At 46.6% G+C, this 967,151-nt stretch overlaps 2 protein-coding genes across 6 annotated transcripts; both read right to left on the reverse strand.

Moving 5' to 3' along the window:
* Positions 1 to 160,052: 160,052 nt before the first annotated feature.
* Positions 160,053 to 652,585, reverse strand: GALNT4 (polypeptide N-acetylgalactosaminyltransferase 4). 3 transcript variants are annotated; one of them, XM_069620612.1, is made up of 12 exons: positions 652,370 to 652,585; positions 476,337 to 476,422; positions 427,342 to 427,772; positions 415,564 to 415,733; positions 415,278 to 415,467; positions 361,052 to 361,237; positions 333,207 to 333,324; positions 329,915 to 330,091; positions 266,627 to 266,758; positions 266,417 to 266,527; positions 209,825 to 209,977; positions 160,053 to 161,734 (listed from the first exon to the last, which is right to left on the reverse strand). In XM_069620612.1, the coding sequence occupies exons 3-12, from the start codon at positions 427,719 to 427,721 to the stop codon at positions 161,603 to 161,605; spliced, it is 1,749 nt and encodes a 582-aa protein (XP_069476713.1). In that variant the 5' UTR covers positions 427,722 to 427,772; positions 476,337 to 476,422; positions 652,370 to 652,585; the 3' UTR covers positions 160,053 to 161,602. The 3 variants fall into 3 exon arrangements, with proteins under 3 accessions (XP_069476713.1, XP_069476712.1, XP_069476714.1); XM_069620611.1 differs by lacking the exon at positions 476,337 to 476,422; XM_069620613.1 differs by lacking the exons at positions 476,337 to 476,422; positions 652,370 to 652,585 and adding an exon at positions 461,699 to 461,834.
* Positions 652,586 to 753,500: 100,915 nt separating this feature from the next.
* Positions 753,501 to 957,910, reverse strand: LOC138497269 (uncharacterized). Of its 3 annotated transcripts, XM_069620616.1 has the most exons (3): positions 952,567 to 957,910; positions 883,417 to 883,685; positions 883,139 to 883,332 (listed from the first exon to the last, which is right to left on the reverse strand). In XM_069620616.1, exon 1 carries the CDS (start codon positions 955,548 to 955,550, stop codon positions 954,390 to 954,392), a length of 1,161 nt encoding a protein of 386 aa, XP_069476717.1. In that variant the 5' UTR covers positions 955,551 to 957,910; the 3' UTR covers positions 883,139 to 883,332; positions 883,417 to 883,685; positions 952,567 to 954,389. The 3 variants fall into 3 exon arrangements, with proteins under 3 accessions (XP_069476716.1, XP_069476717.1, XP_069476715.1); XM_069620615.1 differs by lacking the exons at positions 883,139 to 883,332; positions 883,417 to 883,685 and adding an exon at positions 753,501 to 753,763; XM_069620614.1 differs by lacking the exons at positions 883,139 to 883,332; positions 883,417 to 883,685 and adding an exon at positions 911,791 to 912,147.
* Positions 957,911 to 967,151: the final 9,241 nt, after the last annotated feature.

Genomic DNA, 967,151 nt, shown 5'->3' on the forward strand with positions numbered 1-967,151 from the left:
CATGTGCTGCTCTTGGGCGTGGTTTAAAAAGCCTCCAAAATAGTCCCATGTAAGTATTCCTCCCCAGCCCCGCCCGAGTAAAAAATAGTCCCTAGGTAAAATAGTCCCTTCCAAGCCTCATTTGGCTTGGAGCTCTTGCAGCATGGTTTGCATCAGGTAAGCTTGCAGCATGGTCTGCATCAGGTAAATTCTACTCTATGAGCCTGGCGCCTATGGCACCAGGACTGACTCTCCATATGAGCCTGGCGCCATACGCGCCAGGACCGCACCCAAACAGCCCCTAGCAGGGGTTTTTGGGCTTGCCCAAAATAACTTGATGCCTGCTTCCGGGGTTGCTGGACCTGGTCTGGATCCCCGGGGTAGGCATCATGACAGCACTCCCCCCCCCAAGGCCCCTACTAAAGTCGTTCTTCCCCGTGGTTTTGGTTTGTCTGGGAAATTTCGGTGGAATCTTTTCACCAATCAAGGTGCATGCACGTGGTCACTAGGTTCCCAAGACCTTTCTTGTGGTCCGTAACCTTTCCAGTCGATTAAATAAAAAAGTTTTGACTTCACCATCTTGGAGTCCAGGATGTCTTTAACCCCAAATTCGGGTTCCTCGTCTATAAGGATGGGGTCTGGTGGCTTGGTTAGTCTTGTCCCTGGTTGCACTGGCTTCAAAAGTGACACATGAAAGACGGGGTGAATTCGCATATTAGCAGGTAAGTCCAACTTGACGGCCACCGGGTTGATAATGGCCTTAATAGAGTAAGGTCCCAAATATCTAGGGTTAAAGGTCCGCGTTCGCTTGAGAGGTATGTGTTTTGTGGCCAACCATACTTGATCCCCTATCTGGTACTGTGGAGTATCACTTCTATGCCGATCAGCATCTTTCTTATATTTCTCCTTCGCTTGTTTTAAATGTGCAGTTGCCTCCTTAAAGGCTTGCGTAATCGTAGCGTGTAGATGGTCCACTGCTGGCATTTCTAAGTGCTGGGGTGAGTCAAGGTCTGAGGTTCGAGGATGGTGCCCATATAGGGTATAAAAGGGGCTTTGTCCAGTTCCAGAATGTACTGAATTATTGTATGCATATTCTGCGATCCAAAGAATGTCCTTCCAATTACTCTCAGTCTGATGTAACATACAACGCAGGTATTGTTCAAGAGTCTGGTTGGTCCTCTCCGTTTGACCATCGGTCTGGGGGTGGTGACTGGTCAATAATCTCACGTCGATTTGCGCCAATTGACAACATTTCTTCCAAAAATGTGAAATGAATTGACTGCCCCGGTCAGAGACCAACACGGACGGAAATCCATGTATGCGAACAATGTTTTCGAGGAATTCTTTGGCCAGGATTGAGGCTGAAGGTAATCCTTTTAAAGGAATAAAGTGGGCCATCTTGGAAAAAAGATCCACAATAACTAGAATGGTGTTAAATCCATTACAAGGAGGTAGATCAGTAATAAAGTCTAACGATAAGGTGTGCCATGGTGTAGGCGGAATGTCTAAAGGTTGTAAGAGTCCAGCTGGTTTTTTCTTTTGACTTTTGTTTTGGGCGCAAATGCCACAAGACATCACAAATGATTTAATATCCTTTCGCCAGGTGGGCCACCAGAATTGTCTTTTAATTTTAGCTTCAGTTTTTGCAATACCTGGGTGCCCCTCCATTAGGGTATCATGATAACGGGAAATGACTAGCTCTTGTAGTTCTGTCATAAATCACCAATGTATCAACTGAAAAGGATACGGTAACCAAAAAAGGATACAATTTGGTAGGGCTCTTCCGGATCCTATTTTCACACGACTTGATTGTAGGTAGGTCAAATTAGACCTTCCAAATGATACAACTCTTTGACTGAATGAAACAGGCAGAGAGATGGATCACTGGAAAGGGCGTGGGAATTGTGTAGGAAGTATGCCTAAGATAGATAAAGTATCATAAGAAACTGTCCCAATCGAATTACTAAGATAACACAGTATTAGCATTAATTCAGACACTGACCTTATGGCAAAACTGAAGTAATCCACGAAAGTTTCTTGAAGAAAACCAGGAGTTGAACAAACGACAAAGGAAGGGAAGATTAGTAAGGGAGACTTATCCCGAACGGCACGAGGCTCTCGCTAGATACCGGGTTGGTGCACCACAGGATAGCGTCCAAACTACTGTGCACAATCACCTTCCAATAGTTCATGAAATACTTCCTTTCCCACGAAGAACAAAAATTATAATTTCACCTGTTAACTGTCACAGGTACCAAAGGTTCAAAGTAGTTCAGAAAACCACGTGCAGGATTGCACGCGATAGCATACACGCAGCCAGGCCAGCCGCGCTTGGAGACAGCGTTTCCTGTGAAGATTTAGCATGCGAACTGGATACACGCAGCCCAGGACAGCCGCGCTTGAAAACAGCGTCCGCGTGTAGAGATTTAGCACGCGAACAGGATACACGTAGCTCAGGACAGCCGCGCTTGCAGACAGCGTCCGCATGGAGATTTGGCACGCAAACAGGATTCACGCAGTTCAGGACAGCCGCGCTAGCAGACAGCGTCCGCGTGGAGATTTGGCACGCGAACAGGATTCATGCAGCTCAGGACAGCCGTGCTTGCAGACAGCGTCCGCGTGGAGATTTGACACGCGAACAGGATTCACGCAGCTCAGGACAGCCACGCTTGCAGACAGCGTCCGCATGGAGATTTGACACGCGAACAGGATTCACGCAGCTCAAGACAGCCGCGCTTGCAGACAGCGTCCGCGTGGAGATTTGACACGGGAACAGGATACAAGCAGCTCAGGACAGCCGCGCCTGCAGACAGCATCCGCGTGGAGACTTGACACGCGAACAGGATACACGCAGCTCAGGACAGCCGCGCTTGCAGACAGCATCCGCGTGGAGACTTGGCACGCAAACTGGATACATGCAGCTCCGGAATTAGCATGTGGAGGAAAACATGCTCAAAATAGGCCAAAGAAGTTGCTGAAGGGAATGCGAGAACGCAGGTCCGGAGTTCAGCTACAAAACGCCAAAATTGACTTAATGAGAAGCAGCGATCAGAGTTTTCACGCTGCTTATGTACGCACTGCCGTGATACACGTGACGGAACTAAGTCACGTGAAATTTAACGACGTGAAAAATGCAGATGTCGTTTTCCGGGCAATGCATCGAACAACCTCCATTTTGAGTAGAATGGTCTAGTGGTTCTATGGGCGTAACTCATTTTGTATGGAGAGGTTGTTCCTGGTCCAGAGATATGTCCAGCAGGCATGACATTGCCACCCCCCAAAGGAGCAGCCTCTCCCCTTTTCGAGTGGAATCACCTTAATAAAGCTGGAGCATGAATGTTAGACAGAGGTTCCCAGGATCTATCCTCGGGACCATAACCTTTCCAATCCACCAGATAATACGGTTTCCCAGACCGTAGCCTCATGTCCAGTATGTCTTGTACTTCATATTCGCCTGACCCTTTCACAGAAATAGCAACAGGCCGTATAGGCAATCTAGTAGCATCCGAGCACGTTTTGATGAGTGACACGTAGAATACAGGATGCACTCGCCACCGTTGTGGCAATGCCAGACGGACAGCAGCCGGATTTATAACGTGGAGCACTTCATATGGCCCGATGTATTTAGGCAACAATTTCTTTTTACCGGGTATCCTCAAGTTTTTTGTGGACAGCCATACCTTCATACCTGCTTTGTAGACAGGTGCAGGGATTCTATGAGCATCGGCATAGGTCTTATCTCGTTTTTTAGCTTGCTCCAATTTCTGCTTAACTTTCTTCTGTAGACTCTTAAGATCTCTAATATTACGTCCTGCTGCAGGAGCATCCAAAGACAAACTGGAATCCAAAGGAATGGATCGTGGATGTTGCCCATACAAAGCATAGAAAGGTCAAGTACCTATTGCACTATGGTAGGAATTGTTATAGGCGAACTCCGCTGCCGGCAGAACATTGAGCCAATCTGACTGAAACTGCAGGCACAAACATCGCAGATATTGTTCCATAGTGCTATTGACTCTCTCAGTCTGTCCATCCGTTTGAGGGTGATAAGCACTAGACAATCTGTCATCAATTAGTAATGCCGAATTTAGTGCTCTCCAAAAACGTGACGCAAATTGTGAGCCCCTGTCAGTGATTATCACTGAAGGTAGACCAAAAAAACGGAATATATGCCGGATGAATAGATCAGCCAGACCAGCAGCTGTTGGTACACCAATACAGGGGATAAAAAGCACCAATTTTGTAAAGTAGTCCACCACCACCCATATGGTATCGTAGCCTTTATTTCTTGGAAGTTCTACCACAAAATCCATTGATATCAGAGTAAACCCACTGGTTTGCCAGGAGTGTTCTTGCATTGACTGCATACAGAACATGTTGAAACATAATTTATAACATCTTGTGTTATAGACGGCCGCCAACACCATCTTTTCAGCAACTCTAGAGTCTTCTTCTGTCCAGGATGGGCGGCAATCAAGGAATCATGACCCCAACTGAGGGCCTTTTTCTGAGTGGTACCAGTTGGTAGATAGAGTACTCCTTGTTTAAAAGGCAAACCATTGTATATATCAATATTCAATTCCTGAATCAATTGTGGATTTAGTTTCACCCACTCCTGTAACTCGTTTTTTAGGGAAGGTTGTGCAGAACAACTACATATCACGTGATCTGCCAACAACTTATTTTGCACCGATGGTTCTTCTTTCACCTCTTCACCGATGCGAGACAAAGCATCCGACTTGACATGATGTCTGGCAGGGCAATAAGTAATTTGAAAATCGTATTGAGCAAAAAAGACATGCCATCTGCCCTGTCTAGCTGTAAGACATTTAATAGTTTTGAATGCCTGAAGATTTCTATGATCGAACACACCAGCACCTGATGTTTGGCCCCAAGAAGATGATGTCGCCATTCTTGGAAAGCATCCTTGATTGCAAGTAATTCACGCTCAGTGACAGTATAGTTTTGTTCATATGGGGTAAGTTTGCGTGAGAAGAAAGCAACTGGATGCTCCTCCTTAGTTTCTGCACAAACTTGCGAGAGTACAGCTCCTGTAGCGACACTGGAAGCGTCTGCTTCAACGATAAACTGACAATCCGGATCAGGATGTTGAAGTACAGGTGCAGTGGTAAATGCTTCCTTTAACCTCTCAAAAGAAGCTTGGGCATTCTGGTTCCAACAGAATGGAACTTTGGAACTAGTTAAAGCTGTCAATGGGACCACTGTTTTGGGGAAAGAACGAATAAATCAGCGATAAAAATTCGCAAAACCTAGGAATGACTGTAATGACTTGACATTGTGTGGAACAGGCCAATTCAATATGGCCTTAACTTTGGAACGACTCATTCGAACACCTTGATTGGTAATGTCGTAACCCAGAAATTCCACTTCTTGTGTATGAAAGACACATTTCTCGGCTTTAACAAAAAGTTTGTTCTCTCTCAGTCTTTGTAAGACAGCTAACACGTGTTTAACATGTTCTGGAAAAGACGATGAATATATCAAAATGTCATCCAAGTAAATCACCACGAATTGGTCCATCATATCTCTGAAGATATCGTTCATGAAGAACTGAAATGTGGCGGGAGCGTTACAAAGACCAAAAGGCATCACTAAATATTCATAAAGGCCGTACCGCATCTTAAAAGCGGTCTTCCATTCGTCTTCTTCGCGAATACGAACCAGATTATAAGCACCGCGCAAGTCCAATTTAGAGAAATACTTGGAAGTTCCTAATTGATCTAACAGAACATTAATCAGTGGTAAAGGGTACTGATTCTTTATGGTGATGTTGTTAATAGCTCTGTAATCAATGCAAGGCCTTAGATCTCCTTCCTTCTTTGGAACAAAGAATAAAGGAGAGGCAGCCGGCGATTGAGACGGCCGTATAAATCCCATATCAAGAGCTTTATCGATGTATTCTTTCAAGACAACATCTACATTGGGAGTTAAAGAATAAACTCGACCAGTAGGAATTTTAGCTCCAGGAATTAATTCAATTGGACAATCATACTGCCTATGTGGAGGCAGCTGTTCTGCCTGACCTTTGTCAAACACATCAGCAAAATCTGCATATTCACTTGGTATATGTGTACCACTCTGATGTACCACACTAATAGTGGAAATTCCCTCAATAGAGGCCAAAATATGTGATTTATTTGACACCACCTGACTGGTAAAGCAATGTTCGTTGCAAAAAACGGAAGGATATTGGATCAATCCCTTAACCCAGTCAATGACGGGATTATGAAGAGTCAACCAATTAAGTCCAAGTAATATTTTGTATTGAGGAGCCGCAATGACATTGAAGACTATTTCCTCCGAATGACCATTTGATAAAGTCATCTGAATAGGTACAGTCTCCTGAGTTACCATACCGGAAATCAAGACCGATCCATCCACAGTATTAACAGTTTCAGGTTTGTTCTTGTCTATAAGGGGTATAGAACATTTCTTGGCATATGTGATATCGATGTAATTATTAGTGGCTCCAGAGTCAACCATAGCCTTGGAAACCAAGTTTTGATCATCGAAACGTAAAGTCATCTCAACAGCTATCGGTGCATGCGCTGGAGATGTAATGGAGTCCGATGTAACACTCGACACAGGGACTCCTGCTACTGTCGAGTTTTGGCGTTTCCCGAAGGCTTATTTGGTTTTTTAGGACATGCCGCCAGTAAATGCTCAGATGAACCGCAATACATACATAAGTTATTTTTCCTTCGGTTCTCTCTTTCTGCTCTAGACAACCGGCCTCTCACCGCACCAATTTGCATTGGTTCAGGATCATTCGAAGAAGCTGCAGGTGTATCAGAACGAACCGGTGCATGAAGGAAAGGTTTTCTCTCTCCTTTGCGGGCATTTCTTCGGGCATCAATTTGTAAAATGAAATCAAGAAATTCTGAAAAACCTGTAGGAACCACTGGGACCGTGGACAAGGCATCTTTGAGTTCTTCTGAAAGACCCTTGTAGAAAACAGCCGTCTTCTTGTCTTCTGGCCATTGGGTTTCAGCTGTTAATTGGTTGAATCGTGCAATGTAAGCCAACAGAGGTTGAGTGCCTTGTTGTAGATTCAGCAACTCGAGATCTGTGGCTTGAGTAGCGTAGCGCATCTCAAAGACTTTGTTCATAGCAGCCAGAAGATCATTGCAATCGTACAACAAGGGGCTATTTGATTCCAATAAAGGATTTGCCCAAGCAGCAGCTGTACCCCCCAAATGGGAAAGCACGAATGCTGCTTTAGTAGTTAGATCGGGAAATGAATTAGGCCGGCAAAGGAAATGAAGTCGGCACTGATTAACAAAAGTTCTATAGGTTTTAGGATCACCTGTGAACCTTTCCGGGGGAGCCAAGGGAAACTGTGTGGGCATGACCACTTTAAGAGTTTCCTGTGATAATGATGGTGTCGTAGTCCCAGATCCAGATGCAGTGGCTACTGGAACCTGTGCTACCTGAGGAGTGGCATGCATGGCATCTTGCATAACATCCATTCGATGCTGTAGCATGTCCTGTGCCGTAATCGTTTCATTTCTCAAGTGAGTGATTAACTGAGTCAAAACAGTTAAAGGATCCGTACCCTCCATGGCTTCTGATTCTGTCATAAATCACCAATGTATCAACTGAAAAGGATACAGTAACCAAAAAAGGATACAATTTGGTAGGGCTCTTCCGGATCCTATTTTCACACTACTTGATTGTAGGTAGGTCAAATTAGACCTTCCAAATGATACAACTCTCTGACTGAATGAAACAGGCAGAGAGATGGATCACTGGAAAGGGCGTTGGAATTGTGTAGGAAGTATGCCTAGGATAGATAAAGTATCATAAGAAACTGTCCCAATCGAATTACTAAGATAACACAGTATTAGCATTAATTCAGACACTGACCTTATGGCAAAACTGAAGTAATCCACGAAAGTTTCTTGAAGAAAACCAGGAGTTGAACAAACGACAAAGGAAGGGAAGATTAGTAAGGGAGGTTTATCCCGAATGGCATGAGGCTCTCGCTAGATACCGGGTTGGTGCACCACAGGATAGCGTCCAAAGTACTGTGCACAATCACCTTCCAATAGTTCATGAAATACTTCCTTTCCCACGAAGAACAAAAATTAGAATTTCACCTGTTAACTGTCACAGGTACCAAAGGTTCAAAGTAGTTCAGAAAACCACGTGCAGGATTGCACGCAATAGCATACACGCAGCCAGGCCAGTCGCGCTTGGAGAAAGCGTTTCCGCGTGAAGATTTAGCACGCAAACTGGATACACCCAGCCCAGGACAGCCGCGCTTGAAAACAGCGTCTGCGTGTAGAGATTTAGCACGCGAACAGGATACACGCAGCTCAGGACAGCCGCGCTTGCAGACAGCGTCCGCGTGGAGATTTGGCACACAAACAGGATTCACGCAGCTCAGGACAGCCGCGCTAGCAGACAGCGTCCGCGTGGAGATTTGGCACGCGAACAGGATTCACGCAGCTCAGGACAGCCGCGCTTGCAGACAGCGTCCGCGTGGAGATTTGACACGCGAACAGGATTCACGCAGCTCAGGACAGCCGCGCTTGCAGACAGCGTCCGCATGGAGATTTGACACGCGAACAGGATTCAAGCAGCTCAAGACAGCCGTGCTTGCAGACAGCGTCCGCGTGGAGATTTGACACGCAAACAGGATACAAGCAGCTCAGGACAGCCGTGCTTGCAGACAGCGTCCGCGTGGAGACTTGACACGCGAACAGGATACACGCAACTCAGGACAGCCGTGCTTGCAGACAGCGTCCGCGTGGAGACTTGGCACGCGAACTGGATACACGCAGCTCCGGAATTAGCGTGTGGAGGAAAACACGCTCAAAATAGGCCAAAGAAGTTGCTGAAGGGAATGCGAGAATGCAGGTCCGGAGTTCAGCTACAAAACGCCAAAATTGACTTAATCAGAAGCAGCGATCGGAGTTTCCACTCTGCTTATGTACGCACTGCCGTGATACACGTGACGGAACTAAGTCACGTGAAATTTAACAACGTGAAAAATGCAGACGTCGTTTTCCGGGCAATGCATGGAACAACCTCCATTTTGAGTAGAATGGTCTAGTGGTTCTATGGGCGTAACTCATTTTGTATGGAGAGGTCGTTCCTGGTCCAGAGATATGTCCAGCAGGCATGACAAGTTCCTTGTGTGGCAGAAATAGCCGCCCTTGGTAATAAGGCAGATCATTGGTGACAGAGTAGTCCGGGCCTTTCTTTACCCGGTCCTGCAGGGCTGTAGGATCAAAGAGTTGCTGGATCTTTACCTGAATGTCCTCTAGTGTCTGTAGAGTAGTCATGCCAAGAATCCTTTGTTCGGAAATTATAGGTACTGGTTCTGGGTTCACTTCTGCCTCTCCCATCCCTATTCGGGATAAGGCGTCTGCTTTACCATTCTTACAACCTGGTCGATAGGTTATCACGAAATCGAACTCGGCAAAGAACAATGCCCATCGGAGTTGATGTGACGATTGGGCCTTGGCTGTTTTTAAATACTGTAAGTTCCGGTGATCGGTGATCACAGTAATGGTATGCCTGGCACCGAGAAGATAGTGCCGCCAAGCCTTGAAGGCGGATTTAATGGCTAACAACTCCTTGTCGGTAACCGCATAGTTTAACTCGGGTGCCGAGAACTTTCTGGACCAAAATGCTACTGGGTGAAGCTGGCCAATTTCAGGGTCCTTTTGAGACAGGACAGCTCCCATGGCTAGACTGGATGCATCAGTTTCCACTATGTATGGAAGGTGAGGGCGCGGGTGCTTTAATACAGGTGCAGACGTGAATTTCGCTTTCAGCTCTTGGAAGGCATTTTCAGCTTCTTCAGTCCACATAAAGCGTTTATTTTTTCGCAAGAGTGCTGTGATGGGATGTACGACATGTGAAAAATCTGGGATGAATCTGCGGTAGAAATTGGCAAAGCCGAGCATGCTTTGTACTCCTTTAACTGAACTTGGTGATGGCCACTTAAGGATTGCGTCCACCTTTCGTGAGTCCATTCGGACTCCCTTTGGGGTCAGGATAAACCCAAGGAATTCAACTTCTGTGGCATGAAAAACACATTTTTCTAGTTTTGCATATAGTTTGTGCTGGTGCAATTTCTCAAGGACTGCTCGACGTGCTTCACATGGTCAGATTCTGAAGAGGAGTATACTAGAATATCATCGATATATACGACAACACAAACGTCAATGAGTTTACGAAGGACATCATTCATGAAGTATTGGAAAGCTGCTGGTGCATTGCACAACCCGAAAGGCATCACCTGGTATTCGAATAACCCATACTTAGTGCGAAAAGCAGTCTTCCATTCGTCGCCCTCTTTTACACGTACCAGATGGTATGCCCCCCGGAGATCTAATTTAGTGTATATACAAGCGTCCTTCACTTGGTCTAGTAGTTCAGGGATCAGAGGCAATGGGTATCGGTTCTTAACAGTTATCTGGTTGAATGTGCGGTAGTCTATGCACGTTCTGAGGTCACCTTCCTTTTTGGGCACGAAGAACAAATCTGAAGATGGGCGAATAAAGCCATTGGCAAGGTACTGGTCTAAGTATTGTCGTAGGTGAAGGTTCTCAGGTTCCATAAGGGCATAAATCCTGCTACAAGGGGGTTGTGCACCGGGTATGAGATCGATTTGACAATCATACGATCTGTGAGGAGGTAAGGCGTTTGCCTGTTCTTTTTGGAAGACATCCTGGAATTCTTGGTATTTTGGAGGTAGTTGCATGACTGCTGTGGTTACTGTGGCCAGGCCTGCGTTCTGATTTTTCTTTGGGTAACAGGTTTGTGCACAATCCAGGAAGGTTATTCTCTTCTCTAGCCAATCAATACAAGGATTATGTGTTTCCAACCAAGGTATCCCCAGTATTATTTGGAACTGTGGGGCTTTGATTAGATCAAACACAATAGTCTCTCGATGCCCATCCTGACCCAATAGTGTCATCACTGCGGTGGAATGAGTTACAGGCCCAGAGGCAATTTCAGTTCCATCGACTGTGGTGATGACATCTGAGGTGGTTTTTCGGCAGAGAGGTAGATTCATCCTGGAAGCCAATTCATAGTCCACATAGTTTCCTATGGCCCCGCTATCAATGTATGCCCTTACTGCGTGCATACGCGATGGCTGCTCTGGATCTACGAGGACCATTGGTATGATGAAATGCAAGGTCTGAGTATCCTTCTTCAAGCTCGGCAAGCGGACCTCTACGCTTGTCGGGCGTGGTCGTTTCCCGAGTCTGTCTCCATATAGCTTTTATCAGCAGCTCCTACCACCTTCTTCGGTGGTTTTACAGGGCAATCCCATAGAAAATGCCCAAAAGTTCCACAATATAGACACAATTGCACTTGACGTCTCCTTTCTCTTTCCTTCTGGGTTAAGGGTCCTTTAACCCCTCCAATTTGCATGGGTTCTGAAGCATCTGCTCCTTTGGGGTTAGCGTGGGTTTTGACCAACACCCGATTCTCAAACTTGGCTCGATCAGCCTTTCTGTTCTGAAGTCTGTGATCTAACTGGACCACTAAGTCAATATATTCAGCGCAGTCTTGAGGTGGGTTCACGACTTGAGCCAAGACATCCTTGAGTTCTCCTCGAAGCCCTCGATGAAATAACATGATTCGTTTTACTTCCGGCCATCCAGTTTCCACTATCAACCTATTAAAGGTTGCGATGTAGGATAGAAGGTCCTGGTTACCCTGTCGTAGGGACAAAAGTTCGTTATCCAGGGCCTGTCCTTGGGAGTGCCGGGCAAATAGTCTTTTCATGCTCGTTTGAAAGCCCTGAAAATCCCGAAGAATTGGGTCATCCTGAGTAACTAGTGGAATTGACCAATCAGCTGCACTGCCGCTGAGATATGACAATACAAAGGCTACCTTGGCTTGATCGTTTGGGAAGGCTCCAGGTCTGCATAAAAAGTGCAAGCGGCATTGGTTCATAAACACGGCGAACTTTTTGGGATCTCCGGCAAATCGTTCGGGTGGAGCTAATGGAATATTTCCTGGTAGGTTTATTTGCACAGGGTTACCTGATAACACAGGAGCTGGATTTCCCCCGGAACCAGTTAGGGGTGCTTGTCCAGCCTGGCTTTGCAATAGTTGCCTAGCAAGGTCATCAGTTCGCTCCTTTGACAAAATCAGTTCTCTCCTAAGAGCATTGGTTTCTTGACGGGCGGAATGCACTTCAGCCCTCAATTCCCCTAGTAATTGGGCCAATTGGTCAGTCTCTGAGGTATCCATAACGCCTGGGTGGAAATTTGTGGGTAGGCTTCGTGTTCTGTTACGCTCACCTGGCTCCCACAGAGGCGTCGATCAGAACTGGACAGCTGCGGTCTCCACCAATGTGACCCGTAGGGCCGAGATGACGGACTGGACTGGCCCACCTAGCTTTGTTTCCTTGGCCCTTAGGAATATTGTTCTGCAAATGGAGAAAGGGAATTAACCACCCGTGGAGTTGAGTGTAAATCCCCCCACGCCCCTGCTGTTCTTCCCACGGATCACCTTTGATGTCCCCTCTTATAGTCTCACCTGATGGTTTGAAAAGTCGAGCTCTCCATCCTGCATTGAGCGCAGGGGCGTGTTGATAACCAGTTGCTTCACTGGCTCGAAGGAATTGGTGAGTTCCAGAACAATATTGACTCTGAAAAGTATGTAGTTCGTAAGAGTTCAAATGCCTGACTTTCACTCTTGTCCGATTCCTTGCAGATTGCAGCTTGACCCTAGTGAAGAGTTCCTCGTGGCAACCGGTAATATTCTGGTAAGGATTAGTATTTCCAACACAGTTCGATAAATAATGTCAATATGTAACCTGTTGCTTTCTCCCTTATTCAGGCACTGAGAGAAAGTATGAAGTCTCGGGGAATAATACCTCCGGCGGTAAAATCAGGTAAGTCTAATGTGGTGAGGAGGGTTCCCCTTGATTGTCCCTTTGTTTCACCTTGCTGTCCTTTTGTTTCCCCGTAGGGGCCGGGGTTCGGCGAAGATGCAGTGGAAGCTGTGCCGACCCGTTAAGAGGAATAGTACCCCCGGTGGTAAAATCAGGTAAGTCTATGGGGGGGTTACTAATATTCCTCTGTGTATTCCCTTGGCTCACCTTTCTGTTCTTGTCTACTCCTTAGGTGCCGGAATGGGGCGGGAACATGCAGGAGGATGCGGTGGAATGTGAAGATGCTGCGAAGGCAGGTGAGTTCAGCACGGCGTTGCTGCAGGCGAGGCAACGTGCATAAAATAACTTCTTTCTTCCAGCTCGAAGGCGCGATGGATCGGGAATTCAGGTAAGGATCAAAGGTATTGCTCTTGTTCTAACCTTTTCTCCTTCTTTCTCCCTTTTTCTAGGAGCTCCAAACTCGAGGCGGGCGTGGCAGAAGGCTGGATGCAGACTTGCAGGCACGGTGAGTGTTACGCTGCTGGATGCAGAATAACACGAAGCATGTGCTGCTCTTTGGGCGTGGTTTAAATAGCCTCCAAAGTAGTCCCATGTAAGTATTCCTCCCCAGCCCCGCCCGAGTAAAAAATAGTCCCTAGGTAAAATAGTCCCTTCCAAGCCTCATTTGGCTTGGAGCTCTTGCAGCATGGTCTGCATCAGGTAAGCTTGCAGCATGGTCTGCATCAGGTAAATTCTACTCTATGAGCCTGGCGCCTATGGCGCCAGGACTGACTCTCCATATGAGCCTGGGGCCATAGGTGCCAGGACGGCACCCAAAGAGCCCCTAGCAGGGGTTTTTGGGCTTGCCCAAAACAACTTGATGCCTGTTTCCGGGGTTGCTGGACCTGGTCTGGATCCCCGGGGGTAGGCATCATGACAGTTGGGGTTTACATCGCTGGAGACTATAGCAATCTGGAAAAATGTACATTTTCAGGGAAAAATTTTATCCGCAGATTGTCATGCCCCGTGGGCTCCGTTGGTCCCTGTGGCATCGGTGAAAGAGGATTGGTGCTGTGTGCCAGCTTTCTGTGGCACTTCCCTACGGCTGACTCTGCCCCATTGTCAAGTAACAGATATCAAGCCCCAGGCACCAAGCAATGTCGCATTGCTACTCCCCCCATAGCTACGCTCCGTGACTTTTGAATCTAGGAATCCCTTGTTATTCATTTTCCGTTCTGCTTCTATGACTCTTGCTGTTCTAATTCTACTGTCTCTCTCTCTAGAGCAGGTTCCGCTCTCACACGCAGCGAACCGATCTCCTGTGACCATTCTGAATCCTTAGTGGTGCTCCAAACATCTAAACCTTTGAAAGTACATCAGAAGATGTATCAGGTTCCCATGGAAACGTATAGAAAGTCTTTCTTACCGTTCTTCATTGTGTAACCTGGTATTAGTTTCCTGATTCCATCTGCTGCCGGCCGTCGCTTCCCGGTTCCCACAGCAACTGGATTTGCTTTCCGCAGACCCTGAAGTCTGCGCACAACCTGTCACAGCCGCCAACGCCGCTTCACTGCAGCGGCCTCTCATTCGAGATCCTGGTAGGGGAGAATTCTTTTCAGGTCTCCGTACTAGACAGATCTAGCCTCTTTTCATTTCTACCCTAACTATTTAATTTCTGATTCAACAGAGCACACTTACCTCTCTGTGGTTTCTTTGCCACGTCATAACCCATCTCCCTTCAAACACTTGGCCTCAAACGCTTGCATGACTGGTAAGTGTTGTTTCAGCCAATTTAGGGCCCCAGCGAATATTGCCACCTCTAATCTGATCTCTTGTATCAACAGATCCTGGAGGTCTGAACAGGATGAGCCCACATCATTAGGATGTCTGCAACTTCTCATAAACGACAGTCCTCCAGCAAAACAGCCATCCGGAGAGGACTTCTCAGTCAGAAACAAAAGACAGGGTTTTCTTCCCCAGAGGGATTCCCTGGAAACTCAATTTCTACTTGATAGTAATACATCAGGTGGGCATAGGGCGATCAGGTGTATTCTCTGCACATCTGCACTTCTAATTGAATTTGGATCTGGAGCTAGTTTACCACAGCTTGTTGTACCTAATCATTACACAGATGCGTCATCCATCTGGTGGTTGCTGGAACATGCAATGTTAAGCAAATTGTCACCCCCTTGTGAGGTGGTACAAACAGTGTTTAATTGACCTGAGCAGCAATGACGTGTCCATTGACTTCTTAAATATGAACCCTCATAAGGTGAAATTCAGACTGTGGGAAAGAGATTGGAGCAACATGATACAACTGGTATGAGGATACCATCTCTTCTCTGGGTTGTTGGTGGACATAAGATCATCTGGTATAATGCCTCAATATTTATACAAGGGTCCGTGGGAGTTCTGGCGACCCAATGTCTGTGTTTTAGCATTAACCTCTTCCCGGCACAGAACATTTTACGACCATGGGGAGGGGCAGAGCATGCATTTAGGAAATGCAGGTTCTGTAACAATGAGGGTTTAGTGGAAACGATTGCCCATTTGCTGTTGGAATGCCCTATGCTTGTTTCTCAATGTGAGCATTATTTTGCACACTTAACAAAAGATTTTAGGGTTTTACATGTAGGTTTTATCTGGCAATTCATTTTTACATACACATCTTTTAAATGGTCTTTGGCTGCTCTTCGTCTTTTTACGTCAAGTTCTTTTAATTGAGGAAGGGGGCACAAAGTAATGAGAAGCATTAAGTGAAATGGACATAAGGTGTGTTTAATATGCTTTTAAGATGTGTTGATGTAATTGTGGTTTATGTAATTGTTGTTTATGTCTGTTTTTAGTTTTTAGTGTAATCTACCAAAATGAAATTAAATTAATTGTAAGGCACTTTGTAATATGGTTTGTTTGTATGTTTGGTTGTATTCACGATGTTTGGTATTAAGATTGTTGGTGAAACGTTTCTTAGTGAACTAGATCACTTAAATAAAAATGTTTAAAATAAAAGTAAAAGTGCAACACTGGCGCAGTTCTCCTTTCATGAAATATCAGTTTGGGGAAACGTGTAACCCACATTGCCAAGAGCCAAGAAACTATAAAACAGAGATAGGAGGGCAACACAGGCGAAATTCTCCTTTCATGGTTACCAGTTGGGGGAAATATGTAACTCAGATTGCCAACAGTCAAGAGACTATAAAGACAGGCAAATATTGTGCAAGCCTCCTCACATGGGATATTGGTGTGGAGAACCTTGGAACAAATATTGCCACTAATAGAAGAGAGCATTTGTAGTTGTAGGAGTTTTTCTTCCTTGCAGGCGAGTAAACCAGAAAAGGGACCGGTTGTAGTTAGTTCTGACAGGTGAGTAAACCAGGAAAGAAGCAGTTGCTTTGAAGAAATGTGGTTGTGGTAAAAAAAAGTGTTGTGGAAAGAAACTATTAACTTTATCATCCTGACAAACAGTTGTATAACAAAAGACATTTGCTGTGATGTCCTGACAAAAGTATTTCACCGGAAGAATAATTGTTGTTGTGGAAGAAACAGTTGGTTTAGGTTTGAACAAGTGTTTTGAGAAAGAAACATTTACTTGACCAAGTTGAAGGACGTTTTGGATGGAAAATACATTTTTAATTGAACTGAATAGAACTTTGTTGAATCAGAACTTTAAAAAAAAGTCTTCCTGAATTGATTCAGGGGAAGGGAACCAAACCCTGGTCACAAGGAGTACTTTGTGCGAATTATAAGTTTGAACATTTGCACAGTTTTGTTGAACTGAAACCAGATATATTTACCTTATACCCTTTGGTTGGTTATATATGTTAGTGCGAGGGACAGATACATTTGGACACAAGGTCATCTTTCTTTAGTTTTTTAGTTTTAGTTTGTTCTGTAGGAACAGTCTTGTTAGGGTAGGGACAGATAGGCGTTTATCTCACCCCTCTTTACTTTTAATAAATATGGCAAACATTGAGAAAACTACACCTTTGTCCCCGTCTTTCATTTCTGACCCCTCACATATTCTGTTAGGAGTGGGATCGGACTGAGTTGATACACATTTTGGAACCCTTAAGTTTGAGAAATTAGCCCCCAATCCTACCATTGCTACTGAACAATCTATAGGATTTGATATACATAGTAGCAGCAGCAAATTACTTCAACCAGGAGAGTTCATATCCACAGACTTGGTTCTTGTCCCCCCACCCTCGGTACTTACATCAGACTCGCCTCTAAGTCAGACCTGGCCTGGTGCTGTGGCTTAGATGTATTGGCAGGAGTGATTGACCATGGTTATAGGGGGATATACAAGTAATGATGCAAAATAATGGGAAAGAAAACCTACCAAATGAAAGCAGGAGAGAGAATAGGCCAAGGGATATTGGAGAAGGCCCTGTTTCCAAATCCCCAAGAAATTGAGAGCAGTAATAAATAAAACTGAGAGAGGAACTCAGGGTTTTGGAGAAGCAGATATAGAGCCTCCTCCTGATTCAGTAATACAATCTATACCCACTGTAGAAGAAGAGGCTGAGGTTATTCCAGATCTAGCTTTTGCCCAATGAAATGACCCCTTACTAGCAGAACCATTTCTTCAAGTATTGTCTGAAGAGGAAGGAAGGGAAAAGAGAGGGCCATTTATTTTCTCTAAAGTCTGGACAGTTATATAGAGGAAATGTTGGATCACATCGTATTCCTAGGCCACAGATCGTGGTACCTAAAAGCCACTGTCATTTAACATGGAGACATCTGGGAGCTGCAAAAACTCAGGCGCAAATTGTAAATCGATTTTTCTGGCCGGGGATTTATGCTGATATAAAGAATGTTGTCAGTACTTGTGCCTTATATCAGAAAACCAGTACCTTACCGGTTATAGATGTACCTTTTTCTTGCGTGGGTATGGATATAGTGGGCCGTTTAGAAACATCAAAACTAGGGAATCGCTATACACTGGTGATATTAGACTATGCAACTCATTACCCTGAGGCTTTTCCATCAAGGAATAATACTTCACAACAAATCTTAAATCATTTAATTCCCTTCTTCTCTAGAATTGGGTTTCCAAAAGAGATTTTGATAGATCATGGTGTCAAGGAGTTTCCCCCTTCTCACCTGGGTCCGGTGTTTGCCGGTGTCTTCGATCGCTGCCTTCTTGCGAACACTCCTGGTCTTGAACAGTGCTGCTCGAGTCTCGTCTGGTTCCAGGTTGGGTTTAGTTCCGGGAACGCGGAGTCCAGGAATCCGGGAGTCTGGGAAAAGCTAGTAATGCTCTGAATCAGGAAGGGGGAAAGGGTCAGAAGCGGGTAATAGCACTGGGACAAAGGAAACAATACCGCGAGCTACGAACACATGTCTGAGGCTACTCTGCAATAGCATTGAGACGCGGAAGGCGGGGTCTATAAATAAATCACGCTGCGTTCAGTGCATGGAGCGAGCAAGGGCTTCAGCTCTGGACGGCCATGTTGGAAGTAGTACGGAATGTAAGCCCCGTTGAGACAAGGGCCCTCATTAGGACCCTGGCGGAAAGGGGTTTACGCCAGCGTAAACCATGCCGCCCCTTTCCGCCTGACTACGAGTTCCCGTAGCGCCATGGTGATTTTTACGCCTGCTTTTTGCAGGCGGAAAAATCCATGGCGCTACGGGACTTGTTGTTAATTACGCCACCGTAATTTACGGTGGCGTAATTAACGCCTTCCCCACTCCCATTATACCCTATGGGGCAAAAATGGGAATGGGGAAGGGTAAATGGGGATTGGGGACTTACCGCCCCGCCAAGGTCGGGATGGGGCGGTAAGTCCGCCAACCCCCATGGCGGAGTTGGCAGCTTAGCGCCATGGACCATGGTGCAAATTGCACCATGGTCCTCCGCCAGGGTCGTAATGAGGGCCAAGGACCGGGAGGTCCAAAAGGGGCGTGATCTGAAGTTCATGACAGCATGCCTCTTCCGAAGGCCTTTTACTCCAGGTTTGCTCGGGTGTATTAGGTGAAATCTTCTGAGCAACCGAGGAGCCTTGATATTTGAAACAGGTTCCCAGGTCCTTTTGCTAGGAGGGTATCCTTTCCACTCCACTAGGTATTGAAGATGGCCCCGCTTATACCTGGAGTCACAAATCCGGGACACCTCATATTCCAGTTGGTTGTCAACAAGTAGAGGAGGAGGTCTACTGGATTTTCGAGAGGATTGGATGTATGGCTTCAATAGGGATGTGTGAAAAACCAGATGAATTCTTTTCCAGGAGTCAGGAAGCTTGATTCGATATGAGACAGGATTGATAATCTCCTTGATGGGAAATGGACCATAGTAGTGGGGAGCCAGCTTGTTTGGTCGCAAGTGTCGGGGGAGTAGTTTTGATGACAACCACACTCGGTCACCGACCGTATAGGAAGGACCTGGTCTTCTCTTGGAATCCGCATATCTCTTGGTCTGTAATCTGGCTTTCTCTAAGTATTCTTTAGCCTCCTGGTGAATGTTGATGAGAGTTTCGATCCATGAGTCAACAGTAGGTACTGGTGTAGGGTAAGGAAGAACCGAGGGTAAAACCGATGGATGGAACTCCTGACTACAATAAAAAGGGCTGGTCTGTAGCGCTGAGTGTTCGGAGTTGTTGTAAGCGAATTCCGCAACGGGTATCAGGAGAGACCAGTTATCCTGGACCTTGGTGGCGAAACATCGGAGATATTGTTCCAGGGTCTGATTTGCACGTTCTGTGGCTCTGTTGGTTTGGGGGTGATATCCTGAAGAGAGGGCACGTTGGATTCCTAGAACCCAACAGAGGTGTTTCCAGAATTGTGAAATGTATTGGGGACCCCGGTCAGATATGATCTTGGAAGGAAGCCCATGTAGTCGGAATATGTGTTCCAGAAATATTCCAGCTAGGTCTGAAGAGGAGGGTAGTTTCATCAGTGGCGTAAAATGGACCATATGGGTAAACAAATCTATGGTGACCATGATGGTAGTATATCCTCGGGAAGGTGGTAACTCCACTATGAAGTCTGTAGCGATGATTTCCCATGGTTTAGAGGGTAGAGTGGGCTGCAGCAGAAGACCCGCCGGTCTTTTGTTATCATGTTTATTTTGGGCACAGGTCATACAAGCCTGGATGTATTGCTGTACGTCAGACTTCATTTTAGGCCACCAGAACTGTCTCTGTATAAGACGGAGGGTGTTGGTGATACCTCGGTGCCCGGAATGGAGTGTGTCATGACAAAGGTTTATTATTTTCTGCTGTAACTTCCGTGTAGGAATGAGCAGTGCATTGTCCTTGAATAAGTAGCCTTCCTTGGCTCTTAATTTCCACTGGTTTCTTCTTGAAATGTCCTTCCATATTTCCGAGGATTGGGTTTGCGATCAGACTTCTTCCAGGAGATTAACTGCTTGGGCTACGAAGATCGTGGGAGAAAACATTTTAGGATATGCCTTATCTTCAGTGGTCACGTAGTCAGGACGGCGAGACAAGGCATCAGCGATCAGGTTCTGTGATCCCGGGACATGAGAAATGTGGAACTGATACTGGGCAAAAAGTAGGCCCAACCTGCCTGACGACTGTTCCTGCACTCCAGTGACTGTAGAAAAACTGAAGGTTTCGATGATTAGTACGGACTTGGACAGGATGTCTGGCTCCCAGAAGTAGATGTCGCCATTCAGTGAAGGATTGGCGAATGGCTAACAGATCCTTTTCCAGGACGGAGTAGTGTGTTTCACTCGGAGTTAAGGTTCTTGAAAGATAAGCAATGGGGTGTTCCAAGTCGTCCTCCGTTTTCTGCTTCAACACTGCTCCTATAGCGTAATTAGAGGCATCCGTTTCCACTAAAAAGGGTCGACTTGTATCGGGTTGAGCCAAAATAGGAGCTTGTGTAAACTCGGTCTTAAAACGCTGGAATCCAGTTTCTTGTAATGTTGATCAGACAAAAGGGGTGTCCTTCTTTAGCAGAGCCACTATAGGTTGTACAATCTCGGAAAAGGTGGCTATGAACTTTTGGTAGAAATTGGCTAGTCCTAGGAAGGATTGGATTTGTTTCACGGACGTAGGAGTAGGCCATGCGAGAATGGCCTTTACTTTTGAAGGATCCATGCCAATCCCTTCTGAACTAAGGATAAATCCCAGATAGTGCACAGAGGTAACGTGAAATAAACATTTTTCAGGCTTGGCTAAGAGGTGATATTCCCGGAGTCTTTATAGAACTGCCTTTACATGTCCTTCATGCTTCAGAGGGTCCTTGGAAAAAATCAATATGTCGTCCAGGTAGACAATGATGAAGAGAAACAACATGTCAGAGAACACCCTATCCATAAAACGTTGGAATACTGCTGGGACGTTGGCTAGTCCAAAGGGCATGACCAGGTACTCGTAGTGGCCAAAGGGTGTTCTAAAGGCGGTCTTCCACTCATCTCCTTCCCGGGTACGGATCAAATGGTAGGCACCCCTGAGATCCAATTTGGTGAATATTACTGCACCTCTCACGGCTTCCAGGATATCCGATATCAAGGGTAGTGGGTATCGGTCCTTAAGAGTGCATTGATTTAGGCCACGATAATCGAGGCAAGGTCTAAGTTCCTGGATGTCTTTCTTAGATACAAAGAACAATGATGCACCTGCTGGTGACTTTGAAGGTCTTATGGTACCGTTTGTCATGATCTCTGCTTCCAAAAGGTCAGGGTTTTCCCAACTCCCTTGGAAGCAGATCCATAACCCAGGTTCCGAGTGCCAACCAGTCCCAATTGGGACCTTTTGGACCCAGTCCTGGCGCCAGTGGCACCAGGCTCATAAATATGCCCAGTCCCAGCGCTGGAAGCGCCGGGCTCATAATGCTTGGGTGGACTTACCTTCAGCAGACCATGCTGCTTACTTGCCTGCCAGTTGAGCCTCTGATCCTCTTCTGTTTGGAACTACTTTTCCTGTTGGGTGGGGCTGGAGCCACTCCCTAGATTCAGAACACTGGAACTCTTCTGGAAGGCAGGAACTCTTTTCTTACCAGGAACTCTTTTCTTACTTAGGCGTGGCTGTGGAAGGAGACACCTAAGCACTACAGGAGGCTATTTAAACCACACCCGGTGGATGAATCTTGCTTTGCGTTATTCTGCAACCTCTGCAGCAGAACGCTCATCGTGTCTTCTGCATCCGGTCCTGGGCCTAAGGAAAAAGGCTTACCATCCTGAATCCAGTCTTCAGCAACACCTATAAAGACAAGAAAGAACAGGTTAGCATTCCGGCATCTGAAAGGCAAAGGCTTACCATCCTGAATCCAGTCTTCAGCAACACCTATAAAGACAAGAAAGAACAGGTTAGCATTCCGGCATCTGAAAGGCAAAGGCTTACCTACTCTTCGTGCGCTCCGGCGGTCTTAACACTGCATTCCGGCATCTGAAAGACAAAAGTTTACCAACTCTTCGCACGCTCCGGAGGCCTTCGGCGCTGCATCCCGCATCTGAAAGACAAAACAAGGTGCGTTTAAAGACATTGGGGAACTTTAATACTCACGTGCCATTACTCCTTTCCACATCTAATCCAGTGGGTATTCCGGCACCCTGCAGCCGCTCCGAACTCGTACCTGCAAAATAAAAAGACAGTTAGAGCGCATAGTGAAGCAGGCAACAGGCGCTTACTTACGTGCTTCCAGGCGCTTCTATTCATCACATGGGCTCCATCTTCAACTCACTTCAGCCCGTCATCCGCCATCGCCGGAACCCTGCAAAACAAGAGACATCATTACTAAAGACTTTAAAGACATTTGAATGACTTGAAACTTACCGTTCGTGCAGTAAACGACGGACAGCAGTCCTCTGAAGTCAAGAGGCCTGCGCTACCTATCCAGTGAAGAAACTGGTTACAGCACCCTGCCCCGAGGCAGATGGAGAGCTCGGCATTCACTTACCTAAGGTGAGAGCGTTAACCTTTGGGGGTCTACAGGAGAGGAGAAGAGGAAAGAGATAGGGACACCCCAATAACCCCAGTTCATTAACCCCATATTTTCTATCTGCAGACATCTTACTCTACACGTCAGGCATACAGTGCACAGAGGTCCAGCCCAAAGAGCCAACCGGGTGCTACACATCACCTTTGAAGATACGGTAGTCGCCCAGTCAAGACCGGCGCCTCTGCGAGAATCAGGTGAGCGTTACAGAACGCAAAGCCTACCGCAAAACTCTCGCCCAGGCGCTATGGAAACCTCGGATACTGACCCCCTAGCCCGGTTACTTGGGGAACTAAGGGCAGAAGTGCATGCAGCTCGTCAGGAAACGAATGCTCTAAGAAGGGAACTAATTATTTCCAAGGAGAGAACAGACAATCTTGCTAGACAAGTGCTACAGTCACAAGCCGGACAGACCCCGTTACCCGCATCAGGGGCAAATCTTCCTTCAACATCCTCTATGAATCCAGTGCAGATCAACCTACCTGGGAATGTACCTCTGGCTCCGCCCGAACGATTTTCTGGTGACCCAAAGAGGTTTGCAGTATTTATCAATCAGTGCCGGTTGCACTTCTTATGCCGGCCAGCAGCCTTTCCAACTGATCAAGCAAAAGTAGCTTTTGTACTTTCGTACCTTAGTGGCAATGCGGCAGACTGGTCGATCCCTCTAGTTAATCAAGATGATCCGGTTCTCCATGATTTTCAAGCCTTTCAGCTTAGTATGGAAAAACTGTTCGCAAGACATTCACAGGGGCAGGCCTTGGACAATGAGCTTCTTTCGTTGCGACAGGGTAATCAAGACCTTTTGGCTTATATTGCATCTTTCAATAGACTAATAGTGGAAACTCAATGGCCTGAGGACAAAAGGATTACGCTGTTTTATAGAGGTCTACGTGGAGAGCTCAAAGACGTTTTAGCCCAAGTAGTGAATCCCCCACAAGACTGTTCGGATTATATAGACTTGGTCGTTCAAATAGATCACAGGCTGCAGAACAGGAAGGCCGATCGTTCCAAGTTTGATGCTCGAGTATTTTCCAAACCACCAACTCCTTCCAAAGGAGTAGACTCCGGGGAACCCATGCAAATAGGGGGTCTGAAAGGTCCTCTAACACAAAGGGAGCGGGAAAGGAGGAAACAGTTGCAATTATGCCTATATTGCGGAAACTCAGGGCACTTTCTTCGAGACTGTCCGGTGAAACCTGCCAAGAAGGCAGTAGGAGCTGCAGTTACCAAAGTTACAAACTCTGAGCAGGGAAACGACCTCGCCCGACAAGAATAGAGGTCCTCTTGCCGAGCGTGAAAACCAGTTCCGTGACCTCGCATTTCGTGATACCTATGGTCCTCATTAGCCCTGATAATCCGGATCGATTACATGCAATTGAAGCTTACGTCGACAGCGGTGCCATCGGCAATTATGTGGATCATGAAATGGTTTTGAGGATGAATCTAACTCTTTGTCCCAAGGCTGTAAAGGACGTCATTACTACGGTGGATGGTACGGAGATAGCCTCCGGGCCAGTAACGCATACCACTCAAGAGGTGACGCTAGTAAGTCAAGATGGACACCATGAGAAGATCGTGTTCGATGTGATCAAGGCCCCTCAGTTTCAGATTATTCTAGGAATACCTTGGTTAGAGAAACACAATCCTCTGATCGATTGGCGAGCAAGAACGGTCCAGTTTCCAGAATGTGTCTCTACTTGTCACCCTCCACCTGGTGTTGCACTGGCCGCAATTTCTTCAGAGACTCCCCAGTTACCTCCCGAATACCTAGAATACCAAGATGTTTTCCGGAAGGATCAGGCTAACTCTCTACCTCCTCATAGGTCTTATGACTGCCAGATAGACCTGATACCTGGATCTACTCCTCCCTGTAGTAGAATTTATGCCCTCACCGAGCCTGAGAACCTTCACCTTCGACAATACCTGGATCAATACCTGGCAAATGGGTTTATTCGTCCTTCCAAGTCCCCTGCCTCTTCAGCTTTGTTCTTCGTTCCAAAAAAGGAAGGAGACCTTAGAACTTGTATCGATTATCGCTCCCTGAACCAGATCACCGTTAAGAATAGATATCCGTTACCTTTGATCCCTGAACTCCTGGACCAAGTCAGAAAAGCATGCATATATACAAAGCTGGATCTTAGAGGAGCTTACCACTTGGTACGAGTAAAAGAGGGCGATGAATGGAAGACGGCCTTCCGCACCAAGTATGGGCTATTTGAATATCAGGTCATGCCCTTCGGACTTTGCAATGCCCCGGCCGCCTTTCAATATTTTATGAACGATGTCCTCAGAGAGCTCATAGATGTATGTGTTGTTGTTTACATTGACGACATCCTCGTTTATTCTTCATCGGAATCTGAACATCGGAAACACGTGAAAATGGTCCTCGAAAGATTGCGTCAACACAAACTTTTCGCTAAGTTGGAAAAATGTGTTTTCAACGTGACTGAAGTTGAATTCTTGGGATTCATATTATCACCTGGCGGAGTGCGTATGGATTCAAAGAAGGTCGATGCAGTTCTCAAATGGCCATCACCATCCTCCGTAAAAGGTGCGCAAAGCATGTTAGGCTTCGCTAACTTTTACCGCAGGTTTATCCCCGAATTCTCTCGAATAGTCCAGCCCATCACTGCCTTGTTAAAGAAAAACAAACGTTTTGAATGGTCTACCGAGGCGGAACAAGCTTTCCAGGATTTGAAGACTAAATTTATCTCTGCACCAATCTTAAAACACCCTCGCCCCGAACTCCCCTACATCGTGGAAACTGATGCTTCAAGCCTTGCCATGGGGGCAGTTCTATCACAAAAGGACCCGGTAACCAATCAGTTGCATCCCGTGGCATTTTGGTCCCGCAAATTCTCGCCTCCTGAAATCAATTACACGATTACTGACAAGGAACTTCTGGCTATCAAGTCTGCCTTTAAGGCTTGGCGGCATTATCTGCTGGGGGCCCGACACACCGTTACTGTGATTACGGATCACCGAAACCTGCAATATTTGAAGACCGCAAAAGCCCAATCCTCTAGACAACTCCGTTGGGCATTATTCTTTGCCGAGTTTGACTTCATAATTACCTATCGACCTGGTACAAAGAACGGTAAAGCCGATGCCCTTTCTCGAATGGGAGTGGAAGAACACTTGGTCAACCCTAAACCTGTACCAATCATTCCCGAACAAAGAATTCTGGGTGTAATCGCCACAGAATCCATAGAGGAAGTTAAGGATAAAGCCAGGCAACTTGTAACTCCAGCAGACATACAGAATTGGCATCTGCAGGGAAAGGACTTTGCAGTAAAGGACAACTTATTGTATTTCCAAGAACGATTATACCTACCCAGCACAGATTTACAGAAAAAAGTAATCTCTTGTTATCACGACTCTTTAATGGAAGGTCATCCCGGTATAGCCAAGACCTCAGAAAAGATCAAGCGCTACTTCTGGTGGCCGTCTTGGAAAAAAGATATCAGAGACTTTATAATGTCCTGTGGAGTATGCGCCCAAAACAAGAGTCAAAAGGAAAGACCAGCAGGCCTCTTACGCCCTATTGACATCCCACCTCGCCCTTGGCATACGCTTTCTATGGACTTCATCACCGATCTACCTCCATGCTCCGGATACAATACGATTCTAGTAATCGTGGACTTATTCTCCAAGATGGCGCATTTCATTCCGCTCAAAGGCTTGCCAACAGCAGCAACTCTGGCCCGAGAATTTCTCGAAAACATCGTCCGACTGCACGGTTTTCCTTCAGTTCTAATTTCGGATCGAGGTAGTCAATTTATTTCTCATTTTTGGCGAAGTTGCTGTCGGTCGGCTCAAATTGATGTGAGACTATCGACCAGTCACCACCCTCAGACCGACGGACAAACCGAGAGGACCAATCAAACTCTGGAACAGTATTTACGCTGCATGCTGCAACAAACTGAAAAAACTTGGAAAGATATCCTTTGGATAGCCGAGTATGCCTACAATAACTCTGTCCATTCGGGAACTGGGAAAACCCCGTTTTTTCTTTTGTACGGCAGTCACCCTCGAACTTCGGAGTTGGATCCCCTCCAAGATCTTGAAACACCAGCAGTAGACTACCTGCATTCTACAATCACCCAAGCCTTTAAGGAAGCTGTTTCTCACCTTCAAAGGGCTAAAGAACAATACAAGAAAGGAGCAGATCAACATCGGAAGGAAGCCCCTCACTATCAAGTAGGGGATCAAGTCTGGTTATCCACCAAATATCTATCTCTAAAAGGGCCACGCACATTCAACCCAAGATACCTTGGTCCCTATTCCATCACTACCATAGTAAACCCAGTAGCGGTCAAGTTGGACTTGCCCCCGCACATGAAGATACATCCGGTCTTCCACGTCTCTCTATTAAAACCCGTGCAACCTCAAACCCGACTAACCAAATCTCCAAAACCTATCCTAGTGGATGGAGAACTCGAGTTTGAAGTCAAAAGCATTCTGGACTCCAAGATCTCCAAATCTAAACTATTCTACCTAATTGACTGGAAAGGCTACGGCCCCCAGGAGAGATCCTGGGAACCTGCTGAATATGTCCACGCTCCTCGCCTAATCAAAAGATTTCACCGAACATTTCCTGACAAGCCAAAACCCCCGGAGAAGCCCGGTTTGGGAGGGGCCTTGAGGGGGGGTACTGTCATGATCTCTGCTTCCAAAAGGTCAGGGTTTTCCCAACTCCCTTGGAAGCAGATCCATAACCCAGGTTCCGAGTGCCAACCAGTCCCAATTGGGACCTTTTGGACCCAGTCCTGGCGCCAGTGGCACCAGGCTCATAAATATGCCCAGTCCCAGCGCTGGAAGCGCCGGGCTCATAATGCTTGGGTGGACTTACCTTCAGCAGACCATGCTGCTTACTTGCCTGCCAGTTGAGCCTCTGATCCTCTTCTGTTTGGAACTACTTTTCCTGTTGGGTGGGGCTGGAGCCACTCCCTAGATTCAGAACACTGGAACTCTTCTGGAAGGCAGGAACTCTTTTCTTACCAGGAACTCTTTTCTTACTTAGGCGTGGCTGTGGAAGGAGACACCTAAGCACTACAGGAGGCTATTTAAACCACACCCGGTGGATGAATCTTGCTTTGCGTTATTCTGCAACCTCTGCAGCAGAACGCTCATCGTGTCTTCTGCATCCGGTCCTGGGCCTAAGGAAAAAGGCTTACCATCCTGAATCCAGTCTTCAGCAACACCTATAAAGACAAGAAAGAACAGGTTAGCATTCCGGCATCTGAAAGGCAAAGGCTTACCATCCTGAATCCAGTCTTCAGCAACACCTATAAAGACAAGAAAAAACAGGTTAGCATTCCGGCATCTGAAAGGCAAAGGCTTACCTACTCTTCGTGCGCTCCGGAGGTCTTAACACTGCATTCCGGCATCTGAAAGACAAAAGTTTACCAACTCTTCGCACGCTCCGGAGGCCTTCGGCGCTGCATCCCGCATCTGAAAGACAAAACAAGGTGCGTTTAAAGACATTGGGGAACTTTAATACTCACGTGCCATTACTCCTTTCCACATCTAATCCAGTGGGTATTCCGGCACCCTGCAGCCGCTCCGAACTCGTACCTGCAAAATAAAAAGACAGTTAGAGCGCATAGTGAAGCAGGCAACAAGCGCTTACTTACGTGCTTCCAGGCGCTTCTATTCATCACACGGGCTCCATCTTCAACTCACTTCAGCCCGTCATCCGCCATCGCCGGAACCCTGCAAAACAAGAGACATCATTACTAAAGACTTTAAAGACATTTGAATGACTTGAAACTTACCGTTCGTGCAGTAAACGACGGACAGCAGTCCTCTGAAGTCAAGAGGCCTGCGCTACCTATCCAGTGAAGAAACTGGTTACAGCACCCTGCCTCGAGGCAGATGGAGAGCTCGGCATTCACTTACCTAAGGTGAGAGCGTTAACCTTTGGGGGTCTACAGGAGAGGAGAAGAGGAAAGAGATAGGGACACCCCAATAACCCCAGTTCATTAACCCCATATTTTCTATCTGCAGACATCTTACTCTACACGTCAGGCATACAGTGCACAGAGGTCCAGCCCAAAGAGCCAACCGGGTGCTACACATCACCTTTGAAGATACGGTAGTCGCCCAGTCAAGACCGGCGCCTCTGCGAGAATCAGGTGAGCGTTACACCGTTTTCAAGGTTTGTATCCAGATATTCTTTGAGGGCCTTTTTCTCAGGTTCGGAAAGGATAAACATCCTACCGAAAGGGATCACTGCCGAGGGTTCTGTTTCAATTGCGCAGTCTTCAGGTCTGTGTGGAGGTAAGGCCTGGACTATGGCAGTTGAAAAGACATCAGTGAATCCTTGGTAGGCCTCCGGAACCTGTATTATATTGGAAACCACAAGTGTTTCTTGCTCCTTAGGTGGTTCCTCAGGGGGTGTTAAAGGAAGTTCCAGGGATAGACAATGAGACATACAAAACTCCGAGCCTAGGAATAGTGATCCTGCTGTCCAGTTTATATACGGATTGTGTTTTTGTAACCAGGGCATACCCAATACCATAGGGTAGTGGGCAGATTTAATGATATCGAATCTGATTAGCTCTTGATGGTGGTTTATTGAGAGCTGGATTTCCTTAGTCTGTATGCTTATGGGCCCTGAACTGAGGGGTCTTCCATCGATGGCTTCCAAAGGCTGCATGGTTCTTCGTGCCTCATGTGGGATTTGATGACTGACAACCTATTCCTGATCTATGAAGATTCCCATAGCTCCACAGTCAACCAAGGCCAGAATGGGGCAGATCTTACTCTTCGAGGGTGAAAGAAATGCTTGGAGAACAACCAGTTTGTTTTGTCAAGGAGAGTTCAAGGATGGAATTGATGTGGAGCAAACATCTCTCTCCCGAATCTCTGCTCCATTTAAGATCGGGAGCTGGCGTTTCCCGAACGCCGAGGAGGTGCCAGAGGACATTCCCTGACCAAATGTTTGTCTGAAGCACAATACATACACAAACCCGTATGAATCCTTCTCAACCTTTCTTGAGGTGATATGGGTCCACGAAAGGCTCCAATTTGCATGGGTTCTGGTTCTGGAGCTAGGCTTGGGTTTGCGTCTGTTCTGGCTGTGCTCTCAAAGGACGTCTTGGGTGGGTTTCCCCTGGATTTCTTCTTTTCAGCCTTCCTTTCCTGGATGCGAAAGTCTATTTGCAAGGCCAGGTCCATTAGTGCTTGGAATGAATTTGGTCGAGCCACCCTGGCCAGTTCATCCTTGATCTCATCGTTCAGGCCTCTCCTGAACAGGGTAAAACTAGCCTCAGAGGACCAGTTTGCTTCCTTAGCCAATTGTTTAAATCTGGTCACATAAGTGAGCATATCTTGGGAGCCCTGTTGAAAATCCAGGAGGCAGTATAGACCTGCACTGGGCAGTCAAACATGCCTTTAAGGCCCAGTATGAACCCATCTAAGTCATCTAGGAGGGCATCGCCAGAGTTAACAAGGGGTGTTGCCCAAGTTAAGGTGTTGCCGGAAAGGTGGGATATGATGAAACCCACCTTAGCCCTAGGAGTCGAGAAATAATAAGACTTAAAGGTAAAGTGGACCAGGCATGAATCCAGGAATCCGAAAAGTGTTTTTGCTGAACTATCATACTTGTCAACAATACCGCCCAACATGGCACCCTCCTTTGTAGCAGAATCCTGGGATAAGACCAATTGTTTGAGTGCGGCGTTTTCCGCCTTAAGATTTTGGACCTCGGTTGATCATTCTTGCATGCGTCGCATTACGTCCTGCACGGCGGCTTCCATTTAGTTTTTAGGTTCGATCGGGTGGCGTCTCAAACTGTCAAGGAGTTCCCCCCTTCTCACCTGGGTCCGGTGTTGCCGGTGTCTTCGATCGCTGCCTTCTTGGGAACGCTCCTGGTCTTGAACAGTGCTGCTCGAGTCTCGTCTGGTTCTAGGTTGCGTTTAGTTCCGGGAACGCAGAGTCCAGGAATCCGGGAGTCTGGGAAAAGCTAGTAATGCTCGGAATCAGGAAGGGGGAAAGGGTCAGGAGCGGGTAATAGCACTGGGACAAAGGAAACAATACCGCGAACTACAAACACATGTCTGAGGCTACTCTGCAATAGCATTAAGACGCGTGGAACCGCGGAAGGCGTGGTCTATGAATAGATCACGCCGCGTTCATCGCATGGAGCGAGCAAGTGCTTCAGCTCTGGACGGCCATGTTGGAAGTAGTACGGAATGTAAGCCCCGTTGAGACAAGGACCAGGAGGTCCAAAAGGGGCATGATCTGAAGTTCATGACACATGGATCTTCATTTATGAGTACACTTATGGCAGAGGTCAAGGATATCCTTCAGATTAAAACGTTACGTATCTCCATTTACCATCCCAAACTGATGGTTTGGTTAAAAGATTTAATACATCTTTGAAACACATCTTAAAGAAGTTAATAGAAGCAGATGGAAAGAATTGGGATGTTTTGATACCATGGGCACTTCTCCCCTCCCCTCTCCCCCTCTCCTCTGCGCGATCTCAATGTCACTAGGCCTAGTAAGATCGTTGTCTTTGTCCTCCATCTATTTACTCTCCCTTGCCTCATAGCGCCTTGAAACAATTGTGTATAGGCATGCTACAAATGCCATATCATATCACATCATGGTCCCTATTTGCCATTAGGAAAACACATTAGTCTTCTACTGGAGTCTCCCCTTTCAAATTCTTGAATGGGAGGGAACTGTGGAGAATCCAGTGGGATTCCCCCATGAACCTGGTCTGGGACCCTTCTCATGTGGCCAGGGGAAGACAGACACTCTCTGATCCCGACCCTGGGGGTAGTGCACTGTGGGAGGATAACAGGGGTGGGGGATCAGACCAGGAAGACTGTGAGGAACCCCTTTTAACTTTCCCCATAACCCTGCCCTTCTGATGGCCTTTTTCCATTTTAAAGAAGTAGAAAAACTGAATTTTTCTAAAGTGGACTGCATGTCTCACAATCCCACAGGGACTGTGAAGAAGAAGAAGAGGGCCGAGGAGGCATGCATGAGCCTAGCACAGGCAAGCAGGGAGGAGTAGTAGAAAGAAGCTGGAGCAGGAAGGTCAGCAGTAGCAGAAGTAGAAGGAGCAGAGCATGAGGCTGGCAGTTCACAAGGAAGTGTGACCACAGAAGGGACGCCGGAATAGAGGAGGATGTGAGAACCTGAGGCGTTTCTCCTAGGCTATTCCCGGGGATCCCTGACTTAGGTGGTCAGGACAGGGCCATTGCTGTTGGATCCAGTTCCTGGGGGTGGACCAGTGGGGGAGGATCGCATGGGTAGGGGAGCCAAGGGTTATGCTCGGGGGAATACCCCAGATGAGACGCGTTACGATGACAGGGAGGATGGTGAGGGAAACTAAGTTCCTAAAGCTTTTATAAACTATTCCCTCTCATTATCTCTTCCACCCATTTAATCTCCCTTACCCAAAAGCAAAGCCAACAACCCATTTGCATCTGGTAAACTTATTAGGAACCACAACTCCCAGAATCCCTGCTATCCTGTCTTCTACTCAGATATTCCCAATCATTCTACTTAACGTCCCTCTGATTATCACTCTCCGAACGCGTAGTCAAATGTGACCCACAAATACAGTTCCTACAACCCCTCTTACTCATTCCACAAATCCTTTCCGAATACGCCCAGTTATTCTTATTCCCATCCTTCTGATTATTATTTCCTTCATTCCCAACCAGCTCAGATAAAACACTACCGTTGCCACAAACCCCCCTGTTTATTTTATGATGAAAATCCTGGTCATTCCTGTTTGTCTCACAAACCCCCTGATACAAAGGTTGAAATTCCCTATAGAACCTTTCCCATTTCCGACATGAACACTTCTTTACAATAAGACAGTCAAAAATATTAATGCAAAAACTGTTTACCTGACATGTCCCAACCCAAGCGTCAGGCAAGTTGAAGTTGGCAAGAGTGAACCCGGAAGAGGGATGCTGACGAAGAGGGGGCAAAGTCTAAAGTCCCAAGAAACAGTGTGTTGACAAAGGTGAACCCGGCTGAGGAATGTCCACTGGAACTGTTTAAAAAGACATTGAGATTTGAGAAGGGTCCGAGCAACAAACGAGGGAGATCCAGGGGTGAAGCGATCATCCATAGGTCATTATAAAAAGGCATTTGAGAAGTGTCTGAGCCGGAACGAGGGAGATGCAGTGGTGAAGATATCTGTTAAAGGCGGTCAATAAATTATGGTCACTAACCTGTTCTGATGGTGGCAATCTCCTGGAGCAGCAAGGGAGAATCTCCTGGAGACCCCTGCCCCCCCCCTCCCAAGTCTCGGGGGATATGAATGCCAGAGAGGGAGAGACAGGAGCCCCAGGGAAACCCTCCGGGGAAGAAAACCCTGGATGGTCTTGACGGGTGCTTCTGGGTAGTGGTCTCTTCTTTGGCGCAAGGATTGTAGCAGCAGAAGCGGAGTTCCCTACAGAATAAGGAAGAAGAGGTGAGTTATGGGAATGGATAGAGTGTCGGGGGATAGTAATTCTATTGGAAAGTAGCCCCACTTACTGATGTAGCCTTTAAACTGCTCTATTCCTTAGGTGGAAGATGGTGTCAGGAGAGTTGGCTCTGTGTAGGCCTGGAGATTCCGAACAAAAACACAAGGTAAGTTATAGAAATGAAGGAGAAGAGAGAGGAGTACTAGTTCTGGAGAGGAGATAACTCACTGTCTCAAGAAAGAAGGCTGGCCCAAGAGGGATTCTGCACAGGTAGGTGAAACCTGAACGGGAAAAGAATAATGAACCCGGAAGTTCGGGAAAGGGATTCTCGCGGGAAGGACGGGAGGCGCTGAAATGCTGAATGGGAAGGAAGGCAGAAAGAAATTAAGGTAATATCAATGGATATTCGTTGGAATCTTTCAGAAAAGAGAATAGCGAACTTACGAAGCGTCGTACAAAGCAGAAGGAACGCACTGGAGGGAAGGGTTCCGGTCTTCTAAGGCATTCACGTGATCGCTCGATTGTGTGAGTGAAAGACGTGCAGCAATTAGACTGTCAATCCTCCCGTGCCGGTGATTCGCCGCCATCTTGAAATTCCTGCGAAGTGCTGATCTATACAACGACCAATGCCGTCTAGACTGCCACCGTTGGAAAGGTGTAACAATATCACCCAAAGTTCATTAAGAAGAGGAACAGTTGTTTAATTTATGGAATACGATACTTGAGGGGTCAGTGTCCGGAAGAGGGAAACCCAGGGGTGAAGCCATCACCCGAGAAATGCATAGAACAGAACTTTGTATTTGTTAAATGTTTAAGTAAACCTATCAGCGCCGAGTAGAAGGGGATCCAGCGGTGAAGAATACACACCCTAAGAGAAGTCAGGAAACAAACTTTAATTTTGTTGAAGGAACCTCTGTTTTGCTATTTGAATACTTAAGGCTTTTGAAGGCAAGAGACTTTCAAGAGAAAGGAGACTTGGCCAATGAGGCTCCTGATAAACAGGAACAGTAGTGTTGAATCATTCTGGAAAAGCTTGAGTGTGTGCTGTGCTCCAAAATCCCATCTTACCCTGTGCTCAAAACGTGGGGTAGGGAGACCCAAGCTTCCACATCCTGACATATTATTTGTGAACACTTCTTTCTTTTCTTGAAAACTATCCCACACCCTTTTTGTATTAGTTGTACAGTTGGGCAATAGGTTTCTTAGTATAGCCCCTTTTTATTTGACACAACGCCACTAGGACTGCCTTATTTTCATTTGATGGTCGATGCTTGCTCGCATCTTAGATTTAGGTTTAGATTAGCCGTTTTTCCAACCTGCATACAGCTTTAGATTAAGCGTTTTTCCAACCTGCATGCAGCTCAATAAACACCCTTGACTGTGATGATATGATATGATATGATTGGTTATTTATAACGTGCTTAATACCCAGAGGATTCGAAGCGCAGACCCGGGGATCGAACCTGTGTTGCCCCTGAGCTATCCTCCCGAGACAAATCACTTATGATCACTTGTGTCTGTCTTTAATGTTGCCAACATGAGTTCCTTACAAAGTGCAGATTTCCCCTGCAGGCTCAGAGTTGGTCCTGTGCTCACAAAACCTGTTTTGCTGTGGCAGCATTGGAAGAGACTGGGAGAAACAGGCAGTCTTTCCAGGTGTGCCTAATTGCTGTGAATGCAAAGCTGAAGTCGGGCATCCACCCAAGGCCTGTGTGCAGAAGCAAGCTGAGGGAATCTGGTGAGTGGAAAACTCTTCCTTAATGAGGCCGGATCCCAAGAGTGCCTGTAGCAGTAGTAGCAGAAGAAATCAAGCCGGGAAGCAGAAGCAGCTGCTGTGGTTGTGAAATTGGAAAAGGGAAGCTCCTCACGCCAAATCACCAGGAATACTTTGTCGATAACTGTAGCCAGCGGAATTTATTCTTGCATACACATGCAAGAGAGTAAAAAGTGTTCTGTGAGGAATCTGAGGGCGTCCTCACTTCTTTCCCCAGTATATCCTCCTCCCAGGTGGCCAGGGAAAGGCCTTCTCTATCGGACCCTGATCCTGGGGGTGGATGTGTGAGGGAGGATCACCTGGGTGCAGGAGACATGGGGAGACACACTTGGATGAGACAAAGTATTCCCCATTTTCCTTTTCTAATGAGTCTAATATCCCCCAGGCCTTTGTAGGTTACTGCCAGTCCCTTCCCTATCTTTCACATAACTCATCTTCCAGTAAGTACCAGTCAGGTACTGGGACAAGGAAGAGACACACCAGAGCCATACAACCTCTCTATATTGACTCTTACACACACAGACATCACTTTGGTACTGGGACGTGGAAGAGGCATCAAACTCTGAAGAAATACTGGTGATTTGAAAAGCGGCTGCATAGTCTTTCTGAAACCTGAATTGATCCTGGGAACTTTTCATTGAAAATCAATGGCAAGAGGAGGACTTCATTTCCTTTTGGGAACACAGCAGGACATTGGACGATAGGCGGAGACCTTGAGAAGCTGCAGCAGCAGAGGAGCAGGAACTGGAGTAAAGCCAGGTCGAGACTCACTGGTGAACCGAGAGAAGCAGAACCGGCATTGTGGAATGCTGCAGAGATGCTGAGAGCAGAGAAAAGCTCACTGGGGATTCGCAGCTGCAGAACCACGAGGACAGTGCTTACCGGTGCTCCATGGGAGTGAAGCGATGCCCTTTAGAAGGGAACCCAAGGTAATAGAAAGGTGGGGCGAAGCAGTGAGAACCAAAGAAGGTTTTCCAGCACCACATCGAAGCCGACAGACATGCGCCTGGAAACCACTGAGTCTGCCCAGAAGGCAAGGGGACCCCGGGGCGTGTCAATTACACCAAAACAACTAAGAAAACCTGAATATAATAAAGGTCTGAGAACAGGGGACCAAGAAATGTTAAAGAATGATTTTCCAAGAATCAAGTAAGCATTGTCAAAAGTCAAACAGATATCATTAAGTAGTACTGGAATCAATGAATGGTTGTGTTGAACATTGCCAAGAGGCAAACAGCCATTACCAAGAGTCACACAGTTGAGAACGAACACCTGTATGCAAGAGTAAAGTATGAGACAACCCGGAAAAGGGTGCCAGATGTTTTTGTCAAGTGAATAGTAACAGTGGCTACGTTTCCTAGCCAGCGAGTGTACTGGGAATCTTATGATGGATTGGGCAAAAGAACTTTAACAGAGACAAGGTTTACTAGCAGGTGAGTGTACTGTGTGACGGCATCATGAAGCAAGACACAGGCAATAGACTTAAAGCTCAAACAACAAATATTTATTAAAGGCATGGTCCGGTAAAAACATTTATTTAAAAAATAGATAGGCAACATAAAAAAAAAATACTAGCATTCTCTTTTTTAAAAGTTCCTATGTAAAATTTTGAGCTATTCAAGCTCAAAATTCGCAAAAGCAAGCACATGGGCGCATCCATTTTGTGAAATGGATGCCCTCCTGTGTTGGCTTTTGCTTTTGCGGCACTAATGAAGGAAAAGCCAGCCAGCTGTAGTAAACAAAAGCTACCGCTGGGTGGCTTTCCCTTCATTAGTGCTGTACGCGGAGGACGGGGACCAGAGACCAGAGCAGGAAAGCTGCAGCTGAATCTCGGTAAGTGCTATTTATTTTTTTTTAAAAAATAAGCACTAGCTGCGGTTTTTTCTCTATGTTTTCCGGGCTGGAGGAGCCCGGAAAACTTAGAAATAAAACCGCAGCTTTAAAAACATTGTATTTATGTTTGCGGTCGCTTTTGAAGCGACCGCAAACATAAATATAACGTTATTGTGTTGGAAAACGCTGCGGTTTTTCTTTCCAAGTTTCTCAGGCTCCTCTGGCTCGGAGGAGCCTGAGAAACTCGGAAAGAAAAACTGCAGGGTTTTCCAACACAACCGCGTTGTGTTTCTGCCTGCTGTGGCTATCACTTTGGGTCGCCGGTGCTCCCAGGGGCGCACCGGAGACCCAAAGTGAAAGCCACAGCAGGCAGAAACACAACGCGGTTGTGTTTACATGCCGCGTAGTGTTTCTGCCTACAGCTGATTTCCCATTTGGGGCTCTCGGGCTGCCCGTGGGGAGCCCGAGAGCCCCAAATGGGAAATGCTAAATTCTGCGTTGTTTCTGCCTGAATCTGCTTTCCCATTTGGGGCTCTCGGGCTCCCCACGGGCAGCCCGAGAGCCCCAAATGGGAAAGCAGATTCAGGCAGAAACACAACGCGGTTGTGTTGGAAAACGCTGCTGTTTTTCTTTCCGAGTTTCTCAGGCTCCTCCGAGCCGGAGGAGCCTGAGAAACTTGGAAAGAAAAACCGCAGCGTTTTCCAACACAATAACGTTGTATTTATGTTTGCGGTCGCTTCAAAAGCGACCGCAAACATAAATACGTTTTTAACGCTGCGGTTTTATTTCTAAGTTTTCCGGGCTCCTCCAGCCCGGAAAACGTAGAGAAAAAACCGCAGCTAGTGCTTATTTTTTTTAAAAAATAAATAGCACTTACCGAGATTCAGCTGCAGCTTTCCTGCTCTGGTCTCCGGTCCCCGTCCTCCGCGTACAGCACTAATGAAGGGAAAGCCCCCCAGCGGTAGCTTTTGTTTACTACAGCTGGCTGGCTTTTCCTTCATTAGTGCCGCAAAAGCAAAAGCCAGCACAGGAGGGCATCCATTTCACAAAATGGATGCGCCCATGTTCTTGCTTTTGCGAATTTTGAGCTTGAATAGCTCAAAATTTTACATAGGAAGTTTTAAAAAAGAGAATGCTAGTATTTTTTTTTATGTTGCCTATCTATTTTTTAAATAAAAATGTTTACCGGACCATGCCTTTAACTTCAATGTCAGGATGGTAAAAGGCCTAATTTGCCCTATGCTAAGGTGAGTTTTCTCTACCTGAACAAAACTAGTCAAAGAGTTCAACTTAAATGTCTGTCTGTGTCCAAAACAACTAAAGCTAAACAGTGTGTAGGCATGTCAATAATCAAAGAAATGGTGATCAACACAAAGTTTGAGCTTGTTCCAGCGCCCAGCTTATTCTTCAGCTCCCCTTTCCCAAGTTCAAAACAGTTCCACAAACAGGTTTTAGGATTTACCTTTTTCAAGTTCAAATAGTACCACAAACCTCTCAGGGCTCCCTTCCTCAAGTTTAAAGCAACACAATGCAAACAAAAGGGTCTTGAGGCTCCGTCCTCAAGACGATACTTGTAGTTCATCAAGCCTTAGGATTGCCTTCCCCAAGACTTCAACATAGCAACCAATATGTGTAATTCTGTTTTTTAAAGTTCAGCTTCACACTGGGTTAACCTGACTCGCCTTCTGGTTTGCCTCACCATTTCACTTGCAGTGCTCCATCTTGGTTGGTTCCACCATGTCATTATCTTCAAAATGCAAGGCTCACTGATGTAGGTGCAGTTATCATACCACACGGTCCATCCATCACAGGTCACGCAACCAGGACCCCATTGACATTCAGCCCACGCATGTTCCTCTGCATTTGCCCCTGTGTACAAGGTCACGTTCCTTATTGGCCTCTTGGCTCTTTGTGCAATATTTTCACTCCTCTGGCTTCTCCTGATTAGCCTGTGCCATAACTTGTCTCACACCTCTTGCCAGTCTTGGGCCTTGCCGCACTGCCTTCACTCACAAAGTTCACTTGGTGGGGGTATTGTTCATGCCCCGCCTTTGGTTGCACTTTTCATACTTGTTTTCTTCACCATAGGTTGCTTTCATATGGGCATTTTCCTGTTTAGCCCTTAAAAGTCATTCAATGTGTTTATAAATTTATATTTCCTTTCAACATTCAATCTGGTTTTAATTATTAGGTTTTCTGTTAGTTCAGCATTTAGTCTGCTTGGGGTAACATTGTTTTAAAACTTCCATTCAGTTCAGCGTTTAATATGCGTTGTTTAACTCTGTTTACAACTTTCATTCAGTTCGGTTTTCAATATATGTAGTTTTAAGGCTGTTTTCAGTTTCCACCGGCTCTTGCTGCTTTCTTGGGCTTCCCAGACTAGAGCTCTGACCTCTAGGAGCCCCGCTCGCATGTCACTTCCACTTCTGCATGCGCCGGCAACCCAGTTGCCTCTGGGTGGACGCGGTCAGCGCCCTTTGTCCCTCCTTTGCTCGTTCGCAGCTCCCAGCTGCTTAAGCTCCATCACGGAAGCTCCCACACCTGTGGATTGTCAGCTGGCGTCATGGTCACACTTCAAGTGCCATCATGGGTGCCTCCTAATGGAAAGGGTGCCCTGATCTCTCCTACACAGGCCTCCCTGTTGCTCTCCTTCTCTCCTTAATGGTCTCCCTTTATACACCTGCAGCCCCTTGACAGGCTGCAGGTGTGGAGGTCTAATTCGACTTGCTTGACCAAAATTAAGAGGAAGTGCCTGACTCTCACCATACTTTACAGGTATCTTCCTCGTCTCAGTACTAGAGGGGTAAAATTAAGGCCTAGTGTTCATCACTCTGAGTCTCCTCTTCTCCGTCCCAATACTTTCAAGAGTTAAATGTGTGGAATTGAGGGGATAGGTCTTGCAATAACCCATAAAGGTCGAGGAGGGCTAGGTTGGTCAAGATTAGGAAGAGGGGGATACTATGTCTCTCCTATTTTATTATTGACCCCTTTCTTCTTCCTTTTCTTTCTGAGGCTTCTAGAGCATAATATCTTTGAGTATTTTCTGGATCAGTGGGACAGGGATAGCAATACCCTATTACTACCTCCGGGTAGAGGGTTCTTTCTGAAAGAAAGATGCTGATAACCACCTCTCGCCTGAGGACCTTTCACTCCCAATCACCAAGGACTCTCCACCCAGGTGATACTCCCTCGCTTCTCCACCCTCAGGGTCGGGATCGAAGAGCGATGGCCTTTCCCTGGCCATCTGAGAAGATGATCCAAGAGGAGTAGATGTGAGGATGCCCTCAGGTTTCTCACAAATGGGAAGTGTGAGAATCCTGAAGATGTCTTACCCGCTAGTCCCCGTGATCAGTCATCCAGGTGGCCAGGACACGGCCACCACTTTTTGATCCAGTTCCTGGGGGTGGACCAGTGCAGGAGGATCACTTGGATGAGGGGTCCTCGGGGAGCGGAAGTGGGACACTGGAGGGTGAGGTGCATTATCCCCTTCCCAATAACACCTGTGCCCCATTCTACCAGGTAGGATACCTAGGAACTCAACCCTCACACCCCCTTTTCCAACACAAACACTTTTTTACGGACAGCTTATTGTGAGAGAAAACTGACTAACACCTGAGCTGTATACCTGACATGTCCCAAGGGTCAGGCAGAGTCAGGCCATTATTGATAATTACACACACCTGACGTCTATCACACTTCCCCCACATGGATAAAAGGTGGAACACAAAAGCACACTCTGAGGAAGGAAAAACACACTAGGAAGCAGCAGCTCCAAGATGGCAGTGGAATACGAGGAGAAAGACAGCAAGAGCAGAAAGGGTTGCAAGGAGGCCTTTTCAGAGGATGAAAACTGCTACTTTCACAAGCCCTCAAGAATAAGAAACATAAGACCGTGAATTAAAGCTGAAGAACAGCGCATTGTGTGTCGAAGGTACCCGGGGCTCTCCAGCATCGATAGCCAAGGTGGGGAGGAGGGATTGCCGCTGTGGTACTGTCCTTGGCTCCAACAACAAAGCCGCTCAAGTAAAGTCAGCACAGCCGGTGAGTCGACAGACCGGCCTGTGTTAGAACCAAGGTTGCATGCAACAACATTGTATGACGCAATCTATAAAGAACAGAGTGAGAGGCGTATTTGTTGAGCGACGCAAATATAATTGAATATCCAAGGAGTGAATGAACTTTTGAAAGCAAGGCAGATGCCATATATAGATTGGTCTGGCACCACATGCATGCTCATTCGAAGGTCTCTGTTAGGTATCCAACTGAGAGTGTAAAATTGTGAACTGTAATATCGAAGAGGTTCTGCAACAGGTCAAGCCAAACCTTGTGCACATTCAAAAGTCTTCGATAACTAAAGAAACTGTAATTGGTTCGAGCCCGGCTGAGGGAGACTAATTATGTGAAAGGGATCCGAGCCCGGCTGAGGGGGATCCAAGGTGAACCGTGAGCCACCTGAGAAAATATATTCTATACACATTGGCAAAGAGGATCTAAGCCCGGAAGAGGGGGATACAAACTAAAGATTGTGGTAGAAAAGGGATCTGAGCCCGGCTGAGGGGGATCCAGGGTGAGGAGTGAATCACCCGACTTGAATATTTGGAAAGGAACTTTTCATCGGTTTTGTACATCAGACCCTCTGAATCAAGAGACTTTTGATAACTCAAGAGATTTGGGCACAGAAGGCCCTGATGTTGACAATGAAACTGTGTCCTCGTACCGAAGAAGCCCAAGAGTGTGCTATGCTCAAGTGAACCGCCATGTCCTGTGCTGAAAACGTGGGGAAGGGAGGCCAACGGCCTGAACATCCTGATTTATCATTTTGTGAACACTTCTTTCTTTTTCATGAACATTACCCCACAGTATTTGTAACTTAGCTGTAAGGATTGGCAATAGTTTTTTTTAGTATAGGTCCTTTTATTTTAACGAGACTCCACTAGGGCTACATTATTATTATTTAATGGTCGTCGCTTGCTCCCATCTTAGATCTAGGTTTAGATAGGCATTCATCACTCCCTTGATAAAGTTCAATAAACACCCTTGAACTGTGGTCACTTGTGTCTGTTTTACTTTGATACCATGCCTTCCTTACAGAAGCCTAACTTGATTTTTGCAAGCAAAAGTTACAAAACAAGTGAATGGTGGTAAAACAAACAATAATAAAGCATCAAGGGCATGTGCTGAAACTGTGCCATGAAGCATTACGAAGTAAGGTGTGTCGGTTGCGTGACCTGTAATGGGTGGATTGTGTGGTCAGACAACTGTGCCTAGACCCAGTACACCCACCTAAGGAATGCCACTTTGTGATTGAACCGTATGTGAACTGAAATTGAGGAACTGAACTTTATAACTGGGTGAAAGGTAACCAAACCAGAAGAGCTGGGAAGTATTCCAAGGAAAAGAGTTGTTTTGGAATATTTAGAGACTTGAAAGCTACGGGAAGGAATTCCCTCCTTGATAACGTGAACTATTTGAACCTTGGGGTACGGGAACCCCTTTTCCACCCAAGAGCTGGAAGGAGCTCTGAACTTTTATTTTGAACACTTCTCATTTGATGCTGATATCCCTAAACATTGTATATATTTAGACGTGAGGGCAGGTAAAGGTTTTTGGACACATACAGACATTTTGCTTTGGACATCCTGACACAGACTATCATTAGTTTTATTTAGGTAGTGTAAGGACCTCATGGTGGCAACAGTAAAGACAGACACAAGTGATCACATTTCAAGGGTGTTTATTAAACCACAATTACAGGGTGGAGAAAAACCTAATCTAAAACTAAATCTAAGATGGGAGCAAGCTCCGACCATCAAAGGAAAAATAAGGCAGTCCTTGTGGCGTCTTGTCAAAGTAAAAGGCCTATACAAAAAATAATGATGGCCAAATCCTTACAACTAATTACAGAAAGAGTGTGGGATAGGGTTATCAATAAAGAAAGAAGTGTTCACAAATAGTAAGTCAGGATGTGATTTCCAGGGGTCTCCCTTGCCCACTTTTTATTTATTTATTCTTGATTTAACTGTTCATTACAGTTTTTACAAGATTTGTGTAAACTTCTTATCCCGCTTGACTCCTCAATTTTCAGGGTTTTGCTTCTTCTCATGTGTTCGAGGTTAAGGTGTCTAAATCACTAATTTTGTCTTTTTGCCACTCATCAGGTGGTTCCACCAGTGTTGTTCGTCTAAAGTAAAAGCCTTTTTGAGCAGGTGTCCCATACGAGTTTGTCTATTAGTTGTGGTACCGCTACATGATAGTAGTAGGTGTCTTAAGGTTTCCACCTTATCTTTGCTCTTAAAGAAGCAGCATTTGTTATTTGTCGACGTTCCTCGAATTGCAAGTATCTCGTTGGTTTTTAGGAGATTTAAGCGCGTTCTTAGAAAGATTGTTCGTGTTCCTTTGTCTGGGAATTTTAACATGTATTCAATAGGCTCATTGACTTTTTGTAAGTTTGGTGGGAGGTGCTGGGTGAGTTTGTTTTTTGCAGCTTCTTCAAGAGTTTGAATCCAATACCAGGTCTTTAGTCTCGATTTTGTGATATTGGGATTTTCTTCTAGCTCTGTTTCCGAGCTTCCAATGGCCCTCATTACGACCCTGGCGTTGGACCATGGTGTTAATAGCACCATGGTCCATGCCGGTAACTTACCGACTCCGCCATGGCGGAATGGGGAATTACCGGTAATTCCCCATGCCGCCATGGCCCTTCCCCATTCCCATTTTTGTCCCATAGGGCTCAATGGGAATGGGGAAGGCGCTAAGTACGGTTCCGCAAATTGTGGCACCGTACCTAGCACCAAGGTCCCTTTGCGGGTTGGTTTTTAACGCCTGCAAAAAGCAGGCGTTAAAATCTCCAACCCGCAAAGGGACCTCGTAATCAGGCATTAAGGGGTTAACAGCGCCGCCACCTTTTACGGCGCCGTTAACCCCTTAACGCCAGGGTTGTAATGAGGGCCAATTACTTTAAGAAGTTCGTTATTTTTCGTGGTCCAGGCTGTCAGCATTTTGTTTAGTTTGTTTTCCATCTCCACTCTGATTACCTCGTACATTTTGAGTTTTGAGATTCTGATTTTCTGATATAGCATCAAACCATTTAGCGTTACTGTCGCTTTGAGAGAGACCAGCGTGAGTTCTCTTCTTATAGACGCAGTTGGTGTTGATTGTGGTAGGGTTGGTATTCTTTTCTAAAGAAAACCTTCCAATCTTGATCAAATACTGTCTGGTAGGCCAGGCATTGCTTCTGTGCCATATAAAATGGCCGGGATAGCTTTCGCCTTGTAGAAATTGATTGTCGCTTGCATTGAAAATTTACCGTATTTTCTGTCGACTTTCTTAGCTTGTGCAGTCAGCAGTTTGATTTTGACCCAAAGCGTTTCCTGCATTTGCGTTTCTTGTCGACTATTACGAATGGTCACTACTAGGTAAGTGAACGATGTGACTTTTTCCACCTTTTGCCCCGCAATTGACCACCTTGCTGTTTCTTTTTGTTTGCAATGTTTTTCCAGGATTAAGATTTTCTTTTTTTGGTGTTAATTTCCAGGTCGTTTTCCCTTGTGTATTCTTGTAGTCCATCTAGTCTGCGTTGGAGACCAACTGCCGTGTGGTCGAGCAATATAATGTCGTCTGCGTACTGCAAGCAACTGATTTTGTCATTACCTAGGTTTGGCGGGAACATCCTTAAAGTGGCCTCATGTTGCCCAATGTCACCCGTGTATGCGTTATATAATGCGGGTGCTAATGAGCAGCCTTGTTCGACACCCCTTCCAGTTTCGATTTCTCTTGGTAGCCGGCCTGAACCATTAAGCCGTACTCTCATTGTACTCCCTGAGTATAGGCTTTTGATTGGGGCTAGGATTGTGTTGGGACAGTTCCATGCTTTTAATTTGTCCCAGAGTCTGTCTCTGTTTACTCGGTCAAACACTTGGCTTAGGTCTATGAACACCAAGAATATTCTCGGTTCGCCGTCCAGGATCTTGGCCTTCAATGCACTTAATGCTAAGATGTTTACTTGGGTCCCTGAGTTTTTGACAAAGCCTGACTGGAAAGCATCTCGGCATTCTGAGGATGTTGCCCAGGATTGAAATTTGTCCAGCAGGAAAGATCCAAAGAGCTTGCCCAGTACGTCTAAGAGTGCTATTGGTCGGTAGTTCTCTGGGTCCGTTTTTTCATTTTTCTTGTAGATGGGAACTACATTCGTTGATTTCCAAGAAGGTGGAAGGCTCTTGGATCTGCTACATGTGTCAAAGATGTCCATTATTAAGGGGACCCAAGTCTCTCTGTTGCTTTTGAGATCTTGATTTGTGATCCCATCGGGTCCCGGGGCCCGTGAAGCTTTTAGCTTTTTGATTTTGTCTTCAATTGAGTCTCGATCGTAGTCCAATTGCCATGTTGTATCAAACAGGGGGTCTTTGTTCTGAGTTGTTGTTTCCTGTTTGCAAAAAAGTTTAGAAAAGTGTTTGATCCATTTTTGCTCTCCGACATTCATCAGCATATCTTGTGTAGAGTGGCTTGTTAAATCAATCAGGGACCAGAAGTCTTTGTTTTTTTTTCCACTGAGGCATCTTTTTAAAAAAATATTTTTATTTTTTATTGGCAGAGAAATATAACAAACACATACATCAGAGCAACCAGTGGGTTCAATACATGCATAAATGAGTATGGCAGCAGAAAGAGAAAATGGTTTAACAACAGGTGGGGAATAATACATCACGATGCACTATAAGGCATCAGCATGTCAATGAGAGACCCGGGACATACCGCTCTCGGAACAGCTCCCATCCAGGCTATGAAGGTAACTGTTGAAAGCAGTCCAAATGTTTTAATGGCGAGAGCGAGTTGGGATCGTGCTAAGGTACTCCTCTTCACAATTACGAGACCAAGTGAGCAGGTTTAACTACTTCTGGAATGTGGGGGGAGAGGAGTTCTTCCAGCTCTGAAGAACACACTTCTTGGCCACTATACAGCCCACATTCAGGAATTTGGCCATGTGTTTAGCCCCCTCAGCCTGCCACATCCCAAACAGAACTCCCATCGGGTCTGGGTCAATAACAGTGTCACTGATTTCAGATAGGGTCTCTAGGATCTTACCCCAGAATTCCGCCAGCCTCGGGCACTCCCAGAACATGTGTAGATGATCGGCGGCCTCTGCTCCACAGCGAGGGCAGGATTGCGGTGTGGTTCGAGCATACCTAGAGATCATGTGCGGAGTATAGTACAGTCTATTTAACAGTTTGTATTGTATGGTTCGGTAGCAAAAGTTGAGGGAGACTCTGTTAGTATGTGAACATATTTTCCCCCATAAGTGATCGGTGAGCTCCACGTCCAGCTCGGTCGCCCATTCATCACGGGCCCTGGAGGGTCAGGCCCGGGTACCCATCAGCAACAGCTTGTATAATGAAGAAACCACCCCACGGGCGCCACCCGAGTTAGCAATGTATGCAATCCCTGGGGAGTCCGGGGGTTCATTAGGGAAACCCGGCCAAGCAGTCCGGAAGGCTGCGCGGAGCCTTTAGAACTGCAAATATTCCAATGCCGAACCCGAAAGGCCCGGCCTCCATCTCTGTGGAGTTATGAACTGCCCACCAGGATAGAAGTCCGTTAGAGCGAGGTACTCCAGGTCTTCCCAGTGTCGCGCCGGGGCTATGTCATGTGTGGGTTCCAGCCCAGGGAATCTCCAGACAGGGAGAGACTTTTAGTAGGGTTGCTGTTCCGCACTAACCTCAAATATTCGACCCCAGTGGTTCCGACTGGGTCGATGGGCGAATCCGGTACATACTGCTGGCGTAGTATTAGTGATATTACGTTAGTGCTTGCTGCCGCCAGAATCTCCAGCTTGACATGGGGGCGAGAAGGGGGCCCGGGATACCAATAGGAGGCGAATTGAGCTTGTGCCGCCAGCCAGTACAGCATCAGGTCAGGGGCGTTGAACCCCCCTCTATCGTAAGGGAGAGTCATGTCCCACCATTTTTTGCACACAGCGCCAGAATGCCATAACAACTGTGCACACAATTTGTGCAATCTTGTAAAGTATTCCCCCCCTGGCCAGATGGGCACATTACTAAATATGTACAACAGCTTGGGAAGCAGTACCATCTTGACAAGGGAAAGCTTCCCAGCAAGTGATAGTGGAAGGGAGCGCCATTGCGTCATTTTGGCCTCAGCCTGCTGTGCCGCAGCCAGGTAGTTGTCTGCTAGCAATGTGTCTTTGGTCAAGGACACATGGACCCCCAGGTACTTAATTCCACCGTGCGACCAGCGGAGTGGATACTCGGTGGCAGGCTGTTGAGTGGAACTAGTGTGGGGAAAAAGCTCAGATTTGGTGTAGTTGATAGTGAATCCGGAATGGATACCTATGCAAGTAATGTCACGTAAAATTGGGTCAAGGTGTATAGCGGCATCTCTGATAAACATTAACACATCATCCGCATAGAGGGAAATAATCTCACGAGTGTCTTTCAGTCGTATCCCCCTGCGCGAGTGGCATGTTCTGATGTGATCAGCCATAGGCTCTATCGCCAGGACAAAGAGAATCGGGGAGAATGGGCAGCCCTGTCGGGTGCCTCTGAAGAGTAGGATCAGAGTTGACATCAGGGAGTTGACTCAGACCCTGGCCACTGGAGAGGTATATAGTAACTTAATGTATCTAATCATGTTAGGCCCAATGCCTATAGCCTCCAGTACCAGCCACATGTACTTCCAGGATACCATATCAAATGCTTTCTGAGCGTCAAGTGTGACCGCAACTGCATTCGCACCCTGGTCAATTTGTGCCATGACGTTGAACAACCTCCTGATGTTGTGGGAAGTGGACCTCCCGGGTACAAATCCTGACTGATCGTCATGGACCATGTATGTCATAACTGGGAGGAAGCGGTTCGCTATCACTTTGGCAAAGATCTTAGTGGTCAGATTCATTAGCGAGAGGGGCCTGTAGGAGCCGCACTCATCGCTGGGTTTACCGGGTTTAAGTAGCACCGTTATGACGGCCTCATGTAGTGTTGGGGGAGGGCAGCTAACCGGAGTGCCTCATCCCATACCAGAAGTAGTAGGGGCCAGTATGGCTATGTGTTCCTGATAGAATTCTGCTGTGAGCCTATCGGGGCCCGGCGCCTTACCATTGGGGAGACTGGATATGGGCTCGACTATTTTGTCTAGTAGGATTTGGGAATCTAGCTTGTTTCTGGTTGCGGGAGAAATGCAAGTCGTAGGTATCTGTTCAAGGAGATCCCTCATATGGCGCTCACTACGTTCGGTGGGTTGGGAATAGAGCTCCGTGTAGAAGTCCGTGAAGACTTCCAAAATCTGCTGGTCGGACCACTGTGTAGCACCCCGGCCGTCCTTGACACAAGTAATCTGAGTCTGACCCCACTCTCCCCTAGTCAGGGCAGCCAATGTTCTGCCGGGTCTATCACCCTCTCCATACTTCCGAGGGGCTGGTGGACGGCTAAAATATTGGACTTCCCTAGTCGTGTGTTCATTGAATAATTGAAGTTCTTTGCTGAGTAGGGCGAGGGTAGCAGGATCAACTGATGTTGGGTGTTCCCGCTCCAGTTAGCATAGTCTGGACTCGGAGCGACCGAGGGCTGCTCTTATTGTCTTGAGTACTCCCACCTCCCTGGATATGGACATTCCCCTGATGTAGGCTTTGAAGGCGTCCCACCGGACTCCTATGGTAGTGGACTGGGTGTGTTATGCTCAAAGTAGGACTGGATGTCCGCTAGGATGTCTGCCTTAAACATGATATCTCGCGGGGCAGTGGACTTGAATCGCCACGTGTTAATGGTTGGGGCAGGCACACCCAGTTCCAGGGATAGAGTGATTGGGGCATGATCCGACAGAGTACGAGCGAGTATCTGCGCTCCCACCACCCTGCCCAGCATTCCGCTTGACATCAGGAACAGGTCAATTCTGGAGGAACTATCATGCACTGAGGATTAATGGGTATATTCCCGTGTTTGCGGATGTAGTGTCCTCCATACATCTCGGATGTCAAGCGCTGCGCTATGTGCCAGCAGTCTACGTGCTGCACTAGACTGTAGTCTGGGAGCTGTCCCTGTTCTGTCCATCATGGTGTCCAATATGAAGTTCATATCCCCTCCCCAAATTATCTGCACCCCCACATAGCCCAGCAATATAGATGCCACCAAGTCCACAAAGTCGGGGGAGTCTACGTTAGGACCATAAGTGTTCACTTAGAGATATTCTCTGTTAGTAATTGCGCAGTGTAATATAATATATCTACCCTCCGGGTCAATGTCGCTCTTGTGAAGTACAAATTTGAGTGATTTGTGAATCATTGTCAGGACACCTCTGGCCCGAGTGGAATAGGAGGTAGAATACCTGTTGGGACCACATGATGGTGCCATACATTTTGTCAGAGGGCCTGTAGAGTGTGTTTCCTGTAAGAATAAAATTTTGCACTCGTGTCTATGACCGTAGGCCATGATTTTACGGGCCTTAGTGTAATTACTCAAGCCCCGGACGTTCCAGGACATCACCGTAGTAGGCATTCCAAGTGTCTAGGGTACATCCCAACTGTTGTCGTAGAATATGTTTACCGCGGGGCCCGCCACTATGCGGGCACCCCGATGCAGTGTGATTCGCCAATCTGCCTCTGCCTTTTCCAATATAACTTCTCAACCCATACCCACCCCCAAACCCCACCACCCCTTCCTGGTAGGTAGTGTTCCCCGCCTCCCCCTTCCTACAGAACCAGAACTCCCCATGAAACAGGGGTTAGCGGGCGAGTCCCAACATGAATCCGCCACGCTACTAGCCCAACCGGGGCCAACACCCAACAATAACCTTACAAGAGTGAACATTGCAATCGCAGCGGGGTGCACTGTTGCCGTGTGGTTGACACCTAAACAAATGCAGGAGACATAAAGTACCAGGCAGCACGTAAGGCAGTGGAACGCACAGTGATCGAATTTTCCTATGACACCATTGAGCGTGGCAGGACAGGTTTGGTCAGGGAGTAGAATACCCCAACCATGTGCGGTCGGCACCCAGGGACATGTGAGCCAATGGTTAAACCTCAAAAGCAAGTATAAGCCAGTGTCAAGTACGGGCAACGTATGGGGGGGGGCAGTTGATGGCCTCTGGTAGGAAGCCACCCAGGTGCGACTGTCTCAAGTGTCAAATGCGTATGCATAGTTGAACCAAGAAGTCGTTGTTACCATCAGCACATTGGAAAGCAAACAGTAGTGACCAGATTACATATTCTCTAGGTAGCTAGAGCTCAATTATTGTCCATGAGGTCCCCTATTGGATTGTGAAGTGGTATCTGGGACTCTATAAACTTCACTGCTTCCTCCGGGACGGTGAAAAAGTACAGTTTTTCCTTGAAGGTGATCTTAAACCAGGCCGGGAACAGAATTGCGTAAGGGACGTTGCGCTCTCGTAACAGTTTCTTGACGCCTAGGAACTGGCGTCTCTCCTGTTGCACGCCGACAGAGAAGTCGGGGAATATACGGATGGTGTGTGAGTTGAGGCGCAGGTCGCCCTTCTCACATGACAGGCGAAGGATAAGGTCCTTATCTCTGTAGTTGAGAATTCTAGCGATGATAGGCCTGGGGAAATCTCCTGGTTTGTGGCGTGGTGATAGGGCCCGGTGAGCTCGTTCATCTGTGAAGTATGGGGACAGGGTAGGGTTGCCCATCAGATCTTTAAGTAAATTCTCGACTGCCAACTCCATGCGCCCCTTAAGGGCATTTTCTAGGACCCCAATGATGCGTAGGTTATTACTGCATGAGCGGGACTCCAGGTCATCACACTTCGCCTTCACGATTTTCATGTCTCGGGTCAGAGTGGCCACCATGTCCTGCAGGGTGTGCAGCCCGTCCTCACTTGCACCAATTCTATTTTCTGCCTCAGTGATCCTGGTCCCAGCTTGATCAACCCGTGATTTGAGTGATGCAACGTTGCCATTGATATCGTCCAACTTCTCATGGAAAGAGGCAAAATTCTTGGCCATTGATTTCATCATTGCAGTGAGATCAGGGGTCAGTGCACTAGGGTGAGGTTTGGGCTCGGGTTCCTCCTGGGCAGATGACGCAGACCCTAGCTCCGCTCGCGGGGTTGCCTTCGCAAACTTGTCCATGGCACCCACCTTATTGGCCCCTCTGGCTCTGTTACACAGTACGAGTGTAGTAAGGGGTGCCGGGGTGTCCCAGCAAGCCAGGCCTGCCGCAACGTGGAGAGCAGGGGAGTAGCACAGTGTGAGAGTGCCCAGCGGCCGCAGGACTTGATAGTAGAGCAGCAAGAGGGGTAGCCAGTGGCCGCAGCGGCCGTATTTGGAGTTTATGTAATGGTATGGCTGCAGTGAGGACACAATGGGGTCAGTGGTTCATTCAGCCCTCCAGCATTGGAGATGCCAGGGCAGTGATGAATTGTGTTGTCACACTGCCAGAGCGATGATGGGTGTAATGGCAGAGGTGTGGTGCCTGCCAGGCCAGCAATACAGTATTAGTGAGGCGGTGTTATTGTGGGCCCCCAGGCTGTCAAGCGAAAGAGTAGATGAGGCCCACGGCCCTGCAATCACAGTCAGGCTTCAGTTGCTATTGGGGCCCATGGTTCCAGATGTAGCAAGACCCCACAGCCCAGTCCAGTTGGCAGGGGGAGAGGTGTGGTGTCCGTGAGGCCAGCGGTACAGTATTAGTGAGGCGGTGTTATTGTGGGCCCCCAGGCAGACAAGCGAAAAAGTAGATAAAGTAGATGGGGCCCGCGACCCTGTAGGCCCAGTCAGGCTTCAGTCACCATTGGGGCCCAAGGCCCAGATGTAGCAGGGCCAACGGCCCAGTCCAGTTGGCAGGGGGAGTTGTTAGCAGGGTGGGCCCGGCCCCCCCACAGCCCACACATCTCCCAGCAGCACGGACACCGCTGAGCCGGAAAAAGCACCAGTGAGGGAGCAATGGTGCACGGAGCAATGTGCGCGGAAGGCCAATATAGCAGACTCCAGCAGGGGCCAGCCTCCCCCAGCTCCTCACCTGCCCCGTGAGCGCGAACTCCAGCCCGCGGGGTAGTATTGCCGGGTCCAGCAGCCACCGCCGAGAGTAGGCACAGATGGTGTCAGAGGAGTGAGTGCTCATCACGCCAGGCGCGCCGGCCCCAGAGGCGGTCCTCCGCCCAGGAGTCGCACGCCGTCACGCAGAGGCAGGCCCGGGCCGCAGCGCCGCAGGATGAGAAGGAGGGGCGGCCACCAACACCAGTCCAGGAGTAGCCTCACCCCCCCAGTGCAGCGCGGCCAGTTGCTGAGATCGCCGTGGCACTCAAGGGGGGGGACACAGCCGCGCCGCACACGAGGATCCAATGTAGGGCGTAAGCAAGCAGGCAAAGGCCAAGTGCGCTGCCGGCAATAGGCGCGGTCTCCTGCCGTAACCACGGAAGCAGCTCCCGGCCAGGTCTCAGGCAGCACCAGGGTCTGCCCACGTGACCAGGCCCCAAACAGCAGCCAGTAGCAGCGGGTCTCCCAGAGCTCGATTCTCGTTGAAATTAGAGCAGGGCAGACAGTAGAATATCAGCAGCAATCTGGGCCAATTTAAGGTGATGATACCAACGCAGTCCGCTGATGTGGCTGGATTTGTATCTACACCTCACGGAGCTCAGAAGCTAGGCAGCCATTTTCGGGCTGCCAACAGCCCCCCCCACTGAGGCATCTTAACATGGCCTCCGCGTCTTCTTGGTATAACATATGTCTGTTATGTTTCAGCCATGATTTATAGATTCTTTTTGCCTTATTTGCAGCTTGTATGTTCTTCATGGTCGGACCTTTCTTGGCCTTTCTAATTGCTTGTCTCATGGCTCTTCCTTTTTTCACCAGCTGCTCGTTCCTATAGTGTAGACAAATTGTTGTTTGCAGGAAGTTCTTCTTTCTTGGGTGCAAATACGGTTGTAGTAACGCTCTGTAGTCAGGTTTTCCCAGGTCCGTGGTCGATGTTAACGTCCCTTTAGCTCTATGGTATTTAGCTGCAACGTTTGCTATTGCCGTATTAGACAATTTTAGGCTTGTGCCCTATTTTGATGGTTCAATCTGGTTTTCCATGAAATAGGGGGAGGGTGTTGGTGGGATCTCCCAACCTGTTTGTAAGATGTTGTGGTCACTTTTAGAGGTTCTTCTGATCTCTAGCTTTGTGATTAGCGCAAGAATTTATCTTGAAATGTAGATGTGGTCGATGTTAGCTCTCAAGCCTTCCTGTTCCCAGGTCGAGATCAAGTAGTTTTCTTTTGACCTTGTAGTTTGAAGGTTGTGGAGATCTCGAGTAAATAGGAGCTGGTCTAGTTTATATCCTCTCTGGGTTGCCGCTGTTATCTTGTTATCAATGCAAGCCTGGTCTTTTGTGTCGCGAGAGCAGGTTGCGTTCATGTCACCACATATCACTGTTTGACCAATGATCTCGTTGGCTGACGCTTCATCAATAGTACGTTCAAGTTCATGTTGGAAGGTTTTGTCGGATTGGGTTCTTGAGTTCCAATATGTAGTAATTAGCAGTAAGAGTGCCTTTGTCTTAATCGTCTCTGCTAGGTAAGGTTGGTTTCCCGATATCGTTACTGCTAAGAAAAATGTGTCCCTCCTGGTTATTGATTCTAGATTGTAGCCGCTGCCTGATCGTATTCCAATCAGTAGTCCTGCAGCTGATCTTCCCTTTAAGCCTTTGGCCGCTGGTGATGTGATTATCTCATAACCGTCCAGAGTTGGAGAGTCGAGCAACCAAGTTTCTTGCAGGGATAGCAAATTGTAAATTTCTAAGTTCACTTCCCCTGGTTCCGTGAGGTGAGAAAAACCTTGCGTGTTCCAGGATCCCAGAGTTATTACGTTGTTTTTTTTTCTGTTGTAAGTCGCTCAGTTTGGCTTCGTGTTGCTTCTGCAAGTTTTCTTCGTTGCTACGATCTTCTTGGATACGCTAACACATTCGTCAACTTTTTTCTTCCCCTTTCTTTTGGCTATTCTCATTTTGTTGGATTAGTTCAACTTTGAGTTGGTTTGACGGTTCCCTGCTGATCGTTATATTCCAGTTTTTCAGAGGCCCTTGTGGCAGATAATCTTCGTCTTTGTCTGAACGTTCGTTCTCTCTGGTGTTATGATTTATGAGATCCTCTTCCCGGCGTTGGTATTGCGTTCTAGAGGTGAATTTTTTCTTGTACTCTGTTTTTCTTACTGGTGTGATATGTCTCGAGGATCTTCTATTTTCCCTTTCCCTATCTCTTTCACTGTTGGGTCCGTAAGTTGACGTAGTTCCCTTCTCTTGATCCCTGTTGTTAGCACGCTGCCGCTTTCTTTGGGATTTGTGTTCCTCGTTTCTTCTGTCGAATGAGGTGTCCTTTTTGTTGGTTTTAGAGAGCCACTCTTTCTCCTGTTTGCGAGCTACTTCGTTAAAGCTTCTTCTTGTTGCTCCAAACCATGTTACTTCCTCAGTGCTTCTTGTTGCCCACATTTTGAGCACAGGACAAAGTGGATCTCCTGAGTATAGCATACGGTCAAGCTTTCCCAGCATGAGTCAACAGTTCCGTATCAGCTATCAGGTTCTTCAATGGTTATGTCTCTTTTCAATAAAAAGTCTCTTGCCTTCGAGGCCTGATGTATCCAACAAACAAACACAAAGTTTGGTTCCGCTAGTACTTAGGGTGATAGCTTCACCCCTTAGTCCCCCTCTTCCAGGCATAGACCCTTCACAAAATTGTATTCATCAAATCGACTAAACAGTTCCTTGTTCAATGAACTTTGGGTGATACCTTTCCACCCCAGATCTCCCTCCCTTGGGCTCGGACCCCTTTCAGCCATCAGCATCCCTCCGTCGGGTTCACTGTGGCTTTTCTCACTTTCACAAATCTTAATGTCTTTTTAAACAGTTCTTCGGGCTTTGCCCCTTTTGTCGGCTTCCCTCTGCCGGGTTTACTCTCGACAACCTTTACAACACACTGTTCATACGCTCATTTTGCCAAGTGGGACTCATGTCCCTTAGCTTCGCAATCTTCTGTTGGTCAAAGAATTTCGACGGTACAGATGAATTTACAAGACCCCTGTATGACCACTTTCACCTCTTCTCACCTCTTCCCAAGGGCTTCTGGTTACGGTAGTTTCTATCGTCGAGTAATCGCCCAGAGTTTCCTGCCTGAGCACCTCCGTGGTGCCAGACTCCTCTGTTGCTGGTTTTCCCCCTCTTTCATCAATAGTATCCTTTTAGCTTTTCAAAGTTGGCTATTTATCGTTCAATACAGTTCGGTTTTTTATCCGCTCTTCCCTTGACTCACTGGCTGTGATGAAGAGCTTGGCTTTCTTCTCCTTCGAGTCAAGGTTGGTATCACAGAGACCCGTGTTTCTCCCTGGTTTGGTTATCAGTGGAGGAGGGTCGCATGTACAGTAGACATCTGCTGCAACACACGCTGGTTATTGTTCGCGGTCTGATAATTCCTTCTGCAGAGGTTTCACGGGCCTTGGTCAGAAAGTGCAAGGTAGTTTCTCTCCTTGTCACCCTTGCAGTCTGCACCGTCTCTCTCCTCCTCTTGAGCTGCCTTGCTGAGTTAGCTCTCACGTCATGTGGTCTGCTTTGCTCATCTTGTGCTCTTGTACTCCAACTTTTATCCCTGTGGGGAAGGGATTCTGGGCAATTGCCTGACTTTGCCTAACCCTTGTATTGGGACATGTCAGGTAAATGGCTCTGGTGTTAGTCCGTTGTCTTCTGTGTGGTGCGAAAGTGTTTATGTTGGAAAAGGGGGGGCTAGAATTTTAGGCAACTTCAAAAAGGCTCTTCGGCCTCTACAGGTTGACAAGGCACTCTTCTTTCTTGTATCGCAAGAAAGGGGAACCTCTTTGCCTTTCCTTTCTGTCTTGCAGCTACTAAGGAATCTGCCTTTAGCTCCCAGACTAGTCCTTCTCAACTTAAACAGCCCCAGCTCCCTTCCCCAGCTTCATATACACATTTTCCTCAAGCAGCTACCCCAAGGCTATAGTGCCACTCTTGCAGCCTCGGACATCCTTGTCACCCTTGCATCAGAGGACTCTGGGGTTACAACAGCTTCAGCAACTCTCAAACGATGGTGTTAAGTTCTTAAATTAGCAGAATTCATTTTAACATGGTTTGGTCTACTAGTCTGGGTTATACTTGTTCTTTGTTCAACATCAGCCACTGCTACGACGTCTACTTCACTGTTCAATATGTTACAAGAGTTGGGTTTTGTAATAGAAACAAAATTAGGCACACGCCATTTTGATCTTGAACTGCCACTTTAAACAATGTGCATTTCCTCCTTTCAGTCAGCGTTATGATTCCAAGTTAATGGGGCAACATTGTTTCAGGTGTGATCTCTATAATATTAAAATGAGCTTGTAACGTTTCGGGAAAGTCAAATTCTGCTTTATGAAGTTCACCAGCAAAGTTCTCCTCTGTAGTAGAAGCCACGCGACTGCTCGGCAACAAGTTACATCTAACAATGGGGAAAAGAGATGCTTTCTTTACTCACGGGTATTTCCGCTTTCTTAATATAAGTGTGCGTTACAATTCCATTGTTCGAAATGACTTCCCACTTCTGCGAACTGTGAAGGCATTATGAAGTAGACACATAACTGAATAGAGTTTGGGCTATACACTTTTATTAACTAAAAAGGAGGGTTGGAAAAAGACCTAACTTGCCCTAGGCTAAGGTGAGATTTCCCTACTGTGAGAAAAAAGGTGTCGCCCTAGCTAGTCCCTGGGGATCAGCATCCAAGTGGAAACTGTATAAAAAGGTGAGGCTCCTTAGGTGAAAGTCAAGTTGACCACTGGAAACTGAAGTTACTGAATAAGACGACCAGAGACGCATGCATACCCTTTGCAACACTGTGAAGCGACCGCTGCTGTCCTGACCCTGTTTTCTGTGTGACAGAGGAACACCAAAGAGGAATCCTTCCCTTTGACTGGTGGGAACAACCAGTCCCAAGACGACCTTTGATTTGAGCCATCTCCCAAGGTCCTGTGAGTTTTCATAGATGCAAAACCCCAATACCAGGAGACCTGCTGCCCATTCTGAGTGCATCATTGCAGAAAGGCGAAACTCGTCCAAGTCTTTGTTGAGCCCTCAAGGATACTCCAGAGATCTGATCCAACTAGCCCAGATCTCCTCAGCAGAGTGTTCTACTGTGAGAAGCGAAGAAGATTGACCGGTTGAATCACGTCCTTTGTTGGTGTTGCAGAAAAGGCACCAAAACCACAAAGTGACCAAATAAGTTGCTGAAAGCCGTGCCAGAGGTCCTCTCTCAAGACTGCTGCTGAGAGATCCCATCCATTGTCCTGCCTTTCATCATCAGACCATGCAATCCGGAGGGCGGGTCAGCGCAGTCACATCGAGGAGAATCCAGCCACAATCTTGTCTTCTAACTTAAGGTACTGTGGGGAGAAATATATTGCTTACCTTGATACATGAAATTGCTACAGAGCGTTGGAGTGCACATAGAGGTGTCCAGGATATCCCCATCTTACCTCCGACTCAAGCCGCTGCTCGTGTCCCTTTAGCAAGTCCTTTAACAGGGTGTCCAATGTTGATTGTGTCCTCTTGCATCTTAGAGACTAGAGACTGTAAAGTATCCACAGGAACTTTCGTATACTTCTGTCAAGACGTTAAGCCCTCTCTGAACTGTCTTTAGCTAGGGTTGCGTTTTGGACCTTAAAAGACTTGCTGTACGAAGAAACTGCCTCTATAACTTTAAGAACTGCTAGTGTTACACTAACCAGCAATTTTCCACCCAAAGGTCACTATCTTATATGTGTATGCAGAGTTGATGTCTTTACCGTATTTCTGCTAAGATTCACGAGTGTGCGTTATTACCGATAATAGAATAGAACTGTAATTACTGTTGAAGGCTGTAACAAATGTAACTGCAAACAACTGCAAACTAAGCCGTGGCCTTTAAAAAGTATTCTAAAGTATTCCTAAGTGTTTTGGTTTATTGTGCTAAGTCATTTTAAGTGATTCTTGTGTAAATATAATACATCTATATTTTAATATACATTTATGTGTAAGTGTTTCTTTGATGTGCATTACTAACTAGGTATAGTGCACTTACCTACAGTTCACATCTTCCTCTTATGATAAGCCTGACTACTCTGCCACTCTACCAAGGTACCAATCAGTACAGACTGATTCTAAGAGTTGGGGATCTACAAACCACTGGGATAGCTTACTAAAGTCTTACCTACAAGTGAGACTTTAGGAAAACTCCTCTAGCACTGGTGTTACAGTTGGTGGGATTCATGTAGGTTGTATTATATTGACTCTTGGTTGTATTGTAATCAAAGAATCCATCCTCAAGGTCACTATACTATAAAGTACTAAAACATGTCCACTATGGAAAACTATAAGGCAAAAGCGCTTATTAATCTTACCGTTGAAACTGAAAGAGATGTGTAAAAATAAATGTCTTAGTACAAAAGGAAAAAAAAGAAGATTTAATCCAAAACTTGTTTAATTACCAAACTGTGAGTTGGCCTGTAACCCCTACTCCCAGAATTGATCTGGATAATAATGATGGCCCTAGTATAACACTTAGTCCTCATCTTCCAGAAAGTGAGGTAGATGAAGAGGAGAAAAATGTGATTGTTAATCCACCGCCTAACCCCACCCATACCTGTATCTAACATGTCAGATGAACTGATTCTAGAATTAGAAAAAAATTAAAATGCAGCTTGAATATAGAGGAATGGAGATTCAGTCAGAAATGAGAGATAAACAAATGATGAAGGAATGGCTGCTCAGGGAAAAAGAGATGCAGTATGTGATTGACATGAAAACGTTGTCCCTTGATTCCACTTCTGTTTCAGAGTCCTCTATGTCCAACACCTCCAGGAGCAGGAAGCCTCTTCTCGCCAAAGATTTGGTGAGTGTGTATGATGCTAAAACTGTTATCCTTGCATTTCAGTTTACATGTAAAGTATAAGGTATATGTGAAAGTGAGTTTGTTCCGTGGGCAATCTTTAGGCTCCCCAGAATGGCTGTGATGGAGTTGAATGATGCTGATATACAAGGTTACCAGTTGGTAAAAACTGCTCTCATAGCCAGGTTTGAGAAGACCCCTTTCCAATACCTGTAAAGGTTTAGAGACCACAAGAAGAGAGATGTTAGCTCGTGGGCCACTTCGGTGTGTGAAAGCCTGTGTGAAAAACGTAGATGGGTGGATTAAGGGCTACAATGTGAGCACTTATGATGGTATAAGATGTCACTTCATGTTAGAATGTATTTGTGATGCCTGTTCCCCAGAGCTGAGACAGCACCTTGCTGACTCTAAGGAACTGGACTCCAAGAAGCTAGTAATAGCTGCTGACTTGTGAGTGGCCAACTACTCACAAGGATTCTTGTGCTACTCACAAGAAAGAGGATGGGAAAAAGCATAACAAGAATGAGAAGGATCATTCTAGAGATCTCTGATCAAAATAGGGCCACAAACCTAAAAAGGGTAAATATCCCCCTAAACAACTTTATAGGGCTAGTGAAACCTCTGTGCCCAAAACCAGAGGGAGGTTATCAGACACCCCCATTCCAGAAAACATTTGGGAAATGTGTGGTTTGTTGGTTTGGTGACCATGTGAAAGGAGATCTAAGATTTAAGGGTAAACCTTCAGGGATTCCCCCTGTCAGTTTAGCATTCACACATGATGTAGATATACCAATGACAGGGGCAAGCTTTCACCCTCAAACTGAAGAACCCATTGGAATTCAGGCTAGAGTTTCTTTAGTATCTCTGGGACTGTGGGAACAACAGAACATTGAAGTCTATAATTCCATTCCTGATAATACTAAAGAGTATTATAAAGACAGTGGGCCACATTACACGGTAGGGGATTACCGGTAAGGGCACCGAAGCCGGTAATCCACTACCGCCCTAATACGAGGTCCCTCAGCGGGTCCCGTCCTTAACGTGTGGTCAGACCACACGTTAAGGAAGGGACCCGCTGAGGGACGTCAGAGCTAATAACGGTACCGTAAATTGCAGTACCGTTATTAGCTCTTTCCCCATTCCCATTGAGCCCTATGGGGGCTCGAATGGGAATGGGGAATGGTTATTGGCATGGGGACTTACTGGGTCGGCCAGGGTCGGAATGACCCGGTAAGTCCCCATACCGCCTACCCGGACCCAGAAGGTGGTAAGGGGTAGCCATGGGGCTAATAGCGCCATGGTTACCTCCTAGCGTGTAATGAAGCCTAGTGTACTTGTAAATGGTCAGGACACCCCTGCCATTAGAATCACCACTAGCTCCATTAAACCCTTTACCCATTATTGAGATTCCTTTTTTGCAAGGATAGGGATGGATATAATTGGTCCGCGGGGGCCTTCTAAAATGGGTAATAAATATGTACTGGTCATTATGAATTACACCACCCGGTACCCTGAGGCCTTCCCCGTGAGAACTAATACAATACACATTTTAAAACATCTGCTCCCCTTCTTCTACCATTCCAGAGAACTATTAACAGACTGAGGCACTAATTTTATGAGCAAATGTAGGGCAGAATTTAAGGTATTATTCCATATAACCACCTTGCACACATCTGTGTACCACCCCCAAACTGATGGTCTTGTGGAATGGTTTAATAAAACTCTCCAAACCATTCTACAAAAACGTGTAGATTAGGTTGGGAAGAATTGCGACCAGACAATTCCTTGAGCCTTATTTGCAATCAGGAAAACACCTCAGGGCTCCACTGGGTTTTTTCCATTTGAACTGCTTCATGGGCGGGACCCCTAGATGTCTTATACATGCTGAGGGAAACCTGGGAGGAAAGGGAAGAGGCTCCAATACCACTCTCACCAACGGCAACCAGACTTAAAGATCATATGGCAGTCATTAGATCCTTGGTGCAAACTCGTATGATTAAAGTCCAGGAACAACAGAAAACATCCTACAACCAAAAAGTGGCATTAAGATCCTTTTCTATCGGACAAAAGTCTTAGTACTTCTACCTATGTCCTAAGCTGCTCTCTAAGTGACATGGGCCATATAAGGTAATAGAAAAAAAGGGACCTTGCAATTAACACATCTCCCAGCCAGACTGCTGTTTAAAAACACAAGTTTATCATATAAACATACTAAAAGAATGGAACGAGAACCCTGCTGAGGCCAATGATATAATACTGTCCTGTTTGGTACCAGAAGCAGTAGAACATACCCCCTTAATTCCTTCTGATCTCATGAATAACCAACAACAAGACATAGCAGACCTAGTGAGTCAGATCTCAGATGTGTTCTGTAAAAAGCTGGGACGAGTGAAAGGCATATACCAACATATTCGTACTCCTCCAGGCAAGGTAGTACACTTAAAACGCTATTGACTACCTCATTAACAAAAGGATATCATCATTAAGGAGGTATAACAAATGCTCAAAGCCAATATAATAGAGCCTTCAAAGAGTCCCATGTCCTCACCCATCGCGTTGGTGGCTAAACCTGATTGTAGTTGGAGATTCTGCATAGATTTTAGGAGAGTGAATACAATCTCACCTTTTGATGCGTACACAATGGGCCTCATTACACGGTAGGCGGTAGGGACATACCGTTACCGGTAAGGGATTACCGATATCGGTAAATCCCCTCCCCAATCACGACCCGGACATACCGCTATTAGCGGCACCGCAAAGTACGGTGGCACTATTAGCGGCAAGTCCGTGAGCGCGCGGCCCCTCAGACCGGAAATAGCGGCATAGCGCTAATATCACGGCATCACGAGCCATGCGTACATGGCAATACCGGCATGTACTAGACCCAAAGAACCCTTACCGGCAAGGCGCTAATACCGGCATCGCGAACCACACGTTAAAAGAGCACAGCAGAGTTCCAACCTGCCACAGGTGGACAAAATCAGCACAGGTGGAGGCAATGGAGACTGGCAGCACAAAAGAGCACACCACACCCCTCCCCACACCCATTCCCACACCAAGATGGATGCAATACTAGCAGCATTACATGGGCTAGAGGACATGATTGCTGTGCAGCAGCTACAACAACAGGCAGCACAGAGGAGACGCAGGAGGAGGAGGAGGAGGGCAAGACAGGCGCAGCAAGCACCACCAGTGCACCTAGTGATACCACAGAGGCAGCCACCAATTCCCAGGATCAGAGCCAGTCCAGTCAACCTAACCCCTGAGCAGATACACACCCTGTACCGTCTGGACTGGGATACCATCACCACCATAGTAGACATGATATACAACGACATTGTGAGTCTCATTGACATCCGTACTGCCATCCCCCCTCTACTGAAGGTAGTAACAGTGCTCCACTTCTTGGCCACAGGCACCTACCAGCATACGGTAGGTCAGATGCATGGCATATCACAACCAGTATTCTCACGCACACTGAACCAGGTGCTCGATGCCCTCCTGCAGCACACAAGTCAACACATATACATGCCACGGACTGCCCAGGAGATCTCCAACACCAAAGTTGGCTTCCATTCACTGGCAGGCATCCCAAGTTGCATCGGGGCCATCGACTGTACCCATGTAGAACTGCTGGTCCCACATGCCAATGAGGTAGTGTACCGTAACAGAAAGCAATACCACTCCATCAACGTCCAAATGGTATGTGACTCCAATAAGATCATCACACATTGCTGTGCCCGATATCCCGGTTCAACCCATGATGCAATGGTCCTGCGGAACTCGACAATACCACGATACATGGAGCGACATGCTGGACAACGTTCGTGGCTACTTGGTGAGTAGCAGGCTGACCACATGTCAGTGTGATGTGGATTGTGAGTGGGGGGGGGAGATGCATACTCCAACTGGCCGTGAATGGGGGGGGGGGAGATGCATACTCCAACTGTGCGTGAACTTGTGTCATGAGAAGAATGGACATACATATTTGCATCACTGTACAGTGAGGCAGCCCACAATGGACCAGAGACAAAACCACATGCCGGAAGTGAGTGCCACGGCAAACATATCAATCCATTACGCCAAACAGGCCATTCCAAACAACATGCACACCGCACAACACACCATTCCCCCATTACACAAATCAGCAACATGCATATCAAAATCACAACTGAAATGTACGCTGAACTACATCAGAAATGGTCCGCGCACATGAGTGCATACAAATGGATCCCCTGTAGCCATTGTGGTGAGGCACACCCGTACCCGCGTGGTGATCGAGCAGACATTCGGCCTATTGAAGGAACGCTTCCGGTGCCTCAGCAGGTCGGGCGGGGCACTCCTGTACGGGCATGAGAAGGTGGCCAAGATCACCATGGCATGTGTCATGCTTCACAATATGTGTATCAGACGGAATGTGCCAATGCCCCCTGACATAGAACTGCGACCACCGTCTGAGGATGATGACGGGGATGAGGATGGAGGAGAGGGGGCTGCAGGTCATGCAGGTGTCGATGCCCATGAGGGACGTGCTGTGCGGCAGCACCTGATAGACCATTGATTCTGATGCACATGGATTAGGAGGGTGCAATTGGTGTTCAGCTCAGGGCACGGGGTGTATGGAGGACATAATCACAGTGCACCCTTCAACAATAAAACACACACACAATTATCAATGTCGAGTCATGTGATTAACCATGCCATTACGTCTGTATTGAGCATTATGACATTCAAACGTGCATGTACCCTCCACCCAAAACACCCTCACCCCCCTCCCCCCACAACTCCCCCAAACACCCTCACCCCCCTCCCCCCACAACTCCCCCAAACACCCTCACCCCCCTTCCCCCACAACTCCACCGAACATGGTGTGCACATCAGTGCTGCATTAGTTCCCAAGTGTCAACAGGGACAGGCTGGCCCTACTTCCCTCCTCCACTACCACCATTGGGGGGTTGTGAGTCTGACCGCCGCAAGGACCGGCTGGACCTGCGCAGGATGGTTGTCTGGTCGGAGCTAGTAGACGAGGGCGTGGCTGGTTGATCTGCTCCCTGTGAGTGACGCATGCTCTCCATCGCCTCAGCAATGCGCGTTAGGACCTGCCTCACAGCGGCCATCTCCTCACATAGGCGCGTCGTGTTGCTGTCCATGGCAGCTTTCATGTCCCTTGACAACCCCCGGATCTCCTCCCTGGTCGAGGCAGCCTCGCTCACTTGCCGGGCAACCAGGGCATTGAGCTCCTCCTGGCGCTGGCGTATCAGGCTCATGGTGTCGTCTGCGGCCCTGCCCCTGTTACTCCTCGGCGCAGCTTGCTGCATGTGGCCGACATCAGGTGAGCTCGCCACGGGACTGAATGACCCATCCATTGCATCTCCGGCATGCACCTCATGGATGTTGCCATTGGATGTGTTGCATGGGCTGTGGAGTGGGGACAGCTGGGGGCTGGGTGTACGCTGCCCTTCCGGTGTCGGACATGGGTCGTCCACATCACTCATAGGTGCCGTGGCTGCTGCTTCCCCAACGGAGCTATTGGCTGCGGACGGCGTGCCTTCTGGCACTGGCTCCTGAGTGGTGGGGGTGGGTGGTGGGGGTGCTGCCACAGTGTCGGATGGCATTTCGACCCTTGGTGTGGTCGTTGCGTGGGTGGCTTTTGTACGCTGGGCCACTCCAGATATCCCAGTGCCCCTCGATGTACTGGGCCTGGTGCCTGCATCCTTTCCCTTGGCCTGCTTTTTGGGTGGTGGGGCCTGCGTTGCAGCGTCCAGCTCCTCACTGTCAGATTGTGACCCTGTGGGGGAGCAAAACAGGGATAACATCAGTGATGGGTCAACGTGCATCATGCATATGTTGTTGTTGCTGCAGTTCTTTGGATTTGGACATCTACTTTGGGCCTGCAGGTTGTTGGCCAGATGGGTGGGTCATCCGGACATGTGTCAGGGTGACACGTGTGTGAGGTGCTGCATGCATGTGGTTGTGTGGGGATGTGCAGGGCATATATGCAGGGTTGTGTACATGTGTGTGTGATGACCCCATCCATTAGCTGATTCCCAATTCACATTTAGGGGAGGGACTCATGCTTGGCATTGCTGTGTCTTGCGTGGTCACTCACCTCCGTCTGACGTTGTTGCCACACCACACTCCATTTGGCCCACTCCCTCGATGGATTCTATGCCAATGGTGCTGGCACATGTCTCCTCCCACTCCTGCATCTTCATCGGGGATCCACCTCCGCCTCCTGTGCCCATGGCCAGATTCCTGTTGGCCGATAAAATGCTGCGTACACGGAGGCGCAGATCATCCCACCGCTTGCGCACGTCCTTTACGGTGCGGGGGTGGAGCCCACCGCACTGACTTTCTGCGCCACCTCAGCCCAGATTTCCTTTTTTCTCAGGAGTGCCGGGCGCCGCATGTCGCTAGCGAACACTACATCTGCATTTGCAGCCAGGGTGTCTGCCAGCATTTTCAATTCCTCATTTGAGAAGCGTTCTTTGCGCTGGCGCGCATCGGCTTTCTTTAGGGCCTTGGGCATTGTTTGTTCTTCTGGGATGTGGTTTTGCCAGTCGTGGTGTTGCTGCAGGTCCTGAGTGCAGGGGATGGCAATGGATTGTGTTTTTAAAGATGGCCGCCGGGCTCTTTCCCGTTCCGGTGCGATGACGCTATTTCCGGTTCCGGTGTTTTACGGTGACCGCTAATAGCAGTGACCGCTAATAGCAGTGACCGCTAACAGCGGTGGCCGCTAATAGCGTGCAGCATGAGGGCGGAGGTGCTATCAGCACTTTGGTCGGAGCCGGTAAGGTGCTTTTCCGCCATGGCGGTGGGGTCATTTACCGTCATGGCCCTATGCGCGTGTCCGCTAACTCGTAATGTGACGCTATTAGCGGTCTCCTACGATGGCGGACACGCTAATGGCGCCATGACGGTAAATCACTTTTTTTAGCGCCTACCGTGTAATGAGGCCCAATGCCTCGATATATATTGATTGGGTAACACTCTCTACTTATCAATGCTAGATCTCACCAAAGGGTATTGGCAAGTTACACTATTTGAACCTGACAAAGAGACAACTACATTTGCCACCCTTAAAGGACTATTTCATTTTAAAGTCCTGCCCTTTGGATTACAGGGTGCTCCTGCAACAATCCAGCGAATGATGGACCAAATTTTACAATCTTATTCAAACATTTGGGGAGCATACATAAACATCATTGTAATCCATAGTAGAACATGGGAAAACCACCTATATTATCTGTTACAGTCATGAGAAGTCTAAGGAAGACCGTATTGACTACCATCCCTAAAAAGTGTAAACTAGCCCAGTCTGCTGTTAAATACCTTGGATCTTTTGTGGGGAATGGTAGCGTTCAACCCCAACAGGAAAAAGAGCTGTCCTGGAAACCCTTGCACCCCAAACTAAAAATGACTTAAGAGCTTTCTTGGACCTAATAGGGTACTACCGCAGATCTGTCCCAAATTTTTCTGACAAAAGCTCTAGGCTTACGGATAAACTAAAAAAGTGCAATGTCTCAAAAAGTCAAATGGGATGAGGAAGATGAAATCTGCTATAATAGTTTAAAACAAACCGCATGCCAGAACCCCATTTTAAAAGTGTCTGATTTTTCCAAAAAGTTAATCTTACAAACTGACGCTTCCCTGACAGGGCTAGGTGCCATCTTATCTCAAAACCATGATGGCCCAGAAAACCCGATCCTGTACATCAGTAGGAAGTTGTTCCCCAGGAGAAGAAATATTCAGTTATTGAACTGGAAGCACTGGCCATAAAATGGGTGATATTACATCTTACAAACTACTTACTGGGGCGGAAATTCAGATTTATTACAGACTACTCTCCATTAGTCTGGATTAGCCAGAGATAGGCATCAAAACCTAGGGTAATGCAGTAGTTTCTGGACCTGCAACCATACTGCTTCTCAGATGAACATCGGAAAGGACGAAAGCACGGGAACTTGGACTTGGTCTCCTGGTTCCCTAGTGAAGCACTGCGTCCAACCCGCATAGGGGAAGGGTATGTGAGAAACCTGAAGGTACTGTCACAACCACTCCCCACGGATCTTCTTTTCAGGTGGCTAAGGAAGGGCTATCATTTTTGGATACCGACTTTGGGCGCGGACAAGCGAGGGAGGATCACCTGGGTGGAGGGTCCTTGGGGATTGGGGAGAGAGGGCCTGAGGAAGAGACATGGTATTTACTCTTTCCTAACACTGACCTATCCTACCCTTCCTCAGCCTTTATGGGTTGTATACAATCCCATCCTGTACTTCCCCATTCACCCTACCTGGTACTCAGACGAAGAATAGGGGTAATGCTCACTTTCTATGTGAAACACCACTTCAGTACTGGGACTAAGAGTAGGGGTATGCAGACATCCACTACTGAAGGTCAGGCATGTCCCTGTAATTGGATTTGTTATGGTCAGGCAATACCAGAAAACAGCACACACCTGAGGCCCCTTAGCAAGGCTCAGGTGTATAAAAGGCGTATCCCAAATCAATGTGGAGAGAGAGAGCTGACTTGGTGGAACACGACCAGGAGGTAGGGAGACTGGCAATGATCCCGGAGTAGCTGCAAGACCCAGAGCGAGCGAGTTGTGTGGTGGGTGCAGGACCGTGAACCTTTGAAATTGAAGGACAGCTGGAGTTGCCAAACAACTGAAAACCAGAACGGCTGCAACCTGTAGCCGTTCTCCGATCGCTGACGTGTGCAGAGAAGTGCCAGGTGAGGAAGCGGAGTCGAGGCAGTCTGCATCCCGTCTTGCAAGGTGGTGAGTGGGAGCAGCAGCGACCGCCATATTGGAGACCTGAAGACCCAGTGAGTGTCAGAGGACTCGGAAGCACTGCAGCGCACTCAGGGAACCGCAGGCAAATAGCGGTTAAACGAAACTGAGTAAATATGAGCAGTATTGAAAACCGAACAGGACGAAAAGTACTGCTTGGATGAAATCACGCAATATTGAACACCGAAATGAATGAAAAAAAGTACTGTTTGAATGAAAATACACAATATTGAATGCCGAATGGATGGAAAGTACTGTTTGAATTAAAACCAAGGCATATGAAATACCGAATTAACATTTGAAAATAAACTGACAAGGAATGTCAGACTAAGTGAAAGCAGCGCTGTGAACAGAACTAAAGCAAATAGGTTGATAAACCAATGTGGAGAAGACTTGAACGTTTATGGGAAAAGCAATAGACTGATGTACAAGACTGTTGCAGCAATTAAAGAGAATATAAGTGTGGAAAGTGTGAGAAACCTGAGGGTGTATCACTGTCTGAACCCCCGGGATCTCTTGCTCAGGTGGCCAGGGCATGGCCATCGCCCTTAGATCCAGACCCTGGGGGGTGGACAAGTGTGGGAGGATCACCTTGGTGAGGGGTCCTCGTGGGAAATGGGGGTGGGACATCTGATGGCGAGACGAGGTATTCCCCCCATCCAACAATTCCTCCACCTTTATAGGTTGTTATGAATCCTGTCCTGTTGCCCCCTTCCCAATTCCAACAGCTACTAAAATTAAAAGGAAGTGTAGGAGAAGAAATATCTCCCTATCCGACATCCCCTCAGTCACAATGGGACATTATCATCTAAAACCCCTTCACCTACAACCATACATCTGCCCCCTTCACCCTGACAAACACCTACAGAAGTTTCCCTCCATCATTATGGAAAACTACAACTCCCATACTTCCTCGTCATTGCCTTTTTTCAAAACCACTAAGATGAAGAAGAAGAGGAACAGAGCTATGAAGATTGCCCATAGGAACCAATGTATGGGCTCTCTCCATCTTGTCCCATTATGATATGATATGATCTAGTATGGCATTTATAACGCGCCTATACACAAGTGTTTCAAAGCGCGTTATAAATTAACGAGGACAGGCAGAGTCAGGCCTCCCTTTTCAACCACCCACACCTGAAACGAGTTTAGCCTCCCTACCATTATAAAAAGCAGAGCACAGGAACATATTCTAAGCTGGAGGGATGCTGGAGGATGCAGAGAAGCCAGAGAGAAACCATTTGAGCTGGAAGGAACCTGGAAGGCGTGGAGGAAGGAGGACTACCCAAACACTGAACCTGAGTGCACAAGGAAGAGTGCAGTTTGGAGAGGAAGTAATAACCCTAGTAAACCAGACCAGAGACCGCTAGGGTTGCCTGGTGATACCCAGCCCAGAGTTCCTCCCATGGGTGAAACAAGAAGACCCAGGCGTTTGAGGGGCAGGTGGTAAGACCTTGACTTCACAACATCTCCTTGGGCTCCTGCTTCTCCCAAAATGATGGAAATGCTGTTTCCGGGGAGCTAGTGAAGGTGGAGTGAAAAGACCCAAGTGCATTCTGGGACATGAAGTCCAAAACCTTTAAACTTGTGAAATAAGAAGCAAAGCCTGTGAATCCTACGTTTGGTGTTCGAGATATACACCATCCTCCCTCACTAAAGCAAGAGTCGGGGAGGTTAGCAGACACCCCGGTACCGGCCTTGGCTCCCAGATGAAAGCCGCAAACTCAGCCAGTGAGCAGAAGAAAACATATGCAAGGCCGGGCTGTGTGCAGTCAGCGAAGGTGAAGCCAGAAATATGAAAGAGTGACTTTTAGAGAATACAGCAAGAGTGTGAAGGGACAGAGTGGTCAGGCACGTTGCAGGTGCCCAGTCAGAGGTCTTTGTCTGAAGCGTGCCCTATCTTTGGAATTAAAGTGATAAATGCAAAGTGAAAGGAATTCGAAGTGGTTATGCGATGGTCAAGTAAAATCTTTGGCATAGTCAAAAGTTTTTTATGCTAGCGAAATACGTGAACTATTACCGATTCAAGCCTGGCTGAGGGAGATTGGTTAAGACTTGTAGATTGAATCGAAGTGGTCATGCAAGGGTCAAGCAAAAACCTGCGCACAGTCGAAAGACTTTGATATTTGTGAGTCAAAGCAGTGAAAGAGTGTGAAGCAACAACAGGTCCGAGCCTGACTGTGGGAGGCCTGTTGAAGTCTATGGACTTGTAAAGAGGTAACAGGCCTGAACCTGGTTGAGAGAGGCTGTGATGAAGTTTCCTCCTTAGTGCCTTCCGCCCCTACTTGCACACTCTCCTCACCTGAACTGCTGGAGTGGTCGGCTTCTTGCAGGCGTCGCCGGGCGAGATAGTCTCTTTATTTTTTATGGTGCACTTGCTTGTCACGGAGAGAAGCCACAGCGGCTGCTGGAAAACAGCAGCCCTGCGCCTCCCCTTCCGGAACCAAGCCGGAATCAGGGAAAAACCCAATAGGGAAAAAACCCTTGATGGAATGTTGACACGTTCCCACGTAGTGTAGACTGGATGCAGTGAAGAGGGTGGATGTAATGGAGCAGCCAGGAGGAAAGTCAAATTTGAGCTTGGGATAAATAACCACTGTCCAGAAGTAGTAGCCGCCAGTAAGGAGTGAGCGTAGAAAACTTGACTGCTGGTCCGGATGTCCACGAAAGCAATGACCAGGAGGAAGAGGAGAGGGACGTAGGGCGTGAAGAGCCCAGAAGGAAACAGAGGGCAGGTAAGGCAAAGAGGAAGAGAGAGAGAGAGAAAGAGAGAGAGCAATGGTGTCCAGCGGGATGAAAACAGAAGGAGAGGAGAAAAAGGGAAAGCGGCACACGGCCGAGGACCGTGAGCGGGGAACGGGAAACAAGAGCAGAGCTCGTACTGAGAGAACGGGAGAAAAAGGAAAACTTCTGACAGATCCTAGAGGCAAAGTCAGGAGTTCGAGCGAGATAACCCGGAACAGGAAGCGTCTGTGAAGGGGTTGCAACGCAACGCGATGCCTGGGCCGGAGAAATAAATACTGCCCGCGGGACTGCGTTGCTCCAATGGAGCCACAAGCGAGGACACAAAGAAGGGACTAAATCCCCCTTCCTCTGCTTCGCCAGCTCCAACGCGAAAGTATCCGCCAGTCTCGGCTTCGGCCGTAATGGCGGATGACAGTATGCCTCCCCTTAGATCGCAACCACCCCGGCTTCCCCTGGTGCACGCGATGGAATTTGGCAAGCAATCAAGGGGCATGTACCTGAGAAGACGGTTCCCAGGAGTCCTCCGACTCTGGGTAACCCTTCCATGATAGAAGGTATTCCAAACGGCCTCGATAAAACCTGGAGTCTCTGATGGCTGAAACCTCGTACTCCTCCAGGTCTGGTGCGGAGACCAGAGCATGCTGAGACAGAGACCTGTGATGGGAATCCGGGAAGTAAGGTTTAAGAAGGGAAGAGTGGAAGACAGGGTGAATGCGTTTGAGAGAAGAGGGAACTCGAAGGCGATAGGTCACTGGATTAATTCTCGAAAGGATGGGAAAAGGTCCCAGAAATCGAGGAGATAGTTTAGAAGGTCGTATCCATCGGGGTAGAAATCTTGTAGACAACCACACTTTATCACCCTGCTCCCAGGCAGGAAATTCTTTGCGATGTCTGTCCGCTCCTCTCTTATTCTGTTGCCTGCTGGCCTTCAAGCATTGCAAAGCAATGGTCTGGGCCTCCTGAACACTTCTTATTACCTCTTCTGCTGCTGGGGAGTTGGAGAATCTGGGTATCTTGGGTACAATGAACCGTGGGTGAACCCCGTAGGTACAAAAGAACGGTGAAAGACCAGTGGCTGAATGCTTTGAGTTATTATAGGAGAACTCTGCCGTGGGAAGTAGAGAGACCCAATTGTCTTGATGTTGAGTGATGAAACATCTTAAATGTTGTTCTAGACTGGCATTAAGTCTTTCTGTCTGCCCATTGGTTTGTGGGTGGAATCCTGAAGAAAGAGCTCTCTCTATTCCCAATCTGGAGCACAATGCTGTCAGAATTTGGAGATATACTGACTACCCCGATCAGAGATTAACTTGTCAGGTAGGCCATGTAGTTTGAAGATATCTCGTGCAAAGATCTCAGCCATCTTGGTTGCTGTGGGGAGCCCCACAAGGGGGTAGAAATGTGCTAGCTTCGAAAAAGCATCCACTGTCACCATGATACAGGTGCATGATTCAGAAACTGGAAGATCCACAATGAAATCCGTGGAGATGAGTCCCCAGGGACGAGTCGGTATTTCCACTTGAGTCAGCAGACCTAGGGGCTTCCCTGACGCATATTTGGCTCTGGCGCAGATCAGACAGGTCTTCACATACTGATACACCTCTTTTCTCATTCCCGGCCAAAGGAAGGACCTGGAGAGAAGTTCTAGGGTATTGTCTCCGCCTCTATGACTCGCCATGCACGAGCCAAGTCCCCAATTTAGGATCTTTTTACGGAGTGGTCCTTCTGGGATGAACAACTTCTTCTGATAGAAGACCCAGCCGTCTTTCACTCGGAAGTGAGAATTGGGATGTGAAGAGATCCTTAGTAGATCTTTCGCTGTAGCGGTCTCTACGTCTTGAAGAAAGGAACCCACTACCGCCAGGATTTGGTTCCGGTGGAACATGGGCTCAGCCTTGACCAATGCTCTTTCTTTATGGGAGTCCTTGCGGGACAATGCATCAGCTAGCCGATTTAGCGATCCAGGAATGTATGTGATCTGGAAATCGTACTGTGAGAAGAGGTAGGGCCATCTTGCTTGTCGGGAGTTGGAACATTCCATGTCTTGCAAGACCTTGAGGTTCTTGTGATCCGTGCGGATTAAGAATCTGTGCCGGGCCCCCATGAGGAGGTGTTGCCATTCCTCGCATGCCAGCTTCATGGCAAGCAATTATTTTTCCAGGACAGAATAGTTCAGCTGACTGGGAGAAAGTGTTTTTGATAAGTAGGCCACAGGATGTTCCACCCCCTGAATAGTCTGCAGCAGTACGGCCCCAATGGCGATGGCTGAAGCGTCTATTTCCAGAATAAATGGCAGGGTCTAATCCGGATGCTGTAAAATTGGCTCTGAGCAGAAAAGCCTCTTAAGATGACAAAAACTCTCTTCCGCCTCCGTAGTCCAGAAGAACGGGAGAGCTTCTTTCTTGAGTAGCCGAGTTATAGGATACACTACCTCAGAGAAATTGGGAATAAACCTCCTATAGTAATTTGAGAGACCTAGAAGCCGCTGGACCTCCCGGACAGAGGTAGGGGCTGGCCAATTAAGAATGGCGTGGACTTTGTCCTTGTCCATGGCGATCCCTTCTTCCGACAGGATATACCCCAGGTAGTGTACCTTGGGAACAGCGAATCTTCACTTCTCCGCCTTAACCAATAGATTGTTCTTCTGAAGGCGATCTAAGACCTGCCTGACCTGTTTGATGTGTACCTTCATGTTGGGTGAAAAAATCAAAATATCATCAAGATAAATGATGACTGCTATTGAAAGCATGTCCGAAAACATTCTGTCCATGAATCTCTGGAACACCACTGGCGCATTTACCAGGCCAAACGGCATTACTCGGTATTCATATAAGCCGAAAGGAGTGCGAAAAGCTGTTTTCCACTCGTCTCCTCAGGCAATTCGAAGCAGGTGGTATGCGTTCCGGAGGTCGAGTTTGGTGAACACTCTGGCACCCTGTACAGCCTCGATAATGTCAGAGATGAGAGGCATTGGATACCGATCTCGGATGGTAACCTTATTGAGGCCCTGGTAGTCTATACAGGGTCGGAGCTCCGTGGTGTCTCTCTTCTTGATGAAAAATAGGGGTGCTCCGGCGGGTTATTTAGATGGTTGAATGAGTCAGTTCTCCAGATTTACATCTAAGTATTTTCGCAGGACCTGCTTCTCCGTCTGAGTGAGGGAGAACATCCTCCCGAAAGGAACTAGGGCATCTGGTTCCAGGTCGATGGAACAGTCCTCGGGCCGATGAGGCGGCAGTTTAGCGTGAGGACTTTCTTGAAACACCTCCGAGAACCCGGAACAATAGCTGGGTAAGGCATGAACTCCAATATGATTCTCAGAGAGGATCTTCACGGGTTGTAAATCTCCCTGGTCCTCCAACGGAAAACAGTTGGTGGTACAATACGGGGAAGTGAAGCTCAGCTGATTTTTAGTTCAACTTATCTGTGGATTGTGTCTCCGAAGCCATGTGATGCCTAGTATGATGGGGAAGTGGGCAGCCCTGATGATGTCGAACTGCAAGACCTCGTGTGATGATGGATCATCAAAGAGAGCTCCTCTGTAGTATGGGTGATGGGACCAGATGACAATGGCGAACCATCCACTCCTTCTACTTTCTGACCTTCTTTTCTGGCAACTCTGCGAAGACCCACCTTGTCTGCACACAGGGTGTCCACGAAATTTCCTGCTGCTCTGCAATCAAGTAGAGCCATGGTCTTGACCTGTCTGTCCTCGAGGTTTATTCGCACTGGGATCACCATAAGTCTGGAGTCTTCCGTAGATTTGGGGGAAGAAACAGAGAGAGAGACATAGGGACCATAAGGAAAGTTTGGAGACCCTCGGTCGCTTGTCCCTACTGGCGCCGAGGGTGTCCGTTTCCCGAGCTCTTGCCTGGCAATTTGGTGCAGTCCTTGAGAAGATGTTGATCTGAACCGCAGTATGCACAAAGTCCCTTCTCGCGTCTTCGACGTCTTTCTGCGGCAGACAGGGGCGCTCTAGTGGTGCTGATCTGCATCGGTTCATCAGGAGGAGTAGCGGCAGAGCGACTAGGAGAAGAGTGTGTAAAAGGTTCCGAGGGATAGCCTCTTTGTTTACGGCGCTCCGATCTTCTCTCTTGGAGTCGATACTAGATGTGAAGAGCGGCAGCGAGTAGATCGGTGAAAGTGGGTGAACGAGGGGATCTAGCTAATTCATCTTTGATCTCCTCCTTCAGAACTCTCCTAAAGATGGCGTATTGTGCTGTTTCTGGCCAACCGGCTCCAGCTGCAGAACATCAAGGGAGCCTTGTTTGACGTCTAATAAATCCTCACAGGCGGTAAAGGATAACTCTGGCCGTTCAAAAGTCTGCTCAAGTTGATTCTGGAATCCGGCAAAATCCTGAAGAATGGGGTTACCACTGGTAAGCAATGGAGTAGCCCAGGACAGCGCATTACCGGTCATATTTGAGATTAAAAATCCCACTTTGGCGTGGTCTGTAACAAAGGTACGAGGCCTGAAGGTGAAGTAGACCATACAGCCTTCCAAAAACTCTTTCACCTTCTTGGGAGATCTGTCGAATTTTCTAGAAGAAAGTGGCATAGGCGGTAATTCCGGGGGAATGGGTTCCCTGGCGGACACCATCTGCTTGAGTAGTGCATTCTCTGTCTTTACTCCCTGCAACTCCTGGGACATGGCTTGGAAAGCCTTCCACAGCTCTTGGACCTGTTCTTCGTCAGACATCTTGGAACTTGATGGCGTTGCAATCTGTGATGGAGTTTCCTCCCTAGTGACTTCTGCCCCTACTTGCACACTCTTCTCACCTGAACTGCTGGAGTGGTCGGCTTCTTGCAGGCGTCGCCGGGCGAGATAGTCTCTTTCTTTTTTATGGTGCACTTGCTTGTCACAGAGAGAAGCCACAGCGGCCGCTGGAAAACAGCAGCCCTGCGGCTCCCCTTCCGGAACCAAGCCGGAATCAGGAAAAACACAATAGGGAAAAAACCCTTGATGGAATGTTGACACATTCCCACGTAGTGTAGACTGGATGCAGTGAAGAGGGTGGGCGTAATGGAGCAGCCAGGAGGAAAGTCAAATTTGAGCTTGGGATAAATAACCACTGTCCAGAAGTAGTAGCCGCCAGTAAGGAGTGAACGTAGAAAACTTGACTGCTGGTCCGGATGTCCACGAAAGCAATGACCAGGAGGAAGAGGAGAGGGACGCAGGACGTGAAGAGCCCAGAAGGAAACAGAGGGCAGGTAAGGCAAAGAGGAAGAGAGAGAGAGAGGGAGAGAGAGAGAGAGAGCAACGGTGTCCAGCGGGACGAAAACGGAAGGAGAGGAGAAAAAGGGAAAGCGGCACACGGCCAAGGACCGTGAGCGGGGAACGGGAAACAAGAGCTGAGCTCGTACTGAGAGAACGGGAGAAAAAGGAAAACTTCTGACAGATCCTAGAGGTGAAGTCAGGAGTTCAAGCGAGGAAACCCGGAACAGGAAGCGTCCATGAAGGGGTTGCAACGCAACGCGATGCCGGGGGGGGCGGAGAAATAAATACTGCCCGCGGCACCGCGTTGCTCCAATGGAGCCGTGAGTGAGGACACAAAGAAGGGACTAAATCCCCCTTCCTCTGCTTTGCCAGCTCCACCGCGGAAGTATCCGCCAGTCTCGGCTTCAGCCGTAACGGCGGATGACAGAGGCCCACAGTGAAATATACAGATTGAAACACTAAAAATTGGTGAGAGCGTCTGAGCGCGGCTGAGGGAGACCTGGGGTGAACAGTACACCCAAGGACTTTGTGAATGTGAAAATCTTAACCAGAGAGGAACTTTGGTGTTTGTTTTTTATTCCAGACATTCTGCGAACCAGAGACTTTTATTGGGAAAGAGACTTTGTTGCAGAAGGCCCGTATATTTGTGTTTTGAACTGTATCCTCAGGCTAAGAGAAACCAGAGTGTGTTCGAAGCTCGAGTGTGCCACCTGTCCTGTGGTGAAAACGTGGGGGGGAGGGAAAGCCAGGTATTCAGTTATCCTGACATATTGTTTCTTGAACACTTTTCTTTTACATACAACATTTTCTCACACCATTTGTTATTATGTTATTAGAGGTAAGGATTGGCAATAGTTTTTTTGTATAGGCCCTTTTTATTTTGACAGAGACTCCACTAGGACTGTGTTATCATTATTTGATGGTTGTAGCTTACTCCTATCCTTAGATTTAGGGCTAGATAGGCATTCAACCAACTGAGTGAAGTTCAATAAACACACTTGAACTGTGATCACGTATGTCTGTCTTCACTGTTTGATACCATGCCTTCTTTACAAAAGTCAGAAGCCTGAAGCAGAAGAGGCTGTGAAGGAGTTAAGCAAGGGCAAGGGAGAACATTTGGTTGTGCGACCTGTGAGGGGTAGACCGTGTGGTCTGACAACTGCTCCTAGACCTGGGGGATCCCCACTGTGAAGTTTACAGACATTGCAAATCTAGTCAATGGGAAGCACAGGGCTCCCGGTTGCGTGATCTGTGATGGGTGGACCATGTTGTCATGACCCACAGAACACGCCCCTTTTGGACCTCATGGTCCTTGTCACAACGGGGCTTGTACTCCTTGATACTCCCAACATGGCCGTCTAACGTGCAACATCTTCCTTGTCCTTATGTCAGACGCAGCGTGTTTACAAATAGGCTGCGCCCCCGCGGGCCCGCGCGTCTCAATGCTACTGCAAGCAGCGACTAGACGTGTGCTCCGTAGTTCGCTACTCTGTTGTCCTTGTTCCTGGACCTGCTAATTCCATTCCCATTACCCTCTTCCTTCCTCCTTTTTTCCCGGACTCGTTTGCTGTGTGCTTACCTTCTTTGCGCCTGGATCCCGGAGTGTCTGAATCCTTGAGCTTTGAACGTACGCTGGAGCCAGAAGAGGCTTGCGCAGGCTTATACAAGACCAGGTTTCGTGCGTAAGAAGGCACTGCCCAAGAAATCCTGCAAGGATCGCTCCCAGGTGAGAAAGGGGGAATTCCGTGACAGTTTGAGACACCAAACGACCGAAGTCGAAGCCGACATGGAAGCGGCTGTTCAGGATCTCATGCGTGGCATGCAAGAACTAACGACTGAGGTACAAAATTTAAAGGTGGAAAAAGCAGCTCTCAAACAATTAGTTCTATCCCGTGATTCTGCCACAAAGGAAAGCGTATTGCTGGGCGGCATTGTTGACAAATACGATGGGTCGGCAAAAACCCTTCGTGGATTCCTTGATTCTTGTTTGGTCCACTTTACTTTTAAGCCCTACTACTTTTCAACCCCTAGGGCTAAGGTTGGCTTAATAATTTCACACCTTTCCGTAAATGATCTAACCTGGGCCACACCCTTAGTCAATTCTGGTGATGCCCTCCTGGATGACTATGATGCTTTCATACAAGCCCTTAAAAACATGTTTGACCGACCCTGAGCAGGTCTATAGTGCCCAGGAGCACCTGCTAGACTTTCAACAAGGATCCCAGGATATGCTTACGTATGTAACCCGATTCAAGCAATTGGCCAAGGAAGCTGACTGGTCTCCTGAAGCAAGTTTTACACTTTTCAGAATGGGACTGAATGAGGAGATCAAAGATGAGTTGGCCAGAGTGGCTCGCCCAAGCTCGTTCCAGGCTCTTTTGGACCTTGCCATGCAAATAGATGTTTGTATCCAGGAAAGAAAGGCAGAAAAAAGGAAATCCAAAGTAACACCCCCCCCCCGAAGGCATCCTTCGAGACCACCTCCAAGACTGACACAAATCCAGGGTCAGCTGCTGAACCAGAACCTATGCAGATAGGAGCCTTCCGTGGACCCATATCCCCGCAAGAAAGGATGAGAAGGATTTATACGGGGTTATGCATGTACTGTGCCTCGGATAAACACCTGGTTAGAGAATGCCCTCTAGCTGCTCCTCAGCGTTCGGGAAACGCCAGCTCCCGATCCTAGATGGAGCAAGGCTTCGGGAGAGAGATGTTTGCTCCACGTCTATTCCATCCTTGAACTCTCCTGGAGAAAACAGCCTAGTGATTGTACAGACCCTTCTATCACCATCCAAGAATAAGACCTACTCCATTTTGGCCTTGGTTGACTACAGAGCTATGGGAGTATTCATTGATCAAGATTGGGTTACGTCTCACCACATTCCATATGAGACACGAAGTACCATGCAACCGGTGGAAGCGATCGATGGAAGACCCCTCTCTTCAGGGCCTATAAGCCTGCATACTAAAGAGATCCAACTTTCAATAAACCATCACCAAGAGCTGGTCAGATTTGACATCATTAAGTCTGCTCATTATCCCATGGTCCTGGGTATGCCCTGGTTACAGAAGCACAATCCTTATATCAACTGGGCAGCAGGATCCTTTTTTCTTGGATCTGAGTTTGTATGTCTCACTGTCTATTCCTGGAATCATCTGTGACACCTTCCAAAGAACCATCAATTCATCAGCAAGTTTCACTCATGGTTTCCAATATTGTATCAGTTCCAAAGGCCTATCAGAATTATGCTGATGTGTTCTCAACTGCCATAGTCCAAGCTCTACCCCCTCACAGACCTGAAGACTGCGCCATAGACACAGAACCCTCAGCAGTGATTCCCTTCGGGAGGATATTTATCCTATCTGAACCTGAAAAGAGAGCCCTACGAGAATACTTGGATACCAACCTTGAAAATGGCACCATAAGACCATCGAAATCCCCAGCTGGAGCCTCACTGTTTTTTGTTCCCACGAAGGACACCAAGGAACTTAGACCTTGCCTCGATTATCATGGATTAAATCAATGCACCCTCAAGGACCGCTACCCTTTACCCTTGATCTCCGATATCCTGGAAGCGGTGAGAGGAGCTGTAATCTTCACGAAACTGGATCTCAGGGGTGCCTATCATTTGATCTGTATCAGGGAAGGAGACAAATGGAAAACAGCCTTTCGAACACCCTTTGGACACTATGAATATCTGGTAATGCCCTTTGGAGTTGCTAATGCCCCTGCCGTCTTTCAACGTTTCATGGATAGGGTGTTCTCCGATATGCTGTTCATCTTCGTCATCGTCTACCTGGACGATATCCTGATCTATTCCAAGGACCTTCTAAGGCATGAAGAACATGTTAAGGCTGTTTTACAAGGACTACGTGAACATAGACTCTTAGCCAAACCCAAGAAATGCCTGTTTAATGTGACCTCAGTTCATTACCTAGGATTTGTCCTTAGTCCAGAAGGAATCGGTATGGATCAGTCAAAGGTAAAAGCCATATTATCCTGGCGAGCTCCCACTTCTGTGAAACAAGTTCAATCCTTCCTGGGGCTAGCCAATTTCTACCGGAGGTTCATACCTACCTTTTCTGAGATTGTTCAGCCGATCATTGCACTCTTGAAGAAAGACACTCCCTTTCTCTGGTCTACACCTCAAGGCGAGGCATTCCAACATTTAAAGACAGAGTTTACTCAAGCCCCCATCCTAGCCCAACCCGACATAAATCGACCATTCATAGTGGAGACGGATGCCTCTAACTACGCCATAGGAGCAGTGCTGAAGCAAGAGTTTGAAGACAAGATGGAACACCCCATTGCCTATCTTTCAAGAACTCTGACTCCCAGTGAGACACATTACTCTGTCCTGGAAAAGGAACTGTTAGCCATCCGTCAAGCCTTCACCGAATGGTGACACCTACTCCTGGGAGCGAGACATCCAGTCCAGGTCCGCACAGACCATCGGAATCTTCAAGTTCTACAATCCTTGGAGTGTAGGAACAGTCGCCAGGCCCGTTGGGCCTTCTTCTTTGCCCAGTACCTGTAACGCTCACCTGATTCTCGCAGAGGCGCCGGTCTTGACTGGGAGACTACCGTATCTTCAAAGGTGATGTGTAGCACCCGGTTGGCTCTTTGGGCTGGACCTCTGTGCACTGTATGCCTGACTTCAAGAGTAAGATGTCTTAGGTAAGTGAATGCCGAGCTCTCCATCTGCCTCGGGGCAGGGTGCTGTAACCAGTTTCTTCACTGGATCGGTATCGCAGGCCTCTTGACTTCAGAGGACTGCTGTCCGTCGTTTACTGCACGAACGGTAAGTTTCGAGTAATTCTATTGTCTTTAAAGTCTTTAGCAATGATGTCTCTTGTTTTGCAGGTTCCGGCGATGGCGGATGACGGGCTGAAATGAGTTGAAGATGGAGTCCGTATGATGAATAGAAGCGCTTGGAAGCACGTAAGTAAGCGCTTGTTGCCTGCTTCACGATGCGCTCTAACTGTCTTTTATTTTGCAGGTCCGAGTTCGGAGCGGCTGCAGGGTGCCGGAATACCCACTGGGGTTGATGTGGAAAGGAGTAATGGCACGTGAGTATCAAAGTTCCCCAATGTCTTTAAACGCACCTTGTTTTGTCTTTCAGATGCAGTATGCAGCGCCGAAGGCCTCCGGAGCGTGCGAAGAGTCGGTAAGCTTTTGTCTTTCAGATGCCGGAATGCAGTGTGAAGACCTCCGGAGCGCACGAAGAGTAGGTAAGCCTTTGTCTTTCAGATGCCGGAATGCTAACCTGTTCTTTCCTGTCTTTATAGGTGTTGCTGAAGACTGGATTCAGGATGGTAAGCCTTTTTCCTTAGGCCCAGGATCCGATGCAGAAGACACGATGAGCGTTCTGCTGCAGAGGATGCAGAATAATGCAAAGCAAGATTCATCCACCGGGTGTGGTTTAAATAGTCTCCTGTAGTGCTTAGGTGTCTCCTTCCACAGCCACGCCTAGGTAAGAAAAGAGTTCCTGCTTTCCAGAAGAGTTCCAGTGTTCTGAATCTAGGGAGTGGCTCCTGCCCCACCCAACAGGAAAAGTAGTTCCAAACAGAAGAGGATCAGAGGCTCAGCTGGCAGGCAAGTAAGCAGCATGGTCTGCTGCAGGTAAGTCCACCCAAGCATCATGAGCCCGGCGCTTCCAGCGCTGGGACTGGGCACATTTATGAGCCTGGTGCCACTGGCGCCAGGACTGGGTCCAAAAGGTCCCAATTGGGACTGGCTGGCCCTCGGAACCTGGGTTATGGATCTGCTTCCAAGGGAGTTGGGGAAAGCCTGACCTTTTGGAAGCAGAGATCATGACAGTACCTCCCCTCAAGGCCCCTCCCAAACCGGGCTTCTCTGGGGGTTTTGGCTTGTCAGGAAATGTTCGGTGAAATCTTTTGATTAGGCGAGGAGCGTGGACATATTCAGCAGGTTCCCAGGATCTCTCTTGGGGGCCGTAGCCTTTCCAGTCAATTAGGTAAAATAGTTTAGATTTGGAGATCTTGGAGTCCAGAATGCTTTTGACTTCAAACTCGAGTTCTCCATCAACTAGGATGGGTTTTGGAGATTTAGTTAGTCGGGTTTGAGGTTGCACGGGTTTTAATAGAGAGACGTGGAAGACCGGATGTATTTTCATGTGAGGGGGCAAGTCCAACTTGACCGCTACTGGGTTTATTATGGTAGTGATGGAATAGGGACCAAGGTATCTTGGGTTGAATGTGCGTGGCCCTTTTAGAGGTAGATATTTGGTCCCCTACTTGATATTGAGGGGCTTCCTTCCGATGTTGATCTGCTCCTTTCTTCTTTAGCCCTTTGAAGGTGAGAAACAGCTTCCTTAAAGGCTTGGGTGATTGTAGAATGCAGGTAGTCTACTGCTGGTGTTTCAAGATCTTGGAGGGGATCCAACTCCGAGGTTCGAGGGTGACTGCATATTCGGCTATCCAAAGGATATCTTTCCAAGTTTTTTCAGTTTGTTGCAGCATGCAGCGTAAATACTGTTCCAGAGTTTGATTGGTCCTCTCGGTTTGTCCGTCGGTCTGAGGGTGGTGACTGGTCGATAGTCTCACATCAATTTGAGCCGACCGACAGCAACTTCGCCAAAAATGAGAAATAAATTGACTACCTCGATCCGAAATTAGAACCGAAGGAAAACCGTGTAGTCGGACGATGTTTTCGAGAAATTCTCGGGCCAGACTTGGCAGAACATTGGTAAGACAAGCAGCTATTGGAACTGTATTGAACTTGTGAAAGAACCTACGCTGAAAATAGCTGAGACTTTATTTTCGAAGACTATTCTGTTGGCTAAGAAGAACCCCACACGAAGAACCCCACACCATGTTTATTTCTAGATGTGAGGGCAAGCATAGGTTTTGCCACAGACAGACCTTTGATTTGGTCTTACAGACACAGACTTCCCTTAGTTTTCTTTAGGAAGGGAAATTCCCACCACAGTTATAGGTCAAGTTAGGCGTTACACCATCCTGATCCTTAATAAAGATTTTGGTACTGAATTTTACAACTGATGTCTGTGTCATCACTTGATACCATGCCTGTCTCACAGTACCTAGTAGGTACTTGTCTTTAGATGCAGTATCACAGTAACAAATATAGAAACACTTTTTCTGGTCTCCCTCAACAGGTTTGACATTGTTGTTATAGAGTTGCTGCAAGGGATGGGAAGGGAGTTCCTCATCGGAATGGGAGTCCTTATCCGCACTAGGGGAAGTCTCTCCTGGTGAGGTCCAGCTTGCCTCAACCCCTCGGAAGGGTATTGCGCAGCAGGCTCACCTCCCGAGCCTCACAAGGAAAGGCTCCCCCTTTGGGAGAAGCGACTGAATGCGATTCGTTGCAATGCGCAATGACCTATTCGAATAGAATTTTGACATTTATGCTTTTTCACAAGGGAAACCCAAGAGCACTAAAGAATCACCATTTAGTTTAACCCCTCCCAACACATTATTATTCAGACATTCCTCTTAAATTGTAGGGTTTCCCCTAGCACCTGCTAGGCATTTAACTCTAGCCATTTTGCCATTGAAATAAAGAGTGGTTGAACCCCCTCTATGTGAGACATATATCTTTGTGTCAAGTTCCCTGTCCCGCTCTGTGAACTTGGATGCTCCATCCTTAATGAATCTTTAGTCCTGGTTGTGGTGACACTTCTTGAACCTCTTCAATATTTCTCTCTGTTTTCTGAAGATATGCTAAAGCTTGAATCACATTTCCTTTTATTGTACTACAATATGTCAGCTGTTGTCTCTGCTTTCAAACAGTACAATTCTCTCCATGCTCCGCACTCTCTTATCAGCAAGCACCTAATTCCTTCCTGTTTTAATAGCCTGGACAGGGCTTCGGTGCTGAGAGAGGGTGTCTGTGTAATTTAACCAGCTTCTCACAAAGTCTTCATGCTGAATACCTGGTGCACTTACATCATTTCTAATGTGGTATCTCAATACCCCCCAGCAGGAGTCTTGGATCCACAGTTGAGAACCCCACGACTCCTCCAAATATAAAAGACTGCACCACAAAGGAAGATCCTTTGTATTAAATGAATCCAGGAGAGGGAATGAACCATCTAAAATGTTGAGCAAAGAAGTAAACTATTTCAGATTCAAACCTCCTGTCACAGATGGCTTTGAGAACACACTGACTCCCGAAGACAGTTCAAGGGTTTGTATTTTTAGAGCAGTAAAAGGGCCTCCTGAGGGCCATCCCTCTTTATCTCATCTAGGGTAGTGTGTTCCTTTCAAGGTGTCCCTCAACACTAGGACTGTCACTAGAGATTCATAACCCATATTATCTAAAAACCTATCTTGCAAAGGGTGATGCTCTAAATGCAAATAGCTAATCTTCTCTGCTTCGTCCTTCCTCCGCCTGGGTTCTTGGTCCTCCATCATCTCCCTTCACCACACCCACACAACTCACACCTTCCTGCTTTCTGTCCATCCTTTTATCCCTCGTCAACGACTGACTGTTCTTTTACCCGGAAGGTGTTACAAGTACAGAAACATATGAAGAGAGGCTTGATCCTAGCCCCTTTTTCGTACTTGGGAATTGCTGCCAAATTACAAGTGGTGTTCTGGCTGTGTTAGTAACCATTTATGGACTCAATGGTGATTTTGGCGGAATTACTGCTGGTGGTAATTCTGCCAGCGGTAATTCAACTTTTTTGGTGGTAAGGTCAGCAGAATTACCTCCAGCATTTTGTTGGAGGTTTTTTCTCCGCCTCACCACCAAAGTAATAGTACGCGGCAGTTCTGTAATGTGCTGGTAATAAAATGGTAATGGAGTTACCACTTCATTACTGCTGTTTTTTCCTGTGCCGCCTACTTGTAATGAGGCTCAATGTCTTTGAGTGTGCGCGTTAAGCTGGAGGGCTCTGTGCTCTTACTCGCGCAGTTATACTGGCACGGGTCGCGTAGAACTATGTTTTGTTCAGGGTGCTGCAAGGTCTACTCTATATCTGTTTTACTCAGCTCTTTCTCTTTGGTAGTGTTGAAATGTGTTTTGTTAAATAAATACATAAATGTATGGAGGAAAAACGTTGAGGGAGGGGAGTTTTAATTGCAGCCAGGATTGGGATTCATCCATTATGAACTGCAGCAACAATATGCCCCACCCCTATGAAGTCATAGCCCTCACGCCCCTAATTTATTTTTCCTTTTAGTGGACATTTATTAGGTAAGTCCTCTTCCCTTTGGCTAAGGTCCATGGTTGTTCCGCTGCATATTAAAATGTGCATGCACAGTGACTGAGGACTGCATGGGGTTACTGAAGCAAGGCCACAGGCCTGAGCACAGCAAAACAAACCAGTCTAAGGTGGAATGTACAATGGACTATTGTGACAGAACAGAAGTTGTCACAGGGATGGAGGACCTACTAGCCTCAGTTGGCGAGGCGAGACTGAAAGGTTAGTTGGATGGGTTTCGGTTTGGGCAGGATGCTACAATCCTTGTGTCAGGATTCGCACGTCCCGATCCAGAAGTCTCTATCAACAATGGAGGGATACACTGCCCCTCCTAAAATGGCTGCCACATTTGTTACGTATGCCACGAATGCACACATCGCACGCTATTTATACGCAGCATCTGCAGCAGTCCCGAAAAGATTTTGGGTGGATATTCCTCGGCTCCCTGAGTCGCAATGCTCTGCGTTTCCTGAGCAGATGCTCCCCATTCCAGTAAGTTCTACTTCCATTCCTCTCCTTACCTGACCTCTGCCTTGTACCTTCTGTTAGGCAGAAACCTGTGCAGTTCCCTTAGGGACCACTGCAAAAAGTTTAAGACTACAGGAGTTAGCAGTAAACCCAATTGGTAGAGTCTGCACCACCCAGATTACCTGGTAGCTGTGGCTGAGCAGTCAGACTTCTCTCAAGAAGAGTTAGGCAGTATACAGAGCATACACAATAGGGCAGGTAAATACAGTAGAACAAGCAAACACTGACCAGAGCTTTGGTGTAAAAGATATATAATTATTTCTTTAAAAACACATCTATAAAAACACACTTGCATTAATATCAAGCAAGTTCAAAAACCCAGTCACTAAAGTATATACACTCCCTTAAAAGAATATTAGATAAGTCTTAAGTAAAGCACCACTTATTTTCAGACAGCGGTGAGCGCTTAGCGCAGATGGCACTCTAATAATCAGGTTTAAAAGGGAGAGAAAGGCAGAGCATAAATGGAAACAGATCCCAACACCTTCACAAGAACACAGCAAGAGAGGAAGGCAGAATAAAACCGTGAAGTTAGAGTTCAGAAAGCCGGACCCACTTTAAGAGGGTCAGAACGAAATGTGTCCAAGGTCACACGGTTGAAAAGTGCACAAAGGTCTCGAAAAGGTTCAGAAAGGAGTTGGACCAAAAGAAAGGGACCAGTTAGATGGTCAAGAGACCAGCCCAGTCTAGAAGGTTAAGGATTTACTGTCACCTTGTAGCAATCTATAGAAAGGGAGGCCAGGCGGACACAGTACCTTGAAATGGTGAGAACACTCCAGCGGGGGCAGTTGTTCCTGGCAGCGGTTGCGAGTTGGTGCTTCGTCCGGCAGAAGAGAACATCTCGTCGGGGAGGAAAACAGGAGGTCGTTGTGCTGCCAGGGAAGAAACCAGCCGCGGAGTTTCTCAATTCAAAGGAGCGGTCCTTTCTTTCGCGGTTCAGTGGTAAGTGGCTATCCGGGTCCCGGGGTGCTTGGCACTGCCAATTCGACCACTAGACGTCCTGGTAGGCGCAAAGGAAAGTGAACTGGTTGTCCCCACCAGCTCAAGGGGAAGAGACTCTCCGACAAGATGATCTCCTCTGTTGTCGGGAAGTGATGAGACGGTGCAGCAGGGCTCCACCGGTGGTGTCATCGTTGCAGGTTGGCTCAGCTTCTCCCTCTTCAGATCTTTCAGGTCCTGTGGCGACTTCTGAAGTTCCAGTCCCAAAAGCCCTGCTTTTATGCAAGAAACCCCCATTCATTCAGCATGGTTGTCAATCAAACATGCTAAGTGGTGAGCCGGCCGGCTCACCACTTGGGCCAATCACACAAGAGTGCGACTTGAGTTGCCAAGGCAACTCAGTCCAGGGTGCCTAAACCCCCTCCAACACCCCCTGTGGTACCCAGACAGAGTGGCACCACTTCTGGAGGTTTCTGTGGAGAAGCCCGCCAAAAAGTGGAACAAAGGGCTCGACTTGGGTTGGAGTCACAGAAGAGAACACAAACGCCATTTTAGAATCGAGTTCTGGCAAAAAATACCAACCGGTGAATTAATATTGAATAAATAACCCGGCGTTATGTTCAAGGCTATAGGAATTAAATAATTAAAGTTGGTAGCCTCGAACAATGGGAAAATCCCATAGAGATATATTTGCGGTCGAATATAAAAAGTAGTATCCACTGCCACCAGCCAAAACTCGATCAGGGGGGACGGAGACGTGCCCCCTCGAATAACAGACTCCGGGGCAATCGAATTGCCCCGACCAGTACGTCCACAATATGATGGTTTGTACTGGTTTCTGTTCATAATTTGGGACTAGTAAAGCCAATGGTGACTTTACATTCCCTGGGAGACAGTAGTCAGTCCCAGGCTACGGAGTCTATGGTGGGGTGTCAATATGACACCCCTGTGTCACTGCATGGAGGGTGCTGGGTAACACACATAGTAAAAACACATGAGATCCTATGGGGTAAAAGACCCCATAGCCCATAAAACACATTAACAGTCAAAGAAACCCCTCAAATCATGTCCAAGAGTGTGAGGGAAAAGAGTCTCACTCTTGGCAGGAGAAAAAAACAAACTCCAGAAATCCAGCAAAGCTGCTGGGGGACTCACTAGGTTAGGAAATTCAGCCTAAACAGAGAATTCTCCCTAACACTCGCCCCCCCACACCGCCAGACCAAGGGACAGGAGGATTTAATCCACTCCTGGATGAATCTCATACCTCTAGTCGATGACATACATCCTAGAGAGACCATCAGCATTTTGGTGGTGACACCCTGACCTGTGATCAATGGTGAAATCAAACCCTTGCAGGCAGATTGACTATCTCAATAGGTTTGGGTTTTCCCCTTTCATTTGCATTAACCATCTCAAGGGTTGGTGGTCAGTCTGAATGACAAAAGTAGAACCATACAAGTATGGCCTAAACTTCTTCAGAGCCCACACAATAGCAAAACACTCTCGTTCAATGGTTGTCCACCTTGTTTCAGGATCCTTCAGCTTTCTACTGATGAAGCAAACGGGGTGCTCCCTACCTTTCCCATCCAGTTGACTGAGGACTGCACCTAGTCCTACATTTGACGCATCTGTCTGCACAATGAAAGTTTGGTGGTAGTCAGGAGCTCTGAGTACTGGGACTTGGCAAAGAGCCTTCTTCAGGTTTTCAAAGGCCTGATTGCACTCCTCATTCCACCTTACCTTTTTAGGGAATTTAGGATAGGAGATGACATTCAGTGGGGAAGTTATGGTCCCATAGTTCTCTATGAAATTCCTGTAGTACCCGGTGAGACCTAAGAAGGCTCTCACCTGTGTCTGAGTAGTAGGTGTTGTCCAATTTTGCACAGCTTCAATCTTACTGAGCAAAGGCCTTATTTCTCCACCTCCTACCTCATGTCCAAGGTAGACCACTTTACTCTGTCCAATCTGGCATTTACTTGCCTTTATGGTCAGACTGGCCTTCTTGAGAGCCTGCAAAACATAGCTCAGGTGGTCCACATGTTCTTCGCAGGTTTGGTTGAAGACTGCAATGTCATCCAAGTATGCCATGCAGAAGTCCTCCATCCCTGTCAGAACCTGATTTACCATCCTTTGAAATGTAGCAGGTGCATTTTTCAATCCAAAAGGCATAACCTTAAACTGGTATAAGCCAATGGGGGTAGAAAATGCAGTTTTCTCCTTGGCATGGTCTGTCAGGGCTATTTCCCAATAGCCTGACGTCAAGTCAAACGTGCTGCGGAACTTGGCTGAACAAAGTCTATCCACCAACTCATCTGTCCTTGGCAAAGGGTGGGCATCAGTCTTTGTGACTGCATTAAGAGCTCTATCATCCACACAGAATCTAAGTTCCTTAGATCCTGCCTTTGGTACTAACACAACTTGGCTAGACCATGGATTAGTAGAGGGCTCTATTACCCCGAGATCAAGCATCTTGCTGATCTCACCTTTGATGTGGGTTCTTACATTCTCTGACATCCTGTATCCTCTGCTTTTGACAGGCAGACAGTCACCGGTGAGTATATCATGCTGTCCCCAAGGGGTCAAGCCTGGTGAAAGTGAGAACCGAGAGGCAAACTGATTCAACATAGATCTGCACTCTTCTTGTTGCTCAGGTGTCAGATTTGAAGAGAGATTTACTCCTTCAATCTTTTCGTCCAAAGGTAAGCCTCTGAGGAGATCAGGAAGAGCTTCACTCTCTTCTTCATCCTGTGATGATGCTAGAAGCAAAGCTCCTACATCAGGTCTGGAGACATACGCTTTTAGTTGGTTGGTGTGGAAGACTGTGGGAGCCTCCTTGGGATTGCCCAAGTCCACCAGATAGTTGACCTCTCCAAGTTTACCCACAACTTTGAAGGGTCCCATCCATTTGTCTTGCAAGGCCCTCTGCCTTGTTGGAATCATAACTAGAACTAGCTGGTCTTGAGTAAACTCAACCATGTTAGCCTTTTGATCATGCCAGTGCTTGACCAAAGCTTGACCAGCTTTCAGGTTATCACTAGCTTCTGCCATCATGTTTGACATTCTCCTCCGGAGACCTATCACATAGTCAGTCACTCTGACTGGCTTGGGTGAAGGAGCACTCTCCAACCCCTCCTTAATCAGGGCTAAGGGGCCTCTGACTGGATGGCCATAAAGAAGTTCAAAGGGAGAATAACCTACTCCCTCCTGAGGGACTTCTCTATAAGCAAAAAGAAGGCATGGCAGAAGAAGATCCCACTTTCTTTTAAGGGATCCTCTAAAGCACCTATCATGCTCTTCATGGTTCTGTTGAACCTTTCAACCAATCCATTTGTCTGAGGGTGGTATGCGGTTGAGAACTTGTAAGTAACTCTGCAGGTTTTCCACATGGCTTTCATGTAGTGGGACATAAAGTTTGACCCCCTATCAGAGATTACTTCCCTAGGAAAACCAACCCTGGTAAAAATGCCAAGGAGGGCCTTAGCCACAGCCGGAGCTGTAACAGTCCTCATAGGAATTGCCTCGGGATACCTAGTAGCATGGTCTACTACAACAAGGAAAAACCTGTTGCCTGAGGAGGTTGGAGGATCAAGGGGACCAACAATGTCAATCCCTACTCTCTCAAATGGGACTTCCACAACTGGGAGAGGCACTAAGGGTGCCACATTCTTGGAGCCAACCTTACCAGAAGTCTGGCAGGTGTGGCAGCTCCTGCAGTACTTATCTACTTCAGCCCACATCTTTCGCCAATAAAAGTAGAGTGAGAGCCTTTCCTTAGTCTTCTTGAACCTCAAGTGACCAGCCAAAGGAATCTCATGGGCTAACTGAAAGAACTGTTGTCTGTTCTCTTGGGGTACTACAAGTCGTTTATAGTCCCCAGGGGCAGACTCTGTTGGTTCACTGTAGAAGAGGCCATCTTCCCAGTGCAACCTATATTTCCCAGGCTCTTGCCCTTCAGCCTGAGCATCTGCCTGGTGGCGAAGACCTTCCAGAGTTGGACATTCTCTCTGTCCCTTACTGAAGTCTGCCCTGTTGGGTCCACCTTCTGCCAGTAAAGACTGCAGCTCAGGATGGTCAACAGGATCCAGATCTCCAGTGAGTTACTGGCCTTCCACTAGCTCTTCCTCAGAGTCTAGTTCAAACACACAGAGTTGTACCACCCTCTCAGCCTCAGCTGGAGGGGGAGTTACAGGTGTAACTTTGGACAACCTCGGGGAGGTCCTTGTGGGCTGCCCTGGAGTGTTGACTGCTGGTTTCTTTTTAGAAGTTTTAGGTTTCCCCTTTTCTTCTGGTTGTTTGGATACAGCAGCTGACAGCTCCAGTGGAGTAGAAGTGATCTCTTTCTTCATCGTCTCCTAGGGAGTAACCCTCATGGTTCTCTCCCTTGCAGGTCTAGTGAGCTCCTGTAACCGTTTACTAGGAGGTCTGGGGGTATGTGACACTACTCCAAGAGTTTTCAAGTCATTACCCAACAGAACCCTTCCTGGCACCTCACTTTGTATGCTGACAGGTATCTTCACAGTCATGTCATTACACTGGATGAGAACTGGTAATTGGGGAAGCATCTGCACAGGCCCTCCAGCTAAAGCTAACCTGGTGAGGCGTTTGGGTGCCTTAGCAACATCCTCAGCCTGAAAAATGATTTGTCCACCACAGTTATGCTGGCCCCAGTGTCCCTAATGGCAGGAGTCACCTGGCCACTGTCCTTATAATACTCTTTAGTATTATCTGGGATAGAATTATAGACATCTAAATTCTGTTGTTCCCACAAACCCAGAGACACTAAAGAAACACTGGCTGAGACTCCAATGGGTTCATCAGCCAGTAATAGAAATTTTCCACTTGCCATTTGTACTTCCTCCTCTGGAGCGAAGGCTAAGGAGACAAGCTGGACCCCTGAAGGTTTACCCTTACATCTGGGATCTCCTTTCACATGGTCAGTAGAGCCACAAACAAAGCATTTACCAAATGCTTTTTGGAATGGTGGCTTGTTCTGACCTCCTTCTGGTTTGGCACCAGAAGGTACACTAGCCTGATTCGGTTTCCCTTGTGGTTTACCCTTATGGTTTTCTTTGGGGCCCTCTTTGGGATTGGAATTATTAGAATTATCTTTAGAGTCCTTTTTAGGCTGTTTTCCCTCATCCTTCTTCTGAGTAGCCCCAGAATCCTTGTGAGTAGCTCTGTTGGCAACCCACAAGTCGGCAGCCTTAGCTAGCTTCCTGGAATCCAATTCCTTTGAATCAGCCAAGTGCTGTCTGAGCTCAGGAGAGCAGGCATCATAAATTGACTCCAACATTACAAGATTATTCATTCCCTCGTAAGTGTTAACCCTGTAACCCTTAATCCATCCCTCTAAGTTTTTCAAACTTTCACTCACCCAGGTAGCCCAAGGAGTACCATCATGCTTTTTGAGGGTCCTAAACCACTTAAGGTACTGGGAAGGGGTCTTCCCAAATCTAGCTATTAAAGCTAGCTTCACACACTCATAATCCTTCTTATCCACCTCCCCCAACTCCATTACCACATCAGTTGCAACAGGGGGGAGCCTAGAGAACAACCAAGGAAGTAGCTCATTCCCTCTGATGTCCTGGAGCCCATGATTATATTCAAACATTTTCAACCAATCCAACACATCCAATTTAGGTTCATACATACCCACTAATTCCTTAGGCATCCGGGGTCTTTTGAGACTGGAACTCCTAGAGGAACCAGAAGAGAGAGAAGCAGTTTCCACAGACAACATTTTCATTTCAAGTTCATGATTAAGCTCTATTTCTCTGAGCTTCAACTCAGCTTGCTTCTGCTCAGCTTGGGCATTGATTCTCCTGAACTCTAACTCTTGATTCCGTTCAGATTGAGCAATAAAACGTTTGTATTCTAATTCCAGCTTAATTTTTTCAAGTTCAAAATATTCAGGATTACATGTGGGACCTGGTATAGGTCCAGTAGGTACAGTTGGTAAAGCAGACAGAGGTTCAGGGTTGCTAACTGCATTAGGCTCACTTTCCTCTTCTGACTCATTATCAAGATATCAATACTTTGATTCAGATCAATACCATCACTGTTATCTACATTTGCTGGGAGGGGGGGTAGATTCCTCTGTACCACCCAGACTTTGATTTTCTAACAATCTTTCTATAAGTTCGATTTTCTTGCCCTTCCCAGAGAGGTTCTGATGTCTACACAATACTTTCAAGCAATCAGCAGTTTTGGTAGACAATGATTATAGGGTATAACTTTCCATAGTAGACAGGTTTTAGAAATCAGCTTTTTAATGCTAAGCTTTTGTGGTTAGTTGTCCTAAAGTATCCAAAAGCACACTAAAGTGCATACTCAATACAAATCCCACCGCTGTACACCAGTGTTAGGCAGAAACCTGTGCAGTTCCCTTAGGGACCACTGCAAAAAGTTTAAGACTACAGGAGTTAGCAGTAAACCCATTGGTGGCAGTCTGCACCACCCAGATTTACCTGGTAGCTGTGGCTGAGCAGTCAGACTTCTCTCAAGAAGAGTTAGGCAGTATACAGAGCATACACAATAGGGCAGATAAATACAGTAGAACAAGCAAACACTGACCAGAGCTTTGGTGTAAAAGATATATAATTATTTCTTTAAAAACACACCTATAATAACACACTGGCATTAATATCAAGCAAGTTCAAAAACACAGTCACTAAAGTATATGCACTCCCTGAAAAGAATATTAGATAAGTCTTAAGTAAAGCACCACTTATTTTCAGACAGCGGTGAAGACTTAATGCAGATGGCACTGTAATAATTCGTTTTAAAAGGGAGAGAAAGGCAGAGCACAAATTGAAACAGATCCCAACACCTTCACAAGAACACAGAAAGAGAGGAAGGCAGAATAAAACCGTGAAGTTAGAGTTCAGAAAGCCGGACCCACTTTAAGAGGGTCAGACCGAAATGTGTCTAAGGTCACATAGTTGAAAAGTGCACAAAGGTCTCGAAAAGATTCAGAAAGGAGTTGGACCAAAAGAAAGGGACCAGTTAGATGGTCAAGAGACCAGCCCAGTCTAGAAGGTTAAGGATTTACTGTCACCTTGTAGCAATCTATAGAAAGGGAGGCCAGGCGGACACAGTACCTTGAAATGGTGAGAACACTCCAGCGAGGGCAGTTGTTCCTGGCAGCGGTTGCGAGTTGGTGCTTCGTCCGGCAGAAGAGAAGATCTCGTCGGGGAGGAAAACAGGAGGTCGTTGTGCTGCCAGGGAAGAAACCATCTGCGGAGTTTCTCAATTCAAAGGAGCGGTCCTTTCTTTCGCGGTTCAGTGGTAAGTGGCTATCCGGTTGCCGGGGTGCTTGGCACGGGCAATTTGACCACTAGACATCCTGGTAGGCGCAAAGGAAAGTATTCTGGTTGTCCCCACCAGCTCAAGGGGAAGAGACTTTCTGGCAAGAAGATCTCCTCTGTCGTCGGGAAGTGGTCAGATGGTTCAGCAGGGCTCCACTGGTGGTGTCGTCGTTTCAGGTCAGCTCAGCTTCTCCCTCTTCGGATCTTTCAGGTCCTGTGGCGACTTCTGAAGTTCCAGTCCCAAAAGCCCTGCTTTTATGCAAGAAACCCCCATTCATTCAGCCTAGCTGTCAATCAAACATGCTAAGTGGTGAGCCGGCCGGCTCACCACTTGGGCCAATCACACAAGAGTGCGACTTGAGTTGCCAAGGCAACTCAGTCCAGGGTGCCTAAACCCCCTCCAACACCCCCTGTGGTACCCAGACAGAGTGGCACCACTTCTGGAGGCTTCTGTGGAGAAGCCCGCCAAAAAGTGGAACAAAGGGCTCGACTTGGGTTGGAGTCACAGAAGAGAACACAAACGCCATTTTAGAATCGAGTTCTGGCAAAAAATACCAAGCGGTGAAGTAATATTGAATAAATAACCTGGTGGTATGTTCGAGGCTATAGGAATTAAATCATTAAAGTTGGTAGCCTTGAACAATGGGAAAATACCATAGAGATATATTCGCGGTCGAATATAAAAAGTAGTATCCACTGCCACCAGCCAAAACTCGATCAGGGGGGACGGAGACGTGCCCCCTCGAATAACAGACTCCGGGGCAATCGAATTGCCCCGACCAGTACGTCCACAATATGATGGTTTGTACTGGTTTCTGTTCATAATTTGGGACTAGTAAAGCCAATGGTGACTTTACATTCCCTGGGAGACAGTAGTCAGTCCCAGGGTACAGAGTCTTTGGTGCGGTGTCACTATGACACCCCTGTGTCACTGCACGGAGGGTGCTGTGTAACACACATAGTAAAAACACATGAGACCCTATGGGGTAAAAGACCCCATAGCCCATAAAACACATTAACAGTCAAAGGAACCCCTAAAATCATGTCCAAGAGTGTGAGGAAAAGAGTCTCACTCTTGACAGGAGAAAAAAACAAACTCCAGAAATCCAGCAAAGCTGCTGGGGGACTCACTAGGTTAGGAAATTCAGCCTAAACAGAGAATTCTCCCTAACACCTTCTATAACTGTCCTTGATCCTGGCTGTCCTTCCTCTGCCTTACTTCCGTCCTGACGGGCCTCAAGTTGATCATCTTCACCGTTTCCCACAGATTCAGCCTGCTTCCCAAAAATGTAAGTACTTCTCCACTGGCTCTCCCCATCTATGCCTGATGATTGGTTCACAGGAGATTTTTCCTGGTATTCCCGGTTTCCTCCTTATTTTCGTTCCATCCGGAAGGTTATCTTGCTGGGAGTGTCACACTATCACTCTTGCCGAGGTGGATTCCAGGAGGGACATGTCTGACCTAAACCAGCCCCACCATCAGAGGAAAGAGGAGGCAAGACCTGTTGCTGACACCTTGACTTTCAAACCCATAAATAAATCACCTGTTTGCCATCAACCTTAATTGAAATGTCAGTGTGGCTTCTCTGGCAGTTGCTTGCTGATGCACCCGTGGTTAAGGCTGCTGATATTGGAGATCCTATGAGCTAAAAAAAGAAAGACACTGGCCAGAATGGTGCTGTGCAGGGATAAGGTGATTGTAGTAGTACTTTGTTAAAACATACAGACACAGGGAGGCAGGACATGGACTGGATCCCTCCGAACTCAGAGTAAACGCTGGTAGGTCTACCGCTCCAGGATGAGAGGGTTCCCTATCCCCACCTGACAGTGACAGATCTCTGGCCCTTTCACAATTCTTCAATAACATAATTTTTTAAAACACTTTCATGGAGCCATATGCAGACCTACCCTCTTTGCTAGCCCCCCATCCCTTTACAGCCTGGTCGCCACTGAAAGTTATGTCCTCGGTCACAGATATTTTAGGAACTGTTAGGAAAGATTTCTCTTTTGGTAACATTCCCTGCATAGTTTCTATGGACTCCCAATCGTTTTGCTTTGTTTATTAACTTGTTCTGACTTTTTAAGTGGAAGTAAAGCCTTCAGGTTCACTTCCCTTGCATTTTGCTCATTTGTTATGGGAAAACTGATCAGTCCTTTAGACTACCAGACTACCAGTACTGTGGAACTAGGTTTCCCTTTTAATCTTTTACTTTTTGTAACTCTTTTACATTGCGCACAGCATCTTACAAAGCAGTGCAATGGGGACACGTTTGCATCACCCTAGCCTTTTACACTTGGGATTTTTTGTTACTTTTACATGTGCCTAAAGACAAGCTGGTGGCAGCAATTATATTTGTATCATTGTGTTATTTCCAGTGTGCACATTCGCGTCTGGTGTGTATGGCTACTAAACGTGGCTAGTGCCTGAAAAAAGCCACTCCATAAGATTGTTGCTTGTTCTTTGGTCATATTTTGGTTTGGCCTTCTTCCTGCCTTGCCAGGTCAGGAAATCCCATATAAGGCCATGCTCTTGCCCAGGAAAGCTGCAGCTTTCGCGGACTAGTGCTGCCTTTGTGTGTGTGGCCCAGGAAGTGGGTGGGACGGTCTGGTCCCACACCACATCTGTGTTTCCAGAGAGTCTGGGTGTGGGGCATGAGTGAAACCAATATTGACCCTGATTGGACAACTACTGGCAGTTTGAATGGTGCAGATTGTTACCATTGGTGGGCTTCGACTTGCTTCGAGGCTGGATTTTGAATGAGAAGAGAACGCCTGCAGCCATTTCTTCAGATCAGCATTGGAGCCAAGAACCCCTCATAGAAGATCAGCCAACTAAAGATCTGATGAAAACTCCTGAAGAGGCCCGGCATCCCTTCCTATGCCTGGCTTGGTAAAGCCATGTTGGACTACCTGATCTGCAAAGGCCCTGTGCAGTGCTTCAACCCCTGGACTTGTGAGACCAACCAGTCTCAATGTGTTCTTGAGGATCCAGCCAAACGGAGCCTTTGGAAATGTCATTGGACCACCTGATGTACTGTCCTGCATTCCAGTGGACTACCTCAGTACAACCGTCGCTGTTCCATGTTTGCACCCGGAACTTTGGTTGTCACCAGCTTTGGGCATAAGTCATCTTTCTGCCGGATTTCAGCATGCCAGCCTCAAGGGATCCTGTCCTGGAAGGACTTCTGTAACACTGACTAGAAGGACGCTTGCCTTTGTCTGTGTGCAGTGGCCGTCGTTGAAACTCTCCTTACCCAGTCCTGTGAAGTGTCCTGAAGAGGGCTGCATTGGTGAATCCTGCATTTCTCCACCTCCAAGGGTTATACTCTGCTCCTGGACCCGACCGTAAGGATTCTTGCAAATACAGCTCCTGAGCACCTTCCCCCCAAAACCAACAGCAGGAAATCCAACCTCCAGCAACCCCCAGTCGACCCACCCAGTCATCTGGGAGTTAGGGGATAAGTACCGTCGAACCTGGGTAGTATCATCTGAAAGCTATGAACACATTTTACTTACCTAGTAACTTTGTTGTATCTCTTCTTTTGAACAATCACCAACACAAGTAACTTACCTACTACAGATACTTTATGGGGAGACGCATTGTGGCTTCTTTGCTTTACTACCTTTATACCGTACACCAAATGACACTGAGGCTTACGGGCACAACAGACAAATAACGTAAACCTCAGAAGTTTCGCAGCAGTTGTGAGAAACCTAAAGGTGTCTCACCCGCTAGTCCCCAGAGATCTGTCGTCCAGGTGGCCAGGACACGGCCATCGCTAATGGATCCAGTTTCTGGGGGTGAATAGTGGGGGAGAATCACCTGGGCGAGGGGTCTTTGGGGAGTGGAAGTGGGACACTGAGGGTTGAGACGCGGTACCCCCTTCCCTGTAACACCTTTTCCCCGTCCTGCCTTGTAGGATATTTGAAAGCTCTATCCCCACCCTTTTCCTGCACAAACACTATTGTACATTTCAACAGACAACGGACTGACACCAAAGCCGTTTACCTGACATGTCCCAACACATGGGTCAGGCAGTCAGCAAATTGACAATAATCACGCACACCTGACGATCCTTTACCTTCCCCACAGGGATATAAGGCAGAGCCCGAAAGCACACTTCGGTAGGACGACAAAGGGGGAAGTGCCCTTGCCCTTTTCACTACATACCTGCAAAGCCTCCAGAAGGGAAATCGTAAGACCAGGAGTTACAGCTGGCGTGTGGAGCAACAGAGGTCAATGGTTGATAATGCAGGCGGAGAGGCAAGCTGGCTAGCTGGCTACCGTGGCACTATCCTTGACTCCAGAGAACAAAGAAACCAATGGGTTCAGCACAGCCGGTGAGTTGGAGGAAGCTGATATCAAACCGAACTGTGTTAAACCCAAAGTTACAAGTAGAAACATTTTGAATGCAAGAAAAAAGAACTTGTGTGTATGTTTGAACTTTAAAAAATGCCCAGTTGAGGTCCAGGTCAGAGGGGTCCCGCGCCACATGGGTGTTTATTCGAAAGGCTCTGACCAGGACCTGTTTTGTTTGGAAACTACAGCAACCAGAAGGCCCTAGGAAAGGGTGGCAGGAGGCGTCATAGTGGTCCTATAAGGGTCACGTCAAAACCCTTATACAATCGAAAGTCTCTGACCTGTTGCCAGAGGAAAGCTAGGGGAAGGGAACCCGGCTTTCTACTATGGTTGTGAACTGTAATAATTGGCAAGTGTGAACCCGACCGAGCGATGCCGAAAGAAAGTTAAAGAGAAGGAAACCCTGCTTTTTGATAAAACTGAGCTATTCATGAACTGTATTAGGAATACATGAACTGTGTCGAGGAAAGGCCGTAGTAAACCTGACGGAGGCAGGAACGTTTTTGAAAGGAGGATCCGAGCCCGGCAGAGGGAGATCCCAGGGGCGAAGAGCAATCGTCCAAAGAACTTTTGTTTGTTTGTCATTGTGATATCCAAGTGAAAAAGAATTGCCCAAGGTGCAAGATCACCAAGAGAACTTTTTGTTTGTTTGTCTTTGTTAAACACCACAGGCCTTCTGAGGCAAGAGACTTTTGCAAGAAGGAGACTTAGCCTCTAAAGGTTTTTGATATCGTTTAACGGAACTGTGAACCTTCTGCTGATGACCCCAAGGAGTGTGCTATGCTTGAGAGTCCCGCCTTGTCTCAGCATTACCATCCTGACATCAATTTGAGAACACTTCTTTCTTTTCTGGCGAATAGTATCCCACACTTTTTTGTAATTTAGTAGCAGGGTTGGAAACTGTTTTTTTTAGTATAGGCCCTTTTATTTGACAAGATGCCACTAGGTCTGCCTTATTATTATTTGATGGTCGTAGCTTGCTCCCATCTTAGATTTAGGTTTAGATTAGGCATTTATCTCACCCATTATAAAGTTCTATAGACACCCTTGAACTGTGATCACGTATGTCTGTCTTTACTGTTGCCACCATGAGTTCCTTACATATGATGTCAGGTGTGGGATGCGACTCAATTGAAACAAATTGGGGAACCGTACAATTTCAAAAACGTAGTCATTGAGCTTCTAAATCTTCTATTGCCACAAATAATTAATAGGTTTCGATATTTGTAGCAGTAGAGAAGCTACAATTCTCCCTGGGAAAAGAGGAATGATTCCTACCGATTTGGTTCGGATACCCCCTCCAGGGTGTTGCATCAGATCAGCCCCAAAATTTGGCCTAACATGGAAATTCGGTGTAGTCACTTTAGCAGGCGTCATCGACCCCGACTTCCGAGGAGACGTAAAGCTTCTCTTACAGAATCATAGCGAAGTCCCATTTGAGGTACATCGTGGAGATCAAATTGCTCATGGCATTTTGGAAAAGGCATTATTTCCTCAAGAAAGCGAACCAGATCAAACGGAAAGAGGTGCGTTAGTCTTGGGGGAAGCTGATAAACCTTCTGACATTGAAGGCACAAAGGGAGAGGAACCCACCATCTATCACGATCTTGTCTTTGCCCAGCGAAATGATCCCTCTCTTGCTGAGGCCTTCCTGCAGGCTAGTCCGGAAGGAGAAGGTAAAGAAAAAGGTAGCCCCTTTTTCTTCTTAAAGCAGGGGTTGCTGTACAAGAGGGAAACAACAACTAAAAGATTGATAAAAGCGCAGTTGGTGTTCCCCAGGACTCACCAAAAGGCTGTACTGGAGATTGCACATTCGCATCTTGCTGGGGGGTCCCTTAGGCCAATGAAAACCCAAGCACACATCAGTGGGAAGTTCTATTGGGCAGGTACTGACACTGATATAAAGACCTTTATCCAGATGTGTGAAATCTGTCAAAAAACTAGCACACATGTCCCCTTGCCTGCCCCTTTGAATCCTCTGCCCATCATAGAAGTCACTTTTTCAAGAATTGGAATGAACATTATTGGACCTCTAGATACATCCAGATTAGGCAAGATGTATGTCCTAGTAATTGTTGATTATGCCACTAGATACCCCGAAGCATTCCCAATGTGAAATAACACCACACAGCAAATCCTTTAACACCTCCTGCCGTATTTTCCAGGGTTGGCTTACCCAAAGAAATATTGACCGATCAAGGTTAACATTTTATGAGCAAGCTCAAGGAAGAGGTCAAAGAGCTACTCCATATTACCACCTCACGAACTTCTGTGTACAACCCCCACACCGATGGCTTGGTAGAAAGATTCAATAAAACCTTAAAATTAATCCTACGGAAACTAGTAGATAAAGACGGGAAGGACTGGGACCGAAATATCCCGTGGGCACTATTTGCAGTGAGGAAAACCCCACAAGCTTCCTCAGGATTTTCCCCTTTTGAATTACTTTATGGCAGAGAGCCCAGAGATGTCCTGGACATGCTCTGGGAAACCTGGGAGGAACGTGAAGAGGCACCCATCCCCATCTCGCAAAAAACTCTACCTGAAAGCGAGAACATATGAGATTTGGACGAGATCTAGTCAGCACTCATATGGAAAAGGCCCAAAGTCAACAAAAATCCAACTACGATAAGAAAGTAAGCTTAAGATCGTTTTCTATAGGACAAAAAGTATTGGTCTTATTCCCCACCTCAGAAAACAAGCTTGTTTCTAAGTGGCATGGGCCCTATGAAATAGTAGAACTAATTGGAACCTGCACTTATAAAGTAGCTCAACCGGACCAAAAACAGAAAGTCCATTTATATCACCTGAATCTACTAAAGGAGTGGAAAGAGAATCCGTCAGCCACCCATGCCAAAGTAATATTTTGTTTGGTTGCAGAAGACAATCTTGAACTAATCCCTCCGGAGTTACCTAACCAAAAACAAGAAGATCTAAAAGACATAATCACCTCTTTCCCCTATGTATCCTCAGACAAACCAGGAATAATCAAATGCACTTACCACTATATTAGAACACCTAAGGGAAACGTGGTCCATTTAAAACCCTATAGACTCCCACAGGCACGTAAACAGATAGTGGCTGAGTAAGTAAACAAAATGCTGCAGTATCATCGAGCCCTCATCAAGCCCATGGTCCTCCCCTATCGTGTTGGTCAATAAATCTGGCCCTTCCTGGAGGTTCTGTATAGATTTCCGTCAAATCAACGCAACATCTAATTTCGATGCCTATCCTATGCCACGCATCAATGACCTAATTGATAAACTCGGAGAAGCCACCTTTCTATCCACCCTAGACTTAACAAAAGGGTACTGTCAGATACCAGTGTATTGGCCAGATAAAGAAAAGACAGCATTTTCAACACCCTTAGGACTATTTCAATTTAAAGTTCTCCCTTTTGGCTTACTAGGCGCACCAGCCACTTTCTAGCGCCTAATGACTAAAATCTTAAGCCCCTATTCCGACTTCTGTGGAGCTTATATTGATGAAATCGTCATCTATAGTAAAACCTGTGAAACCACCTTTTCCACCTTCATACTATTATGAGAGTCGTCAGACAAGCCGGCCTAACTGCTAATCCATCTAAATGCAGTTTGGCACAATCAGCCGTAAAATATCTAGTTTTTTTTTGTAGGGAACGGGAACGTACAGCCCCAATATGAGAAAGTGCGAGCCGTCTTAGATACATCTACACCCAAAACTAAAAGGGTTTCAGAGCCTTTTTAGGGTTAATAGGCAATTATCGCAGGTTTATCCCCAATTCTTCGGACAAAACAGCGAAGCTGACCGATAAACTTAAGAACGCCGAACCACAAAAACTTCATTTGTCCGAAGAAGATGATGTATGTTATAACACCTTAAAGCAAACTTTGTGCCAAAACCCAATCATGAAGGTAGTAGACTTCTCCAAAGACATTATATTGCAGACGGACGCCTCCCTTACTGGGTTAGGAGCAGTCCTATCTCAAGTCTGTGATGGATTAAAACATCCATTCTCTTTACCAGCCGCAAACTCTTCCCACGTGAATAAAATAACTAAGTGCTGGAATTAGAGGCCCTGGCCATCACGTGGGCCTTTATCCACCTGAGATACTACCTCTTAGGAAGAAAGTTCACCTTAGTCACTGATCATTCAACCCTAGTTTGGATTAGCCAACGCAAAGACCCAAACCCACGTGTCATGCAATGGTTCCTAGACCTGCATCCCTACTGCTTCACGTGGAACATCAGAAAGGAAAAGATATGGGGAATGTAGATTTCCTGTCCCAGTTCCCCTGTGAAGCAGATGCGGCTACATCGCATGGAGGAAGGGTATGTGAGAAACCTGAAGGTGTCTCATCCACTAGTCCCCAGAGATCTGTCGTCCTGGTGGCCAGGACACGGCCATCACTATTGGAGCCTGTTCCTGAGGGTGGACTAGTGGGGGAGGATCCCCAGGGCGAGAGGTCTTTGGGGAGTGAAAGTGGGACAAAGAGAGTTGAGATACCCTTTCCCTGGTCTGCCCTGTAGAATATTTGAAAGCTCTATCCCCCCTTTTCCCGCACAAACACTTTTGTACATTTTAACAGACAACGGACTGACACCAGAGTAGCAACATTTTGAACGCAAGAAGAAAGAACTTGTGTGTATGTTTGAACTTTAAAGAAAGCCCCGTAGAGGTCCACGTGCAGAGGGTTCCGGCGCCACATGGGTGCTTATTCAAAAGGGTCTGACCAGGACCCGTTTTGTTTGGAAACTACAGCAACCAGAAGTCCCTATGAAAGGGTGGCATGGGGTGTCAGAGTGGTCCTATGAGGGTCACATCAAAACCCTTATACAATTGAAAGTCTCTGACCTGTTGCCAGAGGAAAGCTAGGGGAAGGGAACCCGGCTTTCTACTATGGTTGTGAACTGTAATAATTGGCAAGTGTGAACCCGATCGAGCGATGCCGAAAGAAAGTTAAAGAGAAGGAAACCCTGCTTTTTGATAAAACTGAGCTATTCATGAACTGTATTAGGAATACATGAACTGTGTCGAGGAAAGGCCGTAGTAAACCTGACGGAGGCAGGAACGTTTTTGAAAGGAGGATCCGAGCCCGGCAGAGGGAGATCCCAGGGTCGAAGAGCAATCGTCCAAAGAACTTTTGTTTGTTTGTCATTGTGAAATCCAAGTGAAAAAGAATTGCCCAAGGTGCAAGATCACCAAGAGAACTTTTTGTTTGTTTGTCTTTGTTAAACACCAAAGGCCTTCTGAGGCAAGAGACTTTTGCAAGAAGGAGACTTAGCCTCCAAAGGTTTTTGATATTGTTTAACTGAACTGTGAATCTTGTGCTGACGAGCCCAAGGCGTGTGATGTGCTTGAGAGTCCTGCCTTGTCCCCGTGCTTCAAACGTGGGGAATGGAGACCCAGCCTTACCATCCTGACTTATCATTTTGAGAACACTTTTTTCTTTTCTGGTGAACATTATCCCACACATTTTTTGACAAGACGCCACTAGGACTGCGTTATTATTATTTGATGGTCGTAGCTTGCTCCCATCTTAGATTTAGGTTTAAATTAGGCGTTTATCTCACCCATTATAAAGTTCAATAAACACTCTTGAACTCTTATCACTTGTGTCTGTCTTTACTGTTGCCACCATGAATTCCTTACATAGTCCACTAAGATACATCAAAGTGACGATCCCACTGCAAAACACAGACAATCTATCTAAATGGAAATGTCTTAATTTTTTGCTGAAACTGAGCAGTGGACCTGATCTCCCACAAATCCGGTGGGATAAAATTCCAGGCTGTAGGAGCAGCCAGAGCAAAATCACATTTCTTAACCAGTGTCAGTTTGCAAGATGGAACCGGCACCTGGCACTAGACTAGACTTATACGTTACTGCTTCATTCAGGTATGACAGACTTGAGCCCATCAGACACTTATGCGTGATTAGCAAGAGGCGAAATTCAATTGTTGCCTCTACTGGTAATCAATGTAGGTTGAGTCTTGCTTCTGACAGATGATCTCGCTTCTTGAGTCCTAAAACTACTCTGACCATATCATTTTGAACTGTTTGCAGCCTTGCACATTCTGATTTTGAGTTCCCAATCAGAAGGATACTGCATTAATCGATTTCTGACCCTATAATAGGTCTTGCTATGGTTTCACAGTTGGCTTGAGGCATATAAGGGCGAAGCTGCGCCAACAATTTAATATAGTAGGCAGCGGAGGAGGCTAATGCACTGACATGTGCCTTCATATTGAGGTACTGGTCCAAATAGACCCTTAGGGTTTTTACTTTCTCCTTAGTCTTAATATGGCAACTCTGCCACAAAAAATTGACGATACTCTGGACTCAATTTACAAATTCTTCTTTTCATGCCAACCACCATTACCTCTCTCTTTTCCTCATTAAGCACTAGACCATTATTGAACATCCAGTTTTGAATGAGATCATAGATCTTATTGATTCTGTTTTTATCCTCATAGTGATCACCAGATAATGGGATGAGCTATTGCGTGTCATCCGCATAATTTGGGAAGCCAATCCTATGTTTTCCCAAAATATCAAAAAAAGGGACCCTAAAGATATTGTACAAGGATGGAGATAAACAAGCGCCATGAGGCACACCATATGCCAATAGGGTCGGTTGTGTCTTTGCATCCCGACTACAAACCATACACCAGCTATCACTCAAAAAGGATCTCATCCACAGGACAGCATTCTCTGAGAAACCCGGCACTTCCCTCAAACTGGCTGACAGCAACCTTTTTGAAAAAATTGTTTTATTAGTTTTTACTGATACATAGATAAAGGGAACCAAAACAAAACAACATTTCACCGTACTGCCTTGTGTAGTGTCTACATCAGTCTCATTATATCACGTCACAGACTCTTCCCATAACAACCTCCTTCCCCCGCCAAACCTTCGCAGAGTTGCATAGAGCCAGTCCCATCGCACTGAATCAAACGCTTTCACTGCGTCTAAAGTGGCTATAGCGCAAGGGGTCTCCCATGTTGCTGTGCTCTCTATATCATCATGTAACTGCCTCAGGTTCCAAGTCATACTTCAGCTTGGCACGTAGCCCGTTTGGTCTGGCTGTACTAGCTTGTGTATCACTTTCTTCATCCTACTTGCAAGTATGGATGTCAGGATCTTGCTGTCTTGATTTAGCATTGAGAGGGGCCTATACGAGATGCATTTCATTGGGGGCTTCTGAGGTTTAAGAAGCGGTATAATGATAGATTCTCTAAGACTGAGTGGAAGGACACCCGCCGCATAAGAATCAATGTATGTACTGAGCAGGGGAGGGGCTAGCTCCTGCACGTATTCCTTATAAAATTTTCTAGGCAGCCCGTCCGACCCAGGGTCTTACCCGTCGGCAAGACTAAAATCGTGCTTTGTATATCTTCTAGGGTGATATGCGCCTCCAGGCTGTCTCTCTCCTCTAAGCTCAGCCTAGGCAGTTCTGTCTCGTCTAACACGCCCTCTAAATGCTCCCTTGGTGTTGGGGGACTCTCTCGGTAGAGATTTTGGTAAAATTCTTGGAACACCTCATTAATGCCGCTTTGGGAATTACATACGTTCCCTTGTTGCGTGTGTATCAGGTGAATAGGGCCCTGTTTCTCCTCATTTTTATATAACCATGCCAGTAGCCGGCCAGGTTTGTCCTCCTCTATTTGCTGTTTCTTAGTGTATTTTGCATAGCTATGCTTGCCCAGACTTTCCCAGCATTCCATACATTTCTGTTTAAGTTCCAGAACCCTCACGTTCGCGCCCGGTCTCTTCGCCTGAGACTGCTCCAATTTCCTCAAACGTTCCTCCGCGGAGGACATTTCTCTATTAATGGTCGCTTGGACGACGCTCGACCCAGCTATGGCTGCTCCCCTGATCACCAAGTTCAATGCCTCCCAGAAGGTTCCTGCGCTGGGTACACTACCTACATTACGTGAAACATAGTCGGTGATGCTATCTTTAATGCAGTTTCGAAATGGGGGGGTCTTTCAGAGATTCACTTCTAAGTCTCCACATGGATATTGGGGCTCTGGGTGACATGCACTGCCACTGCAGGCTGAGCAGAGCTTGATCCAATAGGACCCTACCTTTGTACTGTGCGAATGCAATGAGATGGGTTAGCTCCCTCCCCAGAAAGAAGCAGTCTATTCTTGTGTGCACTGCATGTGTAACGGAGTAATGTGACAGTGCCTGGTGTCCGGGTGGAGTACTCTCCAGACATCCTCCAAGGCAAAGGAGTCTAGGAGCGTTTGCAGTGTCCTGGCAAGTGGGGCCTGGTTGGTATTTTTAGCATCTGACCTGTCCAGGATTGGGTTTAATGTACAATTAAAGTCGACCCCAATATAATGCTGCTATTCCTTTAGGGGCCCAGACAGGGGAATAGTGATCGGAAGAATGTGGCAGCACTGTGGTTGGGTGCATACGTATTTACTATGGAAGTATCTACTTGTTCGAGGAGATCCTCTACCAACACCATGCTGCCCTTATCGTCAGTCTTAATGTGTATGACCCTGAAAGGTACCGTGGGCGCTATCCATATCAGGACCCCCCGGGCGTATGCAGAATATGGAGAACCAAACACCTTCCCCCTCCATTTACTTGCTACCACTGCTTGCTTTTCTGCTGTTAGATGTGTTTCCTGCACCAAGGCGATATCCACCTTGCATTTCTTTAAATACGAGTACACCCTATTTCTCTTTACATAATCGTTTAAACCGCTCACGTTCCAGGTGAGTAAATGTACAGCTCCTGACATAAGCTTGTGTCCCCATCGAATAGTTCAATCATCTCGGACGCACCAGATGACTCTCTCCATGTCTCTAGGAGTGTTCGGACTCAGGATACTGTGTTACGATTCCTATGTGACATTTGTGCAGGCAAAATCACACCCCTTGTGATTCCCCCAACTTCCCCAACAAAAAACAACGGCCCAGCATAGTTACTTGCATTCTCTCCAAGTAAACATACTGGAGGCTGGTGCACAGTGGGTGGGCACAAAAACAAGCGCCATGAAGGAAACAAACTTGGAGGTTGTGGTGGTCGCCGCCGTAGGGTCGGCCCCTTCTCCTGCGATTTTAGTCGTTGTCCAGCCGACCTTCCCACCATATAGTAAACGTATAGACTCCCAAGGGACAAGTCTGTGGAGCCTTGTATATTCCGCAGGGGCCCATTTGGCCCGGCATGCTCATTTGTCTGCCAGGTTGCTAGATCTCCAGGTGAGGCCGCTGATGCCACTGATGTTGCAAGGGGTTCCATAGGCACGTCCATCCACTGATCACGTAGAGCTTCCTAAGTGTTTCCCCCATTCATCTGCCACATCTCTTTCACTGAGGCCTATCTTCTCTCTGTGCATCCATGCTTGTGCTTCCTCCGCAAGGTCAAAGAAACAGGATATGTTCTTCTGTATGACTTTCAGGCATGTTGGATAAATCAGCATGTATTTCAGGCCGGCCATCCGAAGCCTTGGTTTGGCAACTGAAAATTGAGCCTGGTTTTTCTGCACCTGGAAAGTGTAATCGGGGTAGACCGCAAGGTCAGCCAAAGCTCTTCTCAGTACTCCCCCCCCTGTCTCGAGTAGGCCAATATTCTTTCCCTGTCCTTATAGATCAGGACCTTTGCAATGATCAGTCACGGGGGCGCTCCTGGGAGGTGGGGGCGCCTAGTTAGCGCTCTATGTGCTCTTTCAATTGTGAAGCCTTGTGTAAGGTGGCCGGGCCCGATATCTTGAAGTAACATGTTTTCTATATATGTTGTAGGATCAGTGCCTTCCTCACCCTCTAGCAACCGACTATACGCATATTGTTTCTTCGAGCCCTGCCCTCTGCTTCTTCCACCCTGCTTTCCAGCAGGCCGTCCTTCTGCTGCAGCACATGTACATCTGCGTGCGACTCCTTGAGCGCCCCTGTGTTCTCCTTCACCTGTGTCTCCAAAGTTGTGGTACGCTCCGCCAGGCTGCGCACGTCTTGAAGCAACAGCTCTACATCGATCTGCACTGCTGCGATCTGCGTCCCTAATGAGGTCTTAAATCCGCTATGGCTTGCATCACCTGGTTGTGTAGTTCCATGGCTTCTCCCCCTTTCGCCAGCACTGAATCCATAGTTCCTCCAGGAGTGTGCTGCATGGTCCTGGCAAAGCTGTCTAGTGTCGGTTGATGTGCCTTTGTTTTGGGCTGTTTGGGATGCATCCGGTCTGTCCGCCTTGTCAGTGGCAAGCCTCAATTGTTATTTGTGCAGGGTGCTGCAGGATAGTTTCTAGGCGTGCCTCCAAGGGTTCTGCTAGTAGCCAGTATTGTGGCTCTGGTTCCCCCTTAGTGTGGGCTAAGTGTGTATGTTTTGCCAGCAGGGGTAGGTGCTGTCCTCCAGGGGTTATTGCTGCTCTTGGTGTCCCAATGCCTCTCCACCTCTCCGTGCCACAGGGTTCTTTGTCCCTCTTCTCATCAGGCCTCTTGTTGTTTCTCAATCCATATGTGTCCTCAAGTGCGCCTATCTGAAATAAGCAGCCCTTTGCAGCTCTTGTTAGGCCCCAGGTACTATGCTGGGGTCAAGGGGTGTCTCCTTTGATCTCCATCCGGCTCGGATTTCCCAATCCCGCTACAAAGTTTATTAATCAGCGTCAGGTGTTTTTGAGAGGCGCCGCTGTGCTGATTTCATTTCTTTGCTTTTATTATTTTTTTAGTTTTTTGTTTTTGTGATTGTTCCTTTCTCCCCGGCCTGTTTGTGCACTGCAAGGCACTGGTTGCAGCTCCTAAGAATCATTGCCCCACCCGGGTTGAACTATATATGTCCCCGCCCCCAGTCTATGTCCTCAGAGTTCGTGAACCTCAGGGGGAGAAGTACAGAGCTGCTTGTTGTACATGCCTTGCTCTTGTTGCATTGACCATGCTCCGCCGGGGAGTCCTCTGCTCTTCCTTCCTGCGCGCCTGTTCAGTTTGGCCACATCGGTGCCAGGGCGTCACTCACACACGGTCTGCGCTCCTCCACTGCACTCTGTGGCTGCCACGTCCCTTCCAAACTGGCCGCTTCCACTCCTGGATTCAGCTGTTTACCACCACTGCCTCTTCTCCCTCTTCCTCACTGCTTCTCCTCTTGGCATCTTCGGTCTTCTCGCGTCCGCGGGGCTCAGCCCGCACTGCTATTGTCTTCTGCACATTCTGGCCGTCATCTTGGGTTCAGACTCCGCCTGTTGTCATCTTGTTCCGTGACTTGCCTCTGGCAGCCGACGGCAGCTCTGCACTCCTTCTCCTAGCTGGGCACTCCGGGGGGGGTATATCCACAATCCTGCGACTTGTCAAGCAATTCTACAGTAAGAAAGCCTGTTTTCCAGACGGATATGGTAGGATGCGGTGGGAGAGGTTACAGGAGCTGACCTACTCCATGGCTGCAAGCCACACCTTCCTGGCTGCCATCAACTTATGGTCCACCAGGTTGAAGTCCAGAATCATGGAAACTAAAGTCCTGTAACTTTTAGGCACAAGGCCCCACTTTTCTTAGGGAATGGACTGCTGAAGTTAGGGAAAATCACTTGGACTTGGTTCCATCTTTACTGCATCACTTTACGTATCTCCTTTGTTGATTTCAGTGATTGAATGCATTTTAAGAACCTATGGGGACCGTGTATATGTACATTTTTCAGTATTGCACGAAAGTATCAACAGCTTGTTTAATTTTTTTAGTGTGTGTTTAAGGAATAGAATGCATATTATATTTTGATGCATTCCTGTCTAAATTGGATTATTTGTGTGCTTCACTGTGTGACTCATTGTGGATCCCGGACCGCACTCACACTCTCCTGAGGACAGCCTTAACTACTTGCCACAATGACCTTGATTGGGTTTTGTATAACCCCCTGAGTTCCCTTGTTTTCTATAACTAGGATGGCCTCCTAAAATCTGTCCAACAGACCAGATTCTAGGAATCCATCTTAACAGGAACCACTTACCTGTGTGGTTGCAACAATAAGGAGAGACTTTTCTCTTCTGGGCAACTTTTGAATGCATACTCTCCCACTCTCTGCATCCTGACTTCCTCACTCGGGGGGCCTTTTTCATTCATTTTAACTCATGTTCCTGGGATACTTGCTTACTACATCCACCAAAATCCTAAATGCGTCTTTTAGGAATATGTTGAGAGTATTGGCACCACATTGTATGCATGTCACTGTCTGCTTAGCAAATTTGTCAGCCTGTAATCTCCTTTTCAGTGAATGAATAGTTCGGCTGCGATGGTGAAAATTACTTTGAGGCAGAGGCAAGCACACTTTCAGGCCTTTTTCTCTTTGGCACCTACCACTTAGGCACCGGCTTCCACTGTCACGCAAGTGTTCAGTTTGGGATCAGGCATGGTGAACTCGCAATGCAGGATATCAAGCTGGCAAATGCTGCTTCCTGTTCCCATTGAAAATCAGCTGCTTTCTTCAACAACCTACATAATGGTCCTTCTGAGAATATTGAACACAAACTTTGCCTAATACTCATATTCATATGAATGATTTAAGTGTCTTGTTTGTGTTCGGAGATGGGGCATGTGAGAAACCTGAAGGTGTCTCACCCACTAGTCTTGGTGGATCTGTCATCCAGGTGGCCAGGACACAGCCATCCCTTTTGGATCCAGTTCCTGGGGGTGGACTAGTGCGGGAGGATCACCTCGATGAATGGTCCTCGGGGAGTGGAGGTGGGACAACGGAGGGTGAGTCACGGTATCCCCTTACCAATAACACCTTTTCCCCACCCTACCAGGTAGGATACCTAGGAATTCAACCCTCCCCCTTTTCCGACACAAACTCTTTCTCACGGACAGTTCACTGTGAGCGGCAAAGGACTAACACCAGAGCCGTATACCTGACATGTCCCAACACCATGGACAGGCAAGGTCAGGCAATTACGGATTATTACACACACCTGACTTCCATCACACTTGCCCACATGGATAAAAGGCGCAGCATGAAAGCACACTCTGAGCGAGGCAAACCACACGAGGAAACAGAAGTTCCATGATGGCAGTTTAATACAAGGAGAAAGACGGCGAGACCAGAGAGAGTCGCAAGGAGGGAAGTACCTGTGAGCGCTAAAGACTGTTACTTTTTTAAGCCTTGGAAAGTAAGAAACTGAAGACCAGGAACTAAGCTGATCAAACCTGCACAGTGCATCAGAGGTACCCTGGGGTTTCCTGCATTGATAACCAAGGCAGGGAGGAGCGATTGCCACTGTGGTACTGTCATTGGCTCCTACAACAAAGCAGCGTTAGAAAAGACAGCACAGCCGGTGAGTCGGAGAGATTGATACCAAACCAGCTTGTCTTTTGAACCAAGGTTGCAAGCGGCAACATTGTAGAAAGAGAAAAGGGTGTGAGGCATTCACAAAGAGCAACAGGATGTAAGTGGAAACCAAAAGCCGTAGTTGAACTTTATAATTGAACTTTGGGAGGCCAAGAAGAGATACCATACACACAGAGTGGTCTGGCACCACGTGGGTGTTCATTCGAAAAGTCTCTGTTAGGTATCCAACTGATGCTGAGTGTGAGAAAAAGGAATATTGAGATTGAAGTGGTCATGCAACGAGTCAAGCTAAGACCTGTGCACATTCAAAAGCCTTCAATAGTTTAAAGTACATCACAATTGGTTCGAGCCCGGCTGATGGAGACTAATCGAGTGAAAGAACGGGATCTCAGCCCGACTGAGGGGGATCCGGGGTGAACCGTGAGTCACCGGAGAAATAATTATCTTAACATACATTGAAAGGGATCTGAGCCCAGCTGAGGGGGATCAAGAAGGAACACCGAAATTGAACACTGAAAAGGGAAAATAACGATTTTATGTTGTTTTTGTATACCAGACCCTCCGAGTCAAGAGACTTGCAAGAAGCAAATATGCTTGAACAACAGGCCTTGAATTGTGAAAATGGAACTGTATTCCCGTGCCACAGAAGCCAGAGTGTGTGCTTTGCTCGAGTGAACCGCCTTGTCCCATGCTGAAAACGTGGGCAAAGGAGACCAATGGCCCGAACATCTATCATTTTGTGAACACTTCTTTCTTTTCCATGAATATCACCAGACATTATTTGTAAAATTAGTAGTAAGGATTGCCAATAGGATATTATTTGATGGTTGTGGCTTGCTCCCATCTGTAGATTTAGGTTTAGATAGACGTTTATCTCAACTTTGTGAAAGTTCAATAAACACCCTTGAAGTGTGGTCACTTGTGTCTGTCTTACTGTTGATACCATGCCTTCCTTACAGGAATCACTGATGGCTTTCAGGAGATCCAACTTTTGCTCCAATATCTCCAGAGGATTTATTGCACCCCAAAAACTACACGGCACCTGATAAAATGTGCCATTTTCTTTGCACAAACGAATGCCTACTCATTGCAGTCCGTAAGCACACTTTCCAAAGTGGATTGTGACTCATTTTATCCTCCTCATATATCTGAAGGTAAACTTGGAAGTATGATGCATTCCTCATATAATGCATCACAGAGTCTAGCAATCTCTGAAAAGTGATGATGTAGAGGAAATACTAAAAGGCATCCTTGTACTGTATATCTATGCACTCTGAATGGTGGGATGATAGTCATTAAGAATTTCAAGTCTTTGTGTACCATAATTGGATGGTATGCATTAGTCTTAACACACATGCCCTGTCAATATTAGCACCAGTTCTGAAATGCTGGGTATGGGTAGCCGTTTGATTATTTCCTTATTAAGGTTTCTGAGATCCTCAATTTGTTGGAATCTGTTTCCTTGATGAGAACAACAGGGCTCAGGCACTCAGTGGCCTCTACTCGGACGATGATCCCTTCCCCTTCCATATCTACCAGTAAACCTTTTTAGCCTTATCTGGCCATGTCATGGACTGGCTTATGTGACAAATTACAGGAATTCGTCCCTTCTCCCCAAGGGGGAGCCCACATTGAGACTAGTGAGGTGAGCCTGATACACAATATCCTCTCTAGGGGTTTACCTCACCAGGAGAGCTCCCCCCATGGAGGCAAGGACTCCTGTTATTGTGAGGAGCTACCACAAAAGTCTCCTAATTTTACCTCTCAAATCAAGCCCTAAAAGGACTTATACAAAGAAAGAACCAATGTAAATATTCCTTCAAGAGAAGAACTTTACAATACTGAGACGAAAATGAATAGAGAAAGCTTCAAGAAGCCATGCGAGAGAACAGGAGAGGAGAAGCTAAGCAGGGTGAGGCCCTTAGCGACGTCACCTCTATGAGGGGAGGAGAATGGAAACTCCAGAGAGCCTGTGAGTTTCAAACAGGCTGTGAAGCTGGAATCAAGGAAGCAGACGCACACAGCGTCTTGACTATGGGGGAGGAGCTAAGCCGGGGAAGGTACATGGCGACATCACCTCTACAAAGGGAGGAGACTGGAATCTCTGGAGAGTCAGTATATGAACATTCACTTTCATCCTCATCAATATATTGGGAATCAATCAGTAAGAGAACTTAATGAGAAACAGGATATCACTATCCCTATGCGAATAAGTCAAGATAACCAAGAAATAGTCAGGAGAATAAGAAGAGGAAGAGAAGATCATTATCAGAGTACTTATACTCGTCACAGTCAAGATAACGAAAATAAAGTGGTGAGAATAAGAGAAGAAAAGGGGAATTATTATGAAACTATTCCTATTTGTCTCATTAACGATATTGATAACATAGTCAAGGGAGATAAAGAGTTTGAGGCAAAACCCTCTGAGAATAATCAGATTTGTAATAGTCACAGCAAAGAAAGCAACAGAGAATCACAGACAGATTGGATAACCTAGCCCTGGGAAGAACAAAGATTGGAATTAAAGTTAAAGGAGAAAGTAATCAGCCAATAAAAGACAGTGGGCTCTATTGATCCTGAGTGCCAGAAGGGGGTGGAAGGGTGGTGAGTCCCCATTCCTATTGGGTCCACTGGACCCAATGGGGTTGGGGGGGCACCATTACCGCCAGTGGTAATAGTGCCGGCGGTAATTGCACCAAAAATGGCCTTAAAGCTGGCGCATTCACATCCAGCTTAGAGGTGGAGGTGAAGGCCCCAGGACACAGGATTGGGCGGAGTGGTAAATGCAGCAGTAATAGTGTTACCGCCACATTTTCCCACTCCGCCTAACTCGTGAGGACCCCCAGTGACAAGAAAAGAAATATCAGTATGAAATCAAGAGAGATACATATTGGAAAACACAGGAATAACAACTAAGTGTTAAAAGAACTGTGTGAACTAATAAAAGAAGTTTAAAGGCACTATTTGAAGATAAGTTATTGAGCATAACTTTGTGAAGAGCAGGGGGGCGTGGCTTGGACGGCCATGTAAAGGGACGTGCTCTCGTGGAGCTCCGCTGATCCTACAATGATCCTGGAGGAGAAGTGCGCGCACCGGAACCGGCCGGCACTGGAAAATAATGCCCATGCGTGTGAAGATGATGGCTACACTCGCTGAAACTTTGATGCGAGTGGAGGGTGAGGACACTGAGTTATACTCGTCTGCGTGCCGCGGGCCCCGGATCGGCGAGTGGAACAAGATGGCGGCAGAGACAAAGAGGACAACAGGGGTCACGAGATGTATGTCCTGTAAAGCCCATGCATCGAACTCCAAGACCAGCGATTAGAAGCAGACCGCGGCACTGGACCGGAAAGCGCTGGTGCTTCACTGAGGCGGCGTACATCTGTGGGCACACGTACCCGGAGCTGGTACAACCTGTGGACTGTACATTGCCGAGACTCATCGAGCACATTGGTAACCGACGCTGGGCCCGCGGCGTAATCGGATCGAACGCCGGCAGAACCCAGGGGGATTCATTGTGGCAGCGCACCAGTTGGGTGGCCGCGGATCCTGGGGCCGACGCGAATGAGCGGGCGGTGGTGGCTGCAGTTTTCCACAGCGAAACATCGGCGCAGGCCAGGTGGTTGAGGCCGACGCAAGACAATTGCTGACCCGCTGCACTTAAAGCGGCCCCTCTGGGCCTGGGCATTGTGGGCCGGATGACCTTGGGATCGCGGAAGAGGGGGAACAAAGGGAGTGCGGCAAATAGGTGAGCGCACTCGAGCACTGGCCACGGAAGGAACACGACAGAGACCGGGCCACGACATCAAGAGGGTAAGAGCACATGGGAGGAGATGGCCCACTCTGGGCACGAGAGAAGAGGCAAGTACATACAAGTACATGCTTGGCCTGCTGAGAGTGGTCCGTGACCACGCAAACCTTTGTGCGGAGGGAGGCACGGCAGGCCCTCGCCCAGTTAACGTAGCAGGATGTCCTCTAAAGTGGTTAGACCCAGGATCCGACAGTCCACGATGGAGACCTACGCCAGGTCACCCCCAGAAGCGGAGGGGGGCAAGAGCAAGGAGACCCCCACGGCAACGGTGGAAACACCGGGCACGATCCAGGAGGTGCTGGCAGCGATCGCAAACTTAAAGGTGGCCTGGGAGACTAAGTTGGGCCAGGCAATGAAAGAGCTGCAGGAGGGCCTGGACCTCAAGATCGGAGCGGTCCAGGAGGAGGTGAACCTGCTGAGGCAGGACGTGCGAACGATTGCGGAGCGCACTTGGGCCTTGGAGAAGGAGATGGCCCCGAACACGGAGGCGTGCACCGCACATGGAAAGGAGCTCCATGCCCTCGTGCAACGGGTGGGCAATCTGGAGGATAGAGCTGAGCAAGCAGGAGGGCGCGCCAGACGTAATAACATCCGTATAGTGGGCCTGCCGGAAGGTATGGAAGGGTCAAACCCCACAGAATACGTGGAATCCATGCTTTTACAGGAGATAACAGGCGGGGTGCTGACCCAGGGGTTCGCGGTTGAAAGGGCGCACAGGGCCTTGACAAGGAGACCGCCCCCTGGAGCCCCCCCGCGGCCGCTGATCGCAAAGATCCTGAACTATCGGGATCGGGAGAAGATCCTCGAATTTTTCCGGAGGGGAGGAACGATCGAAAAGGGTTCCGCAAAAATCACGGCCTACCCGGACTATACGCTGCTTGTATAGCGTAGTAGGATAAACATTGGATTGGTGAAAAGGAGGCTGAAGGAAGCAGGCCATCACTACATGTTGCTCTACCCAGCCAAGTTGAAAGTGTTTTATAAGAACAGATCCCTTTTTTTCGAGAAGCCGACCGAGGCAATGGACTGGCTGGACATGCAGGGCCTACCTCAGGAACCAGATGTCTAGATGGGGGCTGCAGGAGATAAGTAGCAGACGGCTGTGGCACCTAGGGTGACATGGCCAAGACATTGGGACTTGATTATATATATTTTTTTAATTAAATGTATTTATTGCATTATATAATAATACACCCAACAGGGCCTTAACCTGGCCTCATATAATTCCCTTAGAAAACCCTCCCTCTCTTCTTAGCCTCCCTCCCACACTCCCTCCCGTCAAGACCGTTGCAAACTACACCATAAGGTATATATGTTTTTTTCAACTTTTCATTCTGGAAAGATCGTGCTTTCGCTCGAAGAGTCCACCATCTTGGGGCTGAATAGTGTCACGGTGAGCTCCACCCATTGTAGTAGATCATTAGAGGTGTCCTGTCCCTGTTGACGTTGGGCGATCTCCCAGGCTACTGTTTCGGCCTGTGTCCATTTACGGAGGTCTTCCCACCATGTTCCTAAGCTCGGTGCTTGGGGGCATTTCCAACACATGGAAATGCGTCGTTTCGCAAGTATGTACATTAGGTCCTTCAGCCTATTCAGCGGCTTATTTTTACTGTTCCTGGGGTATCTTCCCAAAATGCATGCTATGGGTGTTTGCACTTCCAGGGTGATGTCGGCCTCGGCAACTCTGGTTTTGATTTGTGCCCAGAAGGTTTGTATAGCGGGGCACCCCCAGAACATATGGGTCATGTTCGCCTGGGGTTCGTAGCACTTGGGGCATCCCATGGTGTTGGCATCCCTGAATCTAGAGATGACCCCCGGAGTGAGGGACGCTCTGTTCATTATGTAGAATTGTATTAACTGAAACCTGGTTTTTCTAGATACTTTTTTGTGGTAACTGGTGGTGGTTTCCCATTCTGCATCTGTGAATTGCTGTCCAAGTTCCGTTTCCCATGTCTTATTGCACTTGAGGTTGTGCTGGGCAGTGTTGTAGAGCAGTGTTCCATAGACCCTAGAGGTCTCGTGGCCCCCTTCAGCTGCCGCCAGTAGGCGTTCAATCATTTCGTGGCCGGTGTCTAAGTTCTCCGTTGATGGCCGGCGGGCGGCTAATCTTTTTACCACAGCATTATGTAGTAAGAACTGTCCCGTGTGTATACCTGAGGCTTCCTGTAGCTCAGCGAAAGTTAGGATGCCTTGTTCGTCCACCAGGTCCCCCACGGTGGCAACGCCGCATTGCTCCCATGTGCCCCTTATTATTTTTCTACTCTCCGATCTGTTTGCCATGATTGCAGCTATCGGAATCTGTGGGGAGTAAGGGTCTTTCAAGTCCATTGTTCTGCAGGCTCTTTTCCAAATCTGAATTCCGAGTTGGGCCAATTGTGGATACCGGTGTTTATGGCCTGACTCGGCCCACAGCAGGTCCCTTAGTAGCATTTGGGTGATTCCCGGTTGCAGCAGGCGGGTGTCTGTAGAGGCGTCGTCCGCCATCCATTGGATCACATGTTTTAGCTGTCCAGCCAGGTAGTAAAGTTCAAAGTTGGGAACCTTCAGGCCGCCTTTGTCGTAGGGTCTCTGCATCGTGTCCAGGGCGACTCTATGCCTTCCTTCTTGCCACAGAAATTTCCTGCAGAGCTTATGCAGGTCGTTAAAGAATTGATGTGGTATATTGTATGGCACGTTGGTAAAATGATAAAGTAGCCTGGGTAACGCCACCATTTTGAGCAGTCCCACTCTGCCAGCCACCGAAAGCGGGAGCCTGCCCCAAAAGTCCATTGATTTCGCTAGGCCTTCCTTTGCCCTTACTGTGTTGAGAGTGTGCTCCGTCTTGGGGTCTCGATGGATCGTGATACCCAGATATTTAAAGGAGGTGGGCTCCCACTTTAAGACTAGTGTGGGGAGCTTGTTGGCCTCAAGCCCACTCAGGACCGCTAGGGGAAACAGGCAGGATTTACTGTGGTTGATTTGGATCCCAGTGACTTTGTGAAACCCTTCCAAAGTCTCCAATATGTAAGGCAGTATGTGTTCGGGGTTCTTTAGGTAGAGGAGCATGTCGTCTGCATACATAGAGAGCAAATGGGTTACCCCGTCTATCTCAATGCCCGCATCTCCATATTCCTGTCTGATGTATGCTGCAACAGGTTCGATGGCAATGATGTACAGCATGGGGGACAGAGGGCAGCCCTGTCTAGTGCCCCGGGACAGCTCCCATTTGTCTGAAAAGGTGTTGTTTGTACGCACTCTAGCCTCTGGGTTGGTGTAGATGAGTGTAACCCATTTAATAAAGCTGGGCCCCATTCCCATTTTGGACAAGGTAGCCAGAAGCCACTTCCAGCGTACCGAGTCAAATGCTTTAGAGGCGTCTAGGGACGCCACCGCTCCTTTCTCATGTCTACCTTCAGTACTGTAAATGACATGGTGCAGTTTCCTTAAGTTTTCGGTTATAGTCCTGCCCGGCACATACCCCGTTTGGTCTTGGTGTATTAAGATAGGGATGGCCCTACGTAGCCTCATGGCCAGTATTGCCGTCAGAATCTTACTATCTGTGTTGAGAAAGGACAGGGGTCTATACGACCCACACTCTGTGGCATCCTTGTTGGGCTTTAGCAGTGGGATAATGGTTGCTTCTCTCATGGTGTTCGGGAGGAGGCCTGATTCGTATGCCTCATTGAACACCTGGGACAATAACGGGGCTAGTGTGTCTTCGTATGTCTTATAGAACTCTCCCGGGAGTCCATCTGGTCCTGGAGCCTTCCCAGAGGGCAGTGATCTGATGACTGCCGGTACTTCCTCTGGGGTGACGGGGCCTTCTAGGGACTCCACTATGTGTTCCTCGAGGTGTGGTAGCTTTATGATATCCAACACGTCCTCTATTGCCATATCTGTGGGCGGTGAGGAGTCGGTGTAGAGGGTTCGGTAGTACCCTACAAAAGTGCGGTTTATGTCTACTTGTGAGTGTTTGTTCAGGCCGTCTGCGCCCCGGATTTGACAGATGGGTTGTCTAGGGGCTTCACGTTTATACAGCCACGCTAGCAGCTTTCCGGGTTTGTAACCCAGGGCGTGGCTTCTTTCGATGTGCTTGGCGTAGCTGAGCTTGCCCAGTGCCTCCCAGTGTTGCAGGCAAGCCTGCTTAAGTTCGACCGTTCTACGTTTATGGGCAGGCTCAGGCACAGCCTCTAAGTGTTTCAGCTCGTCTTCCGCACTCGTCAGTAGGGAAGTGATGGATTTTTGGGCTCCCCCCGCCGCGGCTATCATTTCCCCTCTGATCACTACTTTATATGCCTCCCATGCAGTGCTGATACGTTTGACACAATCGATGTTTATCTGCCAGTAGGCAGATGTGCCTTGTCGTATTTGTTCGCAAAAAGCCTTGTCTAGCAATGCCTCACTTCGGAGTCTCCATGTGGGTATAGGGGGCCTGGGTGCAGTTAGGGACCATGTAGTTGTCAGGGGAGAGTGGTCCGACAGCACTCTAGCCAAATATTGAGTGTCCTCAAATGTGTCTAAGTGTTCATTGCTGACTAGTATGCTATCTATTCTGGTGTGCACTGCATGTGGCGGTGAGTAAAAGGAGTAAATCCTAGCTTCAGGGTGCTGTGCTCTCCAGAGATTGCTTAGGGCATATTGTTGTGTGAGACCCTTCAATATTTTTGCAGGAAGGGAGGGCTGGGAATGTTTGCTGTCCGATCTATCTACGCCTGGATCCAAGGTACAATTGTGGTCTCCTCCCCATATTAACGTGCCATTCCGGCATGGGTTCAGCCGAGTGTGCAGTGAGCGAGAGAAGACTGTGACATCATGGTTGGGGGCATAAGTGTTGACCAGGTAGAGTTCTTTACCCTCTATGGTGCATCGTATCTGGACCATTCTATCTTCGTCGTCAATGTTGGTGTGTATCACCTTGATGGGAATGGTGGGAGCTATCCATATTAGCACTCCCCTCGCATAGCTAGAGTATGTGGTTCCTATTAAGGTACCCCTCCACATCTATCTACGCCTGGATAGGTCTCTTGTAATAGGGCAATACCTATCTTGTGACGTTTAAGGAAGGTATGAACTCTGTGCTGTTTTACGTAGCTACTCAGACCTCTGACATACCATGTCATAATCCTGATCGTATTAGCCATGATCGTGGATTGGGTAAAAGTTCCAGGGTGGGCCGCGTGGTGGTGCCCGGCCCTGAGTTTGCTGGTCTGCCATGCGGCATTCGGCGTAGGTGGGTTCTTTGACATCATTTGCACAGATTGGTGGAGTGTAGTGGCTTAGTCGGTCTTGATCATCCCTGTTCCAATAAACAATAACCTTGAACTGAACTTGTAAAGTAACACGTCTAGCGGGGGGTCCCCCGTTCTGACTTTCCCGTTTCTGCTCCATGGGCCTGGGTCCCTGGGTGCCCTACGGGCAGGTAAGTTACCCAAAAAGAAAAAAGTTCGGGGCGGGTGAAGTTTCACCTCCTGATGTCGCAAGTGAGAGTTGTTGCGTGGCCGGCATAGCTCCGGCTGCATCTGAGTTGCCGCTTGTCATAGTGGGATTCTGAATGTCTGATAAATGCTGCCTGGGGATGGTGTGAGCGAGCGCCTATGGCTCGGTTGGTTTTGGCTTACGCTGTTTCGGTTCCAAGTCGGAGATCTGCGCTCTGTCCATCCATTCCGTCACCTCAGTTGGGGTTTCGAAGAAGTGAGCTTTGTTATTGTGCAGGACCTTCAGTCTGGCCGGATATAGTAGCATGTATTGGAGTCCTGCGTTTTTCAGTCTAGCTTTGGTGTGGTTGAACAGGGCCCTACTTCTCTGGACCTGCAGGGTGTAATCGGGGTAAATGGCCACCTTTGCGGAGTCTCTTTGTATGGAGCCACCCAGTCTAGAGAAGGCTAGGATTGTCTCTCTGTCCTTATAATTCAGTAATTTAGCTATTATGGGCCTGGGTGGATTTCCAGGAGGCAGCCGTTTGGCGAGGGATCGGTGGGCTCTTTCAATGGTGAAACCTTGTGATAGTTTTCCGGCACCGATTTCGTGTATAAGTAGATCTTCGACATAGTTCGTGGGGTCATTGCCCTCGATTCCCTTGGGTAGACCGAGGATTCTGATGTTACTTCTACAGGCCCTTCCTTCGGCCTCGTCGGCTCTATCTTCAAGGTTCTTCACCTTTTGTACCAAGGCGTCTACTTCTTTTGCCAGCTGCGCTTTAGACTCGGAGTGTTCTCGAACTTGGGTCTCTAAAGTGTCTGTTCTGCTGGCGATGGAGCGCACATCTTGCCTCAGCAGATTCAAGTCGATAGCCACTGCGTCTATCTTGTTTACCATGGACTTCTGTAGTGTCATGATGGCCTCTAGAAGTTGTGAATTCGCTGGTTCCGGCGCTTCTGCTTCTGGTGACTCTCCGCCGGCGTGGGTGGCGTCTTGTCTGGGAGCCCCCGAGGCGGCAAAGGTTTCCATGGTGGTTTGCCTGTGCTTGCTCCTAGCGTTTTTGGCAGACATTGCTTCTGTGGTGGCAATCCACCGGGACCCCTAAGGTCCCCCTGTGGTGGTAGGAGCGGAGTATCTCCTGAGGGTACAGTGTTGAGTGGGTCGTGGTCTGATGTGGTCTGGATGTGTCGTCCACTCTCCCTCGGGGCCGCCCAGGGCGGGTTGGGTTAATCCACGGCAAGGCCGGGGCAGAGGGCTTTTGTGGCGCCGAGGTCCTGCGGGGAGGACTTTTTGCAGGCGTGTTTTCGAACGGCGCTCTCAGGTTGTGGGCCCCAGTGCACCAAGCACGGGGGGGTAGCACATCCCGCTTTAAGGTATGGCCTGGCCTGTGTCTCGACCGGTGTTTAGATAGTATCCTGGCCACGGGAGGTCCCACTGCGCTTCCGCGGTCCGGGCATAGATCGAGGGTAAGGCTGCTGATTGTGTCTCAGCGTCTCAGCACAGGGCCTCGATGTTTGCCCGGCCCTGTGCTGCCGGTTACCCTTGCTCGGGTCGTTGGGAGTGGCTGCACCCACTGTCGGTTGGTCCTGCTCCGGCTTGACCGGGGCACGCAATGTCCGTGTCTCCAGCCCCCCGCTTCAGTAGCATGCTGCCCAGCGCGCGGTGCCCAGGCACAGGGCCCTCGTGGTATGGAGGGGTTCAGGGGGGTCAGGGCGCAAGGATCTGGCTGTCTGAGGGGTAGTGGCTCCTGGATCCCCTCCCCCAACACCTTACCGCACCTCACCAGTCTCTTCACGGCCTCCTGCTGCACTCGCCCTGGACGCGGTGAGCGCCTCGGGGCCAGCTCGCCTCCAGATTGTGCTTGTAATGGGGCAAAGCCTCGGCCCCAACTCCTTCTGCCCGCCCGTCTCTCGATCCTCCGGGAGTTCCCCTGGTTCTCTGTCCCAGGCTTTCCAGCAGACGGAGGGGCGTCGGGCCTGCCCAGCGTTCTTCCCTTCGTGCTCAGCGCCAGTCCGCGTCCTCGCCAGGCTCCCCTCCCCCCTCCGACCGGGGGGACCCCGGCGCTGGTCCGGGTCTCTGTGTGTTGGCTTCGCCGCCGCAGCCGAGCGCCGCAGGTCGGGCGGCTTCACAGCTGGTGGCTTCGCTGCTTCTCAACTTCACCGCCTCACAGTTTCGCAGCACAAGGCGCCGGCGTCCGCAGAGTAACAGATGTCTAGGCAGCCGCCATTTTCCGGTTGTGGCGTCTTTCCTCTCCTTCGCTGCGGCGGTCCAACGAGTGAACAGAGCCGCTTCAGGCTTCAGATCTGGGTTCCCCAGACGTTCATAGTCCGATGAGTCGACTCGCAGTTGATTTATCGGTAAAGTTATGGTGTTAGCGGCGGATCATTAATCGTATCATACGGAGCTCGCCCAAGCCACGCCCCTCCTGGGACTTGATTATAGAGTTGTATTAAGCTTGTGGGGAGTCTGTTGTAGTATCAACTGGCTGGACCCGCTGGACGCACCAATCCTAAAATAGACAACTGGGAGCTCCTGGGAGGCATCCCTTGTACCCAATAGTAATATACTTAGTTAGGTCACTGTTAGATCGGTGACGCCCCGCGGGGTCCTAGTCCTCGGCGACGGGACAGGACCAGACGTGGGTGGGCCTGAGATCCAGGGATGGAGCTGGGCATTTGTTGGGGTAGGGCAGGGTGGGGGGAGGGGCTGGGTTGTGTGCAGTGGATGGGAGTTGGGGAACAGGGAGGGGGGAAACTGTTGATGGGGGAGGGGGGAGAGCCGGAAAACAAACCATCAAGGGAAGCATTGAAGGGAGAGGTGGGTTGGGAACAAACCGAGTAGATGGCATCGGGTAACCTCAGAATTGTGACCTGGAATGTACGGGGCATTAACTGCTATCTGAAACGTAACAAAGTGATGCTGTATCTAAAAAGGATGCACATTGATGTGGCCCTGTTGCAGGAGACTCATCTCACAAGGGAGAAGTTGGAGGTTGTCAGGCGAAAATGGAGGGGACATGTTGTGGGGGCTACGCATTCTGCGTACGCTAGAGGGGTTATCACTTGGGTGGCGCCGCACGTGCCGCTCCAGGTGCTTAGCTCAACGGTAGACACAGAGGGCAGAATGGTCGCGGTGACAGGACTCCTGGAGAACAGGGAAGTGCATATCATAAATCTGTACGCCCCCAATCATGATACAGCGGCTTATTTTAGGTCCCTTTACAGCAAAATTAGCCCCCTGGTTGGGGGTGCGGTGGTGTGGGGAGGGGACTTTAATTGCACCCTGAATCCCAAAATGGATAGGTCAGTTGACAAAGCGGGGAAGCCGGCGCCGGCGGCCAAAGCACTGGGGACATTGTTAAAAGGTGGAGAAGGTTGCATCCAATGGATAGGCAATACTCGCACAATGCAGCACCACATGACCTGCACACGAGGCTAGATTATGTGTTTGTAGCGGCTGAGATAGCAGGAGAAATGGTGGGAGCGGAATACAAGGCCCGGGTACTATCTGACCACTCGCCTTTGGTGGTAGAGTGGCGACACCAACCCCCCAGAGCGCGGATCCTGACATGGAGACTTAGGACTGAGGCATTACAAGATGAGGGGTTCCGGGAGGACTTGAGGGAGGCCATCGAGGAATATTTTGATATAAACATGGGCAGTGTGCGCTCGGTTGGAACAGTATGGGAGGCGTTCAAGGTGGTGCTGCGTGGAGTAGCTATTTCGAAATCTAAAGGGCTCCAGGGGGGCATTGCAAGGGAACTTCAGGAAACAGAAAGGGAGTTGGAGGGCCTCACGCGACATGAGGATACCGCCCGGAAGAATAGCGATAAGATAAAAGAGCTACAGTTAACCTGCAGTGGACTCTGGGATAGGCTATGTAGACTAAATTCCAAGAAATATACGGCGAGGCTACACGCAGGGGGCGATAAGCCGGGCAGATTGCTGGCCTGGCTGTATAAGAGTGAGACCCCCCGCACAGTGATCAGTGATATAAGAGATGAGGAAGGTCGTACCTGTAATATCCAGGAGGGGGTGAACAAGGTGTTCCTCAAGTTTTACAGACACTTATATGAGGAGGCAGGGGAGGATAGGAGCCAAGACATACTGGACACGTTAGAGGACATAGAGCTGCCCACCCTGGACGACCTAGAACGCGCGGAACTTGACGCCCCTATCACCTCGGAAGAGCTGGAGGTGGTGATCCAACATTTGCCCACGTGTAAGGCACCCGGGACGGACGGGTTGCCAAGCGAGTTTTACAAGACATACAAACAGGAGCTGCTTCAGCCACTGCTTGCTATGTTCAACGAGGCCTATGAGCAGGGGGAACTGCCATTGTCCCTTCGTGAGGCGATGATCATCCCACTCCTGAAACCAGGCAAGCCGGCCGCGGAGTGTGGGTCTTACAGACCCTTGTCCATGCTGAATCAGGACAGCAAAATACTTACGGCAGTGCTGGCCAATAGGCTGAAGAGGGTGATCGGTAAGCTGATACACCCAGACCATACGGGATATGTCCCCGGTAGGAACATCACAGATAACCATAGGAGGCTATACCACATCATTGACCACACTGAGGAAGATACGGGTGAGCTGGCCATCGTGTCGCTAGATGCGGTCAAAGCCTTTGACTCGGTGCAATGGCCTTGGTTGAAAGCAGCCCTGAGGGGATACGGAATGGGACCCGGGTATATCAGGTGGGTCCAGTTGTTATACAGCACCCCGGTGGCGAGAGTTAAAACAGGATCCATAATCTCAGATACCTGGCAACTCAGCAGGGGTACCAGACAGGGATGCCCCTGGTCGCCCATGCTATACATTCTGGCATTAGAGCCGCTGGCAATATGTCTGAGGCAACAATACGGAGAGGTGGGGATTAGTACAGTAAGTGGTAGACACCTGGTATCGCTGTACGCAGATGACATGCTCCTTCATCTGCGCTATCCGGAGGAGAACTTGCAGTATGTGCTAGAGGTGATGGACCGATATGCCACCCTCTCGGGGTCTAGTCTAGTCTGTTCCCCTTGGGTAGATACAAGAATGTCCCGTTACAGAGGCTGCCTAGCCTGCCGATACCATGGCAGACTGAGACATTTAGGTATTTGGGAGTAAATATTTACCACAGGATCGAGGCGGAGCACCAACATAATACAGAGAAAGCAATAGAGGGGGTCAAGAACAACATGGTGTTTTGGTCCAGATTGCCCCTGACCATGATGGGGAGAGTGGCCTTGCTTAAGATGGTGGTCCTGCCCAGACTCCTGCACTTCTTTGTGAATGTCCCGTTTTTGATTCCCAGGAACCTATTTGTGGGACTTCATAGTGTGTGCAGGGGCTTCATATGGGGTAACTCCAGGAACAGAGTGGCCCTGTGGAAACTCCAGAACCCATGTGACAAGGGGGGCATAGGCCTGCCAAATTGTGAGCTTTATTATCTGGCGGGGCAGCTGCTGTATGTGGCCAGGTGGCTGTCGATTGAAGACTCGGCGTAAGCCAGGCTTCTGTGGGAAGACTCAGCCCCAAACTTTTTGAACGAAGTGGTGTGGTTACAAAAGAACAAACTGGTGGGAAGAGGGCGGCTGTTGAGGTTGGGCTGGGAGGTTTGGCGCAGAATGTGGAGAATGATGGGTGACATAGAGCCATTCTCTCAGTAGGCCCCGCTGGTGGCACTATGCGGGAATGACTCATAACTGTTCGAAGAGGTCCGTAGATATTGGGAACCGGTGGGCCTGGCCACCCTTGGGGACATATGGCAGGAAGGGGCGGCATTGGAATTTCAGAGGTTGCAAGAAGAGACAGGGGTGCACAGAGGCCAGTATATAACCTACGCTAGGCTCATGAAACGGGTAAGGGAGAGATGGCCGTAGACAGTGCTAGCGGATGACCCTGATGCCTCCCTGGAAACGATGTATGATGTTTCGGAGGGCGGGCACGAGATATCTAGAATATACGAGCTTCTAAGAGCAAAGGTAGGAAAGGAGCTGCTTCAATTGAGGCAGGACTGGGAGGAGGAAGTAGGAGGACCCATGACAGATGGGCAATGGGAGAGAGCCCAAAGGTACCATAAAAAGGTATCCCGGAATGCGAGACTCCAACAACTCCAATTGAACGTCACTCACAGGGCTTACTTGACTCCCGGGAAAATTGCAAGGTTTGGAGGCTCAGCTACGCAGAAATGTCCCAGGTGTGGGGAGGTGGAAGCGGGGCTGCTACACATGTTCTGGACTTGCCCGGAGGTGCATAGATTTTGGGATGAGATTAAAACTAAATTGGCAGGTGGGGGAGTGGAGCTGGACGTGGGATCAGCTTGGCCATGCATGCTCGGGATTTTTCCCAGGCCACGGGATTTAAAGCACATAAGCAAAATGAAGGATTTAGTCTACATCCTGGCCAAGCGCAGGATCGCAATGGGTTGGAAGGCGGCCCACAGACCCAAGGTGGAGCTATGGTGGACAGACCTCCTCAGATGGGCGGAGGCGGAATCCGTAGTTTGGTTTGAAGCGGTTACTAGGGGGGGGAGAGGAGGAAGTAGGGCCCTTGTTGGCCTGGCGGCAATTGGTGACCTCTATGGCAAACCCTCACCAAGACAATAACGAATCAGAGGACTCTGATGAGTGCACAAGCACTGCGATGCCTGATAATGCTCCCATAGATGATGTGAGTGTGCCGGCTCTAGTTGGTGGGGTGGGAGGACGGAGAATTATACTGTAAATTGTGATGGTTTGATGCTGATTATATACGTCCTAAACAGTTGTAATGTGTGTTATTTTGTTTGGTTTTATTGAAAATAAAAATAAATTAAAAAAAAAAAAAAAAAGAACTTTGTGAAGAGCAAGAACACAGGAGAAGGGAGCCATGCTCATGTCCTTAGTTATTATCAATAGTAGTAGGGTCAGTAAGGTTAGTTGGGACAGTGGAAAGGTTATTTTTAAGACAATTTACCGACGACTGATGAGAATCTTAGCTAGTTTTGTTAGGTAATGAATACCCCATAGAATAGGGAGAGAAAGGTGTTTACTTTATTATTTAATAAAACATGCACAGTGAAATGTCTAACAAGAGTCCATGTCCTTCTTCTGACCCACCATACTTCACTTTGTATTCAACCGGTACAGCTCTTTGGTGTAGACATATTTTGAGTACACACGTTTCATTAAGTCAAAGATATAATCAGTTGCATATTGAATACTAATTGCATCATAATATTTTCACGTTTTTATTACTTCTTTAACTTTTTAAACTGGGTCCAAAAGATCACAGTGGACAGTTTGTATATCCAACTCTATTCTCACTGTGTTCTGTTCCAGTGTACACCATAAAACACAATTACAATGTATATATACACATCACATGCATTTTTAGTTATGAAGGACCACAGTGTGATGATCCATATTTTGTGACAGCAGAACCAGAATTGTCTGCAGACCAACCACTACTATTTCAGTCATCTTTCTGTTTTAGACTTTCTTCAGGGATTTTAAACTCATAAAAATATTCCCGGGTGAAGAGTGCCTCTTTATGAAGAGAAAATCAAGAGATAAGGCTGCACCCTACTTTGAACATGCCAAGCTAGACTGATGGGTGCGTGATTTGCCAACGACTCGCTACCTTATAGGTGAATTCTGTGTTGTCTATTTCTGGATAGGGCCCATTTGGTCTCTCTTAGCCCTCCTTTCTGTTCCATTAACCGCTACAGGAGATACCATAGCTTAGGTTTCAGAAAACTGTATTTTCAATGTACACTTACTTTTACAAGTGTAGAGGCACTCGTAATGTCCACCTTGTGAATTTGGGGGGTATGGGTTTTGCAAGTTTTTATCTTCACATCAAATAACTATTCTTATTGCTCCTTAAGTGGACAGAGGACCCTGCATGGTATTCTGTTGCTGTGGCGTGTGACAACGTCTCCTATCAGCTGACTGATGGGGCTGCAGGAATCATGGGGGCCAGGTGCTGCCACCCACTACAGGATGTAAGCCCTGGAGAAGGAAAATGGTAGGTTCCCTAAGTTCCCCAGCCAGGCCAGTGGGCTTTTATTGAATTCTAGGGGACATGAAGCCCAACGAGGTGGTAATCCTGGAAAGGGGATCCATCTGTGAGCATGTTACTGCGACCAATATAACTGTAAATTTAAGAGAGTTTCTTCAAAGAACCCTTCTCATTGTTGGTTAAGTGGACAGAAGACCCTGTATGGTATTTTGTTGCTGTGGAGACAAAACAGGAAATTGCTAGATGCATAAGTCTCTCTTCTTCTTCTTCTTATAAAGTGTGGTTGTTATTTATATCTGTATAATTGTACCCACCCTGTCTTCAGGTATGAGTAATATCTTGGTATTGTTATTTCTGTTCATGCCATTGTATAGTTTTTATTGTAATGGATGGGCTCAAGAACACACCAACTCTTGAAGACAGTTCAACAGTTTTGTACTGAAATGAATGTGAAGGGGATCCCTATGGGCCGTCCATAGGCAGTTCCTTCTCTACCTCAGGTGTCTCTAAGACCCAGTTTGATAACTAGAGATTGTTAACCTCAACTCTCCATCACTTGCCTGGCTGCTCGTAATGGCCTTAAGGCAAACACAGTGAGTCCCACAATATGGTTGATGTGAAGGAAAAGGTGGCGTCCAATAACCCAGGTCTCACCTTTCCTTGCATGCTCTTGTACCTCTAGCTCTGATGTTCTATTTTTCCTTCGCCTTTCCTGCACTCTCTACCCTCTCTTCCTCCCCCTTTCTCCTCTCTTGTTCTCATTCTCACTGTCCCTTCGATGGTCTCTTTTCGACACCTATTCTCCTGCGCTCGCTGCTTCTACTCTCCCTTTTCCACTCTACTATTGTCCCTTTTCCCCACTAGTACACTACATTCTGCACTCTCCTGCTCTTCCATCTCTATTCTGCCTCTACTACTCTTCCATCTCCACACTATTAGACCACTCTCCACCCACATCTTCACACATAGTAATTATCCTTTCACTCTCCCAGTCACCTGCCCCTCAGTCTCTTCCCCCCTACTCTTCCTATTAGTGTCACTCATTCACCTTGTACACACTCACACCCCCATTTACTCACCTTGCACGCACTCTCACACCCAAGTGCTACTTCCTCCCATCAACCAATACCCATCTTGCACATTCTTTCAGCAATCCTACTCCATGCTCCTCTGTTCTGTCCTTCCTGTTGGACCTTTCCTCCCCAGGCTCTAACTGGAACAACCCACACTGCCTTGACTTCCAGTCCCCTTTTGGTGCTTCAGGTTCCCATTCCACTGGTTCTCTCCCTCACCTGGTTCCCTTGGCAAATCAATGGCTTGCTTCTCCCCAGGGATTGGGTTACAGTTAAGCAAACACAAATAATGGGCTTTAAGCTCCACCCCCTTTTCACACTCTGCTCTGCCCACATTTGATAATGTCGGCACGCTCAAAGTATACTGAATTTCAGTTTGTATAACAGCGTTGGATAATGGCAGTTTGTTAAAGGTATATTGCATTCCATGGTTCATAATGAGACTACACTGTGTCTGGACTGCATGTTGGATATGCAACTGCTCCATGTACAATCAAGTTTACAGTTAGTGCCATGTAGAGCATCTGAATTGCCAGTGTGAGGCGTGCTTCGCTCTGTGGTCTTGCATTTTATTGCCAGCTCTCTCACTCAGTTGGGTGGCTTGCTCTTTCCTCCACCGCCAGGCTTTCTGGGTGACGTAGTCTATGGGGAAAACATAAAATAACTCACCAGCATTTTGCACAACAGGTATGGGGTAGATAATGTGGTACGTAGTTCACTTAGTCAGGCTCCGGTAGAACAGACAGAGATTAGGGCGCTGGGGCAGGACTGGCTCAATCCCGTGGTTGGCTTGCTGCCACAGGCTGAGAGGGGTTCTCGTGCCCTCCTGACAGGGACAGCTCTCTCCTCCAGTCACAATAATCTGGGCATTTGTCCATACTTAGACCAACATACTTGCTCATATAATCGCCCACCTTCTTACCCCGCTATTAAGAAGATGCAGAATGAGGCATTCTTTCTTTTGTTGGCATAAAAGGCCGCAGATTTATTTTCACAACATTGCTAATAACAACAAAAATCCAAACACTGCAAACCAAACTTTGTGAAAATAGTTCTGAAGGTGCGACGACCAGCCGACTACTCCGTGTCTAAACATTGCTTCCCCCTTTCCCAACCAAGTCCATTGTAGGCCCAACTCCCCCAACCATTCTTGTCTGAACCCCACCTTCCCTTGCAAGTGTTCCTGGGCTGGGGGAGTGCCGTTTTGTCAGGGGAAGCCGCGCCCTCATCGCTGCCTCCAGCGCCCTTAGCGCTTAGGCCTCAAAGGGGCACTGCTTGCGAGAAGAGCAAAAACCCTTCCCACTTTTCCATGGCTCGTTAGTAGTCTGTATAGTGCCAATGGTCGCCAAAACACTGCTCTGCGACAGCAACGGCAAAGCCTTGTAAATCCGCCGTCATTATGCAGGGAGGGTGGGAGTCAAACAAAAATTGCTGCCTCCTTTCACGGTCATCGTCCGGCGTCCCTGACTGCAATGCTACCGCAGTCAGCTACCTGATGGCTTATAAGCCACTAGGCACGCCCATTCCCATTGTTTGCTTTCGAGGGCCTTCTTGCCAGTTTGGTGGGCTTCCAGCTCCTCTTGCCTTTCCCGAGTTTAGCCCACCTCCTCCCCCTTACCCAGGGGGGAGGGAGGAGGACGCTGCCCCATTATTGGGGTGCCTCCAAAAGCTCCGCTACATCGGCACCTCCATTTAGACACGCTCTTTTTTTTTTACCAAACTCTGCATATTCTTCAGTAGCCCTCTCATAAACTCTGAATGCTGCAGCACACACTGATGTTAGCCAGCACCCTGTTCTCCTTTTCAACACTGACTGGCTCTTCTCACATTTTTCGAACTTGTTTTGTTGAGTGTACCTCTTCCTCAGCTGGCTCGTATCCTGTTTCCATGTCTTTTGAGCAATTGGTGTACCCGTCCACGGCATTGTGAATTTCTCTACTTTTGTTTTCATGAGCTTTTTGCGAACATAGAGAGGCCATCTTGGAATTAATTACTATACTGTACTAGTGCATGCTTTTCACTTGTTCTATGTTGTGTTGGTGCTAGTTGAGGTTTCGTAAATCATCAGTCCCATGTTTTCATTTTTTTTTTGTAAGTCTTCGAGTGCTACGTCGTGGTGACACATGCTGTATATGTGTGCATGTCAGTTGAAGTGGTGTGAAACTGTAAGTGCTTCAGTAAGCTTGTAGTTTACGACTCACACACCGTACTTGCACGTTCAACCTTGTGACATCTGGCTCTGAAAGTTAGCCTTTGTTCCAACGCAAACAGTATTTATGAATTTCCTTCGACTGTACACTTCATAACTTTCTCTTTGTGCTCCTATTGTTGTCATAATCTGCGTTGTCCTTATTTTGTTTCTATGTTCAGTGATTCTGGCCTTTATTGCTCTTCTGGTAGCACAGAGCTCCCCCCTAAACGAGACCAATGTAACTAGCTTCTTTTCCCACCCAACTAATCTTCACCGAATGCAGCGAGAGAAAAAACACGTATTTTCTGCTAAGTGCAAGCCTCACACCCAAAGCAAAAGCAGTTAGAAATTCGTCTGTATAAGACTCATCTTTTTCATGCATTTAACTGTTTTGGTGATAAAATGAGAACCAAACCCAACTGTGCATAGTGTGCTTAAAATAGCTGCATTCTCACATTGTTATCATAGGCATATGTGTTACATATAACAATCTATGTCCATTTTTATTGATTGACTGATTTATTTATTTATAGAGCGCTTTACACCAAGGCGCTGTACAATGGAACAACAAGATACAAAATAACAACAACAAAACTTAACAATGGGAGCAAAAGTTACATCCTTATGGTCCCAAAATGCTCTTTCATTGTATGCACAGCATACAATTGTGCCATTTAACCCCCATGCCGTTTCCCATAGGAGCTTGAAGTACAGAATGAGGGAGATTTATTCACTTACTGAATTGTTTATATACCGAGTGAGGGAGTACTTTATTTATAAGCAGCAATGTATTTACAAACTGAGCCAGAGAAATGTATTTACGGTATGCAGACTTGATGATGCAAACAAAACCACCCAGGATCATGTTGAGTGTCCCAAAATGCATGTTTGCACCGTCTCATGATTTACATTATGATTAGGGTATTTATTGAGCGTGGACATAGATCTGGGATGCAACAGATCTTTTTTTAAAGTCACTGGGGGAGTACATGGTGAGGGAACTAGATCACAGGTGATCAATACAAACTAACTGGGGAAGTTGGGCAATTTGGCATCACAGCATCTACAAGTAACTAGGAGAGGAAATTGGGGAAGCAGATCACCCAGTCTCAGGTTAGGTGGAGAGTGGAGGGTGTGTGGACCGGGGTGTTAGGGAGAAGCCATTCCTTTAAAACCAGGGTTTTTATCTCCATCTTGAAATGTAAAAGCAAGGGGGCGTGCCTGTTGTTGAATGGGAAGAGGTTCCAGAGTCTGAGGACATAGACACGGAAGGTTGGTCTTCTGGTTCTTTCTTTCCTGCTCCAGCGAAGCTCGATTCTGCACGTCATTGCTTCTTGTTTCTGATTTATTGTGTGTGTGTGTGGGTGTCCTCAATGCATCTATGTGTTTGGCAACAGTGGGCTGCATTACAGAAGTTATTGATAGTGACAATTCTGGCTTAACGTCATCCAATTTGCTATATCCAGTCATACAATTTGCTATATTGAGAATTTTGGAATGGATTGTAGCTGCAACTTCATCAACATAATTTACAGTGACCATAATGGCATAGACTGTGGCTGCAGTTTCAGGAAAGTGATTTACAGTGACCAGGTCTAGAATGTTCACAGCTTCATAAAGGTTTTTTACAGTGACCATAATGGCATAGATTGTGGCCACAAAATCAAAGTGCTTTACATCAGGCGTGCTGGCATTTATTATGGAGTCATCTTCATGAAATGATTCACACTGGCAATGCTGGGATATATCATGGGTGCAGCTTCATAAAAAAGATTTAAAATGCCAGTGCTGGCATATATTGTGAAGTTCAGCATCATGAAAATCTTATCAATTGTACCGTTGCTGACATGGCCTCTACTAGATTTTTTTTTATGCGTTACCATAGATAACCAATTGTACATTGTATGACTTTTTAACCCTTTTCCCCATAAGTATGCTGTAAAATGCACCATTTCAACAAATTACTTTACAAATGTTCTCTGGAGAAACACCCAATGTCCTCTTCATTACTTAGGGATCTTTTACTATGCTGGTTTGCTTGCACTCATTTGTGGAAGATTTTAATGCCCCCGATCTAAAGATGCCTCTGAACCTGTGTGCGGTGCTCTGCATTACGCTGCTACTGCCTCTTTAAGAAACTATGCAATTCTTATGAGCATTTCCCAGGCACAGAGACCTGAGGAGAGTCCAGTCACTCCTCAAAAGACTTGGGTGGACCTTTGTGTGTGTGTGGTGCAGTTCGAGGAAGTCTGAAAATCACTGCTCTGTATTACGCTGCTACTGCCTCTTTAAGAAACTACAAAATCCTTATCAGTGTGTCCCAGGCACGGAGAACCTATGCAGACACCGGAGGAGAGTCCAGTCACTCCTCAAAATACTTGGGTGGACCTTTGTGTGTGTTGTGCAGTTCGAGGAAGCTTGAAAATCACTGCTCTGCATTACACTGCTACTGCCTCTAAGAGATTACGAAATCCTTATCCGAGTGTCCCAGGCGCAGAGCGCCTGCGCAGATTCCTGTGAAGAGTCCAGTCACTTGCCAGTCTGCCGACAGTGGGCGACCGGCGAGTGTCAATGGAAACAGAACAGGTCTCTGATTCAAAGAAAAGTCTCTGGAAACCAGTATGCTGAGATGGAGTTGGCACAAGGGAGCTGGGAGATTCGGTAAGAACAAGGACGCTTAGAAGCGGTATGCCTGGCCAAGCTGGATCATCGTCTGTGACCCGTTACCTGTTAAAACTACCACCACCCATCCCGGTCCTGCAAAATCTGCACAGTACATCTGGCTAGCTGGCTCAACGCCTGGGGGATCGGTTAAGTGCTTGGCTACCCCAACAACACCGTGAAGTACCCTGTGTGACCTGCAACCATCATTTACTTTTCTGGAACAATGTGTCGCCGCTCCCCCATCTGTTGCTTCATCTGTTGATTCTGTGGAAACCCCTGCTTTGCCTCCTGGGAGAGATACAGGGGAGAGGGCCAGGGGATTGTCTATAGAACCAAGTACCAAAGTGGTGAATTCAGAAGGCAGCCGCCCAGTTAACCTGGGCAGTGGAGAGCCGCCCAATGCACCGATGGCCCCTGCCTCAGTTGCCCTACTGGCTGCCCTATCTGACTCTTTTCGGTCCGAAGCATTAGAGTCCTGCGACAGGGAGATGATTGATGGCCTCGCAGGAACCAAGTCTCCCTTTGAGAAAACAACCCAGAACTGTTTTGCCAGTTCCGCAGTCTGAGAACCACACAACACCAGAGCAGGCTGCTGCTCTCGTAGGCGGGCCGGGAGGCGAGCCTGACAACTGAAGGCTCAGAGCCTGTGGGGAGTGGCTATGACGGGAGGTCAGTGGGCCTCCCAGTACCATTATCAAGACCGCTACCAACAACGCCCAAAGATTTATCAGTCGTTCCCATGGTAGCTAAAGCCGGGGGGCCTGGCAGGCTCTCTCCAACCCATACTCAAACCTCCCTGCCCACAGGTCCCTCGAGAACTGTGAGGCTCAGCAATGCCTATGTAAGGAAGGAAGGGAAATCTGGGCAAGGTAATGAGCTAAAGGAGATTAAAAATGGAAGGGAAGTGAGTTGATGCCGCCCAATGGAAATGGCCTCCTTCAATACAAAGCCGAATGCAAAATACTGGGTCAGAAAGTGGCTCCAGTGTCGCTGAGAGCTTCCAGGTGAGGGAATACCCATCTAAGCGTTTACACCGGATACTGAAATCTACTTTAGATAGAGGGGGAAAGGCAACTGCACTGCCCAGAGAAAATCTTAAGCCACTCCCTAACTCGACCTGGTACACGGAGACCGCAAGGGGCACCAAACTGGAGCCAACTGCTCGAGAAATCCTGGAGGGCTTAGATTATGAAGAAGGGGAGCACTCTGAGTGGTAGGAACCCATTAATACTTGGGAAAGTAGTGGGATTCCCTGCACAGAAAAGACAGAGACTGTCCTCTGCAGCATCTCCTATGGCCCAGGCTGACTCACTTGCCACTGATCCTGAGGGAAGCTACATACTTATTACTTCCCAACCTGGAGGAAAGGGAGGGGATCGATCTTACTGTTCGCCTGAAACCAAATTCAAATAGTCCTGTGATCCGAATGAGCTTGAACAAACTAAAACAACTTGAATTGAAGAAGATGTAGAAATTCCATCACAACTCAGAAAAAAAAGAGTGATTACCTCACTGAAAGAAGACTGGGCAAAGATGGCGCCAGGCAGGAAGTAGTGGCTAACTGGGAAGAAGAATGTGCATCTAAATGGCGGGGGCACTGTGAAAAATTGCCTCCTAGGCAGGCGACTTGCTGTGGGAAAACAAAGAGACCATCTGACAGAGGAAACAGTGATCTCCTGTCACAAATGTCAGTAGTGACCATAGCAATGGCACATTTTACAAAACTTTATGAAGCTGTAAATGAGACACTGAAGGACCATGCAACATTACTGGCAATGATGCACTCAAAGCTGATTTCTTGGAAGGTTATGTGAAAGCAGGGGAGCAGCTGGCCGATAAAATGGCCCTGTATTACACGCAGGAAACAATAACAACTCACCCACAAGAGACACTTCACCATCAAATGGCCCCCATAGGGGCATGAGGGTTGCACAGCCTAACAAATGGCATGCAAGTCCAGTTACTCGGCAGACTCAAAGCCACGCACAAACTTGTCATGCTCGAATGGCGGAGCAGAGGAACTCTTAGAGGAGCCAAGAGGTGTGCCAGGAAGGGCCCATTGACATACACATTTCAACATCTGTGGAGTCAAACCACCTGACGCAAGGTAGGAGTAAGACATCCCAATGTACAAAGTCAACTGACTTCCCGGTGTTTACAAAAACAAAAAATGGCCGATCGGAGCCAACCAAAAAGAAAACCATAGGGAGGAACGGAACCAGAAACAAACCTAACATCCAGCTTAAACAAAAAAAGCAAAGGAATGAAATGCCATCAACCCGCCAATGTGACTTACCAATCGAAGAGATAGAAGGCAGACAGTCTGAGGTTCCTGCGGAAGTAGATCTCTGCAACAGGCAGGCTGCTGATCCAGGCAAGCAGGATGCTTGCCAACAAATCAACGATAGGGATGTGAGCCTATCTGTTGTGAACATCTCCTCACATTTCACTGACAAAGAGATGGAAGAATTGAAGTGCAAACGGCTCTCGATAAATCCATATTGACATCAGAAATCTCTATGCAAGCAGTACAGCCAGTTACAAGGAAGAACAGTCCCTTCAGAACTCTTGTCGAAAGAAGAGACCAAGCAACATTGCCCTAACTAGCGATGAAACCCTGGCAAGGCCAATCGAGGAGTCCCAAAAGCAACTTCTGGGCTTCCATTGAAGCAATGTAATTCGCAGTCTGGCGTTGTCATGGGGATAGGGCCTCTTGGAAGTCCTTGCTTGGTCTGCTAGCTTGTTTAAAACACTATCCCCCCAATGGAAGGACCGAAGCAGGGACTACAGCCCTAAAAGGAGTCGTAAACCAGGGTACCATCAGAAGGCAGCACCAAGACTCTGGGACCGATGTTTGACATTGGAAAGAATCTTGGATAAAGGGCAAGAGTGTATTCTAAACAGGCACAAGCTTATGAAACTCTGCCAATGTATTTCTCACTTAAGGCAAATTGTACCAGATGACGTAGGCATAGTGTAGTTTCTAAACGAGAAATTGACTGATGAGGTCCTCCTACATCTCCGTTCTTCAACTATTAAAGATCTACTGTTAGATGCTTCAGCCAGCCTGCTCTCTCTTGGCTTCGACGTAACTCCACCTAGTGGACTGGTTTCTGAAGCTGGTGCTCAAAGAAACCTTCAAACAAACATTCAGAGGCAAGACCCGAGATCTAACCTAGGCAATCCGGCCAAAAAGTAGTCCATCACCCACACCAAAGGCAGAACGGCCCCTAAAAGGGCCAGGCCTAGGTGTTCCGTTAGGCGTGAAGGAGCCAGGAAAGTTGGTTTTAAGAATAAAAGCATCAGGATATAACGCGATCAAAAGATTTGTGACAACTGAACCACATAGACAGGGCGTTCAGGCCATAACGCCAAGAGGTCATGATTCTTAGCAGCCAAACATGGGGACTGATGGAACCCCTACTAGGTCCTTGTTCTCATGGAACACTAGGGGATTCTCACACTTGACAAAACAAGCCAGCCAGGATTAGAACAAGGCAGACTATATCTGCCTGCAGGAAACGTTGCTCTCAATAAACCCTGTCTTGGATGGTTATGTCTCCTTCATTAACCCTGCAATAACATCGCTGAGGCGTCAACCTGCTGCGGGGCTACTGACGTTAGTAAACTCTGGGACAACCTTTGAATCAGTTACTTCAACTAACTATGGTCCATACTTACAGACAACACTAAAACAAAGACCCTCCAGCTTAGCCATTCAAATGAAGGAACCAACATTCCTAATACTCGTCAATATTTTCTGGAACCCGAAAAAAAGGGCTGAGGATCAAATGCTGCAGGATGTAGAAAAGCTCATAGATGAAACTTACATCCTGCCCAACGCTTCCATTATTCTCTGTGGTGACTTACATCTGGTCTGCGGGACAGGTCAACTAGCGGGGGGTCCAAAACCGTCAAATACTGCGTGCCAGAAAATAAAAAAAGAGGTGTGCTGTGGGCCCACCTGATGAAATCACGCGACATGCATGTGCTCAATAGAGGTTTGGAAAAGGATAAAATATCTGCAAACCCAATTGGCACTCAGGCAATCAGTCGTCTGAAATTGAACATATCTTTGTTTCCAGAAGTATGATGGGGGTCATGAAATCTCTCGAGTTAATTCACACACTGCAGAGCGATCATAATATTCTAAGGACTCAGTGTCATGAGATCAAACAACATATACTCATGTATATAAGGCCAAAGTACAGGCTAAGCATCGCCAAACAAGACATCATTGTGCTGGGCCAAAACCTACACAGCCAACTAGTAGCAGGAGCCCAATTGAGCTCTGGTGCAGCCATTGACTATAGACCAATGCTTCTGACACATCCTAAACCGATATCCAGGATACAGTGCACGCAAATTGCACACAGGCATGTTTACAACTTGGAGATTGTAAAAAGAAAATTAAATCTAAAACGAGAAATCAAAAGAAGAACGGATACTGATTTGTCCATAAGATCAAAAAAAGTCAATGTACTGAAGAACACATATAAGAACTGGATGAAATCTAAGAAAGGGAAATGACAAAAGATGCCCAGCTGATGCTAGAAGCCTTGATAAAAAAAACTATTCAAAAGAGTCGTGGGCATTCATAAATTATGCAACTGGTACACAAATCCAAGTTTTGATTAATGATATGATATTTTATTTATATCACGCTCGTAGACAAGTGTTTCAATGGAGTCTCAGAGAGAGAAATTGGATATGATTCTATGAGGACCTATATGCGCGACCGAAAACTGAACCACCCTGTATAATCGATGAGTCGCCTTGGAGGTTAACATATAGGCGTGATGATATAATCTCTTTGATCATCTGCGAAAAAACCTCACGAGCACCTGGCCCAGATGGGCTGACAAATATGATGTTAATGGAGAACCCAAAAGAATGGGCAGACGCGCCGGACTTAATTCTGAAATCAGTGCTAGAAACAAGAAGTATCCTGGAGACCTGAAAAGAGGCAACCATGGTTCCTATCTATAAATCCAGAGACCGTACCGACCCAGGCAACTATCGGTCAATAGCACTTTTAGATGTCCTAGGGAAATTATACGCAACATTACTTCTTCAGAGACTGAAGAAATGGGCTGAGGTCTCAGGCCATCAAGACCCTTTCCAAGCTGAGTTCACAAAAGGAGCGGGAACGTCTAACCCAAGTTCCTCCTTGCCCTTCTGAAAAACAAAATGATAAAATCCAAAAAGAAATGCTATCTGCCATTTATTGACTCTTCCAAAGCGTTTGACAGCATCAGCCGCCAAAGACTCTGGGGAAAATTGACAAACTAGAAATGTCCGCTGGATTTAGTAACCTAGATTAAAGCTGTGCACTCAAACAAAGTGTTCAGAATAAAACTGAACGGGGATGGGTTGCTGTCGGCCAAAATTAGAACTGAGCGTGGTGTAAAACAGGGTTGCCCACTGGCTCCATATATCTACAACTTATACAATTCAGATCTCTGTGATTTCATGAAAGGATCCAAACGTTTTGTCCCAAAAAATAGGGGGACAAGAGCTCACGTATTTGTTATATGCAGAGGATCTGGTCCTGATGGATAGGACTCCAGTGACAATTAAAACACCTGGAAGCATATACTGAGCTGAACAACCTCACTATCAACCGGGAGAAAACTAAGGTTATGCAACTCCAGCAGTCTACCAATGGTAAAAGTTATTTTGGCTGGAGGATCGACAGAGACAAACTGGAGGCTTGGTGATGTCGGCAAACCTTGTGGAGAAAGAGAACAAGGCCAATTTCATCCGGAAAGTGGAAGCGCTGACCAATCAAGCGTCAATCTTGAAGAAAAGTTCTGTGCTTCCTCCCTGCAACCGGTTATCGACTTCTATAAATCTAAAGTAGTACCAACATTAATTTACAGCTCAGAGATCATGGTGAATGCCCCTTGCCAACTATGGTTGTTGCCAGAGCTGGGCATGTTGGCAGCATCTGGGGTCCACAAGCACTATGTAACGGGCAGCTTTATGCTGCTAAATCTATAAGCCTTTCACATGTTTTTCAAGGAGGTTATACCATCCTTGTTGCAGGCAGAACACTCGGGGACAAAAAAGAGCCCGAGAACTATGTTTCCCAGCAGGCCGCGGGATCCACGGGCCTGCCGGCAAGGAAAGGCGAGGAACAGCCACACCAAACGGAATGTGCAAGCACGGGCCGCACTCGCGTGAGCCTGCTTGCTATTCGACTCTCGGAGAGGACAGACGACTCCATCGTAGCTCCTGCAAGGCACGCCTACGCAGGGCTACAACCCGCCTGAATACCTCCCAGGCCCCGCGTCACCTTACATATAAGTGGAACTTTAAGCTACGTGGAAAGGACGTAGAATTAACCTTTTTTTAACTTAATTTTTATTGGCATTTTCAACTTAAACAATCAAAGATATAACAGATAACACAGACCCCCAACACCCCCCTAAATCCCCCAACTCCGGGTCTGAGAGAAGTCCAATGTTCCAATGTCTGGTCTGCAGAGCGGCTTCCACCCCCCCCCTCTCTCCCAGCGTGACCTCAAAGTGCAGGGGAACTGGGATGGAAGAACCCCTTCAAAAGTCTGCTTCTCCGGGCATATATCCACTACAATTCCCAAGAGTCTCATACTCCGAGGGCACCAACGCTGCCTTGGGCCATCCAACAAGTATTCCAACAAGACTGCCCAGTCGGCCCTAAACCTTAGATGTTGTCCTTGAATTGAGTAAGTAAGCCACTCGAGAGCCAGCAAGTTCCAAAGCTTAGCCACCCATTCATGATCATGGGGAGGATCCTTTGTTTTCTACCTGCGGCCAACACCATTGTTGTGGCCATCACCATAATTACATAAAGTTTACGGCCTGCCTTACTCTTAATTGCAGCTAGGGATCCCCCCAGCCCCAACATTACCAGCCCGTTATTGTTCCTTAACTGCACCCCCAACACCTGATTAATCGCTTCTCGAATCCCAGCCCAATGCTTCACAATTGCCGGACTCTCCCACCAAATATGCTCCCAGGAGCCCACTGCACCACATTCTCTCCAGCATAGGGGGATGCCCCAGGGTAGATTCTATGAAGCTTGGTAGGGGTTAAATGCCACTGGGTAAGGAGCTTCAGCCACATCTCCCTTATTTGTAGAGATCTAGTCAGCTTGGGTATCTGTCTCCACAACCATCCCCACTACTCCTCCCCTAGGGTAATTCCGGTGGCGGACTCCCAAGCCTTCATGTAGTGCCGCACTGGAGGATCCTCACCAGCCTTCATAAGCCTGTACAAATCCGCAATCAGATGCTTATCCCCAGATTCCCTACTGAGAAACTTTTCGAGGGGGTGAGTTGTCGGGTCGCTGCTTGCTTTACCAAGGCGTGACTGAGCCAATGCCTTAATTGGCAATAACAAAATCTTTCTCCCTCTCCCACCGTAAAGTCTATCTTACACTGGCCGAAGGTCTTAACCTGTCCCTCCCCATACATATCCTGCAACACCCTACATCCCCCCCGGAGCCATGCATGAAATACGGATGTGTTGTGGCCTGGGGTAAACTGCAGATTACCGAAAAGACGTGTATAGGGGGACGGATACGTTGTTAAGTGGGCCTGATGCACCCCCTCGTCCCAGGTTCACCCCACCAGGGCCAGGATTGCGCTACAGTACATCCTACGCGGCCTGTCCTGCTTCGGCTTCCACAGGACTCCTTCAAGATCCTCTCCCATTACCGCCCAATCCATATCCCGCCATATTTTACCCCTATCGGCCTTCTGCCAGTCCCGAAGCAGCCTGAGATGTGCCGCCCTATAATAAACCCTTAAGTAAGGTAACCACAGGCCCTCCCGGTCCGTAGGGGTGCGCATCACCTTGAGCGCTACCCTTGGGGGTTTGTTAGCCCACACAAACCTGCTAGTGATTTTGCTCAGGGACCTGAAAAAAAAATGGGGGAACGTGCACTGGCAAGACGGCAAAGTTATACAAGAGCTTTGGAAGGACTGTCATTTAGGGTATTGATACGTCCTAACCATGAGATCGCTAAGGGCCGCCAGTCTATTAGCTTATTCTTAAGTTTCTCCATTAAGGGCGGGTAGTTTGTGTGATAAAGGTATTCCATTTTGAGGTCAATTTTATTCCCAGGTAGGTAATGAAGTTGTCCACCCATCTATAGGGAGAGGAGGCCTTCAGGTCGCCTAATGCTGGGGTCGACAGGGTGAGATTGAGAATTTCGGTTTTGGAGGGATTAACTTTCATGCCCGCCACAGTCCCAAACTGCGCCAGTTCCGCTTCGAGTGCCGGAATGGCCGTGCTTGGACAGGAATGAGAAAGTATCAGATCGTCGGCAAAGGCTGCAATTTTATGTGGTTCCCCTGCGAAGGGGATTCCTGTTATTAGTTGGTTAGAGCGTACCGCTTGGAGGAACGGTTCCAAATGGAGCGCATACATAATCGGGGAGAGCGGGCATCCCTGTTTACCCTTCCGACAGGTATCGAGTCCGACAGATGAGCTTCACCAATAGCCTGAGGGACGGAGTTCTATAATTAGCTCTAATCCTGTCCATGAATTTAGGGCCAAAGCCCATCCGCAGCATAGCTGTGAAAAGGAATCCCCACTCCACCAGATCAAACGCTTTCTCTGTGTCAATTGCCATGAGGAGAGCGGGGATTTCTCTTTTATGGACCTTGTCTACCAGATGGGCTAGACGCCTAACGTTGTCGCTAGTTTGTCGCCCTCTAACAAATCCCGATTGGTCTGGGTGGACCAGCTTCGGCACCAGATGGTCTAGCCTCTTAGCTAAAATCTTAACATGGATTTTAGAATCAACATTGATTAAGGCTATGGGACGATAGGAGGCGCACTCCGTTGGGGCTTTACCCTTTTTATGTATGAGAACAACTTTTGCCTCTTCCCTGGATTTGGTGACTGCGCTGTTCCTACCCATTTGATTAAATAAATTGGTTAGAATGGGAGTAAGGGCTTCCCTATGGCGCCTGTAGAATTCTGCCACATAACCGTCAGGACCCGGGGCCTTAAGGATGGGCGCATTCCTTACCTCATCCTCTGAGATATCCCTTTCCAGGGCTTCGCTCTCTTCCTGCGTTATGGAGGGTAACTGCACCTTATCTAGGTACTTCAGCTGATCCGCCTGCCTCGGGGAGTCAGACGCGTATAGGGCGGAATAGAAATGCGTGAATTCGGTCAGGATTTCCTCAGTCTTGGTAGTAGTACCCCTGCCCCGCAACTTGATCCTGGTTATTATCTTCCCTGCCTGCTCCTTGCGGAGCATCCTCAAGAGCAATCAGTCGGCCTTGTTGGCTTTAATGTAATATTTCTGGCGAAGATACAACAGATTCCGCTCGACTGCCAGAGTCTGGATCAAGTCTAGCTGGCCCCGCACTTTTCTATACTCCCTATTAGTGGCTTGAGACTTATTGGGCCCCATTTTGGACATTATTCCCCTTAGAACGTCCTCCAGGCGCGCCTCCTCTAATCTCAGCTCTCTGTTGCGTCTCGCCTTGACTCCTATAATAGAGCCCCGCAGGGTGGCCTTGAAGGCATCCCACCGGACCTGCGGCGTTGTGTCCCCTTCCGGATTCTCAACAAAGAAGCAAGCTATTTCCTCCTCAATTTCGCGGGCCAGTACAGGGTCTTCGAAGAGGGAAACAGGGTAGCGCCATTTTCACAGCCCCACTGGTCTTACAACCGCCCTCAAGGATATGGACAGGGGGGCATGGTCCGACAACGTTGTAGAGCCCAACAAGATGTCCAACACCCTCCTCAGCAGATTAAGGGATACCCAGATATAGTAAATTCTCGAGTGGGAGCGATGAACATGAGAGTAAAAGGTATGCCCCCCCCATCCTCTCCCCGCACCTCCCACCAGGCGTCTACTAGGGCCAGATTGGTGATTTTCTCCTTCAGGGCCTGGGACGGATTCCCCTGTGGGCCCCCCCGCCCACCCTCCCGGGAATCGATCCTTCGCTGGGACCCATGCCAAATTGTAGTCACCAGTAAGAACTATTGGGCACTTAGCAAATTTCTCTAATTTCAACAGGGCCTCTTGGAGGAAACTGTCCTGAGCAGAATTAAGGGCGTATAATGTTGCCACCGTAAGCTGGGATTCATTACCCTCCAGAGAAACCCCTAGGATCCTCCCCTGATCGTCTGCTGTCTTCCCCGCTATACGTAGATCCAGCCCATCCCTGAGGGCCAGCAGAACTCCTGCTTTCTTTACCATTTGTATCGCTTGTAGCACCCTGGTATAGCCCCAAAACCTGACCCTTTCCCTGTCAGCCGTTCTAATATGGGTTTCCTGAAGCGTGACAAATTGGGCCTCATTACGAGGATGGAGGTAGCCATGGCGCTACTAGCTCCATGGCTGCCTCCATACTCGTTCCGACTCCGCCCTGGTGAATGGAGCAATTACCGGTCCATTCCAAGGTTGGCGGGACCGGTAATTCCCCATTCACCAGGGCCCCATAGGGCTCAACGGGAATGGGGAAGGCGCTAATATCGGTACCGCAAATTAGCTCCAGAGTCCCTTTGTGGGTCCTGTCCTTAACACCTGGAAAAACCAGGCGTTAAGGGAGGACCCGCAAAGGGAACTCATAGTAGGGCGGTAAGGGATTACCAGAACCGGTGCCCATTACCGGTGCCGGTAATCCCTTACCGCCCACCTCGTAATGATGCCCAATGTCTGGCCTGTCTCGCCTGATGTAGCGCTCCACCTTCTTAAGGTTGAACAGTGAATTTAGGCCATTGAGAGATAGTATCGTCAACGTGAGCAGAGTAGACATGTCAGATCAATAAACAGGAGAAAAATGTACCCCATTGAGGACAGTGGAGCGGATGGCGTTCGCTAAATGGACACCTGTTCCCTGATGCTCTGCAGAGCCCCTGAATGCCTTATGAACTCAAACCTCTCCCAGACCTCCCCCCCTCCCCCCTTCCCTTCCCTGTAGGAGTGTGGGACGACTGACCTTGGCCCCCCTCGAATTAAAACCTCGAGAGTCGTCCCATCTAGTGCTCCCCAAAAGTTCTGACATGGGATAGCCCAATCCCATTCCAAGATGCCAGTCCCCGCACCCCCCTGCCCTCCAAAACCCAAGTTAAGCACATTAAACCGGCCTAAACAGTTGATCTTTCTCTGCTGTCGTGCCCACCCTAGGCATCACACTTCCGCCCTCCTGGGCTTCGTACATGGTGAGAAATCAGCTCTGCGACCCCGGACCCCCCCCGGATGCTGATTCTTCAGGAGCGATTGGGTCGCCTTTTTCTTAGATTTCCTGGAACGGGCACTGGTCCACTCCCAATCCTTCCGAACAGGTTTATGGGGTGACAGGTTGGGCGATGGATGCGGGGCCTCATCTTCAAGGCCCAAAAGAGCAAGACCCTGGTCACATGTGGTGATCCTGTGAGCTGACCCTCGCCATTCAAAGGCCAAGCCAAAGGGGTGAAGCTATCTATACCGCACCCCTTGTGCTCTGAGGTGGGAAAGGACTGGGCTAATTTTCTGTCGTTTGTTTAACATTACTTGTGCCAGATCCTGTTATAATGCGATCTCCATTCCATTGTAGGTGATACGTCCAGCCTTCCGGGCTGCTGCTAGGATTCGCTCCTTCACAGTGAAGCTATGCATGGCAACCAGGACATGCCGGGGCCTAGCACCCGGGACTGTACGTTTAGGGCCCACTCTATAAATCCTGTCGAAGACAATGTCGTCTGACCCGGGCTCCTCTAGGATGTTGGTAAAAATGTCTGTCACTGCTTGGGGAAGATCTTGATCCAAGGCAGTCTCGGGGAGGGCCTTTATCCAAATGTTCAAGCGCCTAGACCTGTTTTCCAGGTCCTCGACCTGGGGTTCCAAGTTATGAGTGGCGATCACCAGCGTATCCAGGAGAATCTCAGTTTTCCTTGCATCCTCGGCGATGTCCTAGATCGCCCTCTCATTTGTGTCGACCGTTTCCTCTATCTTATTGATGTCCCTTTTGATCTCCTGGAGGCCTTCCGCCGGATCCTCCCTGAGGGCGTCCATTTGCCTTTGTCCCGCCGTGGTGATCTTATCCACTATGTTGGTTAGCAGGAGCTTCAGCGCAGCCTGGGTGACCGGTTGATCCAGCGCATTTGTGTCCGCTGGGGGGCCACTGCGGAGACCTCAGTAGAGGGTGCTAGCTGGGTCTCCTCTGTATCCTTGGCCCATAGCTTACTAAGGGCATAGTTCTACGGCCTTCTAGGGGGCCTTTGAGGTACCTGGGGGTCAGTGGGCTTGTTCTTGGACATGCTGCCGGGTGCTCCGGGTGACGTGATCAGAAGGTGGGGATCCAGACCCCTCGCAAAGGCCAGACGGGTGTCAACAAGAGCCGATCCGAGCTGCCCAGGCTCCGGGATTCCCGTAGGCCCAGCTGGATATAGATGGATGCCGTTCCAAGGAGCCTAGGGTCTGATGCTCATCGGTGTGCTCTCCACACCTCCACAGGGCCCGCTGCAGTCCGGATGAGTGGAGGACCGCAAATTATGGTGCTAGGGTGAGGCTGACTGGAGCACCCAAAGAACTATGCCACTGCACAGGAACCACTAGGCCTGCCCAGCCGTTTCCAGATGGTATGTCTCCCTGCACAGACCAGTACAAGCATTGAAGGTGGTGGGGGCCCCCGAGAACCTGCGGCCCCAGCAGCAAAGAGATGAGAGGCGGGGAGCAGGCAGATCGCGAGTTGAAGAGGTCCATGCAAAGAAAGGGCGTTATTACTGCCCGGGGCGGAGGGGCGGCTCCCATTCCCCCCCACCGTCCCAGCGAGTGTACCTGAGCCTCTGGTCCCGGGGGGGGGGGCCTGACAGGCTCCCCCACCCCCTCTCCGCTGGCCACTCCACGTCCAGTCAGTTCACCGAGGATAGGCAGGGCTGCAGCGGGGACACTCTCAGCCACTCCGCTCCCATTTCGGCAGCCGCCCGTGCCCCCAGAGGTCGAGGAGGAGCCTCCCAAGAGCAGTTTCCCCCGCCCCTCCCGAGGCACGGACCGCCTCGCAAACCCAGCGGGCAGCGGGTGATGGGCTCCCCCGCCCCGCAGCTTGTGCATCCCAGGCACGTGACAGTCACTGGGCTGCGAGCCCCGTTGGAGCAGTTCGCGGAGAGAGGCCACCGATGAGCAATGCTCGACCCTCCGAGCGCCGCCGGGGAAAGCACCGACAGCTCTGAGTTGCTCCTCCACTGCTGGGGACCCCCGTCCCTGTGTTCCGTCGCCTGGGGTGGGCTGCGCTGATGCAAAAGACGAAGATATCAGGTCTCGGGGGCCGGAGGTCAGTGGCCGCGGTGTTCAGTGCATTTCGGCCATCTTGGAATCCCCCTAGAATTAACCATGTCCATGGGGGCATGTTATGAAACCTGGTAAAGACCGCAATAAGGGGCAGAAACTAACCGCATGAAAAGCATGTATAAGGGAGTGACTGAACGTTGAGAACCTATTTCAGCCTCGGGCCATAGCAGCCCCGGGCTGTGTGGTCTCTGTGTTAGCAACGGAAGATCACGTTTGGCAAGAGAACGTGTTATAGGTTCGGAAGGGCACATTAGCAAATCAGCAGCGTTTGACCATACATACCCGCTGCCTCCTCTTCTGTTTTGATATTTTCCAGCGGAACGCACATAGAACATTCTGAACTTTCCTAATCCCCCATGAGGGGCGTTGGACATCTAACCGCAGCTAAGTGTTTTTATATTGTTTTAATGTGCATGAGCACCATGCATGTTCTTGTTTCACGTGCTGCTAGTTTAGCTAGCGTTTCCAATGCTTGGCATGCTTGTAGATTATAGCTAGTGATTCTTGGAAAAGTCCACTGTCAAATTAGTGCAGAGACTCCTGGGGGAAGTGTTAAAGTTTCTGCATTTGATCTCTGTTTGAGCTTGTGGTGAACGCTCCTAACAGAGTAAGTGTACTTGGTTCTAGTGCCCCAGGCAAAGGCTCTATTGGCAGTGTTTGGTTGAAGCTCAAATACAAAGGCTTCTAATGAGTTTGGGCAATCCAAGCTAGTGTGGTGTGTGTTGAGTAATTGGGCAGAGTACAATACTGCTCTCAAGGAGACCTGCAACAGGAGCTGAGGAGCATGTTACCCTAATTACCCCCAACCCATCCACAACCTCTTCCTAACCCTCTTTCCGGTTATCCTGCATCCCCCCACCCATCCAATCCACAGACCCTAACCCCCGTTCCCCTGCACGTTGCGGTTAGCCTGTGGTTCATATCAGTCCCAGGTGCCAAGACCCAACGGGCAGGCAGGAGTTTGTGCTGCCTCTGTGCCAAGACAGCGGACCTGACAGAATAGCAAGCCCACTTATATTCAGGCGCCCAGGTAGCACAATCAGTCATGACGGATGTGGTAGCCTTGTTGCAGGAGCTCAAGATTGAGCTTGCATCAACTAGACAGGAGTATGTGGCCTTGGAAGGTCAGGTGCATACCTTAACCATACAAAATCAAGCTAAGGCAACCCCTTTACCCCGAGACACGCTGACGCCTGTACAGGTTCAAGTTTCCACCGAACCCCCACTCCCATTGGCTGCACCAGAACGATATCAGGGGGACCCCCAGAAATTTAATCAGTTTGCTATGCAGTGTCAACTGCACTTTCTAACTAAACCCGCAGTGTTACGAACTGCCCAGGCCTGCACAGCTTTCGTCATTTCCTACCTGAGTAGGGATGCTGCATCTTGGGCTATGCCTTTGGTGCGCAAGGACAATGCTCTCTTGTACTCCTGGTAAGACTTCCTAGAAGAATTCGGCAGAATTTTAAATCGGCAGTCGGCTTCCCTACTCAAGGATAGGGAGTTACAGCCCTTCGGCAAGGGAATAAGAAATTTGTCACGTCACCTCCTTCAGACATGGAGACAGACTGGCCGCAGGATATACGAATGGCGCTGTTCTATCAGGGTCTTTGAGATGAATTGAAGGACCCGATTGCTCGGGTTCACCCTCAACCAGACGATTGTACCACAATGATCGATTTAGCACTACGCTTAGACCAGCGGCAGAACGAATGGCGCCAGGACCGACGGAAATGGGTGGTCAAGCGTTTGGGACATTTGGACCAACAAAATCTCACAAAAGCAGCACCTGAGAAAGGCACTGACAAACCCATGCAGATCGGGTCAGTTCTGGGCCCGTTGTCCAAAGATGAGAAAGAGAGAAGAAGACGAGATAAACTGTTTATATTGTGGCAAAGCTGGACATTTCGTTCGGGAATGTCCCACCAAACCAGCAAAGAGAGTACCATCGGGAAACGCCACCGCTCGCCAGTGAGGATGGCCCAGGCGAGCGCAGCTAAAGACACCCCGAAGAGTCTGGCAAACACTCACCACAACCAGGCAACACATGTGATGATGGAAGGTCATCTGAGTTGGCAGGACAAACAGATTCCCGTTTCCCTCATGATAGACTCAGGAGCCACTGGCAGCTTTGTTGACGTGCAATTAGCGCAACGTTTAGATCTTCCACCAGTCAACAAGGTGCAGGAGGAGGAGGTCAAAGCCGTGGAAAGATCACCGTTAACATCAGGACCAATTACACAAAAGACCTCGCTCCTTCAGTTGGAATGCGGAAGGCATCATCAGGAAACCTTGCAGTTCGACATAATCGCGGCTCCGGAGTTTGGATTTATTTTGGGTTTATCCTGGCTCTGCGTGCACAACCCTGTCATAGACTGGGTTTCAGGTTTGCTTCAATTCCAGTCGACGTATTGCAAGGAGCACTGCAAACCATTGGAAAAAAACATCACACATGTCATTGGAAGCGCAGACACTATCTTACTGGAGGAATATGCTGAGTATAGGGATGTCTTTAGTAAGGTGGCGGCCGAGACACTACCACCACATCGGTCCTTCGACTGCCGAATAGATCTGGAAGCGGGAGCTACATTACCATGCAGCAGGATTTATGCCCTCACGGAGGACGAGAACGAACACCTAAAAGCCTACATTGACACAAATCTAGCGAATGCAATCAGACATTCAACATCCCCAGTCTCCTCCCCTTGTTCTTCGTCCCTAAGAAAACGGGGGATTTAAGAACTTGCATTGATTACAGGGCTATCAACCGGATTACTATAAAGAACCGTTACCCGCTCCCCCTCATACCAGTGTTGTTAGACCAGGTGCGAGGCTCTACAGTGTAAACAAAGCTGGACTTACGCAGAGCTTACCACCTCGTCCGCAAAAGAGAGGGAGACAAATGGAAGACAGCGTTTCGGACTAAGCTCAGCTTATATGAGTACCAGGTGATGCCCTTTGGGCTTTGCAACGCTCCAGCTGCATTCCAACACTTCCTGGATGAAGTACTAAGGGATTATCTGGATGTGTTTGCTGTCGTATACATAGACGACATACTGATATACTCGCAGAACTTGGAAGAACACCGGGACCATGAGAAGGCTGCCCTTCAGAGGCTGAGAGAACACCAACTATATGCAAAACTAGAAAAATGTGAGTTCCATCGATCAACAGTGGAGTTTTTAGGTTTCATATTGTCGCCCCAGGGAGTCACAATGGACAGACAAAAGGTACAGGCTATCAGACTGGCTATCCCCTACCTCTGTGAAAGAGGTTCAAACAGTGTTGGGATTTGCCAATTTTTACAGACGCTTTATAGAGGGATTCGCTCAGAAGGTCCATCCAATAACACGTCTCCTCAAGAAGGGCGTACCGTTCAAGTGGGATGCAGCAGCCGAAGAGGGGTACCAGGCGCTAAAGAACGCATTTACTACAGCACCTGTGTTGATGCATCCGGATCCGGCCAGACCTTTCGTAGTGGAAACAGACGCATTCCAGTTATGCCATCAGGGCTATTGTTTCGCAACGAGATGACCATGGACAACTGCATCCGGTAGCCTACTACTCAAGAACTCTATTGCCCGCAGAGCAGAACTACATTGTAGCCAACGGGGAACTCCTGGCAATTAAGGCGGCCTTCAGTGAATGGCGCCATTATCTGATGGGTGCACGGCATACTATTACGATATCACTGATCATCCGAATTTGCCATTCTTGAAGACAGCTAAAGCGTTAAGTCCTCGCCAGTTATGATGGGCAATGTACTTTGCTGAATTTGATTTCGTAGTCACGTTTCGACCAGGAGGAGAGAACAAGAAGGCAAACATCTTGCCCCGTTATCCAGAACCAATCACAGAACTGGTAGAGAATCCAGTGGAACCAAGACCCATCATAGAGCCCTCCACGTGTCATCGGAAGCATGGTAGTGGATGATATGTTCGAGGACATCAGGAAAGCTATGTCAGCACAAGAAATAGTGCAATTGAAGTCACAAGACAAGGATCGGACAGTGAGGGAAGGACTACCATTCCACAAAAGCAGCCTATATCTGCCCACAGCTCTATTGCAACAGAAAGCACTGCGTTGGTGTCCCGATTCACCCTTTGGGGGACATCTGGGGATAGCTAAGACTCTCGAACTTCTCGACGGGCACTTCTGGAGGCCCCACATGACCAAGGATGTGCAGCAGTATGTAACTCACTGTGAAAATTGCGTAAGGAACAAAGCAGAACACCAAAAACCAGCTGGCGAACTTCAGCCATTACCAACACCCCCTAGAACTTGGCACACAGTCTCCCTCGATCGGATTGTAGAACTACCTGTAAGTCAAGGGTTTACATCTATTCTAGTAGTTGTGGACTACTTAACAAAGATGGGGCACTTCATTCCATGTTAAGGCACACCATCCGCTAATGTATTACCCGACCTGTTCTTGCAAAACATAATCCGACTACATGGAATACCACAGTATCATTTCAGATAGAGGTTCCCAGTTTACTTCGCGTTTCTGGAAAGCCTTCTGTAAAACAGTGGGGATTGAGGTACACCTATCCACCAGCTATTACCCAGAAACGGATGGGCAGACTGAACGTTTAAACCAGACTTTGTAATAGCATTTACGCTGTATGACACATGACAAAGAGGAGTCCTGGGCCGAGATCATTTGGTTAGCAGAGTTTGCATACAACAAAACAGTCCATTCCTCAACCAAGTTGACACCATTCTTTGGCACGTACGGGTGCCATCCACGTTTTCAACGTGTGCCACAAACTGAGACTCCAACGGTTCCAGCAGTCGGGGAACAAAAGAAGCGACTGGAGGATACCTGGCATGTTATCCAACGCAACCTGTCCGAGGCAAAACAGACCTACAAGCAATACGCCGACAAGAGACGCCGACCGAGTATTCCCTACCGAATTGGCGACACTGTATGGTTGTCCACACGTAATCTACACTTGGAAGGCCCAAGAAAATTTCAACCTAGATAGATTGGTCGATATCCGATCGAGGCGGTAATCAACCCTTTAGCAGTGAGTTTGACTCTATCCCAGCATATGCACATCCATCCAGTGTTTCATGTGGCCTTACTGAAAAAGACAAAGAAACCTCCACCCATCTTAGTAGATGGACAGCCCGAGTATGAAGTCCAAGCTATCTTAGACTCCTGTATTAAGCAAAAAGATCTATGGTATTTGATAGACTGGAAGGCTTATGGCTGAGAAGAACAATCATGGGAACCCGCGTCACACATACATGCTCCTCGGCCGATTTCACCCTAATAACCCCACAAAACCGGGGCCTCAGAGAGGAAGGGGGAGTACTGTCAGTGCTGGGCATGTTAGTAGCATCTGGGGTCCACTCCACAAGCACTCTGTAAAGGGCAGCTTTATGCTGCTAAATCACTGTATAAGCCTTCCACATGCTTTTCAAGGAGGTTATACCATCCTTGTTGCAGGCAGAACACTCAGGGACAAAGAAGAGCCAGAGAACTACGTTTGCCAGCAGGCCACAGGAGCCACAGGCCTGCCGGCAAGGAAAGACGAGGAAAAGCCACACCAAATGCAATGTGCAGGCACAGGACGCGCTCGCATGACCCTTCTTGCTATTCCGACTCTCTGAGAGGACAGACGTCTCCATCGGAGCTACTGCAAGGCACGCCTACACAGGGCTACAACCCGCCTGAATACCGCCCAGGTCCCGCGCCACCTTACAAATAAGTGGAACTTTATGCTACTTGGAAAGGACGTAGAATTAACCTTTTAACAACTGCATGGGGGCATGTTATGGCACGCGGTAAAGACCGCAACCAGGGGCAGAAACTAACCACATGAAAAGCACGTATAAGGGAGTGACTGAACGTTGAGAACCTAACTCATTTCAGCCTCGGTGACAGCAACCCCGGGCTGTGTGGTCTCCGTGTTAGCAACGGAAGATCACGGTTGGCAAGAGAACGTGTTATAAGTTCGGAGTGCTTCAACTCCGGACCGTGCACATTCCGAGAGTTATCGGAAGGGCACATTAGCAAATCAGCAGCGTTTCACCCTACGCACCCGCTGCCTCCTCTTAATTCTGTTTTGGTATTTTCCAGCGGAACGCGCCTAAAACATTCTGAACTTTCCTGATCCCCCGTGAGGAGCGTTGGACATCTAACCGCAGCCAAGTGTTTTTATATTGTTTTAATGTGCACGAGTACAATGCATGCTCTTGTTTCACGTGCTGCTAGTTTAGCTAGTGTTTCCAATGCTTGGCATGCTTGTAGATTATAGCTGGTGACAATTGGAAAAGTCCACCATCAAGGGGAAGTGTTAAGGTTTCTGCATTTGGTCTCTGTTTGAGCTTGTGGTGAACACTCCTAACCGAGTAAGTGTACTTGGTTCTCTTTCTCCACAAGGTTTGCCCCAGGCAAAGTCTATCGGCAGTGTTTGGTTGAAGCTCCAATACAAAGGCTTCCAATGAGTTTGGGAAATCCAAGCTAGTGTGGTGTGTATTGAGTGACTGGGCAGAGTACAATACTACTGTCATGAACACAGGAAAAGCTTCCCCATTTGCCTCCAATAGGAATTAGTCCTCTGTTTACCGTTCCTGGATAAGGGGGAAGCAACTCAGAGCACTGGGAAGGCATAGGTAGTTACTTCCTGACTTCTTAACATGGCTGCTTAGTTTGTTCTGGGTCGTGTGCAGTGTAAGTCTAGTTGCTGTCATCCTGCTCCTATTTAAGCCCCTCCCCTCGATTTCTCCCTGCTTCGCGTTCATCTGTCTTCAGCTGACGCTTACCGCTGTCCTGTCTACAGTTCCAGTCACACCGGTTTTAGTGCCACTAGTTTTACAAGTATTTCCGTTAGCACTCCACAGCATTTTCCTTTCCCCTTTTATAGCCTGTCATTATATGTATATTCACAGTCAGTTACCGCTTTCCAGTCACAGGAGCCGCTTTAACCTTTTCACTCGATTCCTGTCAGCGGCGTCTTTTCACAAGTATCTGTTTCCCTCACTATTGTCGGAAAAGAACGTAATGTTGATTTTGTAAGTAGTTACTTGTGTTGCAAGGTTAATTGCCGGTTCGCTATTCTGAAGTGCGTATTGGCGCGCACGGGGAACGGAGCTCGTTCATGCTCCTCATGTTACGATCACATTGTTTGAAGTAAACTGTTTCATTGTTGAAGCGCTATTAAGTACGCATTGCGCCCGCAGTCCCATTCATGTTGCAGGCTTTCCTACTACTGTTGCATTGATGTTTTGACCCTCATTATCTGTGGGGCTCCACAGGGTCATTGTCAGGGTGTTATCAATTCCGAATTCATTCACTGCGCTGCTTGCTGTGGTTTGAGTTGTGTTATTCATTTTCACAATATAACTTTGTCATTTAATCCACACTTCCCTAATCAGTAATCTTGTGTATTTACCCTCACCATTAGCATTGGAATTACCTTGGGAAATTCTTCCTCCTGGAAATGTTTGTGATATTTTCCTGTTGGCGCTAGTCTTTTGCTGCTTCCCTGCAACTCCTAGAACAACCTAGAGTAGCTCTCCCCTACATTGCCCCAAGAAGATTTATCAGGAATTCCACTCTGCAGAACTAGAGCACCTGCACAGATGCAGGATGGAGAGCTCGCCCCAAAAAATAAATAAGGTAAAGAATATATAATCAAGGAGAGTGTTGCATACTAATTGTAGTAAGAAAATTTGTGTTGAATTCTAGGTTGTAGTGCACTTCCACACCCTAAGGAACCTTTCTATTTTATTTAGGGAGTTCTCATGAGAGGAAGTTGAAGAGAGAGTAGAAGTATCTCCAATTGAGAAGAGCTGTGCCAAGTAGTTCCTCGTGAGTGTCCCAGCGGAGTCAAGGTAAGCATTACAACTACGGAGCTGAGGAGCATGTTACCCTAATTACCCCCAACCCATCCACAACCTCTTCCCAAACCTCTTTCCGGGAATCCTGCATCCCTATACCCATCCAATCCACAGACCTTAACCCTCTTTCTCCGGTGGGTTGCGGTTAGCCTGTGGTGCATACTAGTCCCAGGTGCCAAGACCCAACCGGAAGGCATGAGTTTGTGCTGCCTCTGTGCCAGTCAAGACAGCGGACCTGACAGTCGCTGCTCAAGGGAACATTTTGGAAGTGGGTGTTGGGTCTGCCAAAATCAATACCAATTCAAATCATGAGACGTGAGTTGGGCCTAATCTCACTGGCGGCCTCCATGGACTGTAATGTAAATCTCTCTGCCTCTTTAATAAAATCCATTCACCCAAATCCAACTAAATGTTTCCAACGAATACAAGAAGAGATAACGAAATACGACATCATAGGCCGGAGTTGGGAAGCGAGGTGTCGCAATCTCCTATCAACAACTGAGTCTTTGTTTGAAGAGTTGGTGACAAATCCAGAAACAGAGTGGATCAGGACTGGGACAGAGGTGAACAATTATAAGCTCCATAAGCAGCTGGAGCTTGAGGGAAAACCATTTGGTCAGCCACAGTCCTTTCTAAAGACATTTCCGGATTCCAATTATAGAACCCAGTTGATGAAAGTGAGATTTAACCTAATGCCAACAATGGAGATTCTAGCAACTAGATCTAAAGACCACTCTGTCTCACTGATATGCAGATTTTGTGCTCAGGCAGCAACGTGTGAAACCCTGCAACATCTGGGGTTGACTTGTGTGGTTTTATCAGAAATGAGATCTAAACATTTGGCCAAATTCATTAAAACCGCAGAATCTTTATCGGCTGAAGAATGGTAGTCAATGGCCATAAGAGGGGATCGTGTGGGCCTGCCCATCGCTATGATTGACTTTTTCAAAGAGTGTCTCAACTTAGTTGAATAGCCGTATTATATACCATAGATTGGAGGGAGACTTCTCAGTTTGATGTGGGTTTGACACAGTGAAATGACAGCTAATGGACTAAGAGGACGGCCTGCAAACAGGCATGGGCTTGGTGGAATAACTAAACATATCAATTGGTTTGTTAAGGTTTTCTTGGAACATTGCTGTAACTCTTTGGAGATAATTCTGAGACGTAACGGGAAATGTAGAGTTGTAAAAAGTTTTGTAATAAGAGATGCATTACTCACTGTAATAGTATTTCTGATGCTTGTATCGGCTTAGATTCACATGCTGTGCATATAGTCCGACATCTAGTGGAAATTGCAGAGTACTGCATCTTTCTTTCGAAGATCGAAAGGGTACTTCGACTGTAGCACTATCCCTAACATGACGTGTAGTGTACCCAAAATCCCTCACGCGTCGGGGTTCCTCAGATTGCTTTTTTCTGCCATCCTAGTTGGTTGCCTATGCAGAGCTTGCAAGAGTTTTATATGGCTAACTCTGTCCCCACGACCTACAGTCGTCTAGTCTCCCGACTAATCTCTTCGACGACTACCTTGTGGGTTCTTGCCGCCGATGACATCAACAACTGCAAACCTGTCATCACTGACTTTGAACTGTTTACAAGGTCAATGCCTACTCAGAAGCCACCCAACCCCCTGGCACCAGAAGCTGCCTCCACTACTGCCATGTGCATAAGGATGTAAGGGTGTGAAAGGAGGCGATCGACACACAGGTGGCATTCTTTTGGCTATACACTTTTATTACTTTAATACAATACATAATCTTCTAAGAGGGGTTTCTCTGCCTCAACCACAAACACCAAGGAGACTGCCAGGATGTCCAGAAAAATAAAAAGTCCACAGTCCTTTGTAATAAACGTATTTCCTTCCCTTGAACTTATAACTAAACTAAAGGATTGGTGAGTCTTCTTGGTGCATTAGAAGGACTCCCTTCTTCTAGACAGTGTCCTCTGGTTCCACTGAAAACAAGGGACTGCTCCCCAAGGGAATGACTGCCTTCCCCAGATCACAATCCTTTTCCAAGGTAAAAACAAAGTTCCAAGTAAAACATCTCAAAGATGACTACAAGTTCTTGGTTCAACTCAAAGTTCAAAATTCCAAAACATCAACATTCCTTATTGACCATGATTACTGATTCTACTGTTGGGTTCCTTTAGAGTGTCTTCCCTCCCCAGGTGTTCTATTTCTATTCCTAGCGGTATGACTCTCTTCCCCAGGACCTCATTCAGACTTTATTCTGTGTGGTGTCTATTACGCAACACCGGATGTGATGTATTTTCAGCACCAAGGGGTATGCTCTTCTTCCCCTGGTTCTTTTCAGACTTCTCACAATGCCTGAGAAAATGTATCCCCTTTCCCCCGGCTTTCACCAGCTTCTTGCAAAACACAAGGGGGAATGACTCCCTTCCCCTGGGCTTTCTCAGGTTTTTCACAAAGCCAGAGGAACCGAGTCCCTTTCCCCTGGCTCTTCTCCAGCTTCTCGGAACACCAGGGGGAATTACTCTTTTCCCCTCGTCCTTCTTAGGTTTCTCACAATGCCACAGGAAATCACTCCCTTTCCCCTGGCTTTTCTCCAGCTTCTCATAACACCAGGGGAAATGACTCCCTCCCCCTGGCTGTTCTCTAGCTTCTCTGTTGATCGTATAGCAGACCAGATTCACTATCCTGCCAGGTACTACTATTGTCCATATAACTTTCTGCTGATCATATAGCAGACCTGGTTCACTACCCTGCCAGGTACTGCTATTGTCCATATAGTTGCATTTCCTTTTATCCCCAGACTCTTACTTCAGGTGCAATTATTTGTTCTAAGTGTTTTCTGTACTTGGGGCCCCAGACCCTTTCTCCAGGCATAATTATTGGTTTAACGTCTCTTTCCATGTCTCTCTCCTCAGCCCTGTCCTATAGGTATTTCCACTCTTCTTTATGGGGCTGCAGGTCCTAGCCAGCCAGCCCCGGCAAACTCCTACCCCCAGGGAGTTTTTGTTTGGGCTCTGGCAAATCCAAGACTCAATCTTTTCCATCCCACAGTCTGTGTGGTCCGCTCCAGCGTCTCTGTAGCTGCTGCTCCCTGCTGACCTGCTTTTCTGATGTGAACTGTGTGGTCCCTTTGCTTCTGTTGATATCGGCAGCCTGCTTCTAGTTGGGAGAAGGGGCCGCCTTCTTCCGACCCTTTCAAAGGCTTTCACCTTCTCGCCTGGTGTCTCGGTTCCCCGGGTTTCCCTTCGCTGCACTGCTGACCTGCTTGCGGCTCCTCGAGGCAGGGCCGAACGACATCTTCAACGCCTCTTCCTTTTTTATGTTCCAGTTGCTCACATATTGTCCATATGGCCTAGACTGTCGGTGTTGGTTCTGCAGAGCCCCTCTTCTTCGTCTTGGTAAGGATGTTATTTTCAACTGGGTTCCCTGGATTCTTCTTTGTCCCAGTCTTTACATATGACTCACATAGTAGTCCCTATTCTTCCTCGTCTCAGTACTTAGGGCGGCTGGATGATCTACCTTACACAAGTACACCGAAGTATGGGGAACTATGACACCATGTGTAGGGTGTGAAACTGAGGGATGTTGTGGTATAGTTTGAATAAACTGCATTCTCCCTGGATAGTTGTCCCTTGTCCCATAGCGGGGATCCTTCTCCATGAGATCCACCTGCTCAGTACCACCCCAGGGGGACTATCGAGTAGTTGCCTCACCTCCCTGGCCTCATGACAAGGGACTCCACCTATGAGAGAAGGAACGGCATCCAAGGATCCGTGACACCGCACAAAATGGCAGCGTTAGGGGTTGCCTCGGAATGGCTGTTACTCCCAGGCAGATTCTGGCAACCTACATGGACTTGTAGGTAACAGAGTGCCTGTGTGAGAGCACCCCTCTTCCCCCCATTTCTAGATATCTGGTCATGCTACAAACTACCGGGCCCAAGACACAGACAAGGTTCTATGAGGAGAGACACTTGCTCCATGCTCCGATTGGGATCAGGTACGAAATCATCCAACAAGATGGCCACCGGAATCGGACGAACGCCATCATAACGTATTCCAAGATGGCTGCCGGGACTCCACGTACATGTTAGTATGCACGAGTTCCCTCCTCTCAAGTACACTTTCCCTGTTTCTTCTCTTAGAGAGGGGAACTACCACTGCTCATGGGGGATGCTTTTCCTGTGATATAACAGGACTAGCCTCTTTTCAGATGGTTCAAGAATGGCGAATTAGGAGGACAGGTGAGAACTAGACAGGCCAGTTTTCTGATTCCTGGAAGTCTTAGCAAGGGAGGGGGGAAGAATATTCCAGACTTATCCTTTTCTTTGTTTTGCCCAGTCCAGCTCCTGAGCCGGTAATCTGGAATAGCAGAAAAGGGGTGTGCTGCTGCAAAGTCACGGATTCCTTGCTGTAACTATTGTCCTCTGATGTGAATTGAACAGGAGGTTACTAGTTACAGTGGTAGCATTGGTTTATGTTACTCCTTGACCCCTGAGGAATCCTCGCCAGTCGAGTCATCGGACCGGCGCTGAAAGTTTTGGGTGCTAGGGCCCCAACCTTAATTGAACCTTTCTGTTGATATCCTTCCTGACATCATCTCTGCTTCTTCAATAGTACTAAAGCATCATGTTTTTCCATTGCATCATATCTTAAGTTTAGCTAGGCCCTGGAGCTCCATGGTGGTACCTATGTCGTAAAATGTACAGAAGGAAAATATTTCTTCAACTTCCACCATCTGTCTTCAGTCTTATGACTCAAATCAGATGGTCTCTACAACGTGAAGAAATAACATGCAAATGGTAACTTTTAAAAATTCAAGAAAAAACACAGGTGCTTAAAATATTACTATTAAACTACTTTATTTTGACAAAAACAATGTATTCTCCTTGGCATATAGATTTTTTTTAAACATATTTACATTTATTTGGTCCAAAAAGGTTTACAAAAGTGTGAAGATTTTAATAAAATATCCACTCTAATTTAAATCAGCAGTTTAAATCAACATATTTATAAGAATTTGTCACATTCTTTTCCAAACCCACCCTTGAGAATATTTCTCTCAATATTTTAAAAATATATTTTGTACTTTATTTGTTCACACACCACCAGATTTTCCAGAAATCTGTACATTTAACCACAAGTAAAATTATACATTTTCGGATGAGCAAACAGAAGCTCGACAGACAAACTATTTGGAGCCATGTCAATGCCAATTTTGAATGAAATTACATTTTTGTTCATTGCAACTGCAAAAAAAAAACGGGTTTTAGATCTGCATACACAACAATTTCCCATGGACGGAGAAAGCATCCTCTTTCAGCACAACCGGACGATTGATTATTTAACATTTCCCGATAGATTGCCTTAATTTAATGTGCGTATATTGCAACTAGAACTGCTTGGCACATCGCAAAATGAAATAACTACCTTTTTAAATGTTGGCCCCCCTGACAGCTGAGAAAATGGCACATAATTGGAAGTTTTTTTTAAAACCCACACACACAGTCACCTAATGAGAGCTGTATTGGAAAGACAAGTACTCCCCAAAACATTTTATTTGTTATATTATATAAGCTATGTACTGTTAGTAGACAGATAACTTTAACGACAATTAACAAAATGACTCATAAGCCAGTGTGTGTGTTTCTTAAGAGACAAATGCAACAATTGTGAGGCACACACAAAGCACTTTAATCTAAAGATGTCTTAGCCACTCCCACACCCTTAGGTAGTTGCGTATACAATTTTATACACAATGTGCATGTCTTTCTTTAAAGGTACTGGCAGCTGAGAATTTTCCTAGATTTGCCAATACAAACCTCAGCACAAATCTGACAGTACACTGCCTAACAGAGCCCTAATGCGGCATCAGTGTGCTCTTAATTGATGGTTGAGAGCGCAGGAAGTGGTTAACCAACCTTAAATGTGGCGGAAGTGGAACAAACGGATCTTCAATTCGCGAGTAAGCTTAACATCCATAAATGCTTGCGAGGACTTAAGCTCATTTGAAAAGTTACAAATCAGTGAAAGAGATCTAGGTCTTCTCATTCGACACAGATTACAAAATGGGCAAATCCGTGTTCGAGAGAGCTGTGCACATAGGTTTTGTAAACATATAAGCCAACAGGTGAGTAGAGTTTAACACAGAGTCTCTGCTGCACAAAAGGCACTTCAAATTTTGAACCAATGCAATACATGTGCACATGTCTGTTCCATTTCTATTACATTTCAGTCTGTTAGGTTGACTTAGTTCTTCATGCCAAAAAGCTTTATGGAACGTTGAGGCAGAAGATAGTTACAAGGTGCATCAAAAAACGTTGATGTCAGTGATCCTCCATCACCATGGATCCTGCTGTATAGTCTTTCATGACAAACTGGACCCATTTTTTTTTCTACCTCTCAAACTTCCATAGCTGATTTTTGTCGCTAGAATCACACGCCTTCATTTGCACATCTCCACGACCTTCGGAAGTGCGGTATGAACTGAGACACATGCCTGAATGTGGATGATAAATAGTCCCATCCTAGAAAAAGAAAAATACAAGTTTAGAGTGCAAATACTCAAAATCTGTTTTGCTTCATCATCCATCCTCCACCATAAAGGAAACATCAGGAAATCGTGAAGCTCCAGGATCAGTACTGACTACACATTTGCAAGGAAGATAGACCTGCAATTGTAACTCACTTGGTTGTGTAGACACACACACAAACCCAATTTTTGTTTTTATTTTTTTTATTTTATTTTATCTTTATTCAATTCAATAAAGTACATGTAAGATCACAATAAAAAGCAAATACAAATATCAGTATTAATAAATCTTATCACATACATATGTTGAATATTTCACATATCCCCAAACCTTATTTAACTAGATTAAAAGATAAAACAAATTATCATTGGGGTAATAAAACACAGTATAAAGAGCAACTTATCTTCACTAAAATGCATAAAACACATCCAGTAGTCCAAACACATAGACAAGACGGCAAAGAGAAAAAAAAAACCTTACTTAAAGACACTTAACTTCCTCACTTTCCAATGTTAATCCAGCGATGTCCCATTACGATATAAATCAATATAAGATTTCCACCAAATCCAATAGACTTCCTCTTTACCTTTTCTTTTAAACATAACTAATTCAAACTCAGACAATACCACCACATCATTAATCCAATCTTCCACTGTTCGCTTCTTCCTGGTCTTCCAGACCCTCAAAACCTGTTTTACTGCTATCACTAGGATTTTATCTATTCAAGATCCATATAATCTAGCCATTAAACAACACCCACTTTTGCCAATAACAAAACCTGAAGCGGTCCTCTTCAAAACTTAATTGATAAGGCCATATCCAATCCATCAAGTACCTCACTCAAAAAGACGACACTCTGGGGCAGTACCATAACATATGGACCAATGTCCCCTTCTCTCTCCCACATCCCCAACAAAGATCTTCATTCAATAACCCTAAAGCACACATACGCACTGGCATCCAATATAACCTCCCTAAAACCTTCTGGTGGATAAGCCGTAACTTAAGACCCATCCTACTACTATAACCAACTCTCCACACACGCTTCCAAACTTCATCATCAATCTGACAACCTAAATCAATTTCCCACTACCACTTCAAATTACTCCATGATTCTAACACCGGATCACTTTCCTGCATAAGTCTCAGAAACGTAGATACATTACGTGGTGACAAACAAAACATGGTCCAACCTATTGGCTCTTTCTCTACAGGTACAGACAACATATTGAACACTCGAGTTAAAAGGTTCTCTAATTCCCTAAACCAACTCCTTTGCCTCCCATTCAAAGAGAACACTCTTTTAAGTTCCTCAAAGGACATCAAGTGCCCATCCCGCATTAAATCTCCTATTAACAAGATCCCTTTAGAGATCCAGCTCCTCCAATACAAAGTCTTATTTCCAAGTTGTATTGCGGGATTGTACCAAATCGATGACTTATGGTTCAGGTACATAGTCCCATCGGCATTTAGTATCCACCATGACAATAAGTCCTTAGTTAACCTAATAGTTGGCAATCTATTAGATTCCTTAGGCAACTTCTCCATTGAAAAGATATTTTCTAATTTGAATTGTGACAAGTCACCCCTCTCTATAGTCAACCATATAGGTTCTCCTTCTGTTCCTACCTTCACATAAAGCGCTGCTTTCTTCAAGATAAATCCCTTATGATATTTCTCCAAATCTGGGTACCCAGACCCCCCTTCCTTAGTGGCCCGTTGGAATATAAACTTAGGAATCTTAGGTGCCTTTTTATCACCCCAAAGAAAATCTTGGAATACTTGGTCAATTTCTTTAAGCAATTTCTTTCAGAAATTAAGGGGAATCGATTACATAACAACAACAAGATCTTTCGTAGGAGAGACATTTTGATCGTATTGATCTTTGCCCAAATTCCCAAATCTAGTCTTGACCATTTCCTAATATCTCTCCTAAGAGTTTCCAATAATTCAGTTACATTAAACTAAACCATCTTCCGTACATCTCTAATAATTAAAATCCCCAAATATTTTATATACGCATCCGACCACTTACAATTCCATCCTGCGAAATCCCCTCTTCTAACCGCCATTGAGAGTGGGAACACTTCTGTTTTATCCCAATTTATCTTATAACCTGTGAATTTCTCTGGGTCTGAGAGCACCACCACCATATCATCAGCATAAGAGAGCACTATTAAACGCTTCCAAAGACTCTAAAGCGATGTTGAATAAAAAGGGTGATAAAGGACATCCCTGTCTTGTACCTCTAGTAAGAGCAAAGACCTCTGAAAATTGACTATTGACCCAAACACATGCCTTTGCTAAATTCTGAAGACAACGAACAATCCCTCTAAACCTATTCCCAAATCCCATTTTCTCCATAGTAAATTCTAATAAATCCCAATTCACTGTCAAATGCCTACTCAGCATCTATGAAAACCAAGGCAGAGTTAACATGTGCATTACTATTCAAACTAATTATATCCACCAACGTCCTTTTAGTGTCATATCCTGATCTACCCTTCATAAACCCCACTTGGGTTTCATGAATATGTTTCCCCATACAACCACTCAGTCTATTCGCCATGATTTTAGTAAACAATTTGATATCCACATTTAACAGAGAAATAGGCATATATTTATTACATTTTTTCCTATCCCTTCCTTCTTTAGGTAATACTGTAATCATTGCCTAGGTCATTGTCTGACACAAACCCTTTCCTTGTAAACAAGAGTTAAACAAATCACTTAGTATTGAAGCCAAAAAAGTATCAAATTTCCCGTAAAATTCCCCAGGCAACCCATCTAAACCCAGAGATTTCCCTATTTGTAGTTGACTTATTGCCAACAGTACCTCATCAATATCAACATCCGCGTCTAGCATTTTATTATCAACAAATGATAGTCTTTTAATTGGAATATGTTCAAATAAATCCTCCAAATCCTGTCTATGTATTAATTGCTCCTCTGTATATAAGGCTTTCTAGTAATTTCTAAGACTATTACAAATCTCAGTATTCTTCCATACCTATCTATCACACCCATTCTCAATTCCTTGTACAAAAGGCTTCCCATGCCTGTTCTTTAATGTGTTTGCTAATAATCTATCACTCTTATCTCCCACCTCCCAACATATCTATTGCGAGAAAAACAATCCCCGCTCAGCCATCAGGTTAGTTGTATTCGCCAATTTCTCCTTAACCATATTCATCTCACATCTATCTTTAGTCCTCCCATGCCGGGCAAACCGTTGTTGCAACTCCGACAATTTGGCTTCCATCAAGTTCAAATATTTCATAGATTTCTTCCGAAGGCGAGAGGTCCAGTCAAACATTAAACCCCAAATCGTCGTCTTAAAGCTGTCCCATACAACCCTTTGATCAGCTGAACCTACATTAACCTCAAAAAAATTGGTCATATTTGATAACAAATCCTCTGCCACTTCTTTCTCCTCTAAAATCCCTGTCTGTAACATCCATTTTCTAAAGGATGGAGCCACCAAATCCATTTTTATACACAAATGTACTGATGCATGGTCAGAAATTTCTCTTTCCCGAATATTAACTTCAAGGGCACTATCCATTAATGTCTTAGGGATCAAAATAAAATCTAACCTAGAGAACGAATCGTGTACTGGCGAAAAAAAAGATAATTCTCTTTCAGATGGGTGTAGTTCTCTCCATATATCAACCAACCCAAATCTCTCAAGAAAAAAATCAAATTCCTTACAAGTGTTCATATTAGTATATCTACATGAACTGATTCTATCCAGTTTGTAATCACGAATACAATTAAAGTCCCCCAGGACTATAGTCTCACCATCCATTTCACCCAATAATTTTGCAATATCATCAAAGAAGCCCTTACCAGAACTACACAGACCATAAATGCAACCTAAGGTGATCAGCCTCTCCTTATAAATTATGTCAGCAAAAATCATACGACCTTCCCTTTCCATCACCACCTTTTCAACTTTATATTGTAAACCCTTCCTAAATAGAATACGGACCCTCCTGGAGTTAGTAGAGTAACAATTAGACAGATCTGTGTCATACCTTGAGTTAGCCAGCCATTGTCTAGAATCATCAATCAAATGTGTCTCTTGCAGAAATACTATATCTGCCTTAACCCTCCATAATCTCGCCATAACCTTCCTCCTTTTCTTAGGACATTTCAATCCCTTAATGTTCCACGTTACAAAAGTCAAATAATTCATTCCCATCCTGACCTATTCTAAATATATCTAACACAAAATACTACCTCAATCTCCACGTGTTAGTCATACAACACCTATCTCCAGCAATTCCACCATCTGTGTACTAGGAACCTCTAAATCTTGAAGCATCAACAACAAAACTAGAAGCAAGGTGTCAGTATAAACACACCATGTAAAAACACACACACAAACTACACAACCACAGGAAACAACATATATACATAAAGTAAACAATGACAAAATATAACTCTGAAGAAACTCCTCAGAGAATAGTGAATACCAAACATTTGACATTCCAACCCAACCTTTTCAAGGTTGTACCCGCCTTATTAATTACATATACAAATATTAAGCATCCTAGTCCTCCTAATGTTAATATCCAAAGCACATGGCCCATTAGAAAATCAAGATAAAACTATCAAAACAAAATTCCATTCTGAACTATTCAGTTTCCCCTAAAATCTCATGCCCATTTAAGTCTCATACACGCATTTAACTACATATAATCCCTGCCTTTCTAACATCATTCTACAATCACTCACCCTAATCCACCACCCATTGAGCCTTAACACTCAACAGGATCAATATCGTCAAGAAGTTGCCCCCAGGGTCCAGCCTAATATCAATAACTTATCCTAGAGCACCCACACTTCCCTCACCATCTTACCCATACCTAACAAAAACATAGATAATATGTGTGTATTAGATAATACAACAACTTCACCCAAAATGACCACTAATAAGCCTAACACCCATTTATATTAACAATAAATTCTAAATAATAATGTAAACTTACCCTCCGCTAATATCCCACTATACAAATACAGGCTATTAAGGGATAGACCCAGCACAGACACTTTAAAAAACACTTCACAAGTGAAGAGTCACAGGATCCCCCCCATGTAGAAATCCTTGAAAGCAAAAAGTATAATTGGCTTGACGTTTTGAAACACTCTTCCATTCCATTTGCATGTCAGATCTTAGACCCATATGTACTGTCATCAGCATCCATGTAACCGGTGCCTTGCTACACTCATGCCCACCTATTGTGAAAATTTAAATGAGCCATATCATTGCTATTTCACATTCGGACACAAACCCTGTTCATTTTGTACATTAATAGCCAGCAAGTAGTCAGCACACAAACAAGGTATGCCACGGTTCCAGTAAGAGTCGTACAAGCCATCCTAAACAAAAGCCAATCCAAATATTCCAAAGTGAACTCTCTCAATTATAGACCATTTGTAGCTTTAGAGCAAAAAAACCTACTGATGCAAAATGACTGGCAATCGTATTAGAACTGAAAGTGCAGTGATATGAAATCCATATAGTCCCACCCACAATAATAGCTCAACAAAAAAAAAAACAACATATCCAAATAGTGAGGGGGAGCAGAAAATTGTTCATGGCTCCATATAAATCTATGTCGGACACTACGTGTCACATTCAGATTTATGCTTCCATCAATATAAAGAATACGTTGAATAAACGGTGCAAATTTAACACCAAATTATGTCTGCATACGTTTGCATTTATGTGTTACATCAGGTGTTATGTCATATAATTCTTGGTATTCAGAAGTATCCAGAGATGTGAATCAGAGCACATGCTGGTGCGTTTTACGGATCAATAAAAGTCATTGCAGCAGTTCCATTCATATACCTATAATAGGAAATTCAAGTCAGCCCAATATTCCCCCCGCCCCTTACTCGATGACTGGGCCCACACCTCCCCTCAGGTCACCTCTTACATCAAGTCTCATAACCGAGATCAGTAGACACTTCCTTCATCAGCTGCCTTAAATCTTATTCCACCTGAAGCCACACAATAGAATTCAAACAAATCTTTACAGTCCACCCATTGCACTGAGGGTACCCCGGCGTGACCAAAGACGTAGGTGGCCATTCCAAATGTTGCATTGGCCCAAGATATTTGCACACACCAGCCATTTATATGTGACCCGTTGAATATCTGCTCTTCTTGGTTACTTCCATCACTCCATAGACACACCTCCCTCTCCTGTTCAGGTGTACAACATATTCCTTCCCAGTATCAGGTCCTTGTTCTTGAAAAGTCTACTTATACAACTCCAATATGACCGCAGTTATAAGTAGACTTACACTTTTACTGCCACTATGTAAGATATGCCCCAGCCTTTTATAGTTCCACTTCTTACACTGCCACTATAGTAAGATGGCCACAATTATCATATGCTTGACCAGAACACTGTAACCGTGTGTATATGAAGTTCGTCTGATGAAGAGATGGTGGGCCCTACTTGGACTCCTACTGCACACGTATTCGGTGCAGCACACATCCAGGCACCATTATCCGCCAAATTGATGGCACTGCATGGTACGCACCTCACTCATAGCAACCCCAACATTGTCTCCCCCTTCCAGTCATTCATGGACCCCGGATGAGCGGCACAATACAGTACGTAGACTGGTATGTCGCTCCTTGTGCCTCACTGACTGCCGGGGCCTTCACGATCAACCACTCATGCAGGGACCACCACGCCAGTTTAGCGCTATGGTGACTCCTGGCGCTGGCTTTCTACAAACCTCAGTACCTGGTTGCCGACCACTGAAGCTTCAGATTCAGGCTAGGAACAGCTGCAGTCGCAGATACGGCCGCAGCCGCAGCCGCCACTCTCCCCCTGTAGAGCTGCAGCACAGCAATCCATATCCGGAAACGAGAAATGAAGGCCCAATCCAATCCAACGCGCAAGTCATGTAATCTTAGGTCCTTTCCTCTGAACCCTGCAGGCATTGTCATCCTTCCCGTATGCGCTGTTAAACAAAAACAAATACACGCGCACCATTTAAACGAAAGCAATAAAGGAATTCAACGGCAACCAGCCACTTTAACCATATTTGATGAAATAAAACATGAGTGAAACTAAAGCAAATTGAAATTAATGAAAAGATAAATCAAAGCAAAAAATATGGGCTAAAATCCAATCATCTTTTTTTCTTCCAAAGTGATCCTGAACTTCCAACAAGAGTCTCCTCCATAGGTTGATGATCAAAGTCAGAAAGGAAAGCCTCAGCACCCTTATAATCCGTGAAGAAGTGTAATGTTCCATTAAGCACAACTCTTAGTATTGCTGGATATATCATGTAATATTTTAGATGTTTCTTTCTTGCTTTTTGCTTGGCTGTATTGAAAGCCTTCCTTCTTTCCAGAATATCACGGCTTAGATCCCCAAAGATCATAGCTTTATGTGATCCCCATAACAAGTCACCTTTCTCTCGTGCCTTCCTCAGAATCAGTTCTCTCACTGGGAATCTCAAAAATGTTATAATGAAGTGCCGAGGTCTTTGTCCAGGCACTGGTTTAGGGCCCAAGGACCTGTGTGCCCTTTCAATCTCCAGGGGAGTTTTGGGATCAAGACTCAACAACTTAATCAAAGCTTTTTCTATGAAAATTGCAGGGGATCCCTGTTCAATATTTTCTGGAAAACCAGCCACTCGAATGTTATTTCTCCTGGAGACATTCTCCTGTTCAGAGCATTTGAGAGTCAATTTTTCAACTTGAGCTTGTAGTTCACTTATCTGGATAGCCATTCTCTGGGAATCATCACTCATCACTATCAGATGATTTTCCATGTTAATACATTTTCCAGACAGTTCACTGTATCTTTCCTCAGAAGCCGCAAGGGAGGTTTTAATGTCAGCAATATCAGTAGTCACACTGATCATCAGCTCCATCAGTTTATCTTCTCTTTCCTCAGAGTTGATCTCTTCCCCCTTTTGCCTTTTAGATGGTTGTAGAGTTCCTGAATTTTCTTCAGCCATTGTGTCAAACCCAAGGAGGTGAAGGCAGGTACAGGAGCTCAGCCTTCAGGCAGACATCCCTTGAGCTGCAGGTTCCGGGAATCCACTTTTTGTTTTTCTAAATTTGTTTGTTGCTTTTTTAAAATGTCCAAAATACAGACTGTAAGGGTGCAGAAGTAAGGCTTGGACACAAAGGTGACATGGTTCTGGTTATAAACTTTTATTAACCAGTAAAAGGGTTGGAAAAAACGACGACCTCTCTGTCCCTAAAGCTAAGAGGGGTTTCCCTGCCTCAAAGAAATCTAAGTAAAATGTCGGGATGCCAAATAGTCAGTCACTGTCATGTCCAAAACCCTGCTTCTGACACCAACACTAGTAACTCAAATCTAATGTGCAAGGAGGCTATATTCACAACTAGTGATGGTGACAGTTCTTGCCAACAGAAAGTTCCCAATGTCTCAGGTTGTCAAAAAACAAAAGTTCCTTTTCAACAATGTAATAGTCCAATGACCAGAGATTAGCTCCTTTCCCCTGGATTTCTTCTTGTTCTACTGGACAAGTTAGGAGCTTGTCTCCTCGTTATGTGATTTCCTTTATTTTGCAAACATAAAACAAGAAAGCCCAGTATTCACTCAGCCACTGAACTTGTCTCCATTTCCCTGCACTTTCCATCCAAAGATACCATAACAAAAGTTCCAGCTTTCCCGTGAACACCTCTTTGTTTGAGGTGGGTTTATGTCTGGTTTACTCTCCTGGAAAAAGTAAAGATGAGTCAGAGCTACCTTAGCGCTAGGCAGAGGTTAACATGGTTCTCAATCCCAGTGTAACATAATTAGATTACACCAGTGGGGCACAGAACATAGATAAAATCAATTTTATTCGAGCAAAATGGTGATAAGATATACACAAAAACAGGACAAGTAAGTCTGTATATAAAATTCAATTCTGAAGTTCGACCACAAAATCTAGTATACAGGGGTCTGGTAGACTGTACACTGAAGCATGAAAAAAAAAAAACAATTGTTGACATTGTGTGTGAGTAATGAAAATCAATTTAGACTTTTCACCATACTCAATACATAGAAATTTCCATGACTCATGTTAAGGCCGAGGTCTTTGTCCAGGCAAAGCTGTCGCGACCCTCGCCCAAAACCCCCTCCGGCAAACCCATTGGCCATGTGGAGTCAGGACTCGGGCCTCTAGAACCTGGCATCCTTTTCCAAAACCCTCTTGGGGCCACTCCTGGCGCCTATGGCACCAGGCTCATACACCATGAAAAACATGTGCTTGGGATCTACTTAATGTGTTATCAGCCAACATGGAGGCTTCCACATAGCTTGGTTCCTTGGAACCAAGCTATGCGGTCTACTGTTTTGGGTGTGGTAGCCTAGGGACTACTTTACCTGGACTATTGGGTTGGGGCTATTTAAATCACACCCGAGCAAGACAACACGCTTCGCGTTACTTTGCAGCTTGCAACGTGACGCTCACCGTGTCCAGCTATTCCCTCGGAGAAGCAGAACCTGCAAGGAGACTGTTAGGGAGAATTCTCTTATAAGACTAATTTCCCAAACCTAGTGAGTCCCCCAGCAGCTTTGCTGGATTTTTTTTTTTTTTCTCCTGCTAAGAGTGAGACTGTCATGCCTGCGCCATGGGCGCATACATTGGCAATCAATATGGACTAATTGTTATTCTTTTATCTGCGGAAAACTCTTGGATCAACCGCTATTCACTTCTTGGACCTTATTTCCCATTTGCGAGACTTTGGTGCTTTTCTATTTTTCCCAACAAACTACACTTACCACAATGCACTTAGCTATAACTATCCATTCCTGGCTATTCCTATTTGTCATCATCGGAACTACAATCCCCAGAAGCCCTAGGGATCAGCTCTGCTTCCACCAGCTCAGGAACAGAGAGGGAGGAGGCAGATTGTATGCAGGTGTGCTGATCCAGGTGCGACCAATTAGCCTGCCTCTGTGCTGGGCAGGGCGGTATAAAAGCTGCTGCCTGCAGTGTCTCAGTCTCTTGCATTAAGAGTCCTTCCAGCACCTTTTTGCTTCGAGGTACGGATCTTTGTATGCGGTTCCTCCTTACTCCTGCTTTGGATCCAGTGCCCTGCCGGGCTCTCTACTTTGCAGCCGATCACGCTCTGCTGCTTTCCAGCCTCTGCCTTTGCCCTTCTGGGCTCCTGCTTTGCAGCCGATCACGCTCAGCTGCTACCTTCCGCCCTGGTCTTCCAGGCTCCTGCCTTGCAGCCGATCATGCTCCGCTGCCTTCAACCTACAGCCTTCGTCCGCTGGGCTTCCAGCCTAGCAGCCCTCTACAGTCCTCTGCAACCTGCTACAGTCATCGGCACTGCTCCTCTAGGCTTACTCCTTGCTGCCAGGTCCTTCTGGCTTCTTGCCGCGCAACTTGCTTCTCTCCGCTGCCAACAGCCCTTGTCCTCGGGGCTTCCTACCTTGCAGCCGATCACGCTCCGCCGCTTGCTACCTACAGCCTTTGTCCACTGGGTTATCAGCCTAGCAGCCCTCTACAGTATTCTGCAGCCTTCTACAGTCAGCGGCCCTGCTCCCCTGGGCTCACTCCTTGCTGCCCGGCCCTTCTGGCTCCTTGCCGTGCAGCCTGCTTTACTCCGCTGCCCTAAGCCCTTTCCCTCTGGGCTCCCTTCCTTACAGCCCTGCTCCTTTGGGCTTGCTCATTGCTTTCCTGCTCCTCTGAGCTCTCAACCTTGTACCCTACCATCCTCTGCTATCCACAACAGTTTACCTACATTATTTACTTTCAGTTATTGCAGTCCCCGTGTTTCCTGACTGCTGCTCCCTTGCTTTCTTCCTTGTTTTCAACCCTCTGTTCTTTATCTCTATCCAATCCTGTTATACGGCTTTCCTTTCATTTCCTTCTGCTAGTTTGCTATTCGACTTCCTTTTTCCTGGATTTGTCTGTTAGCGTCTTCTCTTGTACTGTTTGTAGACCCCTTTGTACAGAGCTTGTCTGTTGGTTTTCGTCAGGCAACCTCTGCCACATCCCTTGTCTCATTTCTGCGTTACAGACACCCATAGCTCTTGTTCCAAGCCATGAGCAAACAGCGTGGGCCTGTTATAGCAAACTGTGCAGAAGGCTAGAGTTTTTCCTAAGGTCCGTGGAATACTCTTTTCCTATATCTGGATGCACCCCAAGAGGGAATCCATTCTGTTGTACCTTATTTCCTTGCTACACTTGCCTACTCTTCGTTCTCTTTACTTTCAGCTGTGTGTGTACTTATCTGTCCACCTTACTTCGGCACAACCACCCAAACCCTTCCTGGGCGTCCTGTGCCACTCTTAACAGAGTGCCATCCGTCACAGAGACTCTTTTCCTCCCACTCTTAGGCATGATTTGAGGTATGTCTTTGACTTTGTATGTGCTTATGGGCTATGGGATCTTTTACTCCATAGGGTATCATCTGTTTTTCATGTGTGTTACACAGCACCCTCAGTGCAGTAACACAGGGGTGTCATAGTGACCCCCAAACATAGACTCCATACCCTGGGACTGACTACTGTCTCCCAGGGCATGTAAAGTCACCATTGACTTTACTAGTCCAAAATTGTGAACAGAACCAGTACAAACCATCATATTGTGGAAGTACTGGAAGGGGTTAATTCGATTGCCCCTGGGTCTGTTTCCAAGGGGGCACTGTCTAGTCCCCCCTTGTCGAGTTTCTGGCTGGTGGCAGTGGTTATCACGCAAAATATTCCACCCGAATATTTCCTATGGGATTTTCCCATTGATTTTAAACGCACCACTTTTTGGTGCAATGTTAAAGATACCGCCGGTTTATTTATTTAATATTAAATCAACGGTTGGGTCTTTTTGCCAGAACTCTTTTCTAATATGGCGTTTGTGTCCGTCTCTGTAACTCTAACCAAGGTCGGGCCCTTTTTTCCACTTTTTGGCGGGCTTCTACACAGAAGCCCTCCAAATGGTGCCACTCTGTCTGGGTTCCACAGGATGTGTGGGGAGGGGAATTGGCACCCTGGACTGCGTTGCATTAGCAACCCAAGTCGCACTCTATTCTGATTGGCCCAGTGGTGAGCATGTATGAGTGACAGCTAGGCTGTTGAATGGGGGTGTTTCTGCATAAAAGCAGGGCTTTTGGGACTGGAACTTCAGAAGTCGCCACAGGACCTAAGAATCCGAAAAGGGAAGAAGCTGAGCCATCTGCAACGACGACACCGCCGGTGGAGCCCTGCTGCAACAAACTCACCACTTTCCCAACGACAAGAGAAGATCTTCTGCTGGTCGAGTCTTCTTCCTTTGAGCTGGTGGGATCAACCAGTTTGCCCCTTTCTCCTTCCAAAGACGTCTCTTGGTCGAATCGCCCGTGCCAAGCACCCCGGCGGCCCGATAGCCAAGCTTCACCACTTTGACCGCAAATAAAAGGAACACACATTTTAACCGACAAACTCCACGGCTGGTTTCATCCCTGTGCAGTGCATCGACTCCAAGTTTCCTCCTCGATGAGATCCTCTCTTCCCCTGGTCGAAACAACGAACTGCAACCACTGCCAGGAACAACTGCCACCGCTGGAGCTTCCTCTCTCTTTAAGGTACTGTGTTCTGCCTGGCCTCCACTTCCATTGATTGCTAAAGGTGACCCTTAAATCCTTGGCTTTCCAACTGGGTTGGCCCCAGACCTTCTAACTTTACTTCTTGAATCAGCCCAACCTCTTTTGAACATTCTGCAAAGACTTTTAGTGCATTTTAAACTGTGCGATCTTGGGCACATTTCGCTTTGCTCCATTTAAAGTGGGCCTGGCCTATGAACTTTGGCTCTACAGTGTATACTGCCTTTACTCCCTTGCTTTGAACTTCTAAAAGTGTTGGGAACTGTTTTATTTTTATGCCCTGCCTTTTTCTCTCCCTTTAACTTAACTATTTGAGTGCCATCTATGTTACGGGATCTGTTTTAACAAATAGTGGTGTTTTAATTCTGACTAGTCTAATAGTTGGTGGTGACACTCACCCTACTTGATCACTGTGGGAATAAAACAAGTTCCCATTAATCTTGTCCTGAAGAAGGTTGTATCAATTGAGGGTCGACGAATATTGACGTCCCGAAAATAGACAACTGAAACACGTGTAGACTAAAGTCGGCGTGATTAACACACACAGACGGAACCATCAGAACAGTGGATGGAGGACTATTGTGGAATTATGTTAATACAACAAGAGGCCTTTCTATATAAGGCTAAAATATAAATGTTAGTAGTGTGTTTCAAAAAGTAAAAACAGTATGAATGGTAGGAGTGAATCAGTCTGAGTTGAATTGATATTGAATTGTTTATTTAAATGTTTTAACATTATATATGAATTGTTTATAAAAATAAATAAATTTTCGAAATGTAATTTGAACATTTATTGGTATTTATGAAAAAATAAATGTACTAAGCGGCTATTCCCTGTCCGTTAGGTCCAAATCCTTTTTCCTGGTTTTTAGTCTAATAGTTGTCAAGGGAGGTGTTTATACTTTACCTGACTGTGTTTTAACTTGCTTTTGATTTAGAGTGCTAGTGTATTGCCTAAAGTGTGTTTTAAATAAATAATTATATACTTTTGATACAAAGCTTTGGTCAGTGCTTGTGTGCTCTACTGTGTTTTTAGCCCTATTGTGTATACTCTATATGCTGCCCTACTCTTCTTGAGAGAAGTCTGACTGCTCAGCCACAGCTACCAGGTAAATCTGGGTGGTGCAGACTGCTACCAATTGGGTTTACTGCTTACTCCTGTAGTCTTAATCTTCTTGCAGTGGTCCCCAAGGGAACTGTACAGGATTCTGCCTAACAGAGACAAAAGGAACAACATTAGCAGCAGCATCTTACCTGCAGTCTTCATCTTTAGCCACTCACAGCCACTGAGAACAGCTTCCTCGAATCTGCACGCCTCCCGGACAGAACGACCTGAAAGAAGATGATAGAGGCAACATTAAAGAAAGCAGTAGAGACATTTGCAAGTTACGAACTGCTCAAAAGGCTTACCTGGCTGGTCGCCTCTCAGCTGGCACCACTCTGGACATTCCACTCGCGCTGAAGAACACCGCGACCTACAAGGAAGGAAAACACAGGTTAGCAAAGGCAAGACTTCGCAGCGCTGCGCATAGCGCTTACTTACCACAGCATAACGCTCTTAATACACCATCATTTACCAGCAGGGCTCAATCAAGCCAGTTCGCCGCGCTGAAGCTCCGCATACCTAAGGGAGAAAAAAAGACATTTTAAACAAAGAAAGGCATGCAGCATAGCAACAAAACTAAAGAACAGCAATAAGACCTACCTGAACAATATCAACCGGGCCGGCATCAGTGAAGTAACTGGATCGCACACGCTCATGAAAGACAACTGCAAAGAAGGCAGGACGGAGAGCACGCCTAACTCTACCACAAGGTGAGGAGAGGGCCCAGAGGGGCTGAAATTATACGGGGGTGGAGGGAGGATACTTACCCCGGTTGGTCAGCCTTGAACACAGTCCCCCTGTATTTTCAGGCAGAACCTTTCCCGCAGACCACATCTGGGCAAAGCTGAGATGCATACCAGCGAGTAACCCAGCTGGGTGGCATCCCTGTGGATACCAGGTGAGCGTAACAAAAGTATATGTTTTCTTCTTGTCTGTCTCTTTTGCATTCAGGGTCCTAGACTCACAATAATGTCTCTTGCCTGCTTGGTTTACTCTCCTGCCAAGCATACAATTGTTTATTTCTCTCTCTGTTACTCTCAGGATCCCATTCCCTCTTATCTTGTTGTAAAGACTGGAGGGAGGTGTCTGTACTCCTGCTCTCTATATGGCAGAGGAGAGGCACAGAGGACCCCAGCCAAGATTCTCTATTTTGTAAAACGTGGGCGAGCAATCAAGGCCTAGCTCTCAGGAGGTGATGCAGGCTGGTTCCAAAGTACATTGTAGTCCCCAGGCACCCACAAAGGAATGTCCACACACTATGTTAGTGATAACACAGTCTTTATATAAATAAGGATCAAAGTTACATACACAATCACAATAACACACTTTGTGCTCAGGTTAATCTACAATGGCACATATAAACATTTTTAAGTGGTACCACAATTATACTTGGATTCCTTTCAAATGCATGAACAGTACTCAGTTCAAATGTCATACAAATCAGTTAATAATGTGAACCAACAACAGACATAGGAGGAAAGAAAGTTGGTTAAAACAACAGGCAGAATACTGGCCCTGTTACCTAGACACAGTTCTGTATGAGGATCCCCTCCACCAGGGCAAGATATTGACAAGCCCAGTCCATATATTGTCTATTAAGTCTTCTTTTCTTCTATAATAGCTCTACACCCCAATGTACCTGGAATAGCAGAGTTCGACGTTGGGTCGTCGATGGATCCTTCTTGAGCGGCTCCCTTTAAGGCAGGAGCCACGGATCGTCTAGATCCCACGAGGAAAAAGGGTGAGCACCATCATTGCGGCAGCAGCTTCGGTTCTTGTGGTGCTCGTTGAAGATCGGTCAAAAACATCATGCAGGCTGAGGCGTGCGGTGCACCTTGATGCCGAGTGTTCGTTGCTGCAAGGAGTCAATGAAGAACTTTGGCCCAGCAAGGGCGTCGAGTCATCAGCATCTCTGCGGTCTTCAGGTGGCGGGAAACCCACCGGCGGATTCTCCTCGGTCGTCAGCTGCCTTGACTTTCTTCGGCAGGACAAAAGCGGTCAACGATGGCAAAGATCAGCTGGTGCACGATGGTCCCTCGTAGCTCGGGAAGAGGTCTCCTAGCCAGGTACTCTCTTGGATCAGTTCCTTGACAATCACGTAGCTTTCAGATTAGCGAAGGACAGCAGCAGCAGTTCTTCTTATTCTTCTTCCAGTGGGCTTCAAGGTTAAGCATCAGTTTCGACTTCAGCTTCTGAACTATTTCCATCAGTGAGAGGCCCCCAGATATATTGTTGATCTCCCATTCACTCTGCTGGGTCACAATCAGGCAACCAATCATTCAGAAGGGCATTCAGGCAGGCAGGCAGCCAATCAGGCTCACAGTGCATTCAGGCCATTCTTCTCCATCCAGACACTCACAACACGGGATGTGGATTCGGGCAAGTATCGCGCCATTCAACACTCCACACTGCATTCATACCAGTTCCGGGCAGGGCTGTCTCAGTCATTTTGTCAATCACCAGATACTAGACACCCATAATACGGAATGCGTATCCGTCACACACTCCATTCACCTAGGTCCCACCCCACGGGCGTACCCACAGCATACAGTCATTGGGAAGGCTCCAACCAGTCTGGCCTGGACTTCCCCACACTACCATATGGAACTTCCACTGAACAGCCAGTCATGGGGAAGGGGCAGAGTCAGGTAACAGGCAATAGAAAGCAAGAGGCCACAGGGGCCATCTTGTTTGCTATCGGGAATCAACTGATTCCAATGGCAGGACCTGGGTATCCCAAAATGGAGGACACTCAGAGCACCTGTCAAACTCAGCAGGGAGCTGCCACCAGCCCATACCCTGCTCTGTAGGCCACACACAGGTGCCCAAAAACATACACTAGAAGTACATGGTCATATTCCCACCCATGGGTGCCATAAGGGTATCCCAACGGTCTGTTCACCAAACCAAAAAGAGGAAGAGCCGCATCACCAGGAGTCCCACATGAACTCCTGCGTGGAAAACAAGACAGAACATACATGATAACACAATAAAGGACAAGAATATGGAGGCCCTGTCCCTCCAATACATTTCCAGCATCACACTCATGCTCTGTAGTTGTTCCCAGATTCCTCCCAGACCTCTAGCACCTCTCCGTCTGCCCGCATACCTGTTAGTGTGGTTGGTGTCTTTTGAGTGGTGGTGCTCTGCAATGAGGCTCCAGTAGCATTTGGGGGCTCTCTCGGTTCGGCGGCGTCTCAGCCAGTTACTCCTTCCTTATTGAGCTGTGTTTTTGGTCTCCATCAGCTTCGCAGACTTTGGGACCCTCAGATGGTTTCTTGGGCAGCGATCGGCGTAGTTCATTCATCCTAGACTACCTTTGTGCAATCAAGTGCAGTGAGAGACTAGACAGTTCACTCCGGTTCTCTGGAGTGATTTTCATGCTCCTGGTCATCTTCATCTTCACAGTACTTGCATTGCAACTATATGGAAAGCAAATTGTGTTCTCTGGTGTCTTAGTGATGTCTAACATATTAAATTGGCTGACTTTACAATAAAATATATTGACACTGATTGGAGAGAGGGAAGGAGAGTTTGGCTTTGGGAAAAAAAAGGGAGGGTGTAACAAAGAAGAGGTATACCACATTCTCAGGGGATGGTAGTCCCTTATTCCATAAGGGGCTTTTTCTCCCATGTGATCCTCCCACTGTGCACCACTCCAAGGGGGCCATTGTACTGTAGATGCACCACCCTGGCCCCATGAGAAATGTCTCGCGATAGGGTAGAATGGACAACATCCACAGATTTGTCACAATACATTTAAAAAAGCAGCATGCCATAAACTCAAATATTCCCAAGGAATTCCTTAAACCAAGTAGCTACATTTTTGTAAATCTAGATTACCTCCTTGTTTCCTCTATGATGTAACTCAACACCCCCGGAGAAGGTCAACTCATTTTTCTAGTAAAATAAAACACTGGTTCTATTTTACTTTGCAGAGGGTGGTTTTTTTTAATGGTTTTTTTGCTGACAAAAATCCATTTAAAAAACAAATCTTATTTTGCTTTTTATTTGGGGCCACCCACTTCCCTATATTGTTACCCCAACCCCCTCCTGCCCCTTTTATACCCTTACCCATCCCCCATATGCATTTCAATGAGGTTTTTCAATGGATTTTTGTCAGCAAAAAAATCCATCAAAAAAACAACCGCCGGCAAAAGGACAGTATACGTCCCACACTACTTAATTGAATTTCTTTTTAGTTAGTCTCTTACCCCACTACAAAGTATATAGTTTCACTGCTCTCACCAAGACTCCCTGTTTAATCCATTATTACTGGAGGCAGATTCACATAAGAACCCCCCGCACTCCAGTACGTAATAAGATAAATACTAGTATGCTATTGTAGCATAGCTGCAGACCGCTTTCTAAGTGCTTTCTCCTCTTTTAGGTTTCAGATTTCCTAGCCATTTAGGTCATCAGAGGTGACCCCTAGCATATAATAGGCCTCTATGCAGTCCATAGGCCACAGCCCCTAAAGGCCTAAGTATGGAAGGCTGCAAACATATGGTCGCCTCCCCAACATAGGTCTGTAGGGGGCGCAGCCTAGATGGAAGCATGAAAAGTGCGCCATAGTGCAGCGGATAAGTGAGGGAGGGGCCACGCAGCTGAGAGTGGTGCGGGGGACCTCCCTTAAAAGAACCAGAAAAGGGTCCGATAAGCTATGGTCAACCTGACGGATGCAGCTTTTTTAGCTTAGAATCTGCAAGTCTGACATTTTGTTAGCAGTCTTCAGACCCTGAACTGAAAGGATACTTTTCTGCATTTCTCTCTATCACTTTTTCAGTGCCGCCACTACTTGCGGGAGGGGGACAAGAAGACAGAAGCAAAAAATGTTTGTTCTAGTAGGCCCCATGGCTTGTGTGTGGGGCACAGGAATATCTACCCCAATATACTAAAACACATATTTGTTCCCCATGGGCAAATTAAGACCACTTGTTAAGGTCATATATATATACCACACAAAAGGCTCATGCATACTACAGGATTCTGCAGGCCAGACGATGTGGATGAAACATTTTTATATTTCCCAACATTATTTATCTTTCTCCAACCAAAAAATTACTTTCCTACAATGTAAGTTAATCGGAAAATACATACCTCTCTCTTCAGTTATGTTAGACATGTCAAGTAGGATCCTGGGATCAGAAGGATCAAGTATTGTCAATGTTATTATTTTTATTTGGGGAACTACATGCAAGTAAAGGCCAAGTGGGATCTTGCTTTAAGAAATACAAATTAGGATGATCTTTTCTAAATATCTGTCCCACGGGATGTGGGAAATCAGGCCTCTGTGCCCTTGGAGCCAATGTCTGATTCAAAACCTCTTCTTCTGGCTAGTCTGAATACAGGCTTTCCGGGTTGCCATAAACCATGACATTCTGGTGCCTAGTCCTATAAGCAGACATATCTGTGTTCATGATCAGCAGAGAGAGTCAGAAAGGTGCCCCTGGGTTATACAGAACATACCCCGGACTTCTTGCCTTTTGCCTCTTTGGTTTGACTGTCACCTCCTTGACCCTGGCTCAGTCCACCTCCCAACGTCTTATCCTTCCAAGGACCAAACTTGTCTACTGGAACCTTCATTTCCTTTTGGTCTATACCCTGGTCTTACTTCACTCTCTCTTGAACTCCTTGACCTTTATTTCTTTCCACGTACATACGCTTTACCACTCGCTTCCTTTAGATGTCACTGCTTCTGTATTGATACAGGTCCTGAAGGCTGCACAACCTCCTGAGCCTTGGCTTCCACCACCTCCTCTGGTACCTGTATCCAACCACCTCCTTCCTACTTCTTTGTACTAATGTTCTGGATCTGTCCTCCTCAATTCATATCACCACCTCTAGGTTTTAGTGTCCAGTCTCCTACTCTGTTTACCTCTTCTCCTTCTGCTTCTTTCCCATCATCTCCTTCTGTCGACCCTCACCTTCTGGTGTTTCAGCCTCCTCTTTTACGTTTGCTTCTCTCACTGCCTCCATTGGTCCACACTTGCTTCCTGATGTTGCTACTTTTGCTATGACATTCTCTACTCCGACCATTTCCATTTGCCAACTCTTGCTCTTGATATTACCACCTCTGTGTTGAGCTATACCATCACCTGCGTCTGTCCATTCTCTCCCTCCTGATTTTATCAACTTCACTGTGATCTTCAGCACCACCGCCTTCTGTCCACTTTCCCCTCCTGATGTTACCAACCCTTCCTTGATCCGCTCAGCTCTCACCACCACCATCTCCTGCTCTCCACTATTGCACCTCAACGTCCCTTCTGTCTCTCCATCTGCCACTTCCTCCACCGCTATCCAGTCTCAGGCCTTCACAAATGTTATCCACCTGCTCCTGCAACCCACTATCAACAACTATTTTTTATTTTATTGAGCATTTGTTAGGCACGTATACATCTAAATAGTGTTTCAAAGCGCCACAAGGCTAAATGGGAAGAGAACCGGGGAAAAAAATAACAATGGCAAAAAAACAGTAAAATTCAGTCATGGTCCTACTGGACCTTGTGGCATTCGAACATGCAGGTGCAGTGAGGAGAAGTGCAGGAGAATGGGAGGAGAGGAGTGGGCAAGTGTTGGTGGAGTGTCCGGGAGGGAAGTGTGAAGGGGAGCCAAGGAGGAGAACCTCAGGCTAAGTGCTAGTGCGGGCAACTCCCAAGGGAAGGGATGTCATTTGGGGGTCACCAGAGGTCGCAAGTGCGACCTCTGATGTCTCCCCTTGCGACCTCTGTAGTCTCTGCTTGCGACCCTTTTTTGCAATGCAAGCTCTTGGGCTGTGGCCAGCACCATGTGGCTCTTTAATTCAGGAGTGGCTAGCTTTCTTGTTCAGGCTCCTTAAAAAAAGAAGAAAAATAAGAACATGAGGGCCACAAGTCTAACACTTTCAGCACTGAACCTAACCTAAATAAGAAAGAATAGGAATGCCAAAAAATGTGTCTTTCTGAATTCTGTACAATAATTGCTAGACTCATTAAAGGTTTATTTCAGGCACACTTCCCTCAGGTGGCAAGTCACTGATTTAGTCGGTTCTCAAACGCCTCAACACAGCCTTTCATCCTTCTGAGGTCGGTAAATGGGTACCAACACAGGTTGGGTGATTTTGGGTGTATATTTCTTCTATGTAAAGCGCTTAAGCGTAAGTGCTATATAATAACAAATCATTATCATTTGGTCATGGACGTCTGCTTGCAATCACAGTAATTTTGTAGTATGGTCCTATACACACTGATCTTAATGATACATATGGCGATTCATTCAGGTATGAAATGTACATCACATTATAGTGATATCGTAACCATATTTTTCGTAGTGTACAATGCTATGTGATGCCACTTACTGTTTTGTGAACAGGTGAAAGGTCGTGTTCCATCGCTTCCCACGATATCACTTCGGGGTGGGGTCAAATGACATCACTTCCTGTGATGTCATCAGGGGGTCAAGGGTCGTGTGATGTCACTTCTGCTACCCCTGGCATTTTGGTGATATGACATCCCTGCCCAAGGATGGGATGGAGAGCCGCCAAACAAGGGCCCGCAAGGGCAGTGTAATTGACTGGGAAGAAGGGCCCAAATTGTGTGAGATTCATGAGGATCAGGCCACTAATCACAGCGGCAGTGGGGTGATTAGCAGGGAAGGGAAAGAGGTAGAGAACTACATAGTTTTGAGCTCTTTCCAGAACTTGAAGAATTCCGGCTCAAGTGTGAGAGGGGCAGGGAGGCTGTTCCAAAGGGAGGCGCCAGCCGATGAGACAGACCTCCCCCCCACGGTCAAAGAGTTGGAGTACGAGGAGCGTAGGGCTCTAGCAGTGAAGTATGTTGGAAGGAAAAGTTGAAGATAGCGTGGTCCCAGGCCCCAGAAGGGTGCTGGTTGCATTTATAATGTCCACCCCTCCCTCCCCAGGTGGGCCTTTCACCAAGGGACAGCTACTGTAATTGGTAATTTAGTGAGGGCTGGGAATGGTTATCCTCCCGGAGTGTACCTGTGGATGATTTCTGCTCAGGCAGTTGGACCAAGCCTATACCTGGACTGTCCACCATCATCGATTTTAGATTAGTGGCCTTTCCAGTGTGAGAATTAAAGGCTGAAAACAGGCTGAGTACATATTCTATGTTTTCATTTTCAATGGTAGTATTCTGCAAGTGGGGAATGTCTTACATTGTTTTTCCAAAATATTTTTTTTTTCTGACGAATACTGATTGCTGCTTCCCACATAAGTTTCTTTGCCTCCACAGTCAAGGCTGGAAACATAGTATTTGTGGACCCGCAGTGCTAGTTGCGGGTTCTGTCGACCGCCAAATAGAACTCCTGTGATGTGCTCCATAAACTGCCAACAGTAGCACTGTATGCTCTACCATTACATAGAAAGGGTTTCCCTTAAAGTGAAAGCTCTCCATTTCAGTTACGAAGATTGCAGTGTGGCTAAGGCAAGCCTTGTGCTCGTCCATTGGCCTGCTGAATAGAACTGTTGTGACGGGGTGGAGGCTACAAATAACCCCGAGGACACTGCCTCACAATCCAAGGGTGTTTATTTGTCAAGATATAGGCAGATTGCTGTGGGCCTGATGGGAGGGCTTAAGGCTATAAGGATCTTTTGGAAAGTTGGTGCTAGAGTGTCCCTTTCTACTTCCCTTGGGTTAGCCCCTCCCTAGCCCAGGCGTTCTTAATGGGGATGTTAGTATCTCACCAAAGGAGACACCTATCTGTCCTCTTTCTGTGTCTGATGGTGGTCTCCCTCAGACAGTGGCTAACTCCCTAGGGATCTTCTAACCTTTCCTGACTTATCCCGCTTACTGATCTATATAGGGATGGTGACTTCTTTCAGCCAGTCTCACTCTCACTTCTCTAATACCCGTTTGGACCTGAACCTTCACTAGTCTGGTCTCCCATATGTCGTCCTCCCGCCATTCTCCTGTCCCTGTGGTCTCACATTCTGCCTTCGTACCTCCACCCTTAGATGTTAATACTCTCCTTACTCCTTTCCTTTCCTTTCAACCATTCCTACCCAACTATGTATCCTTCCTTCCTTCCTTCCTTCCTTCCTTCCTTCCTTCCTTCCTTCCTTCCTTCCTTCCTTCCTTCCCTCCCTCTCTGCTGTTCCCACTACTCCTCCCACCACTACTAAACTTCCACTACTGTCACTACCATTCAGTAACACTCACTACTGTCTATTACTACCAACAACCACTTCCTACTCCCATTACCATTTTACTCCATGCTCAACTACCACTACCTCCGCTACCACTATGTTGGGAGGCAGATGAATACGTCAATACTGCAAAGGTGAGAGACGTTACTCATTGAGACAGCCATTCCGCCTTTATCCCCCACAGGTACAGCAGAGTTTGGGGACAATGTTAGCTGAAGATGGTCAGAGCATTCAAACTAACGTTGTAACAGTAAAAGAGCATGCATTAGACACGAAGCAAACATGCACTCCATGAAGAACAGGCACAATAGGTAATATATGCATTTAGACATGAAGAAAACATAGCATTCACCGACATGAAGAACACTAAAATGACCAATGTATAAGGGGAATGGCACATGAACAACATGCAAATATAACTCATTAACACAGAAGCGAAGCATGAGTATAGTAGGGCAGTGATCTTATTAAAAATGGAAGCTGCATGAGCACAGACCTCAAAGCACTGGAACAACTCAAAAGGCTGAATACACAGAAATGCATATCCGTGCAGACCTCAGACAGTGTTCGCAACTAGTGCCAAGGCTAAAGTGAAATTAGGGAGGATCGGAATGATGGAACAAAGGCATGAGATAGCAATTCCCAAGAAGCAAGCAGTATACTCCAGATTAATAAAAGTTTCAGAAGCGCACAAACAAACTTTTGATGCTCAGGGGCAGTAAAACAGTAAGCCAAACAACTCCATGAGGAATAACTCAAGAGTGCCCCCAGTGGCCATAGAAAACATGACACACCCATTAATATTAGCTAAAACCTCAATAAATAGGAGGTAAATCTATTCCAAACACAGTCCAATCGCGCGTGACCCATAATTGGAGAACACTGGCCATTCATTGGAAGCGAACACAGATGGGACACCTGCCTCACTCCCTAAATGCACATGTAGACATGAGGCACCACACAAGGCCAAGTACAAAGGGATTGCCCGATGTCATGGCCTGAGAGTGAGGGACGGTAACTTTTAATTGGAAGAAGAGAGTTCCATGGGCCTCTCTCTGCCCACTCTCTGTCTGGCTCTTATCCCGTCCACCTGTAAAGTGTCCAAGGTTGGTTAGCAATGTGCCAACCCATCAAAATACTTAAGAGTCATGCTGCCCATCAAGTAGTATGCCAACCAACCCCTTGCCATGAAGATGATGCAGTTTAACCTTTCCCAATATAGGGGTGGTTCCAGGTGGAGCCATCAGATATTTATTTATTTTTAACTTTCTTTATTATATTTTTTTACAACAGGTAAAATAAAATCCAAAAACCTTAACACCTCAGGTCCCGTCATCCCCCCATCCTCATCCCCCCATCCTCATCCCACCACACCTCTGGCAAGACATTCCGGGCACAAATACACATTCTACGTTCAGCTTAGTCCATTTGAAACCTTGAGGCTGCTCACTTCAGTTCAATGAGGCCTTACAATCTCTTCATCATTTATTTTCCCCCTATGGAGACACGGCCCATTAGGGTTTAGAGACCGATCCTGCTCTCAGCCTGCTTCTAGCATGGGCTTAACCCTGCCCTCCCTGGGGGTTGGGGGGTTATTACCTCCTTCTGGTGGGTTTTATTCATAAGGAACCCTCTTCCCCCACCCGCCCACTCTGCTTCCAGTTTGAGTAATACTGTATAAAGGAGGGCCAGTAGTCTAATGGTCAACTACTGTCCGGTAGTGTTCGTGAATATCGTATTTCTCTCTGTTCTCATATGTTCATGAACTCCATCCATCTATCAAATATTGGTGTGGTACTTTTCCCCCATTTGCAAGCAATGAGATATCTTGCCGTTACTGATGCCATCCCCAACAGCTTCCCCCCCCCCCCCCGGGAGCCTGCCCTTACCAGTGCCAAAAGCCATAGTGTTGGTGTGTAATCCGATTTGGTCCCCAACATCGCAGACATGGCGTTGGTTATCCCCTCCCAGAGGGGGCGCACTCGCGGACATGCCCATACCACGTGATAAAAATCAGCGGCTACTTCGTTACATCTTATGCAAGACGGGGACCTCTCAGGGTATATTCGGTGTAGCATGGTTGGCGGAATAGTAGACTTGGTGGAGAAATTTGCAATGGATTAACCTAAATCAGTTGTTCATGGACAGGCTGCAGGATTGAAGGCATATGAGTTTCCAGTGTTGGTCACTTAAGTTCTCTCCCAGAGCGTTCTCCCATTTTGCCCTGTACCTCAGCTTCTGAACTGTCCTCCTCCCCTTGGCATGTTTACATATCGTGGACACTAGTTTCTGGGGCGATAGTGCTTTTAACACGTATTGCAGGACTGGATGTGTGGCTGGGGCGTGGGGAAATTTGGGTCAAATAGATCTGAGCACATGCCTCATCCTGTAATATGTTTTATGTAAGTAGGGTCACCGCTGTCCATTCACCCTTTGTTTGAAGAGTTTCCCAAGTTATGAACTTGCCGTCTTGCACCAGATCTCCTATTACCTGGATCCCCAACCTGCCGAAGTGGGTCTGAAAGGATTTCTCATGTGTAAGTGGTATCCCATGTATGTTGTACACAGGGGGATCCGGGGAGTACGGCACAATAGCGCCTACCAGTTGCACTATCCTTTCCCAGGATCTGCACGTCACGGCCTTGGGTTGGACCTCTCTACGTGATATACGCACCTGTGTGCCCCACAGAATTCCCAAGATATCATCCGGTGACACTGCCTCTCTGGCCAATAGGGAGTGTGGGGTGTCGGGGGTCGAGTGGCCCCATCCTGCTATATATTGTATCTGAGATACCAGGTAGCACAAGTATAGATCGAGATATTCCATTCCTCCCTGTTCTTACCATTGTGTGAGAGTGTCATAGGATATCCTAGCATGCTTTCCGGCAAACACAAGTCTCATCATTAGACCTCTGGTGAGAGCCCAAAAGTTTTGAGGGGGCCAGATTGAATACATATAGTAGCTTGGGCAGTATGACAATTTTTGATAGTGCAATGCGTGCTGCCTGGGATATGGGTAAGTGTATCCAGGCGTCTACTTTGTATTCCAGTACATCCAATGTCTTGGTGTAGTTACCCAGAGATCTCCCGGTTTGGTGACCATCAGCTCTACCAGATAGCGCATCCCCTGGGGGCACCAGCGGAAGTCCGGTCCTATATCAGCTTGGCTCACAGCTGGAGTCAGTGGTAATATTTCAGATTTATGCCAGTTGATTATGAGACCTGAGAGTTCCCCAAATCTGCCTATCTCTTGTACCAAAGGGGGAGATTCAATCTTGGATGTTTAATGTATAACAGGATGTTGTCAGCATATAATGATATGACGTTAAGGTGTGTCCGTATTCGCACTCCCCGATGGGCATGCAGCTCCCTAATGTGGCATGCGAGGGGTTCCATCATTAGTGCAAACAGAATTTTGGAAAAGGGGCAGCCCTGTCGCATGCCTCTTGACGGGTAGATATATTCTGACAATGGCCCTCATTACAACACCGGCGGTAACCAATGGCGCTATTAGCACCATGGTTGCTGCCGGTATTGTAACGAGTCTGCCATGGTGCAATGGGGAATTACCACCCCATTCCAAGGGGTGGTAATTCCCCATGCACCATTGGCCCTTCCCCATTCCCATTTTTGCCCCATAGGGCTCAATGGGAATGGGGAAGGCGGTAATTACGGTAGCGCAAATTGCAGTACCGTAATTACCTTCAAGGTCCCTACTTTAACGGCTGGTCCAGACCAGCCGTTAAGGTCGGGAGCCTCAAAGGGACCTCGTAATTAGGCGCTAAGGGGTTAACGGCGCCGCAGCCTTTTACGGCACCGTTAACCCCTTAGCGCCAGGGTCGTAATGAGGCCCAATATCTCATTCGTGTACACCGCCACTCTAGCGGCTGTGTACAAGAGCCTGATCCACTGTATACATTTTAACCCGAGTCCCGAACGGTGGAGAACCACGAAGAGGAATGGCCATTCCACCGAGTCGAAAGCTTTTTCAGCATCTAGTGCTGCTATCGCTATGGGGATATCTGGGTTTACATTATGCATACGTTTTAATACCCTTCCAGATTGTGTTGCGTGGAGCGACCTGGTATAAATCCTGCCTGGTCAGGGGGAACCAGAGCGGTCATGTGTCGGAGTAGTCTCTCTGCTAATATTTTAGCGATGATTTTATTATCAATATTGATTAATGATAATGGCCGGTATGATGTACACTTTTGGGGTTCTTTCTCGGGTTTGAGTAACACAGTAATTAGTGCTGTTCTGGTGGAGTCCAGGAGGATTCCTGTCACCAGGGCGTTGTAGTACATGTCCCGTAGGTGAGGGGTCAACAGGTATACATATGCCTTGTAAAACTCTGCAGTTATGCCATCATTTCCTGGGGCCTTAACGTTCAGGAGGGAGAGGATTGCCTTCCGTATCTCCTCCTCTGTGATTGGGTTATTCAGTCCCCGTCCCCCCCCCCGCTCAGGGTCTACCCAGCCTGGGGCTACCTCGTCTAGGTATCAGCGTATCATGTCCTGTGCTGACCCGAGACGTGTGCAACTTTTTGGAATACCCCCGCAAGACAGTGTTAATTCCCGTCAGGTCTTTAACTAGTTGGCAGACGTGGTCTTCGAATTCCATGATGGGTGTTAGTTGGCGCTCCTGTTTTATGGCCCATGCAAGTGTTCTACTTGGACGTTCGCCCTCCCCATATTTTGCTGCCGCTATCGGGTCTCCGTTGAACCTTTCCTCCCTAATCGCCGTCGTAGCTTCTCTCTCTGCCCTATCAATGAAACACGTATTTCCTCCGAGTCCTGTACCCCGTGCTTATTTTCTAGGCTCTTGATTGTTTCCTTCAGTTTACCCCTGGATCCCCTCAGGGCCTTCCATACGCCCCCTTCTTTGGACATGCAGAAGCCCCTTGTATATGCTTTAAAAGCCTCCCACACCACACCTGGAATCCGGGCTCGAGACTACATTAGCGGTGAAATATGTCTGGATAACCTGGCCTATTTCTTCTCTGAACGCCCCGTCCTCTAGCGCTGTGGCTCTGAACCTCCAACGCAGATGCTTTGGGGGACCCATTGGTCCAGTCAGACGGACCAGTACTGGGGAGTGGTCCAAGAGGGTATGTGGCAGTATTACTGCCTCAGAAACGCGTCTCGTCAGAGTGGAATTGGCCTTGATGTAGTCTATTCTAGACAAGCGGCCATGGGTGCCAAGATAATCGTGGTAGTCTGCTATGACTGGCCACGCCTGTGCAGCGCGGGGTAAGGTCTTTTGAGTTGTGGAGGATTTATCATACTCCAGTGTGAGAGTCATGTTAAAGTCCCCAACCCATATAATGTCATATCTCGGGTACTTATGGATGTGATTGGCACATTTATGGAAAAATTCGGGGAAGTCAGTATTCAGCGCGTATATATTTATTAGTACGAGTTTCAGGCCTCAGATCTCACCCGCTAATACAACACTTCTACCCTCTTTGTCAGTTATTTGCCCATGGAGTCTAAAACCAAGTGTGTTATGTATATAAATCGCAATCCTTCTGGAGTGTGTGGTCTGTGAGGAGCCGTATCTATGTATGCCCCATCCCAACAACCAGGGGATGGGTGCTTTGCGAGCAAGATGTGTTTCCTGTATACATAAAATATTGACGTTGTGGTTTTCACTGTGATTCACAATCAGCTGGGTTTTCTATGATTGGTGAGGCCACTTACATTCCAGGACATTATTGACAGGTTTTTAGTCTGTCTATCGCTTGTGTTGGGCATTTCTTTTGTAATTATGCTGGGCTGTGTAGTTCTGTTGTGTTAGGTAAAGTGATACCAGCCGTACAGTGTCGACCACCTGAATGCTTGTCTGATAATTTCTTTGTGCCTGTGCCCTCGAGTGATCCCCCTCGGGACCTTTTCCTGTGAGGTCATGTGAACTTCCCTTAACCCTTCCCCACCCTCCACCACCCACGCCATAAACAACAACCTACCGGCTCCTTGTCCCACCTGCCCCCTCATAACTTCCCAACATTAACATAGTCCAATAGATCTGCAATCGATGCAGGGAATGGGGCACTGAGGGCGGCTCGTATGCTCCATAAGGCGAAGCCCTAGGTCTAGTGAGCCCTGCCCTCAGCTCTTTTGCCCCGGGGGCCTAGTCTGCCAGGCCTGATAGGGATTTGCATCGTAGCTGTCAATACAAAGGATATGGTGACGACTTCACAGTGAGTGCCTTGGCGATTCGGTCGGGTCTGGAATGTTCACGGCAAATCGTTCGGCTGCCTCTGGGGTGGTATAAAAAATTGTTGAGCCGTTGTGCTGAACTCAGGGTTTAGCGGGGTACATCATTGAGTATCTGACTTCCTTTTTTCGCAACATGTTTTTGGCAGCCTGCAAGGTTTGATCGTGGAGACACTCCCATTTTAAATCTTTCTTCTCCCTTGCTATACGGAGTATGGCGTCTCTGTCCCTGTAGCAGAAGATTCTAAATATTATACGGCTGTTCCGGCACTCCGGGAGGGGGGGGGGCCTCGCTGCCAGTGATCAGTGTTCTCGTTCCACCATATACATGTTAGACAGTGGTGGGTTCTCCAGGATGTAGACCAGTAGCTGCTCCACAAATTTCTCCATTTTTTTCAATCTGCGTGGTCTCCGGGACCCCCAGGATGCGTATGTTGTTTCACCTGGAGTGGCCATCCAGATCATCATTCTTAGCTATTACTTTCTTCATAGATTGCTGTAGGTCCGCTACTTCACGTTGCAGTACCGCTACTTTATCCTTGCCTTCTCCAATTCTTTGTTTTCTGCTTCCGTCATGCATCCGCATAATTTGTCTATTTGCATTGCAGAGATGTCCACCTTGCATGTGAGGGGTTCAGAGCCGTCACGTCCACTTGCACTGTCTCCTGGACTGCTGGTGGGGGGTGGGTGGGGCGAGTTGCAGGTTGTACTGGTTGTGCCTGGTCCATGCGTGTAAACTGGTCCATCTTCGCCTGTATGTTTGGGGTTGACCATTCTAGCAGTGGGGATTAATCTGTAAACTGATTATTGTCTGGTCTGGTGATATGCTGTTGTCAGAGTGTTTTTCAGCTATCCACGGTGCACAGTTATAACCAGGATATTCTGACTGATGAGGATACCTGATTCAGACTTTAATGCGGGTCCGGGCTTCCTCTTTGCCTCATTGATATATTGGAGTCATCCCCCTGCTTGCTCCTACCTCAGCTGAGTATGCACTGTGGGACCTGAATGTCTCTGCGTCACGTGCTCAGGAGGATTATTGTAATTGTACTGTTCAGTAAAGAGCCTGGGGGTTCTCCAGGTGGCTTCTATGAATCCAGATGGTGGGGTTGGGTGTATCAAGCGTTGGGGTAATGTGTCCTCAGGTGCAGCAGCCTGGTGGACCGGCCCCTATGCTGTGGCAGTGGTATGGCCTCTCTCTTCCCTCAGCCGTGGTTGGCACCCAGGTCACCGAGACGTTCTTCACTGTCTGCCTGGGCTGGTGGCGGTGTTATGGGTGTCACACTTACACCGCCTGGCGTGTCAATGGGGGTCCCCCATGGTCTGATCTGTTATAGGGGCATGATGGTTCGAGGCGGTTGCTTGCAACAGACTTTGCAGCGGATTAAGGGGTCTCCTAGGCACCGTTACCAAGCCAAGCGTTGGAATGGAATTCTGCTCCTTTTCGTGCAACCCAGTGGAAGCAGGGTATTGTGTATGCCTTGGTCGGTTCAGGTCAGGGGATGCAAGAGCTGCTCTTGTCTCTGTGCTTGCATCGCACAGCCCAGTCACTTTGTCTTGTGTGACTCGCATGTTGTCTCTGAGGATTTGATTCAGTGCTGCCGGTGATTAGCCCCCGAGCCTATGCCTATTTGGCTGAGCCCTGTTGATTGCAGAGGGGTTCCGTCATGAGGTGAACTGCTGGGCTGTTAATGCCGGAGCCTTCCGCCTTCGAGTTGTTGCTGCAGATATTTATTTCCCCTCTGCCTTCTGCGACTGACGAGGGGGGTGCTTGATTGTCCCTGACACATCGCACCGTTGGCAAACGGTCCGGGGGGGATTTGGTTAGAGCACGGTCTCGATTGTTAATGGGGTCCCGCCCCATCAATGCTGAGGAGTACACTCGCCCGCGTGGACTCTCTCCGACTAAGGCTGTGGGGATGGGTGTAGCTTACCTCTGTGTCCTGATCTCCGGTTGGGGTCGCGTACTCAGGACTCTGCCAGTTGCTGCAGTTCAAGCTGAGCTGCTCAGGCGCGGGGCAGAACACGACCCGCAGAGCTTCAACGGATCGCCTCTTCCACTCCCACAGCTCTTACATGCCCAGTGCCAGGGAGCTTGTTTTATTTCCCGTCGCTGTAGATATTCTCTGGAGTCTGCTGCCCCCTCCGCTCGCTGTTTCCAACACGTTGGGCCGGGCTGCCCCTCCTCCACACGCCAGACCTTTGACAAGGATCTCTGCTTCGCACCGAGTGTGGCAGCTCACCACGGTCTCATTCCACGCTGCTACTTCACCAGGATATACCGGAATAGTTCACAAAGCTGTCCAGCTGGTGCCCGACGGTGTCCGAGTGGCTGGAGTCAGGATATTTTAAAGGATTTATGAGCCTTCGCTGGAGCTTCTCAGGCGGTGGCCATCTTGGTAAGCCGCGCAACAGCGCCCCCCATCAGATATTTGTAACCCAATGAAAATGTTTATCACTTATGGAATCTATATTCAGCCACACCCACTAACCTATCCCTGTCCCCCGTAGGTTTTGTAAATTGATATTATGTCATGGCATCATTGATGAGTTTGTAGTACTTAAGCAATTGTCTTTAATTAATATGTTGAAAGCAGCAAGACTTGAATGTTTGTATGCTGTACCGGCTTTGTTTCGAGGGGAATAATGTTGGGTTTTGCAGCGCACTTTGTCTACTCCGTCATTGAGTCTGGTTTGGATTGACTCCAATTCCTCAGCCTATCTGGGATTTTGTGCCACCTTAACATATGGTAGCAGAGTATGATCGGCTTAGCATCACTGGATTGTCGAGGGGTCCGCTCCGTGTTCTCAGGACTATGGATGCAACCTGTGGAGAGCGAGATTACGCGCAACAGAGGGAGGTCGACTGGAACCCCCGTTTCAAGAGAAGTCCTGTCGGGTTCCTGCAGGCCGCACAAAGGGCATGGAGGGCAGCAGGCTGATAGGGGAGACTTCACTCCAAGGACCTTCAGCAGATGCATGGATGTCAGTATGATATAGGCACAGCAAAACAGGGGAGGGAGTTTGTTGTATATTGTGGAGAAATAAGAGTAAACAAAGAGATCTTCTGACAAGGGTTGGAAAAGATAATGTGGTGAGCCTCATTACAGGGCAGTAATAAAAGAGATGGATACCTTATAGATAGTGAGAAGACAGTATTTTATTGGTGTAATCATTGCTGGTGCCAACCTTATGTTGAGAAATAGATTGGGCTTTTATAAGCAGTTATTTTTTAAATTGTGGAGGATGTGAAGTGGTGGCGTGGACCAAAGAGAGTGGTCTTGTGTGGGAGCAGTGAGGTGGGTCTGCCCGGAGTGCGAGGGGCATTTGTGGTGGCACTCAGAAGGGTTGAGACACGCAAGAGGCGTGGTCTCGGAGAGAGACAAAGGTAGTGTTCATTTGTGGGGAAATATTGTGGGGAGGGGTGTGTAAAGGAGGAAAAAAGTGAGCAAGAACAGAAGTACAGTTTGGTGATCATTTGTAAGTTGTTCTATGTTAGTTATTATCATGGGAGACACCCCAATCATTAACTTATGCAAGTCATTGCCACGATATAAGAACAAAATTGTCAAGTACTACAGGGAATGGTTTGAAGACATGGCATGCAAGATGTTCAGGCCCTGGCCACAAAGACGGCGCTCATTCAAAGACAGTACTGCAACACATGTGCATCTATTTACATGCCGCTTGTAAGGGAAAACAGTTACGGAATAGGTTAAGTATACTCCATGTGAGAAACATGAAGCTGTCTCCCTCTTCAGTCCCCGGGGGTCTGTCATCGAGGTGGCCAGGACACGGCCATCACTATTGGATCCAATTCCTGGGTGTGGACCAGTGAGGGAGGATCACCTGGATGGGGGGGGTCCTCCGGGAGTGGAAGTGGGACACCGACGGGTGAGACACGGTATCCCTGTTCTTATGACAACCTTTCCCCAACTTTCCCCGTAGGATACACAAACACTTCACCCCGCCCCTTTTCAAACGCGAACACTTTCCCACACCACAAAGGACGACGGACTAACACTCGTTATTTACCTGACATGTCCTAACACCAGGTTCAGGCAAAGTCAGACAATTGATCAGAACCGCACACACCCGACGGCCCTTTCCCTTCCCCACTGGGATAAAAGTTGGAGCACGAGAGCACAATACGAGCAAGGCAGACAGCACGTCAAGAAAGCTAACTCAGCATGGCAGTTCAAGAGGAGGAGAAAGACACACATACTGAGAGGGTGACAAGGGGAGAAGCGACCTTGCCCTTTCCGACCAAGGCCCATGAAACCCCCGAAGAAGGAGTTGTAAGACCGCAAACAATTGCCAGCGTGTTTTGCAACAGATGTCAATGGTACACGAGACCCTCCTGCGCTGATAACCAAGCTGGGGAGAGACGCTTGTCTCCGTGGTACCAACCTTGATTCCAAAGAGAAAGAAAGCCAAGCGGTTCAACACAGCCGGTGAGTCGAGAGGTGAGTCGATAAGAAACCAAACTGTGTTGAACGAAAAGTAGAAATTGGCTAATTGAACTGTGAAAGGTTAAAAGAACTATTGATGCTAAGAGGGGGAAAACCAGCAACAGAGGAGTCCGGCACCATGCGGGTGCTCACTCGGGAAACTCTGGCCGATTAACTGTTTGTTGAAACTACCATACCAGAAGGTCTTGGGAAAGGCAAGAAGGGGGTCAAAGTGGTTACACAGGGGTCTTGTAAAATCCTCTGTACATTTGAATGTCTTTGACCGACAGACGATTGTGAGGCAAAGGGAAATGAATCCTGCATTGTAAGAATTGAATGACAAAGGTACCATTGACAAGATTGGCAGAGTGAACCCGAAAGAGCGATGCCGATAAAAAGGGGGTAAAGTCTAAAGTCCTGAAATACAGTGCGTTGACAAGAGTGAACCCGGCCGAGGGCTGCCCACAGTGAACTGTTCAAACAGACATTGAGATTCGTGAATATAACACTGAGAAGGGATCTACACCAGGAAGAGGAGGATCCTAGGTTGAAAAGCATCACTCAGCGTGCAAGTAGAAACAACATTTTGTTTATTATTTTGAATACGTCAGGCGCACGGCGGCAAGAGACTTTTTGTAGAAAAGTGACTTAACTACCGAAGGCCCTGATTGCTGAGAGCGGAACTGTTAGCTTGTGCTGGGATAGCTCGAGCGTGTACTGTGCTCCAAAATCCTACCTGATCCTGTGCTGAAAACGTAGGGAAGGGAGATCCCACCTAACGCATCCTGACTTATTTGTAAACACTTTCTTGAACATTATCCCACATTTCTTTTTGTAGTCAGCGTAAGGAGGGGCAATATGTTTTTTTAGTAAAGGCCCTTTTATTTGACAACAAGACCACTAGGACTGCCTTATTATTGTTTGATGGTCGAAGCTCGCTCCCATCTTAGATTTAGGTTTGGATTAGGTGTTTTTTCAACTTACCTATACAGTTTAATAAACACCCTTGAACTGTGATCAATTGTGTCTGTTCACTGTTGTCACCGTGAGTTCCTTACACAACTCAATACAATATCCGCCTGCCACGGTGGACAACACCCACTTGTCCGACGTTATCCCCTCCCATGCGTGGAATAAGTGTGAAATTCGGCCTCCTACTGGAGTGGCATGGGACGGGACCTAAAACGGTGTGTCACTGTTTGGGAGCGGTTGAGCCCCAGGTGAGGTTCTGCCCCTTCCTCTGCCTCTTTTATTTCCTCTTTGAAAATTGGAAGAGGAACCTTGGCCTTGCGACTGGCCCCAAAACAACGACTGTCCACCCTGAGAGTAGCCTGCGTAACATTGAGCACCCTGACCCCCAAATCTCCTAGAGTTTGGGGAGCCCCATTGGGAACAGGGTTTGTTTGTCAACTGTCCAAGGGATTTAAGAGTGTTGTATTCCTCCTTGGAACTCTTAAGGGTGTCTTCTACGGCCTTCCCGAATAACACATTTGGCTCCATTGGCATGTTTAAGAGGGTTGCCTGAGTTTCTAGCTTAAACCCTGACTGTCTGAGCCAGGCGTGGCGCTTAATGAGCGCTCCAATTTCCCAGAACCTGAAGGTCCTATTCCAATTCCTCCAGGAGTTAAGGTGGATGACTCTAGCAAACCAGAACATGGGCTTTTTACTAAAACTGCTGAATACCTTAGTCATCACCACAGGTGTGACATCTTGGACAAAGTTAGGGAGCCGAGATGGGGTGAAACAATCATTTATTATCATTAGTCTCCCCGAAAGTCAGCAACATTATCCAAATTGAGGGAGTTAGTGGTAATATTTCAGGTAATTAAGGCACTGTTCCTGTGAATTCATACAACGGCTCTTCATGTCAGGGGCGACAATACCTTCTCTGTGGCTTATATGAATTGGGGGGTTGGGGGAACGGGTAGGTCCAGAGCCCTAGAAAGAATGGCAATCCCCATGGGGGCATCCAGTTTCCCTTTCAGCGAATTACACTGAGGTAGACAATGTTCAGGCAGATACACTGAGCACATTTTTTCTGCCCTTACAGTCTTGCAGTAATTGTCCTTTTGCCCATTAATATTCCCTCAGATTTGTAAGCGGCTCCATCATCCATTGTTGGACCTCTTTACTTGTGTAGGAAAGCTAGCTATTTAAGTTAGCCTGTTCAATGAAAGCACAGCCCAACCTGTATTCCTTTCTTACCCCCAGGGCTCTCTCCATGCTCTTTACTTGGTTCTGTGAGGAACTCATGGTGGGAACAGTAAAGACAGACACAAGTGATCACAGTTCAAGTGTGCTTATTAAACTGTATAAATGGGTTGTGTGAGAAACCGAAAGGTGTCTCCCTGTTTAGTCCCGGGGGATCTGTTACCCAGGTGGCGCCATCGGTTTTGGATCCAGTTCCTGGGGGTGGACCAGTGCGGGAAGATCACCTTGATGGGGAGTCTTGGGGAGTGAGAGTGGGACACTGACGGGTGGGATGCGGTATCACCTTCACATAATCCCTCTTCCCTATCCTATTACATTGGATACTCAATCTCCCTACCACTGCCCCCTTTTCTAACAAACACTTTCGCACACTGCAAGAGACAACAGACTAACATTAGGGTCCTTTACCTGAGATGTCCCAACACAAGGGTCAGGCAATTGACCAAGATCACTCACACCTGACAGCCCTTTCCCTTACACACAGGGGGAAAAAGGTGGAGCACCAGAGCACACTACGAGCAAGGCAGACAACACGATGAGAGAGCTTTCCCAGGGCGGCAGTTCAAGAGGAGGATAAAGGTGGTGAGAACCGAACGGATGACAAGGAGAGAAGCGATCTTGTCCTTTCCGCCCCAGACACACTATTCCTCTGTGGAAGAAATCTAAGATCGCGAACAAATGCTAACGTGTGCTGCAGCAGATGTCAAAGGTACATGGAGCGCGCCTACACTGATGAGCAGGAGAACAGTAGGTGATTGCTACGTGGTACCATCCTCGAATCCACATACAAGGAAAACCAAGCGGTTAATCACAGCCAGTGAGTCAACGGGGAGAACCGATAAGAAACCAAACTGTGTTGAATGAAAGTTGCAAGTTAAAGAAGGTTCAAAGAACTGTGAAGATCATAGGGAAAAGCCAGCTGAAAGGGTCCGACACCACGTGGGTGTACGGTGAGAGACTCCAGTTGGTTCCCCAATTTTGTTGAAATTACCAATACCAGAAGGCTGTGCGAGGGCCGTGAGAAGAGTGTCAAAGTGGTCATACAATGATCTAGCAAAATCCGCTGTACAGTCGAAAAGTCTTTGTCCAGCAAGTAATGGAAAGTTAAAGGAAAACGAATCCCGCTTGGTGAAAGAAAAGATAGGCAAGAGTGAACCCGACGGAGGGATGCCGATAAACAAGGGCAAAGTCTGATGCCTCAATGAACATTAGTGCTGACAAGAGTGAACCCGAGAAAAGGAAGTTCACTGTGAACTGTTTAAAAAGACATTAATGAATCGTGAATGTAACGAAGAAAGAATGTTTGAAATCCTTTGGATTACAAGCCAAAGTGAAACTGGCGCATGGAGGCATTCAAGAGGGGTCTGAGCCTGGAAAAGGTGGACCCGGGGGTAAAAGTAATGTATGCCTTAATCTACCTGAAGGATAGCTGAATTTTAAAGAATGTAAAGAATGTACTAAACTTGGCTCATCTCACTAATGTTTTACTTCAGCGGTACACACACATGCTGCATTGATGCTCATTTTATGTCTTTGGCACATGGGGCCTCATTACAATAATAAGGGCATGGCTGCCTCCAAACTCAGGCCCGTGTTCCTTGAATGAGGAATTACCGGGCCATCCCAACCTTGGAGGACCCGGTAATTCCTCATTCAATGTACTCACCCCCATTCCCATTTGAGCCCCCATAGGGCTCAATGGTATTGGGGAGGGAGCTAACAACAGACACGTTAATAATGGGCCTGCTGTTATCTCCCTGGTCCCCTCGCGGGACCCGCAAAGGACGTCTGGTCTGACCAGATGTCCAGAGTGGGTCCTGCAAGGGGACCTCATAATAGGGCGGAATGGGTTTAACGGCTCCGGCACCTTTACCAGCGCTGTTAAACCCATTCTGCCAGGGTCCTAATAAGGCCCATGGTGTCATTACAAATATTAGTAAAACATCACTAATCAAATGGGTTTGTTTGCTAATCAAGAACATTTTAATTAGCAAACTTTGCTAATCAATTTTTGAAAACTAATTTATGCCTTGTAAGAACACACTTGCAATTTGCATTCACCTGGTACTCTCCTGCCAGGGTTTTTCTCATGTGTACTTCTGTGTCCCTCGATTTGCTTGGAATACTCTCCTGCCAGCACCTTTCCTGTATGTGCTCTATGCACACCGCAAACCTGTCTGTCTTTTATACTTATTTCATCTTCCTTAACTTGCCTGGTGCACTATCCTGCCAGGCTTATTCACACAAATGTAATACATACATTCACAAACTTGATAGCTTCTTTCTTTGTTATGCCTTTTTATGAGTATTTCCTTGCTCGTTCTTTCCCATTTACTTTAATTATGTTGGTTGTACTTTGACAGGCTTTCCAACACGCCAAGCATGCCTGTGTCCCTTGGGTGGACTCACCAGCTTTGGCTGGCATATGTCAGTTCTGCAGCTGCAAGCCTGTGGTGGTTGTGTGGCGTGTTGCCTTCTCTCGCCATTTCTGCATTGTTTCACAGATTCTCACGGCTCTCTCGTTTCGGTTACAATTTTCTCTGGGATCCGGTTCAGTGTCGGCTTCTGGCATCCTCACCGCGTACGTTGGCCTGCAGTCTGTTTTCCTTCTCCTTTTCGGAAAGCCGCTTCATTGCACGGACACACTTCCAGCCCTCTGCTCTCTCGCTCTGCATCAAGAGAGGTCGCACTCTCAAGCCAACAATTTTGACTCCTTCTCAGCTGTTTCGCCAGTTTGAATCTCCCGGCTTTGGGTTGACTTTACCAAATACTAAAGTGCAGCGTGTGCTTTGGGCTCTCTGTAATCCTCATTACTCGGTGCATCTTTCTCATTCTTGGGTTTATGGTACTGGTAGTTTGGTTTTGGCAATTTAGATTTAAAGTCTGGCAGAGTGTTTCTAATGGTGCTACAAGGCCCATCCACAATTGATGAATGTAAAAAGTCAAAGAGTATGTCCTCAGTGGTTTTCCTAGGTGGGCAAGGGGAGATATAACAACGAGCCATCAATGCATGGGGAATGGCTGGGGTATTCTCAAAAGAAACAAGGGGATACCCTGTATCATCTGATGATGCCATGACACCCGCCTGAGGGCTGCCTCCCCCCATGTGATCCTCCCTCGTATAGCCACCCCCAGGGTCGATATCAGGTAGCGGCTGCCGTCCGCTCGCCACATGGGGCGAGGTCACCTCTGGAAGTGAAGTGATGACTTCATCGGATTCATCACAGAAAGGGGACAAATGGAACCAAAGAGTGTTCCTGTCTGCTTTGTATTAAATCACAGAGAATTTCAGAAATATAACAGTGATCGGAGATCTCTCTACTTGATAAACAAGTCTGTGATAAAAGGGTTGTATGTGTGAATCTCTAAATACATAACCAGCACATGGCTTAGTGCTCACATCACTGTTCACAACACTCACCCTAACATTCAAATGTTTGTAACCATGAATACTCATTCAGACCTTTTGCATGTTTGGATGAAAGCATAAAATGGCTGCAACATCAGCCACTCAAATGGGGTACATGGGCTCTTTTGCTTCTTCTTTCAGGAGAATATTAGATGATGAGGAGCTGAGTCTCAGTGTGAGCATGCAGAATCATCTTTAAGGAATCATATCCATAGACAGGAAACAATACTGTGAGAAACCAGAGGGTGTCCTCACTTCCTTCTCCCCAACATCTGCTGCTCAGGTGGTCAGGGAAAGGCTACCACTTTTGAATCCCTGGGGGTGGATATGTGAGGGCGGATCACCTGGGTGGTGGAGATATGGGGCATGGAGGGAGGGTTTCCTCAGGGGAGACTGTCAAGACTCACTACCAAGAAGTGTATTGCTTGGAAGGAGGACAAGTTCCAGAAGGCCTGCACAGTAGCTGAAGAATTCTTCCTACTGTTGTAACTCTCTGCTGTTGAAACAAACAGACAGAGAGGTCTAGCAGTCGAAAGAGGATCCACACACCCACGACCCACCGGCTGTGGAAAACAAAACAGAACAATATCAGTACCACTAGACTGTATACTGAAAACCCCTGCCTACAATAAAGTGGGACCAACCTTAATTGGATACAATGAGGAGGGCCGGTCAATCTAGGGCGGTGATGAAATGTCCCCAAGATCCAAGCACTGGAGTCTAGGATATTATCCAGCGAGTTTGAGTAACTAAACAATAGAGAACACTAATTGCAATATATATTCTAACGACAAAACACTCCTACTACAACACCAGTCTCCGGTGTAGAAGGCAATGTTGTTCCTGCTGTTCAAACGAGCGTCTGGCAGGGATGGAACATCAGCGTGGTATGTTGACCTCCAGGAACCCTACCCCGACGGCACCTAAAAGCACCTGCAGCAAGCGTCTCTAGTACTGGTGCTTGGTATGTCCTGAGCGTGTAAACAACCAGGAAAGAGGCAGATAAATCCCAGTAGAAGATGAGTCAAAAAGCAATTCGGGTCGGCAACAAGTGGCAATTTCCTAATCCAGCCGTGTTACAGAGGCAGTCCGTTATCACTTGCAGCGTCTGATAACGTGCAGGCAGCGTCAGGAGCGAAACATGTGACAATAGGCAGTCTGTGTATACTTGCAGGGTATGTTGCATGCGGGAGGTGTCTGGAGCAAAACGAGTGACAATAGGCAGTCGTATTACTTTGCAGAGCCGGATCGTACACGGGCAGCATCTAGCGGTAAAACGTGTGACAGAGAATATCCTTGTAGCGTTCAGCGTTGGAAACCGGGAGGGCAGTCAGGACCAAAAACGAAGCGGGAGCTGGGAAGTTCAGACGAGGGTTCCGTAATAACGGGGACCAAGAAACAAGTAGAGCAAAACATAGGCAAGGGCAAAAAGCAGAAAACCAAGAACACAGGAGCCAAGAACATAGCCTGAAACAAGTGGGTGGATTTTAACAGTTCGAAGTGCGCCTCCCTGCGCAACGCGAACCATAGCTGTTGTCCTGCTTCCGGATGGGTGACGTTGAGGTGCATGCTTCCACTGTCGCCATGACGACCTGTGGTGAAACAGGAATAGCGACCATCTCTGAAGCAAGGAATCCGTGTAGCTTCCGACAGATGTACGTTCTGCTGCTAGCCTACGGGAATCAACACTGGCAGGAACGGTTCCTCGTGGGTCAATGTCCCGATTCCTGACAGTATCCTCCTTCAAAGGGACAGTCACCCCACGGTAAGCATGAAACCGGGCAAGAAGAAGGGGAACGTGGATGTTATTGATGGGTTGCCATGTCTGAACCTCGGGACCGTAGCCTTTACAGTCAATAAGGTGGTACCCAATACCACCACGCACCTTAGTATCTAAGATGTTCTTGACCTTGTATTCCTCAGACCCTTGCACAGGGACTAATGGGGGACGAGATGGAAGGCGTGTATCTGCACGAAACGGTTTCACCAAGGAAACATGGAACACTGGGTGGATTTTTTTAAGGAAGGGGCAAGGCTAACTTTACCACCAAGGGGTTGATGGCTCGGACAATCTCATAAGGGCCCACAAAACGAGGAAGGAGCGGGCATCGCCCAGGCATACGTGGGTTCTTGGTGGATAACCACACCTTCATGTCGGCCTCATAGGCTGGTGCAGGTGATTGATGTTGGTCAGCATATGTTTTAGCGGTCTTCTGGGCCTCACGTAAGCAGACTTCGACATTTCTGTGAACGCTTGTGAGTTCTGTGACGCAATCGGAAACTGCAGGATGGTTATCGGGAAGCGGTGGCTCAAAAAGCAAAGACTGCCCGTGGGAGATTAGGCACCCTAACCTCAGTCTGGGGGGGCAAGCGTGATGCTGGAAATGCATCGGAGGGACAGGGCCTCCGTATCCTTGTCCTTTACTGCTTTTTATTGTGTTCCGTCGTGTTTTCCGTGCAGGAGTTCATGTGGGACTCCTGGCGGTGCAGCGCTCTCTCTTGGTTTGGTGAACAGACCTATGGGATACCCTTATGGCACCCATGGGTAGGGGTACAACCCTGTGCCCCTAGTGTATGTTTTTGGGCACCTGTGGGTGGCCCACAGAGCAGGGTATGGGCTGGTGGCAGCTCTGTGATGAAATGACTGGTGCCCTTAGCGTCCTCCATTTTGGGATGCCCAGGCCCTGTCATTGGAATCGGTAGATTCCTGATGGAGACAAAATGGCCCCCGTGGCCCCTTGCCTTCCATCGCCTGTTACCTTGATCTTCCCTAAGTCCCGGGAAGCCCTGCCTCTGTCCCTTCCCCCTGACTGGCTGTTGGGTGGAAGTTCAATATATGGTAGTGTGGGGAAGTGCTGACCAGACTGGCTGGAGCCTTCCCAACGACCGCGTTGTGAGTGGGACCTGGGTGAATGGAGTGTGTGATGAATACGCATTCTATGTTGTGGGTGTCTAGTATCTGGCGTTTGACACAATGGCTGAGACAGCCCTGCCCGAAACCGGTATGAATGCAGTTTGGAGTGTTGAATGGCTTGGTACTTGTCCCTATACACATAACTTGTTGTGAGTGTCTGGAGAGAAGTGAATGGCCTGAATGCACTGTGTGCCTGATTGGCTGCCTGCCTGCCTGAATGCCCTTAGTCGTGATTGGATGCTCGAGTATGACCCAGCGGAATGAATGGGCGATCAACAGTATATCTGGGAATCGTGTTCAGAAGCTCAAGTGCACTACGACGAGTAACTGGAGTGAAGCTTGACCTTGAAGCCCTGCTGGACGAGAAGAATTGCTGTTGCTCTCCTTCACCATCTGAAAGCTGCTGTGCCTACAAGGACTGACCCAGAGAGGACCTGGTAAGGCACCCTCTTCCCGAGCTACGAGGGACCATCGTGCACCAGCAGACCTTTGCCAAAGCTCCCTGGTAGACAGACCTTCGACAGGCTGCCAACCCGATACGGGGACTGCTGCGGAAATCCAAAGAGAAGCGCCCGGACTGTTGTCCGCCACTATCTATGACTGCTGTCGCCGACTGGAGCTGCTGTGCTCCCGTTTTGCCTAAGAAGTTCATTGATCCAAGGACGCTCTTGTCCGTATCGTCGCCGCTGTATCCTGCTGGAGAAGGCCTGACCGTTGACGCGCTGAGGAGCATCCGCCGGTGGGTTTCCCGTCACCTAAGAACCACATAGATGCCGACGACTCGACGCCCTTGCTGGGCCACAGTTCTTCAAACTCTTTGCGGTCCAGAACTATCAACACCGAGGAGCCCCGCATGCCTCTTCGTTGCAGGACGTTTACACTTCCCCGTCAACAAGCACCGCTAGGAACGATGCGGCCACTTCAACGTCGTAGCTCGACCTGTTCTCCGTCGGACGTTCTACGGACGTGACTCCTGTCTGAAAGGGAGGACACTCAAGAAGGGAGGTCGATTCCCCGACGAGGAACGCTACAACGCCAAGGTACTTTGGGGTTGCAGAACTATTGGGAAGTCTAGTGTGAACAATATATGGACTGGGCTTGTGATACATCTTTGCTTTACAGGTTGCCCAGGTGGGGGGATCTCCACACAGAACTGTGTCTAGGTAGCAGGACCAGTATTCTGCCAATTGTTCAACCCTCTTGCTTTCCTTCCTCTCTCTACTGCTGGTTTCCTCTTTATTTTGATTTGTGTGTCATTCTGACCGTATGCACTTTAATGAGATCTGATAACGTTAGTGGTACCACTTTAGAACTGTATATATTTACCATTGCTGATTTTCGGAGTACAAAGTGAGTTATCGTGATAGTGTATGTGACCTTTGAATATTAATTATATAAAGACTGTGTCTTAACCAATACAGTGTGCGGTCATTCCTTTGTGGGTGCTTGGGGACTATACTGTACTTAAGAACCAGCCCGCATCACCTCCTGAGAAGCTAGGCCTTGATTGCTCGACCACGCACCAATAATAGAGAATCTTGGCTGGGTCCTCTGTGCCTCTCCTCTACCATATAGAGAGCGGAAGTACAGACACCCTCCACCGGCGTCTTTACACTAACAGACTCCAGCGACTGGAAACTGAACACAGAGATATTCCAATGGCTGGAACAGTTATGGGGGCCAGTCACACAGATCTGTTTGTGTCATGGCTGAACGCACAGAAGGACACTAGACACGACGGCCCTAGGAGCAGAGACATTTCTGTAGGATCGGCGAGGGGGGCTGCACTACGCTTCCCCCCCCCTTAATGATGCTGAGCAGGGTCCTAGTGAAAACGTGCCGAGAAAGAGCAGAGCTGATACTCGTAGCCCTGATGTGGAAGTCTCATGTATGGTTTCTGACCCTGATAGAGTTGACCGTGCATCTGCCGCAGTTCCTTCCGGCCGGAGAACACCTGCTCACAGGCCCAGCTGGATCATTTCATCCTCTGAGAGTGAAAGGGACTCTCCCGCTAATAGCGTGCAGGATATCAGGAGACGCTGGGCATTGCTAGGCATTTTCGAAACAGGCGGCAAAGCTCATCACTGAATCATGGACACCATCCACACAGAGAAGCTATGACGAGGCTTGGAGTAAGTGGTCGGCCTGGTGCAGAGGGAGACATTTTCTTCCTGTTTCTGCCCCTGTAGTAGCAGTCCTGAATTTCCTAGCACACTTGTTACAGGACGACAGGGCCTTCAAGACAATTGGGTCTATAGGTCGGCAATTTCAGCAGGACACCTACCCGTAGAAGGGGTTCCGATAGGAGAGAACCCAGCGGTAGTGAGGTTCATAAAAAAAGCCTGTCTAAGAGCACCACCAGAACCAAAATAGTTACAACTGTGGGACGTAACGATAATGTTGCACCGTCTAGCGAGTTGGCCAGCGAACAAATACCTATCCCTATAGCAACTATATGCTATAGGGATAGGTATAACATGCTTTTATGTCTAGTGCTGTGCAGGCCAGTTGCAGATGTCAAGGCCCTAGAGGTGAACCGGAAGACATCAGACCGGAAGGAGTGACCTTTACACCATCTAAGAGGACAAAGACTAACTCCACGTCTATATCTCACGCCTACTTACCAGAGCACCCAAAACGGTGAGTAGCAGCATGTATCAGAGTTGATGGACAGGAAGTGACATATAGACAGGGCAACTACTGCCAATGACTACAGATAAGCAGTGAACAGAGGGAAATGTAGTTTTGAAAAGAAAGAAAAAAGGAAAATTAGGAGTTGAGTCATTTTCAATGTTTTTTTTCAGTTATTTGGTTGAAACTGCAGAAGAGTGGTATTAAAGAAATTGAAGCGTAAACTGATGAAACGTTTTAAACAAAACCGGCTTCTAATGCGTGGTAAAGGGTCTACCGTTCCTCAGCCACTACCTCCTCACCATTACGCAGGCCACAGGGGTTATTTCTACAGGAAAGAGCAGACCCATGCTTTATCTAACACAGATGACATTCATTTATATTTACATTTATTTATTTATATCGCGCACAATAGACCCTCAGACATGATGGCGCATACATTAGACCAACAACAAAAATACAACATAAAAACAAGAAAAAAGTACAACCTAAAACCCAACTGAACCCAATAAGAAATTAATTAACCCATACTGTTAAAGTGCCAGTATAAAGCACCAGATATGGATAGTACTTTATACGACTAGCAGTTATAGTATTATTTTACAGTTGGTTATCCCTTTTGGGAAGTAGTTGCACAAGGCAAGAAATAGTGGTAGAGTGCTAGACCCGCATCCCACGATGACACAGTCACTATTAGGTGAGGAGCACCACTCAGTAAAGTTAATTCTACATAGGACTTTCAGATCACCCGATCTAACAATCCCTGGGCCTGTGCGTTGGCGCAGCCAGGCTAATACTTTGTTACGTAGGGCTTCTTTAGTCTCTGGTCCAGCTATTTTACCAATGTTAGTAATAACAACATTTTGCATCTCTTATTAGCGCTTGCACGCAGCTAGTGAAAATTAGTGTGGCAGTCCAGAAAGGGTGTTTGGCCTAGTCGATGTACAACTTGAGGTAACTTCTTTGATTGCTTTATGTGTTTAAGCGTGGGCACAGTATGACATACTCGTCAGAGCCACATACACAAAACGTTCCAGTGTGCTATTGTATGGACATGGCACGCATAGGATAAAAACAGGCATATGTGCTGTTGCATAGAGGAGCACCACATAGACACCATTAACCAACAGGGTGGTGACTTGTGCAGTGCACAAATCATTGCTGCACACATTTCACTGCATTGATTTGCCATGGACTACTGTCTGCGTGGTGACACACAATGAACCCTAATGAAGGTGCCAAGTCACATTGAGGTGCCATCTGGTGTGCACCTGGCAGTGGTTGGCTTGTTAAGAAAATGAAAAGACCTTTGATGCAGGGTGGATGAATTTAGTCCATGTCTCAAAGCAGCCACTAGAAAACTTAAGCAAGAAAATGACCCTCATTACATGTTTGGTGGTCTGGATTCAAGGGTGCTGGTAGCAACGTACTGGCACCCTTTCCGGACCACCAAACTGCGAGTTTGCAGAGAGGGGCACGGAACTCCCAGCAGGCTTGACCTGCCAGGAGTTCAGGCCCCTGCCGTTAGCAACGGTGCCCGTGCTCCAGTGACCCCATTCTCGTGGAGTCCTTTTGGACTAGGGTTCTATGGGACGCCACGGGAATGGGGATTTATCGTTCCGCCGCCTGCTATGATATCCCAGTGGCACCGGGATGTCTGACGGCGGAAACGGTGTTACAGGTACCCCACTGCCTAACGGCGGGTTTTACTTGCAGCCCCGTAATGAGGGCCAATGACAGTTGAGCTTCCAAAGCATGTGCCATGTGTAACTAAAAATATACCCCAAAAAAACGTTTTGGTGTGTCAAATAAAAAGACATGAAAATAAAGAAAAGAAAATTAACAACTTTTTCTGTGTGGCAAGTTAATTCTTTTGGATTTGGTCAGCTAACTGAGGCTTTGTGCTGGCCTTCGGAATAAAAATGCCCCATGTTCAGTTCTTCACATTGAAATGTTAAGCACACTGTGTAAAAACAATGGCTTGTTAAATGAGCCATCACTTATAAATTGCCCCCACTTAAAAGGCTGTCAGCATCAAGAGTAAGGGGCACCGGGTGTGTGTCTCCAGAGCATCTCTGGGGCTGGTTGGGAATATGCATTCCTTTGTTAGTAACAAACTAATGCTTAACTTTGTCTCCGGTGAGCTCAGAAGTAGCTGTCTGGGTGAGCTCCTTCCTGTGCCCCCCACTCCCTTAGCTATTTAGCTCTGCTCCCCAGGCAGTTGCCCTCTTCGCTCTGCCCCAAGAAACGGGTCATGGTAAAGGCATTAAAAGAACTACAGCCAGGCCAATTACACTACTCCTACTCCCTCCTAGTCAAGGCAATTACAGGCGCTGCCACAATAACAACCACCCAAAGAAACTGCAAAACCAGACCGCAGACCACCACAATAACTGGCCCCAGGCTGGACATTATCTGTGCCCATACCAGACAATAACTATTCTGGCCAGAACATAACGGCTTCAGTCAGGGCAGTAACAGCCCCATGGAAAGGGTGTTACACGGCCCACATTACCACATCACATACACTTGTTGAGTTATCACACCTTCTCCGGGACCTAGCCCACATCCCTTTCAAGGCACAAAGGACGTCTTTTTTCAAAGTGCCCAGAGAATAGCACATTTGGGACCGTAAACGTTTGCACTTAAATGCAAGCAGTCCAATTTGTGCTATTTTGGTCTCTTTAGAAGAATTGTGTAACCATAAAGAAATCCGGGAGAACCCAGATTTCTGTGTTACAATTACACTGGGCCTCATTACCAGTTTGCCAGTACGGAAGTTTGCTGGTGGGGTAGACGGAATTACCTCCAGCCAAGAGCTGGTGGTAATTTCGCCACCCCACCAGCAAAAATAGCCGGTATTACCAGCGCCGCTAATACCGACAAATCCCCCCATGGAGTCCTACGGGACTCCATGGAATGGGGATATACCACATTTACCAGCAGTTGTAATCTGCCGGTAATTGCACCAGACCAAGTGCTGGTAACAGTAATTCCGTTTGGTAGTATCCCGCCAGATTTACCAGCGGGATACAAGCAAACTCGTAATGAGGCCTTCTATCTTTGAAGCGCAGTGCAAATGCGGTCTGTCCTTATGTGCATGGTAGACAGCATGTACACAGATTCCACAGGAATCAAATGTATTACAGCCGGCATCATAATCAGAAGCTGGTGGTAATGCAGGCAGGTTTGCTTGGCGGCGTGGATGGGTTGGCAGAAACAATCATTTCCTTCGAGGGCCCTGCCAATCGTCCAGATGAATGCTATTCACCACACCAAGCTTTTCAAAGGAACAATTATGAGCCCGCAGCTTTACCATACAAGTCCCTAATAAGCAGGAAACACGTTATGAAAAATATTGGTGCACACATATTGTTTTTGTATTTTACTCAGTCAAGTTTCGATTGGAATACTCACCGGTTTAAACTCCCACACGATATTCTCAGGCAAGGGGGACCAGTCCTTGGGGCAGTACTTCATTCCAATGAAGGTCTGATGTTCCGGAACTTCTGCACATAGTTCAGTCACAGAGTTAAATCGGATTTCTCGCCTGGTTGTGTATTCAAAGAACTGTATAAATAAAGATACAAATTCAGAAGAAAATAAATATTTGCACCAACCTCAGGTGCGGAACTTACTGCTTTACCCCATCTGTAACCTTGCTTATAATTTTCAATAAAAATCATAACTTGAGAAGGTATTGCTTTATTTCCCAGACACAAGATCCGTTAGTACCTTCTATGGACTGAGCTAAACAGCTTTGTCTGTACTTAACGTGCTTCCATCTTGGAAGGAAGTTGGCACACTGTGGGATTTTGGACCCACCAATCTGCTTGTGCCAGTCCGCTAGGCTCCTTCCTATCTCTTGCCCCCTAACCAGCATGTACACGTGCAGTACCAAATTGCAAATGCATCTCCCATGTGTAGGCTCTCATGCTCTGGAGCCCGTTTCCACTGAACTGTTTTAATGGGCGTCAGTAAATATAGCAGCCGTTTTATCATACCTATGAAACGGAAATCGGGGACGAATGATAACATGATAGAATCGACACATACAGAAGTGACCAGGTCGGAATTAGACATATACTGAGCGGACTTCTTGAGCCTTGAGTGTTGAAATCACCTTATATGTCAAATGGGAGGCGAAGTGTATTGGTCAGCACATTCTGATTTTAGACTCTTCTTTATTTAATAAATATTGTAAGGATTTCTAAAACAGAGACATTACCACAGCCAATTGGAACAGACAAGTGTATTACATTGCATCTTTTGTATCTCCCCACTCTGGCCCCCTCGCCCCCCCAATGTCCGCCAACCCTCCTCCCCAGTGTTGTGCCCTCCACTATGGGCCTGGTGCCCATAGTTCTCTGCCCCCTCCCATTCCTCTTCACGGACCGCACTCCTCCGCCCCGGTCTACGTACCGACCCTTTCCTCAGTCCCATTTCCCCCAGATCTTCTTGCGTTTATGTGTGCAGCCTCTGCCCCTATAAACCAACTGGTCCCATCTTTTGATGGCATCCATCATCGTCCGCCATGTCGCTATAGCTGGGTCCTCCGTTCCCATCCACTTTTTTCCTATTCCTCTTTTGTCTGCTATACATGCTATGTTTCCGAATATCCTAATATATTTATCCACTTCCATGTCTGACCATATTACCAGCAGCGCCTCTCTAGCGGTAATCAGCATTGGTCTTTCCAGTATAGCTTCCCGCTCCCTTTGCAGCCTCCCCCAGTATTTCTTTAACATTGGAAAGTCCCAGACCATGTGATAGTATGTGCCTTTAGTTGTGTTGTATTTAGGGCATGTATCGTCCTCTCCTCTCGCCATCTGTCACAATCTCTCCTTAGAGTAATAGACTATGGGCATCATTACGACCCTGGCGGAGTGGGTTTACGCCAGCGTTATTCGCGGCGGACCCGTCCGCCCTACTACGAGTTCCCGTAGCGCCATGGAGCGTTTTCCGCCTGGTTTTTCCGGGCGGAGAAATCCATGGCGCTACGGGACCTTGTTGTTAATTACGCCACCGTATTTTACGGTGGCGTAATTAACGCCTTCCCCACTCCCATTATACCCTATGGGGCAAAAATGGGAATGGGGAAGGGTAAAATGGTGAATGGGGATTTACCGCCCCGCCAAGGTCGGAATGGGGCGGAAAATCCGCCAACCCCCATGGCGCTATCGGCAGCTTTCCGCCGTGCTCCATGGTGCATTATGCACCGCGATTTCCGCCAGGGTCGTAATGAGGCCCTATGTAAGTATTTGAATTGCATCAGTCGCAGCCTGGCTGCTATCACCACCTCTCTTGGGTGCTGCACTGCATCCCTTCACTCTTTCTCATCATGTCCCCCAGATCCCTCTCCCATCTTTGCTTCAGGTCCTCCAATTGTCTAGTTGAGTGCAGTGTAAGTGCTCTATGGGGGAGTGGTGGTGGGGGGGGGGGGGTGATACCTGCTTCTCTTTAATCACCCCGTCTAACATGGTTTTTTCCAGTGGGCAGGCCTGAGGGTCCCCGGCCTCTTCCAAGGTTTGGTGCCCGGGCATGCCTAAATTGTAGGTGTCTGTAATGGTTGCGTATGTTCAGCTCCCATTCCTCCCTCAGCTCCTGGAAGGCTCTAATGTGCGAGGTCCCCGTCACATTGATTTTAGCCTCTTTGACAAACTTTTCTATTCACCTTCCTCTGTAGAACTCAACCAATGTCTAGTTTCCGAATTATGGAAGTTCTTCATTCCTGTTACAGGTTAATCTCACTACAGAATTTGGAATGTTTTACTGCTCTGTCGAATACTAAAACTCATATTTTACGAGTGCTTTTGTGTGGAGGTAATTACTCCCACACAAAAGCACGTGGTAAAGTGGAACCCCACTGCTCCATAATGGGGAATAACTGACGGGCCTGCATGACCCATGTGGACCCTTCGATTTACTTCACGCTTACCACATGCAGTAACAGCAATAGGGTTTGGCATTATTTACAGAGGAAATACTGGCAAATTCGTGATCAAGCCCAATGTCTTTTTAAAATCTGACTGGTCAAGGTAATCCCAGTAGGGAGTGGGCAGAACAGATACCTATAAACAATCACTGACAAAGCCCATCGTTTTTGCTTTTGTATAGTAAAAATCGTGTTTGTGTTAGGCGCACAGAGAGAAATGGAGCAGAGTGAAAAAACGAAGGATGAGGAATGCATAAAGGAACAGACTATGTGGAACAAGAAGTGGAGGATCACAGAGAAGGCTCTAAGTCAAGGGGCTGGTAGCACAGCTGTGAGTGGTGGAGTCCAAATGGAGAGGTTGGATTCATAAGGCTAGGACCAGTCGCATACAGCCAAATACCGTCATCACATACTTGGGAGAGGCCTCATGCTAAGCTGCTAGCATCATAGGCAACGTGCATGGCAATGAAGTACAGTCATGTGACAGAGGCTGCCATCAAATTGAACGGTAGTGACATTAGGTGCCCAGGTAACACTATTTCAGTGCAAATGGTCATCATACATAGTCCATTTGGTGTTTCCAAATAAGCGCTGAGCGCAGAGCCGAGTTAAGTATTTTTTTATATTTATTAGTTTTGTATTTAATGTTTTTTTAATTGAATTCAAATAATAAACCAATAATGTCCTCTGGTTGACACGTGTTTCGGCACTAAGCCCTTCTCAAAACCGGACATTAGTTATCACAATCTTTCACAAATAAAAAAAAAGTGTGTGTGTGTATGACAATCACAGACAGAAGGGGATTGGTTGAAGGGCAGGATTAAGTAGGTAATTGAGTGAGGGGGGAGGGGGAAGGAGGTGGTGTTGATGGAATGTTGTTCTGTTTGTTATCTTGTAAAATCCAATAAAAAGAGTTTTAAAAAAAAGTAGGTCATTGAGAAATGTAAATCCAATAAATAAATGGTTAGTGATAGTGATCACCAAGTACAAATCTGTATCAAAACCATATCATGTCCTATTTAGCAAGCTATGTTATAAGTTTTGACCCACCCATTTGGCTTCTTAGCATAAATCATCATAATCGTAGACTCTTCTCATCATTGGCAGTCACGGGTTAATCCCCGATTCTTCTGTATCAAGAACACCATGCTCTAAATTAATTTCATGAACATTAGTTCAAAATAGTTTCTCCCTTACACTTCCCTTATGTGGAATCCCTGCAGTGTTCTTGTATGTGCTTTTCCATATATCATCTGCAACTAGATTGTTGCTGTGCATTAACCACGGCTATATTTGCCCATGAATAATCACTCAGTCTCCCTTATAGTAAAATAACAATTTGCTTCAATGTGTAACAAGTATGGGCTACTGTTCTCTTATTTGTATTGGCATTTCCCCTGTAGTGCTTTTGCACGTCTCTGCTCCTCCGTTCCCAATAAGGTAGAGCAAATTAGAATAAAACAGACCTGGTCACATTGCTATGTGTTACCATCTCGCTGCCACATGTTTAAAAACTTGCATCTCACTATTCACACGTCTCGCAATTACACCTACGGTTTTTAAATATTCCTTTACCTGATGTGATAACACCTGTTTACTTGATCAAAAAGGACTTACCCATTCTTGAAGATAATCTCCCTCTCGTTCGTAAATACAGCGTTACAAGGGCATCCGCCATTTTGCTTCCCCTTATATACTCACGTGATGCAGATTGCCCCGCCTTTTGACTAAATTACTATTAAGGTATCCAATAGTAATCCAAGATTCCTTTCTCTTACTAATGTTTAGAATTAATAATGTAATCCTTTTCATATATCTGTATCCTGAGAACAAGAATGAATAAAAATGTATATGTATGTTCCCCCTGTTTCTTAGAGAATGTCATCTGATCTGGCAAGCATTTGATATAATTGAGTCCCCTTAGTTTAGAGTTTATTCCCAATTAGTGATATTAATGGAACATCATATCTTGCACAAATACAGAAATCTACAAGAGCCATAGTTTTGTGCTAAATCAAAGTACTTCTCTCAAGTTTGAATTAAACATATATGAAAATCCAATGATTATAATATTAGTCTCCCTTATTTGTCCCAAATTGCCGTTTTCTCCGATAGACCAAGTAAGACACGTGGAGAAGGCCAGATCCCACATGTGAAGATTGCATTGTGTTCCAAGGACGCCAACGACCCTCCTGGGTGAACGGCAGAGTTGCGGAGGCGAGGTCAAGCCTGTGGTACTAACCTTGACTCGAAAATCGGAAAACGCGAAACAATAAAGAAGTCCACCCAGCCGGTGAGTTGGCAAGCGACCTGAGAGACCGGTGTGTGTTAAAGTGAATGAAGCAGCAAAATCATATCACAAGTAAAAGCTGCACGCGTGTGGGTGAGACGCGAAGAAAGGCATACCTGTGAATGAACTTTAAAGTGAAATACAGCTGCAAGATTAGTGATACTAAGTAACAGAGTGGTCTAGTGAAAAGAAGTAACCCACCCGAAAGTCTACGTGAAATATGCATTGTTTAAAGCAAAAGACCGAACAAACAGCAAGAGTGAAAGTCAATAGTGAACATTGAGTCAGAGTGGTCCTGCGGTGGTCAGTAAGCAAAAACCATGGACACTGGAAAGACTTGGACAATCGAAAGTAGTCAGAGCCCGATTGAGGGACACGTGAACTGCATTAAGCTTGGGGAAGGTACCCCCCCTTGCCACTTTGTGTTAACTGTCTCATAATAGGTCTGAGCAAAAACAAAGAGGTGATGGCTGGAAGGTTTAGAATTAATCTTAACCACTGGCAATGCTCTGGGCAACCCTCCAGACCACCGTTCTTCGCCTGCCAAGCCATTACAGAAGGGAAAGACCATATGCAAATCAGGCTTGGCCCCACCCCAAATGGGGCAGTCCAGCCTGAACTGCTAGGCCACATCCCTTCTGCACGAGACCACAAGCATCCCCAAACATGTTTCACCCTTGTTGGGGCTCATCAGTGAGGAGTAGCTTGGGTCTCTAGGCCCAGCAGGCACGGGACCCACGTCTGGGCATACCCGTCCCACTCGGGTTGACATAGCAAAAACAAAGAGGTGATGGCTGGAAGGTTTAGAATTAATCTTAACCACTGGCAATGCTCTGGGCAACCCTCCAGACCACCGTTCTTCGCCTGCCAAGCCATTACAGAAGGGAAAGACCATATGCAAATCAGGCTTGGCCCCACCCCAAATGGGGCAGTCCAGCCCGAACTGCTAGGCCACATCCCTTCTGCACGAGACCACAAGCATCCCCAAACATGTTTCACCCTTGTTGGGGCTCATCAGTGAGGAGTAGCTTGGGTCTCTAGGCCCAGCAGGCACGGGACCCACGTCTGGGCATACCCGTCCCACTCGGGGTGACATAGCAAAAACAAAGAGGTGATGGCTGGAAGGTTTAGAATTAATCTTAACCACTGGCAATGCTCTGGGCAACCCTCCAGACCACCGTTCTTCGCCTGCCAAGCCATTACAGAAGGGAAAGACCATATGCAAATCAGGCTTGGCCCCACCCCAAATGGGGCAGTCCAGCCCGAACTGCTAGGCCACATCCCTTCTGCACGAGACCACAAGCATCCCCAAACATGTTTCACCCTTGTTGGGGCTCATCAGTGAGGAGTAGCTTGGGTCTCTAGGCCCAGCAGGCACGGGACCCACGTCTGGGCATACCCGTCCCACTCGGGGTGACATAGCAAAAACAAAGAGGTGATGGCTGGAAGGTTTAGAATTAATCTTAACCACTGGCAATGCTCTGGGCAACCCTCCAGACCACCGTTCTTCGCCTGCCAAGCCATTACAGAAGGGAAAGACCATATGCAAATCAGGCTTGGCCCCACCCCAAATGGGGCAGTCCAGCCCGAACTGCTAGGCCACATCCCTTCTGCATAAGAGGTCTGAGCCTGGCAGAGGGGGGACCTACGAGAACTGTATGGTGAAAGTTCTTAGCCCAGCAGAGGGGGGCCTTGTGAAAGTTTTGGTTGAAACATTATTTTGGAAGCTAAAGAAAAGGAACTTTGAGCATGGAAGGCCAGGCGGGCCTCGATCCACTGTTATGAACTGTGTACTGTGTTGGAAGACGAGCTAGAGTGTGGCATCCTGGCTACTAGGATCACCTTGCCCCGCGAAGCATAACGTGGGGAGGAGAGCTGGTTCAGCCAGATTATCATTTGAACATTGACTTTTCCTTTTGCGTACACTTTCTCCTTTTTTCACTTTTTTGTAAAAGAAATAGGGCAGGTATTACGTTTTTGTTAGCATGGGACATTTTGATTTGACAGACTCCACTAGGACTGTTTTATTTATCGTTTGATACTCCCATCTTAGTTATAGGGCAGAATACAAGTTTCTCCAACCCCAACATTTTCAATAAAGGTTTTACAAATTGTATCCATTGTGTCAGTGTCAATACTTGTAATACTATGCCTTCCCTACATATGGCGTTAGAAGTGGGATGCGACTCAACTGAGACACATTGGGGGACCCTAAAATTCCAGAAACAGTCACCGAGCCTCAGACACCCCTACCGCCACAAAAGAATCCATAGGCTTTGACATTTGTAGCAGCAGAGAAGCCACTATCCCTCCAGGGAAAAGAGGGATGATTCCCATTGACTTAGTCCTAATACCCCCTCCAGTTTGTTATACAAGATTGACCCCAAAATCTGGCATAGCCTGGAAGTTTGGTAAAGATGTCCTGGCAGGCGTCATAGACCCAGACCTTCAAGGAGACATAAATGTTCTCTAACAGAACCATGGGAAAACTCCTTTTGAAATACACTGTGGGGACAATATTCCACAGGGAATTCTGGAGAAGGCTCTATTTCCCTGTTTTAAGGAAGAAAGTGAACCAAAGGCAACAGAGAGGTAGCTTAGGCTTTGGAGATGCTGATGAAACACCTATCACTGAGGCAAAGAGGGAAGAAGAACCTACCATCCTTCCCGATCTAGCCTTTGCTCACCAAAATGTCCAGCACTTGCAAATGCCTTCTTACAAGTGATTCCTGAGGAAGAAGGACCAGAAAAAAGGGGCCCCTTTTTCTTCATGAAACTGGGATTATTATAAAGGAAAGAAACCTCCAGTTAGTAATAACCAAAACCCATCGCAAGATAGCGTTAGAGATTGCACACTTTCCTTTGACAGGGGGACATTTAGGACAATCTAAAACCCAAGCTCACATCAGTGGGAAATTCTACTGGCCAGATATCCATGCTGACATAAAGAACTTAATTCAGACATGTGAGTGTAACGCTCACCTGATTCCCGTAGAGGCGCCGGTCTTGACTGGGCGTATACCGTATCTTCAAAGGTGATGTGTAACACACGGCTGGCTCTTTGGGCTGGACCTCTGTGCACTGTATGTCTGACTCGAAGGGTAAGATGTCTGCTGTTAGAAAATATGGGATTAAGGAACTGGGTTATTGAATGTCTCTCTCTTCTTCCCTTTCTCTTCTCCTATAGAACCCCAAAGGTTAACGCTCTCACCTTAGGTAAGTGAACGCCGTGCTCTCCATCTGCCTCGGGGCAGGGTGCTGTAACCAGTTTCTTCACTGGATAAGGGGAGCAGGCCTCTTGACTTCAGAGGACTGCTGTCCGTCGTTTACTGCACGAACGGTAAGTTTCGAGTAATTCTAATGTCTTTAAAGTCTTTAGTAATGATGTTTCTTGTTTTGCAGGGTTCCGGCGATGGCGGATGACGGGCTGAAGTGAGTTGAAGATGGAGCCCGTGTGATGAATAGAAGCGCCTGGAAGCACGTAAGTAAGCGCTTGTTGCCTGCTTCACGATGCGCTCTAACTGTCTTTTTATTTTGCAGGTACAAGTTCGGAGCGGCTGCAGGGTGCCGGAATACCCACTGGGTTAGATGTGGAAAGGAGTAATGGCACGTGAGTATTAAAGTTCCCCAATGTCTTTAAACGCACCTTGTTTTGTCTTTCAGATGCGGGATGCAGCGCCGAAGGCCTCCGGAGCGTGCGAAGAGTTGGTAAGCTTTTGTCTTTCAGATGCCGGAATGCAGTGTGAAGACCTCCGGAGCGCACGAAGAGTTGGTAAGCCTTTGTCTTTCAGATGCCGGAATGCAGCGCGAGGCGTTGGTGACAGCCGATGGACCAGGTAAGTGAAGAGCTGTCACTGAAGACCGTAATGCTAACCTGTTCTTTCTTGTCTTTATAGGTGTTGCTGAAGACTGGATTCAGGATGGTAAGCCTTTTTCCTTAGGCCCAGGATCAGATGCAGAAGACACGATGAGCGTTCTGCTGCAGAGGATGCAGAATAACGCAAAGCAAGATTCATCCATCGGGTGTGGTTTAAATAGCCTCCTGTAGTGCTTAGGTGTCTCCTTCCACAGCCACGCCTAGGTAAGAAAAGAGTTCCTGCTTTCCAGAAGAGTTCCAGTGTTCTGAATCTAGGGAGTGGCTCCTGCCCCACCCAACAGGAAAAGTAGTTCCAAACAGAAGAGGATCAGAGGCTCAACTGGCAGGCAAGTAAGCAGCATGGTCTGCTGCAGGTAAGTCCACCCAAGCATTATGAGCCCGGCGCTTCCAGCGCTGGGACTGGGCATATTTATGAGCCTGGTGCCACTGGCGCCAGGACTGGGTCCAAAAGGTCCCAATTGGGACTGGTTGGCACTCGGAACCTGGGTTATGGATCTGCTTCCAAGGGAGTTGGGAAAACCCTGACCTTTTGGAAGCAGAGATCATGACAGTACCCCCCCTCAAGGCCCCTCCCAAACCGGGCTTCTCCGGGGGTTTTGGCTTGTCAGGAAATGTTCGGTGAAATCTTTTGATTAGGCGAGGAGCGTGGACATATTCAGCAGGTTCCCAGGATCTCTCTTGGGGGCCGTAGCCTTTCCAGTCAATTAGGTAAAATAGTTTAGATTTGGAGATCTTGGAGTCCAGAATGCTTTTGACTTCAAACTCGAGTTCTCCATCAACTAGGATAGGTTTTGGAGATTTAGTTAGTCGGGTTTGAGGTTGCACGGGTTTTAATAGAGAGATGTGGAAGACCGGATGTATCTTCATGTGCGGGGGCAAGTCCAACTTGACCGCTACTGGGTTTACTATGGTAGTGATGGAATAGGGACCAAGGTATCTTGGGTTGAATGTGCGTGGCCCTTTTAGAGGTAGATATTTGGTGGATAACCAGACTTGATCCCCTACTTGATATTGAGGGGCTTCCTTCCGATGTTGATCTGCTCCTTTCTTGTATTGTTCTTTAGCCCTTTGAAGGTGAGAAACAGCTTCCTTAAAGGCTTGGGTGATTGTAGAATGCAGGTAGTCTACTGCTGGTGTTTCAAGATCTTGGAGGGGATCCAACTCCGAGGTTCGAGGGTGACTGCCGTACAAAAGAAAAAACGGGGTTTTCCCAGTTCCCGAATGGACAGAGTTATTGTAGGCATATTCGGCTATCCAAAGGATGTCTTTCCAAGTTTTTTCAGTTTGTTGCAGCATGCAGAGTAAATACTGTTCCAGAGTTTGATTGATCCTCTCGGTTTGTCCGTCGGTCTGAGGGTGGTGACTGGTCGATAGTCTCACATCAATTTGAACCGACCGACAGCAACTTCGCCAAAAATGAGAAATAAATTGACTACCTCGATCCGAAATTAGAACCGAAGGAAAACCGTGCAGTCGGACGATGTTTTCGAGAAATTCTCGGGCCAGAGTTGCTGCTGTTGGCAAGCCTTTGAGCGGAATGAAATGCGCCATCTTGGAGAATAAGTCCACGATTACTAGAATCGTATTGTATCCAGAGCATGGAGGTAGATCAGTGATGAAGTCCATAGAAAGCGTATGCCAAGGGCGAGGTGGGATGTCAATAGGGCGTAAGAGGCCTGCTGGTCTTTCCTTTTGACTCTTGTTTTGGGCGCATACTCCACAGGACATTATAAAGTCTCTGATATCTTTTTTCCAAGACGGCCACCAGAAGTAGCGCTTGAACTTTTCTGAGGTCTTGGCCATACCGGGATGTCCTTCCATTAAAGAATCGTGATAACAAATGATTACTTTTTTCTGTAAATCTGTGCTGGGTAGGTATAATCGTTCTTGGAAACACAATAAGTTGTCCTTTACTGAAAAGTCCTTTCCCTGCAGATGCCAATTCTGTATGTCTGCTGCAGTTACAAGTTGCCTGGCTTTATCCTTAACTTCCTCTATGGATTCTGTGGCGATTACACCCAGAATTCTTTGTTCGGGAATGATTGGTACAGGTTTAGGGTTGATCAAGTGTTCTTCCACTCCCATCCGAGAAAGGGCATCAGCTTTACCGTTCTTTGTACCAGGTCGATAGGTAATTATGAAGTCAAACTCGGCAAAGAATAATGCCCAACGGAGTTGTCTAGAGGATTGGGCTTTTGCGGTTTTCAAATATTGCAGGTTTCGGTGATCCGTAATCACAGTAACGGTGTGTCGGGCCCCCAGCAGATAATGCCGCCAAGCCTTAAAGGCAGACTTGATAGCCAGAAGTTCCTTGTCAGTAATCGTGTAATTGATTTCAGGAGGCGAGAATTTGCGGGACCAAAATGCCACGGGATGCAACTAATTGGTTACCGGGTCCTTTTGTGATAGAACTGCCCCCATGGCAAGGCTTGAAGCATCAGTTTCCACGATGTAGGGGAGTTCGGGGCAAGGGTGTTTTAAGATTGGTGCAGAGATAAATTTAGTCTTCAAATCCTGGAAAGCTTGTTCCGCCTCGGTAGACCATTCAAAACGTTTGTTTTTCTTTAACAAGGCAGTGATGGCCTGGACTATTCGAGAGAATTCGGGGATAAACCTGCGGTAAAAGTTAGCGAAGCCCAACATGCTTTGCACACCTTTTACGGAGGATGGTGATGGCCATTTGAGAACTGCATCGACCTTCTTTGAATCCATACGCACTCCGCCAGGTGATAATATGAATCCCAAGAATTCAACTTCAGTCACGTTGAAAACACATTTTTCCAACTTAGCGAAAAGTTTGTGTTGACGCAATCTTTCGAGGACCATTTTCACGTGTTTCCGATGTTCAGATTCCGATGAAGAATAAACGAGGATGTCGTCAATGTAAACAACAACACACACATCTATGAGCTCTCTGAGGACATCGTTCATAAAATATTGAAAGGCGGCCGGGGCATTGCAAAGTCCGAAGGGCATGACCTGATATTCAAATAGCCCATACTTGGTGCGGAAGGCCGTCTTCCATTCATCGCCCTCTTTTACTCGTACCAAGTGGTAAGCTCCTCTAAGATCCAGCTTTGTATATATGCATGCTTTTCTGACTTGGTCCAGGAGTTCAGGGATCAAAGGTAACGGATATCTATTCTTAACGGTGATCTGGTTCAGGGAGCGATAATCTATACAAGTTCTAAGGTCTCCTTCCTTTTTTGGAACGAAGAACAAAGCTGAAGAAGCAGGGGACTTGGAAGGACGAATAAACCCATTTGCCAGGTATTGATCCAGGTATTGTCGAAGGTGAAGGTTCTCAGGCTCGGTGAGGGCATAAATTCTACTACAAGGAGGAGTAGATCCAGGTATCAGGTCTATCTGGCAGTCATAAGACCTATGAGGAGGTAGAGAGTTAGCCTGATCCTTCCGGAAAACATCTTGATATTCTAGGTATTCGGGAGGTAACTGGGGAGTCTCTGAAGAAATTGCTGCCAGTGCAACACCAGGTGGAGGGTGACAAGTAGAGACACATTCTGGAAACTGGACCGTTCTTGCTCGCCAATCGATCAGAGGATTGTGTTTCTCTAACCAAGGTATTCCTAGAATAATCTGAAACTGAGGGGCCTTGATCACATCGAACACGATCTTCTCATGGTGTCCATCTTGACTTACTAGCGTCACCTCTTGAGTGGTATGCGTTACTGGCCCGGAGGCTATCTCCGTACCATCCACCGTAGTAATGACGTCCTTTACAGCCTTGGGACAAAGAGTTAGATTCATCCTCAAAACCATTTCATGATCCACATAATTGCCGATGGCACCGCTGTCGACGTAAGCTTCAATTGCATGTAATCGATCCGGATTATCAGGGCTAATGAGGACCATAGGTATCACGAAATGCGAGGTCACGGAACTGGTTTTCACGCTCGGCAAGAGGACCTCTATTCTTGTTGGGCGAGGTCGTTTCCCTGCTCAGAGTTTGTAACTTTGGTAACTGCAGCTCCTACTGCCTTCTTGGCAGGTTTCACCGGACAGTCTCGAAGAAAGTGCCCTGAGTTTCCGCAATAGAGGCATAATTGCAACTGTTTTCTCCTTTCCCGCTCCTTTTGTGTTAGAGGACCTTTCAGACCCCCTATTTGCATGGGTTCCCCGAAGTCTACTCCTTTGGAAGGAGTTGGCGGTTTGGAAAATACTCAAGCATCAAACTTGGAACGATCGGCCTTCCTGTTCTGCAGTCTGTGATCTATTTGAACGACTAAGTCTATATAGTCCGAACAATCTTGTGGGGGATTCACTACTTGGGCTAACACATCTTTGAGCTCTCCACGTAGACCTCTATAAAACAGCGTAATCCTTTTGTCCTCAGGCCATTGAGTTTCCACTATCAGTCTGTTGAAAGACGCAATATAAGCCAAAAGGTCTTGATTACCTTGTTGCAACGAAAGAAGCTCATTGTCCAAGGCCTGCCCCTGTGAATGTCTTGCGAACAGTTTTTCCATACTGAGCTGAAAAGCTTGAAAATCATGGAGGACCGGATCATCTTGATTTACTAGAGGGATCGACCAGTCTGCCGCATTGCCACTAAGGTACGAAAGCACGAAAGCTACTTTAGCTTGATCAGTTGGAAAGGCTGCTGGCCGGCATAAGAAATGCAACCGGCACTGATTGATAAATACTGCAAACCTCTTTGGGTCACCAGAAAATCGTTCGGGCGGAGCCAGAGGTACATTCCCAGGTAGGTTGATCTGCACTGGATTCATAGAGGATGTAGAAGGAAGATTTCCCCCAGATGCGGGTAACGGGGTCTGTCCGGCTTGTGACTGTAGCAATTGTCTAGCGAGATCATCTGTTCGCTCCTTGGAAATAATCAGTTCCCTTCTTAGAGCGTTCGTTTCCTGACGGGCTGCATGCACTTCTGCCCTTAGTTCCCCAAGTAACTGGGCTAGCTGGTCGGTATCCGAGGTTTCCATAGCGCCTGGACGGGAGTTTTGTGGTAGGCTTTGCGTTCTGTAACGCTCACTTGATTCCCGTAGAGGCGCCGGTCTTGACTGGGCGTATACCGTATCTTCAAAGGTGATGTGTAACACACGGCTGGCTCTTTGGGCTGGACCTCTGTGCACTGTATGTCTGACTCGAAGGGTAAGATGTCTGCTGTTAGAAAATATGGGATTAAGGAACTGGGTTATTGAATGTCTCTCTCTTCTTCCCTTTCTCTTCTCCTATAGAACCCCAAAGGTTAACGCTCTCACCTTAGGTAAGTGAACGCCGTGCTCTCCATCTGCCTCGGGGCAGGGTGCTGTAACCAGTTTCTTCACTGGATAAGGGGAGCAGGCCTCTTGACTTCAGAGGACTGCTGTCCGTCGTTTACTGCACGAACGGTAAGTTTCGAGTAATTCTAATGTCTTTAAAGTCTTTAGTAATGATGTTTCTTGTTTTGCAGGGTTCCGGCGATGGTGGATGATGGGCTGAAGTGAGTTGAAGATGGAGCCCGTGTGATGAATAGAAGCGCCTGGAAGCACGTAAGTAAGCGCTTGTTGCCTGCTTCACGATGCGCTCTAACTGTCTTTTTATTTTGCAGGTACAAGTTCGGAGCGGCTGCAGGGTGCCGGAATACCCACTGGGTTAGATGTGGAAAGGAGTAATGGCACGTGAGTATTAAAGTTCCCCAATGTCTTTAAACGCACCTTGTTTTGTCTTTCAGATGCGGGATGCAGCGCCGAAGGCCTCCGGAGCGTGCGAAGAGTTGGTAAGCTTTTGTCTTTCAGATGCCGGAATGCAGTGTGAAGACCTCCGGAGCGCACGAAGAGTTGGTAAGCCTTTGTCTTTCAGATGCCGGAATGCAGCGCGAGGCGTTGGTGACAGCCGATGGACCAGGTAAGTGAAGAGCTGTCACTGAAGACCGTAATGCTAACCTGTTCTTTCTTGTCTTTATAGGTGTTGCTGAAGACTGGATTCAGGATGGTAAGCCTTTTTCCTTAGGCCCAGGATCAGATGTAGAAGACACGATGAGCGTTCTGTTGCAGAGGATGCAGAATAACGCAAAGCAAGATTCATCCATCGGGTGTGGTTTAAATAGCCTCCTGTAGTGCTTAGGTGTCTCCTTCCACAGCCACGCCTAGGTAAGAAAAGAGTTCCTGCTTTCCAGAAGAGTTCCAGTGTTCTGAATCTAGAGAGTGGCTCCTGCCCCACCCAACAGGAAAAGTAGTTCCAAACAGAAGAGGATCAGAGGCTCAACTGGCAGGCAAGTAAGCAGCATGGTCTGCTGCAGGTAAGTCCACCCAAGCATTATGAGCCCGGCGCTTCCAGCGCTGGGACTGGGCATATTTATGAGCCTGGTGCCACTGGCGCCAGGACTGGGTCCAAAAGGTCCCAATTGGGACTGGTTGGCACTCGGAACCTGGGTTATGGATCTGCTTCCAAGGGAGTTGGGAAAACCCTGACCTTTTGGAAGCAGAGATCATGACAGTGAGAAAGGCCAGAAAACCAGCGCACATATTCCCTTACCTGCCCCTCTAAACCGCTTGCCGATAATAGAAGTGCCTTCCTCCCGAATTGGGACATCATTGGACTGTTGGAAACCTCTACACTAGGTAATAAGTTTGTTCTAGTAATCGTTGATTACGCTACCCGATACCCAGAGGCTTTCCACATGCGGAATATCCAACCCAGCACATTTTAAAACACCTACTTACCATTATTTTCTAGGGTTGGTTTTCCCAAGGAAATTCTAACGGATCAGGGATCCAATTTTATGAGCAAACCTATGAGTGAAGTGAAGGAATTACTACACAGTAACAATCTCAGTTTACCACCCCCAAATGGACGGATTGCTAGACAGATTTAACAAGACCCTTAAAATGATTTAAAGAAAACTGATATACGAGGATGGGAAGGACTGGGATGGCATAATCCCATGGGCCCCATTTGCAGTAAGAAAGACTCATCAGGCATCTACTGTATCTCCTTTTGAACTGCTTTACAATAGAGAACCAAAAGATGTCTTAGACATGCTCTGGGAGACCTGGGAAGAGAGGGAAGAGGCACCTAGTCCCCTCTCACAAACAGCTACCTGATTACAAGAGCACATGAAACTCATCCGGAGTCTAGTCCATACTCATATGGAGAAAGCTGAAGCCCAACAGAAGTCCACCTATGACAAGAAGTTGAATTAAAGATCTTTTTCAGTAGGACAGAAGGTATCAGTCCTCTTGGCTACACCTGAAAATAAACTTGTCTCAAAGTGGCATGGGCTCTATGAGGTGCTAGAGCAAACAGGAACCTGTACCTACAAAATAGCCCAAACAGATAGAAAACAAAAGACTCACCTTTACCATGTATATCTCTGAAAACAGTGGAAAGAAAATCCTTCAGCTACCTCCTCCCAGATATTGTCTCGTTTGGTGCCAGAGGAAATAGATAACTCTGAACTTATTCCCCAAGATCTATCTAAACAAAAACAAGAAGATTTGAACGAACTTCATTCCGCAATGCATTCTGCGAGAAACCGGAAGAGTGCATGGTACTTATCATTATATCAGAACTCCAAAGGGAAAAGTGGGCCATTTTTTTATTTATAAGGCGCCGAAAGCCCGTGGGCATCGGGCGCCGATAACACTCACACGCCAGGACGACCATCAAGGAACGAGACAAAATGGGAGCGTACAATCGGGGGGTTGGGGGGGGTGGCCAGGGGGGAATTTGCTTGAAAAGATACATTTCCAAAGTTTTTCTGAAAGTTCCTAGTGCCTCTTCCGACCTCAAGGTAATGGGGAGCGAGTTCCAAAAGATTGCTGCCTTAACTGGAAAAGATCTGGCAAGTCCATTAGTACATCTATGACCAGGGCAGATAATCTGCTTCTTTCAACAAGAGCGCAGATTTCTTAGCAGGCAATATTGTGGAATGGATGATTTTAGATAAGGTGAGGCTTGTCCAGAGATACATTTGGAAATCATATTTCCTGTCTTAAAAAGGATTTGTTCCTTGACAGGAAGCCAGTGAAGGTTATGTCAGTGATTGGAGATGTTAGTGTGCCTTTTTAACGATACGCACAGCATAGCTTTGCAGAACCTGACTTTTTTTAGGCATGAGTTTGAGGCTCCAATCAATAGGGAGTTACAATAATCTAACCTCAAACTGATTGTTTCTCGAGCTATGGTGGAACTGTACTCTTCCGAAATATACGGATGAATGTTTCTGAGAAGGTGCAGCTGCTAATTACAGTTTCGGATCAGCCGATTGGCATGTGACTCGAACTCAAGAGTGGCCTCCAGCTGAACACCAATCATTTTCACCTTAGTTTGAACCTGGATGGTGTTGTCTACGATTCTAAAACTCGTGAAAGCTGGATTGAGTTTCACCTGGGCCTGCCTGGAACCAAAAAATAGAATCTCTGTCTTGTTGGTGTTCAGATAAAGCCAGTTGGAGGCCATCCAGTGTTCTATCTGGCGGAAGATGTGGGAGATGGATCTGTTATCCTTGAAATGGTCCCTAGTAGATTCTACGACCAGCTGGGTGTCATCAGCGTAGTTCGTAAAAAATACCCCTTGATCATGCAATAGTGAACAGAGAGTTCTTGTGTATGTATTGAACAAGATAGGGGACAAACCTGCCCCTTGAGGAACTCCGCACTAAATGGGAGATGATGGAGAGAGGACAGATCCCCACTGAATTGTGGATTTGCGTCCTGATAGAAATGAATGAAGCCAATCAACTGCACTCTCGGAGCAAAGTCCCAGATGGCATATGGACTGAAGGAGGCGTTTGTGATCGACCAAGTCGAAAGCCCTCCGACAGGTCCAGATGTACCAGCATTCCCACTTTGCCCTTTTCGACGATACCCAGCATTTGAGATTGTAGATTGAGTAGAGCTGTCTCAGTACAATAGCGGGTTAAACACCCGATTGTCTCTTGTGAATGATGTTATGTGTTTCTACGAAAGCTTGAAATTGCATGCAAGCAGTTTTATCCAAGATTTTATGGAGGAATTGACAGTTTATTATAGGTCTCAGATTACCTGGATCCCTAGGGTCCAGACTGTTTTTTTTTTTTTTTTTTTTTAGCACTGGAGAAACTTACAGCTTTAATTGCTGATGGCACCAAGCTATCTCTAAAGGATGCATTAATAAAAATGGTCAGAAAAGGGGCAAAAAGGTGTTGCGTGTTCCAAGATGAGCTTAGGCGGAATGATGTTTTCAGAGCATGAGGTGGGACGCATAGTGGATAAAAGATTCTGCATATCAAGCACAGATATAGGCGAGAAGGTGAAAAGATCGGTAGTTTCGCTTCTAGGAGCATGACCGTGAATCTTAGTCGAGAGTGCAACATTAGGCAGTGCTACACTGATTTTCTCTCTGGCCTTCATTTTTTTGGCTTCAAATGCTGTTTGTACATTTATTAAGTCATGCTTGGAGGGAACAAATGGACTAAGAAGAGACTTTGGTTTTTCAAGAAGTCTAAGAATTTCAAAATGTTTTTGGGGGCAGTTGGAGGCCTGGTTAATCTCAATATTATAATACTCCTCCTTAGTTTCAATTATTTTATTTTTGTAGGTTTTATCTAGTTCTTTCCATATTCATTTGTTTTCATCAGTTTGATCTTTTAACCAGTGTACATTTTTCCTTCTTTATTGCTGTGAGTTCAGGAGTGAACCATTTTTTGTGATTGGTGTTATCCCTCACAATTTTATCAAGGTGCTTGAGAATGAGGAGGTTAAGTACTCGGCTGAATCCTCATTCGCAGTCTCAGCGAAGAGAATTGATAAATGAAAGGACAGGTCCTGCACCTGAATCCTGTTGAAGTTAGGTTTTGGAGGAGTTCTGAGATTTAACTGCCGCCTCTGGTAATTGGCAGTGGAATTCCACGATGTAATGATCGTACCAAATACAGGGACACGTTCGATCAATAGTGGTTAAAAAAATTCTAGAGACCACCCAATCCAACATGTGGTTCTTATCAGTGATGGGGTCCTTATTTACCACTTGGAAGTTCAGATTATTTAAGGTTTGTTCAAGTTCAATAGCTCCTTTATCTGTTTTATCTCCCCTCCAGTAATTCAAATCACCCAAGAGAAGAGAGGCTCGGTTTCGACCCTCAAGGGAGCTTAGGGTCTGAGAAATGTCTTATAGGAAGCCCGGCATAGTCGATGGAGGGCGATAAATAAGAATACAATTCACACATGTATTAGGGTTGGGGGGGATCAGTTTAACTAGCAAGATTTCGCAACCATGGCAGGAGATGGGAGAAGCGAAGAGCACCAAATCAGATTTTGTTATGATTGCCACTCTGCCTCCGAAGCCCTCTTCTATGTTTTTGCAGAAGATGGAATACCTTATGGGGACTGCAAGATTAATGGATGGTCCACTGGTGTCGCTGATCCAGGTCTCACAGAGGAAACAAAATGTCAAGTAGACTGTACCGGATCAGTTCATGGATATCATGGGCATGACTAATCAGTGATCTCGTGTTCAAAAGGGCAGCTTTAAAACTGCGCCCACTTGTTCCTGTGTTAGATGAAAATCGGTCAAGTGGGGTGAGGGTGTTTGTGTGAGTATACTTAGGTGCCTGTCACGATCCATGCCCCTGACCATCTCAGGTTAAACAGCCCCCTGGTAGCAGTGGGGCTAAAGCCCTTCACACTGGCCTCAAGGGCCTTAAAACTCCATCAGAAACATACATGGAGTCAGTCATGACGCCAGGCTCATTATCAGGAATAAAGTAATATCAGTTTTGGACCTTAATCCAACATGGAGGCTGTTATGTACAAAGGGAGGCTTTCACATAACCAGTAGTTTAAAGGTAAAGAACCTTTTATTTGCAAGTTGATGACATAAGACGACCCCCAGCAGGAGGAGTACAATCTTCCCACTAAGGCCCTGCTTCTTCACTGGCTCTCCTTGGAACCCTGCTACATAAGATGCAGTTCTATGTTCTATAGTATCTAAGTGACAATAGACATAGTGAAGGAAATATTATACACTCATGGTTTAACAGGTAAACATAGGAAACACTGCACATCCTAACACCTCTCCTCCTTAAACATAACAAGTAACTGTGTGGGTGGGGACCCACTAAAATTCAAACCTGTAAAACACATATTGAACAACTGAAATTGAAACCTGTAAAATAAATATTATACACTCGTGGTTTAACAGGTAAAACATTGGATGCGCTGCAAGTCCTGGCACAAATCAAGAGCATAGATATATGACATCTAGTGGTTGATTAGGTAGAGTCACAAGAAAGTCCCTGTCTCCAACTAACTGAAGACAAATTAACATTGAAACGGAAAAGCCACCCTTTCCTTATTCCAAATAGCTCCTCCTTTGACCAACACTGACGAACCCAAGTCTTTCACAACTTGCTTGGGTTCAGAAAACAACGAGGCTCCTTTACGAACTTTGGTGGGGAGCTTGACTTTAATCCAATCACCCTCTTTGACTTTGAGTTCCCTACAACAATTCTTCTGATCATACCTCTCCTTGGATCTAACTCCAGCTTCAAAAATTCTCCTTTTTACACTCTCTAGATCCACATCCACCATTTTTGATTTGCCCATCCAACCTGGACATAAATGAGTATTTGGTTTTCTTCCTCTCAAGATCTCAAATGGACTCACGCCTGTGACACTATGGGTAGTTAGCCTATACTGGAACGTGCGTTCCATCACTGTTCTCACCCAATCTCCTCCAGTAGCCACCGCTATCCTAATAGCCTCCATCAGAGTCCTATTAAATCGTTCCACACACCCATTACTCTGGGGATGATATAAAGAAGTATTCACCTGCTCAATCCCATGATTCTCTAAGAATTCTTTAAACTCTCTGGAAACAAGTTGGGTCCCATTGTCAGACAAACACTTTCTTGGAAACCCTTCTCTCCAAAACAGTTGTTCCAAAAATCTGATTATACTACTACTGGATATGTCCTTGAGTACACATACCTCCGGCCATTTTGATAATAAATCCATGACTACTAATAGGTAGCTATCTCTGCCACCACCAATATTAAATGGACCGAGGAGATCCAACGCAATTTCGTCCCAAGGGACACGCGGGGACTCCCTCACTACCATGGGAACTTTTTGCACTTTCAAGCCTTTGTTTCCCTCAATACATTCCACACAGTCTTTGACTTGTTCCTCTATGTCCTTGTCGATACCAGGCCACCAGAATTCAGACCTCACAAGTCCCTTCGTCCTGGCCAGACCTAAATGCCCAACATGGGCCAACTCCAAGACAGACTTCCTCATACCGACTGGCACAACCATCTGGTGACCCTTGTATAAATAACCATCCTGAATCCATAGCTCCTCCCTCACTTTGGCAAAACCATTCATCTCGCCCCTGTGGCTCTTAATTTTACCTTCTGCAACCAGAGTAAGTACTCCTTGATATACAACATCCTCCGTGCAAGACACATCCCACTCACTTTTCTTTAATGTTTCATGCACCTGGAATATTTCTGCACTCTCCTCTGAACTTGTAAAGTCACTATCGTCAGAAATTTCCCTCTGGACAGATCTAGACAAGGCGTCTGCAACCACATTAACCTCCCCCTTTACGTGGAGCATGGTATACTGTAACCCTTGCAATGCCGTGACCCATTTCATAATGCGTCTTGACACTCCCTCCAAACCACCTTTCGTAAAAATTCCAACCAAGGGTTTATGGTCAGTGCAAATGGTGAAACTCCTCCCCCACAAGAATCTTTTAAATTTCTCGACACCCCAAACGCATGCTAGAGCCTCCTTCTCAATAACTGAATATCTAGATTCTGGGCCCTTCAAAGACCTGGACGCAAAAGCCACAGTCTGTAAACCTGTCTGATCCTCCTGCATCAGAACAGCCCCAACACCATAATCACTGGCATCAACAAAAAGCAATGTGGGTTTACTTTCCTCAAATATTTTCAAAATGGGAGCATTGACAATAGCATCTTTTATCATCAAAAATTCTTTCTTGCACCGGTCACACCATTTAAAAACGACTCCCTTGCGAGTGAGAAATCTCATATTCCTCGACATTTCTGCTAACCCCTTGACAAATTTGCCGTAAAACTCCACCAGTCCCAAAAATGATAGTATGTCCCCTTTAGACTTAGGCTCCTCCATTCTTTTTATGGCCTCAATAGCCTCCTCCTTGGGTCTAACCCCTTCCCCAGTGATCTCATGACCCAGGTACACCACTTTGTTGGCTTTAAAAGTACATTTTTCCAAGGCAACGGTGAGGCCTGCCTCCTTCAAAATATCCAAAACTCTTTTCAAACGAACATCATGCTCCTTCTCATCGCTCCCACATACAAGAACATCATCCTGATAACACATCACCCCTTTTTCACCCCCAAGTAATTTATGCATAATACTCTGAAACACACTTGCGGCTGAGACCAAACCAAATGGCATGCGAACACACCTGAACAATCCAATCGGGGTGATGAAGGCGGTGAGATCCCTGGAATTAGGGTGCAATTCAACCTGATGGTAGGCCGATTTAAGATCTAGTATGGAGAACACTTTTGACCCAGCTACTCCCACCATCAAATCATCTATTCGGGGAAGAGGAAACCTGTCTGCCACAACCATGCTGTTTAGATGTCTAAGATCTATACAGAGCCTCAAAGACCCATTGCCTTTTCTGACTACAACTATAGGACTGACCCATTCAGATGCTTCTATCTTTTCAATGACACCATCTCTTTCCATTCTCTTGAGTTCTTCCTCTACATCTCCTCTAAGAGCAAGAGGAATAGTTCGCAGTTTTGCAATCTTAGGGACAGCTCCTTTCTTTAGGCGAATTACATGTACAAAGCCCTTAAGACACCCCAATTTCCCAGATAACGTGGTTTGTATCTCTGTGGGCTCTCCTCCCGCAACAGACATTACCTGCTCAGGATGACTTGCCTCAAGCCTTATCTTCAATTCAGCTTGATCACTCCATGACAACAATTCACCCCCTCTGTTGGTAACATACACACAACCTTTGGCCTTCCTGTCCTTAAACTGTAATTCAGCATCAAAGCAACCTATAATATCTATGGGAACATCTCCATAAGCATTTGCTTTAACAGTATTTTCCCACAGAGTACAACTATCGAATTTGTTCCTCCACACTTCCACACTTATCAAGGTGTAGTCAGCACCACTATCCATTAGCATGCGTACGGGTACACCTCGAATTACAACCTCAGCATAAGGTTTCTGCATTTTCACTCTGCCATTGACAGCATTCACTGTAAATACCACTTCTCTGCCATCCTCACAATATGACTCATCTTCATAACTTGCACTTATTTCATGCACTTGATTTGACCCAGCATTAAAATTTCTACAACATCGGGCAATGTGCCCTCTCACACCACACTCATTGCATATGATATGAATAGCAAAGCAATCCTTATCCGAGGCTATATGCGACAAGCTTCCACATCTAAAGCATCTTCTCCCTGGAAAACCTCTGGATTGTCCTGAATCCCTAACCATCTTGAAAGAATTCATGTCTTTGGGAATCCCTCTGCTATCTTTTGTAGGAACCCATTGACGCCATCCTCTGCCAGTTGCTGGTCTGTTCTCTTCGCTCCTTTTAGCATTCTGCGAGGCGCATCTTGGATTCCACGTACTCTGCCTCTGAACAACCTTTGACACCTTCAGCACTAAACCCTGACTCTCATCCAACTTGGGTTTACCATTGTTCACAGTATCCGATTGAAGAACTTCAATGCACTTATCTGTGTGTTCCACCATTTTCGCTATCTCAATTGCTCGATCCAAAGTGGGGTTCCTCTCTTTCCATAGTTCTTTCCTAATACTGTCATTGGAACATTTAATCATTAGCTGGTCTCTCAAGTGCTCATCCTGACAGTGAGTGAATTTGCATTTCACTGCTAAGCCCCTTAAAGCCGTGACAAAATCCTCGATACTTTCCCCATTCTTCTGCTCTCTCGTGGCAAATTTATATCTTTCCAATATAATGTTCTCCTCCACTCTAAAATGCCTGTCCAGTTTGGCTAATGTCCTTTTATATGGACCAGCATCCAAAATGTCAGAAGGCTCCGGCAATCTCTTTAAGACCTCTTGGCCTGCAGTTCCCAAACAGTGAAATAGCAATGCCTCCTTGCGCTCATTGGAGTAGTTGGCACCAAACACTGCTAAGGCATATTTGCTGAATCCTTCCTTCCAGTCTTCCCATCTAACCCTGGGTTCACCTGGCACTGCCAGAAAAAACACAGGAGCAGGCACATTTGCCATGTCTCAAAGTTGCACAATAGAATAACAAGCTTGCAATTCTGGTTTAACCAATAGAGCTCCCACCCAAACAGGTAGGTGACACTAATTAAAAGATAGCTGCTTGGTTATGTACTCACCCTGGAGCGCCTCACCAGGGTCATCGGCGGCGACTCCTTTCTCAACCTTGCTCAGTGTGGGGCCAGGGTGTCCAATGGCCGCTCGGAAAACACACAACCCAAAATCCAATTATAAAAGTGCCAAAGCCGTGTCTTTGCCAGCCCGGTCTCCACAAGTTCAACAAAATTGCAGGGGTCCAATTCCAGCTCCCACAGTCCACGGAGCCTCCAGGGGTTTTCCTCTGGCGCTAGCAATGTCCCTCCGGTGGATGCCACACACTGGATGTCAGGCCGTCAATAATCCACTGAAAAAGGCCCTCCCTCAGGCAAGTCAGGCTGGCTCCGCTCCACAGCCAGCACACTAGATCTGTAGAAAAGGCGCTGGGGGTCGTCCTCCGGGTCCCAGTCAAAATCCTCGTCGCCAAATGTTATGTACAAAGGGAGGCTTTCACATAACCAGTAGTTTAAAGGTAAAGAACCTTTTATTTGCAAGTTGATGACATAAGACGACCCCCAGCAGGAGGAGTACAATCTTCCCACTAAGGCCCTGCTTCTTCACTGGCTCTCCTTGGAACCCTGCTACATAAGATGCAGTTCTATGTTCTATAGTATCTAAGTGACAATAGACATAGTGAAGGAAATATTATACACTCATGGTTTAACAGGTAAACATAGGAAACACTGCACATCCTAACAGAGGCCTAATACACAGCTCAGTTCTTTAGAACCAAGCCATGCGGTCTAGTGTTTTGGGTGTGGCTGGGCCTGGAACTACTTGGCCTGGAACTACTTCACCTGGGCTATTTAAACCACACCCAAACAGCAGAACACGCTTTGCGTTATTCTGCACTCCTGCAGCGTAACGCTCACCGTGTCCAGCTTCTGCTCGTCTGCTTCTCCGGCGGCCCGATCCTGAAGCCCTAGATCCGGATTCCATTAATAACCTGGAAGAACAAGAACAACATTAGCGAGAAAGAACACTTACCTGTGAAGTAACCGGCCTTGAATCCGTCCTATGCTTCGCTTACCTCGCCCATCACTGGAGTTCGCCGCAACCTGCAAAGGTAAAGAAACCAGGACAGCATTAATAACAATTCTTACTTGGGCAAGCAGCGAGTCCTGGCAGCACCTTGCGCTTCTCTTACCTCGCCCATCTCTGGGTTTCACCACAACCTGCAAGGGAGAAGGAACAAGGTCAGCATTAACAAAGCACTTACCTGGGCAAGCAGCGCTTCGATCGCTCATCACTCCGGAACATCACCGCAACCTGTACAAAGAAGAGAAGAGAACACAACATAGGCTAGCAATTAACACCAATAAACAGCGCAGCGCTCTGCGCATCAATAACTCACTGTGGTCTTCGCAATCGGCGCAGCAACTCCGAGATCGCAACCATCCCTGTGAAAACAAAAGACATTGTTAGGGAACAGCGTAGTAGAACAAGACACCGAGAAGACAGAGAAAACGGAGGGAAAGAGACAGAATAAAGATGGAAAAGACATTATAACTCACCTGGAAGACAGCAAACAGAGTTGGAGTTGCAGCCGGTCTGGACCCAACATAAGGGCACACGGACCAGTGAAGCAACTAGGTCCACGGAACGCCCGCACCAACCACGCGCCCCTGCACAGAGACGCAGGACGGAGAGTTCAACGCACAAAAACCTAAGGTGAGCAATAACCCCAATGGAGGGGATTTGGACCAGAGTGGGGTGGGAGTCCACCCATCACAGAACCAGTATCTTAACCCTCCATTCTCCTGTTATAGGCGCTACCCAATGTCTGGTACATAACCAAGCAGAGAGGGGTCTGGGATAGCGCTTAGACCTCCATCCAGTATCGTGTGGCGCCCCTGTGGATACCAGGTGAGCGTAACAGTGCCGTACGGCTGTCGCTTATCTGGTTAGATTTGACAGGTCGAAAGACATCAGTTCTAGCGGGCTCAACAGCAGGAACTGCTAGTCGCATGTCAATCTCATTGGCGCTATTCAGACAAGGTGGGAGACGCTTATTTTGTCCTCCAACCGTAACATATGTCTCACTGAGGTTATGGCAATTATTAGCGTTTGGCAGATGCAGATCTATGTCGTCTAATTTAGAGTGTTTTAAATTTGTTTATCAGCGCAATCCGGCTTGCTCGTAAGTGGGACAGGGATAATGATAATGATTGAGAGAAACCCCATGTTGTGTAGTAAGGCAAACCTTTAACCTAGCAGAAATGACGATAATGAGTAACCTAGTAATACCTGTTGGAATGGAATCTGAGCAGGGAAAGAGGCCCAAACGCCGAAAACAGCGATGACTGGGGAAGACTGGGCATGTCCCAGGTGCGCTGGCGCAGGTGCGCCAGGTCAATTAGTTGAGGAGCCTGGGGTTGCTGGGAAATGTAGTTTCCCTGGCCAAGTAGCTTATGCAGAATGCACAAAGCCAAATGCTGCTTTTAAAGTAAGCAGGCTAACCTCACATGCAGCCAGCCACACAATCCACAGAATGTGATGGAATCTCACAAGTAAATCTCCATTTGAAACCATACAGACTCCCAGGAGCACGAAAACAAATAGAGGTTGAGGAAGTGAAAAAAAATGCTGAAGGCAAACATTATCGAGCCCTCTTCAAGTCCTGGGTCCTCCCCTATTGTGTTGGTAACAAAACCAAATCATTCTTGGAGGTTTTGCATAGACTTCCGGCAGGTTAACGCCATCTCTGCTTTCAATGCCTATCCTATGCCACGCATCGTAGAGTCGATAGATAATCTTGGAAATGCCACATTCCTATAAACCCTTGATTTAACCAAGGGATATTTTCAGGTCCCAGCATATGGAGCTTATAAGGAAAAGACAACTTTCTCGACACCCCTAGGACTACTCTAGTTCAAAGTCCTCCCTTTTGGCCAGCATGGGGCCCCAGCTACGTTCCAACGACTCATGGACAGGATATTACAGCCCTACTCTGATTTCTGTGGGGCCTATATTGACGACATAGTCATTTATAGTAGAACTTGGGAAGACCATCTTTTTCATCTTTCTACTATTATGTGGACCCTCAGAGAGGCCGGCCTAACTGCTAATCCATTGAAATGCAAGATGGCTCATACGGCCGTGAAATATCTAGGCTTCTTTGTAGGGAATGGCAGCATCCATCCCAAACAAGAAAAAGTGAAAGCCGACCTAGTTGCCCCCAAGATCAAGAGAGATCTCAGGGCATTCTTAGGACTGATTGGTTATTACTGTAGGTTTATCCCAAATTTCTCAGACAGAACAACCAGGTTAACAGACTAACTAAAGAATGCTGAACCTCAGAAGATTCATTGGAATGAGGAGGATGATGTATATTACAACAAGCTAAAACAAGCCTTGTGTCAGAACCCAATCCTAAAGGTAGTAGACTTTTCAAAAGAATTTGTGTTACAAACTAATGCAACTCTCACAGGGTTAGGAGCAGTTTTATCGCAGGTAGACGATGGATTAGAACATCCCATTATCTTCATCAGTCGAAAACTCTTCCCATGTGAGAATAATTATTCTGTGTTAGAATTAGAGGCCCTTGCCATCAAATGGGCAATCATCCACCTAAGGTACTATCTTTTAGGGAGAAAGTTCACACTTGTCACCAATCAATCACCTTTAGTATGGATAAGTCAACGGAAAGACTAACCCTCGAGTCATGCAATGGTTCTTAGATCTGCAACCCTACTGTTTCACTGTGGAACACCGAAAGGGTAAAGAAGCCTTTGATTTACAGAAACCTTGATTTCCTTTCCCGGTTCCCTTGTGAAACAGATGCGGCTACAATGCATAGGGGAAGGGTATGTGAGCAACCAGAAGGCGTCTTACCTGCTAGTCCCCGGGGATCTCGATCTCTCTCTCTCTCTCAGGTGGCCAGGGCACAGCCATCACCTTTGGATCCAGACACTGGGAGAGGACGAGTGCAGGAGGATCACCTGGGTGAGGGTGTCCTGTTCAGCCTTGGCTCTTAACCCTTCTTCCTCCCCACTCTCCTCACCTGTCTCGTAGTCTTCCAACTCCTCGGGGTTGAGGTGGCGACGTGTGCAATAATCTCTCCTCACTTTAGAAGACGTTTGCCTACCACGAGAGGAAGCCACAGTGAATGCTTGAAACAAGTAGTCCTGGGGATCCTCTCCCGTGGACAGGCAACAAGGGAAAAAGCTTCAAAGGCAGAAAAAACCCTTTGCACCAGGAAAAGACGAATTCCAGGAGTCTTCCGATATTGTTGGTAGGAGGTATTCCACGGGTTGGAGATAGGAGATCTCGTATAGGGAGGAGGAGGAGAACAGAAGCCGCGAGGGGCGGCGGCAAAGAAACCCTAATGCAGAGATGAGGAGTGGAAAGAGTGGCTCGTTCCGGGAAACCTGAGCGAGCAGAGTAACAGCAGGAATGCAAGGTAGGTAGCATGCGGGAAGAAAAGAGAAAGGGAGGCGGCTCACAGGAAAGTGATCCGAAAGGGAGTAACAGAGCGGCTTAGAAGCCGTGATAGCAGAAAAACTAGCGTTTTCACCCAAAGCAGCAAAGCCGGTAACTAGGGGGTTGCAACGCGGCGATCGCTGGGAGAGGAGTGGTGAAGTACGTTCCCGCGACCGCCATCTTGGATGACAACTAGACTGACACCGCACGTATGATGAAACAACGTGCTGGGACTATCGCCTACGCCGGAGCCGCCAACGCGGAAGCAACCGCTAATCGGCGGCATATGACAGAGGGGTCTTCGGGGAGCGAGGGTGAGATGGCCGATGTGGTATTCCCCCCTTTTTTGTTCATCTACCCCATCCTATGTTTTTGCATTGTCTGAAGTCCCAACTCCGCCTCCCCCTTTTTACACAAACACTGGGCGGAGGAAGAGGGTGACAGAATAACCAGACTAACTCTCTTACGTCGTACTAGAGATGTCCTGTTAATCGGGTCAGGCAAAGTCAGGCACTTTACCCTAAGTGCATTCACCTGATACCACTTAGCTCCCCTCACACGAATAAAAGGCAACACCTAAAGACACACTCTGAGCAAGGCAGAACACAAGAATGAGCAGAACTTCCGGGACAAAAGTACACCTACTGGAGCAGATCAACAGACCAAGGGACGAGAGCAGCTGGCCGAACTCCCCAAGGCTTCCCTACTGGAGGTCGTTGCCTCCGACAGACCATGAAAGACACGTGGTTGAGGCCAGATCCCACATGTGAAGATTGCATTGTGTTCAAAGGACGCCAGCGACCCTCCCGGATGAACGGCAGAGTTAGGGAGGCGAGGTCAAGCCTGTGGTACTAACCTTGACTCAAAAATTGGAAAACGCAAAAGAAAGAAGCGCACAAACCCGGTGAGTTGGCAAGCAACCTGAGAGCCTAGTGTGTATTAAAGTGAATGAAGTAGCTAAATCTTATCACAAGTAAAGGCTGCACGCGTGTTGGTGAGATGCGAAGAAAGGCAGACCTGTGAATGAACTTTAAAGTGAAATACAGCTGCAAGATTAGCGATACTAATTGACGGAGTGGTCCAGTGATAAGTAACCCATTCGAAAGTCTTCGTGAATGGTGCATTGTTTAAAGCAAAATAGCGAACAAACAGCAAGAGTGAAAGTAAATTGTGAACGTTGAGTAGGAGTGGTGCTGCAGTGGTCAGTAAGCAAAAACAACGCACAGTCGAAAGACTTCGACAACCAAAAGTAGTCCGGGCCCGATTGAGGGAGACTCAAACTGCATTAAGCTTGGGGAAGGGAGCCCCATTGCAAAGTGGTGTGAACTGTATCATAAGAGGTCTGAGCCCGGCAGAGGGGGACCTTTGTGACCATTTTGGTTGAAACATTATTTTGGAAGTTAGAGAAAAGGAACTTTCAGCATGGAAGGCCAGGCATGCCTCGATCCACAGTTGTCAACTGTGTACTATGTTGGAAGCCGAGCCAGAGTGTGTCATCCTGCCTACAAGGATCACTTTGCCCTGTGAAGCCTAACGTGGGGAGGAGAGCTGGTTCAGTCACATTATCATTTGAACACTGACTTTTCCTTTGCATACATTTTCTCCTTTTTTCACTTTTTGTACAAGAGACGGAAAAGTCTTTGCCAAAGTTCTCAGAAGTAGTTCGTAAAAGAAAGATTCATATGTTGGGTCACAAGCTGACTAGGCCTGCAAGTTGCCAAAGTTTCAAGCACTTTCACAGTGAGAGGTAAGTTCTCTCGGTCAGGTTTTCACAGTACCTTACAATGAAGAAAAAGATGCAGCAGAAGACGTCTGTTCCTGGCAGTTCCTGCAGATTTCACTGTTCCTGAGCCTCAGTCGTGGGGATGAGAGGGAGGATGTTGGGGGACTCCTGCACTGCACTGGGACTGGTCAAAAAAGCTGGCAAAGGCAAATCTTCAATTCTGGTAGCTGTAGTCAAGCACACAAACTGGTGTCGTCCTTCTTGGCTATTAGGTTTCCTGCAGCACTCTGAGGAAAATACAACCAGCACTGAGAATGGTATCCAGGTGGCTTACGAGTTGATTGGTCCCACCAACTCAAAGGGAGAAGTCGTCCTTGAAGGGCTTCTCTGTCGAGATGAACTTGGCGTTTCGGACCTGCAGCAGGGCTTCACCGGGCAAATCAACGGTCCAGGAGTTGCAGCAGCCGTCCTCTTCCAGCTCGTCTTCGGTTCTTTCGTTCCAGTGGTCGACTCTGCCTTCCAAGCCAAGAGACTCACCTTTTATCCAGTACCCTCCCATTCATTCCAGCCTAGCTGCCACTCACCCAGCAGGGTGGCTGTCCTTGCCGGACAGTCAGCCAGCCAATCACGCCAGAGTGCATTTGGGTCTCCTAGGAGACTAAGCACAGGGATTTTCGGGAACCTCCCTCACTTCTTGCCACCCAAGACACTCGGACGCCAGAGGTGGTCTTCAGTCCTGAAGCCTGCCAAAGACGTAGGAACAAAGGGACCAAACCTTGTTTGGCGTGCAGAGAGAAACTCTAAAAGGACCTTTCCAAAAAGAAATGATGATAAAGGAAGACTGGGACCTGGTTACACAAAGGGGGCTCAGACGCCATCTTGAAAAACATGACTCCCGCGATTTAACGCTACCGGTGTTTGCGGTCGGGTAAAATCATGGTAGTTCATTGTAAAACCAGTGCCACCAGCCATTTCCAAAGTAAAGGGTAGCATTTGACTGCTACATGAGTTTCACCTTCAAAACAATGTGCATAACGCACAGGGCAATCTGCGGACAAGGATCAGAATTCCTACAAAAGAAAATAATCTACAAGCCAACGAGACCGCTCAGGTCAACCAACGAAATCCGACTGGAACTAAAACCTTACATCAAGAAAAAACTCGGAGGCAACGCCTTCTACCACTTAGCCGCGAAAACCTGGAACAACATCCCAAAAGTAATAAGGAACACCAAAGATCACCTTAAATTCAGAAAATTACTAAAAACCTGGCTCTTCAACACCAGAGACTAAAACCAAAACAACAGTAAGACAAATGACTCAACAGGAAAGGACATTTACAAGCCCCTAGAACCGACAGAAGTACTCTGAGCACCAGTAGGGCTGACGCTGGACACAGGGGTCCGCCTGCGAGACCCAGGGAGACGGAGGCAACAACCCCAGCCAATCCTTACCATCCCCCACCGCCCGTACAGCTACAACTAGGTACCACGGGGTTGTGGAACGGACGAGATAACGCCAATCACCACACAATCTGAAGTATGGACACTAGCAGGTGCGCTGGTCATGTGGGTGGGGGTGAGGAGCATGCAAAGTTATTGAGGGAGCGGACAGAGGGGACAGCTAAATGCTCAAGGGGCCTCGAATGCAAAACGGACACGTACCTTCTGAGGCACAGGGTGCGCAAGCACCCTGTCGTGTATGATTACACGAGCCCAACTGGTCAATCCAGGGTAGAGGTACCAACTAACCAATACCACTAACAATTTCCTTCTCTGCATACATCTCTCAAACTCCAAACCAAACACAAACACAAACCTCCAGCACAATAAACCGCACAAACTTCACTACACTGCAACAACAAAACAAAAACACACATAGACTCGCACATCAGCACACGACGACTACCGGCCGCATACACCCCAGGCCCAGCCGACGGAACCACCGGGCTGAGGCTGCCAACAGCACATCACTGCAATCTTGCACTTTTCCAGCCTTCACCCACTAACCCACCTCTCCCTCCCTCTTTCAGAGCCGCCAGAGCGCCAGGGGACCACTCCGGTGGTGATAGTGCGCGGTACAAATGTCCTTTAACATTAACATTAGACATAGGGGATACTAGGTAACCCCTCCAGCACTCTATGGTAAGATAGTGTGTGCTGGGTCTAGGAATTTTTAAAAGACTAGTAAAGTCAATTTCACTTTACTTTCTCTGGGAAACAGTAGTTTATCCAAGAGAAGGTATTTAAACCTTGGGACAGCCTAAAAGGCTTTCCTGTGTCACTGCACTGAGGGTGCTGTGTGACACCTATGAAAAGATGATGCCTATGGAGTTGTTTAAAACCCCACAATCAAAGAACACAAGAGTAAAACACACATCAAAATACATGAGAGAGTGGGAAAAAAAGGCTCACACTCTCCAGGTAAAAAAAATCAAGTCCTCAAAATCCAGCAACGTTGCTGGGGGTCTCTATGGTGAAGGGAATTAGCACATTTATGAGAATTCTCCCTAACAGCCATCTTGATCCTTTATGTTATAACACTGATTTTCCTTTCCATACATATTCCCTTTTACACACTTGTTGTCTAAGAGATAGGGCAGGCATTAGGTTTTGTTAGTATAGGCCATTTTGATTTGACAAAGACTGAGTACGACTGTGTTTTCTTTATTATTTTGATGGTAGAGACTGCTCCCATCATAGCAGGAGTTTTTCCAAACCCCAAAATCTGAATAAAGGTTTTGAAATTGTATCCCCTGTGTCAGTGTCACACTTGTGATGCAATGCCTCCCTTACAACTCCTCTTACATGTTAGTGTAATGTACCGACAGAAGAAAAGTATCAGCCTGGTACTGTGAAGAGTAAGAACATAGGAGTGATAAAGAATACCTATCTGTCAATCACTGAGAAGAAGAAACCTCAAGGAGTTTTGAAGAGTACATTTCCAACACAAAGGAAGGACTATCTTGAGAAGCTGTGAAAGCCCCAGTGTTGTGTAATAAAAGTGGGAGGGCCAAGAGAACTAGGACGAGAGACCCAGGAGTTTCAAACCGGCTTACAGAGGGAAGCTGGTAACTTTGGGTGAACGCTGGTGTGCGTGTCGGCCAACAGCAGGAGAGACAAAGTTCCCAAAGTACATTACTTGGAAAACAGATTGGTGAGAGGTTATCCAGAGGCTGGTGGTCCCTTGAGGGATATTCGAATGGGATTAGAATGTATCCCCAACCCTGAAGTGAAGCACCTGAGAAGGGGCTCGGATAGGTCTGTCAACCCGAAGAGAATCCCAGAAGGGAAGAGAGCGCAAGAGGTGGTGGCCAGGAAGGGGAGAGACTGAAGACCCCTTACTTTGCCGATACCACACATGGACACTGTAGCATGCTATTGGGGAATGGAAGAAAGCAGAGAAGCCTTCCTGACTAAAAACGGAACAGAAACAAAGAAGAACGCAACCCAATTAGACCAAAGGTAAAGGGGAGAGCAGGAAATCTGGGGAAACAGGGATGAAAGATAAAAGGGCCAATCAAATTTATGTGTGTTGGAAAACCAAATATAAAGACTGGAGTAATCTTACTTGTCCCTGTGAATGTCAATATTATAAGAAAATTGAAAATCAGTCAGCGGCTCATCATAGTCGCCCCAATGAATGGCAAGATCACAAGAAGAGCAAGAGTCAAACAAGGACTCAGCCTACTTGCTTCAGTGAAAAGATAAATGACAAAAGGAAAGTGGGTTGTTCCAAGAGCAGATTTGTTTATCCTAAAGAAAAAAAGAAGGGTTGTGAACCGCAACACATATTCAAGAACCAGAGAAAGTCCAGAGAGAAATCTGAAGGGTCAAGAGGACCAATATACAAGGGCCTAGAAAATCTTCTTGAAATGACTGAAGGAATTATTACGAGAGATCGCAAAAGACTATCTGAAGATTGCGTATTCAGGAGAACTTTGCTGAAAAGCAATCCAGGAGAAGGGAGTCATTCTCCTGGTCTTTTCTTGTGTAGATGGACTGCTGGGGCAGGAAATGTATCGCAATTAGATGGGTTGCTGGGGGGACGGGTATCGCGCTTAAATGGATGTTGGGGGTTGGAAATGTGCTGCACTTAACTGGTTGTTGGAGGTAAGAAATGTGTAGTACTTGGATATGATATGATATGGCATTTATAACACGCCTATACACAAGTGTTTCAAGGCGCAAATTGTTGGGGGTAGTGTGAGAAACCTGAAGGTGTCTCCCTAACTAGTCCCCAGGGATCTGTCATCCAGGTGGCCATTGCTATTGGATCCAGTTCCTGGGGGTAGACCAGTGAGGAAGGATCACCTGGATGGAGGGTCCTCGGATAGTGGAAGTTGGACAAAGACGGGTGAGACGCGGTATCCCACTTCTTCCAACACATTTTCTTCATCCTACCACGTAGGATATTTAGAAACACTGCCCCTCCCCTTTTCCACACAAACACTTTTGCACACCACGAAAGAAAATGGACTAACACCAGAGCCATTTACCTGACATGTCACAATACAAGGATCAGGCAAAGTTAGGCAATTGACCAGAATCACATACACCTGACGGCCCTTTCCCTTCCCCACAGGGATAAAAGGTGGAGCGTGAGAGCACAGGTTGAGCAAGGCAGACCGCACAATGCGAGAGCTAACTCAGCACTGCAGTTCAAGAGAAGGAGAAAGACAGCGCAGACCGAGAGGGTGACAAGGAGAGAATCGACATTGCCCTTTCCGACTAAGGCAGACGAAACCTCAGGAAAAATAATCATAAAACCGCGAACAATAGCCAGTTTGTGTTGCAGCAGATGTCAATGGTACACAAGACCTTCCTTTGCTGATTACCAAGCCGGCGAGAGACGCTTGGCTCTCTGGTACCGACCTTGCCTCCAATGAGAAAGAAAGCCAAGCGGTTCATTACAACCGGTGAGTCGAGGGGAAAGTCGATAAGAAACCGAACTGTGTTGAAAGAAAAATAGCAAATGGCTAATTTGAAATGGGAAAGGCTTAAAGAGCTATTAATAGAAAAGGGGGAAAACCAGCGACAGAGGAGTCCGGCACCAGGTGGATGCACATGCAGGAAATTCTTGGTGATTAACCGATGGTAGAAACGTCCGTAACCAGAAGGCTTTAGGAAAAGGTAAAAGGTGGTCAAAGTGGTCATACAGGGGTCTTGTAAAATCCTCTGTACAGTCGAAAGTCTACGGCCGACAGATTTGTGTGAAACGAAGGGAAGTGTGTCCCGCATGATAAGAAATGAATGACAAGTTGGCAAGAGTAAACCTGGCAGAGGGATGCTACCAAGAAGGGACGAAGCTTGAAGTCCCTATGAACATTGTGTTGACAGGAGTAAACCCGATCAAGGGATGTCCACAGTGAACTGTTTAGCAAAGGTTGGCAAGAGTGAACCCGGCAACAAAAAGGGCCTACGCCTGAGGAGCTGTTTAAAAGATTTGTAGTTTCGTGAGTGCAAGAAGGAGTATAAGACATGGGGAAGTGGATTGTCCCCCTTGGCATTTGGATCCGAGCCCGACCGAAGGAGATCCAAGGGTGAAAAGTCATCACCCAAAGTCCATTTGGAAAATAACTTTTTCTTCGTCTGTTTTTGTTGAACATATCAGGCCCTTGTAGGCAAGAGACTATTGATTGAAAGGAGACTTAACCATCGAAGAACCCGATAGCTGGAGGAACTGTCGGCTCATGCCGAGAAAACTCGAGCATGTGGTGTGCTCAGGAGATCCACCTTGTCTCATGCTCAAAACGTGGGGAAGGAAGATCACATCCTGACTTACTATTTATGAACACTTCTTTCTTCATTGAAAACCCTATCCCACACTCTTTCTGTAATTAGTTGTAAGGATTTGGCAATATTTGTTTTTTAGCATAGGCCTTTAACTTTGACAAGATGCCACAAGGACGGCCTTGTTTTTCATTTGATGGTTGAAGCTTGCTCCCATCTTAGATTTAGGTTTAGGTTAGGTGTTTTTCCACCCTGCATTTACAGTTTAATAAACACCCTTGAACTGTGAGCCCGTGTGTCGGTCTTCACTGTTGCCACCATGAGTTCCTTACACACCTGCTGGACTCTCTGCTGAGCTACTGGAGCTGTTGTGACTGTGCTGCAGAGTACTCTTTCTATTTCCAGGATTTGGTGGAGGTGGGCTAACCCTTTAAAACCACACTGAGCGTGGATCGCATGTTCGCAGTGGATCTCGTGTCTGCGTGTCGGCAGTGAAGCTGGAGCCGGGAAAAAACCTTTGCCGTGATACAGGCCTTCGAGTGCAGTCCCCGATGTCTTCTGGTGGGCTGCGTACATGTCAACAACTCCTGCTTCAAGACGCTGTCTTGACAAGCCCGAATCAGCCACCCATGGTGAGTGTCCCCCACTCTACTGAAAATGTGACTTCTAAATTGCCCACTAAATCGCTGAGCATTCAATCTGTCACGCAAACTGAAACCGTGATGACCATGAGATCAGCGGCAGACATGCTGCCTGTAGAACATGATTCTAAGACATTGGAGGATGGGGTGCAGATATAGCTTCAGACTGGGAGGTGCAGGCTGAGGCACCCAGTACCCTCAACCCTGGTGGGCTAGAAACGACAACTCTACTCGGCAACCTTGCAATAGTGACATATATTACTAAACTGCATTTTAATTCCCCCCATGCTTATGCAGGAGGGCTTGGGTGGGGATAATTCACCCTGCAAGGACCTCAATGCTTGCAAGTGTCCTGAGGCACCTAAAGCTCTACACGGTCATATAGAGCGGGAACATGGGGAAACTTTATTGGCGGACTTAATGGCGGACTGTAATACCCTCGATCGCATATCAGCTATACTGAGTTCTTCAACAGATTTGATGCCGGCAGAAGATTCTTTCCATCAGGATGTCGGCTAGGTTGATTTTCAGGAAGTCTCATCAGCCCGTGAAGGAATATATTCAACCTTGATGGCTCATTTGTCACGGAATATAGCTGACATTGAAATGCAAACTGCTTAGCCATGAGAAAAATAATGATATAAGACAACGATATAATTTCACTCATCCCGACTTCACCATGTTGTAAACTCTGCCAGGGACTCCTTAAGTTCAAGGGCGCCACTCATCTAACTTATTTCACTCTTAAACTCCACGTATTGGGGAGAGGAATACTACCATCTCATATCTTCATTCCTTTGTCTCCCTGTGTGGCAGGCTGGGACCGTACTTTAGGCGTCGAAATGAAAAATCATAACAGGAACAGGACGTTTATCTTTGTCCAGCTGCAATGTCGTAATTGCAAAATAACGTAATGGCGGCTTTAACCATCTCTATGGCTCTGTTTGCTAAACTTTATGAGGCACTTAATGGTACATTAAAAGATCATATGACCCTCATGACAATGATATACTCCAAACTAATATTAATGGAAAGCTTTGTTAATACTCTACAGAGCAGGCTATACAAGGAGGCTGAAACATCATCAGCATGGAAAAACAGACTATGTGATTTAGCTACCCATGAACATTTTGATAAAAATACCTTGTTGGTGGCTCTTTTGGAGGGCTTTAATTGGATGAGATCCCACTTCCAATCATCAACCATTTCTATTAAGTAATTGGTTAAGACCTCTGAACAGACAACTCAAATCCTGGTGCCTCATCTTGAAATTATAGCGCCTGTAAGGGGCCCCACCCCAACGGTGGCTAGCCCTATAGTAATAATTGATCTGGAATCGCTAAAAGAGGGGGAACAACCAAAAAGCTTAAAGATTCTGAGCAGACTACCGGATGGGAAGCCAGATGAGGAGCGTCAGACAGAGAATGATGTAGCGGCAGACACCAAATGGATGGTGACCCAGGCTACTTTACAGGCTTTCTTCATCATCCCAGAACATGGAGAAGACAAATGGGGGAAACATCAAATGATTTGCAATTTTTGAGAAACAGGGCCAATCTAACCCAGTAATCGTGAAGTCCAACTCAGTATGTCAACAACAGAAAAAATCCCAAAATCAACAGATAACAAGTAGACCCAAGTCAAATGTGTCAACAAAGTTTGTGAGAAAAATGAGGACTCCTCTGCTGAAGCCTTCAGGAGATTTCAACATAGACTGAAAAGCGAACGGATCGAACCCAAGCCAGGGGGACTAAAGTCTTCTCTGCACATTCTACCGAGGAGCCACAGGATGATAAACCAGCTGCGCAGTTGCTAGAAGAATCTGGTCTTACGGCCCTCCTAGAAAACATCACTACCCATGAAGATGAAGATATGTGGGATTCAGGATGCTCAGAATTTCCGGATTTGGCTGAGGGCAATAATAGCCCGAGAGTCAGCACCAGATCTTCCATTCAGCCACCACCGGTGGAGCCGAGGGGGTTGAGGGACTGGAGACCAGATTTACTGGTTTTGCCACTCTTGAGCAATAAAAGGTTGGTCTTGGCTGGGAAAGCTAATTTCAGACCTGGAGAGAGACATAACTCTATGCATCCCGGTCATACAGGAGTAGTTGAGAGTCTTTGATGTTCAAACTTAGACCTGACCGAGGGAAATCTTATGATGCTGGAATAACTGCTGCCTCTAGATGGAAATCTGATTTTGAATCAGAGAAAAGTTTTAAAACTGTTGCACCATACCCCAAAGCTAAGAAACATCAACTCTGAGGACAATAGGGTGGTCCAGTTTGTAAACAAAAGAAGGATGGACTGGGTAATTTTACACCTAGCCTCCCCTATGATAAAAGGCCAAGCTAATCCATGCAGGCAACATCCTTCTGCTGTTCGGGTTTGAACGTATTGAATATAAACCTGACATAGAGGAATGGCATGACAAAAGTCGAATAGAGTGTAAAACGGGATCGCCTAATGCAGAACCAGTGTTCAGATCTAGAATTGACAACCCTGTGGGAAGTGAGCCGGACAAGGAGAGATTAAATAAATCAGTATCTGCTCTTATAAGTAAGGGTTGACAGAGCAAAAGTATCCAGCCGACAAGAGGTGCATGACACAGATGCCGCGAACATGGCTTTACAAGACTGGTCATGGTTGGTGGGAGCATTGGCTGCATCTAGAGACCCTTAATGCCAGGCCTCGGATAGGATCCCAGGTCCCCTAATAGGGTGTTGTAATGCCAGGGGTTTTGTCCATTTATTTAACAATTAAGATTTAGGTTTGGCATTATACAACATCTTATGTTTACAGGAAACCTGGCTAATGGCCAACCCCAGTTGTGAGGGTTTTGAATGCTACTTAAATCAAGCCCAAAAAGGCACAGCAGGAAGACCTTACTCAGGTCTGTTAACTCTCATGAAAATGGTAAAGGAGTTTACAGTGAGGGAAATATATAACTCCAATCTATTTGTCCAAATATTGATCCTGGAGAGAGAGCAGCTGGGTATTGAGGACGTAACAACGATTGTGGTATTCAAATTATATTGGAACGGGGCCATGTGTGACAATGAGATTTTCATTGACTTTGGTGAGGAAGCTGGATGTGGTCTATGCTACCTATAAAAATCCATGCATAATAATGTGCGGTGACTTAAATGTAAAACTTCTGGATAAACAGGGGATACCGCTACAAGGAACATACTGGACAACAGGGCCAGACAGTTCTGTAAGGAACTCATGGTTGCAACAGTAAAGACAGACACATGTGATCACAGTTCAAGGGTGTTTATTAAACTGTATACACGGGTGAGAAAAACACCTAATCTAAACCTAAAGCTAAGATGGGAGCAAGCTTCGACCATCAAATAATAATAAGACAGGCCTAGTAGCGTCAAAAAAAGGGCCTATACTAAAGAAAAACGATTGCCAATCCTTACCACCAAGTTACAGAGTGTGGGATAATGTTCACCAGAAAAGAAAAAGTGTTCACAAAAAAAGTCAGGATGGTATGGCAGTGTCTCCCTTCCCCACTTTTTTTAGCACGGGACAAGGTGGGACTCCTGAGCACAGCACACTCCTGGGCCTCTCCAGCACGAGGTTCGCAAGTCTATTTCACAATACGAGAACCTTCAAGTCTCTTTCCTTGTGTCTCTTGCCTCGGAAGGCCTGCTGGGTCAAAACAACAAACAAAAAAAAAAAGTTTCTTCAGTGATCTTGCACCTTTGTGGGCGATTGTTTTTCGCCCCTAGGACTTCCCTCGGCCAGGATCAGATCCTCTTAGCAAAATGGGCCTCCCTCCGATGGGTTCACTACGGTCTCTCAAATATCGCTCGTAACATTCAGGATCTTAAATGTCCTTTTAAACAAACACTGTGGACAACACTCAACCGTGTTCACTCTCGTCGACACACTGTTCTCGGGTGTATTATTCTTCGTCCCTACTCGTAATCAGCAAACAAATAAACAAACAAAAGTTCCTTCAGTAATCTTGTACGTTGGGCAATTGCTCTTCGCCTTTTGTATCGCCCTCTGCCGGGCTCAGATCCTTCTTGCAACTTGGGCCTCCCTCTGTCGGGTTCACTACAGCCTTTCAAATGTAGCTTGCAATATTCAAGAACATTTAACACAGTTCAGGATTTCCTAATACAGTTTGTGATTTGCTTTGTCTCAACAGAAAGCATGGAATTCCTTTTCCTAGCTCTCTTTCAGCATCCTTATGTCGGGTTCACACTTGTCTTATTCTACACAATGTTCACGTTTGACAAATATACAGTTCACCTTACTTTCTCACAATGCTGGATTCACTTCCCTTGACTTTCTCTTGGCAATGGGACAGAGAATTTCGAGTGTACTAGGAATTTGACGTGACCCTTGTAGGACCACTCCGACACCTCATGCAGGCCTTTTCGAGGGCCTTCTGACACTTGCAGTTTCAACAAAAAAAGGGTTCGAATGAGTACTCCTGCGGCACCGGACCACTCTGCAGCTGGCCCTTCTCTGGCTTTCCCAAAAGTTCAAACACACACAAGTTCATTCTTCTCAAGTTCTTACATTCATATAATGTTGCCACATGCAACCTTGGGCTCAATACAATTTGGATTTGCTATCGGCCTCCTCCGACTCACCACTTGTGTCGAGTCTGCTGGCTTGGCTTGCTTCTGGAGTCAAGGATGGTACCACGGTGGCCAGCGTGCCTCCCCTCATGTGTTATCAATGCGGGGGGCCCCCGTGCAGAATTGCCATCTGTTCCTCCACACGCCAGCTGTAACTCCCAGTCTTATGATTTCTCTTTCGGAGGCTTCGTGGGTCTGAGTTCAAAAGGGTAAGGGTGGTTTCCCCTTTGTCGTCCTTCCAGGTCTCGCCGCCTTTCTCCTCCGTTTGAACTGCCGGTTCCATGTCGCTGTTTCCTCGTGCGTTCGGCCTTGCTCGAAGTGGGCTCTTGCTCTACGCCTTTTATCCCTGTGGGGAAGGTAAAGGGCTGTCAGGTGTGTGTGGTTATTGTTAATTGCCTGACTCTGCCTGACCTGTGTGTCGGGACATGTCCGGTAAACGACACTGGTGTTAGTCTGTTGTCTGTTACTGTGTAAGAAAGTGTGTCGGAAAAAGGGGAGGGGTAGTGCTTCTAAATGTCCTACAGGGTAGGATGGGGAACAGGTGTTACAAGGAAGGGGGTAACGCGTCTCGCCCATCAGTGTCCCACTTCCACTACTAGGAGACCCCCCCAACCAGGTGATCTTCCCCCACTGGTCCACCCCCAGGTACTGGATCCAATAGCGATGGCTGTGTCCTGGCCACTTGGATGACAGATCCCTGGGGACCAGTAAGTGAGACACCTACAGGTTTCTCACAGTGGTCAGATGAAACTGGGGAATGGGAGTTGCATATGTTGAATGGTCAAACCAAGGGTGACATTCCTGGTAAATGGACCTTGACTAGAGGCGACCAGAAAGATTGTCTGGACTACGGTTTCATCTCATCTAATATTTTACGTCATGTTGATCTGTTTAGCGTGATCCAAATGGTAATGAGGGACCACAATATGTTGGAAGTGAGGTGTGAAGGATATGTTGGTGCACTAAAAATCCATCCACATCCTGTGACCATGGTCTTCCATGGAGGTCATAGACTAAGGATGAACCCAGTTGAGGTGCCGATCATAACAGCTAAATTGGGTGAACATCTGACAGGTCCTAACCCTGGGATAGAATAAGGCAGGCTATCAAAGGACTTTGTTTGAGCTCAGAGGCCCCAGCGTTGTCCTGGGTTTAAATCCAGGCATGTTTATAACCTGGAGGTGGCGGAGGCAAGGAGATCTACGCGCTCGGATGTAAGAAAAATCAAACAAGAAGCAAACTTGGGGTGGGAGCTTTTGATAAAAAACCCAAGCAAAGATACAGAATCTGGCTGATTGCAAACAGAGGTCAGAGCGCGCAATATAATGCAGAGTTTATGCTTAAAATGATGTGCAAAGGTAACACCAAACGTCTCTGGGAATTGCTAAATAATGATGGCAGATTTCAACCTGCAGCACAATCTAACCAGGTTTCAGAAGAAGCATGGGTACCCCATTATTCCTCTTTTTTCTCTGCACCGTCAAACAGGGAAATATGGATGACAGAAGAAATGGGCCCTTGAATTTGATTGGGAGGATATTGAAGATCTAATTCCTCGCAGGCTCTGGGGCCCCACAGGCTGACTAATACCATGCTGAACGAAGCTGCCTCCCCCTGGGCAGAATTTATCACCTTGATTTTGAACCAGGTGACTGCCACCTGATGCCACCCAATCCTGGAAATCAAAGATAATAGTCCCAATTTTCCAGAGGGGCTACATGGCAGACCCGAGGAACTATCAGCCCATCGCTCTTCTTGATACTATGGGAAAAATCTTTGCTTCTATCTTTCTTCAGCATCTAAATAAGTGGCCCATTAGTTCTGGCAGGTTGGATCCAAGACAATCAGGATTTGTCAAAGGCGTGGGCACTGGTCTAAAAAGGCGAGCAAGTCCAAGTCTTGTTACTATCTAGCTTCTATTGATTAACAACAAGCGTTCAGTAGTGTCGATAGAGGAAGGCTGTTGGGAAGCTCTATAACAGGGCATGCCCGTCGGATCTAGTTGCTGCAATTAGGACTCTGTATTCCAGAACATCTATCTAGGTCAGAATGACAAGGCACGGGTTGTTAACAAAAATAAATAGGACATTTTGTTTTTTATTTGGGCATTTAGTTAATTACAAACTTTTGCCAATCAAAATCATGATCATCAAACATGATCCAAATATTCCAATCATTCTGAAGATTCCAATTCCTTGATTGTTTTTTTTAAAAAAAGCATCTCTAAGAACTTTACCAAAGCACAAGTCAACCCAACATTTTCCTCACACTAGAGGGCCTCCCACCATGCTTCGGCATCAACTCCAAACTTTTTAAACAGACAATTATAGAAATACCAAGTCCTGTAAGATTTCAACTCAGGGCAAAACAGAGTTAGGTGTTTCAAGGTTTCCGCTTGAGCATTACATAGCCTACATTTGTCGGTTCCTGAGTGCAGTCTGTATCTACATAAGGTGGTCTTTGTATGTAGTATATTTAATCAGAATCTAAGGAACAAGTCTCTATGTCTGGCGCTCTGAAACGTTTTGAGGTATAACAGTGTCACATTAGGCAACACTGTGATTTTTTTTTTTTTAAAGCGTTTGCACTTTAGAATTAGCTCTTTCTAATTCTGTGTCCCTCCAGTCATCAGCCCACAGTGTTCTTTTTAAGTGTGTGGGGTTTCAGGATAAGATGTCAACGGATAGGCCTAAATTTGACAAAACCGCACTGCATCTTTCTAGCCACAAATTGAAAGACCAATCAGGAATTGCAGCTTTGTTTGCCAATAGAATCTTAAATTGGGGTGGACAGTCAGATGGGTGCAGTTTGCCAAAAAGAAGTAGCGGCTTCCAGACCACCTTTACTTGTAAAGATAGTAGACCGATCTCATGTCTAATCACTGCCTTAGGGATGGCTTTTGGTAGGTGCAAGATCGGTCTCCAAAATTTTCCCTCGAAGCAATCCCATATTTCCCATGACAATCCAATACGGGCTTCGGCAGCGTAAGTGAGGGCTGGTGTCACTGTCTGATACTAGAAGTGTATGATTGGCAGAAGCAAAACTTTCCATATTTTCGTCCAATTAGGAGGCCCTGAGTGGTTAGTTGTTTGATTTTGCTCTCTGGATGCTCTTCCCACAGAGTTTCACTTGCACTTATCATTGCGCCTGGATAATTTATCGTCGGCAACAACCTGATTCTGTAATTGTTTAGTGTCCAGCTCAAGGTCTTTGATTTTCGGCTACTTCTGTTCTCCAAGATTAATATTTCGGACTTACTAGCGTTGATTTGTATGCCATTTCGTTCAACATACTGTTGCTGGGTGTCCAATTTATGTTTATGTTTGTTTATTGAGTTTATATAGCACTTTACTCCAAAGCGCTTTACAGTTTAACAACAAGGTACAATAATGAAAGAAGCATATTTACAAACATAATTTCCTCTGTAGGCCTCGCTGGGTTCTATCTAAGATGACTAAATCATCGGCGTACAGGAGCCACCATGTCATGTACCCATTGATCTTTGGAGAGCGAGAAGGTGGAGGATCCATGACATCATGCAGGCCAGCAATGAAGATGTTAAATAATGCAGCAGCCAAGGGGCACCCCTGCTTTAGTCCCTTAAATGTCAGGACGCTCTTGGTCATATGTCCTTCTTGGTGAAGTCTAATTTGCAGTGCTCTAGACACTCCAGTGTTATCATCTTCTCCCATAGAGGCTCTCTAGAGATGCTGTCAAAACCGTGTTCCATGTCGAGACATGCTAGGTAGATCTCACAGTCACCCCTCAGCGTCTTCATCTTAAAAAGGCTCATTAGCAGCAGGTTTAGATTACAACCAACTCCATTGACGAAGCCCGTTTGATGGATATAAAAGGTTCCCGACTCCTTCACCCACTCGTTCAGCCGTTTCAGTAAAAATTTAGCAAAAATCTTGCCCAAAACATATAGAAGGGCGATAGTGTTTAGGATCCACCTGATCACCCTTCTTAAAAATTGGAACCACCACAGATTGTTTCCAGGAGGCTGGTACCTGACCCCTCAGTGCAATCCTTTTAAACAAGATCTGGTAGAAGTCGGCCCATGCTCCCGGGGCAGTCTTTAGTATTTTGTTTGTCAGGCCGTCCTGTCCTGGAGCACATGACCTGCAGGCTTTCATTATTATAGACAAACTGTCCTCTTTGTCAAAGCTGATGTTCCATTGTTTGCCTTGAACAGTCAAAGGTTCTTTCCCCTGTCCAGTGAAGTTGCTAAATAGATTTTCAAAATAGGTCACCCACAAGCTTTCAGGTATGGGATTTAGTTGTAAAAGGCAGCTATTAAATTTCCCACGATTCAAGAGCTGCCACAAATTCCTTGTGTTCTGCGATCAAAATTTGGACATATACAGGATTAAAAGAAGGCTGTGCTCTAGCCCCAACTTTGTTTAATTTATACATTTCTGGATTGGCGGCATCATAGAAGGGTGTTTGTGCTTTGCCTCCGAAAGTTCAGCAATGTCCCATCCCTTGGATCTTGTATACAGACGATTTGATCATTATGGATCAAACACCAATAGGCCTTCAACGCAGGCTAAACAAGTTCATGGATTACACAGTAGAAAACAATCTAAGAGTGAACATCAAAAAATCAAATATCTTGGCATTAACAGCTGCCCAAACAGGGAGAGAAAAAAAAAGGGAAGATTCCATTAGACAATGGGAGGAGAGAGGGTCCCCGAAGTAGATTTGATATTATACTTGGGAACCCTGGTTAATCGAAATATAAATGAGCGAGATTGGCATTTAGCCCTTAGAACCAAAGTCAAGAGGCTGGCAGCCCAAGGACTGGCCTTACATAAACGTTATGGCAAATTTACAACGACTCCAGTTATATCCTCCTATAAACAAAAGGTGGTCCCTATTTTAATGTGTGGAGCCAAGGCTATGATAAATCTACTGTGGCAAATGTGGGGAATTCTAGAGTGATGGTTCTGGAGACGTGTGTGGAGGCTTTTAAAGATTTTGTGAATGCCTATGATTCAATATGAGCTGGCTCTTCAATCCATGGAATCTATGGTATTATGGAAATCCATTTCCTTTTTTAGAAAATGTATTATGTCTGATCACCTACCTGCGTCTGAGTTCTTGAGGAATCCAAAGAAAGGAACGGTAGACAGGTTTCTGGATAAGTGGCCAACGGGCTGTATGGGTTGGTTGACATTTTTGGGTGTTTCAGCAGATATGTTGAAAAGGAACCCGGATAGAGTCAAGGAAACAATAAAACCTCAGGGCTGGATAGACACCCAGGACTAAATTTTCAAGTTTAGATTGGCCTTGGATCCATCATTTGAAAGAAGGGTGTTGAACCAACCACTGAGGTATCTTTCTATATTTCTTCCTCCCTATTATTGGGACATGTTCATGAGACTCTGTTTAAACATCTTGCCAACAAGGGAGGTCTTATATGTCCGGAAACAAATCCCATTGATGTGCCCAAAAAAAAAGTCTGTATAAAACCTTTTAAGCAAAGGTGGGGGTCCTTAAATAAAAGGAATATATATAAAAAATAACTTCCAGAGAAGTCGCAGTTCTCACTATCCAGTCAGAGATCTCAGAAAATCCATGTAACAGAATCACAAATTCCAAGTGACCGAAACAAGCAGATTAATCTGGCATGGGTGACTTTCAAAACCTTGTGCATCTCCCATCGAGCACTGCATAAAACCGGACCTCAATATCTTCAAGACAAGCTAAAACCCTACCACCCCCCACGCACCCTAAGATCAAGCTCAGCGGGCCTCCTAGTCATACCGAAGACAAACTCAATCAAGTTAGGCAGATCATCATTCTCAGCTTTGGCCACCACGCTATGGAACTCACTCCCACCCCACATCCGCCTAACTGAGGATTTAACTCTTTCCGCAAACTCCTGAAAACCTGGCTCTTCCCCTAAAACCAACCCGTACCAAACAAACCGAAACAGACCAACAGCAACTCAATGACACCAATCCATCAAACCACCTGATGCAAGAAATTGACAGCTAACAACCCCTAATATAAACTAGAAGGACAAACAGAATTAAATGAATAAAGTAGATCAAAGCAGTGAAATGGTTAATAAGAACTCCTGAAATGGACAGAATGCATGCGGAGTGAATGAAGTGAATGGCGTGGATGAATTAGTTAGAATGAATGAAACAGGCAGAACAAATGAATGCGCTGAGTAGAAGAATAAATGAGTGGAAGAACAGATACCTATATAGTTCGAATGAGTGTGGAAATCGAATGAATATGTAGATCAGATGAGTGTATAGAATGGATGAACATGTTGAGTGGATGAGTGTGTAGAGCGGCTGGGTGTGTAGAACGGACGAGCGTGTAGCGCGGATGAGTGCGTAAATACAGAGAAGCGAGTCGAACGCAGGAGTGCGTAAAATAGATGAATGTCCAGAACGGATGAGCGTAAACGGGATAAGTGTGTAGAACAGATGAGTATGTGGAGCAGATGAGTATGTAGAGCACATGAGTGTGGATAACGGATGAATATGGAAGTGCGGAGAGTGTGTAGATCGCTGGTGCAGATGAATGTACAGACCTGGCGAATGTACAGAGCGGATGAGTGTATAGAACGGATGAGTGTATAGAGCGGATGAGTGGATAGACCGGATGAGTGGATAGAGCGGATGAGTGGATAGAGCGGATGAGTGGATAAGTGTACAGAGAGAGTGAGTGTGCCGAAGGGATGACGGTATAGAACAGATGAGTGTAGAGATGAATATATAGAACAGGATTATGCTGTTGAATGCGTGAAAAGCATGAGTGCTTAAAGCGGATGAGTGCGTAGAGGGGATGAGTGCGCAGAGGGGGTGAGCGCGCAGAGGGGGTGAGCGCGCAGAGGGGGTGAGCGCGCAGAGGGGGTGAGCGCGCAGAGGGGGTGAGCGCGTAGACCATACCAATGGTATATAAGGCGCTATATAAATGCAAAACAACAATAACAAGATATTCATGAACAGGAATCAAACACCATACTGCTTCCTAAAGGAATAGTGCGCTCAAAAATATTATTGTCCCAAAAGGTGGGCAATAATCCAAAACATGCATTAAACATAATTTTAATGAAAGTTCCTATGTAAACTTTTGAGCAAACGAGTCTCAAAGCGTTTACATGGGAGAATCCATTTTGCCATTTCAGGCAGCCTCCTCAGCTCATGTTAAGCTCTGCCCTTGCGGCACTAAACAAGCAGTAAAAGCCCCCTACTGGGAGCTTTAAGTTAGAAAGAAAACCGCAGCATTTATTTTCCGGTGCTTTTAATAAAGAAATTTAAGGCACTTACCAGCAGCAGGTTGTGTTAAGCTCTGCTCTCCGGCAATAATGAAGCAAAAGCCACCTGCTGTATTACAGCTGGCTGGCTTTTGCTTCATTAGTGCTGCACAAAATGGATGCCTCCTAGTGCTTTAAATCTGTGACTTGTGTGCTTGTGTGCTAAAAAGTCTGCATAGCAACTTTCTTAATGAATATTTTTTAGATATATTTTTGATGATGGCCCATCTTTTGAGCCAATAAAATGTTTGGTGGCACTACCCCTTTAAATATTCAAACCGCCTCCTGGATTCACAACAAAGCCAGACTTAAAACAGAGTTGTGAAGCACTGGTTAACAAAATGCTGTGGTTCAACATATACAACCTACATGTGCAGGAGCGTAATTTACTTGGTATGTGTCATTTCAAGGCACTCATGTGAAATGTGGTTGGTCAATAGACAAGTGCCAAGATGGTGATTTGTTACATGTGTGCAACTTCTTGGAATTACCCACAATGCTCCTTTTTTTTAACAAGGTTCCTACATACCATTTGAAGAGAAATGAGACCTGAAGAGATCATCATAACATGGTTCCTGGAGACCAGGTTAAGGAAATGTTCTTCCATGACCTGTTTGAAGATGTCAAAACCCATTAGCAGTTCTATCACACCAATTCTGTGTCCCTAGCTTATCTGAATGTGCACGTCGCCTTAGGCATCCCGGGCCTGTGCAGTCCTCTGGTAGCAGCCTCTGAGTGCGAGGAGACCCGACAGAATTTTCATTAACACCCAACATTCAGGGGATGGGGTCAAGGATGAAAGAACAGCCAATAGCCTCTGCCAGGGACATCATTTGGGGGTCGCAGCTGTGAACCTGAGGTCTCCCTCACTACCCCTGTGGTCTCCCTGCGACCCCTAAAAAAACTACAAAAAAAAAATATATATATATTTTTTTTAATTGAAGCTCTTGTGCTGTCGCCAGCACCATGTGGCTCTTTGGTTCTGGAGTGGCTGGCTTTCTTGTTCAGGCCTTTTAAAAAAAACAGGGGCTTTCATGAGGTAACACTGAGCTGTGACCCTAAATAACAAAGAATAGGAATAACAAATAATTTGTCTTTCTGGAATTCTACACAATAATTGCTAGACTCATTAAAGTTTTATTTCAGGCACACTTCAGGGGGCGAGTCACTGATTTAGTCTGTTCTTAAACACCTCAAATTAACAATGCAGACAAAAACGTACAAAAACGTACAAAAAGCATTTAGAGTCGAATAAGCATCCATTTCAGACTATGTACTTTTTTCACAAGTTGCAATTTTAGCACGTTTTTTTCTGTTGTTGTCTCCATTACGATCATCACAAGACATTCCATAGCAAATAAAGTGGCCCTTTATGTCATTGCACCACAATTAATACTTTGTTGTAATGTGTCTATATTTCCTGGCATGCTGTTCAGGATGTGCGTTTGCACGTATGAGGTAACGAGTACGGGATGTCATGCGAGTGCGCTGCTTTCCCCGCACTACTCTAAATTCTTTGATATACAGTCTTGAATCCTCCCAATCGTATGTATTTTGCCAACCTCTTAAGCCTGAAAAGTAGATCCACGCAGGCTTGACATGTGGCCACCTTTGCACCAGACCTGCAGATGAACTGGCCTGCTGTTAAATCTCAGTTACCAATTTAATGGTATCAACTACAGAGTGTAGTTTGCTTTCTGACTGAGAACATTCGAACATGTAATTGCTCATTTTACAATAACCGGTAAAATAGCTCAGTGGGTTAAGTGCTCGCTGCTGCAATGTCTGTGTGATCTGCAGGTTCGAATCCTGGCGAGATCAATGTAGTAACGAAGACCTCCGGTACTCAAGGTAAGTTCATAGGGTTTTATTGTCCTTGTCCTGTACTCAATCAACAAGACACAGGGATGGTAGGGGACACAGATGACACAAGATCACAAGGGAAACACCGGGCTCACCACCACACCCATCTTCTCTGGTCACAGCTTTCTTTCCCTCACCAACCGTCACCCAGCAGAACACTTCCACCACCAACATTCCTCTAGCAGATGACATCACACACACTGCTACTCTGCAACCAGATTACAACACTTCTCCTTCCCTAGGGAAACACAAAAGAATGACTAAGGCAACATGACCAGCACCAAACCCTAATCATCCCATCACAGCATGGTACCAGAGGTTCCGCACACAGCGGCCGCCTATGCCCAGAACCCCTGACAACTTCAATTAATAGGAACCACACACAAAAGGAACCATTCACAAGCCAAACTGGACCAAGTTGAAAATGCCAACGGCACACTAACTCCAAAACACAACTCACCAAATCCCTCGGTTAACAACCTCGAGGCCTAAAAACAATAAACAGTGCACTTACTCCTGTCCTAAACTGCCCCTCAGGACCTAGGGCTGCCACCCCGAGCCACACTATTGTTAGATAACACTAACCCAACTACCTAACCAACTTACCCTCCTTTGCACAAAACACCTTCCACTCCGGCTTGCCACCCTGGAATATCATAGCTGCCCCTCTGAGCACAAACCAACCGCCCCCTAAATGGAGCAACAACAAATGCCCAACAGCAACCGAGGGACCCACGCAGCACAACCCCAACCGCAGTAAAAAGAAGAACCGCATCCACAATACTGCTCCACCACCACAAAACCGTTGGCCATTTCCTCTTTCTAACATTACACCAATTCTAAACACACCAGTAAGACAACCTGATTTACCAAACTATAAATCAGGAGGTAAACTGGCAACCTTAGATCCAACATAGTAACCTACACCTGATAAACCGGGTACTATGAAACACTGGCAAAGTTAAACCCCAACCCATAGTGACCTACCTCGGCCCTTGGACCAAGCACTGTGGATGACATGAAAATTCAACACAACTCAGGTATAGCGACCAGACTGGAGTTAAAGTAAATGCTATGAACACACTGCAGCAAACAACTGCCCTGAGAACAGCACCCATGCCAATAGTGACCTACCCTGATAACACATCAGGCACTAATGACCACAACACCCACGCCAAAAGTGACCTACCCTGATAACACATCAGGCACTAATGACCACAACACCAATGCCAATAGTGACCTACCCTGATAACTCATCAGGCACTAATGACCATAACTCCAACCACACACTCAGGAATAGAGCACAACTGGGACCTAAGACACCATAGCGACACACCCTGCGACTAAACAGGAACTATGGACCCACAGAACACAGCGCCCTACCCCGGCACTAGACCAGGCACTACATAACAGAACACAAAATGAGAACAAACACACTGAGGAAATGAGAACAAGCACACTGAGCACTCTATACACACATAGGCAATAACCAACCCATGACCATACACACGGCGACCTACCCCAGTATCAAAACTGGGCAACATGGAAAAAAAAACACAACACCTGCTGTGAAATAGATGGAGAAAATACCAGGCACCAAGAACCATGGGACCACATGTGCACCACTATTGTACCCTCAGCCGTGCACATCAACAAGCATCAAAGGATGGTCAAAATTACGTTACACAATGCATGGAACAACAATATAGGTGCATATGAATAAAATGTCACGAGAGCACTGGAAATGTTTAACACTGGTTGATCTGGAAGCACCGGTTGATCTGGAATTACACATTGCATAAAAATAAACGCTCCAAGATGTAAGAACTTATGTCCCAGAACACAGTTCACGGTCGACACCACGCCATGAACAGGTGCAGTGCTGAACACCTGCCTCCCATTGCTGGACATCTTCTTCAAACCCCCCTGCCCCCCACACCAAAGGAGGGAAGTGGAAAACCTTACATTCACATCTCTGAGAAAGGGCACTAGCTCCACGGAAGGCCACAACAGAACAACTCACAGGCACAAGACAATGGCCTTTAATAACATACCCATAACACTACTTCCGGGAACCCAGGTACTCATCCTTCTAACATGGGCCACAATATATACTCTCTCATACCCACGCATAAGGCCCAAGACACTAACTGGTAAAATGTCCCCAAGCCAGGTTGACGACCACTCTGCCATTTCTTGAAAGACTCTTTGTTTGTGTCAATGATCCACCATGACATGTCCATGCTTGAAAACCCGACCAAGATCACTGTTAAAACACGCCCATCCATGGACGCGTTGTTGATTACACCCTCGTATTGCAGTACCAGCGTGGAAAACCCAGTAGAAACATCAACGGCTACCAATCACTTTGCAAACCTGGGACCGGATCAATTAGAAACTCCTGTGCATAGTCCGATCAGCAACACTGCAGGTAATAGCCCCCAGATGGCTTGACTGGCTAGCGATCAGGATAGTCACCTAATAACAGCCAGACTATGCTCCACCTGCGGAAAACTCTTGGGCCAGGCCTGCGATCCGCAAATGCCACGAGAAACTCCTTCCATCCGAACTTGGCAATTGACAAGTACATCAGCCAGTTCGCAAGCCAAGACACTCGTAACCAGACGCATTCTTGTTTAATTTCAACAGGAAGAGAGAAGGTGGAATTCTCGCACGTGACAGGCTGGAAACGCCTCTGCCAACCTTGTTTCCTTCCAAGAGGATGAGAACGTGGAGCCCTCGCACGTGCCAGGCTGGAAACGCCTCTACCAGCTAATACGTCATCATTTTACAACAGACTGCAGTCCCAACAACTTCCTTCGAGACGACCTATAGCAGCTTCCCACACACACTTCAACGGACTCAAAGACGAGTCGTAACGTTACCTTCAGTGCCACAAACAAAATCCCTGATGGTGGATCGGATTACTTTCCCTTCGACCGCTCACACCAACGGCATAGATCACTCACACAACAGCGCAGATCCCTGCTTGTCAGCGACTGCCACGCACAGAGCCCTGGCTGCCCAAAAAGCGGCAGCGTAGGTCCGCCCCCCCTTGACGGAGCATGCAATGTTGCAGCAGGGAAAAATGCAGACCTCACTTGATGGGCGACCGCTGCGTACAGACCCTTTGCTGAGAGGGAACGCAACAGCACAGGACCGCCCTCCGTCGCAGCAGCGCAGGACCGCTCTCACCTGGAACACACGACACTACACCGGAAAACTCTGCTGAAGTTCCCAATGACCAGAGGAGCGCCAGGATCCAGTCGACCCCCTGCAATGCTGTACACCGAACAGGGGCTCACCTCTGTTGCTCAACGGCCCCACTGGCAGCAACAGTCACCACGATGCCTCTGGATGAAAGGACGACCGCAGAAGGCACCAGAGAAAATTGAATGAGCTCGGTGGCCACAGACACAGAGCCGCCTGGGTGTGGGGGGACCACACGGGGGGGCGGTGTTCCAGGAGTGCTGCACCCCCCCAGCAGCGCCATCAGGAAGGCAATCCACCTACCATCCCATCCTCGTGGCCAGTGTAGTAACGAAGACCTCCGGTACTCAAGGTAACTTCATAGGGTCTTTATTGTCCTTGTCCTGTACTCCATCAACAAGACATGGGGATGGTAGGGGACACAAATGACACAAGATCACAAGGGAAACACCGGGCTCACCTCCACACCCATCTTCTTTGCTCACAGCTTTCTCTCTCTCACCAACCGTCACCCAGCAGAACACTTCCACCACCAACATTCATCTAGCAGATGACATCACACACACTGCTACTCTGCAAGCCAGATTACAACAATCAACTCATCCTTTCATCCTTCCGAGGTTGATAAATGAGTACCAACATAGGTTGGGTGATATTGTATGTATATTTGTTCTATATAAACGAAAGCGCTTAAGCATAAGTGCTATATAGTAATATCATTTGGCCTTGGACATCTGCTTGCATTCAAAATAATTTGGTCATATGGCCTACACACTCTGATGTAAATGAAACATATGGTGATCCATTCTTGTATGAAATGTAAATCACATTACAATGATATTGTAACCATGTTTTTTGTAGTGTACTTAGGAACAATGCTATATAATGCCACTTCCAGTTTTGTCAAGGGGTGAAAGGTCACGTTCCATCGCTTCCCGTGATGTCACTTCAGGGTGGGGTCAAATGACATCACTTCCTGAGATATCATCAGAGGTCAAGGGTTGTGTGCTGTCACTTCTGCTACCCCTGACATTTTGGTGAAGTGACGTCCCTGGCTTCTGCCTGAGATATCAGACAAAGGGTGGGTAGAAACTGACACCAACAAAGGGTTATCTATGTTTACACCTGCCTTTAACAAAGAAACAGAACTTTGGTTGTATTTTTATGTGTAATGTTAGTCAAGTGAGTTACATGTATATAGCATTGAAACAAACTGCATTTTCTTGATCCCTAATGTCATGGCTGTATATGGAGATCTTTAAATAGATGTCTTGTGCATTCACGGACAAGTGTTTAGTGCAAAGCTCTATGCTGATGCGTGAAATGATGAAGTAGTGTGGGTGTGTCCAGTAGAAAAGCGGATCACAAGAAAGACTGTTGCAAAGATATACTGAGAAGAAATGTGATAGATTTCACACCACTGCAGTTCTTAGTCACTTTGCATGGTTGACAAAGACTGGTACAATTAAGAGGCTTGTTTGGATGGTGCTGCCTATCAACTGTGTCTTTTTTCGGAGGCATTTTAGTTTCTTGGCAGCTTCCTGACGATGAGATTGGCAACAACTATTTCTCCCTTGGCCAGAGTAGAGATCATGTTTTGTGTTTGTGTTGTGGGTTCAGGAGGATCAAGTTAGCAAGTGTCTAGAGCCCTTTGGAGATACTGTCCAACACCCCAGAGGAGGGCCCTCAAGGCTGTAGTGTGTCAGGGGACCTTGTAGCGTGTATGTGTTCCAACACTTGAGTTTGGGTACTCCCTAGTCAGAGACATATCACCTTTGCATAGTGCACAAGTTCATATCTAGGTACAAGCCTTTTCGACAATGCAATACAGGGTGGGTGGTTAATAGCGAAACCTCTTAAGGAATGGCTGTAATCTGAAGGTGCTAGGAAAATGACTGGGTGATACTCGGTGGGGCTTGCTGTTCACTGAGCAGGAAAATCCAGTGGACTTTTCAGAGTTACGAAAATATGCAAATATCCACTCACATGTCAATCAAGTATCGTACACATATTCGTTATGTTTAGTGGGCTGATGGGCCCAACACGAATGACTGAACTTTCCATAACTTTGGACATTTTTGAAGCAGGAGCCTATTCTAGAGGTAGTTTATAGGGTACGACGTCCAGTCATCGCCGTTTTTTTTTGCTGCATTTTTTGCCAACAGATATTTTACCGCAAAACAACCCATCGAAAAATATGGGGGGTGGGTAGAGGGATATAAGGTTTCTGGGTGTTTTGGGACTAGATTTCAAATCAGTGGGAAGGGTGGTTGGGGGGCTAGCCCCCCAAAAAGAAAAAAAGAAAACATTTGATGAGTTTTTGCGGCAAAAAGAAACGTGCGATGGAATGACATGGAACCGTTTATTGATGGTGCTTTCTTTCCTCCCACATTCAGGACATCACCTTAACACAGAGGGCCTCATCACGAGTTGGGCGGTAACGCTGGCGCTAATAGCGCTGGTGCTATCTGCCCTACCGCCAAACCCACCGGAGCTATTAGCGCCGGATCACGGGTTTGGCGGATTTGGAAATCCCCATTCCCCATTGAGCCCATACGGGAATGCCCCATTCCCCATTGGGCTCAATGGGGAAATTTCGTGCTCATACCGCCGGCGGATTTCCCGCCGACGGTATGAGCGCAAATTTTCTGCGGATTTCCCCCCAGCTCAGAGCTGGGGAGAAATCCACTGAAGCCCTGATTTGGCAGACCCTTAAATCAGGCGGTAACAGCGCTACCGCCGGATTTAAGGGTTACCGCCAAACTCATGATGAGGCCCAGAGTATGTAGTTTAAGACAGTTACCAACGACAGTGACGCGACTAATGGTGTAATATGCCACCAAAACATGCACTATCTGAGTATAATTGATGCATTGTTAAAACACATAACAAAACCCCCAATCAGAGGTTTAACAAAGGTGTACAAACCAAGTTGAAAACCTCAGGAAACCTAGGATTACCAAAGTTTCTGACCTGAAAGGGCACAATACAGTCAAATGTCCTCCTTGAAGTAGTGAGGAAGGGTACAAATGGAAGTTAATGTCTAATTGTACACTTACATAAAGACGCTGTTATGCCCCAACATGTATAATACGTGAAGGAAAAGGATTACCTGGTTGCCTCCTTGGCCATGGCATCCAAAAAGTGAGAGGTGGGCCCCAACAGGATTCCGGTCCGGGGCATTGTAATCCAAGCATTCAGACGATATTCCCATACTACGGATCTGAGAGAAGGATAATGATATTTTGTCTGAAACCCTTTCATCGGCGTGTGTAGCTTTACTTTTGAAATCTTATAAAAAAGGAATGTATGAAACACTTACTGCCCCATGCCAGCCCGGGCGATCCTCTGGCACATGTAATTCTGAAAATATGTTTTTCAAATACCAGTCAAAGTTCTTGCATTTCAGTCGCTCTCGCAACAGTTTTCTTTCAGAAATGTTGCCAGAATTTTCCTGGAACAAAATCATACAAGCAACCATTAAAAAAATAATAATATAAAAGGCAATACAGGTATTGGGACTCATTACAAGTACGCTAGTGTGGGTAAAAATGACAGTAAAGTGCCACTAATTCTGTTACCGGCACTCTACTGCTGCATTATCGCACCGTTTGATGTTAGGGAGGTAGATTTAACTAGCAAAGAAATTTGAGGTAAACCATCCTCAATACAACCAAAAATCTGCGGATTTATCATGCAGTAATTCCACCAGCTGTAAATCCGCCAAAAATTCCCACGGAGTCCTATGGACTCCAAAAATGAGGAACTACCACCACTTGCAATCCCATGATAACTCCATTGGACCAGTGGCTTGTAACAGTAATCGAGTTTGGTGGTAATTAGGCAGATTTACTATCGAATTACTACCAAGCTCGAAATGAGGCCCATTGTCTCTTGTTAGTCCTAATGTGGCATTTGGAACTTTCAGTAAAACTATTGATTAATAAGACACTCTGCCACTTATTAAAAGAAAAAAGATTTCCAAAACACATTGCTGATGCCCTACAAAGCGGCAGGAATGGGATTATCATATCCATGATTCTCGAATTAACAATTATATGACTTCTGCTCACATTTTAAACTGCTAAATGTGCAGTCCTTCTACTTAGAACATTCTCATTTACCTTCTCTTGACATTACCTTAACGCATTCGAAAATCCTTGAACAGCTGATTTCTAAGATTTAGTCTATTATCAGCAAAATCTGTTCTAAAAACAGAGGCATCTTGGAGCCCTATACAAACGTAATGGTAACCCCATAGTTTTCTGATCACGTTCAGCCCCTTGGACTGGAAGGGTGTAAATTAGAATCTAAGTGGAGAAAATCTTTTTTCATAGTCTTACTTAAAGCTTTGCAAAAACCATATGAAAAGGCTACTCTACTGGCTAAAAGACGACATTATACTATCTGAATTTAAGGTGCTAATAACTGCAGCCAGGTGTAGCATAAAATATATAAAGAACTTAAAATTGTACTTCCAGTTTTTCTGTCACCTTTCTTCCTTCTCAGGAGGTGTGTGATTCACTGGAAAATTATTTCCTAACTAGAGTTCCAGCATTTCTTAGCAGCACTGAGCGTGAGACAGCTACAGCCAGCTCTTCACCCAATATTGTCAGACAAGCTGATAAAAAAATGTGTCAGCTTCAACTATTGTCAAGCCTGAATATTGAAAAGCGCGTTTATGGCATAATTCCTTCGGGCTCTTATTGAAATGATATACTGGCGATGCAATTTGGATGCTTTAAGTGAGGACTTAAATTTAATGATTAAGGTAAGTCTTAAACATAGGGAATCCCTCTTTTAATCAAGAAAATCATAGCGCTTTCTTTATTAAAACAAAATATAACACCTTAGATTCTAATACTGTAGCACATTTTCGTCCCATTTCTTTTCTACCTTGCATTCTTTTCTACAATTATGGATGAAGAGGTTCCTGCACAAACAGCATAATGTTAAGAAAACGTCTGGACATTAGGAGACAAAATGGACGCATGGTTCAGGTTGTCCAGTGACACCATTGTTACATGACTGAGGGAACACACAACCACTGGAATATTGTTAAAAGGTTTTATTAAGCAACAGTAAAACATAAAACTATTGCATGAAAACTGGCTGATGATGGCTGTAACGTAAAGGTTCTTGGTAACCCACAATTATATATGAAAGGCATCAAATAAAGAGGCATTGGATTTAGCGCTCAGTCCTTGCACCAGATCAGATTAGTAGAGAGTCTTGCCGGCAAAGAAGTATAATGCTCTGAGTCAGGATACTGGAGCATACTCACTAGAGTCAGCACAAAGCAAAGAAGGCTTGAGAAACCAGGAGGTGGGAGGACATGAGAAACAAGGAGCTCGGTTTGGCAGTAACAACGTCTAGACGATGGGTAGTAAGTGAAAGGAACGTCTAGCATGGAATCTTAAACCTGCAATTGCAAAGCATATCTCTGCGTTCACTGGTTCCTGAAGTATCCGTATTCAGGAAGTGACATACAGGTGCAGCGGATGACATTTTGGGAGAACCAAAAGTTGCATTGTTGTTTGTTCCTTCTTGCCCAGAGCCATTGATTCCATAAAGACTCATGACAACTGCACCGTCTGTGCTATGTGCGGTTCATGACAAAGACTCCTAATTGCTTGATCAACTTCACCAGAGTGAATCTGGTGAGCGAGCACTGGCTATGGAAATACCAACTTTACAGGAGCAGTCACTTGGTAGGCAAGCCTGTGAGTACCTCCGTTATCCGAGATTATTTCTTCTTTGCCATCTTTTAATTTGCATTTTCTTTGTAAAGGTTAGGGTCTCCCTGCAGATTCCGGATCCTGCCTCTGGTGGCAGCGGGTAAGCAAGGGATTCCTTCCCTTGTGTAAGCGCCCACAAACGCGTCCAGGTTGGTATGGGCATGCATGATTAGCAGTCTCTGCATGTGTCTCGGATGTAATCAATCTTCCATATCATTATTCGGAGCTCTGGGGACACTCGCAGAAGTAGATCCTCGGCATGCGGATCACATCTCCTCTGTTTGGCAAACATGTCTTTCTCTACAGAATTCAAAGTGAAAGCTCCTCTGATTTGTAGAAATGTCTTTTGCTGCAAACGAAACACCCAGTTCTCGCTCAATGGCACAAGAGTCTTCATTATTACTGAGGAAAATTGACCATATACAACATGCATAAGGGGCTTTCTTGTTAGCGGGAGAGGGACGCACTGGGGCTACCAGAAGGCTTAAAAAAGGTCAGACTCCCTCCTTGCTCAAAGATGCCCCACAAACGAGGCTCGCATTTCCCTGGGGAATGAGAGCTAGCATTGTTTATTACTGGATGAGAAAGTGTTCTCTTTCTTGTAGCCATAAACATCTAGATCCAGACCCTTGACAATTTGTTGCTCTAAACAAGATTGTCCCAATGTATTCTTGCTTCGTCTGGCCATTCATGGTCAGCCAGGGCTCATTAAGGTTCTGGGAGGTTGGGAAATATACAATTAAGGATAGCAATAGGATTGTGGGGTTTGTGAGATCCCCCAAGTACTAACTCCGGGTCTGTACTTGGAATGGGTGGTGTTTCCTGACCAATTCTCATCACCCGCCCTACAATATCAGTCTTCGTCAGACACCCCACTGCAAACTTGACCTTCATCTGCAAGAACTTTGACAAAATGGCTATGCAACAACTGGTTGAATCCCTGAACTTACTTCATGACCACCAGTCAGTGTTCTGACCCTTCAGAGGTATGGAATTCGGTGTTGTGCACATGAGGGCCACGTTCCTGCAATCAGTGCACAATAACACCTCAACCATTCTCAATCTGTTAAACCTGCTTGCATAATTTGTCAGGAACTTCATTTGGGGGGGCGTCACAGACGTGGCCCCTTTGTTCTCCCTTGCTGCCCCTACAATCTCCCTTGCTACCCCTGTAAAATAAAAAAAGAAATCTTTTTAAACCTCAGCTCCTGGAGTAGTGGGGGCCTCGCAACACCAGGTCTGGGGGTGCCTCGGCGCAGTCTTCACCCATCAAGGTTAAGGTTGGGCCAGGGCTTGCAGCACGAGAAGGAAGCGCTCAGTAGGGGTTAATGCTGACCATGACATGTGGCACGTGTCACATGCCACGTTCAACTCCAACCCCTTCTACGGCTTACTTGCGGCTCATATACAGGAACCAGGAAGCTCTCCCAGCTTCCTGTTTGTGAGCAGCACGGAGGAGCAGAGGGTGGCCTGGAGTGACAGACCGAAGCTGGAAAAACAGGTAAGAAAGCTTTTTAAAACAAAACGTAATTTGTATTTTGCATAAGTGCGTGTCAGATGTGTGTATGTGCTATGGGTCAGTGAGTGGTGGGTTAATGAGATGAAATGTGATAGTGTGTGTTTTTGAATGTTCTGGGTGGGTGGGCGTCTGTCTTCCTGTGTAGATAATGCAGTCAGAGTGGATATAAGAGAAGGTGTGACTGGTGGGCGAATGAATATAACTATGATAGTGTGTTTCAATGTTTTGGATGGGTACATGTCTGTGTGGCGAATGCAGTGTGAGTGGACGCGAGAAAAGGTGTATGTGTCAGTGAGTGGTTGGCAAATTAAGTAGGGATGTGATAGTGTGTGTATGAATGTTCTGGCTGGGTGGGTGCTTTCCTGTGTGGAGAATGCAGTGTAAGTAGACGTGAGAGGTTTATGGGTGAGTGAATACCTGCCATTGTTGTGCACTTATGCATACTGTGGTGGAGAACTGCTGTTTCAGAGAAAAATCTGGCTGCTTGTCCAACATTGCTGAAGAAGACACCACTGTTATGCGTTACCGAGCTGCATGACTTCAGGGCCTCCTGCCTTACAAGATCTGTTTTGTGAATGATAATGGTCATTATGCACGATCTTCGAGCTACAGTTCACCCTTGTAATCCAAGTAACGAGCACGTTCACTCTATATATGTTCTTTATTTCACGACCTAGACGGCTAACATAATATGCTGTTCCTCTACATCAATATAACTTTGATGGATCAATGACAAAAGAATGTTTCTGTAAATTGACTAAATTACTCATTCTAATATGAAACCAAAGAATTCATCTTTAGATTTATCGTCCGAACAATTACGCTTCTTTCACCTGGAAGTATCTCCCAAACTATTTTTGCTGGAATGTGTGTTCACATTTCTAATTGATCCCTACTTGAAATCATAAATGCTGTCAGTGCATAAAAAGGTATTTTTTAAAGCATAATAATGCCTTACATTTTACAAGGCTGTGGAAACAAAAAATCCAATTAATGGGCTAATTCAAGTAAACTCTTTCTGTATCTCTTACACAGGCGGTACAGACTTGTGGCATATCGTTCCTTTACATGGTGGATTCTTGGAAGACTGGGATTTCGCGTTCAATGAGTAATACCTGCCTATGCAGTTCGAGCCATTCGTGATGAATTCCCCAGTGACCAGACAATGCTGTGGCTTTATGCAGACAGTACCTCAATCTCGGCAGTATAATTTGTAGTGTCATTGCCATCCACTTTACCAAACTAAATTTAAAAAAATAAATTGGGTAATCTGAACAGTTATGACATTTTTTGTAAGTCCGCAACACGTCCAAACATCTAAGAGTATCGTAAAATACTGGTGTGCTTTAACAATTTTACTGGCCTATCTCACTTACCTCATCCAAATCCAATTCCCCTCCGCTATGACAGTTCGCACCTGTGGGCATGCACTCGCAAGGGGGATGGTGACGCTCAAGGTGCTGAATACCATATCACCTTGGAGAAACTTAGTGTGTCCATTAAATCCTTCCATGTTAAACATGAAAGTGGAGCTATTTCACCCGCCCTGAACCTTTATGGAAAACAAGTGTTGCCTGCAGCCCTGTATGGGGCAGAATTGTGGGGCCATGCCAATGTGAAAAAAATCATCACAAGTGAACGTACGTTTTTTAAAACGCTGTTATTACTACCCAACAGTGCGCCCTCTACATTGGGGTTTATTGAACTTGATATAATTCCTGTGGTTGTCCAGTTCAAACTTAAACCCTTATTATTGTGGTTAAAGTTGTGGTCCGAAGAATGCCTAGAAAATCTACGGTTTGTATTGAGACATCTCATGTCATTAGAAGGCAGGAGCTCTATAGCATGACTCATCATTTGAAACACGTTTTGAAAGGAGCTGGTGAAATTGATTTGTGGTCCAATCCTGAGAGTCTATGTGTAGGTGCTAAGAGAAGAATTAAAGCAGCTTTGTCTAATAAAGTGCAAGATGAATTATTGTACTTGAACATGGAACAAAAAAAAGTGCCCGGATTATCATGAGCTTTCTCCTTTTGTCCATACGGCCTATCTGGATTATATCCGACCAGCGTTTGAAAAGTCACTATATTTTCAACTAAGACTTGGCCCCTTACCCGTGGCAGTTGTGACCCAATCATGGCATGTCTCTAACACGGCACACTGTCCGATGTGTGGGAATCCAAAATATTCGATTTTACATTTTAGGTTTGTGTGTCAAAATTCCTTGCACCTTAGGTGTTTGTACCGGAGGCCAGTACTATGGAAATTGGGGGTTTGCGATACCAAATCAGCATTGACTTTGCTAAAAATGAGCCCAGACTCTTTTGTGGTTTTAGGGTGTGCACGCTATATACATAGAACATGGCTTTTAATGAACAAAGGGTTGAAACGGGGGGGGGGGCAAATCAGTAGTTGTTAAATATAATTCACTCCCCGACACTATATTGGACTAAATGTTTGGTTTGTATGTACCTCTCATTTAGAAGATATTCTAACACCTTGGTCTATTCTAACACCTTGGTCTAATTGCATCCTGAGGTTGTGAGCATTGCTCTCCTCAGTGATTTTAATGGCTACTGTTAGTACACATTTTAATTGTTTTTTAGCTTTTTTATACTATGACCTCTGTCTTAACCTTTTCACTTATTGTAGGGGAGAACGAAAGGGGGGAAATGTAGGGGAGGACTGGCCGCGAGGCCCTCCTCACCTGCAGCCTTCTCCCCAGGTGAGGACCATGACTCGGTGGGCGTCCCCTCATGCCACCCGGGCCCAGGTGGAGGAGGGTTCACCCGCCGACGACATTGCCCACACGTATCTGTTCCCTACATATACAAAAATTCAGTTAGGCCTAGAAGCCATCCTGTCTAGCAAAGATGGCGTGAGTTCAGCACACTGTAGCGCGGCCCCCACCTTTGGAGGGCTTTCCAAGCATCCCTGCCGCCGCAGCACCATGGTAGATCCACTGCGAGCGCGTTCCCATGAGAAAGCCGGGTATGAGCTAACCCGAGATGCTAACACTGTAACATTTCGTCGTTCACAATGTAATACTGCATCCCGTGTGACCTGGTCCGCGAGGCCAGGGCGACGCAGAAATGAATTCAAGTGGTGATATTAGTGAACTGCTCTTCTTAAACAGAATCTGCAAACTATGAATTAGCCATAAAAGTGAAATGGTTATATGACTTCACATTGTGACTGTACTAATGCTGCTAGATCACAGAGGGAGTGTCTTTAAGTCATATGTATACACATGAACCCCTATATGTCGTCTTGATTCACCCATAGTGGCAACCGTCAATCTCTGTGGTCCATAACATAGTTCTACCTCATGTACCGTCGAATGTATATAAATACTTAAACACTGTAGTAGATATAATACCATGTAATGAAAAGGTACTCGGACCAAATGTATTGAAGAAATGTGTAACAAAATTGAAATATAAATGTGTGTTTGAATAAGATCAAAATAAGGCAAAACATTATAAAAGTTCTGCATTCAAAAGTCAGCAACGCACGAGAAAAAAACCTTTGTGAATATATGCAAGGCCATTCTCCCTCCCACCCTACGAAGCCTGCCAGATGAAGAAGCTAAGGCATGTGCCGCGCTCCCTCTCCTCCCCCAACCAAGCTGGAGCCGCTTCAGAGAATCAGAGGCCCCAGTGCCGCACCCAAGGCCACAGCCCGCCACCTGTGTTATTTACAGCACGGTAATAAACCCACGTCTGAATCCACAGATCTACCAGCACCCTCTCGTAAATCCCATAACCCCCCTAGACCACCCCAAGAATCATGACCCCGTGCAAAGACGACCCCAACGCAGCAGACAGACATGTATCATTCGGCCCAGGCCCCAGAGCCCAGCCCCTCGACCTGAAATACCAGACGTCAGAACACCGGTAAATCCAATAGATGACCACCCGACCCCTCACAAGGTGCATTCCTCCTGTGTTGTATTTCATTGATTGAAAGATTTACTGTAGAAGTTAGATATGGGGTTAAGTAACTGCAATGTGCATGATCTAGGGCACCCAAGTCAGGGAAGGTATTCATCTTTGTCACAGGCTGCCCCAGAGAACCAACACCGCCCGGATGACCTCAAGCCGGCCTGCCAGGCCCAACCCTACCCACGAGGCTGACCAGTGACGTCCTCCCACCCGGACCAACCAAGCTGCAGCAACACCTATAGTTAGTCGACGCCACCCAATCCCAATTAACTTGTGCCCCCTATAGTGTGTAGGTTCTGATGACGTTTTTTGTATTAGAAATACGCCTGTCTTTGCTATTGTCAGACAGAGCGCTCTCGGAGGTTGCAGAGTTCTTTGCATGCCATATTCTTTTGATAAACTCCCACTTACGCTCACCCGCACTCTGTCTTGGCCTTATTCCCATTACGGGAGTGTCCATTATTGTCTCCCATTGCGGGGAGGATCGTGCTAACTTGGGGGCGCTTCCTTTCAGTGGTGACCCCGATAGCGTGATATTTCCAAATTATTTTTCATGAACTCCTTTTAACGACCCACTTTTGGCACGAGAATCTCCGGTCAAAAAGGGAAACGCACGGTGAGCCGGCTCCGGGAAGCTACCCGCCAATGGCGACCGGTACGCTTAGAAGTGCGCACTCAAACTAGAAGGGGTACGGGATCCCGGTTGCAAAATCCCCTTTGAGTACCGCTCGCCGGAGCCGGGGCTGACTGTTGAGCAGAAAGGCAACACCGCCTGGACGGACCCAGTTTCGGAGACTATCGGTTCAAGACGGGCACGTGAGTACCGAGTGCGAGCGATCATAAAGGGAGAGGGAGGGGAACTTGTGAACAGGAGAACGTGGGCAGATAGAGGAGGGAATCACGGGTGTCTACTAAAGACAGGTCTTAAAACTTTCTTATCTTTTCTTTGCATATGGCCATTAGGAGTAAGAAGTAAGTGAAGAAGTAGAAGTGACGGGAACCTAGCTCCGAAAGGGGGTGGAAGGCGGCGCCGCATAGTGCTATCTAAACTAGTACTGGGAATATATGAAGAAGTAAAAAATAAGTTATTGGTGTCTGGCAAAGGGAGACACTTAGGATACTTTTAGTGATTGCTACTCTTTCTATTTCTTTCGTTTCCGTTCCACGGGGTAAGGGGTGAAAGTGAAAAGGGTGTAAGATAAATATACTTGTAGAAGAACTATAAAGTAGGGAGCACATTTGTAGGAGTGGGGATTAAGTAGTGGCACGTACAGACGTGAACACAGTAACCTTAGCAGAAAAACAGGGACAGCTGGCCAGGGAGGAAAGGGAGGAAAAAGACGAGGTGTGAGTGGGAAAGTACTGTGAGGGGTGCGCGCACCGTGTGAGTATTGGAGACGAACGGTTGACCGCGAGGTGGTGCCAGAGAGTGTTGGCTATAACTAGTAGTTGATTAGTTGCAAGTGAAATCACATGAGAGTGTATGGGAATGGGAAGGAGATGAGTTGTGGTGAGTGAGAAAGGATTTGCGCAGTGAATAAAATTGGGTGATATCTTTGAGACGTCCGCTCTTGTCTGTGCCATAAAGGTATACATACACATATCTACACCTAACTAAAAGTAAAGGAGGTGGATACGGTCGTTGCTAGTGATTTAGAATATGGGGGCAGAAACTCCCTTGTCACATATTTGTACGAGCTTACCGGGATACGCTGAACGAATAAAGAAATACCACGATCAATGGGTAACAGAATTAAAAGGGGAAGGATTGCCCCAGATTTGGCCTGAGGGGGGGTCTTTTGAAAAAAGCGTTCTAGATATGGTACGAACGTGCATTCACCTCAAGTATAAGGGCAAACAGTGGCAAAACAGGAAGGAGATATTAGATCTCTGGAGACTATTTGAGGAAATACCCCCACCCAAAGCTCCGGCACCAAATATTGATCTACCTTCCACCACAGATAACCCATTGATGATTCCAAGAGAGGAGAAGGAACAACTAAATACAGAACAACCTGTAGAGGTGATTAGTTTGTACCCGATATTACATAAACCGGCCCCCGCAGCAGGATATAGTGATCCTACTTATGTGCCTCCCCCTACAACTACTACACCCCTAAGACCAACAGCCCCCCCACCATACGAAAGCACTAGAGAGCGTGCCCAGACAAGCACGCAAAGAGGGGACATAGAAAAGCTAACGAGCGATTTAGAATCGAGGCTCTCGATAGCAAAGGATGAACTCTCAAGAATAAAAGACATATGTGAGCGTACAGCAGGCACTCCCACTCGATCAGGACGTGTATCCAGAACATCAAGTGAAAGTAGACAAATTGAGGAAGGATGGAAAAAGGGTGAAATATTGTTCAGAATTGAGGAAGAACCGACAAGAATAATACAGGTGGAAACACCAGAGGGGAGCATCGGTGATGTATCACGGCAGACAGGGATCAGAGAGGACCTGCTATGTGATGTCCGAGGCGAAATAGGTGAGAGTGAGAGGTTGAGCATGGCAGTAGGAGGGGAAAGCGAGGAGCTGGACGGTGCATGCTCGCTAGGAACAATAGATGACGAGTGGATGGGACGACTAAGGAATAGAGTGGGGAGGATGGCGTCATTGGGGTCAGCGACGACCAAAGTGGGTGAGGGCGCAACGTTAAAAGGAAAATTACAACTTCCACTAATACACAGAGGGGGAGGAAGACCAAACTATATACCCTGGGCCCAGATGGATAAAGCTAATTTGATGAAGTTATTGCCCCCGTTGTCCGGAGGGGCGAGCAAGTGGATATATGCATTCGAGAAACATACTGCCGGCATACCGCTGGCAGTAGGCGATGTGAAAAGCCTACTAGTATCAGCAGTAGGAGATCAAGCAGACAGGGTATGGGTTAAGGCTGGTTTCCCGGCAGTGACATTAGATTGTGACCGTCATGATGGAGCGTCTTTTAATACAGTGCGGGCACGGGTTTGGGATGCGCTGCGGGAGACGTTCCCAGATACTCCAGATTTACAGTCAGTAATGCAGTGTACAATGAATGACGGGGAGGATGCTATGGATTACATTCTCCGGGTGCAGGAGATGTGGAGAGCGGAAACGGGTACACCCTGGCACCAATCCACATCTCTATTTTATTTTATCATTAAGAGAGGGCTCCCAAAAGAGGTGCAGAAGGCACTCGATAAAATAGCGGGCATTGAAGCAAAGGGGTGGCCAGAGATCCAAAGTATAATAGTGCACCATTGCAAAAGGATAAAAGAGAGAGAGAGGGAAGTAGCACAGAAAAGGTTGGCAGACGAGGCAAAGTTGGTACAATCAAAACTGGTGAAGGTTGCAGCAGCGGTAGCAGGGCTCCCACTCATGAGGGAGGGAGACGAAGGGGAGGAGGGGCAGATAGCAATACAAGGGAGAATAGCAGCTAATTGGGCCGGACAAGGCCAGCGACAGTGGAGCGAGCAAGAGCAGAACGGAGGTTTAGCGTGGCAAGAGTGGGCCCCACGAGGGGGAAGAGGTGGGTACAGGGGCCGAAGAGGAGGACAAGGGTATGGAGGAATGGGAGGAAATGGGTGGCAGGGTCCCAGAGGTCCACAGGGGAGCTGCTGGAATTGTGGGAGATGGGGACATTACTCAAGGGAGTGCAGAAGCAGACAGAACAACGGGTTTCAGGAGACAGAGCAGTACGGTCACCCCCACCCAGGAAGCCCATACGGCCTCCCCATGGGACAATACCAGCAACCAGAAAATGCAGGTCAAAGAAGTAACGCACAACTACACGGACATCAGTACAGAACACAAAACCACCCACAGAGTAATGACAATATACAATACACGCCAGGTAACACTTTCGCCACAGTAGCTAATGGAGCGCCTGCCCCAGCACCTTATAGCGGCGTGTCAGTAGTTTCGGGGAACATTTTTGATCAAGGGGGGGCAATGAGACACCCCGCATAGGACAGCCCACAGAGAGCACTTGCGTGTCCAGTACTATCTACGACCCACAATGCATCAGAGGAACCATTGATAGGAGCGCAGATAGGAGACAAGCAATTCATATTCATGGTGGATTCGGGAGCGGAAAAATCATGTATTAAAGAGGGCCGGTTACCGTTATCTAATAAAACTTTAGAGACGCAGGGGTTCTCTGGGGCTGTAATTGAAGTTCCTTACACAGAGGCATTGGATGTGACAGTGGGGGGTAAAACAGTGAAAGCACCCTTACTGTATTATGAACGCTCTCCCATTAATTTGCTGGGGAGGGATCTCTTAAGCAAACTAAATATGACCATATCATTCACAGAAAGTGGTATCGTATGTTCAACACCTGGCATATGTCCCCTCCGCATAATGACAGTAATACATGGCCACACAATCATGCAGGAGATCAGAGGGTTACCAAGAAACGAGGAGATGTTTATTGAGGGCATGAGAACATTGGCTCTTGTAGTACCAGAACTAAAAAGGATGGATTGGAGGATCCCAGCCGAATTCCTTTTCCGCCCCATAGTGAGCCCCGACACAGCTCCCGGGTCAGTGCTATCGTTGGATTTACACGCAGTACACGTGTCAGCAAACAGAATATGTGTGATTGGCATTGACATGGAAGGATGCGAGTGGCGGACAGTACTGTGTACAAATGCAAATATCCCACTGCGGGAGCTATCGGACGAGGAGCTATTTTCCGACACTGAGACAGATGGCGAAATAGTGATGGAACTAGCAATGCCGTGCGACATTGTAGTTACAGCCAGAAAAACTCAAGTTGAATTAATGGCAGTAGTAGGAGCACCACATGCATTTTTTGATGACGACATGAGGTTAGTACCCACTAACATATGGACAAATGGCCCCCATGATGTGGGGTTGTTACATGGGGTTCAGCCTGTGGTAATAAAACTGAAACAGGGAGCAATTCTACCCCGGGTAAAACAATATCCATTGTCACGCGAAGCAGAAGAAGGGATTAGAGAGACAATAGATGCACTGCTAGCGCAAGGAATAATAGTGCCCTCAAACTCCCCATGTAACACATGCATTTACCCGATTAAAAAGGCGAAGGGAGGTTCATGGAGGATGATACAAGATTTACGCCCACTCAATGATGTGATTCAGAAGGAGTTCCCTTTAGTGCCGAACCCGGCGACAATACTATGCAATATTCCAAAGACAGCGTCCCACTTCACGGTCATTGACTTGAAAAATGCATTTTTCTCGATTCCCTTAGCAGAAGAGAGCAGGTACTTAACAGCGTTTACACTAGGGGGGAGGAGGTTCGAACATTGCAGACTACCACAAGGATATTGCGAGAGCCCAAGCATATTCAACAGGATACTACATGAAGATCTGGGGAACTTGTCTGTAGAAAGCACGGTGATTCAGTACGTTGATGATTTATTGGTTTGTGCACAAACTGAGGAAGAGTGTAGAAAGGATTCAATAACACTCCTGATATTATTGGCCAATAAAGGGTACAAAGTGGACAAGGGCAAGTTACAATACTGCCTGACAGAGGTCCTATATTTGGGACAGCTGATATCAAAGGATGGCAAGCGGATCATACCAGACAGAGCACAGGCGATTAGAGCAGTTGGGGAGCCCAAAACAGTAAAAGAGATGCAGAAATTCCTGGGTATGTGCAACTACTGCCGAGCATGGATATTGGATTATGCAGCATACACAAGGCCCTTATTACAGGCACTCAAAGAAGCCCAGCAGGAAAACAAACACATAGAATGGACAGAAGAAATGAACACATCATTTAACTCACTGAAAGAGCTGATATCAAGCGCTCCAGTACTGGCAAATCCAGATTATGGGCGCGAATTCTTCCTATTTTCGCACTGCAAAGGAACACTGATGACAGCAGTGCTGACACAAAAGACATCGTTAGGGCACAAGCCACTGGCTTACTATAGTGGCACTCTAGATGCAGTAATGCAAGGTCATTTCGCGTGCGAGCAATCACTAGCTGCAGCCGCGTTCGCCATTGAAAAAAGTGCCACGATAGTAATGGGCTGTCCTGTGACACTATTTGTGGAACACTCACTCTTTGCAATATTAGAGCGATCAAAGAGCACATTGACAACACAACGCGCCACAGCATATGAAATAATATTGTCCAGTGCAAACATCCATATAGTAAGATGCAAAACAGTGAACCCAGCCACATTCATCACAGAGGCGTGCACCATAGAAGACATGCAGAACCACAACTGTGCAACATACACAGGTGACGAAGGTCAGGACCAGGTGGTTTTTGAGAATGCCCTAAACGAAGGAGAGGTGTATTTCGTGGACGGGTCAGCCTCAATAGACATGGAGACAGGAGAGAAACATGTGGGTATGGCAGTGGTACGATTAGAGGAAGGTGAATACGAAACACTAGTGCAACACCGCCTCCCATCACACTATTCAGCCCAAGCAGCCGAACTAATAGCACTAATAGAAGCATTGCATGCAGCTAAGGGATGCGCAGTGACAATATATACAGACTCAGCATACATGACAACAACAGTGCACGGAGGGCTGGCACGGTGGGGGCGGAGAGGGTTTCGACGAGCAGATGGAACACCGGTTCAGCATGCAGAATTATTGAAAGAACTGATTGAGGCCCTGCAAGAACCCACGGCAGTGGCCATCGTAAAATGCCAAGCCCACACTACAAATACAGATCTTATATCTTTGGGGAACGCGGCAGCAGACGCCGCCGCCAAAGAAGCTTCATATTTTCAGAAAGGTGAGGTAGGAGAGTACATGTTACACCACACAGCAAGCCAAGAGGTCCCCACAGGATACAACATGATGCCTACACAAGAAATAATAGAGCTGCAAGAGGGAGCAAGTGCAGAAGAGAAATTGCTGTGGAATAAGAGGGGATGCAGCAAATCGCCGACAGATTTATTGTGGCGACAAGAAAGTTCAGGAAAAGCCGTGATGCCAGTCACATTGTTAGAAATAGCATTTCAGCAACTACACTTCCCTGCACATAACGCAAAACAACACATAATGGCGGAGATACAAGAAGACTGGTTTGCACCTTGCCTCCAGGAACACATCACAAGGCTGACATTGGAATGCACAACATGTCAAATTTATAACTCAGGTATGACATTGCGCACACTGAGAGGTACGATACCAAAACCAAATGGCCCATTCAGAGAGCTCCACATCGATTATGTAGACATGGGAGAAAGATGTAATGGGGCTCGCTACATGATTGTGGTTGTATGTCCATTTTTGAGGTGGGTGGAGGCAGGTCCCTGTGCGCGTCCTGATGCGAGGGGCGCCGCAAAGTTCCTAGTACGGGAAGTATTTCCGCGCTGGGGAATTTGCGAAGTCATTCGCTCAGACAACGGCACACATTTTGTTAATGAACTATTCAAAGAAGTGACTACGTTATTGGGAATAAAGCACAAATTATGCTCTATTTATCATCCTCAAAGTAATGGCGTAGTGGAAAAGATGAACGGTCTGTTAAAAAGCAGATTGTCAAAACTGTGTTTTTCCCTTAAAAAGACCTGGATGTACTGCCTACCTTTGGCCCTGTTCGAATTGCGCAATCAGCCAAGTAAAGACCACCATTTGTCCCCGCATGAGATCGTCACGGGAAGGAGGATGCACACAGCGCACTCGCCTCTCCGTGAACGTTCTGATGCACACAGAAGCGCAGCGATATTGGGAGAGGAGTTCACAGAGTACTTGAAAAAACTAACACGGGCAGCGCGCATAATAGCGAAGCAACTCGCCCCCCCCTCTACAAGAGAGGAGGGGAATACAACAGAACGGGTACCACTGCCTGACAAACAATTACAGCTAATGCCAGGTGACTTTATATATGTCAGAAGTTTTGTGCGAAGGTGGAATGCGCCACGTTTCCATGGCCCTTATGAGGTAGTGTTTTGCACGCCCACAGCAGTAAAGGTGAAGGGCCTAAGATACTGGGTGCATTTGACAGACGTACGCAGAGCCTATAGCGCCGTGGAAGGTGAGGTGCAGGACGAGGCACAGGCAACAGCAGACAGTGGTGTTATGGAGAATGAGTGAAGGTGATTTTGTGTATGTACAGCGATTGACAATGAATGCAACTGATGACATGGCATTCGTACGGAAAAAGAAAAACCTTTTTTTTCTCAATTTTAATGTTTTTGTTCTCTCATTTCTTGAAATTTTTCTTTCTTGTGAAGAAGATTTTATATATATTATACAATGATCTAAACGTATTGATTGCAAATACCCTTGTCTGTGGAAACAAACCCTTCCCCTACCCACGTCCATGCTTTATGAAGAAAAAAAAAAAAAAAAGTTAATAACGTCCGGGAAATGTTTACATGTCTGTACTTAATGCACTTTTGTGTCTCAAACAGGAATTACCATGGCATCTAATGGGCAGCCTGCAACTAATAGATTTGTTAGGATTAGAGAAGTGTTGATAGATAGACTTACATATTCATACGAATGCGGATTGTCAATTTGTGTTATTGTATTCTTCCTATCAATATTTTGCCTGGTGACGTATTGGTTTATAGCGTTCATCTCTATCGAGATGACCGAGGGGGGAGGGGGGAGTAACATCACCCGAGCTCTGGGGAGCAATACAACCACAAGTGTAAATATAAAAGAAGGTGATTTTTTAGTATGGGATGGATCACACTTTGTATGGGGTTACTACACTGAACCACCAACTGTCGCCCTGTCAAACTCAAGAGGTATACAAACAGAGATGGAAAACAACACAATGTCCACACCTGAAATGTATAGCAGCCCCACTACCCTCCCCACCCCATTAGAAGAAAGTGATTTGTTGTTTATTGAGGAAGATGGGAATGTTATAACTATGACAGAACCTAAGGAAACATATCAGAAGTTTGACAAGGGGGGTGGGGAGGAGGAAGGGGGGCCCATTTTTTCATTTACCAAAATCAGACGTAGGAGAAGCAAGGATAGTAGGCGGAAAAGAGAGACAAGCAGGAGGGGGTATGATGAGTACTATGGGTTAGGCTTAGACAAAATGGAAGACCCCCGGCACCCCCACCAAGCAAATAAATGGTATGCTGATATGAGTGCCACAGCCAAACAAACGACAAATGAGAGCTGTTATGTCTGCTCGCTTATTCCCCATGCATCAGGCACACCTAAAGTGTTGTTGCCCAGAGAATTGCCCATTGTAGATGCCCAGTGTCTCCTTCATCTCACGCTATGCCGAATAAAAAACACCTTCCAGGCACACAACGTCACTTTCAAGATTATACAGACGGAAAAAACGTGCTATCCAAAAGCAGCTGGAGTGGTATGTCTCAAAGAACCATTTTTTGCGATACAAGGGACACTATTTTCTGAAAACAAATGGAAAGATGAAGAAGTACTGTGCAAAGCGGAAGCACTGAGAGGTGTCCAACCAGCCAGGATGCGATGGATAGAAGAAACATGCACACCAGTATGGAAGGAGCACATTTCCAAACTGACATGGGTAACAGCAATGGAGAAACCCTTCAAACTACAAAGTGAGATCAAGAACGAACTATGTTTTAAGGGAGAAGGAAAAGTGGCAATAGGGACGAATAAAAGCTGCAACAAGACTCTCACCATCCCAGACATGAGAAAAGGAACAGCCGCATTAATGGACACATACTGGGTATGTGGGAACCAGGCCTACTTGCACCTTCCCCAGGCATGGAGCGGCAGCTGCTCGATGGCCACACTGCACTCGGCCCTAATGGTGATTCCAGAAAGCCACGTTGATGAAAATAAAAGGACGCCAGGGAACATGCACCAGGGTGCGGTTCCTCCTACTGCAAAATCACACCTCTATGTCCTGTCCTCCGGAGGGAAGGGAGAAGAGCTATCACGGAACAGACGGGCGTCAAATTACATATCTCAAGCTTCATCCGATTTATTGGCACAGATCCCAGACAGGTACCGACTGTTCAGCTCTGTAGAAACATTCTTTGCCTCGCTGATCTCAAGTGTCCAAGCAAGGGCAAATGCAAAATGGCTCCAGATAACACGGTGGGAACTAATTCAGTTAGCCAATGACACTGAAGAAGGGTTCAACATAATAAAAGTAGAACTGCGAGCTCTACGTCTGATGACCATGCAGAACAGGTATGTTCTGGACCTGCTGACTGCGATGGACGGAGGTGTTTGCCGAAAAATAGGAAGTGCCTGCTGCACTTTCGTACCTTCTGAAGACGCGGAGAATGGTTCCTTATCCCACGTGATCGAAGCAGTACACAATCTGGGAGAGAAGATGAAGATGGAAGGTGGAGCAGAAGCCAGCACGTGGTTCGACAATATCTTCTCCTGGGTTCCCTCTTGGCTTGGAATGACAATGAAATTTCTGGTACCAGCTGTGGTGTTTCTCCTCGTGGCGTTCTGCCTGTGCCAGGTGGGCCTCCGATGTTGTGCAAATGCGGTCCCTAACGGCGCAATGATGATGGTGACAATGGGCAACTCTGGTGGTACAATGAGGGCGACACAAGAAGAACATGTACAGACAGGAGCAGATAACACTCCCAGGTACCAGTTAGTGCCTATGTACCGTGACAAGTACATAGTAGACAAACTATGGCACACCACTATCAAAGAACCCCGAGATGTGGAACTGGAATGGTATGAGGAGGTCTGGGTAGACTTGGAAGAAAGTGGTGACTGTATATATTTAACATGTACACCAGACGAGTATGCTAGAAGAGGTGAGAGCTTGAGGGGGGTATGTAGGGCATGGATGCCTAGAAAAGGAACACCTGCATGGGATGACGCAGTGATAGAGGAACAAGAATGTAGAAGATTGGAAGAGCTAAAGAATTCGTTACTTTAGTAACGAAAGGGGGGAAATGTAGGGGAGGACTGGCCGCGAGGCCCTCCTCACCTGCAGCCTTCTCCCCAGGTGAGGACCATGACTCGGTGGGCGTCCCCTCATGCCACCCGGGCCCAGGTGGAGGAGGGTTCACCCGCCGACGACATTGCCCACACGTATCTGTTCCCTACATATACAAAAATTCAGTTAGGCCTAGAAGCCATCCTGTCTAGCAAAGATGGCGTGAGTTCAGCACACTGTAGCGCGGCCCCCACCTTTGGAGGGCTTTCCAAGCATCCCTGCCGCCGCAGCACCATGGTAGATCCACTGCGAGCGCGTTCCCATGAGAAAGCCGGGTATGAGCTAACCCGAGATGCTAACACTGTAACATTTCGTCGTTCACAATGTAATACTGCATCCCGTGTGACCTGGTCCGCGAGGCCAGGGCGACGCAGAAATGAATTCAAGTGGTGATATTAGTGAACTGCTCTTCTTAAACAGAATCTGCAAACTATGAATTAGCCATAAAAGTGAAATGGTTATATGACTTCACATTGTGACTGTACTAATGCTGCTAGATCACAGAGGGAGTGTCTTTAAGTCATATGTATACACATGAACCCCTATATGTCGTCTTGATTCACCCATAGTGGCAACCGTCAATCTCTGTGGTCCATAACATAGTTCTACCTCATGTACCGTCGAATGTATATAAATACTTAAACACTGTAGTAGATATAATACCATGTAATGAAAAGGTACTCGGACCGAATGTATTGAAGAAATGTGTAACAAAATTGAAATATAAATGTGTGTTTGAATAAGATCAAAATAAGGCAAAACATTATAAAAGTTCTGCATTCAAAAGTCAGCAACGCACGAGAAAAAAACCTTTGTGAATATATGCAAGGCCATTCTCCCTCCCACCCTACGAAGCCTGCCAGATGAAGAAGCTAAGGCATGTGCCGCGCTCCCTCTCCTCCCCCAACCAAGCTGGAGCCGCTTCAGAGAATCAGAGGCCCCAGTGCCGCACCCAAGGCCACAGCCCGCCACCTGTGTTATTTACAGCACGGTAATAAACCCACGTCTGAATCCACAGATCTACCAGCACCCTCTCGTAAATCCCATAACCCCCCTAGACCACCCCAAGAATCATGACCCCGTGCAAAGACGACCCCAACGCAGCAGACAGACATGTATCATTCGGCCCAGGCCCCAGAGCCCAGCCCCTCGACCTGAAATACCAGACGTCAGAACACCGGTAAATCCAATAGATGACCACCCGACCCCTCACAAGGTGCATTCCTCCTGTGTTGTATTTCATTGATTGAAAGATTTACTGTAGAAGTTAGATATGGGGTTAAGTAACTGCAATGTGCATGATCTAGGGCACCCAAGTCAGGGAAGGTATTCATCTTTGTCACAGGCTGCCCCAGCGAACCAACACCGCCCGGATGACCTCAAGCCGGCCTGCCAGGCCCAACCCTACCCACGAGGCTGACCAGTGACGTCCTCCCACCCGGACCAACCAAGCTGCAGCAACACCTATAGTTAGTCGACGCCACCCAATCCCAATTAACTTGTGCCCCCTATAGTGTGTAGGTTCTGATGACGTTTTTTGTATTAGAATTACGCCTGTCTTTGCTATTGTCAGACAGAGCGCTCTCGGAGGTTGCAGAGTTCTTTGCATGCCATATTCTTTTGATAAACTCCCACTTACGCTCACCCGCACTCTGTCTTGGCCTTATTCCCATTACGGGAGTGTCCATTATTGTCTCCCATTGCGGGGAGGATCGTGCTAACTTGGGGGCGCTTCCTTTCATTATGTACCTGGCTATATTTGTGTATCTGTTGAGCGGTTTTTGTAATATTATTTTTTTGTAACTGGATGTATGGAATTCGTTTTACTTGATGGCGCACACCGAATAAAAGTATATTGACTGACTGAATACCATGTACACTACAAAGGGTTCTTTCGCATGCCACTGTGAGAAACCAGAGGGTGTCTCACCTGTTAGTCCCCTGGGATGTCTCTCTCTCTCGGGTGACCAGGGCATGGCCATCGCCTTTGGATCAGACTCTGTGGGTGGACCAGTGTGGGAGGATCAGCTGGGAGAGGTGTTTTCGGGGAGTGGCAACGGGGGTGGGATAGACAATGGTGAGACACAGTATTCCCCCTTATTTTGTTTATCCAACCCATCCTATGTTTTAGGATGGTCTGAGGTTCCAACTCCCCCAACCCCCTTTACAAAAACACGGGCCGAGGAAGAGGGTGACAGAGTAACCAAACTAACTCTCTCACATCGTACTGGACATGTCAAGTTAATCAGGTCAATCAAAGTCAGGCACTTTACACTAAAGTGCATACACTCGATAGCAGTTAGCTCTCCTCACACTGATAAAAGGCAACATCTAAAGACACACTCTGAGCAAGGCGGAACACGAGTATGAGCAGAACTTCCAGGACAAAGGCAAACCTACTGGAGCTGAGCGACCGACTAAGGCTCGAGAGCAGCAGGTCGAGAACCCCAGGAGTTCCTTACCTGAGGTTGTCGCCTCTGACAGGCCGCGGAAGACACGTGGAGAGCACCAGATCCCACAAGTGAAGACTGCATTGTGATTCAAGGACGCCAGCAACCCTCCCAGGTGAACGGCAGAGTTGGGGAGGCGAGGCCAAACCTGTGGTACTTACCTTGAATCATGAACTAGAAATCACAACACCAAGCAAAAGGCGCACACAGCCGGTGAGTTGGCAAGCAACCTGAGAGACAGGTGTGTGTTCAAGTTTTAAGTAGCAACATTATATCGCAAGTGAAGGCTGTGCGCGTGTGAATGTGATGCGACGAAAGGCAGACCTATGAATGAACTTTGATGTAAGGACAGCTGCGAAATTAGCAATACTAAGTATAAGAGTGGTACAGCAAAAGGAAGTAGCCCACTCGAAAGTCTCTGTGAAAGGTACATTGTTTGAAGCAATAAAGCGAATGAACAGCAAAAGTGAAATAAAGAAGATTAATTCCTAGAGAAGCGAAGAGTTGAAGTGGTCTTGCGGTGGTCTGCAATGAAAGCTTAGCACATTCGAAAAGTCTTTGACATCCGAAAGTGGTCCGAGCCTGACTGAGGGAGACCCAAAGTATAAGTTTGGGGAAGGGAGCCCCTGCAAGTTTGTGTTGAACTGTGTGGTGAAAGGGATGAGCCCGACAGAGTGGGACCTTTGTGAGCTCTTTGGTTGAAACTTTATTTTTTAAGTCAGGAAAAAAGACTTTAATGTGGAAGGCCAGGCAGCCCTCAATCCAGGTTTTTGTGTGGGAAGCCGAGCCAGAATGTGTCATCCTGCCTACAAGGACTGCCTTACTACATGAGGTCTAACGTGGGGTGGAGAGCTGGTTCAATCACATTTATTCATTTGAACACTGATTTTTTCTTTTGCGCATATTTCACTTTTTTGTACAAGAGATAGGGCAGGCATTAGGGTTTGTTTGCATAGGCCATTTTGATTTGGCAGACTCTACTAGGACTGCGTTATTTATTATTTGATGGTCGAGACTACTCCCATCTTAGTTATAGGGCAAAGTAGGAGTTTCCCCAGCCCCAAAAATTTCAATTAAGGTTTTACAAATTGTACCCATTGTGTCAGTGTCATACTTGTGATACCATGCCTTCCATACAGCTCCCAAATAGGAAATGGAAAAGTACTGCCACAAAGTGCCAAAGAAGAAGCTATAATACTAGTATAAAGACCAATCACGAAAAAGGACATTTGTAGGCCTGGTTGGTTACTATCGTCGTTTTATACAAATGTGCTCAAATACCGCCAGTCCTCTGACTAAATGACTGAAGAAAGAACATCCCAACATCATAAAATGCGAACAGTCAAAAAAGATTTCGATCAACTTAAGGAAGCCCTATGTAAAAGTCCTGACCTTATTATGTCTGATTTTAATATAGAATGAATCCTTCAAGCGGATGCCTCAACCGTTGGTTTGGGAGCAGTGCGATCATAGGTAGAAGATGAAGAGAAACCCATAATCTACATTAGCTGGAACCTAAACAGTAGAGAGAGAAAGTCCCTAATAGTGGAACTAGATGCTCCAACAATTAAATAGGCTGTATGTAGTCTCCAGCGTTATCTGAAAGGAAAGCGATTTAAACTAGTGACTGACCAGGCTCCTTTGGTCTGGATGGCCAGAAACAAAGATACAAATACCAGAGCCTTGAAGTGGTTTTTGAAGCTACAGCCCTTTTCGTTGACTGTTGAGCACCAGGCGGAAATTAAATAAGCCAACATTGATTTCCTTTCAAGATACCCGAGGCAGATAGCGAGCTGGTGACAGGCGGGGGAAGAAAAGGAAGACTTGGGGAGACTTGGGAGAAAGGGGGGAGGTGTGTGACACAGTCAGTAACCTGGCCTTCGCAATAGGGGACGGGAACCCCTACCACGGAGGAGCAATTCAGAACCATCCCTACCTCTGAGGTGATTGTGGCAGCAGTGAAGGCCCCAATTCCTGTCTCGTCCTCTTGTCCCAGCATATTTGTTTGCAGACCCTTATCACTAGCCTTACCACATGTCTCAAATTCTGGATGGTGTCTCTTTTCATTTTCAGAGACCATCCCAGTGTAGAAAGTCAACAGCGAAGGACAAGTAAGCAAATTGACATTAGCGCCCCAGATCTAGGGAGGAGAGGAAAAGTCACAAAGAGGAACCACACCCCCGTGGAGACCTGATTGCAGCAGTGCATTGCCAGTAGAAAGAGAGATACCAGCTCCAACCGTGCACAGACAACACATAAACCCGCATTGCAAGGCTGGAAGATGCCACAACCAGACTTGTGCGCCAAGACACAAGTCACCTAGACCACCTGGGACAAAAAAAAGGGGGAACAAAACCATCCTCTCTTAAATTTACTGGGATACCCCACAGGAACAGTTCCTGGAACACAAACTTCAACATTGGACTTCCTACGCTGCCATATTTAGAATGCTGCAAGCCAGCGTGCAGAAAGTGGGTAGGTCTTAGCCCCTTCATATGATTTTTCATCGCACATACACGTCCTGGGTGGTGAAGGCAAAGGGAGATTAGTCAAGGAAAGTTGCCCAATCCTCAAAAGGGGACCTCGATTTAAGCAGCGGTCAGGAAGCAGGAAGTGTGAGTATTTCAGTGGAGGTGAGAAGTGGAGGTGTAGGACAAGTATGAGACCAGATGGAGGAGGGAAGGAGCTGCGCTGTGAGGAGATTCATGGAGCAGGTCAGGTTGTGGCTTAGGAGTGATAGTGGTTCTGCCGTGTGTGTGTGTGTGCGTGTGTGTGTGTGGCTAGTGAGCAGAGAGTTAGTGTAAGGAGTGAATGTGAATTGGATGATATAGGGTGAAAGGAGACTGTCTGATTAGTGTGAAGTAGGGGAGTACAAGTGTAGCGGATTGAGAGTAGCCATCTGGTGGAGAGGTGTTGTACTGTTGAGGGGGAGAAGTAAAACCAAAGGGTTGTGGTAAGTCAGACATAGAAGACTCACAGATGGGTGTACATATTTCCCATGAATGTGCATTAATGACCGAGCGTAGCGAGGGAGCCCAAACCAACCAAGGGGAGTTTGGGGGGATAATGGGTTAAAACGGTCCTTTCACAGCACGCTTTTGGTGAAAAAATGGGTAAAATACATCTTTCAATCGATTTTCAGGGTAACACGTCGAAAGGTCCAACAGATGCCAAGTCACCAACAATGCACAGGAGCATTTTCCAATGCATTTTCATGAAACCTTTGCATTTCATTATGTTAGTAAAAAAAATAAACATCAGGTTCGCTGTGCCCATATGTGTCCATGCTGGCTGCACCAATGTATTCCAGTATTGCCACATAAGAGGATACTCAGGGTTGCTTTGCCCATAATGGCCGTAAAGATGCTATAGAAAAAAATGTGACGATGCTGGTTCTACCAGCATGCCAATAGACCCATGTAAAAACATACTCCTGTTGGATGTGCCCATAATGCCAATAAAGTAACGCCATACCACTGTAAGAAAACATGGCCATACTGTTGGCACACCCACTCAGAATCTTGCTGTAGATCCCCTGTAGTCCAATGTGACGGATATGAAGGATTCCTGAAATGCTGGGGAAAAGTTGCTCATTTAGGAGCAGATGGAAAAATAAAAAGGGAGTGATGGAAATTATAGAGCAAACACTTCTATGCCACAGGACTTCCTCTCTGTCACATTCTAATTCAGTGTACTATTTCACTCATCTGTGCCATTATCAAAAGGGACTAATTATAGTAACATCAGTCTCAATAGTGTACTTGAATGAGTACCTATGTAGGCCATTATGCCAGATGAGAACACTCATCATGTTGGCTTATACCCATGATGCTAGTACAGTACAAAATGCCATGCCAATGTAAGGAAACATGGCCATGCGTGATGTGGCAGGTAATGAAACTCTGTCTGCAACCATGGGAAAATAAAGACAGTAATCAAGCAAGCAGTGGCAAAGCCATCGGTTTGCCTTTTGTGAAGTCATGGGATAAGCATTTGCTAGGTACTGTCATAATGGTACTACCTTGCCATAGTACTTCAGCACAAGGAAATCATGTAAGGAACACACATACTCATTATAAATCAAGTGGCTGAAGGCACACTTGTTTAAGACATTATCATTACACCATAGCACATTTACAACTGCAAGTAAGCAATCAACTTGCAGAGGATGGCTTAGAAATAATACTGGCTTGCTCTATAAAGCACAAAGCATGATAGTACCGCATGACAGAAAGCATGTATGTAACCAAATAACCCCCATATGCTGTATGCTCCCCCAAACAACCCAACTGCCTCCTAACCATACTCCAATGTAATCCTTTCTGCTTATAGCTGGCTCCACCTAATAGTCAAAACAAAAAATTGACAAAAAAATCTCTCATGACTTCTCTAAGACCTGTCCTCGTGTTGAGTGTTCTGCTGTTTTTAACCTCCGTAATAGTAATCAGTGCTTGCCATTAACAAAATATTTGTTAGTGGTGCACTAGACTTACTTTTACGAGCTCGCTGAAAAAAGTCTACCTCTTATGGTCCTGGGCTGATCACTGCTTTTGTTGTTCCATGTGAAGTGCTTGCCAGATTTGACATGAACTACAGAAACCAAAGGATTATGCACAACTCCAGGCGCATGAACTCACTGACAGCTTACAGTACACTTTTTAACATTAACTTTGGGCCCTGCACATCTTTAGCACAAATGCCACAGGAGGCATTTTCTGTATTTTAGAGTTCGGTTCATACAGCATGGGGAGGTATCAGGAATGCTATGTGAGAAAGTTGCCTAGCTGCTTCCAGGAATGAAGCTGGAGCAGCTAGCCCAGCGCTATAGGGAACACTCGTTTGAGATTCGTATTCGTTTGTATAGAGATCACGTTACATTTGACTTTTAACACAGATTGTTCAAGCTAACAACTGGTCGTAATAATACAGTGTTTTCTCACGGTGTTTACAGATTCACAGTGCTTTAGACAAGCCAGAGCAACTCCAAGAACTCGTCGGAGTCGGGACCTACAGTGACCTGGGATATCCTACCCAGCCATGGTGCCTCAACAGTTTGCAGGCCATGGTTGCTGTCAATCAGGAGGCATTGGGTACTCTATGCAGAAGTCAGAACTTGCAGGACCAAACCTCCGACGCCTAGGAGGTCTTCTGATGATTTTGTTTGTTTGTTTATTTATTTCTAATGTGCACCAGACCCAAGGGTAACAGGGCGCAGCAGTAAGAAGATGCAAAGCTTACAGAGTTGTTTAGTAAAATAGTTCAAGGAGACAGAGGCGTTGCTAAGGGGAAGGAGGCGGGTCTTAGGGGGCTATAGCCCCAGGTCATTTGGTTGTAGCCACATATAGAAGCTCAGGGGCTACAACCAAAAGGCTAGCTAGCCTCGGTCCTGACAGCCCTGACATTAGCATAGCCCCAGATCCTTTTCAGACCTAGCAACACCCCTGCAAGGAGACCAGAGTACACCAAGCGCCAAACAGATTAAACATCTAAACATGGGACACGCCCTGCAACACATAATCATGCCAGTGTCTGGCTTACCATGGCCACAAAGGACCACATGATGGCGCTGTGGAGCGCTGCATCAAGTGAAACGGAAAAAGATTTAAGTTGCATTTAAATTTAAATTAAAATGTGCATCGTCTTCTCCCCTACTGTAGGAACATAGGGGGCTTCGCCCCTGCAACCAGACATACTAGCCACCACTGAAGATGGTGCTAGCCAGGATGTCTCAAAAACATTCTGTCTTCGGTCCAAACCTATTCTAACCAAAGTTCTCTCCCTACCACCAACATAATAAAGTACGTTTTTTCCTACTGCACTTGGCGTCAGGTGGCTGGCTTTTGAGCCCCTCCCACTAGTGTCTTTGGTTAAATCTGCGCCCTTTAATTCTTTCTCTTCTGGTAAAATATTCAGTTTGGGACCCCTGGGCAAGTGTTCGTGTCAAATCACAAAGTTAATCTTTTATTGGGTCTTGCACATTTTCTCCCGGTTGTCTTTTAGACCCACATCGGCTATCTAGCCCTCCAGGCCATCTGTGTACTGGATAGCGTCCACCCCCTCGTGGGTATTCTGTGTCTCAGCCCCTTGTAGGTGATTCGACTTCTAGGGTCATCCACTTCTTGGTTGCCTTCACCCTCTTGTGGGGTATTCTCTCTAACAGACCCCTTGTGGGTCTTCTGCTTTCTCACCGCAGCATGGGTATGGAGATGGTCACCACGGCCTGAGTAGTTCTCAATATTAGCCCCTTGTGGACTTTTGGTTTTCTCACTCTGGCGTGGGGTATAGGGATTGTCACCCCGGTTTAGGCAGCTCTCAATTTTAATGCCTTGTGGGCTCTTTGTCTCTCTATGCACAATTTTTAGGCCTCTGTTGTGCTCACCCCTTCGCAGGGTATCGGGCTGGTCATCCAAATTTACACAGCTCTTGTTTCTAGCCTTTCTTGGGATCACCGTCCCTCAATACACACCCCTCTTGTGCTTCTGTTTGGCTCGCCCTTGCTTAGAGTATAGGGGTTGCCTGCCCACCTCCCCGGCTCTGTAAATGGCCCTCGTACCATCTGTGTTGGGGTCTTCTTTGGGAATGGCGCATTACGTTGAAGGCTTCCGCCCTCTTCCTGGATGAGGCTTGGGCTTCAGTATTCCCCGTGTGGCTGATGGGGGTTGGGCGTTGATTCCTGCGTGTACCTCTGCTTGGCGATTCCCATAGTCACTTGATGCAAGCCGGTCAGGCTGAGCTTTCCCAGCTCCAGGACAGTTGGTCGGAAGAAACGTTCCGCGGGCTTCTCTTCTCTACCACGTCCTTGCTGGATGTGAGGAAGGGTCGGCTGACTCCATCTTCCCACAGGATGGTTCCTCCTCCTTTTGCGGCTCCGCGGTCAAGCAGAGCCTCTTCTGGCTGTCTCTCCTCTCGGCTCGCCTTCCCAGAGCCTTATGTTTGTCCCTTGTAACAGAAGGAAAAGGTGATTGGTTCTTTTCCACCTATAGCGATTGTAACCGGTGTAGGCCAGAAACAACACCAGCCTGTCTTAAAGGGACCTGCGCATAATTACCTTGCTCAGTCCTTAGGTATGCCATTAACAATCAAGAATCAGGGTATGAGGGAGGTATAGATGAATCCCTGCATGGGGTCTCCTTGTCCCATAAGGGAGGGGTCACCCCCAGTGGGATTCCGCCTGCCTTGTTCCTAGGGAGGGCATTCGTCACAAGGTGGATGAAATATCAGGAGGAGTAAATCATTAAAGGGATGTCGAGAAAGGAGGGACGAGTGAGAGGGCAAGTAGCCAGAGAAAAGAGGGAGAGGCCAGCGTGGACGTGCAAAGGCATTTTGAATTAAACCAGAGTAAGTAGTTGGCACAATCCAAATTTTTATTAGAAAACTAACTATTCGGTAGAGTAGGGTCTGTTAGGAAATCAATGGCGAAGATTAGAAAGCCAGCATCTTACATTACCATCCCTAGCATAAAACAGCTTAAACACAGAAGGGCAGCTAATAGACAGAAGGGGTCAGCATTCAATAGCACTAACCAGGGGCTAAGCACCCGGGCGTTAGGGTGGATGGTCCAATCTACACAAGATATAGAGGTAGAGAGGCGGCCCTAAACCCCATAAAGAAAATAAAAACCCTTGAACTTTCTCTACGGGTCAGAGTGATTTTTGTGCCATCTGTGACACACATCTGATGAGGCAAATTACACCCTCTCACAATAAATGCTGCAGGATATAAATCTCGTCATATCCTCAGTGAGTTGCCACTTGCAAAGGTGCTGCCAACAAATAACTACAATATATCCTAGTCAGTGTGTCCATATAGCATGGGTCCAATGAGGATGATCCTGAAGGAAAGACAAATTAGGGATTTTTTTGGTTACTTATCCTGGAGCATGGAGATCGCTATTGACCTTTCCCCCAGCCAATCAGAATGATCAGAGTGCAGTCAATAACACGGATATTAACTGCATTTGGAACATTCTACCTTCAAAAGTAAACCGGGAAACAACAATGCAATTTCCCAGCAAGTTTTTCTTTCCCCAACAAGACTCCACCTATTTGGGGGTAGCTTTTTTTGCTGCCACATCTTATGGCAGCACAACGAAGAAAAAGCTTTCGCATTCTAATAGAGAAATGTTTTACTTTTAGATGCAACCTAATGCGTGCTTATTTTATACGCCCTCCAGTATAACCAAGTTAGCAATTTAAATGCTGAACTTATGAGACAACCTTATTTAAATACTACAAAATAAAAACATTTAAATTACTAAATCAGTTTTCCATTTACTTTACTCACTATTAAAGCAGCGTTTTTAATTCACCACGAAAACGCCCAAACATTCATTGCTATTACCACTATGTGCTAACAGCCTTATAGATATACGGCCCGAGGCGGAGTTGGTGGGTTATTACCCTGCAATAACGACCCCTCCCTCGGTCTATAAGGCTATATTAAGTAATCACATCAGTCGCTGAGAAAGACATTAGAATCAGGGGTAACTAGTAGGTATGGAACATGACCCTTGACAAACCTCGCTCAACCAGGCACTGGGAGAATAAAAATAGTGAGGACCTAAAAATGCTATAATCAGAACTGGCATTGGAGTCTTTGCATCAGCTGGCACACCTAAGAGACATAGAATACATATATTTGCACTTGTCACCCTCTTGCTCATCAAGGATGCCATGTCCGCTGGCAAAGTGTTTGCTGGCATGTATATTGACAGTAGGCTTTTCAGAGCATGCCACGGTTGCAATGCAGTTTTGGGGGGGTGGGGGGAGGGTCTCTGCAGCGGAAGACGATGTTCTAGTGCCTGAATGCCCTGGCCCTCAAGAATAGGCAATGGCAATCTTGTGGTAACATACCCAAACACATTAACAACTATTTTTAAAAAAGCATGAAAGGCAACATGTCAATGAAAGTGGTCTGAGAAGGGGCAACGTGATGTGAAAGGGCAAGGGCTACTTTATGTGGCGAACCATAAGAGGGAGTCAAACAAGAGTCTGACATGTTCAAAGGTTTTATTGTTAAATTAAATGAAAAATGCCTAACTAGCCCCATTGCTATGAGGGAAGTTCCCTACCTGGCGTAACTAAAACTAAGAGTGCACATCAAGTCCTAAGTAAAAGCCTTCTGTCCGAAACCTAACCACTAACTGGCCCTACTACTTTTGAAAACACCAAACTAAAGGAAAAGGGGAGGCTTGTACACCAGCCTCGGGGAGAACTTTGCCTGGCCCAATTTGTAGTAGACTTGCTCACATTCTCACAATTCTTTAGTGTGCAATGGTTTAATTTTCAAAATCTTCAGAGAGAGTCTCTTTTGTTGAAATTACAAATATCCTTTGTATGGGTTTCAATAAATAAAGAAAATATTGTTTCCACTGATACTCTTCTAAGATTTTATTTTCAAATGTCCAAATCCCTGTTGGATTACTTGGCAAGACAACCTACCAGTCTCCCACCTTTATTTTTTTACTTTTTTTATTTTTTATAACATGCCTAATACCTACCCGAGTTTGGTTTCTAAGCGCGGATCCGTATTCAAACCTCTGTTGCTCTGTGTGGTCTTGCTCTCAAGACCATTGCGTTGCCCCTGTGCTATCCTTTGTTCACATTGGTATTGGTATTCCCCCAAAGTCCCGTGGTTCTCTTGTGGATGCCTTTCACAACTGCAATATTCACTAGCCTGATAGTCTATTCCAGCCTTGATATATAATGCCCATATCTCTTTCATTCTATTTAGCAGGATTGTGTGCCCATTAGCCCCTCTCACCTTCTCAGACTTCTGGCGGCTATCCCAGCATAAATATACAAGGTTTGGATGATTTTCTCCTGTTTAATGGGGCTGTGTGTCCGTGAGCTTCTCTTTCGTTTTCATACTAGTGGCGGCTGCTCCAGTCGTTTGCAGCCTTTTCCTTCTGCTTTCATGGGGCCGTATGCCCGGTAAAGTCTTTAGTTTTCATACTCTTGGCGGCTATTCCAGCTGGGATATACAATGCTTGTATCTTTTTCCCAATGTAATCCGTACCTGCAGCGGTTTCAGTACTCCGTGTAACCAACCGTTCCTGGACTTACTGGCATCCCCAAATCGACGGTAGCTGTGTTGCCGGACGGTGCTCCTTCCAGCGGGACAGGCGCTTGTCAGGTGGAGCTCGGCTAGCTGGGCTCCTCTCCAGTCTCTGGTTTCGGTACCTGTTGCTTGGCTCCATGCACAGAACTGTTGGTCAGTGGGCGTGCCACCAGAGAAGATGGTTGTCTTCTTGTCTAGTCTTGTTCCTTGACGGAGCCTATTACTCGGTCAAGGCAACTGCCGTCCAGCCCTCAGCTAGCGGGTCTCTCTCCAATCACAGCTCCGCTGACTCTGTGGCTCGATGTGGCTTCACCCCTCCAGGACGTGGTATTCAGGTGACGTTAAGCATTACCTGAAGCCAATACAGACACAGAAGGATCTTTGTTGAATATACTCATTACAGGAGTTTTTTCTACATCCATGTATGCATACAAGATGGTTTGGTCTGGGAGTTCCATCATGGAATGGGAGTCCTAGTCTCCAAGAGGGGAGTCACCTCCAATGAGGTGCCACTTGCCCTGATCCCTAGGGGGAAGAGGGGGTCCTTGCATAGTGGGCTAACCTCCCTAGCCTCAAAGGGGTTGGGTCTGCTCTGGGGAGAATGGACGCATTTTCCTGATTCATTACACATAGTTCTAGCCTAAAAGAAGAAGCAAAACAGAAAGAGACAGGAAGGGCTGCAGAAAATAAATGAAGGCAATGGAAAGGTGGGCCACAAGAAAAGATACTCAAAAGGACCTTACCCTATATTTTGACTAGAGGTTAAGGGAGGTAGACTCTCAGCCTTTCTCATACCCAATTTGCCCTGGCCCTGAAACGGCTGGCAACAGCATCAGGAACAAAAGAAACACAAGGACATAAAAGCAAGGGCAGTTCGAATAAATTGCTGCTTCACGCAGACGAGGTGGTGTTTTCTATAGTTAAACATCAATTACCATCCGTGTGTAAACCACATCGGTATGTGATACGGATTGATGGGGCATCCCCATTTTGAACAGCTCACCCATAGTGATGTCAAGGTGTGGGGTACCTCACAAGCAACCTTGGCCTTGAGGCATTCCTGTGGGTGTTGGACAAAGCCAGAAGCAGTGAGACACTCCCATCATGGTGCAGCGCAGTAGAAGGGGATATCTGGCGTGGGGCCCCTGGATGGAGGACGGGTGAGGCACAGTGAAGGAGGGAGCTGGCACGCAACTGCTGCCAATCCAGACGTAGGAGGGTGAGCGGAGATCCAGTGGAGGAGCCGATCACCTTGACGGACCTCCGTGGAGCGGCCTGTCCATGTGGTGCAGACCGGGGAATCGTAACCCGAGCTCGCTGTGTGCCGCATCATCAGTGGTGAAGATGGAGATAGAGGACCGGTGAGGAGACCCGGCCCAGCCTGCAATACACTTCACCTCTGCATACAGAGGAGCCTGTACTTGAGACAGGTAGGCTTTGGTGGGGGTGGCAGCGAAGCAGGGGAAAGGACAACATTCAAGGGAGAATCACCCCCCTTCTGGCAACCCCCTTCCTCACCCCCCAGCCCCCTAAAGGCCAGATACGTTGGAGGTTTGTGGTGCATGGCTGATACAGTGGAACAGCACCAGAGCGGGGGCGGATAACAAATTACTGCAGGAGGCTGCAATCACCACAACACAGGCATGACAGGGATACCCATGGGCCTATACCAGTGATTTCTGATCTTGTATTAATACCCTGAGGCCTAGTCCATATCGACCCTACGGGACACTTCAGGGACACTGGGGGCTGAGCGTCCACACTTCTGGGCAGGGCTGTGAGAGCTGGCTGGTAATATTAAGAGGTGTGCCGGGGCCTGGGAGACGGAGAGCCATGGGAAACTCAGCAGGACTCCAGCGAATGGAGGAGGATAACTAGAAGGCGGCCGTGTTTGGCTAATCGCTCCAGAAGCCCTGCAGGGTTTCAGCAGTAGGAAGAGAGCACGAACTGCTCACCGCATATTGTGGCTCCTGCTGATAGGGCGCACAGTCAACTGCCATCAGTATCCATACTTGGGAGACTTACAAAAGCAGTACAATGCTGATGACCATTGAGTGTCGGGGGGTGAGAGGCTGCAAATAGGTAATGCTTTACCAAACTAAATGTATATTGACTGCATATTGAATACCGAACTGAAGGGAAACTTGAAATTAAGCATATAGAATGCATGTTGAATACTGAACTGGATGGGAACTTGAAATTAAGCATATTGAATATCTGCTGAAAAACGAACTGAATGAATCCTTACAATTAAGCTTATTGAATATGGAATTGAGTACAACTTTATAGGCAAAGCAAATAACAGAGGACAGCCAAAGAGCAAGTGTCCATATGACAACAACATATAAGAAAGAGCGCAAGTGTAGAGGTAGGACATGATCAAGACCACAACAAAGTGAACTTTATGAGTCAATGCAGTGCGGCAAGGCCAAAGACTGGCAAGAGGTGTGTGACATATTATGGCAGAGCCAGGAGTCTAACCAGAAGAAGCCAAAGGAGTGTAAATACTGCACATAAAGCCAAGAGGCCAAAAAGAGAAACTAAGGGAACATGACTCTGTACACAGGGGCAAGTCTCGAAGAACCTATGTGGGCTGAGGAGCCTAGGGATCCTGGTTGCGTGACCAGTGATGGGTGGACCATTTGGTCTGACAACTCTGGCTAGACTACTGAGCTCTGAACTGTGAGAACCAAAGACATTGGGGAATAAACCAAGGAGAGGCACTGCAAGTGCACTCATGAGGCAATCCAGACAGAGGGTCAGGCTGCCCTTGAGTTGTGTTAAACCTTCTTGAAAGACAGAAACGGACAAGTGGGTGAGCTAATGTCTTGGAGAAGGGCACCCTGAGACTTGAGGAACTGCAAGTATTGTCTTGAGAATGAAGCCTCAAGACTCTTTTCTTTTGAACTGTGTTGCTTGGAACTTAGGGAAGGGAACACAGAGGATTGTGTTGAACTGTATTACCTTGAATGCGAGAAAGGTAATTCTGAGACTTTTGTGGAATTTACTTGAACCTGGGGAAGGGGAGCTGAAAAGGAAGTTAAGAGCTGAAAGAAGCTCAGAATTTTGTGTTGATCACCATTTCTTTGATTATTGACATCACTATACATTGTTAAGCTTTAATTGTGAGGGCAAGCATAGGGTTTAGACAGAGACAGACTTTTAAGTTGAACTCTTTGACTCAGACTTTCCTTAGTTTCGTTCAGGTAGGGAAATCCGACCTTAGCATAGGGCAAGTTAGGTCTTCTACCATTCTGACATTTAAGTTAATAAATATCTTTTGGTTGAACTTTAAGTCTGTTGTCTGTGTCTTGCTTCATGATGCCTTCACACTGCACTGCCAGTCAGCTTCTCCGTCATTTGACAGATGAAGCGATAGTCAGTTGCTGCTTTTGCCGCCACTTTCATTCCCCCTTCCACTCCGGCCACTGAATCACACTGACACAGCCCTTGCTAACCTTCACGTCTCCTTCTGCAACACTCTGGACATCCTTGCCCCTATCATGAGGATTCCGCATGAAGCCTGCCTCCACTACACCTGGTATGGTTTGACCTAGCCTCTTTGAAACGCAAGTGCAGCTTTGCTGAGTGGAAGTGGCACACTTCAGGCATATCCTCCGACAGACAGGCCTGCCGCCCGCACCAAACAGAAGACTCTCCATTCGCTTGAAGAAGGTCTATAGTCAAGCCTGCATCTCTGGGGCCCCTAACAACACAGATGAACTGTTCAAAATCTGCAAGGAACTCGCCAATTCAACTGCAGTCTGCACTTCTCCTTGTTCATCCCTGACCCTCTGCACTGCACTGGCCTCTCACTTCATAACCTAAACTCAGGATATCCTGTCCTCACTCTCCTCTACATCTCTCCCTCCTCCGTCACCCGTCTCTCAGGCCTTCCTTGGCCCCCCTCTGCCCTTCCTACTCTCCTCTTTCTCGCCCACATAACCGGATGAGGCCCCTAGACAAGTTCTCTCCATGAAAGGCTCTTCCAAACAGGTGCTCCCCTGCTCCTCCAGAACTATCAAGGACAACATTGCTTCCCTTGTTTCTGCCTTGTCTGATTGCTGCAATCACTCTTTTGCTACTGGCTCCTTCCTGGTACGCCTCAATCACTCCCATGTGCACCCTCTCCTCAAAAAGGCTTCTGCCGACCCCTCTTGCCCGGCTAACTACCGTCCTATCTCCATTACCCCCCTTCCTGGGCAAACTCTTGGAGAAGCTAGTAATCTCCTAGCTGATCCACCACACTGAATAGGTTGGCGCACCCGAGAAGACCCGTAAAGTCCCGTTTTGCCGCTGGGTTTATCTTGGAGCTCCTGCGATTCTGTGCTTCGTGCTCTTTTTTGCTTCAGATTTTCACTGGACTACTTTCTGAACTACAGCAACCAGAAGGTGAACTCTCATACAAGCACTATATATACTACGGCTACGTTATATATCTATATAAAGTGCTAAAAAACACCCTGTTTGTTTATATCTAGGCATCCTGTGTGGGGAGGAGCTATATATACGAGGCTCCGCGCGCACCGCGCGCGCGCACCCGAGAAGCCCCGTAAAGTCCCGCTTTGCCGCGGTGAGTGGCGAGGCTTTTGGTTTTGCCTGTTAGCGTAAATAATTTATAATATTTCTTTCGTTTATTTTTGTTTATTGGCGTTGTGTGAAAATGAAACGAGGCATTACCTCTTTAAAATCAGGGATGCCCCCGGTTTCGGCCTCACATTTTTCCAATGGTGTGAATTCTCCGGCAAATTTGCCATCTACTATAACCAAAAAACCTCGTCTAAGCTCTACCCCTCGTATGTCTAATACGAAATTAAAGCCTAAAACCAAAGCAGAGATACTCTTAGGGATGGATATTCAACCTTTCTACCGTGAAACAAATCTTGTGAACTCTTTTGAACTCAATAATGGAAGCAACATAGCAACAGTACATGGCAGTGTGGATCAAACATCTGCTGCATTAAAAAAGGATTCATCTTATGGACAATCAGCTAAGATGTTTGCAGCGGAGGAGGGTACAACTGGTGAGACATTAAAAACTGTCCCTCCGGTCGTTGCCACAGTTACGTTTGCTAAAGAAAATGTGTCTCTTTCAGATAGTATTTTGCTAAATAATGTGTTGACTGGTGCTGCTGTGCCTCTTGGTAAAACACCTAACAGCCCTGCCACATCCATAAGCAATTCCTTGAATTCGAAAATGTCTGCCATTTCAATCACCGGGGATATGCCTATAATTGATCTTGACACAAATGCCTCTGCTTTTTCAACTCACACTCTTTCTGAAAACCTCTCTAAATCTCCCATTTTGTTCACAAATGTTAGCGTTGCTAATTCTGTAGCTAATCTGTCATTCATTGCTCCAACGGCGTGAAAAATGGCTACACATGGCATCCCCGAGTCTTGTTTGGCTGAAACTCACAATGTAAACACTGGGATAGCTCTCACTTCAATAAATACTGCTATCTTAGCTTTAGCTAAGTTGTTTGAGGTCTTAGTCACAAAGGCTGATGTGCACTGTAATCACCTTAACCAGTTACTAGCTGAGCAACTCACGCTTGCCAATAAATTGGAAAGTTTGACACAATTTGATAGTCCACTCTCTAGTAGGAAGTCTGTAATGTGTCAGACTTCTTTGCAGTTGTGAATTTTCATCACAAGTATATTAGACCATTCCGTGTATTCCAAATCCCATAATTGATCTTATGAGTGTTACACATGAAACTCCTCTAGACCAGCAAAAAAATAAAAAATCAACATATACGTTGTTTGATGCTAATATAAATCCATTTGATGTGGTCAAGCCGGGGGTTCAAAAAGGCTGCCTCCACAAAAAAATCTAAAAACATTAAATCGGGAGCCAAACGTTCCACAAAAACCAAATCTTTTATTAAGAACCTTTCAACTCCTGCTGCGGCCTCTGTATTCGCGGCCAAAGTGATTGCAAAAAAATATTCCTTACAGTCACAGACAAGAAAAGCAAAGATAATGCCGGTATCAGCTGCACCGGTTGTAGATCACAGTCCTTTAAACAATTTGATATATGTGGCTACTGACATGTCTAGAAATACCCTCAAAAGTCAGACTTCCAATGGCTTTTCATTCAAATCAGCCTGATCGATGGGAGTTGTGGACAAGGAAATGCGACTCAAAGAATTAAGGCAAGCTATCGATGAATATATGGTATCTAAATCCGTTTCTAAAAATTTGACTTTTGTGCCGGGTGAAACGGCTCTGATGCATAAACCTTTTGCGCCTGTTGCACAGTTACCGCAAATATCTCTACAAGATGTTGCCAAGGCTGTGCCTGGTCGAATCGTGTCCCAGGCGCCAGTTCAGAACAAGACAAACATATCTGCTTCTGAGCCTGTTGTTGCTGGTGCCATGGAAAGATTGATCCAGTCTTCATTGATCAAATTCTTTGAGACCTCCACCTTTTCTCAAATTAAAGCATGCGCTGTAGATGAGCTAACTTCAAAGGCTCCGCCTCTGTCAGTTTAATCAAAAACGCGTGACTGTATGCCCTAAGCGCCCAGCAGTTCACGCACTGACACTTAGCTGCATGCCTGCTCCAGCTAAACAATACCATCTTAATCGTGCCTCTGTTCTCGCAATATTTGGTGAAGTTCCTGAGCTCGATGACATTGGTACGATTGACATCGAGCTTGTGGAATTCATTAATCAATCAAATCGGACTTCTGTAAATCTTTGGATCAATTCGAGGATTGTGGTTAACACAATTTGGGCTGTGAAAGCTCAACTTCTTGAACTGGGTTTTACTCTCCATCCCATGTCTGATTCATCAGACCCTTCAGTAAATTGTCAACAGGTCTCACACGTAAAGCAACCTTTAAACAAGAAACAAGTACCGATCTCTAGTACATGCACTTGTGACCCCAAAAGCAGTCAATGTTAGCATCACGAATCTGTAGAATGTACTTTGTCTCTCATCTGTTGGAATTCCAGAGGGAATAGGCATTTGATAAATAATAGGAGTGTGCAGCTATTAGATCATGATGTAATTTTGTTGCAAGAATCCTGGTTCACTAGTGTTCCATCATGGAACAATTATGATGTCCTCTTGATACCAGCAGTGAAAGGTTCTTGGGGGCGCCCCACATCTGGTTTGACGACGGCTGTTAAACAGTCTTCAACTTTAAAAATCGAACCTTGGTACTCCCCAAATGCCTTTTTACAAATGACAAACATTTTGGGCAAAAATTTCTCATGTGCTGCTATAAATGTCTATTGGAATCCTGTGGGTATTTCTGATGACTGTTTCTTGGATTCTGTGACCAAAGCCTTTGATATCGTCACTCTTGAGGGCCACACTGATTTTATTTGTTTAACTGGTGATTTACATCTGCACTGTTTGGGTCCTCTATGTCAATCTGAAAGAAATCGTATTGGGAAGTGGACAAGTTTCGTCGAATCTCGAAACTTGTTCATGTTAAATGGTGCCTTTCCCCAGGATATTCCACCTAGACCTACTTGGCATCGTGGTAGGAGCAAGGGAATCATTGACTTTATGTATGTAAATGCATCCATGCTAAATAATGTAACATCATTCAACAGAATTGACTCAGAAGTGAGTGACCATAACATGTTACACATGACCTGGAGCTCAAACTCTATTGCTGTCCAAGTAAAATCCCCCTCTCTTATGGGCTCCTATAAAGGTAAACCCAGCCAGGAATAGATTAATATGGACTGAGACTTCCCTGGCAGCCTTTAGGACATGCTATTATGCTGAACTGAATAGTGGAGAGTTGGGCAATTGTTCTGCAGAGGTAGTATACCATGATTTAATGCAGCTGTTCCAGCAGGGTTCAATTATACAAAAACTAAAGCAAACACCTCATTTGCATATATTCAATCATGAAATTAGATCTAGGAAAGCCATGGTTCGGGCAGATAGGAGGGCTGCTCTTAAATTCCCACAAGATATGCAATCAACTGCCCTCTGTCGCATTAAAACCAAGTATAGAAACTGGGAAAGAGGCAAGAGGGCTAAGCTTTATCAAATGGATGGAAATAACATGTTGAAATCTTTGCCTTCTAAGAGCACTGCACAGTCATGGAACATCATAAATCAAGTAACAGCAGGTCATCAGGTTGCTGTTCAAACCAACGACGTGATGGAGGTGATGTGGATTCAGCATTATTCTGAATTATTTGCTGCACCCCCGTCACACCCAAGCTTTCCCATGCCTGAGTCTTTGCCTCCTTTCCATATATCTTTTGACAGAGACAACATTATGTACTTCATAAAACAAGCAAGTAATTCCAGAGCTCCTGGGCCGGATGGCTTGTCCAATAGACATCTTAAACAATTCCCGGACATCTGGGCGGATATACTTTCTCTTATTTGAGTCCATTAATGTCTCCCAGAGGATCCCAATGTCCTGGAAACGATCGATTGTCATCCCCATCTATAAGAAGGGTGATTGAGCTAACCCAGCTAGTTATAGACCCATCTCCCTCTTTCACGTGCCTGGGAAGATTTACTCTTGTTTAATTCTGAGAGAGTTGAAAAATTGGACAAAAAACTGCTTCAAGAGAGATCCTCTGCAATCAGGCTTTGTTAGTGGCCTTGGCACACTTCCTAACATGATTACATTAAATATGCTCAAGTCACAATACGCGGCTAGGAAATAATCTTTATATTTTGCTTTTATTGATTTTCGCTCAGCTTTTGATTCCATAAATTGTAATCTGTTATTTCATAAGTTAAAATCTTTTGGTTGGCCATCCTCCCTTTTGTCAATAATTATTCAGTTACACACAGAGACTTCCATGCGTGTTAGGCTCTCTTTTGAAGGCCTTTTATCTGCATCTTTTTCCACGTTTTTGGGACTCAAACAGGGGTGTATTTTGGCGTCAATACTGTTTAATTTGTTTATTTTGGATATGGGTCTCTCTTTTCTTCGAATTCTGTCGGATGCCCCTGAATTGGGTGGCCAGCGTATACCATGGTTGCTGTATGCTGACGACCTTGTATTAGTATCCCAAACTCCAAAGGGTCTCCAGAATTTGTTATCTGCCCTGTCTGATTATGCCACGGAGAACCAACTAATAGTCAATCTGGAAAAATCGCAGATCCTGGTTTGTAGACCCAGAGGGAGATCCAAGATTCAAAATGCTGTATGGCACCTGCAACATGAACCAATGGAAGTAGTCTTGGAATATAAATATTTGGGTCTATTCATTCAAAATAGTGTTGGTGATACCAAATATTTAATTATGCTACAGTCAAAACTTCTGACTCTGATGTCACAGGCCAAAATACTTGTTTATAAGTATGGTAAATTCACTCTAAAGCATCTGTTCATGTTTTATGAACAAAAAGTCATCCCTATGCTTTTATATGGTGCGGAATCAAAGTTGTACTCTAATGACCAATCATGGGATTAATTGGAGGCCACTTTTTGGAGAAAGGTGCTACATCTACCAAACTGCTTGCCCTTGCCCATACTGCGTTTTGAATTGGGCTTGAACTCATTATCTAGCAGGGTTAAATGGAGAATGTGTTCCTTTTTTCGTAAGTGTTTGCTTGGTGTGGCCAACAACAATATATTGAGTACGATTGCCCGCTATTTGTCCTCCTCCACTCTGGCTTTCCCTTTAAAATGGCGAAGTTTTGTCTTGAATACTTTAGTAGAAGCCGACATTTCACTACAGTTCCTAATTGAAAATCCAACACGTTCTAAAGCAAAATACTATCAATGGGACTGGATCCAGAACTATGATCTTTACATAAAATATAGAGATTTTAATACCAAGATTTTTGGTATTAAACGCATGGGTCAAGTAGCTGGATACCTGTTGAAATGCCCTTCGGCGAAAATTCGGAACAAGTACTTACGTTTAAGGATGAACTTATGGCCTACGAGGGAAGTGCTAGAGAGGCGCAAGATTTTTCCTTCCGATGTAAATTTTTGTCGATTCTGTGAATTTCATAGTGTGAGAGAAACTCTGCAACATGTGATAATATCGTGCCCCAAGTTGAAGGAGCTTTGGGCTAAACATTTTGCAAACTTGTTGAATTCGCATATGGAACGGGATGAATTTGAGACATGGAGCATTTTATTTAATAGTGCCAGATTTTCAGTCATAAAGGCCTTGGTACAGTTTTTGGAAATTATTTTACCTAGTGAAATTCATTTATAATCATTTTGAGCCATGGATATATTTGTAAATACCTGCTGTTATGCACATGGGAAATTATTTGATTTGTATTAGACTTTAAGTTTTTATAAATTGTGTATATGATCTTTTTGTTTTTAAATTGCTTTTTTGTCTCTTGTCATGTTCCAAACTGTAAATGTGTATTTGTGTTTTTATTCTGTTATTATGTAATTTTGAAAAGTTGATTGATTTCAGCTGTATCAAAATAAAAAAATAAAATAAAAATAGGTTGGTTGTCTACACGACCACCAGTATGGCTTCAGAGCAGCCAGAGGCTCGGAAACTGCACTCCTGAACACTTGTGAAGACTTGCTCTCAAATCTCGATTCCAACTCTCCTTCCGTTTTCAATCTTCTTGCCGTTTCGTCTGCCTTTGATACAGTCAATCATGCCACCCTTGTAAATCTGCTCTGGAATACCCTTGGCATCACGGACCTGGCACTGGATTGGTTGACCTCCTTGCTCTCTGACCAACCATCCCAGGTTCAACAGGGCCCTTTTCTCCCTCAGGACTCTATCCTCTCGCTCTTCAACATCTACCTTGCCCCTCTAGCCCATTTAATCTCTACCTTCTCTCCTCATTTCCAGTGTTATGCAGACGACACGCAGCTCTCCTTTAAGCTTCCCTCCACTGCCTCTTCTTCCGCCTCTCCCATTCCTGACTGACTGCTATTCAGGCATGGTGTTCAATCTCTGCCTTAATGCCAGTAAGACTGTGATCCTTCTCATTGGGACGACCAGCTGCCTCCTTCCCTCTTTCTCGCTGGCCACCCTCCATGGGCCCCCTCCCCTCACCCTCTTGTGAGGCAGAAAAACCTTGGTGTCATATTCGACTCCTCTCTCTCCTTCTCTCCTCACATTGCGGACCTTGCTAAGAAGTCCCACTTTCAGCTGCACCTCCTCAGAGGCATTCTCTCTTTCATCGCCTTCCCCCAGAAACTCAATGTCTCCAGAGTTCTGGCCCTCTCTAGGCTGGACTACTGCAACAGCCTCTTCCTCAATCTTCCTAAATTCTCGCTTCCCCCACTTCAACTAATCCAGAACAGGACTGCAAGACTTATCCTTGGCCTCAAGCCCCAGGACCGCATCTTTCCACCCCTAAAGGCTCTCCACTGGCTCCCGGTTGTTGTGAAGATCAAGTCCAAGACCCTCTGCATCATCCACAAGTCTTTCTGAGGCCTGGGACCCCACTACCTCCAAATATCTCTCCCTAAATACCTTCCAGCTAGAGTCCTTCGGTCTTCTAGCTCCAGCTCTCTGCAGATCAGGTGCTTTTCCACGAAGATAGTTGGGGGTAGATCTCGCTCTTCTGCAGGAGCCTCCCTCTGGAATGGCCTCCATGCCCCGCTTAGACTTGAGCCATAAGCTTCTCAAGACCATAGTTTTTCTCTTCTTCCTTCCCTCTCCCCATCCCCTGCTAATGTCCCCCTCTGCTGCATTTTGAGTGACTGCCTGGTTCCTTCTGATTCTTACAGGGCACCAGGCCCCCCCTCGCTCAGTCTACCCGAGCACCTCTATCCCTCCTGACCCAGACACCCCCCACAACCTGTACTTGCCCTACTGGGCTCCCTTCCCCGTACTAGCCTGGCTAGGCCTGCACCCCCATTGAGCCCATATAGCCCCGTCCTCACACTTGCATGTGGACCTTCATTCCCTGCACTCTGCATTCCCCTGGCACTTGTCCACCTGACCTCCCCTTAGTGCTCGCCTAGCCCAGGGGGCCTATCTCCCCTGTCCCCCAGCACTTGCACGCTCTCCAATCTGACCAGCAGGTCCTATCCCTCCTTAGCATTATCGCATTCCGCTCTGACCGTCTCTTCCCCACTCCCCTGCACTTCTTGTTACTGCACTTGCACGATCTGAATGACACAAGGCCTAGTAGGACTGTTTTTTTGTTATTCTTCATCCCTGCTCCCCCCCACACCCCTTTTTGTCTTGTTGCGCCTTGAAACACCATTTGCTGTATAGGCGCATTAATAATACCCAATAAATACTAAATGCTAAATTTACCATAAAGAACCACAAGGAGACACTCCTAACTATAACATGGGTAGTGAACAACTTTAGAAGTACTTCAGGCTGTAAAAAGAATCTGGGGCAAGATTCACAGTTTGTTAGTTAATGATTCACTTAAATATCGACCCTGCATGACAGGCCTTTTTCAGCAATATACCCAACTTAAATACAATCGGATAACAATGCTGCAGGCACGATCTTGAATGATGTCAACAAACATGCAGCCACTCAGGATAAAAATAGAAAACAAGCAAATAGATGGTGTGGGGCATACAGTCTTTATAATAAAAATTATATGTAGACATGCACATATAATTAAACTTTTATAACGAAAAATATAATGAAAATGTATGTGGGGGTAGGGTAAAGGGTTAAATCTAGTGGGAAAACGGTTGGGGTGGGTTTTTAGGGGTGGGAAACAGGGTTTTGGGGGACCTAAGGGACTGCAGCAGCTTTTGACTCAACTTGATAAATATGTTCAAGCAAACTTACTAGTAATAAACCTTGCAAAGTCAAAGGTTATTATAAGTGCAACCAGACAAGTCATTAAATCCAATCATTTCAGATGGTTATTCCAACAAAAGCCACTAGAAGTTAACGAATATAAATACCTGGGGCTTAATACCAATACCCAGGCCTCTGTTCGACCATATCTCTGCGAGATAAAGGAGGAAAATTCAAACGGCAGCTGCTCAAGCAACCATCATTCATGCCAGATATGAAACATTTTCGAGGACACTCCTGCTGACTTTCTACAAGCAGAAAGTGGTCCCAATTGTAATTTATGGTGCAGAATCACACACCTGGCGTCAAGAACAATTTTGGCTCCAAATTGAAGTTTTATTTTTAAAAAGGTACTGAAGCTTCCTAAGAGTGTGTCGATGTGTATTCTAAGATATGAACTAGGACTTTTGTCATTGTATAGCATGTACATGTGGAAAATGTGCACCTTACATAGAAAATGTATAATGACGTGTAAACCCAATTCTATATTAGATACTTTATCTGTATACAAAAATGAGTCAACACACAAAATAATGAGAGTCTGGAGGGTACAAACACAAGATTTTATGATGGCAGCGGATGTATCTAATGAACTTCTAAAAGCTAATCCAAATAGAGGCAAAGTCAAGATCAGGGAACAGGACTGGATCACTACCAGAGAAGAATGCCTAAAACTTCACCATTCACAAGAACACAAAATCTCTGCAAAAGAAATTACAAATGCCTAAATCTTATTTAATGAAATTTCTGGCTCGCAAGCACAGAGACTTGTTCTTAAGATTTCGGCTTAATTTATGGCGGAACCAAAGACGCGCTAGCGATACATAATATAATTACTCAAGATGCTAATATTTGCAGATTCTGTTTGGAATCATCCCAGCCAGAAACCAATAAACCCTTGTTATCTGCCTGTCCGGCATTCTCAGAGGTTAGAAAGCTGTATTTCTATCGTCATTTTGAGGAATATCAAATCATGGCCCCTGAAATTCTGTGTAATACCTTGTACAAGGGGTATTGTGTATCTGTGAGACTGGCCATTGTTAATATTTTTAATATCTCTTGAATTGGATGAGGTGGATGTTTTCATTGTTCTTTTATTTTGTTAAAATGCAGTGATGTTGCGATAGAAATGCGATTGCTCGTTCGATATGTATTGTAAATTACTTGAGTGTAAAGTAAAGAGCTTACCCCTTTTTTTCGAGGCATATAAGATCTATCAGGACTTATTAATGTAACTGAATTTAATTTTAACTGCCTTTGTTGAGTATGGAAAGACACTGGCAATGTGAAATGTAATTTAGATAGAAAAGATCTTAATGTTTATGATGACATTTCAGAGAATTTTTATATTGAGAACAGAAATTTGTAAAATCTGTTAATCTTTCAGTTTTCTCTTAAATTTTGCATTATGTATTTTGTATTCTGTAATTGTATTGAAAGGTTGAATTACTCAACTAAATCAATAAAAAATAAAAAGACATTCATTATGTTTATTCGCTGTAACATTTTCGGTATATGTGCATTCTACATAAAATGTGTAGTTATAAAGACATGTAACCCCACACCATGGTTACATGTCTTTATAACGACACATTTTATGTGGAATACACATATACCGAAAATTCTACAATGAAAAAAACAAATTATTATTATTCTTTTTTTTGCTTGGAGAAACTCCCCAGCTTTTTGAATGAAGGAACCATGCCACAGACTATAGAGTTGGTCTGGCTTGGGTTCCCACTCCCCTCAGAGACATGCTGCTTCTATGGCTCAGAAGGTTATTCTGGACTATAGGTTACAGCATGCATCATAAGGGTCCAAGTCCAACAATACAAAATATGACATTTGTAAATGTTTCTTACATTATGATGGAGGAGTAATATTAAAGGCCCAGAAAGAAGGATGCAATTGTTTTGAAGTTTGACAGTATCCACTTTAACAGGCTTGAACACTGAAAGAATGGTCAACTGTGGGAGTTTGCAGAATGCTGTACGTAGAAAGTAATCATTGAGTATTTTCCTGAACACTAACTTCAGAGCGAGAATAAGAACTCTTCTGGTTGCAAGAAATTGTATTTATTTATTTATTAACATTTATAAAGCGCGCAGCAGCCTTGAGGCATCGTGGCGCTGTTACATTTGAGACAAATCTGGTTACAAGGAGCATAACTGTTACAAAGTCAGGCAGAGACAACTTAATTGCATGACTGTTAGTTGGTTATACATACTTGGTGGTATCCAGTCATAATTTCGAATACAATATATTCGAAAGTAAAAATGTCGAAAATATTTAGTCGAAAAACAAAAATGTCGAAAAACAAAAATGTCGACTTTTTTCGATTTTATGTGTTAATAATAAATATTTTATTAAACTTTTTTTTAAAAATAATTAAAGGTATTTCCATGGGGGGTGGGGGTGATGGGGAGGATGGGGGGGGGTTGGGGATAGGGGTTTGGGATGTTTTTTTAAATAATTAATTAAATATTTAATATTATATTAAAGATTTTTTTAAAATAATTAAAGGTATATCTATGGGGGGTGGGGGGGATGGGGAGGAGGGGGGGGTTGGGGTCGGGGTTTGGGATGGGGGGGTTGGGGGGGCACCCCCCCCCATAATAAATGTTACTATCTGGGTAAAAAAAAGAAAAAAGAGTGTTTTGGGTTTTCAATTTTTTTTTCGACATTTTTTTTTCGAAATTATGACTTTTCCTATTATATGCATGTTTTTTCGACTTTTTTACATTCGACATTTTCTTTTCGACATTTTTGCTATTCGACATTATGTTTTCGACTTTTTGACTATAAACCATACTTGGTTACATACTTGGTTACAGCTAGTACAGGGAGTTGTGACATCAGAAGGCAACAGTACAAGTGTCAACAATTGAATCGATTCGTTTTGAGGCCTTTGTGGAAGGAGAGGTCGGAGGTTTCAGCACGGAGGGCGTTAGGTAGGGCGTTCAGAGTTCCGGGGTTATGGGTGGAAAGCCTATGCCCCCTGCTTATATGACAATGCATTACTTACCGTAAAAGCATTTCTGATGGTTGTATAGTGACGTGCGTTGTACCCACAATCCCTCACGCGTCGAGGTCCCTCTGTTTGTATTTTTCTGCCCTGAGGGAGCCTTCTAGACGTGAGTGAGTACAGAAAAGAGAGATATAAAAGGAAGTCTATGTTCCTTCCATCCGAGCGGGGAGGAAGGGTGGGCGCATGTGAATCTAAGCAGATACAACCATCAGAAATGCTTTTACGGTAACTAATGCATTGTCTTCTGATGTTTGTTAATCTGCTTAGAATCACATGCTGTGCATAGACTAGCGAGCAGTACCCGGAGTTGGTGGTGGGTTATGAGAAGGAACAGTAGAGAAAAGATGTCTTAATACTGCCTGTCCCACCTGGGAGTCAGATCTAGAGTGTGCATCTAGACAGTAGTGTTTTGTAAAGGTGTGCACAGAACTCCAGGTAGCCGCTTTGCAGATGGACTCAAGGGGAACATTTGCAATGAATGCTATGGACGCCCCCGTGCCTCGAGTGGAATGTGCTCTTGGCCTAAAGGGCAGTTCTCTCTTAGCAAGAGTATAGCAGAGAGTGATGCATTGAACAATCCATCTAGTAGAAATAGTGGACTTTGAAACTGCATCCCCTTCTCTTCCTGCTGCCACCGAGACGAAGAACTGATTAGTCTTCCTCAGTGGTCTGGTTCTTTCCATGTAGAACATGACCGCTCTGCGGACATCTAGTGTGTGCAGAGTCCTTTCTCCCAAGTTGGAAGGATTTTGAAAGAACGCTGGTAGTTCTATAGACTGGTTTACGTGGAATTTTGAGATGAATTTCGGAGCAAACCTTGGGTGAGTACGTAGAACCACCTTATCTCTGTGAACTGTAACAAAGGGGTCTAGAACAGAAAGAGCCTGTAGTTCACTTACTCTCCTGATGGAGGTGATAGCTATTAGAAAAGCAGTCTTAAGAGTGAGGTCTTTAAGAGATGCTTTGTGCATGGGTTCAAATGGTGAGCCCATGAGTCTGGTAAGGACCACGTTAAGGTCCCATCCGGGAGCTGGGTCAGCTATCGGGGGGTGTATTCTCTTTACTCCCTCCATGAAGGCCTTTATAACAGGGATCTTCCACCATGACACTTTGAGTTGGGAAGTGGTGTATGCAGAAAGTGCCGCTAGGTGGACTTTAATGGAATTGAACACTAGACCTGAATCCAATAAATGGGTCAGGTATAGAACAAATGTGTGGGAGAGCAGTCAATCGGGTTGATGCTCTTTCCTCTGCACCAGATGACAAATCTCTTCCATTTGCTAGAATAGCAGTGGCGAGTGTTAGGTTTTCTGGCTTCCCTGAGGATGTCCATGCATCTCTGCGGGAGCTGTAGATGTCCAAATTCTATGATCTCAGGAGCCAGGCTGCTAAGTTCATGTTCTGGGGGCATGGATGCAGAGTCCTGCCCTTGTCTTGTGACAGCATGTTGTACGGGCAGGGGAGTTTCACTGGGGGAGATAGAGACATCTCCATCAAGTGAGCGAACCATGGCTGTCGGGCCCACATTGGGGCCACCAGTATCATGGTCACTTGTTCCTGGTGCATCTTGTGCACCACCTTGTTGAGAAGGGGAGTCGGGGGAAAAGCGTAAACAAATTTCCCTGACCATTGAATCGACAGACCGTTCCCCTTGGATTGGTTCTGGGGGTACCTGGAGGCGTAACTTTGGCATTGTGAGTTCTCCAGGGTTGCGAACAGGTCTATTTCTGGGAATCCCCATTGCGTGAAGACGTCGAAGACGATGTCTTCGTGCAGTCGCCATTCGTACTCTTCGGGCAGGGGGAAATCTCTGCTGAGTTTGTCTGCCAGCAGATTGAGTTCCCCTGGTACATGTTGTGACAGTAGGAACATATTTTGTTTGAGAGCCCACTTCCATATATTTTGGGCCAGTTTGGACAGTCCTGGAGAGTGGGTTCCCCCCTGCTTGTTGATGTAATACATGGCTGTGGTGCTGTCTGTAAGGACCATCACTGTCCTGCCTTGTAGGTGTTCCTGGAAGGCTTTTAGCGCCTTGAACACCGCTAGTAGTTCCAGAAGATTGATGTGTTTGGATGCTACGTTCGGAGTCCACACTCCGTGAGCAGTCTGATGGGATAGGTGAGCCCCCCATCCTGTGAGGGATGCGTCTGTGGTTAGAGTGGCTTCTGCCGCGGGTGTGGCAAAGGGTTTCCCTTTTCCCAGGTTTTCCTTTGTCCACCACCGTAGCGAGAGAACTAAGGCCTGCGAGACCACCACTAGATCGTCCCATAGTCCGCTGGCCTGACACCACTGGCTGTTGAACCACTCTTGCATTGGGCGCATGTGCAGGCGCGCGTGAGGTACCAAATAAATACACAACGCCATCATGCCTAGCAAGCGCATTGCTTTGCGTACCGTCACCTCTCGACCGGTCACATATTGAGGGATCTGAAACAGCATGTTTTGGACCCTCTCTTTGGAGGGGAAGACGAGGCCGTCCTTTGTTTGAATTAGAGCCCCTAGGAATTGTTTGATTTGGCTGGGGTCTAGGCTGGACTTCTTTTCGTTGATGGAGAAGCCCAACTGGAACAAAAGGTCTACAGTCTTTTGGGTATTGGAGAAGCATGTTTCGTAAGAATCCCCTGTTATGAGCCAGTCGTCGAGGTAAGGGTAAACTGGGATGGACAACCTGCGCAGGTGGGCCGCTGCCACTGCCAGCACCTTCGTGAATACCCTTGGTGCTGATGCTATGCCGAAGGGTAGCACTCTGAACTGGTAGTGTTTGCCCTCTATCATGAACCGGAGGTATTTTCTGTCCGCTGGCAACATTAAAATATGAAAGTATGCATCTTTCATGTCCAATGTTGTCATGTAATCTCCCTGTGATAGCAGTGGGATCACTTCTTGTAAGGTCACCATACGAAACTTTTGGGGTTTGATAAACTTGTTCGCTGGGCGCAGATCTAATACAGGGCGCATGGTTAGATCCTTTTTGGGTACAAGGAAGTACACTGAATAAATACCTTCCGTTACCTGAGATAGAGGTACGACCTCTATGGCTCCTTTTTCTAGCAGTTGTTGTACTTCTTGGAGAAGGATGGCAAGATGTTCCGGTGTCATGCGACGTCCCCTCGGGGGTTTGTATGTTGGGGAACTGTTGAATTCGATGCAGTATCCGTGGGCTACGGTGGAAAGTACCCAGCAGTCTGACGTTATACCCTCCCATGCTGGAAGAAAGGATGTTATCCGGCCCCCGACCGGTGTTGCATGGGAGGGGACGCGAATCTTTGCGTCACTTGGTGTTGTTGGGGGCTTGGGAGCCTCTGGGGGTGGACCCCCCGGCCTCTTCCTTTGCCCCGGCGCTGGCCTCTTTGGCTGTACTGGCCACTATTGGTCTGGAAATTGGTGGCAGGGTACTGTTGCTGCTGGTTTTGTTGTTGGCGTTGGCCACGAAAAAAGCGTTTGTTGCCATAGCCGCGCCTGGTAGAGGGCTTAGAGATTTGGTCAAGAGTTTTGATATTATCGAACTCTTTTTTAGCCATCTCCAGAGCCTCATCCACCGCTTTCCCGAAGAGGTTAGAGTCTTCAACAGGTTTATTTATTAAAGACGCCTGTGTCTCCGGTTTGAACCCTGAGTTGCGCAGCCATACGTGGCGTTTTAGGATTATTCCCTGAACCAGGGAACGTCCCGCTGTTTCTGCAGCATCCAGAGAGTTCTTTACATTACTCTGGTTGACCTGGGTTCCTTCGCCAATAGTTGTAAGCAGGCGTGTACGTAATGGTTCCGGCGCTTCTTCGGCGTCTTTGCGCAGTTTGGCCCACTGCGCGTCCGCATAGCTAGCGAGCAAAGAATTGTTGTTCGCAATTCTTGCCGAAAAGGCAGCCGAGGATGTAACTCTTTTTGCAAGGGCATATAACCGCTTGCCCTCCTTGTCAGGTGGTGCCTCACTGGTGGAAAGTGGTACCCCTGCCCTTTTTCTTGTGTTGGTTACTACCAGGGAATCCGGAATGGAATGTCCCCTGATGTACAGCGGGTCTGAGGGTGAAGGAGTGAAAAGTTTTTCAATTCTAGGATTGATCCCTCTGATTAGTGCGGGTGTGGACAGCGAAGGGATGATTCTTCTCTTCACCGAAGCGAGGAGGGGAATGGTCTGACTGACCGGGGGTTTCTCCTTAATGACTCTTTCCACAAAGTCTAATTCAGGAGAGAGCTCCCCAGTGTCCAGTTCGAAATGTGCTGCTGCTCTGCGCAACAGGGCATTAAATGTGGGCTGATCGTCAATGGGAGACGTGTTTCTAATAGGTGAATTGTCAGGAGGATTTAGGTTCACATCAGTGTCGGAATATATTGATGGGGATTGCCAGGGGTGAGATGGTCCTTCTTCTGGATTTTCTCCGAAGCCTTCTCCTACCAAGTCTGGGCTGTCTTCCAGACCTTCCTCCTGGTTTCGTCCCTCTTCCTCGTCCATAAAATCATCCTCTTCCTCAAAATAATGTTCTTCCCCAGTGAGGTCATACACACTATGGAAGTCAGAGGCTGTGTCCTGGTGGGGATTGACTAGTCTCGGAATTTTGGCCCTGGGGTCCTCCTGAGGCCCTTCTCTTATTCTCTTGGGAGTGGGAGGGTTCTGGGTATTCATAAACCTCTCCATTCTTTCCATGCAGAGATGGAGCCTTTCCATGGTTTCATGGGGTACCCCTGAGCGGTCTAGCGGGGGAAAAATAGTGTCTTGTAGCTGAAAACGGCTCGACCTCTCCCACAACGTCGAGGAAAGTGTCCCGTCGACCTCCGAAAAGCCTTCAGGTGTGTTGGGAATCCCCTCGACTGAAGGAGATAGTCCCTGCCTTTCTTCGGGCTTTTTCGGCGTGTCTTTCGACCTCTGCGTAGCGTTCGACGTGTCTTTCGGCGTACGCTTGTGGGCGTCGGCTACCACGATCCTCGCCAAGCTCTCAGCGACTTGTTTGTCAGCGGAGGGCTGTGGTTTCGACGTTATGGGTGCCGATCGCTTTACAGCGGCATGCGCTTTCTGCTGATGCGCGCCGGCCGATGATTTGGGGGCGGCGCCCTTATTTGCCGAAAGCCCAGTCGCTGGTCGCGGCTGCGGTTGCGAGAGGGGCTTCGAACCCGAACGGTCCGAGGAGGCCGCCGGTGGAACCTGCATCTCCTTGGGCGCTGATGCTCTCTTCGCCTTCGACGAAGAAGAGCCATGGGTTGTGTGCTTATGTGTGGTCTTGTGTGCGTCAATGTCGCCGGGGTGTTCATCCCCATAAGCAGGGCGTGAGCCGTGCCCGTCGGGGCCGGGGACAGACGACGAAGCGCGTGTGCACTCTTTAGGGGGGTTTTCGACTTCCGTAGCGGAGGTCGTGGTATCACGTTCCTCGTCACTGTCGGTGGTAGCAACGGTGGGTGAAGCGTCGGCCTTCGACATAGCGTAGGCCGCCCACCTCTTGACCCTACGGTCTTTTAGAGTCTTAGGCTTAAGAAGCCAACAAGCCGTGCAACCTTCCTCTTTGTGATCGAGCGGCAAGCAGCGGTTACACCGTGAATGCTTGTCCTTCCAAGTAAACTTGCCCTTGCAAAGCGGGCAAAACCTAAAGGGTGTCCTCTCCATAGCCGAGGCAATAAATCGTGATAACCACCCCAAGGGAAAGGAAGTGGAAAAGGAAAGGCATTCTCAGAAAAGAACCAGAGATGTCCCACGACCCCCACTCTCCCTACTGTATATGGCCTGCGAGGCCAGGCCACGTGTTCGGCAACGCCGAAGGATCTCCTCCGCTCGTCCCCTCCGTCGAAGATCTTGCTCGGCGGAGAAGCTTCACAACAGCGTCGAGGGGGGGGATCGATATGTTCTATATTAATATAGGAAAACGACCAAAGGTCGAGGAGATGAAATCTGCAATGTCTCTCGAGGAGCTCCACGTAAAGGCGACCAGTAGCTGGGCGGAAAAAAACAATCTGAGGGACCTCGACGCGTGAGGGATTGTGGGTACAACGCACATCACTATAGGGATAGTGTTTCAGACACGCCTTGTCGACGTCCCTTTTCGACTACGAAAAACAAAATGCAATACTCCGCAGTGACCACTGGATGTCAGACCTATGCACAGCATGTGATTCTAAGCAGATTAACAAACATCAGAAATAGTATATATATTATAGATAGTAAGCTTCACTCACTGCAAGTTCACTGAAGCAGAACACTACAGAGGCACACCTGCCTGCAATTCCAAATCCAAAATCGGCTGAGCACTCCCTTGGCCCTCTTCCTGCTCCCACCTGTGAGGCTAAGAACCTCAGGGTCATCTTTGACTCCACGCTTTCCTTTTCTCCACACATCTGACGTCTCTAAGAAGTAAAACTACCAACTGCACCTCCTCAGGGGTATTCTTTTCCTCTCCTTGCCCCAGAAGCTCACTGTCTCTATAGCTCTGGTTCTCTCTCCACCAGCCTCTTTCTAAATCTGCCTACCACTGCTCTCCGCCTTCTGCAACTCATCCAGAACACGACCGCAAGACTTGTCCTTGGCCTCAAGCCCAAGGATCGTATCTCTCCAGCCCTTAAATCTCGTCATTGGCTCCCAGTGGCTGCAAAGATTAAGTTTCATACCCTGCATTGTCCACAAGGCCTTCTGGGGTGTGGTTCCGCAATACCTTCAACTCTCCCTTCAGAAATACCTTTCTACTCAAGCTCTTTGCTCCTCCCCCTCCAACTCCCTCGAGGTCAGTCGCTTCTCCAAGCAACGGGTTGGTGGTAGATCTCTTTCTTCAGCAGGGACCTCCCTCTGGAACAGCCTCTCTGAAACTTGAAGAGAACCATCTTCGCTTCCGGAAGCACCTCTAGACCTTCCTCTTTCCCTCTGCCTTCTCTCTTCCTCTCCCCTGCTGATCTCTGTCTGTTTCTGCACTGGGCACCTGGCTACCCTCTGAATTTGGGCCCAGATCCCTGCCCACCTAGCTGCATACCCACACTGCCTACTGGCAACCCTTGCACTTGGGTCTGTATCTGCAATCCTACAGTCCCGTTACCTGCACTTATTAGACACTCGTTGACTGCGCTTAATTCTTGCACTTGCCACCTGCTGGCCACACTACCTGATGTTGTTTTGATCACGTGTTCAGCACTTTCCACTCCTCCCCTGCCCCTTGCACCTTCCCCCTTCCCTCTCCCCTGCACTTGCACATTCTCAATGTCACTGGTCCTAGTAAGATCATTGTTTTGTCCTCCCTTGTACCGCTCCCTTGCCTCATGGCGTCTTGAAACAATGTGTATGCTCGCGATATAAATAAAATATCATATCATAACCCCTTCAATCCTGAAGGGCTGGAACTCGGGGATGGCCAGGGACTAGCTGCCCACACCAGCGGCTAGCCTCCCAGAATTTGTGTGGTGGGAGAAAAGTGCAGGTGTAAGGATGGTAGATGGCAAGAATACACAAAAGAAGCCAGGTGATGGGCATAGGGAAAAAGGCTGAGCAGGATGGGGACTCAGACCAACAATACTGGAACAGGCAGAGTGCAAGGAAGGAGTACGACTAGCAGAGGGAGCAAAGAGAGGGGGGGAGCACAAGGCAGAATCAAGGAAGGCAGTGCAATAGGCTAAATGGGGAATCAAGGTGCTGCTGAGCTGGCCGAGAACTGACTGGCCATGGAAGCGCTAAGATACACCATGTCCAAGTGGTATCTTCCTTTTATGGAATGCTGCGGCTACAACTGAACCGATGAGTCATGGTGCGTTGCCATGGCAACAGGCCACAACAACGTGGTCAGTACACGTTGTGGGCGACATTGTAGCACACTCACAGGCGGTATGGCGGCGATCCACAGAGTTGATCCGTACGGGAGCGGGTCAATGCAGCTGCTCCTGCAGGAACCCATACCATTGTGGATACAGGCACCAGCCTGATTCAGGTAAGGGTCAGCTCCGCCGTTCCGGCGATGTGTGACACCTATTAAGATTCTGTTTTGACTTTCTATCGGCATCACCTTTGAACTTTCGCTGATAGCCTATTCTGTCCCTGGAGGGACAGAATTATAAGATAAGGCTTAAGACATTTATGTTAGAAAAACGGATCACTTGCAGCTAGCACCTAGGGATGTTAACTTTACGATATCCCACCATTGACACTGGTTTATTAAGGGTTAACCTATTATTTCTAGAACATTTCCCTAGTACCTAAAACGTGGTAAACGTGGTAAAACGTAACTCGTGTTAATGGGCAAGATAGTTCTGGTCATACTGATTCCACTGCTACAAGTGAATTTCCTTTTGACCTCTGTATGCCTAGCCTACAAAGAGAAATACTTCAGTAGGCCAGCGATAATCCTCCTTTGGTTTCAAAGGCAGTGTCCTCTCCTGGCTCTCCTCTTACCTCTCCAATCGTTCCTAAGCTGTCTCCTGGGGTGGCCGCACCTCCTCCAACATCCCCTTGGACTATGGTGTTCCCCAAGGCTCTGTACTTGGCCCTTTCCTTCTCTCCCTTTACACCTCCCTTCTCGCCTCTGTTATCTCCTCTTTTGGCTTTTCCCACCACTTCTACGCTGATGACACCCAACTCTTCCTCTCCTTCTCCTCCTTCACTCCTGATCTCTACCACTCCTTATCTTCCTGCCTTACGGCCATTAAAAACTGGATGTCTTCTCACTTTCTCTCCCTTAATACTGACAAGACGGAAGTCCTTTTCTTTCCTTCTAACACACTTTCTCCTATTCCTCATTCAATCAACTTTCCCTTTTCTACTCTTCCCATCTCTACCCACGCTCGCAATCTCGGTCTCCACTTTGACTCCTCTCTTTCCTTCTCCCACATTTCTCTCACCTCTCGCGCCTGCCGACATCACATTTTCAACATTCGTAAAATCCGATCCTCCCTCACCTTCCACGCTTCTAAACTCTTAATCTCCTCTCTCATCTTCTCCCGTCTCTTCTACTGCTCTTCTCTCCTCTTTGGTCTCCCTGCCTCTCATCTAACCCCCCTCAAATCCATCTACCACTCCTCTATCCGTACTCTCTGTAACCTAGGTCCTGGCGACTCTATTTCCTCCTTACTCTCCCTCCTTGGCTGGCTTCCCTTCCTCTCCCAACTCAAGTTTCAATTCCTCTGTCTGGCATTCAAATCTCTCCATGACCTTGCCCCCCACCTCTCCTCTCTCCTTTGATTCTACACTCCTTCTCACTCTCTCCGCTCCATTGATCATTTCCTACTTGCAGTACCCCCTTCACCATGTGCCTCTTCTTGTTTCCGTTCCTTTCAGCTCTTGGCCCCCCTACACTGCATCCGCTCCATGCCCGCCTTCTCCTCCTTCCGCTCTGCATTGAAAGCCCTCCTTCTCCACTCCGCCCCTTCACTTCCTTCCTTTGCTCTCCTCCCTTCTCCCCAGTCCGCCCTATGCCCTTCTTTCCTCCCACTTCCCCCCCTTCTTCTGAAAACGTGGAACCTAAATAAGAAAACTGACTTTGATCCCTCTCGCCGACTACCCCCACTCCCCTCCTCCTCACCCTTCCCTCGCTTCCTCCATCTAAGGAAACTGTTCTACGCACTGTTACACTGGTTTGTATCATGATTGTTTATATGCTTCTCCCTCCATTTTACCTGTTTTATTGTAAAGCGCTTTGGGTGAAAGCGCTATATAAATTTAATAAACATAAACAATGTTTCAGAGTTTGCCTTTTGGGGGAGAGGTAGAAAGCTATAAATCCTAAACTTAGCCTGGAGTTATACATACATTGGCTTTCCATCTGACAAAACTGGCCAAACTAGAGGGCAGAGAATGCAAAAACTGCTTTGAGTTGCTACAGAATGGGCAATGTAACTGACTCATTTTAACAAACTCATGGCACTCAGATATGAGTATGGAGATGGACTAAGTAACAATCCGATACAAGCTGCTTCCTAGGGGTCAGGATGAAGGCCAACAGGCAGTGGGACACCAAGATACATTCATCAAGAAAGTCCCTCGAGTGGCTCAACCAACCCTTGAGTAAGGGGGGGGCATGTGGTCAAGATAATGATTTACAAATGGGTTAGGGGTAATAGTAGACCTATAAACTAGTGAGACAGTAGTGCCCTTTTAGAACATAAAGTGATGGTATGAATTAGATAATACTGTGCTTACAATTGAGGCCTTGACTTTGGAAGTTAAAATTGAACACACAAGGGGCTACTATGACCTACCTTGGGAAAACTTTCTCAGAGCCACAGCGCTGCTAAGGGGGGCGATGGAGACAGGCTCTAGGCAAGAGAGGGAGTAATGTATCAAAGAAGAGGAGTGAGCGGTGTATACCAAAGACTTTGGCGATCCTTCCATAAATACATTTGATACCATTTTTCTTTTACTATTGATTTTAACAAGGATGTATGTCCCGTTCATCCTTTGTCAGTGTTTTATTTTTATTTTAAAATATAAGTTTAAAACTCAATTAGAAATCTTAACTGGTAGCAGAACTATGATGATGCAGGTTTTTGTGCAACCGGCTATTTTAGTTAGGGGACTATGATAAAAATTTAAATCGATTTTTTTACCACATTTCAATGCTCTGTGTTATAAACGACTATTGACTTAAAATAATAAATCTGTGTACTAAAAAAGTTTCCAGAAACAGCTTGAGAAAGGAAAGAAGGAAAGAAAGACCAGTACAGGTTCTAAAACAGCTACCACAAATTATCTGTCATGTGCTTACTAGAGTAAAAATGGTCTAAGAAAGTAAACCATGACTACCGTTCAATTTAAACAAAGAAACATAGGGCCTCATTACAAGTGTGGCGGTCTGGAAATAAGGGTGCTGGTTGCACCGTACCAGCACTTTTTCCGGACCGCCACACTACAACTCTGTGGGCAGGGAGTCTTACGCCTGGCAGGTCTGACTTGCCGGGCGTAATGGCACCCGCCCGCAGTGTTTTCACAGAAGCATCAGCACCGTTGCCCATGGAGCGCTATGGAACTCCACGGGAATGCGGAACATTTCCGGCGCCTGATATCTTGGGCTGTTAGGTAAGAATTAGTGCAGTCCAACTGGTGAGGACTACACAAGACTTATCTGCTTGGTATTAGGTAACCCACCTTTGGATATAGGCCTGTAATACACACGTTGGTAGTGTGACTGAGCAGCCAGGCTCATCTTAAGAGGGGTAATGTGAGCTGTACAATTGAAATCAGTAAGTACAAGTAGCCAAGTGGCACTTACACACTTAAAGTTATATATAGGTATTTATTTATAGTATATATATACACAAGGTTTAAATAAGCATTATTATCTACTAGTAACATTCAATCAAAGTTTGGATTCAGTTTTAAAAAAGACAATAAAGGTTGGTAAATACTTAAGGCATTTTCCAGCACACGGATGTGACTTCAGTTAAGGTCAGTATTGCACTTGCTTTCAGTTACCAATTCAGTTATTGGCCCTCATTACGACCCTGGCGGAAATCGCGGTGCTAAATGCACCGCGGAGCACGGCGGAAAGCTGCCGATAGCGCCATGGAGGTTGGCGGATTTTCCGCCCCATGCCGACCTTGGCGGGGCGGTAAATCCCCAATCCCCATTTTACCCTTCCCCATTCCCATTTTTGCCCCATAGGGTATAATGGGAGTGGGGAAGGCGTTAATTGCGCCACCGCAAAATACGGTGGCGTAATTAACATCAAGGTCCCGTAGCGCCATGGATTTCTCCGCCCGGAAAAACCAGGCGGAAAACGTTCCATGGCGCTACGGGAACTCGTAGTAGGGCGGACGGGTCCGCCGCGAATAACGCTGGCGTAAACCCACTCCGCCAGGGTCGTAATGAGGGCCATTGAGTTTTAAAGGAAGGAAAGGTTAGAATCAGATTTAGAACATATTTTCCACAGTGTAAAACAATTACAATCTCTGAAAGGGAGGCAGAGGAACTTTTATCCCTAGTGTTCACAATTACAACCTATGAGGGAACAAGTACTACCAAAGCCAGTAGGACTAGAAGGGTACTGTAAGGGAGCCAGAACAGCCAAAGTTAATGGACAAAGTCAATAGTTCTGATGTACATCTTCTTAGGTAAAGTCTTGACAAATTTAGTAAGTTCAGCAGAAATCACAGTAACTCAAGTGCGCTACTTTAAAGAGAGCACAAGCGGTTCAGGCTAGTGCAAAACAAAAGCACTCCGCAGGATAGGAAGCACAACTTATGGCTAAAAGGTGAACACCCCAAGCCCCACGGTACCTGTGATTCGAACAAAAATGTTCCAGCTGGATTACTCCTTGCTACACCTTGGCAGACGCTTGTTGCTGGACCTTGGTTGTGGTGATGAAAGGAAGGACGTCTGGTGGGCTCCTGCGGCAGTACCCTGGAGAGTGACTCCTCAGCTACGGATTTCCTTTGTTTCAGCGGCACTTTGGTGTTTTGGCACCTTTTCCTCAGCGTCAATGAAGAATGAATATCTCCGGTTGGAAGGAGCTTGCTCCCTCGGTCCTGGACTCTGGATCAAGATGTCTCGTCTCTGTAGGGTCTTCGGATGCCCACAAAGATTTGGCCGGTTTCGGACTTCGCAAGACGATGCACTCATCAATGGTCATAGGGCCCCTGGCATTGGGTTTCTGCAGCAAGTCAGGGGTTGCTTCAAATGGAAGCTTCTCTTGAGGCTAGTTGGTCCCAACAGCCCAAGGGAGAAAGTCGTCCCATACAGATCTTCCCAGTCGATATGAAAATGGAGTCAGCACAGTTGCAGGGCATCACCGGACAATTCGCAGTCCAGGAGGGTGCTGCTGGTGTCTCGTCACGTCCTTTTCGGATGTTCCTCTGCAGTGGTCGACTCTGCCTCTGGTCCCAAAAATGCTTTTCATGCTATCTCCCATTCATTCACATCCTATGCTGTCAATCACACAGCAGGGTGGCTGTCCTTTCACGACAGCCAGCCGGCCAATCAGGACTGGTTTCACTCAGGCACACCTAGAGGCAAAGGACAGGGAAGTTTTGGGACCCTCCCTCACTTCCTGCCTTTCCAGGCACACTGGAGCCTTTTGGGCTCAATGGGAATGGGGAGCATTTTTTACCGGCGCCCGGGAATGGGCAAATACCGAGTCCGGCGGGCCGTAATGACCCAGTAATTGCCCATTCCTGGGTGCCGGTAAAATTCGCAAGTTCGGTGGCAGCCTGCCAATTTTACAGGCAAGGCTACCGTCGAACTAGTAATGAGGCCCATTGGCCCCCATTACAACTTTGCTGGCATCCTGGCAGTAATTCTGCCAGGATACCAGCAAATGGTAATAATGTTACCAGCACTCGGTCCGGTGGAATGGCCACAGGATTCAGAGTGCCGTGTGATGGTGGTAACTCTGCGTTGTATGGAGTCCCAGTATTACAGGTTCCGGTATTGATGGCGCCTGTAATACTGGCGATTCTTGCCTGTAAGGTGGAGGAATGACCTCCAGCTCTCAGCTGGAGGTCAATCCAGCTACCCCACCAGCAAAGACCTAGTTGGCCGCCAAACGATAATACTGGGACGCTAATAACACACCGGCCAACTCATAAGGAGGCCCATTACCCTCATGCAGAGGTCTTCAAACCGGGGTGCCCGGAGGATGTACAGGTGGGGCGCAAGGCCTTTCAAAACGGGAGTATGGTGACTGATTTTAATAGAACATTTAAGCTGCTATGGCATCTAGGAGGTAGCAACAATATTTTTACTCAAGGGTGTGGGGGATGAATATAAAAAAGTGTGAATACCACTGCTTTAATGAAAACATGTTGGTATTTGGGAAAATGTACACATTTGTTCACTGAATAGAATCAGTGAAACTAAACATTCTTTGTATACATTTTTCCCAGGTAATCTAATGTTCACAGATGGAAGGGGGGGGCACAAGCTCACAGTGAAGTGAATTTCTCACTGTTCTTGAGGCAGTTTACATAACATGACATTACTTTATGAATGACAGATGAAATCAGAACAAAACATAACTGGATAAAAATAGGCAGACATGAGCAGTTGAGGCGTCAATCATGTAATGCAAAAAGGATAAAGTATTTCATGATAGAAACTTGGCTCCAGCTAGAAAGCTGAAAAGGGAGTTGGTTGCATGACTGTAGGTTTCTGTGCAGAGCAATATCGATCTGATGAGTTAAAATGTAATATATATTAAATAAAAACATGGACTGCAAAAAACATCGACGCATATAAAACGAATAGTACTACAGTATAGTATACGCGATATTGTAACCATCAGTTGTTTTCCCACTGGTTATCACAAATGCTTTCCAGATACCTTCACCTAAAAAGTCACCGCACAGTGGCAGTGGGATTTACTGTGTGTTGCCAAGGCTTTAGAAACACATCAAGAGGCTATCTTCTCATTATGAATTTGATAAGGCTGGGCAATACAAAGACAACTAGCAGACTCCATTATGTCCCTTCATATTGCTCTGTGTTTTGGAATCCAGGAAACTTGGAATAGCAACCACATAAATACAGCCATGAGAAGCTGCACTACCACCCACCCAATTGCAGCCAGTGAATCTACAGAGCACTGCAGCTAAATGCTAGTACGTGTTATCATGCAATTGAGTTTCTTTCGAGTGCACTTTGGGTTTCTCTCAACAAGCTAAACGATTGTTTCTGGCAGAGTATGTACAGAAGAGGCCAAAGAGATGGAAAATATGTTCTCTCTCTTTCTCTGTCACTCTGTCTTCCTATGCCCAATTCTGATTGCCAATGCTGCCCCCTACGGTTAAGCACCGTACCTCCAACACTGCTTTGTAGTTTAGTCTGAGTAATAACAATCACATAATCTCACGTATAGAGTTTGGTTTAAAACAATGTACAAGTCTCAAATAAATACAATTTGGGACAACTCAAGAATGTGTCTGAAAAGGCTAGATTCTGGAACCCCCAAGAAAGCCTTTTATTCAACACTAGGTTGAATAAAATAAGTCCCACTTTTAGCTATTCCTTCTCAAATTAACTTTACCTTTTCTCACTTTCCCTCAGAGGCTCAATGTGACTGAAGCCCTAATTCTCTCTAGGTTGAACTACTACAATAGCCTCCTCCTGAATCTACCATCTTCCACTCTGCGACCCCGCCAGAGCTAATCCAGAATAGGGCAGACGTATACTTGGCCTTAAGCCCAGGGACTGCATCTCTCCTGCACTAAAAAGTCTTCACTGGCTCCCGGATGCTGCACTGATTGAATTCAAATCCCTCCGCATCACCCACAAGACGGTCTGGGCTCGTGGACCACACTATGTTCAACTTCATCTCACTAAATACTCTCCCTCTAGACCACTACGCTTCTCTGGCACCAACTCTCTGTGTGTAAAGCGTTTTTCTAAACAGAGAGTAGGTGGTTGTTCACTTTCCTCAGCAGGCTCCCTCCTATGGAATAGCCTCCTCTCCCTCTGCGCCTTGAGCAGGATCTTCTCAAATTCCGGAAGCTCCTTAAGACTTTCCTCTTTTCCTCCTCCTTCCAGTCTTCTCTCCTCTGCTAATCCCACAGTTGCTGCGATCAGTGTCCTGGGCCCTTATGCATCCTCATAGGCGCTTCCCACGCCTTATCAATTTACTTTCTTCTCCTGACCTCCCACACCAATCCTGCCCAGCTCCTGTCTATCCACAGCACTTGCATCTGCACACCCTGGAGGTTCGCACTTACACCTACCACGGCCCCAGTCCGTGTAGCACTCAACATTCCTAGCACTTCATCTGTGGCTCACCCATAAGCTCGGACTCCCCAGAACTTACCCCCCTTTCCCTCTTCCTTGCTGCACGTTCTGAATACTCTCAAGGCATAGCGGGTTCGTCCCTTCTACCTTTTCCCCCACTCTCCTAAATATTGTGCTTCAAATGTTTTTTTCCCACCCATGCTCCCTCCCTGCCATGTGGGCGCTCTGAAACTGTATTTTCTTATTGTATTAGCGCCTAACAAGCAAACAATAAACTAAAAAATAAAACAAATAGGTTCAGATTTCTTTGTCCACCACATTTCTTTAATATACCTATATCCCCTGTCCCCTAGACAGTCCGCAAATGATTCAAGTCAATTCCTCCATATTAATTAAAAAATTGAGATTCTGAATAAAGTAGTTTATCCTAAAATATTATTTGACCTAAGGGACATATATTTAGGTCAACTATCCAATACAAATATTGGCAATTTACAGAATTTCTTTTTTTATTTGTGCTTCAACATAATAGACCTTCATTAAATGGACCATGCTGTATTGGAATGTACACGTCTGTTGGGTATGTGCAATAATTTCAGCACTGCATTGTACTTAGTTCCTTGTCTCGTACCTCCACCCTGTAGGAAGTTACACCTAATGTATGTACTCCCACTGCTACGGGCCAACCTACCTTCCTCGCGGGAGGGTTTCTGTTGTAGAAATGCTCCTTATAACCATCCATCCACACCTCTGCAGCTCGTGCAGTGTTCTGGAGGAAATTTGGCCTTGCATAAGGGGCCTTCTTTGGAAACACATGGCCTACATGCGAACAGGGATGTATTTCAAGTGTGCCTCCACACTGCCAGACCTGTCGAAAAGGAGAGAAATACATAAAAACCCAATTTGTGATATAGTTGTGTTAATTTTTAGTGGTAAAATCAAACTAAGATAAAACACATTCAAACATCAGAGCGTGCACACTGAGAAAATTCATGTCTACGCATATAATAACATTCCCATACACATTCGGTAATAGTAATGGTATCAGTTCCAATAATTTGCAGTTCAGTCTGCTTATCATTTAATGATGAGTAGTTTAACGCCATCCAAGACTGGACAGCAAAAAAGACTTTGTTAACCATGTAAGCATCCTTGGAATACACTCCAGATAATTCAAGGAGGACCTGGGTGTCGTCCACATAGTTTGCAAACAGCACACCGAGATCATCCAAAAGGTCGGACAAAGCTCTGATATATACATTAAATAATAAAGGGGAGCGACATGGCCTCTGTGGTACACTACATGTAAGAAACACAGGGGACGAGCAACAGTCATTCTTGATAACTTGAGCTTGTCCGGGCCCAAGAAATGATTGAGTCCACTTTGCAGCATTCTCATATCATTTCCCTGTCCTGACCAGTCGATCAATTAGTTCGAACTAATAAATTAAAATTGAACACAGCCGATTAATCAAGCATCAGAAGCAATGCGGTGTGACCTTTGCCCACAATTTTAATAACATTAGACTTCAGATGTAGCAGAGCAGTTTCTGTACCGTGCTTTGAGCGAAATCCAGACTGACCAATCCCAAGTATTTTGTGTTGTTCAACAAAATCATGATATTGACCATAAGCGATCTTGTGGGCACATTGTAATTGCTTATTTGTAAAGCGCTTATATACAAGTGAAGTGCTTCAAAGCGCTTCCAGGCAGGAAGGGAACAAGGGAACACAGTCATCATTCTTAGGCCTTGAAGATTCCCAATGATCTTAACAAAAATAACTAGCATACTAGGCCAGAGTCATTTCTACTAGTACAAGTACATGACAGGAGGAATGAGAGAAGGGGAGGGAGAGGAAGGAGAAGAGTATACAATCAATAAACTACTGTACTATGCCTAACGACTTGACAGATAGTACAGGTTCATGACAAAGAGTGGGGAACGCGACTATGCTTGAGTATTTCAGTATTTGTCTCTGGAGGATAGCTCAGGGGCAACGTTCTCACCTGCAACACAGGGTATCAAGCGCCTTAGAAATAACCTATCATATCATACAACCAAGCAAGGGAGGGGAGACAGAGGGAGGACAGACAGACAGACTTGCTAGGCCTAGTGCATTCGAGGTTGTGCAAATGCTCAGACAGGAAGTGGCTAACATAGTTATAGGCCTGAAATGTGTGGGGACAGCAGGATACAAATGATCTTTTTTAAAAAGGGAGAAATCCAGGCTTCTTTCAGGCAATTTGGTATTTGAGCTTCGGAGAATGATATATTAATTATTTTCGTGCACCATGGGCAGAGTGGAGCAAGAAATTCTTTAAATAAAGAGGCGGGAAACACATCGCCTTTACATGAAGTGTGTTTCATGTCTTGTACAATGCTTTAGACGTCCATTTCCGATAACTCCTCGAACATAAAGAGCGGAAATGACTGCAACGAAACACCTGGAGCAGGCCAGAATTGAGGTTCCACCACAGGTTTCTCAAGCAACTTAACTCTCTACGTAATGGCTTCTTGATGACTGACAATTTTACAGGTAAACCCATTTTCTAAAGGATAGTACAGTTAATTCTGCTGCATAATGCTTCGTTGCCATTTACTGCAGTGGTTCGGGGGTTACTTCTCTGCATGGATTGAGCAAGCAAGTAAAGAAGCAATGCATGTTTTATGTATAGCACAGACCAGGGATGTGGGCCATTAGGGCACTGTACAATATTTGACAGGGCGAGTAATAGTTAAAACAATACCACGATATCAAAATGTGGGGGCGGGAAAGTACTAAGCAGCAGAGGAATTTTATATAAGCTAGAGATGAGCTGAAGGAATCTGAATGTATAGCCCCTTGAGATAGATAGTAGCTTGGCTTTAACGCAACCTGGTTCATATGCGTCCAGAGAGGCTCTGCCGTGACTAAAGGGAGATAGTGGAAAGGGAGAATCCCATCTGGCTTTGTGGGAGAGAAGAGGTGACACACTAAGAGGCGAAAAGGGTGAGCGCGTCTTTGTACCTATAAAGCAGTGGTAATCAAACTTTTTTATGCTGAGCCCCCCCCTTGAGTAAAATATTGTTCACTGCCCCCCACAAGCTGTAACTGCTTATATTTACTATTCAAAGCAATGACAGTAATCTCTTTTTAAGGAGCCTTGCAATCCACCCCCACCAACCCCCTGCGAAGATGACCCTAGAATCCCCCTGGGGGGCCAAGCCCCATGGTTTGAAAACCACTGCTTTAGAGTTTGGGGGCACTATTGGGCCTATTTGTGGCTAACCCCCTATAGAAATGTATAGTTAGGTCAACAGTAGTAAAGTGCACTAGAGTATCCAAGCCTAGGCGGAGAAGTCTACCTGGCCCTGGCATGCAGGGCGTTGCTGCAAGGACTGCGCGGAAGAAAGTGTAGGATTCGCAACATAGTGGCTATGTGGGCATCAAGCACCAATGTCATTGCCCTCTCAAAGTGAGACAATGAAAACACACCATTGACTTCCATTACAAACTCTCGAATTTTAAATTGCCTCGTATTCCTGACTTCCTCCAACAAAATCTTTAAACTTAAAAAACTTTTTAAAAAACTTTAAAAAAAAGAAACTCTCCAATGAATGTAGAAAGTACAGAAAAAGGGCCAAAGTGTGGCCTCACCCAATGAAAAACATCCCAATACAGAAAAAAAAACTATAAACTGATGGTGGCAAAAAAAGCAACAATTAAAAAATATCAGGTGTTACAGTGAAGCTCGGAGGAGAGGGAGAGAGATACCTGGCAACACCACATTCTAATTGGTTAAAAAAAAAACGTTTTTATTTTGGTCCCATTGTGTTTTGGAGAGTGGTAGTTTTTAGCAACAGGCAAGTCTAAATAATGCTGCAATCATAGTTAGACATGGGAAGTACAACAGTCAAGGCCCAGTACAACATTTTTAAAGTCTTCTCTAATCATAGTGTTTTTGTTTATTGTTAGATTGAAATGAATCCGTCTGTTCCTACCCTAAATGACAACTCCAGGTTTTCTCCTCCCCAGACCTCCATTCCAGTGTCATACGTGCCAAGGTACTCAAAATAACTCTTACTGACAGCAAACAGCCCACCAGCCATGGTTGGAGACCTGGGAATACAAGAAAGCACACATCAGTTTACAGAATTTAGATTTACATAACAATGAACGTATTGCGAGCATTGTGCACCCCAAATAATAAATAGGACAATTGCTAGTAATGATGATGCTACCATATCCACTGCGAAAAGGCTCCTTCCTACCTGTTAAGCCTGGGCAAACACGTTGTGATAATGTCTGGCTGCCCCTGGGGATGTTGAATTGGGTGTCACAGAGGCAATGCGTCACCACTCTCGGTTTCATGCTGGCCCCACGCCCTGTGCCAAAGGACTGACACTGAAAGCTTGCCCATGCTTTGCCAGTCCCTTTAAGGGATGCCCCAATGAATAACTGGCATCACTGTTCTGATCCTTGGTTGGCATTGGAATAGTGCAAGACTCACTTTAGCTGTGGGAATAGCTGGGCCTGGTTTGGCTTCATTCAATTCAGCATGGTTGCGGAAGCAATGTGGCAGAGGAACACTCTGCGAGGACGGTTCACCTGGCAGCAGTTGACCCGTACATCGAAGATTGCAGAAAATAATTATGAGAGCTCGGTCCACGTGACGCAAGAGCCCTGCATTACCAACAGGCAGCCACAAGAGATTTAGTAAACCAATAAAGAACCAGAGTTCTTTACTTCCAACACATACACTCACTGACAGTAAGCAGGGCACAGCACGAGGACAACAAACCCATTGGCTTTAGAGTGGGCATTAGAAGTTGGCGTGAAAGGCACATACTGCAGAAGAGAGAAGGCTGTGGTAAAAATACACTAGAGAAAGGTAGATTGTCAATTCCATAGTGGAAGCTATGAGATTTTTTCAGTCCTTACCAAGCTAGGCAGATGGTGAGCAGGTGCAAGTGGATCTAGGTTAGCTGGCCTAAGCCCCACCCACCTGGTGCCTTCCTGGTTGCCACTCTTTTCCCCTACTTAAGCAGCCCTCCAGCCTCTTTTCCTTTGCAGATGGGGAGCAGGTGCAAGTGGATCTAGGTCACCTGGCCTTAGCACCACCCACCTTCTGAGCCTTGCCTCTTCCTTTCTGCTCTTAGATCAAGTGCGTCTCTCGCCCGGGCGTCTGAAGCGAAGGGCAGACGAAGAAATGGGCAATTCCTGTTTGGACCTGTTTGGACACAGGGCCTGAACCCCTGCAAGCATGCACCAACATGGGTTTACTCCCTCTGTCCCCACAGGCTATCCCCACAATCATCAGGCAACGTCAACTTCTCCGGTTCTGGTGGGAGGACAGGTTCTCTGTGGCACAAGCTGTGCATATGTAAAGATTTATTCTCGCGCTGCAGCCTGTTGTGTGCCCGCTCCCCCCTCCCTCCAACCCACCGCGCTCCCATTGGATGGCATGCCCTTTAAATCAGCCAACCAAGTCACCCCCTGCTGTGACAGCCCCCTCGGCCAAGAACCAGAGGGTTTGCCCTTCCCTGCGTTGCCCCTCGCATTCCTTGATTGCGTACCCATCTGCACCCCTCTATCCCTGCTTGCTACGCGCCAGCCCTCACCACCTCTATCCTGGCATTGCTCGCGCTTCAACTCCCTTACCTGCGTGGTCCCTCGCAATCCTGCGATTGCGTGTGCTCTAGCGCCCTCTCCACCTTATGCCGTGGTCACACCTGCGTGCCGTTAGCCCGGGCGGAGCCCCACAACTCCCGATTGCATGTGCCTCGCGCCCCCCTTCTCCAACCTCTTGCACCCACGCACCCGTTGGCTCTTCCTCACTGACTGCCATGTTTTGCATTGTATTGCTTTGTGTTCTGCTACGTTCTTCCTTCTTCTAGGTTTACATTTGTCGAATGCTTTGTTCTTTTGTATATTGTTCTGTGTTCTGCTGTTCTCCATCCTCCTCTAGGTTCTCTTTTTAATGACTGCTCTGTTCGTGGTGCCCTGGTAACCTGATTTGCTTACCGGACTGCCTTGTTTTCGGCCTGCTCTTCCATCTGAGCTCTTGTCTACTTAGTCAATCGTACACTATTGTCTTGTACCTTTCTGTCTCGCCTGTTTGCAGCCCTCCTTGTGTCCTCCCCTAGTCTCCCCCCCACCACTCCCCTCAACCCCTCTTCCTCTCTTCACCCACCTACTCTATGGTGCTCCCTGTTTCTCCTATCTTTTCAAACTGCTTCTCTATCGACCATCCTGATCTCCTCACGAAATCTGGTAGGAAGAAGTTCAAAAAGGATATCCTGGTCTCCAACACAGGCTTCCCTATCGCTGACACCTATACCAGTGCATCCTCCAGACAGACCCTCACAACATCCTCGTTATCGTTCCCTCGCCAGACCTATGGACTCTTCATATAGTCTCTGTGCTCTCTCCTTTCTCTTCTTCTCCCACTAATGGTGGCCCCCGGTGGGAGGCCCTCCTGGCCCCCTTCCACTCTTCTAAGGTCATCATTAATGTTTACCTGAATGGTACTATCTTGGTCCTAGGCCCTCATGGCAACCTTCTCCTCTTTGATATACGCTTCCCACACCTTATCAATTTATTTTCTTCTCCTGCTGTCCCTTCTCTCCCTTCTTCAGCTTCCTTGACTCCCCCCTCTGCCTCCTCCTTGGCTACCTTGCCCTCTCCTCCCTCCTTTTCTGCCCACCCCAACGGCTGCTTCTACACCTCTGCAGGGCATAACTCTGATTTGTACCCCTCCCCAGAAGTCTTTCAAGTCTATCGGCCACCTGGTCAGATCACCTCCTTCCTCTCTGAATTGGCGGACCTCTCCTCCTCCCTCCTGGCCTTGACCACTCAACTCCTCCTTCTTGGAGACTTTAACAGCCATCTGGATGCTTCCGGTCCCTCCTCTGGACTCTTTGGCGACCTCTGCGACTCTCGCTCTCTTTCTATTCTCCCCTCTAGCCTGACTCACTCTGCAGGGCACACTCTGGATGTTCTGATCTCCTCAGACCTTCCCCTCTCCATCTTCCTTAACATCCCTCTCTCCTGGAGTGTTCACTTTCTCCTTTCCTCCAATCTCTCCCTCTCTACCCCTCAGGCCAAGCTCCAGCACTGCCACCTACCTTCTCGGTCATCCGACCATGAAGCGTGCGTCAGTTGAGGCTATCGCCGCCACTTTCTCTCCCTCCTCATCCTCTGACTGACTCACATCCTGACACAGCCCTTTCCATGCTCCACTCTTCTATCTCTGATACTCTTGATGCTCTTGCCCATGTCATGAGGATCCGCTTGAAGCCCAAAGCCAAGTGCAACTCCTGGTATGACTCTGACCTCCAACTTGGGTCCTTCCTTTCCTCTATCTCACTCTCTATATGTGGTGTTCCCCATGGGTCTAACCTCTCTCCCTGGCTTTTCAACCAATACCTGGCACCTCTCGCCCACCACATTGCCACTCTCTGCTCCAACATTCAGTGCTATGTGGATGACACTCAGATTGTTTTCAGGCTCCCCTCTGCCATCCTTCTCTCATCTCTGACTGTCTGCTATCCAGGAGTGATGTGCCGCCAACGATCTCTGCCTAAATGCCAGTAAGACAGATTCTCCTCATCGGCACACCTGCACCCTCCTTTCCTGTTACTCTCTGGCCGGCCTCCCTTGGCACTCTTCCTGCTCCCACCTGTGAGGCTAAGAACCTCGCGGTCATCTTCGACTCCACACTCTCCTTACATCTCCGACATCTCTAAGAAGTCAAACTACCAACTGCACCTCCTCAGAGGTATTCTTCCTTTCCTCTCCTTGCCCCACCCCCGCCCCCAGAAGCTCACTGACTCTAGAGCTCTGGTTCTCTCTAGGCTGGACTACTGCAACAGCCTCTTTCTAAATCTGCCTGCTTCTACTCTCAGCCCTCTGCAACTCATCCAGAACAGGGCTGCAAGACTTGTCCTTGGCCTCAAGCCCAGGGATCGTATCTCTACAGCAATGAAATCTCTGCATTGGCTCCCAGTGGCTGCAAGTATGAAGTTACAAGACCCTCTGCATTGTCCAGAAGGCCTTTTGGGGCCTGGTTCCTCAATACCTCCACATCGCTCTTCGTAAATACCTTCCTACTCGAGCTCTTCGCGCCTCTACCTCCAACTTCCTCATGGTCAGTCGCTTAGATCTCTTTCTTTGGCTGGGGCCTCCCTGTGGAACAGCCTCCCTGCTTCTCTGAAACTTGAGGAGAACCCTCTCTGGTTCCGGAAGCACCGCAAGACCTTCTTCTTTGCTTCTGCCTTCTCTCTTCCTCTCCCCGCTGATTTCCTTCTGATACTGCACTGGTCACCTGGCTACCCTCTGATTTCGGGCCCAGGTCCTTGGCTGCCCACTTGCACCCCTGCACTGCCTCCCGGCAACCCTTGCACTTGGGTCTGTATCTGTAAGCCTACAGTCCCCCTTCCTGAACTCTTGGACACCTGCTGTCTGCACTTACCCTTGCACCTGCCACCTGCTTGCCGCACTTCCTGTTATTGTTTTGATCCCATGTACAGCACTGCCCCCTCCCATTTCCCCTGCACCTGTGCAATCTCAATGTCACTTGGCCTAGTAAGATTGGTGTCTATCCTCCCTTTGTTCCCCCTTCCTTGCCTCGTCGCGCCTTGAAACATTTGTGTATAGGCACGTTACAAATGCCATATCATATCATATCATATCATAAGGTAACTTCATGGGAATAGGGTACTATTGATGAACCATTTATGCTGAACCAAGGACCAGCCAATCAGATGTGTGTCAGTATGATATTGTTGAGTGAGGACATGTAGCAGGACAAGACCTATTTTCTGGTTCTTAACTTCATGGACATCTTAGAGTCTAATCCGGTGATGATGAGGCTTATCGTGCTTTAGAGGCCTCCAGAGCTGTGGAACTGCCACCATCAACTTACTCGCCATTTAAATCAAGCATTGTGATTTTCACCAGCTCTGTACTACAGCCAGGCCTGAAGACTAGCTGTGCAGGATGGAACAGCACATGGTTCTACACAAACCTTGTGAGCTGGTGTCCTACCTGTTCTAGCTGCTTAGCGAATAAAGGAATTTGGGAGATTGGGCAGAAATGGCTGAAGTCTTACAGCTTTAGAAGCGTCTTTTCCAGCAGAGGGAGAATCACTGCTTGTTTCCAAGCAATAGCGATCACACCAGAGGTCAATGACATGTTGAAGAATCCCATGACTTGGATGCTAAATAATACTAAGATGTCTTTGGGGATTTGAGGTGGAGCATAATCTAATGGTGATTCTGAACATCATGCAGCTAAAACTGGGGACTAGACTTCTCACTTGATTTAAGCTAAAACGGTTGGTCAATATGGCTGTGGGATGTGTGGCACGAATATCAGAAAAAAGTGGCAAGGTGGAGTATTTCCGATAAACCACCCACCATCTTCTGAGAGTGGAATATGGTAGTTGATAGGACTTGATGGTTGCCCAGGTGTTTTAGGAAAGTAAACAATTCTTTAGCTGCATTATATATCCAATAAAACAGAAAATCTTACTTTGCTTTAAGTAATACAGTATTTTAGATCTATAGCTGTCTTTTACATACAATGTTCTATGACAGGGTGAAGCGAATATCTCGATTTTATCTCTAGATTTCTGGTTGGATACCATAGAACATTGGTCTCCGGTGAGAATCAGTTATATTTGGTATTTATCTTCTTTGATGGGACCATTTTCGGTGGTGCTATTCCATCAACCACTTACATCATGTAGTTTTTAAGGTGTTCAAGTTTAATGCTCAGGTTGGTAGAAGCCTCAACCACTGCTTTCGTGGAAAATCATTTGGCTTTGACCAATTCTTTTGTAATTAGACTCCCAGATCAATGATTAATTTCCAAGATCATGTAATCATTGCATCGGATTCTAATTTAACTGGAGGTTTTGTAAAGGATTCAGACAGTGGTGTGATAGGATCACTGGGAATGATTCAGCTGATAATACTCTTGGAATAGATGTAGTGGTGGGATCAAAAATACGACAGGCTTTATGTTTCTGGAGTGAGACCAGTGATGACAAAACTAATTGAATGCAATCACTAAGTAGGACATAGAATCTTCTAGAATAATTAGGCTAGGATTGGATAGTAAAATGTCTGTTATCAGCTCCAATAACCTGCCCAAGAAGCATTTTTGTACATGCAAAATTCGGTAAATAAATAACAGATTACAACGTGAATTATCTCATAATGAAAATGTAACCAGCAGTTTCTGGTAAATCGAGGTTAACTGTTTTGGAAATTCATAGGGACTAATTAAAAAAAAATTAAGATGCCCTCCGTCCTCTTCCTGAATGTAAGGGGGCGGGTGGTCTGGATTATGTAACTGGGTGGCAACATATCCATGCCAATTGTATTGTCGTTCTTGCTATATTGGTGGATTTAAATATCTCGGTTAGCTAAGAGTTCCCCTAGCAGTTCTTTGAGATGTACTTAAAATGCGCACAACCTCTTTTGCTTTGTAGAATCTCTAGAACTGTGATGCATCATTCTTAAAGCATAAAAAGCTTTCGAATGAACTTTTTTTTAATTTTTGGGATAACTGGACAATGTTGTGTTTGTCACACAAGCAAGAAAAAATCCTGAAACAAACCCATAGTTACATTTTCCTACTTAGCATTCATAAACTAGAACACGTATGTGTTAGAAAATTCCAAAGAGACTAATTGGTATGGTGGCACATCAGTTCAGTGAGGGAAAAGAACCTCAGGAGGAAATTGAAACATAGCAACATTATATATATTTTCTGATTCCAGACACCCTAAAAATCCAAAGGATGGTGACCTCTCTGTCTGCAACACTTTATGGCCATGAGGCATTATAAAACTGGCTGAGGAGAAGGGTTCAGGGAGTGTTTACATGTGGGGACAGGGGCAAGCACATAGTCCATTACTGGCCATTTCTTTGAGTTTCTAGTTGATCTAGTTTATGGACTTCATTGATCCACGGTGCAGCACCCTTTCTCAACTCTCATGCTGGACTTCCTTTGCATCTTGTACTCAAGGTGGCCCTGAATCATGCTGTTCCCATCTTCATCTTGTATCCTGGCATGCAACATTAGGTGTTACTACTGACTTCTGCAATTGTATTCACTCTCCCCTCTTGCTTCTCCACTCTTTTTGACTGCTTACTCTCTGTTCTCTCCTCCTCTCCCTTTTCCCATCTCCTCCCCTTACTTTCTTCTATGCACTTACTCTATCAGAATTATCCCTGGACCTAGTATGATAGCAACCTTCTTTGTCTCCTCCACCTATCCTTGCTTGCCCCCCCCCACCTCAAGCAATATCTGAAATGTCCTCAGGCCTAGTACGATAGTCGCTTTTATTGTTCCTCCACCCCTTTCTGCACCCCTCTCCCTCACCTTTTGTTTTTTTCTGGCTCTACCAGACATGTCGTCAGGCCTAGTACGATAGTCACCTGTCTGTTTCTATTTCCTTCCCACTCTCCCCCTCCCTTCCTTCCTTATCCATGTCTTAGCTCTTGCACTGTCTGAAATGTCGTCAGGCCGAGTACGATAGTTAATTTCACATCCTTACTGTTCATGGCCTGTAAGAATGTCATTGTATTTCCCCATATTACCTCCCTTGCCTTGAAGCGCTTTGAAACACATTGTGTATAGGCGCTATATAAATAAACTATCACATCATATCATATCCTTTTAGGCGGATTCTCTCAGCAGTTATTAGGTGGTGCAGGGACCAAGAGATGCTGCTTGAAGAGAAGTGTTTTAAGTTATTTCCTAAAACGGATTAATGAGCGGGTGAGTCTGATGGAAAGAGAAACAGTTTCCTATCCTGAATGCATAGATAGAAAAGGCCTGTTTGTGGGCATTTTCTTTCTTGCACATGGGGATTTCTAGCCGGGCAAGGTATTGGCTAAACAGTGCTGTGTCAGTCCCTGAACAAATCATGCAAGGGCCTTAAAGACCCAAAGATCGATCGAAGAGTCGGCAACTCCAGGTACTAATGTTCCTGACCTGCACTGAACGCCCTGTCTGGACTAAGAAAACACATTACCTGAGATACGCAGGTCCACAGAGAGACAGGGGAACAACACAAGGGGTGGTTAAGGGTCAGTGTTCTTCACAGAATCCCTGTAACTAAAGTGCTTTAATTAGTATCTTGCCTCATTAACACTGTAAATAGTCAGAATTATAGGTAAATGTACATCTCACCCAGGAGAGAGCTACAGTCTCCGCAGACACCCACGCCAACCTCTCTTGAATCTCGTAAAGTGGAAGTGTAAGGAACCCAAAAACAAAGGCAAGCATGGGTATCTGTAGGATAAGGGAACAGATTCTAGGACCTCCTAATAGTCACAGAATCCTGGCTCCACCAAGCATCTGGACCATTGCTAGCTCTCGCCATCCCACCTGACTATACCATACTCAGGGCTGACAGATCCAATACTCATGGAGGTGGCGTAGCCATTATAGCTAAAACCAACCTACAATTAAGATCATGCCCCCTCGAAGAACTAGAAGGTTACGAAATCCTCTTAGCCAAATTTGCAACCAACCATAAAACTACTATCAACCTTGTGTTGATCTACAGATCACCCAACACCAATAACCATCTAGACGCAGACATACCTCTGCTATTAGACTCGCTCAACAAACCAAATACTAAATGTATTATCCTTGGTGACCTCAATCTAGGCTTTAATGATAGCCAAGACCACGAAGCCCTTCACACTGCCCTTAAAGATATGAAATTCACGCAACTTGTGAATGCCCCAACCCATATAAAGGGCAGAACATTGGATTGGATACTCTCACTCAACGGCACATTAGCTATTGAGTCAATCACACCTCTTGACTGGACAGACCATCATAGTGTACATTTCACCCTTACATGCAATGAAATATGCCCTCCCAAGACTAAGACAATGGATACTTATGAAACACGAAACATTCGTAAACTCACAGCGGAGAACTTAAACCCTATCCTTAGTAAAGCCTTAGCAACTAACTGTCACTAGTGATAACCTACCACAAGTGCCACACCTCCACTATTGATTAATTATCACCACTAACAACTAAAACGCGACATGCCGATAAAAGAACATGTTTCTGGTTCGACGAGCTAGTATCGCTAAGGCGAACCAAACGATCACTTGAAGATAACCACAAAAAAAACAAAAAAACCACTACAGGCTCTGCTAATGCTTTTAATGCTGCAAATAAAATTTACAAAGCGGTAATTATTACTCACAAAGCAAATGCATATAACACACGCATTAGCAATGCCGCCTCAGACTCAAAATAGCTGTTCTCCATTCTCAGAGAGCTGGAAAACCCCCTTGCCAGCCACCACCCCAACCAATACTAGCAAAGAATGGTGCACCGCCATTCAAGATGCATTAGCTTCCAAAATCGATTTGCTGAAGAAAATATCCCTAATAACACAACAAATTCCAATGATAATGATACCCTACTATTCTATTTCACACAAGTGACACGAGCTAGTGACTAATACTATTACCAAACTAAAAGCCTCTAACTGCAAAGGGGATAACTTCCCAGCCCATTTTGTTAAATCATGTGCATCTACCCTCACCCCTATTGTTACTAATTTTGTCAATGCTTCCTTCAACACAAACATGGTCCCAGCCAGTATCAAAGAAGCTTGGGTCACCCCACTTCTAGAAAAACCTACCCTTGACCCGACTGTGCCCACGAATTACCCACCAATAACCATGGTCCCATTCCTGCTTAAGATCATAGATAAAATAGCATACTCACAAATCCAAACCCATTTCAAACAAAACCAGCTCCTGGGAGTCAGACAATCTGGATTCGGGCCTAACCTTTTACGGAAACGGCACTCATTGATATGAAAATTTAGGTGGACACCATCAGAGACTCAGGGAAACTATGTATACTACTGCTGCTAGATTTATCTGCAGCTTTTGACCTTGTAGGTCATAATAAACTATGCACCACCCTAGCTAATGATTTTAGCTTTTCTAAAAACGCGACCCTTTGGGTGAAATCCTTTCTAGCCGAACGCATGGCTAGAGTCTCCATCGGCAAAGATGCTGCTGATCCCATATCAGTCCCCATCGGGATTCCCAAGGACCATGCCTCTCACCAACTCTATATAATGCATATATGAACTTTCTATTTTCAGCATTAGACGACATGGGTGTCATCTACACCAACTTCGCAGATGACACCCAGATCCTCATACCAATCTCAGGGAACGACGACCAGGACACATTGACCATTAACAAAATCTATGCTATCATCCAAAATTGGATGGCTTTGAACAGCCTCTGCCTTAATGATGAGAAAACAGAGATTCTCACTGTGGGATCTCAAACCAAAATAGGTACCCTCCACTCGGATTACTCCTCAATCAACATTGATGGCACATTGATTCCAGTACTTAAACAGGTAAAAACGTTAGGAGTGTACCTAGATGCCAATCTCACCATGGCTAAACACATATCTGCACTCTCGTCATCCACATTTTACACATATAAATGAATTGCCTTAAGCCGCCAATTCCTCACACCCACAAACTGTATTACTTTGGCTAGGGCTCTGATTCTGTCAAAGTTGGACTATTGTAATGCTCTACTACTAGGGACGTCCAACACAAACCTAAGTAAATTACAACTAATGCAGAACAAAGCTCTACGAGCAGGCCCAGCAATAAACAAATCCGACCATATCTACAATATTAGGAGGGAGACCCACTGGCTACCCATTATCTTTAAAACATTATGTGTCACCCACAAATGCCTTGCAAAAAAAGCCCTTATCTACATGCACAACGCCATTAAGAAAAAAACATCCAGCAGAATGCTCAGATCTAACAATAACTCGCTCCTCGTGGTTCCTCGCTACAAATATTTTAGAGCAGGAGGTAATAGCTTCCAATTTTCAGCCCCCAAACATTGGAACTCCCTCCCACTAAACATCATAAATGAGAAATCCTTCTCTGGATTCAAAAAAACTTTAAAAACATGGTTATTTAACCAATTTTAGCAAACGCATACAAAAACCAACCTTAGTGAGCCTCCTTAGGTCTAGTCAGTCCCCTTAGGTTTAGAAAGATGCACACCTATTGGAGGACTGAGTTGTAAATAATTATGTTTCCTGTATTGTTTCATCCTATGCATGTTAAAAGTCTATGCTATTGATTTGTATTGTATTGATTTATAATGTCTATTTTGTAACACTGTCTATTTACAAGTATGTAAGGGAATATTTCCAAAGCAATACTAAAGATGTCTGTAACTACGTCGTGATACCCTAGGGTTTGGGCGTGTAACAAATGCAATAAATAAATAAAATAGGGGCAAATCCTCTACAGCTGAGTAGGGGAAACCATAGAAGGAGAAGCCCATCAGATTGTCAAGCAGATAATCAAGGGAAGGAGATGGCCATCTGACGAGCAAAAGCAGAAGGTGACAGGCACCGAAGAATTAGAAAAAGCGCTGGCAGGGGGCCAATGCACTAGCTGGCGTCACTGGACGCGGGAAATGGGAAAAACGAGCAAATGGAGAGGAAGTGCAAGGCAAAGAGGAGAGGATGGTAGCCTATGGCATCGTGGGAAGTGTAGCAGGGAGGACTGTCCAGAGGCACATAGCACAAGAGACATAAGGAAGCCAAAGCACTGGGAGAGGTAGGAGAGGAAACAAGGAACCAGGAACATTAAAATCTGGAAGCTAAATGCGTAGATCAATCATGAGGAAAGACAACACCTTGGCAAGTGTGGAAGTATGAGCTCTGTGGTCAGTTAGAATCAGGACTCAGACTAGGAGACATAGTTTAAATAGGTCTTTATTCTGGTTAAGTTCAGATAGTATAGTCTTTCTCTAACTCTATAGAGGTTAAATCCCCATACTATCAAAGAAAATCTAAAGCGTGCTCATTGAGACTTCAATAACATAATAATAATGTCCTCTTCCCGGAATACTATTATAACCTGCTCACCTTACCTAGCTCAAAGGAATCATCCAAACAACAACAAAAAACAGGAAAGGGAGACTTCATCCGGGATGGCTGTCGGCTTGTGACCTCATCCCGCCCCCTTTCGTACAGGCCTTTGCCCATAGTTCAAGTATCAAAAACAAAAAAGGCATTTCTTAATGTGCTGGACGGTTGCCCTATGGTATCAGCCAGGTTTTCTCTCAGTTTCTTCACATTCTGGGATTCTTTCAGTCTTTCGCTCCCCTTTCTGGAGTTTTCAGGCCCTCCCTACTCTGGGGCTCTGTTTCTTCTCGCTACCCACTCTAGGGTTTCAATCTTTCTTGTTCCCCACTTTGGGGTTTGGTTTCTTCTCACTCCTCAGTCTGGGGTTTCATTTGTCTTCACTTCAATCATTCACTTTCTCCACTCTGTGATTCGTCTACTTTTCTTTCTCTCTCCCTCGATCACTCGCCTCTCTCTATCATTGAGTGACCGCATACTTGGTTTCCCGTGGCAGTGCCCGTTGGGAGGGCCATTGAGTTTCTACACTGTCTCTGCTGACGCTAAGCCACTTACTTCAATCTTCAACTGGGCACTGCGTCGGTCTTTCCCACAATGGCTTCAGACCATACCAATGGTATATAAGGCGCTATATAAATGCAAAATAACATAACATAACTACACTTTCCTGCAATGTGTCCCATCCCATCACGCTGGCGCTGGGGTTTCTCTGTTCCGCCCCATGACTCCTTTGCCCTGTATCACGCTGTTAAACTCTGCAAAGCCTGCTGAGGCTCCCTGTGATTAGCCGTCGCACGGACACTCCTCCAGTGGGCTGGTTCACTTGTCTGTCCTCATTCTTGGAGGGGGATTGGCATATCTATGGTTAGAAGCCAAGTCAGCCATGAATAAAGGGTGTATATGATTATTACAAAACCTAGGCCCTGCATACCCTAGAATAGAATTAGTATGGGGGGATGACATATACCCCAATCAGGGTCCCTATTCACTAAGGGGACACCACCGTAGAGGGATCCTGCTTGCCCTATTCCCCGAGGGGTAAGAGTAGCAGGCTCACAGGGCTCCACCTTAGCCAAAGGTGTCGATCCCCCAGGATTAGTCACAGCCCTTCTGGTATTTCAAGGATCCCCTACCACAGCTCTAGAAGTCTCTGAACTGCTTCCTGTTTCTTCTGCTAATGCCGTTTGCCATCTTTGAACAGCATTAGCCCTAATTTTCCTATATTTTCTTCTAAAAAAAACAAAAACTTGACCTAATATTCCATAACAGCCATAATCGCTAAGGCTCAGTTATTTTCCTAGGAAACCTGACAGCGCTACACTGGAAGGTGCAGACGGTAAGTCACAGGCACTTCTCCTATAAATTATATATCATCCAGAGAGCCCTTATTTTTTTAACAAAGAGAACACTGGGTTCAGGGGCCTGCCTTTGGCTGAAGGTGCTTGGTGCATCAACCTACACATAACCTACAATCTGCTTCTTTCTCATTTCTCCACTGAACATAGCAGACCTGGGAGTTTTTGATTGCTTTCACTGAGGGGTCCCCAATTCTACCGAACTGCTGTCCATGAACGTGCATAACTGGTTTTCCTGCTATCCGGACTGCCCACTATAGATGCTTTTACAGGGTTGGCAAGATCCAAAGCCCTTCCAACCCTGTTTGCTTTCTTCTTACTCTTTTCCGACTCATGCTTGTTTGATGAAGAGAATAACCTGACTAGAGATTTTCCTTGCATTTTATAAGTACACTTCTTGTGATTGCAACCTACCCTGCCAGGATTGCCATCCTCTTCCCTGGTTGACCATCAGAGGAGGCTAAGGAGATCTCTGGGATTTTGTTGCACAAGCTGCTCCTGAGTTTTCACCATCACCCAGAAGCGCAAACCTGATAAATACACTATTTTTGTGGTATAGTTTTATGCAATAACTTGACTGTATTTTTATAAACTGTCAGATCAACAAGAGCCAATTCGCAAGCAACTGTTGCATTTAGGAAGCAGTAGTTACTGAATAGTGGTAAATACGGAGATTCATTTCTTATCCATGAAAGACTAGAAATGTATGGGTTAGAGGATCAAACCGGTAAGTTATTACGAGGGTCATCAAAAAAAGTGGGGGAAAGGAAAACAATCAGCTACACTGAACATTTTTAAATAACTGATGTTTGAAGCAGCAACATTGAAGGAGATGGGCACTTCACACATTTTCTTTTGCAACAACTTTTATTTGTTTTAAAAGTTTAAAAAGAAATGCACAAAACATCAGATTGATCAGTGGTAGGTAGGGAAATTAATACACCCTCTAGTTGCATGAACCCCTCACCCCAACATGCTCTTGTTGAGCACATGGACAATAAATCCAAGTAGAGGTACAGTGGTATTTAAACTGTATTTATTGATTTTTATAACATAAACCAACACATAACTTAACACCACTTCCAACGTGCCCTCCAACCACTGTTTCGCCTCTTCCCACGCACCCAGCATCGCGGCCCTCATCTTCATGTAGGTCTGAGAGATCAGTTTCCTTTCTCCCTGGGCCTCCATTACCTCATGCAGATGCTGGAAGGCAGGTGGCTGCTGCAGGAACATCGGGAAGAAAGCCTTAAACTTTTTCTGAATCCTAAAATGGAGAAATACATCAAGGGAAGACATCTCTCTCCCCCTTTAAAATCATCCAGGCTCAGGAATGAATTGCTCACGTAGAGGTCTCCCATCCGCACAAATACCACTTTATCCACCAGGGCTGTATACGCCCGTTCATTAGTAATTCCCACCTAGTGGATAAACTTAACTAGCAGGGCTGGAGAATACAGCATTTCCACCCCAATGGTCCCCACCATTCTCTGAAATGCCTCACATGTGCTGGCTACTACCCCGGTACCGCCTCTGCCTCTGCTTGTCCCCGCCTCTGACACCAAGAATCTCTGTACGCACCAGATGCGTGCTGCTAGTGACCTCTCGTTTTGCACACGAGGCCTACTGGGTCTCTGCTCTTACTAAAAGGATAGAAAGTGGGCTTGCGCTGCCCAGAAGTAGTGTTCAAAATCCAGGAGTGTCAGACACCCCCAGATATGAGTGCATGAGCACCTCCCAGCGCACCCTCTTTCCCTGCCCACAGCAGTCCCTGCAGCATCCACTACAGTCTATTAAAGAAGCATTTTGGGGAGAATGATTGGCAGATTCTGGAACAGGTATTGAAATGTAGGTAATCCCGCCATGTTAATAATCACAACTCGTCCCATTAGGGAAAGTGGGAGATTCTTCCATCTGTCTATCTGCTCCTGTAACCTGTGGTCACCCCTACCATAGTTTTCCCTAAATAAGACCTCGGGATCTCGTAACATCTCTATGCCCAGATACCTTCCATGAACCAACTCCCACCTAAACACGTAGTCATCACCATCACACGGGTAGTATAGCTCTGTGGCAATGTGCTCGTCTTGGAAGCAAGATGACACAGAGCAACACAGGTTCGAATTCCGGGTCTGCACTTAGAAACCTCTTCGGTATTAAGCGTGTTATAAAAAAACATTTATAAATAAAAGGGCTCTACTCTGGCTGTGAGAGGGAATATCACCGATTTGTAATAATAATTTTTTATCCAGACAGATTGCCAAACTGAATTATCTGCCTCATGACAGGGTTAAGGTTTTCTCCAGGGCTATATTGTCTGCATAAACTTTAAAGGGAGAGGATGTGTGTGTGTAGAGCTGAATGCCCCTTTCGAGGTGCCATTCCTTCAATGCCATGGTCAACGGTTCGATAGCAAGCGCAAATAGGAGCGGCGGGGGGGGGGGGTTCAGCCTTGATGCATCCCTCTCCCAATCGGTGTGGATGCCGACCGCTCCCCGGCTATCCATGCAGTGGGGGAGCTGTACAATAAGGTTACATACTACAGAAACCTGCACCCCAAGCCCATCCCCCGGAGTGTGCAGAATGTGGATGCCCACTCAACCAAATCGCACGCCTTCTCAGTGTCCAGGAGGACTGAAATGGCTAGTACGTCCTGGTCTATCCCCTCAAGAAGGCCAAAGAATCTTTGCAAGCCATAAGTGGTATTCCTCCCCGGAATAAACCCTGACGGATCCGCCAAGACAAAATTGCACATGAGGCGAAGGAGCTTATTCACCAACAATGTGGCCAGTGTTTTATTATCCAAATTAATTAGGGATATAGGCCTGTATGAGGAGCAGTTCTCGGCAGGTTCCCCTCCTTGTGCAGGATCGTTATTGTGACTTCACGCAATGTAACTAGTAGGGTGCCCTGCAGCACCGCCTCCTGCTACACCTGGAGTAGATACCATATGACTGTAGGCCTTGTAAAATTCACCTTTGAGGGAGTCTGGACCCAGAGATTTAGTCCCCACTAGCCCCTTGATAACCCACAGGATTCTGGCTATCATTAAGTCCTTATCCAGGTGTTTCTGCTGCTCTGGTGACAACCAGTATAGGCCTGACTACCCCAGATACTTCTCAATATTATCCTCTGACTGCGTCTGCTTAGACAAGTATAGGGCACTATAGTACTCCCAGAATAGCTCTCCAATATCCACGGTCGGATATACACACTCCCCCCGGGAATTTTTCACATCGTCTACTTGGGTCGGTCACCGCTCCGCTGGCAGGAGACGTCCCAAAAGTGCCCTAGCCTTCTGGCCCTCCCCGTAATGTTGGACCTGGGCTAATGAATGCATGTAGCGAACCTCTAGCAGCGTGTTTGCCTGGAACGTGTCAAGCTCTTTCCTAATGTCCGCCAACACCACGTCTTCGCCCCGATCCTGATATAAACTCTCTACGTCTTTCAGTTTGTTTTCAATGGCCTCTAAGTCGATCTTTATCTGTCTCAGTATCCCTGCCTCTTTCCCCAGACACATGCCCCGGTCACAACACTTGAAGGCTTCCCACAGAACCCCGGGGGATTTCACTGTGCCACTGTTAGTGGAAAAAAGACCTGAATGTCTGCATGCAGTTCGTCATCTGCCTTAAACCACCAATTTACCTCCTTCACAGCCAGCCCTGGAAGGCGGTACTGCAATGTCAACGGCGAGTGATCCGAGAGTGTCCTTGGTAAGATGTTGCAGGACCCTAGGTGCACACCTGAATGGTGTACCCATGAGTGGAATGTTTAGTCCCCCAAAGTGGCATGATGCGTCTGCCATACATCTATCAGCCCATATATTGCGCAAATGTCCTGGACCAGCTAGCCTTGGATTGACGATGGGCCCCATTATTGGACCTGTCCAGGCCCTCTTCTAAAACTGTATTAATATCTCCCCTCCGGAGAGTCCGCCGCCTGCTATAGATAGGGCGCCGCCAAATCAACTCAGGTCATTCAAATTGGTTACATACATGTTTAGGAGAGAGACCTCCTGCCCTTCAATGTGTCGGGTAAGCAGAAGCGCCCGGTCTTCCAAGTCATTGGTCACTTCTAAAGGGCAAAACCTAAGGGACCTATGGATCAGTATAGCCACCCCCCTTGCATAAGCAGAGTAAGATTCAAAATGATCTATGGCACCCCATTGCACCTCCCACTTGCTTTCATCCTGCGCCGTCGAGTGACTCCTGAAGAAATGCCGCTTTTATATCATGTTGCCTCATATATAGGGGAACTTTCCTAACCTTAGCGGGGCGATTGTCCCCCTCTGTATATTCCAGGGGATCATCTTGAAACTCTTCACCTTATCCTTCCCTCCTCCCCCGCAACAACCCCACTGCCCGGAGCCATTCATGGTGTTGTAGCGTCGATCTCTGCCTCAGTTGAGTAGTCGACCCTGTACCAACCATCTGATCCACCACCGTAATACCCTATTGGTAGTTTTAAACGAGCGGAAACTCCGAAAAACATAAACATCCCCCCTATACCGTTCCCCAGACCCTCCCACCCTGCAGAAAACCCACCTGACTCGTTTCGGACATCCTCGTCCCATCCCCCTCCCCCCTTCCCAGTTTAAGTTGGTGAAGCACACACGGGGCCTTGCGCCTACACCCAGCCAGGATCATAGTAAGCAACGATCGCTCCTGGCACTGAGCAACCCACCAAGATGGGTCTCTGCAGGGCACCCCTCTCCAAAAGGTACCTTCATACCAGGCAACCATCAGGATTTGCCATTTGTCAGGCCTACGACCACTGGACCGGACGGTGCACCACACCTAGTAGTTCGAGCAGCGTCTGCCCCTCTCAGGAGACGAACAGGATGAATCCATGCTCCAGCACCATATGTAGTGCCCCCCAGGCCCACAGAACAGCACCAAAGCTCCTCACCACCCTCAAGTGTACATCGCTGTACCGTCCTCACATGCAGTCCACGGCTAATGCCTCCCCCCTCTGTAGCCTCAGGTCTTTTTTTGGGAAGGCCCGACTAACTCATGATCAGAACTACGAGGAGACCGGTCTCCTTCCGGCCCCCTCTTTGGAAGTCCATCCAAAAACCTACTGGCCTCCTAGAGGGCTCCAAAAAAGTGTGCCTTCCTGGCATATTGCATCCTGATCTTAGGATGTTAGGTAAGAATTGATGTAGTAACACTGTGTGAGACTACACAACACTTATCGGCATGGTACTAGGTAACGCATCTTTTGGAATAGGTCTGTACTACACAAGTTGGTAGAGTGACTGAGCAGCCAGGCCTATCTCAATAGTGGTAAATGTGAGCTGTAAAGCTGTAGCAATGACATTTGTATTAACAAGTAACCAAGTAACACTTATACTCAAGGTTGCGGTTATAAATAGTTATTTAACATCCATTTTTAAATAAACATTCTTTAAAAAGAGCAATGTATGTAGCAATCAAATATACTTTAAAATACTTTTCAGGATCACCACAAGTTAGTGGATTCTCTTTGGATATGCTCTTTACACAATTCCTACACCCGAAGTTGACTTCCTTCACAAGGACAGTAATGGCATTTATATATCACCAGTTATACTTTGCAGAATCTGAGGTTGCAGAAGGAAAGTTTAAAGAAAGGAAAAAAGGTTAAACAGGTTCTCAGGTCATGTGATTATACTTAAATCTTCCAATGAAGTCTAGACAAGCCTTTCCCAGCCATAACACTCTAAAACAAGTTACAATCTATGAGGGACAGAAATATGAAAGTCAATGGACTAGAAGAGTCTTCAGGGAGCCAGGACAGCCAAAGTCATTTGGAACACAGTCTATTAAGTTGAGGCTCTTCTTAGATAATAAAAGTCTTAGTAGGGTCACAAGCTGTGAAGCCTCTGAAAGGAGATCTGGAAATAAATTCTCAAAAACAGCCAATGGCTTTTTTCGGTTCAGCAGCACTTTGTGGTTTCATCGCTCGGTAAACAGAACTAACACCGATCTCGGATACCGGTTGGGCTTCCTTCACTCCTTGGGTCCTGCACTCTGATGAGGGAACTCGAGCATGGGTTGTCCTGCTTCTGGAGGGTCCTTATGAGACTCCTGGAGCTTGTGGACGGATTTCAGACGTTGCACTCTACTACAGATTTATCGACCCCGGCACTCGGTTCCTGCAGCAGCAAAGAAGTACAGCCAGTTGGGGAAGATGGTCCAGTGGAGATCGTCTCAGGGTTAGTTGGTCCCAGTAACCCAAGGAAAAAAGTCTGTCATGCCACGGGCTCTGGGGAGCCGCTGGAGACTATGGAACACTTGGCGATAGCGGCGCCATTAGGATGTCCCGGGTTTTTCTCTCGACTTCCTGGTTGCCGTTCTAGTCTTTTTCTTCTGTCTCTCTATTTTCCTATGTAAGCCCCACCCCCTGTCGGGGCCGGCGCGTTGCAACTTTGTCAGTACGCTCTGTTGCTTGCTCCCGTGCTTTCGCTTTGCACCAAGCCTGTGCTATTTTCCTCTTGTATTCCGTTCTCCTCCCTTCCCTCCTGTCCCTTCTCCTTCTCCCCTCGGCGCCCCGCCGCCACCTTTGCTTTCCTTTTTTCCCCTGGCCTCCCACTCGCCTTTGCTGCTCCAGTGAGTCCCGTCTCGCAGGTGCTTGGATTTCCCTCCTCTCCTGCTACGGAACTCTTACCTTCCAGTGCTGGACCTGCTGCTCCATCTTCTCGTGCTATTCCCTTCCTGTGTGTTTTCTTCGGACATTCTCCCTTCCGGTCCTGAGCTGACCAGTCCTCTCTACCACACTCATTCTGACGCTGTGCAGTTACACTGCTGTTTTTTCCAATTGACTTTTCACCCGGACCGGCCAAGGCATTTCTGCAGTCTTCAGTTGTTACCATCACCAAGAGGGTTTTTTTGAGAAGTTTTGCTATTATGGAATGGGGTGCGGGGTGTCCCCGGTATAGGGCGCAATGCTGGGATCCTCTGGGCTTGCTCCACAATGAACAATGGCGAGAGTTCTTCCTTCCTGAAGACTGGCACACACAGATTTTGAGCAAAGTCATCAATGCTGCCCATCCCCTGCTGCTCCCAGACCCCCACCAAGCATATGTTATTACGTCTCACCCTGCCCGCTAGGCCCTCACTTTTAGCCATAATAACCTTTACTGCCATTTCCAGGGCTACCAGTCTGTACGGGAGCGTTGCTGCTGCGTCCTATAGGCCAGAAATTCTATTCTCTGCTTCATCAAGTCTAGCCCCGTGCTTATCGAGCTGTAGTTGTATCAGCTCACCTTAGTGTCGAGGGCATCTAGTTTGGTATCTAGTTTCCCTATACCTTCCTTGAGGTGCAGAAGGATTTCCCTCATGTCCAGGTCTGCCCATGATCGCACCTGCTGCACCTTTGGCCCCCCAGGAGGGGTGGTGTGCTCCTCCGACACCTTGGACTTCTTCCCAGCCTGCTGCCCTTCAAAGGCCAGGGTGCACTGAATGTTGTCATCTTTCACCATCTTGGCACCCCGGTTCCCCTTCAGAGCCACTCAAGCACTGCCTCGAGATGCCACCACTTGCCTCTGCTGCTCTGTACTAGCCAGGTGTACTGAGGCACCACGGGGTGTCCACAACCTGGGCCACTCCGGGGCCTCTTTCAAGTTGTGCCCCCTCTGGCTGGAGCACCCCCTTCCTCTTGGTCCCGGTTGGCAGGCCCTCAGGTAGTTGCTCTCTCTCTTCTGCAGACCCCGAACTCCCTCAAAGCCTTAGCGGGCATCCGCCCCCTTGTGCCTTTGAGTGGTCAGCTCCCCCTTTCACCTCACAACATAGGCACCTTCCTGATACCATGAGCTCACCCAGACTCGCCGAGGCCACTGGCCGGGATGTTACCATGCATGCCATAAAGTCAAAAAGCCAAGGGCACACAGAGAAGCAAGCGTATATACACACCATATCACATTCGGTGACATGGGTAGAGAGTATTTTGACCGCCATCACATCAGAATTCATAGAACACATATTATTCAACTGTATTTGATGGGTACTTCAGAATCGATGGACAGATTTGTGCTCAAGTGGAGGATAGGCATATTGCATATTGTCTGATAGTTGAGAGGTTACTGTAAAATCATTCACCCGTAACAATAAGGAGTCTACTGAAATCCACAGCTAAGCCTGGGAGAAGAGGGAAATTTAAGGAAAATTACTAACTGATTTAGTATTCCAAGTCTACTTTAAATACATACAGAGGATAGCTCAAGGGCAACATGCTCGCCTTGGAAGCAAGACGACACAGAGCAACACAGGTTTGATCCCCGGGTCTGCGCTTAGAAACCGCTGGGTATTAAGCTTGTTATAAATAAACAATCATATCATACATTAATACCCTCCCTTTTGGGGGCAAACCATACTGGTGAGGGAGTGATATCGAAAGATATCCCAACTGAACCCATAAAGGTGCAAGGTCCATCTGCAGAAATAAAATACTTCTTTGTACCTTCACTAGGGCAATTCTTGCAAGCATCTTTGTATCAAGCTCTCCTGCCTAATCTCCCATAACAGATATTGATGTCAATGACTTCACATGGTCTTGATCACTTTCCCTCCATCCCCTGTTTGACTGTTTGGTTGCCCTCTTAAGTTCAGATAGTGTCAGGCTTACTGTCCTAGGCCAGGGATTTCTATTGCATGGGGAACTATTTTTGCAGGAAAGTCCAATCCAGCCATCTCAGTAATGAAGACATAATGTCCCTGTAAACCAGGGTCTGTAACATTTGTCTCTCCAGATAAGTTGGACTACAACTCCCATCCGCCTTAGCCATCATAGTCAACGGTGAGGGCGGGTGGGAGTAGTAGTCTAAAACATCTGGAGAGCTGCAGGTTGCAGACGCCTGCTTAAACCAATCCCAGCAGTGATGCAACCTTGCTGCGCCTCATACTTAATGTCAGGTGGAAAATTGCTGCCTTCAACTTTTGCCTCTGAAAAAGAAAAAAACATAGTTCCAGGTAAAATTGCTGCCATGGATGCTGCTAGATTTACTCCTAGGCTAGGAACTGCTTCAAAATGAGAACCTGCAGAATGTTGAAACTAAATCAATGTATCAATTTTGTAATGTGTGTGGCACGTCAGAAGAAGGACACAAACACTGATCCTCCACATCACTGAGAATTTTATTAAATTAAAGAAATGCCTATCTTACCCTATGCTATGGAATTCCACAGCAAACAAAACTAAGGTACTCGTCCGTCATCAGTGAGAGTCCAAATAAGAATCTGTCCAGAGTCCAAACTAACCTATCCTAACCCTACCACTATTATAACAACTAAGACCAGGAGAATGTCTCCATTCTTCTGAACACTGGAGTTTCCAGACAGTTCACTTCAGTAGTGGATTCTTAAGTAGTTCCGGGTAACTCTTTATCAGTTCATACAGTTTATTTCCTCTCTCATATAGTGATTCTCCTTTTCTTTTTTGTTCTTCTCTTGGTTTATCTCATTTGTAGTCATCCTTTTATTCTTCCAAGGTAACTTTATCTGTTGTTCAGGGCTCTCCCCTCTGGATATCTTCTCCCATCTGGATATCTTCTTGCCTCTGGATGTCTGACCCTTTTCATACAGTTAGCAATTTCTTAGTCCCTTTTGGATTTTACCCTTTTTTATCTTTCCAGTTTCTCTTCAACGTTTCCTTTCTTAAGGTGTCTCTCTTCTACAATTAGACCTTCTTAGTCTGTTTGTGTTGTATGCAGAACATTCTGAGTTTAGAATTATTTCCCTATGTTATTTTGACTGGGACAAAGATGAGGGCCCCAATAATGATTCTCATTCACTTCATTCAGGTCCAATTCTGATTCTCTTTTACTTCCTTCAATCTCAATGGTTGATTTCTATTGAAACCAGTATGAGTGTTTCAATAATGATTCTTTTTCACTTCATTCAAGGTCAACACTTTATCTCGCGTGGGACAAGTGTAAGTGTCCAGTAATGATTCTTTTTCACCTTATGTGCTATCAATATCTTATTTCTACTGGGATGAGTATGAGTATCTTTCACTTCCTTCAATAGGAATACTTTCTCTAGACCGGGAGGAGTATGAGCGTTCCAATAAAGATTCTCTTTCACTTCACTCAATTTGAATACTTTATTTTGACTGGGACAAGTATGAACGTTCGAATATTGATTATTTTTTACTTAATTTCATATTAATGCTTTATTTCGATTATGACGAGTATGAGTGTGTGAATAATGATTTCTAGCCCCCCACCAGGTCTCCCATGTTCCCAGTTACCCATTGTATCCAGAGAGAACGTCACCAGGTTTATGGTTTGGCTGGTACTTTCCCTCTCGACTTCCTGTGACTTCTCGATTGCTTTCCTCGCATTTTGCTGTCCATGCAAAGTCTCCGACTTCTTGCTCATCAGTTATTTGAGCTTCAACTTAGGCAGAGCGGACTCAGTGTTATTTGCGGGACCTGTGGTCCACCACACTTTGGTTGTGGTTACATCACTACTCTGTTCCTCTTTGGGATACAGATACCTTGTGTCAGCATTAGTTTCTCTCACTTCTCGGATTCCCTCACGTTGGGTATTCAATTTGGTAGTTTCCTCTTTCTTCACCACGGGATGCTGCACGTCCACTCTTGCCTGCTTACAAGCCAGCAAGCAAGCAACTTTGTATCTCGCGAGCATCCTCTCTCTCGGTCCAGCCTCCTCCCCTTCTCTTTATGGCGTAGTCGTGGGATTACCCAAGCGGAATCTAATTTTCCTTCTTCTCGGTTTGTTTCACATTCTCTATTCCTCTATGGATCTTCTTCGTCTAAGTAAAAAGGGGTTTGTTTCTATTTTAAAGGAGTAGACAAAGCCTCTGGACAACAGTGACACATTTTGGTGGTTTCTTCCCACTTTTCTTTCCTGGAAGTGCTTGAAGATGTATTACTGGAAGGTTTCTTAGGGAGTTCCTCACAGGAACGAAGTCCTTGTCCCCAAAGGGGAGTCTATATTCCATGAGGTCCCACTTAGCTCGATCCCTAGAGAGGGTGCTGCAGAGCGGGTTCACCTCCCTAGCCTCATAGGGTGGGCTCCCCCTTGAAGAGATGGGACAAATTCCCGAGATCATCACACGTGCCATAGAACAGTACCATATAAAATCTTTGCTGATATTTTATCTTTTTTTATAGTGCCAATTGACTTTCTATCCAGTGTTGAAATGAAACAAGTGTATGGCAACCAAAGCTATTCCAGACATCTATTTCGTTAGACGCTATGTTAGTGGTGGTGTATATGCAAATAAGAGAAATCATTTCCCTGCTGTGATTGAGTGTGACAAACGTTTCTGTAATCCAGGTATATAATTTGTCCAGAAAGGTTTTTAGATGTAGGATGCCCTGCATGGATTAAGTTCTTAAGTAAAGCTGAATGTCATTGGCACACTGGCTGATGGGGACCCTCCTGTTCTCCATCTAGAGGTCGAGAGGTTACAAGTGCAGGTTGTACAACATGGGAGAACGGACAGATTGCTGAGGGACCCCACAGGACGTTTTAATAAACTGGAATTTTGCAACCCCAATCTTGACAAGATGGTGCGAGTCATTGAGTAAGAAGGAAAATCACCCAGTGCCTTATTTCTGACGCCCACTTTTGACTCTGGGGTTCTGGTAGGATTATGATGGTCAATCAAATTGAAGGCTGTTGAGATTAGGAATGATGGGGAGGCTGGAGACCCTGCCATTCAGTGTGCAATCTAGGTCAAGAGTGCAGTTGACTTTTAATGGGAGCAAACATGCAAGGTAATTCTTTTTTAAAACACTAATTGCATGCAAGGGACCACCAATGCTTAAGCGTACGTGTCGCTGGTCCCCCCTGTATGCAATTTGTATTACTCTCAAAGCAGAGTGTAAAATTGCATTTTAAAGAAAGGCAAACTCACCTTAAATAGTCACTTTTACTCCCCACTTTGAGAGATATAGAACTACACCTGCAAATATACTTTGCAGCTGGTGTTGTTTTATAATGGATTCCAATGGAATCTGCCTGCTCATAAGCAGGTGCTAATGTGAGGCGTATTCCATTGGAAGCCATTTTTGTTATGCCTGCTCCGCTTTGCTGGCCGCCTATGTCTCAGAACGGCTGCAAAAAGAGCTGGAGAAGATAATGAAAGCGTAAAAGCACATTTCCACACCGCTGATTTTAAAATGGCCTCCATAATGTTTAACTATATTTTTATTGCCATCTTCACTTTCCTTTCTGTTAGCTAGTAAAAGCAAGAGTGACTTTGTGTTTGTCTCCAGGTCAACACTTTTGTTTAAATGGGTATGCGTAGTTCATGCAAATTTCCGTTGCTAAAGGTTTAACTGACAAGAGAATTCTTATCTGTGCATCACCACAGAGTGGTACATGAGTATGTGCCATGTTTACCTGAATGAAAGAGGTTTTGTTTAGGTACAGAAAGTCCTTCAGGAGGCAACTACAACTCCCATTATCGCTCATCATTAACTATGGCTACTTGGGATGCTGGGAGTTGTAGTACAAAACATCTTGAGAGCTAATGGTTGGAGACCCCTAACTAATATCACACATTATTCTTTTGAGAAAATGTTTTGTTGTAATTGTTTTTTCTAAACATTTGAACCTTTAAAAATGCTTTTTATATCCCTGTGTATTTCAACCATTCCATGCTACTGGTTGGTGGCCTTGCAATTTCTACAGTACCCAGTTCCTGTCCAGTTGCACCTGCATTTTAAAATGGCCTACATAATGTTTACCTATATTATGGTAATGAGGCACCTGTCAAACAAGCGCTGGCTTTAAAATTGCAGTAGACCTGGAATGGGTGTTTGGCATTGACAAAGTAGCTTTGGTTTGCCGCACTCTCAAGACACATTCCACCCCCATTATTGGCCTATAAGCCTCGACCCTCTACCAAGAACGTCATGGACATTGGCTCCTACCCTAGGTCATGTCACTGTCTTTTTCTGACTGCTAGAATTATACTGACACGAGTGATTTCGGATACCAGCGCATATATTTCTCTCGTTTGCGATCTGCCCCACTTTGTGCTTTGATCTATGTTGCCCTTACTCAATAGAAGTGTTTCACAGGTAAACTGCTGCTATGAACCCTTTGTTCATATTTCAGGATGCACAGTATTTATATCAAGCAACAATCTCAATCTCCTTGACTTACAGTTGTATCACTTTATTTCGGCATTTTCCCTATCTTATTATGGAACTGGTGCTTTAGTCAATTTATGGTGTAAATAAACTATAGATAAAGTCACTGAGCAACCCAGCACAAGCTAACGTAGAACTTTCCAGGGTACTGAGGACAATGGTTTAGCATCGAAACTGAATCAGTTCCGAGGCTACCTCATTTTGGTACATGAAAAGCGAGAAAGTGGGTATCTGGTCATTGCATTGAAAGCAATACCATTGAATGCCTTTCCATCGAAAAAAAGCATCAGATGCATGTTTTTTAAAGTCAAAGGGGTTAGTTTAATTTTAATGGGTTTTAAAGGGTAAAAAACGGAGGCTTAAGGGGATGACCCCCCCATTAAAGAAGAAAAAATGCATTTGATGCAATTTTTTCGATGGAATGGTCCATCGATGGTAATAATTCGATGCAATTACCATAAACCAAGAAAGTGAGTATACAACTACAGAACACATTCCTGATCCGGCAACCCATTAACGGGATCACTCTAGTAACATGCACCTGCTAATGCCAGTAATAGTGTGGTTGCATTTAAGGAAACGCTACAGAGGTCCTGGATGGCAGAGTGCAGGTAAAACAAGCAGAAGGCCAGGAAGCGGTTTTATCCTGACTTTTTGCTCAGTTTTCCTGCTCTATCAGCCGGATAACCAACATTCAGCTGAACCAATATATTTATTTATTCTGCACGATTGGTCCTCCCACCTCTCCCAATTGTTACCAGATGCTCCAGATTTTACTGTATTTGGCATTACAGCATCAGATGTGCCCACTTCCAGGGCAGCTTATAAAGTGATTGTTCCACAAAAAAGGCCCTTTAATTAAGCAATAGGCCCCAAGCAGGGGGGCATTACCACTCCAGGTAATGCCCCAGGGCCCATAGTTACTGGCCCGAGCAAAGCTACTAGTCCCTTCTCCCTTTCCATGGCAGCCATTCAGAAAATAGGGAAAATGCAACCAAGAAAATGGCTGCCATGGAAAGGAGAGAAGGGACTCAGTGTAGTCTCTTCTTCCTTTCCATGACGGCCTGTCACAGATCGGGAGTGGACGCGCTGGGGACAGAAGTGTTACCAGCACGTCCGCTCCCGAAATGGACAAAAAAGAAGGTAAGTGGAGTTGGGAGGGCGAGAAGGGGATTCTTTGGATTGGAAGGTGCGGGGGGAGGGAACAACACTTACCTCGATCCCTGGCAGGGGAAGATGGCAGGCTCCAGCCATGTGGTGGCTCGGAGCAGGGATTACGCCCCGGCGATGGCCAATGAGATTGCATGTACTAATAATAAATATACATTTGGAATAAACAGTATACCACCAGAAGACGTTACCATAAGTGCACAGTAAAGCAACTATGAGAGGGAATCCGTTTCCATTACCTGATTGGGTCAATTCTGGATTTCCGCCTTTGCCGCTCGTTTTCTGGAACTCCATGCCACTGGAATGTCAGGCGCCAGTCAAATCCCCCAATCATGGGCTCGCCCGTCTGCATGTAGAACTCAAATGAGTTCCAGTCAATAGTGTCAATGACAGGACACACAATAGCAGTCTCATTTTCACCAATCCTGTAAAAAAGCAAAAAATAATAACAATGAAACAGTTACTATTGCAGAATTGAAATGCCACGTGGGTATAGTGCTATTATTTGCCCCGTTGTAAATTGGTTTATTCTTAAACCTTACACAAACTACAAACATATAAAAAAACACACATAATATAGGTGGACTAACAAAGAAGAAATGATGATTGCTTTGGGGAGGGATCCTGCTTCCTGATGGGATACCATTGTAACACTGTCACTTTAAGTCCGATCTCTGACGTTCATTAGATAGAGGATGCTTATCTGGTCAAGAAGGCAAAGGAAATCCTTACTGAGGAAATCTTCGGGAAAATCCCAAGTCCTTGTGCACCAAATTCACCCAGGATTTCAGGATATCCAGAAAATATAAATTTAAATGCAATATATCTAAAAGGGAATTATTTATAAGTGAGTGGTTATCGGGAACACTTGACATGACAGGGCTCTCGACGATTAGAGGTCGACAGCCCATAGGCCTGGCTTTTAACAAAGTGCATCAAAACCGTTCTTCTTGAGGAAAGCTCTCGCTAGGTGAGTAATCAGAATGTCTTCATTGAGCAATCATGCCTTTCCAAGATGAGTTCCTGTAGTGTTTGTACCTTTACTAGGAAGATCAAGGATTTCAGAATAGGGGAACGGGTGTGGACCTTATCCCATCTTACTAACTGCAAAACCAAAAATTGAGTTTACTGCATTGAGTGTCCCTGCGGATTAAAATATATCGGACAAACAAGCATAGCAGCACATATTAGAATTGCGGAACATCGTTCCCGTATTAGATGCAATATTTTGACGGCTCCACTTGTCAATCACTATATGACTTTGAAACATTCACCAAATGACATGATATGGTGGGTATTAGAAACGGTCAGAAACTCTGTCAACACACATAAAAGCCTGTTGGAGAAAGAGGCACGTTGGATTTTCCGACTAGGCACTCATACTCATGGACTAAATGAGGAATTCATTCCACCATTGTAACTCTCAACACTCTTAAGCCACATTGCCCTAACTTGGCAAGTGTGGTAGGCACTCTCCAAAATCCTTTAAGTCAGTCCTGGATTTTTCGGCTTTCTGTTTTGAATCTGTAGTCCCTTTTCCTGCATCTACTTGCTTTCGTTTTTCTTTTCAATTGCTTCATACTTTATTTTTCAATCTATTTTTGTGTATCATTTCTACATACACTTCAGTTAGTAGTGCATAAATGTCTTTTAACACGCTCGTAGGTTTTTCTCCTTTTTTCTCTTTCTTTCAATTTCATTTAACAACACGTGATTCATTCATTTTAAACCAACTTTCACGTTATGTGAAGTACTGTGTCTGAGTTTCAGTTTTATTCTTACTTGCGCATCATCGTAGGTCCTTATCCCTTTGACAATACACGTTTGTGTCATTTTTTATTGATACTCACGTTATGCGTATTATTCAGCTCTACGTGGATGCATGGGCCCATTTATATTCATGGGTTTCCTTTACATTTATTTGTCCATGGAGCTTGCTGCCTCAGATGTTCGTGTGGACGAGTTCCCCTTTACGGGGTTTCTGTCGGCACTCCTAATAAGCCTGCACTGCTCCGGCAAGAGACACCACGTCACCAACAGGGTGTGTCCTGTTTACCGCTTTCGGGTTGGCTGAGCCCCGCGTGCATCGCACGCAAGGGGGTGTGTTGGGCCTTGCCCAATAGGGCTGTTTAACAACGGCTTCAAAGCTCTGAGCATTTGCTCATACGGAGGAAGTCACTACGCCCTCGCCAGTATATTTACACGAAGTGACGGCTACAGTCTTATGCTGCCAGACCTTCGTTGGAGTATTCGATACGCAGTGTCTAACGCCTCCATTGTTGAGGGTAAGTGAATGGGCCTCTATTTTGGTTAGTCAGTCACTTTAGTGCTTTCACAAGCACTTGCAATCCCTAGGCTTTATGGACAATAAAAGTGGTAATTGAACAGGGTTTGTTTCATGCCTCCCGGCTAGATTTAGAATCAACGTGCATACACCTGTTAAATTGCATTTGCATTGCATCTAAGCACGAACTGAAAGGGATGTTGTATTCTCTCTAGCAGGTGTTCATTTTCATTTTTGTTTCCAACATGGAAAACAATCAGTGTCTACGGATGGGGCACTCTTAATTTGCATTCTGAGGAAGCATTTCCTGGCATTCTACTTTTTCAGCGAATATTTTGTAAAAAACTTGACCAAAGTAAGCCATTATTTTCCTTTACTCTTTTCTAATTTTCCTTTTTTGTGGTTGACCCAATGACGCACCACCTTAATAATAAACCCTCTTGATTCAGCCCTCTTTTCTTCTTTCCCTTTTCTTTTTCTTTTCTTTGTTTCTTTTCTTTATGCTGGGTGATTATTAGGAGACATTACACCCCCTGTGGATGGACCTGGCACTCTAAAAACTTCAGGACTTCTTTTTCTTCCAGAGTGGAAGACTCTGTTCAAAACCAGGTATACATAGGCCTGTATCTATACACCTTGTTAGGAAGTTGAAATATTTATCAATACAAATTGATCTACAAGTTTCTCTGACTTGGAGTGTGTATCTTTGGTCCCTCCATGGGCACGGTTGCCCATGCTTGACACCGAGGTGACTGACGCCTAGAAACCCTGTCTTGAAGAATTTTCCCCCCCTCATTTATTTTGGGTAAGGTTCCTCTTCAGGACAGAATTACTGAGTAGTCTCTAGAAAATAATTCTTTTTAGTAACAATTGTTCAGATAATTTGGCAATCTGAGATTTTCATTTAAGAAATATATGGAAAGTTAAAACCCCCTCTTTTTCTTGCAATTTGCACTGATTTGTGTCTGCTTCCCTGCAGGGATTATCATTATTGACTCTGCCCTGAGGAAGGCGTCTCTATAACACCAGTGGCCTTACAGGAGGCTCGCCGAAACGTAAATGTGGGATTCTTTCCAGCTGGAACATCAAAATGGTTCCCAGCATTATTTCTTCGAATTCCTCTTTTCTATTTGACCATTGTGAAAAGTTTACGTTGGCAGACCTGTGAATTTACACTTTTGCATAAACAAGGCATATATGTATAAGTGATTTCACACTTTTGCTTAAACAAAATTGCACTGAAGGTTTTTCCCTTTTATATATATTTTTTGTCTTTATTTAAATGTTAAATTATGGCAAATTTGTTATTGTACACCCAGACTTATATGCTCTGGAATGTTTATTTCTCACTGTAAATTTTATGTCACTTCAATATCATAATTCTTCTTGTTTATTTTTTGTAAAATAAAAAAATGGGAGAAAAAAAACCCTTTCTTTTTGGTATTATATTTCTATTTTGATTATCTCCGTTTGTTTCAGGTTAAAATAATTAGGATATCTTTTATTGGATACCATGTAAATTAGGACTACGGTCTATCAATTTATTATTTCCTACAGCCTTTGAATTTCTTTGTGTGACTTTCCAAGATGAATTGACAGCCCCAAGAAGTCATAAGAAGGTTGATCAAAAAATTGGCAGATTTTGCCCTGGGTAGACTGTCTTCATAATAGCAGATGGGCACACGGAGGCAATTGAGCTAGAGTGGGCCCCCCCGCTCATCATCCATCAGTTGGGTTGGCCAGAGGCTTTGAAAGCTATTTTGTCCGAGCCAGCAGGAGCTTCAAAATGGAACCGCTGTGCATACATAATGGACAGTACAAGCTGCCTGGTGGTAGAACGGTGTAGCTCTGGGTAGTCCGTAGCACGCACTTTGTGTCATGAGGATCATGGCCCTGTGAGGTTCGGCAGCCAAAAACTTGGGGAAACCGGTGCTGTACTGAGATCAACAAGGACTGACTGGAATTAAAAAGTGTCTGACCTCTAGCACTAGTTCCCCAGTATTAATATTTTCATTATATTCATCATCTTTAAATTCAGAGATGCCAGAACACTTTTTGGAAAAAAATTATATCTTCTTTTTAATACACAAGGAGAGTCCAGCAAATATCCATAAATATCCACCTGTGCCTCTTCAAGTCCAACCTCTGAAAGAGTCAAAGTGCCAGCCTACTTGGTTAATTTTTAGAAGCAACAGTGTTTCAATTCCAGTCTGCAAAAAAAGGCAAATTGCTGGGAAGGAATGCTATGGGCCTCAGTTATGAATGCCCCTTAAATTACGCTGGGGGAACCTGCTACTTTTGCACCTTGGTGCAATGGGTCCCCTTTGTGCAATTTCCATCATTTGCACATTCGAAGAACCAAAACGGAGGTGTAAAGTGGGGCCGAAATCACCCTTTTGCCTCCCTTGATCACTTTACAGTGCAAATTGAGTAAACTCCACCTGCCATTTACGCATGCCAGGTAGCATTTACAATGGATTCCTATGGAATCCAACTGCTTTCTGCTGGTATAAAAAGCAGACAGATTCAATAGGAATCCACAGCATTTACACCAGCATGAAAATGACATGCTGAGAGGAAGGGGGAGACCGAATCATAATTATCGATGCAGGAGGAGTCTCCAATGTGATGATCACATTAATCTGTGCCACAGTCAATTTGTGAAGAATACTGGCCCTACTTTTCAATTGGAAAGATGCCAGGGATACTTTAAAGATGTATTTAATTCCCAAGCAAGCTACCTCCAAGTAAGCTACATCAGCGCATCATCCCCAGTGCCTGCTGCAGGCCTCATCTACAACGCGCAGGTGATGTGCGCTCATTTAGTGGTGCGACCCCCACAGTCCGACGACACAGACGCATCCATTTCACCCAAACTTTCTCGTGGCCTGATCTAAGAGGGCTGCCCAAGTCTGGTGTCAGCAGGTTGCTAGGCAACTCCTGCAGAACGCTTCAAGCCTGCCCCGATTGAATGACTACCTTGATTTCTGCCACCTCGCATGACCGGAAGGCGACGCTGGCCCTCCTCCCTCCAGGCCCTCCTCTTTAAGGCCAGCTACCTGTCTGTCTGTGCCAGTCTTTGTCTGCAGCGCCAAGCATGCTGCCCAACTGCACACTGATCTTCTAAAATCACGGTAAGATATCGATTGCTTGCATCCATGCATATGCCGGGCTCGACCTGTAACAACCCATCTCTCAGCCGCATGCTACCTAGGTGATGTGCCCAACGACGCATTACTGCCTGACTGAAGTCCTCAGCTAACGCCTTTACAACCACCATGACTATCAATACTCAGTACCAATACAGTCGCTATCAGCTGTAACCCGTCCTGAGATTACTATCTCTGCATTTCGGAAAGTTCACCTGCCGATCTTTGCTAGCCCTGCCCATTCGTCACTGCACACCTGATTATACCAGACCACAATGAGGGCAAACCTTGCTGACTCTCGAGCCAATCATCTATGCCAAACAAACTTTTGCTACTTCATCGAACTTTCATCTAACCTGTTAGGCATTCTCATCATATATTGGTTTTGTTTAGATATGTTCCTATGTCTGAGAGACCACCTAATACAGATCGCCACAAGTATGTGGCAGACAGATGACCTCGTACTTGACTCCAGCTGCATACTAAGGTCTGATTGCTAAGACCTGAAAATACCGAACCTACATTTTTACTTCAGCCGCTTCACAGCTGCATGGCACCCGTATGCCATTTATATTCATAGCTGCATCTGCAAAGTAAATGCTAGATAAATGTGCACAGCTACATGCGAGTAACTCGCTCCCATATGGACTTCGATCCATACCGCCTATATTGTGTTACGCCATATCCTGTTTAATATGTCTGTGGATAAACACTGAATGATCTCAACCTGCTGATCAACCTGCTGATATGCCAGTCAACTAAGCTATCAGCCTCAATTTCGTCATACTGATTTATAAACTTGCTTATGTGTGTTGATTACCTTAGCACCTTTGGCATGTGCCTGATCTCCAGCCCTGTTGATTTAAATACTTCCCTTGCCTGCTGACTAACCTGCAGCCTATTACATCTGCTCGGGTGGGCTGACCACCATATTGCCTATTGTACTTGCTTATGTGTGTTTACCACTGTACTGCCCACGATACCGGCTTGGTTATTTTCTACAGTCCTTGCCTGTCGATTAATCCACATCCCATTGTATTTGTCTGCCAATTCGCAACTGCATATATGTGTTTCTGAGTACCAGCCCCATGAGATTCCCTCCAGGGCCGTAGCATGTTCTTACTTATGCCAATACATCCTGCACACCGGTATGTTACACACCTCTACTAATGCACACTGCATGGCACAAACTACTGTCAGGAAAATGTACTCTCCTAGCCTATGCTGTTCTAGAATACTTGGTATAAGTTTTAATTAGCCATTTACACCACACTCAACACAACCCCCTTGCCTCTCAGAGCCGACCCCCTGACCAGATCATCGTTGGCCATAGGCAGGATATTAACAACCTTGTCCTACCCCCCAATGGACACCAGGGTTAAACCAACCTGTTTTCTCCCACCACTTATAGCCTACCATTCTATCAAACCCACATCTTTCTTACCCCCATTGAAATCTAGATCGCCCACAGCTTACATGGACAACAACACGACAAGGGAACCCCCCCATTAGCAGCAACCATAATATCACTAACCTGCACACCTTAACTGCTACCTCTAGTTCCCCATGCCCTACTCCACATAGAAATACTAGGCTAGGCTCAAGACTAGGTAGATCATACCACCTTCCCACTAACACTACACCCTCTAACCACTGCAGGCTTAGCACTGCCAAACAACTGCACAAAAAATGTAAAAAGGCCCCCAACGTTATACGCAAGACCACACCCTTCTCAACCCCCATTAGCAAGACCTGCACCCCTATTACCGCAGCACTGATCAAAGCTAGATCCTTAGCCGCCCATGCTACTGAAATTGCAGACCTGACCACAGAAAGGATCTTGGACTTCCTGGCAATCACCGAAACCTGGTTACATGATGCAGTCGGCCCCTCACTCCTCATCGCCACACCTGATAACTACTCTATTCTCAGAGCCGACAGAAAATCATCCAGAAGTGGAGGTATTGCTTTTATTGCTAAGGACTCGCTTAACCTCAGAGCCTTCCACCATATCTCCACATCTGCCTGCAAACTACAGACGGTTAAATTGCCACTCTCCACAGCACAAACACTGACCATTCACCTCATCTACCGTCCTCCTGGTCCCTTAGGGTCCTTCGAAGACGACATTAATAATATCGTCACAACTAATACCAAAACCACCTCCCAAATCTTACTCCTAGGACACTTCAACTTGGGCTTCAATGACCCAGCGGCCCACTCAGCCTTACTCCTTGCCAATTCCCTATCTGAATTAGGTCTCACCCAAAGAGTACTTCTCCCCACTCATGACAAAGGTTGCACCCTGGATTGGTTAGCAGACTTAAACTGGCCAACTAATATAACGGCTATTGAACCTCTATCTTGGACAGACCACATCTTACTTACCTTCACTCTCCCAAACTGCAATCCACCAGCAATAACCAAAACTACAGCACCTCCCATCCTAACCACAAATGAAAAAAAATTACTGTAGACAACTAAGGCCCTTTCTCGAACCCCTACAGGCAGCTTCACTACCACCTAAAACTGAAGAACTGGTAGAATTGTACAACACCAACTCTGCTATTGACTCTATTGCACCCCTAAAAATGTGCAAAAGTAAACCTACGGCCCATGTGAACTCTTGGTTCACCCCTCATCTCAAAGAGCTCCGGAAAGAAAAGGGGAAGCATGAATCCTTATGGAAACAGAACCCATCTACCACTAACAAAGAAATCCTACTAAAAATTACTGCTGACTACAAAGAGGCAATCCTCACAGCCAAATGTAATTCCTGCAACAAAAGGATTGATAAAGCCAGCTCAAGCACCCGTGAACTCTTTATCATACTCAGGGAATTTGAATCACCTGCCCCCCCAAACTGACCTCGGTGTCATGGACCAATTCTGGTGTACTAAAATCCAGGATGCGCTAGCCAATAAAATTGCCCTTCTTCAAAAGAAAATCACTGATAAAAAGCACTCCTTGCCTCCTCAAAATGAACCCTTCAACACTCATGCTAAGACCCCCATCACCACCCAACGCTTTATGTTTACACCAGTATCTCCCCATGAGGTACTAAAAATGATAGCGCCTCTCAAACCATCAAACTGCAAAGGAGACTCTTGCCCTGCTGCCGTCATTAAGGAAGCAGCAAGCATTCTCGCTCCCTTCATCACATCACTCATCAATGCATCCTTCCATACCTGCACTGTACCAACCAATCTGAAGAACTCATGGGTGCTACCTCTGCTAAAGAAAACTACCCTTGACCCCAACATACCCACCAACTTCAGACCCATCACCACTGTCCCCTTCTTGCTGAAGACTATAGACAAAATTGCATATAACCAAATTCAAAAACTTTCTAGGCACCAACAAATTGTTAGGCCTCCGTCAATCAGGATTCAGGCCTCAACACGGCATTGGAACAGCCTTGATTGACCTAAAGATGCAAATAGACGACCTCAAAGGTAAAGGAAAATCAGCACTCCTACTCCTTCTGGACCTGTTTGCCGCATTTGACTTGGTTGACCACAAGATCCTTTGCAACCACCTCTCCACCACTTCTCACTTCTCACCAGTAGCCACAGCTTGGATCAAATCATTCCTAAGCAACAGACCGATGAGTGTTCTCGGCAGCGGCAGACCCTATCCCCATTACATGTAGAGTCCCACAAGGATCATGCGTATCTTCAACCATGTACAGCACCTTTACCAAACCATTGTTTGATGACCTGGATCACCTGGGTGTCACCTACACGAATTATGCGGATGACACCCAGATCCTTATTCCCCTGACAGGTGACTATGACAAGGACTTAGCCCTAATCATTCAAATGTACCTTATCATTCAGGCATGGATGGCCACACATGGCCTCTGTCTGAATGATGAAAAAACAGAACTCTTCCTCCTAGCCACTCCCATCCACACCTCCAAACTAGGTGAACAATATCGGTCATTCAATATTGACGGCAACATCATAAAAGCCGCCAGTGAAACAAAAACGTGAGGTTTCTTCCTAGATTCCTCCATAAACTTAAGGAAACAGGTCAGTGCCACGGTCTCGGCAAGTGCCTATACCTGTAAACGTATCTGAGCATGCAAACCTTTCCTCTCCACACAAAGCTGCACCACTCTGGCCATAGCCCTATTATTGTCAAAACTCAACTATTGTAATGGACTTTACACCTTGGAGCCAATAAGTACATTACCAAAAAACTGCAGATCTTGCAAAATAAAGCCCTTAGGACAGTCCTAAGCATTCCTCGCAAACAACACATCTCTGCCATAAGAAGAGACCATAACTGGCTCTCTATTAAAGAAAGAATTCAATTTAAAGCTGCATCTCTCACTTACAAATGCCTTAACAATGCTGCCCCACAATACCTTTCCAACAAGTTCACCCCTAAACAACACTCCAGATGTACCAGATCAGTCAGCCTGGGCCTTCTACAAGTGCCCAGATATAAATTGCAAAAAGCAGGGGGTAACAGCTTCCCTGTCCTAGCCGCCCAACTGTGGAACACCCTCCCCTCCAACTTTAGAACTAGCCCATCCCTTTCCAGCTTCAGACTCAAAATGAAAAACTGGCTCATCGCCAACAATGACCCTTAAAGGCCCCCAGCCTTTGTTCATGTATATAAGTAACCACCTACACGGTAACCATACGTTCCTGCACCCCTCTATGCCTTCCTTTACTGCATTGCTTTCTATGTAATTATTGTGAATAACCTTGTAATCACGATTGTACTTCTTGCTCAATACTTGATTGTATAGTTTATTTTTTACCTTTGTAGCTATGACTTTGTACTGTACAGTTTATCTTTGCCTGTATAACTAAGAAATTGCACCATCTTGTAATGCGCCCAATTACCTCTGGGTGAGGCGCGCATTATAAATAATAAACAAAATACAAATAAACAAAATACAAATAAGGAAGAAGATTGAAACAGTGAAAAGACTGCTTCAAGAGATCTTGCTTCAGAAAAACGCTATACCAAAATGTAGTCTTAAAGGTCTGATATCCTTTGTGTAAAAATGTAATGCTGGTTCAGTGGAACTTCAAGCGCAGCACTTTAATCACTTACTCGGTCTCTGCCATCTAACCGGCCTGTAAGACCTTACACTTGGTCTTGCCATGTCATGATCATTATCTATAGTTGGGCATTTCATATGTTGTAATGACAGATTTTGATAGTATTTTATTTAATGATACTCAGTCTATGGACCTCTGACATATGCAAGGCTGGTTGGCCATGGAAGTATTCACATCTGTGACCTGTTGGCCACATTTAGATCTTAGCAGTTAGGGCTTCGTCACTGGGCATAACATCTGGCTAGCGATAATGGCTTTAAGCACCCGTGATATCTCTGCAATGCAAAGACAACTCATCGAAGGGAGAGTAAAGGAAGAGCAAATCAGTAAAGTTATAGTCATAAATGTGAAAAACCTAAGAAACGCCCAAAAGAACACCAAAGATGATTGATAAAAACAACAAGGAAGGGTGGCTCTGAGGGAAAAAAAAACACTTAGAATTGCCTGATCACGGCCCTTCTCTCAGCTATGGTGTCTCTTCATAACAATCCAGTTAATTGAAGAGCACTTGAAGCGGGTCAGCTTCACGCTGCCAGTTTTATTACCTACTCTTGGTACTCAACTTATCAGCCTTAGAACGATGAAGGGCTCAATTACCCCGATGAGGAATTCAAACTCTTAAACGGTCCCGTTACTGGGGTGAGCACTTTGTGCATGACCTACCAACCTTTTGGCTCTTGGGAGTAAACAGATCTTTAATGCTTGTGTTTGGTGGCATTTAGATATTTTAAAGGTTTTAAAGGTTGAATTGGCACAGTCTTGAGATCTGTGGACTGTAACACCAAAACAAAGCTTTGGATTCTCTTGAATTGCCCAATTTAGTAAATTCAGGGATTGTCCCACTTTTTTAATCTAGAGGCAAAATATAGATTGCCATTGAAGACTACCTCAGACCTTTTCCTTTGCCGGGTGCTGCACCAATTTCTTCAAAAATGGGTGGATTTCTTTTCCTATGGTCTTCCGGGACAAAAAGGATTATCTAAGTTTTGGTTTGAAATCATTCCACGCATCTCTTTGGCATTTTAGGCCTGCATTGTACAAAGTAAATGTTCCAGTTTTTAGCCCAGTACTCCATTCCTGTTTATGGTGACATGTAGTCAGGGGTTAATCTGGTCTTTCCTGGATACTGTTCATAACTTGCAACTTACTAGTGGTAATAATAGTATTGGTGGAAACTTGTAAACAAATATGTTGTACCCTTCTGAAACAAGGCCTCCCCCAAACACACAATGCAGATGTCTTTAAGCATTGTCCTTTCTTATTCGCTGCTATTATTTGGAAAGATCACTATTTGTCTCATTTTAATCGAGTCAGAGTATCCAGCATAGACGACCCACCTGGTGCTTTATATGCTGTTCGGCACGCGCTACAAGATTTTCCTGATTCATCACATGAAGCAGTCTCAGGCATGGAAATCTTTTCAGAAGGTGAGTTATTTTGCCTGTTACTACTTCACGCGGGGAATCTGTACAGATGGTTGCTGTCATAAGAAACATTGCAGCAGTCATTACAGTGAATCCCCACAGAGTGCAGGGAATACTGATCCCGCAGAGAATACAGGTTTTTACTGTATATGGTGCAGTAATTTCAGAGGGCGAATTCTGATTTAGAGTTTTCTCGTGGGCTTCCTGCAACATGCAACGAATCCTCAAGAGAATGGGGCGGATGAAGGAATAGTCACAAAATGCCTTCGCCGTTCTCTTCTTCCACATCGGACCCCACCAGAATAAGGCACTTGTAACTCCACAATGTTGCCTGCGAAGAATATTGTGCAAACCACTTAAAATGGACCCTCTTGCCATTTTGTTGTGTGCGCTGACCGAAATATCTTGTTCATTAGTGCATTTCAATTTGTATGTGTATTGTTAAAAAATGATATGCTCACGGGATGGCCCGGTGCTCCTTAAAACTGCTGTCTCCAGCATGGTATTAAAATAATCAGTAATTCCATAGGTTCCATCGTTGAAAAAATGAGGCAACGGTAAAGGGAACCTTGATGCTGCAGGCTAAAGGGGATTTCAGTACTCCTCACACATCAAAGATGGAGCTCCCACGGATCAGACAAGCACACTCAAACTCACTACTATTGGGAGTGCCACGTTGGAGATCATTCAACATGGTTGTTATTGAGGGTTTGACATATAGTGATGGTGGGGCAGGTTTGCACCCAAATAGGCTTGGTGAACGGGAAGATGGCTGCAGAGGCAACGCAATTGACCAAAGTGATAATAGGCTGCGCATTACAAATCTATAAACTACCTTCGCAACTATCTGTCGTAATAAGAAGAGGCCTGACGTCCTGGCTGGTTTGATACAGATTGTTCGAGGCCAAGACCAGATTATTGGCTCTGCTAAAAGATCCTGCTAGCAACAGACAGCAAATTATGGAGGCCAGATCACCTTATAAAAAAGTGATAGTTGAAGTAGAAAAAGAAATGGCCTGATCTTGTAAAAGCCTCAGAACTAAATGACACAAAAACATTCTGGGAGATAGTTAACCAGGGACTGCTATACACATATATGAACCATGGGTTGGTAACTATGGTTCCAGAGCATAAAAGGATAAAGCACTTTACTAATCTATATAGAGCTCCTCTCCACTCAGGGGCAGAACAGAATAGTATATGGTCTCCGGTTCAGCTGGGATTCCGACGGGTGTGGACACTGGCGAACAGACCCTGAATTTGTATTTCGTGATAGCCAATTCTTTATTTATTAATAAGGAACCAATTTTTCTAGCCTCCAGTCTTTGATAAAGTCAATCGATCCAAACCCTGGCAGGTGCTCAGGTCCACGAGGTGCCTGGAGGGGTTTGTCAAGCTCCTAATTATCCTTCATCAAAATACACAAGCTTGTGTGAGAAGGGGGAAAGATTGCCATTGTACCGGTCGAGGCAGTGGAGCGTCAGGGATGTGTCCTGGCCTGATATTTTTTAGCTCATATATAAATGGCCTTTATGATGTTCTGGTAGAATCGACTCATGTGCTGAGATTTGGGAACATTGCATTGCTGCTATTGGCCTATGCGGATGACAGGGTTTTGACTGCACGCACTCCACGAGCGCTTCAGAAATTAATCACGGATTACACAGCTTTTATGAAAGGATTGGATCTGAATGTGAACGCCTCAAAATTGGATGTCATGGTTTGTAGTAAAAGTAGACAAATACCCAAATTCCTGCCAATATTTAGCAACGAGAATATCATTCCAATGGTCAAAGTGTTTATTGAGGGTTTGTTTCTCATCAAATTTCTCATGAGCTCCACAAATAAAAATCAATCCTTAAGGTTTAAACAAGCGTTTTATGGGAATTTAGGATGAAGATATGAGTTGGGCCGCTAGGGTTATGACCCTAGTCCCTATGGTAGCCCCGCCTCATTGGAGACTAAGAGCCAGGCTATCCATCTGTCTGTACTGTCCCGTGTCCCCAACCAACCCACTCTTTAAAATGCCTCTTAATGTATCCTCAGTCCAGTGCCACCCTCTAGATGCTTATTTTAATGCTAATGTGAAATAATTAATTGTTCAGCGCTTTGGGAATGTCAATGGCTAAGCCAATAGATCTTACTTTAAATGTATATTATAGCAAATCGGACTCGGTGGCCAATTATGGATTGACTGTGGGCTATGCAGACACCAATCCAATTCAGGTAATTGAAAAGGACTTCCTGAGAAAAATGTTGGGACTCCCTATTAAGCTTGAAACCACAGGGTCCATACGGAATTGGGCTATACGTAGAACAATGATCTACTGGTATTACAACCATTAATCCATTGGCTACGCCTTTGGAGGAATGAGAAATCCATGCCTACTCGTGAGGTTATTAAATTCCTAGTTGCTAAGGACCCATATGCTACTATACCTTGGCTAAGGTCGGTAAAAGTAAGACTCAATGAGGTTGATGCATATTGTATTTTAACGCACCTGGCATTTTAACTTCTTCGGCCGCTACGATTCCAAATGAAGATCCACATGCCACATACAAGAAAAACAAGAAGTGTTGGAATTCTTACAACCTTTTAATTGTAGACATGCTATGATTACCTAGCCCAGCGTTCAAAAGGTTTTTTTTCTATGGGCTGGTTTTCCCACCCATAGAATTTCAAGAACTAGAGCACAATTTAATTGCATTGTCCTTAGAACAAATACGGCTCTATGGGCAGATGGTAACAATGTTTTAAATCAGTCATGTTTACAGTGTAATGCGCTTAGGGAGTACACGGCTCATTTCTTGCTATTCTATCCGGCTTGCAGAGATATCAGGACTGTGACGTTATTACCATGAGTGCAAGAAATGGACTTTGTCCACTATCGTCCTGCCCCAGCTTACCTGCTATGGGTGGATGCCTCAAAGGTGGGATGGGCATTATTGATGACTTGGAAGCGTGCCTTGCATAGAAGAAAAGTTGTATCTACAGTTTAATTCTGGTATTTAGTTTTGCAGTTGTTTCAAATTGTTGTGAGATATATCTGCTGGTTTGGAGACCACCCTGGGTCTTTTGGGGACAGAATTTTATGATTTTAGAATTATATTTTTAAAGATCGTAGATTGTCTATGAATTTGTATCTATGTTTATGACTGTATATTTTTATGGAAAGCATTGTTTCCCCGAAATAAACTTTTTGATTGATTGAAAATAGGCAGTGAGTTGATGGCTGCTGGTCCACGTATTAGCCAAGACGATGGCGACGGCATCTGCAAGCTGGCGGAGAAGCTACCCATCAAGAAAGCACTTCAAACGTGGCTCTTTGAGGATAGCATTGATCTGCATACAGCCCAAACACCTTTGATCAAGGAGCAACCAACCCGAATTTACAAGAGCAAAATAGGACCTAGATTGCGTGTCATCATGCCCAGTACGGGCTAGAACCACGTACGAGACCTATGTGTGTCCTACCTATCTCTCTCCCCGTGATATGCGACTTGCTGAGACGAGGCAGTACATTTCCATCTCTATAGCCCTCACACAAGACACCCATAGTGATAGACCCAGGACTCTTTCCAGCTTCTCCTATGTAATAATATTGATGCAATATTGAGCTGGACTGAAAATGAAGTGGGGAAGAACATTGACAGTAAGGAAAAAAACAGTACAAATAAAGACATTTTCCCATGAAAAAAGTAGAGTTGTCATTTTACTTCCTTTTTCTAAAAATGATTATCTTTAGGTTGAATTGCCACAAATGTGTGTGAGGCAACGTGGGCTATGGGCCGTTAGTGGTCCGTACGACATACAAAGCCCCCTTTTATCATCGTTACCATCCTGGTATACCATCCAGGGTGCAAATGTTTTTATAAAGAAAATAAAAGCTGGGCACAGGGAGCGCACCCTTTTCTACACAAAAATAAAATACAACCAAGATGGTCACCAGGAAAATCAGAAAGCGAGATCTCGGAAGATTCCTTTTCTATGTTCCAAACAGCGTGTGGGTGATGGGAGCGACATGAAGATAGAAGAGAAGAGACAGCGGAACGTTTGTTTTTTGGTTTTCATTACTTTGAGGGGCTAGCTGGTAGAGACCGAGACGGTAACCAGGGGCGTAGACGAGCCAGGGACGTAGCCAGCAGATTCCTGAGGATGCAGGCCTTTATTTGATCATTTATAATGGGAATCTAGTTGCAGAGACATCATAACCTGGACGAGCAGGAGGATGGACTTCCCGGTAATGCAGATCACGCCCTGAAATTCATTCTCAGGGAGAGCCTGTTCACAGGGCAACCGCTCAGGAAAGCAGTCCCAAAGATGAGTAGTGACATTCAAAAGCAGAGACTCGGAGCTAATGAACCAGGTCGTTGAACACAGACAGTACACAAACTCTTCATACTGTATGTTAGTGGAGCCCCAAGCTCCAAAGAAGTGCTGCTTGTGTGCCATATTTATTCCTTCAGAAGTTTGCCTGAATATCTGTTTTCTCCATATTGTTGCTGCCCATCTTTTAAATGACCGCAGAGCATACTGCTTGTACTTAACCATTTGATTGTCGAAATTACATGAATTGCTTATGCTAAATTAATTGCATGCAATATAAATATTAGTAGTTTTATCATATGCAGGCTCTTGTTTTTAAATGCTCTAATAACAGCCTATATATATTTTTACCATATATAATGCTACTCAATGTATCACCCTCAAAGGGATAAAGGGGTGTGTCAGCATTTGTACTTGCCCATGTGGGCTTACCACATGTGGAGGTGAGTGCTTAACCCGTGAGCTATCCACCTGACATAGGATGTATTCATTGCGGCCAGGACTGTAGATAAATAAAGCTTCAGCAGCATATATATGTTTCAATGGGCGTGGCCAATCAAAGAACAAACACATTCAGCCTTTGTTTTCTGGTAATGTTTAGGTGCCAATATTTATTGGGTTTTAGAGGTCTGTTTTCCAATTGCTTTTGTATTAGCATTTTATTTGATTTCTCTTGAACTTTCGCCAAAGCGATGAACAATTAATTATTTCACATTAACATTAAAATAAGCATCTAGAGGGGGGCTGGCACTGGACTGAGGATACATAAAGAGGCATTTTTCCAAAGAGTGTTTGAGTTTACTGTCCATTTAAATGCACAGGAAATTTGGCAATGGGTATTTACATGCCCAAAAGTATCGGTAAAAGTGCCAATTGTCCACTTCTTAGAAAGGACAGTACCCGAAGATAGTCATAGTAGGAAGGGTGAAGGGGAAGGATGATGAATTTCTTACATTATTAAGTCAGGTTGGAGCTGTTCTCTTTCCCGCCTTCGCTTCCCCTTACCCTTATACGTCCTGTGCTTTGCCTTTCTTTCTCTGTTTTTGCGTGTTCATTCAAGTGAGTTTCTGAATTACAAGTTAATTGCAAATTTTAAGGTTGGAATTTAAACATGAAATTTGAAATTTGATTGAAAGTTTTATCTTAAATGAAATGAGTAGAAATGAAATAATTGTATGTTTATATGTATTTGAAAAGTTGTTATGCAACTAAACAAATTAAAAAAATTAAAAAAATAAAGAGGCATTTTAAGGAGTCCGTTGGTTGGGGACACAGGAGAATACAGACAGATGGATAGCCTGGCTCTTAGTCTCCGATGAGGCAGGGCTACCATAGAGACTAGGATTCATAACCCGAGCTGCTCGACTCACATCTTCGTCCTAAATTGAGTGCTACAATTGTGGTTAATAATTGGTAGTAGTCACAGCGGTTTGCTTAAGTGTTCTAAAACCAGTGCCAAAGGTGTTCGGCTCTATACAAAGCACCCTATATCATCATTATGTCAAATAATTGGCAGGTGGTTTGTACATGCATCACTCCAATGCAGGAAAAACAGGTTTGAGCTTAATGAAACAGAAATGCACAGTTCATGAAGGCTGTGGGAGCAGTGACTTGGAACATGATTTTAAAAAACTGGCACATGGTACCAAAACATGGAATATAATGCGAGTAGCTCTGCATATCATGGCATTGGCTGGTAAATGATGGGAACATCTGGGCATATTATAGCAATAGCTGGCATATGGTAATGTCTAGTGAATAATGTGGGGTCTGGGCACATGATGGTAAAAACGGCCAACTTTATGAAGTACCTGGGCATATAACAGAACAACTTGCCATATGGCAGGGATACCTGATCATATGAAGTCCGTACCTGGTAAATGGTGTTAGTGCTTGTAACCTCAATGGCAATATCAGATAATGATGTTAATGTCTGGGTACCTGATGGCAATAACTGGTAAATTATGGTAATACTTGGGGTGCATCATGGCATTAATAACCTGCCCAAACAATGGCATGTCCTGGGCATATCATGACACAGCTGGAAAATAATGTATTTCCACATAAGCCAATATCAGCTTTAGTGGTATGAAAGTCGTGACAAAAGGACATGTAATACAAAAATAAATCAGGCACACAAAGTACTACATGTTTGTTGATTTACAAATCTGAAGGACTTGCATTGTCCTGATTTCACCAACAAAATAAATGCAGCTAAATGGACCTGCCACAAGTAGGAGAAAATATGTGGAAAAGTAATAGCAAACAATGGGCCATAGTCAAGGCAAGGTGCGGAGTCACAACATTATTTTGAAGTTTGTGTAATTTGCTTCACTCGGCCAAGTTATGGGCGTAAAGCGCCCGTGTATGCGAGTCACCTACAATTGCCTGCCCGCTTTAAATGCAGGATTTATTAGGCAAGGACTTTTTGCCTAATCGCCCTACTATGTCCAGTTTTCACAAAGGTGTTACTCTACATAGCCCTTACCCCTTTCCCTGCACCTTCTCTCTCCCTGCACGTGCACGTTCTTAATGCTCACAAGGCCTCGTAGGACCGCCCCTTTCCTGTTCAACAGTTATTTTATTTGCCTGTGTTCCCATGTTCCGTCCACTTTGCCCTGTGAGCACTTTGAAAAACAATTTCTTGATGTATAAGAGCCTTACAAATAAAGAAATACATACACTGCTTATCCAAATTTCCAAAGCCTTTCTGATCCAGCCCCCTTATTTTTTTAATGGGGTCCTTGTTTGATCCTTACAGATTGTAAGAGATCACTGTCTGCTTTTGTTGGTCTTTGGATGAGTGTGCTGGATGCAAGTTGATCATCTAGAAGTGAGGACCCTCAGCGGGACACCCTTCAGGCACTTTCTCTGATTTCATGTGGCTGTATATGCATTATCATGTGATATACAACGTAAGTTTGTGGGTCGTTTTCCACAGCAGACTTGTATTTGGATCTCAGGCACAGGTCTTTTCCCTTTGGTTTCAAGCTCTGCCGGTGGAGGGGAAATATTCGACTTTGAAACCTCTGATCTGAAGAGCTTTAGTTTGGAACCTTACCTGGATCTATAACTTAGTTCCATTTTTTGGCTGTGGAATTGATCCATCTTTTCGTTGCGTTCTCTGGGGTCCTTGCTTCCATGCTTTTTGCAGGTTGATGCTGCCAACGCATTGTCTCGCAGTGGTGCTGCAACTGATGTGATCTTCAAACCCCAAACACAGATGGCATACTTGGACATAACTGCGGCCCTTGCATTTTCTTATTTAGAAATCTCGCACGGGCTGCATGTGAAGCCTTGATGCCATCCCTTGGAACCAAATTAAATGTCATGGCCTCATGAGGTCATATTCCCAGTCAGATAATACCACATGTAGCAGTTACCCGTACAGCACGCAGTGATCAGAGAGGTCCAAAATGAATGCCAAATATGCAGTATTTCTGAAATAATACATGCAGCTTTCTTTTCTCTAAAATACCATATGTCCTGTCTAAGTAAGTATTAACAAATGCATTTCCCTTCCTGCTTGATGTTTGCAAATGCATAAAGAAAAACAAAGAGGTGACGGCTGGAAGGTTTAGAAATAATCTTGACCTCTGGCATTGCTCTGGGCAACCCTCCAGACCAACGTTCTTTGCCAGCCAAGCCATTTCAAAAGGGGAAAGACCAAATGCAAATAAGGTTTGGTCCCACCCCAAAAAGGGGCTGTCCAGCCCAAACTGCTAGGTCACATCCCTTCTGCACAAGACCACAAGCATCCCCAGACATGTTTCGGCCTGGTTGGGCCTCATCAGTGAGAAGTAGCTTGTGTCTCTAGGCCCAGCAGACAAGAGACCCATGTCTAGGCATCCCTGTCCCACTCTGGGTGACTATAGCAAAACAGAAGAGGTGATGGCTGGAAGGTTTAGTAATTCATGTTAACCCCTGGCATTGCTCAGGGCAACCCTCCAGACCATTGTTCTTCACCTTTCAAGCCATTAGAAAAGGTGACAGACCATATGCAAATCAGGCTTAATCCAACCCCAAAAGGGGAAGTCCAGCCTGAACTGCTTGGTTGCACCCCTTCCCACTAACCAAAGAAGTTAACTGCAGGTGGGTATCGCCTGTCTCTGGACACATTCGGTGAGGACTAGGGCAAGGGAGAGAAGGACTGAGCGCAGTGGGATTATATGTAAGTAATCTAGACATTACTATCGAAAGAGAAGGGAGGCAAATTTATATAGGAAGCAGAACGTTCCATCCGCGACAGTAACACATTCTTTTTTGATGGGTTTAAATATAGAAGATGCCAAAATTAATCCCCGAGTGTAGAGATTGCCGTCAGCAAACTGGTGAATGGAGGTGCCCAACCCCAACATTATAACACCCAGCGCCACCATATGAAGATTAGAACTATAAGCACTCATCTCCCGACTCGAGCAGAGTAAAGAACAAAGCATCCTACTGCTCTCGGCGCCAGGGAGCAGGTGTGGTAGTGGCACAGAACAGAGTCGATAATCCATATTAGTTGTTGGTTTATTCCCTGCAGCTGCTACCTGAGGTGTAGCTGCCCTTCCAACCACTCCCACGGCAAAGCTCTTCATGCTGCGGCTGCTTAACGCGCTGGATGCCCGCCAACACGTGGCTAGAGACGGCGGATTAGCAGGAACAACAGATGTCCCTCCTTATCCGAACCGTGCCCTGTTCACTCACTAGCAGGTAAATAACTGGAGCCAAATGGACGTGTCATAAATGTAACTGAGCTGGCAGGCGCAACGTCACCGGCAGAAATGATCAGAGTAAGAAACAGAACAGACTAGGGGCCTAATAACCGCCATAAACAGCGCGACAAAGCAAACAGTCGAACCATCGCATCTACCTGGATTATCTCCTGACAAGGTTAAGCAACAGCAACAAAAAAGAGAAAAGTACGGCAAGTGGAAGAATTAGCTACTTGTTCGCTGAACGATAATATAGAGACGGGCGTCACTGCCTCAGAAAACGAATTCCTTTCCCACGTGTCCACAGAGCGGTAAAACAAAAACAGATATCATTTAGCAAAAATGGCGGACGCCTACTACCACAGAGCTCTTGCGTTTCCCGTGGCCAGTGATGTTTTTGCTTGGAATTCTGGGACTTGTAGAAAAACAGGACTGGATTGCCTTCTCAAATATGGCCACGAAAAACCGGAGAGCTCTGTAGTATTATGTGTCCATCATTTTTGCTGTGTGGGCATACGGAAACGGTCTTCCCTTTCTGAGGCATTTAAGTTTTCTGCATATTATTGTATAGCCACCAGTAGCTCTTTCTTCCACTTCCACTCAATGAAACACATAATGCAACAGCTGCTGCAGCCCTGGTAAAAAATAAGTGCTCCCCATCCCCAACATGAATACATGGGAAGCCACATCTGTCTAGGAGCCAAACATGGCACCCTCGTCCAAGCTCAACAGAAACTTGAGGGTGCATCGAAGGGTGCATCGAAGTAGTGGTCTTCATAATCTTATTGTCTGTATTTATCAGGGAGAAGGGCCTGTGGGAGGTACACTGGCGTGAGTCCTTGGCTGGTTTCAACAGAAGTGTAACCAACGCCGTTCTGGTGTATTCCGGGAGGATGCCCGCCGATATGGAATATTCATACATACGGCATAAATGTGGGGCCAGAAGCTGTGCATACTCTTTATATAATTCTGCAGAAATACAGTCCATGCAATGGGGCTTTCCCGCACAGCAACAAGCTAATCACTCTGCATATTTCTTCTCTGGACAGAGGGGAATTCAAAATGTCCGCTTGAGCCATGTCCAACCAACCCAATGCCAAGTAAAAAAAAATGCCCAATTTCGCCAGGAGACACATTGGTTTCTGTCACGTATAACCTGTCATAGTAGTCTAGGAACGGTTAACTTCTCTGGAGTCCTTCACAGGAATCCCTTCAGGATCTTCTTCTCTTTTGAATATGAAGCACAGGTGATGTTCTACTTTCAGGGAAGGTGTGCCTCTGGCATATTGGTACGGAAATATGTCTCCTTGTCAAGTCTGGGGAATAGAACGCTGTCGATATATTTGAGAGGTCCGGGAAGGTGAGTCATTAAACATTATGTCCTGGAATATTCGTGGCCTCACCAACAGTAAGAAATTCCGTCTGGTGTTGAACCAGGCTAAGCGCCACCAGGTTAATGTGCTCGGTTAACAAACAAAAAACATCTGCGCTCCCTGGAGCTGCGGGTTGGGATTCCACAGACACGGTTCCTTCTACTCCACACAGTGTAGAGGCGTGCCATTTACATTCACAATTGCCTACAGTGCCGACTCCATGAAAGAATAGCAGATGGGGATGGCCGTTTCCTCCGAGTCGCGGGTGAATGCCTACGCCTGAAACTTCTGATCAACATCTATGCTCCCAACATCGATTCCCTGCATGTTTTCTATGAATGTGCAGCTCACTTGAATACATTTCCCTCATATGATGTGATATGGGTAGGGAACACCAATGTTGCCTTATCCTTAGTATTGGACCGCTTCGTTACATCCCAATCAGTTGTGACAGCAGCAGCAGCAGCTGCGGGGGGACATTGCAGAAACTCACAGCCTGGTTGATGTGTGGAGACCCCTGAACACCAGGGTTGGGGAATATTCTTATTACTCTGCAGCACAAAACAGCGCCTCCGGAATAGATTATATCATGTTCAAATCGACCCGCTCAACCTCCAATAACATGGCGGGCGTGGCGGCCAGCTAGTGAGACCAAGCGAGCTACGCTGGATCAAAGGTCAGATCTCCTCCCAATTTCAGAGTAGTGACTACACGGTCGTCTCAGCTGTCCGTTCTCCCGTTAGTTTCTCGTCTCGGTTACAGAAAAAGGAGGAATTCTGAAGAATACTGGAGTCGTTTTGACTGAGCTTTTCAGGCAGTGGCCATCTGGTATTACCCAAATTGACCTTTTACAATTGACCTTTTGCACAATTGACTTAATTATAGCGGTCCTAATTGACCTTCTGCACAAATGACCTTTATATTATTTTAGTTATTTTATATATGTATTGGGTTGGTTTTGGATTATAAATAATATAAGGGGATTGGGTGTAGGTTACAGGGGTATATGTCCTAATTGACCTTCTAAATTAGGTCAAATCTCCCGAGGTCAACTGTGAAAAGGTCAATTAGTATTCAACCGGCCATCTTGTAGCTGTGCTGCAGTGCCCCCCTAAGTAGTTGTTCTCACGTGGAAAGTGTTGCTGCGTTAATCAACCGACTGTGATCACAAGCGCAAAAAGCAGATCTAGTGTGCTGCTCTCTGCCCGCTGTCACTTCGGCAAGCGCTGCTCTCTCAACCTCCCCCTGCGGCCTGATGGCATGCGACCACTGTATGTTGCACACAGCCGTCTTGCAAGGGCTGTGTTGGTCTGTCTTCACTTTCCCAGATGAAAATTCTCCTGTGTGTGCCTGCCATGCCCTGCCTAACATGTTATTCGGCCCGGGTACGAATTCCCATGCTCGGAAACACGTTGAAGTACCTACACAGCAGTATTACCCTAGATTAAGTGTCCTGCATACTGAACATATGTTGCTCAATTTAGAAACGTTTTCTGGCTCACCAACCATTCATCATGTGTGATGATATTTCATCATCCACGTGTGATGCACCTTCTTCATCACGTGTCTTTCAAAATTAACATTTGTCTGATGCTGTGCATTTGCAAGCTTTACCACCGTTTGACATTACGGGTTCCAGTAATTTGGCACCTAGATGGGCCCCATGGATACAAGATGTTAATGTTTACCCAGATGCCATGGATCTCCATGATGACAGACGTATGAGGGGAATATAAATGCATTCCATGTGGCCTACAGTGCGTGACATCATATATGAGATTTAAGAGGATGCCACAAACACATTTGAAGGATTAAAAGATTGCCTGAACATGTATTTTGCCCCTCACAAAACAGAGTACGAGAGGTTCTCATGCTAAGGGTGAGACATTAGACAGGAAGATAGCGGCCGGCAAATTCTGGGCCAAAATACATTATGGGTGCACTGGAGAAGAGTCTCTACTGAGCTGAACAATTATACACGTAATCAGGGCCAGTAAAAGTAGATGGTTTAGTGACCTGGAGGTTCTAGTAAATTGTAATTTCAGTGAAAAAAGTATACATATTATCCCGGCTTCTGGACTGGATTTCAATCTGGCGAAGTTAAAGACAAAAACCAGACACAATAACATAATCCAAGCACTGAACCAATTGGGTAGATATTGGCCCTATTCAGAACAGGAGTTAAACTGGTGGTGCTCAAAGGGACATAGCACACAGTCCAAGCTCTCCTTTTAAGGGAGAAAGAACAGTAATGTATCTTATTTTATTGATCATTGAAAGAAATTGTGAATGTGTTTTGTTCTTTCTTTTCATGACTTAAGAGTTGTATTACTGTTTTTTTTTTCCTTTTGTACGTGTTATAGTGTAAAAGGTTATTGTTAACCAAAGGCACTTAATTAGCAAAAAATGACTATTCTTATCTGTCAGGGCAGGAAGAAGGCCAAAGGACAAGATGGCCAAGGAACAAATAAAAAACCTCATGGCAGGGCCATGTTTGGTGTGACGAATCCCAGTGTATTGTCACTGCTTTCATGTGGTAAGCGCCTTGCCATGAGGCCACGGAGGTGAGGCCACCACTCGATAGTCCCTGTGGGGGTGGTACTCAGCAGGTGGATCTCATGTGGAGGGAAACCCTCTGTGGGACCAGTGACGATCACCTTGGGAGAATGCAGTATTCCCCTCCCTCGTTTCTGACCCCTCCTTCCTTTCACCCCACTCAGTAAGCCTGTGTTCTCCCACACAGAGGTGTGGGAGACCACAGGGTACTGTGAGGAACTCATGGTGGCAACAGCAAAGACAGACATGTGATCACAGATCAAGGGTGTTTATGAAACCGTATGCAGGTTGGAAATTTAAACCTAAATCTAAAATGGGTGTTTTGAGTACGGGACAAGGTGGGACCTTTGAGCAGAGCACACTCTCGAGCTTTCCCAGCACGAGAGGACAGTTCCGTTCTTGTCTATCAGGAGCCTTGAAAGCCAAGTCTCTTCTCTCAAAAGTCTCTCGCCCTCGAGGGTCTGATACATCAAAGAAATAATGAATGAAAGCTTGTTCTAATTGCACTTAGGGTGATGTTTCTTGGGTCCCCCTCTTCGGGGTGCAGAACCCTCCCGAATTTTACCCTCCCGCTGTTGGGTTCACTATGGCTTTTCACAATAATATTTTCTCTTGTTGCCTTTCACAGGTCTTAATGTCTTTTTAAACTGCTTCCTGCGGACATCTCTGTCGGGTTCACTTTTGTCAACATACGGTTCATAGGGACTTTATACTTTGCCCCTTTTCATTGGCATCCCTCCATTGGGTTAACACTTGCCGACCATACAAAGTTCGCTCTCCTCTACTCTCCAAGTGGGATTCACTTCCCTTACCTTTCTCAATTACTTGTCGGTCAAAGACTTTCGACTGTCCCTGGAATTTTGCGAGACCCCTGTATGACCACATTGACCTCCTATTTGTGGCTTTTCTACGGCCCTCTAGTATCTGTAGTTTCAGCACCCACGGGATCAACCAGAGTCTCTCAAGTTAGCGCCCACATGGTGCTCGGCCCCTCTACAGCTGGTTTTCCCTTAAGGTTTTACAATTCTTTGAACTTCCCTTCTTGTGCCGCTTTGCGACTTATTCAACACAGCTCGGATTGTTATCAGCTCTCCCCTCGACTCACCGGCTGTGATGAACCACCTGGCTTCTTTGGTATCTGTAGTCAAGGACGGTACCATGGTAGCAGGCGTCTTTCTCTGTCCTGCTCATCTGTGTATGCATTCTCTGTGTACTGTTGACATCTGCTGCAACATTGGATAGCTATTGCTTGCGGTTTTACCATTCCTTTCAGGGAGGCTTCGCGGGTCTGGGTCGGAAAGGGTAAAGTAGCTTCTCTCCTTGCCGTCCCTTCGCTTCTTGCTGCCTTTCTCCTCCTCTTGAGTTGCCATGCTGGGTTAGCTGTCTCATTGTGCGGTCTGCCTTGTGGTCTGCCTTGTGGTCTGCCTTGCTCGTAGTGTGCTCTTGTGCTCCAACTGTTATCCCTGTGGGGAAGGGAAAGGGCCATCAGGTGTGTGCGATTCTGGTCGACTGTCTGACTTTGCCTGATCCTTGTATTGGGACACATCAGGTAAACGGCTCTGGTCGTAGTCCGTTGTCTTTCGTGGTGTGCGAAAGTGTGCGTGTCGGAAAAGGGGGGTAGTGTGTCAGAGTATCCTATGTGATACAATGGGGAAAAGGTGTGATAAGAAGGGGGATACCGCGTCTCACACATCGGTGTCCCACTCCCCGAGGACCTCCCCATCCAGGTGATCCTCCCTCACTGGTCCCCACCTAGGAACTGGATCCAATATTGTTGGTCGTGTCCTGGAAACCTGAATTACAGATCCCTGGGGACTAGCTAAGGAGACACCTTCAGGTTTCTCACAGTACGTAGTTGGGTGAAAGGAAGGAGGGGCCAGAAAGTTATAGATCTTTCTATGTAGAGTTGAGGAAACCAAGTCCCAGGAGAATACGGAGACAAAGAAGCCACTGATCTCTGCGATGATCATCAGTTCAGTACTGTGACGAGGAGGAAGGCTGGAGAAATGAAGAATACCTATGGAAATACCCAACGGGCGCTTCGAAACACAATTTTCTTGATGTATAAGTACCTAGCAAATGCCCAAGAAAATAAATAAACCAGCATACGCAGTTTACTTGCTGGAGACTGCCTATTGGTTTCCGAAAGCACAAATTGGAAGGACTGTGCAATTGGTTAAGCCTGCCCCAGAGGAACCGGAGCGAGGTTTAAATGCCAGAAATGGAGAGACATGAGAAAAAGCTGAAGACCTGGACAACGGTGGAGAGAAGCCGCCATCTCTAAGGGCGCTGCCAAAGAAGCGGCTGGTCAAGAGAAACCAAGTATGCAGAAGACTTGGGATGCCTACTGGAGGGAAGCCACGCAGCCCGACTTGCTGAAGCAGAGAAGCGGACCACAGCGGGAGCAGTGAGTGAAGGATCAGAAGCTCGCCAACAGAGTAGGAGAAGCCAGAGCAGAACGCCATGCAGGAGGAACCTGAAAACAACAAGGTACAGGTGCTGCCTGGGTCCATGAGAGGGGCTGGGGACTGTAAGGAAGGCATGGTATCAAATTAAGAGGGATAAAAGTGATCACAGTTCAAGGGTGTTTAATTAACTTTATCAAGGATGTGAAAAACGCCTATCTCAAACCTAAATCTAAGATGGGTGCAAGCTACAACCATCAAATAATATAATACAGTCCTGGTGGAGTCTAGTCAAATTAAAAGCTCCTATGCTATAAAAAACAAATAACTATTGCCAATCCTTACCACTATGCTACAAAATAGTGTGGGATAATGTTCACAAAATGAAAGAAGTGTTCACAAAATTATAAATCAGGATGTTAGGCTATGTGCCTCCCTTCCCCACGTTTTTAGCACGGGACAAGGCGGGTCACTCAAGCACTTTGGCACGAGGTCACAGTTTCTTTCTCCAACATCAGGGCCTTATGTGCCCAAGCGTCTTTTGTGAAAAGTATCTTGCTTTAGAGGACCTGATGTACCAAAATCACAAAGAAAAGTTCCTTTCTCAATATTGACTTTGGGCAATTTACTCTTCACCCTGTATCCCCCTCAGCTGGGCTCTAATCCTTCTTTCACCATAAGCCTCCTTCAGTCGTGTTCAGACCAACTTCAATTTTTAGGAATCCTTCAGTCGGGTTCACATTTGCCACAACAATCTTCTCAGGTGTCTTACTCTTCACCCACGATCCCCCTCTTCTGTGCCCAGACCCCTTTTCTACAATTAGTCCTCCTCAGCCGGGCTTAGACCAACTTCAGTTTACAGACAATTGAAGACCTTCGAATGTGCACAGAATTCAATGGAACCCGCTGCAGGACCACTTGGATTTTACAGTTCAACAATTCTTCCCCGCTCAGGTGGGGCACGCGGTGGTACCAAACAGAGACCTTAGATTGAGCACCCACGTGGCGCCGGACCACTCTATATCTGTTATCTATTTTGGTTTCACAAAGTTCAGTTGTATACAAGTTCTTTTTCTACATACAATGTTGCTGCTTGCAACCTTGAGGATAACACAGTCTGGTCTGCTATCAGTTTCCACGACTCACCGGCTGTGCTGTTGGAGTCAAGGAAGGTAGCATGGCGGCAATCGCTTCTCCCTGCCATTGGCTATCAATGCGGGAGGGCCCTGTGTACCTTTGACACATGTTACACCTTTCGTCAGCTGCAATTCCGGTCTTAAGTTTCTTTTCCTTGAGGCTCCTTGAAAGTCGTGTTTTGTTGAAAAGCGCAAGGGTAATTCCCTCCTTTTTGTCCTCTCTTATCTCACCTCCTTTCTGCTCGGTTTAAACTGCCATCTCAGAATTGCTGCTTCCTCGTACGTTTCGCCTTGCTCAGCGTGTGCTTTCGTGCTCCACCTTTTATCCGTGTGGGGAAGTGTGATGCAAGTCAGGTGTTTGTAATTATCAGTAATTGACGACTGTGCCTGACCCTTGTGTTGGGACATGTCATGTATACTGCTCTGGTGCTAATACATTTTTGCTCACAATGAACTGTCCGTGAGAAAGTGTTAGTGTCAGAAAAGGAGGGGGGGGCGGTTGAGTTTCTAGATATCCTACCTGGTAGGATGGGGAAAAGGTGCAATAAGGAAGGAGATACCACGTCTCACCCTTTGGTGTCCCACTTCCACTCCCCGAAGACACCCCATCCAGGTGATCCTCCCTTACTGGTCCACCCCAGGAATTGGATCCAATAGCGATGGCTGTGTCCTGGCCACCTGGATGACCGATCCCCAGGGACTAGCAGGTGAGACACCTTCAGGTTTCTCACAGGACCGGACGAGGGGAGCCTAAGGAGGGTCGGGGACCCGATATGGAATGAAGATGATATATGAGCCAAGGACTCTAAGAGAAATGTAAAGAGAGACATATGCTGCATCAGTAGACACTTGAAGGAGAGTAAACCAAGTGTCTTGGAAAGCCAGTTCAATGGGCTCTGGCACCTAAGTGAACCATAGAGTCAAAGGCAAAGAAAATCGGTCGGGGGACCTGAAAGAAATACAAAGGCAAAGACGAGGTAAGACAATCTGCGACCTGAGAAAAATAAAGAAGCAAGCGATTGAAACAAACTGTATACAATATCCATGTGGAACAGTACCTGGCTGGAGAGTACACCTTTTCTGTACAGTTGGACATTGATTTAAACTGGGTTAGAGAACTGGTGAAGGCAAGTCACCAGGGTCTGGGACCAATATGAAGTTGGCCGAGTGCCACAAAAGCAAAGCACAAGTTTCAGGGACCCATACAAGATAGAAGCAACATATGGTCAAGGGGCTGAAGCCCAGAGCAAGTTGGAGAGGGCCCAAGAGAATATAAAGGGTCTTGGACCCACACAGAAGAGAAAGGAGTTGCAAAGCGAGTCAGGGAGATTGCGAAACAACCCAGAGGAATCTAGGACCCATGGGAAAGAGAAAGACATTTTCTCAAAGTCTGAGTTCTATAGTCAAGTCTGGCAGAATAGTTCACCAGACGTGGTGCTACAGATTTTAGTTGGAAGATTGGAAGAAGAAACACGGGGAAGAGTCTCCTCTCTGCCCCCCATTCCCCTGATACAAGGAACATATGTTTTGTGACGTAAAAGTCGAAGTTAAGTCTGGCAAGATAGTGAACAAGACTTAACACTCCATTTGGGAATTGATACTTGGGAACTGTGTTTAAAGAGTCAATCGTTGCGTTTTCACACCATGAACTGAATTTTAAAGGTCTGTAACCGGAACGAGAAAGCCTCCTTCTGGGTCCAGAAGGCGCCATGTTTTTCCTTAGTCTAGTGAAAGGGACAGAAATAGGTTTGGACACAGGACGGGGGACATGGGATACATTACTCACCGTAATTGTATTTCTGATGCTTGTATCTGCTTAGATTCACATGCTGTGCATAGGCCGACATCTAGTGGAAGCTGCAGAGTATTACAGTTTGTTTTTCGAAACTCGAAAATGGGCGTCGACACAGGGCGTGCGAGTAAAACTATCCCTAGTGTGACGTCCACTGTACCCATGATCCCTCACGCGTCTAGGACCCTCAGATTGTATTTCTTCTGACCTGAGGTAGCATCAGGAGTAGCGTGAGTACAGATAATCCAATCAGATAGATAGAAAGATAAGACTACAAGCATCCATGCGCCTTCTCTCAGAGGGGAGGAAGGGTGGGTCGCATGTGAATCTGAGCAGATACAAGCATCAGAATTACGATTACGGTGAGTAATGTATCCCTTCTGAGGCTTGTGGAATCTGCTTAGATCACATGCTCTGCATAGATTAGCGAGCAGTGTTAGAAGAAAGTGGTGGGATGTGAGAAGGGTCATGAGCAAATAAATGTCTTAGAACCGCTTGTCCCACTTGAGTATCTGTCTTGGAATGGGTGTCAATGCAGTAGTGCTGAGTAAAAGTGTGAATAGAGCTCCAAGTAGCTGCTTTGCAAATGGTGTCAAGGGGTACATTTGTGATGAAAGCCAGAGTGGCCCCAATGCCTCTTGTAGAGTGGGCTCTTGGTGTGAAAGGCAGAGTTTTTTCGGAAAGAGAGTAACACAGCTGGATACAGTTAACAATTCACTTTGAGATGGCACCTTTAGAGTCGCGATCTCCCTCTCTGCCTGTAGCTACGGAGACAAACAGCTGATCTGTTTTCCTTAGCGGTCTGGTCTTGTTTACATAGTATAGGACCACCCTACGCACATCTAGGGTGTGTAGTTTCACCTCAGCCGAGCCTTCTGGGTCTTGGAAGAAAGCCAGAAGCTTGATGGACTGGTTCACGTGGAATTTAGAAATAAACATAGGTGAGAACCTAGGATGTGTACGTAAAACCAGTTTATCTTTATGAACTGTAAAGAAAGGATCCTGTACTGACCGAGCCTGAATTTCACGGACCCTTCTTATAGATGTAATTGCTACTAAGAAGGCCGTCTTATATTTGAGATGTTTGAGACTGCTTTTATGCATGGGCTCGAATGGGGGGCCCATGAGCTTAGATAGCACCACGTTAAGGTCCCATCCTGGTGGTGGGTTTGAAATTGGAGGGTGAAGTCTCTTTACTCCTTCCATGAATGCTTTAATCACTGGTACTTTCCACCACGACACCTTGTTATGGGAGGTGGTGTATGCTGACAGAGCTGCCAGTTGTACCTTTAGGGAGTTAAAAACCAGTCCTGCATCCAGCAGATGGAGCATGTATGTGACAATTGTGGAAGGAGTGCAATCAACCGGGTTGATTTGTTTATTCTGGCACCAGATAACGAATCTTTTCCATTTGTCAAAGTAGCAGTGCCTAGTGTTTGGCTTCCTATATTCTTTTAGGATGTCCATACATCTCTGTGGTCATTTGAGATGTCCAAACTCTATGACCTCAGGAGCCATGCTGCCAGGTTCAATGAGTTGGGTTGAGGATGCACCTTGTGACCTTGGTGCTGGGACAGTAGGTTGTACCAGCCTGGGAGTTTGATGGGTTCGCACACCGCTAGTCTGCGTAAGTGTGGGAACCACGGTTGTCTCGCCCACATTGGAGCAACTAGGACGAGCGTCATCGATTCTCTGTTCATCTTGTTGACCACCTTCCTGATGAGAGGTGTTGGTGGAAAAGCGTACGCAAACATCCCCGACCAGTTCATCCAAAGGGCGTTCCCCTGGGAGTCTGGTTGGGGGAACATGGATGCAAATCATGGGCACTGTCTGTTTTCACTTGTGGCGAATAGGTCTAAAGTGGGGAAACCCCACTGAGAGAAGATATCTTCTACAATTTCTCTGTGTAGACACCATTCGTGTTCCTCTGGGAGGGGATCTCTGCTCAAAGCATCCGCTAGAGAACTGAGATCCCCTGGAACATGTTGAGATGACAGGAAGATGTTCCGTCTGAGTGCCCATATCCAAATTTTCTGGGCAAGCTTGGACAGATTTGGCGAACAAGTCCCTCCTTGTTTGTTCAGGTAGAACATGGCTCTAGTGCTGTCCATTAGGATCTGCACTGACAGGTTCAACAGGTAGGGCTCGAACGCTTGAAGCGCTCTGAATACTGCCAGAAGCTCTAGCAGGTTGATAGGATTCCTGGCCACTGAGTGAGACCAGAGACCCTGAGCTGTGTGGTGGAGATGGTGAGCTCCCCACCCTGTCAGGCATGCATCGGTTGTGACTACCGCCTGTATCTCGGGATCGTAAAAGGGTTTCCCCTTGGACAGATTCTCTCTTGTCCACCAGTGAAGGCTTTGTACAAGTGTTGGCAAAACGACCACTAAATCGTCCCACTGACCACTTGCCTGAGACCACTGTTTCGCCAACCATTCCTGCATGGGACGCATGCGCAGACACGCGTGGGGGAGCAGGTAAATGCATGACGCCATCATGCCCAGCAAACGCATTGCTTTGCGTACCGTTATCTGGCGACCGGCCTGATAGTGCGGAATTCGCAGCAGTATATTCCGAATTCTTTCCTCTGATGGAAAGGCCAACCCCTCTTGAGTGTTTAGGACAGCTCCTAGGAACTGTTTGGAGGTGCTTGGCACCAGACTTGACTTTTTCTCATTTATGGAGAAACCTAATTCGAAGAGGAGGTCGATCGTTCTTTGAATGTTTGTTCTGAAAATTACAGAGTCTCCCCCGTGATGAGCCAGTCGTATAGGTAAGGGTACACTGGGATTGCCTCCCTGCGTAGGTGTGCCGCCGCCACCGCCAGTACCTTGGTGAATACCCTTGGAGCCGAGGCTATCCCGAAGGGCAGTACCTTGAACTGGTAGTGCTGACTGTCCACCTTGAAGCGCAAGTACTTTCTGTGCGCTGGGAAGATGGAAATATGAAAATAGGCATCTTTCATGTCCAATGTTGCCATGTAATCCCCCTTTTTTTAGGAGGGGGATTACCTCTTGGAGAGTAGTCATGCAAAATGTTTGGGGCTAGACATACTTGTTTGCAGGCCGTAAGTCCAATACTGGGCGCATTGTCAAATCTTTTTTTGGCACAAGGAAGTAAGTTGAATAAATACCCTTGTTTACCTGGAGTCCCGGGACGAGTTCTATTGCGTCCTTTGCTAGAAGATTGACGATCTCCTTGAGGAGGATCTTCTGGTGGTCTAAAGAATGTATTTTTTGTCATGGATGGTGGTTTCAGGGACGCTCTAACAGTTCTATGCAGTATCCTGCGGACACTGTGGACAGCACCCATCTGTCTAATGGGATCCCTTCCCAAGCTTGGGTGAAGTTGGAAATGTGCCCCCCTACTGGGGATGCGTGAGAAGGGACCCTGAAAGGAACGTCACTGTTTTGGTGGAGGCGTGCCGCCGCCTATATTGGGGCTGCCTCTACCTTTACCACGTCCTCTCTTATTACCCCTGCCATAACCCTGGGTAGACTGCTGGTTGTTGTTGTTCCATGGTGTACCCTGCCCCTGGGAATAGTTAGATCCTCTCTGGGAATTTTGTCCGCATGGGCGACGAAAATTGCCATTCCCTCTTTGATTCGGGGGTTTGTTGGTTAATTGGCCCAGGGATTTGAGTGTCTCATACTCGTCCTTGGCATTTTTTCAGCGCGTCCTCTACCGCCTTTCCAAACAATAGATCCGGCTCCACCGGTTTGTCTATCAATGATGCTTGGGTTTCGTCCTTGAAACCAGACTGCCGCAACCAAGCATGCCTTTTGATAACAGTTCCTTCTGCTATCAATCTGCCAGCGTTATCCTCGGCATCAAAGGTTGCTTTTAATATGCAACCGGACACAGCTCTTCCTTCCGCTGAAACTCGCGCCAACTGGCTTTTTAAGGGTTCTAGGGCGGAATCTATGAGTGCCGCGACTTCTTCCCACTGGTGGCAGTTGTAACTCTCCAGCAGGGTGGTGGAGTTGGCAATCCTTGCCTGGTAGGCGGAAGTGGAGGCTACTTTCCTGCCCAAGCCATAAATCTTCTTGCTCTCCTTGTCGGGAGGAGCTTCGGACGATGACAAGGGTGTTCCCGCCCTCTTACGGGTGTTTGTAACTACCAGGGAGTCCGGTTTCAGATGCCCTCTTATGTACAGTGGGTCTGTTTGGGCTGCCCTGAAAAGCTTTTCAACTCTGGGGTTTACCGCCCTAGTGAGATTGGGATTAACAAGGGAAGGGTCTATCCTTCTTTGTATTGACTTAAGGATAGGGGTGGCCTGGGCAACAGGTCTCCTTTCTCCCACTAACTCCTCGGCAAAGTCCCTCTCTTCCTGAGCACCCTGGGTGTGAATGTGGAAGTGTTCTGCCGCTCTGGAGAGAACTTCATTCAAGAGAGGCTGGTTGTCGACAGGGGAGTCGGTAACCGGGGGTTCTTTATCTACCGGGGAATCTACCCTGTAGGTTTCTGGGTCGCCGTCCTCCTCCTCTTGGTCCTCATCATCCCCATAGTAGCCCGTCCCAGTTTGTCCTTCCAACATGCCCAATTCTGGATCCTCACAAAGGGATGGATCTCCCTGATATTGAGAATAGGGCTGTATATAGAAGGGGTCTGAAGAAGGAGCTTCAACCTGAGACTTTTTACTTGGGGGTATAGGATCCTTAGAGCCTGAGGGTGTTGACCCGTCGGGGTATACGAAAGTGTTCAGGGTTTTTGGCGTAGAAATCTGCCAATGATGACATCCTTGACATGACTCTGTCTATGTCATCACTCGACCATTCTCTTGAACTGGGAATTAATCTTTCTTGGAGGGCTTTCCCTGTTTTATCTTGACTAGACCTGTCTAGTTTGAACAGGGGTCTTTGGGATAACAGAAGACTGAGACTTGTCCATCTGTTTAAGTAGAGTAGAATGTTTTTGAGGTGTGGAAGGAGGCTGAGACTTCTTCCTTTGTTGTTTTTCCCCTACCCCGTGGGTGGAAGAGTGTTTACCCTGTTTTTTCGCCCCTTCGGAGCCTTTCGACGCCTGGCGCCGAGGTTCAGGGGTAGTGCCCCTATCTCTAGAGTGTGGAGGTTGGGACTCTGACGCAGCCGCTACGCGGTCTGCTGGCGCCGACTCCTGGAGTGCGGCCTGGGGATAGAGGTCTGCTTCGTCTTCTGACGATCGAACCTCCGTTACCTTAGGGAGCGAGGCACTTTTGGCAACAGTGGATGGTTGCCTGGCGTCATGCGGCGGTCTTGATCGAGAACGCCCAGACGACACCGATTTGGTGGACCGTTCTCTGTATGCCTCTTTCCGAGAACTCGACGTGCGCGTCGAGTCTCGGTTGGACTTATGTTTTGGTGGAAGTGGTGTGGGTAGCGCTTGTGTCGCCGGGTGTTTTCCCCATAGCCGCCCTGCCGGATGAGCTTCCGAGGTCAGGGACTTGCGCTTGGCTGTCTCTCGACGCCACGTTGCCCTCGCTGTCCGAAAGCACGGCGTTGCTGCCATCGCTGAAGGCGCCCTCCGCTGCCATGGCCTCTTGACGCCTGGCGTGGTGGGCCCAACGCTTGATCGAACAGTCCTTTAGTGTTTTAGGTTTGAACCTACTGCACGCTCTGCAGTTCGCCTCGGGGTGGTCCCTCGGCAAGCAGAGATTGCACGTGGCGTGTCTTTCAACCCAAGGGTACTTGCGGTTGCACTTGGGGAAAAATTGGAAAGGGGTACCCTCCATACGCCCCTTGTGGCAGCGGGCTAATAAGTGTAGGAATATATAAAATGTACTTATATAACAAAGAGTGTAGAGTATGTCCACCCCCCACTCTCCCTACTTGCAGGGCAAAGGCCAGAGGCATTCCAAGACCCGGGCCGAGGTCAGAGCCCTTCCGAGGCCCAAATCCGTCGTGCAGCTGTCGACGGTCGATTCCTTCTCCGGGCCGGCGTCAAGTGTGGAAGTTCGGTGACTCGACGTTGGGGTGGAGAAATGGGGAAATATAACAATATTTTACAAAAGTATGGCTAAGGCCAAGGAACTCCGCGGAATGCTTCCGACCAGTATGGCAGAAAAAAACAATCTGAGGGTCCTAGATGCGTGAGGGATCATGGGTACAGTGGACATCACACTAGGGATAGTATTACTGGCACGCCCTGTGTCGATGCCCATTTTCGAGTTTCGAATAACAAACTGTAATACTCTGCAGCTTCCACTAGATGTCGGCCTATGCACAGCATGTGATCTAAGCAGATTCCACAAGCCTCACAAATTATTTTACAAGACATCCTGACAGAATCTTTAGTGTTTTTGTTGAGGTAGGGCAACCCACTGTGTCAGACTCATACTTCTGCACCCTTACAATGGACACTAGCCACTGTTAGTAGTCAAACGCGGCAAACAAGACAAGGATAACAAAATGTAAAGGAAAAAGTAGGATGAAGTAGCTGCTGCCACCAGTTTGTCCTTAGGCACACCTTAGGTAACCGGAAAATCCCTTCGGAAGTAGTCCAGGGTCATACGAAATAAACCCCATTGCACTGCATTCGAGCTGCATTGTGCCATGACGAACAATTACCAGAAAAAGTAACTAAGTCAAAAGACTAAGGGAAATGTTTCCCCATAACAAAAGCCTAGTGGAGTGAAGCTGAAGGAGTTTTCACTTCACTGTAAAAAGTCAGGTCAGGATGAAAAACAAAACCATAATGTTTGAGGGTCCACAGACTATGGAGGGAAAGTTGTTAAAAGAGAAAGCGCTCCTAACAGTGAGGTATTGCTTTGGGGAGAGCAAGTCCTACTGTGTGTGTGTAGGTGGTGAAGAGTTTTAGAGAAAGAGCAGATGGTGAGTGGAGGTGACAGGGTGAAAGAAGTGTGGCTGTGTAGAAGCTGGGGTGGAGCGGGGAGAGTAGTGGTGGAGGAGAAAGTAGTAGAAAAGTCACGGGAGAGGATTAGTAGAGCGGACAGGGGGTGAAGAGTAGGAGTGGAGAGTAGTAGTGAAGAGGGGAGAGTAGAAGGAGAGTAGATATGCGTAAAATCGAAGGGGGAGGCAGAGTGTAGAAAGGGAGCGAGAGACATCAGTGGGACAGAGGAGGAAGAACCAGAGGTGAGAAGTTGGTTGGATTTAGAGGGAGAGTAACAGGAGGAGTGGAATAGTGGATCTTAACGCGGAAGCCACAAAGGAAGGTTTGCAATAACAACAATGTAGGATTCACCTTTTTTCATGACCTGACACCGGCAGCTGAGAGGAAGAGAAAGAGGTTCAACACGCTTAAGAAATCTCCTACTCAGATCTGCCAAGCTCAGAGTTACGTGGAAGGACAGGGAATATCTGTTTTGGGATGCTGAGAGGGCTAAAGAACCTTTAAAATCGATCCCTTAAACCCCCATATCTGTTTCCTGAGAAGGGATGAAGGACTATAGGTTCAAGCATCAGGGGTGTTGTGAGTTATCTTGATAGTTCAGGACTCCCTTGTTTACTCAGTTTGAATGGGTGAGTAGGTAGCTACAATGGTGGAAACGCGACTGGCTGTGAAGCGGAGGGAGGGCAACGAGGGGAGGTAATTGTTGGGACCTTAAGTGGTTGGGGGATGGCTTCCATAAAAGGCTCTACTATGATAGTGGGTAGTGTAAAATGTTTTGTTTGAATCTCCTAGCTCATGGAAATAGGAAAACAGGGTGTACATATGACAACATTAGTATTACGGTGGGTGATTGAGTCTTTAATTGGTGTCTGGAGATTGGGGCAGGAGATATGTGAAGTGACAGTATAATCTGTGGGGAATACTATGTTGCAATCAATGTTAAGTTGATATACTATGTTGCAATATGCTGGAAATATAGGAAAGCTCCACAGAATATTTTCTCATTCCCCCATGGTAAGAGAACTGTCGGGGAGATGCCCGGATGGGCAGTGGTTATTTGTTTTTTTGTTTTGTTTTTGGGTATACACTGAGGATGTCTCCCATGTTAAGGGATTGGCTCTTGTAATGTTATGCACCTAAAACATCTAATAAAAAAATATTTGAAAAAACAAATAGTGTAGGTCTCACCTAGGAAGTCCCAGATAGAGGTTAGATAGATAAGGCAGGTGCCTTTTGGCCCTCACTAACAGCATGGCAGAATTAGATAGTAGGGCTAAACAAGCAGTAGATACAAACCTGGGAAATAGGACGCCTGGGTTAGGAAGGGTCTTGCTTATTTTAGACGAGCAAGGGAGGGATGCCCGTAGATGTATTTTCACAAACCTTCATAAAAACCTTTAGACTGACTTTAAGAGTTGATGTGTTATTGATGCCATCTGCATTAAAACCTCAACCTTAATGCGTAGATTCTAGACTGAATTCAGACTCTGTTCACAAAACAGGTCTTATCTGGCTCTGGCAAGTGCAGTTTTTGAATTCTGAGGAAGACAGCAGCCATAACTATTTATCACAACATACGTATCCCACTCCTTCTTTCCTAGGACACAACGTTAGGCTTTTGGAATGGGTTTCTGAATGTACACAGGAGTTCCCTGTATGAACACCCCATGTCCCTGCAGGCCATGCCCCACTTTACGTCACAAGAGCAGACACCAAAGCGTGGACCCCACACAGTCAGCTGTGCAAGGGGATTTACCCATCGAAAAAGGTGTCTTTAAGGCGTCGAGAGAGATTTGGGCCCCTTGAGGGCACATTCAGGATTCACATCCCTCATGAGGAAAAAGTGGGGGAAAAGTCGGCAAACCACTCAAGGAAAAAATGTAATACTGTCATGACGCGCGCTCCATGGAAGCTATGGAGCCGATGGAAGGGCTGATTCCGTTCCTCCACCAGCGGTCTAGTTTCCCACGTACTGCACGTTACCGTCATGACGCATTAACGTCATGACGCATATATATAGGCGTCACTCGCGGTAATCGTTGCGTTGCAACCTTGCTTTCCTCGCCAGGTTTAGTACGCTAGTGCTCCTCCCTGACTCCCCTTGTATTTTCCCGCTTGAGCCTTTGTTCTCTCTTGGTGATTCCTCTACTCCTCAGTTCCTCCCACTTTGTCGTCCTTGATCCGTCTACCACTTTAATGCTCTTTACTAACTTGTTGTACATACATCTACGATTGTATGCTCCTTCCCATCGCAGCCATATGCAGACCTCTTCCTCGTTCCTCGGCTACGGTCTCCAACAGTGTCTTCTGGGAATTGAAGTCCTCTCTTCTACATCAACGGAAAGCCTTCAGCCTCAATATTCGTAGTGCTACAACATCCAAGCACACCAGGGTTTTTCAGCCACGCTTTTCCCTGGTATTGGGGGCGGACTCCCGGAGGGTCCCTTCTGCCTTGCTGTTTGACAGCGGGCAGGGTGGCTTCCAGTGGAGCTCGTCCCAAACTCAACAGGAAAGGACTGGACCTTTGGAGAGAAAGGAGAGCCATAGACACAGACAGTTCCTCAGAAGAACCGAGTGCAGGTGAGGAGAACGAGGAGGGAACCAAAGAGGGTATTTGTCAAGCTACTACTACCTCATCGCATGACAGTTTGCAACGCCAAAGGATGGCTAGCTTAGAGCAGTATCAAGATTTGGTCAATGCTATACAGGGGATAACTGCTGAGCTCCAAACCATGAGGGTAGAAAATACCGCCCTTAAGGCTGACAATGCCACTCTGAGACAACAAATGATTCTGAGAGAAGAAGTTCGGGGAGATCTCCCACCTATGCCCTTACCTTGTGGGAAGTATGAAGGGAACCCCAAGAAGATTAAGGAATTCCTCGATGCCTGTAGAGTATACTACACTTTTCGCCCAAGGATGTATGAATCCGACAAAGCAAAAGTAGGCTTCCTCATCTCAAACCTTGGGGGTAACGCTCTAGCATGGGCTACCCCGTTAGTTACAGAAACTGATCCTGTTCTGAATGATTACAATGCCTTTGTACTACAATTCAGAGAACGCTTTGAAAGGACCGAGACCTTGTACGCGTCCTATGAAAACATGCTAGACCTCAAACAAGGTCTTGTTGATGTTCAAACCTATGCCTCAAACTTCCAGAGGGTAGCATTGGAGACAGGATGGCCTGACTCAGTTAAGCAGACTCTCTTTAGGAGAGGACTACATGAAGACTTGAAGGATGAACTCTCTCGAGTTTCAAGACCCTCCTCCTTCCAAGAACTGGTCGCTCTGACCCTCCAGATGGAATTTCGAATTTCCGAGAGACGAGCAGAAAGAAGGAAGACCAGATCCAATCCGCCTTTTACACCATCCTCATACAAGCCTACCACTCCAGACAGATCTCTTTCCCAGACTGAAGAGCCCATGCAAATAGGTGCAGCGAGGGGTCCCCTCAGCGCAGCAGAAAGAAAGAGACGAAAAGACCTGCACTTGTGTATGTATTGCGGTTCTGAGAAGCACCTTCTAAGAGATTGTCCGGAAGTACCTCCCCGAAGATCGGGAAACGACAGACCCCGACCCTGAGCAGGGACACGGAAGGGGCTTCTCTTGCTAATCCCTGTGTTACAAATCCACCTATACCATGTACTCCCTCAAACCAACTTATGGTCCTAAAGATCGTTCTGGAATGGACCTCTACCCAAGCAGTTGAGTGTCTGGCAATGCTTGACTGTGGTGCAGCGGGGAACTTTATGGACGACCAATGGGCCAGTAAATACGCTATTCCTAGGAGAGAAAAGCCTCAACCCATACCGGTAGAAGGAGTGGATGGTACACCCTTGTCTTCCGGTCTTATCCGACAAGAAACCACAGAAGTCATGGTTAAGATGAAGACTCACCATGAAACCGTGATATTCGATCTGATTAAGGCTGCCCACTTTCCCGTGATACTCGGAATACCCTGGTTAAGAAAACACAATCCGGGAATCGACTGGGTAACTAACATTATAGAGTTCAGGTCTGACCTTTGTATGCAGTCCTGTTTGAAGGAGGAAGGGCAACATTCACATCAGGGTGACACAGTGCCAGCGAGGAGTATTAACTCCATTCCTATAGCCTATCAAGAATTTACCGACATATTTGCTGACACTCTTCCTAGACCTCTTCCTCCACATCGAGCCGAGGACTGTAAGATCGACCTTATACCTAATGCGGTAGTTCCATTTGGGAGAATGTATCCCTTATCCCTTCCGGAGAAGGAAGCATTAAGAGACTACCTAGCCAGCAATCTACAGAATGGCTTGATACAAGAATCTACTTCCTCAGCTGGAGCTTCCCTGTTCTTTGTACCAAAGAGGGGAACCAAGGAACTCAGACCTTGTATTGACTTCAGGGGCCTGAATAGTCAAACCATCCGAGATCGATACCCAATGCCTCTGATAAAAGAGATCATGGAAGCAGTACAAGGGGCAAGATGGTTCACCAAACTAGACCTCAGAGGGGCTTATCATCTCCTACGAATCAAACAAGGGGACGAATGGAAGACCGCCTTTCGTACTCCGTTAGGTCATTTTGAGTACAAGGTAATGCCCTTTGGTTTGGTTAACGCGCCAGCCCAGTTCCAAAGATTTATGGATAAGGTCTTTTGTGATCTTCTGTTCAAGTCCACTGTAGTCTACTTGGATGACATCTTAGTGTACTCTCACACTATTGAACAACATCGTCTACACGTAATAGAAGTGCTCAAGAGACTTCGAGACCACCACCTATTAGTCAAACCAGAGAAATGTCTTTTTGAGGTTTCTACAGTTTCATATCTGGGCTTTATACTGTCAGAAAACCGCATTGAGATGGACCCTAACAAAACTACATCTATTAACGATTGGCCTGTTCCCAACTCTGTCAAGGACATCCAGAGGTTCTTGGGGCTGACAAATTTCTATCGTAAATTCATCACAGGCTTCTCCAACATAGTCCTACCTATCACAGCTTTGCTAAAGAAAGGGGTGAAGTTCTGTTGGACGTCAGAAGCAGATTACGCTTTTCATCAGCTCAAACAAGCATTTACCTCAGCTCCTATCCTCAGGCAGCCTGATCAGTCTCAACCCTTTATCGTAGAAGCCGACGCCTCACAAGGGGCTATTGGAGCAGCTCTGCTACAAAGGAAGGAGGATCAACTTGAACATCCCGTTGCCTATTATTCCAGGACACTCACCTCCAGTGAAAGAAACTATTCGGTGATCGAAAAGGAACTGTTAGCAATTAAACAGGCTTGTGAGGAATGGCGCCATTTGTTGCAAGGAGCGAAATACCCGTTTCAGGTATGAACAGACCACAAGAACCTAAGTATCCTCCAACAGATGGAATGCAAGAACTCACGTCATGCTCGTTGGGCTTACTACTTCTCCCAATTTGATTTCATACTCACATACCTACCGGGTAAAGACAATCACTTAGCTGATGCACTCTCCCGCAGCCATCAAGAAGGTTCAGGGAATTACCCCGAACAGGAATGGCTGCTCAATGGGAAGAGATTCATAGGAACAGTAGATAATTATTTTCAACAGGTTCTGCAAGCCCAAAAAACCACCTCTCTTCCAAGAGACCCCTCTCTATCCTACAAAGGAAAATACCTGTTTAAAAATGACTTGCTTTACCTACCCACCCAAGAACTCCAGAACCAAGCTCTTTCGTGGTGCCATGATCTTCCCATGGCTGGTCACAAGGGCCGTACTGCTACACTAGAACTATTGAAGAGGAATTTCTGGTGGCCAAAGATGAATAAGGATGTTGTGGAGTACGTCTCTTCCTGTCCAGTTTGTGCTCAAAGCAAACACAGTTCGGCTAAACCATTGGGGCTGCTACAACAAGAGGAACCACCTGCTGGACCTTGGCAACATATCTATGGATTTTATCGTTGAGTTACCCAGATCGGGAGGATGTTCTGCCATCATGGTAGTGGTCGACTCCTTCAGTAAGCTGGCTCATTTCATTCCTCTTAAAGGCACTCCTTCTGCCACTACCACAGCTGACGTGTTCTTAAAGGAGGTAGTCCGTCTCCATGGTCTGCCTTCCTCAATTGTGTCCGATCGAGGAACCCAGTTCACCTCCAGGTTCTGGATAACCTTGTGTAAACAGTTGCAGATTCAGAGAGCGTTGTCTTCTGGCTTTCACCCAGAAACAAACGGACAGACCGAACGCCTCAACGCGACACTTGAACAGTACCTAAGATGTTACTGCAACCAGACTCAGGATAACTGGTATCATCTCTTATCGGTTGCAGAATTCTCGTATAACAACACCAAGCATACTGCAATAGGAATGAGTCCTTTCAAATGTACATATGGGTACGAACCCAAACACATCCCATTTCCTGCTATTCAACCCACTAATGTCCCTACTATAGACCTACTACTGGACACTCTGAAACAAACTCATAGGTCTGCTCAAGAAACCCTGTTAGCCAGTCGTCAGACTTACAAGAGATGGGCTGACAGAAACAGAAGACCTAATCCTGATTGGAAGAAAGGAAGCAAGGTATGGTTATCCACTAAATACCTTCCCCGGAGAGTCCACTCAGGTAAATTCACTCCAAGATATATTGGACCGTTTTCCATAAATCAACGGATCAATCCTGTGGCCTTTCGGCTAAACCTCCCGCACTCTCTTCGAAGAATACATCCAGTGTTCCATACCTCGCTTCTTAGGGAATATATACCTGATCCTTTTCTGAGAACCTCTAGAAGAAGGATACCCAGTGTGGATAATGACACCAAAGAGTATGAGGTTTCACGCATCTTAGACTCACGTTACAAACACGGAGTCCTACAATACCTCGTACTGTGGAAAGGATACCCTTGGACAGAAAGATCTTGGGAACCAGCCAAAAATCTACATGCCTCCAGACTCCTACGCATATTCCACAGACACCATCCGGGCAAGCCTGGAGGAAGGCCTTGGCGAAGGGGTTATACTGTCATGACGCGCGCTCCATGGAAGCTATGGAGCCGATGGAAGGGCTGATTCCGTTCCTCCACCAGCGGTCTAGTTTCCCACGTACTGCACGTTACCGTCATGACGCATTAACGTCATGACGCATATATATAGGCGTCACTCGCGGTAATCGTTGCGTTGCAACCTTGCTTTCCTCGCCAGGTTTAGTACGCTAGTGCTCCTCCCTGACTCCCCTTGTATTTTCCCGCTTGAGCCTTTGTTCTCTCTTGGTGATTCCTCTACTCCTCAGTTCCTCCCACTTTGTCGTCCTTGATCCGTCTACCACTTTAATGCTCTTTACTAACTTGTTGTACATACATCTACGATTGTATGCTCCTTCCCATCGCAGCCATATGCAGACCTCTTCCTCGTTCCTCGGCTACGGTCTCCAACAGTGTCTTCTGGGAATTGAAGTCCTCTCTTCTACATCAACGGAAAGCCTTCAGCCTCAATATTCGTAGTGCTACAACATCCAAGCACACCAGGGTTTTTCAGCCACGCTTTTCCCTGGTATTGGGGGCGGACTCCCGGAGGGTCCCTTCTGCCTTGCTGTTTGACAGCGGGCAGGGTGGCTTCCAGTGGAGCTCGTCCCAAACTCAACAGGAAAGGACTGGACCTTTGGAGAGAAAGGAGAGCCATAGACACAGACAGTTCCTCAGAAGAACCGAGTGCAGGTGAGGAGAAGGAGGAGGGAACCAAAGAGGGTATTTGTCAAGCTACTACTACCTCATCGCATGACAAATACACAGAGGAGGCCTCACAAAAATCCAAAACATAACAAGAGCGTTTTCTCATATGCAAACAGATTCAGGTACTACTACCTACAGGACTTAAGTAGACTGTTCCCACTGGAAACTACAGCTTGACTCATGTAAATTCTCATGTCTGGAAAGTAGACCCTGAAAGCTGAGATAACTGCAGCACAGCAGATGAGGCAAAATGTTCACAGTGGTACACTGGCCCACTAGAAAGAGTAGTGTAGCTGATTGTCTTTGTTTATATAACTGTTGCTAGTCTCAGAATGACCCCCATCTGCTGGGTGAAGGGAAAACTGTCGATGTTGTTTTCTCATGTGATAGTCTTAGTTCAGTCTAACGGCACTACAGACTCAGCCTGTCATTCCTATCTAATCTGGCAATCCAGGGCCTACAGAAAAGCAGGCAAAAACTATTATAGTGTGTAGATGGGGGGCCAAATCTGACCCTCATGCCCCGCACACCACTCTCAACACAAATGCAGGCCCATCACGCAATCATCAATGTATCGCAGGTTTGAGAAGCATTATTCGATCAGACAGCCGTTTAGACCATACCCAATCGATGACGTGGACGACATGGAAATGACATTGATCGAGCAAGTCAACTGACTGCAAAGCCAGAAACCAATGACGTCATAACTGACATCAATCATGACATAGCCGCATTATACATGAAGTACATATTCATCCATTCAGGAAGTTACATGTACATGCACTAGTTTATTGCATATAGGCACGAAGCACATGCTTATGACCCATGTAGGTAGAGGCTGGACACACATACATATCTCTTTATATTCATAGCGTTCGCTGAAGCGGAAACCCCAAGATGCAAAGTATTCATATATTTAGCTTGCACATGCTTGACTGCTACTAACATGGAGAAGCCAAAAGGAATCATATGGAAGCTATAGGTCTATGAATGGATGGGAAAGGAGAGATAGGCTTTCAGTACATGGAAAAGCTGACATGATTGTCGCATCCAGAGGCAAGCAGAAACTGCAGAAAATCAAGCTAAAATCCTCAAAATTACTAGCAGGAGAGCTTCATTTCATGATCTCCACACACATGACCCAGCTGAACAGGATAATGCCCATTCAACCAAGGTAGATGAAGAGGACTGTTCCCATCGAACCAGAACGGAAAAAAAGCTACAAGTGTTGCCCATAAGATGCTAACTGAATGCACTCTCGCTGGCTTAGGTGATCAGAGATGGTAACATTAGGGAACATTTTGCACCTCCATGTCCAATCCCATTACCTTGGAAAAGGTACACTCAGTCTGGTAACTGTCCAGGATGCCAGGGAAGGGAGGACACATTCTGACCAATCCAGATTCACCTTTCACGTGGGGATATAATTTGTTGCAAGGGCCAATGGTCTCTCTGTGACCCTGCAACATTGTAGATCAATACTAGTAGAGGTGGGTATAGGAGGGGCCAATAGACATGGCTATCAAATTGTAGAACTAACCCATACATCTACTACATGTATCCTACCCAAAATAACCAATGTAAATGTGAGATAGTTTTCTGGGATGGAACCTGGATTTATTGAGTCACATCAGAATAAAATCAGGTGACGCATGCTTAGAAGATGAGAGCTCCGGAGGATACTTGTTTTTCTGGTGTGATCCCCGTCATAGTGTTTGCTAAATAAAAGACAGTAACTTTGCCGCCCCATGGCTGAGTCTTACGTTCTTGTGGCGTGGAGTCTTTGTTAGGCACAAGTGTTCTTTGCTGATAATTGGGGTGACTGGTAAAGGACCCCAGCCACAAATATATAAGTGTATCACAGCTGTAGGAAGACAAAGAAAAACAGAAAAAACACGATTCTGTCTAATTCTTTAACAAAGAGGGATTCAATTAATGAAACGAACAAATAATCATAGTGAAAATCACTGCAACGAGGTATGTCTTTGAGGAGGGATAGTGGTACAAGCATTCATCTGGATGAGTGCACTTTTTTAGAACCACTAAGCAGCAGCATGTGAGATGCTCGTGTGTAAACACTACTTGCAAAGATTTGCTCAAGAACGTCTAAGAGATGCTATCGGCAGCTCCAGATTGGCTCAATCTCTAAAAGGGGGTGAACGGCTTTCTTTTTATATCTTTGAACAGTGTGTCAGGGCCAACACTGATCTCTATCTAGGTTTGTGTTGGCGGCAAACCAGTACAAAAAAATATGCACCAAGAGAATGCTGTGCACTGCTTCTTTGTTTAATTGTGTGCCAAAATACTAGCAAAGAATAAGAGCATTGCCCAATTGTTCTTTCAAAGAATTAGGGTGTAGCACATTTGGTCTATAATCTTTTGAATACTACAATTCTATGACCTAGGGCTGGTGTCATTCATATTTGACCCATGCATGATGATCACTCACCTTTTCTAAATCATTAATAATTGCTTAAAAGAATTGAACTGAACACAAATTAAGGTACTGAGCTCGATGGGTTAGTAGCCCATCCTTTTTTGATAAACTCAATGGATCTATATCTTAGATTCAAAATCAAAGAAAAACAGCAATGAGAAGCACATGTAAACTCCACTGAAAACTCAAATAGGCTATAAAGCATGATATAAATGATGCCTTTGTATGACAGACCACAACAATTGAAGTGGTGGAAAACTGTATCAGAATTCAAAGCTTATAAAAAGCATCCCTATCAAGCCTGAAAACAAAACTGCATTTAGTGCAGCATTACAAATGCAATTCCTCATGCAATCTGAAGAAAACGCATGACACAGTTATCTGTATGGCTAACTACAATGGAATCTGGAACCCGTCAATTCAGAAATGTAAACTGAGAGAATATAGAGCAAAATCTCTGCAATAAACGTAAAATTGCAGGCAATCAGGAAACCATTTATTCAAAAATGGGGAACCTACAATTTGCCTTTCCAGCGACCTTGAAAAGCCTTTTGGCAGGAACAAAGCTGATCGGCTGACTGGTGGCACTAGCTGATTCATCACGTGAATCCGGAATCGTATGAAGGCATCTGGACTCAGCCAGTTCGGCATCACTGGCCACCACGTTGGAACGAGGATATGAAAACAGTAATGGCAACGGATGCATACAAAGCAGCGCACTACAAAGTGAATGTATACACTCAAAAGTGAAATCACCGACATTCAATAATGCCAGTGGCTTTTTATCACATGTATAAAGGCATAAAATAAGCAGTGTTGTATAGCAATTTGCTCTGCAATTCTGTACATTTGCTAATTAAATTCACACTTGTGTAGCAACGCTAGTTATTTAATTTACCCTGTACAATGAAAGCATAGCATTAACTTGCCTCAGGGCTCTCTCCACAGTCTTTTCACTGCAAGTTGAAAGGGGCTAATGTAGAGTGAGTGCAACAGTAACCATTTTCTCCAATGCCTGTGTGGGCAAGAGTTCCTTTTTCAAATATTTGCAAATCAGAAGTAATCGCGATGTCACTTTTATTAAGCTAACTATATCCTGTCTGATAAAGACCATTATGTGTTAACTATTAGTTTTAAAAAAGACAATCATGCAATTCCTTTCCTAAAAATGTAAGCTGTAACATAATGCATAATTACAGTTTTACTACTGTAAAACACTGCATTGTCTCCATGCTTTACAGTAAAGTTTAGGTTAGTGTTTCTAAGTCTCATAGTGTCAGCTATATTTTATGTTGTTGGGGAAGATGCATCATAATGGCAAGTGAACACTTTTGAAAATGTACATGATCACACAGCCAAATGCTTTTGATGGCTGTGACCTGCTTTTTTGCATTCATCTGTGCAATTGGTGCTCACTCCATGAACTGACCCCATACCTTCACATTCTATCTTATCACCCTGTTGCTTAATACCAGCTGCCATGAAAGTGAGAGGGCCGCACTAAAATATTCCACCAAGTTCGCTAACATTTCTGTGTGCAATGTAATCCACTCTGCTTAGACTCTGACTTTCATTCCTCATACATGAGGACTACACAAAGCTAACTAGATGTTTACACAAAGTAGTGTCAATAGTTCCATCCACTCTATATATCTACAGACCTACTGCAACGTATTAGCATACCTGGTCCAAAAACATTTGACCTTTTACTTTGACCAAATCTTTTGGATTGTTTTCTGGTCGAAATGTGGTCTAATTTAATTTAATTAAATGTATACATGGGGTGGGGTAAGGAACTGGGGGGGGGGGTGTTACATCGATGATGATTATGCCCTGTATCAATTTCAAGTATCATTTTATCTGTTAATAGTGACAGTACTTAACACTGCACTTTATGCACCCTGATGCTTATGAGCACCTGCAACTGTTGGTATTACGTCGTTCTATGGTATATCAAAGCATTGATGGAATATTGCGTGTTGGCTTATTAAATCTATGTTTCCAAGCTCTCACAAAATTAAATGTTCAATATTGGTGTTTTTTCTGGAATTTTTTAGTTAGTTATAATAATATAATGGTAGTCAATACATTTCAAACAATCCTAATCTAGGATTATGTTAAAATGTGACTACTGTAACGTTTTACAACCATCAATATTTTTCTGTTGAAAAGCCTTTTCAGTATTCATGCCATTATTGAGTTTCTGGAACCATTTCAATCACAATCGAGGTTTGTCTAAACAACGGACATCTGAACTTTTTGCTTTGAGGAATTAGATGTGGACACTGTAAGGAACTCATAGTAGCAACAGTGAGGACAGAGACAAGTGATCACAGTTCAAGGGTGTTTATTAACTGTAGATGCAGGTTGGGAAAATGCATAATTTAAACCTAAATCTAAGATGGGAGCAAGCTACGACCATCAAATGAAAAAGAAGGCAGTCCTAGTGGCGTTGTGACAAATAAAAGGGCCTATACAAAAAAAATATTGCCAGACCTTACAATTAGATACAAAAAGGGGGTGGGATAATGTTCACAAAAAAAAGAAAGAAGTGTTCATAAATGATATGTCAGGATGTTGTAGCCGAGGTCTACCTTCCCCACGTTTTGAGCATGGAACAAGGTGGGACTCCTGAGCATAGCACACTCTCGAGCCTTCAAAGCATGAGACGACAGTTCCGTTCTCATCTATCAATACATTTGATGGTTAAGTCTCTTTTTTCATAAAAAAAAGTCTCTTGCTTCGAGGACAGGATGTATACCAAAATAACGAAACAAAAAAGTTCCTTTCTGGTTACACTTTGGATGATGTTTGTTCACACCTGGGTCCCCCTCTTGTGGGCTCAGACCCCTCTTGAATGCTTGCTTCCCTCCGTTGGGTTCACTATGGCTCTTCAACTTTGCATCTCCATCTTTCGGGCTCAGATCCTGTTTGCCTCCCTCTGTCGGGTTCACTATGGCTTTTCACAAAACACTTTCGTCTGTTGTATTCACAAGCCTTAGTGTCTTTTTAAACATTGTACTCTGGACAGCTCTCCGTGAGTTCATTCGTGTCATCACAATGTTCTTTAAGGTATCAAGCTTCACCTCTTTCTATCGGGGTCCCTCTATCGGGTTCACTCTTGCCAACCACACAGTTCCTTCTCCTTTCTAACTGAGCAGGATTTATTTCCCTCAGATTTCCATTGACGTATCGGTCAAAGACTTTCGACTGTACAGGGGATTTCGCAAGACCCCGGTATGACCACTTTGACCTTTGCCTTGCTGTTTTTCCAAGGCCTCCTGTATCGGTTGTTTCACCCTGAAGGGGAGATCAACCAGAGTCTATTGAGTAAGCACCCATGTGGTGCCTGTGTTGCTGGTTTTCCCCCCCAAGATATCAAGAGTTGTTTGTTCTTTCAGTTCGGTTTCTTATCGGTTCTCCCCTCAACTCACCGGCTGTGATGAACTGCTTTGCTTTTCTTGTCGCTAGAGTCAAGGACAGTACCACGGTAGCAGGCGTCTCTCCCTCGTCTGGTTATCAGCGTAGGAGGGCTCCGTGTACCGTTAACATCTGCTGCAGCACATGTTAGCTATTGTTTGTGGTGTTATGATTTCTTTCAGGGAGGCTTTGCGGGTCTGGGTCGGAAAGGGCAATGTCGCTTCTCTCCTTGTCTCCCCTTCAGCTTACGCTGCCTTTTTCTTCCTCTTGAATTGCCGTACTGGGATAGCGGTCTCGTCGTGTGGTCTGCTTTGCTTGTTTTGCGCTCTTGTGCGCCACCTTTTAGCCCTGTGGGGAAGGGAAACGGCCATCAGGTGTGTGTGATTGTTGTCAATTGCCTGACTTTGCCTAAACCTTACATTGGGACATGTCAGGTAAAAGGCTCTGGTGTTAGTCCCTTGTCTTTCGTGGTATGCAAAAGTTTTTGTCGGAAAAGAGGGTGAGGTTGTGTTTTCGAGTCTCCTACGTGATTGGATGGGGAAAAGGTGTTGGAAGAAGGGGGATACCGCATCTCATCCATCAGTGTCCCACTTCCACTCCCCGAGAACCCCCCGTCCATGTGATCCTCCCTCACTGGTCCACCCCAGGCACTGTATCCAATAGCAATGGCTGTGTCCTAGCCACCTGGATGACAGATACCTGGGTACTAGTCAGGGAGGCACCTTCAAGTTTCTCACAGTATTTCTTATATATTTTTTCTTAAATATTTTGTTAGTATGCCTTTTTAGATATAGTTACATCACCTTTATTGAAATCAAACTTTTGCAAATCTCACAAAATCATTTGTAGCAATAACCTTTTTTTATCATGTGAGTACCATGTAATGGCTTTATTTATTTTAGCAGGAAGAGCATCAATTATCCCTGCCAACATTTTCTTATACTGTGATTCAAACTCGCCCTGGTCTTGAGAATGGGTCTTAGGAAGAGTGTTTGCTTCAGCATTGCTACAAGTGACTCCTAGTGCATTACCAAAGTTCTGAGCCGAGACTGTGACGACATGTCATGCAGCAACTTGGATGGGATGCACTAGAGCAGGGCTGCCCAACTCCAGGCCTTGAGAAAATATGATGTATTTTCATGTTACCCCTCATTAATATTCAGAAGATAAATGTGCATACACTGATTCTAATGTGTGCAAATGTATTCTCATGAATATCACTAAGGGATATCTTGAAAACCTGTCAGGATTCTGTCCCTCAAGGCCTGGAGTTGGACAACCTTACATGACTAGAGCAAAGAAACTGGCATAATGGTGTGCATAATGGGTGACTATGAACATGTGCAAGAGGAAAACTGTAGGCCAAGCACAGGGTGCTGCAACATCTTGAATAAAATCTAGATCTTTAAATATTGGCAATAAGACAATGGGGGCCGGGCTGGATTTCAATGGCCATTCACACATAAGTTAAGGTCCCATGTGACAATTTTTTTGTTTGTCTGCTTTACTAACGATAATATAGTATCGAGAACATGGCACTAAGAAGGAACTGTCTGGCCGGTACCATGTCATTTCGCTGACGGCAATTACTTTGTGTTCATTTACTACAAAGTCATTACTTCGAAATCCTTCTTAGAAGTATTTTATTTATTTGGGGGAGTTCTCCCCAATGCCCTCCCTTCCCCTTCATTACTTCCCCTATACTAAACCCCACCCAACACCCTTTTTGCTCTTTACCCCAGAAATACCGATATTTGTTGAAGAAATTTGAAGTAAGTACTTTGTAGTGAATTACCACAAAGTTATTACTGTCGATGAAACCACGCAAATAGTATTATGGCCATATTATCGTGGGTTTCAATTGTTTAACTTGACATTTCTGAACTCGAAGACAACCTCTTAGTAGCCATCATGTGAGTCTGAACAGTCAGCGAGCCTCGGCCTGCACCTTATGCTAGATATTTCTTTCACAAGGACAAGGGACACTTCAGCGCCCATTAGTCTTGACTTCGATATCGAAGTTATCTCACCAGTTCTGTTTGTGCCAGAGGACATACTTCAACAAAACAGGAAACATTCCTCAATCTGGATGAGATATGATGCGCTAACCAAAACAAAAAATTAAGTTGACTGTTCGTGCTTTACGGACACGAACCTGGCAATATAGCTGTCAAACACATATTTCCTTTTGGCACGCACAGCGATTTCCACATTGCAACATACAAGGACTCAAACTACCTGATGATGTTCATTACCAATCCACCAGATAAAATGACCATTTCCGGTTTCATAAAATACATCTATTTCTAAGGGCAGCCATGTGTCTCATTGCTTATGTACCTTCTAGACCTTGATAACTGCACAGAAGTTTTCAAGCGGATGTTGTACGGTCCAGCCACACTCCCCTCTTGAAAGAAGGTTCCTCGTTAGCAAGCATCATCAGTGGAAAGATCTAGTTCACCTTCTCTCACTTCTAAAGGAATTCAAGATGTTCAACCATGGACTCCCAAAAACAGAACCACATTTTTCTAGACCATGGGTACGCAACCTGTTGCTCTCCAGTAGCACCAGTTAGTCAAATCAAGCTGAGCGCGTTCTATTTTAGTCTGCGCTGCGCCTGCGTAGAGGCCCTAAAATGCCCGGTATTTTTTTTAAGGACAAGACCTGACGGAAAGTGCAGTGCAGACAGGATCATTTGCAGTGTAATGAGGCGCAGTACCCTGGTGGGAAAATGGAGGATTAAAGGAAACAGTTTGCTGATGCAGGATAAAGCGTAACAGCTTATTGACAGCTAACGCATGGCATCTGTTTTCCTTCAATAAAGGGAAATGTTTAATAAAAAATTAAATGAGTGTACTGAATTGGACTTGGTCTGTTCTAAAAATGTGTTTTTTAAATGTGTCACTTTGTTATTAAATGTTATGCATAAGTCCCCTGCGCAGTCAGCAACCGCAGATTTCTCTTTTTGTTTTTTCACACAAGGAACTATAGTTTTTTTCTTTTTAATGTTCTTGATGTGTTTTACAGTGTGTTTTTGTTTTTGCGCCATCTAAACGACAGCGTAAGCGTGCATCAATGTTATTTTTTTAAATATCATGCAACGCTCCTTGTGGTGCGCTTTAATTGGGGAAACATCATGCCGACACATAAGAAGTGCCTGCCTTTAGCGCTCTGCGTCGCCCTTCCAAAATACCTGCAACGTGCACGCACAAACAACGCATGCACGCTCTGCACCACCGCTCAGCTTTTCTTAAATAAGGCCTCAGATGTTTTGGCCTAGGACTTCCATGATCCCTCACCAATGACGATACTGGCTAGGGCTTTTGGGAGTTGCAAGCCAAAACATCTGGAGAGGTGCTGGTTGCATTCCTCTACTCCAGAGTAACAGGTTTTGTCCTGTCTTTGATTCCACTTTACCGGCTCTTAAAACAGACTCATTCTGCTTTGAATTTTACAGAAATATTCCGTTTCTGATGTGCTCAGCACGAGGTTGTACAGTATGCAGAGATATTACCAATTCGCCCACTCACTGTTATTAAGTTATGATTCTAGTTACCCGTGTAATGCTCTATCCCCTGCAGTCCCCCTCAGAGGTATCCTCTGAGCTATCTTTGCCGTATCTGGCCCTTAACCATGCCTTCCTCTTGCCACCTTTGCTCTTATGGGGCGGACCCAGGGGGGTCTGGGCGGTAAGTTGCCTGCAGGTCTTTTTTCTTCCTCCTCTATGGGGCCTCCTGAATGTTTTCTTGCAGTTTTTGGCAGTTTCCACAAGACGCACCACAAGAACGCACCAGCCAGAAATTATTGGGTGGTTATGTTTACAACATGTACATACTCTACTACTTGCAGAATGAGTAAAGGTAACCGTACTTTACCTCTCCAGCAGTGGTTCCAGCCAACCAGAAATGCACTCGCAGTGGCAGTCCAAGAACGTGAGAACATCACCAGTGGCAAAAGTGGCTCCAATCAGTCGTGCCCGGACCAAGCCTTCTCGTTTGTTAGTTCTGATCAACCGAACTCTTTCCAGAGCACTGATATAGCCCTCCAGCTGGGACTTCAAGTACACTTGAAAGGATACAAAATGCAGCATTAGTGGAAAATGAGCCAATACAATTATTTTTCACTGAAAGAAATATCAGAATGCTTTCCAGCGATTGTTACCTTTGTCACTGTAGTCATCCACAAGTATAATTTCTTTTAAGAGGATGGCGGGAGAAGTCTCTAGAACACTGTGTATCGTCCTGAGCAGAGTTGACCATGCTTCATTGTAGAACGCGATCACAACGGATGTTGTAGGAAGGTTTCTGTAATTGAAGGACTTTGACTTGCATCTACATGGGAAACAAGCACATAGTTATTTTCTAGACCTGGCATCCGGGGTGCTAAAGACTCAAGCTTCGCATCCATTTGCCAAAAATGGGCAGTAACAAAAGGGATCAACAACCGCATTACTGAGCGAACTTCTTGCTCGTCTTCCTAAATCACGCACTGCCTCCTATGATACTTTATGTGGTTTTGTAACAGGCACCGCATCCATTTGCATGGACATAGGTATGAAAAGTGCCTTGCAGCGCACCTGCTGGTAATTCTATGTCACGACTCGGATTACGCTAAACTCAACTCTACTTCTCAAGCAGCCAAATAATTACTCTCACTTAATAAACAAACTGACAAATGAACTACAAAATCCATAAACATGTGAGAAATGTGTAGTTTGTGTTCCATAGGCTCAACAATCCATTTGATCACCAAAGTCCAATCACGTCCCAAAGTCCATAATAAACAGCCCCGTCTTCCTTCCTTCATCCTCTTCCTTTGCGGTTCGAGCAGCTGAGACAAGTACATTTATGATATCCCTTTCTTGACTTGTATGGATTTGGTGTGTGTATGACCAGGCACAGCACAGAAGCGAGCGCATAGCGTGATCATATCTTGGCGGAGCCTATCCACAGGCAGGGAACGCAAAGGGGTTGCAGCTCCTGCTTTAGAAGCTTGGTAGGAGGCAGTGGCACACACAAGTTCACGCCAGGCGCGACGGGACCGTCAGTGGTCTGGGCGCCACAGTAAAACTTCTGTGTGGGGTCTAACAAACAGGAAAAGCGTTATAGGGTGCAGATCATGCTTTGTGATTACAGATGGAGCGGCGACTCCTATTCTTACAGGCACGCCATCTGCTGGTGGTAAGAGTGCAACGCGGGCAGAGTGAAATTGAGTGCTAAGAGAAGGAGGTGCGCAGACGGATACAGTGCCAAGGAAAACTGCCAAAAACTGCAAGAAACGATCCAGGAGTCTCAAGAGAGGAGGAGCAGCTCCTTTTTTTGACGAGCAAAGTCCCAGGTAATACTGTTGACTCTTGAACAGAACTGCATAGCTACAAATAAAAACAAGATCGACGGGGGCAACCCAGGCAAACTGCATAGATATTCAGAACCCGGCACATGCATTAACATGGGTGGAGAGTACTCTGAGGAGGACTCTTATGGTCCACATGTAAGTGGCATCAGAATGAGTCAGGCAGAGAGCCAGAGAGTCATGAGTGCCGGCTGAGGCCCCATGCGCGAAGACGGGCATTATGGAGGACCTCGTAGCTTTCTCTCAGGGCATGGCAGAATTGAGGACATAAGCTTAAAGAGGCAAAGGGGAAGAAAAAAGACCTGCAGGGTACATAGCGCTCTGACCCCCCCTGGATTCAGCCCATAAGGGCAAAGGTGGCAAGAGGCAGGCAAGGTTAAGGGCCACATATGGCAAAGATAGCTCGGATGATACCTCTGAGGGGGACTGCAGGAGCAGTGAAAAATCAGATAATAGGAGTTCACAAGAGTTTGAGACCTCCTCATTGAGTGACGCCAGAAGGCACAGGAGGAAGAAGGGCAAACTTATGGCCGAAAAGCCTCAGGGTGACAAATTTGACCTGGATGCACTAGTGCACCCAAGATCATCAGTGGGACCCTCCAGAGAACATTATGGCCTACCTAAAATGAAGGCTCAGAGCCCCCCTGAGTAAGATGAGGGTGGAATGCCCTAGTCCCAGAGTTCTGGCCGGGGTAGCCGAGACACCCGAAATTGATGATCGCATGCTGACCTTCATGGGAAGGTTACGGCAACACGGCAAGAACATCAAAAAAGGCATTGAACGCTCATGGAGGTCATGCCAAGACAAACTACTGGATGTGGTAGGACTGATCACAAAAATATGGCAACTGGCAGAGGAGGCTAAGCAGAGAAAGGAAGCTATCGATCCGGAGGTCCTCTCAGGCAGGGCTCAAAGGGGCAATAGGTCTGTTGGGAAATGCAAATAGCTCCATTGCAACAGAGAGGAGATGGTCTATTCCCGTAAAGATAAGACTAAGTTTGGAGAACTAGCGCCATCAGGGTAGCTGCCAAGGGCAAACTGTTTGGGGAGATATTCATCAAGGACATGACAAAGTTTGCCAGCACATACGCCACACTGGACAAAGCACAGGCCACCCTGAAGAAGATCTTTGGGAGGAAGATTTTCAACAGGGCTGGCAGAGGCAAGGGCCGCTCAGCCTGCTGGTACCTCTACTACAGGCCCTCGGGACACAGAGCATTCTGGAGAGAGCAAGAAGACTGGCAAGCCAACCCCTTTTTCCCCATCCAGAGGAAGAGGCAGGGGCAGAGGCTGGAGAGGAAGCGACAGACAACAGCAGCATAACAGTGCAGTTGAGAGAAGGGAGAGCGCTGGCAGGTGTGATAAAAGCATGGATTCCTCTGGTGGGAGGGAGAGTAGCACTGCATATGAAAAGATGGTCAGAATTACCCTCAGAACCATGGGTTCTGCAGACAGTTTGAGGTTTTCACTTAGAATTCTGGCAAGGACCAGTACAGGAGAGTTCCCGTCAAGGCCGATCAATCTCAACAGAGAAGGCGAGGCACTATTAGACAGCGAGATAGAACAGCTGAGAATAAAAAAGGCCATCAGCCCAGCTGTCGGAAACCAGGGAGGATTCTTGAGGAACATGTTTCAAGTGAAGGGCAGATGCAAGGTCAGGCCAGTGATCAACCTCAAAGCACTGAATTCATTCTTGGTGTACAGACACTTCAAGATGGAAGGAATTCACTTACTGAGGGACAACTCCAGAAGGGGTACTGGCTGGCTCGGATAGATCTCAGGGATCCTTAACTGACGGTCCCCATTCATCCAAGTCAGTGGCAGCTACTACAGTTCCTCTAGAAGGGGAAGAGATGGGAGTTTGTAAGTTTACTGTTCGGACTGGCCTCAGCCCCTTGTGCTTTACCAAACTGATGAAGCCAGTGGTGGGGCACCTCAGAGAGCTGGGCATCAGAATGATTATTTACCTGGACGATATATGCATCATGTGCCAGGACAAGGAGCTGATCTCGTGACAGCTTGAGATGGCGACGGACTTGTTACAACAACTAGGGTTCTTGATAAACTGGGAGAAATCAGAGTTAGTCCCATCCCAGTCGATGGAATTTCTGGGGTTCATTCTGGAAACGGTCCAGGGCACGCTGAGCTTACCTTTAGAGAAGGTGAACTCTATCAAAAGAGAGATAAAGAACATGATGGCAAAGGAGATGATTTCCTTGAGGAGGGTATCCTGACTGGTACGCCGACTGTCATCCTCGATTTAAGCCATTTTACCAGGACCCCTTCATTCCCGGGCGTTGCAACGCCTAAAGATAGAGCATATCAGACAGGGAGTGTCATACAGAAGGTCCATATCTCACAGGAACTAGAGTGGTAGTATCACCACATGGAAGCTTGGATTGGTAGGGCAATATTTGGATCCTCCCCGGACCTAGTGATAGAGTTGGACGCCAGCCGCTGGGGCTGGGTAGCCAGGTGCAGCAAATTGTCGACTGGAGGGAGGTGGTCAGAGGAGGAGAGTCCAAACATTTACCGGTTGGAACGCATGTTTCAGTTGTCTACCAGCTTCAGAAAGAGGATGAAGGAAGGAAGACCGGGCTGTTTATTATAGACTTTGGGAGGTGATTGAACTTTGGTGATCACATGGATTGTTGAACGACTTTGTTGAATCTATGTAACACAAACTACACATTTCACGCATGTTCATGGATCTTGTAGTTCATTTGTCAGGTTGTTTAAGTGAGAGTAATTGTTTGGTAAAGAGTTGAGTTTAGCATAATCCTTTGCCTCCAAATCTTTAATAGAATTATGACCTTCTATAACAAATGTATTGAAAATCAGTATTTTGAGATGTGTTCCTCTGATAATTCACAGACGTCACAGAACAGTTTTCTACAGTCGGCTGTTTACATTCACAGCTTGAAGGGGTGTCCCAACCATATTCCCAGTAGAGTTTGGGTCCTTGGCTGTTTTTATGTGGAACATCTCTCTCCTTAGAGGGGATGGTGAGCTTATGGGATCCTGTGCCATACACTATCTAAAGGGGCATTTGTATTTCGACCTATCCTCACATGTGGTGTTAATACAGTTTAGGGTAGTTTGGGAGGCTACTGTTAGAACTTGCATATTATTGAACACTTTGTTATTTTTTTTAACATTTCTTTTTAAATGTTATTTTTATTAAGAGTTTTCATTAGAAATGTTACATGAGCAGTGCCCATAACATCGTTATACATTGACAAATATATAAACCACAATGTTTACTTTCAGTAGCTCTCCTAGATGTCCCCTTTCACTGTGGTTTGTTATCTTTATATATTTTTCTTGTTATCGAGTTGTTTATTCACAAGATAGTGGGGTGGTGCTGGAGGTTTTTAGTCCGTTTTCTCATTTTCCTTCTGTCTTTGTATACTGTTGAATAAACAATATACTGGGAAAAAAGAAAGATTAATTCTGGTGTGGAGTTTGGTTTGGGATGCTACAGAGATTTTATAAAAGTCGTCTGGTGAGCATCTATTCCCTTGAGCTATTGCTCAATCTTACAAGGGTAGCTACATATACCTTCAGTGACGTCGGCATCAAGACGGAGGCCTCTGAGGGACATCAAGTCAACGCACAGCCCCCACTGCTGAAAAAAGATTCCAAAGCAACAAAGCTGTATATTGGAAATATCAAAGATAAGGAATACATGGGAGGACACAATCCATTCAAAGGGAGGCATATTAGAAACAGTAACTTGCCCCCAAAAATCCTAAACCACTATCTACACAAGAATACAAGTCACGTTTACAGAGAAGTTACCCGAGACCAAGCAGGGGAGCTGCAGAGAAGACATCTTCACGTCTGGCAATGATGGAGGATCTCAACCAAGGTTCCACGACCAAAGGCCCTCTAAGGAAGATTGCCAAGAAGACCTTGTATGAAATGCAAGTTGCATTTTGGGTGGAGGGCAAGAAGAACTGAAGGATCAGAGCGCAGGCACATAAGATCTAAACCAAAAACAGGATGCAAATCAAAAGACCCCAGAGGTTCCACTGTTTTGAATTCGTTCTGATCGCTATGCTGGCTCCTGTAGCAGGGTCTGCAAGCAAGGTCCCTTGAAATGACTGGGTGAAGAAAAGAGTGCACAGAAAGAATGAGTCTGTCCAGGAGATGCCCCACAGAGAGCTTATCTTGACAGAGGCAGCAGCATGGACGCGCAATGGTGAAACCTTAACACGGACTAGAGGATGATTGGGCCGACAACAGGGCTCTGGGACAAGGCATAGTGATAGGATTCCTTTGTCACAACTATCACTTTAAGAAGCATCACCCTCACGTTTCAGTCTGCCAACACACCATTAAGGTACAGCCCAAGCCACAGCCGGCACATGCCCTTCTTTGTAAATCTATGTGATGTTCCCGTCAGCATAGGAGAGACTAACAAATCGAGCAGGATCTCTCAGTGGAAAATCTTTCAGAAATCATCTGATGTGTCTACCGTGGTTACTTCACGGCGTGATGTACCAAAATGCATTTAGGAATTAGATATTGGCTCTACCTATGAGAAGAGATGGTTTGGCTAATGTTTCTACACTTTGGTAACTCAGGGCACCCAGTTTAAACTTAAGTTTGTTTTTAGCCAAGCACAACAAATAACATTTTGGGGCAATTTAGGGAATCCGTAAACGCTGGGGTACCACGGGAGGTTGAGCCACTCATTGGATTGAAGCCTTATAGAACAAGGCATTTTTGAGAGTTTTGTCGTATTTACGTGGCTTTCTAGAAATCTCGGATTATCTGCGGAGACCCACAGTTTGGACCATGCCGTACTCTACCACACTCTTCATTTTTCATTGCAAAGACATATTTTCATGTTCCAAATCGAAATTAATTTGGCTAAAACACCTCAATGTTCACAACATCCAGGCACATTACCTTAGAAACAAAATATCCAGCACTGAAGTCAACTTGTGCTGAACTGACGCCTGCCTGCTTGCTCCACAAATGCTGGACCTACCTTGACTGCTTCCGCTGATGACCATGATTTCTTTTTTTAAACCCATTCAAACATCCCTCTTGAAGCAAGTCATGCTGGTTTTGGTCTTGTACATAAATCTTTTTTTTGCCCAATGCCTTTAAGTGCTGCCTAGGACCCCTCTTGTATGTGCTTCAACAGCTTACAAAGAGGATTCAGGGACTTTATATGTACAAAGTCTGCCACTGGCATGCATCCTTTGCAATGTTGTTGCTCCTCTCGTTAACAAACAAGATCTGAAATTGCAAAGTAGTGTAATGTAATGAAAAGTGGTCTTGTACAACACCCTTCCGCCACTTTGGTGGCCTTGTTGCTCATGGCCCTGCAAAAGAGGAGGGACGGGTGGGTGCTAATGAGATGGAAGATGCACAAACCTGTGGTGCAGATGGGTGCAGGTTGAATGTACCCGGTTCTTGAGAGCTACTCTGATTCTATTTGTTTTGCGGTGACATTTGGGAATGTGTTTATCTGGAGGAGAGTACCCATTTTTCAATAAATTACATGACTCTATACCTGGTTTAACCGCTTGCATTGGTGGGATTGTATAAGTAAAGAGGTGAACTTTGTGGCAAATTAAATAATTTTGATGTAGAAACTGAATGGCCTCAGGTGGCATCTCAGAGGCTTGTGTGTGGGTGTGTATGTGTGTGTGTGTGTTTGTAACATAAAATGGTCGTCTGAAGCCTCACTCCGAAGAAATGCCTGGATATGCAGACAGTAGCTGCTACAAACTGTGGTAGCTCGTAGACAAAAAAAGGGATGCAACCTTTGCGTCCCTCACCCATGCACAAGCATGCAAGCCTGTCGTGTGGTTATGACTGCACAGATGATATTTTGCCTCTAGCCAGTCATGGGGTTATTATTCCAAAGCTGACATTTTGCCTCCAAACTAGTCTTTGCAGGGATTTCGAGCAATTACGCAAGTTTCAGTTAAGAATCTTTTATTAGGATTCACAAGATAAGGTCTTGTGTTGGATAACTGCCTATAGACACTATAGGGTTGTTCTAGAATAATCTGGAAAGTCCTATTACACTAGTGTCAAGGATGGGAGAGCTCAAAATATGTTTCTCTGGGTGTTTTCTGTACCCCAGGGTAATCAGAGGGCTTAACATAAAATTCTTCAACCTATTGCACAAGTGGTTGTCAATCCAGGAATCCCCTATTCTAACAACTTAAATTCAAAATGATGGCCAACAGAAAGTTCAAACACCACGTTTTATAAGCCTGTTAGCATCAATGCTAACCATAAGCTATAACAAAATTGTTCTCCAAATATGGCCCAAAAATTGTTTCATATCCTCTCTTTTTATAGCCCATCCCTATTCTATAAACCATACATTTTGCTTTCTAGTACAGACACCGACCGCGGTTACGCGCAGTTCTGCCTTCTGCCAGCAGACCTCCCCATGGCCTCTCGTTCATTTCCCACATCAACCTTCATAGGTCTCTTCAAAACATCTAATTTCTCTGGGGCTTCTCCCAGGTCTATCCATGACCTTTGAATCTTTTAGGCTTGCCTCTGGTCTCCCCACAACCTCAGATTCTCTCAAACCTCTTGCAGGTCTCTCCACAGCCTTGATTCTCCAAGGTCTCTCGGTGACCTCATTTAACACAACATTCTTGACAGTAATGGGTAATACTCCTTCCTTATTCAGGGTTTCAGAGAAAAAACGGTTGTCCTCCTGCCAGCATTGGTTCTGCTCAGGTTTCTATGGGAAGCACCTCACCTTCCACCCATCTCTCTTGTATCAAGCTCTGTGGATATGACCTGCCCCTAGGTCCTCTCTTGAACACCGTTCCAGCTCTTCTGATTGCACTCTAGCATAATCCGCACCAGAAGAATTGCCGCACAGCAGTTTACAAATGTACAACTCTTCCTAGGCATGTACTGTGTCCGTCCAGCCTCCTCCCCTGATAGATATATTTCACCTTCTTTTCTAGGACTGGGCCGGTGACTGGTTCCCCAAGCTGGCCCAGGATTGAGGTTTCCATTGTGTAGTTTGCTTTACGTGCCCTGATTGGTTTCCTTTGCTTCATTTGAAGTCAAGGTTCTTTGTAAATTGGACAGGTCTTAATGGATGTTCAACTTGTCCCACGGTTGGTGCAGAGCTCTCAAATCAGGACCAAGACATCTGTGATATTTTGGATTTGCAAGTGTCGGCATAGGCACTTCTGAGGCATCCGTAGTGCTCAGCGGGTTCACAGGGAGCAAAGCGCAAGTGCTCTGATGCTCGTTCTGGAGGTAAAGTGTCTCAGCGGGTTCACAGGGAGAAAAGCGCAAGTGCTCTGATGCTCGTTCTGGAGGTAAAGTGTCTCATGGCTCTCTCTTTATTTTTCTTTCAGGCACAGCGTTCTGCAAACTTCCATGATGCGCCTCTACTTCGCTCTGCAAGCGGGATAAAGTGAAACTGTGAGGTTTAGCTTCATGCGACCTGCTGCCTCCAGGCTGGATGTTTACTGTTAGTATAATTTAGGAAGCATTTACAAGAATCATGCTCTCCATTGCTACAGAGTAGCATTTCTGGGTCTTGCTGGAGCCTGTAAACATGGATCATCTTTTCAGATCAAGATGAAGCCTCTTGAAGTAAGGAAGTACTTCACCTCTGAGGGGAGGACAGGGCAGGGAATCCCTCTGGGTTCACCCTTTGGTGGGGGAGGTAGGACACCGGGCAGCAGCTGGACCAACCTAGTCCCCTGTGGCTCAGCCCCCTCATAACAAAAGGATGGGGAGTCTCCCCTACTCACCACAACTTTACTCGTAAATAACAGCTCGGCCCTGAGGATGGGAGAGCACAGCAAAGCAGGGAGACGTGTGAGGGCATCAAGTCCCCTGCACATCTTCAGAGCCGTCAAAAGGGGACAGGTGCTAATGGACAGCAGGGGTCGTGCTGGCAGCCTGACACCAACTGTGTCTTTGTTTTGTGTTTTAGCACCCCTTAGCCATCAACAGAAGCATGCACAGCAGTGATTGTGGAATGTTTTCGTGATCAGAGCCGATGGGCAAATTAGACTCTGACTATCTAAACCCACACAGCACCTGGTTACCGTCAAAGTGCTAGCACTTGCAAAAACAATATTGCACTGAATAACCAGGTGAAGCCTTTTTCTTAAAACGTCTTCATGTAAAGTCCATTTCCATTGGCTTCATTTTTTCATGGGACTGGAAATGTTAATACCATCGTCAACATGCTACGTGCATAAAGGCACAAATGGACAACAAAACAAGCATTGACAATGCCAACAGTTTGGGATTTTGTGTAGGCATGGGAAAGGCACTTGCCAGGCACAGTCGTAATAGTATTAACTGCCCATTGATGGTAGCAGGTGCAACATGATATGAGTACCTGGGCATCTAATAGCAGTTCCTGACAAGTGCCTAATGCTTCTAAGCAAGCCAAAACTGTTGGCTTTGCCAATTCTTGTTATAACAGGACTTCAGTGAAGGGCACACATACTGCTTATAAATCGAGTGTGCTTAAGACAGACCTGGTTGAGACATTTTTATAACACCAGTGGCGGGCTTAGAACTCCAATTAAGTCATCAACTTTCAGAAGACTGCTTTGAAAAAAACACTGGCAGGCACTAGTGCACATTCTGATCGTAAGGCTTGATTAAAGCAAGTTCCACAAGTTCCAATGAGTGGGGAGGGACAGAAACTGGGTGGGAATGGTAATAGGGATTGATATGAACATGGGCAGTCAAGGGGTGGGCAAATAACCAAACACCATCTACAAGCTGTGTGTCCCTCGACATATAAAGTGGTTCAGATTTATTCAAAACCTTTCACCCATCACTTTTTTGGTTGTAGTTTGTCTCCCTAAGTGAGAAAGGGTATGCCCAGACGTGGATCCCTTGCTTGCTGTACCTTAGGGAACCAAGCTGCACCTCACTCAGGATGCCCAACAAGGCTGACACATGTCATGGGTTGCTTGTGTTTCCGTGCAGAGGGGACCTGGCCGTGAAGTTTGAGCTGGGCTCCTACCATTGGTGGCAGTACCTGACTGATTTGCATATGGCTGGACCCCTTTTACAATGGTGGAGACGGGCTAAAAACCGGTGCTGTGGAAGGTTGCCAAGAGTGATGCCAGTGGTTCAAATTTATTCAAAACCTTCCACCCATTACTTTGTTTACTGTAGTTTGTCCATCCTCCTATGCCATTTCTCCCTATCTGTACTCCTGTGCAATAGTTTTGGGTTGTAGGTGGCGCAGGCAACACGTAATAGCACAAACTAAAAAGCAGGTGTCTCCAGTAGAAGGCTCGATTTGGATTGTGCCTTTAAGTCTTTAAATGTAAACCAGAGGAGAGTTCCCAGTGATCTCAGGTCGCACCACGTTAGGTGACGGCGATTATCCACTTCTGACTGTTAGGCTGTCCCCGTTTTCAATTATTTTACTTGTAGTCCTGCAATCCTAGCGGGGAAATAAACTACAGGTACGGCATTTGAATTCAAAATCACATGAACCAAAACACCAGTACTTGCAGAACATCCGAGACCTGGCAGGGGGAAAATTTAAGAGCTGTTTTCTGTATATTCTTCGAAAATTAGTATATGAGAACAATGGCCAGTAGTTTATCAGGGTTAATATTTTGACTGGGACTTCACATTTATTTCACATGCAAGGTAGCCCTCCCTTCATTGATCAGTTTTACTTTTGAGTGCCGACAGGAAGGATTACCAACATGATGACGCATCTGAAATTCCGGTTGGGATGGTTTAGGGTCATTGGCATGCCGACCCAACCCCATGCCTACTGGCTTTTCAGAGGCAAACTGAGCCTTTCAGTGCTCCAGGGATAGATCCTGGTGCTTTGAGATGGATGCGGTTGGGGACGCAGGAGAGGTGGGTGGGGGTGGGGTGTGACTTTTCCTGCTGCTCCTGCATTGCAGTGATATTTATACGCAGGCGCAGTTGCAATGCAATCATAGCGGCTCTGACCGTCTCTGAAGAGGATGGCTGGAAAAAATGCAGCCATGTTCTACTAGCATATGCAGGAGCCATTAGAATGACCCGGCCTAGCCCTAAGATGGCAGCAGAGAGCGTGGATTAATTCACAGCAGGATTCTTGTGCATTTTCAAAGATATGTTGGCCCCCAAGGACGGCTGCCAAATGTATACTTTCAGACTTCATCTTCTTAGATACAAAGGGTGCAGTTTAAACACAGCAAAATGCACCATTTAAAATAAATGCTTGCTTGTTTGTCCCCATCCACCAGTTTTAATCATAACAGCCTCCAAAAACATCGATCTTTAACTACTGCGGCACCGTTTTTTTAAAATCCAGGATCAGAAACTTCTTTAGTAGGAAAGAGAAAGCTGCACAAGTACAACAGCTTTTAAAGATGCTGCTTGCCGGACTCTTTACTGTCAGATTTGAGGATAGGTACGTTTACTGCCGCCTATGTCCTTCCCCAAGCCATCATTCCAAAATAGACTGGGGATATGAGCAACAACTCCGCTAATCTATACTAAATTAATATGTATTCCCACCTTCTGTGACTCATTATGTTCACACAGATTCACAGATAAAAACGGAAACAAAACGAAATCATATAGGCAACACTTACTCAAACATCCGATTGTCCTCAATATGGCGATGCAATGATATCCTGTCGCTCAGAAAAATATTAATGGCATATTTCTCTACACTTTCCTCCTCCAGTTTCTTTTCGTCCGCGCTGAGCTGTAGACTGGCAGATTTGCCCCACTCTCCTAGGGCATTCCTGTCCGCCGGCGGCTTTGCATAGACCGGTTGCGCGAGGTCTTCATCCTTTTCCTGTGTATTAGAAAATTGCCTCTCCCACCTCCTCTTGGTGGTGAGGGTGTTCCCAGGGTTGTCTTGGAAAGTAGAATTGGACATTTCCACTATGAAGTAGGTAAGCATAACCAGGCTGGCCAGCATGCACCCTTTGGACACCCAACTACATCGTCTCCACTGGATCCTCATAGTTTACGCCTTCTTCTTGGCAGGCGGTTTCTGTTACGAAGGAGAAGTTATCTAAACAGAACAAAAAAGAAGATATAGATTAATTACTTTCAGGAATGTCCCCTTCGACGTGGTTACTCATATCGTGACCGTCCAGATGTTTAAGACCCATGATGCTTATCCACTGACTAGGCTGGCTAGTGCTGATGGGAGTTGCAGTCCAAAACATCTGGAGGGCCAAGTAACTATTAACCTGGCTCTGGAAGAATACACATCGCAGACCTGTGCTTCAACACTTGTATTTCACATGTAAACTGGGAGGCACGTAGCCCAGGTTGGGGTTACACCACTGTTGATGAACGTAGGTTTAAAATTACAAAAGGCACGGAGAGGCTGAACTGGGCTCTGTATCAACATTGTAATCATCATTAGCTTTTATTTTTAGATTTGTATTCACTCTACTGTATTAATGTAGGGTGCCGTGCATTGGAGCAATTTACAAAATTACATAATGACAGCATTCGGGAAAAGTATGCAGGGGTGCTTTGATAATTGTTAAAGACTGGAATATATTAACAAAACAGAAAGAAGATATTTCATAACACATGGGAGAGAGATGGCTGTTGGAGTAGGGGAATGGTGAGTACTTACAGTACAGTAGGAAAAATATAAAAAGGGAGGTGGCTGGGGTAGGATGGGAAGAGCAAAGCAATGAAAGGAAGACCGATTGGCTGGGTAATAGGGGAGATGTGGAAGAGAACAGAGGGCAGTTGTAGTGGATGAAGAACAGTCAAAGGGAAGATGAGACATAGGTAGGGGGATATGGATGGGGAGGAGATCAAGGTGCTAGGAGATGTGGCTGCTCCTGGGAGTCCTGTTTCCCTGGCACCTATGGCATGTGTATGGTACTGCAGGCCCATGCACAGATGTCTTGCACCCACACCATGTGACAGATGGATTCTTTCCCACTCATGGGTAGTGAGGGCCATGAAGGACATACTGCAAGCTTTTTCCTCACTGCTCAAATGTGAGAAGTGGCAGGAGGGTAGAAAATTGACGATGCCCCCAAAGCTCTTGTTCCACTAGTGAGTGGCCAGGCCAGAGCAGTGGAAGTAGTTGTGGCATCTCCAGAACCTCAACTTTGTGGCAGGGATGGGTTAACAAGATCTGCAGTGCAATATAGGCGATATTCTGCCACTTGTAGTGGCAATGCAGAGAAAAGCCAAAGCGTACTCTGGGAACATGGTTTCCTTCACATTGATGACCAGGGGTAAGGGGGTGAAGAGTTGTAGTGTGATCCTGGAGGGAATTGTCAATTTCTCTTCTGGCAGCAGGGTCTAGGAGCTGCACTGCACCCAAGGGGTGAGGTTTCACATACCCACTCAGGTAGGGGTTGGTCAAGCGACGCCGAGTCCCTTACCCATGGATCAAGGGGGTAAATGGCTAATTACTCCAGGTGTAATGTGTTCCCGCGCTAGGCAACACCGAGCTATTGGATCATTTTAGAATGAGGAGAGCAAGAAGGTGATAAGTAATGCACTGGCTCTTGTTTAGGTAGAACACTTCCTCAAAATGGGAAAATATGATTACATATTTGCATGGAGAGCTCTGAAGACCGATTTCTTCTTTTATAAAAGATTTGTTAGTGAATTTTAGTCATCACAGAGCAGATTAAAATAATGCAGCAGTTGCCATCTTTCCTGAAATAATCTTCCCTAACAAAAATTAAGTAACAAGAATACCATGATGTATATTGCACACAATTTCTAGAAAACAGTAAAAAGTAACTGAAAGAACAAAGAAAGAGAGAAGCATTTGGAGGAAAGAGGAGGTGAGAGGACAGGGAAGGATTACCAGAAGGAAGACCATCAACATGGGTAGGTGCCATGATTTACTATCATCCTTGCATCTCACCACTGCGATCAATTACAGGGAAGTCCTCATCCACCACTAACTCCATAAAGGACCACCGGATCTCGGAAATGTATGGGTCCGCCTTGTTAGACGGTGTGATTCTTTCCAAACGCTCCCTCTAAGACTTTAGTAGAAGCCCAACATCTACTGCACTAAGCACCTCACTGCCAAGGTTTAGATCAAATCGAATTAAGTATAAAGTTTGTGTTCATCTTGCGCTAGTTGAGATGCATTCTGAGATAACGAAACATGGGTTTTGCCCCTGGTGAATTTGTGTATATGCATATCCTCAAATAACTGGCATCTGTTATCATGCAAGAAGAATCTTTTATGAACGTATAATCCCTAGTGAACAGACAGTCCTTTTTCTAGGAATGCAACTGTACTATATTCACCACAGACGATGAAACAGAACACGGGAACTGCTGCACGAACAAAGACTTGCACAGCTCAAGCCTAAAGCAACTTCAAAGCTCTGGGGGTGGCAAATCAGAAAGAAGGGAAAGTGCCTGGAAAGTGGAAACCGGGAAAGGGATGGGTTCAAGAAGCTGGGGTTGCTGGCTTGTGACATACGGCACAGCAATGACTCACAGCATGAAAGTCTGAAGTTCGACCAGGTACGGTCCGGGGCTGTACTGGGTTCCCGCTTGGATTGGCGATCTATTCTCCAAGTCCGCCAGCCTGCCAAGATCCCATGTGTTTACTTCTGGCCTTTTTTTCTCTTTCCGCACCCAGAGTATAAGGACCCGATTTACAAAGATGTTTTCAATAGGACTTTCCCATGTTAAAACATTTGTGCAAACCAGGCTCGAAGTCTCTTTGCACATGGGATTGCACATTTAATCCTTTGTAAACAAAAAGAATCTTCTCTTGTCAAATATTTATCATATAACACTTTTTGCTCCTCATGTATGTGCCTGGTGTTTACACTAACCGTCCAAGCGTGCGGACGGCAAGAATCCCAGCGCAGAGCCAAAAAGCAGCACAACAAATGTGCTGGATAGCCTGGAAGAGATGAAGATAATATATGCAACATCCAACATTGGGATGATCTTAGTGGTTGTATAGAGCATGAGTATACTGCCGCCAGTCTGTTGTATTCAATGAGCTACTTGCGGTCTGGATTAAAAATGTGCTAATTTAGCTTAAGCAAAACTGAAGAGTGATGGGCTCAGTGCTCCAGATAAGATTTGGAAGTGGGAGTATTTTACTCTCTAATTTTTATAGTTGAGAGTGAAATTATTTTTTGGGTAGTAAAAATGTAAGTACAATTCCCAATGAGAGTATTTTATAAGCAACTAGAAATATGGTTTAACTGAAAAACGGAAATATTTTTATAATATTTATTTCTTTGCACCTAGTTATTTGTGCACATTAAAAGATACATATTTACTTCTTCCAATCAGGCAGTTAAAATAGTAATTTCTTCCTTTGGTGCACTACTGCTCCAAACATATCATGGAGCTGTGAGGGTGAAAACAGAGGCGCAGAATTCTACATGTCTTTTTCCTACTTTTTGTTAGGAGTATTTGTGCTCCCTATTTTTATTTTTTGGGAGTATTTGCCAATTTTTTGTGAGTGAAAGTGGCCAATACACACCTTATCTGTAGGGCTGGATGGGTTGGAAGGTTTCGAGTGACCCATAACCAATGGACAACCTTGCAGACCATGGTACTGCCGCCTGCCTGGCCTTTACAGAAGACCATTTGCAAATCAGGCTTGATCCGACCCCAAAAGAGGCAGTCCGGCCCGAACTACAAGGTCACATCCCTTCTGCATGATACCACAGGCAGCCCCATGCATTTCCCTCTCTCTAGCCAAGGGTTTAATCAGTTTGAACTAGCGATATATTTAAACTCTTGTGACTACCTGATTTTAGGTATTACTATATGTTTCCGAATGTTGCTATGACATGTGAAATGATATGCTTGTACTATATGTGTGTGTCACCTTATTTCTAGATGCGGTTCGAATGAATACAGTGGATTCTGCCTCAAAAATGCTTTTGTCATCGATGTAAGGATTATGTTCATATTATTCGACTCAAACAACAGTCAAGTGGAGAGTCTAACATTAGATATTCCCAACTACCAAATTGTTTGATCCTCACTGCTGACCAAGTAGAATAAGAAGGTACTTGGGGGCATTCTGCAACGTCGATTGACCTTCCCCCCAGTGCGTGCAGTTTTTTCTTTGGGTTGGGGAATTTCAAAAACCTTTACATGACATTCATTATAAAAAGCGGACAGCCATGGTTACTTATTACTGGTCCCTGCAGATGTTTTGGATTACAACTCCCATGATCCTTCACCACTGATTATGCTGACTAGTGCTGATGGAAGTTGAAGTCCAAAACATCTGGAGAACACAGTATAAATAACTATGCACGTCTGAGGATGAAAAACATACAGAACAAAAGCCTACCTGATACATGGAAAGTCAGGCAGGCAGATCTATGTCTTGTATGCTGGACCTCTTTAGAAGAACTATTTTCTTCGCCTCCATAAGCAGATACAACCTCTGCCTCTCACTCTCCCTATTCAGCATAAAGAAGGTCAACATGCAGGCAGGCTATTAGTGGTGTCCAGTTTTTTGGCCAAAGAGTGTCAATCTGACAAGTTACTTCACTGTGCAGCTTGTAGTTTTGCACACTGTTACTGAACAAACATTCTTTAAAATGCATAATTTGCAACACACTTTACAAAAGAAACTCCCCTTTAGGACATCAGAAATGGCATTCGACCATCTGCATGAATGCCAAATGAATGGCCGCCCACCCTGGGCCCTCCACCCGCACCGTCCTGTGAGGCAAAGAACCTTGGTGTCATCTTTGACTCCACCCTCTCCTTCTCTCCTCACATCTCTGACGTCTCCAAGAAGTCACACTACCAGCTGCACCTCCTCAGAGGAATTCTTCCGTTCCTCATTTTCCCCCAGAAACTCATCGTCTCCAGAGCCCTGGTTCTCTCTAGGCTGGACTACTGCAACAGCCTCTTTCTAAATCTGCCTGCCTCTACTCTTCGGCCTTTGCAAATAATCCAGAACAGGACCTGAGACTTTTCCTTGGCCTCCAGCGCTGAAATCTCTCCACTGGCTCCCAGTGGCTGCAAGGATCAAGTTCAGGACCCCCTGCATCGCCCACAAGGCTTTCTGGGGCCAGGGACCACACTACATCCAAATCTTTCTTCTTAACAATCTTCCTTCTCGAGCCCGCCGCTCATCCACCTCCAACTCTCTGAGGGTCAGACGCTTCTCCAGGCTGAGGGTGGGGTAGATCTCTGACCTCAGCTTGTGCCTCCCTCTGTAACAGCCTCCCTACCTCTCTCAAACTTGAGTAGGACCACCTAAGGTTCCAGAAGCAACTCAAGGCCTTCCTTTTCACTTCTGCTTTCTCTCTCTCCTGCTGATGCTCCTGTCTGCTGTGCTAACTGGTTCCCTGGCCACCCACTGAACCTCACGGGCACCAGGCTCCTGCACGACCTGTGACCACTAGCCCCTTGAACTGCCTCCAGGCCTCCCACCCGCTTAGGGACTCAGCACTTACCGCATCTTGCCAGAGCACTCTCCCCCCCTCTTCCCACCTGGCACTTCTCTTCTTCCCTCCCACTCGCACAATCTGAATGACAAGGGCTAATAAGATCATTTGTCTTGTCCTCCCTCTGTCTACCCTTCCTTGTCTTGTCGCGCCTAGAAACACTTGTGCACAGGTGCGTTATGAATGACTTATATAATATCATATCAATGCATGCAGGTACATTTCAGCTTTCAAATCCAATATCACCTTCTAATGACAAGAGTGAAAACTGCCTTTGTCAGCCAGTAGTCAAATGAGCTGCTGCACCCTATGCAACGCATCTCCAAGCCTTATCGAGAAGTTATGCAGTGGACAGTCCACCTGGCGCTTTGTCCATGGTGGCTTCACTTGGACTAGCCCACCAAAGGCTGCACACATATATTCAGTTTATACGTATGACATTTTTATGATTTAAATTAAAATGCCAAAGCCTCAGAAATAGAATTCGTATAGCATTCTTTTAAGTTATGGCCATGGGAAAAGCACGTTTGAGAGGTTAAGTAAAGATCTGTGGTTTTGAGAACTAGAAAAGGGGTTGCTGTAGGTCAGGGCAGAGGTGCATTGCCAGAGTGGTATGTGGGTCCCAATACAGGAATCGCTGGAGTGCTACATGTTTGGACTGAGGTGCATTGCAATTGGTTATTTATAAGGTGCTTAATACACAGAGGTTTCTATGCACGGACCCGGGGATGCGCTGCGTCGTCTTGCTTCCAAGGCGAGCTCGTTGCCCCTGAGCTATCCTCCCGAGGCATCAGCTCAGCAATGTGTATATCCAAGTTCTGGAATGTGAGTGTGTGCTGAAAGACGAGTAGAAGGAGCATTTTTTTTAGAGTTTAGTGTGGGACCTGGTACAGAATAGCAGGGTTAAAAGGGAACGTCCCAAGTCAATGCTGCGCAGCATTAGTAGAGAAACGTGTGGGTTCCAGCCAATAATGTGAAGCGTGCATCTGTCCATGCTCTTCTGAAATGATAGCTGGAAAATGCTAGACTGTTTGGCCAGCACAGCTTCTCCTCTTGGGCAACAATGTAAATGCGAGTTTATGACCTTAACAACAAAAAAAACCAAACAGGAGCAAAACTCTGTTAAGAGTCCAAAATCCACATTGTCGGGAAAATAATCGAAAATGCAAATAAAGCAGTGTGAGAACAGGTTTTTGGATAGATGGCAGAGGAAGAAAGTGGACATTAAATGGGAACTCTAAAAGCAAACAAGTTTGGTCGAAGTGGTCAGCAAATGCGCATTAGAGAATTGGGGTGTCGCCGAAACATTTTCTAAAATCATACGTTCAAATGGTGTATTTTACAGCACAATTTTAAAGAAAAGTCTATAAAAAGCCATTCGATTTCGAATTGGTTTTCAAGATGACACATGAAAACATCCAGTAAATGTCATGTCACCAACAGAATACAGGAGCATTTTTCATCTGCATAATGCTGCAGCTACAATCTATCAATGCCAGTATTGGTTGCAGTACATCAGTTCCATGAGGTTGCAGCCACAATTTACCTATGCCAGTTATAGTGACTGTACATTATTTTCATAATACTGAGCTCACAACCTCTCTTTGCACTTTAACATTTTTTTCAAATTAATTATAATTAACCTGTTAAGCGACTGCCAGCCCTGAGGGAACCAGTGGAGAGCGGACACCATGCACCGAAGAGGAGCTTGAGGGGGCGACCATTCACTCTGGCTCCACCATTGGTGGCATTATGGAGGCAGCAGGAAAGGCTGTGAGCAGCTGTGAGAGTTTCTTACAAACTGTGTACTGTTCACTATCAGGAAGAACGTGTACTAGGATGCTGCTTATTATGACAAGGCCAAGAGTCATGGCGGCTCCAAGGGTAATCAGCATTTTACAAACCATTAACGGTTTCCAGCATGGAGACAGCAACCATACAGGTGGTCAACGATCCCCTCAACATCCTTGATGACTGCCACCCCTGCCTTCTGGTTCTACTCGACCTCTCGGCCACTTTCGACACAGTAGACCACCAGGCGTTTACGGACACCCTACATCGGCACATGGGGATCAGCAACCTTGTCCTACGCTGGTTCAAGTCCTACCTGGCCAACCGCCATCTATTTGTTCAGAGGGACTCCTCTAGATCGCCAATGCTACCTGTCACTGGTGGAGTCGCACATGGTTCCATCCTCTCCCCGGTGATCTTCAATCTATACATGGAGCTGCTGGTAGTCCTCATAGCCACACTCAGCATCCACAAATACACAGACAACACCAGCTATACCTCAAGATCGACTCCATCAGGGATATCCATAGGCTCAAAACCTGCCTCTCGCTGATCCAGTCTTGGATGTCCAGTGCATACTTCAAGCTCAACCCCACCAAGACCGAATTGCTACTCCTCACCAACACCACCGAACATCCAGACACAAAGAACTGGCTATCAACCATGTACTCGAAGGGCTTCACACCTGAGCTCACCTCCTGCGCCAAGTCTCTTGGGTTCGACATCGACAAACACCTCTCCTTCAAGACACACATAGCTACGAAAACCTAGACAGCTTGGTATCAGCTCTCCCTCCAGCAGAAAGTCAAGCCCTTCCTCCCTCCGGGCAGCTTTAAAAACACTGTTCAAGCACTGGTCCTATACCACCTGGATGGGGGAAATGCACTCCTCTAAGGCCTCCCTTGTGCCCCTGAGAAGTGTCCTACACGTGGCTGCATGCCACATCAAGGGTCTATGTAGATACGACCACATCACCCCGGCCCTCATCAACCTTCACTGGCTCCCACTGCACGCACAAATCCCCTTCAAGTCTTGCTGCATCATCTATAACACAGTCGCCCTCAAGTCACCCAGCTGCCTCACGGAGAAACTCAGCATCTCCGATGGACAGCGCACCACCAGAAACCAGGACACTTCTGGACTTGAAATCCGTTGCTGCAAAAAGTAAAGGACCAGAAAACAAGCTTTCTCTGCCTACATCCAAAGACTATGGAACTTCCTCCACGTCAGCATCAGACTCGCCCCCATGGTCCTACAATTCAGAAAAGAACTCAAGACCCACCACTTCAAGGAATCTCTCCTCAACACCTAGGTCATCAGGTCACCCTTCGCACCACCTGACTTGCTAGATACTGCCCCCCTCCTCCCTGACACCCGGTACAGCTGTACCCCTCCGCTGTGCCCCTCTGTATCCTACTGCCGCGATATATATGTTCCGTTATCTCTGAAAAGCGCTCCATTATGCATCTGTACTGTTGTATACCTCTGTAAAGTGCTCCATTATGTATCTGTTTTGTTGTATACTTCTGTAAAGCGCTCCGTTGCTTCTCGAGGCTAGGTCCTCGCTCAATAATTACAATAATAATAATGATAAGAATCATTAACCCAGGCCCGTCTTACAGTCATATTGCCATAATGAATTACAATATAAGAAGGATCACCACAGAAGATCTAGATGTATGTTTGTATAGTGATGTATCCTGTCTTTATGCTTGCCTGCCAGTGTGCATGGAACCATGGGTGAGTGACAGGTGCATGACTTGATTTAGAGTCCTCAGAGTGCTCCCTTCCTGAGTTCTCCCTGCATCAGTTGGGACAGTTACAGCTGGCACCTCTGTGTGGGGGACGCCCAGTGTCTCTGCTCCATCTCTGCTTCTTCTGTATCCTGCATACTTGTCCCTACCCTCCTTCCTGCTCTCTTGCTGTTGTACCATGGTGTATGCAAATAAACAAATACAACAACAAGCCCTGTCAGCAAAGTGCATACAAAGAAAGTTCATAGTACAGTGACAAGAAAAACACATGCCTTATTTTACAGTAGATTCCAAAACAAATGAATTGGCCTCCGGACCAAAACAATGTCTAAATAAGTTGTAGTGTATTTACAATGACAGCAACACACCATTCAAAAACACACCATATATATTATCAGTGACCGAACGGTGACGAAATTACATACATGTAAATCACAATATGAACATACAGTACAACATTACTACAAATTGCTTTTGAATACAATACTAGTACACTTAGTTTATACACCAGAGTTCTTGATGATATAGTGCACTACTGTGACATGTTTAAATCCCCATCATCAATAAAGGATCTTTCTAATCCAACTATAGCTACTGAACATTCTATTGGATTTGATATTTGTAGTAGTATGGGAGAATTAATTTCACCTGGGGAAAGAGTCTTGATCCCCATGGATTTCCTTTTTACCCTGCCCAAGGGTACTTATTGCCAGGGGTGATTGACCCTGACTATAGAGGTGCCCTAAAAGTCCTAATGTAAAATAATGGTAAAAAAAGCATACCAAGTCATGGCTGGGGAAAGAATAGCCCAAGGCATTTTGGAATGTGCCTTGTTCCCAGAGCTTAAAGAAATCAAGAATTCAAGAACAACAGAAAGAGGAAGTCAAAGGTTTAGGGAAGCGGATCAAAACCCCAAACCACAGATGAAAATAAAGAATAAGAAATCATGTCCGACTTAGATTTTGCTCAGGAAAATCACCCTCTGCTCCCAGAAGCCTTTAAACAAGTTACCAATGAAAAAGAAGGCAGAGCAAAAGGGGCCTGTTTTCTTTCAACAAAATGCGTTATTGTATCAGGGAGATGTGGATCCATCTGGTAAACCCCAAACCCAGATTGTGGTACCAAGAAGTCATAAAGACATTGTACTGGAGATGGCTCATGCTCATCTGACAGGGGGATATCTAGGGACTTACAAAACCCAAGCCCAAATTGTGAATAGGTTTCACTGGCCTAATATCTATGCTGACAAAAGGTTTATAAACAACCTGTGAACTTTGTCAAAAGACCAGTCCAGAAATACCTCCCACATCCCCCTTACAGCCTTACCTATTGATATTCCTTTCTCTCCAATTGGAATAGACATAGTTGGACCTTTGGAAACTTCAAATTTAGGTAAAAAATATATTTGGGCAGGAGTTGGGAGCACTAGAAGTTGGAACAGCTGCACCCGATTAGTACTCTTGGGTGTACCCGGCTGCGTGTGCTGGTGCGTTTTAGGACTGTGCACCAGTGTCCTGAACTGGGACTGCAGAAAGGAGGTTGGAGACCCTGCACAGTCGCGCTAGTTACTACAAAATATATTAGAGTTGTATCCCTCTATTAATGAGTCAGAAACCTGTTGATTGGTGTGGTGGAACAAGCGTTTTTATTCATGTAGCGGACAGGTGTTTTGACCCTCAGGGGTCATTTTCAAGGCTAAACATTTAATTAATCACATTAGTTATTAAGTGAATCACCCAATTGTGTGTTATGCCTAATTGTGAGAAAAAAAAACAGATTTACATGGGGTATTGCATTAACGGTAATTTGACAAATATTGGCAATACATACATGAAAATATGAGTGAACATTGAGCAAGTAGAATTAATTAATAATAGATATAATGGAAAGAGTGACAGTGTTAGTTCCGACAAATTCAGGTCATGTTGGATGCATCATTCAGAGAGGGAGGAAGGGAGGAAACCTAGGAAAGGTAGGAAAACATTAGATTATGTAAATAATGCCCTCATTGTTGGGGGCAACCCACGTGGTAAATATGAAAGAAAGAAAAATAGTCTTACTAATGAGAATTATGGAATTATGGGGACTGGCGCAAGTCCTGATGTGTATTCGAGGAAGGAGCCCCATATACTGGTTCCGTGGGTATCAACAAGGTAATAGATAGGGAGGTCTAGGAAGGAGGAAGTTAGATAAGAGTCATGGAAAAGGAAGAAGCAATGAGTAGTGAGGGAGTTGGCCAGGTGTGAGAATGGATACATGGTGAACCGGGGGGGAGGGTGGAGGCGAAGAGTGTGTGATGGTGGTAGCTGTGGTCCCTGTGTCCAGGATGGTAGGGGGTAGCGAGTCTCGGGGTGTTGTTATAGGCTCTAGGGGCTCAGGGACCATGTGCGTAGGAATCATGGGCCGGTGCATGGATGGGAGTGGTGATGTGTGAGCCTCAGTAGCGGGGCATAATGTCGAAAGTGCATGGGAGGCCAGTAGTCAATTGGATGATGGTGCCTGGTAAAGGGGGGCCCCATATGTGTGAACGCCGCAAAGTAAATTGGAAATTGCTAGTAAGGAATAATACACCTCAGCAGATGTTGAAGGATTTGTTACCATGTATTTCCCAGACAGGTTTCCCAAAAGAGATTTTAACCGATCATAGTTCCACTTTCAAGAGTAAACTTATGTCGGAGGTAAAAGACATTCTTCATATTAAAACACTTAGAACATCAATTTACCATCCACAGATAGCTGGGCTAGTTGAAAGGTTCAACCAACTCCTCTATAACACATTCTGAGGAAGTTGGTTGAAGTAGATGGGAAAAACTGAGATGTTATGATACCCAGGGCCTTGTTTGCCATCCAGGAAACTCCTTGGTCACCTACAGGAGTTTCCCCCTTTGAGTTGTTGCATGGAAGGCAACCAAGCGACGTACTAGACATGTTAAGAGAAACCAGGGAAGAGAGGGAGAGAGACACCATTGCCCTTTATCCCAAACGGCTCAAAATTTGAAAGAAAAGATGGCAGCTGTTAGGAAAATAATTCACTTAAATATGGCAAAGGAACAAGAACAGCAAAAGGAATGTTACAATCAGAAAGCAGTAATGTGATCCTTTTCCATTTGGCAACAAGTACTAGTACTTCTTCCTTCATCTGATAAGTGACATGGACCTTCTGAAGTCATTGAAAAGATGGGAGCTTATAATTACAAAATCTCACAGCCTGATAGACAAATAAAAACACATATATACCACATCAATCTTCTTAAAGAATGGAAAGAACCCATATGTAAAGATACTTCCATCATACTTACTAGTCTATTATCAGAAGAAAATCATAAGAATCAAATAATATCCCCTTAGTTATCTCAAAATAAAAAAAACAAATTTAACTGGATTTATTATTACAATTTCTAGATGTGTTTAGACATGTCAGGCTGAGAGATATCGTGTGTCCGCGGAAGCGGCTGAACTCCCGACAATCCCCCTGAAATGTAATCCTCAGAACAAGTTTATACTCGGCTCTGTTACCTACACCCCAAAGGGAAAGGGGGAAGTGGATAACATAAGAAAAACCAGGCTGGCGACGTCTAGACTAGCTGATGCGTAACCTGAAGTGAATACATAAGAACACACAAAATCCTCAAATTACTTAAATACCTTTTGATTTTGAAAACTCTATAACCTTAACTAAAATGTAAAGAATCATACCTGGTTCTTCTCTTTAAGGATCTTAGAGAAGATAGGAGTAATTGGTGATAAAATCTTTCTACCTTCTTTTGCTTTGAAAATCTTGAAAATAACAGCAACTCCTTTCGAGTAATGTATCCTTAAGAACCTTGACTCATGCCTTTTAAAACTGAATAATGTTCCAGTTATGTTGGGCTTAAAAGGAATCAAGTTCTTCTTTCGTAATAAAGTACATAGTCTCTTTAAGAACTTGCAAACTTGTCCACACGCGCAAAGATTTACACGCGCTGAAGAAAAATACCCGCCGGAGAAGAACACGCGCTGAGGAACACACGTGCTATGAAAACACGTGCTGAAGAAATCACGTAGTAGACTTTTCTTGCGCTCGCGTAAACGCGCAATAAACACCCGCGCTATGAACACACGCGCTGTAGAAATCACGTAGAAGTCTTTTCACACGCTCTCGTACACACGCTATGAATACACGCGCTGAACACACACGTGCTTTTACGAATTAAACGTGGAACTATTAACAGTGTAACATCACAGTTCTAGTTTTGAATTTACATTTACTTTCTCTAAAAGTCACTAATGAATCTGAGCAACAGATTTACATATCCAAATAAAGTCACTTAGCTTAAGAATGTTTCTTTTCCAAAAGAACTTCTGAAAACTCTCCTGTGAACCTGAATACTTCTCCTGAACAACCCCGAATAAGTAGCCGCTCGACTGCCAAGATTTGAAAGTTCAAATCCACTAGGCCCAAGACTTCAGCAGGAGCAGCTACAAACACGTCCTCTCAGCTGGGGTTACGACGATGAAAGGCAGAGAGCGACAGTTTAGAACGTTCATTGTTGTCCTCCAGTTCGCTCTAGCCAATCACAGCTTCTATTGTAAAACTCCATCTTGCCTTGGGCCAGAGCCAGGAATCTGTATAGAAAAGTCAAGGCCAAACCAACTGCAGTAGAAAACTTCTAACACACCCAGAAATAAGGGGAATAATGGAATAATTAAAGGAAACCTGATAAGACCACAACCAGGGAGAGTGAAAGGAGCGTACCATTACATACATACTCCTCCAGGAAAGATTGTACATAAAAAAGTTGTATTGAATCCCAGAAAGTAGAAAACAAACCATTGAAGCAGCAGTAGAGGCTATGTTAAAGGCTGATGTAATTGAACCCTCACAAAGCCTGTGGTCCTTCCCAATTGTATTGGTAGCAAAACCAGACAATTCTTGGAGATTTTGTATAGATTTTTGGAAAGTGAATAAAGTATCTCAGTTTGGTAATTGGTCAATGCCCACAATAGATGATCTAATGGATAAACTAGGTGATGCCAAATTCCTTTCTACTCTTGATCTCACAAAAGGGTATTGGCAAGTACTGTTTAATCCCGCTGATAAACCCAAGACTGGGCTCCTGCTACTTTTCAGAGATTGTTGGATCATGTCTTAAGACCTTTAAGACCAGGCCGGGAGGATAGCTCTGGGGCAATCTTGCGGTTAGATACTGGTGTCCAGTATTAAGCTTGTTATAAAAGAACAATTATAATTACATAACATCTTTCTGTGGGGCCAATATTGATGACATAATTATATTCAGTAGATCATGAACATATGTTCTGTTTATACAAGTCACCAGGGCATTGAGAAAAGCAGGGTTAACAGCCAATCCAAATAAAGTCACATTTCTGGAGTCACTCTGTGAACAACCTCAGGGTGAGGTCATATGTATGATTACTTAAGCTTCTTGTGATAAGAAAAACCGAAGCATTTAGTGTTTTTATTTCTTTTCTTTGTAGGTTTGTGTGTTTCTTGGCTGTGTTACCTTTTGCAACTTGTCCAAGTCTGATGGCCTGGTCAGTGAACGGCAATAGTGAGAAAAGTTGTTCAAATAGTGGTTAAAAGTCACAAGATATACCTTGAAATAATGAGCAAGGCTTTAAACTGAAGCGAAATTGCAGCCCGATTGAACCGCGCAAGGCGTGCTGACAAAACATTTACTTGCCTAGTTTCGTGAGAAAGCCCTTTAATATTTGAAGTCACCTACCCATTTGGTTTAGAGAAATGGAAATGGTACAGTTCACCCTAAAAACTGGCATGCCGGCAGTGACCGTAGCCCTGTTTAAGGATGGAACAGTCACAGCAATGAAAAATACCCAAGCAATTGTTAACACCCCGATTCAGAAACAACGACAAAAAAAAAGCATTGGCTCCCAGAGGCGATTCAAAAGCATTGAATAAAAACAGAAACCACTCAATTACAAGGGGTGCCGACATCCGCCATTATTACAACTTTGGCATGATATCGGAAACTGACCCAAATAAAGCTGGAACAATCAAAGAGAATCAGGCTAAACAAGACAAATTGCGTGAATTGAACAAACGCCTTGATAAAGAGATAGCGGCCATTAAGGTAATTGTGCCAATAATGAACTCTGACAAAGTAGCGTATTATATCGGACACAACTATGGAAAACGAAAGTAGACGCTGTGATGACAAAATCCAGGCGTCATATAAAACATTAGACAAGATTAATGAAGGCCCTTCCAAAATGTGTACTGTAGCGGCCCAACAAAGATTAAGAGAAGCTTATCATAACCTGCACATTACGGGCCAAGTGGGTGAAAATGTACTAAACTTTATGAACATGAGCTCTGCCTCGGCATATGAAGTAGTAGTAGTATATGTCCATTCTAATACGGGCGACCTAATGCAGGTAGACGACTTGTCACCCATTCAAAGACAAAACCCAAATGATTGCAGCCTGGCGGGGAGAACTGAAGAAGACCAAGAAACTCAAACACCAACAAATAAAAAGGCCTCAGTATCGTTTGAGTCATCGGCATGTCTAGGCGAAGACATATCGGTAAATTCTTTGTCATTCGTACCACCAACTCTGAGGCAAGTGCATAGACCATTGGGTGTGCAATCCTCCGTACAACCCACAAATCCCTGCATGGAAGAGGTCTCAATGCAGGTGGATATGAGTAATACACTGTTGCCTATGAATGCAGCCATATTATCACTGGCCAAACTGTATGAGGCAATGGACCAAAAAATCAACTAATCAACTATACTGCTAACGAAACTATCAACTCAAAACAAGGATGGACTGCCTGATGGAGCCACAGGAGAATGTGTACCACAATATGATATTTTTAGACACTGTGGAGTAAAAGATACTGAAACCCAAACAGAGCCTGTGCAAGACACTGGGAATAGGGGAATATTACAGCTGAAGCAATTTAATTTTGGTGGATCCAACTGTGTAAAAAAATCAGTCTAGGATGCCATCCTTGACCTAAGGGTTGGTTGCTGTAGTGAGGATGAAGGAAATGTTACAACAAACCCGCCCGTGATGCAAGAGGAGGTCGATGTGCATTGTGAAGATAACCAATAAGAACCAGCGGCAACTTTTGGCAAGGGGATTATAGAAAGAAAGGATTCCAACAAGGCGGTGAAAGCTCAGAGAAAAAAGGCAAATAGGGTAGCAGCTACTCAACTAATCAATAAGACAAATGTGAAACCAAGAAGATATTTAAAGATCACAAATGTGGCCAAAACTGTGAATATTGAAAATGAAGTGATCCAGGGAAACAAGGGTGAATTGTCTGTGTGAGCTGAAAACAACAAAGGGAAAATAAACTCAATTTTTTGCCACAAACCTCTGCACGACCTAGTGGCTGAAGACGATCGCATGAGGGAGCAAGAAAGGCTCTCGCAACCACCCACTGCTGCTTCAGGTCCGTCTGGATCGATGGATAGAAGACAGAGTGAATTAACAGAAGCCCAAATGATAGAAGAGATAATCAAATCTGTAGAATGCTACATGGGCGACAGATTAAAGGGGATGCCTTAAATTGAAACTGATAAGGTTGCCCAAGAAAACGGGAGGCCTATTTTATAATCTTGTCCAACGAGGATTACTTCAATAGATACAGATGGGAAGTCACAAAATAATGAAATCACAAGACAAACTGTGCAATGGAAAAAGAACATCAGCCTGATGAAAGATCATACATTTAGATCAAGAGCGGTGGATCAAAATAAACCTTGCTGTTTCATATTGGAATGCAGAGACCATCCGTTTGCCCAGTTTGACCTAAATCGGTCGAACGTCCTAAGTATATGCAAGGACCTACCTGAATTGAGAAACATAATGACATCAGATATTAATAGAGCTGAGTTTTTGAATGACCAGGACCTGTCAAAATCACGTATCTCCATTCGGTCGGCTGTATTGGCTGACATCTTGTGGCTTGCAAGGGACACCCTCCTTCACATGGGTTTCAACTTATTTAAAGATGATGCACAGACAGTGGAGAAACTTTGCTGAAAATGTTGGGGGGACATGACCTCTGAAGAAAAGGTGCCCCATTCAAATGAATGGGGACAAAATAGTGTGCCATGAAAGTTGGGGGGACAAATACCCCCGCCCCCCCAAAATTACGCACATGTGCACAGATGGTAGAGAGTGATAGAATGGGTCAAAAGAAGTGGTCCCCGCGCATTTATGGGTCTAGTTTGTACAGCTAGAGTAAGGTGGGAAATCAACATGTAAACCAGGCATAACAACTCATGGAGAAAGAAAAATTCCAGCTTTTATGCTGGAATACACATGGGTTCTCACATTTTCTTAATGCGCAAAACACAGAGCTTAACCTCTTTGATATACTAGTATTTCAGGAAACCTGGTTAGTAGAAACCCCTATATGGGATGGCTATGAGATAATAATAGAACCTGAAATAAGCATACCTAGGGGGCATCCGATGGCAGGCCTCATGGTAGCTATAAGAAAATCAAAGGGGTTCAAGGTATCGATATATGATCTGCATACACCCTTTATCCAAGCTGTCAAACTGGTGAATGATGTATACTCAATCTTGGTTGTTAACATATATTGGGGTAGGGCACATTTGTCGCCAGTGTCTTTTTTAGAACTTATAGAGGAACTCTTTGTCAGGATATCTGCTGAAAAGTGTGTTGATTATATAATAGTCTTGGGTGACATTAATCTCCACCTTATGGTGAAAGGAAAAAGACAAACATTGGTAGAGGAACAAAGATGGCTCAAAATCATGAAAGACATGCAATTAGTAATGGTAAACGGAGCAGTGATGGGTGATGTGCCGGCTGCTAGTACTTGGCATAATGGTCCATATGAAGCCACACTCGATAATATATTTGTGAACAGGCCAATGATGAATATAATCCAAACCTTAAATGTCAAACTAAACAATAACAGTGACCATAGTCAGCTTTGCTTAACATGGGAACTAGAGAAAATTCAATTAGTGAGAAACAGTAAAATTTATAGAGGAAAAATAACAGCAAACAATATGAGAAATAGAGTGAAATGGTCCCACCACACGTTAAACAACTTTGAGAGACAATTGTCGTTAAATTCTGGGAAGGATTATGTTGCATGCATACAAAGGTATGTGCCTGTAAAGGATTCTGTGCAAGGGCACAGTTACAAACACACTCACATGTTTGACAATGATGTAAAACTTAAAAAAGCTGAGTTAAGGCACCAGATACGTCATTTACAACATTTGTCAGCAGATGAGAGGGTATTTAAAGTAAAACACTTTCGATCAGTCTACAAAAACTGGCAAAGAGGAAGGAAGGCCTTATGCTATCAGAAGGATAGCGAATATATGTTAAAAAAAAAATTGCCTTCAAATCGTCTGCAGAAATCTAGGGTGTTTTGAACCAGGCTATGCACAAAGATCAGAATTCTGTTCAGGTAAATTCAATTGCTGAAAAAACCTGGTGCGATTACTTCTCTCAGATATATCAGACCATGTTGCCTAACCATTGTCTGGTCCTACAAAATGAAAATTGGGATTACTCCATTCAATTTGATCAGAATGATATACTGTTTTATATCTCCAAATTGAGCAATTCACGAGCGCCTGGCCCGAATGGGCTCGATAATAGAATGCTTAAAGAAAATCCTGAAATATGGGCTAGCATACTAATGAGGATATTTGGAGAAGTGATGCACACTGGGAAAGTACCTGAATCGTGCAAGACGTCAGTACTTATTCCGTTGTATAAGAAAGGTGAAAGACTGGATCCGGCATCGTATAGGCCTGTTGCACTCCTGGATTGTCCAGGGAAGATATTCGCCCGACTAGTTCTTCGCGAATTCAATGGGTGGTTAAACAAAGAGAACCTTAGAGATCCATGGCAGACGGGGTTCTTAAAAGGATTAGGAACAGGCATTAATTTGCTATGTATAAAAGCGATCATCGCTAAACAAGCTAGCAGGAAATTACCATTATACGTCGCTTTTGTCGACTTTAAAACAGCGCTCGACTCCATCCTAAGAGAACTCCTGATCATGAAATTGATGAAAAAAAACTGTCCTTGGAACATCTTAAAATGGATCATTGATTTCCATAAGCAAACCTCGCTTCAGATAAGATTGACATCAGATGGTGCGTTATCCAACCAGATTGTTACATCCAGAGGCCTGAAACAAGGGTGTATACTCGCTTCAGCAATTTTTTATTTATTTATCTCGGATTTAGGTGAGGGATTCACTAATATCATAACTGATTCGCCTAAAATTGGGCAAAAGGAAGCTAAATGGCTATTATATGCCGACGACCTCCTCTTGTTGTCTAAAACCCCATTGGGTTCACGGAATATGTTGCAAGCGCTGGAAAAGTATTGTAACGCTCACCTGAATCCCTCGGAGGCGCAGGTCCGGGCTGGGAGATTTCAGTGTCTTCTATGGTCACGCGCAGGCCTCTGGTAACACCCTGAATGGGCCCTCTCCTCACCGTAAATTTGACCTGGAGGGTGAGGTGTCTGCAAGTAGGAGAACAAGGGGTTAATGTATGTCTGATTGGCCAATCTGACTTTCCCCTTTCTGGACTCCCCACGTTATTCGTAGGCTGAATGTGCTCACCTTAGATAGGTGAAAGCGGAGCTCTCCATCCTGCGTCTGTGCAGGGGCGCTAATGCCAGTTGCTTCACTGGTTAATAGCCCAGCCTCTTGATTGCAGAGGATGAAGTCGGGGAGCAAGGCCGTCGTTAGCCGCACGAACGGTAATTGCTTGAATATGGAGTTTTATTTATATGTCCACTTAAATGTCTCTTGCCTTTGCAGGTCCGGTATGCAGATAAGGTAAGCGAGAAGAATGCCGGAGCTCGTGAAGGCACGTAAGCAAAAGAATGTTATTCGAAGTTAAATGCACTTCTTAAGGTCTCTTTTCCCTTTTTCAGGTAGCCGTAGCAGCCGGCGTTGGAGATGGACGCCGAGGTACGTGCCGGAGTATGGGCAAGCAGATTACAGCTAGAAGGCACGTGAGTAGTGATGGCGTACAGTGCCCCTAATGATGTCCTTGTTTTTGCAGGTGCGGTTAAACAGCGCTTGGCGGAGATCGAGGCGTACGTGGCACAGGTAAGCAAAATTATCACGGAGGTTCACTAACCAATGTTCTTTGTTTCCGCAGGGTTGCCGGAGTATGAAGAGTGCGGTACGCGGCCTCGGAATGCACCGATGGACGAGGCAAGTGCAGCGCTGGTTTTGCCTTGTCCTAACCTGGTGTCCTTGTTCTCTTTCAGACGCTGCTGAAGACTGAAGACTGGTTTTCCGGGAGGTAAGACTGAAGATTTCTTGTTCACAGATGCAGAAGCTGAAGATTCTCTGGAGCTGACACGGTGAGCGTCCTGCTGCTAGTGCAGAATAACGCGAAGCACGCTGCACTGATCGGGTGTGGTTTAAATAGGCCACTGGAGTGCTTAGGTGTCTCCTTCCACAGCCTCGCCCAGGCAAGAAAGAAGTTCCAGCTTCCAGAACAGTTCCAGTATCCAGTTCCAGGGAGGGGTGCTGGCCACACCCAGAAGGTAAAGTAGTTCCAGCCAGGAATGGATGAGGATATCATCCTACAGGTAAGTGAGCAGCATGGTCTGCAGCAGGTAGGTCCACCCAAGCACCATTCCTCTCAATATGAGCCCGGCGCTTCCTGTGCCGGGACTGGGTTCCCTTATGAGCCTGGCGCCACTGGCGCCAGGACAAAGTCCAAAAGGCCCCTGTGGGGACCGACTGGTGCCTGGAATGGAAGTTGTGACCCTGCTTCCAAGGATGTTGGGCTGGATCTGACTCTTTGGAGGCAGCGGTCATGACAAGTATGCCAATTGCAACAAAATGACTATAAACATCAAGAAAACCCAAGTTATCCAGTTTGGTAACCTAAAACAATGGAATAGAAAGTGTGGATGGAAACTAAATGGTCAAGAGATCCAATCAGTGTGTGAATACACATACTTGGGTGTAAATATTAATAATGATTCCAGCGATGCCCCATATGAAACCACCATTATGTTAAAATGGAAGAGCTTAATATCCCAGTCCAGGGTTATTAGTAGCAAGTATTGTAAATTCAGTATCACTCTCGTAATTACATATTCCAAACAAAAGTTCTCATGTATGGAGCTGAAACGAAAGCACATAAATCAGGCAATTATTGGAATAAGAAGTAAGGAGAATATGGAGAAGATTATTAAACCTTCCAAAAACAACTCCAATAGCCCTAATAAGGCTTGAGTTAGGACTAATCTCAACATATGCTGTATATCAATGGAGAGTCTGCATGCTCTATAGGAAATGTGCATTAGACAAGCATCAGAATGAATTGATTACACAGCAGGCAGAGTATGTGGGGACATCTGAAGACAAATTTATAAACCAATGGAAATCTTAGGCGCAGGAGTTCATGCGAGAAGCAGATATTATGGAGGAATTATTATTACAAAACCCAGATAAAGCGAAGCGCAAAATGTGGTAAATGGACTGGATTAGGACCAGAGATACATGTTATAAATATACAAATTTTAAAACAAAATCCTTTTGCTCTGAAATCATTCGGAACTCCAGAGGCTTACTTAATGAAATCACCAAATGTCAGGCATCAGGCAGGACTCCTGCGTCTAAAATTAAACTTATGGAAAACACGGGAAATCACAGCTAATTGGGAGAAGGATGGTAAAGGAATTGACATTTGTAGATTTTGTAATAGTAGTTTAGAATCCCTTGAACATATCATCACTGAATGCCCGAAATTAAAGAGCATAAGAAGCAAGCATTTTAAAATGTTGTTTGAACACATGATACACATGGAAACCAAAGTGTTATGGAAATGTGTATTTCATGTGTATTCAAGGACAGTGGGATATGCAACAATGAATTATCTGAGTGAATTGAAGTTAGATAATGATGAGTGCAAAAATGGAATATGTTAACCAATGGGTAGGATGCAATAAGCATCATGTTCACCCTGAATTTTTTAGTGAAGAATTGTATTTTTTGATTTGATGTGAATTTCTGTTCAGTTAAATTCAAATTGTATTTCTTTTTTAAGATTCATGTGTTAAACTTAAAATTTCAAATTGTTTTTCAATGTAAATGATCAGAGTATTGTGTATTGAAAGGCTGAATTTTTCAACCAAATCAATAATACATTTTAAAAAAATAATAAAGTCACATGGAGCATAAGCATGGCCAACCCATCCAGAGGCTGTGCTTTGCTCTCATTTAATAAAGCACATGAACTTGAGAATAAACCTTCAGAAAATAGACGGGCAAGTGAAAACAAGAGTGGGGCTGAGAATTTAGGAAACAGAAGGGACACATTGGGACCACTGAATAGCAGTCATCCAGGCTGCCAGTCCAGTTTTATGTTCACATTTCGCATTGCTCACTTCTGGGCAAGAACCCAAAACAGGTGGCAACCATTTTGTGCAAGCAAATCAGCTTGCTATGTAGGCGCGCGGCTGTACAGATGTAGTGTACCTCGAGTACTTCATTGCATAACTTGTGTGGGCTAGAGCGATTCAAGGCCCATGAGAGCTGGATGTTTGTAAATTCTGAGTGATTTCTCCTGTTGGTATTGGGCAGGTGCGGTGTACTAGATGCATCTAAGTCTGTTTTCTGCCCAACTCTTGAACAAAGTTCAGTGGCACTTTCTGACCTGTTTTGTTATATGTATTTGTATGCTTTTTGGATCCTTATTTCCTTGACCCTTGGGACAAGGGTTGCTAGATGCAGCTCTGTGATCAAACCCAAGGTCCCAAATTCAATTGCCGTAGTTCTTTAGTGAGTTATGTGATCTCTATTCCATAGCATCCCTGAGTCCAGGGAATATTTGATAGCTTTGCTATTGCTGTGTTCCCAGATTGTTCCTGGGTTTCCCGACATAGCCACTAGACCAGTAAACTTAACGCTCTTGACATATTATGTAAACTTGCATTCCCAACTTTACTCAAATTTCCCACTGACCAGTATTCCCGAGTTTTCTGGGATATCTGGGGCATGAAATTGAGTCCTACATTTTTGTATTTATATTTCCTGTCTGTCTTTCTTTTTCCGACTTTCCAGAGACGTTCACTGGTTGCTTTGCTAGTCTTTTGCATTTGTTCTAGCATGTGTGTCGGTGTTAGCCTTCTACGATTTAGCCTGCACTCTGAAACTGATTATTAATATGCCACGGGTTCTGGTTACTAAAAGTAGAACCTTCGCTTCTGTGGTGTATCTCATTTTACAAAGTGCAACGGAGCATATCATATTTACAGATCTCCAGTCAAGTTCTTGCATACCCCATAACCAACCTCGAACAAGCTTTAAACGTCCATGAGTGTCTTCGGCTTGCAGGTTCTCCTTGTTCTTCCAGTTTCATGGTGTTGTGCATTTAGCCACAATGTTCCTTAGAACAGCACTGAGCGCTATCAACCTTCTTTCTTTGTTTCCATCTCTTGTCTTTTGGAAGCTTGTGCAATGGATGCCAGGTAGCATAGATAACACAAATAATCAAGACCGTTTAACTCGAAGCCCGGTGTGCCCTCCTTCTCCAGATTTCAAATTGGAGCTCAGGAATCTAAGGAGATGATGATGACATTTGTTTCACATTAAAGAACCTTCACATCAGCTGAGTCACAAGATTGTCAGTCTTCTAGGTCTTGTGAGCACTCAACAAGTGTTCTGATTTTGGTTTTATGAGCAGACATGTTAGCTCTGCAAATGTAGCCTGTTCTTGACTTTCTCCAAAGCTGCCCTCCAGATAAGTGGCATGCAAGGCACTTTAACTCCCTAAAAACAGACAGATACTCCGTGTTTTTTACTAGGAGTAAAAATACACCGAACAAAAAATAGGGAGTGCATGCCACATAGGAGCCACCCCCTAACTGCACGCACAAAGCACACCTGATATATTCATATCAGTGGTTCCAGCAGAGGAAAGCCACAGAAGGGAACTCTTTTTTAAAAATTTCTTTGAGAATCAGAATATATTTTTAATCGTCCAAAAATACTCCCATTGGAAACAGCAATTACCTTTTCAACTCCTAAAAAACCCATTAAAAATAGTGTGTCACATCAGACTTTTATTTATTTAATTTATTTATTGCGTTTGTTATACGCCCAAACCAATGGTATCACAACGTAGGTTACAGTATGCTTGGTTCTGGTTACAAGTTAAGGTTAATCAGGTGAGTAAGGATACAGGTTTAGGTTTTCATTTCACATAGGTATACCAACATTGCTTGCTAGGTCACTTGTCACAGAGTAACAACCAGTCCAGAATGACACTCTACAGGCACATGGTTAAAATTATATTTCCGGGGTTAGTATTTGTTGAAAAGCCATGTTTTTAATGCTTTTTTGAATTTCTGGTGGGAAGGCTCATTCCTTGTGGTGTGGGCGGTGGGGGAAGAGTATCAGATTTTAGGCCCATGACTTTGAAACTAGTCCCTCCCGCTCTTGTGAATTTGAAGCGTGGGATGAAGAGTTAGGAACTGTTATTAGATCTCAAATTTCTCATAGTTAAGTTATGTCTGATAGCTTTGTTGAGTTATGAGGGAGCTGTCTTGCTAAAACATTGATGCTGAGTGTTTTAAAGATGATTCTAGCTTTGATGGGGAGCCAGTGCACTTCTCTCCTGGTCTTGGAAATATGGTCAGATTTTCTTATGCCTAATGCAGCTCGCAATGCCTTGTTTTGCAAAAGTTGGAGTTTGGCCAGGTTGGTGTTAGTGAATCCTAGCAACAATACATTGCAGTAATCCAACTTGGATAGGACAAGAGCACGAGCAAGCGTAATGCAGTTTTGTGGGTCAGAAATTGGTGGGTAAGCGCAATCAGTTTGGAAGTATATGACGTAGCTGATGCTAGTGCATTGATAGGTTTGTTCATTGTTAGGTTGGTGTCTAGATAGACACCCAGCGTTTTGACCTGATTAAGGATGGGGATGGGCGTGCCATCGATGGTGATGGAAGCATAAAAAAGGGGTAGAGCTTTTATTTTGGCTGGAGAGCCCACAATATGAATCTCTGTCTTTTCGTCATTAAGACAAAGACTATTGTTGGCCATTCAGTTCTGGATTATTACGAAGATTTTATTTACAGTTCTTGTGTCTTGTTCTTGATTGCCGGTGATGGGGATAAGTATCTGCGTGTCATCTGCAAAATTCGTGTAGATGACACCCATGGCGTCCAGCGCTGCAAAAAGCAGTTTTTTATAGACATAGTATAGGGTGGGCGATAGGCTTGGCCCTTGTGGTACACCTATGGGGACCAGCATGAGGTCTGCTGCTTCCTAGCATATGGCCACTCTTGAGGTTTGTTCTGAGAGGAAGGATTTGACCAATTGGGTGGTTTTCTGGGAGAATTTAAATTTGTTAGCTAGCGTGTTACATAACTTATCATGGTCGACCAAATCAAACGCAGCCGATAGGTCCAGTAATAGGAGGATACACATTTTTCCAGAATCTCTTATAGCATCCATTTGAATTTTAAGGCCTAGTAAAGCCGTTTCTGTGCTATGACTGGGTCTAAAACCGGATTGTCTGGCATCTAGGAGTTGGTTTTGTTCGAAATAATTTAGTATCTGGGTGTAAGCGATTTTATCAATTATTTTCAATAAGAATGGAACTGTCATGATAGGCCGGTAGTTGGTAGACACAGTGGGGTCCAATGATGGTTTTTTGAGAAGCAGCGTGACCCAAGCTTCTTTGATGTTGGCTGAGACCGTGTTAGTGAGAAATGAGGTGTTGACAAAGTTAGTAATGATGGGAGTTAGGGTTGGTGCACAGAGTTTGATTAGGTGAGCGGGGAAACAATCTCCTTTGCAATTGGAGGGTTTTAGTTTGGCTATGGTGTCTCGTACCTGGTCCTGGCTGACCTGTGAACATTTTAATTGAGATGCCGAGTTATCCTGCACAATTCTCATGAGGGGGGAGGAACTTTTGCCCTCTAATAATAATCTCTTAGCTGCGATTTTATTGAGCGTGGTTATTTTGGAGGCTAGGACATTTTGTATGGTGGTGCACCATTCTTTGTCCCCATTGGTGTAGGTAGTCCCGGGAATGGGGTTCTCCAATTCTTTGAGGATGCTGAAAAGTTCTTTGGAGTTTGAGGCAGCATTAAGTATGCAAGTGTTAAAAGCCTTAGCTTTATGAGCTATAATGGTGGTTTTATAGAGCTTAATTGCAGCTGAGTGTTAGCTGAGTCGGCAGTGGGGGATTTTCTATGCATATGTTCTAGAGATCTTTTGTTGCGCCGAAGTGCTGCAAGTTCCTCATTGAACCAGAGATTAGTACTGGGGTAAGGTTCTCGGCAGTGAGTTTTCGGATTTTCAAATTTCTATGGGATTGAATTTAGTGAGATTGTCTTGGGTGCAGAGTTTAAAACTGAGCAGATGATGATCTGACCAATTGATTGGTGTGATGGAGTCAATGGTGATGTGGACATTAAGTGTCAGTATCCAATCTAGTATTGTACCTTTTTTGTGCGTGGGCGTAGTTACCACCTGTGTGAAATTCATGTCCGACATGGCTGTGTGGAAGGCACTCGCTTTGTGGTCTTGTGAGTCATTGAAACCTAGATTAAGGTCTCCTAGAATAATGAATTTTGTCTTTGGTTTAATGAGTGGTGTGATAAGGAGGGGAGATGTCCTGTTCCAGCTGGTGGTTGCGATTAGGGGCTCCATATATTATGAGCAGGTTGGTGGTAGTTTTAGGGTACATAGTCATTTTAATGAGAATCATTTCATATCCTTCTAGGGTGTCTAATGGGCATGGTCTGGTCATTGGAGAGTAGTTTCAGCAATAATAGCTACACCTCCTCCAGTTGCGTTTTGGCAGTCAACCCTGATTATATTATAATCAGGGGGAATGGCTAACATAAGTAGTGGGCCAGAGGCTTGATGCAGCCAGGTCTCTGTAACTATCAGGAAATCTAGATCTTGGTCTATGATGAGGTCATGGACTTCGATGGCATGTGCTCCTAAGGAGCGTGCATTGAGGAGTGCACCATTTAGGTTACTGGCACACTCCTGCTTAGATTCATGTAGGGGTACCTGGGGTTGTGTGAGTATGTGGGTCAACTGTTCTGGTAGATTGTGCATTTTTGCCAGGGTGGCGAGACTGGGTGGCTGTGGAAGGAACGTGAGCCTAGTCTTGTGTTTCTATCGTATCCTATTATAGGGTTCGAGGTCATTATAGTATGTAGTGGGGATCTGGGGCATAGTCGTGTTGTACAATGTAGTCCAGTGCAAGGATTGCTCTTAGAGATAATAGTCTTAACTCTATTATTGGAATGATTTGATAGGTAATACAGTTGGATTCATACTGTGGTTTCTGGGTGTGCTCTGTTGAGGCACATGTAGTGAGTGCTATAGGAATGCTGGGGTTTTGGGCAAAAATGGAGTGGTACAAGGGAGTGGGTGGTGGCGCCGACAACCAAGTTTCGCCAAGCCCTTGCCCAGGGGGGGTGTAAGCACCTCCTGTGCAGTGTTTGTGTTCATCTATAGTGTGTGAGAGGTCCATGCTCATGGTGGTGGCTGCTGGTTGGGAGCAGAATGCCTAATGTCTGGGCGGTTACCTAGTAGTTTGTTGGTATAATGGTCTAGTTAGTTAAGTGACTGAGTGAGCATTTATAGTAGCATTTATGTATTTATTTTGTATTTATTACATTTTATATAGCGCTTTAAGACAAAGCACTTTACATAAGCATTTATGCCAACAGGGTGCAGAATACCGACACCCGACGATGCTCCGATGCAAGGAGGGGCTGGAGCCCACTCCTTTCGGGCCTCTGAAGCGCCACACGACCAGCCGCGTACACGAGCTGAATCCTGCAATCCTGCGAACAGCAGATCCACATGGTAAGCAGCTCCACTGCCCCCCATGGCCTGTAACTGGTTGGCTGATATCTGGGCTTAATTTTGGCTGCTCCACGACCCAACCGCAGTAATACCCACGACCCGACACGAGATCCAATACAAAATGGCCGCCGGGCCTCAAGCGTCCTGTTGCTAGGCAACCAGGACCATTGTGCGGCAATACTCCATTGGCTGCAGCCGCCTACTTCTGCACCCCAAGCCAGCCGGAAGGCGAGAGCCGGCACATCACCCTAAGGCACACATCACAAGGCACCCACCTATCCGTGCCTGTCCAGTGACTGCAGTGGCAAGGGCCGGACCCCCTGCTTGCCCGAGCCTTGCCTCTCCTGTATCCCGTGCCAGCCACAATAACCCGGTAAGCCACCCCTCTTACCCAACATTCAACCTTACAATATCCTTATACCCAGCTTGTTTGGAAAGAGTGCATCCTTACTTGCTGACACCACGCCTGCACACGGAGCCGTGAACTTTGAGCTACCCAGCAACCTTCACACCTACCCTGCTCCATTACGTCCGGCACCTGCAGGTTCTCACAATCTCCCCCACGCTCAGCCCATGAACCTACAGCTAGCCCGCCTCATATTCGCACCGAGTGCTAACCGACCACCATATAACTACTCGATTTGCCCACCTCCCAACTTCTTCCTTCTCTATTGTATTAATTGTCAGTTTGCCTGTATTATTTTTAAAAAGTCTACCGCTGTATTTCCTTACTACTGTACCTAGACCGTTTCTGCAATCGAACCCTAACGCCTTCATCGATTGAATTGCTGTGCCTACGGGTTGCCTTCCATCATACTCTAACTTGTAATACTGTCCTATTCTGCGCCCCCTGATAATTTGGGCATTGGATAGTTTGTGCTTACCAGGTCATGTACCCAATAGACCCTTAATGTGCCTCTACAGCCCACACTTTGTAGCTTCTCTGCAAATGTTACTAGCACTATGTGTCGAATCTGCTTGACATGGTAACTTACATCTATCTTTGTACTTTTGCACCTAACTGTTTTCATTTTATTGATCACATACAGATGTTTTACTTTTCTTAACACTACATATTGCCAGTATTAGCCGTTTGATCACCAGCTGCAAGCTAGTACTGTACTTATTCTGTATTTCAACATTAGCACTGTGTTCTGTAATACTTCAATTGTGCTATCCTTCCTATGTCGAGGAGTATTCTAGATGGTCAACATACACGCCCGTTACACACCAATACGTACTGGTTCTTGAGCTACCTAGTATATTCACTACATTCTAGTACTTGCACTAATCCCGTGCCTATTGCTACCAGTAGAACCTACCAGCACGTTATACTCTAATTACACCAGCATACTCTTCGCGCTCCGCTCTCCTCCCACGTATGCAGTAGTCACCTCCTACACACTCTACAATCACACCATGACATGCAGCAACCCTTACCTGAACGACCCTGACCTCTGGCTTCATCATTTCGCCACCAGACCAACACCCAACCAACCTTGTTCTACCCCCTTCAGAAATCTTAAACTGAGATCTAGATGTATCTCTACTAAATGGCGCTCTTATTCTAAGGTTAATAGTAACACACCAGCATATCAGGTTACTGCCAATGACACTACTCATGCAAAACCCACATCTAATCATCCTAGTACCTCCCTTAGAAACCTAAGATTAGGTGCTAGACTATGTCCGATAACCTCTCACCCACTCAAGACCAGCAAATACATGTCGATTCACGCTATTCCCTCCAACATTCCCAAGGTTGTAGATACCACTCCTGTCCACAATGCTACAACTGCTACCCTGCTCCAATCTATACATAAAACAATCACTAAAGACACCACCATCAAAGTAGCCCTCATCAATGCGAGATCCCTTCCAGCCCATGCACTGGACATTGTAGACTTCATAACGTCCGAAGATCTCGACCTCCTTGCTGTCACTGAAACGTGGTTACACGCAGCATCAGGTCCTACACTGTCTATTGCCATTCCAGACAACTACGCCATTATTAGATGCGATAGAAACACTGATAAAGCAAAAGGAGGTGGAATTGCATTCATATTCAAGAACTCTATCGATATTAGAGCCATTCCTAACCTTCATATCCCTTCTGCTGAATCTCTATCAAACTACCACTATCGCCTAACCATATAGCCACAGTACATCTTATTTACCGGCCACCGGGACCCATCTCCACCTTCTTGGAGGACATCACAACACTACTTAACACCAATGCCAAACCCAACTCCCAAAGCTTAATACTCAGAGACTTTAATCTCGGTTTCAAAGACCCCACAGACACTAATGCCCTTGACCTAGCCAGTACACTATCAGATCTTGGCTATATCCAGCAAATTCACAAGCCTACACACATCAAAGGACAAACCCTTGACTGGCTAGCAGACCTCAGTTGCACAACCAATCTGATCTCTATCTCACCTTGCATTTGGTCAGATCATTACAAAATAACCTTTTCTATTAAAACTACCCCCACACAGCCGGAATCCTAATATTGCCCCAGCCCTTACACACGCAATAACAAGGACATCACAACAGATAAACTCCTCCCACTCCTTAATAACACATCTCCGACCCACTCTGATCCGACTGTTCTAGTGGATCTATATAATCACGCCATCCTGAAAGCATTAAACATGATAGCACCACTAAAACTGCGTGAACCTAAACCACGATCTCACCTTAACTCTTGGTTTACACCGCAACTACACAAGTTCCGCTTTTCTCTTGGCTTTGCGCAAGCACATTGGAAAAACTGCCCGTCTGATGCCAACAAAAATACCCTGACTACAGCCTCCGCTAATTACAAAGAAGCTATCATGCTAGCCAAAAAAGACACCTACGATAAACGAATCATACAAGCTGAATCTAATACTAAAGAACTATTCAAGATTCTCAAGGAACTGGAATCGCCTATTGCCCCCACTGACAAGTGTATCACAGATGCCTTATGGTGCACCAACATACAAAAGGCTCTCCTCAATAAAATGTCAATGCTGCAAACTAAAATCAATTCAGAAAAATGTAACCTACTCTCAGATCCAGAATCCATACCTCCATTATTTAATAATACCACAACTGAGCCCGCATCCAAACCATTTAGCTGCTCACCTCTCTCTACGTGGGAAGTAGAAAATATCATCAGGAAACAAAACGTCCAACTGTCAGGGTGACATGTGTCCAGCACCCATCATTAAAGCAGCCGCACACAACCTTGCTCCTTTCATTACTAATTTCATCAACGCCTCCTTTAAAACAGGAATTGTGCCAGGTAATCTAAAAGATGCGTGGGTCATCCCGCTGAACAAAAAACCCACCCTCAACCCTAGTAACCCTTCCAACTACAGACCCATTTCAACTGTGCCTTTCTTACAAAAAATATTGGACCGGGCAGCCTATCTGCAAATTCAGGCTGATCTAGAAACTCACAACCTCCTGGGTATTAGGCAATCTGGCTTCCGCCCGAGACACAGTACGGAAACGGCCCTGATTGACCTTATAACACAAATCCAAGACATAAAAGATAAGGGAAAACTTGCCCTCCTGTTACTGCTCGATTTATCGGCTGCTTTTGATTTAGTTAATCACCAAACGCTCTGCCACCACCTGAAAATCGCTGCCCACTTTTCTGACACAGCCACATCCTGGATTAAATCCTTTCTGGCTAACAGAACTATGAGGGTTTTCTCACCCTCTGCATCAGCGGATCCCTCACCAGTACTCTGTGGGGTCCCGCAAGGGTCATGTGTCTCCCCTACGCTCTATATTGTCTTCACGAAGCCTCTCTTCGACATTCTTGACCATCTGGGTGTCTCGTATACCATTTACGCTGACGACACCCAGATTCTCATCCCCATCACAGGAGACCACGCAATAGACACCAAAGTACTCAATGAAATCTATTCAGTAATCCAAGCCTGGATGGCTCATCATGGACTCTGTCTAAATGATGAGAAAAACGAGTTACTCATCCTTGGATCTCACGCTAGACTCAATAAATTAGACACTTCCTTCAAATCCTTCATCATTGATGGCCCCACTATCTTGGTATCCAAAAACACCAAAAGCTTGGGTATTTACCTTGATGCCACACTCTCCTTCACTAGACAAACTAACGCGGTAGTTGCAGCATCAGCATACATGTGCAAATTAAATCACTGCATGTAGGCCATTTCTCACAACTCCCAACTGCATTACTCTTGCCAGAACCTTAGTTATGGCAAAGATTGATTATTGTAACGCCCTCTACTTAGGGACTAGCCATAAAAATATTAACAAACTCCAAGTAACTCAAAATAATGCCATCAGGGCTGCCCTCAACATTCCGAAGAAACTCCACATTTCAGACACAAGATGCAACCTTCAGTGGTTGTCGGTAGATCATCGAATTTCCCTTAAAACACTTGCTCTCACCCATAAAGCAAGGGCGAATCTTTCACCAACCTACATCTCCAATAGACTCTCCCGACACACATCCTCAAGGCCTCTCAGAACCGCTCAAACCCACACCATGTCCACTCCCAGATTTAAGCTTCAATAATCTGGAGGCTCTAGCTTCCCAGTCCTGGCGGCCAAGCTCTGGAACACGCGTCCCTTCTCCCTCAGAGCCGAACCATCCTTCCAATTATTTAAGTGCAATACTAAACGCTGGCTCCTGGATCTCCATCTTGCAGGACAGTAAGCATAAACTTGCCACTTGGGCGGGCTGTACCATAGGAACTCAATCCGGCAGGTCCTCACTTGTATGACTAACTATGCCTGACGGGTAGAGCTAGGAACACGTTTAGCACCTTCCCCAACGGTACAAGTAAATGTGCCATTATCGGTCAGCTGTGGATATATTTTTCTCTATGCTTGCCTGCATCCATTATTGTATATTGTCCTGACTCACTGTAATCTATGTAAATGTACTTTATATGTGTTGTTAACACTATATTTCTGTAAAATATGCGCCCAGATGCCCCAGGGCCAGGAGCGCTGTATAAATAAAATGAATACAAATAAATACAAATAATTAATATTTATGGCAGCAGTGTATAATTTGCTAATATCTATGGCAACGCAGTGCAATTTCCTAGCATTTATAGCAACAGGGTACAAGTTGGTGCAATGTGCTAATATCTATGGCAATAGTTGGTTTGCTAGCGTTTATAGAAACAAGGTACAGGTTGGTGCCATTTGTTAATGGCTATGGCAAAGGGTGCAATTTCCTATCATTAGTGGCAATAGGGTGCAAATTGCTAACCTTATGGCATCAGGGTGCAATTGGTACGAGTTGCTGACAGCTATGGCATTCAACTAATCAAAAAGGGTGCAAAATAGCTATTACCTATGGCAATATAATCTGGTACAATATAATAGCATGTATGGCAGCAATGAGCTGTTATACTACGAGCATGCTACGCATTAGTCATGGTATTATATGCTAAACATTAATGGCGGTATTATTATAGCATTAATGGTGAGTGCAAAATCAGTACAATGACACTTAGATGCAGTATGGCCGGACCAATGTTATTGGGGGAATCAGCACCGTGAGGAGTCCCACGATCGGTCGTAGTTTGTATTGTATGGACACGGTTGCGACATGACGAGAAAGTTGAATGCCTGAGTGGGATCAAGACAGGTGCGTCGGTAGTGCGGTGGTGCTTTGAAATGCTTCAACTCAGGCACTATGGTAACAGAGGAGCTCTGCTCCTATGAATCAGTTTGCTTGCGAAGAAGCATTGGCAATCCTGCTCTCTACGGAGCATTGGCAATCCTGCCCTCCCGGAATCCTTGGCAATCCTGCTCTTTGAAGCTTGAACTACGCATTCTAAGTTTCCTGTGCTATCATTTATAACCAAGGTCTTGGAAACCATTATGGTGAATGGCACCTGTATAGTGTCTGTGATTTGGTGTAGATCAGGGGTCTCACTTTTCGGAAATAAACAATGATTTTATTAACAACTCCCATCACCATATTTAAATATGTAGTGTATGTGGATTTCCAGAAAAAGTGGATTGGATTTGGCATGGAAACCCATTGTGTGGGAGATGATCACCATCTCCAGTTATTGCCCAACCACCTTTTAAGTGCACTACCAATTCCTACCCTCCCACTCCCTCACCAATGGAATCTAACCACTTACCTTCATCATTCGGCTTTACTGTCTTCTTCGTGGGGTTTCCTCAACTGGTTCCCCTGAGGGCAGGAGTCTAGCACCTTTGGCCCGCCTGGTGTGTTGAACTACAAACCCTATCAGCCTTAGAATCGTTAATGGTGAAGGATCATGGGAATCGTAGTACAACTATCTTGAGAGCCTCGAGTGCCTTAAGGAAAAAGCTATACAATTGACACTCGCACCCCTCACTCCCTCTGTTTTGAGCCACAGCATGAGCACATTTATCCCAATTGTGGCCTTATGTGGCTGGGGAACAGCCACTTGGTTATTAGACACTCGTCCCCTGCCCGTGCAGTGCTCGTGGGGCTTTGATGCAGCGAGTAGGGGGTGCATGGTTGAGTTCTCCTTATGCAGGCTAATGTTTGCAGTCGCAGGGAATGTTGTCGAGCCGGTACCACGCCGGCCTGCACTCCAACACCCCACCCGTCCTGTAGCAATTATTCTATTTGTCTGTGGAGGATCAGTAGAAAAGGAACAGAAACCCAGCAGGGTGTGTCTGCGAACTAAGAAAATGCCATGGAGAAGAAATCTGAACGAAGACGGACGTTTCCACCTCACGCTTGTCGGAACTAACATTTACCAGGCCTTATTTAACACTCCTCTAGGTTTTCTTAATCTGTTACTCTGGCGTTTACGACGTATCGGCAGACAATCATTGTGGAGCTATTTTTGTGCCCAGCAACAAATGCAAGCATGCATGAGTGAGATAATTAGCAGGTTAGGCTGGTCTCATTTTAGTCACCGCCACCTTCCACGTTTTTCGTTCATCCCCGGAACAAGATGTCCCCGCTTCCTCCCCGCTCTGCCTGTTAACACACTGCAACCACCTCGGAGCCCTTCCCTTAGCAAGCTCGTCCAAAAAGGGTGCATGCAATTCGCAAGGCAGTGAACGCTTTTCCAGGAACTAGCCCATTTCCTCGAAAGGTCCATTTGTTCTTCATTTACATATTTCGTCGCAAACATAAATGAGGGTTAGGTGTAGGTCTTTATTAAGGTGGGGGTGATGTCCAGGGCTTGCGGGGAGGTTGGGGGCGGGGGGCATTTTTTTGTGTGAACAAAAAATTAAATAAGAAAAAATGGGCCTCAAACACTGTTTTTTCACGGAAACATCGTACATTATTTCCCCAGGAACAATTAATCGCGCCCAATTTACTTTAAAACATCTTGTACAATAGGCCAGCTGTATAGTTATAGAAATTGACAAGCCTGCCAGTATGTTTGAAAGTAAAACAAACTGGTTTTCAAAACTGCACATTTTAATTACGCCTATGCAAAACAAAATGTTGCTTGCCCGTTTTAAAAAATGAAAATAGCAAGCTATGTTTATTGATAATACAACTAAACCAGAGCAGACTTCAGACACTTCATTGTTGCAGTGTCACGCGTGAATAGGGCAACCAGGCCTGCCTCCTTTTTTGCACTCTGTCACCTACACAGTTCTGCAATGATGTTAATGTTAAAGGTATTTGTATAGCGCACCGTCACCAACAGAGTTCTGTTAACGAGAAGGCGGGTTGGGTTAGTAGGGTGAAGAGGGAGTAGGATAGTGAGAGAAGTGGTGTGCTGTTGGCGGCTTCAGTTCGGTTTACACCGTGCAATGAGCTTGGGTGTTCGTATCGGATCGAAGTCAGGCCTAGTGTGCTATTGGTGCGGCTTATGTGTTTGTTGTTGCGGTGAAGTGCGTGCGTATTGCTGTGTGAGAGGTGGTTGTGTAGGTTGCTGTATGAGTTAAGGATGCAGAGTTTGAGCTTTATTGGTTAGTGGGTTATATGTCTCAGAGCGGACCTACACAGTTTGGCTAAATGCCTAGAGTTAAGTATCCTATGCGGTGGGGCAGAGGCCCATGTCTCATTATACACTACGTTTCACCATACAATAGACAGAGATGGAGGCTATCCCTTAGTTGAGCAAAACCACAAATACCAGAATGAAAAGAAACATTCTGCGCAGGATGAACCACACACACATGACCAACGTGGCCTGCGGGAATGTTCGCCTCTGCTCCACAAACACCATGTAAAAGGTGGCAGTGGCGGGAAAGAAGCTCACCCGTGGTCAGAGTTGTTTTATTAGCCATGGACAACTTTAATTTGATTTGCGGTACACACATTTGGGAAAAGCTAATCCGCAGTTACCAGAATGCAAACCACTGCTGCATGAACAGCCAGGGGTGGAGACAGGGTATGGAACGACACCATTCATGGCCTCCAGGCCCACATCAACCTTCAAACCTCCTACTTGTAGATCGGCAATTCTATTGGCAGAATTGTGGAAGGGGGCACGATAGCTATAATATTGCTGTTTGATACGCTTAACAAGTGTAACATAAAGATCAACTGGGGAGATTTGAGAAGAGGCCAGCTCCTCTATGTGAAAGGATAGGAGGATTGAGAAACAGTCAGACAAAAGTCAGCCTCTTATCTCATATGACGCAATGAATAGGATTCTGGTGGGAAATGTTATCTGGCACGATTTAATGTCTGGCCTGTGCCCCTAAAAGTTTGGTAGGGATTAGGAAGAACCAGCTTCATGCCAGATGTGTGTAGACCAGCTGTTAAAGTTTACTGTACTTGCGAAGTTAGGTTGGTTGGGCAATATTGGCAACATATCTTAACATATCTTAAACATTGCAACAGGTCATTCTGTTACTGGTGTGGCTTTATAAATTGGTTGAAAATCAGTCTCACCTTTTCGACCTTTGCCTTTCGCTTGGAATGTTGGCTTGGTGGGTTATGTGCCCGCTGCAGTGATTTATTTGAAACTAGTAGCTAGATCTCGGCTGCAGGTTCTTAGCACACTGAGATATTCTTAGGAATCATTAGCTTTCAAAGCTTGAAATAAAGCATCTAGGAATGGTTTTCAGCTGCTTTTTATTATTATCAAGGAAATGATCAGTGTCTTCTTTTGATCTGGCCAGATCGACACGTGGGTTAATGCCCATGTTGCTCAAATCTGAACTGCTTGATACAGGTCTGCCTAACCTCCAGCATTGGCCCGGAGACACTGGATTTTCGAGACTTTCTTGGAGAGGTGAGGGAGACCACTGAGATTTCTAGGGCACACAGCCAGCACAGTGGAGGCGGGAAATAAAGCTTTGCCCTCCAAAAGGGAATCAAACCTGTGCTCTGCATATTGGCATCAGGAACTTAATCTCTCTGAGGTATCCCACAGGTACACACGTTAAAGGATTTTGTGTCCCTAGACCTCTCATCCCATGCCAAGTCAAGGAGCTAGAGATGTTCCGGACATAGTTTGAAGTGTGAGAGAGGCCTTAAATCCTAGGGGCTGTGTTCTCGCCCAGACTCCACAGCCTATGTTACTATAGTCTGTTAAATGACACATTATTGGAGCTAGCCCATTTCCTTGCAGACCAGTTTGTTCAAGGTCCTTTTGTTCTTACTTTTGTTTAAACTATGTTTCTCTGTAAATGTAGATGGGGTTGGGTTTCGATATTTAGAAAGGTGATAGGGAGACGGGGGGGGGGGGGACTTGTGGGGGTCTCCCCTCTCATTTTCTGCTGTGAAATGTGTTACAATAAAATCAAACAAATGGGCCTCAAGCTAATTTCTGTGAGGAAACATCATAGACCCACATCATTATTAGTTTGCATTCTGGTAGTTTTAGACTTCCAGTCAAGATGGAGGGAAAAGAAACTACAATTGTGCTCTTTGCTGAACAGATTTCTGTAGGCATTATAGATTTGTCAAGTTGGTTTATTTTGATTTGTGCACTTTTCAGAGTAGTCTTCAAATCCACACATTGAACACATTTCTACCAACTTGACCTAGGAAAATATGAGGTCAAGGCCCTATGTTACAGACTGGTCTCAGGTCCTAGCTTCAATACACGCATGCATGCACACATGCCCATAAACATCGGCATTGATTGGTACTGTATTGTATGTAGGTATGTATATGTACGTGCTCCTGACACACACATGATATGCTCTGTATTGCTTGTATGTATGTATATATTTGCACATGCCAGTGATATGCATTGTAACTAAGCTATAAATCTACTTGTACTGCTGCGCCCGGCTACCCAAGGGTTTGGTGCGCGTTATCAAATAAAGAAACAAACAAACATTTAACTAAAGTATGTGACCCTGGGCAAATAGCAGAAAGAGGAATTTCATTTTCAACTGTAGGCTGGTCTGGTTTGACACTAATTCGAACCATTTTGTCAGAACCTACTCAGCTTTTCATCGTTCCTAGGTCTAAAAATGTATGATGTATATTTTAGTGAAATGCCATTTTTAGCCTTACATAATTATTTGTTATTTTACTAATGTAGATTGTGTTTTTTTTTAAACTGCATGAATTTTTTTTTCTATCCCCTTGCTATTGTACTACAGTTTTTACATTTGTAAAAGAGTTGTGTCAAGGGCGGGGCTTCTAAAAATGTGGGTGTTGCTTCAAACAAAGGTGGCAACTTTATGTACATTGAACAATAAATATTTGAGTTTAACTTAGTGGTCTTTGACATACATAGCACGTATTTCCAAAGGTTCCACAGTGTGTGCTTTGCGATACATTATGTAAATAAGTGTTTAAAACCATTTTTTATCGCTTGCCTAGCAGGAACTACAGAGGTGCTCACACACCTGGTTCTCAGCAGCTGTGCACTATACTTTGTAGCCATCGCTCACGAGCAAAACAAGCATTGGCAATGGCAACAGTTTGGGCTTTTGTGTAGGCATGGGAAAGGCACTTGCCGGTCACAGCCGTAAAGGTATTCACTGGCCATTCATGGTAGCATGGGCAGCGTGGTTTGAGTGCCTGGCAAATGGCTAATACACAAGCGAAAACCCTGCTGGCTTTGGCAAAGCTCGTTTTTAACAGGACGTCAGTGAAAGACACGCACAGTGTTTATAATTCGAGTGGTTCAAAGCAGACCTGGTTTAGACATTATTACACAATTAGCACACTCCAATTAACTCTCAGAAGACTGCTGTGGAATTACACTGGCAAGCACTTCCAGTGCAATGGTTGATGGTAAGGATTGAATAAAGCCCGGTCATAGAGTTCCCAGCAAAAGATGTTTTGAGTGGGGAGGGGCACGAACGGCCATAGAGGGATGAGCATGGCCATGGGCAGTCAATAAGTGGACAAATAACCAAAGAACACCCTCAAGGTTTGTATCCCTCCTCATATATAATTTCTCCCTAGCTGTACTCTAATATAATAGTTTCATCTTATCGGTCGCTCTGTCACCTATTAGCCCAAACTAAAAAGGCCCATTTGTGCTTTGTACAACATTAAAAATACATCTCGGGCTTGCGGTCGGCTTTCTCGGCACATGACGTGTTTTCAGGATGTTCCGTTTAAACTTTACAAGATAAACACGTGCTCTTAGAACTTCAGCGCACGGGCCGCCGTGGGCACAGATATTTGACTTTCCACTGTGAGCAATGTTTTATTTGTTTAACCCTGTAATCTGTTTTTTTTTTTTTTTAATTATGTTTGCGCTTGCCTGCCACAGCCGTAATGGTATTCACTGGCCATTTATGGTAGCAGCGGCAAATGGTGTGAGCACCTGGGCATCTAATAGTAGTGCCTGGCAAATGCCTAATGCACAAGCCAAAACCATTAGCTTTGCCAAAGCTCGTTTTTTAAACAGGACGTCAGTGAGGGACAAGCAGCATGCTTATAAAAAAAATGGCTGAAGGCAGACCTGGTCAAGACATTTTTTATTACACCAGTAGTGGGTTTACAACTCTAAGTCATGAACTCTCGGAAGGCTGCTTTGAAAAAACCCTGACAGGCACTTCAAGTGCAATGTTTGATGGTAAGACTTGATTAAAGCGAGCGGTTCCCTTGAGGGGTTCCCATTTGGGCGGATAGGGGCAGGAACTGGGTGGGAATGGCCACAGGGATTAGTATGGTCATGGGCAGGTAAATAACCAAACAATACCTACAAGCTGTGTGTCCCTCCTCATATGCCATTTCTCCCCATCTGTACTCTAATGATGGATGCTTTGCATAAAAACAAATAGAATTGTGGCTGCTTTGCATAAACACAAATGTATGTTGGGAATATAAGAATGACGACCAAATTATCAAACATGTCTGTGCTAGTAATGAAAACGTTCGTTCTTTCTGAGCATGCATGCAATGGACACTTAGTATGGTGCCAAATTCTTTTGTCAGAATAGTCACCCTGAAAGTAAAATGTGTGCAAAGCATGATACATATTTACAGTTTGGAAGGTATCATCGTTTGAGTTTTGGATGTTGAGCAAAGGATGACTTCCAGATGCAGTCTGTTAGGTCATTCGATTAGACCAGGTCAGCTAAACACATAGAAACACTGCAGAGCGACGTAACTCGAGCCCCCCCAACAGGGACGTCATTTCACCAAAATGTCAGGGGTAGCGGAAGTGACATCACACAACCCTTGACACCCTGATGACATGACAGGAAGTGATGTCATTTGACCCCACCCCGAAGTGATATCGCAGGAAGCGATGGAACAAAAGCCTTCACCCGTTGACAAAACAGGAAGTGGCATCACATAGCATTGTACACTACGAAACATATGGTTACAATATCACTATAATGTGATGTACATTTCATACAAGAATGGATCGCTATATGTATCGTTAAGATCAGTGTGTATAGGCCCATATTACCAAATTACTGTGAATGCAAGCAGACGTCCATGACCAAATGATAATGATGTGTTATTATATAGCACTTACGCTTAAGAGCTTTATATAGAAGACATATACACCCAATATCACCCAACCTGTGTTGGTACCCATTTATCGACCTCAGAAGGATGAAAGGCTGAGTTGAGGTGTTTAAGAAAAGTCTAAATCAGTAACTCACCCCCTGAAGTGTGCCTGAAATAAACCTTTAATGAGTCTAGCAATGATTGTATAGAATTCCAGAAAGACATTTTTTGGCATTCCTATTCTTTATTTAGGTTCAGTGCTGAAAGTGTTAGACTTGTGGCACTCCTGTTCTTATTTTTTTTCTTTTTTTAAGGGGCCTGAACAAGAAAGCTACCTAACTCCAGAATTAAAGAGCCACGTGGTGCTGGCCACAGCCCAGGAGCTTACAATGCAACCCCCCCCCTTTTTTTAAGCAGTCGCAAGGGAGACTTCAGATGTCGCACTTGTGACCTCTGGCGACCACCAAATGACGTCCCTGCCCCCCAAACCTCCAAGTTGAGGAAGTTCTGCGCTTGCGTGTGGCAGCAGTCGGGCAGACAGCTTCCTCAACTTGGGCGGTGGGAGACTTGGGTCTCGTGTCTACACGGAACGGTGCCCGGGCAAGACAGTTTTTGCTGGAGCGCAGTTCAGTCTTGTTCCGTCCCAATTCCTTGCCTGATTTCACATCCACCATGTTGTTGTGCGCTATAAGATTTGTGAACCTTCATTGCCTTTAAGTAACACTATTGTGGATGCTGTGGGGGGCGGGGGGAGGTCCCACTAGCAGGAAAGAATGCGATAGTCGTGCTGTGTAGGCCATAAGATATGGGAGCATTCCGTCCCTTTAAGTTTCACAGTTGCGAGCGCTATTGGAGTGGCAATTACAAGCAGAATTAAGGGACCCATACTGCGTATTGTCATAACGCTCTGCCTTGGCTGATCCTTTGCAGACAGGCTACGCGTAGCATTCCACACACGCTGACGTTTTCACTCTTGAATCTGTATCCGTGGCCAGTCCTCTTTCTCTAACCTTAGTGAGATAGACAGAAGGCGAACGTAATGACGTTCAGCACCATTTAGTAAAACTGCGCTACACTGCACCAGCAAAGTCTTATAACCTAACCTAATCTGAGACTGGGTGATCTGTCTCCCCCCGCCTCCCTATACGGTTCCTCCCCGGTCTACTAGTAGATCCCTTGTTGCCAAATTGCCTGCCCCCCTTTTCCATTTGTTAGCTCCCCGCCCCCTTGTTCTGCTCCCTTGCGATCTTTTTTCTTCACCATCTATTATCTATTTCCCACTTTGACTCCTAAAGCACTCCTTTGCTGCTCAATAAATAATAGCCTAATACTAGTAATATGAGGTGAAGCAGGTTTGCTCAGAGGGTGGAACACTGGGCTAGCAACTTCTGGGTGTTGCCTTCCAGCCAGCTAAAAAAAGATGTGAAGAAACTCTGACGCAGGCATTGGGAAGTGACGTGTCCGGATGAGAATTGGAAATACAATACAATATGCACATTTCATCCAACCTGTCTTTCACAACTGAAGAAAGTGCATAGACCAAAAATGTACATTCGGCAGTCGAACATATTTTCTTATTGCATTGCTAGCTAAAAAGGTACACCACCCTTTAGATCTAGGAATCTAACAAAAAATACCCTGTAAGGCAGTGTGCCACTTCCAGTGGTCCTGTGGCTAAGTATCTGATCGCCTAGCTGCATGACCTGGGTTCGACTCCTGGCTGTGGTACTCCTCATGTCAAGTGCACGCAGCAAATTGTTTTTTTTTAGTTTGGTTGGGTGCTAATTGCATGTAAATATGTTCTATGTACAGGGCTTTGCCGAAAAATCGTTATATACATAAATAAATGATCATCATCAGATTTTTTAAAAAATTCCATAGACACACAGGGTTGAGGGAGGCTACAGCTACCACAATTCCTTGAGACCTACTGAGACAAATTTGAAACACCTGAAAAGACAGCCTCCCCGATGACTGTTAGAGACATGAAAACGCTTGGAGGAGAACAGCGACTTGAAATGCAGCAGGTATCTAACACTGGGAACCAGAGTGCGCACCTCACCCACCCTCTGTTTCTACAAAATGGGTTGAGGAAGGCGACGTCCGCCCTTTCAAAAAAGTGGGTGAATGGCGTCCACCCACATGGTCCCTGAACTTATGCCCTAGTTACAAGCCCTAGTCTGGCAAAATAACTGCTGAAATGTATTCAATGATCAAGGTCTGTGGCTCAGTGGACGATGCATGAACAACTCCAATGCATAACTTCAGAGGTTCGAATCTTGGTGGTGAACCGTTTCAATCTTCCAGAATGATCCAGTGGGATTCAAGGCAAAGGTTATTAGTATAGGCACTTCTAGAGATTTTGTGATACAGGGATTCCCCACCCTTTCTGCTTCTGACCAGATTAATCAAATAAGGATATCGACCGGGTCCTGTCAACCGGGACATTGCATAATGAGTTATACATGAACAATCTATTGGTTCTAGGATAAGAGCATAATGTGTTCCACCTTTCGTAATGGCTACACGTGCTACCATGGTTAAATTCAGTTGTTGCATGAAATATGTTCTCTGCATGCTTTCACTTCCTGGGTCTCCTCCACTCCTCTGTCGAAGAGTTCTATTTCTTGCAGGTTACAGGGAAGCGCTAACTGGCGTCTTCCCTGGTGGCTGTTTGCACAAACTTCATTATGCAGACATCGTTGGGGTGCTCTGGCGCGGCAGAGGGGTGGGCTGGTCTATAGGGAACTCTGGAGGTTTCTCGGCAGGCTTCTGCACCCTGGGCCCTCTTTTGTGTGTTAACCTATTTTATTTCCAATTGTTCTCGCAGGAAAAGGGCTTGGCTTGCTGAAAAAGTGTGATATGGGGCCACTTTGAAAATTATTTCCAGGGCCTCTTTTGGTACCCAGCCCACCCATGGCGGCAAATACCACAGCGAAAAGCCTGCAACATTAGAGCTGGTGGAAAATGGGGGATTTCAACCACAGAGAATTCGTCCTCGCCATTTGACAACTGCAGTGAGTCTTCCATGTGTCTCACTGCGTATTTTCCTGTTTTAACCCACTCTGGTCTTTCCTGTTTGGACCTCTGACTGTTTCCTCGATTGCTTGTCTGAGGCCCTTTGGTTGCTCCTTTTTGGATCAACGAGTATCCCGACCCTAGAAACTGTTGTTTGGCCTGCTTTGGATTCCTCCTCTTTTCTGGTACTTGGGTGGACTCTCTCTTTGGATATTTGACCTGCTACTGGTCTCGGATTGGCTTCTGGACCTCTCCATCTACTGGCACACTCGGACTCGGAGGGACCTTTCACTGATCCCTGCCCCTAGTTTATGTACCAAATCTAAACTGGACAGTGGACACCTTCCTTTGTTAGTTGCATACTTGTACCTCCCGGGGGAGGGTGCTTCCCTACCTCATAATGAAAATGGACCTGGATCCAGACTATCAATGTCGCCCATAATGCTTTATCAGGTATTCGGATAATACTATGAATGGAGAGGAAGGTACAGTCTCGTATAATGTCCCTTTCTCTTCCAGGACGGTGTCCTGTTACCACCAGGGAGGAGGGGGAGATTAATTCCAGCTCAGTTTAGTGTGTCTGGATTTGCCACACATACACCCTGGAATAGCCAGATGCCTACAAGACCGCATCAATTTCCTTAAACGACCACAATAACAAAGCCTAGAGGGCTACCCCAACATTACTGGGAACTGTGGAATACTTCACCCACTAGGAATTATTACATACTTGTCACCAAGATTAGCAAGGACCAGATGCCTTGGAACTGCAATGGGGCACTCTCCTCAATGACCATCAGGCATCACTGGATTACCTTCTACCGTGAAAGATTGTATGGGTGAACTTGTTAATAAGATAGGCCCGAGGCCAGATATGCACCTAGGACCTTGGGGAACAAAGATTCGGAAAAAGCGCCCCTCATGTAGTACCAGAAATAAGATGTCTTGCGATCTCTGCGTTGGATTGGGAGGGGGAGGGCAGGGCATGCTAGTGGGAATGGAGGGCGGGAGTATTATTCAATGTTCATCGTTGATTTTCTGTTGGCTTCAAAAACTCAATAAACATATGTCAAACAAAAGAACAAAAAAATTAGTAAGCACCCGGACATGGTCTACTAACTGAAGTATGTTCTCTTTTCATTTAACATGAAATTTCAGTTTTCTAAGCACGACCTGTGCAAGCGTCTCTTGCATTCAATTTATATCCATGTTGCGACTCCCTTCTTCTAGTAATGTATATGTTATTGCATAAAGGCCTGGTAAATGGTTCTGTTCTTTTTTTCTCTCATCTAAATCTTTAAGCATAACCAAAGTCATTGGTTCTGAAGCAGGGGTACCAGTAGTGGGTTCTGTTGTTTCAGCGCTTGGAGGCAATCTGTCTGCATGAAGCACTACATAAATAATCAAGGAGTTTATTGCTATTAGTACTCCGGCCCCCAAGACCGGATTATGAATATTCCTTTTTTTCAGTTGCAAGATGCCATCGGAGCTTAGCAATGGCCAACATGGAAAGGAGAGAAGGAACTACACATAGTCCCTTCTCCCTTTCTATGGCGGCCACTCCCAGAAGGGACCCTGGGCATCGGCAGTGAGCAGAGCCTGGTTGGCCAGTTAAGGACACGGCGAGGGCCAATCAGATCGTGTGAAACAATCAGATTGTCCCTCGCTGGGTACTAATTAATAATAATGTTCTTCCAATGGCGAATTAATGATTTCATGTGATTAGTATGTGAGTTCTGATTTGTCTAGCACAGGTGCCTGCAACCTTTGGCTCTTGAGATGTTTTTGGACTGCAACTCCCATCAGCCACAAACAGCATAGTCAATTGGGAGGGATCATAGGAGTTGTAGTCCAAAACATCTGGAGAGTCACACGGTGCAGAGCCCGGTCTCTAGCAACCTCCTACAGGGGGCTGCAGAGCATTCCGTACACCAGGAATGGCAGAATATGCAACTACTACTACCTTCATCTATACAGAAGGTATCCCGGGGAACTACTGTGCTAACGTCAGGTTTCCCACTATGAAGGGTTCGGTTTTGTTAGTGCAACCCCCAGTTCTCCTCCAAACTACAGCAGGGAGCCCAGTGGCGAGTCCAGGCTCTTTTGACTGGGTAGGCCCAAGTGGGGCACTGACTTATGCAGGGGTGGCAGGAAGTACAACCGTGCGCACTCACACACGTCTGAATAGCATTAATTTACTATTTGTCTCCACAACCCACATCTACTTTAATTACTAACATTAGTGTCTTACATTCCTGTGTTTAAAGTTGTATTACTAACATGGGGTGGCATCTGGTGTGGCCAATGCACGTAGCACGTGCCACCCCTGGACACGCCTCTGAGGGAGCCTGCTCAGAGTTGTCGAAGCCTGTCTTTGATGGAAGTACAATGCATCCTCTTTCATATTAGTGTATGAGATGCTTCAGGGAGACCTTTAGATCTGTTGGTAGAGTATGGTCTTCCATCCCCAGGCGAGCGCCTTGATTCCTAGGAGAGGTGAAACAGGCTTGCACCAGGATGTCAGCTGAAAACTCGATTTGAAAGTTGTCTCTGAACAAGTTTCTAGTAACGAAGATCCAGTGGTTGTGCACCTTGCTCAAAATAATTAAGTATTTCGTTGCTTACTGCTAGCAAATGAGATGATACATTTTAGTTTGCACACACTGAATTTTATTGTGGTGAACAAGCTGATATAAAAGTACAGGTCGAGGTGTATGCAGAGGTTTTTTATATTTTGCATTAATTTTGACCTTGTCTTCTAATTTTCAATTGCTTGGTTTGTGGCTTGTTCCCTGGTGTAAGGGTTTCCCCTGTGGTGTGCTGTTTCTTTGGAGAAGGTGACATTTTGGTGCCTTTTTAGGTCTATCCTTTCTAGATTTAAGAATCAATTGTTTTGCACATTTTATGTTTTTATTGTGTCTTTATGTTTCATTTCGTATGGAAACCTTTTTGGCATGGATTAAACAGGTTGCCAAAAACTACTATTGTGGCTATTAAAATAAGTAAAAATTAGCTGAAATGTTTCTGAATCCTTACATTTGCCTAAAATATTGAGCTGTAAGTTGACTTTGATCAATTGACACGCTAGAATTTGCAGGTACCCTCTTCCAATGTATTATTGCTTACACCAGGATGTGGGGCTGAATTGGGGCTACACTACGGGCGAGTCTCCACCAATAAGGGGTCCACGTTATGTCAATTCGGTCCACTGGTCTGGTTGTCCACATTCTGCCAAATCAGGCCTGGGTCTTGGTGCCCACTTGGTTCACGATTATTGGTATCATCTGCATTTGGCAAGTACTATGCAGATGCATTTGGATCTTTGAGAGTCGGTCACAGCTATCATAACACTTGTGTCTGAAGTGCAGGCTCTGGGTTCAAGGGGCGATTCTATTGTGTTTGATAAGAATCCTAGGTTTCCTGGCAATGGTGTATGGAGCTGATTCAAATCTGGTTCCTGTTATTATAAATATTCTACATGTATGTCATGTCCACCTAACATATTATGACATTAACCACCCATTCCAAGGGCTGGAACAGGTGGGAACGGCCCGGAGCCCGAGTTAAAGGCCCAAGCAAAGCAAGGGCTTTTAACGAGGGCCCTGGCCCGTTCTCACTCGTTCCAGCCCTTGGAACAGGTGGTTAACACCATTAGTACCTGTCCCAAGGGCTGGGACGGGGCTAATTCAAAGTATTGTCGTTCGGTGGATGGGTCACCTTGGGTTCCATTAAGTTCCTTCAATGCTATATGTTTCAACACAATCTAGTAACACGGGTTGAGCCCTTGAGAAACTAAATATGCTCAAACAGTTTTCTGCATAGCTGCACCCCTTTCAAACAATTGCTCTGGCACAAATATCATAAATGCCTGGGTTAGCTCTATCCCATATAGTGTCACAGCTGCATGCTTCATCTGTCTTGGGTAAAATTCCTCATCAAGGTCATACGTGTGAGTGGTTGCTGTCAGCAGCAACAGAGGCAAGTGCATCTTGAGCACCAATGTCGCTGACCATTATGGGAGGAGGAAAATCCAGCTTGCAGCCCTGAGCTATAGGGCAAGTCTGCTCACTAACCTGTAACGCACATATCAAGGTTTGTACTGTTGCCTCTGCCACACCTCTATGCTTCTTCGGTCACACCCCTTTCCTTATGGTTTAGGGACTGTGTTCCTATTTGATCCCACTTAAAGCACTGGTGAGAACTTATAGCTCAGCACACTGTTGTCCTGACCAGGCGAGAAGAGTTCTTCATCCTCCAGGCCTCTGGCTCAGCTTGTGGGTTTGGGTCCTCAGAAGTTGGGTTGTAGTTTGAGGCCAGGACCATAGGCGTGTCCAGGGAGAGGGCTGGGGTGGCACGTGCTACCCCTGGAAACCGATTGGCCACCCCATGTGCGTGTGCGTGTGTGTTTTTCGTACTTCATACAGTCAAAAAGAGTCTCTGGAAGCGCGACTGGCCAGGACCGCCCTACTGTTGTGTGAAGATATTTTGGTTGAGTCAAAAATCTTCTGGTGAAACACAAGATGCATGGTGTTTGGACACATTGATATAACTGTTCCTGTGATAGAATAGACTAGGTCTTAGTTTTGTCACCAATCAATACGCTCAGTCTGGAAAATGAATGTATATACTACTTGATGACGTAGAGGTATTGGACAAAATTGTGAAGGAAGCTAAGTTTTTGGTGGTGAAGAATTGGACGGATGACGTGTCAGTGGAGTATGCCTGGGAGACATTTAAATGCTACATGAGGGGTATGCTGATTGAACTATCGAGTAAAAAGAAAAAGGAAAGGGCAATGAAGCAAAGAAACTGGGAGAGGAAATTGAAATCTAAAAGCAAACAATGGTAAATTATACTGTAGATTCTTGCTCTGCTCTTAAACTCAAGAAAAACAAACTAGAGAAAAAACTTACGGCGAAGGCGGATTGAATCCGGTTTAAAAACAAGCTGCAACGACTATAAAGGAGGAGAAAGATGTGATCGTCTCCTAGCCCACGGTCTATGAGTAATGGAAAAGGAAAAATCAATTAGTGCAATTGAAAGCATGACTGGTGTTCTAGCATATGCGCCAACAGAAATCAATAGAGAGTTCAGAGAATACTATACCAAGCTATACACATCGGATGTACAAATGAAATCTGACGCCATGAAGTTGTACATTGAAGGTTGTAATTTCAAGAGACTCAAATCGGAAGGGAGACTCAGTTTGGAGGAGGACCTGAGCATAGATGAACTTGAGAGCCGCATGTCACCTGAACACAGGAAATGTCCGGGTCCGGACAGTCTGCCAGCTGAATTGTACAAGGTAAAGCCAGATGAAGTATATGATCTAATGTTGGCCATGTTGCATTCCTCAAAGAACAACGGTTTGCTACCTCCCACCACTAGACCTGCCACAATTTCCTTATTTCTGAAGAAAGGTAAACCTTCAGTGAATCTGAGTAGCTACAGACCAATAAGTCTGATTTACATGGACAATAAGATCTGCGTAAAGGCCTTGGCTATGAGACTTGAGAATATTTTACCCGAGATTGACCCTGAACAAGTGGGTTTTGATAAAGGGAGACATGCATCAGAGAACATGCGCAGATTGATCCCGACCCTATATGAAAGCTGGAAATTACCAACAGAGGTGACAGTATTGTCATTGGACATGGAGAAAGTATTTGATTGCATGGAGTGGGAGTACCTCATGGCCACCGGTATCATGTAATATGATTATCCCCACCAATAATATCGCCATATATATGGTCGTGGGTTAAGGCCATAGGCGATATTAGTGGGGATAATTTATGGGGCAATTAGGACCGGGCTTTGCGGGGGTGTGCCCAGCTCCATTAAAAAAGTTATGGGGGATGCAGGGGTGTCCCCCGCAGGTACCATGGCTTAATAACGCCACAAAAATATGGCAATATATTTGTAAGACAATATGTTTGCAGGGATATTAGCACATGGAACCTGGCCACCTTAGAAGGTTTTGGACTGTGAGAAAACATAGTTCAATGGGTACAGCTGTTGTACTGAAAACCAACAGCAAGTGTGAATCAAATGGACTGTCTTCTGAAGGATTTGAACTAGGAAGAGGAAACGAGACAAGGTTCTCCCCACTGCTATTTGCCCTTGCAATGGATCCGTTAGCTGCAAAAGATCAGAGACGATCCCTTGAGTCAGGGGGTTCAATTTTGAGAGGCCTCACAAAAACTATGGCTATATGCGGACGATATGCTACTGATTTTACAAAGTGTAGACACATCTGTCCTGGCAGCAATTAATCAAATCAATACCTTCCATAATCACTCGGGATACAAGATAAACTGGTTAAAAAAAAAACGGAATCTATGCCAGCTTCAGAAGCATGTATTAGTCAACAGCTGAGTAATTATGGTTTCAGTTGGTGCCCATAGAGAATGCGATATTTGGGTATTTAGCTGACAAAGGATTGCATGATTGATGTTAATTTGAATTGTGTAACTCAGAACCTGAAGGATGACTTGTGTAGGTGGAACAAACTGAGGCAGAGTTTTTGGGCGAGAGTGAATGCAATCAAGAGGACATCTGCTGCAGATATTAATTACATCCCGAGTATGGTTCCTGGGGTGGCAAAGAAGAAGGTAATGAAGAAGATTGAGAGTTTGATACAGTTTTTCTTGTGGGACGGGAAACAACCACGTCTGAAGTTGTGGAAGCTACAAATACCGACTGAGAAAAGTGGTTTGGGAGTCCCAGATTTTGCAAACTACCACCTGGCTTTCGGAGCAAGACATTTGCTTCCATCCATTGAGAATTCAACAAATGTTTGGACGTAGGAGGAAACGAGCACGTAAACCACTGTCACCCAGGGCGCTGCTAACTGTTAGGCAAGATTGTATGCAGTGCCCTTTGGGTGTGCTACAACAACCCTGACCTCATGGCAATAGGAACCCAACCTTTGGTATAAGTCTGTACTACACAGGTTGGTAGCGTGTTGAGCAGCCAGACATATCTCAAGAGGGGTCAATGTGAGCTGTAGGGGAGTTACACAGAGATTCACAGTGACAAGTATCCAAATAAACACTTACACTCAAGGTTTCTGGAATAAACAATTATTAATTTATTTATCAGTCAGGTAGAATAAGCATTCTTCAGAAGGGTGCAATATAAAAGCAAAACACAAATACACTCCAAAACTACACACTCTTAGGTTCTAAATCAGTAAAGACCCTTTTGGGATGGCCCACAGTCACAGCCTACACCCTCAGTAGCTTCAATAGCTAGGGTGCTGGGGACATTAATATCTTATTATTGCATTTAGAACATTCTTCGGAATTGGTCAAAGGAAAAAGGTTATTAGAATAAACAAGAGATCACAAATATTCTTAAGCAGGCAAATACCTTTAGACCCCCTAAGCAGAGTCATTCAGAATAACAGGTTAAGGCAAAGTCAATGGGCAAAAGTCTATATGGGCTGAAGCACTTCTGGTAGGTAAGTAGAAGTATTTGCACAATGTTTTAGAAGTCTTTGACGAAATGAAGAATCCATGTAGGGCCACAAGCTGGTTAGACTTGTGAGCAGTAGAAGATGCAAGCAACTCTACAATAAGAGGTAAGTTCTCTCAGACTTTACAGTAGCTTTTGAAATGAAGAAAAAGTGCAGCAGATGACTCCTGTTCCTGTGCAGCTCTGCAGATCTCACTGTTCCTGGGCCTCAGTCGTGGGGACAAGAGGGAGGACTTCGGTGAACTCCTGCACTGCAATGGGACGGTCACCGCTCGCAACCGGCAATTTTCAAACAAGTGGCACTTCAGTGTTTCACCTCCTCGCAACTACCGCAAATAGCAACACTGTGTTTTCTGGCTGTCGAGATGGACTTTCCTTGCTTCTGGGCTCCCGCACTCTGTTGAGGGGGCTCAGGCTCGGTCAGTTCTGCTTTCTGGGAGTACGGAGGATCTTCCTGGAGCTCTTGGCCAGCTTAAAAGCAACGCACACAATCTGGTGTTCCTCTCCCTGACTATTCGGTTTCCAGCAGCAACTCTGTGGAAATTCAATCAGCTCCGAGAAGATGTCCAGGTGGCTTACTTTGGAGTTGATTGGTCCCACCAACTCAAGGGGAGAAGTCGTCCTTGCAGGGGCTTCTCTGTCGAAACGAATTTAGAGTTTCAGCACAGCAGCAGGGCTTCACCAGGCAAACCAATAGTCCAGGAGTTGCAGCAGGCGTCCTCTTCAAGTTCTTCTTCAGTTCCTTCGTCCAGTGGTCGACTCTGCCTTCCAAGCCTTCCAAGCCAAAAGCCTTGCCTTTTATTCAGGTTTCTCCCATTAATTCCAGCCTAGCTATCAGTCACCCAGCAGGGTGGCACTCCTTGCCGGACAGTCAGCCAGCCAATCACCAAGAGTGCATTTGGACACAGAGTTTCGGGCACCTCCTTCACTTCCTGTACCCGCCAGACACCCTGGAGCCGGAGGCGGGCTTCACTCTTGAATCCCGCCAAAGGCAAAGCGAACAAAGGGACCAAACCTGGTTTGGCGCACAGAGTAAATCTCAAGAAGAACCTTTCGACAAAGAAATGGTGAAAAAAGAAGACTGGGGCCATTTTAACAAAACTTGCACCCTTGGATGCTTTGCTGCAGCTGCGACTGCAGTTCACGGTACATGCACACCACGGTAGTTAAAAGTAAACCACTGCCACCAGCCATTCAGTGAAGAAAGGGTAACATAAAAATGTTACATGAGAAGCTAGACAAACGGGATACTAAGTAACCCCTACAGCCCCCTATTGTAAAATAGTGTATGCTGGGTCTAGAAAGTTACAAATGTAAGTAAAGTCAATTTCGCTTTACAGCTCTGGAAAACAGTAGTTTATCCCAGAGAAGGTATTTAAACCTTTGGGAAATCTGGAAGACTTCCCTGTGTGTCATGACCACTGTGAGGAGCACAAGTTGTGCCACAAGCAGGCTCCCACCAGAACCCTGAGGGCCTTCAAACCACTGCAAAAGGGCTCCTGGAGCCAGTCCTGGCGCCTTTGGCTCCAGGCTCATATGTAGGAGGGAAGGGCTGTTCAAACTAGGTCCCATTTATGTACATGGGCCTTTAAATCCAACATGGAAGCTGCCACACAGTCTAGTTCTAATAACCAAGCCATGCGGTCTAGTGTTTTGGGTGAGGCAGGGAACTACTTTACCTGGGCCATATAAACCACACCCCGTCTACAGAACACGCTTTGTGTTATTCTGAAACCTGCAGCGTGACGCTCACTGTGTTCAGCTCCTGATCTCCAGCATCTTCCTGTAATCCTTCAAGAACAAGATTATTCTGTCTTACCTGGGAAAACACCATCCAGCACTCAGCATCTCAACTGTGCTGCAATCTGTGGAAAACGAGAGAAGAAGAAACATCACTCACCTGTGAGTACTAGCTTAAGGACTTCTGGCGAACCGCTACCGCAGCTGCTGTTCGAACATTGCGACCTGCAATAATGAGAAAGGGAAAAACAATACTAGAAGTTGCGCTTCCAAAACATTAAATTCCATCGGTGTTACCTGAATTCCATCGCGCTACGCCACGCTTCCATCCGGAGCACCACAGCAACATCTGCAAAGGAAAAAAGACATATTCAGGTTCTCTTTCAATATTAAACAACCACACAGTGCTGTACTTACCTTAACGGATTCCGGGGGCCTGTTTTTCATCGCGCTCTCATCCAATCGCAGTACCACAGCGGCCTGTGAGGAGAAGAAGAAAACACAGGTTAGCTTTAAAAGACAATAAAGGCGATGCGCTTCGCGCTTTCTCTTACCTAGAAAACGTGCCTCTGCATCCGGCAAGGCAGCATCAAGACCTTCGGACCTGAAAAGAAGGAGTAAAGACATTAATGAATTCCCACCATAAACAGAACAAAGACTTAAAATTAACAAATCTACCTGCCTGCCAGCAGATTCGGGGTCACAGCAGGCCTGGGCCCAAGGAAGGCCTACTGCACCAGTGAAGCAACTCAGGCAGCTCGCCAACAAACATCAAGCGCCCCTGCACAAGAAACGCAGGACGGATAGCCTACCCTACAAATAACTAAGGTGAGAAAAGAACCCAGTGGGAAGGGAATCGGTCAGAGGGAGGGGGGTGATTCACCCATTAGAGACATTTACCACAAATCCTCCCTTCTGTAATTGCAGATTCATTATTCAGCACTGGGCATCTACACATCCAGGGTTCCAGATCTCAGAGCATTCCAGACGCCCCCGGGGATATCAGGTGAGCGTAACACTGTGCCACTGCACTGAAGGTGCTGTGTGACACAATGGAAAAGACGATGCCTATGGAGTTTGTCAGACTCCATAACCAAAAGAAACACATAGTACAAATATCACATTAAAATACATGAGAGAGTGGGAAAAAGGGTCTCACTCTCTGAAGGTTTAAAAAAATCCAGCGAAGTTGAGGTTCAGGTGGAGGGAATTAGCACATTTCTCAGAATTCTCCCTAACACTAACATCAGAAGATGCAAATGAACGCAAATCGTATGCGCCGATGAAATTCTTCAGAGAATGTTGGCAAAGCCTTATGAAGCAGACCAAAGATGATGTCTCCTGCTCTAGTAATTCATCGTTATGGCTAAACCCTAACATTAAGTTGGAAGGGAAAATGCTTTTCTGGCCAAATTGGTTTCTGGGCGATCTTTTTTGAAGATAAAAAATGGATCACCTTTAACAGATTAACTACCGAAAGGGGTCTAAAGGATCGTATGTTTGGGGAATATCGAAGACTGAAGACGGCTGTTGGTGAGAGAATCGCTGAAGAGTACAAAGACTGGACAGAGTTGCTGCAAGAATTCAAGTTGGAAGGACACACTGCTTCAAAGGTCTATAAACACTGGGCAAAATATAAATAAACTAATAGGAATTTACTGGATAAATAGAAGTAATAGATTCAGAAATGAGTGTGTGCAGGTGGAACAACATATGCAGGAATGTGACCTTGACAACGTTACACCTAGGAGAAAGGGCTAGACACATCAAAGCTTTGAACAGAGTGTACTGGACACTGCAGAAACTGTATGGGGGCTTGCTAGAGTAAGAGGCATTTTTGAGATGCAAAAAAAAGTGGGATCGTTTGAGCATATGCTGTGGTAATGCAGCAGTTTAAGGGAATTCTGGAAAGAAGTCACACTGATTAAGAACAAAGTTCTGATGATTGAAATGGATTATGATTTTACAAGTATTGTCCTGGGGGAGGAGGATGTAATAGCGGATCTGTCTTTCCCACAGTGATGTTGGTTCTTCAGAGCATCGTTATCTGCAAAGAAAATTATACTGCGGGAATAGAAGAGTGAGGGGTGCCCTCTGCTTCTGCTTGGTTAAGAGATTTATAGCAAATGTCTGGATAGAGAGGGTGATCATGTACAGGAATAGGAAATGCAACCTTTATGAACAAATTTGGGAAAGGTTCATGAAGTTGAATGCATCCAATGATCTCTATATTCAGAGTCAAAAAGTATGATGATATGGATGAGTGATATTATTGTTTTCCCGACCACTACTGTGAAGGAGGGTGGGTGGGACTGTTTCTGTATTCTGTAAAATGTGTCGAGTCTTTGATTGTAATGTTTATATACTTAATAAATACCCAAGTACAAATAAAAAATAGATTCCATGCTTGGTGTTTGGACACATTGATAGAACTGTTCCTGTGGTGGTATAGACTAGGCTACGTCTTAGTTGTGGTACCAACCAATACACTCAGCTTTCTAAAGTAATAAATATCTATGACTTCTTGATTTGTTATTGACTATTTTAGGTTTGGGCAGAACAGTTGTATGCTCTTTACGTCTGCTATTAGTTCACCCCTGAGGATCTGCGTGTTCCATGCACTACAGGAATTGGCACGTGCACGTTTAGCCTGTTCTGCTTGCAAACACAAAGCTGCCAGGCGTGGGCAAGCCAGTGATTATACTTTAAAGCCTGCAAGTACCTCTAGTAAGCGGTGCACACTAAATAATTTCTGCTTTCATACATAAGTTGTGTCTACTGACATTGTATACAGGTTTGCATAACCCAACCGGGTGTATCATAACTACTTGGTACAGCTGAACCCATAGAGGGGATGTTCCTGAACCGTTAACGGCCATCATCACTAAAGAAGCAGAAGCAGCATAAACATGGCAGCATCATATCCATACTAAATAAGATAATGGGCCTCATTACGAGTCCGGCGGTAACCAAGGTGGTAAAACCGCCTGGTTACCGCTGGACTCGTATTACCATTCTGCCTCTGTGATTCCCGGAATTACCGGGGCATTACAACCCCGGTTTCCCGGGAATCACGGAGGCGGAATGGTGTTAATCCCCATTCCCATTGAGTCCTATGGGACTCAATGGGAATGGGGATCATGGAAACACCGGCAGCATCTCGTAATGCTGCCGGTGTTTCCTCGTCCGCCTGCAGGCGGGCGGTGTTAAACCTGCCAGGTGAAACCTGGCGGGAACATCACCTCCCGCCTGCAGGAGTCGGGATCAGGCGGTCCGGAAACAACAGTGGCGGCGGGTTTACCGCCACCGTTGTTTCCGGACCGCATGATTTGTAATGAGGCCCAATGTCTCTGGTTACTTTGCATTCATGAAACATAACACGTGTCAAGAACAATTCAATGAAATGCACTATCTACAGTGAATCGCTCAAATGGCTGAAGGGATGTAAAATACAAACTGAGCCAAGGAGACAACAAGAGCATTCTGCACCTTCCATGTTCCCCCACTTCGCTACTCCCAGGTGGACAAAGTGCAAACGACCAAGGAAAATAACGTGTTAGTTTTGGGTAGTTACATAGCGCTGCAAGTGCTGCCTGTAAGCCATAACTATTGGCATGGGAAGCAAAACTAGAAGAGAAATAGTTTCCATGGCACTATGCTCACACAAGAGAAATAGTTTATGAGGAAGGACACACAGCCTGTGGGGTTGTTTGTGATGTTACCCAACCATTGTTCGCCCCTGGACGTGGCAATCCGTATAGCCATTGCCATCATTATTTTATTTTTTTCTATTTATTGTGTCATAGTTCATTGAACTATTCACAATATATTTAACAAAATAACAATATTAATTGATTGCTTTAGATCTTACATTTCACACAATACATTACAAACATGTAACAATATTAAATTCATGCATTTCATACATTTCATCAAATTCATCTCTAAAGAAACAATTTAATGCTAAAACAAGAACATATCAAGGTGCAATTTTCATTTCTTTTGTTAAATCCTCTTTCTCAAAAACAAACCACACCTGAATCAAAGCAATTGTCCGAGTAAGACTATGCCCCCCCATTCCGTTTAGCCAAAACCACTCTTTTTCCACCTCTTCAAAATCACAAACTAGATATGTATAAAATCTAAAGTAATGCATTTGCATTGCCCTACAGCCCGTTAATACATGCCTTATGGTTTCTAATTCATTCATAACTTTATATAGTCTACACACTGTCTTTTCCCTATTAATTTTTTGACCATGCCCCAGTATTGGCCAATACAGGTAACTTGTTCAATCGAATCAACATAAGGACTCTCCAAAATTTTGGGTCGGGAAACTGATAAATATACTTTTGCGGGCACATATAGGTAAACATAATTTCAAAAAGTTATGTAAAGATTTTAATCGACCAATATGGTCGTGATTACGTACCCAGTCCCAAGCAATAGCACCTTTCTTCGGTGAAATTCTTAACACACCCAAACTCTCTTCCCAATTTGGAGAGCAAGCAATCTTGCTAAAGTATTCTTAATTTAAAATTCTATTAGACATTTACATCGGCCCTCTAACATTGCCTTTTTTGGTGTCAAGAAGATCGTATCACATTCCGTCTTCATTATATTCACATATAACATCCCCATTTTGATCTTAATCAATGTACTTTGAGGTTAGGCCAAGTTCTATATGCAAATTGCCTGCCTGGGAGTAGCACTCGATAGGCCCAGAATTCTATGCCATACCAACCCTTCCAGACCATCAGCCATCTCTCGAAGTTTACAAATGAACATTTCAAGGCAAAAGTAACTGCAGAAGCCAACTTTTGGTGATACAGAGTCACTACCCCAATTAGAATGTAGCCAGAATTTCTGGAGACAAAATCTTTCAGCATAGGCATCAGTGATATCACTTTAGCACGGTGATGCTTCAATAACCCCTGCTCATTCCGTTTTCCACGGATATCAAATCCCAAGTACTTATAGGACTCCACGTTTGAGATACTCTCCTCACCCACTACCATGCGCCTTCTGGCAATTCTTGTTTTACAAAATGTATCGAAATTGATCTTCAAGTCATTTTCTTTTACATATTTCATCATTTTCGTAGCACTTTTCTTCAAGCCAACATACGTGGCATCAAAGATAGATAGCCAAGTCATCTGCATATGCCAAGTATGATATTCTCTCACCACCCAATTTAGGGGCGCAGGTGTCAGAACTAATAAGATGTTCATCAAGGTCTGCCAGGTAAAGGTTGAAAAGGACCAGTGACAAGATAACCCCGTTAAACACCTCTCTCTATATCAAAAGGGGATGTCGTATTACCAGCACCATTCAACCTCAGCTGAGCCTTTGTCCCCATGTGTAATAATTGACATGCATGAAGAAGATGACCTGGCATACCCATCTTTTTCAATTTTACCCAAGATTATGTCGAAAGCACTTGAGAAATCACTATACAATATAAAAAAGGGGCACGACTGCTTTCTTTGTTGCTTGGTGGATTAGGGTGTTTACAACAAAGATATTATGTAAACATGACAGCCCTCTTTGGAATCCCACTTGGAATCTGCTTAAAGTTTTTTCTTCAGTAATTCATTTCTCAATTTCCCTTAGAATGCAACCTGCACATATCTTCCCAGGGCTGTCCATTAGGGAAAGAAGACTATAATTACTAGGGTCCTCTCTCCTCCCTTGTTTATATACTGGGACGATAAGGACCAAGATCTTGGCAACTGACCTGTAATTATGACTATCAAGTAGAGTTTTTAGAATGTCGGCCCATAACTCCGGGTTAGCTAGCATAACCAAATTGCAGACCCTATCAGGACCAGGAGTGAGGGACCGCTTCAATTTCTTAATTAAAAGAAGGATGTGTTCATAAGAGGCCTCCAAATGAAGCTTTCTCTCTCCCAATAGCACTGGTTTATGGGCTGCCTTAAACATTTTTAGAATATATGCCTCCCAGGTTTTTACAGGTACTACATTCAACAAAGCCTTATTAGGGTGCACCATTTTGTTGTTAAATGCATTTCATAGATGTTTAGTATCATTTTTCCTCATAGAGGCATATACTCGCTCCTATGCTGTAACTTTTAAAGCTCTATGGAACGCTACAAACCAAGACCTATATCTATTTTTCATTTTATTTACTGCTCGGTTTACGTCGGTTTCCATATTTTTTCTACTGACTTTACGGGTTTCTTGTTTTAGTTGCCACTTTTCCTTCTTTATCAAATTTTCATAAGTGTGTACATGGTTCCTTGAGTCTTTAATACGTTGGGGAGCAATTTCTGAACAAAAATAGCTTCGTGATTGATCCGATCAACTATTTTATTTGGTGAATCTCACAGCAAAATGTGAGAGCACACAGACAATTCAACCATTACAAGAAGAACATTAGAACATTGATCTTCCACTTTGACTTCATAGGCATTGTACCCATTTACAATTAGCGTTAACCGTGCATCATACGGTCGGCCATGATCACCTTTTCCTGCAGGATTAGAAACACTTTGGAACCCATCAAAATACACGTCATCTAACAACAAGGTTTCTTGTATCAAAATTAAGTCCAACTGTTGCAGGTTCACAAAAGAACACTTTTCTGCAAGTAGGTGGATATGTACTCTATTGTTCCAAGAACATATAGTCAAAACATTGTTAGGAGGTATTTATAGGAACCGGTAAAAGTGGTAATAGCCATTTCCAATGTGATTTTGCCCCCTGATTCATTATCACTTTCAAACCATTCTTGGTCGCCGCCATGGTTTTGTTTCTGTTAACTTTTACCCCCATCTTGGGTTTACCCATTTGGTCTAAACCAAATCCCAATTTCAATAAAGAGCAGGCATTACACCTAACCAGAGAAGCTACCTCAGCGTCCCGGCAGTGTACCTTTGAGCATACAATATCAAGACCTTTCAGCTGTTCCACAAATTTAAAGTCTCTACTTTTGTGAACCCTCAGTCCAGGAAGATGATCAAATAGAGTTAACAATGCACCTCTATTTATTGGCAGCGCTCAATACTGAGTTGTGATATTGTAAAACGAATTGCCGGGCAATCAATCTTTTTTCTTATTGCATCTTTTTGGGGTGATCCCATGTGCCCTGATACTTTCACCTTAGTTCCAGCAATTGACAAGGCTTTACAGCCCTTCCCCACCACCTCCAACACCTTGTCATTGGCTCGTCCATACTCTCTGTAGTGTTATCGTCTACAACACTTCTGTTATTTACCACTGGGGAAGCTATATGCACCACCCTTTTCTAATCCTTTTGCTTAGCAGCCAAGAAGTCAAATTCCCCACTTTAGTGGTTTGCCTACATGCATATCTTGCTGCTTTGTTCGGTGAGTTTTTGGTTGGTGGCACACTCTACTATGAAACTATAGCAATTATTTCATCATCATCAACCATATTTACAACCATTTGCTTGCCAGCTGACACTTGGGCACCAACCCGCCTTTTTGCTCTCCGTCTCCTTTGTCTCAGAGACTTGGGAGAGACTCTATTTGAGTCATTTTGCTGGCCCACAATCATTGATTCCAAGGGACCAACCTCTAATTGATTGTCTCTGTTATTCAAACCTGCATTGTTGTTTCCCTTGCTTGGGTCCCTCACAGGGCTTACATGCTTAGGCCCTGCATTTTCCACCTCCTGACCCACTTTTACCTCCTTAATCAATGGCACAATCTGATGTAATATTGCTGAGTGCTTGGACACCTCATTGGATAAAAAATTACATTGTTTCATTAACATTTTCAGTGCGAAATGGGTTGCTTCATTGTCCATGTTGGACTGGACGATTTCATCATACAAGTACAAGCCCGGCTGACCACAACCAGGACTTGCACTTTCTTGAGCACCAACAATGGTTTCTTCTACAAGTCCCGTCGGACAAAAGGAGACAGATAGTCGTTGCTGTTCAACTGTTACCCCCACCTCTGTACTCAAGACTCTTGGAACATTGCTTTAACAGCTCCTTTTGGCTCCCCACTTGGAGCGATAAACAGATTTAACAACACGTTTTCGTTGCCAATTAAAAGAGACTACGGGAGCCCTACCATGTTAACCCGATTTCTCCTCCTTTGCTTTCATCATGTCATGCATAAACCGCTGCGAGATGGGTCACATGTTCTTAGCTTAGCAAAAAAAAAAAAAAAAGAAGACACAACCGAATAAACCTTGGGCTACGGGGTTTATTAGCAAGGAGCGCGGCTCGCCGCAGTGAATGGAGGTTACCATGGAAGCTACGTGATTCGTTGCTAAGGGGAAGCAACGTTCGTGTGGGATCACAGTGTTAGTCATATCATCTTGGCTATTTGGCCACGCCTCCACTTTGGTCTAGTGCTTCTGATCGAGTATTTTTTGGCGTTCAGTTTTTGGCCCTTTTCTTGTTCTGACTACGTTAATACTTTGACCCGGCTTTTGAACTTGACTTGCTTTTGGATTACCCATGTCCGCTTAGTTGCCTTCTGTCTTCCTGGTTATGAACTCTTGCTCTTGTCCCTCGATTACGTGTGGTATTTCTCCTTTTGTTCCCGTTACTGCCCGCTTGGTTTTCGACCCAGATTGAACTTGGATAACTCTTTTGGTTTACGATTCTATCTGTTTAATTAGCACGTTCGAGACAGTGTTCACCTCTCCGCGCGACAGCCTCTGCTGCAGCGTGGGACAGCAACCGCTGCACCGTGGGACAGCAATCGCTGCATCGAGGGAGATCCTCCATTATAACGCCGGAATCAGCACAACTCTGCGTTATCACAGCGAACCAAAAACAGCATCTGTCTCTAAACAGTAGAACAGTTACTTTTGAATCCAATCCTTCCTGGTGGACTGAATAAGGGCGTCCCGCATTTCCGTGCCTAACTTAGGGAATATTCTGGGTAAGCAGGATTTTTCTTTTCTTGTTATATATAGTTTTTCGTTCACCCGATTTCAGGAAAATAGGATCATAGTGTACAACTTTCTTTAAGAACATCTGTTGGATACCGCCCTAAAACCAGTTGTGTTAGTCATTCCAAGTCTATTATTATTATTCAGGTTAGTGGGATTAACATTTGTGAACTGTTTTCTGAAATCTTAATCAGAGCTGTTCTAATCACATATCTCTTGTTGTTTATTTTCTACAGCCACGAGGTCTCGGTGGGAATCCAATCTTTTCAATTAGATTGCTTTGTATGTTTAACTCTACATTCAAAGTGATACATTAGTGGGAAGAATTCTTCTTCTACACTACGGGGTCAAGTCTGAGGAGAAGAATTCTGACACATCACCAGTTTTATTGTCCAATGGAGGCCCAAAATACTTAGTAAATTTTGTTGACGCATTATGCAGCAGTTGTGATGCAAGGCTTAGTTTGTGCCAGCTTACTATTTGGGCCAGTATACTCAGTCATTTTTGCACTTTCAAGGTATTTGTTGCCACGCAGGGGATGCCTACTTTTAGCTGGCATAACTTACCCCCAACAATGTGTCCAATCCTTTCTTCACAAACTACTAAGTTCGAAAAGGATGCCGGTTCACTCACTGTTTTGCAGCGGTTTAGTAACAGTCCAGGTACCAATACACTGCACACCGAACACTAAACACTCTGGCACTCTGTGCGCTCTGCCAGAGGGCAGTGATTTGGTAGGGAAGCACCGCCTTTCCAAACAGCAACACTAAAAACAAACTACACAGGGACTACTCACTCCAGGACCACACGAGTTCCACAGTCTCCCAGCAAAACACCAAACACTTTGGCACTGCCATCCACAACCTGTGCAACCCCACTGAAAACACACCCCCCTGGGATTTCTTAAAACTAGCCAATGCAATTTCTAAGCAGTTCTCTGAAAGTTAATGCCTTAATTGTAGCAGTAAACCAGCTCGTGGCCTTCAGTCACTTGCTTTAAAAGCAAAATGTGTGTTCTTTACACTGAAATCATGTTAAAAACAAGCATTGGCAAAGCCAACACTTTTGGATCTTCTGTAGGCATGAGAAAATGCCAGGCACAGCCATAAAGACACAGGTTCTAACACCATTCCCCAGCTATTGCCTTATCATGACAAAGTAGTAAGTCTATGGGAGTACCTGGGAAATGCCTACCCCATTCCTAAACTGATGGCTTTGCCAATGCATTAATTTATATAGTGGTGACTATCACAGATGTTGTAGTTTCAGAGCTACAAATGACAGTTACTAAAGGAAAAGAAAGAGCTGATGAAATAAATGGAAAACAACTAACATGTTGCTTTACACAAACCAGACATCGAACACATACAAAAAATATGTCCGCCAAAACAAAGCTCTAGTCCAGCAGGTAAATGGGGAGGGGATGGGGAGATGCTTCCTTTTGCCTCCCATCATACATTTTAAAAAAAGATAGCACTACCCTAGGAAGGGCCTCAGGTGGCTGGAAAAGGCGGGCAGGACTCTATTCTCGCCTGCTGTTTCAGCCACCTGATTGGCAGCGCGCCCTTCCCCGGTTGCGAATATGTCATGGAAAACACAAGTAATTAACAGAGTTTTCTTATAACCATGAATGCCTGAAGTCCCCAGTTGAGGAACATCTGATGTGTTGCCTGTATTACTGTGTAGTAAAGGAATTGAAAGAAGCTATAAAGATAAACAACATAACATTATCTAAGACACCTTCAACTGAAAAGCAGCAAGTAACATGATATGGTCATGCAAAACAATGTAAAACATTTTCAGATTTTGCATTTGATGAACATTAGTTACAGGCCCTGGTCATTAGTTGTGGTTAACAGAGGTAACACAAGCCACCTGCATGGCAAACTATTGGTGCTGAAGGATGTGGGCTAGGCACCGTTTTCTGACAGTTGTGTAGAGATACATATAGGTCAGTACCATTACTTGTTGCGCCTTCTGTTTGTTATCCAAGTCTGTGGCACATTTAGGAGATTATGAGCAGTCACATTTGCTTGTAAACATGGAAGGTATTAATGGGTTAATCGCAATAATTGAATCCTCTAAATTCTTTTCACAGTAAAGTGCTGTGATGAATCCCAGGATGTCATCACTGCTTCCGAAGGGGGAGGCCCTTCCCATTTGGCCAAGGTGTGGAGGCCGCTACCCGATAGTCCCCCTGGGGTGCTACTCAGCGAGTGGATCCTTTGGGAGGGGAAACCCCCTCTGGGACCAGTGACAACCATAAGGGGAGAACACGGTATCCCTGCCAATAATCTGACCCTAGACCCCTTACCAATCATAACCCCACCTCTCCTTCCTCCTCCTTTCCACCCCTACCCTCAAATGCCATGTACTTTTGTAGCTCAGCAAAAGTAGAGAGTACTGAGATAAGGAAGATCTCTATTAAGTTACAACATCATGCCTCACTCAGAACTGGGATGACGACGAGGCGCACAGCAGTACCGAATACTTAACAGAACCACTTTCTGCATTCAAGTGGTTCTCAAGAGCTGATTGGAAGAAGCTGCGTTAAAATTAAAGCAGGACTTGACAAAGTGTCAAGCCCTCCCTGGAGGTGCCGCGAGAGCAAGCACTGACCAGGAGTGAAGACGAAAGCTGACTGGGGACCCCGAGAACGGAAAGAGAGAGTCTGAGGCCGATCCAGGACATGAGGCCCACGTGGCCAGAAGGCGAGTTAAAACTCTGAGCATCCCTGAGACCCAGAAGTACGCATGGAAAAAACAGCAGTGCCGGGAATGCCAAAAATACTGTGGAACTGCTGCTGAGTAAACAATGCTCCCGGATGCCACCACAGCCCCATGACAGAGCCCAGCTGCTCCAGAGGAGCGGACATCCATGCAGACCGCAGAGTAAGCTATGCCGGTGACTTGAGAGGCGCTAAAAGCCTATGGAGGTGTTGGCACAGGACGAGAGCCTGGAAAGGAGGGTCTGTGACCCTGCACCATGGGAGAAGAAAAAGTTACTTACCCCTGGTAACGTTCTTTCGACTGGATGTTCCTCCCACATATTTCTTATCTTATGATATTTCCAATATCCAGTTTAGCTGCTTCAGAATTTGTTTTTCAGCAGAGAGCGCTATACATCGCTGCCGGTCAACTCGATGTCCCTCGGAGGCTTCCGTCTCGAGGTCGACATCACTGAAGGCATATATATTGCGTGCAGTGCCCAAAGGCTTCAATACCGTTCTTACAAATATAGGATCTATCCCATACCTGACAGTTACTCCTCCTGAGAGAGCGCAGACTGCAATAGCAATGGCAATTTTACTGTGGGGTAGGTTGGGAGGGTCGATAAGGAATACGTGGGAGGAACATCCAGTCGAAAGAACTTTACCAGGGGTAAGTAACTTGTTCTTCGAATGGATTGGGCCTCATTCCATTCGAAGAACAAGACCGCTGCTACCCTTGATCTTTTCTTTCGCCTCAATCTTCATTTCCTCTGCCTAACTGAGACATGGATTCCACCTCAAAACACCTCTGTCCCTGCTTCCTTAACGACCTCGTCTTCCTCTTTCGTCCATACCCCTCGTACCTCTGGACAAAGTGGAGGCGTTGGCCTCTTATTCCACCCGAAATTAATTTCCTCCTCTTCATCTCCAACTCTCCCCTCTTTCTCTACCTTTGAATTCCTCTACAAATCCTTCTCTTCTCCCTACCCTATTTCCTTCCTGATCGTCTATCGACCCCCTGGTCCTCTCTTCTCTTTCCTTGATGATCTGGATCACCTTCTCTCACTTATTTCTCCACCTGCCTCTCCTTTAGTGGTACTTGGCGACTTTAATATCCATCTGCCTTCTCCCCCACAATCTTCCCCTCTCCTCTCCTCTCCTCTCCATCCTTGATTCCTATCTCCTCTCCCTCCTTCCTTCGCCCTCTACTCACTCCTCTGGCTCCACTCTTGACCTGATCTTTTCTTCCTCCCACTCCTCCTCCCCTGTCTCCTCTCTCCCTGTTTATCTCTCAGATCATGCTCTACTCTCTTTCTCCCTTTCCCCTCTCTCTACAGCTACTACCACTAATCCTTCTCCCCCAATCTACTCGTGTCGTGACCTCCGGGACTTTGACGCTACCCTCTTCTTCGACACCTGCTCTTCTTCTCTCCCATCTCACCAAGACTTTGCATTACTCTCTGCCGATGATGCTCTCTCTTCTCTTTCATCCTCTATCTCCACTGCCCTTGACCAACTTTACCCCCTTTCTCTCTTTCGCCCCACACGGAAACCTTCCCAACCTTGGCTTACCCTCCATCTCCGCTCTATGCGACGCCTTCTCAGGCGTTTAGAGAGACTCTGGCTCAAAACTCCCTCGCTTTCTAATCGAGCCTCTTACTTTTCTTACCACGCTCTTTACAACTCTTGTCTTGCAACCACCAAGTCCTCCTACTACTCTAACCTTCTCCAGTCTCAAGCATCTCATCCTCGTCGAATCTTTCAAACTCTTACTCGTCTTCTCTCTCCTCCTACTCCCGATCCCTCATCCAACTCCACGCTTTCTCCCTCTGACTTTGCTAACTTCTTTTCCTCCAAAATCATCTCACTCCGCCAAAAAATTAACTCCCCCTCTAGCTCCCTCTCTTCTCCTCCCCCCCTCTCCTCCCTCCTCCACTAGGTCTGTCTTCTCATCTGTCTCTGCTTTGGATGTCTCCTCCCTCCTTTCTAAAGCCCACCCCACATCCGCTCCCTCTGACCCTCTCCCCTCTGTTCTCATCCCCAAAATCTACCCTCTTCTTATCCCATACCTTACCACTTTCTTTAACTCCTGCCTCTCCTCTTCTACCTTTCCCTCAGCCTTCAAACATGCAACGATTATACCTATCCTAAGGAAACCCTCTGCTGATCCACTCCTTACCTCGAACTACAGACCTATCTCCCTTCTACCGTTCCTTTCTAAACTCCTTGAGCGGCTCGCTTATTCTCAACTCTCTTCTTTTGTCTCTTCCTCCTCTCTCCTTCCTCCCTTTCAATCTGGCTTCCGACCTAAACACTCCACTGAAACCGCTCTCACTTCCATCCTCAATTCTCTCCTCTCTGCTCAGCATGCCAAGCAATCATCCATCCTTATTCTCCTTGATCTCTCTGCGGCTTTTGACACCGTTGATCACCCACTCCTCCTACACACTCTCTCCTCCTTTGGTTTCAAAGGCCCTGTTCTGAAATGGCTATCTTCCTACCTCTCTTCTCGTTCCTTTCCCGTCTCATGGGGGGGTCAGACCTCTTCTTCCTTCCCTCTAATATACGATGTTCCACAAGGCTCTGTACTTGGTCCTTTCCTCTTCTCTCTTTATACCTCACTCATCGCCCCTGTTATCTCCTCCTTTGATATCCCATCACTTTTATGCTGATGATACTCAACTCTTTCTCTCTTTCTCCTCCTTCACACCTGACCTCCATCTCAAACTCTCCTCCCGTCTCACAACTATCAAGAACTGGATGTCCTCCCGCTTCCTCTCTCTTAACACTGATAAAACTGAAGTCCTTTTCTTCCCTTCTAACTCACATCCTCCTCCCTCCCCTCCCCCATTCATCCACTTTCCTCCCTCCAACCTCCCTATCTCCTCCCATGCTCGTAATCTAGGCGTTATATTTGACTCCTCTCTCTCCTTTTCACAACACATCTCACTTACCTCTCGCTCCTGCCGTTACCACCTATACAACATTCGCAAAATCCGTCCCTCCCTCACATTCCATGCAAACTCCTTATCTCCTCTCTCATCTTTTCCCGACTATTCTACTGCCTCCCCCTTATTGTTTGGACTTCCTGCATCCCAGCTTGCCCCCCTTAAATACATTTACCACTCTGCTGTTCATACCCTTTGTCTCCTTACCTCCCGTGATTCCATCTCCTCCTCACTCTCTCATCTTCGTTGGCTACCTTTCCACTTACAGTTAAAATTCTGCTTTCTCTGCCTTGTTTTCAAATCCTTACATGGTCTTGCTCCTCCTTATCTCACCTCCCTTCTCACCTTTTACTCCCCCTCACGCTCTCTTCGTTCTGCTGACCATTTCCTCCCCACTGTACCTCCTTCCCCTTGTGCTTCCTCCCGGTTCCGCTCCTTCCAACTCCTTGCTCCTCTTCACTGGAACTCACTCCCTCTCTCATTCCGCTCTTCTATGACCCTTCCCTCATTTCGCATGTCCCTTAAATCCCTTCTCCTCCACTCTCCTCCTTGAAGACCTCCCTGTTCTCTCTTCCTCCCCCTCTCTCCCTCTTCTAACTCCTCCCTCCCCACTCCCTTCTCATACTCCCACCCTTCTATTCTTCACTTGTTCTGTCCTTCTCTGTTCCCCCTTACCAATCCTACTCCCTCTCCACTTCCCCTCCCCCTCAGTTAATTGCTTTTTGCACTGTTTTATTGTCGAATGATTCAATATGTAATTTTGCTCCCAATGTTTATTGTTGTTCACTGTATGAGTTGTTCCATTGTACAGTGCCTTGGTGTAAGGCGCTCTATAAATAAACAAATCAATCAATCAATTACACGGTAGGCGGTAGCCAAGGCGCTATTAGCACCATGGCTATCCCCTACCGCCGTCGGAGTACGGGTTCCCGGAATAGGGACTTACCGGTCTATTCCGACCTTTGCGGGACCGGTAATTCCCTATTCCGGGAACCATTTCCCATTCCCATTTGAGCCCCCGTAGGGCTCATTGGGAATGGGGAAGGAGCTAATAACGGTACCGCAATTTGCGGTACCGTTATTAGCTCTGAGGTCCCTCAGCGGGAACCGTCCATAACGCCTGGGCAGACCAGATGTTAAGGACCGGGCCCACTGAGGGACCTCGTAGTAGGGCGCTAGTGGATTACCGGCACCGGTGCCCTTACCGGTGCTGGTAATCCCCTACCGCCTACCGTGTAATGAGGCCCATTGTGTCCTCCCACGTATTCCTTATCTAATGATAGACTCCCAAACCAGTTTCTAGTATTTCTGTTAAGATTTAGAGTTAGATGAAACTGTGAAAACACCTTGACTCTCCCAGTCTCCCTCCAACACCACACATCAAAAAGGAAACTTCCTACCTGGTCTTCAATTAGTGGAATGAGGCTATCAGGAGTTCACCTGTTACACCTTCCCTCCGCCTCTAACTCGGCAAAGGAAGGATGTGGCAGGGAAACCCTTAGTGAAGGGAAAAAACCCTGTGTCGCTTGAGAGCGTGGAGTGGATCGGGATTCAAGCCTTCTGTTGCCGCTTCGCGATGGAAATGTTAGTCGTGCAGCTATTTCCGAAGTTTCTCCAATAGTTCGCCGATTGCTAAGCCGACTCTCGGAGGAGGGTTTGTAGAGAGGTTTGGAACCGGCGGGAACTTTGGAAGAGGAAGAAAACAAGGTCAGTGCTCTATTTTATGTAGAAAAGACAGGTTGTATGAGGGTGTAAGAGTTTTGACTCAACCTACCCCGTCTGAGTATGCAGGTGGATGTGAAAGGTGATTCCCGGAATGAATGATGGGAGATGTAGTTTGGAGATTCCTATTCAATATACATGAAGGGAAAGTAAAGAAAGGTAAGTATAGCACGGGGCTTCTTGATTGAAGAAATATGAATCGAATGGAGAACCTACGGGCAGTGGGCGGTTCAGAAGGCGACTTCACCAGTAATGAGTCTTTGAATGTTATGAAGAGACAGTGCTTGATAACAGTCAGCCTGTGAAAGAGGAAAGATGAAAAGACAAGCAGGTTTCAATAAAGGGAGGAGGTGGAAGGTTGGAACCAATTTGGAAGTGAAATTCCAGTATTTCTCCTAAGCGAAGACTTACGGAGCGTGACCACTAAGAACAGTAGCAACGCGCTGAGTCTTCCATTCCGGTGGTTTAAGTACCGTGATCGACTCACAAGGCGGAGTTTCCTCAATGGCTGGAATGGGTTCTAGACCGTCCACTCTATTACGCGACGCCATCTTGGGGGTGACGGTGTGAATGGATGGCATGAAGCGCCATCGGCGTAGAAAGGACCACCGTTGAGAACGGTTCGTAACAGTATGCCCCCTGCCAAAGGAGGCAGCACCCGGACTACCCGGGTGCCGGCGATAGAAGGCCCGAATCAAACGCGGAGCATGCACCGCAGAGGCGGGCTCCCAGGATCTCTCAGCCGGTGAATAGCCCTTCCAATCGACCAGAAATTGCAGAGACCCCCTGTGAAAACGTGCATCACATATATCCGATACCTCATATTCTGGCCCGGAACTCCGAAGTATCGGAGGGGGTGTACCGGCAGGGACAAGATGAAAACGATTACGAACATCTGGTTTCAGTTGGGAGACATGGAAAGTAGGGTGAATCCTGCTCCATGACTTGGGTAGCTCCAATTTGAATGCCGCTAGTCCCTTCCGCTCCAACACTTTAAAGGGTCCAAAGTATTTAGGGGACAGTTTAGAAGGGATGAGTCTTCGAGGCAAAAACTTTCCGGCCAACCATACACGATCCCCTATGGCAAGAGGAGGATCCTTGGATCTGTGTTTGTCCGTCTGTGCCTTGCTTCTATCCTGTGCAACCTTTAAGGCTTCCAATGCCCTTTGGTGTCCTTGACGAACAGAGTCCGAAAGCTTCCCCAAGCTCGGGAAGATTGAGGAAGAAGGGGAGACTGATGGAAATACGGAAGGGTGAAAGCCATAAGTACATTAAAAAGGACTGACTTTAGTGGCCGAATGCACAGCATTATTATATGCAAATTCTGCAAGAGGTAACAGGTCTTTCCAATTGTCTTGTGCCGCCGAAATATAGCATCTGAGGTATCCCTCTAGCGTCTGATTCAGGCGTTCCGTTTGTCCGTTAGTTTGCGGGTGGAAGCCCGAGCTCAGAGCACGTGAGATTCCCAAAGTGTTACACAAATGTTTCCAGAACTTGGAGGTGAACTGGGGACCCCGATCAGAGATAATCGTTTTGGGAAGACCATGTAAAGAGAAGATGCGATCCAAAAAGACCTGGGCCATTCGTAGGGCAGAAGGTACAGATGGAAGGGGGATGAAATGTGCCATTTTAGTTAGTGAATCCACAGTGACCATAATGGTGGAACAATGATCCGATTCGGGAAGGTCCACAATAAAGTCTGTGGATATGATTTGCCAGGGTCTATTGGGTAGTGGCATTTGCACTAATTTCCCCACAGGAGGTCTGCGAGGAATTTTAGTCTGTAGACAAATCGCACAAGAAGCTATGTATTCCCGTACATCCTCCTTAACCGTGGCCCACCAAAAATGTCTGAGGATCAGTTCTATGGTATTGGAGATTCCTCTATGCCCAGCGATCCGTGAATCGTGGCATAGTCGTAGTACCTCCAATTGAAGGGTTTCATTTGGGATGAATAGTCTATCTCCTTTAAACAGGAGACCGTTATCAACAGACAACTCGTGCTGAGTGATAACGTCTGGATTGACCGTCAACATCCTCTGTGTCTGATCATGGATCTTCTGCATAAAAAGATGTATGACTGGAATGAACTTAGCCATGGGGAATAAGGGCTCTGGTTTAAAGCTTTTATGATCCTTTCCCTCCCGTCGAGATAGAGCATCTGCCTTCAAATTACTTCTCCCGGGAATGAAGGTGAAAGTAATTCGGAACGGTGAGAAGAAATGAGCCCATCGAGCTTGGCGGCTATTGCATGTTTGAGCATACTGTAATGTTCGTAAATTTTGGTGATCTGTCCTTACTTCGATCGAGTGTTTCGCTCCCAAAAGCAGATGTCGCCACTCCTCAAAAGCTCTTTTTATAGCCAGGAGTTCCTTCTCCAAGACTGTATAGTTGAGTTCTGCTTGAGTGAGGGTTTTTGACAAATAGGCGACGGGTCTTTCCAGATTCTGTGCATCCGGTTGTAATAGTACTGCTCCTAGTGCCGAATGGGAAGCATCTGATTCCACTATAAATGGTCTGTTTTGATCTGGAACAGCTAGAATGGGTGCTCTAATGAATATAGATTTCAAAGCGTTAAAGGAGGTCTGGGTTTCGGGAGTCCAAACAAATGGGACCCCTTTCTTGAGCAGATGTGTCAGTGATTGAGAAAGAGAAGAGAAGTGTGGAATAAACCGTCTATAAAAGTTGGCGAATCCCAAAAACCTCTGTATATCCTTGATGGACTTGGGGGATGGCCAGTCTCTAATGGCGGAGATCTTTGTCGGGTCCATAGAGATTCCTTGCGGTGAAAGGACATACCCCAAGTAAGTGACAGAAGACTGATGGAATTCACACTTTTCTAATTTACAAAAAAGATGGTTATCTTGTAGACGGGAAAGGACCCTTTTGACATGTTGAACGTGTGTAGCTTCATCGGGAGAAAAGACCAGGATATCGTCCAGATATACGATGACATAATGTAGTAATATATCTGCGAACAAGTGGTCCATGAACCTTTGAAACACCGCGGGAGCGTTGGTAAGACCAAAGGGCATGACTTGGTACTGATAGTGACCAAAAGGGGTGCGAAAGGCTGTCTTCCACTCATCCCCAGATTTTATGCGTATTAAGTGGTAGGCTCCCCTGAGGTCTAGTTTAGTGTAAATCTGTGCACCCCTGACCGCCTCCAATATGTCAGGGATTAAGGGCATAGGGTACCGGTCTGGGACTGTAATCTTGTTCAACCCCCGATAATCTATACATGGGCGAAGTTCGGTCGAGCCTTTTTTTGGAATAAAAAACAAAGAAGCTGCTGCCGGGGAATTAGACTCGGTAATCAACCCATTCCATACATGTGTGTGGAGGTACTCCTTCAATACTTCCTTTTCTTTGGCAGAAAGTATATACATTCTCCCAAAGGGGAGAGGACTGTCAGGGATTAAATCGATAGCGCAATCATCTCTGCGGTGTGGTGGAAGAGAGGAGTACTCTGTCTGTGTAAAGACTTCCTGATATTGTTGGTAAACAGGGGGAAGAATCTTCACCTGATGGACCCCTTGGTGGGACATGTATTGGTTTAAGGACGGGTTGTTTGATCCTAAACAGTGTTGAACACAGTGTTCTGAGCCTAGGAACAAGTACCGGCAGTCCAATTTATGTAAGGATTGTGTTTCCTCAACCAAGGCAATCAGAGGATTAACGGGTAATGGGCTGTCTTGATAATGTCTAATACCAGAGATTCCTGGTGATTAGAAACGCCCAACTGTAACGGGCCAGTATGATTAGTAATGGGTCCAGAGGTTAAGGGGCTACCATCCACGCTTTCCACTGGGATGGCTATGGGTTTTGCTTCTCTCGGAATACCATGTCGTGCTGCCCATATGTCGTCAATAAAATTCCCTGCAGCTCCGCTGTCTATGAGAGCAGACACTCTTTGAAGCTGTATGTTGTTCCAGGATAGGGTCACTTCTAACACAATCATGGCGCTGTCGGGGACAGGATCGGGATCCGAGTGAATGGTCATTAGGGAACCAGTAACTGTCAAAGAGCCCTGAACCGTGGTTCCCCTCACGGCCGGGCGCTGGCGTTTCCCGACTTTCTTTTGGGAGTAAGAGGACACTCTTTTACAGTATGTGTACTAGCCCCACAATACATGCACAAATTTAATGATTTTCTTCTGTACCTTTCTTCTGGAGAAAGAGGACCTCTAGTGTAACCTAATTGCATCGGTTCTTCTGACACTGAAGTCTTGGGTAGAGGGACTGTTCCTTCAGAAAAGGCTTTTTGTGAACGAACCTTGCGTCGCTCTCGGTGTCTTTCCTGGAGGCGATAGTCTATTTGCATCGTTAAGGCAATAAATTCTGTTAAGTTGTGGGGACGGGGAATACGTGATACTTCGTCCTTTAGGTCTTCAGATAACCCTCGTCGAAATATGGTTACGAGAGCGTCGTCCGCCCAGGAAGTGTCGGCGGACATCTGCTTAAACCTAGTAATGTATGTCAAGAGGTCCTGACTTCCCTGTTTAAGGTCCAACAGACTCTCTTGTGAGGCTATTGTGATCTCTTGCCTGCTAAACATGCTTTTGACACTGTTGCGAAAGGCGGGATACGAGTCCAGAATCGGGTTATTATTGGTAACAAGGGGGGTCGCCCATGCTAGTGCTGCGCCCGTCATATGGGCGATCATATGGCCTACCTTGTCGCGATCCGTGGGAAAAAAGGCCGTCTTAAAGGCAAACTGAACTGTGCAAGCCTCTAGGTATTCCTTAACTGCATGTGGATTTCCATCGAATTTACCGAAAGGAAGAGGACCCGGAGGCACCTCTGAGCTATGGGCAGACCGACCCACCTGTTGTCGTAATATTTGGTTTTCCTGTTTAAGCTGTTGGACCTCCCCTGAAAGGGTTTGTACAGCCGACATCAACTGTTGGACCTGTTGCTCCATATTGCTCTGTGGTGAGGTAGAGTACTCTAAGAGAGCCAAAACGCTACCCAGTCACCCTTATCGGGCGTTGCTATCTGTTAAGATTTAGAGTTAGATGAAACTGTGAAAACACCTTGACTCTCCCAGTCTCCCTCCAACACCACACATCAAAAAGGAAACTTCCTACCTGGTCTTCAATTAGTGGAATGAGGCTATCAGGAGTTCACCTGTTACACCTTCCCTCCGCCTCTAACTCGGCAAAGGAAGGATGTGGCAGGGAAACCCTTAGTGAAGGGAAAAAACCCTGTGTCGCTTGAGAGCGTTGAGTGGATCGGGATTCAAGCCTTCTGTTGCCGCTTCGCGATGGAAATGTTAGTCGTGCAGCTATTTCCGAAGTTTCTCCAATAGTTCGCCGATTGCTAAGCCGACTCTCGGAGGAGGGTTTGTAGAGAGGTTTGGAACCAGCGGGAACTTTGGAAGAGGAAGAAAACAAGGTCAGTGCTCTATTTTATGTAGAAAAGACAGGTTGTATGAGGGTGTAATAGTTTTGACTCAACCTACCCCGTCTGAGTATGCAGGTGGATGTGAAAGGTGATTCCCGGAATGAATGATGGGAGATGTAGTTTGGAGATTCCTATTCAATATACATGAAGGGAAAGTAAAGAAAGGTAAGTATAGCACGGGGCTTCTTGATTGAAGAAATATGAATCGAATGGAGAACCTACGGGCAGTGGGCGGTTCAGAAGGCGACTTCACCAGTAATGAGTCTTTGAATGTTATGAAGAGACAGTGCTTGATAACAGTCAGCCTGTGAAAGAGGAAAGATGAAAAGACAAGCAGGTTTCAATAAAGGGAGGAGGTGGAAGGTTGGAACCAATTTGGAAGTGAAATTCCAGCATTTCTCCTAAGCGAAGACTTACGGAGCGTGACCACTAAGAACAGTAGCAACGCGCTGAGTCTTCCATTCCGGTGGTTTAAGTACCGTGATCGACTCACAAGGCGGAGTTTCCTCAATGGCTGGAATGGGTTCTAGACCGTCCACTCTATTACGCGACGCCATCTTGGGGGTGACGGTGTGAATGGATGGCATGAAGCGCCATCGGCGTAGAAAGGACCACCGTTGAGAACGGTTCGTAACAATTTCTGGAGGAGGGAGTCAGAAATGTTCATGAGAATCTAGTAGTTTTCATGGGTCTGTGTGCACAGAATGCAACACTGCCTTACCAAATAAGCCTTCCTGGCCTGAAGAAGAGTCCAAACTGTAATGTTTGGTGAAAGTATGTATGGACGACCATGTGGCAGCCGCACGCATTTCTTTTGCTGATAATCCACTCTGTAACACAGAGGAAGTCGCCATGCCCCTGGTCAAATGAGCCGAAGGCCTTCTGGAGGACCATTTCCTGCTGGTAGCATTCAGATATTGGCAGTATTATCCATATGGATAATGCCCGTTTAGTAATAGCCATACCCAACTTGTGGCCTGAGTAGCCAACAAACAGTTGGTCATATTGTCTTATTGTTGCCATTCTGGTGATATAGAAGCTTAGTGCACGTTTAGGATCAAGCCTGTGTTGCCTCTCCACTTCCTATCCAGGGTGCACAGGAGGTAAAATGATGGTAAAGTTATTTTCTGTGCAAGATGGAATTCAAATACAATTTTGGGTAAAAAGGTGGATTTCAACCTTAAGAACCACTAGTGTATGGAGGCTTGAAGGATAAAGCCTGAAGTTCACTCACCCTTCGGGCAGATGTAATGACTACTAAGAAGATGGTTTTTAAGGTTAGCCACCTCAAAGGATAGGAGTGTATAGGCTCGAAAGGAGCACACATCATGAATTTCAACACCAGGTTGATATCCCAAACTGGGACTTGAAAAGGAATCGGAGGGAAAACATTTGTCAATCCTTTTAGGAATTGTATTATTAGAGGAATTTTGAAGTAAGATACCTCTTCCGAAGTATGCTTAAATATTGTAACGCTCACCTGGTTCCCACGGAGGCGCGGCGTCGAAGGCGCAGAACTCTGAAGATGGACAGGAAGGGCCCCTCTATTCTGGCTTCCCTGGCTCGTTGGATACCCTCCTTAGGGTTTGGAAGGATGAGCTCTCCATCCTGCTTCTGATGCAGGGGCGCGTTGAAACCCAGTTACTTCACTGGATTGAGGATTGATGGGAGTTCAGGTAAGCTTGACTGTTCAGGTAAGGCGCTGTAAAAGTTCTGTTCAAGAGTTCAAGCTTAATAATAATGTTCGTTGTCTAATTGCAGCAAGCGCTAATGCTTATGTCTTTTTCCCCTTAGGGGCCCGGGGTTCGGAGTGCCGGAGATATGGCGCCGACCCGAAGTGAAACAGTTCTGGATGAGCGCTCAGGTAATGTCTTTGCATTCGCTCATTCAATGTCTTTGTCTTTTTTCCCCATAGGGGCCGGGGTCCGGAGATGCCAGGAAGCGGCAGGACCCGAAATGCAGTGGGAATAATCCAACAGGTAAGACTTAAAAGGAAACTGAGCTTTCCTTATTCCTTTTCTCCCTCTCACCTTTGTTCTTGTCTTTTTTCCTCTAGGCGCCGGGGCGTAGCTGAATCCGGAAGATCGCTGCTGAAGATGGAAGCGCCTTGCAAAGGTGAGTAAAATGCAGCGCTGCAGCGATCGAAACAAAATGCCTTTAAAATGATGTCTTCCTTTTCAGGGCTGTTGGAGAAATGACTCTGGGATGCAGATTTAGCAGGTAAGGGCTTTTCTTCTCCTATTCTCTTCCTTTCTCCCCTTGCAGGTGTTCCAGGGTGCTGGCAGGCGTGGCTGAAGTCAGGATGCAGGAGCTGACACGGTGAGCGTCCAGCTGCTAGGTGCAGAACAACGCGAAGCACGTGTGGCTGTTCGGGTGGGGTTTAAATAGCCTTGGAAGAAGTTCCTGGTATGTATCCTTCCACCAATCAGGTATGTATCCTTCCCCGACCACACCCGGGTGGTGAAGTAGTCCTACAGGTAAAGTAGTCCCATTCAGGCCTCAAGAGGGCCTGGATGAAGCAGCAAGGTCTGCATCAGGTAAGTGTGCACCCAAGCACTTAAACACATATCCTCTTCTATGAGCCTGGCGCCCAAGGTGCCAGGACTGGGGACCGCTATGAGCCTGGCGCCTAAGGCGCCAGGACTGAGTCCAAAGGGCCCCGACTTGGGCCCGCTGAGACTTCCCTGGGGAAAATGATGTCTGCCTCTGGGGTTGCTGGGCCCGGCCTGGCTCCTTGGAGGTAGGCATCATGACAAATATAGAAAGCGCTGCAAGATATCCTTTAATAGTACCAATCTGGAGCCCCAGATTAGCTAAGTGTAACAAAAAGGATAACACCATAGATGTATTACATGTAAATGGATCATCATTCTTATCTCTACACCAGCTGCAGAATTGGTTCCAACGGCAGCAGTACAAAGACTTAGTTGCTGGCCTTCTGGCCGAAAGCAACATCTCCATTACGTCATCGAGGAGGTCCCAATCCTTGTATCTCAGCCTCTCAGAAACCATGCGTGAAGGCAGAGTGTCTTGATCTCTTGATGGAGAACCCGACTCTCCTATCACGAGACAAGGTCCTCTCTTTGTAGAAGATGTATTGGAGGGCAGATGGACATGTCCAGAAGGTCCAGGTACCACGTCCTCCTGGCCCAATTCGGGGCAATTAGGATAATGTATTTCCCAAACTTTCTCAACCTCATGATGACTTGTGGACTGGAGGAAACGTTCACAGGAATGGAAATTCCCAGTCCACCACAAACGTGTCTCCTAGAGCTCCTCTTGGGGGGAAAGCCCCTAGAGCAGAACAGTTTGCACTTCCAGTTGACACTGGTCGCGAACAAATCCACTTGAGGGGTTCCCCAAAGGGTGAAGATCTCTTGAAGGACTTCCTGAGCTAGTTCCCACTTGCGGGAGACTGTGCTCTGCCTGCTCAGAGCATCCGCCACCGTATTCTCCACTCCGACTAGGTGAACTGCTGATAGGGAGATCCATTTTCATATTGCCCAATACCAGAGCTGCATTGCTTCTCTGCACCGTGGTAGTGACCCTACACCTCCTCTTTTGTTGAGGTAGTACATGGCTACTGTGTTGTCCGTCATTATCAGGACATTCTTTCCCCATACAGAGGGCAGAAAGGCCTTCAGCGCTAGTCTGATTGCCTTCAGCTCCAAAAAGGTTGATTTGTAGTTTGGACTGCAATGGAGACTTATGGCCGCTGATTGTCAGATCGTTGGTGTGGTCTCTCCACCCCATGAGTGAGGCATCCGTCACTACTGTTATCTCCGGCCATGGCTGCCAAAAAGGTTCTCCTTTCAGAATGTTCTCCTGGTAGGCCCATCACCGAAGGTCCTGTGAGACTCTGCTCGGAACCTGTAGGAGGTATGACATCCTTCCTGAGAATTGGGAACACTGAGTCCTGAGAGCCAATTAGGGAGATCTCATTCTCAGGCGAGCCTCTGGCACCAGAAAAATACAGGATGCCAAGAGGCCGAACAACCTTAGAAAGTCAAAGGCTGAGCGATGTTGAGCACTCTGGAATTTGGTGGCCATCTGCAGAATGCCTTGAGCCTTCACCTCTGGTGGTGAGGCTTTTCCCAGGGATGCATCCAAGACTGTTCCAATGAATTGAAGTCTTTGAGATGCTATCATGTGAGACTTCTTGAAGTTGAGGGAGAAGCCCAGTCTGTGAAGGGAGTGACAGGAGGAGCCATGATGTTCCAGGGCCTGTTCAGGGGAACTGGCCCTGATCAGCCAATCGTCCAGGCAGGGGTATATGTGAATCCCCACTCTCCTGAGACTTGCTGACACCACTGCCTTTAACTTGGTGAGCGGAGGTCAGCCCAAATGGCATAACTCGAAAATGATAATGAGAACCGCCAATGGTGAACCTCAGGTACTGTCTGTGCTTGTGATGGATTGGCACGTGAAAGTAAGCATCCTGAAGGTCCAATGAGACCATCCAGTCCTGAAGCTGGAGGGCCTGAGGGATCTGCGAAAGGGTATCCATCTTGAACTTGTCCTTCCTGAGGAACTTGTCCAAGTCTCTTAAGTCCAAGATGGTTCTCAATCCTCCGTACTTTTCTGGAATTAGTAAGTACAGGGAGTACCAACCCTTGTTCCTCTCCGCTACAGGTACTGGTTATATAGCACCTTTCTCTAGCATGGTAAAGATTTCCTGCATAATGAGCGGATCTGGAACTTTGAAAGAGCTGTTCCCTGGTGGATGACTCTGAGGCTTTTTTAGAAAGGGAAGGCAGTAACCTTGGGCAATTGTTTCCAATGCCCATGCATCTGAACTAATAGCCTGCCATTCTGTCAGATGCTGCGACAGTCTGCCTCCCAGTGCAGTCTTGTGAATTAAGTCCTTAGAGAGGTTTTGGAGTTGCTGACACAGTGGCTGATGGCAAAGTAGCCGCTGCTGAAGTATCTCTTCCTCGTCCACCACGGGGGAATCTTCTTTAGCCTCTTTGAACTGAATGTCCTCTGCCTCTTCTAAATGTGACAAAAGGACCTACCCCTCCAGGGCGTACCTGTGGGGCGATTTGACGGTTGTCTGATCGCAGCACCAAGGGATTTGGCTGCTGCCTTTGAAGTTTGCAGTTTCTCCAGACTTTCATCAGCCTTGCTGCCAGACAAATGTGTTCTGTCAAAGGGCATGTTAAGCAGTCTGGATTGTACATCTGGAGCAAATCTCGACTTCCTCAACCAGGCGAACCTGTGCATAACTGTTCTAGCCACCATTGCTCTGCTGATACTGTCAGCAGAGTCGTGATCAGTCTGGAGGGATTCACACATTACGTCCTTTTCATCCTTGACTATGTTTAAAAAACGGTCTCGTTCTTCCCCTTCAGGGATATGGTCAGCCGCCATGGATATACACTCCCAAAGGGTATGAGTGAACCTAGACAATGTGCACCTGGCATTTGCTGACTTCAGGGCCTTACTTTCAGCCGAAAAAACCTTTTTGGGCTGGAGCGTCGTAACGCTCATCATCCCTGTCTGGAGGGATAGTAGGGTAGGCATTTTGTCTAGTAGTTGAGGTGGCAGCTTGTACCACCAGACTCTCCGGAGTTGGGTGCTTTGACAAATAATAGGGATCACTGCTTGACAACCTGTATTTAGAGTAGAGGTGTACTGAAATTCGTCTTAGAGTAAGTATTCGGCCGAATTCCGGCTGAAGATTAGGTATTCGGCTTCAGAAGAATACCTAATGGAGTCGTTACTCGAAGCCGAAGTTACACCCCTAGTCTTTAGTGCAGCTCTTACATGTGAGTAATCCTTTATAATACAACCACTAGGACTGTAGTGGTCTCCCAGCACCAGGGACTCTTCTAGATGTGCATTGGGCCCAACCCTGCGATAATAAGAGCTTGTGTCCTGCCCTTACCTTTACTGGGTTAAGGCGCCATGAACCAAAAGCAGCCTTACTGCTGCAAGAAAAAAAAATGTATCTGTCACATTCTCTAGCAGTCATTCACTCATCCTGGTGACCCTTCCCCATCGCTTGCTCAATGTTAGAAATGGAATCCTCGCTTGTGCCTTAGTGCCAATAAACTCAGAGAAAGCCACTGCTTCAGCACATTCGTAACAGTAAACTATTTTCTTCAAAGACCTGCAGTTTGGGAAAAATGGACCTAGGGCTGACTCATATCCTGGAGATTTGTGCTCATAAACAGTGTGATAAGCATGTGCACGCTCACTAAAAATAACTATTTTGCCAGAGCATGGCCTTTCATTGAAATATTACAAATGTTGTGTGGTACAGCGTGCTCTAGCACTGCACCCCTGTGACATTCCGCGTGCCCGGGAGGCCAACATTCACTGCATCACCACCAAGACGAGCACAGTCTCGGAAAACCACTTGCAATCTATCGCAGCTGGAACTATCCAGCGTGCGTGCCAGTAGTGAATACTGCTTTAGTTTGAGGCATCATAGAACATAAACCCACCAAACAACATGACGCATCAACCCAGGTGAAAACTGATAACCAAGCCCATTGCACAATGGCTGCCAGCCAGAGGTAAGTCCCGCTTTCATTTCAATGGAGAGAGGCAGGGCAGAGAGGGGGTTGGGGTTTCAAACTTGCTTTAAAGCTCCTAGGATCTTGCTGCTGTTGCTGCTGTCACGTGCTGAGTGAGTAGCAACTATCCGTACAGGTGCTGCCACATTGTGCATAGCCAGCAGTGTCAGGGGGATCACAAGAATGGCTTGCATTGCATCAATCACATTATGTGGAGTTCTGGCTGCATGAAAGGTTAAGAAACGAGACATTGGCCCCTTTTGAGTGCACCTGTACTGCGGACTCAGCCTAAACTGCAAAGTCGATGCCAATCTTGGCAGGCATTGTACTTTGCAAATATGTACAATGTGTTTGATGGCGTCAGCACCGCTAGGTGTGGTGCGCTATAGTGAATTGGGAGATAATTGCAGTGCTTTGAGGTAGAAGGAATCCAGCCGGTTTGAAAGGGCAGAAAGCAATAGCAGTGCCACGCTTTTATTTCAGTCCCATAGATAGCTTGTGTGATGTACATTTAATGATTTTTATGATCTAATAGCCGGTCCCTGCAACTGAAAGGAGCCTCTTTTCATTCACTAGTGTAAACCGTGGGGTGCCGCTCTGAGCAGGAGCCTGCCAGGCTGGTGGCAGGTGAGCGACTGCCAGTTTGTTATCCCCATGAGTAGAAGGAGACTGAAAGGCAATTGAGGCCTTGCTCTTTCACCAGGAGCGTGGCAGATTGCAGGTCACAGTCTATTGGCAAGATGCACGACCTCTTTGCTAAGAGAGGGGACATTACAAGGATCCCAGACTAATTAGTTTGCACTGATAGGCGCAGACCACATGCTTTCAGATAAACTCTGATTGGAAACCGATATAAAATGAATCTTTAACACAGTTTACAGCATTTTATGTGTTCACTTTTCATTTACGTTATTAAGTAATTCCAGCTCCTACACTGGAACTGACCTTAACTGCAAGATACGAGTGATTGATAATGGGGCCTGTGAATGTATTTACTTAAGACAGGCGACTCTCACTCCCACTTTCCCTCCTCCTCTCTCCACCACCAGCAGTGCCCATGTTGTCTCCTTCAGGGCCCTCCCCTTCTAAAGCTTAGTTACAGCTATGATCTATGTATAAGCATGTCCTGCACTGAAGTCCTGTAAAAACAAGCACTGGCAAAGCCATCAGTTTTGGCTCGTTACATATTTCCCATAGTAATCTACTATTCCGTAACTATTCGGGATCAGCCGAATATTTAGATCAACTATTTGGTATTCGGCCGAATTGTAAATTTACTATCGGGTACACCCTTAATTTAGAGGTCAGTTTCTTGTTGACAGCCGGATTCAATTCAGGCACCTTCCAATTTGTAGTTACGCATTTTTGCAAGGCTACATGGAATGGAACAATTGGGTCTTCCTGAGGTCCCCTATCCAGAATGTCGGTCACGTCATCTTGATAGAAAACTGGACTTGGTCTAGTCCATCCCATGTATTCTACTACTCATGACATCAACTGCCTGATAACTTCTGCATGATAAGAGGGATCTGACCTGCCAAACTCCAGCTCTGGTGAGGTGTCCAAACCACTGGCATCATGTAGGCACTCTAAGATCCTTTATTCTGGATTCTTCAGAAATTAGGGCTTCAAGGACTGATGGCGTACCATATTGGAGGCCAAAGGGTCTTGATTCATCTGATGATGGCTCTGCATCCTCATGAATCGAGAGAAGAGACTTGAAAAAGTCAGCCCTAGGTAAAGGGGTATATGTTTTTTCCATTATACCCAATGGTGTGATAATATTAGTCGACAAAGGTGCCGAAATTGTCGATACATTCGACGTCGAGGGCTTCAGTGCCTGCGTCAAGGCCTTCGACGCCTGTAGCATCGAGGAGCTTGAAGCCCGATGACGTGTCTTTCGGTGCCAATGGTGTTGATGAAGAGCCTCTGGGCGCCAATGTGGTCGACGACTCAGTCCTCGAAGGGACTTATTCTCGACTAGAGGGATCCTTAGACTGCTCTCGAGGAGTTTTGCCTACCAAGCCCAAAGGCGCATGGATGTTATGCTTATCGGGTCTTTTGACCTGAGCATGGCTTTTGACAGTACTCGAGTGGGATCAAGGCTGCATTCTCAAATACCTTCATCATTTTGAGTTTAAACTCTTCCCACTCAGCTGGTGAGTCTGTTTTTGATGGGCATATGACCCATTCCGGAGAGGAACTCGAAGACGAAGATGGCGACCTATGGTTGATTTCTTCGAAAATGTCTCGACAATGACGAATGGTGGGATCCACTTCGTGATCTGGATTGTTTATTCTTTTTACAGCGAGGAGAAACAGTTCTTGACTCATCCGAAGTCTGTCTTTTTGACAGAGTCAAAGGTGATTTATGGGTCCTACCTGCCGCATGTTTCCCTCTGCGCTCTCTCAGGGGTTTTGACGTCATGGACAGGCAGTCCTCAAACTCCGATGAAGGATGAGTGGATCCCAGACACAACAAGCATGTTCTGTTGGGATCCGTAACGAACATCTTCGAACCACAGTCACAGCATTTTTTTAAACCCGACTTCGGAGTAGAAGACGCCGATGACGAAGCCATTTCTCAAAGACTTCTTTCACAAGGAACGAAGCATACAGTATCCGAAGCATTAGCGCAAAAAAACAGAACTGAAGCCAACGGACGCTGCATGGTCTATATATGCCTTCAGCGACGTTGACATCAAGACAGAGGCCTCCGAAGGGCATCGACGCGCAGCGCCCTCTGCTGTAACTCTTTTTCCGAAGCAGCTAAGCTGGATATTGGAAATATAAAATAAGGAGTATGTGGGAGGACACAATCCATTCTAAATAGTTGATTCGACATGGGCTTGTTATAAGGCTTGGCATGAGACTCAACTGAGCCTACAAAGTGGGAAACTAAAGTCTGAAGGGCAAGTCTGGGACCCACATATAGAGAACTGTCAAACTGATATACAGTACATGCAGTACTTGGCAGGCAACTCAAGCAAGTCTGTATGTCCAACCACAGCTTGGGAGAGCATCCAGGCTGTTCTTTTTCATCACAGTACTTGGTGGGAGGAAACCAGGTTCGACAACCTGGTCAAGGGCCCCATACAGTTTGGAAACACAGCCAATCTCCTTGTGTGTATACCATTGTTCTGGGTGAAAGGGAACCAGGTCCCCAATCACGGTCTGTGACCCAGAGACAGAAAAAGAAGCCTGAGAAATGCCAACCAGCGGACAGGATTTCCCCCAACAGTTGCTGAACTGTACAAAGAGCCTGAACAAGGCCAGGGAAGATAGATCTTCCCCAATTCTTCAAGGTCTGAAGATTCCAGAACTGTCTTTTGTTCAGAGGAAGGGTATCACTCCCTTTGTTCTATAAAGACCAAACATTTGTTTTAGTTTAAACTTAGATGTGAGGGACAGAGTTAGGAGTCTGACATTGGGCATTGGGACTTTTGCTTTGGACATTCTAACACTAGTTATTTCAGTTGAGGCAGGGAAACCCCTCTTAAAGTTAGGGCCGGATAGGGTTGTCTTTTCCTTTTTACCTTTGAATAAAAGTTTCTAATAATCACCATGACCCCTCCATGTCAGAGTCGTACTTCTGCACCCGTGCACCACTTTAGAACAAACCTTTCTGCCTTGCAAAATTGTCTGCTTGAAAGGTAATTGATTAACTTGATTCTAAACAATATAGGATCCCAGCACATAGAAGTGTCTCATTTTTGTTTTCATTTGTTAAAAAAGGTAATCACTAGTTAAACATAAATGATAGGGGGTCACATGTCTGCCTATAGAAAAGCCAATGCGAGCTTCACCAATGCCCAATTTCTATTAAGCACTAAACCGGTGGTGATCTAGCACCGAAAATTGAGAGCTTGATTTAGAAAGGGCAGCAAGCACCAGCGCCTGAACAATACATGTGGCCTATGTTCACAACGTGAACATGCACACTATGGAAGGGCTAGATGCTAAAGGCAAGCCGGCAGGCAACCCATGCAGGCCACAGACACTTACATATGTGTTTGCTTCCGGTTTCCATGGAGGTGCCGGGACTCATGCCCGCTATCTCCCCCCCTACATTCTACTGAGAATATTGCCAAGGATAAGCCCTAACAGGCCCACCTCCGCATTGCTTCTTTGTCATTTGTACACCTAATCAAGGGCTATGAATGAAACTGAACGCATCAGCACTCATGATGTGCATGAGAACCTATGTTTAGGGCCTCAGTGAGGGATTCACAGAAGCAGTGGAAGAGTTCCTCATGATGCACATTTGGAAGCGTACACCTTTGTGAATCAGAGATGTAGTCCCATAGGCTGCCCATTACTGAGCAATACACATGCCTTCACAAAGATGCAACTGAATGGGACATGCCCAGTTAGAGTTTGTTGTGAGTGTGGGTGTAATGCAAATGCTCACTTTACAAAAAAGACATTTCAATTGATGTCATAATTTGCATTAAGAACATTTGCTTTTAAGTTGAGGTCCTCCTTTCGTATCCCTGAAAAGGAATTGGCATAGGGAGTAATCCTCCATTATGAGCATCCTAAAAGCACTAGCCATGACCACATCACATACCCGGATCTTTGCAGCATTCTTAGAATATTCGTCTGCTTTCAATCTAGTAGAATGGGGGCAAATTGTTGGCGAAATTTGATGCCTGGTGCATAGATTGAGGTTTGTTTAAGCGGATTATCCTTTCACACATGAACACATCCATAAAGATTAGATTAAAAAAGGAGGTCGATTTTTTAAAAGAAATCCCCACTATTAGAAGATTAAAGCAGGAACTTGATTAGCTCACTGCCTTTTACATTTTTACATGGGCGATTTGGGAAGTTTATTCACCCCTGTTAACTAACTACACTCATAATGATCAATTCTCATGTTTACGAAGTGGTGTTATATGATGTCTAAGTACAATTTGGGAGTACTTGCAAGAAATGCACTGGAAGTGAATGCCATGAAACCAAGGTTATGAGTTGTGTACACAAAAAAAAGATTGCCCTTTAGGAGGCAAAAGAGGGACTAAACTGGAGGAAGTTTCTGAATTGTTATACTTGGGCACTTGGTTAACAGCTAATAAATCTGAAGCCGGCCTTTACGATCAAATGAAAAAGACGATATAGAACAAGATTACATGCTAAAAGGATTTGACCGCAGATATGGATGGTTCTCCCTTTGGCTTATGATTACAGCATATATGTAAAAGCTGACTCCCATAATACAATATGGTATTAAGATGAGAAGGAGCATGCCCCCTCCATCAGCTATCTTGGTTAGAAGGCTGTGGGGGGTGGAGGGAGTGCGTCCAAGTTGGCTGCAGTGTCTCTCTGTATCAGGGCTTGCACGGGAGGAGGCCGGCCACCTGCTATACCGGCAGAAACCCATTTTTGTGAGCGATATTCCCTGTGGATGTTCCTGGAGCGCACCTGGTGCAAATGTCAGGCTTTTCTGACAAAGGAAGCAACATTATTGTGTGGAGGCCTGTTGTCCTTTGAAGGCACAGGCTGTGGGTGACGGCACTGGAGTGGCCCGTTGTGGCCCTTAGTCGGGATTGACGTGCAGTGCCTGTCCCGCTCTGCCAACAGAGGATGAGATTGGAGGCTGGCTCGGTCGTCAGCTGCGGGTTGCTGCTGGTCGGAAGATCTCTCAGTCCTCGATGCCTGCATTATGAGGCTGTCTGGAGTTCCTGGCTGGAGATCGGGTCCCGACACCTGTGAGCTGTTAGCTTTGAACCATGCCCCAGGCCGCCCCACACACACACACACACACGCATACAAAGTAGAGATACGCCCGACACGTCTGGTCTGCAGGGGGTCCCAGCGGCAACTGCCGTCCCAGGTCCGCATTTATTTTCAAACCGTATGCGTGAGCCGGAATGAGGCTCGCGCATGCGCATAACATATGCGTACTATGCAACATGAGCCCCAGAGCAGGCATAGTGGAGAGTGGGGGCGGGGGCGTGCAGGCTCTCTAGGCCTGGACACCGTTTGTGGAGTGAGATGCCTGAGAGGCCTTGCCCTGCTGTCGGGCAGCTTGACTTGGATTGTTGTCACAAACACCTTGGTGAGTGAGCCCACAGTGATTCGATTGCCTGCTGTTTTTTGGGCCACGAAGTGGGGCAGCTACTCTTTTGAGGTGGGTGCCCTCTGAAGTACTCATATTTGTCCCTGGTGCGCTTAACTGTTCTCACTATTTGCACATTAGCGATCTGCTGCACCATTTTTGTGTGGGTTGGCAAGTCACCCTTGGGCCTAGATGAGGTGCTCCATTCATGGCTAAAGGCAATAGGTGCCAGTCTTGATTGCCCTTTGTTCACAAGGAAACCCAATCCACGTGTAAACCTGGTAGGGCTGCACACATGGCTGTGCCGGTCCCATTGGAGATGGAGGTTGTTGTGATGTAATTCAGTATTGGAGCATTCTTTGTTCCAATTCCTTGTGGAGTCCTTGCTTCATATGATTCTAGAATGTGGAAATCATACGAAGCAAAGACTGGTGCAGAGCGAAAGTGATGAAGGGAACTCTCCTAATAATAATAAACTTAATTGAATAGTTACACTACTTCGGTGTGCTGACATTCATGTGTACATAACATAACAAGTGGCGACGAGGAGGCCGACAGCTAAGGAGGAGAGTACCCACAGCAAGCAGTTGTGCTGTCAGAACCGGGTGGAAGGCGCGTTTTACAGAAGAGTTGTCGGCCGGAATCCACAAGCCTACGCTGATGAGGTAGGCGAGTGACAAACTAAACTAATGAACTTAAAGAGTAAGGCATCACCGTTACAAAAGCACGAAGGCTGCATCATTTAAACGGGCGCAAGCGCAGCCATCCTTGTGAGCAACTGACGTGAAAGAGGAACAAGCCAGTGACGTGGTGCAGTGGATGTGGCAGAACGATTCGAGTAAAGCACCCGTGTACGTGCTTTACGTGCCGCCATTTTGTTGTCCGTTACCACGGCAACATTATACAGAAAGTGACTATTGTGTGCAGATAGCCAAGACAAGCACGATATAGATCGATCACAAGAAGCTGATGTCATATGAGTAAACAAACAGTCACAGTGTTTATTTTGCCAACCATACTTGAACACTTTAAGGGGCTTATATGGGGAGTCCCTATTGAACTCAAGACTGACCATAAACCACTTATTCACATACTTAATCCAAAAAACCCACATTTGACTTCTCCTCGTATCAGACGATGGATTTTGATTATAATGCAATATAATGTGACCGTCAGTTTCACGCCAGGTAAGATAAACAGAGTTGCTGATTGTTTATCTCGGCTACCATGTGCTTCAGAAGGTGAAGATGTGAACGTGCATGATGAGGAAACTGATTGTGTGATAGCACAAGTTCATCCCAGTTTTTGCGAGGAGGAATGGATGGAAGCCACCAAAACGGATATAGAACAAGAACATCTAAGAAGAGCAGTGGAGTGTGGCTGGAAAGTGGTGGATGAAAATGTTGCATCTTGGGAAAGAATGAAGGATGAATTGTCCTGTGGTGAAATTTGTGTATACAGAGGAGGCCGCATTGTTCCACCGGTGAAGTTGAGGGAGAGGATCATGGAAATTGCGCATGAGGGACACATTGGAAGAAGTTTAACAAAAAGGAGGGTGAGAGAAACATTTTGGTGGCCCAACATGTGTGATGACTTGGAAACAATAGTGAAGGAATGCTCTGCATGTGCGGTAAGTGACAAGGGAAAGGTCACCAGAGCCACACCGTTGCAACCTGCATCAATACCAGATTCAGTATGGACAAAGTTAGCTATAGATATTGCTGGTCCCTATGACATATTGAAGCCATATAAGATCTACCTTATTGTCTTGATGGATTACACATCGAAGTGGGTAGAATGTGGAATTGCTGAAGAGTCTGCGTCGGCAATTCTTGGAGGAAGTTTTTAGTAAAGAAGGTGAGCCTCAAGAATTAATATCGGATAATGGTGCACAATTTATGTCACAAGAGGTACAGTTGTTTCTCAAAGAGCGGGCTATTAAACACACGACAGCTCTGTATCATCCCATGGGTAATGGGTTGGTTGAGCGTATGAACCGCTTTATGAAGGATGTTATCCAATTGGCTGTGGCTAACAGTTTACCATGAAGAGAGACACTTAAAGAGGCATTGAATACGTATAAGGTCACTCCACATTCCACAACGGAGGTAGAACCTTTTACTCTGATGAGGGGAAGAATTGCCACCAACAGACTTAGACCTGCTTGGCAAACCTTGAAGAAGAACAAGAATATAGACTTGGAAGAGGTTGTAAAAAGAGTGAAGAAGAAACAAGATTATAGAAAACATTATGACAGACAAAGACATGTTAAGGAAAGTAGAATCAAGCCAGGAGATTGCATCAAAGTGAAGGAGCCCAGGAAAGTTATCAAGGGAGAGTCCAAGTATCGCTCTCCACAAAGAGTGGTGGAATGCTCTAGAAAATCTGTAATTTTGGAAGATAGCAACAGATGGTCTTGTGATGATGTTATTGTGACAAGAGAGGGCAGTGGACAGTGTTCTAGCTCATCGGATGGTCTGGATCAAGAAAATATGTTGAGGGAGGATGCTGTCTCAGCAAAAAGATCCATAAGAGACACAGAAATTATAAATAATGGTGCAACTGGTATAAGATACAGAAGAGTTGTGCCTAATACAAGAAAAGACTTTATATACTATTGAAATGTTACTGTGGGTTACCACCACCTATAGTAACTTTCAGTCTTCAAGTGGAGTCTGCAACGTGTATCCTTTTTTTTCTGAATTGTTGTTATAGTGTGTTGTTGGTTTGTACAACTTTGTATATAGTTACTCACTGCATTTTGTAAATATAGGGAAGGAGATGTTATGATGTAATTCAGTATTGGAGCATTCTTTGTTCCAATTCCTTGTGGAGTCCTTGCTTTGTATGATTCTAGAATGTGGAAATCATACGAAGCAAAGACGGGTGCAGAGCGAAAGTGATGAAGGGAACTCTCCTAATAATAATAAACTTAATTGAATAGTTACACTACTTCGGTGTGCTGACATTCTTGTGTACATAACGTAACAGAGGTGGCTATCCTCCGACCCCCGCCCCCGAGGACCCTGGGAATGGGGATGTGGCCAGCGGTTCTTTGTCGGAATTAGTTATTGTGCTGGCCCAAATGAAGTCGGGATTTGCATCTGTCAATTCCAAATTGCATGGCCTTGTATACAAAGTTGATTGCATGCAGGAGCAGATAGATAAGGAGAGCGGTCGATTTTCTGATGCCGAGCACAGGGTTGGGATATTGGAGGACTTGAATGCGGGCGTTTGCCAAGCCATCCGTATGCTCCAACAGGATGTGAACATCATCCGGGATAATAAGGAGGACTTGGGGGCAAGGTCCCCGAGAAACAACATTAGAAGGTGTGGATTCCGGAGTCGGTCTCATCGCACAACATGGAAATCTTTATGGAAGACTTTATACAAGAGGTGCTCACGGACCCCCCACTCTTGTTGCAGTTTTTAGTCGAAAGGGCTCACTGCGTCTCTTCTCAGGTTCCCAAACCTGGCAAAACCCACGCCCTGTGATTGCCAGACTATTCAACTACAGAGACCAGGACGCGGTCCTTCGTAGGACCTGTGAGGTAGGTAAGTTGCCATACAAGGGATAGAAGGTCTACTATTCTAATTTCAATCCTTCTGTGCAGAGAGGAAGACTCTCCTTCTCAGCAGTTAAACGCTCCCTGAGGGAATGAGGCCTGCAGTATGCTATGTCATATCCCTCCACACGTAAACTGATTTTTTTTCAGATCCCGCTGGAGGTGCAACACTTTCTGGAGTCTCTGTCGAAGGGGTGAGGTCTCCTGCAGTTCTTTTCTGCCTGAGTTTTGTTGGCTGTGGCAGCCCTACGCACCACTATGTAACATTCAGTTTGCTGTGGCTCTAGGCTGAATGCTTTGGGTCTCTTGAAAGTGGGTGTTGATGCAGGCTGAGTTCCTAAGCTTCTTTGGTTGGCTCTCCTTTTGGTGTGCTGCTCCTTTATTCTCCTTTTTGCTGTTAGTTGTTTGCTGGTGCAATTATAGTCAAGTATGTAACATTGCAGTCCACTTGCTTAGACGAGTTGATGAGGTTGGCCTCCTCCCCCCGCTGCTCCTTGTAGGCCCGGTCGATTAGTACAATGTCCCCAGGTTTTTACCCTGGTCAATATGGAGGGGGAGTTTTTTGGGGGGGCTTTGGGAGGGCATTTCAGCATGGGTTGAGGGATGGCAGTGTGGGGGGGTGGGTGTTATCTGAGTAGGTTGTGTGGGTTTCACTTCAAAATTGGTTCACATCAGGTCAATATGTACTTGTGGTTTCGGGGTTAGAGATTGTCAGAGTGTGGACCTGTATGGGGGGGGGGGGGAGTTCTCTGGACCCTGGTTTCCTGCTTCGAGGGCAGGTCTTATCCTGTATCTCTTGCCCCTCCCCCCCCACCCCTGGATATGGAGTCGTGTAACATCATGAGTTGGAATGTGATTGGGCTGAATAACACACGGAAGGTGCAGAAGGTGATTAACTATTGTGAGAGGCACGTGTCGAAGATAGTGATGCGGGCCAACAAATCCATGGCTAAGGTGTGGGGGCAGCTAGGTATTACAGGTCCTTTTCATCCTACTCCTGTCGGGTGACCACTTTGATACAGATCAATACAAGGACCTGGATGGTAGATCTGTTGTGGTCTCAAGGATGTTAGCTTAAAGACTAGTAACGTTTGTGAATTTTTACAGACCTAATATGGATGATCCCGACTTCTTTGAGGCTTTTTTACTCAGCTGTGGTCCATATGTACACAAGGATCTCATCTTAACTGGGGATATGAATGTTGCACTGGATGCCCTCAGGGATCAATCGGGTGAGGCCGCTAAATGGCCATGCATTCTGCTCTTATGGTCTTACACTGTAGGAATGGATTGGGACTGGTGGCTGTATGGCATACATTGAACCCTGAAGGTAGGGAATATTGTTTCTATTCGTCCGTTCATGACATGCAATCTAGGATTGACTACGTCTTGGCTGGAGCGGCATGGCTGTGAATTACTAGATTGTAGAATTCACCCCGAACGCTCTTGGACCACTCTCCCATTTCCATGGTGGCGGTGCGCCCATTCTGGCAATTTAAATCCCTAGCGCTGAAGGACATAGTGTCCTGTGCGGAAGTATGTGATATTGTGTCAGTGTTTTTAAGCACAACGTAGACTCCGTATTCAGTGTGGCAGTGGTTTGGGAGGCTTTTAAAGTGTGTCTCAGGGTGCGCTGAATGGGCTTGGAATGGGGCGTGATTAAAAGTATCCTACAACAATTGCTAGACTTAGAGGTCAAGCTAAAAACATTGAGGCTCGTCTCGGAACAGGCAGCAGTACTCACTGCTCTTAAGTCCACGTTGGATGAGTTCCGGGCTGCGGTTGACAGGGATGCTACCTATATGGTGCGCCCACTTTAGCCCCGGAAATACAGGGAGGAGGGCAGACCGGGATACCACTTGGCGGCTAGGTTTAAGTGGGAGGGGGGGCTCTTCTGATATAGCATCTATAAGAACTGTTACTGGTTAGACTGTGACCCCATTCAAATCCAGGAGGCCTTTAGAGATTACTATGCAAGGTTATATACAGTGCAGAATGTGTTTCTGCAGATGTGCTGTCTGTGTATCTAGAGGGCTCTTCGATGCTCACGTTAGATTGCGATACCCGTGACTTGTTGGCAGCTCCGTTCTCTGTCGATGAAATATTGGTAGCCATTAAAAAGCTTCCTACTTCTAACGCGCTGGGCTCAGATAGTATTACTGACTAATTCTACAAGGAATTTGGGCCGGAGGTATCCACTTATTTGCTTCAGGTTTTGCAGGAATCTTTGCAATCCGGGATGTTGCCCCGCTCATGCAGAACGAGGCGATAGTGTCACTTATACTGAAAGCAAATAAGGACCCTGTTGACTGCTCGTCGTAACGGGAACATTCTTTGTTGAATCGCGATACGAGGATATATGCGAAAGTATTGGCGGACCATCTATTGCCCCATGTTTCCAAGATTATTCACCCGGATCAGTCGGGATTTATGCCTGAGAGGTCCACCTCCTTGAATTTAAGACACTTATTTGCTATCATGGTGCAAATAGATCCAAATGTGAAAGCGTTATTCATTTCAGTGGCACGGAATTATCTGTTTGCCATGCTGGATTGGGTAGGGTTGCCTCCCTACTTTGTACAATCGATCCGGCTTACTTTATGCTGGGGATAGTGCATGAATAGGTCTGTTTGGCGGTAGGTCAGAGTCTTTTCCCCAGGGTCGGAGAACGCAGTAGGGATGTCCCGTCGCCATTTCTGTTTGCGATTGCGATAGAGCCTTTGGCCAGATATCTCTGCAGGTATCATCTTGAATGCGGGTTCATGATGGGGGCGAGGGGTGAGAGATTTGGTGTCCTTCTATGCAGATGATGTCGTTTTATATTTTAAGGATCCCAAGATCAACCTAGCCCCGCTGTCAATGGAGGTGGAAACATTTCGTGATTTTTCGGGGCTACATGTAAACTGGTCTAAATGGATCATATTGCCACTTAATAACAAGACAACACCACCTACAGACATGGGTTTGTACAGATGGAAGCAGATTTCGTTATTGTGTTTAGGACTAAGAATCAGCAGGGATCATGGGTCCCTTTTGCATGATAATCATCTTATGTATCTTCAAGCCTTACGTGGTAAGATTGCCCGCTGGTGTATGCTCCCTTTGTCAGTGTTGGGTCGTGAAGCCATTTCTAAAATGGTGATTGCTCTATTATTTTCAGAATGTGCCAGTGCTGCCTGGGGTCGGATTCTTAGCAGAGGTTCAATGCTGTTAGTTAAGATGACTTGGTCTTCTAAGAACCCTAGGGTGAGATGGGACATGATGACGCAGCCTTATGACAGGGGGGGGGTCTTGGAGCTCCGGATATGGAGCTATATTAGCTGGCCTCACCAGTGCAATTTACCACATTTTGGTTGGATGCTGTGCTCCATGTACTCCCCACATGTGAGGATTGACCAATCTTCAATCCACCCCCTCTTCTTGCAGGGAAGTTTGGTATCATTGCAAGTGTCGGAAAAGTGCTTCTTTGATCCTTTGGCTTGCACTTTCCATGCGTGGAGATGACTACTGTGTTGCATGCAAACAGACTTTCCATATACGCTGCAGCTTTTGGCCTGGAGGATCGCGATCTTGCAACCTTCCTGTGATGAGAGCATTGCGCTGCAGTGAGAGGGACTGGGAATTCGCTGTATGTATGACCTTTATCCGGAGGTGGGGGGCATGGCCTGGAGCTCACGGTGGAAGGAGGCTAAGGCGCCGAGCTCTGGCCAAGACGCCGCATTACGATCCTTTTTCGACCGCATGCAGAAGACCTTCATGCGACAAAATTTAATCAGAAGGTGGCGGAACCCACTGCCGACTAGTGGCGGCAGTCCCAAAGAAAATCGGTGCTGGGAACATGCAAATATAGCCCACCACGGACCCTTCCCCCCCTCCGCCCTCGCTGGTGTCCAAGATGGTGGCCTCCACGCTGCACTGACGCTGCCTGGGACTCTGCGGCGGACCGTCGTTGCTGCGGTCAACACACGGGGGAGAAGGAAAGAAGCGGACGTGAATCCGTGGGCACATAAACCCCTGTGACTGCGAGGCCGAGCGCCCGTAGCCCCAACATCACGCGAGGCATTGCGGGCCGCCGGGGAGCACCGATAAGAGGGGGTGGAACCAGACTCCGAACTGCTCCTACGGAGTCGCGGCCTGATATGGTGGAGTGCGGCCTCCCATATACCCGCTCCACCCCGCCAGAGAAATTCAGATCACCGCTGGGGAGAGCCATCGGGGGGAGAAGAACCGGACCCCAGACTGCTCCGGAGGCACTGAGACCCCGGAAGGCTGAGCGCGGCCCCCCCACACAGTCGCCTGGCCCCACCGGAGGTGCACGGCACGAATAACACGGAAGAGGGCATACACCAGCGACCTCTGAGGAGGGAATCGACGGACGCCGCCGGCTCGGGGTGAGAAGACACCCGATCCCCCACCTGCAGACAGCACCGGCACGCCCGCGGTGAGGAACAGGCGCTCACAAGGTGAGGAGACCGGGGGGGCCCGCAAAACAACACAGAGGCATCAGCAGCCACCTCCCCGGCTCCGTGCCTAATACTACTTAACCACCAATCCAACGTATCCTCCCCAGATCCTGTTACAGGAAGAAGACCCAGACCCTAAGGGGAGATAAAATTTCCAGCCCCCCCACCGAAGCGGTGCCTGGGGTGCATCTAGAATGAACTAAACACTCCTGCAAAACCTGCAGGCCACTGACATCTGATGCACTACCCCTTCATAAAGCAAAACCCCGCAACACTCTGGCAGGGCACCATCACCCGGTGCCCACCTGATCTAGCCAACGCAGGGAGCAACATTAATACCCGCCCAGGCAGGCTCGGCATCACATATCCACGAACTGGCCATGTCCTCCAGAAGCAAGCCAAAACCCGCTACAATGGACAACTATGTCTCTACTAAACCTAAAAACACGGCTGACCTGCACTCCTCCGCCCCTGTACCCACTCAACCAAGAAATGCGGACCCCCCCCCCCCCCGAGAGCCAGACCCAAGTGTTGGAAGCCATTGCGTCTCTGCGCACATTTATAGATTCCAAGATAGACTAATTCAGGTCGGATATTCAACTTGTGCGACAGGATGCCAAGAATTTAACAGACAGGGTCGCCACCTCTGAAGCAACCATAAAAGAAACAACTGAAAACACAGTTGAACTGAAAGCCAAGGTAGTGGATCTTGAAAGGAAGGTGGCTATCCTCGAGGAGAGGGCCGAGGAGGCTGACGGGCGCGCTAGAAGGGGCAACATCAGGATACTGGGAATTCCGGACGGTGACGAAGGCCCAAACCTACATAGATAGAGTCCCTGTTGCAACAGGAAATAGGCACCGGAAAGCTCACGCAAGGCTTCACAGTCGAAAGGGCACATATGTCCCTCCAAAAGAAACCTCCTCCAGGTTCGCACCCTCCCCCAATAATCGCAAAAATACTTAATTTCCAGGACAGGGAAGTCATCCTGAGGCACTCCAGGGAAGGAGGCCCAATAGAACGTGGCAATTCAATGATATCCATTTACCCGGATTACACCCCAAAAGTACAAAGGGAGAGGAACTCATTTGTTCCAATTAAGGGCAGGTTGCGGCAACTAAATTTGAAGTACATGCTGCTTTACCCGTCCAGATTAAAGGTCATCTTCAAGGGCAGCTCAATCTTCCTAGAGTCTCCAGCGGCCGCCAACATGTGGATGGAGGACAATAACCTAGCTCAAGGCGAGGACACCCATCCCAGAGACAAATGAGAGAAGCTAAAGATCGGGACACATGAATCGTGCATGCTCGCCGAAACAAGAACTTACTACAAACACATGCACCCTGCATCGCGGAAGTACAGTTAGCCAGCTAAATGCGGCACTCGCTTGGCCCCACACCGGACACATGACTTTGCCCCCGCGAACAGACCAGGACAGGCCCACTCGAGCCCGACGCCCAGATGGGTTCCGACGGCGCGAGAGCGCCTGAGCACAGCAACAAGAATGCAGTCGCTAGGCGCACTTGTTATAGTTATGTTAATCGTTACGTTGGCTGCACAGTCTTCACACTACTACATCCGAAAAGACATCGGACGAGACCGACACAGCACCTGAACACAGGGAGAAATGAGAGACGAACGCCGAACCCAGTTAGCGAGAGGCTGAATCCACTGGGCAGACCTACCACGGAGGGGATTGGAATGAGCACCTATACACCCAAATGGCATCACAACTAAAAATAATAACGTGGAACGTGCATGGGATGAACTCGTACCTGAGAAGAAACCGGATTCAATCCTATCTTCGCAGAAAGAAGATCTCTATTGCAATGCTTCAAGAAACCCACTTGACGGAGGAATCCTCATCCAAGCTAGCAGAATGATGGGGCGGTATTGGAAAGGGAGCACCTTACTCCAAATACGCACGAGGAGTCTTCATGTGGGTGAACCCAAGCGTTCCGTTTCGCCTACAGGGCGTGGAAGCTGACAAGGAAGGCAGGTACCTAATAGTGTGTGGGACCATCGAGCACACCACAATATGCCTGGTCAACTCCTACTTCCCACAACATGGAATACTATCACACATTACAATGTTGTGCTCCAAAATAGCTCATCACAGAGAGGGAACCTTCATTTGGGGTGGTGACTTCAACTACATTAGAAGTGGTGAAATGGACAGGTCTGTGCCCCCCCAACAACCACACAATGCCGCTACCACGGCTCTCAACAACGCCTTGGAACACCTGGACCTAGTAGACATCTGGAGAGCACAACACCCATAAGAAAGAAGCTACTCATAGTACTCAGCCCCGCACAAGATCCAGATGAGGATCGACTACGTGTTTGTAGACAGGGAACAAATTGCATCGGTGGACTCCACCACATACCTGGGCAGATCGATATCTGACCACTCACCGCTAGTCATGCAGTGGAAACTAAAAGGCCCCAGGACCCCCGATACCGACATGGGGATTGCCCCCTGCAGCACTTACTGATCAGGACTTCAGGGAAGATCTCGGTACTAAGCTCGAAGACTACATCGACAACAACAAAGGATCCGTATCGAGCTGGAGTACGCTATGGGAGGCGATGAAAGTCGTAACAAGGGGTGAAGCGATCTCTGCAGCGGGAGGCATTCGGAGACATCTGAAAGAGTCATTAGAAGAATGTGAAACAGAAATAACACATCTCGAAGCCGACTCAGACGCCACATCGAAGACGGAGGAGATCACACGGGAACTCCGAGATCAATGCCGAACAGCGTGGGACAGATTGGCTAAATTTGACTTTGCTGCTAATACCACCAAGGCCCATAAAGAGGCTGATCAGCCAGGCAGACTACTGGCATGGCTGTGCAAACGTGAACATCCAAGACACTTCCCTACAGAGATCAAAGATGCACGTGGAATAGCATATAAGTCACAACTGAACATCAACACCGCATTTGCAGAGTTCTACTCCGAACTCTACTCCCACGATGAACAAGTACCCAGGAAGGAAATTAGAGCCACCCTCGACGAGATCGGGTTCCCAAGACTGACTGAAGAACAGAGAGAAGCACTAGACACTGAGATCACCACAGAAGATATCACGGACGCAATCAGATCCCTAGCCACTAGCAAGACCCCAGGGAGCGATGGTCTCCCACATGAATTTTACAAAGCCTATGAAGCAACCATTACCCCGATACTATACGGGGTCTACACGGAAGCATACGAGAAAGGAATTCTCCCCTGCACCATGAAGGAAACCATCATAATCCCCATGCTCAAACCAAACAAGCCACCCGAATGCTGTGATTCCTATCGCCCGTTAGCGATGCTGAACTATGACAGGAAGATTTTGACCACCATTCTGGCTAAGAGACTTGCGAGGGTGGTGGGGTCTATAATACATGAAGACCAAAATGGATTTGTCCCGGGACGCAACACCAGGGCCAACCTCCGGAGACTACAACACGTCATAGCGGAAACTTATGAAAGAGATGAGGACCTGGCGGTGCTGTCACTAGATGCCATCAAGGCCTTCGATTCCATATTCTGGGAATGGTTGATCGAGGTGCTGAGGGAGTTTGGATTTGGAGAGGGCTTCGTGAGATTGGTCAAGGTCCTGTATAACTCACCCATGGCCAGAGTGAAAACCGTCGGAATAATATCTGAAGCCTGGGCGATACCGCGAGGCACCAGGCAAAGATGCCCGCTGTCACCCATGTTGTACATCTTGGGACTGGAACCGATTGCCATCTACTGCAGGAAGCAGTTCTTTGATGCGGGCATAAAACTAGGCAATCGACACTTCATAATCTCCTTGTACGCCAACGACGTACTCTTATACCTAAAGGACCCACATGTAAACGTGCAGGTCTTGCTCAATGTCCTTGACAACTATGCTCGCTATTCCGGGATCAAATTCAGCAGATCAAAATCTTGTGCCTTCCCACTGGCCAGACTTAACGAGGTGGGAGAAGCCAATTTGCCAGAGGTGGGAATAAAATGGCGACCAGGTATGTTCCGATATCTGGGAATTAATATAAAACATACCCCAGAGCTTACACATGACCATAACACCGAAATAGCAACAAAAGCACTCTGCAACTCCATGAAGTTCTGGTCAAAACTACCACTCGCCATGATGGGCAGAGCAGCAATCGTGAAAATGATTATCCTTCCGAGACTCCTGTATTACTTCACGAACGTGTGCTACAACATCCCCCTGCCCTTCTTCAGAAAACTGGAATCACTAATCAGGGACTTTCTATGGGGCCCATCCAGACACAAGCTACCCCTAGCGATCCTCACTTTGCGACACAAAGAAGGCGGGGTGCAACTCCCAGATTTACACATGTACTATCTAGCTGCACAACTTAGCCATGTGACAAAATGGTTCCAAGAAGACCCGAACGCAGAGTCAGAATTACTAAGGCTAACACCCTCCAACCTGTTCCACTTTGGAACCCGCTGAAACAAACACGAGACGTCCCCATGATCGTACAATTGGGCAGACAGATCTGGACCAGAACCTGCTCCACCCTCCAATTGAGTCACCCTTACTCTCCCAACACTCCCATCCTTGTAGATGCATGCAAACCCATAACAGACCTCAGGGTGGCGAGAAGCTGGGAGCGCGCTGGGATCTGTTTTTTTTATTTGGCTAATCAGAACCATTATTAAATCTAACCTGCAATGTATACTTAACCAAATGCCAATAAAATGCGTTTAAAAAAAAAAAAATGACCTTTATCCGGAAGGGTCCTTTTTTACTAGGAATCAATCTGTTGAGAGGTTGGGAGCAAGCTTTTTACGTTTTTTTTCCAATATGCTCGTGTTCAGGCAGCATTTAGCACATGGTCTCCTGTCTTCCTGGTGGAGCCAGACACTACCCCTCTCCTGCAATTTCTTATGAATGCGAGTGATAGTCACAGTGTTGTTTCCTCGATATATCGCATGGCTCATCAGCAGATACAGAGTACACCGCTGACTTGTAGAGAAAAATGGGAGGTGGACGTGGGTGGTAGGTTTAGTGATAAACAATGAGAACAGCTCTGCCAGACCACTCACAAATGTGCTGTAAGCTCGAGATTTAAAATGATCCAATTTAGAACTTAACTTCAGGCATATTTTACGCCTTCTAGACATAAATTTGTTGATCCTACTAGAGATGGGTGCTGCCTACTGTGTCAGGCTGATGCTGTAAACATTTTGCCTATGATCTGGTCCGTTGCCGAGCTTGATTTGTTTTGGGATGATGTGGCGGCAAAATGTTCATGTATGTTGGGCTGTGAGGTGCTTCGTGAGCTCTTGTGTTGTATGTTTGGGTGGTTGCCCGGTGTACCCAAGGGATGTAGGAGATTGCTCTCCATTGGCACGATTCTGGCATGGAGATGCATTCTAATGAAGTGGACTAGTCCTCAGGCGCCCACTTGCGCAGCATGGATGGTGGTGATGACCTGGTGTTGCAATATGGAATGAAACTACTGTGCTATGATCACTTTGGCTGCTAGACCCCGGGACATCTGAGCCCCTTTCCGCTGATCTCTCCTTGCTCACGCTGGGGATACGCTGCCGGTGGTCAGTAAACCTCCTGTGAGGAGGATTGTGTAGCATTGGAATGTCCTGCTTCGCTATTACCAACCTGATTTTGTCTAGCTTCGTGCTCTGGGCTATAATTTATGATTTGATGAGGTGGAAACAATACGTATTGTATGACATGTTTGTAATGTTGACCTTGATGTGTACCTAATAAATAAAAAATGTATTTTAAAGAAGGCTGTACCCGGAAACACATGTTGGAGCTTCCATTGGCTTTTACTCATGCCTCAGATTAAGCACGATTTATGCCTGATCTTGCTTCATATTGTTGCTTTAATTAGAAAGATTTCGCTATATTTGAAAATCAAGGGGGTGGGAGGAAAATACAGTTTTGCAGATTCTTAGGGTGAGCCTCAGTCTAGAGAACAATGACCCATTAAAAGCATTTGCTTTGACCGGCAAAGAGTTTATGACTCACAAGGATTATGAAATAGCCACTAAAATCAGCCCCACTTTACTGATGAAGTGCATTGCATAAAGTAACAAACATGGAAATGGGATTCGCACCCGGGGAAGACAGACTTGCTAATCACAATCTGCCTTTCCCGGGCACGATTGTGCGGTCACCGCCCCGCGCCATGAAATAGAAACGGACTAGGTCAATTTTTGTGGCGGTGGCCATTTTGGAATGTTTTGTATGGCCGCTGTCATCCGAAAACAGAGCCAGTCCTTTTTCCATTTTAATGGCAGAGGCCATTTTCTTTCTCAGAAGGGAAATGGGCTCACACTAAGATGATCTCCCATTGGACACAAAAAAAAATATCTATCTTCACTGCAGTACATCTTGGGGTTGAATAGCTTTCACCACCTTGGCGGGGGGCTCACATGGTCGGTAACAGCCCACAGCCCTTGCTGAGGCCCTCGCTTCACTCGGGCCTACCTTGGCGAAGGCTGGCAGGCCGTTACCAGCCACGTCAGCCCTCCCCAACCCCCAACTGCGAGGGTGAAACCTATAGTATGCAGTAAATGATGACAATCTAGCCATGAAGAAACTCTTGGTCGAGTATCTTAATCTTGGTCCTTTGTACAAAGAAACGCAGTCCTAAATTTTCACATTCCCGAAGCGCTCATTGAGCATAATATTTACGCTTAATAGGCTAAAACTTTGAGTAAAAGGGACGAGATATAAAATGAGACAGGAAAAACCTGCAGACTTTGTAAGATTGCACATAGGATAGAAACATTAAGACATCTTTCTACGGTGTGTGAAGACTTAAATGTTTCGTAAATGCTTTACTCATATTATTTTTGGGTTCATTGGATGAATGTGCAACTAGCGTCTTTGATTAATGCATTGGTAACTGTATGGCCAAATATTTTAGGGCTTTTGGGGAGCACATAGAACACTATGAAGGAGGAATGCGTTATTTTAAAAGTTTTAACATTGGCTTTGTTTTGCTTTGTATATGTTTGGGAAATGGTATTTGATGAATTATGAATCAGTTGTGTGTGCATCTTGTTCTTTGTGTGCCCTGAAGCCTATGGGCGTGTGGTGCGTTACAAGAATTAAATAATACTAATAAAAATAATTAATAATAATGAAAATAAGTGTTGTGTAGGGTTTGCTTTCTAAACCAAAATGCAATAAATGATCAAATAAATTGGGAAGTTTCCTGGGTGATTGCCTTTCAACTGAGACCCTCTTTTCCTATCTCACAAAATACTGCCCCAAAGAAGGCATGCAATAGGCTGGCACTAAACACCCTCCTATAATAGATAGATTTTCTGAAAAACTTTTAAATGCTGGCTCTGCATAGGTCACTAGAAATTCCATGTCGGTCAGGAGCTGTTTCCTTTTTGTGAGGAAAGCCCCAATTCCAGTAGAAGATGCGTCACACTCGCCAGACATCAACCTCAGGCGATAGAAGCAATGTGTGGGTTGTGTGCCATCCCCCCTACGTGAAAATCGATTCACCTACAGCTCACCTCGGGCCTCCTTTGTGGTTTAGTGTCCTGTTATTCTGGATAAGCAAGTGTACGTCTACGTGTGCAATGGTTTCGGCACAACATTTACCCATACTACCACCAGCTCAGTAACATCGGATTCACATGTTTAGATGAATACATCAAAGTGTGCAATTATGAGAAGATTTACAGATGGTTATGTAAATATAGTGTCCGAAATCCATTTAGTCCATTTTGTATGGCAAATCTAGTCAAAAATAAAGGGCTTTCTTAAGCAATGGCTAAACAAGCAAAATATTTACAAAAAACATATGTTAAGCCTTTAGTAAGCCCTTATCAGACATGTATGGAGCACGAAAAATGTAAATTAGATAATGCGTGTATGCTGATTTGAAAATGCCACCCAATGCTTAACATCTGCTTTTTTAGCAAGTGCTACATAAATAATCATGTATTTAGACACCCGACTCATTACAATGACGGCGGTAAACCGCTGGTACTACCGTGTTGCCGCCGTACTCCTAACATTGAATCTGCCACCTGACTTCCCAGTGCGCGGAGCGGGAAGTCCGGCGGCGGATTTGGTAAATCCCCATTCCCGTGTAGTCCCACAGCAATGGGGACTTCGGAAGCACCAGCACCGTTGCGAACTGTGCCGGTGCTTAAGTGACAACTTTTTCCGGGGCCGTTGCGCCTAGCAGGTCAGACCTGCCAGACGCACAGGCCCTGGAAAGCAGAGTTCTAGTCTGCCGGTCTGGAAAGGGTGACAGTACGCTGCTACGGGCCCCCTTACTTCAGGACCGTCAGACTCTTAAGGAGGCCCTATATCATTCTAGATTCTAACAAACATTTTGGTAACTGTTTAATTCATGTTAATGAATGAACAGTGCATGAACGTTTTATAAGCAGCTTACACAATTCTTAAAAAATATATGAACTGCTTGTACGAGAGAAATGCTCATCTGTCCTCGGGAAATGTAATTTAAACATTTCACCTGCTTGACAAGGTCTTGAAAAATGTTAAGCACATATTTCTCACTGTCTATAGAAGGCAAACTATTTCACGCTCCATGTAAAAATAGAGGGGTGAGGCGCGTACTCCAATTCCTGGCCAATATACTACCTGAAAAAGGAAAAAGAATAAATGGGTTAAATCCCAAAGTGTCCAATTCACTGGGTTAGATCCCAATTGTTGCAAAAATATTCACAGGGTTGGATCCCAAATGTTGCAAAAATATTCACAGATCCCTTATGCTGCATTGATAATGCTGTACCCCTCCTCCAAATATTCACAGGGTTGGATCCCTTATGCTGCATTTGTACTGCTGTTTTCCTCCTCCTAGCGCTTTCGTGTCTCCCAACACACTTCGGGGAGGCTGTGTTGCCTTTCACTTCAGGTGAGTCCAATTAAATTGCTAATGCAGTCTCTAAGAATTATGGGAGCTGTAGTGAAATAATTTGTTCAATTCAGGTGACCAAAGAAAGAGCACATATCTTACCCTTAGCAGGGGGAGGAGGGAAACCATAACTATGATTCTCCACTGTAGGGAAAAATGTCCCCGGTGCTGCAGCCTCTGGAGTCCGGATCTCCACAAATGACATGTAAATTGTGGATATGAATTGGGTATCTCTATGTTGGATGAAATTGTCTGTACGAAATTAGGACATATAATATGTTGCGAAAATTGTGTGATAGTGGGTAATAATAAAACCACGAAAAAATAAGTCCCTTTGCTTATATGGGAAATAGAGATGAAGTTGTAATAGATGGTATGTATGACTTGTTATGCTTGAAGTCAAAAAAACATGTTTTTAAAACCAAATGTTTGTTTGTTTTGTAGAATATTGAATCTTTGGCAACTAACAAGTGATGACATACGTGAACACCTGAATATATAACAAAGATTAAGTGCCCTGAAGACAGCACCAACAGGATATACAATGGGGAATCAATCGCTGTGTTTATTCTTGAGATTAAGTTTCATGTTGGTTCTTGAAACACAGCCTTTTTTGCCTTTATGAATTAAGCAGGTCAATAACAACAGTGGCGTCTACAATAGAGACATACCCTACAGTAAGGCATAGAAAGGGGTCAAAGTGTTAGCTTCTCTGCCATTTGTAGTATATGTATACACATAGATATGTGTTTCAGAATGTGTTCTGACCATACTGTTGTGTGTTTTTTTTTAGAGAAATATATTGTGATGTGTAATGTGTTTTGATAAATATTAAAATATGTATTTTTTTGATAACTACATGGTTATTCACCCTTTTTTGGTCAAGGGGCGAACATGACGAAGTTTACATACATCTAGGATTACTCACTCTTAGCAGAAAGGGAAGGAAGCTGGTTTGTGGGATTTTTTTGATTTTGTGTCTCATTTTCCTCACCCACTCAGCCCCTAAAAAGAGGAATACTATAGCTCCTGGTAGCTGATGAGAGAGGAGCACAGCCATACCATCTACACGCAGCAGACAGATAAGCTATGCACTCCAGCTGAGTGATGGCGTCAAGTATGCATGGTAGCCACAAGGTGCCCTAGACCAACAGGCACTTACTTGCGGGCCCCAAACATTTGCAACCCTAACTTACCGTGGGTTGCCTGGAAGGGGCCTCCTAACATGAACAAGGACATTCAACTTCCCTAGCCACCATAGCTGTTTCATGGCGGGCCCGCATGGAGGAATTGTGCCAGGATTAGCCTGCTACTTGTAACTTTGTCTGTCCTCACAACATCCCGGGTGGGGAAGGTAGGGTCAGATTGGCCAGGGATAGAGATCCAATCTGAGTGGGAGGGGGATAAAATGAGACCACAGGAAGAGGGAATTGTGGGTTCTTTGGGTGAGGGAGAGAGGTGGTGGAGGTGGGGAACCAAGTGACCAGTAGGAAGTGTGGAGGGAATTTCTGGAGAAGGGGAGGTATTGGCGAGTGATTGAAAGTGGTAGTGCAACAAAGTATGGCAAGAGTGGCTAGGAGAAGGAGAGTAGGAGATGAGGTGAATGTGAAGTGAGTGTGTGAAAGAAAGAGGGGTGTCTGACTTAGAGGCGAGTGGAGTGGTAGTCGGACTGTGGAAGTGTGGAGTGAGTAATAGTGGTTTGGCAGGAGGAGGGATAATGTGGAGGAGGGAGTACTAGTATGAATGGAGGAATAGTAGTGTGGAGGGTGGAGTAGTAGGGAAGAGAGTAGAGTAGTAGCGCAGAGGGCTGACTAGTAGTGTAGAGGGAAGTGAGGAGAGAGGAGTAGTAGTGTGAAAGGAGGAGCAGTAGTTGGAGGCTGGAGCAGTGATGTGGAGGCGATTGTAGCAGTGAGAAGGATGGAGTAACAACAAACAGTTGAGGCGAGGCCTAGAACGATGACAGAAATCAGAGGGACAGAGGAAGTATGGAAAGAGGCAGGTGGACTGGGAAAAGGAGTGTAGTCGAAAGGTGGAGAGAGGAAAAGAAGAAAATGAGCAGGAGGGGAAAAGACTGACTAAAGCTGGGGGTGTCTGCAAGGCACAAATGTCACGTTCCTTTTGATTACTAACAACTAGCTAGAGTTGGGAAAATTAGGAAGTCCTTGAGGGGGCTTAGTGATATAAGGCAAACGGCCCTTAGGTCAACATCTTAATTAATCTAGAGATTAACATAGTGAGGGTGAAACAATTGGTATATACTAACATGGAGCTAAGCATGTCTGAGCTACAGAGGATATGCATTGAGGCGAGAGCGAGAAAAAGGGGCGGCCATAGGGCCCATTGATATTTCAATGAAAGCGCTTGGACCGCCTGCCTATGAGCTGTGGAGTGATTCTTGTGCCATCTATGACATGTCATCATGGGATCCTCTAGATCCAGATACAGAGGTTAAACATTCCCATCCAAGATGCTAGGAATCATGAGATATATACGGTCCGGCTTCCTAACACAGTCAGACTGGGAGCAGCAGGGTGCAACCTATATAGGGATGAAGAAGTAGCCATTGCCCCCGATATCCTCCCCTTCTCCCTGACCACTCGCCGAAGTATTCCCATAGGACAGATTTCTCAATTTTTTTACCTCTCGGAGACATAGGTCAAACGGCCGAAAATCAGAACCCACCAGAACCTCCTCTAGGAGTCCTGTCATGACAATCATAGACATAGTGACTTCCTGGTTTAGTAATTGAAATTTGACTCCCGCCTGGGAATATAGAGCCACATTTCTACTGATATGGAGCATTTCGGTGAGATTCCCCTGGTGTAGCTCTTCCATAGCAATCATGTCACTCTGGATAATGGTCTTTTTCTTCCTGCATCCAGAAGAGCATTTGCCGGAGGACCTTAGATTGTGACGGAAAGATGGAATTTATTATCAGTTTCCCCCGTAGTGCACACTTCCCAGGCTCTTGGCTCTGGTTCTTCTACTTACTCAGGAAACAGGTCCGCAAGGTATTTTGGGCTGTGCAGATTCTACTGCCCAGTCTGGGCAGTCCTCTTCCTCAAGGATGGTTCCTGCCACTGTGGAGTAGCCCAATTCCCTTTGCTTGTTCCTTGCTCTTCTCAGGGCATTGCCTGGAGAAATGTCCAGGCTTCCCACGGGCATAGCATTTTATTACTTAGGGACGGGGTGGAGGTCTGGGTTTCCGCCACGCTGTTGGTGTTGAGGCCCTGGTCCTAGTCTCAGGAGTTAGTATCTGGTTTCCTTACCTCCCTTGTACCAGCGGTCGTAGGTCACTTTGCTTCTTATGCCCTCAACTTGCTTCTCCAGGAAATACAGGTCTTTGATGGGCGCTGGTGGTTTGGCTCACCTGCCAGAGTGTCGTCTTATGTAACTGCCATAATACCTTTCCTAAGGTGTCCTCCCATCAAGATTAACGGCCTGAAAGGCCTGTTGTGCTTCCCCTTTTAACAGCAGTGCGATGTTTTGCATCCAGTAGTCTTGCTGTCATCCGGCAATTTCGGCAACCCTTTTGAAGTTTTAGAAATAAATGCTGCTGGATCCTCGCCAGAGCCCAGTTTTAGGAGGATAGCTAGAAGCATGGCTGGTTGCTCTCTCCTCTCTGCAATCGACCTCTGTTTACTGCTGTCAGGGCTTCTTGGTATTGATGGTTGATGGCCAATTGGCCGTCCAGTAACACCCATAGAAAATCCTTCATTGATGTTGGGGAAGAGCTGGCATCCCATGGAACAGGACTCTTTTTGGACAGTGGGGATTTAGCTGCCTTTTCGGCCTAGTCAAAGCTTGTGGGACTCTTCCACTGTTGGAAAGCAGCACTGGGTAGAAGGCCTTGTAGTCCACTCCCCCTAGCTTGTGCGCGTTTCCACGGGCTTGTGCCTCCCGTATTTGCTCTATCAGGCTCTTTTTGGTTTCATCGGCCAGCGTGCTGGATCCTTCCCGAGGACCTGTCCCAACTGGAGTATAATCTGACCCTGCCAACTCCCAGGATTCCATTGGAAAAAAAAACTATCTAATTCCACTCCCATTTTCTAAATGTCACGACCCAAGAGCTCAGCACTCAACCAGGAGTCTCCTGCCTGAGACTTCCCTTCCATGTTTGCGTGGCGGTGGGTGACCTCTGAATCAGGGTCTGATGAATCCTACAACTGGTGAACACAAAGGAATCCAAATCTTGGAAAACTGCGTCCCCTGCACACTGTCAATGAGGAAATAAGCCTAAAGAGATGTAATAACAGGTCTGGATAATTTAGAAAAGGCTTTTTTTTATATATTTATCCACATATACCGTGTAAACAAATGTAGAGTGACAGTGTTAATAAATTCAATATTTTCAAAAAATGACATTCAACAATTCTGTTGGTTTAGGTTAAGAGAAATTTTCTCCTTTTTTATTATTTTCAGGTTGGCCCAACGCGTTTCGAGATTCATTTTCTCTTCATCAGGGGCATAAGTATTTCAACAATTTTTTCACTTCAATCTACAAAAAATTAGTCCAACATTTAGTAATGTTATTTTAAAGAAAGTAAAGAGAAATCAATAGCAAACCAAATTACATCACTTTGTTTAGCAAGCAGTCAGAAAAATAATTTCTAAAGAGGCGCATCCCTTTGCAAGTAACTCAATGGACCTATCTTGACTGCGGTGTAATTTTTTCACAAAGCAATAGTTTGATTCATCATGTGCATTTTTGTGCATAGGTATTGTGTCATATGTGACAATAATGCGGATTAATCGAGATTTTAAACCCATCATGAACCTTTAATTTACATAGGTAAACTGTGTTTGAGAGTAAAAAATGCCTACGAATAGTCAAGTGTAAAATAAAAATAAAACCTTAATATAAGGTAGGGGGGAGAGAGAGAGGAAGAGCTCACCCTTCTTCTAGTAGAAAAATGGATTCAAGTGCAGGGAGAGAGCAGCTGGTTGCTGTAGATAGTCTGGTAAAGAAGCTCCGTTCTCCTATGGGAGAATAAGAGCATAAGTGCTTAGAATTTGTCTAGGCTAAAGAGATAGCCTAAAAGTGTAAGGAAGAAAAGACTTACAATTAGATACAGGAAGCAGGAACGGTCCACGGCGGGTACGCGGTCAGGAAGTAATGCTCACCTACCGCATCCGCCGTTGACCGCTTATTTATACTGAGTGTAAAAGCTGTGACGTCACTCGCGCATGCGCGAGCGGCGCCACAACAATTATGATGTCACTCACGCACGCGCGAGCGGTGAAATGTCAGAAATTACATTACTTCCTGACCGCGTACCCGCCGTGGACCGTTCCTGCTTCCTGTATCTAATTGTAAGTCTTTTCTTCCTTACACTTTTAGGCTATCTCTTTAGCCTACACAAATTCTAAGCACTTATGCTCTTATTCTCCCATAGGAGAACAGAGCTTCTTTACCAGACTATCTACAGCAACCAGCTGCTCTCTCCTTGCACTTGAATCCATTTTTCTACTAGAAGGGTGAGCTCTTCCTCTCTCTCTCCCCCCTACCTTATATTAAGGTTTTATTTTTATTTTACACTTGACTATTCGTAGGCATTTTTTACTCTCAAACACAGTTTACCTATGTAAATTAAAGGTTCATGATGGGTTTAAAATCTCGATTAATCCGCATTATTGTCACATATGACACAATACCTATGCACAAAAATGCACATGATGAATCAAACTATTGCTTTGTGAAAAAATTACACCGCAGTCAAGATAGGTCCATTGAGTTACTTGCAAAGGGATGCGCCTCTTTAGAAATTATTTTTCTGACTGCTTGCTAAACAAAGTGATGTAATTTGGTTTGCTATTGATTTCTCTTTACTTTCTTTAAAATAACATTACTAAATGTTGGACTAATTTTTTGTAGATTGAAGTGAAAGAATTGTTGAAATACTTATGCCCCTGATGAAGAGAAAATGAATCTCGAAACGCGTTGGGCCAACCTGAAAATAATAAAAAAGGAGAAGATTTCTCTTAACCTAAACCAACAGAATTGTTGAATGTCATTTTTTGAAAATATTGAATTTATTAACACTGTCACTCTACATTTGTTTACACGGTATATGTGGATAAATATATAAAAAAAAGCCTTTTCTAAATTATCCAGACCTGTTATTACATCTCTTTAGGCTTATTGCCTCATTGACAGTGTGCAGGGGACGCAGTTTTCCAAGATTTGGATTCCTTTGTGTTCGCTACTATACTCCAGCTTAGATACCAAGGCTGAGTCTTTCTCCCCTGCACCTCAAAATTTTGACTAAATTATCTTTTTGAACATTATAACGTATTTCTCTTTGAATGTCATTAATAACTAGGTGTGCAAGTGCATCTCAGCATTTTGGTTAGAATCCTACAACTGGTACCAGGTTTCACAGATGGCTCAGGGAATACTCTGAGTCTCGAGGCAGTTTAGGGGTTTTTATCGAATGGTTTCTCAGGGATCTAGGGCCGTCCCTCTAACTCTTGTCTAGGAAGCACCAATCCTCCCTAGCTGTAACGCTTACCTTAGACTCTGCGGGGACACCACTCCCAATGACTATGACCACTCTTCTCAGGGTGCGTTGCTCTCCCTTTTTCCCTCGACTAACCTACCTCCTATCCCACAGGAATCTTGGATAAAAAACACAGGGAGATAATCTAAATGAATGCTCTGTGGTTAACCTGAGAATAAACTTGTAATTTCCTCTTAAACCTCTTCCTATATCAATGTCACTCACTTTACCTTAAGTTATGATATGATGGGCTCTCCATCCTGCTTCTTAGCAGGGGCGCTTGTCCTGAAGAGTTGCAAAGCTGGATGCAAAGGCTACTTAATCGAGTGGAATGGAAGAACCCCCCATGCAGGTGTGACAATGAGAGATTGGGAAGTGTGTCTTGATCAAGGATTAAATTATGGACTTGGAGGTAAATTGCTGGTGTTGCAAAATGGAAACGTTCCCTAGTGTGTTTAAAGATCTAATTAGCACTTCAAGAGGCACTTGCCTTAAAACATGAAAAGGCCACAGAAACTTCCGTAATGGAAAACACTCATCTAACAATGTTATGTAATTCCGTGAATTATTTCTAATTGCAGAATTAGAATGTACCTATGCTATGACAACAGATCCTAAAAGAACTTAATGTATTCTCACACGGCACACTCTGAAGTGAAATCAACAAATGAAACGTGCGCACCTTGAAAAGGCTCAATGCTCTATACAATCGCGGCACACGTTTCAGTGAAAACAACAAAATGAACGTGCGCGCCTTAAGAGCTCAATGTGCTAAACTAACGCAGCACACCCTGAAGTGAAAACCTAGGGGAAGTACGCACCTAAGAGCTCAATGTGCCAAACTAACGCGGCACCCACTGAAGTGAAACCTAAGTGACAGTGCACGCCTGAGGGAACTCAAGGCTCTATACAAACGCGGCATGCACAGTATTAATATTGAATGGAATCATGTGCGCGTTACACAAATAACTGTGAGAGAAATACTTGCGGTGAGATGGAATGCTGACAGAGGTTGAACGGAACAGGAGATGCTGCCGACAGATGACGAGCGAGCGTATGTTCTGACTGGAAATTTCAAAACAAGAGAATATAGAGCTACAAAACTGACGGAATGTTCATGGTAATATAAAACTATGACTGTGAATTAAACTAAGGAATAATTCCCTCAGCAAACTGACAGAGCTGAAACGTGGTAAGCATACACTGCAACTGCAGAAAGACACGAAGCACGGAACAACAAAGGGGAGGGGCTTAAATACTCAGGGCGTGAATGCAACTAGACTGTACAGCCACATACAAAGAATACAACCAGGCGGCCATGTTGGGAGATGAGGAAGTGTCTGAAGTAGTATAGCCAACCAGGTCCTACCTACCCTGAGACCAGGAATTATATGCAACTAACCAGGAAACCTTGGAAGCTTTTTTAAGGGGAAACCCAATGGTCATGACAGTATTCCTGCCCAAAACCCCTCCTAACCTGGAACTCCCCTTCCTTGGTTTGCACGGGTTATTGCGGTGAAAGGTCTTTAACAACCTAGGGGCATGAAGATTTTCTAGAGGTTCCCATGTTCTGTCCTGAGGACCGTACCCCTTCCAATCCACTAAGTAGAATAGTTTATTGCGCACAATCTTAGAGTCCAGGATGGCCTTGACTTCATACTCAAGCTGATCATTCTCCACTTCCACCGGGGCTGGAGCCTCTTGGATTCGTGTGTTCGGATAAACTGGTTTCAAAAGGGAAACATGAAATACTGAGTGGATTTTTATGGTTCGTGGAAGGGTTAGCTTCATGGCTGCTGGATTGATTATTTTCTCAATGGCAAAAGGCCCCAGGAATCATGGAAGGAATTTTCGGGATCCTTTCAAGGCCAAGTTCCGAGTGGCTAACCACACCAAATCCCCCACCTTATACTCTGGAGCATCACATCTTTTGCTGTCCGCAAATTTCTTCTGGGACTCTTTAGCCAAGGACAATTGTTCTCGTTCTTGAGCTATAGCGGTAGTGATCTTTTCATGCAGAAATTTTACTGCAGGCCTCTACAATGGTTCAGGTGGATCGTAGGCTGATGTACGTGGATGCCGGCCGTGCAAGGCGTAAAAAGGACTTAATCCAATGGGGGTATGCATAGAGTTATTATATGCATATTCAGCAATCCACAAAACATTTAACCAGGTGTTTTCAAGTTGATGTAGCATACATCTGAGGTACTGCTCCAGAGTTTGATTGGTTTGCTCCGTTTGGCCATCAGTCTGGGGATGATGACTAGTGGACAGGCGTACATCTATTTTTGCTAACTCGCAACATTTTCTCCAGAATTTCGAAACAAATTGGCTTCCCCGATCTGAAACTACTATCGTAGGAAAGCCATGCAGCTTCACTATATTTTCCAAAAAGGTCTTTGCCAAGACTGAAGCTGACGGAAATCCTTTCAATGCTATGAAATGCGCCATCTTTGAGAATAAGTCCACCACCACCAAGATGGTATCAAACCCTTCACAATTCGGTAAATCTGTAATGAAGTCCATTGAAATGGTGTGCCAGGGGGCAGGTGGCACACTCAACGGTTGAAGAAGGCCAGCAGGTTTTCTTTTTTGAGTTTTATTTTGAGCACAATTACCACATGTTTTCAAATATTGAAGGACATCTTTTCTCCAAGTAGGCTACCAATACGATCTCTGCACCTTTTCCAAGTTTTGGTGATTCCGGGATGACCTGCCAACAGGGCTCCATGATAATTAGCAACCACTTGCTGCTCTTGCAGTTTGGGTGTGGGCAAGTGCAGACGTTCCTGATAAAAAGGAAAACCATCCTGCACAGTAAAATGTTCTCCTCTCGACTCCCATCTCATCAACTCGTCCTTAGCGATGCTGGTTCTAATCTCATTTCGTAGCTCTTCAAAGGTCGAGTCGGCGGTGTCCAAAACTCCAAGTACCTTCTCCCCAGAAATTATTTCCACTGGATTCACAGGCACATAAGCTTCTTCCCCTTTTCTAATACGAGATAAGGCATCAGCCTTCCCGTTTCGCACTCCTGGTCTGAATGTAATGATGAAGTCATAATCGGCAAAAAAGAGGGCCCATCGTAACTGCCTAGAGGATTGTGCTTTCACAGAGCGTAAGTATTGCAAGTTTCGATGGTCGGTGAAAATGATCACAGTGCGTCTCGCTCCGAGAAGATGATGTCTCCATTCTTTCAGTGCACATTTTATTGCCAAAAGCTCTTCATCTGTAATTGTATAGTTCAATTCTGCAGCAGAGAATTTGTTAGACCAAAAGGCCACTGGGTGCAGTTCTTGGGTGGCAGGATCGCGCTGAGACAAAACAGCTCCCATGGCTACATTCGAGGCATCCGTCTCAACCACAAACGGAAGGTCAGGTCTCGGATGTTGGAGAACTGGTGCAGCTGTAAATCGTTCCTTTAGTTTTTTTTTTAAAAGCCTCATCTGCTTCTTCAGTCCAATCAAATTTTCTGTTTTTTTCTGAGTAATGAGGTGATGGGATGAACCAAGCGAGAGAAATCAGAAACAGATCGCCTATAAAAATGTGCAAATCCGAGAAAACTCTGAATTCGTTTAACAGATGTAGGAGCGGGCCAAGAAAGAATGGCATCCACTTTTCTGTTGTCCATCTTGATCTCATGTGCAGACAGAATGAAACCCAAAAACTCCACTTCAGGGACATGGAAATGACATTTCTCCAACTTAACATACAGAGAGTTTTCCTTAAGCATTTGAAGTACTGACGTCACATGCTTCACATGATCCGAAAGGTTTGCAGAGAAGATTAGAATGTCATCCACATAAACAACCACACAGATGTCCAACAATTCTCTAAAGATGTCATTCATGAAGGACTGAAAGGCCGCTGGAGCACTGCAAAGCCCAAAAGGCATTACTTGGTATTCGAAGAGCCCGAACCGTGTTCGAAAGGCAATTTTCCACTCCTCACCCTTCTTAATGCGGATAAGATGATAGGCACCGCGAAGATCAAGCTTGATGAATATTCTTGCCTGTTTCACCTGATTCAGCAAAGGTGAAATGAGGGGAAGAGGATAACGGTTCTTCACAGTAATTTGATTCAAGGCTCTGTAATCAATGCAGGTCCTCAAGTCGGCTTCTTTTTTGGGCACAAAAAAGAGAGGTGATGTCGCCGGAGACTAGGATGGCCTGATAAACCCATTAGCTAGGTACTGATCCAGATAAGACCTCAGGTGGACATTTTCTTTTTCGGTGAGGGTGTGAATCCTGCTGCACAGAAGCTGAGCTTGTGGAATGAGATCAATTTTGACAGTCATATTGTCTGTGTGGGGGGTAGTACTTCTGCATGCCTTTCTTCCTGAAAAATATCCTGGAATCTTTGATATTCTCCTAGTAACGAACCGATGAGACCTAAGGTAGTTTTGGTAGTTTCATCTGGCTGTCTTGTTACTTCCGAAACTTCTGCTGACAAACACAAACTCTGACACTTAGAGGTAAAAGTCAGGGTTCGGGAACACCAGTCAATTAATGGGTTATGCTTTTCCAGCCAGGGTATTCCCAGGATGATCTGAAATTGCGGGGCTCGAATAAGGTCAAAAGATATCCTCTCCTTGTGTCCTTCCTGGTAAAGCAGAATAAGCGGGTTGGTGCACTGTGTAACGGGGCCTGACACCAATGGAGTGCCATCCACCCCGGCAACATTCTCGGCTTCTAACTTATTCCTTAAAGAGAATCCCAATTTGCTAGCCAGATGCTGATCCATGTAATTGCCAATTGCCCCACAGTCAATGTATGCAATGAATGCATGCCTTTCGGTGGGAGTCTCATGACTAAAAAGGACAATAGGAAACACGAAGTGTGAGGTCACTGCAACCTTTTCCATGCTCGACAAGCGGACCTCTAGACTTGTCGGGCACTGGAGTTTTCCGCCATCTGTTCATTTATATTCTGATTTACTCCTCCTAAAGGTTTCCGAGCAGGTTTCACTGGACAGTCTTTTAAAAAGTGACCAGCTTTGCCATAATATAAGCACAACTGCAGTTGCCATCTCTTCTCTCTCTCGGCCTGGGAGATTAGGCCTCGAATTCCGCCCAGCTGCATAGGTTCAGGATGAGCATCTACTCCTGACTTCACCACTGGTTCTCTAGAACGGACTACAAAGGGTTGATTGTCTTGAGGAGCTCGATCTGTTCTTCTGTCCTGAAGACGATGATCCAACTGGATAGTCAAGTCTATGAAGTCTGCGATACCTTCAGGCGGATTCACCACTTGAGCCAAAACATCTTTCAACTCACTGCGCAGACCCCGATAAAACAGTGTTGTTCTCTTTTCCGTAGGCCAATTAGTTTCTGCCACCAACCTATTAAAAGTAGCCACATATGCAAGTAACTCCTGATTGCCCTGCTTGAGTGACAGCAACTCATTGTCCAGTGCCTGTCCTTGAGTATGACGAGCAAACAGTTTCTCTAACTCTCGTTGGAATTCGGCAAAGTTCTGTAACACTGGATCATCCCTATTTACCAGGGGAATGGACCAATAAGCTGCATATCCCCCCAGATAAGACAACACAAAAGCAACCTTAGATTGGTCAGTGGGGAATACTCCCGGTCTGCACAAGAAAAGAAGTGTAATCTGCACTGATTTAAGAACACTGCAAACCTTTTTGGGACCCCCGTAAAACGCTCCGGAGGAGCCAAGGGAATATTCCCTGGAATGAAAACTTGGACAGGAACTGGGGGTAATGTAGAGGAGGAGGCCTGGGCATTACCTTGGGGTAAGGGCACCTCCCCCGCTTGATTCTGTAACAGTTGACGAGCCAGTTCTTCAGTCCGTTCTCTATTAATTCCCAGTTCTCTTCTAAGAGCACTGCTTTCGGACCAGGCTGCATGGATTTCGGCCCTTAGTTCTCCCAGAAGTTGGGTTAACTGATATACCTCAGGAGTTCCCATGATGTCCAGGCAGAGTACTTTTCAGTATGGCTTCGCGTTCGGTAACGCTTACCTTAGACTCTGCGGGGACACTACTCCTAATGACTATGACCACTCCTCTCAGGGTGCGTTGCTCTCCCTTTTTCTCTCGACTAACCTATCTCCTATCCCACAGGAATCTAGGGAAAAAACACAGGGAGATAATCTAAATGAATGCTCTATGGTTAACCTGAGAATAAACTTGTAATTTCCTCTTAAACCTCTTCCTATATCAATGTCACTCACTTTACCTTAAGTTATGATATGATGGGCTCTCCATCCTGATTCTTAGCAGGGGCGCTTGTCCTTTAGAGTTGCAAAGCTGGATGGAAAGGCTACTTAATGGAGTGGAATGGAAGAACCCCCATGCAGGTGTGACAATGAGAGATTGGGATGGGAAGTGTGTCTTGATCAAGGATTAAATTATGGATTTGAAGGTAAATTGCTGGTGTTGCAAAATGGAAACGTTCCCTAGTGCGTTTAAAGATCTAATTAGCACTTCCAGAGGCACTTGTCTTAAAACATGAGAAGGCCATGGAAACTTCCGTAATGCAAAACACTCATCTAACAATGTTATGTAATTCCGTGAATTATTTCTAATTTCAGAATTAGAATGTACCTATGCTATGACAACGGATCCTAACAGAACTTAATATATTCTCACACGGCACACTCTGAAGTGAAATCAACAAATGAAACGTGCGCACCTTGAAAAGGCTCAATGCTCTATACAAACACGGCACACGTTGCAGTGAAAACAACAAAATGAACATGCGCACCTTAAGAGCTCAATGTGCCAAACTAACGCGGCACCCACTGAAGTGAAACCTAAGTGACAGTGCACACCTGAGGGAACTCAAGGCTCTATACAAACGCGGCATGCACAGTATTAATATTGAATGGAATGATGCGCGCGTTACACAAATAACTGTGAGAGAAATACTTGCGGTGAGATGGAATGCTGACAGAGGTTGAACGGCACGGGAGACGCTGCCGACAGATGACAAGCGAGCGTATGTTCTGACTGGAAATTTCAAAACAAGAGAATATAGAGCTACATAACTAACGGAATGTTCATGGAAATATAAAACTATGACTGTGAATTAAACTAAGGAATAATTCCCTCAGCAAACTGTGACAGAGAGCTGAAACGTGGTAAGCGTACACTGCAACTGCAGAAAGACGCGAAGCACGGAACAACAAAGGGGAGGGGCTTAAATTCTCAGGGAGTGAATGCAACTAGACTGTACAGCCACATACAAAGAATACAACCAGGCGGCCATGTTGTGAGATGAGGAAGTGTCTGAAGCAGAATAGCCCACCAGGTCCTACCTACCCTGAGACCAGGAATTATATGCAACTAATAATAAATAATAATAATAATTAACCAGGAAACCTTGAAAGCCTTTTTAAGGGGAAACCCAGTGGTCATGACACTAGCTCAGGCGCCCTTACTCCCCATGTTAGTCTTCTCCAACTTGTTGGGATCACTTAAAGGAAAAAGTCTTGTCTACCTATTCTCCTAGATTGATCCTACACTATCACAATAATTAGATGACTAAAATTAGACAATGGGTGTCCCTTTCAAATACTATGCCTGATTATGTCTTCTTTCTATCACACCAATGTACTCCTCTCTCTCTCTGATGCTTCCCTCCAACTACTCTCCTCCTTCACACTCCACCCACCACAACTCTTTCTACACCCTGCATATTCCTCCGTCGTCCCTCCAATATCTCTCATTCCTTCTAAGCCTTGCCTCCTCCCTCCTCCACACTACTATTCCCCCTCCACACTACTCTTGCAACTCCACCCCACATTCTTCTCAGGTACCCCCTTTCACTCTTCCTCTTCTGATCACACTTACTAGTCTTCCACACACACTTGCCATACAATACCATACCACTTGCAATCACTAACCAATACCTCACCTGCTTAAAAAATCGTCCACTCCACTGTCCTTCCTCCTGCTATTCTCTGGTCTGCCACCTCCTCATCCACCTCCTCTGACCTCACAGGGGCAAACACTGTCCCGCTTCCTCGGGTTCTTCTATCTCCAGCCCCCTTCTTTGGTTGGTGTCCTTGCACTGGCTAATCTGACTCTGGCTTCCCAGCCTGGGAGGGATAATCGTTACAGACGTCTTCAAAGAGCAGGTTCAGCTGCCAGATCTCTCAGCGAGGGGGCACCGTAGTGCAATAATGGCAGCAAAGGCTGCATAGAATCCAAGTTCGTGTTAGGGGACAATGGCTTGGCTCCCCTTACATTAAGTTCAGTACTTGTTAGTTGTGCTCTCATTTTATGTCCCTTGTGGTCTGGGATGGTCACACTGGTCTTGCAGACGTACATGCAGAGGCTGGCGTGTGGTGCGTGGGGTCCAACAGCCACGACTGAACTCTGGCTCCACATTCGGTTGCTCCCTCTCTCCCAGCTGCGTTTGCATGCAACTCATGTTGGGCTCATAGTAGGTGAGCAGGAGTTCCAGCTCTCTTTCCATTGGATCGATCTTCGTCTCTCTCTCGCTCTCTCTCTCTCGTCAGGTTTTGGTAAGTGTTTGCATGGTGTGCTGTTGACTTGCATGTGATTTTCTCCTGTGGCTGGACTGATTTTTTTGGCATTTCTGGAAAAGCAAGAGAAAACTTGGCCAGAACATGAGTTAAGAGCCATGGGGTGATGCAAATTAGTACTGCACATATATAGACTGGTACATGGGCAGGGGGCACTGTCTTCCTGTGGGGTGGGGACTGACTCTCAATTCCTACCTGGAAGGACTCCCACCCCAGGCTGATAGGGGCTGCCATCTACTCTTGATCAGGTCACGGTAGAAGAGTGAGCAGAACACCATATCCCTTAGTAAAATAACAGCGGGTGAGAGCTTGTTGGCCCCAAAAGATGGGAATACGTAACAGGGAGAAGGAGAGCACCAGTGAATGGGAGGACATCTGGGACACTTGACAAAGAGAGGAAGCCCTGGATCCCAAGAGAGGTGGAGAGGTCATATGGTCCCCAGAAAAAGTGTTAAAGGCTGAATGCCAGAGTGACCTAAACAGGAGACCTTCCTGTCTGGAATTTACTGAATGCCTTTTTATTTGCAGTCCTTCATTTATGATCCTGAGGTCAAGCAGTACATCACCCAAGGACCTTTATGTTGCAGCCATTCTGAAATCATGTCTGTGCAATAGTCTTATTTTTTTACTCTAGTTTAATAAAACCCTTTAATTTTATTCTGGTGTCAATAGTTGTGCGTTTCTTGGGCCATGTGACACGTATAGAGCAGTGCAGAGAACATTGGGCTCAGCCCACCCGAGTATAGCTGGGCAGCGTTTGTCTTTTGTTAGCTTTATCAGGGGATTCTGTAGTGGCAAGTCTGCTGAGAAACGCTTGGGTACAAAGGTTGTATAGGTGAAAAAAGACAATTTACTAGGGATCCAAGCAACAAAAGGGCTTAGAAAGCCAGAGGCGGAATGTGCCGGTACCTCTGTCATGGCTCTCAAACGGTGGAGCCAGTCGGACATCTTCGGAGTCTGAACAAAAGAAATCATAAGAATTTATTTTCAATAGCAATAGAGACTAAATGTTGCTCAGCTTAAAGCATAACAAATCAATCCGTTAGATAAATAGGAGAAGAAATAAAAAGGTAGCCAGCCAAGAATGAAGTAAAAGAATTGAAAAAGGATCAGGGGAAAAGAAAACAAAATCATGTGTGACCAGCCGAGTGGGTGGGCCCAGGACCCATCTGAAATAAGTCAAGCACCTTCCAAATGATTAAAGATGGAATTGATCGCTCATAATGAAGGCGACTCCATTCAAACACCCAAGTCACCAACAAAAAGATCAGAACAAACTAAAGTCTGTTGGGAACGGGAATCTGTAAAAAGAAAGCCAGTGAAGGCTGGGATAATGTGCCCGTCAGTTATTTCCTTTATTCCTTGCATTTTGTTTGAGGCTTGGGACTGTCATTATCCGCCTGTTAATAAACTCTACCAATTCATTCTGGTGATTAACTGGTTGCAGAAGACATGGTACACCCTCAGCTTATATTGTTACTTGGTCTGGAGTAGTGGGTGAGTTTTATTTTTTGGGTGCTCATTGAATACTGCCAATATAATTTCACTTGCCGGGTAGCATTTGGGGTGTAAATTAAGTTTACATGAGTCTGTAAGAGCTTTTCATGAAGTAACACAGATTATGTTCCGGCAGAACAAGCAGTTAGCTCCACTTGAGAAGCCATTTCCCCGAGAATGACTCCTCTCCCAGCAATAGAACATTCCAGTGAGGATTTCCCACCTCCTCCTCCCTGCTTGCCCACTTAGATGAGGATAGGATGGTACATCATTCTTTATCCCACAGCTCACCAATCAGAGGATTCTAAAGTGGTAGCATGCACCCCCCACTTAAAATGCTCATTGGTGTTCCTCCTGAGCTGGTTTCCCACTCCAAGTACCTAACAAGGTTATATAGTGCGAATCCAATGTCCCTTTTCCTACAGGATAGCTCAGGGGCAACATACTCGCCTTGGAAGCAAGACAATGCAGAGCAACACAGGTTCGATCCCCGGGTCCAGGCTTAGAAACCTCTGGGTATAAAGCCCTTTATAAATGACCAATCATAACCATAATCACCCATAAAGAGTGTGAGGCAAGCACTGCTTTAGTGCTGTCCAAAAATAGAAGCCTTGGGCCAGCTACCTATCTAAACAAAAGTGTTGGAGCCCGAGTGCCCTGCCGAGAGAATAAGGAAAACCTGCTTCCAACTTTCTGTCAGGAGTATGATGCAAGCACTGCTCAATTGCTGCCCACCGACAAAAGCTTGGCAGTGAACATATACGTAGCCAAACTATTGTGTTTGCCTATAAACATAAATCTCAGCAATTGTGCCATTTGTAGCATGTTGTACTTGTTGATATTATGCTGCTTTGAGAATATTTGATATTCGAAATAAATTGACTGAGTGAAGTCAGGCTGACATTATTGTTGTGAAGTATTTTTCTAGGTGTTCCTGAATGTGGTAGATCAAAGTGATTTGCTGAAGATCATGCAACTTCGCTTAAAACAGAGCGCTAGGTTTTGAGATCAGATTTTCGGGGTCAAATGGGCCGTTTGCCATTAAATAATGTATTTCTAAAATAAATAATTTAAAAACAAAATCGTTCATCCACGCATCTCGTTATCTTCTTCCTTCATTACTCCTACACATCTCCTTCCTTTCTCCTCGTCTTCCTTTTATCATATCCCATTTTCTTCTCTTATTTCATTCTTTTCTCTCATCTTTCTTTACCGATTTAGAATCCTTCATATCTCCCTTCCCCAGTACTCTCGATCACCTGTCCGGTATCCAGCTACATTTCCGAAAAGACATTTTCAAATGCCATTTTCTCGAAAAAAATAATCCGATTTATTTTAATTTTGTTTTATTTTTATTTCGTTATTAAAAATAACTGTCAATAAAAAAAAAACAGGGGGTTGGGGGGAACCCCACCATTTAAAAAATAAAAAACATTCGAATTTTTTTTTTTGGGCATTTTGGTGTCGAAAAAATGGCATTTCAAAAAATGAGACGTTTGAAAAAGTCACTATAAACCCACCTGTCTCTACTGCAATCTCCTTCCCTCCAGCCGCCCATTCCTCCCTTTCTCAATGCTTTCTGCCACAATCGCCTTCATTGCAAAACCAAGGGTGCTAATAGCAATGTATCTGGTTCAACGAATGTTGGTTGCACTGGCCATGACCCTTCATTGAACCAAATACTCACTCAATATTGCCTCCATTGATATGTAAGATGGAGATCCGTGTAGAGCCCCTCTTCCATTTCAATGGCAGCCAAGGAGTGATGGATGAGCTGCACAGCGGCATGGAAAAAACAAAAGACAAGTGGGCGGGAAGGCAGAGGCGGGCGGCGGCCTCGGGCCCGGAAGGATGGAGTGTAGTGGGTAGCAAGATGGCAGAGTGGGTGCGAGCCGCTGTCAGCTTGCTTGAAACCCAGTCTTGGATCGTTAGATTCAGCCCACGATCTGAGCAACCTAAATGGCTGCCAAGCCCACCCCAGTTGCTAACAAGCATGAATGCAATGCCAAATTGAAAGCGCAAAAAGTAAAGGAAGCAAATACAATTATAGCCAAATTAATTAGCATCAATGCAACATCCCACAAATAACGTAAAAAAGAAACCAGAAATGACACCAATCTGAATAAAAAAGAAAGGAAACACGACTACATTCTCACCAAAATTAATCTTTGAAAAGGAACAGCTTGCATTAAGGCAGCCGCCTGACAGCTCAATAATGTTTCAGACATGGGTGGAGCACCTTCATAATATATGGAACAGCCAACATTAAGGTAGCCTGCTGACAACTCAATGATGATGCAGACCAGGGAGAAACATCTTCATAGTGCAAAGAAGAGCTATTATTAAGGAAGCCTCCCGACAGCTCAATAATGAAGCAGACACGGGCGGATCATCTTCATAGCGTACAGAACCACCTATATTAAGCAAGCATCATGACAGTGCAACGATTCTATTTTTATACTTGCATGTGAAATACAAAGGGACAAACAACTTTATATTTCTTGTACAGTATGTGCAAAGATGGAAGACTTGGCTTACATTCTAACATTACCTCTGTCCTCATCCTCCTTGATCTCTCTTCTGCCTTCGACACGGTCAACCATACCATCCTGCTCAACCATCTCTGTGAAAACCTGGGTATCACTGATCAGGCTCTGGCCTGGCTGACCTCTTTCCTCTCAGATCGACCCTCCCAGGTCCAACTTGGGTCCTTCCTTTCATCTATCTTCCTCTCTACATGAGGGTCTAACCTCTCGCCCTGGCTTTTCATCCAATACCTGGCAACCCTCACCCACTGCATTGCCACTCTCTGCTCAAATTTCCAGTGCCATGCTGATGACAACTCATTTTCAGGATGCCCTCTGCCACCTCCTCTCCCTCTCTCATCTCTGCCTAACTGCCATTCAAGATTGGTGTGCCGCCAAGGATCAATGTCTGAATGCCAGCAAGACGGAGATCCTCCTCATCGGCACACCTTCACCATCCTTTGCCCTCACTCTCTGGCCGGCCTCCATTGGCCCTCCTCCTAATCCCACCTGCGAGGCTAAGAACCTCGGGGTCATCTTTGACGCCACCCTTTCTTTGTCCGCCCACATCTCTGAGGTCTCTAAAAAGTCAAATTTCCTACTGCACCTCGTCAGAGGTACTCTGTCTTTCCTCTCCTTCGTGCAGAAGCTCATGGTATCTCAAGCTCTGGTTCTCTCCAGCTTGGATTATTGTAACAGCCTCTTTCTAAATCTACCTACCTCTACTCTCCACCCTCTGAAACTAATCCAGAACAGGACTGCAAGACTTGTCCTTGGCCTCAAGCTCTGGGATCGGATCTCACGATTAAATGCAAAACCCTCTGCATTGTCCACAAGGCTTTCTGGGGCCTGGGTCCAAAATACCTTCAGCTATCCCTCCGCAAATACCTCCCCTCTAGATCTCTTCTCTCCTCTACTTCCAACTCCCTTAGAAATGAGCTGGTGGAAGACCTCTGTCTTCGGCTGGGGCCTTCCTCTGGAACAGCCTCCCTGCCACTCTAACACTTGAGGAGAACCATCTCCGGTTCTGGAAGCACCTCAAGACCTTCCTCTTCTCTTCTGCCTTCGCTCCCCCTCTCCCCTGCTATCTGTTCGCTCTTGGCACCGTGCACCTGGCAACCCTCTGTCCTCCGGGCCCAGGTACCTGCTCACCCTGCCACCCTCCTGCACTGCCTCCAGGCCACCCCTTGCACTGGGGTCTGTATCTGTACGCATACATCCCCCCTCCCCTTTTCCTTCCTGCACTTATCAGGCCTACCCTGTCTGCTGTGTTAAACCTAGCACTTGCAAATTGCTGGCTGCACTACCACTGTTTGTTGCCTTTATTATTTATTTATTGTTATTTATCTGTTTCTCCTCTGCTTCGCACTTTCCACTTCTCCTCCCTTCCATGCACTTTTCCCCTCCCCCTCTCCCAAGCACTTGCACGTTCTCAATGTCACTGGGCCTAGTAAGATCGCTGTTTGGTTCTCCCCTGTTCCCCTCCCTTGCCTTGTCACGCTCTGAAACACTCGTGTACGAGCGCAATAGAAATAAAATATCAATATCCATATCAATGTATATCAATAATATTCTGCGGTATTATGTCAAATTACCTTTTTCTTTTTTCAATAGGAACATTTAAAAAGAACCCTCCGTGACCGCACAGAACAGTTTTTCTGCTGGACATGAGTGCACGCAGGGGCTGGCAAGCTCCGTGATCTCCAGCTGAGTCGTCGTGCAAGGAAGAGGTGAGTTCTGTATGTGTGTGTAGAGGATGCGTGTTTGGGGCGGGAGGGGGTGGCGAGTGGGGAAATGGAGGGGTTGAGGTGGTTAACCCCCCCGCCCTCCCACCCCCCGATGAACAAGAGAATGAACAGGAGAGGGTGGGAGGGAAGGGGGCAGCATGTAATAGTTCTGCATTTTAAATCCAACACAAAAACGGCCAAAAAGAATCAGTATTTTTTGTGTTCAGGCTTTAAAATGCGGATATAGGACATAGAACCTATTCTGTGGGTCACTAACCTCCAATGGTGTCATGTCTACCATCAAGCAAGCAAAATACCAAGGGCACCTTCAACCATCTCGGCCTTATTTCATGAGCAATCATTTGCACAATAGTAACTCCAGCCATTAGAAGATATGGGCATCTATCAAACATGATCATGGACATAGGGAAAAGGCTTTACATTCAAACATAAGAACTGAACGTATATGAAACATTCAAACATGCTACTAGGCATGATTAGGTGTATATTGAACAACATAATCTTGTTTTGTTTCCCCATACTCAAAAAATGGCCATGGGAGCAGGTACAGTCTCAACAGACCAAAAGCCAAATGATCAAAGTCAAAGGTCTCAAGGTTTTTTATTAACAATTCAAAAGCTATGGGATTAGGTACAAATTAAAGAAAGTGAAACGCAAACAGTACAAGTAAGTCATGCTTTCTGGAGGAGCGTTGTCAGTCGTTCCCTCAGACCCAGCCAAATGGAGGGCAGAATGTCACATGTCTTTTGGGCTGTAAGGGCCCCAGCACTTCTTTCTTAGCTCTGGAAGTTTGTATCTCGTCTTTTGTCGCACTTACCACGATTGTGTAGTCCTCTGGATGTGGAGCCGCACCACCGTTGGTGCGAGGAGCTGTTGGTACATGGGCCAGCCATCAGACTTCTTTGGTCTTTACTCAAAATCCTATCAGACACTGGGATGGTCAAACTTAACCCCCTGGGTGCTTGCGACAGAGTCTGCCACAGTCTCTCCCAGCACTTGGGTTTCAGCCGCTCTGCTATTTTCTTGTTCCTTGACTTGGGGACCTCCTCCTTAGCGATCTCACCCTTCTCTCTTGTATATCCTCCTTTCCCTATTCAGATGAATCTCCTTTACTTTGCTCCTCAACATATCACCACTTTCTGCTCCCCTCATCTCCTCACATATCTTTTCTTAACCTACTTGCTATCACAGCTGGTCACCCTCTCCTCCTCTTTAGGCTTATTCCCCCTACCACTCTGGTGTTCCCTTCACCCTGCTCCTACCTCTTAGTGGTATACTCTGCCCCCATGTGTCACCCTCCATCACAGCTTTCTTCTCTATTGTTATTAAATCATCCTATTTTCTCCTACCCTCCTTCATCCCTTCTTTCCTCCTCATATTTTTCCGACCTCCTCTCCAGTTCGCTCTTGGGCCTCTCTCTCCCTTACAGTTCCTTTTAGCCACATTTGCCTCCTCTATACTCCTCTTTTCCTCCACCCCAGCTTCCTCTACTCTTCCACCCATTTCCTGTCACCTTCTTTTCATCTGCCGTATTCTCTACAACTCCAGCCTCTATGCAGCATCGCCACCCACTTTCCTGCTCACTATGAATCCAACCCCTGACTTTCACACCATTCCTAATGCATGGTGCCGTTTTATAGCCCAGCTGGCACTGTGATTGTCTGATTATGTTCAGCTGTATTTTCATATTGTGTAACTGTGACCACTGAGATCTCCCTTGCTACCCCTTTTTTAAATGTATTGTTTTACATGTAAGCTCCAGGGCTGTGGCCAGTGCCATGTGGCTCTTTGTTTCTGGAGTGGCTGGCTTTCTTGTTCAGGCCTCTTAAAAAAACATGGGGGTTCCAAAAGTGTAACACTTTGAGCAGTGACCCTAAATAAGAAAGAATAGGAATAACAAATACTGTGTCTTTCTGGAACTCTACACAATCATTGCTAGACTCATTAAAGGTTTGTTTCAGCATAGCTCTCAACTCACACGCTTTTGGCGGGTGTCACCCGCCTTGTAAAGGGCTGACTCACCCGCCAAGCCTCCTGCACGCCCATTCATTCCAATGGGCGTCTCACCCGCCAAAAACAAAATCGGATGATTTCACCCGCCTTTGCGACACAAACGGTTGAGAGCTATGGTTTCAGGCACACTTCAGGGGGCGAGTTACTGATTTAGTCTGTTCCTAAACTCCTCAACTCAGCCTTTCATTCTTCTGAGGTTGCTAAATGAGTACCAACACAGGTTTGGTGATATTGTATGTATATTTGTTCTATATAAAGCACTTAAGCGTAAGTGCTATATAATTACACATCATTATCATTTGGCCTTGGATGTCTGCTTGCATTCACAGTAATTTAGTAACATGGGCATATACACACTGATATTAACCGGTTCCATGTCTTTTCACTGAAAAATGTTTCAGTGAAACATTCTTCATCTAATGTAGATTAATGACATTTTTCAACGAAAATGTATATATCGAATTTACTGTTTTTTTTTAAAAAAAATTTTAATTGGGGGTCCCGTCCAAACCCCCGTTTTCTGCACTTTAATATCACCCCAAACATTCCCCCTTTTTTTTTTTTTTTTTAATTGGGGCTCGGGGGGTGGGGGGAGTTTCCAAAATTAACCCTTTACCCCACCCAAACATACATACACACTTTTTAGATAAGACGTTTTCAATTAAACAATGTTTCTATTAATTTCTATTAATTTGTTTTTTACTGAAACATTTTCGATGAAACATCTTTTCAATTAAAAAATGTTCAATGAAAAGACTATACCATATTAACCATATGTATATGGTGATACATTCTTGTATGAAATGTATATTACATTATAGTGATATGGGACCTATATTTTTCGTCGTGTACCTAGGACCAATGCTATGTGATGCCACTTCTGTTTGTCAAGGGGTGAATGGTCATGTTCCATTGCTTTCCATGATGTCACTTCGGGGTGGGGTCAAATGACATCACTTCCTGTGATGTCATCAGAGGTCATGCTCGTTTGATGTCACTTCCGCTACCCCAGGCATTTTGGTGAAATGACGTCCCTGCTTGTAGTACAAAGAGTATACTGCCTATCAAGGTTTGCCACGACCCCATAACCAGTCGTTCTTTCACCAGTTTAGTTGTACATATTAGCACTTACTTCTCGAAAGGCACAGGTGATCCAGCTTAATGAATGAGAGGCAACAGCATGAAGGTGTGGGCAGGAAAGGGTGCATTTAAGGTTGTAGCCAGTGCACTGATGGATCAAATGAATGAGTGATGAAGGCATGGGAGGGTGGGAGAGCAGAAAGCAAGTGGTGGAATTAAACAAAGTACAGAAGGATGGCTGGAGTCAGAATTTCCATCTAGGGAGTGGAGTAAAGTGTGTGCTGTGCCGAATCCGGTGAATTCATCCCTTCTCCCGAGAGGGGAGCACCCCCTGTGAAGCCAGGGAGGTGAGCCTGCTCTGCAACACCCTCCCTCCCTCTGGGCAAGTGGGACCACACTGGCAGCGACTCCCCCCTCAGGGACAAGGACTCCTATACAAAGAAGGACCTCCCGGACCAGACTACTGTGTCAGCCTATATGGATGCTTAAAGGACTGTATTCAATATTTCTGTTTTAAAACGATCAAAGAGTGACACTTCTATAATTTCTTTGCCTCAAGGTTATGGTGGATCTCACTTGAACAATGCCGTTGACGAAGAACACACCCCTGTTTATTGTGATGGCGTATTTAAACTCAGCAAGATCTGTGAATGGAGAGAGAACTCCTACACAGGGAGGAGAGTGAATACCACGCAGAAATGTACCTCTGCAGAAGAGATGTCATGGAGAAGCGGAGGCACGCTAGCCCACAGAGTGGGAGGTGGTGTGGACAGAGACTAAAACCTAGCCGAATGCTGGAAGGTTGGTGTCTCATTTGAGCAAGCAGCCAGGATCGAAGGGCGACGCGTAAATGGGGAGACTATTGTTTCCTCTGGTGGCCTAGGAGCAGACGCCGAAGCCAGATTGCCAGATAGATTACTAATCCCTGACACCCTTAACCTACATACATCAACTGTCAAGAGACGCAGTAGGAGGGAAGCAAACGCTGCCACCGAGAGAATACCGCCAAGAAAAACAGGCACGTTGAATCAAGGTTAAGAGAACCTACAAGGTTATGGGAGCCTGAGAATGCCGAACGAGTTGACACACAGCATGTAACTGGGAGAAGAAAGTACGAACACCTTTGAATTAAGAGAACCTATGATATCACGGGAGCCTGAGAATCCGAAAAATGCAGACACCAAGTATGTAGCTGGGGAAGAAAAGTATTAACACTTTGAATTGTGAGACATACATGGTTATGAGAGCCATGCGGACACAAATGAACAAGCGTTCAATGAAAAGCACCGTATAAAAAACATAGAACCTTTGTATACAGGTTGGAAGAACCACTGAGGCTCTGCGAGCTAGAGGAATCCGAACAGGCAAGAGCCCAATTAAATCTGAGTGACAAAGAGACACCCTCATTGTAGCCAAGTTGGAAAAGACAACAAGGTTGCGTAAGCCAGAGAAGTCGAACGGGGCAGGGGCCCTGCAGGAACCAAGTTGATTTGAATATTACCTCTGTACCTACGAAGTTGGGCAAACCAACTAGTCAATACAAATCCAAGGTACCAAAAGGGGCAAGAACCCTTTGTAAATCAAAGCGAGCTGAAGAAGAATACTTTGCATCCAAGCCAGGGAAACTGCCAAGATTATAGAAATCTAAGGAACACAAGTGAGCAAATATCCTATTCAAAAATATAAACCACAGGGTTTGAAATTGAGATGCGATGAGCAGGAGCTAAAACCAGCTCCTGGGTGTCGGGCGTCACCCTGTAGGCAGGAGCTACCGCAGGGGAACCAGGAGCTACCAGAGATGCACCTTTAACGTTTTGTTCATTTTGTAGGAACCATTGTGTTTAAATGTGCATTAGATGTGGTCGAATTCTTCTTTATTAACATGTACTCAAAGTTAATGTTACATTTACATATTTGGAAGCCATCAGTTGGCCCTAGGAGCCAAAACTAGCTCCTGGTAGCTGTTGGTTTCAAGTTAACCAGGCTCTACTACGATAGAAGCATAGAAGCAGGAGCTAAATAGCTCCCAGATCCCCGCAAATTCAAACCCTGAACCGGAAGCAAGTTTCCCAGAGAGCCAGAGACTTGTTCCCACGAAACTTGGCAAAGAAGCAACTGGATTAAAGAACATTTCGTTTTGTAAACCAAGGTCTAAGCAGATTTCTTTGAACTATTTGATTTGATCTTTTGAAGACTTTTCTGTGTTGGGCCTTGCAAAAGTCTAACCCTGAGACTGTGTTCCAGTCTCCAGCTTTCTGTTCGTTTTCTAAAGTGGTGGGGCCAGTTAGGAGGTAGGATTTGGACCATGGATCATAATTTTAATAGGGACCCTTTGTTTTAGTTTAATAGGCAGTGTGCCAAAACCCTTGGTGTCGTTACTTCTCCCTGGGAGGGGGACCTTCCCCATGGGGCAAGGGAGGTGAGGCTGCTACCCGATAGCCCCCCTCGAGGTGGTACTCTGCAGGAGAAGGGAAGACTATCCGGGGAGAATGCTGTATGTCAACCACCATGCCGCCATACATTGCTCACCCAGCAACACAGATAGGGCTCAAGCACCCCCACCCGCTAGGTCTCCTTTCTTCTGTTCGTTACTTCATGCATTGTAACCTTGTCTGTCAGATAGGCAGTACTGTGATGAGGAAGAGTGAGGAAAGAGTGAAAGTAGATGGCTCAAGAAATACTGACACGAAGAAGAATAGGGCAATGAGGAACCCTACGCAGAACCAAGACAAACATACTAGCTATCTGGAATTCGAAAGACGACTTAGCATGAAATCCAACAAAGGACTCTCTTCAGAGTCAGTCCTGCCATAGAAGGGCATCAAGCTGGAAGGTGAAGCCATTCAAGGAGGATGCGCTGCAGACCCGGGAGAAGGACGTCAGCATCCGAGAAGGCGGAACGCAGCAAGGGCTCTCCTGAAGGCTGGGAAACCCGACATCCGGTCACAGGAAAGAAGCCATCCGAGTGGTCCAGGCGAGACCAGACCTACAGCGAGAAACCAGCATGGTGGAGCTGCCAAAAGCCAAGAGAAGAACGCAAGAGCCGAGGGGAAGCTAGAGAAGCTTGCCGTTCTTGCTGAGGACCGAGTCCCTCGTGGACCAAGTTAGAAGGTGCAGATAGGGGGACCGGGAAGACAGTGGGAAACTCTAGAGGCTGTAGGCGGGACGCAGTGCAGAACCATCTTCCTGGCAGGGTAGTGAACCAGGCCTGAGTAAGAGACATTATGAACTTGAAAAGGGGGTCTGGGACCCGAAGGTTACGAAATTTGAAGAATTGTACATGCAAGACAATGCCTGGCAGGAATGTGAACCGGGCCTAAGAAAGAGAAATAAAAAATGGAGAAAGGGGCCGGGCACTTAAATAACCAGAAGAAAACTCCAAGGGGGTGGGGGGGCGTGGAAGAGAGATATCCTTTGGCAATGGTTAGCAGTAGGCCAACAGAAAAGTGAAAAATCATTTAGTAAAAGTCAGGAGAAGAGAGAAATATACTTTGGCAAAGGTTGAGAGAAGACCAGAGGAGGAATGATATATCCTGTGGTAAAAATCCAGATATCATTGTGACTGTTAAAAAAGCGCCTTGAACAGGTTTAGGGAAGAGAGACATTTTCCCCATCTCAGTGAAACTATAAAGAGAGCATGGAAGAGGCTTGTGGAAGGAAGACATTTTTCCCCATCTTGGAACTATAAAAAGAGTTGCCAAGGAAGGCCTGGGGACGAGTGACCCCCTCACCCCCCATCTGTGTGGAACTGTATAGAAAGGCCTACTGACGGCCAGGGGAAGGAGGGTATTCCCCCATCATTTATGAACAGCATAAAACCATCCAGAAGGAATGAGACACCCTTCTAAAGTTAGGGCAAAACCTGTTTGATAACTTTTCTTTTGAAGTGTAAGGGACGGAAATAGGTTTGGGACATAGGACAGTGGACTATTTACTTTTCACAGACGTTCGGACATCATCCTTAGTTTAGTTTGAGGCAGGGAAACCCCTCTTAGTTTTAGGGATGAGGGAGCAGTCAGAAAGTAAAGGGTGAACAATTCTTTGTAATACAAATATTAATATTGCACTTTTTTACACCACTTCATACTGGATTCCTTCCACTTCTAATCCCAATTACATTAGCTGCTATTCCTATCCAACTAAATTGACTTAATGTATTGATCTCATAGAATGATGGGCGAGTCGCCCAGCTGGGTTTCAAAACTATGGCTGCAAGTTGCACACAGATTTCTAAAGCAAGTGACGAACTTGCTGAGCTATCTTACCAGCCAACTGCTTTGGGAGTTCAAAGGTGGGTGAGATTTAGTAGCTTGCTATGATATAGGAAAGCGAATTTGTGTTTTTGAGTTGACAGCAGATTATCTTGTTGAGCAATGTTAGGGAGTTTTACGAAAGTCCTCCTGTGGTATGTGAATGATTCCCCTGGAAAACCTGGCCTGGGGCCCTTCTTATGTGGTCAGGGAAAGGAAGACGCTTTCTGATCCCGATCCTGTGGGGCGGTGTTCTGTGGGAGGATCACATGAGGGTGGGAAGCAAGTCAGGAGGAATGTGAAACCCCTGCAAACAACTTTCCCCGAAGCACCACTCTTCTAATGGCTTTTTGTAAAACAGAAAGAAGAAAACCTACATTTTCCATAAGAGACTTCAAGTCCCATAATCCCCTAAATACTGGGACGATGACGATGGCTGAAGAGGTGCAGTGTTGCAGAAGTGGTCAGACAATTAATGCAAATGACCCAAACCTGAGCGAGACTGAGGGGCTTAAAAGGCCCACTCAGGTACATGCTATTGGTGAGAGGAGGAGGAGTGAGAAGCAGAGTGAGCATGAGAAGTGCAGCAGGAAGCAGAAACAGCCTGGGTCCTTGCAGGCTGCCCAGGCAGAACCTGGAGGAGAGGGAAGACATTGGGACCATTGCGGGTCTGTGCCTCTCGAATCCTCAAGTGCAGAGGTTGCGCAGCAGGAAGCGCTCAAGAGGGAAGCTTGCCCTGTGGCGACCTAATCTGCAGAGGCTACATAATGGTAAGTGAAGTCAAGAGAAGCTTTACCTTCCCGGAGGCCGTCTCAGGTAACTGGCATGCACCAGAGTGCCTTGAGGTTGTCTCTGGTGGCTGGCATGCATCAGAAGATCTCAGGAGTAACAAGAGCTTCATTTGCAGGTGGCATGGGCAGACAAAAAGAAAGTTTGCTGTGTTGTGAAGAGCCACAGGGAGAGAAGTCCTTCAAGCGGCGAGAGGAAGGGAGGCGGACGTCTTACCCAGTGAGTTCACAGCTTGTTAGTGACCCCAGAGCGGTCCTTCCCTGCTCGCATATGCAAGGCAAGCATTAGACGAGTGAGGAACACTTGCGTGTGAATTAAAGTGATGCGGAAAGCAGTTTTGAATCTCGCACCACTGAAAAGCAGCAGGAGCAACAATAGCGAGGGAGTGAAAGTGATTCCAAAGGTAAACTTTCTCCGCACAGATTTGCTGAGTATTGCCCTTGGCAGCGTACCCACTTTGAAATGATAGTTTGTTCTCCTGTTTTGAAGTATGATTGTCTTGGGGCAGAGGGGTTTTGTCCTTTGACCATCCCTGATCTAGGGGGTCAGATTTGTGGCACAGGACTCTGCCACTGCTCCCTGTCGGTCCCACGCCTGCTTTCCAACTGCTGCACAGACATGCAGCATTCTCCGGCCACTCCGTACCCTCCTTTTTTTCTGCAGTTGGCTTTCTCCAGAAGCTCCCTCGCTTTTCCTCATTCTGCCTGCTGCATTGTGTTGGCTCTCTGTAATGTTTCCAACTCGGGATGGATAGATTCAGCTCTTCTGACGTTTCTGGCCTGCTAGACTGATGATCTTGACCACAGTGGCTTCTGCAAGCAAAAGAGAAATACTGGCAAGCATTTTGGCATTGAGGCAGGGCTGGAGATAAGGATCTGCAGAGATGGATAGGGGCACAAGGTGGGGGGGGTATAGGAATTGGGGCCCTCTCTGCTGCCACCGTCCGCCTCAGGGGTAGGACTGGCTCTGGATGTCTGCCTGGTAAGTTTCCCACCACCGGATGATAGGTGTTCACTTCCCCTTGTGACAAGGCAAGCTAACTGGCCTTGTGACGCATGTGATAAGGTGTTGAGAAAGGGAGAGAATGGAGCAGCTGCGTCACAGAAGCAAATTTGAATTGTGGGGTCAATGGGGAGCAATGAAGCGAGGGGTGTGAGTAAAGGGAGGAGAACAGAGTGAACACTGAAGCAATGTCCTGTGAATACGGTGAAGGAATTGAGGAGATGGAGGACGGTGGCTGGGGGCCGCATGGTGGGAGAACAAAGGGAAGTGGGTGTCCTTGATTAACAGAAGGACCGAAGATGCAGAAATTATAGTTTTACATACAGATCATTTTGATCTAAGTGCATGAAAATTCTGCAGTTCCCAATAGTTGTGAGTCAATTTGACACCTAGCGACAAGCCTAGACTTGAAACCAGAGGCGTAGATCGGGTAGGGCCAGAGCGCGCAAGGCCCACCCAAAATCTATAAATGCCCATTCAGAGGCGCTGTTTGGGCATTTACAGATGTTAATGCCACTGCAATGGGCGCAATCACATTAGCTTCCGGCCCCACTTGATAGACAAGCCTGGCTCCCCCTCTGCTTGAAACGCTGAGCTCTGACTCAGTGCACGTAAGCTACCTAGAAGTTGTTAGGCAACAGCTGCACCTGTATACCACTGCCAGGCCACCCACCACTCATACAACAAACGTATTTCTTAACCTGGGCTTTCATGTGGTGCCAGAAAGGCTGCAGAGGCAGCTTCAAGGTAGAAGCTGGCAAGGGCAGGTCGTAACAGATTGGAAAGCACTGGACAAGAGGCGGGACTTTCGGAGCCTGCGGAACGTGAGGGTGCTGTTTTTTTGTTGGTTTAATTATTGTTCTTTCATGCAATAATACACAGAACAAATCAGTTTGGAAAATGACAACTGCAAGTAACTTGAAAAGCCTGGCCATTGCGGCAGGTAACACCGAAGATGAGTAATAGAGAGACTGGTGAACAGTGATGGAAATTAAGTTCATTATTGAAACAAAACAAAAAAGGTGTTCAGCCCTCTTTTATTATTACATTATAGGGCGCATAGTAAGCCTTAGACACTGGAGTATTATAAAATATACATTATATAATCCAAACAGTTCATTTGCAACCAACAGTTCAGGCCAACAATTCATAACTTTGTGTAGCTCTGACCTGCAGCTTTACCTTCATCTTGCTCCAAAATCACAATACTACAAGATTGCTGATTTTTATTAATACTTGCAAGATACGATATGTTCTGCAACGCGGAGGGAGCCGAGTAATTGAAGATAGCGAGATGCCTGCCTGTGCAGCTATTAGAGGGATGTCATTGTTTTTCAGGGAACACTTACCATCAAAGCTCTGCGGGTAGGCATTGTTGATGAGAGGGAGCTGGGGCAACACCCTTCCACTGGAAAAGGGGACAGTGCTCTGGTGGAGGCACAGCTGTTTCCCTTACTGAAAAACACTCCTTCCTGCTGGAAACCAGTCAATGGGCCTCGTACGGCCAGTTGTGATAATTCCCAGAGATGCACTGGGGCATGATGGCATGCATCTCATCAAGCGTCGGTTGCCATGCAACAGTCAATGAACCCGTTCGAAAGCTCAGCCTGAGCCAAAGAGAAGGTTTGCTTTTAAATCATAGAACACAGAATCCGCTCCCGGGAAAACAAGAACGTGTGTCTGAGAACGACGCACAAAAATGGCATGAGAAATTGCATGAAATTTTAAAACCGAACAATATGAGAGATTGCAGCCTCGGCCAGTTGAACACAAAGGTTATCAATCTGATATTTAGGCTGACAGGGAGGCCACTTTGATGCGCACAAGAATGGGTAATTCTGTAAATTATAATCCAACTTCACGTAGGCGCTCTCCGTCACATTTTGCCCGTTCATGTTTGTGTTCTAGCCTGAACCCCAGAAAATGTGAAGGTAGGTCTTTAACCATGTCACCTGGAGTACATCATCGTTGTGTCAGGGTCTTGGTTCGAGAAGCCTGGGCCGGGCTGTTCCGGTGATTGGGCAGGGAAAGCGCCTGGCACTTAGCAATGTCCATCTCCCCCCAACTTTGAGGTCTCTGTGCTCTCAACACACCCACGTGCCTAGGAATACGAAGAAGCAAGTACTTGGAAACTCCCCCAAGCACTCTACCCTCCTCTTCCCCCCCAACCCCCTCACAGTTCTCCTTCAATCAAACCTTGTCTTCTGCCAAAAGCTCGGCAAATAAATGTATCGATTAGGGAGAAATACAGAGCTGCAGACACCAATGATAGTCACAGTTACCTCCTTCCCTGGGCTCCCTCCAATTTGCCCTTGTACCCATCTCACAGGCCCATGTAGATTCCAAGTCACAGGCAGGTAGATTCCTCTTGCAGACACCCCTTTTTCTCTTCCTGATGCTCTCAAGGTCTCTTGGGGGGCTGGCCTTAGAAATCGTTCGGTTCGTAGGCCCAATCCTCCCTCTGGAGCTCTAAATTCTGTGCATTTTATTCCTGCACTTCTCTTTATCCAACTCTCATTAACATATAGGTTCTTTGGAACCTGTGCTTGTCATTCGCACTGCTCACTTCTCATGTCATGCCCAACCCCTCTTTTCCACTCTCTTCTGCGGAATCCAGTGAACATGTTGCAGCAAAAATTTAGTCAGTGAAGACATTGGGGTGTAAATACCTCTGCAGTGAAAAAGTACCCAAGAAAAACGTAGTCAAAAATGCAGCTGAAAAGTAGCCAAAATATGCAGTGCTGCTCAGGGTTAACAATGGTTTAGTTGGCTTGTGATTACCTGGTTTAAGATTTGGGGCAGGTCTTGGGGTTAGGGTTGGAGTAAAGATTTTAGTTAGAATTAGAGTAATGGTTAAGGTTAGAGGAGTTGTGGGAGTGGTGTTAGGATTTAGTTAGTGGTTAGGGTAGAATAAGTGTCAGGGTAAGTGTTGGTTTAGTTGTTATGGTAAGGCTAGGGCTAATAGATTACGCGTTTGGGGAAGTGCTAAAGAAAGGGAGCGAGGCTGGGGAGGGCCAGTGATGTTGGTTTAGGATATGGGGAGGATAAGCATAGGCAGGGGAGTTGCTAGGTCTGGAAAAGACCCGGGGCCAAGCTGATGTCGGTACTGTTGGGACTGGGGGCTAGCTAGTCTTTTGGCTGTAGCTCCTGAGATTCTATCCGGGGCTACAACCAAAAGACCAGGGGCTATAGCCCCCTTAGCCCGCCCCTGAGCATAGGTGTTAAGTAAAGCATTAAGGTAAGGGTTTGAGTTGTGGTTGGGATAATGGTCAGGATTCGGTTATTCACCACTTTAAAGAAATACAATTTGGGGAACTTGTTGCCACTTTTTTTCAAACCAGAAATAGGAAGATGGTGGGTTGGAGTTAAGTGTAAAGAAAAAGGTGGCGGATGGGGAGTGGGGTGGTGGGTGCGGGGTGTCTGCCTCTGCATTTTGCAGTAAATAAATTGGTTTAAAAAAATCCCCCCCAATTTGTATTGGACCCCATACATTTGTGCCAGCATTAGTGCAAGTGATTGGGTTGGAGCAAGGAATATGGAATGTGTGGGAAGGTGGTGATGGGGTATGAGTTAGGGTCACTGTTCTTTTTCCATTCATTTGGGGTTTTGTATGAAGTCACGTGCAAATAATATGCTTTAGCACGCTAAAGGGTTAGTGTTAGGGGGATCAGGGCAGAATAAGGGCTGTAATTAGAGTCTGGGGAAGGTTTATGAATAGTGTTGGATGATTGTGGAGGTTTTATTAGAGGTTTGGGTCATTGTTAGGGTTACAGCCTTGTAGGTTTGTGTATTTCAAAAAAGCTTTTTGGTGACCTTATTACTGGCAACATTGTCACTCTTTGAATTGCTTACATTGAATCACAACCGTTTTTTTAAGCTACTTTTTGCTGACTTCTTTTTTTCCTTTTCACATGAATCCATTTTCCTGAAGTCATTTTCACATAGAACCTCTTCTGCACCCCACAATTCTGCTTCCTCTCAGAGTCTTGAAGTGCCCTAACAAGCCAAAGAGCAACATGGTTGCAATGAAGAACACTTCAAACAAACTAAATATATAATTATTTGTTTTATCTTGATGTAATTGATGGCTTTCAAAAAGTAATTACAAGGGACCCTGGAAACGTTCACAGAAACTACTCATTCACTGGTCCAGGGTTTAAAAACTCCAAGGGGTATATGAAATGTATCGGCTCGTGAAATGTAAGTCTTTTGTGTCGACTTGCATTTCTGTCTTAATTCGCTCCAGGGGTGCATAATTGCTTTGGGGGATATTGCATATATTGGGGGCTAAATGAACTCAACAATGCTACTTTGCATCCTTTCATCCACCGTGCAGTTTGTGGACTTCACCCCAGCTGGTGGAGCATGACATGCAAGGTAAGGTGGCACAGGTCTAAGTTTTCGCTGACATGTTACAAATGTTTGCTACTGGTTCTCTTTGCATCAGGCAGGTTTTTTTTTTTTTTTTTACAAATTGCGATATGCGGGGATGGGCAGTGCATGACGGGGTCATTTCTGTCCCCTTGATGCATTCATTTTAGGTAGGATAGCAGCGGTAAAAGAAGTATTTGTATCAAGGGCCTGTCACTGTGAAATGCGCTCCCAGTGTCATGGAAGCATATCATACGTTCGTGAAGACTAATATTTGCAAAGGGAACTGGCCTGCTCATCATTTGCGCTCCATCACAGTGCAGATCACCTTAGTGGATAAAGTGACCTGTGCATGGGTAAACATGGGGCATAGGAAAGAAAGCACAACCTAGGCACTCTTTTAAGATGCCACCTTCTCTTTGAGCAGCTGGATTCATTGAAAGCCATTTTAGCTGGCCAACTGGATTCCACCGGGGAGGTCCGCCCACTGCGGCGGACCCCAAATGCGCTCCACAGAGCAGCAGCTTCCAACAGCAAATCATTCACATCCCGAATATACACAACTGAACAAAGGAGGCTGAATTTATAATATGTTCCGTATAAAATACATTCATTTTCTATTGCATGTTGTTTCTAAATAATGCACACGTGTGATACACGTTTACCTAGACTAATTTCTCCGCTCTCCTCTTGGCATTTCAATAACTCACCAATTAGCAGTTTTTAAAATCTACTGCAGCAGAAAAATACACTAACTCCTGGAGACTGCATCCCCGTTTAGTTATGGGCCCTCGTTACAACACCGGCTCTAAACCATGGCGCTATTAGCACCATGGTTGGTGCCGGTGTTGTAACGGGTCTGCCATAGTTCAATGGGGAATTACCACCCCATTCCAAGGTTGGCGGGGCGGTAATTCCCCATTGAACCATGGCCCTTCCCCATTCCCATTTTCGCCCCATAGGGCTCTATGGGAATGGGGAAAGCGCTAAGTACGGTACCGCAAATTGCGGTACCGTACTTAGCACCGAGGTCCCTTTGCGGGTCTCTACTTTAACGGCTGGTGTAGATCAGACGTTAAGGTCGGGTCCTGCAAAGGGACCTCATAATCAGGCGCTAATGGGTTAACGGCGCCGCAGCCTTTTACGGTGCCGTTAACCCATTTACGGCGCCGTTAACCCATTAGCGCCAGGGTCGTAATGATGCCCATGGTTTTACACAAGAATCATAAATAGTATTATACAAGACTTTAAAACAATACACACTTCCGGCCCATGCCACTGTAACTTCCATGCCGTTTTACTAGTCAGGATGCTGTTTTTTTTCTCTGTTTGACTGGCCACTAGATAGTAACACGCTGCCTGGGATCTGGTCTTTATTTGCTGGTCTGCTATCATGCAGATTGTTCGTTGTTTGGAAGGCTCTGCACTGTAGTGGCAGCATGTTATCTCCAGGAAAGCAGGAAGGGAGCAACTGTATCATAGTGGCTGTGTTATTCAATCTTGCCAGCAGTGAAGTATTATAGAGCAAACGTGGTACTAGGGGTGGCAAAGTATTAGTTTTATGACGGTACGATAACCTTCTTGCCAAATGACGGTATATCATGGTTATCGCGGTTTAGCAGGTGGAGTTAACCAATCTTAAAAAATATTCTCTAAAAGGTCATACATTGTCAGCTTTATCATCACAAACACAACCAGGCACCAAGGGCCAGAATTGGGCTTTTCAACATACTTTCCACTGAAATGCCACCCCTTGCTTCCACCAAACACAAACACACGTGTGGAGAGGAGGAGGGGGGGGGCTGCTGCCACTGTCAAAGCAAACTGAATAGCTTTTCTTAAGTGGTCATTTAGGCTTTTAGCTCCCCCACTGGCTACTGGTGAAGATGAACATGTTGCCATCTTTATAACCTGCATGCCACAGATCAATGGAGGCTGATGGTAGTATAAGCTTGTGCACATGCACACACACGCACGCTCTCTTTACGTTACAGACTTTAGTTTACTTGCGGGCCAAAAGGTGTTCTGTAATCACAGACATGTTACCCTTCGGTATGGCAGCAGGGAATACCCACAGAGATGAGTGAATTTCGCAGTGTGACTTATTAAATGTAAATTTAATGATAGAACCAGGGAAATCCCCCATTATCATATGTTTAGCAAACATTATCCATTATAAATATATAAACCCCAAAGCTGCCAACCCAAAGTAAACCCTTTTCATTCTTGGCACTGTATTTATTCTTCCGATTGCTAACATATTGATTTTGTGTCAGGCACGTGGGGTTTATGGAATGGCATTAAAAACTGCTCCAACTGAAACTACTTGGCAGATGGCACATCCAACAGTGCAAGACCAAGACTGTGCAGCACTTGCTTACTGCAGCCTTTCCAAATCATATTCAAAAGCTCACTTAACGGTATAAACGGTATACCGGTATAAACAATGTGACGGTTATTATTGTTCAATTGAGTGGTTCACGGTATCTTTAACGGTATACCGTTATACCGTTACATCCCTACGTGGTACCTGTCGTGACATACGGGGCGGAAGCTCTATTCAATCTCCCTGACTGCCTGTGGAACCGACTTGAAGGGAGTTTTTGGAAGAAGGTATTGTGTGTTCCTATGTCCACTCCAATTGCCATCATTCGGAGGGAATTGGGTTTGAATTCTTTTAAATCTATGGTGGACTGGAACAGCCTCGCTCTGTTCGGTAAATGTCATAATCCCTCATGACCGCCTATTTTGGAAATGGTCCATAAGGAAATGTCATCTGATTCAAATTCAACTCTGACTCGATGGCACTCAACTATGACGCACCGGTTAGAAGAGATCGGAAGCTCTTTAGAGAAACTGCGGTCTAACCTCACACGGGTGAAAAAAAACATCCAGGACCGCAATTGGATTTGAACACTGGAGAGGGCCAGCAGTTATCAATCGATAGCTCAACTACTGCTAGAAGAGCAAAGACCTAACACAGTCTGTGAATATATGTAACAGTTTCCCAACAAACAGGTAGGGGACCAGTTCCTGAGGGCCCGCTTGAACTTACAACCTACTAATGAGATCCAAGCAATTCGGGGTCAAGTCCTGGAAAATCATTGTGGGCATTGCAAAGACCACTCCAAAGTGGAATCACTACGCCGCTTGATGACACTATGTCCGGCCTTAAAAGACCCTCGCTCAAGACATTTTAGACCCCTCTTTTCCGATTGAGCTTTCTGATGCTGAAGGCTGGTGGTCGTCCCTGATGTCAGGGCAAAAACCCAAACATATAATCGCGGTGGTGAAGTTTTTGATGGAGGTCCTTCCAGAGATTGGAATTGTTAAACACCTTTAAACTGTAAATTGCAAACTGCAAAGTGCAAATTGTATATTTTTGTTCTTGCTAAAGAAAATTGTTGATTCCATTTTAATGCAAATAATTAAAAACAAAATAGTGGCTGCATAGAGGACACTGGACTGAACCAATGACAGTGAGGACTTGTGAGAGGGCTGGGCAGCAGGAGCGGTCTGTGAGCAAGAAGGTTTGAGGTAGTGTGGGGGAGCAGACTGTTTTTAGGTGGGTGATGCTGTGCACAGAGTCCCTGCAAGAGACATCCTGCTTAGGATTTCCTGAGATTCTCTGCACCCCTACTGGGGAGGGGATAACCCTAACACAACACGCACACGTCCATTACTTGGCATAAACAATAGTGATAGAGCTCCCAGCAGAGGGTCTGGCAAGTGTGCTTATGCATGATTAAGGGACCCATGAAAGTTAATGGACATTATTATGAATGGAGGACATACTGATTGACTGACAATGAATGAGTACATCTCCATGAAAACAGAAATGCACTATTATAGCCTGGATTCAGTGTGTCTGTTAATAAGTTTGTGGTAGCCTTGCTCTGGGGATGCATTGCACTGTATGTGGAATGTTGTGAGGTTGTGTGGAATGTGATGGTCCGATTGCTGTGGGTGTTCTATGAAAGTCAGTTAGATCTGAATGCTGGCTGGTGTTGGATGTGCCAGAGTTTTATCTGTCCAGGAACTTACCTGGTGCCTAATAAACGTACCATAAGGAATCCTGGGTCCCGCATCTTCTTAACCTATGGGGAAGACCACATTTCGGCAACGCGCTGGTTTTGGAGTAACCCAGGCGTGCCAGGAACAGGGGCTGTTGCAGAGGGAGCAGCAGGGGGACAGACACTGACATACAGGTGTCTCATCCACACCATATTCATATTCAAACCTCTATTAGCTCGCCACCTACTTTAGTTACATATTCCATAGATAGTTACATCTACACCATATACTACTATGCTCCCTACAGCTACCAGCCAGACTCTCTACATCACAGTCCTTATAAAAAGCATTATGCTGTACATCATGTTATTCCATACACCAACCCTTGGGAATCCACCCACCTTGACGTCCTCCCTTCTTTCCAATAATACTACCACTAAACTATTCATAGATATGAAAGACTCTAAAAATCCCATACCAAGCAATCCCTGCCCAACTACGGCCAGGAACATACGCCTTAGAGCCAGGTTAGCCAAAATATATGAGCCTCCTATCAGCTCTCTTCCTAGCATTATAGGAAAAAGGACTCCCAACTCTGCCTAGCTGACCGCCTGCAAGCACGAACCTAGCCGACAACTGTGGCTCCATGTTAATAAACCGCACAGCAAAGAACGGCAAACCTAAACCCTCACGAGCCCCCCAACCGACAACAACAATTGCTATGAGCCCTCAGATTAAAAGGAGCTTTAATAAACTCCAGATCCTTAGTAGCACATGATAGGATATGGCATTTATAACGCGCCTATACACAAGTGTTTCAAGGCGCCACGAGGCAAGGGGGGGGGGACAAAGGAAGGAGGAAGGACAGACAACGATCTTACTAGGCCAGGTGTCATTCAGATCGCGCAAGTGCATGGGAAGGGGGGAAAGGAAGAGTGCAAGGGGGGAAAGGGAGGGAGGAAGTGCAGTACATGGGAAGTGGAATAAATAAGATAAATAAAATGCATAAAAAACAGGCAAGTGCAAGGAAGTGCGGACAAAGTGCTGGAAAGGGGACTGAAGGGATACAGAAAAAAGTCCCCAAGTGCAGAGGTTGCCAGGGAGGCAGAGCAGGTGGGCAGTTGACAAGGCCTGGGCCAGAGATCAGAAGGGTGGCCAGGTAACCAGTGCAATTTCAGTCATGAGTTCAGCAAGGGAGGGGAGGAGAGAAAGCAGAAGCAAAGAGGAACGTTTTGAGGTGTTTCCGGAACCGGAGGTGGTTCTCCTCGAGTTTCAGGGAGGCAGGAAGGCTGTTCCAGAGAGAGGCCCCTGCCGAAGAGAGTGATCTGCCCCCTCAAACTTAGACATGTCAGGAAATGGCCGACCTGATCCAGAGCGATGACCTAGATTTCCTCGCCATCACCGAGACATGGCTACACCCCGCTGCAGAGGAGGAGGCATTGCCATCATCTACAAATGTAGCCTTAGCCACCCAGATTGACGTCCACTCATGTGAACTATTACCACTCACCAATGCCCAAACCCTGAATATCCACCTGATATATCGGACCCCCCCCCCCGGGCCCTCCCATAACATTTAAGGAGGATATCAAGACTATTCTGTCTAGTAATCTCAAAAGTTCAACGCAAGGACAGGCCACCAGGGGGCGCAGAGATGAACACACTCTCTGCGTGAGCTCCGTCATCATCACCCCGGAAGATGAGATGAGCCCCCTCTTCCTGGTACCCCCCTGCGAAAATTCGACGAGATAGTGTTGGCGGAACACCCCCATCCCCCCTCGGCCTGGGAATAATACCGAGGAGAAACAGACCTCTGCACCCCCTGAAACAGCCGGAGGAAGAAGAGCCCTCGAGACGACGCCACCACACGCGCAGGCAGCGTGTCAACGAGACCCGAGGCCCCGCGTGTAGGCCCCGCGGAGTCACACTACGCCGACAGGGACCAGCTTCTGGCCCATACGAAGAGAAGGGGAGGGCCCACACCCTCGGTGCCCGGAGACAGCATCCCCGAACGTTGCCGTGCAAAAGATCTACCGGCCTCTGTAACACCATCCCCCCGACACGACTTCCCGGAGGGAAGCTGCCGCGGAGCCACATTACGCGGCGCGGAGATCGCCTCCCTCTGAACTCCAAGGCACACAGGTATCGTCGCCAACCGCCACGGACCCCACTCCTCAATGATGAATGGGCTGAACCCGAGACTAATCGAGGCCTAGACACCTGCGTGTTGTGAAGTGTGTAGAGGTCCGGGTGGACGCTTTCTGCCGGCCTCCTCTATTGGACTCCCTCACCCTCACAGGGACTGTCAACAGGGACCTGTGGTGTCCTCTGCCCTATCCCGGCACCTCAAGTGGAGCAGCGCGCACTTGCGCCCGGACCCTCGGGCCCGCACCCAGACACGAACAGGGGAGTAGGCCACAGTGTGGACCTTGGACGGTGCGGCAGACACCCACACCCAGGCCGGCCCACAATGTGACACGGACGAGGGAGCAGACCATGGTGGGAACCCACGACGACACGTGTAATCCAGCAACAGCGGTCTCCGACCTTCCGGTGACCTCTTAAGGGGACGCATTACTTCCTTACGCCCTCACCATCGTACCTCCACTGGAAGAAGGTAGCCTTGGACACCGTTCTGTGAAAGAATCCTACGAAGCCGGGGCTCCCTGCGACATACCAGTAGCAGAAGCCATTACCATCCTGTTCACCCCACGCACTGCCAGTTCCACCCAGCCATTGGAAATGCCCATGACCGCTAAACACAGACTGTCGCACTTCGCCTACACCCTTGCATCATCTGCACCTTCCGAGCCCCCAATGGCGAACAGCATCACCACGGCGAATGACCTAGCGGCGGCGACAAAAGGAGACATCGCTGCCCTTCTGGGTGAAATAAAGAACTTGGGCACTAACATAGGAGGCAAAATAGACAGGATTACGCAGCGGCTTGACAGCATGGAGGATAGACTCGAAGGAGTGGAGAACAATCAAGCCTCCATTGATACTCTCGAAACACAGCTTGATCATAGGATGACGGAGTTAGAATGCAGAGAAGAGGACTTTAAGCTTAAGCTTGATGATCTAGAAAACAGAGAGAGACGTAACAATATCCGCATTTTTGGTATTCCGGAAAGAGAAGGCGAAACAGAAGCGGACCTCAAGGAAACTTTACACAATATTATTAAGCTTCTCACAGCTGATGATGAGGTGGACGAACCAATCACGGAACGAATTCACAGAGCGGGAGGCCCTTCGGCAGACCACGATCAGTCCTGGCCCTATTCCATCGCTTTCGGGACAAGGCCCGAATCCTCGAAAAAGCCAGGAAAAATTACATGATCACACTAGGAGGATCCCAGATTGCGATCTATCAGGACTTATCTTCGCTGACGCTGGCTCTCAGAAGGATTTGTGGCCCCCTCACTAAGAAACTTAAGGAGAAAAATGTCAGATACAGGTGGGGCTACCCTTTCTCGCTAACGTTTGAATACGAAGGAACCAGACATAGACTAAGATCTGAAAAGGAGATAAAAGCATGCATCTGCGACCTTCTTGGCCCCCCCGGCGGCGATCCTAATCGAGACGAGAAACAAAGAGAAGATCGAGAATGGCATACTCAGGGCGCTCGGAGGAAGAGGGTGAAGGGATCGCGGAAATTCCGAAGAGGCAACCTTTCCCCAGAGGGGGAAAACTTAATATTTCACAATACCTGTAAGATCAAACCAAAGCAGTGAACTATATTGCACATGTAATAAGTGTTGACATTGATACAACCCCGCGACCCTAATGACTACAATTAGGGGGGGGGACCATGAAAGGGCTCAACTCAAACAATGATGTCATATTTGGACAAGGGGCGTGATGTAACGGCCCCTGTGGGTAGTTCGATACCGACCCGGTGTCCTTGCCCAGGTACGATCGAACGCCACCAACCGGAAATGGGTAAAGAAAAGGGGAAATACAAGTAATGGTTAAAGAACTTTGTAATGGTCAATGCCGTACTCACCGTCTCGTATACATACCAATGCAGCGTGGGATCTAGAGCAGACATGCATCAACGAGCAGTCAATAGCAGTCATCTTCCTTTGAACGCAATCAATGGCAGCAAACACTGATGCGGGGCATGCCACCCCCCTGAGAGTAGGGACACTCAATGTTAAAGGCCTTAATTCTCCGACGAAAAGATCACTAGTGGCCAGAGAATTCCGCAGGGCCCAGCTTGATATTCTTCTCCTGCAAGAAACCAAGTACATGAAAGGCGAGGAACGACAAATCTTACCGAAACAGGTCGGAATAGAATTTTGGGGCTCCGGTCCATTACGAAAGGGGGGAGTCGGAATTCTCATCAGAAAGGGCACCAAATTTGAACTCACCAAGTCATGGTCCGATGTAGAGGGCAGAGCACTTCTAGTGAGTGGCCACATTGGGAAAATAGATGTAACCATTGCGACCCTCTACTCCCCAAATACAGGTCAATCCAGATTCCTCACTAAGACTGTCCCGAAGATTTTACTCGAGGCGCTCGGCCATGTCATTCTAGGTGGCGATTTCAATCAATGGGCCGATCCTGTCAGAGACCGTAAGCCCGGCAACCCCAATGTAAAACTCAACGACAGAACCGAACAAACCGGGCTTGCTGCCATGATGGAAACGTACAACATGAGGGATGTGTGGAGAGACCATCACCCAGACGAACAAGGCTTCACTTTCTACTCCGCCCACATAATACATGCACCAGAATAGACTACCTATACGTAACTAACGAGCTCGCAGAGATGGTGTCACATTCAGAGATTACCCCGATCTCTTGGTCTGACTACGACATGGTCCGCACAGACATCCAATGGACAAACTTACCTGTCAAGAGTGGGAAATGGCGATGCAATGAGACCCTCTGGAAAGACGTGGCCTTTAAGGCTGAGATGGGAGTCTGAAATCACGCAGTTTTTCGACACTAACAACAATGGCAAAGTATCCAAGCAAACTGTATGGGAAGCCGCCAAAGCCACCTGGAGAGGAATCCTGATATGGGAAGGTGCGTCGAAAAAAAGAGAGAGAAACATTATTGAACACAGGTTATGAACCGAAATCACTCAGCTGGAGTCCAACAACCGGGGAGAATCAGAATCCGACCGAGCAAAACTGAACGAAGCAAGGGGAAAAAGAAACAAACTGAAACTCTTAGAACACGAACAGATTGCACGCAAGCTGAGATTTTTGAAGCAAAAATTCTATGAGAATGGAGACAAGGCAGATGCGCTTCTTGCCGCCAGGCTCCGAGAACAAAGAGCCGAATGAAGGGTACTACATATATCAGACAACACCTCCTCTGATTCACGCCCTTGCCCCACTATCCCAGAAAGCTTTGCCAACTTTTATGAAGCTTTATATTCCTCCGAGTCAGACCCCAACCAACCAGAAATAGAATCTTACCTGTCTTCAATACACATGCCCCGCATCCCCTCCCTAGATGTCAAACTGCTGGAATCCCCCATAACTGATCTGGAAGTTCAGGCTGCTATAAAGAGGCTCACTTTAGGCAAGTCACCGGGAGAAGACGGCTACACAGCCGGATTCTACAAAACCTTTAGTTCCCTCCTCCCCCCTTCTTAACAGAACTTTTCAACAAAATCATTGAAACTGGTAACACCCCCCCCCCCGACTCCTTTGTCAGGGCTCTCATTACAGTAATCCCCAAAGATGGGAGGGACCCGACAAAATGCAGCTCTTACCGTCCCATTTCACTACTCAATTTAGATGCAAAGATTTACGCAAGGGTACTGGCTGCAAGGCTCGAAACACTAATGCCCCAACTTATACACTCTGACCAGGTTGGGTTCATACTGGGGAGACAGGGGGCCGACACAATGCGCAAGACCCTACATTTGATTTATGCATCCCAAACCATGGGCAACGTCCCTACTCTCCTATCCATAGATGCAGAGAAAGCTTTCGATAGGGGCGAATGGGGATTCCTAAAAGCGGTGCTGCGTAAGGTTGGAATGGGCCTGAGGTTCAGAAGGGCAATACAAGCGGTTTACACAGACCCTAGAGCGGCAATACTTGTGAATGGCGAGTACTCTAGATGGTTCAACCTGGAAAGAGGGACTCGTCAGGGGTGCCCCCTCTCCGCGATCCTCTTCCCTCTCCCTAGAGCCCCTAGCGACGGTAATAAGGACTGACCCAACTGTGGAGGGTATTCAACTGGGGACGACAGAATATAAAGTGGCACTTTACGCGGATGATATCCTCCTCCACGTCACCAACCCTATGACCTCGGTCCCCCAGGCTCTCTTCCTATTGGATGAATATGGCAAGCTTTCGGGGTTCAAGGTGAATAAACAGAAATCTACCCTCTTCCCACTCCAAGGCCAAGAAGAGGCTAACAACACAAAATTTTCGACGCTGGGCCTCAATATTGAACACGCAAAACTGCGATACCTAGGGATACTGATCACTAAACATCTTGACGATCTTTATGAGGCGAACTTCCCTCCCTTATTACAGCAGTTCCGGGCTGACCTGGGGAGATGGGAGAAGCTCACAATCTCATGGCTGGGTCGACTCAATGCGATCAAAATGGTGTCCCTTCCCAGATTCCTGTACCCTTTCCAAATGCTACCGATCAGAATCCCAGCCAGCTTCTTCGTTGACATTAAAAGGGCCATCCTCAAATTTCTCTGGCAAGGAAAGAAAGCAAGGGTCTCATATAAGACTCTAACACTCCCAAAAGAAAAAGGAGGTGTTGGCCTCCCCAACCTGCAAAAATACTACAAAGCTTCCCAACTTAGAGTCCTGATCCCCCACTTACGCAACCTCACGAGCTTACAATGGGTCACCATGGATAATCATTACTACGCACCAGCCACGGTGTCAGAATGGCTCTGGTCCCCCATATGGAGGATCTCCAGGAAGATCAAAGATCACCCAATACTCAGTACCATATGGAACATTTGGACTCCGGGCAAGAATATGCTCAACATCACCACATGGCCCTCCCCTCTGAGCCACCTATGGTCACCCTTGAATCAACGACCATATCCCAAATGTTGAAAGGTTGCAAACATGGTACGAAGCTGGGCTAGAGAGAGTTGGACAACTACAGAGAAAGGACTCTTTCATATCCCTTCCAGAATTAACTGAAGCCCTCAGAATTGGCCCCCTGCCCACATTCCACTACATTCAAATAAAAGGCGTTTTGACGAGACCGAGGTGGAAACAGTACCCGATGAGGGACCTCACACCCTTCGAGAAGATATTGGACTCGGGAACAGAGATAAAAGGCCTAATATCAGCTATGTATAAAGAATTGATAGAAAGTGAGGGGGGAACACTGACCTATTGAGAAACAAATGGGGAAGAGACTTTGGTGAACAGTTCACCCCAGAGTTATGGGGAACCATATGCAAAGCAGCCACACAAACTTCCATTGCGAACCAATACAGACTTCACGCCATCAAATTACTCCATAGGTGGCAATATGACCCCATCAAACTATCTAAGATGTTCCAAACTACCAGTCCCAAATGCTGGAGAGGATGTGGAAGAAAATGCAGACTACTGGCACATGTGGTGGAGCTGCACTCATTTAACAGTCTTCTGGAACGAGGTCCTGGGCTGGATAAAAGAAATCGACGGCATCTCCAGAACGTTAGACCCCTATTTTATTCTATTTGGCCTCGAAAAAAATGATGACGACTGGACTAGAGTGAGAGACCTGTCCCCACAGTTACTGCTAGCAGCTCGAGCCGTACTTGTTACGATATGGAAATCAACTTCACTGCCCACCAAAAACGAATGGGCTAATGTCGCCACCAATATAGGCATAATGGAGCATATCGCAGCATCGCTCCATGGAAGGTCAGCGCAGGTAGAGGGCCTATGGATGGACTACAAAACCAAATATCTCCCCAACGGACTCTATCGAGGTCCACCATCGACCCCCTCTCGTGTAAACCTGAAAATAAAATAGGAAGCGACCGGCCATGATGCTCACCGTACTCTCACCGACGAAGCTGCCACTTTGACAAATGAGAGACCATGACTGCCATTTGTAAAACGCTGCAATGATCGAACTGAATGCTGGATGACCAACTGGGGGGTGGGGGATGGGACGGGGGGAATGGTGAAGTCGGGTGCTCATACAGAACTTAATCAGAGACAATGGGCTTGTCAATATGTACATCTGCTGTTATTGAGCTTCACTGATTTGTCTTGTATAATCAAAGCCTTAAAGTTTTTATTTTTTCTGTTTTTGTACCATGACTTCTGTTTGTAAACTGAATAAAGAAAAATAAAAAAAAAAAATAAGTTCAACGCAAGTACTTCTACTTGGAGACCTTAATATGGGCTGCTACATATTTTGAACAATCTTATTGCTAACAAAGGCCCGGTCGTTCTGTTAGGCAACTTTAATTTATGGGCAAATGATTCATCTGATAAAACCGCTCAGTCACTGCTTGCTGCTCTATCCTCTATTGGTTTCAGTCAGCTTGTCACTGAACCCACACATGCTGGTGGTCACGTTTTGGACTGGGTTTTGCTTCATGAAATTCAAGCATCCACTCCCTTGGTCTCACCATGTCCTTGGTCTGACCATTCGTTACTTAACTTTAAGGTTACTCTCCCTACTACATCCTCCAGAGTTGATGCCATACCCAGATTTGCCACTGTTACCAGATCGTTCAAGAAGCTAACCCCTGAAAGACTATCTCATGAACTCTCTAACAGATTAGGTAATCTGTGAAATTTCGACAACTCAACTAATTTGTCAGAACACCTCACAAACACTCTAGACTCTATCATAGAGGAACTCGCCCCTCTGAGTACTAGATTTGTCAAACCTGAAACCCTTAATAAACACTGGTTTAGTAATGAAATCCTCTCACTTAGACATCTACGACGCTCTGCTGAACGTGCATGGAGAAAACTTCCTTCTCCGGAGTCACTTGCCTTTTATAAAAGCGCTGTTAAAACATTCAAATCTGCTGTTATTAAGGCAAAAGCCACCTATTATAACAATCGCATACAACAAGCCAAATCGAGATCCAAGGAACTTTTTTCCATCCTTCAAGAATTTAATGCGAACACTCATACGGCACCGCAGGCTCCACAGGATGATGCCTGGTGTCAAACTATCCATGACACCTTTAATGCCAAAATTGCCTCACATCTTGAAGCTAGTACCTCGACTTCACTTAATGTTTCTTTGAGGGCTTCTTCTCCGCTTTCTGATCCTACACCCGCTTTCTCATCCGAACAGTCTCTCTATGTTCAAACCACCCATGACTACTTACCCAGTAGTTTACCTAGTGACTCTCTCCTTCACTCTTCCCCTGAGACACATCCCACTTCCAATACCACTATACCTTCTTTCTCTTTCACCCCTTGTACGGTATCCGAAGTAACTGCCATCATCCTTAAAATGAAGCCCACCTCCTGTAAAGGTGATGCAAGTTGCTGGTACAATGCCTCAACACCATTAGTCCTTGGATCACTAAGCTGATCAATCAGTCTTTTGCAGAGGGTCAAGTACCAACCAATCTTAAGGAGGCCTGGATCACGCCCCTGCTTAAGAAAGCTAATCCTGATCCCCTCCTGGCTAAACATTATCGTCCTATCACCAACGTACCCTTCCTTCTGAAGGTCATGGACCGAGTCGCCCATCTTCAGTTACAGAAATTTCTGGGGCCTCGTCAGTCAGGTTATCGTGCCTTTCACGGCACTGAAACGGCTATGTTGGATTTAAAATCAAATCTTGCTTCCATCATCGATCGGGGTCATCCTGCACTCCTGATGTTGTTGGATCTCTCCGCGGCGTTCGACTTAGTCGACCACTCACTCTTGGCATCTAGGCTACAATCCCTTGTGGGCTGCTCTAATCTCTCCACACAATGGCTAGTCTCTTTTCTTGGACCTCGAAATGCTCCGGTCGTCATTCAAAATGCCTCCTCTTTACCCTCTTTGCTCACACGTGGTGTCCCCCAGGGTTCATCCCTATCCCCAACCTTGTTCAACATCTATATTCTCCCCCTGCTTCGCATGCTCGATGATCTGGGTGTCCTTTATACCAACTACGCAGACGACACCCAGGTCGTCCTCGAGTTGTCCGGTTCCTACCCTACAGATTCCAAGGCCATCTCTGCTATCTACTCTGTCATCCATTCATGGATAAGTACGAATTTTATGGCCCTCAATGCCGTTAAAACTGAGCTTCTCATAGCAGGTTCAAGCCACATGCTAAAAAACCTTTCTAAGGAATACGACTCATTTGCCATTGCCAATGTATCCATTCCAGTGGCACGCAGCGTTAAGACTCTGGGCGTCACTATTGATGCCGAGTTCTCAATGCGCCAACATGTTGCTAAAACCAGGGCTTCCTGTTGCTGGATTAACAAGCAACTCTTTGCGTTGCGGCTGTTTCTCTCTGTCAGCAATATGTCTCTTCTAGCAACGGCCCTTGTTAATTCTAGGTTAGACTATTGTAACAGTCTCCTAGTAAATACTTCTGCTGCTAATATCACTGCTCTCCAGACAACCCAAAACGGTGCAGTCCGAGCCGTGCTAGGTCTGGCCAGGCACTCTTCTATTACTGATGCCAGGATGAAATTGCACTGGCTGCCCATCAAGCATAGATTATCCTTTAAGATACTCACTCTTACCTTCAAAAGTCTGATTGGTTCTGCACCCATCTACCTGACCCAGTGTATTCATCGCTACGTCCCCGGCCGTTCACTTAGGTCCACTGAGCAAGCCATGCTCACTCAGCACCGTTTTCGAACTGCCAAGTTCGGCAAAACCATCTTCAGTGTCTCAGCCCCTACTCTCTGGAACACTCTTCCTCTCCATCTTAAGAGCTCCTCCTCACTGACTCAGTTCAAGAAAAATCTCAAGTCCCATCTCTTCAATGCTCCTTAAATCTTCATTTCATAGTTCCTCCTGAGATGTCTGCTTTTCAAATGTCTGTTTAGTACTGTCTTTTTTGTTTTGTGTGCGCCGTGAGGCCTTTGGGCGATTTGGCGCGTTATCAAGAATTTAAATAAATAAATAAATAAATTTAATGACTCGTCAGGCCAGCCTGCCCTAACTACAGCTAACATCCTCTCAGAACTTGGATTCACCCAAAGAAGGAAAACATCTACCCACAACAAAGGTAGAATACTTGACTGGGTGGCAGACGATAACTGTTAGGCCAACATCCTCTCCATCTCACCACTAGCTTGGACTGACCACCACCTTATGTCATTTATGCTTTCTAGAAACAGGCCCCTACCTCCACCCGTCCTTAGGGCTCCACCTACACTAACTAGAAACAAAAAGAGTATTACTGTGGATAGGCTTATCCCGGCCTTACTTCCTACCCTCAACTTGCTCCCAGACAATACCGATCCTGAGAGCCTGGTCGAGGAATACAACAAAATTATGACCACCTCTTTGGACCAGATCGCCCCCCTCAAACTTAGACCTAGCAAGCCGAAAACTCACTTGAATAAATGGTTTACACCTTTCCTAAAAAACCTAAGGCAACAAAAAAGAAACTGTAAGGCTGCCTGGAAAAAACTACCATCAGAAGCTTACAAACTTAAACTCACTAAACTATCATCCCTCTATAAAAAAAGAAATATATCTAGCTAAACGAATATCCTTCGACACGCGCATATCCCAAGTCAAGTCCAATATGAAGGAACCATTTACCATTCTTAAAGAAATAGAGACCCCCATAGTATTACCTGACACATGCACTAAAGATAAAAAAAAATGGTGTTCAGATATCCAACACGCTCTAGCCAATAAAATATCCACCTTACAAAACAAAAGTTCCAGTAAAAGAGCTTCTTTAAATGACCCTCCTCCATCCAAAATAATTGGGAATACCAATGCTGACCAAGCCACCCGATTCAACTTCTCCAAAGTTTCTATTCCTGAAGTGGAAAGAATTATTCTGTCCCTTAAACCCTCCAACTGTCAGGGCGATCTCTGCCCTGCACAGCTCATCAAGGATGCGGCCCGAGACCTATCACCCTTCATAACAAAGCTTATCAACGCGTCCTTCTCTACTGGTATCATGCCTACCAACCTTAAACAATCCTGGGTACTTTCACTCCTAAAAAAAAAAAAAAAAGACCCATCTACACCTACTAACTATAGGCCAATTACTACAGTGCCCTTCCTTCTAAAAATTCTGGACAAGGTAACCTATATACAAATCCAAAAGCACCTGGAATTACACCACCTATTAGGAGCCAGACAATCAGGATTCCGTCCCCAACATTGAACGGAGACAGCCCTCATCGATCTCAAGACCCAAGTCGATGAGCTTACGGATAATGGTAAATCAGCTCTACTCCTCCCCCATAGATCTCTGGGCTGCGTTCGACCTGGTTGACCACACTATCCTATGCAACCACCTTGGCACAGCAGCACACTTCTCTGACGACGCTGTCACCTGGATCAGATCCTTCTTAAAATGGTAGAACAATGAGGGTCTTCTCACCTCTAGCAGCTGCCAACCCCATACCTATCACCTGTGGTGTGCCTCAGGGGTCCTGCATCTCGTCCACACTGTACAACAATTTTACTAAGCCCCTTTTCGATGATCTGGATCATCTCAGTATCACCTACACTAACTATGCTGATGACACCCAGATCCTCCTCCCGCTTTCAGGGGATTATGACAAGGATTTGGCCTTGGTGAATAGAGTGTACATCATCATCCAGGCATGGATGGCCACGCATGGTCTATGCCTGAATGATGATAAAACCAAACTCATCATCCTGGGCACCCCTTCTAACGTAAAAAAACTAGGATCCGACTATTCCTTATTCATAATTGATGGCAATAGCATTAAAGTAGAACACGAAGTAAAAACACTGGGCTTTTATCTTGACTCAAATCTCTTATTTGCCAAACAGGTCAATTCTTTAGCGTTCTCCACGGCTTACACGTGTAAGCTTATTCATACCGGTAAGCCAGTTCTCTCTGACAGTAGCTGCACCGTCCTGGCCAAAGCCCTCACTCTGTCCCGCCTGGACTACTGCAATGCCCTCTTATCTAGGATCGACTAAAGCTACTATCAGAAGAATTCAAACATTGCAAAAAAATGCCCTTAGAGAGGCATTAGGCATTTCCAGAAGAGATCACATCTCCGAGAGGAGCCGACAGAATAACTGGCTCCCAACCAATGACATAATCCTACTAAAAACCTTGTCGCTCAACCACAAATCTCTCAACAATGCTGCCCCCATCTACCTGGCTGATTCCATAAACAGACTTCCCTGAGACCACCCAGATCAGCTAACAGAGATCGCCTCTTCCTACCTAGTTTCAAACGCTCCACAATTGAAGGCAACGGCTTCCCCGTGAAAGCAGCCAAATTGTGGAACTCCCTGCCTCCCACACTGAGAATAGACCAATCTTACCAAAACTTCAGATCCAGCATCATTATGTGGCTGAAATCTAATGACCAGTAAATGATTTAACTCCTGCTCAGCAAGTAGCGAGGACTCGCTGCTACGGTATCTTATGCCTGCATGAAGTGTATCCTTCCTTGCTTCTCCCGACTGGTTACCCCTTGTGGTAACTACAACTGCCCTACTCACTGCCTGTATACTTGTACTTATCTCCGTCCACCAGGAAATATCTATAAACACCTGTAAACACTGTATATATTGCTTCTGTAAGATGTCTGTATCATTTGTATATACCCCTCTTGTATCCTAAGCCTTGTAAATAGATGCCATTTGTATATACCATTCTTGTAATTAATGACTTGCATGTAGATTTTATACCTTATTCAGTTGTAACTAAGCCTTGCATATACTTGTAACTGCTGCGCCCTGTTACCCCCGGGTATGATGCGCATTATAAATAATGAAACAAACACAAACTAAAGAAGTGCCAGCGGGGTAGCAAGGACAAGGCAGGTCGCAGCCGAGGTCTCTGGTGATGTCGATACCAGTGGGCCGTAGTGCGTCACTGGTTGAGGAATTTTGCTGAGGAACGTAATGCCATGGAGACGCCATCAGTGCAGAGCCTTATGGGCAAGCTGTCTGGGTATGCAAGTTTGTTGGTGGCTACTTATGCCCATTCAACCAGAGGACAAGACTGCGAGACTTGTCCTTGGCCTCAAGCCCAGGGATCGTATCTCTCGGCTCAGAAATCTCTTCACTGGCTCCCCGTGACTGCAACAATCAAGTTAAATACCCTCTGCATTGTCCACAAGGCTTTCTAGGGCTTGGGATCACTCTACCTCCAACTTTATCTTCCAAAACATCTTCCTTCTCGAGCTCTCCGATTATCCACCTCCAACTCCCTGAGGGTCAGATGCTTCTCCAAGCAGATAGTTGGGGGCAGATCTATCTCCTCGGTTGGGGCCTCCCTCTGGAACAGCCTCCCTGCCTCTCTCAAACTTGAGCAGAACCACCTCCGGTTCCGGGAGCAACTCAAGACCTTCCTTTTCGCTTCTGCTTCCTCTTCCTCTCCCCTGCTGATGCATCCAACTGCTCCACACACTGGTCACCTGGTCCCCCTCTGAACTCAGGCCCAGGCTCCTGCATGTCCAGTTGCCCTCACACTGCCTCCAGGCTCCCCAGCACCTAAGGGTCTGTCTGTATCTGCAACCCTGCAGTCCCTTCTCTCTGCACTTATGAGCTACCCTCTGGCTGCACTTGTGAGTTAACTGCACTTTCACCTTGCCCCTCCACCCCTGGCACTTCTCCCCTTCCCTCTTCCCTGCACTTGCGCAATCTGAATGACACAAGGCCTAGTAAGATCGTTATTTTGTCATGCCTAGAAACACTTATGTATACGCGTGTTATAAATGCCACATCATATCATGAGGAGGAAATTCAGCAGGCATCAAGTTGATAAAATTGTGCGGACAGATCGTAGAACAGATGAAGAGTGCAAGGAAACAGAAGGACTGAGTGGTGGCAGTGTTCGGTATGCAGTCAGAGGATTTTGTGCTAGACCGGTTAGCATGGTTCTCGACAGACGGGGTATTGAAGAAGAAAAGGAGAAAAGTGAATTGTGGAGACACCGGTGCCTCAAGTGGTTCGGGAGGATTAACAGCATATTGGGCAGATGTCAGGAGGTCTGTTATTCAAATGCAGTTTGTTTCGTGTTGTGGCCTCGGGTTGATTAGCTTGGTTTTGTGTAGGTTGATAGGGGATAAGGTTAAGTTCTAAGGCCGGTGATACTGTATTTTTGTGTGTGTGGTGCGGCCTTCTGTTTAGGTTGTTAGGTCTACGTTTGGGGGTATGGATACAAGGGTGCGGGGAGCACACAAGATTGTGGTAATAAATGCAACCATTGGAAAATGTTAAGATTTGCTTTTCAGGTTGAACATGCAGGTGGGGGTGGTTGCAGTTGTGCTCGCATTATTTTGGAGCTCGCATTTGGGATAATTGGACTTGTGGGTTGGGGTTGTGGTGACTATTGTAATTTTTGCCATCTGTTGTTTGTCTTCACATTGCATGTTACATGTGTTCATGTAGTCATATCATGTTACAGTGTGGCCACTGTTGGTTGAGGTCGGTGTGGTGTTTCAACCGTTTGGCTATGGGTCTAGGAGGTTTTACGGGGGTTCAGAATGGCTGGGTGGGTTCTGGAGTATGCAGAGAGGTAATGCTGTGGTATGAGTGTTTTGCAGTGAGATGCTGCCAGATTTCAGAATGGCCAGATGGGTTCTGAGTATTTGCAGTGAGGTGGTGCTGGGGTCTGAGTGTTTTGTAGTGAGGTGATGCCAGAGTTCAGAATGGCCGGGTGGGTTCTTAGAATTTGCAGTGAGGTGCTGCCAGGGTTTGGAATGGCCGTGTGGTTTCCTATGTGTAGCATTTTCTCCGCATTCTTCGCCAGACATCAGGCCCGGGGCATGTACTTGCTAATGCTTCTGTTGCCTTCATTTGTCATGTGCCTTCTTAATGGAAGTTGCATTGGTGGGATTTTGCTTTTGTGTGTGTGTATGATTTTAAAATTCTATCACAAGCCCTCGCAGGATAAGGCTGTGGTGTTGAGCGACGCAGATGTACAGGAGACGCTTCCCAATTACACGAAGCACGCATCGTTACGTCCATGCTTCCGAGCCTTTAAGAACCGAGGTTCGGACCCTGTGCGGCAAAGCACTCGTAGGACAAGACCAACACTGAAGACGGATGGAGAAGCTTACCACCCCCTGCCCCTCCTACTAAATTCATGACAAGGAAGAAGTCCAGAAGACACCACAATCACCCATTCTATTTCTATTTTGGATGGATTCCCAACACACCCATGATTGACAAGTATGTCGAGAGGTATCCACTCAGCCAGCCATAAAGACCAGGGACAGTGCAGACCTATCCCTGTGTGGATGAAGAGCCACAGGCCGGGAACAGGGACACCTCTATTTATAGCCTGGCCTAAGCATCAAGAAGCCATGTTGCTGACGTTGTTAGAGACACCATGACATAGCAGCGTTAGACAAGAAGCACATGTGCCATTCGCACTTCGGGACATAAGCACACGCTCGAAATATGAAGAACACGAGCCTACAGTTCTATAGTTAGAGGACAGATACATATACATACTGTCATTGCTTTTATTATTTTTTCTATTAGCCAAACGTAGGCCTGAAGATAGTGAGATGCAGGATTGTTAACCCAGCAACATTCCTGGCCGACGTCCTACAGGTAGGAGACTATGCACACGACTGTACAGCAAACATAGAAATGTTCAGTAGCACTCGCGAAGTAGAGGAGGATGCGTTTGAGGGGGAAGATATGCTCTACATTGATGGGTCGTCAACAATAGACCAGACAGATGGGGCCAGGCATACTAGGACTGCAGTGGTAAGACTGAAGGAAGACTGTCATGATGTCATGATAGATCTAGGTTAAAACAGCTCTTCTTGCCCACGCGCCCTGTAGCAAGTGAGGCAATGACAAATGCAGAGGGCAGCTATTTTCACAAAAGCCGAATAATGGTCGTCAAACACACAGCACACATGTTAGACAGAAAACCGGTGCAGGCTTGCTGGCCAAATGAGTTTTGGGTTAACAAGTCCAGGAAGTTGTGCTTTCCTGTTCTAGCAGATGAGCAACACCATGAAAGGTAGCTTCCTGTGTTCGAAGGTTGACTTCACACCATTGAGTGTTACATCTGATAAGGAGTAAAGGACATGAAATAAATAGACGCATGAAGCACGTCTGCGCTCTGCGGGGCTATGAAGAAGCAAGTGACATATCTATCTCTTTGCTGAGCCAAGGCCCATGAAATATAATGAAAGCCGTCACCTACAAGTACAAAGCCCACTTAATGGAGTTTGTACATAGGATACCGTGTTTCAACGAACAAAGTGACACCCTGAGCGGCAAGCCTTTACTCTCCCCGATAACGGATATGACGCACATACACAGGCAGTGAAACAATGTTCGTTCTTACATATAAAGCCAGAGCAGAAAGAGGGGGGGGGGGGACAGCAGACTTGCCCATTACGGGAGCAGACTCGCGGGACCAGTGAGGGCAGCAGGGCTGGGGAAGAGTTCAGAGCCAAGAAGGCTGGCGCAGCGCAGCAGCAGGAAGGTGACAGCCGGGCCCAGCTAAGCAGAACTCATTAAACCTCAGAAGGCGCTGGTTCATTTGAAGCACCTCCTGCTCTAAACGTGAGTGAAGGGTGGGGACTTGCTGAGTGCATCGAGACTGATAGCATGTAGTATAGCGGTGTGTAACATAGCGTAGTGAAGCATGGCAAAGCTCCTAGAGACACAAAGATTACACATGCTGTTGAAACAAAAATACCACTTGTGCTATTATCTATTCATATATGCTCTTTGCCCACATTGCAATCTTGTTCATTGGTGTGTTATGTTATACTTCCGCTCCTTCCAGCTCTTCGCCCCCCCCTCCACTGGAACTCCCTACCTCTCTCTATCCGCTCCACCCCCATCAACTCATCTTTCCGCTCCTCCCTGAAAGCCCTTCTTTTCCACTCACCTGCCCCAACTCTGCTCCCCTACCTCTCTCCCCCCTCAAACCTCTGCCCCCCTTCCCTTCCCCTCCCGCCTTCCCCCTTCTCCAGATGACCTCATATTGAATGCTGTAACCACCTAAGGGCATAGGAGGTTACCTGGGGGCTCCCCCCCTTTCCCCTCCCTCCTTCCCCCTCCCTCCTTTTGAGTAAATTGTTCTACATACTGTACCACTGGTTTGTTTCAAGTCTGTAAACATGCTTCTTTCATTATTGTACCTTGTTATTTTTCTGTAAAGAACTTTGGAGTAAAGCGCTATATAAACTCCATAAACATAAACATATTAGCTTTTGCTTCAGCTTGTGTGAGAAGAAAAAGAACCCTTAGAAGGTAGGTTGTAATATTAAATATATTAACATGATAACTTCTGTGTCAAGTGTGTAATTCAGAGTAATGTGTCAGAGTGGCATCTCTTTGAATCCAAGAACTTTACAATTCCTGGCTGTGTGTGGTTAATCATGTTGGTAGACAAACAAACCTAGGCAACCCTGTCTTTTAGCGCCAAGATGCAGCATGGGGTGAATGTCGGCATGAAACAACCAATGGCCACGTGCCTATTTTCACAGCCTCAAACGAGGTGGAGATAAGAGGCTTGTTGTCAAGCCTAATCGTAGGCAATCTTGTCAAGACTGGACAAGTGAAGTAGTAACAAGTGCGCGACTACCATCCCATTATTCAGCACAAGCAGCAGAAATAGTGGCCCTCATATTAGCACTGGAAAACAGCATCGAGAAGGAGTGGATAATCTATTCTGACTCTGCCTATGTGTACACTCTGGACTGTCCCAATGGCTCAGAAGGGGCTTCAGAAGGGCAGATGGGACTCCAGTGCAACATGCACTTTTACTGAGCAGGCTGATTCAGCTTATCCAACGCAGATAGCAATAGTGAAGTACCAAGCGCACATGAAAAGGGAGGATCCCATCCCAAGGGGAAACGAAGAAGCAGACTCTGAGGCAAAAAGCACAGCATATTTTGGAGAGCTATGGGAACTAGGAGGAGCCCCAAATGCGAGAGAGTGCACCAGGAACATGGTACTCAAAGAAGGGTACAACATATTACCAGAAGTGCAGATCATGGAGATGCAGGGAGCTGCACACAGGGAAGAATAGGTACTGTGGGTAAGGAGGAGATGCTCAATGTCTCCGACAGATGCCCTATGGAGACAAGATAACACGGGGAAAGTGGTGATGCCACTAGCACTATTGAACACTGCATTGACACAATTGCACTATCAAACACACACAGGGAACAAAGTCATTGCTACACGTATTGGAGAAACATGGGTCTGTCCCAATTTGGCAGAACACGTGGCTGAATTTGTGAGCAACTGTTTGACCTGCCAACAGTTTACAGCAGGGCATCCATTGAGGGTGGTGAGAGGAGCCATATCAAAACCAGTAGGCCCATTCCTGCATTTACACGTGAATTATGTCAACATGATCAGGTCTGTCAAGGGTACCGCCACACGATAGTGGTTGTATGCCCATTCTCCAGGTGGATTGAGGCTGGGTCCTGTTCATATGTTGATGCCCTTACAGCAGCCAAGTTCCTAGTCCGGGGGGTGTTCCCAAGATGGGGCATTTGTGAGGTCTTGTGGTCTGACAATGGGCCTCACTTCACCAACAAAGTGTTTCAGCATATCACAGCACTTTTGGGCATCCAACACAAATTTGCCTGTGCGTACCAGGAATTGGCTGCACCGTTTACCTCTTGCCTTGTTTGCATTGCGCAATAAACCAGGGTCTGACCACCATTTAACGCCCCATGAGGTGGCGACGGGACGGCATCTTCCCCTGGCTCCTCCCACAAGAGCATGGCAGGATTGTGAGAATAGTTCAGATGTGTACGGGCAGGAAATGAATGACTATGTTACTTCTTTGGTGGCTAGCGCTTCTTTTATCTCTTGCCAGATACAATGACACCAGGGAGGCCTGGAAGACAGCGAAGAGAGCAACGGCGACAGCACACCACAAGACTTTCTGTGAGTTTGGGGGGCATAGTTGTCTTACGGAATTTCGTAAGGCACTGGAAAAATGCGCCCAGAATCACCGGCCCGCGTATCGTGGAGAAAGTGGCCGATCGGGCTGTCAAACTAGAGTGTAAGGTGCACAACTGGTAGTGCACCGTGAGTGTACAGTCGGCTTCCTGCTAGACCTGCTGCCCGTCCCTCCAGACAACGTTCTACTGCAATTGTTACTTTTACTTCCATCAAACCATCAAGGAATTCTACAACGGTATATGAAGTGGACTTCTCCAGAGGATTTACATCCATTATATCCCTCGAACAATACTAAACACCTTATTTTATGTTATAGTGCAAGGCCACGCCCTCTTCAACTGCCGTCACCATAAGAACGGGCACGCGTGCGCAACCGAGAGTGCACCATGAGTGTACTTTCTGCTGGCCATCTGTGCCGTATGCAGTATCATAAATCTTTATCTATAAATCACATTTTCATTTATTCTCCAGGTAACGTCCTGTTTTACTTTTGCTTGGTGCACAGCCTGTGCTTCTACTCTCCACATGAGCATATTAAACACACAGCCACACGCAAAACATATTTTTTAACTCGGCAGTCTCGCACCTCGCTGTTTCAAATTCTTTTGTATTCATTTCACTAGTTAAAGCCTGCTTTGGTTATCCATCCTAAGTTGCGGCTCTGTTACAGCTTCAGATCATAGCTACTTTAATTACGAGCTAAGCAATCTGATACAGGCTCAGCGTTTATTGCTGCATAGCTGAAAGAACTTGTAATTGCTGGCCATCACTTTGCAACAATTAATCTATCAGAGAGGTGAACATTGTTAACTCCTCGCCTCTTCTGTCTATCTTCTGTTGATTGCTGCAACGGCACCTTCTTCCGTTTTCTGGTAAACCTTTGCAAGACTTGGGGTGTTTAAACATTTCGGAAAGCTTGATTTGCAAGTCCATGTAGCAATATCATTACTAGGTCCTATTCAGTTGGAAAACCTGATTTAGTCTCGATACCCTGCCCCTTACACAATTGATTCTTTGAAACCTGCTTTCTGGAATACATACAGAAAGCTAATGTGACCGAATTTAGATTGCAACCTATCGCCTTACATCAGCAATACCAAACCAGGCAGCCTCACCGATAGCGAAACCACCACGCTCCAATTCCTCGCTACAGATTCTTCCACTATCCCGCTCACCCATTCTCAAGCGAGTAGCAGCTGGAAGCGTTGACATTAGAAAATTCTGCCTAGCCAATCCGAATGACAAGACAACTACAAACATGTTTCGAGTTGGTGAGGGACAGAGCCCCCAACGTACTCTGGTCAATATGAATTCTACCAATCAATCTAATTTTTCCTGCAAACAATGAAGGTTCGACTTCAGAGGTGTCTGACTCTACACTACAGACTTGCTGTACACCTATCAATACAGTGAAAGATGTTTATGTATTTTCTACCCATTCAGCCCTTCCTTGTTCGGAAAATACACATTGCTCAACAACAATAATTCACATGGTCGATTCTAGTGCCATTCCTCCTTTATATTCCCAAATTCTACAATCTAACCTACCGTCCACTTTTACTAACATGTCCTTACCTACGAACAGGGATCTTCCTCCTAGAATTGGTGTCTTATCCCCCGATTCTATGACAAGACGGTGGTGAGCATTATGCTTAACTCTTTAATTTGCCACCAACACAGCAATTCAAAATTTTAATAAACTTTTCCAAAACAAATGTTTCTTCTTGCTTTCAGTAAAAGAAATCTTTAGTTTAAAAGTTTGTCTTTCTTTTTAGAGGCTCTCCACAGTGCTTTATTTTCTCAAATGTAAACTTGCCTCTTTAGAGTTCATTTTCGTTTATAATGTGTGAGCAGAATTAACTAAACTAAACGTTAATTGCGCAGCGTATATATTGATTAAAAAAAAAAAAATTCTATCTAGTTATAAAATTTCTTCTATGATTAGGCCTCTTGTAAGCAAATCTGTAGAGCGGCGCCCTCGCGCCCGCTCCAACTCGTACTAAAGCGGCTCGGAAGAGCCGCGCAACAAATAAGCTCAACCCGAAGCTCGGGAGGCTGTGGAGGCGGAGCCAGAGCCGCGGGCGCTCCCGCCTGTGAAAGGCATCCGGCCCCCTCCACAGGATGTCGCATGGCAGGTGTGCGCTAGGACCCTAAGGGAGCGGGAGTTCTCGAGCCTTCCCGTCTCTCCCCGGGCCCTTCCGGCGTTCACTATCTGAATGCAAGTGAGGCGAGAGAGCTGCGTGTAGTGCCCAGAGAAAAAAAAAAAGAGAAATTATAACCTTACACGATTTCTGACACAGAGCACGTGCAAATACAGCTGCGGTTAGCAGTGAAAGAAAAAAAAAAAAAAGAACACTTCAATTCACTTGACGCCAGAAGGCCTGCAGCCTACAGCTGCCTCATTCCGTGGGCCTAATCCTTTTCAGTCGACCAAAAAGAACGTTAGCTTTGCTAACACAAGGACATTATGGCCCATTATGAAGGGGAGCACCCTACAACTCCTGAATACGCAGAGGAAGAGTGGGAGGAGGAACCCTCTCATCAAGAAACAGAGCTGTCACTCAGCTTTAAAAAAGTATTGGGAGAATCCCCATCACTAGCAGTTTCAGAAGGAGTGTAATTTATCGCTCAAGAGACTGGACATGCTTGAAGCATGGATATTACAAAAAGAGCAGAAATCCCCTAGAAAAAAAGAGGGCGCTCAGCCCAGGCAATGGCCCGTCGACTGGACACCCTCATGGTGGGGTTGAACAGGGGTGTAAGGCTCGGAAGAGCAAAGACTCTTTGACCCCCCCGAGCAAGGAAAGGAGGGTCGACCAAGACCCCCACAAGACAGACGACCCCGTTGCACGATTAAAGAAGGCCTTCCTGGCAAAATCGACAGAATGCCAGCCCAGACCCCCTGCCCCAGGGGTGAATAATTTAGGGGACATAGACGAGGGCTACTCGCCCGATGATGAAGGAGGGGAGGAGGATGACCCTCCAGGGCACCCCGCAGCAGAAGAGGAAATTCTAGATCAAGATGAAGACACGAACGATATGTTAGATCCGGAGGCCATTAGGCACCCAAAATCCACTGAGTGGATACCCTCCCGGAAAGTAGCGCTCTACATGGCGCAACATATACGCAAACCGCTTGATAGAGAAGATCTCGCATGACAGCGGAATGTCCCCGTACAGACCTCCCTGACAAGTTATCCCCGATCTAGACCCGAAGATGGTTACCTTCGTAACAAAAGTTTCCAAAGATATCAGAAAGGGCGTGGATAGAGCGGGGAGAGGGTGCCAGGACAAGGTCCTTGATTTAGCAGGCCCACTAGCGAAAATTATGGATCTGGCTGAGAAAGCCAAGGACACTGGGACCCCCATAGATCCTCTGGTCCTAGCAAACTGGGCGCAAAGAGCCATGTGTTTCTTGGGTAACGCCAACTGCGCCCTCTCTTCCGAGAGGAGAAGAGGAGTGCTCCTGAAAATTGACTCAAAACTAAGCGACTTACCGTCATATGAAGCGGGGCAAGGAGCAAAAGGTCTGCTTTTTGGTGAAGCCTTTGCGAATGAGATGTTGCAATTCGTGGGAACTTATTCAGCCCTCGAGAAAGCTCAGAGCTCCATTAAAAGAATCTTTCCCGGACAAGTTTTTGCCGGGACCGGACGCCAAAGGGGTCCGAGCGTCCGGTCGATATTCCTTTCATCGCAGGCCCCAAGGACACAGAGCACAATATTGGGAGGGAAGACAACAGGATGCCTTCTTCCCCACCAGGACAAGGTTTCCGAGAGGTCGCAGGCAAAGAGGAGCCTACAGACATGCAGGCGCCACTGGGGGTGAGTACTTTGAATGTGCAAGTGGGGGGCAGGACCCTACAGTTTCTGAACGCTTGGCACGCATTATCCAGCGATGCTTGGGTTTTAAACGCCGTAGCAGGCTTGCGCATAGACTTTCTAGGCGACCCCTTTCAATGCCAAGAGCCGCAAGCGATACACATATCAGTGCAGGAAGCAGCGCTTCTTCAGAGCGAGCTAGTGAAGCTTCTCCAGAAAGATGCGATAGAACGCGAGACACAGTCTTCCCCGGGGTTTATAAGCGATATGTTCCTCGTGCACAGAAAAGAAAAAGTCCGTCCAGTTATCAATCTAAAAAACCTAAACTAATGGCTAAAGTACAATCACTTCAAGATGGAGGGAATCTACCTTCTCAGAGACTTGTTGCGCGAAAGAGATTGGCTAGCACATCTGGATCTGAAAGATGCGTATCTTACAGTGCCTATAGCAGAAGCTCATCGCAGGTACCTACGTTTCCGCTGGAACAGGGAGGTCTGGCGTTTCAAATGCCTTCCTTTCGGTCTCGCATCAGCCCCATGGGCCTTCACCAAACTGATGAGGCCAGTGGCAGCAGCCATAAGAGAAAGAGGTATTCGGATCATAATTTATCTAGATTATATTCTGATCCTAAACCAGAACAAATGCTCCCTAGTCAACGATGTGCGTTGGGTTTTCACCTTACTACCTTCTCTGGGTTTTCTGGTGAACCTCGACAAGTCTCAATTACAGCCAGTTCAAAGAGTAGAGTTCCTGGGGTTCACCATAGACACAGTGAAAGCAACTCTGGAACTCCCGAACCAGAAAGTGAGAGCAATAAAGAAGGAAATCAAGACAGCCCTAGCTAAGAAGACCATCTCGCTTCGATACCTAGCCAGAATAGTAGGGCTTCTTGCAGCTTCCATTCAGGCCATCTTCCCAGGCCCCCTACATTACAGAGCCCTGCTGAGGCTCAAGACCAGACACTTGCAACTTGTCTGGTCTAACCTTAGACAGCGAAGCAATCTCAGAGCTTCACTGGTGGCTGGAAAACATGGAAGTCTGGAACTGTTGTGCCATCTTCAGCGACGTGCCAGAGCTCATACTAGAATCTGACGCGAGCAGGGTGGGGAGCAAGATGTGGTCAGATAGAGACCGGAGGAAAATGGTCAGAAGGAGTTACAACTGCACATAAACTGCCTCGAGCTACTAGCAGGCTCGTTCGCGGTTCAGACTTTCACCAAGGGCAGAGTCAAGTGCTCCATGCTGCTGAAGATGGACAACGTCTCCACAGTACGATATTGCCTTCAGCATCAGATAGCGGTAGCGGCGGAATATCTTCCAGGAGCTCAGAACGAAGCAGACTGGAACTCTCGATACCTGACAGATTCCAGCGACAGGAAACTGCTCCCCCAAGCCTTTCACAAATTAAACCAAGTGTGGAGTCCCCTACACACAGATCTATTTGCATCCAGACTGAATGCACAGACAACCAATTACTTCAGCTGGAGGATGGACCCGGGTGCAGCGAGAACAGATGCGTTCCTACAGTCGTGGACAGGAGCAGTTCTGCGTTTCCGCCTTCCATAATAATCACGAGACTTCTAGCGAAGGTTTGCAGAGACCAAGCAGAGCTAGTACTAGTGGTCCCCCTTTGGAAATCTCAGCCCTGGTTTCCAGTAGTAATGGAACTTTCCTCGGATTTTCTGAGGAAGATCCCTAATCGCCCAGACCTCCACCTCAGACCATCCGGCCAGTATCACCCTCTGGTGGAGGCGGGCTCTCTGCATCTCATAGCGTGCAGAATTTCAGGAGATGGGAACTGCCAGGAATTTCGCAGATCGCTGCAGACTGCATCAGAGATTCCGGGGCGCCTTCCACCTTTAGGAGCTATAGTTCGGCATTGGATGCCTGGGCGCGATGGTGTTCAAACTTGCAGTTGGATCCTGTTTCAGCAACTGTAGTACACGTCCTTAACTTCCTAGCAAACAAATTTCTCGAAGGCTGTGCTTACAGGACTTTAGGGGTTTATAGATCTGCTCTATCCGCAGGACATGACAGGGTAGAAGGAGCTCCAGTAGGAGAACACCCGGCGGTGCACAGGCTACTGAGAGGGATTAGGTTGAAGAGGCCACCCGAACCCAAATACTATTCCCTATGGGAGGTCCGTGACGTCCTACAGTTGTTTATGAGATGGCAAGAAAACGGTCAGCTATCCAGATCTCAACTTTCAGGATAATTGGCGATGTTGCTCTGTCTGACAGTCTGCCGGAGAGTTTCAGATGTAAAAGCATTAGAGATAGACAGAAAGATCTTCCTTCTATCCTGAAGGAATTGCGTTTACTAGTGTGCAAAGAACAAAATCCGATTCCAGAGCGATTTCCTATCCCTATTTCCCCGAAAACAAAAAGCTATGCGTAGCGCAATGCATTAAAGACTACGAGATCGCAACGGCGCTTGTCAGGTCACAAGGCGTCACTCAATTGCTAATTGCGCGTAGGAAGCCCCATCATGCTATAGCTACAGCGACAATTGCTGGATGGGTGAAAGAAGTTATGCAGTGGGCAGGCATAGATTTAACCCTTTTTGGTGCACATTCTGTCAGGGGTGCAATGGTTTCTAGGGCCTTTTCTGTAGGAGTGTCTTTACAAGACATCGTGAAAGCAGCTGATTGGTTCTCAGAATCTACTTTTAAGACTTTCTATTTTAAGCCAGTTTCAGAAATGGCTAGTAGAGTGGTACAGAGCTTTGAACAAGCATAATGCTCGCCTCCGTCTTGTCATAGAAGGAAGATTGCCCATGCTAGCTGCACTGGTCAGTCTTGATTCTATTAAAGACAAGGAGGCGAGCATTATATCCCACCCAAATGAATGCAAAGAATAAAAAAAATGAACATTGTTGAATGTATATGAAACTGATCAAATTGTGTCAGAGCATCGCATTCCCTCCCTCACATTATTTTGTGTCTCTTGTAGGACATAAACAGAAACCCGCATGAAGTCAATGCGAGCTGAAGCGAAAATGATACCAGTTGTCCCGCTGGACCTTATGGATAGCAAGCCGTGACCACAGTTGCCTCGATGAGGAATTTAAAGTTGAAAGGTTATACTGACTTGAGACTTTCTGCAGGCAAAGAAAGAGGAAGGAACCGTGTGCTGGTAGTCCTTATAGGAGGGTCAGGCACCGGATTGGTGGAGGAAGGACTACTGTTTACTAGGAGGCTCATGGGACTTGTAGGAGATCTGTGGAGAGCCTCTAGAAAGAAAGACAAACTTTTAAACTAAAGATTTCTTTTACTGAAAGCAAAAAGAAACATTTGTTTTGGAAAGGTTTATTAAAATTTGGAATTGCTGTGTTGGTGGCAAATTAAAGAGTTAAGCATAATGCTCGCCTCCTCGTCTTTAATAGAATCAAGACTGACCAGTGCAGCTAGCATGGGCAATCTTCATTAATACCCATATTCTTTTAACCCACCTTTTCAAACAGCATCTGTTAGCCCTACTAGGATATCAAATTCACCAAATGTATATCCTACTGAAGAAATACCAGATACTATCCACACATTCATGTCAAAGAGTTCTTCTAAGGAATCTTTTGCCGAACCAACTCCATGTCCATCATTTGGTTTTCCTCACCCCTCCTCAATTGCATTGTATACGACTCTGGCGGCACTTAATACAAGCATCATGTCGCTGGCAAAACTTTTTGAAACAATGGACTGTAAAATCAATGCTTACAATTACTCTGTTTATTCCCTTTTGCAAAAAAAGGACTGGATTGCTGGAGAAATGATGCGACTCTCTAATACTATGCAAGTTGTCAAATCTGCTATGTCTGTACCAACACTTTCCCCATATCAGATTGTGGTAGAACCTGTGAAAACTCAACCAGAGAGCAATCCCACCTCAAAAGCCTCTTTAGCCATTGTATCTCCCTCTCCAACTTATCACACATCCATCTAGAAAATGTATCCGATATAGAAAATTCAAATCTCAATATCAGTAAGAAAGAGGGAGATGAAACTCCTGTTTTCGATTTATTTCATCAGCACACCCGTAGAAGAAGGGGAAAAAAACATAATCAAGTGGCTCTACCACAACCACAAAACAAACCAAAGAACCAACCAAGCACGACTCTAAAAAGACTCCAAACAAAATGCCAAAAAATGTGTTGGAGGGATCGGGATTTCTCCCAAACACCTTCATCGTGCGGTACCTACCACCAATGATTTGACCCTGCCACTGAGAAATGATAAAGGCTCTGAGAGAGTTGATCTTCAGTTGAGTGAGTTGGTGGAAGTACTGCAAGGTAATATGCCAACTCTAAACGGTAATAATGTAAACTCCATGCCTTTTATTGATGTTAATGAAAATGTTCAAATGATTGATGAGGAACTAATGAATTTATTTGTTTACCCTAACTCTACTCCTCCTCAAACTGATATTCACCAAAGTTTGCACTACCCGAAAGTGCAATCGTTCAACAGTTGACAAATAATCTGTGTTCATTTAGATTTAGATTATCCAAATTTCCAAACCCTGGCCCAGAAAAGGGCCAAAATAATTGGCTCTGAAGCAATCGACTGAATTGGTGTAATTGAATCACAGACTCCCAAACAACAACCATCCTGGACACCTCGGTCTCATGAGAGTCAAGGTACAGCAGATACAATTAAACCAGATGCAAATATAAGGTTTCTAGTCACTATTTCGACAGTCAAAGTTTCGACTGACAAAAGTTCCGACACAAAAGTGTAGCAAAAAAAAGTTTCAAATGTTTTTTTTTATGGGGGGGCTCTCCCCAAACCCCCTGTTTTTTTAAAAAAAAAAACACTTATTTAACTATACTAAATTAAAATAAACACTTTAATATTATAAAAATTCATTTGAAACTTTTTTTCGGTACTTTTGTTTTGTACCTTTTGTTATTCAGAACTATTTATTCAAAACTTTGCCTGGACACCAAATATAACTGTGCTTTTAAACACTGATAGATTAGTGCTGAAAATGATAGAGCTCCATTAGACCCTTTCCACAATAGAGCAACCCTGCTTACAGTTTTCCGTTTAATTTCAGAGCTTGAAACAATATGCTCTGATGACATTAAAGCAATACGTTACATTGATTCCCCTAATTTGGATATTGCACTTCTCGATATCCCTTCTAATATTGTTACACACTTTTTATGGAAGATGAGATTTAAACTACAATCTTATGGGTTCTTAATGCAATTGCAGCCCCGGCCTGCCATGAATAAAACCAACATCCCAGTATCTGTACCCTCCTCAATGTCTCTTCCAAAGTGTAACTGCACTTGTAATCACAATCCACAAAATACGCATGTGACAGAGAAGCCCAAAACAGTACCATTAAGCACTTCAAAATGGACAAGGCTATCTAAAGCTGTGCAGACTCATGATAAATAGAGCCATTAGATTAATTCGCCTGTAACTGGCATTCCTGTAAACTTGCAACATGGAATGCCAGAGGCTTTGCTCATTTGCTGACCACCAAAGCAAAAAGCCTATTGGAATACGATATTATCGTGTTACAGGAAACTTGGATTACTGGCCAGCCGACTTGGCCCAATTTCCAAATTTCACATGTACCAGCTAAGAAACCTTGCAAAGGTCGCCCATGTGTTGCCCAGTTCATTTCAGTAAAGATAGATTCTAACATTCATCTACAACCATGTGCGACTCCCTGCATTGGCACTAAATTAGTAAGACTTTCTACAACTAATCATCACCATCCGTTATTTCCATGTGCAGCTCTACTAAATTTTTACTGGAACCCCTTGGCCCTTACTGATGACTCGTTTTTCTCCCATATAGAATTAACATTAGACTTAATTTAACTCAATCTGTCAGTTAAAACTACCATCATAACAGGGGATCGAAATATTAATTGTCTAAAAACAAATACAAAGTGAACTCCAACTAGAGCCGATAAGTGGATGGCGCTCATGGCTCTATGAAATTCTGTCATGCTAAATCGCGACATGCCAGGCGATGTACCTCCAGTTTATACCTGGGTGAGTGGGTTGTCCTCATCTGTAATAGACTACACTTTGTCTCCTCAGAGGTGGTGAACCAAACACAGTCGTTTCAGATCATTCCAAACATAGCAAGTGACCATGAAATTCTCGTATTAGAATGGGTGCAACATAAATCACCAGTGAAGGAATTCATAAACATCCCTCTTTGGAATCAAGGAAGGAATCGCCTTATCTGGTCATCTCAGAAATTAGACTTGCTAACAGTCTTCTTGTCTACCACGATACATGATTTGTCCTCTCCAAGGCTATTATACACTGATTGTATAATCCTTATAAGCGAATCCACTGCAACAAATAGTCGCCCTCGAATTAAACATGCACATAGATTTAACACAGAGATTCAAATGTTAAAAAGGAAATTTCAACAAGACATGAGAAACCTTTCGACGTGCACGGCTGTGAAACAAAGAGCACGCTCAAAATGGTATACAGAAATCGAATTAAACAAATTTACTTTAAGGATAAACAAGACAATGCAGAAAAAATGTTACTATCCAGGACCAGTAAATCTACTGGTCAAATTTGGAAATGACTAAATTCCAATGATAGATGTGCTACAGACTCAAGCCTTTTAAATCCTATAAGTAATCAAGCCTGGACTGATCATTTTTGAAAACTTCTGAACACTGGCTCTGGAAATAAAACTTCCTGGCAGTTAGCCATTCCAGACTGCACTCAATTAAGTTTTGATGAACTTGATATTATGATTATAATCAAAAAATTAAGCTCATCACAACCTCCTGGCCACGACACGTTATCTAATGTGACGTTCAAAGCCCACCCAGATAAGAGGGCAAACATTTTAATGTTGATATTCTCTAATGTGTTGCGAACCTCTTTAATCCCTTTGTCATGGACTGAACCTATAGTGATTCCAATTTTTAAAAAAGGAAGTCGTACTGACCCAGGCAATCACAGACCAATCGCACTGTCAGACATAACAAGGAAAATATTTGCGCTATTAATTTGAAAAGTCTTCATGACTTGGATTAATTCCAATGCGTTTTTCAATTTTCATCATTTTATTAAGTGAGTTGGCAAGTTTCTCAACATTTTGATTCTCACTGCAATTAAAAAACAAGCCATTTTAACTAAACAACCGGTGTTTTTAGCTTTTATTGATTTTAAACAGGCTTTTGATTCAGTTTCAAGAGAGATTTTATGGAACAAGTTGTTAAAGAGTAAATGCCCTCTATATACATTATTTTGTGTTCAACAATTGCTAGTTAAACTTACTCAGGATGGACTTCTCTCAGATAAGATTCTGACAGATATAGGTCTTACGCAAGGATGCATATTTGCTTAGATTTAATTTAATTTTTATATTAAAAGATATTAGCATTGAATTTGAATCTGTCCGCTCCTTTCCCCCTAAATTGGGACTCAGAGAAATTTCCCATCTTTTATATGCTGATGACCTGGTAATTCTGGATAGGACTCTGATTGGATTACAAAGAAAACTAGCAGCCTTGGATACATATGCATGAAACAATCAATTAACTATTAACATAGAAAAATCAAATGCTAATCACAACATGCAGCAGAATACGTTCAAATTCAATTGGATCCTTTGAGGGAGGTCACTAGCGCAAGTAAATTATTACAAACATCTAGGCATGAACGTAAATACACATATCTCTGAACTCTCATTTAAATTAGAAATGAGGACAAAAATGAAATGACTTGCAGCTCAGGGTTAGACGATTCAAAACAAATATGGTAAATTTTCATATATGCCAGCAAGACTGTTCTATAAGCAAAAAGTTGTTCCTAGGATTGCTTATGGGGCACAAACAAAACTATCAGTAAATCATCGGGATTGGAACCTCCTTGAAGGAGTATATTGGAGAGAAAAAAAAAATTACCAGTGTGCACCCCAATCGGCATGATTCTCAGGAGGATAGCTCAGCGGCAACGTGCTCTCCTTGGAAGCAAGACGACACAGAGCAACCCTGGTTCGATCTGCGGGTCAGTGCTTAGTAACCTCTGGGTATTAAGCGTGTTATAAATAACCTATCATATCATATCATTAGATTTGAGCTAGGTCTAACTTCATTTGCGTCTATGGTAATATAGCAAATGTTATGAGCTTAGAGGGAATTACTTTTAACAGAAGCTTACAATCCTACTCTATTACCGATGATGAATGCAATCCTAGTCCCACACAATAATTCCCTGCTTAAAACATGGGAAGATCAATGCAAGCACATCCTAGAAGGAGCAGATATTTCAGTTGACTTATTGCTTCAATATCCTGATAAAGCAAAACTAAAGTTATGGCACTGGGATTGGCAGACAACATGGCAAATATGCCTCTCATATGCTTCATTTAGATTGGGAGCACTCACCACTAAATCTCTAAATGAAGTTTCTGAATCCCTAAAGATAATCCCTGACATTATATATGTGCAAGCAATTTTAAGGATGAGATTGAATCTCTGGCCAACTAGAATACATGTTCTTAAATATAACAAAAGCCTTTGTCTAAATACAACTTGTAGATTCTGTAAACTCCCTCAACACGATGAGACTGTGCAACATCTTTTAACAGAATGCATAGCGCTGTCAGAGTTAAGATTGAAATATTATTTTAAACACTTGAAAAATTATAGACTACTGAATACAGATGCTTTGTGGGCATAGATAACATATTTAACACCATAAAAGTATCAATGAACATCACAACCGTTCTGTTCTTATTAAGCCTTAGACTAGATTACCAACTTTAAAACAACCTGATTAATAATGGTCCTTTTATTCTATATACATCATAAGTTTTACTCTGCATGAAGATAATATAATATGTTTGTGAATGAGACTAGTATACTAGAACTTGATCGCGTAAAACTTATGAACTGTATGATCAACATCATTTGTAATAGCATTTTATACATTGTTAACTCCTTATGTGACGTATCATATTAATAAGGATAATTTAAGTAGTTCATCTATCTTTTAAATTTGATAGTTTTTCGATTTGTGATTTATATTGTTAAGAAGGATGGTTTTAAGCATTGCATTTATCTTTCAAAGGGTATATCCTTTTATCGCCTCCTTTTACACTGATTTTATTATATTTATTTTAATTGTTTAAAGTATTTCTGACAAGAATTATATTTAACTATCGGAATCTAATGTAAAACAGCTCAAACAAAAAACACAAAAAGAATTTGTAAATTGATAAAGTTGTTAAACAACTAAAACAATAATAAATACATTTTTAAAAAAGTGTAAGACAGTCGAACCACATGACGGACGTTAGCCCTACAAAGCAGCGGCCTCACCTGGCAGCAAAGTGACCTAGACCGATAGGGCAAACGTTCAGCACCTAGGAGAGCTACAAGCACGTTCTGAACTTACACAACAAGGAGGGCATCTGATGGTCACACACTTTCGAGCAGCAGAAGTAGAGACTGAAACACTTGTAGACATATATTAGGGCATATTGTTGGTTTGTTATTTTTCCTTTTCCACACAGAGTCTACTTGAAAGCCAATGTGACCGAACTGTTTATATCTATGCTGCCCTCTACCTGTCACCCAGATACTTTCGCCAGCCAATTTGCCCACACTGCAAGGAGACCCAGCAGTTTCCAAGCTTGATCCCCCGGAGTGTACTATGTTGCCTTTATAGAGTATTTGGCCCAAACATACCCACAGCTTGAGCACAGTGATCCACCAGTCCTTGCCACGTTGAGAGACGCATCAGTAAGGAAGATGTGGGAAGAGGTGTTTGCCTTTGCCATCAGTGATTACTTGGTCTGCGGGGCTTAAGAGCATTTACAATACTAACATAATAACGCATTTCTTCGTGCATTTCTGGCAGGCAACTATATCTTCTAGCTGCAAGGATCAAGCAGCGTAAGTGGAAATGAGAGAAACAAAGAACATTATTATTATGTTGTGTCTATTATTTCCAAGTGGGTTGATGGGATTCATATTCTGGTGAATATATCTTGTTGCTAGTACTACCGCTGTACCCTCTAATAACATTCCCCCAACCCGAGCAGGTGGAACGACCATGTCAGACACATGGGAGTAGACTGCTGATAAGGTAAGGAGAGGTAAGCACAGTGATAACACAGACATGAAAGGGGTTGACCTGTATCTTACCAACACTGCTCGAGTGTCTAATAACATGTGGTACAAACATATGTCCAAAGTAGGTAAGGAAAGCACCAGGGAGAGCTGTTATGTTTGCTTCTTAATCCCCTATGCAATGAGTGCCTCCAGAACGTTCATTGCAACTGAAAAATCTGCAGCAAGAGCACAATGCCTAATGTACCTAAAGATGGTGCAAACTCGAGGAAGATTTCAAGGGAAGACAGCCACACTGAGATTGATGTTAAAAGCAATGTTCCGTATGAAGATAATTACATAAAGACATTAGACATGATGAACAATTATTGGCAGCTAGATGAAGCTATACAGTACATAACTGATGGACCGGACAAAGGAGAAACAAAGACTATCACCCTGAAGGAACAGCCATGTCCCTGGACAAGAGTGAGGGAGACAGGAGACTTCTAGGTTCCTTGTTGTGTACTGTACCTTGTTGATGGTATTGACTTTGTGTTGTTCTCTACAGGTTTGGCATTACTTTGCATTGCCTGCATTCTTTACTTCTAGGTTCCCTGTTGCGTTATTTGTGCTTTGTTGACGGAGCTGCATCGTTATCTAATTTTGCAGGTACGTTCATGTTCTTTATTGTGCTCCCCTCCCATTTGTGTCCCCCCTTCTGCCTCCCTCCTCTCTGCACCCCAGCGCTACTACCCCTGCTTGGGCTGCCCCCCCCTCTTTCCTCCCTGCACCCTCTATGGTGCTCTCTGTCTCACCTATCTTCTCTAACTTCTTGTCTGACTATCCTATCCCTCTCACCACGTCTGGCAGGAAGAAGCTCAAAAGGGACATCCTGGTTTCCAACCCAGGCCTCCCTATTGCCAATACCTACAACAGTGCTTCCTCCAGACAGACTCTTACTGACATCCTCTTTGTCGTTCCATCTCCAGGCATATGGACCCCCCATATGGTCTCCGTTCTCGCTCCTTTTTCCTCTTCTCCCATTAATGGTGGCACCCAGTGGGAGGCCCTCCTTGCCCCTTCCACTCCTCTAAGACCATCATTAATGTCTACTTAAATGGTACAGTCTTAGTCCAGGGCCCTCAGGCCAATCTCGTCCTTTTAGACGCTTCCCGCACCTTACCAACTTTCTTTCCTCTCCTGCTATCCCTACTTACCCCTCTCTGGCTCCTCTGCCACCTCCTTACTCTGCCACCTTTCCGGCACCCTCTGCTGCTCCTCTGGCCACCTTGCTGCCTCCTTCCTCCGCCATCTCTCAGGCACTCTCTTCTTCCTCTCTGACTCCCCTGCCTTCTCTTCCTTCCTCATCTGCCCATCCTCTGGCATCTCCAACACTTCTGCAGGGCCTACCTCTGGCCTGTACCCCTCCACAGAAGTCCTTCAAAAGTGGCAACCTGCTCCACATCGCTACTCTCAACTCTCGCTCAGCTGTCAAACACTCCTCTGATATCTGCCATCTCCTGGAAGAGCTTGATTTGGATGTGCTCGGTCTCACCAAAACGTGGTTCACGGCCAGATCTGTCACAAGCTTTGACACTCTCCTTCCCAAAGGCTACAAGATTCTCTCCGAACCCAGAACCAACCATACCGGTGGGGTTGTAGCCTTGATTTCACCATAGAGGATCTGTGCGTCTGTCATTCCGACACAGGTCTACTCCTCCTTTAAATGCCTGGTCTGCAGGCTCTCCATCTCTCCTGCACTCTGTCTCACTGTGGCCACTATCTACAGGGCGCCCTCTTCCTCTCTGAGTGGGCTGACCTCTCCTCCCTCCTTGCCTGTACCCCTCAACTTCTCCTCCTCGGAGACCTGAACTTCCACCTGGATGCTACTAGCCCTTCTTCCGGACTCTTTCACAACCTCTATGACGCTCTTGCGCTCTCTATATTCTTCTCTCTGGCCTGACTCACTCTACAGGTCACACCATGGATGTTCGGATCGCCTAAGACCTCCCCCTTTCTAACCTCTCACCACTCCTCCCTCTTGGAGTGAAGATTTCTCATTTCCTCCCACCTCTCTCTCTACCCCTCTGGTCAAGCCGACTCCAGCAATGCCACCTACCTTCTCGATCATCAGACCAATGAAGTGTGTGTCAATTGAGGCTTTTGTCGCTACTTTCTCTCCTCCTCCTGTACCTTTGGCTGACTCACACCCGACAGCTCTTTCTCTAACCTTCATCTCGCCATCTCTAACACTCTGGATGTCCTTGCCCTATCATAAGGATCTGTTTGAAGCCCACATCCAAGTGCAACTCTTGGTCCGATTCCGTCCTCGCTGCCCTTAAACCCAAGTGTAGGGCGGCGGAGAGGAAGTGGTGGGCATCAGGCTCACCCTCTGACAAACTGGCCTGCCTCCTGCTCCAAAGGCAGTACAGACTCTCCGTCCTCTCAAAGAGAAGAGCCTACATCCAAGCCCACGTCTCTGCGCCATCTAACAACTCAGCTGAACTTTTCAAAATCTCCAAGGAGCTGGTCAATCATGTTGCAGTCTCTACCGCTCCTGTTCCTGCCCAGGCCCTCTGCACAGCCTTGGCTTCTCATTTCACCACTAAAACTCAGGCCATCCTGTCGACCCTCTCTTCCTCTGCCTCCTCTTCCTCCTCCTCTACCACTCCTGGCCCGTCTGGCCCTTTCCCCTCCTATCTTCTCCTTTCCCTTGTTCACCCCTGACAATGTTTCTAGACAAGTCCAATCTATGAAAGTCTTGTCAAAGCAGGATCTCCCCAGCTCATCCAGAACCATAAAGGACCACATCGACACCCTTGCTCCAGCTTTGGACGATTTCTGCAATCACTCCTTTGCCACTGGAACCTTCCCCTCTCCCCTTAAGCACTCCCTTGTACACACACCCTTCTAAAGAAGCCCTCTACCAATCCTTCCTCTCCAGCTATCACTCAATCTCCATCACTCATTTCCTGGTCAAACTCCTGAAAAAGCTGGCCATCTGCCAGCATAATCTGCATATTGAATCTGTTGGTCTCTACGGCCACCAGTCTGACTTCGGAGCTGCCAGAAGCACTGAAACTGCTCTCCTGAACACCCGTGAAAACCTTCTCTCTAATCTTGACTCCAACCTTCCTTTCGGTCTCATTCTCCTCGATCTATCCTCTGCTTTTGACACAATCAACCCTGACATTCTGCTCAATCAGCTCAGTGACAACATGGGTATGACTGATCAGGCCCTGGCCTGGTTGACCTCCTTTCTCACTGACCAACCCTATGAGGTCCAACTGGAGTCTTTCCTCTCTTCTAGCTCTCTCTCTACTTGTTGTGTTCCCCAGGGGTCTAACCTTTCTCCCTGGTTTTTCAACCACTACCAGGCACCTCTTGCCCACCATAATCGCTACATTCTGCTCCAATTGTCAATGTAATGCAGATGACACCCAGCTCTCTTTCTGGCTCCCCTCAGCCACCTCTGCTTCTTCTCTCATACCAGACTGTCTGGCTACAATTCAGGAATGGTATGCCACCAATGATCTCTGCCTTAATGCCAGTAAGACTGAGCTCGTCCTCATTGGGACACCTGCTCCCTCCTTTCCTCCCTCTCTTTCTGGCTGCCCACTCTGGGCACTCTTCCGGCTCCTTCCTGTGAGCGTAAGAACCTCTGTATCATCTTCGACGCCACCCTCTTCTTCTCTCCTCACATCCCTGACGTCTCTAAGAAGTCAAACTATCAGCTGTACCTCCTCAGAGGTATTCTTCCTTTTCTAACTTTTCCCCAGAACCTCACTGTCTCCAGGGCCCTGGTCCTCTCTAGGATGGACTACTACAACAGCCTCTTTCTAAATCTGCCTGTCTCTACTCTTTGACCTTTACAAACCATCCAGAACAGGACTGCGAGACTTGTCCTTGGCCTCTCCTCAGCACTCAAGGGTCTGTATCTGCAACCCTACAGTCCCTTCTCTCTGCACTTACGAGCCACCCTTTGGCTGCACTTATTGAGTTACCTGCACTTCGCCCTTCCCCTCTCCCCCTGGCACTTCTCCCCTCCCTCTTCCCCACACTTGCGCGATCTAAATGACATAATGCCCAGTAATATCGTTGTTTTGTACTCCCTTTGTTCCACCCCCTCATCTTATCACGCCTAGAAACACTTGTGTACAGGCGCGTTATAAATGTCATATCATATATTGGGTATTGTATTGTCATTTGATACAGTGAGGTGCTGTGTTAACTGTTGTCTTTTTGTGGTGCATGCTAGCACCATTTTAGTTGGCATACAGTGAGGTGCTGTGTTCCGCCAGGTTTTCAGTGCAAGTAAGTACCAATGGAGTCAGAGTTATGAAGTTATATAATCAAACATTGGCATATCATGTTGTGGTTCCATCTACCGTTTAAGTTTGGTATGCTATCCCTACAGTTATAGATGCTGTTCATTTTGCAGACATTATGTTCAGTTTATTCCAGGATGCCATGGTTTGTCTCCAACTTTTTCTCAGACATTCTGTAGTGTTATTTCTATTCTGTGCTATTCTCCTGATGTAGGGAGAGGAGTGGAGCACATACCATGCTGTGTTTCTTTCTGTCATATCATGCTGTGTTTCTATTTGCCATCTAGTATTGTCTGTTATGTCGACAGTTGTGTATGCCGTTCATTCTGCTGACCTTATTGTAGTTGTTTCAGGATGCCATTGTGGTCCCAATATTTGTTACAGGCTCTGTTCATCCTGCATTTAAGTTTTGATTGTGGTTGGCGGCATTCGGTGTGTTGCTCCGTAGGCTTGTGGGTGTAGTCCACATTTTTTTTTGCATGGAGTTGAGTTCCTTTATTTGGTTTGCGTGCTGGTCACATGTTTACTGAGTAGTGGATTTCCTTTACAGTTGCTGGTGTGCCTTACTGTTACACCATCCACTGGTCACCTTGCGCACACGAATACCCGTGCAGTCACTAAGCCCTCCATCTCAGGTCCTGATCTGCCATCCCCTTCTGACCTCATGTCCTCACTCCCTCAAGCAGCACGGCAGTGGCACATCCGAGAGCATCTAATGCGCTATTGTCATATTCACCCATTGCAACGTTGGCAGCTGCCCTGGCGTCTTGGAGACAGTCGGAGACGCCGGCTTTTTCCTTTGCTTTGTCACGCCCTCAGGAAGACCCGGCAGCGTTTTGAAAACTTGGGTCATGTGACAAGGAAACGTGCTACATCATCTGTCACGTGATGGGTCATGTGACACTCCTTGGCCCCTTTAAAACCGGAGAGGGAACGCTCATTCAGTGCTTCACAGCGGACCCAATCAGGCACTGTTCAGCGTCTTCCTGTCTCTATATCTTGAACCTGGACTACGGACTGTTCTTCTTGGATTCCTCTGTCAAGCCCTTGGATACTGTTTTGCTCTGCTGTTTCAGGACCTATGAACTGTATTTTTGGATTCCTTTGGATTACCCCCTGGTTACGACGAACTTGGCTGGCTTTTGACCTTGGAACTCTTAACGGACTGTTTTCGGATTTCCTCTGCTGTTACCTGTTGGAGTACCCTTTCCATACAGGTCTTGCAGTGCCTATTTCTACAACAATCTACGCCTACCCACTGCTGCTGGCTAAACTCTGCAGCCACACGGAACATCTCCATTCTCATCTTTGTTCTTCATGTCCCCAGACCCTTGGTAAGCCCCTTGGTATTTGTTACCTCGTTATTCAGTGTATTGTTTGCCATTGTACTGACCCATTGCTTGCTTTACAGCGGTCGAGGGGTCACCGGTGTTCCTGGCGTTCTTCAGCACTCAAAAAACCTGTGGCCTCAAGGATTGCTCAGGAAGTTATTTGTTTCTTTCTGAGTGGAACTTGTGGACAGAGGCCCCATAATCTTCAGGAACATCAAGTCATAACACTTACGGATCTTTGGGTCATCCATTCTTGTTGTGCACAGTTGTGGTCATTTGTGTAACGGAAGGAGATGTGTGGTAGTCTTGCTCTGGGGATGTATTGCGCTGTATGTGGAATGTTGTGAGGTCATGTGGAATGTGATGGTCTGTCAGCTGTGAGTGTTCTATGAAAGTCAGTTGGATCTGAATGCTGGCTGGTGTTGGATGTGCCAGTGTTTTATCTGTCCAGGAACTTAGCTATGACACTTACCTGGTGCCTCATAAACTTACCATAAGGAAACCTGGGCCCAGCGTCTTCTTAACCCACGGGGGATACCACAAAGTTGTTGGACTTACAATTATAATTGTTAATTTATTTATACCATTTGAAAATGAAATAAAGGATATCATACACCTTCCATAAGTTATTTGGTATTGTACAAGTGAGTTACTGCCAGTGTCATGACCCACAGAACGCGCCCCTTCTGGACTTCCTGGTCCTTGTCACGGCGGGGCTTGCATTCATTGTTTCTCCCAACATGGCCGTATCAAGTGGCACGCCTCGCACCAGCCTTTACGGCAGACGTGGTACGTTCCATAAATATGCCACGCCCCCGTGGCCCCGCGCGTCTCAATGCTATTGCGAAGTAGCGACCAGAAGTGTGCTCCGTAGCTCGCAGTATTGTTTCCCTTGCTTCTTCCACTCTAACCCAATTCTAGTCCCTTTCCTTCCTTTCTTGATTCCTGGACTCATGTGCTAGTTGCGCACCCTGTTATTTCCTGGATTTCTGGATCCCTGAATCCCGGTACTTGAACGCACGCTGGAGTCGGAAGAGACTCGTGCAGCCTTATTCAAGACTCGAGCAGTACGCAAGAAGGCATCGATCAAGAAATCCAGCAAAGGTCGAACTCAGGTGAGAAGGGGGGGAACTCCTTGACAGCCAGGCCTCCAGATAAGGGTTGTACCACGCCTTTTTACGCATGAAAATCTTGTAAATATGACAGCTTTATTATTTTCCTGAGTACATTTACACACATGTTTTGAGCAGCGGGCAGTGCAAAGGTCAGGTTACTTGACAGAAACCAGAACGCTTCTTTTGATTTTTATCTACACGGAATTGCAAGCCATGGAGAAAAGCCTCTGAAACAGAAATTTATTCTCTGAAGCCTTTCAAAAAAGGAACCGCACACTGTGATAAAAGGAATGGTTTCTTTCCCTTCTGCTTCTGCTGTGTTGTGTGTAGATGCTCATGGAGCAAACAGAAGCACTGTGCATTTTATTTTCCTAGCATTTTAGTATTGTATAATTAATAAGATGGAGAACTAAGTTGCAAATGAGAATTCATATTTTGTAACAAATTATGCTTTTTTTACCCACTGAAGGCAAACCAGTATTGCACAATTTTATTTTTCAGAGTTCCTGTGCTGTGTACATAATCATGTAGAGGCAGATAATTTTTACACCTATAATTTAATGTACATTCGAATTATAAAAACAGTGTGTAAAATGATGAGTTTACATCCCTTCAACCTAGCAGTCAATGGGGTACATCACTATAAATGGTCAGTGACAACAGAGTCTTTGCTCAAGGGTGAGGGGTTGTCATTACATCAATCACAGGTGTTATAGCCTCACAAATCTTCAAGACTAAAATTAAAACCTGATTATCGAGGAAGTGCAAGCACTGTTCAAAAACAAGCAAATGAAAGTTACATTTATAATTGAAATAGAAACTCAGCAAAGCTTGTCCCTGTGATAATCCAGATAGGTATTTAACTTTATGTAGCACTTCATGCATGATTCATCCAACATCTAGGCACTGTGATTATTATACTTCAGTTGATACTCATTTTAGCGACCTCTGAAGGATGTTAGTCAATAAGATAGCTCAGCCGTTTGATCGCTCATTACTGTGATCTGTAGGTTGCAGGCTCCAATCCCGGCAAGGCCAACTCAGTCTTTCATCCGTTCGAGGTCAATAAAGGAGTACCAACTTTGGCTGGGTGATAAATATGTTCTATGTACATCGCTTTGCTAAAAACGCTATATAAATAACAATTTGACCATGAGACTGGGCATACAATTTAGCATGGAGTCCTTGCCTCTCTGCACGGTTGTATCATAACATTGGCATACCATTAGGCATTAATAGTTCCAGGAAATTAAGACTTTCATTAAACATCAAAAGACAATTCTGCCATCGAACCTCAAAACACACAATTGCGTTTTCAAAATTTAAATATATACAGGAGAGATCAAATGGCCAGACCTTATAGAAATAATCAAAGGTGTATTCTGTCACAATGCAGAAAGCTGCCACATGGTAATGATTTCCATACAGTTTTTGAACACGTTGGCTGGATGTCCTATACATTTTACTCTCTTGCAAAGGAGAAAATACATGTTTACTCTCTTGAAATCACATTTACTCTCAAAGTTTAAATATGGGGAGTAAAATACTCCCACCTCAAAATCTTATCTGGAGCATTTCTTACTGCATTTGTTAACGTAAAAGGTTAGGTTCCTGTTGCCCGCTAACAAATTGGTGGAGGCAATTAACAACAGTAACTGAACTTAAAAGTAATGAGTCCTATCCAGCTTAGGTGGGGCCACCAAAGGGCACGGAGGGCAAACATCAAACTCAATCTCCTGTTATGGTCAGGTAGCACCAAAACCGTCGCGCATAGGGATCAGCAGGGCTGCAAGATGTTGTAATCTGTCTTTGTAGTGAGTCATTACAATGGAATGTATATGGAGTGGATGCACGCGCCTACAGAAGTGCATTGTATGATTTGGGTGACGTGCGTTAGTTCTATTGGAGTCAGTTGGTGAGTGCCCGCCGGGTGGGAAGCCGGTGTCTGCTCTCCTGTATGTCATCTTGTAATCGGAGACATTAAAGGCTTGAGAAGAACTTACCTTGAGTCCGGACTTACCTTATTACACTGGCGACGAGGATCGGGGCTGCTGCTGCGGAGGGGGCAGCACAACTGGAGAAGACACTGCCCTCCAGGTCTTTTCCCACCCGGCAGGGCTTGTCCAGTCTATCCAGCCGTTGCTGTCTACTTGGCTGGTGGTTGCAGCGGAGCCCGAGGCGCAACCTGGGGTCTCTGGTGGTCCTCAGCAGGGGCGGGTGTAGAGTGCCCCCTGGGTCCAGAGCCGGATGGTCCCGTCTGACGAGAGGATTCCGGCGATCATAGCGGGGAAGTTTAAGTCCCTGGGTCCGACGCCGGAGAACGCTTGTAAGTCAGGACTCAAGGTAAGTTCTTCTCAAGCCTTTAATGTCTCTGATTACAAGATGACATACAGGAGAGCAGACACCGGCTTCCCACCCGGCGGGCACTCACCAACTGACTCCAATAGAACTAACGCACGTCACCCAAATCATACAATGCACTTCTGTAGGCGTGTGCATCCACTCCATATACATTCCATTGTAATGACTCACTACAAAGACAGATTACAACACTTCTCCCCCCTTTGATTAATCAAGATTCAAGGAAGACAAAGCCAACCAACTATAGAATGCACCGTGTGGCCACCATGATAAGCACTCCATATAACCCTGAGAACTCCAAAACCCCCGAAAAACAGTTGCTGCCCAGGAATACACACCATACGAGAAATGATGGAAAGGAAGCCATGTCAAAACACGAGAAGCTCAACCAGATGGTAACTCTCCAGCAACTACCATACAAACTTGCTGTCTCAAGAACAACCCAACTCAATTTATGTAATATGCAACATATTAATGTGCAACATATACCTTACACATCCGCAAAACCAAAACCCATCTAAAACGCCAACACAGCCCCCAACCAAACACCAGCTCAGCACACCCATGATACTACGCCTACACACGTGGACACCTACGAGGAGACCAACCCCTACACGAACCCACACCGAGCTGCCCTTCGGAGAACAGGCCTGCCACACCTGACACTCAACACCAAACTAACGCTCCTAGCCATCCGTGCACCAATCACCTATTGCCCCAGAAAGCCACCCCAGGACCTCCAGCCTGCCACGCCAGAGCACAACCCACAGGAACATGGACCCTCCCGGCCATCCATAATCCCCAAACAACAAGTACTACACACACGTCCCCCTTCACCTTACACATCCGCAAAACCAAGGTATGTGTTGCACATTAATATGTTGCATATTACATAAATTGAGTTGGGTTGTTCTTGAGACGGCGAGTTTGTATGGTAGTTGCCGGAGGGTTACCATCTGGTTGAGCTTCTCGTGTTTTGACATGGCTTCCTTTCCATCATTTCTCGTATGGTGTGTATTCCTGGGCAGCAACTGTTTTGCTGTGTTTTGGAGTTCTCAGGGTTATATGGAGTGCTTATCGTGGTGGCCACACGGTGCATTCTATAGTTGGTTGGCTTTGTCCTCCTTGAATCTTGATTAATCAAAAGGGGGGATAAGTGTTGTAATCTGTCTTTGTAGTGAGTCATTACAATGGAATGTATATGGAGTGGATGCACGCGCCTACAGAAGTGCATTGTATGATTTGGGTGACGTGCGTTAGTTCTATTGCAGTCAGTTGGTGAGTGCCCGCCAGTTGGGAAGCCGGTGTCTGCTCTCCTGTATGTCATCTTGTAATCGGAGACATTAAAGGCTTGAGAAGAACTTACCTTGAGTCCGGACTTACCTTATTACACAAGACTACACTCTACATTCCTCCTGAAAGAAAAACATATCATGGTGTGTTTGTGTGTTACAGAATTGGTGTCGTAAAATTGTGGTTAACGTTATATGACACTTGACATAGTAAAATCTTGAAACCTTTGCTTCATGCATAGTTCACCAAATTAGGCAAAAACAATGTGTTTGGTCACAGCCAAAAACACATGCCAAGGTGAACTTTCAAAGATGATGTCATGTCTAAACATTACGTGCAAAGAAGGGCATGTTTTGCTTTGGGTTTTCCAAAGACCCTTAGAACAATCTTCCGGGACATAATTCAGTATCTGGAAAGTGTGTCTTTTCATTTTCAAGCTTTTATTTGAACTTCCACCTGTCCCTTATCTGGAACTGGTGCCTGCCACAAGAATTTCAATTTTGGATAAGCCAAACTGGAGCCATATTTGAGATATTAATGATCGAATATTCGAAAAATGCATCTATAATTCAGTCCTGCGCAGTCACAAACACCCCACATTCTCAGCACTGCAAACAGATAGACACACACACATGCATTGGGAAACAGACAATAGCACACAGTCTTAGATAAACACAGAGACACACATATTCAACATATTCACACAAAAAAAAAAATCATTGGCACACACACTCGGCATTTTGAACATGCTGGCGATTTCCCACAGTATATAAGATTTCTAACATACAATAGCTGCACAAAAATAGAGCAATTCATTGGGATTAAAAAAAAACAATTAAGGTTACAACCAACAGCTAAAGTCTATGGACCTCATTACACATTGTTATGTAAGGGAATACCGGTACCGTTAAAGATTTACTGGTACCGGTAATTCCCCAAGCCAATCACGACCCTGACCCACTGCTATTAGCAGATCCGGTAAGTACGGTGCCACTAATAGTGACAAGGCCGTGGGCGCGCGACCCCCATACCGGAAATAGCGCCATGGCGCTAATATCACGCCATCACAAGCCATGCGGACATGGCCTTAGCGGCATGGAAAAGACCCCAAACTCCCTTACCGGCATGGCGCAAATAACAGCATCTAAAAGCACCCGTTAAGAGACCTGAGCAGTGTTCCCATCTGTCACAGATGGACACAAACAGCACAGGTGGAGGCAATGGAGACACGCAGCACAAAAGAGCACACCACACCCCTTCCCACACCAAGATGATCCCAATACCACCAACATGACATGGGCTTCAGTACATGATTGCAGTGCAGCACCAACAACAGGCCGCACCAGAGGTGACCCGTAACAGGTACCCATTCCTCACACCATACAGGCGATGCCAGCTATCTACTGAAGAGGTGGCTCCTAACCCCTGTACGGAACCCACAGAACCAGCAGGAAGAGGACTACAATATTGCACATACCCGTACCCGCGTCGTGATAGAGCCGTCATTCGGCCTTCCAATGACAGTGCGCTGGTGCCTAAGCGGCCTGGGTGAGGCTCTCCTGTACGCCCGTGACAAAGTGGCAAAGACAACCATGGCATGTGTAGAGCATCACAAAATGTGCATCTGATGGAATGTGCCTATGCCACTTGACATTGACATGCAACCACCAGATGAGGATGATGTGGATGGGGCTGAGAATGGGTGAAATGCTCCAGCAGGACATGCAAGAGGCGATGTCAAGGATGCACACGATGTGCGTCAGCATCTGAATCAGGAATTCCATCAGGTACAAAGGTGAAATTACATGGATGCAGATGGGTATTGTTGCCCTGGTGCATGTTATGAGTCCCACAAAGGACCCTATCCACAATAAATGACACATACACAATGATGGAGACGACGCCTGGTTTTCAAATTCAGAACAGTGTATTGTGAACATAATGTGATATAAATGTGCATGACCCCAACTTTCCAAACTCCCCTTACCACCCTCCCCCCACAACACCCTCTCCCTCCTCCCCCCACAACACCCCCAAGAACACCCTCTCCCCCCTCCCCCCACAACACCCCCATGTGAGCCTTATAGTGTCTATCTGTGCTGCTCAACATGTGCCACCTAGTCCTTGCTGGACCTAAGCCACAGGGCCTCCTCCACCATTGGGTGGTTGTGACGTGGGGCGCCTCAGGTTGCGCAGAGAGCGGTGCAGGGGGCTTGTCTGCAGGGAACCCGAGGAGGAGGAGGTGCCCGGTTGATCCCGTGTTGGTGGTTGGTATTGCCGCTCCATGATGTCCCCAATATGGTTAATGGCCTGGCGGAGTTGGCCCATTTCCTGGCAGATCCTGTCAGTGCAGGCCTCAATGGCCTCCCTTGTTTGGCCTGCATATTTGCTGAGGTCATCCCTCAGATGGCCTGTCTCGGCCACATGCTGGGCGACCATCGCAGTAATGTCTGCCTGCCTCCGGCTGATGGTTGCAAGGTCAGGTAGGGTGGCGTGTGATGTTGGGCTGGCTGCTGCGTCCTGGTCCGTTCCCCCGGCGTCAGGTGAGGACACCTGAGGGCTCCATGCCCCTTCAACGGTGTGGGTGTCATGTGCTCCATGGCTACCTGATATGGACGTTACCCTTGGACTTTCTGCAATGGAATGTGTCGGGCTGGGGGAATGGCATTGTTGTAGAATGTCAATTGCGTCCTCCTCGTCAGTGAGCAGTGCGGTGGCTGCTGCCTCACCAGCAGAACTGGTGGCAGCGGAGTGTGTGCCCTCCGTGCGCATTTCACCTATGATGGGGCACACTGGCATGGGTTCAGCAATGACAGCAGCCGTGCCCTCAGGCTGTGCGGAACTGGTGCTCCTGCTACCTTTGGGCCTCTGCTGATGGAGACTCCTCCCAGTTCCCCTAGAGCTGGTGGTGGTGTCACCTTTCTCACTCATCCTGGCCTTTTTGGCTGCTGGGGGGTACGTGTTGCAGTGCATGTGCCTTCAGTGTCTGTCGGTGATCCTGTTGAGGACAAAAATAGGGTATATTAACGTTAATGGTTCTAGGTGCCTTATGCAGAATGTTCACGTCATGCTGCTCTATGCATTGGGGCCTCTTTTTCATTGATTCTAGTAATGGGGATGTCGGGTTGGTCATGCATGGATGGGACTCTGTTGCACGTGCATATGGTGATGCATGCATGTATGTGTGTGGCAGGATCAATGGCCTGGTCATGGACACATATTTGGGGGGCCCCTCACCCTTCACTGTGCATTGTTTGATGTATACACTCACCTCCATCAGATGAAATGGCCACACCATGCTCCGTATCTCCGACTCCCTCTATGGATTCGAGTCCAATTGTGGAGGCACATGTCTCCTCCCACTCCTTCAGCTTCAACGGGGAATCTGCGCCACCTTCTGTGGCCATTGCCAGGTTATGGTTGGCCGTTAGTATATTCCATACACGGACCCGGAGGTCGTCCCACCTCTTGCAGCAGTCCTTGATACTGCGGGTGGTAGTGCCCACCGCACTGACTTTGCGGGCAACTTCGGCCCAGATGGCCTTTTTCTTATTGATGGCCTCCCGCCCCATATCATTGGCGAAAACAACTTCAGCATTAGCTGCAAGTGTCAGGGTCAACATGATCAGCTCCTCATTTGAGAATTTCTCTTTCCGCTGATGGTCTGAGGATTTAATTAGCGCCTTCGGCATCTTCGGGCTTTCCTGGATGGTTTCTTGTCGGAGTTCTCCGGAAAGAGGTCCTGGATGCAGAGGATGGCAATGGATTGTGTTTTTAAAGATGGCCGTCGTGCTCTTTCTCGTTCCTGTGCGATGCCGCTATTTCCGGTTCCGCTTTTTTACGGTGACCGCTAATAAACAAAGAGCAGAAGCAGCCTAATTTTCACGGCACAGGCAATAACACACGGGTCTTGGAGGCAAGACCACGCAGAGCAAGATGGTGGGGGTGTTGGAAAGATATAAAAAACATCTAGTATATTTACTGAATTAGCCAAAAGCAACACGCTGGTCTTGGAAGCAACATCATGCAGGGCAACAGAAGTTTAAAAACTATAAACAGAAGTCGGACGCAAAAGAAAAGAAATGGCAGCCCAAAAGAAATCGAGACTGATGCAATGGGCTGATGAGGTGGAGCGCATACACGGCTGGGCCTGGGTAAGGAAGTGCCTGGGCAGCAAGTCAAATGAAGAAGATAATGAGGACGTCATAATACATGAAGAAGCTGAAGCACCACAGAAGAAGAAAGCCAAAGCGAACAGAACTCAGGACACAGCGAAGAAGCAGAAATCACCACTACCTGGGGAAAAGAATAAACAAACCAGGTAAAAAGAAAGCTTTCATGACTGAAATGTTGGAGGATTTTGCTAATAAATAATCGGTGCAACAGGAATCAGTAATAAACGCCAAATTTGATAAACTAGAGAAAATGATGACAGAACTAGGGGAGAAACAGCTCCAAAACACGGGAGCAGAGGCACCAGTAGAGCAAGGGACCAGTGGGGAGGGCCCAACAAGGGCATGGGTAGGTCCCAACTCCACCCAGACCCAGAATGTGATAACAGGGCTCAGAACCACGGTCCCAGTGATAGAAGTAGGTGCAGCAGCAACTACCAGCAAAGGTGCAGGGAGTGCAGTAGCAATCCCACAACACCAGAAAGAAATGGTCACAAACACACACCTAGTGGAAAAACTAAAGACTCTGCAAAACGATATTTTGAATCGGTTCAAGAGATCCATGGCATGGAACATTGAACAGGTGGTCAAAGAAACTATTTGGATAAAGGGATATATGGAAATATTTTCATTACTTGAAGCACAGAGAAAGGGATAACAGGCTAAAAGCATTTGCCATATTGGCCACACGTATCTTAGAAAATAAAACAAATGAAGGGTTACAATTATTTGCATATATTGATAAAAATCAGAGAGGTCAAAGAGGAGTTCGGGGGGGATGCACAGCTTACATATGATGAGAGATTTTGGAGAGCCATGTCTGAATGACCAGAAATAGACTGGGACAATCTCCAAAATTATCTATGTGTACTAAATGGGAAAACATCTGGGGGTGGGGACAAGAGCCCAGCACAAGGTAAAATAGCACAGATAAACAGCAATAAAAACAGCGAGCAGGTGAATCACAACAAGGTCGAACAGCCCTTTAGGAAGAAACAGCCAGTAAACCACCAAATCTCAACCCTGGCTAGGTTTCACATTTGAAGGAAAGTTTTATGTGGACAGATGCCTACCAATGGGGTGCGCAACATCTTGCGCCCTGTTAGAGCAGTTTAGCTCCTTTTTTCAGTGGGCATTTTTAAGACATGTACCGGAAGCACAAGTAGTGCATTACCTGGGCGATTTTATGCTAGTCGGGCAGCCAGGTACAGAGGAGGGCGAAAAGACTTTGAGAAAAATGGTAGAGATGGCAGCACAGTGGGGCATACCACGGACTAAGGAAAAAACGACCAAACCAGCAACTAACATAAACTTTCCTAGGCATGGAGATAGATTCAAGCACAGGTGAATGCAGGATTCCAAGCAATAAAGTAGAAGAATTACTTGACAAAACCAGAAATTTGAGGGCGAGGAACAAAGGCACAGTCAAGGAAATACAGTCTCTAGCAGGAAGCCTAAACTTTGCAGCCAGGGTGATACCGCAAGGCAAGACATCTGCAAGGAGCCTTGAGCGGGGGATAAAAAGGTTGCTAAAGCCACATTAACATGTAAGACTAGGGGAAGAGATTAGAAAAGATGTATTGGTATGGGAAGAATGCCTTACAAATTTCAACTGAAAAATATGGTGCACGCCATTGAACACTGTCAATAAAAAGGTACTTTTCACTGATGTGGCAGGAAGCAAAGGTTTTGGGGCAATTATGGGCACAGACTGATTCACTGGGAAATGGCCAGACAACTGGCACACAACAGGTTGGACCAAGAATATTACACTACTTGAGATCATACAAATCTGGTTGGTACTTCATACCTGGGGTGAACAACTGGCAAACAAAGTTTAATCGCCTGGTCAGATAAAATGGCAGTGGTAGGGATTATTAACAGAAGGATGACAAATTGCCAACTGGTGTTGAAAATTTTAAGAGCAATGACCAATATTACTCTAAACAATAACATGGTGGTAAGAGCAAACACACACTGATAATAACACTGCAGGTGCAGTATCACGTTTTCAGTGGAGCAAATATCAGCAAATGGCACCAAATGCCCAGAAAAATATGACGTAATTACCAAAGGACTGCTGGAATATCCTGGCAGAATGATAAATGCTACATCAACGACAACGCCGGACAGCCGGGGCAGGGATGCTCAAGCAACAACAGCAAACACCTCAAACACAGGTGCAAGCAGGCGTTCTCTGCCAACGAAAAAAACAGACCCTGCAACGGGCTGCTTTTAGGCTTGGCCAGGAAGGCTTTGGCAACCAACACCAACGCTCAATACAGTAAGGGTCTGAAATCGTACTAAAAACTACAGGTATAGCACATGTAGAGTTAATAATAACAACAGATATTAACATATTCCTAGAATGGGCCTACAAGAAAGGGGTTAAAAAAATGGGCAAAAAGACACCTAACAGCAGTAGCATATTTTGCTAACCTACAGGGCGGGGGGTCAGACCCAAGCCACAGTGCGCTAATATCATACGCATTGAAGGGCTGGGGGAAAATTGAAGGGCCACAGAAAGATAAGAGGAGCCGGCTGGATTTCGAAAAGCTAACAACCATAACACAACTACAAGATACAATATGCTCCAACCCATACGAAGCATTATTATTTAAAACTGCCTTTTAGCTAGCATACTTCAAGGGGTTTAGGGGGAGTGAGCTCATAGCATCAAGCATGAAAGCCAGCGACGGGTTAGGAATGTTGGACTTAAGGGTAAGGAGCGGACAGCATCACAATAGAGTTTCAGACATCCAAGACTGGGTGCAAAAGGGAGATCCATATTTACTGCACTGAAGACATTACCAATTGCCCAGTGTGTATCACCAACCAATTGTCATGATGCCTACCCCCGGAGCACCAGGCCAGGCCCAGCACCCCCGGAAGCAGGCATCATGCCCTCGGGTAAAAGCCCAGCGGCCCCTTATAGGGGCTCTTTGGACTCAGTCCTGGCGCCTTTGGCGCCAGGCTCATGTTGGACATCAGTCCTGGCGCCATAGGCGCCAGGCTCATAAAGGGAGGTGTTTTGTGCACTTACCTGATGCAGACCATGCTGCACGCGTCAGGCCTCCCTGAGACCTGAAAGGGACTATTTTTTTATAGGGACTATTTTTTTCACTCGGGCGTGGCCAGGGAAGGATACATACCTAGTTGGGGAAGGATACATACCTGGGACTTCTTTGGAGGCTATTTAAGCCACGCCCAGACAGCAGCTCATGCTTCGCGTTGTTCTGCTTCCTGCAGCTTAACTCTCACCGTGTCTGCTCCTGCTCCTGGACTCCAGCCACGCCCGCCTCGAACCTGGAAGACCTGCAAGGAAGGAAGAGAAGAGAAAGGTGAAAACCAAGGACTATTTCAAACTTCTTACCTGCATCTGGAATCTTCTCGCCAGCATCCCAGAAGAAAGACTTCCATTTAAAAGCATCCTGTTGCTCGCTGCAGCGCCACGCTTCACTCACCTGTCCTCGAGACACCTCCAGGCTCCATCGCGGCTGTCAGCATCGGACGCCACATCTCTGCACCTAGGGGAGAGAGGAAGAAACAAAAGGTGAGCAGAAGGAACACAGAAGGAAAGCCTGATTAACAGCCATAATACTTACCGGCTTTTCTTTCCCATTTCGGGTCGGCGCGGCCCCGTTGGCAGGTACCGTACCCCGGCCCCTATGGGGAAAGGACAAGAGAGATTTCTGGGGAATAAGGACATTTAGAGGGATCGCCCTCATCACTACTCACCTCGGCAGTTTAACCCCTCGACGCATCGCCTTCATTCTGCACCTGAAATAAAGGACAGATCACAGGTTAGAAAGACAACATAAAGGGGGCCACACTTGAACTTTGAACTTTCATACTTACGGCGCATCGCTCAGGAAAGTCAAGTGGATTTTGCCAGCGCCATTCTGAAAACCAGTGAAGTAACTGGACGAACGCGCGCCCCTGCACATGAAGCAGGATGGAGAGTTCATCCTTCCAAACCATAAGGTGAGCTTAAACCGGGGTTTGGAGGAAGTTAGAGAGGAACGAAGGGGGAAAAGGGGGGAGCTAGCACACTATTCCGCAGACTGTTAATCCCCTATCTGCAGAAGGATATTCCTACGGGCCAGGCAAGCATGATTTGGAGGTCCTGTCCGATAGGTGTTCCGGGTCCTGCGCATCACGCTAGAAGAGGCCACAGCAATCCAGACTAGACCAGCGCCCCCGTGGGAACCAGGTGAGCGTTACAGAACGCGAAGCATGCCTACAAATTCCCACCCAGGCGCTATGGAAACTTCCGAAACTGACCAGTTGGCCCAATTACTGGGGGAATTACGGGCCGAAGTACACGCCGCTCGTCAAGAGACTAGTGCCCTTAGGAGGGAAGTGATTGTAATAAAGGATAGAGCTGATGACCTGGCTAGACAGCTTTTGCAAGGTCAAGCTGGACAAACTCCTTTACTCGGTTCCGGGGGGAACCCCGCTCCTGTGGTCGCCAGTAACCCGGTGCAGATTAATCTACCTGGAAACATGCCGCTGGCCCCACCTGAACGCTTTGCTGGGGACCCCAAACGATTCGCCGTATTCATGAATCAGTGTCGTTTGCACTTCCTATGCAGACCTGGGGCCTTCCCTAATGATCAGACCAAGGTAGCCTTTGTGTTGTCATGTCTCAGCGGCTGTGCTGCCGATTGGTCAGTCCCACTAGTAACTCAAGATGATCCGATTCTTCGTGATTTTCAAGGATTTCAAACAAGCATGGAAAGGTTATTTGCTCGACACTCCCAGGGACAGGCTCTGGATGACGAACTTCTATCTCTGCGACAGGGCAATCAAGACCTTCTATTCTACATTGCAACCATCAATAGACTAATTGTGGAAACTGGTTGGCCAGAGGATAAAAGAATCACGTTATTCTATCGAGGTCTACGCGGAGAACTTAAAGATGTCCTGGCACAAGTTGTAAATCCGCCCCAAGAATGCACTGAATATATAGACTTAGTGGTCCAATTGGATCACAGGCTGCAAAACAGAAAAGCAGATCGGTCCAAGTTTGAAACCTGGGTGTTGGCCAAGACCCACGCTAACCCCAAGGGGGCTGATGGCTCGGAGCCTATTCAAATCGGAGGGGTTAAAGGACCCCTAACTCAAAAAGAACGGGCAAGAAGACGACAGATGCAATTATGACTTTATTGTGGGTCCTCTGGACACTTTCTACGAGATTGCCCGGTTAAGCCGCCCAAGAAGGTGGTAGGAGCCGCTGATAAAATCCATGGAAACTCTGTATCAGGAAACAACCACGCCTGGCAAGCGTAGGGGTCCGCTTGCCGAGCTTGAAAACTAACTCTCAGACCTCGCATTTCATTATGCCAATGGTCCTCGTAGATCCTGAACAGCCTAAACGGTTGCATGCTATAAATGCATACATCGATATCGGGGCTATAGGAAACTATGTGGATCGAGAATTGGTCTCTAGGATAAACCTCCCTCTGCATCCTAAAACCAACAAAGATGTCATCACCACAGTAGATGGAACCGAAATTGCCTCTGGACCGGTAACACATTCCACAGCTGAGGTGACACTTGTAGGTCCGGATGGCCATCGGGAGGCAGTTGTGTTTGATGTAATCAAGGCTCCACAGTTTCAGCTTATTCTCGGAATCCCTTGGTTAGAGACACATAATCCTCGAATTGATTGGCGAGCGAAGAGAATAACCTTCCCGGATTGTGCACAAACGTGCTACCCAGAAAATACAAAGATTAATCTAGCATCAGTAACCTCTGTCCCCGTGCAACTACTTCCAGAGTACCAAGACTTTCAGGACGTCTTCCAAAAGGAACAGGCCAACACGTTACCTCCCCACAGATCGTACGATTGCCAAATCAATCTGGTGCCTGGTGCACAACCCCCTTTGTAGCAGGATTTACGCCCTTACTGAACCAGAGAATCTGCATTTGAGACAATATTTAGATCAATACCTCGCCAATGGTTTCATTCGCCCGTCAAAGTCCCCGGCATCCTCAGCTTTGTTCTTCGTGCCTAAAAAAGAAGGCGACCTTAGAACTTGTATCGATTACCGTGCATTGAACCAGAGAACTGTTAAAAATCGTTACCCTCTGCCTCTGATCCCTGAACTCCTTGACCAGGTGAAGGACGCTTGCGTATACACCAAGTTAGATCTCTGAGGGGCTTATCATCTGGTACGAGTAAAAGAAGGCGACGAATGGAAAACGGCCTTCCGTACAAAATATGGACTATTCGAATACCAGGGGATGCCTTTCGGGTTGTGCAACGCGCCTGCAGCCTTCCAATTCTTCATGAACGATGTCCTTCGGGAACTCATCGATGCCTGTGTTGTCGTGTATATCGATGACATTCTTGTGTACTCCTCTTCGGAATCTGATCACAGAAAGCATGTCAGGGCCGTCCTAGAGAAACTGCGCCAGCACAAACTGTTTGCCAAGCTGGAAAAATGTGTTTTCCATACCACCGAGGTTGAGTTTCTCAGATTCATCCTGACACATAAAAGGGGTCCGAATGGATTCACGGAAAGTGGATGCCATCCTCAAATGGTCATCACCTAGTTCGGTGAAAGGTGTCCAAAGCATGCTTGGTTTTGCCAACTTTTATCGCAGGTTTATCCCGGAGTTTTCACGTGTGGTGCAACCCATCACTGCACTCTTGCGAAAAAATAAACTTTTTGAATGGACCGAGGAAGCCGAACAGGCCTTTCAGGAGTTGAAAGCTAAGTTCACCTATTTTGAAGCACCCGCGTCCCGATCTCCCATATATAGTCGAAACCGACGCGTCCAGCTTAGCCATGGGAGCTGTCCTGTCTCAGAGAGACCCTGAAACCAACCAACTGCACCCCGTAGCATTTTGGTCCAGAAAGTTCTCGCCGCCGGAGATAAATTATGCGATCACCGATAAGGAACTATTAGCCATTAAGTCCGCCTTTAAGGCTTGGCAGCATTATCTCCTCGGCGCCCGGCATACCATCACCGTGATCACCGAAATTTACAATATTTAAAAACTGCCAAGGCTCAATCGTCTCGACAGCTCCGATGGGCTTTGTTCTTTGCTGAGTTCGATTTTGTAATCACCTACCGCCCCGGCTATAAGAATGGTAAGGCGGACGCTCTATCGCGAATTGGAATGGAAGAAATAGACACAAACTCAGAACCTGTGCCGATAATTCCCGAACAAAGAATTTTGGGGATAACCACTTTACAAACCCTTGAAGACATTCAAGCACGAGTGAAACAATTCCTGGACTCTTCAGCCTTGCAGGATTGGATCAAAAGGGGGTCTAACTTTTCAGTCAAGGATGGCTTACCTTACTTCCAAGGACGCTTATTTTTGCCAGAAAAGGAATTGCAAGAACTGGTTATTTCCCGTCATCATGATACCCTGATGGAAGGACATCCTGGCATTGCCAAAACAGAGGAAAAGGTAAAACGACAATTCTGGTGGCCTTCCTGGCGAAAGGATATTAAATCTTTCGTGATGTCCTGTGGAGTTTGTGCCCAAAACAAAGGTCAAAAGACAAGACCCGCCGGTCTTCTTCAGCCCTTAGACATTCCACCAGCACCTTGGCCGACTCTGTCACTAGATTTTATCACGGACCTGCCCTCTTGTAATGGTTACAAAACTATTCTGGTCGTGGTGGATTTATTTTCCAAAATAGCCCACTTTATTCCGTTGAAAGGATTACCTTCAGCCTTTGTTCTTGCCAAGGAATTCCTCGAAAATATCATCCGTTTGCATGGATTCCCGTCCATACTAGTCTCTGATCGGGGAAGCCAGTTTATTTCTCATTTTTGGAAAAAGTGTTGTCAACTGGCACAAATCGACGTAAGACTCTCGACCAGCCACCACCCACAGACCGATGGTCAGACGGAGAGAACGAACCAGACCCTTGAACAATATCTACGATATATGTTGCACCAATTGGAGGGTAATTGGAAGGACATTTTATGGGTTGCTGAATATGCATACATTAACTCGATACACTCTGGAACTGGTCAGAGCCTCTTTTATACCCTATATGGACATCACCCTCGTACTTCAGACTTGGACTCACCTCTGAGCCTTGAAATGCCCGCAGTGGACCATTTGCATTCTACGATTACTCAAGCCTTCAAGGATGCAACAGCACATTTGCAACATGCGAAAGGGAAATACAAAAAGAATGCGGATCTGCATCGAAGAGAGTCGCCTCCATACCAAATAGGGGATCAAGTATGGTTGGCTACCAAACACCTATCACTCAAGGGGCCTCGAACTTTTAATCCAAGGTATTTAGGCCCTTACTCGATCAAAGCTATAATCAACCCAGTGGCAGTCAAGCTCGATCTACCAGCTAACATGCGGATTCACCCTGTTTTTCATGTGTCACTTTTGAAACCAGTGCACCCAGGAACCAGATTAACAAAGCCACCAGAACCGATTCAGATAGATGGGGAGCCTGAATTCGAGGTGAAGAACATTTTGGATTCTAAGATCTCAAAATCAAAACTTTTCTATCTAATTGATTGGAAAGGGTACGGGCCTCAGGAAAGGTCTTGGGAACCCAGTGATCACGTACATGCACCTCGGCTGGTAAAAAGGTTCCATCGTAATTTCCCAAACAAACCGAAACCTCCAGAAGGAACGACCATGGGAGGGGCCTTGGGGGGGAGTGCTGTCATGATGCCTACCCCCTGAGCACCAGGCCAGGCCCAGCACCCCCGGAAGCAGGCATCATGCCCTCGGGTAAAAGCCCAGCGGCCCCTTATAGGGGCTCTTTGGACTCAGTCCTGGCGCCTTTGGCGCCAGGCTCATGTTGGACATCAGTCCTGGCGCCATAGGCGCCAGGCTCATAAAGGGAGGTGTTTTGTGCACTTACCTGATGCAGACCATGCTGCACGCGTCAGGCCTCCCTGAGACCTGAAAGGGACTATTTTTTCACTCAGGCGTGGCCAGGGAAGGATACATACCTAGTTGGGGAAGGATACATACCTGGGACTTCTTTGGAGGCGTTTTAAGCCACGCCCAGACAGCAGCTCATGCTTCGCGTTGTTCTGCTTCCTGCAGCTTAACACTCACCGTGTCTGCTCCTGCTCCTGGACTCCAGCCACGCCAGCCTCGAACCTGGAAGACCTGCAAGGAAGGAAGAGAAGAGAAAGGTGAAAACCAAGGACTATTTCAAACTTCTTACCTGCATCTGGAATCTTCTCGCCAGCATCCCTGAAGAAAGACTTCCATTTAAAAGCATCCGTTGCTCGCTGCAGCGCCACGCTTCACTCACCTGTCCTCGAGACATCTCCCGGCTCCATCGCGGCTGTCAGCATCGGACGCCACATCTCTGCACCTAGGGGAGAGAGGAAGAAACAAAAGGTGAGCAGAAGGAACACAGAAGGAAAGCCTGATTAACAGCCATAATACTTACCGGCTTTTCTTTCACATTTCGGGTCGGCGCCGCCCCGTTGGCAGGTACCGTACCCCGGCCCCTATGGGGAAAGGACAAGAGACATTTCTGGGGAATGATAAGAACATTTAGAGGGATCGCCCTCATCACTACTCACCTCAGCAGTTTAACCCCCTCGACGCATCGCCTTCATTCTGCACCTGAAATAAAGGACAGATCACAGGTTAGAAAGACAACATAAAGGGGGCCTCACTTGAACTTTCATACTTACGGCGCATCGCTCAGGAAAGTCAAGTGGATTTTGCCAGCGCCATTCTGAAAACCAGTAAAGTAACTGGACGAACGCGTGCCCCTGCACCAGAAGCAGGATGGAGAGTTCATCCTTCCAAACCATAAGGTGAGCTTAAACTGGTTTTTGGAGGAAGTTAGAGAGGAACGAAGGGGGCAAGGGGGGAGCTAGCACACTATTCTGCAGACTGTTAATCCCCTTTCTCATCTGCAGAAGGATATTCCTACGGGCCAGGCAAGCACGATTTGGAGGTCCTGTCCAATCGGTGTTCCGGGTCCTGCGCATCACGCTAGTAGAGGCCACAGCAATCCAGACTAGACCAGCGCCCCCGTGGGAACCAGGTCAGCGTTACACCAATATAACGACCTATGCCCACTAGTTGCGGGCTGTTTTTTGATTCATAGGGACACAGCCGCCCTAAGCCAGTTGCAAGTTAAGGCTGTACCCAGGAAGGCCATAGGTAAGGCCAGGTGGAACACTAAGAAATACGGTACCCACTAATTCAGAATAGGTGCAGTAACCTACGCTTGGCAAAGAGGGCTAGGGGCGCAACAGGTAAAAGCAATAGGGGGATGGAAATCGGGATATTGCAAACAGTACATAAGACCAGAGCTAATGTAATTCTGCTCCACGCACAGATCACAACACCCCCCCTCAAATCAACATGGATAATAGGACACTGTTCAGAAGGGGAGATGGTCGGAGGAAACGAAAGACAAGACAGCGTTTCAAGACACCATTACGTCATGGTGGGGGTACAGAGGCCTACAATGGCCAAAAATTCATGAAAAACTAGCTGACCTGGTGGCTTTCAGAGACCCACCAGAATTTCTAATTGTACACCTAGGGGGCAATGATTTAGTAACCCTGAGGAGAAAACAACTATTGGCCGATATATGTACCTCACTAGCAGACATGGCACACAATTGGAAGGATACATACATTTTTTACTCTGCAATATTGCCCAGAAAAACATGGTTAGGGGCAAACTCGTATAAGGCCATCGATATAGCAAGAAAGAAATTAAACAGAGGGATAGAGAAATTTTGCGTAACCAGAGAGATACATTTTGTGAGACACAACGCAATATTGTTAGCAAATCCGGAGCTGTTCCATAAAGATAGAACACACCTGTCCGAAAAGGGGATGGAGCATTTTACAGAGAAATAATAGATAAGCTAGTAAAAAGAGGATGTACTTTTGTGGGGAACCCAGTAGACCGAAAACCCTCCCAGGTGTGGCGGCACGGGCGAGGCGGCACAACCCTGGACCCTGTGTCCAAAAGTTTACATTATGTATTATTACGATGATAATGATTGTGTATTATTATGTAATTTACAATAAAAACCACAGCCTTTTATTGCCAACACTTACACAATGTTGTTTGGTGGTTTCTGAGGAAAGCAGGGGGACAGTCACTAACCTTTTGGCTCCACAGTTTATAGACAGCACTGAGGAGGCGGCACCCCGCAGCTAAGGAAGCGGAGACCAGTAACCTGGGGGCGAAATAAGGACAAAGCAGAGAGGGCCAGATCACAGGTTATCAAGCGACAACCTAGTAGCTCAGTGGAAGTGCAACACCTCTCCCCAGCCCTTCACACAGACACACGGTGCCAGGTAGGATGGGCCAAACAAAGGGGCCACGCATAAGAGAAGATGACAAGCACCAAAGGCAGGAGGCAGGAAACACCCAGGTAGGAGAGAAAAGAGCACTCCAAGGTGTGAAATGCTGTCAGCGCCAGCCGGCCAGGGGCTTGTCAGAGCCCCCACACAAGCAGACCTAGCCTACGGCTAGAAATCCACAATATAAGGAGCTGCACAAGCAGCAGAGAAGTACAATCTTGTTTGGGACTCTGCACGGAGCACCAAACAAGTAATCTGCGCAGGGAGAATACTTTTTGATTTCCCAAGAACCCTCCCACCCAAGAAAAAAGGGAAGAAAAAGAAGAAAAAAGAGATACAGGGCAACGGACGTGGCCCACGTCGTCGTGTGAAGAGGAAGGCAGCACGGTCCAGGGGGCACAACCCTGGACCCTGTGCCCAAAAGTGTGCATTATGTATTATTATGATGATGATAATGATTGTGTATTATTATTACGTAATGTACAATAAAAGTGTGAACATGACGGTGCAGAACGGCCTTTGACTTCCGCCGTGGCAGAATCAAGGGGCGGTCGTGAGTCAGATGCACCCGATGTGGATACCAACCGCAAGCCAGAGACCGCCGTGGCAGAATCAAGGGGCGGGCGCGAGTCGGATGCACCTGACGTGGAGACCTGACGTGGAGGCCAGCCGCGAGTCAGAGATACCCGATGCAGCGGCAGGGTCTTTGGTTCCCGCTGTGGCGGAATCAAGGGGCGGACCTTGTTTCTTGCCGGGCAGCAGGGCAAACATAGCCGAGCCCAACCGAAAGGCCACGACCAATAAAACAAACGTGCAGCCTAAGTAAAGAAGGGACGGGGATGCAGCGACCGACCTCACAAAGGGAACCCAGATACGCGAGGAACAGGAACAGAATATCTGGCGTTCTTTCATCAATAATGGAGACCACATAGGAACAGAAGCCGAGCAAGATTCCCAGGACACAAATGTTACAATACCCGCTCCCCGCTCTTGCATGCAAACGAAAATCTCACCTGAAAGTCAGTCCGGCAACAATCCAGGGCAGGCAGACGGAACAGGGGAGAAAACATCATGGCAAATTACGAGCAGAGAGGAAGGGGGCGGGGCTTATGGGGATATTTATAGATGTGGCAACAAAGTCACTTCTGATTGGTTAAAAGTCTCTGGCCCCTATTTAAGGGTGAAACTGACAACGGACTGTGTGTGTTTTGTCCACTTTCTTTCAGAACCTCCGAACTGAGGGAGAGAGAGCCACACCAGAGACGCGCTGGGCCTATGAAGACTAACTGGAGGAATCTGAAGGTGCAACCATACCTAAGAAGGAGCAGAAGACTGAATTAAAGTTTTCTTATTTTTTTCTTCTTCACCTGAATAAAGGATTTTATTTTTTTAATTCCTGCCTTCCTGCCTCATCATTACAAAAAGCCACTGCCTTTTATTGCCAACACTTACACAATGTTGTTTGGTGGTTTCTGAGGAAAGCAGGGGGACAGTCACTGGCTCCACAGGTTACTAAATATGCACTTAGTCAACTATGTGGCTTTACTGTACAGCAGTGTCATGTCACTATTAGATCAGCTTCTCAGTGTTTCAGCAAGAGAGTTCAAGCTGTTAGGAACAATGCATATACTCTAGTGCTGCAATGTCTTAGACAGCTGTATAATAGCCACCGGTCTTGTCGTGCAGCCACATGTGGGAAGATGGCAAAAATGAAAATAAACTCCCCAAATATTAACCTTTTAAAAAGACTGAAGATCCATGAAGTGGCCACGTTTTGCTGTAAAGGCATTAATCCAGTCATTTAGGTCTACGGCGTTACACATTGCCTACTACATGGACATCATCAGCCTGGCCAGCTTTGTCATGTATTCAGTAAAAGGGTTGAATCATGAGTGTGGAATACTCAAGCACACTGCAACTAGGATTTACGGAGCAGAAATCCAGCTTCCTCCAGATACAGACACACAAGTTCACTACGCCAAATAAACAGTTTCGCTCACAACACATAGCACAGTATTCTAAAAGGTGCATCTATTTTTGCAATTAAGATAAATTTGTGACAAAGGAATGTTCAGCAGTCACAGAATTGTTAGGCTTGGCCACTCCAATAACTACCCCTCGCCTGTAAGTGGCACTTAACAGCTGGGCTTGAGATGGCATGCATGACCAAAAAAAAAGTCTTACGTTTCTTTCTGAATGATCCCTTTGGTGTCTAAGATCCACAGGGAGCTTGTTCCACCAATTTGGGGCCAACTTAGAAAAGAGCCTCCAGCTAACGTCCATCTTGCATTCAACATTATGGAGATGGCCCTTTGATGGCAAACTAAGGTTCATTAAAGAGACATAGGGCCTCATTACGACCCAGGCGGTAAGTTACCGCCTGGGCCGTGACTTTACCACCATGGCGTAAACTACGTTTACGCCATGGTGGTTGGCGGACTTACCGCCCCATTCCGACCTTGGCGGGGCGGTAAGTCCCCAATCCCCATTTACCCTTCCCCATTCCCATTTTTGCCCCATAGGGCATAATGGGAGTGGGGAAGGCGTTAATTACGCCACCGTAAATTACGGTGGCGTAATTAACTCCATGGTCCCTTAGCGCCATGGATCTTAAAAGCTGCAAAAAGCAGCCGTTAAGATCTCCATGGCGCTAAGGGACCTCGTACTCAGGCGGTAAGGGTCGGCGCTGTTTACGGCGCCGTAAACCCCTTACCGCCTGAGTTGTAATGAGGCCCATACAGTGTAATGATGGTGGTCATGTACTTGGGCCGATGCCCCGTTGGTAATGCTCAGGCGCTTAAAGATAATGTGAAGGGGGGAGGTGGGGAGCTAGAGAGCCCGGTCAAAAGGACCACAGGCCCGTGAACTCCAGGGCAACCTCAAATATATCCGGCCTGAATCCTGCTTCATCTACACTGCTGTGACCCCCGTTGGGGAACGTATACTTGAAGAACCCTAACAGACATGTGAGGCAAGTTTCGTGACCCGTTGCGCTCTGCTTCCTGTGGAATCGCCATTTGTGCTAATCGGAGTGCGGGCCGAGGGGGAGCGTTGACGGGAACACTGGAAAGAAGAGGAGGCGTCCTGAGGGCTGGCAGAGGCGGGGATCGAAGGAGTGGGGACCTGGAGGCCTGCATGCAACGGAACATTGCGGATTAGAATCCGAGGGGCCCTGGGTCTGCGGCGCATTGCCGCAGTGAAGCTACAGAGCGGGGATGCATGCATGCCCAGTGAGGAGGGGGAACCGGGATGGCGTGGACGGCCCAGGAGAGGAAGAAAGAACATCAGGTCGATCTCTGCTTCCCAGCACTGGGAGGTTGGAAGGTGGATGCAGCGCCCGGTTCACCCAACCCCCGAACCTCTCCAGGTGAACAACTGTAGAGGGATGTGGAATCCTGCCATCACCCCCACCCCTCCTACTAAATTCATGACAAGGAAGAAAGCCAGAAAACACTGCAATCACCCATACTATTTTAGACAGATTCCTAGTGGACCCATGATTAACAAATACATCAAGAGGTATCCACTCAGCCAGCCATACCGACCAAGGGACATACAGATCTATCCAGGCTATGATTAGAGACACCTGTATGGACAGCTTGGACTAAACCACCAAGAAGCCATGTTGCTGATGTCATTAGAGACATCACGACATAGCAGCGTTAGACATGAAGCACACGTGTCATCCGCACTTACGGGACACAAACACACCCTCCAATACATGAAGAACATGAGCGTACAGTTCTATAGTTAGAGGACAGATACATATACATACTGTCATTGTTTTTATTATTTTTGCCATTAGCCAAACGCAGCCTGACAGAGCCAAGTGTGACTAACCTATGGAAATATAGCATGAACAATGTAGAAACCACGTTATAAGGCTTAGGAAAATCACAGCAGGCCTCAGGTCTCTAAGCAAGAGACGAGCTGAGCTGATTCAGGCTGGACAGAGAGCAAGACGTGCAAGACAGGACCTGTAGCCAAGGTCAAGATATACGGATGACATTACAATCCGCAGACGCAAAGGGACCAGATGCAGAAAATATTAATAAATCTTCATAACTCAAAGCTGCACAGCTGAAATTCGTGGTCTCTGAACACGTGACAAGGCCGAAGCAGACAATGGACAGGGATCAACGGTGGGAAAGGAGGGATGATCCTAGGCCGCCAGACACAGACTGCAACAAGTGTTGCGCCTGTCAGGAGAGCACTATCATAAGGGAGAGGTGGTACACACAAGTTACAATACAGATACATAATCATTCTCATCACCTTGAAGAGGTACACAGTGAGCTGAGAACCTTTGCAGATGCCAGGCCTGGGGACGTCACCTCTAGCCAATCACAGTTCGGTGCCCTAGGGGTGGGTAGCAACAGGCAGGAACCAATTATAAGTCCACAACACTGCAACAATGTTATAGTTAGTAACTTGGGGATGGAACAGGACAGCCACCTGACATGCGAGGGCCAGTAGAATAACATCCATTATGTCCTATATAGGTAATACAATACTCAATACCCAATCACTTGGCCCGATAGGTTTTCTGGAGAGGGGCCCAAGTGGTGACAAAGTACTGACGCCATCTGGAAGTAAAACCAGCCTGCGAGCCGAGGAAGAGCGAGATGTGCATGAATATTTTCTGTTCATGTGCTGATCCCTTTTGGTTTTGTCTGTAATAAACCGCAGTTTGAACTTGCCGTTGACTGAGTCCTCCATGTATCCTGGGGGAGGGTGTGGGGCCCTGCAAGTCCGCGGACCTTCAGTGTCTGGCATACTTGAAGGTCTGGCCCGCCACAGCGGACTGGGGGGGTGGCCTCCCCACCTGAGGCCGACACGAGACTGTGAAGCATTGGAGCGGGTATAGGCTCCGGTAACAACGCTGGCCCTGCAGCGAGGGGTGGAGAGAGATTGTGAGACAACAGGGAGTCAGGATCAGAGTGGAAACATAACGGATGACCTGCACCCAGTGGGAAGGCAGTGGTGTGGGCCCTATACAGGGCAGCTGTGGCTGGGGAGAGCAATTGAAGGAAAGGAGAACGTGGTGGGGGAGTGGAGTAACACAAACCTGCTTGGAGGATTGTGGGGTGGACATTCCCACCTGGTAAACCGAGGAGAGGCAGAGGCACCAGTTGGAGGGGGGGGGTAAAGACCTGGAAGTGGGTATGAGCTGCACAGATGAGCCGTGTGAGCAGAGGGTGGAGGCACGAAGTGGCCCAGGACCTAATATAACATCAGATAAGGTATTGATTACGGAGATCACGCACAGCCCAGCTCCTGAAGAAGTATTTTGGGCACGAATCTCTGAAGAGCCCAAGTCACAACACCGACTGGGTATACAAAACCGCAGTATGTCCAAGTCTCAAAAATCTGGGAAGAAACAGTCAAAACACTTTGAAGCCTGAGCCCCAGCCAGGATGACAACAATGGGGGAGAGATCCACGGAAGAGGCCATGCAGGCCAGGATGCTGGACCCTGGGGGGGGGCATTGGGTGATATAAAAAAAAATGCTGGGACAAGTACAGGCAAGTATTCAATTGCTGGATGGCAAAATGGACACCCTTACATGTAAAGTAGATCACATGCAAGTCTGTCTGGATAAACATGGAGAGCGCCTGGATGAGGTGGAGGGACGAGTGTCCACAGTTGAGGACGACACCACCTCAGCCACAAGAGACCTGGCCACTATCAAGAAAACAATTAAAGAGCAGACCGATAAGCAGGATGATCTTGATTCCATGTGTCGGCGGAACAATCTGCGCATTGTAGGGGTACTTGAGTTGGCGGATCAGCAGGACATGGAAGGGATGGTGGAAAAGCTGCTGAAAGAGGTCCTGGGGGGCAAAGATTTCTCAGAGGTGTTCATAGTAGAGAGAGCCCATCGTATACCAAGTGGCAGGAGACCGATGCTGGGTGCCACGGCCGCTGATCACCCGACTACTCAACTATCGTGATAGGGACCTGGCACAGCGCAGGGTTAGAGAAAAAGGTCCCTTGTCATATCAGAATTCCCTGATCCGTTCGTTTCCCGATTTTTCAGATAAAGTTCAGACATCCAGGAAAATGTTTATTGATGTCAAGAGAAGACTCAGAGAGAGGAACTTGAAATATGCTATGCTATTTCCGGGCAAGCTTTGGGTGGAACATGATGTTAAAGTGCTTTCCTTCTACACCCTGGAAGAGGCGAATGCCTTCCTGGAGACTTTGCCTAGTGCGCCACGTCGCTGACAGAACGATGAACTGGGGGGAGATGAGCTTTGGCAAGAGCACCAGCGGTCAAGCATGAAACAGAGTTACAGGTATTTGAATAACGTCAACAGAATGGTCGGGGGGGGGTCGAGCACCGTTAAAGGTTGCCTGGATGGCTGGGCACTCATGAGCACCCAAGTGGGAGCATATCTTGGCTGTTATGGTTGGTACGGTTGAGGGGTGGCGGATAACAGCCAGATTGTGGTTGCTGGTAGGGGTAGAGGGAGGAATGACAGGGGGGTTACTCTTGGGGATTTACAGTGGATAGGGAGGTTACTCACTTGTGGTGCATTAGGGACGGGGACGACATCACGAACTGCAGGTTGGGGAGTTCCGGAGGGCAGAATATCATTGTGGATTTAATATGGCTCAATCACTTAGATACTTAACTTGGAATGTCAGGGGTCTGAATTGTCTGTCCAAATGCTGCAGGGTTTTGTTGTACATGCAACGTCATCAAATAGACGTGGAGTTCCTCCAGGAGACTCATTTGACCCCCGGTGGGGAATTGAAATTTGGAAAAAACTGGGGATGCGGTCTGTATTTCTCCTCCTGCTCCTTGTACTCTAGGGGGGTATGCATTCACCTGCGAGCCTCTGTGGGGTTCTGCCTGAACTCGTTGGTCAAGGACTAGGAAGGCAGAGGCATTTTGGTGCGCTGCACTATACAAGGTCGGCAAACGTTAATAAATTACTATTGGCCCAATCAAGACACAGTGTAATCCCTGGGGTGGATAGATCACCAACTGGAGAGTGCGCCACACAGGGAGATCATATAGGGAGGGGACATTAATTAAATCTTGGATCTTGACTGGGATACGACGGTGGGAGTTTGCAATTCATCGCCCAAGGTGACTAGCAAATTGCGAGATCTATGGGGGGTGGGAGACATTTGGAAGGTCATGCACCTTGGGGTTACAGGGTACACATTTCATTCATCGGTCCATAACTCAGCCTCCCGGTTGGATTATTTCTTGGTTTCTGACTCAATTGTGGGAAGGGTCTCCGAGGTATCCATGTTAGCATGTACATTATCGGGTCATGCCCCGGTGTTGATGACCCTGAAGGTCCCAGGTCGAGAGGGCAGGAGACCGCCATGGGTGTTGAAAAGTGCAGGGCTATCATATGGGGTGTCCCAAGAGGATCTAACTAAGGCTATAGACACCTTTTTTTTTAGCTTAATGAGGGATCAGTTGAATGTTATGCAATGCTATGGGAGAGTTTCAAATGTGTTATTGGAGGGGGGGTGCACCTCGAAAGAGGCCAGGGTACTAAAACTAATCCGTAGAAAACTAGCAGAACTAGAGGCACACATTCAACAACTGCCGTCAATGGCACCTACACCTACACTCGTAGAAGAATCCAAAATTAAGGAACAGCTACAAATGTTTAGGGAGGTAGCAAACAGGGAAGTGACATTTCTGAGGGGGGAAGGCAGAAATGGGACAGTATGTGTAGGGGCAGTTCCTAGGCAGGTTGTTGGCAGGGGCTGCGAGAACGGACATGTCTAATGGTCGAGACACATCGGTTAAAAATGTACAAGGTATAGGGAAATTCGATATTGTCCCAGCGTTTTGCACATTATATGGACAACTGTATGCCACTCAGGTACAGGATTCCCAACATGAGGTGAACAACTATCTAGACCAGGTGGCGCTATATTGGTGCACAGACATGGAGAGGGAATACCAAGGGGCTCCCTATATCACTGGGAGAGGATTTGTAAGCGATTAAGTCCCTGCCATATGGAAAGGCTCCTGGCCCCGACGGGTACACAGCAGAGTTTTATAAACCGTTTGCAGAGAGGTTGGCCCCCCACTTGCTGAAGATCCATCACTAGGGTTTGAGAGATGGCAGATTGCCGGATTTCTTGAGGGAAGCAACAGTAGTAGTCCTGCTGAAGCCAGACAAGTAAGCTAATGACTGCTCATCCTACCGGCCCATATCTCTAATTAACTTGGATAATAAGATCCTGGCCAAGATATTGGCATCCAGACTGGCACCATTGACGCACAGGGTGGTGAAGGCAGACCAGTCAGTGTTCATCCCAGGGCACTCCACCTCATATGGGCTATGCAGGATATTTGGGTTAATGTCCACAGTGCAATGTGACGAATCTGTGGTGGAGACACTTCTTGATGCCACAAAGGCATTTCACTCAGTCAAATGGCCCTTTCTGTTTACAATCCTACGAAGGATGGGGATGAGGGAGGGATTTGTTTCTCTAGTCTCACTGTTATACACATAGCCCAGGGCCAGGGTCAGATTGAATAGGTTGCTCACACATGTAATACCATTGGAGAGGGGCACGAGACAAGGGTACCCACTCCTGCCACTGCTATTTGCATTGGCAATTAAACCCCTAGCTGAGCTGATCAGAGATCGTCACTTGGATAGAGGGGTACAGCTGTGTAAACATAAGCTAATCATCTCTCTCTACACAGATGATATGGTGTTCTATGTCAGGGACCTGCAGCGTAATTTGGACCCAATCATGGAGGATGTTGTCCGGTTTGGAGACTTCTCTGGGTTCAGGAGTAACGCCACAAAATCGGTTCTCTTTCCGTTAAAGGAGGGCAGTGTACAATTTAGAGATTGGTTTGGGTTCCAATGGCATGGGGTATCCACGCGATACCTGGGGATAAATATATCCTGAACTCCCGGGGACCTACACAAACACAACTATCAGCGAATACTGGGGCAGGCCAAGGTGACGATTTATATGTGGATGAATCTGCCACTTACCCTGTACAGGAGAATATCTCTGGTTAAAATGGTGTTATTGCCTCGCTTTCTATATGTTTTTCTTAATAGGCCCCTGGCAGAGCCAAGGGTATACTTTCGGGAGTTAAGATCCATAATACTGCAGTTCATATGGGCCGCAAAGCAGGTCAGGATTTCTTGGGAGAAGCTTGTGGCGCCATTGGAGGGAGGGGGGTTGGCACTCCCAGATTTTGAAACGTATTACAAGGTGGCCCCGGCAGGGTTTCTTCTCTACTGGTATGGGGATGGAACAGATAGGAGACATGTGGAGGTGGAAAGGGCATTACCGTCCCTGTTTCTACGGTCAGTTATACTGACAGCACCGGATAGAGCCTCCAGGGCAACAAACATGGTCGAGCTGACCCGCAGATCGTGGGTCCGCATGGAGAGAAAGCCAAAGGGGAGGTGTTCTATTCCCCGAATCTACCAGTGACGTACATACCCAGGGCCCCACTGACCATTGAAAAACATTATGTAGTATGTATGCAATGGGCGAATAGAGCCAGCTTTCGGTTTCCTAGTGGGCAGTTCCTAACGTTGGAAGCGATGAAAGAGAAGGGGCATCTCACCCCAGTAGATGCGTTCTTATACTTCCGGCTGAAGAACTCTCTGAAACAAGTGTTCCCGAGCTTTCCCCCAAGAACCGGAAATGGAACCAAATTTTAGACAAAATGCTCAGGAGGGTTCACGAGAGAAGGGTGATATCTATGTTGTATGGGACCTTCTAAGGTCGGAGGAGCGTGTTCCTTCCAAAGCAAATAGGAGAGTTTGTTGGGTTGTGGGATATATGATGAGGCATGGAACTACTGTTGTGGGGAGACAAGGAGAGTGGCCATAAACGCCAATTTCGAACTGATCCATTTCAAATATTTACATCAATTCTCACCCGCCTCACTACATAGGTTTTACCCGGATGCATCAGAGGGTTGTGCAAGGTGAGGCACAATCCCGGCTGATTTTCTCCACCTGGCATGGAATTGTCAAGCAGTTCTACTGTTTTGGGAAAAGGTCTTTGAGGTTTTGAGTGCGACAGTGGGAGACGATATGGACCCGGACCCGCTGACTGCGCTGCTGGGTCATACAGCCCAGATCCCAAAGGGGGTGAGAAGATTGGCTGGTCTGTTACTGGTCCTGGCGAAAAGGCGAGTGGCGATGGTCTGGGGCGGGACTCAATCCTCGAGGGTGGAACAGTGGCGTGCAGATATTCTGTACTGTAACGAAATGGAGACGTAACTTGGCAGATTGTCACACGCCCAGACTAAGCCCAGGGACATCTGGGGTCCGTATCTACGTTACCTAATTGCTTCTTCTCAGACAAGACATGGGAATACTTGATATCCCCCCTGGGGACCTGCACGAATGGCATGGGCACAACAATCTGAAAAGAGAAAGGGGACAGAGATACACCTGGTGTTACCAATGAGAGACAGCTGTCCGAACTACTAAAGCCCAAGCGATATTAGGGGACTGTAATGTGCTACTGTTGTGAAGTATGAACAACTTAAGGAATTGGGGAGAACAAACTACCAGCACTGTGTTAACGAGGGGTTGTTATTAGTTACTGTGTTGTGCCCTATGTGTTGCTGTATGGCGCTGTTTCTGATTTAAAAAAAAATAATAATCTGAAATTACACTGGAAGCCAGCATCAATCCATAAATCTTGGGGAAATGTCCTTGCACTCCTTATGATTTAATTTAAGCTGCTTGATTTTTAATGAGACTCAATCATTGTTATGACAATTGATGCTGCTGCAAAGGTGCATTAATCAAAATAGGAGAGGATCCAACCCTGGAGATATCAACTTTGCACTGGTAGCCAACGAGGGGCAGGATGTGTTTAACATCTGAAGTTGCAAGTACACTTTTGTGGCTATCATGCCAACCTGCACCACAAAGAACAAGTCACAATCAAAGATAAGGTTTTAAGATTGAGTGTTCTTGATGATTGGGAGTTCATCAATTAAGGCGAGCAAATGGGATATTATTTGTAAATGTGGTGCCCAAAAATATGTCCTCAGTCTTGCTGCCATTCAAACAGAGGCTGCTGATTGCAACCTCTGCCCTTTTATTTGCTTCGCTATCGGGGGTTCTGTGCGGTCTCATCCACAAAGTTGCCAGCAAGTGGTGGATAGACAGTTCATCCTGTTCTGGCACCGGCTTCGACCCCCGAGGAGGCCAATAGAAGAAGGAATGATGGGGTAAATGTCAAAAGCTTATATTGTTTACACGAGGAAAGGCTATATCTGGCGCACCAATTATTAACGGTACTAGTCAGTTTCAAAATCCTCCGATTATTACGGGTATTACTATAAAAAAAGTATTACAAATGCATGTTACAATAACATTATAGATTTGGTCATCACCCAGTAAAGCTCCGGGCTGGCTTAATTCTGCTTGGATTAAAAGGCTTAGTGCAGTGCCAACTATTCCGGCTCAGGCGCCAAATACTAAGTAAAGGGTGCCAATATCTTTATGATTTGTAGAAAATAGTCATCGAGTAATTATCACAGGTAAAATGGACGAATAGGTGCAGAGTTGTAGCCTCTGTCATAAAGGTTTAAATCCATTTTTTTATCAATCCCCGTAATGTATAGCATATAAAATTGCAAATTCTAAAGAACAACTGAATTCTCATCGGGGCTCCTCCCATCCACCCCCCAACCCGCCCCCCCCGCGGGAGAAGCTAGGAAAAGTAGATTAAAGATTGTTGTTTTTAGAGTTTAGCTGTTAACTAAAAATTTGTAGGATAAAAGCCATCTAATCTAGAAAGGCCTTAGCTTAATTAAAGTGTTTGATTTGCATTCCTTTCTGTTTCCTGTTGTTTGAGGTCGGGTGCTGAGTGTTATGTCCGCCTTGCGTCAGGCTACGCAGTGACGCAAGGCGTCCAATAAAAGCCCCGCCCCCGCTCCGCGGAGGCAGTTCCGGGGCAGAACACCAGCTAAGCGTGTCCGTGTCTTGAATGCCCCCGCCGGAGCTGCGCAAGCGAGGCCTTCCCGCGGGGGCCCATTATCCCGGTCTCTCGCCGACGCCTCGGCTGAGACAGGACTCAACACTGGCGACGAGAGATGTGAACCCGACGGCACGCATGCCAATGCATAACAGCTGATCGCAACATCAAGCGACAGCAGAAATTTTGGAAACACGGTGGGGGGGGCACACAAACCCCTACCCACCCAAAGTTGTTCCTCTGCTGCTAGGCCTCATAAACCTCTCCCTATACACTCACAACGCTGGATCAGCCCCAACACGCAGCCGCACGGCACCAGAAGCCATCAACACTGCGCAACAGGATCCTGGCTGGGGGAGAAGGCACTCCACTCACGCCCCACACGTGGACACATACAAGGAAGGACGAAGAACCTCACAGGGGCACGCCGAGGTGAGACATCGACCCCCACACGTGACAAAGTGAAGCCCAGTCATGGCGACCGGCACATCCACCCCCAGGCCCGGCACGCCATCCAGACTGGCCGCAAACCTCGGGGTCCACACCACAAGCCCACCCACAAGGTAGCTCCTCAGTGATGATCCATCCGTTTGACCCCTACACTGACCCATCATCAGTTGGCCCAAGATGGCAACTGTGGCTACAAAAGTTTGGGATGGCAATGGAGTGCAAGGACATTACCACTGCAAGAAAGATGAGATCGCACCTATTGCTGAGCGTGCGGGATGAAGTGTTACGCATCTTCAATTCCCTGACAATAGATGACGGCCTGGATGTCTACCAGCAAGCGAAGGATGCCCTCACGGCCCATTTTCTCCCACAGCTCAACCCAGATTACGAGACATTCATATTCTGTACAACAATCCAGCTGGAAGAGAAGAAGCTAGACGCAGACCACACCAGACTCCGGAAGCTGGCAATATCGTGTGAATTCACAGACATCGAGAAGGAAATCCGAAGACAACTCATCAACGGTATCCAATCAGAAAAACTGAGAAGGATGGTACTGAGTGAGAAGGGCATTTTGTTGACCCGAATCCTTGAGCTGGGCAGCCAGAGGGAACTAGCTCACGCCAGAGCAGCACACATGGGCACAACCCTCCAGAAACTACAGCCAGCCCTCACATCAGCCACTGTGGCCCAGATCACAAATCGCCAACCTACGAGGGATGAGACTGGTGGAAACTACACGCACTCCAGGTGGCAGCCCCGATCCCCGGGACCCACGGAATGTGGGTGGTGCGGAGGGCCTCGCCACGGAAGACACAACTGCCCGGCCCAGGGGACCACATGCGGCGCATGCGGCAGGAAAGATCATTAAGCCAAAGTATGCAGGTCGTCAGGCGCACAGCAACAGACGCCCCAAGCACCCCAGGAAAGGAGTGGGGGAAAGAAAAAGAAACACGCCAGCGCCCGGCGAATCGAAACCACAAACTCCTCCACGGAGGAAGAAGGTGATGACACAGCACGTGCCCAACAAGACTCTGTGAACGAACAGTTGAAGAAAGGGAGGAAAGTCTACCTGGTGTCAGCCCTCAACCAATGAAACGCCACGCCAAGGAAGAAGCTCAGAAGATGTAAATGCCAGGTGGCGATCCAGAACCAGAAAGTACTGATGACAATAGACACCGGGGCCTCGGTAAAAGTAATGCCACTGACCACGTTCAGGACACTCCAGCCCCAACCTGACCTGAAAGCGACGGACACGCTACTATTTGCATACGGGTGCAAGACCCCACTACCCATAGTAGGCAGTTTCAGTACCACCATCAACCACGGCAGGAAGGAGCTACAATCAAAAATCTACCCGGTGAATGCGGGCATCAAATGCCTCCTGAGTGGAGACGCAGCTGAAAACCTGGGGTTGGTGAGCTTCATCTACGAAGTGACTGGCTCACGAGAGGTCGAGAATATGCTAGAAAAATACCTCAACCTACTCAAGGGGATAGGATGCCTGAAGGGAAAATCGATCAGGCTACACATTATCGAGTAGGTCCAACCAAGAGCAGTACGACACAGAAGGACGCCGTTCCACATGCGCGACCAAGTGGAGAAAGAGCTAAGGGCACTGGAGAAAGCTGGCATAATCGAAGAAGTGACGGGGCCCACGCCTTGGGTCTCCCCCATGGTGGTCACGAAGAAGCCAAAACAACCTGGCAAGGTCAGAATATGCATAGACATGCGCCAACCAAACGCAGCAATCAAGCGGGAGCGCCATATCACCCTGACACTGGATGAGATAGTGGCAGACCTCACCGGGTCCAGGATATTCTCCAAGGTAGACCTGAACGCTGGCTATCACCAGTTGAAGCTACACCGGGACTCCCGGTACATAACAACTTTCTCAACGCACATTGGCCTATGAAGGTACAAGCGCCTGAGTTTTGGAATCTCTTCGGCCGCCGAGGTCTTCCAGCAAACAATACAGGAGGTGATCCGCGACATAGTGGTAGTCCTAAATGTCAGCGACGACATTCGGATTCATGCCAGCAACAGAGAGGAACACATGAAAAGACTCCACATGCTCCTTGGCAGGTTAGAAAGCGCAGGACTGACGATTCATAAAGAAAAATGTGAATTCCTGAAGAACGAGATATCATTATTTGGTTACACGTTCAATAGCACAGGCATCTCAGCGGACCCACATAAAGTGGCGGACATCCAAGCTGCTACCCCCCTCCCCACCCACCACGCCAACTGTGGTGCGCAGTTTCCTAGGAATGGCCACCTACTGCGGGAGGTTCATCCCAAATCTGGCCACGCTCTCGGAGCCCCTTCGAGAACTCACAAAGGCCAGCACAAAGTGGGAGTGGGGACCTGCCTGCCAAGAGGCGTTCGAGCACATAAAAGCATCATTGTCAGCCGACACCACAATGGCCTTCTATGACACAGCACTTCCAACTGAACTGTACGTGGACGGAAGCCCTGTGGGCCTAGGGGCCATCCTCACACAAGTGACGAAAACAGGTGAACAGAGGCCGATTGCCTATGCCTCCAGGGCACTAACACCGACGGAGCAACCATACTCCCACATCGAAAAAGAGGCAATAGCCGTGCGATGGGGTTGCCAACACTTCCACCTATATCTGTACAGCCGATAATTCAGAACTTATACAGACCACAAACCACTGCTCCCCATATTCACTGGCACATCCTCTCACCCTCCGGCCCGGATCGCCAAATGGCTATTGCACCTCCAACAATATAACTTCGAACTGGCATACCAGCCTGGCAGTGGAAACCCGGCAGATTTCCTGTCAAGACACCCGACAGCGGCAACACCCAAGGAAATCCATGTGGCAGAGGAGACGGAAGAACACATCTGCCAGGTGATACACACTATGATGCCTCGAGCAATCAGCCTGGACGACATAGTTGAGGCCACACAAAGAGACCCCTGCTGCAACCTGATAAAGGATACAATCATCTCAGGGGAATGGAGGTCGTTCCTGCGGAACATCCACAACAAGACAGCAGAGGTGAAAGATTTCCTCACGGGGGTCTTCACGATCCGGCAGGACCTCTCCATCACGCAAGAAGGACTCATCCTCCGTGGAACCCGAATCATCGTCCCCCTGAGCCTTCAAGACAAGATCGTGGCGTTGGTACACGAGGGCCACCAAGGGATAGTACGAACCAAAGCCCGGATTAGACACCGCGTATGGATCCCCCAGATAGACAACAAAGTCGAGCGGCTGGTCAGCACCTGCCTCCCATGCCAGATAACAGGGCCTCCGCCCAACCCAGAGGCTATCCAATCGGCAGTGCGAGGGTCTGGCAGATGGGACGCAATAAGCATAGACTTGTGCAAATTAAAGGAAGGCATCTACCTACTGGTGGCCATTGACGACCACTCCCGGTACCCAGAAGTCGAGATTGTCAACTCCACGGCAGCGGAGGCGGTCATACCCGAGATTGAAAAAAATTTCGCGATGCACAGACTACCAAGAAGAATCAGGAGCGACAATGGCCCACCTTTCCAAGGGGAAGAGTTCAAACAATATCTCAAAGAGCTCAACATCCGCTATCACCACATTATGCCGAGATGGGCAGCCCGTTGGCTGAGAAATGTATGTTTTGTTTATTTGTTCAGTTAAAATAAAGGAGGAATGTTATGTCCGCCTTGCGTCCTGCTACGTGGTGATGCAAGGCGTCCAATAAAAGCCCCACCCCCGCTCTACAGAGGCAGTTCCGGGGCAGAACACCAACCAAGCGTGTCCGTGTCTTGAATGCTCCCGCCGGAGCTGCGCAAGCAAGGCCTTCCCGTGCGGGCCCATTATCCCTGTCTCTTGCCGTCGCCTCGGCTGAGACAGGACGCAACACTGAGGTTCCAGTTCCGGTCGGGAAGGTTTCTGTATCCGAGTTTTGGTTTCCTGCAGGGGGGAGCGTTGGTCGCGGGCAAAGGTGCAGGAGGTGAATATCAGCTGTGTTTCAGAATGGGTAAGTGGGAACGCCATTTGTTTGTGGGCGGGTAGGCATGTGCATGGGTTTGGAAGAGATGGCGGTTTGCGAACGGCGGGGGCGAGCGCCTTAGCCCACGAGGGGCACGTTCGTGTAGGGAGGTGGCCTCAGTCAAGGAGTCCTTAGGCCCTGTAGCTGGGTGGTTTGCGAATGTACTTTCGTTACAATACTTGCTTCCATGCTACGACGTAGCAGCAAGGAGCAGCATGGGGGGGGGGGGTTTCCAACCAAGCGCCATGTGGCGAGTGTGGGCTGCTTAATTGCGGTTTGGGGGCTTAATTGGGGGAGGGCTCAGCGGTCGAGGCCATTTGCTAAAGGCCTGCGGGGTGGCTGTGCGTCACTGGTTGCGGTATATGGGGGTGGGGGGCGGGGGGGAGTGATTCACATTGGCCCGGTGAGCTTCAGGGGGCAAGCAGGGAATGCACACTGGGGAAGGAGAGGAGGTGGGTGACGACCAACATTACAAGAAGGCAACCGAACGGGGTCACAAGGCCCTCGGAGTTGGGGGAATACTTGGATTTCATGTCAAGGGGGTGGCAGCTCTCAGGGCCGGTGCGATCCACACCAATGTATGGGTCATGGTAAAAGTGACGTAGGGTGCAGTACTGGGGATGGGTCACAGTTACGTGTACTGGATATGTCTGGGCCTCCGACATTGTTGTGCGCGGGGAGGGGAGTGTGTATTGGTAAGGAAGGTTAGATGATGACTGGCCGGGTGCTTATACCGCGGGCGCACCTTGGTTGAGGAGAGTTTATGGCCCGTGCCTTAGTGGGCGGCCTTCAGCTATTGGCAGGGATGCTTGCTTTATGGGATTTGCAGTTGGTTTTCGCCACGAGGCCTGCAGAGGTGGCTGTGCCAGGGAAGTAAAGGGACCATTCACGTAGCATATGGGTGCATGTTTTGTTGTGCCGTTCGCACCGTTAAAGGGGTCATCGCTTCCGCTAGACCCCTGGGAATGGTTGGGTGCGTAGGATGGTTTAAACCACAGGCAGCGCAGGTAATGGGGTGCATCGCGTCCTCTAGACCCTGGGGAATAGTTGGGTGCATAGGATGGTTTAAACCACAGGCAGCGCAGGTAATGGGGTGCAATGTTGGAAGGGCAGTACGTTATATTTTGTAATGGTGGAGCCCCGATGCAGCGCTCGTGAGGGGCTCCAAGTTTAGATTTAGAATAATGGTGTTTTGAGACAGAGAAAACGGCAGGCGGTATGGTTTAGGTATTAATTAAGGAGGTGAATACGTCCGGGAGGCATGATTAACATGCAAACATTAGTATGGGAATGGTGAACAGAACCCCGGGCCAGGAGTCTCGCTGGGTGATTTGAGCAATGAAGCGGTTACAGAGAGGCCGCGTTTAGGTGGAAATCCACAGTGCAAGGGCCATGCGTAGATGGCGGTGTTTCCCGTGAGGACAGACAATAATTCCTGGGAAGGAGAGGTATTTTAACCCTAATTTGGGGCAATTTTTTAGTCCATAATAGGTCCAATGCTGCGTCCAACTTCAAAAGGTGATACTAGCTGACAGGCAACAAGTTATGAAAAGGGGTCGTACAAATTGAGACTCAGGCTCCAAAGCAGTTTTGGTGTATGGGGGGAGTGGAAGGCACAATTTAGCGTTTAGGATCCGGTAAAATATTGTAACAGGTTTGTATCTGGTAAAATATTGTAACGGATTTTGAAACAATACCCGCTGAGCCACGAGGTAGACAACTTTAGGAGATAAAAGAGCTGGAAGGGCCGGGGCATACAGCAAGAGTGATCAATGGCGGTGGTAGCGACATGTAAGGGCCAGAGGGTGCAGCAGGTAGTATATCACCAGCAATTTGCGAACGCCCCAGGGTACATATTAAGAACCCGGAATTGCACTGGAAGCAAGACCACACGGAGCACCATGCATTTGCTGGATCCCCCCCTCCCTGAGCAAAGAGGTGCAGGTGAGTGGGGTGTTTGGCGGGTGCGACGAGGGCAGGCCCAGCAAAAAGGGTAGGGTCACAGGGGGCACGCAGTTCCGAGCAGGGCTGTCCAAGGTTAGTTGAGGGGTGGGGGAGGAACAAGAATACCCAACAGGGGTATACGGGCTTCTATACCTTTCTTACACATTGTCGGCCAGTAGAACCAATGGTTACTTTTACAATTACACCCAGTAATGCAAGGGCAGTAGACCCTACCAGGGGCACGGGGACACCCTACCACAATTCCCATAACCTGTCAGATGGACAGTATACTTTTGGTGAATAGTGGAACACTTACGGCATGGGGGTGGGGGAAGGTCTGCCAACAAGGAGCGAAGGGGTTGGGTGTCAAAAAGGCAGAAGAGAAAACATGGCTGGCTGGAAGGTTTTGAGCTGCCCATAAAGACTCAGGTAATACGAAGTGAACTTCGGCAGTTGACCAAGTCATCCTGACGACCCAGATTCTGAATAAACCGGGCTCAAATCAGGCACCTTCGGTTATATATGCATGGTTTGAACAAGGTATATTGAGGGCTCTGGGCAACAGGCCCTTGTTGGAAGCAAGACCACACGGAGCAACACGCATTTGCTGGATCCCCCTCTCCCTGAGCAAAGAGGTGCAGGGGAGTGGGGTGCTCTGGCTGGTGCGACGAGGGCACGCCCAGTGATAAAGGTTTGGGTCATGGGCGCACGGAGCTCTGGTTGGGCTGTCAAAGGTTAGTTGACGGGGGGCAGATTAGTAGGGTCTGGGGCACATGAACACCGTACAGCGGTATACGGGCATCAATACCTTTTCTTACCCTTCAGCACTGAGCAGACACATTGTCGGGCCACAGAACCAGGGTTACTTTCACAATTACAAATAAATACAGTAATGCAAGGGCGAGGGGGTTGGACGTCAACAAGGTAGAAGGGATTTAATCATTACATCATGTACACGATGTACACCAATATATTGAATTTCTAAAGATGATTTAGCAATTGGCTTTGGTCCACCGACTGATAGTGTGCAGGGGACGGGAGGATTCCTATGTCGAATCCTCATTACTCTCCTTGTTCTTTACAGGGGTTTTGTGCCATGACCCCTGTCCCTCTCCCGCACCTGAAATACATAAATAATATACAAACCAACACTTGAATTACTGATTACCAAAAGGAGTGCACCAGTGTCTCAACCCAACAACAAGCAAGTCATCCTTGGTGAAGGGCAGGGTTAAATTAAGGGACAGTGGAAACTCAGGGGTTGCAAGAGAGACACTTCTCACAAGGGCGAAAGATGGAGTCAGTGATCTTTGTCACACACACTGCCGGACACGTTCGGAGCCCCCTTTCAAATGTGTCAATGTCAGGTTGCATGTGAACGCGCTTGAATGTGATGTGAGTGTTTGAGCAAGATGAATGGGGATATGGGGGTTAGTTTTGAAGCTACGACCTGTTCTCTGGGGGGGAACTCTATGCCGCCGGCAACCAGCAGAGAGTCGTGGCGGAGTCACAGGTCGTTCCCTTTAGCAAAGCACTGGCAGACCCGTAGGGGGCGGCTCAGCCAACAGCTTAGAATCTACGGTGCCCAGGAGTAATAGACTCAGGGGAGGCCCTGGGAAGAAGGGGAGGGGTTGGGAAGAGGAAAACGAAGAAAACGTAAAGGCCAAGAAGGGAAGTCGGGGGGGAACAAGAAGAAGGTGGCACAGCAAGGTTTGTAAGGAAACAAGTAGGGGAAGGGATAATTGAAGGAAAATACCTAAGGAAAGGGTAAGTGGGGATGGGGAAGGGCTCGGGGGAGCAGCAGGGGAAGGTCCAAGTGGTATGGGGGGAGTAAGCGCAAGGCTGGGTGGGAAGAGACTGGGATACTTGGGGAATAGAGAGAACATAACATGGAGGCCAGGGGTGGGGCGGGTGTAATGGATTACAGGGAACAGACCATGGAGGCAAAGGGGGTGGGAGGGCGGGCGAAAGAGAAGAGAACCGGAAGGAGGAGGAGTGGTGAGCCTCTGGAATGGAAGTGTAAGTGCAAGGGATAAACGGACGGGGGTAGACTGGGGTAAGATCTCTGAAGATGGATAAAGGGGAGAGAGAACAAGGGGAATGGAATGAAGGTGAACCAAGCACACCGAGACGGGAAATGGGAGATAGAAATGAAGCCGGGATCACTTAGCGCTAGACTCAGATGGCTGGTTGGGCAGGTAGAACAAGGGAACAGGGAGTTGGTACAGTAAGGGGACGATAGCACAGAGCAGAGTAGAAACGTGTACTGTGATATTGGACACCGGAAAAGTAGTGTCTGTGAGTTAGAAATGTGTACTGTGAATAAGGACACTGGGAAAAGTGTCTGGAATAAAGTTCAAAATGCTAACAAAGAATGGCCATGGGTAGAGAGAAATCAGTAGCGAGGGCCGGGCTCAATCGGAAGGGTCCACCGGACACGGACGATGGGGGGTGTACTTAAGAAGCCACTCCCGGCGTAGAAGAACCTGTGGTGTGGTGGATACACGGATCGCCTGTAAGATAACTCCTTGACTTTATGCAAATAAAACTTGCTGTGGCATTGTGATTTCCAACTTGAGAACGTGTTTGGTCTTTTATTCTGAGATATCCATCCCAGGGTGGAGGGGTTGTGCAGGGGGTGTATGAATGGGGCATACACAATGTGCAGTAGGGGGAGGCGCAGCAATGGGATACCCCCGCTAAGGCTCACTGCCTGCCCTAACATGGGTTATTAATTGTACGCCCTCCTCCATAGAATTGGAATGGAAACTCACAGGTATACATCAGCAAAACCGCTGGCTTCCTCTAAACATTGAACAGACATTGTAGAATTGCTGAGTACTTAGTCACCCCGTTTGGCACCAACCACACTTCGCACTGGAACTGGCCCAGTTCAACTTGGTAAGCGCTTCAAACAATCTCTCAAGGAGAGAAGGATGTCCATTGGCACTCTGCAACTACATGGGCATCAGCAAGATGTAATTGGGGGCGTATTGTCCCCTAATGTTTGATCAATGGAACAACCTAGCAGACATGTTACTGGCCATTGTCCTCAGTGATGGGCATGCTCTCATTGCCTCTAGCAGGAGCGGTGCGTTCCATACGCTGGTATTCGTGATATGTTGCACACTTTCAGGACCCCACGTTAAAAATGTCCCAAAAATCATTCATCCAAACATTAACCCAGCCAACCGCCTTCCCTAGAGTCTCTCCGGAGAGACAGGATTCGTTAAAGCATGGCTGTCTTCACGTCTCGCAGCCCCATGGCCTCTCCCTACAGCAGCAGGTGCTCACGAAGTTCTCTTGAGTGCTCAGAACTCAAAGAAACCTTTCAAATGCTGGTTCAACAGGTCTGGTAGGAAGAGCAGCGAAGTATGCTTTATAGAGAAGCCTCTGCGCTTTGATGCTACTACTACAAAGGCGTATTAACGTAACATTCGCGCTCCTTTCAAGCATAGGTGCAAAGGAGGTCAATAAGGAGGGCACGCGAGTAAGAAAAAGACAGTTACAAGTTCGTTGTTATGTTCGATGTATACCTTATTTCCATTTTCGAAACGTAATAATCCGACACGGATATTTGCAGATATGGAGCACACTCCTCCATGTGGCAAGCAGGCAAAAGTGCATATTGTGGTCAGTGGCAAGTAAGGTAACCATAAACATGGAAACCTGCTGCCATTATTTCTACATCCGGTACAGGCCAGCAATAGAAAGTTTAAACAAGCGGCATGCGGTATTCGGTTCAAACGTGGGGCTGTGGTGTTAACAAGGGCAGCCCGGCCCGTAACCCCCATTAAATGCCCCTGGCTTGCCTCCTACGTTGCACCCCATTCAGCTGCGTGTGCAAGGGAGGCGTCATTGGGCTACTCAGAATAAAGAGACTAGGCACGAAGTTCAGAGGGCACGCGGAAGCGCGGAGAGGCGGGCTCAGGACATTCGCACACACGCACTGAACTTGATTGACACCCGTCATGCTTTCAGGAGAATATGTACTGCTCACTCAAGCCTGGCAGGGAGGCGGACCCAAGATACGTCAGGATACTAAACCAAAGAACGAGCCTGTGTGAGTGCCACTCACCGGTCACGTGTAATCACTCGCATTTAGTAACAAGTAAAGCACACTTACAGTGTAGGCGCCAGCGCCAGTCAGGGGCTCATACTGGTGGTCGCTGGCTTTTTTCCGTCCTAAAGTGCCCCGTATTTACCAGGGGTGAGCTCGACATCCACGGAAGGAAGGTCCAGGGGATAGCAGTTACGTTCGTCCAGTGGCAGATCTCCGAGGCAGGCTCTCTCGCCGCCCTCCCTTTTTACACTTTCTCACTGGGTCACTTCCTTACTGTGGAGCCGTGCCTCTTCCCCTCCTCTCTCTACAACTCAATCCCTCCCCCTTTTAGCTTCATGAGATCACAGTTTCTTCAGTACAGCCGGAGCGGCGATTTCTCCCTGTTGAGACCAGACCAGGCTGTGATTTTATCCAACAGCCATCAAAAGATATTTATAGAAACCGAACAGCAAATGCGTGTTTAACATTTTGATGTAAAATGACTTACTTCGACAGTGAGAAAAATGTATTAGGCCGTACTACTTTATTGTTGAGATTCATTTTGTTATTGTGCTGCTTTAAAGTTTCAACCAAAAGATATTTCGTAACAAGAACATACGTATTTATTGTGCCTTGAATACTTCTGCATGCCACTGCTGCCACTTACCATTCTACAGGTCAGAACACATTGAGACAGCAGGCTGGATACATGCAACCGGATTTGTTTTGGTTCGCATGGATGTGGTTGTTAGGAGTGGCCCAATGTTGAGGGCGTGTGTGTCCCCTGCGTTTCTGTGCGAGGAAGCGTCATGACGCCCCTCTAATAAAAAGGGCTCTGCTGGCACGTTCTAGTCAGTGCAGCAGAGCCCGAGGAAGCTCCGGGTTTTCCCGATGGAGTCAGTGAAACAGGCGGATGAGACGGGGCATGGATGTGGCTCCTCGGTTCCCACGTCTGTTCTGCTGCCGAATAGCCCTTCCAGTGGACTAAGTATTGCAGGGTACCATGTTTGTATCGAGAGTCCACCAGTCTTTCCACCTCGTATTCCTCCAGTTCAGGATCATTTACCCTTGGTAGACGGGTGTACCGACGTCTCTGGGGATCAGGCTGGTATGCTTTCAAAAGAGAGGTATGAAACACCTTACCTCTGCACTTGCGCGATCTGAATGACACCTGGCCTAGTAGGATCGTTTGTCTGTCTTCCCCTTGTTTCCCCCCCTCCCTGCCTCGTCGCGCCTTGAAACACTCGTGTATAGGCGCGTTACAAATACCATATCATATCATATCATATCCTCTTGAGTCTGGCAATCCCCAACCAAAAGGCTACTGGATTGACGCGAGAGATGATAGGAAATGGTCCTATGTAGCGTGCCGCGAACTTCCCTGGGTGGACCCAACGTGGCAAATATTTAGTTGACAGCCAAACTTATGTGCCTATACCCCAAGCGGGATCTGGTGACCTCTTCCCATCTGCATACCGCTTGTATCTTATCCTGCTAGCTTTGAGATTCTGGATCGCCTCCTTTTGTATGCATTTTAAGTCACACAAATGTTAATCTATGGCCGGTACCGTCATGGAAGGTATGCCAAACAGTGGGATATGTTTGGGATGGAAGCCGTAGGTGAAGTAGAAAGGGCTGCAACCCGTAGCGGAGTGTCTGGCGTTATTGTAAGTAAATTCAGCTTTTGGCAAGTATTGGACCCATTTGTCCTGTTCTTGGTTGCAAAAGCAACAAAGGTATTGCTCCAGAGTTACATTTAGACATTCTGTCTGTCCGTTGCTTTGGGGGTGAGTGGAATGTTCGACTTCCTGTAGGAAAGAGAGAACGACCCCCAGGATTTGTTTACCTGCATGTATCTCTTCATGTCCCTGGCTACCGCTGGTATCCTCTCCCAGACTTCGGGACAATGAATCTGCCAGTACGTTGTCTTTACCTGGAAGATATGTTATTATGAAATCGAATTGGGAAAAAAAGTAGGCCCACCAGGCATGTCTAGAATTGCAACACTCTATTTGTTGGAGAACCTTCAAATTTCGATGATCGGTGCGAACCAGCAAAGGATGGGCTGCTCCTTGTAACAAGTGTCTCCATTCAGTGCAATCTTGGTGGATGGCCAACAACTCCAGTTCCTTCCAGGACAGAATAATTCTTCTCACTTGGAGTAAGTGTTTGAGAATAATATGCCTTAGGATGTTCAATGTCATCTTCACCTGTTTGCAATAGTGCTGCTCCAATCGCGCCTCCAGAGGCGTCAGTCTCCACTATAAAAGGAAGGGACTGATTAGGTTGTATCAAGATGGGTGCTGAGGTGAAGGTCTTTTTGAGTAGTTTGAAGGCTTGATCGGCCTCCAGGTTCCATTCAAATCTCTTCCCTTTCTTTAATAAATTGGTTATGGGTAGTACTATGTTCGAAAACCTGGGAATAAACCTCAGGTAAAAATTAGACAGACCCAAAAACCTTTGTATGTCCTTTGGATTTATTGGGGTAGGCCATTGCAGCACTGCTTTGACTATTTCGGGATCCATCTGAACCCCTGCCTTTGAAAGAATAAAACCCAAGTATGACCCCGAAGAGGCCTTGAAGGCACACTTCTCTGGCTTGACCAGTAGCCGATGTTCCCACAATCTCTGCAGTACTTCTCTGACGTGTCTCCGATGTTCAGCAGGAGATGAGGAAAAGACCAAGATGTCATCTAAGTATACTAATACAGAGGTATAGAACAGGTCCGAGAGCACCTTGTCCACAAAACGCAGAAATGCTGCGGGGGCATTCACCAAGCCGAATGGCATCACCCGGTATTCGCAGTGCCCCAGAGGAGTCCTGAAAGCGGTCTTCCACTCGTCTCCTGCCCTTATTCACAAGAGGTGATAGGCGCCCCTTAAGTCAAGCTTGGTGAAAATACATGCTCCTTGTACTGCTTCCAGGATTTCTTTTATCAAGGGCATCGGGTACCTGTCTCGCACTGTCAAGCTGTTCAAACCGCGATAATCGATACAGGGTCTTAGTTCTGTCGTTCCCTTCTTAGGAATAAAAAACATAGAAGCTCCAGCTGATGATCCGGACTCCTGTATGAGTCCGTTCTGGAGGTTAGCGTTCAGATATTTCCTCAGTGCCCTTTTTCTGGTAGAGACATTGGATACATCCGGCCGAAAGGTACGGAGGCCCCTGGTATTCGGTCCATGGTGCAGTCTTGCGCACGGTGTGGTGGCAGAGAGCGGGGAAGCTTGTTCTCGAATATATTATTATTTATTTATATCAGAAAATTGTTGGTAGTAAAGAGGCACTGTCTAATCTACAGAAATAGACACTGGAACAGAGGTTCCTTCAACTGAGGCTGGGATTTCTTGTAGCAGACAGTTCTGGGTAAAATATGGCGAATGGAAACATATGGTATTTGCTGACCAGTCGATCTTCGGATTATGCCTACGCAACCACATCATTCCCAAGATGACCAGAAAGTGGGCCGCCCTGATTACGTCGAAAGAGAGCTCTTGGTGCTGAAACATTGACATCGTGGCTGGACATGTTTCTTGAATAATTGGTCGCGACGTAAGTGGTTTTCCATCCACCCCTTCCACTGGAAGGGGGTTGTTCTTGTTCTGTAAAGGAATCATTCTTTGCTGTGCCCACTGGATGTCTACAAAGTTTCCCGCAGCTCCACAGTCCAGCATTGTGAGGACTTCCACTGTGGATGCTGGTTCAAAGGACAGTCTGACGGAAAACACCATGGGTCGGTTGTCGTCGGTTTCACAAGTTTGTTGAGTTACATTGCAGGGACCTACTGCCTCTACCCAGGAACTTTCCATGCTCAAGGCGCGCTTCCCGAACGTTTTGGAGGGACTTCAGGACAGGTGCATAGTAGGTGTTTTGAAGACCCACAGTACATACAGAGCCCTTGATCTTTGCGCCTCTTCCGTTCTTCCGATGTCAGGGGCCCTCTAGTAGTACCGATCTGCACAGGTTCTTCAGTCTGAACTAGCGAGGGAAGATTCACTGTAGGGTTTCCTAAAGACAGAGGAATCCTGGCTCTTCTCCTTTCCTGTCTTCTTTCCTGCATACGGAACTCCAACTTGAGGGTTAAGGACAGTAATTCTTGAAATGAGGCAGGGTGGGCCACTCTAGCTAATTCATCTTTTAAGTCTTCGTGCAGGCCTCTGCGAAAAAGTGTCTGTTGAGCTGAGTCTGGCCAGCCAGCATCTACGGCCAGCCTTGTAAAGGCTGAGGCATATGTCTGTACGTCTTGAGACCTTGGCGGATGTCCAAAAGGGCTTCATATGAAGAGTACTGGACTTCGGGACGATCAAATCTTTTTCGTAAAAGCTGAGTAAACTGTGCATAGTCATTTATGGCCGGATCGGCTTGGGCGATCAAGGGGGTAGCCCACGCCAGGGCGTTGCCAACCAGGTTGGATAATAGTAAGCCGACCTTCGCCCTGTAGAGTTCATAGGCCTTAGGTCGGAAAGTGTAGTACACCATGCAGGCGTCAATGAACTCCTTTAAATGCCTTGGGTTGCCATCCTATTTCCCAAAGGAGAAAGTCAAAGGGGGCAGGTCACCTCGGGGTGTCATCTCGGGCGGCCACTTGCTGCCGTAGGTTTACGTTTTCAGAACGTAGGTTCTAGACCTCGACTTGGAGACCTTGTAAGGCGTTCACTAGTTCTTGGTACTGCTCCAAGGTGGCCATGTTGGTCTTTTGGTGTTGCAAACTGTCAGAAGTTGAAGCATTCCCCCCCCCCCCTGACTCTGCTCACCTGGATCTTCAATAGAGCCTTCCTGTAGAGATACCGTCTGTCTTTCTTAGTTGTTTCCTCTTCTTCTCCTTTCTTTTTAACCTTCTTGTCCTTCCGCTCGTGTAGATAAGGACGAGCTCCACCTGAGGCCACCACAGCGATCAGATGAAGCCTGAGGAACAAGCCCCTTAAAACAGGGAAAACGCCTACTACGCAGAAAATACCCTGCAATGCGGGATAGATGGTTAGATGGCTCGAAGAGAAGGTTGGCAAGGCTGATGATAGCCTGAGGTACTTAATGAAAGCTCTGGGAGTCTTGATACTGGAGACGTCCTTGTAAAAGCAAAGGGTCCAAAGTCCAATGCAAGTGGAAGGAACAGAACTTTTCTTTTTGGACAATAACTGTAGGAAAGAAGAAGGAAGCACCTGTCCAGCATCGTAGAAAGCCAAACAGGATAAGGAGGACTGGGTGGGATATACTTATGGAAAGGTAAGAGAAAGGTAAGAATTTCAGAGAGAGCGGGAGAGCGCGAGAGAGAGAGAGAGATTGAGCAGGTGAGAGAGGGAGGGGGGAGAGAGAGAAAGAGCGAGAGCGTGAGAGAGAAAGAGAGAGGGATAAGGAAAGCAAATGAGAAATACAGAGATAAGGAATGTCGGCTATGCACAACAGCGGAAGATCGCTGTGATGCCGGAGTTTGTTACGAGACATAACTAGATAGAAGAAAGCTACAAGGATGGTTCCGCCAAGCAGAAGGGGAAATACACGGAATGCGGCAGAAAGAGAAAGGGACAAAAACAGAAAAGAGAGTCTAAGCTTCCGACGCCGGCTCCAGTACAAACAAGGGAGGAGGAGCCGGAGTCGACGAACGCGCAACGAAGCGAAACAAAGGCGGAAAAAGAAGGAGGAAACAGTAAAGAAAGGGAACTCCCAAGGATATGCCATGAAAGAATAAAGTGATGAGGCAGCGTACAGGAGTACCTGCCCAGAGGGAAAAACACAGAAAACACAGAACAGGGAGCACTGGGAACTACTAGGAGTGTCAAACACCAGGTTGACAGAAGCAAGTTGCAATGCACCTGGCAAGGGGCGTGGCCAGGCTCTAACCAGTCGGTCTGAGTAAACACTAGACGTAACACAGAAGTGAAGAGGCGGCCTAATTGAGCTTGCCACTTCTTCCACGGCCGCAGCGTGACTGTGGCCTCCAAGCAAGCCTGGCAGACAACGAAGAAAACAGCTGATCCCATAAGGGCCGCGTGGGCATGGCCCAGCAACATCGAGCTACAGCCTTTGTGTACAGGAACCAAAAGGACGCAAGTGCTGACATGGTGTATATACCGACCCAGAACAGGTTAAGGAGCACATTACTTATAAGACGAGCCCAGGAGGTTTCTGTAGCCCCGTAGTGTAGAGCACACATGGGACAAGGACTCTGAGGTTTGCTGGGGTGTGGGATTGCACCTTAACCCATAGTACCGGGTGCATTTCCAACACGGGTAGCGGCTTCCGGAGGAGTGCCCATGCACCTGTGGGAGGGTAGGTCGCTAGCATACCTGGGGCCGCCCCATCAGCAACAGGGCCGCTGAGGTAGTGGCTTCTGAGGGGGTGCTTGTGCACCCTTCAAGAACTTCCACCGGAGAATTAAGGAACAGCCGTTGTATCATTTTCACCGAAGGAGGGTAGCGGCTCCTCAAGGAGTGCTTGTGCACCCTCAAGAACTTCCATTTGGTCCAGACAGCGCAGGGGCTCATCAGCAGTGAGTGCAAATTGCGCCACGCCCTGTACCCATCATGGGGGATGAAGAGAATGGGGTGGTGTGTTGGCAGGGTGGTCAGCTTGCGCCTCTTTGTCCATTCGATGTCATGGGTGCTCCTGCCAGCTTAGGGCCCCGGTGAATGACAGGAGTGCAGAACCTGGAGCTGTATTTCGAGGCGGTGGAAGTCAAGGATGGAGTAAAACGCCCAACTTTCCTGTACTCCGCCGGACTCGCCGTCCAGAAGCTGTTTAGGACCCTATGACCCAGAGTCCAGTCCTATGCTGCAGCCATCGAGGTCCTGAATGAGTACTTTAGGCCCATGATCAACAGGGACTATGAACGGTTCAGGATGAGGTGCACGAGGCAAGAGGAAGGGGAGAACCTTGATGCATTTCATGGGAAGCTGTGTGGCATTGCACAGTCTTGTGCGCTGGGCAACTTAGAGGAGGATGAGATCAGGGCGCAGATCATCTATGGCTGCAGTTCATCGAAGCTGCGCAAGCAAGTCCTGAAGGACCCAGCGCTAACCCTCCAATGCATATTAGAACTCGGCTATGCCCAGGAGTTGACAGAGGTGCGGGCCTCGGCCATGGACTCATCCAGACAACACCTCAAGCTGGAGGCCTCTATGCAACGGATCAAGTTGGAGGAGGTGTCAGCCTTTGGCAAGGGGCAAGGAGGTAGTCCCATGAGGAGAGGGGACTGGCCGCGAAGAGACCGCAGTGCCACCACATGCCATCAGTGTGGGTAGGATCTTTCACATCCGCAAGACTGCCCAGCCAGGGGACACATCTGTGGGAGGTGCGGGAAGGCAGATCACTTTGCACGGGTGTGCCTCACCCCAACGCCAGCAAGCATGGTGGGAACACCAATGGGGAGTGGGTCGAAGGCGAGTGGGGGAGGAAGACCCCCAGCGTGGCCGCAGTCAAAGTGGCTGAAGATCAAAGGAGGGAGTGGTATGACTTTGCCAAAGAAGAAAATAAGGAAAACGTATTCTTCTTGTCCTGCAGCAGAGTCAGCAGACAGTTCATCCAGGCATCTTTTGATTCCTAGAGCTCGCTGTCGGACCCCCCTTTGGGTGTGAGGACTGGAACACACCTGTTAGGTTGCAGTGTTTAAATAGTTTGTTAGGTGGTGCCAGTACTGGAATGCACCATAAGTTGAGACCCTCCCTTGAATCACCATTTGCAGAGTGCTGTGTTTTTGATTATAATAAAGGAGGGATGTTACGAGTGGCCCAATGTTGAGGGCGTTTGTGTCCCCGGCGTTTGTGTGCGAGAAAGCGTTATGACATCGTCATGACGCTACTCTAATAAAAGGGGCTCTGCTGGCACGTTCTAGTCAGTGCAGCAGAGCCCCAGGAAGCGGCAACTCGTATCTGTGTCCGTTATTATTGGCTCCCTGCCCCCATTGCCAAGGTTTCCATTGCTGTGGTGCTCCCCAGCCTTGTGGTGTTTGGCCCGGTGATCCGGACGTGCCAGGGTGATCCCTGCCACTCAATGGCTGCATGAGCGCAGCATCCGTGTGCTGTGTCAGGTGCCCTGACACCATCTGTGGCCCACCCGGTGACCGGAGGCAGGCCCCCAAAAGTGGTTACAAAGTGTAGCATATACAGCGTTATGTGTAACACGCTGCATGTGCTTTGGAAGCTCCAAACTAGTGGCCTTAAAGGAAAGGTTCACTCACATGTTCATTCAACCAATATGTAAAGACATCGTATTGCACACTGTATCAATGCATTATACTTTATTTTGCGGAGCATAACTAATATGTTAAACAAATATCTGCGTACAGCTCCTCATCCGTCATTTTATAATAATGTAATCTCCAGCACAATCAACCGAATGGGAGGTGCCCTGGAAGCAATACATCATAGCACACGCCCCAGCTTTTGACAAAGCCACAAAATTACGCCCCTAGTCGTGATGTGAGCCGACAACGCAGCTAAACGTCCTTGCTACACAATGCATTCAGGTGTCTACATGGAATATCAAAAGACACATTAGTGTTCTATAAATATCCACATGTCAACAATTTGCCAAATGTTTCCTCTAAAAAAAATGGTGTCTGTTTGCAGGAAATTCTTGTTAGTGTACTATCACAAACATCTGATGTCAAAGATGGTGCCTAAACAGTGGATAGATTTTGATTTGCCAGATTATGATCTAGTGTGTTCAACAATGTCAAATCTACACACAACATGTTTTGCAGATGATTGCAAACGCTGGACAATGGTGGAGAAAGTACACTGGTGTTATTAGACCTATTACCAGCGTTCAACACCAGTTATCATACAGTTATATTGATGATTCTCCAATATCGAATGGGAATAAGAGGAAGGGTTTTAGAATGTTTTGACCTTTTCTTACTAACCATTTGAAACAGTAATTATTAGACAGGAAAGATCAGACACTACTATCGTTCTATATGGCGTACCACAAGGTTCAATTTGATCACATATTTTGTTAAGCCTATATATGGAAGCACCAGAAGCCAGAAAACAAAGTGCACATACATCACGTTACTGATTATACACAACGCCATATTAAGATGTCTTCAAAAGCAGCGTTTGGGAACTGGGTAAATGCTTGGAGGAGGTTGATGGATGGCTGCACATTTCTTGAAGTTAAACCTGCAAAAACAAAGTTTTTAATTTTGTTCTCATAAAACACCAAATTCTCAAATCAAAGATTGGTTTGGAGAGGTGAAGGTGATGGAAAAGTCGGACGTGGCATTCAAGGAAAAGGAGAAAATCTTAGAATTTACACTAGAGTCAAACCTATTCTTTGTGCCATTCATAAACAATATTGGTGAAAAAGGCAAACTTTCATTTCTTTAGATTAAGAGCAGCAAAACCATTTGTTCTAGAAGCTTATTTTTCGTCTTGTGCAATCACTGGTGATGTCACGTATTGACTTTGGAAATGCTTTTTCAATGGGTTAGCTGAAAATTGTATTGGCTCAGCTGAAGGCAATATTTAGCCGAGTCAATTGGGGCGAGAAGATATGATCATGTAACACAAATTTTGAAACAGCTACATTGGTTGTCTATTTATCAGAGGATTATTCTTAAATTCCTCCCTATTACTCAGAGAGCACTTTATTTTAAGACTACCACCTATCTGGCAGAAAAGCTGAAAATCCCTGGTGGAAAGAGAGGTTTGAGGAGCCGTGAAGTGCCAAGGTTGGAAGTGCCCAAATGTAAAAGGACAAGTACCCTGAATCGATCATTTTAAGGGGCAGCAGCAAAGCAATGGAATGAACTTCAAAGGAACTAAGATTAACATCTAATTACTTAAAATTTCGTAAATTAGTGAAATCATGACTGTGGAAAAGAGGGTTTAATTAATTGCATAGTCCAGTATTTTAGCTTATTAGAATTTTTAATCACTGCACAGTGTATCTAGTTTATATGACAGTTTTATTAGCGAGGATGATTAATTGTATTGTCAGTATAGGAAATATCTTTTTTTAAAAATTGATATTATTAATGTTTATTGGAGAAATTAATATTATGTTTTACTGAAATGTATGTACTGTGCTCTAATATAACTTGTTTGTCTAGTTTGCTCTATATAAAAACTAAAATTAAAGGTTTCTCCAATGCCAGTATTAGTCTCTTGCATTGCTTAATGTTCATTGTATTTATTTCTCACTGACCAGAACTGTAATTTGTGGTAAACTCTGATTAACTCCAACATCGTCTACTCTGAAACATAGGTATTTAATGATGCAATTATACCTTGTGAATTAGCTATGTATCCCAATATGTCTCCACTGATTTTATTTTCGCCAGGAACCAATTGTTGTCAAACTTTTTTTTTAAATACCCACTTGGCTTTACCTCAATTTTCTTAGTTTGTTTTTTTTGTTTTTATTAGGTTTTACATGGTTATAAATATAAACCTTTTGCCATTTCCTCTGTTTAACCTAAAATTCTTTTGCTTCACATCCAATATCCAGTCCGTCTCATTATAGTAGTCTGTTTATCTAGATGAAATCGTTTATCCGTTAGTAGCTTCAATCCTCTCAAAAATTATTGTTAGCAGTTTTACCAGTGCCAAAGTGATCAAGATTCTATTCCCTGCTAAGAGTGCTCTCCACCAGTCTCCCGCAGTCCTTAATCCATTCTTGTTGATCTCCAAAAGATTCCCTCTATCTTTGGCCAGTACTCAGAAAGAGAAAGACCTTTCCGCTCCATAAATTACAATTGGTAGAACCTACATACGGTAGAAGGTAACCACAGATTCATCGAGAACCCACAGAATCACTTGAGAAGTATTCTTCCCTGATCCGCCAGGCTTTTGGCTTTGATTCTCAATGATTTATTTTAAGAAGATTGTGAATTTCATGTTCATTATAAATTGAATACCTTTTTTTTCAACGGTTTCTTTCTTGTTTCCGTCGTCAAGAATCATGGCCTGTAGTCAGGTGTTCATGTATGAACCAGAATACATGGATGAAGAAATGGCATTAAGGCAAAGCCTAGAGGAAATCACTGATACAGAGGATGATTCTCCCCATCCAGAAGCTAGTAAAATGGAAGCCATTTCCACATGGTGTTGCTGCCATCGTTGTCAAGTAATGCCGGCTTTGTAAAAAAAGACACATTTCCAAGAAAACTGTCATGCCTGCATCATCAGGCTCCTCTACACATCCTACACGCTCCCGCTTACCCGCATCTTCGGCTTTTAGAACGGCTAGACCGTTCTACACACAATGGAAGTTATCCGGGGGACGCCGTTGATGCTGCACCTGCATGCTGTCATGTTGGGGCTACGATCGTGTTGTGTGTTGTTCCTCTTCCTGGATTACGAACCTGGATCACCTGACCAACATCACGTCATCACGTTGGTCAGGTGTACGTCAGCTGACCGCATTTAACAAATCAGATCCTAAGTGCTAACGCTTCTGATCGCGTTAACTTGTGTTATTGATCCCAGAGCCTTGCATCTGCTGCTTCCACGCAGACGCTCATTTACTGCCTTTCATTCCGCACGGGGAGTTTGTCTTCCGCAACGCCCCGCATTCCGCTCCGATTTCCTGCACAGAGCCTCTACCGTGTCATCTACGCGGCGCCCACAAACACGCAGCTCCTTTTCCTTATGGAGTATCCAGCCGTGTTCCTACACGGCATCCTGCAAATTCCAGTCCCAAGTTCCACACAGGGTTTCCAGCTGCGTTCCTACGTGGCATTTCCCCTCTGCTCCAACTCCATACGGAACTTTCAGCTACCATTTACACCCTGCTGTGTCCAGTTTCCTATCTTACCTATATTGCAACAGAGAATAGTTTCTAGTGGTTTATTCTCAAAGAGTCTGTACTACCACTTTCGCAACTGGATTCCATTCCATCATCAAAAGGGCATACCTTACTGGACCAAGATTTTCCATCTCCTCCTTTTATTTGTCTACTAAATAGTGCACTGAACTTTGGATGCTTTCCTGTGTGCACCAACCCGGCTCTAGTGCGGCCCTTGTTCCGTACGGGTTAGTTTCCTCACTTACCCTTCCTTGTCGTTGTTTCCCTGGATTTCCTTGGACATCTTTGGACTACCAGTGGCTGTACAAAAGGTTAGTGCATAATGGATAGGTTATTACTGCCCTCTTCCTTTCTACTACTATCCTGATACAATTCCTTCTATCAACAGCTTGGTGAAGCTTGGTCCGCTCACGCCCTTCCCACTAATGACTCTCTCTGACTGTAGAATTTTATCAGTCACAGAGTGACATTAGTTAGAAGGTTTTTCTTGACTGCACTACGTTCTACTTCTACCATCATTCGGTTGGGAGAAGACGTCGAGAGTATCCTTTTACGGCTACCAGTCTGTATCCTTTAAAGAGAATCCAAGGCACTATATTCTGTATCCTGTGTATTTCTTATCAGATAATCTAAGATCTATCAAAAACTCAACCTGTAGGACCGATCTATCTGAAGATGATCCTCTGCCACTCTGCATAACATAGCAAGGTGGCTTCAGGGAAGCATGCCTTACACATTCATTTCTTCAATTGCTGATGGTCTTCATGATTGAACTTCGTGGCAATATTCATCCATGTTTTCCCAGGACTAAGGGAATATGGTGTCTATTTTACTGAGTAACCAACTTGTGATTTGTTTCAAATTACTTTACAATCTACTTGTCCAATGAGATGAAGTTTTTCTATCATTGGTACTTAATATTTCTTTTTTGTTTACTATAGTCAACCAATCATTGTGCAAATGTAACTTTTTCTTTACATTACATTTACTGAGTTTCTGTTCACAACGAAATTCCCAACAAAAAATGATTTTTAAAAAAAATTTCTAATTTCTATACTGTCCCCACTGCTTTATATGGCATTCAATTTAATTTGTACGTTTCTTATTTTTATCTATTTGTTGTTGAACCCTTATGTTCAGTACTTTGGCTTGCCTAGTTCTAGCAATGTGTAAAGTTTAAAAAGAAATGCTAGAAAATTGAACTTTATAGTACTCTTCTGTCAATTGAGCAATTAAAACATTTTGGACAGGTACAACATGGTCATGGCATAAGGAGCCACACTTGGTGGATTCATGGAAGACTGGGAATCTGTCATGCCAGGAGGGGTATCCTTAAACCCTCCCTAACCACGGACGCCAAATGGAGTGCAACATTACCACCTTGGTTGGCACAGATCCTTGATGTTTGCAAAACAGGTCACCGTGAGGCAGCCAATCGGGGGGAAGAGGGTTAGGCAGAAGTTGTGGATAGGTAAGGGGAAAGAGGGTCACCAGTGAGAGGGTTAGGGTAACGTGAATGGATGGGTAAAAGTCATGCAAACCTTCACAGAGCTGAAACACCCCCTTGAATGAGTGTCTGCATAGTACTGCCTACTCAGTTCTCCCTATACCAAAACTCTTGCCTGTAACCTATTTAGTGATCTATAGCAGAACCAAGGACACACACAGGAATGCAAAATAATGGAAAATAACACTAGAGTGAAGAATACTGGATGGAATTAAACATAAATGGAATGGTACGCATGAACAGTTGAGGTACAAACAAAATGTCTGCCTATGACCACGTGAACACTGCACCGTGATTTCCTGTGTAATCGTTTCCCTCAACGTCACTTCTCATAACTCCAAAAGACAGTCTTTGCCTCCAGCACTTGTAACTCCAAACTATGGAGTTAAGAGAAGTTACCTTTTGTGGATCACCACCCTGTTACCTAGCAGTGCATACATGTAAACAGCTATGTTCAACAACTTATTTCATGCAAAGCGTTTCACAACCCCTGACTTTGGAGCAACTCTACACAAGCACACTAGCATTCCAGCTTACGCAAGTGAAGACACGCCCCTGCACGCACACACCAGGAAAAATGCAGCCCATCTAGGGAAAAGGGAAAAGGCCCAAGACACACACACAAGACGCAAGGATAACACATATTTATTTCTTACAAAATAGAAGTGCATCAGGAAAGAACATCAAACGTTCTGAGTTTCCGTAGGCACGTGCCGTTCATTAAAAGTGCAAGCAACGTCACTAATGATGTCATGACATACAGTACGATTCTACAATACAGATTGGAGGAGCCCTATACCTGTAGGGCCTGCTCCATATGGGATGCCAGGCCATTGGTCCGTCTTCATCTGTCCATCTCTTTCAACGTGGGTTTTCTGGGCTCGTCATCCGAGGTGAAGTTGGCCTAGCAATTAATTGGCTACAAACACAAACAATGTTATTTTATCATTGTAACAAGCACCTGGAAGATACAGGGTTGTGTTTGTGGGGAGAGCCGAGGTCACACTTATTCACATGCTTTACTCGCTTTCAGACAGATCAGCAACTCCCAAGGTCATCCACCTTCATTTTTGGCTATAATTTGTTGGCACCCTGCACCTCACGGCACAAATCAAATGAACCTTTTGTGAAGGCTCGATAGCATTGCCTTCTGATTTTAGTGATCGATCGAGGGGTGTAAACATTTCATGGGTGATAGTCTGGGTTTGGGTGGTCCTGTGGCATGCAGGGTTCTCAGAATAAAAGCATTGCAAAGCTGTATTTCTTGTGGGGGATCATTGGGGGCAGAAGGGCCTTGCTATCTGTTTGATGGGATGTTACTGCCAAGAGGAACTCTGCACCCTTCTCATAACACTGCAGGGCTCATTTTCCCCCAAGGCATGAGGACCTGTAACTCTTAGAACAATGGAGGATCTCTTATATTCTGTGAGACCTGGCTAGGGTGCAGGTGGTGTTCGTGTTCATGCAAGGGATCTAATACTCACATACAAAATGCTGTTCGCTGCGCTTGGGCCTGAATTCTAAGATGGCTGCCGTTCGCCAAGATCGCATCCACATTTACCATATAGCTTGTAATGCATGCACTAAGGTGATCGCATACTCTCCTCTATGTGCACCTCCCCCTGCTCCCTGGATGTGCTCTCTTAGCATTTATTTCTCATTTGGTATCACCTAGGGGGTGGGAAGACCCTCTCTCCTTCCCAACATACCCCCTTTCGTTAATCCTAAATTAACAAACTCCCCCGCAGTGTCAGTGGTAGCTAGGTTCCAATATATATTCTCCTCCCCCCTTCGCACCCGCTCTAACCTTTCATCTTCCAAGAATGGTGGCGACCCGTCCTTTGGAAACCATTCTCTGCAAACATCTTGCAAGCTTGCCCCAAACTGGGCATATTCTTCTGAGGTACATGTCATGTAAATACAACCCTCTTCCCCAGCTTAATCAACCCAGTGCTCTGTATAATTCTCGGGGTCAGGAAGGGGTGTGGTGAGTGTGCCACGGGCGTGTAAGGGATGATAAATCTCTATCATAAAGGGTTTGTTTGGGTCATGTGCCTAGGTCCCTCTTTCTGTGGTACCACAAAGTGCTTTGGGTGCTACCCCAATTGAGACCATCATCATTGCGCCATTGGGCACTACTTTGGCACAACATCGGACTCCTGTTTGGCACGTGCAAAAGATGAGAAAAATATTGTTGACATGTTGATGAGTAAGGTTGAGCCTTGGGAAAAATACATATTCAGTTTCATTTGAGGGCTGTTCAATTTCGTTTACCTGTATATCTGACCTATTATTTACAGTGGAATTGTAATGTCCTCCTCTCCTCCCACCCCCCCTCTTTTATTTTTCCTTCTAATATAAATGAAGCCCCTAAATAAATCCCTAAAACAAACATTGAATAGCAAATATACCTGCTATATAATGCATTGCACACATCTACGAATACAAAAACCTAGACATAATTCTATAACTAGAATACTTTTTGATGTATAACGAGTGATTTGAGAGTGCTGGTTCCATTTTTCTCACAATCTGAAAGCCAAAACTTTAGCACAAAAAAGAGAGATGGCGCAAGAAAGCTTCCCCTGTGCAAATGAAACTTTTTTAGCAGCTGTGCATGTGCACGGGTTTGAGACGTGTGGGGCAATATCCAAGTTTGAATGCAGGTAGTGTAAAGGGAATTGAGGTAGATGCACACTACCCGTCTTTTAAAGTGCTGGTGCAATGTCCGAAGGTGCCTTCCTAACATCGGACAAGTGTATCCAATACGAGAGTCCAGAGGCGTAGCCAGGATTGTCTAACAAGTGGGGGCTAAAGCTAATGCAGTTGGGCCCACTGAAGTGACATTAGCATCTGTAAATGCCCAGATTGTGGGTGGGCCTTGCACGCTCAGGCCTTACCCTGTCTACGCCTCTGCTACAGTCCCTTAACTTTGACCGCAAGAGGAGCGGAAAATACTACCTTAAACAGTCCATTAAATCTGGGGCTGTTTCACTTGCGGACAAAGAATAATCACTAGTAACTGCAGCCTTTTATGCTGACAAGCTTGTGGCGAGTATTGATGCTTCAAAAATAGTTTTCTTAAATATTGATTAAGTGGTGCTTCATGCTGAAGTGTTGAAGCTCCCAAGGCTGCATGGAGCGGAACAACATATCCAAATAATGACAAACACCTGTTAGTATGCGCTACCAAATCAATTTAATTCTTTCCAGTTTGTTTGGATTGTATAAGTTCGCTATAATGATGCCATTGATTTCAAAACCTTGACACGTTTTTCTTCAATGATTTCACAATGGTTCATCAGGAGGTTGTGTTAAACAGTTTACTTTTTCTAAAAAATTAAAGTCAACAAGAAACCATAAATTAGTTAAATCATTCTACAATTTGTGATACTACACTCAAAATAACATTCGATGCACCATATTGTAACATATTACAAACAGAGATCTCGTGTTAGGGTCACTGGTTATAGTTTTCAAAATTCAGAACACTTGTGTATAGGCGCGTTATAAATACCATATCATATCATAATGCCATAACTATAATAGCTTACTTGTTTGTATGCTTTTGGTGTTTTTTCAACTTAATTAGTTTACAATTTCAGCTTCTTAATCAGTTTCAACATTCAAAGAAACCGTAAGTGTCACGGTGAAATTTCATTTGTTCTCTTTCGTCCCTTACGATTTTTGGTACCTAAAAAAATATAACGATTTTTCAATAATCAACTCTTAATCCTATGAGTGATGTACTGAATACCTTGTGGAGCTTCTACAATTTGTTCTTACCTTGACTCTTGGTCTGATTACACAGAAAAAATCTTGATCTAGTTTTGCTTTTGTTTACATTTGTAATTGAACTGCACTGGTTCAAAGATGGCCGCCCTCAAGTACTACGTTGTTACAGGAAGGCACGTGATCAAAATCCACGTTCCCTGACGTAACCGGCGCCATTTTGGATCGGGTCATTTCTAATCATATTGCAAATGCTGTAAATGAAAAAATAAAATGAAAATGATTGTCAATGTATTCTCCTCAAACTTAAACCATTTGCTTGAGGTAGATTCTACCACACCTCACAGTAATTAATCTCTAACTGCTATGCTGTACAGTAATGTATTAATATACATATAAATAAATATCTATGGTTATACAAATTGCAGTATTGCCCCTACTTGATCATCAAAATGTTAGTGAACTTATTTTTGTATATATAGTGAATAACTGTAAATTCTTCATAGGAAATGCCCCAGTTCATGATACGAGTTTAATCCTGAGACACAACTGTCCATATTGAAGATCCAATTTGCCCCTCTTTGTCTTAAAAGTCTTTCTCCATTTCCACCTCTTTTCGGAGTTCTTGCATGTTCCAAGCCAAAATATTTGATGTTGATAATTTGGTCCATTGTATGTTTTGTGGAAAAATGTTTAATTAGCGGGTAATGTTCATCTTGGTTCTTGATATCTCGAATATGTTCTGCTATTCTGGTTTTTAGACATCCGATAGTACTTCCTATGTACATCTTGTTACAGATACATTTTATCGCATAAATGACATATTTTGTTTTACAATTGATGAAATCTTCAAAGTAATGACACCTACCATCGGGTTGTAGAATTTCCTTCAGTCCATTTTCAGAGTATGAACACATACTGCAATTTCCACATTTGTAATAGCCAATTAATTTACCACTCTGCCACAATCTGTCCAAGCCTCTTGATATTTCATGTTGCTTGCTGAAATGGGAAGGACATAAAATGTTTTTGAAATTAGGTGCTTTTCGAAATGTTAAAATTGGTGTGTTAGTGAGAAACGGTGTCTAATCTGTGTCCATTTTGAGTAGATGCCAATGTTTGCTCAGAAATTATTTTAGGTGGTTTGCCTCTGTATTGTAGGTGGTGATAAATCTGTGTCAAGATAGCCTGTTCAAGTTGCCCGGTAGTGTAGAAGAATTATTGTACCCTACAATGTAACCCTGTGTCTGGATACAAATAAACCAGCACCAGGGGTCAATTGTTTGGAAGAATGGACCCAAACGCGTTGCAGAGGACTCACTTCGTATTATTGATCGAATTCCAAGGTGACACACTTTGTTTTGTAACAACATCAACATCAAAGGAAAGCCAGAAAATATCTGTTACAATAAACAAGAACATAGAAGGCTTAGTACTTACAAAGACCAAACTGGATAGTGAAAACAAGTATATGGACAGACACTTCTTACCATGGGATGTCAGATGATATTCCAAATAGAACAAATGCTCCCAGTAACACCGCCAGGTACAGAGGGGTATGGGACTATTCCCACCAGCACGCGAACGCCTATGGGTAAGGAAGTCCAGCAAGGAATACCTGACGAAACGAGGACGCTCCACCCTCACCCTGTGATGGTACACCGGCAGTCTCTAGTCCGTACCAGGGTGAGGCAAGGAGGAAGGTACCGGCAGTCTTATGGAGCCTTTGCAGTCGTGTAGATCCCAAAGAGTAGTAAACAATCCAAGGAAGTCCAGGTCGGTAACGAGCTGGCAATAGACGGTGATCAATCGCGAGACAAAAGCAGTCCTGAAAGCATTCCGGGTCAGCAACGGGGATATCTTCAACAATGACAAGACGTGAGGCAGTAGACAGTCTTGGGAAAGTTCCGGTTCGGCAACGGGAGATAACACAGCAAGAAGGAAGCCTGTTTTTGGGGGAATTCCGAAATGGTAGCAGGAAGGCAACAGGTAAGGAGGAGGAACACAATGGACGGGTAGGGCAGGACGGGGTCACAAGGAATGGAAGATTTAACTTCGTGAAACCAAGGTGCAGGAAACTCAAACAGGGGAATGGAAGGCAAGGCAGGAACAACAAAAAGGTCAATAGCAGAAACAGAGTCTTGATCAAAAGAACGTAGCGCACTTCATGCAAAATCAGAAGCAATGAACTCACTGCAAACTAGAGTTTATCAAGTGATGGTCACATGACCCTAATGTGCGTCTGACGTAGAGGGATTCAGTATCCCTGCCCCAATTTCCATGTCAACCGCGACCACAAGGAAGGATAACTTTTTACGAACTTGGTGCGGCAGTGAGTTAATCCTTTTTTCAGAGGGAAAGAACAAAACTGTACCAATGATCGATGGTGTAAATGGCGCATTTTGGAATGCCCCTGTTGTGTCTGACAAGACGAGGACGGCGCTTGTCTTGTTTGATTCTTGACACGCCCACCTCGATTCCTGACAGTACCCCTCCTCAAAGAATGCCTCCCTCTACGGGAAGACCAAAAATCCCTCAAACAACTCGGGCGTGAATATGTTCCAAAGGTTCCCAGGTCCGATCCTCAGGCCCATATCCTTTCCAATCAACTAGAAAAAGACGGATCCCGCGACGGACCTTTGTGTCCAGAATCTAATGAACCTTGTACTCATCTGACCCAATCACAGGTAAGGGGCGTTTCGGGACGATAAACCGAGAACCCCCTTGAACGGGTTTCAAAAGTGAGACATGAAAAACAGAGTGGATTTTCCAAGTGGGTGGAAGTTGCAAATGAACCGCCACTGGATTAATCACCTCTAAAACTGTGAAAGGACCGGAGAATCATGGTGTAGTGAAAAAGGAGAACCCACACCCCCCCTGGGACCAGCCCTTAGTGCAATGAAATCACTCCTAATCACCTTCCCACACAAGTAAGTTTATGCAAAAGCACGATGAACTCAGTCTGGAAAAAAGCCAATCACACAGAATATATGATGCTTGCATTTATTTTCTACAGTGTCTAATGAGAATTAAGCAGCATTTTTACAATAATATGGGAATGAAAGTGCAAGCTGTATAATGCCAATTGTCAGTCACAGATGAATATGCAATTATTTTGTCTTACGCTCCTAGATAATGTAGATGAAGGTACGATCAGATCACACCCTGGACCCTCGCCGCTACAGGTGCCCGGCACTCCTCGAGAGAGAGGAGGGGAGGACTGGTCAAGCCCCCCACAGTCCTACACCAGAGCAAGGATGTGATGCTAGGAGTCTCGGCCCAGATAGTGCACGGCTGGTCGTCCAGGCGCTGTTCCTCTTCGTACGTGCATTTCACCAACAGCTCAGGATGAGTCCCTCCCTCACTGGCCCAGGTATAGTCCTCTTATTAGGGGCTACACTTCAATCACTATGATGCACCAGCTCTTCGAGAAGCTTCTAGGCTCACCCTCCGGGCAGTAAACATGTTCTCACCTGGAAAGTTACAAGACTGGAAACAGCCAGTCTTGGCTCCCAGGCTTCATGCACGTTGTTTTGGGAAGGCCTGACATTCCTGTGTTATCAGTGCACCTGACTCGCAGAGCGAAGACGAGTAAGGCTGTGCAAAGCTGTGCCTGGCTCCCAAGGGCTGCGTAGAGCCTCTTGCAAAAGCTAGATATTTATATCTTCAAGAAGGGCCTTCGCAGTTAACCCCTTACAAGCGTGCGGGCTCACCCAGTTCGAGAGGCCTGACTGATTTCAGCATTTTCCTCCACGCTTCGAATAAGCTCTAATACACACAAGATAGCTCAGTAGGTTAGTACAAGTGCAAATTACTGCAAGCGCCTAGAAGCTTATCATGACATTCCACCCCTTTCCAGGTGAGGCCTGAAAATGCTGACTCAGTTCCATGATTTAGAAGCATGTACGGTGTGCTGTAGGCCGATTAAGCGTTTTTCTAGCGCAGTCATTCTAGTATAAAGGAAAGACATTCTGCACAAGAGCCCAATGAAAACGATAAGAATTAATATTAGGGAAATCAGCAGCCACAGCAATGGATGCAGCATTATATTAAGCAGCTTAGTGGAGGAGGGAGACCATCCAGTGAATACATCCCACCAGTGGTGAGTAGTAACCGATTGCAGATGGTCAGCAGTTTTGATTAATTGGTTCCTGTCTATCATCAGCCTGCACTCTGCAGTGATAACTGAGGTAGCTAGCGTCTGGAAATCTTTCCAAGCAGTGTGGGCAAATTGTCTAATAGCTTGCAGCCGGGCAGTAATCACCCCATAGGGTAGAGTCCAGTTAAGCAAATGTGTGAGCTCGGCATGCAAAGTAGTGTGAGACCACTAGGTTAATGAATATAAGGTGTGAGTAACAATGTCTAGGATAGTCACAAAGTGATCTATGCAAAATATTTGAGGATTCCCTAATAACCTATAATTGTTAATAAGCAAGGAATGATTAGTAACTACGCAAGCTTTATGCTGATCTATCTGGAAAATGTCATTCCCATTAATGTGGTATTGCATCCAGGTGCACTCACCTGCTACGGGATGCATGCATGGATCCGGAATCCTTCCCGTTTGGGGACACACCCACCCCTGATCCCAGGGCATGCAGGTGTGACTGTGGATGGTGTAGTTTTGGCTGTCTAACCATTCCCCTCATATCTACGGAACCCACCAGGAACCATTGATTTTCATAGGCAAAACTATAAAAGGACACCATATTTCTAAAGCATAAGCAGTTCTACTAACTTGCATTAAAGCATGGCATGTGTTATTCATGCAATCAAAAGCAAGCGGTTTAATCCATTTGTTTGCTGGTAACTGTAGCTCTGTGTGCCAGTGGGTTGAGGACAGTCGCCCCCATTCGAAGCGGAAAGCCAACACCTGCCGATTTAACAAAGTTTGCCACAAAATGCATTGTGTGTCTTTAGCAGTCTTATTGACCTTCCCTATGGCAGAAAAAATGTCTTCATAGCTAAAATTCTGCCATCTCCAGTGGTTGCCAATACTTGTAGCAGTGTTGCGCAGGGTAGGGCTTATCAATGGGCCCCACTGGGCCAGGATTTGTATAGCGGCTTGGCATCAGAGCCCATAGTGGCTAACTTACTGTGCACAGTTTCTATGTCAAAAGCTTTTAAAACTCCCGTTCCCACCCCTGCTGCTCCCCCAATTAATGAATCGAACCCCCTAGCTACGCGCAATTTGGCGATGGGCCATAAAAATGGACTCCATTTGTAGCAGCTTGGTAGTACTAAGGAAACATTGCCTCGTAAATCTATGTCTAAGTGTACCTCTGTAATGATAGAGGCGTGCATTATGTGTTTGCAATTTAAATGTTGTCTAACTACTGGAAAATCTAGCATGTTTACAGTTTCTACTTTGTGTGACTTGAAGAATACCATTCTCCAAGTGGGGTGCCTGCCATACACAATATCAGTTTTAGATACAAACACCATACTACCATCCGGCAGTGGCTGTTTCAACGTACAAATGTATGAAATGCATTTAGTCAAGTTATAGTCCAAAAAATCTTGGCGAGCACACTCGCTGCAGTTCTTGGGACATAAGAAACATGAAACATCAAACAAATTATTGGATCCATTCACTGAAACGTTTGGGCCTAAGATTTCATAAGCACCAGTCATATGAGTCAGTACCAAAAGGTGTCCGACAATATGCCAAGCTATCACTTTTGCAGTTCCATGTGGATATTAATTTGTAGCACTTTTCCCACAGGTTACGGTGCGGTTGTAATTATCACGCAGGACTGGAGCATCAGATGTAGTGCATGTGATTCTCCGAGTCCATGTAGCGTCTTCATCAACCCATTCTTTACAGAGAAAGCGTTTGCTTGGCAAGCCAGGAGCACCCACAGCAAGGTAAGTCCCATCCCCTTCATACTGCTCTACGTTTGTGGTGTGAGCCTAGTAGCGGGAATATAAACAGGCATGTCAGAATTTTGCAAAAGTACAACATAAGTACTTCCAACACCTTGACTTAACACTTCCCCAGCCTCGGGCTTTTTGTTAGGATTTTGAACCCACCTTTTTTCCCATGCTACCGAACCTCCTTACCCCCTCAGTGTAGTGTCTGGGGATTGCTTACTTTCTACCACTAGGGGAACAACTGCTTGCTCACAAATCAATTGTGCAATTCGGTCATATTTGATTAATGGTACTGCAGATGCACAAGTGTTTTGTAAGAGTACCGAAACAGTCCTTCTATAATCAGGATCTCGCCAGGCTGGATCTTGCAGCAATGCGTCCATAAGTGCCAGCCGGCAATTTGATGCCAATACACAGCAAGATGGATTTGATTTGCCACGCAGGTATAACATCATCCTCACAGATAGATAGATCAAGCCCAATGCTGCCTGCAGTGGCTTGCACAGGCAGCTTTGCTTCATTGTCGGTTTTCCACACAACAAGAGTCTTTGTGGATTCCACTTTCTCACTTGTCAGTCTCACAAAGGGTGTCTGGCGGTTTCCCAACTGACGATTGTTCAGTTCAAACAGCGCTTGTGCCAGGTGTTTGGACCACCCCTCGAGAGTGTGAGTCTTAGTCAGTTTCTTTATTTGTTGCTTGAGCAGCCCATTGCTGCGCTCCACCAAAGCAGAGGATTCTGGGTATCGACTGATGTGCAGCGTCCATTTGATGCCTTGTTCTAATGCCCAGTCTTGTACATTGTGTCCAGCAAAATGGCTGCCTTAGTCTGATTGGATTTCATCCGGGATGCCATAATGCCTGATGAGGTATTCCATTCCTTGCAAGGTAGCCCGCTGATATGCATGGGCGACTGGATAAGCTAACAGCAGTCCAGAGTATGTGTCTACCATGGTCAACACATAATGCTTTTCATTCTCGGGCGGTAAAGGGCCAATGTAGTCAACTTGCCATATGTTAGCAGCTCTTTCACCTCTTCTCAAAGGGCCTTGAGGCTTCCTCTCCAGAAGGTAGTGCTTCACTTCGCAGCACACGGAACATTGGGAGGCAGCTTGTCTGGCTTGATCCATGGTAATGGGCAATTGTCTCCTTTTGGCCCATTGATATGTTCCCGTTTGCCCTAGATGCCCTGAGGTTTGGTGTGCCCAGTCCGCCATTTCTTTCAATACCTCAGCTTCTTCAGGTGTTGTCACTGGGCGAATCCTTGCCATTTGATCCACTTCATTGTTGAACAGGGCAGCCAGTGAGGTGTCAGGGGGCATGTGTGCATCGACATGCCCAATGCAGATTTTGCACCTCTCACCTTTGCACCACATCTCTTCCCAGAGGTCCGGCTGTCCCCGATCGGAGTGTTCTTGATCTGCCAGCCGTCTCTTCTCCATGCCGGTGCCCAATGCGACAGGCCTTGATACGTGGCGCAACTGTCCGTGTATATGTATGCAGTCTCTGTCTCTTTCGCCTGTTCAATCACGGAGGCCACCGCCTGCAGTTCAGCATATTGACTGGATCCTCCCACACCTTCTCTCATTAGCAGTGTTTCTCGGTGGGGCTGGAATGCAACAGCTTGCCAGTGTCTTTGCCCTTTATCATAATTTGCGGTGCCGTCCGTGAACCATGCAGACTTTTGTTCTTCCTCTGTCAATGTATCATAGGCGGATGCGACTTTGAAGGGAGATTCTGGCAGCGCCACAGGGGTGCTCAGTTCAGGCATTGCTTCCAAGTTCACTGCCTCCAGCATTTGTTCTTGCAGTCTGGAAACCCCTGTGCGGCCAGCTTTTGCACGTTGCTGTAAATACCATTTCCATTTGACATGAGTGGCGTCTTGCGTCCTGCCACTTTTCCCGCTTGCAGCAGTGTCGCGCACCCAGCCCATGATCGGAATTTCTGTGCAAATTGTCACTGGTTGCTAGCCTGTGATTCTTTCAGTCTCGACTAGAGCCCAGTACACTGCAGCAACTTGTTTCTCAATCGGAGTATATCTTTTCATAGGATCTGTGAGCTTTCTTGACCAGAACCCTTGCAGCACTCTTTTCTGTCCTTGCTTTTGCCACAAGCTCCACACAGCAACATCATTGTAGACAAGAATTTCCAGTTCAAAAGGATCAGTTTTTGTCATGGGGCCCAGCGTGATGTAATTCTGCACAGAGTCCTTAGCCTGCTGAAAAACAGACTGTTGTTCTAGGCCCCATGTAAAATCATGTTTCTTTCTGGGGACTTTGTAGATGGGTTTCAGTATCAGGTTTAAATGAGGTATGTGATTTCTCCAAAAACCCATTAACCCAATGAATCTTTGTGCCTCTTTTTTATCTGCTGGTGGAGCCATCTGCTGAACCATGTCAATTACAGGGTTGGGAATTTTCTTAACTGACCCAGACCAGATTGCACTTAAGAATTTTACCTCTTGAGCAGGCCCCTGTACCTTTTTAGGATTTATGGCCCACCCCCGGTTTTGCATGTGTGTGATCAACTTTTCAGCAGCTTTTTCTACATGTTCTTTCCAGCACTAGTCAGCATGATGTCATCAATGTAATGAGCAACATACACATCATCCAACTGCACCATCTTTAAGTCTCTGGCAATCAATCCATGACACAGAGTGGGACTATGCAAAAACTCCTGGGGCAATTTAGTAAAGGTAAATTGTCTGTCTTCCCAAGTGATAGCAAATTGGTTTTGTGATTCAGTGTCACTATCAATGGAGAAAAATGCATTGGCCAGGTCAAGGACCACATGCCATTCACCCACTTCTTTCGTAAGGTTTTAAATTAGGGTGATGTCTGGCACCGCCACAGCTAAGGGTGGCACCTTCTCATTCAAAATGCGGTAGTCAATTGTCAGACGCCACGCCCCATCTGGGCGGCGGACAGGCCAGATAGGCGAGTTGAATGGACTGACTGCCGGCCTCATTATTCCAGCTTTTACCAATGACTCAATAGTTTCATCAATCTCTTTATGTCCTCCTGGCAACCGGTACTGTTTCACGCACACTTGCTCAGCAGGAGGAGGTAAATGCAAGGGGGACCATTTGGCATGCCCAACCACAACGGGATTGACAATTCTCACATGGACCTTCCGATTGCCAAAAACAAATTCACCTAAATCTGTAGTCACACTTTTGCCCAACAACACATCCATGCCTAGAATATACTCCGGTATGTCTGCAATCAAAACATTTGCAGTGAAAGGCAATCCCTCGCCAATTGCCATTTTTACACTAAAGGCTTTTGCAACTGTTTCTGCTCCCCCATAACCATTGACTAGAACTCTGGGACCAGATAATTTACTGGGATTGCCATTCAGAATGGTTACCTCAGCTCCCGTGTCTAATAGAGCCAAGACATGTTTTACTTTCTCATCCAAATACAATGTAAGTGGCACAAAAGGGCGTCTGTCTCTGGGACTGGTTCTCTTTATTAACCGTACCTCAAAGACAGAGCCAGCCCTTCAATCAAAAATGGGGTCTGGGACCTCCCACTTGTCCTTTGCCAAATCAGGGTAACCTTTTGCTCGCACTTTGGGCTTCAACACCTCTTCTTCAGAGGGTGCAGAGGGCTTAGTTTTTCTTGATCCCCGTTTTCTCAGTTTCTTCCATTTCTCAAGCAGCACAGGTGTGGGTTTACCGTCTATCTCTTCCCTTGGAATTCCCGCTTTTAGCAGGTCCACCCACATTTGTCTGCGCGTGACCTCAATGGTGTCAGTTTTCTCTTTAGACTTTACATTTTTGCCACGCTTTTTCTCTGAGTCATTACTCGCAGCCACAAGGCGCGCCGCTTTGCGCACATCCAGCCCTTCTAATTGCCCTAACAGAAGTGCCACTTCACCAATGGCTTTGCCTTGCGCTGGACCCAGCAATGAAAGCAATGCTCCCTTCATATGGCTCGGAGCGTTTCTCAACAAGCGTGCACGCATCCCAGCTGTAAACAACTCCATGTCAGGCCCTGCAAAATTTGCACTGTACAGTGCACACTGCAAACCCATCTCTCTAAGCTGATCTATTGCTTCCGTTAGTGACCCCCAACCGCCCCAATTCTGTTCCATATCCATCGGACCCGCATATAGATTTATTAGGGCAGTCTGAAGCCAATTAAACAAGGAATGCGAGCCTTGCTGCCCGAGCATTACATTAGTGGTGATTGAACCCATTTTTAGCAGTTCTTCTGGGGTTAAGAAGATCCCATCGGCACCTGTATCCCAGCCCCTTTAAATCACTTCATAATCGGTTCACCTGCCCTCTGTCTAAATAGCTTAGCAATCTCTAAAAGCTCTGTCTTTGTATAATCGCGGACAATCCTAGTATTCTGAATGTTTCCACCACCAGCTTGGCCTTTTGACTTGTTATTAACGGCCACGCTGGATAAACGCATTTCTTTGGAGCACATTCCAGCTCCTCTTCGTCAGAGTAGTCTAACTATGCAAGCCTGACTTCAACAGATTCATCCCAGTCAAATGTTTGTTCAGTTTCGCTGTCACTAACTTCACCCAACCATAAATTTGGGTCCCAGTTATCTTTCCTAATTAGTGCACAAATCCTTATCTTTGACGGATTGCCCCGCCTCTGTCTGCGCTTGTGCGTGGCTACACGCACAGCTAAGGAGGCACACCTGTCCTCCATCTGATCGGCCCGCTTAACGGACGATTCAAGGGTCTCTCTCATAATGATTTGTTGCTCCTGGAGCAGGGAAATCTCATCAGTTAACTTGCAAGTCTGCGCATCTTTAAGCAATTCATTCTCATGCAACTTCCTGAGCGCCTGTAGGAATAACCAGCCTATGTTTCCTGCTGCTTTTAGCTCCCGTCTGCATTTCCCAAGCAGTAAACTCTCCAAGCACTCACTAATTACCGCCGGGGAAACATCATTTTCAAGCATGTCCCATGCTCTCGGTGCTGAGTACCGATGCAAAATGTCTGCCACACCCAACCATGCATTTGTTGCCGGCCATCTTGGAATGTGGCAGAGTGCACTATCTCCCACATTGCATTCATCCTTTCTTTGTTTCTTCCAGAAGGGCATCGTGCTCGCAAAACTCTGCTCACAGCACCAAATGTAGTGAAAAAGGAGAACCCGCATCCCCCTGGGACCAGCCCTTAGTGCAATGAAATCACTCCTAATCACCTTCCCACACAAGTAAGTTTATGCAAAAGCACGATGAACTCAGTCTGGAAGAAAGCCAATCACACAGAATATATGATGCTTGCATTTATTTTCTACAGTGTCTAATGAAAACTAAGCAGCATTTTTACAATAACATGGGAATGAAAGTGCAAGCTGTATAATGCCAATTGTCAGTCACAGATGGATATGCAATTATTTTGTCTTACGCTCCTAGATAATGTAGATGAAGGTATGATCAGATCACACCGGGGACCCTCGCCGCTACAGGTGCCCGGCACTCCTCGAGAGAGGAGGGGGAGGACTGGCCAAGCCCCCCACAGTCCTACAGCAGAGCGGTGATGTGATGCTAGGAGTCTCAGCCCAGATAGTGCACGGCTGGTCATCCAGATGCTGTTCCTCTTTGTACGTGCGTTTCAACAACAGCCCAGGATGAGTCGCTCCCTCACTGGCCCAGGTATAGTCCTCTTATTAGGGGCTGCACGTCAATCACTATGACGCATCAGCTCTTCGAGAAGCTTCTAGGCTCACCCTTCCGGACAGTAAACATGTTTTCACCTGGAAAGTTACAAGACTGGAAACAGCCAGTCTTTGCTCCCAGGCTTCATGCACGTTGTTTTTGGAAGGCCTGACATTTATGTCTTCAAGAAGGGCCTTCGCAGTTAACCCCTTACAAGCGTGCGGGCTCACCCAGTTCGAGAGGCCTGGCTGATTTCAGCATTTTCCTCCACGCTTCGAATAAGATCTAATACACACAAGATAGCTCAGTAGGTTGGTGCAAGTGCAGATTACTGCAAGCGCCGAGAAGCTTATCACGACACATGGTAACAAAGAGCTACGATCAGGTAAGCGTAGATTATTTGTGGACAACCACACCTGCATCCCTTTGGAGTAAACCAGAGATGCCAAACGGTGGGCATCCGCATGTCGCTTGCTACGACGCTGGACCTCCAAAAGATGTTGTCTCACTCGGGAATGTAAAACTGTAAATGACTGAACACAAGAATTAGCTGCTGGGTTACTGGAACCAGATAACAGAGGCAACGGCAAAGTGCGGGGATGGTGTCCGAAAAGAGCAAAAAACGGGGTGGTTCCAGAGGCCGTATGCAAGGAATTATTATAAGCGAATTCGGCCATGGCCAATAAAGACAGCCAGGAACCCTGCTGATGGAGTAGGAGACAATGTAGGTATTGTTCAAGAGTTGAATTGATCCTCTCGGTTTGCCCATCAGTCTGGGGGTGATAGGCGCTGGAATACCTGCCTTCGATGCCTAAGGACAAGGTGATGGCCCTCCAAAACGTGAGGTGAACTGCGACCCCCGATCTGTGACGATAACACTAGGGAGACCGAACCTCCGGAACACATGGGAAATGAATAAGTCAGCCAACACTGGGGCAGATGATAACCCCGAACAAGGAATGAACAAGGCGTATTTAGTTAGGTAATCTACAATAACCCAGATGGTGTTGTAACCAGTTATCGGTGGTAAATCCACAATGAAATCCATAGATATCATATTCCATGGCAACCTGGCCACGGGCAATGGGTGTAACAGTCCCATAGGCTTAGCATGAGAGGATTTACCTTGAGCACAGACAGCACAAGTCTTGATGTACTGGCTCGTATCTGCCTTCATGGTGGGCCACCAACTCCATCTGTCTAGTAATTCCAAGGATTTTCTTATTCCTGAGTGTGCAGAAAACTTCGAATCATGGCACCATTTCAACGCCAAAGAACGAGTCGTATCGTTGGGAAGAAATATTTTCTCACGAAGATAGGGTAATGAATCTATGACCCTGATACCCTCATCCTTAACGGACTGTGGATTTTGCTCGACCCAGGTGGCCAGAAGGGATCTTAACGATGGGTCAACCGTACACCCACATATTACCTGGTGAGAAAGCAATACAGAGGTAGGAGCAGGTTTTGACATATCATTCCCAGGGATACGGGATAGGGCGGCTGCCTTGGAATTGCAAGAACTGGGACGATATGTGATTGTGAAATTGAAAGCAGAAAAAACTCATGGCAACGAGCTAGTCTAGCAGTGGTACATTTCACCGACTGAAGGGCTACCAGATTGCAGTGATCAGTGTACACCTGAACAGGGATTGTCGTGCCCAGCAAATGATGTCTCCAAACCATGAATGCGTCTCTTACGGCTAAGTTCTCTCTCAGTAATAGTATAGTTTCGCTCATGAATGGTAAGCTTCCTGGAGTGATAGGCTACAGGATGTAAAGCTGTAGAATCACGACAAGACTGGGATAAAACAGCTCCTAATGCTGCATCTGAAGCATCGGCCTCGACCACAAACTGCAGAAGTGGGTTGGGATGTTGGAGCACTGGGGCAGTAGTGAAGGCTAGTTTGAGGGTTTCAAAAGCGTTGTTAGCCACCTGGTCCCATGCAAATGACTTCTTACTACTGGTCAAGGCTGTCAAAGGGGCTACAATCTCAGAGAATGAACGTACAAAACGCCTATAAAAGTTGGTGAAACCCAAGAATGACTGCAACGTTTTGAGGTCTTTTGGAACTGGCCAATCAAGAACCGCTTTAACTTTGGTCGAGCTCATCTGTATACCCTGGTCCGTTATGTCGTACCCCAGAAACTCAACAGATTTCACATGGAAAATACATTTTTCCCGTTTAGCATGCAACAAATACTCCCTTAATCATTGTAGAACCAGGCGGACATGTTGTACGTGATTGTCATGGGAATCGGAATAAATCAGAATGTTATCAAGATAAATGACGAGGAAACGATCCGTCATATCACTAAAGATATCATTAACAAAATGCTGAAATGTGGCTGGAGCATTGCACAACCCGAAGGGCATTACACAGTACTCAAAAAGGCCATGTTTGGTCTTAAAAGCCATTTTCCACTCGTCCCCGTCCCTAATCCTTACTAGGTTGTAAGCCCCACATAAGTCTAGTTTGGTGAAGATCTTGGAAGAACCGAGTTGATCAAGGAGAACAGATATTAGGGGAATTGGATATTGATTTCTGATGGTAATGGCATTCAAGGCACGGTAGTCTATGCATGGTCTGAGATCTCCTTCCTTCTTAGGTACGAAAAACATTGGGGAGGCCGTCGGTGAGCGCGAATGACGGATAAACCCAGTTCTTAGAGATTTATCGATATATTCTTTTAGAATCACGTCCTCCTTCTGCGTAAGTGAGTAAATACGACCGGTGGGTATTTTGGCCCCAGGGACCAAGTCAATAGGACAATCATATAGTCTATGAGGTGGAAGGGTCTCTGCTCCTTTAGCATCAAAGACATCACCAAAGTAAACATATTCCTCAGGTAACGTGTTAGCGAAAATGGCTCCAATAGAAGAGATACAGCGTAACAATGGTTGACAAGGATTCTTAGGTTCAGAATTCAAGGAAAAACGAAGTCTCACAATAGGAGGACACAAACTCCAGTTCCCCAGAGTTCCAATCTACCACCGGATTATGGCGTCTCAACCAGGGTAAGCCCAAGATCAAGCGATATTGTGGGGCTGCAATAAGGTTGAAGCTGATGGTTTCTTTATGACCATGACTTGTGGTTAACGTCAAGTCAACCGGTTGTTCCGTGACTAAGCCGGAAAGCAAAATGGAACCATCCTTAGTATTGACCATTTCTGGTTGAGATTTTGTGATTACCGGGATGCCCAATTTCTTGTCAAAAGCATCATCGATATAGTTTCCGATTGCTCCAGAGTCCAACACCGCATCAATGAACAATTCATGATCTGGAGTATGGGAACATCGGGTAGAAATGGTAAAAGGTCTTGTAGTCAGGGAGTCAAGAAACACTGAGCTCTGCAGATTGACTCCTTCTACTGCCGAGCTTTGCATTTCCCTGACGCTTTGGCTTCTTGGTACAAGTCTTCAACAGATGTTCTGATGACCCACAGTAAAAACACAGATTGTTCTTTTTTCAGCGTTCCCTTTCCTCTGTGGTCAGTGGACCCCGAACGGCTCCTATTTGCATGGGTTCCGGTCCTCCCTTAACTGGAGTTGGGGGTAACTTGGCCAAAGTTGTAGAAGGCCTTTTCTCTGCTTTCCTTTCTGCTCTTCGTGAGTCTATTTGGAACAACATATCTAAGAGCTCAGAAAAGGTTGTGGGTACAATAGGAACCATGGATAAAGTATCTTTCAGGGAGTCTGATAATCCATGATAAAACATTGAAGCCTTTTTATCTTTGGGCCAACCAGTCTCAGTCACGAGTTGGTTAAACCGGGCCAAGTATGCCAACAACGTGGAATCACCCTGATGTAAACGCAAAAGTTCAAGGTCCGTGGCCTGAGTCTTGTACCGGGTATCAAAGACCCGACTCATTGCTGCAATGAGAGCATCGCAGTGAAATAACAGCGGACTACCCTGTTCAAGTAACAGGGTTGCCCATGAGGCGGCCCTCCCACCGAAATGAGATAACAGAAAAGCTGCATTTGTCATGGAATCAGGGAATGAAGAAGGTCTACATAAATAATGTAGGTGGCACTGATTCAAGAAAGTATGGTAAGTACGTGGATCGCCACAAAACCGTTCAGGTTGGGCTGAAGGAAAATGGGCTGTCATAAACACAGGTCCTGTCTCCTGTCCTGACCTAGCCATTCCTGAGCCCGAAAGGGCCATAGGATCTGCTATCGGAGGGGCAGCAGGGATCATGCCTGCTTGTATCTCATTGATGCATTGTTGAGTAGCGGTATGTGCTGCTGTCATATCCGCTCGTAAGTCAGTGACTATTTTCATGATTTGATTCAAGGCGTCGTTTGGGTCCATGGCGGCTTCTGATTATGTCAATATAGCCTGTTCAAGTTGACTCCGTAGTGTAGAAGAAGAATTCTACCCTACAATGTAACCCTGTGTCTGGATACAAATAAACCAGCACCAGGGGTCAATTGTTTAAAAGAATGGACCCAAACGCGTTGCAGAAGACTCACTTCGTATTATTGATCGAATTCGAAGATGACACTCTTTGTTTTGTAACAACATCAACATCTAAGGAAAGCCAGAAAATATCTGTTACAATAAACAAGAACATAGAAGGCTTAGTACTTACAAAGACCAAACTGGATAGTGAAAACAAGTATATGGACAGGCACTTCTTACCATGGGATGGTCAGATGATATTCCAAATAGAACAAATGCTCCCAGTAAGACCGCCAGGTACAGAGGGGTATGGGGCTATTCCCGCCGGCACGCGAACGCCTATGGGTAAGGAAGTCCAGCAAGGAATACCCGACGAAACGAGGACGCTCTACCCTCACCCTGTGATGGTACGCCGGCAGTCTCTAGTCCGTACCAGGGTGAGGCAGTCTTATGGAGCCTTTGCAGTCGTGTAGATCCCAAAGAGTAGTAAACAATCCAAGGAAGTCCGGGTCGGTAACGAGCTGGCAATAGACGGTGATCAATCGCGAGACAAAATCAGTCCTGAAAGCATTCCGGGTGAGCAAAAGGGATAACTTCAACAATGACAAGACGCGAGGCAGTAGACAGTCCTGGGAGAGTTCCGGTTCAGCAACGGGAGATAACACAGCAAGAATGAAGCCTGTTGCAGTTTTTGGGGGAATTCCGAAATGGTAGCAGGAAGGCAACAGGTAAGGGGGAGGAACACAATGGATGAGTAGGGCAGGACGGGGACACAAGGAATGGTAGACTTAACTTTGTGAAACCAAGGTGTTGGAAACTCAAACAGGGGAATGGAAGGCAAGACAGGAACAACAAAAAGGTCAATAGCAGAAACAGAGGGCCTCATTACACGGACGGCGGTGGACCAAGGTGCTAATAGCACCTTGGTCCATGCCGGTAAAATACCGGCACCGCCTTTGAGGAAAGGGGAATTACCGCCCTATTCCAAGGTTGGTGGGGCAGTAATTCCCCCTTCCCCCATTGCCCTTCCCCATTCCCATTTTTGCCCCATAGGGCATAATGGGAATGGGGAAGGTGCTAATTACGGCACCGCTAATTGCGGTACCGTAATTAGCTCCCTGGTCCCTTTGTGGGTTGGTTTTTAACACCTGCAAAAAGCAGGCGTTAAAGTCTCCAACCCGCAAAGGGACCTCGTAGTGAGGCGGTAAGGGTTAACGGTCACCGGTACCATTAATGGTGACCGTTAACCCTTACCGCCGTCCGTGTAATGAGGCCCAGAGTCTTGATCAAAAGAACGTAGCATACTTCATGCAAAATCAGAAGCAATGAACTCACTGCAAACTAGAGTTTATCAAGTGACGGTCACATGACCATAACGTGGGTCTGACGTAGAGGGATTCCGTATCCCTGCTCCATTTTCCATGGCAACCGCCACCACGACCAGAAGGAAGGATAACTTTTTACGAACTTGGTGCGGCAGTGAGTTAACCCTTTTTTCAGAGGGAAAGAACAAAACTGTACCAATGATCAATGGTGTAAATGGTGCATTTTGGAATGCCCCTGTTGTGTCTGACAAGACGAGGACGGCGCTTGCCCTGTTCGATTCTTGACACGCCCACCTTGATTCCTGACAGTCTGATGTTATTAGGTAAAGCATTGGTGCCTGTCTCTTTAGGCTTACTTTTCAAAAGATCTTTTCTTGTTTGTTTTCTACTTTTATTCAGAGCTTGATTTAGCTTTTGATGTTTGTAGCCTCTCATCAGGAATTTTCTTTTGCTATAGTCATATGTTTGTTCATCTCTTCATCTTCAGTGCAATTTCTTTTAATCAGTAAAAGCGTCCCATACGGTATGTTGTGTTTTATATGGAATGGATGATTGCTTGTAGCATGTAAAATGCGGTTTCCTGAAGTGGGTTTGCTGTATAAAGTTGAATTAATTTGGTTGTTGGAGATATACAATTCTAAATCTAAAAAATGAATTATTTCAGTGCTATCCTCCATGGTCAATTTTAGATTATACTGGTTTTCATTTAGGTACTTGTGATATTCCAAAAGATCTTCAATACTGCCTTTCCATATAATCAAAATATCATTGATACATCTACTCCAGTTAATTATCTCATTTTTCTCTGAGAAGGCCGATGGGCTGATTCATGCAATTTGTGTGCCAAAAAACGGGGATTTGTGTGCCATTCTGCTCGCAAATCCCTGTTTAACAAATGGGGATTTGCGGGCAGAATGGTGCACAAATCCCCGTTTTTCGGAGCACAAATTCCATGCATGATGTAATTCGTAGGAACCCGTATAGAGATTTGCATATCTAGGGGAAAATTTAGCCCCCATTGCTTTTCCTTGTTTTTGTTTATACATGATTTAATTGAATAAAAGGATGTTGTTGTTTAGCGTAAAATTAAGCATTTAAATGATCATTTTGTTTTGTTCTTGATATGAAATAGATCTTGTGCGTAAGAATTCGCCTGTAGTTTCCAGGCCTTTAAGATGTAGATTACTAGTATAAAGACTGGTCGCATCAAATGTGACTAATATATATTCTGCTTCCCATTCTATCAGCTCCCATTGTGTAATCACATCTTTTGAATCTTTTATGAATGATGCTAAATTTGTTGCCAGCGGTTGGAGATGTTGGTCTATATATGCTGAAATCGGTTCTGTCAAAGAGCCAATGCTGTTTATAATTGGTCTGCTAGATGGAAGAAAATCAAATTTTTTGTGAATCTTTGGTAGAAAATAAATACTTGCAACAATAGGGTAAGGATTTTTCATGAAATTGAACTCTTCTTCTGTGATAAGTTCTTCTTCAAAATAATGTGTGTTTAAAGTATTCCATTCTTTAATTACATCTGGTGAAGGGTTGGATATTAATTTAATTTTGTAGAAAAAGTAAACTGTTTAACACAACCTCCTGATGAACCATTGTGAAATCAATGGAGAAACACGTGTTGAGGTTTTGAAATCACTTGCGGACAAAGGACTGCATGTAGACACATTCTCTTGGCAGCAGTGGTTGAGTGGGTGGGGAATCAGTCCTGGAGTCAGCTGTGGTGCTCGGCACGTCTTCTGATCAGGGCTATGCAATCTGTCAGGAAATTTTTTAACTTGCATTTGAGTGCTCGTGTTAGTATTGTTAAATAGTCTTTACATTCGTCTCCTAAAACAGCTGCTGCCCTACGCGCCTCTGATGCCTTCCCAATAGGAGATATTGGTGTGTGGATGCAGTGACTAGTTACCACCTCACGGGGTGGTAAATTGTGGTCTTTGCAGGCCTGTGTGCGCAAACTGAACAGGCCAAGAGCAAGAAATGCACCCAGTTTTTCTTCATCATGGTGCAAAGCTTAGATAGCTTACTTTTGAGGAGTCTGTTGATCCTCTCCACAACGCCGTTGGCCTGGTGGTGATAAATCGTGCACATGCACTGTTTAATGCCAAGTAGTGCAGTAATCTCCTTAAACAACTTATTAAAAAATTGTGTGCCATTGTCTGACCTTACTACATCACACACGCCCCATCAGGGGAACACTTTGCGGACCAGAAATTCTGCCATGCATTTGGCATCCGGGTGTGTACAAGGACCCACCTCTACACAACGTGAGAAGGGGCAGATGACAACGATCAAATACTGGGAACCGCTGCTTCTCTCGTCCATTTCCGCATAGTCATTGTGTAACTTGCGGGACAGCCCAGTGGGGCGGGGCAGAGTGCCTCTCAGTGTTCTTAATGTCATGCCCATGCTGAAATCTTGACACATGGTGCATCTGATAACCATACTTGTCAAGGGCTCCTGGATGTTTGGAATGAACCAATCCTCTTGTATATATGCAGCTCACACATCTGCTCACACTGCTTCCACTTACGCTCTTGTGCACATTTTGTACATTATCTTGTATAGTTATGCTTTTACCTTGACTGTGTGTATGTACATATTCCACTTGCGCTCATGTGCACATTTGTACATTATCTTGCATAGTTTGCTTTTCCCTTGACTGTGTGTTTGTACATATTGTTGTTGTCCTAACCAAGCTTCGCATATCCTTGTAACTGTTGCGCCCTGTTACCCCAGTGTATGCCGGCGCATTACAAATAATAAACAAACAAAGCAGCAATGTGCTGTTTGGAGCTGTGGGAGGGGTGATGGAGTTGATCAAATGCTATTACCAACACTTTGTATGGCATCACTGCTTTTCCTGTGCAATCGTGTCTCCACAATAAATCAGTAGGGGATTATGTGGACCCGCAATTCTTTTTCCTCTTTCAGGGCCCTTCCTTGTAATTCAATAATTTGCACCATGGATATGGGAATTGTACAAGACAGGTGGCTGGTCAGTGGCAGGTGTTACAATATTCAGCTACAGTTTGTACTGGGAGATATGCTGCTATTTTGACTGCACTGTCCGCGGCAGCTTTTCCGAGTGTCACTTTGTAAGTGTTGTTAGTGTGGGCAGCACATTTAACAACCGCCACTACAAAAGTCTGTGAGAGTGCGAAAATTAGCTTGTCTAATAATGCGGCATGCTGCACTGGGGACCCATCCGCCCTCCTAAAGCCTCCCCTTTTTCATTCTAACAAGAAAGGCGTGCACTGTTGTAGTGACGTATGCTGAGTCTGAATGGATGGTCATGTGACACCCCTGCGAAGACTGTAGTACTTCAATAAGTGCAATGAGTGCCGCTGCATGCGCTGAATAATGCATTGGTAGTCTTTTTAGAATGAATCTCTCATATTCACCGTCCACTAGGCGCACCACTGCTGACCCATCAACAAAGAGCACCCCTACCCCTTGAGTGGCTTGTCCTTGGCTTTGGGGATGTCATCATCCTCCCCCGCGTATGCTACACAGTCGTGTCTGGTCAAATCCTCATCAGTGCACATTTCTATTAAGAATGTTGTAGGGTTCACTGTTTTACATTGTACAATGTGGATATTTGTGCTGGACAGAATGATCTCATATGTGGTGGCTCTTTGGGTAGTTAAAGTAGATTTCATCTTTCCAAAACGGCAAAGACGGCATGTTCCACGTAGAGTGTAACAGAACAGCCCATCACAATCGTGGAACTTTTCACAATTGCAAATGCTACAGCACGTGCCTGTTAGCAAGCAAACTGCCCTTGCATTACTGAGTCTAGCGTGCCACTGTAATAGGCCAGTGGCCCATTGTTCTCTTTTGTGTCAACACGGCAGTCATGAGCTGGCCATTAAAGAGGGAAAATAAGTAGAATTCCTATGTATAATCTGGGGTTGCTAGCATCAGGGCAGATGAAATTACTTCTTTGAGATCCTTGAAACTTTGTAACATTTCTAAAGTCCAAACCATTTTATTGTCAGTCTTTTTTTCTTCTTTGAGGCCCTGTAAGAGCGGCCTTGTATATGCTGCGTAATGAAGTGTCCATACCCTGCAGTAATTGCACAACCCTAGGAACGTTTGCATTTCTTTTACTGTCGTGGGGTGGCACACACAGATTCAGCACAGTCTGGTATTATTCTTTTGCCATTTGCAGATATTAAATGTCCCAGATATAGAACCTCTTGTAGGCAGTATTATAGCTTTGCCTTGTCAACCTTGTATCCCTTGGGCGCCAGGAGCTATAAGAGTGTAATGGAGTCATGTCTGCAGTGTTGTTCAGTGTCACTGCACACGAGCAGGTAGTCGACATACTGGATGATTGTGCTGGACACTTGGATGTTGCCTTAGTCAGCATGGAGTTTTCTGTTGAAAATGCTGGGGCTCTTGCAGTAACTGTCATGAATCACCGATTCTGCCCATTCTGGATGACCTGGTCACTCCGACGCCGTGTTACGGCGTCCATTTTCACCTTCAACATGGCCGACGCTGTGGGGAAACTCACGGTCTAGCATCCTGGTACTACTTGCAGCTTCTTTGAAAAGTGCCCCACCACCGCGGCTCGGTGCGTCTCAAAGCTCGGCTTATCTGTGCTCAGCGCTTCGGAAGAGTTGTTTCCTGGACCCCTTCTACTTTTGCTCTGCTTCTGCTACCTTTATGGCTTTGCTTGCTTGCGAGGTATATTCTTGTTCCTTGCATTCCTTCCTGGTGAGTTTGATCACAGTCCACTGCGCGAGCCGCTTCTGAACTTCCCTGGACTTCTGTTTTCCTTCCTCATGTTCTTATCCAATTATCCTTCCTGGAATCCTGCCTGGAATACTGAACGTTCCCCAGACGGAATGTCTCCACTCTGGGCAGGAGCCCGGGGTACTGCCTGCCTGGTACCTACCTGCAGGGTGGCATCGGAAGAAACTCGCCCATTCCTTCATGAGACCCGCACCTCCAGGTAAAAGGAGAAACCTGTGACCACAAAGAAAAGGATGTCAAAAACCAAACAGGTGAGCCAAGTGTCTGAGGAATCAGATTCTGACAGTTTGAGAAGCCGCAAACCTAACAACATTGTACCCAGAATGCAAGCGCTCTACAAGACCTCCTGCGAGGCATGCAGAAGTTATCAGCCGAGGTTCAGAACCTCAAGGCCGAGAATGCAGCCCTAAAACAACTTGTTTTGTCCAGGGATTCGGCTTATCAAGAGTGTGCATCAGTAGGAGGCATTGTGGACAAGTATGATGGCACCCCTAAGGCATTGCACTCTTTCCTTGATTCATGTCTGGTACACTTCACGTTTAAGCCCTACTATTTCTCCACTCCTAGGGCCAAGGTAGGCGTTGTGATTTCTCACCTCTCTGGGAATGCCCTGGCTTGGGCTATGCCCCTGGTGTCCGCAGGGGACCCATTACTAGACAACTATGACGGTTTCATTACTGCCTTTAGGGCCATGTTTGACCGCCCAGAACAGGTGTACTCCGCACAAGAGAAACTGACAGAGTTTCAACAAGGAAATCAAGATATGTTGTCGTATGTGACTCGCTTCAAGCAATTGGCTAAAGATGCTGACTGGACCCCTGAAGCATGCTTTACCCTGTTCCGACGTGGCTTAAACAAGGAAGTCAAAGATGAATTGGCTAGAGTGGCCCGTCCTGGATCCTTCCACGCTCTTCTAGACTTATCCTTGCAAATCGATTTCGGGATTCAAGAAAGAGAAGCAGAGAAAAGGAAGATATGGAGTCCTCCACAGAAACCCTCCCCAGTATACCCCAGTCCCAGGGAGCCAACTGCATCATCCTCCACGGAACCTGAGCCTATGCAACTGGGTTCTTTACGGGGGCCTCTAACTTCACAGGCAAGGACTGGTCAAATCGACAGTGGTCTATGTATGCATTACGCATCTGACAAACACTTGGTAAGAAACTGCCCGATAGCCCCCCCCAAGACATTCGGGAAACGCCAGCTCCCGATCCTGAACGGAGCCCAGCTTTGTGAGACAGATTCCTGCTCCGACTCTTCCTTCTCCTTGGGCTCCTCCTTGTGAAGCTCCTTGGTGATCCTCCAGGTATCCCCGACTATGGCCGATAAGGGATCCTATCCCGTCCTGGCCTTGGTAGATTGTGGGGCCATGGACTTCTTCCTAGATGACGAATGGGCACAGAGACACTAAATACCAAGAGAACCTAAGGACATTATTCAGGTGGTTGAGGGATTGATGGGAAACCTTTGTCATCAGGACCAATAACTCAACAAACCACAGAACTCTTGCTTTCCGTTCACAATTACCAGGAGCTGCTACGATTTGACATAATAAAAGCAGCTCATTATCCAGTGGTTCTGGGCATGCCCTGGCTACAAAGATATAACCCGTACATCAACTGGGATGCAAGATCTTTATTCCTAGGATCTGAATTCTTCCTTTCACATTGTCTTTCCCAGAAGATTCAACACACCATATCCACCAATAGTGGAATCCCAGAACAGCAACCTATCACCGTTTCCAACATCACTCAAGTACCTGAAGCTTACCATCAATTCCTGGATATATTCTCTACGGCCATTGTACAATCCTTACCACCTCACCAACCGGAGAATTGTGCCATCGACACCAAAGAGGACGCAGTCATTCCCTTAGGTTGGATGTTCATCCTTTCGGAGCACAAGAAGAAAACCCTACGAGAATACCTGGACACTAACCTATCCAACGGAACCATTCATCCTTCCAAGTCCCCTGCTGGAGCCTCCCTGTTCTTCGTACCCAAGAAAGACACCAAGGAACTCCGACCATGCTTGGATTACCGGGGTCTGGACCAGTGTACCCTAAAGGACCGATATCCTTTGTCGCTCATATCAGACATATTGGAAGCCTTACGTGGTGCAGTGATATTCATCAAGCTGGATTTACGGGGTGCCTACCACCTGATCCATATAAGAGAGGGCAATGAATGGAAGACCGCCTTCCGAACACCTTTTGGACATTTTGAATACCTAGTCATTTCATTTGGTCTTGCCAATGCCTGTGCTGTATTTCAACGTTTTATTGACCGAGTCTTCTCCGATATGTTGTTCCTTTTTATGTTGTTCCTGGTTTACTCCAACAATCCGGCCTTGCATCAAGAACATGTCACCTTGGTTTTTCAACGATTACGGGACCCTCATCTGCTGGCAAAACCAGAGAAATGCATCTTTCATGTGTCCACAGACGATACCTGGGTTTCGTTCTGAGTTCACATTGGGTGGCAATGGATCCAGCTAAGGTTGACGCCATTGTTTCCTGGCCTGCCCCAGCCTCAGTTAAATAAGTACAGTCATTTCTGGGCCTTGCTAACTTCTGTAGGAAGTTTATTCCGACGTTCTCCTCCATAGTTCAACCCATTGTTTGCTTATTTAAGAAAGACACGCCCTTTCGATGGTCATCAGTTCAAGAGACCGCCTTCCAGATGTTAAAGGACATGTTTACTCAAGGACCCATCCTGGCTCAACCAGACACAACTAAGCCCTTCCTGGTGGAGACTGACAACTCGGAATGTGCAATAGGGGCAGTATTGAAACAAGAATCAGAAGATAACTACGAACACCCCATCGCTTATTTGTCCCAGACATTGCACCTAGGGAGACACATTATTTGGTCCTGGAAAAAGAACTGCTTGCCATACGACAGGCCTTCATGGAATGGCGCCATCTACTCTTGGGTGTCAGGAATTGGAGGCTGTGGAAGCGCTGGAAGCTTTGATCACGCTCCAGTCCTCACCCAAGATGGCCGCCGGACCTTTATAGGCAGGCTCCTCCCACAAGCCGACGCGTTGTATCTGTTTACCAGCGCTCGGTTCGTGTGGAGATTCTCTCGTGAAATTCATCCGTTCCGGCTTCCCTCTTTTGCCTATTGTTTGATTCTTAACAGTACTCCTCAGCCCTTCTTGTGTTAGCCTTGTACACCCGTTGTTTTTTGCTTTCTCCTTTGCCTAACATTTCTACTGCACTGTACGCGGTATTCGGCTTGCTCTGGGCCGTGCCGTGCTTACTTTTTTCTTTTTTGCCTTCCTAATGTGTATTTCTGTTGGTAATTCTTTTGAGCACTATTGGTCTTCATTTCTTTTACTTTTAGGTACCGGGGGTATAATTGCAACCGGCGCCGTCACTCTGTTTTAGCGAGCGAAGCCTTGCTCACTAAGACCTTAAGGAGCATTTCTTAACTGGGGAGTGGTTTCTTTCACGGTACTTCTTCCTTTTTTCCTAACTGTTCGCCTTTGCAATCTGCTCTGAATGGGTTCTTTTTCTCCTTATCTACTTACCTTTTCTAGTCCTTTTTCTCTGTTATTCTGTTTAGTCTGAACCTCTGCCTCTAGTAGCTATCTTGTATTCTCCTGTTTAATATTCCACATCTCCTGGATACACTGAGCAGTCATCAGCGGTGGAGTTTGTTCTAAATTCTAACGGACTTCCTTGCCTGCTGCAAATGGAACTTTCATAATGGGAAGAGAGGAGTTCTAATTGCCGCCCAGCAGAACCCAATTGGGAACAGGGTTTTTTCTGCCTTAGTGCTTTTTCCCTAAATCTAGGACTGGCCCCCTGGGGATCCCCGCGGTCAGGGAATATCTCTGCCAAGGTGGCCTCCGGAGGGGACAGACCCTATCTGTACGATAAAAAGGCCCGAGCACCAAAGGACAAGACTCCCACAAGGAGGAGGGATCAGAAGAGATCAGAGACTACTCTTACAGAACCCATTCCGGAAGAAACAGGTGAGGAGTTGGGGGAGGAAGCCTCGGTATCTGACAGCATACAACGCCCAAGATCCTTCATGGCGTCACTCGAGCAGTATCAGGAGTTGGTGGCTGCTCTGCAGAACCTTACTATGGAGGTGCAGGCCCTGCGAACAGAGAATGTAGCCCTCCGACAGCAAGTGGTGTTACATCGGGATGATCGCGGGGACCTGCCTACTATGCCCCTTTCCTTTGGCAAATACAATGGACATCCAGGAGAACTGAAGGAATTCCTTGACGCTTGCAGGGTGTATTTCGCCTTCCGACCTCACGCCTTTGAGACAGCCAGATCAAAGGTTGGGTTCATTATAGCCAATCTTACCGGAAACGCTCTTTCATGGGCTACACCCATTGTTACCCGAAACGATCCCCTTCTGAGTGACTATGACCGTTTTACGGAACTTTTCAGTGAAAGGTTTGATAGGCCAGAAGTATTCTATTCATCCTTGGAAGCAATCCTAGATATCAAACAAGGAAATACGGACGTTCAAACTTATTTAACTCGTTTCCAGAGGCTAGCAACCAAGGCAGATTGGCCTGATTCCGCCCAGCAAACCATCTACAGAAGAGGTCACCAGGACGAAATCAAAGATGAACTAGCCAGAGTAGCCCGTCCTGCAACTTTTCAGGAGCTAGTGACATTGTCCCTTCAGATTGAATTCCGACTTCAAGAAAGAAGATCTGAGAGAAGAAGAAACCGAAGTTTCTCACAACCTACCCCTACTCCTCCACCTAGAGCCAGCCCTGCTACAGATGAGCCTATGCAGATTGGAGCTGCCCGTGGTCCTCTGACGCCAGAAGAAAGAAGAAAGAGGAGAGAGGCAGGACTATGCATGTACTGTGGCTCCTCGACACATTTGTTGAGAGAATGCACTGAAGTCCCTCCTCGTTGACAGGGAAACTTCCGCCCCCGATCTATAGCAAGGGAAGTCTCGGGGGAGGTAACAAGCACCCTTGCAGCTACACAAGAGCAGTGAACACCCCGGAAGACAACAGTTTAATGGTGTTCAGAGTGGACCTATGGTTAACCGAAGAAGCTCCCACAGAAGTGTTCGCCATGTTGGATTGTGGAGCAGCGGGAAATTTCATCGACTCCAAGTGGGCTACTGAGCACTTGGTACCCGCCAAACCCAAGGTTACCCCGATTCCGGTAGAAGGGGTTGATGGTAGACCCTTGTCATCCGGACCCATAACTTTGGAAACTGTTCCATTAAGGGTGAGGTTAGGTCAACATGAAGAGTTTCTGGTGTTTGATCAGATCCGAGCTGCTCATTTCCCATTAGTATTAGGGATTCCTTGGTTAAGAAGACACAACCCTCACATAGATTGGACTGCAAACCGGGTTTCTTTCAATTCTAAGTTCTCTGATAATCACTGTATGACCTTGTGTAACGCTCCCCACACTGTAGACCGCAGGAGAAGTATCCAGAAGCCAGTCACAGTGGCCTCAATTCCCTTACATTACCAGGACTTCTCAGAGGTATTCATGGACACAATTCCAAAACAACTACCACCCCATAGAACCGAGGATTGCTGTATCGATCTGATACCGGAAGCAGTAGTACCATTCGAAAGAATGTACCCTTTGTCACTACCGGAAAGGAAGGCATTAAGAGAGTATCTAGATGCAAATCTGCAGAACTGACTCATTCAAGAATCCAAATCTTCATGTGGTGCCTCCCTATTCTTCATCCCAAAAAAGGACTCGACAGAACTTCGCCCTTGTATAGACTACAGGGGTCTCAACAAGGTCACTGTCCGGGATAGATATCCCATGCCCTTGATTCGGGACGTCTTGGAGGCTGTACAGGGGGCGGAGTACTTCACGAAGCTTGACCTGAGAGGCGCCTATCACCTCTTGCGAATCAGACAAGGAGACGAGTGGAAGACGGCTTTCCGCACCCCATTTGGGCTCTATGAATATCGCGTGATGCCCTTTGGCCTAGTAAACGCACCAGCCGTCTTCCAGAGGTACATGGACAAGGTTTTCGCTGACATGCTGTTTGTGTCGGTAGTGGTGTACCTGGACGACATCCTGATCTACTCCAAGAAACTGGAAAGATCCTACCAACATCAAGGAACTGCAAGGGTTTCTAGGATTGGCAAATTTTTATAGGAGGTTTATTCCCAATTATTCCAAGAAGGTACTCCCTCTGACCTCCTTGTTGAAGAAGGGCGTTAAATTCGCCTTTGACGGAGAACCTCGAAAAGCATTCGACTTTTTAAAGGAATGCTTTTCTACAGCACCCATCCTGGTTCAACCAGATCAGGCTAAGCCCTTTATTCCGGAAACAGATGCTTCTGCGGGGGCAGTAGGGGCAGTATTACTTCAAGAGGCAGAAGACAGCTATGAACATCCGATCGCATACTACTCCAAGACTTTAACTAGTAGTGAGCGAAACTACTCTGTTATCGAAAAGGAACTTTTGGCAATAAAACTGGCCTGCCAAGAGTGGAGACACCTCCTGCAGGGAGCCACACATCCTTTCACTATCAGAACTGACCACCGCAACCTACGGGTCTTACAACAATTGGAATGTTCCAATGCCAGACACGCCAGATGGGCGTATTTTTTCCTACAATACGACTTCATGATGACTTACATACCCGGCACAGAAAACAAGAAGGCAGACACCTTATCTAGAAGCCTAGGAGATCCATCCGGATCCTATATAGGACATGAACTGGTTTTGCCACATCTCACCGTGTTGGCTTCTACGGTTTCGTTTCTTCAGGATTTAATCCCTCAATATCAGATGTGTGCTGAACTTCCGCTGTCTACTAAACAGGAAAAAGATGGGTTGTTTTATCATGAAGGAGCCCTCTATATCCCCACAAAGAAGCTGCAAGAACAAATACTTTCTTGGTGTCATGACACCCCCCTGACAGGGCATTCTGGTATTAGGAAGACCTTTGATTTGGTCCGGAGAGGATTCTGGTGGCCTACCTACGAAGGGACGTAGGTCAGTATGTCTCTACTTGTTCAATTTGTGCTTCCAACAAACACCAAACAGGAAAACCTCTGGGGTTATTACACCAACACTCCTTACCGGATCGCCCATGGGAACATTTATCCACTGACTTTATTGTGGATCTGCCTCCTTCATACAGAATGACCACGATCATGGTGACGGTCGATTCCTTTAGCAAGCTGGCACATTTCTCCGCCTTCAAGCAAGTGCCTTCGGCCTCAGAGATGGCTGCAACATTTCTCCAAGACATAGTCCATCTGCATGGCCTACCTAAGACCATAGTTTCGGACAGAGGACCACAATTTACCTCAAAGTTCTGGTCTTCCCTCTGCCAGGTTCTCGGAATTCATAAGGCTCTTTCCTCAGGATACCATCCTCAAAGCAATGGCCAAACGGAGAGACTCAATGCCAATCTGGAGCAATATCTCAGGTGTTTTTGTAGTCCCCAACAGGAAGAGTGGTATCGCTTCCTCCCGCAAGCGGAATTCGCCTACAACAACTCTCTTCACACCTCGATCCAGATGAGTCCTTTCTATTGTACCTATGGCTACCATCCTCAACACTTGCCCGGGCTCAGTCCGCCTTCAACCAAAATTCCAACTCTGGATACGATTCTACAGGACTTGCAAGAAGCTCACAAACTCGCTAAAAAGGCACACCAAGCTAGTCAACTTTCACAAAAGAGATGGGCCGACAAAGGTCGGAGAGCCCATCCCAGCTGGAAGGTAGGACAATTAGTCTGGTTATCCACCAGATTCCTACCCAAGTGGGTTTATAGGGGGAAGTTCTCCTCTCGTTTCCTTGGGCCATTTTCCATCATACAACAAATCAATCCAGTTGCTTATAAACTCAGGATGCCAGAATACCTCAGAAGGATACATCCTGTCTTTCATGTCTCACTTCTCAAGGAACATAAGGAGGATCCCTTCAAGAGACCTGTGAACCGTACACGAGCCCGTGTGAAACCAACACCTGAAGAATACGAGGTGTCTCATCTGGTGGATTCTAGTTACCGCAAAGGGCGGTTGTACTATCTGGTCCATTGGAAGAACTATCCAGTAGCAGAAAGGACGTGGGAACCTGTGGGTCATATACACGCCCCGCGTCTGGTGCAGAAGTTCCATCAACTCCATCCGGGCAAACCCGGGGGTGCCCCGAGAAAGAGGGGGTATACTGTCAGGAATTGGAGGCTGTGGAAGCGCTGGAAGCTTTGATCACGCTCCAGTCCTCACCCAAGATGGCCGCCGAACCTTTATAGGCAGGCTCCTCCCACAAGCCGACGCGTTGTATCTGTTTACCAGCGCTCGGTTCGTGTGGAGATTCTCTCGTGAAATTCATCCGTTCCGGCTTCCCTCTTTCGCCTATTGTTTGATTCTTAACAGTACTCCTCAGCCCTTCTTGTGTTAGCCTTGTACACCCGTTGTTTTTTGCTTTCTCCTTTGCCTAACATTTCTACTGCACTGTACGCGGTATTCGGCTTGCTCTGGGCCGTGCCGTGCTTACTTTTTTCTTTTTTGCCTTCCTAATGTGTATTTCTGTTGGTAATTCTTTTGAGCACTATTGGTCTTTTCATTTCTTTTACTTTTATGTACCGGGGGTATAATTGCAACCGGCGCCGTCACTCTGTTTTAGCGAGCGAAGCCTTGCTCACTAAGACCTTAAGGAGCATTTCTTAACTGGGGAGTGGTTTCTTTCACGGTACTTCTTCCTTTTTTCCTAACTGTTCGCCTTTGCAATCTGCTCTGAATGGGTTCTTTTTCTCCTTATCTACTTACCTTTTCTAGTCCTTTTTCTCTGTTATTCTGTTTAGTCTGAACCTCTGGCTCTAGTAGCTATCTTGTATTCTCCTGTTTAATATTCCACATCTCCTGGATACACTGAGCATTCATCAGCGGTGGAGTTTGTTCTAAATTCTAACGGACTTCCTTGCCTGCTGCAAATGGAACTTTCATAATGGGAAGAGAGGAGTTCTAATTGCCGCCCAGCAGAACCCAATTGGGAACAGGGTTTTTTCTGCCTTAGTGCTTTTTCCCTGAATCTAGGACTGGCCCCCTGGGGATCCCCGCGGTCAGGGAATCTCTCTGCCAAGGTGGCCTCCGGAGGGGACAGACCCTATCTGTACGATAAAAAGGCCCGAGCACCAAAGGACAAGACTCCCACAAGGAGGAGGGATCAGAAGAGATCAGAGGCTACTCTTACAGAACCCATTCCGGAAGAAACAGGTGAGGAGTTGGGGGAGGAAGCCTCGGTATCTGACATTGGGTGCCAGACACCCAGTACATGTACGCACCGATCATCAGAACCTTCAGGTCGTACAATCAATGGAATACAGAAATAGCCGTCAAGCACTTTGGGCCTTCTTCTTTGCTCAATATCTGTTCTGCATTCAGCATGTACCAGGAACGTCCAACGTAATTGCTGATGCTCTATCCAGACGACCAGATTACGTACGAGAAGAAGCATGCACCTTTCCCAAGATGTTTCCGGATACAGTGTTCATAGCCCAGGCCAACACGCTTTTGGACAACATATGGGCTGAAACTCCAATTTCGGATCTTTGGAAGGAGCATACCGAAACCAATCGCTGGACCTTATCTGCCAAGAATGGATACCTCTTCAAGGACAAGAATCTGGTTGTTCATACACAGACCACAAGAACTAAAATAATAAACCTCTGCCATGACACATATCATTCCGGGCATCGTGGAATCAAGGCCACCCTTCATACCATCCGGAGGAACTTCTGGTGGCCGAAGATGATCAAAGCTGTACAAGCATACACAGAGGCATGTGCTGTTTGCAACCAGAACAAGACAGACAACAGGAAACCGACAGGTCTCCGCCTCCAACCGGATCTGCCATCTCAACCCTGGGAGATAATAGCCACGTACTTTATAGTAGAACTTCCCTCTTCCAAAGGGCACACCGCTATTATAGTTACTATCAACCTTTTTTCCCACATGGCCCTCTTCACTCCTCTGCTCAAGCTACCTTCGGCACAAGAGATGGCAGGGATTTTCGTGACATGTATCTTTCGGCTGCATGGCCTACCTACCAACATCATCTCTATTGGACCCCAATATGTCTCCAGATTCTGGAAGCACCTGTGCCACTTGTTGGGTATACAACGTGCCCTATCCTCGGGTTACCATCCTCCGACCAATGGCATCACCAAAGGGGTAAATCAAACCCTTGAACAATATCTACGGTGCTTCGCATCAAAGGTACAGGACGACAGGTCAGTGTTAATACCAGTCGCTGAATTTGCCTACATTAATTCCGATCACTCTGAAACCAAGACTAGTCCACTGAATGAAACAGCACTTCACAGCGGCAGCCTTGCATGCAACTCGAACCGCCCGGTCACCGCCCGCTACCGTCTCCGTGGCAATTCACCCCGACATGGAGCTTCGCACACACCCACAATAAGCCACACCTGCCGTGCGCCGTGTGGCCTTAATAAACCGTTCCTAATCCAACTCAGCTGGCCACACGCGCGCACCGCGGGGAACTACCAGTTTCCGCAAGTGCTCATGGGAATTGTAGTATTTGCTCTATTTGTTCAGTTTCTGGCGTCTCTTCAGTCCCGAACAACCCCTAATCCTGACATTACCTCCTCTCTCAGGGCCCTTCCCAAGCCGTGGTTTACCTGGATAACGCCGATGAAATTGTTCAATTAAACTTGGGGCATGTATCGCCTCCACTGGTTCCCAAGAACAATCCTCAGGCCCATAGCCCTTCCACTGGATCAGGTACCATAGTCTTTTACTTCTTCTCTTTACTGTAACGCTCACCCGATTCCCGTAGAGGCGCCGGTCTTGACTGGGCGTATACCGTATCTTCAAAGGTGATGTGTAACACACGGCTGGCTCTTTGGGCTGGACCTCTGTGCACTGTATGTTTGACTCGAAGGGTAAGATGTCTGCAGATAGAAAATATGGGATTAAGGAACTGGGTTATTGAATGTCTCTCTCTTCTTCCCTTTCTCTTCTCCTGTAGAACCCCAAAGGTTAACGCTCTCACCTTAGGTAAGTGAACGCCGTGCTCTCCATCTGCCTCGGGGCAGGGTGCTGTAACCAGTTTCTTCACTGGATAAGGGGAGCAGGCCTCTTGACTTCAGAGGACTGCTGTCCGTCGTTTACTGCACGAACGGTAAGTTTCGAGTAATTCTAATGTCTTTAAAGTCTTTAGTAATGATGTTTCTTGTTTTGCAGAGTTCCGGCGATGGCGGATGACGGGCTGAAGTGAGTTGAAGATGGAGCCCGTGTGATGAATAGAAGCGCCTGGAAGCACGTAAGTAAGCGCTAGATGCCTGCTTCACGATGCGCTCTAACTGTCTTTTTATTTTGCAGGTACAAGTTCGGAGCGGCTGCAGGGTGCCGGAATACCCACTGGGTTAGATGTGGAAAGGAGTAATGGCACGTGAGTATTAAAGTTCCCCAATGTCTTTAAACGCACCTTGTTTTGTCTTTCAGATGTGGGATGCAGCGCCGAAGGCCTCCGGAGCGTGCGAAGAGTTGGTAAGCTTTTGTCTTTCAGATGCCGGAATGCAGTGTGAAGACCTCCGGAGCGCACGAAGAGTAGGTAAGCCTTTGTCCTTCAGATGCAGGAATGCAGCGCGAGGCGTTGGTGACAGCCGATGGACCAGGTAAGTGAAGAGCCGTCACTGAAGACCGTAATGCTAACCTGTTCTTTCTTGTCTTTATAGGTGTTGCTGAAGACTGGATTCAGGATGGTAAGCCTTTTTCCTTAGGCCCAGGATCAGATGCAGAAGACACTGAGCGTTCTGCTGCAGAGGATGCAGAATAACGCAAAGCAAGATTCATCCATCAGGTGTGGTTTAAATAGCCTCCTGTAGTGCTTAGGTGTCTCCTTCCACAGCCACGCCTAGGTAAGAAAAGAGTTCCTGCTTTCCAGAAGAGTTCCAGTGTTCTGAATCTAGGGAGTGGCTCCTGCCCCACCCAACAGGAAAAGTAGTTCCAAACAGAAGAGGATCAGAGGCTCAACTGGCAGGCAAGTAAGCAGCATGGTCTGCTGCAGGTAAGTCCACCCAAGCATTATGAGCCCGGCGCTTCCAGCGCTGGGACTGGGCATATTTATGAGCCTGGTGCCACTGGCGCCAGGACTGGGTCCAAAAGGTCCCAATTGGGACTGGTTGGCACTCGGAACCTGGGTTATGGATCTGCTTCCAAGGGAGTTGGGAAAACCCTGACCTTTTGGAAGCAGAGATCATGACATTTACATCCAAAATCTTCTTCACTTCATACTCCGTCTGCCCATCCTTTATAATTGCCTGAGGTCTTTTGGTGGTCATTCCCGGAGCTGCGGGTTTAAGTAAGGACACATGGAACACCGGGTGGATGGGTAATGATTTAGGTAAACGCAATTTCATAGCAGTGCTAGATACACATTTAATAATTTCGTATGGCCCAATCAAACGAGGTAATAATGTCCTTGATCCAATCAAAGCTAAGTTTCGTGTTGATAACCACACTCTATTCCCCCACTTTAAATTTGGGACCTTCTTGTCTGTGTTTATCTGTCTGAAACTTGTACTGTCTTTTTGCTTGTTCCAAATTTTCCCGTGCCTTCTGTCTGACCTTCAGAAGCAACTGTTTACGCTCCTGTAATACTGGCATATGTGCTACTTCAGCTAAGTGTTGTGGTATCGTAGTTTGTACTTGACCATATAAGCATTCATTGGGTGCCATTCCCAAAGATGTATGGTACGTATTATTATAAGTGAACTCCGCCAACCACAAGGCCTGTACCCAGGATTCTCTGCCATCTCCCAAGTACCCTCTTAGATATTGCTCCAATGTCTGGTTCACTCGTTCTGTCTGACCATCTGTTTGGGGGTGATAGCTCGTGGAAAGCGCACACTTGATTCCCAGCATCTGACAGAAGGCACGCCAAAATCTGGAGGTAAATTGCGAGCCCCTATCTGAAACAATGCTCTTTGGTAATCCATGCAATCGTACCACATGCTGCAGAAATAATTCTGCCAATCTCCCAGCTCCCGGTATACCCATACAAGGAACAAAATGAGCTTGTTTGGAAAAGAAGTCTACCACTACCCAAATGGTGTCAAATTCATTATCAGGGGCTAAGTCTGTAATGAAATCCATAGAAATGTTGGTCCATGGTTGTGCAGGAGTTGGTAACGGTTGTAACAACCCTCTTTTCTTCACATGTTCCGCCTTATTACGTGCACAATTCTCACACAACCCCAAATACCTTTCCATGTCTTGCCTTAAGGTCGGCCACCAGAAGTAATTTTCTAACATAGCTTGCATTTTTCTCAACCCAGCGTGTCCTGCTAATGGAGACTTGTGGCACCAATCTAATGCTTTATTCTGTAAGTCCTTAGTAGGTAAATACAGCCTACCCTTATGATAGGGTAACCCATCACGAACGGTTCGTGCCACATGACTCTCTTTCCACTCTTGCATCTTCCTGAAAGGTAACGCCTTCTTGACTTCCTCAATGACCTGTGTTGTGATCGCACCAATTATTCTTTCAGGTGAAATGATGGTCTTAGTTTCCCCTACAATATTATCCAAATTCTGTTGTCTAGATAAAGCATCTGTCTTTCCATTCTTACTGCCTGGTCTGAAGGTAACTACAAAATCAAACTCATTGAAGTACTGAGACCATCGTAACTGTCTAGGTCTAAGGGAATGGGCTGTTTTAAAATACTGTAGATTCTTGTGATCTGCAACTACCACCACTTGATGCTTAGCCCCCAGTAAATAATGTCTCTACTCCAAAAATGCTAACCGGATAGCAAACAACTCTTTATCAGTGATGGAGTAATTTTGTTTGCATTCTGACAACTTCTTAGAGAAAAATGCCACAGGGTGCAATATTCCCTTCTCATCTATCTGTATTGGTATGTCTTAACACGGGAGCCGTGGTAAAAGCTGTTTTCAAGTGCTAAAAATCTCCCTCTGCCTCCTCAGTCCATTTAAACTGCACTGCTTTTTTCAATAGTTGTGTAATAGGAGTGACAATATTAGAGAAACTGCTAATAAAGCGCCTATAAAAATTGGCAAACCCTAAAAAGTATTGTATGTCTTTTATGCACTGTGGTGAGGGCCAATCAGCAACCGCCTGAACTTTTTTAGGATCCATTACTATTCCGGTGTTGGTCAAGATGAACCCCAAAAACTCCACTTGTCGCACATGAAAAGCACAAATCTCAATTTTCACACACAATTGGTATTCCTGTAACCTCTTCAAAACTGCCCTTACATGATTTACATGTTGCTCTGGAGATTCTGAATAAATCAAGATGTCATCAATGTACACAATGACGAAAATATCAATAGACTCATGCAATACCTCTTGCATAAAAAACTGAAAAGCCGCGGGAGCATTACGTAACCCAAACGGCATCACAAGGTATTCAAATAGTCCAAACTTAGTTCTGAATGCCGTCTTCTATTCATCACCCTCTTTTACTCGTATTAGGTGATAAGCTCCCCTCAAATCCAATTTGGTTTAAATTTTTGTATTTTTTACCTGATCTAGCAACACAGAAATTAGAGGCAAAGGAAATCTGTTCTTAATGGTTACTTTGTTTAACGCCCGATAATCAATACAAGTGCGTAAAGTACCTTGCTTTTTGGGAAGAAAAAATAACGGGGAAGACACAGGAAAAGTAGAATGTCTAATGAATCCCTTAGCCAACATCTCGTCTAGATACTCTTGTAGATGCTCATTTTCCTTTTCTGTGAGGGCATAAATCCTACTGCAGGGTCATTTTGCTCCTTCCTCCAAATCGATAACATAGTCATATGTCCTATGAGGGGGTAACTGTTCCGCTATTCTTTTGTCGAACACCTTCTGAAACTCCCGGTAAGGTGCAGGAACACCTCCCCCCACAGTTCCCACTACCTGAGTTTCTATGTCCTTCTCAATTAATAATGCTCCGGGACCCGTTTCCGATAGTATGTGTACCTGACATCTTGATCCATTAAATTACACTGTCTGTTGTTCCCAATCAATTTGGGGATTGTGTATTCTCAACCATGGTATTCCCAAAATCAATCCAAACATCGGGTGCAGCTATTAAGTCAAAAGTAATTTCCTCCTGATGACCCCCCCCACAGATCATTTCCAATGTCTCTGTCTGTTTCCATATGGGCCCCGATATTAGCGGAAAGCCATCTACTGACTGGACTCCTTCAGCTTGTTTCTTGTCCACCAATGGTAAACCTAGCTGCTTAGCCAATGAAATGTCTACAAAATGACCTGTAGCCCCCGTATCCACCATAGCCATGACTTCCTGTTTAGTTAGGGCAAAACAAAGCGTCACCAAAATATATAAGTGGGAAGTTATTCCCCCCACCGTATTGGCAATCCATTTGGGGAATCTCACATCAAAAGGGCCTGACACCTGTGTTCCCCCTATGTCCGGCCTGCCTCTTTTCCCGCCTCCTTGGCATTCTTCTCACCACTCTTCTGAGGAGTATTGGGGCATGTATGCATAAAATGCCCTGCCTGTCCACAATACAAACATAACTTGTTGGCCTTGCGCAATTCTCTCTCTCCCGCTGACAAAGGACCTCATAAACTCCCAATTTGCATTGGTTCCACCTCACTTGTCCTTCCTCCTCTACTCCTGTCCAATCGCACAAAAGGTGATGCTTCTGGTCTCTTCTTATCACCTTTTCGCTCATTCATACGATGGTCTAATCTTAATGCTAAATCTATCATGGCTGTACATGTTCTGGGTTGCGGTTCCACTTGAGCAATTGTGTCTTTAAGTTCCTCCCGCAGTCCCTGATAGAATAACACTGTCTGTTTAGCCACCGGCCATTCCGTCTCTATTATTAATCTGTTAAATTGGGTTACATATGTTACCAAATCCCTTGTTCCTTGTTTTAGACGCAGCAATTCCTTATCCTGTGCTAAAGACACTTCTCGCCGATCAAACAGACTCCCAAACTCTGCTAAAAACCCATCCCAGTTATATAACAGAGGATCATCTTTCTGCACCAATGGCATTGCCCATGCCGCTGCGTCTCCTGTCAAGTATGAAATTACAAAAGCTGTCCTAGCTTGAATTGTCTCAAACGGAGCAGGTTTGCATAAAAAATGTAACCTGCATTGGGTAATGAACATCATGTATTTTCGAGGATCCCCTGAAAACCTTTGACGCAGCTAGTGGTACATTGCTAGGGGGTTGTACTATGACAGTAGCGTTCTGACTAGAAGAGGCACCCATAGTGCTAGAGCTAGCCCCTTCTAACGGCGTCCTCTGTGCTACCAAACGTTGTACTTGTTGTTTTAGAATATCAGATTCTTGTCTGGCCTGAACTAATTCCATCTGAATATCCTGCAATGCCTTTAGCACATCGGCCAAAGGCGGAGGAGTCGCTTCCATTTGGCTTGGGTGGTTGTATGTATCCCAATTTGGGGGTGGCTTATTATGTCAAGATACACAACCAAATAGGGAGGAGCGGTCGACACTCTCCCCCGAACCACAGAAGCCGAATGAAGTCGACCCTCCCACCGTGGTTGGCACAGGTGCCTGGTATAGTGAACAGGACACCACGTGGCAGCCAGTGGGGGGGGAGGGTTAGGAAGAGGTTGTGGACAGGGTGAGGAATTTTAGGGAAATCGGGAAGAGGTTGAAGGGAACCCTAGTGTGGATAGGTCGAGGGAAGCAACAGGAAAAAACCCTACACTGCTAAACCTGCCTAGTTCCTGAACATGACATACTTGTAACTCCCTTGAGAACACCACAGCACATCTTAATACATGTACCACAATGCACATTGACATAAAACACTACATAAAGCAAGCAGGATGGAACATACAATGGAGAAACTTACTCTCCTCATGAAGGACATAACACATGGCCCATTTGGGCTAGCAAATAGCAATAGTGACATGAAACCACATGTACACATGAGTACTGACTTATGGTACTCATTTCCTTATGTGAGACATAACCCTTTAGTGCAGTAATTCCTCTTATCAGAAGAAGTAACACTATATTCCTGTTGAATAAGGACTGGTGTCTGAATGTCCTCGAGAAGGCCTTGCATACCAGGGCGTAGTCCCTAACAATGTTCCTGTACAATGCAGTCGTAATTCCGACACAGTACCGGACCAGTGGAGTACATTGCCGCCCCTCCGCACCCCAGCCCTTCAATAACCAAATGTCCGTGGTACACAGAACTCATTCACATGTGGGAGAAAATACTCAGGAGGCACTTATCTGAAGTCCGGGAGGCTTGGAAGCCGTCCCGGATGCTGAAACAGCACTTCACAGCGGCAGCCTTGCATGCAACTCGAACCGCCCGGTCACCGCCCGCTGCCGTCTCCGTGGAAATTCACTCCGACATGGAGCTTCGCACACACCCACAATAAGCCACACCTGCCGTGTGCCGTGTGGCCTTAATAAACCGTTCCTAATCCAACTCAGCTGGCCACACGCGCGCACGGTGGGGAACTACCAGTTTCCGCAAGTGCTCATGGGAATGGTAGTATTTGCCCTATTTGTTCAGTTTCTGGCGTCTCCTCAGTTCCGAACAGCCCCTAATCCTGACAATTCTGGACGACCTGGTCGCTGCTGCGACCTGTCACGGCGTCCATTTTCAACTTCAGCATGGCCGACGCTGTGGGGAAACCCGCGGTCTAGCATCCTGGTACTACTTGCAGCTTCCTTGAAAAGTGCCACGCCCCCGCGGGTCGGTGCATTTCAACGCTTGGCTTGTCCGTGATCAGCGCTTCGGCATGAGTCATTTCCTGGACCCCTTCTGCATTCTGCTACCTTTCTGGCTTCACTTACTTGTGAGGTATATTCTTGTTCCTTGCATTCCTTCCTGGTGAGTTTGGCCTCATGCCACTCCTTGCTTTCACCGCTTGCTCGCGGTCCTCTGCACGCGCCACTTCAGAACTTCCCTGGACTTCTGTTTTCCTTCCTGGTGTTCTTATCTAATTATCCTTCCTGGAATCCTCCCTGGAACACTGAACTTTCCCCGGGCTGAACGTCTCCATCCTGGGCAGGAGCCCGGGGTACTGCCTGCCTGATACCTACCTGCAGGGTGGCGTCAGAGGAAACGTGCCCATTCCTTCATGAGACCCGCACCTCCATGAAAAAGGACAAACCTGTGACTACAAAGAAAAGGATGTCAAAAACCAAACGGGTGAGCCAAGAGTCTGAGGAATCAGATTCTGATAGTACCTCTGAGGTAATCTTGTGTGTTCAAACCTCCTCCCCCCATGTGTAAAAGCGGTGAGTCTGAGTGCAATGGTCTGGAGAAAAATGCATTTTTGAGGTCAACTACTGTGAAATGTGTGACCTCTTTGGGGATGCTACACAAGATCGTGGCAGGGTTAGGAATCACAGGAAACTTCTGCTGTACAACATCATTTAGGAGGCGCAGATCCTGAATCATTCTTCAATTGCCCCTGTTGCCTTTTTTACAGGGTATGTAGCCGTGTTGCATGTGGAGGTTGATGATACAATTATCCCTTGGTTGAGTAGGGTACTAATGGTATCCTTAATTCCCTACTCTGCCTCCCTGGAGAGTGCATATTGGTTTACTCAGGGTAATATTGCTCCTGGTTTCAATGTTATATGTGTCATGGGGTCACTTCCTGTTGGAGCCCTGTGTCATGAGGGTTAGTTGTCCACAGTGCCTCAGGCACTTGCTCTAAATCTGCGTCAACAAACTGGGGTGGAGCTGCAAGGGCCCTCATGGGACACCAGACCTTCCGGTACTGCACTGTTATTTCACAGGGGATACAGATTGCTAGCACTATTTCTTAGTCATCCGGCCTGTCCTCAAAAATTCTGCGTCAGTCACCTCCTTCAGAGGAACCATAGGGCCAATGCAAAGTACTGTGCGCCACTCACACCCATCCTAGTCAGTCCCTATCACAAAAATCCTTTTTCTCAAAATCACCAATCCTTGTACATTTAAGGACAGTATTGTACCTGCCGCCAACTGAGCGAACACAACAGAGTGAAAAACAAAGACTGTGGGCACTGGCCAGCACCCTTTGCCAATCCGAGGCAGTGCCTCCACAAGCAATGTTATTCCATACCCGAACATGTACGGGTCCATGGGAATCCCACGAACCACAACTTCTCCCATTGCATGTATTATTGGCATTGCCTTCTTGGCACACATTCTTGGCGTGGCGCAAACTATGTCACTGTCTGTGAACGAGATTGTCATATTGAGCTTGCGGAGCAGATCACTGCCCAACAAGTTCACTGGGGAAGTTTCAGAAAAGAGTAGGGGAGCACTCTTTAGTGTATGGAAGCATGGAGACAGCCCCAGAGAAGCCCTGATTTTTAAAAAAAAAATGTTTTATTTGTGTTTAGTCAACAAGAGACTTTTCACAATTTGCAATAGAAAATACATAATTACATAAAATACAATGCGTATAAAAAACATATAAATATGTATAAAAGAAAAAAAAGAAAGAAGAGAAAAAGAGTTAAATAGACAATTTAAACACAACTCAGGGGAATAAGCAATTGATGCAACTTAAACAGAAATGGTGCCACTTCATCAGTTTCAAGTTCCTTCAAAATCCTTATTACTTCAAATGATAAAAACCTTTCACTCCTGGCAGACAGTCTATTCCACAATTCATCTGTGTCCAACCAGTCAACATTATGAACAAAACCAGAGAAATGTTTCACTCTTTTCTCTTTTGTGGCCACACGTGATATTAGGAGATGTTTCACACTTTGTTGTACATCAAGCTTACACGGATTGCATGAGTCCCCCAACACACTTTTTTTGTTCCTAATTCTCTGCAATTCTCTCATATTGAAAAGGTTCAAACGAAACCTCAAAAATTACCCCTTCCACCTGGCATCTGTTGAATGCCTAAAATAGGGTAACACAAAATCTCTTGGTTTATCGCAAATGGGGACATTTTTTAAAAACGTTATATCAGAGAACTGTTCCTTGGTTGTGATCCAATCATTCTGCGTTAATGTTTTTTTTTACTTTAAGGGGATTCTCTACCAACACCTATTGAGTTAAGTCACAACTAATTAGGACATTCCTCACTTCTTCCTCTAATGCTATTAGGAACCCATTTTCACCTTGATTCAGAAGTAGCCACATATCCTCAAACAACACATTTTTGGGGGGATTTATGATGGAGTTATAGAGCATCACCCTTCTCCTCACCATGTGTGACGGGTATCAGGTAATAATGTCCCGATGAAAAAAGTTGTCAGGTTGGGGACTTTAAAAAAAAAATGCATTAATAATGCACCCTCCAGGCTATCAAAAACGTTCCCTAAATATTCTAGTCCTGGAGGTAATAATATATAATTATACCTCTCCTAGAATATTTGGGAAAAACATTTTGATAGCCAGGAAAAAGTCGCCAGTACCTGACAACTTTTTCACAGGGACATTATTACATGGAACTGTGTGACTACAGAGATTGTAAGCCCAATTCACAACGTCGGTGTGCCACAGGATGTCACATAGGTAGATTTAATACTCCTTTACAAATTTGGCCTTCAATCCTAACCCAATTGATCTTTGCAGCTATATTATCAATTTCAGTGCCACACAACAACACCGGGATTACTTTGCCCTTATAGAATTTCATGAGAGGAAGCAAGGTAAATCTGCAGTATGAATGTAACATCTTCTTTATTTGGCATATTCATTGGGTTACTTTTCCCTTTACGTCCATCTCTGATCTTTTTAATGAAGGGCTAGCCCTTATGATGAATCCTAGGTATTTAATTTAATTCACTACTCTGAGGGTCGGTGATTCTAAAACCCACCCAAATCTGGTGGTCTTCTTCCTTTTCAAGTGGTTACATGCCATAATAAAAGTCTTCTTTAGGTTGATAATCAGATCATTTGCCAAAGCATATTTGCCAAATACTGTGATCAGATGCTGTTGGCCCACAGGTGTGTGATCTACCAATACTACATCATCTGCGTAGGCCAAACTATTCACCTTTGTTGTACCTAACGCAGGGACTATCAAGACATGGGGTCTAAGTGATTCCCAGAGGTCCACCAGGAAGTGATTGAAAAGACAGGGGGCTACTATGCATCTGTAACGCTCACCTGATTCCCACGGAGGCGCAGGTCGTGGCAGGAAGGTGTCTGTGACTCGAAAGGTGATGTGCAGGACTCGATGGGCTTCTGGGGTCGAACCTCTTCGCACTGTGTGACGAACTCGTAGGGTGAGGTTTCTGCAGGTGAAAGAATATAGGGGTTAATGGTCTGGGTTGTTTAATGTCTCTCTTCCTCTCTCTCCCAAGCTTCTCCGTAGAGCCCCCAGGTCAACGTGCTCACCTTAGATAGGTGAATGCTGGACTCTCCATCTGCGTCTGATGCAGGGCGCTGTTGCCAGTTCCTTCACTGGTGAAACATAGGCCTCTTGGACTCAGAGGACCTTTACCGTCGTTAATCGCACGAGCGGTGAGTTTCCAGACACCTTTTTAGTCTTTATAGTCTTTAGAGTCTTTAGGTGCAAGGCACGTTAACATTGAACAGGACTTCGTATGATGCTTTTCTCCCCTTTTGCTTGCAGGACTCTTGAGGAAGATGAAATAAAGCGCCTGGAAATGCGTGAGTAAATGCAAGCGCTCTAGCTGTTTTTTCCCTTGCAGCGTAGTTCGTGCTGAAGAGGCACCGGAGTATTTGCAGGCGTTCTATTGTGAAGAGCGTGATGGGCGTAAGTAAATACCTGTCTAATGTCTCTTCTTTTGTCTTTCAGAAGCTTGTTTGCAGCGCCGGAGTCCGCGGAAGGCCCGTAAGTAAATACGATGCTTTTATCTCCGCAGGTGGCGATGCAGCGTGAAGAATTCCAGAGTTCACGGAGTGCCGGTAAGTAATGACCATGCTTTTGTCTTCACAGGCGAAAGTACAGCGTGCCGAAATGACCGCAGCCGATGGATCAGGTGAGTAAGCACTGCGAGTTAAGACTGCCTTGCTAACCTGCTGTTTCTTGTCTCTGCAGATGCTGCTGTCGACTGGATACAGGAATGGTGAGTATGATTCTTGCAGATTGAGGAAGAAAGGCTGGAACAGACTCGGTGAGCGTTCTGCTGCAGATGCAGAATAACGCGAAGCACGTTTCATCAATCGGGTGTGGTTTAAATAGCCTTGGAGTGATGAGGCGTCTTCCTCCACGGCCCCGCCTAGGTAAGAAAAGAGTTCCAGTTCCAGAAGCTTTCCCCATGCTGAATCCAGGGAATGGAGCTGCCCCAACCAGGTAAGAAAGTAGTTCCTGTTTACAGAGGACTTCTAAGTGGCTGGTAAGTAAGCAGCATGGTCTGCTGCAGGTAAGTCCACCCAAACATCTGCACACATATTATGAGCCCGGCGCTTCCAGTGCCGGGACCGATGATTCTGATGAGCCTGGTGCCACCGGCGCCAGGACAAGGTCCAAGAAGTCCCCGTGGGGACCGGCTGGTGCCTAGGATTAGGGTTAGGGGCCTGCTTCCAAGGACGTTGGGCTGGTCCTGGCTCCTTGGAAGCAGTGATCATGACAGCATCCCTGTCTGAGTCCTTTTGTCATTGTTATCGGGCGGGACAAATGTCCCTCCAAGTCCAATCTCACTTGAAGATAGATTAGGATCGATAGTAAACTCTCTGGGATTCCCCAATTGTATAGCGTCCACCATAATTTACCCCTATTTATAGTGTTGAAAGCCCTACACAGGTCAATCCATACTCCATAAACCGGGAGGTCAGACATATGACTCAGATTCCATGTATTCAGTACCAGGCCATTCAGCATGGTTGAGATGTCTTTTCGGAATCCAGTTTGAAATTTGGAGATGATATTGGCCGACCTGCCTAGTCTTCCAATTCTTTTAGGACCAGTCTCACAAAGATTTTGCTCTCAATGTCCACCAAGGCAATCGGGCGATTATTCGAGGGGTCCAACCTGTCCTCCTTTTTATGGATTAGGATCACAATGGCCTGATTGCATGTTACTGGACATTTCTTCATTGCATTGATGTTTTTAAAGAGATTAAAGAGGACAGAGGTCCATTCTTTCACCAATGTTATCATAATTTCATTAGTGATGCCATTTGGGCCTGCAGCTCTTCATCTAGATGAGGTAATTATGAGGCCCTCTATCCTCTCTTCATCGAAGAGAATGTCCCATTTGGCATTTGGCCTTAGCTCCCAATGTATGGGGTTCCTTTTCTCATAAATACCCCACAATATTTTCTACTCTCACATTCGGGGATGACATTAGATTGAGAACTGAGACTTGGGCATGACTGTGAGGATGAATTAGGCTCCAGAATTTCTTTGAGTTGCATTCTGAGACAGCCTTCATCATGATCAACCCATCCAGATGGTTTCTCTCATACTTTTTTGTTTGTACCAATTTCGATAACTATCAGATAGATCTTTCTTCATCTGCTTAAATACCTCTATATTAAGATCTTCACGTGCCAGTAGGTGAATGTTTCTTCTCAATTCCCTCTTTTGGTCACAAGTCTCCTGATCAAATCCATGTTAATGGTTCTTACACGATTGGCACCGCTTGGCACTTGGGTTGTCCAATTCCCAGATGAAATCTAAGAAGCTTATTGGGTTCATTAGTTCACTAGGGACCTGCCCATAGTCTGTGTCCAATAAGCAGGCCAGTTTACGATTCAAAACCCCACCACCTTTCCTGAATCTGATTGAACGATTCCCTGCATTATTAGAAGACAGAGCCTGCTTGTACAGCCTTTCATCCCTCCTTCAATTGCTCAGCATGAAAGCAGCCTGGATGGGAATGTGATCACTCTTCCTCCTGTCTTTAATCAGCATCATATTACATCTACTGAGAAGGCTAGGGGAGAGTACCAGATAGTCTATTATGGAGCTCGAGGCGCCACTCCTCCATTTTCTAGCCAATGGGATGTCTCCAGCAACAGTGACATTAGCAATACATAAATTCCAATCTTTGAAGATTTTCACCCATCTAGTTCCATACATGTGGGCACTTTTGCTGTCTGTATGCCTCTGAGATAGTTTCAAGCAGTAGGAGTTCAGATCTCCAGCTATCAATATGTGAAACACAGGAAAGTAAATCTTGACATTGGTAAGAACATTCACCAAAACTGTGAGGAAGATTTCCAAATTGGAATGCGCAGGGCTCCAGTATATATGTCATGCCCTCCATCCGACCCACCAGTGATCCCAGTCCCCCCTCGGCCCGGATTCACCCCCCACTTACCCTCCGGGGCTCACTTTGGCGGTCCAGACCGGCTCGCACACAGCTACAGCAGCAGCTTCACTCTACTACTCCACAGTCACGACTGCGACCATTACTTCATTGGCAGCTGCCGTGGAGATTAAGACATCAAAAGATCAGGTTTGCTTCTTTGCATCGTGCTGCTGGCGCTATCCGATCGCGTTGCGGTCATGTGACCGGAAAACTCGCGATCACGTGACCTGGATTCACGATCACGTGATCAGGAATCAAACGGTACTTAAGCAGTGGAGTACTTCGGTACCGCGCTTCACAGCTGTTTTCTCTGAGACCCTGTTTGGCCTGCGTTTTGTCACCTTGTGTTTCGTTTGATCTTGGACCCGGCTAACTCTTCTTGGAACTCTTTTGGATCACGTTATATCTGTGCTTTTGGCTTGGACTGATACTCTGGGCTCTTGACCTCGGACCGTTGTCACAGACTTCTCTTTGGATCCCTCTCTTCATTGTTTTGTCAGCTTGGACTTCTTGTGGATTACCCCTCTCCAAAGAATCTGGAACACTGTATGAACTACGCCTCATCACCATCCTTACCTGCAATTTGGTTCAGTCCAGTTTACAGGTCTTCTTCAGGTGAGGTCTGGTGTGACTACCAGTAAGTGCCTCCTACCCGGGACCACTTGCCATCTTGAGCCCCGGAATCCCTTCTGCTACCAATTCCTGGTAAGATCCTTCCTGTTTATTGGTTACCCGTGCTTTACCCTGCTTGCTTGGTACTTAACACTGCTTTCCTTTACAGCTTCCGTGGGGCTTCCAGTACTTCGCGGTCCCGGATTCTTCTCCAGCTGTGGCCTCAAAGGTTGTATAGGGAGTGAATTTATCATTCTCCCTGTGCGGCACTTGGGGACGGAGGTCTCACATATCTGCACGACATTCAAGTTACAACAGTCTGTGAAGCCTTGTCGTGTCAGGTATGGAGGGTACCGCGGAGGACCCCATGGCTGCTATAATCCAAGCAATCACGGTATTACGGGCCGACATGGTCGCTGCCAACACAGCAATCCACCAACGCCTTGATTTGTTGCAGAGTGCCCAACATCCCTTGCCTGCGGACCCGGAGCTTGGAGACGCCGCTCCGGTTCCTGTGCCACCTCCTCCTGTAACCCCGGCTCCGACTGCCTCCACGACCGTCCCCGTTGTTCTGCCATCTCCTTTTCCATTGGCAGCCCCAGAAAGGTTCCATGGAGACCCCAGAAAGTTCAGGACTTTCCTTAATCAATGCAAACTACATTTTCTATGCCGGCCTCTTGCTTTCCCAGATCCCACCACTAAGGCGGCCTTCACCCTGTCACACCTAGCAGGTACAGCTGCGGCATGGGCAAACCCCCTCTTAGAAAATGACCACCCCACTCTCTATGATTTCGACCAACTGGTATTAGAGATGTCACGAGTATTTGACACTAGGTATAAGGCGCAGTCTCATGATTTAGAGTTACTCGAGCTTACCCAGTGTAGGGGGTCCCTCATTGATTACATCACCCGATTCAACCAACTGGCGGCCGAAACATCATGGCCAGAAAGTAAGAAGGCAGTGGTCTTCTACAGAGGATTAAGTAATCCCATGAAGGATGCATTAGCTGTGGTCCCGTCCCTGCCCGTCCAATTCCCGGCCCTTGTGGATCTGACCCTTCAAGTTGACGCACGACGTTCTGAACGGAGGGCTGAAGCTGGATTTTCCCATTCCACAGGTCCTGCCATATCTTCGTCCACCTCAGACACCATAGGGGAGCCTATGAAGATTGGAGGTATCAGGAGCCCCATCACGTCTAGGGAGAGGGAACCTAGAAGAGCAGAGAATGCTTGTTTTTACTGCGGGTTGGGTGGCCACTTCGTGAAAGAATGTCCCCGAAGACCGAAACCCAAGAACCAGGTTTTTCACACAGCTCGACCCTAGACACGGGGGGGAGGGTCGAGCTCCCTATGTTCCTCCCCGGATCCAATCCCGATGTTCGGTAGAATTAGACCCATCCGAGTACAAGCCACTTTGCAGCCCACACCTGGCATCACCCATCCTGTAGTTATCACCCTTGATTCAGGGGCCTCCGGGAACTACATTGATATCACTTTAGCCCCAGCCTTAAACCTGCCCCTGGTTAACAAAAATCGACCCGAACTGGTACAAGCAGTTGATGGGACGGAACTCGCGTCTGGACCCATCAGACAACAAACAGCACCACTCATACTGATGATCCAGTCCGTTCACAAGGAAACCATACACTTCGACTTGATAGCCATGCCCCAGTTCGGTGTTATACTAGGAATGCCATGGTTGCAGGATCACAATCCACACATTGATTGGGGTTTGGGTCACGTGCATTTTGAATCCGAACTATGTCAGAACTTTTGTCTCCCCATGAATGGAGAGGAGAACACGCCTGCATCAGCGTTGGGCGCTATTGCCCGGCTCAGTATCACAGAAAACAGGGCGTCCTCTGATCCGCATGTGGTGGGTTTAGTCAACGCAAACATCCCTGCGGAGTACCAGGACTATGCTCCGGTATTCGATCAAGGCTCTTCTGAAACCCTACCTCCACACCGTCCCTATGATTGCCCGATTGATCTGACCCCCGGGGCTTCCATACCCTCAGGTCGTATCTACTCCCTGTCACAGTCTGAAGATCAAGCCCTCAAAGAATACATAGACAAGTCTTTACGCCTAGGTCACATACGCCCCTCCATGTCTTCAGCTGCCAGCCCGATCTTTTTCGTGCCCAAAAAAGAAGGCGATCTACGTCCGTGTGTGGACTACCACAGGCTCAATGCCGTTACCACTAAGAATGGGTACCCGATACCTCTTATCACTCCGCTATTGGACCGATTGACACACGCCTCTATCTACTCCAAGTTGGATTTGAGAGGTGCCTACAACCTTGTCCGCATTCGTAAGGGGGACGAATGGAAGACCGCATTCTGTACACGATACGGCCTTTTTGAATATTTGGTAATGCCTTTCGGACTATGCAACGCCCCAGCCACCTTCCAACACTTTATGAATGTGTTCTATGACATTTTGGACATCTACGTGGTTGTGTATCTTGACGATATCCTCATCTATTCCCATACCCTAGAAGAACATGTGCAGCATGTTCGAGAAGTATTGTCCCGGCTACAAAAACACTTGCTCTATGCGAAACCTGAGAAATGCCAATTTCATGTGACCAATATCCAGTTCCTGGGGTTCAACATCACTCCCGGTGGCTTGGCGATGAATTATTCCAAGGTTAGAGCGATTCTAGAATGGCCGACCCCGCAGACCCTGAAGGCATTACAGTCGTTTCTTGGTTTCGCCAACTTCTACCGGCGTTTTATCTCTGGCCTCTCATCCATTGTATCAACCCTCACCTCCCTCACTAGTCCACATGTTCCTTTCAAATGGCTGGAGATACATCAGCAGGCCTTTGAGAATCTAAAAAATGCCTTCACCACTGCCCCTGTACTCCAGCATCCTGACCCTGACCTACCTTTTATTGTCGAGGCGGATGCCTCCTCTTTTGCGTTAGGGGCAGTCTTGTCACAAGTATGTTCCGCTACAGGACATCTACACCCTGTGGCCTTCCATTCCCGCAAATTCAACTCTGCAGAAGTCCACTATACTGTTACTGAGAAGGAGCTTCTGGCAGTGATGGACGCTTTTCGCACTTGGCGTCACCATCTGTTGGGGGCCAAACACAAGATCACTGTGTTTACAGATCACCGGAAACTACAGGACCTGGCCTCCCTGAAATGTGTGAACAGCAGGCAGGTCAGGTGGCACTTGTTTTTTGCAGCCTTCGACTTTCAAATTAAACACCGTTCTGGTCTGACGCACGGTAAAGCCGATGCCTTGTCTCGTTCCCCCGGGGGGGGTTTCGCTACCTATCTTTCCCGACACTCTCTTGTCTCATGAGAACGTTGTATGCACATGTACACCTCCGTTAGCATTGCTGGACGCAATCCGTACTTGGGTCCAGCAGCATCCCGAGCAGCTGTCCGAATGGGACCCAGTGTACTATGACGGGTTGCCATATGTACAGAACCGCCTAGTTCTACCCACCACTGATACCAGAAACCTGGCTTTCGAGTGGTCTCATGACGCACCCTTCAACGGCCATCCAGGCCAGGCCCGTACCCTGGATCTATTGAAACGCTGGTGTTGGTGGCCATCCATGAAACGTGACGTTATCCGCTATGTCAACACATGCGCAGTCTGTGCCCAAAGTAAACACCGCAGGGGTCGTCCACTTGGCCTCTTGCAACCATTACCTATACCACCCAAGCCCTGGCATACAGTGACCATGGATTTTGTGACTGATTTACCTAGGGTCCAGGGTTAACAACACAATCTGGGTGGTGGTTGATACTTTCACTAAAATGGCCCGTTTCATTCCCTGCCGGGGTATTCCATCTGCACCTATGTTGGCCAAGTTGTTCTTTGAAGGTGTCTTCTGTCTCTTTGGTCTGCCTTCTGTGCTCATTTCTGATAGGGGGTCCCAGTTTACATCCCGGTTCTGGCGTGCCTTGACCAGGTTGCTTGGTATTGATATACGGTTCTCCTCAGCGTACCATCCCGAGACCGACGGTCAAACTGAGAGAACAAACCAATCCATGGAACAATACCTGCGTTGTTTGACGCTGCAACAACAAGCAACCTGGTTGCAGGTCGTCCACTTTGCCGAATTTGCCTATAATAATGCTATACATTCCTCCACTGGTTCTTCCCCTTTTTTCACTTTGTATGGTCAACACCCCCGTGTCCTCCCGGTTCCTGATTCTTCTTCCTCTGTCAACCCAGCCGCAGCTGCCTGTGTTAGAGATATGTCCTCTATCCATGCCCAGACCGTGGTTCACCTCCAGGAGGCCCAGTCATCCATTAAAGCTTTCGCTGACTCGAAACGTAGTCCTGCCCCGCCATATGCGGTAGGTTCCCAGGTCTGGCTGTCCACCCGACATCTCCGTTTGGCGGGTTGTCGGAAGCTCCCGCCTCGTTTTGTGGGCCCTTATGTGGTTTCCCGAGTCATCAGTCCAGTGGCCTACCGCCTTGTGCTCCCGTCTTCTTGCCAGATTCACCCTGTTTTCCACACGTCTCTTCTCAAACCTTGTCCTGCCTCCTCCCGCCTCCGTTCCCCGGTTGCCCCTGTGTCCCTGGATGCCCCTGATGTCTTTGAGGTTTCCGCTATTCTAGGTTCCCGCCTCCTTAGGGGCAAGCTACAGTACCTGGTAGACTGGTTGGGCTATGGTCCGGAGGAGCGGTCTTGGGTTTCGGCTTCGGATGTCCAGGCCCCCCGGTTGGTTGCTCAGTTCCATCGAGAGCATCCTTCCTGCCCACGCGGTCGTGGGCCTTTGCGGGGGGGCTCTGTCATGCCCTCCATCTGACCCACCAGTGATCCCAGTTCCCCCTCGGCCCGGATTCACCCCCCACTTACCCTCCGGGGCTCACTTTGGCGGTCCAGACCGGCTCGCACACAGCTACAGCTTCACGCTACTACTCCACAGTCACGACTGCGACCATTTCTTCATTGGCAGCTGCCGTGGAGATTAAGCCATCAAAAGATCAGGTTCGCTTCTATGCATCGTGCTGCTGGTGCTATCCGATCGCGTGACCTAAACTTGCGGTCATGTGACCGGAACTCGCGATCACGTGACCTGGATTCACGATCACGTGATCAGGAATCAAACGGTACTTAAGCAGTGGAGTACTTCGGTACCGCGCTTCACAGCTGTTTTCTCTGAGACCCTGTTTGGCCTGCGTTTTGTCACCTTGTGTTTCGTTTGATCTTGGACCCGGCTAACTCTTCTTGGAACTCTTTTGGATCACGTTATATCTGTGCTTTTGGCTTGGACTGATACTCTTGGGTCTTGACCTCGGACCGTTGTCACGGACTTCTCTTTGGATCCCGCTCTTCATTGTTTCGTCAGCTTGGACTGCTACACTTGGCTCTAGACCCTGGATTGTTGTCACGGACTTCTTGTGGATTACCCCTCTCCAAAGAATCTGGAACACTGTATGAACTACGCCTCATCACCATCCTTACCTGCAATTTGGTTCAGTCCAGCTTACAGGTCTTCTTCAGGTGAGGTCTGGTGTGACTACCAGTAAGTGCCTCCTACCCGGGACCACTTGCCATCTTGAGCCCCGGAATCCCTTCTGCTACCAATTCCTGGTAAGATCCTTCCTGTTTATTGGTTACCGTGCTTTACCCTGCTTGCTTGGTACTTAACACTGCTTTCCTTTACAGCTTCCGTGGGACTTCCAGTACTTCGCGGTCCCGGATTCTTCTCCACCTGTGGCCTCAAAGGTTGTATAGGGAGTGAATTTATCATTCTCCCTGTGCGGCACTTGGGGACGGAGGTCTCACATATCTGCACGACATTCAAGTTACAACAATATATTAATGACTACACACTTTCCCAATCTGGCCTCAGCTTTGAAGCAAATCCTAACTGGCAGAATCCCTTCCCTCTCCAAGACCAAGCAAACACAGCATTTGATCCCCTTGTCTCGCATTGCCACTAGGAGCCCCCCATGCGGCTCTTCCCTCATTAAGATTTGAGGCAACTTGATCTATGATTGTGAATCTGACTAATTTGAAGGCATCACGCAACAAGGTTTATTTGAAGAGAATCAGGTCATGCCCCAAAAAATAAAGTTCTTCATCTCCTCACCCTTAAACGAACTGGAGCCCTGCGTGTTGCAACTGAGAAACGTCAGCTGCTCGCCAACTCAAGCCCATCCTCCAAACCACTGAATTTCTGAAAGACTTCATTAATTATTTCTGGGAGTATTGCCCAGAGCTTGTTTCTATCTCCTCCCTTATTTCCCAACTGGACTGTCTCCGTCTTTCTGTTCCTGTTTTGGCTGAGATTTGTTCATCTTGACCCGCTTGCTCCCCCCCGATCTCCTACTTTTCACCCCATTAGAAATCGCTCCATATTTTCTTAGTTGATTTTCGGGGATAACATTGGACACTTCTATGCCCAGTTTTTGGGGAGGAATTAAGGATAGCTTTGGCACCAATTCTGGATTTCATAACCACATCTACAATGGAAGTGACTTTGTTGAACAGAAAACGTATTTGGTCTATATCATAAGATGATAATAAGAACACATCTCGTATTTGCCTTGTTAACGCCAAAACTGTCCTCCAATTCAGGCCTCCCCTTGCCTTATTTTGGTCAGTTTTTCTTTCTAAGCCACACAGTGGGTAGAGCGAAGGGACTATTATCCTGCATGTTGGTTATGTTGTCGCCTTCAATACTATCATGGGTATTCCTAGGGTCCTGCCAGGGCTCATGCTCATCACCCCTCTGATTGTTTAGGCCTTCTCCTCCATCAGTAGTACTACTCCTGCGAAGCCCTGCGTGTCAAGAGTCTGGCCCAATAGTCGAAATGCAGACTGACCTTTTAATATAGAAATAACATAGAGAATGTAGTGCGAGGAATATTACCTTGTTTTAGGAACAAGATATACTCCTACACCCCACTCTGCTCTGTTCCATGACAGTAAATTCCCTGAGAGATGATGCAAAGTACTTCAGCATGTGTTGCCATAGTAAAATGCCAACATCTATAGGTCATGAACCCTCATCACATGATGGGTTAGAACAAATTCACCATGTTGTTCAAACTATATAAAGTATGCTCGCTGCCCCATGTTTTTTCTCACCTTCTCTATGCCTGTACACATGCATTGACGAATTTAGGTCCGCTTAAGCGATAATAAACTGTTGTTTATATATTTGTTCCTTGTGACTGGTGTGTCTTCATTTACTTACAGTAGCCTCATATTTGGGACTGACAGATGGTGCCCAACATAGGGCCCTTCCGATAGTGACCTGTCACTTTGCGAGGACAAAGTGAATGAACCAAGATCAGTGAGTATTGGGGGCCCCTGCACCTAGAGACACGTTTCCTCACAGACTGCTGCTTACGGTCTCCGTTCGCCACGCTTCACCCAAAGGTCATCACAGTGAAATTCCCGGGCTAGAGGCTTTTTTTGGGAAGACCGCCAGCCACAACGTGGGTTCCTTTGATTTGATGGGGAAACATTCTTTGATATTTTGATTGGAATCATTTGAGTCTCTTTCAAACTGACAGTAGTTGATATTTGTTTTGTTTTAGTAAATATTTTACGCATAACATATTGGCCAGGTAGAACTGTCTTTTTCAGATAAATGCCTAGTTTAAGTAAGTTGTCATCTTGGTGGGCAACGCTTTGTTGCAGAAGAAGACAACCGAATGGTTTGGAACATAGTCAACCGGCGTCATCCGAAGGGTCGGCAGCATATGACATGTATCTAAAATTTGGTTGAAGAGCTATACTGTTCAATAGTATTTGGCATTGTCAAACTAGAAATGAACCAGAACTTCAATGGCCAGAACTAGGGAGTTTTGAGTTTGCTAGAATTCAGCATTTAGAGTCCGTATTGTTGTGCAAGAAAGCGAGGCCTGCTGCATTTGACGTCATTAGGGATTGGCGAAAGGAAGCCACCCAAAGCCTCAAAAGCAGAGGGAAACATACACATTACACATTCTGGAAAAGCTTTAGCGCATGATCAGCAAAAGCAAGAACAAGCTATTAGGTGTATGGATTGGGGGTTTCAATTAGTAGTGCCGAAAATATACCCGTCAAAAGACTTGCATGCATCAGATGAATTGATAAATAAGTTATTGTATGAAAGACGAATGGCCCCTACTGCACTGCCTCCATATGTACCGACACAGCCACAAGCGCAGTAAGCACAGCCACCACTACCTGCACTACTCACACATTCTGATGATTTTCCTTTCCCTCCTAGTGCACACAACCTACTTCAACTTTCGTTACCGACTACTTCTGCTACTCCACTTTTGACACATGACAATACCGCTACAGTTCAGAGGATTGTAACACGTAGCAGGATACCTCCAGCACGTAAGAGGGAATTGCGGGATTGGGCAGAAAAGTATATAGAAGGGGGTGACGAAGCAGCCACTTTGAGTGCTCTATCAGACCATGGGGGTATCCCTGAACAGAAAACATTGACGCACAAATGGGATTTTACTTAGCTGAGGTTTGGGGTGATTTAACTGATTCAGCGGTCCCACAGGGATTGCAGGATTTGCAATTATTGTCTTGTACTAGAGATACCGCACAAAAAATATGCGAACACTTATCAAAATTATTTTTCTTTAAACATGAACTTGATCGCTTGCATCAAATAGCATTGGACGAGCGTACACAACAGACATCATATGTGCATAAAAGATTTTTGCCTCACCCGAAACCAGTTAGTGAAGAAATGCACAAATGCACGAGAGACGCTCTTAGATGGATCTCAGATGCCTCCATTTCACCTATCAAGAATCATGACACGTTTAGCTAATATTCGACACCTATGCAAAGAAAGGTATTACAGGTTATGGTAGAATATTTACAGGATGAATGTTGGAGGATAAAATTGTGTTGTCCCGCTGATATTATGGTAATTTATAAACGCGTGTTTTCTGCTGACACCACGCTAACTTCATTGTCACTCGATTTGGCTTTACTCCTCAATAAACGTTCAGAATTCCCACTGTACAGTTGCCTATGAGAGAGGTTCCTCCGACTCTTGTGCCGAAGGTAGAGATACCTGCTGCTGGTGGAATAGCTGCCACTACTATTCCAGCACATTATATTTCACAGTTTGTTCATGCTCCGTTTTCACAGCAAGAAGTAAACACCCTTAAGCAGTCTATTCCAGATATTAGGAAGAATCGTACAGGATTCTACAAAGAAGTAGAATCTGTTCTGAATTAGTCTGTTTTCACTGATATCGACTTATTATTCCCTGTAATTTTACCAGCAGACTTATAGAAACAAATTAGGACCGTAGATGATCAAACGGCTATGGGCAATACTTAGGTTGCCTTAGAATTAGCTTATAGATCTAGAAAAGCTGGAGAAAAACTGCCTCAGAATATATTAATGTTACCGAACCACATAGTGACTAAGCTTAAAACTTTAGTGCCCGAGAAGAGAATTATTTGGGATAAATTAACTGCGTGCATGCAAGGGAAGACTGAGGGAGCAATGACGTTTTTCAACAGGTTTGAACAGGTATTTTCAGATTTCAGTGGCCAAGATTTGAGTACAGAACCCGTAAAGAGATTGTTTTTTCACAAATTTGTGCGAGGGTTATTGCCTGATATTCAGTCACAGATCAATGCCTCTGAAAGTGCATGGCTAGCTAAGTCGCAATCTGAGGTTCTCCATATGGCTCAGTATTAGGAGAACAGAGTTAGCAATGAGAAAGAGATAATAGAGAATAAAAAGGGAGATTTAAAAACTAGGGTACTTTTGCAACAAATTGCGAGAGGATCATGGGGCGGGGATGCACAACAGAGAGGCCAGGTCATACCGCAAACAGGGCCTATCCATAGGAACCAATGTGCATGTTGTAAGCAAGAAGGTCACTGGAGGGGACAGTGTCCGGTCCTCCATTAAGGGCGAATGGTATGAATGGTACGATTGGTAGAAGATCGAGAGGTCGGAATGGCATGCCAGGACCGAATAGGAATCAGTTTTCTCAGAATCAACAGAACCAACCACAGGATAATAATGCTGGTAATCAGGGGGGCCAGCAACAAAATAATGGGAATATGAACACTTTTGACAATCCTACACATTCTTATTCCACTGAATATTTCACATCTGATGATGTTTTGTTTTGCTAGGACAGCCTGAAGCAGAATCTAGAACCTATTCCTATTCCCGTAGATCAGAAAGGACCCTACGTAGAAATGAAGGTTGGGAATAGTGCGCAAGTTTTTCTAGTGGACACAGGAGCACAGAAGTGCTCCATTGACAATCTGTGGGTTCCAGATAGCCCACTGTTAGGGTAGAATAATGTTTCTGTAAGGTTTTCTGGTATTCCAGTAGCAATTCCGGTTTCTCGACCGGTGCCAAATCGCTTTGGGTCCATTCCTCGACTCATGTCCATTCTTATTTATTACGAATTGTGGTGAGAATCTGCTGGGATAAAATCTGTTAACGAAATTGCATGCAGTGATTTACTGCTTGCCAGATGGAGTGTACTTGACCATTTCACCCCAGCTGAATTCCACTTCACAATTTATGACTTTGCCTTTACCGAGTGAATTACAACAAGTGCCTATGCATTTATGGGCAGTAAACGACAATGATGAAGGGATACTGAATGTTGAACCTGTACGAATAGTGTTAAAGTCCGGTATCACGCTACTATATATCCTGCAGTATAAAGTATCTGTTGAAGGTGAACAAGCACTTAAAAGTATTGTGTCTGATTTAATGCATCAATGTGTTATTTGTCATGAATATAGCACTTATTCGCAATAATGGTATAAGTGAAAGGATACAGGTCAATGACAACTGAAAAGGATACAATGATAAAGACAGTATCCGGGTCTTGGGTAAATCAAACTGGAGACTCGACGGGAATGATCCAGACGAAAAAGAAACCTTCCAATTGATGGCACTCTATGACTGTATAAATACCACAGTCAGAGGGAGGAATCAATGGAAAAGGCAGGATACGCAAGATAGTAACCAGGCTGAGAGAAAAAAAAGAAATGGGTCAAGATAATACCAACTTTAGGATTTGTCACTATGTGATAGCTATATTACCACTAACCTGCTGGCATATGGGAATCTTCACAAGAAGTCTGTCCTTTACACCCAGTGACTCCAAAAAGAAACAACGGCAGGAAAACGGAAGTTAGTAAGGAAACTAATCCCGAACGACACGAGGGTCACACTAGTACCGGGTTGGTGCACAATTGGATAGCGTCCATGAAGTCTAGTGCACAGTTAAACACAGATATCTAGGATAGACAAACTGTTGTGTTGGAGTTCTTATTAGTAGCCAATGCCAATGCCCTTGAAGTAGAAAATAAACAATTCCCAGAAGTATCCCAATTGAAGATTAATGATGCCCTTGAAGAAGTATACAGTTCCCAGGAGTATCCAAGTAGGAAGATGGGATAACGACACAAAGAAGAAAATACTGTCACAAGTACCTTTACAATAGATGAGGAGGCACGTGTTAGTAGGCTTGAAACACCCACCGTGTCATCACGGATGTATGCAGGAATTGGAACAGCCACTGTGTCAACGTGGCTGTGAGTTGAGAGGCAGCCTCTGAGTGAGCATGGCTGAACAGCTGAGAAAAATGAAGCCGTCGGGTCAGCGCGGCTTTAATAACTATGAAGAACAGCAGCCGTACAGCGTCACTGTGTGCGGAGGGGAGACAACTGGCAGGTAAGCGCGGCTGAAGCAGCGGAAGAAAAACCACGCCGGTTGCGCGCGGTAGGTGCTGCTTGACAAAAGGCAGCCACCGTGTCAGGAACCGGAAATATGAAAGGAAAGATCAGAATCTCCTTTCGGGAACGGCAGCAGAATACCGCTCGAAACTGAGCGAGGAATCCGGAGAGGCAGATGCAATCTGTATCTGCAGGAATTCCAAACCAAACGAAGCTTCAGGAAATGACAAATTAAAAAATAACTCAATCAGAAGCAGCGAGCTAAGTCCCAAACGCTGCTAGATAGCACGTAATGGATCACGTGATCAGAATGCTAACAGGTGATCTTCAACAACGTGAAAACAGTAAACGCTGCCTTCCTGGCAAAGAATCCAACAAGTTCCATTTTGTGTAGTGCCTGGGGGAAATGATGCCTGCCTCTGGGGTTGCTGGGTTGGACCTGGCTCCTTGGAGGTAGGCATCATGACATTCTACGGGTGGAATGAGTACTTTGATGGTGGACAGTCTTGGGTGAACATGAAGCAGGGTTGGCAGGCGTGACAGTGCCACCCCCCAAAGGGACCGACACACCCTTCTTAGCGTGGAATTTACGCAACAAAGCAGGAGCATGAATGTTGGACAACGGTTCCCAGGAGCGGTCCTCTGGTCCATAACCTTTCCAATCCACAAGGTAGTAAAGCCTACCAAAGCAGAATACCGCTCGAAACTGAGCGAGGAATCCAGAGAGGCAGATGCAATCTGTATCTGCAGGAATTCCAAACCAAATGAAGCTTCAGGAAATGTCAAAGTAAAAAATAACTCAATCAGAAGCAGTGAGCTAAGTTCCAAACGCTGCTAAATAGCACGTAATGGATCACGTGATCAGAAGGCTAACACGTGATCTTCATCGACGTGAAAACAGTAAACGCTGCCTTCCTGGCAAAGAATCCGACAATTTCCATTTCGTGTAGATTGGTTTAGCCATTCTACGGGCAGAATGAGTACCTTGATGGTGGACAGTCTTTGGCGAACATGAAGCAGGGTTGGCAGGCGTGACATTATCGAAGAGATTTCTGGTAGCACATGTAATAGCCCAGTTTTGCCTGTTTATAAGAAAGGCAGCAATGCATTACCCTCCCGTTTTGTTGTTAATCTTTGTGCGATTAACAAGTTAGTAGCACCACAGTTTCCCATTGTCCCTGACATCACTACCATCTTAACTATGATTCCTGCTACGGCTATGCATTTTTCTGTCATTGATTTGAAGAACGCATTTTTAGCATACCCATTCACCCAGACAGTAGATACTTGTTCACATTTTCCCTTGGTGCACGCTCTTTCATTTTCACACGCATACCACAAGGCTACACTGAGAGTCCCAGCATTTACAGCAGAGTCCTTAAGGAACAACTCGATATGCTTGAATTACCTTCCACTTGCACATTGATACAGTACATTGATGACCTACTTATTGCCGCTGATTCGAAAAGCACTTGCAAGAAGGGCACTGTTTTATTGTTGAAGTATCTAGCTGAGCATGGCCATAAAGCTGAAGTGGGAAAATGGAAAAACAGACTCCCCTCTTTCCCCTCTCGCGCCTGGCCTAAAGGTTCACGGCCCAAGCACCCGCCACGAGAAGAGTTTGCCCATCTACCAGACGACCGGATACCCTGGTACAGGAACATACGGATGTGTCCATCTGCCTGCCCAGCAGCCCGCCCTGCCCATGCCGATGCCTGCGGCATGGATCAACTGGACTAAAACTATACGTCGTTAGAGATGCCATGACGACCTAGCCAACGGATAGCACACCTGTGCCAACATACACACTGGACATTCCCGCACCAATCTACATGAAGAATATACTCAGTGCTATGACGTAGGCGACAGACATACTCACGGACGTGCATCTTTATTGTTTTCCATATAGGCTTTCAGAAATGCAGAAACGCAAGACGCATCATGAACTCATCTAAAGAGCTTGCTTACGCTTCTCCTACACTTAGGTGCCGTAATGAGAATTATAACAAAGACACGATACTGGCCATAAGACAATATGAGACTATAACCTAAAGTGCCTGTGCATGAGACGGTTCCACCTATATACTAGGCCTGAGTAGGCCGCAAGCAAGAGCTCTCGTGGACGATTAACAGAACAAGAGTCAGGTTGCTGATCCTGCAGAATGAGTCTGGGGAAAGCAGACAGCCAAGGTCGTAATGTTGCAAACCCACATTCCAAAAGCAGACCATCAAGGGCACGATATTGCAACCTCGCACGCCGCGCACCAACATCAAAGTCGCACCTGCAATTAAACCAGGCACCCAGTGGAAAAACAATATTAATTGTGCAGAATTCTGCCTCAAACACGGTCCCATCCCACGTGACCAAGCCGAACCTGACGAGATGCCAAACCCAGGAGGAAGGAGGCGTCTGGATCCCTCGTTACGAGACACAGGCAGATACACTTGAAAGGATCAATGGACATCTGCAACGATGGGAGTAGTCGGCCGTCTAGCTCATGAATAAGTCTTCACATTGTCTGCATGTACCAATAGTGAAACATTGTTGCGAATTGCAGGTACACCGAGAGCTGGGAACAGCGATGGTCCCAGGCTGGGAAGCTCACGGGCGCACCAATCAGAACATGGGGCTCTTATCACTGACGCCATTAACTTCAACCAACCATTAGGAGTCTTCATGTAACAATTCTCATGTATCTAATTGTAGGGACAACCCAGATCACCTGACTAACCCTCAGCCACTCATATTATTCTCTATACGTATGCTATACTAACCCTACCACTCGAGCAACCAATTAAGAGTGGCGATAGGTTTTTTTGTTAACTTTCGAAGTGACGCAGGTAGCGCGTCATACTACAGTAAAAAGGGCCTGCGAGCCCCACGATTGTGTGTGTGTCAGGTCAGACGCGTATGATCCTTGACCCATCCCTGCCGTTTGTGTTTAATAAACAGCAGAGTCACATTGCTTCTTGTGTGTGTCTCATACTCTATCTCTTTTGGGATAAACGGGAGGAGTTGGGGCCTCCCTGCCCGGAGGTCTGCGGACGGCCCGGCCGACCCCGGCAGAATTTCCCCCCGACAAGTTGGAGGCACTGCTGAGATCTGTTTAAGATCGGCATTTTTTACTTTTACTTTTTCCAGGCACTCCAGTTGCGAGAAGGCCCGGCGGCGCGGCCCCCTCTGCCGTTGCCCCCTTCTGAGGACTACAGGACCATCGCGGAACTGCGAGAAGACCGGACAGCGCAATCCGAATATTGGCCCTCGGGAGCCGGTTGAGAAGTATCCCGCCCGCGGTTGGCGAGTGTCCAGACGTGGTCCAGACGAGGGGAGGTGGCGAGCCGCTTGGAGGGGTGCACGCAGTCGAGCGGCCCCGCATCAGGAGAACTTGGTGAGCATGCCACGCACAACAAACAATGTGAAATTGTGAGGGAGGGGGGAAGAATTAAATACGGGAGGAGGGAGGTGTTGAACAGGTGAACGGCGAAGGTTTGATAGTTTAGTGTTAGATATAGAATGAATGATAGTTGAACAAGCGCGAGAGCAGTTGACAACGTAACGCGAGAGAAGGGGGCGGAGCACGAAAACATCACGTGCGGCCGCTCGTAGAAACTGATTGGCCTAGGCCGCGACTACGTGTAAGGGTGTGTGTGTGTGTGTGTGGTTTCCTACGATTTGGCATTTATTGATCAATGAGTAGATGAGGATCCCTATTGTTCGAGCAAGACACTCGATAGGTAGATGACGTTTCCCTGTAGGCGGTAGCTAGTTAAGTTGCCTAAATACGGAAGATAATTGGCTGGTTAAGCCCTCCTGTCGAGGGGCGTATCACACGCGAGGCGACGCAGCGTGCGCAGTCCGATTATAGTGTTGATTTGGTTACCTTGTTCCAGGAGTGACAGGAAGACAGCTGTGGGATTAACGGGGGTAGATTGCAGGTGTATTTTGGATTTAAGAAGTATATGAAGAACTTACCAGTAGCTCCACGTGATCGGTGACGTCACCAATAGGATTTTCATAGGATATCGCAAAACACGAGGCATCCTCGTTGTGAGAGTGTTGAGGAAGAGAACGGCGGTAAGGGAGTAGACACGGAGATAAACGGTAAAACGAGTTGATCGAGAAAAGGCGAAACGGGGAACGTGGCTGCGCACGGAGAACGCCGGCCACGGCAAGTGTAGAAGGGGGAGGAGCATGTGAAAACAGGATGACTGTATAAGCACGTAATAAGGGGTACGCAGCCGCAGGGGGCTACGTGCGCCTCGGCCGCAGGGGGCCGTAAGGGTGTTGTATAAAGGAAGAAGGGCAGAGGAAAATGTACAAATGTGACATACTATATTTTTATAATTTCCCTTAAGCAGACTATCGTAAGTCCCCAAACTTACGGGGCCAGGTAACGATATAAGTTTGTATATTGTAAACTACTAGTGGGATAAACTGACACCAGATTAAGGGAGGATAGAGAGTGGAGCGCTACTATGTCATACAGAACGGGATCAGGAGGGTGGAGGAACACCCTCACTACGCCACTACAATACATATGCACAACACTGCCACCCCATAGGGAGAAACTGATTAAGTATAGCATAGAATGGACCCAGGGGACGGATAACAAAATGCTAACACCGTGGCCGCCTAACGGTAGCTTCGATCCATATGCCCAACATTCACTATTAAATCATCTGCACAATACATATAAAGGGAAGAAGTTGGCAAACCACATGGAGGTGTTTAACTTATGGAGGATGTTCCAGGGGTCCCGACCAGGACCAAATGGAATATTCACTATGGGAGAAATACCAAAAGGAACAGAGATTAAGGTGGAAGAAGAGAATGGGAAACAGGGGTATGAGGACCCAAAGAACACGGGGAACAGAGGTGAGGGAGGAGAAAAGAATAACAAAGCAGATGAAATAAAAAAGGAACCGAGCAATGATATACCCATAGGAGCGGGAGTAAAAACAGAGGGAGGGGGGTTGTACCCTTTAAGAGATTTGGGAGAAATAGAAAGAGGACAGTTAAGGGCGGCTGAGGGATACTCAAACCCGGCATACAGCCCTCCACCATATGTGGCTCATAGGAAGATGCCAGCAGGGGAAGGGAGGACTGGGGAAGACCAGTCTGTGGAGATAGGAAATGATGAATGGGTAGCTGCACAGATATTATTAAAATTACGAGGTTCATTAACGGGAGAAGAGAGGGAGGTAGTGAAGAAAACAGACGAGGATAACACCAGGGAGAGTGAATTGAGGGAGGAAGAGCTGTTAAGACAAACAGAAGAGATTTTGGAGGAACGATTAGCAAAACTAAGGGATGAACAGAATGAATTGACCAAGCAGCTTGAGAGGGAAGAGAGAGAGAGAGCGAGGAAAAGGAAAGAAGGTAAGAACGAAGTGGAAAAAATAAGGGAACGAACTGAGGAGCAAAGGAGAGAAGCTGACAGGGTAAAAGCAGCAGCAGAAAGGGTATCAAGAGTAGTACTGCGGGAAAAGAAAAGGGAAGAAGAAGAAAAAGAAAAAGAAAAGGCAATATGGAGGAAGAGGTTACTATCAGAATCAATTAAGAAATACGAAGAAGAGAGGGTGATGGAGAGTATAGTAGAAAAAGAAAGGGCGAAATGGGAGAGGGAGAAGGAGGATGAGAGAATATTGGAAAAGATGAGAAGTGAAGTGATGGAGGAATTGAAAAGGAAGAGGGAGGAGAATAATAAGGAGATGGAGGAAAGGTATGAAGGAGAAAGAGAGAGTGGAAGATGGGGGAATATATATGATGACACAGAAGTAGCAACAACATCAGCACAAAGGGGAGCGGTTGACAAAAGAGAAAGAGGAGAACTGGACCTAATAGATTTACAAACAGTAACGATCAAGGGGAAAAAGACCGAGTGGGGGGTGCCGTTTATAAATAGCTTTTGTAGTGAGGAAGAGAGAGTGGAAAGTGAAGGGAGGAAGAGTGAAAGGGAAAGCTTAGATAAACTATACATCACCCGGACCAATATGGACTCACCATGGATCAGTAGGAGAAAGGATGAGATGGAGAGAAGTGAGGGGGGAAAGACAGGAGTAGAGGAAAGACGGGCAAATGAGGACGCAACATCCCCATCCCCATCATCTCCATCACGCCCTCCCCTATCGCACCCTACAGGATCAACCACCTCACGTTCATTACGCAAAATAAAACTAGCTCCCTTCACAGACGAACTGACACCCTATACATGGCGGCTTAGAGACCTCCCTAGTCGCAGGCAGGAAAGGGGTGTACACATGCCCACATTAAATACAGAGGAAGATGGAAGAAGGGGAAAAGATGGAGAAGAAAGGGGTATGAGCAGGGGAAATGCAAACGAAAGTGAAAATGCGGAAGAAAGAGAAGTGGAGGAAGGGTGTGGGGACTCAATATTATGGAACACAAAGGGTGAAACGGAACATAATTTAATGCCACTGTTGGAGAGAGGTGGGGTTAGACCACAGTATGTTCCTTGGAAGCATACCGATAAAGAAAATATCAAATGTAGGCTCCCATCATTAAGTGGAGGTGCGGGTAAATGGATATATGAAATGGAAAAACACACCGCAGGACAGAAGCTAGCAGTATGAGATGTAAAGGGCCTTTTAATATCAATATTAGGGGATAGAGCGGATGACATATGGAAAAGAGCGGGATTTCATGGGGTAACAATAACAAATACATCGCACGACGGGGCACCGTTCGCAAACTGCAGACATGCACTATGGCAGGCATTGAGGGTACAGTACCCAGACACCTCAGATATAGGAGCAATTACATCTCGCAAAATGCATGAGAACGAATATCCTGTTGATTATATTCAGGAAATCCAAGAGAAGTGGCGCATGGAAACTAGAGAACAATGGGATAAAACACCAGCAATATTTTACCATATACTGGTACAAGGGCTCCCGGAAGGAGTTCAGAAACAACTAAAGAAAGTAGTGGGAATGGAGGCAAAACCATGGCCCGAAATACAACTGACTATAGTGCATCATTGTAGGACGTGGCAAGGAAAAATGAAACAAAAGGAAGAGGACAGGAAAACGGAAGAGGCTAAACTAGTACAGAAAAAGCTTACTAAGTACACAATGGAAGGGGCACTAATAACTACACCTCCAACAATGACCCAAAGCCCCACACAAGTAGTGGCTGCACAAGATTCCTCACAAATACCACCTCCACAGATTACGACACAACAGGTGCCGCCACTCCAACCATACACGCCCAACTTGGGAGGAGGATACCCAATGCAAGGAGCTGGATATTACAATTATAACAGGGGGAGAGGAGGACTTATGAGGGGGAGAGGGTACGGGTATGGTACCCAACCGCAGGTGGGAGGATTTAGAAATTCCTATCCCACAGGGCAACCAGTATACCAGGACAACACCGGGAGCTTTCCATGGCAGAATAGGGAACCACCGGTGTGTTGGAGCTGTGGACTATTGGGGCACATGTCACGCACGTGTAGAGTTAGACCAGGAACACCATCATGGAATAATGAGGGACAACCACCGCCCGCACAAGTACAGCAAGGCATACCACAACAGCAAATGTTGCCACAAGGAAATGAACAACAACAACAATTAACACAACAACAGCCCCAACCATTGCCACAACAACAGGTAGCGATCACACAACAACCACAAATACCACAAACACAATTGGGTAGGGTGACGGTTTTGGGACACAACCCTTATACCGGGAATGGCCAGTCGTTGTACCCCCAATAGGACAGCCCACAGACGGCCTTGGTGTGTCCCATCCTGTCAGTAACACCTAATAGTGCGGAGGAACCACGCATAGAGGTAACGATAGGTGACAAAAAATTATCATTCCTTGTTGACACCGGGGCGACCCGGTCTTGCATAAGGGAAGATAGATTTAAAATGTCAGGTGAGACCATGAACACCCAAGGATTTTCTGGGGCTAGAGGGTTGGTTCCCTTTACTGATAACATTCCCTTATCTATTGGAGATTACGATCTGTCGGTTCCACTTTTATATTATAGTGCTTCACCAGTAAATATACTGGGGAGAGATATAATGAACAGGTTGAATATGACGATCTCCTTTACTGAGGACGGCATAATTTGCTCTACTCCAGGGATTAACATGCTCACAGCACGGCAAATTATGCAGGCATACTGTGGTCAGACAGCGATTAGGGCGGAGCCAGTAGATGGTGAACTGTTCCAGTATGGAACAGACATGGCAATTGCATGGATGCCAGAGATAGAAGGGAAAATATGGAGAAGGCCAGCAGCCTATCTGTTTAGACCAGAAACACCTGTTAACGAACCAGAAGGGAAGGTGGTTTCAATGGATATTGAGAGCATTATTGCAACAGCTGATTATATTGCTGTACATGCCCAAGACAAAGAAGGAAGAGCATGGAGGGCAGTGATAGCATTAGCAGAAGGATGTAGGCTCACCCAGGTGTCAGATGAAGAGCTGTTTTCAGATGAAAAGGAGGAAGGTGAAATGGTGTTTATGATGAGTGTGGAAATATGGCTAAGAGTGGCCTACAAACAAGTAGCACAGAAAATTGCAATGGCACTTGAGGCACCCACATGCACCCCGGTCCCTTTCTTTAAGGACGACATGTCAAAGGTACCCAAATCATTGTGGACTACTGGCCCCTATGAGGTGGGCTGCATAAAATGTATAGGGGGAGTAAAAATAAAATTTAAAAAAGGTGCAATACTCCCCAGAGTAAAACAGTACCCACTATCAAGGGAGGCAGATGAGGGCATATATGAAACCATAACGGCCCTTATAAAAAATGGTATATTGGTCCTCTCAGAATCACCATGTAATACGGCTATGTACCCAGTGCGCAAGGCTAAAGGAGGGTCTTGGCGCTTTATACAGGACCTCAGGCCCTTGAACAACATAGTAGAAGCAGAATATCCCGTAGCTGCAAACCCGGCCACAATATTGTGTGGCATTCCAGCAGAAGCATCACGATTTACAGTGATCGATCTTAAAAATGCTTTTTTCTCAATACCATTACACCCAGACTCACAAGATCTGACGAGCTTCACTTACAGAAACGCTAAGTGGAAGCACACCAGATTACCACAAGGGTATTGTGAATCACCTTCAATTTTCAACAGAGTGATACAGATGGATTTGGGTAACATTGAAGTAGAAAGCACAGTGTTGCAGTACGTGGATGACATAATAATTTGCAGTAAAAACGAAAAAACATGCAGAGAGGACTCATTAAAGATGTTGACAATATTGGCTGACAAAGGTTACAAGGTAGACATGGAAAAGATACAGTACTGTCAGGAACAGGTACTTTACATTGGTCAGCTTATATCCCAACATGGAAGAAAGATCGCACCACAAAGAGCACAAGCTATTTCGGCCACTCCAATGCCACAAACTGTAAGGGAACTGCAGCAGTTCCTGGGGCTCTGCAACTACTGTAGAGCTTGGGTATTTGATTACAGTTCATATATAGGGCCCCTGCTTGAGGCGTTACGGGAAGCTAATAAAGGGGAGAACAAATTGGGGTGGACGAGGGAAATGAAAGAAGCTTTTGATGAATTAAAAGATGCGATATCAACTGCTCCGGTGCTGGCATCCCCAGACTATGAGCGGCGATTTTTTATATTTTCACATTGCGACTCAGCAGTAATGAAAGCCGTGTTGGCTCAAAAAACAAGCATGGGCTACAAACCAGTAGCATTTTACAGTGGCCACTTAGATCCTGTAATGTTAGGACACTTCCCCTGCGAACAAGGTCTCGCCGCAGCCGCTTTTGCGGTGGAGAAAGCATCAACAATAACCATGGGGTGCCCGACTACACTATTTGTGGAACATGCACTTTTTGCAATATTGAATAAACCTAAATCCACCCTAACCACGCAAAGAGCATCAGGTTATGAGATCATTCTATCCAGAGCTGAACTATCAATTGTTAGATGTAGCACGGTCAACCCTGCAAGGTTCCTAGCAGAAGTAATTGAGGAGGGAGACTATGCCCATGACTGTACTGAAACAACTGATATGTACTCATGTACTAGAAAAGTTGAGGAAAACGCACTAGAGGGGGGTGAGCTGTTATTTATTGATGGGTCATCAACCATCGACCAGGGGGATGGTGTGAGGAGGACTGGGGCAGCAGTGGTGAAAATGATGGAGGTACCGGTGTGTGTGGCAGTGAAATGTGTACAATTACCACAGCATTACTCCGCTCAAGCAGCTGAACGGGTCGCACTGATCTTGGCGTTGAAGGAAAGCTTTGACAAACGAGTGACTATATATTCCGACAGCGCATATGTTACATCAACTGTCCACTCAGGGTTGTCGAAATGGAGAAGAAGAGGGTTTAGGAGAGCTGATGGCACCCCAGTGCAACATGCTCTCTTATTGGCTGAACTGATTGAAGTAATAAATGACCCCCAGGAACTAGCTTTAGTAAAATGCACCGCACACACCAATGGTGAAGACCACGTCTAAAAAGGGAATGCAGCAGCAGACGCACATGCGAAGTATGCTGCATACTTTGGTGAGGTATGGAACCCCCCAGAGTCACAGAGAGGGAGAGGGAGGGGAATAGCAAAAGAGATGTTGTTAAAAGAAGGGTATACCCATCTCCCAGCCTCACAGATTATGGAGCTACAAGCGGCTGCACCAATGGCCGAAAAGGAAATATGGGTAAAAAGAGGATGTACAATGTCCCCAACTGACGCACTATGGCGCCAGGGTGGCACTGGAAAGGTTGTAATACCATTGGCACTTTTGAACACTGCCCTGAGCCAACTACACCATCCAGCCCACACAGGCAAGGAAGCAATTGCAGCACGAATTAGGGAAGACTGGTTCTGCCCCGAGTTAAATTTGCATGTGTCGAATTTTATCAGTAACTGTATCACATGTCAACAGTTTACGGCCGGCCACACTCTAAAGGTGATAAGAGGTACTATACCCCGGCCAGAGGGACCTTTCCGGCATCTCCACATTGACTATGTTGATATGATCAATATATGTCAAGGAAATAGGTATATGATTGTAGTAGTATGCCCATTCTCTAGGTGGATTGAGGCAGGGCCCTGTTCACACCCAGATGCATTTAGAGCAGCCAAGTTCTTAGTGAGGGAGGTCTTCCCCAGGTGGGGAGTGTGCGAGGTGTTAAGGTCAGACAACGGCCCACATTTTGCAAACAAGATGTTTCAGCACATCACATCGCTGCTGAACATTAAACATAAATTTGCATGTGCATACCACCCACAGGCCAACGGTGTATGTGAACGCCTAAATGGCCTATTAAAGGAGGCAATTGCAAAGATACAGCAAACGACAAAGAAGAGTTGGTTATATTGTCTTCCCTTAGCATTGTTTGAGCTGAGGAATAGGCCAGGGTCCGACCACCACCTCACTCCCCATGAGGTGGTTACCGGACGTCAAATGCGCCTTCCCCTAACGCCAACGTCAAGAGCATTTAGCGACCATGAAAGTACTGCAAGTGTTCTGGGTGATGAAATGTACCAATATGTGTCTTCTTTGATTACTAGTGTAGTGTTTGTGTCTCAACAGCTCGAGCGCACACGGTGCGGGTCTAATAGAAGCCAACAAGAAGACGCGGATAAAGAACTAGAAAAGGAAGGACTGTGTAAGATTGCTAAAGGTGACCACGTACTACTTCGCAACTTCAATAGGAGATGGAATGACCCACGCTTTACGGGTCCCCATCTGGTAGAGGAGGTGTCAACAAGAGCAGTAAAGTTACAGGACAAGCGTGCCTGGAACCACCTACACGACGTAAAGATCTACGGACAACAGACCCGCCCCAGCGCCACCGACAGGTCCATTGAGAGAACAGCAACAACATCGACAACAGGAGAAGGAGGTTCTACCACAGCCAGCGGCTCACGTATTCCCATACCCTGTCACTCCCCAGACTCCCCAGAGACAATAACTGAAGAAGAAAGGGGTGATCCCCATCCAGCCCACCCCATGATCACACGCTCAAGAAGTAAAACAACGCCCACCGGTTGAACACAAACACCCCCTGCCCACCATCCACTGACCCCTGTACCCATTACAGTAGTAACTGTACTAAAGGACATTGTCTCGCACAAATACACATGTAAACACGTGAATGCTCTTTTCTTTTCTCTCGCACACGCAGGAACCGCGCATTATTGTATTGCTAAGAAGTAGATAATTAACAAATTCACTGCCCAGGAGTAGATGGTACCCTCAGACGATAATTACCCAGAAGAATTGTCACACCAATTTGTATATGAAATAAAAAGGCCAACGTACCTGAAAAGGAAAAGGGTACGAGTTTACTACACAGCGTTCCTTTTGGCCATAGAATATTCAATGCCCCACCTCCACCCGTACTTACCTGCCCTAAGAGATAGATCGCTCAGAGTAGCGTGGGAACAGCTCTTCGCCTGGGCACTGAATGACTATTTGATAGGGAGAGCTTAACAACTAACATTAACCAGCATATTAAGAATTTTCAGGCGGGCAACTCTAACATCGCAAGAATTAGCTGCCGGACTGCAGCAAGGTAAGAGCAAAATGCCGGTGAAATTAGCATATGTAATAAAAGTAATAGGGATTTTGATAATCACCGGGTTCGTAGCTGCCTCTGTATGGCAGTACAGCTATGCTACCAGTATTATTGCTGTACCCAAACCTAACGCACCCCACCCCCAGCTGCAACAGGTGTTACGTCAGGTGATATTAGCAAAATTGCGCACAAGCAGAATAGAGTACAACGCAGCACATACTCAGATAATAAAGGTATTGACAATTATATACAAGATTCAGCACACGTCTCAAACAACATATGGTATCAACACATGACCCGCATTGGTAAGCAGACAACAGAAGACAGCTGCTACGTTTGCTCATTAATACCATACGCCATGAGCGCTTCTCGAACATTTGTTGCCACAGAAATAGACGAAAAAACGGCACGGTGCATAATATACTTGGCACTGTTCCAAACGAAAGGAAGATTTCAAGGAACAGTGGTGCATATGACGTGGAAAACACGGGACTCATACCCATACGAAAACAACTTCCTCAAGACTTATTTGAGTTACCACAAGAGCAATTTACATGCTGAAGCATTTAGATACATAACAAGTGGTCCTGCAAAAGGAGAAACAAAGAAAGTAACACTGCAGTACTTATCATGTGATTGGTACGCCACTGAAGTTCCTGGTAAATTAGGATGCTGGGAGAGGCCACTGGTGACGATAACGGGGAAAGTATACTTGGACAACAAATGGGAGATAGGAGTGGTTGGCAGCAACATGGTAACAAAAGAAACTATTTCAACTATAGATGCGCACAATCACAGATGTTGGACAACTTGGATCAAATACGTGCCCATGCTCACATGGATAGAAACGGATGAAGACCCGATAACAATACTGCCGTTGACTGCGCCTAAAGTATGCTACCAACATAAAGGAGAGGTGGACGTAGGATATAACACCAATTGTGGAAGCGTGATGGAGTTACCTGAGGGGGGAGCAGGAACAGCAGTGATAATGGACCATTACTGGGCCTGTGGGGAAAAGGCGTATCACACGCTGCCCCCTCTGTGGAATGGTGTATGCACGATGGTGCACGTCAATGTACCATCGCTAGTGGTACCCCAGAAGCATGTGAATGGGGCAAACTTTCCCAAAATGGATGAAGGGGACAAGAGGAATAAGAGATCTGCACCGCCTCAGGGGGAGCCAGGGAACAGGACCAATGGCAATGAAACTGTCCTAAACAGACGAAAAAGACAAGGGGAACCTCTGACAGGAAATTACCTATGGGGAAGGTCGGAAACGGCACTCACTTCGATTCCGCCAGAACACAGACTATTCAGCAGAGGAGCAATGTTCTTCTCCTCAATAATACATCCAGGATTGCAGGCTTACGCGAACGCAAAATGGCTCCAGATAACTAGATGGGAACTCATGATGACCATCAATTCTACAGTAAACGGATTCAACGCAATAAAAGAAGAGCTGCGAGCAATAAGGATGGTAGCACTGCAGAACAGATATGTATTGGACCTCCTCACTGCCATGGAAGGAGGAGTTTGCGCAAAGATAGGACAATCATGCTGCACATTCATTCCTGCCAATGATGCTGACAACGGTACACTGACAGAAGCAGTTTCACAACTGGCCCAGTTACACTCCAAAATGGTGGATGAAAGTAAGGGTGTGAAAACGGATGAGAGCTGGTTTTCGCTATTATGGTCATGGATGCCATCTTGGCTGTCAGATGGACTGAAAATTATAGTTGGCTGTATTATTTTGGCTGGAGCTACCCTGATCATAATAAGATTCTGGAAAGCCCGGAAGGCACGCACCACTGACGAGTTGCTTGAAATGGTCGGTATGCACCCACTGATGCCAGCAGATGACGGCCAACACACAGGCATAATAATACAAGAAAGAGAGAAATTGCGCAACCAGATCATCACCAACCATCTAGACCCACCATCGGTGAAGGTCGAGAACCCAAGAAACCCCAGGAGTTACATAGGGAAATGGGTATACTGTACTCCTGGAGGAGCCTGTGAGTATATGTATTGGTCGTTTGAAGATCATGTTAACCATTATGGACATTTAGGAGGAATAACTAAAGTGTGGAGAGTAAGAGGAGATAACGAAAAGGATATGTTTGTGGTCGACAAGTCGACCAGAGGGGGGACTGAAGTGGGAAAATGGAAAAACAGACTCCCCTCTTTCCCCTCTCGCGCCTGGCCTAAAGGTTCACGGCCCAAGCACCCGCCACGAGAAGAGTTTGCCCATCTACCAGATGACCAGATACCCTGGTACAGGAACATACGGATGTGTCCATCTGCCTGCCCAGCAGCCCGCCCTGCCCATGCCGATGCCTGCGGCATGGATCAACTGGACTAAAACTATACGTCGTTAGAGATGCCATGACGACCTAGCCAACGGATAGCACACCTGTGCCAACATACACACTGGACACTCCCGCACCAATCTACATGAAGAATATACTCAGTGCTATGACCTAGGCGACAGACATACTCACGGACGTGCATCTTTATTGTTTTCCATATAGGCTTTCAGAAATGCAGAAACGCAAGACGCATCATGAACTCATCTAAAGAGCTTGCTTACGCTTCTCCTACACTTCGGTGCCGTAATGAGAATTATAACAAAGACACGATACTGGCCATAAGACAATATGAGACTATAACCTAAAGTGCCTGTGCATGAGACGGTTCCACCTATATACTAGGCCTGAGTAGGCCGCAAGCAAGAGCTCTCGTGGACGATTAACAGAACAAGAGTCAGGTTGCTGATCCTGCAGAATGAGTCTGGGGAAAGCAGACAGCCAAGGTCGTAATGTTGCAAACCCACATTCCAAAAGCAGACCATCAAGGGCACGATGTTGCAACCTCGCACGCCGCGCACCAACATAAAAGTCGCACCTGCAATTAAACCAGGCACCCAGTGGAAAAACAATATTAATTGTGCAGAATTCTGCCTCAAACACGGTCCCATCCCACGTGACCAAGCCGAACCTGACGAGATGCCAAACCCAGGAGGAAGGAGGCGTCTGGATCCCTCGTTACGAGACACAGGCAGATACACTTGAAAGGATCAATGGACATCTGCAACGATGGGAGTAGTCGGCCGTCTAGCTCATGAATAAGTCTTCACATTGTCTGCATGTACCAATAGTGAAACATTGTTGCGAATTGCAGGTACACCGAGAGCTGGGAACAGCGATGGTCCCAGGCTGGGAAGCTCACGGGCGCACCAATCAGAACATGGGGCTCTTATCACTGACGCCATTAACTTCAATCAACCATTAGGAGTCTTCATGTAACAATTCTCATGTATCTAATTGTAGGGACAACCCAGATCACCTGACTAACCCTCAGCCACTCATATTATTCTCTATACGTATGCTATACTAACCCTACCACTCGAGCAACCAATTAAGAGTGGCGATAGGTTTTTTTGTTAACTTTCGAAGTGACGCAGGTAGCGCGTCATACTACAGTAAAAAGGGCCTGCGAGCCCCACGATTGTGTGTGTGTCAGGTCAGACGCGTATGATCCTTGACCCATCCCTGCCGTTTGTGTCTAATAAACAGCAGAGTCACATTGCTTCTTGTGTGTGTCTCATACTCTATCTCTTTTGGGATAAACGGGAGGAGTTGGGGCCTCCCTGCCCGGAGGTCTGCGGACGGCCCGGCCGACCCCGGCAGAATTTCCCCCCGACAAAGCTTCTTTGAAGAAATTCCAATATTGTCAACATGAGGTCACCAATTTAGGCTATCTCCTGTCAAAGGAGGCTAGGCGCCTTGCGCCTGAACGAATACAAAGCATCTCTGGCATGACTGTTCCAAATATGCAGAAAGAAGTTAGGGCCTTTATCGGCATGGCTTCATATTGTAGACAATAGATTCTGATTTTTTCACTTTTGATTAAGCCAATGTTGGCATTGACAAGTAACGATGTAGCTTTACCGTTACCTTAGGATACGGATTGTCAAGAAGCTTTTGATCTGCTCAAAACAGCGTCATGCTCCACGCCAATAATGGGCACACCAACCTATAAAAAATAATTTGTTTTATTTGTGCAAGAGAGGAAAGGATGCGCTTTGGCTGTTTTGACACAGGAACATGGGGGAAGAAGCAGACCATGCAGCTATTTTTCCTCCAAGTAAGACCCTGTTGCATGCGCTTTGCTTAAATGTCTCAGGGCTGCAGCTGCTGCTGCCGCATCAGTGAAACAAAGTCAGGGTATGGTTTTGGTTCACTCCTTGACTGTAATTGTACCTCACTCAGTAGATATTCTGTTAAATAAAACACAAACTCAGCATCTCACATCTGCCCGACTCACTAGGTATGAGATGATCCTATTTGCACCTCACATCAAAATTAAGAGATGCTGTTCTTTAAATCCGACTGAACTTTTGGCTCCTCTGAATGAGGATTGTACTAATAATGCATCCCAAGTCTGCCTGTACATTATTGAACAGGATACAAAAGGCAGGATCGATCTGAACGATACACCATTGACATCTCCTGATGGAGAGCTATTCTGTGATGGCTCTTGTTTTAAACTGCCTGATGGCACTTCCACTGCTGCCTATGCAATCACCACTTTAGACAATATTATCGAAAGCAAGGGAATTCCACACAACTCCATCCAGGCGGCGGAGATAGTTGCCTTGACTCGAGCTTGTGAGATATCCCAGGGGCTTAAAGTAAATGTTTATGCTGATAATCAGTATGCCTTTGGAGTAGCTCACAACTTTGGCATAGTATGGGCTGAAAGTGGATTTTTAACATCACATGGTACAAAGACTCAGCATGGTCCCTTGATAGTGTAATTGTTATCTGCATTGGCCCTTCCCAAACAACTAGCGATAATGAAATGTGCAGCACACCAGAGGGTGACTGACGACATTGGAAAAGGAAATGCATTTGCAGACAAAATAGCAAAACAAACTGCCACCGACCCACACTCAAGAATGTATGTGTTAGATTCTTCTAGGTGGGTTGCAGAAACTGGTATGATGGAGGAGGGCGTTAGTAATGTGAAGGAGATTCAGGCTGAAGCAACAAAGGAAGAGATTGAATGTTGGGTTTTTGGACCTGGAGGGTTGGATAATGAGAGTTGTTGGGTGGACCATGAGAAACAAAGGTGGATGCTGGCCAAGAGTATTTGTAGACACTTAGACCCAGTACGGTACAATGACAAAATTCCCAAAATTGCTGAACGATTAGTTCAAAACTGCATGATTTTTATACAACACAACATTGGTAAGGGAACACCAGCACCCAAGGTTAGTTTTGGACCTCCATCTATGCATTTGAAGTGATTCATTTGGACTTCATCAAGATGGAGCAATGCCAAAAGTACAAGTATGTGTTACTAGTAATATGCGCCTTCAGTAAATGGGTTGAAGCTTTCCCTTTGAGAGATAACATTTCCATATCCACTGCAAAAGTAATGTTGAAAGAGTATTTCCCTAGATTTGGGTTACCCAGAGTAATTTGGTCCGGTAATGGACCACACTTTATAGCGGCTATCAAACTACAGGTATGCGAAGTGCTACAAATTGATATGTGATTTCATTCAGCGAGACATCCTCAGAGTGCCGGCTTGGTAGAACTTCATAACGGTATCTTTAAGAATAAACTAGCAAAGGTGTGTGCACATAGTAAACTGAAATGGCCGGACGCCTTACCCTCAGCATTACTGTCAATAAGAACAGTGACTCAGTCAAAAACGGGACTTTCCCCCTACCAAATTGTTATGGGTAGACCTGCTAATATATGGAATGTACCTGGACCTAGGAAACTGTCTGAGATAGAATTCCCATTATTAACTGAATACTGTGACCAATTGACTCAAAACCTGCATTTGAATCACCAACAGGTTCGAGCTGCTCTGCCCGGGAAATATGAAGGACCTTGTCATTGCATTCGACCTGGGGACTTCGTGCTGATAAAGGACTTTGAGAGGAATTCCTGCCTTGCAGCTCATTGGAAACTACTCTATCAGGTGCTACTGGCTACTCAGACGGATGTTCAAGTCAATGGGAAAAATACTGGATACATGCGGTGCACCTGAAATGAGTGGCCTTGCCTTTACCCTTACGACAAGTGGGTTAACGAGGTGGTTGATGCTTCTGATCCTAATTTTGCACCCAAACAACTTGAGGATTCATCACTTTCTTTATATTCTGATGCCTTGTTCACAGACCACTCTGTACCTGGAGTCACGAGGTACAATCTTCGACCACAGAAATAGTTAGGGAATGGCATTTTTATAGACTAGGAAAGTGTAGTATGTATACTGCATCCACAAGAAACCAACAATCATCCCTCCAATCCCCCTAAAGACGGTTCAAGGGGTTCCACAGGGGGGCTCGGTAAAGAAGAAGACTACAAGCAAGATCAGCCACGTGGGCATCAGGTGCTACCTACGGATGAACTTATAAAGCCTGTGTCAGTGAGGCTTCTTAACAGACACTGAAAACAATGCCTATATTTGGGGCACGTAGAAACGAGGACATGGAAAGTATTGCCACTGGAAAGCTCATATCTAGAGGGCTAGGGTCCACGAAAGAGAAGTTAATAATAATAGCCATTGTAACATGTGTTGTAATCACATTGATACCTATATTATGGTACTTAGAGAGTTCATATCTGCTTAATATACTATTGACTAATGTCAGCACCACTTTGTCTCCTCTCTACGTACACTCTCACACTCTTCGTCCACTTGATCTCAAAAACAGACAAGGATATCATAATAATACACTCATGCAGATAATAAATGCTACTCATGCGATCTTGGAAAAAAACAAACTGCTGGGTATGTTCTCACCTACCACAACACGGTGAGAAAGGTCTGGGATGGTACATCTATCCACTCCCATTATCAACTTCTTGCTATGCATCGTTCAGAGCTCTATTCTTTGGGAAACAGAATGATAGTGCCACTGGTAACTTTGATGGAACTTATATCAATGAATTGGACTGGCTAGTATGGTTACTTCTAGGGTGTTCTGTCTGTGTGAATAAAAGTATGACCAATACTGCCTCCGCTAAAAGTACTGATAAGCATGCTTGGCCTTATCAATCAATGATCTCATTTAGGATGTCACCAGTAAGAAAAAGGGACACACCTCCTCCAACCTACACCATTAACCATGATCCTGACAGTTCCATTCTGTCTGCGAAAAGAAGGTTCCCGGTATATGGGCACATATGATAAATGTGTAAACACTGCAGTTCTGGTGAACGAGAATAGGCCCTTATACATTGGGGGACCCATTTACTTTGTCTGTGGAAAGGAAGCTTATACATGGTTACCTAAAGATTGGAAAGGTACTTATTATCTGGGGATACTATTGCCAGGAGGTTATGTTACATCCACTGCAGACATACTGAAACATCATCCTAGGAGGGAAATAGATGATGATACCCCTCTCCAGGTATTATGAGATGTAGCAAAAGCCATGGTTCCTTTTTGGGCCAATTCATAAACTCACAGGATATTAGGAGACTGGCTAGAGTATTAGAAATCACTATTAATGAAACTACTGACATACTGTTCAACATGACACTAGAACAAAGAGCGATTAGGTTAGTTGCTCTTCAGAATAGGATGGTTTTAGACGTCATGCTAGCCAAACGTGGTGGTGTATGCAAAATGGTCGGGTCTGCCTGTTGCGTATATGTACTTGACTCCTCCCCTACTGTGTTCCAAGCGATCAAAAGGTTACACATAATGAGCTCTGAAGTTCACGTCCCTGAAGGGGACTGGGACATTGAAACATGGGCTTGGAACATGCTTAGAACTTGGGGTTGGAAAATCTTCTCAGTACTTGCTATTGTCATTGGGGCAATTCTGTTCTGCTGCTGCTGGATACAATGCTTGCCTGCTCTGGGTTCTGCACTAGGTAATTTCTGTTCAAGATCTCTAACAAGCCTAAAACCTGGTCTTCATCTTCGTGAATATGACTAATGCCTTGATCATGCAAGATGTCGCCATCAAACAGTTAATGGCTATCAATGTATATGACAGTGATGACTCTGGTTGTTCTGGTGATGAAGATACATGGTCATATAATACTAGCAATGTGTTGGTTTAGGCCAAAAGGAGGGTTTGTAAAAGTATATCAATTTCTGTATTGTAATATTGGCCTAAGCATATACACATTGGATTGTGCCATTGCTCCTTTTAAACGCCATCTTGGTTGTTTTTCTCACTTTATTTATTATTTATTTATTATTTATTTACTTTCTCAGGTTTTCATTCCGAACGCGGTAGAGATTCACAAAGTCACAACTCCGAAAGCTCTTCAGACATGCCCCTGTACAGGAATGCTAATCTGCTGAGTACAATGTTTGTCTTTAACTTGGAGCCTTGAAGAACTGGCATGAACCTAGCTAATCTGTAAATTAGGTGCCTTTCTGTCTTCCGGACTCTCTTGCTTTTCCGTAGCTAATTGTGAATATGCATTTAGACGATTAAAAGAAAGACAGATCATGGCATATATATTCCTAAAAGCTGAGCTACTGAGTCGAACTGCAGGCTGACCTTTTAGTCTAGAAATAACATAGATAATGTAGCACAAGGAATGCTACCCTGTGTTAGGAACAAGATATACTCCTACACCCCACTCTGCTCTGTTCCCAGACAGTAATTTATCTGAGAGATGACACGAAGTACTTCAGCATGTGTTGCCCTAGTAAAATGCCCACGTCTGTAGGACATGAACCCTCATCACATGATAGGTTAGAAAGAATTCACCATGATGTTCAAACTGTATAAAGTATGCTCGCTCCCCCATGTTTTTGCTCACCTTCTCTATGCCTGTACACATGCATTGAGGAATTTGGGTCCGCTTAAGCGATAATAAACTGTTGTTTATATTTTTGTTCCTCGTGACTGGTGTGTCTTCATTTACTTGCAGTAGCCTCATATTTGGGACTGACATAGTGGGAAATCTCCCTCAGTAATGCATGAAATTGTGGCACCCGTGTCGACCATAAAAATGAAGTGTTTGTTTCCTATCTCTGCACCCACCAAGGGTTCCTCATCAGGGCGGGCACTCACAGATAGAACTGAGGCACACAATCGTTCTCTGTGGGCTGTCCTAGTCAGGGTATTTTTTTTTTAACGTGAAAGGGTTGTTTCCCATCACGCACACCCTTCGGTATGGCACTACTGTGCCATTCGGCACTTTGTTGGGTGTGTGCATGTTACTATTTCCATGCTAAGCCATAGTTGTTGTGGGTACTGCTGTTGTGTGTGCTGCTGTTGTGGGTGTTGCTGTTGTGGTGCCTGTGCCCCCAGAGGCAGGGGTGATAGCTGTGTATATGCTTCATGTATTTCATAGGTTATGGAGGTAATCCTTGGTGTTGGCATCTGTTGTGTATTCTGGGGTTGTGGGTGATCATTATTGTATGTGTTATATCCGAGTCCTGGCCTGCTGCTATACTCGCTTAAAAAATGTTCCCACTTTCTGCAGTTCCAACACTGTGAGGAACCCATACCCGCCCATCTTGGTCCCATGCCTCCAAAGCCCTCTCTGCCCCCCTAAATTTGCCCCTTCTGCGCTGCTGACCTCCTTGTTGCACTCCTCAGTGGGGTACTGCTGTCTACCTCCCCACTGTCCTTGTCTTCCTTCTGGCCAAAACACTGTTATACTGACGTCCGTGCACCCCTGTGTGCTCCTTGTCACCTCAGTTTGCGCAGGTGTGGACACCGCCCCCTCTACAGCTATCTTAGCCAGCTTCCTCTGTAGCAATTTATCCTCATTTGCCTGCAACTGTTGTGCCATTTCCCTTTCGTGATCCTTTATTCATTTGCAGTGGTGTATTATTATACTGATCTCTTTTCTCTCTGATCGACCCTCCCAGGTATAACTTGGGTCCTTCCTATCTTCTATCTCCCTCTCCACATGTGGTGTTCCCAGGGGTCTATTCTCTCGCCCTGGCTTTTCAACCAATACCTGGCAACTCTCACTTACTGCATCTCAATGTTCTGCTCAACTTTCCAGTGCTATGCTGACGACACCCAACTCTTTTTCAGGCTTCCTTCATCCTCCTCCTCTCCTTCCCTCATCTCCGATTGTCTAATTTCCATTCAAAATTGGTGTGCCACCAATGATCTATGTCTAAATGCCAACAAGACTGAGATCCTCCTTATTGGTACACCATCTCCATCCTTTCCTCTCACTCTCTGGGCAGCCTCCCTTGGCCCTCCTCCCACCCCCACTTGCTTGGGTAAGAACCTTGGGGTTATCTTTGACTCTACACTTTCCTTCTCTGCACACATCTCTGATGTCTCCAAAAAATCTAACTTTTTACTTCACCTCCTTAGAGGTACTCTACCTTTCCTCTCCTTCCCTTAAAAGCTCACTGTCTCCCAAGCTCTGGTTCTTTCCAGACTGGATTACTCTAACAGCCTCTTCCTAAATCTACCTGCCTCCACTCTCCGCCCTCTACAACTAATCCAGAAAACGACTGCAAGACTTTTCCTTGGCCTTAAGCCCTGGGATCGTATCTCTCCAGCCTTGAAATCCCTTCATTGGCTCCCAGTGGATGCAAGGATTAAATTCAAAACCCTCTGCATTGTCCACAAGGCTTTCTGGGGCCTGGGTCCAAAATACCTTCAACTATCCCCCCGTAAATACCTCCCATCTCGAGCCCTTCGCTCCTCTACTTCTAACTCCCTCAGGGTTAGTCATTTTGCAAAAAAACAAACTGGGGGTAGATCCCTGTCTTCGGCTGATGCCTCTCTTTGGAACAGCCTCCTGGCCACCTTGAAACATCTTCGGTTCCGGAAACTTCTCAAGACCTTCCTCTTTGCCTCTGCCTTTGCCCCCCTTCTCCCCTGTTGATCTGTTTCTTCTCATAGCATTGTGCACCTGGCCACCCTCTGTTCTTTTGGGCCCAGGTATCTGCTCACCCTGCCACCCTCCTGCACTGCCTCCAGGCCACCATCTGCACTAGAGTTCTGTATTTGTACCCATACAGTCCCCCTTCAATGTTTCTTCTGCCCTTATCAGATATACCTTTCTGACTAACTTTAACCTGCCAGTTGCTGGCTGCTCTACCATGGGTTAAAGCCCTTATTTATTATTTAGTCTATTTTAATGTTTATTTATGTTTTCTCTCCTCTGCTTTGCACTTTCCTCTCCCCCCCTCCTTGCACTTTTCCCCCCATTTTCCTTTCACATGCACTTGCGCTTTCTTAAATGTCACTGGGCCTAGTAAGATCGCTGTTTTTTTCTCTCCCTTGTTCCCCTCCCTTTTTGCCTGGTCGCACTCTGAAACACTTGTGTACGAGCGAAATATAAATAAAATATATTTTCATTTCATTTCATTTCCTCTGAAATTCCGCCCACCCCTTATCTTCAATGCCTACAATTTTGTCTAGTGCCTTTTGCACTTCCTTCGGCAGTCCCCTCTTGATAGCAAAGTAAAAGAGAGGAACTGATCATTCCCACTGCTGGTCCCCCGTCTCCACCCCCCACATCTCCTGAACCTTAATAATGTACTGTGCGGGGTCTTCGCCATCACCCAGATCATATTGCATAATCAAGTGTATGTCTGGCGTGTCAGGCTAAGTGCACCGGGGTATTCTGCTTTAATCCACACAGCCCATTCTGATCTTCCACAATCGTTAATAACAAACCTTTCCCGTCACCCATGGGAAGGGGCACACCCACCGTCTGCTTTTCTAATGGGTATATCCACTTCCCCGCCCCTGCTATCAACGGCAGGAGTGTATTGATCAAATTGTTCTTGTCCATCTGCGCCCAGGGCACATACTGTGCCCTCCCCATGCCCTTGTGTATTAGAGGCATCTGTAAGCCTACTCTCTACCCTTCCTTGCTACTGCCATCCGGCAAAACCTTCTCACCCTCTCATCCCACAAACTTTCCACTCAAGGTGTTATTTCCGGCACCGTTGCATTTCCTCCTCCCCGTCATCCTCAAACACATCCACGGTACTCCACCCATCATCTCCCGGATCTCCAACTAAGCCTTTATCGGACCTTACAGTTCTATACCCTGTGCTGGCTGCCAGCCCGTCCTCTTTCTTCCCTATATGCACATCCTTTATTGTGTGCTGTCCAATCTAAACAAAATGTCCCCCCACTCGCCACTCATCTAGACTGCTCCCCTTTGCCTCGCTCTGTGCTGTTTTCAGTCGCACTAGCTCTGCTCACGCCAATTGGAGTGCCTCTTCTAATCCCCTCTGCCCTGTGCACACCTGAGGTAGAGCGATTGTTGGAGTGGGTTTATATGGGGGTGGGGGAACCAAGGCCCGAGTGGATACATAGGTTGTGTTAGTATACCCCGTTTCTGGTTGGGCTCCCAATGGATATATTCCCTTATTCGTGTCCCACCCCTTCTGCTCATTTATCCCCTTTGTGAGTACTCCATGCCCCTCCATCATCGGAGTCTTCCACATCCTCAATCATCTTCCATAAGATTAATATTTACTTTCTGTTCTGTAGCTGTTTACACTTACAGTTTGCTGCTAAAATGTAGTCATATGCTTCAGAATTCCCTTATTATAGGTGGCCTGCCCTTGCCATGAGCAGGGCATCCCCCCTCGTGTTTCTGCCACTCATTGCATGTGATATTTCTCAATCTTTTTCAGGTAAAAGGGCGAGGCCTTCAACATGTACTTTAAGGGTTTCCCCCCTCCCATTGCAGCGATGTGTGTGCTCTAAAGCGTCCCTAAGCTTCTAATCACCGCTGCACATGCTGCAAATGTGACAACCAAAAAATCGATTTGCTGTACCCCCCTCCCTGTCAGCCCACATTACTTTACCTCCCCTCCCCTTCACACACACCCACTCTCATACTCCACGCACTCAAAACAAGCCACTAAGTTAACAAACCCTCTTCTTGGGCCTCTACCTTACACAAAAAGTTGCAAAACACTAAAACAAAACAAGCTAAAATAACAACCACTACTATTTCTGAGCCCACTAATTATGCAGGGCTCATATTTGTTTCCTTTTCCTCCGTTACACAATATAAGTGCTACCACCATCGCCCCTCACTCGGGGAGGCTCCCTAGCACTCCTGTTTTCCTTTCCGTAATGTTCTCCTTAAAAAATCAATAATAATAAAAGCAAATAAATCACACCCACACCATACAAACAACCTTGTTCTCCACTCACTAGAAAACCTCACTCTTCGCCATATACCCTTTGCCTACTTGTTATGACTTGCAAGGGTATACTCACATATGCGTGTTCACCCGAACTCCCCTGTCACAGGGTTCCAACAACAGTCTGCACTCTCCTCGGAGCCACGCAGGAATTCTGCAAAGATGGCTCCTGCACACCTCTGGGACTGACGCGTCTGGGACTGGTCGTTGCAGGTGGTCGTACCCCCTTCGGAAAAGCAGCCTGGAAGCCTGCGTCAGTGCGGGGGTCGCTTGGCTCACATTGGGGTCACCAAATTATGCACTCTCCTGCACGCTCACACCAGGAAAAAATACAGCGCTCTAGGAAAAAAGGCATAAAACACACTTACAAGGATAACAAGTATTAATTTCTAACAAAATAGAAGTGCATCAGCAAAGAATTCTGCTGCTTCCAAATGTTCTGAGTTCCGTAGGCACGTGTAGCACATTATAAGCACAAACAACATCACTAATGACACAGTACAATTCTACAATACGGATTGGAGCAGCCCTATACATGTAGGGCCTGCTCGAGATGGGATGCCAGGTCATTGGTCCATTTTCATCTGTCATCTCCTTCCATGTGGGCGCTGCTGGGCTTGTCATCTGAGGTGAAGTTGGCCTAACAATGAATTGGCTACTAACACAATGTTATTTTATCGTTTTAGTAAGCACCTGGAAAATAAAGGAATGGGCTTGTGGGGAGAGCTGAAGTCACACTAAATCACATGCTTCACTCGCTCTCAGACAGATCAGCAACTCCCAAGGTCCTCCACCTTAGTTTTTGGCTATAATTTGTTGCCACCCTGCACCTTGCTGCACAAATCACATGACCCATTTGTGAAGGCACGATAGCCTTGCTTTCTGATCTTAGTAATCGATCGAGGGGTGTAAAGGTTTTATGGTCGGTGGTCTGGGTTTGCACGATCCTGTGGCATACAGGGGTTTCAGGATAAAAGCATTGCAAAGCTGTATTTCTTGTGGGGGATCATTGGGATCAGGTTTTGGCGTGTCTTCTGCCTGATGTCCGCAAGCACCTGTTTGCGCTCCATGAGTGCTGGTATGTTTACTATTGTCAGAATGTGTTCTGGGAGCATGTTTTGTTCTTGGCTATAGAGGAAATACAACAAGAAATTGTTCCGGTGGAGGCATACAATTTTTAAGAGAATTCATTATTTGGCGTCCGAATCTGAACTGGGTATAAGAAGTTATGAGTGTTTTATCTTTACTCATAGGTAGTTGCCTTTATACCCTATTTGGCAATATTTAGAAATACATCAATTTATTTGATAGGGTCATGATGTGCATAGAAAAGGAAAGTATTACGACTGCTCCCAGTGTACAGAGAAGGGAGGTGGGATATATGAGCAGGAAAGGGTGTTTTAGGTGCAATGAGTAATAGCAGCCTAGAGAAAGGAAATGGGGTCAGGATGGCCCTAAATCAACAACCAGGACCGAAGCTAACAAGTTAAGGAAAAAGTTTGCAGCACATGTAAAATAAATGCACTTCAGCTGAGCATTTCAAGCGATTTCAGTCGATCGCCTTCCTCAAGACCAAACAAGTCCCCTGGTGAGTTTTAAAAAAAGAAATTAAAATCAACATGAAATAAGGTCCAGTTCAAGAATATATAAGGCGAGGTGCTGCAACTCACCCGCAGGCAAGGGGCGCAAAGGAAGGTCGGTGCTTTCAATGTAGTTCGTATTCCTTAGTATGGAGATTCAATCCAGATTCTAGTGATGTTTTCAAAAAGTCAAGTTGATTGAATGGGCCTCAGTCTAATATTATTGTTCTGCTTGGTAGGAAAAAGCAAGGTAGTGGAAAAAGCAACATCATACCTGCATGGGAAATTCATGCTGCAGAGAAGTCAGGCATGCTGCAGGCATGATTTGCTGTATCATCTGTGCTGCTATTTCAGGGTTTGGACGGATTGTTGCAGAGTGCAAGTCTCATCTGCATCTAAGAATGTAAATATAAGTAAAATCCAAAGGCCTTATCAAATGTATTATGGGGGCTTTATCAGGTGTGAAAAAAGCTACTGAATAATCGTCTTGGGTTTAAGTACCCTAGTGAAATGGTACCACATTTATTTACCGCAGGAAAGAAGTGAAGTTCAAAGAGCAGAAGCTTGTCCTGTGTGAGACTGCAGACCATGACTAAGGGCGAACGCCAGGCAGTGATAAAACGGTCACAGGGGTCATGTCAAAGGGAGAGGGACCGGCGTATTTTGATGTTGAGCAGGGATGACAAAGCCTTTTAGGTGGCTGCTGGCTGCGATTACCCATAGCCCTTGAAATAGTGATAGGTTTGCAAAACAAAGTCGGCGTCTAGAACATTAAACATTTAACGTGTGTTCAATTAAGCAAATGCTTACATAGAAGAGTTGTTGATGTCGGCATGGCCTGTTTATGCATTTACATTCCTATTATTTCACAATTGCGCATAAGGACAGCCATTATTTAAACGTAAGCGGGATTGCTTCACAATTCATGCACAAATGAAGTACGTTTCAGTGTTACATTTTTCTGTCTGTTACATTTTTCTTTCTTGTCCACCACATGATTTATCAGGAATAAACACAGTATGAAAATGTACAACAATATTCCAGGTTCAGGTTTGTGTAGATATGAATGAATATATAGGGAAATACATTTGGAACATGTGAGGCATCATTGCCATTTAAATGTGTATGCAGTAGTTTAACCTGGGGGATATCTCTTTAATACATTCTGTGATGGATTATGGTAAACGTGGGAAAGGTGTGGTTTATTATGAGATGGAGGAGCATCTATCCTGCCGACGGATACATGCAATGAGTTATACAAGTCTAATGGGCAAAGGTTGTGGTGTCTATACTTGGCTCCTTAGTCCTGTTACACTGGGCACACAGACTACAACCAGATATGATAATAAAGGGAAATATGGCTTACCAGGACTGCAACTTCGTCCTGGTTTGGAGTACTGTGCCCTGGTGTGAGGGAAGATCCTTTGATGATGTAAGACCTTTCCAATGATCAACCCCACTAGCTGAGATGAGCCTAAAGCCAGCACAGTGGATTACTGAAAATGGCGCAGCATTCCCTATTACGGGGGAAACCGGAGTTGTAGTGCTGCAGGTTCTTACAGGACTGTATCTCCTCCTAGAAAGAAGAGGACTGGACTCAGTATAGAAACTTTAACCAGCTATCCCCCAAACTTCCTACTTTCCTTTGAATCAGCCAATCATATGAATCCCCTACCTTAGACAGGAATGAATTGTCCTCGATGAACCGATGGAAATCCAGGGAAACGAGTCAGGAAGGGAAGTTAGTTAGGGACTAGAACCCGTAGGCACGAGGGACGCACTAGTGGGGGACGCACTAGTGTCGGTTTGGTGCATTAAATCCTCTGCAAAGCTTCTTTAAATCCAGTACATGGGAAATGTAGGTAAGCAAGAGTCACGTTCCAAGTAGTAACAACACAAAAGTCCTGTGACGTCTAATGGAAGGAGAATCCAATTAAGAATGAAAAGCAGCAAGTGTTGTGTTGTACAGAGTGGCTGATACTGCAAAGTGCGTGCTCCCAGCACAAAAAAACAAACATAGAAGCTGTACCTCCAGTAGGCAATTGGAGGTAGCAGTAACAGCAGCTGGGACCCGTGCCACGGATGATGTAGCACAGCCAAGTGTATGCATATGCTGATTAAGCTAGATGCCGCGGAAGCAAATCGTTTGAAGGAGCCGTGGGAGCTGTGCAGCTGATAATGCAGCGGAAGTCCATAGATGCCACAGGGACTATGCGGCTGGTAATGCAGGCAAGTAGAAGCCACTGCGGGAGTCAGGCAACTGAAAGAATACACTGTAGCTAATAACCGCATGGTCCGTGCGGCTGGAGGTAACAGCTGATACTGGAAGTCCCAGGCAGAGGACGCGCTGAGGAACGAAAAGCTACTGCGGCTCAGACTCAGTGATAACTGAATCGACCAAAATGCCAAATATGACGGCAGAAAGCCTAGGATTGGGAGAAAGTAACTGGAACAAGTTGCTAGGCTGGCGCGGTGCAAGCAGAGCTTCACGTTTATAGCACTAATTAGAAGCACCAGGCTCCTGCCACAGCTGTGCTTATGTACGAACACACACGCCTCTGACACGTGTTCAGACTCACGTAACGTGCTATTCTTGGGAAAGCAAAACCTAAAAGTGAGAGCGGCATCTCAGCAACTAGCGCCGTCTCCATGGGAACCGCCCAGTGAGCCTGTAACGGGAATTGAATGTCCTGGCCCCGTTCTATGTGCAAACTGCTATTTTAAAGTGAGTGCATTATTTCTCCTGGAGGGAGAAGGCAAGAAAGTAGCTGGGGGAAACCTGGCAGGCATGGCAGTACCATCCCCCAAAGGTCCCGCCACCCCCTAGAGACATGAAAACGGCGAAGCCAAGCCGGAGCATGGATACCAGACAAGGGTTCCCAAGTACGGTCTTCCGGGCCATAACCCTTCCAATCAATCAGGTAGTAAGGTTTACCGGACCGAAACCACATGTCTAGTATGGCATTGACCTCATAACCATCCGAACCCCAGACAGAGACCGAGAGCGGACGGACAGGCAAGCGAGTCAAGGAATCACAAAGTTTGATCAAAGATACATGGAAAACCGGATGGACCCTCCATCGAATCGAGAGTTGTAAACGCACTGTCACCGGATTAATGATCTTGGAGATGGAGAAAGGGCCCACAAATCTAGGCAGTAGAGACCTCTTACCCGGGATCCTCAGGTTCTTAGAGGACAACCAAACCTTCATACCAACTTGGTATGATGGAGCCTTGGCTCTGTGGGAGTCCGTGTACCGCTTGTGTTCCTGTGCCCGACGCAATTGACCGTTGATTTTATGATGCAAAGAAACCAAATCCTGAGCACAGACGCTTGCGGCCGGGTTGTTAGGAGACAGTTGCGCGTCTAGTGGAATGGATCGTGGATGCTGACCGTACATTGCAAAGAATGGCGAAGTCCCAATGGCAGTATGTAAGAAATAGTTGAAAGCAAAATTTGCCAAAGGCAGAACGGATAACCATGTTGATTGATGTTTTAAACATAGCCAGCGGAGATACTGTTGCATCGTTCTGTTTGTCTGTTCCGTTTGACCGTCAGTCTGTGGATGATAATGTCACAAAAGTCAGTCAAATCCTCTTCTTCGCAAGACAACTCAGTTTCACCCCCTTCCCCCGACTCGTCACCTTCCACCTTCTTCTTGGATTTCCCTTTCTTGTGGCTTGTAGGTCTCTCCTTTTTTTAATGAAGATATGGATTTCCTCGGAAGGATGCCACCGTGTCACCGCCGTAAAAGGTGTAATGGGGGTAACCCCTCCAGGAATGCCAAATAGGGGAAAAAGCCGATGGCACAAAAAACCCCTCTGAGACTTCCTTCAAGGGAATGAGGAACAGGCTGAAGTTGCTGGCTCTGGTTGAGAATGGAGATTCGGGGCAATAGGATTACCCGCAGAGTGGTTCAAGTACAATCCAAAGATGGTTGAAGTTTCTTGAATAGATGGCAAAGACAATCCGTAAAACAGGCACGGTTCTGGTACACAGCTGATAGGTAGGTTCAAGGGCTAGGCAGAGGCAATCCGTGAGACAAGCAGAGTTCAGGAACACAGCTGACTGAAGATACCAAGGGCTAAGCAGAGGCAATCCGTATGGCAGGCCGAGGTCTGATACACAGAAGGTAGGGAAGGAACAGGGAAGGAATAATAAAACGAGGTAAAGAAAGGATACTGGGTAAACAGGCAAGGAAGAGGGGGAAAGGAACAGAAAGAAAAGAGAAGGGAGAAAGGGAGGTGGATGGTTACCCAAAGGGGGAGCAACAGCAGAAGGGAAGCGATGTCAACAAAAGGAGAAGAACCGCAAGTAATAGAAGGCAAGGCAAAAAGGAACCGAGCGAGAAGTAATCTAAGAGAGCGACGGCAACACAGGAAGAAACCCGGAAACGATTGCAATGCGTTCGTTACAAGGAAGTGATGACTTAAATACTTCCGGTTACGTATGCGTGCAACAACTAGAACGGTGCAGGCGGAAAGGAGGAACGTGATGGAAGACGCTATGGCGGACCGTAACGCCAGCGATTCCAAACCCGCCACCCCTGCCTGGATGTGACAGATAAGCACTAGAGAGCCTGTCGTCGATGAGATAAGCAGAACAATGCTCTCCAGAAGTGGGACGTGAATTGCGATCCCCTATCAGTTATAATGATGGAAGCAAACAAAAAAAACAGAATACCTGATGCATAAACAGATCAGCAAGCACGGGAGCTGTGGGTAGTCCGGTATACGGAACGAACAAAGCCATCTTTGTAAAGTAATCAACGATTACCCAGATGGTATTGTATCCAAGGTCGATGGGAAAGTCTACAACGAAATCCATTGATACCATGTGCCACTGCTTGTGAGGCAATAGAAGCAGATGCAAAAGCCCCATAGGTTTTCCAGGAGTAGATTTGCATTGTGCACAAACAGACCAAGACACCACATAATCCACTACATCACGATTCATGGAAGGCCACCAACACCATCTGTAAAGCAATTTAAGCATTTTCTTCTCAACAGGGTGTGCAGCGACCAAAGAATCATGACCCCACTTCAATGCCCGAAGACGGGGTTGTTCAGTAGGTAAAAATAACACACCTTGGATGAAAGGCAGTCCGTTGATTATGTCAAGATTGTATTCTTGTATCTCTTTTGGACACTGGGCTACCCAATCTTGCAGTTCTTTTTTCAAAGTGGGTTTAACAGTACAGCTGCAGACCACGTGATCAGACAGGACATTGACTTGTCCTGGTATATCAAGAGGAGTAGCCGAGTCCAAACGAGATAGGGCATCAGCTTTGACGATATGACGAGCAGGCTTGTAGGTAATATGAAAGTTGAACTGTGCAAAAACGCCTGCCATCTGGCTAGATGTGCCGTCAAGCATTTCATTGTTTTGAAGGCCTGTAAGTTGCGATGGTCCGAACAGGGGTGTTGCTAGGTTTGTAAAAGATCCGGGGTTTAGCTAATGTAGGGACTGTCAGGACGTGGGGCTAACTAGCCTTTTGGTTGAAACCCCTGAGCTTCTATCCAGGGCTACAACCAAAAGACCCAGGGCTATAGCCCCCTCAGTCCCCCCCAGCAATGTCTCTGGATCCGGGTATACCACCACCGGATGGATAACTCCCAAAAGGTGATGCCAACATTCCATGAAAGCATCCTTGACAGCAAGTAACTCCCTCTCAGTGACTGCATAATTCTGTTCGTGTGGCGTGAGCTTATGTGAGAAATATGCCATCCACTGGATGCACCATCTTGGTGTCAGGACATTTTTGGGACAGAATAGCACCAACGGCGATACTAGTGGCATCAGCCTCGACCAGAAATGGCAAGGTGGAGTCAGGATGTTGCAGTATTGGCACAGTCGTGAAAGCTTTTTTCAGAAAAGCAAAAGCCGACTGTGCAGTGTCGTTCCAACAAAAGGGAGTCTTCATACTGGTCAAAGCCATAAGAGGAACTACCACAGCTGAAAAGGAGCAGATGAAACGCCGATTAAAAATAGGCAAAACCCAAAAATGACTGTAGTGCTTTGATTGTAGTAGGTGTAGGCCACTCCAGGATGGCTTTTACCTTGGAGTGATTCATTCGCACCACATGGTTGGTGATGTTGTAGCCCAGAAATTGCACCTCTTGTGAATTGAACACACATTTCTCAGCCTTGACATACAGGTGGTGATCACGCAACCATTGGAGCACCGTTGTGACGTGAACCACATGTTGTTGATACAAAGGAGAATAAATCAATATGTCATCCAAATAAATGATGACATATTTATCCAGGATGTCACTGAATATATCGTTCATGAAGAACGGAAATGTTGCTGGGGCATTACAAAGGCCGAATGGCATCACTAGATATTTAAAAAGACCATACTGTATCTTAAATGCCATTTTCCATTCATCTCCTTGACAGATCCATACCAGATTATAGGCTCCACATAGATCCAACTTGGTGAACACAGCTGGGGAACCCAACTGATCCAAGAGGATGGAAATCAACAGTAAAGGGTATTGATTTTTTTACTGTGATGGAGTTAAGAGCCCTATAATCTATACAAGGACGCAGGTCCCCTTCCTTCTTGGGAACGAAGAACAAGGGTGATGCTGCAGGTGACCTAGACGGGCAGATGAAACCCATTTGTAATGCCTTGTCATTGTACTGTTTAAGAACCAAGTCCTCTTTTTGTGTTAAAGAATAAACTCGATCTGCAGGAACCTTGGCACTCTGAACCAGCTCGATAGGGCAATCATATGGTCTGTGCGGAGGGAGTTATTCCGACATACCCTTGTTGAATACATCTGCAGAAGGAGCATATTCGGGAAGTACCAGGGTCTCATTGCTTGAAATGGAACCAACAAGAGGAGCCAAAACAGCCAATGCTAAACGAGGCGACTTCCAGGTAACTTCTTGATTAAGGAAACAATGATCGTTACAGTACGAGGAAGGAAACTGTAAGTCCCGATTCACCCAGTCAACAAAGGGGTTATGTAGTGTTAACCATGCTAACCCCAAGATCACTTTGTATTGCGAAGCAGCAATGATATCAAAGACGATATATTCTGTGTGCTCTTCATTGGTGACCATGCGTAACGGAATGGTTTCTTCCGTGACCATACCTAAAGCAAGAGCCCTACCGTCAACAGCATTTACTGTTTCGGGACTGTCCTTTGTCTGTAAAGGAATCCCTACAGAATAGGCGTCATGTTGATCCATGTTATTCTTTGTTGCCCCTGAAGCTAAGATGGCTTTGGCCTGTTTGGTTTTGGCTGAAAAGTGCAAAGTAATTGGCACCACTATGGGTGAGTAGGTAGAGGACATAAGGGAGTCAAAACACAAACCCGGCATTCGGACCCCCACTATTGCCGGGCTCTGGTGTTTCTCAGCTTCTTTGTAGGTGTTTTGGGGCAGGCAACCAAAAGATGTTCCACAGAACCACAATACATACAAAGATTGTTCTTTTTTCGGTTCTCTCTTTCAGCCCACCGACAAACGACCTCTGACTGCACCGATTTGCATGGGCTCTGGCCCTGTGGGAGTAGGAACTGGGACATCAGGCTGGGAAAAAGACAGTGGTAGGGTTTTCTTTTCATCCTTCCTAGCAGACCTTCGAGCGTCTATCTGAAGGACCAGATCCACTAGTTCACCAAAAGCAGTCAGAACCACTGGAACCGCAGATAGGGTGTCCTTCAACTCCTCAGAAAGGCCTTTGTAGAAGACCACAGATTTCTTCCCTTCTAGCCTGTCTGTCTCAGCAGCCAATTGGTTGAACTTGGCCAAGTATGTCAAAAAGGACTCATTGCCTTTATGTAGGTTGAGGAGTTCCAAATCTGTGGCCTCTGTTGCATATCGCATATCAAAAACTCTGCTCATAGCAGTAAGGAGGGCATCATAATCATACAATAGAGGGCTATTAGTCTCAAGCAGTGGGTTAGCCCAAGAGGCGGCAGTCCCCGCTAAATAGGAGAGCACAAAAGCAGCCTTAGGTGTAGAATCCGGAAACCAAGCCAGACGACAAAGAAACTGGAGCTTTCATTGATCACGAAAGTCCTATATGTCTTAGGATCACCTGTGAACCTCTCTGATGGAGCCAACGGGAACTGTGCAGGCACAAAAATGGGTACTGTCTCTTGTCTTTGTGATGGGAATCCAGAACCTGAAGCAGTAGCACCTTGTAGAGCACCCCCTTGAACAGGCGCCCTTACTGCGTCATGTAGAACATCATAGGCTGTGACGCATTGACTTGTGGGCCGAGTACATATCGTTCCTCAGGTCTGTAACTAGTTGTAACAGGGATGCCAAGGTCTCCTGGACATCCATTTTGGCTTCTAATTCTGTTACACTGGGCACACAGACTACAACCAGATATGATAATAAAGAGAAATATGGCTTACCAGGACTGCAACTTCGTCCTGGTTTCGATTACTGTGCCCTCTAGTGAGGGAAGATCCTTTGATGACGGAAGACCTTCCTTATAATCAACCACACTAGCTGAGAGGAACGTAAAGCCAGCAAAGTGGATCACTGGAAAGGGCGCGACGTTCCCTATTATGGGGAAAACTGGAGTTGTAGTGCTGCAGGTTCTTACAGGACACAAACGTCCTGTGACGTCGAATGGAAAGAGAATCCAATTAAGAATGAAAAGCAGCAAGTGTTGCGGTCTACAGAGTGGCTGAGACAGCAAAGTGCGTGCTCCCAGCATGAAAAAACAAACATAGAAGCTGTACCTCCAGTAGGCAATTGGGAGGTAGCAGTAACAGCAGCTGGGACCCGTGCCACGGATGGTGCAGCAGAGCTGAGTGCATGAATATGCAGATTAAGCTAGACGCCGCATAAGCAAAAAGTTTGTAGGAGCCGCGGTAGCCGTGCAACTGATAATGCTGAGGAAGTCCGTAGATGCCCGCAAGAACTATGCAGCTGGTAGTGCAGGAACATAGTAGCCGCAGCAGGAGTCAGGTGACTGGAAGAATACACTGTAGCAAATAACCGTGTGGTCCATGCGGCTGGAGGTAACAGCTGATACTGGAAGTCCCAGCCGGAGGACGCGCTGCGGAACGAGCAGCTACTGCGGCTCAGACTCAGAGGTAACTGAAATGAGTGAAATGCCAAATATGACGGCAGAAATCCTAGAAAGTAACTGGAACAAGTGGCTAGGCTGGCGCAGAGCAACCAGAGCTTCCCGTTTACAACATTAATTAGAAGCACTAGGCTCCCGACACAGCTGTGCACATACACGCCCCCAGACACATGTTCAGACTCACGTAACATGCTATTCTTGGGAAAGCAAAACATAACAGTGAGAGCTGGTCTCAGCAACTAGCGCTGTCTCCATGGGAACCGCCCGGTGAGCCTGTAACGCGAATAGAATGGCCTGGCTGACGTTCTATGTGCAAACTGCTGTTTTAAAGTGAGTGCATTATTTCTCCTGGAGGGAGAAAGCTAGGAAGCAGCTTGGGCAAACATGGCAGGCATGACAAGTCCTTGCAACAGTCATTGCTCATGTTATGTAGTGCAAGGGTGACTTTCAACCTGCGATATGTCTAACAAGGAACTGCAAATCTGCAGTCTGTGGTGCCCCCCCCTAAATGCTTTAAAGCAGAAGCTGCTCATTTAAACCTTCAGTGTGGGTTCTTATCCGATGGATCCAGCAGGATTCATTTTGTAAGAGATGTTGTTTAATATTGCTGGTGCCCTACACAGTGTCCAATATCCACCATTTAAAATCATGAGTGTCAATGTCAGGAAGTGTTGGACTAGGGGGGCTGTAATAACCTTGCATCTAATGCGCGATCTGTGTTCACAGATTCATGTGTTGGCCGATCTTTTGGTTTGGCCCACGTATCTAAGGTGACATGGCTATTCAGTACAGTAAATCGCCTGTTTTGACATACAGTTGGTTAGTTGTTTTAGCTGCCAAGTTTTTTCTCTGATCTGGAAGGTAGTGGTTTTGGCTGTAGATTTACAAACTGAACAGGTACCACATGGAGAGTGTCCTGTGTGTATGCGTAGATTCTATAAACTGCCCTTCTGTATGAAATTGGTGAATTTAGAATGCACCAGCCTAGCTCTGAGATTGGTGGAGCGTTTAAGGGCAAACTAGTGTCTACTAGTCCAGACTACTGTCCAGAGGATAACCTAGGCATCTAATAAAGAAATGTTGCAAACGTGCAAAATATACCCCACGAGAACAACTACTATCGGGACAGAATAGAGCTATTAAAGAACCCAGGATGACATGCGTCATTACATTTTCACCTGAATCCTATCAAGTTAAGAGTATCATCAATAAATATTGTCCAGTTGCCAGACTCACTCTACCCGATGAAGAAAAACCTATGTTTGCCACAAGAATCTGCGAACACAGATTGCACATTAGATGCAAGATTATTATGGTCCCCCTAAATTCATTCATATCTATACAAACATTAACCTGGAATATTATTCTACATGTTCATACTGTGTTTACTCCTTATAAATCATCTGGTGGACAAGAAAGAAAAATGTAACAAACAGAAAAATGTAACAATGAGACATGCTTGTGAAGCAATCGTGCTTACGTTTAAATAATGACTGTCATTGTATACAATTGTGAAATAATAGGAATGTAAATGCATAAACAGGCCGTGCCGAACTGAGCAACACCTGTGTCAGCATTTGCTTAACTGAACACACGTTAAATGTTTGATGTTAGAGATGCCGACTTTGTTTTGCAAACCTGTCACCATTTCAAGGGCAATGGGTAACCGCAGATAATAGCAACCTAAAAGGCATTGCCATCTGTGCACAACATCAAAATATGCCGGTCGCTCGCCCTTTGATGTCATCCCTGAGACCTTTAAATCACTGACTAGCGTTAGTGCTCGGTCTTGGTCTGCAGCGGCACGTCTCACACGCGACCAGCTTCTGCTCTTTGAACTGCACTTCTTTCCCATGGTAAGTGAATGCAGTACCATTTCACTAGGGTACTTAAACCCAAGATGATTATTCAGCAGCTTTTTTCACACCTGATGAGGCCCTCCATAACACATTTGATAAGGCTTTTGGATTTTGCTTTTATTTACATTCTTAGATGCAGATGAGACTTGCACTCTGCAACAATCCGTCTAAACCCTGAAATAGCAGCACAGATGATACAGCAAATCATGCCTGCAGCATGCCTGACTTCTCTGCAGCATGCATTTCCCTTGCAGGTATGATGTTGCTTTTTCCACTACCTTGCTTTTTCCTACCAAGCAGAACAATAATATTAGACTGAGGCCCATTCAATCAACTTGACTTTTTGAAAACATCACTAGAATCTGGATTGAATCTCCATACTAAGGAATACGAACAACATTTGGGAAACGCTGTCGGGAAAGCCCCCATCCGTCCTTTGCGCCCCTTGCCTGCGGCTGAATTGCAGCACCTCGCCTTATATATTCTTGAACTGGACCTTATTTGATTATGAAGTGCATTTATTTTACAAGTGCTTCGAACATTTTCTTTAACTTGTTAGCGTCGACCCTGGTTGTTGATTTAGGGCCACCCTGACCCAATTTCCTTTCTTTAGGCTGCTATTATTCATTGCTCCTAAAACACCCTTTCATGCACATATACCCCACCTCTCTTCTCTGTACACTGAGCGCAGTCAGGACACTTTCCTTTTCTATGCACATCCTGACGCTATAGTTGATTGCCATGATAAAATGCTTGAACAGATGTTAATGAATTGATAAATGGCTGTATTTCTAAATATTGCCTAATACGATATAAAGGCAACTACCTATGAGTAAAGATAAAACACTCATAACCTCTTGTACCCAGTTCAGAGTCTCTCTTGGAATAATTCGAACACCAAATAATGAATTCTCTTAAAAATTGTATGTCTCCACAAGGAACAATTTATTGTTGTGTTTGATATATTCACCAGTTCCTGTGTGAGTACGGGCAACCTCCCTGCTGTGTTCTTGGATATAGAGGTACATGTTTGGTGTGAGAAACCTGAGGGCCTCCTCACTTCCTTCTCCCTGATATCCACTGCTCAGGTGGCCAGGGAAAGGCCATTGCTTTTTGGTCCCGATCCTAGGGTGGATATGCGAGGGAGGATCACCTGGGTGGAGGAGATTTGGGGAATGGAAGGAGGATGTTCTTAGGTGAGACGCAGTATCCTCCGTTTCCATTTCACAATGAAACTTCAGTCCTTGAAGCCTTTAAAGGGTACTGTCAACCCCCCTCCCTTTCTTCCTTTCATAATAACCTTTGGATAAATCATCAGTATAGAGGGTCAGAAAAGCAAGAAATTGTCAAAACACATCCTACCCTCCCCCTACCTTTGTAGGTTATTACCAGTATTCCCTAACTGTCCCACAATCATAACCCTTTAAGACTGGGACGAGGAAGAGGCAACTAGGAGTAATGCACACTTACATCTGAGCACACCACTTTGGTACTGGGGCAAAGAAGAGGACTGTGGAAAACCACTACAATGGTAAGGCATGTTCAATTGACAGAAGTGATTATGGTCAGGCAAATGACTTGCACCTGCAGCCAATTGGGAGGCTATAGGTACATACAAGGAGAAACCAGCAGGAATGGAGGAGAGACCCACCTGGGCCAAAGGATGCAGAAACCCGACACGGAACAGGCTGGAGAGGGACCAGGGAAAAGGATGCCGAGCACCGCAGGAGAGCAAGAAAGACGCTGAGGCCAGAATGGGCCACGAGAGGGTCGAGAGCTCTACAGATCCCTGAGCCGCGTGTCCCCATCTGTACCTGGGAGACACAGAAGTTTCCAATAAGCCGCACAAAGTAACAAGAAGGTTCAGAAGAGATGAGCGCTGCTCACTGGAGCTCCCAACGAGTGAGAGGGAAGCGAGCGAAAGCCATAGAGGAAAGCGAAAGTTCCCCTCTGGTGCGGCTGTACACCAGTGAGTGAGAGAGAACTTTTCCGCCTCTTTAGGTCATGGGAGAAACCGAGCATACCAAATCATACCATTACCCCTACACAGGATGATTGCACTAGAACTGAGAAATTGCTACGTGCCCAAAATAAAATCAGAAATGAGTTAGAGAGTCAGAAATTAGATACAGACCCCTCCATTATAGGGAGGGTTGACATAAGTAATGCGACTAATTCTCTGTCACTGTCACGGATGGCACTCTATTAAGAGTGGCACAGGACACCCAGAAGAGTTTGGGTGCTGAAAATAAGTGGACAGACAAGTACACACACAGCAGAACGGAAATAGAACGAAGAGTAGGAAAGAGTAGCAAGGGAAAAGGTACAGAATGGATACCTTCTTGAGGTGTATGCAGAATAGGAAAAGAGTATTCCACGAACCTTGGAAATACTCTAGCCTTCTGCACAGTTTGCTATAACAGAGGCCCACGCTGTTTGCTCATGACTTGGAACAGCAGCTATGGGTGTCTGTAATGTAGAAACAAGACAAAGGAAGGGGCAGAGGTTGACTGATGGGGAACCAACAGACAAGCTCTGGAACAAAGGGTCGACAAACGGTACAAGAGATGTTACAACAGACAAATCCAGGAAAGGAGGTGATAGCAAACTAGCAGAAGGAATAGAAGGGAAAGTCGAGTAACAGGATAGGATAGCAGAGGACAGTAAGGTACAAGGTAGAGAGCTCAGAGGAGCAGAAAGCAGTGAGTAAACCTACAGGAGTAGGATGGTAGGGTAGAAAGCCAGAGGAAAAGGGTTTAGGGCAGCCGGAAAGAGGTAGGCTGTAGAGCAGGGAGCCCCGAGGACAAGGGCTAAGGCAGCCGGAGTGAGGCAGGCTGTAGAGCAGGGAGCCCAGAGGACAAGGGCTAAGGCAGCCGTAGTGAGGCAGGCTGTAGAGCAGGGAGCCCAGAGGACAAGGGCTAAGGCAGCCGGAGTGAGGCAGGCTGTAGAGTAGGAAGCCCCGAGGATAAGGGCTAAGGCAGCCGGAGTGTGGCAGGCTGCAGAGCAGGGAGCCCAGAAGACAAGGGCTGAGGCTGGAAAGCAGCAGAGCGTGATCAGCTGCAATGTGGAGGGCCCGCAGGTCAAGGGCGGAGGCTGGAAGGCAGCAGAGCGAGATCCGCTACAATGTGGAGAGCCCGCAGGGCAAGGGCGGAGGCTGGAAGGCAGCAGAGCGTGATCCGCTGTAATGTGGAGAGCCCGCAGGGCAAGGGCGGAGGCTGGAAGGCAGCAGAGTGAGATCCGCTGTAATGTGGAGAGCCCGGCAGGGCAAGACTGTGAAGAAGGGAGCCTGAAAGGCTATGGCTGGAGGCAGCAGGGTGAAGCAAGCAACAAGGCAGGGAGCCCAAAAGGCTAGGGCTGTAGGCAGCAGGGTGTAGCAAGCAACAAGGCAGGGAGCCCAAAAGGCTAGGGCTGTAGGCAGCAGGGTGTAGCAAGCAACAAGGCAGGGAGCCCAAAAGGCTAGGGCTGTAGGCAGCAGGGTGTAGCAAGCAACAAGGCAGGGAGCCCAAAAGGCTAGGGCTGTAGGCAGCAGGGTGTAGCAACCTGCAAGGCAGGGTCCAAGCAGGAGTGATGATTAACAGCATACAAGGAACCGAAGTCAGGAGCGAAAGGTGGAGGGAGGACTCTCAGATGCAAGAGGCTGAGCCACTGCAGGCAGCAGCCTTTATACTGCCTAGCCCAGCACAGAGGCAGGCTAATTGGTTTCACCTGGCGAATCACACCTGCAGGCAATCGGCCACCTCCCTTTCTGTTCCTGGGCTGGTGGAAGCAGGAACAGACTCTAAGGCTTCTGGGGGGTGTAGTTCCATAGAAAACCAATAGGAACGGCCAGGAAACAATGCTTGCGGCCAGGTGCATTATGGTATGCGTAGTTAGTTTACAATAATCATTAAGCAGCAAAGTCCAAATGGAGCATAAATGGATGTGCCCATGGCGCAGGCATGACAGTATGCCCCTCTCCAGGCCCCTCTCCAGGCTCCCTGAAGACCGACCTGGAGGAAGAGTGTCTGTTCCACAGTACAAGAGTCTTACTCCAAATAGGCACATCATGAGGTACCAGAAACGAGTTGTAAGGTGAGAGTCTTGAATTACGGAGCCAGTACCAATGTTCTGAACCTTTGATGTAGAATTCAGAAAAGATGAAGTCTTTGGAACACAGACCCCAACTGTGTGTGCATGAAGAGAGGAACTGCGAAAAACTGCTGCAGGCTCCAAGATAGATTTTTTCTTGACGGGCAACAGTATGATGTTGGAAAGTGGAGCCATAGGTACAGCAGAATTGGTATCTTTAGGAAGGTTTTCCAAAACATCCGAAGTAGCAATGACAACATTAGAGTTAGCCATAGAGAGTTCAGAGGATACAGCAGCGGTGAGATCTTGGATGGCTGTAGGGGGTATCGATGCTGTAACAACTGGGTGTGAGGGTGCCATGAGAGAGCCAGCAGGCTGGAAAGCACATGAGACTGGTAGAGTAGAGTCTGGCAGTCTTAGAGCTATAGATATACCAGCAGGCACAACTGGAGTAGTAGTTTCAGGATTCCCAATAGCTATAGCAACCTCAAGATCGGTAGCAGGGACTTCAGAAGTCTCAAATGTGTCAGGGGGTTTTTGAACCACAGCAGCAGAGAGATCTTGAATAGTAGTTGGAAGTTCGAGTGCTATCGCAGCCATAGACAGATCAGGTGTTGCAACTACTGGTAGATCGGGTACCACAACCACTGTCGATTCAGGGGGTATCGAAGAAACAGAAGATGTTAATTGTTCGAGAGTGATGTCTGATAGCACAGCCGCACTTTGGCAAGCCCCGCTTGCCACTTCAGCATGCTCGGTGTGAACTGTGCCAGTCTCTTCAGCTGCTATTGACATTGCAGAGGAGGTTGTAGGTGTGAGAACTGGACGATAGGCAAGGGTGAGGGCGGAACCATCCTTTGACTCAGAAGAATTTTCAATCAGAAGACCACCCTTGTTTTGTTGTGTAATGGCTGTGTGCGTGATTTGACCCACCGGAGAAGTTAATTCTTTTCTGTCAGTACAACAACCTGAGTTTTTGCGGCTGGAAGGTGAAAGAGCTGTGTCAATCTCTAGAAGGGATACATATGCAATATTTAGGTCTTCCATCTGCTTGGTAAAAGTCTGTATACTTTTCTGTATGTCAACTCCAGGCCTTATCATGTCGATCTCTAACGAAAAGATGTCAGGTGTTGGACATATTGTCAGAAGGTCTGGTGACTTGTGTCCCTTCATAAGATTCTTATAATACAAAGAAACAAAGTCGTCATAGAGGTCTTCGGTCTTTCTTTTAAGGCGTAGGAGTTGTTCGTGTAGCAGGTAAGTATCATTAGATTGATCCAAAGCTTCAGAAGCTGGTGTGGCAGAAAATTCGGTTGTAGCAATGGGAAGACAGACCTTAGGGTTATTGCGATTAGCAGATACTGGGGAAGCATTAAGACAACCGATGGTTAGTATAGGTCTTTTGTACCCAGAACCAGATGCACAAACCTCAGGATCATGACTGCCTTGTCCTGACAAATAAGGGTTTCCAACATTCTGGGGAGCTTGCCAAGCAGATCTTGCGCATATCACACTGGCAACGGCGTATTCAGGTTTAGATTCTCTGACAATGAGTGATATGTCCTTAGCTGTTGCGGTGTTAGCAGGCTTGTCAGAAGACGCAGGAGAGTTTTCCACTGTCTGGTCTAACAAGATCTGTAAGAATTCATTCTCTTGCTGTAGCTCTGCAACAGATAAGGACTGCGGATCATAGTCGCAAATGTCATAATAATTGTACATGGAAGAAGGGTCAGCTAGCCAGTGAGTATAGTACCGTGCTTGTAAATCTTTTTTTACTAAGGCGAGTCTGTCCTTTAGACTAGGTTTCTTGTCTGCTGTCTTTAGGGAAACCATAGGTTTATGCAAAGGTTTCTTAACTCGAAAGGAAAGCATCTTAGGTCTGTGTGTGCCTTTCCGGCCAATGAAATAAGAAATGTTTGGCTCTTGCATTCTGTCACGGATGGCACTCTATTAAGAGTGGCACAGGACACCCAGAAGAGTTTGGGTGCTGAAAATAAGTGGACAGACAAGTACACACACGCAGAACGGAAATAGAACGAAGAGTAGGAAAGAGTAGCAAGGGAAAAGGTACAGAATGGATACCTTCTTGAGGTGTATGCAGAATAGGAAAAGAGTATTCCACGAACCTTGGAAATACTCTAGCCTTCTGCACAGTTTGCTATAACAGAGGCCCACGCTGTTTGCTCATGACTTGGAACAGCAGCTATGGGTGTCTGTAATGTAGAAACAAGACAAAGGAAGGGGCAGAGGTTGACTGATGGGGAACCAACAGACAAGCTCTGGAACAAAGGGTCGACAAACGGTACAAGAGATGTTACAACAGACAAATCCAGGAAAGGAGGTGATAGCAAACTAGCAGAAGGAATAGAAGGGAAAGTCGAGTAACAGGATAGGATAGCAGAGGACAGTAAGGTACAAGGTAGAGAGCTCAGAGGAGCAGGAAAGCAGTGAGTAAACCTACAGGAGTAGGATGGTAGGGTAGAAAGCCAGAGGAAAAGGGTTTAGGGCAGCCGGAAAGAGGTAGGCTGTAGAGCAGGGAGCCCCGAGGACAAGGGCTAAGGCAGCCGGAGTGAGGCAGGCTGTAGAGCAGGGAGCCCAGAGGACAAGGGCTAAGGCAGCCGTAGTGAGGCAGGCTGTAGAGCAGGGAGCCCAGAGGACAAGGGCTAAGGCAGCCGGAGTGAGGCAGGCTGTAGAGTAGGAAGCCCCGAGGATAAGGGCTAAGGCAGCCGGAGTGTGGCAGGCTGCAGAGCAGGGAGCCCAGAAGACAAGGGCTGAGGCTGGAAAGCAGCAGAGCGTGATCAGCTGCAATGTGGAGGGCCCGCAGGTCAAGGGCGGAGGCTGGAAGGCAGCAGAGCGAGATCCGCTACAATGTGGAGAGCCCGCAGGGCAAGGGCGGAGGCTGGAAGGCAGCAGAGCGTGATCCGCTGTAATGTGGAGAGCCCGCAGGGCAAGGGCGGAGGCTGGAAGGCAGCAGAGCGAGATCCGCTGTAATGTGGAGAGCCCGGCAGGGCAAGACTGTGAAGAAGGGAGCCTGAAAGGCTATGGCTGGAGGCAGCAGGGTGAAGCAAGCAACAAGGCAGGGAGCCCAAAAGGCTAGGGCTGTAGGCAGCAGGGTGTAGCAAGCAACAAGGCAGGGAGCCCAAAAGGCTAGGGCTGTAGGCAGCAGGGTGTAGCAAGCAACAAGGCAGGGAGCCCAAAAGGCTAGGGCTGTAGGCAGCAGGGTGTAGCAAGCAACAAGGCAGGGAGCCCAAAAGGCTAGGGCTGTAGGCAGCAGGGTGTAGCAACCTGCAAGGCAGGGTCCAAGCAGGAGTGATGATTAACAGCATACAAGGAACCGAAGTCAGGAGCGAAAGGTGGAGGGAGGACTCTCAGATGCAAGAGGCTGAGCCACTGCAGGCAGCAGCCTTTATACTGCCTAGCCCAGCACAGAGGCAGGCTAATTGGTTTCACCTGGCGAATCACACCTGCAGGCAATCGGCCACCTCCCTTTCTATTCCTGGGCTGGTGGAAGCAGGAACAGACTCTAAGGCTTCTGGGGGGTGTAGTTCCATAGAAAACCAATAGGAACGGCCAGGAAACAATGCTTGCGGCCAGGTGCATTATGGTATGCGTAGTTAGTTTACAATAATCATTAAGCAGCAAAGTCCAAATGGAGCATAAATGGATGTGCCCATGGCGCAGGCATGACAGTCACCCAGGGACAAAGACCTTTATCAGGAATTACCCCTATAGGTTTTCAATTTCCTGAGATATCAGCTACCAAAACCATTAATATCATGAGAGCTATGATTCCCACTAGCTGTCCAGGGGATCTTATCCCATTTAAGATAATTCTGGGTCATCTGGATATCTTTGCACCGTTTTTATACAGATTTATCAATGCTTCCTTTAGGCATTGCACTGTCCTGCAAGCTATTAAAACTGTGGCGGTGACAGCCTTATTGAAGAAGGCAGGTCTGGATCCAAAGGATGCCACACATTTCTCGGCCCATTACAAACACCTTGTTTTTCCTAAAACTGCTTGATAAGGTGGCTACAACCCACCTCCACCTCTATATGGAAAACGCTGGCCGGTTACATGGAAGGCAATGAGGTTTCCGACATTTTCACGACACGGAAAGTCCTCTGGTGGATATCCAGACCTACATGCTGACTTTAGTGGAGAAAAGTAGATCAGGGCTGCTGATATTACTGGATTTGACAACACCTTTCAATATGCTAGACCATGGGATCTTACTGAAGCAGCTGCTAGACACGGGTGGACTTGGCGACGAGGCGATAAACTGGGTCAAGTCATTCTTGGAATACAGAAGATCTAGGGTGTACTGGGGAGACTCATCCTCTGAGGTGGAGACCATTATGTCTGATGTCCCCAAGGGGGCGTGTTTATCCCCCTACTTTTTAACATCTATATAGTGCCCCTATGTAGAGAACTAGAAAGACTGGGCTTTTTCTCCACAAATTATGTGGACGACTTCCAGTTGTCACTGGCGTTGTCAGGTGACTATCAGGAGGATAAGGACAAGCTAGGTGAGGTATATCAAGTTATAAAAAATTGGATGACAACAAATTGGCTGTGTCTAAATGCCGGAAAAACAGAACTTATGATATATGGGTGTAAGAAGTCTAGGGACAACCTAGCCCCCACCTTCTCTAGTTTTCTCGTGGAGGGCAGCAGATAGCAGAAGTCAAAAAGGTTAAGAACATGGGCACATATTTGGAAGCCACCCTGAATGCAGGTGCCCAAGTAGATGCTATTGTTAAAAACACCCAATATTATTTGCGAGTGCTAAGGCAGGTGGCTCTGCTAATTTCTAAAAATAATTGAGCTAAATTGGTTAGGGCCGTTATCCTTCCACGTGTGGATTATTGCAATGTCTTACGATTAGTGCCAGTAAGGAAGACATTTTTAGACTGCAAAAAATCCAAAACGCGGCTGTCCGCATTATCTACGGCATGAAACTAAATGAACCAACTACTTTCGCTAGGAAGGAGCTGCACTGGCTGCCTACATCAGCTAGGATGTCTTTCAAACTACTGACCCTTTGTCACAAGTACATTTACAGATCTGCACCCAGCTATCTGAAGGAAAAAGTCTCCATATGCAAGTCCACTAGAAACCTTCGATCCACCTCTGCTCAGCTCTTGAAAGTGGCCAGGGTCAAGAGAGCACGGGGAAACGGACGCTCCTTTCAAGTGCTTGTGGTATGCGCATGGAATGAACTGCCCCAAGTACTCAGAGAAGAAACAAGTCACTTAGCTTTTAGAAAATCCTTGTAAACTAAATTGTTTATGTAAACATTGGCCATCTTCCCTGTCTTTTTTTCTGTTTGCGAGCGAGCGCCTGGATGCCCTAGGGCTTTGGCGCTACATAAATGCTATAACATAACACAACATAACATAACAGAGATGGAACACTCATGTCAGGGTGCTCCAGGGGCTTGTTGTGGGCAAAGGAAGATGCCAATCGAGTGAATACTTGTAATGAATGGGCCTTGAGACTGAATGGAAAATATTAAATACTGACAAGCTGCAAAGTACTGAATGAGTTATTGAATACCAAACTAAGGAAAAGATATGCAAAATATATGAAAATACTGCACGAGTGAAAAGAAAGTGATGTGCATTTATGAGCTAAATTAAAACATGTAAAAGGCATTAATGGATAATGTGAAAGTACAAGCCAAATGAAAGCCAGTAATGAGAGTTTGTGAACCAAGTGAATGGTAAATAAAAAGGCACTATTGGATAGTGTGAAAGCAAGGTGGTGACAAAGAATAAACACCACAAAGTAAGTTGTGTGTAAGTCACGTGTTGGCAGAGTCAAGAGACTGCCAAGGAGAAACAGAAGTACATATGGACTAAAGATACAGCTCCAGTGAGGAAGCCTGTGTTGGCAAGGAAGTCCTATGAGAATCATTGAACATTACAAAGTGTCAAGGGTTATCAATTGTGTGGTTTTGATGGGTGGACCATGTGGTCGATAACTGCGCCTAGACTGAGTAACCCCTACTTGGAGTGAATCAAGGAAAGTTAAGAGGCTAAAGCTGTTTTGGCTAACAAGTGTTAAAGTGACTAAAGAGAAAAGGAAGTTAAGTGAATTGCTGCAAATCCTGAAAGGTTACAAAGTGGATTTGAAAGCTTTATTGAAAGCTAAGAAAGTTGAATTAACTGTGAATTTGAAGCCAGGAGTGCTGCCTTCTTGGGGAAGGAAAAACCAACATTTTGTGAACTGTGTTGAACTTGGGGAAGGGAACCCTGAGGCCCTTTGGAACTGTGTTGAACTCAGGGAAGGGAATCTTGCAGTCTTTTTGTGGAATTGTTTTGAACTTCGAGAGGGGGAAGCTGAAAAGCAAGCCAGGAGCTGGAAGAAGCTCCAAACTTTATTTTGAACACTGTTTCTTTGGTTATTGACATCCCTACACATTGTATATCTTTAGTTGTGAGGCCTTAGACACAGACAAGCTTTTGAGCTGTACTTAAAGACACACACTAGCCTTAGTTTCGTTCGGTAAGGAAATCCCACTTTAGCATAGGGCAAGTTAGGTCTTACTGCATCCTGATATTTAAGAAATTAACCATATATTTCAGAAAAGTGAATCTGTTGTCTGTGTCTTATTTCATGATGCCTTCACATTGGAGGCATGTTTACTGAAGAACTGATACCCTCTGCCAGTAAACACAGCAAATATTGCTCCTTGCTATGATTCACCCTTTCGGACTGACCATCTGTTTTTCATTGATAACTAGTAGCAAGCACACAGTTGTTTCCTAGCAACCAACAGAAAGTTTGCAAAACCGTGAGATGAATTGCAAACCACAATCAGACACAACAGTGCGTGGCAATCCATGTAATCATACAATGTTTTGCAGGAATATCTCTGCTAACTGATCATCCCTGAGAATACCAATACAGGGAATGAAGTGCACCTGTTTCGAGAAGTAATCCACCACCACCATAATGGTGTCGTGCTTGTTGTCTCCGGGTAATTCATTAACAAAATCCATTGATATATATACCTACAATTTTTTCTGCTGCAATTATAGGCCTTGACTCCTTTACTACCATTTCCGATGCCTGCTTTCTGTTAATAGCATCTACCTTGTCATTCTTTGTGCCTGGCCTGTAGGTAATGATGAAATCAAATCCTCCAAAATACTGTGCCCAGTGCAGTTGCCTTGGACTCAGTGTTTTTGCTGTTCTAAGGTACTGTACATTTGTATGATCTGTTAAATCCGTTATCTGGTCTCATGCTCCCATAAGGTAGTGCCTCCACTCCTGGAAGGCTGCCCTAATGGCCAATAGTTCCTTATCCATGATGGAATATTTCTGCTCACAGGTTGTCAATTTGCATGAAAAAACACTACGGGGTGTAAGACCGTTTCTTGATCTTTTTGCGACCTGAAATGGTTTTTCAAAATGTGGATGTTGCAAAATGGATGCTTCTGTAAAACCCCTCTTAAATTCTTGGAAAGCTTGTTCTGCCTCCTCATCCCACATAAACGGACAAGCTTTCTTCAGCAACCGAGTAACTGGTGTAATGACCTGTGAAAAAAAGCCTATAAATCGGCAATAGAAATTAGCAAAACCTAAAAAAGACTGCACCTCCTTAACATTCTGTGGGGATGGCCAGTCTCTGACCACCTGCACCCTTTTCCTATCCATCTCAGTTCCCAGGGGTGTAAGAAGGAAACCCAGAAACTCCACTTTGGATGCGTGAAAAATGCACTTCTCGAGTTTAGCGTTAAGCCGATGTTCCCTAAGGCGCTGCAGAACTGCTTGCACATGCAACTCTTTTGTTTCTGAGTAAATTAAAATATCATCAATGTAGATGATCACAAAGAAGTGTAATCGCTCAGTTGAATTGTTGGAATGCCTCTGGGGCATTACATAGTCCAAATGGCATCACCAGATACCCGTACAGGCCAAACCTGGTATGAAAAGCTGTCTTCTATTCATTCCCAGCCTTTACTCTGATTAGTCGGTAGCCCCCCCCCCATGAGGTCCAACTTAGTATATATTACAGCTGACTTGACCTGATCCAGCAAGACCGATATCAGGGGAAAGGGGAATATATTTTTAATGGTGACTTTGTTGAAGGGTTTGTAGTCAATACATTTTCTCAAGGTGTCAAAATTGGAGGCTTGGACACCCTTATGAACCCACCTGCCAATATGTCATAAAAATATTTTCGCAGGTGATGGTTCTCTTTCTCTGTGAGGGCATATATGCGACGACATGGTAACTTAGCATCTGCCTCTAGGTCAATCACACAATCATATGGTCTGTGAGGTGGTAACGATTCTGCCTTCCCCTTATCAAACACCTTGGGATATTCTGCATAGATGTTAGGAAGGACTCTCTCCAGTGCCCCAATGCTTTTTTGACCTACTGCCCCCTCCACTAAGAATGTAGCTGGTCCAGATGAATCTTCAACATGCTCAGTAAAGGACAGGGCGTTGAATGACAACGTGCGTTCCACCCAATCTATGGGGGGATTCTGGGTCACCAACCAGTGCATTCCCCAAATCACCCCAAACTGGGGGCCACAATTAAGTCAAATGTTATGACTTCCTCATGCCCTGGTAAGCACAACATTCGCAGGGGCTTGGTTTGAGTAGTGATAGGACTGGAAATCAACATAGAACCATCCACCAACCTCACTGGTTCGTGACCTCCTTGTCTTGTGTAGGCAACCTCAATTTGTCAGCTAGCATCACATCTACAAAATTTCCTGTGGCCCCAGAATCACTGAGGGCCGATACTGTGACCTTAGTAATGGAGAAAAATAAGGTCATCAGTTTATACAAGTGGAGTGTCTTATTCTGTACAGTATATGTAATGCAATTTGGGAACCCGTCTTGCTTTGGTCTCATTAATTCAGTTCCCTCTATTGACGAGCCTGTTCTTTTCCCACCTCCACCTTCTGACTAGTACCTCCTCTCTGCTGGGGTGTGTTTGGACAATTCCAAATGAAATGCCCCCTTTTCCGCAGTATAAACAAACGTTATACTTACACCTATTTTCCTTCTTATCCACTGTGAGGGGATACCGTACATTTCCTATTTTCATAGGCTCACTCTCTGTCTGTCTTGTGCTGGTCTCCCTATCCATGCCTAGTTGTATGAACAGAACTTTCCTGTCGATTCTTTGCTCCTTTCTGCTCACTTATTCTGTGACCCAGCCTTAACGCCAGGTCAATTAAAGCCGTACAGCGGGTGGGCTGGGGTTCCTGTGCCTCTTTGAGTCCCTGATAAAATAGCACAGTTTGTTTTGCTCCAAGCCAATTTGTCTCAATAATGAGTCTATTAAGCTGAGTTATGTATGTCAGGAAATCTCTTGTTCCTTTCCGTAAAGCCAATAATTCCTTGTCCTGTGCTAACAAAATATTCTTACGGTCAAACGACCAACCAAATTATGTGGTAAACTGATCCCAATTATACAATAAAGGCTCATCCTTCTGACCTAAAGAAATATCCCATGCAGCAGTATCCCCTGACAAATACGAGAGAAGCCTCCTACTCCTGCAGCTTGAACGCATGGATCTAGATGTGCTCGCCATCACAGAGACATGGTTCAAGGACAGCTCTGTCACGGGATTTGACACACTCCTCCCTGAAGGATACAAGATCATCTCTGTGCCCAGGCCTAAGGGGACAGGAGGGGGAGTGGCGTTGATCTTCCCAGAATGGATACCTGTGTCCATCATCCCCACACAGCCCTACTCCTCCTTTGAGTGCCTAGTATCCAGTCTCCCACTCTATCCTAAATCTTCTCTCCTTATGGCCACCATCTATCGGCCACGAGGACAGTCCACTCTCTTCCTCTTGGAATGGGCTGACCTGGCCTCCTCTCTACTCTCCTCCTCCTCCTCTCAACTCCTCCTGCTGGTGACCTCAACATTCATCTGGACCCTCCTGACTACTCAGGATCTTTCTGCAACCTATGTGATTCTCTCTCCCTCTCTATCTCACCTTCTGCCTCCACACACACAGCGGGCCACACTTTGGATGCTCTCATCTCTACCGACACCCCTCTCTCTATCCCTCTCACTACCTCTCTCTCTTGGACGGACCACTCTCTTCTCTCTTCACACTTGAAGCTCTCCTCTCCTCTTTCATCGGCACACCCGGCACGACCACTCGGTTTCAAAGTCACCAGACCCATGAAAAGAGTGACATTGGCTGCCTTTGCCTCCACCTACTCTCCGCCTCCTACTCCTGCAGCTGACTCCCACCCTGACACAGCCCTCGCTAACTTCAATCTCTTTATCTTTAACACCCTTGATACTCTTGCCCCTGTCATGAGAGTCCGACTGAAGCCTTCCAAAAAGTGCAACTCTTGGTACGACTCTGATCTGGCAGCCCTTAAAAGCAAGTGTAGGGCAGCTCAGCGGAAATAGAATTCATCAGGCGGACTCTCTGACAAACTGGCCTGCCACCTCCTTCAAAGGCAATATCGGCTCTTCATCCACACCAAGAAAAGAGTCTTTATTCAAGCCTGCATCTCTGCAGCATCAAACAACATGGCCAAACTTTTCAAAGTCTGCAAGGAACTGGCCAATCCTGCAGCAGCCTCCTCTTCTGTCACACCCACCCAGAACCTTTGCTTGGCACTGGCTGCACACTTCACCGCAAAAACCCAAGACATCCTTTCCTCTCTCACTTCCACACCACATCATACACGGACACCTCTGGAGTGTCCCTTAGCCCTTCCACCACTTCTCCTCTCTTCTCTCACTCTCATCACACCTGATGAGGTCGCCAGATAAGTCCAGTCTATGAAGGCCTCATCCAAACAGGTGGACCCCTGTCCCTCCAAAACCATTAGCAACAACATTGACTCTCTCACTCCAGCCTTGGCTGATCTCTGCAATCTCTCTTTTGCCACGGGGGTTTTCCCAACTTCTCTTAAGCACTCCCTTGTACACCCTCTGCTTAAGAAACCCTTTGCTAACCCCTCTATTATGGCAAACTACCGCCCCATCTCTATCACTTCATTCCTGGTCAAACTCCCGGAGAAGCTGGCTATCTCTCAGCTCACCCTCCACAATTAATCTGCTGGTTGCCTCCACGACCATCAGTTTGGCTTTAGAGCATCCAGAGGCATGGAAACTGCTCTTCTGAACACCCGTGAAGACCTGCTCTCAAATCTTGACACTAACACTCCCTCTGTCCTCATTCTCCTTGACCTCTCCTCTGCCTTTGACACGGTAAACCACAACATGATATGATATGATAGTTTATTTATATAGCGCCTATACACAGTGTGTTTCAAAGCGCTTCAAGGCAAGGGAAGGAACAAGGGGAAAAAACAATGACATTCTTACAGGCCATGAACAGTAACGATGTGAAATTAACTGTCATACTCGGCCTGACGACATTTCAGATAGTGCAAGAGCTGAAACATAGATAAGGAAGGGAGGGGGAGAGTGGGAAGGAAATGGAAACAGACAAGCGACTACTGTACTAGGCCTGACGACATTTCTGGTAGAGCCGGAAAAAAAACAAGAGGTGAGGGAGAGGGGTGCAGAAAGGTAGGGGAGGAACAAAACAAGCGACTATCATATTAGGCCTGACGACATTTCATATAGAGCTGGAGGGGGGTGTAACGCTCTCCTGATTCCCGCAGAGGCGCCGGTCTTGACTGGGTGAATGCCGTATCTTCAAAGGTGATGTGTAACACACGGTTGGCTCTTTGGGCTGGACCTCTGTGCACTGTATGTCTGACTCGAAGAGTAAGATGTCTGCAGATAGAAAATATGGGATGTATGAACTGGGGTTATTGGGTGCCTCTCTCCTCTTCCCTTTCTTTTCTCCTGTAGAACCCCAAAGGTTAACGCCCTCACCTTAGGTAAGTGAACGCCAAGCTCTCCATCTGCCTCAGGGCAGGGTGCCGTAACCAGTTTCTTCACTGGTTAAGGGTGCAGGCCTCTTGACCTCAGAGGACTGCTGTCCGTCGTTAACTGCACGAACGGTAAGTTCTGGGTTTTCAAATGTCTTAAAAGTCTTTTGTAATGATATCTCTTGTTTTGCAGGGTTCCGGCGATGGCGGATGGCGGGCTGATGTGAGTTGAGGATCGAACCCGCGTGAGGAATAGAAGCGCCTGGAAGCACGTAAGTAAGCGCTTGTAGCCTGCTTCACGATGCGCACTAACTGTCCCTTTTATCTTGCAGGTACAAGTTCGGAGCTTTAGAGAAGCTGAAGGGTGCTGGAATACCCACTGGATTCGGCGTGGGAAGGAGTATTGGCACGTGAGTAATAAAGTTGCCCAATCTCTTTAAACGCACCTTCTTTTGTCTTTCAGATGCGGGATGCAGCGCCGAAGGCCTCCGGAGTGTGCGAAGAGCTGGTAAGCTTTTGTCTTTCAGATGCCGGAATGCAGTGCGAAGACCTCCGGAGCATGCGAAGAGTAGGTAAGCCTTTGTCTTTCAGATGCCGGAATGCAGCGCGAGGCGTTGGTGACAGCCGACGGACCAGGTAAGAGATGCGCTGCCACTGAAGACCGTAGTGCTAACCTGTTCTTTCTTTGTCTTTACAGGTGCTGCTGAAGACTGGATTCCAGGATGGTAAGCCTTTGTTCCCTTAGGCCCAGGATCAGAAGCAGAAGACAAGATGAGCGTTCTGCTGCAGAGAATGCAGAATAACGCAAAGCAAGATTCATCCATCAGGTGTGGTTTAAATAGCCTCCTGTAGTGCTTAGGTGTCTCCTTCCACAGCCTCGCCTAGGTGAGAAAAGAGTTCCTGCTTTCCAGAAGAGTTCCAGTGTTCTGAACCTAGGGAGTGGCTCCTGCCCCACCCAACAGGAAAAGTAGTCCCAAACAGAAGAGGATCAGGGGCTCAACTGGCAGGTAAGTAAGCAGCATGGTCTGCTGCAGGTAAGTCCACCCAAGCATTATGAGCCCGGCGCTTCCAGCGCTGGGACTGGGCATCTTTATGAGCCTGGTGCCACTGGCGCCAAGACAGGGTCCAAAAGGTCCCAATTGGGACTGGCTGGCACTCGGAACCGGGGTTATGGGTCTGCTTCCAAGGGAGTCGGGCAAGTCCTGATCTTTTGGAAGCAGAGATCATGACAGCACCCCCCCTCAAGGCCCCTCCCAACCCGGGCTTCTCCGGGGGTTTGGGCTTGTTAGGAAATGTTCGATGAAATCTTTTGATTAGACGAGGGGCGTGGACATATTCTGCAGGTTCCCAGGATCTTTCTTGGGGACCGTAGCCTTTCCAGTCAATCAGGTAAAATAGTTTAGATTTGGAGATCTTGGAATCCAGGATGCTTTTGACTTCAAACTCGAGTTCTCCATCAACTAGAATAGGTTTTGGAGATTTAGTTAGTCGGGTTTGAGGTTGCACGGGTTTTAATAGAGAGACGTGGAAGACCGGATGTATCTTCATGTGAGGGGGCAAGTCCAACTTGACCGCTACTGGATTTACTATGGTAGTGATGGAATAGGGACCAAGGTATCTTGGGTTGAATGTGCGTGGTCCTTTTAGAGGTAGATATTTGGTGGATAACCAGACTTGATCTCCGACTTGATATTGGGGGGCTTCCTTCCGATGTTGGTCTGCTCCTTTCTTGTATTGTTCTTTAGCCCTTTGAAGGTGAGAAACGGCTTCCTTAAAGGCTTGGGTGATTGTAGAATGCAAGTGGTCTACTGCTGGTGTTCCAAGATCTTGGAGTGGATCCAACTCCGAGGTTCGAGGGTGACTACCGTATAAAAGATAAAACGGGGTCTTCCCAGTTCCCGAGTGGACAGAGTTATTGTAGGCATATTCGGCTATCCAAAGGATATCTTTCCAAGTTTTTTCAGTTTGTTGTAGCATGCAGCGCAAATATTGTTCCAGAGTTTGATTGGTCCTCTCGGTTTGTCCGTCGGTTTGAGGGTGGTGGCTGGTCGAAAGTCTCACATCAATTTGAGCCGACCGACAGCAACTTCGCCAAAAATGAGAAATAAATTGACTACCTCGATCCGAAATGAGAACTGAAGGAAAACCGTGCAGTCGGACGATGTTTTCGAGAAATTCTCGGGCCAGAGTTGCTGCTGTTGGTAAGCCTTTGAGTGGAATGAAATGCGCCATCTTGGAGAATAGCTCCACGATTACTAGGATCGTATTGTATCCGGAGCATGGAGGTAGATCGGTGATGAAGTCCATAGAAAGCGTATGCCAAGGGCGAGGTGGGATGTCAATAGGGCGTAAGAGGCCGGCTGGTTTTTCCTTTTGACTCTTGTTTTGGGTGCATACTCCACAGGACATTATAAAGTCTCTGGTATCTTTTTTCCAAGACGGCCACCAGAAGTAGCGCTTGATCTTTTCCGAGGTCTTGGTCATACCGGGATGTCCTTCCGTTAAAGAATCGTGATAACAAGAGATTACCTTTTTCTGTAAATCTGTGCTGGGCAGGTATAACCGTTCTTGGAAATATAATAGGTTGTCCTTCACCGTAAAGTCCTCTCCCTGCAGATGCCAATTCTGTATGTCTGCTGGAGTTACCAGTAGCCTGGCTTTATCCTTAACTTCCTCTATGGATTGTGTGGCGATTACACCTAGAATTCTTTGTTCGGGAATGATAGGTACAGGTTTAGGATTGATCAAATGTTCTTCCACTCCCATCTGAGAAAGGGCATCAGCTTTACCGTTTTTTGTACCAGGTCGATAGGTAATTATGAAGTCAAACTCGGCAAAGAATAGTGCCCAACGGAGTTGCCTAGAGGATTGAGCTTTTGCGGTTTTCAAATATTGCAGGTTTCGGTGATCTGTAATCACAGTAACGGTGTGTCGGGCCCCCAGAAGATAATGCCGCCAAGCCTTAAAGGCGGACTTGATAGCTAGAAGTTCCTTATCAGTAATAGTGTAATTGATTTCAGGAGGCGAGAATTTGCGGGACCAAAATGCCACGGGATGCAACTGATTGGTTACTGAGTCCTTTTGTGATAGAACTGCCCCCATGGCAAGGCTCGAAGCATCAGTTTCAACGATGTAGGGGAGTTCTGGGCGAGGATGTTTTAAGATCGGTGCAGAGATAAATCTAGTCTTCAAATTCTGGAAAGCTTGTTCCGCCTCGGTAGACCATTCAAAACGTTTGTTTTTCTTTAACAAGGCGGTGATGGGCTGGACTATTCGAGAGAATTCGGGGATAAACCTGCGGTAAAAGTTAGCAAAGCCTAACATGCTTTGAACACCTTTTACGGAGGATGGCGATGGCCATTTGAGAATTGCATCGACCTTCTTTGAATCCATGCGCACTCCGCTAGGTGATAATATGAATCCCAAGAATTCAACTTCAGTCACGTTGAAAACACATTTTTCCAACTTAGCGAAAAGTTTGTGTTGACGCAATCTCTCGAGGACCATTTTCACGTGTTTCCGATGTTCAGTTTCCGATGAAGAATAAACGAGGATGTCGTCAATGTAAACAACAACACACACATCTATGAGCTCTCTGAGGACATTGTTCATAAAATATTGAAAGGCGGCCGGGGCATTGCAAAGTCCGAAGGGCATGACCTGATATTCAAATAGCCCATACTTGGTGCGGAAGGCCGTCTTCCATTCATCGCCCTCTTTTACTCGTACCAAGTGGTAGGCTCCTCTAAGATCCAGCTTTGTATATATGCATGCTTTTCTGACTTGGTCCAGGAGTTCAGGGATCAAAGGTAACGGATATCTATTCTTAACGGTGATCTGGTTCAGGGCGCGATAATCTATACAAGTTCTAAGGTCCCCTTCTTTTTTTGGAACGAAGAACAAAGCTGAGGAGGCAGGGGACTTGGAAGGACGAATAAACCCATTCGCTAGGTATTGATCCAGGTATTGTCGGAGGTGAAGATTCTCAGGCTCGGTGAGGGCATAAATTCTACTACAAGGAGGAGTAGATCCAGGTATCAGGTCTATCTGGCAGTCATAAGACCTATGAGGAGGTAGAGAGTTAGCCTGATCCTTCCAGAAAACATCTTGGAATTCTAGGTATTCAGGAGGTAACTGGGGAGCCTCCGAGGAAATTGCTGCCAGTGCAACACCAGGTCGAGGGTGACAAGTAGAGACACATTCTGGAAACTGAACCGTTCTTGCTCGCCAATCGATCTGAGGATTGTGCTTCTCTAACCAAGGAATTCCTAGAATAATCTGGAACTGAGGGGCCTTCATCACATCGAACACGATCTTCTCATGGTGTCCATCTTGACTTACTAGCTTCACTTCTTGGGTGATATGCGTTACTGGTCCGGAGGCTATCTCCGTACCATCCACCGTAGTAATGACGTCCTTTACAGCCTTTGGACAAAGAGTCAGATTCATCCTCAAAACCATTTCATGATCCACATAATTGCAGATGGCACCGCTGTCGACGTAAGCTTCAATCGCATGTAATCGATCCGGATGTTCAGGGCTAAAGAGGACCATAGGTATCACGAAATGCGAGGTCACGGAACTGGTTTTAACGCTCGGCAAGAGGACCTCTATTCTTGTCGGGCAAGGTCGTTTCCCTGCTCAGAGTTTGTGACCCTGGTAACTGCTGCTCCTACTGCCTTCTTGGCTGGTTTCACCGGACAGTCTCGAAGAAAGTGCCCCGAGTTTCCGCAATAGAGGCATAATTGCAGCTGTTTTCTCCTTTCCCGCTCCTTTTGTGTTAGTGGTCCTTTCAGGCCCCCTATTTGCATGGGTTCCCCGGAGTCTACTCCTTTGGTAGGAGTTGGTGGTTTGGAAAATACTCGAGCATCAAACTTGGAACGATCGGCCTTCCTGTTCTGCAGTCTGTGGTCAATTTGAACGACTAAGTCAATATAGTCCGAACAGTCTTGCGGGGGATTCACTACTTGGGCTAACACATCTTTGAGCTCTCCACGTAGACCTCTATAAAACAGCGTAATCCTTTTGTCCTCTGGCCATCGAGTTTCCACTATCAGTCTGTTGAAAGACGCAATATAAGCCAAAAGGTCTTGATTACCCTGTCGCAAAGAAAGGAGCTCATTGTCCAAGGCCTGCCCCTGTGAATGTCTTGCAAACAGTTTTTCCATACTGAGCTGAAAAGCTTCAAAATCATGGAGAACCGGATCATCTTGATTAACTAGAGGGATCGACCAGTCTGCCGCATTGCCACTAAGGTACGAAAGCATGAAAGCTACCTTAGCTTGATCAGTTGGAAAGGCTGCTGGCCGGCATAAGAAGTGCAACCGGCACTGATTAATAAATACTGCAAACCTCTTTGGGTCACCAGAAAATCGTTCGGGCGGAGCCAGAGGTACATTCCCAGGTAGGTTGATCTGCACTGGGTTCGTAGAGGATGTTGAAGGAAGATTTGCCCCTGATGCGGGTAACGGAGTTTGTCCGGCTTGTGACTGTAGCAATTGTCTAGCGAGATCGTCTGTTCGCTCCTTGGAAATAATCGGTTCCCTTCTTAGAGCATTAGTTTCCTGACGGGCTGCATGCACTTCTGCTCTTAGTTCCCCAAGTAACTGGGCTAGTTGGTCGGTATCCGAGGTTTCCATAGCGCCTGGGTGGGAGTTTTGCGGTGGGCTTTGCGTTCTGTAACGCTCACCTGATTCCCGCAGAGGCGCCGGTCTTGACTGAGTGAATGCCGTATCTTCAAAGGTGATGTGTAACACACGGTTGGCTCTTTGGGCTGGACCTCTGTGCACTGTATGTCTGACTCGAAGAGTAAGATGTCTGCAGATAGAAAATATGGGATTAATGAACTGGGGTTATTGGGTGCCTCTCTCCTCTTCCCTTTCTCTTCTCCTGTAGAACCCCAAAGGTTAACGCCCTCACCTTAGGTAAGTGAACGCCGAGCTCTCCATCTGCCTCGGGGCAGGGTGCCGTAACCAGTTTCTTCACTGGATAAGGGTGCAGGCCTCTTGACCTCAGAGGACTGCTGTCCGTCGTTAACTGCACGAACGGTAAGTTCTGGGCTTTCAAATGTCTTAAAAGTCTTTTGTAATGATATCTCTTGTTTTGCAGGGTTCCGGCGATGGCGGAATGGCGGGCTGATGCGAGTTGAGGATCGAACCCGCGTGAGGAATAGAAGCGCCTGGAAGCACGTAAGTAAGCGCTTGTAGCCTGCTTCACGATGCGCACTAACTGTCCCTTTTATCTTGCAGGTACAAGTTCGGAGCTTTAGAGAAGCTGAAGGGTGCTGGAATACCCACTGGATTCGGCGTGGGAAGCAGTATTGGCACGTGAGTAATAAAGTTGCCCAATGTCTTTAAACGCACCTTCTTTTGTCTTTCAGATGCGGGATGCAGCGCCGAAGGCCTCCGGAGCGTGCGAAGAGCTGGTAAGCTTTTGTCTTTCAGATGCCGGAATGCAGTGCGAAGACCTCCGGAGCATGCGAAGAGTAGGTAAGCCTTTGTCTTTCAGATGCCGAAATGCAGCGCGAGGCGTTGGTGACAGCCGATGGACCAGGTAAGAGATGCGCTGCCACTGAAGACCGTAGTGCTAACCTGTTCTTTCTTTGTCTTTACAGGTGCTGCTGAAGACTGGATTCCAGGAGGGTAAGCCTTTGTTCCCTTAGGCCCAGGATCAGAAGCAGAAGACACGATGAGCGTTCTGCTGCAGAGAATGCAGAATAACGCAAAGCAAGATTCATCCATCGGGTGTGGTTTAAATAGCCTCCTGTAGTGCTTACGTGTCTCCTTCCACAGCCTCGCCTAGGTGAGAAAAGAGTTCCTGCTTTCCAGAAGAGTTCCAGTGTTCTGAACCTAGGGAGTGGCTCCTGCCCCACCCAACAGGAAAAGTAGTCCCAAACAGAAGAGGATCAGGGGCTCAACTGGCAGGTAAGTAAGCAGCATGGTCTGCTGCAGGTAAGTCCACCCAAGCATTATGAGCCCGGCGCTTCCAGCGCTGGGACTGGGCATCTTTATGAGCCTGGTGCCACTGGCGCCAGGACAGGGTCCAAAAGGTCCCAATTGGGACTGGCTGGCACTCGGAACCGGGGTTATGGGTCTGCTTCCAAGGGAGTCGGGCAAGTCCTGATCTTTTGGAAGCAGAGATCATGACAGGGGGGTTGTGGAGGAAAAAAACAGTAAGGGGAGGGAGGAGGAGACAGACGAGGTTGCTATCATACTAGGCCCAGGGACAACTCTGATAGAGTAAGTGCATAGAAGAAAGTAAGGGGAGGAGATAGGAAAAGGGAGAAGGGAAAGGAGGAAAGAACAGAGAGTAGCAGTCAAATGAGTGGAGAAGCAAGAGGGGAGAGTGAATACAATTGCAGAAGTCAGTAGTAACACATAATGTTGCAAGCCAGGATACAAGATGAAGATGGGAACAGCATGATTCAGGGCCACCATGAGTACAAGATGCAAAAGAAGTTCAGCATAAGAGTTGAGAAAGGGTGACGCACCATGAATGAATGAGGTCCATAAAAGTCAAATCCAGCATTGGCCACAAGACGATGATGGTGAAACCAGAATGTATCAGGACAGACTCCTGCACAAATAGGCTTGAGTGGGGTGAGGGGGGAGCAGGGTAGAAGAATCAAGCAAAACAAGCAACACCTGTGTGCGAGAATGGGGGGCACAAGGGAACATCACGGGGGGACCAGAGGGAGTAACACATGTTGGTGCATGCCTACCTGCTGTCTGAGCAGGGGGTCGGGCCCTGGGTCCTCCTGGTCCGAACAGGTCCAAACAGGAATTCCCCTTTTCTTCGTCTGCCCTTCGCTTAGGACGCCCTTGCGAGACACGCCCTTGATCTAATAGTTAGTAGCAGGAAGGAAGAGGCAGGGCTAAGAAGGTGGGTGGTGCTTGCTAAGTGGTGAAAAAGAGCGGCAAACAGGAAGGCACCAGTTGGGTGTGGCTTGCCAAGTGGTGAAAAAGAGCAGCAAACAGAAAGGCACCAGGTGGGCGGGGCTTAGGCCAGGTGACCTAGATCCACTTGCACCTGCTCCCCATCTGCAAAGGAAAAGAGGCTGGAGCAAGCTGTGTGGAAAAGGAGGGAGAGAGGGATACATCCTGATCACACGCCTCCGTGACACCCTGGGAATCACAGGTCAGGCTCTGGCGTGGTTAACCTCCTTCCTTTCGGACTGCCCATCCTAGGTGGAACTTGGGTCCTTTCCCTCTACTATCACTCTTTCAACCTGTGGCATTCACCAGGGTTCTAACCTATCCCCCTGGTTCTTCAATTTCTACATGGCTTTCCTGGCACGTGTCATTGCCACTTTCATCTCTAACTTTCAGTGTTATGCGGATGACACGCAACTCTCCTTCAGGCTACACTCAGGCACCTCCTCTACCTCGCCTATATCTGACTGTCTGTCCGCAATTCAGTCATGGGGTGCTGCAAACAACCTCTGCCTCAATGCCAGTAACACTGAGATCATTCGCATTGGGACTCCTGCTCCCACTTTCCCACTCTCACTCTGGCCGGCCTCCATTGGTCCTGCGCCCGCGCCCACCTCCTGCAAGGCAAAAAACCTTGGGGTCATCTTCGACTCCACTCTCTCCTTCTCCACTCACATTTCCGACATTTATAAAAAGTCCAACTACCAGCCGCACCTCTTCAGAGGTACTCTTCCTTTTCTCACCTTCCCCCAGCGGCTCACTGTCTCCAGAGCCCTGTTCTCTCAAGGCTGGACTACTGCAACAGCCTCTTTCTCAACCTCCCTGCCTCTGCTTTGCGCCCTCTGCAATTTATCCAGAACAGAACTGCAAGACTTAGTCTTAGCCTCAAGCCCAACGACCGCATCTCTCCAGCGCTGAAATCCCTCCACTGGCTCCCCGTGGCTGCAAGGATCAAGTTCCAGACCCTCTGAATTGTCCACAAGGCTTTCTGGCGCCTGTGACCTACCTATCTGCAATGATGCCTACCTAAATACTGTCCTTCCCGAGCACTCCGCTCATCTACCTCCAACCTTCTGCGAGTGACCCGGTTCACCAAGCAGAGATTTGGAGGGAGATCTTTTTCCTCAGCAGGGGCCTCCATCTGGAATAGCCTCCCTGCCACCCTCCGTCTTCAGCCTGATCACCTTAAGTTCCGGAAACTCCTTAAGACTTTCCTCTTCTCCTCTTCCTTCTCTCTCCATCTACCCTGCTAACCTCTCTCTCTCCTTTTCCACACAGCTTGCTGACTGGCCCCCGGGTGTACCTCAGAGTCTCATAGGTCCCGAGCACCGTTGCCAGTCATCTCGCACTCGCCTCCGGGCCTGCATTCGCCTCACCAAACTGCACTTGGTCAATGACCCATGAGAGTGGCATCTCTCAGCATTTACCCCAGTTTCTGACTGACTGGGTGCTCTTGGACTCCCCCCGTCCTCCTGCACTTGTCCTCCCCCCCGCTCCTTTACCGTCTTTGCACTTGCACGATCTGAACATACCATGCCTTGAAGATCGTCTATCTTCCCTACCTCCCCTCATTACATGATGGCCCCTCAATGCACTTGGAAAAACTGTAAAATCATCGTCAGACCTATTTGCTGTTATCTACACTGTTAATTGTATTATATGCACTTACTCTGCCTGTGCAGACTTGTATCGTTCAGAAATGTTCTCCTCTTGTTCCCTCCCTCTTTGAGCGCTTTGAAACACTTGCCTTGGGTATAAGCGCTTTAAAAATAAACATTACCATACCATACCAATGCTGTCCTAGTTTACGTGGTGTCAAACGCTAACGGCTTACACAAAAAATGTAATTGCCACTGAGTCAGAAAGGTCAGATATTTTCATGGATCCCCAGAAAAACGTTCTGGTGCTGGCAAAGGAACATTCAGAGGTTGATTTAATACCACTTTTGCTGGCCTCCCCATTGAAGATGACATAGCCCCTTGTAACGGTGTACTGTGGGCTATCAAACCAGTTACCTGCATCTTTAATGCTGTGGTCTCCTGTCGTGATTGTGCAAGTTCTACCTATATATCTTGCAAAGCCTTTAGCACTTTGGCTTAATGCTGAGAGGGGGACTCCCGTTGACTTCGGTGATTAATCTTCCTGTATGGAGGCTGATTGTTATGTCACACCATGAGGGGTATCCGCAACGCTTCCCTAACAATGGAAGCTGAATGAAATACGACCCTCCCACCTTGGTTGGCATAGGTCCCTGATGTTTGCAAAACAGGTCACCACGAAGCAGACAATGGGAGGAAGAAGGTTCAGGAGAGGTTGTGGATAGTTAGGGGGAAAGAGGGTCACCGGTAAGAGGGTTAGGGTAACGGGAATGGATGAGTATGGGGATTGCAAGGGAAAAGTCATGCAAACCTTCACACATCTGAAACACCCACTTTAATGAGTGTCTGCACAGTCCTGCCTACTCAGTCCTCCCTATACCAAAACACCTGCCTGAACCCTACTTAGTGATCTATACCAGAACCATGGATATACACATAATTGCAACATAATGGAAAATAACACATGAGTGAAGAACACTGGATGAATGAACACAGGATGGAATGAAACATAAATGGAATGGCACACATTAACAGTTGCTGTACGAACACAAAGGGCCTCATTACACGGTAGGCGGTGAACCATGGCGCTATTAGCGCCATGGTTCATGCCGGTAAAATACGGCACCGCCTTGGTGGAAAGGGGAATTACCGCCCTATTCCAAGGTTGGCGGGGCGGTAATTCCCCCTTCCACCATTGCCCTTCCCCATTCCCATTTTTGCCCCATAGGGCTCTATGGGAATGGGGAAGGCGCTAATTACGGTACCGCAAATTGCGGTACCGTATTTAGCTCCACTGGTCCCTTTGCGGGTTGGTTTTTAACGCCTGCAAAAAGCAGGCGTTAAATTCCCCAACCCGCAAAGGGACCTCGTAGTAAGGCGGTAAGGATTTACCGGTACCGGTAAAATACCGGTACCGGTAAACCCTTACCGCCTACCGTGTAATGAGGCCCAAAGTCTGATTTCCTGTGCAACAGTTTCAATGTCACCTCTTATAACTCAAAAAGACAGTCTTTGCCTCAACCATTTGTAACTCTAACATATGGATTGAAGAGAAGTGACTTATCGTGGATCACTGCCCTGTTACCTCATACTTTAGACAGTGTGGGTATTGAACCTGTGTCACAATGGCGCTAGGTTGGTTGGTAGTTTCCCTTTGATTACAGGGTTATGTGATGTAGAAAAAGATTTAAAAGCTCACCGTTTGTGATGATGTAGGAAACCATAATAAGTAAAAACGCTCAATGTTGTAGTATATATTGGTGATTTTCAATTGCACAGTTTAAACTGTGCAATTAAAAATCACCAATATATACTACAACATTGAGCGTTTTTGCATCCCCAAAAATCCTCACAGAGTCAGAGTCTGTAGAGTTATATCAACATGTGTACGAGCCACCAAAGAGGATTTCCCAAGTGTGACTGGTGAATACCAAGGATTTGTTAACATACAGGCCAATCACGCAGCATATATCATATAGGGTTCGTTTGAGTAAATTAAATTCTTTTGTCTTGCTTTAACCAAATGAAATACAAGTTTTAAAAATGTATCAATTGTATAAATTGCTTTTTTTTGTATTATATGCAAATCATGTTAGCGTTTTTCCAATTATTCTTGGTACCAGCATACTATGCCATATTATCCACAAGTGATATGTACACTGACATTATGCTGTGAACTTATGATTTTAAAAAGAATATAAAACAGAGAAACATTAATTATGTGATAATAACTGATGGTGAAGCTTGGTATACCGTTTACATTTTTTTTGGTCTAATGCTACACAATTGTTATGTTAAAGGTTGTTATACCACACACTGTTGTCAGCTGTGTGGTCTCTTGGCGCTCTGGTGGATCTTTAAAGCAAGGAGGGAGGCGGGTAAGTTAGTAAGACTAAGCTGGAAAAAGAGCAATAGAGCTGTGATGTGCTGTTTGCAGCTTCAGTTCGGTGACACCGTTCACTGAACGTAGGTGTTTCTTTTGGTTGGTAGCTTTCATGTGGTGTTGGGCAAGACTGTGTGTGGTTTGTCTAGTTGTTGTGGTGTTGTGAAGTGCATGCTGTCTGTTGTGCTGTAGAGGTATGGCTGTGTTTAGTTCAGAGCTTGAGAGGTGTATGCAGTAGGGTTAGCTTTTAGTAAGGTTAGTTAGTGGTAGAACCTTTCCTACCCCCGCTGTTCTGACTAAATGTGGCCATAATCCTTCCCCTGTCGTACATTCTGGTGTGCAGCAATTACCACCCCCACAGGTTCCTCCAGGGTTGATGTATTCCCTATGGCCCGCCATCCGCTCATGCGAGATATGGCCCCCTAGCACAAGTGGGCTAAATGTGAAATACTGTTCCCTAACACAGATGGGTCAAAAGCAAGTTTTTGGCTCACTGACACAACTTTGCTAAATGCGAGATATAGGGCCTCATTACGACCCTGGCGGTACAGGGTAAATGGCGCCGTAAAAGGTGCCAGCGCCATTTACCCAGTACCACCTCATTACGAAGTCCCCTCGCGGGACCCAGGAAGTAACGCCTGGTCAAACCAGGCGTGCTTACCGGGTCCCACGAGGGGAAGAGGGAGCAAACAACAGCCCACTCGTAATGGCCCGTTGTTTGCTCCCATTCCCAGTCAGCCCTATGGGGGCTGAAATGGGAATGGGGAAGGACCGGGTGCGGGTCCTTGGAGGGAGGAATTACTGGGCCTTCCGAACTCGGAATGGCCCGGTAATTCCTCATTCTGAGGACCCGGACGCAATTTCGGCGGCAGCCATGCCGCCAACAGTGGCATGGCTACCGCCGAGGTTGTAATGAGGCCCATAGACTGACAACACAGAGTGGAGCTGCTTCTTCAGGAGCTGCCCTTTGTCTTGGGGCCCTTAGCCTGTGGTTCCCCGGGCAGGGTCTGCCCTGGAAGGATGTCCTAAAAGCGCTGAAATGGTTAATCAAGGATTCATTGGGAAGGAGGGAAGAGACACAGCTAAACAAGAAAGTGCATGCAGAGGTGACACCAGAAGGGCCGAAAGCGTACAGAAATACTGAAAATGCACAAAATAAAGCGAGTTACCTGTTGCAAGCCGGAGAAAAAATGGCTTTGAAATAGGTGTTGAGGGGGAAGAGACCCTTGCTAGATGGTGTGAGGGGTCAGAAATGAGAGATGGACACAACAGTACAGTTTTCTCATGTGTTGCAATTGTATTAAATAAAAAGAGGTTGAGATAAATGTCTATCTTTCCCTAGCCTAACAAGGATGTCCCTGCCTAGCAAACTAAAACTAAAGAAAAATGATCTAGTGTCCAAAAGGTCTCCGATCCTCACACTAATACAAACAACACAATCATACAAGGAATGTTTGTCTGTATTCAGTTTCAACAAAACAATATACCAAATCAAACTAAAATGTTTTAGAAAGTACTCCTCGTAACCAGGGTTGGACACCCTTCCCCTGTATCAATTCAGGAATACCCTGAGCAAAGTTCTGATGCAAAACAGTTTTGTTCAGTGTTACACAAAAATAATTTTCAATTCACTGTGTCCTTCCACTTAGCAAAGTAAATTTCTCTTTCATAGATGCTTAGTCACAAATCAAAACAACTGTTGTTCTCCACACTCTCCTGCTTGGTAAAATAAATATCTGACCCTCAAAACATAAGTTCATAAACCAAGGCAATTGTTCTCTTCAAAAGGCCAAGTAATTATTAGCACATCATACTTTTTCCACAAAGGAAACACTTTTGTCAGAATGGCACAGCAACTACGTTTGATAAGGCAATAGTTGATCTAAAGCTGATAAAGTTAACACGTTATTTCCAACACACCTTTTTGCCATATCACACAGTTCTTCAAATCATTTTCTTCTTTCCTGGTACACTCACCTGCCAGGACTAGCTAATATGTTGTCCCTTGCCTTCCAGGATGAAAACTCCTACCACTATAATTGCGTTAAGTAGCAATGCTTGTTCCAAGATTCTCCACACCAGTATCCTATGTGAGGAGGTTTGAACAATGACAGCTTCTATTTATAGTCTCTTGACTATTGACAATGTGGGTTACAGATCTCCATAAGTCGGTATCCCATAAAAGGGGAGTTGCGCCCTTGTTGCCTCTGTATTACTCTTCTGTAGCGTTTTGGCTGTTGGCAATGCAGGTTACAGGTTTCCCGCAATTGGTGTCACATATAAGGAGAGTTGCACCCCTGCTGCCTTTGTATTACTCTTATGTGGCCTCTTGGTGTTTGACAATGCAGGTTATAGGTATCCCCCAGTTGGTATCCTATATAAGGAGAGTGTCATGACACAGCACTGGCCCGTCTTGCACCAATGGACGCTTAGTCGTGGGAATGTGCAGAGATGTCTTTTGAGCATTCAAAAGTACTGGTTTAGATGTTTACCCAAGATGGCATTCCGCACATCCTACTAGTATCCTGAGGATGCGCAAGCACTCACATTGCAACCCTGCTGTTTGTTCCCTAGGGTAAGATAATAGGTTCTCCATTGGCTTCCGACCTTGTCTACTTGTTCCCTCTTGTGCCTTTCTCTACCTTTGCTTGCTGCCTCCCTCTGCCGCTCCTCGCTGGTAACTACTTACTGTGTGGTTCTCCGCTGTATGTGCTGCCCACTCTCAGGTTTTGCTTGTGCCGTGTTGTTCTTTTTTCCATCTTAGCTGCACGGTACTTCTCTGGATAGAGCTCCATTGTTTTCTGCCCACTTTGGATTCCTTTTCTCCTGCCTGCTGTGTTTTCAACCTTCCATTTTCTGTTTGTTTTATTCCATCCAGAATGTTACCACAGACTCTGCCATTAAGATTTCTTGCTCAGGTTCTTCATTACCTACAGACTCAATACATCCTGGGGGGGTTTCTGCCTACATTAGGCTTTTCCCCCAGGAGAAGAGGGGATTCAGAGAAAAGAAAAGAACACCATCGGATATCTCCACTGCTGAGTAAGGGGAGCCAAGTTACGACATTCCTGAGAGTTTGAAACACCAAGACGAAATGGCCAGGCTTGAACAGATCCAAGAATTGGTCTCTGCAGTACAAGTACTTACCTTGGAAGTTCAAAACTTGAAGGCCGAAAATGCAGAAAATGCAGCATTACAACAGATGATGGCCACAAGAGAAAATCAGTCCTTGCTATTTTCCTCACTTAGGGCTGGCTTCAGGGAAATTCAATAGTTCTCCCAGACAAGTACATGAATTCATAGATTCCTGCATGTTTTACATTACCTTCCATAATCACACAAAACCCTAAATCCAGTCCCCTGGCTATGCGGCGAGGGTGTTCCTCCTCACGGCCAGGGGGTTGGATTTCCTTCAGTTTCACGTCAGCTTCTGTAATGCGTGCTGACGTGAGACTGAATCTGATTTCCCCACCGCAGAAGCATTCCTATCCCTAGCCTGTTACAGATTTTCCCTCCGGCATGGTATAGGGACCCTGCCGGGGATCCCTGGGACAGCTGTTGAGCTTGGGTGCTGTCCACCCAAATGGGAGACAGTCACCCAAGGCCGGGGACATCAACCTCCCCCCCACCCTCCTCGAGCTGTGCTGCATTAGAGCTTTTCCATCCATGTGGGGATGTGGAACCGGCCGGGGCTCCCTGGGACTGCCTCCGGGCTTGCGGACAGTCGATGCATATGGGAGACAGGCTCCAATGGCCGGGGACATCACCCCGACCATCGTGGAGCTCTAGCTGTGCTGCGTTAAAGCTTTCCCCTCTGGGTAAGGATGGGGACCCTGCTGGGGCTCCCTGGGACTGCAGCTGAACTCGTGGACAGACAATTTTTCTTTTCCACCCAGGTCAGTGCACCCACACATGTGAGGTACTGTTTTCATCGGGACACCTTTGGAAATGTGGAAAAGTAGTACATGTGTTGTTTCCGGCGTGTTTCAGTGGTTTCCTGGTGGCAAACGTCTGAAAATTGTGGGTTTTTCCCTACATTTTGCACATTGCCGGGCCTTGTGGGTAATAAATTCTAGGGCAATTCGCACAAGTCAGACCTCTTTGGATTCCCAAGGGTGTCTTCTTTTCAGAAATACATGGCGTTCCCCGTTTTCCTTGGTGGCTGCAACACCCCACACCCAAATGTGTGGGTTGTCTACAAAGCCAAATCCAGTCTTCCCCAGGGTGTTTGATGTACCTGTGGTTTACCCATTTCCCTTTGCACCCAGGTAGGTACACTCACACATGTAGGGTACCGTTTTCATCGGGACACCTGTGGAAATGTGGGAAGCTAGGACATGTGTTATTACCGGTATGTTTCGAGGGTTTCCTGTTGGCAAATGTCTGAAAATTGTGTTTTTTTCTCTGCATTCTGGACATTGTCAGGCCTTGTGGGTAATACAATCTAGGTAGGGCGATCCGCGCAAGTCAGATCTCTTGGATTTCCATCAGTGTCTTTTTTTCAGAAATGCATGGGGTTCCCTGTCTTCCTTAGTGGCTGTGACCCCCGGGCCAAATGTGTGGTTTGTCCACAAGACCAAAAACCTTAAAAATGTCATCACCCCAAGCCCTTTGGCATACCATTGGTTTAGCCTTTTCCCTTTGCCTCCAGGTCAGCCCACCCACACATGTGAGGTACCGTTTTCGTCGGGACACCTGTGGGAATGTGGGAAGGTAGGACATGTGTTGGTTTTGTTTAAGTTTATGGTTTATTGCAAAATTAAAACCTTTTACACACAATCCACATAATAAAATACATTCATTACCTCCATCAAGCAAAGTAACATCTTATACCATTTACATAGTTCCACATAGTAAAATTACATTCATAGCTCTGGCAAGGAGAAAGAAATTGACAGCATTACATCCTTGTCATCATTTTGTGTAACAGAGGCAAACCTCCTTTAAAAAACAAAACAAAAGGGAGTGGTATAAGTCCTTTTCCTATTTCCCAGTTTTTTCCCTCCATTTTTACTTTGCCGGGCCTCGCGGGTAATACGTTCTAGGGCGATATGCAAAAGTCAGACCTCTTTAGATTCCCACGGGTGCCTTCTTTTCAGAAATGCATGGGGTTCACTGTTTTCTTTAGTGGCTACGACACCCCAGAGCCAAATCTGTGGGTTGTCCGCAATACCAAAAAACTTAAAAATGTCGTCTTCCCAGGCCGTTTGGTATATCAATAGTTCAGCCTTTTCCTTTTGTGCCCAGGTCAGTGCACCGACACATGTGAAGTACCATTTTTATTGGGACCTCTCTGGGAATGTGGGAAGGTAGGACATTTGTTGTTTTCTCTTGGCTTTGACAACGTTTTCATACATTTGCTGCTACACTTTGTGTAACCTACATATAGTCGCTGCTTTAGGAACTGTACACTTTTGTAACCTGCACAAGTCACCTATCCTTCAAAAGACCTGTCTGTGCACTTTCACAAAATGTATGCTTGCCATTCTTCACCATATTTATTTTCCTTATTTTCAAATGCTAAGCACGTCTGTTTAGGCCTGTTTCCATACTGCAACCAAGATGAGTCCTTCCTATAGTGTTATAGGTCTTCTCCTCACACATTTACCTTCCACTTTTGTTCCACCATCCCGAGTTCCAGCTGTGGATCCTCTGCTGGATGTCCTCATTCAGGTTCATAGTGATGCTTACAGGAATTTGGAACAAAGCAAACAAAGGAATATGTTCTACGCTGATAAACATATAAAGGAATGCCGTGAGTGGGAAATTGGTTCCAAGGTATGGCTTTCCACCAAACATCTCTGCCGATGGATACGTCCTTCTAAATTGTCTCCCAGACACGTAGGACCATACAAAGTACTTGCCAAGATCAACCCAGTGGCCTTCAAGCTATGTCTGCCTAAGACATAGAAGCATATCCATCCAGTTTTTTATCATTCGTTATTGAGACCTTGCGTACCGGATCGATACAACAGAAGAAGGAAGCCAGATGTTTCACCCCCCTCTGAAGAAAAAGAAGAATATGAAGTCTCTAAAATCTGTGTTTCATGATTATATAGAGGAACACTTCAATATTTAGTACACTGGAAAGGTTACTGTAAAGAACTTATGGTGGCAACAGTAAAGACAGACACAAGTGATCACAGTTCAAGGGGGTTTATTAGACTGTATAAATGGGTTAGAAAAACACCTAACCTAATCCTAAATCTAAAATGGGAGCAAGCTACAGCCATGAAATAATAATAAGGCAGTCCTAGTGGCGTCTTGCCAAAATAAAAGGGCCTATACTAAAAAGAAAACTATTGCCAAACCTTACCGCTAAGTTATAAAACAGTGTGGGGCAATGTTCATAAGAAATGAAAGACGTGTTCACAAAATGATAAGTCAATGATGTTATGGCCAGGATCTCCCTGGGTTTCTCCAGTATGAGGTTACAGTTCCTTCAATAATATCTGGACCTTCTGTGTCCAAGACTCTTTCAAGCAAAGTCTCTTACTTCAGAGGGCCTGATGGATCGTAAATGACCAAAACAAAAGTTTATTTTATTCCTCTTCACGTTGGGTGATTATTCTTCACCCATGAATTCCCCTTAGCCGGGTTCCTATCTGTCTCTAAACATTAGTCTCCCTCAGTCGAGCTCAGACCAACCACTCTTGATGGAGTGAAATACAGCTTTTTTCACAAAGTGGAATTCACTTCCCTTAGCTTTTCTCTTAGCATCCCAAAGTCGGGTTCACTACTGCCTTTCAATCACAATCTCATCATATGTAGTATTCAAAAGTCTTAATGCCTTTTTAAACAACCATTTCATTTATTTAAGTCCCCCTCAGTCGGGCTCCGAACTTCCAATAGCACTTGCTAATTTTTTATCACATAGACTTCCAAAGGGCGATCATGTCTCACTGGGTCACTCTGTTTCCCATAATCACTGTTTGTACAGCGTCCCCCTCAGCTGGGTACAAACGCCTGTTACACAATTCTTAATACTTTAACAATTTGTCATGGACTTTCGATTGTACAAGGGATTTGGCTAGACCCATGTAGGGCCAACTTGACACGTTTCGGCCTTTTGTTATTCGTAGTTTATACTTTTAATCTTTCAATTTTGCCACTGCAACCTCGCGCTTAACACAGTCCAGCTACTATCAGGTTCTTCTGACTCACCAGCTGTGCTGAACTCGTTGGCGTTCCTTTTGCCGCTGGAGTCACAGACGGTACCACAATGGCAACCTCATCTCCCCGCTCTGGCTATCAGTGTGGGAGGATTCCATTCACCACTGACATCCGTCACACCATCCGCCATCTGCGATTCCTGGTCTTACGCTTCTTTGTTTAGAGGCTTCGTGGATCTGGGTTGAAAAGGGTAACAGCAATTCCCTCCTTGACGTCCTTTGAGGTCGTGCCGCTTTTCTCCTCCATTTGAACTGCCGTCCTGAAATCACTGCTTCCTCGTACATTCTGCCTTGCTCAGAGTGTACCTTCGCGCTGTGCCTTTTATCCCTATTGGGAAGGGAAAGGGCAGTCAGGTGTGTGAAGTCAGTGGCAATTGGCTGACTCTGCCTGACCCTTGAGTTGGGATATGTCAGGGATCCGGCTCTAGTGTTAGTCCTTAGGTCTTTCAGGGTATTCGGTCTGTGAGAAAGTGTTTGTGTTAAAAAAAGGCGGGGGTTGAGTTTTTAAATATCCTACGGAGTAGGGCGGGGAAAAGGTGTTTTAAAGAAGGGGATACAGCGTCTCGCCCGTCAGTGTCCCACTTCCAATGTCCGAGGACACCCCATCCAGGTGACCCTACAGAACTGGTCCACCCCCACGAACTGGATTCAATAGCGATGGCCGTGTCCTGGCCACCTGGATGACAGATCCCCAGGACTAGCAAGGGAGACACCTTCAGTTTTCTCACAGTACCCACTATCTGAAAGGTCCTGGGAACCAGTGTCTCATCAGAACATCCCCTTTTACATCATAGGTTTCATATGTTGCATCCTTGGAAACCCGGGGAACCCCTGGGGAGGGAAGGGGTATACTGTCATGACACAGCGTTGGTCCGTCTGGCACCGATGGAAGCATGGTCACGTGAATGTTCAGAGACGTCTTTTGAGTGTCTGAAAGTACTGGCATAGTTGTTTACCCAATATGGTGTCCCGCGCATCCTATTAGTATCCTGAGGACACGTGGGCACTTGGGTTGTGTTAGAATGGATTTCTAAACTCTGGCCTGGAGGACAGATGTTTAGGAGGCGCACTAGTTTAGTGCAACAAGGAACCTTCTGGACAAGCCAGATCAATCACGGTAGCTTGGCAGGCAGGCAAGACTAGGTTTCAGGAGGGGCGAGAGTGATCAGAAGCCCACAATGAGCATACACAAGATATCACAGAATACACTTAGACAGATGTTTATCAGAAATACATAGGGCCTAAATTACACGTAGTGCAGTAAACCATGGTGCTATTAGCACCATGGTTCATGCCGGTAATTTACTGGTACCGCCTAGGGGGAAAGGGGAATTACCGCCCTATTCCAAGGTTGGGAAGGCGGTAATTCCGCCTTCCTTCATTGCCCTTCCCCATTCCCATTTTTGCCCCATAGGGCTCTATGGGAATGGGGAAGGCGCTAATTACGGTACCGCAAATTGCGGTACCGTAATTAGCACCCTGGTCCCTTTGCGGGTTGGTTGTTAACACCTGCTAAAAAGCAGGCGTTAAAGTACCAACCCGCAAAGGGACCTCGTAGTAAGGCGGTAAGGGTTTACCGGTACCGGTAAACCCTTAACACACTACATGTAATGAGGCCCATATACTTTTATTTTAGGCCTAATAAAACAACATTAATAACCAAATGAATAATGCAAGACTTACCACACAAGCATATCACTATGCGACATATACACAACTACTGTAACGTAATGCGATAAAGGGAGTAAAACATCCACAACCTGTAACAGAAGGGGAGTTAGCATGAATTATGCATTCGGCAGTCTTAAGGATGGAAACCCTTACTTATTCAGTCCAGCCCTACGAAATGGGGAGCCTTGTGCTCAATGTATAGCAGTGCGTAAAAAGACACGGTCGTGTGTAAAGCAGAGACAGTACATTTTCAAGATGCTATGACAGTTAGGTAAGGGTCCTGAAGGGGGTATGAGAAGTTCCAATCACCATGGAAGGGTCTGCCCTTGCTGACAGATCAGTTTCTGACTTTCGAAATAGGCCAAGGAGCGCGGGCTATCCAAGCCAAAGAGAGGATCCCAAGGAACCCTTGTGCGTAAAAACAAATAGATGAGCCAGGGGCCACCGGTAACATAATGCAAGTACTCACTGCCCCTTGCTCAAACCCAGACCAAACTATGCCAGTTTAGTCAAGGTCGTCTGAGGTTGTAAATTCTGCCTTTGCGCTCCGATCCAGCTCTCAGGTGCTGCGGGACGGGACAGTAGTTTGTGACAGATCAGTAGCCACAACTCTGTCCACGAAGGGAGGAGGAAGAAAATTCCAGTGCAACAGGGCACAGCAGAGAAGGTAGGAAAGTCACCCACAGCGACCGTCAACACAAAGCAGTGACACAGGGACCGAAAAGGCTTGCAGCATGACGCACTCACATAGTTTCTTGACCGAGAGGAGCTAGGTCTATGAAATCTGGCGGGAGAGTGTTGAGAACCATAAACTAGGGATTCCCAAAGTTTCTAGTCCCAACTCAAAATGGTGGCGCTCCTATGCAATGGCCCGGGACAGAGCTGGTCAGTTCACTGGACGGCCCAGGAATACTTCAGAGAATACTCTTTTGGCAGGAAATCAGAAGACCCCGAGAGCAGTTGTTCCCACTACTCAAGTGGGTCGAAGCGCCCGTGCAGGCCTTCTAAGTTTCATAAACAAAGCAGGGGCCTGACAGGACAGTAGCAGGCTCACGGTGCCAAACTTTCCAGCACATCTCTGGCAGGTCCTCTGGTCTGCTTCAGCTCACAGGATACTAAAGTGAACCACTGTAGATCAACCTGGAATAGATGCAGGGCCCCTTCTCTTATCCAAAGTTTGATGCGTGATCGAATCTTGGCAACCAATAGAAGATCTGCTCCCTTGCATGCACTCCAGTCGTGGTCCAATCATGGTCCACGGTGAACCACATTTATTCATGCAAACCAGACATCCTGGCACCAGTAGTGTGGATTGCGACCAGACAGTCCCAACCCTCTTCCTGGGCACTAGCACACCTGACATGAAGGAGCCCGCGAAGGATGCGGTTTTTGCAGGCGACTGCATGCCCAAATAAGGAAGTCCCGGTTAAGCTCGACCAAGCTTGGTAAGGCCAAGAGACAAGATGGCCAGAGGACAGAACAAAAGACTCTGTGGCACGGCCATTTTCGGCACTGGCCACAGTCAATGGCCATGTCCGGTAAACACGGTATAGCTTGCTAAAAAGTTGTAAAAATACGATTACAGTAAACTGCTGCCACCAGTTCATCCTAGGCACACTGGTGCATTCACCAAAAATTCCTTAGACGGTGTCTAGAGCCATAAAACAAAAGGACTCCAGTGCACAGTACAGTAATGTACTTTGCACACTAATAAAAAATTACCAAGAAAGTACAAGACTGAGGGAAACATAGTTTCCCAGTACTGACAGCCTGAAGGACGTGTCAGTTTCCCCATAACAAATGAGCAAAAGCTCATGGGAGCGCAGCTGAAGGCTTTGCTCTACTGGAAAAATTCAGGTTAGGAAGCCAAACAAAAGCAAAAGGTTTGGGGGGTCCATAATATGGAGGGAAAAATTGCATTCAGAGAAATCTTTCCTAACACTAACCCGCCCCCCAGACCAAGGACAGGGGGAACTAATCCACCCCTGGATGGGCCTCATGTTCAGGTTGATTAATAATTCTGGGCAACCCATCAGCATTGCTAAATTGAACACCTGGCCTGTGCTCAATGGTGAAGTCAAAACCTTGCAGGCTAATGGACCGACCACCTGAGCAACATTGGATTTTCTCCCTTCATGGTCATCAGCCACTTTAAGGGCTTATGGTCAGTTTGCACAGTGAAGTGGGTCCACCCTTGACATTGGCCAGCACTGAAAGGCAGGGGCGGAGTTTGATTTTGGGCTCAGGTGCACAGAAGGATGATGTCGGGGGAGAAAGAAGGTGCAGGTGCACCAGCACCATTGCCACGGGGAAGAACATCCTACCAACAAGGTCCGCTAGCACCACTTTGCGAATTCGATGTAGATGGAACCCCAGCTACCTTGGGACCACGATGGGAACTTTGGTGAGAGCGCCTTGAAATGTATTTCAACGCCACAGGCAAGCGTGAGGACCTGGCCAGGGAGTGTACGCTAATTTACTCAGCAGTGCCATACATCGGCGTCCGTTCGCCGCCCCTCCTGTCTCCCCTACACTTCAGGGGAGGCAGTCTCCCTCAATGGCGCCTTCCCACAGAGTTGTGGCTCTCCACTGTGACGTGCAGCATTTTGTGGTGCCTTTTGTCACTCAATGGAGGCTGCCGTGGAGACTCACGGCAGGAGCAGCATTCAAACCTATCTCCGCCTACGTTTCCCATGAGCCCTGTCTCCCACCTGTAGTTCATGGACATTGACACCTGAGCTTCGTTTTTGTATGGGGCCGCCTCCTCGTGTATTTTACCTGCGGCAGCTTATTGAACGCTGCTTCTGTTTGAAGTTACTTTCTGGCTTTTTTGAAGTTCTGTCTTCCTGCCAATCTTGTTTTCGATTCCTGTGTACCGAACCTTGCCTGCATCACAGACTCCTTCTGCCTTACATCTGGTACCTTCCTTGTCAGCCCATGTGCCGAATGCCTTGCCTGCATCACAGACTCCTTCTGCCTTACGTCTGGTACCTTCCTTGTCAGCCCGTGTGCCGAATGCCTTGCCTGCATCACAGACTCCTTCTGCCTTACAACTGGTACCTTATTTGTCAGTCTGCATGCCGAATACCTTGCCTGCGTCACAGACTCCTTCTGCCTCACGTCTGGTACATCCCTTGTCAGCCCATGTACCAAATACCTTGCATGCTTAACGGACCTCTCCTGCCTTCTGCTGAGGTATACTCGACTCCACCTGTATTCTGAAATCTGGTGAGTCAAGACTTCTCCCGAAACTGGTATCCTTTCTATTTTCTCTTCTTCCTTGTACTGCATTTCCTGAACTCTGTACCTTCCTCTGCCCCGGACATTGTTTCACCACACTGGACTACTTACCTCTGAATATCCAAGTGCACAGTGGGATCTCTACCTAGTGCACCCCTTGTGCCGCCCGGTTCTTGATTTCCTCACTAACATTCCTGTTTATTATTTTATACTTTTGTTGTTTCCTCCTTGGATTCATTAAAACCTCTCTAAATCAATCAATGGTAAGAACCCTTCTCCTTCTACAATTGCTTCCTCACTGTTAGTACCATAGTAGTAACAATCTTCTGTACTTATAGATACTTCTCGGATGTACCTTCATAGAAGAAGAAAGAGTGATCCTTAGGTACTTATTCCTTTATAATTGGACATTAGTTAGGGTACGTTATTCCCACTTTTGCTTACTACTTGTCCTTTCTTTTCAGCTTGGTCCGTGGTGGTGTGTTCTCCCCGCTCTTTTGGGTGATCATCCTATTTGTCTGTTTGATTAATCAGCAAAAGGGCATATTGTCAAAAAGATCTTATTCCCTTATAGAGAGGAGGCTCGGGTGGAGGCTCCAAACTGAGCTCTTCAATCAACAGTCCTGTGCCAATCTGATGTGGTCCTGTTTTGGTCTCTCATCGCTGGTGAGTAACAAGCAGGCCATCTGAAGGGTTACCCTGGGATAAGTCAGGAAGAGGTTCTGATTCCTCCTCTTCTCTGTTTGATGCCAAAAGTAGTGCAGCTATTTCAACCCTAAGGATGAAAGCCTTCAGTCTATTTGTGTGGAACACTTTTGGGGCTTGACAGGCCTTCCAAAGTCCACTAAATATTTACCTCACCTAGTTGTTCCACAACTCTGTAAGGGCCTGACCATTTATCCTGGAGGGCTCTAGGCCTGATAGGATTCATGATGAGGAATTCTTGGCCTGGGGTAAAGTGAATAAGAGAAGCTTTCTGGTCATACCAATGGTTGACCAATGCTTGACCAGCCTTCAGCTTGGCCATTCGCTGGCCTGAACCATCAGCAGGACCATTCTCTTCCTTAAACCCAACACATAGTCCAATTCATTGGTAGGGACAGGAGGAGTAGGGAGTTCCCACCCTCCATTGACTATGGCCAGTGGTCCCCTAACAGGGTGACCAAATACTAGCTCAAACGGGCTTAAACCAACACCCTCTTGAGGGACCTCTCTGTAAGCAAAGAGTAAGCATGGTAACAGTAGATCCGACTTTCTCCTTTGTGTTTCTTCAAGAGTCCCAATCATGCTTTTGAGAGTTCTATTAAACCTCTCAACTAAGCTCTTTGTTTGTGAATGATATGCTGAGGAAAACTTATAAGTGACCCCACACTCCTTCCACATTGCTTGCATATACTTGGACATGAGGTTGCTGCCTCTGACAGACACAACTTCTTTAGGGAAGCCAACCCTAGTAAATATGCTATGTAAAGCTTTAGCAACTGACTTGTCAGCCACTGTCTTCATTGGGATGTCCTCAGGTATTTTGTGGCATGGTCAACCACCACCAGGATAAACCTACTGCCAGAGGATGCCTGAGGGTCAAGGGAACCAACAATGTCAGTCCCTATCCTCTCAAAGGGCACTCCTCCACAGGGAGTGGCGCCAATGGAGCCTGAATTGTTGCACCATGTTTCACAGAAATCTGGCAAGTGGCACAACTCCTACAATGACCTTCTATCTGCACCCCCATCTTTGGCCAGTAGAAATGCATGGATAACCTCTCCTTAGTCTTCTTGATCCCAAGATGACCTGCAGGAGGGACTTTATGTGCCAATTGTAGGAGGAAGTTTCTTATCTGAAGGGGGACCACCAACCTCCTATGGTCTCCTTTAGTAGGCTCACTATACAGGAGCCCACCTTCCCAATAAATCCTATATGACTCCCGTCTCCTGTGCGCTGGTTCTTCACCACGTTCAGTTCAATACCGGATCTATAAATAGTTCTTGGTAACTACTTTTATCAAGTCCCACAGCTCTGAAATTGGATACTTACAGTTTTCAAGTATCCTATCCCTTTGACTACTTCTCTCCTTTTCATACTCTTCTTGTCTAATACCTTGGTTCTTTGTTCTTTCCAATCAGATTTAAAGGTTTATTTTTTATTCACTGTCCACCCATTTCCTTTACTGGGATGAATATGAATGTTCCAGTAATGATTCAAACTCTATTTATTCTTGACACTTTATCATGACTGGGATGAGTAAGAAAGATCCAGTAATGATTATCACTCTCCTTATCCGTTCTTAATACTTTATCTGGACTGGGACATGTATGAGCGTTCAATTAATGATTCTTATTGTGGGGGATCATAAATGAAAGCTGGACACAACGTTTTCATGTTTTTGGTTAAAGACTATTATTAAATTAAATGGGTTGGGAAAATGCCTCTCTGACCCTGCAATAAGAGGAATTTCCCTACCTAAAACCAAAACTAAGGAACTGTCTGTGTCTGGAGGTCATAAATCAAAAGACGTCCTTGTGTCCAAATGCTCTAACCAGACCCTCACACTATGAACAAAATAACAAAGTGAAAACGGAAATATCTTTAACCTGATGCTTGCCAAAAAGTGTTCATTAATAATAATAGCACAACTCCAACAAAAAATGTTCTCCAAGATGAGAAGACCTTAGTTCCAGAGGGGCTTCCCATCTCCTGGATTCTGTAATGGTTTAACAGTGTGTCTCGGACTAACAGTTCTTGAGGTTTCTCTTGGTTCACAACAATCCCCAAAGCTTATTAATCTTATTAGTCCTTCTTCAACCCAAGTTCCTTCTTTATTCAACAAACATAGGGCCTCATCACGAGTTGGGCGGTAACGCAGGCGATATTACCGCCGGGGCTATTAGCCCTACCACCAAACTCCCCGGCGCTATTAGCGTCGGATCACGGGTTTGGCGGAACGGTTAGTGCCCATTCCCCATTGGGCCCATTTGGGAATTCCTCATTCCCCATTGAGCCCAATGGGGAAAATTTGCGCTCAGAGCTGGGGGGAAATCCGCCATGGCCATGATCTGGCGGACCTTTAAATGCGGCGGTAATAGCGCTATCACCTGCTGGATTTAAGGGTTACCGCCAAACCCGTGATGAGGCCCATAGTCTTATCTTGTCTTTTCTTATAGGTTTATACTTTACCTGGATATACTCTCCTGCCAGGACTCTTTATGCACTTCCAATTACCTGATGTACTCTCCTGACAGGACTTCTTATCTGCTTGCAACTTCCTGGTATACTCTCCTGCCAGGATTCCTCTTGCACTCACAACTGCCTGGTATGCTAGGACCTTCCTTCTTCAACTGCGTGGTGTTTGCTTATCAGGACTTTCTCTTCTTCAACTGCCTGGTATTTGCTTGTCAAAACTTTCTCAACTTGTGTTATAGTTTCTCTTTCTTTTTTTAATCTATTTTTTAAAAAGTTTTATTGGTTTCAAACTAAAAACATAGTAATAGCAAAATAAACCTTTAACAGTTAAAACACTCCAAAACAGAAATCCATCAATCACAGCAAAATAACAACAGTTTCTTTCCTTAATTCAATCACAGTTAAAACCAACAGATAGAAAATCTTAAAACAACACAAAAGATATCATGTTTTAGTCACAAGAGCTCAAATCCAAAGGTTTCCATTAATTAGCCTGACCTCCAGACCCTTTAGAGTTCACGCCAATCAATGAGTCTATGAATGTAAGCAATGCCAAAGTTCTCCCTATTTTGTGTCCCATTAGTAGCCAATTCCAATGGTCCTCTAGGGACAAACTTCCCTCCATATAGCTTCCCATAAACTGCGCTGTTTCCGCCTGGAGTGCCTCACATTCCATAGCAATGTGGAACAAAGATTCTGCCTGATCAGCCTTCTCACAGAAGCGGCAGATGTTATTCATAACCCCACCCTCGTGCAATTTGGATTGAACTTCACGCATTGGCATGATATTCAAGCGGCAACGCAGAATGATGTCTCTGAAGATTGCAGAGGGAAATTTGCAGAGATATGAAGGTGGATCATTAAGACCCTTTTTTTCCATCCACTATCTAAACGTTTGGGGGGGCGATAGATCTGGCTTCACAGGTGTGGCTCCAGTCTGCCCTTTCCAAGAGAGACTTTACCTGTAGAGGGGTTTCCCTCAAAAGGTCAATGTCCAGTCCACAGTTGAGCAGTGTCTCATTGATTACCTCAAACCACTGATACAAAGAACCTTCATTTGGCCTATTAACAGGTTTCAGAATGGCAAAAGGGGGGTGGGGAGGTACTTTCTCCATAGTACATTTCCGATAGAAAGACATTTCCTTCCATAGAACTATGAAGGCCATTGAGGGTAATCGTAACTCATGCTGAATCGTAGCTATAGGCAGTGATTTAAGAAGCCTTAATACCTTGCGCCACAAATGGCCTTTCATCAGGGGCCATGCTTTTTTACTTAAATTGGGCAAGGTTTCCGTTGCATAGGTGAGGACCTGTATCACCTTTTGCCGATAAAAGGTGATAATAGGTATCATATAAAAGGCCCATTGAGTCTATGAATGGCTATTCCTTGGTTATCCAGATTTAGCAATTTTATTTTCATCCAAACCAATTGCGCATTTTCATTTATGTTCTTATTAATTTTGACTTCTAAATATATAATGGTTTCTACTGCCTCCAGCCGTAGCTTCTCAACTCTCCATGAGAAGGAGGACGCCCTTGCTTTCTTCCTAGCATTACACATAAAAAGAATTTGGGATTTGTTAACATTCATTCTCATGCCATTTTATTTTAAAAGAGATATTAAATGTTAATGTTAATGTTAATGTTAAAGGATACTTGTATGGTGCACTATCACCACAGGCCTGGCGCTCTGGCAGCTCTGAAAAGAAGAAAGGGGAGGGGTGGGGGAGTTAGTGGGATGAGCTGGAGAAGTGCAAGAGAGCAGTGATGTGCTGTTGGCGGCCTCAGCCCGGAATTCCGTTGGCTGGGCTTGGGATGTTATACTGTCGGAAGACCTTGTGTGCTGCTGTGTTGGTCTATGTGTGCTTTGTTTTGTTGTTGCAGTGTGGTGAAGTCTGTGCTGATTGTTGTGTTGTAGGTTGTGTTTGGTTAGAATTTGAGAGGTGTATGCAGAGGGTGAAGTTGTTAGTGGGTTGGTTAATTGGCATTGCTGTCTTGAGGTGCAGTGCTACATTTCCGTATTTCTAATTAAGTGGGGTGTGTGGGCGTCTCCGTCCAGATAAGGGCTGTATGACACTCACAGTCCCTTTCCCATAGGGCATCTGTTCATATGCATAACCTTGATCGAGTATGGTACAGGCCGCCTACGTGGCCTTAGTTTGTATGTGCGGTGGGTAGGCGTGTGTGCGTCCCTTGCAGTCCAACCCAGAGAGCATTCCCAATCTAGTCTGCTAGGAGGGCGGCATTGGTAGGCCCGGGTTTACTCCCTCCATGTGTTGGGGCTGCTCAGCATTCATCATCTTATTCGGTTGCACATTCATGTTACCGCTCCTAGCCCCTTTGGAATGTGGCCCTGCTAACGCTTTCAGTTATGTTCAGGGGAGGCGTCTTCCTTCATTCATCAATCTCTTCGGACCTTGTCCCTGCCAATATCCAGAGCTTTGTTAAATGCTGAAACCCTGCATTGAAGGCCAATGGCCGTTTGATCAAGGAAGACGATATTGTCTGTGTACAGCCAGCCAATGGAGATCACCGCCATTCAGCTTAGGTGGAAATGCACGAACACCTAATTGCAAAATTCCTAGGTCAGACAAATACAGATTAAATAGGATGGGAGCAAGCGCGCAACCTTGTTTAAGCCTGCAGTATGTCAAGATCTTCCTAGACATCAAACCGCCAGCTCCCAATCTGATCTGTATGGATGTTTCTGTATAGAGAGCCTGGTTTGCCTCTAAGATGTCAACTGGGCATTTCCAGGCCTTCGATTTACCCCACAGACTGTTCCTTTCAACTCCGTCAAATGCCTGATGTAAATCTAGGAAGGCCATGTACAATGTCGTGTTATTATCAATTGCTCCCCGTTTTAACATATTTAGGACAAAATGATGTATAGAGGTCCCCACACCCTTGACAAATCCCGTTTGCCTGGGATCAATCATCCCATTTTCAGTCGCCCATGTCACAAAGAACCACTGACGCAAAGAGTTTGCCTAGTGAATTCAAGAGGGCGATAGGGCAATATTTCTTAGGATCAGCCCTATCGCCCTTCTTGAGTTAAGTTGGAGACACCATCAGGTCCTGCTGCTCTAGATGAACTGAGCCTCCTAATCATAGACCTGGCTTCAGCCTCATCAAATTTAAAAGACCAGCCTCGAGGGACACAATCTGGATGAGATTGGGAATAGGAGGGATCTCCCTCAAACATTTTAGAATAGTCACTAACCCATCCTTCTTCCGTGACCCCACCCATCAATCGATTGTTTCTACTACCTCTCCCGTTGTTGATAAGTTCCCACAAATTGCAGGGGTTTTCCCCCCCAACTGCGAGCAACAATTTCTCAGCATACTTTTGGATAAATATTGATTTATGTGCTTTCACCAGGCCCGGCTCCAGCAGGGGGGGCAGGGGGCCAGGCCACCCCAAGGTCACTCTCTGGCCCCACTAGAAAGGACGCCTTGAATGAGGGACCCAAGTGAGTGGGGGATTTTGGGTGTGGGGGGGATTTCACTCTAAACGTGCAGCAGGAACCTCTGAGATTAGCATTCTGAGAGGCTGCACTTCAGGAAGCCCAGCCAGGATTTGTTTGCTTGCCCTGGACAATGATCTATGCCTCACAGACATGAAAGCACAAACTACCAGGGAGATGAAGGGCCCTTCACACCAGTGAGGTAGCACACTTACTCAAGCATACTCAAGCACACTTACTTAGGCAGGCCTACAACTATTTTTTCTCGAACCTAAAATCACAAAGTTGGTTTCTGTCATTTAAAGTATGTCTATTTTATGTGGGAATATAGCGTTTTTTCACAACAAGCTTAATAAAATGTTTAACTTTATCAAACAATAAATGACACATAATGTTACTTTCACACAGATGTCTGCAGAAAGTACATCAATCGACTGGGGTCCCTTACAAATTACCTTGAAAATATATATTCTCCTGCAATACCAACTTAAGGATAAGTGAAAAAATAAGATTGGTAGTAACAAAAATGTAATTCTGGAGCAGAGAGGAGAAAAATCAAAAAGTGATATATACAAGGATTTCAATTAAACATTATCACTATCATTGCTCTGCACATCATTAGATGCCATAATTCTTTAGTATGTCTGTGCCATTACAGAGGGGGACAAGCCATTAGCAAATGCCTCTTGGTTCTGCCACCAAAAGGTGCAGTTCAGTTTTACTTGCTGGGCCATGTATCCTCTGCACTGCAACACAAGCAACCAGACAGTTTTAGGCCTTGTGGTCTAGCAGTCTAACAGTTTGGGGAATGCTGCTCACATTCGTGGCAGGGCTGTGGCTGATTTGCAGACAATGAGTCTCATTACGAGGAAGGAGGTAACCATGCTGCTTTTTGCGGCATGGCTACCCCCATTCCGGGTACCGGGTTCCCTGAATGGGGAAATACCGGGCCATTCCGACCTTGGAGGGCCCGGTATTTCCCCATTCAGGGAACCCGAAACCAGTCAAATCCCCATTCCCATTGAGCCCCCATAGGGCTCAATGGGAATGGGGAGCATGCTAACAACGGGCCCGTTAATGACGGGCCGTTGTTAGCATGCTGCATGGCTCGCGGGACCCGCTAAGGACGTCTGGCAAAACCAGGCGTCCTTAGCGGGTCGCGCGAGCGGACCTCGTAATGAGGCGGTAGGGGTTAATGGGGCCAGCAGCTCTACCGGCCCCGTTATCCCCCTACCACCTTCCTCGTAATGAGGCCCAATGTTATGGAAGGCTGACCAGTGCAATGCTGGAGGTTATGATTGATTCTGAGACTTGCATCCCTTCTTCTTTAGTTGTGCCTACTAAGGGGAAGCCCGAACTCTTGCAGTGGAACACAGATAGGATGGATACTGGATCTGAGGATAAACCCACATCCTATGGGCCTGTTTGGTCCTTTACCCACCCAATGACCAGCCATGGCTATGTGAATGCCTATGGCATTATTACCAACTAACTGCCCCTCACTGCCAAAACGTACCCTTTGGGAACTCTTTCAGCAAGCTCTATCACAAAGTAACACCAATTGTTGTGTTGTACAGAACCTGCCGATTGTATATCTAAGCATTCTCTTGGGTGTTTATTTACTTAACTGCCTCTGTAAATGAGCTCCTGGTGTGATAAAAACAAAGTAGATTTTATTAGCAATATCTGTGTTAATGCCTCTGTTTCTTGTACTGGAGTCCTGTCTAAAATAATCACAAAGCCACCCGTGTTGGCTTGCTTATAAGTAGATATTTGCCAGGCTCTTACATCATATGCCCAGGTGCTCTGACAGTTTCCCAGCTGTTATTATGGCAAGGTGGTACCTTTATGGCAGTGCCTGGCAAATACCTATCAATGCCTAATCGAAAGCCAGAGCTGTTGTCTTTACCAATGTGTGTTGATTTCAGTTTGTCTGCCTAAGTGAAAATGTATATGCCCAGATGTGGGTGCCTTGTTTGCCATGGCTAGGTAATACAACTGCACTTTACCGGTTTGCTCCAATAAGGCCCTATATGAAAATGACAAGGCTAGGATGGCAAGTATGGACTAGTTTCAGATCTTTTCATGTGCACTTGCAAGTGGGGTTCGGACCTCAAGAGAATGTATATTTTTATCTGTGGAAGCCTAGTCTACTCTGCCAGAACCTTTCATGATTCAAACTGGTAAGTACTGAATTGATACTGTTTGAATAACTTAACAGAGTTTTCATGCAAACAGAATACATCATGGGTTTTGTGGGCCTTGTTTGGAAAGTGTGATGTAAATCCTGGGTCCTGTTTAGGCAGTGGCGGAAATGGAAATGATTTCCTGTGGGACCCCACCAGTGATGGGGAGGGCAGTGAGTTGGGAGGATTGTTACCACCTCCCCACCCCGATTAACATTTGCCTCTCAGAAGATTAATCATGAACACCTGGAAAATAACACAAGAGAAGAACATTTTCTTTAATGTTGTGGGCAAAGTATAAAAGGTGTACATCTTTTAAAACTAAAAAACAGTATTTAAATATGTCCTAAAGAGTGCAATCAGAGGTGGATTTAACATTTGGACAGGGGACACATGCCCATACCTCTTCCTCCTGCTCCGTCTCTTTCCCCTCAAACACAAACAGCCAGGGATACACAGACCCTCCCAGTGAGGTCTTATCTTTTTAATGTGTCTCAGAGGCAGATTATTTACAACAGAAAGTGGTTAGAGATGCAAAACGGTCACTGCCATTGACCATTGCTGTGGCACTTTTTTCTTAAAATTATATAATGTGTGACAGTTGGGTGATTAGAAATAGTGTCTTATCAGATTTCTTTTAAATTCTCATTAATTTCTTTGCTGGAGTTTGTAGGCTATCATTCAGGATGGGGAAAATAAAGCTCCAATCACATTGGATAATTTTCCAAGTCAAGCGAAGTGGAAAAAGTGGCGTTAAAAGCATTTATCATCACTTTTTATGCACTGCAGGAATTTGGTTGATGTGGCAGGTGAAGCTGGTGAGCAGATCAGACTTAACAAGTTTGCCTGCTCTTAAAGGTCCCACTGCCGAATCCGATTGATTTTCCACCAGCATGTATTTTTATGTTGGTGCAAAACCAATTGATTCCTACAGAATCCGCCTGACTTTTACACACTGGTAAAAGCAGGCAGATTCCAAAAGAAACCATTGTGGATGACTCCCACAATCGTTAATTGTGGGAGGGATTTACACTTTTCCAGGCACATAGTGGAAAAGTGAAGATCACATGTGATATTGACCAGTGTTTTATGCTTTACTTTACCAGTACATGGTGGAAATAACTACAATTGCATGGAGGGCCCTTTTGCAAAAAACTGCAAACAGGAGTGGTGCCATTTAGGATTGAAAGCAAAATGACTCCCTTACTCTTTTTCATCAACACGTTTCTACATTGATGACCTTGTCAGGTTGGCTTATAAGTAATTGTATAAAATTGAGTATTATTTTAGATATTCAAAACCAAACTCCAACACATATTTGTACCAACTTGATCTTGAGGTTGCATGGTCAAATACCAACATTTCAAGGGAGTCGCAAATTCTGGCTTTACCACTTAACCAAAGTATTTGATCCTGGGCAAATAATGTAATCACCCTGTCCCTTAGCTGCCAAAATAGGGTGCCTCTAGAAGTGATTCAGTTCACAGTATAAGCTATTTTAAAAAAGCCTCACTCGCGGTTTAATAGATGAGCAGCGCATGTGTCAGGACCTGCCAAGAACACACTTGCACCAATCTTTGAAAATATCAGGCCACGTGTATTGAACAAAATTGTGAAATTGAATAGCAAATCAAAGTTAACACATCAAACAAAATGCCGTCATGGACAATTGCATATTTTCGAACCCGGATGTAAACAGTATGTACCAGACAATGATGTACAGGGGCATGGCAGGGGAGGACGAGATTCTCCTCCCTGCCAAGCCCCACCGAGAGCGATACCAGGAAGCTGGAAACCCCTCAACCTGCACTGTCTGCCTACTGAACCCACTCCCCCCAGCCCTAGCTCTCTCTCCTGCATGCTACCACTCCCTCGTACACTCAACTCAATTAAAGTGTTCTTCAAAAATGCAACACAAAAATAAAATGTTTTGCTTCGAAATGTCATTTTGTAAGAAACAAGATGTCCTATTCCTTGCTTCAGTATTCTGGAGAGGGGGTGGGGGCTGTCTTTTACAACTAGATGGCAGGACAACAAGTACCTCCTTTGAGGCCTACTGGGAGTAGCCAAAGTGTTTAGGATGGCATTGTTGGGAGCACACTGTCTGAAATGGAACAAAGACTGGGTGCCCTCGTAGTTCAGTCCTCGCAGAGGAGAAGGAAGCATCACCCATGATTCTCCACAGCCAGACCAAGAAAGACATGGGGCCTCATTACGAGCTTGGAGGTAAGGGAAAAACGATGCCGGTAAAGGATTACCGGCATCGCTTACCGCTCCGGGCTATTACGACCTGCCAACCCGCTATCAGCGGCACCGTAAATAACGGTGCCTCTAATAGCGCATTGGCGGGGGCACGTGACCCTACATGCCGGCAATAGCGGCCTGGCGTAAACAGGAGCTGAACACAAGTTAGGCGGACATGCAAATAACGGGCTACTGAAGCCCGAAAAGTACCTTACCGGCATGGAGCAAATACCGGCATCGCGAACCACCCGTAAACGGCCATGTGCAGTGTTCCCAACTGCCAGAGGTGCACACAATCATCACAGGTGGAGGCAATGTAGCCTGGGTCAGCACAAAAGGAGCACACCCCACCCCTACCCACACCCAGTCACACACCAAAATGATTCCAATACTAGTAGCAATTCTGGGGCTGGAGACATGATTGCAGTGGAACTACAGCAACAACAACAACAGCCAGATCAGAGGAGCCACAGGAGGAGAAGGAAGGTGAGGCAGGCACAGCATGCACCACCAGTGCAGGCAGTTGTAACACACAGGCAGCCCCCAATCCCTCGAATCAGAGCCAGTCCATTCAGCCTAACCCCTGAGCAGATCCACACCCTGTACCGTCTGGACCGGGACACCATCACCACAATTGTAGACATGATCCATAACAACATTGCCAGCCTCATAGACATCCGTAACCGCCATCCCCCCTCTACTGAAGGTGGTGTCTGTGCTCCACTTCCTGGCCACAGACACCTACCAGCACACAGTAGGGCAGATGCATGGCATATCACAACCATTATTCTCACGTACGCTGAACCAAGTGCTCAATGCCCTCCCGAAGCACACAGGCGACCACATATTCCTACCACGGACTGCCCAGGAGATCTCCAACACCAAAGTTGGCTTTCATTCACTGGCAGGCTTCCCAGGTTGCATCGGTGCCATCAACTGCACCCATGTTGAATTGGTGGTCCCACATGCCATTGAGGTAGTGTACCGCAACCGTAAGTTATACCACTCCATCAACGTGCAAATGGTATGTGACTCAAACAAGATCATCACACATTGTTGTGCCCGATTTCCCGGATCAACCCATGATTCAATGGTCATGCAGAACTCCACGATACCACGCTACATGGAGCGACACACAGGGCAACGATCCTGGCTACTCCGTGAGTTGCATTTCAAGCCCACGGCAGTGTGATGTGGGGAGATGATTGGGGGAGAGATGCATACTTCACCTGGCTGAGAGGGGGGGGGAGAGATGCATACTTCACCTGGCTGAGAAGGGGGGGGAGAGATGCATACTTCACCTGGCTGAGATTAGCTGAGAGGATGGACCATGCTCATACCCCAAAGCAGGCCAGACTGGACCAGACACCTGACACCTAAATGCAAGATGTAAGCTGTACTACTATGAAAATTAGGCAGTGCTGCAACCATTCCATAGCCATCAACATGTACACTGCACATAATCAGACCGTAGCCCCTGCAACACAATCCAGTGACATGCAGTTAGTATGGCCAATGTACATGACCAAATAACATCATCAAAAAGGACATGTGTCCATTAGAGCGTACAAAGGAGTCACATGAGGCCAAAATACATATTCTCACTCCTACACCACCACAGAGGTCCAGCATACCAGCATGGCAACATCAGGCGTGGAAAGTCAGATAATCAAGAGTCTGGCATCAACGGTGACAGGATATAAGCATACAATTAACTACACATCACCTAGATCATGGGAACAACTGGCGTGGGAAACCACAGTGCATGAGCACTCATAAGGAATAGGACACCCCTGCGTCCACTAGACGATGCCACACACACCTGTCGATCATATGAAATCACACATTGCAGTTACTTTGAGTGGCTCAATTCATGCATGGTTATGTGGATGCAAACAGGAAATAAATGCATGCCATTGTGTCATTGATACAGGTCCCATTTGATGTAACCACTTACACATATCCATTGTTGTACACATGCAGGTGATGCTGGCTATCCTTTGAAGAGGTGGCTCCTTACCCCTGTCCGGAACCCGCAGAACAGGCACGAAGAGGACTACAATTGTGCACACACACGTACCCGTGTGGTGATCGAGCAGACATTTGGCCTTTTGAAGGCACGGTTTCGCTGCTGCAGCAGGTCTGGGGGGGCACTCCTGTACGGGCATGAGAAGGTGGGCAAGATCATCATGGCATGTGTCATGCTACACAATATGTGTATCAGACGGAATGTGCCTCTGCCCCCTGATGCTGAACTGCAACCACCTGACGAGGGGGATGAGGAGGGAGGAGATGGGGCTGCACATCATGGAGGTAGCGATGCACAGGAGGGATGTGCCGTGCGCCAGACTTTGATTAACTAATGTTTCTAACACACATGGATGCGGAGTGTGCCATGGACGTGGGACTCAGGGCACTGGGTGTGTCGGGGACATGGACACTGTACACTGTTCACCAATAAAGCACACGTACACAATAAGCAATGTCCAGTCATGTGAATTCTCATATCACAACAGGTGTATTGAACAGATAGAACATTGAATGTGCACAAGCCCTCCACCACACACACACCATCTCCCCCCTCCCCCTTTCCTTCACCTTCCCCACACACCCTCTCCCCCTCAACTTCCCCACACACCCTCGCCCCCTCAACTTCCCCACACACCCTCTCCCTCTTCCGCCTCCCCCCTCAACTTCCCCACACATGGTGTGCACTTTCATGCACCATTAGTATTCAAGAGTTTGGAATGGCAGGCTGCACATACACCCCTTGTCCACTGCCAGCATCGGGTGGAACCCTGTCCGACGTGCGCATGTTCCACACAGACCTACGCAGGGGGCTTGTCTGTGTGGAGCTGGCATTTGAGGAGGTGTCTGGTTGTTCAACCACCTTTGCGGGATGCAGGGCCTCCAGGGCTTCCACCATGCGGGTGAGGACCTGCCTCACAGCCGCCAATTCGTTGCATATGTTTGCAGAAGTTGACTCAATGGCAGCTTTGAGGGACGTTCCACATTCCCTGAAATCCTCCCTTGCCTGGCCACTTTCAATGATGTGTTGGGTCACCAGCCCTGTCAGCTCTTCCTGGCGCTGTTGGATTACCGTGATCCCCTCTTGGCTGTCCCGGACATTGGTGGATGCCGAAGCTGCCTGCGACATGGTTGGTGCTTCATGCATGCTCCCCGTGGGGCTGAAGCTCCCTGGCCATGACTCCACAGCAGACAGCTCATGGCTGCTGGCATTGTGTATGCTGGGTGGGGTGACTGCAGGGGGCCTGTAGCGGTAGGCGTTCCGGATGTCGGACTATGTGCTTCATCATCTGACACGGCTGCCGTGGTAGCTGCCTTTCCGATGGTACTGCTGGCAGTGGATACAGAGCCTTCAGGCACTGGCTCCTGTGTGGTGGTGGCTGGTGTGGGTGCTGTGGTGGTGGCCCTACTGCACATTGGTGCTGTAGGTTCGTGGTTTGCGTTGGCCTTGTGAGGTAGTCCTGGTTTCCCCTTGATGTTGAGGGCCTGTTTGCCCCCTCCATGCCCCTGGATTTTTTCACTGCTGTTGCATGCTGCTCTGTAGGGTCCTGATCATCGCTGTCAGATTGTGTCTGTGGGGGACCAAGAGAGGGAGAGCGTTAGTGATGGGTCTACGTGCATCAGGCATGCATTGTGGTAGCTGCAATTCTATGGAATGACAGGTATTTGCCGTTGGAGTAGTGACATACGGGTTGCTAGCCTTATGGGTGGGTCATGCAGGGATGCGTCTGGGCCGACACATGTATGGGGTGCATCATGCATGTGGACGAGATGGTGCTGTGCACTGCCTGTAGACAGGGTTGCGTACATGTGTCTGGTGGCCCCTGCTTTGTATCATTTCACTGTCACTTTGGGGGGACATCTTCATGGTTTGCATTACAGTGGTTTATTTGGGACACCTACCTGCATCAGCCGATGACGGGGCTCCACGCTCCATATCCCCCACTCCCTCAATTGCCTCCATTCAGATGGTGCTCGCACAAGTCTCCTCCCAGCGAGTCATCTTTATGGGTGAGCCGCCTCTGCCACCTGTTGCCATTCCCTGGCTACGGTTTGCTGCGAGGATGTTCCTTACACGTAGGCGCAGGTCATCCCAGTGCTTCCGGACATCTTTCACCGTGCGTGGGGTTGTTCCAACCGCACTCACTTTACGCTCTACCTCCGCCCAGATCTCTTTTTTGTGCAACAGTGCTTGTCGACGCATATCATTAGAAAACACTACATCCACATTTTCAGCCAAGATGTCCGCGAGCATGTTGAGCTCTTCTTCGGAGAAGCGCTCCTTTCGCAGACACGCAGCTCTTTTTTTAAGTGCCTTGGGCATTCTAATATGCTGCTGGTTTATTTTGGGACAGGTGTGGTGGTGATGTGGATCCTGGGTGCAGAGGATGGCAATGGATTGTGTTTTTCAAGATGGCCGCCATGCTCTTTCCCGTTCCTGTGCGGTGACGCTACTTCCGGTTCCACTTATTTACGCTCTCCGCTATTGCCGGAGGCATGGATGGCGGTGGTGCTATCTGCACTTCCCTCGATGCCGCTAAGGGCGATTTTTGGGTCTTTAGCGGCATGGCGGTAAGGTCGTTACCGGCATGGCGCAAAGCTTGTGCCCGCAAAGTCTTAATAGCCCTCTAATAGCGTGCTCTTTGCTACACAGACACGTTATTTGCTCCATGCCGGTAAAGACAGTTAATTACCTCCAACCTCATAATGACCCCCATGGTGTGGGTTACTGGGGTAGGTGGAATAGGAGGTAAATGGGAATGGTGGTCAGGGGGACCTGACCTGATGGAAGGTGATTGGGCATGAAAGGTGAAGGAAAAGTGGCTATAATAGAAACAGGAGGAGCAGATGGCAAAGGAAGATAGGTAGATTGATGTTGCAATACTATTTTCCTAGTTTCTCTTTTGTTCTGTGCTGTTTTTATAGAGTGGTGCAAATGTATTTTTGTCTGGATTTGGGAAGACATTTTCTTCTGGATCATGGATCTGGGAAATCAGGATTAATGCCAACACTTTGTATAGGGTACTCATACGCCCACACACAATAGAAATTGGGCCCCCCTGATCACAAACCTGGCCCACCCAAATGAAAATTCCTGGAGCCGGGCCTGGCTTTCACCCAGTTTTTATAGGCTTGCTTATGTTTTTTGAGTAGCACTTCCAAAGCAGCTGTATTTCGGCATATTAGTTTCCACCTCTTCGCCCTATATATAGTCGTGTTTTCACTAGCTCGATATTATAGGCGTGTTTGGGTACAAGATTAGTTTGGCTGCCTTTTCCCACCTTTTGCGTGAAGCCTCTCAAAACCCAATCATAATCCACCAATTTATCGTCCCTCGCAAAGCCTTGGTCTAGCCAGGAAGCCAGGATGGGAATTTTCCCTGCTTGGATTTTTATTCGAATCAAACCTTCATTTATCTCAACGGGGGGCATATGTTTATGTTTATAATAGGCTGCAGGAATATCAATAGTAAGGGATAGCAGGTCATGGTCACTCTGGGGTAGGTGCACTACCTCAAAGCTAGAGATCCTATCTCCCAGAGTAGGTGACACAAAACAAAAATCTGTACATGCAACCTGGGTACCATTGCTCCAGGTGGGAGCACCCGGACGGTCGCCCGTCTTTTGCCGGTTAAATAATCGCAATTCCTGCATGTTTGTCTCCTCCATCCATCGCCGCACAAAACTTTCAAGTATATCTCAGTGTAGAGGCCACCCCTCTTTAGACAGTAAGTGAAAATTAAAGTCTCCACAGATGAGAATCTCTAGGTTACCCCCCTCTATTAAAGATTGATCCACTTTCTCCATGATCAATCCCAACCATATTTTGGCTAGGGACCCTTCATGCCACGATACACATTTATCAACAGGTGTTTGGAGGTTCCCATCTGATGATATCTTTCAATGTCCAGTATTTGAATATATGGATTAGGTGAGAGTGGATGACAGATCTTAAAGCCACGATCCACTTTGAAGAGGGTAAGCAGGCAAGAAAAGGGTCTACCCCGGATACGCTTCAAAGCCGGGTTTAAATAGATCTCCTAGCCTTCACATACTGGCTTATACATTAACCATGTCTCTTGGAGACATATTTATTTTATTTTATTTTGCATTTTTAAAGCGCTCACACAGCCCACGGGCATCGAGGCGCTGTTACAGTAACGCGCTTAAATACCCGAGGTTTCTAAGCGCGGACCCGGGGATCGAACCTGTGTTGCTTCGTGTCGTCTTGCTTCCCAGGCGAGCACGTTGCCGTTGAGCTATCCTCCCAGGACATATAATGTCATAACCCCCAAGAATCATTCCCTCCCTCATCTGTAAATAAAAATTAAAATCCACGTGTGTTCCAGGATCCCACTCTTAGTGAGTCTCCATTCTTGTTTACTGGAATTTATCTGTCAATTTTGGCAGAGTTCCCGCAAGTGAGCTCCAATCCGTCTGCCCCAATGCTTCACATCCCAATGGCACTAAGTTTCCCAGACTTTCTACAACCTTCATTTCTGATGGTGAAATTTCCGAGGAGATTCAGGTCTTTCTTTTTCAATATTTTCGTAGGCCTTGTTGGATTTACATCAGCTTTTCTTGTTTGATTTTTTGTAGATTAAAGAGGGAGTGATAGGGAATCTTAGTTTGATTCCAGCGAGGAGTCTGCTTCTTAAATTGATTATGGGGCGACCACCACTTGTAATTACTAAGGTCATATCCCAAAAAGAGCAGCCTTTCACTCTGTTCCATCAGTACTTCTTTTATGAGGAGTGAGTTGAAATGAAAAATTATGCGGTCTCCTCGCTCTTCAGATGGAAATTCCACTACTTTTATGTCATCTTCCGGTATAAATCTTAACGCTGGAACACATTGCAGCAGCTTCATCACATTGCTCCTATTTAATAATAGGATTTTTTGGTCCGCTATAATTCTGGTCAAGAGTAATTTTGGTGACTCTTAGATTTTTAAGAGGATTTTAGTACTCCTTCTGTGGGCGATTTCCCCTAGGGCTGTTGGTAATGCCAACTGAATGTCTCCCTTCCATTGTTTTGGCTGTAGGTCTTTCCGTTTCTGTCGAGATAGATGTCTCATCCCCCTTTTGTTTTTTCCTTGATGAAATCAAAGCACTTTTTTGAGCCACAATTTTTCTTTTTTCCTCCAAATTTTTAAAAACTGGGTCCACGGTAAAGAACTTAGAGCTACTCGCTCTATTTGTCTATCTTTCTGCGATATTAAAGCTTCTTGCTTTTAACTTTCCCTCCAATCACTCACTCAGGTTATTCCATTTGTCATCTTCATTCTCCATTATTTCCAGGAGATCGCTGAGGCATGTGTCTGATAGGGGCATAGTTTTCTCTAAATTAGAGGAATTACTCTGATTTAGATCCATCGTAGCAGCGAGCTCTTTGGGAATCACAGATTTCTGCAGACTCAGTTCCTTACGTGGTCTTATGTTGTTATCAAGTGGCTTGGTCCGAAAAGGGACTTGTATATTCCGAAGGAAAGCTCTAGATGAATTCATGCATTTTTAGGGACCATTTGAAGATTTTTGGATTTCCTTTCTTGTAGGACATCGCTTTTCCTTTTCTGTCCACAAGCTCCTTCATTTGTGGCTACGGATGAAAAGGCTGGTTTGAAGATCGAGAAAGCATTTTTCTTATGGGGCTCAGGAGTAGGTCATTTATTCAGGTCGATCGTGGGCTTTTCTTGCTTGTTCTCCAGTTAAGCCCACATCCAACTCTGCCCTAGGGTTGACACAAGGGGTTAGATGTACCTTTGCAGTGTCTTGTTTCTTAGCCTTTCAATGGTCCCCCATCCATTTCCCATCTTCAATGATGGCTTCCATCAGCACGGCCTTATCCGCAGTTTTACTCCTGGCCAAATCACACAGCCTGCCATTGATCCGAGGTCTCGCCTCAGTATCAAGTCGTTGTTCCAGTTTTCTTGTAAAGGTGCCCATATTCGTCAGTTTCTGTTGCCAAGTGTGCATTAAACTTACATGCTCTTGAATTGCTGAGTGTATAGATTCATAGAGCTTACAGAAAGGGGATAAAGAGATGGTCAGGGAGACCATCACAGCATTTTGTATGTTAGCTATCTCCTCCACGGAAATGCCACCCCTATGTCGCTGATTGTCTCTTGATTCACTGTAATTATGTAGCGAACTAGAGTCGGCCGATGACTGTTATTACTGTGAGTGTCCAGGAAGCAATCATCCTCTCGCAGACGATAGGAGTTACCTCAGAGTTTTGATGACTTTCAAGTCTCATGCTGGGGTTTGTCAATGGATATTCCAAAGAGTTTTCCCCAACAGCTGTTAAATCCAAACTCTGCCTTCCAGGACTGGGCTGGGAATTTACCCCATCCGTAGGTTCTTCCTGCTCTGTCAAAATTGCCTTTTTTCCGAGGGTCAGAATCCTCAATTAGGACTTTGAGTCTCTCTTTAATGAGTGAGATGCTCTGGAGTCTTTGGACGTTTATTTTTTCAGACAAGATTGAGAGGTCAGCAGCCAATTTCGCTACAAGATCTGAATTATTTTGAAAGACCGAGCTGCTGTGTCAGGTTAACATTTTCCTCAACAGTCACGGGGCCATCTTGCTTGCTGTAGTCTCCGTTCTCTATTTCACTAGTATCATCTGGTTAATTCCAGGAAACCCCTTCCAATCTAGGGCCTTGCTGGATATTCACCCTACTCAGAGTGGCACCAGGCATGGCTGCGATATCAGGGCCTAGTTGTCTTTTTAATGTTTTCCGTGGGGATTGAGTACTCTGGGGTGTTATGTTATTGAATGAGGGGCAGGACACCCCCTAGTCCACTTGGGAGAAGCCAAGTTTGGTCTGAAGTCGGGCCCTGGCACCCGCTTGACTATTAGGCTCCATATTAACTTCCACACCCAGCAGAGAGCAACTGATAGAGCCCCTATGGGTCTTCTATGCAAATGCAGGCAGAGGGTAGCAAGGCAAATGCAGGAAGATGGTAGCAAGGCAGCCGCAGCAAAAACAGCAAAAGCACAGCACCCACTCTGTTTTTCCTTCCTTATATGCTAACTTTCCCTCTCTACCACCGCCAGCAAGACAGGGAGAAGAAAAAGGTCTGTTCCTGCTGTTCAGCAAAGATAGAGCCTTTATTCTTTCAAACTGACAACAGGGATGCAAAGATACAGAGAATCCAAAATCACAGATTGTGCGCCACTAAAGCGCAACTCCTGAACCACAGTACCAAGACTCACCAGTCTGTTCACTGGTCACTGCTCCCGCATCCTGCTAGCAGCACTGTTGCTCCACAGCATCACGGCTTGGTTACTAAGCTGTTCTCGAGCCGCTCTCTTTCTCTCTGTGGCCGCAAGTCAATCCAAAAGTCAATCCCGTTCCCAGCCCAGCCGCAAGACTCCTAACCCCGGGCTCCGAGCATCCAGGCTCCGAGCGCACGTTTGTGGTCTGTAGACGCTGTAGATGCTTCTGTCGACCGGTGTCACACTCAGCCAGTAGAGGAAAGGACATAGTTTCTACTTGTTTAAGCTTTCCCCACTTTTGACATTCAATTCTGACATCTCTCCAGCCTCTTAAATAGTTCTGCTCCTGCGCGCTGGCTTCTCTTACGCTCCCGCTAAGGCCGTGCTGCTGCTCTTGCGTGCCGAATGCCATGGGTTCCACTCGCTGTTCCCGGCATCTCCACGGCAGGTCTCCCTGGCTGCACGTCTCTGTCACACTCCAATGGCGAGCATCTCTGCTCCATGACACCGGCTCACGCCTTGAGCTTCTGCTCACCAATTTCCACAAAGTGGTCACGTCTTCTTCTGAGATGCTTTCCTTAGTTCTGTTATCATATTTAAAGTTCAACTGACGTTACTTGATGTTTCACATTGGAAACATTGTTCTTAATAATTCCACATGACAAATTAGTTCTCAATAAAGAGAAGTTGGAGCTTGTGCTGTGTGAGAAACCTCGAGGTGTCTCCCGGGCTAAGCCCCAGGGATCTGTCATCCAGGTGGCCAGGATCAGGCCATCGCTATTGGATCCAGTTCCTGGGGGTAGACTAGTGAGGGAGGATCACCTGGATGGGGTGTCCCTTGGGGAGTGGGAGTGGGACACCCACTAATGCTTGCTGTATTTTTACTTGTTCTTATGTAAAGCACTTTCGAGTAAAGGGCTATATAAATTCAATAAAATACAAATACACCGATGGGTGGGACGTGGTGTCCCCCTTCTTTCAACACCTTTTCCCCATCCTAGCCTGTAGGACATTCAAAATCACTGCCCCCTTTTCCGACACAAACACTTTTGCACGACACACCAGAGAACTAACTAACACCAGAGCCATTTACCTGACATGTCCCAATAGAAGGGTCAGGCAAAGTCAGGCAATTGATCAGAATCACACACACCTGATGGCCCTTTCCCTTCCCCACAGGGATAAAAGGTGGAGCAAGAGAGCACAGTACAAGCAAGGCAGACAGCACAACAAGTCAGTTATCCAGACCCGGCAGTTCAAAAGGAGGAGAAAGGTGGCAAACATCGAGAGGCTGACGAGGAGAGACACAACTTTGGCTTCTTCGACAAAACCTTGCGATCCCTCCGCTGAAAGTATCATAAGGCAGAGGACAATAGCCCAATTGTGCTGCAGCAGATGTCAACGGTACACAGAGTACATCGACGCTGATAAGCCGGAGCGAGGGAGATTCCTGCTTCCGTGGTAGCGGGCTTTACTCCAGTTAGGAGGAACACCAAGCCACAGACAGTTTTAGGCCTTGTGGTATAGCAGTCTAACAGTTTGGGGAATGCTGCTCACATTAGTGGTAGGGCTGTGGCTAATTTGCAGACAATGAGCCTCATTATGAGGAAGGAGGTAATCATGCTGCTTTTTGTGGCATGGCTACCCCCATTCCGGGTACCCGGTCCGGGTTCCTTGAATGGGGAAATACCGGGCCATTCCGACCTTGGAGGGTCCGGTATTTCCCCATTCAGGGAACACGGAACCGGTCAAATCCCCATTCCCATTTGAGCCCCCATAGAGCTCAATGGGAATGGGGAGCATGCTAACAACGGGCCCCTTAATGACGGCAAAACCAGGCATCCTTAGCGGGTCCCGCGAGCAGACCTCGTAATGAGGCGGTAGGGGTTAATGGGGCCGGCAGCCCTACCGGCCCCGTTATCCCCCTACCGCCTTCCTCGTAATGAGGCCCAATGTTATGGAAGGCTAACCAGTGCAATGCTGGAGGTTATGATTGATTCTGAGACTTGCATCCCTTCTTTTTTAGTTGTACCTACTAAGGGTAAGCCCGAACTCTTGCAGTGGAACACAGATAGGATGGATACAGGATCTGAGGATAAACCCACATCGTAAGGGCGTGTTTGGTCCTTTACCCACCCAATGACCAGCCATGGCTATGTGAATGCCTATAGCATTATTACCAACTAACTGCCCCTCACTGCCAAAACGTACCCTTTGGGAACTCTTTGAGCAAGCTCTATCACAAATTAACACCAATCGTTGTGTTGTATAGAACCTGCCGATTGTATATCTAAGCATTCTCTTGGGTGTTTATTTACTTAATTGCCTCTGTAAATGAGCTCCTGGTGTGATAAAAACAAAGTAGATTTTATTAGCAATATCTGTGTTAATGCCTCTGTTCCTTGTACTGGAGTCCTGTCTAAAATAATCACAAAGCCACCAGTGTTGGCTTGCTTATAAGTATTAGACAGATATTTGCCAGGCTCTTACATCATATGCCCAGGTGCTCTGACAGTTTCCCAGCTGTTATTATGGCAAGGTGGTAACTTTATGGCAGTGCCTGGCAAATACCTATCAATGCCTAATCGAAAGCCGAAGCTGTTGGCTTTACCAATGTGTGTTGATTTCAGTTTGTCTGCCTTAGTGAAAATGTATATGCCCAGATGTGGGTGCCTTCTTTGCCATGCCTGGGTAATACAACTGCACCTTACCGTTTTGCTCCAATAAGGCCCTATATGAAAATGACAAGGCTAGGATGGCAAGTATGGACTAGTTTCAGATCTTCTCATGTGTACTTGCAAGTGGGGTTCGGACCTCAAGAGAATGTATCTTTTTATCTGTGAAAGCCTAGTCTACTGTTCCAGAACATTTCATGATTCAAATTGATAAGTACTGAATTGATAACTTCATACTGTTTGAATAACTTAACAGAGTTTGCATGTAAATGCATGGGTTTTGTGGGCCTTGTTTGGAAAGTGTGATGTAAATCCTGGGTCCTGGGTGTTTAGGCAGTGCCGGAAATGGAAATGATTTCCTGTGGGGCCCCACCAGTGATGGGGAGGGCAGTGAGTTAGGAGGATTGTTACCACCTCCCCACCTCGATTAACATTTGCCTCTCAGAAGATTAATCAAGAGCACCTGGAAAATAACACAAGAGAAGAACATTTTCTTTAATGTTGTGGGCAAAGTATAAAAGGTGAACATCTTTTGAAACTAAAAAACAGTATTTAAATATGTCCTAAAGAGTGCAATCAGAGGTGGATTTAACATTTGGACAAGGGACACATGCCCATACCTCTTCCACAACACAAACAGCCAGGGATACACAGACCCTCCCAGTGAGGTCTTATCTTTTTAATGTGTCTCAGAGGCAGATTATTTACAACAGAAAGTGGTTAGATATGCAAAACGGTCAATGCCAGTGACCATTGCTGTGGCACTTTTTTCTTAAAATTATATAATGTGTGACAGTTGGGTGATTAGAAATAGTGTCTTATCAGATGTCTTTTAAATTCTCATTAATTTCTTTGCTGGAGTTTGTAGGCTATCATTCAGGATGGGGAAAATAAAGCTCCAATCACATTGGATCATTTTCCAAGTCAAGCGAAGTGGAAAAGGTGGCGTTAAAAGCATTTATCATCACTTTTTATGCACTGCAGGAATTTGGTTGATGTGGCAGGCGAAGCTGGGGAGCAGATCAGACTTACTAAGTTTGCCTGCTCTTAAAGGTCCCACTGCCGAATCCGATTGATTTTCCACTAGCATGTATTTTTATGTTGGTGCAAAACCAATTGATTTCTACAGAATCCGCCTGACTTTTACACACTGGTAAAAGCAGGCAGATTCCAAAAGAAACCATTATGGATGACTCCCACAAACGTTAATTGTGGGAGGGATTTACTCTTTTCCAGGCACATAGTGGAAAAGTGAAGATCACATGTGATATTGACCAGTGTTTTATGCTTTACTTTACCAGTACATGGTGGAAACAACTACAATTGCATGGAGGGCCCTTTTGCAAAAAACTGCAAACAGGAGTGGTGCCATTTAGGATTGAAAGCAAAATAACTCCCTTACTCTTTTTCATCAACACGTTTCTACATTGATGACCTTGTCAGGTTGGTTTATAAGTAATTGTATAAAATTTTGTTTTATTTTAGATATTCAAAACCAAACTCCAACACATATTTGTACCAACTTGATCTTGAGGTTGCATGGTCAAATACCAACATTTCAAGCGAGTCGCAAATTCTGGCTTTACCGCTTAACCAAAGTATTTGATCCTGGGCAAATAATATAATCACACTGTCCCTTAGCTGCCAAAATAGGGTGCCTCTAGAACTGATTCAGTTCACAGTATAAGCTATTTTTAAAAAGCCTCACTTGCGGTCTAATAGATGAGCAGTGCATGTGTCAGGACCTGCCAAGAACACACTTGCACCATTCTTTGAAAATATCAGGCCACGTGTATTGAAATAAATTGTGAAATTGAATAGCAAATCAAAGTTAGCACATCAAACAAAATGCCATCATGGACAATTGCATATTTTCGACCCCGCATGTAAACAGTATGTACCAGACAATGATGTACAGGGTATGGCAGGGGAGGACGGGACTCTCCTCCGTGCTAAGCCCCACCGGGAGCGATACCAGGAAGCTGGAAACCCCTCAACCTGCACTGTCTGCCTACTGATCCCACTCCCCCCAGCCCTAGCTCTCTCTTCTGCATGCTACCACTCCCTCGTACACTCAACTCAATTAAAGTGTTCTTCAAAAATACAACACAAAAATAAAATGTTTTGCTTCGAAATGTCATTTTGTAAGAAACAAGATGTCCCATTCCTTGCTTCAGTATTCTGGAGAGGGGGTGGGGGCTGTCTTTTACAACTAGATGGCAGGACAACAAGTACCTCCTTTGAGGCCTACTGGGAGTAGCCAAAGTGTTTAGGATGGCATTGTTGGGAGCACACTGTCTGAAATGGAACAAAGACTGGGTGCCTCGCTGCTCAGTCCTCGCAGAGGAGAAGGAAGCATCACCCTTGATTCTCCCCAGCCAGCCCAAGAAAGACATGGGGCCTCATTACGAGCTTGGAGGCAAGGGAAAAACGATGCCGGTAAAGGAGTACCAGCATCGCTTACCGCTCCGGGCTATTACGACCCGCCAACCTGCTATCAGCAGCACCGTAAATAACGGTGCCTCTAATAGCGGCATTGGCGCGGGCACACGACCCTACATGCAGGCAATAGCGGCATGGCATAAACAGGAGCTGAACACAAGTTAGGCGGACATGCAAATAATGGGCTACTGAAGCCCGAAAAGTACCTTACCGGCATGGAGCAAATACCGGCATCGCAAACTACCCGTAAGCGGCCATGTGCAGTGTTCCCAACTGCCACAGGTGCACACAATCATCACAGGTGGAGGCAATGTAGACTGGGCAGCACAAAAGATGCACACCCCACCCCTACCCACACCCAGTCACACACCAAAATGATTCCAATACTAGTATCAATACTGGGGCTGGAGACATGATTGCAGTGGAACTCCAGCAACAACAACAACAACAACAGGCAGCACAGAGGAGACGCAGGAGGAGAAGGAGGGTGAGGCAGGCAAAGCATGCACCACCAGTGCAGACAGTTGTACCACACAGGCAGCCCCCAATCCCTCGATTCAGAGCCAGTCCATTCAGCCTAACCCCTGAGCACATCCACACCCTGTATCGTCTGGACCGGGACACCATCACCACAATTGTGGACATGATACATAACGACATTGCCAGCCTCATAGACATCCGTACCGCTATCCCCCTTCTACTGAAGGTGGTGTCTGTGCTCCACTTCCTGGCCACAGGCACCTACCAGCACACAGTAGGGCAGATGCATGGCATATCACAATCATTATTCTCACGTACGCTGAACCAAGTGCTCGTTGCCCTCCTGAAGCACACAGGCGACCACATATTCCTACCACGGACTGCCCAGGAGATCTCCAACACCAAAGGTGGCTTTCATTCACTGGCAGGCTTCCCAGGTTGCATCGGTGCCATCAACTGCACCCATGTTGAATTGGTGGTCCCACATGTCATGGAGGTAGTGTACCGCAACCGTAAATTATACCACTCCATCAACGTGCAAATGGTATGTGACTCAAACAAGATCATCACACATTGTTGTGCCCGATTTCCTGGATCAACCCATGATTCAATGGTCATGCGGAACTCCACGATACCACGCTACATGGAGCGACACGCAGGGTAACGATCCTGGCTACTCGGAGAGTTGCATTTCAAGTCCATGGCAGTGTGATGTGGGGAGATGATTGGGGGGAGAGATGCATACTTCACCTGGCCTGGCTGAGATGGGGGGGAGATGCATACTTCACCTGGCTGAGATGGGGGGGGGATGCATACTTCACCTGGCTGAGATGGGGGGGGGGTGCATACTTCACCTGGCTGAGATTAGCTGAGAGGATGGACCATGCTCATACCCCAAAGCAGGCCAGACTGGACCAGACACCTGACACCTAAATGCAAGACGTAAGCTGTACTAATATGAAATTGAGGCAGTGCTGCAACCATTCCATAGCCATCAACATGTACACTGCACATAATCAGACCGTAGCCCCTGCAACACAATCCAGCGACATGCAGTTAGTATGGCCAATGTACATGACCAAATAACATCATCAAAAAGGACATGTGTCCATTAGTGCGTACAAAGGAGTCACATGAGGCCAAAATACATATTCTCACTCCTACACCACCACAGAGGTCCAGCATACCAGCCTGGCAACATCAGGCGTGGAAAGTCAGATCATCAAGAGTCTGGCATCAATGGTGACAGGATATAAGCATACAATTAACTACACATCACCTAGATCATGGGAACAACTGCCGTGGGAAACCACAGTGCATGAGCACTCATAAGGAATAGGACACCCCTGCGTCCACTAGACGATGCCACACACACCTGTCGATCATATGAAATCACACATTGCAGTTACTTTGAGTGGCTCTATTCATGCATGGTTATGTGGATGCAAACAGGAAATAAATGCATCCCATTGTGTCATTGATACAGGTCCCATTTCATGTAACCACTTACACATAACCATTGTTGTACACATGTAGGTGATGCTGGCTATCCTTTGAAGAGGTGGTCCCTTACCCCTGTCCAGAACCCGCAGAACAGGCACGAAGAGGACTACAATCGTGCACACACATGTACCCATGTGGTGATCGAGCAGCCATTTGGCCTTTTGAAGGCACGGTTTCGCTGCCTCAGCAGGTCTGGTGGGGCACTCCTGTACGGGCATGAAAAGGTGGGCAAGATCATCATGGCATGTGTCATGCTACACAATATGTGCATCAGCCGGAATGTGCCCCTGCCCCCTGATGCTGAACTGCAACCACCTGACGAGAGGGATGAGGAGGGAGGAGATGGGGCTGCACATCATGGAGGTAGCGATGAACAGCGGGGACGTGCCGTGCGCCAGACTTTGATTAACTAATGTTTCTAACACACATGGATGCGGAGTGTGCCATGGAGGTGGGACTCAGGGCACTGGGTGTGTCGGGGACATGGACACTGTACACTGTTCACCAATAAAGCACACGTACACAATAAGCAATGTCCGGTCATGTGAATTCTCATATCACAAAAGGTGTATTGAACAGATAGAACATTGAATGTGCACAAGCCCTCCACCACTCACACCATCTCCCCCCTTACCCTCCCCTTCAACCTCCCCACACACCCTATCTCCCCTCTGCCTCCCCCTCAACTTCCCCTCACATGGTGTGCACTTTCATGCACCATTAGTCTTCAAGAGTTCGGAATGGCAGGCTGCACCTACACCCCTTGTCCACTGCCAGCATCGGGTGGACCCCTGTCCAACGTGCGCATGTTCCGCACAGACCTATGCAGGGGGCTTGTCTGTATGGAGCTGGCATTTGAGGAGGTGCCTAGTTGTTCAACCACCTGTGCGGGACGCAGGGCCTCCAGGGCTTCCACCATGCGGGTGAGGACTTGCCTCACAGCCGCCAATTCGTTGCATATGTTTGCAGAAGTTGACTCAATGGCAGCTTTGAGGGACGCTGCACATTCCCTGAAATCCTCCCTTGCCTGGCCACTTACAATGATGTGCTGGGTCACCAGCCCTGTCAGCTCTTCCTGGCGCTGTTGGATTACCGTGATCCCCTCTTGCCTGGAGGATGCCGAAGCTGCATGCAACATGGTTGGTGCTTCATGCATGCTCCCCGTGGGGCTGAAGCTCCCTGGCCATGACTCCACAGCAGACAGCTCATGGCTGATGGCATTGTGTATGCTGGGTGGGGAGGGGTGGGGTGACTGCAAGGGGCCTGTAGCGGTAGCTGTTCCGGGTGTCAGATTATGTGCTTCATCATCTGACACGGCTGCCGTGGCAGCGGCCTCTCCGATGATACTGCTGGCAGTGGATACAGAGTCTTCGGGCACTGGCTCCTGTGTGGTGGTGGCTGGTGTGGGTGCTGTGGTGGTGGCCCTATTGCACATTGGTGCTGTAGGTTCGTGGGTTGTGTTGGCCTTGTGAGGTAGTCCTGGTTTCACTCTTCCCCTTGATGTTGAGGGCCTGTTTGCCCCCTCCATGCCCCTGGACTTTTTCACTGCTGTTGCGGGCTGCTCCGTGGGGTCCTGATCATCGCTGTCAGATTGTGTGTCTGTGGGGGACCAAGAGAGGGAGAGCATTAGTGATGGGTCTACGTGCATCAGGCATGCATTGTGGTAGCTGCAATTCTATGGAATGACAGGTATTTGCCGTTGGATTAGTGACATACGGGTTGCTAGCCTTATGGGTGGGTCATGCAGGGATGCGTCTGGGCCGACACATGTATGGGGTGCATCATGCATGTGGACGAGATGGTGCTGTGCACTGCCTGTAGACACGGTTGCGTACATGTGTCTGGTGGCCCCTGCTTTGTATCATTTCACTGTCAGTTCGGGGGGACATCTTCATGGTTTGCATTGCAGTGGTTTATTTGGGACACCTACCTGCATCAGCCGATGACGGGGCTCCACGCTCCATATCCCCCACTCCCTCAATTGCCTCCATTCAGATGGTGCTCGCACAAGTCTCCTCCCAGCGAGTCATCTTTATGGGTGAGCCGCCTCCGCCACCTGTTGCCATTCCCTGGCTACGGTTTGCTGCGAGGATGTTCCTTACATGTAGGCGCAGGTCATCCCAGTGCTTCCGGACATCTTTCACCGTGCGTGGGGTTGTTCCAACCGCACTCACTTTACGCGCTACCTCTGCCCAGGTCTCTTTTTTGTGCAACAGTGCTGGTCGACGCATATCATTAGAAAACACTACATCCCCATTTTCAGCCAAGATGTCCGCGAGCATGTTGAGCTCCTCTTTGGAGAAGCGCTCCTTGCTCAGGCACGCAGCTCCTTTCTTAAGTGCCTTGGGCATTCTAATATGCTGCTGGTTTATTTTGGGACAGGTGTGGTGGTGATGTGGATCCTGGGTGCAGAGGATGGCAATGGATTGTGTTTTTCAAGATGGCTGCCGTGCTCTTTCCCGTTCCTGTGCGGTGACGCTACTTCCGGTTTCACTTATTTACGGTCACCGCTATTGCCAGAGGCATGGATGCCGGTGGTGCTATCTGCACTTCCCTCAATGCCGCTAAGGGCGATTTTTGGGTCTTTAGCGGCATGGCGGTGAGGTCGTTACCGGCATGGCGCAAAGCTCGTGCCCGCGAAGTCATAATAGCCCTCTAATAGCGGGCTCTTTGCTACACGGACACGTTATTTGGTCCATGCCGGTAAAGACAGTTAATTACCTCCAACCTCATAATGACCCCCATGGTGTGGGGTACTGGGGTAGGTGGAATTGGAGGTAAATGGGAAGGGTGATCAGGGGGACCTGACCTGATGGAAGGTGATTGGGCGTGAAAGGTGAAGGAAAAGTGGCTATAATAGAAACAGGAGGAGCAGATGGCAAGGGAAGATAGGTAGATTGATGTTGCAATACTATTTTCCTAGTTTCTCTTTTGTTCTGTGCTGTTTTTATAGAGTGGTGCAAATGTATTTTTGTCTGGATTTGGGAAGACATTTTCTTCTGGATCATGGATCTGGGAAATCAGGATGAATGCCAACACTTTGTTTAGGGTACTCATACGCCCACACACAATATAAATTGGGCCCCCCTGATCACAAACCTGGCCCACCCAAATGAAAGTTCCTGGAGCCGGGCCTGGCTTTCACCTAGTTTTTATAGGCTTGCTTATGTTTTTTGAGTAGCACTTCCAAAGCAGCTGTACTTCGGCGTATTAGTTTCCACCTCTGCGCCCTATATATATGTCGTGTTTTCACTAGCTCGATATTATAGGCGAGTTTGGGTACAAGATTAGTTTGGCTGCCTTTTCCCACCTTTTGCATGAAGCCTCTCAAAACCCAATCATAATCCACCAATTTATCATCCCTCACAAAGCCTTGGTCTAGCCAGGAAGCCAGGATGGGAATTTTCCCTGCTTGGATTTTTATTCGAATCAAACCTTAATTTATCTCAACGGGGGGCATATGTTTATGTTTATAATAGGCTGCAGGAATATCAACAGTAAGGGATAGCAGGTCATGGTCACTCTGGGGTAGGTGCACTACCTCAAAGCTAGAGATCCTATCCCCCGGAGTAAGAGACACGAAACAAAAATCTATACATGCAACCTGGGTACCATTGTTCCAGGTGGGAGCACCCGGGCGGTGGCCCGTCTCCGCACAAAACTTTCAAGTTTCTCTCATTGTAGAGGCCACCCCTCTTTAGACAGTAAGTGAAAATTAAAGTCTCCACAGATTAGAATCTCCAGGTTACCCCCCTCTAATAAAGATTTATGCACTTTCTCCATAATCAATCCCAACCGTATTTTTGCAAATGGACCATTCATGCAACGATACACATTTATCAACAGGTGTTTGGAGGTTCCCATCTGATGATACCTTTCAATGGGCCTCATTACACGGACAGCGGTGGACCAAGGTGCTATTAGCACCTTCCCCATAGGGCATAATGGGAATGGGGAAGGTGCTAATTACGGCACCGCAAATTGCGGTACCGTAATTAGCTCCCTGGTCCCTTTGCGGGTTGGTTTTTAACGCCTGCAAAAAGCAGGCGTTAAAGTCTCCAACCCGCAAAGGGACCTCATAGTAAGGCGGTAAGGGTTAACGGTCACCGGTACCATTAACGGTGACCGTTAACCCATACCGCCGTCCGTGTAATGAGGCCCAATGTCCAGTATTTGAATATATGGATTAGGTGAGAGTGGATGACAGATCTTAAAGCCACGGTAAGCAGGCAAGAAAAGGGTCTACCCCGGATCCGCTTCAAAGCCGGGTTTAAATAGATCTCCTAGCCTTCACATGCCGGCTTATCCATTAACCATGTCTCTTGGAGACATATTTATTTTATTTTATTTTGCATTTTTAAAGCGCTCACACAGCCCACGGGCATCGAGGCGCTGTTACAGGAATTGTTTGTTATAGTTGCATATTTATAACGCGCTTAAATACCCGAGGTTTCTAAGCGCGGACCCGGGGATCGAACCTGTGTTGCTTCGTGTCGTCTTGCTTCCAAGGCGAGCACGTTGCCGTTGAGCTATCCTCCCAGGACATATAATGTCATAACCCCCAAGAATCATTCCCTCATCTGTAAATAAAAATTAAAATCCACGTGTGTTTCAGGATCCCACTCTTAGTGAGTCTCCATTCTTGTTTACTGGAATTTATCTGTCAATTTTGGCAGAGTTCCCGCAAGTGAGCTCCAATCCGTCTGCCCCAATGCTTCACATCCCAATGGCACTAAGTTTCCCAGACTTTCTACAACCTTCATTTCTGATGGTGAAATTTCCGAGGAGATTCAGGTCTTTCTTTTTCAATATTTTCGTAGGCCTTGTTGGATTTACATCAGCTTTTCTTGTTTGCTTTTTTGTAGATTTAAGAGGGAGTGATAGGGAATCTTAGTTTGATTCCAGCGAGGAGTCTGCTTCTTAAATTGATTATGGGGCGACCACCACTTGTAATTACTAAGGTCATATCCCAAAAAGAGCAGCCTTTCACTCTGTTCCATCAGTACTTCTTTTATGAGGAGTGAGTTGAAATGAAAAATTATGCGGTCTCCTCGCTCTTCAGATGGAAATTCCACTACTTTTATGTCATCTTCCGGTATAAATCTTAACGCTGGAACACATTGCAGCAGCTTCATCACATTGCTCCTATTTAATAATAGGATTTTTTGGTCCGCTATAATTCTGGTCAAGAGTAATTTTGGTGACTCTTTTAGATTTTTAAGAGGATTTTGGTACTCCTTCTGTGGGCGATTTCCCCTAGGGCTGTTGATAATGCCAACTGAATGTCTCCCTTCCATTGTTTTGGCTGTAGGTCTTTCCGTTTCTGTCGAGATAGATGTCTCATCCCCCTTTTGATTTTTCCTTGATGAAATCAAAGCACTTTTTTGAGCCACAATTTTTCTTTTTTCCTCTAAATTTTTAAAAACTGGGTCCACGGGAAAGAGCTTAGAGCTACTCGCTCTATTTGTCTATCTTTCTGCGATATTAAAGCTTCTTGCTTTTAACTTTCACTCCAATCAGACTCACTCAGGTTATTCCATTTGTCATCTTCCCATTGTTCTCCATTATTTCCAGGAGATCGCTGAGGCATGTGTCTGATAGGGGCATAGTTTTCTCTAAATTAGAGAAATTACTCTGATTTAGATCCAACGTAGCAGCGAGCTCTTTGGGAATCACAGATTTCTACAGACTCAGTTCCTTACGTGGTCTTATGTTGTTATCAAGTGGCTTGGTCCGAAAAGGGACTTGTATATTCCAAAGGAAAGCTCTAGATGAGTTCATCCATTTTTAGGGACCATTTAAAGATTTTTGGATTTCCTTTCTTGTAGGACATCGCTTTTCCTTTTCTGTCCATAAGCTCCTTCATTTGTGGCTACGGATGAAGAGGCTGGTTTGAAGATGAGAAAGCATTTTTCTTACGGGGCTCAGGAGTAGGTCATTTATTCAGGTCGATTGTGGGCTTTTCTGGCTTGTTCTCCAGTTAAGCCCGCATCCAACTCTGACCTAGGGTTAACACAAGGGGCTAGATGTACCTTTGCAGTGTCTTGTTCCTTAGCCTTTCAATGGTCCCCCATCCATTTCCCATCTTCAATGATGGCTTCCATCAGCACGGCCTTATCCGCAGTTTCACTCCTGGCCAAATCACACAGCCTTCTCTGCCATTGATCCGAGGTCTCGCCTCAGTATCAAGTTGTTGTTCAAGTTTTCTTGCAAAGGTGTCCAGATTCGTCAGTTTCTGTTGCCAAGTGTGCATTAAACTTACATGCTCTTGAATCGCTGAGTGTATAGATTCATAGAGCTTACAGAAAGGGGATAAAGAGATGGTCAGGGAGACCATCACAGCATTTTGTATGTTAGCTATCTCCTCCTCGGAAATGCCACCCCTATGTCGCTGATTGTCTCTTGATTCACTGTAATTATGTAGCGAACTAGAATCGGCCGATGACGAAGCGCTGTTATTACCGTGAGTGTCCAGGAAGCAATCATCCTCTCGCAGACGATAGGAGTTACCTCAGAGTTTTGATGACTTTCAGGTCTCATATTGGGGTTTGTCAATGGATATTCCAAAGAGTTTTCCCCAACAGCTGGTAAATCCAAACTCTGCCTTCCAGGACTGGGCTGGGAATTTACCCCATCTGTCGAAATTTCCTTTTTTTACAAGGGTCAGAATCCTCAATTAGGACTTCGAGTCTCTCTTTAATGAGTGAGATGCTCTGGCGTCTTTGGCCGTTTATTTTTTCAGACAAAATTAAGAGGTCAGCAGCCAATTTCGCTACAAGATTTGAATTTTTTGAAAGACCGAGCTGCTGTGTCAGGTTAACATTTTCCTCAACAGTCACGGGGCCATCTTGCTTGCTGTAGTCTCCGTTCTCTATTTCACTAGTATCTTCTGGTTAATTCCAGGAAACCCCTTCCAGTCTAGGGCCTTGCTGGATATTCACCCTACTCAGAGTCGCACCAGGCATGGCTGCGATATCAGGGCCTAGTTGTCTTTTTAATGTTCTCCGTGGGGATTGAGCACTCTGGGGTGTTATGTTATTGAATGAGGGGCAGGACACCCCCTAGTCCACTTGGGAGGAGCCAAGTTTGGTCTGAAGTCGGGTCCTGGCACCCGCTTGACTATTAGGCTCCATATTAACTTCCACACTCAGCAGAGAGCAACTGATAGAACCCCTATGGGTCTTCTATGCAAATGCAAGCAGAGGGTAGCAAGGCAAATGCAGGGAGATGGTAGCAAGGCAGCCGCAGCAAAATCAGCAAAAGCACAGCACCCGCTCTGTTTTTCCTTCCTTATATGCTAACTTTCCCTCTCTACCACCGCCAGCAAGACAAGGAGAAGAAAAAGGTCTGTGCCTGCTGTTCAGCAAAGATAGAGCCTTTATTCTTTCACAATGACAGCAGGGGTGCAAAGATACAGAGAATCCAAAATCACAGATTGTGCGCCACTAACGCGAACCTCCTGATCCACAGTACCAAGACTCACACAGTACTAAGTCTCACCAGTCTGTTCACTGGTCACTGCTCCCGCGTCCTGCTAGCAGCACTGTTGCTCCACAGCTTCACGGCTTGGTTACTAAGCCGTTCTCGAGCCGCTCTGTTTCTCTCTGTGGCCGCAAGTCAATCCACAAGTCAATCCCGGTCCCAGCCAAGCCGCAAGACTCCTAGCCCCGGGCTCCGAGCATCCGGGATCCTCGCGCACGTTCATGGTCTGTAGATGCTGTAGATGCTGCTGTTGACCGGTGTCACACTCAGCCAGTAGAGGAAAGGACATAGTTTCTACTTGTTTAAGCTTTCCCACTTTTGACATTCAATTCTGACATCTCTCCAGCCTCTTAAAGAGTTCCGCTCCTGCACGCTGGCTTCTCTTACGCTCCTGGTAAGGACGGTGCTGCTGCTCTTGCGTGACAAATGCCATGGGTTCCACTCGCTGTTCCCGGCGTCTCCACGGCAGGTCTCCCTGGCAGCACGTCTCTGTCCCACTCCAATGGCAAGCATCTCTGCTCCATGACACCGGCTCACGCCTTGAGCTCCTGCTCACCAATTTCCACGAAGTGGTCAAGTCTTCTTCTGAGATGCTTTCCTTAGTTCTGTTATCATATTTAAAGTTCAACTGACGTTACTTGATGTTTCACATTGGAAACCTTGTTCTTAATAATTCCACATGAAATACAAATACACCGACGGGTGGGACGTGGTGTCCCCCTTCTTTCAACACCTTTTCCCCATCCTACCCCATAGGACATTCAAATCACTGCCCCCTTTTCCGACACAAACACTTTTGCACGACACACCAGAGAACGAACTAACACTAGAGCCATTTACCTGACATGTCCCAATACAAGGGTCCGGCAAAGTCAGGCAATTGATCAGAATCACACACACCTGATGGTCCTTTCCCTTCCCCACAGGCATAAAAGGTGGAGCAAGAGAGCACAGTACGAGCAAAGCAGACAGCACAACAAGTCAGTTATCCAGACCCGGCAGTTCAAAAGGAGGAGAAAGGTGGCAAACATCGAGAGGCTGACGAGGAGAGACACAACTTTGGCTTCTTCGACAAAACCTTGCGATCCCTCCACTGAAAGAATCATAAGGCTGAGGACAATAGCCCAAGTGTGCTGCAACAGATGTCAACGGTAGACAGAGTGCATCGACGCTGATAAGCCGGAGCGAGGGGGATTCCTGCTTCCGTGGTAGTGGGCTTTACTCCAGTTGGGAGGAATACCAAGCGGTTCATCACAGCCAATGAGGTGAGGGGAGAGCCAATAAGAACCAGGCTGTAGTGAATGAAAGTCACTAAGTGGCAAAGAGAGAAAAGCTTAAAGAGCTGTAACATTGTAAAAGGGAGACCAGCTGCAAAAGGGGCCGGCACCACGTGGGTGCTGCTCCATGAAACAATGGTCAATCCCCATCTGAGTAAAACTACAGATACTAGAAGGCCATAGGAGAGCATCCAAGATAGGTGAAAGTGGTCATACAGGAGGTCAAGAAAAATCCCCATACAGTTGAAAGCCTTTGACCTAAGAACTGTGAGAAAGCAAGGGAAGTGAATCCTGCAAACATTGAAAACAAATGTGATTGTGAAGTTGGCAAGAGTGAACCCGGAACAGGGATGCTGACAAGAAGGGGGCAAGTCTAAAGTCCCAAGAAACAGTGTGTTGACATGAGTGAACCCGGCCGAGGGATGTCCACTGGAACTGTTTAAAAAGACATTGAGATTTGTGAGTGAAGGAAAAGCCACAGTGAACCCGGTGGAGGAAGGCTGAAAGTAAAAGAAGGGTCAGCACCCGGAAGAGGGGGATCCAGGGGTGAACTCATCACCTGAGAAATACGTAGAACAGAACTTTTTAAATTTTTTTTATTTTTTATGGTACACCTATCGGGCCCTCGGGACGAGGAAACCACAACCACCAAAGGCCTTGATATTGATAGGAACTGTTTTGGGATCCAAGCCCGGAAGAGGGAGATCCAGAGGGTGAAAATCTATCACCCAAAACCATGAGGAACAAGGGTCAGCTCCCAGAAGAGGGGGGAGGGTTGAAGAATCCTCACCCTAAGTAAAACCAGAAAACAAACGTTCATGCTGTTAAAGGAACTTTTGTGTTAATATTTGGATTCGTCAGGCCCACAAAGGCAAGAGACTTTCAAGAGAAGTGAGACTTAGCCATCGAGGCTCTCGATAAGATGGAACAGAACTGTCGTCTCGAGCTGAGGAAGCTCGAGAGTGGGCTGTGCCCCAAGATCCCACCTTGCCCTGTGCCCAAAACGTGGGGAAGGAAGATTCAGGCTACCTCATCTTGACATATTATTTCTGAACAGTTCTTTCTTTTCTTGAGAATTATCCCACACCCTTTTTGTATTTATTGTAAGGTTTGGCAATAGGTTTCTTAGCACAGGCCCCTTTTTATTTGACACAACGCCCCTAGGACTGTCTTCTATTTTAATTTGATGGTCGACGCTTGCTTTCATGTTAGATATAAGTTTAGATTAGGCATTTGTCCAACCTGCATACAGTTTAATAAACACCCTTGAACTGTGATCACTTGTGTCTGCCTTTACTATTGCCACCATGAGTTCCTTACAGCTGCTTTGACCAGAAATGGAAGGTTAGGTTGGATGATATTGTTAAGAGGGTTTACTATTCTCCAAAAAGAGGGGAACAGATGTATGGCAGTATGTCATTAGGGTATTGGGTATAAAGGGGTCTTCAAACTAGACAGATGGGAGATACCATGTCTCATCTGTGAGAAACCTGAGGGTGTTCTCACTTATAGACCCCTGGATCCTTTGTTCAGGTGGCTAGGGGAGGGCCATCATGCCTGGATCCCAACCCTCAGGGTGGACAAGCGAAGGAGGATCACCTGGGCAGGGGATCCTTGGGGACTGCGGGAGGAATGCCCTTGGGTGAGACATGGTATCCCCCCTTTTCCAACACACCCCTACACGACATTCCATCAGTCTTTGTGGGATACGGCCACCAAAGCCCCACCCTACCACAGCACTGTCCCTTAAGAAAAAGAAAGTGAAAACATCATGGGAAACCAAAACCATCCCTAAATTTGAATACTAATGTTATCTTTCCTTCCTTGAAACCCAGAGCATATAAGGCAAACCTCAAAGAAACCATTTATCCACAATCATACATCTACCATCCCCGTCCTGACAATACATTACATGGGTTTTCCAAAATCTGTGTGAAACAATAGAATTCCCATAATTCCTGTTTTCTCTATGCTGACCAAGCTACCGAGCTGTAGAAGATGAGGATTGAGGCTATGAAGATTACCCCTAGCACTTTACAATGGCCCTGTCCCATTAATGAGGCAAGGCAGGGTCAGGCACTCCATTTCAATCACACAGACCTGCCATACATTAGTTATCCATGGGAGGATAAAAGTGGAGCACACAAGCACACTTAGAGCGAGGCTGGGTACGAGAAGGAACATCTCTTCCTGAGCTGCTGCAAACCAGGCTGAGGAGATCGGAAGGACAAGGTGCTGTTTGAATGCTGAGAGGAGCAAAAGAAAGCCAGGCAAAGTAACCGTAGGAGGCCACAAGGATTCACAAAGTGAGGCCAAGAATATGGAGAGAGCCTTCCTTTGAAGTATTCCAAAGTTGCGTGTTCCCCTCCTGGGTGAACAACAGAGTTGGGGAGGAGCAGAGGAGTCGTTGGTAAAGACCTTGTTAGTCCCATCGAAGGCAAAGAAGAAAGAACTGAGATAAACACAACCAGTGAGTTACTGAATTAAACAAAAGTCTGGTTTGTGTTGCAAGCCAGTGAAATTGTATCAAGCGAAGGTTATGTGAACAATGTCAATGATAATCGTGTGAAGAAGGATTTGATTGTTGAAAGCAACGCAAGTTATTACAAAGTAATAGAGTGGTCCTTCGAAGGAGACTCGCATTATCGAAAGTCTCTGTGAAATTTGTTTGAACTGTAGCACGAGGCTAAAGAAAGAAAGCTGTGAAATATTTTGAAAGCGTGTTGTTAATAAGGAAATGGAAGGCGCAAGCCCAGCCGAGGAAAGCCTGTGAAAGTTTGTGAAAGGAACTACAAATATCAGAAAGCTTTAGTATGTTGAGAAAACATGTGTGAACTGTGATTCGGTGTCCGGTCAAATGGTCGAAAATAAAAGATCGAATGACCATTTGAATTGAATTTTTTATTTATTTATTTATATATATTATTTTAGTTTTGGTTGGTTAAAAAATATTTTTTATAAAGAAAACAGGAGGTTGCGGGGGAGGGGGGAACCCCCCCTTAAAAAAAAGAAATCAACCATTTTTTTCGACCATTTGACTGTCGATTAAATGGCATTCGATCCTTTGGTTTTCGACCAAATGACTGGTAACCCTGTGAATCATATTGATCAGGACATCGAAGTGGTCATGCATAGGAATATCTAAAAACTGTGCATTCTCAAAAGTCTTTGACACTAATGAGCTAACGAGAAGAAACGTTGGGAAGGGAACCCTACAAAGTGAATATTGAGAACCAGAGTCATAAAGTGAAAATAGAAGAAGGCTCGAGCCAGACTGAGGGAAGCCTAAGTGAAAGTGTGTTACGAAGAAAGTGAATGACCAAACTTCATCCCAAACGAGGGAAACCTGAGTGAATTAAAAAGTGAACTGTAAAGAGCCACGACAGGCTTGAGCCCTAAGGAGGGAAGCCAGAGTGAATTGTACCAAAGTGAAAGTGTCAAGAAAAACACAGATTGGGTAAGAGAAACCAGAGGGGTCTGTTTGAGAAAGTGTTGAACAGTACCTTTGATTTAAGGTAAGGAAACCTAAGGAAACTCTTTTGAACTGAGAAACGCTAGATGCCTGGGAATTAACTGTTGAATCGTACTAGCAAGCCTAAGTGTGCCACATTGAGAAAACTGTGCCATCCACCTATCTTTTCTTAACTCTTGAGACCCTGTGCCTGGAACGTGGGGAAGGCAGTTAGCATCTGCTTATAAAAGCCATTCTGACTTTCCTTTTGAAACATTATTTTCTTTTTTAAGCATATTCCCTTTTCATATTTGTTATTTAAGAGTGAGGGCAAGGTTAGGTTTATAACACAGACAATGTATTTGACTATACTGACTTGGACTTGTTTTCTTTTGTTTAATGGTAGAGACTACTCCCATTATAGAGTTAGGGCCAGTTAGGAATTCAAACCAACCCAAAATAAAGGTTTTGAAAACATGCATCTTTTTGTGTCTGTGTCTACTGTTGATACCATGCCTTCCTCGCACATCCAATGAAGTCATGGCATCTCCCCGGTAGTCGTTTCCTCCCATGTGATCCTCCCTCCTATAACTGCCCACAGGGTCAGGATCAGGTAGCGGCTATCTTCCCCTAGCCACATAGGAGGAGGTTACAGCTGGGGAGTCCATGATGACTCCTTTGGATTCATCACATGCCCTTCCCCTAATGTCGCTGGTTCTCTCGGCATCTATTGGAAAATGGGAAAGTAAGTCCATGTTACCCTGTTCTCATCCCTTCCTGTTTTCCATGGTAAAACAATGCAGCTGTGGATCTAACAACCAGTGCATGACCCCTGCATTTGTGTCTTTGTGGAGGCTCATTCATGTTAATGGAGCATGTCAGTAATCAGCCTGAATTTCCTACCTGTTTGATGTATTTGAGGTAGGTTATGGCCCACTTCATTGCCAATGCTTCTAATTCATTAGTGGCATCATTTTTCTCTCATGGGGACATTTTCCTACTAATATAGAGGATATGATGCTCAATATCTTCATGGTCTTGTGAAATAGCTGCCCCCAAACCAATGTGTGAAGCATCTGTCTGTAGAATGAAATCGCTGTTGAAATCTGCTACTTTCAACACAGGTTCAATACACAGTGGCCCTCACTATAAGGTTGGCAGAATGGGTTTACCGGTACCGGTAAAGGTGCCGGTGCTGGTAAACCCGTTCCGCCCTATTACGAGGTCTCCTCGCGGGACCCGCAATGGGCGCCTGGAAAAACCAGGCGTCCTTACCGGGTCCCGCGAGGGGACCAGGGAGCTAACAATGGGCCCGTCATTAACAGGCCCGTTGTTAGCTGCATCCTCATTCCCATTGAGCCCTACGGGGGCTTGAATGGGAATGGGGATGGATCGAGTCCGGGTTCTTTGGACGGGGAATTACCGGGGCCGCCAAGGTTGCGATGGCCCGGTAATTCCTCATTCGAGGAACCCGGGCCCGGATTGCGGTATGGAGGCAATCATGCCGCTAAAAGCGGCATGGTTACCTCCAACCTTCTAATGAGGCCCAGTATGTTCTTAATCTTGTCAAAACAGAACTGATCTATTTCCCACCATCTTATTTTCTGTGGTTCAGCATTTCAGAGTTTATCAGTAAGACGTGATGGATGAGAAACTAGGGATAAAACATCAGTAACATCCTACTAAACCCCCAAAAGTTCTTAGGGCTTTCTTTGTCTTATGTTGTGGGGTTTCTTTGACTGCCAAGACTTTTTCAGTTTGGGGCTGAATCAACCCATTACCTATGAAAAATCCAAGATACTTGACAGTGGATCCCGCCAAGTGGCATTTCTTTGGATTTGCTGTGAACCTGACTTTTCTTAATGCTCTGGTGGTGTAAATGTTCTTCCCATGACCCACTTTGGATGATGATATCATCAATCTATGCTCCCCAGAAAGATAAACAGTATTGAAGGATTTGATCCATTAACCTTTGAAAGGTAGCCAGTGCACCATGCAAACCAAACATAAGACCTTAAACTGAAAAAGGACAATGGGAGTAGATAATGCTATTTTCTCCCTATTTGCTGGATTAACAGGGACTTGTCAGTACCCTTTTGCCAGATCAATTGTGGAGAGGAAATCAGCAGACCCCAATTGATCAACTGGATAATCAATTCTCCATTAGAGAAGACCAATGGCTCCGAGAGGGTTTGATAATATCTGCCCTTAATATATTATCTATCACCTCTTTGATTATGTTTTTTCTAGGTTCAGGTATCTGATATGGTTTCAAATGGATGACCTTCCCTGGGGGAGTATGGATATAATGATACATGCCTTTGTCATGACCTGGTTCAGGTCGAAATACATCAGCGAACTGTTCTAGGAGGTCCATTAAATCCGCCTTCTGATTTTCAGGCAGGTCAGTGGAAATCAAAGTATTTTTACTTGATTCATCAGACAACAAACTGGTTAGTCACATATTGTCTTCAATGGGGTTTTCCCTCCACTGTTCAAGAAGGTTCACGTGGTATACGTGTGTCTTGATCTTTCTGTCTGGTTGCAATACCTGATAATCGTAAGGTCCATCTGCTCTAATATTTCGTAGGGGCCATGCCACTTCTAGAGCATTTTGTTCTCAGATGATCGAAGGAAAACTAAAACCTTCTGACCAATAGAAAAGGATTTGAATACAGCTTTTTTTTATCATGGTAACACTTTTGGTGTTCCTGAGCCCTAACCATATTGGCTTGTACTATGGTCCTAACTGCAGCCGTATGTTCTTTCAATCTCTGGGCTATTTGAAAAAGTGGTAAAACAGCTTTTTCTCATTCCTCTCAGGTCTCAGCCAACATATCAAGAACATCTAGAGGTTCCCTACTCTATAAAAGATAAAACAGGGAGAAACCTGTAGAGGATGGTGGGGTATTTCTAATGGCAAAACGTCCCAAGGTGTCATGACATGCGAGTTCTTGCCACTGGCTTCAACAAGTTTCTTTAAGATGTGTTTTAAAGTCTTGTTGAACTGTTCCACTAAGCCATCAGTTTGAGGGTGATAAAAAGATGTTCGAAGTGTTTTAATCAGAAGAATTTTCTTAACTTCTGACATGAGCTTACTCATAAAGAAAGAACCTTGATCTGTCAAGATTTCTTTACAAAATGCCACTCTTGGAAAAATGTAATTAAATGTTTGAGAATTTGTTGTCGTGTTATTCCATAAAGTAAAGGCTTCAGGATAGCGGGTTGCATAATCTAATATCACCAGTATGTGTTGGTTTCCAAACTTTGATGGCTCAAGGGGTCTCACTATATCCATCCCTATATGTAAAAATGGTATATCAATAATGAGTAAGAGTTGCAAGGGAGCTAGAGGGGAAATCTGTAAACTATTCTTCGGCATAGGGAGAATGTGAGCACAATCTTTTTCATGTCTGCATAGATTCCGGGTCAGTAGAACTGGTTCAGAATCTGTGCTTGGGTCTTGGTTGTCCCTAGATTGCCGCCTGTCAGGTGGTAATGTGCGATTTCCAACACTATTTTCTTGGGCACCATTATTTGTGATCTATGGGTGCCATCAGGACCATTATCTCCCCTTTAAAACAGCCCAGTTTTTAGGAAGAAAAATGGTTCTCCTTTGTTCCTACCCTCGTCCTCGGGTATGGCCGGAAGGAAGGGCTCAGCAAGTAAGGGAATCATCCCTATGGGCGAAAGCTAAATCAGGAATTACTTCAGTTTTTTCTCTTCATACTTGAGGTGGAACTGTCTCTGATGTAGTGGGAGACTCCATCTGTATCCCCAATAGCCTTGGTTCCTCTTTCGTTTTATTAGAGCTTTTAAATTCCTTGGGTTTGGGAAACAGAGCCTTTTCCAGAATTCCCTGGGCTATTCTTTCCCCCGCTTTCACTTGATATGCCTCTTTTCCATTATTCTGTATCAAAATTGTTATGTCACCTGTATAATAAGGGTCTAAAATGCCTACTAAAATGATAGGCCATGTACCATGCTCAACCCACATAGTCAGAGTCTAAGGTAGGTTCTAGGTGGGGGAATGAGGACTAAGTCTGTAGGTATTAATGCTCGGTGCCTAGGTTGGATCAACTCTCCCCTACCACTGCACAGGTCAAATCCCATTGAGTGTTCTGTGGCAGTTGATGGATCCGAAGCTTGGTTACTGAGTTTCTCAAATCTAAAGGTCCCCCAGTGTATGTCAACTAAGCCCAATTCCACTTCTGACACCATATGCGAGGGGTCAGAAATGAAAGCTGGACACAAAGTTGTCATGTTTTTGTTTAAAGACTTTTATTAAATGTAATAGGTTGGGAAAATGCCTCTCTGACCATGCACTGAGAGGAATTTCCCAACCAAAAACTAAGGAACGGTCTGTGTCAGGATGTCAGAAATCGAAAGCCATCGTTGTGTCCAAATGTTCTAACCTGACATTCACACTATAAACAAAATAACAAAGTGAAAAAGGGACATATCTTTAACCTGATGCTTGCCAAAAAGTGTTCATAAATAGAAATAGCACATCTCTAACAAAAATGTTCTCCAAGATGGGAAGACCTTAGTTCCAGAGGGGCTTCCCTTCCCCTGGATTCTGTAATGGTTTAACAATGTCTCTCGGAATAACAGTTCTTGAGGTTTCTCCTAGTTCACAACAATCCCAAAATCAGATTAATCTTATTAGTTCTTCTTCGACCCAAGTTCCTTTTTTATTCAACAAACATAGTCTTATCTTGTCTTTTCTTATAGGTTTACACTTTGCCTGGCATACTCCGCTGCCAGGACTCTTTATGCACTTCCAATTGCCTGGTGTACTATCCTGCCAGGAGTTCCTATCTGCCTTCAACTTCCTGGTATACTCTCATGCATGATTCCTCTTGTACTCACAACTACGTGCAACCTCTTGGTATACTCTCCTGGTAGGATTTGTCTGCTTTCACAACTGCTTGGTATGCCAGGTGTGAGAAACCTGAAAGTGTCTCACTGACTAGTCCCCGGGGATCTGTCTTCCAGGTGGCCAGTGCATTACTCTACATTAAATAGAACAGCGCTGGATCTATCGATTAGACACAGTAAAACACAGACTTAACATTTCCGTAGAGTGGAATGCACTCATAACTCATTAAAATGTTCTACGAAGCTTCTGGAAAATTTGTTTGACCATGGATCTTGTATACATGGATTGAACAATGGATGTTTTTCTTGACTGATGATCTGTTTATAGTACCAGATTGTAGAGTTATAGGATAGCTGACAATTGTTTAATCACAAGCTGCCTAAAGGTGGTAGACAATGTCAATTTTACACAAATATGATGTGCGTGTGAGGTGCATTAATTGAACTGACCACTCTACTGGAAATACACCGGCGAGGGTAGACCGGCGAAGATTAGACCTGAAATATGGGCATATGGTGCTATTCCAGCTCCCATGTTCCCGTTTGTGGAGATTCAGGTGATTTTAAATAAGAAGGAATTAATTTCCATGAATAAATGTATCCTACTTTGCTATTATGATTAAAAAACCTGCATAGAAGGGAAAAGTGGCATTTTGCTGTATTTGTACAATGTGTTACCGTACAGCAGAGGTCTTCAAACTGTGGGGTGCGCCGCATCCCGGGGGTGGGGGGCGCCATAGCCCAGCATGAAATATAAAACTTTTTTTTGTTTTTTTTTTTAGTTTGGAGGAAATGAGAAGGGACAGCTCACATGGTCAGACTGGGCCATAAAACGATCTTAGGCACCAATGAAAAAATGGCCAGCAGTTGCAAATGGATATTCAGTGTTTAGTCACAGACTGTTTGAATAGTACCCAAGGTGTTGTTTTTTGTTCAAATGTAAACAAATGGTGATATTTAAAGAATATTTATTCAGCAACAATGGTCAAAACTACTAGCTGCATAGTGAAGTAACTCCTCAAACTGCCCCACATTGGCTAAAAAAGTGGCCCACGTTTACTGGCCTAAACTAGCATTTTGCATTTTTGGTACAGTCATCGCCCTATTACCCTATAGGCCAGTCCAAGCCTGTTGGCTCATCGATTATGGGTGAGGGGGCGTCCACCCACTGGCCACCTCACCCATTATGGAGGAGCCGAGGAGCCAGCCCAGTGAAACACTGAGCACTCCCTCAGCTGCTTTTTCCAGCTGAGGGAGTGCTCCTGGGCTGGCTGAACTGTCAAAGGGAAACTCTGTTTGCCTTTGACAGTTCATTTCCCCAGCCGCACATGATCACTGAGCCCTGCAACGCTGAGGGTGTTTTGCTTCGCCAGCCTTGCATAGCTCATTGGAAATGCTGGCTGGGGCACTGCATGTATGTATGTGCAAGGGGGTGCTCCTGCACCTCCCCGCACATATGGGCAGAGCAACCTGGGGCGGGGCATTTTAGCAACCACGCGAGGTACATTTATGGTGATTTATTTTTTATTTAAATGTGTATGGATGTGTGTATGCTTGTGTTATGGGACTGTGGTGGGAGCAGGATGGGCGGCAGCACTGGAATAGTGGTGGGAGTAGGGTGGGGAGAGCCCAGGGTCTGTACTGGGAGTAGGGTGCGGTGACGGCACTCAAAAGTTCATAGCGATTTCTAAATACTGTCCATCTGGCACTTTTGGGGGGGCCCAGCCTGCCCAAACTTTTCTCAGAGGGGGCCCAGGCCAAAAAAGTTTGAAGACCACTGCCATACAGCGTGCGAGAAGGCTAACCATTTTGCGTTAGTCCCCTTTTTATCTCCATGCTCCACTGTATAAATTAGTTAGGCAGTGATGTGTTTTTTGTAATCTTTACGTGACGGCGGGGGCGAAAACCACAGGCCCGTGATCTGGAGAGAGAAAAGACAGTCCTTGCGCTATCAAAGGTGAGTATGCTGTGCATGACCTGCATGCAGTAAGAATGTCAATAGTCTTAGAATAATAGTGTAGTAATACATAGTGATTCTTCTAGGATGACGACTATGGTAACAATAGATACGTAGATACAGCGATGTTTTGCGCATTTGTGGTGACAGTGCTAGAGATCATGATTTTTGTTTTTCTTTACGATGTATCATTCATGACATATGGGCGATTTTTAATGTATTTTTTGAAACTCACTCGGTGGAGGTGGCGATATCAAGGAACGTTGCGATATGGAGGGGTCTCCTTTGTTTAATGGGGTCAGTGCTCAAGATCTTAACTTGTCTATTGTGCCATGCATACATGTATGCTTTATGGGTAATAACCCACTAAGTCTGCCAATGGCTAATAAACAGCGGGTACCCATTTATGAGTGACAAACATGGTAATAACTGACAAATATGGTAATAACTGGACATTAGATTGTCGTCAGTCTTGGAATTGATGAATAGAAGGATATAGTGACTTTGAAACCGCCTTTGTGTTATCACAGGGAGTTCTTAGCAGCATATTGATACAGAGGACATGTTTTGCAAGTAGACATCCAACTGGGCACACTTTCAACTTATTGAGCCTACGAGGATGATTGCAGATGTAAGTACTAGGTTGCAACCGGGCTATTTGTTATCTATCAGGCTAATTATATAACAGAGTATATGATATATCATTTTAACTGTAGGATACCAACTGGGACATCATGAGATGCTGTATCCATATAGAGTGCAGACATTCAATTGGGCTATGAAGAATCCCTCTCAACGAATTGATGATCCGTCCTAACTATCAGATAGTGATATCAGAAATGTTGTGTTTGTAGTTCTAAAGTTAGACTGAACTGAAGAGGGTCTCTTGTGTTTTTTTGCATCCTTGAGGTGGGATGAGACATATGGATTTCCACATAGAGGTGTTAATAGGATTAATCCAAATATCAACATTTCTGGAATGTAAGGATACTACATTTAGAGATGATGATCAAATGATTACTTGTTTAGGATCATGTTTATTTACATTAACAGTAACAGATCACATATGGGGGAAAGGTTCAAGTTTTAAATTATTAATGTGTTTTATTGTATTTTTTAGGTGGTGTAACTCACCCTACTCGGTTAAATGGGAATGATGCAAGTCCCCATTGTGATCCTGACGAAGGTTGCTTTATCAAGTGGATGAATTTGTGGAAGTCCAACTAGTCAAATGAAACATATGTAGACATTTGAATCTGTGTAATTGTTTAAACACAGATAGTATCATCTGAGAATCAGGTGGAGGGCTTTCTCACAGTGAATAGATTGAGTGTTGACCAAGTGGTCGACGAGATAGGTGTGATTTATATACTTTTCAAGTAAGTGAATGAATGGTAGGATTGAATGCATGTGAGTTGAATTTTGAGAAATGTTTTTGATAGATGTTTTATGAATTGATATTTTATATTTGTTTATGATAAATTAAATTAAATTTGAATCTAAAGAGTGACATTTATTGTTATTTGTAAAAAGATAAATGTAGAATATGTACCATTCCCTATCCTACTGGTCAGTTTTTGTGATTTATTCCAGGTGGCCAGGACACAGCCATCACTATTGGATCCAGTTCCTGGGGGTGGACTAGTGAGGGAGGATCACCTGGATGAGGGGTCCTCGGAGAATGGAAGTGGGACACCGAAGAATGAGAGGCGGTATCCCCTTCCTTATGACATCTTTTCTCTATCCTGCCCGGTAGGTGTAATGCTTGTGCGAAAATGCGAGTCAGAATAACATGGCGTCAATGCGCAGCCATTTTGGACACTCATCTCACATCACAGTAATAAAACCTGCATTTCCGCGGGCCTCACAGAATAAACGAGCAACAGCGAAAACGGAGCAAGGTCACATTAATATTATTGTCGAGTGGACTCACTGTGGGGAATAATTACTGTATTGTCCACTAAAGGACGAATACAGAAAGAGAGTCTGAGCATAGTGCAGGTGCATGATAAGGGGTTCTGCGAATGAATGCGAGGAGAGGGGTGCTGGGTTTTTCCACTTCTAACTGTTTTTTTCCACCCTCTGTACCTTTGACTTGTGATCTACTCTTCGGCCGAGGGCGAACACAATTGAAAAGGGCAGGTAAATGCCCCCATAAAGGAGAGCGCATTGCATGGCAAATGTTAGTTGGAATTTGGACCCCCGGGTGATGCAGTTTCACTGAGAGGGAGGATTCTCTGCCTCAGACCCCGTTCGACCCAGTGATCGCTTTGCCTACCTGCTGAGGGATTTAGCAGTGTTGTGGTGGCCAAGATGAAGGTTTCTTCTGCTTCCTGTTTAACAGTGATGTTTCTTATATACATATTTTATATATCTAAGTGCCATTTGTTTTATGATATTGCATAGTTTATGTGTGGTCTTTTGCTCGTCTGAGTCCAATCACTCGCTTTTGCTAGGGGGCCGGGGAGACGTAAGTGTAAGTGCTTCCCTCACATGGCCAAACAGACGCAAAACAGTAGGATACTTAGAAAATCTACCCCCACCCCCTTTTCTGACTGGTCTTGTGCTGAAGGGGTTAGACCTAGCAGTCCGGGCTGGGCTGCACCTTTACGGGTGGGACTTAGCCTGATTTGGATATGGTATTTCCCCTTTCTGTAATGGCTTGGAAAGTGAAGAATAATGGCCTAGAGGGTTGCCCAGAGCAACTGCCAGAGGTTTAAGATGAATTCTAAACCTTCCAGCCATCACCTCTTTGTTTTTCTTTAGTAACCCTGAGTGACACGGGTATGTAACCCTGAGTGGGACTGCTATGCCCAGATCTGGGTCCCATGAATGCTGGCCCTAGAGATCTAAGCTACTCCTCATTGATGACACCAAATGAGGATGAAACATGTCTGGGGATGCTTGTGGTCTCATGCAGAAGGGATGAGACCTAGCAGCTCGGGCAGGACTGTCCCTTTATGGGTGGGACCAAGCCTGATTTGCATGTGGTCTTTAAACTTCCTGTAATGGCTTGGCAAGCGAAGAACGATGGTCTTGAGGGTTGATCACAGCGATTGTCAGAGCTTTAAGATGAATTATAATCCTGCCAGCCATCACTTATTTGTTTTTGCTTAGTAGCCATGAGTGGGACGGGTATGCTCAGACGTGGGTCCTGTGCCTGCTGGGCATAGAGACCTAAGCTTCTCTTCACTGATGACCCCCTCTGGGGATGCTTGTGGTCTCGTGCAGAAGGGATGAGACCTTGAAGTTCAGGCTGGACTGACTACCCCTTTCACTGGTGGGACCAAGCCTGATTTGCACATGGTCTTTCCACTTTCTGTATTGACTTGGCAAATGAAGAACGATGGTCTGGAGGGTTGCCCAGAGCAATTACCAGAGGTTTAAGAATAATTCTAAATATTCCAACCATCACCTCTTTGTTTTTGTCTCTTCAGTAGATGTCCTTGAAGATGTATTACTGATACATGGCAGAGGGAGTTACCCATAAGAACGTGAGTACTTGTCCCCAGGGGAGGTGGGAAGTCTCTCCCAGTGAGGTCCCACTTGCCTCTACCCTAGGGAGGGTACTGCGGAGCGGGCTCACCTTCCTAGCCTCACAGGGAAAGGCTCCCCCCTGGGGAGAAGTGACAGATTCCTGTGATTCATCACAATACATTCACCAAGAAAACACTGTCACACTCAAATTCCATCCAAAGGCTTGAAAATTGGATCTTAAAAATCTTTAGAAAGATCTAAAGTAAAGTATGGCTGCTAGGTAGCCTCTTGCACAACCCTCTGCTAAGGGCTGTGTTATTTTCTAACTTAATGGTCGAACAGTGCGTCACCCAAAAAGAAGGGCCAGACTCTCCAATGGTAGCTGTAGCAGAACAGTCAGGCTTATAGAAGGGAGGAAGGTTGGCTGGGAGCAACAATTAGTCCCAACAGACACCACAAAAGAACATCCTAAACTGGTATATTGTAAAAATATACACTTTATTATAAGGTCACACATAAAATATTTAGGATGGGAAAACTAAGTACTAAATTTACACGGAACAAATAGAGCACAGTGCAAATAAAACAGTAATTAGCCAGTAAAGGTCTAATTCAATCCTTAACCTAAAATGTAGGCCCCATACCTGTGGTAAACACTATACATACAAGTCTTTTGGTGTAAGTTAAGAGAAAGACCCCTTTAAAGACCCCTGAAATACCCAATGCTGCCCTGATTGAACTTTCCCTCTCCCTGGCACTTCCCCCTATCCTTTCCCAGTGCACTTGTTACGCTATTGCACTTGCACAATCGGAATGACACAAGGTCTAGTAAGATTGTTGTCTTGTCTTCCCTCTGTCTGCCCTCCCTTGTCTTGTCACGCCTAGAAACATTTGTGTACAGGCGCGCTATAAATTACATATCATAGACAATATAATTGTCAAGTCCCGACCCACATCCAGTACTTGTCCCCCTGACCCCACATTCAACACTCACCGAACTTCCTGCAAACCCTGCACTCACTTTCATATCCGACGGCAGCGGCTCACCCGGAAGTGGGGATTCCCAGCCGGCAGTCCAGGAGGTCTACGACTTTTTCTACATTGGCATCTGCCATGGCGGTTTCTCCATGGCCATCGGCAGTATGCAGGCGTGAGGAGATCCCCGCGTCATGTGATCAGCAGTTCCCATTCATATCATGGGTCACGTGACTCGGGACGCTCGATCACGTAAGTCATGTCATGTGACCAAACACTGCATTGAAAAGGATCGGAGAAACACGGAAGAAACGCTTCACCACAGCTGATGCCTTGGATTACTGTGTGGCGTATTGCTTTTCTTGGATTTGATTCTGTTTCAGTACCAGGGATTGCTGCACCGACTGCCCTTGTCATTTCCCTTAAACCAGTCGTTCTCCGTCTTCTTGGATCTCGAACTTGGCACTGTTCACTGGACACGATATTTGGACCCTCCATTGATTTTGGCGTTACTCTTGGCTCGACCTCGGATTGTTTTCTTGGACTGTTTTACGGATTATCCCTCACGGCTCTACATGAGCCCTCAGGTGTTCCTGTCTATCCAGAGTGCTACCAATACCCTTAACAGCCAGCTGCTGCCGCTGCATACCATACACTCCTGTCCCACTTACTCTGCTCAGGTCGCCCAACCACCTTCAGTAGGTAAGCCCTTACCACTTTCTTTGCCATCACAACGTATATCCTACTGGAATTGTGTTTGACCTAACCATTCATTGCCTTACAGTGGTCCGGGGTTCTTCCGGCTATCCTGGTTACAGACTGACGGTCCTCTACACCTGTGGCCTCAAAGATTACATGAGTGGTGTTTTTTACTTCTGCTCGTGTGGTACTTGGGGACGAAGGTTCCAAACATCTGCACGACCATCAAGTCAGAACAGACTGTGAAGCCTTCCTGGTCGTCCAGATCATGGATACCTCAGCCGGGGACCCCGTGGCCGCTCTAATGCAAGCAGTCGCGGCTCTCAGGACAGACATGGCTGCGGCTACTACCGCTATACACCACCGCCTCGACTCTCTACAGAGTGCCCGCCACCCCTTACCCACAGATCCTTTGTTCGGGGATGTCACACCCCAAAACCCAGCTCCTTCCACGTCCTCTCTCGCACCAGCTACTCCTGTGGTAATCCCAACCCCGTTCCCTCTTGCGGCCCCAGAAAGATATCAGGGGGATCCTAGAAAGTACCGAACATTCCTTAACCAATGTAAGCTCCATTTCCTATGCCGACCTCAAACATTCCCAGATTCAGTCACCAAGGCTGCCTTTCTGCTTTCTCACTTATCGGGGGTGTCAGCCACCTGGGCAAACCCTTTGCTGGAAAACGATCACCCTGCGCTGTATGATTTCGATCTCTTAGTGGGTGAGATGGCCAAAGTGTTCAAGCACAGTCCAGTCCCGAGACCTGGAGTTATTAGACCTCACCCAGGGCAGGCAAACACTCATCGAATATATAACTCGGTTTAACTAACTGTCTGCGGAGACGTCTTTGCCTGAGAATAAAAAGGCTGTTGTATTCTACAGAGGTCTGTGGAGCGCTATGAAGGACGCCCTGTCGGTTGTGCCGTCTCTACCGGCCATCTATGCTGATCTGGTTGATCTGGCTCTACAGTTGGATGCCCGGAGGACCGAACGCAAGGCGGAAGCTGGCCTTTCGGGTCAGCTGTCTCTCCCTCCACCAGACCCACACAGGAAACCCATACAAATAGGCGGGATTCGCAGTCCCATAACCAATGCAGAACCGGAACGTAGGAGAACAAACAACGCCTGTTTTTACTGCGTTCTCAATGGCCACTACGTCAAAGAATGTCCTCGCCGCCCAAAAAACAGGAATCCGGGTTTTCAGAAGGCTCGCCCTTGAGATCAGGGGTAAGGGCGAGCGCTTCTCAAAACCTCTCTGAGGCCGCTTTTGGCCCTATTAGACCAGTTGTAGTCCAAGCACTGTTGAAACCCACCAGGGACTGTACACATTTGGTACACATCGTGATCGACTCAGGGGCTACTGGGTGCTACATAGACATTACACTGGCTAAATCACTGAACTTAACACTGATAAGGAAAGAACACGCTGAACCAATGCAGGCGGTGGATGGGACTTCCCTCGCTTCTGGCCCAATCAAACAGCAAACCGCTCCCTTAGAGGTAGTGATTCAAGGTACCCACAAAGAAACCCTGTCATTCGATCTCATTGCTACACCACAGTTTGGGATCATCCTAGGCATACCATGGCTCAGGCAACATAACCCGTTAATAAACTGGGGTACCGGTCAAGTTTCCTTTCAGTTTGAGGTCTGTCAGCACTACTGCCTGCTGGATTCCGAGGTTGTATCCAACCCTGCAAGTGCCCTAGGGGTGGTGGCCTCTTTGACCATCGAAGAGGGCAATCTTGCATCTGCAATGCCTCATACAGTTGGGGCAGTCCTAGCAGGGATAACGGCAGCGTACCATGACTTTCGAACAGTGTACGACAAGGTCTCTGCTGAAGGCCTTCCGCCGCATACGGTGTACGACTGCCCCATTGACTTGATTACGGATGCCTCGATTCCGAAAGGTCGGATCTATTCACTGTCACCTTCGGAAGAACAGGCCTTGAAGGATTACATCCAACAGGCCTTGAAGCTGGCCCACATACGACCCTCTTCCTCCCCTGCAGCAAGCCCCATCTTCTTCGTCCCGAAGAAGGAGGGGGACCTCCGCCCCTCTGTGGACTATAGGCAGTTGAACACTATCACCATTAAGAACCGCTATCCCATTCCACTCATCTCCACTTTGCTAGACAAGCTCACGCATGCGTCCATCTATACCAAATTGGACCTCTGAGGGGAATATAATTTAATCCGCATGCGTAGGGGGGACTAGTGGAAAACAGCTTTCTGCACTCGACAAGGGTTGTTTGAGCATACGGTGATGCCTTTCGGCCTATGTAACGCCCCCGCTACCTTTCAACGCTTCATAAACAACGTATTTAGTGATATTCTAGACGTTTATGTGGTGGTTTATCTGGATGACATTCTGGTGTTTTCCCCGTCCCTAGAGGAACATGTCACTCATGTAAGGGAGGTGTTGTCACGTCTCAGGGCCAATGCTTTGTTTGCGAAACCTGAAAAATGTCTGTTTCACACTAAAGAAGTCGACTTCCTAGGCTTTCATATATCTCCTGGGGGTCTGTCCATGAATCAGTCGAAAATCTGTGTGATCACAGACTGGCCTGCTCCATTGAACATTAAACAACTACAGTCGTTTCCGAGTTTCGCTAACTTTTATTGCCGGTTAATTGCTGGGTTTTCTCCCATCGTTGCCCCTCTAACTGCCCTGACTAGTCCCCTTGTCCCTTTTCGTTGGTTCACAGAACACCAGGCAGCCTTTGACTCCCTGAAAACTATGTTTACCACCGCCCCAGTCCTCCAACACCCAGATCCAGAACTCCCTTTTGTCTTAGAAGCGTACGCTTCGCCCTTTGCATTAGGTGCAGTGCTTTCCCAACCATGTCCAACGACTGGCCACCTACACCCCGTAGCATACCCTTCATGAAAATTCACGTCAACTGAAACACATTATACAGTCACAGAAAAAGAGCTCCTGGCCATCAAGGACACCCTGCAAACCTGGCGGCATCATCTCTTGGGGGCCAAACATCAAACCGTCGTATACTCAGACCACAAGAATCTGCAAGATCTTGCTTCCCTCAAATGTTGGAACAGCCGCCAAGTACGTTGGCATCTGTTTTTTGCAGCGTACGATTTTGTGATTAAGCATAGGCCAGGGGTGGTCCACGGGAAGGCGGACGCACTATCACGATCCCCAGGAGGGGAGTTCCTCCCCTCCTTTCCAGACACCTTGTTGGAGAGGGGTCATGTTATTTGTGCATGTACTCCTACTCAACCCATGTTATCCACCATACGTCAGTGGGTCTCACAGCATCCTCACACATTGGCAGAGTGGGACCCTTTTTTCCAAGATGGACTACCTTTTGTGCAGGGTAAACTATTTATACCCACAAGCGATACACACAACCAGGCTCTAAAAGGGTCTCATGACGCAGCCATCAACTGTCACCCGGGACAACACCGTACCTTAGATCTGCTTAAACGTTGGTGCTAGTGGCCGTTGATGAAACGCGACGTGGAGACCTATGTAAACACTTGCTCAATTTGCGCTCAGTGTAAGACTCGTAGAGGTCGCCCCCTGGGACTCCTCCAACCACTGCCCATACCCCCACGACCCTGGCATACAGTCTGGATGGATCTGATCACTGACCTAGCCCGTACACAGGGTTTTGATACCATCTGGGTAGTGGTGGACTCCTACACTAAAATGCCCCGCTTTGTGCCATGTACAGGAATACCTTCCGCCCCTACATTGGCCAAGATGTTCTTTAAGTCAGTCTTCTGTCTCTTTGGATTGCCACAGGTTCTAGTATCAGATTGGGGTACACAATTTACATCCCGCTTTTGGCAGGCCCTTACCAAGATGCTTGGTATAGACGTACGGTTTTCTTCCGCTTACCATCCGGAGATTGACGGGCAGACGGAGAGGGTGAACCAGAGTCTGGAGCAATATTTACGCTGTTTGACCCTCCAATACCAACGCACCTGGCTTAGCCTGCTACACCTTGCGGAGTTTGCTTACAACAACACACTGCACACATCCACTAGTTTCTCCCTGTTCTGTTCCCTTTATGGCCAGCATCCCCGCACCCTTCCACTCCCGGATTATGAAACCTCCAGTACCCCTGCTGCCACTGCCTGTGCCCGTGGCTTGGCCGTGGTTCATGCCCAGACCTTAGTCCACCTACGGGAAGTCCAGATTTCCATGAAAACCGCCGCTGACAGAAAGCAGCTAGCAGCCCCCACATACCGTGTGGGGGATCGTGTATGGTTGTCATCGCGCCACTTGCATATCCCTGGGTGCCGTAAACTGCTACCCCGGTTCGTGGGTCCCTATCGTGTTACCAGAATCCTGAACCCTGTAGCTCTACGCCTTGCGATTCCTCCTGCCTGGCGGATCCACCCGGTGTTCCATACCTCACTGCTTAAGCCATGCCCGGTGCATACCCGTCTTGTTTACCCTCCCGCTCCGGTCTCTGTATCCGTCCCCTGATGTCTTTGAGGTCAGTGCCATTTTGGGTTCCCGTATCTGCAGGGGTCGCCTGCAGTACCTAGTGGACTGGGCGGGTCATGGTCCTGCTGATCGCTCTTGGGTTCCCTCTCAGGATGTTCATGCCCCTCGGTTGCGATCACCCGTCTAGCCCATGGGGTCGTGGGCCTTTGGGGGGGCTCTGTCATGTCCCGACCCGCATCCAGTACTTGTCCCCCTGCCCCACATTCAACACTCACCGAACTTTCTGCAAACCCCGCACTCACTTTCATATCCAACGGCAGCAGCTCACCAGGAAGTGGGGATTCCCAGCCGGCAGTCCAGGAGTTCTACGACCTTTTCTACATTGGCATCTGCCATGGTGGTTTCCCCATGGCCATCGGCAGTATGCAGGCGTGAGGAGATCCGCGCATCATGTGATCAGCAGTTCCCATTCACATCATAGGTCACGTGACTCGGGACGCTCGATCACGTAAATCACGTCATGTGACCGTACACCGCATTCAAAAGGATCAGAGAAACACGGAAGAAACGCTTCACCACAGCTGATGCCTTGGATTACTATGTGGCGTATTGCTTTTCTTGGACTTGATTCTGTTTCAGTACCAGGGATTGCTGCACGGACTGCCCTTGTCATTTCCCTTAAACCAGTCGTTCCCTGTCTTCTTGGATCTCGAACTTGGCACTGTTCACTGGACACGATATTTGGACCATCCCTTGATTTTGGCGTGACTCTTGGCTCGACCTCGGATTGTTTTCCTGGACTTACAGATTATCCCCCTCGGCTCTACATGAGCCCTCAGGTGTTCCTGTCTATCCAGAGTGCTACCAATACCCTTAACAGCCAACAGCCAGCTGCTGCCGCCAGATACCATACACTCCTGTCCCACTTACTCTGCTCAGGTCGCCCTACCACCTCCAGTAGGTAAGCCCTTACCACTTTCTTTGCCATCACAATGTATATCCTACTGGAATTGTGTTTGACCTAACCATTCATTGCCTTACAGTGGTCAGGGGTTCTTCCGGCGTTCCTGGTTCCAGACTGATGGCACTCTACAACTGTAGCCTCAAAGATTACATGAGTGGTGTTTTTTACTTCTGCTCATGTGGTACTTGGGAACGGAGGTTCCAAATATCTGCACGACCATCAAGTCAGAACAATAGCACACAGTAATGACAATGATGTCCAGGATCCAAAGGTACAAAACAGAACTTAGTACGGGCTACCTATTAGCATCTACATGAAGTATTATACTTAATACTTAAAACACAGTATAAATACTTACATGTTGAGCACAGGGGAACACACTGTCCAACACAGGCAAGAGGGCTACCATAGTCCAGGATATCATTTAGATAAACGGTTCCTAAGCCTAGAAGGGAAAATTGCCCTATAACGAGGGAAACAGTACAGCTTTGAAAGTGCCTAGTAAGGGGCCGTGGCCTGGAGCGCTGCGGATGAGGATGCTCCATTGATGGCCTCTGTTGGGGTCCGCGGCTCTGATTGATCTTTAGCCGGTTCCCGCTATGCTGTTACGGTCTCCTGGAAGGGATCTGTAGGGAACAACTCCTGCACCCGTGGCTGCATTCCTGGCTCCTAACGCGGCAGAGCGGCCGGAAATGCGGCGCAGGAACTTTCCCATGGTGTTCCCCGCCGCGATTCAAGATGGCGGGCGCAACCAGGGCACCTCACCGCTGCGGCCCGCTGGTGCTCTCCTGCAAGCCTTGCCCGATGCGGGGGGGGGCGGCTTGGTTCCAGCCTACAATAGCATTACACTTGTAATGCCTTCCGTCTCCCCCATCCCTCATCCTCACGGGGTACTGGACTGAGTTTGCCAGGTCCTGCGACCGTTCTGGACCCCTCCTACTCCAACGCCGAGAGCTGCAACGCTGCATCCTCCCCCTTCACCTGGGCCTGTTGGCGCGGGCGCTCCCAGTGGCCACTTCAGCTCACGCCCGGGGGAGCTCCCCCGCATTTCGAGCTCCGGCAGACCCGCCGCCCAGCACCCGGCACCCTTAGCCGGTGGATCCGACGTGCCTGCAGCCACAGGGAGCCCTTCTGGAGGAGAGCTCCCCAGCCACAATCTCCAGCGTGGTCGGCGCCCTGAGACCGCGACACACTCCAGGTGAGCGCCTCTGGCCCCATTGAGCGAGGTGGGCTCTGTTCCTCTGGTCCCTGAGCCTGTGGGGGCCACCCCACTTGCACCCGCGATCTGCTTCTCCTGGGAGGCTTGCTCCTGGAGGCCCACCGCCATCTCTGAGGCTCACCGGATCGCCCCGCCTCACCCCCCATTGATCGTGGTCTTCAGGCGCCCACCCACCGGGTCACTCATGCCCTGACCCCTCGGCGTCTGCCTCCACAGCGGTGGACCTGGTGCCCCTGCAGCTTCCTGGGGCGCCCGCCCCTGCCCACCATCACCACGCACCAGCGGAACAGAACCACCTCCACTCCATTGCCCTGGATCCTAGCTGCGGTGGAGGGGCCACGTGTTTCTCCCTTCTTACCCTGTGTGGCTTCTTATCACGACACTACTACTATCCCGCGAAGGAACTCCTGCCCCTCCTCCTTGATAAACCTCCTGGGGCGCCCCGGCCCACTCTACTCCTTGCCATCGCCACCTTAGGTTCCTGTGGCCCCTGGCAGTGAGCACACCCTCCCCCTCCCGGGGCCAACTCTCGGAAGCCATCGCTTCTCCCCAAAACCATGACCAAAGCAGTGAAATCATCGAGGTCCACCGACATTACCACCATGCTGCTGGCCCAGGAGAAGGGGAAGAAAACCGACCCCCCCCCAAACTAACTGCCCAGAAGGCCTCCGGTGAGAAGGGCACGCTTGCCACCAAGGAAGATCTCCAGGCCTTTATGTCAGATATTAAAGCGGAATTTCGGAACTGCATGACGGAACTCACAGCCAAGTTGGAACAAACCGAACAACGGTTGACAACGTTGAACACCGAATAGTGGAGGTTGAGGAACTGGCAGTGGACCACTCCAACTCGATGACGGAGATGCAACGCAACATCCAGGCATTAATGGATAGAACCGAAATCCTCGAATTTAAGCAAGAGGATATGGAAAACCGCTCCCAGCGCAACAACCTACGGATCCGAGGGGTCCCCTCATCAATTTCGGACAAGGAACTTCCCGAATACGTTAGCACCCTCTTTCAATCTCTACTGCCGAATTTAGATGAAACGCAACTTCTACTTGACCGCACCCATCAAATGCGTCCCAGGTGGGGATCTGACATAGACACCCCCCCAGATGTCATCACGAGAGTTCACTTTTTCACCACTAAGGAGGCCACCTCTGCGATAGGCCGCTCAAAGGACGAGCTCTCCTTCCAGGGATCTCCACTTCAAATCTTCCAGGATCTATCGCCTCTAACCCTTCAAAAACGCAGAATGCTCCGTCCTCTCACCCTTTTTCTCTGAGACCAGCAGATACGTTACCAATGGCTGTTTCCTACGGCGCTACAATTTTCATACAAAGGCACTCCTCGCACCATCAGCCACCTCGACGACGCGGCCTACTTTCTGCGACCGGGCTCCCTCGAGGGCGCGGGGTCCTCTCTCCCACCTCGGACGGACCCGGCCCTGGAGCCTGGTTCCCCCAAGCCGAGACGGACCCCCTGGTCACGGGTGCAGAGATCCCGCAAACCCAGATGACGGCCCACGCTTCCCTTAAGGACCACACGGCACCGAGAGTAGCTATATTCTCTCAAGCTCGCCACGGACCCCGTGCGGCCTACACCCTCCTCCAAGGTGGATGTCATCGTATTACCCTTGGAGAAAACTTCGGCCATGTTGCCCAGGTCGCCCGTTGCCGGCCTGGGGCACCCGGGGGACCCGCCGACAGTCGTCAATCGGCCCCCCAGCCACAGTTAGGTCCTCCCGTTGGAGGCCGAAGTTGGAAGTTTGAATCTCCCGTTGGAGACTATTATCAAAAATCATCAGCCACAGGAGCTCTAATTCTGCTGACACCTCACAGCTATGGCTAACCTAGCCCCCTCACAAGCCCCCCCCACGGCAAATGACCTCAGACAGCCAGCCCCCGCACCAGAAATTGAAATTCACCACTTTAAATGTTAGGGGCTTGAACTCCCCCCGAAGAGAAAATCCATCTTGCACAGGCTGCAATCCGACAGAACCTCAATCGCTTTCCTTCAGGAAACACACTTAATTCCAGCTGACTTTTCCCGCCTCCGAAGCAGGCTCTTCCCCACGCAATTCTTAGCGTCCAATGGCACCAAAAAGGGTGGCACCGCTATTCTTCTTGCTGCAGGCTTGAACCCCCAGGTCCTCGACGTCTTGCGATGCCGAGAGGGTCGCTTTGTGGCTGTCAAATGCATCATAATGGGCCAACTCTACACACTCGTTTCAGCGTATGCCCCGAATGAGTTCCAAGAAGGATTCTACCAGGACCTGGAAGAGATCCTCCTCCCGTTCACTGAGGGACAACTTGTCATCGGGTGTGATTTCAACGGGGCCCCAGACCCCCTTAAAGACAGATCTCACCCCCCAACCTCCAAGGATCAGAAGCTAGCTCTGGCCCTGCTCCACTTGTTTCGCACGCTTAATGTCGTCGACACCTGGAGGGTGCTATACCCAGAGGAGAAGGACTTCACCTTTTACTCATACGTACATCGCACTTTCTCCAGAATCGACTTGCTGTTGGCCTCACCCCAGATCCTGGCCTTTACGGATGACGTCACGATCGGCCCCCGGATCCTCTCGGACCATGGCCCGGTCTCGCTCTCCCTCCGAGTCCTCGACCCGGATCCCCCTCCACGTCGCCAATGGACCTTGTATGACCCTATTCTGGGGGACATGACGGTGAGAGATGTGATCGCCAGGACAATCAAAAACTTCTTTACTGAGAACCGTAACGAGGACATGTCCCCAGCTAACACCTGGGACGGCATTAAAGCTGTGCTCAGAGGGGAACTGATCGCCCAAGGCGCCGCGTTTCACAAACAGAAGAATGCGACCCGGGACGCCCTGGAGGCCGAAGTTTGTGCAGCTGAAGCGATCACAAGCGGTCCCCGAAATCCTACAAAGCCTTGCAAATGGCGAGGAAAGGGCTGGAGGCGCTCCACGCCGACACCACTGCGAACCTGCTCGCTAGAACCAAACAATGGTACTATGTCCACAATAGCAAAGCCAACAAGCTCCTGGTCAGCAAGCTAGCTAGGGAGAAGACTCGGAGATCCATCCTGAGGCTTCGCGACCCACTAGGGTCGGTTCACTATGCAGACCAAGAGAAAATATGGCTAGCCGCTGCCCATCAATCCCAAGACTATGACGGCGGTCCCAAGGGACTTAGATGCGCAGCGCGCATACATCCAAAAGGCTGCCCTTCCACGCCTGACCCCGGAAGTTAGCCAGGAGCTGGAAACGCCCATCACGGACGAGGAGGTGGAAGAGGCTATAAAGAGCTTGAAGCCTAGGGCCCCCGGCCCGGGCGGTTTCACCACCCGTTTCTATAAACTCTTTCGTCCCCAATTGGTGGCGCCCTTGACCCACCTCTTCAATTCATTTGCGGCTACCGGAACGATCACTCCGTCCATGCAGGAATCCATCACTGTCCTCACTTTAAAGCCTGGAAAGGACCCCCTTGAGAACAGCTCGTACAGACCGATCTCCCTGCTCAACTTGCACGCCAATATTTACTCTAAGATCTTGGCTAATCGCCTTGCACCGGTCTTACCGAACATCATAGATCCGGACCAAACCGGCTTTATTAGCCACCGGTCCAGGAAAGATAACATTCGCAGGGCTCTAAACCTCATAGAGGTGGCCACACAAAACTCTCAGCAGCTGGCCTTACTTGCCTTGGATGCGACCAAGGCCTTCGATAAGGTGGACTGGCCATTTCTCACACTTACCCTCGAAGCCTTTAGCTTTTGCCCAACCTTCAGGAAAATGGTCCTGGCAAACTATCAAGCTCCCAAAACCCGGCTCAGAGTTAACGGCCGCCTGTCGGACCCTATCCTTCTTACCTGCGGAACGAGACAGGGATGCCCCCTGTCCCCCTTGCTTTTCGCCCTGGCCCTGGCCATGGAACCGTTGGCCCAAAGGGTTCGGGCAAACCAACAGATAAGCGGCCCGAAGATAGGCGCCACCCAGCACAAGATTGCCCTCTACGCGGACGAAATCCTGCTAACCGTCACAAACATCCAATCCTCCCTGAGGGCGGCTCTGGCGGAGCTCCGAAGCTTCGACGAGGTAGTGGGATTCGCCATCAACTTCTCAAAATCAATAGCCCTCAGAGTGGGCCTGAATCCGGACGAGAGGGACGCCCTGGACAAACAAAGCCCGTTCCAATGGAGCACCCAAGCAATTCCATACCTGGGGGTCCGGATCCCGGCACAGCCAACAATAATCTAGCAACCCAACTTCCCCCTGCTCTTCGAGGAATTGGAGAAAAACTTAATTCGCTGGTGGTTGCAGGAAATCTCCCTGCTGGGCCGTGTAACAACATGCAAAATGAACCTCCTTCCCCGCTTTCTATACGCCTGCGCCTCCCTTCCCGTCTTGATCCCCCTTCCTCCTATCCAGAAGCTTCAACGGAAAATGATTGACTTCATATGGAAGGGCAAGAAAGCAAGGATTCCCCGGAAAACGATGATGGCCAGCAGCACACTGGGAGGGCTGGGGGTCCCAGACCTTCGCAAGTACCATATAGCAGCGCAGCTGGCCCACCTCCAGGCATGGGGACTGGCCTCAAGTCGCCCAAAGTGGGTGGAAATCGAACAATCCCGCTTGCCCCTGCCTCTTCGCTTCCTCCCGTTCCTCCCCTTGCGCCAAAGCTGGCCAGATGTGCTGATGGCCACGAAAAACTCGATAAAGGCATGGGAGTGGGCCCGCAGATACAGAGGGATCCCAAGCGACCTGAGCGCACTCTCCGCAATCTTCCACAACCCGGCCTTCTCCCCAGGAGCTCATCCAGCGCAGGAGACTCCCCCCTCAACTTCGAACAATGCAAATCCTCCTTTCGGCTAGCGGAGACGGACAGATTCTCCTACGCCCAACTAAGACACTGGTGCTCCAACCCCCAGACTCGAATGGCAGCAGCTCGGCCCCTCACTCCCCTGGAACTCACAGCGGCAGATCAGCCTGCCCGAGGGAAGATCTCCGCCCTCTACAAGCTACTGCTGGACGACCCCTTCCTCTCTAAACCCTCCAACATGTCACTATGGGAGGCGGACCTGGGTCATGCCATAGAGGACCAATTCTGGGTGGACGTCTGGACCAGGACGCGCACAGCATCCCGTTGCATTACCAACTGGGAATGCACCCACAAACTGCTTTTGCGATGGTACTACCCCCCTTTGCGTCTTCACCACTTCCAACAAGCCCTGGACCCCCACTGCTGGCGTCTTTGCGGCCACTCAGGATCCTACTTCCACATGTGGTGGACCTGCCCTAAAGTAAAGGAGTTCTGGACCCAATGCCTCGCCACTATAAAAGACATCACCCAAGTGACTATTCCGCTAACACCCGAACAGGTCCTTCTAGGGATCCCGCACCCAGACGCTTACCCGAGAATGGGGAGGGGGGCCACGCTGATCACTCAACTCTTGTTGGCTGCCAAAATCACGGTAGCCCGCACCTAGAAAACTGTGGAAGGCCCCCTCATGCCCCTATGGTGGATTAAACTCTGGGACATTTTGAAAGCTGAAAAGGTCACAGCAGCCAAGGCGGGCAGACTCCATCGTTTCTCTGACATCTGGGCCCCGGTCCTAGACTATGACTAGAACTATCCGGCGCTCACTTTTAAGCCGCGCCTGATCGCGAACGCTCTCCATTCTATGGGGGACACCTCCCCGCCTTGCTGAATGGAATGAGGCCCAGGTACAATGCATTCTGAAGGCGCGAAGGTTGAGGGGAGGGTGGTATTCCAAGTGTCACATGTTGTCTGTAACAAATGTGCCAAAGTAAAAAGAAAAAAGTGCCTAGTAAATCAGGTAAAGTCTCTAAAGATCCTGGACTTGTTGAGGAACTCCCAGGACACTAGAGGCGGGACACCAGTAAAATGGCACGGTCCAAGTGAGTACTTTGCAGTGTCCCTTGTAGGAGTTCCAGTGTTGAGAATAATGTTACATAGGAAACAACCGGAAAAGCCAGGCAAGTCTGTTTCATTCCACAGGTACCAAGAAGAATGCAATCGGCCCCAGGGGACACCAGTCGAGACCAAGAAGAAACGATCCAGTGGAAGGTTCGAGATCCAGCAGCCCCAGGAGCAGAAAAGCATAGTAGGATTCAGCCGCCAATGTTATCCAATGGAGAAATGCAGAAGAAGGGGACTTGTAGAACCCAACGACCACAGACCACAGGGACCCTGAGAGGGAGTATCTCAAATAACCCACCAACCCAGGACCCAGAGGTAAGTAAGCACAGTGGTTGCCTCCACAAATCCGTTTCCCAGAAGAAGAAATAAGGCAGTAAGTAACAGATCCTTTTGGAAGGGCGAAATGAAGGATCGGTCAACCACAGATTGGCCCCCCAAGACAACGATAACCCCAATGTCCAAAAATAAGAGCAATCGTCCTTCAGTGGAGTGGGACCCACTTTCCAGAAGTGGAATACACGAAGAAGATGGCTCCAGGAGGACGGATGAACTTGCACCCGGCAGACCCAAGAGTCTCAGCAAGCAATCGTGGTCAGCACATCAAGAAAAACTACCCCAGCAGCAGGACAATGGTGGTGGTGACCAGAGATGACCCAAGGAAGCAAATATGGTTGGGTTGGATGTGTCCTAACATGTTTCCAGGCAGCAGCAGCTTTCAAAGTCAAAGTAGGATGTATTGACGGAAAGCAGCGAGGTAAAATGCAGTAAAACAGCATGGAATAAAGCCATGGGATGGAGGGCCTGGCGCCAGCAAATGAGCAGGACCGGAAAGTAGGATGAGGAAATCTCAGGAAGGACACACAGAAGCCAATGATACAAACAGGAGCTATGTCCAGGCCACGGCATCAGGCTAGTATGGCCAGAAGATTGCCTTAAACTGCGGCAACGAAAGCAGACATGCTTATCCTCCATAAAACCAGCAGAACTGACCTCAGGAGCAGGGTTTCCCCTATGTATTGCTTCACTCACAGAGACTAGATTCTGCCAACCCACCAATCCCATTCAAGGATTTAAAACAAAGGTTTTGGTGGCCAGCTAATCAGATTGGCCCCAAAAACTGTCAAACGTCAAACTGTCCTACCACTACTAAAAAAAACACTCTCAACCCGGACATACCCAAGAATTATAGACCCATTACCACTGTCCCATTCTTACTAAAAATTCTTGATAGAGTGGCCTATCTACAAATCCAGGATTACCTTGAGACAAACCATTTACTAGGAACTCGCCAATCTGGCTTTCGAACACAACATGGGACAGAAACGGCCCTTGTTGATCTCAAGTGCCAGATAGACGAACTCAAAGATAAAGGTAAGGCTGCCATTCTCCTTCTCCTGGACCTCTCCACTGCCTTTGACCTGGTTGACCACAAAATCCTGTACAACCACTTGTCATCGGCAGCACACTTCTCCCACTCTGCGGTCACATGGATTCAATCCTTCCTGGACAATAGGACCATGCGGGTCTTCTCACCCCTAGCAGCGGCTGACCCTATTTCCATTACTTGCGGTGTCCCACAAGGTTCCTGTGTCTCACCTACTTTGTACAATATATTTACAAAGCCCCTATTCGACAAGCTGGACAATCTGGGTGTCACCTACACGAACTACGCAGATGACACCCAGATACTCCTCACCCTATCCGGTAATTACAACGCAGACGCCAAATGGATCAATGAAGTCATCTCCATCATTCAGGCATGGATGGCCACACATGGCCTCTGCCTAAATGATGATAAGACCGAACTGCTTCTTGTCGGCTCACCCAATACCATCCGGATACTCTGTCCCAGCTACACCAGCTTTACCATTGACGGTAACACCATACCCATCGCCAAGAGTGTAAAAACCCTTGGTTTCTATTTAGACACGAATACCAACCTAGCCAAACAAATTAATATGACTGCCTCAGCCACTGCCTACACTGGTAAATTAATCAGGGCCTGCAGACCATTGATCTCCCCTAACAACTGCCTCACTTTAGCCAGAGCACTCATTCAATCCAAATTGGACTACTGTAACAGCCTCTATGTAGGTGCCAACAAAACAGTAATCAACAAACTGCAAGTTTTACAAAATAACGCACTCCGTGCCACCCTAAATATTCCTAGAAGAGAACATATTTCCGCTACAAGAATCGCTTGCAATTGGCTCTCCATCCAACAAAAAATAGACCTAAAAACCTTATGCCTCACATACAAAGCTCTTAACCATCTAGCCCCACCCTGTCTCACTAACAAATTTACATTAAGACAGAACACCAGAACCACTAGATCCTCTAACACACTACAACTGACGGTGCCCAAATACTCCCTCAAAAGAGCTGGTGGATCCAGCTTCCCAACTCTGGCCTCACAACTTTGGAACACTGTTCCACTGGATATCAAATCCACACCCACCTTCCAACCCTTCAGAACTAAGGTCATCACTTGGTTACTCAACAAATAACCAACCATGTATGTATGCATACCTAATGTACAAATGTTTCTCATTATGTTTTGCCTATTATCATCTATGCACTAACTGCCTGCTTGACAACCTTTACTTTGCCTCATTACTACTGTACTATTGTTCCCTACTGTTGCCTGTAACTTGATGTTCAAAACGCACATATACCCCTGGGTCAAGAGCGCTATACAAATAAATAAACAAACAAACAAATACTCAGGCACGCCCCCACATTGTGCCCATACAGGGCCAGGATCTGGTCTAAATCAGTCCAGACCACAATGGAGGCTGCCATCTTGTACTCACAGAGCTCAAAATGGCATTTAAGGCCTGCCTTGTGGTTTCCCTGAACAAAGGATGCCCCTAAAACAAAATGGGTGAGAGTAGGAATTAAAAAGACCCATTAGTACCCAAATAGATACCACAAAGGCACATGGGGCTACTAAGGTGGTAAATAGGCTTACACCCCTGGTGAAGCCAAAACTAAATATTAGCTTATGCCAGCCTACCCCCTAAAACCAATGTAGGGTGATAAAACCATCCTAGGGGAAACACTAACACTAAAATAAGGATAGATCCAAACAAAGAGTGGTGAGAATAGATCAACAGAAAGGGAGAGTTCTTGCAGGCACTCTGCACAAGTTTATCCTTTTAACAATAAAGTCCTAAAATCTAGTCTTATAAGTCCTTGTCCCTCCCCTATTCTGAAAAACAATATCTAAAGGATGTGACTAACACAAAGACTCAGTATCCCTAGCCTTCATCAGACCTTAGCCTTCAGGCTACCCTAGTCTATAAATAAAGTGTCTTCAGGATTGGCCCACGCAGGAGCTTAATAATGATAAACTACAAATGTCAAGTCCCAAGCTAATCAAAAGCAAAACAAACATCTATTCATGGGAGAGTTCCTGCTTCAAAAGTTACTCACAGTCTGGAGTTTCCTCCAGCCTATCTGCTTACACCCCATGTTTTAGGACCTCTTACCAGATATTCAGTTCCACAGCTTTCCCTTGCAATAGTCATTTGCAGGCTTCGCTCCACCTACAGGTATTCAGGATTCACAGGAGGTCTCTCCTAGATCTTGAGTTGGTCAGTTTTCACACCAAGTCTCTCGCAGACCTTACGTTTCAGGATCCACAGCCGGTCCCACCTGGACGTGGGTTTTAGTATTTACAAAAGGTCCCCCCTGGACCTTTGCTTTAATGGATGTTTCTCTCCCTCATTCAGGTTCCTTTTCTTTAGGCAGCTAATAATTTCGTGCCCCCTGCCAAGGACCAGTTTTTTGCTTCACATAGGGTTCGCTGGTGGAAATAGTTATGACTCCCCAGCTGCCCCAAGAAGGACCAGGGATGGACATGTAGGCTCTTCTCGTCAGCCCACCTTCTTTAGGCCCTCCAAGGATCTGCAGCTCTGCACCTCTCCTTCCAGCCTGTACTGCCTTCCTCCAGGCAACAATTCACTCATTCTTCCTCTCTGTAGCAGTCAGTCTCCCCTTGTAGTAAGGGAGCATCAGCAGGTACATCTGCTTCGTCTCGATCCAAGACACTGAAATACATTTCCCAGCCCCTTTTGTACCCATGAGGCTTTGCTGTTGTTTCTAAGCTGTTCCCTGATAGAATATTTCCCAGGCTACTGTGATTTCCTCCGTGGGATCGGTTAGCTTTTGTTAGAGCTGCATATACATCCAAATTTGGTTTAAACCAGCAGTAGTTAGCAGAATCAGATTTATTTATTTACAGCATTAGAGAAACAGACAGGGAAACTGGCAGAGTACCCCTTCTTAATAATATGGTCCCTTTGCACAGGTTAGTATGGGTTTTTATTGGGTTTTACACAATGACAACCATACAAAAGGCAGTAAGGTACATTTAGTTGGTTCCATGTAAGCAAGAAACCCCCAACTGGAATATCTCCTAACCCTGAAACACATTGTTAACCACGCCATATTCCTACTTTCACAATTCTGTTCTTCATGCCTATGTGACACAGTCTCTGCCTTTGGTGGATCGCTTACCCATATTGTGAGAAACCTGAGGTTATTCTCACTCCAACTCCCACTGGATCTTCTTCTCAGGTGGCCAGGGAAAGGCCATTGCTTTTGGATCATGACCCTGAGGGTGGAGAAGTGAGGGAGGATCACCTGGGTGGAGGGTCCTCAGGGATTGGGAGTGGAGTGCCCACAGGTGAGTCATGGTATCCCCCTTTCCCTATTGACGACCAGCCTACGACTATACCGGCCTTTATAGGCTACTATAAAACAGCTCCCCTCATTTCCCCACATTTAACATCTGAAAGTACTGGGATGAGGAACAGGCGGCTAAGAGTAATGAACACTCAAACTTACTTTCACCTCTTTGGTACTGGGACGAGGAAGATGCTGGCAGAGAGCTGAGAGAGTCAGACATATCCCTTATACTATGGTCAGCCAAGTCAAATTATGAGTCCACACCTGCGACCTGTCAAGTGGTTGCAGGTGTATAAAGGAAGACCCGTGAAACATCAGTGAGAGCAACAGCGCAGCCTGTTTAGGAGAGACCAGGGGACCCTTTCCATGAGCAGACAGCCGTGGCGAGACTTGAGGAGGAGCCAGGATGCCGGCCGACATCCCTGAGGTGTGGGACCCTCCGTGACAGAGATTGAGTAGCTGACACTGCGAACAAGCAGGAGAGAAAGAGGACGCTGTCCTCGTCCACACAGAAGCAACAAAGTTGCCGGCGCATGCTGGATTCCAAACGGAATACTAGCGCGGTTAGCAGAGGTGAGAGCGCCAGTCGGTGAAGCGAGAGGAAGCAGCAGGAGCTGCCGGAGCAAGACGCCAAAGACCGGTGAGTGTCGGGGAAAGCCACTCAGAAGCCGGGGAGGTCCGGGCGAGCTGCGCATGAATAACGAAGCACTGTATGAATGAAAAATTAAACCAAGATCAATTATGTATATTGAATACTGAGCTGAATGAAAGTTTAAAACAACGCTATATGGAATACCGAACTGAATGAAGGTTTAAACAGCGCTATATTGCCTGCCGAACTGAATGAAAGTTTAAAACAAAGCTGAACTATGTATCTTGAATGCTGAACTGAATGAAAAGTTGAAACAACGCTAAACTATGCATATTGAATGCTGAATTGACTGAAAACCTCAGATTAGACATGTTGAACACTGAATTGAAATAGAACTTTACGGTCAAAGCAAATAGCTAATGAAAGTCAAAAGGAAAGATGCCCACATAAAAGCAACCTATGGGAAAAAGATCAAGTGTGAAAAAGTGCAACAAAAGGTGGGGTATGAACAAGACCACCACAAAATGAATCTTATGAATGAATGCAGTGCGACAAGGCCAAAGACTGACAAGAGGCGTTTAATATTTTATGGCAGAGCCACAAGGCTAACTAGGAGAAGCCAGAAGAGTATAACACTGCACATAAATTCAAAAGGCCAACAAAGTGTCAGGGGTTACACAGGGCACCCAGGTAGGTTTGGGGTGGCTGTGCTGATGTAAGGGGACAGGCAGCGCATACAGCAGGAGGCTAAACAAGAAGAAAGAATAGACAAGGTATTTCAGAGCAACGGAAAAGGAAGAAAGGGCGGACCTCAATGGTGAACAAGAAGGGATGGGAACCATGCGCTGGACAAACAATGAGGAATCCCGCTAGGAATGTAAACACAGGTTGGAGTAGAGACTACCCCCAGATATAAGTGAAGCTCAATGCCTCTGTGTAAGTTACTTTTACAGGTCCCTGCAAGCCCATGGAAGGTGGCAGCAAGAGTGGCTTCTGTGTCTGGACCCTAAGGCACAAACAACGAGTGTACTTACACAAGGCAAGCCAGTATGGGTTCAGGCGGAACCTACAGCGGATGCCCCCTGAAGGAACAGAACGCAACACATTGTACATTAAATTCACTATAGACTACAAGTAAAACAGGGAAAAGGAAGGGCAGTGATTGCCTGCTGGGAAAAACAGCAGCCAAACTCTGAACAAAGGACTAACAGAAGCATGAGTGAGGACAAGAACGGTAACAGAAATATCCAGGGGACAATAGGCAGTCAAAATAAGCAAGGTTCAGGACAGAGGCCAGGAATGAAAGAGGAAAAGCAAATCAAAAATAATATAATGTAACTGCAGACTAGAAACTATGGACCGTAATCAAGGATCAGTGGACTGAACTGTAGTCCAGGAACAAGGAACACTCAGGACTGAAACTATGGACTAGGATAACAAGGACTGGACTGTAGGGTGTAACAGGAATACAAGGGACTAACTCAGGGCTAGAATAACAAGGGCGGAACTGTAGTCAGAGAACAAGGAAACTCAGGACTGGAATCTATTTATTTATTGGTCATTTATATAGCTCCTATACACTTAAACAAGTGTTTGAAAGCACTCCAACGCAGGGAGGGTGTGAGCAGGAAGATGGACATTCTCAATAAGCATTGGTATGTTCAGAATGGACAAGTGCTGTGCGTATAGTAGTGCAACATAGGACCGGAGAAAATACAGACTGTTACAAGAAATATGACAAAATATTGCACGTGCCTGACGGTCATTACAATAATGCAAAAGCTTTACATGGAGAAAGGAGAGAGGGGAGGGGGGGTTATGGGGAAAGACAAACAGAGCAAATAAGTGCAAGAGACACAAAGAAGGAGGGAAAGAGGAGAGAGGGGGGAAAGGGAGCAGAACACTATGCAAATCCAGTGCAAATGGCTGCAGATGAAAAAACGCCTACATTCGATGTTAAAGCGAGGCACACTAAACACAGGTGAACCATAGGAAGCTACAGATGTGAAGTCCCGGTGTAATGAAAGTTTGGTGAGCTGCCTATTCACATGTAAGACTTCATGTTTACCTTGAGATCAGGTGGGCCAGTGTGAGGTCACAGGCAGCCCCTAAATCCAGGATAATCCAACTCGAGGTGCCACAGTAAGAATTAATAGGGGGGGGCACCCAGTCTGGTCAGGCACAGACATGGGCCTTAGCAGAGGGGCCGGCATCGCCTGCTGGCTAAAGACCTCCAACCTGCTTTGAGGCTATGCCCAGCCAATCAAGGGGCAGGGAGGCGGTCTTCGGTTCTCCTCAGTGCCTGCAGCAGCACCCGATGCAACCCGGCAGCCATGCTGGAAAGGCCACGCCGGGTTGGAAGCAGAGGGAGCTCACGGATCTTCAATGATTCCTCCAGGCAAGAAAGAAGGGAAAGGAAGGGCCAGGGAGGAACGGCCCTAAAGCTAAAGCCAGTAAACACAGACTGTGGGCACGGAGCTAGGAACTGCAGGCATGGAACAAGTGAATTGGTGGTAGGGATCAAGGGGCTGCAGACAGAGAACAGGAGACTGCAAGCAGGAAAGAAGGGCTGCAGTGCAGGAAGCACAGAGGTGCAGGGCAGGAGGCAGGGGCGAGTAGGCAGAGTAGCAGGGCTGCAAGGCAGGGAGCACGGGGCACTGGAGCAGGAGCAGATTCTGGCAGCAATAGGAAACAGCAGAATTCCAAGGTTCAAGGCACAAAGGGCTGGGAGCGAACTCAATGCAAGAGCCCAGTGCTCCTGCAGATAGCTGCTTAAATACTGACCTGCCCTGTGCTGAAGCATGTTCATTAGCAGCACCTGGAGCAGCACACCTAAATTTAATCTGCCTCCTCCCTCACTGGTTCCGGGAAAGTGAAAGCAGTACTGGGGATTGTGGTTCCAAGACTGATGCATAGGAATAACCAGGGATTGAGAACTGCCACACGGTGCATTATGGGAATTGAAGTCCATGTTTTCGGATATACAGATGTGTGAAAGGAGATGTTAAATAATGATTTAGGGTCTTCTCTGAAGATAGTAGAAAACACCCTGCAGGTCCACAGACAGAGCCACCCAGAGGCAGAGCTGAAGAAACCTGACACAAAGAGGAACTAACTGCATGGGAATCTGTACACAGGGGCAAATGCAGGAGAACCTGTGTGGGCTGAAGAGCATAGAAGTCCTGGTTGTGCGACCTGTGTGGGTGGACTGTGTGGTCTGACAACTGCACACAGACAAGTGAGCCCCGTATTGTGAAAGCCAAAGATGTTGTGAAACAAACCAGAAGGAGCACTGTAAGTGAGCTTGTGATGCAAACCAGAAGGAGGGTCAGGCTGACCTGGAGCTAAGTTGAACTTTGAAAGACTAAAACAAACATTGGTTGCTAGCTTGAAGTCTTTGGGAAGGGAACCCTGAGACTTCATGAACTGCACATGCCATCTTGAGGACAGGACCTGAAGATCCTTTTCGTTTTAACAGTGTTGCTTGGAATTTGGGGAAGGGAAACATGAGAAGTATATGGAACTATATTGCCTTGAACTTGGGAAAGGTTATCTTGAGACTTTTTAATTGAACTTTCTTGAACTTGGGGAAGGTGAGCTGAAAAGGAAGCTACGAGCTAGAAGAAGCTCAGAACTTTGTGTTGATCACCATTTCCTTTATTATTGACATCCCTACAGGTTGTTTAGCTTTAGTGGTGAGGGCAATGACAGGTTTTGGACACAGACAGTCTTTTATATTGAACTCTTTGACTTTCCTTAGTTTCGTTCAGGCAGGGAAATCACATCTTAGCATAGGGCAAGTTAGGCCTTCCATCCTGACATTTAATCTAATAAACTATTTTGTTTTGAACTTTGAGTCTGTTGTCTGTGTCTTGTTTCATTGCTTCATGATGCCATCACAAAATATAATTAGTCACTTACTGATAACTGTTACCTATGTAATATCTATTCCAGTTCTCATGCAAGACTGAGCCAGGCCTTATAAATTTTTTTATTTGTTTTTTGTTTGTATTTATCTGTGTACAAGAGGAACAATGCTCTTTTGATCACAAAAGAATGTATAATAAATACGAATGTGCGACATATCACTTTTGCATGGTTCGATCTGGCAATGCCTTGAATAGGGATGTGTGATACAGCTGCACAGCCTCATAGTATTATAGGATCCATTGCAAGCAATCATTGCTTATCATGGCTAAGCCACGTCATATCAATATTTATGGACGCACTACTGTCCTATTCAAGACAATTAGGCTCATTACAAGCTTGCTGGTCTGGTGCCGGCAATAAGGTGCCGGCAATAACGTATTATAGCACCATTCCGGACCGGCAAACTACAAATCTGCTGGTAGAGGCTCTGATCTACTGGGAAGCCTGACTTGCTGGGAGATCAGGCTCCTACTGGCATATAAATGCCTGAATCACTGCCACCGTTACTAAGGGTGCTGCTGATTTGTGCAACCCCCATGGGATGGGGATTTACCAGCGTCTCCACTGCCCGATATCCCGGTAAAACCGGGATATCGGGCAACAGAGACGGTACAGTAGTTCCCCGATATTTCCATTGGAATTACCGGCGGGATACTAGGGAACTCATGATGAGCCTTAATGTGCCTCATTACTAATGGCCGGTGTGGTATTAACATGCAGGTATTAACGTTTACTGGCATGTTACCACACTGGGCAACTACAAGTTTGCTGGTGAGGTGCTGGAATGACCTCCAACTCAGAGCTGGAGTTCGTTCTGCCACCCCATCGGCAAAAAGAGCCTGTATTACAGATGCCGGTAATATCAGCACTTGTAATACAGGCAATCCCCCGCATGGAGCCCTATGGTAGTCCATGGAGCCTCATTACAAGTTTGTTGGTCCAGAAATAAAGGTGCCGGTAACAACGTACTGGCACTCTTTCCAGATGGCCAAACTGCAAGTTTTCCGGAATTTATGCCCCTACCGGTAGTGTTTTGACTGAAGCACCGACACTGTTAACAACGGTGCCGGTGCTTCAGGGCCCCGATTCCCATGGAGACCTATGGGACTCCACGGGAATGGGCATTTAGTGTTCTGCCGCAGCTGAAGATATCCCGGTAGCACTGGGATATCAGGCGACGAAAATGGTAGTACAGGGTTACCGCCAAATTCGTAATGAAGCCCCCATGAATGGGGATCACCGCCTTCAACAGCCACTCAAAATTCAGTGGACATTCCAACGGACCGAGTGCTGTAAAGGTAATACCATTTGCCGGTATCCTAGCATAATTACCACCAAGATGCCGGCAAACCTGTAATGAGGCCCAATGTTCAGTGCTCATAGGAAAGCATAAAATATTATCAGCAACTACATCCCCTCCTTTTTGTGCTTAGAAACACAATGCTTAATATTTTTGCTTTTTCTTTCAGTACAGTTATTAAACTTATTAGATGAATTCTGTTTCCACAAGTCCTGGTCCTTAAATGAATCTTTTTTTATGTCCCTGCCTTTACAAGCACAGGAGTAGACAGGATAGGGCCTGAGCGGGCAACGGCCACCCAAAATCTGTAAATGCCCACTCAGCAGCGCTGTGTGGGCATGCATAGATGTGTATGCCACTGCAGTGGGCCCAACTACATTAGCTTCAGGCCCTGTTCCTATACTTTTATTTTAAAAAGAAACCATTACGGAATGGTTTCGTTTTAAAATAAATCTGTAGGAAGAAGTTGAAACGTGCACTTCAGTACACTGCACTGAATGTTTCCTTAAACAACAGGCGCATGTGTTTGGGGGTATGTGTTGTGCGTGGGAGGGGTTGTGGCATGGGGTGTATGGAGGAGCAGGGGGCAGGCCAGCAGGGAACATAGTTCCACTACTTCTTTTCGTACACTTCAACCACTGATAATTCTAGCCACTACTGCCACAGTGATTCCCCTTAGTTCTTCCAAGGTTATGTTGCCACATTGGTCTTATCATTTATCAAAGAGTGGTGAGATACGTATGGCAGGGGATATGAAGAAATTAATGTGTGGTTACATGAAACTTTACTAAAACCATGCACTTTTCATACCACACAATGCTACACAGGGGTCATTTTATATCAAATGTTAATTGCACAGAGGGGACCACTACCGATTACATCTACATGCTGTTGGGGCCCATGCATGTCATTTTAAACATGTGCAAGACACAGGGGAAAAGGAAAGAGTAAAAGTGAGGCCAACTCACTTTTACTCTTTCATTTTACCATTTGCCTCGTGAGAAAGCAAACGCTGCCTGCAAATACACTTAGCAGAGAGCGTTTACTAATGAATTCCTATCAAATCTGCCTGCTTTTGAGCAGGTGCAAAACCAAATTGGATTCCATAGGAATCCATTAGTTTCACGCCTTCATAAAAATGCCATGCAAGCATGAAATGAAACTCACCAACAAGATGGAGGAGGAATGCATGGCAAGGAGTTAGATTTCTTTCCTCGTCCGGGGCCTCTCTCTGGAACAGCCTCCGTGCCACTCTGAAACTTGAGGAGAACCATCTCTGGTTCCGGAAGCACCTCAAGACCTTCCTCTTTGCTTCTGCCTTCGCTCTCCCTCTCCCCTGCTGATTTGTCTGCTTTGGCATCGTGCACCTGGTTTACTCTCTGATTTCAGGCCTAGTTCCATGCCCACCCAGTCTCACACTCGCACTGCCGCTGGCAACCCTTGCACTTCGGTCTGTATCTGTTACCCTTACCTGCACTTACTAGACACCCCTTGTCTGTGCTCAAAAACTGCACTTGCCACCTTGCTGGCTGCACTACCTATTGTTGTTGTTGTATCCCTTGCTCAGCTGTTCTCATTTCTCCCCTCTCCCTTGCACTTCCCCCTTCCCTCTCCCCTGCACTTGTGCGTTCTCAATGTCACTGGGCCTAGTAAGATGGTTGTTTTGTCCTCCCTTGTTCTCCTCCCTTGCCTCATCACGCTCTGAAACACTTGTGTATGAACGCGATACAAATAAAATATCATATACTATCAAAACTCTTCTCTCCGCTCCGTGCCCCTCTCCACCTTGTCACTGCATAAATATGGAGCAGAGAGGTAAATCAAGGCATTGGGCCTCATTTTAAGTTACCGGTCTGGTAAAAAAGTGCTGGTATTCATGGATTCTGGAGCTCGAACGGGTGACCCTGGTTATGTGGATGGTCAAGAGTTAGGGCTTATGATAAGGCCTCCAACATTTTGGTCACATGTGATGTCTCAGCCTTATATATCAATATTCATCATAGAGATGCCATTGATCTGATAACAACTAAAGCAATGAAGGAGAAGCCCCACATTCAGTGCCTACTAAATATATTATTGAACTTTTGGACATCCCCTTGTGCAATAATTTCTTTTGCGGTCGCAAATAAGTATTCACACAAATCAAGTGGTTTGCCATAGGGCGGCTTCCGCCCCGAGTCTAGTCAATATATACATGAAAGAATTTGAGGATAATGACATCTATAGGACTAACCCTCTCAACCAACACATCATCTGATCGATGATGATTTTTCATTTGGAAAGGGTCCAATGTGATACTCCTTGTATTTCTTTCATGGCCAAATTCTTTAAGTCTACACCTTACATTCTGAAAAAATGCCATTCTTGGACGTTTTTGTAGAACACAAGGATAGTTATCTCTAAACGAATGACACTATACAGAAAAGAGACTTACCAAATTCGATTCTTCAATACACAAGTGAACACCCCAAAACCCTGCGTGATAAACTTCCATATGCACAATTTCTACATATCAGAAGGAACTGTACCTTTAAGGAAAATGACAACAAACAGGGCAATTTGCTGATAGAAAGTCCGCAAGCCAGTGGTTAACCTTTTTCAACTTTTAAAACAATACAGATTTTCCATACTTTTGTTACAGAAAGTCATGATTCTATTAAAGAATTGGAGGCGAAAGATTATTGTTCTGTCTTGATGGTCGTGCAGATATATGGAACCTCCGTCCCCAAGTACCACACAGGAAGAAGTGAAACCACTACACGTGCAATCTTTGAGGCCACAGGTGTAGAGTGCCGTCAGCCTGGAACCGGGAACGCCGGAAGAACCCCCCGACCACTGTAAGGCAAGGAATGGTTATATTAAACACAGTGGCAATGAGAAGTACTTCAGGATGACAAAGGATTAGTACCAGAGGCTTACCTAATGGAGATGGAGGGGCAGTCTGAGTAGAAAGGTAAAGCAGGAGCTTCTGATTAGCCGGCAGCAGCAGCAGGTGGGTAAGGGTCTTGGTAGCACTCTGGGAAACACCTGAGCCAATGTGCAGAACAACGTTGTTGATCCTTAAGCAGTCCAGTACACAATTCGAGGTCGAGAGCCAAGAGAATGCCAGAGCCAAGGGAGTCCAATTCCAGTGTCCATTTAACAGAGCCAGAGGTCGAATTCCAAAAGACAAGATAGTACGGATGAATCTAAGGTAAATAACAAAAGGCAGCCCGTGAAACGTTCCATGGTCGTGAATAGCTTGAAATCCAAGAAAAAATCAAACGCCAAACAGTCCTCCGAAGAGGCAGCTGTGAAGCGTTTCTTCCGCGTTTCCCCGCTCCATTTGAATGCGAAGTATGGTCACATGATGCGGGTCACGAGACCGCGAGCTACGCGTCACGTGTCCCGCGATATAAACAGAGACTGTTGTTTCCTGACCACGTGGCGTGGGGAACTCTGAGCACCCGTGTAGTGCCGATAGCCATGGGGAAATTGCCATGGCAGATGCCAATGGAGGAAAGACCGCAAGGACCCTGGTTTACCAGCTGGGAATCCCCACTTCTGGGCAAGCCGCTGTCGTCGGATACGTGAGTGGGAACGTGGAAAGCAAGGGGCTTGGTGGGAGGTGGATGTGGGATCGGACATGACAATTATGCTCTGATCTTCTCTTTACTACTCGAGCAGCAATTTCAACAAATAACAATTATGAATAACAATCACACAAAAAACTACTATTCCCAGAGAAACCAATGAATTCGTAGTACGTTTTTCATAAGTTCCTAAAATCACATGATTCCTCATTCCAATTATAACTTATCTCATCCTCTATAACACTTGCTGTAACCATAGTCCTTCCTCTTTCTTTTGCTGATCGAACATCCAAACTTGCGCCCCAACTGGTAGACGACTTTAACTTCACCTTGTTCCCCTCTCAAGGCGTTGCCTTCTGCTCTGCACCTGTTTAAGCATGTATAAACCATCACCTATCTCATCATGAACGGGTGGGCAATCGCATAACAACATCATTACAGTACCATATACAGCATCACATTACTCTTCAAATACCATATTTACACATTTTTTATTGTGGCGATTGAAATTGGGTGGAATAATCTTTCACCTCTGAGTCTTTAATAGAATCATGACTTTTTGTAACAAATGTATGGAAAATCTGTATTCTATGTCAAGACTTGGAGGCTCAGATTATGCTCGTTTAAAGCTTACTTACCACCAACAACGCTACTTGTTCTACCGGTCTAAAATAGAAATTCTTAAAAGTTTCCTCATTAGACCAGTCTGCCGCCCTCAATATATCTTCCAGGCGGGCTCCTGTCATAAAGGCCGACGACGCCATAGCACCCCTTGTGGAATGTGCCCTGATGTCACGCGCAGGAAGAATACCCTCATGCACACCGCTCTACATAACACTCATACTGATAGAGGTAGGAACACTCGCACTCTCACCCCCGGGGATTCCCCGACACGTAGCACAGCTAGACTCCCCAAGTTACAGCTAGCTCCTCATAGGGTCACACTACCTGTGGTGCGGGGGAGGCATGATCAATCCTTGTTCCAAGGCACGCGCAGAGGGCGACTTCATTGGTTCCCTCGTTTACAGTGGCAACTACCATGGGGATTGCGAGCGGGCTGGGGCAGCAGATCGCAACCACTTCCTGGTTGTAGGACGTTTACCCGATCACGTGCTCTGAACTCTGCTGATGTGATCGGGAGTCGTCGTACATAAAAGCCGGGCAATTTGAATTGCTCGTCGCTTCACAGCTGTTGTACGACACTGCTTGTCGTTCTCGATTCAAGACTCGGATTCTACGGATAAACCACAGCCCACGGACTACAGATTGCTTTTTCTCGCCCCTCTGGTACTGTTATTCTGGTTTTGTTCGGATTTTCAGATTTTTGACCTTTGGATTACGATTAACAGACTGATTTGGAAATCTTCTTTGGTTTGACGTTTTCTCCCCGCTGCCTGGATTCGCCCATTGGATTGTATTTTGACCTGCCTTCATGTTTCTTCCTGAACTGCTATTGTGCCTTTAAGTGTTCCACGCTTACCTAAGCGCCACAAATCTGTCAAGGATCATACAAGTGTGTAGCCGGCACTTATCCTTTGGTGCCAGGCTTTATGGATTGTTGACGCTCCTCTTGCACCACAGCCTCAGAGTCTCAAGCTCCTTCCCATTGGGTTTAGGTAAGCACTTTTTGTATACAGTTTACATGTAGGAATATTAGTGTGCTTGTTTGTGATAATACCTGGCTTCCTTTCAACAGCTTTGGGGTTCTTGGCGGCGTCAGATCCTGTGAACAACAACCACCTGTGGCCTTAAGGCTCGCACAGGGAGTAGCTCTCTCTCTCTCTCTCTGGGGAACTTGGGGACAGAGGTTTATATACTCTACACGACGCAGCAAGACAAGACACCTGAACTGACCCACATCTATGCCTGCCTCTGCCATACACCATCTTACCCATCTAGACAAGGTGGCTGATGCTACCGCTTTAAAAGGCTTCCTAATAGCTATCAACAATTGATATTCCCCATTGGGCCTAAACATATTCGCCCGGGCCTCATACACTTTCAAACACCTAACCGGACACAACTTAGGCTTTCCCGGAAAAGCCATATACTCAACCGATTTAATGTCTGTCTTTGTTCTCTTCTCTATATAGAATATTACCCCTGAAGGTGTCACGGATTTCCCCCTTTCTCACCTGAGATCGATCCTTGCAGGATTTCTTGGAAGGTGTCTTCTTGCGCACGGATCGGTTTTGTACAAGCCCGCGCAAGCCTCTTCTGGCTCCAGCGTGCGTTCAGCGTTCCGGGCTACTCGGAGGCTCCGGGAAGTCCAGGAAACGAGGAAGGTGTACTCGGAGGCGGTACACGAAATCCGGGAAGCAAGGTAGACCGAAGAGGGAGGAAGGGAGATGGGAATTTAGAGGGTTCGGGAACCAGGAGCAGGAGAATAGTTCAGCGAACTACGGAGCACACGTCTAGTCACTACCAGCGATAGCGTTGAGACGTGCGGGGCCGCGGGGGCATGGTCTATTTGTAGAATGTGCTACGTCCGACGTGGAGGCTGGTGGAAGGCGTACCACGTTAGACGGCCATGTTGGAAGTACAAAGGAGTGTAAGCCCCATTGTGACAGGGACCAGGAAGTCCAAAAGGGGCAATTTCTGTGGATCATGACAGCATGCCTCCTCCAAAAACCTGTTCCACTAGGTTTGCCCAGGTGTATGAGATGATACCTTCTGAGCAATCGAGGGGTATTCAGATTAGAAATTGGTTCCCAGGTTCTTTCACTCGGAGGATATCCTTTCCACTCGACCAGTTATTGAAGTTGACCCCGTTTATACCTGGAGTCACATATTCTGGATACTTCATATTCCAGCTGGTTGTCCATAATCACGGGGTTGGGCCTGCAGGATTTCCGGGAGGATCGGATGTACGGTTTTAATAAAGAAGTGTGAAAAACCGGATGAATCTTCTTCCAGGAGTCTGGCAATTAGAGCTGGAATGAGACTGGGTTTATGATTTCCTTTATGGAAAAAGGGCCATAGTATCAGGGGGGCCAGTTTGTTTGGTCGTAAATGTCGAGGCAGTAGTTTCAGGGACAGCCAGACTTGATCACCAATGGCATAAGAAGGCCCTGGTCTTCTTTTGGTATCCGCATAATGCTTAGTGTGAGTTTGGGCCTTTTCTAAATGTTCTTTGGCTTCCTTGTGTATGTTGATGAGAGTTTCAATCCAGGAGTCGACTGTTGGTACTGGTGTGGGATGTGGGAGAATGGAAGGTAGAACCGACGGGTGGAATCCTTGGCTGCAATAAAAAGGGCTGGTCTTGACTGCCGAGTGTTCAGAATTGTTGTAGGCGAATTCAGCCACGGGTATAAGGAGCGACCAATCGTCCTGTACCTTGGTGGCGAAACAACAAAGGTATTATTCCAGGGTCTGGTTCACACGTTCCGTATCTCTGTTAGTCTGTGGGTGATAACCTGATGAGAGGGCACGTTGGATTCTTAGAATGCGACATAGATGTTTCCAGAATTGAGAGACGTATTGAGGTCCTCGGTCTGATGTGATCTTGGAAGGGAGTCCATGAAGGCGAAATATATGTTCCAGGAAAATGCCAGTGAGTTCTGATGAAGATGTCAATTTGTACAATGGTATAAAATGGGCCATGTGGGTGAATAAATTAATGGTGACCATGATAGTTGTATAGCCTCTAGATGGTGGTAATTCCACGATAAAGTCTGTAGCGATGAATTCCCAGGGTCTAGACGGTAGCGTAGGATGAAGTAGGAGAAACTGCCGGTTTCTTGTTGTCATGCTTGTTTTGATTGCAGACTGCACAGGCTTGAATGTATCGTTGAACGTCAATTTTAATTTTAGGCCACAAAATTGTCTTTGTATGAGACGGAGGGTGTTGGTGATGCCACGATGCCCGGAGTGAAGGGTGTCATGACAGAGGTTAATAATCTGTAGTTGCAGTCTCTGTGTGGGAATGACCAGGCCATTATCCTTGAACAGGTACCCATCTCTAATTCTAAGACCCCACCGATTTTTCCCAGTGAATTCTTTCCAAATCTCAGAGGACTGGTTTTGCACTCGAATGTCTTCCAGGAGACTGACTGCTTGGGCTACAAAAATTGTGTGGGGAAACATCTTTGGGAAGGCCCGATCTTCAAGAGTTTCTTAATCAGGACGTTGAGATAAGGTGTCAGCAATTAGGTTCTGTGATCCGGGGATGGATGTGGATTAAGGCCCAGAGGGCTTAACGACTATTCCTACACTCCAAGGATTGTAGAATTTGAAGATTTCTATGGTCCGTACGGACTTGGACAGGATGTTTAGCTCCCAGAAGTAGATGCTGCCATTCTGTGAAGACTTGGCGGATGGCTAACAGCTCCTTTTCCAAGACGGAATAATGAGTCTCGCTGGGAGTCAGGGTTCGTGAAAGGTAAGCGATAGCGCTCCAATTTGTCCTTGAGTTCCTGTTTTAGCACTGCTCCTATGGCGTAGTTAGAGGCATCCGTTTCCACTAGGAATGGTCGATTAATATCGGGTTGAGCTAGGATGGGGGCTTGAGTAAACTCTGTTTTTAATCGTTGGAATGCCTTGTTTTGAGCTGGGTCCAGAGAAAGGGAGTATCTTTCTTCAGCAGAGCAATGATCGGTTGAACTATCTCAGAAAAGAACGGTATGAATTTCCGGTAGAAATTGGCAAGCCCCAGGAAGGATTGAATCTGTTTCACGGAAGTGGGAACAGGCCAAGATAGTATGGCCTTTACCTTTGAATGGTCCATTCCAATTCCTTCTGGACTAAGGACAAATCCTAGATAACAAACAGAAGTGACATGAAAAAGGCATTTCTCAGGTTTAGCTAGGAGTTTGTGTTCACATAGCCATTGCAAAACTGCCTTTACATGTTCTTCATGCTTTAGAAGGTCCTTGGAGTAAATCAAGATATCGTCCAGATAAACGATGACGAACAGGAACAGCATGTCAGAAAACACCCTATCCATGAAACGTTGGAAGACCGCATGGGCATTAGCAAGTCCGAAGGGCATGACCAGGTATTCAAAGTGACCAAAGTGTGTTCTAAGGGCTGTTTTCCATTTGTCTCCTTCCCTGATACGGATCAGATGGTAGGCACCCCTGAGACCCAATTTCGTGAAGACTACAGCTCCTCTCACCGCTTCCAGGATATCAGAGATTAAGGGGAAGGGGTAACGGTCCTTGAGGGTGCACTGATTTAATCCACGATAATCAAGACAAGGTCTAAGCTCTTTAGTGTCTTTCTTGGGAACAAAAAACAACAAAGCTCCAGCTGGAGATTTTCAATGGTTTTATGGTGCTATTTTCGAGGTTGGTATCCAAGTATTCTCGAAGGGCCCTTTTTTCTGGTTCAGATAGAATGAACATCCTTCCAAAAGGAATCACTGTTGAAGGTTCTTTATCTATAGCGCAGTCTTCAGGTCTGTGGGGGGGTAGGGCCTGGACTATAGCAGTTGAAAACACATCAGCGTATTCCTGATAGGCCTTAGGAACTTGTATGATATTAGATACCATGAGTGGGCCTGGCTGGTCTGTTGGCGTGCTTTCGGAAGATGTCAAGGAGGAATCCAGGATTAGACAGTGAGACATGCAAAACCCAGAACCAAGAAACAAGGATCCTGCTGCCTAGTTGATATATGGGTTGTGCTTCTGTAACCAGGTCATACTCAGTACCATGGGGTAATGAGCTGACTTTATGATGTCAAATTTGACCACCCCTTGGTGATGGTTTATCGAGAGTTGGATCTCTTTGGTCTGCAAGGTCATAGGTCCTGAAGAGAGAGGTCTTCCGTCGATCGTCTCCACAGGTTGCATGATGCTTCGGGTTTCATATGGAATTTGGTGGCTAAAGACCCAATCTTGATCAATGAATATTCCCATAGCCCCACAATTCACCAAGGCCAAAATAGGGTAGGTCTCATTCTTGGATGGCGAGAGGAAGGCCAGTAGAATCACTAGGTTGTTCTGTCCCGGAGAGTTCAAGGATGGAATAGATGTGGAGCAAACATCTCTCTCCCGAAGCCTTGCTCCATCTAGGACCGGGAGCTGGCGTTTCCCGAATGCCGTGGAGGGGCTAGAGGCACTCTCCAACTAGATGTTTATCCGAGGAACAATACATACATAAGCCCGTGTGGATCCTTCTCATCCTTTCTTGCAGGGTTATGGGTCCACGGAAAGCCCCTATTTGCATGGGTTCTGGATCGTTAACAGAGACTGGAGTAGGGTCAGGTTTCAATGAGATCTCAAGGGAAACGTTCTGGAAGGGCATCTCGGTCTTTTTCTTCTCTGCCTTCCTTTCCTGGATACGAAAGTCTATCTGCATGGCAAGATCCATAAGTGCCTGGAATGAACTTGGCCGAGCCACTCTGGCTAATTCGTCTTTGATCTCTTCATTTAGCCCCCTTCGGAAAAGAGTAAAGCTTGCTTCTGATGACCAATCCGCTTCCTTCGCCAATTGTTTAAATTGTGTTACATACGTAAGCATGTCCTGGGATCCTTGTTGAAAATCAAGTAGACGTTCCTGGGTGCTATAGACCTGTTCTGGGCGATCAAACATGGTTTTAAGGGCTTGTATAAATCTGTTGTAATCATCCAGGAGGGCATCTCCAGAATTGACTAAAGGTATAGCCCAGGTTAGTGCATTTCCGAAGAGGTGCGAGATTATAAAGCCCACCTTAGCACAGGGGGTCGAAAAGTAGTAAGGCTTAAAGGTAAAGTGGACTAAACAGGAATCAAGGAATCCACGAAGGGTTTTTGCAGATCCATCGTATTTGTCTACAATGCCGCCCAGTAGTACGCTTTCCTTTGTAGCAGAATCACGGGACAAAACTAATTGTTTCAATGCAGCGTTTTCCGCCTTTAAATTCTGCACCTCGGTCGTTAAATCTTGCATGCCACGCATAAGATCCTGAACGGCGGCTTCCATGTTAAATTCAACTTAGGTCGTTAGGCGTCTCAAACTGTCACAGATTTCCCCCTTTCTCACCTGAGATCAATCCTTGCAGGATTTCTTGGAAGGAGTCTTCTTGCGCAGGGATCGGGTTTTGTACAACCCCGCACAAGCCTCTTCTGGCTCCAGCGTGCGTTCAGCGTTCCGGGATACTCGAAGGCTCCGGGAAGTCCAGGAAACGAGGAAGGTGTACTCAGAGGCAGTACACGAAATCCGGGAAGCAAGGTAGAGAGAGGAGGGAGGAAGGGAGATGGGAATTTAGAGGGTCCGGGAACCAGGAGCAGGAGAATAGTTCAGCGAACTACGGAACACACGTCTAGTCACTACCAGCGATAGCGTTAAGACGCGCGGGGCGTGGTCTATTTGTAGAATGTGCTACGTCCGACGTGGAGGCTGGTAGAAGGCATACCACGTTAGACGGCCATGTTGGAAGTACCAAGGAGTATAAGCCCCATTGTGACAGGGGCCAGGAAGTCCAAAAGGGCGATTTCTGTGGATCATGACAGAAGGTGAAAAGGATTTCCTATTTACCTCTAAAGCCTTCACATCAGACACTCTCTTGCATGAAATCAAACATAACAAAGTAGTTAACTCAGCGCTTTCCTAGAAAGATACTCATTGTCTGGCCAAGCCTCAAACATCCTTAATACCACGCTCACGTCCCACAAACGAGAATATCTAGGTGTGGGTGGTCTCATGCATCTGACTCCTTTCAGAAACCTACATACTAGGGGATGCTCACCTGCTGGTCTACTCTCAATGTACACATGACCTGCCGATATCGCCGATCTATAGTTGTTAATAGTCCTGTAAGGTTTTGCCTGAGCTCCCTGTGCTGCCAAATAATTCACTATGTGTACTACATCCGTTTGTATGGGATCAACCATTCTCTCCATACACCAATTACTACATCTACTCCATGCCACTCTGTAGGCCTTCCCGGTAGCTGGGGCCCATGACTCCCTTATAAACTCCTGAGCGGTCCCCGAAAGTCCTGTCTTGGACCAGTTCTTCCTGAAATCGCCCATGCTATCAGGCTCAAGTTCCCTGGTCATACCAATGGGTGAGTTTCTCCTGATGGATTTAACAATATGTCCTCTCTGTGTGGTAGTAGAATTGGAGCCTTGTCAGACAACTCCAGAATGTCTGGGAACCAAGCCTGACCTCTCCAGTCTGGTGTCACTAGAATCACTGTTGCTTCCCGTCTCCTGACCTGCGCCACTGTGTGCGCTATCATGGCGAACGGAGGGAAAGCATATTCTTTTGCTGGTCCCCAAACCTGGAGAAATGCATCTGTTGCTGTTGCTTCCGGATCTGGTCTCCAGCTGTAAAACCTGGAGATCCTCCTGTTCAATCTCAATGCAAACAGATCTGTCTGACACAGACCTCTCTGATGAATTATCTCCTGAAATACTGAGTTTTCCAGTTGCCAATCGCTGGAGTCCCACAAGTATCTTGAATTCCAGTCTGCCACCAGATTGAGATCTCCTGGCAGGTGTACCGCTCTCACACTGACCCCCTCTGGAGGCATATTTTCCAAAAATTTGGCCATCTCTGTCAGCATCCTGGATCTCGTTCCGCCTAGTCGATTTATGTATCTGACTGCCGAAGCATTGTCCATCTTTAAAAGAATGGCACCTTTTACTCCTTCCCGAGTCCAACACCGGACTGCGACGGATCCCGCCAGAAGCTCCAGGCAATTGATGTGTAGACCCAACTCCTCGCTCGACCATCTCCCCCGGGTCGATTGGTCTCCACATCTGGCTCTCCATCCCCATCGACTGGCATCCGACTCTATCACCAGGTCCGGGGATGAGCCAAATATCGCCATACTAACCATGCCCCCATGTGTTAATACCACCATTCCAGTTCCAACTTTGCCTCCTGCAACATAGCCACCTTTTGTTCGTAAGATAGACCTCTCCTGAGATGATCTATCTTCAGCCTCTGCAATGCTCTGTAGTTCAGAGGTCCTGGAAATTTCGCCTGAATTGATGATGACAGACGACCTATCAACCTCGCTATCTCTCTCAATGAAATGTCCTGTTTTGCCATCCCACACTTTATCTCCTTCTTTATGGAATTCACCCTCTCTAACGGGAGTTTGAGAGAACCTTGAGTTGTCTCTAAGATGAAGCCTAGGAATTCCATTTCCCTCACTGGTTCTATTTCCGACTTCTCCCAGTTTATCAAAAACCCCAGTTGTTGCAACAAAACTGTAGTTATCCGAATCTGCTCTACCAGAATCTCCCTGTCCTGACACATCAGGCAGATGTCGTCCATGTAAATAATCATTCTGATCCCCTGTTCTCTCAGGTATCTTACTACTGGTTTCAACAGTTTGGTTAAGCACCATGCAGCTGACGCCAGAGCAAACGGAAGACATTTGAACTCCCATTTCTCTCCTTTCCATAAGAACTGTAATAGCCTCCTCTGATCCCTTTGAATCGGAATTGTTAGATATGCATCTTTGAGATCTATCCTTGCCAACCAATCTCCTCTCTGAAGGACGTCTCTTAAAAGATTAATCCCTTCGATTTTTAAGTGTCTGTACACTAGAAAATAATTCAGACCTTTTAGATTTATCACTAGCCTTACATTGTTTTTCTCTTTCACTAAAAACAGGTTGCTTATGAAACCTCCCAGACCGTCTGAGGCTGGGCCTATTGAGTTCTTTATCTTGAGTAACTCTAACTCTCCGTCCAAAAGATCCTCGTCCTGTTTGCTGAACCTTATCTGCCTTGGCAACGCTACCTGAGACGGTTCTTGACAAAATTCCAACTGAAAACTTTGCACAGTCCTTCTCACCCACACATCTGAGGATACCTCCTCCCATTTTTCTACATGCAACTCCACTCTCCCTCCTACTAGAGGGATGCTCACATCCACCTTTTCTACTGCTTTTATTTTTCTCACCTGAATTATTCTGGTGCTGCTGTCTACTGTTACATCTCCAACCTCTACCCCTGCCTCTTCCCCTGGAAGGGAAGAAAGGGTTCGACCTTCAGTCCTCTTGCTTCCAGTTGGATCTGTCACTATAGGACCTTCTGTATTGACCGCGGCTGGACGAGCGGCCCTTTCCTCCTCCAGCCCTGTCAAAAAACTTTCTTCCGAAAATGTTCTTCAATGAAGATTGAGCTCTGTCCATGGACACATATGTGCTGGCAAACTTCGCCATATCCTTGATGAATAGGTCTCCAAATAGCTTGCCCTTCGCCGCAGCTGCCTGTTCCGATGCAGCCAGCTCACCTAGCCTAGTGTCCAATTTCATTAAAATGCACCTCCTCCTCTCAGTGGCCAGCGCCGTGTTGGTGTTTCCCAACAGGCATAGGGTCCTCTGCGCCCAACCAGCCACAATGTCCGGATCAATGGGCTCCTTCCTAGTTTTGGCTTCCCCAGCGAGCTGCCAGATTTTCGTAAGCGGTCCCAACATGTCCAATAGTTTATCCTGACAGGACCTTCAGGACCTGTCAGTGCCTCTTTTCACGTCCCTGCCATATCTGCCCAGGGACGTGATTATCCTGTCATCAACCTCTGGGGTCTCAGCCACCCCGTCCGGAACCCTCGGCCTTGGGCATTCTGCTTTTAGCTTTCTTCTCGTTTGCTTGCTCAACAGTGCTCTCAATCTTTTCTTTATATATTCTGCAATTTTTTCAGGTGGTTCCCACTCATTAGACTTCGGATGTACCAACTCATCTGGGTGAAATTCGTCCTTAAGTGGTTCCATATCCTCCCTCCTGCCGTTCTTGGCCTTGGGTTCCCACTCGTCCTCATCTAGGGAGGTCTGACTCTCTGATGTACTGCCCGCGTCCAATTTCGAACTGCTTCTACAGTATTCCTCATCAGATTCACTTGAACTTGTGACCAGTCTCTCCCGAGACCTCGCCTTTCTCTTTCCCGCTTTGGATCTGCGAGATGAACCCGGGGGGTCTGGGAGCTACAGTCCCTGCAGGTCTTTTTCCTACTTCCCCTTTCTTCCTGTGTGCTTTGCCCTGCGACAAAGCCACCAGGTCATGTATTATACCCCTTTCCCTACAGGGCCTCTCGGCACTATCTAGCCTTTGAATTGCTTCGCTCATGCACAAACCACTCATATGAGGACCTTCTGAGCCTTCTGAGTAATCACTCATCTTTCTCACTGTGCCGTGTAATATATATATATATATATATATATGCAGTTTACCTGGGCTGACCCCGTCAATTATGTTTTTATTTGTAGATAGGCGAGTCTCTGGTGCTGATAGCAGTTTTTCTTGGGACTGTGCCTGTCAATAAGAGACTGAATTTCAATACCTTCCCAGGTATGACCTCCCCAGCCAGGCAGTTTAATGAGGGGTCTGCACAAGTTTACTTGGGACTGGGCCCGTCACTCATAAATATCGGACAGCAGTGGCTTTAAAGCCTGCAATGCTGCCTCTCCGCCACCAGGTGGCGCTTGTTATCTCATTAGTAGAGCTTCCACCTGCTCTCTCCTTCGAGCCTCAGGCACGGTGTGCTGCTCGAAAATGGCAATATTCCTTTTTGAATGACTTTCACAGGAGAACACTCCATGAAAGCTACCGCTCCGTTCTGACGTTCGCAATGGCGCCGGAACCTCTAGGTCCCGTCGCGCCGTTGCGAACTTCCACCCTACAGTGCCTCTTAACAAGGCTAACCGGGACACCGGAAAATAAATCCTGTTGCTCTGCCAACTTCTTCCCGCGCCACACTATAAGCATCCTAACGCCGCGCGCTTAAGACCTATCACACAACTATTAACATCTCAATAAAATATAAAAAGAGCGAAATGTACTTATCTCAGCTGCTCGAGCAGCAAAGAAAGAGGAAGGACTAAGGTTACAGCAAGTGTTAGAGAGAATGAGATGAGTTATAATTGGACTGAGGAATCACGTGATTTTAGTAAGTTTTGAAAAAAGGACTACGAATTCATTGGTTTTGCTGGGAATTGTAATTTTTTGCTTGATTGTTTTTCATAATTGTTATTTGTTGAAATTGCTGCTCGAGTAGTAAAGAGAAGTTCAGAGCATAATCTGAGCCTTCGAGTCTTGACATAGAATCTGCTTAATGTGCTCGGTATACAGACAGAGCTACGTTGTTCACTCCTAAATCCACAAAACTGACAGTCAACACCCTGGTCTGTGTAACCACATTTTCGAAATACACAGTAAAGATTAAAAAGCGTGTTAAAAACATTGGCATTTAGTACAATCTACTTGTAACATCAGTAGTCCTCCACTATTTGCTCTGGAAAGGGCATCTAATATATACGAGACAAGTTCGTCCATTCAAAATATATAGAGCCACGCAGTGATAGCACTATATTGAGACATTGGAATATACAACCAGAGCCAGTGAAAGGTCATGATACCAGAGTGGGCTGTGTTGCATCTCCATATAGAGTAAAAACAACCATTTTCATTTATGGTAACCTCACATGGCAACTTAAAGCATTCACAAATGGCAATGCAAAAACGTAATTTAAGCCATCCTGTGCCCCTGCAACATGATTTATACCTGCATGACAACTAGGCCAATTGCTACATGACAAAATGAACGTTGATCCCAAATCAGAACCAAAAGCACACACGCTCCCTAGGTAAAACACTTTGTGGATCATTTCCACACCGAGAGTGACGTTAGGTGGCTTGTAGTTGATTTTCTTAAAGCAGACCAATATCATTTCTCTATGTCCAACAGACTATTTAAATTGGAACAAAGATGGATACGTCGCCTGTTGGCTCATATTACAGGCTTGCATGAAGAGGTGCACTGGCCTTGGTGGTGTAATGTCTCCTGATGTAATGTCTCCTTTCTATATCCACCTAATGTGGTGATGGGGGGGGCCGCAGATGTCAGGCGGGCCCCTCCGGCGTATGGGCCCTGCGCGCTGCAACGCCGCGCAGGAACAGACCCGGAGACGTCTGATTGCTCCGGCGCTCCGGCTCCAACTGCCGGGCGCCGCCTTTATTTTCAACTGCGCATGCGCCGGCTTGTGAGGCCGCGCATGCGCACTCAGTGTGGTACGTGCTACGTACATAACATCCCTCCTTTTTTCCCTTAAACAACAAAACATTAAACATGGGGCCAACGTGGCTCAAACATTATATACTTAACAGACTTTCGTTGCTCAGGTCGCTGAGTCCATAATAAAGTCTTGGAACCTTTGTGGAGGGCGTCGCCCCTCTCTGCGGGGGTACCTGGGCGGTCCTCTTTCGACATTCTCTGGCTCCGCAGGGCCTCTGGGCGTGTCGACGTTCTCCGGTGGTTCTTCCGCCGCCTGCCTTTGGCCAGGATCCGGTTCTTCTTCAGAGGTTGCAGGTCCTATGCGTTTGAAGAAAGACACATTTCTGGTCACTGTCCCGTGCGCGTTCGCCGCCGTGACCATGGACCCCTTGACGTGGGTAACTCCCATCGGGTGTGTTTCATATGTCATTGAGAGTTTCCCCTCTGGTTTCCTGTTCCGGACTAGGACGGTGTCTCCTACCGCTATCTCTTTTTCCGGCAGCCTCCGCCTCATTGTCTCCTTCTCGTTCCTCGCGGCCCTGTCCGCCGCCACTTGTGTGTCATCAATCACCCCTGGGCGTCGCTCTCCCGCTTCTGGTATCAACCCTCTGGGTATGCGCTTGAATAGTGCTTCGGCGGGTGCGATCCCGGTGGACTGATGTGGGGTGGACCGGTACTCACGGAGGAATTCGATCAGATTATGGCGCAGGTCTTCCCCTCCATTGACGGAGATGCGAAAGATTTTGTTGAGTGTCCGCATGAAACGTTCAACCTCTCCATTGGCTCTTGGCCACAATGGGGTCACTTTACGGTGCTTGATGCCTCGTTCTGCGCAGTATCTGGCAAAGCGCTGCCCTTGGAACGGAGCGCCGTTGTCCGAACAGATCTCGAGCGGGAAGCCGTGGGTGGCGAAAATTTTGTCCATGGCCAGGATGGTGTGATCGCTGGCGGTGGATTCTACCAGTTCCACCTCCGGGTACCTTGACCACTGGTCCGTAACCACTACGAAGTGTAGGCCTCTGCTGGTCGAGCCGAAGTCTGCGTGGACGGTACCCCACGGCACGTCGCTCCGTAGCATGGCTTGGATGGGCGGGCCCTTTTCTGCCGGACTCGCGGCTTGGCACGGGATGCAGGCCTTTACGAACTCAGTCACCCGGTGTTCCAGGTCGGGGAACCAGACTTTCAGCCTCAGGCGCGCTTTCATTTTAGCCATGCCTTGGTGTCCTGTGTGGGCTAGTTGGAGAACCCTCGTGACCAGGGACCTGGGGATCACGATCTGATTTCCCCGCAGTAGCAGGCCGTCCGTGGACACCGAGAGCTCGTGTCGAGCCTTCCACAACAGTTGCAGGTCTCTCTGCGTCTCTGGGTTTCTTCTGGCGTTGTTCAGGAGGACGTCTCGCCATTCTCCTGTGGCAACCGCTCTTTTTACTCGCAAGAATGCCTCGTCAGAGTTTGAGTCATCTGCGATGTTCTCCCTCGACAGGGCCACTGGCAGGGCTGATTCCACGACGAGGTGCACAGCGTCCCCCGCGTCGGATAATTCTACCGGATTCTGGGCGTCCCTCGTGCCGGGGTGGCGAGACAGGTAATCTGCGGGGTTGTGGGTGCCTGGGCGGTACACCAGCTTGACGCTGTATTCGATGAGTGATAGCATCCATCTTTCAATCCGGGGAGGCGGCTTTGAGGAAGTGCCGGACAGGATTGGAATCAGGGGTTTATGGTCAGTGACCACGACGACGGGTTTGCCGAGGATATATATCCTGAAGTGTTTGCATCCCCACAGGATGGCAAGGGCCTCTCTCTCGATTTGCGAGTAGCGCCTTTCCGTGTCGGTGAGGGCCTTGCTAGCATAGGCAATGGGTCTCATCGCTCCCAGTTCATCGGCCTGCAAGAGGACTGCCCCTAGTCCAACGGGGCTGGCGTCAACTACGATCTCTGATTCTCGGCTGGGGTGGAAGTAGGCCATCGTCTCCTGCTCCGACAGGGCCTCTTTGATGGCGTTGAATGATCTTTGTTCTGCCGCTGTCCATTGCCATGGTACGTCATTTCTGGTGAGTGCCCTCAATGGTTCCGATAGGGAGGCTAGGTCTTTGATGAATCTGCCGCAGTAATTGACCATCCCCAGGAAGCTCCGAACTTCTGCAGGAGATGTGGGCGGAGGCGCATCTCTTATGTCTTTTACCTTGCCGGGATCGGGTGAGATGCCGTTCGCATGGAAGGTGAACCCAAAGAATTCCAGCCGATCTTTCAGGAATTCGCATTTTTCTTGGTGTAGTGTAAGACCTACCGCCTGGAGTCTCTCAAACGTGCGTTCTAGCCTTTTAAGGTGTTCGCTCTCTGACTTGGCGAAGACCAGAATGTCATCGGACATGTTAATGACACCCCTCAGGCCGGACAGCGCTCCTCTTATGGCGTTCTGGAAGACCTCAGCCGGGGATGAGATCCCGAAGTTGAGTCTCTTGTATTGGTACAAGCCTTCGTGCGTCGTGAACGTAGTAATGTACCTCGACTCGGGGTGCAGTTCTAGTTGATGATAGCCGGATCTGAGGTCCAGTTTGGAGAAGACCTTGGCGCCTTGGAGTTCGCCGACGATATCGTCCAGGGTGGGCGTGAGGTGGCGCTCTCTTTTAATGGCAGCATTAGGTAGCCTCATGTCTACGCAGATGCGCACAGCCCCTGGTTGCTTCGGCTTCGGGGCCACTACGATGGGCGAAACCCACGGGGTGGGCCCTTCTACCCGTTCAATGATACCTCGGTCCATTAGCTGTTGCAGTTCTGCTTCTACTTGTGCCCTCAGGTGGAATGGAATTCTGCGGTGTTTGAGGGCAGTCGGCCTTACGGATTTGTCGATGTGCAGGCGAATGGGGTCTGCATTCAGTTTGCCGATGCCCTTGAAGAGACTCGCGAACTTGTGTAGCAGGCTCTTTAGATCTGCATGGTATACCCCAAATGTGAAATGCACGATGTCAAGCGCTTCTGACGCAGCGCAGCTCAGCAGCGAGTGGGGGCTGACGTCGGTGACGAAGAATCTTGCCTTGATGGAGTTCTGTCCATGAGATACTGGGGCGACAAATGCACCTTGGATGGGTAAGGGGGTGTCGCCACCAAACGCATATATCCTCGCTGTTGATGTCGACAGTTCTGGTGGGCCCGGCAGGGCTACGTAGTGTTTGGTGGCCAGCACGCAGACTGAAGCTCCGGTGTCGATGAGGATGGGGGTGGGAGTGCCCTTGATGTCGACGGTGCACTTGGGTTGGCGTCTCGTGCTGGAACATCTCGCGATGCTGGAGATGAAGAAGACTTCTTCCTCCTCCTCCTCTTCTTCTTCTGCGAGGTCTAGGTCCTGCAGGCCTTGATCAATGGAGGAGATGCCCCTCACTCTGCGGGAACTGCTTCGCCCCACTCTCTCCGGTCCTCTCGCCGTTGTGACAGGGGCAGCCGCATGGCACGTTCTGGCAAAGTGACCCGGTATGCCGCACCGGGCGCATGTTCTTGACTTGGCTGGGCAGTCACCGCTGTGGGGGAGGTCGTACCCACAGTTCGAGCACGATGTGGCGGTGCTTGGCGTGGACGCAGTGTCGGGTTTTCTCGGCGCCCATCTCGACCTATTCGCAGCCGACCGTCCTACTGCAAAAGCGTCTTCGTTTTGTCCTGGTCGCGAGGCAGCGTCCATTTTCGCGCCTCTGGCCTCTGCCAGTTCATGGGCTCTGCCCAGGTCCAGAATTTGCTGGAGGGTTAGGCCAGGCTCCCTCAACACTTGCCTCCGAAGTTTACTGGAGCTGCACCCCTGCAGTAGTTGGTTGCGGACCATCTCCTCTTCGTCGGCCCATCTGCACGAGGTCGCCAGGTGTCTCAGGCGGGCGCAGAATTTGTCTAGGGACTCATCATCTAACTGTTTTTCAGCGCCCATGACGAATCTGTCAAAGTCCACATTGGCCATGGGTAAGAAGTGGTCCTTGAGTGCCTGCTTGACAGCGTCGTAAGTGACTACGGGGATGGTCAGGGAGTCGTAGATCTTGTGGACTTCTGCGCCTGCTGAATAGATCATGGTCGCAATCTTTTCATCATCGTCGTTGACTCCAGCTGCCCTAAAGAACATGTCCAGTCTTTTGACCCACAACAGCCACTTCGGTCCTAGCTTGGAAGGGGGTCCAGTGGCATCAAACTCAGGCATGGGGGCCAGGGAGCTGCGAGCTCTGCGGGGAATCGGAGCTGCTGCGCCTTCATCGTCTGCGCCGTCACCCATTTCTACTGCTGGGTACTCACAGGTGGTAGATGCGGCCTTGTGGTAGTGGTGGGAGCAAAATCCACTTCTTTCTTCTTATGTGCCACAGCCTTGCACCAGCAAGACTGTGGGCATTCCAAAAATTCACTTCTTGTGTTTTTTCCCTTTTTTTTTTTATTCCCTCTGCCGACGCCGTCGGCGAGTGGCGCACGAGCACCCTGTTGGGCCGCAACCACGATCGCGGGTCGAAGAGGAAGAGAAAAAAAAAAAAAATGGCCGCCGGTGCGTCGTCAGTCTGTGACGCGGCGGACTTTCTCACAGCGTTGCAGCCGGGCACGGGAGTGGGCCGTGGCTCCACCTCGTCGCCAGTGTGGTGATGGGGGGGGCCGCAGATGTCAGGCGGGCCCCTCCGGCGTATGGGCCCTGCGCGCTGCAACGCCGCGCAGGAACAGACCCGGAGACGTCTGATTGCTCCGGCGCTCCGGCTCCAACTGCCGGGCGCCGCCTTTATTTTCAACCGCGCATGCGCCGGCTTGTGAGGCCGCGCATGCGCACTCAGTGTGGTACGTGCTACGTACATAACACCTAAGGACAAGTACTTCCCCGTCCCCTTTCCATTACTGATGTGGGTGCAGCCCACCATATATATGCAGAGGCGGGGTTACCGCCAGTTTCAGTTTGCCATTGGATAATAAAGAAGACACACCGCCAAACTGGCTCCTGTATCTTAATGAACTACGCAGTTTCATTTGTATGCTTTATTGCCTCTACTGCAGCAGATCTAACACTGGCGACGAGGTTGAACCACAGTGCGCCTCTGTCCTATGAGGCGTAGCATTGCAAATTGAGACTGTATCGCCGGTCTCCAACTTCTATGGCCCAATCGGCGGCCTGGAAACACTGACTGCGCCGTAAGTGCCCCCCTACCTGGTCGGAACTCCATACCTCGATTCCACACGGCACCAGAGCTCGCACAAGATACCTGCTGTGCGTCGGCCGTCCCAGCTGGCACCAAATTCCTGCCCAAATCCATAGCTCTCAACTCACCCGCTTTTGGCGGGTGTCACCCGCCTTGTAAACAGGTGAGTCACCCGCCAAGCCTCGTGCACGCCCATTCATTTCAATGGGCCTCTCACCCGCCAAACACAAAATCGGGTGATTTCACCCGCCTTTGCATCGAAAAAGGTTGAGAGCTATGCCAAATCACTACGCACTTAGGTGCGTACACGCAACAGGAGGCCTTGCACTCCTCTGAAGTTTGATCTTGTTGACACGCGAAGCGTGCTCAAAATTCTACACGCTATCACAGCATCGCCACAGAGGAAACTTTAATTCCTGTTCAATCTAAACGTGCATTATCTGGTGCACAGCCACAGATGACATACTGTCCTGTGAGTGGGAACAAGTAGAGCCAGGCGTACCCTCCCGAGATACCTCCTCACCTCTTTCTTCTGAAGAGCTGTTCAGATCTCTGGACTTCAACCTCCTATGGCTCTTCCTGTCTTTAGGCTTCCTTGGCTTAGTCCTTTTCTCCTTCTGATCGTGGAGGTAGGGTCTGGCTTCCCCACAGGCCACCTTGACCAGAAATGAAACCTAGCCAAGGGGAACTCCAGGAAGCCAGCCCTTGGAGCAGGGAAAAAGCTTTGGGCAACAAAAAACCCTGCGTGGAACTCTTGATTGGTAGCAGAACTCCTTTCAGACGTGTCTTGACAGGTCTACAACCAACCGGACAATTCTCCTTAAACGGCTCCACTTCATGCATAGAAATACCAGTCTTTCAGTAGCAGAAACTGGAGAGGGAAGGTTGGGAAAGCGAGTACTGCAGCAAACTTTGGAAAGGAAAGAAGTCAGAAAGGTTAGTAAGAATAAAGAGTCAGCTGGAATCTCAAGAGCTGGGACAGGTACATGCAGAGGCACGAATGAAAGTATAGTCAGAAGGTTTAAGCGTGGCTTGAGCCATAGCAAGAGGAAGAGCTTACCGTTATTGGGAAGAGACGTTAAGGCGACGGCAGGCACCGTATGAAAAAAGTGAAATCACAGAATGGACAGAAAAGTTAGGTGTGCGTACGAAAACGCACACAAGGACAAGCTCCGTAAGATAGGCAGCAGCGTAGGGATGTTGAGAAACAACACAGCGGGTTCCTTAAAGACGGCTATAACGCACAGAGCGTCTCTCCTCTGCAGATCTTACAGTCACGTTACCCACTTGGCGGCGGCCATCTTGGGAGAGGACTAGACCAGTAACATGGTTAACATAATGTACATTGCACTTGCTGGAAATCGTGGAACCATTTTACGGCATGGCAATTTCCACTTATTCCAGAGCTTCCAGGGCCTGGGCATGACACATTATTTATCTTGAGCACAACATGCACTTTCCAGTGGGGCACTGAATTTAGCAGCAACATTTCCAGAAAGGAGAGCATGTGACCAGGAAAGCCCTGTGGTCATAAGTGCAAACATGAACAGTGCCTTCTGATGAAACATCCACGTGGGGCACACAACCTACCTACTCATGCCAGAGTCAAGGTGAGCTTTGCCTTCATTTTTCTACAATTAACATCCTGCCATCATGTCAGTCAATGAGGGTGCCAGCAGCTCACAGAGCCCGACAACTACCTCATCCCCCCGCATCCCAATGTCCAGAGAGGAGGGAGGACATGAGTCCCTGTAGCTGCAGGCCATACAACCATTTGACATTTCTGATACAAGCAGCCTGGCACCAACGTGGAGCAGGTGTCTCAAAGAACTCAATATATACATTGATGCAACAGGCGTCAGAGAAGAATGCCACCTCAGAGGCATGAGAGACATTGTATTCGAAATGCCGGAAAACTCGACTAACACTTTCCAAGTTGTTATTGACTCTTTGAACAATTATTTTGCCCAGCTAAAGAATGTTGATTACGAGCACCACATTTTCCACACATCTACACAAGACAGAGGGGAGAGCATGGACAAGTTCGTCATGAGACTGCGGAAAAGGGCAAAATATTGTGATTGTGACAGATACATGACCGAGGAAGCTTTAAAGTCAAAAGCTATTGCAGGCTGTGAATCCTCAGACTTCAGAAAGAAATTATTGCAAAAGAGTAGCACTCTTGACGAAATCCTACAAATTGCCAGAGCAGACACTCCGTTGTCGTTGCAGACTGAATCTTTATTTTTTTTATACCAACTTTATTTAAGTTTTTAGAGCAACTTAGTCATATGTGCATTAATAACCAAATGTTGACAAGCATACATTACTTTCATGCCAGCTCATTCTACCCCCAACCTGGGGTTTCAGTGCAATACAAATCCGTTGCTCAGATATAAAAAACATACATAGTAAACATTAAACTATCCCTCCCTCCCCCCGAACATATCCCAATTTATGGGTGAAAAAGTGTTCTGTTCTTGCTTTAAGAGATCAGCTGGAGTTGGTTGGACCGTTTTCCCGGCTTAATGTTCATGTTTGTCAAATAATAGGTATTGCACGGAGCAATCTAGGTTTGAAGTAGATCTGCGTCCGTGAACTCATGTAGAGGTAGCCAAGTGTTCAGATATTTCGGGTATGAGCCAAGGTGTATTGCTGTCACCTTTTCCATAGCCATTACTCCCCACAATCCCACCCACCACATGGCTACTATTGGTCCTTCCTTAGTTTTCCATGCTTGTGCAACCGTAATTCTGGCCGCGCTCAACATATGAGGGATAAGTGTGGCCGTGGGCGCTGAGTTTGCACAACATCCCTCAACCGCCTCCCACTAGAGCACCACTAGTGGGTCGAATGGAAGCTGCACACCAGTTATTTCTTTAATGTGACTTAAGATCTCCTTCCAGTAGGTTTCGGCTAATGGACAGGACCACCACATGTGAATAAAGTCCCCTGGAAGGCCACCATTTCTCCAACAGGTTGCAGGGTATTCTGGGTTGATGGAGTGTATGCAAACAGGCGTAATATACCAGCAGAGGCATAGTTTATATGCTGCTTCCTTAATTGAGGTGCATCTAGAACTCTTGGCGGTTCTATGCCAAATGTGGCCCCAGGTGTCCCCCAGAGATTGATCTCCCTAGATCTGTTTCCTGGACATTGCCCCATGCCCGGACATAGGACACCATTGTGAAAAATGCAGAGGTGAAAACCATTTTCAATCGGTGTGTAAAAACATCAAGTTTCTCCAGAAAGCAGAGAATCAAGCAGATACCAGAAGAGGGGAAAGTTATCACCCAAGGAGGGAAGATGCAAGGCAGTCACGGCACAGAAGTGATTCGCACAGGAGTGTGACACAGCAGAAGATAAGAAGATAAGGTACTTAGAGGCCTCGCCGTGGCAGCGCAATGAGTCAGATTCATCATCATCGAGTGGGGACAGAAAAAGAGGCAATGTACATGCCATAGGAAATGGCATAGTGACACAATACAGCCCGAGAGGTTCTTATAGATACCGGAGCCACTGTCAATGTAATCAATGAAGAGACCTACAAGTCCCTCAACATCAAGAAAGAATTAAAGAAGGCAGACATTGACATGTACCCGTATGGCACAAATAGCCCACTCGACTGCAAGTTAATGTTCAAGGCCACTGTACGTACAAGGACAAGAGCATGAAGGTCACTATATACATAGTTAAGGGTGAAGTTCCAGGAGGAAGCATCCTCGGCTTCCGATAAGCCATCCAGATGGGTTTGGTACATGTGATGTATAAGATTATGTCGGCCTACACGGCCAGCCCAAAAAGAGATGATGACGAAAATGTTCCCGTCACTGTTCAAGGGTCTGGGAAAGCTAAAGGGAAAGCAAATCAAGTGACACATTAATACACACATCAAGCCAATAGCACAACATTACCAGGTTATACCCCTCAACATCCAGAAACACATAGAGGACGACATACAGTGCCTACTAGACCAGAACATCATTGAACCGGATTCAGGGCCCACCCCCTGGGTGTCGCCCATAGTGCCAGTCCCTAAAGAAGAGAACAATAACAGCATTCACATCTGTGTGGACATGAGAGCACCCAATATTGCAAATGAAAGAGAATGGCACATGGCGCCCTGCATGACTGACATGATGCACCTGCTGCATGGGGCAAAAGTCTTCTCCAAGTTAGATTTAAATAAAGGAAATCATCAGCTTGAACTGCACCCGGACTCTCGTTATATAAGCACTTTCTCCACACACCTAAGACATTTCATGTACAAACGTCTTAGTTTCGGGGTATCCTCCGCTGCAGAAATCTTTCAGAATGAGATACATCAGGTCATTAAACACATTCCGCATTGCTTGAACTACAGCAATGATATCCTGATATTCAGAGCAACCCAAGAAGCACATGATGACACGCTGTGGAGGGTGTGCATGGCACTTGAAGATGCAAACCTGACATTAAACACTGACAAGTGCGAACTAAGCAAGTCAACGCTCAAATTCTTTGGGAACATCTGGGGCCTGCAACCAGATCCAGACAAGGTGCAAGCGCTGGTAGAAGCTCCCACACCAACATCAGTATACGCCATCAGATCATTCCTAGGAATGGCAAGCTATTGTACTAGGTACATTCAAGACTTCGCTTCAGTGAGCACTCCCCTCCTACTACTCACCGGAAAGGGGCAAGAGTTAATTTGGTCGGTCGACTGCAAAGAGGATTTTCAAGAAATGAAAAGATGCATTGCCTCTGCCTCGTGCATGCCATAGTACGATCCAGAGCTAGAAACCAAACTAACAGTTGACGCCAGCCCTGTTGGCCTTGGGGCGATCCTCGCGCAGATAAAGCATGGTGCGCCACTATCCTCAGCACAAAGCGAAGTGGCCAATGCAAGCCGCAGTCTATCCCCGACCGAATGCTCATACTCGCAAACCAGAGAAAGAGAGTCTCTCCATCCTATGGACGTGCGAGCACTATCACTTGTTCCTGTACGGTCAACCATTCACCATCATAACAGATCACCAAACCCTCAAACCAACAGCCAAGATGGCACATCACATCGCTAGATGGGGCCTCTGCCTACAAGAATTTTCCTTTTCCATCATACATAGGTCGGGAAAAGATAACAATCCCACTGATTTTCTATCCAGAGATCCCTTAGCTGCCAAAGATGAGATACCGTCCATCAAAGCAAATCAATATTTGAATTACATTGTAAGCATTGCACTGCCAAACTCACTCACACTATTACAAATACTGGCAGGCAGGAAGCAAGACCGTCTGCTCACAAGAGTAAAAAACTGTGTAACATCGGGCAAGTAGCATCAAAGAAACAACAACGAGAAGTCCAATGCCGCACCTCCAGACATTCTGCCTTATAAGGCACGCGCTGTCCGTCTTGGCAGAAGAGTTACTACTGAAAGAAAACAGAATCATCATCCCTGTAAGTTTACAGGATCAAGTAATCGACTTGGCACACATAGGACACTGTGGCATTGTATCCACAAAGAGGCAACTCAGGACAAAGGTATTAAGCGCGTTATAAATAACCTATCATATCATATAATTCCCAAAGATAGATGCCAAAGTTGAACAGACGCTGGGAAAATGCATAGCATGCAAACCAGTCATACCATGCACCTTCCCTGAACCTCTCAAGATGACAACAGTGCCCCGGCAAGTGTGGGACGAAGTCACTGTCGACATGTTTGGTCCGCTCTCCAATGGCAGATATGTGCTAGTATTCATGGACGAGATGTCCAGGTTTCCGGAAATACATCTGATCCATTCCACAAGCGCTCAGTCGGTCATCCCAGCGCTGGATAAAACCTTTGCCGACTATGTAATTCCCACCATTGTAAAGTCATATAACGAACCTCCATTTAGCGGGCATTACTTTGCAATGTTCGCAGAACATTTAGGCTTGCAGCACTGCAAAATCACGCCACTCTTGCCTCAAGCCATTGGGACAGAAGAGAGACTTATGGCCAATCTAAAACGTACCCTTCAAATCTGCTCGAACACCAAGGGATCGTTCATGCAGGCCATCTGCACATTACTCTGGGACTACAGGAATACACTGCACAGCTCCACGGGAGTATGCCCTTCAGGATTATTGTTTGGTCGTGTGGTGAGAACCACTCTCCCTCACAATCCCATCAGCGAGACCGTTGAGAACAGTGAAACTAAGGCCAGAGCAAAGGATCGAGAAAGCAAGAACAAAATGAAAGAGTATGCTGACCACCGAAGGAAGGCACAGATGAGTGATTTTCAAGTAGGGGATAAAGTACTAGTGCGTCAAGCACAAGACACAAATGAAACACCTGCGTTCAACCCAGAGCTTATGACAGTAACTGCTATTCATGGAACCATGGTAACCGCAGCTAGCCCCACAGGCACAGTCACAAGAAACTCATCATTCTTCCAGTCATTTGACGAGATTTGACTCGCATAATAGAAGAGTTACCAGATTGCAAGGACTCTTCAGACACAGACTCTGAGTTTATGGATGGAGATGTGCACACAAATGACAGTGAGAGTGACAGTAACAACACAAGCACTCCCACTCTGCGAAGCCCATCTAGAAGGGTAATTTGCATACCATCGAGATGGATTGAAGAAATGGGATAGAGTCCCAAGTTGTTTGTTAAGCAAGGGGGATACGTAATGTCCCCTGATGTAAAGTCTCCTTTCTATGTCCACCTAAGGACAAGTACTTCCCGACTCCTTTCCATTACTGATGTGGGTGCAGCCCACCATATATATGCAGAGGCGGGGTTACCGGCAGTTTCAGTTTGCCGGTGGATAATAAAGAAGACAAACCGCTGATCCCGCTCCTGTATCTTATTGAACTACGCAGTTTCATTCGTATGTTTTATTGCCTACGCTGCAGCGGATCTAAGAGGTGGTGTACCGAGCGGCGGGTGTAGGGAGAGGTGGGTGCAGGGGGGCACCTTGCCCCTACAGTGGTTCTTTTCAGAGCCAGACCAGGACATTGGCAGGGCAATGAGGGCGCTCAGCACCTTCATTGCCCTGGCAACAGTACACCTCCCATTTGGAACCTTCATTGTTCCAGCTCTGGGCAGCAAAGTGGCTCTCCCAGGGGACCTAACACTTTGCTCTATGCCAACAGAGCATTACAATGAGAGCCAATAGGCACCGATAGCCAGGAGGGGCTGCTATTAGCAGGGACCTTTGTCCCTTCAGAAATGTGAATGGGGTGATCAAAAGTGAGAAGGGTGCATAATGCTGCATGCATTATGAAATAATTACTATTTTTTTAAAGCCCAAGGGAGATTTGTTATGCTCATATTAATCTGCATGATGCTATTGTAATGTTGCATGCAGGATGGGGGACAATAAAACTCATATTCTTTTTGCTCGACATATTTCTATGATGTACACAATATAAAGTTAGTTTTATTATGAAATGCTAGCTTATTATGTAATGTGGTTTGCTTCCAAGATATTGCTATACATAAAGTATTATTTAAGCACATGAAATGCAAAGCAAACCCTTAATAAATATCTATATCAACTGGACCTGGGATGATGTGTTCAGTTGCTTAAATTGCCCACATACCGTTTTTAAGTGTGTGGTTCTGGGAAAATCATTTAATCGCACTGTTTCTTATCTGCAGCTCTGTAATTGGTTCACTTCATAGCTTATGTTAATATATCATGATATTATTTAAAAAAAGCCTGATGACTATAGAGTTGCTCCATATACAATAATAGTGCCATTTAGGTATTTTGTACCACATAGTTCTTTGCTGCTTGGCTTACTTATGGCAACTTATTACAAAGTAATTTCCATGGTTCCTCCAAGTATCAAAGATTGATGATGCTCCTTGCAATGTCTTTTTCTGTGAAGCCTCTTCTGTTGGTGCAATCCATATGCAAATTTCTGCATCTGTAATGGTCCTGCAGTTTTGTTTTCGTTGTTGTTATATGAATGTGTTAGAATGCCATCTGCCGATAATGTTACCAAAAAAGTTGATGGGGTGGGGAGAATGATACCGTATGGAATTGCGCACACTGCAGGGCACTCCTGATGCGCTACCACATACAAACTGTCCTGCAAAATCATTTTGTAAAGTTGGCCACCCTAGTAATGAGGGTGCTGTCATTCGAGCAGGAGCACACAGCAAACAGGTTTACATGTCCTGCTCTGGGCCACTGCAGCAGCTGCAGTCTGGATCAGTGTGGGACATGGACACCAGACAGTGCTGTGTGCTCTGCCTTTAGCTCCAGTCCTGCGCACATTCAGTAGTCTGACTTCAGAGAGAAGGCAGGAAATGTATTTCTGGAGTCAGAGTGCATCGACTCCAGAAAGAAATGATCTGACTTCCTGATGCGCCACCACATACAAACTGTCCTGCAAAATCATTTTGTAAAGTTGGCCACCCTAGTAATGAGGGTGCTGTCATTCGAGCAGGAGCACACAGCAAACAGGTTTACATGTCCCGCTCTGGGCCACTGCAGCAGCTGCAGTCTGGATCAGTGTGGGACATGGACACCAGACAGTGCTGTGTGCTCTGCTTTTAGCTCCAGTCCTGCGCACATTCAGTAGTCTGACTTCAGAGAGAAGGCAGGAAATGTATTTCTGGAGTCAGAGTGCATCGACTCCAGAAAGAAATGATCTGACTTTTGTCTTAAGTCAGACTAGTGAATGCGCTCAGGGACTTGAGAAAGAAATGTTCTAGTTGCAGCTTGGGCTCTGCCCCAGGGACGTCATTTCACCAAAATGCCAGAAGTAGCGGAAGTGACATCACACGACCCTTGACCCCATGATGACATCACAGGAAGTGATGTCATTTGACCCCACCCCAAAGTGATATCATGGGAAGCGATGGAACACGACCTTTCACCTGTTGACAAAAAAAGAAGTGGCATCAAATAGCATTGTACACTACAGAAAATATGGTTACGATATCACTATATGTGATGTACATTTCATACAAGAATGGATCGGCATATGCATCGTTAAGATCAGTGTGTATAGGTCCATATTACCAAATTACTGTGAATGCAAGCAGACGTCCATGACCAAAAGATAATGATGTGTTATTATATAGCACTTACGCTTAAGCGCTTTTTATAGAAAAAATATTCGCCCAATATCACCCAACCTGTGTTGGTACTCATTTATCGACCTCAGAAGGATGAAAGGCTGAGTTGAGGCATTTAAGAACAGACTAAATCAGTGACTCACCCCTGAAGTGTGGCTGAAATAAACCTTTAATGAGTCTAGCAATTATTGTATAGAATTCCAGAAAGACACATTATTTGGTTTTCCTATTCTTTCTTATTTAGGGCCAGTGCTGAAAGTGTTAGACTTGTGGCACTCCTGTTCTTATTTTTCTTCTTTTTTTAAGGGGCCTGAGCAAGAAAGCCAGACACTCCAGAAGTAAAGATCCACATGGTGCTGGCCACAGCCCAGGAGCTTGCATTACCAAAGTAAAGATATATATATATATTTTGTTTTCGTTTTTTTTAAGAGGTTGCAAGGGAGACCTCAGAGGTCGCAGTTGCGACCTCTGGCGACCCCTAAATGACGGCCCTGCTCTGCCCTGCATCATATGGAGGGCAGGAACGATTCTATGTCAAGACAGGAGGCTTCATATTATGCAATAATTCTTTAATTCTGAAACCACAGCAATATTTCTTTAATTCTGAAACCACAGCAGCAAAGAATAAACTTTACAAACAAAAATGTTTGAACAACAGAACTAAAACAGAGTTCAAAGTCAATGCATGGGGAAATCCCCAATCCAACATGGAGGACAGGTCATGCCCTGCAGATGACCAATGAGCAGGGACCCGCCTCCATATAAGTCCTTTACTCTAATCCCAACTCCTCTTTCTGCAGCTGTCTTGCATCAGACGCCCACTGCAAAGATCAGCTGGTGTAGCACGGAGACAGGATCCAACGAAGTGCAAGGATCTCAACCTCTCTGCATCCTGTAACTTTGACGAAATGCTCCTGAACAGATCATCTCACCCCGAGGCTGTAAGAACAAGAAACAAAGGGTGGGTGGGATAATACTCACCCCATTGTCTTTAATAGAATCTAAACCCCCTCTCACATTAGTGAGGGGGATAAATCATTGTATATCAGTTTAGCATTAATTTTCCAAGGTGCATTTGTGGGAAACGTAGCATGACTTTTTTGGTGGCTGGCACCCCAACTGTTGCAATGCTGGATACTCCTGTGTCAGAAGGGTGAACAGGAGCTGGAGGCACACTAGCAGAAGCACGGCTGGAAGCTGGAGAAGTACGGGATCCAAACACAGCAAGGAAATGAGCAGGAGGAAGGAAGAGGCACAGCAACAGGAAAAAACATGGACAGAGATCCGAAGCGTTGCAACACATGCAGCGATGAGCTGCGGCTCCTATAAGGAGATGAATGGGGGGCTCTGGACTAAAGCAGCTTCATGGCACTGTACAGTGTGGCCCAACGTCTGATAACGTGTGTTACGCCACCATCTTGTTATGGGCGTGAGGCTGTGCCATTTTATAGTGGGTGTTGTGTTCTCCGGTGAACACGGCATGGCCGGGGAGTGCTGGCTAGGCTGCTGTGCACAGCGTGCAAAAGAAGACACGTACACAGAGTATGTGTTAACTGGTCTCCACCACTCGTGATGAATACACGTCGGAGCGTGGAGCTGTATTTATTTGCTCACGGCGTATGTCAACATAACACATCACACCCCTCCTTTTCCATCATTGAATGAAAACATTAAACATGTTAACATAGCCACACAAAACTCCATCAGCATAAACGGGTGCTCTATCATTTACATAAACATATGTGTTACGTGCCCGTATCATAGTCCTCTAAGTATGCCGGGCGGCATCTGGACTCACATACCGGATACCGTCTCTCTCTTACTGCAAGCTCTTCTCCCACCTCATTTCCGGGGTCTTTTCTTTACAGGTCGTTCCTCTCACTCTGCCTATCAATTCCGCGAGCCCCTCAGGAGACGGCCATCCTCTGTAAGGGTGAGTTTGTACTTTACATAGTTGTTCTAAAGTCGTTCACTCTTCTCGTGTTCTTTTTTCCAGATTCATAAGGGCGGTCTTCCACTGTCCCGTTAACATAGTATCTTTTAAAAGCTGAAAAGGTATTACACCACTGATGACTAACCTCACACATTTTTCAGTCTCCAACATCTCCCCCTTCTCGTCCTCCGCGCCTCTGGTCCGGTGCCTGGACAAATAGTCAGCGACGTGGGTTGACTCCAGGTCGGTAGATTAGGTTCACTCTGTACTCTTAGCACCAACAGCCATCTTTCTATGCAGGGTGGGGTTTTGCGAGCCACCAATCATTATTGGTAGTAATTGCTTGTGATCGGTTACTACTTGAACTGGTTTTCCATAGATATATAAATGAAGTGGAACTACCCCCAGAGCATTGCCAAAGCCTCTCTCTCTATCTGAGAGTATTGTTGCTCAGTTGGTGACAGCATGTGACTTGCGAATGCCATGCCACAGGTCCAGTGTCCCCATTGTGATCAACTTGTTTGAGTACAGCCCCAAAGGGGCTGGCGTCCACCACAATCTCTGTGCTTCTGTTTGGGTCAAAGAAGGCCAAAGTGCAGTCTGCAGATAATGCTTCCTTGATCTCCTCCAATGCCTTCTGCTCTAATGGTGTCCACTGCCACAGTGCAGACTTCTTTGTGAGGCTTCTCAGGGGTTCTGAGATGGTCGCTAGGTTTTTTAAGAAGCGGCCGCAGTAAGTAACTGTCACGTCCCCCAATGTGCCCAATACTAGGCAACCCACTAGGCAACCCATGATCAGCCCGCATTTACCTGGCACATCACATCGGGGTACAAGAACACGACCTTCTGCTCGACACTGCAGAAAGATGACTGGTTTTCCAGGTGTTTTCCGACCTTCATTGTCCTGGCAAAGCCCGTGGAAACTCTTGCATGCCTTGCAGCACCACCGAGGTACACGGCGATTCACGCGTCACGTGAGGTGAGCTGCTGCCAATCACGTTTGTCCTCTGCCATCACGTGATTTTCCCACGCTGCCACGTTTTTGCATCATGTGACTACAACTAACAGTTAAAAGCGCCGGAAACCGCGGTGGCAGCGCTTCTCAGCTGCTTCTTGGAAGGACTGTTTGGCGTTATTGTTTTCATCAAGGATTCATTGGCTCTACGACCACTGACTGTTTTTTGGATACTCTACTTCTTCTTGGCTTCATCTGTTACCTTGCTTGCTTCCAAAGATATTCGACCCTGCACCTCCTCAACGGATTGCTTAAACAGATTATCCCTTTGCTTGGACCTTGTGCTTTGAACTGGTTTTGACCCCATTACGTGTTTTTGGACTCCTCTTGTGCCAACTTGCCCAGGTGTGGAACTACTACCCTAGCCTCTCTGAAAACCCGGCTCACTGTCCCTGCTGGTTGCCCCTAGTGCATTACGACCTAACCCACAGCTCATCTAGGTAAGCCTTGCTACAATCAGTTCCTTATTGCTGTGTTCATATTGCATTAGTTGATAACCGTCTATTGCCTTACAGCGGTCAAAGGGGTTCTTCCGGAGTTTCCTGGTTCCAGTTGACGGCTCACCACACCTGTGGCCTCAAAGATTGCACAGACAGTATTTGGTCATTCTGTCTGTGTGGTACTTGGGGACGGAGGTATTCAATAATCGGCACAACCATCAAGATCAGAACAGACTGAGAAGCCTTTTTGGTCGTCCTGATTATGGATCCCTCCGCCGGGAATCCCGTGACCGCTTTAATGCAGGCAGTTGCGGCCCTTAGGACCGACATGGTCACCGCAACAACAGCAATTCACCACCGTCTCGATACATTGCAAAGCACACGTCATCCTCTACCGGCTGACGGCGTGATTGGTGACGCTCCACAAGCCCAGTCTCCACCCACTCCGCCCACAACTCCCACTCCTGTACTACTTCCTACTTCTTTTCCCCTTGCTGCCCCAGAACGATTCCAGGGTGATCCAAGGAAATACCGCACATTCTTGAACCAGTGTAAACTACATCTTCTATGTCGACCCCAGGCTTTTCCTGATTCCGTCACCAAGGCAGCCTTCCTTATTTCCCATTTATCTGGCGTGGCAGCTACCTGGGCGAACCCGTTTCTGGAAAATAACCATCCAGCATTATATGATTTCGATCTTCTAGTAACGGAAATGGCTAAGGTATTCGATACCAGGTATAAAGCACAATCTCGAGACTTGGAACTACTAGAGCTCTCACAAGGCAGACAAACACTTATTGAATATATAACACGTTTTAACCAACTTGCTGCAGAGACCTCATGGCCGGAGGAAAAGAAAGCTATTGTGTATTACAAAGGGCTATGTAATACTATGATAGACGCCCTCTCAGTATTCCCGGCCCTTCCCTCTGTTTTTTCCGAGTTAGTAGACCTAACCCTGCAAGTAGATGCACGCCGATCTGAGCGTAAGGCAGAGGTCGGTTTTTCAAATCAAACATCCTCGACTTTGTCGGTCCCTGAACCCATGCAAGCCGGTGGGATTCGGAGTCCCATTACTCAGGCTGAACGGGAACGTAGTAGAAATGATAATTCTTGTTTTTGCTGTGGCATCAACAGACATTATGTAAAAGAATGCTCACGACGCCCAAGAATTAAGAATCAGGGTTTTCAGAAAGCTCGCCCTTAAGAGCGGGGGCACGGGCGAGCACCTCCATGTCCCCCACTGAACCCGTTTTCGGGTCCCATCAGATCTATCGTGGTCCAAGCCTCATTGAAACCTACTAGGGAGCTTACACACCAGGTACACATAGTGATAGATTCTGGAGCCACTGGCTGTTTCATTGATATAGCATTGGCCCACAAACTTAATCTACCCTTGATTAAGAAGGAACACCCAGAACCAGTGCAGGCAGTTGATGGTACCTCCCTTGCTTCTGGTCCTATCATGCATCAAACGGCTCCTATGGAAGTGATAATCCAAGACACCCATAAGGAAACCATGTCATTCGATCTAATCACCACCCCGCAATTCGGTGTCATTCTGGGCATTCCCTGGTTATGACAACACAATCCACTGATCAATTGGGGTACGGGTCAAGTCACCTTTGAATCTGATATTTGTCAACACTTCTGCCTGATAGAATCTCAGACGCTCTCCTCCCCTGCCCGTATTGTTCGGGCAATGGCCTCTTCCCATCTAGAGGAGACAATGCAAAGTGTACCCTCAACACATACTGTAGGGGCTGTAATGGCTGGTATTCCCACCGTTTATCATGAATTCCTGACTGTGTTTGACAAGGCCACGGCAGAAGGTTTACCACCACACAGACCCTATGATTGTCCCATCGATCTAGTCCCTGATGCAGTGATCCCAAGGGGCAGGATATATTCCCTATCTCAGTCAGAGGAACAGGCCCTAAAGGAGTACATCCAATAAGCCTTACGATTAGGCCACATACGACCCTCCTGCTCTCCGGCTGCTAGTCCCATCTTTTTCGTACTGAAAAAAGAAGGGGACTTACGTCCTTGTGTGGACTACAGAAAACTGAATGCTATTACCATAAAGAACAGGTATCCCATTCCATTGATCTCTCCACTACTAGACAAATTGACACGTGCAACCATTTTTACTAAACTGGATCTCCGAGGTGCTTACAACCTTGTCCGTATGCGTCAGGGAGACAAGTGGAAAACAGCATTCTGCTCCAAACATGGCCTGTTTGAATACACTGTGATGCCTTTCGGCTTATGTAACGCCCCAGCTACGTTCCAACGATTTGTCAACGAGGTGTTCAGTGATATTCTTGACATATATGTAGTGGCTTACTTGGACGACATTCTGGTGTTTTCCTCCTCCTTGGAGGAACATATCGTCCATGTTAAGGAAGTCTTAACTCGCCTCAAGAATCATGCCTTATTCGCTAAACCCGAAAAATGTGAGTTCAACACTAAAGAGGTGGATTTTTTGGGTATTCACATAACTCCTGGTGGACTATCCATGAACCACTCGAAAGTCCGCGCTATCATAGAGAGGCCTGCCCCGACCAACCTGAAACAGTTACAATCTTTTCTTGGTTTTGCCAATTTCTATCGGTGCTTTATCGCTGGGTTTTCTTCCATTGTATCACCGCTAACCGCCTTAACCAGCCCTCTCGTCCCGTTCTGTTGGACACCGGAGCATCAAAAGGCCTTTGAGGCCCTGAAATCCAGGTTCACTTCCGCCCCCGGTGCTTCAACACCCTGATCCGGATCTTCCATTTGTCCTGGAAGCCGACGCTTCCTCCTTTGCGTTAGGTGCAGTGCTCTCTCAACCTTGTCCAGCCACGGGGCAACTGCATCGCATAGCCTATCACTCGAGGAAGTTCACGTCTTCCGAATATCACTGCACGGTTACTGAAAAAGAATTGCTGGCCATTAAGGACGCTTTGCAAACATGACAACATCACCTTATAGGGGCAAAACATCAAACCGTGGTATACACTGATCACAAAAACCTCCAAGACCTGGCCTCCCTTAAATGTGCAAATAGCAGACAGGTACGGTGGCATCTCTTCTTCGCTGCATATGATTTTGTACTGAAACATAGGCCGGGGACTACCCACGGCAAAGCGGATGCTCTTTCTCGTTCTCCTGGGGGGGAATCCCTGTCTTTGTATCCTGAAACACTATTAGGGAAGGGTCATGTAGTCTGTTTATGCACACCATCCCTACCCATGTTATCCACCATTAGGCAGTGGGTTTCACAACATCCAAATGAATTGACAGATTGGGACTTGGTACTTCAGGAAGGGTTACCATTTATTCACGGGGAACTCTTTCTCCCCACAACTGATGTACGCAATCAGGCGCTTGCTTGGTCCCACGATGCTGCCATCAATGGTCACCCTGGACAATTACGTACCTTGGAACTACTAAAGCGCTGGTGCTGGTGGCCATCGATGCGGCGCGACGTGGAAGGCTACGTGAACTCCTGCTCCATATGTGCTCAGTGCAAAACACGCCGTGGTCGACCATTAGGTCTGCTCCATCCTATGCCTCTACCCCCAGACCCTGGCACACTGTTTCTATGGATCTAATCACAGATCTATCCCGCAGACAGGGCTATGACACAATCTGGGTAGTCGTTGACTCGTACACCAAAATGGCCCGTTTTATTCCTTGTACAGGGATACCCTCTGCCCCTACATTGGCCCGTTTATTCTTCAAATCAGTGTTTTGTCTTTTCGGTTTGCCACAGGTCCTGGTTTCGGATTGTGTGTCCTGATTGGAAGATTCCGCTAATTCCCGTTCCTCCCCACTCTCCTCACCTGATTCAAAATCCTCCAGTTGCAGTTGTCGGTGAGATAGATAATCCTTCTCCTTTTTATGTAGAATGTATCTGTCTCGAGAGGAAGCCACAGTGAACGCTAAAGTATAGCAAACCTGGGGCCCCCTTCCCGAGTCCAGACAAAGCGAAGGGAAAAAGCCAATAAATGCAGAAAAAACCCTTCAAGGAGTGTGGCGGCTGGAGGGGATCCGGAGCCAGCAGTGGTAATGGCGTTCTTGTGGCAGGTAGCTGCTGAAAACAGGTGAAGACGGAGCTCAAACGTAGAGAAGAACCCGGAGTGGAAGGAAGGCACTGGAGAACCAGCCGGGAGAGAAACTCCAACAGTAAACTAAGGCCGCAGATAGAAAGTGCAGCCGAAGGTAAGGCAGAAAGGGCGGAATGGACGCGGAGGACGGCAGTCCGAGAGAGAGAAACAAAACAAGAAGGTAGGGAGAGGAGCTAAGGAAGTAGAGAGGCGGAAAGGCAGCCCAAGACAGGCGGACCGAAAGTAGAGAGAAGAGACCGAAGCGGTCGAGGCTGGAAAACTAGCGTGTTAACCCAAAGAAAGCGAGCTAGCGCAATGAAGTGGGGTTGCAACGCGGCGATCGCTGGGAGAGAAGGAAAGAAATACTCGCCAGCGGCGCCATGTTGAAAAACCACTAGACCGCAGGGTGCGTAACAGAAAATCACGTAGCGGAACCTCCGCTCGTCCTACCAGCGCGTAACCGCCAACGCGGATACAAACGCCAAACGGGACGGCGAGTGACAGTATGCCCCCTCCTAGAGCGCAGGACCCCCGGCTTAAAGGGGAAACGGGCATGAAATTGAGTCAACAACCGAGGGGCTTGAATGTTGGAAGCTGGTTCCCACGAGTCCTCCGACCTAGGGTAACCCTTCCAGGACACCAAATACTCCAACCGACCACGGTAGTGGCGGGAGTCGCGTAAAGTAGATACTTCATATTCCATGGAGGAATCCACCTGAGGAAAGGGCTGATCGGGAACAGCTCTCTGGTGGACGTCCGGAATGAAAGGTTTGAGAAGAGAGGCATGGAAGACAGGATGAATGCGGTGGAGGTAAGAGGGTAGTTTAAGTCGAAAGGAAACAGGATTTATTTTGGAAAGTATGGGAAAAGGACCCAAAAAGCGAGGAGAGAGTTTGGAAGGGTGAACCCATCGCGGCAAGAACCTGGTGGACAACCAGACCTTGTCCCCTTCCTTCCATTCAGGGCAGGGCCTACGATGTTTGTCCGCTTGGGTTTTGTTGTATTGACGACTCTTTTCCAAACATCTTTTGGCAGTGACGTGTGCATCAGAAATAGACAGCAGTACCTCTTCAGCCGTCGGGGAATTGGTGGGCGACGGAATGTAGGGAAGAAGAGATCTTGGGTGTACTCCATAGGTGCAAAAGAAAGGAGAGAGTCCAATGGCTGTATGAAATGAGTTATTGTAAGTAAACTCTGCCGTAGGGAGCAAAGATACCCAATTGTCCTGAAGACGATTGCTGTAGCACCTAAGGTACTGTTCCAATGTGGCGTTAAGACGCTCAGTTTGACCGTTGGTCTGAGGGTGGAACCCAGACGACAGAGCACGTTCCATACCAAGACGAGAACAAAGAGCCTTCCAAAACTTAGAAATGAATTGGCTGCCACGATCCGAGATGATTTTGTCAGGAAGACCATGGAGACGGAAGATATCCTGGGCGAAAACCTCAGCCATCTCGGTAGCGGTGGGAAGACCAGGCAATGGGGAAAAGTGAGCCAATTTAGACATGGTGTCAACTGTAACCATAATACATGAGCAGGAGTTGGAAACAGGAAGTTCTACAATGAAATCCGTAGAAAGCAAGCCCCAAGGGCGAGAGGGTACCTCAGGTTGGGTGAGAAGACCCAAGGGTTTGCCAGTGATGGACTTCGTCATGGCACAAACCGGACAACTGAGTATGTAATCCTCTACATCCTTTTTGAGTTCCGGCCAAAAAAAAGAACGAGCGATAGATTCTGTAGTATTAAGCTTCCCACGATGACCTGCAGTGAGTGAATCATGACACCAGTTTATGATCTTCAGACGTAGTGGACCGGAAGGTATGTATAAGCGGTGGTGGAGGAATAGCAGACCCTCCTTCTTGCTGTAGGATCTCTCTCCTCTGAGTAGTGGAACAGTCCCTTCCGAAGCAACACCAGCACGAACCTCTTCCAAAAAGGTTTTAGCAACTGTTAAGATCCTATTCCTGTGGAACATCGGCTCTGGGGTATGTCTTGTTTCTTCGCCTATGGGACCCTTCCGAGAGAGAGCATCCGCTAGAGTATTGTTTGAACCAGGCAAGTAGGTAATTTGCAGATCGTATTGAGCAAAGAAATATGCCCAGCGAGCCTGCCTGGAGTTGACACATTCCATATTCTGAAGGACTCTGAGATTCTTATGGTCCGTTCTGATGATAACGGTCTGCCTTGCTCCCATCAATAGATGTCGCCAGGTCTCACAAGCTTGTTTTATAGCCAGCAATTCTTTTTCCAGTACGGAGTAGTTGAGTTGGCTGGGAGTCAACGTCTTGGATAGGTAGCAAATGGGGTGCTCTCGTCCCTCGAAAACTTGTAGCAGCACCGCTCCAATGGCCATGGCCGAGGCATCAGTTTCGACGAGGAACTGTCTATTCTGGTCGGGATGGCGCAAAATGGGAGCAGTACAAAAGAGGTTCTTGAGATTGTGAAAGCTCTGTTCTGCTTCCGAAGTCCAGCTAAAGGGATTGTTGGTCTTCTTGAGTAAAGAAGTAATAGGGAGAACAACTTCAGAAAAGTTTGAGATGAATGAGCGATAGAAATTAGAGAGCCCTAGAAACCTTTGGACCTCCTTGATCGAAGTAGGAGAAGGCCAGTCCAGAATAGCTGATACTTTGCTGGGATCCATGGCGATACCTCTTTCAGAAAGGTGATACCCTAAATAGGGCACTGAGGTAGCCGCAAAAATACACTTCTCTGGTTTGACAAGAAGTTGGTTGTCTTTAAGTCTTCCCAGAACACTTTGTACATGATTTTTGTGATCCTCTAGAGTGCCGGAAAATATCAGAATGTCGTCCAGGTATATGATCATGGAGACAGACAATAAGTCTGAAAACATCCGATCCATAAACCGTTGAAAAACAGCAGGAGCATTAACCAAACCAAAAGGCATGACGCGGTACTCAAATAAGCCAAAAGGAGTGCGAAAAGCGGTCTTCCATTCGTCTCCTTTGGCGATGCGTAACAGATGATAAGCATTTCTGAGGTCTAATTTAGTGAACCAACGTGCACCTTGAACAGCTTCGATGATCTCATGAATTAAAGGCATAGGATACCGATCCCGGATGGTAACTTTGTTGAGACCCCGGTAATCGATACAAGGACGCAAGTCAGTAGAGTCCCTCTTTTTAACAAAGAACAAAGAAGCTCCGGCAGGAGATTTGGAAGATTGAATGAGCCCATTCTGAACATTGGCATCAAGATAATCTCTTAGAACCTTTCTTTCTGCTTGAGTTAAAGAGAACATCCTACAGAAGGGAACCAATGCATTTGGTTCTAAGTCTATGGTACAATCTTCTGGTCTATGGGGAGGTAAAGTCGCTGGTCTTTTCTCGATAAACACCTCCAAGTATGGGGAACAGTACAGAGGTAGAGCATGAACCCCAGACACCTGTGCGGTAGACCCCGTAACAACCTGAGGAAGACCGTCGTCAGAAAAACAGTTGAGTTTGCAATAAGAGGAACAAAACTGTAGTTGGTTATCCGCCCAATTGACATGGGGATTATGCTTCCTGAGCCATGTGATGCCAAGAATAACCGGAAAATGGGCAGCTCGAATAATGTCGAACCGGATAGTCTCGGTATGTTGAAATATGGTCACCGATAGATCTTCAGTGGTGTGAGTTATGGGTCCTGAAGAAAGAGGAGAACCATCGACCCCTTCAACTTTTTGATCTTCTTTACGAGGTAAGGTGCGAAGACCCATTCTTTTTGTCCAGATGACGTCGACAAAATTTCCGGCGGCCCCGCAGTCCAGAAGTGCAAGGCACTCAACCGCTCTGCCGTTGAACTTGATAGTAACGGGTAGAACCATAAGCCTGGAATCCTCGGGGATGTAAGGAGCCGAAATTGAGAGAGAAACATAGGGACTGGTGAATGAGTCCGAAGCCCCTCGGAACCAGGTCCCTACTGGCGCCGAGGGAAACCGTTTCCCTGACGTTTCTGAGGAAGAACAGAACATTCCTTCAGGAGATGTTGATCCGATCCACAATAGGCACATAGACCCTTTTCCTTCCTTCTTCTTCTTTCTGCAGTGGAAAGAGGTCCTCTTGTAGATCCAATCTGCATGGGTTCATCTGAGGTATGGGAAGGAGAGGAGGAGATAGAGGATGGGGCGGAATCGGAAAAATGAACAGTAGTTCGTTGTTTACGGCGTTCTGACCGTCGCTCCTGCAGTCTATATTCAATCTGTAAGGCTGCGGAAAGTAAATCAGAAAAAGAAGGTTGTCTGGAAGATCTGGCGAGTTCGTCTTTGATTTCTTCCTTGAGGCCTCGCCGGAATATGGCAAATTGTGCCTGTTCAGACCACCCAGCACCCGAAGCCAATCTCTTGAATTCTGAAATGTACGATAGAACATCCGATGACCCTTGACGGACATCCAGCAGGTCTTCGCAGGCAGTGTAAGTCAGTTCGGGTCTCTCAAAGGTTTGCTGCAACAGGGTCTGAAAACCCGCAAAATCATGTAGGATGGGATTAGATCCGGTAACCAGCGGAGTAACCCATGCCAGGGCATTGCCGGTCATGTTAGATATCATGAACCCGATCTTAGTCTGGTCGGTAGCAAAAGCCGGGGCCTGAAAGTGAAATATACTAAACAGGCCTCCAAAAATTCTTTTACTTTTTTAGGGGTTCCATCGAACTTCCCAGCCGAAAGAGCCATAACAGGGAGTTCTGGGGATTGAGGTTCACGGGCAGTAATCATCTGTTTCAAGACCACATTCTCTGCCTTCACATTTTGTAACTCTTGGGATAATCCCTGGATAGCCTTCCATAGTTCTTGCATTTGATCTTCTGCCGACATTTCTTCTGGTTGGCGTTGCAATCTGTCCTGATTGGAAGATTCCGCTAATTCCCGTTCCTCCCCACTCTCCTCACCTGATTCAAAATCCTCCAGTTGCAGTTGTCGGTGAGATAGATAATCCTTCTCCTTTTTATGTAGAATGTATCTGTCTCGAGAGGAAGCCACAGTGAACGCTAAAGTATAGCAAACCTGGGGCCCCCTTCCCGAGTCCAGACAAAGCGAAGGGAAAAAGCCAATAAATGCAGAAAAAACCCTTCAAGGAGTGTGGCGGCTGGAGGGGATCCGGAGCCAGCAGTGGTAATGGCGTTCTTGTGGCAGGTAGCTGCTGAAAACAGGTGAAGACGGAGCTCCAACGTAGAGAAGAACCCGGAGTGGAAGGAAGGCACTGGAGAACCAGCCGGGAGAGAAACTCCAACAGTAAACTAAGGCCGCAGATAGAAAGTGCAGCCGAAGGTAAGGCAGAAAGGGCGGAATGGACGCGGAGGACGGCAGTCCGAGAGAGAGAAACAAAACAAGAAGGTAGGGAGAGGAGCTAAGGAAGTAGAGAGGCGGAAAGGCAGCCCAAGACAGGCGGACCGAAAGTAGAGAGAAGAGACCGAAGCGGTCGAGGCTGGAAAACTAGCGTGTTAACCCAAAGAAAGCGAGCTAGCGCAATGAAGTGGGGTTGCAACGCGGCGATCGCTGGGAGAGAAGGAAAGAAATACTCGCCAGCGGCGCCATGTTGAAAAACCACTAGACCGCAGGGTGCGTAACAGAAAATCACGTAGCGGAACCTCCGCTCGTCCTACCAGCGCGTAACCGCCAACGCGGATACAAACGCCAAACGGGACGGCGAGTGACATTGTGGCTCACAATTCTCCTCACGTTTTTGGCAAGCCCTCACTAAGCTCCTTGGTATTGACTCCCGCTACTCCTCCGCTTACCACCCGGAGACCGACGGGCAGACGGAGAGAGTGAACCAGACCCTAGAACAATACTTACGCTGCCTGACTCTTCAGTTCCAAGATACCTGGTTGAACCTTCTCCACCTCGCTGAGTTTGCATACAATAACTCTCAGCATTCCTCCACGGGCTTTTCTCCTTTCTATGCTTTATACGGCCAGCATCCCCGAACCCTTCCTTTCCCTGACTTCGACTCCTCTACTGCCCCTGCTGCTACGGCCTGCGCCCGCGATCTTGTTTCGGTTCATGACCAGACCCTTCTCCATTTATGTGAGGCCCAAGTGTCTATGAAGGCAAAGACAGACCGGAAACGGGTGGCAGCCCCTGACTACCATGTGGGTGACCGTGTTTGGTTGTCGACCCGCCATCTGCACATCCCTGGTTGCCGGAAGTTGCTGCCTCGATTTGTTGGCCCGCACAAGGTTCTCAAGGTCCTAAACCCTGTGGCCCTACGTCTTTTGATTCCATCAACTTGGCGTATACACCCGGTATTCCATGTCTCCCTGCTCAAGCCTTGCAGTCAACCCACACGTATCACCTCTCCTCCTGCCCCTGTCTCGGTCTCATCTCCAGATGTCTTTGAGGTCAGTGCCATTTTGGGCTCTCGTCTTAGACGGGGTCAACTGCAATACCTTGTGGATTGGTTAGGTTACGGTCCTGAGGAGCGCTCTTGGGTTTTTTCCCGGGATGTTAATGCCCCTAGACTGGTACCTCATTTCCATCAAGACCATCCTTCCTGCCCACGGGGTTGTGGGCCCTTGGGGGGGGCTCTGTCACATCTCCCAATGTGCCCAATACTAGGCAACCCACTAGTCAACCCATGATCAGCCCGCATTTACCTGGCACATCACATCAGGGCACAAGAACACGACCTTCTGCTCGACACTGAAGAAAGATGACTGGTTTTCCTGGTGTTTTCCGACCTTCATTGTCCTGGCAACGCCCGTGGAAACTCTCGCATGCCTTGCAGCACCGCCGAGGTACACGGCGATTCACGCGTCACGTGAGGTGAGCTGCTGCCAATCACGTTTATCCTCTGCCATCACGTGATTTTCCCACGCTTCCGCATTTTTGCATCATCTGACTACAACTAACAGTTAAAAGTGCCGGAAACCACGGTGGCAGCGCTTCTCAGCTGCTTCTTGGAAGGACTGTTTGGCGTTATTGTTTTCATCAAGGATTCATTGGCTCTACGACCATGGACTGTTTTTTGGATACTCTACTTCTTCTTGGCTTCATCTGTAACCTTGCTTGCTTCCAAAGATATTCGACCCTGCACCTCCTCAACGGATTGCTTAAACGGATTATCCCTTTGCTTGGACCTTGTGCTTTGAACTGGTTTTGACCCCATTACGTGTTTTTGGACTCCTATTGTGCCAACTTGCCCAGGTGTGGAACTCCTACCCTAGCCTCTCTGAAAACCCGGCTCTCTGTCCCTGCTGGTTGCCCCTAGTGCATTACGACCTAACCCACAGCTCATCTAGGTAAGCCTTGCTACAATCAGTTCCTTATAGCTGTATCCATATTGCATTAGTTGATAACCGTCTATTGCCTTACAGCGGTCAAAGAGGTTTTTCCGGCGTTTCCTGGTTCCAGTTGACGGCTCACCACACCTATGGCCTCAAAGATTGCACAGTATTTGCTCATTCTGTCTGTGTGGTACTTGAGGACGGAGGTATTCAATAATCGGCACGGCCATCAAGATTAGAACAGTAACTACACCTAATAAACTCTTGACCTCAGATACTGTTCCCAGCGCTCTTGCCTCACTAATGTCTTTAACTTAGTTGGGGTCTAATGTTCTGATCTTGATGGTCGTGCCGATTATTGAATACCTCCGTCCCCAAGTACCACACAGACAGAATGACCAAATACTGTCTGTGCAATCTTTGAGGCCACAGGTGTGGTGAGCCGTCAACTGGAACCAGGAAACGCCGGAAGAACCCCTTTGACCGCTGTAAGGCAATAGACGGTTATCAACTAATGCAATATGGACACAGCAATAAGGAACTGATTGTAGCAAGGCTTACCTAGATGAGCTGTGGGTTAGGTCGTAATGCACTAGGGGCAACCAGCAGGGACAGTGAGCCGGGTTTTCAGAGAGGCAAAGGGATAATCCGTTTAAGCAATCCGTTGAGGAGGTGCAGGGTCGAATATCTTTGGAAGCAAGCAAGGTAACAGATGAAGCCAAGAAGAAGTAGAGTATCCAAAAAACAGTCCGTGGTCGTAGAGCCAATGAATCCTTGATGAAAACAATAACGCCAAACAGTCCTTCCGAGAAGCAGCTGAGAAGCGCTGCCACCGTGGTTTCCGACGCTTTTAACTGTTAGTTGTAGTCACATGATGCAAAAACGCAACAGCGTGGGAAAATCACGTGATGGCAGAGGATGAACGTGATTGGCAGCAGCTCACCTCACGTGACGCGAGAATCGCCATGTACCTCAGCGGTGCTGCAAGGCATGCACGAGTTTCCACAGGCGTTGCCAGGACAATGACGGTCGGAAAACACCTGGAAAACACCTGGAAAACCAGTCATCTTTCTCCAGTGTCGAGCAGAAGGTCGTGTTCTTGTGCCCCGATGTGATGTGCCAGGTAAATGCGGGCTGATCGTGGGTTGCCTAGTGGGTTGCCTAGTAGTGGGCACACTGGGAGACGTGACATCTAATGACATCCCGCCTTCTTGAAATATGAAACCAAAGAATTGAATTCGCCTCTTCAAAAATGTGTATTACTCATGGTGGAGAGTCAATCCCAGGGAGCAGATTCTTTCTATTAGCCCCCAGGCATTCTAGGTGCTCACTTTCGGACTTGGCGAAGACGAGGATGTTGTTGCTATTTTTGTTGCTAATGTTTAGTGTCCCTTGTAATTCGACCAGGGCCCCTCGAACAGTATTCTGAAATACTTTGTCCGCTGATGAGATTCCAAAATTGAGTCTTTTATACCGGTACAAATCAATTTGGGTAGTCAAGGTTTTTATGTACCTTGAATCTTCATGTAGTACTAGCTGGTGATAACCAGCTCTCAAATCCAACTTAGAGAAGAAAGTGGCGTCCTCCAAATCGGCTCCAATTTCATCAATTGTTGGCGTTATGTGGCACTCTCTCTTTATTGCCTTGTTCGGGATCCTCATGTCTACACATATCCGTACGCAGTAAGGCTGCTTGGCTTTCTGTGCGATTACAATCGGGACACCCATGGGGTGGGCCCTTCTTCTGACTCTATGATATCCAGGTCAATGGGATTGCTAGTCTCCTTTTCCACACGTTCACATTGATTGAAGGGTACTCTCATGTGCTGTAGTGCCAGGGGTTGAGCTGTTTCATCTATGTGAAGATGTACCGGTTCTCCCACCATGCACCCGATGCCCACAAAAACATCCTTAAAATGTTCCACCAGGGCACCAACGTCCACCACGAACACTATGGGCCTCATTACGACCCAGGCGGTAATCTTCCGTCATTACCGCCATGGCGTAATGAGCGTTTACGCCGTGGGCCGATGGCGTAAAGAGCGCCACATTACGACCCATCGCGCACGAGCATTTCGCCATGGCGGTAATGCAATTAACGCCATGGCGGAAAAGGCCCCTACCGGCATCGTAAAGCGAGCAAGGTGCACATCCGCCACCGTAAGTAGCGGCCACCGTAATTAGCGGCCACCGTAATTAGCGGCCACCGTAATTTGCGGTGGCCGTAAAAAGCAGGACCGGAAATAGCGTCATCGCGCCGGAACGGGAAACAGCACATCGGCCATCTTTAAAAACACAATCCATTGCCATCCTACCGAACAACACCAGATCCAACCCTGACACCTGTCCCAACCAATCACCCACCCATCCAACTACCCAAAAATGCCTAAAGCTGTTAAGAAGGCATGTGACCGCCAGCGCCAGGAAAGATTCAGCCGGGAGGAACTCTGCATGCTTGCGGAGACCCTGCAAGACAATGCAGCTGTCGTTTTCTCCCCTGAAATGACCAGGACAGCGATAGGGAAAAAGAAGGCCATCTGGGCCCTGGTGGCCGAGCGCGTCAGCGCGGTGGGGACCGTACCCCGCACCCCACAGCAGTGCAGGAAGCGCTGGGACGACCTCCGCATACGGGTCAGAGCGGTCATCTCTGCGAACCGCAACCTTTGCAATGGGTACCGGTGGAGGGTCGGAATCCCCACTAAAACTCCAACCGTGGGAGGAGATTTGTGCAACCACGATTGGCATGGAAGCCATTGAAGGCGTCGGAGGGTTGGAAAGGGGATCTCCGACATCAGGCGATGAAGGTAGGTGCCTCAAACAAGACATGCCATAGTCACTGCAGTCCATTCATGTGTAGCACAAGGTTGCCCTAGAGTGTAAATGCAACACATTTCCACACTGCACATAGCCACATTCGAGCACCACCCTGTATACACTGCTGGCACCCGCATACCTGCATCCACATTCCACACTAAAAGGAGACAACCTGCATGGCCCTGCCTGAAATCTGCCTCATCTACTGACCAGAATAATGTCTATCATTGTCATTCCAAAGTCCGCAGACCCATCAATAACGCCCTCCCTCCTTTGCTCCACCACAGGCACAGATTCACACCCCGAGGACCAGGACACCCCTGCGACGAAGAGAGCCAAGAAGGCCAATTATACCGTCCCCGCACCCTCAACCTCAGCTGCAGTGAGGCAGACCCCACAACAAGCAGGACCCACTGCAAGCATACCGGACGTCCCACCGGCAAGCACCGGTGTAGTCAGCAGGCCAGCAGCAGCTGCTCCACCTCTACCAAAATTGCCTGCCACAGAAGGCACCGGGTCAGCGGCCAGCAGCAACATGGGTGAGACAGCTGCAATAGCTGCATGTTCAGACTCAGACATTGAGGAGCACGAAGACAGAAGCCCCACTGACCTACTACATTCCCCCTGTTTGTCAGACGCCAGCCCCCATGAGGATCACACACAGGGGCACACAGAGGTAGAGGAGTGGCCTTCTACCCCATGCCCAGTCCTCAGTCCACAGGAGGGGAGCAGCCCCTCCATCACACCACCAGCACTGGCCATGGGCCAGCAGGGGCAGCAGTCCCTCGAGGACATCACAGAACAGCAGCAACAACTGTCCACGATGCTGGCTGAGCATGTCGCGGAATGTGTGGGGGCTAGGGCAACCATTGAAAAGGCCACGGAGACCCTAAGGGCCGAAGTTGCGCAGAGCACTGCCACCCTGAGGGATGCCATGCAGGCCATGTCCAGGGACATCTGTGGTGAACTTGCCGGCTTGCGTCGTGCGCTCACTGAGCTCACCCACACCCTACAGGACGTGCATGCACGGGGGCAGGCAGGGACATCCTCCACTGCCAGTTCTGCACAGAGCAGCCCCGTCCGACGTTCCGGACATAACCTGCGCTCCACAGCCAGGGGTGCCCCGGGGGCCGGGAGAGGGGGCTTGTAACAGCCTGTGCCCACTGTCACAGGCATCTGTTGACACCTACATGGGGTGTGTTGGGGTGTGCAGGGGGGAGGTGGGAGGGGGTGTGTTGGGGTGTGCAGGGGGGAGGGGGTGTGTTGGGGTGTGCAGGGGCGAGGGGGGCGGGGGTGTGTTGGGGTGGGCAGGGGGGAGGGGGGAGGTGGTGTGTCACGACGTTTCATAGTTTAAATACACTTTTTTCTTTCCCAAAATGAAATGTGTGGACATTTTCATTGCGTATGTGTGCTTTATTGGTGTACAGTCCACAGTGTGCATGTCCCAGAGACACACAGTGCCCCAAGTGCAGTCTCCATGTGATTCACACCAGCCGTGTGTGCTAGAAGCAGTGGTCGATGATACTTAGGCGCATTGCACGCCCCTCCTGTGCGTCGCCTCCTCCATGGGGTGCCGCCCCATCTGCACCCTCCTCATCCTCATCGTCAGGTGGTTGCAGTTCTGCAGTTATGGTGAAGACAGAGGTAAAGTGTAGATGCCACACATTTACAGGACTCCCAGAATCGGGAGACCACACAAGGACCAGTCGTTATTAAAAAGAGATAAACATCAAATTTAATAGGTTCAGAGTCTAAAAAGTGATTAAATAATGTGGTCCACAATACATACAATTCATAAACAGAGTAACAGAAAAACAAACAGGCGTTACGTGACAGGCTAAAATTTAGCTGATTTACAATGTATCAAACTGTAGACACATTCAATGTCTGTAGGTACATTTTAACAAATAGTGTACCATACCCTACACTGGTTAGGTTTAGTTAAGACAAACTTGTCTTAACTAAACCTAACCAGTGTAGGGTATGGTACACTATTTGTTAAAATGTACCTACAGACATTGAATGTGTCTACAGTTTGATACATTGTAAATCAGCTAAATTTTAGCCTGTCACGTAACGCCTGTTTGTTTTTCTGTTACTCTGTTTATGAATTGTATGTATTGTGGACCACATTATTTAATCACTTTTTAGACTCTGAACCTATTAAATTTGATGTTTATCTCTTTTTAATAACGACTGGTCCTTGTGTGGTCTCCCGATTCTGGGAGTCCTGTAAATGTGTGGCATCTACACTTTAGCTCTGTCTTCACCATAACTACAGATCTTTGTCCCCCCGGACACAGACAGAGTATACGTTGCTAACTTATGTCAGTCAACTGTATACCGGGCTTCCTCCATATTTAAGTTGGTTGCAGTTCTGCGTCAGGGGGCATGGGCACATTCCGTCTGACGCACATATTGTGTAGCATGACACATGCCATGACGATCTTTGCCACCTTCTCATGGTGGTACAGGAGTACCCCACCAGACCTGCTGAGGCTTCGGAAACGTGCCTTCAATAGGCCGAATGTCTGCTCTATGACCACACGAGTACGTGTATGTGCACGGTTGAAGTCCTCCTCGTGCTGGTTCTGCGGGTTACGGACTGGTGTAAGGAGCCACCTCTTCAGGGGATAGCCTGCATCACCTGTATGTAGGCGAGAATGTATGTGTCAGTCATGTCGTCTGATCAAGAACATGATGTGCCAACATGGCTTGCATCCATCTGTTACTTTGGCTCACTTCTACATGCACTAATTGATTCACACAATGCAACCAGTATATGCTCATGGCTCCCATGGCCTGTTTTGCATGCCATCACCCAATGTATGCAGAGGGGTTGAGTGCATTGTGAGTGCCCATCCTCTGTCTCCGTTCTCTGTGTTACTCACAGCCAGCTGGAGTATGCATCACCCCCCCCCTTTCAGCCAGGTGGAGTATGCATCATTCCCCCCCCTATCAGCCAGGTGGAGTATGCATCATCCCCCCCCCTTTCAGCCAGGTGGAGTATGCATCATTCCCCCCCCTATCAGCCAGGTGGAGTATGCATCATCCCCCCCTTTCAGCCAGGTGGAGTATGCATCATTCCCCCCCCCTAGCAGCCAGGTGGAGTATGCATCATCCCCCCCCTTTCAGCCAGGTGGAGTATGCATCGGTACGTCATTCACCTGCCCACTTCCATGACATTGGACTCACCGAGTAGCCAGGATCTTGGGCCTGCATGTCGCTCCATGTAGCGTGGTATTGTGGAGTTCCTCAGGACCATAGAATCATGGGTTGATCCGGGGAATCGGGCACAACAATGTGTGATGATCTTGTTGAAGTCACAGACCATTTGCACGTTGATTGAGTGGAACTGTTTCCGGGTGCGGTACGGTACCTCCATGGCACGTGGAACCACCAATTCCACATGGGTGCAGTCGATGGCGCCAATGCAACCGGGTATGCCGGCTAGTGCATGGAAACCCACTTTGGTGTTTGCAATGTCCTGGGCAGTCCGTGGTAATGAGATGTGGTCGTCTGTGTGCTTGAGGAGGGCATCGAGCACTTGGATGAGTGTTCGTGAGAATAATGGTTGTGAAATGCCATGCAAGTGCCCCACTGTGTGCTGGTAGGTGCCTGTGGCCAGGAAGTGGAGTACAGACACTACCTTCAGTAGGGGGGGGGATGGCGGTTGGAGTTTCTATCAAGCTGACGATGTTGTTGTGTATCATGTCTACGATGGCAGTGATGGTGTCCCGGTCCAAACGGTACAGGGTGTGGATCTGCTCAGCAGTGAGGTTGAATGGATTGGCTCTGATGCGTGGGATTGGGGGCTGCCTGCCTGGTGGCACTGGCTGTGCAGGTGGGGCTTGCTGGGCCTGCCTTGCCCTCCTTCTCCTCCTGCGTCTCCTCTGTGCTGCCTGTTGTTGTTGTTGCTGTTGTAGCACATGCATTGCTATCAGGTCCTCCAGCCCCAACATTGCTAGTCATATTGGTATCATTGTGGAGTGTGACTGGGTGTGGGAAGGGGTGGGGTGTGCTCTTTTTGTACTTCCTGAGTCTGTATTGCCTTCACCTGTGCTGTTTCTGTGCACCTGTGGCAGCTGCATTCACTTTACATGGCCCTTTACGGTTGGTTCGCGATGGCGTAATTAGCACCATGGCGGTAAGGTACTTAACGGGCTGGGTGATGGCGTTAGGTGCATGTCCGCTTGGGTCGGCATTTGCGTACCTTTCCGCCATGGCGCTAAGTACGGTGTGGCCGGTCGCGTGCGCGCACCCTTAGCGCAGTTAGCGGCAGCGTTAACTACGATGCCGCTAATGGCATCGTAGTTAACGGTCACGGGTCATGATCGGACCTGGCGGAAAACGATGGCGGTAACCATTTACCGCCATCGTTTTTCACTTAGCGCCAGGGTCGTAATGAGGCCCTATGTGCGCAAACTGAACCAACTTGAGGACCTCTGCCGCTGTGCATCCTAACAGGGTCTGTTCACCCACTTTAGATACGAAACATCATGCCTTGATGGTCATGTTCTCGTGTTGCACTGGTGTTAGGAACACTCCCTCAAGAGGTAACGGAAAGTGACTCCCAAATGTGAAGATCTGCACACTTGTGTTTTGAAGTGGTCCCGCAGTTTCTGGTAATGCGATTCCGCCAGTACATTCACAAATGCCCCTGTATCTATGAGCACAGGGATGGCGGAGTTCAGTATGGTCACAGAACATCTTTGTTGATGCTTCTTCTTCCCGCTGATGCTCAATATTGCTGAAATAAAGAACATGTCTTTGTCTTCTTCGCCACTTATCTGTGTCGCTTCTGCATCTTCTGCTGGTGCTATGGTTGCGACTTGCAGCAGCTTTGGTTGAATTGGCGTACTGGGGTGTTCCTTACCTCGAGGCACTATGGTTGACACTGGGGCCTTGAAGACACGTGCAAAATAGTTTTGTGTTCCGCACCTGCTACACGTATGTTCCATTGTTGGGCACTCCTTTATGTGAGGGAGGTCGTAGCCTCATTGCTGACAGGGAATTGGGCTGGGTTTATTACACGGCTCTCTCTTTTGCCAGTTACCTCTGCCACAAGATCTCCTTTGTGGACTTTTTTCTACTGCACAGAGTTCTTCTAGCTTAACAGACTTTACTGCTGACTCCATCCTGGATGCCCTGATGTTGGCTAACTCATGGGAGCACCCCATTTCTAGGATCCTTGTCAACGTGATCCCTGGTTCATGGAGGATTTGTCGGCATAGCTTGACTGATGTAAGGTAGGCACGGTATCACAAGTATGACACTGACACAAGAGGTACAAGTTTCAAAACCTTTATTACATTCTTGGTGTTTGGTAAAGCTCCTACTTTGCCCTATAGCTACGATATGAGTATTCTCTACCATCAAATAATAAACAAAACATAATCCTAGTCAGTCTATGGCAAATTAAAATGGCCTATAGTAAAAAACCTAATGCCTGCCCTATCTCTTATACAAAAAGTGTGTAAAGGGGAATGTTTATGCAAAGGAAAGTCAGTGTTTTAACATAAAGGATCAAGATGGCTGAGTCAGCACTCCTCCCCACGTTGGACAGCACAGAGTAAGGCGGCCCGTGTAGACAGGATGACACACTCTGGCTCAGGATATCAAAAAAAGGCAGCTCAAAACGTGGATTGAGGCCCGCTTGGCCTTCCAAGTTAATGTCACTTGAATTCACCCAAATGTTCTTTCACAGTTCAACAAAATTCACGTTGGTCTCCCTCTGTCGGGCTTGGACCTCTCAAGGCATCACAACACTTGCGGGGGTTCCCTTCCCCAAGCTTTATTCATACTCAACAAAGGTACCTGACTCAACGTAGATCTCACTCAGCCGGGCTCAGACCTCGCAATCACAGCACCTGTAGGGGTTCCCTTTCCCCAGCCTTATTCACATTTGTTAGGGAGTTCCCTTACCCTAACTTATTTCATGTTCTAGGTCACCCTCAGTCTGGCTCGGACCTTTCACTGATGTCGAAGACTTTCGAATGTGTAAGGCTTTTCCACAAACCTCTGCAGGACCACTTCGACTTTCACTTTAGCTCTTCCTTATGGTACTTGTCCCGGTGTCTCTTGGTCTCGGTAGTTCCACAACACAATCAGAATAGTTCAAAGAAGTATTTCTCTTAAAGTAATCCCCTTTTAACTTCCCCTTTTGTCAGGGTTAATCTGTACTATTGCGGATTTCAAAGTTCACTCACTTTGTTGCTATATAACAAACATTAACTATTTCACAGAAACTTTCGAGTGGGCTGTTTCCTTTCGCTGGACCACTCTGCTGCTATGTATCAATGTCTTCACAGTTGCCCCTGACTTTAAAGTTCATTACAGGTTTGCTTTCTTTCGTGTCTCATCAGCACATGCACAACCTTAAATTCGGAGATACACTGTTGCTGCTTCATTCTTTCCTTCACACAAACGGCCTTTTCATGTCTTTCTCCAACTCACCGGTTGTGAGTATTCTTTTCTGTACTATGCAGATTTGATTCACGAGTCAAGGTTTAATACCACAGGCTTGGCCTCGCTGTCAAGACGTGGACCTTTGCGTGAACAAAAATACCTCCGTCCCCAAGCACCAGTCAGGGAAGCGTAACCACTCTCTGACCAGTTATTGGGGCCACAGGTGAGCTGTAACCGCTGCACAGGAACCTCAGGTAGCTGTAAGGAAAAAGGGGTGGCGTTAATGCAGTAATATGTGAATACAAAAACAATGTAAGGAAATGAGGTAATGTGGCCTACCTAGTATCTTGCCATGGAGGCACCATGAACACAGAGAGGAAAAAAACCATGGATGGGGAAAAGCGCCTCATGGAACAGGAGGTGCAGCAGATGGAGGGTTCCAGGGGATGTTCCAGAAGACAGTTCCAGGAAACGCCACCAAGATGGCGAATCAGAAAGTCCAGAGGAGTACATTAGTTGTTCCAGAGGAAGTCCAAAGACAACAAAACCAAAGGATAATCCAGCAGCAGACCATGTAGAGTTAACGCCAAGTTCAAAGAAACCTTGACTTCAGTCCAATAATCCAGGTCACCAAAACAGAAGGGCAATCCAAGAGCAGTTCAGGGTTGCAAGAGCCAAGGTCAATCACAGAAACAAGGAAAGCACAGATCCAAACGAAACGTCACACTCGACACTGCAGCTGAGAAGCACCGAGTGAATGAGACCTGCAGCATTTATGGAGAACTTCCTGATGGATCCGGGTCACGTAACTCAGTGTCGGTCACATGAGCAGGGCTTGCCGTGCCTCGGTTGTCTCTCCAGGAGTCGCCATGGCAACTGGCAGCGACGATTTAGCGGCAATCGAAGAAGCCGTAGTAAGGGACTGTGTCACCTCGGGACCTCCCGCGGACAGGCAAGCAAAGCAGTGGAGCGTTCCTGGAGTCGTCGCCAGAATGAGGACTTGCAAGGCACCTGACTCCGACTGCCTAATGGTGAGTGCGTGACCGAGCCCCCCTCAACGGCCCACGACCCCGTGGGCGGGACAGAAATTCCCAGTGGAACTGGGCCACCAGGATCGGGCATGGACGTTTGCAGCAGGCTCCCAACTCCTCTCCTCAGGCCCATATCCCTCCCAGTCAATGAGGTATTTGAGACAACCTTTGCAATACCGGAAGTCAAGAATCGCATGGACCTCATACTCATGGGAAGAACACTGGTCTGGAGGAGGAGGCGCAGCAGAATATGTGTGGTGGAAGGACATGGCTTCAGGAGGGAGATGTGAAACACCAGGTGTATGCGCCAAAAGACGGGAATAGCCAAACAAAAGGACACAGGGTTAATGACCTTAGTAACCCTATATGGCCCCCCAAAACGTGGAAGGAGCTTACGACATCCCGGGATACGGAGATGCAGTGTCAATAACCAGACCCTGTCACCAGTCACATAAGGTGGGACTGAGCACCTGTGTTTGTCAGCTGAATGGTGCATGGAGGCCTGTGCTTCCCACAGATTTGCAAGCGTCTGTTCATGCACCGCAGTAAGATCCCTGAAACAGGAATTTGCAGCAGGAGCTGAGGTCGGTAGTATGTCCGTAACAGATAAGGTGCGGGGGTGTTGGCTATACAGAGAAAAGAAAGGAGAGAAACTGGTTGACGAGTGAGGGGCATTGTTGTACGCAAATTGTGCCGTACACAGAACCGTAAGCCAAGACTTCTGGTGTTGTTAACAGAGACACCGTAGATACTGCTCTAACATCTGGTTGACGCCTTCCGTCTGGCCATCCGTCTGGTATGCCGAGGGGAAACATGCGTCGATACCCAGAAGTGTTGTGAGTGCCCTCCAGAATTTTGACGTGACTTGAGAACCCTTGTCTGTGATGAGAATGGATGGGAAGCCGAAAAGACAGAAGATGTGGTGGAAAAACAGATCAGCCAGTACCCGGGTAGAGGGAATGCCAGAGCAAGGGACAAAAAAAAGCCATTTTAGTACAACTATCGACTACTACCCATATGGTATGCAAGTTCTGGACTAAAGGCAGATCAGTGATGAAATCCATTGTAACTATGTGCCAGGGTTTATGGGGTATTGGCCTGGGTTGTATCAGTCCCAGGGGTTTGCCCCTCTGATTCTTGCCCTGAGCTCAGATGGAGCACCCATCAATGTAATCAATGATGTCTCGACGCATAGAAGGCCACCAACGCTGAAGGGGGGCTAACATCTTTCTTTGGCCGAGGTGTCAGTTGATAGGGGCGTTGTGTGACCAATCGAGGGCACAGAGCCTGGTGGAAAAGACAATGGAACTGCTCATGAGCGAATGGAGAATGGGGATGAGGGCCAATGCCCCTCGGTGGGAATTGACAAACCGGAAGTCGTCATAGGACACAATAATGTAGTGGAGACTATAAAGATTGTGGACTAGTGAAAGAATAAATGGTTTTGTGGGAGGCAGTATATATGTGCTGGAATGTCATGCATGTACCCACACCAGGCACCCCAAGAACACCATGCATCCCAAGCACAACAGACACCACAAAAACACCTACCCCTGTCTCTCTTGTGCCAGTCCAGCAGCGGCATGTCAGTAGGAGTCGCTGCTTCCCCCCATCAACAGGAGGGGGACCGTCACAACATTTCCAGTGTTCGTGGCGGCTGTGGCCGCGTTGGAAGGCTCGGTTGCCTTGGAGACTGAGGCAGGTGCTCAGCGCACATAGACCTGATCAGCTGCTACTATGGATGGGTCAGAGTGTGCGGCTACAGTCACGTGATCGCTTGTTGTCCTGATCACATGATCGCTTTGCCACACGATAAAGGAAACCTGATCCTCCTATCACTATCCTATCCTATCGCTTATCAGCTGTTCAGACAGTCTGCTACGCGCCTTCATGTATTCGCTACTGTGTTACAATCAGGACTTTGCATATGCTATTGGATTTTCCTTGCCTCACCCCTCGGCTACGACGACCCGGCTACAATACTTTTTACATGCTTTTGAACTCTGCGAACTCTACAAGGACTGCCTGCACAACCTTTTGCTACGACGACCCGGCTACAATTCTTTTGTCTTGCTTTTTGAACTCTGCAAACGTTACAAGGACTGCCTGCACAACCCTTTTGCTACGACAACTTGGCTGCATTTCATTTGCCTAAGAACTTGCTCAGCTTACCTTGGACTACCTTCTGACCTCTGCTTCTGCCTGGGCATTTCCTGTGTCATCAGCCCTTATACCCTGGGGCCTCTGCTGCTGCCCTGAAACTGCTGGATACGGCACTCATCATTCCTGGTACCTTTGTCTTCTTGAGGTGAGACCTCCCTGCATTGAGACCCCCAGACAGTTCAAGCCCTTGCTCAACTACTCCTTAGGTAGGTGTTCTTTGAATCCTGACCTGTCAAGCTTTTTCCGGGTTTTGTACTTGGCACTTAACCTCTTGTTTTCCTTACAGCTACCCGAGGCTCCAGCACTTCCGTTCCAGCCACCTGTGGCCCCAATAACCGGTCAGTGAGTGCTTTTTCATCTCTCTCAGACTGGTGCTTGGGCATGGAGGTATTCATAGTCTACGTGGATACCGAATCATGACAGACGGATAAGCCTTTCACCTACACTATGGATGCCGCTGCTGGGGACCCAGTAGCCGCTTTGGTCCAGGCCATTACAGTTCTGAGGGCAGACATGTCCGCTGCTACGGCAGCCATCCACCAACGCTTGGATGACATACAAAGCGAACAACATACTCTCCCCTCATACCCTGAATTTGGGGATGTCCCACCTCCGCCCGGCCCATCCGGGGGTTCCACCCCACAGACCCCTGTCTATGTGCCCACTTCATTTCCTCTGGAATCTCCTGAGAAGTTCCAGGTTGACCCTAGGAAGTTCTGTACCTTCATCAACCAGTGCAAACTTCACTTCCTGTGTCGCACTCAGGCGTTTCCCGATTCCACCACCAAGAGTGCCTTTACGCTATCACATCTAGGAGGCATTGCTGCCCCATGTGCTAACCCACTACTGGAAAACAATAGTCCAGTTCTTTATGACTTTGATTTATTGGTGGCCGAAATTACCTGTGTGTTTGATACCCGTCACAAGGGACAAGCCAGGGATTTAGAGCTATTGGACCTAGTTCAAGGGAAAACCCCTCTGATCGAATACATAACTAATTTCAACCAGCTATCTGTTGAAACATCCTGGCCTGAGAGTGAGAAGGACGTGGTCTTCTACGGGGACTAAACGACCCTATGAAGGATGCACTGGCCGTCGTGCCCTCTCTACCAGCTCAATACCCTGAACTGGTGGATTTAGCCCTCCAGGTAGACGCCCGGCGAATCGAGAGGAAAACAGAGTCTGGACAGGGTCCTGGTTTGTCCTTGTCTCCTGCCACGGCATCTAGTAATGCTCCCAGCGAACCCATGCATATAGGGGGGATTCGAAGTCCGATCACGGCAGCTGGAAAGGGAACGTCGGTCTACCAATGCATGCTTCTATTGTGGGTTAAATGGACACTATGTTAAGGAATGTCCAAGACGTCCCAGACCCAAGCCACAGGGTTTTCTGAAGGCTCGTCCCTGAATCTAGGGGTACGGACGGGCCTATACCAGACCCCCTTGTTGTTTCCCTCTTCTCCCATGAACCCAATTGTGGTCTCTGCTCTCCTGCTATCCTGAGAATGTGCAAAACATTCTGTACAGTTGGTATTCGACTCCGGGGCCAGGGGTAACAATGTAGACATTGCATTGGCAGCATCATTGAATCTACCCCTACAGAATAAATCCAGACCAGAACCCGTACAGGCAGTGGACGGTTCCACATTAGTTTCAGGTTCTATCATGCAGCAGACCGCGCCACTAACGCTTGTCATCCATGATGCACATAAGGAAACAGGGGGCCTCATTCCAAGTACGGCGCTAACCAATGGCGCTATTAACGCCTTGGTTGACGCCGTACCCGGACCGGCAGCGCCTTGCTGGATGGCGGAATTACTGCCCCATTCCAAGGTTGGCGGGGCGGTAATTTCCCATTCACCAAGGCTCTTCCCCATTCCCAAATGAGCCCCCATAGGGCTCAATGGGAATGGGGAAGATGCAAATAACGGCGACCGTTCATTACGGTCACCGTTATTGGCTTGGAGGCCCCTTTGCGCCCTCGACTTTAACACCTGCTCAAAGCAGGCGTTAAGGGCGAGGGCGCAAAGGGAACTCGGAGTATGGCGGTAAGGGATCACCGCCACCGGTCTCGTTACCGGTGGCCGCTATCCCTTACCGCCATACTCGGAATGAGGCCCAGTGTCTTTTGATCTCATCACAACCCCCCAGTTCGGTATGATATTGGGCATCCTCTGGCTATGCATCCACAATCCCTCGATAGGTTGGTCTCGTGGTCATGTGTTTTTTTAATCTACCCATTGCCAGGAGCACTGTCTTGTATCCTCTGATGTTGTTTCATCACCATCCCAAGCTCTGGGTGCCCTGGCACACATGACCCTGGATGAGAACCAGTCCATGGACCTGTCTACATAACATGTCGTGGGTGCCATCACTTCAAACATTCCCTCAGAATACCATGATTTCTCATCGATCCTATGATTGTCCTATTGATCTAGTCCCTGGGGCTGTTATCCTGACCAGAGGAATATACTCCTTGTCCCCCTCAGAAGACCAGACCCTGAAGGAGTATAACCAGCAGTCCCTCCAGATCGGGCACATCAGACCATCACAATCACCCGCAGCCAGCCCCATCTTTTTTGTGCCAAAGAAGGAGGGCGGTCTCCGTCCCTGTGTGGACTATAGGCGACTAAACCAAGTGACCATAAAAAACAGGTACCATATTCCACTCATCAACCCACTCCTAGATCGATTGACACATGCCATGATTTTTACGAAAATCGATCTCCGAGGTGCTAATTATCTAGTCCGTGTGCGTAAGGGTGACGAGTAGAAAACTGCGTTCGGCACTCGGCATGGGCTCTACAAATATACAGTCATGCCGTTCGGCCTGTGCACCGCCGCTGCTACCTTTCAGAGGTTGATGGACATCCACGACATCCTTGACACCTTTGTGGTCATCTATTTAGATGACATACTAGTATTTTCCCCTTCTCTACGGGAGCACATATTGCATGTCCGAGAGGTCCTTGCCCGATTTAAAGCCCATGCTCTATTTGCAAAACCCGAAAAGTGTCTGTTTCATGTCACTGAGGTGGGCTTTTTGGGCTTTCGCATTACTCCCGTTGGTCTATCCATCCAGGCTTCCATAATCAATGCAGTTCTTGACTGGCCTGTCCCGTCTACGCTAAAAGCACTGCAGTCCTTCCTCGGGTTAGCCAATTTCTATCAGCGGTTTATTCCGGGGTTCTCTTTCGTCGTGGCACCACTGACGGCGCTCACTAGTCCACAGAAACCCTTTATCTGGACACCCGCACAACAGGAAGCTTTCATAGCCCTGAAAACGGCATTCCCTATGGCACCCATTCTACAACACCCTAATGAAGAACACCCATTTATCGTGGAAGCAGACACCTCCTCCTACACCCTGGGTGCAGTATTGTCACAAACCTGTCCTTGCTAGGACGACCCAGCTACAATTCTTTTGTCTTGCTTTTTGAACTCTGCAAACGTTACAAGGACTGCCTGCACAACCCTTTTGCTATGACGACATGGCTGCATTTAATTTGCCTAAGAACTTGCTCAGCTTACCTTGGACTACCTTCTGACCTCTGCTTCTGCATGGGCATTTCCTGTGTCATCAGCCCTTATACCCTGGGGCCTCTGCTGCTGCCCTGCAACTGCTGGACACGGCACTCATCATTCCTGGTATCTTTGTCTTCTTGAGGTGAGGCCTCCCTGCATTGAGACTCCCAGACAGTTCAAGCCCTTCCTCAACTACTCCTTAGGTAGGTGTTCTTTGAATCCTGACCTGTCAAGCTTTTGCCGGGTTTTGTACTTGGCACTTAACCTCTTGTTTTCCTTACAGCTACCCGAGGCTCCAGCACTTCAGTTCCAGTCACCTGTGGCCCCAATAACCGGTCAGCAAGTGCTTTTTCAACTCTCTCTGACTGGTGCTTGGGGTTGGAAGTATGCATAATCTACATGGATACCGAATCGTGATACGGAAAGGCCTGGTGATGGTTTCTCAAATGGTCTTAGCTTTTGGTTCTGTAAGGTGATCTATAAAGGTGAGAGGTCTGTAGGGTGGGTCAGGTTAAAGTGGTCAGTTCTCAAAAGATGTAGGATGCCGTTTCCTTCCTTCCAAGAAAACCAATGTAGTTGCCTGTTTGTCATCATCCAAAATTGATTTGTGATATGGTTTCACCAAGACTAGCAAATTCGTTTTCACGATTTAATGGAGATTACAGAAGAGAAGCCAGTGCAGAATGCATGTTTGATGGACATTCACGCTATTGTGTTGGGCAAGGTGGAAAGAAAGGAAGTGAGTTTGGAAAGCAGACCTTTTATAGTGTTATGGCACTTATCGGGACCACCTGGGTCAATACGGATGTGAATATTATTACGTTCTTTGGTCTGAAGTTGAAGAAGTTAACTTTTTTAATTTTTTGCTGTTGCCATTTCAGTGATTTGTTGTCCAAACCCTATGCCTCTGTGTTTTCATTAAAATACGATTTGTTACTTAACTAAGAAACAAATCTACCTCTAAAACACAAACTCAACAGAAGAAGGTGTAAATGCACTGTTTTCAAGGTATTGTTATTAATACAAAGAGAGGTCAACTTCCAGCAAAATCAAATTTCAACCTTAAGATCTCCGTTCCTGTTGCCAAAGAATTCTCAAGACTGGAGGCTCGGATTATGCTTCTCTTTCCATTTTACTACTTCAGCAGCAAATGTACAACTAGTAAAAGATGATAACAAAACTCAATAAAACTACATTAACCATTGTTTTTGAGTCTTTGGTAGTTCTGTTCTAATTGGTCCTTAAACTGACCACATGATAACTTTAACCAATCAGCATACTCCTTGTCCTTAAACCACACTGTCCCTCTACTTCAATTCCTCTTTCTTTGCTGCTTGGCAGCGAGTTAAGTGCCTTTTTCCTTATCATTATCAGAATGTGTGTTTGTGTAAAGATTTAACATTTGTGATTTTAGTGACAAACTTGCATGTACGCGGGAGGGCGGAGCATATCCGCATTTATTTATGTGTGTTTTAAAGTTGCGGTCGCGTCGGGGCTGGTGCTCCGGCGACCGCAACCTCAGAGACAAACCCACGCACAGAGGGCACTACGGTCATGTAACAGAGAGTGCAACAGGACCACGTGGTTCCGGCGCTCCCTCCATTCCACGGACCATTATAGAAGTGTAACGGTCGCAAGTGATCATTCCGAGAGCCTATATTTATATGATTAATCCACAGCGAAGTCAGGAGATACAATACGCGTGTTTCTCTTCAGGGCACAACGTTCCATTGAATCACCCTCCACCATTGAAGAACGTAGCGCCCCTGCAGGACACAGAGAGGTACCGCACCACTCACATTGACGGGCACAGTCCCAAGTAAAACCTGTGATAATACATATATATATATAATTTAAATAAACGAGGTACTAAGTAGAAGATATATATATTTTACTCAATCTCCAAGAGATTATATATAAATTCCTGGAATATTAATAAATCCCCAGTGTTGTGTGTTGACATGAGCTCATCCAGTGATGAGGGAAAGGCTATTATTAGCCAAAAGAGGAGCGATGCAGAGATGAATCGGGTCCTGCAAAAAGCCCTGGGGGCCTTGTTGGGACAAGGGCCACAGTAGATAACTCTGATGGAAGACTGACTCAAGTTCTCACAGGGCCAGGAGGAGATTAAAGGACTAAAATAACAGGGAAAATGAAAGGGGACAGATAGGCAGCCTGCAGGGTAGAGGAAGCCCACACCCCCCCGGGCACACCACTGAGGAAGAAGGGTGGTAAGAGAAGGAGAGTGAGATCCAAGGCTGGGCCTAGCAGGTGGCAAGATAAATCCTCAGACCTCTCTGATGAGGGAGATGAGGATTGGGAGGATGAATATTCTGAGGAGGAGGTATATTCCATATCTTCCTCAGAAGAAGAAGGCCATAAAGCACCAAAGAAGAAGAAGAAGGAGGAGACAGAGGGGGACGGTGCGGGGGATGATTTTGATCCAGAGGCACTGATCCACCCACGTTCTTCTGAATGGGAGCCGCCAAAGAGAATAGCAGCCTACCTGAGAAAGCGCATAAGGGTGCCCCTAGCTAAAGAGGCTAGGAGTAAGATGAGGGCAGAATGCCCAAGACCTCACCTCCCACAGGGTGCGGCGGAAACACCCGAGATCGATGAGAAAATAATCACATTCATGAGCAAGTACACCAAGGATGTGAGAAAAGGGCTAGATAGGTCCTGGCGATCATGTCAGGATAAGATGCAGGACATGACAGGCCCCTCACCAAGATTCTGAAGATTGGCGAAGAAGTCAGAGAGAAGGGTGAACCAGTGGACCCGACGATACTGATCAGGTGGGCCCAGAGGGCAATATCTATGTTAGATAACGCCAATCACACGAGAGAAGATCTCTTCTAGTGAAGATAGATCCGAAGTTAAGTGAGCTAGCTTCATCAGAGTCAGCGACGACCGCAAAGGTGAAGCTCTTCAGAGATTCCTTTATTAAAGTGCTAAAAATGTATGCAAACTTCTATGCAGCACTGGATAAAGCACAGGCATCACTCAAGAGAGCATTTGGAAGGCAGATTTTCGGGAGGGCCAGCAGAGGCAGGGGTCGCTCGCCTGGCCGATTCCCTTTTCATAGATCGTACAATGATAGAACGTAGTGCGAGAGCAAGAGGATCGGTGGCAGACCCCTTTCTTCCCATCAAGGGGCAGAGGATGGGGAAGAAGCTGGCGATACAGAGAGCATACACAAAACACCTCAGGTGAGAGTGAACAGCCCATGAGTAATTACCCCAGCAGTAGGGGGGAGAATAGCAGAGTTTATAAAAAAAACTGGCATTCGATATCTGGGGATACTTGGATAATAGGGACCGTACAAGGTTTCCACATAGATTTTATTGAGATACCTTAACAGAGGAATCCTCCAAGGCGTTTAGAACTAAACAGAGAAGACAAATTATTACTAGAGGAAGAGCTGAGAGGGCTAGAACGCAAAAATGGTATCAGATTGCTCAAGAGGTTACATAAGCAACATGTTCCTTGTGAAAGGGAAACACAAGGTAAGAACGATTATACATTTGAAGGGTTTGAATGAATTCGTAGTGTACAGACACTTGAAAATGGAAGTGATATGATATGATATGGCATTTATAACGCGCCTATGCACAAGTTTTTCAAGGCGCGACGAGGCAAGGGAGTGGAAACAGAGGGAAGACAGAGACAGCGATCCTACTAGGCCGGGTGATATTCAGATCGCGCGAGTGCAGGGGAGGGGGGAAGGGGAAAAAGTGAGGAGGAAAGGGGAGGGGGCAGTGCAGTTCATGGGATAACAGTAAAATAAATAAAGACAATAAGTAATAAATAAAAGTGCGGCCAGCTGGTGGCAAGTGAAGGGGTAAGTGCAGACATCGGGTGTCAAGTGCTAGAAGGGGCTGTAGGGATACAGAAACAGTCCCTGAGTGTAAGGGTTGCCAGGGGGCAGTGCAGGTGTGCAACTGGCGGGAGGGAACCTGGGCCAGGAATCAGAGGGTAGCCAGGTAACCAGTGCAGTTTCAGAATCAGCCAGGAGATCCGTAGCGGAGAGGAGGAGAGAAAACAGAAGCAAAGAGGAAGGTCTTGAGGTGCTTCTGGAACCGTAGATGGTTCCCCTCAAGTTTCAGAGATGTAGGGAGGCTGTTCCAGAGGGAGGCCCCAGCAGAAGAAAGGGATCTACTACCATCTCTCTGCTTGGAGAAGCAGCTAACCCTGAGGGAGTTGGAGGCGGATGAGCGAAGAGCTTGAGACGGAATATATTTAGGAAGAGAGAGTTGAAGGTATTGAGGCCCTTGGCCCCAGAAGACCTTGTGGACAATGTAGAGGGTTTTGAACTTAATCCTCGCAGCCACTGGGAGCCAGTGCAAAGATTTAAGTCTTGGAGAGATATGATCCCTTGGCTTTGGGCCAAGGACAAGTCTCGCAGTCCTGTTTTGGATGAGTTGCAGAGGGCGGAGAGTAGAGGCAGGCAGGTTTAGAAAGAGGCTGTTGCAGTAGTCCAGTCTAGAGAGAACCAGAGCTCTGGAGACAGTGAGCTTCTGGCGGAAGGAGAGGAAAGGAAGAATACCTCTGAGGAGGTGCAGCTGAAAGTGTGACTTCTTAGAGATGTCAGAGATATGAGGAGAGAAGGAAAGTGTGGAGTTGAAGATGACCCCGAGGTTTTTAGCCTCACAGGTGGGAGAAGGAAGAGGGCCAAGAGAGGCCGGCCAGAGAGTGACAGGAAGAGAGGGAGCAAGTGTGCCGATGAGGAGAATCTCAGTCTTACTGGCATTAAGGCAGAGATCATTGGCGGCACACCACTCCAGGATGGCGGACAGACAGTCAGAGATGAGAGAAGGAGAAGAGGTGGCAGAAGGGAGCCTGAAAATTAGTTGAGTGTCATCCGCATGGCACTGAAAGTTGGGGCAGAGACTGGCAATGCGGTGGGTGAGAAGTACCAGGTATTGGTTGAATAGCCAGGGTGAGAGGTTAGACCCTTGGGGAACACCACAGGTAGAGTTAGAGATAGAGAAGAGGAAGGACACAAGTTGGACCTGGGAGTGTCGATCAGAGAGGAAGGAGGTCTGCCAAGCCAGGGCCTGATCGGTGATACCCAGGTTAACACCTGCTAAGAGATACTTTAATTCAAGGAGATTGTCTCGCCAGAATAGATCTAAAGGATGCATATTTAACTATAACCATAGCAAGGGAACATTGCAGATTCCTAAGATTCATCTGGGGAGAGTCGACATGGAGGGGGGACAAAGGGAAGACAGACAACGATCTTACTAGGCCAGGTGTCATTCAGATCGCGCAAGTGCATGGGAAGAGGGGAAGGGAATGTGCAAGTGGAAAGGTAGAGGGGAAAGTGCAGTACAGGGGTAGTAGAATAACAAGATAAATAATAAGGGCCAGCTGGTGGCAAGTGCAAGGTAAGTGCAGACAAGTGCTGGGAAGGGGGCTGTAGGGATACAGAGACAGTCCCGCAGTGGAGGGGTTGCCAGGGGGAGAGTGGCTGGGCCAGGGACCGAGATCGATGAGAGCGGCCCAGTTGCAGATTCAGTGCAGTTTCAGTCAGGAATTTAGCAGGAGAGAGGGGGAGAGAAAGCAGAAGCAAAGAGGAAGGTTTTGAGGTGCTTCCGGAACCGGAGATGGTTCTCATCAAGTTTCAGGGAGGCAGGAAGGCTGTTCCAGAGGGGGGCCCCTACCGCGGAGAGAGATCCACCCCCAACTCATTGCTTGGAGAAGCGGCTGACCCTGAGGGAGTTGGAGGCGGATGAGCGAAGAGCTCGAGAAGGAAGATATTTAGGAAGAGAGAGTTGAAGGTATTTTGGCCCCAGGCCCCAGAAGGCCTTGTGGACAATGCAGAGGGTTTTGAACTTAATCCTTGCAGCCAGTGGGAGCCAGTGCAGAGATTTCAGTCCTGGAGAGATACGGTCCCTGGGCTTGAGGCCAAGGACAAGTCTTGCAGTCCTGTTCTGGATGAGTTGCAGAGGGCGGAGAGTAGAGGTAGGCAGATTTAGATAGAGGCTGTTACAGTAGTCAATCTTACAGAGAACCAGGGCTCTGGAGTCAGTGAGCTTCTGGGGGAAGGAGAGGAAAGTAAGAATACCTCTGAGGAGGTGCAGCTGGTAGTGTGACTTCTTAGAGACGTCAGATATGTGAGGAGAGAAGGAGAGTGTGGAGTCGAAGATGACCCCAAGGAGGGAGTGGGTGTGCCGATGAGTAGAATCTCAGTCTTACTGGCATTAAGGCTTAGGTCATTGGCGGCACACCATTCCTGGATAGCAGACAGACAGTCAGAGATGAGGGAAGGACAGTAGGAGGCCGAGGATAGCCTGAAAATGAGCTGGGTATCATCCGCATAGCACTGAAAGTTGGAGCAGACAGCGGCGATGCGGTGGGCAAGGAGTGCCAGATTTTGGTTGAACAGCCAGGGAGAGAGGTTAGATCCCTGGGGGATACCACAGGTAGAGAAAAAGATGTCAGAGAGGAAGGACCCCAGTTGGACCTGGGAGGGTCGATTGGAGAGGAAAGAGGTCAGCCACGCCAGAGCCTGACCAGTGATACCCAGGTTATCACGGAGACGGTTGAGCAGGATGGCATGGTTGACAGTATCAAAGGCAGAAAAGAGATCAAGCAAAAGGAGAACACACGGAGTGTTAGAGTCAAGGTTGGAGAGCAGCTCTTCACGGATGTTCAGGAGAGCAGTTTCGGTGCTTCTGGCAGCTCTGAAGCCAGACTGATGGTCATGAAGACAACCAACAGATTCAGCATGGAGGTTAAGCTGGGAGATGGGCAGTTTCTCCAGGAGCTTGCCCAGTAAGGGAGTGATGGAGATTGGGCAATAGTTAGCCAGGCAGGAGGGGTTGGAAGAGGGTTTCTTAAGAAGAGGGTGCACAAGGGAGTGCTTAAGGGGGGATGGGAAGGCTACAGAGGTGAAGGAATGGGAAGACTCCAGAGGTGAAGGAGTGATTGCAGAAGTCAGCCAGGGCAGGAGCCAGGGAGTCGATGTGGTCCTTGATAGTTTTGGTGGAACAGGGGTGAACCTGTTTTGACGAGACTTTCATAGATCGGACTTGTCTGGAAACCTCGTCAGCAGAGAAAAGGGGAAAGGCAGAGAAGGAGGGAGGAGGGGTGGCTGCACAAGGGCCAGAGGAAGAGCAGGAAATAGAGGGTGGGAGGTGATAGAGGAGAGTGAGGACAGGATGTCCTGAGTTTTTGAAATGAAGTGAGAAGCCAGTGCCGTGCAGAGGGCCTGGGAGGGGACAGGAGAGGTAGAGACTGCAGCAGGGTTGGCCAGTTCATTGCAGATTTTAAAAAGTTCAGCCGAGTTTTTATATGCCACAGAGCCACGGCCTTGGATAAGGGCTCTCTTCTTGGTGAGAAAGGAGAGCCGGTATTGCCTTTGGAGCAGGGGGCATGGCGGTTTTGTCAGAGGATGAACATGAAGCATGCCATTTCCTCTCTGCCACCCTGCACTTGCGTTTTAGGGTGATGAGATCTGAGTCATACCAGGAGTTACATTTGGCTTTGGGCTTCAGGCGGATTCTCATGACAGGGGCAAGGATATCAAGAGTATCAGATATAGCAGAGTGTAGAGTGGAGAGGGCTGTGTCAGGGTGGGAGTCAGCCGAAGGGGGAGGGGAGACGAGAAGGTGACGGCGAAAGCCTCAACTGACACTCGCTTCATGGGTAGGATGACTGAGAAGGAGGGTGGCAGTGATGAAGGTGGCTTTGCCTGAGGGGTAGGGAGGGTGAGGTGGGAGGATAGGAGAAAGTAATCACTCCAGGAGAGAGGAGTTGAGAGAGGGACAGAGAGGGGAAGGTCAGAAGAGATCAGAGCATCAAGAGTGTGCCCTGCAGAATGAGTCGGCCCAGACGGGAGATTAGAGAGTGAGAGAGAGTTGCAGAGGTCGCAAAAGTGTCCAGAGGGGGGACATTAGGCATCCAGGTGGATGTTGAAGTCTCCAAGAAAGAGGAGTTGAATGGTTGAAGCCAAGAGTGAGGAGGAGAGGTCTGCCCACTCGGAGAGGAAGGAGGAAATCTGACCGGGTGGTCAATAGATAGTAGCCACAGTGAGGGAATGGCTAGGAGAGAGAGAGAGTCGGCAGACAAGGCATTCAAAAGAGGAGTAGGTCTGCTAAGGGCAACACCCCCCCCAAGCAAGGTTGGGCCTGGGCACGCAGAGGATTTTGTAGCCGTCAGGTAGGAGTGTGTCAAAGCTGGTGACAGAGCTGGCCGTGAACCATGTCTAAGTGAGACCGAGGACATCACGGTCCAGTTCCTCAAGAAGGCAACAGATATCAGAGGAATGTTTGACAGCAGAGTGAGAGTTAAGAGTGGCAATGTGGAGATATATGTCTGTTGTGTCAGGAGAGAGAGACAATTCAAGTGCAGTTGCAGATGACAATAACATTATTATAGGACCTGGGCTTCTTAATATATTGGGAGAAATCCAAGATAGTGCTGGAAAAGTCAATGGAATTTCTGGGGTTCATTGTAGACTCTATTCAGGGATCCCTCAGCCTACCCATTACCAAGGTGAACAATATCCAAAAACAGTTAAGGCACACCCTAGCGGGAAAGGAAATGCCACTGAGGGACATTGCAAGGTTAGTGAGCCGACTAGCGTCATCGATCCAAGCGATATTCCCAGGACCCCTACATTACAGGGCACTCCAGAGACTAAAGATTAGACACCTCAGAAGGGGGCGCATCATACGAAACAAATGTTATTATCTCCCAAGATGTGAGAGGAGAATTGGAATGGTGGCTACACCACATGGATGCATGGAACAGGAGGGCCATTTTTGGCTCATCCCCGGACCTGCTCATCGAATCTGACGCCAGAAGATGGGGCTGGAGAGTCAGATGCTGGTACCTCTCGACAGGGGGCAGGTGGTCAGACCAGGAGACGACTCTCCATATCAACTGTCTGGAGACATTGGCAGAGTCCTTTGCAGTGCAATGCTGGACTCAAGAGAAGGCACAGTGTTGTGCCCTGCTCAAGATGTGCAATGTCTCAGGATTCTGATACATAAACTGACTGGGAGGGACGAGAGCCAAACTACTGGTGGAACTAGCAAAGGATTTTTGGGAACTCTGTCTTCAGAGGAAAGTGTCAGTGGCAGCAGAGTATTTGGCGGGCCATCGAACGCGGTGGCTGACTGGAACTCCAGATACCTCAGGGACGCCAGCGATTGGAAGCTGGACGAGGAAATATTTCAAGAACTAAGGACTCGATGGGGACCATGCCAGGTTGACCTTTTTGCATCGAGACTGAACAAACACCTAACCTGGATCTTCAGCTGGAGACCGGACCCAGAAGCAGAAGCGACAGATGCCTTCCTTCGACCATGGGGTCAACATACTATGCATTCCCTCCTTTCTCCATGATAGCGAACACACAGAGCTTGCAAGTATGCATGGGCTAGATGGAGTAGCTGGCGTTTGGGGAGGGATATTCATCCCTATGGAACAGATGTAGTACATGAAGTCCATTTCTCAGCACAGATGGTAGCCCAAGGGAAGGCGAATAGAACAATCAATATGGCCAGGTCAGCAATATCAGCTGGGTGTCCCAGGATTGAAGTGGGATGTAGACACAGTTTTGAAATTATTTCTATCATGGCCAGACCAGGAATTATCCATGAAGGTCATTTCAGGCAAACTAGCTATGCTACTATGCCTTTTGGCTTGTAAGAGGTCATCGAACATTAGAGTTCTGGTGATCAACAGGAAGAGTGTGTCACTGAACCGAGTGACCTTCCTCATAACGAGGAGGACTAAGACAGGTTTGAGACCCATATTTTATGAGTCCTTTCCAGGACAACCAACATTATGCCCGGTTAGATGCTTATCAGCATATGAGGACATGACAAGGGAAGTGAGACCTTCAGGAGTATCACAGTTACTAATAGTGATTTGCAAACCTTTTAAGGCCATAACACCGGCTACCATAACCAGGTGGCTTAGATGGGTGATGGAACAGGCAGGCATTGACATAGTAAAATGCGGGGTTCACGTAACAAGAGGAGCGATGTCTACAAAGGCATTCAACATAGGAGCCAGAGTGGAAGACATTATGAGTTCTGCGTGGTCAAATGAATTGACTTTTAAAACATTCTATTTCAAACCAACGGAAAGTGTGACATCGTTAGTGGTGAGTAAGCTTTGAACATGCATAATCCGAGCCTCCGGTCTTGACGTAGAATTCAGATTTTCAACACATTTGTTCCAGAAAGTCATAATTCTATTAAAGACACAGAGGCGAAGGATTATCCCACCCTATCAATCGTAATAACAATGAATGAAATGAAAACGTATTGAAATGTTTTAGATGTTTTTCTGCAATGATTTTAAATGGTTTATGATGAATAGATTAAAGTATTACATGTCTTGTTACATGCACAAAGTATAATAGATGGAAATTGTGGTTGATTTACGATTGTGCCAATCTCTTTCGATTTATAGTCACAGGTTATTTGTTTTCTATTAGGTTCGGAAGGGATACCAAACAATACAGATTTTCCATACATTTGTTACAGAAAGTCATGATACTATTAAAGACTCGGAGGCGAAAGATTATGCTCTAACCTCTCTTTACTCACTCGAGCAGCATTAGTTATAACAACAATCATGAAAAACAATAACCAAAAACTACAAATCCCAACAAAAATCAACACATTTGTAGTTCGTTTTTCATAGGTTGTTCTGATCACGTGACTTCATTCCCCAATCACGTTCTCTTTACCTCTATAATACGTTCTGCTTCCATAGTCCTTCCTCTTTCTTTTGCTGGTCAATTCAAACTTGCGCCCCAACCGGTAGACGACTTAACTCTCCCTTATATCCTTCCAAAGGCGTTGTTTTCTGCTCCGTTGCTGAAACAAATATGAACTATTACCAATCTCATTATGAACGGGTGGGCCATCGCATAACAATAGCATTATCATACCAAAACAACATTGCATTATTTTCCAAATATCATATTTACATACTTTTATAGCAGCGATTGAAATTGGGTGGAATAATCTTTTGCCTCCAAGTCTTAAATAGAATCATGACTTTCTGTAACGAATGTATGTAAAATCTGTATTCTATGTCAAGACTCGGAGGCTCAGATTATGCTAGTTTAAAGCTTACTTACCACCAACGACGCTACTTGCTCTACTGGTCTAAAATAAAAAATATTAAACGTCTCCTCATTAGACCATTCTGCCACCTTCAGAATATCTTCCAGACGGGCTCCTGCCATAAAAGCAGATGATGCCATAGTACCTCGTGTGGAATGAGCCCCGAACTGACTCACATCTATACCTGCCTCAGCCATGCATTACTTTACCCATCTAGACAAAGTGGCTGCTGCTACTGCTCTAAAAGGTTTTCTAATGGCTATCAGCAATTGATATACCCCAACAGGTCTCACCCTATTCGCTCTCTCTTCATACACTTTCAAGCATCTAACTGGACACAATTTGGGTTTCCCTGGAAAGGCCATGTACTCAACTGATTTAATGTTAGTCTTTGTTCTCTTCTATATGTAAAATACTACCCCTGAAGGTGAAAAGGCTTTCCTATTTACCTCTAAAGCCTTCACATCGGACACTCTCTTACATGAAATCAGACATAACAGAGTAGTTAACTTAGCCCACAATGCTTTCCTAGACTAAAACTCATTGTCAGGCCAAGTCTCAAACATCTTTAATACCACACTCACATCCCATAAATGAGAATATTTAGGAGTAGGTGGTCTCATGCATCTGATCCCTTTCAGGAGCCTACATACCAGAGGGTGCTCACCTACCGGCTTACTCTCAATGTAAACATGACCTGCTGATATCGCTGATCTATAATTATTGATGGTCCTGTAAGCCTTCGCCTGCGCTGCTAAAAAATTCACTATGTGAACTATATCTGTTCGGATGGGATCAACCTTTCTCTCCATACACCAATCACTCCATTTATTCCATTCCACTCTATAGGCCTTCCCTGTAGTTGGTGCCCATGATTCTCTAATGAATTCTTGAGCTGTCCCTGAAAGCCCTGGCTTAGACCAATTTTTCCTGAAATCGCCCAAGCTATAGGTGAGTCTCTCCTGCTGGATTTAACAATAAATCCTCTCTGTCTGGTAACCGAATTGGAGCCTCCTAAGGCAACTCCAGAAGATCCGGAAACCAAGCCTGACCTCTCCAGTCTGGTGTTATTAAAATCACTGTGGGCCTCATTACACGGAAGGCGGTAAGGGTTAACGGTCACCGGTAATGGTACCGGTGACCGTTAACCCTTACCACCTTACTACGAGGTCCCTTTGCGGGACCCGACATTAACGGCTGGTGTAGACCAGCCGTTAAAGTAGGGACCCACAAAGGGACCAGGGTGCTAATTACAGTACCGCAATTTGCGGTACTGTAATTAGCACCTTCCCCATTCCCATTATGCCCTATGGGGCAAAAATGGGAATGGCGAAGGGCAATGGAGGAAGGGGGAATTACCACCCCGCCAACCTTGGAATAGGGCGGTAATTCCCCTTTCCTCCAAGGCGGTGCCGGTAATTTACCGGCATGGACCAAGGTGCTAATAGCACCTTGGTCCACCGCCTACCGTGTAATGAGGCCCTGTGTCTTCTTGTCGCATGACTTGCGGATCCGGTCTCCAGCTGTCAAACCTGGAGATCCTTCTGTTCAGCCTGGAGGCAAACAGATCTGTCTGACACGGACCCCTGCGATGCATTATCTCCTGAAATACTGAGTCGTCCAGCGACAATCGCTGGAGTCCCTCAAATATCTCGAATTCCAATCTGCTACCAGATTGAGATCCCCTGGCAGATGCGCCGCTCTCACTCTTATTCCTTTCCGGAGACATATCTGCCAAAACTCTTTGGCCATCTCCGTCAGCCTCTTCGATCTCGTTCCGCCCAGTCGATTTATTTATCTGACTGCCGAAACATTGTCCATCTTCAACAGAATGGCAGCTTTCACTCCTTCCTGGTTCCAACACCGAACCTCGAAGGACCCCGCTAGACGTTCCAGGCAATTGATGTGGAGACCCAGCTCTTCGCTCGACCACCTCCCTCCTGTCGATTGGTCTCCACATCCCCATCGGCTGGCGTCGGATTCTATCACCAGGTCCGGGGATGAGACAAATAACGCCCTGCCATTCCATGCCTCCATGTGGTAGTACCACCATTCCAGTTCCAATCTCGCTTCCTGCGATACCCTCACTTTCTGTTCGTAAGATAGACCTCTCCTGAGATGATCTATCTTCAGCCTCTGCAACGCTCTGTAATACAGAGGCCCTGGGAATATAGCCTGAATTGATGATGACAGGTGGCCTACTAGTCTTGCTATTTCCCTCAAAGAAATCTCTTGTTTCGTCATCATACTCTTGATCTCTTTCTTTACTGAATTCACTTTGTCTAACGGAAGCTTGAGAACACCCTGCGTTGTCTCTAAGCTGAATCCCAGGAATTCCATCTCCTGCACTGGCTCTAGTTCCGACTTCTCCCAGTTTATCAAGAACCCCAGTTGTTGTAGCAAACCTGTGGTTATCCGAACCTGTTCTACTAGAATCTCCTTGTCCTGACACATTAGACAGATATCGTCCATGTAAATGATCAACCTGATCCCTTGCTCTCTCAGATATGCTACCACAGGTCTCAATAGCTTGGTGAAACACCATGGCGCTGACGCCAACCCAAACGGAAGACATTTGAACTCCCACTTCTGTCACTTCCATACAAACTGCAATAGTTTTCTCTGCTCTGCCTGAATCGGAATCGTTAAGTATGCATCTCTGAGATCTATCCTTGTCAACCAATCTACCTTCTGGAGGACATCTCTTAAAAGATGAATCCCTTCCATCTTGAAGTGCCTGTACACTAGGAAGTAATTCAAACCCTTCAGGTTTATCACTGGCCTTACTTTGTTTTTCCTTTTCACTAAAAACAGATTGCTTACGAAACCTCCCAACCTTTTGAGGCTGGGCCTATCGCGTTCTTTACCCTGAGTAACTCTATCTCCTTGTCTAGAAGCTCCCCGTCTTCTCTGCTGAACTTTATTTGCGTCGGCAACACCTCCTGATATGGTTCTTGCCAAAATTCCAACTGAAAACCTTGCACAGTGTGCCTTATCCATGCATCTGAGGACAACTCCTCCCATCTTCCTACATGCAGCTGCACTCTCCCTCCTACCGGAGGAATACTCACATCCAACCTTTCTGTCGATTTTACATCTCTCACCTGAATTATTGTGGTGCTGTTGTCTGCTATTGCTCCTCCAACCTCTACCCCTGCCTCTTCCTCTGGAAGGGAAGAAGGGGTTGGATCTTCGATCTTCCTGTTTCCAATTAGCCTCTGTACTGGCCACAGCTGGACGAGCAGCCCTTTCCTCCTCCAGCCCTGTTGAAAACCTTTTGGCCGAATATTTTCTTGAGAGAAGATTGGGCTCTATCCATTGAGACATACGTACTGGTGAATTTCGCCATGTCCTTAATGAACAGGTCGCCAAAGAGCTTTCCCTTTGCTGCCATTGCCTGCTCTGATGTCGCCATCTCACCCAGCCTGGTGTCCAGTTTCATTAGGATGGACCTCCTCCTCTCCGTGGCTAACGCCATATTGGCGTTCCCCAGCAGACAGAGGGTCCTCTGAGCCCAGTCAGCTACAATGTCTGGGTCCATGGGCTCCTTCTTGGCCTTAGCCTCTTCCGCCAGCTGCCAGATTCTTGTAATCGGCCCTAGTATGTCCAGCAACTTATCCTAGCAGGACCTCCAGGACCTGTGGATGCCCCTCTTCACGTCCCTGCCATATCTGCCCAGGAACGTAAGGATTCTGTCATCGATTTCAGGGGTCTCAGCTACCCTGTCCGGAACCCTCGGTCTGGGGCACTCTGCTTTCAGCTTGGATCTTGCCTGCTTGCTCAGCGGCCCCCTCAACCGTCTCCTGATGTACTCCGCAATTCTCTCCGGAGGGTCCCACTCATTGGACCTTGGATGTACAAGGTCATCAGGATCGAACTCATCACTGAGAGGATCCTCCTCTTCCCTCCTGCCTTTTTTACTCTTAGGCTGGCTTTCATCCTCTTCTGGGGAGGTCTGAGGTTCTGATGAAGTGAATTCCTCAGATATGGAACTGCTCCTGCAATAGTCGTCATCCGACTCACTGGAGCTTGTGCCTCGCCTCTCACGAGAGCTCGCCTTCCTTTTCCCCAAGCTAGATCTGCGGTGTGAACCCGGGGGGGGGGGGGGTCTGGGCACTACGTTCCCTGCGGGTTTTATGTTTGCTTCCCCCTTTCTTCCTGTGTGCCTTGCCTTGCGACAAGGTAGCCAGACCTCGCAAAATGCCCCTCTCTCCGCGGGGCCTCTCGGCACTCTCCATTCTCTGGACTGCCTCACTCATACGCAGGCCGCTGACGGGAGCACCTTCAGATTCCTCTGAGTAATCACTCATATTATTAGTGCCTTAGTAGAACTGTTTGCAGTTTGCTTGGGCTGCCCGCGTCAAAATATATATATTTTATAGTGTAGCTTGGCGAGTCTCGGAATAGGTTAGCAGTTTTGCCTGGGACTGAGCCTGTCAATGAGATCTTGCACAATCTCGTAATGCCTCCTCTCCAGCAGGCAGAACAATGAGGGGTCTACACAAATGCACCTGGCTGAAACAGTCTTAGGCATGCAATTCAATTTTCTTGCCTGCGGTACCTGTTTTCGCCACTAGATGGCACCCGCGGCTCACTGAACAGAGTTGCTGCTCTTCTCACCAGAATGCTGCCAAAGGCTGGATTCGTTTGATGTATAAGGCTGATTGAACAGGTCCCCAATTCTTTACTCTACCGCGCACAAACACAGAGAACCTACTCTCCTCAAGATTCTCAGTTCGCAATGGCGCCGGAACCCTGTTCAGCCATTGCGCACTTCCATAGCTACAGTGCCTCCTAACGAGGATATGCGGATATGTTCCACCAGCCACAATCACGCCGCGTGTCTCCCACACGCTTCCCTAAGTGCGCGCGTCTAAATCACAGTCATATATTCAAAATACATTATCATTGCCATCACAATACATATAAAGTAAAACATATGTGTGTGTCACTTATCTCAGCTGCTCGAGCAGCAAAGAAAGAAGAAGGACTATGGCAGCAGAACGTATTATAGAGGGAAAGAGAACGTGATTGGGAAATGAAGTCACGTGATCAGAACAACCTATGAAAAACGACCTACAAATGTGTTGATTTTTGTTGGGATTTGTAGTTTTTGGTTATTGTTTTTCATGATTGTTGTTATAACTGATGCTGCTTGAGTGAATAAAGAGAAGTTAGAGCATAATCTGAGCCTCCGAGTCTTGACATAGAATCAGGAAATTGAGGACTTGTTTCAGTTAATGGACAGTGTTACGTCCGTATCTGACGTGCGCATGCGCGAGCCTCGTTCTGGCCACGCATGTGCGTTAAAAATAAAGACGGTCCGGAAGGCAGATGCTGCCGGGACCCTGGAACGACCAGACGTGTGTGCTGCAGTCTCATTGTATGTATGCGTGCGAGTGTTTAGTACAGGGCGGCCCGATGCACGGGAAGCCCCACAACACTGGCGACGAGGGCGGCACACGGAGAGAAACGCTCGGCACACAAATGTGTGTCAGCAAGGGTATTTCATCTCACGTGTGACACGATCCTCACACGAGTGATGGCGGCCATTTTGTTTTTCGTGATTACGGCAGTTGCGGCCCGCAAGGGTGCTCGTGCGCTATCTGGTCACTGAGGCAAACAAACCCTAAATTTTTTGACACCCTGCAGTTGTCCCAGGAGGGATGACTGCGATTTCTGCCTAACCAAACATCAGAACAGGCGACAAAGAAAGAAGAGACACCTCACACCATCACAGTGGCTCTACCCAAGAAGTCAGGCACGTCGGACACGAAGATAGCCAGGTTTGCGGCCTCTGTCAAGGAGTGAGGTGCCTGTGCGACCTGTGAACATGACGGACAATGATGGAGTAGCCCCTGCGGTGGCGGGAGTGGTGAGAAGGCAGCATGGCTCATTGCAACCAATGCAAGAATTTGACACCTCAGGTCCACCCTCGAAATTGGGCCAGAGATGACTTTTGTGGATTAAGAAACTTGACATGTTTTTCGCCGCCACGGGAGAAACAAATGATGATGTCAAAGTGGCAACACTCTTATATTCCGCAGGCACGGAGGTACTACGCATATATGAATCTCTCAATTTACCTGTGGTAACATATGCGGCCGTTAAGACGGCACTGAAAGATCACTTCATACCACTCTCCAACATCGACTTTGACAGATTTGTCATGTGTGGAGAAAAGCAGCATGAAGAGGAGTCACTTGATCAATTTTGTGCACGGCTGAGACAGCTAGCCACCACTTGCAGATGGACGGATGCGGATTTAATGGTCCGCCATCAACTGATCCAAGGGTGCAGCTCTGGCAAACTACGGAGACAGGTTTTAAGAGAGCCAGGCATGTCGCTAACACAGATTCTGGACAGTGGAAGAGTCTATGAACTTGCTGAAAGTAGAGGAGCCAAGATGGATGCAGCTGCACGCTCAGTCAAGCACGAGGAAGCGTTTTCAGTTGGAAGACAATCTCAGACTAAGTCAAGGTGGAGCCAAAAGAGGCAGGAGTCTACACCAACTCAAAGCAATGCGGTCATCTGCCAATATTGTGGATACGACCTGCCGCATGCAGAGGAATGTCCAACGAAATCGAGGACTTGTGGTCGATGCAAAACGCCGGGGCACTATGCCCCGAATGTGCAAAGCTGCTGCCCCAGTTGCCACACAGCGAGGACCTGCAAGGGTGAGTGGTGGATACAGAAAACAATGCAGCGTTGCTGCCGTGGAACAGGAGGTCCAAACTTACAATATTGCAGAGGAGGAGGAAGAAGATGAGGAAGTTTTCTTCATCTCGAACTTAGATACTGGGACAAAGAAGCGCAGACAGCCGACATGTGTTGTAGATATTCAAGGGGTCCCCACGCAGGTACTCATAGACCCAGGAGCCTCGGTATGCGTGTTGGCCTCTGAACATTATGAGGCCATTCCAGGTCCCCCTCCAGGGACCGGTCAACGGCGAAAATGTTCACGTTTGGGGGTGACACTCCCCTTCCCATCAAAGGGGTATTCGTAGCTCCTGTAACACGTGAAGGAAAACATACCAAGGCAAGATTTTTTGTCACAGATGTCAGTCCACGGTCTTTGTTGAGTTGTGCGGCCTCGGAGGCACTTGACCTGGTTCAGTTTGCGTTTGCAGTATATCAAGGGGACGTAAATTCACTGCTGGAGCGTTTTGAGAGCATATTTCAAGGAATTGGCCGGCTGGAAGCAGAACCCGTATGGCTCCACATCAATGAAACCATTCGCCCGACTGCACTAAAACACAGACGTATTCCGTTCCACCTTCGGGCTCAGGTTGAAGAGGAGCTCAAAGTTTTGATTAACATGGACATTATTGAGAAGGTAGAAGGGCCGACACCATGGGTCTCGCCAATCGTGGTGGCACCGAAGCCCAAACAACCGGGCAAGGTGCGCATATGCGTGGTCATGAGGCTGCCCAATGCGGCCATTAAACGAGAACGACACTTGACTCCTACGATAGATGATATCATCAATGAACTGCAAGGTGCGAAAATATTCTCAAAACTAGACCTAAGAGCAGGATATCACCAGCTGGAATTGCATGCAGACTCAAGATACATTACTACGTTTACAACGCATGAGGGTCTGTATCATTTCAAACGCCTCAGTTTTGGAATATCATCGGCCGTGGAGGTCTTTCAAAATGCCATCTGAGGCGCATTAGCAGGTCTAAAGGGAGTGATAAACATGAGTGACGATATCCTGGTGTTCGCATCTACGCACTATGAACACATGAAACGTCTAGAAGCTACTTTACAGAGACTGAAAGACCTGTAACTCACCTTACATCGTGAGAAAGGTGAATTCTTCAAGGATCGCATTGGGTTCTTTGGGTTTATATTTCATGGAAATGGCGTATCCCCAGACCCGGAAAAGGTCAGAGAGATCCGTGAGGCTGTGGCGCCCCAGTCACCGACATAAGTCCGCGGTTTTCTGGGGATGGTCAATTATTGCGGCCGTTTCATCAAGGGGCTGGCATCCATTTCGGAACCGCTCCGAGCCCTCACAAAAAATGATGCGGTTTGGGTCTGGGGCACCAGAGAACAGGATGCGTTCAGTGCAATCAAGAGGGCACTATCCGACCAGGACACAGTGGCGTATTTTGATCCGGCAGCTGAATCTGAAGTGGTTGTGGATGCAAGTCCCGTGGGTCTGGGGGCGGTATTGATGCAAAGGGATGTGAGAGGTGAAATGATACCCATTGCATATGCGAGCAAAGCCCTAACTAACACCGAAAGGAGATATTCCCAGATAGAAAGGGAGGCCCTTGCCATCTTATGGGGCTGCAATCACTTCAGACTGTATATCCTTGGGAAACCAGTCACCGTCATCACGGATCACAAACCCCTTCTCCCAATCCTGGCAGGTGTATCTTCGAAGCCACCTCCCAGGATAGAGCGGTGGATTCTCGCACTCATAGAATATGGAGTCAAGTTGGTGTATCGGCCAGGGACGAACAACCCGGCGGACTATTTGTCGCGTCATCCCAACATGGTGAGGGAAGAGGATCAAGGAGATGTGACAGAGTGCCAGGAATTTGTTCACAACATTGTGGCATGTGCCATGCCGGTGGCGTTAGACAGAGAAGTGATGGCCCAAGAATCAGCAGATGATGAGGTATTTCAGATCATAAAAGAGGCTATTCTGAGTGGTGACTGGAAAGCGGTCCTGCAGCACCATACAAGAAGGGAAGACAGAGCGCAGAGAGACTGCAGGCATTGTGGAAAATCCGTGATGAGCTGTCCATGTTGGAAGATGGATTGTTATTGAGGGGTCGACAAATTGTTGTGCCACAGTCGTCGAGAACAAAAGTCATAGAGCTAGCGCACAACGGACACCAGGGAGTTGCCAAGACGAAGGCAAGGCTACGGACAAAGGTATGGTTTCCTGACCTGGAGGCCCGTGTTGAGCTGCATGTGAAGAGATGCCTACCGTGCCAGGCTGCAAGCCCAGTGGAAAGAGCACCACCGATCAACTCAATGGAGCGGAGCGAGAAGCCATGGGGTACGATACATACCGACTTTGGGTACACCGGGAGGGGGATGTATTTCCTAGTGGCAGTGGATCAATGGTCAAGATATCCTGAAGTGGAGCTAGTTGATTCAACTGCCACGGACCATGCTATCCTCGCTTTGGATAAAATGTTTGCTACGCATGGCCTCCCTGAAATTTTATGCTCTGACAACGGGCCGCCATTCACAGGAAACCAATTCTCTCAGTACTTACGTGAGAAGGGCATTCAACATCGGAAGGTATTGCCGCTTTGGCCCAGGGCGAATGGAGAGGCCGAGTGGTTCATGAGGACCCTCAACAAGGTTTTTCGCATTGCCGCCAGCAGGTTTGCGGCCTCTGTCAAGGAGTGAGGTGCCTGTGCGACCTGTGAACATGACGGACAATGATGGAGTAGCCCCTGCGGTGGCAGGAGTGGTGAGAAGGCAGCATGGCTCATTGCAACCAATGCAAGAATTTGACACCTCAGGTCCACCCTCGAAATTGGGCCAGAGATGACTTTTGTGGATTAAGAAACTTGACATGTTTTTCGCCGCCACGGGAGAAACAAATGATGATGTCAAAGTGGCAACGCTCTTATATTCCGCAGGCACGGAGGTACTACGCATATATGAATCTCTCAATTTACCTGTGGTAACATATGCGGCCGTTAAGACGGCACTGAAAGATCACTTCATACCACTCTCCAACATCGACTTTGACAGATTTGTCATGTGTGGAGAAAAGCAGCATGAAGAGGAGTCACTTGATCAATTTTGTGCACGGCTGAGACAGCTAGCCACCACTTGCAGATGGACGGATGCGGATTTAATGGTCCGCCATCAACTGATCCAAGGGTGCAGCTCTGGCAAACTACGGAGACAGGTTTTAAGAGAGCCAGGCATGTCGCTAACACAGATTCTGGACAGTGGAAGAGTCTATGAACTTGCTGAAAGTAGAGGAGCCAAGATGGATGCAGCTGCACGCTCAGTCAAGCACGAGGAAGCGTTTTCAGTTGGAAGACAATCTCAGACTAAGTCAAGGTGGAGCCAAAAGAGGCAGGAGTCTACACCAACTCAAAGCAATGCGGTCATCTGCCAATATTGTGGATACGACCTGCCGCATGCAGAGGAATGTCCAACGAAATCGAGGACTTGTGGTCGATGCAAAACGCCGGGGCACTATGCCCCGAATGTGCAGAGCTGCTGCCCCAGTTGCCACACAGCGAGGACCTGCAAGGGTGAGTGGTGGATACAGAAAACAACGCAGCGTTGCTGCCGTGGAACAGGAGGTCCAAACTTACAATATTGCAGAGGAGGAGGAAGAAGATGAGGAAGTTTTCTTCATCTCGAACTTAGCTACTGGGACAAAGAAGCGCAGACAGCCGACATGTGTTGTAGATATTCAAGGGGTCCCCACGCAGGTACTCATAGACCCAGGAGCCTCGGTATGCGTGTTGGCCTCTGAACATTATGAGGCCATTCCAGGTCCCCCTCCATTGGACCGGTCAACGGCGAAAATGTTCACGTTTGGGGGTGACACTCCCCTTCCCATCAAAGGGGTATTCGTAGCTCCTGTAACACGTGAAGGAAAACATACCAAGGCAAGATTTTTTGTCACAGATGTCAGTCCACGGTCTTTGTTGAGTTGTGCGGCCTCGGAGGCACTTGACCTGGTTCAGTTTGCGTTTGCAGTATATCAAGGGGACGTAAATTCACTGCTGGAGCGTTTTGAGAGCATATTTCAAGGAATTGGCCGGCTGGAAGCAGAACCCGTACGGCTCCACATCAATGAAACCATTCGCCCGACTGCACTAAAACACAGACGTATTCCGTTCCACCTTCGGGCTCAGGTTGAAGAGGAGCTCAAAGTTTTGATTAACATGGACATTATTGAGAAGGTAGAAGGGCCGACACCATGGGTCTCGCCAATCGTGGTGGCACCGAAGCCCAAACAACCGGGCAAGGTGCGCATATGCGTGGTCATGAGGCTGCCCAATGCGGCCATTAAACGAGAACGACACTTGACTCCTACGATAGATGATATCATCAATGAACTGCAAGGTGCGAAAATATTCTCAAAACTAGACCTAAGAGCAGGATATCACCAGCTGGAATTGCATGCTGACTCAAGATACATTACTACGTTTACAACGCATGAGGGTCTGTATCAATTCAAACGCCTCAGTTTTGGAATATCATCGGCCGCGGAGGTCTTTCAAAATGCCATCTGAGGCGCATTAGCAGGTCTAAAGGGAGTGATAAACATGAGTGACGATATCCTGGTGTTCGCATCTACGCACTATGAACACATGAAACGTCTAGAAGCTACTTTACAGAGACTGAAAGACCTGTAACTCACCTTACATCGTGAGAAAGGTGAATTCTTCAAGGATCGCATTGGGTTCTTTGGGTTTATATTTCATGGAAATGGCGTATCCCCAGACCCGGAAAAGGTCAGAGACATCCGTGAGGCTGTGGCGCCCCAGTCACCGACAGAAGTCCGCAGTTTTCTGGGGATGGTCAATTATTGCGGCCGTTTCATCAAGGGGCTGGCATCCATTTCGGAACCGCTCCGAGCCCTCACAAAAATTGATGCGGTTTGGGTCTGGGGCACCAGAGAACAGGATGCGTTCAGTGCAATCAAGAGGGCACTATCCGACCAGGACACAGTGGCGTATTTTGATCCGGCAGCTGAATCTGAAGTGGTTGTGGATGCAAGTCCCGTGGGTCTGGGGGCGGTATTGATGCAAAGGGATGTGAGAGGTGAAATGATACCCATTGCATATGCGAGCAAAGCCCTAACTAACACCGAAAGGAGATATTCCCAGATAGAAAGGGAGGCCCTTGCCATCTTATGGGGCTGCAAGCACTTCAGACTGTATATCCTTGGGAAACCAGTCACCGTCATCACGGATCACAAACCCCTTCTCCCAATCCTGGCAGGTGTATCTTCGAAGCCACCTCCCAGGATAGAGCGGTGGATTCTCGCACTCATAGAATATGGAGTCAAGTTGGTGTATCGGCCAGGGACGAACAACCCGGCGGACTATTTGTCGCGTCATCCCAACATGGTGAGGGAAGAGGATCAAGGAGATGTGACAGAGTGCCAGGAATTTGTTCACAACATTGTGGCATGTGCCATGCCGGTGGCGTTAGACAGAGAAGTGATGGCCCAAGAATCAGCAGATGATGAGGTATTTCAGATCATAAAAGAGGCTATTCTGAGTGGTGACTGGAAAGCGGTCCTGCAGCACCATACAAGAAGGGAAGACAGAGCGCAGAGAGACTGCAGGCATTGTGGAAAATCCGTGATGAGCTGTCCATGTTGGAAGATGGATTGTTATTGAGGGGTCGACAAATTGTTGTGCCACAGTCGTCGAGAACAAAAGTCATAGAGCTAGCGCACAACGGACACCAGGGAGTTGCCAAGACGAAGGCAAGGCTACGGACAAAGGTATGGTTTCCTGACCTGGAGGCCCGTGTTGAGCTGCATGTGAAGAGATGCCTACCGTGCCAGGCTGCAAGCCCAGTGGAAAGAGCACCACCGATCAACTCAATGGAGCGGAGCGAGAAGCCATGGGGTACGATACATACCGACTTTGGGTACACCGGGAGGGGGATGTATTTCCTAGTGGCAGTGGATCAATGGTCAAGATATCCTGAAGTGGAGCTAGTTGATTCAACTGCCACGGACCATGCTATCCTCGCTTTGGATAAAATGTTTGCTACGCATGGCCTCCCTGAAATTTTATGCTCTGACAACGGGCCGCCATTCACAGGAAACCAATTCTCTCAGTACTTACGTGAGAAGGGCATTCAACATCGGAAGGTATTGCCGTTTTGGCCCAGGGCGAATGGAGAGGCCGAGTGGTTCATGAGGACCCTCAACAAGGTTTTTCGCATTGCCGCCAGCAGTGGAATGGAACTAAAAAGAACCCTGTTTGAATTTCTCTGAGAATATCGGACAACTCCGCACCAATCCACCGGCGTAGCTCCCACGGAGGTGTTGTTTGGGCGCTACCTGAGGGGACTCATCCCGGAGGCGGAAGGCCGTGAACCAGGGGTTATTGACAATGACAGGGTAAGACAAGAACGAGAAGCTCATAATGCCAAAGAGAGCGAGAGAAGAGGACTGCAAGAAAAGGAAATAATGGTGGGAGACTCTGTGCTGGTACGCAACCAAAGACCCGAAGGGAAACTGTCGCTACCATATGAACCCCAACCGTGGGTCGTTACTCATGTCAAGGGATCTATGATCACTGCGGCGAATGCGAGAGGAACCATCACCCGCAATCAATCATTTTTCAAGGAGATTGACAGCCCCTCACGAGATGATGCTCTGACGAGACCAGCACCACAACAAGAAGATGCGGAGGTTCCCGACGGTAACCCACTACCGGATACATCCTGCACAGTCGGGACCCCACCGCCGGCAGAGCGGCGGTACCCGGCGCGACTAGGCCGCGCCTTACCTGTTCGGCTCAAAGACTACGTCCTAGATTCAGGGGACTGAACAGGTGATTGTGTCAGACTTGTTATCCATTGTGTGAAATCTGTTGTATTTGCACATGTTTTATGTAAATTGTATTTGTGCTGTTCTTTTGTTTAAAGAAAAAAAGGGATGTTACGTCCATATCTGACGTGCGCATGCGCGAGCCTCGTTCTGGCCACGCATGCGCGTTAAAAATAAAGACGGTCCGGAAGGCAGATGCTGCTGGGACCCTGGAACGACCAGACAGACACGTGTGCTGCAGTCTTATTGTATGTATGCGTGCAAGTGTTTAGTACAGGGCGGCCCGATGCACGGGAAGCCCCACAAAAGACAGGATTGCAAAGTTCACTGGACACATTCTGACTGAGCAAATAAAGAGGAAGTGAAGTGGAGGGACAGTGTGGTTTAACTACATGGAGTGTGCTGATTGGTTAAAGTTATCATGTGGACAGTTTGAGGACCAATAACAACATAACTACCAAAGACTCAAAAACAATGGTTATTGTAGTTTTATGGAGTTTAGTTATCATGTTTTATTGGTTGCACATTTGCTGCTGAAGTAGTAAAATGGAACGAGAAGCATAATCGCATAATCCTTGCCACTGTGGATTTAACTGAATTATGACTTCATAGCTCTCAACCATTTGTGTCGCAAAGGCGGTGAAAACACCCGATTTTACTTTTGGCGGGTGAGAGGCCCATTGA

Source organism: Ambystoma mexicanum, chromosome 5q (genome assembly GCF_040938575.1).
Source record: "Ambystoma mexicanum isolate Mex_15411 chromosome 5q, UKY_AmexF1_1, whole genome shotgun sequence".
Lineage (NCBI taxonomy): Eukaryota > Metazoa > Chordata > Amphibia > Caudata > Ambystomatidae > Ambystoma > Ambystoma mexicanum.

Excerpts from the sequence above, each read along its gene's own strand:
- GALNT4 (XM_069620611.1), bottom strand. The coding sequence starts at position 427,721 with ATGAGGATCCAGTGGAGACGATGTAGTTGGGTGTCCAAAGGGTGCATG. Across the intron at positions 415,468-415,563 it reads GGATGACTACAGTGACAAAG|TGTACTTGAAGTCCCAGCTG; the intron begins GTAACAATCGCT and ends TATCCTTTCAAG. Across the intron at positions 161,735-209,824 it reads TCGTGTGGGAGTTTAAACCG|GATGGGACTATTTATCATCC; the intron begins GTGAGTATTCCA and ends TTCTTTTTCTAG.
- LOC138497269 (XM_069620615.1), bottom strand. The coding sequence starts at position 955,550 with ATGGAAGTGACAGAAGTGGGAGTTCAAATGTCTTCCGTTTGGGTTGGC.